This window comes from Triturus cristatus, chromosome 9 (assembly GCF_964204655.1).
Source record: "Triturus cristatus chromosome 9, aTriCri1.1, whole genome shotgun sequence".
NCBI classification, from domain to species: Eukaryota; Metazoa; Chordata; class Amphibia; order Caudata; family Salamandridae; genus Triturus; species Triturus cristatus.
In genome coordinates, this window is record NC_140592.1 from 317,054,046 (window position 1) to 318,207,478 (window position 1,153,433).

The 1,153,433-nt window shown below is 45.0% G+C and overlaps 1 protein-coding gene across 1 annotated transcript; it reads left to right on the forward strand.

The window, feature by feature from the left end:
• The first annotated feature begins 116,131 nt into the window (after positions 1 to 116,131).
• BSN (bassoon presynaptic cytomatrix protein) lies at positions 116,132 to 957,694 on the forward strand. Its single transcript, XM_085625028.1, has 11 exons — positions 116,132 to 116,411; positions 227,504 to 227,900; positions 486,027 to 487,175; positions 699,898 to 700,467; positions 799,270 to 806,121; positions 836,677 to 838,906; positions 839,304 to 840,238; positions 891,312 to 891,408; positions 926,440 to 926,598; positions 932,775 to 932,827; positions 945,546 to 957,694. Exons 1-10 carry the CDS (start codon positions 116,263 to 116,265, stop codon positions 932,813 to 932,815), a joined length of 12,579 nt encoding a protein of 4,192 aa, XP_085481154.1. The 5' UTR covers positions 116,132 to 116,262; the 3' UTR covers positions 932,816 to 932,827; positions 945,546 to 957,694.
• Positions 957,695 to 1,153,433: the final 195,739 nt, after the last annotated feature.

Genomic DNA, 1,153,433 nt, shown 5'->3' on the forward strand with positions numbered 1-1,153,433 from the left:
GATACGTCATTAATCAGGCGTGTTTCTGTTCAAATTTTTGTCTTGTGATTATGAAAAAAAAATGTGTGCTCTTCACTCCACGTTTAAACAGGCTACAAAAATATGCAACATGGTGAAGGTCGAAGAGACGGAAACAGGAGGGCGTGATTTATTAACAAAGCCCTTTCATTGAAAAGTTGGTAGGGAAGAGGAGCACATTCCATTCTAATGTTCAAGGGCAAAAACTGCGGTAAGCTGAGTCCACTAAAGCAAACTGAAATCACATGGTTTTCTACACTATGAAACACAATTCAGCACAGTTCTACTCTTGCAAAAATACATGATGCCATTTTGAAAGTACAAATACATTTTCTAAATTAATGTGCATTCTGCAGTGAGATTACATATTTATTAATCACATATAAACATGGCTGTTCAACTAATTGAGCATGTTTTCACATGAAAGCACCTCCAAACTGAAGCATTCTGATCAGGCCTTATGTTTTCATCTTGCTTGCGCCACAATCTGCGGGCCATTTTAGAACTCATGTCTGCAGCTTTTTGTCATATAATAATGCATACATTTTATAGGTAAAATCTAAGCTCCATCAATTCACCCTTTTGATAAATATCAAATCATTGTATCTCAAATGATTTCTAAATTTATCACACTTATTTAATTTCACATGTTACATTTGTTTAAATAAAACACATCATTAGTTGAGTCAAATATATGTTTTTCTCTACCTAAAATATTACTACTCATTTTTAGTGTTCATTAGCACACTTAATTCACACAGGTGTCTAAAAGAAAACCCTACTAAATTAGTATATTCTTTATCATTGGTTATTACAAAAGCTGAGCATATAACAATATTACCTCTATTTATAAGGCCACACAAATTTGGTCTGTTGGCAGATCATATATAGCCAAGCTCAAAAGTTGTAGTGCTACTTTCTGTAAGTAGCTTCTTGGAACAGTTTGACAGTTCTCATTTATTGTTTCAGCAACTTTTGGCTCCTTGTCACCAGGCTTGTCATCAAGGTGGCTCATACAGTGTGGCATCCTGTACTTTTTCCATTCATTTTGACCACTCAGGTGCTGAAAAACTCTGACAGAGCACCATTAATTCCTTGCACTTTTCCAATCCAAGCTTTTCACTTTTATTTCCACTTTGATCAGATTCAGATGTTTCAGCTATGGGTGCAAATGATTTTTCAAGGGACCACTGCAAACTTTTTGGATTCCCTTTCAGCCAGCTTTTTCCTACCTCCACTCGTAGGCCCACAACACTAATTTCTTCTTCAGAGGCTGCATCTGACTCTTTCACCCTTTGGACACCACTTTCATCTGAGTCAGTTTCCACTTTTTGCTTTTCCAGTGCCACCTCAGTTTTCTCTAGTGCTGCTTCAAACTCTTTGTGTTCCCTTACAGCTTGACTGACCCTCTTCTGTGGACTTTTGACCACTGCTGGCATCTTTTCTTAAAGAGGAGCTGTTTTATCAGGGGGACACAGGACCATACATGTGTGAGAGGCATGCACCCAATTTGGAAGGCCAACACATTTCACAACAGTCTTTGCCAGGATCATTTGGAACAGGCCTTTCCATTTCACAGCATCTCTCAGATCAAAGTTTTGGCACCATTCATTATGTAGATCTTGTGTAGCAGCTGCAATCTGGTGAGAAACTGCACGCTCCACATCAGTCAGACCTTCACAGCAATGGCTAGTCTTTTCATTAGTCGTTTTCACAAGTGCATTTGAATGTAAATACTCAAACCACTTTGGTGATGCTGAAACACAGTCTTTTGCAAAGTGCCTTTGTGTTGCTTTATTATGCTTGAAACTTCAGGTAGATAGCTATAATCCACTCCTTGTCCAGTCTGTGGTTCTGCACTCATCATCTTTGAGACCTCATTATGATCTGATTTCAGAGAAACTGTCAATCTATACCTGGGCATCAGCTTTTGCAATAACACATTTGAGACTAACAGGATACAATATTGTGCAACTGAATTAGCATTTCTCTTTCCCAGGACAACAGTGACTCCCAATTGAGAAAATATATTGCATGTTATGGTAAGGGCAATCAATCTCGAATTTTGGGCTGAGGTAACTGCTGACAGCCATGAAACTTTGACAACATAATATATAGGAAGCAGAGCATGTGCTGCTCTTAATGTGTCACTGTAACCTTTCAAATATGGGCCATCTACAAAATGGTTGGGCTGAATCAGACGTTCATCATTAAAGCCTAACTTTGGTTTCAGGCAGAAATTCATGACATTTAAACATTTAGGTTCAATTTGATCACAAACAATTTCATTTGCTGGCAGTAAGCTAAATACATTTGAATTTAGACATTTCTTGGTCACAGTATTTTCCCAAAACAACTCCACAAAGGAAGCAACCATTTCAATAATTGGGAATTCCATTATTATAACTCACTCTTTTTATGACTGACATCTACCACAGCTACTAAATTAAGGCAGCTGGGAATTTCTGTGACGTTGGGGCCAAGGGTCATTGGGAAATACTTCACAGGCCATTGAACAAATTCATGTTTTGGAACAGGCACTGAGAGAGCGCAGCCCTCCCTCTCACTGCACATCGGTGTATTTTCTTTCAAATAAACTTGCGTTCCTTGTGCCGGGAGGCGACACCTTTTCACTTTCAACTCTAGGAATGTTTTTGTGCAATTGTTGTCCAATGGAAGCAGATCAGACACATCCTTGTGTGTTGGCCTCAGTAAAGGCTTAGCCACTAGGGAAAGGTTTAGTAACCACTCTCTACAGCAGCTAACCATTCCTAAAAACTTCCTGACTTCTTTCTGAATTTGAGGTGGATTCATCTGGTAAATTATTTCCACTCTCTCTGGTGACACCTTTCTAGCTCCCTTTCCAATTATGTGTCCCAGACATTCATTTTCTTTCTGACAGTACTCCTCACTAGCTTCATGCAATGGCACTGTGACATGAACTTGGCAAAAATCAATAACAGTAAGCCATTCTTCAGCACATGGAATGTGAAAAAATATATTGGCTGGATTCGGTACCATAGGACAACATGGAAAAATGATGCTATTAATCTCCTGTTTTAATCTGTTCTTTTCATTTAGTTTCTGCGAACCTGTGATCAGAAAGTTACATAAACTTCCAATCAATTCCATCAAAAATCCTTTTATTGGTAAAATTCCTGCAACTGATGTTGTTCTTGAATACATGTAATCTAATTCTAATTTCAATAAGACATGCTCTGCACATTTTATTAATCTGACATCCTTCTCTGTGAACTCTCTTATTTCAGTTTTTATTATTTCTTTCAAATCAGAAGGTAATTTTTCAACTGTCTTTTCAGAAAACAATGCTACATCTGTCTCTTGTTGGGCCATTTTAAAATGTTCATCCTCATCAGGAATCTGAAAATTAACATTATCTGGTGTACAGTAATCTGTGCTGTTTGATTTGCAAAACAATTGTTTTCCTGTCAGGCCTGAGTCACAAACAATAAATTGGTAACTTTCCTCAAATGGGCCTATTTGTGGTGCAAATTCTTCTAAAATTGGATTTGTAATTTCTTTGTTTAAAACTACAACTAAGTCTCGGCCTTCCACTGCTTTCACAATGGACTTGGTAAATTCAAAATTGTTAGGGTTAACACTCTCATTTTCAAATACAGTAACCTGTTGAACTGGGTATTGATTTTGTTTCTGGAAATAATTCACATTTGCTCTGGACAACTTATTTAAATTAATTTTAGCATTTTCCATATTTTGTGGGACCATTTGGGCTTGAAATATTCCTGCCATTGGTACCTGTTTCTGAACTGACATTTGCATGTGCTTATCTGGCACCTCTTGCCCCTGCATTTCTCTCTGTTTTTGCACATTTCCTACTGCTGCATTATGTTTAAATTTAAATTTCTTCTTCCAATGCTCAAATCTGTCACAAAGATGGCAAAAGGACACTTTTTCCAGTAGTACAACATCCATATCTGAATTTGCACAAACCAAAACACCTTTATTTCCATCCTGTGGAACACCAAATCTTCCTTGAGCACTTTTTACCTCTGCTTGTGAAACATCACCCTTTATCGCACTTTTATTCTCTGCAAACAGCTTATTCTGAAGACGTTTCTGTGCAAACCTTCTCTTTACCATTATAGGTTTTTCTTCAAACTCTTTTGGCTTCATTCCCTGTCCAGCACAATAGTAACCTTCATCCTTCAGATGCCATTCTATCAACTTTTGCTGTATGTGCACACTGATCTGATCAGAAAATATTAAACCAATAACCAACTGAGTGGCAAAGAATCTTATGCTAATGGCATCAGGACATACTCTACCACTGTGTTGCTGAAACATTAAACACACACTTTCACAAAACTCATGAACCAATTTTAGCTCCTGTTTTGTTCTTTTAATCTGTACCCAATTAACATATTTTGCTGGCACTCTGCCCTTCAGAAAAGTAATCACTGCTTCATTTTTCTCAACAACAAGAGAAAATGATGGTGCATTCATGCAAACATGTTTCACTGTCTCCTCACCCGGCCTTTGCACCGCAACTTTAGATTCAAACCATAATTCAGTTTGCATGGCAGTGTCAAAAATAATTTCCAAATTAATACACAACTCCTTTAAAATTTCGATAAATCCATCAACTTGTGGGTACCACAGAATAAGTTTGTCTCTCAATTTCGGGACTGTGTTCAGAAATTCTGCAAGTTCACTTTTGTTCCGTGGCACATGAACATGCACTTCTCCCACCATTTCTCTCAATGAGCAAACAAAAGCTTCTCCCTCATTTTGCTTATTATTTTCCTCAACTAAATCTGGTGGTTTCTTTTTCTTATCCAGTTTCCTTGCTAGGTCCGATGGTTTCTTTTTCTTCTCATGTTTTCTTGTGCACTTGTCTCCTAATTTCTCAAACCCATTGCATTTAAAAATATATTTTGTTTCTGCAATGTGCAATTGCATTCCTAAAGAACATATTGTCTCATTTGCCTCTTCATTCATGTGTACCCTGAAGCTTTTCTGAAATGGAAAACTTCCTGAAACACTAATTTCATATTTTTGAGCCAAATCGGTCAGTCTACCATGTGTAGTTACTGCACATGTATTTGTTTCCTTACTCAGTGAAATTAGTTCTTTTTCCTGACACTGGTTCATATTTTCATGATTTAAATAGCAAGGACTGTTAATTTCTTCATGCTCAAATATTGAATTTAAAACACTAAGCTGTTTCTCTTTTTCGGGGTCTGGGTTAATTTGTTCCCCCATGCTTTCTATCTTTTTAATTACTGCTGCTTCCTCAAAGCAGGTTTGAAAAATCCCAACTCCAAATATATTTATTTTATCCTGGGCTGTGGGTGCTGTAAACACAACCCCCCCCCCCGCCCCATCTTTCAATGCTTGGACTGTCTGGGGTGGTTTCTGTTCAATAATCTGTGAATTCTGAGATTCTAAAATAAACCCTGACATATTTACTCCTTCTACAGCTGTTTGAACCTTTTGAGTAAGGACCATATTAATTGGGACAGTCATAATTTGTCTAGGCACTGTCTGTGCATCTGCAGCTTGTAGTTTTTTCACTGAATCAGTCACATTTAAAGCAGTAACACCTGGAGGTATCACTGTCAGTGCTGAATCAACAGGTAGTGGGTCAATCTGAAATGTCTGCACATTTCTCTCAATCTGTGTTTCTCTCTGTTCAACAGAAGCAGTAGCCACTGTAGTACTTACTGGTACACTATTTTCAGTATTTTTAATGGTAACCACATAAACTGGCGGACACTCAGTTACCAATGCATCCATTATTTCATCCCCTGAATCATTATTTATTTGAAGCTTTTTATCATCATTAATTCCCTTCTCCTGCATCTGGTGCTTTACCTTTTTATCCTCACTTGCTTTGTCTCTTGATGTCTTTTCCCACATGCTTAAGGCCTCAAATTGTGCAGCTCTAGATGGTGTCTTTATTTCACATAACACTTCCCTTAATTTGTCAATAACTTGCAATTCAAAAGTACCATCTTTTGGAAACCTCAAAGAACCCTCTTTTTCAGTAATCTTGCACCATTGGTGAATCCACATACATGAATTTTGTCCCAAATTGGTAGACATAAAATGCACAGGTGTTCCTTCAGGAGCATCACCAATAAAAAATGAATTTTTGACTTTACCTCCTAACAGCTTCTTTAAACCTTTAAACAATTCAATTTCTGCAATATTTTAATGCAATTTTTTTTCTCATATTCCTGCCACAATTGACAGTTTCAGTCCGTTTAACTCCTGCTACTGACCCCTGCTTTACAAACAGGGCTCACTACACACCCACTGTCTCGTCCACTGCCAGCACGGCCCTTTGGGACATCAGTTTTCCTCCTGCTACTAGCCCTCCCTTTACAAAATCTTACGGCAATCTTTTTCTGAGTTTTCTCTAATCAAAATTCCATTAGAATCAACATAAAACATCACCATTGTCTGTTTCGCTAAACCAAAGAAATAGTTTTGACCTTTTACACAAGAATTCTGTATTTCCAGTAGGCAGCGCTTACCTCTACCCTACCACGGAATTGTTCAGTTTCGCCGATAAAGTAGCACTTCCCTCTACTTTACCCTTCTAACAAGCAAAGGCTAACCGTTTCTCTGGGGATAAAACACATGTGGAGACTACAATGTTCCTGAGAATTAAGGCCAGAGTTTCACGAGAAAACCGAGTGCTATTTCACTTACACACATTCAAACGGAAAATGTAGTCCATTTGCACAAGAATTCTGTACTTCCAGTAGGCAGCGCTTACCTCTACCCTACCACAGAATTATTCAGTTTCGTCGATGAAGTAGCACTTCCCTCTACCTTACCCTTCTTACAAGCTTTGGGAGACCTGTTACTTTCCCAGGGATAAGCGTAATCAGAGCTCACAATTGACTCCTGTTCTTAAGGCTGAAATTTCACAGGTGGCCTTCACTATCCATACACCACATTCACACGGAAAATATCCCTACCGATAACACACGACGATGTTACCAACTTGAAACCAGACAATGGGCTGTGCGACTTCACTTGCCACACATTTTTTCCCGTCTACATACAGGGCAACCAGACAATGCACTGTGCGACTTCACTTGCCACATATTTCCCCTTCTACATACAGGGCAACCAACTTCCTACGTCCCGGAAGTCTTTAAACATCTGACAACATAAAACGCAATACAAACTCAACATAAAGGTCCCGATTCCGATCCTGTGAAACCCGGGTACGAATGGTCGTACGGAGCGTATTCTCCATACGACTCGTACCCGGGAAATCATCCTTACAAAGCAGCAAGTACGATTCGTACAGAAATACCATTTCCATACGAATCGTAAAAAACTACGTGCGGCGAAAAAATTCCCACAATTCCAATCTGGGACATCGCGTACGTGACGTCCGGATGGAGTCAGGCAGCGTTTTACGGACCAGCAAGTACGATTCATGCCTACGTCACTCCGCACAGCTAATATTTTACGGCAGCAAAAAACTCCCGGGAAATTGAGAACGACGCGAAGAAGGAGCACCGGTACGCGACGGACAGCCATGGACCCCATCCTACGTGTCATCCCGGCCCTCCTAGCCTACGACCTGGTGCACCGAAACCGCTGTACACGCCGCAGAAGGTCAGAACAACACCCAGGGGCAAAGGGGGGGGGCGAGGGGCAGGAAACTTAACCCCTACCCAATTTACAAAAAATATATCCTGTACATACATTACCTCCAGGGTCTGGTCACTTCGGGGGGCGTGTCCACCAATCCCTGCGTACCGCCACAACAGAAGTGGACGTCTACGTGTACCCGTCACCACTACAATGGTGGGACGGACCGTACCCACGCCCTCAGAGCGTGGGTACGGTCTGTACCACCAATGTAGTGGTGATGTAGGGGTACGCGTGGTATGGACCGTACCCACGCCCTCAGAGCGTGGGTACGGTCCATACCACGCGTACCCCCTACATCACCACTACAATGGTGGTACGGACCGTACACACGCCCTCAGAGCGTGGGCACGGTCCGTACCACGCGTACCCCTACATCACCACTACAATGGTGGGACAGACCGTACCCATGCGCTGAGGGCGTGGGTACGGTCCGTACCATGCGTACCCCTACATCACCACCACAATGGTGGTATGGACCGTACACACGCTCTGAGGGCGTGGGTACGGTCCGTACCACCATTGTAGTGGTGATGTAGGGGTACGCGTGGTACGGACCATACCCACGCCCTCAGAGCGTGAGTACAGTCCATACCACCATTGTAGTGGTGATGTAGGGTTACGCGTGGTACGGACCGTACTCAACCTATGAATGCGGGGGTACGGACCGCATCACCCGTACCCCTAGGGCACCAGTACATTTGTGATACAAGGCGTACACACGCCACAAATGTTGGCTTAGGGCCTGGTGCAGCATATAACCAGTACATTGGGGGGGGTGTATGCCCAGGACAGCAGTGTACTGCACCAAGGGTGCGGGTGGGTGGGTGGGTGGGTGGGTGGCTGCCTAGGATTCCCAGCAGTGGACAAAGACATGTGAGGTGTGGGTGCAGAGGAATACCAGCAGTGGACAGAGACATGTGAGGGGTGGGTGCAGAGGAATACCAGCAGTGGACAGAGACATGTGAGGGGTGGGTGCAGAGGAATACCAGCAGTGGACAGAGACATGGGGGTGGGTGCCTATCACTCCCAGCAGTGGACAGAGACATGTGAGGGGTGGGTGCAGAGGAATACCAGCAGTGGACAGAGACATGTGAGGGGTGGGTGCAGAGGAATACCAGCAGTGGACAGAGACATGGGGGTGGATGCAGAGGACCCCCAGCAGTGGACAGAGACATGGGGGTGGGTGCAGAGGACTCCCAGCAGTGGACAGAGACATATGAGGGGTGGGTGCCTATCACTCCCAGCAGTGGACAGAGACATGTGAGGGGTGGGTGCCTATCACTCCCATCAGTGGACAGAGACATGTGAGGGGTGGGTGCCTATCACTGCCAGCAGTGGACAGAGACATGTGAGAGGTGGGTGCAGAGTACTCCCAGCAGTGGACAGAGAGATGGGGGTGGGTGCAGAGGACTCCCAGCAGTGGACAGAGACATGGGGGTGGGTGCAGAGGAATACCAGCAGTGGACAGAGACATGGGGGTGGGTGCCTATCACTCCCAGGAGTGGACAGAGACATGTGAGGGGTGTGTGCAGAGGAATACCAGCAGTGGACAGAGACATGTGAGGGGTGGGTGCAGAGGACTCCCAGCAGTGGACAGAGACATGGGGGTGGGTGAAGAGGACTCCCAGCAGTGGACAGAGACATGTGAGGGGGGGTGCCTATCACTCCCAGCAGTGGACAGAGACATGTGAGGGGTGGGTGCCTATCACTGCCAGCAGTGGACAGAGACATGGGGGTGGGTGCCTATCACTCCCAGCAGTGGACAGAGACATGTGAGGGGTGGGTGCCTATCACTCCCAGCAGTGGACAGAGACATGGGGATGTGTACATCATTATCAGATGACCACAACTCCATGGGTGTATGTACGCATCCCTAATTTTCGACTATGTTGATAGTGCCATAACAACACATCACTGACAGCAGTGTCCCACTCCCATGAGGATGGATGTCTTTCCCCCACTGCATGACACACCACATGTGGGTGTGAGGACAAATGACACATGCATACCCACCCCTGGCGGATGCAGCACAATAAACACACAGAGATCATGCCACAAGACTGTATAGTCATGTCAATGCCTACTAAACTAAGAGAGCCAAAGGGAACACACACTGTCACGCACATCCAAGGACTGATAGGAATGTACAGGTGCTGGGACAGCCACCAAGATGTTGTCTCTCACAGAAGGAATAGGGTGGAGTTCCCACACATACAATGCCCACAATTGTCAGTCAGGTGCCCAAATACCCTGCAGAACAAGTACCATATGTGTGCTAGGCTGGGATTACACACATGCATAGTGCGGAAAAGGGAGAATTACTTCCTGAAGGCATGGCAACATACTCAATACACAAGTACAGTGACTAGCAAGGTTGGCACAGACGATGCAGCCGGAGACATTGCTGAGCAGGCATGGCCATAGTTGAAGGGATCCGTCACCAACAAAGGGAATGTATACACAGGTCAGCACAACAATTGTGCAACTCTCTGCAGGGAAGATGTCAGGTGCCACGGAGGAAGGGACACACCTTGGTACAATGTCTCAAAAAACAAATAGCACACACGACCAAAGATCCTTTGCAGAGACCTTGTGATGGCACGCAGATCCCATGGGCCACCTCCTGACCATCAGACTCGAACCTTTGCCCGAAACATAACACATTACCACAACCCCAACTCCTGGAGCATCAGCACCAACATCAATACCTGAAATGCAATAGTGTTCAAAGTCAAAAGAAAATGCTTTAATCAGCATAAGAAAATATTTTTTTCAACAACACTATATACAAAGGCCAATGGCCAGTCCAGAATAGAAGTCCTTGGGGGGACACATGGGCACGTGTCTCCCCTAGCTTGCCTGCACATTAGAACCCTCAGGTTCGTCGACTGGGGGGGGGCATCATGTGGGGAAGGACCAGGCACCGCAGGGACAGGAGGTGTAAGGGTAGGTGTGGTGGGTGCAGAGCTGGACGCCTCCACCACAGGGGGTGGGGCAGCGCCAAAGGTGGAGGTGAGCTCGGCGCTGCACACTTCTGCCAGGGCGTCCAGAGTTTCCCCTGCACCGGAAGAAACCACAGGCACAAAGGAGGGGGTGGGGGTGCAGCGCTACTGGGGAGGGGGAGGACAGGGGGGGATCAACTCCCCTACCCGGGGAGTGCCTTGCCCGTTTGCGGGTTGGTGACCCAGTGGGGCTGAGGCCAGCACAGCCAAGTAGCTCTCCTTGTCTGACTGTGTGGCAGGGGAGCCAAGGGGAGTGCCTTTGGAGGGACTGGGTATTGAGGCATGCAGACTCAGACTGTGGCTGCGGGTAGGCCTGTGTGCCGCAGACCCAGTGGGTGTGCCTTTATCCCCCTGAGTGTGCGTGCCAGGAGGTGTGTGCTTGCCCTTACGTGTTTGTGTGCTGCCTGTGTCTGGTGGGGTGCGTGCTTGGGAATGTCTGGGTGTGCATGGGACAGGCATGGGAGTGGGAAGTGTGGATGGTGCAGGGGTAGGGGGGACGAAGTGCTGCAGGAGACTCACTGCTGCCATCAGTGAAGAGTCCATGGACCTCAGCAACATCCGTTGGTCAGACATCGCTGCTGACATGCCCTCCATGAACGACACCATCTGTGTCAGCAGTGTGGTGTGGCCATGGAGGACATTCAGTATCGATGTCTAACCAACCTGCAACTGCCGCTGAATGTCCACAGACTCTGCAGTGAGGGCAGCAGGGGTGACAGGGGAAGGGGGTGCGGTGCCTGGCACGAAGGAGACATGGTGGTGCCCTGCATGGACAGAAGGGACCGGAGCAACTGGGAGGGCGGTGATGGGAATGGAGGAGGCGGTGACAGATGTTGTGCTGCTGCCAGGTGTTGTAGCAGCCTCCGCCCCCTCGAGGAGTTCAGGCTCGGACCCGTCAGCATCGTAGTCGGTGTCGCCACCAGACAGGTCCTCCGCCTGACTCCCCTCGCCCTCCGTGCCACTTGCTCCCGCAGACTCACCAGCAGTGGTGGCACCGGTGCTGGATCCCTCCTCAAGGTCCATGCAGGTGTCTCCCTCGGTGTCCTCCGATGATGCTGTGGGCAAGGTGAAGATACAGAAAATAATCAGTCACCTGTATACATCTGACACATGAGTCCAAACAAAATAGGTCACAGTGCATATCAGGAAATGCATCATGAGTAACATCTAGATTACTCCGCACATATGTAAGCCCTGCACTCCACAGTTGGTTGACCCACCATGCCACTTGGAAACAAGGAAAATTAGGACACAACAGCAAATAACTTGATATCGAATTATACTGAGAAGCTAATGTCTGGGAACAGTTGAGCACAGCAATACTATGAAGGCATGCCACCTCTTGTTTACTGTGAACGAAACAGTATTGGTGCACCCAAGGCTAAATAACAGACCGCAATGCTGAAGGTGTCCCCACAATCAGAGACCTGTGAGTACTTTGGAAACCCAAACGAAATACATTGTGATCCCTTGGGAATCACAACACTTTACACAATCTACATGTTTAGAATGTGTGAATGTGCCACTTTGTGAACAGAACACACATGTGCCTGTATAAAAGAAGTCACACAAGGAGGTGCACACAAAACTACATGTACATAGTCATTGTATGAGCTGCCAGCCTTATTCAAATAAGCCACTGTTAGAAAGAAATGGTGTTTCAGTAAGTACATATACATGGCCCCACGGCGGTCTGGATGACTTGACACTCGTAAGTTTGTATCAGCAACAACCAAGAACTTACCCAAATGCCACCACACTGTGGGAACATGGATATGTTTAATCTTTAAAAAAGTGTTATTCGAACAGTGCCTTTCATTAATATGTGCCAGCGTGTCCCCTGAAAGTATAAAGGTGGTTTCTTGTGCACTTCCGTGGGAGACATCTGTCATGCAGGCACATTATTGTCCTTCACAACAAAACATCAAAGTCAAGCATTGAAAACATGGAGACATGTTGACAAGTGTAGTGAGTGCCAAGGTACAAGACTTCTTGACTAACAACTTTAATCATGCCACCTGTCACATGGCCATCCGTACCATGATTACACAGTTGGCAACACATCTGACCCACTGCCTGTCATGTGGAGTGGCACACATGTCCAAACACAGGACAATGCATAAGATAATGGGCCTGCAATTGTGTCGGAATAAGGAGCACCTGCACTGATGAGACACACTCATGGCAACCAAGAATGTCCACACAGATGTAAGCACACAAAGACCAAACTACGTAGCATCTGGACCACACACTGGTGCCAAAAATGGATGAGCAGGAATCATGTATTTAAACTTTTGACACATGCTGCAAAGCACAAACATTAAACCCTGCACAACATGACTGGGTCACTGCATGTTGAGTGTCTGTCCAGACAATTATCACACACAGGTCAGACCTGGCAAGGAGACATAAGGTTTGGACATGTAGGCCTTGCCCGCACAAACCCCCATACCTGAGACAATGTGATTGAGACAGATCAAGAAGTTACACCTCTTAATCTGGGTTTACTAAAATCTGCATCAAGAATTCCTAAATGTACTCCACATCACCTCGTGAGGCTGCCAACACATATTTGTGACAAACAACCATCAACAGATAGTTGTATATAGACACACAGGCACTGCCCAGTGTGAGGATGCACAAGCCAAATGGGGTCACCCTGTCCAGTGGACACATGTAGCACACTTTACATAAATACAAATGAGGCCAGGGAACAATGCCACAGAGGCCAACCTATGCTGAACACACAGAGAATGGGCACAGTGTTGGATGACACACATGATTCCGAGGCAAGGGTGTCTCAGGGAACTGTAGTGGGCACACTGCTCCATGGTCCTGGAATGATCTGACTGTAACATGAGCAACCGTCCCAGCACTATGCATATCTCCCACTCATGCACATCATGTCTGAGGCCACAACATCGGTCATGCATGCTGCAAGTCTGTTAATTTGAAACCTCACACTCCTATGTTGAGAGTCAGCATCAGTGCCAACAAATATGGACCCCCAAATGACTGGACAGGACAGGGCACAGGCAAGGTACCAACACATGTCACAGACCACCCCCACACATGATGCAGAAAGCAATGTGCACTTGGATTAACTGGCAGCCTAGATGACCATGTGCAATAGTGTTTACACACAGACCAGGGAACACATGTCAAGGAGGGGAAGAGAGGAAGAACAGCACCGGTTGACTTGGGGGAAAAGGATATGCACTGCACATATAAACCCTGGCAGTGTATCCAGGCAACAGAGCACTTCCAAAAGCTGGTGACACACAACAAACACACATGTACCTACCCCCTTCCTGCTGCTGCATCTCCTGTAACCGCCTATCCATGTCAGGGAAGACCACCGCCAGGACACGTTTCATCTGGTGGGTCAGGCGTCGGCGCCCGCCGTGGGGGCGTGGAGGTGAGTCTTTCAGCAGGACCCGGGCGATCCTCCGGGTCCAGCACCGGATGTCCTGCCACCGTTTTCTTATTTGGGCTAGGCGCCGACTGCGACCCTCCACCGATCTCACGGCCCTGACAGCCTGCTTCCAGATCTCCCCCTTGGCGTAGGCAGTTACCTGTGAGGATGACAAAGTGAGACAACATCACTACACCTGCTCCATGTCAGAGAGACACACATTTGAACATCTTTGATATGTTGAACAGGGCATAGGATGCTGCCAAGGAATTGCATCTCAGTCATATGGACATTGGCCTCTGTGGAAGCCCTAATGCACTACATGGCATATAAAGTACACAGGTGGCATGAGGGGTGCGACACACTCCATGAACATGGCACACACTGTGCATCACAAGCAACACCAGGCTGATGGATAGCACCTCCAAGCAGTTACATGCCCCAGGCCACTGACGCAACCTCAGCAGAGTAAACAGACACACACAGATCAATCAGATGCCATTGGCAACAGCGGATACAAACCTCACTCTGCACATTTGCCACTTGCCTGTGGGGTGTCACAGGTGTGGGGCTAGCTCAGCAAGTCAGACACACAGCACGGCTTACTTCTCACATCAGATGGGTAGAGCTGTTGCCTCCTCCATGCAGCTGTGGTGCAACAATTCACATAGACACTCACCCACATAACAAGGAACATTCACACACATCAATGTCCAGGGGGCGTACACATCACTTGGACACTCTCACCACAGCTCCACTCAACTCAGACGCATCTGTGGGTACAGTCACCTGTCACACCGGGGGGACCACTGAATCACCTTAGGACTATAGACAAAAAATGCCACAAAGGATTAGCCAGGCTGAATGTGTCATGCACTATGCAGTGAATGTCACAGTAAGCACAATGCAAGTGAGGAGTCCACACATGAACTACATCATGCTCTGCATGGGAGACATAAGCCATTCCCCCCCCCCCGGGACCCACTCTAAACAACATTGCATGTCTGTCACACCTGGACACAATGCCAGAAGTGACAGTCACGAAAAAGGTGCACAGTCAAAGCTAGTGGAGTCAGCACTCACCTGCTCCCCTGGTCTCCCATACAGGCTGGGGTACTGTGGGAGGATGACATCCAGCAATGCCTCATTCTCCTCCTGGGTGAATGGCTGGGCCCTCTCCACAGACCTTGACATGGTGCCAGAGGAAGCACAAACAGCAGCAGTGTTGTCGACAGGAAAGTTGTGCAGGCAAGTGCCCTCTCATGGGTTCTGGCTGACTTATATCTGTCTTGCTGAGGGGCATTCATTTGGAGGAGTACATAGTGATTGGTCTGATTCATTCGCATCTTACGTTTACTCCAATCCCTTTCCACATACACCAGTGACAGCATTTGCATCGTTCAAAATTTGAGCATCATGTCAAGTCAACAACCACTTTGAAACATTGTATTTTGTGGCCAACTGACTTTTCCAGGCCACCTGATGGAAAATTTGAACTGAAAACTCTGTATCCATGACAACCAGCATGCATTTAGTGCCTACTACTTGTCCCTTATGTGTCCCCTATGTAATTTTCAAATCCACACACAGGTACAGTGCGTTTCACACTTACCCCTATGGCACCAGTTGCACAGTGCCTTTGACACGTACGTGTACGCACTGGTAGTACACGTACGTGTCCGCAATGGTAGAACACGTACAGGTATGTGTACTACCAGTGCCTACACGTACGTGTACTACCAGTGCCTACACGTGCGTGTAGGTGCTGGAGCGAGGTTTTCCATAGGAAACGTATACCTCCTCCATTTCATCATTTTGTATTAACATGAATAACTGATTAACATTAATAGTATTAATTGTTTGCTGTGTTTAATTAATCAGCATTACTAATTAGAAAATACACGTGGGAATCGCATTTGCATGGTTTGATTGATACGTAAACTAATTTCGTACGCACACTAATATCAGATATTTAGAATTTGCATGTTTAATGTTGCTTTTGTGATGTGATTTGTGAATCGTGCTTTAAATTGTGAGTATAAACTGCAATGCGTGTTGCTTTTGGCTAGATAAATACATACACATAGTGGGTTTAGTGAGGGAATAACAATTTGATAGTCATTTCCATGTATTAATTACGTTTTATGTTTCTTTGCTTGAGTTGACCTTTCTGGAGTGGCCACAAAATGGCTGCCACCCTATTCTGACGCCCCGACATGACACAGAAGTCACTGAGTGAAGTGCGCCTGCGCTAAAAGATGAGCAACAATAACCTAGTCCAGACCCCAGGCAGACTGTATCCGTGAAGCTCATCCTCGAGGAGCGCCAAGCACCGAGCAAAGGATTTACTTAAACTATGAACTATTTTACTTAATGACACAAAGGACACGACCCTGCATGGGAATCAACATGCCCTGAATGGACTAGAAACTGTTGCTAATTTATTTACAAATTGAGAAGCTGCATCTAATGCAACATTTAATGTATGAGAAGCAGGAAGAATGATCCTGGTCAACCAATTAGAATTGATCTAAAACATGTATTGAAACATTTGTTGATAACATTTTATTATAAAAGTAGACTAGAGAGGGTAGGACATTATTCCTTCTTTGCACCCCATCACTTTACCAGATAGCCTGACGTTATGCTGACGGAGAGGATGGTGACACTGCTGGACATTTATGGGCATAGAGACGAAAGATCTGAATTTGACATAGAGGACGACATTTAACCAGATTAGGTAAATATGCGAACCAAAAATATTGAATGCTATATGATTTCCTTATGCTTTAATTAGATAAACATATTATTGCATTTAAAGAACTGTGTTGGGTTATTATTTGAAGTATTTCGATGTATATTGTTTAGAAGAATTAAGGGTTGCTATTCCCAGCAACTGGCTGATCCATGGCCAATAGTACGGGAGGAACTGTTAGGTTATCATGTATTGAGATCCTGGTGAGGTAGGGAGGTATAGGTAAACTTGTCGATACTCATCAGGTGATTGGTGCACTCTTCCTCCCATTTCTAGCGCATGGAATAAAGAAAGAAACTCCTCTCTCTCTCTCTCTCTCTCTCTCTCTCTCGAGGACCATTGATACTGAAAGTAGAATGAATGATTGGTGTTATGGGACCCACCAGTGAATGAGTGAATGAAATGTGGTCCGGTCTGTAGCGAGGGGATTTGTGGTGTTCAGCGCTGGAGCATAGGCACTGGTAGTACACGTACGGGTACGTGTACTACCAGTGCCTACACGTACGTGTAGGTGTACTATCAGTGCCTACATGTACGTGTACTACCAGTGCCTACACGTATGTGTAGGCACTGGTAGTACACGTACGAGTGGGCACTGGTAGTACACGTACGTGTGTACGGTCCGTACCACGACTGCTCCTACGGCCACACAGCTCTAGTGATACGGACCGTACACACGCCCTCAGAGCGTATGTACGGTGCGTTTCACATGCTTACACTGTTGATAGGATGCGCACACGAAAGGAATGGCGGTCTCAGACCCGCAGAAGGATGTACATCAAGTCATTGTCAGTGCTGTCCTACATGTGCAGGGCCTAGGTGTGTCAGGCAGTGATATTGCACATGTCTCCTCATGTATTTGCACAATTGATGTGTGATGACCTGTGTACACATGTCATGTGTGATGGGGCACTATGTCGCCCACTTCCCCTTCACACTTTGCACATGTGTGCATGTAGTACAAACGTGTCAAGTACAGCATCACTGGTATGGCACAGTCACCACCACCCGCAACTGTCCCCTGATGCCAGGGACAGGGACACTAACAACTGACATTTAACGACCAGCGTGCAACGATGTGACTATGTCATGTGTGTGTCATGTGTTCCCATGAGCTTGCTGTTGGTGTCCCGTCAACTGCATCTGCTGTTGCTGCATCCAACATGTGTCTGTGTCTAGATGGGCTTGGCACACATCTACGCACACCATGCCACATGTGGATTTCCACGTAACGTGTGTCTGTATGCATCAAACTTGATATTTTGACATGAGGACATATCTGCGTTGTCTCAATGTCTGTGTTTTCTGTTTTCACGTATACCCCTTCATCGCAATGTGTGTGATCTGTACATTCAACATTCCATGTGATCTGTGCATCTAGCTTGCCGTCAGCTGTCTGTATGGGATGACATGCTTAAAATGCTGGAATGTGGATGTATGTCACTCTTGTGATTTCTCTGGCTATTCACTGACACTGGCCCACAGCTCGTTTCAGGGCATGTCATGTACACTTGCCAATCAACGGGTGTAGCTGGCTTTTCGTAGGAGTATCACCTGGCTGGCATACGTGTCCTGGATGTATTGCACAGACCAGACTCTGTATTTAGCAGATGTGTATTAGCAGTTGAGCATGTGCTCAGTTCATTGACATTGATGTTGTTATGTTCTCACTCTTTGTTATTTATTCCCAATTTCTGCAGGGCATCGCCTGTCCCCAGACCAATGCCAGACTTGGGTGCCATGAGGGAACGTGACTGCATACGCCGTTACAGATTCACCCAACAGTTGATTGAGGACCTGACAAACAGGCTGGCACCACACCTCCAACCGCGACACAGTTATCCTACTGCGCTGACCCCCAAGATGAAGGTGATGGCAGCCCTACATTTTTTGCCACTGGTACGTTTCAATTCACCATAGCTGATGTTGGTGGCATGTCCCAGACGATGTTCAGCCGTGTCCTGCATGATGTTTTGGCAGCCATGTTGGAGCACCTGGATGAATTCATCCATTTTCCGACTCCTGAGGAGTTGACAGGTGTCAAGGGTGATTTCTATGCCCTGGGAGGGATGCCCCATGTCATTGGGTCCATTGATGGGACACATGTGGCTTTTGTACCACCACAGGCACAGGAGGTCGCCAATCGCAACCGTAAACATTACCACTCTATAAATGCCCTTGTGGTGTGTCTTGCTAACATGCTGATTTCCCATGTATGTGCATGTTTTCCAGGGTCAGCACACGATGCCTACATCATGAGGCGTAGCAGGGTGCCAGAAATGATGCTGCGGCTGCACAACGAACGAGCATGTCTTGTTGGTGGGTATACTCTGTTTGTCCTGTGTGTTGCGGTATCTTTGTATCTTACGGCATCTCCTGACCCACTTTTTTACATGATGTTTCCATGTAGGGGACTCTGGCTATCCCAACATGCCATGGCTGATGAAGCCTCTCCGCAACCCAAGATCAGCTGCAGATCACCGTTACAATGATGCACACAGGCAGACCAGGCGTGTGATTGAGAGGACGTTTGACCTCCTGAAGAGCCGATTCCGGTGCCTTCACAAGACAGGCGGGTCCCTCCCATATGCACCGGTGAAGGTCTGCAAAATCTTCCTCGTGTGCTGCATGCTGCACAATATGGCAGTGGAGAAGGCAGTGCCACTCATCCTGGAGCAGCATGAGCAGGAACATCCACCCGTAGAGGATGAAGGGCTTGGTAACGAGGCAAGTGAGGAGGAGGAGGAGGAGGAGGATATCCGGAGTCAGCTCATACACAACTTCTTCTCATAATGGTGAGTCACTGGGTCTGAGTGTGCACGCTTGGAGCCTTGTGTGGCATGTGTTGCAATGTGTGTGTCCAGCTGACTGTATGCTAAGTGACTTAGATGTGTGTTCTGATGTGTCACTTGAGTGATGATGTCATTCAAATCATTTTAGCTGTGACCCTAATTTTTCTAATCGCATGGTGACAACATTATTCCTGTAGAGTAAGTGACCATGTATGCGGATAACAATCTTTTAGCTGACTGCTTGTGTGTCTGTCATCCACAGGTTCTTGCGCATGTTGTCTGGTCGTGTCATCGTTGGCCTCCTGCTATTCCTCATGAGTATTGCAATGTGTGCTGAATCAGCGTTCCATGCACGGACATGTGGAAAAGTCATTTTGGGTGAGGATTGCAGCAAGGCATTTTGGGGTTGTTAGGTGTTTGGAATGTGTGGGGACTGCTCCTGTGCATGTTGGGTTACCATGCATACATGTCGACTCACCATGGGGCACATGACATGTAGCATGACTCCCATGAATTGACAGTCAACCTTTGTGACAGTCATCTCTAATGGTTTGTGGATTCTGATGAAGGCATCAATGTGTATATAACTTCCCTCAGAAACATACAGGATGCTACGGGTGGACATGGTGTGGGACATCGCCATAACAGGCTCAATGGGGAATTGCAGCCTCTCCGTGTGCAGAAGGGGGTGTTTGGCTCATCCCCTTAACTTGTGTGCCAGGCCATTTGGATTTGCTACATCTGTGTTGTGAAGGGGGTGTCCAGTGTAGGTCCCACATGTTCAGCCAAATGACCTGTGTGTCTGTTCATATTGATGCTTTTCCCTTAGTGTGAGCCTGAGTAATAAAGGGGTTCCTCACCCTCCAAGGTGCCTCATCTCTGTCAATGCAGGTCTCTTGCCACTTTGCATGCGGCATCTTTGGCATAGTTGTCAAAGATTGTGCATATGAGTCTACGTGTAGTTTGGCTACATGCATGCAGGTCTTCATGGGTTAGAATCTCGATTGTGCCTGAATTCCATGGTTGTGTATGTATTTGGGTATGTTGGTCTCCACGACGGGCCATCAACGCCTGCTGAGGGTGTGTCTCCTGTGCGCGGCTCGGCCTTCTGTTTCCTGATCCTGTGTCAGTCATCTTTGGTGATTGTGCATCCATTTTCTCTGGGTGTTCCATGGGTAACCAGACACTCCTTCCTTTACTTACGCCTGTTGCAGTTGTCCTTTCTGACATCCTTGTCTTTGTGTGCTACTTTTGGCATAGTTTCAAGGACATGCCGCCTGCTGCTGCGGCCCCTGCAGCAAGGGCCCACAAAGTGGCGGGATTCGGCAAAACACTCGCCTCAAAGATGCTCCTCCCTGCCTACCTCCACCCATTCATTTGGCTGTCATCATCTTGTCTGTGCCACTGTTGGGTACACGCGGTGCCAAAGGCAGGACCGTCAGCACATGCAACGTGCACATTGCACGACCCTCATGTCCTTGCATGACCCACATCACACTACAGTCTGATGTTGTAGCCACACTCCAAGCAATGTCTATCTGAAACTCAACCGCCTGCTCTCAGCCATACCCTAAGCGCACACATGACACCTTTGCATGCTGAGTGTGCAACTCCAACTGCCTACACAGCGCTGCCTCGCCTTCCAGGCCCTGTCACACCAACCAGATCATGTCCCTCCTGCTCCACACCGGCTCTGTACACCAGCAAGGCCATGGGAGTGGGACTCAGGCCTTCAGCATGTGATATAGTGGCGTCATCTGGCACATGGCCCAGGGATCATCTCTTAGCGTGTCAATCTTCAATGTGTCCAGGACCCCCCTCTCCATCACATGCACACACAACCTCATCATCATGTCGTATGCCATTGACAGCCAGGTGCTCCTGACCCTCACCAAAAACCCAGCCATTGCCAGTTCCAACATTCAAAAAGGCATGAGGTCCGTGGATGAATGGCTGAACATCAGCCACCTGAGGCTGGACTTGTACAGGACTGAGGTAAGCATCGGAGGATTGTCCCCTTACAGCTGGCTCAACTCCTTGTGTCCCACCCGCAGGGGCCCTACACAAGCACCCAGTGACCACGCACACAAGATGGTGTGCATCATGGATTTGTCACTCACATTTGCCATGCAAATCACCAGCATCTGTACCTCATGCTGCAACACCCTCTGCATGATTCACATGATCCTCTGATAGATTAACTCCAAGGAAAGACAGACCATCCCCCAGGTCCACGACACCAGCCGTGTCAACTACTGCCCCGCCCTCTACGGAGCAAGTACATCCTAACTCACGGGAAACTTGTCCACATCCAGGGTGCATCTGCACAACTCAGCTTCAACATCCCGCACCCCATCAACATCACCGTCCACCTGAGATAGCTGCAAGGGATCACTGTGTGCTGCAGGATGACCTTCACACTCCTCACACACACTCATGAGGCAGTCAACAACCCCAGACCCCAAAACCAACCTTATACGTCTGTCATCCAAGACCCCATTGGCCCAACTCAATGCATCCGAACTTGGCCTGGCCACCATTCTTCACATCCACAACACTCCAGCATGAAGGAGATGGTTCTCCCACCTGGCCAAACATACCTGGGACTCACTCCCCGGGAACCTCCACATGAGCCTTGACCTCTAGGCCTTTATCATCCTCTTCCTGATTGGTGTGTGCGCACAGTATTTCAAGCCCCCCTCAGCAGCTTGAGGCCATAACGGGTGAGTATTGGGCTTCCAGGCTGTATTGGATGATACATTGTGACACATGTGTGTCCTGTACCGGACTCAGTTCCCAGGGTATGGATGGCTGGAGTTAGTTCAACACTCAGGCATAGTTTGACATTAACACACACGTATGTTGTGGACTAATGCAAAATGACGGCAACATCTCATGAAAAAAAAAAAGTTTTATTCTCGGTGGGGTGCGTGTTTTGGTAGATAAAATAAGGTGCTCTACCGGGTGCATAGAATCCAACGTTCACATGGGGAGATGCTATCCTTGGTATTTGAAGTCATCAGAGTCCAGACCACAGTGTTGGACATCATTGGTCAGACTGTGACCAGCAAGTCCATGTGACAGAGAATGTCAGTGAATGATGTGCTGCTGTTGCACATGAAGGCCAGGTACCAGGCCAGGTGACCTGGGAGATGTGGGTGGTCCGCTGCCTCTCACGGTCTTTTCCGTGGACGACCCACCTTCCTCCGGGGACCCTCGAGATGCAGGCCTTGACGATGTTTGGGACGCGCCGTCGGACAAATCCTCCTCCTCCTCCTCCCTCCCTGTGGCTGGTGCTGGTCTGCGCCTGGTGTCACAGGGAGGGTTGCCCATGTTGTCGGCGATCCGACGTAGTGAATGGCTTATGTCCCTTTGTACCGCCACAAGCTCAGCCAGTCTTGCCCTTGGTGTTGTTGTTGACTGGCGTGTTGCTCGGCCTGCTGATTCTTAATGTCTGTGAGGGTCGCCACTACCTGACTGATGGCCCTGGTGTCACGCCGGTATGCCTCCATGATGTTGCGGACGTGTGACATACTGGTCCCTTCAGCTGGCTGGTCAGGTTCTCGCCTCCGCCTGCCTCCACTCCCTACGGGACCCCTGAGGGATGGCAGTGTCGGTGTTGGCGGCCTCCTCCTGGGTGCCCGGCGAGCCTTGTCCCTCCAGGTCAGACTGGCTCAGTTGTTCAGTGTGGGCAGGGCTCCTGGGTGTCTCCTGGGATGTGGCAGGAATGGGGGTGGTGGTTGGCACAGATGTACATGAAGCAGGTGCTGCAGGGGCTTGGACACCAGAGGGGCCAGGTGGGTTGGGGTCATCCGCGGAGTGTTGTGAGGTGTCGCTGCCGGTGGGATCAGGTTCCTCCCGAGCCTGTGACTGTGGTTCTTCTCCCCCATTGTTGGGGGGAGATCCATGACGTTGCCCTGTGTGTGAGAGAGAGACAATTTTAATGCTGTTTAATGCGACATCCATGTTTCACACATATTCTATTTGCCACAGTTCCTCCAGGTAGTTGTATGTGCCTATCATTCACATCAATGTTCACTTGTGTATGGGTATGTTGTAGGAGACTGATTGAAATGTTCTCCAGGGTGTTTGACATGTCGAATTTGGGCTTGGATGCTTCTTTGGCTGTGGCTTGATCTTGTTGTGTCACATGTCCATTGTGAGAGTGGGAAACTCCATTGGCTTCCCCGGGGGGGTGTGCTTGTGTAAGGGGTGAGTGATCATCCCTCAGCCCGACGCTGTTCAACATCCACATGGCCCCCCTAACACAAGTGGCCCGCCCCCACCACCTCAAAACCATCTCCTACGCCAACGACACCCAGCTCATCCACTCCTTCACCAAGGACCCTCACACCGCCAAAACAAACATCCACAAGGGCTGAGGTCCATCGCCCACTGGATGCGGAGCGGCCATCTGAAACAGAACTCGGACAAGACGGAGGTCCTCATCCTGGGACACACACCCTCAGCCTGGGACGACTCCTGGTGGCCGATCGCTCTGGGGACAGCACCGACACACACCCACCACGCACGCAACCTAGGATTGATCCTCGCATCCTCCATCTCCATGTCCAAGCAGGTCAACGCCGTCTCCTCCTCCTGCTACGACACCCTACGCACGCTCCGCCGGATCTACTGGTGGATTCCGACCAAAACAAGTAGAACAGTGACACAGGCCCTCGTCAGCAGCTGACTGGACTACGGCAATGCACTCTACGCAGGACTCCCATCCAAACACCAACGGCGGATACAACGCTTCCGAAAAGCCTCCGCATGACTGATCGTCAACGCCCCCCGCCACAGCCACATCACCCCCCTCCTGAGTGACCTGCACTGGCTCCACATCGACAAGAGGATCACCTTCAAGCTCCTCACCCACTCACACAAGGCACTCCACAACGAAGGACAAGCCTACCTGAACATCAGACTCAGCTTCTACACCCCCACCCGCCAGCTCCGCTCCGGCAGACTCGCCCTCGCAGCTATCCCCCGCATCCAACGTACAACCGCCTGCGGGAGATCCTTCCCCTACCTCGCCGCCAAGACCTGGAACACCCTCCCAACCCACCTACGACTGACCCAAGACCTACTTGCCTTCAGATGACTCCTCAAGACCTGGCTCTTCGAGCAGTAGTGGAACCCCCCCCTCAGCACCTTGAGACCCTCACAGGTAAGTAGCGCGCCTTACAAGTACCCTGATCGATTGTTGATTGATTGACGGTGCCTTCTGGTAGGTGTAGTGTGATTTGGCAGTGGGTCTCCCAGGTGATGTATCTCTCCCCCCATGGAGCATGCTGCCATGTCAGTGAGTGTGAGTTCCTGTCCTAGATATCTGAGCTGGTTGTGTTTGTGTCAGATTTTGCAGTTGTCACAGGAGGGCCTTGTGCTGCCTACAGCAGGACCAAGTGTCAGCTACCTTGTCAGTACTTTGCCAGTCTCTGTGCATTGCGCATGGTGCATGGGTATGTACCTGGGCCATATCGGCTGAGGGCAATGGTGTCTGTTTCTGAGTTGTACAATATGTTTAGTGATCCCCACCCTCCCAGCATCCCGGACATCCAGTCTTGGGTTTGTGGTTTGTGTAGCCTGGGACATGGCATGGCCTTGCTTTGTGAATGGGGCATACACATGTTAGCGGCATGAGCGTTGTTTTTGAGTGTGGTTGTGTCCGGTGAGGGCTTGTGGGTAGGTGAGTGCATTTGTTATAGTTGGGGTGTGAATGCCATTACCCCCATGTTACGTAAGTTGTTTGTGTACTCACCAGGCTCGGCAACTCCTTCGACTCCGTGTACTCCCACCGGCGGAAGCAGGGCCATCACCTTCTCCTCCCAGGGATGGTAATGTACCGGTCTGCGGGGCTGCCCACCTCCTGTGATGTTACTCTCGGCGTAGTCCTCATTCATTTTGCGCTTGATTGCCCTCCGCAGATCGTGCCACCTGGCTTGGCATTCATTCCTGGTCCTTCTGATGGGCGCAACAGCATTCACCCGATCGACGATCCTCTGCCACATGCTGGTCTGTCTGACCAATGTTCCAAAGAGCTGTGGCTCGACTCTGATGACTTTGTTGACAAGGATGTCCAGCTCCCCCCTTGTGAACTTTGGATTCTTGTCTGTGGGCATGGTGTGGGGTGTGGGTGTGGATGGTTGTAGGTGTGTGAATGTGTAGGTGTGTGTGTGAATGTGTAGAGGGGGTATGTGTGAAGGAGGTTGTGTGATGGTGTGTAAGTTAAGGTGTATGGGTGCTGTTGTTTGTGTGTGGTGTCTGTCAGCAGTGGGTCTGTTGCAAAGGCTCATGGTTTGTGAGTGTGGGCCCTTTTTATTGGTCCATTTGTGAGTGTGGCTGGGTTTGAAATTTTGGTGGGTGTGTTATAAGAGGTGGTTGTGAGTTTGGGCCTCTGTTTGCCTGTTTGAATGTGCCAGGTCGTTTTAGCATATGTAAGGTGCGTACATACGCGGTGTTGTTGTACAGTGCTCACATATGCAATGTTGTTGTACGGTTCGTACATACGCGATGCTGGGGTACGGTGGTGGGGTATGGTGCGTCCAAGTGCGCGGCTGGGGTACGGTGCGTACAAGTAAGGGGCTGGGGGACGGTGTTGGGTTACGATGCAGACATGTGGGGGGGTGAGGGGGGGACTGTACGACTCGTATCGCGGGCACAAGTTTACCCGGATACGAGTGGTACTGCGTTCGATCCATACGGAGCCTTTTCCATGCGCTTGTGTTTTCGGACGGCCGGTACGGATCGTACTTGCGCGCACGGACTTCAGTTTTACAATTTGTATGTAAAAATGTCCGGGGACGTCTCGTAGTCTTTTCCCGAAGTCATTCGTATGGATTTTTCACGTACGAATGGTATTTCGCCGTTTGTACGCAACTTGTACGATTCGTACGTAAAAAAATACAGATGCGAGTCGGACGGTAATTTTTTTTAACGGATCGGAATCGGCACCAAAGTGTTAAACATAAAATCAATAATCAATAAATCTGTCCTATGAAATTACCAATTTAATCAACAAAAAAAAAATCAAGTCAAAATGAGCAAAATTTCATCCACAGTCAAAACCCTTACTATTTTTTAACACCACAAAAACATACCTGCAAGCATATCAACATTTCACAACCCTATTAATACTCACACCACTCCAGCAATCTCCTTCTTGCATCATCTTTCCAGTACTGCTTTGCTAGTCTTCCGGTTCTGAGCAAAGGAATCAGGAATCAGGACTTTATCTAGCTTGGGCAATTATTTTCTAGCGCTAGGCATTAAACTAACTATGCTCCTTTTGGTGATGGCACTAACCTTAATTCTGCTACCAAAAAACGGATCCAGCGGTAATTACCTGGTAATTTCCCTATTCAAAACCTCATTACCTATTGTTTACAGCTGTAAAGGGTGAAATGATGGACCTTTTGATGACCGTGTTTCACCAAACAGGAGACTTTACATAAATATGAAAATTAAATGCAAACAATATTAGAGGCAATAATGAGAGTGGTGAGTTATTTTAAAGGGTTTTATTTTAAGTCAAAAGTTAAGGTTCTCTGACTCTTTATTCATTAGTCAAATATCAATCAGGTTACAGAATTGAAAAAGAGGAAAAATAGCATTAATAGAGAACATATTACAGTCTGCATATAAGCATCACATATAGGAAGGGAAATGTGGCGCAAATTGTCAAAACTCTTAAAGAGTTTCTAAGAAAAAGAGTAAGTCTTGCAAGGTTAATCAATAATTAATAATGGCAAAAATCTCCCATAAAGAGAAATAAATGCATAGTACATGTACATATTTTCAAAAGCAGTTAGTTAAAGCATGACATTTAAAGTTTAGCACCTAAAATCTAAATCTGTTCTGATCCTTTCAACTCTTTCTCTCTGCCTCGCTGTGCTAGTCTGTGTCTCTGTCTCGGGCTGCAAAATAGCCCCCACAGATGCAGCCCCTCCTTCTTTCTGTTCCCCGTCTCTGTGTCCAGCACAGAAACTGGGCCTGGCCCTCAGACAAAATGAGCAAAAAGAGGCACTCCTCCCACTTGTAAGCCATATTTCAAGCAAAAGTTCACGTGCTCGGTCCTCATAGCTGATCCAATCAGAACTTCAAGACACATCATCTCCCCATGGGCTGACTGGATACGTCATTAATCAGGCGTGTTCTTGTTCAAATTTTAGTCTTATGATTATGAAAAAAATGTGTGTTCTTCACTCCACGTTTAAACAGGCTATAAAAATATGCAACATAGTGAAGGTCAAAGAGACGGAAACAGGAGGGCGTGATTTATTAACAAAGCCCTTTCATTGAAAAGTTGGTAGGGAAGAGGAGCACATTCCATTCTAATGTTCAAGGGCAAAAACTGCGGTAAGCTGAGTCCACTAAAGCAAACTGAAATCACGTGGTTTTCTACACTGTGAAACACAATTCAGCACATTTCTACTCTTGCAAAAATACATGATGCCATTTTGAAAGTACAAATACATTTTCTAAATTAATGTGCATTCTGCAGTGAGATTAGATATTTATTAATCACATATAAACATGGCTGTTCAACTAATTGAGCATGTTTTCACATGAAAGCACCTCCAAACTGAAGCATTCTGATCAGGCCTTATGTTTTCATCTTGCTTGCGCCACAATCTGCGTGCCATTTTAGAACTCATGTCTGCAGCTTTTTGTCATATAATAATGCATACATTTTATAGGTAAAATCTAATCTCCATTATCTGCATTCAAACTTACATGGAAACCGAAATATCAAAGTAATTGAACAGATAACTCATCAGCCAGTGGAATTACCACCATATCATATCAAGTATAGCCATATTCATAATTGCATGTTATATTTCTATAAATCCTACATGAATCCAGCAGCCTCAGACCATCTTCACAAACAGGGAATTAAATTTGAATGACCTGCTGGAAATATTCTAAACACGATGGCAGAACAACACTGCCCTATCTGACGGTAACTTCAAATATAAGTGAAACCACAATAAAGCTAGCAACCATCATATAATGGGTAAAATGAGCTAAGCAATAAATGCTGATCGATCTGCTCATTTTGAGATCAGTATATGTAGGAGACTCATACGTAACACAGGGTGTCTCTTAAACGGGTTTGTTATTGTCAAAAGATTACCCAACTAACTCCTACCCAATTAGTCAAGCAAATATATCATTCAATAGTAAAGTATGTATAAGAGGGCAGAATCAAAAAGAAAGAAACTACATCAACACTGAAACTCAGTAAATATGTCGAACCACCTATAGGAAACATTAAAGTGTGGCCAATGTCTGCCATTCCACATGTTGATTAAGACTTTTCTCCACAGTTTAGCTAGCCAAATCCACCTGTTTTCTCTCATTGTAAGCAGGCGATCTATATCATGTCTGCGTTTCGAACATTTAACCAATTCCAAAACAAACTATTTCATTTCATGAGGGGCATGTGCCTTCTTTACATAATGCTCAACTAAAGGTGCATTAGCCGCTTTGCACCGTATACGTGACTGATGTTGTACTATGTGTTTTTTTACTTCTAGTGTGGGTTTCCCTATATAATATAAGGAACAAGGACATTCAATACAATAGATCACATTTTTGGAACAACAATTTGAATGATGTTTCAGTGTCCACATTTTTTCATTTAATGTACACGTTTTGACTGCGGAAGAGTTGGCACATGCTGAACAACTACCACAAGGGTAGTGTCCAGTAACAGGTTTCAGGCCCCAAAGATATTGTATGGATTTTGGTTCAGAATCATTATATGCTCTGACAAGATAATCTTTCTGGTTTCTGCCTCTATAGTGTGACGGCAGCATAGTTTACCAGTCCAATATTATGGGTTTCATGATTGTGACTAAAGACCTCATATCTATTTTTTAAAGGATTGGGCTAAGTCCCGAACACTGAGGGACTCCATGTTTGACGGTCTTGAAGTCAGAGCGGCAAGGGCAACCGCCCGACATCGCTCAGACAAATAAGAGCACATCCCTTTCAACTAAAGTACCATAAACTCCGACCGGGGCAAACCTATCCAGGAGCGTTTTGAGGTTGACCGTATCAAATATTGCCAAAACATCAAGTAAAATCAGGACCGTTGACTGGCCACTATCTACCACTATCCCGAGTTCATCCAGACTCAGTCCCTTGTCCTGGTCTAAAACCAAACTGCGCATTTTCTAACTGGACATGGACTTCCAGATATTGGGACAGATGTTTACTATCAAAACATTCTAAAATGTATACTGGGAAGGGAAGCAATGATATTGGCCTATAGTTATTAAGGACTAGGGGGCCCAAAGAAGGCTAGTGACTTTGGCATTTTTCCAGGTCTGTGGTATAGTGCTGGAGGCCAAGGACTGATTACGGATCTGCAGAATGGGGGGAGGGGGGGAAGTTTGTTAGCCATGTTTTTTCAGACTCTATGTGGTAGAGGATCAAAAGGTGAGCCTCAGCAGGTTGCTAGCATTTGGAAGCAGTCCTCAGTTATGGGTTCAATGTTTTCAAATTTTCTCCCAGGAATGTCAAGGGGAATCACAGGTGCAGCAGCTTTGAGTTTGAAATGGAATGGCATCTCTGCTAGTGTACTTCTTTCAGAATGTAAAACAGCTTGACTGGGGACCCTCTGCTGATGGGTATGCCTAATGTCCTGCAGAATCTTGCTGATTTTTTCCTAAAAAAAACTCAGCAAGATTATCACAGAGTGCTTGAGACAGTGTGATTTCCTATTTCATACACTCAGGATTTGATACTTCTCTCATACTATCAAACACCTTTTAGACATTATTCTGAGCAGCAAGAATGGCATTGGCATAATAGTCTGCTTTGACCGTAAGTATCTCTCTTATATTTAGGGAAATTTTTTAGTGCTTATTGTCCTCCCATACTATGTCATTTTCTCTCCAGTTTCTTGCAAGTTTGTTTTAACAGTGTAAATGATTCTCTATACCATGGGGCAGAGGAGAGACATGGGTTTTTTAATGGGAATTTCTACAACTAGGGTTTCTAGGATTTTGTACCCCAGTGCTATATAGTTATCTTCTACTGTTTTCCCTGTGTTAAATAGGGTGGACAGGTTAAATAATCTGCCTAGGGTTGGCTTGTTGAGTTTATGCCAGGCCCTGCCTAAAAATAGTCTGGCTGCAGTCAACTTAGCGATAGCGTATTCCCTTGTATGGAGAGAATAAGCTATTAATGCGTGATCCGTCCGGCACACGGGTAGGATTTCTTCCATAGTGACTAGCCCCTCGGGAGCAAAGATAAGATCCAGAGTGTGCCCACCTTGATGGGTAGGACCATGTACTAGCTGTTGCAGACCTAAACTTTTGAAGGGCGCATTGCAGTTCCTGGAGTGGGGGAGAGAGGTCACCCTCCACCCACAAGTTAAAGTCTCCTTGAATAAACAAGTTTGAGTGGGCAAGGGCCATATTGGAGAAGGCGGCAAATATAGATTGCAGATATGGACTCGGAGGGCCTGGAGGTCGATAGCATGGAATACCAGAAAGTGAGAAAGGATACTGCCTTTTTCAGCTTTTTGTGACTAACATCCCCTCTTTGTTGGAGTTTCATAAGAACCAAAGAGCTGACTTATTTTTTCTTTTGTTTTAGTCTCAGTGGGCACCTTTGTTAAAGATCGATGCTGTGATGTTGTAGTAATGTTGCGTTCATTAGCTTTCCTCGTTAGTCTCAATCTGGGTGTGTAGTTGGGCTGTGATGCTTTCCCCATGGCTCACGTGTCTATGGAGTTGGTGTTTATACAGCAGGTCAGAGATGTATTGAGCAGGCCTTTGGATTATTATTATTAGAGGACATTTCTATGGGATTCTGTAATAATATCTTTATTGAATCTTTGTGTTATTTGTTTGTCTCTGAGAATTATAAGAGTCAAGTTGTAGTCATTTTACTAATGAGGTTTTTGGCTTCTAGAAATGGCATAAGATTCCTTGCTGGTAGTTTCAAGCCTCAATGGAATTTGAAAACTCTAGAAAGATGTAATTAAGTGTTCAGGATATTTTGGACATTTAGTCATCTTGTATTCCTGAAGGTCACATTTATACCCTGGTGGAGAAGAGATGGTGCTCATGTGCATGGGTGTGTTGTTTGGTTGAATTATTTCCATTGCTAGACATGACAATATTGAATCTTGGTCTCTCCAATTATTTTGCATTGAAATGAGTATTTCAGAATTTGCACAATACCCCCCACTGTTCTTTGTCCAATTTCCATGTGTGGAATGACATAACTCTGTGGGAGCAATAAATAAAGCATTGGTTGTGATTGGGTATTTAGACATTCCTTTATCAGTACTAGACGGACCAGGTCTTATTTGAGTAATGTATCTCTTAGTTGAGTTCTGTTCGCTGTTGCTGACCGGCAATTAGGAAGCAGACAGCTGATTCTAGTCTTGCTCATTAGTAGGTTTCCTGGTTTAGTACATGGAGTTTGAGTCTGCAGGGCTCATATTTGTGAGGTTTGTAGTGTATTATAAACCACATAACGTATGAGAGTATAGTGGGGGATATTATGTTTTCCTTGTAGTTGGGTCCATATTTAGCGTTTCATGTGGCTTTTGTATCATTGTTCAGGTGGGGATTCTGAGGATATTGTCACATATGTACCTCTGGGGGTTCACAATATTTTCAGTGTATCTGACTTTGATTTTGTTCATGCTTTGCCTCAGAGCTCACTTTGTCAGAATGCTTCCTTCTTCTTTAGAGTTGGAGTAGGGTGGTTGTGGGCCGTTTGTTTTCTTGTTATTACTATATACCAGAGTATGTGTAGTTACTTTCCTCTTATTACGGTTGAGGATGCAGATTTGATGATCTAATTACTATTAGTCTTAAGATCAGTGATTTGTGGGATTGTTCTTTGGTAGCAATGTATGAAATGGAGAGTTGGACCTAGAGTGGGATTAGCTCCTCTCAAAGGACTCTTTATAGTTGTGTGTGATCTCATCAGTGATGTCATCAATGATACAATTTGACATATCATTAGCAGTGTCAATAATGATGTAATTGGATATGTTATCAGTGATGCCATGAGAAGTGCTTGACAGGGGTATGGCTTATGGTTTGCATAGCTGATCATAACTGTCCACATTTAGCTGGTCTGTAGCTTTATTTCATAACCATGACTGCACCTTAGAGAGCTACACTCACCTCAGAAAAGAACACTGGCTAACCATCCAGAAACGCTGCCAATTCATAATGCTCATGTATGCCTACAAAGCTCCCCACAACAACAGACCTGCCTACCTCAACCATCGCTTTCATTTTTATCATCCAACAAAGCAACTGCGCTCAGCCACACTCTGCTGCACACTGATACCACGCATCCGCAGAAGCAAAACAGGAAGATGCTCTTTTTCCTACATCGCCACCAAAACTAGAAACAACCTTCCCAATCACATCAGGACCTCCCCATCTTCACTCTAGTTCAGCAAGAAACTGAAGACCAGGCTGTTCAACTAGGCGCTCCAATCGGCCTACACATCTGCTGTAATGCCTGGATACCCCTTCCGTGATAAGTGTGCTATACAAATTCTCATAACATAACAAAACACTTTAACCAACCTTTTTCATATGCATAAATATGGATCAGAATTTTGCCCGACTCACAGCTGAGCACTCATCCTGCTCTAGCATGACTGGTGCAAAAACCTAGCAAAAGCAAGTCACCCACTCTATAAGCAGATCCTATCCTTCAGTATTTTAACGCTAATACTCTGACTGAATTTCTGATTTGTCGATGCCATCTTCTTTGGTTATTGCCCTTTATGTGGCTAAAAGAAAGAAGAAAAAGGCCCTCATGCTCTGTGTAATGAATGTTTATCACACTCTCAAGCCATGTGTTCCATAGCAGCTCCTTTATTACTCCTCAGACTTATACTCTTAGGACATTCACTACAAGAGCACAGTCTTCTTTGGGCATGATCAAATTCACTGTGACACCGACTGACTCTTCTTCCGGGCACTGAAATCAATACCTGCCATGAAATACTGGATTGGCAAAGATGCTAAATTAAACATTATTATGGTGGTTTCTCAATCTAAAACAGCTGTACTATTTGAATATCTCCATCACTATTAATCCTTAAAATTAATAGTTCAGTTGGTCACTGGTATCTTAGAATCATATTTGCTACTTTTCAAGCCCCAACTTTGGCTATCTCAGTTATGCCTTATCTCATGAAGAAATACAGACCTTCATCTCAAGATTATCTCCCCTTTTGAAAGCTGATCCTCAACCACACTTCTTATTGTCCCAGGGACGATAAATAGTCATGCTAAAACTCATTTTTCTATAGTCCCCCCCAGACATGTTAAATTCACCAACTACGTTTGGCTGCACCACATAGATAGATGCACAGCTAGGGATAATGAATCTTCTTTTCTGGGACACCTATTTGGAGCCATGTCAACAAAGATATGTATGCATCAAGGAGGACGCAGAAGATTCAAGGTTGTTGATTTGGAGAAGAGAATACAATACAGGGGAGACCTTTACAAACCTCCTGATGGGAGGTATTACCAGCCGAAGGTTGAGACCACTGAGTGACATCTGTCAAGCCATTAAACCTTTGCTCTGACTTTGGCTCACACAAACAAGACAGTGGTTCAGTCCAAACTCACAAAACATCTAAGACAGGACTGACTTTTCTGAGTCTCTCCAGTGAGGTTCCCAGGATCTTAGCTGTCATGGCCCCAGCCAAAACCCAACACTCCTCAAGGTTTCAAAGAACAATCAACCCCTCCTGAATGGTGCCCACTGAATGGTGCCCCAGAATCCAGATCTCCTTATGGTTTCCCCCACAGTCAGAAACCCAAACAATGCTCTTCAGTCTCCCTCAGGTGGTGCCAGAAGTTTCTGCTTATTGAGGAACTCCATTATGTGGCTCCCAAAGGTAATATAATAGTTTAATTCTAAAATCAGATATTGATACATGAGCATGGTGCTGGCAAAACCCATTAAAGGATTTGAGGTAGGGTGGCAAAGAGGAGGATACAAGACAATTTTTGTAAATACACTGTCTGGCTGCTGGAGAACCCTGTTTTTTTTGTCTCTGGGTTAATTGGTGGGTACAGTGGCTGCTTCAAACTAGATTTTGGTGTTAGATGTGGGAGAACACTACGATTACCATAGTACATTTCCGAAGCACACCCCCAGCCCTCGAAGCCAAGGATGAGTGTGGCAGAAGACTTTCAGGGTCTTGAAAATGCCCAAAGTAGGTAGGGCTAGCCCGAGGAACTTTTACTTTATTAGTTAGAGAATGTCCAGGAGAAGCTCCCACCCAATAGCTCGTGCCAGGCATAAATGTATTTATTTTAAACCAACAGTGGTTTTCATAGATATAAGTTGAACAAATTATCTGATAATTAGTGAAATCACAAGACACAATCAATTTCTAGAACAAAGCACATGACCATCACTCGTATCATTACTATGTAAGTAGTTTTTGTCAAAAATTACTTGAGCAATTGTTATTTTCACAATTCAGAAAAAAGGGCAGCATATTCAACTGCCCCCTGAGTCTGCAAAGGTGCCCGCAGCCTAATGCTACATAGGAAAATAAGCCCCATGCCTCTTTCCTAAATTGAGACGGTCATAACTGTGATGCAGTGGGCCCCTCAGACCTCCCGGGCCCCAGTGCCACTGCACCTGCTTCACTAATGATAGCTACTGCCTTGCATAGCAGGCTATCTCCTCTGCCCAAGTGAAAACAAGGCTCCTATCTTGCAACATTCCCCTCACTACCGTCTCTCTGAGGCTAAACCAAGGTATTTCATCTGTTTCAATGTCCCCCTCCCTTTCCCATTGTTCTGAGGCCCAAACCAACATTGTCACAGCACGTGCCCACTGGGCACTGATGAAAGCAATGAAAGATAGTAAACCAGCCATCATTAGAGTTTATCTGGCTCCGTATTCCGTTGGATACTGGTGCCACTGTATCTGCAGCATCAATAATACTTTTTGCCAGTTTGTTTAAAAAACATAAACAGCAAGGGTGACTTGGGCTCTAATCTAGTAATGACAATAGGCAAAGGGTAAGTAAGTCAGCCATAATTGGGGTGCAGTGGCCACTTGCGCCATTGACCCCAGTACCGTTACAACAAACAAATGATGGACGGAATGCTGACAATGCAGACATTCTCCCCCAGTCATGAGATCTGGGTTAAATCCATCGTTCTTTTGCCCACTACGCCACCCCAGTTCAGACATGGCCATATGCAAATCAGTCTTGACCCTGTGCCTCATGGGAACAGTCCAGCCCGAACTGCCAAGCCATTTCTTCCCTGGACCGGAATCAAGCATCCTAGGACCGGTTTCTGGCTATCAGCCGTCATCAGCCAGGATAGCTTGACTCCAGTGGCGTAGTGAGCACGGGTCCCACGTCTGGGAATACCCATCCCACTTAGGGCGAAAAGCGTTACAACAAACAAATGATGGACGGAATGCTGACAATGCAGACATTCTCCCCCAGTCATGAGATCTGGGTTAAATCCATCGTTCTTTTGCCCACTACGCCACCCCAGTTCAGACATGGCCATATGCAAATCAGTCTTGACCCTGTGCCTCATGGGAACAGTCCAGCCCGAACTGCCAAGCCATTTCTTCCCTGGACCGGAATCAAGCATCCTAGGACCGGTTTCTGGCTATCAGCCGTCATCAGCCAGGATAGCTTGACACCAGTGGCGTAGTGAGCACGGGTCCCACGTCTGGGAATACCCATCCCACTTAGGGCGAAAAGCGTTACAACAAACAAATGATGGACGGAATGCTGACAATGCAGACATTCTCCCCCAGTCATGAGATCTGGGTTAAATCCATCGTTCTTTTGCCCACTACGCCACCCCAGTTCAGACATGGCCATATGCAAATCAGTCTTGACCCTGTGCCTCATGGGAACAGTCCAGCCCGAACTGCCAAGCCATTTCTTCCCTGGACCGGAATCAAGCATCCTAGGACCGGTTTCTGGCTATCAGCCGTCATCAGCCAGGATAGCTTGACTCCAGTGGCGTAGTGAGCACGGGTCCCACGTCTGGGAATACCCATCCCACTTAGGGCGAAAAGCGTTACAACAAACAAATGATGGACGGAATGCTGACAATGCAGACATTCTCCCCCAGTCATGAGATCTGGGTTAAATCCATCGTTCTTTTGCCCACTACGCCACCCCAGTTCAGACATGGCCATATGCAAATCAGTCTTGACCCTGTGCCTCATGGGAACAGTCCAGCCCGAACTGCCAAGCCATTTCTTCCCTGGACCGGAATCAAGCATCCTAGGACCGGTTTCTGGCTATCAGCCGTCATCAGCCAGGATAGCTTGACTCCAGTGGCGTAGTGAGCACGGGTCCCACGTCTGGGAATACCCATCCCACTTAGGGCGAAAAGCGTTACAACAAACAAATGATGGACGGAATGCTGACAATGCAGACATTCTCCCCCAGTCATGAGATCTGGGTTAAATCCATCGTTCTTTTGCCCACTACGCCACCCCAGTTCAGACATGGCCATATGCAAATCAGTCTTGACCCTGTGCCTCATGGGAACAGTCCAGCCCGAACTGCCAAGCCATTTCTTCCCTGGACCGGAATCAAGCATCCTAGGACCGGTTTCTGGCTATCAGCCGTCATCAGCCAGGATAGCTTGACTCCAGTGGCGTAGTGAGCACGGGTCCCACGTCTGGGAATACCCATCCCACTTAGGGCGAAAAGCGTTACAACAAACAAATGATGGACGGAATGCTGACAATGCAGACATTCTCCCCCAGTCATGAGATCTGGGTTAAATCCATCGTTCTTTTGCCCACTACGCCACCCCAGTTCAGACATGGCCATATGCAAATCAGTCTTGACCCTGTGCCTCATGGGAACAGTCCAGCCCGAACTGCCAAGCCATTTCTTCCCTGGACCGGAATCAAGCATCCTAGGACCGGTTTCTGGCTATCAGCCGTCATCAGCCAGGATAGCTTGACTCCAGTGGCGTAGTGAGCACGGGTCCCACGTCTGGGAATACCCATCCCACTTAGGGCGAAAAGCGTTACAACAAACAAATGATGGACGGAATGCTGACAATGCAGACATTCTCCCCCAGTCATGAGATCTGGGTTAAATCCATCGTTCTTTTGCCCACTACGCCACCCCAGTTCAGACATGGCCATATGCAAATCAGTCTTGACCCTGTGCCTCATGGGAACAGTCCAGCCCGAACTGCCAAGCCATTTCTTCCCTGGACCGGAATCAAGCATCCTAGGACCGGTTTCTGGCTATCAGCCGTCATCAGCCAGGATAGCTTGACTCCAGTGGCGTAGTGAGCACGGGTCCCACGTCTGGGAATACCCATCCCACTTAGGGCGAAAAGCGTTACAACAAACAAATGATGGACGGAATGCTGACAATGCAGACATTCTCCCCCAGTCATGAGATCTGGGTTAAATCCATCGTTCTTTTGCCCACTACGCCACCCCAGTTCAGACATGGCCATATGCAAATCAGTCTTGACCCTGTGCCTCATGGGAACAGTCCAGCCCGAACTGCCAAGCCATTTCTTCCCTGGACCGGAATCAAGCATCCTAGGACTGGTTTCTGGCTATCAGCCGTCATCAGCCAGGATAGCTTGACTCCAGTGGCGTAGTGAGCACGGGTCCCACGTCTGGGAATACCCATCCCACTTAGGGCGAAAAGCGTTACAACAAACAAATGATGGACGGAATGCTGACAATGCAGACATTCTCCCCCAGTCATGAGATCTGGGTTAAATCCATCGTTCTTTTGCCCACTACGCCACCCCAGTTCAGACATGGCCATATGCAAATCAGTCTTGACCCTGTGCCTCATGGGAACAGTCCAGCCCGAACTGCCAAGCCATTTCTTCCCTGGACCGGAATCAAGCATCCTAGGACCGGTTTCTGGCTATCAGCCGTCATCAGCCAGGATAGCTTGACTCCAGTGGCGTAGAGCACGGGTCCCACGTCTGGGAATACCCATCCCACTTAGGGCGAAAAGCGTTACAACAAACAAATGATGGACGGAATGCTGACAATGCAGACATTCTCCCCCAGTCATGAGATCTGGGTTAAATCCATCGTTCTTTTGCCCACTACGCCACCCCAGTTCAGACATGGCCATATGCAAATCAGTCTTGACCCTGTGCCTCATGGGAACAGTCCAGCCCGAACTGCCAAGCCATTTCTTCCCTGGACCGGAATCAAGCATCCTAGGACCGGTTTCTGGCTATCAGCCGTCATCAGCCAGGATAGCTGGCCATGTCTGAACTGGGGTGGCGTAGTGGGCAAAAGAACGATGGATTTAACCCAGATCTCTTGACTGGGGGAGAATGTCTGCATTGTCAGCATTCCGTCCATCATTTGTTTGTTGTAACGCTTTTCGCCCTAAGTGGGATGGGTATTCCCAGACGTGGGACCCGTGCTCACTACGCCACTGGAGTCAAGCTATCCTGGCTGATGACGGCTGATAGCCAGAAACCGGTCCTAGGATGCTTGATTCCGGTCCAGGGAAGACATGGCTTGGCAGTTCGGGCTGGACTGTTCCCATGAGGCACAGGGTCAAGACTGATTTGCATATGGCCATGTCTGAACTGGGGTGGCGTAGTGGGCAAAAGAACGATGGATTTAACCCAGATCTCTTGACTGGGGGAGAATGTCTGCATTGTCAGCATTCCGTCCATCATTTGTTTGTTGTAATGCATTGACCCCAGTACCAGCTGCACTAATGGTATCCATGGCCCTAAAAAAAAAGACCCCATATATCACCCCCTTCCATGTGGGCATCTCTCTGAGGAAGCTGACTCTGTCTATTTGTAAACAAAAGATTGAGCCCCGCATAGTGCCCCCTCTTGTGAGCCATACCTTGACATTACCCATGGATGGTCTCCTTTCGTCTTTCTCCTGGGCCATTACTCGGAGACCACAGGGTTCCTGAGAATTAGGGCTCGGCATCTGAAGGCTTCCTTTGGCCTCCTCCCTGCCCCTCTAGTTTGACTTTTTACAGAAACAGCTGTCCATGAATGGTTAATGCTGACATTGAGGTGCCTTTTCCTGATAGCGAAGGGTGAGTGGGGTACAGACAGCTAAAGAAGAAACAGGACTTCTCAAAGGCCTTTAATTGATGGAGAAACTTAAAGTTTGGAGGTGACAAAGATTCATTTTTTAAAAAGGTAATGCAATGGCGTTATCAGCTGAGTTCTGGAGAAATGGAGACACAAAAATGTTTGCACTAGGTACAATGTGATTCCCCACTACTTCAACTAGGATTCAATTCTGTGCTTGTCTGTTTTCACACACAAAGACAACTGTAATAATCGCATTGACCAACTCAGGTTTCATAATGTAAAACACTACATTTCCCACCAATCCTTATCATATGAGCTGCTCGCGCTATTTTATATGCAGTTCCATGAAGGCAAAAAAGAACAAAATACCTACAAAATAGTTTCTTCTTTTTAGCCCTATCGTTGATTCTGCCACACACTCGCTGACCTCCGCCGGCATGGCCCTCAGGATCACAGTTCCAGTGCTTTTAAAGCACTTTAAGAGCTGCTTGTAAATGAAGAAAGCCTGGAAAAGCACCAAATAAACAAGGTCATGCTTCTAGGCCATCTTCATTTACAAGTAATTGCAAAGGTATTTCCACCCCCCTGGGAATGCAGCCACGGACTCCCAGGGCAGGGCAGGACTAGCCGTAGCGGGCAGCTGGCGTTTCCCCGGGAGGCTGGAAGGGTGGAGGGCTTTTTAGCAATGGTGGCGGACGGTTTTGTTACTGGGGTGTAGTTTTGCAGTGGTGCTGCAATATTGACCCCCGGTCACAAAAGCAGCAGTGCTTCACACTTGCACATCTCCCTCCCACCACTGGAAGGCTAGTTTGACAAAATTGCTAGGGCTGCTTTGGGTTCCCAGTCTTCCCAACAGTGGGGCGCGCCCCTCAAATTTAAGACTTCTGCTCTATGGTGAAAGTTTTTTTCTGTTCTGCGAAAATAATAACTGTTTGGGTAATTTTTTACAAAAACTACTTACATAGTAACAAGATTAGTGATGGCCATGTGTTTTGTTATAAGCATTGATACGGTATAGTAATTTCACTAGTTACCAGAGAATTTGTGAGAATGATAACAATGTGAACCATTGTTTCTTTAAAATATTTCTTTACCCAGAGACCAATGGGTTCAAGGGTTGACCTTGTTGCCTAAATACAATTTAAAGGCATAAATGTGACATTTCGAGGCACCCACTTCAGAATTATCTTGGACCTGACGAAGCTCAGAAGACGACTGAACCTGCTGTCTGCGACCTGATAAGTGACCTGAAAGGGCTGAACCAGCTTTCTCTTGCACCCAGGACGAAGAAGAGGACTTCAAGTCATAAGACTGACCTCCTGTTAAAACTTAATGGACATAACAGGCTACAAAAGGCCTTTCCTAGCAACTGACCAGCTGATCAGTGGCAACTAGTTGGGAAGTAGACCCTCCTGTGGTTTGCTCTCTGCCTGACATCCTGTGATTCTCTAAGTGCCTAACCTGGGAGCTTTAGCAGTGCGCTCTTGTGGTGGTTTGGGATTTGGGACCACAAGGAACCTGGTTGGTGTGTCCGCCCGTGCTCCATCGCGCTCAGTGCCATACTGTGCCTATGTCTCGGGCAACTGTGACCACTGCCTATCATTTGCAATTTGTGCTTCTTGGTTCTATTTTTACTTACAACTTAAGAAATGTACATCTCCAGTTCCCGTTATTGGACGTTTCACCATTTTTATGTCATTTCGTTTATAAATTTTACTTTATTTTTCTAATTCATGTTGAGATTTTTGTTCTGCAGCATTTCAACTTTATTGCTCTCTTGATACTGTGTAAATTCTTTACACATTGCCTCTAAGTTAAGCCAGTCTGCTCTGTGCCATAGGTACCAGAGAGTTGAGCTCAGGTTAATTCGGTGACTTTTGATTGTCACCCTGGCAAGAGCTGTGGTTACTCCTTCAGGTGGATAGTCAACAGCCCCTTAATTAATAATCCAATTTCTTACAGGAACAAAACTTTTAGTAAGCACATTAAGTTTATTTTATGTGATAAATAAAAGGTTAAAATCATTGTGATGTTGTCACACGAAAGACCCAGAAGAAGAGGACTTACTGTTTACACCACCCAGGGTGGCCAGCGTTACAAGCAATATCCCAAAATGACCCAAGATCATTTTGTCTCTAAAGGAAGTTCCCCAGGGCACCGACACAGAACATGGGCATGGTGAGGCAGCAGTCACTTAAGACAAGAACAGAAAGAAAGAGCATGTCAGAGATGGTTGGCGAAGCCATCCTGGATAACTGAAATGGCGCCGGGACGGGAGCAGCGGGTGCAGAAACAGTGGTGGCCAGCATGGCTCATGGGTGGGGGGTGGGGGGTCGCGGGCTGGTGTTGCGGGGGTGGGATTTAAAAAAAAGTTCCTTCAGGCCGGGTACTGCGTCTCTGCTCCTGCTCTCCTGTCTCTGACTCCAGGAACAGGAAGCAGGCAACCAGGCTCCCTCCCCTAAGCCAATCACAACGCTGCAATGCAACATTGTTATTCAGCGCCGTGAGGGATTGGAGGGGTGGGAAACTCTAAGGCCCACATGCATCAAAGCAAAAACCAGTCGCAAACGGGCAGATTCTCAGAATCTTCCCCTTTTGCGACTGGGATTTTTGCATTTAGGATGCATCATCCCAAATGCAAAAATCGCAATTTAAGGAATCTCTAAATTGCGATTCCTTAAATTGCTATTGCATTTAAGGAATCCCAAATTGAGATTCCTTAAATGCAATGCATGAAAGTTAAAAAATTAGCGATTTCGCCAATAGGGGGAGCAAATTACCATGAAGTTGAACTTCATGGTAATTTGCAAAAACTTTGAAAAATGCACTAAAGTGCATTTTTCAAAGTTCCATTTTACACACACACATGCCCTTGGGGCATGTGTGTATGCGCAAGATGTATTCATATGCAGATTTCAGGGGTGCAACAGGGTGTCTTTTTGACACCCTGGCACCCTTGAAATAGCATGAGCAATTTGCGATTCTCTAATTGAGATAAGCAAATTGAGAAAGTCTTCCCATTCATTCCTAAGGGCCTCTAGGCCCATAGGAATCAATGGGGAGGTATTCCTTAATTGCGACTCGCAATTTGCGAGTAGCAATTAAGGAATGTTTAGAAATCGCTATTTTGTAAGCGATTTCTACATGCATAGCCTTTTGCTATTCCTTATTAGCGAATCCTTATTTTTCGCTATTAAGGAATCGCAAATGGCATTGTTGATGCATGTGCCAGTAAATTATTTTCATGTTATGTTTCTACTTGGCACTGCTTAAACGTAGTGGGGCGACGCTCCTCCGCCTAAGCGGAGGAGCTGCCACTGTGTAGCGAGAAAGAAGCCCTGCTTAGGACCGGGAGGAACCTCCAGGGGTCCCCGAAGGGCCGAGGCAACAAAGGCCAGGAGAAGGAGGGTGCCTGGAGATGGAATGCAGCTGCACTCCCAACAGGAGCTGCCTGCAGGACGCTTTGCCCAGTCACGCTCCTGGAGGAGTGTGGCTTGCTCAAGTGCGTAAACGTCTCTGGCTCCTCAAAGGGAAGGGAGGGGAAGCCCCAGGACAATGGGGGAAGGTTGGGGACTCTGTTAACATCTCAGGTCCAGTCGGTCTAATTGGTAGGTCTCACGGTGTGTCATAAGAGAAGGGGACTCCTTCACTTCGGAGTACTCTCCTGACCATCCACTTTCCTCTTCACACTTTCAGTCCAGATATTCTGTTATAAAAAAACCCACACCTGTTCTAAGGGCCTTCCTGGACTATCACCCTTGCAGAGTCCTTTTCGTTTTGCTTCTCTGGTAGGCAGGCCTCTCAGAAAGATGGGGCCTGTCAGAAAGCACTAACAAGGGAGCAAGCTCACAACTTAACTGCACTTGGGTGATGTAAAAGGCATAAAGAATAGGATCACGAAATACTAACCGAAAGATAGCTTAGCAAGGAAGAGCAAAACCTTGCATGTATCTCTCTCCTTTCATCGGGGGTGCCGTTGAGCCGCTTCTGCCGCAAACTAGTCTAAAGGAGGAAGAAAAGAAGAATAAATTAGTGTTGTTACTAATTCACTGGAACTTTATGACACAAAATAAAGTTACATATCCCTAAGAGAACGATATCCTTGTGTTTCCTTCGCATGCCAAGTGACCGGATGTATTATTTGACCCAGAGGGCCAGCACTTACTTGTCCTGTTCAGATATTGACCTAAAAGAGAAGGAGATGGAAAAACGAACACAGTGAAAATCGAGGAAGAGAAAGACATAAAAACCATCACAAAGGGAAAAAGCAGGGACCGGCAATAGAGAGATAAAAGGGCAATGTGAGCTAGTGGTGGATGAAAGTGGCATGAGGTGGATTCAAGACTACACATTTGGCAAGCCAACATTTTTTTAGCAGCGGCTTGAGGCTTCTGAGCAGGGCTTTGGACACCAGCACTCATTCTTTACAGATTAAGCGCTGGCATTAGTTGCAAATGCACCTCAAGTCAACAGTACTCTGAGGTGTGCATTATTCATCAATTGATTCCCTTGGCTACTTTCTTGCCTGGTCCAGGATGAAACACTCACAGGCAGTGTTGTCCTACAGGTTAAAATATGTGTTCAGGACATATAGACTTCAGTTCCTCTATGAAATCATCATCTGCAAAAGTATTAATATTTTATCTATTTCTCAGGTTGTGTAATATGCTGTTATGCTGTTCCTGTGGTTGCTCTGCTGTAATGTGGTGAAAGAGCTCTGTTGGGCTGAAGGATGTGGACTTTGGAGGTGAGGCGAGGTACAAGCAGGAGACATCCAGCATGTCATCCTAAGGCATGGTGTTGAACAGGAAGAGAAAAGGAGAGAACAAATATTTTGCTTTTTCCTTTACTTCCATTTTGGTTAAAAAGAAGAAATCCGTGATCAATTGGCTGCGAGTTGTTGGATCTGCAGCCTGCAGTTGATCATAGTTGCTCTCCCTCCAGCACAATGCAATACTTAGGACAAGGCGTACAATGCCCATTGGGCTGAAAGAGCTTCGACAAAAACATTATATGTGGACTGTTTTTCAAGAAACTGATGGTGGCTGTCAACACTTGCTTAGCGGGGGTTGATCTCTAACACCCTATTATCCCTATCAGCCACATGTATATATTTCTGTACATAGCATGTATGCACTTTCTGCACCTATAGTCACTTTCACTGAGCCGTCACCCCCTTTTTTTGGAGCACCTTGTGTTCGATAGAGCCTATATAAGTTTTACTTCTCATTGTAAACGATCAAAGAAAAAGTTGCTAAAATTAAATAAAAAGATAAATATGTAATGCTAAGTTATTTTTGTTAGAGTTGTTTGTATCCCCTTCTTGACACTTTGCTGTGGAAGTCAAGGGCTACACTTCCCCCATAGAGAACACCTTTTTATTAAAAATTATCCGGCCCAGGTCCCTGGGTTACTAGGTTGCCCCTTTTGTTTCTCTCCCCCTCTCATGCAAGGCAGCAGCTTTCAGTGCTGTGCTGCATTGTGCAAACGTTTTGATAATCTGGGCCTAGTCTCTTTTCCCTTAGTCGCTCTAACTCTCGCTCTCTTTCTTGCTCATTCTTACTCATACTCCCTCCCACTCACTGTTACTCACACACAAACATACTCATACTCACTGATTCCCATCCTCACTTACTAACACACTTATGCTCACTAACTATGGGCAATGGTGCAACTTCACCTGCTACACAATTAGTAGCTACAGCCACAATTTACTTCCAATTTTTCTCACAAGCTCCAATCAATAGCATGTTCTAACACACTCATACTCCTTCACTCATTTTCACTTATTTGTGCACACTCCCAAACTCTGATTCTGACTTTCACTCTCATTGACACTCTCAAACACACACACTTTCCCTCACTACTATTTACTCTCAGTCACTTACAAACACATACACAAACATATGGGGAAATAAAACATGTTGTACTTACCTGGCTTACTAAACTTGCAACTTGGAGGCTCCATGGCAGCAGCAGAGCAGAAATATGGTACTGTACATTGGAACCAGCAAGTCATGATTTGAGGAGCCAGGTGGAGCAGCAACGGCAGGATTGAAAAGGGAAAGATCACCTCAATACCCCTCTCAGCTTCTTGATAGGCAGGGCCACTGGAATTATGCATCAGAATTGACTAAATTATGCAGTAAGAAGAAGCAAATTATGCATATAATGCAGCACTGGATGAAGGATAACTGTCTCAAGCTCAACTCAGATAAAACAGAAGTCCTCATCTTTGGAAACAACCCCTCGCCATAGAACGACACATGGTGGCCGGCGGCCGGTCTGCCCATCTCCACAGACCACGCTCATAATCTCGGCATCATGCTGGACAACAAGCTATCCATGGAGAAACAGGCAAACATGGTCTCCTCAGTCTGTTTCACCACACTACACATGCTCGGCAAAATCTTCAAGGTGGCTTCCTGTCAACATCAGAAAAACCATCACGTAGGCCCTCGTCACAAGCAGGTTGGACTACTTGAACACTCTCTATGTAGGTATCACTTCACGCCTCCTAAAGAGACTCCAGACAATACAAACTCAGTAGCAAGACTCACCCTCAACCTTACCAGATGGACACACATCACACTTCACCTCAAAAAACTGCACTGACTCCCTATCCAGGAGAGGTGCCAGTTCAATATGCTGACCCAGGCATAGAAAGACTTTCACAAGAAAAGAACCAGCATACATAACAAACACATCACTTTCCACCAACCAACCATACTCTTACGCTCCACCTCCCTCTCCTTTGCTGACACCCCCTTGATCTGGCGAAGCAACAGCGGAGGACGTTCCTTCTCCCACCTAGAGGTCAAAGCTTGGAATTACCTTCCCTTGCACCCCAAGACCACCTCATCACTGAAACAGATCAGGAAAGGACTCAAGACCTGGCTGTTCGACTGAGAAGTCTACCACCAAGCTACCAGCAACCTCAGCGCCTTGAGACCCTAATGGGTGATTTGTCACACTATATAAATAAATATATGATAGTATCATTTCATTATTGTGTCATTTTTATACTTGTCAACACTTTCTGGGCATAGCATAGCTTGCACCTCATTGGTACTGATTTAACATCTAAATACAACAATAAGCAGCAGAAAGGTGTCCAGTTAACCTTTGCAAAGGGACTTGAGCTATGCAGCAACACATGTTGCTAGGTGTTTAGCCACTTTTGAACAGTTTGAGATAGAAACTATTTTTGTTTGTTGAAATTTGGAGATTACACAGCAGATGATGGACTATGTGGCAAATGCATCAAAACCATAATTATGCAAAAAACACTGCAGCCGCGTAATCACTTATTCCTAGTGGCTCTGTTGATAGGACTGGAAGCATAGGCCTATAAGAAGTTAGGGATCCTGCCCCTGCTGCACTTTGTGGTTTTTCATTGGCGTCAGGGATGCAATGATGTGTGCCCTGACTGCCTCATTTGAGCAGATATACCATGCTGCCTGAGGCATGCACAGTATGGTGCCGATTACGATCCGGTAAAAAAATTCCCCGTACGACTCGTATCCGGTCTTTTTACCGTATGAATCGTACAAGTGCCGTACAAACTGCCAACTACGATTCGCATGGGAAAAAGTCCATACGAATCGCATTGGGAATGATTCCCCACACGTCCTCGGGTCGGAAAATGTGTCCGACACGTCCTCGGACGATTTATCGTACAAATGTGAAAAGTGAATTCCGACCGCGGAATTACGATCCATCCCGTGCGTCCGATGTTACAACCGTATGGAAAAAACACCGTCCGCACCGAACTCCCAAAGCAACCATGGAGACATGTGCCTGCATACGTGCCGACCAGCCCCCGTACGTACGCGCCGACCCCCCCCCAGCCCCCGTACATACGCGCCGACCCCCCCAGCCCCCGTATGTACGCGCCGCCCCCCCCAGCCCCCGTATGTACGCGCCGACCCCCCCCAGCCCCCGTATGTACGCGCCGACCCCCCCAGCCCCCGTATGTACGCGCCGACCCCCCCAGCCCACGTACGTACATGTTGAACCCCCCGTGTATGTACACCCGTGTACGTTCGAGTCGTACCCCCACCCGTGTATGTACACCCGTGTACGTGTCGTACCCCCCCGTGTATGTACACCCGTGTACGTGTCGTACCCCCGTGTATGTACACCCGTGTACGTGTCGTACCCCCTGTGTATGTACACCCGTGTACGTTCGAGTTGTACCCCCACCCGTGTATGTACACCCGTGTACGTGTCGTACCCCCCCCGTGTATGTACACCCGTGTACGTGTCGTACCCCCACCTCTGTATGTACACCCGTGTACGTGTCGTACCCCCGTGTATGTACACCTGTGTACGTGTCGTACCCCCCGTGTATGTACACCCGTGTACGTTCGAGTCGTACCCCCACCCGTGTATGTACACCCGTGTACGTGTCGTACCCCCACCCGTGTATGTACACCCGTGTACGTGTCGTACCCCCGTGTATGTACACCCGTGTATGTGTCGTACCCCCGTGTATGTACACCCGTGTACGTTCAAGTCGTACCCCCAACCGTGTATGTACGGTGCGTACCCCCAGCGCTAGAGAGTGAGGAGGAGAAGGTGGGAGGGTACGACTCGAACTTACACGGGTGTACATACACGGGGGGTACGACACGTACACGGGTGTACATACACGGGTGGGGGTACGACTCGAACGTACACGGGTGTACATACATGGGGGTACGACACGTACACGGGTGTACATACACGGGGAGTACGACACGTACACAGGTGTACATACACGGGTGGGGGTACGACTCGAACGTACACGGGTGTTCATACACGGGGGGTACGACACGTACACGGGTGTACATACACGGGTGGGGGTACGACTCGAACGTACACGGGTGTACATACACGGGGGTACGACACGTACACAGGTGTACATACACGGGGGTACGACACGTACACGGGTGTACATACACGGGTGGGGGTACGACTTGAATGTACACGGGTGTACATACACGGGGGTACGACACGTACACGGGTGTACATACACGGGTGGGGGTACGACTCGAACGTACACGGGTGTACATACACGGGGGTACGACACGTACACGGGTGTACATACACGGGTGGGGGTACGACTCGAACGTACACGGGTGTACATACACGGGGTTACGACACGTACACGGGTGTACATACACGGGGGGTACGACACGTACACGGGTGTACATACACGGGTGGGGGTACGACTCGAACGTACACGGGTGTACATACACGGGGGTACGACACGTACACGGGTGGGGGTACGACTCGAACGTACACGGGTGTACATACACGGGGGTACGACACGTACACGGGTGGGGGTACGACTCGAACGTACATGGGTGTACATACACGGGTGGGGGTACGACATGTACACGGGTGTACATACACGGGTGGGGGTACGACACGTACACGGGTGTACATACACGGGTGGGGGTACGACTCGAACGTACACGGGTGTACATACACGGGGGGTACGACACGCACACGGGTGTACCTACACGGGGGGGTACGACATGTACACGGGTGTACATACACGGGTGGGGGTACGACACGTACACGGGTGTACATACACGGGTGGGGGTACGACTCGAACGTACACGGGTGTACATACACGGGGGTACGACACGTACACGGGTGTACATACACGGGGGTATGACACGTACACGGGTGTACATACACGGGTGGGGGTACGACTCGAACGTACACGGGTGTACATACACGGGGGGTATGACACGTACACGGTGTACATACACGGGTGGGGGTACGACTCGAACGTACACGGGTGTACATACACGGGGGTACGACACGTACACAGGTGTACATACACGGGGGTACGACACGTACACGGGTGTACATACACGGGTGGGGGTACGACTTGAATGTACACAGGTGTACATACACGGGGGGGTACGACACGTACACGGGTGTACATACACGGGGGTACGACACGTACACGGGTGTACATACACGGGTGGGGGTACGACTCGAACGTACACGGGTGTACATACACGGGGATACGACACATACACGGGTGTACATACACGGGTGGGGGTACGACTCGAACGTACACGGGTGTACATACACGGGGGTACGACACGTACACGGGTGTACATACACGGGGGTACGACACGTACACGGGTGTACATACACGGGTGGGGGTACGACTCGAACGTACACGGGTGTACATACACGGGGGTACGTCACGTACACGGGTGTACATACACGGGTGGGGGTACGACACGTACACGGGTGTACATACACGGGTGGGGGTACGACACGTACAAGGGTGTACATACACGGGTGGGGGTACGACACGTACACGGGTGTACATACACGGGTGGGGGTACGACTCGAACGTACACGGGTGTACATACACGGGGGGTACGACACGCACACGGGTGTACCTACACGGGGGGTACGACACGTACACGGGTGTAAATACACGGGTGGGGGTACGACTCGAACGTACACGGGTGTACATACACGGGGGTTCGACACGTACGTACGGGGGCTGGGGGGGTCGGCGCATACATATGGGGGCTGAGGGGGGTCGGCGCATACGTACGGGGGCTGGGGGGGTCGGCGTGTACGTACGGGGGCTGGGGGGGTCGGCGCGTACATACGGGGGCTGGGGGGGGGTCGGCACGTACATACGGGGGCTGGGGGGGGTCGGCGCGTACATACGGGGGCTGGGGGGGGTCGGCGCGTACGTATGGGGGCTGGGGGGGGTAGGCGCGTACATACGGGGGCTGGGGGGGGTACTTCGCTTTTCCGGCACTTTTTGGGTGCCGTGAAAATATCGCCGTCCGGACTGCTGTCGGTTCGAATCGTACTTCCTGGGTCGTGAAACGCTGCCTGAAAGCGTCCCGACGTCACGTCGCAGCATTCCCGGATCACATTCGTACGTATATTTTCGTCGGTCGGTGTTTTTTACGATTCGTACGGAAATGGTGTTTCCGTGCGAATCGTAATTCCATGTTTGTAAAGTTTTCCGACCGGGTACGAGTCGGACGGAGAAAACTCTCCGACCGACGGTTCGTACCCGGTTTTTACCGGATCGTAATCGGCACCTATGTGTGTTAAATAAAATAAATTGTGCCTGTGTGAGGGGATCATAGTTGAACTAAGCACCTCAGACATCTCACAGTCCACCTTTCAGAAGGTCCTTGTATGCCTCTTGCCCTTTTTTGTTTGAAGGACAGGCACATAATATACTCAAGAGACAGATCAGGATGATATTGTGAACAAGCAGCACCTGGGACTTCTACCACGAAAGCTTTCTGCTACAGCAGCATGGTTTTCCCCAGATTGTTCTGCCCCTGTGTGTTCTACCTCTTGATGGATCATCCTTACCGTCTCTGCAACTGGCAGCTGGTTGAGACAAATTGAAGACACATTCACATTTCAAAGGATCAAAACCGGTAAGGGTAGACCCATAGGTTAACACACCTACTTCAGAGACATGGTAAACCAGGCTCCTCTCCACCTGTTTTAAAGCTCACAATTGGTGCTCACAGATAAGAGTTCAAAGTGTATGTTCTTTCTTTAACTTTGATTTTCTGCTCAGGCCAACTCTTTCCTTACTATGTGTTACAGTGCAGTTTAACTTCTATTGCTTTGAGCATAAGTAGTCACCTGCACCTCAGCACTGTTCATCATTCCTTATGGCCCTCTTGTCACTCTCTCAACATGTTGCTGCCTTCTCTCCTGCTTCCCTGTCATCCTCCCTTTTCATTTTTCTCAACCAGGCCCTCCCACCCTATACATTTCTCCTTTGTCTCGTGTCATATTTATCATTGTCTTCTTTTCTCAGCCTGATCTTCCCTGTTCTTCTTACATTTCATCACTACAAATGTAGACCAAAAGCTTATACCAAAATGACATAAAAGCAATGAACATCAAGAAGATGCTCACAACAAATCGCACTCTGGTAAGGAAAACGATGTCCCCTCCGCAAGTTGTTGTTCCGACTTGCGGAGTAATGGTATGCGTTGTTACAATGCTGTTGTCGTAATTCCCTACGTGGTAAACTATATTTAGCGCTATTGAGAGGGATAAGAAGATCAGCACCATGTGTCCAAACTCTTGCAGCGCAAAGTCAAAAAAAAAATCAACATTCAAAAGGATGAAGTCTGCTCGGTATCAAGAAGCTAATTTCGGTGCCTATCTTATTAGGAAGGAGAAGTTGGTTGTTCAACTGGAGATAGGCTGAACACCAAGAAAACATAAATTCCACAGAGAAAAGTAGGTTTTTGTGCATACAGAGAGAGTGAGAATCTGCACCAAACATACCTTATCATCTTTTTCAGCTGAACTCACTCCCCTGCAGATAGAGCTGAGCTCCAGTACAGAAGCATCCAAGTCCCTGCATACACAGTGCTGAATCCGTGCACAGATAGAGCACAGACTGTACACCCATAGATAGTTTCTTTAATTGAGAAATAGATGAGATTCTGCATACATAGCACTGCAACCCTGGGCAGACACAGCTGAGCTCTTTCGTGTATGTAGGTGGGCTCAAGCGGAGACAGTGGTGAGACCCTGTGCAGGCATAGATTGAGGTGAGCCAGTTCATAGCCAGAGTTGAGCTCTTTCAGCTTTCATTCCTATAATGTAAAACCTGAGGTTCAGTGGGAACTGAGAAACCAGGACCAGCTAATATTCAGTGGGATTATCACACATCTCTCACCCACGGTAATCTTTCTGCTAGAGAGTGAGGAGGAGAAGGTGGGAGGGAGGATGACAGTGAGAGAGAAGGGATTGAGAGAAGTGATTGAAGAGAGATAGAAAAACAAGGTAGATAGTAGTGAGAGAGAATTAAGAATGTGAGCAAATATCGACAGAAAGGTAAGAAAGAAATGAGGTGAGTTAAGTTTTAATAATTATTTATTGGCATTTATGATTAATTAATTATTAAATAATTTGTAATTGGTAATTAATTTTTAATAAATTTTTATTGGTATTGATAATTTATATGTCGAATTGCAAACATATAGGGGCCGATTCCGATCTCGGTCGGAAGGGCACCGAATCGGGTTCGGCCGGAAAAACTATGAGCCGTACGCGTGTTTTCCGCCCGACTCGTACAGCTGTACGGGCGAGCAAGTACGATGCAAGCTACATGAAATTCACCGACCGAGTCGTTTCCGGGTCCGAACCGCTCCGTACGTCCTGGTCGGAAGCTAACCGTGGCGTGCAATGGATGCGATATACAACCGAGCCACGCGTCGGACAGCCTGTGCGAGCCAGAGTGTCCGGCTCGCAAACGCTCCCGAAGTCGGACTTTGGGGTTCCGCGTCGTACCCCCTGACACCCGCAGCCCTACGACTCGGACACAGGGGGAGACCTATGGATCTCCCCAACACAGGCATGTACGCTGCGGGTGGCACCGACGCGTACCCACTGTAGGGCGTACCCATTCAGTCAATGGGAGACCATGTACGCGTTGTACGACCGGCTCCCATTGACTTCTATGGGAGTCCGACCGAACCGAGTCCGACAGCATACGTGCGCATCGTACTCGCTCGGTCGGACTGTAGGGGTCCGGCTCGGTCGGAAAACACTCCGGATCCGACTCGGTCGGAGTGCTTTCCGCCCGGATCGGAATCGGCCCCATAGTGGTGCAGAATATCGAAATTCAGGTAAGAAATATCGATTTTCATAATATCGAAGTTAGTAATATCGACAGTCATAATATAGTTGTTAAAAATATTGCATTTTTTTATAGGTTTTAAGTGTTAGTATATGTGTCAAAAGTATGTATTATTTTTGTAATGTATGTTTGAATTTTTTTAAAGTAATGAATTTTATGTTATTTAATTTTTGCGTAATTTAATTCCGTAGCGGGTTGTGGGTTTATAGGGGAATAGGGTGGGAAGTAATTTAATTATAGTAAATTAAATATACATTTTTAGAAATTATTAAATATTTTTAATTTAATTTTGTGTTTTAGTTCTGTAGCGGGTTGTGGGTTTATAGGGGAATAAGGTGGGAAGTAATTTAATTGTAATTAAGTCATTATTTAATTTTATGTATTAGTATTGATAATTCATTTATTGTTAATTAATTATTAATTGGTAATTAATTTGTATTAATTGGTAATTATTTGGTATTTGATAATTAATTTATTGTTGATTAATTATTAATTGGTAATACATTTTTATTAATTGCTAATCATTTTTTATTAATTGATTAATTGATAATTATATGAATTGTATTAATATATTATTTAGAGTGGGTTGTGGGTTTATAGGGGAATAGGGTGGGAAGTAATTTAATTGCAATTAAGTAATTATTGAAATTATTTTTGTGTATTGATAATTAATTTACTGTTAATTAATTATTAATTGGCAATATTTTTTTATTACCTATTAATGTATAGTATTGAAAATGAATTTATGTTTTTAATTAATTATTAATAGGTAGTTAAGTTTTAATAATTATTTATTGGCATTTATTATTAAATAATTTGTAATTGGTAATTAATTTTTAATACATTTTTATATGTATTGATAATTTATATATTTTTATTATTAAATCATTACTCTCCCTACTGTTGCACTCACTGGAGGGGGAATAGTAATTTTTACTCCTACGCTATCCAACACTTTCCCTACTGTTGCACTCTCTGGAGTGGGAATAGTAATTTTTACCCCTACGCTGTCCAACACTTTCTCTACTGTTGCACTCACTGGAGTGGGAATAGTAATTTCTACCCCTATGCTATCCAACACTTTCCCTACTGTTGCACTCACTGGAGTGGGAACATTAATGTTTACCCCTACGCTATCCAACACTTTCTCTACTGTTGCACTCTCTGGAGTGGGAATAGTAATTTTTACTCCTATGCTATCCAACACTTTCCCTACTGTTGCACTCACTGGAGTGGGAATAGTAATTTTTACCTACCCGCTATCCAACGCTTTCCCTACAGTTGCACTCACTGGAGTGGGAATAGTAATTTTTACCCTCCCGCTATCCAACGCTTTCCTTACTGTTGCACTCACTGGAGTGGGAATAGTAATTTTTACCCTCCCGCTATCCAACGCTTTCCCTACTGTTGCACTCACTGGAGTAGGAAAAGTAATTTTTACCCTCCCGCTATCCAATGCTTTCCCTACTGTTGCACTCACTGGAGTGGGAATAGTACATTTTACCCTCCCGCTATCCAACACTAAAAATATTGAATATTTTTTTATATTATTAAGTTAACATACATGTGTATTAAAAAATAAAAATGCATGTTTATTTATTTTTTATATACATTAATTATTTATTAATTTTAAGGTTATTTAAGTATTTTTAAGTATGTTTTACTAAATTATATTCATTATTTCATTATTTTACATTAATTTAAGACATTTTAAAAATTTGATATTTTAACAAACTATATTATTTACAACAATATTTTGGATTCGATATTTTTGTACTTACCTGTTTGTAGATAGGAAGTCGATATTCGGTCACTCTATATTTTTTCATCAATATTTTGGCAGCTCGATATTTTGCTCCTTGATATTCTGTCAGTGATCCATTGAAGCCCCATCCGAGTGAGGCTAACCAGTAACTTTGTAATTGTCATATAAGAAGCTTGATATTTCTTTTCCGCCTAGTTTGGGAGCATCAGGATTCCCTGATTGTAGTTGTTGCGTCAAATCAGCCAGAAAGAGAGTGAATAAGGTCGGCATCAGAACACATTCTTGTTTCAAGCCACTGTTGATTTTGATTTTTCGGGAGAGATGCGTGCCTGCTCCTATTTTAACTTGAACCCAAGTGTCACTATGCAACATTACCAGCATATTTAAAAGGTTTTGCGGCATACTCCAGCTTGATAGCTTCTGTCATAACTTTTCCCGGTCCACACAGTCAAAGGCTGTTTTAAAATCGATATAACAAAAGTATAGTGTTGTTTTGGCGGCACGGACAGCATCCATAAGTAAAGAGATTGCTAAGATGTTCATGGTCATGCCAGATGATTTTAAAAACCTGGTCTAATTATATGGTATTTTGGCGTTGCAGAAGGCCTATTATGTTAGCTTATCATGCACAATTCCGGCGTCAGGGTTATAAGACGATAGCTGGGAGAGATCTGCCTCCTCCTTTAAAGATGGGGGATATAATTGAACCTTTCTAAGACGCAGGGGCAATTTGTGTGCTTCTGACCTCAGAAAATACTGGGGCTAATATTCCTACCCAGAGATCTGGGTCATATTTAAACACAGCTGGAGGTATGATGTTTGGGCTCGGGCTCCTTCTTTTCGCCCTTTAGCTATTTGTTTTTTAATGCTATCTGCATTCACCTCGAGCAGTCCCTCATGTTGTAAATTTGTTAAAGTATCCCAAATGCCCGTCTGGAGGTTGTCTGTAGATGTGTCATTGAAATGTTTTTTTAGGTAATGGACCCATGAAGCCTCAGTGATATGAGTTAATACCTCTATTGGCTGGTTTGAGAATTTGGTCCACTGTAGTCCAAAAATCTAGTGCTGTTGTTTTTTTTTAAGTAAGTAAAATACTTTATTTGGTAAACAAGTACCATCAAAGTCTGCATAGGCAAAGTAATACAATAAATACATTAGAGTACATTTTTAAAACATCACACAGCTCATGCTTATAGTAGAAAAAACATGTGCTATTGAGAAATCATTCCTTCAATCATTATTTGTGTACAGAACAAGGTGCAAAAGTCAAACAAGGGTTATGTGCAAAGCAAGCAATATAAAAGTATTTAAGTATTTAAAACGTTGTTAAAATTAGATAGTAGTTAAAAGATATCTTAATCACTAGCAGTCACAGTCTGTAATCTACCACGTTTGTACCAGACCATCTTTAAAAATGTGCTGATAGCAATAACAATTACAGGAGTAGTATCACTCTTTAAAATTCTAAACGCCACTGAATGTCTGTTCACCTCCAGGTTACGACATAGGGGAATAATCCATTTCTGGCGCAAGCTTAGATAACCTGGACAGAAGAATAGTATGGGCATCTGATCCTCATCTTCCAAGCCACACGCTGGACAAACACTAGAAACTAAGGGGCCCATTAGGATGGCAGGCAGACACCCTAGCGGTGATGTGACCGGCTGCCAGTGGTGCGGCGGTCCCGCACCTGCAATTAGGATGCTACCGCCACCGTGGCATCCTCCATTCCCAGCATTGTGGCGGGCAGTGCCCACAGGCCCGCCCGCCACAATGCTGGGAATGCACTGTGTGCATTGTAATGCACAAGGTGACAGGCACAGCGAGTTGCCTGCCACCATGTCCATGACAATGCAGGGGGGTACCATCAGTACCCCCCATGTGCACCCCCCACTACCCTGGGTCACTGCAACAGGGCCCGACAGCAAACCCCGGATGCTTTTTCGTGGCGGCATCGCCGCCACGGAAAGGCACGTCTCTGCCTGCATCCAAATATGGATGGCGGTGTCATGCAGACACCGCCACCATATTGAGCACCTTCTCCACCCTGTCGACTGGTCGACCGGCAGAAAACCGGCGGACAGCCTTCCCGTCTGCTGGCGTCCCCCCACCCCCGCCATACTAATATGGCGGGGGTAATGTGTGGCGGGCAGGGAAGGATGTAGGGTGAATCGCCACCGCCATGCGGGCGGTGCCGATCCGCCCTACATCCTAATGGACCCCTAAGTCCTTATTCAATTTATTAGTAAAGGACCTCAGGGGTAAAGTGCCAAATCGAAAGCGAATGGTTTAATATCTAAAAATCTTTTTGTCAATGTGCCAGTTGATTGGTTGTTGATATAGCCATCTTGGATGTGAATCCAGTAACTGGATTTTAAAATACAAATATCGGCTTTACACATTTTTTCGGAATTGGCCCATAGCCTTTGCAGACCCAGTTTACTTAGCCAGTCAAAGGCAAATTTAACCCAGGGTACTGATTTAGCACCTCTAGTGGAAAGCAAGTCAGCAAGGCAGTCTCTGAACTACCTTAGCTCAGGTGTAACCCATAAGCGAACCCAATAAACAATGGTCTAAGAGTGGCCAGATCTGCAATTCTTTTTAATCCTAAATCAAAAAATAAGGGGGTTAACGGTGTGCTATCAGGGACAGAAACCAGCCGTCTGACAAATTTGTTTACTGCGACAGTAAGTGGCGAGACGTCAGTACAACCCCAAGTCTCAGCTCCATAAAGAGTGGCCCCTTGAGCCTTCCCACGATATACTTCCAAGGCTGGTGAGACCGCACAAGAGCTTGTTTGCCTATGCAACCTAATAATAGCATTTGCTCTGTGCTCAACTAGTAGCATGCTTTTCCCTAGTTGATCTTTCCACTTTAGGTTCTCCTTTACTTTGACTCCTGGTGTTAAAGCTCCTCACCCTCTCTAGTGCTTCTCCGTCAACCCGTATGATGGCATTTTTGACCACTCCCTTCCCTAACACCATATAGTCCCTTGACACACAGAAATCTGTAAATTTGTCGACAAGGAGCTGAAGCCCAGTCTGTGTCTTAGAAATGAGAAGGGAGTCATCTGTGAATAAGAGAATCGGTACCTTAGTACAGTTCTGAACTGGGGAGTCATTTCTGAAGTTCATCAGGATATTAACCACATAATTTATGTAAAGGGTGAAGAGCGTGGGTGCAAGAATGCACCCTTGTCGCACACCTCGCTGGATAGGAATATGTTTGGTTAATTCTCCCATATGGCCACACCGTACCTGGGCAAAGTTATCACTGTACAGTTGGGACATAAAATGAATCAAGTTCCCAGGTACCCCCATCTTGTTCAGAACATGCCACAAATTAGTACATGGGATGAGATCGAATGCGGCTCTAAGATCCATAAAGCCAATTAGAGAGTCTGGTGTCGCAGTGAAATATATTTCCAGTATAATGTGGCAAGTCTAAAAACTTGGTCAGAGGTGCTCATCTTTGAGCAAAAACCAGCTTGGAGGACTAACATAATATTGTTTTAGTCTACCCGATGTAACAGTTTATCCAGAATTTGCTTGGCAAAAATCTTTTGAGCATTGTCAATTAGGCTGATTAGCCTATAGTTTGAGGGCACGCATGCATCACCTTTCTTTATGTATTGTAACAATCTCAGCCACTCTCAAAGAATCTGGTATCTCACCCCCTCGTGCTATAGCATTAGAAAGTAAGTTGAGATAAACTGTCAAAATCTGGGGTCTGATTTGTATAAGTCGCCAGGAATTTTGTCCGGTCCTGTTGCCTTAGCAGATTTTAACAAAGAAATAGCTCTGGCTGTATCCTCTTGGCTAAAAGTAATAGCTGGGCCATGGGATTCGATAATGTCGTGACAAAGTGTGCCTATGTTGGTCATTAGGTTGCAACAGGGCCCTAGAGTGCCAATAGCCTCTGCCTCATAGAGATCAGAGAAGTGGGATAGCCATTTATCAGCTGGTATGTGATGTTGGGAGCTCTTTGTATTATCTGTTCTAGTTTGGGTCACTGTGCGCCAGAGGAGGCTATTGTCATTTGTTTTAACTGCGAACAGCATGTCCTTCCAAATTTCATCATCTCAATTACTTTTTGAAAAATTTAACCAGGCTTTGTAAGCGCTCCTAGCTTGGGCTTTAAAACCCTATCACCACCTAGAACAGCAGATTGTAAGGAGCATTTGGCTTGCTTACAGGTGAGATCATGCCATTTGATATCTTTTCCCAGTGCTAGCTTCTTGTGGACCATATATTTATAGAATACCTGTTGTAGTCTTTATTGAGTAGGTAATTTATACTCAGAATAGGAATCTGTGGTTCATTTACCTCTTCATAATTTCACAAGAACTTGGCGCAGAGCCCGTATATCTGGGACAACAACTTTAGATTTGACATAACTCTGGGCCAGGAAACATAGCGATGACAGCTGGCTAATACAGGTTCGGACACTATTGTATAACATGGATTGATCCCCTGGCAAGTGAATCTCCAATCAATGATACGATCAAGGAGTCGTAGTCACTGTCCACTTTCATCTCAGCCAAAAGCGGCCACAATCTCACGTCTAGGATAATAAAATCAATGGCACTCGTATGATTACCTCTTCTGAAAGTGGGAGCTCGATCAGGGTTAGAGGTAGTATGTCCATTACTGCTGTTGTTGTGTTTCATATTGGTGTGTAATATGGTCCATAATTTATTGTCCTGGTCTCTCTTTATTTTCCATCTTGACTTCTTCATTAGTTTTTTGTGTGACCCTAATGCTTCAAAAGCTGTTAAATCCCCTGGCTTTTTCCTAAGAAGTCTGAGGGCTTTGTTTATTTTGGTTTTATACTCCCAGAATCTAGTCATGTATTTATTTGTTTTAGCGTGTTTTTCCTGTAGTGTTCCAATGGGAGTTTCGTACATATAAACCACAGTAGTTGCTTTACCTGAAATATCTTGAAGTATGTCCCTTACGGTTACATGCAGTTGAGTAAGCCCGACTATTGGGGTATTGATATATGGTGAAAATGTGACTTCTTGCGGAAGGTGGTTGCTGCCAAATCTATCTGTGATTTGAAATGAACAAACATGTTAGAATATGGACAAGGATACAAAAGTGTAGTCCAATGAAGTACTGGCTTTATTTAAATAGAATGTGGCATTCGGCTGATTATCTGCTTGAAACATGCCATTCAGGGCCCTAAGGCTTAAATATTCAAGGTTGTCCAGAAGCCGACTCCTGATTTTCGTTTGGTGCCAAGATGTATTGCTGCCCTGGTTGGGTATTTTCCAAAGTGCTGTTTGGGCTTTTGTTATGTTGCCTGCCGAGGCGCCCAGTAAGTATAGATTAAAGTCCCCGGATTTATCCAAATGGGACGAGTTTTCCTCCTCCAGCAATCTTGTTGATTCTTGCACTATCTTTGTACTGTCTTTAAATTTGTTTTTGAGGTGAATGTAGATATTAATAAAAATTACATCAGTTCAGGTGAAGAAACATGAGCTCCACACTGGCGGAAGGTGCAGATACTGTGAACTGACTGGAACTTCAAGAGCACTTTGAGAGTGGTGCAGCAAGTTTATAGGCACACACTTTTCCGGATGCATGGGTCTACTCACAGGTCTCCTTCTGGCTTTATCAATCGAATCCTGCAGAAGTGTCTTATGCTGTCGATGCTCATGATAACAAGAGTAAATGCAATTTTTACATGGCTTCAGCTCCTTCACTAATATGGCTGCCAACACCACTTCCCATGATGCATTTCTGTTGATGCATGCACACAGTTAGATCTGTGCATCATTGTATACCCTTCTTTCATTTGGAGATAAAGAAACAGTGACTGAGTGCAAATTTGTCTTAGTTGTAAGTGTGTATTTTATAGGAAAATTAATTTATAGCTAACAAAATGGAAACTGGCAATATAAAAATATATACTATATAGCCTAATTTCTCTCACAGCAATGTTTAGCTATTTTAAAGAAGTATTGTAGGGCCAAAAAATGAAGAAAGATTCATCAACCATTTGAATACTACCACAGATGACAGAAAATACCACATTAAAAAATATACTCATCCTCCCCACGTTCTCTACTCTACACTGATGGGTACACTGGAGTTTATTGAGAAGTCATTACATCTTCAAGTACAAATGCATGTATTAAATGTTTTAGTGCTTTTATTGCACAAAACTCAGTGGAATTAAACCTACATATTTTTAAGGAACTGTGAAATACAGATTTTGTCGCCACTGTGCAAAGGTTTTACATCGTCCAGGCTACTAGGATTATGCAGCTTGGAGGACCAAGGGTATCACAACTATGCGACAAAAAATGCAAATTTATGTGCCACTTTGTCAGACTGTAATATTTTCATCCAGTTGAGCTGGAAACAACACTTTTGGTCAAATATGCATATTTCCAAAATTACATGGCAAATTCAGTAAATCCATAATTATGCTTAAACTCTGCAGCCAAAGAGTCACTTAAATCCACTGTTCTCACCATTGTCTTTTGTTTTATCAAGGATTTATTTGTGACAGGTAACCAACACCTCAACATTTTAATTCCAGTCAATGCCCATTGTTAGCTGAACTTTGAACAAAACAGCGTGTAATATAAACAATACATAATGGGTACACTCTCATCGCCATTTACAAACCACATGGCCACAGATATCACCAGAACCTCTCAATGGTAATATTGGAACAGATTACACAGTTTCCTATTATGCATGCTCTGTATGTACTTAACTTTAAACCATTGTGTATATGCAAATAGATAAACCTCAACCTTAAACAAGGGACCGCTCATTCAGGTGCTACCCATGTATAAAACGTAAATACCAAAATTATTTTTATTCGGTCCACTCACTAGACAGCATGAGTAATGCAGCCTAATGGCTGTCAAAACATCAACAGACCATGAGTCTTCACAAGGAGTGGTGAAATTGAGTATTTGAAGCTTTTTTTTCTAGTACATCAACTAAGAAAGGAGATGTCTAGTGGCTAAGCTATCGATCTGATGACCCTGATTTCAATCCAGCTTAGAATTGACTGAAAATTGTGCAGTTCTCAGAAATGACTTAATCACAATGTGCCCAAAATTTTAAATATGTGAGATACTAGTGTAAGTATGTGTAACAAAAAGATATAAGCCATCATTTGATAAATACACTCTTGCATCATTTTCCATCACCTCTCATAATTGGAAACCCTCTGTTGCTCTCAGGTTAGATCCATGCTATAAAAATTCCAACACCTGCATGCTTATACATTGTGAACAGGTACCCAGCTTATCATTATCTGTGGATACCCCTCCGTTTTGAGCTGTTGGTGAACCTACCTCCTTTTGTGACAACCAGATAGAAGCTCAGACGATTTTTTTTTTATTCCTGGTTTATTCTTCACACCTCAAGTCTATTTCTCAATCTCTGTGGGAGCACTTTATTTGGCACATTGGTAGATTCCTCTACACACATCTTCCTCGTCCCTGGAAGCATGTAATCATTATGCAGGCCATGCTAATTTTAATCATAAAATACACTTTTCCAGTAAGCCTTCCGTGCTTTTATTTCTGACATGCACAGGATTCGTTTGGTACCAACCATCTTGCAGACATCTGATGCTCGCAGATCTAGTGAACACTATCCGAGCTCCAGGAGTGCTCGGTTTCTCAGGTAAATCCATTGGCAAATACAAAAGATCTGGCTTTAATGTGCAGGAAAGAACAGGAAAGGACATATGCCTTTTCCATACCAAACCCAAACCTATTGGCTTTCCAAACGTGTAGTCTAATACTGTTTTGGCCTCCAATGAGTGAAATGGTAGCCCCACCACCAACAAACCATGTTTAGTACTCCCCCCCCCCAAAGTTCGGGTCTAGTTGCGCCCCTGCCTAGTACTCCATTACACGTTGTCCAAATCTGTATCTCAGATTCCTGTAACACCAGGCTTAGTTTTGCAGGGTGCAGATACACACCCACAAAACCTGAGACTGGGCTGTGGACGTGGGCACAGCCAAGGTCCCACCCACCTCCTTCAGCACTATGGTGAAGCAGACAATGCTCCTCCCATTGAGGGCACATCTTCTCCCCTCTCCAGAAGCCCTCCCAGATCCACAGTCACCCAACATTTCATGAACCCACTTTGCCACTTCTTAGAACTGGGGGTCGTGCAGGTTATAACTATCTCTGTTAAGGGCCGGTTATACCTGGTTTTAGAGAGTTAGTCCCCATTCCGGAAACTCTAACTTGAAATCACTGTTAAGTCAGTGGGCAATATTGTCCTGCATCTTTAATTGAAGTTCCAGTATCTCCTGGCAGAGTTAACAGGGAACTTGTAATGCGCCCTGTAGTGTTGTGCATGCATGCTTAAAACACAACTGTAGCACTGTTCCTTCTTAGGAGGCATGCTCTCCTAACGCTTTGGAATTAACAATGAAGCTTGTTTTCAGAAATATTCTGGGATGTTGCTATTATAATAAAGAAGGTGCAGACTACAGATATAAGGACCTTACTGCATGCAAATTATGAGTGTGTTTTAATACTCAGTGGTGGTGTAGGCCAGGAGTTCCATTTTCCTTGCTTGCATTAGGATTGATGGAACCTTTGCTAAGCTATTGGCAAAATATTACTTTTTTACAAGTGTTCTGTCATGAATTCTGTATCTGCCATATTGGTAGCCTTAAGAAGATAGAAAAAAACAGATTTATACCATTATTCAATAAAGTTCCACTTTTGGGAGTGACATTTCACTGCAGGTAGGTCTGTAAAATTATCGATTTCTGATCAGAAGGCTTTGTCCATAGCATCACCCTGCTTAATGCTTCATTTATGCATTGATTTGCGTAGACTCAAGAAGATGATTTAAGTGGAGAACCATCCATTACCTAGAAATGAATTATCAATAGGAGCTCTAATAGGGACGAGATGATTCACTAAATTGGTTTTGAGAGCTGTGTACCGTCAAGTGGTATTGAATGAAGATTCTTGACATCTAACTGCATTCATAATCCCCAAAGACACGTTCCAGTTTTCCAAATGGCATTTTGGTCGGCTTCTGCAGTATGAGTTTCCCACAGGATTATGACTTCAAAGGAAGAACAAATATTGTGGCTTCTGAAGAAAATATCCTGTTGCATGAAAAGACAGAGGAAGAACATTATACACCAACCAGAGAGGTTCAGCACATTGGACGCGGTGATGACTTTGAGATAGGGCCATACATAGGACAGATAGTATATAATTTATGTTTACCTTTAATCTGTGCAATTGTGCACCTGCCAAGTGGGTTAGATAAAGCTTTAAGAGCTTTAAATGTAAAGGGTCAAGAGCTGAATATAGTCACACCACGTAATGATGAAGTACAGACAATTATATTATAGTCCAACCGCAGATAGTGTCCGGTCTTTAAACAATAATTGGGTCTCAGTAAGCCATGGCATCTGTGGCTTATACACTAGAACTTCTTCCCTAACCAGAGTACTGTTTAAGGGGGTGATTTAGGCCTGAGAAATTCCAACTCATATTTTAAGCCAATGCAGTGTGTGTTTCTAAACATTCTCTGTCCACAGCTAAACCTATGGATGCTTCATATCTTACCCCTGTGCGTATGAGTCTATTTACACAACAGACACTATTTTTCACACTGATTAAGCTGAAGCCTAGTGACTAATCCAATTGATGTTGCCCGTTCTCTAAAAAAAAAAACACATAGAAGAAAGGCAAAAAATCACCAGCTAGCCCACCCCACCCCTCCCATAGATCAATACCCTCCCTCCTACCACTTGCTTGGGCAAGATTTATCCCAACCAATCAACTGTAGCACTGACCGACAGCATCAGGTGCATCCTAAACCCCCTCCCCCCCGGTCACTAAATTACTAATATCCATGTATATATTCAACTATCAAAGACCAAATAAAAACTAATTCTAAAGTGTGTAATGATCGTTTAAGTCCATCCTGTCTGAGATAAGAGTAATCAAAAGAGAAAAAAAAGACATCAAGCATTATCTTCACATGCCATTTTATTACCATTACCCATTTCAACTCTGCAAGTCAGCCTACTCAGCCCTTCCTGCTTTTGCCACTGCTGTAGAATACCTGCAGAGTCACCATCCATAATGCAAATCTGAGTTTTGGTGCTATGCTGTATTTTTAAGTGAGCGGGCTGCGGTGGGAATTTGTGGGTCCTGGCCGCTTTTGGAGGGTTGATCATTTGATATAGCCTCCACCTATAGTCCATAGTCAGCTTACAGAAGTCAGAATGCACGTAGAAGGAAACAGAACCCACAGCTAGCGACATAGATGGTTTTGCTTTTAGATAGATAGCCTGGCACAAAAGAAAGTTCCCTATGTAGATCAGTGTTGGACAGGCTTAGTTCTGGTGGTAACTGGCTTAGCCCCTGTGGAGATCAGGGGCCCTTGTGCACAGTGAATATGACAGTCCAGTTCCTAGTACCATAGATAAGGAAATAGCCAGACAATGTACTGGCAGGAGTCATCCCCTTCTTTGCCCTCTGGGATTCCCAGCACTCTTAGGTTATTCCACCGTTGGTGGATCCCAAGGTCCTCCAGCTTAGATTGAACGAGCGACAGCTGACCCATGCCCTTTGATGGCCCTTGAGGTGAGTGCAGTAGTCTCTTCAGTATCAGCTACTCTCTGTTGGAGATCCCGCACCTAGTTAGTCTACAAAAAGATTCTTCCTGTCAGCTCCAAAAGCATTTGCTGTAGCCTGAGGTTATCTGCCCTGACGTCGGCATACTACTTTGGTTTCTGCCCCGATGGATTTGAATATTCTGGACAACAGTAGTGAGCGAAGGCTCAGAGTTATCAGTAATGAAAGGACAGGCCCAGTTCTCCCCTGGAGTTTGAGTCCAAAGTTCGGAATTGGAATTCTGGGGTATTATAATACAGGGTTGCACTTGAGCACTCCCCCAGCCGTGCTTTGTGCTACTATTGCAGATGTCAGGGTTGCTGTTACCATTGTCCTTACTGTTGGACTGCTGAGAGGTACCTATCGCCCGGCAGCGAATGAAATTTTCTTCTCCCATGTCATATCGGATGCGCCCGATTTAACCTGTTCTTGCAGCTTATAAACAACTTTCAAGACTTCTGATCTCCTGGTTGCGCACCGTTTCTTTTTGGCATGTTAATTGGCCACTGTCTGATTGCACTCTCCCTAGGACGAGCACTCTGTGCAGTAATGCAGCCAGTAATACAGCCAACATCGGGTGATTCAGCAGATTAGTTTTGGGGACCAGGTAAGGCAACTACTGCTGTACCCATTCTGCCTGCTTTGCCCTAATTTAAAGTATCCACTGTGCTGTATTTGTTGCAGACTTGTCAGGGGGTTTGTCAACAATGCTTGTTTTGTTAGTTTTCAATGGAGATGCAAGTTTAAAGTTTGAAGTGGCAGCCTCCTTAGCAGAGGCCACTATAATGTTACTATGAGCTCCTATTTTCGCTTGCAGTTCAAGTCAGTCTACTAATAGGACCTAGGCTACAGCATAATCAGTGAGAATAATTGCTCCAGACTCATCACAGCGCAAAGGAGATTTAGTAGCTACAGTAGGAAAAGTATCACATTTGAGTGCAACATTGAACGCAAAATGTTTACCTTGACTTACAGCTTTGGCGTGGGAGGTGTTCTTGCCACGTAGTGAAGCGGCTCCCTTGGCTGATGAGTCTACCTGATCCAAGAAGGGAAGTCTCAATCTTACTACGCCTGATGACGTCCAGCAGCAACTCAGCCACTTTCGTGATGGCAGCAGAGGTAAGAGCGGTCTCAGGTCCAGATACCTTATCAGCTCCTAGTGAGAGACCCAGGAGGGTTGGAAAGGGATTTCAAGACCAGTCGGTTGATCTGTGAAGGGCCTTGTGGACCAGCAGAGTTGCCGCGAGTCATGAAATTTGATCGGTCTGCATTGGGTGTCCACCTCGGCCGTCACATCTTAGGCCCGCCTTCAAAAGAACAATTCAAATTATTTTAATTATCTGTGTTACAATTATTTTTACCGGCACAGGCTTAGCAGGTGGTGTTGCTTGGAAGTAAAGGAGCTTCATCCGTCCCAAACTCACACATGCTGTAGTAGCTATTTCGAAATCAGAGCAGGGGGAGTAGGTATGCACTCATGGAAGCCTCAACCTTCCTCCATCTTTTTTTTGTTTTATCACTAACACACCTCAGCTAAAACCAATGCAGTCTCTGTAGAGAGTATGGGAAAATGTGTAGATTTTCTTGGGGCCTTTCAATGTACTGCCAGAATGTATTACGTATGTGATACCTATGATCAACTACTTTACCAGGTAGCGGAAAGGAAAGTTTGTGTCTGAACCAAACACTAGTTTAGTCGCAAAGTTATGAAAGGAATGTTTGCCAAGAAATATTTTAAAGAAAAGATTTTAACAGACAAAGGAGTTCAATCTGTATCTCGGGAGAATGGAGAATTTGGAGACTGGAGAATTTTTAAAACATAGTGACATTTTTCATCTCAAAAAATAATTTTAGCATCCACAAACCAATAAGCTTAGGGAGAGATTTAACTGTGTTATGGTGGAGTGTTGTATTCTATTGACCGTGACAAAAGTGGTGTGAATTTTGTGAAAGCAATGCGTAGTATGCTATGTCGTGCAGAACCACACCTGAGACATCAGGTACATTTGTTGAGGGTATGAGAGGAAGGAAAGCTTGTACCAAACTTTGCTATGTTTGGATGGATACGTGTGAAAAGGAAAGGTGAAGATGATGTGCTGGAGTTATGAACGTGTGTAAAAGGATCTGTAGAGAACAGCACAGGCGAAAAATTCCTTATGTTACACAGGCCTAGATCTACAAGGGTGGCCAGGTGGGCCAAGCCTTCAAAAGGAAGTCCTCTGGCCCACCAAAGGCCCTCCAACAAATAGAAGGCTGTCCATTTGTGTTATTTTTAATGTTTCACGTGTCTGCAGTTTAAGCTGTCTTCCTTATCGACTCACATGAATAACTAGCAGTGATTCAAAAACTTTGCGTGAAAGGGCAGTCACAATGGGGTATGCAGCTGGGTCTGTTTTTGGAGGGCCTGTGCTCCCACTGAGGAGGGGGCTCAATTCTAAGGAAAGATAAGCCTTCTCAGTTTACTATGGGGACAGTGAACAGCAGCTGCTGTGACCATTGGAGGCTATAGTCATGGCTTTAAATGAGGTGGGTTCTAACGTTGCTCAGACCCAGAAATAATTAAAAACGTACTTTAGAACTGGTCCCTACAGGCCCCTTGTATTCGTTTCCTTAACGCTGCAAGCAAAAAGTGATCTATTTTTCAACAATGAGTGTAAAACCTTTTCTGTGTCAGCTATATTGTCCTTGTTTACATTTCACATTTTATTTCATCTTACCTGGCCTAGGCATATTTGTTCTCTCCAGATGTGCTTCGGGATAGTTTTTAAGCTACATGTGAGTCTTGTGTAGTCTACACTGTGAAACGAGTCACCTCTAGGTGTCTGGGTGAGCTCAGGGCATGTAGGGCTGTTCATGAGAGGGCCCAATTGAGGTCGCTAGAGTTGAGGCTGAAGGCACTGCAAGTTTCTCACAGTGCATGTCACTGGGTCATAAATGTAACAGATTTCATTCATATGAAGTCATTAGTGTCTTTGCAGAGTGTCCAGAGCAAAAGTCACGTATGTGTCAGCAGTAATTACCATTTTGTGTGAAAGTGTTGAAGGGGGTATACACAGCTGTGAAATATTGATAGCGCCAAAAGAGAAGAAAACACTGTGTTTACAGGGGTGTCCACCAGAGTGAGAGATTGCATAGAAGAAAATTGGAGAAAGGGAGTGACTATGACACTCCAACGACCACTACCGTTTCCACAGACTTCAATAATGGTATATTCACAGTCTCTTATTTTCAGAATGGAAACACTTTTTATTCTATTTATTTGCAGCATTATCATTGTTACTCATCATTTGATGCAGCTAATAAGTATTGGGAATATAAACAGATTTGGCTTGGTTTGTCATGTGTACATTGTTGTGATATGTCTGGTTATAATAGTTGAGTTCACACAACGAAGCTGGATTTCACCATGGTATGCAGTAATTACCCTGGCCTACATGTGCATCCATGGTCTTGAGCCTTCTTGTTCTCCTAGGTTGACTCCATAAAGTGGTCTGCTGGTGGTGTAAAAGGGCCTCCAGTGGTTAGGTTCCTTTGGTGTTTGGTGGACTGAATAAAATGATTTACTGATGGTTTAACAGTGTTTCCTGAGGTTATCCTGTTTTTGTGCCATGACGGACCAACCATATCTCCTTAGGGGGCACCTTCTCTTGTCCTGACATCAAACTGTGGTTCTCACCTCCATAAATAATAAATGTCTAAGCAACTGGTATTCAGAACACTAACAAAGACAAGGGCTCTCCTAAAAACAACATAAATGAACTTGAATGACATTCACCTTTGTATACCACTTCATGTGTGGGCTTGTTTACCTGCAGCGACGACAAGTTTGAAGCACACACAGGATAGGTGACACAGTAGCCAAAATCCTTCCACGTGTGTACTGTAAGTTAGGGTTCTATATAGTAGCCCACTTCCGGAGTGCTTAAGGCTCCAACAAAAGGTGCAGGAAGCAATATAGAAATGCTGCAATAACAATTGATGATTAATGGTACAACTTCATTGCAGACGGTGTCTCAGAACCATTACCACACATTGCTTTTTAAACGCAATCTTTTACCGCGAATATGCATTTACCACGCATGTCTTTACAGCACATGAAGGGATATTTAAGGGAAGAGTGTGTGTGTGTGTGTGTGTGTGTGTATATATATATATATATTCACTGAAAAAACCATAGGTTTCAGGCACGTTATAGTTAGGAATTAGCATTTAAAAAACCTTAGAAATTCACTGAAAAAACCATAGGTTTCAGGGGCGTTATAGTTAGCTGGACTTTTCACTCGTGCAAAACCATTGAAATTCCCCTGTTATAGTTAGTTCAGCTAACTATAACTCGCGCGCCCGCAATGCACTGCTGATGACGTCACATATTACATCACTCATGACATGGTTAGTGACATCACTCATGACATCACTGATTTCTAACTATGCCTACAGAGATAGGACATGTGAAGAAAGAAGAAAAAACGCACAGAAAGAAAAAATAGAAATGCAGAAAGAAGCAACAGAAGTCCACAAAGACGAAGAAAAGTGCAGGAAGAAGGATAACGTGCAGAAAGAACAAACAGAAGAGCAGAAAGAAGCCTTGTTGCAAAATCATCCTGTACCCTCAACTTTTTCAGACGGATACTGGTGTTAACTGAGTCTGACTAACCAGTCCTAGAGCCAGTGCTATGTCAAAAGACACTCAGAATACAGTTAAAACACCTACATACACTAGGGAACACTATGCGTTGGGGTCCCCCTGTGATCAGCATGACCTCCTCTGTAAGCCCCTAGTATATAATAGGTCAGGGGATTAAAACTACCTCTTAAAACGCGCCACAGGGCGTGTTTGCACACGTCACCTCAGGCCCCATCCCCTCACTTCCCCACGGTGTAAACACGCCCTGTGGCCGTTTTAAGTTGGGAGATTAAGTCCCCTTGAATCCTGAGGGTCCCTAAGGTCCAACTAGACCACTAGGTACCTCCAGTAAGCGCCACAGAGCTGCGTTGCAGACAGATGTAAAAAGGGGCACGGCCTAGACCACCTCTCTGCAATGCAGCGCAGTGGCGCTTACTGGAAGTACCTGGTGAGCTAGTTGGCCCCCAGGGTCCCTCAGGATTGAAGGGGAATTATTTCCCCAACTTAAAACGCGCCACAGGGCTTGTTTGCACACGTTAACTCAGGCCCTGTCCCCTCCCTTCACCACTGTGTAAACACTCCCTGTGGCCGTTTTTAGTTCTGAGATTAAGTTTATTTGAATCCTGAGGGTCCCTAGGGTCCAACTAGCCCACTAGGTACCTACAGTAAGCGCCACAGAGCTGCATTGCAGAGAGGTGTAAAAAGTGGCACGGCCTGGACCACCTCTCTGCAACGCAGCTCAGTGGCGCTTACTGGAAGCACCTGGTGGGCTGGTTAGCCCCCAGGGGCCCTCAGGATTGAAGGGGAATTATTTCCCCAACTTAAAACGTGCCATAGGGCGTGTTTGCACATGTCACCTCAGGCCCCGTCCCCTCCCTTCCCCACTGTGTAAATACGCCCTGTGTAACGGTATGACGGGCAACTCGGTTGTCTCATTGGCACTGTGCCTACGGAGTCGTGGGCTTTGTTTTATTGTTTGTACAAATCAATAAACAGATTTAAACCATAAATACGCCCTGTGGCTGTTTTTTAAGTTGGGAGATTAAGTCCCCTTGAATCCTGAGGATCCCTACGGGCAAAATAGCCCACTAGGTACGTCCAGTAAGCGCCATTGCAGAGAGGTATCAAAAGGGGCACGGCCTGCACCACCTCTCTGCAACGCAGAGCAGTGGCGCTTACTGGAAGCACCTGGTGGGCTAGTTGGCCCCCAGGCTCCCTCAGGATTGAAAGGGAATTATTTCCCCAACTTAAAACGCGCCACAGGGTGTGTTTGCATACGTCACCTCAGGCCCCGTCCCCTCCCTTCACCACTGTGTAAACGCGCCCTGTAGCCGTTCTAAGTTGAGAGATTAAGTACCCTTGAATCCTAAGGGTCCCTAGGGTCAAACTAGCCCACTAGGTACCTCCAGTAAGCGCCACAGAGCTGCGTTGCATAGAGGTGTAAAAAGGGGCGTGGCCTCAGAACACCTGGCGCATACTGGAGATACCTGTTGGGCTAGTTGGCCCTCAGGGACCCTCAGTATTGAAGGGGAATGAATTCCCCAACTTACAACTGGCCAGGGGGCGCGTTTGCAGAGTGCTGCAAGGAGGGGGCGTGGCCTCCGGCGAGATGCCGGTCTTTTATTTATTTTATATTTTTAAGAAGGAGGGCTGTGTGGCCCCCCTTCTTTTTCTAATTTACTGGCCCTGGGGACCCCAGCCCCCAGGGCCTGCACCCTAATTTTTTTTGTTGAAAAAAATACATTTGGCCCTCCCAAGGCCTTAATCGGCCCCGGGGACCCCAACCCCCGGGTCATGGCCTTTTTTTTTTTTATTCTTTAAGAGGGGGCTGCATTGCCCCCCTCCTCAGGCCACTTATGGCCCGGGGACCCCAACCACCGGGGCCAGCGTTTGTTTTTTATTATTATTTTCTTTAATATATTTATAGAAACACCTAGGACATGCTGGACAAACCATATGTACCTAGCACCATGACGATCTGCATGATATTCATTAAAAGGCGACTATGCATAGAATGAATCCACATGGAATGTATTTACACCGCTAGTGAAGCTCTGACGTGTCTGACGCCCTATCGTGCCTAATACCGGCGCCCCCGCCGGTGGGTACTCTCCAAGTAGACACCCTTGTCGTTTATTTATACAAACATGGGTAGCTATTGACGGGCACATTTAATATACACGCACACCAAGCCATTCAAAGGGGATTCGACAAAAATTCGACCAAACTATGCAAGAAACCCCCCTCACGGGTAATAAAACACACATCCACCGCCGGATGTGTAATACTTTTTATTTTACTCTCTGGAAAGGAGACGAACCTCACTTGAGAGTCACAGCGTGCTCCTGGCTGAGCCCAATGCTGTGTTACACCCACCAGTGCCCGCCGAGTGCCTCACACCTCTGTGTTGCATTCCATCAGCTAGTGCATATGCTATGACACTCTCTAGCCCATGTGCACTGTAACACCACCCCGTGAATATGTCATGCCACACTTGCCTTCGCACGGGTTATATTGCCCAATCTAACGTGCCTTCCTCGATGCCTATGTTATAACGCACAGTGCTATGCCATACATATTACAATCTGGGATCCATATCTTTGTCACAGTGCATATGCAACGTTACACTCCCCAGCACATATTTTGTATTACAACTTTAGAGACTAGTTAGGTTACACAACACTGCCCTGTGCATATTACACTCCAAGGCGCATATTGCATAGCACGCGCTAGTGCCTGTGCTATCTCGCGCTCTCCAATGAATCTGTCATTGCGCACAATGTATTGCATATTATATTTCTCGCCCCGGTTCATCTTATATCACACTTTTTGGTGCATAGTTTATACCATATACTATATCTAGTTTTCATTTTCAATCGTGCTCTCAGGACTATGTTCTATATAACACTGCGTCCACCTACCCTTTTCACGGGCATTACATTTTGCGATGGGGGGTGGAGGGACAGGGGGTGTTTCTGCCAAGTGAGCCCGGAGTCACAGTCACAAACGTCCTCTTCTTCCTGAATAAAAGTGAGATTATGCTGCATACTTGTCAATATTTTAAGTAGTTCGCACAGACACACATTTTAAAAACAATAAAGTTCCTAATACCCACCTTCTCTGAACAGTTAGCTTGCTGCCCCATCCACCTCCTCCATATCCTCTGTTGTCTGAATCCATGGACTAGCCTCCTCCCTCCTGCCATGCATGGTCTGATGTGCTGCCACTGCCCTCCATTTAGCATTATGTACCAGTCCACTCCTCCTGCCCTCCATTGCCCAATTCTATGGCCCATCATTGACCTCCTGCTTAGCCTCTGTGCTTAGCTTGCTGCCCCTATTCTCCTTCCCCCTGCCCTCCGATGTCTTTGTGCATGCCCCTGCTCCATCCTTTTTGCCCACCATGTTCCATGGACCTGCCACTCCTATCTACTCTGAGTGTTCTGTTGAGCTGCCACTCCCCTCCCACCTGCCTAGCATTGTCAGATGACTGTAACCTGTCCCTGCCACCTCCACCCTGCCTGTCCACATGTCATGCCCCTATCCCCTTCCTCCTGTCCTCCATGGTCCATTTTACTGCCACACCCTTCTGCCCTCCCTGGATTTTCCCCTTTGAGTTACATTGAAAAAGAGGAGATTGTAGACAGGAGACAGATCAAATAAAGCTCATTTGAGCTTAAAAACATTTGACGTTTCCTGGCTGAAACGGGTCTGTTGGCATGTATGGTTGTACTACCACTGCCTCTTCCTTCTGCCCACAATGGTCTATTATATTGCCACAGCCTCTCTTGCCAGTCCTGTATTGTTGGTTTGTTGCCCCTGCCCCGCTTTCCACTGCCCTCCATAGTCTGTTGTGCTGCCACTGCCCTTCCTGCCTGCCCAGTGTGGTCAAATTGTTGCCTCTGCACTCTCCTACCTGCCTTCAATTTTCAGAATCCGTGCCCCTGGCCTCTGCCTCTCAATAGTATCCCAATGAACAACTAGATTGCTAACATTCTATATTTATTACAAAAGTGTGGCACGCCTGACGTCATCTTGATGTAATCAAAACTGTAATACCTAGTGTATTTCCTTTAGAAATTACATATATGAGAGGGTCTTATTTGCATCAAAATTATGGTTAGTGCTCTAAGTTCTCTGAGTTTTCAAATAGCGACAAAGAACTTTTAAATTATTTGTAATCTTTATGTTTTTTTATCCAGTTGACCACTTGATTAAATGTTGCACCTAGGGGAGAGGATGTGGTGTTACTTCCAGAGCTGCAGACTTTGCAACTGGGGAACCAGGTTGGAGTTTCTGCTTCAGCTCAACATTCTGTGATTCTGTGTTACCACTTTATTCCAATCAAGATGGCTTCAGGTGTGCCATACTTTTGTCATAAGTAAGACTGTTAGCGCTCTAGTTGTTCGTTAGAACACTCTGGGACATTCTGTCATTGGGCTATACTTGGGCTACATCTGGGTGATATTTGGGCTACATTTGGGCTCTTTTGTCTCTGGTGGCCATTTTGGGAGACTTATTTGCTATGATGTTTCCTAATTTCCTCATTTACTACAGTCTCCTCAGTAGGAAATACTTTCAGTTATTTACTTTGGTTCCATCAAGAAGGCATTCAGATGTGTCACACATTTGCCATAAATTCAGAATGTTAGCACTCTAGTTGCTTATTAGATCACTGTAGTAAAGCTACTGCTCACCAGGGAAGTCTGCTGCTGGTATTGAAAGTGCATGTTTCAGTCTGCATGTCAGAATTTTTTAATGAAATAGAAGAGGATTTGAGAAGTCACTCAAAATGTGCCCTAATTTTTCTTTCTGCAGCACTAATCATACTTTCTATGGCAAAATGAACCCCCTCATTGTGTTCCTTTTTACATTAAATGTTTTAAGAGTTACCACTTTATTCCAACCAAGATGGCTTCAGGTGTGCCATACGTTTGTCATAAGTAGGACTGTTAGCGCTCTAGTTGTTCTTTAGAACACTCTGGGAAGCTGCAGTAGAACACAAAGGAATCAACTGACAGTCTCTGCCCTTGTTGGATGTAACATGTTTTACTGCGAATGTCAGACTTCATTCTCACATGACTGAGAAAGATAATGTGAATTTACAGAAAATATGCTCTCAGTTTAGCTTATAGATCACCTTCCAAACCTCTGTGGGAAAAGCATGAGAAAATAGTTTTCTCTCAAACATGATTCATGATATCACAGCAGAAGACTTTTTCACATGGTAAAATCACCTTAGAACACACCACAATTCCTAAAATGAGTATGGTACCATCAACACATGATTTATAATGTAACTAAAGTCTTAAAACCTTCTATTAAGTGCAATGCTTTTTAATGAGGTGCTATCATGTATATTGGTCCCAAGATGGCTGCCAACACTTCTTGGAGGAAGTTCTGACAGCCAATCAGATCTCACGATGAGATGTGTGGTTAGGCTCCGCCCAGATATATATGTGATTTTACTTTTGATTTTCTCAGGAACTACTGAACGGATTTACACCATTTAAGCAAAAGGCACGAGTCTGAACTGAGGACTACCTCTTTGCCAAATTTGGTGTAATTCCGTTCAGCACTTCGGGCTGTAGCTGCGTCAACAGGTCCTATGGGAAAATGCATGGGGAAAATGCGTTTTGGGACCCCCCTTTTTTCTCGGCCCCCGCTTGACGAATCACCGTGAAATGTTCAGGATAGGAGCGGACCGGAGCTGGCCAAAAGTTTGGAAAATTTCGCGAAGATTCATCAATCGACGCCAACGTTATTCCAAATAGAATGTTGCGGATTTCCTATGGAAAATAGGTCCTAACTATAACTACCTATTGGCGACTATATATATATATATATAAATCCACTCGCTGAAAATCTCCTAAGGCATCCGAAGGAAAACAGCAGCCACGGACTCTCAAATGCTTTAAAAGCAGTATTTTTTATTTAGCAAATTATCGGCAACTCAACGCGTTTCGGGACCTAATCCCTTGGTCACGAGTACCGTTAATGTATTTTCATTCGTTTAAATAAACATGTGATCTTTCATTTCATAATAAGTGAAGACAGACTATAGAGTATATAAAATATGCAAAAAACATATTTCATAGATTGCGACAATATTCAATAGAGATATTCCAAAAGGGACTTCCAAAATTGAATTCATTTTGGCAGTACAGGGCATTTATAAAACATCATTAATAAAAAAAAACGATGTTAACCTGAGCCGGACGCTACAAAATTAACATAGCGGATGGACTCACTTGGTCTAATTCATATCGTAAAGTCTTAATTCACATTGCTACCCACAATCTAATTACGTAGATCTCATAAGTAATTGGCATAAATTACTAGTATAAACATACCATGCCACAATGGGCGGTCAAGAGAAATTCGGCATAATTTCTTTTAAGTCCATGGAAAACATTCCATTTCTTAGTAGGCAGCAGATTCGAAGGTTACATTCATCATTGCCTCTATCGGCTATTTGAATCATGAAACTTTATTCGCCTCTTAATACACCTGGTCCTCGCCAAATTTCTCCATTGGACCTTAACGTACAGAAGGGACCAGGTGAAAGCGAAATAATGGAGAGGAAGACAGTCATCAATCTGTCACAAAGAGAACTCACCAATTTCGAGGTAGAACTTTTGTCTATGGGTCTTACTTTTTGCCCCTCTAGTGATTTTAACTACACCCAGGGTCGTCTAGATCTTTTTTTCTTTACGAGAAAATTACGTATAAAGAAGTGGTATGCAACAAAAATATGTGATAAGGTAGATGTCCGAAAAGAAAATCAAAGTGAAATCAAAATTGCTGATGTTGAATTGTTGTACGCTTTGAATGTCTTAGCTGAGGTTGAGAATGTAGAAAGTGACCCATATGTTAATTTGTTGAAAGAAAATATTTCTTTAGACCTTAGTGTCAAAAGAAATTTTAAACCCAAGTCAATTTTCCTGCCAGAGATAAAAAATGATGCGATTGAGATTTTTGAAAAAGGTGTAAAGAAGGAACTACTTAAGATCTCAAAAGATAAATGGTCTAAGGGGTGGAGTAATATTACATTAATACAGAGAAAAGCAATAGATAATCTAAATAATGACAACACAATTGTGATTAAAAAATCCGATAAAGGCGGAAATGTTGTGGTCCTGTCTAGGAAAAAATATGTGGAAGAAGGGTTGAGGCAGCTTTCAGATACCAATAAGTACAGCAGGAGAAACAGAATGGAGTATGAGCATGCAGTGAGAATGTTTAACATACAGTTAGCAGAATGGAGGGAAAATGGGTTATTAGAGAAGGAGGAACTTAAATTCTTGGAATGTAAATTCCCCAGACTCCCAGCCTTATATCTGCTACCGAAAATTCACAAAGATTGTAGTAAGGACTCCCTTAATACGTACATACATTGTTAAGTTAGCATAACCACGTTAGAGGTTAGAAAGCCATCTTGCTGCTTTTGCGCACGACACTGCGTTCACATGTTATTGCTTAAACAAACTGCTGACTCGAGTTTTGCCTCACACGAGAGCAATCTGTTGTTACCATCCCGAGCTCTGCGCAGCGACCTTAGTCTGCACATGATGTGACAAACAGTCTGAGTTGTTAGACAATGCATGTTTTCCACTCTAGGTTGATCGACCCACTATTTAGTCATAACACACGAGCAGCTGCAAATACCTGAAAGTTGGTGCTTTTAATATCACAGACATCATGTTTATTATTCAGACCGAAGACGAGCCTTCCTGCGAGAAGACTCCTGATGCTCCTGTGATGTGATTTCACTAAGCTGATCTTTGAGGTATGGGGTCCCCTATTCAAGCCTAAGAGACCTTCTACTAGTCTAATAATAATATTAGCTTCTTAGTAAAGGGAAGGTGGTAGTATCCACTGTCATTATAACATGATCACCCCTTTTATATTCTATGGTATTGTAACGATGTTGATGGTTTTGATTTTAATGATTTGTCTGCTTGTATTAGCCAAAGTACTGCATCTTAGGACACGTGGTCTATAAAAATAAACTCTTTTTATTTACACCGTGCCTCGGTTGATTATTGTTGTGGACTGATGTGAGAATAATATACGAACAGGTATTTCCGATTCCCACCATTACTGAGAGTATACTGAGTCGCTTGTTCTGGGTTGTCTTTTCATGGGGACCGCCGAGCTAAATCTCGGATAACGAATGGGACACTTATGCTAGCCGGATACTGGGTTCTGGGTTCTGAGGTGAGTTTCTGGTACACCACAATTCACTGAGGTCCTGGGGTTCTACGCATAGTTCTGTGTATAAGCAGAATCCCTGCAACAAGATCAGGAGAATCCTCCAGGAAGACCGATAGTCTCGTCGAAAGGAAGCTGTCTTGAAAACACTTCAAGATATGTAGACTATTTTCTCCAGACTTTAGTTCAGAAATTACCATCTTATGTTAAAGATTCAGGAGACTTCCTAAGATGCCTAGACAAACTCCATTGGAAAGACAGTTATTCGCATTTATCCTTAGATGTCATGAGCCTTTATACATGTATTCCCCACGATTTAGGCTTAAAAGCTTGTAGGTATTTTCTATCTGAAAGATCCATCTCACATCTCTTTCATAAAGAGATGCTATTGGAAATGATGACCATCTGTTTAACACAGAACTACTTTCTCTTTGATAACAAAATCTATGGACAAACCCTTGGTACATCAATGGGGACTTGATTTGCTCCGTGCTTTGCAGGTCTCTTCATGGGTTATTAGGAAGAGAAAGTAGTACGAGAATCATCTATGTTTAAAGAGAAAGCGGCCATGTGGGTCCGCTACATAGATGATATTTTCTGTGCGTGGGATGGTACAGAAGTCGAAGCCACAGAATTTGTAGAATCATTGAACGTGAATGATTACAATCTTCAGTTCACAAGTCAATGGTCCAAAGATGGGTTAGAGTTTCTTGATTTGAGACTTAATGTTGAAGACAACAAATTGGAAAGTTCACTATTTAGAAAATCTACCGCAGGAAATAGTCTGTTACACGCACGTAGTTGCCATCCAAGCTCATTGATCAATAGCATTCCAGTAGGAGAACTCCTAAGAGCGAAGCGAAAGTGTAGCACAGTGAAAAGTTTCAAGATTGAAGAAAAAACCATGACTGAAAGATTTTTAGCGAGAGGATACTTATTATCAGTTATAAATAAAGTGAAAACAGAAGTGGCTAAAAGATCTAGAGCATCACTTTTAACAGAAAAAGTGCAAATTGATCCTAAAGAAAGTGAAGATGAGAAAATAAGATTCATAACAAATTATAATAGACAAGCTTTTAAGATAAGGAAAAGTCTAAGTGAGTTCTGGCCAGTTTTACAAACAGACCCTGGTGTGGCAAAAAGTGTTGATATCGCTCCACAAGTCACCTTTAGGAGAGCTAGATCCCTGAAAGATTCACTATGTAGAGCAGTTGAACCATCAATTAATAATCAATAGGAATTCAGGGATTTTACACATGCAGGAGTTGTAAGGCATGAAAGAATAGTAAAAATATGAAAGAGGACATACTTTTACCAGAATGCGCACCATATCAGATAAAAAAACATACTTCTTGCAATACTGAATTTGCGATCTATGCGCTTTTCTGCCCCTGCAGAAAAGCTTGCATAGGCAGCACGATTCATAAAGCCAAGAAAAGAATTATTGAACATCTGAGGACTATAAAGAATGGGGACAAGCAGTACCCGATAGAGCGTCACTTCCAAAATTTTCATGGACAGAATACAACTCTTTTGAATTTTTATGTATTGGATATGGTGAAACTGAATGAAAGAGGAGGTAACAGAGTACAGAGTTTACAATGCCTAGAATCAAAGTTGATCATACAATACAGGACACTGGCCCTGATAGGGCATAACCGTGATGAGGAGCTCTCAGTACATTTAGGGTAGCATTCATGATTCAATGTAATGTTTTGAACATGTGACTCTCAGCTACATGGGTCTTTACATGGTTAAGTAGTTTGCTTTATATCAGTGTTTTTGACTTCTCACTCTGCTGTGAATTTGTGGGAAGGTTTTGACAGAACCTAGTTATAAGGAATTAGTAATTTAAAAACGTTTTAAAAAGTGTAAAAAAGTGTGATAGGGCTTTCTTTATGCTGTCCCTTTTGTAATTATGTAAATAACAACACTTAGCTTCAGAAGATCGTTTGTTGAATTTTAGTCACTGTTAGTGTAGGTTTTTTGAATTTATTGTTTGTCGCACTTTGATGTCATATAGAATTTTGTGATTTTAATTCTTGGATTATGTTTTACAGATTGTGCTATATTTGAAAGATAGAAGAAATGACAAAGAGCTAAGATATCTGGCTTCAATGGGAGCCGTGTTAATACCATTAATTGAAAGAGCCGAATCAAAATGACAGTAAGATATTCATCAAGGGAAGAATGCCCACTTGGGCAAGAGATCCGCAATTTAAGAAGTCATGAATGGATTTTGCTGGCCCTCTGTACGTTAAGGTCCAATGGAGAAATTTGGCGAGGACCAGGTGCATTAAGAGGCGCATAAAGTTTCATGATTCAAATGGCCGATAGAGGCAATGATGAATGTAACCTTCGAATCTGCCACCTACTAAGAAATTGAATGTTTTCCATGGACTTAAAAGAAATTATGCCGAATTTCTCTTGAACGCCCATTGTGGCATGGTATGTTTACACTAGTAATTTATGCCAATTACTTATGAGATCTACGTAATTAGATTTTGGGCAGCAATGTGAATTAAGACTTTACGATATGAATTAGACCAAGAGAGTCCATCTGCTATGTTAATTTTGTAGCGTCCGGCTCAGGTTAACATCGGGTTTGTTATTAATGATGTTTTATAAACGCCCCGTACTGCCAAAATGAATTCAATTTTGGAAGTCCCTTTTGGAATATCTCTATTGAATATTGTCGCAATCTGTGAAATATGTTTTTTGCATATTTGATATACTTTATAGTCTGTCTTCACTTATTATGAAATGAAAGATCACGTGTTTATTTAAACAAATGAAAATACATTAACGGCACTCGTGACCAAGGGATTAGGTCATGAAACGCGTCGAGTTGCCGATAATTTGCTAAATAAAAAATACTGCTTTTAAAGCATATGAGAGTCAGTGGTTGCTGTTTTCCTTCGGATGCCTTAGGAGATTTTCAGCGAGTAGATTTGTGTTTGGAGGCTCGCCTCCTCACCACGGACCGCCGTCGTAAGCGGCAAGGACATGGCGTTCTCGGTGTTCACTGAGATTGTTTGTTGGGATATATATATATATATATATACACATATATATAAATTATCTACTGGCGGTCGCCAGTAGATAGTTATAGTTAGGACCCTGTTTCCATAGGAAATCCGCAACATTCTATTTGGAATAACTTTGGCGCCGGTCGACGAATCCTCACGAAATTTTCAAAATAGGTGGGGCGCTACGCTCTGCTCCTACCCTGAAAGTCTCGGGGGGATTCGTCAAGCGGGGGCTGAGAAAAAAGGGGGTCCCAAAACGCGTTTTTCCCATGCATTTTTCCATAGGACCTTTAGACACAGCTACAGCCCGAACGGCTGAACAGAGTTACTTGAAATTTGGCTGAGAGGTAGTCCTCAGGTCAAGGAAGTGCCTTTTGTAGGTTTGGTGTAAATCTGTTCAGTAGATCCTGAGAAAATAGCATTTAAATCAATATATATATCTGAGCCAGCTTACGGTGCGCTTACCGGGCGCTTACGGTACGCGTACGGTGGCGTGCGCGAGCACGATTCCGATTGGCTGTTAGATCTAAGTAAACATTCGAATCGGTCGAAATCAGGAAGCGGCGGCCGCCATTTTCTCTCTCCCACTCTGAGTGGGGCAACAAAAACAAAGGCAAAAAACATCTAAAGGGGCAGTGTATTCAGTTCCTAACCACCTAGCATTGATGTAGGTGTCCCCAAAGAACCACCAAGGCCAAAAATTCAATTTTATTTTTTTTCGAAAAATCGCCGATTACGCTTACCGTACGCGTACGGTAAAAATTAATATAAAAAAAAAAACTATCCACACTATCCACACTCCATGTGCCAATGTTGCCCGTAGGGCCGCATTTGTGCATGGCTTATTAGATACAAAAAATATGAAAGATTACCTTTCACAACGAAGCGCATAATATGTCCTCCATGTGCGGTCGGTGCGCGAAGCGCATCGTGCGTACATAGCCCATCCCGCGTAACGTGGGCACGCGGTGCGCGCAGCGCACCGCGTGACCACCGTGCGTGCACGGCACTAACTGCGTAAAGTGGGCGCGCGGTGCGCAAAGCGCACCGCGTGCTTACTGTGCGCGCACGGTGTGCGAAGCGCACCGTGCGTGCACGCAACGAACTGCGTTAACTGGGCGCGCACGCCACGAATGGCGTATAGTAACTTAGCATTTAAAAAAACGTACAAATTCACTGAAAAAACCATAGGTTTCACACACGTTATAGTTAGGAATTAGCATTTAAAAAACCTTACAAATTCACTGAAAAAACCATAGGTTTCACACATGTTATAGTTAGCTGGACATTTTACTGATAAAAAACCAATGAAATTCCCCCGTTATAGTTAGTGCAGGCAACTATAACTCACGCAACCGCAATCCTCTGCTGATGACATATGTGTCTTTATGAAAAAAAAATATTTGTAATATATGTATAGCTAAAATTTAATGGAAGAAGACATGGGCAAATAAGTGTCTAAATACAGTATTAGCATCAGCAGAGGATTGCGGTTGCGTGAGTTATAGTTGCCTGCACTAACTATAACGGGGGAATTTCATTGGTTTTTTATCAGTAAAATGTCCAGCTAACTATAACATGTGTGAAACCTATGGTTTTTTCAGTGAATTTGTAAGGTTTTTTAAATGCTAATTCCTAACTATAACGTGTGTGAAACCTATGGTTTTTTCAGTGAATATATATATATATATACACACACATATATATACATATATCTATATATAAAACATTTAGGGGTTGGGGTGAGTAGGCGTATTGGGTGGTGAGGGTGTTTTTAGGGTTTGGACGAGTAAGGGTATTAGGCGGTAGGGGTGTTCTAGGGTTTAGGGGTGGGTAGGAGTATTGGGTCGCAAGGGTGTTTTTAGGGTTTAGGGGTGGCTAAGGGTGATTTTAGGGTTTAGGGCTGGGTAAGGGGATTGGGTGATAAGGATGTTTTGGGGCGTGGGTAGTGGTAAAGGGAGGTAAGCGTATTTTAGGCTTATGGGGTGGAGAAGGGTATTGGTGGTAAAGGTATTTTTAGGGTTTAGGGGTGGGTTAGGGTATTTGGATGTAACAGTGGTCGAAGTGGGGGGAAAAAAGTAGGGGAACTTTGGGCGGAGAATCAGAGGGCAGAATAACCCGTGGATTGGGTCAGTGGGCAGAGGTGTGGCAGAAAGAGCAAAATATCCCAATTATTAGTATTTGTTTCCCGTTTCACTAACCGGTTACAGCTTATTACGTTATTTAATTTAACCAATGGATACACATGTTTATTTAAGGTTTAATATGAGTTAATGACATTAAAATACAATCACAAAGTGGGATACGTTTCCAATCACAGAATGTCCCAAATATCCTTAAAAGTGGAATCGCAAGCCATTTGTCTCCGAGCCATGGAGTTTATGTCATCAGCTTGTCTCCTCCCTTTTCGCACAAGAGAAGTTCAAACATGAATGGCAAAATATCCTAGTTTGCAAGTGTTTTCCACATAATTATGGCTCTGCCATATTTGCCACATAATACATCATCTGCTGCATAATCTGACGATTTTAACTAATAAATTGTTTATAGCTCAAACGGATCAAAAGTAACTAAAAAATGTGACTTGTGCTGCTGTGAAGTGGAGGGCCCTTTGCAAAAGTTGACTGGTCATCTTTCTCACTGCTGCAGTTGTATGTTCCACTAGTACTAATAAGGAAAAATATTTTCAGAGACTGTTGTTAGCATGTGTAAAAATGTCAAAATAATAAAGTATCAGAAAATTTACAGTACCACTAATACCAGTGTAGGGTGTCAGAGCACTTTACATCACACATATTACACAGAGACAATCAAAAATATGTGTGTAAATCACTGTATAGGAAATGTTACATAAGACAAAAGACTACAAGGTGTAGGAGTCACATGACAACCATACTAGTAGGGAGCATAGTTTAATAGTGATTGGTCTGAAGAAACACAAACTCAGAATTTAAAACGTAATACCATGGTTGGTGGTTCTCTTTAATAATCAGAATTGATTTCTACCCAATGAACCCTTTTTTGCAACATTAGGATAATCAAACACTGGGGAAAAAAAATAACGCTCTAATTTATACCTTGCAGTTTGCCTGCAGCTCTTACATGACAGTTAATAGCTCACTGTTCTATTTTCGGAATTTAACTTATTAACTGCAAGTAACAATAGGGTCTCTCTGACAAAAGCAGTAACCCATTGAACTATTTACATCATGTGCACTTTGTGATCTGCATGGTACATGTTCTTAGCAGCAGGCACATTAACCCTCTGCTCTTCCTTTCCATGAGTCAAAACGCCCACTAGACAAAACACCATCTCTCTCTACTAAGAACATTAATTACTGGAGTAATCGTGACATTTTTATTGTTGCCGAAAATTGTTGGAGGCCAGGAAGGAGGTAGCAAGTGCTTTTTAAACCATATTATACTTGCAAACACGGCGCCCCCGCCAGAAGTTAGCGCCAGCCGCGGTCCGTGCAGGTAACAGGGCTGGGGCGGTGGGGCCGGGTAAGAGGGAATTTCGAGGGACAATGCCGAGGGAAAATAAATAATTTATTTTATTTTCCCTCTGCATCGTCCCTTGAAATCCCCCTTTACCCGGCCCCTCTGCCCCACCGCTGTTACCTTCACAGACTGCTGCTGGTCAGCGCCAGGTGCGGTCGCACTGCTCTAGAGCCACCCTGCTCAAGGGTCCTGTGACCTCAGTGACATTGTCACTCTATGGTGTGCTGCCTCATAGGCCTGCCTGCAAGACTGGAGGTGACCTTCAGAATGAATTGGGGCGGACAGGCCTTCAAGGTTAACCCACACTTGCCACTGCTAGGGTCGACCTACTGGTGCTAAGATACCAGGGCTTTTAAGATCTTGTGTGGCCTTCTAAGGTCTAACATGGGAATGTGCTCCCTCAGGGGGTGTGGACTTGTGGACTGGTCATGAAGGCTGAACCTGGTTTCCCAGTTCCAAATTTAGCAGCTCTTATCATAGTGCCACATCCTCTCCCCCACTGAACACCTTACTGCCCCAATGAGAGAAACTTGCGCTTCACTGACCCGCTATAAACACCTGGATGTGACTCAATTCAAATTATGCAATAGACAAGAGCAATATGCTGCCTAAAAAAAAATTCACAACATCCTAGAAAAAGTAAACACTCATAGGGAATGCAAGATTAAGTAAGGCATGTGAAATGTAAGCAAGAACAACATGGTTACCTTTTTCTTTTTACACTCATTATTCAGAAATTAGTGAGTGCTTTTGCTTTAAAAGTTGAGGCAATGACGACAGGGCCCAGAAGGGACCCGTTTTAATGCCCATTGCTTATATCCTTACAAAACATAAGCAGTATGGTTTTAAAAGACCACATCACTGAAAACAGTGCTGCGGTACCCATTTTGTTTTCCAATTCACCCATCAAGCAGGTATTTCAGTACGTCCAGGAATCGTGCACTTTCCCAGGGAAAGCAATGTTGTTCAAACAGAGACGAGAAAACAAAAGTAGCGCTTCACTGGCAAACACTGTAAAGTGGTGCTAATGTGTTTAGGTGTGAATAAATCAATCTGGCCGCCTTGTAAACACTCTGTCTTGCTTTAGTTAGTTATTTTTCATATTTTGAACGTTTTATTTCTCTCCACCCCGAATCTTAGAAATAGAAAAATGTCGGAAAAAGACGACGTTTCCAGCAAAAGTGTTTTCCTTTTCTGGATCCATTTCACAAGGGAGCAAATAAACGAAAGGAGGAAAGAGAAGGTAATACCTGTTTCTTGAACTCTCTGTTTTCACTAAATGAGGAGGAGCAAGACAGAAAGAGAGGGAAGAGGGGGAACAAAGAAAGGAGGGGGCAACTGCCAGCAGCATGAGAACTGGACACTGTCATTGTCTTCTCTGGGCACAAAGGAAAAGGCAGAGTCCTTTTCCTTCTCTGCCTCTTTCGCCCGTACCCAAAAGCCGAGCCTTAACTATCGGCCTTGGCGATTTATGCCGTCTGGGTGGCATGTTTAAAATAAGAAAGTAGGAGAAAGGACTCTATGAAATTTAAAAAGTAGGGGCCGCCGTGCCTTGTTGATCCCTCCCACTGCGACCACTGGGTGGTAAGGCTGTTTTAGGGTTTAGGGATGAGTAACTCCATTGAGTGGTAAGGGTATTTTTAGGGTTTAAGGGTGGGTTTGGGTATTGGGTGGTAAGGGTATTTATAGGGTTTAGGGGTTAGTAGGGGTATAGGGTGGTAAATTTCACTTACCTTATATCTACTTACCTAACATTCTAAAGGCATGCGTTGCAAAGGTATATGCGTGGTAAAAGACTGTATTGTAAAGGCAGTGAGTGGTAAAGGCATTACGTGGTAGTGGATGTGAGGTAAAGGCATACGTTGTAAACACATGCGTGGTTCCATCATATATAACCCAGTGTTAGAGTGAATTACATGTCAGGGAATACTTCAATGATATTGTCGCTCAGAATGTAGCTGAATCAGTCCTAACTTATCCCCACTTTCATTAAAGCCAATGTCCCATATAATCACCCTATTTCTAAGGTTTATTCTTTTCACGGCAAATGTTATTTTTTTTTGTAATATTCAGGCCAACATGGCCTTCAGATAAGGATAAGACATTCTCAAAGAATGTATTACGCTATGAGAAGATTAACCCCATCCCCTCCCCACATCCCACAATTCAACAATGACAACATCATGTAGCACAGCCCAGAAACACCCCAAGAAAATCTCAAAACTGGGCACCATATTGTCATACTTCCGCATCAATTAAGGACTCCTTAGTGGAGACCGGGGCCAGGACAAGGCCACTATGGTCACGTCTATGGTGTATTTTAAAATAATTCTCGCTTGTGCTTTTTCCTCAAACCCTACCAAGTGCTTATCACTGCTACTGTCTAAACTGTTTTGAAATGCACCTTGCCTTTTCTTTAAATAAATACTAGAGAGAAACAAAAAGTCCTAATTAAAATCATATTTCAACTATTTTGTATTTTAAGTAAAGTGGTCCCTGTATGCATTAAAATGCACAATGCACCAATATTCCCCAAAATGTCTTAGGGGGAACCATCTTCCCTTTAGTACAAAACATATTTCGTTTTGATTAATGTCACGTGCCTATACTGTTTAAAAGGCTCCATTAGTCATTCAGGGTTCAAAAAGTTCTCTTAAGAACTCCTAAACCTGGGTAGAATTATATTTAAATACTCTCATTTTTTTGACCAGTGACACTGCAATATCTATTAAAGTGAAATATATATATAATTGATGTTGGGAACCTTTTGCAGAGAATCACAAATGCGATCCTTCAAGTAGTATTATCACATCCATTACCCACTCGCAAATTAATGGCAGGGTATGTCACAACATTCCAATATAGCTAAAGACGGAGAATGCAACTCCCAGTAGAAGTAGTTTAAAGTCAAAGACAGAACATGCATTGTCAAAGCCAATAGGTCGTGCCACAAAAGCAATAGGCTTTGTCAAGAGTTTTTTTTACCATGTTGTTCAGCAGTGTGGTTGCCATGTAGCATGGCTAAAAGTTTAAAAAATGCTGACATGGCTTGCCCTGACTGTGTTTTTTTCTACTGGCAGGTGGGAGGGTGGGGTAAGGGAACATGGAGAGTGGTCGGGGCACTGATGATGGAGGGTATGGCGATGGTTGCGTCATAGCGCTTTTTTCCATTATGGCAGTGGGGGAGAAAACAAAAACACACACAATAGAGGGAGGGAGGGAGGTGGGGGCAAAAACATGGACAATGTAATTAGGGAGGAAGGTAAGGGGCAAGAAAAATGAACCACGGTAGCAGGTAGGGAGTAACCCAGATGAGGGAAGGAGGATATTTGAGGGCAGGCAACAGGACGAGGGAAGGAGAGATGGTGGGAAGAACCTTGATTGGGCAGAAGTACATGAGGGATTCCGCAGATAAACACGCACTCTGTTGAAGTGCTTTAACAGAAAGAAAACGTAGTGCGTATAAAATGAGCATTGGAAGGACACAAGTAATGAGTCCATGCTCCTGGGGTGGGACAAACCACAAAGAGGAAGAAAGCCTATGCAACTGACCTATAGGAAACAAGCAAACGAGAGTGATAATGACCCTAACCAATGGTAAGCAACAGGCTGCCTCTAAGCCCACTGGATCCAACACTACTAAAGATGTGTTTTTCACTTCTTAGACATTTCCATATCGGACAGGTTTCAGCAGAGTCTAAACCGCACATCTCAAAATATATTTTGGCGATGTTTGCCCTCTTCTCCCATTTTTCTTCAGGCTTCTTCATAACCCTCCCCTATTTAGAATCGTGGTGCTACTTAAGATGTTGATGCCCCACTGCGTCTCTGGAATGCCCCCAGTGCCTGGCACCTACGGCGGACGTTAGGTATGTTTTGGGGCTGCACATCGGCAAGGGCTTTGTGGGCGGAGGTTTGTGCTAAACTCGCCGAGGTTAGAGGCCGGGGGGGATTTGGAGTGCATGCCAGGTGCCTGCTGGGCTTTTTACGGCTCAGCAGACGAAGGGAGGCCAATAATCGCTTCATAGACCTGGCCTTGCTTCTTGTAAAATGAATGGTCGCAATGCATTGGAAGGCCTCCGTGCAGCCGGGAGTGCCGTATAGGCGGAGTGCGACAATCCAGTGGGGCGTGGCGAAGGCGGCTGCGTGGCGCCGTGAAGAAATAAGGAGATTGCGTAGGCGTGAGGCGTCCCTTAGCAGCGGAATGTGATGGCTGCTGACCGCCCTTCTAGCTCTCCCTGGTGCTGAAGAGGGGTCGGCATGAAAGATCCTGTAGTGTTCCTGCAGACGGGTTGGACGTTGACGATGCCCCGCCCCCTCCCTAATATCTGACGTGTCCCCCCCATTCATTCATTCCCCTCACACTTACAACCATTTTTATTGTGGTTATGTTTTGACCCATAATGTGTCACTTAAACTCCATTCCGATTTCTTGAGTGTTGTAAGGCTCGTGGGTGGTTGAATGTGTTGTTCAATATATGATTTCAGGCCGTCCAGTGAACTGACTGCGACTTATAATGCTAACATTTGACAACATGTATGTGATTATTTGAAATGTCGATGCTGCCTCAAATACTGTTTGGAATGGAAACTATTAGAACTCAATATAGAGGGGCTTAAAAAAAAGTCCTAGGGTCGGGCCTGATGTTACATAAAGAATACGTGTGTTTGAGATTGCACATGCTGAAGGTGGGAACTAGGGTGCAGTTTAAACATCCAACTTTTGCATGTTGGCGGTTATCCAACGACCATGGCCCAGTGAAAGTATTTAAAAGGGGGAAGGCAGCAAGAATTCTTGGTGATCACAGTTGGAATATAGGGCGACTGGCAAAGGTGAGAGGTAAAATTGGGGTGCAATTGAAGAAAAGGGGCATGTTAGTGATGGGACTAGCAAAAGGCCGAACACGCTAAAGGACTGCTAATTCATTAGTTCAACTTGTTTCATTGTGCATGAGTTATTTCCTGGTTATGTGTTTCTAGTTCCCTGTCTGTTATTAGTGTACTCAAGTTACACAGCGCTAATTGGAGTAATAGAGCTAGGGGAAGCATAGTTTACAACGCATGCCATTACAACGCAGTCATTACAAAGACCGCGTTCTTACATTGCATACCATTACAACGCAAGTCGTTACAACGACTTGCTGTAGGGGGCAAAAGGTGTTGGGTTTAAAATCCAACACCTTCCCTACTGTTGCACATAATGGAGTTGGAATAGTAAAATTATACTATTCCAAAATCTAGCACCCCCCTATAGCAAGTCGTTGTAACGAATTGCGTTGTAATGGTATGCGATGTAACAATGCGGTTTTTGTGATGACGGTGTTGTAAGGGCATGCGCAGTAAACGCATGCGTTGTAACGTGGCCTACTCTAGAGCCAGGCCCGGCGAAAGGATTTAGGATCTGGGAGGGCCATGAAGAAGGATGGGTGAGCCATAAAGATGAGTGGCGCTGATCAGAGTCTCCCGGGTTTCTGGGAGCTAAGTCCTGCTGGGCATGCTTGACTGTTTTGTACAGATGTGAGCTGCATACCGTACCTACTGCTAGCTTTTGTCTACTCATTTTAACTGTGTATTTCTAGAGGCTCAGACCTATAGGCTTGATCTCTTCTGCTCTCTCTACCTCACCCTCCTTTCTCTCTGTCTCTCCTTCCTCTCTCTTGACTTCACTCTCCTTTGTCTCTTCATCCTCTTGTCCCGATCACCTTAACCTCTAATTCTTCCCACCTCACTCTCTCCCCGCATCCTACTCTCTCTCCACCTTATTCACATTTCCCGGCTGTATCCTTCTATTTCTTCTTTCCACCCATATATTTTTCTATCACCTCACCCTTCTCTATTTCTGCCTTATCCTACTTTTACTCTCTCATCACTTTGCCATCCTTTCACTGTAGTTCAACATAGTGTCACTACACTTCACCCTTGTTTCTCCACCTCACCCTTCTGTCTCTTCTTTACCCATCTCTCTCTACCTCACCTGTTATATTCCATGTAGGTACCCCAATATAGACTCAGGTAACATCGTAACCTTTTACCTATCCTCTCCCCTACATTACACACATAACGGTTCTTGGGGACTGACCTTTTGCCTAGATACGACACTGCACACAGAATGCGGGAGTTTCCCTGGTAAAAATCTCATACATTATGCAAGAGGATTCTTGGAAACTCAGCAGGAATACCATCTTCTGTATAATAACTATGTATAAAGTTCATTCCCAATGTCACCCTAAGTCTGACAAGTAGCACAGCAAGGTAGAACCCCCCGGGGAGACCTTTGGGTATATAAACATCACATCTTGCTGAGACTAACAGAGGAGATCAGGATTTCCCTGCCAACACACTGACGCGAGACGCTGAGATTCCTGCATTCAGATACTCCAGCTCGCAGTTGTCTAACATCCCTTGCGGGGTGTCCAGCTTGAGACCATGACGGGGTCCCACAGTCTTTCACTACAGGTAATGGGGTTGACTTTATCCTAGAGGGATTCTTGGCATAACGCCTACATACATGCTAGGTACACTTCGATACATCTAGTTAGGGTAGCACCGTAGTACGCATTTTATTGTCATGTATTTTATATACTTGCCTGTATTCATGGTTATAGCAAAATGGTAGAAATCTACCGTCCTTTCACTTTCTTAGTGCTTCTAATCATTTACATATGTTACAGTCTAATGATTGTTTCAGCACATCTATTTTACACTAGAATAACAATAAATACTTATTGAAAAACGTCCATACCGTTTATTCTGTGTATCTCTCTGAGACTAAGTGAGCACGATTGACTGAGCGAAAAGTAGTATATTGTTTCCACGGTCCTGAGGGATCAGGGTTGTAATGTTCGATAGTTGCCAAGAACTATTCTCTCCCTGTTAAGAGGAGTTTCTAGTGGCACTGTGAGCTAGCTGGTACACATGCCAACATTTTTTTTTTGTTTAAACTTGTTTTTATTGGCATTTGTTAGTACAGTTGTTACATAGCAATATTGGATCGCAGTGTCATTAAGTAGATATTTCCAGTCAGGTGATATCCATCTTGACAGTTATAATTACTTTGACTTCAGTTATATGCAATGTAACAGGTGTTTGCCTTATCATGGAACAAACCAGGGAGGGGGGAGATCAAACTAGGGTTTGTCATGGACTATCAAAGGCGGGGCCAGCCGGACCATATCACATGCAGTTCGTCAGGTAACTGGTGAAGCAACACAGTGGGAACCCCTGGCCGAGGGTATGATTATGCAGGCGGACATGCAGCATAGGTGTGGGCATCGAAGCAGCGGGGATAGGAACCCAACCGCTCCCGGGCAGGTGTGAAGCGTTAGGGGGGAGCGTCATCCGAGTGGGTTGGTATCGCACGTGACTGCGTAGCGGTAGGGGTGGTCGCATTCGCGCCCTGATCAACTAGGGACTGGGACTGTTTAAGTTGATGTAGCAAAAGCGCCCACTCCAAGGAAATCGGGGTTTTACGTATGCCCTTCGCTTCCTCCTCTCGCAGGGCATCCTCCTCAGCCGCGGCCCACTTGAGCACCGCCCCCCTCCATGCCGCTAGCGGGGGGCCCGTAGGGGAACGCCAATGCATAGCTATGCGACCTTTAGCCAGGAGGTGCGCCAAGGAGACAAATCGTATGGGCACTTTGTGCCATTTCTTCCGGCCCATTATTCCCAGCGCGCAGCTCTCCCATGTGTCTAGATGAGGCAGCTCCGTAAGATCTCGGAGGGTCCCGTGGATAGTTGACCAGTAGGTCTGGATATCCGGGCACGTCCAAAACATATGGAGGAAATCTGCGTCTTGTGCCTGACAGCGGGGACAGAGGAAAATTGTATCGGGATAAAAACGCTGCAGGCTTGCTGGAGTCAAGTAGGCCCTGTGTATAATGTAAAATTGTATGTTTTTGAAACGGGCATTCCTAGACACTTTTTTGGGGAATTCGAGTGCCCTTTCCCACTCATTGTCGTGAAACGCCCGTCCCACCTCCTCCTCCCAAAGGGTCCGAAGGGGTTCAAGTGATGGAGGTGTCAACTCCCGGATGGATTTGTACAGCCAGGTGGTGAGGTGACGGCCCCGTCCCATTCGCAGGATCATGTGGAGGACTGGATGCATGGGGGGCTCCCCTAATGTGAGATCATAGTATGGTCGAAAGTGGCTGAGGAGCTGACGATGCCGCAAGAACTGCCCTGGGGGGAGATCATAATTATCAATGAGTTGCTAGAATGGCCGAAGAAGTCCCTCTTCGAATAGTATTTCTGCTTCGGTGACATCCCTAGATGTCCACTCCCGAAGCATGGCAGGGGTAAAGAATTGGGTGTTTTTGGGCCAGCCCGCCAGTGGAAGTAACGGTGAATACGGAGGTCTGTCTGGTGTGAGGCGGTGTATGCGCTGGATGCACATCCGGGCGACCTCCACTTGGAGGGGGTAAGTCCCCGCTGGACGGGATCCCGGCACGAGCAATCGGTATAGTTCCGGCGTCGTTATCCGGCCTACAGTCGTGTATGTTTCGGACGTGTGCCTGTCAGCTGTCCAGTAGGAGAGCCATTGAAGCTGCGCCGCTAGGAAATAGGCCTCGAATGAAGGGGCTCCAGGACCTCCCTGTGTCGTGGGCAATTTCAATTTTGCCAGTGCGATTCTGTGTCGTCCCTTGCCCCATATCAGGGATCCAAGGAGGGTGTCCAAGTCTTTGAAGAAAGAACGAGGCGGTATCACTGGAAGATTAGTGAAATAATAGAGTAGGCGCGGGACCAGAACCGTTTTCGCAAGGGCCACTCGGCCAATCGGGCCAGCGGAAGATTCCGCCAAAACCCGATGATGGAACGTGTAGAGGCGAGTGCCCTACGGTGGTTACCCTCGTAGACGTCAGTGGGTGAGTGATATAGGCGAATCCCCAGATATCGGAGGGCCTCCGCAGTCCAGCTGAGTCTCTGATCACCAATCCATACCTCCCGAGGGACAGAATCGGGGTGTAGGGGATACACCACAGTGAGCTAGCTGGTACACATGCCAACATACCCGGTGGGGGTATCTAGAATCAGTCTGACACCAATCCTACAGTGTATGTTATCTAAATGCACAGACCCTTTACAGGTTTTATAGGAACTACATGACACACCTAACTCTCTCTTCCTCACCCTCCCCTCCCCTCACTCTTGCTCACCCTCCTGTTTTTCACCTTGCCATCCTTCTCGCCCACTCACTGTCCTTGTTTTTTCACACTATCTTCCCTCCTGCCTCAGCCTCTTCCCTATTACCATCCCGTCTCTCTGCTTCACCTTCCCCTCTCTTCACCTCACCCATCTCTCTCTTCATCGCACCCAGGACTCTCACCCTCTTCTGTCAGCCTCACCTTCACTGCTGCAGTGTATGGGGTACAGATTATGTGTTTGTAAAGGAATGAGGGGTGTGCATGTGCTTATGTGGGTGCCTGCATGTACATATCGGGGCCTGGCACTTCTCCACATTCTAAACAGTGGTAGCAATGAAGCCTGGACTAAATAGAACATATTTATGAGTACACATGAGATCTATAAAAACATAGGGTTATGCGTATTTTAACTAAATAAGTGAGGTAACAATTGGAAGAGCAATTGAAGGTGGCAACTTGAGCAACAAAACAAATCCAGACATCAAATGTGGGGCTGCTTCTAACCCTATCTGCCCACTGTGCCAATAGTACATCTTCAGAGGTTGTGACTGGACTTGTAATTTGGTGGTTGTTTTCTCAACCACTATTTTGTTGTCAGTCGTTTGAGCAGAATGTAATTTAAGGGGAACAAAGAGGAAACATGCAGCTTATGTAAGTGCCTCAAAATTAAACTTTCTCTTCTACCAGTTACTGGCATGCTTTGTCCTCTTTCCCATTCTCCTGTCTTCACCAGTCTCTCCCACTCCCATTGCACCTTATTTACCTATCACCCTCCTGGTCAATCAATCTCTCCTCCTTCTTTCTCTACCACTATCCTCCAGTCTCTTCCTCTAACCTTCTCTGGCCCCTCCCCCACCACTTATCATTCGCTCATGACCCTCCTATGTGACCACTTTCCTTTCTCATCACCCTCTGCCTTCACCTTTCTGTATTCCTCTCCCTGTGCTCACCTCGTCGCCCTGCCTCAGTACGTGCCTACCCATCCCCCTACTCGCATCACTCATTTTGCTCATCAGCATCATGCTACATGCATGCTACCTTCTCAGACTCCCTTTTCATCTTCCTTAATCAACCTCTCACACCATCTTCATCTTCTCTACTTTATGATGCTCATCATTTCCTACTCCTCACGAATCAACCTACTGTGAAATATTTCTTCTCTTCTCTTTTTATCACTTCTTCACTCTTGTTTCAACCATCTGTTTCCTTACCATTTTTTTGCCTTAAACTTCCTTTCCTTTTTTTCTTACTCATATTTTCTATCTTCACGCACTCCTCTAAACAACCTCCATATGTAGCTCATCACCTTTTCCTCTTGTCAAGATTCTAGAATCTTTGATCATGTTTGTTACCCATTGGAGCCACAGTTCTGAAGGTGGGCATGGGTTTTTCAGGACTTACGTGGAAAGAACACCACCACTTCTACAGCTGTCAGTTAGTCTTTAGCTAACATCCACTAAAAGGGGTATGAGCATGTAGTAATAGGCATGGCTTAAGACATTAACTACATTTCTATGATTTCCATAGTGTGCCACCCAACCGGTATTTAGGTATCTCTCCAAGTTGTTATTACATCCAGATATATCACACAACAACTGGCATGCACCTAAAACCAGCGAGGACTATTGGCTTTATCAATGGTTGTCTCTGTGCCCTCTGCAGAGAGCCTTGAAAAACAAGGAGAGGGGCTTGTATGTTCCAAAGGGACGGGGCACCAATAAACCGAAAAGTTAAAAATAAACGTTTCCTTTGAAAATGCTCTACATAGTATCCACACACTTATTCACTACAAGCATTCACCATTTATCGCACTATGTCCAGTTAATATTCCACTCAGGATGCTTAAGCACTTATAAAGATATTTAATTAATTGACAATCCCACAATGATACATTAAAAATATACAAATGAACAATTTTAAAAATGCATACAAAATATGTTTAAACCAATATATGTCACAATTGTACAAATTCATTACACTACCAACTTCCTAGAAAGGAATATAATGAGACAGTTATATTTGTCTTGTCACTGTTAATTTGAAATAATAGACAGCATCCTGCAGGGGAAATAATTTCCTGTCTTTGTATTGTTACTGCCTTTTGTCAAATTTAACCAAGCTTCAAGCGTCAACACGTTTCGGTGGAGTAGCCTCAGTCAAGCCACCTTCATCAGGACAAAAAGTTTGATTAACTCCTTTCCGTGATTGCAGATATCACATACAATTGATTCTTTGTGCCCCGGTGTAGGAGCACTCAGTTGTAGATTGCTTTATTAAAAAAAATGTTGATGATTCATCAAAGATTCTGTGTTCTCTATAAATATCCATTGTGTCCCTGCATGGGGTTTTCCACTATTCGGTCGGGAGTCCAATTCTAGTCAAATCACACCCTTTTATATTGAGACGATTCACTTAGTCTCAAGAGTTATTATATTACCAGAATGCGTATCTGTAGCTTTGTGGCTCACGGCTTCTGCATATTCCGGTGCCTGCTCTGCTCTGAGGTTCGATAGAGACCATGGATTGGATCACAAGATATTCTTAAATCCTTTTTCGACCCAGTGACAGGCACTGTGAGAAATTTGCAGTGCCTTTCAGCCTTAACTTCAGAGCTCTCAACCGTGGCCTGTTATAAACTCCTCGAGGTGTCTCAGTTCAAAGTATGCACTATACAAAAGAAGTATGCTGCACAAAAGAAATACAAAAACACAACATCCTGGACACAGATTACACTTTAATGGCGTGTAAGATTAAGTAAAACATGTGAAATATAAACAGGAACTAAGTTACTGACCTGGATTACTTTTACATTGTTACATTACTTGTTCAGAAATTATCAATATTTTGATCAGTAAAGTTAAGAACAAGAATATAGGGCTCAATAGGGACTCAGTTCAATGTCCGTTTCAAATTACTATCGGGTCTGAGACCCGGAGAGACCTGGCCCACCTGTAATGCTATAAGCAGGGCCACTGGAATTATGTGATTCTGTGGCTGCAGTGTATTTCCACATAATTATCAATTTGCCATATTTGTATCATAATCCTTCATCTGCTGCAGAATTTGCATATTACAACACAACAAAATGCTGTTTCTAGCTCAAGCTAGACGTCACTACCATGGACTGCACTCAGGGACTTTCCTTTGGTGACAATATGGTATCCGAAATACTGAGAGCACCACCATTATTGGGGGCAGAAGTATCTACATCAGGCAACACCCAGACTGAGGATTGGAGCACACTGACCTCCATGTAAAGACTTTATGTCAAAATCACACTTCATGGCTTACTTATGACTGAATACCTGCTTGCCAATATTGCCCCATGCAGGCTCATGGTGAGGAACATGGCACGCATCTTTCTTGAGGATATGGTCTTCAGACGGTAAAGGTCCCTGGTGGCTTGGAAATGCACCAGTGACTGGCTTATCCCAATTATTAACACGGTCAAACGTTTGGCAGATTACCTCCTCATCAAGATCACTATGGCAGAGAATGCCCTAAAAACCACGATTCAAATCATCGCATACAAAAACAAACTGGCGGAAATCAACATTGAAATCAATGAGAAGCAAGACTACTTGCTTAAACAGAAAATCAATAAATTACAAAAGGATACCCCTACTTGAAAGAGGATTATATTGGTACTAGCGACGCATCATCTGACGAGAACAGAACATCGAGGACACAATATTCCTCGTCCAGTAGTAATTCCAGCTCAGGAAGCAGGGGTTATGATGAAACACGCAGGAACCCACGACCACCATCACCACCGTTGATGGGCTACGGCGGACCACCTTATCAAGGACCCCCTCATGAATGGCACACCTACCAGATGTACCCCCCAGGGCCACTGCACGCCTTTCCCCAACCCTACTTCACCCTTACTTTTTTAGGCAAAGGTTGGGGCAGAGGGAGAGGAAGGAGAAGAGGTGCACAACAGAAGCAGGTACAGTGGCAGACACAAGACGCAGAGACATCCAGACAGACCAGGAGCCAGACGGTCGGCTAGAAAAATTTAGTGTCAACTTATCCTCCAGGACACTCACCGACAGCGAAACTTCAGTCCTCAGCAAGGGTCTGGGATACGTCCCCACCCGTAAGGAAGATAACTTCAGGATGACACAGGAACTGGGGAGAGGATGTGGTCTGACGGCTAGATTGCCGACTTTGGTGCTGGAAACCAAGGTTCGAGCCTCGGGGTCGCGTCCACATCCTGTGATTCTGGGCAAATCACTTAATCTCCGCATGCCTGAATGTTTCCTTGTGTAACGTAACCAGTGCTCATGTAAAGTGCTCCAATACCTTTGGGTCGAGTTCGCGCTATATAAATCGGCATTAAAAAAACACAAAAAAAGCCCTACACCCGTTTTTTTTAGAAAAATCTGGCTCCATGCCTTCTTCCAGGACAAACCCCCACCGGACCAGACCGACTCAGGCCTGCATGCCCCTTTTACCTTCACTCCTACTACAGGGATGGTACCGCCTGAAGTCCTCACCTTCGAAAAGGCAGTTCTCAAGGACTTGGCACGCTGCCCGTGCAGGCGCACCTTCTCCAACATGTCAAAGGCTGAAACAGAAGCTATGCGCTCCCTAGGTAAAGATGAATCGATAACCATAAAACCAGCTGACAAGGGGGGACGCCATTGTCATCCTCAATACCACGGATTACAACCAGGAATGTGAGCGACAGCTATCTAACTGTGAATACTATACCCCGATCAGACGTGAATACTATACACCGATCAGAGAAGACCCCACCGGCCCTCTAAAAAATAAAATCACCTCCATTGCTTTCGTGGCTGAGACCCAGGGGTGGATAAGCAAAAAAGAAGCAGTGTTTTTGGTCAACAATAATCCAAGGACACCTTACTTCTACACACTCCCTAAGATCCATAAAGCCATCAGACCATCACCAGGGAGACCGATAGTGTCGGGTATTGGGTCCATTCTAGAACCCTTGTCACAGTTCTGTGACATTTTTCTCCAACTTCTGGTTACCAAGAGTCCATCCTTTCTCAAGGACACAACCACAGTGCTGAACCTCCTTGAGAATCTTGGTGAAGACACCTAGATGGACATTCTTGACTCTCTTGATATGGCAGCTTTTTACACTAATATACCCCAAGATGCTTCTTTGGAGGTGATCGAGAACAGCCTCAGGGCCGATACCTGGTCCTCAGCCAACCCCATCAGCTTCATTAAGGAGTGTGCAACTTTGGCCCTCAAGGAGAACTTTTTTCAGTTTAAGGGCACACTCTACCACCAGACCCAGGGAACATCGATGGGCAGCTTTTTTGCTCCTAGATGGCTTGTCTCTACATGGCTGACTTTGTGCGGAGGTGCATCTTCCACGATGACAACCCCTAGCAACCCAATATGATTGTCTGGCGCAGTTATATCAACAATATCCTCATCCTGTGGCAGGGCCCGCACACAAGATCTGTGGAGTTCTGCAATTGGATGAATACCCTCAATCATTTCCTCAAGTTCAGTAGCAATCTTTCCACATCTGAACTCCCCTTCCTCTACCTCCTGATCACCCTCAATGATGGCTAGACTTCCACCAAATCCTACAAGAAGCCCAGTGATTGTAATAGTCTTCTTAAGTACGAAGCCACCATCCCAAAAACCTGCGGGATAACCTTCCATTTGGGCAGTTTTTGAGACTCCGTCGCAACTGTAGTGCCATCAGTGACTACAAGGAGCAGGCAAGTATACTAACCACAGACCTAGTAGCCGGACACTATCCCCAGACTGTGGTGTAGAAAGCTCACAAATGAGCACGCAACAACAAAAGGGAAAGTCTCCTCGAACAACACGAACAATCAACTTGTGATGTGATTACCTGCGTGACCTCATTCACCCCACAATCTAACATGATACAAAAGATTATCAAGAAACACTGGCCAATCCTACATACTGGAGAGTTGGCACCTGCTACCCCGTGTTTTTCCTTTAAGCGCACTGCCAACATCAAAGACAAAATTGTGCACATGAGACCACTACCCACACGCCCTCCACGTCAACAACAGTTGTGGGGTCTTCCCCCCATTAAGGGCCACTACCCGTGTGGGTCCTGTAGCGTGTGCACCTTTACCCATCCCTCCAAGGAAGTCACACTGAGCCCAAATTTCACTTGGACCGAAATGGCCCACACCAACTGCAATACAGGCAATTGAGTATACCTTATCACTTGCCCTTGTCAGAAGAGATATATCGGCATGCCGACCAGAACAGCTAAGATCCGAATCACCGAACACCGCAGCAACATCAGGTGTGGCTGGCCTATGTCCAAGATGCTCTGTCACTACATCGAGATGTATCACACACATGACAAGATAGAATGGATGATTTAGGAATCTTTTACCAACATCAACCAACAAGCTCTATTTAATAAAGAACAATGTTGGATTTTTCGCTTATCCACTAACACTACAGGGCTCAATGACGACACACCAACGGCTGAGGTGGGACACTGAACACCAACGATTTGGGCTCCTCTGGAGTCTGACATTCTCCACATACCCCCTTATGATACTACGAAGGCCAGCGGTGCATGACACCCTGGAGTTCTGTCCCTTCACTTGCCACACCTAGCCTCACTCGTATGGGCAATGTTATAAGCAGCAGGGCTTGACTTAGGCAACTATGTGTTCCCTCTGGCTGCACAGGCCCTTGGTCCACACCCGGTCAACACCCCGTTGTGAAGCCTGCCCCCCGCCTTGCCATCTTCCGCCCCTTTTGCGTCCTTCTTCCCCTGCACCGGCCCCCATGGGCTTTTCCGTGGGACATCTGTATCTTTACCAATTGGACCCTTATTGTCTCCAGCTATTCGCAACCACCCGAGATGGCGACTATTTTGCCGCCTGCACCAGCCGATCAGGACCCACTTCATAATGGCGCTTGCGCAGGACTCACTTGGAGACATGCACCCCCTTTTTCCATTTCCATGAACGTCATACCTAACTGAAGCGCTATTTTACACCGCACCAGCAGTGTCTGGACACCCTCCCAGGCGTCCAGACTTGGGTAGGTCCAACGAGTAGGAGCCCCGACTTAGGGGTAAGTGAGCGCGAGCCCGCATGAGCCATGCCCCGCTTGGCAGGCTCCACCACTTACCCATAGCTCCATTTGAATTTGGCAACCGCTCCACTTGGCTGCTCCTGAGCGTGGCGCCCTTGCAGTGCCCAGACTCAGCGTCTCCTTGGTTTGCCCCCAGACTGCTAGTATGGTGGCGACTATAGTCTACCCTGTCACTGCCCGTGCCATGTTGGCGGACCACGTAGCTGTGCCAACATTACTCCCCGCCTCACCTCCATCATCCACGACACAGTGCAGCCCTTTACACAGACAGCAGATGATTTTACCACATCTCTATCCACCCTACCGGGCCAGAAAATTCAATAGAGTACCTTTGATCCCACTAGCTTCCAGGGTAGCCAGGACACACATTCACTATCGGTTCCATCAATCTGCAGGTGGCTTACTCCCGCCAGTGCTGTGGTGTATCCGGATGTCCAGGCTGAGGCTCTACCCAATCCCCTTCTAGGTGAGTCTCCATACTCCTTTCCCTACCATCCGGTCTAGATTTTTAGACAGTTTGGCCAAGGGACACTGTTGTGGCGGTAGGGTCTCCATCCGCCACAGGTTGTACCTATTTGATCTCCTGTAACTGAATCTCTGCTAGTGCATACTGATGGAGCCAGGACTCGTAGAAAACAGACTTGCTCGGAAGCAATCTTCTTGTTTAACTCTCTAACATGGTATTAATTACGTATTGTGTAAAACGAATACGCACCACATAAAAATTGAGGGCGAGAGAAGTTTGCATATATGTTTACTAATGTAAGTAACTCGATCAAATTTCTGAAATGGCTGCAAATGGGAAATCTTTATTGCGCATGCGTCAGCTGCATCTACGCAGTATGACGAGCTGTCGCTTGGAGGGAAATTCTTGCGCATGAGCAGAAGCTACTAATATGGCGGCTTGAAAGCTCACATGCTGAAACTAAACCAAGCTATTTTACTAATGCTAATGCGGGGAAAGTATTAATAAATAAAGGGGGTTAGAGTAGAGATGGGTGGTATACAGTGAAACCATTTATTCTTGAAAATAACATTTGTCTTTCTGACCTTATTATTTAGTGCGCATTTGGGCCTCTCATGTGTGTCCAGAGTTTGTTAAACATGTGACCTCCGCGCATGTCTGTTAGAAGTGAGTCGGAAGAGTGACAATGCTCTTGAATGCAGTCCAAGGACACGAACGTTGTATACACTGGGAAAAAGCACTGAAGACCACTGGATGAATGGACTTTCACGAAACATATAAAAACAATTGTTTCTAATAAGATGTGAATATGGGTGGGAATAAACTTTTTGAATAAAAATTAAGGGGTTGGATTTATGAACAATGGGTTGATAGACTAACATTGCATATAAGCATGGTGTGATGATCTCCCCCCCCCCTTGCTTGTCCAATCAGAATTAGTATTTTTACGATATTGAAACATTAATGGGTGGTACATGAATATCGAAGGGTATAATTGAGGTAGTCTTAGTTAGTCAGACGGAGAGTTCCTGAATGCTGTAGAGCTCGGGATGCTGTTGGAGTAACGAGAGATGATGATGAAGAATCGAATGCAGAACCATCTATCTTAAATTAATTGATTTAGAAGAAGATCACAGAAGAATCTCGAGGAGGAAGAGAGTGTCAGAGAGGGGTGCTACGCAAGCGTCGGTGCTAGAGAGGTCATCTATCCTGTCCTTTATCCTGTCCTGAAGCCTTTGTCGCCTGATCTACCCGGGAGACCTTTTCCAGCCCTTTGGCCAGGGGGTTGATTTTCACACCATCCTAGGTAATTATTATTTTCGTAAATGTGCAGATGTTCTTTTCTCTCTGTCCTCTCCTTTTTGAGCATAAGTCATTGCAAAGTATAAGTATGTGTTTGATGACTGATTAACTGAATCTTCTCTCCAATGAGTGACGACGACTGTACCGTACTTTGAAAGTGGTTCACATGAAATTAATTGAGATAAAGTTTTAAAATTTTACCCGAGTCTGTGGTTATTTTATTTTAATATAAGAGAATTAATTTATGTAATTTCACCATAAACTAGTTCAATTAATGGTCCATCGACCAGAGGAAATAACTTTTTGATTCGTGAAAGGTTAGTTAGGAATGAGAGGTAACTAATCTTGAAATTTCAGTAAACATAAACTTTGACTCCAGTGGTTTTACCCAACTGTGTGTGCGTGTGTTTATCGGCCCAGGTGAGTATATGGTATTGGAGTATCTGTTGTTGGTACGCCGCTGGATCAGTTTCTGGTAACAGAGCTATGTTTTTTATTGACTAGTTTGGTGATAAGTATTGATTATTGATTTATGTTTAACAAAAAGAGTTAGTGTCTTGTTTTATGTTGTCTGGAAAATCCCCGAAGAATGAATAGCGGATGGTGATAGAAGCCATACTGCAGTGAGGTTACTCGTCTCTTGGAATAGCACTGAGAAGCTATGCAGGGCTGACAGTGTTAAATTAGGGAATATTCCGTATATAAGTTGAGTGTGAATGGTAGCAAAAAGGGTTCGCTGGTGAAACTTTGGTCTTATATCAACTAGTAAGGGTAACACTGAAGGAGTATCAGGTTCTCTTGAGCTTGAATGAAGGGTAAACAGAGGTTTTTACTGGCAGCGGAAGAGGAGCAATTTTGAGACTCCAGAAAAAGTCGGAAATATATCCCTTGCTTAGTGGAACAGGCAGAGTAGCGAATGTTTTTATGTTGTTATTAACAAAGAATTTAATAAAAGTATTAAGAAGTTCGTTTTTTGTATTACCTTTTGAAGGGAGGGTTAGTTGCCGGAGTTGTACTGACGTCACAGAGAGCCGCGCTGGGATAGGTTGAAACAGCGGGCGTGTGACTGACGCAAATGGTAAAGGAAGGGTCAGTAGTAAGGAGCAGAACTGACAACATCGAAAAGGCCGCTCTGGCATTGGTCAGATCACAAGCGTGAGCCGGAATCTGATTGGGTAATTGAAATAAAAGCTGTTTTAGGATTGGTCGACGAAAATTTGTATGTTTGATTCTCATTTGCCTTTTGGTGTGAGTCGCCCCGACAGAAAAGCTCGAGGGTTTGTGGATTATCGTTTTGTGCATCAAGTGTCTAGAATGTATGAAGAAAAGAGAAAAATCTCATTAATAAAGAAAATTAAGAATTCTTTAAGAAAGATAAGCCTGTATTGACTAGAGAGGGAATTCCTATTCCGCCACCAAAAACGCCTGCTTCATTTATGATGATGGAGAGAGGATATCATACTTGTGTATGGATGGAGAATTGGATAGAATACACGAAGAGTGATGGTGTTTTAGCTTTTCCTGAACATGGTACGGTTAATGGGAGAATTCTTCAGAATGCAGATGAATGATTTAGATCCAAGACCTAGGCTAACGCAGTATGAGGCATTAGAAGAATGGGAGACTGAATCATATGAACGAGAGAAAAACAGGAGTGGAAGATATATGGGTCATTTTTCTAGATATTTGCGTGAGTCACGTGAGGGTCAGATGAAGCAATGGAGAAGAGCAATGGTATCTGAAGATTTATATCCAGTGTTAATGGCTAAGGAACAGTCAGGGAGCAAGAGTAAGGAGAAAACAAAACACCTGAAAGTGACAGGATATGGTGAGTCAGATGATGAATTGTTAGAGGACATATTAACTAAAAAAAACTCCACAGTATCAAGAAGGACCTAGTAAATACATCAGTTAATAGGGTACTTCAAAATAAGGAAAAAGAAGCATGAAATAAAAATAGAGAGGAATTACTGCAGAAAATAGGCCAATTAAATGTGAACCCTGAAGCATTGACAATACCAGTATCTATAGGTCCTGTTGTTCCATTATATGGAGACAAAATAAATTGCCCAAAACCACAGGCTGTAACGACTCCCTTGAGTAATCCTAGAAAAGAGGTTGTAATAACTAAAGACTAAGCCAGTGAGTGCGATTCAGTGGTTTCTTTAATGGATCTACCGATAAGAGAATCAGTAAATGAAACCCCAAAAAGAGTTACACCCAGTAGTTCAAAAGAAGGAAGGTCTGTGGTATCCTCAGGAACCAGAAGTTCAACAGCGGTAACTCCAGAAGATCTGGAGAGATGGGCACAGAGAATAGAAAAGCAAAGCTCAACCCCAAAGATAATAGATATTTACAAACTGAAAGTAGAATTGGAATAGATGATAGCTGGAAATGTGGGAATAGAAAGATTGAACAATTACAATGAGGAAGAGTTGTGGTTTATATGTAGGAGTATAACCAGAAATGCGAAATTGTTCATGAGAAATTGACAGAGCTTGCTTCAGAGATGGGAATAGATATAGGGAGATCAAAAGTGCTACAGAAACCATATTGAGTGGAGTTTACTGACAAAGATTTAGAAAATATGAATGTGTCTGGTAAGAAGCTACAGGTAAAGGAGTTGATTAATATTTTTCAAAAGTGGGGAGACATTGACAAGTGGAGGGCAAGGTGGACAAGGAAGAAGGAGGAATCACAGGTGAAAGAAGCGTCCAATGGATATTTGTTAAAATTTTCGGGAAAGGTAGAAAGATTGTGTCCCATGTGAGAGGTACCTGGTGGTGGATATGTTCATGTCCCATGGAGCCGACAAGATATTTTGTCACTTACAAATGATTTCCCTAGATTAAGAGAGAAACAAGTTGAATGGTACAAACAGTTTGATAGGTTTGTGAAAGTTTCGAAGGTTCTATTGAAATATCTGGATGGTCTGTTTGATATAGTAGTACCTGCTGATTTATGGACAGAATGTAAGGTTACAGTTGAATGGCCAAGTGAAGAGTATCCAAGAGATTCGAAAACAGGAGCACCATCAGATGATGTGATGAAGAAATATCACCAAGTAATTACTTTCCTGAAAGGGAAAATCCCCCTAAAGAAACAGATTGGGTAAAGATAGATAGAACAACCCAAGAACCGAATTAATCTGTTCATGCATATTATGAGCAACTGCTACAGGTGTTCAAACAGTATAGTGGCTTTGAGAACATCGGAGATAAGGATATGGGACATTTTGTGTATCGGTTTGTATACGGTCTGAAACCAGAGATTAGTGAGATGATTCAACAACACATGTTGTGTTGGCAAGGAAAATCCATAGATGACATTCTGAAATATGCAAAGTATTGTGGGGATGATATTGAGGTGAGGCATAGAAAGATAAAAGAGAAAATGATTTGGCCACAAGTGAAATTGGCAGAACAACAGGAACTTAAATTAAATAGTCAGACTGATGGTCAAATGAAAGAACAGAATCAGAGGGATCATGCGGCGAATGGTGGTAAATCAAGAGGACGAATTAATATAGAGAGGACGCAAAGAAGAAGTTTCCTTGTCATGGGTGCGGAAAGCTTGGACATTGGAAGAACGAGTGTAAAAGTATTCAGAATACTAATGAGGGAAACCAAAATTTAAATCCACAGACGCAGAATGAGGTGCTTAAGAATCAGTTGCAGCAGGTAGTTAATCAGTAGTGTCAGGTGCTACCTGCCCCTATGCCAAATTTTGTGAACCAGCAAAAGTACAGTGAGGACGCCAGATTTCAAGGAGGAAGTGGTAAGAGAAATTTTGTGATTTCACAATACCCTTTACAGAGTAATGATGATGAAGTTAGTCACATGCAATGACGGTGCCTGAGGGGGGGAGGAAGAGGAGTGCGTACTTGGCGCATCCTTGCCGGTAGATCAGTCAGGTCCATTTATTTGTGGGAAAGCAGAAGGCAATGGTATCACTTTTCAGTTGGATACTGGTGCTACCCGTTCTACTGTGAGAACAGCAGACATCCCAAACCTACCCCTCTCGGTAGAAGCGATCCAAGTTGTCAGAGTCTCAAATCAACAGATTAGAACCCCAATCACAGAACCAATGGAAGTGCACATCGGAAATTTTAAAGACATGCATAGATTCATAGTTTGTGATTCTAGTCCAGTAAATCTATTAGGAAGATATCTGTTGTGCAAAATGAATTGCACAATTTATTGCACACCGGATTGTGTTGCTTTTTAAACCCCTGATGAAGATATTGTATATAAGATAATGCTAGCTAAACAAGGCACAGAGGTAGATGAAATGTATTCTTTAATGACAATAGATGACTTACCAGAAGAACTGAAAACAACCGTGAATCCAGAAGTATGGGATTTCACTGGAAAAGAAATAGGGCTAATGGCGAATGCAGACCCAGTGAAAGTGACAGTGAACGAAGGTGCAGTTTATCCCAACACCAGACAATACAAAATGAGTCCAGAAGTGAAAGCAGGAGTGGCTTCAGGAATTGACCGGGTGATTAAACAGGGCATTTTGAAGGAAATAATGAGTAGCCCTTATATTTCGCCTATAATAGGACTTAAAAAGCCTAGCGGAAAATACAGGATAGTGCAGGATTTGAGAAAAATTAATAAAATTGTAGTGCCTTGTTGCCCTGTAGTGCCAAATCTAGCAGTGATTCTTTATCAGATACCTTGGAATGCAGGCTGGTTTACAGTAATTTATTTGTGCAAATACTTTTTCTCTATTCCTTTACATCCAGACAGCCAGTATATTTTTTCTTTTAAATTTGAAGATCGTATCTTGGCATGGTTCCGAGTTCCTCAAGGGTATACAGAAAGTACCGCAATTTGTAATCAAATACTGAAAAAGTGTCTAGAGAAGTTAGTTAAGCCCAGAAATTCAGTCCTGGTCCAATATATCGATGATTTGCTTGTGCCATCAAAATCATGAGATTGCTAAACCATTTGGCTGATGGAGGACACAAAGTGTCTCCAAAGAAGTTGCAATTTTGTCGAACAGGAGTTAAATACTTGGGACTCAAAATAGAAAGGGGAGTGAGGAAAGTGACCCCTGAGAGAATTAAAATATTCAAGCAAATGCAGTTATCGCAGACGCAAAGAGAAATAAGAAAGTTTCTCCAAAGAATTTGCTATGTTCTGTGGCGAGAGAGAGTGTTGTGCGCTTTCAGTTTTGCCCCAGAGGCATGGATTAAGCTGATGTCCAGTAGCATATTTTTCTGCTACTTTGGATCCTGTGGCTTCAGCTTTACCTGGCTGCTTAAAAGCAGTAGCTGCTACCTGTATGAGTCTGGAGCAAAGTGAGTCAATTGTGATGGGACATCCAGTTATGGTTTATGTTCCGTGTTCAGTCAAGATTCTTTTAACAAGAACTCGAACACAACATCTTACCCCGAGTCGGATGACTAAGTATGAAAGAGTAATTCTTGGAGCAGAAAATGTGACAGTGATTAGGTGTACAATGGTAAACCCTGCTACATTATTGCCAGATCCACGTTGTAAAGAAGTGAAAGATGAAGTAGATCATGATTGCTTGGATGTGACTGAGATGTGTACTAAGCCCTGCTCTGATATGAAGGAGGAGCCCCTGACAGAGCAAAGATCATGAACTATTTGTCGATGGCTCTTGTCTAAGGATTGAAGGGGGAGGTCCTAGTGCAGCTTATGCTGTCTGTAAAATATCTGTGGTCATTGAAGCATCCTGTTTACCAGGAGTCACGTCTGCACAAGTAACCAAATTGGTGGCCTTAATAAAGGCATGCAAAATTGAGAAAAATTGGAAAATAACCATATTTATAGACAGTCAATATGGTTGAGGGGTTGTGCATGACTTTGGCCAGCTCTGGATGAGGAGGGGATTTCTGACTTCTTCAGGATCCCCCATACGAAATGGGAACTTTGTGAAAGAATTGTTGGAAGCAATACAATTGCCAAAAGAAGTAGCAGTGGTCAAGTATGCTGCTCACCAGTCAGGAAAGGACTATGTGGCGGCCGGTAATCAATATGCTGACTAAATTGCTCAATATTGTGCGAGAAATAATGTGGCATTGCATAAGAAAATTGAAACAAGTGGAATCAGCTGCCAACTTATGTTGTTCTCAGCTTTAGAAACATGGGATGAGGTGAGAAAATTGCAGGATGAAGTGGGGGTAAGCAAAAAGACAAATTGGATAAAATCAGGGTGTAAAAGAAGGGCAGAAGATGATGTATGGGTGTACCCTGATGGCAGACCAGTCATGCCAGACTGCTTGCTCTCTCAAATGGCAAGAATGTATCACAGAGACACTCATGCAGGCAGGGATGCTATGATCAGACTATTTAGACTAAATTGGTATCATCCAAAGTTCAGGGTAGTCACAGAGAGTCTTTGACAGAGATGCTTAATTTGTCAACAAATAAATCCAGGCAGGAAGACAGTAGTCAGTTGGGGAAAAATTGGTAAGGCAGAAGGACCGTTCACATGACTACAGCTTGATTTTATAGTGTTACCACCAAGCATCGGAATTAAGTACATCCTTGTCATAGTATGTTTGTTTTCACGATGGCTGGAGGCATACCCCACTAGGAGAAATGACAGTCTGACAGTTGCTAAATTGTTGTTGAGGGAGCTGATTCCTCGTTTTGGTTTTCCAGTTACTTTGGAATCAGATAGAGGACCTCATTTTAGTAATAAAAAATGTGATTAATCTGTGAAGCATTTAAAATAGAACAACAGCTGCACTGTGCATACCGCCCAGAGGCTTCTGGAGTGGTAGAGCAATTGAATGGCAAAATCAAGACAAGATTGGCAAAGGTGTGTGCATCCACATCACTGAGTTGGCCAGACGAATTGCCACTTGTATTGATGGGACTCCGAAGTATTCCTGACAAAAAAACAGGATTGAGTCCCCATGAGATACTCATGGGATGGGCAATGAGACAAGCATTTATTCCTGGACATAAATTGCTGAATATAACTGATGATCTGGTATTGGACTATTGCAAAGGATTGGCTGACCTAGTGCGCTCTGTCTCTCACCAGGTTGGAGAAGACGCAGTTGCCAGGCAGCCAGCACAGGCGCATGATTTGAATCCTGAAGACTGGGTGGTAGTGAAGAAGCACACCAGAAAGTCGTGCTTAGCACCCAGGTGGGATGATCCACGTCAAGTCATACTGGTCACTACTACAGCAGTGAAGTGTGCAGGTTTACCCAATTGGATCCATGCAAGTCACACAAAAAGGGTTCCAGCCCCTACTGTGAAAAGACCGCAACTGACTGAAACAGTTGAGACTGCTGAAGGTTGTGAAGTCAAAGAATCTAGAGTGAAAGATTCTGAAGTGACTGACAAGGAACAACCGAGCACAAGTCAGGAGGGCTGGATACCAGTGGTTGGCATACCTGAGGTGGTTATTCAAACAAGAAGCAGAACCAGATTAGAAAGACAAGAAACTAGTGAGGCCCAGATAGGTGTAGAAGAACATGCTCAGGAAGAAGTGAACAGAGTTACTCAAGACTCTGAGTAGGACCAGACAGGGAAAGAGGAACATAATCAGGCAAACAGATCAACCAAAAGACCTGAGCAGGGACAGACAGGTATTGAATAAAACGTTCCGGCAGCAGAATAACCAATTGTAGTAAGACCTGAACAGGACCAGTTAGGAGAAGAAGAACAAGTTCGGGCAGAAGAAGATCAATTTGAAATGATACCCAAACAGGAACAGATGGAAGAAGAAGAACAAGTTCAGGCAGATGAAGCCACAATAACAAGACGTGAACAAGAACAGATAGAGAGTGACTCTGAAGAAGAGGAAAATCGGATTGTGTCAAAACATAACGAAAATAAAAGAACTCTTGAGAAGGACAAAGAAGGTGAAAGTGCAGTGCAAGTTAAAAGGGTCAGAAAATGTGATAACTGGCCAGGTGGAGTCAAAAGATTAAAATACCATTTGAGAAGAACAAGTGAAAGACCTGCACAAGTGAATGAGGTTACTAGTCAAACTCAGTCAACGCAGTCAATTGTGAAAATCACTCGAAGAAGTCCAAGACTGAGAATCTTGAACAATAAGTTCAAGGGTCCTGAGTGGACCTACATGATATTAGAAGAATTTGAAAATTTGGATTTGAATGAAGAGACAGATGGAGAAGAAGTAAATGCTGAACAGATTGATGAAGGGGAAGTGAGGCCTCCTTAAAGAACCAAAGATTGGAATTTACAAGTAAAGAAAAGAAGAGGAATCTTCTTAGGTCAAAATAGCTAAAGACAGGGTTACTGAAAGACCAAAACGAAGTTGCACTCAAAAATGCTGTAGGGCTTGCATATGTAGCATGTTATTAGTGGTCACAGTATGGCTATTCCTAACAGTAGCAGTTCCTTATCTCATGATAACAGACAAGAAGAATGATACAGATACTAATGAAAAGACAGGTACTATGAAAGGAGATAGAGTAGAATTAGAAGCAGCAGATGAGATAGATTTACATCACACAGTATCAGATAATGACACGTCTTTAAATGTGTTCACAGAGTTGTTGTTTCAGTATGTAGACACAACGGAGATTAGTGATTGTTATGTTTGTATGAAATTACCAGCTTCAGTGGCAGAAGGAGTCACATACCGTCATTTACATTTAACATATGGTATTTCATGTAGTATACTGACAAGTCTATTCCATAGAACAGGAAAACTTCAATATTATTATTCAAACTTAGATGTAGTATTTTCAGAAATTCCTATTTGAAAGAATATGAGTCCAGTGCTTAGTAGTCCAGATGCACAGTTTATGGGTGAATTTTTCTTAACAATGAAGTCTATAGATATAGTAAAGGCGCCTAAGAATAACCTAATATGCACATTACGTGAAGAAGAGAAAGTGTTTCTGAATTTAGTTGAAGAAAGGAGACATGATTTCCAAAGAAAAGCTGCTGAACAGAAAACCCATATACCACCAGACAGGGAAGACCTGCCTCCATAGATTAAAGACAGATAATATTAACATATTTATTGGTTCCAGTGAATGTGAACATAACTTCCTGATTCTGGGAGGTTGGGGACTAAAAGGGGGAACTGATCCAGTATTTCCTGGGGTTTACTCCGTGTGTGGGAATAATGCTTATTATAAATCACCTGCACGGTGGTACGGGAGTTGCTATTTTGGGATTGTATTTCCGAAAATGTATCATGTAAAAAGAATCACTGGAAGCAATGAAAACACTAATGAACTAACAAGAAGAAAGAGAGCTTGTTTTTCTGAAATAATAGATGACATATTTGGTGCATCGATACCTCAGTGGGAGTCATTCTAAATTCACATAGAAGCCGTCAATTGTCAACAGTAGTTGATCGTCTATCGACTGATACTGCTGGGGGTTTCTTTATGATTAATACAGAAATGGTTGCAATTAGGTCTATGGTTTTACAAAATCTATTTGCGCTTGATATATTATTGGCAAAGGAAGGCTGAGTTTGTAAAATGTGGAAAGTGCAACATTGTTGCACTTACATACTGGATAAAAGCAGAGTAATCAGAGGATATATTAAGAATATTACAAAACTTCAAGAAGAATTTAAACCACTGGAGGTTGACAGTGTATGGGAAAGACTAACAAAGAGTATTTCTTCAATAGGGACTTGGTTTACTAATCTTTGGAAAGGTATTATAGGTCAAGTAGTCTTTCCATTAGTTGGTTTAACAATAATAGTTTTAACAATAATTATATGGTGTAAATGTTGCAGAAACAAAGGGAAGGGAAGAAAGTATGAAGTAAATGTAAAGGAAAAGAAAAGAAAATACGAAGAGATTCAGCTGGAGGAAATGAAAGGAAAGTTATACAAAAGAATGAAAGATTTGAAAAACCAAGATGAGAACAAGAACGAAGAGGGAGGAAAAGAAATTGAGATATACTAAAGTTGGCATCTGATTGGGATGAGTAACTTTATGATGGCTCAAAATGCCATTAGAGAGGGGATTGAGGGAGCAAGGACCCGTAGAAAAGAGACTTTCTCGGAAGCAATCTTCTTGTTTAACTCTAACATGGTATTAATTACGTATTGTGTAAAACGAATACGCACCACATAAAAATTGAGGGCTAGAGAAGCTTGCATATGTGTTTACTAATGTAAGTAACTTGATCGAATTTTTAAAATGGCTGCAAACAGGAAATCTTCATTGCGCATGCGTCAGCTGCATCTACGCAGTATGACGAGCTGTCGTTTGGAGGGAAATTCTTGAGCATGAGCAGAAGCTACTTATGTGGCGGCTTGAAAGCTCACATGCATGGCATCTGCTTCGCTGAAACTAAACCAAGCTATTTTACTAATGCTATTGCGGGAAAAGTATTAATAAATAAAGGGGGTTAGAGTAGAGATGGGTGGTCTACAGTGAAACCATTTATTCTTGAAAATAACATTTGTCTTTCTGACCTTCTTATTTAGTGCACATTTCGGCCTCTTGTGTGTGTCGAGAGTTTGTTAAACATGTGACCTCCACGCATGTCTGTTAGAAGTGAGCTGGAAGAGTGACGATGCTCTTGAAAGCAGTCCAAGGACACAAAAGTTACATTCCCTGGGAACAAGCACTGAAGACCTCTGGATGAATGGACTTTCACAACAAATAAAAACAATTGTTTCTAATAAGATTTGAATAAGGGTGGGAATAAACTTTTTGAATAAAAATTAAATGGCTGGATTTATGGACAATGGGTTGATAGACTAAGATGACATATAAGCATGGTGTGATGATCTTCTCCCCTTGCCTGTCCAATCAGAATTAGTATTTTTACGATATTGAAACATTAATGAGTGGTACATGAATATCGAAGGGTATAATTGAGGTAGTCTTAGTTAGTTAGTCAGACGGAGATTTGCTGAATACAACAGAGCTCAGGATGCTGTCGGAATACCAAGAGGTGCTGATGAAGAATCGAATGCAGAACCATCTATCTTAAATTAATTGATTTAGAAGAAGATTAAGGAAGAATCTCGAGGAGGAAGAGAGTGTCAGAGAGGGGTGCTACGCAAGCGTCGGTGCTAGAGAGGTCATCTAGCTTGTCCTGTATTCTGTTCTGAACCCTTTGTCGCCTGATCTATCCCAGGGGACCTTTTCCAGCCCTTTGGCCAGGGGGTTGATTTTCACACCATCCTAGGTAATTATTATTTTCGTGAATGTGCAGATGTTCCTCTCTCTCTGTCCTCTCCTTTCTGAGCATAAGTCATTGCAAAGTATAAGTAAGTGTTTGATGACTGATTAACTGAATCTTCTCTCCTATGAGTGACGACGACTGTACTGTACTTTGAAAGTGGTTCACATGAAATTAATTGAGATAAAGTTGTAAAATTTTACCCGAGTCTGTGGTTATTTTATTTGAATATAAGAGAATTAATTTATGTAATTTCCCCATCAACTAGTTCAACTAATGGTCCATCAAAAAGAGGGAAGAACGTTTTGATCCGTGAAAGATTAGTTAGGAATGAGAGGTAACTAATCTTGAAATTTCAGTAAACATAAACTTTGACTCCAGCGGTTTTACCCAACTGTGTGTGCGTGTGTTTATGGGCCCAGGTGAGTATATGGTATTGGAGTATCTGTTGTTGGTACGCCGCTGGATCAGCATACCTCTACATGTATACGAGTAACCGGTATGCAACTCGCATGTTTTCTCTCACACTTAGTTCCACTAGATGGGTTAACCTACACGCTGTGACACTATTGACGGTGTTGTTAATTTTCTTGCCACATGTGTGTCCCCACCTGATCCTCTCAACCAGCTCCTTATGAACTGCATACCTTAGGGTTTCATTCTACATATACGGGCATGTATACTGGACCTACAACCTAAAAGCCCTCGTCCCTAACGAGGTATAACCGTCTCAGAAACAGTGTTAACGTATAAAAATGTGAAAATAATTAAGCAATATCATCTTAAAATGTGCAATATTACACTAGCAATTTGCCTTTTTTGTCACATAATTTAGTCAACCCTGCCGCATAATTTGGTTTTCCCCAGCCGCATAATGCCAGTGGCCCCGACCATAATTACGAATAACATAAAAGTAGAAAGAAAATATAACAAACCACTTCGAAGATATACATATATATATATTTGTATATTCATTTTCACTTACTTTCCTTACAGTGAGGAAATCCATACACTGTTTCTGCCATAAACCTGTTTTCATCTCCTAATAACTGTTGTGAGGGGAGCTTGTGGCCTCCGTATAGTGGGGGTGTCTCAGGTACCCCTCCTGTTGACACGTGCACAGTAATAGCAGCGATCCCCTAGGACCTGAACCCTGTCACCAGTCACTTAAAGTAGCCCATGGCATTGGTATTACAGATGAAAGTTACACAATTAGAGTATGATGGCGAGGCTGCAGGCCCTTTACGATAAGAACATAAGATGGTTTTCTGCTTGATGGATGGGCATTGGGGGGAGCACGGGGCTATCTTGGGAGGCCACCTGGCCCACCCTCTAGAACCGGGGCACATATAGAGCTATTCTCAAGCTACAGTTTTATTTACAAACCTACCTAACGGCACATGTCTACATTTATGTCAGTCAAATAGCTGTGCAACTCGAAGGGTCGCTCCTAACATGTACCAACAAATATAGCATAGTCTTCTCGGAGAGTGAGAGAACACGGGTAACCCGTCCCATAGCAACGGCCATATTTCAGTCAGGCAAAAGGTCAGGAGTTGATGAACGTCCTATACCGCCTCTGCCACAGAAGGCTTGTACACCTACTGACGTTTTGCCTGACTTTAACAAGGTCGCCTCTGTGACTGTGCATTGCCCATGCGCGGCTGGAGATGGTTATGTTTGAGCGATTTCCAATGGTACCAAGGGCGCCTGCTCCAGGTCGCGCGCCCAGCACCTGAGTCCGGAGCCGGGCGCGAGCGTACGCTGACAGCAGTCGAGTACAACCATTCAATGAGCTCGCGCCCGGCGCAGGTGGAGGAAGGAGGAGGGGAGCGCGCATGCGCAATGTCGCCAGCGGAGGACTAGCCAACAGAGCTAGCGATGGAGGCTCGCTGATGGCGGAGGAGGCGCGTCGCTGAGGCTCGCTTCGGTGTCGGTCTCTGCTGTCGCTGCGTCCCGGCCCCCCAAGCTCTTCCAGGGCCGCAGCTGCCGCCATGGGCAACGAAGCCAGCCTGGAAGGGGGAGAGGGCGGGCAGCCGACACCCGGTGCTCCAGTAACACCAGCAGCAGCAGGGAAGGCTCCTTCAGCACCCGGCCATGGACAGCTCCCCGGGCCCAGCGCGGTTAGCCAACAGCAGGGCAGGTGAGGAAGCGGCCGTGACCGGCATGGTTCATTATGGTAGAGTAAGGCAGAAGTCGGTTTTCGGAGGCTCCGAGCCCCAGGAATAAAATGAGGACATGTGTCAACGCAGGCTGCATCAGTGTAGGTGTTCATGCACACCCATGTGCCCATTTTCCTTTGCCTTTCACTCTAAGGAGTTACCTTAAAGTTCACGTACACAATATACTCCATTAGGGCCTCGCCATACACATCAGACAAACAGTATAGTCCGAGATTCATGGGCAATTTCACAGCTGCGCCTCAGGGAAGCTGCTACCTACACCTACCATATATAGTACAGTCTGTTGGGGCTCTGTTCACTGTGCCCAACGCACACAGTACATTTCGCAGGGCACAGTTTTCTAACACCATAGTCCATCACTGGAGGCTCCCCCCACACTCCTTAAACACAGTACAGCCCCACTGGAGGACTGGCACATGCACCTCACAAACAGAGTGCATAGTTGGCCATTGAACACTACATGGCAGATGCATAGCCCTGTCACTGGGTGCGGCATTACTCCTTACACCCAGTGCAGACGTGGGGGCACTGCTCACTACTCACCACATGCTCACTACTTACCACATGCGCAATACTGATCTAGAGGCAATGGGGGCACTACTCGTAGCCCTAAGATTCACAGTACAGCCCGAGGTGATGATGATCTATGCACTCACATGCACAGTGCAGTGCTTGGAGTCACTTTTCCTTACGCTTTGCGTGCTCAATACAACCCTAGGGGGCGTGTTCCCTACTCCTCCTATCCGTAGCTCTGCTCGGGACAGGGTTCGCCTGACATAAACGGCTATCCGAGGTAGGAAGCTGCTCCCTACGTTTCAGGTACGTATTACAGCTCTGTCTGCATGGTTTCCTGCAGCTCACATGTACAGTACAGCCCGGAAGAGTGCTGCTCTCTAATCCCTAAATACCTACAGTACAGATGGCAGTGCTCCGTTTCATGTTCTTTACACACACATTGTATAGCCCTGAGAGTACGGTTTCCTATAGCTTACACCCCAGGAGGGCCATGCTATTTGCACCTCACACACACAGTACAAGCATGTAGGAGCTACTGCTTCAATTGTACACACTGAAGCCCATGAGCCCTTGTCCCTACAAATCATACCAGTATTACAGGCCTAAACTTCTGTACATAATGGAATCCTGGGTGACAGGATATCTGCTCTCAACACCATTCTACACACACCATTCCACTGGGCACTCTTCCTGCAAACCATATACACATGCCATCCCTTTTGCCTGGCTCCCTGTATATAATAAAAAGTGGGAAGGTGGCTACTCCCACATCTCACGTGCACACACACTACATTCCAACAAGGCCCTCCTTTCTACATCTTCCTTGCATGATGCATCACAGGAGCACTGCTTCCTAGATCTCACATGCATTGCAATAGTGCATTCGCAGGAAGCACTGCTTCCTACTACTTAAATACAGTGTCAGAGGGTCACTGCTTTCTTCAGCCCACGTTAACAGCTAAGCCAGGGACTTTGGGAACAATGTGCCCTAACCCTCATGTACAGTACTAACCTTCCAGAATGGCAGCACTCTGTTCAGCAGATATGTATACAGCCATCATGGGTGGGTGTGTGGTGGAGGAGCATTCTTCACCTAATGTACATAACACATATGAGTGGCACCCTATACCACAACTACACATTACAGCTCTGGGTCCTTGTAGTCCACAAATGATGCCCACATGCACAAAGATTGAACAGGGCATGCATTTACAGTGCATTCCAGTGTGGCATGAGTATTGTACCTCACGTGTCTTGTCAGTGCACCTCTGTGCACGTGTGAAGGTAAGATTCATTGTATCTTATGACAGCAAGAGCAGGTCTGGGGAAAGAGGGGGGGGGGCTGCTAGTAACCTCCATTGCTCCCCTTGCCCATTAGGATCATGCAGAGCCTCAACTGAGGCTGAAGTCAGTTGCTTGCTTGCCTCATTCCATCGGCTGCCATGGGCTGACTCGCAGGGGCTTCACATTCTACAGTACCACATCCTTCTCAACTCTTCTCCACAGCCACTGCGCCTGGGTAGCATTTCCGTGAGGCACGCCATCATTTCACACCGCTGCTGGCTACTGCGCTAACTACTGGTTCATGCACGTCTCAACTACTCCTGACCCTTTACAAGCTTAGGACATCTTTCTCCAAGTTGATTTAGCTGCCAGATAATCTGAATGAAGAGAAAGGTGTAGCCAAGCACATCAGTGAAATGCATCGTCCTAGTCGTTATCTTCAGCCTCGTGCCTTCGAGCCCGCCCTGTGGGTACCCATTCATTCTACACACACTCGTGCTGATAAAAGATCATTTCCACTCTAAAAAATCCATAGAAACGAATGAACATTTCTACCGAAGCAGCAGCATGTGGGCATGGTTGAGCAAGGGGCTGTTTGCAGCCTCTTTGGTGGCGTAGTATGAGTAGATCGTCGACATGCCCTGCCTCCCGTGCTCCTCTCGTACACTAAGCATCAGTAGCTTTTTATGAATGGTAGCCCTTACGGATCCTCTGCTGAGAAAAGCCTCCAGTCCATGATTTCATTTGTGAATGGTCATTTTTCCTCATAGGAAAATGGTCACTCGATTTCCTTTCGAGCTTATGAAATCAACGCATTCTCCGTCCAGCAGCGTTGCTGTCGTCGCCACAGCAGAAAGCGATTTATTTTTAGGAGCCGAGGTCGGTAGTGCTTTCATTTGAAAGGATGTGGAGCAGCTACCCCGGAGGGAGGGAGGTTGGTTTTCTGCAGAAGCATGATTTTCAGTCGAAAGCAGCTGCTGATAGTAATAATCAGCGTGCTTTTATTTCACTTTAGTTCCCTGTGTCTTGTAATACGTGCACGTTTTCTGTACGCAGATATCAGAACAGGAATTCATTTGACCCTCTTCTGAATGCTCCAGGGGCGGCCAAAATCAAAAGAAATCCGGCTTGCCCACCTTAGATTGATGGGTTCTTCTACTGTTGGTGCTTTGGCTCGCAGGAATGTTGAACTGAAAAAGAAAATGTAGAAGAAGAAGGTCAGGAATAAGAATCCTCTTCGCCTCAGCACACAGTAGACCTTAATCCTCATATTAAGAGCTGCTTTCTTTTTTTGCTGAGGACACATTTTTCCTTGTGAATTTTCCTAGTCTTCACCGGGGGCATCACTGCGCACACACCACAGAAACACGTATACTAGAAACACAATGGACATGATTGGCCCCAGTGATTGAAACACCTCAAGTAAGGCGTATCATTTTTGTGCCATTGAAAGTGCGCAGTAAGAATAACTACCTGTCACAGCCGTTTCAGGTGCCTGGTTCATGTTTATGAATGTTCCATTTCCTTTCAGCCTTCTCTCGAAGCCACATATTGGTTCATTATACATCAATGCCTGAAATCCACAACTGTCCCCTGAGCACAGTTCCCAGCCCTTTCCCCCAAACCTCGTTCTGCTTCAGAAATTTTGATGGTGGGTGTACGGTATTTACTGGCGGGCCGTCATTTTCCTTAAAGGGGGCCTTTTGGTGATTGACAGTTGAACACAGTCGTGAATTACAATTAAATTTTAATATGCACGACATTTCTTCGAATTAAGAAGGAAGTGCTGTTGTTTGATATCGATATTTCAACGGAATTGTGTTCATTGTTTCTTTGACATGAGTGTTACAGTTCTGTTTCTGCGTTACACTGTCAGTGTTGTATGTCTTCCTCTTACCAAGTTTGTTGTTTTCCATTTATTTTTCAAGCTTTGGCCTTTTTTATTAGGTAATTTCCAGTTCCCTTGTTACATCTCTGCTACGTCACATTCATTTTCTCTATTTCCATGTAGGGAAGTATGGCGCTGACGCCGCCGCCGAACCCCCAGTGGCTTCTTCATGCTACCCTTTGCACCTATGTGTCCTCCCTTTCCTCGTCAACCCTGTTTTGCTCTTTTGGGCCTCCTTTCCGAATTCCGCCCTTCCAGCCCCGTGGTGCCTCACACTCACACGTCTATCTATGTCCTGTGATATTTTATGCCCCAGACTTTTCTGTCGTCGCTGTGAAATAGAGGGGGTGCTCTGGGGGATTATAGCAGAGGCTCTGGATGGACACCGGTGTCTTGTACGGCTTATCCATTTCTCTCCCACACCTGATACTCCTGCCCCACCCCTGGCTGCCGGAGTGACTCGGCCTGAAAGGAAAGTGCCCTCTAAGCAGAGACAGTGGTTCCACTTCCCTGTTTCTCCTCCTCCTTCAGTGCGCACGCGACCCCTGGCGTGGGTGCACGTGCTCCCAGATTGTCAGGGCGCTCGCGCCCCTGCCCTCCTAGGCAGTGAGTCTGTCCGTGGTGCTCCAGCACTGCAGTCTCATCAAGCACACGAGGAGCTGAAGGCCCGAGGGGAGCAAGGCATGTGAACACTGCAGGCTCGCTCCGGCTTTCTATTCTGGTCAGATTCGCTCTCAAATTACACGAATCACATGATATTGACACCCATTGCAGGCACCGCTGGAGTGGTACAAGGTGAGGCCTTGTTGTGTCAGCGCGTGTAAAGGTCCCTTCCCTACAAAGGGGCACGAGCCAATCGTGTACAGCCGGCTCCACGTTGTGCAGCTATCGAGTGAACCTATTTTTTAGATTCATTTGAAAGGGAGCCCGGCTTTGTTGTTGATCTGCTACCAACAGACGTAGCATTTTGTTCACAACGCCAGCAGTGACAGTCAGGAAGCCACTGGAATGGGAAATGCCTCTAAGATTGCAGGGCACACGGTTGCTTTTATTTCTTCTCATTCTATCAAGCTGCTGAGTTTTATTCTCACATTTTGAGCTTAAAACATGCCATTCAACCCCTCATCAGGGGAGTAAGCGCTATATAAAAGCAATTACAATACATTTTAACACAATAAGTATTTGGGTTGTGATCTGTTCTGCTGCTAATAGATTCAGCTTGTTTGTTGAATACGTGAATGCTTCCATTGTTGAATACACAATGACCATTACTGGGGTGCTGGGAGCCTTGGGGCGGATGGCACCAATATAACATGTAATGAGAGCAGTGGATGGATAGCAACCTGATGGTCGTCAGTAAAATTCCCTTTTCTCCTGTGAGAAGAGGAGATGTGATGTTGCTGTGAATGATGATGGAACAATGCATACAAATGAACCAACGCCTGTGAAATAAATCACATGGAAATGCCAGGTAGTTGGAAACCCAGTGGAATGAAAACATCATCGAAATAAGATGTCAAAAAGAACACGTTTCTCTTCTGAATATTTATTTACATACATTTGATATGTCTATTACTGGGACTGCATAGGATTTGTAAGCCATCTAATCTTCAGTTTCCCCCACGGAGCCATGCATTTTATACCTCACCTTACACACATCCAACGCGCAAGCTTGAAAATGCTCATGAAAATATAACATTATGAGTTCAGACACTGGCAGTGAAACTCAGCAAGGGTGTGTAATGGAATGTAAACAAGCTAGCCTGTGATCTGTTGTGGTTTAAAATATATCTTGTCCGTGTCCTTGATCAAGTAATTATTGATTGTCCCTGCTAAGAGATGTGCCCGATAAATGTTTAATTAGAATCTGTCTATCTGAAGAATGGCATTATTTGTGGTAGATACGCTGTCAGTGCTCATTTAGATGTAGTCTGTAGTATTTCGGTATAAACTGCCGTCTCGGAGAACACAACCCTTTCTACAAGGCTACATTGCTTTGAGTGTTTTGTAGTGCCATATGCTCAATATGCCTGCTTTTTGGAGCTTTACGGCGATAATGAAATAGAACTGCTGCTGAAGGAGTGGACTCGATGAAGGCAGTTCGTTATCCTTGCTAAGCTTGGCTGAGTAGGTGGATTTTGAGGTCCGTCCGGAATTTATTATGCTCTGTACTTTGTTTCTCTATTGCAATCTCTGCGTAATGGACTTGTACTACTGGTCGCATGATGTTTCGATGCTTGTTCTTTCGTAATCTCATAGTTTTGTTCCATCCTGAACATGATTGCCATTTACAGTACTTACTATTCCTAGTCCATCCCTGCATGTTCTCCACCACCGTCTATCTTCAACTGCTTGAAAGTACCACCACCCACTCGCCTTCCCTAGATCGACTCCCACCCATCCGTACGCATCCCCTCCACTGGTTCTTTTGCTTTTGCATAGAAAGCCTCAGAGTATTCAGCAAAGGATAATACATTAATAATTCTGTTGTCAAAATGTGCTGAAGAGGAAGGGATTATTTAACAAATGAGGTGTAATGTGCCCACTTTAACTGGAGAGTGACAAGCAAAAAAGGGGCTAAGTGATGAGGCAATGCTACAATGGGGGTTGTACTGAAAGTGCAGCAGGATTAGTTGCTGCCAGGTCACAGTGGTGCCCGAGCGTGAAGTGGCAAGCAGGTTTATTAGGACATCTTTAGAGACAATGAAACCTACATGTTGTACTAGTACAAGTCAAGTCAACTCAAGTTTATTAGTTAATTGATTTAGACCTCGACTGTGGTCAAATATATAAAAGAGTAGTACAACATATATCATATATAGATAAAATCTATTGAACTCTGTAGGATTTTTTGCTATGAATGTACAATTTTACATTGTGAAAGTATTCTTCTGCTGCTACAAAGGTTATGACTATAATGTAAATCCTCAGGCAACCAGTCTCTTTACTTTACAAATACAGTATTACATGATTACCAGAACTCAACGACACATGAACATTAGAAAAACGACAAACACATTTTATTATCAATATTGAAAAAATATACACAAACATGACAAATACATAAATATATAAAATACAGCCTAATATCATCGATGATATTAGCCTATTGGAATTTCTGCCATGTGCCATATCTTGATCCATACAAGACAATATATGTTTGAAGAGGTATCTTCCAGATCATGATGTGTATATTGACACGATAATGATTTATAAACAATTTGGCAGTTAATTATTTGTCTATTTAGTGAAATCTATGACTGTGTATTGGTTATGACTGATGTGGTGATTGTATTGGTTTGTTTTAGATCTGTATTTTATATAATTATGTATTTGTCATGTGTATTGAATATTGCTAATAAAATATTTTTGTAGTTTTTATAATAATAATATGTTGTTGAGCTCTCTGTTAATCATGTAACACTGTATTTGTAAAGTAAAGAGATTGGTTGCCCGAGGATTTACATTATAGTTGTTCTTTTACCTGCCTCAGGAACTTTTCACTAGTGCAGAGGGTACACTTTATATGCATTGGCCACTAATTTATGTTCACATGTGGCTTTTAAACTCTGACATACTTAACCCTGATTGACCAGAATAAGTATATGATAGGGCATGAGAGGGGTACCCTTGAGGACAGTAGATCTTTAGGTCTTACCTGAAGATTTCTAAGCACTTACGTATACCGTTCCAATACTAAGGTTTTTGTTACTGGACTGTGCTTTTGATACAAACCTCCTGATAAGTTCATTTTTCCTTGGTCGACCCCATTGTGTTATGCTGTATTTTGTCATACAGTGAATATGAAACTGTGTTACATCAGATGTTTTAAAACCTTGTATATAGTTTTCAGGTTTTCAACCAAAATAAAGCATTTTTGATGACGATGTTAGAAATAAAAATTAAAACTTTTTATTAATTCATTATATCAAATATGGCTATCTTTCAAATGTTGAAAAAAAACTCTTAAAAAAATGTAAACAAACTGTTACATACTTGCTCATTCAGTGTATTCAATATAAAATGAATACGTTCTTTATAAATATTCATCTTATATTTAAAAATTATTGATCTAAGTACTGTGTTTGAATATTGCAAAACATGGAACAGATCTAGATTTCCTCCATGAGAAAAATCGCAATTGAGGTCACGGGTTTGTCCTGCCCATCTGCCCATCAAGGATTTACGAGGCAGGTTTCCTATTATGGTTATATATTGTTAATTGCCCTACTCTGTGTTCAATAAAAAAAGTAGATAGGGTTGGGCCTACATGGATAATATAATAGCAGAGAAAGGATTATCATTTTTTAGCTGTGTATAATAGTGTACATCAAGCTTATGACTCAGCTGTGTAATTTGGGTTTTCAAAAATAGCTGCAGGTGACCAGGGGTCTATGTTTGAATTAACTTTGTTTTGCACCCAAACTTGTCCAGTGAAAATTATACATTTGAAGTAAAAGTCTTTTGCTTACAGGGGTTCCTTAACAAATCCACGTATAAAAGTGCTTTCAGAGAACTCCTTAGGCATTTAATAACTAATATCCCCATCAAGTAATTTTAGTAAGTGCTTGGATACATGAACTAGATAATCCAAGTTCTAATTGCAATACAAGAATAGGGATTGGTATACTTAAAGTGTAAAAATGTTGTGGAATCTTCACTTCATAGCTGTTTAAAAATTACCATTTAGAATTTGGGGTATATTCTAATGCATAACTCAGGGTAGTGGGTATATTTATTCTGTAGACATTTAATGGACGATTGAAGATTCTTCCCCACAGTGAATTATGAAAAGGTGCCAGCATTTGCTAGAACCTTACTCACTAATTGAGTAAAATGATGTTTATTACTTAAGGCACTTGGAAAAGTTTGGCCCAAATATGTACAAGTTTTTACTGCCTAAAGTTTTCCTGACCCAAGGTCTAATTATACAATATACTCTGTTTCTTTTCCCTGATGGCAAAAACCTTGGTTTTAGAAATATTAATCTTCAAAAAGTGTTATTGAACATAGTAAATCAGCTCCGTCAAATTACATTGAATGCCTACTAGTGTTTAATCAAGCAGAACCACATAATAGCATACATTAAAATATAGAACGAGTTGGACCCTATATTTGGCGGAAATTTTTTCAAGTTCATATATTATGTCGGTAAATCATAGAGATACAAGGATAACAAAAGAGGAGCTCATAGGTACCCTTGTTTCAAGCCGGTTTGTTAGTATATCTAATGTCAAGAATGTTCGCCATAGTGTTGGTCTGTCCACACAGTGGAAAGCTGTAGAGAAGTCAATAAAAGCTGCGTGTACGGTTTCACCCCTTACAACTACATATTTATGTGGTAATTGAAATGTTAAAGTTCTGGCCCCACTCGAGGCAGTGTTCAACCTTGCCACCCAAAAGGTTGTGGGTAAAAGCAAATATGAAAATGTTACAGTCACATTGATGAAGCTTCAGCAGCTTCACTTCTTAACCAACAACAAATTCATAGAATTCAACATTATCTTCAATGCAACCAATGCCAGAGACTAGACTAACTCCCCAAGGAACTAACTATTCCTTGCTGCCGCCTCACCATTTGGAGAAATGGTCTGGTACGAAGGGAAATCTTGATGCTTCTGTAAGACTTTATTAGGAAGCAGCCTTCCCAATGACACATCCAGACTTGGGAATGAACACTCAATCACTTTTAGGACAATCGGTTAAAATGTGCTAATACATAAAAACCTACCTGTCCAGTTTGTTCCTGCATTAACTGTTAATCTCTAGATTTTGTCCACCTACCATAGTGCAAGCCCAATGCAAATCCTCTCTCTCTGTCCAATTATTCCCAGTATGTTACGCTTGACCTATGTCATAGTTATGGGTGAAAATTACTACATGTGCTTTATCTGTAAATGCTTTACCACTAAACGGTACAGGCTGCATGAGTAGGTCTTAAAACTGTTCAGCTATTATTGTGTATATACACCTTTATTACTGAACAGTTTGCACAGGAATACGTACATCACATAAATTGTGACAACAACATTTCCAATTTACATTGATTTAACTTCTCCCCTCACTCATCAGATTGACTACATTCGGAGAATAAATTGCACAACACATCTTTAGTGACATCTTGTTGCGTTATAGGTAGGACTCCCAGTTTTATGGTATTTTTTTTTTTTTACATTTCTGTCCGCATTTAGCCATATTAATTTTTTTAGACATCTTATTGGTATTTATCCATATTTATTTGGTGTTTTGTGAACAGATGGGGTGAAAACTTGTATATTTCTGCATTTATTTAACGGATAAACGTACTCATACTTTGATGCCTGTCAGATTTTAGCACATTACACAGCCAAAATAATGGAACAATAAACCCACATTCAAAATGTAGCATAATAGCACAAATACATATTGAGATACGCAATAATTTAAAGAACTCTCACTGAGCTTTGTATCTTCCCAGTAGATACATGGCACTCAGGTTCCCATATTTCATGCATTAGTGGATCACCCAGTCCAGTCTATTTTTTCATTTCTACCAATATGTACAACTATTGTCCATGCTGCCAATATGTACAGCTATTGGCCTGAAAGTAATTAATCTCAGCAAGGAGAGTCACTCAAAATAAGCCAAATTATCTGTATTTTTCTGCTTTTAAAAATAAAAAAGACATGCAACACAATTTTTTATGTATGTATTTATCTGTAAACATCAGTGAAAACGGAAAACAAGGAGCCCTATAAGCACAATCTCAAGAAGTTCTTGATTATTGATGTCAAAATAACTATAATTTGGGTAACCTTGGAGGGTAATAGATGTTCCTGTTTGAGCCTCCGAGATATGAATATACTAATAATAAATCCAGCTACGTTTCATCATGTTACGCCCGAAACATTCCACGGAATCAGCGCTACTGGAGATATCGGACACCCTAAAATTTATCACAGACAATGGCAAGAAGGCAGTGCTGATCCTCTTGGATTAATCGGCCACTTTTGATACAATCTCTCATAACATCTTGCTAGCCAGGCTAAAATCTTGCGGCATTTCTAACATTGCACTGGCCTGGATTACATCCTTCCTGTCGAATCAGAGGCAAGCAGTCTCCCTGGGTGCCTTTCTCTCCTCAGAACGCACCATCACCACGGGAGTCCCACAGGGCGCCTCACTTAGTCCACTTCTCTTTAATATATACATGGCCCGCTCATCTCCCTCATCTCGGCTTACGGGATCAAAACAACATCTTGTGCTGATGACACTCAGCTTATCCTGTCCCTCAAAAAGAACTCTACAGAAGCTGAAGAAAATTTCAAAGCCTGTCTTACAGGAGTCATCAAATGGATGAAAAACAACCACCTCTGTTGCAATACGGATAAGACAGAAATCCTGCTGATAGGAAAAAATAACCCCTTTCAACCTAAGGACTGGTGGCCGGAAGAGGCAGCAGCCCCTCCATTCACTGTGGAGGTGGCTAAAAACCTGGGGGTGTGGTTTGACTCTTCCCTTTCCTTCAAACCCCACGCACTTAAGGTGGTGGGTACATGTTTTGGCATAATTAAAACCTTTAAAAAAATCTTTGATTTGATTCCACTGGCTGCAAGGAAAACAGTGGCAGTGACTTTAATACTCTCACGCCTCGACTACTATAATAGCCTCCTGGCTGGGGTTAACAAATTAACCCTGAGGAGACTACAGGTAGTGCAACATGCAGCAGCTAGATTGGTCTTAAAACTTCCCCGTAGGGCGTCATCCTCTGCAGCTCTGAAAACCCTTCATTGGCTCCCGTTGCATAAAAGAATCTTATTTAAATTTCGCCTCACGACATTCAGAGCAACTCGCCGATCAGGGCCAGTATATCTCTCCACAAGATTTACATCAAACACGACTACGATGACACTCAGATCAACTTCTGCAAACCTTCTCAAATTGCCTGGCTTTAAACTCAAAACCAGGGGAGGGATGTCGGCTACTGTGTTAGGGGCAAGAGCCTGGAACTTCATGCCAAACAAATTAAGATCAATAGAATCCGAAGAGCAGTTTAGGAAGGTACTAACGACATGGATCTATGGAACATCTGATGAAGCCTGCTTTGCACTCATCTAGATCATAACTCTTCACTGCTGAAGCCCGTTATCTTATAGCACCAGGAGGCTCCTGTGGGAGCGACAGTTTGCGCTTTATAAATGCCACATTTCATTTCATGTTGTTATTAACTGGAAGTTATTTCCTCCATCACTGGGTCTTCCATACTTTCAAAAGCTGTAGGTTTATGGTAGGTAGAGTGACCAGACCACAAAGTCAGTTGATCACTAACTTAGCTGAAGTCAACAGTTGTGGATATAGAATGGTCCTCTCTTCTCATTGGGAATCACTTTTCACGTGTCCCCACAAGCATACGCTATGGATGCTCATTGATGTCAGTACCCAACAGAAGGCATTCAAAGCCTAATCAGGGGGAGTAAGCTCTGTGTAGTGCAATTACAGTACAATTAGCCTCCAAAGTTGTGGTAACTTGGACACTGTGCACCAATTATGCACCACAGAGCCTATTTTACTGCACCCTAGTCATTATCTGTCTAAGATAGTCAATGTTACTGCTCTGTACTACCAGTAATAGAGGCTTTGTGATTGATCATTCCCCTGTTGAACATATAGATGATATGTAGACTCTGACAACTCCATAGTTATTGAATTCCCTTCCTGAGTTCAGCTTCCCAGGAGGTTTTAACAGCCTACTTGTTATTACCTGATCATGTCAGTAGTGTGTGTCTTAAATTATCAATATGGATTCTGTAATCAATTACAGTGCCTGCTACTATGTGTTTTATAAGAATCTATAAAATTAGACTCTATTGCATCACACCGCTCCCATTAGTTCAAGTCTCATTTGTATTTCCTCAGTATTACTCCTTGGTGTAACATCGGTTTCTCTCCTTTCTCACCCACAAATCACAGCAGTGATACCTTCATATCTAAGATTGTAAGTCTATCCCAATCCTCCTGCTTCTCAGGAACATTTGTATTTTCCTTGTTGCTTTCCAGCCCCATAAACTGAAGGATTAATGTAGTAACATCCGCATCTCTCCTAGGGATATGGACTAGAAAATAGATTTGAAAAAATATAGAGGACAGGGTAAAATGGTCAACCTCACCGACATTTATCCCTCCAGCCACTTGAGGAATATACGTCTACAGCTGTCCACATCCTTTCCTATCTCCTTAACTTTCTATGAGACATCAACTCTATCTAATGCATTATATATAGTTGCTTGTTATCAATGTCCAAAAGCATTTTCTACTGCCTGTGCCTTAGTTTACTGTGGTAGGTGTTTGCACTTCCTTCAGCACTGCCTGTGGGATTTGGAGATTTAAGATTTCTGACTTCTTGTGGTTTCTCCTGAATCCTTAATCTTTTGAATTTATATAATGCAGAGTACTTGACTGTTTCGGAATGTACGGAAAGAACCCTTGTAACATCATAAGATCGTCATTTGTGAATAGAGGTTTCACTCATCTCTTTCAATTCAAATGACATAAATCTATCTATGTTCGTAATATTTATTCATCATGGTCTACTTCAACTTTACTAAAGCAAAGAATAGAGAGAATAATCGATTTTTGAATAACACTATTAATTGTTTCATTAGAGCTTGCCTGTTTTCTTATGAAGCAGGCCGGGATAGCCAGCTAGTCCTGGGGATGAACTTAATTTCAAGAATTGGATTGCTTTTTAAACCTCATGTTGTGAAACATGGAGCTCATCTCCTCTTTTACTATATGCAACCTTTGCATTAACTTTGCTTATTGTAAATACTGCTCATGCACACCACGATCTGGTTCGCTAATCCAAAATAAATCTTGTAAAGTGATCTAATGGAGCTAAATGGTTTCTCGTCAGTCAGTGTAATTCCTTCCTCACTTTTAAACTCCTTGATCAGCGTCTGCACTGGCCAGGCTAAAAAGCATTTGACTAGGATCCAGATTTGTTTGACATGTAATGAAATGTTTGTTTTAATGAAAGTAATTAGTATTTGCTTTGTTAGTAAGAAGAATGTTTAATTGCAAATCTAGCACATAGCTGCTATCCATATTCACACTCGACACTGAATCCTTATTTGTACATTGAAAATCTTTAACACTCTCTTCCAATTTTTCACCACATATAACTGCATTAATCCATTACAAGGTGCCAGCTCTCAGTTCAAATCATTCTTAAACCTGTGCATGGTTTCATTTTCAGCCAGCGGAGATTCCTCGTAGCATGCATGAGAGGGCACTAGGATTTCAAGTGAGGGTTAACGGTTTGCTTCTTTTGCATCTACTGTAATTTGCTTACACAGTTTTCTTCTATCAAACACATATAGATTCCACTGCTTTAATGATGGGGCACTGAGATGCTTTCACTTTTCTAGTTAATGCCTGTGTCTGTTTTATTTCTGAAGGGTAGTTTTTTTTGTTAACTATATTTACCTGATAGCTAGTGTTAAAATAATGTTAATGATTTACTTTTTGCTCATATGTTCCAAACTTTATTGATGGGAGTATATGTAAATCCCATGCTGTTTTCCCAGCTTTCCAATTGCCTTACTGAGTATTTTAGAATAGAGAAAAACAGAGTTGATGCTGGATTTCTGATCCAGCAATGTGGGTTGTACTGCTGAAAATCAATATGAAGGATGCCAACATCCAAGAATACCGAGGACAGAATATTGAGGGACAGAATATTGAAAGGTAGGTGAATATAGGGCAGTATAGATTTACTATGCCTAACTCCACATCTACATACCTTTAAGATATATGTGTTCATGTAGGCACATATATGTGGAGTTAGTTATAGTAAGTAAGTAATAGTTTATTGTCCGGTCAATTAAAACCTTTACAATTTCTCTTTAAAAGAAAGTGACAAAAATTACAGCAGCAAGGTTCATAATGTAAAACTTCTCAATAATGTCATGGCATAAAACATCCATGCATTGTATTTATATCTTTAGTACAAATGTCCGCAGTTGTATCAATTACAGTACTTTGATAAGAGATTTGATTGTTCTCTTTCATAGAGGATTTTCAGATCCTAAGCATTTTTATGAGAGAAATAAGACTAAAAGATTAAAAGTTATAATAAAACACATCCACAGTTCAATTAGAGGAGTGGTTATGCAATATACCAATAGCTTGCTGCCTGTGATAGAAGTAATTTGCAATTAACAGTCATGCTAGAACATCTGTTGTCCGGAAGAGGGGCAATCTGAGTGCATCTTGTTTGTTGAGAAAGAAAAACTGAAGAATGATGCAGTGGTAGGTGATACTAGTGGTTTATCGGCCGAGTTTCACCCCAGCTGCTTCCATGAATTGTACGAAGCGACACGCCAGCTGGACGTTCCCTCCTCCGAGGCATACCATTACTGCTTGCCTACATGTTCTTATCCCCTCGCTTATGAAGTTTGGCTTCAGAAAATATCGTCGTTCTGCTTGTAATTCTCTGCAGATGCACAAAAGGTGTATTATGCTTTCGTTAGCTTCCTTGCATAAACTGCATGTTGTCTGACCCGATGGTCTTTTCCAAGCGGGAAGGTGCTGCAATGTTGGTAAAATGCCCATTCGCAGACGAAGATATCTTTCTTTCTTCCTCTGGTTAAAGCCTTCACCTAGATAGGATTGCGGGGAGGGCTTATAGAAAATCTAGACTTACTTACCTCTCGATATTTTCTCAATAGTTTGTCCTCGATATTTTGTACCATCGATATTCTGACTTTGAGATTTAGAATGCACACCAGCAATGCGTGATGTCAAAGACTGGTTGTAAATCTTCCTTTGCTGTATGTAGAATGTTTCTAGAGCTTTAGTGGGTCAATGTGGCAGGTGTCATTCCAGTTCGACCAATTCTCTAGCCTCTGCCCTTCCCAGCCAAAGACCGCAATCACATTTAGACACAAATATGAATTAGAATGTCTACTCCAAACCACACACCCCGATGTAGTGTTTCTCACTGAAACATGGGCTACTGTCTCATCCGAAACAGACTGGGTGATAGCACTTTCATGCTAGGCAGTCTACCCAGATTAGGGCAATTAGGCAGTGGGATCACCATTATCTATAGGTCTGAGTTCAAAATATTTTTTGAACCTGCTCTGTTGCCAGGTGTAGAAGCCATGACGTTTAACATCAAAATCAGAAATGTGCTAGCCTTCTCTGGGCTGCTCCTTTACAGACAGCCCGGATCTAAATCTCTATTTGCTCAAGCCTTCGAGTCCCTGCTGAAATTATGCTTAGATTCCCCGATGTTCACCATATTAGGGAATTTCAACTATCATCTAGAACTTATGGATGATGCCTGTACCGCTGTACTGATAGACATCCTTGAAGCCTTTGGTCTTACTCAGATTGTTTTAGAACCTACCCACAAGGCTCTTCAAACGCTGGATGGGATTTTTATAAATAACCCCTCCATTAGCCTTCTCTGGGCTGCTCCTTTACAGACAGCCCGGATCTAAATCTCTATTTGCTCAAGCCTTCGAGTCCCTGCTGGAATTATGCTTAGATTCCCCGATGTTCACCATATTAGGGAATTTCAACTATCATCTAGAACTTATGGATGATGCCTGTACCGCTGTACTGATAGACATCCTTGAAGCCTTTGGTCTTACTCAGATTGTTTTAGAACCTACCCACAAGGCTCTTCAAACGCTGGATGGGATTTTTATAAATAACCCCTCCATTAGTATCAACAGAAATCGGCCACTTACCTGGACCGACCATATGGCAAATTTCTTATGGTGATGGACACAACAATGATCGGCCGTCCCCACCCCTGCCTCCAATTAATGCTCGGTCCTGGCGTAACATCAGTTTGGAGGTGCTTACCGAACGGTTGGACAACAATATGCCCACCTTAGTTGAAGATGCTAACCTGGCAGCCAAAAACTACAAAGATTGGATTAGGTCAATCAATTGGGCCCAGAAAGTCTTGTCAAACAACGTAGGAAGAAGCCTACCGCCCCATGGTATAGCCTTGAGCTGAAAACACTAAAATCCTCATGTCGACGCTTAGAACACGAATGGAGGAAGGGCTATAGTACGACGGCCAAAAAGAACTATAACCTAACACCAATTGACTATAAAGCAGCCATTTTTAGATCCAAAAAGAATTTCTACACCAGCAAAATTGAGGGGTCCAAAAACTCAGCTAGAAACCTCCAACAGGGCAATAATTTCTCTCCTGATCAAGTTCTCGTTGATAAAATGGCCACCTTCTTTCAGTCCAAGGTCCAAATAATATGTCAGGAATTAGAAAGTCTGAGCACTGGCTGTTCCTCTCCTCAGGCCTCTCTCTCGCAATATGCGTCACCTATCACCTGTCACTTGAATAGCTTCTCCCCGACTATCAAGAGGGCAAATGACTTATTACTGGCGATTAAGTCAGGCTCTCCAACTGACCCATGCCCTCCGGACATCATCACGGGGTTTCAAACAGTCAGCACCCTACTCGCCCCCCTTCTGAACAATGTTATCAATACGGGTGTCTGACCGACTTCTTGGAAGAAAGCCTGTGTTAGACCTATTCTAAAGAACCCCTCCTTGGACTCTCTTGAAGTAACAAACTACCGCCCAATCGCGTGTCTGCCCTTAGCAGCCAAAGTCCTGGAAAAAGCCTTTAACTCAGAGCTCACGGAATACCTAGATACCAACAACCTTCTGGATCCAACACAACATGGCTTTCGATCCAGCTACTCCACGGAGTCTGTTTTAATTATGGCTACTGAGGAAATTCGCTGGCAAATTGACAACGGTGGCAGGGCCATCCTTATCCTACTTGGCCTATCAGTCGCGTTCGATACGGTTAACTATACTGTACTTACGCGACGGCTGGAAGCTGTGGGAATTGGAAACACTGCACTCACCCTTCTCACCTACTTCCTCTCAGCTAGAGAACAGAGGGTGTGTTGGAATACCCTAGAATCAGGCAATTTCTACCTTTGAGTGGGAGAGCCACAAGGGTCCGCTCTCTCTCCAACATTGTTTAACGTTTATGTTACCCCTTTGGCCAAACTTATTAGAGACCACTAGTATCGTATGTGGACGGTACCCAAATTATTATCCCCATTTCATCAATGACAGACTAGGTGGCAGAAAGCTTCAATAGTTGTCTGAGCCAGATCATGAAATGGATGCATAAGAAGTACCTTAAATTTAACATAAACAAGACCGAGGTCATGGAATTTTGAAATTGTCCGCCAATCTGGTCCCAATCTTGGTAGCCAGCAGCAGCTGGACTTTGTCCTACCCCTGCTACCAAACTGAGAAACCTTGGCTTCTTATGGGACGCCCAGCTCAATTTCTCAGGTCAGATTAATCAGCTGACATCTGCCTGTTACTATCTCTTAAAAGTACTACGTAAAATCCTACCTTTTCTACTGATGGACTTGAGGAAAACAGTTGTGATGGCCCTTGTTCTCTCCCGCCTAGACTACTGTAATGCCCTGTACCTCGGTGTTGATAAACGCCAGCTCTCTAAACTCCAATCCCTACAGAATGCAGCGGCACATACTCTGTTAAAACATTCCAAAATATAGTCACCGTTAGAACTCTACATTGGCTCCCAGTCAAACAGAGAACTGAGTTCAAGGCACTTTGCCTGGTTCACAAAGCCCTATACGGGGGTGGGCCTAATGACTACCATAAACTATTCCAGTGGCATGCCCCCCGTTGGATGTTAAGATCAGCCAACAAAGCCCTGCCCCACATTCCTAGAGTAAACAAAACCAGATGGGGAGGCATATGTCTCTCATTTATGGCATCTAGGCTCTAGAACGAACTTCCACTCAACACTAGGCTAACTCCATCCAGGTCTCAGTTCAGGAGACAGGTCAAAACTTGGCTTTTTCCCCCCTTATAGCTATCGAGCGCCTCCTGACTCTCGACCTCTGCTCTTTCTTGCTTCTTCTAGCGCCAAAACACCCGGCATTCGTGCACTTTATAAGCCTTTTACTTACTTACTTACTTACTTAGAGATTCCTGCCTGTATGACGAGGATCTCTGTGATAAATGTGCGTCTGTCGCAATGACAATCAGTGTCAAGGTGACCACCTCAGCATTTTCTTTTTCTTTTCAGAAACAAACTCTCAAAGTGCACTCTAACAATGTCCATAACATACAGGGAGATTTCTCCCTGTGCATAATGGCAATTATTTGTTTATATTGTTACTTAATGATGACTTAATTTTGCAAGGCATAACCTACAGCCAGTCCCTGAATTCAACCCGAAGTGAGCAGTCACTCCTTGCTGCGTATAGCCACAGAGATGGACTCCGGGTCTACAGCCGGGTCCTGCACCCCACTAATTATCGGCATCCAACCCCGACTGCCATTAAGGGTTGGCCCATAGGTCCTCATTAGGCTATCAAAGCAATTGAAAATGGTGGGCTCCACTATTTGGACAACTACTCATATATTTAATAATTACTTGCAGATCAACAAATTGCATAATTCTTATAGAAAGACATGAAGACCCTCTTCTGTATTTAAACTTCCAGGAATAATTGTACTTAAGATTGTACATAAGAGGAAAATGATACACAATTCCATCTTTCAGGGCTTTAGCTCCCTATGACCTTTTCATACATTTATTGATTCTCTATACGATCTGACTACTCTCAGATTATTAGCTTCCCTTCTCAGCAAAATGAATTTCAACTATATAGTTTACATCAATGTTCCTAAAAGCCTGTAAATGTTCCAGCACCTATATTTGTATTAGATGAATAGTATTCCATAAATACATGAGTCCTTAAGAACATGTAAGGAGCATAAGCCAGAGAATAAGAGAGTTAATAAGGCTTTTAATATTAAAGTTTCTTTAGTTGATGACATTTGTAATCTTAAAACATGTATTCATCCATAGTTGACAAGATTTACATTTACTGCAAGTGGAAAAGGGGTTAGTCATATCTACAAGCCATTCAGTGTATTTTTTACTCCATGCATAAACACATCCCCAAACAATTGTATCTAATGCGGGGATGGGTGTAAATACAGCTGCTTAGTTCAGGGTCAAGGCTTGGTGTCCTTCAAAGCTTTTGGAGTATCTGAGAGATCTTGCTGCTGCTATCTGAAATGATGGCAATAAACCAGAAACTTGGTAAATTCACTCCTATTTCTCACCCTACAGACAAGCAGATTCTCTATGTTGCAACTACGTGCCATGGACCTTCCTATTCTCACTACATCATAAGGAGAATTCATTTGCAAGAAGTGTTGCTGCATTTTATCCAATTCATTGTAAAAAGGCACAGTATTAAAACAATTACGATGGACACCAAGCATTTCACTATATCGTATAAAGGAAATTAGTGTCCTCTGTGAGAGTTCTGGGAAAAATAATATTAGTAGCAGTGGGTTTGAAATTATCTGTTGTGAAGCCGTTCCTTATCTACATCTAGTTCAAGATGTAACAAACATTGGCCAAGGCAATAGGTCTGGCCGTTACTGATGCAATGGTTATTTTTTCTTATGCAAGCATATGCCACAGAATAAAAGGAAAAAAGTAGCCACCTAGTTGTAGATGCTGTGGAAGTGTGCCTTCTGCCAGACTCACTGGTGCAGGGTCACCCTTGGTCCACGGGTTCAAACAAATAAGGAGAATCGACACTGGAGTGAAGTAAAGATCAGATCATTTATTAACACTCATGAGCGGGGGCCTCATCCAACAAGCACCAAGGGATACTCAAGGAGGAAGCACACTGAACAATGATTACATGGGCTTTTATAGGAAAAGATCACAAGCAGAGGACGCCCAATGGTGTAAAAAGAGCTTGAGAAAGACACACACAATGAGGTAATATAAACACCAACAGCCTTGGTGTTCAAGCAACTTCAAGTCTTGGGGCTGCATAACAAGATACGCTATCTATGTACACTTTATTTATGGATTAACCATTGTCAGGAAACTCAGAGCAGACGCCAGCTGTTCTTTTGTGCTGCCTCTGCATGTATACATATTTTGCAATACCCCAATCTAGTTTCTTTATACACAATTGTGCAAGGGGAGTGCCAAGGACAGAGCAGAGGCTGGCAAAGAGGACAGGGATAAAATGGATGACACATAGGTCAACACAGCAACGAGAAGAGGTCAGGTTTGACATTTTAACAGTCCCTCCTTTTTAGCCTATGCTAATACATTTTCAAGGTACATATATTAGTCCTGGATATCAACCATCATAAGTTCATCAATATTCTGTTGTACCATCATTTGTTTATTCAATGCAAGGACGTTAACTGGGAGAGGCTTGATATTGTTACAGGCGGACATGCAAACATATCATAGGGGCACACTGAACGCAACAACAGCAAGTAAGAAAGATGGCTCCTATTATCACTATTACTGTTGGACTTGGCCCTTTTGGCGGGTTCACCCCTAAACTTTTTGCCTGTCTCCTAGCCTTTCCCTGTAGTGTCTGCTGTCCAGTGTAAAGTGCGTGCGCTCTGGGTTACATGTAGTAAGATTGGCCTGCCCTCCCATAGGAATGCATGGGGGATTTCCTGATGAATGTGGGTCAGTGGTAAATCCTGGTATGGATGGCGCAGCATGGTCAAGTCTGGTATGTATGAAATGGTATTAATAAATGCTGCGCATTGGTGTGCGCAGATCTATTGTGGTTATGTTAGAAATGCCACTTTTAAAGGTTGGCATTTCTGTGTGCTATGGGTCTGCCTGCCTGATGTGAATTGCATGTCTGGCTTTTGAGGGACAGGGGCTGGTGAGGTGTGGGTGGCTCCAGGAGGGGCAGGGTGAGTCAGCGCTAGACTGAATAGGGACATCTGCATTCTGAGTAGTGGGAGGGGAGGTGCCTGGTCCCTGAATAGGATTTTGCTTGCCCTAGTGAATGCAGGCTTAGCCCCCCTGTGGTGTGTCTGATGACGAGCCCTCACCTAACAATAGGAAAGAGGAGCCTGGTAAACAGAGTGCTCCCAAACCAGTTGCATCTGGTTTCTCCAGCCCTGTGCTTTCAGACAAAAAAAATGTACTATAAATGAAGTTGTTGTGCTGTTACTGACTAGAGGGTGGCCTGCTGCTGCTGGGCTCCGGGAGGAACTGCCTCCCTGCTGGAGGGCCCTGTGTGCTGGCCTTTCTGGGCCCAGCCTTTGCTCACCTGGACTTTGGACTTTTACCCCCTGGGAGCGCTTTCCCTGTATTAGGGAGAGTGCTGGAGACTTTGCCCCAGCGCTTAGAGAGCGCTTCTATTTTTAATTTGCAGCGCTGGGCTTCTGCCTGGGGATTCCCCGCATCTCTGAAAAGGCGGGTGCCCACCCCACACTCTGAATTTAATTATTGGTGGCATTCTCGCTTATTTACCTAGCGGGTGCTCACCCCGCGTATTTGTACCTTTTAAAAATCTAAGCGGAAGCCCACCCCGCCGGTTCTGGCCCCCCGCGTGAGGCTGCCGCCGAGAACACAGAGGATCCACAAGAGGGGCTGCCGTGCTGCCCGCGGTGACCCGGAAGCCAGGCAGAGTGGCCCGGTTGTGGGCGGGGTGCTCCGCGAGAAGCAGGAAGAAGACGGGAGCCTACCCCGCTCTCCTGTGCCCAAAGGGAGAAGCAGGAAGTGGACGGGAGACTACCCCGCACTCCTGTGACCAAAAGAAGAAAGGAAGCGGATGGGAGCCTACCCCGCGCTCCTGTGACCAAAAGAAAAAAGGGAGCGGACGGGAGCCTACCCCGCGCTCCTGTGACCCAAAGAAGAAAGGAAGCGGACAGGAGCCTACCCCGCGCTCCTGTGACCAAAAGAAGAGAGAGACCGCCCGACCAGGTGAGGAGGGGCCTGGGAGTGGGAGAGAGCCGAGGCACGTTGTCGGTGCCTTCCCCCACCTACAGGGACCCAGAGAAATCTGCCAGTGCGCCCCCAGTGAGTGAGGGGGGCTGAATGCACCGCAGTGTTGGTGCCGCTCGAGGCACATTGTCGGTGCTTGTGGCTTTTTACAGCTGCCCCGTCTGACAGCGGGCAGCTGCAACGGTGGGGCATTTCCTGTAATTTATTATTACAGCCCCAGAGTGGGGCGTCCCAAGGCACAGTTAGTGCCAGTTTTCCTTTGTTCCTGGACACAGCTGCCTCGCAAGTGCGGGCAGCTACAACGTTTAGGGGCATGTTGTATTAATAAGGAGAGCCAGGAGAGAGATATACTCCTGCCTACACCCCAGCGCTTTGCGCACTTTTCCTTTTGCTGCTTTTGCAGCCAGCCATGACTTTGCGGTACATAGGGTATTTGAGCCCCTGAGAGAGGCCAGGTGGCCTGGGACCAGTTCCAGTGTGTTGTGCCTCCGATTGGGGCACACTGTGTTTAGGCTGATTATTGCCCAAGGTGTTTATGCTTGCAAGGCCTAGTGCCCCATATGATTATTGCATAATGTGGTTGTGTGCTAAGTATGCCTAACCTAAGGTGGTTTATGCTAATAAGATTCATGCCTGATATGATTTAGGTGTCCCATGTTTTATGTTACAGGATCTAGTTCTCAGTACAGTATTAGACCAGTAATTACTGGTTGTGCATTATGTATAATTTACTTGTGCATTTCTGAGGGTTCTGACCGTGGCCCAATTGGCCCGACCAGGTGCAAATAATCCCCTGTAAATACTGCCTAAGTGCCAGTTGGCACAGTGTACATTGTGTGATTATGATCTAATGTGGTTATGACAATACAAAGGCTATTTTTGATATAACCTTGTGTGGAGTTGCTTTTGTGGTGTGCCTACTGTGTTGCTGCTGTGTGGGTGTTGTGCAAACGCTTTACACATTGCCTCCGGGATAAGCCTGACTGCTCGTGCCAAGCTACCAAGGGGGTGAGCAGGGGTTATCTTTGGCGTGTAACTCCCTTGCCCTGACTAGAGTGGTGATCTCTGCCTGGCTTTGGCGCAAGCCTTAGCCAACCAGAGATCTTATTTCTAACAATTAGCATCAAAATGTTCAGCCTCAAGTAGAAAATATACCCCAAAAACTATTCTGACCAAGTCCATGTTCCTTTTTCCTGGTGTATTTCTGCAGCTATTTGGTGAAGCTTTTGTGTGGCTCAATTAACATTAAGGGCGTTTTATGTAAATATTGAACAAATGTGTTGTGCTTATATATTTGGCAGTGTGAATCCTTAAGAGAGGACAAGGTGAAGTGATAATGTTCAGATGCGGTAGGAGTAGGGGCACTAGGCTATGAACAGGGTAATATGTTTCAAGCCTCCAAAATAGACCCAAAAATCCCAATACTAACAATAGAAAACATACAAGCATCCCTATTTTTCTCCTTTGAATCCAAAACTGTCAGCTTTTAGCGGGGGCATTCAGGCCAACTATTCCTCCTATTAGGTCAAGAAAACACCTTCCCAAAGGGCCTTAATGGCAGATCGACAGCTCTACCCATTTCAACCTAATCAATATACAAATACCGATTTCAGAAGAACACCTAACACTATTCCCTACCTTACTTCCTCTTACTGTAGTATTTGTTGTTTGATTGCCAAGGTAACAAAGAGTAGCGTAATGATCAGCCAGAAAAAGAGCAATGTAATCTCAGTTCTCCCAAAATTCCCTCACTACACTATCAGAGAGCATTAAGTCCCAAGTTTCTTTTGCTTCAAAGCCTCACTGGCAAGCTTATTAACCGGTCCGGACATTGGCGGTCTTGACGGTCTTGACCACCGGCATAGGTTGCTACCTCTCCAGAGATAGTTTCTTCAATCAAAGTCTATAGTTCTCTTTGGGCCCTTGGCCGCATTTTGTATCAGGGCTGAACAATGTCAGGATGTTCAAACAGAATCTGTTCATCTGGGTCAGGCATGATGGCAGCAAGTTATTGTTCCAATGACACCACTTCACCATGTTTCAAAAAGATCACCAACCCCACAAGGCTGAGAGATCTGATCATATTCAAAATCAGGTATTCCTCTTGTTATCCACTGATCAAATGGCAAAGGGAGTGGCGCTTGCTTTTGCCACATCACTGGCATGGATCCAGTGTCTGTGCCCCCTGTGCACTTAACATCAGTCTGAGTGGTGAAGAGAACTTGCACTGGACCCTTCTAGCATGGCTCAAGGCTGGACTTCCTCTGAAACTGTTGGGTAAAGACACAGTCTCTAGGCCTCAGCTTGTGACCTGGACCTTTAAGACTGGGAGAGAGACTTGCCTTCTCCTATGAATGGATCAAATGCAAATCTTACTCAACACAGTTATCAACAAGAAAGGTAAATTCAATGTCAGATTGTCCTTGATCTTGGTACACCCTATACATTTGCTGGCCTCCTCATAACCACCTCAACTGGTTGCAATACCTCGAAGGGCAGATCTGGGGGTGCAAAATATCCTGTTGAAACGGGGTACCTTTTCATGTGTAATAAGTATGCCACATCATGCACCTCTTGACATAGAACTCTGCCACCCTGGGAATCAGATTTTTGAACCATACATGATCTGACGTGGCCACTATTCCTTTAGCACTAATGTGGGCTGAACTGTGGGCCATGGTAACAATAGCATTCACCTAACAATTTGGAAGCATTCATCTTGGCTTTCCTGACAAATCTATCCAACATCCTGTCGCATCCTGACACCCATATCTTTTACACTGGTCCTTCTCTTCCTCCGTAGCTTCTTCCTGTACTTCCTTAATGCAATCTAGAGTCTGATTAAACATAGGCACTTCTGGTATCCATCTAGCTGTCCCTACAATATACATTAAACTATACTATAAATAGGCGGTTTGTTTAGATGTTTCATTGGCAAAAGTATTTCCCTGTATTACCTCATCTATAATTTTCTTGTGGACAAAACATTTAACAATACCAACTCTTTTTGGTAACATCAAGCTATCCAGTAACTTTACTATTCATTCCCCATACTGTATCTTATCACCATGCAAAGTCAAAAAGCCCCTTTTTTTTCCAGAGTTGTCCGAATGAGTGGGCAACTCCAAAGGCATATATATGGATATTTACAGTCAAATCTTTACTTAATTCACAGGCTGTAGTCAAAGGTGTCAGCTCCACAGATTGCGCTGACATTTGTTGTATTTTACATAACTCAACCACAGATTTCAAGGGAGTAACTGTATAGGCTGCTGTACTAGAGCATCAGGTAGTTAGTAACATGAACCATCCACGAACAGTTCCCCTCGTGTGTCAGATATAGGGGTATCTGTCAGATCTACCTGTCCCTTATTCTCCTTCTCAGTAATAAATATGCAATCATGCTTCTCATCTTGTTGGGACTCAGAAAGGGGCTGGATTCAAAATGTTACAGCATTTCAGAGTGATGTTTGGAGCAAAAAGTGTCAACTCATACCATGTTAATATCGCATTGGTCAGGTGCTGGGTCTGAATTTCTTTTTTTTATATATATGTCCACTAAATGTGGTACCATAACTGTCAAATTGTGACCTTAACCCGTTCCCCGCTCATGACGGAACCACTCCGTCATGAGCCACGGGTGCGCTGTGCTCATGACGGAGTGGTTCCGTCATGCTGCGGCCGTTGGCGGCCGCTCCTCCCACGCGGCGCTAATTCCCCGCCTGTGCGGGCGATTAGCGCAGTGGGTGGAGTCATGACGGGACCACACCATCATGAGCATAGCTCACCCGTGACTCATGACGACGTGGTTCCTTCTTGAGCACAGCGGCGCCGTCAACACCCCCAAACCCCCCCAGCGCTGCGGCGGAATTCACACCGCAGCGAAGGGGTTAAATATACATTTCAGATTGTTTTATCACAGTGGGGTCCAATGTGGAGGAGAAATATGCACATGACCTATTCCTTCAGACATGGGACCGTGCCAAGCTACAACCATCTTTTGCATGCACAAATTTGTAATAATCTGGTTTTACCTAAAGCAAGAGCATTACATAAAGCATTTTTCAACTGTAAAAAGACAGCTTCACACTGATTAGTCCAAGGAAGCGGCATGCATACATGCTTTAATGTTAAAGCAAGCAGGGTTTTTGCAATTAGTGAAAAATCTGGTAATAAACGCACAGATATTAGATTGAGTCAGTGGTTTCTGCTAGTTCTGCACCAATTATATCCTATGTTGGTGTAGTGTCTTACCCCCTCTTTGACAAGAGGAGAACTAAATAGGTAACCTTCTGCTGACAATACTGAAATTGGAAAAGAGATACTTTGTCCCAAGGAGAGTGATGCAATAATTTCACTGTAGTCTGTTTGCAACCTTCTACTGCATTGCTATGTCTCCAATGAGTGGCTCGTGAGCTACCAGTAGATCAGGTACCTGTGAGTAGCTCTCCTGTGTGCAGTCTAACCTGTAAAAATAAAACTCATGCATTCAAGACAACATTTCTTTTGTATTTTCACAACTCATAAACTGATGTCTATAGAAAAATAGTCGACATTTTGAAAATGTACTTACAGCTATTATTTCAGTTGGAGATATTTATTACTCATAATTATATCTTGGCGCAAGGGAGTATTGCAGCTATTGTTTGTATCTAGTACCCATGTAATATTTCAGTTCAAATTGTCAAAGCCTTTTTTTTTCATTACCGCTGAAAACCCTGGCTAATGCATCAATGTGATCACTACTGACACTCTTGGATGGGGTGGTCACTTTTTCTAACTTGTACTAACATTCAGTTGTTGTGAAATAGGGCTTTGAACGGGGATGCCAGAAAATCCCACAGGTGTCTTAACTTTAGCTGAGAAACAACGGGATATTGAGGGACTACTGTCTTGTTACTTTCTCTCAAATCCATCACAAATCGATAAACTTTTGCCCTGTATTCCATCCCCTCTTTTAAGGACAAAAAGAATTGGGCTATTACATACATTAGAGGAAACTTCCTCGAAGCAAGTAAAGAAATCAGGGACGGACTCGCACTGTCTTTGCTTACAAGCAGTAAGGAGCGTCCAATCTATTTTCCGTGCCAGAATTATCGTCTTTATATAAGTTAGTATGTTGCCAGGGAGGTCCAGTATGAGCTGATTAGTTTTTTTTACCAGGCTTCCTATCAGCTTCAGCTGCTATTATTACTGTCCAATCTCCCCCTAACTCAACAACATGATCCTGTTTCCGGGTGAGTCGCCACATATCCGGCGGTAAGATCATGCCAAAAAACATATCAATGTCAGCTAGCGCAATAACAAAAGAGTCAATAGCTGCCTGTACGTCATCATAAAAACCTCTGGGGTTCTTTCGAATATCAGGTAAAGAGGCTTTAAGAGTGAGAACATCTGTCCTTTTCCAGGGGGTATATATCCAATTATACATGTGAGGAAATATGAATTTTTATGATCAATTGTGTCCCCTATCTAGACCCCAACGGCTCCATGTACATGCTACAAGTACATGTATGTTCCCTCCACTTCAAGCTATGAAGACGCAAATACAATTGTGTCCAACGTTAATATGTCCTCTTTCAGATCTGCCATGAATGGGTCAGATATTCCGTTCCTAAGTATGCCTTGCCACCGTCTTTATATGGTATACTTTTCACGTTTCCCAGCTCTGGCAAGGTAGGCCCTGAATTCTGCCATCGAGCTTTTCCTGCTTCTGCCTCTGAATGCTCCAGCCTGGACCTGCATCTGTATCTATGCACTTTGTCTTACTTCCTGCGCGGCTAACGGTGCCTAGCCCGGCCTGTTGCCTGCCAAAACTGTATTCAGCCTTCAAGTTATCTGCTCCGCTCCTCATCCAATACATTCCTGTCTAGTAGCTTTAGGTAAACATCCCTCCAGCTGCAGAGCAAAGGGCCCGGCCTTACTGTCTCCGTGCAAGTAATTCATGACTTTCGTTACCATGGTAGGCCCATTCCCCCTCGCATCTCATGTAGACACTTAGACGCTTGTACACGCACTAGCAGTCAGTATAGAATAGGCTCTGTCCGAAAGACCTTTCCTTCCAGATAATATAGTTCCTTAAACACAAGATATTAGCTATGATTTGGGACTAGGTTGTCCTGACATCCCAGACTTTTGTCTCCTCATGTAGGGCTAAATGTCAAGTTCCCTTCACCCTCTAGTTGCACGTCAATCACACGTCATGCGGCTGCGCGCGCATCTCTGCCATGTATTTCTGCTGACTTTGCAGGATTCTCTTATGGATCCACCCACTTGTGTCATCATCATAAATGACGTTTCTAGTATACGCCTTTATGCACGCCTATTGTAACGCCTTTTTATTACGTATGTGTATTCTTATCTTTCCTATCAGCTGTTACGCCTCCTGCATCTGTCTTTACTGTAATGCATTTTCATATAAATATGACAACCTGTCAATAATGTATTGCTGATCCCTTCCTGAACCTTCGTGGTGACGGAACTCGATTGCCTGGTTCGAACCATCATCATTCCTTTGTAAGGAATAAATTCCCTTTTATAACCTCAAATACCACGGATTCTGCCTCTTATTTTTACTGAGTTATTCTTCTTGAATTTTACCGCATAAATTAAGTCTAGGTAATTTAAATTTACCACACATGAAATGGGCTCTAGCATCGGGGCTGTTAGGATCATCATTATTTGCGTTCCCTCTCCCGGGGATAAACTGGGGTGCGGCTTCCCTCATTGGCCTTAACCGGGGAGAGGCAAAAAGTTTATCACGGTGCCGCATTATTGTTGCTGTGGCGGTATTAACCTTCCCTACATGGAAGGCCCCTACCTGGCACTGCCGGTTAATGGCTCTAACATCATCTGGACCATTTTCTCCTGTAATCATCTCCCATTGGGCTAAAAACTGGTATGAAAGTTTGTTTATTAGACAAAGGAGCTCGCCTTCAGAGAAATCTTGTATCTGGTCTATCATTTCTCCTGTCTCCATTTCCAGATCATTTAGCCAACTCAATACTATCTGTTTTATTAAATCTTGGCATGGTCGAGGTATGGCAGGGTGGAGAATTCAGCGAGCTGGGATAGGTATGGGACCAGCTGCTGGTCCAGGTGCATCAACTTGGGATTGGGGGATAAGGAACAAATCTGCACAGGTGATAAAGTAGGGGGTTGTACAATCATTGGAGGAGGAGATGGGGGCTGCGGCACAGGAAGTACAGGATTTGGTGGTCCAGGGGGAGAGGGTGCCCAAGGTGCGTATGGGTGTCGTTCAATCAATAATCCATCAGTTTCTGAGTCAACATCATCATGGTGGGTCTGGGCTGTCGCTGCTGGCCTAACGATATATTCTTTAGATGTTGTCAATGTATGCTCTCGATCTAAACATTCTAAATTTTCCTGAACTTCTTTATCCTTTAATTCCTTAAACTTTTGATAAACTGTCTTCCTTTTCTGTTTCCTTCTCACTTTCTCTGCCTTGAGCTGCCGCTCCTTCACTTCCTTCCTCCACATACGCAAACTGTCAAACATAGCTGGTTTAACTTTCCTAGCAAACAATTCTTTTTCTAAGTACTCGAGTTTATGAGGGTCCATCGTCCCCTCTAATGGTCACTGAAATTGGGGAACCCCTTTTGTATATTTGTTCCACAATGCACTATACATGATGGGACAAATAAATACCATGTTTAACATACGTTTTAAAATTTGGCATACCTTTTAAGGGCGCTGGCTGACTTTCTTCTAAAATGCTTATTGCAGCAGCAACAACAAAACTTCCATAGTTTACTAAACACAGGTATGGTTATAATATATAAATAATGACTCTTCAGACAGAAATTACGAGAGAATTCTCTTACATTACCTGTGGCATTAACATTTGCAAATGTTAATTAAACAAATACCAAACAAACAAAAACCGGTTCAATACAATCCTACCTATTCATAGTCTTCAACTCCCACCTGTCGATCCTCGGTGATCAAATGATCAATTCCAAATAGTCGTCCGGAAGCCCCAGTCGAGGTCAGCAGCCGCCGGGAAGATCAGAGTCGGGAAGCCGAAAGAATCACCTTGGCCACGAGAACTAGTCTCCTCAGGTGGTGCGCTCCTTAATGAAGTTCTTCTCACCGACACAATCTCCTTCCCCGGTCCAACTGCAGGCCTTTGATGGGGCCCCACGTTCGGGCACAAATTTGTGGAAGTGTGCCTTCTGTAAGACACACTGGTGCAGGGTCACCCTTGGTCCACGGGTTCAAACAAATAAGGAGAATCGACACTGGAGTGAAGTAAAGATCAGATCATTTATTAACACTCATGAGCGGGGGCCTCGTCCAACAAGCACCAAGGGATACTCAAGGAGGAAGGACACTGAGCAATGATTACATGGGCTTTTATAGGAAAAGATCACAAACAGGAAACACCCAATGGTGTAATTAGAGCTTGAGAAATACACACACAATGAGGTAATATAAACACCAACAGCCTTGGTGTTTAAGCAACTTTGAGTCTGGGGCTGCATAACAAGATACGCTATCCATGTACACTTTATTTATGGATTAACCATTGTCAGGAAACTCCGAGCAGACGCCAGCTGTTCTTTTGTGCTGCCTCTGCGTGTATACATATTTTGCAAAACCTCAATCTAGTTTCTTTACACACAAATGTGCAAGGGGAGTGCCAAGGACATAGCAGGGGCTGGCAAAGAGGGCAGAGATAAAATGGATAATGCATAGGTCAACACAGCAATGAGAAGAGGTCAGGTTTTACATTTTTAACAAAGCCATATGCTTGTTCTAGACATTTCAACATTAAAAAGTATTCTCCGAGGTTGACACTTTACTAGTGATATTTTTAAGTAACAAGCCTTATTATTAATATTTTTGAATGAGAAAATTGTAAATCACAACCAAACAAGTACTCAAATTGCAGGAGTCTACAACATTACAGCATCAGGTAAACACTTTATTACATCAACTTTAAAAAGAACAAAAATAAATCACTTTGTAACTGGGCCTTGTGCAAGAAAAATAAATAGCTAGTATTTAAAGTTAATACAAAAATACATAAGTAAAGCCCATTTTGAACCAGCACTGTCATTAAAGATAAGGGAACTATTTTTAGGTGGATGTGAACAATATGCAGAGGCTTTGTTCAGTCATTCAAAGTCTCAATGGCCAGACCTAAACATTGTATACAGTCATAACTATATATGTGAAATGTACATCATAAATATTGTCATTTAGGTAGAGAATAGATAATTCCAGGCCCATAATCATCATCCCAATTAATAAGGAGGTCATCATTCTGCTTTAGCTGCACAACCACATGATTGTTCAATTGTTAATTTTTTTGTTGACCAAATTGCATTCCCAGAACCCCATCAAGTTAGCACAAGACCTATCACAATTCCACAAGTTTGTAGAATAAAAAATAATTATTATTTTAGAAGTATACCATGAATTGTGATAGCATTTATCCAACTATGGTCAAAATCTTGCAACTCAACAGGCCATACATGAAGAAAGATAATCTCCAATTAGCAGGTGCAACAGCTTACATATGGAGAACATTTCTCTGACAGCAGGAACTCTCAACCGACACAGGTGGTTAGAACTACAATGGCAAGCTTCATCACCTGCAGCAAATTACCTTCAAACCAGTCTGTCCAACGGGGTTAACTCAGCTCTGGGAAACACTGACCAACAACTGCACATTCAAAATGCTAGTATGGAAATCAGTCAAACTCCTAAAATGGATCGAGGATAAAGCTACCCTATCAAAAAGGACTCATGGCTGGATGACTCTGAATACATATTCGACACCTGCTGCTCACAAATATCTTACCTTGGGGTATGCTAAAACTATCAAAACTCAATTTTTGAAATATCTACTAGGCCTGCTACACTGCACAAAGCACTTTCCCCATTAGCTGAAGGTCAAAGCGGACCCCACATGTCGCCTATGTGGCACAGTAACGGAGGACATGTTACACCTACTTTGCACATGTAAGGAGCTCTTGAACTAATGAAAGTAACTTTTAAAAGCTCATTTTAATCAATATGGTATCCGTACCCGGAGCCAAGCTGTGTTGGCCTGCTTCGCACCTGATGGTCCACAGCTGAATTGCTGCTTGGTGAATTTCCTGAGATTGACTGGGAAAAAATGCCAGATTAAAGCTAGAGCTCTATCCAACGGGAACTCTTAGATACACCACAGAAGCTCTGGTCAGGAATCCGTATTATCCTCCATACAGTGACTAATGTTAACGTTAAACAGACTTATAAAGCGCACTATCACCCCAGCGGCATCCTGGCGCTGACCTACACTGACTCAAACATTTACATATGTTGCAGTGAAAATCACACTCATTAAAGATAAAGGGGACCTAGACAGCACCCTTAGGATAGAGCCAGGTCTTTAATTTCTTCCTAAACTGCAAGAGATCTTCCATCTGTCTGAGGCTGATCGGGAGTTAATTCCCGAGCCGGGCGGCTGCAGAGCTAAAAGTTCTTCCTCCCATTTTTGTTCTTATAAACATAGGTGCGTTCACCAGTTTAGTTGACGATGATCTCAAGCTTCTGATAGGAGCATACCATTTGAACTTGCTCTGCAGCGGTTTAGGCCCCAGACCATGTAGAGCCTTAAATACAATACAGAGTGATTTGAACTGATCCTCTGTGACACTGGGAGCCAGTGAAGCTCATTAAGAGACAGGGAGGCTGATGATCGACGTGGTCTCATAAGGGCATGCTTAGCCACAATAATCTGAATTCTATGGACTACATAGTTATAAAACCAGACTAACCAGATACACTTTTAATAGAAGTTCAGGGAACACATTTTAATTACAAGCTGAAATGAAAACGAACAATAACTTATTTTAATTAAATTCCTTTATTCATTTTACTATTATATAACTTTTACAAAAATGTATCAATGTGCTTGGATGCAATGGTTTTAAGTAACTATGCAAAATAAATAAAACCATCGTGGTAGAGGACTTACTGGACTGAGGAAATCAGAACATTTATTTTCATTTACACCAGTAAAACTTTTTCCAAGTGAAAAACCTTCATGTTTGTTCTGGATCCCACAGCAGTCAATTTGGAAGTACTGCTGGTTTTATATATTTGACCAGTGCAGAAGAGACTTGAACATTCGTACTTGCCATAAGAAATAGCAACTCTCTTTCTCCCTTCTTGATAAAGACCCCAAAAAGACTCAATATATATTTTTCTAACCATACAAAGTGAAAAGAGAATCAACTAATTGATAGAGGAATCTTCACAGAGCCTTTGAAATCCTCCAATATTACCATGGTTCGCACTTCTTTTTTTGAGACCAAAGGCAAAAAGTATGCAAATGCATTTCCCTAACCAACAGTCTTCCTAGTCTGTTAGAGTAAACACTGTGGGCGCCATTGATAAATACTGGCATACGAGAAGTTGTGACATACTCCTATAGTTCTCCTGGCATACTTATGAATTCCAGAAATAAGCTAGAAGTACTCCTTGCTTACTGCTGACTCACTTCTGGAATTCATTACCACTACCAGAGCAAGACATTGCAAAATCTTTGTGAATCGGGACCCATAAAAATGGAAAGAAAAACTTGTTCCTGTATAGAGGCAAGTGAAAGAGGGCAATTGAACATATCATGGTAATTGCACTTTTTAAACTAAAATTAGATCAAAATCAAATTGAATGGTGATTACTTAACAATAAGCAGTTTACACTGGTATTAGGGACGAACATAAAAACAAGTGTCTAGAAGAGGATAATACACAGGTAAACTTAGTAGTCAGTAAGAATATCCAAAAGCTTCTGTATTCAAAGCTCATTGCCTGCTATTGATTTGCTATATTCAACGCATAAGCAATCGCTGTTATAGCAGAGGCATAGTCAAAAACTGTTTATATTATTCAGTCCATAGTGAGAGATGGAGGATCTGTTATATGATTTAAAGACTTATAATGGGCTTTGGTCTTCTAACAAAATAGCACCCTTTACAAATAAAGTGGCAAATTTATTTAAAATTGTGCATCCTCCTCCTATTGAAACATAAGATACAAATAGTAGTGAGCACTGTCATAGTTTTGCATATGCTGATGCCCTGTAGTAATCGCTTGGATTATTCTTGTGTTACATATAATCTAATTGACATTTTTTGGGGGCATGGCTACCACCTGGGAAGATGCCTGCCCCGCCTCCGAGTTGGCTACGCCGCTACATTATACAGCTTTCCTCACCAGTTGCCGGCTTCCTCTCTGGGTTCCAGATCCATAAATTGGGGTTGGAACCTGCAGTGCACCATCTCCAATACTTCATGCCCTGATTTTTCGGTTACTCACAAAGAATGCAGGCAACACATGGCCTCCCTGAGACACCAGTGCCCGTCTGACTTCAAAATAGCAGAGACAAGGACATTGACACTCTCTACACGGTGAGCAACACAATGAGACCCAGCGACTGAAACTGCAAGAACATCATGCACTACTCATCTTCTCACCCTGATTCTTAAGGTGGACGCCCTACTTTGCATCTCTTATTCTTTCGGAGGGTGCTTTGGTGAGTATATTTTTGGGGTATGATAAAGAAACTCATTGTAGACAACTAATGCGAGAGGCCTGACGCTCCAATGGCAGCTCTCATGGCTGACTACTAAGTTTGGGTTGACAAGTCATCACACACTCCAGCATTTTCCTTGGTAAGCTGACTTTGGCTTAGAAAAGGTAGTCCGGCATTACACCAAACTAAATGCGCCTAGACTCCACAACCTACAGTGTTTAATCTAAACTACACTTGTTGCCTTCTCATTAAGTGCCATACTTTCATACCCCTCTCAATTCCAGTTTTGAGTGGCAACCCCAAATTATGAATACCGCTTCCGCAAATGGCGGAAACCTTGTTCAGGTGGTGAATGGTGAAAACCACAATCACTACCTTCCTATATACACTGCCCCATCCCAAGTACTATATATCACAATCGCTTATATTAAACTTCATGACCCTAAAGACACTGACGTTGGACACAAAAGCTCGAAACCAGAACAAAAAAGATCCAAACAGGAGGCCCCGTTCTGGTCTCCCAATCTAAACCAAATTTGGACATTGGTTCCTACCTGGAACTCATAAAGCAAAAACTTGAAGCACTCCACGTCCTGGCACAATCCAGAAAATATAGCACAGATTTGAGGAAAAACAACCTTGCATGCATTAAACTAGACCTTCATTCATGGTGAGGAAGAATGTCGAAAGCTGAATCGCATATAAGCATCCTTGAGGATCACAAACAGGAATCATCGAAAGACTAATATGTCACCATGCATAAAATTGCACAACTGGGAAGGAATATCATGGATCTGGAAGATCGACACATAAGGGCAATCCTTTGCATATTTGGCCTTCTTGAAGGTTCTAAAGAGCAATGCTTATCCTTTGTGGACAAATGGATCCCCCTAGTTCTGGGAATTAATTTCAACTGAGACTTTGGGATAACACTTGCTCATATAGTCCCAAAGTAAGAACCTCTCCTGCCCCAGAGAACATAATTTAAGTCCTCTCTGTTACTCACACAGGGAACAGATTATCTCTCATATGAAAAAAGTTTAAAAAATCACTTGGCAAAGTGTCTCAGTAGGAATCTCTCAGGACTACTTCAAAGACATTGTAAAAGGAAGGAAAGCATCCCTTGCCAAAGGAATACTTTTTTATAATACCTCACCATACAGTTCTTCTTCATTGGTCTAAAAACCATTTACAATGGTAAACAAGTAATCTTTGATAAATATAAAGACCTGGACACTTTCATTTCTGAATACGGGACTCACAAATGCCTATCTGACACTTGATATTTGATATCTGCTATCAACCGTCAGCCTCACTTTAGCATGATATTACTAACTTGGTAAGATGCTAATCGAAATGCACTTACTAACTACCAATGGATTAGGTTCATTATGATCTCTCTTCATCTAGACCGGTATGGCCTAGTTGCTATATTTTCCACATAAAAACCTACAATTTTTCATGTAGTGAGCATAATTTAATTCAGCCTCGCACAAATCAACTAACATTATTTCTCCTAATATACCCTAAGCCCGGAAGGATTGCCTGCTTCTCTTTGATGTTTGTGCCCTAACTACTTTTCATGGACTTAATTGAACCCCCAGCTGCCCGTAAGCTGTATATTCAGCTGCGCTATGGCACTCTTCCCATAAGATCTTTTACCTCTAAGTGGACTAAATCAAACACTCTAGTCTGTCCTGCATGCACCTATCATACTGAGAATATTTCTCATGTTTTGTTTTTTTGTCCTGCCTATTCTGTATCCAGAAAACGCTGGTTGATTCCTATTTGTAGGAATCTGGGATTTTTGCACTACACACAGGCTTGCAGGATATTGACTTATGATACCCATCCTCCCATTGTGTTTGCTGTTTCTCGCTATTTGTTGTATATGTGGCGTATTAGGCAGAAGTTTTTAACCTAATTATTCTAAATGTTTTTTGTTGTTTCTTTTTATGCTTCTGTACTTTTTATGGTCTGTTGACCGAAATAAAGTTACTACAACAACAACTTATCCATCTAAGAGCATGACTCCTAACATACTAGCCTACTGATAACATACTAATAGTTACTGTCACTACAAGTTACATGATGCAGGTTTATAAAATTATATACATACCTCACTGGTCTCTTACAACACTTGTCCTTCTGTTATGTCTGGGACTATTGTTGTAATCACTAATTTTATAATTGTTGAACCTCATTACCCACCAATGTAATTTCTAATCTCTTAAAGTACTCTAGATGTTATGGATTTTACTGTTGTTACCTTTAATCTGGGGACTCCGTCAAAGAGCTACAGGGTTCATTCTTTGCTGAATTTCACTGAGTATTTACTGTTTATCCATTTGCTTTTGTGTTTACACTTGCTTTATTAATGTTGTTAATAATACATGGGAGAGGGTTACCACCTTCTCACAAAATTCTCACATTACATCACGTTTGGAAATGTCCTTTGTACATGGTCTCTCAATCACTGTTTGTTTGGAGTAAAGCTTCTAATAACAATTGTTGTTATTATCCACTATAGTGTAACCCTCTAGCTTTGCAGTTTCTAGGCCTGCCCTTCATATCCTCCACTGCCTAACCATATGTTCTTGCATGGGCGGGGTGGGTTATGTTTCGTTTGGGGTGGGGTTTTGTTCTCCTTTCTCTACTCTCTCCCTTCTACTGTTTCCCTCTCTAACCTCATCGCACTCTCTCTCCCCTTCTTCTCTTTTCCCTCCCCTTCTACACTTGTGGACACCGCTCAAAACCCTTCCTACCTGTTTCACTTAGGGTGGACATCTCTTCCCCTACATCTGACAACTCTACTTACAAGACCAACTACACACACTACTACCAACCACCCTACACTCACATTCTAAAGATTGTATCCCTCAATGTGAACGGGTTAAATCACCCAACCAAACACCAGAAAACCCTGGATTACTGCCACAAGCTGAAGGGCAACATAATTCTTCTATAAGAGACAAAAGTTGCCCTTAAAGAAGGCATTCTGCTACGTAAAGGCTGGGTGAGTGACCCGGCGTGAGCTCCTGCCAACAAGAAGAAAAATGGCATCATCACTCTCAATTTGAAATCCTCTGGTTTGTGCATCATTTCATCTGAAATGGATGCGGAGGGTAGATAGCTCATAACTAGACTACAAAAACCTGATACCGAAATTTATGTCAATAACATATATGACCCCAATAACGATAATCACAACTTCTGGCTGCAGCTCAACAAACAAATCTCTCTCATCTCTGCCACATCTAGAAAAATCTTTGGTGGGGATTTTAACCTCCCATGTCGGGTTGTAATCCATGACAGAAACTCCCAACAAATCGCGCAAACAAATGCTAAATTCATACAATACACAGACTGAAGGATATATGGAGACTAGCTGACCCCACCGGCAAGGACTTTACGTTCTTCTCCCACCCTCTCAACGAATGTTCACATATTGATTACATTCAGGTGGATAAATACCATGTCCCCAATGCCTCTAACACATCTGTTAAACCAGTCTTTATCTCAGAGCACGCTTGCATCTCTATTCATATGACATTGCACATTCCGTCACCATAATTAAATCTTGGAGAATTATTAATTTCCTTACCGAAGACCCCACGCCCCCAGAAGCAATCAAACATGAAATTATATGCTACTTAAAACATAATATGAACTCTGGACTAAACTCCCAAATAATCTGGAATTCCCTTAAAGCCACTATTCGAGGCTACATTATCAAGCCTTTGAAAAAAAAATAAAAAGTAGGTCATTTCAATTTAGAGAAACTAGAACAGGACATAAAAGAACTCGAGAGATAATTAAAATGCAAACCAGATATAACACAACTCCCTCGCTTGATAAAGCTAAAATACGAATGCAACCATACTTTAAGCAACCGAAAGCCACCTCATTGTTATTAGAAATAAAGGTATCACATTTTGCGGTTGCAAATTGAACTGAAAAAGTGGGAGCAACTTTCCTCAAATAGATTACCTTTGCCTGAAAATAACTTCTATTATCAACAATCCAGGGATACTCCACTAAAGAAGAATACATTCTTGCCTTTTTCGAGCACTTTTATGTGAACCTCTTTTCTAAAAGCAACCACACCCCCTACGAGGTATGCCTGCAATATCTCAATAACTTTCCCCTACTTGAAAATATGATATAGCCAAAGCCTTGCTTGATGAACCAATCTCTCAACTTGAAATTAAAAAGGCAATAAAATCCCTCAAAGCAGGGAAAGCACCAGGCCTGACAGCTTCCCAGCCAGCCCAAATCTGGTTCACTGCCTCAAAGACCTCTTTATGTACTTTGCAGATTCTGGTGCAGTTAAAGCCATGGCATCTGAGGTAATGAGAACTCATCCCAAAAGACGGGAAAACTGCACTGACCCCAAAAACTACTGTTCTATCTCACTAAAAAATACAGATTACAAAATGTATGCCAAAATTCCATCCCTCAGACTGAACCATATTCTTAAATCAATTCTACATCCTTTTCAAACTGGCCTCATCAAAAGCATATTCAGCACTGACAATATTAGGGCATTCAGAGATGCTATTGAGAAAGCACTCACTTTAAGACACTTGACATGTACTATATCTTTACCTACAGAAAAGGCCTTTGATAATATATCTTGGTCTTTCCTACATGCAGCCCTAACTGATTTGCACCTCGACTCAGGCTTCCTCAAATTGGCTATATACAACAAACCTAAATCCAGAATTAACGTTCACAAGCACTTTTCCAACAGCTTCAGTTTATACCAAGGTACAAGATAGGGTTTTCCCCTCTCCCAGCTAATATTCCTATATCTATGGAACCCCTACTCCTTTGCCTGAGAGTAAATACTAAAATACCAAGAATCCCCTTCACCACTGATCCACAAAATGTTGTGGCATATGTAGATGATGTCTTAATATTCATAGACCAGGCAGAAATGTCCATCCCTATCATTTTGGCAACAATTAAATATTAAGCTATTGCATCTGGACACACCCTCAATAAGGAGAAAACAGAAATTCTCCATCTCAATATCCATTGCAACAGCTCACTTGTTGGAAACACTGACTTTAAATGGGTACAAGAATAATAAAATATCTGGGGATATGGTTTAGCAGTGATCTAAAAAAATCGATCGCTTACAGTGAAAGAGAAAATCTATCTAGGATAGAGACTTCTTTTTTTAACACACTTTATTGGTGACCGCTGTATACCATGTACTTCCAAAATATAAACATTCAAATACAGTCTTTTGGTTTTCTCCCATCATATACCCCCCCATGCATTTGTACATAGCAATCTGGTTTCTCCTACCTTGCATTAGAGGGGAGTCCTATAGAGGGCATTGTTAGTCTGTTCTCTTTTCCCAACCACTAATGTACAGGCAGTGTTGCATGCATAACTTGAAATAGTGCATTGTTTAAGTTCAACCCCCAACTATTCCCCCACCTGCTCTCCTATCTCAATCTAACCCTCTCCTGGTCAGTCGAACTGCCACTTTGTCAACGATAGCAGGGAGTCACTATAGGAGCGTCTTCTCAGGGGTACTTTGTACTGGTCAGAATCACAGACTCTCTGTTCCTCGAGCCGTACAGGCACGAATGGACTCACACTCTTCGCTTTACAGTGAAGTATTATCTTGTGTGGGGGCCAGGTCCAGTGCTTCTAGTGCAATCAGCGTGGCCTCCCAATCTAGGGAGATGTGTTGCTTCCTCAGCCCTCTCTCCTCTACTCTCCGAAGAGCCGCACCCTCCGCCCTTCCCCACTGGAGCACGTCAGCCTGCCACACCGTGACCGCCGGGTATCTGGGGGACTTCCACCTCATAGTAATCACCCTAATTGCTAAGATGAGGGCAAGATCCACAAACCTTAGCCGTGCCTTCTGCACTTTGGACCGTCTGCGAAGGCCCACCAGGCAAGTCAGGACGTCGTCTGGGACCGGTAGGTGTGTCACTGTAGCTAGGGAGTGTTGCACCCCCTCCCAGTAGTCCTGCAGTTGAGGACAGGACCATAGCATGTGGATAAAGCCCGCCTCATCTTCTCTAAATCTGGGGCAGCTATGGGGGGAGTCCAGGAACATACGGTGGAGTCGCTTCGACGTAAGGTACGATCTATGCAACACCATCGCCTGTATGAATTTAAGCCGTGCATTGCGCAACACTTTTTTGGGATTCTCCAGAATACATTGCCATGCGTGGTCCGTGATCCCCGCCCCGGAGTCCGTCGCCCATTGCTCCCTAAGGGAGGTAAGAGCTATTGCTGCATGTGCCCGTACTCCAGTGTATAACCAACGCACTAAATGTCCCCCAGGTCCCATGTAGTATAGGAGGTGTACTAGGGTGTGCTGTGGGGGTTCTGTCCTCTGTGGGGCCCAAGTGGCTCTAATGTAGTGTGTGACAGTGGCATGTAGTAGATAGAGGCGTGGCTCCCACCTCTTCTATCCCGCTGTCCGTCCAAGCTTGGAGTCTAGTCTGTGTGAGTCTCCCTTGTGGCGTGGGCACGCCTAATAAAGGTATATTCCCAGCATACGGGGTTGCCACAGATGTGTAAGCCAAGGCCTTCTTCCAACATATCAGGGCAGTCCGCAATAGGGGGGGGCAATCGGGAGGAACACGGGCCCTCGGCAATAATAGGGTGTGTAGCTCCCCTCTATTCAGCCTCTGCGGTGTGAACCCAATCTCGCCTAGATTCCTCCCTGCGGTCCAATATAACAGCCACTGGAGTTGGCTGGCGTAGTAGTATCCTCGGAAGTCGGGGACCCCCAGGCTGCCACTCTGCGTCCCCAGCTGAAGCTTCCGGAGACTTATCCGTCTCCGACCCGCGCCCCAAATAAGGGTTGTCAACAATCTGTCCAGCATATTAAAAATGGATTGTGGGAGAACCACCGGCAAATTCACAAAATAGTATAGCAGACGAGGCAGCATCACCATCTTAGCGATGGTGATCCGTCCCATTACTGAAAGGGGCAAAGAGGACCAGAAGCCTACACTGGCCCGGAGCCCCGTTATTGCCCGTTGGATATTGCCATCTATCTGGTCCTACTGCGTTCGATAAATATGAATACCGAGGTATTTAAAGGTAGTGGGAGGCACCGAGAAGGAGTAAGTGCCGAATTGTAAATGAGTAATGTGTGCTGTTTCTTGGAAAAAGTAACTGGTCGATTTGTCGGGGTTTATGGCCAGACCCGATAGACGCTCAAAAACAGCAAATATATCCGGGAGGGGGGCCGCATCAGCCATGAGGTCTCGCAAGTATAACAGCATGTCGTCTGCATAGATAGATAGTAAATGGTACACGCCGTCAATGCAAATACCAAGTTGTGCCGCCGATCTTCGAAGAGCCAGGGCTAGCGGTTCTAATGCCAGCATGAACAGCAAGGGGGACAGAAGACATCCCTGTCTTGCGCCACAATGGATACTATATGCATCAGAGATATAGCAGCCCGTGCGGGCCCTGGACGTCGGGGACATATACAGTAAGCGGACCCATTTTAAGTATGTGTCCGGAAACCTAAAGCGTCGTATCGTCGCAAACATAAAATCCTATGATAGGAAATCAAACACCTGCCGAAGGTACAGTGCAATACATCCGGCATGGCGGTGGGTCCTTGGGGTAGCCGCCATTATTGCGTGCAACCGTCTAGTATTAAGTGAAGTGCTGCGGTTTGGGAGAAAACCGCACTGATCACTATGGATAAGTGCGGGGAGGTGCGGTTATGTGCGGTTGGCGAGGGCCTTACTCAGTATTTTGTATTCAGTGGCCAACATACAGAGAGGTCTATAATTTGACATGTCTAAACCGTCTCGTCCCGGTTTGGGTATAGACATGACCAGCGCCTGCATCGTAGAATCCGGTAATTGGCCCGTCTCCATGGCCGTCCTATAGACGGTCTCCAGAGTAGACACCAAGGACTCCACGTATGTAAGGTAGAACTCAACTGGGAGTCCGTCCAAGCCCGGTGTTTTATTACGATTTAAACCTTTAATCGCGGCCCGGATCTCCTGTTGGGTAATTGGTCCGTCTATGTTTTTCTGTACTTCCTCCGAGAGGGTCGGGAAGGGGAGGTCTTGGAAGAAGTCGGCAATAGAAGAGCCGTCCACCGGGGGGGGGGGGGGATGGGGGTGCATAGAGTTTTTCCAAGTGATCTCGAAAGGCGGTCTTTATTTAGACCTGTGTGTAGACTACCTGGCCCGCCATAGTGCGAATACTAGATATGATCGGCGGGTTGGGTCTGTCTCTAACCATGCGGACAAGCAGGGTACCAGCCCTGTCTGCCTCCACATGTTTACGCTGCAGGAATGCTCTGTAGTCTATTGTCCTCAACGTCTCCAGGGTTTCCGCGTGGTCTATGTGAGTGGATTGTAACCGCTCGTGCTTTGCAGGGTCTAATATCACCTCCCTCTCCAGGGCGTGTAACCTACTCTCAATATCTCGCAGCCTCTGGTGTGTTTCTTGTCGAGCCCCCACCATCTGTTCTATCGTCGCCCCTCTGATCACTACCTTCAGTGCGTCCCATTCAACCAGGCGCGATGTCGCAGTATTCCAATTGTCAGCTAGGTAATTGGCAACATTGTCAGAGAGTGTCGCGCGGAACGGGGCGTCTTCGAGCAGGTGTGGGTGTAGCTTCCAGGTAGGCACCGGAGTAGGTACCATGCCCCATTGAAGTGTGAGCTCTAGGGTACTATGGTCGGAGAAGGTCTTAGCTAAATATGTGGAGCTGTGTATGTTCGCGAGAAGTGAACTGGAGCAGAGGAACCTGTCAAGTCTGGTATGAAGGCCATGCACCGGGGAGTAGAAGGAGTATTCCTTATGTGTTGGGTAGAGAAAGCGCCACGCGTCCGAGAGTGTCCACCCACTTGCCCATGCAGTGAATTGGTCCGCGATTTTACCAGCGGTTGTACCGTGTAGAGGGGGATGTGATCTATCAAGGCCAGTATCCAGCACCGCATTCCAATCCCCTCCCAGTACCCATGGGATACCGACCCAGTCAGCCAATACTCCACTTAGCCTACCTAGAAAACGGTCTTGATCAAAATTAGGGGCATAGATACTCCCAAGGACCCCCAGAGATCCATCCAGTGTGCCTTTCACCAGTATGTACCGTCCCTGATCGTCTATCCGGCGTTCCAGTGCAACAAAGGGAACCCCATGTCGTACCCAGATAGTCGCCCCTCTAGCGAAAGCGGAATAATCAGTGGAATAAAGGGTACCCCTCAATTTTTTCCTCATTTTCTGCGTTTCGGAGTCAGTGACACTAGCGAGGCAGTACCGACCAGGAGACCCTTTTCCCCAACAACTTGAACAAAACTCGGCACAACGCCTAAACCGCGTTGGGCCCAACAATGGTGCACAAATGGTACATAACAATTAACAGTGTATACGCCATGAGGGAGGTAGCCAACCCTATATCCAAACATAGTCCTCAAATGGCCTAAGACCCAATGGCTCGACGGTACAGCAGTCTTTCAGTTGCTGGGTGCGTGCTCGCCGTATATTAAAGTCACTAGTAGAAGTCTTAAGTGTTGGTGCCCCAGCTTCTCGCCTTATTCATCAATCAGGTCGTCTGCTGCTCTCGGTGTGATGGTGGGGAAGAGTACGATACTATGGTCAGAGTCTGAATGAACCGTACTATCCTCCGAGTCCGTGGCAGTCTTGTTCAAATCGTTGCGGAAGGAGCCGGCCACAGTCAGCGCCCCCTCCTGGTCCTTCCGCTGCTGCTCTCGTGAGGGTCCCGCTCCGCCTCTTCCTCAGTTAGCGCCCTGTGTTCTCCTAGGGGACCGCTTCAGGAGCGTGTCCGAATCCTGCGAGGAGCTCTCCGGGCGATCAGCTTGGCTAGAGCCGATGCACATGACCTCCATCCACTCTTCCACGTCTGCCGGGCTTTCGAAGAAATGGGTCTTCTTGTCATGCATCACCTTCAGGTGGGCGGGATATAGGAGCCCATACTTGAGTTGTGCAGCCTGTAGCTTTTTCTTTACTGACTGATAGGAAGACCTCTGTATTTGTAGCATCTCAGTATAGTCCGGGTATAGTGAGACACGGTGGTTTTCGTACTGGATTAGCGCCTGTTCCTAGCCTTCTGCAAGAGCATGTCGCGGTCTCTGTAATTGAGTATTTTGACAATCAGAGGTCGGGGCTGCACTCCAGGTCTTAGTTGTCCTGTCGGTATTCTGTGCGCCCTCTCAATGCAGAAGTAGGGAGAAAGTCCCTCCTGGGCCACATGTTCCCGGAACCATGTTTCCATGAAGTCAGCCGCCCTACTCCCCTCACAGCGTTCCGGCAGACCTATAACGCGGATGTTGTTGTGTCGGTTTCTGCCCTCCGCATCCTCCACTCGATCCAGGAGCGAGGTGACCTGCTGCTGGAGCCGCTGCAGGGATGAGAAGTGGTCCGCCACCATAGGGGCGAGGTCCGCAAGGGATTGGCCGTGGTCTTTGACTGTATCAGCCAGTTTGGCATGGTCCACCTTCAGCAATGTCAGCCCCGTGTTCAGCGTACCCATTTGCAGCTCCATTGCGGCCCTTGAGTCCCGTATCTCCTGCAGGATGAGGTCCAGTTTATCCGGCATGCCCTTCGTGGGGGCAGCCAGAGTTATCCCCTGCGAGGGGGGTCTACCAGCCCGGTCCGGCATTATGGAGGCGGGGTCGGTACTCCGCTGGCCCTCCACTGCCTTAGTCCAGTTCCTCCCCATATCCCCACGTCACCACCTGGCCTCCCGGCAGGGCGTCCCCGTAGTTGGTCCTATAGAGGTTACACTCCCGCTCCTAGGATTAGTTCTGCACAACTATACTCTTCAATTGTGTACCAGTGGGGGGGGGGTAGTTCTGCTTCCAGAGCGTTCAGGGCCCCAGACAGGCAGCGGGGCGCAGCGCCAGCGGACGTCGACTCCCTCAGCAGAGTAATAAAGCACAGTGGCTTCTAGGGCCAACCGAATCCCCATCCACTCGCCTCTTCCCCCTCACAGGTCGCCCCATGTCAGCCTCGTAGCTCCAACAGTGGGCTCCAGGCGGGTCTCCGGGCCTTAATGATTGTCCCTCAAGCTACTGTACCACATAAGAGAGGCCTCCGGTAGTTAGGGTCACGAAGGGGGGGAGCCGATGGCAGGACAAAACTCAGATCGTCCCAGTCGCAGCTCCAGCAGGCTTCGCACACGCAGACCCGGGGGGGGGGGAGGGAGGGGGGGGGTCACACATATAATGGATCAGGGCCGAGCGGCCTACCAGCCCACCGCGTCCGGCCCCTACGCGCTCCTCAGTTTCTCGCCTTCTCTCCTGCTCCGCCCCCCGGCTGCTCACCAGTAGATCCTCGCTCCTTCGTGGGGGGGGAGCCGAGTAGCCAGCCCCCAAGTCGCAGACAGGCTCGGGCCACCCCCATAGCGCTAGCCTGCGAGGCAGCCTTGTCCGTCACGCTGCACCTTTCACCACCGGCCCAGCTCTGTCATCGGGGGCCAATGGCAGGAAAAGACTCCGATCGCCCCAGTCGCAGCTCCGGCAGGCTTCGCACACGCAGGCCCGGGGGGGTGGGTCACATCTAGAAAGGAGCAGGGCTGAGCGGCCTTCCAGCTCGCCGCGTCCGGCCCCTACGCGCTCCTCAGTGTCTCGCCTCCTCTCCTGCTCCGCCGCCCGGCCGCTCACCAGTAGCTCCTCGCTCCTTTGTGGAGCTCGCCGCCGCCCAGCAGGGTACCCGGGTCCTCAGCTGCCACTCCGTGCCTCACCAAGGGGGTCGGCGCTCGGAGCAGGGGTCCAGGTAGAGGAGCCGCCGCCCTCGGGTTCCAGCGAGGCCCGATCCAGCAGCCCCGCCAGCCGGCTCACTCTAGCTCCCGGCTCCCTCCGTTGCCACAGTACAGGTAGGCCCAAGGTCGCACCAACCACTTGGCCACTCTCCAGCAGCCTACGAGCCGCCAACACCGCCACCGAGGACTAAGGGCATCCACATCAGTAAACCCCCATCAAATGTAGCCGTGAAAACAGCTTATAAATGCAGATTTCCCCCTGGGAGGGTCCGGAGCTCTACTGAGCCGCGACCGCTATCACCGGCGGTTAGCCACGCCCCCCTAGGATAGAGACTTTATCTAAGGTAGACTCTGTTAGAAAAAGTGACAGTTTAATTAATTACATGGTTTGGCCAAGTTGAGACCATCAAGATGATGATCTCTCCACTCATGAACTTCCTCATATGTATGTCCTCTATCCCTTTATCCTGTGTGTTCTTTAAAAAGTTTGACTTCTTCCTACATTACTCTCTTTGTATTTCCAAAAAAAACAAGACAATTGTCCCTAAAAAATTAAGATTACATAAAAATGCGGATGACCTAAAACTATTTGATTATCATAGCTATCAAACAGCATATTTGGCAAGACACAGACTATTCTGCTTTATCTAACCATCACCACTTTCACCAAACTGGCTACTAAAAGTGCAAAATTGTGCCCATCCCCTTACCCTCACAGCCATAATCAAAATCAAGAAAATTGTTGCAGAAAACATCTCTGTAATCCTTTCTGACACATCCCAAGCCCTTCGGAAAATAGATAATAAAATAGTGAAGATTATGTAATACTCGAAACTATCCTCAATGTGGTCTAACAATAATATCAAAGAGCATGGGAAGACTATTATGAAGAAAGCATAAATAAAGTAATTCTCTACAGTAAAAGGCGATACCTCAAACCCTCTCTCCTTCTCTCATATTAAATTCATTTTCAACCTTGAAAATATCGACTTTTATGAATTTCTGAAAATCAAAGCCATTCTCTCCAATTACAAACTCCTAACATCATCTGTCCTCCAACCGCCACTCTCCAACCTGGCTAAAGGCGGTCATATAGCAGCTAAACTATATTCCATACTCTCACCAAAACATCCACGTTAATGACATAACTCTAGGAGAAATGGAACTCCATTGCAAACAATACCTATAACCCCGCACTACCTTAGACTGGCACGCTATATGGATCAACCTGACAACTGACAAGATTGCCCCTTCCCTTACACAAGGTAGACTGTGAACTAACTACATTTCACACTGGACCCTCTCTAAGATCTTTAAACTAGGTCTTACAGAATCAATCCAATGCTGGAGTTGTGAGAAAGACGGGGAAGTACAACACATGACACTGTAGCGTCTCTAGTAAATCTGGACTGAAATCAGCCAAAACTGTCTCACTGGACCTACATCCTAAATGGACTCCTGACCTTGCATCTGTTGCTATAGGAGCGTTCCTCTCTAAAATCACCCATGCTCTAAGGAAAGAGGAAAATTCTCTTGATTAATATCTGAATATCACCTTTATGTATGCCAGCCTTGCCCAACCAATAGGTATGCTAAATAAGGTCTTCCCATACTTGACTGAACACCCTCGGCTGACCATATCTGTCATGCTTTCTTAAGACTTGTATTGCTTCCTTATCAAGAGTTAATTATTTTACCCACAAGCTCAGAGGCTTAATAAGGGCTTGGTCACCTATTGCAATCAATGTAATCATTATTGTTGAGGTACTATTGCTTATGCCTAAGAGACTTCTGAAAAACGTTAATTTGTACAGCAAGCCCTTTGCCTATCCCGCTCCCCAACGTCATCCTCCTTGTACTTCCTATACCTCTAGGTAAAGTTAAGTACCTCTCAGCTGTCTGCTCCAACACTACTATACATTTATAAACCCCTGTTTTTTCCAGTGATTATTCACTAAAGACAGATCCCCAAATGCAATCTTCTCTCGCTTTTGTTCGTCCAGTATCTGTGTGTACATGTGTCATAAAAAAAACAGCCTTGAACTTTTTTTTTTTGACAAATTGGTTTCGTTTATAGAAGCTCTCCCAATCGTTCAAAAGTATTTGCATTTCACACCTCTTCAAGATTACTCTTGGCTGCTGTTTTAGGGCAGCCGATGGGCCTGGTACCAATGAGAACCCTGTGCCGCAACCTAGCCTGCCCTTTGGATCACCTCACCCTAGGAGTCATGGAGGGCCCGGTGCCATCAGGGCATGGACTGCCCAAATGGCCCTGTCAGGACGGTGATATGCTGGGCCACTTGGCCTCGTGGCCCTGCTCCGTATCACTCTCTCAGCTGGAGGGGGGCTCACTCCTCCCCGACGCCCTTATCCTCGTTACCGGCCTTGCAGCTCTCTCTCGCAGCTACTGCACGAACCAAGGGCGTCCCAGGGCACCTACAGAGATCCCTTCAGGGAACCCCAGACCAGTCCAAGCCCTCTAGTCAAGATGTGCAGGCCCACCAACAGACCAGGCAAGCACCAAACCGGCAGTCCCCTTCACCGCACACTGGATTCCTGCATAGTTAGGGCTTCCTCGATCAGTTTTGCTTCCCTCCCGGATCCTACGTAGTGCTGACTGTGTCTTTGGGGGTGGGACCCCTTCCCAGGTCAGGCCGCCGCAACCTCTCAGGACTCTGTCCTGTTACGTATCCTCTGCTGCTTATGCGATTCACGATTCACCACTACAGACCACAGGCCCAGGCCTCACCTCTGCAGCGAGGCCTCAGACTGCTCCAGGCACCCACGAGGCGCCGAACCCCACAGCCTCTGAAAGCGGGGCCTGCCTTGTCCTCTCAGGGCAGCTATTGAACGTTCTGCGGGGCTCTTATTGTTACATCCACAGTCTCAATGGCCAGCACTTTGGTGCACATTGGTCCCTGAACCTTGTGGCAGGTGCCTTGCGGTGCCTGCCACGAGGTGCACGGTGGAACTCCACCTCCCTTTCCTCAATAGGAGATTGTGTTACGGCCAGTTTGCAACTGTAACACGAGCTCCCATTGAGGAAAGGGACCATGCGACCGAACAGTGAATGCGAATTTTCGGTCGCATTGAAATAAGACGGTCATGACTGCCGACCGGATGGCGGTTGGTCCCACGACCAAGTCGGTGTCCCACCCGACATTATAATGAGCCCCTAAGTAGTTATTAGATTTAATTTTAGTTGTTTTTGTTATTTTTATTGCTGCTGCGGGTTATGGGTGTTTAGGGGCATAGGGTGAGAAGTAACTTAATTATAATAAATGAATGATTCATTTTTAACTAATGTTATTTTTGAATTAATAATTAATTATGTTAATAGTGTAATTCATTTTTTTTAATTTACATTTTATGTGCAGGTTGTCGAGTTTATAGGGTTACAGGGTGGGAAGTATTTTAATTTTAGGTAATTATTAATTCATTGTTCATTAACATAAATTATTTAATTGTTAAGTATGTTAATTGTGTAATTTTTTTTTAGTTTAAGTGTTGGGTTTATAGGGGTACACGGTGGGAAGAAAATTGATTCAAAGTAATTATTATTAATACTTTTATGATCAATTAATAATTAATCATGTTAATTATTTAATTGCATTTTTTTAACAAAAATGTGAGATGCTGGTTTGGGTTTTGTTGGGGTATATGGTACGAAGTAACAAAAATCTTAATCAGGTTAGAATGAATTTTTAACTTGATGATAATTATTAAAATTCAAATTTATGTTCATTGTGTAATTATTTTTGTATTACATTTTACAAGTCTGTTGTATATTTTGTGGGGCTATATTGTGAAAAGTAAAAAAAAAACATTTAATAATAATTCTTTTTTATTTATTGATAATTAGTTTGATAAATATTTATGTTAATAATGTAAATTATTTCCTTTTTAAAGATACATTTTAGGTGTTGCTTGTAAGTTTTGTTGAGGTATATGGTGGGTGGTAACTAAAATACAAATAATTTAATGAATTATTTTTGGTTAATAAATAATTTTTAAATACAAATATTTTTTTATATGAAAATTATTTTGGGATTACATTTTAATAATGTTTGCAATTATTTATGGACATATATTTAACAATATAATATTTATTTATTTGAAATATTATGGCGTTTCCGTTGTCGGGATTATGAGGTCGGCTTCTGAAAGGTTTTCCATGTTGAGCTTTCCGAAATGGAAAGCCTGTCAGAAAGCGACTTTGGGGGCCCCTAGCATGGCCCCCTTCTCTCTGCGTCCTACGGTTGTGGGTCAGGGGAAGGCACCTATGGTGCCCCCCTGTAAATCCGTGCACCGTGTGCCTGCCACATGGTGCAGGGATTTACAGTACTCCCATTTCTCTTTAGGAGCTTGTCCTGCATCCAGTTTCCGACCGCTGCACAAGCTCCCATAGGGAAATGGGATTTTGCAGTAATTGCAGTTTCGGACCGACATCCTAATCGGCCCATTATGTTATTGTTATTTATATATATATATATATATATATATATATATATATATATATATATATATATTACCTACTGGCGGTCGCCAGTAGGTAGTTATAGTTAGGACCACGTTTCCATAGGAAAACCTCAACATTCTATTTTGAATAACTTTGGCGCCGGTCGACGAATCCTCGCGAATTTCTCAAAATAGGTGGGGCGCTCCGCTCCGCTCCTACCCTGAAAGTCTCGGGGGGATTCGTCAAGCGGGGGCTGAGATAAAAGGGGGGTCCCAAAACGCGTTTTTCCCATGCATTTTTCCATAGGACCTTTAGAACGAGCTACAGCCCGAACGGCTGAACAGAATTACTAGAAATTTGGCAGAGAGGTAGTCCCTAGGTCAAGGAAGTGCCTTTTGTAGGTTTGGTGTAAATCTGTTCAGTAGATTCTGAGAAAATAGCCTTTAAATCAATATATATATCTGAGCCCGCTTACCGTACGCTTACCGTACGCTTACCGTAAGCTTACGGTGGCGTGCGCGAGCGCGATTCTGATTGGCTCTTAGATCTTAGTAAACATTCGAATCGGCCGAAACCAGGAAGCGGCGTCCGCCATTTTGTCTCTCGCACTGAGTGTTGTTTATCAAACATGATGGCCAAAAACATGTTACGGGGCTGTTTTGACAACTCCCTCCCACATAGTCATGTTGAGGGAGTCCCCAAACATCCCCCAAGAGCAAAAACGGTTTTATTTTTTTTTCGGCAATTTCGCGGGGTACGCTTACCGTACGCTTACCGTACGCTTACCGTACGCTTACGGTAAAAAAATAAAAATAAAAAAAACACTATCCACACTTACCCCACCCCCTGTGCTTTTGGTGGCCGCAGGCCACCAAATGTGCAGGGCTTATTAATAGAGAAAAAAAACGTAATTTTGGCAACATGAAATTATAAAATCGAAATAAAAAAAACACTATCCACATTGACCTCACCCCCTGTGCTTTTGGTGGCCGAAGGCCACCAAATGTACAGGGCTTATTAAAGTTGATAAAAACCGTGCACAGAACGAACTGCGTTAAGTGGGCGCGCACGCCACAAATGGCGTAAAGTAACTTAGCATTTAAAAAACCGTACAAATTCACTGAAAAAACCATAGGTTTCACACACGTTATAGTTAGGAAATAGCATTTAAAAAACCTTGCTAATTCACTGAAAAAACCATAGGTTTCACACATGTTATAGTTAGCTGGACATTTTACTGATAAAAAACCAATGAAATTCCCCCGTTATAGTTACTGTAGGCAACTATAACTCACGCGACCGTAATCCTCTGCTGATGACATATGTGTCTTTATGAAAAAAAAATATTTGTAATATATGTATAGCTAAAATTTAATGGAAGAAGATATGGGCAAATAAGTGTCTAAATACAGTATTAGCATCAGCAGAGGATTGCGGTCGCGTGAGTTATAGTTGCCTACAGTAACTATAACGGGGGAATTTCATTGGTTTTTTATCAGTAAAATGTCCAGCTAACTATAACATGTGTGAAACCTATGGTTTTTTCAGTGAATATATATATATATATATATATATATATTTGTTATATTATATCTTATATATATATATGTTTAAAGTAAGTTTATTTGTTATATTTGTTACAACATACATTAAATATATTTATTAAATTAATGTTAGTATTTAATATATTTTATTTTTAATATTTTAATTTATATATATTTAAAAATCAATATGTAATACAAGTATATTATTGAAAACTATATATTTGTTTCAATATTTTTGTTCTTACCTTTTCAAGTATAGGTATTTGAGGGCGTGGCCAAGTCGGCGACTAAGATGGCCGCCTGGCATTGAAGCTCTGCCGGGCACTCCAGCTCATGGGCGTTTTCCCTTGATTTACACACGAACGATGCCCCGAGACACGCAGCACCGAAGCACGGAAGACATCCTGCCCCGGTTGGTCTGAGAACGGGACGGCAGGGAGCCCTCGACCTCGAGATACAGCTCCGGGAGGAGTTAAGGGGTGCGGCCTACACAAAGCGAATCTACACCATCAACACACTGGCGGGCCGGAGGACTCCAGGTGGCGGGCGGATGTGTGCGGGCCCGGGCCCGAGATAGCAGCGAGCAGCCGCGGGACGGCGAAGCATATCCCCTTCCTAGCCCCATCCGGGCACGTTTAGGTGCGAGACCGGGGGGAGGATAGACTGGGGAGGGCCCGCTGCCCGCTGTACCTGGCAGTACTGCTGGGAGAGGCCACGTCCACCCAACTCCTCACGCACAATTTCAACGGGACGGCTGACTTTTTCCTATCTCCTCCAGCCCAGGTGCTATCTGTGGAGCAGATGCGGGGATCGGTGCCTGCACCCCCAGGGCGTACCATCTGCCTAATTGCTGGCCTCCTGCAGTGCATATCTGTGCTGGGCTGCCAAAGAACGCTGCGCGGCGGGGCTCCCACCTCCCGGCGCACGAGGCCTGGACTGCGACAGCGCTCGCCGGAAACTTACCAAGCAGATGCACTGGCTGAGAGTCTTCTAAGCACACATACCCTGGGCTCCTGCTCCACCAAGCTCTTTTAGGCTCTGCAGAGAGGCCGCAACAGACAGGCTAGGGCAGGCCCGCATGGATTTCTCCACTGGAACAATGCACTGGCTTCTGGTTTTGGCCACTAGTTCATATTAGCCATTGCATCTCAACTGGATAGCCTGCGATCGCAGTTCCTTCCATTGGAGTCTTCCACCCTGCATTGCGTCCTTCGCAGTTTGGTGGTGACGTGGTGGCCGTGTGCAGAAATCTCGTAGCACTGTCTGGAGGGCGGCTGTCACACTTCATCATCTGCCCTACTTATCCGCGGCATGGACCGCAAAGACCCCAAACAAAAGACACTCCCCTTTGAAAAGCTGGTAGATAGGGCTCCATTGGACAGCACCAACATGGCGGAAAATGCGCAAGGCACGGACCACACAGCTGACTCCTCCTCAGTGTCCACCTCTATGCTCCAGGAGATGAGGGCTGGCTTCAAAGCAAAAGACAGTAGATTTGATTTGCTTGACAAAAATATTGCCAGCTTGGGGGCCAAGATACAGGTGCACGACAGGAGGCTCGATGTGGCAGAGGCTCGTATCTCCGACATTGAGGATGGGACTGCTCAATCCATCAAAAGATTGGAGCACGCAGAGCGCATCCTTAAAGAAGTGGCTATCAAAAATGAGGACCTCAAAGTTCGCAGTCGCCGCAACAACATCCGCATCCTAGGGGTTCCGGAGACTGCCACCACTGGCCGCATGGACCTTTTTGTTGAGACTCTGTTAATTGATCTGTTTGGCAAAGAATCATTCTCCTCTGGCTTTGTGGTAGAGAAAGCACACAGATCGTTGAGGCCTCGGCCAAATCCTGGTCTCCCACCCAGACCCATCATTGCACGTATTATGAACTTTCATGACCGAGACTCGGCCCTGAGGCTTGCTGGTGAACATGGGTGGGGACATTGAATGGCAGGGCTCTAAATTGTCATTTTATTCAGACTTCACTGCAATGGTACAGGATGCCTGTCGCAAGTACAATGGGGTTAAGGCCACCCTCAGGAACTTGGGTTTAAAATATGGTATGCTGTACCCCGCCAAACTGAAAGTTGATGTGGGCGGCAGGGCTTGCATTTTTGACACCCCTACTGAGGTCCAGGAATTTTGTCAGGTTTATAAACAGAACAACAGTCAGGCCTCGGTGGGCAGAGAGGGGCCTGCTCCCCCGCATAGTGGTTCGGATGCCAGTGCAGATCTCTTTTCTGGCTAACATTGCTACAATGCTTGTGTTTCGATGATTTAATACAGTACTGGGATAATGTTATACATCTTGTTATGTTGTTTTAAATAGCTGGTTGATTGCCTTTGCGTTGCCACCCCCCCATGGTGTATCCCTTGGGTTTGTTTTTGCCCGCACTGGGGTACCGTTTTTGGGGATCATCATCTAAGTACAAAGACAATTGGTACTTCATGTTCTGCCTTTCGTTTGGAATTAGCCCAACTTCGTTTGGGGTGAGGGTGGGTGGGGGGTGGGGGGGTGGTTTGATCATGATTGCATATGCTTTTATTGTTGTTTGCAGAAATGTTCACCATCGCAAATCCTTTCTTCTTGTTGCTATCTTTCTATGATGATTTGGATGCGTTCTTCTGATGGCTCGGCTGGGTAATATAGAGGGCCCCTCTGGCCTGTCCCTGGTGTCCTGGAACGTAAGAGGTCTCAACGATAATTACAAGAGAAGGCAGGTGATCCATTATCTATTGAGACATAATGTGGACATCGTCTACTTGCAGGAGACTCACCTGCCCAGAACAGACGTGGCACGCTTTGGTTCCAGCTGGGGCACGCATAGATACATTATGATCCATAAAAGGGTCCCCTTTAGCTGTGGTTCCATTGTCCTGGATGGCGAGGGTAGATTCCTAATTGTCTCAGGGTCTTTGATGGGTTACAGTGCTGCCCTGGTGTGCCTGTACGCTCCGAACACTGACTCCCCTGACTTTTTTCACACTTTTACACGCCCAGTTGCCGAAGTTGGAGCCGCAGATCCTATTAGTGGGCGGGGATTTCAACTTGCTGCTGAACGGTAGGTTATATAGCACTTCCACATCTTCCGACACTAAACCACGTGTGCGCCGCGCCCTTTTAGAACTCTGCGAACAGTATGTGCTTCTGGATATTTGGCACGAGCGCAACCCTACCCTTACAGACTACACACATTACTCGGGCCAGCACAACACCTGGACGAGAATAGATTTTTGGCTGCTTTCCACAGATGTTTCCAGCTGGTTCAACTCACAGGAGACACTCCCTCGGAAATACTCAGATCACCCCCCAGTCCTGCTACACCTGAAAGTCCCCCGCCTCGAGGGATTTGATGACAGTGGCGCTTCCCGAGCCGTGCCCTTAACGATGACCTGTTTAAGGCGGAAATACGCGAGGCTATTGAGGACTACTTTGCCATTAACACCGGCTCGGTAGACTCATGGACAGTCCTATGGGAGGGTTTTAAACAGTTATGAGAGGAGCTTGTATTGCCAAACATGTTGGAGTAGTCAAAGATCCCCGAAACGCATTGAACGCGAACTCGCAGCAATATATGGGGCTACTACTCACTCGATCAACTCTGCTGCGGAGGGACAACGCCTGGCCCTTCTGGCTGAATACAGGGAAACAGCAGATTGGGAAATATTGTACCTGGGCAAATACCAGACAGCTCAGCGATACGGGGAGGGTGAAAGGCCAGGCAGGGTATGGCGCAGATGCTGAGGCCACCGTACAACAAGGCCTACATAACCGAGGTGCGATCAGCTGATAATCATACTCTCACCTCCACATTGGAAATTCGAAAGGAATTCCTGGACTATTTCTCGGCGCTATACACCGCTAAATTAGGAAGCGACCACGCGGCACAGGAAGACTACCTGGTTGAGATCGCACTAGTATAACTCGAAAAACGCATGCAAGAATTTTTAGCAGAACCTATTTCAATTGCAGACGTGCTTGGAGCCATCGACACTCTACGTGGTTCCTCGGCCCCTGGGTTAGATGGCTTCACAGGAGACTTTTATAAGGAATACAAGGACCTGCTTGCACCGCAGCTGATCGAGGTATATGCGGAGGCCCTAAAGAAACAACTGCTTCCCCCTACACTTAGAGAGGCTGTTATAATCCTAATCCCCAAACCTGGTAAGGATCCCACATTGAGTGGATCGTACAGACCTCTGTCCCTCCTAAATCTGGACTACAGAGAGCCTGTTATACAGAGAGCCCACGGCAAGACTTTGCTTGAATGGCACACTAACCCGGCCCTTTTGGTTTTCCCGTGGCACCCACCAGGGCTGCGCCCTGGCCCCTCTATTGTTCATCCATGCCAAAGATCCATTAATACGTAATTTTCAAGGAGCAACATTTGCAGCGGGCGCTACAATTCAATACCGGCCCTCTCCTGGTCTCGCTTTACGCGGACGACATGATCCTCTATGTTAGAGAACCCCAGGTAAATTTAGAACCACTAATCAGAGAAATTCTCAGATTCAGGAGTTTCTCTGACCTCGGCATTAATTGGCACAAATCAGTAATATTTCCTTTAACTGCGAGCACAAAGCCATGGGAGTGGGAATTTCCACTGAAATGGTGCGCTGACTCGGTCAAGTATCCAGGGATCCATGTTTACCTACACGCTGCACAGATCATCCGCTTAAATTATGGGCAGGCTAGTGGCACACTAGAAGCGCAGGTGCAAAAGTGGCTGCGATTGCCTTTATCGCTTGCGGGCCGAGCGACGATCCTAAAGATTGTGGTACTTTCCAAATTCTTATATGTTTTTAACAATATCCCCATATCCCTCACTAACAGTTTCTTTCGGACATTACGCATGTTCTTAACACGTCTGGTCTGGTCTGGGGTGGGAAGCAGGAGCATGTCTGGTGGTTCGTGCACACACAACCATATCGCAGAGGGGTGTATGGTGTCCCAGATCTACAATTATACTATTTAGTGGCCCAATGCTGTTACGCGCACGCCTGGTTTCCTCCAGACGCCAGGATACCGTATCTTCGACCTGAAGCAGACTTTGTTCTTCAGGAGATGCTCTCCACTGTCCTACCCAAGGACGTCCCTAGGGATCCCCATGACATCCAAACCGTTTCCACTACAAGTTGGGCTTGGGATAAACTGAGACGATTGACCGGCACCACAACGTTATATTCATCTGCCTTACCCATTCCAAACGCTCGCTGGTTCCCTATCTCAGGTGAACGTTTGGTACAGCGCGCCCTGACAACATTCGAAATCTCCACACTGGGCGATTTATATCCCAGGGGTCACATCTTCTCGCTCGCAGATGATGCCCGCTTCCAAGACTGTGGCTTTATGGATAGATTCTAGGCTGCATCCGATCCGCATTACGTGCCACTCTGCTTAACTTCCCGATTGAACCTGAATCGTATATATAGTGGGCCAAATGTTGCGCAGTTACAAAAGATGTCTCACTCAACAGCAAACACAAGCTCCTGCATTTTAAATATTTACGCCTCTTTTTTTTCACCCCTGCTTAAGTGCACAGAATAGATCCATCCAGACTACAAAACTGTCGGAAATGCGCGGCACCTCATGCTGACTTTGCACATCTTACCTGGACATGTCCTAAGCTACAGCCCTACTGGGAACGCATACACAATACTCTAGGGAAAATGATAAATCTGCCCCTTATTCCAACTCCGTAAGTGGCCCTACTGGGATACACGGTTAACTTCCCCAAAAAGGTCAGACGGTTCGCATCACTGGGTCTGTTATTAGCGAAGCGGGAGAAAGCAGTACATTGGGGCCACAAATCAGTACCTACAGTATGGGGCTGGTTGAGCAGCTCGGCCTACTGTAACATTAATAGCGAGAATTATGCGAGCGTAATACCCAGTTCTTCCCGTCCTAAAGACATATGGGGCCCATATCGCACATATATGGAGAGGCTGAGGCAAGCTTCCAGCTCTCAGCTAGAGCATGGTATTGTCCCGGAGGGAGTGGGGTAGCAAGCATCACTACGTATGACCCCCCTAGAATCAGATACCCATCGACGGACAAGGCAAGCATGGAATATATGGCCTATAAGTCTGAAAAAGCTGTGAGACTGAGAGACTAAGAGGCAGTGGTGGCAGGGGTAGAGGTAAGCCTTTTAGACGACAATGATATGGTATTACGGATTCATTTGTTCCAGCCATGATAGACTCATAAATATTGCGATTCTTCCACATTGTGTTTGCTGATTGCGACAATAGTATTGTAATTAACAGTGAACGGATTTGCATGTATGTATCCTTTGAACTACAGCAAACTGAAAAATAAAGTATAAAATAAAAAAGTATAGGTATTCGATATTTTTGTAGTGGATAGTTTTGTCTCGATAATTTTGTAGGTTGATATTTTGGACCTCGATATTTTGTCAGTGAACCTTGTACTTACCTCTGTTGCTGCTGCAGTGCTAACACCCTGTTCACTTTTTCTCCCCATTCCTAATGTCGCCACCTCAGTTTACTGAGTGCATTTTCTGATCTAACAGTAAAGTACGAGCTGACAGAAAAATTGAGCTCTTTATAAATTATTTCTCTGTTCAACTAATGGGCAGTCTGGTCTAGGTCTATATGTCTTAGCAAGGAATGTTCCATCCTCAATTGTTCTTGTCACACTTCTCATTTGGTGTCATGAGACCTCTCCAGCTCACTTTCTGATTGTCCACAATAATTGGGTCAAAGTTCAGGTCTTTTTTAGGTTCACAATAAAGACTCCTGTGTAACCTAACAATCTCTTTGCTTGTCGGGAGTTTATATTTACTACTTTTCATGCACCCTAATGCTGCTGGAGTGTAACATAACTGAGTTCCAGATTCAGTTGTACAATGGAATGATTTGACATGTGTTCCTCTAACATTGTGATGGTTTTAGGCATCAGCCAATAAAGGGCCGACTGCTGATCAGAGGCTTTCCGACCGACACAGAAGGTTTACATTCCAAACTCCGAATTATATTGTCGGTGGTCCGAGGGTATACTGGCCAGGGTAACCGACTGACTTCCGACAGGCTCAAGGAGCCCATCGGCCAGTCAGAAACTACTCATAATCCCTTAAGGACGGCGTTTTGCTGTCGGGATTATGATGTCCGTCTCCCACACCATTTCCATGTCGGCCTTTCTGACATGGAAAGGCTGTCAGAGAGCGACTTTGAGGGTTCCGAGCAGCGCCCCCATCCCCCCTGGCCCTCCACATACTACCCTGGGCATCATAATCAGGCCCTTTGATAGCAAATATGCTCAAATTGCATGTTTACAAAATAATATTTCAAGGTAAAATATGAGATGGGTAGATTAGTAGTGGTGGAGTACTAATTTGAGTAGTTCCATGAATTGAACCTTGAACTGTGAGCTGAGCTAAGGCCGGTGCATCACTGGCCCTAATTTATATAGTACATGACAAGGGCAGTAACCCTCTTAAATGAATGCCATTTCATCCCAGCTGAACTATTGCAACAGCCTATAGCTTGGTCTTCCGTGTTATTTGATTATTAAACTGTAGTGAATTCAGAACCTCACCAGATGGACCATCTGTATGTTGTGTAAATGTGTCCATATTTTGGAAGCATGACAAGCTCTTCATTGGTTACCAGTTGAACAAAGTGTAGTTTAAAGATTCCTTGCTATGCACACAAAGGGGTTTATCACAATGGCGGTCGGAGGCTTTCCGACCGCCATCGTCGGTTTCAATTCCGACCGGCTGATTATGAATCACCCGGTTGGAATTGAAACCGGCCAGTCATCCCGGCTGGCTTCCGACTTGGGCTTAAGGAGCCTGTCTGCCAGCTGGAGGCCGACCCATAACCCAAAGGGCAGCCTCTCCGCCCTTGGGATTACGATGCACGGTTTACGGCAGGGTCTCAATGCAAGCCTTTCCGACGTGGAAACCCTGTCAGAAAGTGTGTTTGAGGGGGCCCCTCTTGTGTGCCCGGCCTACGGTTGGTGGCCCCTTTTAATCCCTGCACCCTGTGCACCTTAAGGTGCCTGCCATGGGGTGCAGGGATTACCATCACCTCCCATTTACCTATGGGAGCATGTACTATGGCCGGTTTACGGCCGTAACACATGCTGCCATAGGGTAATGTCGGAATGCGACCGAACAGTGTTTGGTCTCATTCTAATCAGGCGGTCGGGACTGCCGCCCCGAGGTTGGTTGGTCCCTATTACTACACTGTGCATCATAATCGACCCCAAGGTCTTCGAAGGCCTGGAGGGATCTGATCTGAAAACTTACACCAGCACCATTTTTTAGTCATTAACTCTCTTCATGCTTAATGTGTCTTGTCCAAAGAAAGCACAGCTTGATGTTTGCTTTTTCCACTACCTGACATCAAAGTTATTGAATATTCTTCCATTGAGAATGTTTTTTGGACTGCCCACTAGCTCAGACTATTTGGACCGAAGTTTGCACATTACTGTCATCAACCACCGGTCAACACAATTCAGATTACTTGGAGTGCTGCATACTGGGCCTACACCAAAGCTCAAAATCAGGAAAGGTGGCAAGCAGATTCCTCGACCTGACCCTTTTCATAGCCAGGCACTCAATCACATTGTGGAATAACACAGTAGCGTGATTCTATAGTTCACTGTGCGGAAGCAGAATTCATGTCCTTGCAACAAGAGGGGGCATGAGGACTTCGCCAACACCCCATAGCTCTCATGTGGGATGAACTGTCTATTTCTTTCAAGGACTAACTTAAAATGACACTAGACCCTCTTAGACAGTATCCCATGCCTCATTACATTGCTGCTATATGTGATGATATTTTGAAAAGCGTGCTGTGCAGCCCGGTCTATGGTTCACCCCCCCTGACAGACAATGTCTGACCTACCAACTTATACACCTTGGCTGTGACATTGACTACCTCCTTGTTGCTGTGATAAATATCATAAGATTGGACTGGCTTCTCTTTTTGAAAGCTTGATGGGTTCATCCTTTCGTCCTTTACATTATTTCCCCTTTTACCACTTTCCCTTTCTGTCTTTCTTTTTCTTTCTCTTTTTCCCTTTTTTCTTCTCTCTCCCATATGTGGAATAAAATTTGTTCACAAAAAATAATAACATGAATATAAGATCCTTTTGTATTATTTTGTGGGGGATTAGTATATGTGTGAATATATGCTCATCTCCTTTCCATTCATCTCCCCTGCCTTTTAGTTTGGTAAGCTTAGTCGTAATGTAAGGTATCAATAAAGAGGTTAAAAATAATAAAAAACTACAGACTCTTAATATTTGTGAGTGATGATGTGAGGTCCTTCTTGACATTTCCAGTTATGGTACTAGACGATTAGTTGACAGGTTAGCAAATCTCATTTGTTTATGGTAGCATTATGAGGCGGCATCACATAGGCTTCCTTGGCTATCTTCTGTAGGAACCTGTTCTCTCAGTGGCAGTCTAGATTTATCTCTATCACTGTTTAGAGATTTCACATTGCGGTGCTAATCCTTGTTGTCAGAACGTTTGCTTTCCATTCTGAAGGTGACTCCAGGGTTTGTCTTTGGGGTATCCATTTCACGACATGGTCCAGGTGACGGAAGCTTGGGTAGTTGCTATGTATTTAAAGGTACCTCCATGGCATTAGTATTGAGTGAGTCTTAGAAGTCTTCCAAGGTGTTCGGTTCAGAGTATTCTATAGTTCCACCATCTACAGTGATGATCACAGTTACATGTTCAAGAAAACCATACTTGGCATCCTAATGTCAGAAAAATTGGTCTTGTACATGGAATGGCTTCTGTTTCACGCTGGTATCATAGGGGAAATGTACAGATTTAGAGACCGACATTCCATCCATTTAGAATGGATCAATCATTCTTTTCCTGGCTGCTTCTATCTCATTCCTGACATGCTGAGGGCATTAAAAACAGGTTAACTGGTCAGGGTTGATTCAATACACTGGTGTTCCTAAGATGGATCTATTGTGCTGTGTGAAGTTACTGAATATTTGCCTTTGAAAAAATCTTGTCTCGTCTCCAGTAGCCAATTAATCTATTGTTCCTTCCCTTGACTTGTGTAACTCTATTTCTTCCTATATTGATTAGAACATTTAAAAAGTCATTAATCACTTTCATCTCATGATCTTCCAAGTTCAGGCATGATTGTTAATTTGGATTGTCCTATACCCTTCCCGTCATATTTTCAGGTTCTATGCATTGAGAACATTAAAAACATATTTGTATTATTAAGTCATGTTTGCTTAATGAACCTTGTCTTGCATTTAACTTCAATATAGCAAATGACTAAACAGCTACACAGCTTAATTCCATTTGCAATTCTTATCTTGAATCTGCATTCACTCCCTGATCATGGAAGGAAACATTGGTTGTCCCCTTGTTAAAGAAATCTTTGGCTGATTCCTCCAAGTTGAGTAATTATCTACTCATTCCCTTCAAGACCCTGACAAGAGAAATCAACATTCTGTTCTACTCTTTCATTAAGTGTAATAATGTCCTGGATGCCTCACATCTGGGCCTTCATTCCCTGCATGGAACTGAGACTGCCTTACTGGCTGTCACAGATAACATTAAAATATTTCTAGATTGGGGTTAGGGGGCAGCGCTACACTCTTTCTCTTAGACCTCAGAGCTGCTTTTGATACTGTCCCCATGACCGACTTTGTTATAATCTCAATTCAGCAGGAGTCTGTGACCAGGCTTTAATGTTACTTTCCTTTTTTCTGACCACTTGTTTTCAATCAGTTGTTCTCAGACCATATTGTTCAGAAGTGAAACCATTAAGGTGTATGTTAGACTTGGCATCTTTTGGTGTGGTATTCCCTGCCTCTTTGCCTTCTGGCCTCCTGTTTTGACTGTGTGAGATATGTTAGCATGGTAGGGTGTCCGGTGTCTTATGACGTTTCACAGAAATGTCTTCGAAGAAAACACTGTGGCTCTTGGTGAGATTAATGAGGTAAGGTCTTAGTGTCAAAGTGTCTGAGTGCTGCTATGGGCAGGCTTCGATTAGTTAGGCATTAGCTATCCATTCGTGAGAGATCGATTAAGGAGGAGGTCTTTCAGCTGCCTTTTGAAAACTGGGAAAGAGGGATTGGTCCTGATATGGATTGGTATGGAGTTCCAGATTTTGGGCGCATTTCCTGCGAAGGAGCGAGATGCGGTTTTCTGTTTGCGAGTTTTCGGAGGGGTCAGGAGTAGGGTGTTGGTACTCCTTAGGCTTCTTGTCTGACCGGCCTTCTGGAGTTTGAGGCCAGGTAGGCAGGATTCCCTGTTTGCAGCTCTTTGTGTGTGAGGCAGGCAGTTTTGAAGTTGGCACGCAATTCGATTGGGAGCCATTTTAGCTCTCTAAGTGCAGGCGAGATGTGTTCATATTTCTTGACTCCGGTGACCATTCTAGCTGCTGCGTTCAGAGTTGATCTGAGGGAAGCTAGGTGAGATTTTGCTGATCCTGTGAGGGTTGCATTTCCGTAGTCCAGTCTTGACAGCACCAGGGATTGAGTGGCTTGTTTGAGGTCATTTGGAGGTATGAAGGGTTTTATTTTGTTGAGTAGTTTGTGGTTGAGGAAGGCACTCTTTGCCGTGTTCTTGATGTGTTTACTCATGTCTAACTTAGGGTACAGAGTGATTCCTAGTGATTTTACAGAATCGGCTGGGGTGGGGTTGTGATTGAGAGCATCAATCGCTTTTAACCATACGGTGATTTGGGGGTTCTTCTCCTTGTTGGAGATGAGGAGAATTTCTGTCTTATCTTGGTTTAGTTTCAGGTGGTGGTGTGATAACCAGTACTGGACTTCTCTCCGAGTGTCGTTCAGTCTCTGAATGTTTTCGATGGAGGAGGTTTCCAGATAGATCTGGGTATCGTCAGCATAGAGGTAGAAGCGAATGTTGTTGTTTTTTAATATGGTGGTAAGTGGTTCCATATAGTTGTTGAAAAGCTGCGGCGAGAGAACTGATCCTTGTGGGACATCCCTGCTAACAGGGAGTAGGTCCGACAAGAAGGTTTTGATTTTTATTCTTTGGGTGCGGTTTTGTAGAAAAGAGGTGAACCATTGTAAGCCCACCTCTTCCACTCCAACCCTTTCTTTAAGTGTCTTAATGAGAAGTTTGTGGTCAACCGTGTTGAAAGCTGCAGATAGGTCCAGGAGTATGAGTAGGCAACATTGACCAGTGTCAAGAGATTTGTGCATATCGTCGATTATATTTAGGATCGCTGTCTCTGTGCTGCATCCTTTTCTGAAACCCGATTGGTGGGGGTCAAGAAGGTTGGTGATATCCAGGTGTTGAGTAAGTTGGAGGAGAACACATCTTTCCAGGATTTTCGCTAGGAGAGGGAGGTTGGAGATGGGTCTGAAGTTGTTCAGATCGTTTGTGTTGGAGCCCGTTTTTTTCAGTAGAGGTGTGACTTGGCCAATTTTGAGACAATCCGGCATGACTCCAGTGCTTAGGGAGCTGTTTATAATCTCGGTCCAGAGCAGGGCTAGGGAGAGTGTGAGCTTTTTGGCCAGTTATGGGATCCAGGAAGTTTGCTGAGGGTTTGGAGTTGGAAATCATTTTGATTATCTCTGCTTTGGAGATGGGATTGAATACACAGCTGTGGTTAGTAATAAAGCCTGGGTACAGCATTTGCATCCCAAACAATTATAAACAAGGTTGGCTAGAAAGCTGTTGGCCTAGCTAAGTGGAAAGGAAGAGTGGTTGAGGTGGCTATAGTCGGTGAGATTGAGGAGGGAATTGAAATAAAATATGATGAAGAAATCACCCAAACCCTTTGCAGAATATTATTAACCAATGTCTGGTGACAGAGAAGAGGAGCCCGAGTCCATGTTGCCAGTCTTTCTTACTCAAATCTCAATCCTTAGATTGACAAAAAACCTAGCTGAAGAACTACACAATCCCATCAGTCTAGAACATCTAGAAGGGGTTGCCACGCTATTAAAAGTTGGAAAGATGCTGGCTTCAAATGAACTGTTTAAGAGATTTTCATCCATACTGGGGAGACACCTATAGGATATGTTTATGCAAACAAAGGAAATAGGAAAAATACCACAACACCTCAGGAGAGCAACTATTGTTGTGATCCATAAAGAGTGGAAACCGGGGAATGAATGCTCATCGTACCGACCAATATCTCTGCTTGAAGGTTAAAATCATAGCCAAAATATTGATGAACAGATTTATCCAGGAGATACCATTCCTGATACATCTTTTTCAGTGGGGCAGTTTATCAACTCTTCTGACTGGTGCCCATACTCTCTTCTGCTAAGTGTGCCCAACTTAAGCATCAATTTAATGCATAAACACAAATGAGGGCTTCAAAGACTGTACTTTAGTTTTTAAGTATTATTTCTTCCTTTACTTGTATGTAACACCAAATCACCAGGAAGGGCAAACAGATGTTACACGACAATCCCATTGCTTTCTCAGTACCAGATATACATTTCAAACGTAATTAAAATCTACATAAATATAAAAATAAATATATTAACAATGATGTGTATATAGTACTATTAAACACATGTATGCATTATCATATTTTTTCTAAATGCTGCTATATAGTATATTATTGTATGACATTATTTTAGCGTAAATGTTTGCGTGGATTTTATACCCCTAATGCGCACAAAGGACAATATTCATTAATCCTAGCCTCCAGAGGCTACTTTTAATTACATTAGTGCTTTTCGAATTAACCATTTTATGAATAACTTATAATCATTATCATATAATTTCATTCTTTACATATGTAAGTATCCTTCATGTACGTTTCATAATTTGTCGATCCACATTTCCCAAAAAATGTACATCTCATTGGTGCTTTGAATCCCTGCAGAATACATACCCTCCCATTTGTTCAAAATGCATATGTTCCACCAGTACTCAAGATCATTAGAACTATTAAACACCAGGAAGAGTCTGGGCCCTTACAACATGGCCCCTGTCAAATTACTTATGAAAGAACGAGCCAGGCAATATTATTAAGTCCTTTGAAAAATTGGTATAATTATTGACTGATTTTCTTTACTCTCAGTTTCTATAACTATTAATGTATGCCCTGTTACCATTGCACAAAGAGTATATTTTGCCTTTTAAAGATGGCTGGCAAGATCTATGTGCTAGAGGCCAGAAATAAAAAATGTAATTAGAATTAAGATGACTACAATGATATTAATACTTCATTAGGGGACGTGTAAACCACTTTTAAATGCATTTTAAGAGCTTAACCACTCAACTGGGATCAAAATGCCTCCCTAAGTGTATGTCGAATAATGGATTAGGTATTATTCTTATACAACTAAGCATTTAGAATTACATATATATGTTATCAATCCTCAAGGCAGAGTTAACATTACTACAACATATGTTGACTGTTGAGCTCATTATCAAAAATGGCCACAATGGTAAATCAAAACATTAGGCAATGTTGGGCTATCATGTGAAGAATTCCTTATAAACATTGTTACTACAGTGAATTATGTTTTATGTTTTCATCACGTCACCACATAACAATTCTTTTAATTTACATTAGAAAAAGCTATAGAAATATGTACCTTAAATCGGTATTTGGCGTAGTGGCGAGTCCCACTGGGTTAGCGTAACTGGTCCACACACTCTCTCTCCCAAACACACTTATATAAGCCAAGGATGTCACGTCTTCTTCGATACCTTAATTAAGTTGTATAAACAGCAATGTTAATTGAATATTAAATAGTTATTCCTCAATAAAGGTATATTATACTGTTTATACCATTAAATACTTAGGGCCAGATGTACGACAATTTTTGCATGCGCAAATGGGTACCCCTTCCCCTTTGCAGACGCAGGGAAAAATATTTTTTAAGGGCAGGCAGTGGTCTCAGGGACCACTGCCTGCCCTTAAAAAATGAAACAAAAACGTTTCATTATTTTCTTTTTTGAATGCATCCCGAAAACGGGCTGCATTAAAAAAAACTGCTTTATTTAAAAGCAGTCCCAGACATGGTGGTCCCATACCTGGGAGGGGCTGCCATTCCCAATGGGGTCGCAAATTGCGAGAGGCTCATTAATATTCATGATCCTCTCTATTTGCAACCCCATTGGGAATCGCTAACAGTGTGTTACACACTGTTGTATATCCAAAATAGCACCTCGCAAATTGCGAGTCGCAAAAGACTCGCAATTTGCGAGGCGCTATTTTGACTGTTGTACATTTGGCCCTTAGATTGTAAAAAAGGAAACAATTGCGTTCTTTATATATTGGCCGAGTATCAGCACATTATTATAAGATGGCCTGGATGCAAGGGACATTATGGCTGCTATCGTCTTGCGTGCCACCATAATTCAATGTAAATAGTTATATACGTGGCAATGATGAGGTATTATTTGAAGAAAATTGTTGTTGTTGATACGATTAGACCCAGGGCCACTGGAATTATGAGACAGGGAGGACCAAATTATACAGCAGAGTTAAACTAAATTATGCTGGACGAAAATTACAATTATGTTGCATAACGCAGCACACTTCGCGATAGTAACAGTTCATCACTTTTTCTCCGTGTTACACAGATTAACAATGTCTGGACAAGGATTTCACCTTATTAGTACTTGTTAACACCCAAATACAGCAATAACACTGAATGGTGAACTGCCAACCTCTGCGAAGTATGTTCCGCTGCACATCAACAATTGTGCGGCATTTTTAGTCACTTTTGATCCGTTTGAGCATTTTGTTAAATCAGCAAATTATGCAGCAGATGATGGATTATGTGGCAAACGCGGCAAACACATAATTCCAGTAGCCCTGATTATGTCATATAGTATTTTGATTGTAAAAAGACTATCACATTGTTCATATAATATCGCAGAATAAACACACATTTTTGAGGTTAACAAATGTAGGAACAATACACATATGAAGGGATACAATTTCACGCTGTTTTCATTTTCTTTTTTTTTTTTTTGTAAATATCTTTATTGTTTTGTAGGCTTTGCAGTTTGACATCTAGCAATTAAGACATGCTGCTACAACATGTAGCAACAGTCTTTATCTTTTCTCTTACATTTATGGTGTATCACACATATATTTCCGCAGCGGATAGGAAGGCGTGTCAGCTCATACACGGTGCAATTATCTGGTCACATCACATATATCGTAGCACATTATGCACTGTATAGATGTGTTACGTAGCAAACATCACACAAAAATCCTGCTCAGCTTATGTGTATCTGACATATCGTACATTCGATGAAGGAAGGGCAAAATAAAGCATGGGGAGGCAGGTTACAGAACTTGGAAAAGAGCTGGAGTAGCTCCATGCAGCTGCTAGATTTTTGTGCGTGTGTGTGTCACATAATATGCCCCTATTTATTGCAGTGGTGGTTGGTGGCCGGAGCGCGTATGCTCCGGAGTGTCAATACACAGCTGGAAGACTACGAGTTTGGTGCCTATAAGTGGTTGGAAGGGTGTTGGATGCATGTTGGAATCACTCCACCAGGTCAGATACATGTATGAGTTGATTTGGCTGATCTGTATATTGTTGCAGTGCAGTCAGAATCGCCGCTCAACTGATGGATATAGGTATTTTCCTAAAGCCCATGATTTCCTCACGCCGAATCGCTAAACCCTGGGCCCTGGCACTTGCAAGGATGGAATGCCTCCATGCCTGTATGTGTGGGGGGTCAGGTGCTTTCCACCTTTTGGTGATTAATCTCTTCGCTGCCACCATGCCCAGGTCCAGGAATCTGGAAGTGATTTGGGTGTTTCGTGTCCTTCTGAATATGTGCAGTAAATAAGTTGGCCAGTTGAAAGGTATTTCTCTCTCCGTGCAGGCGCTGAGCGTGTTTACCAGCCCCATCCAGTACTCAGTCAGTCTGGTGCAGCTCCAAAGCATCTCGCTGTTTTCACTAATGAAAGCGTGGTCCATATATGCAATGAAGTAATTGTCAGTAATGATCCATGATCGCATGTAAAAATGTGAGAAGATATGGCACCCGTTTTCTATCCACATGGGGGCCGTTCTAGAGTGTAACTTGGTCAAGTCAATTGCTTTTATGATCTAAATCATAAAAGCAATTGACTTGACCAAGTTACACTCTAGAATGGCCCCCATGTGGATAGAAAACGGGTGCCATATCTTCTCACATTTTTACATGCGATCATGGATCATTACTGACAATTACTCCATTGCATATATGGACCACGCTTTTTCCCACCACATATTAATCATAGGTACATTTGGGAGTTTCCACATCTGAGCTATGCTTAGGTGAACAGCCAATAGTAATTGGGAGTTTTCCCATTGGAGTGTTCACGGGGTACAGTCTGTGGTCTCCTGGGTTACCCAGTAGGATCGATAGAGGCTCACAAGGGAGGGTGGAATTTGTTATGGTCCGAACTTGTGTGAGAACCTCATGCCAAAAGGCTTGTACGTGGGGTCCTGACCACTATGTGTGAATCAAAAGTGCCCAGCTCCCCGCAGCCTTTCCAACATATGTCTGGGCCTCAAACATCATGTGCAGCCATGTGGGGGTAAGGTACCATCTTGTCAATAATTTATATGCATTCTCTCTGTGTTCTATGCATAGAGAGGATAAACACACCATTCTAAGATAGCAAATGCAAGGAACTTAATCGCTGAAATCATGTTTTGCGTGTTACCATAATTCGGTGTCAATATTTGTATAGTTGACAGTAATAAGGTATTGTTTAAGAAACCCATTCTTACATGCCACAGTATTAGGTGTTTGAGTAATCACCTCCCACCTTTACAGGGTGCAGTGTATCTGATACTGAGATATTGAATGACTCGAAATGCTATCAAAAATGATAGTTTCTCAAACTGTTATGCTTATTATTTAATGCACTGTATCTGATACTGAGATATTGAATGACTCGAAATGCTATCAAAAATTATAGTTTCTCAAATTGTTATGCTTATTATTTAATGCACTGTTGAACAGTAGCATATAAATAAAGTGATAAAATCTCAAGTTAGTGTTCATTCTGGACAGCATCATATGTGATGATCATTTTTTGCGATTTGATGTTATGAAAAAATAAAGGAAGCACTACTACTTGAAAACTCAATTAGTCTTTAAATCCCTCATTTGTGTTTATCCATTCCTGATACACCCTGTTCAAAATTGATTGCCCCAGACTGTTCAACCAGTTTAAACTTGAGAAGAGTAAATTTCTGGATGGAGAGGCGGGAAGACGGAGAGGAAACTAGTGTAATTCTGTCATTGGGTACAAATATGCTTTTAACTCCATGGGGTGGAGGTACCTCTTCCTGGCATTAGAAACACTTGTGATAGGTCTGGGTCAAACATGAGTCAAATTTCGTTTATACTGAACCAGTGGTAGAAGTCAAAGTGAATGACTGTAGGTGACACAGCTTTAAACTCCAAGGGTCCACGAGTCAGGGGTGCCATCTGACGCCCCTCCTATTGCCTTGGTAGTGCAGTCCTTGCCCTTATAGATGAGGGAGAACCCAACAGTTAAAGGCTTAAGAAATCAGGCAGAGAAGACACACTATCCCTATACGCTTACTATGTTCTCCTTTATATGGCATGTTCAAACTGTACAATACCACTGCTGAACGAGAGGTTAGAGATGATGGTTTTGAGAATTTGGTTATTTATCTTGCTAGAGGCAAAGAAACATTCCTGCTGAGAACCCTGAGGCTGGCCCTAGTCAAATTCAAAGACACTGCAAAATATTGGTGAACATATCATTGTCAATGCTGGGAAGAGCAAGGCTCTTTAAAATAATTGCCCTTCCACATTTCTTGTGTTTTATTCAAAACACTCCATGCTATCTAAGGGACCTGTTTTGACTATTAAATGTAGGGATGGGTAAAGAAAGAGGGAACAACCCCCATCTTAAACCACTCAGTAAAAAACTGGGTCCAACCCATGCACAATCACCTTTAGTATATTACTGCCTTGTCACAAGAGCACAAAATAATATATGTACTTGTTTCAAGTGGACCCTTGCTAAAGTATCTCATAAACTCCTGCTTGTCAGGTAAACAGTCCTGCCCTCTAGTATTATTCTCTCAACTTGATTTCAAGGATCCTCGACTTTGTTTCAGGTCAGTCGCTGAAGTGAGAGAATACATGAAAGAGAAGAGTTAAATAATGTATTCTGTATTGCAACAATAGATTCCTGCCACCCAGAAGAATCCTAATCAATGCCTTTTTTGACAAAACTCTGAGGAGAAGAAGGGTGCTGGAGTCAGAAGCAGAGTTGGCAAGATAGGCCATTTTGTAACTTTTGAATCGCTCACAGACTAGTCAAGAATGCAATTGCAGCTATGATGAGAACTCCTAAGGGACTGGTTACACTGGTATCTAAGAAGAGCTCCCTGGCTAGTATTGTTGCACTAACGAGTTGGCGTTCTCCTTCAATGGGGATTAAAGGGTTTGAGCATTGCTGTACCTTGGCCATTCTTCTCAAGAAGTGAGCATCATTTGAAAAGGAACAACTACATATAGGGGACCTGGATCTTGGGTTACCTATTACCTTTGAAACAAAACCACAGATTTTTGTTTGAACTGGGGGAAGGTCTAGGAGTACCAGAGTGACAGCCTTCAGGCTATTGCCTGGATCATTTGTATTCTTTGGAGATCTTCCTAACAAACCATAGTAGTTACTTAAAGCTACTATCATTTCGAGTTTCTTGTGGACACATTCTACCTAGTTTTAACCAACCCATCTTTTATTTTTTGTATCCTTGCTCAGATGTAGCCCTTTGGGAATGGTCACTAGACTGAGCAGTGAGGATTTTATCACATTCCAGATACACACTAAGTCCACATTTAGCATCACTATCACATGTCTGTGCTTGGTCCCCAATAGCTTTTCAATGTTTGGACAATGGCATCAAAAGGGCCACATGTATCGGACCTACTTGATTGCTGGTTGTGTTACCTTCTGGGCTTTTACCTATGCCCCACCTAAAAGAGCAGCACACAGGTACCTCTGGCCAGCAGCAAGAAAGAGAGTAAAAGGAGTAGGCAATGGAGGCACTAGACTTTGACCAGACATGTCCCTGTGCTTTGGTGAAATGTGGTTGTTTTCTTGCCCTGTTTTGAGACAGACCACTGTGTGGTGAAAACCTTTAAACGGTTAAATATGGATTTACTTAACAATGGTGTTGGAATTGATTTGGCTCTGTCCAGGTGCAAAAGAAGCAATCTTTGAACAATTGGTTTAAGGTCTTGTGGTATAAACAGAGTTTTTTTTCTCCTCACTAGATATGGGTTGTAGAGGAAACTTGAGTGATGTGGTCTATCAGGTTTAGCCATGAATCGAGGTTGAAACCAAGAGGATATGCTGAATGTACAAGTGCTGAAGAGATTCCTATGTGTTATAGTTGCTCTGTAATTTGCCTAGGATAACAAAATACTAGTCAGCTGTAGAAATGATTTGAATTTAAACCTCATACAATTTTAAATTCTCTGTCCCTAGAGCAAGTGAGTGTTATATTTATAAAGTTAAACATACTCTAGATGGCATTTTGGTGCTAGAAACTGTAAAGTATCGAAGTACCTTGTAATTTCAGCAAAACAGGTGGGTCTTTAGTGCTTTCCTGAAGTTAATATGATTGCAAATATGCCTCAGATGCAGTGGAATATTGGTCCATAGAGGAGGTGTAATCAGATAAAAAGAGCAATAAGTGTTTTGGGCATGCTGCAAGTGAAACAGTCAGCATGAGAGAAAATTGGATAAGGCAGTTAGACACACATCTGTTAAGATCACTGTAAAGCGTATTAGGACCTGGTGAATTAAATGCTTTAGGGATAAAATATGAAGGGGACAATTTAGAGTTTGGTGGGCGGCTTACCCATCTGCTAGGTTGGCCGAGGTCATTACCTCTGCCACCCTGATGGACTGCTGCCTACTCTATTTAGAAAATACCATTGGTGCAGCAGTGATCACTGCCTTCAGCGGATCCACTGTCACCGCGGTTCCTTTGACGGCACTGCAAGTTGATGTGCAGCTGCTTTCGTACAAACTGGTGTTTGTTTTTGAAAAGCAAACCACTATTGGCCCCCTCATCCTTGGATAAAACTATTTTTTTCTTTTTTTCTTACCAGTACCATCGGGTTATTCACTGTGGTGACAGACATAAAAAAATAAGCTCACCAGACTGACCACTCGAATTAGTGTGGGCAGTCCGATGTCATCACTCTGACGTCTCATATTCCAGTAGGTCATCAGAGTAAGCTTTCCAATGGCACAGCCACTTGGGGCTCGGCCATCGGAAAGATGACTGTCTAATAAATGTATAAACTGAGGGCTGACCGAAAGTTTGATGGACAGGGTACTCCGTCAAGGTTCTGAAATTAGAGGGCATAAACTGGAGTTTTTTTCTCAGTAGCCTCATCTGAAACAAATAGGGAAAACAATCTGAGTTTATCTATGTATTAAGGCACAACTCCTTGTCAGTGTGAAATCCTAGACTCTCTACTGCCTCTGAAGGGATTGGTGCCACTCCCATACTTGTTGAGCAGGATTTTGAAGGCCAAACCAACTCTTGCTGAAGAAAGAGAAATTTTTTAAAGCATTAAGACATTTCATGTACATCCACTTGAATATGGGGGAGAGAGATATCTAGGAGGATTTACTGAATTGACTGACAGAATTATCCATCCTCAGAAGCTGTTGTGTGGCCTCAGCAGAACAAATTAGTTTTGCTCCATGACTCACGATTATATTGGCAAGTGGTCTCATTCAAATGTTAGAGTACAGGGCATAGATGATCCTTCTGGAACAGTGCAAGTGTAATGTAATGTAATGTAATGTAATGTAAAAGAAACTTGTAAAGCGCAACGTTCACCATGCGGTTTCTTGGCGCTAGGGTAAGCAGCTACCTGGGGAGGAAGGGGTGGGAGGAAAAGAAGGGGGAGAAGTTAGTTATAAGCGAAACGGAAGAAATGAGTCTTGAGAAGAGATCTAAAATGGGTATAAGATGGGGCCAATCTTATATCCAAGGGGAGAATGTTCCAAAAAGACGGGGCGAGAAACGAGAATCTAAGACCGCCCCATTTCTTGCGCTTAATTCTGGGAACTTTGAGGAGGGCCAGATGGGCCGAGCGCAGATTGCGAGTAGGAACATAGGGGTGGATGAGAGAAGAAATAAACACAGGGCTGAGACCAGCCAAGGATTTGAAGATGAGGCACCCCAGCTTGAATTTGCAACGTTCTGAGACAGGGAGCCAATGCAAGGATTTTAACAAAGGGCGAGTGTGACAATGCCTAGGTTGATGGAAAATGAGGCGGGCTGCCTGATTCTGGACGAGTTGCAAGCGCTTTTGCTGATAGTCAGGGATGCCTACATATAAGGAATTGGCGTAGTCGATTCTGAAAATCACTAGAGCTAAGAGGGCTTCCGTAGTAAGAAAGCGAGCAATTTTGCGGATTTTACGCAGCTGAAATAAACAGGCAGAGACAGTGGCGTTAATCTGAGGTTTCATTGAGAGGTCGTTACTGATGATGACTCCCAGACTTTTTGCCGAGGTGGAAGGACGGGGAGGCGAACCCAGACTGATGGGCCAGAAGTTAGAGTTCCAAGGATTGGAAGGGCCTCCAACAAGAACCAGTTCGGTCTTGTCGGGATTCAGTTTCAAATGGTTAGCCCCCATCCAGTTGCTGATGTGACAGAGGGTGGTTTGAAAATCGGTAACTGACTGGTCCGAGGAGTCGATATTGAAGACTAATTGAATGTCGTCTGCATAATTGAATGCAGATACATTTTTGTCTCGAAGAGAGCTGATCAGGGGAGTGAGGTAAAGATTGAAAAGTAGAGGGGACAAGGAGGATCCCTGAGGCACACCACAGGTCAAATCGACCTTGTCTGCGGAGAACTGTGACAGACGAACCGCTTGTTGGTGGCGGGAGAGAAACGAGCGAACCCAATCAAGGGCAGTACCCTCGATCCCGGCCTGTCTGACACGGTCGACCAAGATCGCATGGTCGACCGTGTCAAAGGCGGCCGACAAGTCCAGGAGAACCAGGGCCTGGCAGATGTTAGAGTCGGCTCCTCTTCGTAGTTCTTCCATAACGGAGAGTATGACCATCTCGGTGGAGTGACTGCCTGGCACTTTGAAATGAAGGTGGCAATGCTAAGGATTGAGTCTATTAGAAGTGAATGAACCAAATCACGCCCTTGCTGATTCCTGTAGTCCGTCCACCTCCAGATACTGATTAGGGATGGTGCGATCCACGATTTTGAAGACAGCGGATGAGAAAGTCAAGTAAGATGAGGCAGATAGAAATAACCTGTTCTAGTTACTACTTAAGATCATAGAGTTCAGAGGTCAAAGCTGTTTCAGTGCCTATTCCAGAGTGAAACCCTATCTAGCTGGAATCTAGAAGGTGATATTTTTTCATGAACTTAAAAAGCCAGTGTGCAACTCATTTCTTGACGATTTTAGCAAGTGTGGACAGCTAAGGAATGGGTCTGTAGTTGGCTTCCACATCTAATAAAAATAAGAAGAGCTTTTATTATCCCTTTTTTCGATCATTAAGGAATAGTACCTGCTGAGAAGGACAAGTTCTTGGCAATTGTCAATGCAGATGCAAAGGCTGAGTTAAGGGATTCTTAACACTGAGATGAACCATTGCCATATGTTGATCCTAATTTTATCATATTGAGTAAGGATAGTTCTTATAGTTCTGTGATGTTAGGAATGGTTACAAAGTTTTGTACGGATCCATGAACGTCCATATTTGCATCCTAAGGGTTCACAGGCATCATAGGCGTGTGGGTACTGCTAGTTTGCATTGCCTGAATTCTTTTGGGGAAAGAGGCTTCTGGGTTGCCTATGAATGCATGTGAAGATGGAATCGACCTCTTGTAGGAATCACGGTAGGTCCGTTTGAATACAACTTTGCAAACAGCTCTATAAATCAGATGATTAATGTCTACATAGGCATCACCATCCCTGTATTGACTGCTGAGCTTTATGTTGCTCATGTTTTAAGTCTATAGTAAACCAGGATTTTTTTTAAATTGCAAACCTGTTCTTTCACCCAAAAAACACTGCTCAAACATTTGAAGTAAAGGATTATTGAAATTAATGAGCCTTTTCTAATAAACACCTCTGACAGTTAGCAACATATCATTTGGCTGAAATGATAACAGAAGGTTAAGAGTGAAAGAAACACACAAAACATTTGACTCTTCTATCTCTGACAGCAAAATCCTTTTCAAACCCTCAGAACAATCATACTCGCAAGCCGACACGGATTATCCATATCTGTCAGTGTTACAAGTATCTTACTCTTTGTAGTTACCCAAGAATGCCTTTACATGCATGAAAAGTAAAATCTCACTCACTTTATAAATTCTCTCTTTGTAACATGCCACACCAACCATTTCACTCTGCTGTATGGACAAAATGCACTCAGCATTATTCCTCTGCTACAGACAGAAGAGCTCAGTATTTGTATACCCTTTAAGCACTGCAGTTGTAAGCACTTCGTCCCTGTATCTTCATTCCTTTAGCAAACCCATCAACCGTAGATTTATCAATTACAATGATAATACCATTATGTATTACTCTTCTTCTGTATAAAACATAATTAGCAACAATAAATACCAGAAATACATGGAATTAATAACATAAAATCCATTACAATTATACATACTGACAGTTAACATCGCAAATCATCTACAAATTGCATGAAAAACAGTGCCACAACAATGGCATGTTTCTTTGATTCAATTTCTTAACAAATATTCAACTGCCCTCTGCACAGACCATATTCCAGCTTAGTGGAGGACTATTTTAAGATAAACCTTCCATGCGATTTCTGTAGAGGGACAGAGCAGCAATAAATGGGCTAGGTCTCGCTGGGGAGGGGGAGGGTTCTTTGGCACCAACATTGGAAATTGCTGATTACACCAAGACAAGATTTGAACAGATTCAAGAGCAGACTTAGATTTTAGCCATTTAGTAGATTATCAGCTGTTCCATATAAAACGTTTATAGAATTATAAAACATCAGTGTCTTTTTTGGAAGGTATTAAAGATATTATTTTGTTCCTGTCAAAGTCTGCATCCTATTTTAATTACAGTAATTTAATCATACTTATTATCCTCTTCCAACAATAGGGGTTACTGTGTGCTATTCCCTTAAGCATTCAGATGTTAGACCATTGTTTTTAAAGATTGTTAGAGAGGCTAAGAAAACTCTTAGCCTCTCCAACAGACCTATCAGTTATACGGTGATTTATCCATCCCTGTGTTCTACCATCATCAACTGGCTGATTTTCCTAGTCATCAACTCACCTCAGCACGTACGTAGTCCTATGATCGTTTTTATCATCTGCCATTGCATCGTCAGATGTGTATTTTGCAAACCACCAAGAATGTGACAAATGTATTGAGCTTCCTAAGGATCCAGGATTGCATTCAATGTTCTCAAGGGAGGAGTTAAGTTACTAAGATTTATGTTGCTAATTAGTCTTTTTAAGCACCTGCTCTGTTTGCCCAGTGTCTAGTTTAGACTTCAGCCCAAATAGCCTTGCTTTTCCCTGCATGACCTCTGCATGCAACATATTTGTACAGCGCTCAACACCAGGTGTCATATCGACTACACAAGTGAATGTCAGTGTTCTCACTTCCACACTTTTATGTATATTTTTCTAAGACACCTTCTGAAAGATTATATGGATTGTAGCAACATGTATTTCTACTTGTTCAAAACACACAGCTCATTTCCCCTGACCTGCCTACAGAAAGAATGACATACAAAAAAACCTTTGAATGTCTTGTGCAACTACTTATCGGAGTTACATCACTAGTCTTGTCAATATTCTTTCCTAAATGTAGCTTCTGGATCTCAGTTAACTAGATTAATCTGAAACATCTACTAGCACCTAACACCGCACAGAAATAGGAGAAAGAAAACACTTTAACTAGTATAGGAGAAGGAGCTCACCTCCTTGTGGCAGCTTAACATTGTGTAGTAACTTTAGAGGAGAAAGAGAAGGTCCTAAAGTAGCTGTGAGGAAATGATCCTTTAGGAATTTTTTTTGACTCAAAATGGGACTGAGTACTAGTCTTTCTAGGATCTAAATTGTGCATGCTTTCTTTTCCCAAATACTTGAAAATGATAAGATTAATTCCAAGAAAGCAAAGCTAGGTAATATGAGACAAGCCCAACAGGCATTAGGAAGACCACCAGTGGCCATTAGACCTCTGTCATCATTCTTGTGCTGTTTCAAGAATTCCTTAGTGTCAAGGGAGGGACTGGTGGACCATTCTACAGCAAATAAGAGGCTCAGCGAAAGTTTGACTTGGTTGAGGGGAAAAGAGGAAAACGGAGGCGAGGGACTGCTAATATTTTAATCATTTTCCCCGTTGGTTCAGGGTTTTTTGTATTTTTTTGCTCCTACAATTTTATTAAAGAAATGTACACCCTAAATGTAATCTATCTGTTTATGACCAGAATACACAGGAACCTCTTGCAGGGAAACCCTTTTTTTGCACGCGCTGTCAGCTGGATTTGGAACAGTTAATATTTCCATCTAATTTGTTAACTTTATAGTCCTTTTCACTTGTAGGTAGAGTATGATACAAATATTTGCTCTCCCCCTCTATGTTTTCTTTCCTTATGCATTTGTGTACAGTGACTATATATGTAAACTCTACAACAGACAGCAACTGGGTTGTTCAGGTATTTATCCCATGCAGGCAAAACGAGCTAGCCAGTTATCCTGATTACAGCCAGTAACAGGAGTTCCCATCACAATTGGTATCAAAATGCTAGCAAAAATACCTGAGTATTTCGCATGTTGAAATCAGGCAAAAGTCTAGGGCAAAACAACAATATCTTCATTTTGTGATGTGACTAATATTATAGAGATTGGGTGTCCTCTGTACCCCCGTAAATAAGAAGGAAAAAGAGGGTAAGAGTACAGAGCAGAGGAAGTAGGAAAGAATTGGAAGTAGATCACAAGTTCAATAAGCCATCTCTAGCTGTTCAATGTCACCCTGGCCCTCCAGGCGTAGTTGCAAGCAACACCTTCAGCACATGAAAATGAGGCATTCCTAACTCTGCAAGTTTCAGCGTTTTCTGTTTGCAACTTGTTTAAAGAGGTTTTTCTCCTGGAAACACCTATCACCTCCTCCGTATCTGTCAGGTTATTTTAGCACCATCTCCAAGCTGAATGTCCTCACACCCCCATAGACAAAAAAGCCTCCTTAGTTTCAGCTTTTCGTGTTCTCCAGTGTTTTAGAGTAGAGACTACAGAAGTAGTTTCCCAACTTATGATTTCAGTTTTGGATTTCACAATTGAGTTTGACTTTTCAGCTCTTTAGCAGATTGTTCCCTTCATATTCCTCCATCAATATAATGTGCATGTTTAATAATTACATTAAAAAAAGTACAGCATTATTTTTCTGCTCATGGATCCGGGCTTTCAAAGAAAGCAGGAGATTTAGCTGTTCTAATAGCTGGGTCAAAGATAATCTAATAAGATAAAAGCATTTCCAGCTGGAGAGCTGATACTCTACTTTGGTGTAATTCCCCTCACTTGTTTTATCCTCCATGCTGCATCTCTTTTCATGAACATGCTCAGTAATTAAGTGGCGCACAGGAAGGCAGACAAGCCGGTCTCTTTATTTTTCACTGTTTGTGTCAGCATGACTCCTCCCCTGAATTGCTTTTGATATTAATCTATATGTCGTACCAGAAACAGTTCTGTGTTGTCTGACCTAAAAGAGATGTAATGTTCCCGAGATGTCATCTCCGGCTACGCAAAAGTTACTGAAAGTGGACATGTAGGGCTTTAAAAACTCCATAATTAAATACTTAACTCACAACCAGGATTCCCCCTCAGCACTTGGTATCAGTACATTGTTCCTGCTGAGAGAGCTTACCTTGACTCTTCCTTTTGCCAGGTTATTCTGCATCCACCCTCATGTAATGATCTGGTTGAGACATTACAATGATCTCCGTTGATTAATTGATGACATTCTGCATGGGAGATTATAGATGTGATCTGTATAGGCGAAGGGATCAAGGGTTGATTAGTTGAAAGTGAAACCTTGTTTATCTAAGATTAGGGAACCTCGTTTATCAAACACATATGCCTGGACTTCAATACATGGTCCCAAGAACTCACCTAATCAATTCATCTTGAGAATTTTGACCACAGTGGTTACCTCCAATATTGATCCCTCCTATAGCAAATTTAAACCATCTTTATGTCCTTTTAGAAACTTATATGTCAGTTGTTCAAGGACAGGCACTACATCAAGACCATATAAGTATTGCTTGAAAGACTCATCCTTCACAAAAATAAATCGTCACTCTTATTCCTTTCTATGCAAATTTCTTAACGAGCTGCTGCTACAGTGCTCGCTCCTTTCTTCTTATGGTCTTTAGGTACCAAGAAAACCTGTTTTATTTTGCTTCTTTTCATATTAATTCCTTAGATTGGTCAAAATAAGTCTCTTTTACAAATGTCCCTGAAATCCTCATTAAATGGAAGGAGGATGCACCTTTTACCAGTAATAAGCCCTTCACATTGACAGAATATATATGACTTATTAGCCCATCACCAGCAAAACATTCCATTCACTGCTTATTTCATTAAAGGGAAGTGTGATGCCTACTATCATCTTGCATTACTATCAAGACTATATTACATTTCAGAAGCTGATTTATTTCTTGACCTCCTACTCATCTAAATTCTGGACTCTTACAAGATGGGACTAACATGAGAAAAACAAAGCAATTTAAGTACTCTTCAGTTAAAAAATAAACACAAAACATATAAAACCAAATCTGTAGACAGAATCTTTCCTCAAATAATGTCTCTTGTAGTGTGAGACATTTCTTCCGTTCTAGACTTTCATAAGTAATTTCAGTAGAATAATTTCCAATGGAAATTCATTTGACAATCGGCGTTGAGAAGACCGACCCATAAGTTCAAAGAACCCCATTCAAATTAAAGTTGGTCTCATGCCTAGGTCACTATGAATGCACAATAGTATGTAAAACCAACGAAATCTCTTATCTATCAGTGAATACTTAAACTTCAGATGTTTTGAAATGTGCACTACGTTAACATTATATTCCTTCACTCACCCACTTGGTTAATTATGCACATATTCTTTTCGCAATTCTTTTTTCTCAGTCAATTTTCCCTTTTGTAACCAAAACCCTAATCTAACCTGATCTGGACTACATAAACAGTCTCAGCTCATACCCATTTAGTTTCCACCTTTTCCATTTGTTGAAGTGTTAACACTCTTAAACATCCTTGCCTATGTTGCCTTCTTTCATCTCAGTCGGAGTCTTTTAACTGAACTTTGTAATGATTTAGGGGGACTGTCCTCTACTCCTGCCAACTCACTTGTTACAGTCTGATTATATACAATGTGGGTAATACAGTAACTCCCAGGCTCCTTAAATGTAACTGAAGAAGGAAATACAGATTTTTCTGACTTTTTTAACAAGGTCCTGAATAAAAGTCTTGAATACTTTCGTTTGCATGAGTAAGCTTTTTCACTGTTTTATTTTTTATTTATTAGCACCCTCTACAGACTTAGGGCCTCATGTAGGTAGCATACCAGTTACCACTTCTAAAATACCGAACGATACCGAATCGGTATTTTAGAAGTGGTAACTGGTATGTAGGTAATGAGTCGGTATTTTTTACCGAATCGTTACTAGTCGGTAATTACCGAATCGGTATTTACCGATTCGGTAATGAGGCATACCTTCCCATTGATGGGAAGGTATGCCTCATTACCGAATCGGTAAATACCGATTCGGTAATGGGGGGAACACATACAAGGGTGGCAGGGTGTCACATTGACACCCTGTTGCACCCCTGATTCGGCCATGTGTGCACATGTGGCACACATACATGCCCTAAGGGCATGTATGTATGCCACATTGCACACTGCTACGCGCGTAAAAATGCATTTACACATACATTCATTATTTACCACCAACTATAAGTTGGTGGTAAATACCGACTCTTAAACACACACACACACTCCCCCTACATCTCGATTTTGCTTTCGGAATTTACCGAATCGGTAAAATTACCGATTCGGAAAAGTTACCGATTCGGTAACATTACCGATTCGGTATTATTACCGAATCGGTAATTTTACCGATTCGGTAAATTCCGAAAGCAAAGTTTGTCCCCCTACATACCAATGGCCAAAATACCGGTCGGTAACGGTATAATTACCGAAAATCGGCCGTTACCGACCGGTATTTGGCTACCTACATGAGGCCCTTAGTGATTGCTATCTCTCATCTTGGCTGTAATTCTTATTTCCTTGAAAATCACAGTGAAAGTTTCCAGATCTGTCTCTTTAACACTTCCAAATAAGTATCCTTTAATTTATTTTAACCTTGATTTAAATTTTCAAAAAATATGTAGAGACAAACAGTACAGTGCAGTTTAGTCAATTACAAATATGGTGAAAAAAAACCTGGATTATGCATCATGTGCTTGTAATATGATATCACAGAACAAGCGGTAGTAATATAAAAGCAAAAGAATGGCAGCAGCGACATCCGAAAGTGATCCTGATAGTTATAATCATCTCTGAGGCTGCAAAATAATTGTTTATATGAAACTATACCAGTCTACTAAGATACTAAGAACAGCACCTTGTGCCTCCCAGACATCATGTCTCTGCATACAGATCAAATGCATAATCTACAGCCTAACAGCAACAAATTATACACAATCTGTAATAAAATCACCAGACATCGATGTGTCTGGGTACTCCAGTCTTTCCGATGTATCTGGGTACTCCAGTCTTTCCAAGGAAATTCACAGTAGACCTCCCTGAAATCTACACTGATATGGTTGTTGCATGGCAAATCAATTGGCTGAGTCATTAATGTAGACTGCATCCCTAAAGGCATGCCCTCATTTAAGGTAGGAGCCCTTGGAACCAGGCCATTGAAACTCCTCATTTCTCCAATAGAAGCAGCATGGCCGTACGTAGGCCACCAGCACCACAAGAGGATGAAGGGCCAGCGTATGGCCTGCAATCTCTTTGATAGTTTCACCCACCTTATGTCAAAAGAAGAGCTTGGAGGGGAAGGCCAGCCAAGTGAAGAAAAGTTACACTATCACAAGGGCATTGTTGACAGTGGGTACTTATCATATTGTCAAATTTATTCCTAGACACAGGAGTGTAATACATTCTGTTTATACATTTAAGATGGAGATGTTTGTGTCTATTGTTTATGGAAACTTGCTTGACTTGAGAGAAACAGTATTTCGACACGTTATCCTCAATTATCAACTCCAATGTTGTTTCCCTCGGAAAAGAGACGGTTCCATGGCTGCAAAGCACATTTTCTATTCTTTGGAAACCCATCCCCCGTTGCTGTCGGATTACAACATTTGTGTCAAAAGAGACTGTTCATGTGGCTGTCTGGGGAATGTTGGAAAAACGTCATTAATGGCTAATGTATGCCTGAAACAACTGAAAATATCCGAAGGGTTAGTAGTATGTTTCAATCTGTAGAGTGCTAATGTTAGAAATTCAACCCACATGGGAAGAAATGCCCAATTCCAGTCATTTCTTTTTTATGCAGTGACATAGCCACTGATTGTTAGATGGTGGAAGAAAGCAAAACATTCCTCTCCGGGTTATAACTTTGGAGTATAATAAGGAATAGCCGTCCCTCTGCACCAGATTCTACCAGGCCCAGCACACACAGTATACAGTATGATCAATACGAAAGGGTCTAAGCACACGCATAGCAACAAACTTATAGCCACTGTGTCCTTTTCAGTTGCCAAATGTGATGTATGAGATTTACAGTTCTGCCAGTAAATTGAGTAATGTGCCTGGGCAGACAACTGATGTGCATAGAGATCGGGTGCCCCAAACTCCTACTCTTCAAAAGCAGACTAAGAGACTCCCACTTCACCCTTGGTTGTTCCTGTGCCCATAGCATCCTGGTCAATATGGTCTTGAGGGTTCTAAAGGATGAAACGTTTGACGGGACTGGTGTATTCAAAACCAAGTAATAGAATTTAGATAGTATCACCATTTTGATTACAGCAATTTTCCAGCCATTGACAGTGGTAACCTAATTTATCAATCTAAGTGGGAGTTCTAATTTTCTTCTGTAAATGGTCATTTGGTTCACTGAAACTGTTTCCACCACATTGACATTTTTTCTTTCCATGGAATTCCAATGAGTGTGTTCTCTTTACGCTGATCTCAATGTTTTCGACTTTTGCCAAAACGATGGGCCCCCGGTCATTATTTCAGAGACTCAGATTTCAAGCTGGACCTCAGTGGTGTTGGCCATATTATGCTTAGATGTCATTTAAGTACAGTTCCCCTGAAGGCTGTCAACTCTGACATTCAGTTCTGCAACTAACTAGTTTATTCCAAATCTCTTAGGATTGTGTTTCATAAACATCCCCTAAATATGTCTTTGTGTGGTACGGGCAGTTGCCTCCACACTGAGAATGTTTTCTCATTGTTTGCAATAGTTCTAACCTTTTCTAGTGTATGGTATGAGATCTTTCTTAGGCTACAAGATAGGTCGTATTCTGCATACATCATGCTTCTTTCTCTCAGAACTCCTTCCTTTGGCCTAGTTTCCTGATGTTGTGTTTGTAGAGTTTCCTTCTATTAAATGTATTTTTATTTGCATTATAGCAAAACAGACTGATTTCTACTTCAGCTTTCTGTTCCCTCTCTTGTTATATAAAGTCATTGGCATGCTATCTATTATTCAGCATCTATGCCTGGTCTACACCCCTCCTTTCTGATCATCTGGTTAATAAATAATGAATTTATGCTCCTCATGAAGGGACGCCATCAAGTCGGGAAATGTGTTGAGCTAAAAGATTATACAAACATTTAAAACTACATAAACAAATTGAGGACTGTGGAACTGAAAAACTTTCATTTTGAATAAAACACTTCAGTTAAATGCTATTGAAGACAGTGCTTCCTTTTCGTATTCTCTGTGACTGGTGGCTCTGATTTTGCGGTATAGTTTGTTCATCCAATGTGATAAAAGGATAACAAGAACTACCAAGAAACCTTGAAACATGGTTAAAATAAGTGACAAAGTAAACCTTTTATGATTCCTCATCCATAGAGGCCACCCTAAAAATGCACCTCATTTGGACAAACAAACATGTAAGTTTACATGTAGCATACTAATGTGCACCTTAATGGTGCTTCCCTGGATCTTCGCTTATCTGTGTTCTCCATGCTTCAGTACTTCATCTCTATATAGGGGATAGCTTTCAAATGTGGCCCATCAAAGCCCAATTACCCCTCATGGCCAGCCTGACATCTGTTGAACCTTTTCTTTCCCATCATCATGCTCCCTAAATCACAACAGAGTGAGGCTTTCTAGTTGCTTACATTTGAGATGATCCTTATCTGTAGGCTACATGCATCTTCAAGGGCCATGATCCCAGCAATGGGTTTTTCTTCAAACTGTAACCACAGCATCTTTATTTTTAAGGCCATTAGGATTAAGAGATCTTGTTAGGAATAGTCTGTACTCGCCCTGGGTAGAGGCGCTGAGTACGAGCATCTGTTGAATACAGAGTTAGAATAGAAATATATAGCGGTACAAAACATTTCATGCCGGTCTGAGGGCAGGTTATTATTGTCCATTAGTGAACTCTAGCATACTGCATAAGCACAATAAAATTAATGTACTAAACTAAACCAAAACTGCAAACAGTTAACATTTCAGATGAGGGAACAAGTGGATATAGTTTGTGATAACGTTATCCATGTGGCACATTTCTAGGGATGATATAGGCAGGTTGGGTGTAAGCGTGAGGGTTTTATTGTGATAATCAGCCATGGCCTCAAGTAGGCAGTGTCGGATGTCTCCCCAGAAACATGATGTTAATAAGGCAACTAGGCTACCATATAAGGAGCCCCTGCAACATAGCTCCTGGTGTGTCCATAGGCTACTACAGTGGTAGGCTATCTTCTTTTATGTTATTTTATAAACTGAGTTACTGAGTTACATGTCATCCCAGCCACTGGTTATGGGACGTTTCCTGCGGCCTTTGACCTCTTCACTGCTGAGCTTGAGCATCCCAGCTTCTCAGGGTGGGGCTGCCAGTGATGGTGGTAATTGTATTGGTAGGTTTGGACTAGAGGTTTGTCAGGGAAGAACATCTCCACAGCATATGCTGGAGGCCCCTGTGGGGGCGTTGCAGCAGGGGTAAAGGGTGTTAGGAATATCCTATTGATTCTGTCTGGGGTGAGATAGCTTTAAACAGGATATTGAACTGAATGTATTTGAGTTTGTGTTGCGGGTGACACTGTGTGGACATGATGTTGTCCACATATAGAGATATGGCATGGATTCTATGACCTAAAGTAGTTGTTCTTTAACTATGGTCTGGGGACCCCTGGTGGTCCACGAAGCCTACTCAAGGGGTCCCGACTTGTTTGAAAATTGAATAATCTTAACAGATTAATAAAGTGTATGTAAATAAGGCGCAAAATGTAAAGGTGAACATGTTTAAACGTCCGTAATCAAGGAATTTGAAATTAGAGGTTAAAAACTAAGTGTCAGATCTGTCATCTTTTGGCATGTTTTTTTCTGACCTTTGGCTTTCTGACCTCTTGATTGTGATTTCGTTGTTGCTCTGAGTACCTTACCACTTCTGGCCAGTGCTAAAGTGCATGTGCTCTTATCTAGAATGTGATGACAATTGGTTTATCCATGATTGGTATATATGGTTCTCTTATAAGTCCCTAGTAAAGTGGTATACCATATACCCAGGGCCTCTAAATCAAATGCTACTGGTGGACCTGCAGCACTGATTGTGCCTCTGTAGGAAGCTGGTTCTCTATAGTGCGCACTAAAATGAAGTACACTGGGTAGAGAGTCCAGGGATTTCCCAATTGGTTTATAGAGGCAAAAGTAGATAATACTAACTCTCTATTTGTGGTAGTGTGGGCAAGTAGTTAGACTTATCAGAGGATAGTGCTAAGTATTTGTTGTACTCACAGAGGCAATACATGAGACACACACTCAAAGAATAAACTAGACCAATTTGCAAAAATAACACATATTTGTATAGATATCTTCAGACCAAGAACATTGTTCACACGTAAGTACTTAATTTCTTTTAAATTATTAAAGTTCGGAAAATAGTTCACAGTTGTGCACAATTATGCGCAATGGGTTCCTATGGGAGGAAAAATAGAAAAGCAGAAGAATCTGACATGGTTCTAGGGGTTCACCATCGGCATACAAAGTTATAACCCACCAAAGTTCAAGAGGCCACAAGCGGTCGGCAGAAGAGTCCCGGATATGGCCGGGAGAAAGGTGCTGCTGTGAAGAAGGGGGGCTACCTAGAAACAGGCTACAAAGGGGGACTTGTAGGCAAGTCCAAGATCTCCCAAATGGGGCTCAGGTTGCAAGGGCCTCTGGAGCATGGAAGCACAGCTGGTTGGTCAGTACTCAGGCCGATCTGGCTGGGTGCAGAGCTGGTTCGTCAGTCGCGCTCTGTGCGCAAAGGTGGTCTTCGTAGTCAGGGGCAAGCAGCTTGCTGGGATGATTTTAGGACTGCTGGGCCACTCACGGAGTAGGTCTCAGGAGTCTTGATGTCCCTCGACAGGTGCTTGCTTCCTGGGCAGTTGGAGTCCGGATTGGACTCTGTCGGTCGTTGATGGTTGCAGGGTGTCTAGTACCTCGGGGATTGGTACAGCATGGCTCCAGTCGGTCCTGGTGACTTCACTCTCAATGGGGAGACAGAGCTGACCTTCCAGAGCAGGACTACCTCTTCCTAGGTGGTTGCGGCATTGGTCTGGTCGGGGAGCTGCAAGTCAGTAAACCGGACTCTGCGTGTTTGGTGCCTGCCGTGTGCAGGGGAATAGTTCCTCTACTCCAAGGGAGTTCTTGGGCGAAGGTCTGGAGGTCCTCTGGGGTTCTTATAGAGCTCACAGTGACAGGACGAGACAGTTCACCACGAGTCTTGAAGCGGCAGGCAGGATTCCGCGGCAAAAGTCCACAGTAGGCACTCAGTTCTCAGGTTCAGCAGCTCTTCTTTGATCGTTTCTTCTATAGGTCAGTCAAATCTGAAGTTCTTGGTCAACAGGTGCCACATAAATACTCAATTCATGGACATTAAGAGGATTACCAGGTAGTAGCTGATGAGCTACCTAGCTTAGGGTGACTACACCCTTTATATGACCACTTCCTGTAGGAATTGGGCATAACCCTGACCCTAATAGGCTAAGTCTCTCCAACACAAGATGGAGAATTAGGAAAAGTGGGGTCCACATCAGCTGTCCCACCTTAGGGGTGGTGTTGGCTAGGTGTGGTCCCACCTTCTAATCTAACTAATTTTCCTGCCTGTCCTCTCGCCGAAAAGTGTGGTCAGGACAGAGGGGGTTGTCATCTTCCACTATCTGAAGAGGCCTGGGTTGCATAACAAAGGCAGCATGGCCTTTGATGCTTCCTGCCCTGGAGGGCAATTCCTGCTTGGACGAGGTGTGAACACCTCTGCCAAAGCAGGCTTTGTTCCTGGCCTCTGAGAGCAAAGAATCTCACCCCAGGAGGCCAAAAACATCTAGTGATGGCAGGCTGGCTGAGACCAGTTGGCAACCACACTAGTAGTTGGTAGGTTATCAGGAGGAACCTCTAAGGTGCCCTCTGTGTGCACTCATTAATAAAAGTCCGACACTGGCATCATTGCAGGTTTATTGAGGTGTGCTGTTTGGTACCAACCATCATGGGGTACAGTGAAGCCATCATGGAGCTAGGGACTTTGTTATGAGTGTCCAGCCCATGTACTCGGGATGGGTTCCCTGTTCACTTACAATGTCTAAGAATAGACTTAGGTATTGCGGGGTTTAGCCTTAGCTTGCGAAGAGCATAGTTGGACCAATTGGCACCACACTTTTTGACATGAAGTGCTGAATATTGAGGACATTTGGAGAAGTTGTTGGCACTGTTGATACACGCACATGCTGAGTGACACATGTTTGTGGATGTGGTGATGACATTGGAACCACTTGGCTATTGTGAATTTCACACAGAGGATTTCCGACAGGGACTCACTCCCTTCCCCTGTTTTGAAAATCGTCCATATACAGCTGTTACGATAAGTTGATATTTAGTCAGATGACTTTTGTCCTGAGGAGACCCCGAAAATCACCAGGGGTAAAAACACGGACTTTGTTTCACTTGGTTACCGATCAATAATGATTCCACATGTTGCAATGCTATATGCACATGGGCTCGGTTTGTAAATATTTGTAACCAGTGATTATTTGTTCTGTGTCCTTTGTATATATTCTGCATTTATTCACACATTGTAGCACTGCGTCACCTGCACTTATGTTTAGTGCTGTCTCAGTATCTGCATATAAATTGAAGAATATTACTAAAAAATAATTTTTGAAACTCTTTTGTGCAATTTGTGATCATTAATGTATTTCTTTGTTTATTATCATTATGATATTTTTGGGGGGTAAAGTGCTACCAAAGTAGGTACTTACCACTTGGTATTTTCAAATATCACATTGAGTGTTGGATCCCCAAGCAGGTGTAGGAGGGTGTCACTGTTACAGAAAAGAGTCCCACGGTGGACTTTGTGGTAGCTCCATTGAGCACATAGTAGTGCTCATAAAAAGTGATGTGAATTTCATATTGGGTATGTGGTCCTTTCCGAACAACGGAGTTTGGGCGTGTACAAGTTCATGCTTAATAAGACATGCCAGCAGCTTGCTCACCCTGTTCCCTCCATGTGGACTCTAGCAATGTATGTATGCAGTGTAGTACCACAGCTCATCCGTTCAAGTAGAGCAGAGTGATCTGTGCTTGCAGCCTTTAGCATGTCCCTGAGAACTGGCCGGGATACCTTTTGTTTTCGATTTGGAGCAGGGAATCTTCTATCTCTCACAATCCTTTCTTGAGTGATTTACCTCCTCCCATCATGTCATGAATGCAGTGCCCTCTGGTCACCACCTTGAATACTTCCCATTCAACTGGTAAGGAAGAAGCCGTGCTGCAGTTGTTTTTGAAACTAGTTTTCAGTTAAGTGTTTTGTAATGCTGAGTTCTCTAGCACAGAGTACTGCATCCACTAAGTCAGAATGGGAAAATGGAATCTTCCCAAATTCAGTCCTACTAGCAGTATATCATAGTCAGAGATGATTATTCCAAGATAGTCAGCTTAGTTGAAAATGGGCATATTATCCAATCTAGGTGGACATAGAGGTAGTGTAAAGGCGAGTAGAATGAGATATTAACACACAGGTTACGTAGCCTCCATATGTCAGCCAAGGACCAATGTTCTAGTTCTTTAGTTTTGTGCGTCATGGGAGATTTAAGGGAGCAGAGGATAGGAGGTATTGAGCCTGACATCTAAAACACAATTATAGTCCCTGACCAGGATCCAAGGTATACCGACCCATATAGGTGTTGCCCTGTTAGAAAGGTGGCCTACTTCAAATTTGGGCCATAGATGCTCCCCAACAGAACTGGGTTTCCGACCCAGCTATCTCCCTGCCAAAACATCTTTCCTCCTTGTCCAGTGGTGTGTGTGAGGTTGAAAGGGGGCCCCCACTCTTACCAAGATCACGGCCCCCCTGGCATAAGCAGAATAATTTGTGGAAAACTGCACTCAACGTCACTTTCGAAGTCTTGTCCTTTCTGTCAAAGTAATCTGGGCTCTTGAAAGAGAGCAAAATGTGCCCCTCAGCGTTTAGTAAAAGAGCGTTGAATACCTTTTACTCACAGTGTACAGGCCTCTATCGTTCCATGTGAGGATGGCAAGGTTAGCTGGTCGTGTCATGATGGTATCTGGTTAAAAGTTCTTCCCTATAGGACAACTCAGCCAGTTGCTCATGATGTAGGAGCTGCTGCTTTGGTATTGCATTATTAAGTGACCTAAAAGACTGTCATGCCCAGTCTGTGAAAGCAACAGTAGTGACTTCAATGCATAGGGCAGAGGGCAGACTGTCCCCATCCAAAATAGTTTAGTGAACCTAGTCAACATCGTGTGAGGGTATGGAGTGCAGACAACATTGGAAAGAGCCCCGCCCGGGCCCAAGGATGATTGCAGGTCGAAGCCGTGTTCCCCAGATTTTATCCCTCCCATTCCCACAGTATCCTCTGGCTTGAAGTGATACTGGAGCGATGTACACAGGCACACCATACAGGTGGATTGTAGTGGCGCCAGGTCGCGAGCTCCCTCACATGATGCCTAACATGTAGGCTGTCATATGCCACGCCGTTAGCAGATTGCTCTTTAGTACGTTTTAAAAAAAAATGTTACATTTCGTGAGTTTTAGGACTAGGGTACTGCTAATTTTTTTTAACGTGATCCACAGATTGCTCACAACAAAAGTAGACAAAATACAGGTAGAAATATGTCAACTTTCCACAGACACCGGCAAAATTACCAGCCCACACATTTCGGAGCATAACATTTGGGCTGTTTTGATAGGCTACAAGCAGCCAGTCGGAATAGTCATAACTAATCTCCCTATTCTGATTAATTGAAAGAGTCCATGTGTTAGCTCCTAGTAGCCAATCAGAATCACCCTGGGCAAATCACTCCTCGCTGGCCTGCTTTTTGTGGTACAAGTACAGGTAGTCTAAACATAGGTTTTTGTATGCCTTCAGACAATAAATCCCCCTGTTTTTTCTGTTCTGCTCATGGGCACATATGGGTAGAATTTTCTCCCAATTGGTCTCTGTGCAGTGTAAACAAAAGTCAGATTCACATGATTCACATTTCAGCAAATCGCCCTCCCCATCTCAATGAGGATGGGAAAAGCCTGTAAATTCCAGGTTGCCCCATTTTGTGATGAGCCAAGCGCCAACAAGATTTGCTGATGATTATTTACCTTTAGGCTTTTTGAACTTTATTTGATAAATGTCTAAAATGTGACAGTCTATTAAAATAGATGATGATGCCTCTTGGTTTAGAGCTGTGAACAGTGGGTGATATTAGAAAAAAGTTGCGCGCCTTGCCCAAGGCTAAGTTGATTTTGTGTCCTCCTTCCTTGTCTAAAGAGGGGAGGTGTATTTTGTATCCCTCAACACCATTCCGCCACTGGGTGGTATATTATGTGACCTCCACCTTTTCCAGTCGGAAGGGGGGATTTAAAAGTCCCCCTGCTATGGCCAAGGACAGGTTTGTATTATTATCTCCGCCCAGTCTTGCCCAAAGTATTTTTTGTGCCTCATTATATTAGTCAGAGGCAGGGGATGCAGCCCTTTTGATCACCTGCCTGGTTTGAGGGAATGGGGTAGACTTTGTGCTTTCTTGACCAAGGGCATGGTGTAAAATTTGGGACCCATTACTCAAGGGAGGGGGCCTTTAAGGTTCTCCAGTGCCTCACCCAAGGAACTTGGGTATTTAGTCCCTCATCTCTTTGCCCAAAGTTATTGCTCTTTTGCGAACAGTGCAGAAGGATAGCTGTTGCAACCCTCATTCACCAACTCTAAAATGAGGATGATGGAGGACAGAGACAGCTGGCAAATGTGTTGTTGGTCAGTTTGCAGTTGCATATAGGTCACAGGACAGATGTTAGTTACCACCACCCACATTCCCTTTGGACAAGGCGTGGCTAAAAAATGTCTAACCACTGCCCTTAGGCAAGAATGGGCCACAAAATACTGTTCCACCCATAAATATGTGTCAGACCACAAACCTGGTTTTCTGGATCCAATGGGAGCGATGAAAGTTTCCAAACATATTCACAGCCAACTATATATACAGCAATAGTTTGGTTAACTATAGGTCTAAAGAAAGGGGGCTGGGATAAGCAAGAACCCTGAGACAATATATATGCCGGTCTGACTCTGCACTCTGCTGGTCATTTACATGTACTTAGTGAATATCTAAACACAAGATGAATACCCTCAGTACTTCCTCCCTACATAGAACCATCAATCTCTTAAGATAGCAATATTATAACTTCAGAGAATTTCTGTGTCTCAGACCTTTTGTGTTAGTAGGACGCTGATGTTCCTGAATCTAAAGCAGAAATATTTATCTGTAAAACTAATATTATTCAAAACAGTGAAATAACCCTAACTCTCCTTGCGGATGAAGTAACTCCCTTCTGTTCAGTATATATAGGCTGTGGTTTTATTTTCATATACTGTAACATAACAAACATAATTAGAATGATATAGCTTACACTGATATCTTTTAAAAACATCCCTTATAATTCTTACTACCTTAAGTAAAAGATAACAATAGTCATTTGAAGGGAAAAAGGAACCTGTCCACTGGCAAACATGTAACAGAAAGTATAGTTCTATATTTCTCCATTGTGTCTCAGAATCAGAACTTTATGCTATTAAATTCATAGCATAGCAAAACATGATTTCAATCCGTAGAACGTTGTTTGCAATTTTAATTTGCGCAAATTTGGCCTGAAGGCATGAGAGGGCTTTAAAAGAAAACCAGATTACATTACACATTTTTTCAGGCATAGGGAAAATAAGTGATTTGCGCAGAATCACTGGCTATTGAGCTTAAGGGCCTAGATTCGAATGTGGGTCCCCTGTTACAAGGTCAGCAGCTCTAGGCACCAAGTGGCCATACCTCTTCCTTCTCTGTGTTCCCTTTAAGTTTTCAAACTCGCTCTAATGGAAAGAGAAACAAACTCCAAGAATTATGTTGGTTCTGGCATCAATTTCCTGGCTCCAACAACTAAGCTCTTGACTGTATAGCAAGGACACTCTGAATCACAAGGAAAACTGATAAGTTCAAGATGGCTGCTGCCATTCCCAAAAGTGTGAGTTCACTATTAAGAAAAGTAGTTTGCATTGTTACTGGTGAGTAGTTGTCCTCCAGAGATGCGAAGCCTTTCTCCAGGTTGCACCAATACTCCCAGACCACTGTCAGTCTTTCTTTCTCTGAAACAAACTCATTGAGGACGAGTTTGACGCATTTGCTGTTGTGCACCCCACTAAATACTAATGGAAGGTGAGTCATGCATGGATCATGACTACATGAGGTGGAAGTGGGAGCACAACAATTGGGCCGGGTGTAGGTGTACACAAAAGACCCTCACCCTTGAGCAAGGTAGAGGACACTAAATACCCCAATCCTTGGGCAAGGAAGTGGGCTTCAATATATATTTCTACAAGGTGGTGGGGCATGTAATAATCCCCCTCCCTTGGGCAAAGCAGGGGTTTCAGAATACCCCTTGAATAACGGGGATTGGATACCAATTGCCATCAGTAATTCATGTTCATGGCCGTAGACACACAAACCTTGCAGCCCTTAGTCAAGTTTGCAAGGATTTGCGTAGGTGTTAGTCATCCCAGCCTTTCCCTTTTCCCTGTCCTGTAACAAGTCAGTGGAGGGGTTGGAGCCAACAGATTCTTTACTGATAAATTGGCAAAGTTAAGCAACACTTTTGTAACACCCTAGACATTTGAAGGGACAGGTTTTTCACAAATGGACTATTTTCAAAATAAAATATGCTATACCATGTTTCCAATGTTTGACAGATGTAGCTTTTATCAAGTCTTCCCTCCTTTGATCTGGGAACATCCTAAAACTTGTGATCAAATGCAGCAGAAAAAGATAGTGCTTGCCTGAGCGATTGCAGCCAATCATATTGTGAATTTCCTGTAACAATTACAAGCATTGGGAAAATTCATCCAGGCATGAATACTCAACTAATATATAAAAGGAAGATGGCATTTTGCAGAAAGTTTATGGTATTTGTATTTAACAGTTTGAACTTTTCTGTGGGAATTCCCGTGTTAACTCTAAAATCCACCCTTGCCAATATGTACAAAATATTTTTGCACTTACAAAGCCTGTGTTATCCTAAATGGCAGACGTAGTGCGTGCAGAAACCCGAACTGCAATTGATAAATCTGACACTGCGAATCTCAAATGAATTGAAATTACAAGGAAAGATGGACAGGCAAAGGGAGTCCTCCCAGAAATAATGCATGCTGCATTTCTATTGTACAAACATAGCTAAGAGGCAATGGAGCACTGTACAGGCTAAAAGGTACAGGCTAAAAGACAAGCATAAAGTTAACAAGTGATAGGAGAGGTAGCTAGTTTATGAACTTTATGTTTAAAGTATTTTATTCAGCGTGACACATCCAGACACATATACAGCAGTATAAGATCGGCAAATGAAAAGGAGCGAAAGTCCGGCATGACACAACATTTTAGTACCAACGTCCCCCGCCACCCCAACGTCCCAATGCCCCACCCAAATCCCCCCCCCACCCACCCCACCCACAGTCCAGTGCGCTACTAGCAGACAGCCCATCTCCCAAAGCTATAGATAATTGGGGAGGAGGGTCTCTTCCCTCTCACTGATCTTGCGCTAGCGGGCTCGTAAGCCGCAGGAGGCGAAGGTACCTCGGGCAGGTGAGCTCCCGGAACTCTGTGAGCAGCAAAGAGTGGAATGGTTGCCACAGCTCATTAAATTGCGTTACATCCCCAGCCACCACCAAAGACAATTTCTCCATACCCAGCACGTGCCAAAGTCTGTGGAGCCAGCCCGTTATCATGGGTACTGTGTCAGTACGCCAGTATATCAGGATATTCTGAACGGCTGAGCCGAGTGCAATGGCGATCTGCCTGCCTCTTCTGGACTTAAGGGGATACATTAGATCGTTTGGGAGTCCTAGCAGGGTATATGCCGGGAAGCGCGGGAGCTCTATGCTGAAATGAGAATCAATTTTATCCAGCATTTCCTTCCAGTAGCCAGTTAAGAGAGGACAATCCCAGAGAATGTGCGTGAGTGTACCCCGTTGTCCGCACCCCCGCCAGCATGTGTCTGTCTTACTATGGTCGAACTCATGGATCCGCTCAGGCGTATAATACCAGTAAGTGGACACTTTAGTAAAAGTATCAGTGAGGCCCATATGATATGCTGAGTGGTGCGCCCTATAAGATATGTGGTCCCAGTCCTTGGGGCTCAGTGTCCTCCCAAGCTCCCGTTCCCATCGAACCCTCCCTGGATTGTGGAAGTGTGTGGAGGGTAGTTGCAAAAACTTATACAGGTCCGAGATTAACTTCGAGTCCGATGTACGGGTCAACAGCCATCTCTCACACGGTGAGAGCCTCCTTTCCGCCACATCCCTCACCTGTGGCTGGAGGGCCCAATGCCGAAGCTGCATATAACGGTGTCTCTCCGTTTCGGGGAGGGAGAATTCCAGCCGAAATTGTGTGAACGGGATGACACCCTCGGGGCCATACAGGTGACATAATGCTCTGCATCCTGCCTGCCGCCAATGTGTGAAGGCTCCCTTCTCCATCCCAGGGGTGAAGGCAGGATTATCCACTAGCGGCGAAAGCGGCGAAGGAAATGTGGTGAGGTCATATCTAAGGGAGTTCGCATCCCAAACCCGCAAAGGTACCCTAGTAATGAAAGAGGCGTAGAGATTCTTAGGCCGGTGGGACCGGTGCAGGAACGGTATCTCCTGCAGAGGCCGCCCCGCCACCGCTTGGTCCTGGAAGAGCCAATGCTTATCCGACTCCCACCTGCACCATTCGACCAAGTACCGCAATTGCGTCGCCTGAAAGTATTTACGGAAGTCGGGGATACCTAGGCCTCCAGCGTCAGGAGACAAATGGGAGAGGGTCCTGCGTAACCTAGGCTTTTTCCCCTGCCAAATGAAACGTGCTACGTCCGACTGCAACTGCTGTATCCACCCCTTCGGCGGCAGCAGCGGGAGGGCCCTGAATAAGTAGAGCACTTGTGGCAAAATCGTCATCTTGACGGCAGCAATCCTACCCAACCAGGCAAGAATGCCGCGATTCCAGCGACCTAGCTCGGCCCTGATCTTGGCACCCACCATGGCTGGCAACGTAGGGGCAATCTGAATCCCTAAATATGGTATCGCCTCTGAGGACCAAAGTAACGGGAACCTGTTCTGCAAATATGCCTTAGTATCAGGCACCAGGGAGATATCCAAAGCCACCGACTTATTTACTTTAAAGCCCGAGACCGTGCCGAACGCTGCCAGTTCTTCCATACAGGCCGGAAGTGATGTCCGGGGTGTAGCCAATGTGAAGATGACATCATCAGCGTAGAGACTGACCGCATGGGTAAATCCCCCCATCCGTATCCCTTCCACTGCCGGCCGCGTTCGCACCCTTTGAGCGAGCGGCTCCATGTAGAGAGCAAAGAGCAAGGGCGAAAGTGGACAGCCCTGCCTGGTGCCTCTCTCGATGGGGAAGGCCGCGGAGGTGTGGCCGTTAACCCGGACCACCGCGGAGGGCTCCTTATAGCAATTGAGTATCATCGTGCGAAACCGTTCTCCAATACCCGCCTTCACCAGCACTTGTTCCAAGAAGGGCCAATGCACGCGATCAAACGCCTTTTCTGCGTCAACCGCGAGCATCATTCTCTCACCCGGAATCCGGGAGGCCTTTTCCAGCAGGTGGACCACCCGTTTTGTATTATCCACCGTCTGCCGCCCCGGAACGAAACCCGCCTGATCCGGGTCGACAAGGCCGGGTAGATGGAGCGCCAGGCGGCGTGCCAAAATCCCAGTATAGAGTTTCAGGTCGACATTCAGGAGAGATATCGGCCTATAAGATCCACAGTGTTTAGGATCTTTCCCCGGTTTGGGGATGACCGTGACAGAAGCCCGCAGTAGGTCAGGCGAGATGGCTCCAGGTTCCGCGAAAGAGTTGAAGAGGCGAGTGAGGATTGGGGCTAACGACCCGCAGAACGTCTTATAGAAGAGGGCCGAGTAGCCATCGGGGCCTGGAGCCTTGCCGTGCTTAAGTCTGGCAATGGCTGTCACCACTTCCTCTATGTTAATGGCCCTGTCCAGATGGTCCGCCTGTAGGGGGTCCAAGGAGGGCAGAGTGACCGAGTCCAGGTAGGAGGTCATAGCCGGTACATCCGGCGGGTCACCCGCGTAGAGGTTCCGTAGAACCCTCGGAACGCGGCCGAGATGCAGGCATCGTCTGTTACTGCACCGCCCGTGGGGTCAGAGAGTTCTTTCACCAACTGGCTGTGCCTAGTGGCCCGGAGTCTATTGGCCAAAAGTTTGCCACAGCGATCCCCCCCAGTATAAAAAGCGTGGCGCATATTCCGCCCGATCCACATCTAAGGCGGCAAGAAGTTTCCTTGCTTCTTTAAGCTGCCGCCAAATCCTCTGAGCCCCAGTTCTGCGGTGGATCAGCTCCAGTTCCCGGACTCTGTCAGTAAGCTCATCCCTCTTTATCTTGCGCTCCCTATTTTCGGCCGCGGAGATTGACAAGAACTCTCCCCGGAGGACCGCCTTCAAAGCCGCCCACCGGGTGGCTCGGGTGGTGTCTGCGTTATCATTGTGTGCCAAATAATCACTAAGTACCTGCTCAATACGGTCCGTTACCGTTTTCCTGTGAAGCAGAGTATCCCGGAGGCGCCAGACCCTCGCCGGGGCGGCAGACGGTGGCACGCAAAAGGAGGCCGCAACAGGGGCATGATCCGACAAGGAAATAACCCCTATGTCCACGGCAGACGCCAGGGCCTGCACCGGTGAGGTGACCAGGAGGTGATCAAGCCTCGCGTACGTCTTGTGCGCGTGGGAGTAGTAGGAGTAATCCCTGTCTACGGGGTGCGTATGACGCCAGAGGTCCTGGAGGTCCACCTCCGCAAGTCTGGCCTTACAACCGGCCGAGAATTTCCCGACCTGCGGGGAGCGCTGCGCCGACCTGTCAACAACTGAATCAAAGACCATGTTAAGGTCGCTCCCGAGGACAACATGCCTATCCGGCGAGGCCAAGATCTCTTCCACCGCAGACTGCAAGAACCGCTCCTGCTTATCATTGGGACTATAAAGGGAGCCTATCGTGAATGTAATGCCCCCCACCCGAAACCTATGTGCCAACATCCTCCCATTAATTTCTGCAAATTTGTGGATGTGCTCCCCCCTGAAATGTCGAGCCACTAGGATCACCACCCCGGCCGTCTTGGTAGTACCGGAAGAGAAGAACTGCGTCGGAAATTTACAAGAGCGTAGCCTATGTGTGTCCTGTGGTAACAGGTGGGTTTCCTGAAGGAGGCAAATGTCCGCTTGGGCGTTTTCTAACAGGGAAAGCACCGCTCGCCGCTTAACGGGATTGTTCAGACCCCTGACATTCAAGATCACGATCTTAAAGGTATGAGGAGGCATAGTAGGAAATGTGTGGAAAGGCGCAAGTGTCCTGCGTGGCGATCATAGTAGTCGGGCACCCTCCCCCCAACTCAAGCCGCAAGTCAGTCTCCCAAAAACAGTATACAAAGCCTCTCCTCCCTGCGCGGCGCAGCCTAGGACCAACCGCCAGCCCCAATGTGACCAGGTCTTCCATCTCACACCCGCCCACCCCACACTCCACCTCCCCATGCCCCCCCCCATCGTCACCGAGCGAGACAAGGTGGAAAGACTCAGGCAAAGCAACCAACTCTAGCACAGCGCACTGGACAACTCCTTCCCCCCCACCCAACTCCCACGACCCCTCCCGGTACCCCAACACCCCAAAACAACCCCTTCCAACCCCAAAACACTGTCCCCGTCCCCCCAAGAAAGGAGTCAAGTCTATGGAAAAGTCTCGAAAGTGGACGTCCCGCCACTACACCACCCCTGCTCCCCCCCCACCCCCCCAGGCCCCCAAACCTGTAGCTCAGAAAAAGAAGAAGCGATGTCGATCTCCCCCCGGAGAAGTCCTAGGCGGTCAAAGCAACCTCTCTTGTTGCCGTTTCTCTAGCGACCTCACGCACGGCATTATCCATGTCAGCCCGGATAGTAGGCGAGTCCGGTCGCACTGATGAAGTCGAAGACCTGCGGCCAGGGACCGCTTGCCAGCCATCCCTGGTAATCCGGCGACGGCGTGGAGTGGGGGCATCTTCTTCAGTCGCCGTGATGCCCAATACAGTACAGGTGTCCTGAAGGGAGCGCAGCTGATGCAGTGTTCCGTTCCAGCGGAAGATAATACGAAAAGGGTGGCCCCAAGAATATTGAATGTCATGCGCCCGCAAGAAGTCAGTCACAATTTTAAAGGACTTGCGTTTCTGTAGGGTGACCACTGAGAGATCCTGAAAGAGGGCTACCCTATGGCCTCTGCACTCCAAGGAGGGCTTAGTGCGAGCCACCCTTAGAATCCGTTCCTTCAGGGGATAGTCCGGCAGGTAGGCCAGAAGATCGGGGGGAGGCGCCGGGGCTCTGCGTCATGGGCCCACTCTGTGTGCCCTATCGATCCTGAGAGAAAAGTCTGTCGGCTCACCCAGGACCTCCCGGAACAGATCCTGCAGGTAGGAGGCCGCATCTTCCCCCTCTTCTCCGAGCGGGACGCCTCGGACCCTGATGTTGTTCCTCCGGGAACGGTTTTCAAGGTCCTCCACATGAGATTGTAGATCAATCTGCTGGTCCCGGAGCCTGACCACCTCCTGCTGGAGCTGTGTGAGCTCCTCGTCCCGGGCATGACCCGCTTCTTCCACAGATGAGACCCTCTCTCCTAGGCCATCAACCTCTCTCCGGACCTCCCGCACCTCCCCTGCCACTTCCTGCTTGAGAGTCTGGAAGTCCTCTCGTAGGGAGCTAAAAAGCGACTCAAGGAATGACCTGGTAACTGGCGGCTCCCCTCCGTTCGCCCCCTATGAACTGCTAGCCCGACTCGGGGAGGGTTGTCCGCGGTCTTGCCGTGCAGTGTTCCTGTTCAGCATTTCCGGTAGGGTGCGATCACCCTTCCTGTTCCCCTTGTGGCCGGCCATCTTGGGCGCCAAATGGAAGTGCGCAATCCCCACCGGCGACAGTAGCATACACCACACCGCCTAGCTACCCGCTAGGTGACCGCCCCAGCTGGGTAGGCCGTCCGTCCGCTCCTGTGGTGCACTCCAGCACCCGTTCTCCACCTCCTCGTGCTCCTCGAGCGTCAGCTCCTGCCTGCTCCACCGCAGTGCTAGGCCGGTGGGGCGTAGCATCCAGACCAAATGGCGTCCACAGTCTGTAACACGCCGCCTCGCAAGTAGCTCCCCGAGCGGACCTCAACTCGCTCACAACCAGGGAGCCAACAAGTCACCGCGGCCACCGCGGTCAGCCGCTTCAATGGCTTCTGAGACCCCACTGGGCCCGAGTTGCACCACCTGGCACACACCACCTCCCGTTTGGCGTCAACGGGTGGGACGGCAGGGCCCCCCGAGGTCCTCGGCACCTCACCAGTCCCCCCCACGGCCATAAGGCGGCCGGTCTTCTTGGCGGGGCCCCAACATCTCGCCACCTCGTTCGCTTTCGCTCAGCGGCTCCTCTCCAGGCCGCGCCGGCGGCCTGCGCGCAGCGCCTCAGGCTCGAGTATACGCGCAGGGTGGACCCAACGGCACTTCCGGTCGGGCCGCAGCCTTCGAAGGCCGCGGCTCGGCTTCCACAGTCCGCCAACGATGCCTTCTGGCGCACCGAGGTTCCTCCCAGCAAGGTCCGCTAGTTCTCCACTGCACCCGCCGTCGCCGGCCAGCGACGATGGGGGAGATCAGCAGTGAATAAGGTGCTCAGGGGCCTGGGCCGGAGGAGCTCGCAGAGGTCGCGTCCACCTAGACCGCCATCTTGGCCACGCCCCAGTTTATGAACTTTAAACCCATTGCTATATAGTGTTCGTTAAAGAGGTGTGTCTTCAGCTTTTTCCTAAATTGGCCTAATGTAGAGGTGGCCCTGATGGATGCAGGGGTGTTGTTCCAGATCCTCGATGCACAGATGGAAAAGGCCTGCTGTCTTGTTTTTATTGTTTTTAACCTTCTTGGTCTGTAGTCTCTGATAGTGTCCTGGATTTGGGTGTGCTGAGAACCACCAGGGATGGTGGGTTTCTCTGCAAGGTACGGTGGTCGTGATGGATGTGTTAATGATGCAGCTCGTTTTTTAAATGGTACTGGCTGTCCAGAGCTGCCAATGGAGTTCCATCTGCGTTGTAACGAAACTTGGTGGGGTCTCCCTGCAAACTATATTGAGGGACCCCCTTTGGACTCAGCCAGGAGCTCTCAAACCAGGGTACTGTGCTGAGGGGTCCCCCTGTAGCTCAGCCCCCCCCCCACGCGCCGCTGGAGCTGCGGGGGCTTATGTTATGCCACTGAGTTCCTTCGGACAGTGATAATGGGGGTAATACTAAGAGTGTATTTGCAAGAGAAAGAGAAACTCAGTTAATTAAACTAATTGCGAAGCAAGCACTTGTAGGGTAGCAGTGGGTTTTTCAGTATTTTCAAAATGATAAAAAATTAGAGCCTGATCTAGGCTTTGCTGGGTGGTCATCGTCCACCAGAGTAGCAGAGGTAATACCCTCCACTGCCCAGGCCGACTACTGATTACCATATTTATAGCTCTCCGCCTGCCTGGCAGAGGTCCCTAAGCCTTCAAGGGAACCAAAGCCATGGCATCTCGCCCTCATTGCATTCAAAGTTTGCTCACTGGCCACCATGTCTCATTCTGTCCCTCAGCAAACCTTTGTTTTATGAAAATAAACTCCTGGAGCGCGAGTTTGGTTTTGTAAAACAATAAAAACATGACTCCGACTACCTGGGAGTTAGTTTTCTTCCAATCTCCCAAGGTGTGGGGGTCATTTTTCTTTTTTTTTTCTTTTTTGCTTTAGGACCATCAGACTTTTGTTAACTATATAATTATAGTTGCAACTGTATAAAATATTAAAATGTGAAAATTTGACATTACGCCTGCACAAAGGCTCCTAAGAAAAAGCTGGAGAAGTACTAGTGTCAAGAGCAGATCCATGCGTTTTTTAGAAAAGAATGGGAACGGAGCACTCCGCAATGTTGGTGGTGTAGGGAAAAATGTATTTAAACAGGAAAAATCTTTTCCTCTGGAAAATCCTTCAAAAAACATACATGTGTAAATTCAGTTTGCCGTTATGTTTCCGTATGCCCAAATCTTGCTGCATGCAAGTTTACGTGACGAATTTTCTAGTGTTTTCTGGGTGATAAACTTTCTGCAAATGTTTGGTAAATATCCGCGGACTTACGAGTTTGCAGATGTGACACTTGTGGAACCAAAATTTGTTCATACAGAAATTCCACAAAACTGGCAAAATTAATATATGAGCAAATGCCATTTGACTTGCCAAATCCCAGCAGTCTTGGATCGGTCAATCGAGTATGGTATTTTGCTGTCGTAAAAGCATTCGTTTGCAGAGTTGTACTGGCTTATATAGGGCAGTCTGGCAGTGCCAGAATGGCTGGTCTGATAGGTCAGTGTGAGGGACAGTTTCTGGCTGTTTGTGGGCATGTTTTATGGTCTCGTTGCCCAGTTTTTACTGTTGATTTGATTTACCTGGATTCTCTGATATTATCACACACATGGATCGCATGCACCCAGCACACATGCACGTGGTCTCCCATACAAGGAAAACCACATGTATAGCGTGTCTTTGCCAGGTCAAAACTGCCCCAATTTTCAAATGTGGCCGTTATTTAAGTTTGATTAGCTTATTCCACTTTTATTTTGGTGTTCTGGCATATTTTCAGTCACAGTCCGACTTGCGCTTCAAGTTTAAGTTTGGACACAAATGGCTTTGTGTATTGAGTCAACAGATTAAAGTTTGATCTGCTACGAAAACACAACACTCGTCCTTGCACTGTACTACCCCTGGTGGCCGACAGAATTAATTTTTTTCTACAATTTATTTCAATAAACTACCTAGATCTGGCCTTTCATTGTAATCTAAAAATACCCAGCCCTGCTGTAGTTGCCTAGAGGCTTTACTACTGATTCAAACAGTGGCGGCTTCTCCACTAAGGCAGAGGAGCATCGGCTCACTGCTTTTCAGCATGTCAAAAAAGGAAAAATAAAATGATAACACCATGTTATCATTTTATTTTTCCGCGCTGAAGCCAGTTGCAGGGCGGGCTTGGCTATCCTCACAGCCAGCAGGGGGTGGAGTAGATGGTGCAGAAAGTGCGTATGGCGGTATAACCGGCCGCCTTGGGCCCGCCAAACAGTCATGCGCACTTTGCATGTTCTCCACCCGGCTGTATTGCACAGCCTTGGTGGAGAACATGCACAGGCTCCACTCCCTGTCTGAGCGCCAAACCATGCCGCTCAGACCAATCACGACGCTGCTGTCATGCTGGTGACAAAGCAAAAGGCAAACAATTGATGGACGGAATGCAGAACAAATCAAAACATTCACCCCCAGTCAAAAAATCTGGGTTAAATCCATCATTCCTTTGCTCACCATGCTACCCCAGTTTAGACCTGGCCATATGCAAATCAGTCTTGACCATGTGCCTCATGGGAACAGTCCAGCCCGAACTGACAAGCCAGGTCCTCCCTGGACCGGAAACAAGCCTCCTAGGACCGGTTTCGGGGTTTCGCCCCTCTTCAGCCAGGATAGCTTGATTCCAGTGGCACAGTGAGCCCAGGACCCACGTCTGGGCATACGTGGTGCACTTAGGGCGAGAAAGCAAAAGACACACAATTGATGGACGGAATGCAGAACAAATCAAAACATTCACCCCCAGTCAAGAAATCTGGATTAAATCCAGCATTCTTTTGCTCACCATGCCACCCCAGTTTAGACCTGGCCATATGCAAATCAGTCTTCACAGCAGCGTCATGATTGGCTAGGTGAATCTGAGAGCCTGTGTGCTTCCACTTGAGGGCGGAGGAGAGGTGGCAGCCGGCTGACAGGTAAGTGATATTTTCTTTTCTTTTTTTTTTTTTTACCCCCCCTTTCCCCGCCTCACTACTAATGCCCCGGAGCAGTGGCCACTGAATTCAAACCATGCATTTTACTAAATGGGCAGCTCTTTTCCTAATGGGATGGGGGTCGTTGCCTATAAGGTTTACATGGCATAGTGTTCAGGTAGTCTACATTTCTGTTGTCTTGTCTACTGAAGTCAAATAACCAATCGGGTAGACATTGGTAGTGCTGCCTTTGCAATAGTTTTAGGCAAAATGTATTTATATTTGCAGTTCATTTCAGTTGAAAGTCCGAAATACAGCAGTATGAGTAACAGTAACAATCATTATGAATCGTTATGAAGTGGTGACATCTAACCTACCATTTAAGTGCAGTTATGCCATGATCTTATTTCAAGAAGAAAAAAATATCTTAACAAAACTGATCATTTTTTGTCATAATTATGTGACCAACTGACAGATCTCTCTTTAAAGAAACTGTGATAAATTAAGTCAGAGGCATGGACATAGATAACTTAAATTTGTCATGTTATGTGCATTTGTAAAATACACTATCACCCGTGAGAGTATCCTGGCACTGAGCAGGTCTGAATCTAGCCCTAACTTTGGATTCGTTGGTTAATTGAAAAGCCAGGTCTTCAGCTTCTTGTGGAATTCAAGAGGAGAGAAGGAGGCTCTGATGTGTGGTGGGATGTTGTTCCACGCTTTAGGAGCGATGTAAAAGAATACCTGTCCTCCTGATCTGGTTCTGTGTATGTGTGGGATGTGTGTGAGTTTAAGCCCTGAGAAGTGGAGAAGTGTGGGTGGTTGGTGGAAAGAGATGTGATTGTTCCGGTAGGTGGGGCCTAAGTTGTGTAGTGACTTGAATGTGTGGGTGACAAGTTTGAAATGAGTGCCCTTGTGTATCAGGAACCAGTAGAGCTCCCTGAGGAGTGGTGTGATGTGAGTGCAGTGTGGTAGGTTAAGTCTGGCTGCCAAAGTCTGGATGGTTTATAGCCTTCTAGTGAGTTGCTTGGTGAGCTCAGCGTAGAGGGTGTTCCCATAGTCCACTTGCTGCTTACTACGGCATGACTGACAGTTGCTCTAGTGTTGCTTGGAAGACATTTGAAGATCTTCCTGGCAAGGGTGCATGGTATGCGTCTGAGTTCTGCCAGGCACCAGTTGGAGTCTAATTGTGAGATGTACTTGACAAAGATCACTGCTTCTCTTTTGTTGATTTACAGCTTGAGACAGTTGGCTTTCATCCTATTAGTGACTTCGGTCTTGCAGGTGGCACTTGTTTCATGTGTTGGGGGTCTTTTCCGAGAGGGAGAATATGAGTTGCATATTGTTGTGATATTCTTACAGACATAGTTTTTTTGTTGAACATATTGAAAAGATGTCTATGTTTGAAATGCAGCCTATATTAAGGATTAATACTAAGATGCATACTTTTAAAATAGAAAACTTACATGTCATAAATAATAATATACTTCAATGTCATGGTGAGTATTTTCGGTTTTCAACATGTGGGTGTCTATACCAACTAGGGGAGGTGCTACATGCTGCATCTTTAGCTTTTAAATAGAGCTTTGCACTTCTGGAAGCACATAGTTTTATGCCAGAATATTATGTACAGACATATCTTCTGATCAAACTATTTTGTCTTGAATATTGTTTTTAAAATATCATCCTTTTGGGGATAGATTTTCTGTCATTATTATTATTATTATTATTATTATTATATTTGGGTTTGTAAAGCGCACAGATACCCAGGGGTTTCCCGGCGCTTAGCTCCATTATATTGATGTGTGTGTAAAAGATTTTAGCACATGATATTTATTTCAGAACGATAATCTGAAAAAAATATTCTGGTAAGAAAGCCCCTGGTTGTACGTCATGAATGAGTTTGTCCCATTCCTATGGTCTTGTCTCTTCCCTTGTCTTTTGCCCATTTTTCTTCCGTCATTCTAGATCATAAACTGCTTCCCATGCACTCAGTAGGTCTGATGTCTTTCCAGAACAATTTGTCATGAATCATGCAGACTGTGTGCATCTCTCTCTCAAAGGATGTTAGAGTTTCTCATTTTCTTAGGATGAGAAGTGAAGAGTTGAGTTTTAGAGCTTGAAAACTGGTTGTGGAATTATGTTATATTTGTGACAATGAGGCACTACATCTAAGTCCCCAAAACAGAGGTAACATAACGCTTACTGGAAAATGAAAGACTCTGGTTGCCCAACCATTCTCTTCCTATTTATTAATGGACATACCTGTTTCAGACACAGTACAGGTAAGCAATCCAAAAAAGGTGCAATGCACTCTCCACTTGAAATCCTCTCCCATCTCATTGCCAAGGGCCTACCATCTCGTATTCAAGGCCCCAAACTGCAGCTGAGGATTAAGTTAGTCTCTTCTGGATGCAGTAGCCACTTACACATCAAGCTCACCCCCCTCCTTGAGGTATATCATGGGTTTTACTGCTCCAGTGACTCTGGGTGGGTCCACTGGGAAGTAGAGCCTAGCTTCTCTTTTCAGCACCCTCTGTCACCGTTCCAGCCTGATGAGCCATCCCACTCCTGATTCCTCCTCTGCTGCAGGACACTGAAGCAGATAAGGGTGTCAGAAGAAGGTGTGTTGGAAGAGGATGCAAAAGAGCCCTATCTTCCAATTGTTCATACTCATAACCAATATAGACTGTCAGTTTCCTCATGACTCAATCACTACCGAATTCCCATCTGGTTATGCCCAATTTAGGAAGAAATTTAGGAGGAAGGCCTCTGGCATAACAGATGGAAGACCTCCAACCTTTCACACCAGTAGCAGCTTAATCTTGAGCTATCCATTTCGATCAGACCGAGTCTCAGAAGTCACCAATATGCTGATGTTCCTCTTCAGTTCATAGTTGTTCCTGCATGCCTTGCTCGCCAATCTGAAAGAAATGGACACTGTACCATCTCTCTCAGACTTGGCTCTTTTCCAGCCCTATTAACCCAGAGTGCACAGTGTCCCAAAACTGCTCCCGTCAACCCTTTGTGGCTAAACTCCCCTGTCTTTTTGGTACAGTCGAAGTCATTCTAACTGCCCTCTAGGTGCTATTCTATACAGCTTAGAAGTACCATCTGGTACGGGTATGCCTCTGGTTAATCGATCCGCAAGCCTCCTTTTGGCAAGAGATCAAATTTTGAGCTCTGAACCGAGCATTACGTCTGGTGCATTTGAGCACAAGGTTTTCAACTTAACCTAGTGGTATTATTCAGTGGTAGCAAAAGCCTAAGAAGTACTTCATTGGTACTGCCAATATGACAAAAATACTAGTCTCTTCTTGGACAAGTAGGAGTGACTTATGTCTGGCTTTGCTTTACTGCTCCTCAGTCCCAAACTTAAGAATATCTCTATAAGGGGAACAAAAGGCAATTTCTAAAGGTTGAGCCGGTCCTGCTATCAATAAGCGGACAAATATATTACCCCCCACAGCTTGATTGTAAGGATAAGCGTGTATTTTGAATCTTAATGACTGCAACCAGTTCCTCCCTAGGCAAGAGTTCACAATGCTGACTTTGACTTATGTTCTTGCAGTTCTCCTGGCGTCCAGTAGACCTATTTGGTGCTTACTTTCAGTTATCTATTATGCAGGAACACAAGAAGTACCTATACTTTATGATGGGGAACCAGCAGTACCAATACACAACACTCTACATTGCCCTAAACATGACTTCTCTTCACCATGAGAAGTGCTTTTCTGAACTTAGATGATTGCCTAATCAGAGCTCCATGTAGCTGAGTGTAGCCTGGCCTGACCCTTAAAATCATTCAGACTATTGGGGTTCAGAGAGCTACTGAAGATCCTCCCTCTTACTTTCTTTTACCCAGAATTTTCCTCTTCTAGTGTTGACATGCTATCCTTCCTATTACTCACAAATAATGCACTGTTGGCTTGATGTTTCCACTGGCAACTCAGACCACAGGGTTCCTGCATGTGAAGGAATCCTCAACCAAGCTCTGTTTGCTGCTAGTTACTGAGCCCAGTGCACTGGGAAGAGCACTGCAATCGGTAGATAACAGGGATGGTAAAGGTCAGAATGGGGGCCTCGGGGGGAGCAGAGCGGAGCGGTCTCCCCCCGGGGTCATTTGCCCAAATGGTACGGCCACAGGGAGAGGTAGGCGGCGTAGGCGTAGCGTGCAGCGCGAGGCGTAGGTTATTTAGGGAGGTCAGGGGCGCGAGCGTGGAGTGGCGCAGCGCTTTTAGAAGCAGTTAGGTGGGGGGAAGTTTGTTTTCTCCCACCCTCCCACCCCAAAAAAAAAAAAAAAAATGTATATATAGCTACATGAGGGGACCATGCGGGTTGGATTTGGGGAGGTGTGTCTCGCCACAGTTAGACAGGTACTCGCTCAGGCACGTATAGTTGTGTAGGCAAGATGGGGGAGGGTAAATTTGGAGCGGATTTTACCCAACCCTCGTTATTGGTAAGTCGTTAAAGAAAAGGGAAAGAAAAGGATTGAAAACAAAATATGGAAATGCAAAAGTAAACATTGGTTTTGCTTGGAAAATGTACAGTTTGTTAGGCATAGTGATAATAAAATGGTTTTGGCCAAAATTGTGAAATTGTTCTAGGAAATTAAGTTGCCTGAAGTAATATGAGTTACCTCGTCCAATAAAGTGGCCTTTTCTGCTATTGAGTTACACGTGTGGTGTCCGTTATTTTGGGCGAAACAGGAGTCATTGTAATCATGACAGCTAAATAGAGATTGATTTTTCTGCTCACTGTAGTATATGATACTGTTCTAAGTTAAGGTTAAAAGAGTATAACGACTCAAGTGTTCTGAGAGTTTTGTGTATGTTTATGATTATGTAATATCCATGTTGTATTTTCTGCTTGTTATTCACATTAGTTCTTGATATTGAGACTTCAACATTAGATCACAGATTATAAAATGAATGATTCCCTTTTTTAGATGTATAATTGCGTAGAAGTATTAGTAACTATTTTCTACTGCACATGGCATTTAAGTCTTGAAAATGTTCATACTTTGGGTGGACAACTCATATATTGGATGGATATTGCAAAACTGCAAACTGCAAGCATACAACTGTGCCCATTGCAGAGTGACCCAGACTGCTGAACTGGATGTACAATTGGTGCTTCTATAAAACATGTGAATGAACAATGATGTTTTACTCTTGTCTTTTTCATATACAAGACTACAATCCATCTGTACTCAAGTTTAGAATTTGTGTATTTTCGAAAATGTATGGTTTTAGTACAACATAGTAGTCCACTTACTGTGTGCACAAGTGATTAAATGTTCTTTTCTGAAAAGGGAGAAAGCCAAGTTATTGAAGTATGATATTGTTACCTTTATAAGGGGCTTGGTTAATGGTAACCCACAGACTCCTATTATCAACATCCTACGTCTGATATTGTTGCCCTTAGACAAAACAAAAACTTTGACTGGCTGGAACCAAATGGGCTAAATAGCGGCTCTGCTTGGGGGAAAGGACATACCTATCTATTACTGACACTGGTGTGTCTGTAGAAGCAGTTCAGGTCACCACTAGGTGGGCCTGTTACACATAGGCTTATAATGTGAGAATTCATATCAATTTACAGCAATGGAGTCGCTTTGAAGGTATATTTATCCTCTTTCAAAACACATATTGAATTCATGCAATTTTTGTTTCAGTGCCCCTGGACGATTGGATCATACTGAACGCCTGGCTGGACAAAGATCAGCGCCCCATTCTTTCAAACAATCTACGTCTAACAACGAAAGCACAAAGGAGTTGAAGAGCCATGTACCATCTAGTCAACCGGCAGATGGGCCTCGAAGAACTCTTCATGTCGATAAGATTCAGAGATCAGGACGTTCCCCCTCTGCATCCCCTGACAGAGGCACTACTCCCACCTCTCCGTACTCTGTTCCACAAATTGCACCTATGCCCAGCAGTACAGTCTGCCCAATATGCAACACAACCGATCTCACCTCCTCACCGAATCAGCCAAACTTCAACAAATGTACCCAGTGTCACAAAGAGGTGTGCAATCAGTGTGGATTCAACCCCAATCCTCACCTCACCGAGGTAATTACTGCTCACATCCATTCTTAGTGTTTCTAATGTATGTACCCAAGCAGATGTGATATGGAATGGTAAGGGATGGGATGGAAAAAACAAACTTGATAGATAATACATTTGTGTGTGGGTTTATATAAATATATATATATATATATTTTTTTTTTTACTTGGCAGTATCACATACTTATACTATATAGTACGTTATAAGATGGCCGCCAATTGTTTAGCCATTCGCAATGTAATGTTAGTACATCATTTGTGTCAATGAATGACCATGTGACATGCTGCGATTTGAAATACTGCCAACTTAGCACAGGGCAACTGACATCAAAAAGCCGTAAGGCGAAACGCGTCTGTCAGTAAGCGGCGGGTCTGCACTAATAAAGTATTCGTACTTGGAGAAATTGCTCCCGTGTGTGCTTTCCGTCCGGTGTCGAAGATTTACCGATATTTTGTTGCAATATATATATATATCATTCAAAGTGACCACTGATATTTGTCATTTATGGACAAATATGTTTGAAAAACTATAACTACACATATAAAAATCCAGTTCCTCATTTTTAGACAGCCAGTGAAGAAGAATTGAATAAAATTAGTTCCTAGAAATAAGAATTAGATCCCAAGTACGGATTGCCAGACTATCCAATCTGGTCATTTTTCTACTGTTTACTTGCTTACAAATTTTACTCCTGTGTTCTTTCTCAGCACTTTAGTTTCATTGGTTCCTTTTGTACATCTTGCATTTTGTTCACTTATATTTCATTGTATTAATTGTTCTTGTAAAGCACCAGGATAATTGGAGGATGTTGCAGGACATTTGTTACACACTGGAGTAGGGTGCAACTGAGTGCAAGCAGCCTACCCATGAAATCAGGATAGTCATTTCATGCAAAAAGTTTGATGGAAGTGATGGGACTTCAGGAATGTCTGGAATTTTCTGAGCTCCACCTTCACCTATGAGGGAGGAGCCTTGCACTGTAAAGGCTTTCGCCCAGACTATTTGTACCTCAACAACAACATTGGGATGCCAGCTTTAGGTGTCTGACCAAGAGGTGGGGAGGTTCTCTTCTTTTTTTTTTTTTTTTAAAGTTTTATTGTTATTTGCATAAAACATTGCTGATTACAAACACATGTATTTATCGGTTAATACATTGTACAAGGTAGTGCTTTAGAGTGAACTGAATATATGTACTGTCCTTTCTCCAACTTTCCCAATGTACCCGTCTTCACAGTTGGTGGGGAGGTTCTTGAGAAGGTACCACGCAAAGCCCGGGGAACTAAGCTGACAGATTTGATTTTGAAACCTTTTTTAATTGGCAGACTTCAAAGATGATTAGGTGTGATCAGATTGTCTGAGTCCGAGAATGAATTGCACTCTTTTGAGTCCGATTATTGTTTTTGAAGAGAGTCCACCATAGAAGCCGTTGCCGTGAGAAGGCCACAGCAAGAACTAGAGAGATTTGAGTGTGGCTCTGTAATAGACAAAGCATTCATTCGACTGAGGAGGTGGTGCAAGAAGCACTCATTAAGTGTCACAATATTCACTTGTGTAGTAAATGATCATTAATGTTGCATGTTTTGTGTTATTTTCTAACATGGCTTCCATATTTGCCAATGTTTATATTGTTCTAATTTTATTCTTGCTAGTTGAATTTGTAATCTGTATTTTTCTGCATTCACTGCCTCATAATTCAATGTAGTGTGGTTTTAGTGCAGCCTGTGAGCACATACAATAAAGAAGTATACTCACCTGTATACTCAGCTGAAGATGTTAGCATTGTATTATTAGCACATGCGCTCATATAGCTATATACATCTTAGTAAATCCTATTCCTTTTCTAAACTAGCTACGATGTGAGTGTTCACAAACATTGAGCTGCTAGTCATTAATGAGAGAAGAGACTTCAAAACAAGATTACGTTTCTGTATTTTAGCCGCGGCCCATGCAGGTACGAGTGGTGGGCGGTGGTGCCTGGTGGGGGGGGGGGGGGGTATTTCGACAGACGACGCAGAGGGAAAATTAATTATTTATTTAATTTTCCCTCGTCATTGTCCGTTGAAATCCCCCCAACCCGGCCCTACCGATCCATTGCTCTCACCTGCCTAAGCTGGGCTGCTGTAGCTTTCAGCTTCTAAATAGAATTATAGATTGGATTGTAAATTATTTTCTGTCTGTATTCATGTTTAAATATGTGGGAAACTGGAAACCAAAATGCCTTTGTGGACTCTGACCAAAATTTTACGTGTACAAGGAGTGTCCTGAGCATGGGAGCACGAAAATCACGCAGTATCACTGGGGTTGAGAGGTGGGGTCTCTGTTTAATCTGTTTAATCTCCATTTGTGCAGAGGTGGTTGTAAACCATTCATTGTTGCTTGTTGGACAGATAGCCCTTGATGGGTATCCATTCTCAAGAAGTTTCTAATGTAGTCAGCATACATGTACTAGACAATATTGTACATGTTATGGGATAATTGTAAGAGGTGCCATATAACCTTGATCCAGGCCGCAGATTATATGATAGATTTTAGAGAGAAAATAACCCGCTTTTACCTAGTCAGAAGGCGATTTCTTCCAGTAAGATTTTATTCTGACATATTTAACGTTTTGGAGGGAGCTGACACCTGACATAAGTGAAGTAAGGGGTGTGGACCTTTAACTACTGGTGAAAGATGGGCCAATAATGAATTAATTAATGCACAGATTGTCTCTCTCAACGATCAGCATACAGAGGCTTCTTCAAAAGTAGGTTAACGTTTGGACTTTATTGTAGTGGTAACCAGTATTTTGTTCTGTATATTTACAAAGAAGGTGAAATTCAAGTTGCCTGCCATGTTTAATTCTTCCTTGATTACGTTATTTTCAGTGCCATTTGCTTGTGGGTCTTTTGTGCAATGCAGGTGATGTGGCTTGTATTGTGTATGTTGCATAATATACTTATTTGGTGAATTTCAGTGGTTCTTGCATGTTTGAGCAAGAACCATCATTCAGTTTTTAAATGTTTTTGTTTCAATTACTTTCTTTCTTTTTTAAAGTACACTTTATTCCCAACCACTAGAGTGCATGACCTTTGAAGCCCATCCCTCTACTGGCAGCCTCAACTGCACTCAACACAAAGCAAGCATACAATCCCGGCTGCCAAGTCTTTGGCTCACCGCTCTGTCAATTTTTTATATATATCTATCTCTCTCTCTCTCTCTCTCTCTCTCTCTCTCTCTCTCACTCTGTCTGTCCTTTAAAACCTTTTGTAAAAGTCAAAAATTGAATCTGATTTGTGAATTTTACACAAGATGGCAGCTGTTGAGATTGCAATTGTGTTCTGAGTCACGTTCATGTGCAGTTTTCTGTGTTTTTCACCAATGTATTATTTGAGAATTCACTGCCTTTGGGTCCCTTTTCTACTACCCTGGACCAGACACTTGTAATAATGGCTCTCCTTTCCTGTGGAATTATTTGTCCACAGCACGAAAGTCGCAATTCAAAATCAATTTGTAGTTTTCAAAATGGAAAACAAAAATACACAGAGACCTTCTCTGGCAAATCATGCTTGTCTAATGTGGGAATGTGGATTATTAGTTGGGGTGTTTGAGAGACCTCACAAAGTAACAATGTCGATATTCTGGATAATGTCCTGATAAATTACTTGAATTTTTAACCTTTAGCCCAGTCCTGAGTCGCTGTGGCAATTAGCCTTTACTCCAAGGAAAACAAGTGTAAAGCATTTGTTAGTATCAAAGCAATAAGTGAAAAACATAGTACAATAAAATTCAACTCCAGTTTATAAAAATAGTATATATTTGTATCTTTTAATAGACAATAGACACCAAAACGACAAAAGTCTGATGAAGGGAACTGGAGTTATGATTTTTTCAATAATTTCATAAATCAATGTAGTTCACTCCAAAACATGTTGTAAATCACTGCTTTTCACTCTTAGCTTTAGTCAAGGAAACTTTTTTGTTGTTGTTTTTTTTTGGAAAAACTTTATTGTGCAAAATAGCATCGTTACAAATATGGGCCTACAACCACCAGGGCCGGCCGCTAGTATATGCATATCAGTTGCTGGATGTCACAAAGCCGCGACTGATCCCCAGAGGCGAAGCAGGGTTACAGGAGATATTCTAAGCAGCTCAGAAGCTAGGCAGGATACAGATATTTTAATTTTTAAAAGAAAAAAAACAAACTAAGAAACAATGAAACAAAACTCAAGGCGAGAAACAGTCTAGACGATGTCGAGCTCCGACGGGGGGATCCCACCACACCAGGTAGAGAATCTAGTCAAGGAAACTTGAATGCTAGGGGTCTGGGTCAAAGTTTCAGGCCAGCCGTGATGGAGCGCAGGTTGGATGCAGGCTCCTGATTGGTCACAGGCAAACATTTCCTTCACACTTAGAAACTTTGTTTGTTCTTTTTCTCAACAACGGGCAGGTTGTGGGGATCTTTGGCATCCTGAGCCTGGTGTTGGCTTTGATGTCTGTAAAGTCCAATATTCTGGTGAAAGCCTTGTTTCTCAACAGTATTCGAGGCTATTTTTTCATTATTTATTTATACCACTTATAAAGCGCACTATGACCTTACAGGTATCCTGGCGCTGAGGGCCTATATGTAGGCTAAGGTGCATACTGCTATCGAGGGTAGGTACCTGTGATCCTGGAGGTACATGGGGAAGAGCCATGTTTTAGGACTGTTCTGAAGTGTAGTAGATCCATTGCAGATCTTATGGTGATCCGTATCGGTAGTATATGAGCCTCGGAGCACCTGCCCAAAAATCTTTATCTTTTGCTTTAGCCTCACAAGTTGGAGTTCTGTTCGGAGAAAGAGTACACTCTAGTACTAGCCAAGGGTTCAGGACCTGGGGGGCAACTCTTAGGAGCTAGGACTCAATCTCACTGGCTACACCGGCAGAGCCCAGGGCAACTGGTCAGCTGGGCACCTTGCAGGTGCAGAGATTCTTTAGGTTCTGTGTCCCAGAAGCTTAACAGGAGGCTAGCTAACTAGCCCATGGAGTCCACTCAGTGGTCCTTGACACTAGTAGGAATAAGTCTCTGACCAGAGGTTCAACAGCAGGAGCAGTCCTCTCATCCTGAAGTTGTGTCTTGGTTCAATAGGTGCATTCTTTCTGAATCCAGCAGTGTTCTGAGTCTGGTAGCCAGGGGTGTCACTTTTATGCCAAATTTGAGTTTGTGTGTGAGGAGGATTCTCTAACCAATAGGAGCAAAATTTCCATGGAGCAACCTTACCTATTCTTATATCGCTTACTTGGGAATTGGCACTAAACAATCCCACAGTGCCTCTCTTTGCTCAAAACCCATGATGTCAGAACCACTCCGCACAGAGCTACGTGCCACTCCTGAGGTGTTTTCAATATAATGAGCCACCCCTTCTGGAAAATTGGTTCTGCATGAGGTTTTCCTCTGGAAGAGATGCCAGCCTGTCTACCTACGTGGAGCAGGCAACCTAGAAGTGACTTATAAATATTTAAAGGCAAGGTTTGGACGTCACAAAAGGATTTATGTATTTTGCATGTCAGATTGGCAGTTTAAAAGCTGCTAACCAGGCTACAGTGAAAGACCTAGAGCCATGTTTTCAATATTTCACTGCAGTGGTGGCATAATTAAGTGCTGCTGTCCATTAGTGACATTTATCTTGCTAGCCCTGGATACACTTTCAGGTACATGCATCAACCATTTTTGCGAGCGCACACGGTGCAATTCGCAAAAATCGGCCTTTTGCGCCCGCAAAAAGGGCTTCTGCGATTCATCAATCTGTCAGCCTCTCGCAATTTAAGAAATCACAAATCATTGAGATTTCTTAAATTGCGATTGCATTTAAGGATTCCTTAAATGCAATGTATGATGGAATCGCAAATTGCGATTTTGCTAATAGGGGGCGCAAATTACCATCAACTTATTCTTGATGGTAATTTGCAAAAACTTTGAAAAATGCACTAAAGTGCATTTTTCAAAGTTGTAGGTTACACACACACATGCCCTTGGGGCATGTGTGTGCGCAACATGTGTGCACAGATCAATTTCAGGGGTGCAACAGGGTGTCCTTTTGACACCCTTGCACCCTTGAAATTGCATGCGCAATTTGCGAGTACCTATTGGTACTCGCAAATTGCGCATGAAATCTCCCAATCATTCCTATGGGCCTGCAGACCCATAGGAATGAATGGGAAGGCATTCCTTAATTGCGACCCTCAATTTGCGAGTCGAAATTAAGGAATGTTTGGGGAACGCTAATTTTATAGCGAGTCCTACATGCATAGACTTTTGCAATTCCATAATTGCGATTCCTTTAATAGTCGCAATTAAGGAATCGCAAAAGCCTACACTGATGCATGTACCTGTTTGTACGATATTCTAGGGACTTATAGGTTAGGTAAATATGCCGATTCGGGATTAGCAAATTGCACATACGCTTTGAGGGGTCAGAGCACATACACCAAGGCCTGGTCAGCAGGGCACTGTGCACTAAAGAGACGACCAACAGCCTTAGTCTAAACATCTGGTTGGTTGCTCATACAAAAAGAGGTACTTTATTACATGTAATAATTGAAATGTGATTGGCAGAAGTCTCGAATCACTAAATTGCAACTTTAAAAGGCAGAGATAAACTAAAGTGCTAACCTTTTAATCCCACCGAGCACCTGTTTGATTGTTTCTTAAAATCTATTGAATGGATTTTCATTAGACCAACCAAAGGCCGTTTTCAGACTTGCCTGACAAATTAAGTGTAAATCCATTCAGTATTTTTTGCTGTAGTTATGAGCAAAAATTACTGTAGCAGCTAAAACGCTATGGTGTAAAAGCCTATATTTCACAAGAGACTGTGAAACAAATAAAAATATTTAATTGTTTACTGCAAAGTACGAGTTTATTCATCATAATGACGCCTCCAAACCCCTCTGCAGAGCTTTACCTTTGTCAGGGCCACTAGGACGAAGCAGCATGGTGGTTCAACATTATGCAGCCATTTATACCCCAAGAAATGCAAACTATTCTGCACACTCTGGCGGTATTATTTCATCCATGTGAGCTACAAACTACATATTTGGTGACATCTGCAAATTATGTGGCCGATGCCGTGAATCCATAAATTATGTTGGAAACACTACAGCGACACAATCGTATGAATACACTGGCCATCCCCAATGGCTGATATTTTATTAACAATTTATTGATGAAAGGTGAACAAAACCTAAACATTATAATTACATTCATTGCCTGTTGTTAGCTGCACCAAGTTAAATTTCCCAAAATAAAAATGAAATATAAAAATACATAAACGTTTGCATGTGCAATATGATTCTATTGTTGTCACCTTGTATCATTTTAGGGGCCACCAGGGGTCACAGCAGCGTATGTTTGGCACGATCCTTGCAACCCCTGTATTTATGACAAAAAACTAAACGTTTTGGTTGATTGTCCTGCTGTCCTGAAATGATGCAGGCATATGTTTCTGCCAGTGACCGAGTCACGTTTAGGATTTGGTCTGCCCCCTAACACGTGGGCTGCTTCTCGGACGTCTACAGAGCGTGAATAGCGTCTGATTCCTTCCACGCGTGCCCTGCGTGCTCAAGGAACGCGGAATGCGGAAGCAGACACTGGAACTGTGCTATTCATAATCATAACTGCGCCTTTCTCCCCGAGTCCTCAAAAGCACAGCACTGTCATGCTGAATGAAGTCTACTGTTGTGCCTCCTGTGAGATGACTTTAGCTGCTGAGCATAAAGCTACATAGTTGAAAGCTAAACTGTGCATATGTAATTAAAATGACTACCACGTACTAGAGGTGGACGAACAAGCAAATTTACAGGGACAGCAGGACTAAGGGTCTGGCTCGGCTCTAAGGGCATGTGCCTCAGTCAAGCCGGGGCAACTTTGGCACGTAAATGCAAGTAACGTACATATCTAAAAAAAAAGCATATATATTTAATATGCAGAATCATTTTATCGTAGCATATCAGATTATATTTTTCCGGGCTTGCTCCTGATTTTGGGCCATTCTGTGGGGGGTGCTTGTGGTGGCCTGCCCCCCTCCAGCTCTGGGGCTTTCGCCATGTGGCCAGTAGGAGCACTTTGTTGGGGTGGTGTATCATTTGCGGGTGTGTCAAATTCCCTCCAATGGTCATTTGCTTGGGCCCGTATTGGGCTGTAGGTAGGGGGCTTCGAGCGCGGGGAACGCACTGCATAGTGCCAAGCAACCTTGCCTGCGCTACTTCCTCATTCTGGGAAGTGCCATAGTGACAACAGAGAAACAATTACAGGAGTAAACCCGTTAACCCAGGTGAGACCGGGGAACGTTTTTTAACATACAAAAGGCTGCTTTATTGGAAACAAGTGCACCTTACAAACAACATCCCTTGGCCTGTGCCGTACAAAACTAATCTTCACTAAATATAGCCTTCCTATCTTACCCCCACCCCCTCCCCTAAACATGTTTCCCCCCCCCTGCAACAATCATAACACAACTTACAGTTCCTAACTTTCATACCGTACCTAAGTAGGTAACTTCTTATGTTCTATCCCACTGTAACCATACATCATTATATCTCTAATGACCTACGCCCCTCAAAGCATAGCGCACCACACCAGCACCTGTTCCAGCGACAACACCGAACACATCGTACCCCCCCGATGCACCTGTCCCCTAGAAAACCACACACTGGCTGATAAGCTAAAAGCAGGAGCCCACCCACAAAGGGGGCGCCCAACATCTCTTAGGGAGGGTGGGCGGGACAACGCACAAGACCAATGCCCCAAGCCGGCTGTTGTGTCACGATCACCAAAATGGTGGATCGCCACACATCGGGCCCGATTCACAGAACTAACTTAAGACAAAATCCTAAACTTACTACTTTTGGTATTCACTGAAGGCATTTAGTAGTAGTAAAGTAAGAAGTTTGTCTTAAGTCTGTCTTAAGTTTGTCTTAAGTCTGTCTTAAGTCTGTCTTAAGTCTGTCCTAAGTATGTATTAATTCTGTCTTAAGTCTGTCTTAAGTCTGTCCTACTACTTTTGGTATTCACAGAAGGCATTTAGTAGTAGTAAAGTTAGGATTTTGTCTTAAGTTTGACTTAAGACAGACTTAAGACAGACTTAAGACAAACTTAGGAGAGACTTAAGACAGACTTAAGAAAGACTGAAGACAGACTTAAGACAAAATCCTAACTTTACTACTACTAAATGCCTTCTGTGAATACCAAAAGTAGTAAGTTTAGGATTTTGTCTTAAGTTAGTTCTGTGAATCGGGCCCAAAATGTCTGGCTAAAGAGCCCACTAGCCCAAAAGCAGCCCAACCAGCCCAATGAAGCCCAACTAGCCCAACCAGCCCCCCGTGCTCCGGCTGCCCCCGGCCCAAAACCCCCCGGGGCGAGCCTCCCGTTTGTCGGCCGCCCCCCCAAAGCCCTATTGGGGCAAACAGGGGGCAGCACAGACTAGCTTGTTGGTGTGAAAAAGGCGGTTTTATTGGAAACAGGTGCACCTTACAAACAACATCCCTTGGCCTGTGCCGTACAAAACTAATCCTCACTAAATATAGCCTTCCTATCTTACCCTCCACCCCCTCCCCTAAAGATGTTTCCCCCCCTGCAACAATCGTAACACAACAATTCCTAACTTTCCTACCTTACCTAACTAGGTAACTTCTTATGTTCTATCCCACTCTAACCATACCTCATTATATCCCCAATGACCTAGGGAAAAACGCCACTCGAAAGTCGATTCTGCCAGCTTTCGACCCCCCCCCTCCCCCTTAGGCCTCCTGACGCTTCGGGTATCTGCACACACCCATGGCCCTGTCCAAAGCCTCCTTCAGCAGAGTTATGTATAATTCCATGCCATTCCGAGACAAATGGACCCCGTCTTCTCTAAAGAAATACACCGCTGCATAGCGCAATTCCGGGTGTTCCATCCTACCTATCCCTTCCCTGTCACAAAAAACCCTCATGTCTCTATTGATCTTCCTGCGCGCCCTATCTATGGCCGCCGGCCGCTCAGCCCCTCTCCAAATTCTCCTTGGAATGAACTCCAACCATATGACGTAGCAACCGGACCACTGTGTCCGAATCTCCAGAAAATCCCGCTTCATTTGCTTCAACAACGCCAGGCCCTTGCATTGCACCAAATCATTTTCCCCTATTTGTATGACCAAAACATCGGGACACACTCCCCCCTGACTACCCTGTTCAGCGCCAGAAAGAGCTCATGCCACCTCATACCCCCCTGTCCCTGCCACTGACATCGAAAAAGCCTAGGATCCAATTCTAAGTTAAGATTCCTGCTCTTGTCCCATTCATAACGCTCTGCTCACTTCACGAAAGAGTGGCCTGTGATGAGGATGGACAAACCGGTCACGTCCGGGCCCGCCACCGCACCTGGAAACAGACACATGTCAGAACAACGGAAATACACTGCCTACTTCCTCCTCCCCCCGGAACCCTCCAACCGGACATACGTCTTGTAACAATCCGACTTCCACCTCCCCAAGCGCATATGGTCCTCCCTCCCCCTGCCCTGTCTGGCTGCATCCGTCGCCATGCCTATGCGAAAAGAATGCGTTTTGGGTCCTCACCCATGACGTGCAGGGCGTGCCGAAGAACCCACCGCAGCTGGGCCGCTGTCACCCGTTCCCCCTCGACCCGGCGAAAAACCTCCCCCTCCACCACTGTTAACCTGGACGCCAAAAGCCCTCCCCACTCCGCTGGCCATACCGCCCGCTCCGACGCGGGCCCTAGAAACACCCATGTCCCCTCGCCCCGCTGATCAGTCTTCGAGCGCTGCAACCGAACCGCCACCTCTCTAGTCCGCAACTCCACATCCCCCTATCGTACCCCTGGCTTTCCCCTCTGTCCCACCAGCTCAGACACCCTGAAGGCCCCAAAATACATCCACGACATAAGAGTGGAAAACAAAATGGTCTCTTCCCGGTTGCGGCAAAAAACTGGGCAAGCGCTATATCAAACCGCGCAGGATATGCGCTGTGATGGGATGACACTGATGGGCCGTGGCACCTCTTTCTCGCACCCAACCCTCCAGTAAACGTGCGCCCAATTCCCCTGCCTACGACGCATAGCCCCACCACAACTTCCCCATGAACGCTATGGCCGACAACTTGCCCGCGATCGTCGCCTTCGACATCCCCTTGTCCATCATCGCCAAAATTAACTGCACTACCTGCTCACTCCTCACCCCCGATCGTCTTGTCGCCCCGCCCCACTGTCCAAAAACTCCCACCAAGCCTGCTCGTATGCTTTCCACGTGGACCCTGCCACCGACCCTCTTACCAGCTGTACGACCCTATCTCTCCTACCGACCACAGCCCCGCTGGCACTGGCGTCTTGTGTTCGTCCGCCGCTGTGGCTAGCCTATGGAACCTCTGTCACTGTGAACTAGACAAAGCATCCGCAATGTCATTGTCCACCCCCGGCACATGCTGTGCTTGAAACAAGATGTCATGCTCCAGACAGCGCAGCACAAACACTCTCAACAACTTGAGCACCTGTGGGTCCCTAGCGGACTGCCGATTGATGACATGGACCACTGACATGTTGTCCACATTGAAAATCACCCGTTTGTGCGCCAGTGCCCGCGCCCACACCGTCACTGCCACCACCAACAGGAACAGGTCCAAAAAAGCGATGCTCCTCCCCCCGCCCTGCCAGTGTGGCGGCAAGTCTTTCGCGCACCACCTCCCCTGCCAGTACAAACCAAAACCGCCCACCCCGGCCGCATCTGAGGAGATGGTCACATCCCACTCCCAGTCTTCCGGGGGAGCCATCGGGATACCATTAAAGCGTGCTAAAAAAAAAACGCCACGACAAACGCATATGATGGTGCGGTAGTGTCCCCCCCGCCAGGGCCCGACCCAGCCGTCTGCAAAACGTACGCCCCGCCCGCACCACCCGGCAGGCAAAATTCAAATGTCCAAAAGAACCTGCACCTCCCGCACCGGCACTTTCCGTTTTCCCAGCATGTCGTCCACCAAGTTCAGCATGTGCACCTTTTTATCCCCCGGCAAACGAGCCTCCATGGCCACTGAGTCTAGCTCAATGCCCATAAATGACAGCACCGTGCTGGGACCTTGTGTCTTCTCTGGCACAAGGGGCACACCCAGGTAGCCCATGAGCTCTATAAAACTGTCCAGCTGTTGCTGGCAGTCTGCCGAACCGGGCAGTCCCACCAGGAAAAAGTCATCCAGGTAGTGTGTCACCGTCTCTTTGCCCGTGCGCCAGGAAAATGCCCACTGCATGAAGGTACTGAAGCGCTCAAACAAAGCGCATGAGATTGAACACCCCATGGGCAACGCTTTGTCCACATAAATGGCCCCGTCAAACTGTATACCCAACAGTTGGTAATCTTCCGGGTGAACTGGTAACAACCGGAACGCCGACTTGATGTCACACTTCGCCATGAGCGCGCCCGTCCCCACCGCCGTCACCAACCGCTGCGCCACGTCCACCGAGGAGTAAGATACCAACGACAACTCCGCCGCTATGTAATCATTGACTGATGCCCCCTCCGGCCAGAACAGATGCTGAATCAGGTGAAACTGTCCCGGCTCCTTCTTCGGCACTACTCCGATGGGCGAGATTATCAGATCCCGAATCGGTGCTGCCCCAAAAGGACCCGCCATTTGCCCCTCCCTTACCTCCCTGTCCAATTTCTCCCAGACCACCGTCTTATGCGCAGCGACCTATTTCAGGTTTTTGGCCCACCTGGCGATTGGCGTACCCTCGTATCCCAGCCGGAAACCCTCCCGAAAACCCCGCCGTAGCAGCCCCACGTCTTCGGTCCGTGGATAAGACGCCAAGAGGGGTTCCAGCCGATCCTGCTTAACTGGCGTATGAGCCCTTGCCCAAAGTCCCTTATCCCCCCCTACCTCCCCGGCTTGCCGACTGCTGCCCCCCAGGCGCAGACTTTTGACCTTGGTTGCCTCCCGTCCCCCAGCATTGCACCACCGGGTGACGTTTCCCACATTTGAAGCATTCATGCTGGAATTTGCAGTATTGTCGAGCACAAAGGCCTTTGTTGAAATCCCAACACGCTCCCACCGGGGACCCGCCGGTATTGTTTCCCTGCCCCACCCCCCCACGGGTGGGGTGACTAGGAAAGGGGCAGGGCGCGAGTGGCAGCCCGCTGGCCATATAGATTGTTTTGCCAAACTTCGCCCCTCCCATGGTCTGCTGGTACAAGTCCGAATCGATCTCCCCCCATTTCGCCTCCGGATCCCAGGCCAATCACGCTCGAAACTCCTCATCGTAGTGCGACCACGCGTAACCCCCATAGGTGACCTGCGCCCTCCGGACCACGTCCATGTATTTAAAAAGGGCGACGGACCTCTCCGGGTACTTTTCGCAGTAGACACTGGCGAAAATCAAAAACCCTGCCGACCAATTCTCTATATTCAGGGGCACTCTCGGTCGCTTGGCTAACTCCTGCTCCTCCTCCTTCGACCCTTCCTTCGCCGTCAGCTCCCGGTGCAGGAGCTTCAGAATATCCACATAATCCCCTTTCCAAATCTTTTCCTTAGTGGCCAACGACAAGTGCGCCCCCAAAGGTTTTGTAATGCCCATATATGGCAATTTGCGCACCGGTAGATCATGACTCTCCTTCCCCTCCTTGCCGCACTTTTCCTTCCCCCCAGCCCCATCTGTGTCCGCGGATCTGACCCCCCCTGCTCCCCGCATCGCGCACATACGTGCCCTTATTCAAACGCACCCCCCATCCACTCCCCCCCTGAATCCGAGCCGGCCCATCCCCTCGGCGGATTGGAGCCGCATGCTGCTCTCCCGAGCACCTCGCCAGACTGTACTGCCGAAACAAATAGGTGGAGTCCAACATGCCGGGATTAAAGTTACCCGCCGCCTCGCCCCAGCCTCCAGCGTCCCCCCGAGGTCCCCCCCTCCCGATCCAGGATGAATGACCCCCGTGCCGCGAAGGAGTCGACCGCCAAGCCCCGGCGTCCCACCCCCCGCCCCGGGCGCCCCATCCCCCTGCCCCCCACCCCCCTGCTCCCTCCTCCCCGTCACTCCACACTAGGGTGTCCAATTCCCGGCGTACTGCCCCCCCCCGGGCCTGCCCCAGCCCCCCCACACTGCCTCCAACACCCGACGTCCCCGCTGGCACCCCCCAGGCCTCCCCACCAGGCCCTCGCCCTTGTGCGCCGCGCTCCTGCCCCCGTGCCCCTCCCCTTCCACCAACGCCATACTTGATCCCAGCGCGGTAACTCCAATTCAGCTGCCCCCAACCCCTCACCCCTCTGCCACCGCCATGCGCCCCTCGTCACCCACCCGCCCTGCCCCTCCCCCACCTCCAAGCTCCGCGACCGGACCACAACCCCCGCTCTCCCCACCCTTCTGCATGGTCCCCCCACACCCCCACCCGCCCCCCTCCCCCTCCTCAGAACTTTCAATCAGCAGGGGCGAAGACCCACCCTCACTGACCACTGCCTGCGCGTCCCCCTCCTTGCCCTGCCGCATGACCGTGCCCTGCTCACCCCCCCCTGTACCTACAGTGCCTCTCCTCCCCCTACTTTCATTGCCTGCCTTCCTCTCGCTTGGGTGGCCCCCCCGTGCCTTCCACAAACTGCAACCCGGACCTCGGGGCCCGTCCTGCCTCCCCCCTCACCGCTGCCGTGCCTTCGCTGCCGCTGTCACAATGCGGCTGCGCGCTGCCCGTTTCCCAGCGCGCGGCGGCTCGCAAGCGAGGAACGCCGCAGCGCCGCCGCGTGCTGCTGGGGTCTTACCTTAGCGTTGGGCCGCAACAAGTCAGTGCGGCCCGCTTCTTCAAGGAGGCGGAGGGCCTCCAGCACCCGCGGATTGTCGGAACGCACCATCTGCCACCACCGCGTCCGTCAAAACTCCCGCTGTCCACTGATGCGCCGCAAAAACACTACGCACCCGCCACGAGACTCCCGCAGTGATCCCACCAGCCCTCTAAGGATATCCCGCAGACAACGCACGAGACCAGTGCCCCAAGCCGGCTGTTGTGTCATGATCACCAAAATGGTGGATCGCCACACAAAATGTCCAGCTAAATAGCCCACTAGCCCAAAAGCAGCCCAACCACAGCCCAATGAAGCCCAACTAGCCCAGCCAGCCCCCCGTGCTCCGGCTGCCCCCCGGCCCAAAACACCCCGGGGGCGAGCCTCCCGTTGGTCGGCCGCCCCCCCAAAGCCCTATTGTGCTTCCTGTGAGATGACTTTAGCTGCTGAGAATAAAGCTACATAGTTGAATGGTAAACTGTGCATATGTAATTAAAATGACTACTACGTACTAGAGGTGGACGAACAAGCAAATTTACAGGGACAGCAGGACTAAGGGTCTGGCTCGGCTCTAAGGGCATGTGCCTCAGACAAACCGGGGCAACTTTGGCACGTAAATGCAAGTAACGTACATATCTAAAGACTTTTTAAAAAAAAGCATATATATTTAATATGCAGAATCATTTTATCGTAGCATATCAGATTATATCAGTGTATTCAGAGACATTTATTGACAGTGATACTTTTTAAACTTGAACTTAGATAAGTTCATGCATCCCCTGCCCTCACTGATGACAATGCCATTTGTGAACTAAGAAGTAAATCGGTTGTGAGCACTATATGTGGTTTAGATACTTATTTTACATGAGGCAACATTATAGTCTAGTAAATCAAACAGGAGAAATCCTTTTGAACAGTGTAAGTCCTGAACTCATGAGTTTCAAGGTGCTCTTGTGATAATCAAGAATATGAAAACTATGAAGATGTGGTGACATAAAATACGTGCTTAGGCTCACATGTTTCGTCAAGCGAAGAAGCTGGGATGTTGTGTTGCACTGTACGGTTCGCCCTTCAGGTGGGTATCTCTTTTGTTTGACATCAAAGTTTAAGGTTTTGTCTTTAATGCTTGGACATGAGGTTGGAGCGTGGGTGACAGGAAGAAGCCACATGAAAGCTCGGCTCGCTTTGAACTAGAGTGATCCAAAATGCCTTGATAAGGTTGTACTGTATGAATGTATTAGAGACGTGGCGATTGCAAAACTTGAGGTGTTTTTGTGAGTGAGTTATACAATGATGGTTCGGAAAATATATACAGTAGGCGCCAGCTCTCATTCATATTAGCAGCAGATACTTTGACATATTGTGAATGACTGCTGTACGCTGAACCGGACACAAATGCAAACAGCTACTTTTACCTTGTTACTTAGAGCAGCAATTTCACTTTGTCAAAATTGATTCAACTCTAACCATTAAAAAAATTAACCATAGATCTGTAATAAGGTAGTTGTTGATTTAAACTCACCTACATCCACAATCAAAGCAATTATAGACAATATGTATTTATTGAGAGTTTTATAAGGCGCAAACATGACCCAAGGGTATCCGAGTACTGTACAGGATAAAAACATGCAAACAAAATGAAACAGTTACCAAGAGGATCATTGAACCTGGATCAATCTTCATCTCACAACAGGTTACAGGAGTGTGGTCACAGCTATTGTAGCAGAGTCAGAATTGCTATAGTTGTTCATAGCTGTTCTCTTTATAAAATCAGTCATTGCATTAAGTATATTTCGAAGAATAGAGATTTCACACTCTTCTCGAAAATGTTTGTGCATATCTCGGTAATAGAGATTTCTATTTACCAGGTACACTACCTGTGAAGGAGTGAGAATTGGATCTCTTTTTCTAAAATCTGGTTAACTCTACAAGTACAAAATGTGACCTTTTCAGTGAGCAGCAGCTTCCAGAGATGGTGAGTTTCTGGGCCATATATTTCAGGGTACCATGGTGTAGCACTTTGTGTGTGATCCATGCTATCTTTAAGATGTAGAGTCCTTTAATAAGTAGACACTTGACTGTGATCAACAAGTGAGTGATGTGTTTAAAATGACTCTCTCCCGAAACTAGCCTTGCAGCAGCATTGAGTGTGGTCTTTAGTGGAAATTTTAGCACTGCATTACCTTAGTTTAGCCTAGAGATTACAAGTTATGTTACCACATTTTGGAAGTCGGGTAAAGGAATGAAATACTTAATTTTTTTAATAACCTGAGTTGATTTATAGTCTCCGGAGGTTTCTTTACTTGGCACAGTGTAAAGAGTCTGTTGTCAAAAATGTCTGTAAAAGAGAGTCCGTGGTCCTTGATTGAATACTCGGGCCTCCCCAAGGTTTGGGAAGTCTGTTGGCGAGCCACAGTAAAGGTGGTGCACTTATGGCTCTATTGCAGACCGGTTGGATAAGAGCTGTGGGTTGTAGGTTAGCTTAGAAAAAACATATATCATCATTCCGTGTCAGGACATTCCTGGGCCTTTCTTTTCAGGAGGATATTCTGAACATTCATTTTGTGAAACTTTTTAGTGGGGTACCAGAAGGTGACCCCAGTTGGGGCAGCTATTTAGGAAACGGGAGGGTTTAGTTATGGATCACCTGAGTTTTATATCGTGGGTCATTTGGTCTGGTGTCATCTACACGCTTGCTGCCAATGCCACCCGCTTGAGGGTAGTTTAAACAAAGTTTGTGGGTACCCAGCAAAGTGGAGTTTTTCCGGGCTTGCTCCTGATTTTGGGCCATTGCGTGGTGGGTGTTTGTGGTGGCCTGCCCCCTCCAGCTCTGGGGCTTTCGCCATGAGGCCAGTAGGAGCACTTTGTTGGGGTGGTGTATCATATGCGGGTGTGTCAAATTCCCTCCATTGGTCATTTGCTTGGGCCCCGTATTCGGCTGTAGGTAGGAGCTTCGAGCGCGGGGAACGCACACCATAGTGCCAAGCAACTTTGTCTGCGCTACTTCCTCACTCTGGGAAGTGCAATAGTTACAACAGAGAAACAATTACAAACCCGTTAACCCAGGTGAGAGCGGGGAACGTTTTTTAACATACAACAATGTCTCACACTGGTCGTGCTAGTGATGGTGGGCGGCGCAGTGACACAAGGGTGAGAAGTAACAGCGTGAACGGTGCAAGGCATAAGGAAAGTTACAAAAGTGGTCACAAATACAAGATAAATATATGATATTTAGTTATTTGAGTACAATGGAGTTACAGTGCAACACTGCCACTGTGTTTCCCTTCCCACATTGAGGGGGGCCAAGATGTATATCAGTGGGGAGAAGAGATTGTTCAACCATGTTCCAGTAAAGAATATGATGTCAGTCCCATGATGTAGGATTGAGTCAGCTGTCTCGATGTGTTTTACTGCGGAGCTGCAGTTGCATAGCACATATTTTAAATTGTGTTTTGAAGATGTTGTATTTCGATCTGTGATGATAATTTCATTAAGGGCCTCATTAGGATGTCAGTCAGAAATCCTCTGACCACAGGTCGAAGACTTTCTGACCGATGTCCTTGGTTTGACTTCCGACTGCCGTATTAGGATCACGGCGGTCAGAAGTCAAACCAGCCAGTCATTCTGGCTGGCTTCCGACCGACTCAAGGAGGTCGTCGGCCAGCTGAAAAAACGCAACATAATCCCTTACAGACAATGTTTACGCTGTCGGGATTACGATGTTGGTTTCTTACAGGCTTTTCCTGTTGAGCTTTCCTACTTGGAATGCGTGTCAGAAAGTGACTTTTGGGGCCCCCATGCCTCCGCAGCCTACAGTTGGGTGCCCCCTGTAAATTCCTGCACCGTGCAGGGATTTACAGAAACTCCCAGTCTCTATGGGAGTTTGTATTGTGGGCGGAAACTGCCAGCAGCACAAGCTCACATAAAGAAATGGGAGTTTCATCATAATACTGTGTTTGGAACTGCCGACCTACGGTCGGACAGTTCTCACACCAAAACAGTGTCCACTCGACATCGTAATTAGGGCCTATGTTGTAATTTAGAGGTTTGCTCTCAAGCCGTCATTGATTGCAATTATTGGGTCTCATGATCACCGGAATGTTGTGTGAGAGAGCTTAGGGCAGTAAGGCTAACAAGAGTTGAGGAGGGAGTCTACGTCTCCCTGTCTTCAACTTCTAACAGTTCTGTGGGGTCTGGTGCTATGGTTACATGAAGACATTGTGTGCCCGATTTAGGGGTGTTAACCATTCTGCTTCTGTCTCATAGGCTATCCAGTAGATTACTAATGTTTTGTATAATCAGTTTTTTTTTTTATCCAAGTTGTTGGATATGAATTTCATTTCCTTTTCTAAGTTGTGTAGCTAATTTATAATTTTGAGAAGGAAGAGAAGTTGTGATGAGCAGAAGGTGCTGAAGTGAGTTTTGTCCCCTGTAATCCTTTTTGTTAGTGACAGATGAGTACTGGTCAGAGGAAAGGATGTGATGAATATGTTCTAGTGTGCCCATTATAAGTACCTATGTGTTGTGACGTTGTGTGGCACCTGGGCATGTTAGGGAGGATGAGGCAGGAGGGCTATAGTGGTAGGCAGGGCACAAGCTATATTTATCATAGGACACAAGTTTTCGTTTCTTGACATAAATATAACTATAACTGCTAAATTTCTATGGTGTCATGTGTGTAAAATCTGAACCTAGCTATAACGTGACAGTAACCTTTGTTGTTTTTTAGTGAACATAGATATATATATATATATATTCAAACAGAAGAGTTCCTAACACACAGCAAGATTTAATCTACATATTGTACAACATACATTTTTTATTTATTGTTAAAAAAATGAAAACAAATTTGAACAATTCAAAATCATTTCCAGATAAAATGCTTACACATCATATTCTTCATTATCAAATAGCTTCACCACTGTAACTCATTGTACCTAGGGGAAATTCACTTATATATTCGATATTGATTTTATTCCTATTCCATCAATCTGTATTTGTCAAAGCAGCAGTGAATCTATTTGTATTGCTGTCTATTGGAAATTATATAAGAACATGGTTTACCTTAATATTTACGTATAGTAGCTTAATCAACTGTGATGTATAGAGAATCCGTAATTCCTGTCCTGATTTAGTTATTGCTTTTTATATTTAAATGTACTATATTCTAATGTTCACCTTAGTCCATAGTGTCTTTGTTCCAGATTAAAAATATAAAGTTTAAGTTCTTTTTCTCCTTCTTCTTTTAACCTTCCCCTTGATACAGGTCACCGAAAAAGTAATGCAACATAATCACTTGTAGTCTTGGTTTAATTTATCTGGTTATCCCTAATAAGTTATCAGTAGATTATGACTATCCTCTATATATCTTTTTGTTTATGGTCAGATTACAAACATTAGTTCTATTTCTAGTAAATCTACTCTTATCACATGCAAAAAATTATTAAGAATTTAATGAAATTACTACATCTGGTCTCATGACTTAACCACCAACCTACAAAATACTGCAATTATTTAGTTTACCAAATTTGTTTTAACATTTTTGAATACTGTCATTTTGTTCTTGGGGCTTGCTCTTGTAGTGCATCATGCATTCCAAGTCGAAGAAGAGTGTTAGCTATCGCCCATAACTGCCAGTTATCATCCCCTACTTGTCAAATACCTTAGCTGAACGTGCCTCTTCCACAGGAGCCGATGCTTGATCTCCACTCCGCCACCGCGAACTAAAGCTCGCACGCAGCAAAGCGGGGGAAAGGGGAATTGGACAGAAAAAGAGAGACTGCACTGCGTCTTCTTCGGGACGGTACTCAGAGCTTCTTCCTCTTGATTCCTGCAATGAGAGTTACTCAACAGCAATTCTAACGTTACTTCACTAATGAGTTTCTTTCTATACTCAACTATACCTGTCCTGACACAGTGGGTTGCTGCTCTCTGGATTAGTTCTGTGGCAAGCTTCTAAGTGGGAGAGTAGGTGTATTGTAGGCGTGTTTGGACTCCTGCAAAATAGAAAATACATGTAACCCCTTGCTCTTTCTTTAGCCAAAATACCCCTCCTGCAACTCTGAATGACTTATGTCTACCAACCTGACTACCTCTTAGAAGATTGTAGTCTTTTCTGTGTGATTACCTTTTCGTTATTGCAGACTATTCTTCTTGCCAGTTCCAGAACTTTGCAGACGAAGGTTAGAAGGAAAGTTCCTATGTATAAATATATATATATATATGTATACTTCTGCATGTACTCCAATTGCGCATTAGAAAGTCTTTTTGTGAAGAACTTCTGCATGTACTCCAATTGCGCATTAGAAAGTCTTTTTGTGAAGAACTCTATCACAAACTCAACAACAGGGGGTTCCTCTTGTCGTCTTTTCAAATAGCCTTGTGTCTGCGAGTTTCAGTCAAAATGCAGACTATCAACAAAGAATGCTTCACTTACTTCACTGTAGAGGTTTAGCTGACCTGCCTCTCAGCTTTCACTGCTCCAGCTTCATGTCGAACTTGTAGGCTTGTCTCCCTCCAGAAGACTTGAAATTTCAAACCTGCCAAAGTTGTGAAGCAATTTGCTGGGAATCCTCAATATTTGGACGGAATTCAACTCCAATAGGTAAGCGGCTAAACCGCTTGGAAAACGGAAGGTTCCCTGACTGGAAACCTGCTCTAAAAACACGGAGCTCGACAAACTCCGACTCTCCTCAGGAAAATTGACGGTTGAAGTGCGCCGCGCTCTGCACGCGCGCACGCACATCAACCAAGGTAAACTGTACTGCTAACCAATCGAAACACTGAAGGGGAGAGTGGACCTAACCAGCGGCCATCTTGAGGGGAGGAGGGGGAAAGAGAATACTAAGGAGCCTAGAACTGGAAAGATCGTAGAAGAGCGGAGAGCGATTTCACAGAAACGCTTCTTTGCCTTCCACCCAGACACTTAGACCGACTCCTTGGTTGGATACTTACCCTGGGGAATTTAACCATTACAGCCTCAGTCCTGACAGTACCTCCCACCAAACCCCCCCTCCTCACCTCCTTGGGTTTAGTGGGATGTGTGCGATGAAACTCTCGGAGCAATCGTGGAGCATGAATGTGGGACTGTGGCTCCCAGGATCTCTCTTCTGGCCCACAACCCTTCCAATCCACTAGATAGTATATTTTCCCTCTTTGAAACCTAGAATCAAGAATTCTCTTAACCTCAAACTCTTCCCTCCCTTGCACCAAAACTGAGGAGGGCGAATTTCTGGCCCTAAGTCCCTGTGGACTACGCTGGAGCAGAGAAACATGAAAAACTGGATGTATCTTCAACCTGGGGGGAAGACAAACCTTTACACTGACTGGATTCAACATTCGTTCTACCTGAAAGGGGCCTACAAATCTAGGCTGAAACTTCCGATTTCCCTTCAGACGTAAATTTCTAGTGGAAACCCAAACCCAAACCAAATCCCCCCTTTCATAAACGGGATTTGCACGTCTCTTCTTGTCTGCCTGCTTCTTGTAGGAATCCTTAGCCTTAGACAGATTTCTAGAAGCTAATTGAAAAGCCTCATGTAAGTCTTGCACTACTGTCTCCACTGCAGGTACATCACTGATCTCCTTATCTAACAAAGTGTTAGGATGTCGACCTGAATTTAAATAGAACGGAGAGTAACCAGTGGAGGCATGCTCGGCATTATTATAAGCGAACTCTGCTGCCCAAATCAGATCTGGCCACTCTCCCTCCTGATCCATCAGGAACAGGCGCAAATATTGCTCCAATTCCTGATTTACTCTTTCCGTCTGTCCATCCGTCTCAGGATGGAAGCTGGAAGACAGACGGGAGTCCACACCCAACCTCTTTAAAAAGGAGCGCCAAAAACGAGAAACAAACTGAGGGCCTCTGTCTGAAATGACTATCTTTGGAATACCATGGGCCCTTACTATGTGCTGCGTGAACAATTTGGACAACTGTGTAGCATTTGGAAGCCCCTTTAAAGGGACAAAATGGCTCATCTTGGAGAAATGGTCCACCACCACCCAAATGACTGAAAGGCCCCCACTGGACGGAAAATCCACAATAAAATCCATGGAAATGGTATGCCAGGGGTACGGAGCTAGGGGCATTGGTTGTAAAAAACCTTGAGGAGCCCTTCGAGGAGTCTTTCCCTTGATACACAACTCACAAGTGGCTACATACTGCCGCACCTGAGTTTCCATTGCTGGCCACCAAAACTCTCTCCGAATCAGCTCCATTGTCTTCTTCACACCCTTGTGTCCAGCCAGTGGCTCGTCATGGAAGTGCTCTATAATTTGTCTTTGCAGTTCCAAATTTGACACAAACAACTTGTCTTGGTAGAAAGGCTTTCCATTCTTGACTTGATATTCTTTTCCTTTAGCGATCCAATTCCTCTCTTCTCCTGGAGACAACGAGTTCGGTAGCTTCTGTTCAATGTCTGTGTAGGAGAGTGTTCCGATGATTCGATCTACTGGAATAATTACTCCTCTTTCAGTGGATTTGACTTCGGTGCTCACATTCAGGCGAGATAAGGCATCCGCCTTTCCATTGGCCGATCCAGGTTTATAAGTTAAGACAAAATCATAATCTGCAAAAAATAAGGACCATCTCAATTGGCGTGGGGTAAGGGTACGGGCAGATTTCAAAAACTGAAGATTCCGATGATCAGTAAACACTGTCACCACATGCTTGGCCCCCAACAAATAATGTCTCCACTCAGTGAACGCATCTTTTACTGCCAACAGTTCTTTATCTGCGATGGGGTAATTAATCTCTGCCACAGTCAATTTCCTTGAACGAAAGGCTACTGGATGTAACTGGCCTGTCTGCTTATGGCGCTGAGACAAAATTCCTCCGATGGCTAAATTGGAAGCGTCAGCTTCCACAAAAAATGGTTCTCCCGGATCCGGATGGAGCAGGACTGGAGATGATACAAAGATTTTCTTGAGATCATTAAACGCAGCTTCTGTTTCTGCATTCCACTCAAACTTAGTCTTCTTCTTCAACAATCGAGTGAGCAGACATACTCGTTCAGAAAAGTTGATTATGAATCGCCTATAAAAATTGGCGAAGCCAAGAAAACTCTGTACTTCCTTCACAGAACGCGGAGAGGGCCACTCCTTGATTGCCCGTAACTTTGATTCATCCATGGTTACCCCATTTGGGGACAAAACAAACCCCAGAAACTCAACTTGAGTGGTATGAAACACACACTTTTCCAATTTTACAAAAAGTTGGTTCTCAAGCAATTTTTTCAAAATGGATCTAACGTGTTGGATATGTTCCTCTAAATTTGCCGAGAAAATGAGGATGTCGTCGATGTAAACCACTGCGACACGATCCAAAAATTCTCGCAATACATCATTTACAAAGTGCTGGAAGGCTGCTGGTGCGTTGCATAAACCAAAGGGCATGACTTGATATTCATACAACCCAAAGCGTGTACGAAAAGCCGTCTTCCACTCTTCTCCTTCGGCCATGCGCACTAGGTGATAAGCCCCCCTCAAATCCAGCTTTTTTATACTCTTGCTCCCTTGACCTGATCCAAAAGCTCCGAAATCAAGGGTAGAGGATATCGATTCTCCTTGGTCACCAGATTGAGAGCGCGGTAGTCTATGCAAGTTCTCAATTGGCCATCTTTCTTTGGAATGAAAAAGAGTGGCGATGATACTGGAGACTGGGAAGGGCGTATAAACCCATTGGCCAAATATCTGCTTAGATATTCTTTGAGATGGACATTTTCAGCTTCCGACAGCGCATAAATTCGGCTACAAGGCAGAGAGGCTCCAGACTCTAACTCAATTCGACAGTCATACTCTCGATGAGGAGGAAGACGTTCAGCTTCTCTTTCATCAAATACCGATGCGAGATCTTCATATTCTTGTGGAATTTCTTGTGTGTCTAAAGTACAAATTGTCTTTGAACAACTTGCCAAAAGTTGGGATTGTGAAACTTCAGATGGATCAGCAGCTGAGTGAAAACAATGATGCAGACAATAATCAGAGTTCATGCGAATTGATCGTTTGGCCCAATCAATTTGAGGATTATGCTCGGTGAGCCAAGGCAGACCCAAGATTAGTTGGAATTGTGGAGCATCGATCAAACTAAATTGCAAGGAACTAAAATGTTGACTGGGTCCACACAACAAGATTTCCTCGGAATCATAGACAATCGGCCCAGAGGTTAAACTCGTTCCGTCCACAGCACGCACTGGCTCTGGCCATTCCTTCCTCAAAAAACTAATTCCGAGAGCCTTGGCAAAACCAATATCGCAAAAATTTCCCATAGCCCCCGAATCAATCATGACTGAAATCCCTTCCTTGATTCGACCTCCAAATCTAATTTGAACAGACAAAATTAAATGTGGGGCCGCAGATTGCAAGGTATTAGCCACTAGTTTAGAATCTGGAGTTGACTGTTCCTTCGCTTCCACCAGGGCAACCCCTTCTACTGGTGGAGCCGATCTTTTAACCCAAAGTTGCTCTTGGGCTTCTTAGGACATTCCTTCACAAAATGACCCGGGCTCCCACAGTACATACATAACTTGCCCAGACGTCTCTTCTCCCTTTCTTCCTTCGACAAAGGTCCTCTCACAGAGCCTATCTGCATAGGCTCATCTTCAGACGCAGATTCCTTGGGCCTAGATCCCTCTGGTTTCATTCTGTCAAAACGAGGCGGAAAGTACCTAGTTTCCTTTCGCCTCTCGTTCTTTCTTTCGCTTTGTCGCTGATCAATCTGTAATACTAAGTCAATTAATTCAGAAACCTCTGTGGGACGCCTTGGAATTTGAGCTAAACCATCCTTGAGCTCATCCTTCAGGCCGCGATAAAAAATTGCAGCTCGCTTAGCCTCAGGCCAACTTGTCTCCACAATCAGTTTGTTGAATTGAGCCAGGTATGCCACTAAATCTCGATTCCCCTGCTTAAGGTCTAATAGCTCATTGTCTGTAGATTGAGAAATGGACCTTCTATCAAAAATCCGTAGAAATTCTCTTTTGAATCCTTCGAATTCATACAAAATGGGATCGTTGTTGTTCACTAACGGCATGGACCAAGCAGCAGCATCTCCACTCAGGTACGACAGCATGAACGCCACCTTAGACTGATCTTCCTTAAAAATGATGGGCCGACAGAGATAGTGTAAGGAGCATTGTGTGAGGAAAATTTGGGCCTTGTTTGGATCCCCATTAAATCTTTCAGGAGCTGCTAACGGAATGGTAGGGGAGATAGCATGAATCACCTGTGTAGTGAGTTCCGCAGCAGATGGGGCTGGGGCAAAAGAGGGAGGTTTATCTTCCTTTTCTGTAGGACGAGAACCCCCGGCAAATTCTTCAAACTGTTGACGCAAACAATGAGCATCTTGGGCTGACTTCCTGACCTCCTCTCTAAGGGACTTGTTATCTTCCAGGGCATCACTTAACTGCTTTTGGATGCTATCTAAAACAGTGGCTAGAGCCTTGACATCAGTTCCCTCAGCCATCGAGCTCGGGTGGAAATTAATCTTTTGGGCACTTCAATCTGTCAAATACCTTAGCTGAACATGCCTCTTCCACAGGAGCCGATGCTTGATCTCCACTCCGCCACTCCGCTACCGCGAACTAAAGCTCGCACGCAGCAAAGCGGGGGAAAGGGGAATTGGACAGAAAAAGAGAGACTGCACTGCGTCTTCTTCGGGACGGGACTCAGAGCTTCTTCCTCTTGATTCCTGCAATGAGAGTTACTCAACAGCAATTCTAACGTTACTTCACTAATGAGTTTCTTTCTATACTCAACTATACCTGTCCTGACACAGTGGGTTGCTGCTCTCTGGATTAGTTCTGTGGCAAGCTTCTAAGTGGGAGAGTAGGTGTATTGTAGGCGTGTTTGGACTCCTGCAAAATAGAAAATACATGTAACCCCTTGCTCTTTCTTTAGCCAAAATACCCCTCCTGCAACTCTGAATGACTTATGTCTACCAACCTGACTACCTCTTAGAAGATTATAGTCTTTTCTGTGTGATTAATTTTTCGTTATTGCAGACTATTCTTCTTGCCAGTTCCAGAACTTTGCAGACGAAGGTTAGAAGGAAAGTTCCTATGTATAAATATATATATATATATGTATACTTCTGCATGTACTCCAATTGCGCATTAGAAAGTCTTTTTGTGAAGAACTCTGTTCTTGCTGCTTTGAAATACTCCTGCCGCTGTACTCTACTAAAATTGAAGATTAGCTCATATGCTACTCTCTATCACAAACTCAACAACAGGGGGTTCCTCTTGTCGTCTTTTCAAATAGCCTTGTGTCTGCGAGTTTCAGTCAAAATGCAGACTATCAACAAAGAATGCTTCACTTACTTCACTGTAGAGGTTTAGCTGACCTGCCTCTCAGCTTTCACTGCTCCAGCTTCATGTCGAACTTGTAGGCTTGTCTCCCTCCAGAAGACTTGAAATTTCAAACCTGCCAAAGTTGTGAAGCAATTTGCTGGGAATCCTCAATATTTGGACGGAATTCAACTCCAACAGGTAAGCGGCTAAACCGCTTGGAAAACGGAAGGTTCCCTGACTGGAAACCTGCTCTAAAAACACGGAGCTCGACAAACTCCGACTCTCCTCAGGAAAATTGACGGTTGAAGTGCGCCACGCTCTGCACGCGCGCACGCACATCAACCAAGGTAAACTGTACTGCTAACCAATCGAAACACTGAAGGGGAGAGTGGACCTAACCAGCGGCCATCTTGAGGGGAGGAGGGGGAAAGAGAATACTAAGGAGCCTAGAACTGGAAAGATCGTAGAAGAGCGGAGAGCGATTTCACAGAAACGCTTCTTCGCCTTCCACCCAGACACTTAGACCGACTCCTTGGTTGGATACTTAACCTGGGGAATTTAACCATTACAGCCTCAGTCCTGACACTACTACTAAGAGTATAATTCTATAAAATACAGTTCGGGTTCGCTTACTGCAGTGATTCTTAGCAGGTCCACCTGCCAGTCCGGTTAGAAGATTGTGTGGAGACAGCAGATATCGGCCTCCTATTTATACTCTTCCTCCGAATAGATTGCTCTCACCTGTTTAAGCGCAAGTTTTTCGTTAGCAATTACGAAAGATTCGTTATTGCTTTGTATGTTTTCTATTAGAGCCTGAACATTATATTCACAGCAGTTCTCAATGTAAAAAAATAAATATAATATCAAGAAAGGTATTCATCGAGCTAATTGACAAAATGTAGTAAAAAATTATTTATGTAACGTACAAAATAAATTAAATGAACCTGAAAAAATAATTGGCCGCATCTTTTATTTATCTAAATATATTGTAGTACCCTTGTGGGTAACTTCCATATAATCAGATTTATATACTGTGGACATATATGGGTTTTCATAGAAGGAAGAATAAAGCCAATATACTCACATTTATTGTGTGACAGAGCATTGTGACTCAATACACAATACCACAATACCACAATACACCCTGGAAATACACTCACAATATGGGCTTAAACATAACACAACCTTACATGCACATCAAATCATAAGACACTGATTTGCCATGTAATGTTTGTATAAAAAGCACTGAACTCTGGCCTACAAAAGGAGAACTAATCCCTTCAATGGAGAGCAAAAAGGTTTCTCAGAATGCCCACCTATACTAATAAAACATAACAAAGATCATTCTAGAACAAACTCACTTTACTTTCATGTTAATTCTCATAAGGAATTTGAAGTGAATAGGAGTCGTTACAACGCGTTCAAATACAACGCGTACCATTACAACGCGTGTATTAGTACGCATTGACAATTACAACGAGATACCATTACTACGCAAAACTTTTACCATGACTATGCCTTTACCACGCATGCCATTACAACGCAAAAACATGCGTGGTAAAGGTATAGTCGTGGTAAACGTTTCTAAGGTAAGTGACAGTCCTCTCATTACCTTTACACTACCCAGCACGACACCCCTACACTACCCTAAACCCTAAAACAGTACCCTACACTATACATACACCACAACACTACCCTAAACCCTAAACCCTAAAACACTACCCCCAGCACGACCCCCTACACTACACAAACACCACTACACTACCCTAAACCCTGAAACACTACCCCAGCACGACCCCCCCGACCCCCGGTCCTATCCCTACACTCAAACACTACCCAGCACGACCCCCCTACACTACCCTAAACCCTAAAACACTACCCTACACTAAACATACACCACAACACTACCCTAAACCCTAAAACACTACCCCCAGTACGACCCCCTACACTTTAAAAACACCACAACACTACCCTAAACCCTAAAACACTACCCCCAGCACGACCCCTACACTACACATATACCACAACACTACCCTAAACCCTAAAAAAATAAAGCCCCACCCCACGCCCAATCCCCCTCCCTACGACCCCCCAACACTACCTTAGACCCTTAAAAAATAACCCCCCACCCCACGCCCAATCCCCCTTACCTCTCCTCATGGTTCCTCTTTCTTCCTGGGACCTTCTTCACGTCGTCTCCGAGGGGCGGTGCACGCACGTCATTGTGAGGAAACAGCCTCGGTTTCCTCACAACGACATGGATCTTTTTTTGTTTTTAGTTCGCATGTGGATACCTTTACAACGAAATTCGTTGTAAAGACATGCGTGGTATTTGCACATGTGAAGTAAAAAAAGCGTAGTCATTACTTTGCGTTGTCCAACGCATGCGTGGTAATGCATGCGTTGTAATGGTATGCAAAGTAATGACTACGAACTAATGGCTGTTTACCATTTGAAGTCTCTGTGCAAATTCTGTACTAACAGACAACCAAAAACCAGCAAGATAACCGAGAGCAGCTAGCAGTGGTTCCTTCATTTCAATTGATATCCTTTCCTGATCTGCAGGAAAGGGTGCCCAATTACAGAATTTGTACTATACATAACATTTGATTACTACTTTAAAAAGTGTTTTTGGCCAAAAGTATATTGACAGTTCATCACTTAGTAGGTGAAAATTGACAGCACAAAGTAATAGATTCTGTTAAAATAATTGTTAATTTTAACATTTTTTGGGTTCACTTGTACAGGCATGTTGGTTGGAAATAACTGAGTTGTTAGAACTAAAACTGAAGTGATGGCCCAAAGTGTTTTAATGCAGCTGGGAAGCACATAATATTCCATAGCTTTCATCCCTTTTGCTAATGTTGCCAAAACAGGCTATTGCAGATTAGTGGCATAAGTCACCTTTATCAATTAAAGTGGTATCTTTGAAGGGATGGATAAAATATAGCATTTAAACTAGTAGTGTGCAGTAGTATAAAATGCAACGCCAAGTTTGGGAGTTGTGGGATTCATGGTTTGCACATTTTAATAAACACGTTTGGAAGTTTGAAAAGTTTATGGAAAGAATAATATATTTGGAAATAATTCTGTGTCTAGTGTATAAGTAGAGATAAGGGAACAATGACATTCCATAAGAACAAATCATTAACAAATTGACTGAAGTGAGTATTTTAAAGTGACAGCGCAGAAAGTGTTGATTATGTCACATTTGAGAGAAACAACTATGAATACTGACTGTTAAAACTTACATTGCAAATTGTTTGTGCCTTTTGTGTGCTTTATGTCTGTGTTTAGTTATATGCAAAGGTCTGATAACAAGCAAATATGCACAAAATATTCACCACTGCTTTTTTTGTAAAAATCCCTGGAAACAACCTTCAAACTTGCCCAGTCCATGATATCTAACATCTAATTATAAGGTTAATACACCAAGCAATATGAATTTTAATATTTTTTGTTCATATTTTCTTGAGTCACTGAAAATAAAACTTTTTTCCCATATTTAAAAACGTCTTTGGAGAGAACATTGAACCTTTTCATATGAATGCTATGCCTGAAGTTGTATACATTTTAATTTATGAAATAGGATATGTGCGTAACTATACACATTTTTCAGTGTACTTTCATAGCCCTTCTCAGTTTATCGCTGCATCATCTTTGTACTACCCTCCAGTGGCTTTTGTGTACATAGCAAAGCATACCACGGTATAAAGTCATTTTTGAGGTCAGCTAAACATACTGGTTTGCTACTGATAAATGACAATCAAGCCTAATTATATGGGTCTAACTCCCATTTCTTTGTGCATGTCTGAATGTTTGGAGCTATTACAACCGTGGAGCTCTCTCTGCTCTGCTTTATGATGCCAAGGGCAAGATTCAGGCAAGCCGTCTATTGTGTTCTATGGTGAATCATAATGTGCATCGTTTATGATAATCCACCACTGCAATTAGTGTTTTTAGTAGTTTTTTTTTGTTTCAACTATTTTAAAATGTATTTATTTAGTTTAATTTTGAAAAAGACTAGCCAAGTATGGTTACAAAATGTTCAAATACACATCATATGACAATTTCATTTAAAAAGTAGAAAAATACGAAGAAGCACTCAGTTAATATTATATCTATATGTATGGCATCATTAATTACATTATACATTACAAAAATCATAAATACAATTCTGAACATTTTTAACATATTTTAACACCCTATAACCATTCATTATTGTGAGAGCAGGCAGTATAAACGGAAGTGCATCCTGTACATTTTTTACGCTGTAATGTAAAAGTGTATCCTTCAGATATCAGTGAGAACTGTTTTAAATTTGGATAAACAAATAATACATGTTTGAGATCTTAAACATGAGCAGTAAGGTGCAGGCAATTGCGATCTTAGTTTATTCCGTACAACTTCCCCATTTTAAATGAGTAAAGGTAAACCATCACTAGCACGTTTAAAAAAAAATCTTTCCATTGAATGATCTAATGCATTTATAAATAAGACTGCACTTGACTTCGTACAATTGAAAACCAATATTGCTGGAGGGAACACAAACACATCTGATTACATTTATGAGGATTAAGATAGGTGACATCATGCAAACTCAGATTAGACCCATTTAAAAATCAGTCTTCACCCTGTTCCATTAGGAACAGTCCAGCCTAAACTGCCAGACCCTCTAAGCACACAAGTACGCCAAGACCGGTTCGCCCTGATTGGGTCTCGGGTGTAGTTTGGTACCAGTGGCACAGTGAGCAAGGAACCCAGGTCTGGAAATTCCTTTGCCACTTAGTGGTATATCAAACACACACGTGATGGGAAGAATGCTTGCAATTTGTTTACCACTGGCAATCACTTGGGTCAGCACCCCAACCCATTGTTCTTTTCCCTACCATGCCAACTTATTTTGGACCTTGCCTTATGCAAATCAGTCTTGACCCTGCTCCAATAGGAAAAGTCCAGCCCAAAACTTGGGTCAGCACCCCAACCCATTGTTCTTTTCCCTACCATGCCAACTTATTTTGGACCTTGCCATATGCAAATCAGTCTTGACCCTGCTCCAATAGGAAAAGTTCAGCCCAAACTGCCAGGCAAAGTCCTCCCTGAACTGGAACACAAGCAACCAAAGACCAGTTTTGCCCCGATTGGGGGTGTTAGAATGCACATTACTGGGAAATCAGGGAATAGTATGGAGCAACTCCCATTCTTGTAAAAACCAGGTGGGAGTGACTGTAAACGCACATTTGTCTATTTTATTGTTAGATGGCACATGCAGCTAAGCCTTTTAACTAAACCCTGAGGATTCATCAAACACTCAACACCATGTGAAATTCTTAATAATTAAGAACATGGACCACCCCAAAGACTAACTACAGCTTTCTAACAGAAATGTCAAGCACTCAGATCAAGATGAACCCAAATAAAGTAGATTCTGCCCAAATACAGAACTTGTACTTCAGTACAAAGTTGAATGGATTACCTATGAATTCAAGTTTTTTTGATTCTGATCTGATTTCAACCACTCCTTCAAAACACGTTACCAGAAAATCCAGAATGGTCCTTGCCATCATTCCCATGTAGACGTAAACCATATGTCACTAAAGTAGTCTCCAGAACTGCCCTCCAGGCTCCAGTGATTGCACCACGTTGCTTAGCATCATTCCTGATGCCACCTCGACTTCACTGAAGAGCATTCCTGAGGCCTTTGGCCATCTCTTCAAATTGTAAAGATATAGTGCCACTCTTCTTTCTTGTGGATCTTCACACTCACCCATACAAATCTGTTTTGTCTTAATCTTTTGTTTCCTCACCTAAAAAATAGCAATAGTCAGTGCTCCCCCAGTGCCTGGTGAAAACATTGCAGGGCGACATAGCATAAGGAGCCCGGACGGCACCACATTGAAATTTTAAAATTGCAAAAATAAAATGGAGGAGATCTCACTACAGCTGTGAGTCCAGCCTGCAGCTTCCAACCCGGGGCATGTCCATCTTTATGTCAGGTTTGCACTATACCTACTTCAGTTCAGAAAACCCCTAAAACACACATCTGTTCACAGAACAACTATTCCGTTATTAATAAGAAGCCTTGGAGTTCCCACTAACCACTATGGCTTATGAAAGAAGAGATACCCTTCTCCCTCTTGTCCTCATTTGATGTACACACTCTTGGATCATCTTTCCCTCACCCACACCCTGCATTACTGCAGACCTAGTTTCATATGTTTTGAATACTAGAACATACATGGCTAGAATATGGATGGTTGAGCACCCCACTGCTCTTGATAGTTAGCTCTCTTCTTGTGCATGTTATCATTATTTCACTTGCTCAAATTCTCCTATAATCACTCCATTTACTTCCCTTAAAGACCAAAACTTTTTCTTTTAAGTAGTTTTCTTTGGATGTTGCAGCATTCACTGGCAACAGCCTTATTAGTTTGCTGAGAAACTGATACTTTCTGGTGTATAGAAGGTGTCAAGAAGTTGTGCCATTTTTGGCCTCGATAGTCCCAAATTGCAAAAATAAATAACATTTATAGGTAATACACTTTCACTTCATGGGTCTCCTCCTGGGACTTTAAACTGGTTGGAAGATACTATTGCCCGTTCTACGTCATAAAGCTTGTTATACAAATGATTGTTTAACATGCATTTCTTGTTAATTTGTAAATTGCTATGCAGCTGTGCTTTTACTTTTTGTTGGGATATTTAGATTTGTTCGGCGCTCAGTTGCCACTGCCTTGTTTGTACCAATTGTTTGCAAATGATGTAAATAAAATAATGGAAGTGCAAATCAGTGTGGATTGATTTAAAATGAAAGTGTGAATACACAATAGGAAACATAAACTTGTTTTGTAAAAGCAGTTTTTGTGCGGAATTTTAGCGAGTGGGTTTTTTGATGTGTTTAGGTAAGAACGAGGTCCCTCAATTGTGGTTCAAAACAAGAGTTCTTTATTTAGCCCCTCAGCCACAACACTGTTTCTTCCATCTCCCGCTTCAACTTCAACCCAAACATTCCATCAGACCTCTAACATTCTAGAGTGGACACAGAATCCACTAGTTAAGAAGACATTTCACACTTCTCCCCCATTTCATTTGAAAAACAAAAATATAAACTTTCTGTTTCATTCGATCATGAATAAATGCAGTTTAAAGTGATTTCCCATATCAACACAGAAAACATAAATATATCATAAAGAATTTATAAAAATAGGAAATGAACATTGGGTGCCTTCATAAGTGTAAAACTCCACATAGAAATCATGTACACATCATTCACATGCTTAACATTCCTTCCACTTTAAGCATACCTTCTCCCTTTCTTCTATTTGATCACATGTTCACGATTAAACCTAGGAGCAGGAACCTTAACCATCTGTCCTTTATTTCAGATTCTTCTATCAATTGTCTTCACAGCATTCTTAAATATTATTAACACTTTCATAGAACTAGTGAACCTAGACTAATTCTGGCAGCCTACAGGAGCCTTCACCTTAACCAAGTCACCAACTTACACCTGCTCATCCTTCACCTTGTTTCTATTATCAAAATAGTTCTACCTTTTCAACTGCTTCTCTTGTTAATTCTTCATCCACTCTTCCACATCAGACTATTCCTATACCGTTATTCCACAACATCCACACTGGATATAACTTGGTGTCCGGTGACCTTCCTTTAAACAGAACAAATGGAGACTTGCCCGTGGTAGAATGTGGTGCTAAACGATAAACAGTAATGTGGTCTTTCATCATCTTTCTCTAGTACAAATTATTATGTAGATATTTGTATGTGTTATTTCATTGTCTTGTTCTTCCCATCGCGCCATTCATTTCTGGACGATATATAACATTTTTTTTTTTTTTTTTTTTTCAAACATAAAGTTTATTTAGACCATTAAGTCTTTAAACTACAGATCATACAATGGTATTTAAAAAGTACACACATTAAAAATTCTTATTCCCACAGTAAAAACATCATATAAACCTTAAAACTTCATACATACATTTCTTTTAAACACAGTAACTTTTAATTTTATATAGCGATACGCTTTTCTGTGCTTAAGCCTCTAATGAATTAGGAAACTTATATACACCCTGCATATATTTCCCAATGGCTATCGCAGTATCTAAATATTCCATATCCGCAAGAAGCGCCCATGCTTGCAAGCAGACCTTCACATTATACTTTAAAAAGAACGGGCGAAGAAATAATTTACGTAAATGTAAACATTTTCGACAATCCAATAAAATGTGTAAAATGTTACATTTCATCCCCATCTTACACATACATTTACCATCAGGTTGCATTAGGCCTGATCTTATTGCACTATTTATAACTGCCGGGTTTTTTTCCAATTCTTATCTTTAAGACTTCCCTTCTTAACCATTGATTTGGTAATATATCTAAATAGGGATAGCTTATATCTTTCTCCCAACTTTTGCTCATAAATTTTACAGAATATTTCTTACTCAAATACTCCCGGTCTATTTCTCTTGACAGTTCTTTTCCCTGCAATTTAAGTACATTCTTTGTTACATTAATTTGTAATGTCTTCGGATCTATTTTCACCTTCAGGTGGTCACAGATAGTTTGAAGTTTGCTTCTAGTGGATTTAGCCCATTTTAACTCACTAACTTGGATCTCTTTCAAACACCATTGAGATACCTTTGTGACCTCCTCATTACCCAAACGATTCCAAAATCTGAGTAAACCTTGTTGCACCTGAATATTCCATGCTATCAGCCCTGCTTCCAGTCTAATAGCTTGAATCATTGCTGCACTTGGCAGGGACAATAAAGATTTTAGGCATTTCCCTTCCTCTTTGTCCCAGGAGCTTTTACCATCAATACAAAGGATTTCCGAACCATATTCGAGTTGTAGGGGAATCATTGCTTTATAGGCCGTCAATAAAGGTTTATGGGACATATCACCATAACTTTGATTGAATCTTTTCAACCCACATACCGCCAGCTGTTCTTTTACTTTCTGTGCCTCAAGGTGCATACCCCACTTCATAGAATTTGTAAACCATATTCCAAGATATTTATATTAATTTACAATATCTAGTTTGGTTTGACCCAGATACCAATTACACTTCGTATTCCTCTTCCCGTAGCACAGAATCTTTGTTTTGTCCATGTTTACTGTTAGTCGTTTTGCCGTACAATATGCGCTGAAATTATTCAGCTTTCTTTGTAGACCCACCTCAGTTTGGTCCAATATTACTAGATCGTCGGCATACAGTAAACAGGACAGGTGCCTTCCGTTTACTTTCGGACTTGCACCTCTAGCAGAACCCAGAATAGCGGGCAGGTCTGCTAGGAATATGGCAAACAGAAGCGGGGCCAAAACACAACCTTGCCTAAGTCCATTATTTATTGCTATTTCTGGTGTTAGGCCGCCAGATGTATCTTTAATTACTTGTGCCCAATTATGGCTGTGTAGCTCCTGAATCACCAACAAGAGATCTGGTGGAACCTCATAGTTATTCATGGTCTCCCATAACATAACATTTTACTTATGTGCAATACCACACCATTTAAAATATTCTTCCATCTCTTATGAACAAAATTGATGGACTCCTCCAAAAATGTGATCACACTTTTGGACGAAATATCACATGCCATGAGTTGAATGCTGTCCTCTTAATGGTTCCACCTAATCTACTGCCAACTTTTGCTATGAATATTCTGGCAGTTTTCGACACTTCATAGGCAAAGTTCTTGTCATACTATCCCTTATCAAACTTTCTATTTCTACATCCATTCCAGGCCACCAAAAATCTCCCAGACTCTTTCTTTTGTCTTAACAATTCCCACTTGACCTTAATGAGCCAAGTCTTCCATGTAACTCTTGCGGAGGAACCAATCTTGTTTCCCTATAAAGCAAACAACCTCGGCTAACTAGTCCTTTACCGTTTTTCAAGCTTTCCCCAAATTATATTTTTTAGCACCTGTAACTGCTTTTTCTACCATTTTCATTACTTCATCCTACTTCAACTCCTCTTTCCTTTCCTCTTCTCCAGTCATCCCAAGCTTCAATACACAAACATCAGTGAAAAGAGTGTGGAAATCAAGGGCCTAGGGCGGATGCTGGAGAGTGTCCTGCATTACTAGTTTTTCACATGTTCTTACGTATCAAGAGTTAATTTCTCCCAATGCATATCTAAATACTTTTTCAAAGTCAGTTACCATGTTTTGCCCTGTGCCAGCCTCCTCTCACTCCATCATGCATTCACACCATTTTTTCCCCACCAGTTCCTAATTCTTTCTGCATCACTAGTAAGCCTTTCTCGTATCGAGCAATAATGTGTTTAGGTGCTTATTTTCTCCGGTCGTAGCCAAATTTTGATATCTTTGGGTAAGGATTAGGTTCCATAATTGTGGTTGCAAATTAGGACTCTTTATGTACGACCTCACCCACCGTGCTGTTTCTTCAATTCTCACTTCAGCTTCAACCTAAACATTTCATTAGACCGCTAACATTTGAGAGTGGACTCAGCATCCACTAGTTAAGAAGACATGTCACAGGGGGCAAATGTGAAGGTCAAGCTTGTCTTTGTGAGGGTGATGTTGGTAAGGAACCTGAAATTAAATACCAGGCAGTGTTTATTTCAAAACCAGAGGTCTGTGGGGTTATTGTCAGCATGTTGAAAGTAGGAAGGTGCAGTAATTAGGTTGGTGTGCTTCAAGGTAGGGGCTGTTGGAAACCAGCCGCTATGCAAGTTTATGAGTGAAGAGTAACCAGAAACTGTTTATTGCTGTCATTTGTGGGTTAAGCTGAGTCCACAAATTTTTTTTTTGTTGCCATTACTGCTCAATATCCTTTCATATGTATGTTGAAATAAACATGTATGTATCAACTTAATATGTACAACTATTGTGACATATCTGACCTCACTCCATGTGTCAGAGTGAGTCGTTAGCGTTTCAGGGAACTGAAGCCATTCTAGTAAACAAAAGCAAAGATATAGAAAATCCGAATCAAAGCTGCAAACTTGTCTTGAGTTCTTTAGGGCCAAGGAACTCTCTGGGCAAAGACGCACCCCCATTATGCTAACCAAACTATACGTTTTTGGTCGAAGTAAATGACACTTCTAGACTAAGTGAAGAAATTTTCAGAAATGTAAGAAATGCAATTTCTTCTTTCTATGCTGTGAATTCTGTAGTTCGAACAAATTCGGTGAAGGGGGGTTTTGCATACAGAACAATAAGTGTGTGAGGTTCAGTCTTGTATCAATTAAAGGTGGTGGGGGTGAAGAGCCTTTTGGCAAAATGCATGAAATCACTTCCTCTGCAAATTACTATTATACATATTTACATAAGACTAGTCGGTGGTGGATTTATGTCAATGTCAATGTCAAAAGTTTTTGTAAAGCGCACAAATCACCAAAGGTCTCGGGGCGCTAGCAACCAAGACAAAGAAACCGGGGAATGACTGAGAATGCTCATATATCAACATTTATTGGGAAAAAAGCCAGGTCTTCAACTTTCTACGAAAGAGTAGATGGTCCGTTATAGAGAGCAGATCCAATGGGAGTTTATTCCATAGCAAAGGAGCTAAGTATGAAAAGGATCGACCTCCATTAGGGACTGTCCGAATGCGAGGTTGGACAAGAAAAATCTGGAGCTGGACCGCAAAAAGCGTCCTGGAACATACCATTGAAGTTTTTTCGCCAGATATAATGGACCGGTGCCATGCATTATTTTATGCGTGAGACTTAAGATTTTAAAACGCCCTCTTTGGCGAACCGAGAGCCAGTGCAAGGTTTTTAGGGTGGGGGCAGAGGGAGTGCGGGAGGGGAGATTCAGGACAAGTCTGGCGGCCGTGTTCTGGAGGATTTGAAGTTTGGAGAGTAAATCCTGGTTGAGTGCAGTGAACAGGGCATTACCATAGTCCAGGCGACTAATAATAAGACCCTGGACCAAAGGTTTCCTTGCTTCAATGGGTAGCCATTTAAAGATCTTACGTAGCATGCGCATAATCCCAAAACAAGTCCCAAGCACTTGGTTTATATGGTTCTTCAAGGACAGAGAGTTATCAATTGTGATGCCCAGATTGCGGACTGCTAGCTTGGGCGAGGGACAGGTGCCCAGCTCTGATGGCCACCAGGCACAGGTCCAGAGCTGTTCGGCTTTCCCAAATAGAATAACCTCCGTCTTCCCACCGTTCAATTGGAGCATATTTAAGTTCATCCAGTCATTGATCCGGATCAGGCAGCTCTTAAAGCGGGTTTGAACGTCAGATTGGTCAGGGTCGCAAGTCACTAGCAGCTGGGTATCATCGGCATACGATAGTGTGTCAAAACCATAAGACCTGATGATATCGGCTAGAGGTGTTAAATAAACATTAAACAGCATGGGGCTGAGAGTAGAGCCCTGCGGGACCCCCACTGTTACTGAGCATGAGCAGGAGACGATCCCGTCCACGGAAACCGTAGTAAAACGGTCTGCCAGATAACTCTCGAACCAGTCCAAGGCCCTCCCTCTGACACCGATCTCCCACAGACGATGTTTGAGAATACTGTGGGAGATGGTGTCGAATGCTGCAGACAGATCCAAAAGGACCAGGATTGCAGATTCTCGACGGTCCAAGGCTAGACTGATGTTGTCCACTACTTCGATGACTGCGGTCTCCGTGCTATGGGCCGCACGGAAGCCGGATTGGGAGGGATCGAGGAGCTTATGGGTTTCAAGATGGGCCGTGAGACGTTTGTTGACTAAAAACTCCAATACCTTCCCAAAGTAGGGAAGCAAAGAGATAGGGCGGTAATTTGCAAGCACGCTAGGGTCGGCTAGGGGTTTTTTAAGGATAGGCTTAACCTGTGCTAGTTTCCACCTTCGCGGGAACGTGGCTTGGTTAAATGACAGATTAAAAACAGTGGTTAGGATATCCACAAAGTGTGGTAACATTTTTGCACAGGAACGGGGGGGAAAAGGGTCGGCTGGAGAGCCAGACTTGATCCTTCCTAAACTTTTGCTGACTTCAGTTTTTGTTATGGGTTCAAACTCTGTTAATAAGGGGGCATTATTTAATTCTAACGGAGGACTGAATTCACTCACGTTAGTATTATGACAGCCATGATCATCTGCCTGAGAAGGGAATGAGGCATATATTGTTTTGATTTTGTTATCAAAGAACAGAGCGATGGAGTCAACCCACTCTTGAGTAGGCACAAAAAAAGATTGCTCGACCTGGGGAGCAGTGAATTCCTTCAGTATTTTATACAGCTCTTTACTCGAATGAGCTGCATTATTAATGCGCTGGGTAAGGTAGGCCTTTTTAGCAGATTTGATATTGTTCATATAGATTAAGTGAAGGTTTGTATAGTTCCTGCGGTGTTCGTCGGTTTTGGATTTCCTCCACTGGCGTTCAGCGGCCCGACATTGTTGTTTATCGGTTTTTAATGCAGCAGTAAACCATGGTGAAGCATTGCTTTTTACTTGGACCCTTGTGAGACGAAGGACTTTATCGAGGGTCTTCAAAATGGAGGATTCTAGATTACTGACAACGGAGTCTACCGCATCGACCTTCTCACCTAGTAATAAAGACTCAAAATGCGATAAAAAAGTATCCGTTGAGAGTTTACGCCATGACCGTATGTATCCTAGTGCTTTTCTTTAAGCTGTCATTACTGTGTATGGTTATGGGCATACCAAATTTGAGAATGGAATGGTCCGTCCATAATGCCGAGCAAGGGGATTTAATGTTTAGTTTGGAAGAGTTTGTAAATATTAAATCTAAGGTATGACCCGCAGAGTGGGTTGGTCCAATCACCTTCTGTGTTAATCCTAATGTGAGCATTGCCCCGATAAGGTGGGCCGAGTCGGGGTCTAGCGGCAGTTCGGCATGGTAATTAAAATCTCCAAGTAGGATAAAATTATCTGCTGCTAGTACATGAGGTGCATTAAATTCTAGCAACTGATTAACAAAGTGCGTCTTAGGGCCCGGAGGTCTATATATCAATGCCCCATTCCATGATTCTGCGCCTGAGATGTCTATAGTGAAAATTAGAATCTCTAATTGAATGGAGGAAAGTGATTCTAGTGCTCGGATCCCAGTAGGGGCCGCCGTTGCTACTGCGATACCACCGCCTCTTCCCGATTCTCTGTCAAGCCGTGTCAGATGATATTGCGGAGGAAACGCTGTGGCTACACTCGCTGATGAAAAACCGTGGAGCCAGGTCTCAGTAATAAAACAAATCCCAGGTTTCTCTTCATCTAAAAGACTCCAGAGCTCAATCGCGTGCTTGGGTATGGACCTAGCGTTTAAGTATAAGGCCGACAGAGAATTCAAGGCAGTTTTAGTGGCATTAGAGCGAGGAATATCCAGTACCTGAGAGCAGATACTGGGCGCCTCTCTACTATAGATTGCGGGATGGGGCTTTTCATGAACCACTGAGAGAAGTTGATGCGCTCTGGGCGTAGAGAATCTAAAAGGTTTTAAAAGATGAAGCTCCACACTAGAGTAGCGCAGCAAATTCACAATCTGGTACTTACAACTTTCTCCAGAGAGTCTGGGCGTCTGGCAGCTGTCAGGCGCGGACGGGCGCAGACGGGCTTGACTTTGGGGTGGGCAGTAGGGTTGACGTACTTTATGGAGGTATTTTATTTCTGTTCTCCATTTATACATTCATACTCTATGGATACTCAGTTGATATCTGTGAGGTGTGGTATGAGAAGGACTGAACTCCTAAGGCCTTTCTCTGCTTTGTGTTTTAGATTTTATACTGGCTGTGTTTCTTGTAGATCATAGCTGTGAAGATAGTTTGTAAGGGTAATTTTAGGGCAAGAGTACCTTCACCACTTAAGATTTTTGAATGATTTTCACTATAGAATTCAGAACTTACAATATATTACCAGTTTAAGCAATGCCACCAAAACACGCCTCCTTTTCTCTTGCTGCGCACCATCATATTTGCAGTTCCTAGTGTTTTTTTAGACTGTTCATTAAAATTATGAAAATCTATATTATTTTGATCTTGAGGCAGAGAGTGACAATTGTAATGCATAACCTGGTGGTATAGTGCAATGCATCAGGTTCACTTCAATTTTGTTTTTATTATTCCTCTTAATTGGGATGTTTATGTTTGATTCCAAGAGGTTGTGGTACTTTGCACGTTTTTGTACAGGGTTCAGTTGCTTTGCAAGTTTTTTTGTTTGGGATACAGTTGCTGCAAACATTAAGGCTGAGTTTGGTTTACTGCAGGTAGACTGTTAATTTGTGACACAAAAAGGTTTTCTTGATGATTCTTCTAGGAAGGTGGGTGATTGCAAAGGTTGGTGAATGCTTGGCAGTATCCATGTGTGCACTTCTCAGTAAAACATATCTCCCCGTAGGTGTCCCATTCGGTCCTCAGCCTTCTCCTCTTCCCCCCGTTTACCCTCATCTTTCATTAAAATCATCACTTTCGTCTGCTGTTGATACAGTTGATGCCCAAAATGTTCTCTCATTTCCCACTTTAATTTCTCACCTACAGATACAGATCTCAGACTACCACCTTATTCTGGATGGCTATCCTATGTCTTATGCTTGTTTATTTATTTATTAATAAAGTTTTGTATAGAACGAACAAGACCCCGATGGGTATCAGAGTGCTTCACAAATTGGCAGTAGGAAATAAGAAAGGAAAAACCCAACATCATTTAAGAATGCAGGCAAGAAGAGTGACATAGGGCTATCAAAGCACATCACATTTAGCTAATACAAAAGCGTACTGGGAGAAGAACAAACATAACTTATAAGAGTATAGCTGAACGACTCTGGGCTTCACAGGTGTTCGTCAAAAATAGTAAGTAAGTAATCCAGGGGAGGTGAGTGAGACAGACGAGCCGTGGCCATTTAAGGCAATAACTTGTTCATAAGGACATAGTTCCTCCTAAGCAGAAATATTCTGCCTCCCTACTGCTTCTGCTCCAATCTCCCTAGTCTGCTGTATCATTCCCTCCGTCTTCCCAAACATATTCTAACTCCATTACCATCACCAAGCGAAATACATTATAACCAGCTTATAAGTATGGAAACATTACACCTGATACTGCTACTGCACCCCTTGTTAAACTACTGAAATTTCCTAATATTCGTCCACACATTTCCATACACTGTTTAGATACTAATTTCCTCTTTTGTTTGTAGCACACTTACTACTGTAACATTCTTCTGGTGGGAATCTCCATAACTAACACCTCTTTCACAAAGCAATCTGCCTGTCTATTAGAAATGGTGTTATTTTCAAGTTATTGATCTTGTTTTCAAGTCATAAATGGCTCTACCGCAACCATGTCTCTTCAGTCCTTAACTGCTATGACCTAACATGTAATTTACGCTTAACCAACTTTAATTAACTCATCAGACCTAAACCTCCATGTGGCACATGGTTTCAGTCCCTCTGTTCTCTGAGTTACCTGCACTGAAACTTCCTTCCTGCTGAAATGGGCTTTAGCTGTCTTCTTACTTCTTTCAAGAGTGCTCTCAAACAACACCTCATCTCACAAGAATCATGATAATTAACCACAACCTAGTTCTACTCCAGCCGAAATCTGCAGTGTAAATACATATATGTAAAAAATAACTGTTATGTACTATTGTATATGTTGAACATCCACCATTACTCAGACTCAGGCAGTTCTTTTCACATTGCCACCTTAACTGATGTGTTTAAGTACCATATGACTATAGACACATTTCTTGTAGCATACTTAAATTATTTCATCATATAAAAAAAAGAATGAAAAATAAAGATCAATGACCAAATGCAGCATGATAAAAACAATATTATTTTGGTGGTGCTTTATGTGATCACTTATTGCTACATGTATTCCACTTGACAGCCTTTCCCCTGTTAGATATTTGCTTAAACCTACCTAAACCTTTGTTCCCTTCGTGCATATTATACACCATGCATGCTTCTACAATAGGGGCATCCAACATAGAACCAGGAGGCGGAAGCACTGAGCATGTAAATTAACGTTGTTTAGATTCATGAATTGTAGTTTTCTGTTTTGAAAATGTCCTCCAAATCTAGCATGGATCTGGCTCTTATGGACCTGCGGTTCCCTTTATATAGCAGTGGTTAATATTAATACACTTTCATTTACCTTCTTACTCAAAGATTCAGCTTCCATATTTAATGTTATTTTCACCTTAGGCCTGACTTCTCAATATCCCTCAATTGAAATGGTAATATAATAGAGGGGGGCAATGTATCACCAAATAAAAAACTAAATACATCAGACCTTAGACCGCCCCCCCCCCCACCTCCCAAATAAACACTTTTTTGCTTTGAAAGAGTAGTTCTTTGCTTGCTCCATAACGAACTGTGTGCATTTAAAATAAGGTCATTTTTTAGAATATTGTGTACCTGCTAGTACCCCCTCCTCAATGGGGACAACTATGGCCCGGCGATTTCTCGTCTGCACACACAGATAGACAAGTGGATTAATTCCCTCTGTGTATGACCGGACACAGATAGACCAGTGGATTAAACAGCCTCTGTCTATGACCGTACACTTACCAAGATGGTTGTAACATCGCGTGCCTTCGCAACGCAGTCGTTACAACGACCGCGTTGTTACCACGCAATGCCATTACTACTTAAGTCATTACATCGACTTGCAGTAGATGGCGCGCTAACATTAGGAATGTATAATTTACTATTCCAACTCCAGCCTACGCAACAGTAGGGAAGGTGTTGGAATAGTAAACTATACTATTCCTTATGTTAGCGCGCCATCTACTGCAAGTCGATGTAATGACTTGCGTAGTAATGGCATTGCTTGGTAACAACGCGGTTGTTGTAACAACCGCATTGTAATGGTATCATGTCTAATGACCGCCATGTAAAGGTTGTTTCCCTCACAAAGCTCACTTCAATTATTGGACAAGAAATATTGGTAGAAGATATTAATTTGATTCAGACTAATGACTTAACTTCTTCCAGCTGTTTGCTAGTGTCAGAAAGTGCTAACTCTGTACTCTGTATTCACCTAGAGCAATACACTTTTGTTGTCTCACACCATCCCCATGTTAGGATTTCATTGAGAATTGATAAAAAAAAACAAAGAGACATTTGGGCAAGAGGATTCCAAATGGATGCAAACATGCTTGTTTGATCATGAAAGACTGGAGACTGTGGAAACATGAAGGGGGTCTGAAACATTCACTTCTGGGCTGAGGCCAGCGAATCAGTGAAGCATGGCCATTGATTTCAGGTTCCCAAATAAGGAGTTAGATCTAGCAGGTTGGTGACTTGCGACTTTTCGTGTTGTATGGCTCCTACTGTCGCTAAATTAGTCCCCAGCTTTGTGTTTCAAATCTTTGTTGTTTTTGTTTCCTTCATTGATTCTTATACCTTTCGTTACCTTTTGAGCTGCTGTTTCTTCTACCTTTTTGACTGCCATCACTGCTACAAGATGGCTCAACAAGTTCATGTAGACTGTGAGAATACATGCGAATCACAACCATCTCTAGTACTATATATGTATGATTAAATCATGAATTATTTTCATATTCAGGGAGTTTCCCTAGGGGTTTGCAATTAGTAAGCAACAACATAAACCATTAAAAAAGGCGTTGCTCTATCCCCATGAGAGCGTCTTCACTTAGTCTGTATTTGCTTTACGCATCTATCACGAGTGATAGGGTCACCCTAGGCATATAATCAGCAGTTTCCTGTTCTCCCTCCTTTCCTCACCCCAAACGTCTTTTCCTCACACAGGACTTCCTTTTGGATGTAGTTAATATTGTTGAACTCTAGAGACTTCTGTACATGATGACTGCGGGATTAACTTCCGAATCTATTGCTTTGTGGGACAGTGGCACTCTTAACGAACTAGACAACAAAACAACATAGGCGGTGTCTTCGTAATTTTGCATGTACATTTTGTATCTAATCTTGACAGTTGATATTCCTGAAACCGCAGCATAACAGTAGTTTAATAACTTAGATGTGCTCACCAACTGTCCCTCATCATTGGTAAGGTACCTATCTCAGCCTTCATAACTAAGCTCTCGCTGATGAAGATAAGCAGGCATTACAGTTCTGTGGTTCCTATCGTTCGCTATACTTGTATCACTTGCTAAACACCGCTATTACTTCACGCATAGTTGATTTTGTCTATGAACTATTTTGTGCAAGCAGTTCTCTGCGGTAGTTTTAATGAGCAGTGCAATACATTACATGGCCCATCTCGACTGCTGTAACAATCTGCATGAAAACCTGTCTGTGCAAACTTAAGTGACCAAAACGTATTTTTCCTTAATGTTTATGTAATTTTGTCAAAATGGGAGCCAAGGTAAATTAGTACCATGCGCGGGCTCTGTAATTAATAATGTAGGGAGGGGTACTGAGTGTAAAATATTAGTACATCAAAAGTATAATTTTTAATATTAGTGCAAATGTGTTATCACATTTAGTTAGCATAATTTTTAATTTGTTTTCAAATTCATCTTTATTCGATCTTTTAAGAATAATCATGAAAGAGTTAATCAAATAATGTAAATTACAATACTTACAAACACAGCCTACAATAGATAAAAATAGTCATTAAAATCATTACATAGCTACATTCTCGAGCTAAAATTTTCAAAAACATCATTCCTCAGTTATATCATTAAAAAAAAGAGAACCACTTCTCGAGCCTTAAAAAATTAGTGTAATACAATAACTGACATCATATTTTTTTTAAAGCCCCACTCTCAAGTACACCTTTGAGCAACTCACTACTGCAAAAATATTGATTCCGGCCTCCACCTCCTAAGTGTGACCTTCCTAAGAAATAGATTTCAAAATTTTTGAAAACATAGGCTGATAAAATTTTCAAAAAAAGAAGTGCATTAAAGTCTGTTCAGATATTTCATAGCACGGGAGACTACAAGTTCCTGCTGTATCGTTTTGCCCCACCGGAAAAATTTGGGTGCCAAGTCTAAGTAGGGCTCTGGGCCTTCCGAGGTTTGAATAAGGATGTACAGGTACATGCATCAAAGGTTTTTGCGATCGCAAACGGTGTGATTTGCAAAAATCGTCCGTTTGCGATTGCAAAATGGCCTTTTGCGATGCATGAAAGTGTTTGGGAAGCGCAATTTAAGCATTTGCAATTTTTTCCGAGTTCCTAAATTGCACTTAGGGAATCGCAATTTGAGATTCCTTAAATGCAAAGCTGGAAGTACTTTGAAATAGTGATTGCGCTATTTGGGACCACAAATTACAGAGAAGTCAAACAAATCAGGTTACAGACACACATGCCCTTGGGGCATGTGTGGCGCAACATGTGTGCACATCACAATTTCAGGGGTGCAACAGGGTGTCCTTTTGACACCTTAGCACCCTTTGAAATTGCATGCACAATTTGCGAGTACATATTGGTACTCGCAAATTGTGCATGCAATTTCCAATTCATTCCTATGGGCTGGCCCATAGGAATGAATGGGAAGCCATTCATTCGCAAGTAAGGAATTGCGAGTCGCAATTAAGGAATGTTTAGAAATCGCTATTTTAATAGCGATTTCTACATGCATAGGCTTTTGAGAGTCCCCAATTGCGATTCCTTAATAATCGCAAGTAAGGACTTGCAAAAGCATTTCTTGATTCATGTGCCCCTTAGTCTTCTAGGGAGTCTTCTAGAGTTCCACCGCTTCTGTTTCATTGACTCTTGTGGCCCAAAAATTCTTAATGATCCAGCCTTTGTCCTTTTTTTTTTTAACAGTTGGTTTTGAAAGTAAGTCAGCATCAGTCACATATATAGTCACCATCAATACATTGACAAGTACAGATGTTTTACAAACGTTATCTATTAAAATATTGGCGTCACTCAGCCGTCGGTATCCCTTCTGCCTCGTCGGTGTTCTGACATTTCCATTCCTGTAGTCGGCGATACACACAGGTCTCCCCTATAAACATTACACTTTCCCCATTTCTTGTCCCACTTCCGAGGGCAACCCCTAGACTTCAATACCTCTTTTTCTGCAATCATGCACAGCCTTTGTCCTCTTTGATGAAAATTAGAGGGTCTACCTAAATAAACAGAGATTGGCTTAATATATTGAAGCCAGGGAACCTTGTTTCTTAAGACACACAACAGTCAGTTTTCAATGATTTCTTTGTTGAGGGAGGCATGCTTATTATCCCAGATCAAGGTCCAAATCAACAATGGTACCACTTTTATTTAGTCTTCGACGTAATCCAGACCCAGCTCATGATGAACAGCATAATACGGGCTGCACACAAGGATACCAAGATTCATCTTAATACCCTCTTTTCCTCTTCCATTTCCAGTAGTGGCCTAATAGGTTTCCTTTCTATGTTCGAGTCCACGCAAAAAATTGACCCACAGCTTGACTAAAACACAGTCTCTCTGTGGATAAACATGCGGCCCAGGTGTTTGAATTATCAACTGTGTTACCCCAAATAATGTAACTGATTTACGTTTTCAAGTTGTTTCCCTTTGATCGATAGACTACTAGTTTTCAATTTCATTTGGTCCACAAGCCATAATAAAAGTTTGTGAGCAGTTTCTTTTCAGCTTCAGCTGCTACATAAAATCTAAAAAGGGGTCTAAAAGTATCTTAAGTCCCTTTGGGGTTCTTGCTAAAAAGACAACATTGTCCACATAGAGGACAGACATAAGCTTGTTTTTAACTACAGGCATATCCCTCCCTTTCTTAATGAGACCATTATTTAGGCCAAAAATAAGATAAAAACACAGCCCTGGCACACAGTGTGCCATAAAGGCAATGAGCCAGTGCAACCCCCTTTTTCCCCAAATGTGGCTAACGCGTAAAGATCAAAATACAAGACTCTGAAAAAATCCACCAGAACTTATTCAAGTCTCAGTGATGAGCAAAGCCTCACAGCTTCAAACCTTTAACACTGTTGAAGGTGAAAAAGGTCCATACATAAAAATATGTAAGGAACTGTGTTTTACAGTTTTATATTTAATTATTACATCTGATACAAATGCAGATTTAGGCCCTCTTCAAGTGTTCTCAGGCACGTCCTGAACCCATACTGAACCTCAGAAAGGAGGTTATGTTCCACAGTCCAGAGCAATAACCTGGCTAGTATTAGCCACCCTACTATTTTGTCTGAAGAATCGAGCAGGATTTCTGGTGGTAGCTCCAGGGCTCCTGGCAGTTTCATTTTTAAAAACTGAGATTATTGTAGCTGAACGTCAGGACTTAGGCAAGCCTGTTTTGCAGGCTGAGTGTATACTGTTCATCACCAAAAACCCACTTTATCTTTATACGGGTCCATATTGACACCGTCAGAGCTTGGACTCTTGTTAATTGAGGTCATCACATTGGTGTCTTGTAGCTCATATGCACCAACCAATTTCTACCAAGTTTAAACCTGAAGGGCGGATTTCCTTTTTTAATGACAATTTATATTCCTTTCTGCAGAAAGGTATTTCTTCTCTATTCTTTTGGGAAGAATTCAGGGCATCGGTAAGTATTTTATTGGCAGAACCCATCATACCGGGGGACATAACTTTCTCTAAGTTCCCATCTGTTTCAGGAACAGGGACCTTGTATTACCACTATGTTTTTCAACGGATTCTGTAAAGGACTAATCACAGAGAAAAGGCAACCTTCTACAAGGCTACCTTTGATCAACATGAGCAATCACTGACTCTTATTAGTAGTTTTCCCGACCAGCCTTCACCCTTTGTCTTTAATACAATTTTCAGTGCGGGCCTCCCATTACTACCTTATTTACAGGGTCTGCCAGAGACATTGATAGTTGATTATGCTCACTATATCTTTTTGCTTGTGTGGACCCATTAGATATTAATTTTATCAGGCCCCTTGTAGCAAAAATATAGTCAATAGTCATACAATATCCTTTTGCCGCATATGTCGCTAAGGGGAAATTTTGGACTCCAGCAAATTCTAAAACATTGCAAATATAATAATTCAATAAAAAAGTTGTATAACAAAGAACTTCTTTGACTCCTATGCCCTATAAACTCCATTATATCCATTACGTTGAAAGGATTAGATACTAATGAAGTAGATGTGTCTCCCAACTTTGCATTAGAGTCCCCTTAGAACAAATTGTTCAGACTCTTTCCCTTGTCCTTTTTTCCAGGGTTTTCACAAGATCAAATGAAACCAATGATTGTCATTGTTCCTAAAACAAAAATCGTCATTATAAAAGTTAATTTAGGGCCAAGCTGAAATTATTGGGCCACTCAAGAGAAAATGCCTGGATAAGCCTACTGTCTAAACTGATTAGTGTAATTGTACAATCAAGCGAAACCTTGAACCAAGATATTAGACCTGTACTGGACCGTACCAACGCCGATGGGAGGGCATAAGCTGTCTAACTAATATAACCATCACAAAAAACATCATCGACCGCCCACGTTTCTTACATTAGCACTATGTCAAACATAATAATGAATTCCACCCAATCTTTGAGGACCAATTTTCCCATTACACCAGTTGTGTTCCAGCCTAATAACTTAATACTATTTTCTTTACGGGGTAGGGTAGTAACACCCTGACACGCACTTTTCCCAATGGGGCAAGTTACTTCCTTGTAGGAATATTTCAGGCTCTAAAGGTTTAAAGGTATTGATAACTTGGCCAAATGTGGACTCCAGAGGTTGGTATCTGGCAATGTTGCAAATTAGTACAGACCACTCCTGTCAATTGTTCACTAATAAATCTGAGATGATTGAGAAATGATTAACAGAAAAATTCCATCTACCGTAATAATGGTAATAGTGTTGAGCGGGTATCGGTTCCCTTATAAGTGGAATAAAATGTCTATAAAAAACCCCAAAGACAGTCCATTTAATATGCTTGGCCTCAATAGCCCTTGATTGGATTGATGAACAACACCATCTGCTGTATAAGATTGCCTAAAGTTGACAATAATACAGTCTCTAGTAAACATTTTGTTCAAATAACTCACCCATTTAACCCTACGAACCATCAAAACATAAGAACAAGTATTTGGTTTAGCATTTCCATGCAAGCAATAAATAATCTTATGTGTAAGTTGTTCTGTCGTTTCTGACAACAAAGGATCTAGACAAGGGACATTAGACAAAACCAGGATATATGGGCATGAGGCAGGTGGCAAGTCAATGATGTACCCCTGATCCGATTTTAATTCATCAACATAGCATATATTCATGTTTTTACCCTCTTTTTTCACCCTCTTCTTCCTTTCCTGCCTGGACCAGGGTGAGAGCATGTAAGTGCTTGCCACCACTGTGCCCCTTTTCAGGTTCTGTAACCGTGTTAAGGGGTGGCAACACCATTGTTACAGTGGAAACAGACAGGGTTTAATGCCAGCAGATTATTGGGTCCAATCATAGCAGGTGCCCCCATTTTTAGCTAATTGGCTCTCTTTAGTCCTCAGATGTTCGCACAGTGGGCGAAGGCTGATATCCAACAGATTCCATAACTTTGAACAGAGAGTTTCTATGAGGGCATTGTGAGAATTCTCTATATCAATTACAGGGCCTGCAAGGAAGTTTGTGGTGTGAGTTTGTTCATGTATCTTCCTTCTTTTGGGTAGGTATCTCCTCCGTTTCACCACTAGCCCAGCACATAAACATGGAGGTGTGCCATAGTGATGGAAATATCAGGAAAATAAGATACAGATGGCGCTGCATTAGAGACATCACCAGTGTGATGCATTTGCGCCTCTGTGACGATAGTCCATCAGTGAGGTGTGACCAGTGGTGGGCAGGCTAATACGGAGCAACGCCTCACCGCCAGCTCAATTTCCTTAGATGAAACCCTGACTGCTTGCCCTAAATAGCTGTCTACTGTGTAGTTTTTGGATTGTGTAGATTGAGTTGTGCCAGTCATTCGTTCTCCCATTACAGGTTAAATATTTGAATACAGTGCAAAAAAAGCAGCCACTCTGCACCCCTGGTGGGTATTACAAGTACGGATTCAGAAATATCTGAACAAACTAGGAAAAACTCAAAACACCAAAGTCAATTACTTGGACCAGCACCAGGAACTGTATCTAAAAGGAGTGGGCCAGCCCAGCCTTATCTGGCCGATGATGGGCAAAGACGGGCCTGCCCTTGGCCAGGGGGCACGTCCCACACACATCCATGCAGTACGAATCCTTGTACTTTGTAGTGCAGGTGGGCGTGGCTCACCTCCTCCTCTCCATTTTAAAGTGCAAAACAGGCTTCTGGTACTTGGGAGTCTTTAGTAGAAGCACGTCCCTTGTTTTATAATGGTGTCATTAATATGTGTGTGTATTCAATATTGTTATTAGTAATTTTTACAGATGTTTTATGTGTTATTATTTCTATTGCCTTTCAAATTTAATATTTTAATAAACATTGAGATTAACATTTAGCAACATCATTATTTTAACGGCTCAGATATATTTGATTTGATCTCAGTTATAAATGATAGATATCACCTATATAAACTTAGGGTCTGATTGTTGGTCGACACCGTAGCGGAATGGAACCACCCGTCTATTAGTCGGCGGTTCCATCTGCAGTATTAGGATGCAACCTCTCTATAGGCGGTCGGAAACATTCAATTTTCAATTGCAGCTTGTGCGGCGACCAAAAAAGGGCCGCAGCACAAGCTGCGATTGAAAAAGTGATGTTTACAAACATCCCTGCACCGTGTGGCAGGCTCCATGCGACGCCTGCCACATGGTGCAGGGATGTTTGGGAGCACCATAGGATGGAAACCTATGATGGGCGGAAAGCCTCCAACTAGCTGTCGCATGGCATTCTAGAGTTTAACCTGCTAAATTGCAAATCAGTTGCAACCATTTTTTTTTTTAAAACATGTTTTTTATTGCAACATTTTCAACAAAATAACCATCGGGGCAACCGGCACCCCCAACAATCTCCGATCACACCCCTCAGTTTAGCAATGCACACAGCCATTTAGCCCACATCCCGGGGGCCGGGCGGCATATATAGACAGTTAAGCATAGTAACACAACTATCGCCTCATCGCGGTGCCTGGATCATGCCCCATGGGAGCCTCTGCTTTTCTGTCCAAACAGATTCATTCCCCCTCCAACTCAATATAACACTACCCTCCTACCTCAGGAACTCCCCCCCCTCCCATCCCACCCCCCAACTGCTGCTGATGTGGACCCCTCCAGTGATCCCTAACTCTAAGTTGTGCCATCCGTCAGAGGTGACATCTATTTTCCTCAGCCTCAAGGAACTCCGTTCTCCTCGCGCTCCCGTTCCGCCCGCTCGAGCCGGCAATCCTGCAGGGCCTGCCCGATCAGCTCCCAAGCCCTTACCCATTCTAACCCCTGTTCATTGTCCGCCTTAATCGCTTGCCGCCGTCTAACTTCACTCTCGCAGCTAGACCATTTTAATAACTCGGATATCCACCGCCCGATTGATGGGCCCTCCCGGGACTTCCAGTGCCACGTAATTTCTCTCTGAGCCAACATGAGCCCCAAGTCAATAAATTTACTCGTCACTTTCGTCTTCGCTGTGTGAGGGAACCAGAGCAGCAGGCACGCCCCCATATCAAACTCCACCTCCCGGTCCGTGATAGTATTCAAGATCTCTCCCACCTCAGTCCAGTACGACCCAAGCTTCGGGCACCCCCACAACATATGCTCTAGCTCAGCTCCCAGTGTGAAGCAGCGCGGGCAAGCGGCCTCCTGCACCTTAAAGTACCGGCTAATCTTTCCCGGGGTCAGATATGCCCTGTGGAGGATGAAGAAATGCACCTGCTGAAAGCGGGCATTCCCGCTACCCTTCCATGTCCTCCGATCAGTTGCAACCATGTAGGTGGCAAGGTGTTTAAATACATTTTATAATTCTTTGCCATATGAATTATGAACCTTTACACTAGTAAAAAACATTGTAGAAAATAGCTGCGCTCTTGTAATTTATTCACGGTTAATATATAAACTGTTCTTTACCATTCCTTAATGTAATGGCGTGAGCAGGGCCTAACCAAAAATATTACATGATAAAAAGTGTCTAGCCCTCCCACCCCTAAACACTGTACTATGAGGTACAACCCATATTCCAATACCATACTTACAGTTATATCTATTTAGTATATCAATTACAGAAACATAAAAATGAATTGGTAAATTGCAGTCAGCAAACCTTGATATTAACCTGAATAAAATTAGACTGCGGTAATCAAAAATTACATATTCATTAAGCCCTGCAAATAAACATGATTGGAAATGCATTAGAAATGTTGTTCCTTTTTTTTTACACCATTATGGAATTAGGGACATAGATGACACTTCTTTGTAAGCCTATGTATACTCTTCAATCGTAAGCAGAAGTCCAATCTGTAGTAAGCTTCTATATTTTAATTTTCAGTATATTTCTTACATTAAAAAGCTCTTTTTCTCAAGACATATTCCCTTTTTACAAGTTACTTGTTAATATTTGAAACGTTCAACATCCACTGTTAATATTAAGGTTCCATGTTGGCACTCGCAGGGTTTGGTTAAAAAAAAACATATTTATTTTGATGCTCACCTGACGACAGTCACTTTTTCAGACAACTTCCCAGTGAAACATTCCCGAGCTTACAGCACACTTTAACTGAATGGAAAATCATTTGAACATCGAGCTGAAAAATAATGGACCATATATTGCTTTATCTTTGCTCCCATGAGCTGCAAGTGTGTAGGAGTAAACATCTAAATATGACTTACTGAGAAGGGTGCAAGCAGTCCAGATCAATGAAAAACGCACAGTATGTGGCGATAATAAAATATCTTTGTTAAATTGTGCTGCTAACATGAAACATTTATTGTCAGCTTTCTGCAATAAGTGGTGGTTGTTACGAAAACTTGCAAGTAAAGGATATATAAGGCAGTACAATTATCAATGACCTGCTTGCTTCATACATATTGTGAAGGTGCAGTCGTATCTTCATAACTTGTAAGTGTGCTAGCTTTGGTGCAAGGTGGTCAATGGAGTAAATTTTTATGAGGAGGTGTGCCCAAAGCAGGTCACCTTTTTTCAAACAACATGATATCTTCTGTGGGTGACTTTGGTTGCGAGTATTTCCAAAATCACCAACTAAAAGTCCACCAAATTATTTGGCATGGTGCTACTGCAATCGTTTGGTGCCGTTTCCTGGGTTGGGGACTTCTCTGCAGCTACTTTTAGTTCATTAAACAAAAAGTAAGAGTCCATTGCACAAGCGTCATTGCCCTGCGTGTCCGTAAATGTTTGTGAACAGTGGCTAAATGAGCTCAAAGTCCAGAAAGTGATGGTAGTTAACACATATGCTGGCTGGCTTAATGCACGCACGTTTTAGGTTTCAGTCAGTTTTCATTGACGTTCTACAACATTGAAGGAGAATATTCCCACCTTAAATATTTGGCACATAGGTGCTTACATGTCAGCCTGATTCAAAGCCTCAAAAATGCACCTGTAAATAACAGTCTCTAAAACACCGTCCCTCCCTTACTCCTTAACTCCACCTGACTTTTGCAAAACTGCCAACGGATGGTTCTGCAATAGTCAGATTCATGTCTCCATCCCGTCTTGGAGAATTGTGCTTCCATATATGCAGGTGCTAGATATTCAGTTTCAGGCCATTTGAAAAGTCAATTTGTGTAAAACTTGTGGAGTGTCAAGAATGCTTATAGAAATGGGATACGGCATGCATAGTGTTGGGTGGATCTTGAAGGCCTTTCAAGTGGTCTTAGGCCCTTGCTTGCCCCCGTTTTACCTGTTCAAGCATTACCCACTGTGTAAATTGGAGATGATGAAAATTATTTTAGAAGTCCTTTATTTTCTTTAATCCAAAGGATGGAGTTAATTACCTCCTTGTGAACCTATGATAGGTGGAAAGGTTCCGACTAGCTGTCGGATCACTTCCTGCCCGACTTCAAAATAAGGGCCTTAGAGTTTAACCTGCTCAATTGCTAATCAGTTGCAATCATGTAGTTGGCAAGATGTTTAAATACACTTTATAACCCTTTGCCATCATTATGAATTATAACTTTACACTAGGAAAAGCAACATTGTAGAAAATAGCTACGCTCTTGTAATTTATTCACGGTTAATATATAAACTGTTTTTTACCATTCCTTAATGTAAAGGTGTGAGCAGGGCCTAACCAAAAATATTGCATGATAGAAAAGTATCTAACCCTCCCACCCCTAAACACTGTACTATGCCCAATCTGAGGCATACATCTTCTTTCCATGTGAGAAATTCTTCCCTCCTTAATCTCAGCTTAGTTTGATTACCCACTGTGTAGGCAATTGGGATGGGTAACATAACAGTCCTAGGGCCAGACTGACTAAGAATGGTAACTTGTTACCGAATCACAATTTACGTGTGTTCTCCGTTCTAAGACTCAGCAGCAGAGTTTGGAAGATGTAGAGGATTTTAGCCACTATCACCATTTTAATAACTTCAAGATTTCCAGTCCAAGGGATTCTATGGTGGTGCCAATCGGAAATATATTGTGATTGTCAATGTAACGTATTGAAGCTCCTCCCCATGTACCTCTGAATGCCACTGCTATGTCTGCCTTCATGAACAGTTTTGATAAACTTTATTGAGAGTTGACAAAAGACCTTTGGACCACTGCCCACTCCTTCTGAAGCTATCACCCCAGTTCGCCAGGGAAAGGGGTGCCAGGGACCGCATCCCCTTTGGGAATGAACTACCACTAAAACTTAGAAGTCAGTATCTTATCACTAGTTTGCAACCAGAATTACAGTTTCAAACCATTAATACATAGGGTACCAATTCGGTAAATTGACAGGGTGCTCAAAACGCACGCCTTCCGAGAGTGAAATCTGTAATGATTTCTAAACATATTTTATGATTCTGTAAACGTTTTCTAAACAGTAAAATTTGTTTTCGACATTAAAAAAAAAAACTTTTTACCAGCCTCAATCACTCTGATTTACCAATTTGAAGGATTTGCTCCAGAAAAAAATCTTATTGCATCTGACCCGATGTTCTCACTTTTGTACCTTCCTATTCGAAAAAATAAACATTCAAACAAGTTGTGAGACTCTTACAGATCACCAACTGATTCTACTGGGCTAAGTTTATGATAACTACATGAAGGCAGACATAGCAGTGGCATTCAGAGGTACATGGGGAGGAGCTTCAATGCGTTACATTGACAATCACAATATATTTCCGATTGGCACGACCATAGAATCCCTTGGACTGGAAATCTTGAAGTTATTAAAATGGTGATAACTTTTGGTGAAACTGAAAATAACTTTTCAGTTTTGAAATGAGAGTGACATGGTAGCCTGCTGTCCCTTTACCATTTTTGTCTTTGGAGCCAATCTTAGGGAGACACAATTTGCGATCTGCCTAAGGAATATTGTACGAGCCAGGTCATTGTGCAACCCCCTGCAAACCATCATTTTACAAACTGACCTATTAGTACATAGGTTGGTTTGCAAAATAATTTAGTGCTCGCAAATAGGCGGTATGTACATTCGGGCCACTTTTTGCTACCACACTTTTCGTACCTATGGCCTGTTGTGTGTATCCTTTAAAAAAATCCCTGCTTAGGGGAGGAGCCAAGATGGCGACCGGGACGGCAGCGTAGACTCCCGGCTCCGTGAACCTCCGCATCCCGCACGGATATCCTGTACGAGATCCTCAGCCTGTGCTACGCGGCTGTGTTTCTGAAGGAGAGTGGCACCCGATCGTGTGACTCCGAGGTCTCTGGCTGCGGTATCGCCGGAGAAATGTGCATTTGAACTTAGCGGCCCTTGCGGCCCTGGAGCCGGGACCTCGAGTGGACGCCGTGGCCGGGTGGAAGTTCGACAACAGCGGCCTGTGGTGACTGGGGGGAGTCGGTCCACCGGAGCGGTGCCAAATTTGACCTACATTTCGTCGTGGTCGTTTCTACTGTCAAGCGTAGCGGACCGAGTGCACGCCCGGGGGTGCAATTCTCAGATCCTCCGGTGACTGCCCCTGCCTTTGATGGTGAGCTGCCCAGACGCCGCCCGTATCTTGCCCTGATCCTTGCGGGCCGCTCCCGGTTTTTCGCGGGAGCTGGTCCGTGGTGGGGACGACTGTCGCCCGTGACCACGCAACGGATAACTTTTCGCCTGCCCCCGGAACCCGGTCCCCAGCGACGTGGACCTCGAGGCGCTTGTCCCTGGGTCCCGGCCCCGGTGCGGGTCGGGCATACTTGGCGGCCATCTTGTTGCGATGAAGCCTACCATCCTGTCCGCTGTGTCGCAGCGGGTTTGTGAGTGTGTGACTTTTGGGAGTGTGGCGGAGCGATCGCAGAGAGCTGTGCTGGGGTACGGCGACCTCCTCGAGGCCCTTGGTGCTCTTCACTCCTCCTTGGTTCATGGTGTCGGGGTCTTGGGGAGTAAGCTCGACGGTGTGGCGTCAGCGTTGGGACAGTGGCGGCCCGCCTGTCCTCACGTACACAGGGACTACACACACGGCGCACAGGAGGACACGGTGGCGGCCACCCCCGAGGATAGTGCACAGCTGGACACTCCGGACAGTATGCTACCGTGTGCTCGGCCAGCTGAGGGCCTGATCTGTCCCGGAGGCATTGGACCTGAATGGGAGGTGGTGGCCTCGTCCCGTACATGGCCTCCGGCGACCCAGGGACAATTCCAGCAACAATTGTCAGCTTTGGCTGCTTCTGCCTTCCTGGACCTTGAGTGCTGTGCAGATCCTGGGACAGCACTGGGAAGCCTGTCCCTCCATGCTGCGGACTGTGTTTGTGCTCAGAGACTTCCACCCCACCTGTGTGCGTCGCTTCTCGGTCGTTTTTGGACACTCCTCTACCTTGAAACATCGGTTATGGTGCTGGGTCGAGGGGTAGGCATGGGCAGAATTACAAAGAGTGGTCAGGGATAAGGCTGATCCTTCAGGGGTGGTTATCTAGTGGATGGGCGGGCTCAGGGGTTGCGTGCTCCCCTGGAATAGCTAATAGCATAATAGGTGCATAATGCTCCCCCTCTTTCTTTGATGCGATCGATTTTGTGCTGCTTATTGTTCACTTTGGGGGATACTTACCGTGCGGGAGGGAGAAGCCGGGGGTATGTTTTGAAGGCCCTCCTCCAGTTTATTAATACTTTCTCTACCCCCCCGTCTGGTGGCGTTCTTTTCCTGCTTCTTTTTCCCTATTCTCCTATATTTCGGGTCTGGTTCCAGGGCGACAGGCACACTGCTGGGGGGGGGGGGCCGTACTCATCTGCAGAGGTGCAGGGTGGGGGGTTGGGGGAGGGGATTCTCTAGTCTTTCACCTCTTTTTCCATGGCCTCCTTTTTCTTCTCTGATTCTTCTTGTTTTTCCTTTTCTGGGATCAGTGTGATATGCCTCCTTTGTTATGACTCGTTGCCATTCCATGTGTGCCACAATTTCCGGGGTGTTCTCTGGGAGTTTGGGCGGGGGACTGCAGGCGCAACTGTTTATGATATTCTTCCCCATCCTGATGTTTTTGTGTCTGCGCCATTGATCCAATAGATTGCTGTATATTGCTTACATTTATTACTCTGCATACCTTTTATCGTTGTTGGGAAATTGTCTGGCACCTGATCCTTCTGTCTTGTTCTATTATAAAATGAAAACCTTTTTCTCCTGTTGCCCTACCTGCCTTGTTCACAGTATTAGCATGAGGATTCTGCTCCCCGAAATGCTGCCTGTGTTTACATTTGATCGTTATTGCTCTGATTGCTTAGCGGCCGGCCCCGGGGGGTTGTAGGCCCATATTTGTTCTTGATTGAAATGTCAATAAAGGTTTTCAACAAAAAAAAAAAAAAAAAAAAAAAATCCCTGCTTTATATGTATGAAAGCACAAATTGTTCTGTATCTTTAAATCGATCGAAATTAAGTGCCCTCATATTAGAAACATTGTACAGCTGCATGCTGCACAGTTTCAGGAAATACCAATAGATGAGATTGCTTGAATTTGGAAAGCCTATCTGCCTTGAATCAAAATCCTCTTGCCAAATAGATCAGAGAACTTATTGAAATCTTTCCATTTTTACATCAGTATCTGTTGTTGTACATATTAAGTATCCGTCACCTTAGTCACCGGATGTAATATGGACCTGAAATAGCAAGTGCCTCAGCAGTGAACAGGCTGTTCAGTCAATACAATACATTCCCATCAAAATATCCTCTTTCAGGCAAAATATGTATCAATCAAGCCCTCTGTGGCCAGGAGCATGAAACGCGGTTCCTTATAAAGGGCACATTACTGGAGACATTTTTAGCTAGAAGCCCTGCTTCTAGCCTTGCGGTATCCTCGCTCCAAATAATGGGGTCAACTCATCATGAGGGCCTAAATGGCACAATGAAAGTTGGTTAAGTTCTCATGAAATGCAGTGTTCCTTATCAACTAGTGATCAGCCATTATTTGTTAGCTCATGTGCTTATAAAATGAGGGGTTGAGTCTTCTGAATGAAGATGACCCTCTTATACTTTAGTCAAGTACATCTTTCATACTTCTAGGGCAAAGGGGGTGATTGGTTATTCATCATGAAACATACATTTTCATTTGGCTTTAGATGTGATTGCCATCCTATTGTGAAAAGTGATTATTGTCTATTTTCATTCCTTTTAGCTCAACCAGTTCAGTTGTAATAATAGCTGGTATGTCTGTGACCATCAGCCAGCCACAAATGAGCTCTAATCTTAGATAATTGAAGTGGACATACAGATCTACCCCTAATCAAGCGGCCATTTCTTCATCACATACAGGGTCATTCACACAGTGGTGGGCGATGATCCAGCCACCGCAAACCCCCAGTTCTGCAGAGGAACTACTTGTTCAGCAGAGGACAACCTGCACTATTTAAATGTTCCCTTCCCCAAAGCAGCGGAGGAATTCACTGTGATGATTTTGGTAGCTACATGGCAGGAGCACTTTCTTCAAAATAATAATATCAGTGGACACCACACCATGTCAGCCGGTCATCATTTATTTTTTGTTCTGTAAAAACAAATTACCAATGCGAAGATTTATTTCTGCAGAACAAAATATCATTTGCCCTTACACATGGAGAGTTTTCTCCATGCGCTTGGGGCCAACTAATATTTTTACTGCTTGGGACCACTGTGCTTCACATAGTGTTCCCGGGAACGTAAATAAACATGAAAAGTCATGCAATATATAGGAAGTGCCTTCTGATGGGTTTGTGGCAGATGGGTTACCGGGTCACACGTTTCTGACTACTGAGGCTCTGCCTCCAGAAAACCAGTGATTCCTGATCTCTAAGTGAGTCAGGGTAAACTCAGGTTTTGTGTGGCAGGAGCCTGTCAATTTCAGAGTCTCTTGGTCTCTCTATTCTCACATTCATAGCTCATTTTATTTATATGTAGAGTTTTATATAGCGCCAACTTTACCCGAAGGCATCAGAGCACTTCACAATATTTGCATACCCATAGTTAAAGGTTACAGATTGAGGTAGATATAGAGGCCACAAATTGGTGGTAAATGAGCGAAACATAAGAAAGCATGATTATCAGTAGCTGTCACAGTTTTTGAGGCAAGAAACAGTACATGTAACAAGATATATCAGGATTTTGGGATCAGTAGCAGATACACTTTTGAGGGAGATACAGCACAAATATATAAATACTGTTTAGCAGTGCATAGTTATTTTGGTATAGCTGATGCTGATACTTGTCTGGTAGCCTTTGAGAGTATGTGAAAGGTTATATGAATGTGTTTTAATCAGCCTGTTGGTCCAACAGTGGATCTGTTATGAGACTGGTCTTTAGGGTAATCTGGCAGTGCCACAAGGGCTGGTCTGACAAGTCAGCATGTGGCCAGTTTTTTTTGCTGATTGTGGTCTGTTTTATGGTCTGAAGAGCAAATGTTTACTGTTGTTTTCAATGATATAACCACAAGCATTGCCTTCAGCAAGTACAAATGCATAGTTATCCATACCATGCAACACACTTACATTGCGTATCTTTGCAAGTTGAAAACTGCTCTGATTTGCAAAGGTTGGCTACTATTTAACTATCTGATTCGCTAATTGGGGGCACTTTTACATTAGTGCCTGTGCCTAGATTTGTCCTAGTCCGACCCTACTGGCCTGGCAATTCAACCAGGACTGCTTCTGATGGAATGGGGAAAAGACTGTTTTACAAATGGCTGGTGGTTGTCGAGAATGGCATTGTGGGCAACAAAAATGATGGATTGAAATGCTGTTCTACTAATTACTAGTTGCTGAGATTAATTTTATAAGTTTTATATAGCGCGAACTTGACCCAAGTGGGTATCAGAGCTCTTTACATACGGTTTGAATAAGATATAGTAACACAGCTCAAGGAGACAAATCAATGTACAAGTAGGTCAATGTGCAACAGTAACAAACAAGACATGATGGAGAAACATAGGGAGAAGGCTAGGGTAGAAAGAAAATTAGGGCAAAATACATCAAGAACAAAAGGGACATTATGGCAGGCGACAGTATGCAGCAAAAAAATGACATGTAATAGTTAAGATAGCAAGAACGTCTCAAGGTAAGAGGAGCAAAGCTTCAAGATCAGCGCATTGTTCATTAGTAGGGCTTTCACTTCCCTTTTATTTATTTATTTATTTATAACATTTATAGAGTGCTGCTGTTACCCAAGGGTGTCCTGGCGCTGTGTGAGAATTACCAAAAAGCTCAGCATCAAAGAGGGGAATTGTTCCGAAAACAACCATGTTTTTAAGGCTTTACGAAAAGCCAAAAGATTAGTCAGCTCTCTTAGATGTAGTGGGAGCTTATTCCATGTTTTAGCTGCGTTCACTACAAAACTTCTGCCACCCCAAGAGGCTTTTTTTACCCGAGGTACACAAACTTGTTTCGCTGCCGCGGACCGGAGTGGTCTGGCGGGAGTATACCATCCTAGCCGCTCTTTTAAATACGCTGAACCTGTTCCGTGGATCGCCTTGTACACCAGACACAAGGCCTTAGAAGGCAAATGTGGATGGAATCAGCTTTGTTTCCACTGGAAGGGCGTTCCAGATTCTCGGAGCAATGCCCGAAAATGTATGATTGTAGGTTTTAAGCTTATTGAATTTCTTTGGCTTGAGCAGCAAGGTGCCAGTGCTCCTTGTTGACCGGGAACCCCCAGAAACTTCCAGCTTATTTGTCAGGTAGTGTGGGGTATTAAAGTGAAGAGCTCTATGGGTCATACAAGCAATCTTTAATTGGATCCTTGCCTCAATAGGAAGCCAGTTGAGTGAGTTCAGGTCCGGTGAGATGTGGTTGTTCTTCTTAATGAGTCTCGTAGCCGCATTTAGAGAAGCTCTGATGGGGGCTAAGCTGAGTTTAGGCAGACCGCATAAAGTAGCACTGCCATATTCTAGTCTGGAGATGACCAGTGCTTGCACTGCCGATTTGAAATCATCTTGGTGAAGGTAGGGTTTGAGTTTTCTCAGGATGCACAGCTGGAAGTTCGCAACTTTGGTAGATGCTCTGATGTGCTCTTGCATGTTTAGGTTCTTATCAAGCAGAATTCCAAGTGATTTCATGGAGTCAATGAGGTGTGGTGTGCAGTTGAGCGCGGTGAGATTAGAGAGATATTTCACAACAATGGGGGTTTGTCTAGCCGGTGCAATGAGGAGGAATTCTGTCTTGAGGGCGTTTAGTTTGAGATGGTTGGAGGTAAGCCAGTTTAAGGTTTTGAGCAGGGTACCATGGAGAGCATTGATGTCTGGGGTGGATATTTTCATGTACAGTTGGGTGTCATCAGCGTACATGTGATATTGGAGATTGGAGGCTTTAAGAATTACCGTCAGTGGTTCAAGGAAAAGGTTAAAGAGCGTGGGGTAGAGTGAGGACCCATGTGGAACACCAAGCATGCAGATACTGGAGTTGGATAGAGTCTGATTGGATTTGATTCCCTGTGTTCTATTGTTGAGGAAAGAGGCAAACCATTTAAGGACCGTGCCAGAGAGTCCCATTATGCATTCAAGGAGGTGGATAAGATTGTCATGCTTGACAGTGTCGAATGCAGATCAAAGATCGCGAAGAATTAATAGGAAGGCTTTGTTCTTGTCCAGTAAAGTGAGAGCGGCATCCACTATGTGAGTGATGACCGTTTCGGTACTGTGGCCAGTGAGGAAACCCAATTGGAATTGGTCGAGGTGCTGGAATTGCTCAATGTGACTGCGCAGTTGTTCATGAACACTTTTCTCCAGTAGTTTAGCCAGGGTAGGAATGTTTGTGATTGGTCTGTAATTATTCACGTCTTCAGGGTCAGCCAAGGGTTTTTTAAGGATAGGGAGCACTAGGCCCGCCTTCAGGCAGTCTGGGATCTCGCCTTGACGAAGAAAGGCGTTTGTGATCATGGAGCAGAGCAGTGCTAATGAGTCTATCATTTCTTTGTAGAAGTTGGGGGAAGGGGGTCATTGAAGTGATTTGAGGGTTTAATGGTCGAGAGAGTGTTGAGGATGGTAATGTCATTGAGGGGTGTGAATTGACTCCAAGAGGCATTGTGTTTGGGAGAGAAACCAAGCGGGCTGGGAGGGGGCGTGGAGAGGGAGGAGGCAGGAGGGGGTAAGAGTGCAGCAGACCTTAGATCAGATTCAATCTTGTTCGACTTTTCGAGGAAGAAGTCAGCAACCGCTTCGCAGTTTGGCTGCGGGCACACGATGTGATGAAATTGGGTGGGTGCGTTGTTGGATTATGTTTTAATCAGCTCAAATAGTCGTTTCGGGCGATTTCTTGCTTTGTCAAGTTGGGCTTTGAAGAAGGAAAGTTTTGTGGTTCTAATGAGTTTGTTGTATCTACTTCTTTTGGGTCTTAGTATTTTTAGAAGATCCGTGGAGGGAGTGGATCTCCAAGTGCGTTCAGCTAGCCTAGGGCTGCGTTTGTCCGCATTTAGGTTGTCATTGAACCAAGGTTTGGAATCATTGGTGGGTATTCTTTTTAGTTTTAGGGGGGCCGTAGCATTCAGGGCTGAGAGAATGGCGTTGTTATAGTGCTCAGTGAGGTCATGAACGTCGTTCATGTTTGCAGGTGGCGGAAGGGAGTCATTGCATATTGCTATGAGCTTATAAGCATTTGTGTTGTGAGCAATCTTTTCCAATGTTTTAGCTTTAGTGGTTGTGATCTATTGGGGATCCAGCTTTCGAGGATAAGGAAGTTTATATAGTGATCGCCAAAGCTGACCTCTTTGACGGAAATGTTGTCCGAGCTGCCACGGCGATTCGGTCTCAGATGGGTTTCTGGAAAACTCTCCCATTGGCGATGTCTGGTAGAATCGCCCTGGTTAGGATGGTGGTTCTTCCCCGCCTCCTACATTACTTTGCCACTCTACCCCTCATCATCTCCCCCCTTCTTCAAGCAGTGGGAAAGAGTAGTGCGGGATTTCATATGGGGGACTTCACGCCATAGGGTATCCATGGGAAAGCTTTATCTGCCTACTGAGCTGGGCGGCCTCGCGGTACCCAATTTTGAGCACTACTACCTGGCCTCCCAGCTGCAATAGATCGCCAGGTGGATGTCCTCCCGTTACCTGCTAGACACGGCCTCTCTGCAACCCCCGCTGAAAACCCTTCTCCAGATTTTCCACCCTTGCTCCACACTTCGACCCCCAGATAGTCTTCTCCTCACTGTAGCGCACAAATGCTTCCGTAGGTGCCTTTTCCTCACTGGAACCACCCTCCCATATGTGCCCGCCATCCCACTGTTGGGAACTCCACGGGGGGACACCTACACGACTGCGGCAGAGTTACATCACTGGATCTCGGAGGAGATACAAGATGTGGGGGACCTCTTTCAAGAAGGCGCTCTTATTCCATTTCAGGAACTCATAGCAGGGGAGAATATACATCCTGGACAGTTCATACTTCACAGAACACTCATAGCATCCAAATGGGGTGCGCTTGCCCAGGAACCTTCCATACACCACACTCTGCTGTACCTTCATGAGATGGGGAGAGGGAGACATCTCACGCGCTGGTTCGCATCTTCACTTCGCCAACACACGGAAGCAGATCTCACCTGACTTTGACTTCACTGGGAGGAGGCCCTGGGTAGGGTGTTTACAGATAGGGAATGGATGGCTGCCTGTAGCGGCCCGACCCGCATCCCCCGGAATCAACGATTCCGACAGATAAAATGTTTCATACTACATCAGGCCTACCTTACCCCAGCCCAAATCAACAGGTACTTCCTCCGCATAGATGTGGCTTGTCCCAGCTGCCGGCTATTAGATGTCGACTTAATACATATGCTTTGGAGTTGCGCAGTCCTGACTGACTACTGGAACACAGTGACAACTACTCTCATAAGCTGCACCTCCTGCACCATTCCCCCGACTTGGGAAGCCCATGTATTGCACCTCTTCAGCAGAAACAAGAAATACAGAGCTGCCACACGAATTTCTAGACCTAGGTCTAATATCGGCCAAGCACTTGATCACCAAGCAGTGGAAATCCCCCCTGTCACCCCACCCTCTTGCTTGGCACAGATCCCTACTCAACTGGGCGAGGGTGGAGGGTGCAGTACTACGCAGAGAGGACCTGCTTGGCATTCGTATGTTCCCTCTGGCACCTCAATGGGATGTGATGGTTTCCAAACTTTTGGAGGCAGACACAGACACGGGATCCCCAACTGCATCACAAAGGATTATCACTCAGGGTACCTCCCCTACTGACGTGAATGCGGACTAACACCGACACCTGGACAGCCACTGCCCCTCTGCCACAGAACCCCGCTGCCACTGAGTCTTGGAGGTGTTTGAGGTCTGCCAGCAAATTTAGATATGGCGGCAGGTCATGCGCGACTCTTCCCTACCCTTCCTTCGCTTTCGTTGTCCTCATTTTGTTGTGCCCTATGTCCCCGGTTATGTTTGGACTGCACTGTTTCTACACTACTCGCATACTACCTGATGCCAAGATTTGGCAGCACCACTCTGTACTTCTTGGGATATTGCCACAAGCTTTGATGTAATTAATGCACCCTGAATTTTCATTGTCATGTTGTTATTCGTCAAAGTGTACCTTGCCACTGGCAATTAATTCTCTACCTTTTTCCATCTGTTACATGAGTGCTGCTCTGACCGTATGTTTTATTGATAAATGTGCAAAAACAAACAAAAGAGGTTAATAAAAACGATTTAAACAAAAAAAAGAAAAGCAAGTTTATATAGTGATGGTCTGACCAGTCCCAGGGAAGAATAGATTTGTGATGAATGGTGTTGAGGTTGGAAATGATTAGATCAAGTGTGAAGCCTAAGTTGTGTGTGGGGCTGTTGCAGAATTGAGACAGAGAGAGGTCTGTTAGGAAGTTCTTGAGAGTGTTAACCGCCTGATCATGCGAGTCATTCCAGTGGTGATTGAAGTCCCCAATGAAGATCTGTGGGCAGTGTCGGCCCAGATTGGAGGAGATGGTTTCCATAGTTTAATCAATTAGAGGGAGGTTATCACCTGGGGGTGGTAGAAGACGTGAAGGGTGCATAAGGGTCTGTGTGCACTAGTGATGTTGATTCCTAAGTATTCACAGGAAGAGAGATTGGCTGAGGAGGATTGTTTTGCTGTGAGAGAGTTGCGGAAGATGCAGGCTATGCCCCCTCCCATTTTCTTGACGTAATCTAGTCTGATAAATTTATGCATTGTACTCTTCACATCTGGGTGTTTTTTAACAAGGCACAATGAGTCAATTTGTAATGTTTTGTGAATGATGGGTTCTTGCAAGCCTATCATTGTTTGGGGAAAAAACAAATATCTGATAAGACAATGACCGTGGAGTTCCGGACCCAATCTCAATCAATTTACTGGGAGAGTTTGGTCATTTGTTTTGCCTGCATATTGACCAACTCTCGTTGAATGAGCGTATGTGCCCTAATATTAGTTCAGCTGCATCTTTCACCCTTATGACGTCATTTTACTTTAGGAGCATCTACATCTAATCTTTTGCACCAGTAACCGAGTATTGATTCCCTATGCACTGTCACACTCCTAGGACTCATACGTAATTAAATAACATGTATACATCGGGAGCAATAGGTTACACACACATTTGGTACTCTTTCCTATTGTTTATGACCAGCTCCTGTACTGATAATGATAATTTTTGTGATAATTTATCGTTATTCACCTCTACGCTGTTTGCTCCTGAGGCTTGAGCCGGGAGAAACGCTTGGGTGCACGCTCCTCGCGGTACCCGCTTTTATCAATTTTAAAAACACTGTTGCTGCTAATTTTAAGGGACAATATTGATTTTACTGTGTTCTTACCTGTTTTACTTGCCACGCTGATCTGCATAGACTCCTCGTGTTACGAGGATCGGTGGGGGCCGCCATCTTGGGTGGAAAGGAGGGTTAGTGGTGCAGTCTTGCAGGGCTTGTACTTATTTAAACACGCATGGCGCGTGCGCGTGCTGCTGTTTGCTCCTGAGGCTTGAGCCGGGAGAAACGCTTGGGTGCACACTCCTCGCGGTACCCGCTTTTATCAATTTTAAAAACACTGTTGCTGCTAATTTTAAGGGACAATATTGATTTTACTGTGTTCTTACCTGTTTTACTTGCCACGCTGATCTGCATAGACTCCTCGTGTTACGAGGATCGGTGGGGGCCGCCATCTTGGGTGGAAAGGAGGGTTAGTGGTGCAGTCTTTCAGGGCTTGTACTTATTTAAACACGCATGGCGCGTGCGCGTGCTGCTGTTTGCTCCTGAGGCTTGAGCCGGGAGAAACGCTTGGGTGCACGCTCCTCGCGGTACCCGCTTTTATCAATTTTAAAAACACTGTTGCTGCTAATTTTAAGGGACAATATTGATTTTACTGTGTTCTTACCTGTTTTACTTGCCACGCTGATCTGCATAGACTCCTCGTGTTACGAGGATCGGTGGGGGCCGCCATCTTGGGTGGAAAGGAGGGTTAGTGGTGCAGTCTTGCAGGGCTTGTACTCATTTAAACACGCATGGCGCGTGCGCGTGCTGCTGTTTGCTCCTGAGGCTTGAGCCGGGAGAAACGCTTGGGTGCACGCTCCTCGCGGTACCCGCTTTTATCAATTTTAAAAACACTGTTGCTGCTAATTTTAAGGGACAATATTGATTTTACTGTGTTCTTACCTGTTTTACTTGCCACGCTGATCTGCATAGACTCCTCGTGTTACGAGGATCGGTGGGGGCCGCCATCTTGGGTGGAAAGGAGGGTTAGTGGTGCAGTCTTGCAGGACTTGTGCTCATTTAAACACGCATGGCGCGTGCGCGCCGCTGGCGCGCCAAAGGCGCGCCTAAGGCAAGCCCGTCTGCGCCCGTCCGCGCCCGGACAGCGCCTTGCGCCAAAAACCCTGGCCAATTTTTTTCTGATGATTCTACTGTCTATAGTTACTCCAGCAGGCAATTACGAGTCCTTAATAAATCTCCCAGGCAGCCTACTTGTGCCTGTATTTCACCTGCTTCAATTTCAGGGTCTACATTACAGCTATGCCCAGCTTGTCTCACACCTTTGCCAGTACTTGGCTTTGGCAAAACACTTAGAGAAGTCCGCGATTTTAATTTTAAATCATCTAAGGGCAGGTCCACGGAGGTGTTTCAATGCCTTTTAATTAATGCGCGCTCACTCGTTAAACATAGTGTTGAGTGTGCAACATTATTAGAGGATAAAAACATCAAACTGGCTTTCATTACCGAGACCTGGTTGGATGAAGCTTCTGGGCCAGATCTCGTGAAAGCCATACCCCCTGGCTTTTCCAGTTACACTGCTAATAGACCCTCTAAGAAAGGTGGAGGGTTGGCTGTGATTTATGACAGCTCTATAAAAGCCATCTTTGTTACAAAAACTTATTTTAGTTTTGAAGCTCTTTCCTTCGCTCTTACCCTCTCTCATGGATACATTTTTAGGGGTTTCTTAATTTATAGGCCGCCAGGTCCTAGAAGTTCTTTTTTAGCAGAAGTGAGATCCGTCCTCGAGGAGGGTCTGCCATGGGACTCATTTACCATCCTGGGCGATCTCAATTTCCATCTAGAGATAGAAGGGGACAGAGATACTGGAAAACTGATTGATCTGATGGGTGGTCTTGAACTTAAACAACTGGTTCAGGTCCCCACCCATCAGGCTGGGCACACCCTGGATGGAATTTTCTCTAATTCTTCACAGCTATTGGTTTCGGACATTCTGCCCCTCGCTTGGTCAGATCATTATGCGATCAGGTTCAATGTTGCTGGACTGGAAGATCAGGGTAAATCCCCGGGGGTGTTGAAGCCCAAGGAAATCAGATCCTGGAACAGGGTGGAAGGTAACGACCTTAGAGATCTTCTTTCCTCCTCACAAAGACCCCTCCCTGCAGAGGTTAATGTAGCTGCCTCTGCATATACAGCCTGGATTGAGGAGGCTTGCCTCACTCTTGCTCCAAAAAAAATGTTAATCCCCAAGAGGCTACATCCCTCAGCACCATGGTATTCAATAGAATTGAAAACTCAGAAGCTTAAATGTAAACAATTGGAACGGGCATGGAGGAAGAGCTACGCCCCTTCAGCCAAGGATACTTATAAACAAAGTATTCTGTGCTATAAACACTTGCTGACGGAAACCAAGAGAGAGTTTTTTGCAAGCCAGATCAAACTTGCGATTAATTCAACAAAGGAACTCTATAAAACGATAACCAGGCTAGCGCACCCTTTACCGACTCTCCTTACACCTACCAAGGATTTTTGTGAAGAAATTGCCACTTTTTTTCAATCTAAAGTGGCAGCAATCTTCAACACTTTCAAAAATCCGGTTAGTGTCAATCTAGGCCTCACCGACTGTCCTGATTTAAAACCCTCCCTAGATATCTTTCCGCCCATAACATATCAAGAGACGCTCAACTTTTTGCTAACGGCAAAATCTGGATCACCCATTGATCCATGCCCAGTGGCAGTTGCAAAGTTGGCACCCGAACCCATAGCTTCAACTTTGACGGCGCTTTACAACGCTATGTTTTCTCGGGGACAGTTCCCAAAATGTTGGAAGGTAGCTTCAGTACTTCCTCTACTGAAAAAACCTAATCTGGACACGACCCTAATAATTTTCGTCCTATTTCGCGCCTTCCCCTACCGGCTAAATTGGTAGAAAGATATTTGAACACTAAGTTAAGTATCTTCTTGCGTGATACCAATGCCCTGGACCCCACCCAGTTTGGCTTTAGAGAAGGACACAGTACCGAGGCCGCTCTTCTGAAATCTACAGATGAGATCAGGAGAGGGTTGGACCAAGGTGGTAAGGCAGTGTTGATCCTGCTGGACCTTTCCGCGGCCTTCGATACGGTCCATCATGGTGTTCTAATGGACCGGCTATTGGCCAGTGGTATACGGAATAAAGCTTGGTCTCTTCTAAAGTCCTTCCTCTCTGACAGACGACAGTCAGTGGCGTTGGGTGACTTCGTCTCGAACCCTTTCTCTCTTCCTTGTGGAGTCCCACAAGGCTCTTCCCTCAGCCCTACGCTTTTTAACGTGTATGTTGCCCCTCTGGCCCCATTGATTGAATCGTTTGGCTTCTGTCTTACATCTTATGCCGACGATACTCAGATTGTAATATCTATGTTACCAGGTCAGGAGAGGGTGTCAGGGGAGAGACTACATGATTGCATGGGGGCAGTAGGAGACTGGATGTCTCAAAACTGCCTCAAACTAAACGCAAGTAAAACCGAGGTGATGTTAATCGGCAACAATGCCAATATGTGGACTCCTAGTTGGTGGCCTGAGGCCATGGGTTCCCTCCCAGTCCCCTCCCAGAAAGTAAAATATCTGGGGGTAGTGTTGGATGATTGCCTCTCCATGAAGGCTCAGGTGAACGCGGTTGTCTCTACCACCTCGTTCGTTCTCAAGAACTTGAGGAAAGTGCTCCCGCTCCTGCCTGCTGAATATAAACTTACAGTGGTTACAGCATTGATCATGTCTCGCCTGGACTACTGCAATGGTCTTTATTTGAACATGCAGGAGGGCAACCTTTGTAAACTCCAGATGCTTCAAAATTCTGCAGCCAGGCTGCTTACGGGCACATCGAGATCTACCCCAATCTCGGGCGCAATAAGAAAATTTCACTGGCTGCCGGTAAAAAAAAGAATCCTTTTCAAGGCCTTATGTTTTGTTTTTCGCGCCTTGCAGAACACAGGCTCTCTTTACATGAGACAACAATTTTGCTGGTATGTGCCGGCCAGAACTCTGCGCTCCCTCGGAGCTAAACTTATCATTCTACCAAGTATACGGAAAGCTAAATGGGGTGGGAGAAGCTTTGTGGCGGGTGCAGCCAGGGCCTGGAATGAATTGCCTTTTGCCTTGAGGAACTCTAACGATCTGCTTTCCTTTAGGAAAGCGCTCAAAACGTGGTTGTTCTGATTCTTCCGTGTGCTAAGTGTTGGGAGCTTTACAGCAAGCGCCGGGACACCCTAGGGTAGCTGTGCGCTATATAAGTTTGCCTAACATAACATAACATATTTATAATCTCATGAGCAGCCCCATTGCCATTACGACAACATTCTGATTTTTTGTGTTTTCGTTATATTGATTATAAAAGGGTAATGTAGTAACCTTTATCTCAGACTATATGTTGACCTAAGTCCACCAAAAATCTATTTCCCTAAATCAAACTCTGCCACCCAGCCTGAAAGGCGGCTTGAGAGGCTCACAAAGCCAGGACTCAACTCAACAAGCTTCTCAATGTAGGCTGCCAACAGTCCTTCTCTGGGGCCACCATTACGCACTGGATTATTGATCAGACCGCCCCAACTTCTCAGATTAAGGGCATTCGTATGTTCCCCCTGGCACCTCAATGGGATGCGATGGTTTCCAAACTTTTGGAGGCGGACACAGACACGGGATCCCCAACTGCATCACAAAGGATTATCACTCAGAGTACCTCCCCCACTGACGTGAATGCGGACTAACACCGACACCTGGACAGCCACTGCCCCTCTGCCACAGAACCCCGCTGCCACTGAGTCCTGGAGGTGTTTGAGGTCTGCCAGCAAATTTAGATATGGCGGCAGGTCTTGCGCGACTCTTCACTACCCTTCCTTCGCTTTCGTTGTGCTCATTTTGTTGTGCCCTATGTCCCCGGTTATGTTTGAACTGCACTGTTTCTACACTACTCGCATACTACCTGATGCCAAGATTTGGCAGCACCACTCTGTCCTTCTTGGGATATTGCCACAAGCTTTGATGTAATTAATGCACCCTGAATTTTCATTGTCATGTTGTTATTCGTCAAAGTGTACCTTGCCACTGGCAATTAATTCTCTACCTTTTTCCATCTGTTACATGAGTGCTGCTCTGACTGTATGTTTTATTGATAAATGTGCAAAAACAAACAAAAAAGGTTAATAAAAACGATTTAAACAAAAAAAAGAAAAGGAAGTTTATATAGTGATGGTCCGACCAGTCACAGGGAAGAATAGATTCGAGATGAATGGTGTTGGGGTTAGAAATGATTAGATCAAGTGTCAAGCCTAAGTTGTGTGTGGGGCTGTTGCAGAATTGAGACAGAGAGAGGTCTGTTAGGAAGTTCTTGAGAGTGTTAACCGCCTGATCATGCGAGTCATTCCAGTGGAGATTGAAGTCCCCAATGAAGATCTGTGGGCAGTGTCGGCCCAGGTTGGAGGAGATGGTTTCCATAGCTTAATCAATTAGAGGGAGGTTATCTCCTGGGGGTGGTAAAAGACGTGAAGGGTGCATAAGGGTCTGTGTGCACTAGTGATGTTGATTCCTAAGTATTCTCAGGAAGAGAGATTGGCTGAGGAGGATTGTTTTGCTGTGAGAGAGTTGCGGAAGATGCGGGCTATGCCCCCTCCCGTTTTCTTGACATGATCTAGTCTGATAAATTTATGCATTGTACTCTTCACATCTGGGTGTTTTTTAACAAGGCACAATGAGTCTATTTGTAATGTTTTGTGAATGATGGGTTCTTGCAAGCCTATCATTGTTTGGGGAAAAAACAAATATCTGATAAGCCATTGACCGTGGAGTTCCGGACCCAATCTCAATCAATTTACTGGGAGAGTTTGGTCATTTGTTTTGCCTGCATATTGACCAACTCTCGTTGAATGAGCGTATGTGCCCTAATATTAGTTCAGCTGCATCTTTCACCCTTATGACGTCATTTTACTTTAGGAGCATCTACATCTAATCTTTTGCACCAGTAACCGAGTATTGATTCCCTATGCACTGTCACACTCCTAGGACTCATACGTAATTAAATAACATGTATACATCGGGAGAAATAGGTTACATACATATTTGGTACTCTTTCGTATTGTTTATGACCAGCTCCTGTACTGATAATGATAATTTTTGTGATAATTTATCGTTATTCACCTCTATTTATAATCTCATGAGCAGCCCCATTGCCATTACGACAACATTCTGATTTTTGGTGTTTTCGTTATATTGATTATAAAAGGGTAATGTAGTAACCTTTATCTCCGACTATATGTTGACCTAAGTCCACCAAACATCTATTTCCCCAAATCAAACTCTGCCACCCAGCCTGAAAGGCGGCTTGAGAGGCTCACGAAGCCAGGACTCAACTCAACAAGCTTCTCAATGTAGGCTGCCAACAGACCTTCTCTGGGGCCACCATTACGCACTGGATTATTGATCAGACTGCCCCAACTTCTCAGCTTAAGGGCACAAGACTCGCCCATCGCCTTCAGTAAGCATTTTAAAGTCCAACTTTTTGGAAATTCCTAAGCTAACTCGTACCAAGATCCGCTGAGATACATTTCTGCTCATGTGTTGGCGTTAATCCTTGTCCTACTGCTGCTAATTGCTAATTCTCTTTTTATTTATTATACTGTTTCTTGTTACATGTGCTGCACCATAATACCTCTCGGTACAGGTGTGCTATTAAAGTGTATAAATTACATACATAAATACACCTAAATGGTTCAGTTAATAAACTCAAAATTTGGCTACAGCCTGTCCAAAGTTCAGCAGCTGATAAATTGGCATTTGAAAAGAAATTCAGTGTCCCCACTTCCAAGAATACTGCATTCGTTACAAGTCTACAAGTAAGAATAATTTACATTTTTGGACATAGCAATAGGCTTTCGTTGTGTAGGACTACTTTAAGAAATTGATTATTGCCCATCACAATTTGAATAAAATTTAGGGAACCCTCTGCTTTAAGGGTGAGCATAATCTAATGCAGGGCTAGTGATCAGTGGATCGCGGCCGCTCTACGCTCTCAGGTGAACAGACAGCCAGTTGATTAACTGTCATGCTTCATTATTCATGAGGCAGTAAAAGGACGTTTTCTTGTCCCTGGTGTAAAGGTGTGCACAGATGGTTAATCTGAATGTACCCATCCATCCCTGCAGTGGATAGATTTTAGCAATTGTAAGTGCAGTTTTAACAGTCTGAAAAAATCTGATTTCAGTTTCAGATCATCATTGAGCGTTGGTGTAAGAGTTACCGAACCCACCAAGAAACCCACAGGCGGTAGGTAGTGAAAAGACCCAACATTTAACCTGCCAAAACACAAATTAAAATGAGAAGAAATGACAATACCGAATTGAATCATTCAACTTGCTCACACACTGTTTTAATTGCAGTATGTGTGTACATTGTATGTGCAATTTAAAAAAAAACGAGATTATCTTTCTATTTATGTCTTTTTAACTATAATTTTATATTATGGATTTAAGATTCATGGTATTTGCTTTGCTGTCACCTAAGTGAGCAGCCATTATATTTCTTAAAACGTTGCTTTTCATGATTAACTGTGTATCCTTTTTCATTTTTGATTTTGGGGGTCTTTGCCCGAAATACAGTTTAAACTGACATAACTGACAATCCTGAATAAAGTTTACCTTAAATGCCAGGGACGTCGTCTGAAAGAACTAATATGCAAACAGAAATATTAGTTTCTGTAAAGGATATCCCTAAATGCATTTTATTGAATCTAAGTATCAGATCTCATAACAATAAAGGACTGCATAACAAATCAACATTCTTCTGCCCATCATAGCCCTGCCTCAAGAAGTTCTTGATTCGACAGAAATATTAAGATAGTGCTATAAAATATTGAAACAGAATAATATGGAGTTTTCTTCTAGTAATTGTCTCACTAGAGACATGAACGTATGAAAGTGAGGTAGAGAGACAACTCAACATCCAAGAACATTACCGTAGCTGACAAAAGACCCCACTGCTAAAAGACCCTAAATACAGTTTGAAGTCAACCACCTATAAAAAGAAAAAACACTGGTGTCGGTGATTTGTTGTATGTGACCAAGTCATTAATACTAATGAATTCACATACAAGAGCAAAACGAAAAAAACGGTGCAGATGACTTTTCAAGTTGTAATACTAAAAATGTAATTTATGTAGTTATAAGCATTTATATATGAGACTGCTGACTCAAGAAATTGGGGTGTGGCCAACACCATACCAGCATTACTCCCTAGTGCAGAGATCTGACACTGGGGCCCATTTTTTTTGGCAAAAAATACCCAAGTTTGGAGAGGATGTGGGCCTGGAGATTGAGAGGGTTGTGAAAATGAGAAGACTGAGACATCTGCAGGTGCTGCAATGCCATGTGGCCTCGACTGGGGCGGTTGGTGAGCCTGCAGTTACACACAAGCGGGCCAGCGCTGAGTCAATTCGCAATGTGGCCATGCAGCCCCCCATGCCGCCCACTGTTGAGTCTACAATACCTGAAGGTACCTCCACAAATCCTGTTCACATAACAAGGCTGAGTGCTGTCCCTGCACTGCCGAGTTGAGAGCAGCCATGTTGATAAGACTGTACACACTCAGGCTATTGTGAGGACTGTCCAGCACAAAAGATTGAGCCTCCTCCCCCTTCAACTCCTACTGGAATAACGTATGTGTGCTGCCCGCTAGCACTAGTTGCGAACCGAAAGGCAAGATTGTGGGCCCATAACATGCAGCAAACACACTAGAAGCCTCAAGATGGGCCCCATGCATATAGAAGCTGAGTCCCCTGCCACACTCCCATTGCCTCCACTTACAATATAGACAACACTGGCAGCCTGTTGATGACTGAATCCCCTTTATTTTGTATGTTGCTGAATAATGCGGTGTATTCCCAATGAGTACCATGCTGCGTGGGCCACAGCTTCTGATCAGTGCAGTCCTCAAGCTAAGATCATGGATTCATGGGTTAGGTAGACACATGGCAACACAAATTGACACTTGATACCCACACTGTACCTTTTAAAGCCAGTGCTGACATATTGGAAGATGACACCAATGGTATGCAGGAACAGAGTACCTCTGTGGCCAATGCTTCCATGAATACGCTCTTGTTGGAACTGAGAAGCAGTCTAAGAGGAACAGGCTGTGGTAGGTTAACTGTTACTTTCATTGGTTTGTTATATTTCTGGTCCCACCACCTCCTCCTCCCGAAGCATAAAAGCTCTTCTCTGCCTTGACTCACTGTGTGGCTATTCTCAACTATGTAACTCAACATGTCTAGTCATTGATGCCTGCGGTCCAGACACATGTGACATTAATGCTTTCCTACAAATCTCCATCATATACAGAAGCCAGGACACACACAATACATTGTGGGGAGGACGGACTTCAATATGGTAGTAAATACTGACATAGACTGTTCTAACAGCTGGAACACAATGGTAAGCAAGGCATCTACATCTCAAGTGCTATTATATGAATTTGAGTTACTAGGCTTGCATGACATCTGGTGTGAAAAGGTAGGCAACAAGAGAGATCCTTCCCCAGTGCACGACTCCAAGACTTGCATTGATTTCTGGTTATGCGAGGGCGCTGCATAGGTCTCTGATATCACCTACTTTCCTTGTATGTTATCTGATCATTTCCCTGTGACACTGCAGCACGCTTTACCCCCTCTGGAACAGCATTATAACTGTTGATGATTTCCCTCTGAAGCACTTAGGGACCTGTTGGTGCCAGATGTATTGAAGGGTTTTACCCATTCTGTGTCTATGGGAAAATGTTTTAGTACATATGGCACTTGGTGTTTAGAGGTGAGTTTGCTGATACCAACGTGCCCTGGCCACCGTTCCACGGATCCACAAGACCAGAACTGGAGGAAGATCTTTCTCCTACCTCACAGCCAAGACCCGGAATACACTGCCGCTTCATCTCTGGCAATCCCCGTCGCTGACCCAGTTCAGGAAGAATCTCAAGACCTGCATCTTCGACTGAACCTCCACGCCCAGACGGATCAGCAGCTCCCCCCGCCCCAACCTCATTGCCTTGAGACCCTCATGGGTGAGTAGTCGCACTATACAATCTGATTGATTGATTAATTAAAGAATACTTCACGCTTAACCTTCACAGAGTATTACATTTCACAATTTTGGAAGCATTCAGTGCATTCATTAGAGGGTCTCAATTTCTAACCAATCAGGGTTATTAAAAGCTACGAGAGAGCGATTTGAGGCCTTGGAGGCCGAGCTTAGAGACCTAGACTAGGGCTCGACCTGCAGGCTGGGCAAGAAGACAGTGCTGGAAGAGGTGACCAAGTCTGTTCATGGAGCTCCATGAACTGGTGGAACAGGAGGGGTTGGTAATGATTAATGAAACGCAACCCCGATTTATGGTGATGGGGAAAGAAAGGCTTGGGAGAATCATTCCGTGCCTGATCAGGAATACTAGAAAAAATACCATAATTCCCTTTATCACAGATGTTTAAAACAGTGCTGCTCTGCATTGATGGATGTTCTTGAGACGTTTACGTTTAATTAAACTAATTTATTTACGACAAAAACACAATGTCCAAGAAAATATCTGGAAGATGTGGCAGCGGTGCGGAACTATGAGGCAGAAGTAAACTTGGTGAGGGGGTCCCCCACGAACTGTCGGTCCAGGACAGCAGGAGGCAGTACCTAGGAAAAAGAGACAAAGAGATATCATTTGAGACAAAGGTCATAGAAAGGGGAGAGACATACCTGAAAGAAAGAGTGAACATACTCTAAGGGAATGAAAGAAAGGAGCTAGAAAGAGGACTAGAGGGAGAAAGGGGCAATACGAATAGAAAAGAACCTATGCAGTTGATTCCCCAGAACGCTACAGACGATTACGCTGGACCTGGAGGAGGGAGGAAACATTTTGAATGGACTTGGAAACTGCTTGATGCCCAACATCTTACAAGCCTTGACTACTTGAGGGGACCTGTTCTGCATTTCAGGGCGTAAATGTGGGAGAAGGAAGGAGCAGTGGTGGCGTCAAGAAGGGATTAACGCCAGATGGAAAGCGGCACTGAGGCAGGAAGACGGACGACATCCGCCGTCTTCATCCGCAAAATAACATCCCGCCCTGACTCCCGCCAACCCAGGTGGGTGATGGGGACTCAAAGACGGTAACACTACTAAAGCAAACTACCACAGGTGAAAAGTGAGGATACGCTGGGGAATTTTGTCTGAAGCACCTGTTGTGAATGGGAGGCTTTCCTCTCTGTCGCTCTAGGAGAGAAATAGAAGGGAACAAGCAAGGCTTTAAGTGGGCCGGGTCTCACCGGTGCTGAGCACCGGCAGTTTTTAGGTCTCGCCTGACCCAGCGCATGCGCTGGTCTGGCGAGACTTTTTGTGAGGGCTCAAAAAATGCTACCATGGCCAGCTTAGAGCTACAGTGCATGTGCGCGGGCGCGCGCTTAGGAGCAGAGGCTGGCAAACCTCGTCATGCTCATTAAGCGCCCGCGATCACTCACTTTTACCCGCGATCCCTTTTGCGGCGCCCCTTTGATGTTCTCGTTCAAAGAACATCAACCATCAAAGAACATGTTGTGTTATTGCTTTGCTGCGCCCGTTTGACTTACAATGTGCTTTCTCTTTCCACAAACTCGATGTTTGTGTTCCTTTATTTTGAGATGCTTTTAGTGTTACTGTTTTGTGACTTAAAGGACATTAAGGAAATGTTACTGTGAAACTGGACAACGTTCACAGTGTTTATTTCTGATCGCAGCGGCTGCTTCATGTCCGTTGCACCATTCAGGGAGTCTTTTCGTTGGCGCTTTCATGAGGACATGATGAGTAAGCTTTTGGCACATTCTCTTTAAAAACACAGCATGTTGGAGACTGGTTAATCGATTAGACCTATGTAGCTCTTTAGATCTCAAAGCGCTATGGTGGGTGCAGCAGTTACAACTCATGAAATATGGGTGCAACTCATAAGGAGGGGGCAGGTTTGAGTGCACATTGGGTGCAATCGAACTCTTAAGATGATGGGCTGTGTGTATCCATTATCAGCACTTAGTCTTCGCTAAGTGATCTTGTTTGTTTTGTTGTTGTGTTAATGCTTTGCAGCGCCCGTTTGACTTACAACGTGCTTTCTCTTTCCACAAACTTGATGTTTGTATTCCTTTATTTTGAGATGCTTTTAGTATTACTGTCACACACACAACCACACACAACCACAGCCACACACAGGCAACCACATACACACAACCACACATACAACCACACACACAACCACACACACACAACTACACCTACAACCACACACACACAACAACCACACACGCAACCACACACAACCACACCCACAACTACACACACACAACCACACACAACCCCACACACAACCACACACGACCACACACACACACAGCCACCACCACAACCACACACACAACCACACACACACAACCACACACACAACCACACGCAACCACACACACAACCAGACCCACACACACACGACCACACACACACCCACACACACACCCACAAACACAACCACACAGACAACTACAACCACACACACACACGTACAACCACACAACCACACACACACACAACCACACACACACAACCACACACACAACCACACACACAACCACACACAACCACGCACACAAACATACACAACCACACACACACAAACACACACAACCACACACACATACACAACCACACACACACAACCACACACACATACAACCCCACACACAACCACACACACACAACCACACACACACACAACCACACACAACCACACCCACAACCACACACACAACCACATACACATAACCACACACAACCACACACACCCACAGCCACACACACAACCACACACCACCACACACACAACCACACACACACACAACCACACAACACAACCACACACACACAACCACACACACACAACCACACACACAACCACCCACAAAACCACACACAACCACACACACAACCACACACACACACAACCACACACACAACCACACAACCACACCCACAACCACACACACAACCACACACACACGACCACACAACCACACACAACCACACACACAACCACACACAAACACACACAACCACACACACAAGTACACACAACCACACACACAACCACACACACACAACCACACAAACAACCACACACACAACCACCCACAACCACACACACAACCACGCACACAACCACACACACACAAAACCACACAAACAACCACACACACAACCACACCCACAACCACACACACACAACCACAACCACACACAACCACACCCACAACCACACACACACACAACCACACACACACACAAACCACACACACAACCACAAACACACAGAACCACACCACACACACAACCACACACAACCACACACACACAACCACACACACAACCACACACACAACCACACACACACAACCACACACACAACCACACACAACCACACACACAACCACACACACCCAACCACACACACACAACCACACAAACACACATACACAACCACACACACAACCACACACACACACAACCACCCACACAACCACACCAAGCATTGGCATAGCCAATAGGTCTCGCCTTTGGGACCTTATAAGTGTTTAGCCACACAACAGTTGATGTGGTTGCACCAAGGATATTGTGCTGCATTACTAAATACTTAGAAGGTCCCAAAAGCGAGACCTATTGGCTATGCCAATGCTTGTTTAAAGGAGGCCTCGAAACGGGTCTCTATCGGGCTCTGTTTTGTGCCCTGGCACAGGCGGTCAGTGACAGCAGGCACATCGATGTGCGCCTGCTCACACTTCTCACTAGTGGAGAAGTTACCGCATGACATCATGCCAGGTAAGCGTTGTAGGGGAAGGGAAATCCTTTGAAGAGAGGCATTTTCTCTCTGGATTTCCCTTCTCTTTTTGAAACTCAGGAGCAGCAACATTGCCGTGGTGTCACCAGGGCTTTAAGTGGAACCTTCTTCAATATTATATACAAGCCATAGCTGCTGCTTATTTCTTATGCAACTAACAACCATTGACAAAGCCAATAGTCCTGACTTGTTGTAGGTATGATGTTACGTGTTGTATCATATATCTGGATGCAATGAAAGGAACAGCAAAATACAAGTCGGGCGGCACACTATGCTAAGCACAGATTTTTAGCTTACAGTGTTTTTAAGCCACACCCTTTTGAGAGACCCCTCAGTTTTTCATCTCACTTAATGCCCTAGCGCTATATTATACTTTATAAATAAATAAGAATATTGTTACAATATCGTCTGAAACTACAGCTAAATAATGGCTTTGTTACATTTGCTTTTATAGTGCTTATTTTGTAGCTATAGTGGTGCAGGGGCTATTATAAAAAGTCAGTCTTTTACAGTGTATTTTGGGCGGTTAATTTATTGAACAGTGTGCATACAAACTGTGCACATGTGTTGGTAAAGTTGTTTTGGAGCTCAAACTGCCAATGCTTATGTTGCAGTGCCCATGGGCCAGCGCTTTTTGTATTGTGATTGCTTTGTTTTATTTTCCGGCATTTTACTGTTTCCCGGCTCTGGACTCTTTGCCAAATTTATGAACTCTTTAAAGTTCACGGAAACAGTGTAATTGGCTGCGCGCACCCTGTACGGATTAGGGAAGGGTACACCGGTGCACATTTTAAAAGCAGTCAACCTAAACCTTGCTTCCATCTACAGCCACGAGTGTTTCTGTAACGCTGGTTAAAGTACAGTGCTTGTTTGTTTCTATTTCTTATGACGTGGTGAAAGGCTTTAAAATGTGTCCTAGAATGTTAGCAAATATCTTATTGAGAGCATGGGCATGGTTTAGAGTTCACATCTATGCATATGGATTAGTGGTGCAGCAGGTGCAATGACACCAAGACACAAAGGACAGAGGGGCCTGCCAAACAGTGGTTATATGTATTTTAAGCACCAGCACAACAGCTAGAGACAAATTAAATGACTACACTCCTTGAAACGTCTTATTAACAGATCCTTTCCTGGGGCTTAATTTGTGCCACATCTAATGCTAATGCGCTTATTAATTTTCCGGTTTAAATAGCATACTTTATTTAGGGGTAGCTTGCTTAACATTTAGTGCAGAAACTGTAGGAGTGGGCAAAAGCCATGCTTTGAAGGCTAAAACAGAGCAATTTATTCAATTATCTATAATTTATTACTATCTCTCTTACAGCTGCGTTTACTGGACTGAAATTTTATTTTTAGTGTTGACGGGGCTTTTATTAAATTGTTCTTTGTAATGTTAGCAGAGATCCTATTAACAGCATGGGCATGGTTCACACTCCAGATTTAGGCGCATACATCAGTGGTGCAGCAGGTGCAGTGACACCAAGACACACAGGACAGTAAAATTCTTAATCACTGGTTATCTGCATTTTAAGATTCTGAACTACAGATAAAGAGTAATTAAATGGATACTGGTTGCTACTCGTTTTTGCATAGCTGTGTTTTATGCACGTTTGTTGTGGCCCGACTGTTATCACCGTTGTCATGCCTAGTTACACACCCTCAGTGTCCGCAACTGTTCACTGTTTTTCCTTTTTTTTTTTAAAAAAAAACAATAATTAATGCTTCAAAGTTGCCGAGACTCCTATTTAAATGTGCACCGGAATGTTAGCAGAGATCCTATTAAGAACATGGGTATGATTCACTGTTCACATTTATGCGTTTGCTTTATTGGTGCAGCAGGTGCAGTGACACCAAGACACATAAGAAAAAGGTGCAGGACAAACAGTGGTCATATGCATTTTAAGCTCCAGCACAACGGATACAGATGAGCTTAATTGCTGCACTCCCTGAAACGTCTCATTAACAGATCCTTTCCTAGCGCTTAATTTGTAACACGCAGTGAACAGAAATAATGCTTACATTTATAGCCACGATTTTTTCTTTAATGCTGTTTTAGCACAGTGCTTTTTTTCTATATGTTATAATTGGTTAGAAGGCTTGGGAATGTGCACTGGAATGTTAGTAGAGATCCTTTTAAGAACATGGGCATGCTTCAGTGTTCAGATTTATGCATATGCATTATTGGTGCAGCAGGTGCAGTGACATCAAGGCACATAAGACAGAGGGGCCGTACAAACAGTGGTCATATGCATTTTAAGCACCTGTACAACGGATACAAATGAGCTAAATTGCTGCATTCCCTGAAACGTCTCATTAACAGATCCTTTCCTAGGGCTTAATTTGTGACACATTTAATGCTAGGTCGCTTATTAATTTGCCGGGATTAAAAAACATCCTTTATTTAGGGGTAGCTTGTTTAATATGTAGGCCAGAAACTGTATGAATGTGTAGGAGTAGTGCTTTAAAAGCTAAAACATATAATATTAATATAGTATTCACCTTTAATATTAACACTACAATATAATGTATATATAAATATATATATATATTATATAATAGTGTTAAAATGTAATTTGAACGCTAAATAAATGCCATAAAAAATGACATATATGTGTGTGTATATATATATATACACACACATATATATATAATATTTTAAAAAATATATATACATGTATTTTTAATATGCTATATATATATATATAACTATGTTTTCTAAATAAACATTAAAAACATTAAAAGTTGAGTATTATTATGTTTATAACTTTACAGTTTATATATTAAAGTTAAAAAAATATCGAAATAAATCTATATTAAAAATATATATAAATACATTTTTTTATATATACACATATATATATAAATACATATATAAATATTTATATATATTTATATAGATATATATATATAGATATATATGTGTAAAAATTACAGTGCCAATAACTCTAAATTTTGCAAATGCGAGACCTATTGCATTGGAAATGCTTGTTATAAGCAGTGTTGGCTACTCCACCATAAGGTTCATTGTGCCTTATACTTGAATAATTAACTAGTCACTGGATTTGTGGAGAAGGCAGCAAGCAGCAGGCAGCATTGCACTATGGAACCCACAGTCCCTAGTGTGGTGTAGCTCCTCAGCTACTTACAGTGGGGCAACTCTTTTGAACAGTGAGATCAGAATCAGCTGGGATCAGAAAGTCTGATGGCAGCTGAGACAGAGGATGGCCACATTGCAGGCTGGAACTTGCAGTTCCCTGCTGTGGTTCTGATGCTTCAGGCCTTAGGAAGAAACAACTGATTGCACAATTTCTGGTGTCTTTTGTGTTTTGATTGTCACTCTTTTGACTTTTTTCCTTATTATCTTCCTGTTTCTATGGCCCACATGAAGGCTGTTGTGACATTAACTTATCAACAGCAGGCCTCTATGCTTCTGTTTTGTGGGGAAAATGCAGTTTTACCCTCAGAGAAAATGGCCTGTTCGAGGCATATGAGCTGCAGATTGTACACTTAGCATAGATCGCCATCTGGTGTTGGGCCCGGATGTTTGCAGTTTGTTTTTGTTGTTTGGACAGTCTTTGGAAGTCACGAGTTCGGTGACTCCTCCTTCGGTCCGTACTGCGCATGGGCTTCGGCTCCATCCTCAGATTGTTTTTTTCCGCCATCGGGCTCGGATGTGATACTTCGTGCTCCGGCTTCGAACTTCTACGGTTCCAGCCTCGACGGAAAATCCTCGTTTCTTCGAGTTTCTTCATCATCATCTTCATCTCTCGAAGCGGCACTTTTCTCCATCCCGTACATCGGCACCGGCCTTCGGGCCCTCCTCGACTCCGGTCCCGGCCGATGGAAAGGACTCCGTTCAAAAAGTGCCCAAAATGTGGGTCTAAATTTCCCCACACCGACCTCCATCAGGTGTGTAACCTTTGCCTCTCTCCAGAACACGAGGCCAGAGACTGCCCCGCCTGTAAGTCTTTTCGATCAAAGAAGACCATCCGGGATCGAAGAGCTCGACGCACCATGGCGCACTCATCGTCCGCAGCTCCACCGGACATCTTCGGAGACGGCGCCGAAGCTTCGGGGCAACTACACACCGAGCAGGAGGACGACGTCGTCAGCGCTTCCGAGGCCGACGACTCCGACGTGGAGGACATCACACCGGCGCAGCGGGTCGTGAGTACCGTACCCCCTCCCACCCCCGCGCCCACAACCAAAGAGACTCAGGTTACACCCTCGCCTGCAGGCCTGGGTAAAACCAAGCACAAAGCTTCTATCACCCCACCTTCGGGCCCGGTGTCGAAGCCTCAGAAGTCTCACGACAGCTCGGGCTCGAGCCAGCCGACGCCTGGAGCCGAAAAACACCATTCGGCACCGAAGAAAGGGATACCCAGCTCGACTCCGAAGCCACCGGTGCCGAAGCCTGGACTCTCGGTGCCGACCAAACACAAACACAAATCCGTCGGCACCGACGCTCCGGCGCCGAAAACTCCTTCGACGCCGAAAAAACCGGAGACCCCAAAAAAGCATGGCGCACAGAAACCATCGAAGCCCTCGGTTCCGAAATCATCGGCGCCAGCGGACGATTCAACGCCACTGGCTCTGTTTACACCAGACCCTTTGCAAAAGACTCTCTCTAAAGATCCAAAGACTGGGCTATTGACTTTAGTTGTCAAGAGAAGACGCCTTGACACTCCGGCTCCTCCTCCACCACCCAAACGGAAGGACTCTGCCACTTCTCCCCTCAGAGTGCCCTCCCCACTACCTCCTCCTCTGCCTCCTCCACCTCCTCCACCCCCTCCCCCTCCCAGGTCTCCGCCACCCTTACCTTATCACTCCCCGACCCCGTCCCCAGATCCGGACTTCGGGAACCCACATTATGACCCAGCGGACGCCCCAATGGACCCCACTCCACCGGGGACCCCAGACCCATGGGAAGACTACCACAACCCTGACATACCTGATATGCCTCAGGACGACCTATACCCATCCAGGCCGTCTCCTCCGGAGGACTCCTTAGGGTTTCACCACTTAGTGCAGAGAGCAGCACACTACCATGGGGTGGACATGCACAGTGAACCAGTGGAAGACGACTTCCTACTGGACACATTTGACATTCAGGACAAATCCACGTCTATTTTGCCCATGCTTAAGGGTGTCACCAAGCATGCTGCAGAGGTATTCAAAGACCCTGTCAGGGCCAGGGTACTAAACCCTAGAATAGAGAAAAAGTACAAGGCGGCACCCACAGACCCTGCATACATTAAGGGCCCTGCTCCCTTAGATTCCCTAGTTGTCTCCACAGCTAGAAAGCGGGCTAACTCCCAGTCCTCAGGAGAAGCCCCACCGCCAGACAAGGAATCGAAACTTCTAGACGCGTCTGGCAAACGTACCGCCTCCCAAGCTGCAAACATGTGGCGCATTGCAAACACACAAGCGCTACTTGCGCGCTATGACAGAGCACACTATGACGAACTTGAGGCTCTGATGCAGCACCTTCCCGAAAAACACAAGCGCAAGGCTCATGACCTGATACAGGAGGGTAAACTAATTACAAACACCTCCATTAAGTGTGCCCTCGATGCAGCCGACACTGCTTCTGGAGCCATAAATACCAGTGTCCTGCTTCGTCGCCATGCCTGGCTCAGGATCTCAGGGTTCAAGCCTGAAGTCCAGGCGTCTATACTCAATCACCCTTTTGACCAACAAACTCTCTTTGGGCCAAAGGTAGACGAAGCGTTGGAAAAGATGAAAAAGGACACAGACACAGCAAAGTCTATGGGGGCACTCCAAACACAAGCCTCTAAACGTTCCTTTCGACGCTCATCCTTTCGTGGCACAGGCAGAGGCTTCTCCACCGACAGCGCCTCTACCTCCTAAAAGTCCCCTCCTCAAAATACCTTTTCAAAGGGCAACCAAAGGGGTGGTTACAGAGGCAACAACAATAAGGGCAGGGGCAAAACTAACACCACCCGTTCTGCTACCCCACCCGCACAATGACTTCCCTCCGCTCCCCCCAGACCATCCCACTCCGGTCAGGGGCAGGCTACAAAACTTTATCCACGCATGGGAGTCCATAACTTCGGACAAATGGGTAACCCAAATCATTCGGTCAGGGTACTGTCTCGAGCTAACATCTACCCCACCCAATATCCCACCAAGGCACCGTCCAATGTCTCAAGAACATTCCACACTGCTCAAACAAGAGGTACTCTCCCTCCTCCAAAAACACGCTATAGAGCAGGTCCCCGTCAATCAGCAAAATCTAGGGGTCTACTCCCTATATTTCTTAATACCAAAGAAAGACGGGACCCTCAGGCCCATTCTGGACCTCAGGCCCCTAAACGCCTTCATACATTCAGACCATTTCCACATGGTCACCCTACAACAAGTCCTCCCGCTCCTCTGTCAGGGAGACTTTCTCACTACCTTGGATCTGAAAGACGCATACTTTCACATTCCAATACACCCCTCTCACAGGAAGTACCTCAGGTTCGTGGTGGACGGGCAGCATTACCAATTCACGGTTCTCCCCTTCGGGGTTACCACCGCACCACGGGTGTTTACCAAATGCCTAGCGGTAGTGGCAGCACACCTCAGACGTCAACACATTCACGTCTTCCCTTACTTAGACGACTGGCTGATAAAAGCCGCGTCCTACCACCAATGTGTGCAACATACAAACAGCACCATCCAACTGCTCCACCAGCTAGGCTTCACGGTGAACTGACAAAAGTCCCACCTCATACCATCGCACACAAAGCAATATCTCGGGGCCACTATAGACACCTCCAAGGGTATTGCCTATCAAAACTCGGCCAGAATCACAAGCATTCAAGCCTTACGCAAAACATTCCTCCCTCAACACTCTCTTCCAGCAAGAGTGTTTATGAAGCTCATAGGAATGATGGCGTCTTGCATTTTCATAGTGCCCCATGCAAGACTCCACATGCGTCCACTTCAAGAGTGCCTAGCACAACAGTGGAACCAGGCCCAGGGTCAGCTGACGGATCTGGTGTTGGTGGATGGCCGCACACATCACTCTCTGCAGTGGTGGAACACCACAAACCTTTCCAAAGGGCGGCCGTTCCTGGACCCGGTTCCTCAGGTGATTCTAACAGCGGACGCATCGCTCTACGGCTGGGGAGCGCACCTCCTACACCTCACAATGCAAGGTCTATGGACGCCACAGCAAAAATCGCTCCACATCAACCATCTGGAGCTCTTGGCGATCTTTCTAGCCCTAAAATCCTTCCAAAAACAGATTTCGGGCAAAGCAGTCCTCATTCGCACAGACAACATGACTGCAATGTATTATATCCAAAAACAGGGGGGGACACACTCTCCCCAGCTCTCCCGCTTAGCCCAGAGCATATGGAAATGGGCAATTCCCCAAAACATCTTTCTCCTGGCACAGCACGTTCCAGGCGTACAAAACACCATAGCAGATCTGCTCAGCAGACAAACGCAACAAATACACGAATGGGAACTGCATCCACAAGTTCTTCACCCATTCTTCCAACAGTGGGGGCATCCTCAGATAGACCTCTTCGCCACCCACGAAAACAAAAAATGCCCAAGCTTCGCCGCCAGATAGACACACCCGTTGTCCAAGGGCAATGCGATACGGATGAACTGGTCAGGCAGATTTGCATACGCCTTTCCACCTCTCCCACTAATTCCATTAGTGGTAAGGAAGCTACAACAACACTCCCTCACACTCATTCTAGTAGCTCCAACATGGGCCAGGCAGCCGTGGTACACCACACTACTACAACTATCAGTGGTACCACATCAAAAACTGCACCTATCCCCATGCCTACTAACCCAGAACCATGGAGAAATCAGGCACCCGGGCCCAGCTCAGCTCAACCTTGCGATCTGGCTCCTGAAATCTTAGAATTTGGATACCTTAACCTTCCCCCTGATTGCATGAACATCATCATGGAAGCCAGACGTCCTACCACTAGAGCATGCTATGCCGCAAAGTGGAAAAGATTTGTAATTTACTGCCGTAACAATACAATCAACCCTTTAGATGCATCCATACAGCACATCATATGCTATCTGCTCCATCTTCACAGGTGTAACCTGGCATATTCATCCATACGCCTACACCTAGCAGCGATTGCTGCTTATCTACAAAACAGACAGCATTTATCACTGTTCAGAGTGCCCGCTATTAAAGCCTTTATGGAAGGCCTTAAACGAGTAATTCCTCCCAGAGCACCACCTTCCCCTGTATGGAATCTAAATTTAGTTCTTACACGGCTAATGGGTCCGCCCTTCGAACCAATGCATAAATGTGAGCTACAGTTTCTCACCTGGAAAACAGCTTTTCTCGTAGCTATCACTTCCCTTAGAAGGGTTGGTGAAATACAAGCGTTCACTATACAGGAACCCTTCCTACAAATACATCACAGCAAGGTCATACTTCGCACAAATCCGAAGTTTCTGCCCAAGGTCATTTCCCCCTTCCATCTCAATCAATCGGTGGAATTACCTGTCTTCTTCTCGCAACCTCAATCTGTTGCAGAGAGGGCCTTACACACACTCGATGTTAAAAGGGCTTTGCTGTACTACATACAAAGAACGCAACCCTTCAGGAAGACTAAACAATTGTTCGTTTCCTTCTCTCCACCACACAAAGGCAACCCCATCTCTAAATCAGGGATAGCTAGGTGGATTGTAAAGTGCATACAAATTTGCTATCAAAAGGCAAAAAGAACATTATCTGTTCCGCCTAAAGCCCACTCTACAAGAAAGTTAGGGGCTTCTATGGCTTTTCTAGGAATATACCCTTAGATGACATCTGCAAAGCAGCCACATGGTCAACACCGCACACCTTCACAAAACATTACTGTGTAGATGTGCATTCCAAGCAGCAAGCTACGGTGGGCCAGGCTGTACTAAAGACACTTTTTCAAACCACTGCAACGGATACCGGTGGTCGCCGCTAAGGTTGGGTACTGCTATATAATCTATGCTAAGTGTACAATCTGCAGCTCATATGCCTCGAACGGAATATGCTACTTACCAGTATGCATCTGTTCTTGGCATGTAGAGCTGCAGAGTTGTACACGCCCACCCGCCTCCCCGGCTACCTGTATCCGTTCCAGTACATCTTATTTAGATACAACACACATGGGTTTCTCACTGTTATTACTACGCTCCATCATTTCCCTGTTGGCGAAAAACAATCTGAGGATGGAGCCGAAGCCCATGCGCAGTACGGACAGAAGGAGGAGTCACCGAACTCGTGACTTCCAAAGACTGTCCAAACAACAAAAACAAACTGCAAACATCCGGGCCCAGCACCAGATGGCGATCTATGCTAAGTGTACAACTCTGCAGCTCTACATGCCAAGAACAGATGCATACTGGTAAGTAGCATATTCCTTACAAACTGCAAGGTTGTTTTCCGATTATTGCAAACAAAAGAAATGAATTATGAACACTGGAAAAATATGGTAGTGATAGTTGGCTCAGCACATCATCCCCACAGAAAGTTTGTTTCATGTTTTACTGTGGTATGTTATTGCCATTTGTATAGTGCATAATCACATTTCTCTCTGAATTGTTCCCAGGTTTGATTATTAAGGAATACAATTTAGCTCTAGTGGCTGTTGTGGACTCAAAGTAGACAGGCACAAAGTTTTTGTATCTCACCAATGACGAGGTTTTTGCATAGTCTTGGGGGCTTTTTGATTGCTATCTTATTTGGTGTTTACAATGAAAAATAGGTTGTAGGCTCTCTTTGAGGTGCTGTGATTTGGGGCATGTTAACTGCTTACCCTTTGCGTGGCCAAAAGCCATTTTACGAGGAGATGCTTCGCCTTCGACCTAGGACACCTACCAGGCTGTTAAAAAAATGGAGCTTGCACATAAATCTGCCAGTACTAGAGTGGCCATAATACCTTTGCATTTTCTGTACTGTTTATCTTTCTGGCTGATGTACATAGAGCCACACTCTAAATCATCATCATCATCAAAATCTCTCAAAATTATTGAAATTGGACTATATCCGAGACTTACCCTGGTGATCTTCCATCATATAACCATACTGTAGTAGACATGTCATAAAGTGGGGTTTACCATTTTCTGGAGCTATTAGCTTCAATAATTAGTCCAATAGCTGTTGAGGTCTTGTGTTGATGAGGTCCTTTCCGTCTGGATGAGAAACGTATATGTTGCTTGAAATTGGGATGGGAACTCTGTGCCAGGATGTTAAAAAGGCTGAGTTGGACAAGTTGGGGTAGTAGTTTGCATGAAACAATCAGGTTACAAGGGCACTATGTTGGTGCCCTTCTGTTTCTACTGCTTTGCACTTTTCAGCAGTTTCAAGATTTTCTTAGAGTTTCTCGTTGCTCAAATGAGTGTAATTTCTGATATTTATCTGTTTCCCTGGACTTCCTTGCTTGATCTTGTTCGCGAGAAAGTGTCACTCTAAGTGTCACACATTTGGTGGTTGAATGTCACTCATAACTACACCGTATCTGTGAAAAAGTTACTCATTAGCAATCTGACACCTTGGCAGCTATGGGATACACTGCATTTTCCTTTCTTTGTCTGTTTTCTAGTTCTGTGCCATACTATTCTTCCTTCATGGAAGACTAGGGGCCAGATGTATTAAGCAATACATTTGTGAATCTAAAATAGTGAATTTTACTGGTTTGCTATTTTGGCATCGCAAAATGCAATGTATGTAGGAATCGCAAAATATTTTGCAATTCTTTATTATTCCCTAATAGCGAATCGCAAAGTGCAATTCGCTATTAGGGAATGAATTTGCAATTTGCAATTACCAAATTGGTAATCACAATTTGCGAATGCAGATCCAAGGGTGCTAGGGGGGCAAAAAAGGTAAGTGTGCACATATGGCGCACACACATGCCCTAAGGGCATGTGTGTGCGCCACATGGCACTTTGAAAAAGGCACTTTTGTGCATTTTTCAAAAGATTCGCAAATTACCATCAACTCGAAGTTGATGGTAATTTGTGATTCCTAAATGCAAAGTAGCATTTAGCGAATGCTACATATATTGCATTTAGGGAGTCACAAATTGGAATTCACTAAATGCATTAGCAATTTAGGTAATCACAAAAAATAGCTATTACCTATATTGCGAATGCAAAAAGTTACATATATTGCAAAAGGCCATTTTGCGTTCGCAAATGGTCCGATTCTGCGATTCGGCCCGTTTGCGAACGCAAAAAGCCTTGATACATCTGGCCCTTAGTTCTGTGAAAGTCAAGGACCCCAGCTAACCAGTTTGCGATTTCAATTGGGTCTTGATCTGGGTACTGAGTTCTCTTTCCTGTCAACCGTGAAGAGTTCAAACTATTTTTAACACTTTCGGTGTGAATAATTGATTGACAGTTCTTTGACATGTAACGTAGTATGATGTTTCTGACGAATCCTCATAATTGGCACTGCACCTGAGCAGTAATTGAGACACTCTCCAAGGTCTGTTTTGCAGTGGGCCATGCCAAAAGCAACCAAGATTACAGTACAGGGCATTACAGCCACAAGCAAAATAATACGCCAGGCTGGAGTCTCAGACTAATAACTCACAGTAAAGATTGTAAGCAAAAAATGTAATGTGGAGTGGTGCATGCAAGTGCTAGTGAAGTGCCAAAGAGACTGGAGAGAGAGTCTCAAGGAGCTGGAGAAGTTCTGGAAACCTAAGAAGCAAGTTGAATGCTTGAGAAAGATGCGTAGCTTGAGGGTAAAACTCTTAACAGTTGGATTACTTTGACCTAAAGAAACAAAGTGCAGTGTTAAAGCATCCCTCTAGCGCTCAAGCAAGATAGAGCTATGGCAGAGACTGTGTTTCTAGGGAACTAATTGTACAAGCATGTAGACCTGAATGGCATCTTGGCAGCTCTGAAGAAAGCAGCAATGTGTTTGCGTTGTGTCGGTGTTCTCGAAAACGGAATTTGTTTAACCGAAAAGAGATTGCACTTCTGGCTAAACAGAGCCGCTACATTTAAACATATGTCTTTTTTTTCCTGCGAACAGGTTTCCCCCAGGCTGTGAACCAACTTTTTTTTATGCAGGTTTGTGTCCTGTCCGTTTGTCGTTTTTTTATTCTTTGCAGCTTATTATCTGGTCCAGGTCTTGTGGAAGAGATGACCTGGCAAGCAGCCATTTCTCCTGAGATAACAGGGTCATTATCTGGTCCTGCGTCGCCTAGTGTGCACTTGTATGCAGTTTAGTCACATTGCTTTCAAGCTATAGTTAGCGGCATTGTTTGTGTCACTGCTTATCTTATGTTTTCAGCTGGCTGTGGCCTCTGAGGTTTTTTAAGAGGTGCATAAGATACGAATCTCTATCAATGTTAATCATTATAGGAATACATTGCCAGTTTAGTTCGCTGAAAAATAGTTTGTTAAAAAAAAAAGCTAACACCATGCAGTCTTGAAATCATGATGTCTTTAAGAGGCTAAGGTACAGGGCTAGCTTTCAGATGTAGGTGTCTAAGTCAGGCATTGACACCTGAAATGAAACTATGAAAGGTCCTTACTAGCTGATTAAGTTATGTGGTCAGTTGTAATAAACAGGGTGTTATGAGCCGAAATTAATCATTAGGTGCTTCGAGTGAAAGTGTGCCAGCACAAGAGAAGTGGGCAGGTTTATACCTAGCAGGGGCACTGTGTAAAAATATTACAGATGCAGATAAGGTGAGATAAATGAAAACTACAAAAAACGTATCCATCGTAATGAAATTACAAATGTAATTCAATTTGAAATAGACTAATACCGAAAGTTGGTTCACTAATGCTTTTAAAGTATAAACTTTTTTTTTAATGGAGTGAACTCGCCACCATCTTTTTGGTCCCTGTACAGCCCTTATCTCCACCAACATATGGGTGTCTAAAAAATTGTTTCTGCGCTGCTGAAAATCAACATTTAGTCTGCTAATATTCGTGTTTTCCCTTTTTATGGCAGGCAGGCATTGCTTTAGCCCTCTGTCACCTCTGTTTAATTCAATACACAATAGCACACAGAGAAAGGGGCAAGGAGTTATTCCTACTCAGCCAATGCTTGTTGCAAATGTCATTCACATTTCGCATCAGCCCACATGACAGCCTTTAGGAGTTGGAGCTGTCAGTCATGCCGTGTATATATTTGCTTGCTTACAGTAGGAATGCTTAAGGCAAAGTATTTGTTCACTGGGATTGCAGCTTATGAGTCGTATCGATGATGCCAAACCAGGCTGGGCTGCCGCCTCCATACTGGTGTGATGTGTGGCGCAGTGCCCTGGTGTATGAATGCATATAGAAAGAGCAGGGCGGATCTAGGCCCGTGCATGTCAATGGCAGCCTCCTTGTAAGTGGAAACCGTGGAGACACTACAGCAGCCTACTTTTTGTTGACAGCGTTAGTACTGTTGATTGGCTAGAACATGAATCGACACTGGGCACCCACATCCTGACAGTTCAAGCCCGCTCTGAGGGACAGGATGTCTAACTCATCAGTGAGGTGTGTCTTGGACTCCAGGTACCATAGGGACCTGTGTTCAACCTCATGGTTACAGGTTCAAATCCTGGTGGGTTCACTCAGCCTTTCATCATTCTGAGGTCGATTAAATGAGTACCATTGAGTTGGGTAACAATAAACATCTGTTATTCAGCGCCACAATACCCTTCTGGGTGAACTTGCACTTTACAAATTCACATGTGATGTTATGTTAAAGGATACGTACAGCACACCTAAATGGACCAGTGGCAGACAGTGACAGACATGGAAGTCCGCATCACCACTTTTGAACACCAATCCCTCCAAGACCATGCAGCGCCAGTTAACGCATGCTAGGTCCACTCTCTGACAAACAGACCTGGAGGAGTCCCGGCAGTGCTGGAGGGCCACTGCACAATGGGTGTATGAAAACTGGGACAAATCCAGTATGCTCCTCTACTGGCTGGCCACTAGTGACATCCCCACTAGGATAATCCCCGAGAATCTTAACCAAACAGGTGCCCTCCAATCTGCCTCAATGGACATAGTGACAACATTTGCTGCGTATTAACGAATTCTGTACACGACTCTCTTGCACCCGTCACATAAACAGGGCAATCCCCTACTGGAGGAAATACCTCTCCCGAGACTTCGATGAACCCATCTCTGTGGAGGAAATCAAGGAAACCATATCTGAGTTGCAGATGAGGAAGACCCCTGTACCAGATGGTTACCCCCTGGAATGCTACTGTACCCTCTCCATTGAACCCCTTATCCTCTGGGGAGCTGCGATGCCCAACTGCAAGGGTGGGGATGGGAGAACTCCACGGGTGATAGAATTGCTCTCTATACGGACTATATAGTTCTCTATTTGGCTAGCCCACGGCTGATGGGCCTAGCTGCCTTCACCTCCCAGCGCTCTACAAAGCGGCTCAGGACTGAAGGTGAATGCCAACAAGTCCCTGCTGGGGCTGATTCATGATGACAATATGACAACACCCAGGCAATCCTCCATACCGGTGACATGAACGAGTTTTACATACTTGGAAATCCATATCTCACTGCTCCTTGAGTGGACCTGGAACCTTAATATGATACCCTTCTCTCCTGAACGAGATCTGACGTTCAGAGCTGGGCTTCTCTACCTCCCGAGATGAATGCGTTGTCTCCCGTGGGAGTAACGTCCTTTACTCAGCACTCCGGTATTGTCAAAATTCAAATAATGGTGATCCAGGGGGTGATAGATTTTTTCACAATAATTTCTTTAATTCACAAATATGTTTACTTCCAATTCATACTATTTCTCACATAGTATTGCGTGTTTCTTTTCAACAATTTCACAATATTTCAGCCCTATGCATTTCGGGCGAACCCTTCTTCAGGAAACTTTCATTCTGAAAGCAGAAAACGTTTTATTCGGATAACAAGATACATCACCCAATATCATACAATGTTCAAAAAATTGCATGCTCGTCAGTGTATTGATAATTTGTGGAAGTCAGAGTTGGCCGTGAGCGGAAGAGAACCGGATTATCGGGGTGTCAGACTCATGCACTAGAAGATAGATTTACGCACTTAATTGGTATGTGTGCTGTCTGTGCAAAAGACCATTACAATGTGTCTAGAAGTTTAAGGGCGGGGGCGTAACAGAAAGATAAAGAACGATAGTTCAAGATGTGCTCATGCAAAAAATCGTGAAGAAGAAAACAACCGTGTAAAAGGTAAACCAAATTGTGATTGATTTTTTCTAACCTTTCGAGATGTGAACATCAAAATTCTAACAAACCGTCGTGGGAACCCACGACATGATGATTCGTACACAAAGCTTGTCTGAAACAAAATATCATGTAGATGTAGGGGATGGCAGGGTTGATTTTGATCAAATATTCTTTCTCTTTGGTGCCAATGATTCCTTGGGTAATGGCTGTATCTATTATTTGATTCAGAATGATCTTAAAATCATTGGTAGGATCCCTGTCATATCTTGTATAGATATTGGTGTCATTAACATGTTCATTGACGTTAGTGTTGTAGAAATCTGTATCCATGATGACAAGAGCCCCTCCCTTATCAGCTTGTCGGATGGTTATTTCTTTGTTTTTGGACAATTGGTCTAAGGCTTGTCTTTCTTTTTGATTGAGGTTAGAATTTTTTGAACGAGGTTGTTTGAATATGTTTTGAACTTCCTTCAGAACAACTTTTTCAAAGACGTCTAGTACTTTATGGCTGATGGGTGGAATGAATTTACTAGGATTTCTTAGACCCAATAGTTTATTCTGAGGTTGATCTGTTGTGGGTTCTAACACGTTGGTGAAAAAATGTCTTAACCTTAGTGTGCGTAGGAATTTGTATACACAAACTTGTGCCTCTAATAAATTTGAATGATAGGTAGGGACATATGAGGTTCCCTTCTGTAGTGTTTGTAATTGAAAATCAGAGATTGGTTGTTTGGATATATTCAAACCGCCCAACAAGAAGAACCAGGAGGAGCAAGTCTAAAAAGAAAACTTATGACGGACACTATAGCCAAGAACACAAGGAGCCAGAAACCTTAGTTATGAATATATCCAAACATCAATCTCTGATTTTCAATTACAAACACTACAGAAGGGAACCTCATATGTCCCTACCTATCATTCAAATTTATTAGAGGCACAAGTTTGTGTATACAAATTCCTACGCACACTAAGGTTAAGACATTTTTTCACCAACGTGTTAGAACCCACAACAGATCAACCTCAGAATAAACTATTGGGTCTAAGAAATCCTAGTAAATTCATTCCACCCATCAGCCATAAAGTACTAGACGTCTTTGAAAAAGTTGTTCTGAAGGAAGTTCAAAACATATTCAAACAACCTCGTTCAAAAAATTCTAACCTCAATCAAAAAGAAAGACAAGCCTTAGACCAATTGTCCAAAAACAAAGAAATAACCATCCGCCAAGCTGATAAGGGAGGGGCTCTTGTCATCATGGATACAGATTTCTACAACACTAACGTCAATGAACATGTTAATGACACCAATATCTATACAAGATATGACAGGGATCCTACCAATGATTTTAAGATCATTCTGAATCAAATAATAGATACAGCCATTACCCAAGGAATCATTGGCACCAAAGAGAAAGAATATTTGATCAAAATCAACCCTGCCATCCCCTACATCTACATGATTCCTAAAGTCCATAAAAATGCCAATTTACCACCGTTTCGTCCCATCGTTTCCACCATCAATTCCATTCACGAACCAGTAGGAAAGTTCCTAGACAAACATCTTCAACCACTTGTCCAAAATATGAGTACCTACATCAGAGACACCACCCATTTCCTTAATCTACTGGAATCTCATAGACAATCATTCACCGCAGATATGATACTATGTACCATCGACGTCAAATCTCTGTACACGTCTATACCCCACGACTTGGGCTTACAAGCAGTAGAACACTATTTAATCACAAGTGACCAAGAGGAAATGTTCAAAGTATTTCTAATGGAATTGTTACACTTTACGCTGTACCACAGCTATTTCAAATGGGGAGATCAATATTTCATCCAAACATCAGGAGCATCCATGGGAAATTGTGCCGCACCGGCATATGCCAACCTTTTCATGTACAAATTCGAACAAGAACATATTCTGAGCAATCCAAACTGGAACAGTCACATCATCATGTATGGAAGATACATTGACGATATCTTTTTACTATGGAATGGCACAGAAACTTCATTGTCAACAGCCATTGATGAACTGAATCTAATAGATGACAGAATTGGTTTCACGCACAACATCAACAAAAGTGAAATACCTTTCCTAGATGTTTTGGTCCTTAACAACGAAGGCAATCTTGATACCAAAGTGTTTACCAAACCAACTGACAGAAATAACTTTTTACATTTTTCAAGTTTTCATCAGCCCTCATTGAAACAACATTTACCATTTTCACAACTATTGCGCCTAAAGAGAATCTCGTCCAACTCGGACTATTACAATCAATCTAAAACTGTTACCATCCAAAAATTTAGACAGAGAGGATATCCAGAAACCACCTTGAATGAAGCACAGGAAAGAGTCCGGAAATTCGAAAGAACTCAGCTACTGACAGTACAACAGAAAAATGATACACAAAGACCAGTATTTATTTCTAAATACTCCACCAGAAGTTTCAATATCAAGAGAACTATTTTGAAACACTGGCCACTACTTGCGCAGAAGGAAGAGTTCAAAGGAATTTTTCATAACATCCCAAGATTCGCGTACAAACGCACTCGTAACATAAAGGAACTGCTCAAACCCAAAGAAGATGCCACTAATGTTAAGCACAGAGGAACCATACCTTGTCACAACTGTAGCAATTGTAACGCCATAATCAAGGGCAGTGAGATATTGCATCCATCAAAAGGCACGAGAATAAAACTACGAGTATCAGGTACATGCGACAGCAGTAACGTGGTATACATGTTGAAATGCCCGTGTGGTCTACCCTATGTGGGAAAAACTCAGAGAAAATTAAAAACTCGGATCATCGAACATAAAAGTAACATCAGACTCAAGAACATTAAATCTACGGTTGCCTTACATTTCAACGATCACCACCATAACCCCAGCCAATTACGCTTCTGTATATTGGAATAAGTACCGATTCTACCCGGAAGAGACAATTCTCAACACTTATTAAGAAGAGAAATCTTTTGGATTACCCACTTGAATACACTTCAGCCGAAAGGATTAAATGAACGATTCGAACTACATTGTTTTTTGTAAAATCGCTAAATAGCAAGCTATCAAGTTTATAAACCTGTGACGTTTGTCATCATATCGACTCAAATGGTTTGAAATGTAATCACAGCTTTTTCATGTAACTGTCATATTACCCTTTGTTATTTTCCCTCTCTTGACACTTTCTTAAACATCACTGCACCGGGTTTCAGCCCATTATATCACACCGTCATATCATTACACATCATCTTTTTACATTACGTACTTTAACGCGTAGTAATTTTTCCGTATGTTGCACTCGGACAGCACATTGATATACAGTTTTACGATCCTCCTTTTTACACTTATTTGAACAAATTGCTTTCTTTCTTTTTTCCCTTTAGATTTATAATCGGTTCCGTGCTGCAGATGTAATCCACATCTCCCAGCACAAGATTCTTTTTGATTCTCACTCCGAAACTTTATTGAACAAACACACGCGCCACGATTACACTCCGCCAACATATGTGACCGTCTGTCTTTAAAACCATCGGTTCTATTTTTGATCTGGCGAAGCACTTTTACAGTCACAATATATTAAGTACAACTTTTACTTTATGTTATTAAACTCGCATTATTGTAATTACGACAACGATACAACGAAGTCTATCTTCACTTTTCATCACCACGTGATGCACGAGTCTCTAGATTTGTAATCAGAGGAAGTAACTTTTTCAAACACTAACGAACGGTTCCACACCGCAACCCATCAGAATTCTCGATGCGGTAAGATTGCTTTCAGATTGCCGTCTTTTTACGGTAAACTTAGTACTCCATATCCTTCCCGCATCCATTGTTTACTGAAAAGCACCCTGTATATTTTGTTTCAGACAAGCTTTGTGTACGAATCATCATGTCGTGGGTTCCCACGACGGTTTGTTAGAATTTTGATGTTCACATCTCGAAAGGTTAGAAAAAATCAATCACAATTTGGTTTACCTTTTACACGGTTGTTTTCTTCTTCACGATTTTTTGCATGAGCACATCTTGAACTATCGTTCTTTATCTTTCTGTTGCGCCCCCGCCGTTAAACTTCTAGACACATTGTAATGGTCTTTTGCACAGACAGCAGACATACCAATTAAGTGCGTAAATCTATCTTCTAGTGCATGAGTCTGACACCCCGATAATCCGGTTCTCTTCCGCTCACGGCCAACTCTGACTTCCACAAATTATCAATACACTGACGAGCATGCAATTTTTTGAACATTGTATGATATTGGGTGATGTATCTTGTTATCCGAATAAAACGTTTTCTGCTTTCAGAATGAAAGTCCCCTGAAGAAGGGTTCGCCCGAAATGCATAGGGCTGAAATATTGTGAAATTGTTGAAAAGAAACACGCAATACTATGTGAGAAATAGTATGAATTGGAAGTAAACATATTTGTGAATTAAAGAAATTATTGTGAAAAAATCTATCACCCCCTGGATCACCATTATTTGAATTTTGACAATACCGGAGTGCTGAGTAAAGGACGTTACTCCCACGGGAGACAACGCATTCATCTCGTTACTTTTACCTCCTGGCTCAGGAGGGTATTTACCAGGCACCCAAAATAAACGCAACACCATCCACACACAGTGTGTGCGACGTTCCACCATCCAATTGGAGTTTCACGTTTCTCTACTGAGCCAACTGTGGACACGCACCCAAATATACAACATGCAATTTGATGACATCGCGCATACTTCAGATCAACGTGCAGACACGTTTGTCTTCACTGAAGAGGACACTCAACGAATTTACTCACTAATTGATGACCCTGAAAGCATTACAACATCAACAGGATCTACACAATCGAATATTAAACAATTGATGTACATGTCCAAACGAATCCTGAACCAACGCTTGCACGCCAGTACATTGATAAAATATCACAAAGCTCAAAGAATACCACGTGGCCTACGGATATCCCTCAAGTCAACACTATGCAAAAACAACGCACGTTTTACAGAAAAATGGTTTGCTATTTTAAATAAGTGTTCCTTAGACCTAATACTACTGATAATTGAGGAATTGGCAAAACTTATCGAAGAATTGAACAAGGAAGCTAATGTCCTAAAAGAAGAACTAAGTAAGTCCTTAAATGCGGATGAATGGGATAACGTTCTTAAAGACATCAACAATCAACTAGAAACTTATTCCAAAGAAGTCAATGATCGCAAGATCAGGAAATTCAAACGCGACACCACAGACTATCGACTCGGAGAGGTTTACACATGGGCGGACATATACGCAATACGCAGACAACAAAGATCCAATACCGGAAGATCCTCGGAAGAAACTTCGTCCTCGGAAGATTCTCATCACAGAAAGCAGCCTCCACCTCCGAGTACTCAAAGACCAGATAGAACGCCTGCCTCTGCACCACGAGAACAGGACCTTCCAACAACCAGTGAAACTCCTTTTTTAGAAAGAGGAACCGCCCAACAAGAAGAACCAGGAGGAGTAAGTCTAAAAAGAAAACTTATGACGGACACTATAGCCAAGAACACAAGGAGCCAGAAACCTTAGTTATGAATATATCCAAACAACCAATCTCTGATTTTCAATTACAAACACTACAGAAGGGAACCTCATATGTCCCTACCTATCATTCAAATTCATTAGAGGCACAAGTTTGTGTATACAAATTCCTACGCACACTAAGGTTAAGACATTTTTTCACCAACGTGTTAGAACCCACAACAGATCAACCTCAGAATAAACTATTGGGTCTAAGAAATCCTAGTAAATTCATTCCACCCATCAGCCATAAAGTACTAGACGTCTTTGAAAAAGTTGTTCTGAAGGAAGTTCAAAACATATTCAAACAACCTCGTTCAAAAAATTCTAACCTCAATCAAAAAGAAAGACAAGCCTTAGACCAATTGTCCAAAAACAAAGAAATAACCATCCGACAAGCTGATAAGGGAGGGGCTCTTGTCATCATGGATACAGATTTCTACAACACTAACGTCAATGAACATGTTAATGACACCAATATCTATACAAGATATGACAGGGATCCTACCAATGATTTTAAGATCATTCTGAATCAAATAATAGATACAGCCATTACCCAAGGAATCATTGGCACCAAAGAGAAAGAATATTTGATCAAAATCAACCCTGCCATCCCCTACATCTACATGATTCCTTAAGTCCATAAAAATGCCAATTTACCACCGTTTCGTCCCATCGTTTCCACCATCAATTCCATTCACGAACCAGTAGGAAAGTTCCTAGACAAACATCTTCAACCACTTGTCCAAAATATGAGTACCTACATCAGAGACACCACCCATTTCCTTAATCTACTGGAATCTCATAGACAATCATTCACCACAGATATGATACTATATACCATCGACGTCAAATCTCTGTACACGACTATACCCCACGACTTGGGCTTACAAGCAGTAGAACACTATTTAATCACAAGTGACCAAGAGGAAATGTTTAAAGTATTTCTAATGGAATTGTTACACTTTACGCTGTACCACAGCTATTTCAAATGGGGAGATCAATATTTCATCCAAACATCAGGAACATCCATGGGAAATTGTGCCGCACCGGCATATGCCAACCTTTTCATGTACAAATTCGAACAAGAACATATTCTGAGCAATCCAAACTGGAACAGTCACATCATCATGTATGGAAGATACATTGACGATATCTTTTTACTATGGAATGGCACAGAAACTTCATTGTCAACAGCCATTGAAGAACTGAATCTAATAGATGACAGAATTGGTTTCACGCACAACATCAACAAAAGTGAAATACCTTTCCTAGATGTTTTGGTCCTTAACAACGAAGGCAATCTTGATACCAAAGTGTTTACCAAACCAACTGACAGAAATAACTTTTTACATTTTTCAAGTTTTCATCAGCCCTCATTGAAACAACATTTACCATTTTCACAACTATTGCGCCTAAAGAGAATCTCGTCCAACTCGGACTATTACAATCAATCTAAAACTGTTACCATCCAACAATTTAGACAGAGAGGATATCCAGAAACCACCTTGAATGAAGCACAGGAAAGAGTCCGGAAATTCGAAAGAACTCAGCTACTGACAGTACAACAGAAAAATGATACACAAAGACCAGTATTTATTTCTAAATACTCCACCAGAAGTTTCAATATCAAGAGAACTATTTTGAAACACTGGCCACTACTTGCGCAGGAAGAAGAGTTCAAAGGAATTTTTCATAACATCCCAAGATTCGCGTACAAACGCACTCGTAACATAAAGGAACTGCTCAAACCCAAAGAAGATGCCACTAATGTTAAGCACAGAGGAACCATACCTTGTCACAACTGTAGCAATTGTAACGCCATAATCAAGGGCAGTGAGATATTGCATCCATCAAAAGGCACGAGAATAAAACTACGAGTATCAGGTACATGCGACAGCAGTAACGTGGTATACATGTTGAAATGCCCGTGTGGTCTACCCTATGTGGGAAAAACTCAGAGAAAATTAAAAACTCGGATCATCGAACATAAAAGTAACATCAGACTCAAGAACATTAAATCTACGGTTGCCTTACATTTCAACGATCACCACCCTAACCCCAGCCAATTACGCTTCTGTATATTGGAACAAGTACCGATTCTACCTGGAAGAGACAATTCTCAACACTTATTAAGAAGAGAAATCTTTTGGATTACCCACTTGAATACACTTCAGCCGAAAGGATTAAATGAACGATTCGAACTACATTGTTTTTTGTAAAATCGCTAAATAGCAAGCTATCAAGTTTATAAACCTGTGACGTTTATCATCATATCGACTCAAAAGGTTTGAAATGTAATCACAGCTTTTCCATGTTACTGTCATATTACCCTTTGTTATTTTCCCTCTCTTGACACTTTCTTAAACATCACTGCACCGGGTTTCAGCCCATTATATCACATCGTCATATAATTACACATCATCTTTTTACATTACGTACTTTAACGCGTAGTAATTTTTCCGTATGTTGCCCTCGGACAGCACATTGATATACAGTTTTACGATCCTCCTTTTTACACTTATTTGAACAAATTGCTTTCTTTCTTTTTTCCCTTTAGATTTATAATCGGTTCCATGCTGCAGATGTAATCCACATCTCCCAGCACAAGATTCTTTTTGATTCTCACTCCGAAACTTTATTGAACAAACACACGCGCCACGATTACACTCCGCCGACATATGTGACCGTCTGTCTTTAAAACCATCGGTTCTATTTTTGATCTGGCGAAGCACTTTTACAGTCACAATATATTAAGTACAACTTTTACTTTATGTTATTAAACTCGCATTATTGTAATTACGACAACGATACAACGAAGTCTATCTTCACTTTTCATCACCACGTGATGCACGAGTCTCTAGATTTGTAATCAGAGGAAGTAACTTTTTCAAACACTAACGAACGGTTCCACACCGCAACCCATCAGAATTCTCGATGCGGTAAGATTGCTTTCAGATTGCCGTCTTTTTACGGTAAACTTAGTACTCCGTATCCTTCCCGCATCCATTGTTTACTGAAAAGCACCCTGTATATTTTGTTTCAGACAAGCTTTGTGTACGAATCATCATGTCGTGGGTTCCCACGACGGTTTGTTAGAATTTTGATGTTCACATCTCGAAAGGTTAGAAAAAATCAATCACAATTTGGTTTACCTTTTACACGGTTGTTTTCTTCTTCACGATTTTTTGCATGAGCACATCTTGAACTATCGTTCTTTATCTTTCTGTTGCGCCCCCGCCGTTAAACTTCTAGACACATTGTAATGGTCTTTTGCACAGACAGCAGACATACCAATTAAGTGCGTAAATCTATCTTCTAGTGCATGAGTCTGACACCCCGATAATCCGGTTCTCTTCCGCTCACGGCCAACTCTGACTTCCACAAATTATCAATACACTGACGAGAATGCAATTTTTTGAACATTGTATGATATTGGGTGATGTATCTTGTTATCCGAATAAAACGTTTTCTGCTTTCAGAATGAAAGTCCCCTGAAGAAGGGTTCGCCCGAAATGCATAGGGCTGAAATATTGTGAAATTGTTGAAAAGAAACACGCAATACTATGTGAGAAATAGTATGAATTGGAAGTAAACATATTTGTGAATTAAAGAAATTATTGTGAAAAAATCTATCACCCCCTGGATCACCATTATTTGAATTTTGACAATACCGGAGTGCTGAGTAAAGGACGTTACTCCCACGGGAGACAACGCATTCATCTCGTTACTTTTACCTCCTGGCTCAGGAGGGTATTTACCAGGCACCCAAAATAAACGCAACACCATCCACACACAGTGTGTGCGACGTTCCACCATCCAATTGGAGTTTCACGTTTCTCTACTGAGCCAACTGTGGACACGCACCCAAATATACAACATGCAATTTGATGACATCGCGCATACTTCAGACCAACGTGCAGACACGTTTGTCTTCACTGAAGAGGACACTCAACGAATGTACTCACTAATTGATGACCCTGAAAGCATTACAACATCAACAGGATCTACACAATCGAATATTAAACAATTGATGTACATGTCCAAACGAATCCTGAACCAACGCTTGCACGCCAGTACATTGATAAAATATCACAAAGCTCAAAGAATACCACGTGGCCTACGGATATCCCTCAAGTCAACACTATGCAAAAACAACGCACGTTTTACAGAAAAATGGTTTGCTATTTTAAATAAGTGTTCCTTAGACCTAATACTACTGATAATTGAGGAATTGGCAAAACTTATCGAAGAATTGAACAAGGAAGCTGATGTCCTAAAAGAAGAACTAAGTAAGTCCTTAAATGCGGATGAATGGGATAACGTTCTTAAAGACATCAACAATCAACTAGAAACTTATTCCAAAGAAGTCAATGATCGCAAGATCAGGAAATTCAAACGCGACACCACAGACTATCGACTCGGAGAGGTTTACACATGGGCGGACATATACGCAAGACGCAGACAACAAAGATCCAATACCGGAAGATCCTCGGAAGAAACTTCGTCCTCGGAAGATTCTCATCACAGAAAGCAGCCTCCACCTCCGAGTACTCAAAGACCAGATAGAACGCCTGCCTCTGCACCACGAGAACTGGACCTTCCAACAACCAGTGAAACTCCTTTTTTAGAAAGAGGAACCGCCCAACAAGAAGAACCAGGAGGAGCAAGTCTAAAAAGAAAACTTATGAGGGACACTATAGCCAAGAACACAAGGAGCCAGAAACCTTAGTTATGAATATATCCAAACAACCAATCTCTGATTTTCAATTACAAACACTACAGAAGGGAACCTCATATGTCCCTACCTATCATTCAAATTTATTAGAGGCACAAGTTTTTGTATACAAATTCCTACGCACACTAAGGTTAAGACATTTTTTCACCAACGTGTTAGAACCCACAACAGATCAACCTCAGAATAAACTATTGGGTCTAAGAAATCCTAGTAAATTCATTCCACCCATCAGCCATAAAGTACTAGACGTCTTTGAAAAAGTTGTTCTGAAGGAAGTTCAAAACATATTCAAACAACCTCGTTCAAAAAATTCTAACCTCAATCAAAAAGAAAGACAAGCCTTAGACCAATTGTCCAAAAACAAAGAAATAACCATCCGACAAGCTGATAAGGGAGGGGCTCTTGTCATCATGGATACAGATTTCTACAACACTAACGTCAATGAACATGTTAATGACACCAATATCTATACAAGATATGACAGGGATCCTACCAATGATTTTAAGATCCTTCTGAATCAAATAATAGATACAGCCATTACCCAAGGAATCATTGGCACCAAAGAGAAAGAATATTTGATCAAAATCAACCCTGCCATCCCCTACATCTACATGATTCCTTAAGTCCATAAAAATGCCAATTTACCACCGTTTCGTCCCATCGTTTCCACCATCAATTCCATTCACGAACCAGTAGGAAAGTTCCTAGACAAACATCTTCAACCACTTGTCCAAAATATGAGTACCTACATCAGAGACACCACCCATTTCCTTAGTCTACTGGAATCTCATAGACAATCATTCACCGCAGATATGATACTATGTACCATCGACGTCAAATCTCTGTACACGTCTATACCCCACGACTTGGGCTTACAAGCAGTAGAACACTATTTAATCACAAGTGACCAAGAGGAAATGTTCAAAGTATTTCTAATGGAATTGTTACACTTTACGCTGTACCACAGCTATTTCAAATGGGGAGATCAATATTTCATCCAAACATCAGGAACATCCATGGGAAATTGTGCCGCACCGGCATATGCCAACCTTTTCATGTACAAATTCGAACAAGAACATATTCTGAGCAATCCAAACTGGAACAGTCACATCATGATGTATGGAAGATACATTGACGATATCTTTTTACTATGGAATGGCACAGAAACGTCATTGTCAACAGCCATTGAAGAACTGAATCTAATAGATGACAGAATTGGTTTCACGCACAACATCAACAAAAGTGAAATACCTTTCCTAGATGTTTTGGTCCTTAACAACGAAGGCAATCTTGATACCAAAGTGTTTACCAAACCAACTGACAGAAATAACTTTTTACATTTTTCAAGTTTTCATCAGCCCTCATTGAAACAACATTTACCATTTTCACAACTATTGCGCCTAAAGAGAATCTCGTCCAACTCGGACTATTACAATCAATCTAAAACTGTTACCATCCAAAAATTTAGACAGAGAGGATATCCAGAAACCACCTTGAATGAAGCACAGGAAAGAGTCCGGAAATTCGAAAGAACTCAGCTACTGACAGTACAACAGAAAAATGATACACAAAGACCAGTATTTATTTCTAAATACTCCACCAGAAGTTTCAATATCAAGAGAACTATTTTGAAACACTGGCCACTACTTGCGCAGGAAGAAGAGTTCAAAGGAATTTTTCATAACATCCCAAGATTCGCGTACAAACGCACTCGTAACATAAAGGAACTGCTCAAACCCAAAGAAGATGCCACTAATGTTAAGCACAGAGGAACCATACCTTGTCACAAATGTAGCAATTGTAACGCCATAATCAAGGGCAGTGAGATATTGCATCCATCAAAAGGCACGAGAATAAAACTACGAGTATCAGGTACATGCGACAGCAGTAACGTGGTATACATGTTGAAATGCCCGTGTGGTCTACCCTATGTGGGAAAAACTCAGAGAAAATTAAAAACTCGGATCATCGAACATAAAAGTAACATCAGACTCAAGAACATTAAATCTACGGTTGCCTTACATTTCAACGATCACCACCATAACCCCAGCCAATTACGCTTCTGTATATTGGAACAAGTACCGATTCTACCCGGAAGAGACAATTCTCAACACTTATTAAGAAGAGAAATCTTTTGGATTACCCACTTGAATACACTTCAGCCGAAAGGATTAAATGAACGATTCGAACTACATTGTTTTTTGCAAAATCGCTAAATAGCCAGCTATCAAGTTTATAAACCTGTGACGTTTATCATCATATCGACTCAAAAGGTTTGAAATGTAATCACAGCTTTTTCATGTTACTGTCATATTACCCTTTGTTATTTTCCCTCTCTTGACACTTTCTTAAACATCACTGCACCGGGTTTCAGCCCATTATATCACACCGTCATATAATTACACATCATCTTTTTACATTACGTACTTTTTTTTTTTTTTTTTTAACATTACGTACTTTAACGCGTAGTAATTTTTCCGTATGTTGCACTCGGACAGCACATTGATATACAGTTTTACGATCCTCCTTTTTACACTTATTTGAACAAATTGCTTTCTTTCTTTTTTCCCTTTAGATTTATAATCGGTTCCGTGCTGCAGATGTAATCCACATCTCCCAGCACAAGATTCTTTTTGATTCTCACTCCGAAACTTTATTGAACAAACACACGCGCCACGATTACACTCCGCCAACATATGTGACCGTCTGTCTTTAAAACCATCGGTTCTATTTTTGATCTGGCGAAGCACTTTTACAGTCACAATATATTAAGTACAACTTTTACTTTATGTTATTAAACTCGCATTATTGTAATTACGACAACGATACAACGAAGTCTATCTTCACTTTTCATCACCACGTGATGCACGAGTCTCTAGATTTGTAATCAGAGGAAGTAACTTTTTCAAACACTAACGAACGGTTCCACACCGCAACCCATCAGAATTCTCGATGCGGTAAGATTGCTTTCAGATTGCCGTCTTTTTACGGTAAACTTAGTACTCCATATCCTTCCCGCATCCATTGTTTACTGAAAAGCACCCTGTATATTTTGTTTCAGACAAGCTTTGTGTACGAATCATCATGTCGTGGGTTCCCACGACGGTTTGTTAGAATTTTGATGTTCACATCTCGAAAGGTTAGAAAAAATCAATCACAATTTGGTTTACCTTTTACATGGTTGTTTTCTTCTTCACGATTTTTTGCATGAGCACATCTTGAACTATCGTTCTTTATCTTTCTGTTACGCCCCCACCGTTAAACTTCTAGACACATTGTAATGGTCTTTTGCACAGACAGCAGACATACCAATTAAGTGCGTAAATCTATCTTCTAGTGCATGAGTCTGACACCCCGATAATCCGGTTCTCTTCCGCTCACGGCCAACTCTGACTTCCACAAATTATCAATACACTGACGAGCATGCAATTTTTTGAACATTGTATGATATTGGGTGATGTATCTTGTTATCCGAATAAAACGTTTTCTGCTTTCAGAATGAAAGTCCCCTGAAGAAGGGTTCGCCCGAAATGCATAGGGCTGAAATATTGTGAAATTGTTGAAAAGAAACACGCAATACTATGTGAGAAATAGTATGAATTGGAAGTAAACATATTTGTGAATTAAAGAAATTATTGTGAAAAAATCTATCACCCCCTGGATCACCATTATTTGAATTTTGACAATACCGGAGTGCTGAGTAAAGGACGTTACTCCCACGGGAGACAACGCATTCATCTCGTTACTTTTACGTCCTGGCTCAGGAGGGTATTTACCAGGCACCCAAAATAAACGCAACACCATCCACACACAGTGTGTGCGACGTTCCACCATTCAATTGGAGTTTCACGCTTCTCTACCTCCCAACAAACTGGGACGTGTGACCCTGTTCAAAATGATGGTCCTCCCACGTTACTGGTACATCCTTCAAAACTTCCCATTAGTGATCCCTGACAGGTGGTTCAAGGGCCTCGCCTCTACGGTTCGTACCTTCCTGTGGGTTAGGCTCCCACCTTACATTGCCTAGTTCAAATGTAGACCATCGATGAACGACAGAGACATGGCAGTGGCGGACCTCCAGTTGTATTACAGGGCGGCGCAGCTGATGGTGGTCAACAACTGACTGACCAGTGGCTGGGCTGACCCTGCTTTACGCAACTGAGCTAGCCGTACTAGACCTGGACAAAGTCATGAAACTGATGTACAGAGACCCCCTCCCTAAATATCTACCAGAACGAACCAGAGTTATTTTCCTGACCTGGCGCATCGCTCTCCGATTCATTGGGTGGCATCCAGCAATCTCTACTGTGGAGAAGTCGGCTCCTCCGGCACACCACCCAACTTTAGGGCTTCCAGGCATGGGGACAAAATTGTCATCACAACCTTGGGAGACATTTGGCAAGGAAACCACATTAAATCATTCAGAATCTCTAGGCACACCTTGGCCTGACCAAAACCCAGTTCCATGAATACTTGCAGCTTAGGCATGCTTTATCCATATGCCATGACTGTTTGGACCTCCTCCCCGAATATAAACCGCTGGAGGTCCACTTGCTGATTCCTAAATTGGGAAGGGGTGGAGTATCCCACATCTACCGTACTTTAATCAATAATGCACCCCACGTCCTCACCTCCCCTGAGGCAGTAGTACAAAGCCTGGGTTGGACCCCTTGAAGACGTAGACTGGCAACTCTCTCACATGGTTTCCCACGAAATTGCCATGTCCTCTCGACTACGACTGTTCCAAATAAACTACCTTCACTGCACTTACCTTATCCACTTGAAACTATGGCGAGCGGGAAAGATACCCACTCCGACCTGCATTTGCTGCCCTGACACGGAGGTATCCATTTTTCACATGACATGGTCATGCCCGCTGATTGCTGGATACTGGAAATGGATGATGTCCTCCTGGTCCCGAGTTCTTGGCTACGTGCTCACATAGACACCAAAGAAGCCCATTTGAGAACACTAGATGACCTTGGACACATAAGAGAGAGGTTCTTCATTAGGGTGGCCACGATGATTGCCAAAAGGGCATTGCCCGTAAATGGAAAGCGGCAGCCGCAACTATGCTGGCTGAATGGTGGACCGGAATGTACTGGTGTATGTCCTTAGAAGCACCTATCTACTATGCCCCCACAAGAATGAACAAATATGGGGGAATGGTTCGACCACTATGGTCTGAGGTCTCTCATTGTCAATTATTAAATATGAACCACTGTATAGGAATATGAAGGTACTTACAGTTATCTTGCGAATGACGCTGTTAATGCATTGAAACTAATAAAAGTTTGTATAAAAAAACAGGTGTCCCTGTAATTCCATCACTTTTTGACTCAGACTAGTTCCTCGGCAAGTTCTTTTGGTATATGAAAGCCTTTTGCTACAGGGTCCTGTCTCATGTGGGCTAAGGAACATGTCTCTTTCCTTCTGCATGGTGTCAGAACTGTCAATCGTGTAGCAAACCCCCAGACACCCATGCAGAAAGCCTGTGAAGGTGAGCAGTCCACTGGGGAGGGCCACGAAGTGCAGGCAATCCAGGACCCCAAAGAGCAGCTCTAAGTGTCTGACTCCAGCCAGTGGGACTTGATTTAATGAATGTGAACCAGTGACGTAACTAGGGGGGACGGTGGGGGCGGACCGCCCCAAGCGGCACGAGTTTTGGGGGCGACGTCCTGCTCTCCCACTCCCGCTCTTACCTGCATCCGTCATGGCCGCATGACTCACGTGCATTCCCCCCTCTCTTCGATCAGGCCACGGGCGGCAAACGCAGGGGCCTAAGGCCTAGCTACGCCACTGATGTGAACTGTCACCCAACATCTGTCATGAAGCATATGAAATAGTAGGAAGGCGAAATTCATCTCCTGTATATCCTTCTCAACTCCATGGCACTAGTAGGAAGTGATCGATCCATGCTCATAACAGCAACCGTGAAGCTTCAGTTCCATGGACAAGCCACCTTCCAAATGCTCAGCACTAGAGACACTCTCTGCCAATGACGAACATACTTCATATTACAGGGGCTTAAATAAAGTTCTCCCATGTGGTGCGGCACAAAGTTCCATGAGTGATAAGCAACTCTCCAACCATAATTTTCTTATCTCAACAAATCACTCTATTTGTTAGGTTCCTCCTTTAGCTGTCTGCTGTCAAGAGACCTATTCTGGACAATATTAATACCTACAGTGAGATTTTGGTCTGCTCATTGCTTGCAATTGATTGTGTCACTTGTTATTCTCATTTCTTTCCTTCTTATTTGATGACTTTCCTACCTCATCTCGTATTTGTTTCTCCCCTGGAGCATAGTTTCTTTACCATCCTTTTCATTGGATGACTTACATCCTTTCACTGCTTACATTCAGGGAACTACTTTGTTCTTTTTCTTACAGCACTGCATGGGAATTTAAGTGTTTTCTTGCTTTCTTCCTCTTATGGGGCTTCACCCCTCTATGTGTTTTAATGTTATTTTTCAACCCCCAGTACCCTTTTTTGTCTTTGATGATGCTGTTCTGCATCGACAAGTAAGCATTTCTTTTTTCTTTTCACTGATGCAAAACAGCACCTGCAAAAAAAGCATTGGCAAAACCAAACATTAAGTTACTGCCATTGAAAGGCAATTTCAACAGAAAGATGAGAGGCAATACAATCTTTACGGGATGTTTCAATGTTCAAAAAAACTCCATTCACTGTGTTCTCGTGCACGCAGAAAGGTTCTTTATTTTGTTAACCTTAGTGACAAGTAGGCACGGCATATTAGGCTTGGCCAGTGCTAGTTCGTTAAGTTACCTTTATTGTTACATCACTAGTTATTACCATGCCTCCCTAGCTTTGGTAGAGCCATATTTCAGTTTTGTTTTGTTGTCTGAAAAGCCCATATTGAAGCTAAAGATTAATAGGTGAGGGTGCAAATCTGACCAGGCACAAGGGATTACTGACTGATGAAACAAAGTTAAAGATGTATTAAGGATTACTGATCTAAACTTGCTTTTAAAATTAATATATGATAAAGGAAATCTGAACATGCACTGAAGATTACAGAGTGATGGTACACTTATGACCGTGCTCGAAAGGATTACTGAGTGATTGGGCAAATCTAAACATGCATAATGGCAGTAATTCTTAAACAACTCAGGGCATTCTTGGCACGTTATTACCTAAATTTTGCACTGGCATAATAGTGGCAGTTTTTGACATAATATTGACTGCTTTCTTGGCACAATGTAGCCCATGATATACTGATAAGATTGACTGCAATATATTTCCACCCAATTTGAAATGAGGACCTTGGATGTAGGTGCTTCACATAAGATGAGCCCACTGTAATGCCACATGTGCATAATGGAGCAATTTGTGAAATGTCTTATGCATCTAACAGTTTCTGAGTACCTGCAGTCTTAATATCTCTGATGACACTCTCATTTCCCAGAAGGACCAGGATATCCAGGACATTCCTCCTCCAGGGTTTAAGGTATTTTTGCTGAAGGTCTGTGGGCAGACTCTCACTGCGACATTGTGCTGCAATGCCCCTGATGCTGTATTTGAGGCTATTTTATCTTGTTCTGTGTCGTCCATCTCATGAGGTAGGTGGACCCTGCATTGACCTCTGTGAATACCTTCCAGAGGTGTGTGCAGACCTTGGGCAGGGAGTTTAGGATGAGGAACCCAAACAGGCAGACTTCCTCCTTCACCAGCTCTTTGAACAGCACCTCCAGGCCACGGTCTGACACTGTCATCTTCCTCTGCCTGTCGGATGCCATGGCTAATAGGTTGGGAGGTTGATTTCCTTGGATATCTGATGTGGAAGGAGGATGGTACTGGATTGTTTTCAGTGCACTTGTAACCACACAAAATGGCTGCCTTCTTGCCTGTGGTGGCTTGTGGATTCAGAATGTGCCTGCATGGATGCCCTTTAGTGATACATAGTGATCACCATGCTCATGGATGTCTCCACATCATTCCCCTACACCCTGTCTCCGCCATGGAGCTCGAAAACAAATGTAATTTCATACTGCACACATTTGAGGTAATAAAGCATGCGAAATTAACACGTGTGAAATTTGCACGCTTCGGAAATTCAGTTGCATACAAAATTAGCATTTGCGCAAATTCTGTTTTCTGTAATATTTATACCATGAAATGTGATGTTTGCTCGATATGTTATAACCTATCTGTTATCGGTAGTTAACCAATGCTGGACTTTCTGAAGGTTTATTTGGCAAAGTCATATTGAGGCCGTTGGTCTTATTTTTTTAAATTTTTATTTACCTTTGCTTAAAAGACATGGTGGCCATTTCTTCTGTTTAAAAAAAAAAAATTGCAGACCAAGGTATTGTGCAGTCCCACCCTGCCTACCTTCCCGCAATGTATGCCAGTGGAGGAGGCCCGATCCAACCGCCACGGTTTAACAGTCGTCTGACTGGGGAAATAAGGCTCGCTCGTCCATGAGGGCCTCATCAAGTGGAACCAGTGGCAGCTGCCAACTCCGGCGAGTGGAGGGGCAGGCAAATGGGTGGTGGGTGTGGGGTTTCATAAAATCAAAACCATTAAGTAAATTTAAAAAAACTAACCATGGTCGTTGCTGCATTGTCCTCGCTCTGGTCTTCTTCCTTCGTAACTCCATGGCCCTAGCTAACACTCTTAACCAATCATGATGCTGCTCTCACAGCGTCAGAGCAGCCCCAGGATTGATGGGAGCAGTCTCTATCAGCACTCACAAGAGCACTGGAGGCTTTTGCTTTCTCTAACCCAGTTGTCTTCAAGAGGTTTAAAGTGCGCATGTGTGGCTGGCTGTCGCAAGATGTCCGGCCAAAGAGAGATGCGCACTTTAAACAAGTGCAAAGGACAGCCCACTCTCCTCCCTGCTCCTGCTGCCATTCAGCAGCACCCCACCCCCATCCTGACACTCCCTTCGGGACAGGGTGACAATAAATAAAATGGTAATGAATTAACTTCATTAACATTTTATTTTTTCATCTCTCGGGGCATTTCAGTGTAACGGCCCTCCTCCGCTATAACCGAGGAGCCGCCCCTAAGTGGAACTAAACGTGTGAGAGTTACACTTCTTAATGTTAACTTTTGGAAAATAGCCCATTCACGAACTATGACTAGAATTTAAATATAATGTTTGACTGTTGTAACTTTGAGCGATATGAGAATTCTTTTGGGATAAAGCAAGATGAATAAATTACAGATATACTTGTAATCACAAGTCCCAACATTGTTGTCAAATGTGATTAAAATAAACTGAGAAACTCACAAACTCCCACCTCTCGTTTTATGGTACACCCATCAAGTTAAATTAATCACGATTTTCTCACTAATGTGGCACATTAATTACCATGTTGCATACACCCCTTGCAGACTTGAAGATTAACACTTAGTCAGCTTCAAGAAGTTGTTTTCTTGTTTCTTAATATAGACATGTCTATTCAGCCTTCACTTGGCTGGAGCCAGAAATATTTTTAGCAAATGTCATACTTTAACCGTATTCCTCTAATAATAAATGTTAATTATTGTGTGTGTCTGCATTTGTGTATTGCACTTTAATGTAATGAATGTACACCATAACATATCTTTGCTCTTCCCATGCGTCCACAGAAAGTATGACTCTTCTGCTTTATTATTTTTTGATCTTAAAATTTCTTATGCAATCTGCAATTGAATTTACACCAAGTATCCGGCATTCTGAGCAGCCATCTGCCCGGAAATGGGGGATTGGCGAGGATGGGGTTAGGGCTGGGAGGCGCATGTTACAGCACTCTTAAGACACAACCTCTGACCCCTGTGATAGGCAAGAGCCCGGAAATCAGGCAGGAGCGAGCGCGGTCGGCTGTGAGAGCCACGAACCACAAATTGAGGGACAGCCATGTCGGAGCCTGGTCCCGGTCCTGGGGGCTGTCGGCTGGTGGCTGGCGGCTGACTGCTGCTGTGAGGCGGTCCTCACCCCCGGGGGCTGTCAGCTGTGAGGCAGGAGCAACGAGTGAGAGGAGCCCTCTCAGGGGACTGTCAACTGTGGCAAGCCCGGTCCCTGTCCTGGGGGCTGCCAGCTACAGTGAAGCAGTCTCGGTCCCAGGGGGTATCAGCCACAGGAGTCGCAAGTGAAAGGAGCCGCAAGCTTGTGCCTGGTCCCAGTCCTGGGGGCTGCTTCAGGGAAAACGAGCCGGAAGGAGAGCCGGAGAATCGACCCCGGGGTCTTACAAATTGTTGGGCTGTCAGCTGTGGTGATGTGGAAGTAAAGTTATCTGATTGCCTCTACAATATTGAGAGCTGGATGACGAACAACCATTTGAAGTTTAACACTGCGCTGCCTTCAAACCCTGTCCTGACTGGGTCTCCGTGTGGGTGTGGCTGTGCTCTACACTCTTCTACTACAGAGAACTGTTTTTGCCTGCCTTCTATTTATCTGCCGCCCGCCCAAGATAGCACTCGTTCAAGGAACCCCTGGTGGGACGAGTATCCAAGGTGCAGCACCGCGCACCACGCATCGACCTGCACACTCTTGGGGGGGACTTCAAACCCCAGAGTGCACCGCTATCTTCACCAGCTGCCGCGTATAGCGCAGCCTCTCCCACTGCAGCGCGGGACGCAACCCTGATAAAGCCCGGACCCGTCTGAGCCCGCCAGGGGCCCGTCAGAGGCCGGGCTGGGCCATCCCGCTGACATTTGACATTTGACTTCCAATTACATCTTACCGGTGAGACTCTGTTGCGCTTATTTACGTTTTGATTTTCCCAAGCGTATTATTAAGTGTTTGGGCCTTTAAGCTGTGAGCTTCAGTAGCCTGGTACTATCATACTTGTATATAATTGGGAGCTGTATACCATGGCCAGAAGAAAGTCACTCACAGGGAAGGGGGTGGTGGGCACTTTAGATGCTTTTCTGACCCGGCCAGAGTCAGCCCTAATGCATGAGATAGCGCTAACAGAACGTAGGCTGTCTCTGGAACCCACGGGAGTAGGGCCGCTTTTGCATGTACATGCCCAGGAAGTTAATACCTCCGTCACAAACTTCCTTACGATATCTTCCGCACCTGCATCTCCGCCACCGGTGGCAATCCCCCAGCATGATTTACAGGCAATAAACAAGGAGAGTGCGAGACCTAAAGTCGGCACAAGGGCCCAGAAAGCTAAAAACATCCAACCTTCTTGAATGAAACCTCCCGGAAAGAACAGGAAAACAATGGCTAATACTAGACAATCCAACAATAGCCAATCAAGCACCACAGAACCCTTGACTAATCCTGTGCCACAAATGCCGCTTCTGGAGTTCACTCCCCTGCTGAGACGGTCAGTGCCGTTCCTGCAGGTGTAGGAATGAGAGAGTTCTGGCAAAAATTAGAGGAAACACTAGTGGCGGTTGTATCCCCCTTAAAAGCCGCACTCACTAAAATTGAGAACAGATTAGCGACTCTGGAAAGCCTTGTTAACTTTAACACTACATCAACCCAAGGCCCTAAGGTCCCATTCAGTGTCTCAGAGGCCTATGCACGTAAATCTTCCCAGACCAGAGTACCTATTCAGTCTCTTCCTCCCCCAGGGGGTCCTACTAGCGTTAGCCCGCAACTCAATACAGTTTGCACTGTTTCTGAAGGTGTTCCCCCTAAGCCCCAGGCAGGTCACCTGGTTTCTATCCGTTCTAACTGGCAAGAGGGCCAGTTGAGTCTTGTAAACTCAACATCAAATTTCTATCAGCAGCCGGTACACAAGGTGACCATGGAACAGGGGTCTCGCATGGACCCAGGACCCCAGAGGGTAGAAAAGGGGGGATCCATGGGTTTAAAGGTACTTCACCTCCCGCCCGAAGCTATTCCACTTACAGTGGTCCTGGTGAACATCCCCACGCTCCCTCATGGGGAGTTTGAACACTGGTCTACTCTGCGTAATAGATCCCTACATTATTTAACTGGGAAAACAGGCTTGACAAGTGAGCTTTTTCGAGATTTTAAAATGACCCGGCAACCCTGCGGCCTCTCCTGAGGTTCAGCGAAGTAGAACAGCGAGCCCCAGTCTTGGTACTAATCTACTTTCTACTACCATTGTGTGCAATCCCACGGGGCCTATTTGCGGTAATTCCCATATACATGATTTGCGCAATGACGTTAGCGCTGTACTTACTACACAAGGGCTGTCCTTCAGTGCAAGTCAACACCTATCTATTTACCCAGCGAATTACACCTCCAAGAAAGTATTGTCTGAAACTAGTATTATCTCTTGGAATATTGCTGGGTTACGTGCAAAGATTTCAGATCCTGTATGGGTTGATTTTATAGATATTGACATATTATGCCTACAAGAAACATGGGAGCTGGAGCCAGTCCATATTTCTGGTTATATGACCTTCAATACCCCGGCGGTGAAGGGCCTGGGAGGAAGGCCCACTGTAGGCTTATGTATGTATATATCTAATATGTTAATTGTGGATAAAATAGTTTTTTCCGTGGGGATTGCTACTACCAGATCATTCAACTGTATGTAAAACCTTCTAAGAGAATGCTAGTGGTAAATCTTTACAACAATGTACCTGCAGGAGAGTTGGGGATGGAGCTTTTTAGGATTGGCGAGGCCTTGGATGTTATTTGAAATTCGAGCTCCATGGACACTGTGATTATCCTGCTGGGGGATTTTAACTGTGCACTGTGTAAATCAGCTAACCTGAAAATTTGTGGCACTGATACGCAAGAGGGGGTACTCAACTGTCATTATTCACACACTAAGGCTGGGGATCATCTCAATTACCTAATGTCTCATTATGATTTGGGATTTGCAAATGAACTTGTCCCCATCCCTGTGTTTATGTCCCCGACTTTTATTGTTTGAGGTTTCGTCTCCATTATTGATTTTATGCTGGTTTCACACACCCTTGCCCCGAGTTTGTTGTCCTTTATGATAGGGACTACTGTGTTGAGTGACCACTATCCACTTTGTCTTAAGTTACAACTACAAGCTCAAAACATTGGGAGGAAGAACTCTGTGAACCAGATGATGGGTTCCTTAGAGCTGAATAAAACGAATGGGTATGCTCTTCGCTGGTCCAAAGTCGACCCTAAGGTATTGACTAAGCAGCTTATTGTATCATGTAAAACTGCGTTTGACATCTGCTTAAATGAGCTTTCTACTGCAGATGACCTAACCCGTTCTTTTCTTGAGATAACTAAAGAGGTTAGGAAGTTACTGACTGCTCAATGCCGTACTGGGCCGAAAACCACTGGCTGGTTCGATAGCGCGTGCACCAAGGCATATTCCAGCCTGAAGGTAGAGCTCGATAGGCAACCTAGATCCCAGGAGGGGATAAGGAGGGCTAGAGCTTCTTATAGGAGGACAATTGCTGCTAGAAAGAGGTCACTGAGGGAGGAAGCCTGGGAGTCGCTACATGCCCCAGCTCAAAAAAAGGACTCTGCGGCCTTCTGAAAGATCTTAAGGACCCCGCCTTTGTGTGGGCGTGGCGGACCTTCAATTGAGATTGCAATCCCAGAAAAGGATTGGAAAACTCACTTTTCTGCATTATATAATGGCCCGGACACCGATGAGCTCCCATCTCAGGGTCCTCACTGCGTACATAATGGCAACCTCCTTGTAACGTTGGATGAAATGTTACTGGCTCTTGCCCGTAGCAAGGGGGGTAAGGCTCCGGGCCTCGATGGCGTGCCACTTGACTTGTTTAAGTCATGTGTCGCGCTCTGGGCCCCATTATTAACTTAGATGGTCAATGCCAGTGACTGCACCACCTTCCCGAAGACTTGGACGGAGTCCATCATTGTCCCAATATTCAATAAGGGAAATCGCCAAGATCCTAGTTGTTATAGACCAATTTCCCTTCTTGACTCCATGGTGAAGGTGGCAGGCCGAGTCATCCTGCACCGACTACAGGACTGGGCAATAGAAAATAATGTTCTGTCTGATCTCCAGTATGAGTTTCGAGAGGGCCTGGGAACCCTGGAACAGAGTCTAAACCTGGCTATGATCGTCGCAAAATACACAAGAGCCAAAAAAGGGAGACTATACTTAGTCTTCGTAGATTTGACTGCAGCCTTTGACTCTGTAATCCATGCGAGGCTATGGGGGATTCTTGCCGATCTTGGTGTGGATCCTAATATTATTGCCTTCCTGCACCGTTGTTATGAGGGAGCTTCAGCCAGCGTAAGATACGGGGTGTATGGTCAGTGCACAGCAGAATTTCCTGTTAGAAGAGGGGTCAGGCAGGGCTGCGTTAATGATCTGGCTGAGGCACTCCTTAAGAGTGGGCATGATTTTCCTCAGGTAGGTGGGAGACCTTTACCGGCTCTCATTTACGCTGACGATGCCGTTTTAATGGCGCGTACAGGCAATAGGTTACAAAGGGTCTTGACCAGTTTTAATACTTTTATGCTTGATTTGGGCTTACAGATTAATCTTTCCAAAACTTTTATAATGAACTGTGCTACTGGCACCCGGAGAATTATGGGTCGGGACATCTATCTGGATTGTAGGAAGCTAGCAACTACTACTACTTTCTCGTATCTCGGCATCTTCTTCAGTCATAACGACACATGGACTCAAGCAATTGAGCAGAACAAACTGGGTTTTAGTAGATCAACCAGTGCCCTGGCTACTTTTGCAAAGAGACTGGGAAGGAAGCCGCCCGGTGAACTCTTGCAAATTTACATGGCCCAGTGTACTTCAGCAGCGATATACGGGGCAGGGGTATGGGGCTTTGCGAATTCCCTTCCCTTACTAAATGTGGAAAACGCTTTCCTTCAGTATATCCTCTCTGTCCCTCCTGGCACGTCTTCTTTTGTGTGCCATGAGGAGTTGGGCATGCCGTATTTAGCACATCTTATCAAACTTGAGCCACTTCTCCTATGGCATAGGATCTGGATCAGTGAGCAGACCCATTTAAATAGAGACATCCTGCTTGACTGTATTAAGCTGGATGGGGCGCTGAAGATACCCTGGCTTAGGTTTATCTATAGGTTTATGAATGATCTTGGACACCCAGAGTTTTATTTAAATCCCAGCTCTATGGCCTGAGTATCGAGGAAAACCCAGAAGAATGAGTGCCTCGAAATGTTGGGCTCTGTTAGAATAGCAGATGAGGCTTCCAAACCTACAGTCATTCAACACTTACTAAGGCTTAGCTCTCTGGGTATGGAACCTTACTTAAATGTTGTCCCAAGTGGACATGACAGAATGCTGCTGATAAGATTCAGACTGGGTGTGGTACACAGACTAGTGACCACACCCAGAATGAATGATTGGTCCAGAGTGTTACCTCTGTGCTTGTGTGACACCCACTCAGAGCAGTCCACCATTCACCTAGTCTTTTTTTGCAAGTTTTTTAGAGAATTAAGGAAAGTCTGGTTACTTTCCCTTTTAAGACAGCAGGGCCTTAGGCAATGCCGTCCAGCACTTGTTCGCTTACAACTTCTAGAGAATGAACACGTCGCCTGGAGGGTAGCCACTTTTTGGAAAAAGGCCGTGCGGTTAAGGAAAAGCATGTCACTCGAATCTTGGGAGGTTCCATCTTAGGTGAACTATTGGGACTCGAATTATGTGTGGATATCATGTAAACTCAATTTTTAATGTAAGGTGTCTTTGTTATTTAATCCTTTCTTTTAACTTGGATATTTTAACTGTGAACCTTTATCTTAAAATATTTAATGATTGTGATACGTGCTTTTATGACTGTAATTTTCATGGTCGAATAAAGCTTAATTGACTTGACTTGACCCCGGTGACATAACCAAATTTCACATCATAGGAAGTGACCCCATAGGAGGTTATATTATATCTAGAAGTGAGGCAGCCACTTGACTCACAGTAGCTGTATGGGCAATTGAAGGCTTGCGGTTCTATATCAAGGTTTTCATAACATCAAGACTCAGCAAGTCACAGTGAAAAGCAACCAAATGTCTGAATACGGTTGTATGACAGAACCACACTTGCCATTACAACGCATCCTTAACAACGCATATGCCTTTACATCTCGTTTCTTTACCACGCAAAAATGTTACCACGCATATGCCTTTACTACGCATGCCTTTACAAATTTTTCTTATTTCACAAGTATATATATATATACACACATGCACACACACATATGTATGTGTGTTTACATTACCCACTGGCGATAGCCAGTAGGTAGTTGTAGTTAGGACCAACTTTTCCCATAGACTAAGCGTTTTTTGTTTTGCTAATAACTTTGACGCTGTTTGACGAACCTTCACAAACGTTTCTAAGCAAGTGTCCCAGCTATTTTAGCTGCTGTTTAGAAAGTGTCGGGTGATTGGTCAAGCGGGGGCTGAAAAAAAGGGGGGTCACAAAATGCTTATTCCCCATGCAATGTGTATGGGTATTTTGTATTTGTTAACAAGTCTACAGCCCAAACCGCTTAACGGAATGACACCAAATTTGGCAGAAGCCTAGATCTTGGTCCAGAAAGCAACCCATTTGTAATTTGTTGAACATTTGTGCAGTAGTTTGGGAGTTATGAAATAAATACATTTCTAGATGTCTAGGGACCCGTGGATCTGGGGGAAAAGCAAAGCCCTGATTAGCTGGCCTCAACCTGAAAGGAAAGCTGCGGCCACCATTTTGTTTGTCGCTTGCACCGGGGGAGGGAAACATAAAGTGTTAAAACACATAAGCGGTGAGGATACAGGTATCCTGACCCCATAGGACACGTGGAGGGGTCCCTGAGGGACCCCTCAGGGGAAGAAATTGGCCCAAACATTATTTTAGGCCACAAATCGAGGAACTGCGGGCCAACCCCGTCCGCATGGCCGAAGGTACACTAATTTTATTTACTTTATGTTAAAAAATGCTTAGCTATTTACTGAATAAAACAAAGGTTACAGGGACGTTATAGTTAGGTTGACATTTTATCCACACAAAACCATAGAAATTCAGCAATTATCCTTGCAGTTATTCTTATCTCAAGAAACCATAACTCATGTTGTTAAGTCACCTTTGGCCATGTGTTATAGTTTCTCAACATAAGTATAACTATAACTGCTAAATTTCTATGGTATTGTGTCGGTGAAATATGAACTTAACTATATTGTCCCTGTAACCTTTGTTTTTTTCAGTGAATATCTATACACAAACACACACACACACCACTTTACTGAGCCCAAATCTTAAACCCTATCCACCCTAAACCCTAAAAAAATGCCCTTGCCACTCAAAGACCCCTACCCACCCTAAACCGTAAGAGTACCCTTGCCACCCAAATACCCCTTCTGACCCTAAACCCTAAAAATCCCCTTGCCACCCAAGTACCCATACTCACCTAAACCCTAAAAATACCCATGCTGCTTAAATACCCATACCCACACAAAACCCTACAAATACAGTTTGCTATTTGGGTCTGGTTTACCATTGGCGACCAGCTATTTGCCAATATTTCACATGAGCACTGGGCAGCGCTCACACCATTGTTGCACACTTAACATTTGTTGATGTTAAAACAATTGTTGATTGTATGATTACTATATGTTTACATTTTGAGTGCATTCTAACACATCTGCCAATAAGATAATTTACATGCACACCACAAAGCATCTTCAAATACGTTCAAAGTAAACAAATGCGTGCTGTAGTTTGGGAACTGGTTTGAAATCACCCTTGATCCCAAAATCAGTCTATTAAAGAAGGCACTTCATATAAATAAGTAAAAATTAATAAACAGTTAGACTAGTATAAATTAACTGCGTATTCACTACAGTCCAAGCTTCGGAATTTTTAATAACAGCACTATTACCACTTCTAAGGATACTTCTCAGGGCTTTAGAATCAGTGAAATGAAGGTTTGGTGGGCTTCTTGAGGGTCTCAGGTTGGGTGATGAAGGGAAAGATGATTGCTGCAACGTTGTACGCAAAGACAAAGCACCAAATGTGGCACAAATTGATGGACATTTGAATTCCAGAATGTAATAATTATTTACCAACATGTAGTGGCTGTGAAAGACTATTACTGGTTAAAATAAAACAGCTGCAGAATATGAACGTTGTGAGGTTGTTATTTAACTTTTAGAAGTAGAAGCGACGGAACAGGCCTAATGAACTATAGCATAGCTGCTCCAACAGCTAGAATGTACCAGTTTTCAGTCAACAATTTACATATTTTATTTATATATATCGCAGAAGGCACCAGAGCTTTGTATATGTTATATTTATAAGGTGACCATTGCAACCATGCTTTTTTGTTAAGTTTGTATGAGCTCATAATAGGAGATATACAAACAAAGTAGGTATAAATAAGTCAGAAATAAAACATGCGTTCGCAAAGAGGATTGGTCTTGATTTTCCAAGGCGGCCACTATTAGCTTTACCAATGCCGGATGGTTTAGCAGTGACTGGATATCTTGCAAATCTTTTGCATTTTCAAGATGGCCACCACACTGGGTGGGGCACAACGTGGTGTGACACAACATGATGGCCTTCTTGAAATGATAGAAAATTATATTTTAATACTTTCAAGTTGGCTGGCAAATTGCATGAAACAATGGGGTGTAACACAATGTGGTGGCCATCTTGAAAGTATAGAACATTTTGTTTTCAGACATTCATGATTGCCACCTTATGCACGACACAATGTGGCTGCCCTCTTGAAAGCATGACAGCATTATTTCCTGTACTTTGCCGAAAGTCCCAATGTTGCATCTCGCCATATAGCAATAAATAACGTGGTGACCATCTTGAAAGTACAAGAACAGATTTTCAAGATTGACTTTGCCAATTTTAAAAGCGCCTGAATTTCAAGGGCCGGGAGTTGCATCTCCTTCAGTCTTATGATCTTCTACCATAGGTAAGGGCGACCCCTTCCAGTATCTCTGTCCAAGCTGGTGCAAACCTGGGACAAAAACAGACCAGGGGGTAATGAACATGAACAAAATAACACTTATGAATATATGAAGTGTTCCATTGAGGATCCTTTTGAAGGAGAGGAACCGGTAGTATCCCATAATGCACACTTTCCATCCAATTGGAACGTTGTATAAACAATTGGAAAAAGGTCAGACATGTTGGATTGTGGAAGACTTTTGAGAAACTTAGCCAATGGTATAAAGGGCAACAGAAAATTGTGATGTCATTGTTTGCTCCCCAGAAAGCATGGAGGGGTGCCAGCACAGCAGGTGGGACAGACAACATCAAATAAGAGGCTGGGGAAAACTTCAAGTGCTCTGCATCTCTCACTAATCTACCCTCTCTAGCAGCAGCCCATACACAGCAAGTTTAAAGACTGTGTACAGGACTTCCGTTTGGGGAGAGAGGAGCACCTCAGCTGCAGTGCAACAGTATTACCGCCTTCTGAAGCTTCTGGTTTATCTGGGAATTGCTTAAAAATTGGTAAATCATTGTTGGAGCATGAACAGCATCTTCCTGGGATTGCTCACTAGATAGGCTTCCAGTCAATAAGAAGCTGTAGCTGCCCTCTACTCATTTGAGCATCATAGATTGCTTGAACTTTCGACTCCAGCACTTCATCAATCAAAATGGGTGGTGGGAGAGGATAAGTGCCAGAAAACTGTTCTGCCAGAATAGATGTTAATTGGGAGGTATGTAAGACCAAATGAACTTTCAGTGTTCAAGGAAGGAAAATCTTGAAAGTTACAGGATTGGTGCGTTGGATTACCTTGAAGCACCCATAAGAGTGTTGTTTAAATTTGTTAGCTGAAAAGAGTGAAGGTCGAAACTGCTAACAGCCATACCTTATCTCCAATTTTGTAGGGAGAATTGGGTTTACAATGGGCATCAGCAAACTTCTTCATCTCGACCTTAGAGTCTTGAAGGTTCTTCAAAATCTTTTATCTTATTGTCTGAAAATGTTTGACCCGATCCGCAACTGAGGGTACTTTCTGATTCCATGGAGAATAGGTTGGAAATGTCCTGGGATCGAACCCAAGTTAACAGAAAAGGCGTGAAACACATGTTAAGCTATGGACTGAATAATTAAATTCAGCTACAGCCAAGTAGGAGAACCAACTGCTCTGCATGGAGCCACAAATACACTATAAATAGTATTTGCAGCCTTGATTGACATGCTCTATCAGCCTGTTAGTTGGGGGATGGAAGCCAGATGACAAGGTGAATATTCTTACAGAAAGATCTCCAAGCAAATTAGTTACATTCTCTGGTCAGGAGTGATCGTTTGTGGGAGCCAATTGAGCCAGACAATTTTGTGTAAGAAGATCTGCGCCATTGTTTTGGCTGAAGGCAACGCATTTAGTGCTGTCAAAGTGCCACTTTTGAGAATGAGTTAACAGTTATCACGGTCACTCAATTCCTATCTGAAAGAGACAAAGCTACCACAAATCACTGGAAATCCTGTGCCACGTTCCCAGGCATCAGTAGACCAGAAGGTTTTGAATGGGAAGTCTTCTCCTGAATACAAACTGGACAGGACATCACGTAAGACCCAGCATTTTTTCAGACCAGCGGCCACCAGAAGGACAATAGAAGCTATTCTAGTGTTACCTAATTTCCTCAATAGCCAGCAATAGGGGATTCATGTCATATCTGCAAGACCTCCTATCTCAGTTCTTTTTTTTTGATAAACAAATTTTTATTGTGTTTTGCGGCATAAAGAACAGTATCAAGAATGAGATACAGCAGTGCATTGAACAAGGCATCAGTAACTGCATTCGGATAAGCATCAATAAACCATTGCAAAGACCCTCCCACCCTCCCCCATCCTCCGTCCCCACCCCCTGCGTCCCCACCTTTCAAATCATGCCCCCCAGCCACTTCCCCCATATCCTGCGGAATTTTTTGGGGCAGCCCCGCGCAGCATACAACGACCGCTCCTGGGCCGCACACCAATCCACCCCTCTACTCCAGGTAGCCACTCTGGGCGGGTCCGGTTGTGACCATACTGCCGCTATGTCTCTCTTAGCCACCATAAGGGCAGTAGTGAGGAAGTACTTTTCGTTACGGGACCCGTCGATCCCGTCCATGATGCCCAGCAGGGCCATTCTAGGCTCATGGGGAACCTCCCAACCCAAGACCTCCGCTAGCTCAGTTTCAATCGCTGCCCAGTAATCGTCTAGACGGGAACAAGACCACACCATGTGGAAAAAATCTGCCGGAGCCACCCCACAACGGGTGCAGGAGGCGTCCACACGGAGGCCCGCCCGGTACAGGCGGTCCGGAGTCAGATAGGCGGTGTGGAGGTAGTAGATTTGGATGAGCCGCAGCCTAGCGGAGGTGGTAAGCGACCGAGGGCCCATAAGGGCGTCCCTCCAGTCCGCCTCGTCCAGGGGTCCCACCCAGGCCTCCCATCGCTGTTTGAGCCCGCTCCAGTCCACCGGGGAATTGTTAATCAGGGATTTGTAAATGCGGGATATACCCCCCTTTCCCAGATACCCCAGCATCACCTGAGCTTCAGGTGGGCTATGGGGAGGCAGTCTGGAGTCTAGAGGGACGTGAGCCCGGACCGCGTGGCGCAGTTGAAGGTAGCGGTAGAATTGGGAGGGCCGCAGCGAGAAGCGGGTCTGAAGCTCTTGGAAGGAACACATGCGGCTCCCACGCCATAAATCGCCCAGACAGGAGATACCAAGAAGATCCCACTGCCGAAAGCCCGCCAATCCCACCACCTCCCGCAGCCAGGTCCCGTGCCAAAGCGGAGTGAGTTGTGTGGACGTCCCCGACCATCTAGTGTGCCGCAGTGCCACGCGAGGAAGGGAGCCCGCACGACGTCGGGGAGTGACAGGGGGACCGTTGTGCCATAGAGCATGTTTTGGATGGAGGAGAACCCAAGGCCTTGCACCTCGAGACGATAAGCCGGGTCGCCCCAGCCTCCCGAGAACCAGTCATGGATCACCAGTAACTGGGTGGCCAGATAATAAAGATATAGATTGGTCATGCTCAGGCCGCCATCATAGGAGGGGACCCTGCATCGATCCAAGGCCAGCCGAGGCCTACCGCCGCCCCAAAGGAATTTGGTCACCATTTTATCCAGGTCTCGGAACCACGGGCGCGGAAAAGGGCATGGAGTATTTTGTAGTATGTAAAGAAATTTGGGGAGGATCATCATCTTGTATAGAGCGACTCTCCCTAGCGGATTCAATGGGAGGGACTGCCACCGGAGCATGTCTGACCTGGTTTTGTTGACTACCGGAGCCACATTAAGGGCCCAGCATAGTTCCGGAAGGAGGGTGACCCAAATCCCCAGGTATTTAAAGGAGAGTCTCCGGAGGGGGATGTCCGACTGCCAGTCGAAACATTCCCGCGACGGGTGTAGCGGGACTAGGACGGATTTTTTGGGGTTCAGGTGAAGACCCGACGCTTGGCCAAATCGATGGAGGATCCGACGGACCCGGGGTCCTATCTCAGTTCTTAAGTAGGAATGAATAACACTTGGTCCATCAAGTAAAATTTGTCATGTTGAGTTAAAGCTTTCTTCAGTCCATGGATCTCACTGTCTGGTACCTGGGCGTAGCTTGTCTTAACTCTTTTTTTTAAATATCTGCACAGCTCCTAAGATTAATTGTGGTTGGATCAGTCTTTGGTCAAAGTAAGAGATGAGTCTGGGTATCTCCGAGATAAGGCATCAAACAAGATATTCTTGAACCATTTTAGAGATCAGTGCAGATTTGTAAAGGCTCCCATGCCCCATCAGGAAATGTCCACATTCAGAGCAAGCCAACGTCATAGCTCGGAGCTCTTTGTCTCCTATTGAATATTTCATTTCATACCTTTTGAGTATTTGAAACTGGTAAAAGATTAGATATTCTAACCTGTCATCATCTTGTTACTAACCAGTGCTAAAGTGCTTGTGCTCTCTGCTGAAAACATTGTAAGCATTACTTCTACCCCATTGGCATATTCAATTTGCTTATAAGTCCCTAGTATAGTACACTACATGTAAATTGAATGCTACTAGTGGGCAAACAACACTGATTGTGCCACCCACTTAAGTAGCACTTTAAACCTGTCTCAGGCCTGCTGTTGCAGCCTTTGTGTGTGCACTTTTACTGCCATTTCGAGCTGGCAAAGTAAACCTATTGCCAGGCCCTAACTTTCCTTTTAAATACATACAAGTCATCCCCTAGGGTAGGTCCTGGACAGCCCAGAGGGTAGGGTGCAATGTTTTGAAACACTTGGGGATTATATTCTTCTCAATTTATTTAGGCCACAAACAAAAAACACCCGACAGACGCGTTTCGACTACACGCTTTTGTCAATGTCGGGAGGGTCAACATTACCATTCATTTTTAAAATCAAATCATAAACATAGAAAGGGGAAGCAGTTCATTCAAGTTGTGTATAGAAAGCAAAGAAGGGTTAGCAGTATTTCATAGCAGGTCATAGGTTTTAGCGGCGGCCATCTTACGATGTTTTGTAAACCATACAATTCATTGACGCATACATATTATCTGCTTTGCATTATTTACCTTTACATTGTGGACATTTCTTCTGTACAGCCTATATACAACTATTTACATTCTGTACAACTGATTATTCTTTATATATATATAATATATATATATATATATATATATATAATATATATTCACTTAAAAAACCATAGGTTTCACACATGTTATAGTTAGGTGGATATTTCACTCGTAAAAAAACAATGAAATTCCACCGTTATAGTTAGTTCAGATAACTATAACTCGCGCGCCCGCAATCCAGTGCTCATGACGTCACATATTTCATCACTCATGACATGGTCAGTGGCATCACTCATGACATCACTGATGACATCATCCTTGTGATAGAGTGGCGGTCGTGAACTAACTATAACGGTGGAATTTCGTTGGTTTTTTACGAGTGAAATATCCACCTAACTATAACATGTGTGAAACCTATGGTTTTTTAAGTGAATTTGTACGGTTTTTTAAATGCAAATTTTTTGGGTGAATTTTTTTTTTTTTTTTTAATGGTTTTTCACTGTGCGCGCACGCTGCGCGCACCCCGCGATTTAAAAAAAAAAAGTTTTATCACCCTTCGGGGTCCTTTAGGGACCCCCTGACAAAGGCTAGGGGGTCAGGAACTCTCTACCCTGCCCCCTTTTCACATTCGCCACCTCTCTTTTTCACTCTCGCACCCACAACAAACATAATGGCGGCCGACACTTCCTGATTCCGACCGATTCGAACGTTGACTGACATGTAACCACCAATCAGAATTAAGCTCGCGCACGTTAGGGTGCGCGCACCGTGCGCGGCTATAGATATGTATGTGCTTTTAAATGCGATTTTCTCTTTAACTACTGAACAGATTGACTCCATATATGCAAAAGGCACTTCCCTGACCTGAGGACTACCTCTCTGCCAAATTTCAAGTAATTCTTTTCAGCCGTTCGGACTGTACCTTCGACTAAAGGTCCTATGGGAAAATGCATGGGGAAAACGCGTTTTGGGACCCCCCTTTTTTCTCGGCCCCCGCTTGACGAATCACCCCGAGACTTTCAGGGTAGGAGCTGAGCGGAGCGCCCCATTAGTTTTGAAAATTTCACGAGGATTCGTCAAATTAGCGCCAAAGTTATTCAAAATAGATTTTTCAGATTTCCTATGGAAACACGGTCCTAACTATAACTATCTACTGGCGACCGCCAGTAGATTATATATATATATATATATATATATATATATATATTCACTGAAAAAACCATAGGTTTCACACACGTTATAGTTAGGAATTAGCATTTAAAAAACCTTGCAAATTCACTGAAAAAACCATAGGTTTCACACATGTTATAGTTAGCGGAAATTTTACTGATAAAAAAACCAATGAAATTGCCCCGTTATAGTTAGTGCTGGCAACTATAACTCACGCGATCGCAATCCTCTGCTGATGCTAATACTGTATTTAGACACTTATTTGCCCATGTCTTCTTCCATACATTTTTAGCTATACATATATTACAAATATTTTTTTTTATAAAGACACATATGTCATCAGCAGAAGATTGCGGTCGCGTGAGTTATAGTTGCCAGCACTAACTATAACGGGGCAATTTCATTGGTTTTTTATCAGTAAAATTTCCGCTAACTATAACATGTGTGAAACCTATGGTTTTTTCAGTGAATTTGCAAGGTTTTTTAAATGCTAATTCCTAACTATAACGTGTGTGAAACCTATGGTTTTTTCAGTGAATTTGTACGGTTTTTTAAATGCTAAGTTACTTTACGCCATTCGAGGCGTGCGCGCCCACTTAACGCAGTTCGTTCCATGCACGGTTTTTATCAACTTTAATAAGCCCTGTACATTTGGTGGCCTTCGGCCACCAAAAGCACAGGGGGTGGGGTCAATGTGGATAGTGTTTTTTTTATTTCGATTTTATAATTTCATGTTGCCAAAATTTAGTTTTTTTTCACAAGTCATAAGCCCTGTACGTTTGGTGGCCTGCGGACACCAAAAGCACAGGGGGTGGGGTAAGTGTGGATAGTGTTTTTTTTTTAAATATTTTTTTACCGTACGCTTACGGTAAGCGTATGGTAAGCGTACTCGGCGAAATTGCCGAAAAAAAAATAAAACCGTTTTTGCTCTTGGGGGATGTTTGGGGACTCCCTCAACATGACTATGTGGGAGGGAGTTGTCAAAACAGCCCCGTAACATGTTTTTGGGCATCATGTTTGATAAATAACACTCAGTGCGAGAGACAAAATGGCGGACGCCGCTTCCTGGTTTCGGCCGATTCGAATGTTTACTAAGATCTAAGAGCCAATCAGAATCGCGCTCGCGCACGCCACCGTACGCGTACGGTAAGCGTACGGTAAGCGTACCGTAAGCGGGCTCAGATATATATATTGATTTAAAGGCTATTTTCTCAGAATCTACTGAACAGATTTACACCAAACCTACAAAAGGCACTTCCTTGACCTAGGGACTACCTCTCTGCCAAATTTCTAGTAATTCTGTTCAGCCGTTCGGGCTGTAGCTCTGTCTAAAGGTCCTATGGAAAAATGCATGGGAAAAACGCGTTTTGGGACCCCTCTTTTATCTCAGCCCCCGCTTGACGAATCCCCCCGAGACTTTCAGGGTAGGAGCGGAGCGTAGCGCCCCACCTATTTTGAGAAATTCGCGAGGATTCATCGACCGGCGCCAAAGTTATTCAAAATAGAATGTTGCGGATTTCCTATGGAAAAGGGGTCCTAACTATAACTACCTACTGGCGACCGCCAGTAGGTAATATATATATATACATACATACATACATACATACACCCCTGTACGGGCATATTTTGCTGATCCTATATTCTTTGTCGGTAGTTGCATAGATTGAAGTGTTACTGTTTCAGTATGGGCTATCTCCACTAGTTCTCCAATCAAAATTACATTTCACCACCACCCATCAATATTACAGTGTACTGTAAATTATACGAAGGTTTTAGATATAAATCATGTCCACAAGTATTTATCAATCAATAATGTGAATAATTGCCCTCCCTTCCCTATATACAAGTGTGATTAAGTGGAAATTATTTTCCTTTCTTCAATAACCTTTTAGATATTTACAAAGAACTCCATTTATTACTTTCATGGAATATGTATCCGTAGTTCTTACTCATTGTTCAAGCCTGACGGACTTTTAGTTTGCATCTCAATTATGTATTTTGATTCTAACTTCCTCAGTTTCCTTACTCTGTCCCCACCCCTTTCATCTTCTGGTTAGATTTGTGATGCTCTTGAAAGTGGCGTGCCCCAGGGTACGTAGTATTTCGGTTCTTTATGGTACGCATGTGCTCGAGAACCCGCTTTTTAGTTGGGTGGATGGTGCTCCCCACATAGTTAAGCTCGCATGGGCAGTTCAGGCAATATACAGCAAATTCTGTATTGCAATTCATAAGTTTGTTGATTTTTTTCTTTATTATTCTGCCTGGAATAGTAAATTCCTTGACCTTTTTACAGTTGTTGCATGTCTTGCAGTTCATGCACGGATAAAATCCTATTACGGTGTCCTTCCTTATTGTATTATTGTATTGTATTTTTAGAAAAGTGGCTCCTCACTAGTTGATCTTTCAGAGCCGAACCTCTCCTGTAGGTTATTAGGGGGTTCTTCGATATGTGTGGCCCTACAATAATGTCTGATTTAAGAACCTTCCAAAAAAAAATATATATATATACATATATGTGTGTGTGTGTGTGTCATTTTGATTGAATGCACATAGCTATCAGATTAAGCTTTTTCTTCATACTTTTTTGAAGAAACAATATCCAATTTCTTGGTCAGTGGGGGCTCTGTTGAGTCTCAGGTCTTTTAAAGAGAGGCCTTCAAGTGGGAGGTTAATGCCCTTTTTATTCTTTCTCAAGAAGAGCAAGAGAGATAATCATGGAGCCAGGGATGCATCTCCATGCACTAGACCATAGGTACAGACTAACTACAGAGCCCCAATTACACTTGAATAGACTTTATCCTGCTTTCACTCAGAGGGCTGCTTACCCCCTGTAGATAGTCTGGCGCCAGGGCCAGAAAGGCAGGGCATCTGTGCACTTCAAAGGCATGCCACTTCAAAGACACAATTGTGTATTAATTCTGGACCTCCGACACCATCACTATAGTACACTTCTGGACCTGTGAATAATCTACCAGGAAGAAGGTCTGCTGTGCTGCTACAAGGTCTGCCACTCTTCTAGACTGCTGCTCTAAAGGAACTGCTGCCCTCTAGCTTGGGGAAGATGAACTGAACCTGCAACTTCATCTTGAACACAGGACCCCGGAGTGACTCCAAGATGTTGTCTGCTGGCCTCCTGATCTGAGCCTCAGGGACATGAAAGGCTTCCCAATCAGCTCCTGGACCCATCGCCAGGCTGTGCCTCTCAGGTTCTGGGCCCTTGGTGTTGCTCACAAATCAAGTTTTTGGCTCCTTATGACCATGAAGGGGCCCCTTTGCAATGAGACCACTCCGCTTCCATCAAAAATCAGCGTGAGCTGCCACCAGCCCTGCTCTTCATGGAGCAGCATCAACCGCTTGCGGGTGGATGCCAACGAGAAGCACCAGCCTGCCAATCTTGGCCTGTTCTTCACACAATGGCAACAACCTCCTGCGATATTCTCCCTGCTCCTTGAGACCCTCTCCAACGCAAATGGGACACAACTTTAGAAGGTAAACCTTTAGTGGGACTAATCTGGGACTGTATCCAATCCGTGTTCCGTTGCGGTCAGCCTGAATTTTTGACTTTGACCCAGTCCAGTGCGACCAGATAGCCGTGGTTGGTGCTTTGTGCTTTTAAGTGCTATTTTATAGTTTAGTCTATGAAAATTAATAACTCCGGTTCTACTTTTTGTCATTTTGGTCTTGGTTTATTTGTTAAATTTTGCTCCATTTTTCTAACCCGTTGTGGTATCTTTTTGTGTGGTGTTTTCACTGTTTTACTGTTTGAAGTGTTGCACAAACACTTTACACATTGCCTCTACATTAAGCCTGACTGCTCTGTGAAAGCTACCAGGGGTGAGCACAGGTTTTTTAAACAAACTTTATTATTATTATTAAATTAAATTTCTAAGGCTCACAGCTACCCGGAGGGTTCCCTGCATCATCGGACACACGCAAGAAGACAGAGCTGCACTATTGGTTCAATAACCATGTTTTAAGATCTTTGCGGAATTTGAAGTAAATAGTTTCATGCCGGAGTTGTAAGGGGAGAGAATTCCACAGTGAAGGAGCTAGGCAGGCAAAGGACCGACCACCCATACGTACTTTTTTGATCCGGGGGACTTGAAACTTAGCCTGAGAAGAGGATCAAAGATGGCGCGTGGGAAGGTACAGATGTACCAAAGCACTGAGATACTGTGGCGCTGCACCAGATTTAATCCTATGTATATAGCATAGGGCTTTAAATTTAGTGCGGTTTTCCACCCTCAGCCAATGAAGGTCGCGGAGGGATCCTGAAATGGAGGCCTTTCTAGGTAATTGGCAAAGTAGTCTGGCAGCGGAATTCTGGACGACCTGCAGCTTACGAACCACCTCCTTGTTGGCTCCCAAATATAGGACGTTGCCATAGTCCAGTCTACACACAATCATGGCCTGTATAACTGTTCTTTGCGTAGACCTAGGCAGCATCCAAAGTATTTTTTGGAGCCATCTTAGGATGGTAAACCAGGTCGAGGCGACCTTAACCGTTTGCTGCCTCATAGATAGTTGGTCATCTATGATTATACCAAGATTACGGACTGATTGTGACGGTTGGGGGAGATCACCCATTTGAGGTGGCCAGTGTTGGGTGCCCCCAGAGATCTTTGTTTCTGCTGAGAATAAGAACCTCAGTTTTCCCACCGTTTAGTTTCAGCCTGTTGGTATACATCCAGCCAGCTATCTTTTGCAGCCCTCCCTGGAGAGATGACACATTGGATGTCTCCTTGGTGGACAAGGAGAAGATAAGCTGGCTGTTAAGCACCACAAAGCGATTTCAAGTTGTTATAGCAAGTGCAATACGGCTTTTTCTTTTGTTAATCGTAACACAATTCCTGTCATAGAAATTACATCTTTGCTTGCCTATGTCAGATGAAATAAAATAGTCTAGTGACTATAGCCAAAGAACAGGAAGAATGAATACATACATAAAATACAAGCACCATTCGGTACAATATGTAGTAAATGCCTAAACAACCCCACTAACATACAATCCCCCACCCCCCACCCTCCCTCCAGGCCTGTCGGTTCCTAGGGGCCCTCTGACCTTGCAGGGGTGAGCACAGTTAATTTGAGGTTTGCTTGTGCTTTACCCTGACACAGATTGTGGTTGCTGTTTAACCGTGGTTCACACCCCAGTCAACTAACAGCCCAATTTCTCACATTCGAGGCAGGGGTGTAGGACTTGTCTTTGTGCAATGCCATACCGTTATTTGGTGTAGCCTACTATCTCATATCTAAGACCTATCCACGTTTTTAAATTCCACCTGATTGTTTTTTTTGTTTGAAAATTCCAGTCCTACTCTACCAGACTGATTGTGTCTAGAACCCTACTAATCGTAACTGGGTCCTCTTCACATTCCGTAATTGAAAGTAGTGTTACGGTATCATGAATATCCTCAATAGTTGGCATATTAGATACAACATTACTAGGTAAGCTTGAAATCCTTTTATTAGGTTTAGGGTTCAGAGCAAAATGTTTCTTCAGCTTTAAACTTCGTATGAATCTAAACAGATCAATTTTAGTGTCACATAAATCCCCTTTAATTTGTGGACAGAATCCCAAACCTTTTTTCAAAAGCATAATCATCTCCTCTGTAAGCTCTTGGTCAGATAGATTAATGACCTCAACATCAGTCCCTTCATGTATATCTATTGCTTTTTTTTTGCCAAAAAGCTTACCTAGTAATGTTGTATCTAATATGCCAACTATTGAGGATATTCATGATACCGTAACACTACTTTCAATTACGGAATGTGAAGAGGACCCAGTTACGATTAGTAGGGTTCTAGAAGACTTAGATATTAGACCAGATTTTACAATAACTAGTGGTTTGAAATCCAAATCTCGGTGGTCCCCTAATTTAGCAAGCGGCAATAACATTGAGATTTTTCACACTTTGGTCGCAAGGGTCTTGGATAAAGCCATGAAGAATGTTAGACAACCTCCTAATGATAACTTAACCGCTGGTGAGCGCAGAGCATTGAAAACATTAAAGGATAATTCTGACCTAATCATAAGAAGAGCAGACAAAGGGGGAAACTTGGTTGTTATGAATAAAACAGATTATGACCAAGAAATGTATTCCCAGTTGAATAATGCAGAATGTTATGAAAGAATAGCGTATAACCCTATGTTCTCTTTAATTACTAAGATTAATAATCTCTTGAAAAAATGGCTTTTGGATGATGACGAATTTCTGTACTTAACTGTAAATCGCCCGCGGTACCCCTGTCTATACACTTTGCCTAAAATATATAAAGCTCTCCCATTTCCACCGGGGAGACCCATAGTTTCAGGAATAGGGGGGCCGACGGAGCGGCTATCACAATTTGTAGATCTCTTCTTACAACCGATAGTCAGCAATCTATCATCCTATATGAAGGATACTAGACACATTTTGAATATCCTAAGCGATATTACCTGGGATACAGATATGATGTTAGTAACGCTGGATGTGGTATCACTTTATACCAGTATAAGAAATGACCTGGCGTTACGAGTGATACATCAATTCTTGTCTAAAAAAACCTGCGAATCAATGGGAACACACTCAAATGATTCTGGCAATGATAGAGTTGATTTTATGTAACAACTTTTTCCTGTTTAACGGTGAATGGTTCAAACAAACCCAAGGAGTAGCTATGGGCTCAAGATTTTCGCCATCATATGCGAATATCTTTATGGGCTGGCTGGAAGAAATGTTAATATGGGGCCCTAATGGCAGTCGATGGAATGAACACATTTTATATTGGGGGCGTTACATAGACGATTGCCTGATGATTTGGACGGGTACAGAGGGTTGCCTTGAGGAATTTTTTGCATACTTGAATACTAATGATATGAACATTAGATTTACCACATGTTTCAGCAGAACTAAAGTGATGTTTTTAGATGTCGAGTTGTATGTTCAGGATAACCAGATTCAGAGTAACATGTATAGAAAGCCAACATCTTGTAATGCAATACTGCATGCTAGCAGTGCTCACCCTCGTCATCAAATCAAAGCTATTCCTTATGGAGAGATGATAAGGGCGAGAAGGAACTGTAGCAATGATACTCATTTCAAGCGTTGTATTGAGGATATTGAAAGAAGGTTTATACAGAGGGGTTATTCGCGACATGAGATTGCAATATCAAAGGCAAAGGCCCTAAAGACTGAACGTTTGACTACCTTGCAATCAAAGATAAACACTGTAATAACTACACAACCTATACGGATGGTAACTGATTATACACCACTAAATATGTCCCTACGGAAGAGTTTAAACAAGCACTGGCATATTTTGCAAGCGGATAACACACTAAGAGACTGTCTGACCGAGAAGCCTCAAATCACATATCGAAGGGGCAAAACATTAGGCACATTGTTAAGCCCTAGCTACCCCCGTGCAAAGCAACAAGAAACTTGGCTGACTACACAAATGCAGGTTTTTTTTAAATGTGGCCATTGTGGCATGTGCAGATATGCAAAGGATAAAACAAAGTGTTTTACTGATAGCAACGGGATAATCTGCAATATAATGACAAATATTAATTGCTGCACAAAATATGTCATATACATTATCATTTGCAAATGCAGTAAAATATATGTAGGTAGCACGATTAGGGCTCTGAAGGATCGAATAATTGAACATATGAGGGCAGTAAAAAATAACGATATCAGATACCCAATTGCAAAGCATGTACACAATTGCAGAGCGCAATGTCACACTAAGTGCTTTGAATTTTTTGGCATTGAGCACATCCGTTTAGATCAACGTGGAGGGAACAGGGAATTACAGTTGCGAAGGCATGAGGCAAGGTGGATCATGCGCTTGCGGGCCGTGGAAGATGGTCTAAATTACGATCATGAGCTTCAATACTTCTTAGAAGACTAAGATTTAGAGATCTGTCAAACCCTCAGGCTGCTATCTCTAGAAAATGTAAACCGTTACTTGTAAACTAACATGTGTTAATACAATTATGAAAGGAGATGAACACTTCCGGGGTAGGAATGTGAAACAAACTAAGTAGATCCATCCCTTGGAGTGAGTTACATTATGAGATATTCTTTGACTGTAATCTTGTTGTAAACAATGGTGACTATTAGATCTCGACAATAATTATAATGTATTCTATAATTGTCTTTACAATAATAATGAAGGAATTGGGTCATAGAGTATACAAATGGAATAAGACACCTTTAAAATTGGTTATTGTATATATAAGATATGATATTACACGTTATGATAGATTCGGCTCCATTATCTTTGGAAGCGTTCCTACTTGAGGACTGAGCAGATCGAGAATATATGATGTCAAGCGACATGTGAATTGAAATTTCTTTTAATTCCGATGACTCTAGGATATCTCTTAGAGTAAGAATATTTAACAAACTCAATAATTGTACAAGAATAATGAAGGAATTGGGTTATAGACTATAAAAATGGAATACAATACCGATAAATTAGTTAGTGTATATAGTAGACTGGACATTACACGTTGATATATATGATCACCCTGGGAAGCATCCCCAGCTTTAGAATGCACCGATCCAGAACTCTAGATGCTAGACAATTTTTCGTTTACTCAGGAAATGTCCCCATTCTAAGATGGCGTCTATGTAGAACATGATTAAAGAGAAGGGCGTCATTTGTCTCTCGACATGGGACGTATACTATTAAATGAAGCAGGGAAGACATTGTTGATTTCGAAAGTATCTATTTAATGATAGCATGAACAATGCCATACCGCCGCTGTATCGTTGATAGACTATTGCTGCGACTTGATAGGTATGTACCGAACGCGAATTAGAACATAATAATATTCAGTCTTGAATATTTAAACTCCGTGGGATGGTACTTTATTGCTACTATTATTTATTTACCTATAGAACCCCGTACTGCAGGGACAGGAACTTTATTATCACTACTACCGATGCACAGAAATTTATTGCGGCCACAAGTACACTGATTTAACGTTGAGAAACGAGGTAAGAGCTTTGGGGAATGCTTGTGCCTCGAGTATCTAATAGCTAATGAAGCCTTTGAAAATGAATAGGTGTTAGATAAATGGCATAGCAGAGCACAGTTTACATTTAGTGTATGCTTTACCTCTGCAGGAAAATATAAAACGCGACGTATCTATAGAACTGGCTCACATGAATATTAATGATACAATTACCACAGAATTGGAGATTTCCGTTGCACAATCAAATTGATCCTGGGAGGTCAATAGCAGGTACGGCAATTAATATATTTGCCCTTGAAGGAAAAGCAAAGCAGCTTATTGTGATACTTTGCCTCATGTGTTTCACAACTTACCCTGGTACTATTCGTTGATTAATTTCAGATCCATTATCGCCAATTGAAATATAAGGTACTTTATAATTATTATTGTTTGAAGGTTTACACTGGCACACTATGGTGGTAGGATGGTGTATATAGTTGGTTGGACCTATTATCACCACATACTGGAGGTGTTAAATTAATTTCATAACACTAAAGATACTCTGTTTACCTGATAGTCTGTCCACCTGTAAGTTGGATATTTTGAGAAACCAAGGTTTATCTGAATGAAATTGACACAGATATATATCTTTTGAAATATTTATGTTTATTCTACCTCATTGGAGTAGTTATACACAAACGAGATACTATGTCCGTAAGCATGAGGTTTTATAGGGGCTCATTTCTAAATGAATGTAATTTACGTTGATTTGTTATGTTGTACGTTATCTGTATTACAATGGAGGTTGTTTATTGCTTCCAGCCCTGAGGAAGTCGCACGGTTGACTACCTAAGCGACGAAACGCGTTGGGATTGGAAGATTAAAGAATAAAGAAGGAAACTAAAAAAGAGAAGGAGCCCCATACTTTTTGTGTTGAATCTTAAAAAACTGTTACTGTGCCTTACTATTGAGTGTGTGCATCAACATAATCTGTACATTGCTTTTCTGTGGGGAATTGGGTGTTTCCCATTGTTTGATGCACCACAACATGAGATAATAGCTTTCTGAAAAAGTGTGTAATAGTGCAGATGCGCCTGAATTTACTATACACCCCTTCTTCTTATTTCCTTGAGGGTAGCTGTGCGTTTGTCCATGACTGTGTGCATTGTCTACTTGGCAATGACCTAAGGCACACCATTTGGAAGGGGGTGGAGCTCACGTCCCATTTCAAGATCTTAGGCTTGCTTGAGTGGGTGTGCCTAATCACACAGTCCATGGCCGCCCTAGAGAGTAGTCAGGAGAACTTGGAGCCTGGATGAATCGCACAGTTGCCTGCCAAAAAGAAAGGAGCAAGGGGTGCAGGAAACCCGCTCCTGAGACTCCCATGGTCCGGGAGGAAACAGAACATGAGGGGGATTCCCTGGGGCCTACAGGGGGTGATGTTGCCACCCTGGGAAACCTACCTCTGCTGGCCAATTGCCAACAGGATGGGGGTCCAACCAGGGAGGAGTTCTGCAAGGTGCAAATGTAGTTCCCAACTCTTGAGGGCCTGCGTCGGCAGGACGAGCCCCATGCTGCTGGCAACACCTCTGGTGATCACCTGATTTACTGGAAGAATGGCCTCCTGTATAGTAAGGGTCCTGAGCTTGGTGCACCCCGTGTGTTGTTGGTCGCCCAATGCTACAGCGCAGTCCTACAGGAGCTGGCTCATGATTTACCCCTGGCAGGTCATTTCGGGCAGGATAAGACCTGTAATAGGGTTGTCACCCTCTTTTATGGGCCTGAAATGAGGAGTGCCTCAGATGCGTTCTGCAGGCCCTGTCCTACCTGTCAGGCCAACTTGCAAGTCCGGAGCGGAGCGAAAAGCTCCTGTGTTACCTTTTCCTGTCATTTGCACCCCCTTTGAATGGGTGGGCATCAACATTGTTGGGCCTTTGGACCCTAAGACAGCCATGGGCAACAGGTTCATTCTAGGCTTAGTGGACCATGCCACCCGGTACCCAGAGGCTATCCCTCTGAGAACAATGACTGTACCCGCCGTGGTCAGGGCACTGATGTGGATCTTTACCCGTGTGGAACTCCCCAAAGAGGTGGTGTCAGACCCTGGTACCAACTTCATGTCGGGGTACATGAAGGCCATGTGGAAGGAGTGTGGGGTTACCTACATGTTCTCCACTCCTTACCACCCTCAAACCAATGGGCTTGTTTCTAGAGTTTCAACAAGACCCTTAAAGGCATGATCATAAGCCTGTCAGAGCCCATGTAGTGGACGTGGGGCGTCCTCTTGCCGTGCCTCTTGTTTGCATAATGAGAGGTGCCCCAGAAGGGAGTTGGCTTTTGCCCTTACGACCCTCTGTATGGGTACGCAGTGCAAGGACCTCTCAGTCCTGTTAAAGAGGGGTGGGAGCAAGCTCTCAGGAACGCACCCCAGGATGTTGTCAGATACATGCTGGAACTCCAGACCCAGATAAAGCACTTCTTGAAGCACACTAAGGCAAATCTAGAAGCCAGCCAGGATGACATGAAACCGTGTAATGACCAGAAGGCCAATCTAGTCGAGTTTCAGCCTGGTCAGAAAGTGTGGGTGGTGGAGCCTGTTGGAGCCCAAGGCCCTGCAAGACCGCTGGTCTTGCAGGGCCCTATGAGGAACAACACAATTTCTCACAGAGCGCCCCAATGAAAAGGAAGCAGAATGGAACAGATACATCAGTGTTGATACAAAAGACACGTTGTTCAACAATCCTCGTAATCCTGTGCAAATCTGTGCCCTCAAATAGAGCTTACTAGGAGACGCATGCAGTCAACCAAGAACCTCGAATAAAGCTTAAATGAGCATCATGTTTTGGCAAACTCATATTTACTCCTGAATACCGGTCACGAGGCCCGCTGACATCTTTAATAGAGGTAACAGCCTAAAACTCTTAAAGGCAGTTCCAGCATTATCATAATTCATTCAAATGACACGTCTTCAGTAATGTTCAAAGACCAACAGAGTGGCAATACTACAGATATTACAGAGGTGACATTTGCTTCCCCAGCCACAGGAAAACTGGGAAAATATGGGGCACTTCTTGATATGGGGAATTAAAATTAAACCTGTCAAATCCAAATGGTGTCCTCATGTACTAAAAGAAGCCCATGTTCCAATATAAAAACTCACAATCATAATATAACCTAATCATTTCATATTGGAGCAAGAGGCTTGGAGTCTACTTGGTGGTTATTGGCCTAAACTTCAACAATAATAATCAACAAGAGAACAAACGGAAGGTCAGTGAGTTTCCCCGACCCAAATATAGAATCAAATTAGTCCTGGTTGTCATTGGCACTGAAGTCTAGTTCCTGAGCAGAATAAATTCACTCTGATCCGTCTCCCTTATTAATTACTTCGAGGAACATCAGTGGTGTGTGGAAAATTAACTCAAAATCGGCCCTTTGAAATCACATCAAAGACTATGATGTAGTCTGTTTGCAAGAAACATGGAGTCTCGAACCATGACCTCTAGCAGGCTTCAGCGAAGTCACGCTGACAACAATAAAAGCAAACAAATGGAAGCACTGCAATAGGCCTTGCGATATATATCAAAAACAATCTTCAGTGTAGTATCAGATGTGTGGGTCCACCAACTAAGTGCACGTTAGCAGAAAAAAATTCATCTTTACAACAATCTCTACTGCGCTTCACAAGCAAAAACAAAAGTTGTATGTAACATCTTACAGCAGATACGTAGCGTGAATTGCCAGCGCCCGGGGCAGGCAAGTATCCTTCTACTTTTCTTTTTAAATGTTGCTCCCCTAAGAATGCCCCTAAGATTTTTGCACGCAGGGCAACTACCTGTCTGACCCCTAATTAAATAACATCAATTAATTTTGTCTATTTTAAACCTGCAGGATTTTTCTTATTTTATTGGGAAACCTTATTTATTGATCACCATATATTATTTATTTTCTCGATCAGTTTGCATGTGCAACTTCCATAGACTGAAAAACAGTTGGGGGCCAGGTCAACAGCTATCTTACGACGCTAGGACCTGGAAGCGTTTTCGTTCATCTCAAAGTTTACACAAGGGCAATATGGGATCCATCAGATTATATTTAAAAGTACTACATTATTGTATTGGATGTATTTCTAAAGCACAGGATTGCCCCAGTGGATACAGAGTTCTATACATAGCATCAAGGTGCATAAACTACATATAAAGAGATATGTAAGCATCTTGCAATGATAACTCTTAATAATACTTTGAAATAGGAGAAAAAATAAAAAATGAACTCAAGGCTGTGAGCTACTCTGAAGATGACTGGGAGCTACTGGTAGCTTGCGATCCACTTGTTGGAGACTCCATTCCTTAAATGGTCATTTAGCAAGGAACAAACCTCCTCATTTACACATTTTTCTCCCTTCAGAATAGCAGTTTTGGATTATAGCCTGGTGTCTGTGGACATGTTTTGTAGAATAAAAGTATTCAAAATCTTGTCGTCCAAGGCAGCTATTATCTGTTGCAGCCCCTGCAAAATCAACTTGAAATCCAAACGTCTTTCATAGCACATTTTAAGAGGCGTCCCAGCTGGCACAAGCGCCCTGAAGAGAATCAGTTGATCCTAAGAGAGCCAAAGTAAATTTACAGAACACTTGGAGATAATAGCTGTGCCATGGGAATGTGAAGCCAGTATGCTGAACTGGTGGCAACAGAGTATGGTGTCTGCAAACCTTGGAACCTCATCAGGCACCAAACAGGATGTACAGCGTGTATACAGAAATCGTCCAATAAAGTTTAGATGTCTTCATTCAAATTTGAATCCATTTTATTAAAAAGTAATCCCAAGGTCATCCTGGATTTTATGTTTACATAATTCCATGTTTCATTACAGTTCAACAAGTGCCCTCCAGGCTTTGCTCATGTGACACACAGAGGTTCAAGATTGTGTATAATCCAACGGGAAGAGTACAAATATTGCCCTTCCTCAATGGTAACTATAATAAAATCAAAAAACAACCATGTGTTATAGATGTCCTTGATTTATGCATATTACAAGATTTATACAGCTGTACCTTTTGACTGTGCCCCATATTACAGTGCTCGACCTTAACAATATATTCAATATAAATAAACTGAATCCAAAAACATAACCAGTGCTCACTAAGTGCACTAGTTCTGTGCTCTCTGTGAAAAAAAGTTCTGATTGTGCACTCACCATGCTCCTTTACTCATGCTCAATTCCTGTGCACAATAGTGCCTATCCCCAGTCTTCCCATCCCACTACAACTCAAACATGCACATGAAATAAAAAGAAAAAAAGAAAAACCACCTCTTGCACGGAGAACCCAACAGTCCCAAGGTCTGTCCGCAACTGGGTCAATCAGTCTGGCAATGTCTGCTTCCATTGATACAGAAATGCTGCAGATACAGCGCCTGCACAACCAAATTCAAATACAGAGAAATCTGAAAATGTCCCAGGGCTTCCACATGGTGACAACAAAACTGGCAAAAAACCAGTCCAGAATAAAGGCAAAACTGTATGCCCTCACGAGCACTGTGGCAGACTTGGCCAAGGAGTTTGCAGAGGAAAGAGACAACCAGAGGAGCATTGAGCGCAGCAGGGGACAGAAAATGGACAGTCTCACCAGGGCAATCAGCAGGCTGGCACATGCCACTAATAGACAAAGCCAGCACACACTTGGCCTACAAGTCGAGTTGGGCCACTACAGTGGCGATGTAGCGCGTGATTTGGAAAAGATCACAGCTGCAGCTGAAACACTGCAGACGAACCAGTTACTTGGGGATGTTGGACTTGGTGGCACTGATAGTGAATTATCTAGCAGGAGCAGCATTTCTGCCACAGATACACCTATGTTGCGCAGAAGCAGCAGCCGCAACCTTGGGATGGCTAGTGACACCTCTGGCCAGGCCACGCGCAGGGGCAGGAAATGATATTTTTCTGTTACCCAAACATCTCTCATGTACATTTGATTTATTTACTATTGGTGACGAAACCCATTTATTTTCCATTAGGTGTCATTATACTAAGGTTACTGATGGACATGTTGTCCTACTGTAAAAACTGTAAAACACCTATTGGCATTCACAATTAGTCATTTCTTTTGTACAGCTGAGTGTCTAGCTGGTGTGTACGTACCTTTCCGAAAAAGTTGTTTGCAATCTGGTCCCTGCGCCTTCTCCCCTCTGCTGCAGAGCTTCAATCCCTTAGTTGTTGGGCAGGTGGTCCAGGACCATCATCCTCAGAATATGTGTCAGACACATCCATGGGCAGTCCACCCCTGCAGGCCATGTTGTGCAGCATGGCACATGTTGCCACAATTTTACAGACTATCTCTGGTGCATACTGCAGATCTCTCCCACTCTTATGTAGGCATCTAAAGCGCAGTTTTAGTATTCCAAAAGTACACACAATCACTGTCCTTGTGCACCTGTGTGCAGTGTTGTACCGCCTTTCATGTTGTTGGGAGACAGGTACGGTGTGAGAAGCCACGGACGCAGATCATACGCACTGTCACCTGTTGTGAGACATATGATGTTGATGTTAAATGCTTACAGACATGCTATGACATTAACAAAAGTCTGGGAGCAGGTGATAGCATTACCTAGGAGGTATCCATCATCAAAGTCACCTCTTTCTAACCTTTGATGTAGACCACTGTGCCGAAAAATGAATGCATCATGGGTGCTTCCTGGGTATTTGGCTACAATATCTGTTATGATGTTGCTTACATTACACACTACTTATATATTGAGGGAATATGTGCTTTTTCTGTTACGAAGAATATATTCAATTAGGGATGGTGGACATATGGGCATATGTGTCCCATCTATGCACCCTATTACCTGTGTGAATCTTGCTAACCTATAGAAATCCATTTTTGTCTGGTCTAATTCCTGATTGTCAAGGGGCATGTATATGTGTTGATGTATGTGGTGTAGCATTGCGTCTAGGAAGTCATGGAATAAACATGAAAGCGCACTTTGAGATACACCACCAGCCACTGCTATGACACCCTGCTAACTGCCAATGGCCAAGAGGTGGAGGGAGCACAAAACCTGCACATGTGTGGGAATAGCATTGCTGCGCATGGTTCTACTCTCAAGTTGTGGCGTCAAGATGTCAATGAGCTATAGTATGACCTTGCTACTTAGCCTGTACTGATCATAAATCTCCTCTTCAGTCTTATCCAACAATGTCAGCCTGACTCTGAATATCCTCTTCTGTCTTGTTCTCCTCTGCCATGCTGCCATTATCCACCTCCTCCTTGCTAACAAATGCAGGGCAGCCATTGTGGAAAGGTTTGTGATGCATTCTGGGTGTCTTTTTATTGGTTGGACCTGATTACCACCTGTTGCTGCTTAGTGGTTTAATTGCAAGTGCAAAATGGTCTTTTTGCGAGTTTTCGCAATTTGCGACTATTATGTACATGCAATTTTGTGACTCATAAATTGCATGAGCTAGTATTGCCTGTCGGTATTTACTCGCAAATTGTTTGAGGCAATTGCGAGTGGGTTTTGTACATTGTAAACACCCATTTTAGCATGGCAAATCATTTTTCCACCGATTTAGCGCATGCAAAATGGTCGTACATCTGGCCCTAAGGCTCCACTGGCCACCTTTAAGACTGAAATGAGCCAAGCTCGACAGGACTTTGTAAAATTACTGGCTGACCTCAACCATGTCATCCAACAGCTCAATGTGCATATGGTTCACCTGGAGGTTTCTGCCACGGAGAGGACTCACAAACGAGATGAGTTGATCATATGCGTGGACGAACTGGGGAAGAAATGCCAGTGGCTGACAGATAAGCTAGAAGATGGAGAAAATAGATAGGGCGGCAACAGTATCCACCTTAGTAAATAAATTGTTTAGTTGCAATCGCCCCACCATTCTAGACACCCTTTCTAAGATCCCTACCGCTGAAACAGGTTGGAAATATCATGGGTGGGCAGAATTGCCTGTGTTAAAGTGAACTTCATGCCCCGCCTTCTCTATCTTTTTCAAACACTGGCAATATGGGTCCCAACAAGAAATCTAAAATCCACCCGAATTAAGGTTTTGGCCTTTGTTTGGAACAACAAAGCTTCTCGTAAAAGAAGATCATTGATGTTCAGAAGCCCTTCCGAAGGGGGCATAGGGACCTTAGATATTGAACGGTATATACTAACTGCCCAATTTACCCCGACCTTTACTTGGTGATACACAGATGCTGATAAGCCCCAGTGTTTCATGGAACAGTAACAAACCACACTCCCCCACCACCAACTCTTATGGCTATTTCCCCGTGGCCGACACTCCCTGTGGGCCCGGATGTGGGATACAGAGGTGACATTAAATTACTGGAACACAGCAGTCCGAACACGACAGGCCACAACCTTTCCCTCTCCTTTAACACCTGTAGTGGTAAATACCAAGTTCATTCCTGGCACGATTGACAAAGGATATTTGACATGGAAAGATGGTGATGCCCTATGATAGGGCCAGCTCTGCTAGAACAGGATCCCTAAAACTAGGGACCTGTGTGCAAACAACTATTTGCTACAAATACATAATCTCTATAGAATTGCACAAAGTACATTGGATGAAAGAGCCCAGAGTACAGATCGCGAGCAGCAGGAAGACTACAGGGATGGAAGACATGTTCTCTGATAGAGACTCCAATAGGGCATTATCTCAACTCAATAAAGCACCTGTAAAACCAACAACCCTAACACAATTGACTTACACCACCACCTGGTCGGAGTCCCTTGGTCTTTATTTGACAGAATCAGACTGGACCATGATATGGCGGAGGGAGGCAAAATCGTCAGCCTGTCTTCAACATAGGGCGAATGCCTTTAAAATTATGCTGAGATAGTATATGACCCCTGTTCGCCTACAAGCTATAGTAGGGTCTTCAGATGCATGTTGAGGGAATGCCGAGAGCGAGAGACATACCTTCATATGTGGTGGGGCTGCCCACAAGTGCAACCACACTGGAAACAGGTCTTCAAGACCATACCAGATATAACAAATGTGGCCTTATCAGTGGTCCCCTATAAGTCTCCATTGGGTCATGTGGATAACAAAGAGACTTGTCTTTTTTCCATGATCATGAACAAACTGGTCAGCCCTCTGCTGTTGGAAGGCCGACTAGTGATAGCCCAGAGATGGTGGAGCTTGACCCCGCCATCAATAGATCAATGGTGTATAAAACGTGGACGATACACACTATGGAGCGCCATAGTGAAATACTGAGAGACACTATACTGTTTCGACAAAATATAAGGCCCGTTCCACACATACATAAAACGAGATATGAGTGTGCCACGACCCCTGGAACTGTTGAGATAAGGGGGTCACTGTGATATGTATTGAGTGGGACTGTTCGACATACAGAGAGATCTACGGGTATCATAGTTGACCCGAGAGCGACTTGAGTGGGCATTCCTTGACCCTGTTTTTGTCATGCCCCATCAGATCACTCTTGCAAGTCGGTATGTTGTTTTATGGTAATGCCAGTTATACTGTCTGACAACTTATGTACCATAATATGTTGTAATGTTCTGGTCTTTAAAAAATGTTTTTAATAAAGTTGTTGCAAAAAAAATGTGATAAATGAATTACCTGTAATTGTTCATCTCTGTGATTTGTTGTTGCATTCAGTTTCCACAGTGCTCACGTCCTCTTCGCCAGCAGCTTCATAGCATGGGCTATAACCATATCATTCATTTAGACTTCTATGATAAATTAGTTTTTTCTACTTTTGTTTAGTCTTTGCAACATTGCAATTTAAAAAACATGGTCAAAATGTGTGCAGCCCGAATGATAGGGATGAAGAGTAATAGTCAAATAACATGTACTCGAGAGTTGTACAACCAGATACATTCTCGCCAAGAAAGTCTCACCAACCCACTTCACATTTCTGATGTTTTACAAGATTTGCCACCTGACTCGCTGTACCCGCCAGAGCTTGTGGGCACAAACGCCCAAGAAGAGAAGTTAGTTACCAAGTGAGAAGATCGCAGCATACCTTGATGGCTGCAGGTGCGCCCGACTTTAGAAACTTTTAGCAGCGCAAACTTTACCCAACCGTATTATGGGGACGTGTCGTTGAAGACATACTTTCCTCAGCAAAAGAAGAAGACATGAATTGACACATGTATCTAAGGAGGAGGTAATTCAAGTGTAAATAGCATTCCAAATTTTGCCTGAAAAGGATAGTGTGTGTTTGTGTATGAACTCAGAACATAAAACATGATCTAGTTATTTGCCCCTTCCCTGTGGGGTGCATGCTTCTTACCTTTTAAAACTCACTTCTGAATTCACTTCTTGGTCTTGAGGTAGTGTCAGGAGCAAGTCCTGGCTTCGTGTTGATCACCCACGTGCAGCTTTATCTGTTTGTGTTTAGACTTGCAATGGAAAAGGTATTCTCTTACTAACCCGAGGTATACCATTGGCTTTCTTTAAACTCCCTTTAAGTCTTAGGCTTCTATCTGAGGGCTAGATGGCAGATGCAAACACTGCTATTCTCCAACCACTTATTGACCTAATTTTTGCTGAAACTTTTGGCTTCCGAAAACATGGACCCTTAAACTGTTTTTTGTTTCCATAGTTGTCAGACATGTTTTACTGGTATTAGGGATGGTATGAAAAGCACAGTGAAGTGTGAGATATCATACCTAGCTGCCATGAACCTTTCTGAAGCAGCAATGGGCGACATACAAAGTTCATACCTGGCTTAGAAACTTCCATACTGTGAAGAATAGAAACTTCAGTCTCTCAACACCCCATCATGCATATTCTGTTAAGCTCAGAGTATTAATTTCTGTCCATTCAGGGCAGCCTGTTGTTCGCTGCTGGGAGGCATTTCATACCTATTTCACACCTGTTCAAAGTTGAGCACAGGTTCAGAGCCGTCAGAGACTTATGCTTGTTAGTCTACTGACAATCCAGGTAGGTAAAGGGTAACTTTCTAATAACTACCTTTCTTTAATATTTATTACAAATCTGAATTCTCCATTGAAATGAATTTGTAATAACATTTAAAATACTTGTTTAATTATTTTTCTACCTGGTGCCATTCCCGAGAGCCTACCACAGTGAAAATAACATTTTGGGCATTGTCACTGTAGGGACATGGTAACAACAATTTTCTACATGTCCCACTTTTAAATACCATACACCATACCTTGAGTTGGGTTGACTTACTGATATTAAAAAGGAAGGTTTTCTCTTGACAAAAAAACAGGTATTTTAACAGGTTGTACTGCAGTTGATCCACTGCAGCAGTCAGGCAACACAAAGTAGGCCCAAATACATTTTTACCCTATCACTGTAGTGGATGGCCCAATAGGTGCTGCAGTTTACTTGTGGCATTCAACTTCAAGAGGCTGCATGCACTTTCTTCGCCATATACTAGGGATTTTTGGGCAACTTAAAAGTGCCAATTACAAACAATCCAATTCAACAACATTTAGCACAGATACTTTGTCTGGAGGGGTAAAGTGCACAGATTTCTAAAACCAGCAAACTCATAGGTTCCAGCAAAAGTTGAAGCATCTGGAATGACCATGCAGAAATGGCAGATTTCCTACAGTCATGGTGTCTTAGTCAGGAGACACTGTTTGCGAAAAGTGATTGACCTCAGGCTTGAGATTAACGCAAAACTCTTGGACACAAAGTTTGCTGAGAAACAACTTTTCACTAGGAATTTTATTTCCTTCAATTCAAAACTTACTAAATAGATGTGTAGCAGTGGCGGGTTTGCCTGTGTAGACTTAACAATTTTAGTATAAGAGTGTCTTTTACTGAAGTAACAGCATCAGCAATTAAGTAAGCCATTTTTATGAGGGTTAACTACAGTGATAAACTAGTCTGGTTCTAGACACTGTCCAAAGGTGATGGCATTTATGCCTGCAGCAAAGAACTGAGTAATAGGAGAAATGCTCACATTAATATCAGCCACTGATGACTCCTTTAGTCCATATTCCAGTCTATCCTTTTTCACCCATTATTCCACTCCAAACGTAGGACAAACACATAGAAATGTATGTTGGTCCTGCTCCAATTATAACAGTCCAGTTAGAACTGCTGGGCCAGGTCCCCTCTCGATGGCACCACAAACAACCCCTGACTGGTTTGGTCCCACTTCAGCTGTGTTAGTTAGGTATAGCTTCAGTCTTGTACCACAATGAGCATAGCACTTTACACTTAGGTCGTCTACAGCAACGAAACACAAAGAGATATAAGGAATGCTTGAATTAACCTCAGCCATTGGCAATTGCGTGGGCTGCATTCAAAAGCACTCTACTCTGCCACCTAAGAAAAAGCAACAAAACACCAAGTTCACTTTTTTAACTGTGTCAGACGGTCTCTTTCAGGATTGTTAAAATCTACCTCTTTTACATGCTTCTTTTTCTGTTATGAACAGGATCAAATGACAAGAACGTAGTGATATTATTCGACCGTGCTTTGGGGCACACATTTGATTCACATCTCTTGACAGAATGCTCAGTCTTCAGCCGGGCATTATGAGCTCTTGGGCTGGATACCCGTAAGGCTAAAATCTGAAAACATAGTCCCTTTAGGTGACTGTGTAGTTGTCATAACTGAGCTCAGAGAAGAACATCCTGCCCGTCAGACAGATGACTTTAAATGGAAGAGGTGTTTTGGTTGATGCTCCAGGAAGTCTAAAGTACTTATTGGTCTTAGTCAAGTGTAGGCTGTATTTGAACATTGTGCAAGTAAATCTGTTTGCCATCTCATTGTAAACAAAGAGCTTTGGAGAGGCTTCTTTTAATATATTGTTGACAAGTAATAGTCAAAGGCACTTTCAAACACCTTTTCCCAGCAATTATGGTTCTTATCTCTCTTCTGTGAATGTAAATCAATGTAATGTAAATGAAATGTAATGTAGTTAGTTCTTATAGAGCGCAGACTGCCAACCTACAGGTATCCTGGCGCTTAGACTTAGATATGACCAACATGAGAGCAAACCAGAGTGATACAAGGAAGATCAGTTCTTAGGAAATAGCCAGGTTTTCAGGCTCTTTCTGAACTCAGTCAGAGAGTTAGCTTGTTTAATACTCTGGGGCAACTCATTCCATCGACGTGCAACGACCACACTGTGGGCTCCACCCCCCATCCTTGAGCGCTTGAAGCTGGTGGTTGTCTTCAAATTTGCGCTGGAGGAGCGGAGCTGCCTCTTGGGGTTGTACCAGGTAAACTTTTCCTGCAATGGGATTGGTCCAAAATCGTGTACTGCTTTATGTACGATACAAAGTGATTTGAAGCAGACCCTTTCTCTAATAGGCAACCAGTGGAGATCTCTCAAGGCCAGAGTTGTAGAAGACCTACGTTGCCTATTTAGCGCCAGCTTTGCTGCCATGGATTGGCCTCTCTGTAATCCCTGGAAAATGCATTGGGGGGCTCCCAGATATAGAGAATTACAGTAGTCCAGTCTACTCAGCACCGTGTTCCTTACAACGAGGGGGCGCAGATCCTTTGGGAGTAATGGAAGAATCTGCCGTAGCATACGCATCAAGGAGAAACACACGCCAATAGTTTTATAGGCCTGTGACTCCATCTGGAGGTTGTTATCTATCAGGACCCCCAAGTTGCGTACTGAGTTGTCTGGAATCAGAGTCTCTTCCTCAGGAGTTAGTTTAAATTCCAGTGGTAAATGCCGAGGAGTTCTAGCAGCAGAGCAATATAGCACCTCCGTTTTTCCCCCATTAAATTGTAGGGAGTTTTTCTTAAGCCATCCAGCAGTCTGACGCATACACTCCTGGAACGAATCCATGGATACCGCCTGTTTCCCTTCCAAGGAAAACACCAGTTGAGTGTCGTCAGCATAGTTGACCAAGTCAATACCAAAGGATTTAATAATGGGGAACAGAGGCCGCAGATATTAAAGAGAATTGGGCTGATCGCCGAGCTCAGCGGTACCCCGTAATGTACTGGAGAGTTACTGGAGGAGAACGGTATCATGGTCACCACCTGTTGTCTCTCTGATAAATAGGACTGCAGCCATGAGTGCCAGGAGTCTTAGGCTCTTGTTTAGAATGTGGCGGACGGGAAACTCCATCACAAATGTGGTAAATTTCCTGTACGCCTTATTACAATTGCATTATTCTTAATGGCATCTGTAATATGTCGAACGGTATACTCCATCACAAATGTGGTAGATTTCCCGTCCGCCTTATTTCAATTGCATTATGCTCTATAGCATTTATAATGTGGCGGATGTGAAATCTGCCATGTTTTAAGAGTATCCTGTTCAGCAAACTCTTAATAAGGCCATTTGTAATCCCTCCATCAGAGTTATTTGCTAAATACTCTCTGTGAATATTAACTTTCAACTTAGACTTTCCAGTGACTATTACTACTGTGAGAGAACCACTGAGTTATAAACCTTCTGCTCAGCTCTGCCTATTTTGTTTTTTTTATAAGACAAAGCCTATGTTTTACCAGAGGTTGTCTATATGCTCACGTTAATGAGTCAGTGTTACCACCTAATTGTCTAGACCTTGGTGTTTCCTTGGGGAAAGAATACTTAACTAGTTTGATGTCAAAAGAGAATTATAGTTCCGTTCACTTAATGCTTGAAGCTCACGGAAAATCTAGCCGGCTGTTGTATCTTCTGGAAAATTGCATTGAATTGTCATATATAAAAGCATCCATTCCCTTTTGGATTGTTAACTGTGCTCTATTTTAAGCAGTGGGGAGGGTGACTCATGAGGAATCAAAGCTCATTATCCTTGTTCTGAAGGCAACCATGACTACTTATACCAGGAGCATACTGGTAGTTAAGATCTCTTCCTGTGGATTGCTGCGTAAAGTATGACAAACTAGAGTTTAGCTTTGAAAGCTTCCAGTTTGAATCTGGATGTTTCATCATTTTCATCAAACCAGCTGTTTCTATCCGTGGTAGTTCAATTAATTAAATGAATTATGTAGGGTGTTAGTGTTTGTTCACTTTCTTGTTCTGTTTGCACTTTCCACAAGGTTACTTAGAAAGATAAAGGTATATCTTTTGGAAATTGATAAAGGAGTTAACAGAATAGTGGCATAAAGAATTTGGAGTAAGAATTGTATTGGCCACAGGCAAGAAAGTCTTTTAGCAGGTTAAAACGCTTCCCAGTGTCTGAAAGTTAGGGTTTAATTGTGTTTTCATTACATGACTACAAAAGAGGGGCTGCCTTTTCAGTTATGGAATCCGAAGGCTTGTGTTATAATCCCAGCTCTACCACTTTATGTAATTCACAGCGTTTATTGAACATTTACATTTTCTAATTCATATATATTTTCACTCAATGAATTCAGTGTTTATACTCAACCAAGTTTAGTGATTCTAGTCACTTCAGACTTTGCACATCAATTCCTTTACTTGCTATGGTTGAGAGCGCTTGGACTTGGCCTAAATCTTGTTACTAAAAGACAGATACACTGCATATTTACATTTACTCAAGATTTTAAGGGCTTGAGGAAATATTTTATTCAACTTTCCCTACTATTGGTGTTTGTTTCAGGAACATTTCTTATAGAAAATATTTACCTATGCCTCCTGGAATTTTGCACACAGGGAGTGCCCCAGCCCAAGCTAAAACTGATGGTATGATAATGGTTCAGAACTTAAAAAGATTGTTGTCACAGCCATGGAGCTAAATTCCAGATTGCAATTGTGATGAGATCAATGGGGAAGTAAAACCAAACCATACAGCTTATTCTGCCATTGTCTCGAGTAATGTTATTAATCCTTCAAAGTTGGGCGTCGCAACGGCTAGATATTCATGTTTCCCCAAGATGTACAGCCTCAATCTCTTGGGCCAAGGGGATCAGGTGTAATATCACCAGCATTTAAAATTACCCCAATGATGGTTTAAAGTTGTTCAGTGACTCACTACCCTATTATTTTTTGTTATCTGGCAGACAGTTTTATGGGGAGGGGATGTGGTGGGCGGTGAAGCTTCATTCACCTGGTACAAACCACTTTTAAATTAACTTGGTGCCCTGATGTATGCACAGAAGGAATATTGGAGCTCCAGAGGCACTAGCGTTATCCCCATGTCAACTGTTGCCGTTGCTCTGTTGCTGCTGCTGGAATTAAGTCGATTGCCTCCAGAATACAGTCGATTTTACTTCAGTGCTACGTCCTAAATGCTAAATCTGTGCCCAAACATGGGTTCCATGGTCATTTTGTCAGTGGAATCAAGCTGCACCTGACTGAAGAACCGCAATTAGGGCGAAACCTGTCTTGGATTGCTTGTGTTTTTGTTGAAAGAAGACCTGGCTTGGAGGTTGAGGCTTGACTGTGCCTACTGGAGCAGGGTGAAGGCTGATTTGCATATGACTTGGTCTAATCTGAGGAGCATTGTGGGCAAAACAATGATGGACTGGGATGCAGCCGCGAGTAATTACAACAAGGGGCTAAAATTAAGTCCAGCATCTCACCCATCACTTTTTGTTTACTTCAGTGTGATACCCTAAGTGTGACGGGCATGCCCAGGCGTGCATCCTGTACTCCCTTTGCCACTGGAACCCAGCTGAACCCGACTGAAGAGCTGCGAATAGGGTGGAACTGGTGTGAGTTGCCTGTGTTCCAGTTCAGAGAGGACTTTACTTGGCATTTAAGTCTGGACTGTTCCTATGGGAGCCAGATCAAGGCATTGTGGGCAAAGAATGATGGACTGGTATGCGGCTCAGACTTATTATCAGTGGCTGAGAATAATTCAGGCATACCACCATCACTTTTCTGTTCACTTCAATACCTTCAGAGTGAGGCCTAATGTATCTGTATCGATCAAGAACATTTGTGTTTTGAATGAGCTCTTCACTCCTCATATGACGTTTATTGACACAGGTAAATCCAATCTTTTGTGACTAGTGCCACAGACACTTTTGCCTCATTATGTAATTGTAAATTATGTTAATTGTAGTTAGCAAACAAAACATTCACAAATCGCATTCAAAAGTATATCATAATTGAATGACATAATTTCTTTAAAAATAGGCTTGTGTTTGAGCAATTCTAGATTTCTTGAGGAAAGAAGCATCTCCTTGGCTAGAATCGGCTCTGTGCATTAGGAAACATATCAACTCAATGTAGCTTGAACTAATTCCTTCCCCACTTGTTGAATGAAGTCAAGGTCGGTTTGCTGCAGAGGTTAATTCAAAGCAGAAGGTAAATGTTAAAGAGGAAATGTGTAGGAAGGACATAGTTGTTGGGCCTAGGGAAATCGTTATGCAATCAAAATGAACAGTCCATTGCAGTCAACCTGGATTTAACTGTCTCAGTTGTAAGAACATTTATAATTTATTTGGGTAAACGTTTACGTTGAGCATTTGGATAAAGGTGTACATTGTTTGATAATGAGGCGTGTGCCCTCCATAGGCTTTTAATACTTTTATGCCATATTTCACCATATATATGTATATTTGTGGATAGATATGTAAGGTTGTTGTCTCGAAATGTGATGTGGTTCCAGCTATAAGGAATACTTCCATCAAAGGTCAAAATCGTTAGGACCAACGTTGCATAAGTCTTTCCAGTGTCTATAGGGCAAAATTGCAATTGAGAGTGGACCAAACTAGCACATCTTTTTTACTGAAGTGTCTTTTTTTGTTTTCGTTCATATACTTCTCTAAATATACATACAAAATATTTGCCTATTTTGTTGGTATTTCAGTTTTTATTCTGCATTTATCATCCCCTCAAGCTTCCTGATAAGAGGTTAGAGTTCATTTTCAGCAGATACCGTTAATGAACAGCAGATACTAATGTTTCACATTCTTGAAGTTAACATAAATTGGCCGGACATTTTCAACACGTTGTTTACATTTGTCTATCCAACATTGTTCACATATACATCTTATTGTGTTTTTTACAGATGTAAAAGATTGTGGTTGTCAATGAGTTGATGCATTGACAAATGCCACGGTTAAGCCTTTCGTGCCATTGTAACGTTCTCTTGTGGATCTTCATGCTTTTTGTGAGCCAGATTGAGTGTGTGAAAAGTTTCCATATCTATTCTTCTGAAAATAACTGGGTTAAGCTGCCTATTTTCCACTCTTACCCACTTTATTAATTTAAATCTAAGATCAGATGCACTGTTGATGAAATTGTGGAGTTGACACAATGTTTAATTTGTGTGTTTTGTTGTTTAATGGTAGATATTCTCGTTTGCTTGCCAGTGCATACATATTTTGTTAATAATTTGTTGAGATTGTTCATTTTTCATAGAACAGATCAACAAATTTGGTTAGGCACCAAAGAATCAGGGAGGTGAGCATCATTTCAGTGGAGCTCACCCTTTCCCTTCTACATCCCTCAGCTCCTCTCCCTCCCTCCCATGAGAAACATGGGGCCCTCTTATCTGCCTTATTTAAAACAGCATGCGAGAACATGAACTCATAGCGTTGATGAGGAGAGAGGGACCTGACCTTCGCAATACAGTTGCTGTACAATCTGCTGAGCATTTTCCCTTATGTGTAAGCAGGTTCCATATTGGGGCCCTGTCTGCTTCATCCCATTGCTGCTATGGTAATCCCCCCTCAGTGCAACCCCAATATCTGTGCAAGGAAAATATGCTTACATTCTGCATTTCCATTGTGGATCCATGTTCCTCAGTAACTCTGATGTCAGCATGATGCCGCTGTGCCTGGATTCTACATTGCCAACGGGGTTCCCTGTTCTTCAATGATGCCGATATAAAAGTGATACCCATATGCCTCCTTTCCACATTGATGTTCAGTTCCATATTCTTCATGCTGTTTAAAACCATGTGCATACATTCCACAACATTGTTACAGTTCTCTTTTCCTCAGTGATAACACTGTCAGCTTGAGGCACAAACTGTGTTGTCAACGTGAACCCTATCTTGCTGAGGGGCCTTTAGCATATCCGGTCCTGACTCTGGTGGTCAAGCAACTGTGTGACTGCTACTCAGGCCGAAGAGTGAAAAGTAGTGCTGCCCTTGAAGAATCAAATTACTGCCACAAAGAAGAAAGCAGATATTAAACTGTGCAATGTACAACCAAACAGAGAAGGTCCTGCCTATCACAGGTGCAGACAAGTTACAGAGTAAATGAGATATGGATTTAGACCAGTGTTTATGCCACAACACCTCTTAAAGTTACTTAGAGTTTATCCATCCTATGACTAAAGCCTTGTATTGACTTTAAAAAAAAAACACTGCTTGGACATGATATTTATTGCAGGTGCCCAAAGAGCTACGTGAATCTTCAGCGCATGAATCTATAGGGGTAAGATTTGACTGTTTTACCTCTTTACATCCTCAAAATTAAAGCTTAAAGAGGAGGTACTTTGCAAATCAGTAAACCCACAGTTGTATCTGGTTTCTGTGTTTCAAGTAGCAGGGACAGTACTTGTCTACTTTCACAAGGAATGTCCAATCCCCCTTGCATTACACAGGTCCTGGAACACTTTCCTGATACCCTCTATATAAAGAGATATTTGGAACGTATATGTAGCATAGCAGGAATTGGCCTGGGGGAGGAGGTCCCCAGGGTCATTAATGGCTCCTGGAGGGGGGACCTCGTGGCCCCCCCTTCCCCTTTGCTTTTCCGGCTGGGCCTCGGCGGATGGGGCCCCAGAGCCAAACTCGGCCCGAAGTGCCCCCTACCCTTCTGTTAATATCATCCGGGCCTTGGGAAATGAGGTCCCTGGGGCCGAAATTGGCCTTGGAAGATGGGTCTCGTAACCCCCCTACCCCATATTAATAAAAATAATTCCCCTTAGTACTTGGCCCTCCCGGAGACAGAGAGAAACCAAGCTTGGGAAACCGCACTTGTGTTTTTTTTAGGTTTTACCGTGGATCCTCCTCAACTTTGCGCAAAATTTTTAACACAAAAACATTTTTGCCCCCGGCAGGGACCCTGTGGGTTCCCATCACCAGGTCTAGGTGGTCAAGGTATTCCTACCCTGCACCGTTTGTTTACGTTTTTCTTGGGACTCGGGTCAAGTCCCTAATCCCAAGAAGGTTGCCAACACTTCCTGGTTGAAGTGATAGCTTCCAATCAGACCTCAGCATGAGATCTGGCAGATCTGTGTCCCTAGATATGCATACTTTTTTTAATAACGCCAAAACTACTGAATAGATTTACACCAAATTACATAAAGAGATCTTTCTTGACCAAGATCTAGCTTTTTCCAAATTTTGTGTAATTCAGTTCCGCGGTTAGGGCTGTAGTCGTGTCTAAAATCCCTATAGGAAATTGAATAGGGAAAAAGCGTTTTGGGACACCCCTCCTTTTTCAGAGCCCCCACTTGTCAAATCACCCTAAAACTTTCCAGACAGCAACTGAAGTGAGTGACAAACTAGTTTTGAAACTATCGTGAAGATTCGTCAAACGGCGCAAAAGTTATTAGAGAAACAAAGAATGCTTTTCTGATGAAAACTTGTTCCTAACTATAACTACCTACTGGCACCCGGGAATGTGTTCTGTTTTTTACACCTAGGATTAGGATATAGGATAGGTGATTCAAATGTACAAAAATATTTACACTTTATAGCAAACCTTATGAATAGGGTGTTGTAAGCCTAAAAATGGTCCAGGAAATGTGTGTACCAGGTGTATACCACATGTTCAGACATTTCTTTTAAGCTTTTTGATACTAAAAGATGCAATCCCCACATCCTCGCATTCACAGCTATGGGAATCACTGGGTGAGCACCAGGGGACATGCAGCAGCTTCTTAGCAACAGCAAACTGGTACTACAGATGCACACCCGTTCTCCAATTAAAATAGCTAAGGTAACAGTTTGGACTCGTTCATCTTTATGAGGAGACAGACAGGAAAGGGGAGTGTTTGAACTCATGGCACTGCTTCACATGGTCAATGAGTATCTTTTAGGCACCCTAAGAATGACAAGACTGTCCATTCCTATGTTGCCGCTTTTTACAGTATTCTTGCTTAGGGATCGTGGCAGGACCATAATCTCCATCTGGAAATCCCCACACATGCCTCAACCTTCTGAAACCAGAAGGTGGAGCCAAAGTTGCAGGCTTAAAGTTACTATATGTAACTTTTCACACTTAGGCGGAAATGTCCACCACCTTGGTGGAGATATCAGCCAGTGTCATGGAAATCTCTACCACCATTGTGGAGATCTCTCTGTGGGAAAGAATAGGGAAAATTATTAAAGTGTATTAATTTTACAAAAAATATAGTTTATTTTATTGGAAAATATAAATGTAAAATAACTTAAAATAATTGTGTTTACCCTAGAGCTAATCAAATAAAACATTAGAGCACATTACCTCTTCAAAATCAATGTTTACTTAATAGCTAAACAATTTGGATATATTTTTGTATAAATATTAAATTTAAAAAAATAGAATCATCCTACATAGCAATTATATTTTTATTGAATATTTATGTGTAATTAAAAGCTGTGTTTAATTATTGTAAATTACATTTTCATTTTCAATAACATTTTAAAATGTATTTTTAAAATAAATTAGTTATTAATTTTTAAACTAATAAATTAGTTAAATATTAATTTTGTCTCACTCTGCAGTCACCACTTGTTGTCAAATTTACTACTTTTGGTTCTTCACCATTTCCAAGTGTAAATTCGCTTCAAAGTGTAGAATTACGTCTAAACACCCTGAAACCTGAGGGAGACAGAGATCTCTGCCACCTTGGTGGAGATCTCTGCGACTGTGATATAGATACCTGCGACTGCAGTGGAGATCTCCCTGTAGGAAAGAATAGGGAAAACGAATGATGTTTATAACTTATTTTTAAAAAGTATGTAAAATATGTTACAATAATTATGTGTCTCCTAGAACTAATCAAATAAAATATTTGACCACATTACCTCCTCAAAACAGATATTTTCCTACAGGAGGATATTCCTGGAGGCGCCGGTGGTTGGGCGGGACGAACAGCGGGTGTGAGTGGTCCGTGGTGGAAGGTCCCCCGTGTGGAGTGATGCAGACGGTGGGTCAGCTGGGCGAATGGAGGGAGAGCATTATCTTTCATTGCCAGCCATGGGCAGGTTAGCGGCCGGGGGGTGGGACCCGGGGGTTGGGGGGGGAGTTCAGATTTCGCGGGGCTATAGTTGGTTTGAAATGCCCTGCATTATTTTCAATATACAAAAATGTCAAGACATTGTGATGTGATAATGATTGGGCAGTGCTCTCTGGGTTACAGGGACCTGCATAATATGTGTTCTTGATAAATAAAATATGTTTTAAAAAAAAAATAAAGATATTTTCAAAAAAATTAAGTAATTCAAATATACTCTTTTTAAAAAAATATTATTTCTTCACAAAATAAAACAAAAGCATCCTACCTAGTAATTTTATCTCCAATGACTATTTAGTAAATTTAATTAAAAGTTGTGTTTAGTTAATGTAAATACAAGATGATGATGGACGGAGTTCGGAAACTTTTCAGACATCCCCGGTCACAGATCTGGGTTGAATCCATCATCATTCTTTAGCTCACTTCGCCACCCCAGTTTGGACACAGCCATATGGTGAAAGTGATGTTAAAGTTAGCTGAAAATGTCAGTTAAGACCTAGCATTTTAAGCAAAAAAACTCAAATAACTATAACTTGCTTGCTCACCATACACTTCTTATGACCTCACATATTTTAAGACTCATGATATGTTCTATGACATCATTAAGAACATCACTGATGAAAACTGAAATTACATCATTAGTGACATCACTGTATTTGGCTGGGGCACAATTTGTACTTAATTGAGTTAACTTTAACTGGTGAATTTAAACAGCTTTAAGTTTTGCCTAACTATGACGTCACTTCCCCTTTTTTTTTCAGTGAATGTGTATATATATATATATATAAACACACGAGTTGCCCCAAAAGGAATCGCCACACACGGAGAGATATCCGCACTAACACCACAGGTTGCAGAGCTTCAGAGCAGATAGCAGATAGCAGCCTTCCCTTCTGCCATACGCGTTTCGAGTATTACACTCTTGATCACTGGCTGGCTGAACACAGGAGGCGGAATCAAAGAACAAATTTATTTAAATGATTGTATTTAACAGTGTGCTCCACTGACAGTCTGTTGTTTCCCTTCTGCCAAACAGCCTGTGAACAAGGACTCAATGGAGTTTGAAACGCGTCTGGTGATAACTTTGGCAATTTTACTCGAAGTTTGATGGTATGCTGTACCTGCTGCCTTCTGCAATAAAAGGGCTTCAACTCCTCATGTGCGGCTTCTTCATGTGGGCAAATCTTGGTTTTCTATGTTTGCGGCTCGTCCGGCCGCGAAGGAGCCCCGCTGCCTGATACTGGGCGGATCTTAAGCGCTTGCAATCTCGAGCGTTTGTGAGAATGAGGAGGTCATTGTTGCAGAGTACATAAGCAGCAGTAGCTGGCATGCTGTGCCCACTGGGGATTAATTGTGGACTATTCAACAACAGCACCCACAGGGGTTTACATTAAGGTGGACTACATGTACCATGAGGCTATTGGTGCCGCCGCCCATTCAAGGCGGGACTTGGTTGTATTTAACAGTGTGCTCCACTGACAGTCTGTTGTTTCCCTTCTGCCAAACAGCCTGTGAACAAGGACTCAATGGAGTTTGAAACGCGTCTGGTGATAACTTTGGCAATTTTACTCGAAGTTTGATGGTATGCTGTACCTGCTGCCTTCTGCAATAAAAGGGCTTCAACTCCTCATGTGCGGCTTCTTCATGTGGGCAAATCTTGGTTTTCTATGTTTGCGGCTCGTCCGGCCGCGAAGGAGCCCCGCTGCCTGATACTGGGCGGATCTTAAGCGCTTGCAATCTCGAGCGTTTGTGAGAATGAGGAGGTCATTGTTGCAGAGTACATAAGCAGCAGTAGCTGGCATGCTGTGCCCACTGGGGATTAATTGTGGACTATTCAACAACAGCACCCACAGGGGTTTACATTAAGGTGGACTACATGTACCATGAGGCTATTGGTGCCGCCGCCCATTCAAGGCGGGACTTGGTTGTATTTAACAGTGTGCTCCACTGACAGTCTGTTGTTTCCCTTCTGCCAAACAGCCTGTGAACAAGGACTCAATGGAGTTTGAAACGCGTCTGGTGATAACTTTGGCAATTTTACTCGAAGTTTGATGGTATGCTGTACCTGCTGCCTTCTGCAATAAAAGGGCTTCAACTCCTCATGTGCGGCTTCTTCATGTGGGCAAATCTTGGTTTTCTATGTTTGCGGCTCGTCCGGCCGCGAAGGAGCCCCGCTGCCTGATACTGGGCGGATCTTAAGCGCTTGCAATCTCGAGCGTTTGTGAGAATGAGGAGGTCATTGTTGCAGAGTACATAAGCAGCAGTAGCTGGCATGCTGTGCCCACTGGGGATTAATTGTGGACTATTCAACAACAGCACCCACAGGGGTTTACATTAAGGTGGACTACATGTACCATGAGGCTATTGGTGCCGCCGCCCATTCAAGGCGGGACTTGGTTGTATTTAACAGTGTGCTCCACTGACAGTCTGTTGTTTCCCTTCTGCCAAACAGCCTGTGAACAAGGACTCAATGGAGTTTGAAACGCGTCTGGTGATAACTTTGGCAATTTTACTCGAAGTTTGATGGTATGCTGTACCTGCTGCCTTCTGCAATAAAAGGGCTTCAACTCCTCATGTGCGGCTTCTTCATGTGGGCAAATCTTGGTTTTCTATATATATATATATGTCCATATTACTCGTCTCATACACACTCCCATAGGTCAGGATAAAGATGAAGCGGACCCAAAATTGCTGGTGCTGTTATTTTATTCTGTTATGTGCCCTGCACCAACCGCCATTACGCGTTTCGGCCTTCCGGAGGCCTTGATCACATGACATATATATGTGTGTGTGTGTGTGTGTGTGTGTGTACATATATATATATACACACACATAACTTAAAAGATGAAATAATTGAGTTATTTTAATTGTATTTCCTCTTAGGGTGTTATATTAAGTTCCTGCCTACATCATTTTCTATGGGAGTGTATTGAAGTACTTGTGAGTAGTCTTGTGTAGTGCTAGACTTACTCCAAGTCTGGACAGAAGTTTGAACTGCTGGAAGCAAAAGTTGGGGGCATAAATAGTAGCAAAAGGAGCTATGATCTCTATGGAAAATCAGGGAATAAATGTTTTGTGACCATCTTCATCTTGTATATTCCCTCTATTGAACATGATTCAAACGGGAACTGACATCACAAGAAAATACTCCATTATTTCTTGGATTGGGAACCTCGGACAACTGCCTCTCGACAAGCTACCATTTTGGAAAAGGTGGTTTATAAGGCTTTTCCATGCCCCTTTCCTTAAATTCATGGTGTATGTTTTTGGCAAACATAGAAGAAACCCAAGTATGAAATCTTTCTACCTGAATTTTGGAGTTCCACCACTGCTATTTATGTCTAGATCTCCAAGCAGGTTGCAGAACATGTCAACAGGTGACCATGAACGTGAATATGCCAGAAGAGGGCAGCCAGTGAAGACAACCAACATTGCACTGAATACTACTCCCCCCCCTGTTGGGTAATACATAGAGTGGTCCTTCCTTTTGAAAGTGTGTATGCTCTGGTAAGCAATTGGTACTGCGCTCGGCACAGATATAGTACCATCCTCCACCTGGTATCCCTGAAAACCTTTGGGTATAGTACATCTCAATGCTTTCTGGGCTAAGTCACCACACACAGCTATCTGTTTCTTGATTGAACTGCCATACTACTCATTTTCCATTACTTTTGCCTCTGTCTCTTATTGTGGGATGGCAGCCTATCTAGCGATGCTCCCAGAACTTAGAAATGTACCTTAGCCCCTTTTCAGCATCATCTGATCATCGGCTCTAAGGAAATACATTTCCTACAAATATGAATGCAATAGCCTCTATTCTTGCCATTCATGTGCATAATCACCTGAAAAGAAGTGCACTTCCGTGCCATGGCTTTTCTGCCTAGTCTTCAGGCCACTCCGTTATTTGATATTTTTTTTAAATACTTGTCTAATTTTTTTGCATATTATGTATGTTTGATAAAAAAAGAAATTATACGCTTCCCAAGGCCAGATTTGTTGGTGTTATAACTTGCTTGTTGCCATTCCTCTTCCCTAGCTACGTCTTCCCTACTGCTCAGCCAGGATGAGTGCTGGAATGTGTGAGGATGTCATGGAATGCTTGGGTGCTTGGTGATGAGTGGAAGTGTCAGTTGGTGGATGCAGGCTGAGCAGCAGGGAGGCTGCTCCTGATGGGGCAATTCTATTATCTACTTATCTTCTTCTACCAAACTTACCCAGGAACTAAGCATGAATAATGCTATCCTGTTTTGTATACCTGGCTCATGGACTTTCTATTTACAACATTTTTGGCTACGATTTTAAAGAACCCATGCGTTGAGGAAGGAGGGCTGTGCTGTCTACTCTGGAACTAAGGAACCTACTAAAGAGATTGGAATTACTGTAACCTTAAGGAAAAGGAAACGTTATGGAAACGCCCTGCTCAGCCCCACCAGTGTCCCTCATCAACAGGACAGCCTGCAGCCTAGGGCGTTTGACCTTCTACTACTGTGGAGTTTGCTTTCATTATGCTGCCTTGGAACAGTTGCTTCTGTACTGTAGCCTGGCTTCTCTAATAACAAGATTTTACCAGAGCATCAACAGGTTAAAGAGCAGTCCCCGTTAACGCTGCATGCTGTACATTTGTTGTTAGACAAGGTATGTCCTTACTACAGACGTGAGAGAGGTTACTGAATTGGATGCAGAGCATACTGAGTTTACAACTTTACGGCACCCCTGAGCAATTGGCAGCAGCGAGGTGTGTTGGGAAATTGGCAGCAACGACGTGTGCTGGGAAAACCGGCACCCCTGGTGTGATTAAAGATGCGGAGGCTGGTGATTCCTCTGAACCTGTGGTCTAATGCTCAAGTGCCGTCTGTCAAGGACTTTTGGGTGAGCTGTTATTGTCACTCCAGCCCCTTAACGTTTGCCCCTTCAACTGCTGTGCTACTTTTGAATTGTGGCAAGAGCTCTTCACCGCGCGCATTCACTCAACGCGTGCAGCCTAACCGATCCTGTGATACCTCAATGCTATCTTCTATGACGTGTGCACCCTCTTCAGGCCCCACACTGTTGTGGACGTTTAGCTGCACGCTGATGCCGCTACCCATCCGGCGCGGCATCATTGATGCTTGTCGCCATCTTGTGCTTGGAAGTAGCACATGAAGGGTGTAGTGTTACTTGGTATCCTGCGGTGGAGTTCGTGACTGCCAACCACGTTTTTAAGTCAATCAGAACGTCAACGTCATGACTGGGATTGTGGCATTCCTCGATTTAAAGGTGTCGTAGGACGTGAATACCCCATTCAAGTGAGTGCAACATTCCTGAGGGTTGGATTGAATCTCTTGTGAGTCTCGGATGTTTGGGTCGTTACTTCAAGCCTCTCAGTTATGAAGCACACGGAGGACACTGGACCTGGCCTGCAGTTTGTGTGGTGTTTTGAAAGACAGAGCACATCTTTAATTATTCTTCACTCTATAAGTAAGACGTCAACTGGGATGAGGAAGTCACTGTATTGTATTACAGCTACATGGAGCTCACGGACAAGGACTTCACTTTGGGTGAGGACTTTGGGTGAGAGATCGCTCACCGGAGTAAGAGACTTCCTATTTGTTTATTTTCATTGCTACAATACTGTTTTGTGGGGGTGTAAGTGAGTGCCTCTATCCTGTGGGATTGGTGTGTGCCCCAGTTTAGTTTCATAGGGAGGTGTGTCCCTTAATACGTTGAGGTTGTGCGGTGGTGAGTACCCCAATTCTGTCTCATAGGAATGTGTGTCCCCTATTACGTTGAGGTTGTGGGGTGGTGAGTACCCCAGTTCTGTTTCGTAGGCATGTGTGTACCCTATTATGTTACGGTTGTGGGGTGGTGAGTACCCCAATTCTGTTTCATAGGGATGTGCGGTGTGGTTATGGGGTGGTGAGTACCCCAATTTTGTTTCATAGGGATGTTTGTACCCTGTGAGGTTGTGGGGTGGTTAGTACTCCAGCTCTCATAGGGATGTGTGTACCCTGTTACAGTGAGGTTGTGGGGTGGTTAGTACCCCAGCTCTGTTTCATAGGGATCAGTGTACCCTAAGATTGTGGGGTGGTGTGTGCCCCAGTTCAGTTTTCTAGGATGGTGAGTACCCTACTACGTTGTGGTTGTGGGGCGGTTATTGCCCCAGTTCAGTTTATAGGGAGTTGTGTACCCTATTATGTTGAGGTTGTGGGTGGTGAGTACCCAATACTTAGAGGCATAGGCTTGTTGGTGATTTAAACCATGCTCTCGCAATTCTCGTTTTCTTTATTTTCCCTAAGGGAGGGGGATGGGGCGTGTTTATGCATGTCTATTTTGGAATGTTCCTTCCATATTCCCTGACGTAATAATATATGTACATTTCATGCATGTATAGTTTGGAGTGTTCCTTTTCATGCATGTATATTGGCGTGTTTATGCATGTATTTTTTGGAATGTTCCTTCCATATTTCCTGACGTAATGATATATGTACATTTCATGCATGTATAGTTTGGAGTGTTCCTTTTCATGCATGTATATTTTGGAATATTCCTACCATCTTTTCTGATGTAATGTATTTAATGATGTTTCCGTTTATGTGCATCATTTCTGCATTTAGTTTCCCTAAAAGTTATAACTTACTTGTTGCCATTCCTCTTCCCTAGCTACGTCTTCCCTACTGCTCAGCCAGGATGAGTGCTGGAATGTGTGATGATGTCATGGAATGCTTGGGTGCTTGGTGATGTGTGGAAGTGTCAGTTGGTGGATGCAGGCTGAGCAGCAGGGAGGCTGCTCCTGGTGGGGTAATTCTACTATATACTTATCTTCTTCTACCAAACCTACCCTGGAACTAAGCCTGAATAAAGCTATCCTGTTTTGTATACCTGGCTCATGAACTTTCTATTTACAACAGTTGGCTTTTACAATGTTTGTACTGAAGAATATGTGGACACTTGTGCATCCCTTTGATGAACCATGTCAGGCTGCTGTGACAAGTTCCCACTTTATTTTATTTTTTTTGGCACAGCGCCGTTACACCCAGTTCAGTCCTTAATTTGAGCCGGTGGTTCTTAATTTCCAGCACCGGGGCTTGTGACAGTCTGCAACAAGGTGGTGCTGTCTGGCTAATTTAGGGATAAGCGCAGCAACAGTTAATTATTAATTCAATATACATGAAAAATGAATATTACCTGCCGCCCGAGCCGTTCTTATAGCCTTGGGGTCTGAAATAGTCCGAATTGTCACACTTGTAGGAGTTTGATGGTTAGTAGTTGTGTTGTGGCAGCATTGCAGGGTCAATGTATGGTGCAAGCTGCAGTGGCCTCCTGACGAGAGCCCTGGTACTTATTTTGTTACAAATTAAGCAATGACCCAGTTGCTATGACTTGGTGCTGGGTGGGTGACTACAGCAATCTCGTGGTAAAAATTCTTTCCTCCTTTTTCCTTTCAGTTGTGTCTCTGCACTCTAGGTGCATGCTTACTATTGGCGGTGCTTTTGAAAACTAACTGACACGGTTGCAGTGGAGTCTTCTAGGTGTTTTGCCGCCCTTGGTGAGAATTGAAAAATGCCGCCCCCTCCCTTTTACTACCGTCACTCTCTCCCCCGGTCATCCAGGCTAGAAGAATTAATGCATTAGATATAATCCGCGCTAACCAAGCAATCAAAAAAACAGTGCCGCAACACCACCACAATAGATGATCTTGTGGCTAAAGTCAACAGGTAGAGATGGTTTTTAAAGATTTACTTAAATTCTGGATCTCACTAACTTCTCCTAGATCTAGATTCTTGGTACATGAAAATATTCTCAACTCAAGTTACCATTAGGTGACACAAATGCCAATGTTTCTGCATTGTATAAAATTGAGAAGGACCCCTTATATCAAAGTTATAGTTATACTCTTCCCTCCATGAACGATGTTAGCTTGAATGAGTGTGAGTGTGGTGTTGAGTTTGACATACAGTGAGCAGTACTAGCCTTATTGTTTTTTCCAAAGGAAATACTTTTGTTATAATGAATGTTTCTGCATCTCCAGTGTTGCTGAAGTCTTCTAGAACTAGATCCAGGAAGTGCTGCCAGGGATAGCAGGTGCCACCGGAGCACATCCCGACCATCAGGTGGGCAAGGACCAGTGCCAATTTCTGCAGCCTCCTTGAATGAATCGATAACTAGACTAATTAAACGCTATCCAGTCTCAGCCAATTAAATGATCCCCAAGCCAGAAACAAATTATGGCCACCTACAAACTGTTTCATGCACTGAACGGACAATTGGCCAACTGATCTTTCGTAAGACCTGAAATTTCTCAGGATACAACACCAATGCCTCTTATCCAGGTACCCACAGCTAATGAATGAAGCAGAGCACATAATGCCCACTATCAACTAGGTGATCTGTGTAGTTGGGACAGAGGGTGGAAATCTGGAGTGACCATACAAATAGTTTTACTTGGAGACATACACATAACACACACAATCACTAGATGCACTTCAATCTTTTTGAGTATGGGGTGACTTGTGACTGGTTTCAGACATCACCACCAATGATAAACGCTCATCCTGGCCAAGTAATAGAACATCACAGGTGAAAAAAAAAAGACAGAACCAATCTGAAATTTCACCCTCGCTGGTCAGGCATACAAGACTGGATCATTATCCACCATCTGGGTACCAAACGCCCGTTAAGGTGATGCCTTGGGTCGCCACATCATAAACTAGAACCTTGGACACAACCCAATGAGGTGGGAAAGTGATAATGTAATCTCTCATAAAAGAGCATTCTTAAAATGGATTCCTACCGTTATTCACTCATCATCCTAAATGCACAGTTGGTTTTTACAGCATCAATGATAGTTTGATGGAAGAAAGACTGTATGGTGGCATACTGCCAGAAAACCATTGACATCAGATCTTGAAGTCACCTTCCTTCTTCGTCCTCAAGATGTGTCTCGAGAATCCATACAAGTTTGCCCAGTCTCTAAATTCTCCACCCCAATACAGTCTGCAGCCACAACCCATTCAATCCCAAAGTCTCTAGGAATTTACACCATAACCATAATTTTCTAGCAAAGAGACTTCCTACACTTCACATCTAGTTGGCAACTGCACTGCCACCTATGGGCACAACCCAGTTGCACCCACTTTCTTTTTTGCTTGCTCGCTCGCTGCCCCCGTCCCAACAAATTAACCCATTCTCCTTCCAAAGAGAGACTTGTATTTGTTTACCAACCAGCAGAACAAATTAGTCATCCTTGCATCCTAGGATTCTAAATACCTTTTGTCAGGCTCTAACTGGTAGAATGCAAGGGCATATGTAGTGATGCAACCAACCAAGACATTGTATTTAATTTGGCAAGCTGATTGAGCAATTTTCCAACAGTCCCTTCTGGTATGCACCTACATAGGAAGAGCGAACAGGACAGAAACTTAATTGAACATCAGAAAAAAAGGGATGTGTTTGAGAGCCCCACAGCAGGTTTTTGACTGGTATCACTCACATACAGGTTCAGTGGAGCATCAGGAAGACCAGGTGTCTTTGAAAAAGTGAGTTTATGAGTAGAGACAGGTCAGTCCTGCCACCTTGAAGCAAAGAAACTGGATGTTGATCTGCTGCTTTTTTATAAGACCGCTGCTTGTCATGAGATCACGGGACATCCTGTCTTCAAAGATGGCAGTTGCCACCATAAACTAAATGGGCCATCAGCTGTGTTCCTCTATGGCAGTCTTTATTTTTACTGATCATGGTGGACATGTTGCCACCGGTGTAGAGCACATGAGGGTAAATGCTTTTGTTTATTAGACTTCTCTCACTGCTTCTGCTTCAATATGACCAACAATAGCTCAATTGCAACATTCATCCCCATCCTAGGCGGGAATCTGTACAATGCGTAAGAAGGGCCAATTAATCCAGGCAGGCCTGTCTGAGTGAGCACAGTGATCCACTTAGATCCAATGCTGGGAGCAGCAGGGCCACCTCAAGGTCAGGGGGTGGTTGGGATCGCCAGACTTGAACAGGCCAGATCTCGCAATGAAACAGCTGGAAATAATAATCCTGGATTAAGCACTGATGGGCATTCCCTATTGAAATTAACCTCCAATGTGCTACTTTTCAAAGTTTTAATCATATATTGTTCCAAATTCACACTCTGGTTCTCTTTTAAAATTAACTGTTAATCTTAGAAATTGACTTTAGTAGAACAGGAGAATGTGCTCTGTCTATGTACACACAACAAGAAAATGATGTCTGCTCCCTATGCTGGGAATAGTCTCATGGTGTCCGACAATACAGACTTGAGGAATTTGTGAACCATACGGTCATTAGTTCATGAAACCTTAAGCAAATGTATTATTACCCGATTCAGTCAAAATATAAATTCACTATATTCAAATATTTTAATGAAATCTTCAACTTTTGTCGACATGAAATTCAAATCAGAATCAACATATATACGGTGCTGGTCAATGGCGAACATTTTCCATGGTCATTGTGAGGTAAGCTCCATGATTTTGCCACAATGCATTTTGGTCCATGTGGTCCTTCAAGAGGTGGTTGTTAAAAATAGAACAAACGATGTCTGTTTTGGTCGCTACAAATGCACCCCTAATGATAAGTTACATTATTTACACCCATATTCCCCATTACCTCTCAGAAGAATGGATGCTCCTAGAAGCGGGCAGACACCTTGGGGTCAGCACAGGGTGCAACCGTGCGAGCACAGACAGAGGTCCGACTCTGATCTGGTCGAGAGCGAATCAGAAGTTGGAAATCGGCGCGCACGGCCCCCGCTCGTGGTGCCGAACGTGACGTCCCGTCGAATTGTAGAAGGCGCTACCCAATGCGTTTGAGGTCGCAGGTCAACTCATGTTTTTTGCCGCCCTCCCCCTTTTGCCGCCCTCCCCCTTTTGCCGCCCTCCCCCTTTTGCCGCCCAAGGCGGCCGCCTAGTCTTGCCTAATGGTAGAAACGGCCCTGCTCCACCGGTCTTCTGATCCCTCTTTTTCTAGTTTTTACCTTCTATATCCTTCCGGGATTTGTGATATTTTTTAATTCATACCACACAGTGTTATTCACAAGAAATGTAAATTTCGCAAGTCCGAAAGTCTTGAAAAAACATACATTTGTATATTTGAGCTGTTCAATAAAAAAAACTCAAACTAAAAAGCCGACATTGCTGCAGGTGGTTGCTAAGTGTCTCGGATCAGATGATGTCCGTCTGTGAGCCACACGTATGCTCGCGCTGCTCCAAAAATCAGGTCACTGTGCGTCATCTGTCTCGCGGCCATCCATGTTCGGAGCGTTAATGTGAAGCCCCAAGGTTATGTCTATACTGTGTCACAACACCCACAGTGCCCATTGTCCTGTGCACTTTACAAGCTTTGCTTTGTCCAGATAACATCCCCAGAGGGAATAAAGTGCAGCAAAAGCCTTTTAAGCTGTCTTCATAGTCAACCTTTTTTCAGCTTGTTTTTTGTAAGCTTAATGTATTTAACCATTTCTGACCAGGTTATGCGATGCTGGTCTTATCGTATTTATCATTGCAGAGCTGGAATCTAATTTGAGTGCATAAGCTCAGGGACATTTTAAGGATTTTGGGAGCCCTGGGCCGAAAGTATTTTGGGGTCCCCTGTCCCAAATAGTTTTTTAATTTATGATCCAGTTTCAGCTCTTTCTTGCCCTCTTTGGCCAGGTACACGCTCCTAAATTCTAAATGTGTTTGCATTTAATATTCAGGGATGGTGACGTGTGTTTTCAATATTGTAACACAGCAGCAGCTCACTAATATTGCTTCAAATATTCTGAATGTCACCCTCCCATTTCTCATATGTGAGGTCCTGTTTTGATCTGTGGATGTTGCCCGAAATAAACACATTTTCTGCAAAATGTCTGTGATGGATTCTGACGCATCACCCACATTAAAAATACATTAAAGGATACTAGCCTATTTAAGAAGTATTCAAGGTCGCCAGGGCAAGAATCTCTGCAGATAAGAGTTGGCTCTGTCAGGGTCCCTCTTGAAAGGCTGGGGCCCTGGGCTTACAATGTCTCTGCATAAGCTGATGGTCAACCAACCCTTCCATTCATTGCTCATATTTTAGGTTGAACCTACTACACAGCGCAAGCACTGTCTGTTACGAGGCATATTGCGGCTTGCCAAGAACATAGAGGGGCTTTGAGTCTGCCCATTGCTTACCATTGGTTGGCTTTACTTGTCACAATCATGTGCCTGCTTGTTATTTGTAGCCCAGCGTTTCAGTTGTGTTTGTCCCTCCCATGAATCATTGCCTCTTTACTGCCTCTTTGATTGGCTGCAATCGCTAATTCCACTGCTTGTTTTTAAAGCACAATTTAATTTTTTTTGAGTGAAGCACTCCTTCAGATTTTTTTTTTTAGTAGTCTCCCTCTAATACTTCTTTCCCACTGCACTTCGTCCTGCTCTCTGTTGTCCGACTGCTTGTCTGGGCCCCCTCCCTTTTTAGCTCACCCATGTGCTTATTATCCCCATTGCTTCCCCAAGTCTGCACCCTGAGGTCCATGGCTGCCATTTGGCAGTTTAGCATTCCGCAGTTTACCTCCCGTGCTTTTCTGTCATGAGCAACTAAGCAACATTGGTGAGTTGTACTTTACGTGGTGCTGACGCGCAGCTATAGAAACGAGCATTGATAAAGCTAGTAAATCTGGCGTTTGCTAGCCTGTGATGTTTTATTGATTTTTGGCAAATATATACTATAGTCCTTAAAAAGTGTAAATGAAATAAAAAGTACTAATGCTGCTGTGTAAAGGAGAGGGGTGCCAATAAAAGACCGCAGATTTGTTGTCTGTAATGCTTCATCTCGGTCTGTGGAGGGAGCTGTCATTGTAGTCCTTTTTCTATGTCTATAACAGCTGTCAAATAGTCCTACTTTTATGTAGATGGTTACTGCAAACTGTAGTCCTACTTCTATGTCTATGGCGTGTCCCCGTTTTTTGTTTTGAGAATGTGGTCACCCTAGCACCCTCCCTGTTGCTTTCCTCCAATCCCCATGATGCTTTTGGTGTCCCCCTCTCCCTTTTGCTTTTGTGTCCCCTCTAGTCCTCTTCACAATTGCTTTTCCATCCCCTCCTGTGTTGCCTTGACTTTTGACACCCACCCTCCTTGTGTTGTTTTGCCATACGCCACCCACTCACCACCGTGCTGCTTTGACATTTTCCCCCACCCTCCTCTGTGTGACTTCCGCTCCGCCCACCTGTTATAAGGAAAAAAACGCTTTTGTGCGTTTTGTTTTCTTTTTGGTTACCGATCAAACTCAGATCAGTAACTAAAGAGAATAAAAGCACCTGTGTCATTTTGTAGGGGCATACTTGCATGTTGCGCGCGCCCTCAAAACGATGCGGGCGGATGCATGAAATAAATTTTTTAATACCTTTAGCCACGTCACATAGAATTATGGATGCTGTGTAGCGTGGCTGAAGACAATAGGTCACAAGGGTGAGATCTATTGGGTTTTCCAATGCTTGTTAAAACTGAGATCCTATTCTTTAACCAATCAACGTGGAAAGTCTTTTTTGAACCAGTATGTGTAGAAAGTAACTGTTGTGGAACATTTTTGTAAATGCTCATCTTCTAAAACATTACAAAGAATTCACTATGTATTTTAAGGATGTATACCATAGCAATATATACCCAGAGAGTGTTGGTGGTGTTATAGATGCACTCTACTTAAAGGAGGAGCGCTCCACCTAAAGATTAGGAGCTACCTAGAGTTCCCAATTTTTGTTTTCAAATAAGTTATGCAGCACCTTATATTTGTGAGTGTTTAGTTCATACATGTACTACAGGCCAACTTGTGGCTGGACAAAGTTATGCTGTGCTTCACTCCTAAACTCGAACAATAGCAAAACACAGCTGCTTTCACGTATTGTAGGTTGGCATGGATGGTAGTTTACCAATCCAAAGCTGAAATACTGTGTCTGGAACGGTACAATGCCCTTGTCATGGTTGTTAGGTCGACATGGATAGCACTTCAAAATCCTGTGCTTAAAGAGGTTCCTGAAAAATAGAAACGTTTTGTCACTATTATAACTCACCCTTGATAGCATTGAACTAAGCATTAAAAAGTCCTTCAGAAAGTCTTGGGCGAATATACCGGTGTGCCAAGACACGTGTTGGTTGTTGGTGCATTAGTATGTTTTTTAACTTACACTTAACAGCATAAAAATGAAATGAAAAACACTTGTGCTACAATGAAAGAACAGCATCTAAAGTACGTTTATTCATAAATGCAATTGTATTAAATGTTTTGCTCCAAAAACTTCCTTCGCTTTTCAGTTAATAAAGTACTCAAACTGATGTATGGTGAAAGCTGCTTCCTCCATTGTTAATGGGTAATTCTGTAGACATATAGATATAACCAAAGGTTAAAGTAACATTATGGTTAAGTGTTATAGAAATATCAGTTTTCCTTTTTTTTTAACCCCTTCGCTGCGGCGCGAACTCCGCCGCAGCGCTGGGGGGGTGAGGGGTGAGCGCGGCGCCGCCATGCTCATGACGGAACCACGCCGTCATGGGTCACAGGCGAGCTGTGCTCATGACGGCGTGGTTCCGTCACGACTCCGCCCACTCTCTATTTCTCCCGCACAGGCGGGGAATTAGAGCCGCGTGGGAGGAGCGGCCGCCAACAGCCGCAGCATGACGGAACCACGCCGTCATGAGCACACGCCGCCCGTGGCTCATGACGGCGTGGTTCCGTCATGAGCGCACAAGGGGTTAAACAGCCTTAGAAATTCACTGAGAAAAACAAAAGTTAAAGTAATGTTATAGTTAGGTGCATTTATCAGCGTGAACATTAACATTTTGAACTAAAAAAACACAGAAATTGACTAGTTGTAGTTAGCAGGTCTAACTATAACGTGCACTCCCACCGTGCACTGCTTATGACCTCACAGATTACATCACTCATGACATGTTCTATGACATCATTTATGACATGACTGATGACATCTCAAAACATTAATGTCCACACTGACAAATTCAGTGAAATATATTACGTTAACCTTTGTTTTGTTTCAGTGAATTATTTCTAGTTAATGAATTATTTTTGTGAGTGTATGTATGGTAGAACTTTAAAATATATGTTGTGTTCTGACATTATTTTAGGGAAGGAATATTTTTTTTATTGTAACGAACCAGGATATGCTTCACTGTTTGCAAAATCTTTGTAAAATGTGTGTGAGTATTAAACAGATAAATATTCAATAGAAATTGTTTATTTGTCAGTTATTGTAACTCTGACATCAAGACATGCCACCAGCAATCTTTTTTGTTGTATCATTACCTTCACAATGACGGGTGTACATAGTAGGGTGTGTAGAGGGACTGGCCTCTCTGCTGAGACCTCTCTCTGTAATGATGAGTGTGTGTAGTCAGGTGTGGGGAGGGACTGGGCTCTCCTTTCAAACCTCTCTCAGATGACGGGTGTGCATAGTAGGGTGTGTGAAGGGACTGGCCTCTCTGCTGACACCTCTCTCTGTAATGATAGGTGTGTGAAGTATGGTGTGGGAAGGAACTGGGCTCTCCTTTTAGACCTCTCTCTCAGATGACGTGTGTGCTTATTAGAGTGTGTGGAGAGACTGGCCTCTGCTGAGACCTCTCTCTGTAATGGTAGGTGTGCGTAGTAGGGTGTATGGAGGGACTGGCCTCTCCTTTTAGACCTCTCTCTCAGATGACGGGTGTGCGTAGTAGGCTGTGGGGAAGGTCTTCCCTCTCCTTATAGACCTCTCTCTCAGATGATGGGTGGGCTTAGAAGGGTGTATGGAGGGACTGGCATAACCTCCCTCTGTAATGACAGGTGTGCAAAGAAGGGTGTGGGGAGGGAATGCCCTCTCCTTTTAGACCTCTCTCTCAGATAAACAGTGTGCATAGTAGCGTGTGGGGAGGGACTGGCCTCTCTGCTTAAACCTCTCTCTGTAATGATAGGTCTGCGTAGTAGGGTGAGTGGAGGAACTGGCCTCTTTGCTGAGACATCTTTCTGTAATGAAAGGTGTGTGTAGTAGGGTGTGGGAAGGGGCTGGGCTCTCTAATGAGACCACTTTCTATAATGATGACTGTGCATAGTAGGGTGTGGAGAGGGACTGGGCTCTCCTTTCAAACCTCTCTCTCAGATGACAGGTGTGCGTAGTAGGATATGGGGATTGACCGGCCTCTCTGCTGAAACCACTCTCTGTCGTGCTAGGTGTGCATAGTAGGGTGTGAGAAGGGACGGGGCTCTCCTTTTAGACCTCTCTCTCAGATAATGAGCGTGCGTAGAAGGTGTGTGGAGGAACTGGCATCTCTGCTGAGACCTCTCTCTGTATTGATAGGTGTACGTAGTAGGGTGTGTGGAGAGACTGGCCTTTACTTTTAGACCTCTCTCTCTGATGACGGGTGTGCATAGTAGGGTGTGTGGAGGGACTGGTATCTCTGTTGAGACCTCCCTCTGTAATGATAAGAGTGTGTAGTAAGGTGTGCGGAGAGACTGGGCTCTCCTTTCAGATCTCTCTCTCAAATGATGGTTGTGCGTATATGGTTGGGGAGGGACCAGGGTCGCCTTTCAGACCTCTCTCTCAGATGACGGGTGTGCGTAGTAGGGTGTGTGGAGGGACTGGCCTCTCTGCTGAGACCTCTCTCTGTAATTATGGGTGTGCGTAGTAGGGCGTGTAGAGGGACTAGTCTCTCCTTTCAGACCTTTCTCTCGGATGACAGGTGTGCATAGCAGGCTGTGGGCTCTTAAATGTTTGATTCCTCTCTGGGCATGTGCAGATAAATGTCCCACAGCGTGGATGCTTGCTGCGAGCGCCAAAGGCACACCTAGGTCAAGCATATCTGGACCCTTCTGTGCTAAGACAGTGGCATCCCTAAGGAAGATCAACACCGATTCCACCCATCAGGCTGGACATATGCTTGATCTCATTCTAACCAATTCCCTGAACATCCTCTATAATACCACGACCCCCCTCGAATGGTCTGATCACTATTTAGTGGATTTCTCGGTTCAGGGTAAACAAGAATTGGTTGGTTTCAAAACCAGACCCACCAGAGAATTTAGGCAGTGGCATAGAATCACACCTCAATCCTTTCAGGATTCCTTCATCCCTCCCCGTTATGGAGAATCAGATGGTATGGAGGAACAATTAGCATCCTTGAATACCAATCTTATGGCCGCTATCAATCATTTAGCCCCTTCCAAATCACAACTAAACCCCCTCAAACGCGCGCAGGCCCCTTGGTACTCGTCCAATCTGAAAACAGAAAAATGCCATTGTAGAAAGCTAGAACGAACCTGGCGCCTTTCACATGATCCAGCTGATAAAGATCAATTCAGAAGAACCCTGGCAGCTTATCATAAAAATCTGAAGCTTGCTCGAAAACTATATATAGCCACTCAGATTGATAATGCCGAAAATTCCTCCTGCACGCTCTACCAAATATTAAACACTTTCACTAACCCTAAAGCATGCAATACCGATGGACCTCCCTCACAAATCCTCTGTGATAATATTGCAAATCATCTAGCTCAGAAAATTGAAAAAATATATCAAAAAATCACTGCGACTTCCGTGCCTTGCCCTAGTCCACATATAAAACTAGCCCCCGTTAAGGCGGCCTTACAATCCCTGGATACCTTTTCTGCCTGCACCTGCATCGAAGTAGACGCTCTTTTAAGGAGCACTAAATCAGGCTCGCCTTTAGACCCTATGCCGGCAAAAATCGCCGCCACTCTGTCTACTACTCTGGCCAGTCCTATTTGTTCTATCCTTAATAGATCTTTGGATGAAGGTGTTCTCACAGCTGTGGAAGGCAGCTCAGGTTGTTCCCATAAGGAAAAACTTGATGCTGCCACCAGAAGACATTACCAACTACCGACCCATTTCTCTGCTTCCCCTGTATAGTACGCTTCTCGAAAAAAAAACATATTAATAAACACCTTTCCGAGTTCATTGAAACCACTCACTGCCTAGATCAGTCACAGTCTGGATTTCGCCCGAAACATAGCACAGAAACAACATTAGTGGAGGTCACAGACAACATCCGAATGGCAGCGGACAACGGTCGGGCAGTGATGCTGGTCCTGCTCGACCTGTCGGCTGCCTTCGACACCATATCCCATCAGGTTCTTATCACCCGCCTTAAGGATATAGGTGTTAGGGGCAAAGCCCTGAGTTGGCTAATCGACTTTCTAACTAATAGGACGCAAACTATTAATCTTGGTCCCTACCATCCTCAAACCACCAGTATCAACAAGGGGGTCCCGCAGGGCTCTTGTTTGAGCCCCACATTATTCAACATCTATGTCACCCCCTTGGCAGGACTTCTTAGAAGGTTCGGATTCACCCCTATATCCTACGCGGACGACACGCAACTTCTGCTGTCATTTGATAAATCAAATCCACTCATCCAAGATATCTTTTCAGAGGGAATTAAAAGTATCGCGCAATGGATGAGGGAGAACTTCCTACAGTTGAATACAGATAAATCGGAAATAATGTTGTTTGGAGAGGCAAAACTAAGATGGTCCCCCAGTTGGTGGCCAGAGGAATTAGGTGCGGCCCCGTCCCCAAAGGATATAGTAAAGAACTTAGGAGTGCGTATTGACCAGGGTTTAACTTTAGAGGAACATGTAAACACCACCACCAGATCCTGCTTCCATACTCTCCGCATTCTGCGAAGGGTCTGTCCTTTCCTCCCTCTAACAACCCGCAAAACCCTTGTTCAAACTCTTATTATCAGTAGATTGGACTACTGTAATGCTCTATTGATTGCAGCTAAAGAAAAATCCTTAAATAAATGACAGGTTGTCCAGAACACCGCGGCCCGTTTAGTCAATAATGCTCCTCCCAGGACTCCTTCAGCTCCTCTTCTTCGTGACCTCCACTGGCTCGCAATAAAAAAGAGTCAAGTTTAAAATTTGTTGTATGGTTTTTAAATCCTTACACAACTTGGGTCCTGGCTATCTGGCTCATAAATTAGTCAGATATACTCCTACCAGATTGTTGAGATCCAGCCATCTAGCATATCTCTGTACCCCTCGCATCAAATTGGCGCGGATGGGAGGTAAAGCGTTTTCTCACCTTGCGCCTCGATACTGGAATCTCCTCCCCATACAACTACGTCAATGCACCAACTTTTTAGTCTTCAGGAAACTGGTGAAAACAGAGCTATTTTAAGTTTAATCCTCTTTGTAGGTCCTCAGGCTGTCCTAGCGCAGAGATACCCCGTATGGGGTGATTCAGGAGCTTTATAAGACCCATAAATAAATAAATTGGCATGCGGCCAGAAAGAGATGTTGTCACTAGTGCTGGGCCCTCTAAGATTCCCACTCCACTCACGGACTAACTGCCTGAATTACTTTGCTTGCACTCGCCCAGCGCCAAACCTTCTACACCACTATAGAGATCACTGACTTGCTTAACATCAGGAACAAAGTTACAAGCACTCTCTTCGTTCCCTGACTTGACTCTTCTACTTTACTGCATTGCAGTAGTACCGTCTCAAGTAAAACTATTACTCTTAAAACCAGCCTGCATACTTCTCTATGTGCGCTCGCTCCCCACTCATAGAAGAACAAGCATTTGCACTGCAATAGGTCTCACATTAGTGAAAGTTTGAGCTATTGGCGTTACAAATGATAATATATGTTAAATTGTATTTTTTGTCAAAAAATATCCCAGCAGTAGCATAAGTAATAAGAAAAATTCCACGAAGCATGGAAAGGGTACATTACCACAGGCTGTTACTAGGTGTCCCTGTGGAGTTGAAAACAGACCTCTATTAGCCATATGAGGTACTTCACCCTTAATGTAATTCTAAAGAGAAATATTGAAGTTGAGCATACATTTCCATTTGTTTTTATTGGAATTTGAATTTTTGGTAAATTTTTAATATGCAAACCAACAAAAAACTGCCATGTGCCCCTCTCCCTTTTGTTTTAAGTTACAGCCCTGGGGGATGGGGCCCCCAGAGCCTTTTTATGACTTGGGGAGAGGGGCTGATCGTCTCCCTCCCCTTGTCACTTCTTGGCCCTGGGGATGGGGTCTCCGAGGCCTATGTAGGCTCAGGGAGAGGAGCTGCGTGCCCCCCCTCCCTTTACGTATTTATGCGGCCCTGGGGCCTTTCCAGGTTTGGGGGGGCATACACCCCCTCCCCTTTTGTAAGCATTTTGGTACCGGGAAATATGGTCTCTGGGGTCTTATTAGACTAGGGAGAGGGGCCACATGCCTCTCCTCTCAAGTAAGATAAGTGCCTCCTGAATCCTGAGTCCTACGTGCTGACTGTGTCCTGAGTCCTAAGATGGTTCCCACCACTTCCTGGTTGAGGTGGTTTGCAGCCAACCAGATCTCAGATTCATGTGCAAAGAAGTGAGAAAGCAACACTTGTGCGGAAAGCTTTGTGGAGATTCATCAAACTGTGCTGCCAAAGTGATTAGCAACACAAAAAAGGCACATCCTATGGAACACAATAAGGGGCCGCGATTTTGGCTATTGTTCCAGTGTTTTTGGCGCTATAAGTACACAAGCTTAGGTGACCGCGCAGCGGGCGTGCAAAGGCATGTTCGCCTGCACCAGTCCGCAGCCGGAATGCGCAATGCGCCAGAACCCCTGCTCAATTTTCTGATCGGGCCTACACAAGAGAGGTATTAAAGAATATCGGACCCACAAGAAAGCAAAGTAAATGTATACCGATGGATTTTCAGATGAACACTACTAAATGGTGTTGTTCCACGTTTAAATGCGTCATTAACACAAAATATACAGACCTTTAAAACATCCTGCTATGTCCACAAACCTTCAATCTGTACACAATTGTGAACCATTGGATTCAGCACTTACTTGTGTGTTACTAAACTCTAGGCCACTCCCTAAACATAAATATGAATTTGCCGATTTTATGAGCCAGTACAATTCTGACCTGATTTATCTGACAGAAACCTGGACTGATAGTTCCTCAGATCCAGATTTAAAAATTGCCATACTAGAAGGGTATGAGCTCTTCCGAGCTGATAGAGATGGGCAACGGGGAGGCGGGACTGCAATTGTCCATCGTAATAATATTAAAGCCACGTTTACAGCCATTTCTCAGTTAGAGGGAGAAGCCATTGTTTCTTTTTAAATTTAACAACAAGGTAGCTTTTGATGGTGTCCTAATCTACCGACCAGCGGGTCCTAGGAACAGTTTCATTTTCTCTGTGCAGACCTTCTTGGAATCCTGCATGGAGTTTCCCAATTTCACAGTGTTGGGCGACCTTAACTTTAATCTGGAATCCAAGGAAAGCAGGGACACCATCAATCTGATTGACTGTCTAGAGAGTTTTGACCTAAGCCAGATAGTCCTTGAGCCAACCCACACAGGTAATCACACCCTTGATGGCATTTTTACTAATAATCCTTGGATCACTTTCAACAGTTTTACCCCTAGCATGGACGGATCACAGTGTAGTGTTTCTCGAATTAGCCATCCCAGAGGAGATCCCTTATGCACTTAAGAGGGAGAATGTTGTCATAACGAGTCCTTGGAGAAAGATAAATACATTTGATCTAGATATGGCTTTACACTCCCACACCCCTTGGTTAGATACTGATATCGACTCAGCAGCCCTTAATTTTGCAAGCTGGATCAACTCTGCGTTCACCAAGCTTGCCCCAGAAAAACACAGACTAAGTCATCGGAAACATCCATCAGCTCTGAGGTATACGGCTAAGCTGAAGGAATTTAAGAGAAGGTGTAGTGCCCAGAAACGAAGATGGAGAAAAGATTAATCCTTGGAAGAAAAGAACATTAACAAAAATAATCATTGAAGACTATAAAAGAGCAGTTGTTTTAGCAAAATCAAAATATTTTACTGGGAAAATCAGTTCTCCAAGGAATTTGACTAGAGAGCTTTTCAAAACGGTCACCGCACTTTCTAACTTCAAACAGAGAAAACAGTTTACTCCCGACCAAGAGTCCTGCAATAAACTTGCAGATTTCTTTAACAATAATGTAAAAGTCATACACAAAGAGTTTTCTGTTTATCAAAAAGTGCATAGTCCAGACGAACCAGCTTGCTATGACCATAACACTAAAATTACACAGGGCTTGCCTAGAAAAGTTCTCTCAGTTGACGCCTGAAAGAGTTGAGAGGCTCATAGTATCAACCAAATCTGGATCCCACTGGACCCTTGTCCGGGGTTGGTACTTCACATGGTTCCTAACACTATTGCAAGTCATCTTGCATCGCTTCTAAATAACGTTCTTGATTTATGTTCCTTTCCAATGAACTGAAAAAAATCACTGGTTCATCCAATCTTGAAAAAACCCTTGCAAGACCCTACAGAGATTAAAAACTACTGGCCTCTCTCCTGCCTTCTGTTTCCATCAAAATCCTAGAAAAAGCTCTCGCACTACCTAGTGGGGTACCTCAGGGATCATCATTATCCCCCACCCTTCTTAATGTCTATGTTACCACTCTGGCAAAACTTATTCGCTCACATAGTTTTACGGCTATCTGTTATGCAGATGACACACAAATAGTTGTGTCATTATCATCCAAGCCAAATGATGTGGTGAAGAAATGTAACAACTGTGTGGCCCACATCATTAGATTGATGCAGTAAACTGTTTAAAGTTAAACACCCAAAAAAACGAGGTCTTACTATCTGGAAATTACATCTCATTTTGGAACAACTCCTGGTGGTCGGGTGATGCTGGACCATGTCCATCCCCGTGAATAAACTAAAAAGTCTAAGAGTCACACTAGATGAGCAGTTGTCCTTTTCCGACCAGGCTAATCTAACCACATCTTCTTGTTTTTACTCCTTGAGGATTCTAAAAAAAGAGCTTTCCTTTCATTCCTTTGGACCTACAGAAAATAGTGATTGTAGCACTGGTTCTATCAAAGATAGAGTATTGTAATGTTCTCTAGTTGGGAGCAAAATAGTGGACGTAACGGAAGCTACAATCGCTTCAAAATGCAGCAGCACGTTTACTGCTCAAAATTCCCACATTCAGCCCTGTATCAAAAAGTATTAAGAATCTGCACTGGCTGCCTGTTCAGGCGAGGATTAAATGTTAGTCTTTGTGGATTGTTCACAAGGCCCTCCATGGCTTCGGCCCTATTCACTTAAATATATTCCGTAAGTAGTATGTTCCACAACATAACCTTAGATGATCCACCGCCTGTTTGTTGGTCATCCCTAGGGCCAAGACAGTAAAGTGGGGGGCAGAAGTTTTTCCACTTTGCCTGTAGACCATGGAACACCTTGCCACTTACTTTGAGGGCTCAAACTAACAGGCAGGTGTTCAGAAAATCTTTTAAAACATGGCTATTTGTATCCGAGGTTTAAGCCTGTTCTCTCCCCTCCCTGTGTGATTAGTAAAGGCAACTCTAGCAATAAGATGCCTAAGCATTCATGCACTTATAGAGAGAGAGAAAGAGAGAGAGAGAGAGAGAGAGAGAGAAAGAGAGAGAGAGAAAGAGATAGATAGATATTTAATTGGGAGTTTGAGCACTCTTCCCTCCTTGTATCAGATGGTTATTCTTGTGTTTAATCAAGCAGTGGTTAAATCCCTCAATGGGCATCTTCTCCCTTCTTGTGGTTCCATAAATAGAACTTGACAGGAGAGTTAGAGACAAAGGTAACAAAGGTTAAGTGTTACTAGGGTCAGTACCCAAGTTCCTTTTAATCCTGCCACATCCTAAAACATCTTACAAATAAAAACAGACTTCTAAGTAAAAACAGTGTGGCACACTTCCTTCTCACTCTCTATTTTCTCATTACTATCATCAGCTTTTAATCCTACTTTATCTTTTACTATTGCTTTCTCACAGTCCGGTTTGGCAGTGGAAGAGCTGCGCCTAAAATGTTTGATACCGAACTATCTGGATCCATTTAAATAATGGATTTAGGCATGGTTTTAGGCTGTTACTCTGATGTGCGTAAAGTTTTTCATAAGATGCAACACTATATTTGCTATCACAGATACAGGATTACTACTAGGTTAAAACAAGCACATTTTGAGAGAACCTGTGTTGTAATTGCCTCTTAAACTGCAGCAGATTCGTGAAAAATCATAAACCCATGGACAGAAGAATTCCAATTCTCCCACCACCCTTGACTTATCAAGTAACTCAACCACAACCAGATGATTCTGAATGAGCCAAAGGAGGCCTTTTTATTTTGATACATACATAATGTTTTCTATGATTGGATTGCGGACTCTTTGTGAGACTGTACATCTAATTCTTGAGGGCACTTGCAACTGCATGAGCACTCAAGCAGTATGATCTGTTCTGAGCTCTCTACCTGGTGAGTTGTATTTGATTTCAGTAGTAAGTGAGATGTTCAGAATATGTCCATTGATAACCTTAAAAGAATGATTGCAAATTCAACTCCATGGCACTTAAGGGAACTGTGCTGTGGGTGATTGTGCGCCTGGTGAAATGGCAGAATGCTATCACTTACAAGGAATTTAGCAAATTGCAGAAAGGGCTGACTCATTGCCCTATGGTGTGGTGAGAGGATGAGAAATTTGATTGACACAATAACAGACCAGTGGATAAAGATGGCGGGTTGAAAGACCCTATAAATATATTACACATATAATTTTTGTAAAATCAAAAGGTCTAGGCTAATGCAGAGCATAAAAAGTACCCATTCATCTCAAATAGCCCAGACCTATTGGATTTACCAATGCTTGTTTTTTAAAATAGCAATTGGCTCTCTAAGTGTCAGTGAGTATGAGTGAGTCAGTGAGTGCGAAGAGGTGAGTGAGATAAGGAGTGACTGCAAAAAAGTGAAAGTTTGTGGGTGACAATGAGTGTGAGGAGTCTAGAGAGTGTCAATGAGTGAGTGTAACTGTAAATGATACTGAATGAGTTAGTGCAAGTCAGTGAGAATAAATTAGTAAGACTGTTAGTGTTAATGAGTGAATAAGAGAGCATGAGTAAGACTGCATTGGTATGCTTATGGGTGTACCCTTGACCCTGGTATACTGAAGATTGTTCTTAATTTTAGCTTGTGGTTTCCGGTGCTTGGCACCTTCACTTACTTGTCAACACTGGCACTTATGACAGTCTGCCACTTGGTGGCGCTGTTTGTCTAATTCGGAGATGAGCACAACAGTAGTTGTTTACTAATTCAATATATATTACTATGACTAATTCCGGCCACTCAAGCTATTTTTTTGGCTTTCGGTTCCTGGAACAATCCGAATTGTCACACTTGTAGGAGGGCGATGGTTAGTAGTTGTGTTGATACTGTCACTAGCAGCACTGACAGGTGCAGTGGCCTCCTGATGAGGATCTTGACACTTTATTTTATACAAATTAGCACTGACTGAAGGTAATTGTTGCCTTAAAGAGGCATCCATGGCAAGATTCTAGCACTGGCATATTGGAGGCAGTTCTTCACATGCCCGGCACCTGTGACAAAATGTTAGCAAATAAAGACACACTAGAGGTTATATTTTTCATAATGAGATGCACATGATAAAAAATTGGCACTGGCATACTGGGCACCTGTAGAAAACTGCTGGCACTGGCATATTTGCGGAAAATCACAGCATGGGGAGGCACCTATGCCAAAATGCTGGAGCTGACACATTGAAGGTCATTTTTGGCGTGAGGGAGGACAACCATGGGATACAGGAGGGGGGCAATCATGATATAATGCTGTTCCTGACATACTAGAGATAATTGTTGCTATTTAAGGGCCACCCATGGTTTATGGACAGTACTAATGGCAAAATCCTGGCTGTTGCAAACTGTATGTCATTTGTGGACTTCAGGTGCACCCATGGCATATGTGGAGCACCACTGTCAATATGCTGGACCTGGCAAACTGGAGGTAATTTTTGATATATGGGGTCATCCCTAGCACATTTTTCTTTTAAATGGGGTCAACTCTTTGGGAGCATCAGGTTAGATTGGCATACCATGAAATACTTGACTGATTAAAGTGCCTTTTCAGACGGTGTGACTTTTCAGCAAATTAAAATGAACTAACTTGTTTAATTTTTTCAAACTTTTCTTGGTGGGAGGCACCCCCAGAACCCTCCCTAGAAGATGTCAGGCTCACTCGCTTCATCCACTACAATTAAGGGTATGCTTTATGGACCATCCTTTCAAAAAATCACATGCAGCCACCCCAAGAATAGAAGGTAAACAGTGTCTTGATGAGCACTGTTTACTTTCTGCAGCTTCCACTGGAACATTACACATTAGGTTGTGTAAAACTAAAATATTCAGCCGTGCAATGTGCACTCTTCCATTTAGGTATAAAAGAAAATAACTAGAAAACAAACATTTGTAAACAAGTCGTTACCAGGTTTCATTATTGTGAATATATGAAAATTAAGTGTCTGAATAAAACCTTCTCCTGTGTGCGTCAGGCGAGTAATATGACTTTGCAAAAAATCTTAATTCAGAATGTATTACCTGTACGGCTTAATGTAGGCCAATAATACAGTTCATAATTAATATATGGTCTACATCAATTAATATTTGTAGACACAACTGCTATTGATTTATTTAAATCGTTTTTTCTCTCTGAATACTCAACACATTTATCATTGCAGTATACAGTAGAGGAACTAATAAATCATGACAGTTAGTTTGTATAACATTTTTGTTTCCCAATGCTGTTGTGTGTTTTATGGAACTATATCCTCTTCAGATGAGCACATAAGTTTTCATTTGATACTAAGAGAAACGAGTAATATCTCCTTGCATATCAAATCAAAATAAGCTTTATTCTTAATCACATAGTGAATCATAAAAGCTACACAATATAACAATATCAAAATTTAAAAATCGGTTAAAAAAATAAGAATGAAATGCAAGCTAAGAACAAACATGAATAAAAACCTATGTCCTCATAATTAATAACGTTTCTACAGCTGCTTCCTACAGTTAATAATGGCCAACAAAAACCGAGACTATACAGCGCAAATATACAAGTCCGGGAGAGATTGCAAATACATAAAAGCTGGCCGACATTGTACAAAACCTAATTATAATAACAAGGGTTTAATAAGACATTTTCTCAGACCAGAATAGTATTTACAGTAGACAATGTGCATAGTACTCTGTGCAGAGATGTCATCACAAGAACATTTCATAAGAACGGACAACCAGTTATTGATAGTGGGAAAGCTGGTTAAATTATGGAAAATATCCAGCCGAAACCGGGTCAGCATGAACCTGTGATGCTGATTATACACATTGACTAATCAGGATCATCTGATTCCTCAACACGGAAGATTTTGTAATCTCTGTGGATAACTTCACTTCCTCTAGTAGTGTTAGACATTTCAATTTAAGGGCTTTTCTTTGAATAGTAATCAAGAGCTCCGGATGATCAAAAAACTCAGGGGGGGCAATATCCACCAAAACGTTATGTACAAATTTGAGCCAAGGGGATTTTAAGTGCAGACGTTGATCTAAGGCAGTCTTCATTGATAGACCGATTAAACGTAGTATGATCAGAAGACCAGATTTTATGCCAGCGTAAAATTGGCTAAACCCTGATCACGTCTACTAAATAAGGAACTCCTAGTTCAGAGTGGCACACAAAAGTTGAGCTGCTTTTCGGAAGGGCAAGAAGGTTCCTTAGGAATGTATTTTCTACTAGTTGGAGTGCATCAACATTCACATAACCCAAAGCTCAGACCCGTACATGGGAATAGGTCTACATTTAGCTTTGTAAATAGCCATCAACTCCCTTATTTGTTTAGTGCCCAATTTTCTAGCAAAATTCAGCAGGGCCGTAATCGTTTTAACAAATTGGAGCCTCCTTGAATTAATTGCAGGCATCCAGTTCCCCGCTTGATTAAATGAGATGCTTAAATATGTAGGTGTAAACAGACTTTTTGAGCACTCAATAGCAATGTCACGACAGTGTTTTCTCCCAATTCTCATAGGAAAAGTTTTTGTAATATTGATTTTTAGACCATGGTTCTGCATGAACTGTGCAAGTTCATGAACTAAAGGCTGAAGGCCAAGTGGTGTGCGAGCCATAAGCACAGCATCATCGGCATGAAAAAGTGCCAGAATTTAGCAATGACCAACCTGGGGTAAGCCTGTACACCTACGCGCTAAAATACTACCTACGCTGCTAAGGTAGAGATTAAACATAAAAGGGCGAGTACGCAGCCTTGGCGTATGCCTCTTATCTATTTTAAATGGCTGTGTACAATTGCCGTTAAGGCCATAACGTACTCTACCGTGGCCTAGAGCATACAGGTCTCTGAGAAAATTCACAATAGTACAATCTACAACCATATTAGCCATGATTGACCATAATGTTTCATGTTCCACAAAATCAAAGGTAAAGGTTAAGTCTCCCTTGATGTGCACATATTTTCCAATAAGTACATTTAAATTAATAGCTTGTTCTGTAGTCCCCAGACCTGGCCTTAATCCATACTGCAGATCCGAGATAATATTGTTGGACTCCGCCCAGTCCTGCTGTCTAACCAGGACTACCATACGTCCAGCCACCTTAACTAAAGAATCCAGCAAAGAAATGGGTCTGTACTGTACTGGGCTATTACGATCTCCCTTAAATATAGGGACAATGAGAGACTCAGGGCAAGTGGACAGTAATCCTTCTTTCCGACATGCTCTAAAGAGCCAGGTGAAAATGGGGGCCCAGAGATTAATGTTCGATATAAAGAGATCAATGGGGATCCCGTCAGGGCCTGGGCCTTTAACTCCTTTGCTTGCCTTCAAAGCCTGAACTACTTCCTCTAGGGAAAAATCAGGATATTTCTGGTCAATCGGGGAAGAGGTAATAACGGGTGCGCACAAAGAAGCTGTGACAGGAAGAGAGGTAGCAGGGACTTCCTGAGATTCGCCAGCCAGTCTCAGTGATAGCAATCTCTAATCGGGGACTATCAGAAGTATTAAAAAAAGGGGTATTTATTATGCGCCAAAAAGTGATATTATCATTTGGCAAGCTGGCCTCGAGTAATTGGCTCCGAGACTCTTCCTTTATACTTTTTTCCGTTGTTTAATAGTAAGGTTATATGAGCTTCTACACTCCCAGACCTCCTGACTATTCCTCTGTTCTTTAGCTAAAGCTGATTTCAAGCTTCAAGCTTGTGCAAGCGGATTCAAACCAACCACAGTGCCCCGGCCCCAATCTATTCCGAGTGACAGTAAGCCCTTCTCTAATGCCTTTTTTTATCGATTCAAAGGCCACTATGTAGTCTTGGGCCTCTGTAGACTCATTTAAACATATATCAAAGGCCTCCCTCTGTTTAACAATTAGTTTTTCTAAGAAGGCGACTGGATTTAACAAAGACCATCTCAAGGCATACCCATTCTGACCAGAGATATCAATGTTCTATATGGTTGAAACTATATTTTTATCCCCCCTTTGTGTGAGGAGATTAATATTTAGAGCAACGCTATGTGGAAAATGATTGCTGATTGCATTATCGTGAATGAAAAAATTCTAAAACCTGCTCAGCATGACATTGGGAAAACAACAAAAACTCAATAACACTGTTCTCACCCCTGCCATTAAAAGTACTCCTAACTTCAACCGGAGTACTAGTGAGTTCATTGCAGAACCACAGGTTATACTTAAAAAGAAGATCATTTAGCAGGTCCCCATATGCTGAGTGGGAAAAATGTGTAGTATCACTATTATCAGGGGCAGCCTTCCCACATATTTTATTGGAAAACTGCGTACAAAGACGTATCTTAAATTCACCGCCCCACAAAATAATTGAATCCCTACTTCCGATGGGGAAAGCGGAATCTAAATCAGAATCTAGTTCATGAAGAACAGTAACAACATCCCGTGTACAAACATTATTGTAAAAATTAACAATGGTCAAAGTAGTATGCTCAGTAACCCAAAGAGTAATAATATGGTAAAAACACTTCAATTACTGTCACTGAGATATTCAAGAGGGCCAACATATTAGACACATAAATACACAGGCCCACTTTACGTCTCCCGCAAACAGATGGAACTGTTGGGCAATGGTATGTTTTACAACCTTTCGAAGGTTTCCTGTAAGCAGAGGATGTGAAACTTGGACACAAAGTCAATCCACTCACTCTTTGAGCATTTATGATGCAGCCCAGCAACATTCCAAAACAGAACTGTATTAGCTGTCGCAGCATTAATAACCTGAGCAAGGGGTGGATGCATAACTGTAAGGGCCCTATCCATACTAGGCTCAAGGGTCTCACATCTTTCCATTGTAGCCAAACCCACATCCAACTCAGGATCCAAGGGACTGGGACATTCATACTGTATACCCTCACTTGGATTGGTAAAAGTTTTCAGTCAATCCACATCACTTAATGTGGAGAGGCAATCAAATCTATTATAAGTTTTGATTGGAAATGGTGGTACCAGCGATTGCGCCTGAAAAGGCAATACTGATTGATGGAAAGTTAAGGAAGGGGCAGGAGGCTGGGAGAAAAAAACAAGAGGTAAGACTGCAATCTGCTTAGTGGTAAAGGATGGGGTGCTGGCTTGCTCTAGTATAAGTTTTACTGAATTGGGAGATGTGAAAGAAAGCACCACGCAATCTCCCTTGAATGTTTTGCTTCCCAGACCCATCCATTTAGATCTCCTTATAGTTTTTACATCTGTAAAAATTGCCCCCTAACCCTACCCTCACATCCAACCAATTTAAGGACTTGTTCCTCAGTGATTCCCATGATTCGTGAACAGAGGTAGGGGTGGGGGGGACGTTAGCTAGAATTACCACATAAGGTGTGGCAGCTGGTGGGAGCTCCAGACGATCCAATTTTGACATAGGAAAAAAACTTGGTGTGTCAGTAATAGCATGATTAAGTAAGGTTAAGTTAGAGACAATGTTATGCATTGAAGAAGGTGGATTCATGAGGTCAGGTCGAGATTGTTGTAACGAAGGAAAGGAAATAGGACCACGACCTGATTGAATAATACTCGAGGGAAGGGTAGTAATAGCACCGTCCCCATTTGTAGTTAGAGATGGTCGGAGGTAATTATGTTGGTGTTTGTGTTGGACGGTTTGGGTAGTACTGGGCAGTGACGAAATTTGAGTGGAAGATTCCCTTTCCTCTTCAGATGAGCACAAAGGTTTTCATTTAATACTAAGAGAAACGAGTGATGATATCCTTGCATATCACATCAGCATCCTAACACAGGTGATATCTAAAACAGGCATTTGTGTATGCTGTGTTATCATATTAATTATGCATTTGTTATGGAGCTTCAGAGATTTCCATTATTGTGATGAGATTGAGGTTAAGGTCATGTGACATCGTTTCCTAGGAAGATTGAGGGTCAAAGGCAATTTGCTATCACTTTCTGTGATGCCTTGAAGGTCAAGGGTGTGCGAGGCAACTTCCGCTACCACTGGCCTTTTGGTATATCAACGTCCATGAGTAAAAGCATAATGAAGTTAAACAAAAGGGTGCCCAAAGGTAAAGGCTGAAGCCTTGAAAGGTAAGGAAGAAGGCAACAAAGAGCAAATTGGAAACAAAGTAGGATAGTAAAGGGGGCCAAAAACTTGAAGGTTGAATTTGGCAGGGACCTAGGCTGGGAGGAACAAAGGGGCAGGATTGGACACAGTGTGAAGGCAAGTGCATTGGAAGTGCATTAGTAGCCCTAGAGGTTTGAGATTAATGGGGGAAACAAGCATATGGTCCGGAGGGGAGCAAACTGCAACTAAACAAGAGTGAGGCACGGTTTTGATGGGGCCAGTTGAGGAAGTTTGTGTCCCCAACAAGATGGTATTTCTTAGTCTATGATGGATACAGCTGGTGCTTAAAAAACGAGGCAAGAATTGTTGGGGAAGGGAAAAGGTTTCAGTTTTTTTACAGAGTCCTGGACAGATGCTAATCCAGCCATATCTCCGGAGATTTCATGTTCTTAGACAAAAAGGTAATGAAGCAAGCACTAAGTAACACTGCTAGGCGGCGACAGAGTATCCATACCGCCAAGACTGTGGTCCGCCCACCCGATTTAAATGCCGGCAGACAGTTGGTTTAATCACCGCAAAGACTGCTCCTTCTGCGTCACGATTAAACCTATCCGACTGTCTGGCAGAGTAAGGGCCATTGTAGGTTGACCTCTAATTCCGCCCCCCTAAATGAGGTAGGTCAGTTTTCACTGCCCATCACCACCAAGAAAACCCTGGCAGTAAGGGACAGTGGAAACTACAAAATGCTCCCTTTGCCTTGGGAGGTGGCTCTCATGGTGAGGGGAGCATTGCCTTTTTTATTTTCTAAAGGAAAATAAATGTGAAAACAGTTTACCTTACACCTCCATCATGCATGATGGAGCAGTGCATCAGACTGCAAAAAGCATTGACAGGAACTGCAGAGTTTTAAGAGATGACCACCGGGTTGGAAGTCATTTCGTAGTTTGGTGGGCGGAGGTGCAGTCAAGGCCTCTGTCTGCCAAATTATAATACAGGTGTAATTTAGTAGCACAAAGAAAAAGTAGATCAATGGGAGTCTTTTTATTTCAGTGACTTTTATTGAAGATTTTAAGGACAAAACAAAAGATCATCGATCAATATAAAGGTATAGGTGGTACATCAAAAAGAGGCTAAACATGAGGAGAATATAGTCACATCATTGAAAAATAATAAAAGAACGGCGGAAAACTGTCAGTATAAGGTTGTGCAGCATTAGTTTTGCCAAATATGATCTGCAGTAAATAAAACATTATCCAGCTATATGAGCAGGAGAAACCCAAATGCCCTTGAAAATCTAGGTAGGGAAACGTGATGTCAAGGAACCTGAGTGATGCACCAAGGATGTATAAAGAGATCAAAAATAGAAGGAGCAGTGTAAGAGTAAAAGAGACAGATAAGAGAGATAGGGGACAGAAAAGGACAGAGAAGTGAGGAGGAGAAACAGAGAGAAGAGGAGGAAAATCAAGAGGAGCTTGGTGCGTCTCCAGGTTAGGGGGAGGAGGGGAATGGGACGAACTACATACAGAACCTGGAGGGGCAGAAGTAGATTGAGTCTCCTATAAAACCAGATCTAAAGTGTTCCAATATTCTTACAGAGGATGGAGTAACCTGTGGATTTATACCGAGAGATGTGGGTCCTACAGAAATATGTCATCCAAGACCACCAGATGTAGAATGAGACAGGACTGGATGTTTTCCAGTCTAGCAGAATTACATTTATATTGATTGTTAGTAGTAAGTGAAAAATAACTTCTGAAAGGTCCAAACTGGGCAAGGTCCCAAGAGTATAGTAGGGAAATGGAGGTTTACACTTATTTTAAGTATGCTGTTAAGTTAGTTCTCAATTTGTTTCCAGAATGGGCTGCCAAATTTGCTTTTTTTTTTAAATATGTTCGAGGTTGCCGCAAATTTCATTGCAGGACCAATATAGGTTAGAATTTATTAGGTGACCAGTGTAGGAGGTGGATTGCAAAATATTTGGTCTGAGAAAGAGGTCTTTCTCACTGTTCAGATGAAAAGGGATCCTGTCCAATGTAGTCCATTTCGAATATTAAGGAGGCGGGGCTTTGCTAGGGTGTTATTGTAAAAAGATTTAGATTTTAGAGCCTGTGTGTCCCATTACCTGCCTTTTTGAGAGTAGAGATGGGAACGCGCTAAGCAGATCTAATTTGGTAAGATTGATTTTGATTTGTAAAATGTTATAGAAGTATATATTTGGAAGGGCGTAATTAAGCTATATTAGAACATTGGAATGTTTGAAGCTCCATTGAAAACAATGGAGTGCTCCAGGCTTATAGGGCTTATAATGGCTGGTATAAGCCCGGAGCTCCAACATTCCAATGTTTCTTTGTTCACAGCTCTGGCTGTGAACAAAGGCTTCAGGGAGCCTGAGGGGATTTCAATCCCCTCACACTCCCTGAAGGCTTTGTTTAATTTGTTAGAACATTCTGCCCACTAGTGGCAGAATGTTCTAATAGCCTTATAGCCCTTCGTAGCAGGGCTATACCTTCGGCTCGGGCCTTTAACGATGCAGCGGGCCTTTAATAGCCTTATAGCCCGCTACGGCGGGCTATAAGGCTATAGTACGGCAATGACTGTGGCCTTTTAAGTGAAGGAGGCAAAAAATTCTGCACAGGTTGAAGCCAGAACCCTTATGGACAACTATCTCAATGCTTAATACACCCAGAGGTTGCCGCATCCTGTACTTAATTGTTATGCTGTTTCTTCTACAACGGGGAAAGGTCATGTTTTGTGTTAAAACAAAGTAACTGTCTCATTCAGCAGGATGTCCAGGTCAACACACAATAGAAACGTGGCCAGTTATCCACTGATGGCTGCCTTTGGGTGCGGATAACCAGGCAGTGCAAGTGGTTGGCGTGTTTTTCAATGGCTCCAAGGTTGATTTCCAAAGGAACCGAGACCTACGACCCCAAAAAGCCCTGAAAAGTAAATAACATACAATATTACAGTGACCAATGATCATGCACAGTTGCTGGCCAGAACTCTGTGTTCTTCTAGTCTTCATATAAGGCATCCTTACACTGAGTCCCCCTATAGCATATGAGGGTTTAATTATTCTACTGATAAGCATCTGCTCAATGTATTTTAAAGAGATCTGTCATGTTTTAGGGAACAGATGTTCAATTTCTAAATAACAGTCCTCTAATTCGGTACAAAAATCTTATGGCCACATGTTTGCCAACTTATCCAAAATGACCATGAAAGTTATTTACTTGGAATTGTCAGCATTGTTTAAAAAGCTTGTATCTGTTTCTTATAACAGCACACCGGGCAATATTACTGAAAGAATGGTGCCATTTATTTGGTGTGATCATAGCTACCTCCAAGCTGTCATTACCATCCATTACATAAAAACAGAAGTATCTGGCAGAGTACTGGCAGTTGAAGTCAGACTGGGTCTCTGCCCTCCTGGGTGGATTTCAATTGGATGGGAGTGTACATCAAATAAGACCCACCCTATTCTGCCACTGGTGACATGATACTAATTTGTATTATTGGTGGGTGACTAAACACCATCCAGTGCTCCCTCAGGGGTGCAGCCAGGGGCTCCGAATCGATCCTGCCTTCCCTGCTCCTTCCAGAGAAGCTCCCTGTCTGGAAGTAGAACTTATCGCAGCCCATCCACCGAGCAGTATGACTGTTTGCCCGGCAGTGCACTAGGTTTCTGGGTTGTAATAATACTGCCAGAAACATATTTATGGACCACCTAAATGGAGAGTAAAATGTCTGCAACTCCTCTCTGCCCATGTGTTGCCGCTGGGGAACAACCTTTACAACGCAACTTTTACAACGCACTACCTTTACAACGCATTTTTTACAACGCATAATCCATTACAACGCATGACATTACAACGTATGACACTACAACGCATTTTTAAAAACTACCTTTACAACGCATTCCATTACAACGCATACTACCATTACAACGCATACCATTACAACGCATAATATTACACTACACTATCCAACACTTACCCTACTGTTGCACCCCCTGGAGTTAGAATAGTAATTTTTACCCCTATGCTATCCAACACTTACCCTACTGTTGCACCCCCTGGAGTTAGAATAGTAATTTTTACCCCTATACTATCCAACACTTACCCTACTGTTGCACCCCCTGGAGTTAGAATAGTAATTTTTACCCCTATACTATCCAACACTTACCCTACTGTTGCACCCCCTGGAGTTAGAATAGTAATTTTTACCCCTATACTATCCAACACTTACCCTACTGTTGCACCCCCTGGAGTTAGAATAGTAATTTTTACCCCTATACTATCCAACACTTACCCTACTGTTGCACCCCCTGGAGTTAGAATAGTAATTTTTACCCCTATACTATCCAACACTTACCCTACTGATGCACCCCCTGGAGTTAGAATAGTAATTTTTACCCCTATACTATCCAACACTTACCCCACTGTTGCACCCCCTGGAGTTAGAATAGTAATTTTTACCCCTATACTATCCAACACTTACCCTACTGTTGCACCCCCTGGAGTTAGAATAGTAATTTTTACCCCTATACTATCCAACACTTACCCTACTGTTGCACCCCCTGGAGTTAGAATAGTAATTTTTACCCCTATACTATCCAACACTTACCCTACTGTTGCACCCCCTGGAGTTAGAATAGTAATTTTTACCCCTATACTATCCAACACTTACCCTACTGTTGCACCCCCTGGAGTTAGAATAGTAATTTTTACCCCTATACTATCCAACACTTACCCTACTGTTGCACCCCCTGGAGTTAGAAAAGTAACTTTTACCCCTATACTATCTAATACTTACCTTAAATGCAATTTAATATTATGCGTTGTAATGGTATGCGTTGTAAAGGTAGTATGCGTTGTAATGGAAATGCGTTGTAAAGGTAGTTTTAAAAAATGCGTTGTAGTGTCATGCGTTGTAATGTCATGCGTTGTAATGGATTATGCGTTGTAAAAAATGCGTTGTAAGTGCATGCGTTGTAAAAGTGTGTGTTGTAACGTCATACATCCGTTGCCGCTGGCTTGCACCACAATAATGTCCCTTATTTCAACTTGAATGTTAAAAGCAGCGTATATTCAAGGCTCTGTGTGTAGTCCACAAGGCTTGCCGTGGGCTAAACTCTGAATTTCTGATACACAAATGGCAAGCTTATGTCCTGGTTTACCACATTTTTATGAGTCAGAAATTGACTTCTCCAAGTCTGTACATTACTCACCCTGGGGCACCGCTGTCATACATTTGCAGAGAAGGCTGTCATTGTGAAGTCATGGTCGGAATCAAAAAGGTCCAGGGAAAAGCCACTCCAATCATTATGTTAGTTTATTCTCAAAAGCAAACCAGAGGAAAACATTTCCTTGAGTTTCACATTCAAACTACTAAATGCATCAGCTAAGAAGATTTAATAAGTGCCTTCACTTGAGTGAGGGTGCATTTCAATTTCCGTCGTGATGAAGACCCCACTTAATTAATTACCAGGGGTTGAAATAGTTAGAACTAACTAGAACGTTTGTGCTGCCTACTGAAGGGTTTTGCTGCACTATGAATGAATAATGGGCCGTACAAGTATTCTTTAATATGAATTATGCAATTGGCGGCCATGTGTGTGTTATCCTAGCTCAAATTTTCTGGTTCGCATATTTTCACTTTGATCGCAACTCACGTGCACTTTGTCGTCACACTTTACGCCTGTTCTTTGGACCCCCTCCTTTAATGTGTTTTGTATTTCAAACTGCATGTGATAACGTCAGGTATCCCATTTAGTTTGGACGTTGTGCTTATCCTTTTCAATGTACTGAATACCTGGTTAGGATTTATTTCAGACTTTCCTAAGCCATGATGTGTTTTAACCAAGTCCTTCAGAGCCGTTGTGGTGGATACTGATGTGTAGACCCCTGTCCCGAGGAATAGAGGGTTGCCCCATTTTCATTAACTGCTGCTTCTGACTTAGGCACAATTTGCTAAGAACCTCAAATTAAAGAATCAACTCTACTTGAGTTTAGATGTTCTATGAATTGTCATATTTGCACATCAAATATAAATAGTATTACATAGATCTCTGATAGTCATGCAGGAGGGGGTGGATCCATGTTCTTTTGTCTGTCACTTTGATCCAGTTTTGTATCTTCATAACCTTGGCCTTATACTAGTCTCAAACTCAAACCATTATTTAAGATGATCAAATATAACTCCTTTGCATCTTAGGGAAAGGCAGATACAATCAGATTTGTTTCCCAATATATTTTATTGAAACAAACATTGGGGGTGCAGCACTCCAGCAACATAGCTCGTGTATGGCATCACACAGCTTCTTAAGAGACTATCAGACCTTGTCTCTCCTCCCACCCTCTAGGACCCAGGTGCAGGGGAAAGAACAAACAGATCAGAAAACAAAAGCACCAGCACATAATATAGCATGGCCGGGTTACATACTGATCGGCATTTTCTAATTGGCTTGGGCCACCCCTTTACGGCAGCAGTACCTGGCAACAATCAGAGGTTCCAGAGACGTTTCAGTGCTTCAAAGTGCCTCTGATGCTGCAGTGATGGGGTTACAACCCTGAGGTGGCCAATCAGTGGCTTCCAAATGGTGTCAGATCTTGAAGGTCAGAAATGAGCACCTCCATGGCTACTGACGATCAACGTTTCCGCTACCAATACATCAGTGTAGGTGAGGCTGTTTTTTTCCAGTGAGGTGCAATGGTTTGTTTGGATGCCAGTAGCTGACCTCCCTTTGTGCCTTGCTCGTCGGCCTCGCAAATGTGTCCCATTGCGTGTGTGAGATGGTCAGCCCAGTAACTGGGCGATATGGGCTGCGTGCACTTTTGATGCAGCCTAGCTTAGACTTGTGAAATTAGGACTTTCATGGAATCATATCTATGAGAGAGTTTTTTGAGCAGCATCAACTTTCTGGTAGTAGTGTACTACCCGCCAGAGACAAGACCCAGACTTGGGCATAGTGTAGCTTTTCGGTTTCATCTAAGAAGAAATCTCTTTGCACGTGGTGAAAGACTTACTCGAGTGAAACATATCACTAAACAGCAATCGCTCTCCCTTCATTTGAAGAATGGGTTGTCCTCATTGGTAGGTGTGAAATCAGGGTTGTAAGGGATGAAGGGAAGATTGTGATATTAGAGTTGAGATACTATGTCCCTCTCCCATCTCTCTTTGAGTGGGTGCATTATTTCTGACGGGTAAGCTATCGCCATCCTGTGACTCTAGGGCATCCACATCTGATTCCAGAGTGACCAACCAATAGGGCATGGTCTATATGTGGCCAGTGTTTTCTTGTCTCCCGAAGGACCATGTACAGGTTATCAGCGGATAGGCGCAGCTAGAAATTAGTGATCTATTTCCTGGATAACATAGGCCTGCCCCCTCCAACCACAATATAAACCTGTCACTAGCCTTTTCCAAGTTTTCCAACTCCTGCTCGAGGAATATTGTGGGAAGTACCTGAATTAAATACAGTAGGCGAAACATTAATTTCCAGATTTGAGACTCTCCCTAGCCAAAATATGAATAGCATGCGCCATCTTTGGAGATCCCTCCACAATCATGTTTTTGTTATATAAGTGTATGTTTTAAAAATAGACCTTAATGTGTATTACTCATTAACCCACAGGCAGGATTACATATCAGTATCTGTACAGATGCTTGGTACCACGGGGAATAGTGCAATCAGAATGTGTGCAGTTCCTATAAACCTCTTTAATTAATATAAATGCAACATAATGTGTCAGAAGGAAAGGCCTCAGGGGGTAAATATATAATTTAGCACCACTTACCAGGACACTCCATTCTTTTAATTTACATGTCGAAGCAAATTGAAAATTTGTTTTACAGTCAACAGTTCAGCTGAATAGAAAACTGCATGCTTGTTTGGCATGCTTTTCTTTCAAATGATATACTGTGCTGACCCCTATGTGGGTTTTCTCCTCATACGCATTGCGATACTGAGGTTGGCATTTTATTTCTATCATGAACCTACAATTAGACAAATTGAATCCAGCATTAGCACGACAATTCTAAAGCCTGTAAATATCTTTCTTCAGCAGACGCCAGTAGAGTGGCCTCATGTAGCACTATAGGAAGCCGAACATCAGCTTCAGTAGGATAGTCTTCTTTTTGTATTAGTTTATTTTATTATAAGCATGGGGATGTGTTGTGTTCTCACTTTAATGTATTGCTTGGCATCTGGGGATTCTCTGTTGGAATATTGGGTTTAGAACTTGCAGCATGTATGTGTCACTAGGAGAGGACTGAGCAGAGGAGCTGGACGTGTTGCCGAAAGCTCCAGACAATAAAGCAGTACTTACACTACCCTGTTCATATGTATTTATACTCAACACACCGTTTGTTATTTTGTAAATTGGCAGAGAGTGATGTGTTCGGTTAGGATGGGACACCTTTGCGTCTTAGGGTAAGGCAAATGCAATAAAGGTTTTTGCCCAAGATATTCCCAAAATGGTGTTACTGTTTAAGGTTGAAGAGTAATCACGAAATAACAATGAATGGGAAGCCTATTCGTATCCAGCTCGGTGTGCTTTCTTGATCTTACCATTGTAATAATTCTTGTAAAACCACATAAGCAGATGAAATGCTTCACTCCTCCTTGAATTTATATTGTGTTTTAAGCTCCCCTAGAAGTGAAGGCATAACCCTACCGCCTTTCAAAATATAACCTACCTATTCCATACTTAAAAAATAGCGTAAATAAATACTCAAAACACGGGTCCAAAATTACACAATATAAAAATGTTTTTTTTTATAAGATAAAAAAAAAATAGTAACTGAAAACACATTATATACGCGAACAGAGTGGGTAGCCTTCAAATGTATCCAAAAAATCATATTTGTCATCAAGAACCCCACAAAAAAAATGAATATTGTTTTATACCATTATTTAAAAAATTGAATGAATGTCATGTATTACAAATATACAAAATAAGAACTGTAAACAAGCATTGCAAAGCCAGTGTGTCTGCTTTTTAATAAACGTTCATCGGTTTTGTATGTGTGGTTGCTAAGATTAGTGGATGAATGAATGTGAGAATGGGCCAAGGGGCTAATGAATGCCCCAAACATGGCCTCAAACACTCACATGCCATCACTCACTGAAACACATCCAAAAACCCGCATTTGATCAGATGCCAATGCACAGATTCAGACATGCGTACGCACCATTTTACACAGACATCCACACACAGCGTTATGCACCCATACAAACAAGACACACATTATCATAAATCTACACACATCACACAACCCACAGATACTTTCAGGTGGACTCACCATCAGACACGTACACAAATGATCAGATACCCAGACATAGGATTAAACACCCATGCATTAACTAAGACCCAGGCACACATACAGACTTCTTTGTACATCATCAGAGAGTGACTCACACTCAGATACTCACACACACAACCAGATACCAATGTTCGCAAACCGATGCAAGACATCAGAAATGTGTACTCTCTGATGCGTACAATTCAAGACATCAGACTGACACATACCCAGGCATCTAAACACATGTTCAGAAAGCCATGCACAATGCAAACATCAAAACATACGCTCATCTACCCAGTCAACCGGAAAGACACTCCTATACCCAAAGCCTACCTACACATTCCGTTAGACCCCCTAATTACACTTTCAGATACTAAGGTACATCATCAAACTCTTTGAACTTGATCAGAATGCAGATACTTAACTCTAGACAGTCTGTTACACCCCTCAGACATTCACAAAGAGACACCCAAAGCGAAACACACATAACCTCACATATTCACCCACAATGCCTTACTCCCAGAAACCTACACAAATTCAGAGACACATCAAAGGACTTAGTTCAAATTATCTACCAGCTGCTTTGGACTATTATTAAACGGAGTTCAGCATACAGAGGGTACAGTTTGCTGGATGGATGGAGCTGGGATGGAGGAGAACATTGTATATTTTGTGTAAGCTAAAGGAAAGGGGTACCAACCAGTCTCCCGCACAAAAATACACCGAAAGGCTCTGTTGACCCAGATAGTTTTTAAAAGATGTTTTTCAATGTGTTTAGCAAAGGTAACACAGCAAGTAGTGCGTCATAGCAAACCCCAAAGACCCTGTTTGCTGTGTTACCTTCGCTGATTATAACTTTTCATGTGTATCACCTTGTCATTCATATTTAAAACTTATATATTCACTATTATTTGAGAAATTGTGAAGTACTCTTATTTTTTACTTTTAAACTAACGAACTGTAATTATGATTATCCCTAGCTATTTTTTTTAATTAATATTTTATGCAATGTTTTACTTTTATCTTGCAAATTTATGATAGTTTTTGGCAGAAGAAGCAACTTTTGTCAAATTCTTTATTGTATTGTAATTGCATTTATATAGCGCTTATTACCCCTGACAAGGCGGTCCTTATGCTATAGAACTCTCGTTGACAGAAAGACAGAAAACATAGATAGGTGTTATAGGGAATAGCTCTTTATCTAACTAAATTCAATTAAATACATTTACCAACTGCAATGTGAAAGTGCTTTGTGCATCTGTTTGTGCTCTCTTATTGGTTGGCAACTGTTTATAGTTGTTCTTTGATACAAATCATGACTCTGACCATGGAAAGTACCATTGAAGTGGAAGCGTGCCTAATCATGTTGAATCGGAGGAATGTGTGGGGGAGTGTGATACCGTTAGACACTACTCTTTAAATATCAGGCTTTACCACATGTGACCTTGTTAAAGACGTTTTAAAAGTAGGAATTACTAAAGGAAGAAAGAGAAACGAAGTAGAAAAAAGAAGTGTCTATTAAGCAAAGAAAGAAAGCTCCGAAAAGAAGGAAGAAAGAGGAAAGAGAATGGAATAAACAGAAAGAAGAGAAGAAGCAATGAAAGAAGGACATAAAAATGTAAGGAAGGAAAAAGAGTGTGAGAAGGGAAGAAAGAAAGGAAAATGAAGCAAGGACAGCAAGAAGGGAGGAAGCAAGCTCAAAGAAAAAGGTAGAAAAGAAAGAAAGAAGGGAAGAAAGATGGAACGAAATAATGTAGGAAAGAGGACGGAAATAAGGGAGGAAGGAAAGAAACATGAAAAAATGACAGAAAGTAGGAAGGACAGAAAGACGGGTTAAAGGTATAAAAGGAGTGAATGAAAGTATAAAGGGTGGAAGGAATCAGAGTTGACTTAAAAATGGGGAGTATGGCTGATCCCCAATAAGGGGGCCACCTGAGCCTTACCTCTCGTCCCACACTCCCGTAAAAACTTTCATTAGAACTGCAGAAATCATGAAGGTGATTGAAAGCTTCTCATGAGGTAAAGGTCTGGGGTCGGATGGGCTTACAGTAGTATTTTATAAACAATTGAAAGAGTTGCTAGCTCCTCATCTTTTGAAGTTCTACAATGAGGTGATCGAGATGGGTCAATGGTCCCCATCTTGCAGAGAGGCAATAATGACAGTTCTCCCTAAACCTGGTGAAAATAGCTTAAAGTATCAAACATATCAACCACTGTTGTTGCTCAACTTAGAAAACTGAATATTATTTAAAATTATTTCCACAAGACCTGCCCAAAACGTGGATAAATTAGTACTCTCTGAACTGATAGCCTTTATTTCGGGTAGAACTACTTCTCATAACTAACATCCTGTTTTTGAGCTGATGCAACAGATTCATCCGGCGGTTAAAGCTATATCGCCTTTTTTAGACACTGAGAAAGCCTTCGACTCTCTAGAGTGGTCATTGCTACAGCGATATTAGAACCCAGGGGCCTGGATAGATATATTATTGGTCAATTCAAACTGCTCTATTCAAACTCCCATGGCAGAGTGCAAGTTAAACATACTATGCCCTCGGTTTTCGCAGTTAGTAAGATGCACTCACCAGGGGTGCCCACTCTCTTCCTATTTATTTGCCTTGGTGCCAGAACGTCTAGCGCGCGTAACTCCACAATACCACTCAAGAGGGATATATTTTCCTAATTAGTGTATATTGCTTTCGTTTTACACAGATGATGTTCTGCTTTTTGGCAAATGTTCTAATGTTAATCTAACTCCACTAATGAGCAATATTATTACATTTGTAGGGAATTCTGGGCTCACAAATATCTTCAATAAAATAGAATTCTTTCCCTTTGCCCTTTGTACTAATAGGCCACCACTGGAATTTCTTTTAAGGTGATGTGGCGCCTTGGTTAAATATTTGGGTATTCAAGTCATTTTCAACAAAGAAAGACTTATCAGTGATAATTATGGCCTAGTAATACACCGGTTGAAATCTGCAAATGAGACATGGACTAAACTGCCATTATCGATGGCAGGACGGATTGCAATCATATAAGCTGTAGTTTACCCAGATTCCTTTACCTCTTTAGAAACATTCAATTTCCCTCAATGCTACTTTTTTTTAATGATCTTAGATCCCTTCTTACAAGACTTATTTGGGCTGGAAAGCAGCTAAGAATCAAGTGGGATATCCTACCTAGAGCGCTTGTAAAAGACATGCTGGGAGTACCGGACTTTCAAAGATACCACTTAGGTGCACAAGCCCATTTTGCAGTACATAGGGTAAAGGCAGGCTCACGCTTACCAGAGTTAATAATAGAGAGAGATCTAGTATAATTGGGTACTTTGAAGACCAGACTCTCTCCTATAGTATATACAGTTAGATGTATGCACTAGACAGGATAGACCTTGGTAAGTTACATTTGTCTTAACACTGAACGTGAATGCCTGTTACTAGGGATTGGTTTTAGTGATTCCTACCCTTCACAGTTGGTGCCCTTAGTGGAGAATTTGTTTCTGTTTGTTCATTTTGTGATCACTTATTTGGAGGTTTATACAATCACACTATGTCAAAATGTCATTGCTGTAATGGCGTAAGGGGTAAAAACATGTAATCCTCTGTGCATCACATAACAATATGAACAGGCATAAAATAACTGAAGTGATCTGTCACTCACTCCTTGACAATTGAGAGGACTTTTAATCTAGTCCATCGTTGCAGTTCCCAAATATCCATGCTTTTTACGTCTCACGATAACCCTCAGATTGGATAACAGTTAAAAATGCCTGCCCGAGCAGATATCTCCACTTCTCTTCGCCTCCAACCATACTTCAAATCAATAGGTACGTTCATTTTGAGATCTTTGAATTTCTCAGTTTCACATCACTTATGCAGTGTTGGATTATTTAAGTCAGGACAGAGTTGCAATGTAGGGGCCATATTTAGTGGACTCACCAAAGTACTGAACCTTTAGAGCACTCCGTATATCTCATTACTTGGGATACACAACTGCATGCCGAGGGCCAGCAGAGAGGTGTATCGGTAGAACTCTTTGAAATACTTTAGACGTCTGAGTATACCAGTGCATGATGTAAGTTGTGTTTCAGCTGCAATGTGTGGAAGGATGTCTCCTTACTAGCATGTGACAGTTTGTTGGCTGTAAAAAGCTTTAGGGTTTTACTAAGGTAACCTTTTCAACAGTTTGAAAGAATAACAACAAGATTTCCTATCCGCTGTGTGGTATGAATTATTTATTCTTTGTGCTTCTGGGTGATTTATTGGAACTGCATCTGAGTGCCTAGTGAAAGACCAAAACAGAGGGGCATTGTTAGAGCTCCGTGAGTATCTCAGTAGAGAGGGACAATAGTGAGAATGTCTCAATATTGTGATATCAGGGAGGCCTGAACCGAGGAGCATTGTGAAAGTCCAGTGAATGCCCTTATGCTAGGAAATCAGTGCATGGAAAGGGTCAGAGTAAGAGTACATTGTGTGAGCTCCTGTAATGTCGCTAAAGTGTAACAATTTTTTTATTTAGTAAGAGGTTATAGTAAAGTGCCGCCCATTGGAGCACCAGATGACTATTGTGTTGACAAGAGAGAGGAGTTAGAGTCCTCAATGGTGAAGTGTGGGCCCCAACTGATATTCTTCAGTCGCTGACTAATTTTCGTGCAGTCCACCTAAAGGCTCAGTTTACATCTCTTTTTTTTTCCAAGCACATGTTGTTAGGTTATATGCTATTAGACATAGGTTTGGTGCATTCCACAGTCTGAAGTCTTTATTTCAAACAGTTTTGATTCAACTTTTAAGCTGCTGGATGATGAAATATGCCATAACCAAGTGTACAGGTGCATGAACATGTGACGGGTGCTGTTTTTTTCAGACATTCTTTATCCTTCACTCCTGTAAGTTATTGGCATGGTGCAGATGACTGAATTTGATCCCCATATCTACCAGGAACCAATGGAGGAATTTCAGGGTTGGTTTATTGACGTCTCGCATCCTAACATAAACCACAATTCAGCCATCTGTTTTTGAAGACTTTGCATCCTGTTGATTAGTTTCTTTGAGAATCCAGTAAAGGAAATTGCTAAAATAGTTTAAGAAATCATCAGACCTCTTGTAAACTCGTTTTTGAGGAGTGGCAGGATTTTCTGTAGGTAGTAGTAGTAGTAGTAAATCTTTATTCGGTTATAAAAACAATGATAACCATTAAAGTACATAAAAAATATATATCATACACAATATACACTTTATAAAAAGACTGATTGGATTGATTAAAATTGATTCAATCTAGATTTACTCTATGTTTAAAAATACATTTTAAAAACGTGCTGACACTTTTAGTAATCAATGGGTTGTTCAGAAATTGCAAATACAACATGGCAATGCGACACCTTCTAAAACCCAGTGTTCTCAGCAAAGGGATTAGCCATAATTTACGGTGTATAGAGTAAAATGTACAGAACAATATCGTGTGCATTGTTGATTGTTCCGATAAATCATCACACGGACAAGCCATTAGGCCCTCTTTCCAGTTATAGTTTTTTGGAAAGGCAACAAGTCTATGGAAAACATTCAATCTGAATCGTGTCAATAGAAAGCGTTCAAATTGTGAATCAACATAAGTCAAATACGGTTCCATTTCAAGTGTGGTCATGACTGTCAAGGAGTGCTGAGTGGATATTTTATTTATCTCCTTGCCCATCCTTAGTTCTTCCAAGTGGCTGAGGGCCCTTATTTTTAAATCTTTCTTTGAAATCTCAGCAATTTTTTGGGGATTAAAATAATATTTATTAAGGCCCAAATCAGTAAGGAAGTTTTTTACATAAAGCAGCCATTCTATTTTTCCCACATGTTCCAGGGACATGCAATCCGCCACAATCTCTTTTGTAAATAGATTCTTTGTTGAGGTCCAAATACGGCGCCATAACAAAAGAGGTTGAATTTTGGCCAGATCTTCAATATGGGAAAGGCCAAGTTCTGCATGACAGGCAAAGGTGGATGCCCGCTTGGGGGCCATCAGGAGAAATCTCGTAAATGTATTTTCTGCTATCTGCAGGGCATTGGTGTTTTTATGTCCCCACAGACCCGCCCCGTAAAGTGCGATGGAAAGACACTTTGCTTTATAAATGCGGAGAAGCTCTACCGGTGGCCGCTTTCCTAGCTTCTGGGAAAATTTTATCAAGGCAATAATAGCTCGCAAAAGTTGATGTTTGCGGGCTTCAATGGCCGCTTTCCAGTTAAGTTTGTCGTCTGTCATCACCCCTAAGTATGGGTATTGGGAGGCCGAATCTACTTTCTCTTCGTCAAGGTAGATGGGCTTTTCCTTTTTTTTCCCCTTTCCTGCCACCATCATATACGTTTTTCTTATATTTATTTTAAGGTCCAAGGTACCCATGAATTTTGAGTATCTATCTAAAGCTTTCTGCAACTCTCGCGGAGTACGTGCCAGTATTACTGCGTCATCCGCGTAGAGGAGGGCCGGGACGGGGCGATTTTTTACTCGTGGAAGGTCCTGGGCCCCTCTCAACATCTCGACCTCAAGATCGTTAGTATAGAGGGAGAAAAGAAAGGGGGCCAGTACACAGCCCTGCCTCACGCCCCTCTCCACATTAAAGAGTTCAGATAGCTCACCCTGCGTTCCAAAACAGACCCTTGATGAGGCGTTGGAATATAGAGCCCTAAGAAGATGTACGAGGGGAATATCTATGCCCATATTAGAGAGCACTGACCACAGTTTCGAGTGGGAAACGCAATCGAAGGCTGCGGAAAGATCGACATAGACCATATATAACTTTCCTTGCTTTGCTGATGCGTATTTACCCATCAATAAAGCTAGGTTCAGGGCCTGTTCTGTTGTTCCAAAACCCTCTCGAAAACCGAACTGAATGTCAGATAGTACATTGTGGTCATCTGCCCACTCCTGTAGGCGCTGAAGGACCACTCTGCCTAGAGCTTTGCCAAGTGAGTCCAATAATGAGATAGGCCTATAACAGGTCACATCTTCCCTGTTTCCTTTTTTAAAAATAGGGACCATGATTGATTGGGACCAAGTTTTAATGAGACCACACTTCATTGTTGCATCGAACACTTTTTTTAGGATTGGAGCCCACAGATCTAAGTTGGGACTTAAAAAAGTCCACTGGCACACCGTCTGGGCCGGGGGCTTTTCCGCTTTTACTCTTTTTTACCGCGTTTATGACTTTGTTTAACTCAAAATTTAAAAGGATCGGGAATACACTTTCGTGTGAGATCTGTTTATTTTCTTCGGGTGGATCTACCCCTACTACTTTACCAAATACTTTAGAAAAGTGATTTGCCCATATTGGGCCCTCGATCACTACATCAACTTTCGGCAGATCGCTGGTGTCTGTCAAAATGGGAGTCCTTACTACCTTCCAGAATTGTTCACTATTCCAGTTCCGGGAACTCTCATATAGTTGGTCCCAGAGCGCTTTTTTCAAATGTTTTTTCCTAGTTTTACATGCTAGACGATAGCACCTCCTTAAACCACGTACTTCCTCTTGATCTCGTAGAGGTTTTGTCAGCGCTTTTTTTAAAGATTTATGCGCCAAGGTGCATTCATGATCGAACCATCTTTTTTTTCCTGGGCTTATTCACTTTTATATTACGGGTTAGAAAATCCTTTACTTTCTCCATGATTAAACTAAAATTTAGTAGAATCTCTTCTTCGCTGGTATCGTTCTCAAGACACTTCACTATTGCTGGATATGTCTCACGAACCACTTTGTTTGTCATGGCCACTGGATCAATCATTCCCCATCCTATGGCATAGCCATTTGTTCTTGCAAGATAGATATTATTCTGAGCAAGTGTTGTCCTCATTGGATGTGAATTATATTGCCCCTGGTCAATGACCAGATCAAATGCCAGTGCAGTATGATCACTTAAGGTATTTACTAACAGCCTAAAATTCTTAGCCTTACTTTCAAGTATTGCTGAGACCAGTATATAGTCTATTGTTGTGTCCCATCCCCTACCCAGATTGGTGGGCTGTACTTTGCCAGATACAATGTCAGTTTCATTTAAAATTACAAGTCCTAGTTCTGATCGCATTTCATTTAGGAAATCCCCCACTTTAGAGTGAGAGAAGTGGGACGTGTGTTTGTCTATTTCTTCTGCCATGCCACAGATGTTACTGTTTTTTGCCTCGCAGGGACGGTGATTAAAATCGCCACCCCAAACAATGCATGGTACGTCGGCTCCTTGCATTTTTTTTGTCTGGCTAGAGAGTTTGTTTCGAAAAGGCCCAAGTAAATTTAATCTCTCGCTTTCCGGGACATTGTCGTATGTATTCACTAAAATTATTGTCCCATTCTTCGGAAGTGAGAGTTTCAGTATTTGGTAGTTGGAATGTAGGCTGAGCGATATTATTTTTAGCCCAAATATAGTATTTTTTATATATATCGTTAAACCCCCCTTTGCCCTACCATGAATGCCTGCCACTGCCGCTATAAAATGGGTTTTATAACCCAATAAATGCTCTTCATTTATGGACCATGTCTCCTGCAAACAGACAATGTGGTAATCTTGTATAAAATCCAGTAAACTCCCATTCCTTATTTTAGTTCGCAGTCCTGCGATGTTCCAGGACATAATTTTTATTATGTTATCGTCCTTTCTAGGAACTAAACATTTATTTGTGCAGGCTGCCTCTACTTTTGAGACATTCTCTGGTTTTTTTTTTGATTCATCAGCCAGGTACTTAGATCGATTACTACAAATTCTCCCACAAGTGGTAATATCGTGTCCTATATGCACTGTTTGGATGGGTGGTGGGGAGGAATTACTGTTTACCATTTCTTGTATTTCTACAATTTCTCTTTGGAGAATAGTGTCATTTTCAGTAGATTGACTTGGCATGTTCGGTCTTTGGACTCGTGCCTGCTCGGCATTAAGTCAATCTACATTCTCCAAACCACCCAGAACTGAGAAGCGACTAAAAGTGGGTATATTAAACCTCTGATGTTGGTTTACATAATCGCTCTGATAGAGTGGTTTTAATCGCTGGAGTGGGTATTGATTATTATTCGAGCTTCTCCAGAACTGGGGGTTGGACAAATGATTATAAGCGTTTTGATGAGCAAATTGATGGTCTGCCTCCATCCAGTCTTGGAGAGAGTTAGTTGCAGGATGAGGTCTAGGATGGGAGATCAGTTCTCGTGGATAAAAATAATTGATATAATGTGTGGAAATAACATCTCCTCCTCTAGGTTCATACCAGTCGCCGATACATCTGACGGCTCTGTGGTCCCTAAAGTTTACAATTATCACGTCCCCCTTCCTTTCTTTTGGTCTTGTACCCACCCAGCTCGTTCTTCTCACCATTAAAATGTCCCCATTTATATGGGCAGGGAGAAGTCGATTTTGATTAAGCCAATAGATGGTTTTATTTTTTAACGCGTAATAGTCCTCCCTAGAACCATCTGATAATTCGGGGACCCCAGTCATAATAATCGTGTATGGGGCTGATTCTGGGGGTAGATCCACTCTTCTAGATAGTGCAATGGGTTGTTGAAGGGGGGGCTGTTCTTCATTTCCATTATCCAATGTGTGTGTTAATGAGGTACTACTTTTTCCCTTAAGGACATTTGTATTTTTGTTTTTATTATCTTCAACATTTCCTGTCGTTTCTAGTATGGAACTACTATCCATCCTTATCTCCCTATCATTTTCTGTGTTGTTCTTTGGGCACTTGGTTTTGCTTGTAGACACAGTTTTTTCTAGTGTTTTTCCAACAGATTTTTTGCCCATCGGGGTAAATGTTTTCCTTAAAGTGCCACTAGTTGATGGTTGTTCTAATAGAATGGGGGGAGAGGTGGAAGTGGTGGTTTTAGTCTGGGTTTTTAGATAATCAGTTAGGGTCAGGTTATTCCCTTTTATTTGTTTACCCAGATCGTCCAAATGTAGGCTAATCAATCTAGTCCTTTCAAAGAGGGGGAGTAAGAGGGACTTAACCATTGTCTCTATTTTCGTGAGTAATTCGGCCAAAGGGTCCTCGTCAGTGGCTAGCCCTATTGTATTAATACTTGTGAGGGGATTTTTTATCGTCATTGAGTCAGTAAGGATCGAGGGTTGTACTTTGGATTTGGTCTTCTGTTTTTTCGCCACAAATGGTGTCGCAGAGGCACCTTGCCTCTTTCTTAAGATGTGTTTAGTCTCGAGAGGCCCTATTGACGGTGCGGGGGAAATTGCTAGGTTCGGGGAATCTGACAGTCCTGATATAGATGAGCCAATTGTGTGGTCAGCAATACTAGCCGTAACTGAGGTATTTGTCTGTAAAATTATTTCGTCATTCTCAGGGATAGAGCCTACACCCTCATTCATTGTCTCCGGGGTGAGTACTTTTCCAATTTGGCCAAGTGAAGAGCGTTTGCCCGTTAACAAATCAAGGGATAGGCGTTTCTCCGTGTCCGCAATTTCCTTCTCCAGAACTGTAGTAACACGTTTAAAAAACTGATCTATTGTGCCAGAGACAGGACCATTAAATGTATTAACGGTTAGAGTGCGTGATTTGCCAGCGTCCAGTGGCATATTTGCGGACTATGGACAAATACCAAAGGGACTCAAGAAACAAATAAATAAGTTCGAATTATCAGCAATACAAGGTCCAGAGAATCAGAGTAATTGTGGCAATATTGTCACATAAGTCTTACCAGGCCGTAGGAGTTAGGGGAGTGGCCCGTCCCGTCCTCGCTCGTCCTCGAACGGCCTCAAACGGCCCGCCCTTTGCCCGGGCTTAGCCCCGGGCGCTCCCGCGCGCTTCCGCGCAGCGGGAAACTGTGTTCGTAGAAATAGGGTGGTGCTTGAGCAAGGGGGCGTGGCGGCCAGGGAGAGCAGCCCAGGTGTTGATGATTGGGGTTGCAGGGACTCCTGGGCAATGGAGTCCCCGCTGCTCGCAGCCCCGGTCCAGGTAGGTTTTTCCCCCAGATGGTAGGCAGCCCCGTCCAGCAAGCTCCCGCGCTGTGTTGGCGCGCTGCGGGACCCGCGCAGCGGGTCCGGCGAGTTGCTGACGGCAAGAACAGGGACAGCGAGATTGTGCAAGGCAGTCCAGCGTCGATCCTGAGGTCTGTAAGTTATCCCGCTGTTAGGAGAAAACTGATCCTCTTTTACCCTCGTGAGCAAGGGGGCGTGGCGGCCAGGGAGAGCAGCCCAGGTGTTGATGATTGGGGTTGCAGGGACTCCTGGGCAATGGAGTCCCCGCTGCTCGCAGCCCCGGTCCAGGTAGGTTTTTCCCCCAGATGGTAGGCAGCCCCGTCCAGCAAGCTCCCGCGCTGTGTTGGCGCGCTGCGGGACCCGCGCAGCGGGTCCGGCGAGTTGCTGACGGCAAGAACAGGGACAGCAAGATTGTGCAAGGCAGTCCAGCGTCGATCCTGAGGTCTGTAAGTTATCCCGCTGTTAGGAGAAAACTGATCCTCTTTTACTCTCGTGAGCAAGGGGGCGTGGCGGCCAGGGAGAGCAGCCCAGGTGTTGATGATTGGGGTTGCAGGGACTCCTGGGCAATGGAGTCCCCGCTGCTCGCAGCCCCGGTCCAGGTAGGTTTTTCCCCCAGATGGTAGGCAGCCCCGTCCAGCAAGCTCCCGCGCTGTGTTGGCGCGATGCGGGACCCGCACAGCGGGTCCGGCGAGTTGCTGACGGCAAGAACAGGGACAGCAAGATTGTGCAAGGCAGTCCAGCGTCGATCCTGAGGTCTGTAAGTTATCCCGCTGTTAGGAGAAAACTGATCCTCTTTTACTCTCGTGAGCAAGGGGGCGTGGCGGCCAGGGAGAGCAGCCCAGGTGTTGATGATTGGGGTTGCAGGGACTCCTGGGCAATGGAGTCCCCGCTGCTCGCAGCCCCGGTCCAGGTAGGTTTTTCCCCCAGATGGTAGGCAGCCCCGTCCAGCAAGCTCCCGCGCTGTGTTGGCGCGCTGCGGGACCCGCACAGCGGGTCCGGCGAGTTGCTGACGGCAAGAACAGGGACAGCAAGATTGTGCAAGGCAGTCCAGCGTCGATCCTGAGGTCTGTAAGTTATCCCGCTGTTAGGAGAAAACTGATCCTCTTTTACTCTCGTGAGCAAGGGGGCGTGGCAGCCAGGGAGAGCAGCCCAGGTGTTGATGATTGGGGTTGCAGGGACTCCTGGGCAATGGAGTCCCAGCTGCTCGCAGCCCCGGTCCAGGTAGGTTTTTCCCCCAGATGGTAGGCAGCCCCGTCCAGCAAGCTCCCGCGCTGTGTTGGCGCGCTGCGGGACCCGCGCAGCGGGTCCGGCGAGTTGCTGACGGCAAGAACAGGGACAGCAAGATTGTGCAAGGCAGTCCAGCGTCGATCCTGAGGTCTGTAAGTTATGTAAGTAAGATTTTCTGTAGGTGAGAAAGCTGGAGGTTGCCACGCTTGCCCACCGCATTTGAAAAAGTGTGAGGTCCCATAAGAACTTATCTGGAAGACTTGTGGCTATAGCCAGTGTGAGCGGACCCTCCTTCCTCCACAATGAGTATAAGACCCTTGAGGCTAGATGGATCATACTTCCGGCTTACGTCTCCAAAGGCATCTGTTTTCGTAATAGTTTTTGGTAAGACATCACACAGACACAACATCAGCTGCACATGAGTGAAAAAAACATTGGGCTCCCACCTAACACTTCAACTAAATGAACCTTTTATGTCTGACCATGAAGTATTAATATATCATCTTAAATAGGGTAACGGGAAGAGCTGATATCTATTTTCTCATTAGGAGGGGACTAAGCAGAAAGCCAATTATAGCATAAGCTGGGAGGACATTATATATTCCTCTTTACCTTCCTTATTATGTCAGAGCTGTTGTCGTGTGTTTTTCTTTGACCAAAGTTACTAAAAAGAAAAGTTAAAGAAAACTAAAAATTATCTGGTTCCTTCATGAATATTTTTTCTTAGAAACATGTATTTAAATTGTTATATCATCTTAAAGGTTAGTCAAATCCCTGTATTTGAATATCCAGAATGTGCCAAATATGTTTGTGACTTGCAGGTTGCTATTCCAAGGCCTCTCTAGCATAATAGAAACATTCAATGCAAATAATGTATCCATCCTTGTCTCAAAATGTTGAGAGACCATGATATTGCTTTCTGTGTTAAGCACTGTCCCTCGCCTATAAGCAACAATTATTAAATATAGACCATTTACTAATCTTTACTTACAGGTGTGGGGAAGTATACGTAGATGTTAAAAAGCAGGTAACATCAAGAGCAAACTCTTGAGGCGCACTCCAAGCCACCTTGAAGGAAGATGATTCTCCTGACCCAGCCAAATTTGTTTGCTGCATTTGGGGAGTAGAACACATCCATTCCAAGGTGGACCCAGCCACTCACCCCATTCCTCAAGTTTCCTTACCTGTAGGCAATGATCCACTCACCCTTTTTAATTGCAAAGAATAAACATTTCTTGGCTTCTCTACAGCTGGTATATTATCATCAGTTAGATTTATGAACTAAATGACATGGCTTAAGCTCCCTGGAAGCTTAAAAGATGTTCTAAGCGTTCAAAAAATATCTCACGGACAGCCATAAGTGAAGGACTGGAACCATTAGTAGAAGCAAAAAAACTCCAAGGCTGAGACTAAATTATCATTGATGTCAGTGATAAAATTGGGCGAAGAAACCAATTTCACCCATTTAATGTTCCTATGGTTTTTGGAGACAGCAAGACATTCAGCACCGGAGTTTATGGGAAGCACTTGATCTTTAAACAGATCACCTTTTAACGTTAATAACAATGTTTTGATGATCACTCCATATACACCATTTTTTGCCAAATTCAAAGGTCCATCATGATGTAGTCGATATTGCTCTTAGAGTTACCCTCCCGGAAGTGACATATGCAGAAGTATCAGATAGAGAATGCCCATTACACGTACAAATGCCATTTTGCTTAGACAAAGCGGCAAGCTGGAGAGTAATTATTTACATTTGGGAGGACTAAGGGGGAGAATTCCCCAATTGCTTGTCTTCTGCCTTTGTGAGATCATGGACCAGATCAAGTGGTTCAAAGCGTGTGTTCAAATCTCCTGCTACTGCACTGTATTTCTTATTGTGATGTTCTAAAACATTTCTTTAAAATGTTCGGGGGATAGATTCCTTATTACTGAGGAATCCTCTGTTATAAATATTTATTATAATATACTGTAGCCCATTAGAAAGAGTAATGATCAATCCTAAAATATTATCCCGATTTCTGTTGATCCTATTGAACTTGCTGTCCAGCAAAGATTGAATCCTCACTATTGTGCCAGCAGAAGGTCTACCTACCTTAGAGACATATGCCTCTATGCTGAAGGATTCAAAGCCTGATCTGTGCACCGGTACGACAGACCACATTTTAAAAACAAAAAGTGGAATTTATCAATAAACAAACCCCAATCGCTAACTGTCCATTTTGATTTTCTTCCTGCTATGTTCCAACTCATCAACAAAATGGCCACGGTCTCAACGTATGATACCGTATAGGTAGCATGATTAGGCTCTGGGAGAATAGAACAACACATGAGGTTTAATCAAGGGATGAGAAGATTCACGTTTTCATTAGTTTTTGTAATCCTGACACCTGTAGGAACTTCACAGCGTCTCGAGTCTTCGTTTATGCTGGTTAAGAACCTCAGACAGGGGGCTAGATTAGGAAGTCGATTTGAATTCTCCCTGCAATTCATTAGGTTCCTTGGGAGCCAATCGCCCACCTCCAGGGAGTCTACAGGAGTGTGAAGGTGCAAGTATGTATTGCAAGAAAACATAGTTGCTTCATTTAACAAATGGGGCTTGGGCTCTGGCTCTACATGTCAAGTGAAATTAGTCCTTCAACTAGTTTTGGATCTGCAAGTTAATCTCATTTTTTCTCTGGCCCCAAATATATATTTCTACATCTAATTATTACCGAGCGAACAATAGAACAGGACTGATGGATTTAACAGCTCCATCGAATTACATTGTTTTGGTCTTCATGTGTGCCTTGCCTTAATTTTGCAAAACTGATCATAAATATCATTTTAGGGCTATGCGGCCTATTCCTTCACTCATCGTGCAAAATGGCATATGGTGTAGATAAAGTCCCGACGCTGCAGGGGGTGGATGTAACCCTTGCCCCCCCTCTCTATGTTTAAGATCCAGTCTACTATCATACGTGTTTCCACAATCTCGTGCCATCGGTTTCGCGCATTCATTAAAGGCTTGTGACAACAATTTACATCTGTTCCACGGAATTATAGATGAGCTCCCCTCTCCTAGTGACTTCTCTTTGGTGATGTGATAGATACCCCTTTTTCCGGCCACACAGTTGGCAAGGTGCAACCTCAAGGCCCTGCATGTGAGTTCCTTCCGTTGGGAAATTCAGCGCCATTCATTTTTTAAAACACCTTAAAAAATGGAGCAGAGTAAGACCAACTCTTAAGTTCAAATATCTCTGTTTCCCAAATTTTCATCAATTTACAAACAACTCCCACTGACTTGCACGAGAGGTCGACTGGGGCACCCTTAGTGAAAGATTTGCTAACACATTTGTCGAGGTCATTTACTACTCCTACCACGTCAATCTGTGTTTGAGGGGCTCGAACCTACTAGAATAAATCACAGATGGCTCTATACAAGCATAAACACTTGCCTTTTGTCTGCAATTTTTGGTATGAGCCCAGCCTTGGCTTATCCCTGCCATCAAGCTTAGGAACAAAGTCAGTGACCTTTGGAGGTTTAAGTTTCATCTTGAACATTTATGCCACCTTTTTCCCACCTCTGGTAACAACCTTTCCCTGATTTTTTTTTTAATAATGATTCAACCTCCTCTGTTAGGTTGTCAATGTCCTCAGTTGTGCTGTTTTGAGGTACCTTTGTGAATTGGGTGCTTAGACTTCAGGTGTACACGTAGACTTCAGGTCTAAACTTAAACGTGAGGTCTAGGTTTACCTTTGTGAATTGGGCACTTTGACTTCAGGTCTAAATTTACCTTTGTGAACTGGACCCTGAGTTCTTAACTCACTCGACTATTTTACCTGCGTTGCTTAAAAAACCTGGAAGCTAAGAGGGAGTAACTGGGGTGTTTTAATGTGTACCAAAGGAAGTTCTAATGTGCGTATTCTTTAGGAGGTCAAAATGTGTGCACAGATGTTCTCATGCGTTTTTACAATCCAGAAAAGTGCAAGAGCACTGCGTCATGGAGTACAGTAAAACTGCACATTTGTTTACTCCTGGGTAGCGATTATTCTTTTGCAAACTTAAAATGCTAGCATGAATATCAAGTAATACAATCTGCAAAAGATGCTGTACTTTGATGCACAACAGTGAATAGTGCTTGAAAGAGTACCTGCTTGTTTCAGAGAAGTGCCGGTACTCTCCAATTAAAAGTATTACTTCTGGGAGGAGGAGCCAAGATGGCGATCGGGACGGCAGCGTAGGCTCCCGGCTCCGTGAACCTCCGCATCCCGCACAGATATCCTGCATGAGATCCTTAGCCTGCGCTATATGCCCGTGTTGGTGGTTGAGAGCGGCACCCGATCGCGTGATTCTGAAGTTTCTGGCGGCGGTACCGCCGGAGAAATGTTCATCTGAAGTTTGCGGCCTGTGCAACCCTGGAACCGGGACCTCGGGTGGACAACATGGCCGGGCGGCAGTTCAACAACAGCGGCCATTGGTGACTGGGTGGAGTCGGAATACCGGAGCGGTGCGGATATTGGCCTGAATTTCGCCGTGGTCATTCCTACCACTGGGCGTAGCGGAACGAGTGCATGCCCGGGGTGGCAATTCCAAGATTCTTCGGTAATTGCCTGAGCCCTCGCCAGTGAGCTGCTCGGACGCTGCCTGTAACTCGTCCCGATTTTTGCGGGCTGCTCCCGGATTTTCGCGGGCGCTGGTCCAGGGTGAGGATGACTGTTACCTGTGACCACACACTGGATACATACTTTGCCTGCCCCCGGAACCCTGTTTGCAGTGACATGGAACTTGATGCGCTTGTGCCTGAGTCCCGGTCCCAATCTGGGGTGGAACTACCCTGCGGCCATCTTGATAGGACGGATTCTATCATCCTGTACACTGGGTCTCAGCAAGATTGGGAGTGTGTGGCTAAGAGGAGCGTAGCGGAGCGGGCGCGGGGAGCTGTGCTGGGGTACGGTGACCTTCTCGAAGCTCTCGGTGCCCTTCATTCCACCCTGGTTCACGGCGCCTGGGTATTGGGGAGAAAGCTTGATGGTATTGCGTCAGCGTCGGAACAGTTGCGATCTGCCTGTCCCCAGGTACACAAGGACTTGTTTCACTTCACACAGGAGGACAGTGTCGTGGCCGCCCCTGTGAATAGGGGAAAGCTGGAAACTCCGGACAATGTGCCAACGTGTGGTCGGCTGGCTGTAGGTCTGGTCTGTTCCGGAGGTTTTAGATTTGAGCAGAAGGTGGTGGCTTTGTCCCACGCGCAGCCTCCGGCGACCCAGGCAATATTCAAGCAACGGTCGCCTGCTCTGGCTGATTCCTTTATCCTGGACCTTGTGTGCAGTGCATGTCCTGGGGCGGTACTGGGAAAGATGATCCTCCATAATGATGACTGTGTTGGTATTCAGAGACGTCCACCCTACATGTGTGTGTCGCTTCCTGGTCTTCTTTGGACGCTCCTCTTCCTCGTAACATTGGACATGGCACTGGGTCGATGGGTATACATTGGTGGATTCACAAAGAGAGGCCAAGGATAAGACTGATCCTTCAGAGGTTGTCATCTAATAGGCGGGCGGGCACAGGGGTTGCGTGCTCTCACGGCATAACTAATAGTGTAATAGGTGCATAACGCTCCCCATTTTTCTTTGACATGGTCGATTTTTTGTTGATTACTGTTTGCTTTGGGGAGGAACACATTGTGCGGGAGGGAGAAGCCGGGGGCATGTTTGAAGGCCCTCCTCCAGTTTATTAATACTCTCTCCACTCCCCCGTTAGGTGGGGTTTCCTTTCTTTCTCCTTTTTCTCTGTTTCTTCTATATTTCGGGTCTGGTTCTGGGGCGACAGGCACACTGCTGGGGGGGGGGGCCGTAGTCATCTGCAGAGGTGCAGGGTGGGGGGCTGGGGGAGGGGATTTTTTAGTTTTTTACTTTGTTTCTATGGCCTCCTTTTTCTTCTCTTATCTTTCTTTGTCTTTCTTTTCTGGGGTCAGTACGGTAGGTTTCCTTCGCTGTCAATCACTGCTTTTTCATTTGTGCCTCAATTTCCGTGGTGTTTTCTGGGTCTTAGGGCAGGGGACTGCAGGCGCAAATGGCTCGTGATATTCCTCCACATCCTGAACCTCCTGTTTCAGCGCCATTGACTTGATAGATTGCTGTTTATTGTTGACGTTTACTATTCTGCCTGCCATTTTTCGCTGCTGGGAAATTGTTTGGCGCCTGATCCTTCCATCCTCTATTATAAAATGAAAACCTTTTATATCCTGGTTTCCTACTTGGGCTGTTCAGTGGCCAAGAGTATACTAGCATGGAGACTCTGCTCCCCGAGGTGCTGCCTGTGATTAAAACTTGCTTTCTGTTACTCTAACTGCTTAGCGGCCGGCCCTGGGGGTTGTAGGCCCATACTTGTCTTTGGTTGAAATGTCAATAAAGGTTTTAAAAAAAAAAAAAAAAAAAAAAGTATTACTTCTCTCTTGAAAAGTGGCAGTACTCCATCTCAGAATAAAAAAAGTGCTGGTTCTCCGTACCGGACAGTATGGGTCGATTTAAAGAATGTAAAGATACTGTTAAGCAGACTCTTTTAGCTGATGCTTCTCTCCTGCATATACAGAAACTGCAATTATCACAGGATAAACTTCTCCAGCACTGTTAATCCTTCAATTCACAAATAGCAGATGTGTGGATACAATCATAATTGAATCGACAAATAGTTTTACGGCAGTAAGTGCAGATCATCCCAGTACTCTGTTACTCCCTGGGAAAATCTTACAGCTGTGAATGCTATTTTCAACAAAGATGTAAAGACAAGTTTGGTTGTCAGAGGCCTACCTGTGGATACCAGAACGGCTTAGCAGAGTATGCGGCAGCTCACCAGAGCAGATCTGTACTGTATAGGCAGAGCACGGCAGGAAGGGTCCTAATAGGAAACCAAATTTATAGATGGAGTTAATGTGAGGCTGGTAGGGGTTCATCTTGCAGGCCAAGGAGCCCTGTCACCCTGCAGTAGGTTCTCCTTCATATTGGCAAATAAACGGTGTGCAGGTATGCAGTGGCACCTGGCTGAGTTATCAACAGTGGTATAACGCTGATTGAGGCCCCTCTGCAGAACGAGATGAGGGACCCGAGTACCCCGTATCTCACAGATATTCACTTGCCTTGGTTGAATTTAGGCCCATTAAAGCAGTGGTTTCCAAACTTTTTCGACCTGCGGTTCCCTTGATCCATTGGCCATTGCCCAAGGGTCCCCGCTGTTACTTTTTCTGGAGGGTGGGGTGACTGTAAGCCCGGCTTCGGGCATACTTGCATTTTTCTCCCTGAAAATAATTGGGATGAAGGTATTATAATCATATACGCAGGGTCTTTCATATTATTAAGGCGGCGTCTCTAATAAAATATTCCTAGTTACACTTCTTTGCCCAAGCCTTTTTTCGAGCAAAAAAAAAACTGTTGATGGACAGAATGCAGAACAATGTCATACATTCACACCAGTACAGAGATCTGGCCCTAAATCCATCATTTTTTGCTCACCATGCCATTCCAGTTTGGACCCAGCCATATGCAAATCAGTCTTGACCCTGTGCCCTATGGGAACAGTCCAGCCTGAACTGCCAGGCCACGTCCTCCCTGGACTGGAAACAAGCATCCTAGGACCGGGTTCGGGGTTTCACCCCTCTTCAGCCAGGATAGCTTGATTCCAGTGGCATGGAGAGCACGGGACTCATGCCTGAGCATACCCGTCCCACTCGGGGTGACAAATGCAAAAAATACTGTTGATGGACAGAATGCAGAACAATGTCATACATTCACCCCAGTAGAGAGATCTGGGCCTAAATCCATCATTTTTTTTTTTATAGAGTCCCTTTCAAACTTTTCATCCCACTTACAGTTCTAGATAGCACCCCTATGCATGTAGGCCCCATTGCCAAAGTGTTTCTGCGTTTGAAGAATATTTGCATGCACTTCCATTTCTGCCCATGTCATATGTGCCAACACATCTGTCTCAGCAGGGTGACTCATGAGTTTTTTAAACCATGTACAGCTTTATTTCTGCTGTATCTTCCCTAAAATTACCTCCAAATCAATGCAAGGAAAATAAATTCCTCAGATCTTTTTTGGGATTTTTTTTTAAATGTCTCTCTTTCTTGCTTCCAAATGAGGGTGTTGTACTTCCCTGTGCTCAAGGTGAGAGCAGGCCTGTCTGTAAATGTGTGTCTACTGAAAGAAATGTGTACTGGAAATACCTATGATTCAAGTACAAATGTCAATACTTAATAATACTTAGTGTGTTTAACAGACAGGACAACTGTACTTTCCTGGTAACTTGCATTGGTGTAAAATGCATTTGGGAAAAAAACTAAACTATTAGCAAGTCTAAAAAAAAAAATCAGGCACCTTCTGCTTACTTTGGGAGTGTTGGGACGTGGTCATCCAATGAAATATGGAGGTTATGTCCCTCAAAAAGGCCATCAATTAAGCACTACATTGACAGCTTTAGGCATGTCACTTACAAATCATCAACATCATGATTTTAAGTCTAATTAGTTTAACTGAAGACAACAGACCCTTCAACATTAAATACATTGAAGGGCTTGGTGCGTGACTCCCCTGGCTTGGTTTGACGGCTCCCCAGGGAGCCACGGCGCACAGTTTGGGAACCACTAGATTAAAGTATTGGGTCGCCCCTGAGGGTGGATAGCGCTCCTGCATGGATGTGGCTAAAGGGCCCTGTATTAAACCCCTGGTTATCAAGTCATATTTATTAGCGGTAACAGGAGTAGCATGGAGGCTGGAAACTGGCTGCTGACCGCAAACTCCGCCTCCTTGAGCTGACACAACATTTGCAGCAGTAAGAGGCCCCAGTAGTTCAGGTGTTGCTCAAGTGATGCTCATTTTTGTCCCCTGTTTCTGCCTTTATAAACTTTAGTCTGAAAATTAACTTTCACAAGAGTAACTGGTCCACTTAATCTGAGACATTTAGAAAACCTAGGTAACCTATTGACTATATAGATGATACTTATTTTAGCTTGGTGTCTTTTCTAGACGATCATAGGTTTACCTATTTATGAGCCTGAGTCACTGGTTTGAAAGGTGGGCAATAGATCTTCCATTCTCATGGCTTACTCCTTGATATAGACTTATTTAAAATAATTAGTGCAGAAGGTCTATGCAGATGCATTTTGATAACTCTCCCAGGGTTTGTCAGCAGGAGTAGGGAATTCTGCAAGATGGGCATTGTAGATGAGGTAGAGATTAGAAGCATATTGAGAAGATTGCCGTTGGAACACTAGATTCCTTAGCCAGTTGTATGCAAAATGCTGTATCAAACAATTAGGCTTATGATCCTTATTGATTGAGTACCTCTTGTGTGCCTGCCCCAGTTTTATGGAATAATTTGCCACCCTGGTGTTCAATAGCCTGGGGTTCTGGATAGGCAGCCTATATCTACTTGTAGAATTTTAAAAAAGCTTGCATGTTCACTTTTCTCTATAAAGTGTGTTCCATTTTTTGTTGTTAAATAAGAGGGATACCTACTTGTTGTTGTGTTATAATATAGTTGTGTTGTCATCTACAGGTCTAGCTCTGCTTTCCTAACCATGAAAGCATTTGCATCTCACCTCGCTTCTGTTGACTTAGCACAGACTGCATTGAATTTAAATTGTATTCTCACCACATAGGACTATGTTCTCTATTGCCAAATTGGTAATTCACCAGAAAAGTCTCCCTGAAAGCCTCATGGAATGATTACAATTTTAAGAACATTGTAGAAAGAGAATTCGAATCCTCATTAATCATTTCCCAGATGCCACATTCTTCACTTGCATGCTTTACATAACATAACTCATCCAAGACACTGTCAGTTTCTTTTAAATCTACATAATTTCTTCTTTAACCAGGTACTTGCTGGCTTTTATTATATGGCATTAACATTATCAGCATCATGAAGTTATTTGTATGAGTACAATTTTGCTGTGCTCTATATGGGTTAGATGTGCACTGCTGTACTGGCTATGCTGTTTGTGCTTGGCTATTCTAGATGCTGTTTTGGGACCTGGTGGATTGAAGAGGCCTGTTTATTATGTTCTAAGAGTGCCTTTTGAGTTATTTGTATTGCACACTTTATAAGGCTGGGTGCCTTGGAGTGCTTTACTTAGGAATCAACACTCTTTTCCTCTGAATGTCTGAATGAGTTGAGACGCATGGGTGTCACTGATGCTAACGGAGGCAATTATAGAACTGTTGTTTTCAAAGGTCATCCTAATATGGTTTATAATCTTGGATAAAGCTTTTCTGTTTTGCTGTCTATAATAGAGGAATGTCTGATTTGTTGTAACAGAGTAGTGATGATTATGCACTACTTAATTCATAAGGGACTCTGCTAGGAATAGCCCTTCATTTCTAATTGAATATGCTCAGTTCTCAGCCTCCCAGCAAGCACTGAGACAGGTTAGTGTGTTGCTTTTCTCTTAAAAAACACGCTACCACATAACTTCCACTTGATCTGCCAAGAGAAAATTTTCTAAAGTACATACTTTCAATTTTTGTAATTTATATCGTCAATTATTTTGTTTTTTTTAACAAAGCCATTTGTGTTATTCTGGTTATTTATTCCCAGATTTTAAATGAAGGGCTAATTTGTTGATAATACTTCAATCTTAATATTGATTTTTCAGGACTTTTAAGGAGCACAGCAACATTTTGTGTTATTTTGGTGAATCATTTGTAGCAATATAAAGGTGTTTAATAATGGGCTAATCTATTATTAATGCTGATGTCAATTATTAATTACTTTTGAAGAGCACAGTGGTTACATTAGAGCATACATTTTGTGAGATGTGTGAAGTAAGCGTCCAATCAGGCATGGGAGTGCTCTAAATTTAATAGTATTCAATCATAAGCCCCTGTCACTTGCTTGACGTTCAGTCACAGAAAATAAATAGTCCAGATTCAGTGATTTTCCTGAATGTGTTTACTTAAGTTTTTTTCTGATAGGCTTAGGCTGAGTGCACTTCATAGCCTAAGACATAGACTCCCATGGTTTTGCCTGTTTATTTCTCTTAGTTGAAGGTTGTCAAATGATCATGTTTGAAGTCATTGCTCTCAGGTTCCTGTAAGGTTTCAGGTGAGAGGTAGTGTCTTTAAGTATCATGTCTTTAGACACAATGGGGCCTAGTCACAAACATGTAGGAAATCTAATTTTCAGTATCTACATTTAGTAAGTGTAGGAGTGTAGATCTCCAACTTTTTGGGAATTAATAAACTCCTGTAGGAATCCACACGAAAAGCTGCTTCTGGTGCATGTTTGCATTCAGATTTCTTTAGATATCACGTCATATTTTTTTGTTTGGAAGCCATCGCCCTGTATGGAGTTCCCCCTGGTGGAAAATTCCATACGAGGTAGTGGATACCCTTGTGTCCATGCACAATTTTAGAAAATAGTTTCCCAGTGTAGGAAGACATTTCCCCCCAAAATGTTGTGGTTATTCAGTACCCTTCCCACCCTGGAGAGGGTATTTACTGGCACTGGGTTGAAGCAAATATTTAACGCTTTTATGCCTGGAAAGGAGAATGATAATCGTATGTGAATGCAGTGGCTTAGCAAGGGGGGCAGTATGAGTTTTGGGGGCAGCAGCCTCCCCCTGCACTTACCTCTCGTCTCGAGGCGCCAAGCGCCAGCCCCCTCCCCCCCCGCTCATCAATGCAGCCGTCGAGGGGTGGCAATGGCAATCAGAGGGATCCTCATTCTCCCTTAATGCAGCCGTGAGGCAGCAAGCGAAGGGACCGCCAGTGGTCTAGCTACGCCATAGTATGAATGCCCATAAAAGTACTTGTTTGCAGGCATTCACAAACTTCCATCGCTAACCACACCTTGTATTTGCTGAGGAAGCTTTTAATCCTGCCCCTTGAGTGTGATTTATGGGTATGGAGACCTCCTTAAAAGGCCTCCCACCTGCCAGGACTGCCTTTGTGAGCTGTTGGTGGATGTCACAGAGGCAAATTCTGACTTAAACTTATGTTTACAAACAAATGTAACTTTGTGCATAGGCCCCAGTGTGCCTTATATACCATGAACAGAAAGTTGAACTTCTTCCTTGCCTTTTGCCGGGGGCATTAAAACGCTTTCAAATGTGATTTTACAGGATCTTGCTTCTGCAGTTTCAGAAAGAGTCTGGCATCCTAGTTTTAAAACTTTTTAAAAACTTTGTAATCTATTTATGACTTTCTATGAGTGCCATGTGTAAAGGATGTTGCAATAAAATAGTTGTGCCTTCACTAGTGCTGCCATCTTTTTTTAACCAGTCATTGGTTTGGAGGAGCAGGAGGAATTTACCAAGTGATGACAGTAGCAGATTAATGCCATTGACCTGGGTAACTAAGCAGAGCTTAAAGCTGAATAGGAATTCCTGGTTGCTAACTTTCAGCACAGGAGAAGAAAGAATTCCAAGGTTAGGAGGCGAGTTAAAGACAAGCGAGTCAAAAGCTGATCCTTCTAGAAGTAAGAACTCATCTTGTCTTAACTCACGCAAAAGGAAACTCACTTTCATCTTGAAGAACATGTTTGTGAAGATGTTTGAACTTGCCTCCTGAAATTGTAATTACTAGTATATTTAGGAGTTGTCAGCAAAGATTTGAAGGTTTACCTAGTAATACTTTAGGAGGTATACCAGTGGGCACATTGATGTTGAAAAGCAGGACACATAGGGATATATTGTTAAACAGTATGAATGTCACCTATTGTAAATGAGCTCAGTAGTGGCTAATGGATGTCATTGAATCGATGGACATCTCATAGTCATTGGCAAATCAGACAGAAGGTAACAGGTTTCATTATTGAGGACTTGCTGAAAGACCCCGCCGTTCCTGAATACAGGTACTGATGAACAAGATGGAATGTATCGCCAGACACAGAAATTGGGAGAGAAACAGGGAAAGGAGTTAGAGAGAGCTAGTCCAATCTGAAGCCCACTCTCACCAAGCTGGATGTTACCTTAATAGAAGGAGCTGACCAGCTAGAAGATAGAGAGCATACAGAAAGTATAATATACCAGCTGAGCAGCAAGGAAGAAATAACAACTGAAACAAAGCTTACCGGTCTCAGCAGCAGATGGTGCCATGACACGCTGGTAGCCAATCTGGAATCCGACCCAGACGCCCTATGCTGCTGAACACTCACAGGTAAGACAAAAGAGGGGACAAGAGGCAGCCCAACCAACAATAAGATGAGAGGCAGGGACTTAAGGGAACCAGGGGAAGTATAAAGGGAATAGCAACAAATAGCAAAGGGACAGATAATGGATGCAAACTAAAGCAACAATTGGAGAGCGAATACAACCTCTCAACATATTATGAGGCATACTTTTAAGGGCTAGAACTAGAGTTTGATGGACAGTACTCCATCTATCAGGATGGTGGAGGTCATTATGTCTGCCATTACTACTGGCTCTTCCGTGATCTCTGTACCTTGACATGACCCTCTGTCAAGGCAGTTCTGCCAAGGAACAAAAAGTTTGATGGACATCCTAAGTCTGTTTTGATATCTGTCCACCAGAGTTTTCCAAATGTTATTTTTTTTTTTAAAACAACCTTTTTTTCATTTGGTATTGAAAAATAAAAATATAATGACTCCTTCATCCAGGGAGGTGAGGGACAGAAAAAAAGGAACATTACATTGACTACCAGGGAAAAATGGTGTATTGCCCTTCCTCCAACTGCAGATACTCCACTTGTAACTTTCCATCAATGGGGCCCAGCCAAGGAAAAACTGGTGGTCTTCCCGCACTTAGATTGGGCTGAGTGGTCACCATTAGCTTGGTGAACTCTGTCAAACTAGGAATCACCCCCTATGTTCCAATAGGTTTAAGTAGGGACCTGCCCCTCGTGACTCAGAAATGACCCCAAACCAGGAAATGAGTACATATGAGTCACTAAAGGTTAAAGGTCTAGTATTTCTATCTAAGCTTGGCCAACAACTCATTCTCATCATTTCCTGAATTCTAACAGCACCTCCACCAGTAACACTGTGGGGGGTCCATAATTTATTTGGTGGTTGCTGTCAGTGGACCTCATTACTTATCTGGATGCATGGACGAAATCTGCTGGTTCCCATGATCTTTCCAATGCATCATATCCTTTCCTGGCTACAAGGCCTCAGGAGACACAGATGTCTATAATTTTCACGCCTTTATAGTTAGGTAACCCTTCAATGAAAACTGTGGGAGGTTTGCTGGCTACATTTGCTACTGCAGGTTTGTCTCTTAAACATTAACACTGGGTGAACATGCCAATGAAACAGGAGTGCTAGTTCTACAGTGCATTTCCATACTTTTTTCTATTAATGGTGAATGGGCCCACAAATCACGAGGTATACATCGGTTAAGACCCTGGGGTGGTCGGGAACTTGGTGGACAACCAGACCCTGCTCCCAAAATCATAATCTGGGGCTTTTCTTTAGTGCCTGTTTGTATTTGTAATCACTTTTTTGCTTTAAGCAAATGTGCATCTTTCTGTATGGCATGAAGATTTTGTAGAAGAGTGATTGCGGAAGCGATGACAGGGACACTCTCTGAGTAATCATCTGCTGATGGAACCCATATGAACACAAAACTGAGATCTCCCTAGAGAGTAATACAAGTATTTTTTGTAGGCATATTTAGCTAATGCAATCCATTGGTACTAAGCACAAGGACAGTTCGTAATAAAACAACGACGGTATTGTTCAAGTGATTGGTTTAATTGTTCTGTCTGCGGATGGTAACTCATTGATTTGAAGTTGTTGGTACCAGTTCTTGTCATCATTTTAGTTCAAAAGGTGATGTTAACAGTATTCCTTTGTCTGTGATCATACTTTCAGGAAGCCAATGGAGATAAACAATGTGAACAATGAAGATCCGTGCCAGTTTCACTGCTGATTATAGTTTTGGCAATGGAATAAAATAAGTCTTTGTGATATAATCTTCTACCAACAAGATTGTTGTATAGCTCTGTGACAGAGATGACTCACAATAAAGTCTTTAAAGATCATGTTCTATGGATGGTAATATGTAGACAGAGGCTGAAGGACTCCTGTTGCAGCAGGCCTGTGTGATGATTTGGCTTTTGCGCAGACATAACACTTATTTACATAGTCCTTGATAGGGATCCTAATACCAGGCCACCAGAAATCTCGTGAAACGAGTTCCTTCATTCTTTTCTGACTGGGTGGATTGCTGCCAGAGAATCATGATATCACTTTAGGCATTTATAGTGCACTGCTCAGCTAGGAAAATACACATAATTGTTATGATATAATAGGCCGCTCTGGAATCTGCACTTTCCTTAAGAACTTGTTGATGTATTTCGCAGGTGTGATGAAAGGACTTGAATATATCACATTTACTCTTTGGTTTCCAGTTGATCAAGATAGTGCATCACTTTTTCTATGATGATTACTTGGTCTATAAGTTATGACTTAGTCGAAATGAGAGAAGAATAGCATTAATTTGGCATGGGGAGAATTAGCACATTTCAAAGTTGTAATATACAATCCATATTTGTAATCTGTCCTTGGAGTAATTTTATTTGAGGCTCCCTCAAGATGATCCCTGCAATAAGAGAATGCCTCTTTGATCACCAGGAATACCTGCCCATGAAAAGTGGAGTTCTTCTCCGTGTCAGTCAATGTTTGGGAATAAAATGTCACAGGATGAAGTTCATTAATCGCAGGGTCTCCTTGTACTACTGTTCCTATGAATGAGACTGAGCGGGAATGAGTACGAGAGTAAGACTGGGTAAGGGAGCAAGAGAGGGGGAGGGAACCCCCTTAATCTTCCTACTAGAAGTCAGGCTTACTTACTGGAATCCAATCCAGGATTTCGCTCTACTATTTTTAATGGCCACCAGCCGCCACTAGTGACTGGCACTATTGAAGTTATGCAATTGCCACCTAAATGCATATCTGAATAGTATTGGTTATATGTAATATGCTCTGTATCGTATGTTCTGTTGGGTCTTGACATGACTGGGTATAGGTGGGGCAACAGGATAGCCAGCCATCATGCATATCTGTGCTCTGCATGAGTGTTGTTCTGTCTGTTAGGTTCCTTTGTATTTATATTTTTTTACCCTGATGGCTAGTGTGATGTTCTATCAATTGTGTTTACCGTTTATGTTGCTATCTCCTTATTGTATTTGCCATTTAGAGCAGATTTATAGTCAATTATATGCAGACCTGCCAACTCAAGCGGACTGCCACATGTCACATGGTTAGGGCACCTTCTCATGACCACCAAGTGAAGAGACATTGTAACACAATTGACACAGTTTCAACCAGTTGAGGGTTTTGCAACTTCTCCAGGACATGGGAGGCAGTCCCAAATACATTTGTTTATTTTGTAGGTCTGAGTAGGTATTGCAGCTCAGGTAGTGCTGCAGATCCAAAGCCTTACACCTTCTCCAAAGCCCCACCCTCTCCTACCCAGTAAAATTAAATCGTAGGAAAAACAAATCATTTAGCTTCAAGACTAAGGGCTGGATGTATGAAGCAATTTTGCACTCACAAATGTTCCTTTCTCAGAAATGCATTTTGGTATGTATTAATCCCAAATTGCGATTCAGTAACATGTTATCGAATCACGATTTGGAATGGCAAATCCATACCAATTCGGCATTTGAAAGGGGTGTGCTTAGGGCATCCCTTCCATATACCGAATAAGAATGGGATGTATGAATGTTTTGTGACCGAAATACATTCACAAAACATTTGCACTTTACCACCAACTCAAAGTTGGTGTTAACCTATTCACAAATAGGAAAAGGTCCACTTGGAACCCTTTCCCCTTTAAGAATGTTTACAAAAATATTTTTTAAGAGCAGGCAGTGGCCCCATGTGCCACTGCCTACTCTTAAAAAATAAAAATAAAACTTTTTTTTAATTATTTTTAAGCACATCCTATTTTGCTTTAAGAAAAACTGACTGCATTAAAAAAATGCTTTATTTAAAAGCAATCACAGACATGGTGATGTTCTAACCCCAGCAGGGCATCAAACCTGTGATGGCAGCGAATCCTAGTGGGTCCCAGATTGAGACCTACCTCAATATTCATGAGGTAGATCCTTTTGGGACCCACTACAGGGTTTAGGGAAAGGGGGCTAGATAGCCCCTTTGTACACTAGTAATAGGGGTTACTAAATAGCAATTGGCAAATAAATTGCTATTCTGTAAGTGGTATTACTACTGTTCGTGCATCTAGCCGTTAGTCACTTAGGGAGTCACAATAGGACTAGAGACTTACAGTTTGTAGCTAATCTATGTTAACTTGGCCCAAAGCTAAGGTCAAGCAAATAATGTCAGTAATCCTCTCCGTGATGGACAACATGCATGAAGAATGTGATAATGGCTTCACTCAGGCGCTGGTCCTCCTCAACCTGTCAGCGGCTTTCGACACAGTGGACCATAATCTCCTTATGAACTGTGCTGAGGCCATTGGGCTAGTGGCCTAGCGTTTGACTGGATTATCTCCTTTCTCAAAAGGACCATTCCCAATCTGTTTCTTTGACCGGTACAACATATCCAAAGTCCATCTAGACTGGAGTCCCACAGGGATCGTCCCTTTCCCCACATCTCTTCAATTTATATATTCGCCCTGTTGTGTACACACTCAATAATAGAAATTGGACAATTTACAACTATGTGGATGACATGCTATTACTCTTCAGGACTGACAACTCTCCTGAATCTAAGGAAAGTTTTTAGACCACAATGCTGTTTCATCAGCAACTGGAAGAACTGCAACCATCTAAAACTAAACTCGGGCAAAACCGAAATTGTCATCAATAGGAATAAGTTTGAATATTGGACTGCATCCTTCTGGCCTCCTGAGATGGGAGCCCACCTCAAACCCCCAAAATCAGCAAAGAGTCTCGGGCTGCTTACTGATGCAGAACTCTCTATGAAGCCACAAATTGTGACAATGATATCCTCATCCTTCTTAATGCTATGCAGAATCAGAACAATTGCAAAATTCCTTACCCCAGAGGCCCTTACTCAAGCTGTTATTGCCCTAGTTCTCTCTAGGATAGATTACGCCAACTCCCTATATGTGGGCCTACCAAAAAACCTCATTCAGAGTCTTCAAATTTTCCAGAATCAGGCAGCCCGATTAATATATCTACCACGTAAATGGTGCCACATCACCCTCTTGATGAAATATCTCCACTGGTTGCCTGTAGAACAAAGAACAATCTTCAAAACTGGTTGCCTTGTATTCAAAACACTTAATAACAAAAGTCTTGCTTTCATTACTTCCCAAATCCAGAGGTATACCCCAAAATGCACACTGTGGTCCGCCCTTACGCCCTAACGATACCTAAATCCAAAAAGAAGAGAATGGGTGACACCAGATTTTCAGTTACTCCTTCCCCTCTGTGATCAGATTGGCTTCATTCTACATGAAATTCAGGAAACTCTGCGAAACCTCTTTATTCAGACAGGTATACAATTAAGTCCATGATCAACAGCTACTAAACCGATTGTCTCCCACCCTAGCGCCATGAAACCGATTGTCGTAAATGCACTTAACAAATGCAAGCAACATAACATAATAACCCATGTATTTTTATAGGCGGAAAATAATGAGCTGACGGTATATCTCTTTGAAACAGCAGAAAGAGCAAGAAGGGTCTGCAGGACACGATATGGGGAAGAAGAAGGGCCAGACTGATAGAGCAACCAGCTCGGGCAGATTGCTGCTCGGACCGGCCCCGGGAGTGGGGGGACAGGGGAGGGGGGCGCGGGGGCTGCTAGTGAGAAGCACCGCTCCCACTTTTGTTACAGGGGGCCGATATTGCAGCACTGCTACAAAACAGTCCGCCACGGGTACAAACACCGGCCCCCCTCCACCGGCCCACTAGGGAAATGTCCGGTGCCCGCTATGGCCAGTCCGGCACTTCTTGGCCTAAAGGGGTCATTGAGAACTAGAATGGTGGCCCAAAGTTATTTATGTAAGTGCAGAGGCTCTCATGTGCCTGAGTAGCAGCACACTTTGTGGATGATAACTCAGGATGTCAGGAATGTTATGTTTTATGTGGTGTTCAATCGCCTTGACAATCAAGGTAATCCTACTTTTATTGCTTCAAGTTCAGTGACAACAAACTGGATGCACATGCTAAAATAAGGCGACTGGGGAAAAGGAATGGGACTTAATCACAAGGACTTAAAGACTACTGATGATGGAAGCGAGTTACTGAGGAACATACATGTCCACTTTTCTTTAACGTGATTTGTTGCGCTCTCGTACCCTGCCCTGGAGACCGCAATGTTATGCCTTTGAGTAGATCATCTCTATAAACTTTCCCGGAACAGAAGAAACAGACAATACTTGTGTTGCCACACTTCGATAATGGTACTGTCTTGTAACAAAGATGTCTGTGAAACCATATGCAACAGTCTCCAGATCATGTAATTTCATGGCACGTTGGATGTGCAAATATTGGGCCCGATTCACAAATGTAACCTGAGACAAAATCCTAACTTTACGAGTTTCGGTATTCACAGAAGGCATTTAGAAGTACTAAAGTTCGGATTTTGTCTCAGTCAATCTTAAGTTTTGATCTTAAGCTAAACTTAAGACAAACTTAAATTTAACTGAGACAAAATCCGAACTTTACGACTAGGATTTTGTCTCAGTTAAACTTAAATTTGTCTTAAGTTTAATTTAAGACCAAAACTTAAGTTTAACTAAGGCAAAATCCTAACTTTAGTACTCCTAAATGCCTTCTGTGAATACCAAAAGTCGTAAAGTTAGGATTTTGTCCCAGATTACTTTTGTGAATTGAGCCTATAGTATTTAAGTAGTGTTTGGATATAATTGTGGTTTTATTTAAACATAAAAGGCACTTGATGGAGACACTGCTGGAGTGCAAAAGGCCATGCGGTATATTTCAAAACATTTCCCTTGCGACTGAACCGTAAAGCACCTTCTTAAATGTTGCCTGAAGCACAACTGCATATTTTTGTTAACCACAGTTGTGAGTTTGTCCATGCATATGTTGTTGGTAGGGCTTGAGCCGTGTTGCAATTAAACTGGAATTTGCTTTTTGGAGATGGTGTAAATACGTGGCACGAAAACTCCCTTGTGTAGTGAGAATACTGCTGTGAAAAAAATGGGGCAGTTTTACACTCTGCATTATCTCTTTGTTGGGTTTTATGCTTGATATAGATAACAGATTGTGATGGGTGTTACAACCATGGCCAAAACTAGAGAGAGTTTAACTGATGTTCAATTCATGATCGGTACACGGTTAAAAATAGCTTTAAAAAATGTATGTGCTTTTTAGGTCTTGCTCGACATATGTTCTTTACGACATATTTTCTTTCAGATATAAGTGAATTTTGCTTGCAATCGCACAGGTACCATTTTATCACCTCATTATATTAGCTCCTTAGTGTATTTTTGCACCATCTAGGAAGTGCTTTTATTGGAATACATTAGGGGATATTTATTATAATATCTGAAAAGTACAGTTAATCATCGCAGTGTTTGTCGCGTTCAGTTCTTTACCTCACATGGGCATCCAAGTCAGAAAGCAATACTTTTTTGCTACTTTTTCCCAGCATTGGGAAAGCCATTAGGGTAGGCTTTAATGTCATAAACAGCATTGTGCCTGCAATGCATGTAAACATTGTGAATGTGTGTTGTCGCAATGAAGCCAAACCAATTAGCTTTGTCATTAGTTGTTTTAGCGGTGTGCCCACCTTTAACGTGTCCTCGACGCATTACACCTTCCCTTAACTCTATTTAGGGCTGCTCTTAATGAGGGAAAATAAATTCACCTTTTCATGTGATTTTGCATATTTAATATTGCAAAATGATTAATTTATCCCATATTTAGCAATATTGTTCTTGATTAAATATATCCACGATGTGTAAAGCCACACAAATAAATGATTTTGTCCCTACACATTCCACCAAAACCACAATTTCGGTGGCATGTTTATAGTTAGGTTTACTTTAGCGTAGGCTGACATAGCTGTCGCAATCTGATAGATAAAATACATTTATTCAAACATATGTATGAAGTTAAAACATATTTTACAAATCATGAGTCTGACTCATATCACAGACTCTAGATACTTAACAAAATGGATTTCAGAGTGAAACCTTACCCTACGTCACCAAATACAGCAGTCCTCGTTAATGTAAACCATTTATTATAGCCTCAAGTGGTTTGCACATCAGCTGGAATTTCCTCCAACAGTGCAATCTCATTAAAACAAACATGTATAGCAGAATGGGCACACTCAACCTTGTAAGCATATTAAGTGAGCTTACAATAGATAACAATGGAAAATTCTCTTAGTATACCCATAGCATAGCCAGACTGGGAAGTTAGAGTGGAACAACAGTGGAGTGCATCAAAATCCTCCAAGCGAAGCCTTGAAGAGTCCATTTTAGGCTCCTCTCTTGCAAGGAAAATACTTTTTAGATGATTGCTGCTTTCTTTTCAAAAAGTCCCCAAGACATCAAATCATGCTGGCCATTACATTACATTACGTCTCTGGAATACGAGAACAATCAGAGTGTCATTTACTTTCTTTAGCTTTGACTAGAGCTGTTAACTACTCCATAGCTAGCCGTTCTCAAACTCCCTTTTGCAAATTTTTCTTGCAGGCAATCTTGAAGGGCTTGTAGGCCAGTTCACATTACACCTAACTGAGTTTCTTTGAGAAGTGCAAGTGACTGACTCTTACTTGTGATATTTTAATTTTTCATTCTGTGTATTTGTTTTAACTGATCTATTTGGTACTATTTACAGGGACTTATTTTGTGTGTATTCTGATCTAGGCTGATGCAACTACTGATGAACCTACTCACACCAAAAGTTTTGGATGGGTGTGAATCTCACACCTTGGAATAAGCATGTGTCTGTGAAAACACTATCTTTCAGCACAATATCCTCAGATTTCACGCCTGGGGAGTCTTTAAGATAAATTAAACTGAAGTGATAAAAAGATACCTCTTCCATTTCTTCTTCCCACGCCGAACCTGGTGCTGTGGGATACATTTTCAATGTGGAGGTGCAGAAATAATGCTTTAAAATAAATAAATAAAGTAAGCATGAATCAACAGTACTTTCACTAAATTATGTGAGGCTGTGGGAGTCGTACCACAAATTTATCCTTATTATAATTGCTTTCTTTGGAAGCTGATCTGCCGCTGCAGATTTGCAAAGGATGAATAAAATATTTTAGTCTAAGACTGGGAGAGACGCCGGACAAATAAATAAATTTTAAAAGGCCTTCGATTTTCTTGTTTGCAAGCAACCTTTTGTTGATTTATTAAGAAACATGGATAGTGCACATTGCACCCCACATTCTGTCACCCTCTCTAACTCTCAGTCCTCTTTTGCGAAAATCTCCTTGCTGCTCTCCTACCAAGTCTTTCTATCCAGAACCCTCTCAGATACGTACCAGATCATCAGCGGTGTAACACAGTCCCCCGCATCCCCCACAGTGCGGGGGGCCCCGAGCTGCAGGGGGCCCCCTCAGCACTGTACTCACGCCGGAGAGCTCCGTATTAAATCCGGAGCGGGGGCCCCTCTGTGTACCTTGCAGGGGGGCCCCTTCAACTTTCGTTACGCCACTACAGATCATCATAGAAGAGTAGGTAAGTAAATCAGTTAAAACATCAACGTTCTCAGCACTCAGAAATCCACTCCTTCTACATCCAAACCAAAAATGTGTTTTATGTCTTATCAGCTATGTAAGAACACCGTTGTGCTTGACCATATAGTCCAACAGCAGTTTGTTCACAAAGGATCTTTGGTCAAAGTTAACAAAGTATGTACTTGATTCCTGAATACTTTAACCTTACACCTTCTCAAGAATTTTCTTGATGAGTTGGGAGGTAAGTGGTTTGGTCTGCGAGGAAAACAGTAATATTTGTATGTGATTGTTTATGGTATTTTCTTGTTTTGGACACATGTTGTACTCCTGGGTATACTGGCCCTAAGTTTGTCCCTACTTCTCCCTCATCTGCCTTCCTTCCTACATCGGTCTCAGTACCACATGGTTGTTAAAATCAAGTGTTTAGTTTCATTAACTATTCAAATCATGTGAGGTTTCAAGTAGAAGCATTTCTATTCATAGGGCTTAGTGGTCCATGTTGTTGTGATTGGACTGTCCCCAGCATGGTTTTACAGACGTGATGAGCCCAGACCCTGCAATTACATCTCTGAGTGAGTTTCGTGTGCATCTGAAATATCTATGTTGCCAGGTAGTGCAAACCCCGTGTTGAATGCAAGCGTGTTACATTGAGGCCATTGAGATCCATTTTGGATTGCCCTTGCTGAAGCATAACATGAGATGGAGAATGATGGATAGCCTACACAGATTAACATAGTGTGTTACTGGCATTCCTGAGCTTTGAGTTTAGTATCAAATAGTAAGGATTGTGAGGACTGAGATAGGGTTGCTTCAGTTATGAAGCAGTGACTTTTTTGTAGAGACTTGCTGATTTTCTCTTCATGATCACCACCATTTGGCTTGATGGAGGATGTGGGGATGTGAAGACGTCGAACTCTTTTGTTGTGCAGAGGGAATCAACCTGGCAGATCCTGTCACTTTGTCTCTCCCAGAGATGCTACTTCCAAAGGCTGGTAGCTGCCAAGTGCAAGGTCACTGTATGTGATTGTGCTCATGTTTTGTGTGCTCCAGTTTGAGGCACACAGCCAGCCTTCCAGAGGTGAGGGGCCATCTCATGGAAAGTCAATAAAGTGCTGTTAGGGAAGATGTGTGTGGGAGTGTCTCAATACAGTGGTGTAACATTAGCCGCTGCAGTGCGGGGCCTCGAGCTCCAGGAGGCCCCTCTTAGACAGGTCATGGGTGGCAGGCCTCTGGCCTGGGAACTCCTGACTGGGTCCAGAGCATGGGGGCCCCCTCCATGTACTTTGAAGGGAGGCCTCCTAAAGTTTAGTTACCCCACTGTTTCAGTATCATGGCCTTCCTAGCCTGCAGAAAGAGGAGAGAGGAAGATACCTTCAGGAGGAGACTGCCTAGAGGACCCCACCCACTGCACCTGGGTGGAAAGCACCACAGCAAAACATGCACATCAAAATTGCAGCTATAGTCACTGTTGCTTTGAATGTGTCTCAGGTGGGAAAGTGACAGCCGTGCGATGGCTGAGAGGATTTCTAGACCCTTAAATGTGTCTGCTGGGAGCACCTGGCTGGTGCATTTACTGTGGGTAACTTGATCACATGAAAATCTGAGTATTGGTTGATAGTTACATTTCTTTATCAAAATCACCATAAAACTCCCATTTTGTCTTTTAGTGCATAGACCCTACTAAAAGCCCTGTCTCGGACATGTTCCATATTGGGAAAGTACCAGATGGCTTAACTATAGGAATGGGTTTGACCAAAGTCGTACAGATGGTATTTTCTAGTAGGTGTTTGGCGGAAGAACACTTGTATCTGCCTAACTTAAATCTTGTAGGTCAGGTTTTCAGTTAAGGAAAAAACAATACATCCGAAGAGACCTGCGTAGAATATGCAGAATTTTGCGTCATGCATAGTAGTATTCTGCTGCAAGCCTTTTTAATTGTATCGTAGCAGAGGAGAGTTAAAGAGGCACTTATGTAGAAACTGACCTCACTGTGTGTAGGAATTAGGTGAGCCGATCAATAACAACAAACCGCAGCTAGAATTGATGTACTCTAAAATACTAGGGTGCAAATGTAGGTCAGCTGAAAAATATCTTTGAAAACACATGCTATAAAACAATCCAATATTATTATAAGAACCCAGGACTCTTGAGTATCTTTTCACGAGCTCCGGTTACAAAACGTCATAGGCCTCCATGGCATGTTTACTTTCCAGGATATTAATTTTTGACAATTTGAATGTCTTAAATGTACGAAATTGTATACATAAAGCAAAATCAGGTGGTTGTGAGATTTAAACACATCTTTACTTGTGCATGAGGTACATTTTACTCAATAATCATGACCTCAAATTTGTTTTAGTAATGACTGAACACAAACGTTTTTTAAACTTTCACATTTGGTGTGATAAAAGAAAGGACAATCCACATTCAACTCGATGGATATACAGAGAAAAATATTTGAAAAACGTGTGAAATATGAAAAGATAAATCAAAAATACATTGTGATAACGCAAAGTTTATACTTGAACTAGGCTAAAATTGCATCTTCACCGATCCAAGATTTTACAAGACCGGAGCATTGCATTCACATGTGGTGCTCTTAGTACTGGAACGTTTAAAGGGTCCAGAGGTATGTAATATGGGCTTCCAATATTTTCTTTAGACAAATGAATTTATACGTCCATATTGATACTGGTTGAACTATGATCCCCTATTGATCCCGGTCTACGCGTTTCAAACCCACACTTTCTTTGGGGGTTCTCTTCAGGACAAAGGTTTGGTGAATTCTACAAGGATGAAGGAAAAAGACTTTTGAGTTGAGTGATCAGCAAACTCCAATAAACTATCACATGGCGCAATGGTTATGAATTTACCTTAGGGGGCACAACAAAAGGTTTTGATTCCGACTAATCAGTTATCGAGGTTATTAGGGCTTTTTACTCGTGCACCAAATCAAAGGAGCAAAACAGGCTTTTCTGGAGTACTCATGTTGTTCTGAAAGGAAGAGATGAACTTCAATAAATGAGGTCTTTTAAAAATGGTAGTGAAGCACAGAGTTTGTGGTAATTTACAAAGCTTCTATTACCTGTGAGTCTCTGTAATTTTTATTTGTTTAGAAGTGGATACTAGAGCCCAGTGTGATTCCTTTCTGTAAAAAACGAAATGGACCTGTTTCCGTCTTTGCTTGTGCCTGCGCGCTGTAAAAACACAATAAACAATCGACAAGCCTTGTGGTAATTGCTTGCAGTCGGGATTAGTTGTTCTGGCTTCTGGTTCTGGTACGAAAAGCAGGCAGTTATGCATATTTTGAAATTTATAGGTATTACAACATTTAGAAGTTGCTCTCAAACACTAATTGCCTGGTATTGTGACTAAAGACAAGAGGGCTGCCTCGTAAAGGTCACTTTGTGCACTTTTTCGAGGGGTGGGGCATTTTTTTAACGGCATGCATCCTCTGTGCGGGGCTGTCGTGGTGGTGCCCGGTGACGTCATCTCAATACATAGGTGCCAAGTTTTGAGATTGCCTATGTGTGACATTTCATCATCATCATCATAAAACTTTATTTCGGTTAAAAACCATAAAAACGCATATATGCAATACTTATTGCACATTAGTATGAGTTCATAGATCGTACTACTCCACAATACATTTTCTAAAATAGGAATGCAGTACAATAAAAGTTAAATACAAGATGGAATCAGTTAAAATGCTTAGAAGTGATAATAAAGAAATAAGACATTAAAACAAATCAAGGGCCAATTTGAGGACAATAAAGATCAGGGGGTAGCGTCGTGAGGCTAGGCGCCTTTTAACTTGATTATTGCACTTCTTGCGTACCACATAGAAAGAAGGAATCTCGAAGTTACGAACACAAATACGGGGGTCGTATCATATTTTAATAATCTGAAGACCTCCCTATAGTCCCCTCGATTTGCAAAGGGGGACAATCCATTTGGTTTGTGCCCCGATGTAAGAGGGACAAAAAAGCAAGACATGCAGATCAGTCTCTTCTGCAGAGTCACAACCAGGGCAAGGGCGCCATGTGGAGGGAATACCCGACCATTTATTTGACAGAGCCCGCAACGGGAGAGATCCGTGTCTGAACTGAAGATATATTTTTTTGGCTAGCGAGGGCTGGATGTCATCCAGAAATTTTTCAAAAAAATAATGATCTTTCACCTCCAAAAATCGGAGGGACAACCTGCCCAAGCTAGAATTCAGATCACGGAGATTCAGGTGGTGCTGTTTAAGAATAACCCCCAGCGCCCTCTTACTAATCAAAGGACAAGATGTTTCGGGCGAAATCCACAGATCCTCCCTATGCAAATCGTAGCAGAGTTGTTTTACATGTTTAAGCCATAAAATGTTCCCCGATCCCCTTATAGACAGTAAATCGATTAACTCCTCCTTATAGCTTAACAGCTCTAAAGTGGACCAAAGTCTCCTCCAATATAGCAGAGGTCGATATAGGATGGTCTCCTGAATAGGAGCCAGTCCCAGATCCAATCTTAGAGGGGTCAAGGGAGTGCTCTTGGGGAGATTTAAAAGACGCCTGATAAAGTTATTCTCAGTAGTGGACATAGAGCTGGTGTTCACATGGCCCCAAAGCTCTACGCCATATAGAGCCGCTCCCCTAGCTTGTGCCCTGTATATTTCAACTGGGGGACCTAGAGGTTTGTGGGAACATTCATTAAAAACCTTCAGGATGCCACTTGTTGATTGGATCAGCCTAAGGTTAGCCTTAACCATATGAGAATCCCACTCCATCCTATCATTCAGGGTGACTCCCAGGTAATCAAAAGTGGAGACTCTCTCCAAAATGCATCCCTCTAGGTGTGGGTGGGGGTAAGTTGATGGTTTAGAATTGAAAACCATAAATTTGGTTTTTGAAAGGTTTATCTCCAGATTTCTAGAGCGGCAGAAAAAGCAAAAGGCCTCCAAAGTTCGCTGGACACCCATTGGAGATTTTGAGAGTAAAAGGGTGTCATCAGCGAACATTAGGGCAGGAGGTATTCTGCGTGCTGCTAGAATCAAAGAGTCTAAATCTTTCGCCCCCAATAGGTGTAAAATCAGACCATTGATAAACAGGGAAAAAAGAGTGGGAGCCAACACACACCCCTGCCTTACACCCCTGTCTACCGGGAAAGGAGCAGAAAGCTCACCATTCCTACCATACTGGACCCTCGCATACGTTCCAGAATGGAGACGCTTGAAGAGGTCACAGAGGTATGGGGGAACACCCATCTCAAACAAGATTGACCAAAGCTTATCCCTCTGAACCAGATCAAATGCGGATTTAAGATCCACAAAGATCAGGTAGAGGGAACCCATCCCCAAAAGCACCGTCTTCCAGTATACCAACTGTAACCTGAACAGTTGGTCAGTTGTTGAGACCCTAGAGCGAAAGCCCGCTTGAAGGGAGGATAGGATATGATGTTCATCCATCCAACTTTCAAGCCTTGTTAATAAAAGACGGGCAAACACTTTCTGTAAGACGTCAATAAGGCTAATGGGCCGATAGTTTGCCGGATCTAATGGAGAGGCCTTCTTGTGGATGGGAATAATTTCTGCGCCCTTCCAAGTATAGGGGATGTCCATACCCAAGAGGATTGCATTAAAATATAACAATAGGTATGGTACCCAAACCAACGGTTCACTTATGAATAAGTCCCCAGGGATCCTATCTAAACCGGGAGCTTTTCCAGGGGAGAGGCTCTTTAAGGCAGCCTGAATTTCACAAGAGGTGCAGAGTGGAAGGTCAGACGGCCATACTTCATTAGACACTTGGGGAGATAGACCAGTCAAAAATGGTGCTGATTCAACTAAAATGTCCCTCGTCGGGGGACAAAAAAGGGGCTTGAAGTGCGCCAGCCAAACCTCTTCACTCAAGCCGGGAGTTATAGCAGAAGATCCCTCTTGTCTACCACGCCTAACTAAGTTCCAGAAGGTCCTGGAATCATGGTTATCCAAGGCGTCCTTTATATTAGCCCACCTGGCAGCCTCCCACTCCCTTTTAGATTCCGATATTATGGACTTATACACGTGTCTGGCTCCTCTAATACTATGCGGGGTACCACTTTGAACCTCCCACAAAAGTGCCCGTTTTGCATCCCTGCAACTAGAGTTGAACCAGTTAACTTGTTTCCTCACCCCATTCAACTTAGAGTTGGCCGTAACATAAAAAAAACTAGCAGCCATGGTAATGAGTTTAGAGTGAGTGATCTCTAGTTCTTGAAAATATGATGGATCCTGTCTACCCTCCATAAGAACAAACGCTTCAGCTAGAAGGATGGCCACATGGGAATAGAGTACAGCAATTTTATCTGGAGTAGTCCAAAACTTTGACCACCTGATACGACGACCACCTGCCACCACTGTTAAATTAGATACTATAGACTGGTCCGGGGTCCCTGTAGCTCGTTTGGGACCCAAGTAATGCAATAATTCCAATCTGAGAAGATTGTGATCACTATCAGCCCTATCCACTATGGTAAAAGATTTAAGATGGGACCAAAACTCCACATTTACCAAAATGTAATCAATAGTTGAGCTTTTGCCCAATCTATTATAGGTATACTTCCCCGGGGCATCAGGTACAAATCTGCCATTACAAGCTCGAAGAGAATGGATAACTAAGAGCTTGTTGATCTCAATAGCCAATGGAGTTAAACGTTTAGCAGGATACATAAGGCAGTCCTGAATAGCCCAGGTTGAATCCTCCTCAGAGGTAATGGAGGGGATACCAGCCAGGGGTTCGAAGTGGCAGTTGAAATCACCCCCAATGACTTTGTGGACCGATGCAGGAAACAAGGTCAACAGGTCATCGAGGGCGTTAAGAATGGTAAGTCCCAACCGTAGTGGAGTGGGCCGTAGATAGATGTTGATTACCAGTACCGAAGTACCGTCCCCAAATTTCAGGATGATACAAAGAATATCTAATGATCATATAATCATTTGCAATGATTTTATGTGTGACACGTCAATGACTTTGAGTGACACTTTACGGTATGTGGAATCATGTCATGGGGTATAACGAGATTATTTGTAATAATAACGCCCTTTTCTAAATTGTAATGGTCCAGAAGGCTTTAAAAGCTCCAGCAACATTAGACACACATGATGCTGACATTGGCATGTCAGAACTTCAGGAACCAATGGCTTGAATTCTATAGGCCATTGACAGGCAGAGCACAGCTGCAGCAGGGAGCCTGTCACCAGTACTACAGCCACCTCTGTGTTCTTTACTCCTGCATCTGAGTCTGCTTAAAGTCAGACAGAGGTGGGGAGTACAGTGACAATTTGGAGCAGCAATGCTAAACATCTGGGTTACTAGCACTACAGAAAGAGAAAAAACAGACAGCATAAAATGGAGATTCCACTTGTGGAAATGTGGATTTTTCTGGTCAGTTATGTCCCCTATCTTGGACCCCAACGGTTCTATGTGCATGTCACAAGTACATGTATGTTCCCTCCAGTTCCAGTTATGAAGACGCAAATACATGTATGCCCACCGTCAACATGTCCTCTGCCAGATCCGCCATGAATAGGCCGGATATTCCATTCTTAAATATGAAAGGCCACCGGCTTTATATGGTTCACTTATACCACTTTACAGTCCAGGCAAGTAGGCCCTGATTCTGTCATCAAAACTCCTCTTGCCTTCTGCCTCTGAAAGCTCCAGTCCGAGCCTGCATCTGTGACCATGAACTTTGTCTCATTCTCTGCGCGGCTCACGAAGCCTGACATCAGCCTATTCTCTGCCAAGAACTGTATTTCACCTTCGAATTATCTGCTTCCCCCTCAGCCGATGCATTCCTGCCTAGTAGTTTAAGTAAACATTCCTCCAGTTACCAAGCAAAAAGGCCCATCTTCTCTGTCCTCATGCAAGTAATTCATAGCCCTGTTACCATGGAATATTCCTACCCCCTCGCATTCAGTGTAGACACTTAGACGCTTGTACACGCACGCACAGTCAGTATAGAATAGATTCTGTCCGAGAGTCCTTCTTTTATGGATAACATAGTTCTTTAAACATAGGATGTTAGATATGATTTGGGATTAGGTTGACTTGACCCCCCAGACTTCTCGTCTCCACATATAGAGCTAAATGTCAAATCCCCGTCACCCCCTAGTTACACGTCAATTACACGTCATACTGCTGCGCGCGCATCCATGCCAAGTATTATCTTATAGATCCACCTATACATGACATCACAACCAATTATGTTCCTTTTTACTCATTATTACACCCATTTTCGGTTACGTAGCCCAAACGTCAATTTCCTTATCAATTGTTACGCCTACTGTATTCACTTCATTATAATGTATGGACTATAAAAGTTACTTCTTGTCAATAAAGTATGTACTTCACTTCCTGAACCCCCGTGGTGACGGAACCTGAAGGCCGCGACTCGAGTCGGCCATTTTGGAATAAAGCCCATTCCGAAACTCTAATATCACGGATTCTGCCTCTCATTTTACTGAGCTATTTTTACTATGTTCCTGTATCAAATTCAGTCCCGGTAAAGGAATTTTTATTTACCACATGATGGCGCCCGAACAGGGACACTTTCTCATCTCACGCGCCGGCGGTGCGTTGCAGGCCCGGTCTCCTGCCACAGCTGGACGGACAATAACGCGTACCAGCAGGATTTCCTGTATCTCCCTCCGGTCAAGCGGGGGCGACTGAGACTGCGATCAACACCCAGACGAGGCGGTGAGAAGTGCGAAGTATCCCGACCAGAGCCTAGCTGAGAGAGCAAGATCCGAGGTATACAGAGACCCACCAGTCCGAAGTCGAGCCCAGTGTCCGACGAGTCGAGTCGAGTCGAGTCCGGTCCGGTTCAAGTTCAAGTTACTGAGGCCTTCCGTTTCCGAAGCTACCCGGTGAGTACCATTGCTGGGGAGGCATTTCTGACGTGCACATAGGTTGTGCCGGTCAAGACGGGTTTGGGTACACAAATCCGGTCTGCACTGTTTTAGCAGTGTATCTGTACTGTTTAGCAGTATATCAAGTATTCCGAAGTATTCCGAAGTATCTAGTTATTGTCTAGTTAGTGTCAAGAATTAAGCATGGTGATTTAGTTATGCAGACGATCATCATTGTTGTTTCAGTTAAAGGTTTAAGGTTTAATGTTTAAAGTGTTTAAGTATGTTCTGTATATCGTGGTATGAATGACTGTTCATTATCGTGTTTATTGTATTAAGTCTGTTCAAATTCAAGTATCAGGTCAAAATCAAGTATAAGGTCAGTTCTCAATATGCCGCTCTTTTCGAAATTAAGACAGATCACTACCAGAAAAGGGGTTCTCGAAGAAGCCGTCCCTATTCCTCCTAGGGACACTCCAGGGCACTTTATGTATCACAAACATGGCTTAGACGCTATATTATTTCTTGATTTATGGGTAGACTATACCAAGGGATTACCAGAAAGTCAGAGGTGGCCCACAGCGGGAACCTGGGATGCAGAGTGCATCATGAAAGTCGAGGAAGAGTTATGGAAAAGAAAAGTCAGACAGTCACAGAAAGACGCCGTTGAATTATGGCGTAAAGAATCACATAGACGAACGGAAAAAGCACGTAGACAGGAAGAGAAGAGTAAAGAGAATTCCAATAAAGTTCGAGAGAATCTATTAATTGAGGAAGGTATCCGAGTGAAATCAGAACAAGTAGACAGACAAAGAAATGCCCTTATGAATGGTATGTATCCCCTTCTGGCCGAAGGATTACCTAAGGCTACTCCAGAGATACCGAAAGACTTGCCACCCCCATTATTCCCAATCAAGGTACATCCTAAGGGGCATCCTAGAACCGCAGAAGATGTTTTTCTTTCCTCATATTTAGATGACGCAGCACCCGAGTATGCTAATTCCGCCCCACGTAGACCGCATACCAGGGAGGTCCAACACCAAGATCCAGCACCCGTATCCCTGCAGCAACAAATCGAGTCACAAGTATTTACCACACACTTGTGATATTTCCTCCACCATGCTATCTCTATGGTGAAAGTAATTCCATCTATGAATTCTTTTCTAGATTGCCCACATTTCTTATGAGTCAGAAATGTCTCAATTTCCATCTATTCATAAAACGAGCCCTAAACTAGTCAATCGCAAGACAAAGCACCAGAGGCCCGGACCATCCTTTTGTTGTTATACAGACTAGAACATTCCTAGCACACGTCTCTCTCTTTCTGACTTGCTTCCCCGTCCTTCTCATCCATTAATTTGTATTCTTTTCCTGTCTCAGTTGCTAGGCCTTTTCCGTTTCTCTTTCTCTTTATGTATGTATTTTCTCTTGCCTTCATCTTCTCCCTCTCATCTTTTACCCTTTACATCCTTATCTTCATCCCCCTCTTGCTTTAATATCTCAATTTCTCTATCTCGTCCTTTCAAACTCCTCAAGCTTGCCTATGTTCTCTTGTTCATGTTGCTTCTCACTCCTCCTTTAGTCCCTGTATCCTTCTATAGCACCCTTTCCTCCATCTTCACTATGCACTATTCATTCCCGCATATATTTGGTGCTGTTGTTTCACATACTGTGAAAAGCTCTCTGTTATACACTGTTTAGATGCCAAGCGTCCCCTTACATTGTGTGATATTATCAGCTAGCTATAGCTTTCTAACCAATATCACATTGCATTCGAGGATTTGTAGTTTTACTTTTTTTCATTAATAATTTGAGTTTAAATCCTAGTGTGCAAAGTAATTCTGGGTAAAACTTCATGATTTATTACTAGCAGAACTTGGAGTAAAACATGACAGAAGCACATGGCAGCAGCTTGATGTTGTGAGTGTTCTACTAAGCTCCTTACCCTGTTTTGTCGTCACTGTGTCTCTGCAGTCACTGTGATTGTCTCCGATACTGACAGTTACAGCTCAACTGTCATCTCTGATGACATAACCATAGATACTTGGCAGCAGGGTGATCTGGGCATTGGGTTTGTTGTTAACCTTACCCGGCCTTCCATTTAGTTTCCCCAATAGTCGGCATCACAGCCAATGATGTCTCGGCTCTATTGTCTGGACTGACTTAGTGTCCTCCAAAGCGCTGCTCCTCACATCACTCAGTGATGGTCATGAGGTGCTGCTGTCCTCACAAAGAGCCGCTGAACTTTTCAGCTCACCGAGCACCACAGGCTGACGGTTGTGCTGCCCAATCCCAGGCGTGATTGGGCCTTTTCCTGCCAAGAAGAAGGGTAATCTCTCCACAACCAAGGCAAGCAGCACATTCATGTGGTCTGACATCACTGCAGTGTCCCCAAAGCAGCGTAAGGGAAGGAAGAGATATTAGCTTATGTTACCAATCATGAGAGTCAGTGCTGCAGTTAGGCCGCTGCGCCATATAATCCTTCTTCTGATTGGCCTGCCGCTCACTGGGGCAAGCTCTGTGGCACAAAGCCCAAATACTGAATATCTTAAAGGAGAGGTTTAGCTGAATTGTGTGATTAATGCCTGACGCAAGAGAAAAATCCAGGAGGGGCAAGTGCCCCCTCCCCATTGCCCCTCCCCTCTTGAGAATGCCTAATGCAAGACATTCTCCATTTTGGAAAGCAGGGCGTGGTGGGTGGGGATTCAAAAGAAATTAATATTGCTTTTTAATAGTGTCAGCATTCATTGTATGACTTATACCTATTTTAGGGATTAACTAAAGTTGCTAATTATCCAGTCCATTCAGGGGTTTGGTCCTATGCAAATGGAATATTAAAATATATAAGTAGTAACCCAAGGATGCAAAACTCACTCTGACCACTTTTTCATAATATTTTCTCTTTCTCTTTCTCTGTCTCTGCTGCACAGAAAGGACTCTGATGCGCTATAGGAACGTTTCCCTACAATAGAAACTATTACCCACAATGGAACCATTGCCCAAGCCTCACTGCCTTGCGCTGTGGAGGTTACGCACCGTTGTCTATGTTTCTGTTTTTATCCTAAACCCCTCTTTAGATAGACCTTTGCTGGGTGCTTTCTATTCTTGAACTGGAACATTATTTCCTGGGACTGCATCGAGCAGTTGATGAGTCTTGTTACTATCTCAGGGTGCCCAGTGAAGGTCCACAATCCTTATCTACTGAAAGAATAGTGTCTTCATTGACTATAAGGCAGACCCCCTGATGCAAGTATCTTATCGTGAGGTAACCAAACTAGTTTCTCTCATTCTCAGTCTTATCAACCTTTTGAATTTTATTCCTGACTGCTAAATTAGATTACCCCACTCCTTTTTACGTGAGAGGCCTCCATCTAACTGGGAGTCATTTGGGGAGCCACAATTTGAGAATTATTGTCTAAAATTCAAAATAGTGCCAGCAACCATTGTGCCAGGATATTGTCTTCCAATTGTATACGTTTCAGCATTACACTTCCACACCAAAGATTACTTTTACAACAGTTCTGCCCAAGCACCAAGAACATCTAGAATCAGAGGCACACATGAATATACATGAGGAATAAGCAGGGCACTTATAAGATTATAATGCCAGGTTTCATTGTGAAGTCAAGATGTTCCTTATCCCAGGTGGACCTCTGGTTGGCATGTGCAGGAAGGTTTCTCTTTTGACACTAAGCGGAATATCACCATAAAATTCTGAATTTACAAGAGGATATGATCCATGCTTTAATGACTGCTATACATATATTGCAGTTCCTTTTTCTGTTGGATTTTCTAGGATAGTTTCTTCTGTAAATACCTATAAATAATTGTATAATAGGTGGTTTGTAACTCTATTTCAGGCAGGTGGTGATAGATACACTTTGCTTCTTCCAATGGTATGGACAGTACACAGTTTTTAAAAAAAATCACTGGGTGAACTGAAGTGAATTTTTGCAGGAGTTAAGAACTTTGGACCAACATGGCTAATGCTGATTTTATTTTAATTAACTATATGTCACTAAAACTTGTTCATATATTTACATTGATATGATGTTAATCGGTGTGCATATCAGAGGGTGGTTACTTAATGGTTTCAATTTTGTATTTGGACTTGTATGTTTCTTTCTCCTTGGTTTATATGTTGCTGTATATTTTTCTTTTTTTTGTTTAACATTAGGTTTGGAGATCGTAAAACAACAGATTACAGGGCGTGCATTTTCAAAACAGAAAGATTTCATGTAATGATATGATAATTTGCCTATATCGGTCCTGTTAAGATGCAGTCTTTGGATAATACTTGCTTTTCCTCAGGGATTATTATTGTTTTTATGTAATTCAGGCATGTCTTCTTTTGGTAGCTATTTTATTTCTATCAATTTCTTTCAGGTGTAGTTTTTTTTCTGTGGAGACGAAAACCACAACCACTTGTGATGCATGTTCAGTGGGTGCTCAGTGAGCATGTGTTTACCCTTTTCTTGACATACACACTATTCAAGTTGAAAAACGTTAACATGGCCAGCATTGTGGAGCAAAAGACATTGGAATAAAAAATACCTGAATGGCACTTGAGTACCCTTTGGGAAGCTGTCTTACGAATTGATAAGCGGTTGACCTGTCCTCGATTGACAACACAGCCTCTCCTCTACATTTCACGGGTACGCAATAAGGATAGTCGATTCAGACAGCGAAATATTTGTGTGAACATATGTATTTAATATTTTATTAAATACATCCAATAATGTGGGGTCTGTACAATGTAGTAATGACATAGTGGTAGTCATGCACTCAGCATAGTGGAGGTGCACGATAAGACACAGCACACCTAAAGTGATTTAGAGATCATTTATTTTTTGTTACCATTACTTTAGAATGACTTTAAAGAAAAGATTATATACTCACCATTAAGCTTAAAAAATACAATTACCCGTTTCTTGGACTCTTCATCCTTGGTACTTAATTTAGACCAGTCACGTTTTTGTGACATGGTCTGCCTGTTGATAAATCATTTGTAGTTTTTTGGAAAGACTCATCACCTAGTTACTTGCTGGAACCCCTTGTTTTGAAGTTTCCTTTTGTTGATGGTTAGGCTGTGTTGTATAGCAGTACAATAGGAGATTGAAAAAAATGATATACTTTTAATTGACCAACTCTGTGGATCAAGTTGTTATGCAGAGGCATTCACATAGTACTGCTTTTTAACGTATGTGGACAACGGTCCACAATATGCCACCTGAGAACCTTGGCTGAAATAGAATATTATATACATGGTGCTTCACTGTGGACACACTTAGCGAATTAATATCTGTTTTTACTGGATGAATCAATAATCCAGTATGTATTGAATACAGGTAAATGCAGAACAAACCTGTCAGTTCCAACCAAGCTGACTCTGAACACAAAAACTGGTTCAATGAGAATGTGGTCCATAAGAATAACTGCACATGTTGATGGTATTTCGACTTCATCATGAATAGGGAGGTCATCATCAGGTCTAGTAGAGATGAGAGCATTAGGAGATTGGAGTAAAGGGTCACAGCCACTATATTTAGTGCTGTTCTTGATGGTTTGCAGAAACAAAGAGTTGGAAGTCAGAAAGTCCTGAATAGATGAAGCTTGGGGATTGCCATTTGGAATTCTAAGCGTAAAACGAGAAACACATTCAGCTTGGACAAATGAGAACATTTTTATTCCAAAATACAAGACCAGATTTTGGGCTAGTTCAAGCATGTACAATAACTCTTAGATACTAATGCTGTTCAATAGTCAACATATCCTCGTAAAGGGCTTTTAGAGATTTTAGCACATCATTTGATTTAATTGATGGGCCTCTGCTGAGGCAAATGTTTTTGTCTTGGAATATTCCCTAACCACTAATGTCCGTTATTCAAAACACGTATTCTAATTCCTAGGTCACAAATCAAGGCGGTTGGAGGTTGGTCTCCTCACTAGTTGGATGATTACATATTGTGTGCAAAGTGGAGATGTATTCTTGCTCCTCTTCTTTTTAATGTGTACAAAGCTGCAAGCTTCTTTCTGGCATGTGTTCACTTTCCCTCAAGCAGAGAAAGCATTCAGGCTCAGATATACACTGGTGACAGCAATATACGTTTGCTGGCCAACAGACAGCCTTCTACCCTCCTGGGGGGAGGTGTGAATGAATCTCAGGTAGGAACACAAAGGTCCTGCTTTGGAAAGAGGTGTCACCTCTCCCTGGCAGGCAGGTAAAAAAGAGTGGAAGCCCAAAACGCGAGCTTCAAAGGGGAAGTCACCTTTATAGGGCTAATGGTAGACACACATGATAGGGACTGCTCTTTTGCTTGTGCAGACAAGTTGGCATCGGTGACAGAGAGGAGAAATCTGTGGTCAAACCATTTTTTCTGTGCCTGTGTAACTTCCAGGTAGCCACACCTCTGGGGTGGGCTAGTAAGCTCCACACACCAGGAAAAGGTTTCTGCCATCTTGAGAGTAGGCTGTATAGTGCATTCTGGGCTAGCTAGGTGTCACATTTCACAGAAAGTTGTCATTAGGCGGAAGGGAACGTGGTAGCCCATTGGCTAGTAGTCGCCTCATCCCCTGAGGGCATTAACTGGGCATAAAAGTGGCATTCCTAGCACCTAGACCTCAGATAATGCCTGCATTGAAGAGTGTACTGAAGGTCTACCCTGCTGTTCCCTGAACCAAGCAAAGACAGGCTGCACCAAAGACTGGACTGCAGCTGCTAGCAAAGAGAGAACTGTGTTCATGGTGCCCTACTTAAGGAAAAATCATCCCAAACTTCAGGCAGGAGAAATGATTCCAAGAGGGAATTGACTGGCTTCCTGTTACAGCTACAGAGCCACAAAAGTTGAAGAAGCCTTCCTTGGTGAGCTGGTCGTCAAAATTGCCTGACCACCGAAATACGAATTGGCGCCCAGCGAAATTTTCCGATACCTACAAATCCGACACGCACGCCACACAGCCCTTACAGACATGTCAAGTGTCCACGACTCGTCCCCCCTGGAAGACCGACTTCTATCTGAACCACGCCTTGCCAAGGCCATCTCCCGTACATATCGCAAATTAAGCAATAACCTGTCGGACCCCTTCCTTATTCTTAGAGACAGATGGCAATCAGACATAGGGCAACTTGACGATGAGGACTGGCAGACAGCTCTGATGTCCCCCAGGGACGCGGCTATCAACCAACGCTTTAAACTGATCCAGTTGAAGATCCTACATAGGACGTACCTCACAGGGGTGACATTGGCCAAGATAGGGACTTGACAGGATGCGCTTTGCCTTCGTGGCTGTAAATGTGTAGCCACCTTCTATCACATTCTGTGGGACTGCCCCTACGTACGATACATCTGAGAGCGGGCCACTGGCAAGATGCAAGACGCTCTGGGAAAATCAATTGTGCTGAAACCCCCATTAGGACTCCTGAACATTTGGGAACCGACTGACCTTATGGACATTGAACAACAATTCACCACCCTGGGATACACCCTAGTCAAAAGAGCCATAGCCATGAAATGGGAGGCCCCAGACAAGCCCTTGCTGATTGGTTGGGTGGCGGAAATGGACAAATGTATGGTAGCTGAAAAAGAGGTCTACAAAACCAGAGGGTGCCCTAAGAAGTGGGATAAGAAGTGGGGGGGCCTGGAATGCCTACCGGGGAGAACTATGTACTTCACCAACTGTTGAACTCGAAATGACACGACAGAGATTCCTGTAGTTGTGATACCTGATTGTAATGTTGTATCTTCAGAGATATTTTCCTTTACATGGCGAACGGTATATCTCAATATATATGTACATGACAAATGTTTTAATAATAAACTTTTATTTAAAAAGAAAAAGAAAAAAAATTGCCTGACCACTAGCTTTCAGCCTCTTAGACTGAGTCCTGACCCTCATAAGTTGCCCCCGTTGCGGTGGACCTAGAAGAGTCATCGGACTGCAATTTGCTTGGCCAGCAAGGAAGTTATCGCCACCTAAAGTGAACTGCTGGTTTTGCTATAATTAGAGATCAGTAGACCAGTGACAACTGGTTTTTGGCTGGACTTCAACTGTATTTCGAGGGACATCAACCCATGTGACTGAGGTAGCCCCACCATTATTGTGGAGGAGTAGCCCCAGGAATATCCCTGTCACCGGATCAGCATCCTTCAGCATCTTTAGCATCCTGTATCCTTTGCATCAGGACCACTCCATTAAAGTCTAAGGCGTTTCTCCCATAGAGCCTGGACTGGAGGCTGGATTGATTGAGAGGTAACTGTTCATCCAAGCCTCTTTGGCCTCTGTAACTCACTCCTTGCTGGAGTTAGTTGTCCATAGGGGGCCAGAGTGGTAGTTTTCAACTTTATAAAAGTTTTCCGAAGTTTGGAAGTTGACCATGTTCCATTTGCGATGTTTTATTGCACTGAGTGAAAAAGCATGATTTATTTCTCCTTTTAAAAGTCATATCTCTGGAACCCGCCTGTTGATTTTTGCTGTTGTAGTGTCTATTTGAAGATAAAAATACAAACTATTTTTTTTACAAATGAGTGTCAGATTTTTAATGAGTCTTGTTTCTTCATTATTCAATGGATTTAGTATGTAATGCTTTACACTTTTTCTTTGACAAAGCCTGCCTGCTCAAAACCACACCAAGGGTTGAGCTACGGTTTGTCAAATAAATATCACTATACTTAGTACAGCTAGTAAGTTTATTAAACAGTTGAGTATCATAACCACACTTTATAAGAAATGACTTTCCTCGTAAGATTAAATTGCTACCACTTATGGTTGGCATAGTATTGATGGGATATTAACCTAAACAGTGGGCATAAAAACTGCCAGAGTATGACATGATCTAGAGAAGTGGCTCTGATCTCGGAAAAATGTGTTTATTGTGGACTGGTTGTTCAGTATGCTGTTGCATCGTGTATCTTTCATGTTAAAGAACGGTTTATTCAAACGTTATTTGAATTATACAACAATCCTGAAAACACTACATTAAGGGCCTGATTTTGATGTTGATCGGAAAGCCTTCGACCGCTGGTCGGAGGCTTTCCAACTGACATCATAGGTTTAAACTCCGACCGCCGTATTACAACGACAGCGATTGGAGTTTAAACCAGCCCGGGAATCTGACTCATTCCAACGGGCTCAAGGAGCCCGCTGGCCAGTCGAAAGGGCCTCATAATCGCTAACAGACGACATTTCCGCCTTCGGGATTATGATGGCACTTTCCCACAGCACTTCCATGTTGGCCTTTCTGACATGAAACTGCTGTCGGAAAGTGTCTTTGGGGGCCCCCTTTCCCCCCCGACCCTCTTGTTGTGGCTATGCCCCCTTCACATCCCTGCACCGTGCACCCCACACAGGAATGTGCATAATGGAAGTGGAATGGAAGTTTGCGACCGCACCATGTGCGGTCTCATCCTAATTGCAGTGTTGGAACCGCCGACCTGAGGTCAGTCTGTTCCATATCCGCAGCGATGTCGGTCGGAGGAGACATTGAAATCAGGCCCTAAATTCTGTATTAAGAAATGGGCTCAGCTTGCAGAGCCAAGGAATCCAAAAATCGAGTAGAATTTTCAGAATAGTAAACGATATAAATAATCTCTTCTGAAATTCATATCTTCTTCCTTCAAATCAATTGGGGAAATCTTGGAAATCAGACTGTGTGTTGACTACTCTAGCTCTTACTAACAAATTATTTATTCGCACATCTAAACATTTTCATGTAGTAACTATCACAATTACCTTCTCACAGTCATTTTACATAGGCCGTGTGTTTAATCTAAACTGTGGGAAAAGGCACCCCCTTCCAAATTATGGCTCCTACCCCTTTTCTTTCTTTCAAAGCACCAGAGTAGAACTGGGGTCTCCAACCTTTTCTGTAATAAGAGCTACTTATGTCCCATGAAAATCCCCCAGATTATTTGAGATGTGGTAGTAACCACATCAGACAAGATTACATTAATGGCCTCCATTTGCAGCAGTGATTACTTTTGTGCATCAAGCACAGTTGCCAACAATAATGTAAAAAATGTTTTATCAATGTGGAATGCCTTTACATAGGTAATACATTATAGCCATAGCTGCAATGCCCCTAGCACCAATTTAATCATATTAGTAATAGTCTCCCCAACACCGTTTGATTTTTATCATTTAAATATCAGCTTTAAATATATTTTGAAAATTCAACCGTTTTTCTCCAACAATCAACTTTAAATATATTTTGAAAATTCAACCGTTTTTCTCCAACATTGCCTTATTAATTCAGAAAATATTCATATTTTCGTTTCAAATAAGCACTTTTCTATTTTGGTATACATATATTAATTCAACCAAACAAAACCTTCTAATTTAGTTCACTGGGTTGCACATTGAAGATCTATTGGAGGCTGCTGGGGAGCTACCAAATAGCTCACGAGCTACTCATTTGAGAAGCGTGGAGCAGTGGCCAAACGAAAGTTGAAGGGGCCCCGCTGCAATGTACAGAGAGGGGCCCCCTCTCCAGATTTAATCCGGAGCTATCAGGCATGAGTAATGTACTGAGGGGGCCCCTTGCAGCTCTGGGGCCCCCCTGCACCGCGGGGTGTGCAGAGGCCTGTGTTACGCCCCTGGCGTGGAGCAGAATATATGCTACTGACACATTTAGATTAATTTGTTAAAATACATTTAAAAGCAGGGAAATTAAGGTGCTTAAAATTTATGCTAAATATTTCTGCCATAATTTCAACCAAATTGTGATATAAACTTGTTATGGAATTATGATGACCTGAAACATGCTTTCTCGAGACTGGTTATTCAATGTGTTTGTTGTTTGTTCTGTCTTTCAGGTTAAAGAATGGTTATGTTTGAATTGCCAGATGCAGAGAGCTTTGGGAATGGATATGACAACTGCACCTCGCTCAAAAAGCCAGCAGCAGCTATACTCCCCTGCACTTTCTCCATCTCACTCTCCTGCCAAACAAATCAAACCCCACCATCAATCCCAGCCGCACCTGAATTATCAGCCCGACCTACAATCGCACACTCAATCGCCGGCAAAAATTGGTCAAGAAAAAACACCAGGATCTCCTCACACGGGGATTGCGCATGGCACAAGCGTTCTGCCCTCTCTGCAGGTTAAGCCACAATCAACTATTCAGAAGGAGCAACCAAGCCAAGGCCAGCCAAAACCGAACGCCCCTCAGGAAGCAATGAGGTCGTCCCCCCATCATCAGCAAGTAAAGCCTTCAGCTCAACATCAGAGTAAACCATCTCCACAGCATCAGCAAGCAAAGCCATCTCCCCAGCACCAACAAGCAATGCCATCTTCTCAGCATCCTCAGCATCAACAAACTATGCCATCACCCCTGCATCAACAAGCAATGCCATCTCCTCAGCATCCTCAGCATCAACAAACTATTCCGTCACCCCTGCACCAACAAGCAATGCCATCACCCCTGCACCAACAAGCAAAGCCATCGCCACAGCACCAACACATTAAGCCTTCACCTGCTGAACAGAGAAAAAACATGGGGGAGTCCCCATCAAAACACTCAACACCACTCTCCACTGGGACACAGGAACAACCTCAAGAGGGCCTCACTGGGAAGCTGTTTGGGTTTGGGGCTTCACTTCTTAATCAGGCTAGCACACTAATTTCTGTCCAACCAGAGGGCACCCTACAAAGCCAGCAATCCCCAGGGAAAGTGCCTCCAAAAATAGTATTCAGTGATGCAAGCAAGGAAGCTGACATGAAAGCCCAAGGAACTGTTTCAGGAACGCAGGGCAAACCTGGGAGTGCCCCGGTTCCAACACATGCAAGTCCAGTACACACTGTCAAGCCAAAGGATGTGCCGAAAGAAAGAGTCATGTGCCCACTGTGTAAAGCAGAGTTGAACGTAGGCTCGGGGGAGCCTTCCAATTACAATACTTGCACAGCGTGTAGTAAACAGGTTTGCAACCTATGTGGCTTCAACCCAACCCCGCACCTGGTAGAGGTAAGGTGATCTACTCGACTTGTGGGCCTCTTCTTTAAAAGGGCTGATGTCATTTCAGTTTTCATTCCCTCCTATTGAAGGATTTTTTAAATGTAGCATTATATGTTAATAAAATAACAGAATATTAACGTTTCTTCCTTCAACAGCGTTATGGCCGTGGCACCAAAACAGAGGCGAGAGGCTTCCTATAACAGGGACTCGCACATATTTAGACCGCGTCATTAAACCGGTTGAAAAACCAAATCGCCTTTCTTAGAAAGTTTTTGTACAATATTTAGATTTCGCCATAAACAATGATGTATCATGGTTGCAATCGATGTTTGCGCATGTTTTAAAATCTGCTTTCAGTTTCACGGCCAGTTCATAGTTGGTGATAAATACGAACGCAAAATCCGAACATGGGGCCAGATGTACGGCCTTCCAAATAGCGCCTCGCAAATTGCGTCGCATTTGCGAGTCGCAATTTATTTGCAACTCGCAAAATACTGTTTGTACATGGGTCAATGCTTTTTAGCATGCTCAAAGGGGTCAAAAGACCCGTTTGCGCACGCTAAAAAGCGTCGTACATCTGGCCCATGCTAACCCTGTTTGTGTTTATATGTAAGTGAGAGCGTCTTTCTTCAAACATACCAACATTTTAAAACTAGAAAGAGGGACAGTCTAAAAAATAATCGGGGATCTTAATTCTTCCCACAGAAATACATTACAGCAAAGGCAATTTTAGGCGGGAGACAGCTAAAATTAAGTCATTTTTTGCTTAAAACATCGGGTCTCTCGCCATCGGGTCTGTTGGATGTATGCGTCTTAAAAAAAAAAAAAGGCGCGAAGCTCGCCTGCACCTGTTGTGGTGCTGTGGTTGGGTCCAAGTGAGGCCCCTACTACTCGTTTGAGGTAGCCTGCCTTATCTTTACAAACGTTTTCAAGCTCTACCGCCATGCACTATTATAACGTCATTTTTCCTCCCCTAAGAGAGACACTCTGAACAGGCTGGAAAAATATCTCGCTTTTCGAAGCCAGCATGATATATTGAAGGGAGAAAATAGCGCATGAAAGGTTGCATTAATGAGGTGACAATTGAAGGGAGCCCCCCGCAATGTTGACCTTTGAGGGTTTAAGCACGAACTGCGCATTCCCCACCTGCTGAGTATTTTAATCACCGATCCTTACCGGCGCTTTCATTTAGCGGCGTGACCATCGGAGCACGTTTCTCCTAGGTGGCTTCTCTCTGGCAGACATATTGGGAGCAGGAAGGGACAGCGCGCGAGGAACCCCATTCGTTAAATATGCGCCGAAAGGAGGGTGACCTAATGTAATGGTATGTTAAACGCTTCTTATCTCTTCGTGTGTTGCTTCCTGTAGTTGTTTTTCAGTGCAAAATGTACGCGACAGTGGAATACTATTTTCTTCAACCTAATGTTACCTGCTCGAGTAGTCACTCTGTCAATCAGCGTGCAGTAAATGAGCCATAGTATTCCTCGTTGCATGGCGATATGGAATTGTAGCTGCCGCCTTTCTTCACAGGACGCTTATTTTCCACCTTCTCCATAAAACAGTTGAATATAAAAGCAGCGCCTTTGGTAGTTTGGTCTGTCTGATGAGTAATGTACCGCTAGCATACTGACAAAGGATACTGAGTGCACATGTCCTTAAGTGAATGCCCTGTGGTCGTCCTTTGACAATGTTCATTCTTTTATTGCAACTGCACATATATTTTCTAATTCCACTGTCATTTTTGTAAAATTATACTTTTGATTTTACTAAAATTATATGTATAATATACTTGCTAAAAGGTGACTTTTAGCCAGCCCTCATCATCCATTGGTCTGTTGTTGTGTCATTCACATATTACTCCACCCAATAAAGCATACAACATGAGTCAGCGGGTCAGCGCACTTCAGTCATTGGCTAACTTTACAGTGAAATCCAGCATTCTGCCCTTTCACGAAAGCACAGCCAAGCGCAAAGTAGTTTTTTATTTGTATTTGGTGAGGGCCCGGCAGATCCCCAAACAATGAAGTATTACAAAAATTATGATAAAGGCATTGGCAGCCAATGCAAGAGCTATTGTTTTTGCCAATGCTTGTTTTCACTAGATTACTGCACTATCTCACACTTCTCTGAAGTAGGCAAAGGTGTCATTTTGGTGCCATATCAAAAGGCCAAACCACAGATATCCAGCTACAACATCATTTACTAGAAAAATACTGTACAGTATCTGCCAAGGGGTTCAATCTCATATTCTTTATATCTGAAGGTAGCACCTTGAAAACAATTGGGGTGAGAAACTCTGTAGGGACGATAGAAGACTTTGGAAATAGGCGAAACAGGAAACTGTGAAGGCTTTCAGTCCTTTGTGTATAAGCCTGCCAATGCTCAGATTTTTGCTTGTTTGGAAGAATGAGAGAGAAATTTGGAACATCAACTTCCTTTCAACCGCATGCTGTGCATGGACATATTCAGGAGTAAATAGAGGCAGAGGTAAGTTGTCCCTTATCTTCAACTGAAGCCAACAAGTACATGTCTGGATGGGAGAAGAGAAGGCCAGATGAACGGTCATGCAGACGGTAAACTTGACAGAGATGCCATCTAATTTCTGTCACTAAGCTACAAGTGCTTTAATGAGACTTACCAAGGAAGCTAGTTTAGCCTTGCCTAAGTTTGATGGGGCATATTCTTTTCACAAGGACAGAGTCTCGTAATGTCATTTTTGCACTGCTGGGTTTCAGACCAGCCGAGGAACGTGGTACAAACGCAGTAAGGCCTTATCAAGGATGTGCTTGCTCTCATTGGTTAGGATTAGCAGAATGTGGAGAACTCATGGTTCAAACTCCTGTTTAGACATGACCTTTCCTTTGCAGGGTATATACTGGCATCAATTGTGAACAAGCTGAAGCCTCAAACAGCAGGGACGCTAATAACCCCAGCTCCAGTCGGCGGACACGTCCCCAGCTGTAGACACTGAAAGGGACACTTTTGTTTTTATTTTCAGATGTTCTTATCAAAATGCAAACTGAGTTGCCATTTTGTAATGTAACAGTTTCTCTTTCACTGTTCACATATTTATTTGCGATATACTACTTGTACAATATTTGTTTTGATTTTTGAAAAGTGTGTTAATTTGGTATATTTTAGATCAAGTTGTGGGAGTCGCGCAGAAGAAAGGCGTGGCCACCATTGTTAAAGCTGAAGCGCGGCGTTGTGCACTGCTAAACATTAAACATATGATGAGCGGTTGAAAAAAAACATAAGATAAAACGGGGCGTGCCACTCTGCTTTTAATAAAATATAATAGGTTGTGTGCAGTCTCAAGCTCAAGTTGGGCGAGCCACGAATAAGAAAAGAAAGGCGTGACCGCTGTTATTGAAGCGGAAGCAAAAATATAAGATAAAGTGCGGCATGCCACGCTACTTAAAAAAACAAGCGGTTGCAGGAGAACGTGTCCTGCCTGCAACAGTAGGTAGGAGAAAGTAATTTAAGAAAATAGTGCTCACAGACTAAATAAAACATATCGAGTAGCAACACGTAACAGGGGCAGTGCTCATGAGAGATTACAACAGGAGAAAAGGCAGTACTAAGGAGGGACTACTAAGCCTATTTACGAATCAAAACCCACCATTTACAAAGGGCAGTGACAGGAGCCAATTGAAACAAGCATTTACAATGCAACGGTCTCGGCATTGTTAAAGTTAGAGCTATTGGCATTGCTCATGACATTATTTTTGTTTGTTTTTGTTTTTAAAACATTTAAAGAAACGGCATTGTTAATTACAATGTCAATAGTTTAATCACTCTCAAATTAGTATGGACACTCCCTTGAACTAAAAATGTGCAGAAAGAGCCCATTTTGGAACTGCCCAAGACCCGAATGTGTATTTGTCCGAAGACATATGGTTTGGATTTGGTAGCAAACATCTGATGCCAATATGGAGTCTGAGTTCAAAATGTACAACTGGCAGGCAGTGGCGGGCATTTGTGAAATCATTCGGCCTTTATGTGTCAGATTGAGCAGTCATGAATCCGATGACTACATCCGAATGCTTGGTAATATGCCCCCTCTTTTTTTGGTAAAACGCGCGATAATTCTCTCTTTGCAGATTTTTCGTGTATACACAAAGATGTTGAGAAAGATGCGCAGGAGGGAAGATGATTAAGCCTAGCTGCAGAGTTCTGTACGACCTGCAGGCGACGTAGGAGGAAACCTGGGAGGCCTCAGTAGATGGAATCGCTATAGCTGAGGCAAGTTGGAATCAGGACAAGGGCTATGGTTTTGCACACATGTAGTAGGAATAAAGGAAAAACATTCCTGAGAATGCGTAGCAAGTTGGAACATGCACCTGAAACTTGGGTTTCCGCACCAAAAACCAGCTTGCCTCGTATTTTCCAGGCATTTACAGCGACAAGTAAATTTCGATATGCTTTCCCAGGGATGTGGACATTATTGCACTCAGTAATTTCTGGGCGTTGTAAACTCCGACCAAGTTGTCATTTTGACCCGTGTAAATCGTATTTGCGCAGGGGATTGATAATTACCAATGCACTCGTCATCAAGCGTCATTCATGTGAATGAAACGTTGCATGCTTTCAACACACTACAGATCAAGCAGGAACAACAGTAGATCTACTTGTAAAATAATTCTAATGACACCAACTGGCAAAGGAAGGGCTGATTAAGAGTTACCTCGCAAGAATTTGTAACTTTATTTAAAAAAAAAAAAAATGTAGTAGTATTAGCTCACCTTCTAAAATGTAAATAGCTAATAAGGCACTAATTTAACTGACAAAAACACTCTCTTAACACTCATAAATATGGAGTGTCACTTGAACTCCTCCACACAGAAATATGTAGCGTAACCAAATGTACTTAATTAGCAGTTAGGGGTTTTGTTTAGACGGGGGAGAGGGGGTAATCACGATTTTATAACTCCAATAGGTAGGCTAGTCATCACTTTTAAAGTACCGTGGCCATGCTAGTGGTGAAGCATCGATATGAGTCTCAAGCCCTCTCATTCACACATACGACAATTGTACATTTACATGGACATCTGACAGCATTAATCGGCCACACAATGCAGTGCAGCCCCAAACAATGTTTCGTGGGTGTCCTAGCACACTATTATTATGGGACTTGCAGTTTCAATAATAACATTATCAATGGCGAAAAAAGCAGGCAAAGTAATGTAGGCTAAAAAGCAAGAAATAAATGGAGTTACACATGACATGCTTTGATTACTACTGGCCGCCTCCTGCAGGGCAGGAACGCCCCTCCTCATGTTCATTATATTTTCGCGGGTGTCCTAGCACAATATTATGAGACTTGCAGTTTAGCTATTAATATCATGTTTCAAAAAGGAATGAAAAGTGATTTAGACTAAAAAGCAATAATTTAAACAGTGGGGTTACAAATGACAACGGCTCACAAAGCAGCAGCCTTACTGATCGTCTCCTGCAGGACAGAGAATACACCTCACCGTGTTCATTCCATTACAAGAAGTACAAAAGCTCAACATTGCGCTGCTCTTTCTCTGATTGAGCACAGATAACATGCTAGGTAATCCATTAATCCTGTTCATACTCCTTAACCTTTACAATCACATTTCTCAAACTATACATACTTGACTTCGTTACCACCTCATACCACTATTCCCCAATTTAATGACACACTCATCTCTAGAAGAGAAACCCTCCCTCACCCATTAACGCCTTTACAATGTTGTGCATCCACCTACAAAACCCACTCTTCCTCTGAAAAGAACTTTCAAGCATTGCAATACCCCCACTATTTTGTTCTTTCCTTACCAAACTACCATACGTCATAACCAGCACCACGTTTACTCCCGACAACCAGATGCTGCTGCCCGCCGCCATGACGCTGTGCTAGGACCCCCAAACCTTCCGAACCCCACCGCTTCCGGGCTCCCCAACTCACACCACCACCCGGAAGAAGTCTGCACAACCCTCATCACGTGACTAAATATGCATCCATCGAGAGAAGGAAGCGCGAGGCGAGGGTCAGTACGTCGGCAACCCGCATGGCAAATTAGAGGAACCATAGTATGAATGACATGGAAAGAGTACTAAAGAAAACCTCCGTCTACACGAACGAGGAGTGTGAAAAGTTCAAACCTCATCCGTCATAGAATACCATTTTTTTAAGCCAAGGTTCACAATCGACATGTTCTTGATAAACATACGTTATATGACATAGTTGATTTGCTTGTGGGTTTTACACTTTTAGGATGAATACCAATTGTATGTGTAGCAATGCTCAATAAACCAATAGGCAATGATACTGCTTACTTTTCTTATTTACAATTTTAGAATCGTTCTGTAATTCCTCGTGCTCTTGCTTGCCTTTCACCAAAGTTCAATATTAACAGGTGGCTCCGTGGCGAAATGGATAGAGCATTGGACTTCTAGAGGTTTGGAGGCATTCAAAGGTTCCGGGTTCGGGTTCCGGGTTCGAGTCCCGGCGGAGTCGCAGGAATTTTTATCTAATTTTGATAAAAACAAGGGGTGAAATAACAGTTGCAGGAATCCCCTTGGGCAAATCGGTTGCGAGTACGTTTTCAATTATATCTTCGGCAGGAATTTCAAATGCAAATAATAAGAAAGAAAGGCAGAAGTCTCATGTCATAAATGGGTAAACCATCTACTGTTTTGACTTAGATAAATGTAATTGATTTAGGTGCTTGATAGAGGAAAAACTTAACAATAGCGACTCTGCTGTTATAATAGAAACCGCCCTTAGCAACGACGTTTTCTTACGTCCGTCACGTGAGCTCAAACGAGCTCGGTTGGCGAAAAGGAAAGTGATGGCAATAATTGAATAGGAAACAGTAATTTATAAGAGATTGGGTACACAAAAGGAAGACAGGGACTTCATTAGATTTTTTTGGGTGTGGAAATAAATCTTAAAGTGGGAAGCGTTGCTGGAGGGACACAGGTAATTGTTCATTTGTGGGGCGGCATAGGAGAGTGGGTGATTTGCTGCGCTTCAAGTGTGAGAGGATGATAACAAAGGCGGAACTAATGTTATTTGGGCAGGCTGCCCTGCGTTGTTTTTTTACCCGATGGTATTTTCATTCCTTCGTTCTCTTTTTCAAATGCAATCCAGTTAGTGGTGTAGCAAGAACATACGGAGACACCACCGCCTTTCTCCGAGGTGAAGCAGAAATGCCTCGGAGAAACGCAGTGGCGTTTTTGGATTCGGGGGTGTGTTTCTTTTTCTCTCCTCTTGCCATTGGCTGGAGGAGAGAAAAACACGCCCTGAGAAAACCTCGCAAAAAACACGCCCCCGAATCCGAAAAGGACGGGGCCTGTTCGGAGTGACGAAGCTCTTCTCCAATGGCTGGCCAGCATTCAAGAGGCCAGCCAATGGAGAAGAGGGGAGAAGAGGGGAGGGTGCAAGCCCCTCTTCTCCAAAACATTAATTCTCCGACTTCCGGTTCTGCCTTCGGCAGACCGGATGGTCCTCGACCTAAAAATGGGCGGAAAATAGGTGGAGCTTAAAGTCCATACCTGAAAACATCATGTCTCGAAGAGACCTAAAAATGGGGGGAGAATTGTAAGAAAATGTCAGAGACATTGTGTGTTTGGTTCAAAAGTAGTCTGACTTCTGCTTTTGTCATTTTTATGTTGTTAGTCCGGTAAGGAACCCAACGCAGCCTTTACTGTGTTTGTAAAAGTAGCAGGCTGTTGCCTAGACTAAAATTCTTTGTGTAGTTTAACAAGCATTAGTTTGATGATTTAATAAAGACAAACTTTTAAAAACTGGACAGGACCCCAAACATAAACCCAGCTTGTTCTTTTCACTTTTATGGAAGTACTTGAAAGGGGCTGCTTCAATGAATAATGTCAGAAAAGGCTATGAGGAGTTAAGTCGCCAGACTATTTTGGACTAGAAAGAGTAGGAGGTCTGGTGGCAAATATAGCCCAACAAGGACAGAGAGATTTCTTTAAAGGGCAGTCCAAGCTTTGTGGTCAAAAGAGAAGTGTTTCTTCGCCACCTAGTTGATAAACTGTTTCCCAAAGTATAATGAGAAAAAACAGCACATTAAAATGAATGTCTGGTGTGTTACAATCTGAAGAAAAAGTGGAAGATCTCTTTCCTGTACGACATCACAGTACCTAACCATTATTCTGCATTCAGATTTATGTAGCATAAGTAAGGCGTAGCATGTACCCCAACTGGGTACACGGAATAGAATGATGTATTTTTCTGAAAACCCCTCTTGATAGGGATGCCCATCTAACCATGACAACATTTGGAAACATAGAATATCATATTACAGTGCAACATAAACTGTTCACACTACTCCGTACCCGTGTGGACAAATAAAATGCTTGATGAATTGCATGATTTAGCTCATGGAATAAATTAAGGCATCATTTAGACTAGCTTGGTGGTACAGGAGCCCTACCATTAACCCTCTCTACCAGACTTGTGGTTCCGCCACCTAATTTAGAGGTGGTGGAAGCCTCATGTTTATGCTGGCAGATCCTCAGCTGGCACTTCTAGCATCAACTACTGACCGGGCGGTGTGTACGTCACTGAGGTGCCAGGCCATAGTGATGGTCAGGCTGCACTATTTAGTGAGAGTGACTGGCACTTGATTACTTTGACAAATGCGAGCATGGAAGGCACAGTGATCAGAGCCGGACTAGGAACCCAAAACAGCTGTCGCATGTTTGTTGCACCAGCCCAATGCCCACTATGGCGAGTCCGTCCCTGACAGCGGTACTGGGCAGGGAAATCAAGCAGTGACTCCGATGCGCATGAGGTGAACTCTCCATGTGCATCAGGACCATTGTTTTTTTTTGTTTGTTTTCAAGAACCTATTCCTGCTTTTTCTCAGAAAATTGGCTCTCAGGCATCCTGCAGCTATTACCAAACATGCCATGCACTGGTCATTGTCAACTGTGCAGCTTTTTCTAAGAGTAACAAATAGGCAAAGAGGCAAATATACTCCCAATAATACACATAGTGTGTTGACAGTGTGAAACACACATACCACTACAGGGATCATCCCTTATTATCACATACATTCCACCAAAACATCAACTGTTGAAAAATATTTCATACACATATTTTAGCTCTCTTGTACAGGTCATTAGTGACTGTTGTTTTCACTTATTTATTTCTCTTTCTGAAATGTAAGATAACCAGTTATGCTGATACTACAAATTCATTGGTAACACAAGAGCAGTGCAGTAGCTTCATCTTTTCCTACTTTAAAGAATGATTAAATATTAAAGCACCAAGGAGCCTAATATATTTAAAAGGTGCAATTTCTTTTCTAATGATTTAAGGGGTTTCCCTCACCTGATGTGACAAAAAGATAACAAAAGTGCAGTCTAAGATCTATGAAGCCATGTGCGTAGCACATAAATACATGAATCATCACATCATAGGACTGGCTGGGTAATTTTAGACCCTGAGCCTGGTAGCCACTCACCTTGCTGAGGACCTTACCTAAATTTAAGCATGATTTCCTGGAAAGCGGGGTTTTGTGCTGCACTGAACCGGCCGAGTTTGGCGACTCAGCAAAGGTTTTTCTTGTTCAAGAAATAAACTCCCAGTGAAGGAAACCAAAAACAAGTGATGGTTGCGCTCCCTAAATAGGGCAGGGCGACCATCACCATGACCTGATGACTTAATGTCAGACAGGCTTCCTGGCCAGGGGCTCAGTCAGCAGAGGTTCCACCAGTATAAACTTGGCTCTTTCACCACCCCCAAATAATGTGGAGGAGCAAGTTTGGTGGAACTGGAGCCCCGCCAATAAACGTCAGGGCTCCCGCACTGTCAGATTCTAAATGATGCCCTTAGTCATCACATGGGGTAAGTAATTACATTTATTAAGCATTTTGATGTACTGTTTCATTGAAAATCAATAAAGAAAGTTAAAAAAAAAACATATCAAGCATTTTATTTCACCACATGGACACTGCTCCACGGCGAGTTACATTGTAATACTATTTCCGTATCATAGGATCCTAGTTGAAGTCATACTCCTGAAGCATATTCCCACTTACATGCAGGGACCCCGGAACACTTTCTCCTAAATATCAGACTCAACTGTAATTAAGCAGTAGACACTTCGGTGTCCATGGTTTGGTGATACCCCGATAATCAGAAAAAGAGGACAGCTTTTACTACATTTTTCTGGTGTAGAAAACAGGTTATCCTTTAATGTAGTAAGACCACATAGCAGCACCTATCTGAAGGCAATGCTATAAAATATTCCAAATTACTTGTTGCCCACATTCAGGGAGAGACAAAAATTAAGGAAAGGTGCCTGTCAAGTCAAAAGTGCAGAAGCTGCAGAGAAAACTACACTGGTACTTTAAGAAGCCAGCTACCTCTCCTTCCCAGCACATACTGTGATGGAAGTTAAACTCTCCGTGACAGTTCCTTTTTCCAGCCCATGCTGAGTGGATCTCAGAACCCTGTTTGGGTTTCTTTACCTAATTTCCTTCAGTTTGTTTCTACAAAATTGAAGATTTGTGTATCTCATTTGTCGTCATTAAAGACCAACATCAGGTTTTCTACTCTTTCGAACTAAAAAAAGGATTTTTTAAAATAAATGCCATCGCTTTTTGTGAAATGTCCCTCATTCTGTTTGTGTGGTATCTCAGCCTGTCACACACAGCTAAAAAGGGTGGATTTTGTCAGAAAATGACTAAAAGAGCCATCAAAGACAGAGAGAACATTCACCTTAGAAGGGAGCAGAAGAACATGGAAGCAGAAGAAAAGAAGCAGGACAGAGAGGAGTATTCATCTACTGAGACAAGACCTTTCCTGAAGAAAGACTGCTACAGAGGGTGATAGAAAGAGAGAAGGTGAAGAAAACAGTGCCAACAGTAGTCTATAGACTCAAGACAAACCCGAGAGCAGCAGCTGTTGACTTTGAGACAGGTGTCATCCATTACCTGTTCATCATACATAAGCTCGATGACAGTGCCACCCATGTCAACACCAACGCTACAGGTACTGTTACTTCCTCGTCTGGGTCCATCCCAATTGACCTCTGCTCTACTGACATCAAAATCAGTGCCAACACCACAACCATCAATGGCAAGACACTCAACTGCAGAATATTTGACATCAGGGAGATCTCTTTCCATGTTGTGAATGTCATGTCAAGATGGCCGTAAAGACAGTTGACGTGAAGAAAATCAACATAGAGACACTCAATAGCTTATATGTTCTCCATTTGTTCAGAGACATAGCCCTAGTCCTATCAGGCTGATACACCAAATCCTTTATCCAAATTTACGGCTAATTATTCCAGCAGAATACCCTGTACAGGAACCTCTTATGCCTCTGGATCTTCTGCCTAAACCTGCAACACCTCCTTGGCCAGCTATATCACCAAGAACAATTTAGCATCAAGATCTACTGGTAGTGGCAAGAGCCATGTTTGTCATCTATTCCACCTTTGCCGCCTCAAAACACGTAACTAAGAGGATCTTTGACAAGGAGGCATACAAGAAGACGATCTCCCTCTTTTTCACCTTCTCCATCCAGGAGTCTTTCCTCCAATGCTTATTCCACATACAAACTAACCTCTCGGGCAGCATCACCCTTAAAGTCATCATCTGCAGGTGATGTTATACATTTTCAAGATGTATTAATAAGAGGAGCAACTAAATTGACTATCCAGCTACAGATTCATCAGGCAACAGACTCAGTCATAATGGAGACATTGCAACCAGGGGATTCTCCCAGACCCATGTTACCGTAGGTTCCTGGCATCTCAGAACCAGTTGAGGAGACATTTTGTGCACCAGCTCCAATTAAAACAGCAACCCCTTAAAGGATAAAAAAAACCATAAAGCCGTTGAAAAAAAATACCTGATTTATTTGAAGCAGGACCCCCCACCAGATTCTGTCATAGTCTCGGCTGTGGGAAAGAGACGAACATCGGCACCAGAGACATCAGTCCCCCCAGAGAAATAAAGCAAAAGCCTTGATGCAGTGGGGGGAAACGTTTGTGGTTCTGCAGCTATGTCTTTTAAGAATGCAAGAGCATTGGCAGTCTTGGGTAGGTACGATAGAACTTAATGGGAATCTCTATCTTCGTCTGCTGATGACCTCCAAAAAGCCAAAAGAGAGGAGACAAGATTTCCTGGAAATAGTACAATAGTGTCAAACCGTTTCCAAACAATCCATCAGTGCAGTGTTTGATTCTGCGGATCTTGCTGTTATAGTATATTGTCATGGTGTTGCACTCCTTAGATCTTTCTGGCTTAGCCTGACATCTCTGAAGCTAGATGCTCGGTTGAAGATTATGAATCTTTCTTTTACTGAAGCATCTCTGTTTGGGCCTCACACTGATGAAGAGATGGAGCGTATGAAGAAGGAGAGGGAAACCCTTAAGGCTGGGGAAAGAACTTATATTGTTACTAGTATAGAGAAATGGATTTTATGTACCACCCAAGATAGAGGCTTCTACGCCCTCAGTGGTCCTTCTATCATCATTCTCGGAGAGAGCGGCAAATACAATAACAGCAGCAGTCTGAGTGCCATCTTAGAGACAGTCGAAGAAGAGGCCAGCAACAGTCGCGGTGTCTTTACACGTCGAAGTCAATTTCACAATCTGAGCAGTGAAGAGCCCACTTGTGGTAGCAGATCAAGTCATCTGGCATAGTGGAGTTTGATAACCACTGACAAATGGATCTTACAAATTATTCAGGACAGCTTTACAATCCACTTTAAAGCTCCTCCTCCATCTATACCACCAAAACCAGCACCAAAATATCAATTGCTCCAATTAAGAAAGGAAGTAAACCCTCTATTCCAAAAATAAAGAAATAGTACCGATCCCCCATCTCAAAGAGGAAAATGTATCTATTCAGGATATTTTTTGTTCACCAAGAATCAATCAATCAATCAGGGGGTTTGTAGAGCGCACTACTCACCCGTGAGGGTCTCAAGGCGCTGGGAAAGCTCCAAAGCAGAATTCAGGACAATCTTTGACGTTGGAGAGGCAAATAAGAAGATCAAAATACTGATGTTTAGGATGCTAGCCCTGCATCAGATATAGCCACAACTTATGAAGGGAGAATGGAGGTGCTCTTCATGATGCTTATTATCACATAACACTAGCAGTAAAGCACAGACAATTTCCAGTATTTTCAATAGGCAAGGCTCATTATCTGCACAAAGTTCTACCTTTTGCCTTAAATTGCCCGCGAACATTCTCGAAATGCAAGGCTGTGGTGGCGCCTCACCTGCGACAGAACAAGATCTACATTTATCCTTACCTGGATGACGGGTTGATAAAGGCACAGTCTTCTCCTCAAACACAGTTGGACTTCAACAGTTCAATCAGCTTATTACGAAACCTGGGCTTACGTATCGATCACAAGAAATCAATGTTTTTCCCTTTAAGGAAAATGGGTTGCTTTAAAAAAATCTTGTTTGGGAATGCAACACTCCCGTTTGGAGCCGATCACGTGGGGTCACAAATAACCATCTGCCTAATTAATATTCATAGGACAGGTTGTTCTGCAACAACGTTCATTAGTACATACGTTGCATCACAAAATCAGATACAGGTCAGAAAAAGAGTGCAATATGAAACCAGCTTTTGTGACCTTTGTACATTGGGCTCCTGGTTCTGTCTCCAGTAGAGAACTACAAGAAATCCTGCCATCAAAAGCAGGTGAGCCTTTCCTGGAGTACTGACTATGTCTGGTAAGAATGCTCCGATTTCATTGACATTGTTTTGTGTCTCTTTATGGGGACTCCTACTATTTCACAGTCATTGGAATACACCAGTAGGCTGACCGCTACTCTCCACATCATTATAGTTGGTGTTAACAGTAATGGAATTTTCATCTAAAGATTTTTGCCGTTAGACTAATTAGATTACACAGACTAAGACAAAAATACCCAGAATGCATTATATTGTCATTCAAAAGCCCAAGAGTGGAAACAATGTCTATAATGATATGGAGATTCACTCTGCCTACTAGCCAAGGAACAGCATGGCCATTCCCCCATCGCCAAATAGGTGCCAGAAGTTGTGTCCTCAAGCAACACTTTGGGCTTCCCTGTCTTCCTGTGCAGTAGTCCACAGTCTACCCGAGTACTAGTCAGAAAATTAGTCCTTTGCCGACCTTTAGCCCAAACATAGCCATCTTAAGGTTCTGAGGCAGCCGGCCATTGTCTCGAAGTTGTTGACCTCATTAAGGGCTTTGATATTGTTCTCACAATTTAGGACCCCTCACTTTAAACCTGGGGGCAGTGCAAGTCTTTATTAGTAATCAGCCAATGGAATTTCCTGACAAGGTTTGGTAGCCTAACACCTATTGGTCCTACGGAGTTGGGCTTTCTCTTTTTTATATATTCTTTTATTAAGCATTTTTTAGTTAAAAAACATTTTGACCAAACAATCTATTACTAAACAAAATCATCTTGCAGTTCATGGAAAGTCATACAAGCATCAATACAACTTTGGTAAAAATTAATTTCAGTCAATCAGATGGGAGTCAGTTAGTTAATGGGAGGGAAGAGATAACATACACAAGTTATGTCAGGTTCTCTTGCCGTAGTAGCTTCACCAGTGGCCCCTATTCTTCCGATGCTTTCTAACACAGCCTCAAGCTTTATGGTTTGTTTCCTCAGCTTTTGAGCAACAGGTCATCACTCTTGAGTTATTCATCCAAAGCCTCTTTATCCTTCCACTTTCGTGTTGTTTTCCTCTTGGCTACTAGTAGCCCCACCCTAAGAAAGTGTGGGCACAGATCCCTCGCAACCTTCCACTATAGCTAGCAGGGCAGACTTAGGATCAGGAACAGCAGTTTGTCCAATTGCAGCTCCAAGTGTTTGATGAATTATCTTCCAACTCTGAGCAATGACAGGGCATTTTCACACGGCATGCATGTAGGCATCATTTGCAAATTTGCAGTGGAAACAGAATGAGTTTGGTAACCTACCCATCCACCACAGCAAGTTTGAATGAAATAGACTGTCTGGGAATATTTAAATTCTATTAACCATAGGCAGGTGGGTATCGCCAAGTGGGCTAAGCCATCCTCGCTTCAATGCATCCATCATAGACTAGCTCCCTCTACGTCGCTCTACCACTTCCCCCATAGTTTAACAAAACTGTTGGGTGTGTTAATTATCAGCGTTTTGTATATTCTGGAAATAATTTTTTCCCCCACTTGTTCATTGTTACCTTAGCTTCCACTGGACTAAACTCAAATACCTTTGTTAGCTTACTTTTGTGTGTTTCTAAGACATTGCAGATTTGTATGTAACAAAAAACTCTGCGATTTGCAGAGCATAAACTTGTTTGATAACTGTCTAAACAATTTGCTGTGACTGGAAGTCCACATATCACATAGTTTCAAGATCTCTGAGATCCCAGTTTCGGACACCGTTAAGTTGTGTGACCTGTGATAGCCAGGAGCCATGACTCACAAGGACAAGAGCATAGCTTAATCCAAAATGTTAGGGGATTGCGAGTCTGAAATGTCTCAACAAGCAATGAGGTGTATCCAACTAAAAAGAATAGGAAGGGATGTATGCCCTAGACTGTGGTATTTGCAGGGTTAGTGGTGTTAGTTTTCAGTTATTTGGAAAAGTAAGCCCATCCAGTGTAGGGCCTGTGTGGGATAGTCTGACTCTGGACTATGTTTTCTACTCTAGTCCTCAGAGCAATGTTGGGCAGAGAGGCCCAGGAGAGCAGGTTAGCATGAGCCCATACCTAGTAGTAGACCAGGCTTAGGATGGGCAGCAAGAGCGGCCTTTTAGTAGCCAAGGCCCAGCAGCAGCTGGCTATATTAAACTGCAAACTAGTAGAATACACTATAGAGTACCTAGCAATGTGTAAATGACCCAAGGCACCTAAAACTAAAACTTCAGCAAAGAAAAGTTTGTAACTACCTGGACCATAAATTACTTGTACAACATGGTGAGCTACACAGGAATGAGCCAGCGAATTCTCATTCTTTCTCTCTTTTAATAGAAAATAGACAAATTGGCATGATAAAATTAAGGAGATGAAGATTTTGTGTTTGGATTCGAGTGCTGATGGGCATTTTGTTTTGTTCTACTGGGGTGTACAATCGTCCATTGCTCAGCTTCAAGTGATTGTTAGGTTTTGAGCTACCATTCCTAAATATGTGGCTTTGATGCCATCCTAAGTGTTTATGGATATAGCAGGTTTAAGCTAACTTTTCCACAATTTAAATTTAAATTAGTGATAGGATATTATTTGGCAGTATAGCTTGAAAAGATGTACCGCTGAGGGATCACACACCTAAACTACTGTATGGCTTTGAGCTGTATTGTGCATATGTGACAAGAGGATGGAGGATGATGTCTTAATGTGGGTTGAGCTCGATGCACTACTGATCTAGCAAGTACTGTACTTTGAGAATCTCTTGTAGCTGATTAATTACCAAAGCACTTGTCTCCTCACCCACTGGCATTTGGCAGGACTCTACAATGCAGTGACCTGAAAGGAGACAATGATAGATGGGATAGATGGAACCAGGCTAAGGCAATAATAGGATAGGAGACTTCAGGCCACCACCCTCACCACCAGTCACTGTGCAGCAGATGGTTAGGGGCCTTTAGGTAGACACAGAAGGAAGGGAGGCAAAGGTTACACAAGGATATCTGTAACAAAAGCATATACCCACTAAGCAGTGGCGGCTCGCCGAGGGAGTGCTGCGGGGGAGGGGAGGGGCAGGGTGGGGGGTAGTCAAGTCCGACATATGACGGCCAGGAGTAAAGTAAATAAATAAATAAAACTATTTACCTTGCGCTCGCTGCATCGCCAACAGGGAGATGGGCCGGAAGATCTTGGGGTCCGCCTTGGGTTTCTTGAGTAGGGCGTTGATCTCGGCGTGCATCCAGCTCTCCGGGAAGGTTGCTGTATCGAAGGAGATGTTGATGGCTTTCCGGAGATGGGGTGCGATGGCGGTGCTGGCTTTGTTGAAGATGTGGTATGGGCAAGGGACTGACGGAGATCCAGAGTGGATGGTGTTCATGATCTTGATGGTGTCGTCGTCGTTGATGTTGGTCCAGGAGAGCAGCGGTTGGTGCGGATGGTGATCGTGGTTGACGGGGCGGTCGTGTTGTTGAAGCTGTCGTGGATGTCTGCGATCTTGCAATGGAAGAAGGTGGCCAGCGAGTCGCACAGGTCTTGCGAAGGTGGGATGTCGGTGTTGGAGCTGGGAGCAGCTGGGAGGAGGGAGTGGACGAAAGGGCGTGCGGGGGGGTGGGGACGCAGCAGCAGGAAAGACGGGGGCAGGAGCAGCAAAGGACCAGAAGGCAAAAAGGGCACAGAGTACAGGGAGAATGAGGAAACAAATGAGAAGTTAAACAAATGGGCAATACAGGTACAAAAACAAAGGGCACAGAATGCAAAAGGGAAGGAGGAAAGAAAACGGGCAGATAAACAAATGGGCAATACAGGTACAAAAACAAAATAAAAAAGCAGAAGCAATAAAATTACCAGAAACAAACAGTTAACAGAATAAGACAAACCTACGGCCTACCACTGGCCACCAGGGATGAGGCGCAGGTGGTAGCCTGCGTTTGGAGGCGGGCCTCGAGCTCGGCACAGCAGCGGCGGCTGGGCTCAGGGCACGGTCGCACAGGTGGTGCTGTGCGGCGTGGAGAGCGACCTGCCTAAGGAAGGGTCAAGGGATCACTGAAGCATCTTCTCTAAAATACCGGATACAGCAAAGTCTGCAGCAGCAATTCAATCGCCCTTGCCTATTGGATGTGGTTTAAGTTTAAGTATGGTTGTGTCGGTTGGTAAGTGCAGTGGTTAAGCTTGCAAAAGGGTTTAATATGGATCATTGAGAAAAAATGTCTGTTACAGCACTAAGTCGCACCAAGGGGTGAACGTGTGCGTACAAATGCATGTCATGTTATGTTATGTGTGGAGGTGTGAATGCCTGTATTGATACATAAGTAAATGTGTTGAGAAGAAAATTATGATGTCAGTCAGTGGACTGTTGTGTGAGTAGGAGGCTGGATGGCGTGTGAATTCATGTTTTGATGTATACTTAATTTGTGTGGGCAGATGGATGAGTAGATGAATGGAGAATGTGGATAAAGAATGCATGTGAAAGGAAACTACCTGTGAATTGATAGATATTTGTGCAAGGATGTTTTATGGTCAACCTGTGTTTAAGGGTGGGTTAAAGATCACTTTGTATGTGGGTTATATGCGTGTACGTGTGGTGTATGTCTGTATTTATGAATGCGTCTTGTTTGTCGGTATGCATGTGTGCGCAGGTGGATGTACATGTAGGTGGTGTAAATGACCTTGATGCTGCTGCATTTGAAGCTAGTCACCTTGTGCATATGCTGAGCTGCAAAAAAGGGGCTACTGACTTTGAAGGGCAAAAAAGTATGAGAAATCTCTCTGCTGGGGAAGAGATTTTTCATACTTTGTTGTCCTTCAAAGTCAGTAGCCCCTACTGGATCTCATCAACAGACAGTTACTGGGTGTTGTCTTATGTGCTCTTGGTTGTCATACCCCAGTAATAGAAAAATTTATACCGACAAACATGATGTTCTTGACATGACACTGTGACCTGGGCCACTTCTGGCTGCAAGAGAAGCTCAGAACAAAAAGAATAGCGGTGAGCTATCTCAGCAGGTTGACATGTATGTTCGAGTTCTATAATCAGATATGCAACCGTGACTCCAGCTTTAACCACATGCCCTGATTTATCAGAATATTTTTATAGCGCTTAAAAATGGCATCATGAAGCGCTGTCAGTAAAGTCTACCGATTTGCGTGGCTATTCTCAGGACTTGGAACTACCACAAATACTGGCCCCATGAACCACTGTCACACTAAACAGACAGATGGATGACAGTCCAGGCCGAGCCTAAGGGAAGTGGATGGTGCAATGCTGGAGGCCTTGTAAGCCCAACTTAAACCTGGTGACAGTGAACAAAGCTGGATATTTTTAGGACCTGGCAGGGCATTCAGATCCCATATCTGATACCTCTCACACTAACTAGGGGATGCAGACCGATGCTGCAGTATGGAACAGAACACAATTTAAGAGCCGACTTCAGTTGAAGAAGCACTATGTTCCAAGTGTATGAGCATCGCACATTAGGCCTGAGTGGGGTGTGAAACTCAAACGCTGTGTGTTGATTGGATCAGTATGGTAATCATCCCAGTCAGCCAGTGCTTCAGTGGGATGAAAAAGGTGGGAAGTTGGTAATGGAGGCATTGGCAAAAAACGTGTTACTAGGAAACCATTCCAAGAGGCTTGGCCTACGCAATTAAGGATGTTTCTTAAAAAATCCTGTGCTTTACAAAGCATGCCACCTGGTCGGGATTTGGGTGCCTCTCTGTGAGTTGTGTGCTATTACAACACAACAATAGATATCCACCTCAAAAACAAGGCAGACCAATTTGCTTTGCCAACGCTTGCTAGTAGTATCGAATTAATGAGTAATAATGATTTTGTTGTGAATAATATGAATTGAAAATGTTTCAATTCTGAAAATTTGAGAAGAAAATTGAACATTGATAAGATCTGTGGAAAGAGAGGTGGTCTTCAGAGTGTCCCTCAGACTGTCTTCTGTTCCCATTTGTGCTGCTTTCTTCTGCTGTCTCGTACTCTGTTAGACAGATACTCCCTTTTTCTCCTAACAACTTTCTGAAATCCTTCATACGCATATCTCACACATCATAATTTTCCTCTTCACACCGTTTGGCGCTCTCTTCTTCAAAGGTACTTTTGTTCGTCTCCTCACTTCAATTTCCCACACACAACCCACCGAATCAGCTTTAAACTCTGCATTTTATTTTCCTTTGGCACTGTCAATATTTTCAATGGTGTATACCTGGTGCTCCATTTACAATAAGAATCTATGCCACATATGGGGCACGTGACAACTGACTAGCCTCTGATTTCATATTGTCATTTTCGTCAGGGCGGGGCCCCAAAGAATATGTCTAAGTATATGTTTAACAAGCATTGGCATAGCCAATAGGTCTTGCCCTTGGGACCTTATAAGTGTTTAGCCAGAGATATTGACTTTCCCTATGTCTTTAAGCTGTGCTGTACATAAGTCTGCAGCATGCTGAAAAGTTATAATAGAGAAGTGTCTGAAGCATTTTTGTTACCTTATATATGACCAAAAAACATTACGTACAACTGAACGACCATATTAAAAAAGTATTAACAATAAATAATGTCTTGAGGATTTTTTTTGTCCTTTCAATGCTGGCAACTTCTATCTGCCTGTCCCAATGGTTGCTTGTTATGTTTTTTTTCTGCTATGGGAGGGGGGCATAAATAACAGAAGGGTGAAGGTTGGGAAATAGTACCTGTATAACAGTCAGTGAGAGAGAGATTCAGTCAGTTAGTTAGTCAGTCAGTCAGTGAGAGAGAGTGAGAGAGTCAGTCAGAGAGTTAGTCAGTCAGTGAGAGGGTGAGTAAGTCTGTGAATGGATGCACTGAAAATCATAACACTGTGGCATGATTAAGAATAATCATGTTTAAAGTCAATTCACAGGACTCATTTTGACAGTTAGATAAGTTGAATCACGTTCCTCAGTCCGGAATAATACTACTGAGGGGAGGGGGTGCACGGCTGCTGCAGCCTACAGAGTGGTTTCAAATTAGCCACAATGCTCCAGCTCTTCCGCTAATCCAGAGAATGGGGTGTTACTGACTCACTCGAGGTATACACTAGCAGCTGTACTGGAATACAAAAACAGTATATTTTCACAGAAAACCAAAGGCTACAAACACTATTTCGACTGAAGTCCACCTCTGAAGTGAATAAAGCAAAGAGTACTCCCCCCTCAGTTGTTTTGGACAAACCCAAGTGATTCCACACAATGCCAAAATGGTCAGAAATGTGCAATGGAATATTTTTCACAAAGAGCATCTTGCATTAAAGGACACAAAGCTGTTGGTCAGAATAACTTATCTGCCGCACACCAATACTACAATACGGGATAATAATGTTCTAAAAAAAATTAGGCATTGTAAAAATTACAAAAATACACAGCACATACTTGTTAGAATCCGGGTTCTCTGGTTGGCACAGGTAGGTTCTTGTGTCAAGCAGGGAACCTTTCCTCCAGTCAGGGTAAGGGGGCACACTCCCAAAATAACCCCTGCTCACCCCCTTGGTAGCTTGGCACGAGCAGACAGGCTTATCGCAGAGGCAGTGTGTAAAGCACTTGTGAACACATACAGTAACCAAGTGACAACACTACAAATGGACATCACACAGGTTTTATATTAAAAATAAGGATTCTTTATATAGAGTTACCACAAGACCATTAAACGACAAAAATACACAATACTGTTACTTTGGATGGTAGAACTTTGCTTAGTTCTCTTAAGTTCTTAAATGCGACACTTTAAGTCAATGTACCTTTTAGATGCGACACGCAGGTTAACGAAAGTGTTGCAACGATGTTGATGCGATGAAGTTTTTGGTGCACAGAAATAAAGACGTGAAGATCTTCCAGATGCGTTACGTTTCTCCGATTTTGCGAGAAGACTCGACTCGATGCGTCAGCTGCAGCGGCGTCACCCTTTACGTGATGCGACAACAGCGGCCTTGGCAGCGGCACTCTTCTCCGACGTTTGCGAGACGCTTCCACTCAATGCGATGTTGCAGCGGCGACACCCCTTTACGCGATGCGACGACAGCAGCTCCGACGGCGGCACGCTTCTCCGTGGATGCGAGGCGCTTTTCTTGATGCGGTGCAATGCGACAGCTACGATGGCTGCGATGGCGACACGCTTCTTCCTCGATGCGAGACTCTTCTCTTGATGCGGTGTGATGCGTCAGCTACGATGGCTGCGATGGCGACACGCTTCTTCGGCATTGCGAGACACTTCCTGGATGATGCGAGACGCTTCCGCTCGATGCGATGCTGCAGCGGCGACACACTTTACGAGATGCGACGACAACAGCTCCGACGGCGGCACGCTTCTCCTCCTTGAGTCGTGCTTCCAGCTCCTTGCGACACGCAATCCCTCAGAAGGCCCAACAACAGCAGCAGGCACTTCCAAAGAACTCTGGAGAGCTGGGGGGGGGGGGGGGGGGGTATATCTGTTGTTCCTGAGACTTCAGCAGGAGGCAAGCTCTATTCCAAGCCCTTGGAGATCTTTTTAAGCACAAGTTGAAATAAAGTCTTTTGTAGTCTTTCTCCTCTCCTTCAGCAGCAAGGCAACCACTGCAGGCCAATCCCCCAGGTCAGGGACAGTACTCCTCCTTACAGCTTTCCCAGTTCCTTCTCCTCAGGCAGAGGTTCTTCTTGTCAAGCAGGATCTAATTTCTTGGGGGCAGGGTCCCAATACTTATACCCCTAATTCCTTTGTTCCTCTGGGGTAGAGGGGCCTTTGCCCAGTCCAAACCAGTTCCTGAGCAATTTGTTGACATGACTCTGACTTTCTATTCAGGGTGCAGGGCAGAGACATCAGCCGCTCCACAGGAGGTGGAGCCAGCATTGTAGTGGCAGAGCACAGCCCTATTCAGAGTCCAGGTGCACTCCTCCCAGCCATCTGGATGTCAATCTCTCTATTCACCACCAGGCTACCTAGCCCTGCCCCTCTGGGTTTCCCCAGCCCTGTCACTCACACAAACCAGACAGGCAGATACACATCATAGTAGAGGCGGGCTGAAATGGTTAGGCAAGCAAATATCAACTTTCTAAAAGTGGTATTTGCAAACCCAGAATATTAAAATAAACTTTACTAAAAGATGTATTTTATTATTCTGAGTTCAGGCATACTAAACTCGAATTTCTACCATGTTCCCTGGGTCTGTTAGGATCATAGGATGTAACAATTCTGACAGCCCATTCTGGCCTATGGAGAACAGGTAGCCTTACAATAGTGAAAAACGAAAATGGCTGTAATTCACTATTAGGACATGCCACACACATCGGGGCTTGTCCTACCTTATGCTTACAATGCACCCTGCCCTTGGGCCTACCATAGGGGTGACTAATATGAAGTTAAGGGAAGGTTTAGGGACTGGCAAGTGGGTGCACTTGCCCCGTCAGCATGACAGTACCAGCCTGCATGCAGGTTCTGCAATGGCAGACCCTAGATACATTTTACCAGGCCGCTTCTGTGGGTGGCACAACCAGTGCTGCAAGCCCACCAGCAGCATTTGTATTTACAAGCCCTGGGCACTCCTGGTGCACTTTACTGGGGTCTGACAGTAAACCAAATAAGCCAATCATGGAATTCAACCAACATATACATTTTAAATAGGGAGCACTTGCACTGTGGCACTGGTTGGCAGTGGCACAGTGCTCTGAGCAGCCAACACCAGCAAAACACATGAGGCACAGCGACAAAAAGTGGAAGCGAGACTCACGCCAAGGTGCCAGGTCTAACAATACTTCTTTAAAAAAAAAAACACATAGGTACGATGTTTGATATTAGCTGGGAGATAAAGAATAAAATGATATGAAATGTTGGTTTTTCTATTGAGTTCAAGTCACCAAACGGTGCACGCAGGAGGGCTGAATGGTCTGATTTCCTAATCAGTCCCGTATCGAACATGGTGGACGCTTTCCCTGCCCACCAGAGGATAGTTTTAAAATAGATAAAGACGTGGAGACTCTGAAGGTGGAACTAGTTCACCGCCCTCTCTCCTCGGAGGCAGAGGTATGACACGCGAACAGAATATGTATAGCCGCGTGCCACTGACAATTTTTGGGCTAAACTGCCAGAATGGTGGGGCGGAGCTACAGATGAAAAATATATAATGGATGGTGATGCTGCTCCTAACTACATAATTGAATATAATGGGAAACCCAATCTACCCTTGAGGGCTTGGGCAAATCAAATGAACGGGTAAAAGGCACCTTCAAGGGATTTATTTGGAATACTTTGTTCTATTGCTTTTGATATATATTTTTAACTGCAAGAATTATTGATAAACTCGCCAGAGAGATAATATTCAAATGTATTTTAACTAAGAAATATTTTTGTTCCTTGTGAGGACATAAGAACCAATCACAAAGCAATAAATATTCAAAACACAGGTATATATAGAAAAAGATTTTATCTTTTGAAATTTATCAAGGGTACTACAGAGTTATACAAACAATGTAACAAGAGGAAAATAAATACAATTGTATAATCCTTCAATGTAACTATTGTAAACACTTCTTCTCATTGTACACTATTTTCAAGAAGAGAGTGTGAATGTCGACGTTTCAGTCTCTATGCAATTGTCCATGAGACCATCTTCAGGATGATCATAAATTTAACAGTTGACCCCTGAATGATGTTTCCAAAGATTAAAAAATTATAGAGTACAATTGATACATATATGTCAAATCGGTCGTCGTTCTGTAGCTTTTTTTTAAGGTGAATAATCGTCAAAAGATACAGGTAAGTGAACTCTGGTGCTTTTTGGACGGTGTAATTAAATTTCCAGTCCCCAGCAACTTCTCAATTGAAGAAGTTTATTCTGTTAAGTTTTGTAGCGCAGCGAAAATTCGTCAGTCTGCAGTCGGATTAGGAGCATGCGCGCAGCTAACGCCAGGGGAGACATAAAAACTGGCACTTTTAATGGATGCCCTTCAAAGCAGTGATATAATCTAGAGTACTAAGGTAAAACGCGTCCACATGTTAGTAAAATAGACCTTTTTTTAAAGTACCTGTATCGTATTTTTACATGATGTTTGTTGCATGATTCACATGCCAAATATTTTCATATCTGGGCTTACGCACAGGCTTCTAGAGTCAAGCCCAGCCCTCAACTCGGTTCTGGCTCGACTCTCCCAGTGAGTAAGTTGTCTCGCCCTCCTCTACTCAGTCTACAGAGACAGTGAGTGACTTCACTTCATGTCTCTGTTGCTGCAGGCAGCCAATAAGAATAACAGGCGGGTCAAGACCAGCAAATAAATCATTTGGGGGTATCCCACCCCATACACCCATCCCCCTGAAGCTACGACCCATCAGAGAGTTTTTGTTTGTCAGGGTTTTTATCCACTTTATGCCTCACAGGGCATTGTGCCATCACAGAAGTGGCCATTTTATAATGTATAGTTGTGTAGTAATGAATCCACGCCATACGGCTATAGCAGCTAAAGTTCCAGTCTGATCACAGTTTCATCTCTGCTGCTGAAAAGTCAATAATTGAATGAGATTAAATGGGAGGCCTAATAATACAACTTAATGTCAGATGTCCCCAGACCACCATCATACTGTAACTGTGTGCATTTCAAGAAAGAAACTCATGGAATAACACTGTTCCATGAGACGTTACTTAATAGAGACTGTAGGTCCTGAAAAAAATCTGGACAGCAGAGGAAATGAAAAGTTTTGGGGACTGTACAAACGTGGGAGTTGTGAAATAATTTTATAAATTGCACTATACTCCATGACCATCAATAGCAAGGAAGCCCATGCCTCTAGCTCTGTTTTAGTGTGTCAAAGCGACGGGGTGATATTCAGGTCCCGCCGCTTGTTCGCATCACTTGTCACCTACATACCTAAATATTTAAAATGGCTGTCTGCCACCTTTGTGTGGGTATGTCTCAGGCACTGAACTGGGTCACTTTGTGTAGGCGCAAATATGATTTTGTCCCAGCTTACCATTTGCCCTGATGCATTGCTGTAGATTTAAAGGCAATCTGGAGAGGCAAATATTGGGTTTCTGACTATACAGGAAAGGTTTATCTGGGTGGAGAGATGCACTGTCCTCAAGGTCATCCCTCTGAGAAAAACCCACCAGATGTTCATCACATCATATCTTCACCGCCAAAAGTTTAGTTACCAATGTGAACAAGAGTGGGGAAAGTAGGCACTTCTGTTGAGTGGTGTGTTCTATTGTGAAAGGTGAAGATAGTACCCCATTCACTGGGTCCAGGGAGTGGTAAGTATTGCCTTAATGTATCAGTGGAAGAGTAAGCCAAATGCCAGCTTCTGAAGCACCTGCTGGGGGAAAGGCCAGTGTGCTGTGTCAAAGGCTTTCTCGAAATAAACCAGCAACAGAGCAGCATCCCTTCATAGTTAATGGGCCCGACCCAATACGATGTGGAGGCATTAAAGACAATGTTGGGTACTGTGTCCCAACCCAAAGTCATTTTGATCTTGGTGAATGAGAGTGTGCACAACCTTGGTTAGTCTGATTGCTAAACGTTTGGCTAGCTCCTTCACTTCAGTGTTTATAAGCAATATTGGCTGTAATGAGCTGCACTCATTGTAAGGGTTTTCTGCTTTTAAGATTACAGAGATGGTGTCTCCCCACAAATCATAGTGAAAAGAGCCTGTACTTTGAACTTTCTCAAACACTGCTAGCAGGCACGGTCTCAGTAGCAATATATGCCTTTTGAGGAACTCCAGCAGGATTCCATTTGGGCCAAGGGTGTTGCCTGAGGACATGACCTTTATTGCTTGTTGTATCTTCTCAGCTGAAATGGGGAGGTCCAACTCAGCCCGAGCTAGATCTTAAAGACTGCCAGGGGAAATAATTATTGGACATACTACCTTTCTGTAAACTGGGTGACATTAACGTATGGTTTACTAACACTATCCGCTGTGTTGGTTTACATGGTACATGGTTGTATTGTAATTTGTCCTTCTGTCCCAATTCCATTTGTAGGGGTACACTCTTTGCATACAATTTGTTGTAGTACTGTGCAAAGGTTTTCCGCAATGCCTACACTGCCTGTAATCAATTGCGTATTCCTATTCAGTATCACTGAAACATTCCTTAGTTCTACTTCCTTGTTGGCTAGCCAGTATAGCATCTTCCTCACCTTACCTCACCTCACCATTCATACACTCTGTGTTCAGAAAAGACCCGCACATTTCAGGCTGAGACCCTCAAAGTCTGTTTTAATGTGGATCTAGCCATTAATGGCTGTCAGAGTGTATTGTTTAAGTATGTGCTTATGATTTATTTTCTATATTCTCTATTTCCTGTTCCAAGGCCTTGATTTCCTGGTCTCTAGTCTTGGCTTTGCTCTTTAGGTAGCACAAAGTATTTCCTCGGAAAACAGGTTTTACGTCTCCCAAATTGTTGATGTCAAGGGAACCGACTTAGTGTTGAGGAAAAAGTATTCTGTTATTACCTCCCTGAGTGGTTTGGCTAGTCGCTCGCCTTTAAGCCAGCAAGTCATACGCCAAAGACCCATTTTTCCTCGATCTACGCCACGGAATACTATTTTGTCTGGGAGATTCATCAGAGAGCTCCCTAGGAAGAATTCAGTCTTGCATTACCCAGTGGAGTCTGTAGTTGCGCCAAAATGTAATCAATATGCAAGGTAGATTGGTGCTGAGCTGAGTAGTCAGTATGCTATCTCGCTGTCCTTTCCATCTACGTCAAGTATTAGGCCAGGTGAGGCAACCCACTTTGAAACTGTCACTGGGCTTCTAGGGTAGACTGAAGTATGCGTGTCAAGGGATGGGTTCATCACCAAGTTGATGCCAGGAACCACGATTGTTGGTCATGTGTAAAGTCTATCAGCACACCAGAAATATATAAGCAAGGGTATCCTCTGTCAAACGAGACATATACAATATCAACGGTCCAAAAATGCCCTCCCAGCGTGCCATTCACTCTCAGTAACATGCCCAGTGCATCTGTTTATACTGCTGATACCATGAACAGGAACATTTTACTAAGCAAGATTGTAATTCCCCCCCTTGAGCAGCAAGTAAACAGCAAATAATACACACATGTGTACCTGTGTTAACCCTAAATTCGCATTTAGTGCCAAATGTTGGATCTCTTGAAGAAGAAGGGTGTCAGGAACATATTGCATTACTGCCCCAGCTTAAGTTTGTTATTTAACCTATTCACATTCCAGGAGATAATACAGTCCTGCTCATGAGTTATACAGTGCATCATGGTGTTTGAGGAGCACATATTGAATGTGACAGACATTTCAGCAAGACGCGCATCATAGAGAACACCATCACACTCCAGCACATCTGTATTTTGAGGTGGCCCTATTGTGGGATCCTCTTGTTGCCATCTATCTTGCCCACCCTGTTTCAACTGAAGTGTTGCACTCCAACTTGTACGTCTACAGCAGTCCAATATAAGCCTGCAGTAATGTCATGAAACCAAATGAACCACCAAACTAAAACATACCATTTCAAAAGACACTGAAACCCCCAGCTCCCTACACCCTGTACTTTCTCCTATGAAGTATCTGTCGCCTGAAAAAACACTGAACCTTTAAGTTTAAATGGTGGTGTACCAAGGAGACCATGCCCACTGATTCACAAAATCTGAGTTGCTCGATCTTCTGGCTTGCTATGGCCATGATCCAACTCAAATCGTCGTGATGGCGGCGGGTACCGTGAAGGCCATCACCTGCCTCTATGGGCGGCTGTCCACGGAGAGGCTCGCGCCCCTGACGACCCTGCGGGAGCGGTGGGAGGGAGACCTTGCCAGGCCTATCTCGGAGACGACGTGGTCGCAGTTGCTGCAACGACCTTGGAAGGGCACGCGCAACGCTAGATTTCAATTGGTTCAATTCTATACTCTTCACAGGGCCTACTTAACCCCGGTGAAGATTCTGCAATATTTTGGGGGCTCCTCGTCGGGCTGCCCCCGGTGCCACGCGGAGGGGGCTGATTTCGGCCATATGTTCTGGTCCTGCCCGGGGTTGGGCTCTTACTGGACGGATGTGGTGGCGTGCCTGAATCGCGTGACTGACCGAGTGTTGACAGTGGACATGGGAACTTGCCTTCTGCTTTGGTTCCCACATACCCCCCGTACAAAAATCACGAGCAAATTTATCGGTCTGGGGCTGATAATGGCGAAGAGGGAGCTTACCATGCACTGGAAGGCAAGAACGGGGCCGAGTGTTCGGAGGTGGAGGGTGAGCTTCCTGGCCTGGGCGGGGACTGAAGGGACGCTTCGCCTACAGCTGGCTAGACGTACTTCCAATGACAAAGCGCAAGAGGCTGCCGGGGCGTGGGGGTCGCTGGTGGAGGAGCTTCGCCGCCTGGGGGACCGAGAGGAGGGGGGTGAGGGCCAGGCGGACGCGGCCCGGCCTGGGAGGAGTGTGGAGGGACCTGCTGGGACTCCCGGGGAGACTGCCCAGGAGGGGACTGCCTGAATATTCCACGGGGGCTATCGCTATTTGTGCAAATTTATCATGTTGTGCACGGTGGTCCGGCTTCGGGGTGGTATGCATGTGAGGGGTAGAGTACAGCCTTTGGTACTTTTGGAAACGTGGGTGGGGTTCGCCCTCTGATTCCGCGTTTAGCTCCCTAGTTGCGTGGGGCACCTTACACCCCACTGGATGGAGAACCCGTGGCGGGCACACTGGCAAGGGGGGTGGGGGTAGAGAGGGAGTGGGGTGGGGGGTTTAGACTGGTTTTGTTGCGAGCTTATTGTCTTTGATATTGTTCCCACTGGCCTGGTTATCCTTCACAGGAATACTGAATGTAATGTGGACTTCATGTTGTTCTACGTTGGGAAAAACTAATAAAAATTGTTTAAAAAAAAAAAAAAATGATCCAACTCAAATATTTCCTGTCTAATCTAGTGAACATCAAAAGTTTGTTGCAAGGATCAGTGGATGTTATGTATTGTCAAAAAAGGGGACAGTATGTAGGAGTTAAAGGCCTTATGAGAGAATCAATTTGACACCAAGTATAGAGCTTTATTTCACTGGGCAGAGAATTCTTTGGGTGCCGGTACCGCATCATCTCCAGGCTTGTGCTGCAGAATCTCTCACCCCCTTGCTATTACTATCAGAATTAGCCCTTACATCTCCACCTTGTCGTTGATGTGTACTGTTCCTCCTGGGTCGTGAGCTCCTTGCTACCGCAGTGGATGTGAGTCCAGGTTGTTCCATAGGGCCTTTCAGAGTTTTTCTCTCCTTGACATAGTCCCACGCAGCCCCGAGTGTTAGTCCTGCCTCAAAGCTAATCCAAAGCTTGGCTGGAAACATCAAAACATTATCCAGTTGTAGAGCTCTGAGTTTTTTCTTAAATTCCCCCAAAAAGATTATTGCTGTTGATGAACCAAACACGTGTAGTCTATTAATATCAATATTTTACAATTGTCAAACAATGCTGTGTCTCTATTGTATGCCTCTCTCAAAATGGTGTATCTTTCTATGTAATTAATGAGCGAGCAATGACAGTTCATTTCGTCGCACCTGGAGATATCCTGGACGATAGGGCTCTGTGCACCTGCTCAGTAATACAATATTGAGAGAACTTAAATCTGCTCAACTCATTCATTAAGATTGAAGAGCGAAAGGGAAGTTTGGATGGTGTGCTTACTGTCTTCTACTGTCGATATACAGCTTGCATCTTCTGTGATTCTTGCAGTTGTCTTGTGGAGAGTGTGCTGCAGAAGTGATAAGTCAGCTTTGACTGCTTCCATTTTCCCCTCCAATGATTTCATGGTGTCTTGGCTTGCAGGATTGTTTCCGCAGAGATGGACAATTTGTTTGTATCCTTGACTGGAGGCACCATTATAATTACAGCATCCTCCCTCCGTAGAGTTTTTACGTACCTTTTCATCTTTGTCTGAGACTGATGAGTGGCCTTGTCTTTGACTGTACAAGGCCTCAGCTGGATACAGGTGCCACAAACAATAGGTGGGACCCAAAAAGTAAGGGGGACAGGGCACAGCAAAAAGAAGGAAGGGGCCAGGGCACAGCCGCCATGCTGTACTGCTAGGGGTCCCATCAGTGAGGATTGTTTATTCAGGATAATATTAAATGTCTTCCATTGTTTTTTATACAAGTAGGAGGCTGTTACTGCCAGGACATTTAGTGAGACCTACACAAATAAATAGGAGGCCACTTTTTTTGTCTCTCCCAACACTTAGTGAGAGACTCTGGGTATGTGCAGGGGAAAGGATCACCAATCTTGATGAGGTATTTCACTTGCAGTTACCAAGTGCTGCACTCCAGTCTTTGTAGACAGAATCAGGGTTACCCCCCCCCCACACACACACACACCACCCCTAGTCCAACTCATTTAATCTTTCTCTTATCTGGTTTCTCTGTTTTATCTCAATAAAGTCAGACAGGTTTTCCGTGTGGTTCTTCTAAAGAGGATCAGGCACCAGAAATCTAAGAGCAGGACAAACCTGATTTTCTTGCCCATCCAGGCCACTCCTTTGGTGGATTGACCTGGGTGGTTGGTCCCAGTCCTCTGAAGGCCTGGAAGTACAAATTGTTTCTGAGATTTGACAATAAGTCCTTCTGGACACCACTAAAGCTCCCGGGTCTGCAGGGACAGCATTTTGGGGTCAGGTGTCACTCCAGCAGAGGCTACCAACAGGATCTAGTCCTCTTCCAGTTGGAGATGGTCACTCCAGGAAAAAGGCTTCTTGCAGCTTTTGATGTCCCTGTATCAACACAGGAGATCAACCAACTGACCTGTTGAGTCTGTTTCTTTGTCCTGGTACAAGTGGGAGCAGGTCCAACCCTTAAGCTCTCCTCACAGGTTTCAGACAGCAGGTTCAGTCCCTTTCTGTCCAGCAAGTATTCTGAGGAGCTGGCATTGAGGTCCATTTTTGTACAGTTCAGGAGCCACTGTGTGGGTGCAACTCCTGGACACTCCCTAACTAATGGGAAACGAGATCTCTGTGACAATCGTTACCACATTTACAGCACATTCTGTTTGCCTTACTGCAGACTATTCTAGTGTGCACCATTCTAAGGGATATTCATGTTGGCACAGGCCTGCTCCTGAAGGGAGCTGTAGGCCTGTCAGAGGTGTGTTTAGGGAAATTAGCAGTCCCCTCCTACTCAACTGGTTCTGTTGACAACTCCTCCTCCCACTGGACTGGTGCCCAACTGGCTACAGAGGACATAAAGAAAAAAGGCCTTGCCTTCCTCCGGCCTCCCATTACACTTAACAGTGAATGGGCAGGCCTCACCTCTGCACCTTTGAAGTAAATTAAAGTCCTGAACCCTCACAGCTGCTATTCCTGGGCTGACAGTTGTCACATACCTCACCACACCAATACTTTCACCAGGCCTAAGCCATTGTCTCTCCTCAGGGCGCAGTTTTCCCAACTTATTTAGATGAACCACTGACAGTGTCAGCTGATGGCACGCTAATGCAAAGTAGCCTCTAGGAGCTTCAGGCAGGGCAGAGGTAACTTTCTAAAAGTTACTAAAGTTACTTTAGCTAAACATTTATTAAAATCTATCTTCACTATTGAATTGCAGTTTTAATAAATATTAAAATTAGTGGTTGAACCAAGCTTGTACCTAAATCTGATATAGCAAAATGAATGGATTAAGCTGCATCTGGTTTTCCTCATATGAAATCCAAAGTCTTCCACAGGGAAAATAGCTTTTGGAGGCTTGTCACTGTAGGGACGTGCCAACATTACATTTCTATGTCTCAGTTTTAAAAACTAGGCACCCTACTTTGTGGCCTACTTGCCACACTTAGAGATGACTTACTACACCTTTAAAAGGAAGGCTTTGCCCTTGTCAAAATGGTTATTGTGACAGGTCAGACTTCAGATTTAAACTGTAGCCCTAAGGCTACATTGGTAGGCCTGAAACCGTGTTTTCCTTGTCAGACTAGTGGTTGGCACAATAGGTGCTGTAGTCCACTGGCGACATTTAACTTTCCACGCTATAGGTATGTAGGTATATTTTGTGCACCAGATGCTCTGGCCTTACAGGGAAGTTAAATATGGAAAACAGGGAGTAGCCAATTTTCATATGTTTTAGGGTTCAATCTACATACTTTGAGCACTGGACAGCAATCTTGAAACCAGCGATACAATTCAGCAACTTTTGGAGGTGACCACACCAAACGAGGCATTTTCTCACAATGCCTTATTAAGTTTCAACACTTCAGACAGTTTCAAAGCTAGCCATGGTGTAGAAGGTCCCTAGGAAATATTATCCTTTTGTTTTCCATGACAGATCCTTATTAATACTGGGACGGTGATGATGAACAAACTGATCTTCACAAACCTCATCTTGTTTAATAAACAGTGATTAGAACCTGGACACACCAATTTTGATGAGACAATTATTATCATATTTTCACTAATCATTTGAAATGTTATTTCTTGACAACTATAAGGTGTTAATAATGTGTTACTTCTTTTTCAAATTAATATCCTGATTGCGCATTAGATCTTCATTGTAAAGATTCCGCTATACTGTATCTTGTATCAACCAGCACACCTCCTTCCCTGAGCTAGGCCTATATTTCTAAGGCAAACTACCTTGAACAGCGAAGGAGACACTGAAGTCCGTCTTCCATCAAAGGTCCAGTAACCACCGTCCTGATTAAAGTGCATGTAGACTCACTGTTCAAACTGCTAGGCGGTATTGACAACTTAACAGATCTGAGTAAAGTCATTGCAAGGGTCAAATCAGAATGGAGTGCCTTATTGGATTTCAGGAGGGATCTTTCATTATCTGGGAGAATCCCTTGTTCTATCAAATCTTTCAAGTGCTCATACGCAAGTGTTTTCCATTATGCAGGGGAGTAGGAATTAACTAGCTGTGCCCTGTCGTGTTTTGTTTCTCTCTACCAAATGCCCTTCTGGTTTTTTTACCAGGAAGGCTAGGTCTAACGTACATCTTTCAGTCACAGGTTTGGTATGTGATTGAATTTAAACTATCCTTGCCAGCAATTCAATGGCAAATCTATCATGTACTGTCCCATACCCAACTGTTCTTTTATTAGTGACCTTGGCATGAGACTGACTGTTACTCATTTCAAGCAACCTTTAAGGAAACATTTGGTTAAGTGTGACACATTGAGCCCATCTAATCTTTTTTTTACCAGGGTCACGTTGGCTTTTCGGTCCTCAATGTTTGTTATTTTTCATTATAAGTGTGGCATCACATTTTCAGCATTTGACATGCTGTAGAAAAAAAAACAGGACTGGCTTTGGGTATGCAGTATACATGGAGTCACTTTTCATACAATAGACTGCCTGTTCTCAAATCCTATTGTCTTTACCAACACAGGTTGGGGAGAGATTCATACATGCGAAGAAATAAAAACTTATGTTATTGATTAGAAGCTCAGGCCAGTACTACCTAACTAAAAGCTGTCAATCAATCAATCAACCAGGGAATTGTAAGCGCATTACTCACCCGTGAGAGTCTCAAGGCGCGGGGGTCCCGCAGATCTGTTTAGCCGAAGAGCCAGGTCTTGAGGGTCTTCCTGAAAGTGTTCAGGATGGGGGCGTGTCTGATGTCTGCCGGTAGCTTGTTCCAGGTCTTGCTGCAACGTGAGAGAAGGATCTTCTGCCTGCTCTGGCCCTGTGAGCATGGACCACTATTAGCGTAATGAAATTAAGCATTACATTTCCAGTCTGGTTGTGGTCCTTCTCTGAGCATGGACAACAAAAATTAACAGAAATGATCACAAACAAGTCACAGGTTGACCTCAATGGCCATGTCTGCAGAATTGCAGTCCTACCTCGGAGCTCTGAAATTTGCAAAGTAATGTACTATCCATCTGCCTCAATGAGAAGGACAGAATAGGCCACATACACTTTGACTCGCATTGTCAAGAGGGCGAGAAGACTTTTCTAGGGACATGCAGGTCTGCTGATAATTGGAGTCACTTCTCCCAAATGAAAAGACGGACCAGATCTGCCAGCTAGAGAACCATGCTCTCACTGTCTCCCAGCATCTTCCTCCTACCATTGATGCGCGCCTAAGTGCCAGGAACCTTTAACCTGTATCTCCGGCAGAACTCTGGGTCTCTGGTTCATCCATCTTGCTCCTTTCCCTCACCTAATGAATCAAAGGCTAATGTCATCAGTCGTGCCTCACCCCTTGGAATGGGGGATGGGCATGCCAGGGCTCACCACCATTGGCCTTCTCTGCAGTGATCTTCTCCTATGTGGTTGTGGAGGGAGTTCCAAACTTCTCTATGTGGCCTGTATCGAGTGTAGGTTATTTCACTTACATGAGGATTTCATTCAGTAGAACTCTCTTCTTCCAACATCGACTCTTGTGCAGTGGCTCGCTATCCAACACTCATCTAAAATATTTTGTCATAGTATTTAAGTTAAAAAAGCCACGTGAATGAACAGAGAAATATCTTCTCCCGTATTTACTCCTACATTGTTTCATATCAGTCCTTGAAAATTGCCCATGCTTTTCTGATTAAAATATATATTGTTTAAAGCGGCAAAGTTTTAAATGCTACACTCTGATTAAGGCTAAAACTTATATGAGCATACTGAGAGCCATTTTAACTCTCAGCTTTAGCATATTTTGTAAGTTTTCTAGGCAAAAATAAGCCTCTGTAAATAGTTTAGCAACCAGAACAGCATATCTGGGCATGAAGCGCTGTACTGAAACACAAAGGTTGATCTGAAATGGATCCAAACACTGAATAGAAAGGTAAAAGTATGCCTCTTAGGTGTGTACATTGACCCACATAATTGTACCTAATTCTTTCATTGTAAGGGATTCAGGCATTCTCCCTCTGTCTCTTTCATCCCATATCCAGTTAATGTTCCAAGGGATGAACTACAAGTTGACATGATTAGGGGGCAAATTAACCAAATCCATCTTTCTTTATGTTACGTGTCAAATGTGTGTCTTTTTCTTATTTGTGATGTGCTCTCCTTTTTTCTTGACACTTCTTGCTGCTTCCACGAATGACTGACAAATACCTAGTGCGGAAACACAAAAAGGCCAAAAATGATGTTTTAACACCCTATAAATAGTCTGTGTGCTTAGTTGGAAAATCATCAAAGGACTGAAGGAAAGAACACTATTAATGGTTGCCTATTTTAAATTTTAAATCGTTTTATTGTCGTTATGTAATGTCATTTATAAATGCCCCCTAACTTGCACTTTCAATTTCCCCCTCAGTTCTATCCGCTGGAGCAGAAATGTTTCATTTATGTACTTTTACCCGCACCATTGAACGTATAGACTAGATGCACGAAAGTTATCAAAGAAATGATTGCAAAATGTGAAAAATGTATCCTTTTAGATTCATTTTTGAAGATGTTAGCAAATATAACCAGTTTATTCCTTTTGTAAACATTGTTATGGTTTCATTTAACTAAAACAATAGAATTTGACTTGACTTGACTAGTGCCTTCATAGCTATGCAGTTGCATACCCTACCTTTGGTTTATGTATGGCTCGGATTAACTGAGCCAGTTTATTCTCCAGGTAGGCTCCTCTCCCTTCATACACTACTCTTTCATTTAATACCAATCACCACTTTGCGGTGTAAAAATGGTTTGCCCATTTCTGCTAACTTGTTAGCTAATGCCAGGTGTTAACCTTCCTCATAGATTTTCCATTGCTTTCCCCACCCTACCTTTCAATTTCATGCTACGACTTCTCATTTATGAGTTTTACTTTCCAAGCCTGCTAGACTGTCTTTACTCAGTCCATTTGGACTACTTTGTCTTTGAAATGAGTCGGTGGATTATGCTTGCTTGACTGTTTGATGCTGCACATGGCAGTAATGCTACTATTTCACTACCCTTGACAGAAATGACAACAAAGATGGCCGCTAGACACTTTAGCTGCTATGTGCATTTTCCGTATTGTTAAACACCTTCCTAGTGCACTTTCGGTTAATTATTACCAATCTTGATCTTAGGATTCCACTGTCCTGTCTTATCCTTGTGTTTTGTTTTAGCGCTTACCGGACAGTGCCCTGATACCCTGATGCTTCTGACTGACAAAAGGGACGAAATGGTGACTATTGATGCTGTTGTCTCACTTTTAAATTGTAGGATACAAAAGATACCACTGTCATTCTATACCTTGTACTGTACTCTGAAAGCCGCTCATGGTGGTGTTCGCAGTATATAGAAAAATCCACACATAATTAAAAAAATACCAACATATTTGTTCACAGCCAACTGTTAATAAGTTCCAGTGCCAAAAAGGTAGCTGAAGAGGGTTGATCTTCAGCTACAGAGAGCTGTGAGTTGCCTGCACGTCACACATCTTAGTCCCAGAGATTTACCCTTGTGGTTAGTATTCTTCCTACAGGAATTTGTGGCTTCAATCAGGGTGCAGGTTGCAATTCCAGTTAGATTGCTCATGAGTAAAGGGTTATACTTAGTGGTGTGTGTGTGTGATCTGCAAATTATTTATCTGAATCTCAGCTGAATTTACTCTACTTGTAAGGCCTGTAAGGTTGATAAATATAAGTATTTCTGACATGGTTAACATGCACAGATGTAACTAAATTGTTTGAAAAACAGTGTTTTTGATCAGACTAATAATTAATTTACGATTCATCAGGATAACTGAAAAGGCGTTCTGTTCAACCTACACGTAAACAAGGAAGTAGTAGACACTTTCCCTGACTCCTCTACAGAAAAAAACTAAATGCAAGAGTGACTACTTGTAGTGGTGGCTGTGATGTTCCAGTGCTCTTGATCGTTACCCTGCCTTTCCACCTGCCGGGAGGACTGACGTTACAGAAGCCATAGGGAACCTTGTCTAGAATGTGTTGGAAGTGCTGGGGTATAGGACAGTTAGCATGAGGTTCAATGACGATGGCTTCCCTGGGCTGAGAAATGGTGGTTTCTCTGCTTTCCTTCCAGGATCCCAAAGTAGGTAGTACAAGGAGCCAGCGGTGGCAAACTCTGCGAACTCATGGTGGCCCTGGAGTGTAGCAGCACTGTGGGACAAAGCAGGGCTTGAGGGGACCTGTGCCAAACTGGACTTACAGATCTGTATTGGTGGTCCGCTTTCTAATTCGGACAGAGGACAAAGGAGGGTGTCATGATCTACTGTCCCACTGACATCGGAGCGCCTCATTGTATACAACAGATGTCATCTATTAACGCGACCAACACCCTGATAGCATCTGGGAACGCTTGGAGGTGTGTGGGTTTAATATTACAGTTGGAAATTCCTAGATGTATAGCACCACTTGAGATATGAAACTGTAGCGCATTAGAAATGTCAGAAAAGAGGAGGAAGACCATGATTTTTTAAAATCAAAAACCCAGTGTCTAACGGAGCCCTCAGAGATGCGAAATATGGCTCAGACAATGAAATGGAATTGAGCAAAGACAAAAGAATGCTCCTGGGATCAATCATTCCCTACGAGGTGAGAAGGCTGAAACCTTAGCCAGCTTTGAAACAGCAGTGAAGGCGATGGAGGAGAAAATGGAAGGCCTTTTTTCATAGGGTTGTTCATATGGAAGGTAAATTTGCTTCTGCTAACACTAGAATCCAAACCCTGGTAGGCAAGGAGGGTGCTACAAAGGAGATGTTGAATGGCTTTGCCTCTTTTGAAAACTGTGCCATTGGTAGTATTTTGAAGGTGGGCTCTAGACTAGAGGAAATTTCTGAGTTTAGGCATTTCGGCTTCAGTATCAGGTGAGTGACATCCTGACAAGGTGTAAACTATGTAGCAGGTTTTGTGCAAATTCAGGGAACAAGTGAAACACTTAAAGATAAGCAAACTTAATTGTGTGCCCTCGAAGGACAGGAAAGATGGAGAAGCATCTAGTGTAGTGGTTGCCAAATTTCTTAGGACCACGATCCACTTTATAGAACCCAAACTTTTGCGACCCACCTAGCTGGAGTGGATATGAGGCAGGTGAATTTTTATTGTAACTAAAGCATCGTGTCCTTTACAAACAGCACATTTTCCATTGAAATGGCCCCTAAATATGCACAGACATACAATTTTACTGATACAGGTGGATAAAAACATGAACATGGTGCGAAGGGTCAACTGGGTAGGTAGCTCCAATAAGTCGTGCAAGGCAGACTGTGTCATTATCAATTTCAATAGACTTCACATTGCAGAAAGGATTCTAGCTACAGCCTTGATTAACGCCCCATTTGGTCCCCAATTTGGTCCCCAGACGTCTATCATGGCCCTTCCTCTCGGATTCTTCTATAAACCGGAGTCACTTGGTTGGAATATTATGTCACATAACAATAGGACACTGTTTGATAGGCATATGTTCTCCTACCCTCCCCCTAGGCCCACAAATCCAAATCTGAAGCAAATCCGTTGGACAGCAAGAGGCGGGCAGCAGCGTGTTCCACCTCTCATGGAGTTATCAAATCATTTTGCACCCTTGGGCACTCTGGACACTTGTGATTGACTTAGGGGGGCGGTTTCTGTCGAACTGGGGCCACCAAATATTCAGCAGGACAAATTTCGGCAATGTAATGAGACCTTGGGTGGAATAAACTGCAACTTTATATCATGGAACATTGATGGCTTAGCTAATAAGTTTCTTGACCCATCATGGATTCTATTTATAAAACAGTTCAGTTTGATCTGCTTGCCAGAACCGTGGGTGACCAGGAATAGTTTTACCCTGGAGGGCTATAAGTCGTTCTCTGTTCCTGCCACACCTTCATCCTCAGGAAGATCGAGAGATGGTCTTGTAACTTATCTTTCCCTGGCAACAGAGTGTAAGATATCCGTTTTGCCAACTGAGAGCCCGAGTATACAGTCTTTGCTGTTGTGTAGGGGGTCCTACAAAGTGGGTCTTTTGAATTTTTACAGCGCAATGTCCTGTGCTAAGGGTGTGTGTAATATTTCTATGTTGTACTCCTTTTTAAGGAAACATCTTAATGTAGTTTTTAAAAATGTTGTGATTGCCGAGGATTTTAAAACTCACTTATGTGGAGATCCAAGGACCACAAGTCTGGTTGATTTGGGCTGCCCACGTGTGAGGGGGCTCCATTTTGAACGCCTCTAGGCCCATAGGAATGAATGGATAGGCATTCCTTAATAGCGAATCGCAATTTGCGATTCGCTATTAAGGAATATGTAGGAATCACACTTTTTTTTAACAAATCCTACATACATTGAATTTTGCGATTCTTAAATAGCAAATTGGGAAAATTCACTATTTAAGAATCCCAAAAGCAATTCTTGATACATCTGGCCCTTGGAGTCCTGTGGCTGCGACAGTGAGTCTCCACAGGATATGTTTCATTTCTTAATATTTTGTAAGTATTTTGTAACTCCTCAGAAAACTTTTATCATCCCTATTTTAAAGAAGTTGGAGTTTAAGCAGGTGTGGCCAGCTTTTATAAATTTACAATTGCTGTCTGGTGACACTATTTTATTTGTTCTTAACTTTCTGAAATCAGCAGTGAAGCTCAGAGCCTGTTGTGATTAATTGATAGTGGCTTTTAAATGAAGGCATAGTCCAGTTAGGGACCTTGGGTTCATTTTTCTTCTGTTCTTTATTTTTAATGATTAATTGTATATGTTTTTAATATTTCTTTTAAGTATGGTATGAGATTTTAGGTGAGGTTTGTTATTTATGCGATTCCGGCGTAATCACTTTGTATCAGCTCACTTTTTACACTATGTATGGTTTTTAGAATACTTTTATGGTTTTATGCAGAAACCGAATAAAGTGTGCTTGATTGATTGATTGATTGATACTGATAAAACTATATAGCACACAAATGATAATGTGTGGAAATCATGTTTCAGTTAATATTTATCATTTGTGCACCACCAAGTAAAGTGTCTTGATTTGTTTTGAGCCTATTAAAATCTTTTTTCCATCACACTCCAGAATTACGAAAAAATGGACTTCAGTTTTGCTTTCCTAACTGCAGAATGTATACAGTTTATTAGCAGATATTTACATTTTGTTGTGTGTTACAAAATAATGACATCCTAGAGCCTTTCCTTTCAAACACATGTACCCCAGCTAGATTGTCACATAATTCACTTCACCTTTCTTTCCCTGACAGACAGAAAAGTAAGAGTGGCTTGTAAACACCAATCACCAGATTAAAAAAGCAGCAAGTTGTCTTAAGACATAGCTTGACATTTGACCTCTGTCTTTGAAGCGCAGCAAATGTACAATATAAATACAGAATGTAAAGGCATCTTAATTCATTGCTTGAACTTTTGCGGCCCACCAAAAATCAGCTCGCGACCCACAGCTTGGGAAACGCTGATCTAGTGGAATGGCAATTGTGGCCCTTGCCTCCTTTGACTTTCGGGGTATCACCTCTCATCAGCCAGGCTAGCTTGAATCCACTTGTGCAGCGAGCAAGGGACCCACATCTGGGCATACCCTTGACCACTTAGGATAAACATAGCCAACACAACAAGATGATAGGCGGAGTGCTGAAACTTTTCAACCACTTACCCCCACCCTCAGCCCCAGTCAAGAGATCTGGGTTTAATCTACCGTTCCTTTGCTTACTATGCCACCCCAGTTTGGACCCAGCCATATGCAAATTAGTCTTGACCCTGCTCCTCATGGGGACAGTCCAGCTCAAACTGCCGCCAGGTCCTTCCTGAACGGAAACAAGCATCCAGGGACTGGTTTTGGGGTATCACCCCTTGTCAACCAAGCTAGCTTGATTCCAGTGGCACAGCGAGCAAGGGACCCACGTCTGAGCATACGCTTGACCACTTAGGATGAACATAGCAAACGCCACAAGATGATAGACGGATTGCTGAAACTTTTCAACCACTCACCCCCAGTCAAGAGATCTGGATTTAATCCATCGTTCTTTAGCTTACTGTGTCACCCCAGTTTGGACCCAGCCATATGCAAATCAGTGTTGACCCTGCTATTCATGGGAACAGTCTGACCTGAACTGCTAGGCCAGGTCCTCCCTGGACCGGAAATAAGCATCCTGGGACCGGCTTCAGAGTATCACCCCTCATCAGCCGGGCTAACTTGAATCCAGTGGCAAAGTGAGCAAGGGACCCACATCTGGGCATATCCTTGGCCACTTAGGGAGAACATAGCAAACACAACAAGATGATGGACGGAGTGCTGAAACTTTTCAACCACTGAACCCCACCCCCAGTCAAGAGATCGGGGTTTAATCCATCATTCTTTTGCTCACTATGCCACCACAGTTTGGACCCAGCCATATGGAAATCAGTCTTGACCCTGCTCCTCATGGGAACAGTCTAGCCCGAACTGCCTGGCCAGGTCCTCCCTGAACTGGAAACAAGCATCCTGGGACTGGTTTTGAGGTATAACCCTCATCCAGTGGCACAGCGAGCAAGGGACCCACATCTGGGCATACCCTTGTCAACAGTTTTTTAAAAAAAACATGATAATAGGTATTTTTTTATGCTCTCTCCTTGCATACAAATCACAATTGATATGCCAAACAAGCATTGACAAAGAAAATATCCCTGTCTTTAATGCATGGAAACAGCATATGTGCATGCATGTATTTGCATGTTTCAGCTCATTATTATCAGAGCTATTGGTTTGTCAAAACTTTTTTATATGTAAACATAGATGAAGATGAATGGATAAAAGGCAGATCATGAAAAGAATGGCAAAAATTAATAAACGAGAATAACAGAAAGTAAACATACTTGAACAATGAATAGGAAAGACACAGAGGGTAACAAACAAACATGGAAAAACATGAAGGCACGTTCTGGCAAAATCGGTTTTAAAAAGAGGCCTACTGCAATGAAAAAATACAACATAAAAGCATTGCCTTTTGTGCACAATGTACCTGTGAGACAAATAATGTAATATGTGATCATTCAGTGTCCTATTTAAATGTAAAATAGTAATTTCTGACAGTTTACACACTCCTTATGAGGCTGAATGATCATCTGACAGCCAGTAGCATGAGGTGAGAGAATAAATCTTCTCTGAATGGAGCCAAAGCACACTCTGTTTCTTTTAAACAGTTGGTCACCACAAGTCGCCAGACAGGTGCTCTATAAAGTCGTACCGAAAAATAGTTCTTCATTCATGGCAATGCAAGCATTTATAAGGACCCACCCTCCTCCACATTGCCCTGTCTCCATTTGCTTCCCTCTCTGGGCCCTCTGTGTTGCCTCCCTCAACCATGACCTCTGTGTTTTCCATGTTGCCATTGTGAATCATCCCTCCATGTTGCTTCCATCACCCGCATTCTTCCTCCCCCATCCACACTCTTTCCGCAACCCACTTGCTTTTTTAACCAATCCAGTAAAGAAAAACATTAAAAAAACAATTGCGTCATTTTGTAGATGTGCTTTTGTTTGGTGCATGCACCTACTGTGCTAGGCAGCCGGCCTCATAGGTGTTTTATTCCCCTTTTAAGGTCGAGCCTATACAGTGCTTGCGCTGTTAGGAGATCTGTTGTTTGTACTTTGTGGGGTCTGACTCCTCCCATGCTGTATATTAGCTTTTGTGTGTGTCACTTTAAAATCGTAGCCTTCAAATGGCTAATGGTGGGTGACTGTCCCACCTTTTTTTCGAAGTTCACTCCCATGGAGTATTGCCACGGGAGCGAGCAGCACGCGCACGCAGTCCCTACGTGTAGCCTGGTTTCACTTTCTCCCGCTGCTCACTGATAGCTGTAGGTCCGAAACAGCAGCCAGATTGCTGCAGTTGTTTGCAAACAGTGCGCACAGTTCCAGAGAGAGTAGATTTTGACATGGTTTTCGTTATTAAAAGTGGTGTGTAAATCACATAATTTTTTTGCTGTGTCACAAGATGAATGTCTGTTTTGGTTGTTGCTCCTTTGGATAACATAGATGTGTGTTTGGACTGTATGTGTACTTGTTAGCCTTCTGCAGTAAATCGGTATGTTGGCGGCATGCTCAGCTGCCCTCACAGTGGTAAACAGCGTTTTGTTTGCATGCTAAACTACGCATGCCATAACAACGCGGTTGTTACAACGACTGCGTTGTTATTTTGCATACCGTTATAACACAAGTCAGAAGAACGACTTGCGTTAGGGGGAAGAAGGTGTTGGAATTAAAATGCAACACCTTCCTTAGTGTCCGCACAGACTGGAGTTGGAATAGTAAATTATACTATTCCAGCATGCAGCGCTCCCTAAAAGCAAGTTGTTGTTCCGACTTGCTTTGTAACAGTATGCGAAATAACAACGCAGTTTTTGTAAGGACTGCGTTGTTATGGCATGCGTTGTAAACGCATGCGAAAAAAAGACCTATATTCCTCACAGTTGTATCACATACATATAATCACAGTTTGAAAATGTGCATTTTCATTTTAACAGAGGGTGGACTTTACATTGTTATGTTCATGTTATTGCCAGCATTTGTCACAGCTTCTCGTCGTCCCTGCGCATTCACTCATGATCTGCGCCTCTACACATGCAAACACGACAAAGCTAAGCAGAGTGACAAGCTTGCGGTTCACATTTTTATGATGCATTTGCGAACCCAGGAGGATAAGGTGGATTCTGAGGGGATCTATGGGGCAGATCACGGAAGGGCACCCAAGCACATGCAGAACTAGGCAAAGTGATGGAGTAGGGGTCCATGGTATGTAAGGGGGACAACCCCCACATAAATGGTAGCACCGATTGGGTTGGCCACGGTGCAGTTTGGCTCATCAGGCAGGGCAGCTTAGGTTAGTCACCGCTGCCTGCCCTTGGATTGCCCGTAAGTTAACCCACCAATTTGGCATACTCCTTGTATGTAATAAACCTGCAGCAAACTGTTTCTCCAACAAAACGTGTGTGGACTGTTTATTTTGCGCAGCACAACTATTATTGCTAAGCGGGGCATGCCGATATCGGCACTATGTGCCTCTACACATGCGAACATGACAAAGCTAAGCAAAGTGACAAGTTTGCAGTTCACATTTTTATTTTGATGATGCATTTGCAAACCCAGGAGGATAAGGTAGATTCTGAGGGGCTCTATGGGGCAGATCATGAGAGGGCACCCAAGCACATGCAGAACTAGGCAATGGCGAACACAACGTGGCCCCCTGAAGAATATGTTGGCGGCCCCCACATTTCACAAATATTGAGTCCTGAGGCTGAAGGGGGCGGGAGAGGGTCTGAAGGCTGGGGCCCTCTACACCGCAGGGGCTACAGGGGCTTGAGGTACTCCCTGGTAGAAGGAGGATGCTCTAATGAGTCCAGGGATCTTCTAGTGCCTTCTTTGGAGGATAGCTCGAAGAAGCTGTCTGGTGCAGTGTGTACGCTGCAGTCATGAAAAGTAAAACAAATGGGCGTGTTGTGGGTTGAACAGCCCAACTGAAATACTGAGCGTTAATAGAAAATCGTCCCAGTACAATGCCTGGTGTGCTCTTCAATAACCTCCCTAAGGGATACTTTAAGTGAAATGTTTCAAGTTTATCAGTCTCCTCTGGGTAAATTGCCTTTCGGTGTATGAAAAATACAACTGGTCCAAAAAGAGCTTGAAAAGTATGAAAAACAGCACTGATAATCACATATAAAACAGATACACGTAGAACTTAGGGATTATTACCTTTTTTTGAGGAATGAGCTTTATATAGAAGCATATTGGAAGTGGAAGTGCTAAAACGTATGTAATTAATACGATGAACTAAATGTTCAGCATTACTTTCATAGCCCAAATATTTAAAAAACATACTCGGTGTTCCACTACCCTCCCTCTGTATTTAACTTCCCGGTAAATACAAGCCCTGGTGGTACCAAAGAGAAAAAAATAAAAACTACCCCTACAGCCTTGGAGACAACACCCTGGTTGGTAGGGTGTGGGGCTTTAAATGGGCCATGCCCTGCCGATGCTCAGCACCGCCAGTTCTAAAAAGCAGGTGCTGAGACGAGTCCCTATCAAGCTCTCCATTTTTGCCCTCACCTTCAGGTTGAAAAAAAAAATCTTAACTCATTAACAGTACCATCCTTCACTGCCTCTTAAGTAACTTCAAAGAGACTTGTTATTGTTCTTTCACAGTCTCATAATTTCAGAACTGAATCATTTTCAGTGTTATATATGACGAGGGCCTTGTTTTTGCTTATTTATCTAATGCAACTAACAACCATCGGCAAAACCAATAGCCCTGACTTGTTGTATGTGTAATGTTATCTGTTGTACATCAGGATGCAATGATAGAAACAGCAAAATACCAGTCGGGCGGCACATTATGCTAAGCACAGATTTTTAGCTTTGATTTTTTTCAAGCCACGCCCTTAACTACATCTGCCACACCCCTTTGAGAGTCCCTCCCATTTATTTCGTTCCACCTAGGGTATATTTCTTTTTATTTAACAAAAAAGCTCCCTTTTTGGGAATTTGCTTTTGTAAATCTAAATGTTTGCTAAGCTGCTAAATGAAACATGGCGGCTACTTAGCAGACTATAGCTGCCTTCAGAGGATCCACCATTGTGGCGACTCGTATAAATGCATAGAGATCTTGACCAGGCAGGCAGAATACAGTGGGTGCATGTAGCCTGGGCGGAGGAGAGCATTACCTCTGCTCCCATGGGGGACGACGGGCTGCCCACTCAACTCTAAATCGGCTCCTTAATACTGTAAAACAATATTGTGAATCCCTTGTGTTAGTAATATATTTTTAACCACTGTGATAAATGTGTTAGTGGGCAGTTTTTCTTCTCAAGTTGGGATCGATAAAGTAGACCCAGGTGGAAAGTTCAGTTATTTAGGCATAACATTTGAGTCAACGCAAACATGTCAATCGCTCAAACTCTCGCAAATGGGAGACCTATTGCATTGCAAATGCTTTTTATTAACCCTACTGCACAGCAGGCCCGGTTCTAGAGGGAGGACCAGGCCCTCCCAAGGTAGCCCCAGGGCCCACCCAAGGCCGATTTACAAGAAAAACCGCTTTTATTCTTTTTCCTAGTGATTCACCTGGGCCTGCGGCTCTCTTTCTTATCTTAATTGTTTGGCTTTCATGATGAGCACCAATGCCCTGAAGTGCCTGGGATGGGTGTGAATTCAGTCATGATGGTGGTTGTTATCATGCATGTGTGAACAGCAGGGGTAACTATGACACTCCCAATACATCAGAAGAGACCGCTTCAAGCTCTCATCATAATCAATCAATACAGTATTTGAGACACCATGTTGCAGAAACAATTGGATAGGATTTTGCCATCCTAATAAACGTAATTGAACAATGTGTGTATATATGCATGTATGTAGTAGTTTGTGTTATTTTCTTTCTGCTGTGAATCTATGCTTAACTCGTGACAATATTTGTAAAAGAATGTCTGCCTAAGTTACACGGTTAACTTTTGTTGGGTTCTGTCTACTAGTTTTTACTGTGTAATTCTAGAGGTTTATACCCATGGGCTTGATCGCTTCTGCTCTCTCTACTTCACCGTCCTTTGTCACCCTCCTATGTCACAACGTCCCCCTCTTGTCCCACTCACCTCATCATCTCACTCACCTCTCTTCACCTTATCCACCTGTTCCCTTGCTGCGCCTTTCTCTTTTTCCACTTCACCTTATATTTATCTCACCTCACCCTTCTCTCACTTCCTCGCCCTTTGTTCTGTTTCTCGCCCTCCTCTCGCTCTCTTGCTCACCCTCTTCTAAGTTTCCAGCTCGCAGACCTTCACTCCCTCTCACCGCCCTCCTTTTTCTCACTATCCACCCTCCTGCCTGAGCCTCCTTCCTATTCCCCTCCTGTCTCTCTGCTTCACCTTTCCCTCTCTCCATTTCACCCTCTTCTGTCAGCCTCACCTTCACTGCTACTGCCTATGCGGTAATAATGTTGTGTATTTAAAGGAATGAGGGATGTGCATGGGGGTGCGTCATTAGGCCTGGCACTTTTCTGTCTCTTTATCTGTTCTTCACTGGTAGCTACATTCCACATTCCAAACAGTGGAAGCACTAAGGATTGGATTGCATAGCACAAAGTCCTGAGTACATATGAGATCCTCAAATACAAGGGTTTATGCCTATTTTAACTAAATAAGTGAAGTAAGAATTGGAAGAGCAATCAAAGGGGGCAACCTAAGCAAGTAAACCAAACCAGGAATCAAATGTGGGCCTGTTTCTACTCTATCTGCCCACTGTGCCAAGAGTATGGAGAGGTTGACGACTGGACTTATAATTTGATGACTACTTTCTCAACCATACTTTCATACCAATAAGTATCCTACACACTAACAAAGCCAAAACCCTTAGTGGGTGGAAATGTTGCCCATTTGGGAGAAGACATAGTAGAATTAGGTACGACAGGTAACATGGCACCCTTGATGAATGTGTGACTTGAGGGGCATGTCCCTCACTCCTCCTATGTGACATACTTGTCCGTAAAAATTCATGAACCCAAGACAATAAAGTAGTTGGAGAAGGGCTAGGAAGCCCTATGTATGTTGCATGTTTAATGTGTATGTGTGCTGTCAATGTCCTGACCGATTCTAGTTAGGCTGAACTGATTGACTTGCACAAGACATTAATTCTGGTGCATTATATTGCAGAAGCTCGGGACCCCATGAGCCGCATACTGTGGGGCTGAAACATGTTGACTCCACGTAGGGCATATGATCATTATTTCCAAAACACCCCATTCATACAAGGAACGGCTGTATGACGGAAAAACGCAGGGAAATACTCTGCATGCCTTTGCCACCCATTTTTTACCCAGCATTTTTTGGGAACGCATATGCTTTTACAACATATGCCTTTATTGTGTATATATATATATATATATATATATATATATATATATATATATATATATATATATATATATATATATATATATATATATATATATATATATATATATATATATATATAATATATACATATACATATATACATATACATATATATATAAACAGATCCTGATTCTCTGCACCTCCAAGCAATGGCGAACAGAGACGCGAACCCAGCAAAGTGAGGTCAAAAGGTATTTATTACAGAACCTCGAACCTGACGCGTTTCGGGCCACAAGAGCCCTTGCTCACAAGTCAAATTGGAACACGTACGTCACCATTTTTAAATGCAATTCAATGATTGAAGTGTCCACACCACGTGATATGAAAACATAGAAAAGATACTTCTATTGACTTCTACTCGGGTAGTCATGAGTCTGTTTTCCACAACTAAACAACTGACGGTACTTGTGAATCATTGCCAGTTCATCAGAAGTCAAAATTATTACTGCTTAAATGCAAAAAAATGCAATATTGACTTGTTGCAGTGTCTATTCAGAACCAATAATTAAATACATATTGAATACGTTCTAAAGGCATATAAATATTCATATAAATAGAATAAAATATGTGCAAATTAATCATGCAAAATTCACATTAAATACTTGCAATGTTCTTTTAAACATATGCATTTTCGACATTGTACAAGCATGCATCATGTGCTGCATATTTAACTTGAATAATTTCCTGGCGTTCCTACTTAGGCTTACGTAATAAGACCAAATGTAAATATTGCAATTATTATGAGAACTTAAGAAATATTGTTCTCTTCTAAGTCATCATGTAGGACCCTTTGTCATCCAATAACAGCTATAAATATAGATAGATATATAGATAGATATATAGATATATAGATAGATAGATAGATAGATAGATAGATAGATAGATAGATAGATAGATAGATAGATAGATAGATAGATAGATAGATAGATAGATAGATAGACACAATGTATTTGTGGGGGAAGCCCCGCCCACACCCCGAACGTACCTTAAATGCGAGGTAAAGGCATACGTTGTAAAAGCATATGTGTTCTAAAAATATACATGGTAAAAAATGCATGGTAAAGATACAACGTGGTAAAAACCACGTTGTAAAGGGTGTTTCCTTCAAGGAACACAACCAATAAAGGGATACCTAGATGTTCCAAGGTATTTTTATCTAAGGAGCACAGTAGGAAACTATCCAATGTTCACCCTGAAATATATGAAGCATGTCACTAATAGTCTATTGTGTCTACCATATAGGGTCAAGATTTCCACCCTTTAAGGATTTTTTGGAGCTTTTTTAATGTGTAGGATTCTTGTTGGTATGTAAGTCGTTCATACGGGAGGATGTATCCTACCCATTTCCTCTCTTCCCCTCCCTCATAGTAGTTACCCTCCAGACATCCACTGTGAGATCAGTATATGGGAGTTTCTCTACCACTGTTTTGTTGTCAGTCTTTAGAGCAGAAAGTGTCTTAAAGAGAACAAAGTGGAAACATACAGCTCATGTCACTGCCTTATATTTGAACTGTTTCTCCTTAATAGGGACTGGTATGCTTCCTCTTTCCCATTCTCCTGTCTCCCACCAGTCTCTTCCATTCCCATGACCTTCTCTTTAAACATCACCCTCCCAGGGACCATCAATCTCTCTCTCCCCTCTTGTTCTACCACTATTCTCCAGTTCCTTCACACTCCTTCTCTGGCCGCTCTCCCATCACTTATTTATTGTTCATGACACTCCTAGGTAACCACCTTACTTTCTTATCATCCCCATCCTTCACAAGTGTCATCCAATGCCTTCACCATTCTGTATTCCCCTCCCTCTTCTCACCTCTGACTCAGTACATGCTTACCCCTCCCCCAACTTTCATGACTCATTTTGCTCAATACTTTGCTCCAGCCATACTTTCTCATACTCCTTTTCCATCTTTCTTCTGTCGCCTCTCACACCAACTTTTTTACGCCTTCCACTGTGCAGGCGCATGTCACTGCGTTTTTTCGGTAGCTTTTGATCTGCTTAAAATGGCTTTGTGTTAAAATATGCAAATTATGCAGTAAATTATGGATTATGTGGCAAATGTGACAAATACATAATTACTCATAAAACGTTGCATCTGCTGAATCGCATAATTCCAGTGACCCTGACTATAATCCTTTCTATTCATGTGGCAAAATGAGAGAATTTGTTAGGAGAGAATAAATGCACCGTCACTGGTGTTCCAAAGTGGGGTGTCTGTTCTTTAAGTTCCTTCTAATTATATTAGCAGCCTCGGCCTTCTGCCAGCACCTCAGAAGACTGGGAGTAGGCAGGACAGTACCAATGCTGCCAGTCCTATTCTTTGTATGATGGCCACTTGCACTGCTCCTGCACATTCTGTATCTGTGTTGTTTTAGTGAAACTTGACAAGTCTTTTCACTTAAGAAGAGTCAAAACTGCAATGATCAGTGTTTTTTGCTTAATGTGGTACCATGAGCAAGGGCACTGTAATTATGCGATTCTGCAGAGTATTCCATATAATTGTGGATTTGCCACATTTGTCACATAATCCACTATCTGCTGCATAATTTGCAGATTTTAATAAAAATAAAGTATTGTTACCAGCTCAAAAGGATTGAAAGTTACTAGTTACGCAGCAACATGTGTCGCTGCGTTGTGGAAGGCCCTTTGCCAAGGTTGACTGGGCACCTTTCAGTTTCCTATTGCTGCGTTTCGGTATTAAAGTTGTGCTAAAGAGGTGTAAAATTTTCCAAGACAGTGTTAACATGTAAAAATGTAAAAAGTAATAAAGTAATACCATCAGGGTGAGGTGTGGTGCAGCGGCCAGAGCAGCTGACTCCAGAGCGCAGGGCTCACGGTTCGATCGCCGGCAGCAACTCAGCTCAGCATCATGTGACTCTGGGCAATACCTCACTTCATCTCCCCGTTGGCCCCCAGCGCCTTGAGATCCTTATGGGTTATTAGTTCGCACTTTACAAATACCGGATTAATTGATTGATTGATTTATTGATCACAAAATGTGCCATATTACGCCAAGTAATTTGCCTTTTCTTACCTCATAATTTAGTAAACCCTGTCACATAATTTGTTTTTTCCCCGCCACATAATTACAGTTGCGCTGGCCATAAGTTAGGAAAAACATCACGGCAGAAAGAAAATACAGTTAACCACTACTAAGATATGTATCCTGCTTGCTTGATAATTTTCTCTTACTTTTCTTGCAATGGCAAAATCCTTCACACGGTTTCTGCCATAAAACAGCTTTGATCTCCTAATTACTGTGAGGAGAGCTTGCTGTCTCGCTATATAGTGGGGGTGTCTCAGATACTTCTGTGTATACGCGTACAGTAATAGCAGCCTTCCCCGTGACCTTACCAGCCCCCAGGCATTTAAAGTGGCCCAAGGCATTGGCGTTATAGATGAAAGTTGCACAATTAGGGTATGATTGCGAGCCTGCTGGCCTGTGTGATTTTATTCATTAAGAAATGGAACAGACAATGTTTTTCTGATTTTGAATGGGCCTTGGTTGGGCTTTGGGGCTGTCTTGGGAGGGCCTAATGAACCTGGCTCACCCTCTAGAACCGGCCTGGTGAGAGGTAGGAGAGTTAGGGAGAGAGGGAGGAGGGGGTGGTAAAAAGAGGGAGGATAGTAAGGAAGAAATGAAAGATGGTTAAGTGAAGAGGGGAAGAAGGGTGGATCTGAAAGACAAAGAGGAGTACAGAAAGGTCAAGCAAGAAAGGTGAGATGGAGAGAGATGGGTGAGGTGGGAGGTGGAGAGAGAAGATACTGATGCACAGTGAGAGGGTGGCAAGGTAGAGAGAGAGAGAGAGAGGGGGGGGTGAGGGGGAAAAGTAGGATGAGGGGGAGAAAGTAGGTTTAAGCAGAGAAAGAATGAAGGTCACAGCAAGGAGAACGGAGGATGAGGTGAAGAAAAAGAGGGTGAGGGAGAGAAAGAGGAGGGTGAGGTGGAGAGAGAAGAGGATGAAGCAGATTGGGAGGTAGGCAAAGTTGCGGGCCAGGGGCAGGGGAAACCAAGGACAGACAGCAACATTTTTAAAAATATCCTACGTGCATCCACGCTCCCATCTGACTCTATGCACTGCAGGCACAGGCTCCCAGAGTCCCCTGTGGCCAATCCTGACGCTGCATGAAAGCAGCATCAGGATTGGCCTGAACGCCGTGGATTTGTACCCCCCAGGTAGACTGGGAACCTGTGTCTGTTCTCTCCAACCCAGCAACGCAGCTGGGGTTGGAGAGAGCTTCAGTGCGCATGATGGTTTGGCTGTCCTGAGACGGCTGGCCACACCGTCATGGGCACTGATTTCAGTTCAAAACACTCCTCTGCCAGCCTGTCATCTCTGGCCCCGCCCCAAGCCTTGGCTCCGACAGCCAAAAAAAAATGATTGTAAATAATCGCTTATTATCGTTTTATTTTTCATTATTTTGGCTGCTGGCATGGGAGGCAACCCACTGGTGGGTAGGAGAGCAGGGTGAAAGTGAGAATGCAGAGTATGAGACAGAGAGAAATGAGGGTGAGGGTGGCAGAGAGAGCCGCTCCGGAAATACGGAGTAAAACTAGTAGGATGACCCCAACAGTAGGTAGAGCTACTCATACCCCTACAAGACCATCCTGCATGTCCAGAGGCATCTCTCGGACTCCTGGGAGACGGTAGGCAACCCCATTCACCTTCATGACCCACCCATGCTGTTTCATTGCCCTCCCAGATCTAGAATCCTGGAGTCGGGCTGTGCAACATGGCTAAAACAATTGGCAATACCAGTACATCTGGAGGGCGAAACCTATTGGCTTTTGCATCTTTGTTTCAGTTTGTATATCTGGTCACCCTACTTTGAGTGGAGCCAAATCTCACTCCATGTTAACTGTAACTAACTGGTAACAATAGGTCAGCAGACAGATGTGCTGTCAAACCAGACCTAAAATGTACACCGAAGACTATTAGCCCCAGTACAAGCAAAGGTTGCGACAAGCGCACGTAATAATTGATTGAACGTGGCGCGGCCATTCTTGCCTCCTCTCTCCTTATCCCATTAATTGGTAATAAAAAATACAGATGTCGTTTCCACATAACGGGTGAGTTTAAACCACAACGGACCACTCGGTGTGGAGTGAGTTAACACTTATAAACCGTAAACATCCCCACTGTGCTTTACTGGGCTACTGAAGCTGGGGAGCTAGGGGTCAATAGGCTGGAGAGGGAGTAGGTGGTCAAACGTTGAGGGGAAACACCATACTCCCAACAACCCCCTGTCCTTGGTTGCGCCTATGCGCGTATTCCTTTTGCTCTCTGAGCTCGTGCGGTTTTCTTTGGCTGAAATAATTAAGCACGTCACAGTGCGGTGCGCACGTGGACCGTTGGTCCCGGGCAGAATGTTCGCCGGGCCTGTGATGTCAGCGGCCCTTCACTGAGGGAGCAGAGCCAACAGATAGGCTGGGCGTGGCATGCATCTCAGTGGGCTACACTTTCATTGGGAAAGATGGTGTGCACTGCAGACATGCCCAGACTGTCAGTAGGATAGGATTTGTTTGCCTTGCACCCGGTTTATCAGCAAATGATGGTCGCAGCCGTACAGCACGGTTCTCCAGCGCAGTCAGAGGACCCACCGGGACATGCACGGAGCACACGCAGCAGAGCACTTTGGTTCCAGACCGGCCCAGCCCTCTCTGTCCTGTTAGCGCGCGACAAGCTGTGACTGCAGCCAGCAGACTGCAGCTGCCTCTTCCAGTGTGAATTTTTATGCTGACTTGGTGCCTTTATAAATCACCCGTGAAACATTGTTGGCAGCAGTGAGATAGTTGAGTTGAACAATAAAGATAAAAATTATTCCTTTTTTTTTAGATTGCTTAACGTCTCCTTTAATATTCTACCACACGAGGTACCGCCAATTGAAGAGACTCGCGGTGGTGTTTTAATGGCAAACCGCTGTTTTGCTAATTAAGCCCATGCCTCCGTTTGTTAGTCCTGTGAGTATATTTTGATGTGATATTTTATTGTTTTTTTTCGTTCGATGTGTAGTGTACATATCTTAATTGTCGCAATCGTTCATTGAAACATAAGACTGGCTAATGCTTTCAAATCGCTGCTGATAACGAATGAATTTTACATCTGCTCGAGTTCTGTGGTAAATCCTTTTTGCTTATAATCGGCGCGCGCTTTATTTTTTTTATTTAAGGGAGCGAATCTGTGGTAATCTCGTTGTGGGCGACCCGCGTGCGAATGAGAACTCCCATTCTGCCCGTCCAGTCTTGTGTGCTCTTCCCAACCAGTCCTGTGTGATTTAAAAGTGGCCTGTATGCATCAGTCGGCGGGTCTTTAGCATGCCAGTCACAATTCTTTCGTTCTCTGCATGTTAGGTTAACGGGCCCCCATGCGTATGTTCTTGGCTTTCATTTTTATTCAATACATCTTTTAGGTGACTCTTGCTGGGTCAGAGAGTCCATTGTTCCTCAAGACTATTCTGAACAGTTATTGTGCTGTTTAAGTGTCAAAGGCCAATGAAGGGGTCATGAGGGAAAGATTCAAAATAGTGTATGTGGGAAGGAAGGGACCTTCATTGCTGTTTTCTTCATTTGGATGTCAGCTGTTTTTTTATGCACAGCAATTGACAACAGGTGTTCTATTTTACAGTACCGAAAAAAGTGCAATATTTTAGAAGTATGAACCAAAAGATCAGAATAATGTAACGACTGGATGACATTTTGGCCGAGTCTTTGTAAATAGCTGCATAACAAACAACGATGATGCAATTGGTGACTATTTTCTGTGCCCCATCCCACCACCAAGTTCATCCTGATTTGTATGATCACTTCAGTTTGTTGTTCAGTGAGAAGTTCAAGGAAAGTGTGGCATGGAAAGAGAGAAATATTAACATTAGCCATATTTGACCAACCCCCAGATTTCTTCTTGTGTATCCGTTCTATGAATCGAACCTTCAAATATCCATTTACCTATATAGATTCCTACAACGTGTGTTCTTAAGTGTGATTAATGGAGGAATAGGAAGTATGTAAGAATAACTCATTTTAGTTCACATTCAGAATATTGCTACAGACTTAGAAGACAGAAGTGCTCCAGCACTTACCTGAAGTTCAAGTTATTTCAGGTGCTCAGTTTAGTGAAAGTTTAGCATGTTTTAAACATCTTAACGTCAAGATGAAGTAGCAAGTGAGCACATTCATTTTGATCAAAGAAGAAATAGAAACAGATGTGAAGTCCGTTGGTTGATGGAAAAAAAATGACTAAAAATGCTGTATGGCTTTCAGGTTGGTTTTGCATTGTTAGCAGTGTAAGGGGGAAAAGTCTTAAAATGACATGCTTTTATTTATTTGTATGCCACTGGTAGTGGAGCAGATTGCATTACATGATGCATTGCTGTCACGCAATGTATAGGCAACCTATTAGTATAGTTTACCTAGCTGAACCCAAAATGTTTCAGGAAATTCTTAAAACTTCTGAGTAGAGGGAAACAGAATACTGGCCAATGCTATCAGCCATATTGTCTGAAAAGATGCTCACCAATTTAAGGTGGCCATAGACTTTGCACCCTGGATGCCCATATCTTTTTAACATACAGATATTTTATATTTATTATATTTGTACATTCTTTTTAATAAAGCTGAATGCATCAGGAACACTATCCTTATGAATAAATCACTTCCTTCACCAGCCACTTGAAAATAGTGGTAAGAGAGGGACACAACCATTTGATTGTAAAAAAAAATGCAAAGGGTTAAATACAGGAATCCATTTTACACATATTGGCTCACTGCTATTAAACGTAGATAGAAGAAATTAGCCAATACATTAATTTTACTCTTTTTCTTGTTTTCTGTGCAATTTAATGTGATCACTACCTCTTGTCACCTCAAATATTCAGATAATGCGCAGTAGTCACAAAGATTGGGAATAACTAATTTAGACTGATAATTAGTAAAATTTCTTGCATTTGTAGAATTTTGGCACGCAGTAAAACCTATGTAACATATTAAGTTATGGTTGATACACTAATTTATGTACACTGACCTTTGGAAAATGCTAGGCTTGATATTTTTCTCTACTCTACATCTTCATTTACAGTAATTATACGTGGTACATTTTCAAAAGCACAACCATTTCAGCATTATCCACGTGGCGATGCTCTGTACTTGACTTAAAGTGTATTTTATACAGAATCTGTGTAAAACGTTGTGTACCTAGCGAAAGTTCCAAGTGGAGTGGCATCTAAATGTTCCGAAGGATTCTTCACAAAATAGTGTAAGCCAGTGTTTGCAAATATTGTTTAATGTGGGTTCCTTGTCTCAAATGGTTTGGAATATGTCAGCAAATGTCCAGGTTTAAAGTTGGAATTTTCATCTTATCTGATTTATATAAAAAACTCCTATCTTACTTCAGATTTAGAGGAGTGCTGCTTTGTTTGTAGATCACCATTACAGATATTAACAGTATATTTGAAAATAGAGGACTGTATTTGTATTTGCTACTTAGATGGTGACCTTAAACAAATTCCTAAGACTTATGAGTTCATTTGGAATTGACTTTTTAACCATTGCAAACGATGCATTTTACACAGTCCAAATAAGTTAAAAAGAGAAATTATCAACAAGAAATTTAAATGACCAAATACATTTGGTGTTAAGTTAAATTGCCTGAAAGCATCCCAACGACTTACCATGATAGTCTTTCTTTCTGCTGGCCACATTATCAATGACTTTCATGTTCACATATGTATCTTAGAGCAGATGGGATCATTTGGTATTTAGTTTCTTTCTTGTTGTTTTTTTATTGCAGAGATGTCACCCCATGACCACTTTTTTTGCCAGATTAGCCTTGATTGTGAACTTGTGGTGAGTCAATTATTCAAGGAGATAGTCTAGGAGGTCTTTTGATAATGTTACTCAAGCTCAATATCACATTCCCCGCTGGTCACTATGTGTTGTAGGTGCATGTTATCGACTTATCCTCTGGCATGAGCCAATTGGTTTAGTCTACTTTTCCCGTATTGGGGCAGTTTCTCAAAATTAGGGGGAGACTCAGGACAAAATACCTATTTCAGTTGTCCATTCCTCTTGCTCTGGCAGTTGAAACCTCAGAAACTTGGGTTTGTAATGGAAAATTGTTAAGCAAAATTGAAATGACTGAATGTTTTTCTTTGATGTGCAGAAATCTTATGAGTTAACGTGGTGGACCTGTAGAAAGGTTGAACATGATGAAATGCAGTGGCACAGTTAGATAAGCAGAAAGTCTGCGCTTCTGCTTCATGAACTAATGAAAGTCTAGCATAGATGTACATTTATTTGCAATGACAAATGTATGTTCTTTTAGAAGCAAGGTTGAAGAAGACTTTATCAGTCAAACCAGTTACTTTTGTATGAAGATACATACATTTGGACAATTTCTGTAGTAACTTACTTTTACTGAAGAACAAAGGGTCTCGTGTTCAAAGGCTTTATGCAGTTGCAAAGCCTGCGATTCACTAAAACACAGTTTTTGCTACTACAAAACACTTTTTAAAAATGTATGAAAGCCCTTTTATGAGTCATAAAAATCTTTCTAACTAGTAAAAGGGCCTTTGTACGCTTCTTGCCATAGCCATAAAATGGTTTATACAGACCTTACAGCGTCAGTGCGGGTTGCAGGGTCCACCTCCTTTACGTTTCCCATTGGTAGGGGTACCCATCATGGGTGCTCGTCCTCCATACCTCTTCGCCTTGGCCATGGAACTCCTGACGTCATGGGTGAGAATGGATGCGCAAGTGGCGGGCTTTGAATGGGACCACGGGCTTTCCGACCGCATCGCTTTGTATGTGGATGATGTCCTTTTCTTCCTAACGAACATCAATAGGGCGGGACCGAGGTTGTTGCGCATCATGCACATATTTGGGGAAACGTCTGGGTTATTTATGACCTTGCGTACATCTACACTGTGGACACTAGGAGGGACTACAGACCTGGGGCCTTGGGCTTTGGCAGTCCAGGTCACGTTGGAGGGCGTGAAATACCTGGGAATTTTCTTAGTGTCACCGAAAGTGGTGTGGGACAGCAACGTAGCACCTGTGTGGGCACGCGTGCGGGTGGAAATAAAACAATGGTCACACATGCCCCTTTCCATCTTTGGCAGATCGACTAACTTTAAGATGGTATCGCTGCCGCGTCTGCTTTATCAGCTACAGAACCATCCCTACCTCGTATCTCCTATGTGGTTCCACTAAGTCAACGCAGCATTAGGGCAATTTCTGTGGGCGGGGGGCGTACAGGGTGGCGCTGCTGACCTGTTTCCACTCTACGTATTATGGGGGGCTGGCTACATCAGATGTCCAATCGTTCTACCTGGCCTCGCATCTTCTGGTGCTGAATGAGTGGTGGATGGGGATTGGCAGGACCCCGCCTACACAGTGGAGCGACGGTGTATGGGGGACTCCACTTTACATACTATTTTATACTCCGCGACGTTACGCAATTTTCTCCCGCCGGCTACAAGGGTGGCCTTCCAGGTCTGGAAACAATCTCTCTGCAGAATGGGGTGGTGGAATACGCTGACCAGGGAAACCCCACTGTGGTACAACGGTCATCTTCCCCAGTTAGCTGCGTTATCCGGGTTCCAGGGGTGGGATAATATCGGCATTTCGACTCTGTGAGACGTAATGCGGGGCTTGACGCTGAAGTCGTTCCAAGATTTGCAACCCGAGTACCAGATGCCGAAAACCCAGTTTTAAAAATACCTCCAATTTCGGCATGCCATACATCCCAGTGTCTCGGGACTAGAAGCGCTCCCTGAATTTAGCCCGATAGAAGCCAAGGTGTTCATGGGTGATCTGCAGGACCACATAATATCGAAGATTTATCAGTCCTTGGTGACACATAGCGCCACTTCATCAGATAAACTCAGAGATGCAAGGGCTGAGGATGTTGGCCTGCTCGATGGAGATGACTGGATGGAGGCACTGGCGTCCCCTAGAGAGGCAGCAATAGCGATGCGACTGCGTCTCATTCAATTCAAATTCCTTCACCGGGTATACTATACCAGGCTCAGGTTATGGAGGGCGGGTCTTGTTCAATCCCTGATATGTCTGCGCTGTGGCCGAGAGGAGGGGTCCCTGATGCACACCAGCTGGCACCACTGTACAGCACTCACAACATTTTAGAGGGGGGTAATAGCCTGTCTGGCGGAGGTGTTGGGGTGGGTACTCCCTTTCTCCTTCAGACTGGTAATCCTACACATTATGTAGGGTAGAGGAGGTAACATCTACAAGCAACATTTGTTGTTGCTGGGACTGACTTTAGCGAAACAAGACATAGCAAGGGGGTGGAAGGCAAAAACTCCGCCCTCTCTCTTGACCTGGAAGAATGCATGGGATTTCTGCATGGGGTTGGAGATCCCAATATTTAAGGCCTGGGGCTGCCCACAAAAACATCCCAAAATCTGGAAGAGGTGGGCGGATTATCGAGGCCTGGACCTGGAGCCAGTGCCTCCGATCGACTTATCGGCACCTATGGTGTTGCGTGGGCCCATTGGGTAGGTGATTTGGGGGGCATCGGGGATCTGTATATGTGGTTCCGGGGAATGCAGTGGTGAATAAGACGCAGTAGCGAGTTCAGGCAATGGTGGGGGAGTTTAATGTGTTTCTGTTCTCTTGTTTTACAATTGAGCTTATAAAGAAAATGTGTATATCAAATGTCCCTGGTAATGATTCGGAATGTTTACTGTGGCAGATGTGTCCTTGGTTAAGGAGCTCTGCAATGTATGTGACATTTGACACAATAAAAAATGTGTTTACATTTTTTTTCAAAAAAGGGCCTTTGTAAACCACTACAAATTGGAAATAGGAAGGGGCATGAAAGAGGCGCTCTGTGATATTTGGGATTCACAATGCAATATGTTAATGACGAAAGGTCGCAATTGCTGCCACAAACCCCTGATCCATTACCAACCACGAGTTATGGTGATAACTGTTGTTCCAGTAGGTCAGTCTTAACATCACAAGAGTACTAACAAATCTATTAAAATGCAGCAGATTCTGGACAAATTCAACAAGTTTGCTAAACATTTCACTGCGAAAATAAGCTCCACATTTAGAGACGCAGCAAATTCTTTTGTACATTGAGGAGTGTATAGATCCAGTCTGTATCAAGTAGGTTTGACCAGTTCAGAAGATTTTGGATTCAGTTTAAAACTGCCTTATCTCTGTATGTTTGTATTTGAAAGGTGTTTGTCTTAAGGTATATTTCTTGTATATTAAATGTATATTTTTGTACAATTTTCTAAAAAATTAGTATTTTTAAAATGTCTTCTTATTATCTATACACATGAGAATGACATAAAGAAACCAATTTGAAACAAACATGGGTTGCACCAGTAATTCACTGCACTGAATGAAGGTGCGATAAACTGCCTTCACATGGACAAAATGCTTGATTTCTGCGGAAACAAAGGTTTCCATTCCCCTTGTAGTTGGTTCCTGTTCTTGACTGTGTGACGCCTAAAGGATAGCATGAGACTGGAGTTGAGGAAAAGTTTGTTGACGCTTAAAGAGCCGGCCTTTCACAGTACCCAACGCAGATGCTTAGAGTGATGTTGATTGGGACGATGAGAGCTCACAGAAGCGTGCTTTAGACGGATGGAGAGTGTATCTTTTGAGTGTGAACGAAGAACTGTCCCTCTCTTCATATTAAAACTCGGCCTGTTTCTCTTCCTTTTAATCTTCCTCTTCTCAAGCGAGGGGGAAGAGGCAAAATATGTTTTCAACTTCTGTCGCGTGTAAGTGGAAGAGGTTCATTCCAACGTCCAGTGCCTGAAGATTGCAATGGTGCAATAACCGTACTCCCTACTATTCCAGCTGCATTCATGCGCGTCCATAATGCATCTTCATTTGTTATGACAAGAGCTCTTTAAATATGGCGCTTTTTATAGCCAGAGCTAAAATGACAATGTGATTAAAATATTGGTTTTCTTGCTAAGTAGTATGTGTACACGATATGTCTTGCCTTACAGCAAACACATGCTCATCTCCATTGCCCTATGTTTTGAACAGAATAACACTGATAGTAGATGCCTTGTACAGAAGTAACATGAGTCATTTGCTCTGATTAAAGTATCCAGGAACCCATATAAAATCAGGAATCCGCCTCCTGTTTAGAATTCAGTGCCAACATTAGATTCCTAATATAATTGGACTTTTTGGGAACTGGTGCTAAAATCAAGTCTCACATGTGTAAAACTGACACTTCTGCAGTTGGGAAAAAAGCAACGAAAATCAACAAAGTAGAAATATTCCAATCTGCCCGATGCTGGTAGAACATGGCATTAACAGAAACATAACAAGGCTGTCAATTAACACATTATTTTTGTTTAAGCATCCTCGAATCAGGGTACAACATGTACACGTTTCTAGATGTTAACACGATTCAGAAGGTCAGTGATCAATAACAATTTTTAGTATATTAATTGAAATATTGGCTATGAGCCTGTGCATCACAATACTTGAAATGCTGTCAGTTATTACCATGTTTGGATCACATTCCAAGCTAATGGAGTGAGCAGGAAAGACAACTGTCAGAGCATCATTCCTACGAGCCTGTGCCTCACACTATTTGAAATGCTGACAGTAATTACAATGTTTGGATCACATTCCAAGCTAACGGAGTGAGCGGGAAAGTCAACTGTCAGAGCATCATTCCTACGAGACTGTGCATCACAGTACTTGAAAGACTGGCAGTAATTAAATATTTTGATCACATTCCAAGCTAATGGAGTGAGTGGCAAAGACTAAAGTCAGAGCATAATTCCTACTAATCTGTGCATCACAATACTTGAAATGCTGACAGTAATTACAATGTTTGGATCACATTCCAAGCTAATGGAATGAGTGGGAAAGACAACTGTCAGTGCATCGTTCCATGTGTCCTTCTACTTCCTTCTCTTTTCAAACTCCCCCCACACACTCTTTCACCTGGCTCTTTCCATTTTACTCTCACTGTCTCCCTGCAGCCCCCTTCCACCTTATCTCAGGTAGTCATTGCCTTTCGCCCTATTCAGTCCGACTTTGACTTCCTACTACTGTCAATCACCCTTTGCTTCCCAAGTTTTTCATTCTCCCTTCCACTGTAACACTCCATCTCATCCAATCCTCCTACTCTCATCCACTGACTCAGGGGTGATATTTTATTTTTTGAGAATCCCAAAGTACAGTTGGTCAAAATATCTACTTCTGCAGCCCGCATGGACTCTTAAAAATCTAGATGAGGTTTTATTTTCTAAAACTGGACTGGCAAAGGTAAATCGGAAAATTATAATAACAGTGTATTGATGTGTCCAGTGTCTTTGTCTCAGAATTAATAGGATGTCCATCCAATAGTCTGTTAATCAGAGCACTTTGCACAGCATAGGTCGGTTTATTTAGAAAATTACAATATTATCAGTGATGTCATTTGAGATGTCATCAGTGGTGTCATCAGTGATGTCACTGACCATGTCATGAGTGATGTAATATGTGAAGTCATAAACAGTGCTTTGCGGGGGCATAAGTTATAGTTAGCTCAGCTAACTATAGCTGCTGAATTTCACTGGTTTTGTGCGAGTGAAATCTGAGCCTAACTATAATGTCCCTGTAACCTTTGTTTTTTTCAGTGAATTTCGAAGTTTAAAAAAAAAATCTATTTCCTAACTATAATGTCCCTGTAACCTTTGGTCTTTTGAGTGAATGTGAGTCTATATATATATATATATTCACTTAAAAAAACATAGGTTTCACACACGTTATAGTTAGGAATTAGCATTTAAAAAACCTTGCAAATTCACTTAAAAAACCATAGGTTTCACACATGTTATAGTTAGCTGGACATTTCCCTCGTAAAAAACCAATGAAATTCCCCCGTTATAGTTAGTGCAGGCAACTATAACTCACGCGACTGCAATCCTCTGCTGATGATGTCAGATATTACATCACTGTATTTAGACACCTATTTACCCATGTCTTCTTCCATTAATCTTTAGCTATACATATATTACAAATATTATTTTTCAGAAAGACACATATGTCATCAGTACCCAGTTCTTTTGCATGTTTGGAGAACTGGGTACTTATATATATATATATATATATTTTTATAACACTTCTACTATCCTAAACACTCAACTTCAATAAAAAACTGACAAAAATAATACTAATAAAAGTTAATAGTTCACAATAATTAATACATGAATATGAAAGAACTATAAAATTAATTATATAGTAACACTGTATTTAGACACCTATTTACCCATGTCTTCTTCCATTAATCTTTAGCTATACATATATTACAAATATTATTTTTCAGAAAGACACATATGTCATCAGTACCCAGTTCTTTTGCATGTTTGGAGAACTGGGTACTTATATATATATATAAATATTTTTTTTTTTATAACACTTCTACTATCCTAAACACTCAACTTCAATAAAAAACTGACAAAAATAATACTAATAAAAGTTAATAGTTCACAATAATTAATACATGAATATGAAAGAACTATAAAATTAATTATATAGTAACACTAAAACATAGTACATTTAATGAATACACGAAATTTGTAAAACAATGACCTAATTGACATATTCAATAATCTAACTAATTAATTACTATGTTTTTAATTATCCATTAAATAATGTGTAAGTAAAATAATTTTCAAAATTAATCAAAATAACAAATTATAAGTTATACATTGATAATCTATGTATACAAAATGGTAGCTATACATTAAAAAAACTTCCTGCCCTACGCCCCTACAGACCCAACAACGTGCCAGTCAGTAAATACATTAAAATAAAGCCAGTAAAAAATCTTAAGATATATTACCAAAGCAAAAAAATAATCAAAACTAAAAAATAATTGCACATAGCTAACCTTAAAATTATATCTTCTAACACAAAAGGTAATAAAACAACAAATTAAAACACAATTTTAAATGCAAATATATATATAAAAAAATTATATTGAACACTTAAAAAACGATAGTCATACCTGCGATATTTTGTTCCATATTATTCTTGACATCACACTATTTGAGAACTGGATACTGAAACAGTTAGGAAGCTCCAAGGGTCCGCTATTCTTCATAATAACTGGATATCTCAGTGTGCGATGTCACTCCGTTGTGTGGTTAGACACTATATCCTTTATTAAGAACATGATACGTTCTTCTCCATGTTCCACATCATATATTTCAGATATTCCAGGAGTACATATATCCATAGGACATAAAGATGTCACAGATGTTAACAGTGATTCAATGTTAAGGGCATGCATATTCAATATAAGATACAGAACTATATACTTCGCTCCTGCAGCTTTTTGAGTAATTCTTTATCTGCCATTTCTAATTATTAGCTAATGGGAATCCTAGTGATCTGTTATGTGTGTCTATGAGTGTGAATAAATGTGCATTTGTGAAAGTGATAGTGGTCAGAGGAACACCAATAATCCTCCGGGTGCAATATTGGAAGCATAAATTAATGTATGCCCAGAGGCCCAGCAATCAATCAATCACATTGTACTTGTAGAGAGTAGCTTGTCACCCACGAGGGTATCCAGGCGCTTGCTGCAGGTTTCAGTCACAGAGCCAGGTCTGGAGTCCATTCCTGAAGTGGGTCAGCGGGCTGCGGTGCGTAGATGGAGAGGGAGGACGTTCCAGGCTTTAGTGGCAAGAAGGGGGAAGGATCGACTTCCAGCACGGCAGCGGTGTATGCAAGTTGTCTGTGTGGGGGCGAGGTGTGCGGAGAGAAGGTTCTTGGGAGTTGGTGGAAAAGAAGTCATAAAAAAATAAAATTACCAGGGGAAGCAATTGCTGCCCTGATAAAATTACAGCAAATAGGGAATGAAGCACATGTTGTCTGTCAGTTGCTCAAGAAGGAAAATGCTCACAAATGGTTCTGTTTATGGTCTCACTGAAACAACAGACCACATGTTCGAGTCAATTGTAACATTTATGAATAGTAAACTAAGCAGGCCAAGTCTGCTCTTTTTCTCTTGCTTATCTTAATATTGGAACACTAATTTCAAACAACTGTTTATGTTTTAAACCTTTAATTGACGTGCTTGCTGCTGATCTCTGTTCGTTTCTGTATCTTAATATTGGAACCCTAATTGCATAAAACAGTTTCTCTCTAATTGGAATACATATGTCTGATCTCTGTAAATGCGGTTTCTGTAATTGGTCTTGCTTATCATGTGAGAAGTAAGATCTTACCTGCTTTGTTTCCATCTTTAGGTGACAGTGAAATTCTTAGTGGTGTAGCAACCCCTGACTAAGTTATTTATCACAAAATTGTAAATTATAGTAGTTGGGTCTGTCTTTTTGGATGTGCCACATTCAGAACACAATGCACAATTGCAATAATTCACTACCAGAACTTAGTAGAACTAAACAGATATCAGACTAAGAATTCCAAAACAAAGAGGAGCATCCTAAAAAGGGAAAATCGAGTACAAAAACATTAATGGACAAAAATGTAATGTGTGAGAAAAGAACAAGTCAACAAAAAGTACCAAGGGGAAACATTTTCAATGTATCCAAGTGAGTGACACAGACCCTTAAATACTTACAGGAAGCAGAAGGCGACTACCAGGAAACTTTGTAAGCCATCTTAATTAGGAACAGGTATGTGAACAGTAATCAAAGAGCTGCCATTTTGATATGGCCTTCTGCTCAGTTATTGCTGCCATTCCGTGTAAGATCCCTGATGACACTGTGTATGCTCAGCGCAGTGAGAACCTCGATCCTACTGATCCCAAAGAGCCCTCCACCTCAGCAACCTGCCCTGACACCCAGTAAAGAAACAGAACCACCCTGGCCTTGTGGACGCAAACACCAGGCATCTCATTATAATGAGGTGAGAGGGGCACACCCGCAGTCGGATGGTAATCAGGACCAAGTATCTTGCCATCAAGCGTCTTACCACAGTTCTCCAAGCCTTGATCACTGGATCTACTGAACAAGTTCTTAGCATGAATGCTGATGGCCAAAGCCAACTGCAATGTCCAGGGGGTGTGGCCTAAAGTCTAAGGGCGGAGGATATCTCCTGGATTTCTGGGCTTCTCCTACAGCAGACCTGGCCATGATTGATTCTCCCTTGAATTCAAAGAGACACTCTGAAGAAGCTTTAAGGGTAAACGTCACAAAGCAGAAGATAAAAGAATTGCCTTCCTCTCTCCTCTTATTAAGCATCATAGCTCTGCAGTCAGATGGAAAGTGGGGCACTCTTTCAGGCTGGAAACACATTACTCAAAAGCTGTTTGCTCTTTAAGTGGTTGCCCTGGGATTTCAACTTTCCCTTCTGAAGATTTCTTATACCTCTATTCACTTCAGAATGAGCTTCTGCTGGACAGCAAGGCTATTTTGTTGGCCATGGGTTCTTATATTTATTTGCATGTATATCACTTTGGACCATTACCAATTCAGATTGCTATCCCCAAGGAGATGGTCAAGATCATTGCTTGTGTACGACTGGTACTTACAATATAAGGTACTGCAATTCAGCCTGAGCTCAGCACTTAATGTTTACGTTAAGTTGATGACCACAATCACTGAGTTCCTAAGACATCAAAGTGCACATGTTTACATTACCTGGATACGGTCTGGTATGGACTCTTTCCTTCAGTCCTCATTTCTGTCCCATGTCTAGGCAACTCTATGGCCTTTCACAGGGGCAGCTCCTCCATTAGGCCGGAGGAGCGTCGCCCCACTGCTTTCTCGTAGTACGAGAAGCAGAAACATAAAATGGTATTTTAAATACCATTTTAAGTTTCTGCTTCTCGCACTGCGAGAAAGCAGAATGGTATGCCTGGTTGGGGGCGGGCAGGAGGGTATGCCTTGTTGGGGACGGGCGTGTGGGCGGGTAGCAGAGGAGTGGCTTGCCCACTGTTGTGGGCCCTGACTGTGCCGACCAAACCAGTCATGCGCACTCTACATTTTCTCTGTGTAGGCTGTGAAAATGGCCTCTCTATAGGCGGGGCTGGGTGCTGTCCGCACCAATCACAATGCTGCCATTGCAGTGTTGTGATTGGCTTAGGGGAGGGGAGGGAGGCTGCCTGCTTCCTGTTCTCCTGAAGCAGCAGGAAAACGTGGGACCCGACCAGCAGCGGAGCGGCGTGGGACCATAACCCCCCCCAACCTATGCACATGGGTGGCATGGCATCTGAAGGTGACCGGTATACCACCGTCTGGCTGTAGTCATGGCTGCCAAGTTGGACCAACTTCTAGCAGCAATAGGAGATACGAGGATAGCTTTGAAACCCAAAATCAACACAGTCATTGACGATCTAAATATACTCAGAGACGATCAATGGAAACTGAATATAGGACGTTACATCGCGGTTTTTACACCGCAATACCTTTACAAAGCAGGCATTACAACGCAAGTCATTACAATGACTTGCGCTGGAGGGCGCTGGACTTAGGAATAGTATGATTTACTATTCCAACTCCAGTCTAAGTACAGTAGGGAAGGTGTTGGAACAGTATATCATACTATTCCTTAGGTTAGAGCACCATCCAGCGCAAGTCATTGTAATGACTTGCGTTGTAATACCCGCGTTGTAAAGGTATTGCGGTGTAAACACCGCAGTGTAAACAATGTTTCCCATGGAAACTAAGTGACCAAGTGCACCAAAACGAGACTGTACTACTAAGCTGCTCCCACAAGCCACTGACTTTACCAAGCAAAGCTTGTGAAGTCTCCAGAGGAGAGGGTGGACGATGTGTAAGGGCGTGCACATCGGAATAACCTGTGCATAATTGGCATGCCAGAAAATATAGAAGGCGCAAGCGCCACACAAGACAACAAATCCTGGCTGAAGACTGCAGTGGCACCACCGGGCCTGTCGCCATGGTTTAGAGCAGAATTGGCGCTCCACGTCCCAACAGGAGGACATCCACTACCCGATTTAACCCCCCCCCCCCCCCCCCCCCCCCGGCCAATTGTAGCGAGAATCCTGAACTTTTGGGATAGAGCTGTTATTTTTCAAAAAGCCAGCTCGAGTAACTAGCTAATGGTGGACAATGCTAAGATAATGATATTTTGGGGTTTTACTCTCTGTTTGCAACATCACAGAGCATTCTTCCAGTCAGTAAAACAGCTCTTCTGTGAGCTCAATCTAAGATACGCCTTGTTGTTCCCAGCACAACTAAAAATAATGACTGAACAACACACTGACGTTTTTACGGAACTAGAGGACACTTGGTTATGGATTGAGCAGTATTCCTCTGTCAGTCAAATAATCAACCAAAAGTAGAAACTGCTTGGGTGCGATCCAAGCAGTGCCGTAAAATATACTGGAGAAATTGAGTGCTCTCCCCACATCAATCTTAGCCATCCCGAGCACAGGTGCAAGAAGATCCCTCACCGCCATTGAAATGGCTGCATCTCTACGCACACCGGATGTATGTCTGACTACAGAAGAATGTCGATGATACAAATAGCTCAGCCATAAGCAGAGACTCCAGCCCTATCCCACAAGTAACCACACAAACTGTAGACGATCTCCTGGGAACCTGTTGACACTGTACATGAGTGTGGCATATTGTCAAAGTGTGCAAAAAGGACACTATTGTGACAAGCTCTCGTCCGACCAGTCTGGCTTGACCTGGAAAACACCCCTAGATGTACCGCAGGACTGCACTTAAGGTTTCATCTCCTATACTGTCACTGGTGGTTGAGAGGCATGATTATAATTATGTGTCCAGGGAAAAAGGTGAACTTTTGTAGCAAAGCTGAGGCATTGTCGAAGGACATGTTGTGGGAACACACCCGACAGGTACCCCGTTAGACAGAGAAGTGTTAAAATGCTGTAATAGATGAGGGGGATGAGGTGGAAAAAAATATAAAGATGCCAGATTTAGACACAAATTGAGTCTGTCAGTGTGCCTTTCATGGTGTAGTAAGAGACCTCACGCAGTGATGATCTGGACCGCTCTGGAGGGTACCATGTTGGCAAAGATCACCTGATCTGACCAGTAAACACAATCTCCACAGGCTTTCACCTTGAGGGGCGAGAATCTATACAAATGCCTACATGCATGTGCCAAGAGAGTTGTGCCACAGTGGCCAGAGCGGCTGACTCCGGAATGCAGAGCTTACGGTTCGATCCCCGGCAGCAGCTCAGCTCAGCATCATGTGACTCGGGGCAACAGCTCACTTAAACTCCCCGTCGGCCCCCAGTGCCGTGAAACCTTAAGGGGTAATATGTTTGTGCTTTATGGATATGGATTATTATTTACAACAATGGATTATTATTATTGTTATTACTATGGATTATGTTTTTAGACAAATCTCAGTTAAGTTTCATGACTAAGGGTTCTTAGATGGTTTGGCCGGAGATGGATTTGGTCTCTGACCTCTTGTTCATATTGTGTTTTTTACTGGTAAAACTTGTTTCACACAAAAACCCAAGCCTTCACAGAACGAGTATTCCTCAAGCATCTTACTCCGAAGATATCTTATTTTGGGAGTCTCGAATAGCACTTACTGTCAATCACGTCATCGGTGGTCCTCCTTTAGGACTACACAAGGAAAATGCAAGATCCGAACTTGGAACATTAGGGCTTTGAAGACCAGAGTTGAGGAGGCAGAGGGCTTGCTTCCTGTTTCAGGGATATCAAAGACTTCACCTTTCATTTTCAACCTAGCACCTGTAGTTTACTAACTGTAAGTCTTGCTGTGTCAAGTGGTGCCAATCCAGTACAGGGCCCTTGGAAGTGAATTTAAGGTGCTGCACCTGCCAAGAACCTGCACATCGATGCCGCTGCACCTGTGTATCTCACTCAGAACTGTTACATCGCCTCCAGAATCACTGCACTGGAACCAAAGCATCGCGGACGTTCCTCCAGCATAAATTAACCCAGTGCATCGACTGCGGAACCGCCACACTCCATAATCGATGCTTTGTACGCGGAACCAAAGAATTGCCACTATTATATTCCATGCTGCAACAGGACTAAGGTACTTTGCTCAGTGGGCCCTACGTGGGTCCTGAAGCCAGGCTGCGCTCCATTGCATGCATCATGAGCATTTGACTTTGTCACGGTCCAGCTTGACCCTGTTTAACCCCTCAAACACTATTTGCTTCTAAGCGCTATCTTAGGGCCTGATTATGAGTTCAGCAGTCCATCGAACCGCCAAACCCGTGGTGGCAGTCCCTGGATCGCCAGACTGGTGGTCTACCACCGTATTACGAATATGTATATGGCTGTGTGACTGCCAGAGCACCGCTGCAACTGCTGAGGATCATGGATAATGTGGCGGTGGCACGGTAGTCCTAATATGCTGGCGGTGGCCCTGCTGCACTGCCGAGCATATTAGGAGTTTCCTCAACACCACAGTTTTCATGGCGGTGAGGCTGCCATGAAAAACTGTGGTGGTGAGGAAGCAAAGATGGCCCTACAGGGGTGCCTGCAGGTGGGCACATGTTGTGCTCCCTGTGTGCAGTCACACCCTTCCCTGCATGGCATGGACTGCACAGTCCATGCCTTGTGGGAATGGCCTTTGGTGCTCCCATTGTGGTGCCTTTTTAATAGGCACTGCTGTGGGAACGCCAAAGGACCTTCCGCTAGACCACGTGATTAATCGTAATCTGGTGGACAGTTGGCGGTTGAGTTTGGCAGTCTTGAAGTGAGGCGCTGGCACGGCGGCTGGATTCAAAACCGCCAAACTCGTAATCAGGCCCTATTTATTTGTTCATAATATAATAAACACTTTTTCTAAACCTATGTGGAGTCTTTTGTGGTGTTTTCACTGTGTTACTGTGTGTCGTGGGCACTAATACTTTACAAGTTGCCTCTAAATCTTATGCGTGCCTGCTCTGTGCCAAGCTACCAAAGAGTGAGCACAAGTTAATTTTTGCTGTGCATCTGACTTACCCTGACTAAGATTGTGGTTCCTGCTTGGACAGAGTGTATACTCTGCCAACCAGAAACCCAATTTCTAACAGTAACCTGGGGACACCATGAGATCATTATGTGCAGACAGCATTTTGGAACACTTTAGCGTTATCCCTGTTGCGTCGAGTCCCAGTGGCCAAGATGTTAATGCTGTGTGGCGTCTCTACCGTTTCTTCAATATGCCTCTTTTTTGCCGCTAAGCTATTTAGAGATCTAGACGCCCTCTTAAATTCCTAGCTTTGGGGCACCAGGTGCAGACGAGTTGTGTTTATGTTGGTTCATCTCTGAACGTCAAAGGGTGGGCTTGCTACCCCAGATTTCCAGCCTTACTGTCAGGCAGCACAGCTGCTCTTGATGGCTGACTGGCTTGTGGGGCACCATCTCTACGAGACTGGGATCCCTCAGCAACAGATTAGGGATGGGGTGCTACTTTGACTTCTATTTTTGGGCTCTAGTCACCCAGGGAGGACACCTTTACTGCTGCAAACTGCCATAAGTTGCCTTAAGAGTGTTATCTTCTATTCTGAACACCTGCAGCCCTTTGCTCAGGCAAGACCTCTTTTGGGGCTACAGACTCAGCGGGGAAGTCTCATGACCAGACACATTACACCCTTGTGGGAAGTAAGTATAGAAACAGTAGGTAACCTGTTCTCGGGCGGCACTCTCCAGACCTTTCAGGGATTGATGGCTCTGTTTGGACTGGGGTGGGGGGGTGGCCTTTCTTAGTTATGAAAGCATAAAAGGTGCGCTCAAAAAGCTGCGAGGCATATGGCAGGTCGAATCCAAGACAAATGCAATCCTCCAGACTTTGCACACTGTTTGACACTGTCGGAGGTTAGTCATCTGGCTCTATCAAATTATTTTCCAATATGTTGAAGTATATCTTCTCCGGCTCAGAGAGTAGTGGGAAGAAGACTCTGGCCAACCTTTTCTCTATACTGAATGGCAGAAGATCCGTGAATATCATCACAAAGACTCCTGTAACACAAAATTCAAATGTATACAATTCATCTTAATTCACAGAGCTTATCTCACCTCCTACAGATTCTATTGAATATTCCCAGTTACCCCTGATGCCTGTCCTAAACACTGTCACTTCCTGGCTGACCTTCTCCATATGGTTTGCACTTGCCCATCGCAATGTTTGTTTTGGTCCAGAGTGCAAACGGTCATAACAGGTCATGGAGAGTAACGGCATGGATGTCTCTTGTAGCTGCCTCCTTGGCATTTTTCCCAGGCCTAAGACAAAAAAAGTTGCTACAAAATCTATTTACCTCGCTCTGATTTTGGCAAGGAGAACCATAGCGATGCATTGGAAGTCCACCCTCCCACCCACACTTGTGTCCTGGAGGGCCAAGCCACTGCGTTGGGCTCATGCTGAAAGAATAGCTCTCCATTCCATTCTGGAGAGAGCAAGGGACTCCACAAGCAGCTAATCGCGGAGTACTGGGATACCCTTATGCAAGCATTCCTTGAATATATCAGGGATGATACCAGACACCCCTGAAGTCTTCCCTATGCGTACCTTTGTACTTTTGTTGTCACTTGTGATTCTGTCACGCTAAACTCTGTAATTCACCCCCGCCACCTTACGGATAATGAGTCTGATCCAGGGCTACGGGGCTCACAAAGGGGGGAGGCGGATTGAGGGGGGTTTGTACTTAGAATGTAAAGTTCCTTTTATTGGCTTTTCAGTGGTCATTTACCTGTTACCGTTATTCTTCACTGCACAGTTAAATACCTGATAGACTGCAAGTAATATGTTTCTAACCTCTAGGACAAACTTGGAGGGTGGGATGTCCTGCTGGTTAATTGTGTAGCATTCTTGTTGTCCCTTTATGTTAAAGGGTGTGGGTCTCTGATGAAATTACAGATACTAACTTGATGAGAATGTGAGCTATTAAACATTTTTCTCTGGTTTGATATTGACCCCTGTTCAAATACTCAATAAACATTATTTAAATAAAACATTAAATTAAAAAAAGACATTGCGCATCACTGCAGTGTGTTTCCCATTAGTTTCTATGTGAGCATGCTCCGTGACCCTTACATTGGTGACCCTACTCATGTTTTTTCAGTGTTTCTGTCTTGAACTTGAATTGTACTGTGGCCACTGAGGTGTCCTGCCAAATCCCCCAAAATACTTTCATCTTCATGCTCGCACACCCCTTCATGTTTTGCAGCACAGTTTCCAGGTTCGTCACCACTCTTTCAACGATCGTCACCTTCTTATCCCTTTACTTAAGGTGTGCCTCTACAGCCACGCCACCATGGCCTTCTCCATTTTAGCCAACTGTCCGCCTTTTAGCATACACTATCTTACTCTTCTTTTTGGGGCAAGGGTTATCTCTTTCCACCTACTATTTGGCAGTCGCTGTTGATCCGTTGACACCGGCCAACGTATCCACCAAACAAACAGTTAATTTGCCTGACTCTCATCTCCAGTGGGGCACTGAGAACAGAAGCACAGAGTCAGCCAAGGGACCTCGAAAAGGGGTTGCTATTCTGATCTGCCCCTTTCTAGTGCCTGCTGAATTGTGTTTATAGGTTTTCTTCAGAACATTTAGGGAGGGGCCAATTTAATTGATTTATATGTGGCAGTGATTACTCTGTCACCACTGTAGTCAAGCTTCTCCGACTGCCTGACGGCGTAAGGGCTGTTGGAGAATTGGCTATATGTCCATCCACCCAATTAAGCTATGAGATTTTCTACCTAAAAATAAAAAAAGAAACCAGTTTGGTGCAAGGCTCCATTGTGTTGACAGAGCTCTGAACAAAAGTGGGAAAAAAACATTGACAAGAACTACTATGTCGCCCTGGGGGAGAACCAGGCCTCCCACCGAAATTTAAATCGGCCCCTTGGTCTTTGGGAAGTACACCTTTTGGTATTAAGATTCTAATTATGTGGATATTGCTAATGCATAGTTGATGTGTCTTGACCACACTGCTAATGGAGAGTGCAGATAGCATTAAATGCATGGAAACAGATTGCCATTTCTGAAATTCAACAGGCTTCCTTTCTGGTATACATAATAAGCTAAGAAAAGTAACTGCATTGCACTTGTCTAAGTTTCTAAGCCTTAGCTACAGTTCCAGACCTCTCAGATAGCTTCTCCTGTAGCTGAACTTTGTAGAGAGATAGAACTTCTGAAATTCAGCGATATGTTCTCTTTGATATATAAAGGAGGATGCTGTTGTAGGTGACTGTAGTGGTCAGAATTTTGCCCTTAACCCTTCTGCAAAGATGGACGTTTGTTAATTTGTCGGTCAGTTCTTGGAAACAATTTCTCTAAACTCTTGAGCCCACAAGCTCTCTCCTTACTGACAACTCTTTAATCTAGTGCTTGTTCCTTCATGCATGTCTGACCTTTGATGTCTCCTAAGTGCAGTAGTGAGAATATAATAGCATAAGGAATCTCAGTACAGTTTCCTCACACTTTGGGCATTCTAAGGTATCATCCCTCACCATTGGTAATATCTGGGTCCCTTCTTGGAAGAGCTAACAAAATAGAAAAACATGTGTGGCTTGAAATATTCATAATACTGTGCCTCAGAACATATAACACTGGGCAGGCACAGCCACATCAAATTTGTTGGAAGGAGTCCTTTTTGGTCTTGGGTCAAGGTTACAGTTTATTTGTATGAGATTCTTAACATGTGGTCTGTGGACCCCTTAAGGTCTGCAATGCTAGCCCATAAGCCCCAAATCCAGGCGCAGACAATCTTTAGGAGACTATTTCTTCAAGAAAAATAAAGATCAACTGATTGGGGAGCTAATGTATTCTGTTGTCTTGCTGAGTGTGGCAAAAAGCAATTCACCTATATTTTATGATTGGATAAACATAAGTTTTAAAAGCATTGACAACTTTTTTAGTGGCTCGCCAAATAGACTACTAATAGACTACTCTTGATACCAGATAAAATCAAAGGGAAGTTTGATTTGAAATTTGTTAGAAAAGAATTTTCAATGTGAGGTGAATATTCATACTCACATCCAGGTAATTGTCCTGGGACACTACCTCAATGTTCTTATTAGATTTAGATGCAGTGTACATTCGAGCGATTTGAACTTTGAGTGATTATCAAACGGCATATTTTAGATTTCTCAGCTTATTTTCATCAGTGTAAATAGGTAAGGTGGTTGAAAGACTTTTTCAGTTCAACTGGCTTGTTAGAAAGTTTAAAGAGGATATCTGCAAAGGTTAAGCTACTATTGTTTCTATTATCAAGTGACAGCGGATAACAAATAGGGTCATCTAGGGAGTGGAGTACATCAACCATATAAATACAAAATAACAAAGATGATACACCCTTGTTTTAAACACTTTTCTGTGCAGAATTCTGGTCATGAGATTGCCCCATTATTTAACCCTGACCCAGGGTATATCATGGAGCTGATTCATCAAATTTAATAGTCCCTCATCAATCCCCCCTCATGAATTTTTGAGAGTGCCACAGTGTATCAATACAATCAAATGTGGCATTGCAATCAACAAAACATCCATAAAGTTTTCTTAAGTAACATTTGCTAGGTGGTGCCATTGTATTCAACCCCTTGATGTCCCTTTTTAGATATCAGTTTGGGTAAATGTGATAAGACCTCTAGTGCGAATATCAATCTGCTTCAGTTCTGCATAGGCTGCTGCAATCTGATTTAGAGCTTTCTTAGATATAGGTTGAAGATTCAAACCTTTTGATTCTTAAAGAATGTTACCCAAGTTAAATACAGTATTATGAAGAGTGCTGGGAACCCTAGACTAATTTTCATTTTTTTGAATATATCTTTATTAAAGATTATGCAATAATAATAACAGTAATCAAACTGTGTTTCCTTTATGCAGCTCTTTTCCTTTTTAACCCTTCTGAGGCCAGTTGGGGAGGGGGTTAGTTCACAACCAAATTATCTTCTGTGTGGGTACTTTAATGCTAAATTAGCGGCCAATCCTGAGGAACAAGGGACTGAGGATCAAGTTGGTTATTATTGTGAGCCGGACTCTAGAGGGAAGGAGTTAGGCTCTTACCTTGCTGTACATGATCTTTTGATATAGTTTGTATGTGTAACATAGATGGGCTCCCTCTAGCCTCCTTCAGAGGGTGGGGTCGGGGTTTAGTGATTGACTATATTTGTGTAACCAGGGCCTTCTCATTGTGATTCTCACAGGGCTAAATAAAGGAGACAGAGTGGGGAACCACAATGCTCTAACTGTTATAGGGTATTTCCCGGTGCTTATGGCTAAAACTCCAGCTCCGACTATAGAGTTCACCCAACATTCTAACGATGGCCTCAGATTAGTTTGGTTAGTAAAGGATCCCACAACCACTCTTGGTTTGCTTTTAAGAAATCATCAGGCAATTTTTCAGGGATGCCTGGCAAAAGAGAGTGATAACATTTTGTTTAACTCATTGTGAACATCTGTGTTGCAATGTTAGGAAGCATTTACTGGAGCTAAGTCGGCACACTCAAGAATGTCCCTGCTAGTTTGACAGGCATTGTTCCGCTGCTAACTGCTGGTTGAAGAAGGCACTGCGCTAAAAGATCCTCAGGAGCTATGGGCTGCTAGTAAGCATTACAAGAGTACCTTGAAACATAGGAAGGAGGTGCTGTATAAAAGGGATTGATACCTTCTGTAATCCGCAGCTGCGAGGTACAGCAGCAAAGTGTTCTGGGATCAGGCAGAGGGACGCCGTGGTGAACCTTCTTCTTTAATGTAATGTGTCCGGTTTGGATGGGGATAAGCCTTTCAGTACCGTATATTATATCGCAGAAGATAAACGTTTGTGGGATCTCCTTTGGAATAAATTGCGTCATTCCCCCTGTGTCTATTACTTTACAGGAAGTGGTAGTTGCTATTAGGCAAAGTCCTGGTGGCAAAGCCCCAGGGCCGGACAGGGTGTCCATGGACCTTATTAAATGTAACATTGATTTATGGTGCCCCATGATAACTAATGTTTTCAATAACTCCATGTGTAATAAGATCCGGCACTCCTGGGCGGTCTCCTCTGTAGTTCCTATTTTTTTTTAAAGGGACCGTAACTCACCCAAATGTTATTGCCCAATCTCTTTTTTAGATAGTACTGTTAAGATTGTTAGAAGGGTGATTTTTAACCGTGTAAGTATCTGGGCAAGTCAAAGTTATATTCTGTGCCCCCACCAATATGGTTTCCGTTCGGGGCTGGACAGGGTGGAGCAGTGCCTGAATTTGCACTTGATTGTCCGCAAGTATATCATTGCGAGGCACTGCCCACTGAACTTGGCTTTTATGGACCTATACACAGCATTCTGACTGTATCAACAGAACCAAGTTATGGCTGCTGCTTTTGGAGCTGGGGTTCGATCTTGCATTGGTCAATCAATCAGTACATTTATATAGCGCACTACACACCCGCGAGGGTCTCAAAGTGCTGGGGGGGGGGGTAGGAGCTGCTACTGCTTGAAGAGCCAGGTCTTGAGAAGTCTCCTGAAGGCTAGTAGGTCCTGAGTCTGTCGCAGGTGGAAAGGGAGGGTGTTCCAGGCCTTGGCGGTGAGGTGGGAGAACGATCTGCCCCCGATGGTTGTTCTTCGGATGCGGGGGATGGCGGCGAGGGTGAGGTTGGCAGAGCGGAGCTGGCGGTTCGGGGTGTAGAAGGTGAGACGTCTGTTGAGGTATGTTAGTCCGGTGTTGTGGAGTGCCTTGTGAGCGTGGGTGAGGAGCTTGAAGGTGATCCTCCTGTTGACAGGGAGCCAGTGCAGGTCTCTCAGGTGGGATGTGATGTGGCTGTTGCGGGTTATGTCGAGGATGAGTCTAGCAGAGGCGTTCTGTATCCGTTGTAGGCGTTTCAGGAGTTTGGTCGATGCTCCTGCGTAGAGGGCCGTAGTCCAGTCTGCTGCTACCGAGGGCCTGGGAGACCGTCCTTCTGGTCTCGGTTGGGATCCTTCTGTAGATCTTGCGGAGGGTGTTGAAGCAGGAGGATGAGACGGCGTTGACCTGCTTGGTCATTGAGAGCGATGTGTCGAGGATGAACCCCAGGTTGCGTGCGTGGTCGGTGGGTGTTGGTGCAGTTCCTAGCATTGTCGGCCACCAGGAGTTGTCCCGGGCGGAGGGGGTGGAGCCGAGGATGAGGACTTCCCTCTTGTCCGAGTTCAGTTTCAGATGGCTGTTCTTCATCCATTCTGCAACGGCTTTCATTCCTTCGCGGAGGTTGGTTCTGACGGTGGAGGGGTCCTTGGTGAGGGAGAGGATCAGCTGGGTGTCGTCGGCGTAGGAGATGATGTTGAGGTCGTGTGATCGGACGATGTTGGCGAGCGGTGCCATGTAGACGTTGAAGAGGGTTGGGCTGAGGGATGATCCTTGGGGTGCGCCGCAGATGATCTCGGTGGTTTGGGATCGGAATGGCGATAGGCGGACGCTCTGGGTTCTGCCGGAGAGGAAGGAGGTGGTCCAGTCCAGGGCTTTGTCTCGGATTCCAGAGTCGTGGAGGCGTGTGCATAGGGTGTGGTGGCAGACGGCGTTGAAGGCGGCTGAGAGGTCCAGGAGGATGAGGGCTGTGGTTTCTCCGTTGTCCAGGATGGCTCTGATGTTGTCAGTGGTGGCGAATAGGGTAGTTTCGGTGCTGTGGTTTTTGCGGAATCCGGACTGGGATGGGTCCAGGATGTTGTCGTCCTCGAGGTAGCGGGTTAGTTGTTTGTTGACGATCTTCTCGATGACCTTTGCCGGGAACGGGAGCAGGGAGATGGGCCGGAAGTTCTTGAGGTCTCTCGGGTCCGCCTTGGGTTTTTTGAGCAGGGCGTTGATCTCGGCATGCTTCCAGCTCTCGGGAAGATGGCGGTCTCGAAGGAGGTGTTTATGATCTTGCAGAGATGGGGCGCGATGGAGGGGCTGGCTTTGTTGAAGATGTGGTGTGGGCATGGCTCGGATGGAGAGCCGGAGTGGATGGTGTTCATGGTTTTGATGGTGTCGTCGTCGTTCACGTGGGTCCAGGCGAGCAGGGTGTTGGTGTGGGTGGTGGGCGGTGATTCTGAGGTGTCGTTGGCTACCTGGGAGGTCTGGTTGTTGACGCTGTCGTGGATGTTGGTGATCTTTCGAGGAAGAAGGTGGCTAGGGAGTCGCACAGGTCTTGTCATGGCAGGATGTCGTTGGTGTTTGAGCTGGGGTTGAGAGTTCTTTCACGATGTTGAAGAGCTCTTTGCTGTTGTGTGCGTTGTTTTCGAGGCGGTCCTTGAAGGAGGTCCTTTTGGCGGTTCGGATGAGGTGATGCTGCCTGCGGATGGCGCTCTTGTGGGCTGCATAGTTGTCTGGGGTCTGGTCGTGGTGCCACTTGTCTCGAGCTTTTGGCAGGTTTGTTTGGAGGCTTGGAGTTCGGCGGTGAACCAGATGGCTTTTCTGTCAGAGCGTCTGTTGGAGGGATTCTTGACGCAGTCGTAGATCCATTGTCTGAGGATACGGGCGGCGGTGTCGGTGTCGGTGGGGTCCGTTGGCGGGTTCATGCGAGAGTGGTGATTAGCTGGTGATCAGTGACTTTGCTCCAGCTGCGGCGGTGGGCCTGCTGAGTGTGGTGGTGCCTGGTGGGTTTCTGGAAGGCGAAGTGGATGCAGCGGTGATCGGTCCAGTGGGGTTCGGTCGTGTGGCTAACTGTGATGTGGGTGCTTGTGGAGAAGATGGGGTCCAGCGTGTGTCCAGCGGAGTGGGTGGGCGTTGTGACGAGCTGTCTGAGTCCGAGGTTGTCGATCAGGGTGGTGGAGTTGCTGTCGTTGTTGTTCTCGAGATGGAAGTTGAGGTCTCCGAGGAGGATGCAGTCTGTGGAGGCGAGGGCGTGCGTGCTGACCAGGTCAGCGATGGAGTCGCTGAACTGAGGCCGGGGTCCGGGGTGTCTGTAGATGAGTGTTCCTCTGAGGGTGGTGTTGGCGATGACGTGGATCTGGAAGTGCAGGTATTCGGCGGTGCTGAGGGTACCGTCGGTGCTGGTCGAGATCCTGAGGGTGTTCTTGTGAATGATGTTGATTCCTCCTCCAACTCTGTTGGTACAGTCTCTGAGTGTAATCTTGTAGCCTTCCGGGATGGCTATGGCGACGTCGGGGGCTGAGGAGGCATTCATCCAGGTCTCTGTGAGGAAGGTGACGTCCGGGGAGGATGTGTTGAGCAGGTCCCACCCCTAGATAAACCATTGCCCCTAATGTTAAGCTGTTTGCTACAAATATAATAAACTTCCACTTGGACGACCTTGTGCATTCATCGGCTAAAATGTCATAATTACAGTAGTTCTAAAAGACTAGTGGTTCAACACTCCAGGATCCTGTAGGAAGATCAAGTGAAACTCAGCAAGTGTACAAGAGAAATTTTCAGGATCTCTAAATGGTAAACTGAGTTTCCATTTGAATGTGTTTCCAGAGGTGTGATGTAAGTAAGGTCTCAGATACAACATCATTTTGGAGCCCTTGTTAGAAATGCATGGTGAAGCAGCTGCTGGATACATCTGTCAGTGTTGGTGCAAACTCAGCAGGGCAGACCCCATGTTTTTCCTGAAACACTTTTGTGAAATCTGCATCCGAACCATTGTAGCTCCTCGACTCCATCCATTCCGGACAAGTCAGTCTATGCGGAACAGCTGGAGACCAGGCTGGTCCCCAGATAATCTACTTTGCTGCAATGTCATCTGCACTCACAGACAATGCAATAAAACCATTTGGTTGCGCGTACACAATACAGGTAGTGCAAATGTAACAGAACACGATGAGCCATGAAAGAAGCACTGGACAAGTGGTTAGAAAGACTTATTGTACTTGCACCCTGATTGTTCAGTTATAAATTATATGGTTTGGTTGACATTTAATTATCTCTTCTTCTTGTCTTTATGACCGGTAACTGTTGGGTGTCTCACTGTTTCACTGTCTTTGCAGTTTTATCTGGAAAGTGTTTTTACAATGTGTGTTAATTTAGAGCAGACTTCTTCAATGTGTAGCTCATGGGCTACTGGTAGCTCGCGAGATACCTGTAAGTGGCTCTCCTGTGCGCAGCCTACAAAATAAAAAAAGTTCTTCTTGGTTGAAATAATGTAGGTATGTATGCCAAAATTGTATATTTAAGTAAAAATAAATTGTGTATTTTCAGAGCTCATGAGCAGATGATTCCGCAAAAATATTTTAAGCTGATTTCTGAGTGATAAATCATGTGGGTAGTCTTATTACTATTTTCATTACTTTAGTGCCAGGTTCATTCCAGCTGCGGCTGTTTTGTATCACCCATGTAGGGGCATTCCTAACTGACAATAGCTTTTTTATGCTACTGCTTGCAAACCGTGTTTGATGCACTGAGGTGATCACTGCTAATGATTGTACATATGGTGGCCACTAATGTAATCTTATTTGGTGTGGTCACTATTACAACACTAATAATATCAGTAGATTATAATGGTTTTCATTGAACACAAGTAGCTCTTATTTCACAAAAGGTTGGAGACCCCAGATTTAGGGTGATGCCTGGTTAGGGTTTTTGACTTTAGGCCTGGCCTTCAAAAATATGTAGCATACAAATTGACTGTCTACTCTTTGTTGGTAAGGCTGAGCAAGTGTTCTTTAAAACAGGGAATCCAGTGATAATATGAGAATATCATTCCGTTCATAGTGGCATTTTTAACACAGGCAGCAACAATTGCATTTAGCCGTGAAGAGTCAATAAAGTTAGCTCACAGCTAAGGAGCAGCCAACTCAAGCAGTACAGAGAGTACTTCCTTCCTTTTTCGTCAGCTGTAAGAAAGTTCTTTATCTTACAACGCGTGGGCTTCCCTTCAGACTTTTAGGTGTTTGAGATAATAGAAAACACTATAAAAAGTTACATATGCAGAACATGTCAATGCTATATGCAGGTTTTAAGTTTCCAAATTACTTTTATCTCCTCTTTAGAGAGAATCTCAAGGAGTTGGTGCCCTTGTCTCCATCAGTCGATCTAGTAACAATACTCAGTGTGGTTTTGCACATGTGCAGTAGGCATCATAATAGTTGACACAGATAAGAACTCATTCATAGCCACTTACACCCTCATTACAAGTTGGGCAGAAAAGGGTGAAGTGCTTCCCACATGTGGTGAATATCATTGCCTCAGAAGGAGGTACATACCATGTGTTGTACATATCTCCTAATCTGAATTTTTAACTGGAAATAAGGCATAACAGGTAGAACCATTTTTTATGGCTCCAAATTCCATATGTGTTGCCTTTTTTCGAGGCCTTTTCCCATGATTCATTTCGGCAGGCTTGACCTGCTGAAATCTCTGGAAAACTGAATGGGTTTGATAATTATCACACAACCTATGAATTCCAACCTATGTATGATCAGAATGTCGCCCTTACCTTGTAATGAGGACACACATGAAACTGTTCAACTAAATAAAATATCTTCAATTAGGTTTGTTTTCTTCTCTGGAATTCTCCAAATATGTTCATTATACCTGTTTGATGACTGAAAGGCAAAGCTCTGTAGATAGTCTTTCTTCTTGCCGGATTTGTGTGATAAGATTTCTCCAAGGCATCAGATTTGTTGGGTAATGGCTTACAAATGGCTGCCTAAAACTAGAGCTCTTCATTGCCATCAGGTATGATATCAGATCTCATGTACATATAATGAAGATTCTTCCTACATTAAGTGTATTCAGATAAAGGTAGGATACCTGTACCTATACTTTTTCTTTTGTAACTGGATTAGAACCTCCGCTAGGATGATGAGCTATATTTGAAAACTATTCACCAATTATTATTTAACTTTGAATCTATCATGTGGTCAACTCTCCCCCTCCCATACCCTTAACTGGTCTTGCTGAGGCAGCCTCATATGTGTCTAGCCTTTGTTGATGCTGTCCTTGATTGTCTCCTAGTGAATAAGTTGAGGTGGTTTTCTAAGCAAGAGTTATTGGTTTCTGAAGGCATATTGGCAGTAGGCAGCAGTTTCTTGTTGCGCCTGAATATATGGGTCACTAAAGAATCTGCCCTAGAATGAAAGTGGAAGATTCCAAGCCATGCATGTGATACAAGCATTCATGACAGGTGCTTTCTATAATTCCATAGAGAAGCACAGGGCCACTCCAAGGCAGTTGTTTTAGGTACAGGCAGGCATGAAGGTGTACTGTAATAACCATGTAATCGCTGTAGTGAAAGAAGAGTATCTGTATCCAGACAGTTCAAGACAGTGCACATTTGAGGGGAGTCTCAGGCAAGTACAGGAGAAATGCACCTGTAGAAAGTGCTTTCTGTAAGTGCTTTCTGTGGACTGTGCTGCAACAGAGGAGCAACCCACAGAAGTGTTTTGGGTCAAAGACAGCCAGGAGAAGTGGTCTATTTGGACTACACAGGAGTGACACAAAAGCATAACTTGTCATGTCCTGATTTCAGGGAGCCTGTTTTTTTTTTCTGTCATATCCATCCATGAGTGGCAGATGAGCACTGGTTAGGTATGGGCTAAATGGCTTCTAGGGTCCACATGAGAGCAACCGCGGAACAGCAGTTAAGATGAACTAGAAATAGGCAGCCATCTTAAAGATGCACAGCGTCTTTTAAGGAGTGTAACAACCCAGCATACACAAGGGAGAATGTAGCTATGATTAATGATATTTAGAGACCACCCAAGATCAATGTAGGGCAGTTCGCAGGCATGCGGTGGGTACAGACAGCCAGGGATCCAAGCTCACAATCAAATGTGCAGGCCCACAATCCAAGACACTTGACTAAAGGAGACAAGCAAACAATGAATTACAAATTGAAGAGGCAATGACCGCCCAGCCTGTGCAGTAGCGCTCCCCTCTTCATAATGGCGAATAGCAGTAAAAGTCAGTTTTCAGATTTTCCTTGCTAGGGTTCTTCAAAACCATCCACACTTTGGTTGCTTGGGTTATCCCTCTAGAGACTGAGCATCAGCCCCTGTGTTCATTGGTTACAGGCAGCCAATAAAAGAATGCTGAGTGTCCCCCAGACCTGGAACTCCTTGCATATGATGGTTACAGCCAGCCAGGGTAAAGGTTCAGTACGTTTCACACAACTGGAAGAGAGGAGCAGCCTACACCATGTACTGGTTACAGGCAGCCATCTTAAGGAACTAAAGGCCTGTTAAGAAAAGTGACCTATCGGCATCAGGGGAGAACGTAGCCATTGCGAATGTCATTTAGACTGTACCCAGCAGCAATATGGGGCAGTCTGCAGGGATTCTGTATTCACAGTTCAAATCAGGACTGAAAAATAGATAGAGTGGAGGTTTTGGTATTTAATTATGGAGGTGTTTTGCAACATGTCCTAAAAACGCTTAACCAACCATGTCGAATAAACAGTTACTAATGTACGTTTGCCATCAAAATGGCACTATTTTCACTACTGTTGCTTCTCCCTGTGGATCTTAATTGGCTGAGCATAATACTGCAGCAGAACACAAATGCACCTTGCCCTACGAATAGTCAGGCAATTACAGCTTGGCCACAATGGTTGATCTAATTTCATTGTTCTACATTATTTTTTAAATGAGTCTTGTAACATGGTTATCTGCAGACTTCCTTAGCAGAAGAGAGCAGGAAGTTGCCTGTTACACTATATGTCACACACACCGGTGCCTTTTAGTATCTCTACTGGTTCGTGTGCTCTTTTTAGACACAGGTCTATTTTAAAACGAGGATCAATATAGTTCTAGCTAGAATGCTAGTAACAATGTTTTACCTAAATGATGTTACCTTTAAAGCAGCAAATGACACCGTCAAGCATGACATTAAGCATGCAAAAATATCACATATATTAGACATAAGCGGATTTTTCGGAACATGGCTGAGGATTTGATTTAAAACCCTCATTATTTGTATCTGATGTAAAGCTATGCTCCCTGCTTTGAAACCCTACTGTTTATACCAAAACATTATTTTTGCCCTAAACATGGTTAACGTGTATCTGCTGTTTTTACAATATTTCAAATTCGAAAATGTGTGTGTGGTCTCTGTTACAAAAAGATGCTAAATGAATGTGGACTGTTAAATGTGCAGGAGCAATGTGTTAGCTTAATGGAAAACAACAGCACAGATTGCAGGTCAATATTTCTGTAAACCTGAAAGGTGTGCCGACTCAGCAAAAGTATCTTGGTGTTATATGGCTTGGGCAATAAACAGTTTGGCATGGTGGAGTAGCAATAGATCACCAGAGTGCTGCTTTATGAACTTCTGCTCCAAAATCTTGCTTTGGATTCTGGGATCTGCCTCACAAGGTCGAAACAGACAGTCGACCTCAATTTATTTATTTTAGAATTTGCGAACACTTTTTCAAGAATAAGTTAGAGCATGTTCGGTATGATTCGATTAGCTATACCATATTTCATTTGGATTTATTTCACAATTTTGTTTGATCATCTGCTAGAATATCCAGAATAGAAGATAGTTGTACTGAGCTTTAGTGAACTTCCTTTGACCTGTAGTAATAATTTGATATGTAGTTATCACAATTTAATATGAATAAGCACATTTGGGGATATCGATATCTATGTCAAAAAAATATTTGTAATTCTGTCTTAATTATCCAGTATCCCTCAGTTGACTACATTAAAGCAAGTAGACAGTGATGTATTAATATGCAGTCGTATAAATGCTCTAGTACCCAATTTTGTGATTGAAGTATTGTCATTTGTTTGTGATGGATACTTCTAACTTCACATTGCTAACTTTTAAAATAATTCCAGGCGTCAAACTGAATCTGGATTTTCAAAGCAATTGCTCCTGCGTGCCAGTAGGTGGCGGAGTCAGACTCAGTGATAGCCTTTCACCATCCAGGAAGTGACTGTGCAGAGCCGCATATAGGCTCCACCCCTGCATGCTGACGTCAGTTCCTCTTTTTCCGCTCTGTCAGATCCCTTTCTCAATCCAAGCCCTTGGGTAAGTCCAAGTCCAATTTGCACCACAAGCCCGACAAGACCAAGTGAGACTCTCCCCCTCTTGCTACTCCAGATTAGAGAAGCCTGCAGTCATCACTAGGATGGTTATATTGGCACGGCCTGGCACTGGGTCCTGCACTCCCCAACTTCTTGTTGATCCCCCAGCAGGTAAAGGCCCTTAAGGCGATGCCCGCTTTTTTGGGAGTACTTTTTCTCCCTGAAGAGTGTTGCAGGACCACCAGTTGCATTTCCACTGAGGGGTCCCTCACTGGTGCCAATTGATTCGACTAGCCCCACTTCTGAATCTCTTCTGGCGCCGGCCTAAATCTCCTCTCAGGCCATGGGAGCCATGGCTGTCCCTGCTCACATTGGTACCTACCGCCACTCCAGCGGTGTCTGTGCCAGAACAGCTCCTGATGCCCATCGCTGGCCCAGGGCTGATGTCAGCCCACACCAGCTAAGACTTCAGACTTCATGACATAACGATGAGGAGGCCCAGAACTTGCTCCTCCCTCATTATGCTGTTGCTGAATTGTACCTGCACCTGTAAAATGCTAGTTGATTGGACAGTATCTTGAGGCTGAGTTAAAATCTCTGCAAGGCCAGTCCACAGAAGAAAAAGCCTCCTTTGTAGTGGTTGTACATAGTGCAGCAGAAGTTCTTAATTTGCATTTACCACTGTAGAAACAAAGGCTAATTTGCTGACAGAAATCTTGCAAACTGGCCATGCCATGTCCGAGCCTCGATGTCTGTTTCTGAGGCTTTAACAGACACTTTGATGGCTGCTTTACCAAAACCATTCTCAGCACACCAAGTCGCTCACCTAGTGGCTAGACCAAACAGATCTGCCCCTGGTGACCTGGCTTTTCTCACCCACAATCTGCTCTGGCATCCAGGAGCAAAGTCAACGTGAAGACTTCCTCTTGTGCTCTGCCGGATAGAGATTTGAAGTGAATAGATGCTTTGTTCAAGAGGGCCCTTTCATCTCGCAGTTTAGCCATGTGGTATCTGAAAGCTATCTCCCTGTTGGACCATTACACACAGGGGCTTGGGCATGGCCGGTGAGATCTTGCCGTCTGTCCCAGAGGAAATTAAGCCGAAATGATTCAGGATGGTTTGGATCTTGCTAAATTTATATTACGGGCTACTGTTGACACAAAAGACTGTGTTGGCTGTGCCATGGATTAATAGTAGTCAGTATGGACACAGTTTGTGGTCTTAAGGGGCTAGAGGTATTCTTTTCAGGAACTGACTTATAACAACTATCTTTGCAATAAGGTTAGAGGCTAAATTCTGACAACCAGTTTCCTGGATCCTGCATTATACATCAAAGGTAACTGGAATGGCATGGGCAGTAAGGAAACACTGGATTTAGGCCCAGATCTCTGTACTGGGGTAAATGTATGACATTGTTCTGCATTCTGTCCATCAATTCTTCTTTTTGCATTTGTCACCCTGAGTGGGACGGGTATGCCTAGATGTTGGAAGGCGGACCCCGAGGAGTCGGCGAGACCACCAAGGGGGGGCCCTCACACTGTACGAAGTAGCCGAGCGCTGCCGAGAAGTCTCCTGAGAGATCCTTCTCCTATCACGTACTAGCACAGTAACACCACCACACAGGACTCAAGGAGGTTGTCTCAAGACAAGCAATTCTTTATCAGCAATAAAAAGGTTACGAGGTCAATATTTACACGAAGGGATCGAGGGATCCACCAAAAGTCTCAGTGTCTCTTTGGAAGGGTAGGGGTAGCGGGACAGTCCTCGGCAGGAGTGCGGTACGAGGGTACCTGGGGCCCAGTTCTTATCCTCCAGCTGGAGGACCTCCGGATCTCGGAGGGGTCGAGCCGCGACGGCGTCAGCAGGGCTCTGGCGGACAGTTCGTGGAGAGCCGCGATCCAATCAGCAGGACTCTCAAGATGGTTTCTGCTCAGCTCGAGCCGCGACGTCGTCAGCAGGGCTCCGAGGGAGGTTTCAGCGAGGTTGGGCCGCGACAGCGTCAGCAGGGCTCCGATGTTCCAGGTGGCTTCAAAGTGTTCACAAGAAGGAGCCGCGACGCAGTCAGCAGGGCTCGTGATGGTTCCGACAAGAGTTCTTCTCCGTAGGGTCAGCCGCGATTCAATCAGCATGGCTCTCGACTCCGGGATACAACTGCCGATCTGTGGCGGGGTCGCCCCAGATATAGGTCTGGAGCCCTTTGATGTCCGGACCCAGGCGCCCGGTGGGGGCGGAGAGGCCGGGTGGAGGTGGCCAGACGCCCAGCAGGAGAGGCGCCAGGCCCAAGGGAGTTGCAGGGCGATCACACCTCGAGAGGGGAGGACAGTTGGGGGTCCCATCGATACTGTCCTCCGCCGGGGGCGATGAATGGTTCCTGCGGCACCCCCTGGCCAGTTCGTGGTGCCTCGATGTCGGGGCTTCGCTGGGGTCGAGGCCGGGTTGAGCGAGGTCGCGCTGGCTGGTGCACAGAGTCACGTGGGTGCCAACAAGATGGCGGAGCCACGAGGGTTATGCGACCTCGTGCCGCTCAGGAGGAAGGGCCTCGGTGCAGTTCAGAAGGGTGGCCCGTGAAGGCCGGGGCGGGGAACGGGCACAATCCACGGGGGTAAGGACCATGCCACGAGGCCGGGTCCAACAGGCGTCCCCCCCAGCCGAAGGCAGGGAGAGTCACCCATCTCCTTGGGGATTCTCCTCGTCAAGGCGGAAGAAGCGGGACAGGCCGTCGGCGTTGGCGTGGTCATTGCCGGGCCGGTGTTCAACGTCAAAGTCCATCCCTTGTAGCGAGATGGACCACCGCAGCAGCTTGGGGTTCTCGCCCCGCATTTGCATTAACCACCGCAGGGGCCGGTGGTCGGTCTGGACCCGGAAGTGGGTACCGAAGAGGTAGGGCCGGAGTTTCTTAAGGGCCCACACCACAGCGAAGGCCTCGCGCTCGATGGTGCTCCATCGTTGCTCCCGGGGCAGTAGCCGTCGGCTGATGAAGGCCACTGGTCGGTCGAGCCCCTTTTCATCGGCCTGGGACAGGACGGCCCCGATCCCATACTCGGAGGCGTCCGTCTGCACCACGAACTCCTTATTGTAGTCAGGGGCCTGTAGCACCGGGGCAGTACACATTGCGGTCTTTAGGGTGTCGAAGGCTGCTTGGCAGCGGGGTGTCCAGTGCACCTTCTTGGGCTGCTTTTTGACGTTAGCTCTGTGAGGGGGCCAACAATGCTCCCATAGTCCCGGATAAACCGCCGGTAGTATCCGGTGAGACCCAGGAAGGCCCGGACAGCGGTCTGGGTAGTGGGGGGTTCCCAGGCCTGGATGGCATCTATTTTCGGTTGGAGAGGGGCCACCTGCCCGCTCCCCACTTGATGGCCCAGATAGGTCACGGATCCGTGGCCGATCTGGCATTTGCTGGCCTTGATTGTGAGCCCGGCCCGCTGGAGGGCAGCCAGGACGGCTTTAATGTGAAGGAGGTGCTCTGCCCAGTGGTTGCTGTACACGGCAATGTCATCTAGGTAGGCCGCGCTGAAGGCCTCAAGCCCGGCCAAAACCTTGTTCACCAGTCTTTGAAAAGTGGCCGGGGCGTTCTTCATTCCGAAGGGCATCACCCGAAAGTGGTAATGCCCATCCGGGGTCGAAAAGGCGGATCTTTCTTGGGCGCCGGGGGTGAGCTGGATCTGCCAGTACCCGGCGGTGAGGTCCAGCGTGCTCAAGTAGCGAGCGGCCCCTAAGCGGTCAATGAGTTCGTCGGCCCTGGGTATAGGGTGGGCGTCCGTCTTGGTCACTGCATTCAGGGCTCGGTAGTCCACACAGAATCGCAACTCCGGGGGGTGGCCGGGAGCTGCGGCCTTTGGCACCAGGACGACAGGACTGGCCCACGGGCTGTCGGAGGGTTCGATGACCCCCAGGGCCAGCATCTTCGTTACTTCGGCCTGGATGCATGCCCGCACTCGGTCGGGTACCCGGTAGGCTCTGTGTCGCACGGGGGGGCTCTCCCCGGTGTCGACGTCGTGGACGCACCAGTGGGTCACCCCCGGGGTGAGGGAGAAGAGGGCCGCGTAGTCCTGCAGCAGTTGCTGGCAGTCGTTGCGCTGTTCCGGAGTCAGGGAAGAGGCGAGTTGGACACCCTCGATTGTTCCATCATGGACGTTGGACTGCAAGAGGTCGGGCAGGGGCTCGGAGTCATCCTCGCCCCCCTCGTCGGTCGCCAGTAGCAGGCTCAGTTCGGTCCGGGCAAAGTGGGGTTTTAGCCTGTTAGCATGTAGGACCCGGAGGGGGTTCCGGGGGGACTCCAGGTCGACCAGGTAGGTGACGGGACTTTTCTTCTCCACTACCTTGAAGGGCCCGGTCCACTTGTCCTGGAGGGCGCCGGGTTCAACCGGGGCCATGACCCATACCTTCTGACCTGGCTCGAATTCTATGGTAGAGGAGTTCCGATCGTACCACCGCTTCATGTCCTCCTGGCTGGCCTCGAGGTTGGCTTCGGCCAGGGCTCGGAACTTGCGGGTCTGGTTTCGGAGGGTCAGGAGGTATCGGTAGACGTCAGGAGGGGTGCCTTGGGGCTTCGTCTCCCAGCTCTCTTTGACCAGGCTGAGCGGTCCGCGGACCGGGTGTCCGTACAATAGTTCAAACGGGCTGAACCCCAGGGACTTCTGCGGGACCTCCCGATAGGCAAACAGGAGGCACGGCAGCAGGACATCCCATCTCCGCCTGAGGGGCTCTTCTAGGCCCTGGATCATTCCCTTTAATGTTCTGTTGAACCGCTCAACCAGTCCGTTCCCCTGAGGGTGATAGGGGGTCGTGAACTTGTATGTGACCCCGCACTGCTGCCACAGGGACCGCATGTATCTGGAAATAAAGTTCGTGCCTCTGTCGCTCACCACTTTGCGGGGAAATCCCACTCGGGAGAAGATCCCCATTAGGGCCCGGCCTACCACGGGGGCCGTTACAGTCCTTAGCGGGACCGCCTCCGGGTACCTGGTGGCGTGGTCCACGAGGACCAGGATGAAGCGGTGGCCCAGGGCGGTCTGGGGGTCCAGAGGCCCCACGATATCGATTCCGACCCGTTCGAACGGGGTGCTGACGGCTGGAAAGGGTTGGAGGGGGGCCTTGACCCGACCCCCCGTCTTCCCGCTGGCTTGGCAGGTCTGGCAGGACCGGCAGTGTTTGTCCACGTCTCTCCGCATCCGAGGCCAGTAGAAGTGGGTCACCAAACGGCTGTACGTTTTGTCTTGCCCCAAGTGTCTGGCGAGGGGCACATCATGTGCCAGGTTGAGCAGGAACTCCCGGAAGCGGAGGGGGACCACCAACACTCGGCTGGCCCCGAGTTCTGCCACTTTCTGCTCACTGTATAGCAGGCCCTCGGCCCAGTAGACCCAGTGGGTGCCGGTCTGGTCCCCGTTGGTTTGGGCGGACGCTTGTTGGCGGACCCCTTCGAGAGTGGGGCAGGACTGCTGCTCTTGTTGGAACTGTTCCCGGGTGGGGCCCCCTTCGTGTCGCCATTGTGTCAGTTCTGGTAGGGCGCACGGGGAAGCCATCTCTTCGGGGGAGGATTCACTAGGTCCAGGGTCGGTGTCCGCCTCCCCCTCGCTGCTGGCGGGAGGTGGTGCGAGCCCCTCGGGCTGGGCGGCCCCGGAGGCCGAGGATGAGCGGGGGGCCCGAGTGGTCATGGACCGGGTGATGGCACAGGCCCAGTCAGATAGTCCCAGCATTCGGAAGTGCTCTCGTCGCTCTACTTGAGCCCAGGGGGAACTCTCCAAGTCGTTCCCCAGGAGGCAGTCGACGGGGGCGTCGTCGCGTACCGTCACCTTCAGCAGGCCCGTCACCCCTCCCCACTCGAAGGGGACCAGGGCCATCTGGCACAGGCTTTCGCTGTTGTCGGCCGTCCGGACGGGACACAGCACATTCGGTAGGATCTGTTCGGGGGTCACCAGGTGGCAGCGGACAGCGGTGACACTGGCGCCGGTGTCCCGAAGGGCTTCGGCCCGTTGTCCATTGACCGTGACCTGCTGCCGGTACTTCTGGGTGTTACTTGGGATGGGGGTGCAGGGTACCATTTCTCGGCTACCCAGGCAGACCAGGGACATGGCTGCTGGCTCCCATTCAGTGGTCCCTCGGTCGAGGGTCTCCTCTTCCTCTTCTCCTTCTCCCAGGGCGGCAGCCGCCAGCTGTCGGGGCGGGGGCCCGCCGGCCCCGTTTCTTCGGTTCAGGGGGCAGACCGGATCGCTGGCATAGTGTCCGGTTTGTTGGCAGCCGTAGCACGTTACTGGTGGCCGTGGTACGGATCTGACCCGGGGCGCCCCCCTTCGGGCTAGGCTCGGGGAGAGTTGTTGCTGCGGTGGCCCTCGAGGGGGACTCCTGGGGGCCCCGGCGGGAGGGTCTCGGTTCCTGTTCGGCCCTCCCCCTCCACCGCGTTGGCGGGGGGGTCCGGTGGGGTTCCTCTGGTACTCCCCCATTGAGTTCCGGGGGACCCTGGAGTTGACCCATCGATCGGCATCGACGGCGAGTTTTCGCGGGTCGGTCATTTTGCTGTCGAGGAGGTGCTGTCTCAGTTCCACGAAGCAATTGTTGGAGAGATGTTCCCACACGATGAGGTCGACCAGCTGCCCGTAGGTGGTTACTTTGCTACCTCTGATCCACCCTTCTAGGGCCCGACTGAAAAAGTCCACATATTCCACCCAGGTGGTGCCCGGGATTTTCTTGCAGTCTCTGAACCGCTGGTGGTACATTTCTGCGGTTAGCCCGTGGCGGGTGAGCAGAGCCTCCTTCATGTGATCGTAGGAGGTCATCACCTCCTCCGGCAGCTGGAGCAGTGTGTCTCGACCCTCACTCAGGAACCGCCCCCACAGGCCCGCGCCCCAGTCTTTTCGGGGCACCCGATGAGAGGTCATGGCCACCTCGTAGGCCTTGAACCATTGTTGGATGTCGTCATTCTTGTAGTACTCCTTGACGACCTCTTTCGGGATATGTACCTTGGTCTCGGCAGGCGGTAGAGTGTCTCTAGTACTGGGGGCGTTGGTCCCTCCGTTCTTGGCCTTGATTTCGAGCTCCTTGAGACTGCGCTCGTGCTCAAGGGTCAGTTTCTTTTCCTCCAACTCCCGGTGTCGCCTCTTCTCCTCTATCTCCTCTTGAAGCCGTAGCTGTTCTAGGGCCAGTTTCTTTTCCGCCAGCTGGAGTTCGCCGTCCAGCCGCAGTCGTGCGAGCTCTAGCTCGTGGTTCCGGACCTTCTCCCGCTCTCGTATTTCTTCTGCGGAGAGGCCGGTTTCTAGGCTCTTTCTTCCTCCTGTTGCCGGAGTCCGTGCGGTTGACGAGGTCTCAGTCAGGGGTAAGGGACCTTCTTCCTGGGGGGGGCCTGCCCCGGCCTCCAGCCATGTCCTCAGAGCTTTCTGCATGTCCTCTTTGGTACTTAGGCCGGTGGTTGCAATGCCTTTGTCTTTGCAGAACTGTTTTAACTCTTTGTGCGTATATTCTTCCAGCCGTTCGGGCTGGAACTCCATTGTCGCGTTGTTTTCCTGGCTGCTCATGATTACTGTACGTTTGGATGGGTAGCTAGTGGGTACTGGCTGGTACGTACTGCGTTCGGCTCGGATCCCACCGCTGCCACCAAATGTTGGAAGGCGGACCCCGAGGAGTCGGCGAGACCACCAAGGGGGGGCCCTCACACTGTACGAAGTAGCCGAGCGCTGCCGAGAAGTCTCCTGAGAGATCCTTCTCCTATCACGTACTAGCACAGTAACACCACCACACAGGACTCAAGGAGGTTGTCTCAAGACAAGCAATTCTTTATCAGCAATAAAAAGGTTACAAGGTCAATATTTACACGAAGGGATCGAGGGATCCACCAAAAGTCTCAGTGTCTCTTTGGAAGGGTAGGGGTAGCGGGACAGTCCTCGGCAGGAGTGCGGTACGAGGGTACCTGGGGCCCAGTTCTTATCCTCCAGCTGGAGGACCTCCGGATCTCGGAGGGGTCGAGCCGCGACGGCGTCAGCAGGGCTCTGGCGGACAGTTCGTGGAGAGCCGCGATCCAATCAGCAGGACTCTCAAGATGGTTTCTGCTCAGCTCGAGCCGTGACGTCGTCAGCAGGGCTCCGAGGGAGGTTTCAGCGAGGTTGGGCCGCGACAGCGTCAGCAGGGCTCCGATGTTCCAGGTGGCTTCAAAGTGTTCACAAGAAGGAGCCGCGACGCAGTCAGCAGGGCTCGTGATGGTTCCGACAAGAGTTCTTCTCCGTAGGGTCAGCCGCGATTCAATCAGCAGGGCTCTCGACTCCGGGATACAACTGCCGATCTGTGGCGGGATCGCCCCAGATATAGGTCTGGAGCCCTTTGATGTCCGGACCCAGGCGCCCGGTGGGGGCGGAGAGGCTGGGTGGAGGTGGCCAGACGCCCAGCAGGAGAGGAGCCAGGCCCAAGGGAGTTGCAGGGCGATCACACCTCGAGAGGGGAGGACAGTTGGGGGTCCCATCGATACTGTCCTCCGCCGGGGGCGATGAATGGTTCCTGCGGCACCCCCTGGCCAGTTCGTGGTGCCTCGATGTCGGGGCTTCGCTGGGGTCGAGGCCGGGTTGAGCGGGGTCGCGCTGGCTGGTGCACAGAGTCACGTGGGTGCCAACAAGATGGCGGAGCCACGAGGGGTATGCGACCTCGTGCCGCTCAGGAGGAAGGGCCTCGGTGCAGTTCAGAAGGGTGGCCCGTGAAGGCCGGGGCGGGGAACGGGCACAATCCACGGGGGTAAGGACCATGCCACGAGGCCGGGTCCAACAGGCGTCCCCCCCAGCCGAAGGCAGGGAGAGTCACCCATCTCCTTAGACACTAGACATGAGTCCTGTGCTATCCATGCCACTGGAGTCAAGCTATCCTGACTGATGATGGGTGAAACCTCGACACCTGTCCTAGGATGCTTGTTTACAGTCCAGGGAGGACCTGGCCTGGCAGTTCAGGCTGGACTGTTCCCAGTGGGTGCAGGGTCAAAGCTGATTTGCATATGGCTGGGTTCAAACTGGATTGGCATGGGAACCTAAAAAACGATGGTTTAGGCCCAGATCTCTGTACTAGGGTGAATGTATGATATTGTTCTGCATTCTGTCCATCAATTGTTCTTTTTGCATGGATTAAGAGTAGTCAGTATGGACACAGTTTGTAGTAGGGGGCTAGAGGTATTGTTTTTAGGAACTGACTTACAACAGCTATCTGTGGAGTAAGGTTAGAGGCTAAATTCTGACAAGCAGTTTCCTGCATCCTGCATTATACATCAAAGGTAACATGCTACATGGCATAATGGAGGTAATTTTTGGCATAGGGAAGGGCACCCATGACATATTTCAGGTGGGAGGTCAGGTTGGTGGAAGCAAACCATGATACACTGCTAGCTTTGATTTACCTAACGTACTGGTGGTCATGTTTGTCATATGGATCACCCATGGTATAGAGGCACTATGAATGGCATACGTGTGGCTCTGACATATGGTTTGCAGTTCTTGGTTTAAGGAGTACCCATGACAAAATGCTGTTACTGGCATACTGGAAGTAATTCTTAACATATTTCTAACATAAAAGGGGCAAATTTTGAAAAAAGTGAGATGAACTCATGCAGTGCTTAATTTGAGCCAGTTCTCGGCACCGGCACTTAATTGTGAACACTAGCACTATGAGTCTGCCACATGGTGGTGCTCTCTGTGTAATTTAGAGATCAGCAGAAGAACAGCTGTTTATTTATTCAATATACATTAAAAACGATTAATTCCCGACACCCAAGCTATTCATATTGCTTTGGGGGCCCGGAATAGTCTGAATAATCAATCACACTTGTAGGAGTGTGATGATTGGTAGTTGCATAGGCCTTGTCGTTGGCACCACTAGCGAGGCAATGAGTGGTTAAAGCTGCAGTGGCCTAATGGCGAGGGCCCTGGCACATATTTTATTACAGATTAAGCACTGAACTAATTTCAAGAATTCGGCCTCACCACTTTCAGAGATCACTTACCGCCACTGGGTTAGATCCACCAGAAAGAGCATTACTTAAGTTAAGTACCTTGTTCTTCTAGCAGTCATCTGTGCTAAGAGGTATATGGAGACTAGATTACAACTTGATTAAATTGTATCTACCACAATCATGTCATGTTATGCTATTTAGGTGATTCCAGTGTATCAGTTCCAACCAGCTTGTGGCTTGTAAGTAGTAGAGCCCTACAGCTGAAGGAAATATTCATATTGAGAGGACCCACTCTTTTCAACCAACTCTCAAGAGAAGATAACAGCTATAGAATGTAGCAATCAAGGGTTGACCAAAATCATAAATGAAATATGAAGTGAAGCACATAATAAAAACACTTTGCGAGAAGTAACTCTTGGAGTCTGTACTCATCAGCAACAGGTACTCCAGAGACATTACAGGCAACACAATATCACAATTGGCATGCAAGGTAGCACAACTACTACATAAATAATTAAAGGATTGTTCAGTGTTCTTTAACCCACATTTAGGATCTGTATGTTCCTTTAAGTTGCTGTTACAGAGAATGCCTTCAACACTTCCAGTGCGAAGTCATGCATGTATATATAGACTGTGTGGATCAGTCAGATCAACTAAGGCATTTGCCACTCACAGTGAGAAACAGCATCATGTTTTGGTGTTTCGATGTGTCCATGCCTCTTGGCTATCACACAGTCACTCCGTAGGCTGTAACAGCTGAAAGTGGATTACTTTATCCGTGGCCACAACAGATAAGCTGCCAGGTAGGAAAACATAGGTAAAGCCTTAGTTGCAGACCAGCAAATGAAGCACTGCACAGCAAGGAAATGCAATGTGGCATGAGGTGCAGAGAAATCTCAAGGAACACACACCTCAATGATTCCACCTGATGACGATATTAAATAGAAGAAGGAGTCGGAACAGGACCGAGAGCACTATTTACTGCACGTTGTCCAAGCTAAATAAATTCTAGCTCATGAAATGAGGAGCACTTTTACATAGTGGTAGCTTAAGGAACGTACTCTCTCCTTAACAGTGCTATCTAAAAACACAATGGCGTTTTGTTACCTACGCTCCTTCAGAAAACAGGCTGTGCTAAACAGATCTATCTCATGAAACATACATGCACTGGTAAATAGTGCCAGATTAGAAATTAGGGAATGGCTGGAGGAAGTAGCAAATTGTAGAAATGGGAATTCAATACAACATCTGGCATGCAAGATTGCCCCCTCTGCATTGGCGGCTCGCCGAGGGAGTGCTGCAGGGGGTGGGGCGGGGCGGTGGAGGTTTCCAACTCAGCGATGCAGCGAGCGCAAGGTAAATTGTTTTACTTATTTAATTACTTACCTTACTCCTGTCCGTCGTATGTTGGACTCTTCTACCCCCCCACCCTAACCCTCCACCGCCCTGCAGCACTCCCTAGGGCGGGCGGCGGACTTCCTGCACATGCTCTGAAGTTGACCCCAGATTGATGATCATTGGCGTTCAGTTCTGGAAAAACTGGGCACAGCCACAGGATGGGAGATCCCCGGAGAGATCGGTCAGTGCCTGTTGGGGCTGGTCCCCTTCCGGAAAAAAAAACAGAGCAGAAGGTTCCTAGTCCTGGGGCTGACATTAGCAAAATGTAGGATTGTAATAGGATGGCTGTCTCCAAAACCACAGTAAGTTGAAGACTGGCTGAAAGATATGGCTGAACGGATAAATGCTGAAGGGTGTCACATGAGAAAGACTCGTAAAGATGACAAAACAGAAGATGACATGAGGGCCTGGGGCGGTAATGCTTTCAGAGCTCCTCCTGGTGAGCTACCCCCGTAGATCCTTTTTAAGAGAAGGTAATAAGCTGGAAGGGGGTAATCGAAGGAAAAACACCTGGGACGTAGTGTACGTATTTAAAAAAAATATCAATTAGGTTTTTCTGCTCCACTGTAATTAATTACTAGAAAACGTTAGTAATGGTTTTGACCATGTATACACTGTGACTGAGCCTTTGCGGGGTGAGGGATAGGGAACGAGGTTGTTATCAGGGGTTTTGTATTCAATTGAAGTATGGTATGAAACGCTTAATTGATGTCGGTATTGTATCTTGAAAATGGGAATAAATTACTATACTTAAAAAAAACATCTAGCACACAGCCATTCTCTTTTCCATGGTCATGTGGTCTGCCACACAATCCAGATTGAAAAACAATAAGAGAATATATCCTAAGATTTTCTAGGTTGTTCTACTGACTATGAAGAAAGGTCAGGTGGCATAGTTTAACAATGGACTGCCTCCCACTGGTGAATATTAGACCTTCTCCTGGAGCTGGGGGGCAGTCATTCCACTTGTGACTTACCATTAATGACTTATGATAATATTTTTGTTTTAAAAAGTTGTGTTTTTTTGTTAAATAAAGAAAAGAAAACAAGCAAACGTATATATGGTGTGTGATATGACACTTGGAGCATAGACTGCCTAAATTAATTCCCTATCAGAATTTTGCCTCATGCGGTATCTAAAGGGCAATGCAGTGACTTATGTTTCCATTCGCCAATTCATTGCCCTCTTACTTGCTTTGGGGCACATGCATCAACAATGCCATTTGCGATTCCTTATTAGCGAAAAATAAGGAATCGCTAATAAGGAATAGCAAACGGCTATGCATGTAGGAATCGCTATTCAAATAGCGATTCCTTAACTTTCCTTAATTGCGACTAGCAAATTGCGAGTAGCAATTAAGGAATGCCGTCCCAATCATTCCTATGGGCCTCCAGGCCCATAGGAATGAATTGGAGATTGCATGAGCAAATTGCGAGTACCAGTAGGTTCTCGCAAATTGCTCATGCAATTTCAAGGGTGTCAAAATGACACCCTATTGCACCCCTGAAATTGATATGTGCACATATGTTGCACACACACATGCTCTAAGGGCATGTGTGTGCGCAACATGAAACTTTGAAAAATGCACAAAAGTGCATTTTTCAAACTTTTATCAAATTACCATGCAGTTCATCTTCATGGTAATTTGCTCCCCCTATTAGCGAATTCGCAAATTTTTTAACTTTCATGCATTGCATTTAAGGAATCTCAATTTGGGATTCCTTAAATGCAATCGCAATTTAAGGAATCGCTATTTAAGGATTCCTTAAATAGCGATTTTTGTATTTGGGTTGAAGCATTGGGATTAGGTTTTATTTACTCGCTAACGGGTGTTATTAGCGATTCGGTATTTTACCGACTGGATTTTGGCTTGATGCATGAGGCTGTTTGTTCCTAAATTGTTGCTAACTTGTCCCATGCGAAAGCTAAACTGTAGAATTTTATTTCACAGTCCCCCTTTGACACCCCTGCTTTCACACACTGCCATCTGTGACAACATGCACCTGTCCATACCTCTGCACTGTGTCCTGTTGCCCAGCGCCCTAAGTCTCACCGACTCTTATGCATGCTTCCATTATGACAGAGTAGATACTGTCTGACGGTATCGTAGTATGTGCAAATTGCTCTTAATGTCATTTTGGAGAAGCGTGCAGCAGCATGTGCGTGCTTATACATTTATACAAATGCTTTTTTTTTCTTTATGTTTACCTATCTAAAATTGATCGGTAAACAAAAAGCAAAAAAAGTAGTTTGTGCGGGGAGGGCAGTGACGTGGATAGGGTAAGCAACACAAAGGGTCGGGGCAAGCAACATGGGGAGTCGGTAGACTCAACATTGGGGTACAGGTGGGAGGAAGCTTCATGGAGGACGCAGATGTGAGGAACGAACATGGAGGGTGTTTGTAGGAGGATGCAAACGTAGTGAGAACGTCGTGGACTGGGAGGGGAAAGCAAACAGATGAGAGAGCAATGTGGGTGAATTCATCACAAAGGGGGGTGAGAAGAAGCACGTGTACAGAGACAGCACAACACAAGCGTGACTGAGAATTACATAAAGGAAACAGCAGGAAAACAAACACTCTTGTGGAGTGCTCAAACAAAAAGAAAAAAGTAGCACCTGAAAAATAACCAGTGGAATGACACATGTAATGTGTCCATACTCCACAGGAGGGAAAGATACAAAGAAAAAAGAAAAGAAGTAAACCCTATACTTGTTAACGAATAGGAAGCAATCAAAAGAGAGTAACACTTAAGCTAACCAATGATATGTAAAGGGCTGGCTGACATTACGTCTTGCAACTGTTTAGTAGGCCTGACTTAAAAAATCGAAATTGGTGTAAGTTACATAGCGGTTATCTTGAAAGTCTGGAATGGATCTGCTGTTTATGGTATGATGTTGGACTCATCTGCCCTAGGATAAGCTTTTTGCGATCTACTAGTAACATGTTCGCTTTCCCACAACGTTAGCCCTAAGGTGCTTGAGAAGTTCAGCAGTAATGAGGGTATTTGCCTGTCACAGAAGCAGCGTGAACCACTGTTTTAGTGTTTGCATCCTTTCAACGTCCTCTCGATATAGTGATCATTAGCCCATCAATATTATTCCCACCAGCCAAGGCCAATAATGTGACTCACATCAGTATGAGCCTGGCCCATACACAAAATTCGCAGAAATTGACATTCACAAACCTCTACCTACCACAAGGCAAACAACTGATGCACCACAGCTCATTAATATGTTTGCTAAATGTATAAGATAAATGGTGGTAATACAATGAGTGTTGGCAAAAGCCAAGAGCTCTCCACACATAGAAAACATTCCATTGACAGAGGGCCGATTATAAATACCACCGGCCTACAGCGGTCTCCTTCAAGCCAAGGCAGCTCAGAAGATGATTGAGAAAGAGAAGCACAGCTTCTTTGACTACAAGAGGAACTGCACACTGGCACACCAGGCACCTTGCTACACGGGGGGACTACAGCACCCAGACTGCCCTGCTCTGTTTCCGTGCCAGGAGGCGCCACCGTCACCACATTGAACTTGGACTATCATAATACGGGGAAAGCTTTTCCATCAACAGTACGAGCGGACAGTGGGTAGCGTAAAGAATAAAAAAACAGACATATAGACTGTTCCTACGCTAAATAGATTTGCAGTCGCATTTATCTTTTGTTTGGGCAGGTTATTCGATAGATAGGTATATTATCATATTATATTCATTTATCAGATAGAATGGGAAAGAGAAAGGCTACTATTGCCCAGCCACTGCCTGCAAAAAAAAAGTCCCGGGAAACTCACATCAAACGCTTTTGAGCTACCTTACAGGGGCTATTGAAAAGCAGCTATCAACAGTGGGAGAGTCCCTGATCACAGGAACATTAGGCTCAGCAGGGGGATAAACGAGGTAACTATGGAAGTGGCCTGCTCCACCTTGGGGACCCCCAAAAATACCTTACCCCAGAATGGTTGCATTCAAAACGAGTCAGATCATGTTATACTTAGCGGTCATGAACCTTTCGTACAGCCACCACTGACGCGCCAAAGAAATCCGGTACATATACACAATTTAAATGAGGGGATAGATGCGGGGGGAAATAACAATATGATGATTAAGCCCATACCATCTAAATCTAGCAAAAAAACAAGCAGGAGGAACTGGAAATAGGGCAAAAACCAAATCTCAGGGTAATGACCTAGGGAATTTAGTATTGTTAGTAGAAAAATTAGATGCCTTTTTGAGAAACTCCCTGACCATAATAGAGAAAAGAGTTGATCAGATCGCGGTAAGATTGGCCAACCTACTAGTTAAGGAAGGAATAGTCGATCATAAATCTCATGATACTAGGCTGGAGGGCATCGGTGAATTAGAAACGTCAATGAGAACTAAACCACACAAAGATCAGTACTCTACCAGCCAGAATGGTATACCTATGGGCTCTAATACAATCAGAGCCCACCAAGCAGATTTAACTGCTCCCCTATATTCATCTATGATTAACCCAACTGGCCAATACGCTAAAACCATCATAAACAGGGGCACCAAGGTAGCTGATATACGTGAATATAGTACTAGTCGGATCTCAAACAATCGCGACAACGTGCCCCTACCTGTTAGGACAATTCCATCTGATTTACCTTCCGTGGTTTTACAACCAGCTGTTACTCCGTATACAGTAATTCTTGCGAATGTACCCAGGTTAAGGGCTCAAGACAGTCATCAGTGGGAAACCCTAAGAAACAAGTCCCTGCACTGGCTAGGTACAAAGGTTGGGCTAACGGAACAACTTTTCATGGAATTTAAGATGGCACGTAGAGTCAAATGGGTAGGTAAAGGTGGGAAAATCTTACCTGGAGACTGTTTGGTGCTAACATTTAAAACGCCACAGTTAGTGGAGAATATTTTATGGAAGGCAGGGAATAATACCATAATCATGGAGGACATTAACATATTACCCCTTGGCTTTTTTTACCAACCACCCCAGTGACGGAGAGGGACAGCATTAGAAGAGATCTTAATGCAAGAGACTACTACAGATTTAATGTACCGATAGGAAACTGATTTGAACTACTTCCCTCCTTAGATGAGATAGATTGACTGGATTGGCCCCCTACAACTACCTCAAGTAAACCACTGTCTCATACCACGACGGGTCTAGAAATATTTGGTCTTATACCTAAAACCAACTCTTTAGGACCTGGGGACTTGTGTAAGAAACAGAACGGTATTTTCGAAGAAAATACCCCCATTCTAAGTGATATTCCTAACTGTAGGCAAGAGATAGGATTGGGAACAAATAAGGACCAGACCCTAGAGGCTCCCCATCTTCCCTGGAATTATTAGGCTCGTTAAATGAGAATATTGGGAATAGTATCTCGATCTTATTCTGGAATATAACGGGTCTGCGTTCCAAATTGACTGATCTTCACTGGTTTGAAATTGTTGGTAAATTTAATATATTCTGTCTACAAGAGACGTGGACTGTGAACGAAATACACATAGAGGGGTATAATACTTTATCATACAGCTACCATTCCATCATTACATGGGAGGCCTAAGGGTGGTCTTAGCATAAATATCTCAAATATGGTAAATATGCAGAAAATATATTTTGCTATCTCAGAACCTAATGACCAAATTGTGATTTTGAACACAGAGAAATGTAAACGTGTTGTCTTGATTAATTTTTATAATAATGCTTCGAAAGATCATGTGGTGGATATTTTGAAACAACTTATGAATACTTTACAGGAATTACAGAATGGTATTGCAGAGGATGGTTTATTTTGTTTGGGGAGGGGTTTTTAATACAAGAGATTGGTTGAGAATACATATCAATCACTCATGAACTGCTTGAATGAATCCACGTCACACGAGGGTACAATGAAGTCTTATGCACATATTATGGAGACAATTAGAAACACCTTAAAGGTAGAATCTAAAAAAGTGCATGGGAAGAACAAGGGGTGGTTTGACCACAACTGCACGAAAGCTTACTCAAAATTAAAACATGCATTACACAAAACAGAAAGAAATAGAACTGAAACTAAGCAGTGTAGGAAGGCCTATAATCAGGCTGTGAAATCACCCAAAAGCGAAATAAAACATAAATCATAGGCCGATCTACGTGAGGAAAGTACCAATAAAGATAGTACTGCTTTTTGGCGTGTGTTAAAATCTCTGTTTTAACAACAGAAAACACCCTCACTGTAGAGATCGCCATTGACAAAGGACAATGTGTGGAATATTTTTCTAATATGTATAGACAAGCAGGGGAGGCGGACAGCATGGATGTAAATGTAATAAGTATAACAACGCCGCGGCCACATTTTCCAATAGCTTTAGCCTTTACTATAGTAGAGGTGCTTTGCGCAATAGAAGCCAGCAAGAGAGGAAAGGCTCCCGGGTCTGATGGTGTACCTATCGATATTTGTAGGTACAACCTAGATTTATGGGCCCCACTCATAACACGAATGTTAGCAGCTTGCTGTGCGACCGGATTCATAGAATCCTGGTCAGAATCTATTATGGTACCTATTTTTAAAAAAGGAGATAGACAGAATCCAGCATGTTATCGCCCTATATCGTTGCTGGATTCATTGGGCAAGGTGGCAGGTCGCATAGTGCTTTACCGACTCCAATATTGTGCCGAGAATAATAACATCCTATCAGATCTTCAGTTTGGTTTCAGGAGGGTCTGGGTACAACCGAACATTTTTGATGGGAAAATACACAATGGCGAGAAAGGGCAGATTGTATATTGCCTTTGTTGATCTTCCGGCCGCATTTGATTGTGTCCTTCATGAGAAACTATGGAATGTTTTAGCCTCTATGGGGGTGGAGCCACCATTAATTCATTTTTTAAGGAAGCTTTATAGGAACGCAAAAGCTCGGGTCCGGTTCAGGACTAATGGAGAGTGTACAGCGTCGTTCAAAGTGGAAAAGGGGGTTAGGCGGGGCTGCGTCTTGACACCTTTTCTATTTACATTATATACCAACGGTTTGGAGCAATCCATGATAGAAAAGTGCCAGGACCTACCTCAGTTATCTAGACTTCCCATACCTGCCCTGCTCTACTCGGACAACGCTGTAATAATGGCCCGAATTCCATTGGGTTTACAAAGGGCACTGGATAATTATAATGAGTTTATGAAAAATCTAGGCCTAAGAGTAAACACCACCAAACCTTTACAATGAGTTGTGGGACAGGCATTGGGAAACATAGAGCTATCCATATAGAAGGTCAAAAGGTGGAAACTACCTCAACATACCCCTAGCTAGGTATTTCAATAGATCAAAAGGGATCATGGCCATGGTGCCAGGCCATTAAGGCTAGAAAACTGCTCTTTATGAGAACAACGATAGCCTTGGTCAATTTCTCAAAGAAACTAGGAAAAAGACCCCCAGTTGAGCTGATTTACATCTAGCAAGCCAAGTGCGTTAGCACGGCCATATATGTCGCTTGGATTTGGGGATATTGTGAAGTAAAAGAAATCCAGAAGGTGGAGAACGCCTTCTTAAGATACTTGTTGGCGGTCCCACATTATCAACTTATATCTGCCATGCAGAGCTGGGGCTCCCATATATAACAGACACAATAAAAGCGCAACCAGCTCTGTTATGGCATCGGATTTGGTCTTCACCTAAAACCACATTTAATCAGGATGTAATAAGAGATAGCCTGAAATTAGACCACCCACTAGAGATCAGGTGGCTAAAATATATTAAGATTTTATGCTCGACCTGGGCCATCCAGAATATTATAATGATCCTCTTTCTGTGGGCTCTATTTCTAGAAAGACTTTTGAAAAATAATGCATGATCCACCTGGAGGCAAATAGATTTGCCGATGAGGCATCATGGCCCACGGTTCAAACTAATCAAATGATGCAAACTACCATTGGCATACAGCCATATTTAGTTAATACAGCAAGTGGGTACAATAGATTTGTCCTCACACGTCTTAGACAGGATACGTTCCATCGTCTGGTTGGCTTTCCGACTGTAAATGATTGGGCTAAAGTCCTACCAAATTGTCCCTGCGATGAAGTCTCCATGCAAACATCAATGCATGTTGTCTTATTTTGTAAATTTGATATGGAACAGAGGAGGAGGTGGATTAAACCTATATTGAAATTATGGGGCTTGAGGCAATGCCGCCCAGCCTTTCTTGCATTGCAATTTTTAGAAAATGAATGTTTTACGAGATATATTGCCTTATTTTTAAAGAGCACAATTAAGTGCAGGAAAAACTTATGAAATTAGTTGCACTTAAACTATATCGCTAGGAATTAGCTTTGACAGTTTTTTAGGTTTTTTAATACTGTTTGTTTTTAAGATAATTTTTTTTTAAAAAGTATAGTAATGCGATATATAATTTGTAATACCGTGCTTTTATGGGTTTTTTTCTGTTGATTCAAAAACCGAATAAAGCTAAATCTGAAATTTGACTACAAGAGGAAGAACCCTTTAGTTTAAATGTTGTGGGAAGGCCCTCGGCCTTGTGGCCATGCAGATCTTGTGCTCATGAGAAATTCCCCCAAACCTGCCTTGATGCTCAGGGCAGAAGCGCCAGTGGCTACCATAAAGTGTCTACCATAAAGTAGGCTTTGACTATGATAACAACAGGTGTGAAGTGGCATAATATGGGTACTGAACCCGCCAAACACACACACTGCTGAGTGAGTGAGCTGTATACCGGGCTCAGCAATTACCCCCTATTCCAAGTTGAAACTCGGAATAGGGATTAATATACGGAAGTTGGTGCCTACCGCACCGAATTTCACATGTCCTGGTAATTAGCCAGCATTTTTCTTACAGTACGATTCGACAGGCTTTACCTGTCGAATTTGACCTAGGGAAAATTGCTAGTGTGTGGATGTGAGAAGTTGGCTTGGTATATGGTGCACACTTATGTAAGTGGGCATCCTGAACCAATCCAGACAACCCTTATGGTGATTTTAGTGGTCTTAGACAACCTTAGAAAGCTGTGGAGAGCAGCCTTCGGGTTTACTAGGTGTAGGAAACTCACTTGTGATCACGAGTGTTGCCTTGTCTTTCTAACTTCAGCAGCACTCGATTGATTGACTGGCTACAGCTGTCCTTCATGCAGTTAATATGGGTAAATAAAATAGCCTCAGAAATCCTTTACAAACACAATCTCAGTCTTACCCCTCCCCTTCTGCATTACACTGCCAATGCAAAGTAAGGTCGCTGCATTTCAAACGCCATATCTGGCCTGGGTGCCGTGTGGTCTAGTGCATGCAAGGAAAATTGGCCTCTCCATCCAAGTTAGGAGCTTTAGTTGCGGGCAACGGAACCCTCGCACCTATGGGTCGTGGTGCCACTGCTGCACAATTGATAGCCACCTGAGCAAACAATCCCTACTTATTTAGATGCTGCACCAACAGACACACCTACATAACTGATAACTCTCTCATACACGAAGAAGTTGATGCAAATAAAATATATTCTAGGTGTTGTACTGTTTGCTTTCAATAAAATGAAAATTGGGACTCGAGTTGACAAATCATAGAAACTTTACGCTGGTGAAAAATGGAACTAAAGCGCTTTAGAGTTTTGTTGCTTTCTCAATATTTTTAATCAACATGTTTAATCAAGCTTGGCTCAATCATTCACGTGTTAAAAGTGGGTCATATTTTGTTTGCTCCATTCCTTGTGATATAAACACCACAAAATAGATCCAATTTACTTTGTTTAGCTTGTGTCCTGGTGTAGAAATCTTAAAGTTGTGTGCAAGGCAAGCATTGCATATTTAATTCCCTATTACACAAACAGCAAAAGGTGCATAGAGCACTAGCTTCATTTTTTGCACCAATGCAAAGGTTATGTAACCAGACCATCTGGTATGGGTGAGGGAAAAAAGAAATATGCTTCCTTCTAATACACACTGGATGCCTAAAAGCACACTGTGCAAGCACTAAGCGAATGAGGCACCCAGGACACACAAGACTTCCCTGAGAACAATTTAAAGCAGATATACCTGATGCGCACGAAGACAAAAGGTAAGTAGGCACGTGCCACGATTAGAACTGACGCCTGCAGGGGCGGCTCCTCCGTTATAGCAGAGGAGCGTCACCCGACTAAAATGCCCCCAGAGACAAGTGTCGCCCAACTGAAATGCCCCCAGGGACGAAAAACAAAATGGTAAGCTATTCATTACCATTTTATTTTTCATCACCCCGTCCCTAACGGAGTGTCAGAATGGGGCGGGGCCTGCTAAATGGCAGCAGGGAGGGGGAGGGCTGCCTTTTGCACTTGTTTAAAGCATCCATGCCTCTTTGGCCAGTCGTCTTGTGACGACCAACCAGACATGCACACTTTAAACCTCTCAACCCAGCTGTCTTAAGACATCTGGGTTGAGAGTAAGTGCAGGCTTCCAGTGCCCTCGGGAGTGCCGACAGAGGGGGCTCACTCCAATCAGGGTACTGCTCTCATGAGAGCTGCACCAGGATTGGCTTGGGAGCCTTCCTCGAGGAGAGAACACGACGGAGGACTTCGCCTCGTTGCAGGAAGGTAAGTTTATTTAATGTATTATTTTTTTTGCCTTCCCCGCCACACCACCCTAGGGACATGCCAGCCGCCACTGGACGCCCGTTGTTCTATAATTCATATAATGCAGGTCAGATGTTGGGACAGGCAATATTATTGTCTAACTTTTTTGAATGGTACTACGATATCATGCTGGCAGTGTAGGAAATGGCAACTCTAGAACTCTAGCTTATGTTGTAGATGGCTAGGGCAGCAGCTGTTGGATGTGTGGTGACATTGCAAGAACTAGTGCGAATGATAACACCCTTAAGTATTAATACATAGATTAAGCACCCTCCTAAACTTAAACCCAACAGCTGTGAAAAATGAGGCTCTGCCCATTAGGCAGTATCACTCATATCCAGAATATTGACTGCCTGAGTAGAAGCTGCCTTACCTATCTGGACAGAGCCAGCATTGGATACCCAGCTCAGTTACCAGTTCCATATATTGCACAAGCCATTTCTTTTCATTCAGACATGCCACATAAAATGCTGCATGCGCACCGATAATCATATATGAACTGGAGACATGTTTGAAACTTGAAGAACTAGATCAGAGGCACTACATAGACATTACTAATACCAAGATAGGCCTACACTGAATAAGGTAAGTTAATGGTACAAATGTAACATAAGATTAATTAAATAATTCAAGTGAAAATTATTTCATTTAAGGTTAGGATTAGGGTTATTTTTGGTGTATTTATTTAATTTTGCTTCCTTTCATTTAAAATTGGGTTACTTTTCCAACGTAAATAAATTAAATACATTTAGGGTTAAACCATTATTTATTTTATTTCATGTAATTTAAATTAATGTTACGGTTAAAATTAAGGGTAACTGAAGGTGATTTATTAACTTAAATTTGATTGGATTTTATTTCAGGTTAAGGTGAGCATTAGAGTATGTGTTGATTCCTTGTTTTATTTAATGAGTTTGATTACTAATTAAACATAATCTTTGTATTTCATTTATTACCAATTAATTCAAATTAATTTAGGGAATTTGTTAACATTAGGGTTAGTTAAAGGTCACTCATTTAATTTAATAAAATTTACTTTTTTAATTAAATAATATTTGATTTAATATTTAATTTAGGTTTATAATTATTATTGTAAATAGCTTTAGGTTACTATTCTAATTGTAATAATTTAAATTTAGTTCATGGGGTGGTGTATGTTAACTTTAGTTTTAGGGTCGCTATAAATGTATACTTGATGTAGTGAGGTTGATGTGGTGCCTTCATTGTAGAGTTATTTCGAGTTAGAGGACCCTGAAGGACTAACATAAGACTACATAAAGTACCATGGCTAAGGCAATGAAATGAAGGAAGAATATGGGGGAGAGAAGTGCATTTTGGAAAGGAGGGAATGTGGAAGGAGAACTTTTCAAATTTAAAAGCCTACTTATCTTTGTGAGTATTTCACCAGGGTCACTACATGATTTTGGACCACTCGCAGGGCAGGTGGGTTTCCACAAAAGTTTTGTTTGCTGATTGTTGTACTTAATGGGGTCAGGGTAGTTTAGTAGGTGTGGCCAATGCAAAGTGGAGGAGCAAATGCCAGAGACATCTGTCTCAGATGTGTTTAGACAGATACTTGTTAGTTGTTCTGGTTGCCTATATGAAAGTCCTCTAGCATTTAGTTTTTCGATGGATGCAATCCAAATCTGGATTTCCTGCCAACCCACTTCACCCTATATGGAGTTAACCTCTAAAGCACAGTCATTACACAGTGCTCACCACAATCAAGGTGGCTTATGGCACCACCTCTTCACTGCTGACATTGGTCTCTGATGACTGTTGCCCACATCTTTAAAAAAAAAATCAATAGTACTTCCTCATTGGTTACAACTCCTTCAATGTTGGTATGTCGGATACCTGTCTGCCATATTTAGAGCTCTCCATCCTCACAGTGGGATGAAGGACCAGCATGACAGAGTATATAGATGTTAGGTGTTTTTTCAGATGGCAGGCAGGTCTATCAAAATGATGGACGCGTCTGTCAATACACAAGCAGTTGCTCTATATCAGCTTATGCTCATCTGTATCTACAAAAGCCACTCCTCTGACCAGACAAGCCATTTACCTCTCTCAACTGACACAACAGGCAGCAGCAGACTCGCTTCAATTTTTGTTCCTGTTTATCATCAAAATGTCAGGTAAAAGAGCCAATAGACTTTCTGTAAATGAGTTAGCAGTGTTGGTGCATGTGATACTGAGGCTAGGACCACAGTTATTTAAAGCCTTGATCTAGACAACCATCATTTAGAGAAAATAAATGTGTGACAGAAAGCGCATAAGGTGAATGCTGTCACCAGCAACAGGCCCTCACAGGAGGGCATCTACAAGCACTGGAACAAAATGCGGGGAGAATATGTTCCGTCACTCCAGGGCACACTGAGATGCTTTGGCAACTGGTAATAGTTCTCCTAAGCCTTCTACCTTTCGAGGAGAAAGCGTTGTCTATACCTCGCACTAAAGGCCTTGCGAGATTTACAGGAGTGGAGACTCGTATGTTCAATTAATACCTCTCTAGCACTAATTCACCCTCTCTACACTCTGACACCCCAATTTTCTTACACAAAGGTAAATGTAAACCTATTTGTACTACTTTAAAACGTGGTCTGTCACAACTAAATATACATCTAATTTTCTCACAGTATGAAACAGCAATTTTAATGGGGCTGGATGGTAGTCCATAGCAACTGATGAAATCAGTAACCTTTTATGTGCACTGATAGTTTGTATTAATTGGAATGTTACGCCAATATCTGATAGTTAGGACACAGAGCAAACACATTTAACTTTAAGAAATGTGAATAGAAAATATAGAGAGTTTAAACTTCAAGAAATGTAAAACATGAATCTTTAAAAAATCCTTACAGATTTTTTAAATATACAGAAATGTTTTATTAAAAAAAACACCCAAAACAAAAAAAACAGTCAGGGGAGCCAGAGATATAACTGATTGAATGTTTAAATAATAATAGTGCTAAAAAGTCCATAGTGCCAGTTTTACTCTAAGAATCGTACCTGGGTGCAATTTAAGGTCAACCACAGTGTAGCCCGGATCGTATACTCCAGATGGGGTTGTCCCAGTGAAAGTATGAAAGTCAAAAGGCTTTTGTAAGATTCGAAGTCCCAGTGCAGAAAGGGACTTAGAACAATTTTTTGACTACATCCAAAACTCCTAGGTTCAGTGGGACCAACCTGCTTCAAGCACCAGACCGTCTGTTCCTCAAAAATTGATAGGAAATCAGATTTGTTGTGATTTGAGAAGATTCTTTACATCAAAAACATTTATTAAGTGTCCTTATGGATTTGGACTTAGACAGGCATTTTTTTAATAACTGTTTAACTTCCAAGCTTCAGTGGACCAATCTACTTTCTTTATCTGATTAAGCTCCATTGCCCTTGGATACAAATCAAACATCATCCTGGAATACTTTCCAGGAATCGGTCTTGTGTTCCCATGAATTCCTTTTATAACTCCTTGGCTGGCTCTATACCTGATTCAAACCATAACATATATATTTATAGAAAGCAGCTAGCTAAATGGCTAACAACAACTAGTAATGTCCATGCTCCTCCATATAAATCCAAATTGGCCAGACTGCACGACGCATTTAAATGGTCCATTGACAATCTGAAACTAGCTAAGCTTGAACTGCGTCGTTACGAACATAAGTGGCGGAACAACTATTCTTGCGATAAGAAGGAGATCTAAAGTAAACATCTCAGAGATTATAAGGTCCGTATTCTACAAGCTAAATCCTCTTTCTTCACAAATAAAATTCTCCTCCCCATGAACAAACCTAAGGCGATCTTCCAAATTGTGTCTGAACTCTCTAATCCTGATAGTGTCACATTACCTATCTCCCCTTCTCAAGAACGTCTGTGATGAATTCAACACTCTTTGTTGACAAGATCAAGATCATTAAAGACAGCATTCCAACAAGCTCATTTTCAACGGTAGTACATAGGAAGACTGGAATTCTTCCACTCTAGACACTTTTCCCACTATCAGCAAAGATTGCCTCGTGGACCTGCTGACAAAAGTTATATTGGGCTCACCTAATGACACCCTTATAAAGTCCTAAAATAAGTATTTTCTACCTTTCCCGGTCCAGCCTTGCTCCTTCTCAATCTTTCCCTTTGTTAAGGTAAAGTACCTGGCTTGTTTAAGGAGAGTTTAGTGGTTCCCCTCAAGAAGAAAGTAGGGGAGGATCCTCTCATATTGAAAAATTACATCCCGATTTCACTGTTACTCTTTTTTTTTAGCAAAGATACTGTAGGCACACGTGACATAGATGCTTTTGTTATTTTTTGGAGGAGTCACATATTTTAGACCCCTGTCAGGCAGGCTTCCGCCCGGCTCATTCTACAGAATCAGTCATTCTCAATCTCTCTTTGGTTGATGATATGTGTGGAGAATGTCACAGGGTTTCCCCACAAGCAATGGTTCTTTTGGATCTATCAGGGGCCCTTGACACTGTCGACCACAATCTTTTGTTGGATCGTGTTGAGGCCGCTGGGCTGCAAGGCCTGGCGCTTGACTGGATCACCTATTTTTTAAAGGACAGATCTCAGTCAGTTTGCCCGTCCCCTAAAAAATCTGTAAAAAGTGCTTTTCTTGTTGACGAGTTATCAATGACGCCCAAACTTTGGGCTGTAATCTCTTCCTGCTTTTCAATGCTCTGCAGTATCGGGAAAATCTCGAAGTTCCTTACCTAGACTTGTAATTGCCTTGGTCATATTCAAGATACTCCAACTCCCTTTATGTGGGTATCCCTAAGTCTCTTCTGCACAGGCTTTAAATTGTCCAAAACCAGGCAGCCCACATTATATTTCGACAGCCTAGACATTGCCCCATTACCCCTCTGCTGAGGGATTTCCACTGGCTGCCCGTGTAACAAAGGACTGTTTTAAAAACAGGGTGCATTATTTTTAAAACCCTCAAAGGCAAAAGTCCTGCCTTCACTACGTCCCTATTTTGGAAATTCATTCCTAATAGAATATTGCTTTCCTCTTTCAAGAACCTTCTGTTGGTACCTGAGTTTAAAAATAAAAGAATGGGTGGCTCCAGATCTTCAGTAATTGACCCCTGCATCTGGAATTCCTTTCTTCTTGAGATTCGAACAGCCCCAAGTTACTTTTAATTTAGCAATCTCTCTAAACATGGCTCTTCCGACAAGTATATAATTAGTGTCTCTTCAGCAGCATGTGGTTAGTCCTCCCTTGTCTTAGCACCATTAAACCCTTTGTTGTGTGTGCGCTCAATTAATGCCGGCAACAACATAACCGAGGTCCCATTTAAATTGGCGCTTTGGACTTTTTGGTGCTATATTTTTAAAATTCCCTTTAAACAACATATGTACAGTTCCACTGAATTATTTTTTTTAAATGTTTGTGTTATATTTAGCCAAATCTTTTCTTACATTTAAAAAAAGTATTTAGAATATTTCTTTAATGTTTTTATATCGTTAGTGCTTTTAATTAATGCTGCATTGCTTTACACACTGACTTAAGTTCAGCAAGTCTTCTTTTTGCAAGCAGCGACAAGGTGGTTGAGCTCATGATAATTTAGGGACATTGAGGCTTCACTCTTACAAGAGTTGGTCATCTTTCTTGAGCTGGACAGTCAACACAACAAAAAAATAATATGCCTACAATTGCCGTTATTTATATTTGGTAAAACAAATAGAAAAGAAAATCAGCTTTAGATGTTTATGGTGTGAAATGCCCTATATAAATTCTCTATCCAGCGTAAGATGTTTTACAATTACAAATGTTTCTGCAAATTTTTTTACATGGATTATACGTGACAGACTTTTGCATAGGCATAACTCATTAGACGCAGGGACAGGCCAATAAACAAACCACACATCTGTAGCCTCAAATTTAAAACCATATTTCTATACGCAACACTTACTTTGTATCATATTTTGTGCCATGTTTTTAGCCAGTTGTTTTACCTTGTGTATGCAAACATGAGGGATATCCCTTCAATAATGTTACTAGTCCCTTTTTCAAAAGGTTGCTTGTAAGAATGTTGATGTAGTATCCCTTACATTTGTGAAGGCGCAACACTCCGCCTAACTCACAATCAGTCCATATGTTTTGAATTTCAAAATTAGCAAAATTATTCCAAAATCCTAAAACTAATTCAATAAGGTAAAACAATGTTTTTGGTTGTAGATGTATGTTTTGCTGTAGAAAGGGTAATATGCATGCCACCTTTAAATCACACCTCCAATTTAAGGTGGTTTAGCCAATTTTGTTTACAATAATGATTATTAATATTGTTTTTGTTCTTCATTTTGTTTTATGTCAGCCACCCAGTACACAAAGTGAAGTTCAAATCTGGTGTCCACTACTCTGCCTTAAGATACACCGTCTGAAGTCTTCAGTGGGAGCAGTTCCCAAGTAAATGAAGAAAATCTGGAAGAGCACCCGGGCCCTTCCAGATTAGTGTGGGCAGTAGCCTATGTCTACACTCCTCCATCAAAACTCAAGAATAATACAGGCAGCTGAGTCCTGTCTGTATTGGAAACATCCTTGCCCCCACAACACATTTGTGGCCGCACACCCCCATCAATAGTGGCCACCTCTGTCCTGGCTGCTGTGACATCCACAGCTCTTACAACTGTTGTGCAGCCAGAAAAGAGAGCACCTGTGGCCACCTATTTAAGGTCACAGGGCCGTTTGAACAGGGCTGGAGCAGGACCTGCTGCAGCGAGGAAGGCTCTGTATGCAGGTACAGCTGTTCACTCTATGGGTCAACACCTTTTGGGTGCTGCTACACAGCAAGAGGAACAGCTGGGTCAGAACATAGAACTTCTAAGGGCCCAGAATGATCTTCTGAGGGCTCAGAATGAGATTCAGAGGGCCCAAAAATATCTGTTGTAATGGCACTTGAGTGTCTATACTTTACATACTGGGCAGTGCAGGTAGGCTATAAATCATTAGCTGCAGCACTGTCCAATTAAGCTGGATTTTTCTGTGGGGAAATAACCTATGCTGCCAGCTTAGTTTCATAAACATCTCCAGCGGGCAGCTCCATACAATGAGGACACTGTTGCCCATGGAGCCACCTGCCACCATCACCCTTGTTGGCACTTTTTTTCTGTCTCTGTTGTAGGCCTGGGCGATAAATTCCGTTCCACTCGCAGACTTTGCGGAATTTGGGTAATTTCGCGTTCCGCGGAGAACGTGGAATTACCAAAAATTCCGTGATCCGCAGTTTCGCGGAATTGTTTGCTTGTTCGCGCTTTTAAAATGCGTGTTTGCGAGATATTTCTCCCCAAGCACGCAAACAGTGTTCGTGAACAGGATAAAAGCATCGCGAACTGGCGGAACAAGCTTGTTCCGCGTGTTCGCTGAACTTTTCCATGCTCGTGGATTTTACCGTATCACAGAACTTTTGCGTAGCGCGACTTCGCAAATTCCGCCCACCCCTATTCTGTTGAGGACATCACCCAACAAACCACCAAGGGACACCAAAAATTATTTTATTCTCTAAGTGTCTGGACTACTGTTCATATCCACATTCTATACCTGCATCTGCAATCCACTTATGGACTGTTGTCAGGAAAAGGACTTTCATATCCATACCTTTTACCTAATTTTCAGAAAATGTTAAATGTGTTTTTGTTTACCTTTTTCTTGTATTAAAAAATTATGAACATAAATATTGTACATTATGACATTATGTTAACCCCTTCGCTGAGGCGGGAATTCCGCCGCAGCGCTGGGGGGGGTTTGGGGGCAGCGCGGTGGCGCTGTGCTCATGACGGAGCCACTCCGTCATGAGCCACGGTTGAGCTGTGCTCATGACGGAGTGGTTCCGTCATGACTCCGCCCACTGCGCTAATCGCCCGCACAGGCGGGGAATCAGCGCAGCGTGGGAGGAGCGGCCGCCAACGGCCGCGGCATGACGGAACCACTCCGTCATGAGCACACGGCGACCGTGGCTCATGATGGAGTGGTTCCGTCATGAGCAGGGGAGGGGTTAATACAGCCAAATTATGTTTATATTTCATAAAATATTTGGCATACCAAATGGTTAATGAATGTGTTTAAACACAATTATACTGGCTACACACAAGACACGTTTAACGAAATATAGACACAACAGACTACCCACTCATTAGTTATCAGATGAGTAACTGTTTTTAAAAATTATTTTTTGACATAGAATACATTTCAGCCATCACCACCAAAGGAGAAGTATCCATCATATAAGTGTAGAAACACTGAACAAAATAGAAACCATGCAGAGACTAACCTATATTAGGAAGTGCTGAACTCACAAAATTAAATGATGGCATCAGCAAAAAAAAATAGACATTAGAAAGAATAAAAAAAACAATTGTGAAGAAAATAGTCATTGTTGCATTGTTATGTCAATTGGACCCCCAACACAACACAAATGGGAGTCTTTAACCACAGTTTTGGTCTGTCTTCATGATTTTACCTAATATTATGCACAGATGTACTCATAAACTACATATATTTAAACATCTATCCTATACACAAATAAATCAAGAACCAGATTTATAGTTTCAGACAGAACCAAAATGTGTCAGTGACCTTAAATAAACTTGCAACATTGTCATCACTCCAAGAGGAAGTAATCAGATATTATTCGCACACACCTCATACCAATGATCAAGCAACTTGCAATGCAGATCTTTCCATAACCAATTTGTGTGCAAAACTACAATATACCCATCATTGACCTGATTGTGCTGTAGCAGATGACATGATGACATCACCTTGGAAGGATTAAGCAGATTTAATACTGTTACGATCCAAATCAAGCGTCTTACAAGTATATTTTTCATTAGAAACCCACAAATTCAAGACCTTTATCATTTAATATCTCACATAACATATCCATCTACTCTTTGTATATTTTAAGTATATAATAATTAAATTGCATGGCAATTGAAAGGGCTTTTTTAACATTTAGGTACACAAATTTACCAACACAAAACCTGTATTTTTTTATATTCGTATGCAGACTCAAAGATAATATTAATATAATGTATGTAATGCACTTACCATTAGGCAAAGATCTTTTCAGTGAGTTCATGCTAAGGACACTGCCTTCATCTTCATCACTGTCATCATGCTGCCCCATCTCAATAATATCACACTAAGGTCGATAATGGTAGTCTTCATCTGGGATGAAGGGAATGTCTCTCTGTAGTGCAATTTTGTGCAGCATGCAACACAACACAACTATTTTGCAGACTTTCTCAGGGGAGTAGAGGAGGGCCCCTCAAGACATGTCCAAGCACATAAAGCAGGATTTCAAGAGCCCAAAGGTCTGATCCACATGTCCCCTTGTTCGCACATGGGCCTCATTGAATAGATGTTCCCGGCATTGTTGGGTTTCACAGTGTTGTTAAAATTCATGTTTGGCTAGGAAAAGCAGAATCCCCTGGAACATAGACAAAAATAGCAAACATTATGTTAAATAGGGCTGAATGGCAACATACGAGCAACAGATATCCCCACAACACCAATTTTAATACCATCAAGCCAGGTCTTCTTTGCTGATATGTCAGCCATTTGTGTAGTATGAACCTGTTGTGTAGCACTAGCAAGTCATGGGTTGAGCCATGAATTCCTGCTGACACACCGGTGATGTAGAAATCTGGTATCTAAAACGACATGCACATTATTGGAGTGGAAATGTTTCTGATTGCAGTACACTTGCTGCCGATCAAGAGGTGGCACAAATTTCTTGTGAGTTTAATCTATGGCACCAGCAATATGTGGTATTCCTCCCAAACCATAAAACTTGGCTTTATATTGTTCAGTATAGCATTATCAGTAGCATATTATATGTAGTCATTCATACATTGAGCATTAAATCAGTTATTTGGTTAAGGACAGCAGATTAAGTTGGCTTTGACATCCCATCCCATTCGCTAACTCTGTACTGGAAGGATCTGACAAGTTGCAAAAAAATGTTACAATGACACTATTTTCATTACATGCAGCATGGCAGTCGGATTTTGAATGTCTGGCAACAGTTCTGTATTAAATTAGTGAGCTAATCCCTAAACAGTGGCACAGTTGAGTCAGTACTTCCATATATTGTGGCATTCTTGCATGATCTTCAGATCAGGAAGTGCTTTATACACTCTTTCTCGATGTTATCTTTTTCTTTACCCCTGTAGTGGTCGATGGACATATCTTTAAAAAAAATTGCAATGTATATTCATTGTATGTTTACACAACGGGTGTTGTACATCCTCAAATTAACCTAAAAGCATTTGTAATAAACATTAATACACAATATACATAACAACACAATTAACATAATTTATCTTACATTAAGTTGTGTTTTCAAATATTTGAAATGACATAAATCTTAATCATAACATTCCCAGTACTGTTTTGTGTGTTTTTCGTTAAACCAATTAAACATATTTTTAAATACTTTTTTGAATATTTGACATACTAACAGTATTCATTTTCTAAAGCAGAAAAATAAGGATATGTTTTTATAATTCAGAGAAACTATTTTATTTAGTTCATCATCAAAACGTTTCACTGCAGATGTTTTTTCTTGATATTTACTGTGGGAGACATTTTGGTTGATTTAGCAGGAATGAAATTCACAGATGATGGAAGTTTCAGTGGAAATTTGAATAGGAGACGTCCATATTGTCAGTCAGGACCAAGCCTGACAATATGGATTTGTTGTGGCAGACCAAATATGACGGATGACTGACGTGTCCATGTCCGCTGAAACAAATTGGGTAAAATGGGCTATAAATGGCAAATTACGTCAAAAGTGTTTACATGTTTGTTGACGTATGTGTCTGTCACGTTGTTGTATGAGTTTTTCAGGAGCCATTTTGTCACATGCCTCCAAACCCTCAAGTGCAGTAAATCTCTTCACCAGTTGCTGCTCTTTAGCTTCTGCTGGAACTCACCATGGCTGATGGTATAGGCGAGAGGGCCCCCAACCTCACAGAGGAAGAGATAGACATCCTTGCAGAGGCGAGCCTGACTAAATACAGCCAGCTCTATGGTCAGGCATAGAGTCAGGTAAGCAGAGAAAGGCCTAACATAAATATATTATTACAAAAAATATATATATATATATATATATGCGTGTGCATGATTGCATAAAATAAATGTGATGTGTTTATATTGATATCATAAACATTATGCTCGCTCAATAAATTCCTACATTTCCAAAAGGACATTAAAAAGCACGCCATATAATATAAATGGAATTCTGCCCTGGGCAATCAGACATGTTAATATCGTATGAGCCAATGTATGGTCACAAAATTAATTTGAATTTTGCTGAAAAATATATATGTGAGTGATGTATGTTTTTGATTTTCAAAACCATTTTTTTTAAATGTTAGATCCGCTGATTTACAATAGTGCTGTAAGTAAATTAGGATTGTAACATGGGATCTATTCAATTTGTACAAAACATGTGAACAGCCAACCTATGTTAAATTACTGTCAATAACCCTACAACATTGAATAGGGCTTGGAGAGCAATGTGGTTTCCATCGACAAATGCTGTAAATGTAATATCAATGAGAACATACATGGTGTCACTTATTTTTGGAGAAATAGCTGAGAATGTTGTTAAAATGACAGAAACATATTTTGAAATGGCACTAGTTAAACCAATTGATGCTTTGGTTCTGAAAAATGATTATTAAATCTACTTATAATCTTTTTCAATTGTGGAAAGCTATCAGTTTTTACTTTCTGCTTCAAACAAGACTAGAGATTTTGAGACTGACTGCGATGGAGCACTCATCGGATACACCAAGTGGATTGGTCCTGTTTAAAGCGTTAAGTCCAAAAGTGTCTATAAATCTTTAGGTATCGGTGAAGAAAGGGACTTCGAACACATTTTAAAAAAAAATAATAATAAAAAAAGGCTAAGTCCCCTTTTTCATTGAGATTTAGAAACGTTTTGTCCAAAAACTATGTAAAGTTTCATAGCTTCAGCAGGACCAATCTACTTCAAGTTCTGACCTTGAGTTCCATGACAGCAGGTAGAAAACTAACCTTTTCCCAATCTTAGAGGGTTTTTTTTATCTAAGAAACATTTTAAAATTGTCATTTTGGATTGGGACCTTTTTGTTAATTTTCATGTTCCAGGGTTCAGCAGGACCACTCGAAAATATCTGACCAGGGCTCCATTACGGTCTATATCCTGGAAAAATTGGGCCTTGGACTTTTTCGGCACCACATTAAAAAATCATATCTCTGGGTCAGATGTTTGGGTTTCCATAATTTCGGTCGCATTTGAAAGTTAACGTACTTTATTTTTAGAAAAAAGTAAAACAAAAAATTCTTAAAGTTGTGGTACTGCATAAATATAGTAAAATTCACCATATGTTAATCCAGAATACATACCAGGGGTTTGAGGTCAATAACATTTTTCAACACTGCACATTCTACATGAATAGATAAGATACTATGTTTTGTTGTGACTGGCCTCACTACTTAATTAGATTACCTATTGATTCAAATTATAGATTTGTTGGCATAGGACACTTATGCCTTTTAATTTCCATGCCCTGGCTGCATTTTGGCAAACACATACTGGTGTTTTACCAGCAAGTTAAGTGTGTCATTCATGAATAAACCAATATAACCAGTTTTAATTCTGGAACACAGCTACTTTAGTCCAGGTTAGCGTGGACAAAGTGTATAGATTGCAAAAGCATTATTACAAAATGGGGAGAGTATATGTATGGCATGATTTTAGTTTTGCCAGACTAGTACTCACAAATATGATTGATATCCCTTCTGCCAAGTGCACCTGGAAGTAGGCAGACAGAATGTCTGTCAAATTTGTGACAAACTACCCATCTACTTAACACAAACCTGATACATTGTTTAACTCTCCCAAATGTCACATATATTGTTGCTACATTAATAGAAGCCCCATCTTGTTTTAGGGACTTATAATAAGGGCAGCTGAATATACTCATAATGTGCAATTCAGCAAGTGCTATTTAATCTAGAATACTGGCCCTGTATATTGCTTTGCTGTGTGTCAATGAGTTAGAAAATGATGCTAAAATCTTTTAGGAATGTATATTTTTGATATGTGTATCTTTTTAACTTCATCATTATACACTGTTTTTGATGTGTGCATATCTGTGTTTCCAGCATCTTCTGCAACCATTGAAGGGCCTGGCCGATATGCTTCTCAGGAGCAACAGGAGAGCTACTGGGAGTTCAAGAGTACAGCTACTGACACAGAAGGACCCAGCGGCACTGAGGGGTGACAGGAGGCCACACAACTACCAACACGGAGACTTCAAAAGCGGTCCAACCCATCATGGTGGTGGACCAAACATACCAGGAAGCTCATCTTGTCCTGTGTCCACCACCACCACACCTACTATCAGGACCCTCAGTCCTGTACTCACAGAAAGTAGGCTATACCTAGTCCGTAAACTGACTGGGATCTCCTTTGCCCCAGGCACTTCTCCTCCTGCCCTTATCTTCCTGCCCTAATCTCACCAACACTGGACTCAGAGGAGGCTCTTGAAGTGTTAATGAGCCTCTCCGTAGAGCAGACACCATTGTTGAATTCCATCCAAGGTGTCTGTCAAAAACAAACGCAAGTAGTCACTATCCTGGATTCCATCCTCTCCGCTATAGCCTGTCTGCCTTGCAGGGAGGTTCACTTACTCCAAGAGCTTCTTCTGACTGCCAGTGCTTCGGTCGCATCTACACTCATTCCTTCTCCTACATCCTCTGCTACCACTCCCACACCAGTCCACATCCAAACCACTGACCCCATTAAATATCGAATCCCAATGTCACATTCAAACACTATCCCTACACCTCCCACCAACATGGCATCTCCACCAACCACTTCCAAATGCCATAAACCGTTATCTACACCAAACATGCACATACCACAAATTCCTCATGCTCACATACATCTACCAAGTCACACAAATCCTCCCATTCCCTCAAAACTCCCCTGTTGCTAAATCCCCTAAACACCCTTCTGCTCTTACATCCTCCTACACCACTAAACATTCCCCTGCTTCGAAATCCTCCAATACCCCTAAACCCTCCCCTGCTCCTACATTCTCCCATACCCCTAAGCTCTCCCCTTCTCTTACATTCTCCTAATCACGTCCCGGCCACACAGATATCTAAACCCTCCCATCCATCTACATATACACCCAAACACTCTCATCCGCACACATCCACATATACAGCTAAACCCTCCCATTCATCTAAACATTCACATACCCACAAACACTCCAAGAGCAGTATATTCTTTGCAGAACTACCTGCCCCTTCCCCACCAAGAAAATCCCTAAACACCCCACCCCTCAAACTGAATAGGTACCCAGATAGCATCTGCTTGAAAAGGATGGAGAGCCCTCTGAAGAGGTTAACTCTACACTTGTTTCATATTTGGGAGGCAAGAACCATAGCTGAAGCCAGATAATGCACAGTATTGTGGACTGTGTAGGACACTGTTTGACTCCACCCCCATGAACGTTGGAATTTTAAAATTAAACTTTCATACTCCAAGGCAGAAATTTGGGCTGCCCCAATTGATTATTAAAGAATTTTGATGTATTTAAAAAATGGCCTTGTTTATATGATTATTTGGGGGGTTAAATATTGTTTCAAAATTTGACATATGCTCAACAAAACAAACATTTCAACATGGTCACCCCAGATGTTTTTTTCTTATGGCTTTTTTACAAATGGTTTTATGATGTGTGTGCCCTTAACCCATGATAAACATAAGTAAAGTGTTTAGGCTCCATATGAAAAAATATATCTTTTTTCATGGTCACAAATATTTTTAAAAATGTATCTAGTTGGTTTTTAAACTCAGACCACTGGGTCACTGCTGTCCAGTGTCAAGGTTATGTTGTCTGCTCCCCTAAAGCATGCACAAAATTAGTAATACATAATCGTCATATTAGTTTTACTTTTATGGCCATTATATGTGTTCTACATTTTTTTATCATGCTGTGCAAATTTATATGTCACCTTTGCACTTCCACACTTGCTGCACTAGGATGCCCAAGAAAACCTGGCATGTAGACTACCAGTGTAGCCTGACCTTTGCGGTGTTAACAAGCAGCCCCCCGTGTCACAATGAACCATTTGATAGTGAAAATGAGTCAAAACAATTATCAAGTCACACTTACAGGTCTTTTAGACCCCAAGGCATGGGGAATGTAAAAGTGTTATTTATTTTTTTGAAAAGTTTTATAAAGCGCGAACATGACCCTTACGGGTATCAGAGCGCTGTACAGAGTGGCGAAAGCAAGAATAAAAACAACACAGTGGAACAAATACAGTTGTAAAATAATCACACGGACAGAGGGGGGAACAATCCGGTCAAGGGGGAGGAGAGTAAGCCCTGCACTGCACTACGTGGCAGGCATCATGCAGTGCCTGCCACATGGTTCAGGGATATGTAGAGGGGCACCATAGGTGCCCCCCAGTGCCCATATCAGTGGGCCAGGGGGCCCCAAACTCTCTTTTCGCATGCTTTTTCATGGCCGGTTACCCACCATAAAAAGGCAGGCGGAAGGGACATCATAATTCCTTTGGCGGTGCCTGGTAGACACCGCCACCATTGTGGGGCTATGATTCCCTTCTGACAGGAGCCCGTCGGAACAATGGCAGTCGGTCTTTCCGCCCCGCCAACAAAACATGGCAGGCATGAAATCTGCTTACGATGGCGGTGAGACTGCCACCGACAGGCAGTCGGTGGCAGTCTCACCACCATCGTAATTAAGCCCTAAGTTCTGTGTAGGTGAAACCTTTCTTCAGTGTGGCATCGCCATGTCACATGCCATTTTGTGTCTCTTTGCAGTAAAACAAACAGGACCAACAGAACAATTGGGTTGTCTTATCCACGGTAACTTGTAAAAGATTGGTTAGTGAAGAAGCACAACTCAACCCCAACTACTAGCTGGAGACTGACACAAATAAGCATTACAAAGCACCTCCTCACAACACTTTCTGTACCTGCAGAAGAATATGAGAGGTCTGGCACTGCTGTCTGTGATCTGAGTGGAGCCCTGAAGAACTGGACCGGCTCCCTCTTGTACTCAGGACGCAGAAGTTAAGTCCAAGGGTCAGTTGAATGGCCTTCTGGGTGGGTACAGCTGTATAAAAATATGTCTCAAACAGCTTTCCTGAAGTTACCAGTTGACCAGTTCCTAGTGGATCTGGAATGGACATTAAGGGTGATCTCTGCACTAGTAAATCCTGGCCTCTAAGTGTTATCCCTGTGAAGTACTTTAAAAACCTTTGATGATGTGCTTACGAATATTTTGGAACAAAAGCTTCTAAGCTGCATAGGTTCATTGGGATCAATCTTCTTTGTGTATCTACCAGGGCTCCATTGCAGTTGGCCTGAAAAGGCACGTATGTCCCGCTCAAACACTTCCATAGACTAACATTGGTGCTTTAGGCTTTCTGCCAATAATTTAACTTTTGTTACAAATACAAATCTAATACTAGCTACCGTAGAGGTTTGTTTTTATTAATTGTATGTCATTTAACAGTAAATAATATAGTAAATAAATTTGACTAACAAAATTGAATGCATTTTAGAATAGTAATTTGTAAATATCTGAAATATAGGGTACAAATATAAATATTCTCAAATGCTAATATTGTCTGGTATGTGTTCTACCTACAAGGTTAGAATGAAAAAATGCAATACCTATGGCATTTTTTATAAGGCAATATCAGAAATAATAATTTGAGAAAATATTTAGCATTTATAGGTCAGTGTGAACATTGGCATTTCTAAACAACAGAAATGCACAATATTACATGAGGTGAGTTAATTCTTTAGATATGTGAGAGTACTTAGAAAAACATAGGCAGGCATGATGAAAATATACTTTGTATTTTGTGATTAAGATATTTTAAACAAATGGCCTTAGGTTTATTCACAACATTGGACATACAATTAAAAAAATATATGTTCTATTTTTTGGGGGGATTGCATTGTTCATCGTCTAGCAGTGCCAGGTAGAGAGCCACGCCTTGCAGTATCAGGGACATGTTTTTCAATTCTTTGGATTGGTTGTTTTGTCATGGGCTGGGCTATATATACGTTTTGAATGCCAACTCATGTGATGAGGTTGAACCACCATGGTTACAGTAATGGAAAACGAACTCTAAATATGGTGGGCTGAGTTATGGCTGTGCTTTATCTGTCTGCCGTGTATGAAATATACATAGTTTCATCCATCAAACTGCAAAACTCGTAATTGGATGGACGGAACTCAATGGTGGCAGATGGTTTGTGGAAAGCCTAACACGTCAACCAAACTCTAAATGTTCAGAGGCATCTCCTTAGAGAATCCCTCTCCTCCATCATATCCATAGTTGGTAATCAGTAATACCATCCAAAATTGATAATTTTCAATAAATCAAGTAAAAACCATTAGCTGTTGAGAAACCGAACCAAGGAACAATCAGCACCTAAATATGTTTAGTGCAAAATTCTTTCCACTATGTCCATTGAGGAATTTTGGGCAAGGAGGAAGTTGATCAGGCATAGACAAATGGTTTGACGAATCTTAAAGAACACAGTTCTAGCTACATTCATTAACAGTAAGTAGCGGACAAGAAGACATGAGAGAGCACAAAGAAGTGGAAGCAGGAGGTGGCACACTGAAGCATAGGCACCAAGATGGCAAAGTAAGAGCAAGCAAAGGGAAGGAATGAGGTAAAGCGATCAGAAGAAAGTATTGGTCTTGCAGGGGTTTGTTGGAAAAGAGCGAGGCAGCAGTGGCAGATTCCCTTTTACAACTGGACACACAAATGCTGTGATTTAGAGAGTGGGTATGGGGGCGTAGAGCATAATTTTGATTGAAAGATAGGGCATCTGTAAGAAATTACCCATTTTCTGCAATGGACCCCAAATGTTTGTATGTGTAGATTTGCTGGCTTTTGAACTCTGTTCACTTTATCACTATTGAACAGTATTAAAGTGCCTGTGCTTCCGCCATTGGAACTCCTGGTTTTGCCTGTTTAACTTACCTATAAGTCTATTGTAATTGGTGCTTAAGTGCACCTATAGCATGGAAAGTTAAATGGCATATGTGGGCTGCAGTTACACTAACAGCACCCACATATATGACAAAAATATATTTCTAAGCAAAACCAAAGGGTATGATGGACGGAGTGTTGAACATTCCAAGCACTCACCCCCAGTCAACTGATCTGGGTTTAATCCATCATCATTCTTTAGCTCACTCTGCCACCCCAGTTCAGACATGGCCATATGCAAATCAGTCTGACCCTGTACCTCATAGGAACAGTCCACCCCGAACTGCCAAGCCATGTCTCCCTGGACCGGAAACAAGCATCCTGGGACCGGTTTCTAGCTAATTAGCCGTCATCAGCCAGGCTGGCTTGAATCCAGTGGCAAAGTGAGCAAGGGACCCACGTCTGGGCATACCCTGCCAACTTAGGGAGAACAAAGCAAAACCAAAGGGGATGATGGACGGAGTGTTGAACATTGCAAGCACTCACTCCAAGTCAACTGATCTGGGTTTAATCCATCATCATTCTTTAGCTCACTCCGCCACCCCAGTTCAGACATGGCCATATGCAAATCAGTCTGACACTGTGCCTAATGGGAACAGTCCAGCCCGAACTGCCAAGCCATGTCTTCCCTTGACCGGAAACAAGCATTCTGGGACCGGTTTCTGGCTAATCAGCCGTCATCAGCCAGGCTAGCTTGAATTCAGTGACAAAGTGAGCAAGGGACCCACGTCTGGGCATACCCTGCCAACTTAGGGCGCACAAAGCAAAACCAAATATATTTCTACCAGAAGCACCACTGTGCTCTGGCTAGGCTGCCTTTTAAAGGCTCCATAGTGACACATGGCATGGAAAAATACTTTGCTGTGTAGGAAAAGTCTATATTATTTATTCATAAATCACCCCTAAAGAGGGCACACCACATATTGGGATTAGTCTGCACTCAAAGTGAAATAAACCCCAAAGCTATTTCAGTATGGAATCCAGGCTACGCTTTTCCTTAACAGGCCTATGTTGGATTAAAATCTTTGTTTTCCACCTCTGCGTTGAAAGAATGCTTCAAAGTTGTTTCCTGCATAGTTTTTAAAAACTGACTGGTGAAATCAGATATTTGATAACTTCAGCAGAAAAGTAACTTTGCAAAAATGTACTCTATGCTGCCTGATCCAGAACTGTCAGTTCCACCATTCATCCCATCTTCAGAGCTAGAATATACATCCTTGGCTGGGAGAGTTAACAACCCTAGCTCAGAGAACAATGACCTTCCTTTGACTCCAGGAAAGACTGATAAGTGTGAACTGCTGACTACTTAACAGGGATCAGCTACCTGGGAGTAGGTAGCGTTCGAACTACTTCTTTTGAGTTGGAAATCCCAGGGAGGACTTTGCCTATTAATTCCCACCACTCTCACAGACAGGCAGAGTCAGAGGGAAAAACAGTTCTGCCACCTATTAAATCTCCAGACCTGGAATACATGTTGATGTCTGGGGGAGTTACCAACTCTGGCTCTGAGGACAGTGGCTTACCTGTATGCTCAGGAAAGACCAATGGGTATTAACCACTAATCAGAGATTAGCTATCTGGGAGTGAACAGGAATAGCTGGAGGAACAGAGGGCAGTTGAGCCCTACTGCTTTTGACTTGGAGGTGCCAATGAGGATGTCTCCTATTCATCCGCAGAACACTCCTAGACAGGCGTCAGCCAAAGTAGGAGAGAATACAAGTTTTGACTTTGTCAGGTAAAGGATAGGCCAAGAAGCTGAAGACAGGCTGCCTGGTGACAGTGTGTCCGTCATCTTGAAATAGGGGCTCCTGGGTCATTTTACAGTATGGCAAATAGGTAATACTGCAAAAGGAAATGAGGGGACTTCAAGAACATTTTTAGATTTGAGCAGTATAATTTCTGCACTTCCACCAACACATCTTCAGAATATTTCTGCCCCCAAGAGGATTCCCTCTGAAAAAGAAAGCTCTGATGGAAGAAGAGATTCTGATTTCTGACTCCTGACGGAAGAAGATTTCTCAAGGCAAAGGACTCAAGGACTCCTGAATCCTGCAGGCACCCAGGAACTGGAACTGCTGTCCAAGGGCCAGGTGCTTGGCCTCCCGTTTACCTGCTACAGGGACACAAAAAGCAGACAGACTCTGGACTCTATGAGGGCCCAGCTGAGTAAAGAGGACTAGACCCTGCAGGAGACATGGCTGGAGAGAGACCTGGTGGCCATTAACCTGCCCTCAGGAGATAGGTGATGAAGGATTAACCAAAATAGGTCTTCAGGTAAAGCCATTGCCTGGGGCAACCCATTTTGTGTATTTGAATTGTGCTCCATCTCGGTCCACCTGAATGTCTGTCTAGGTCCTGGTATACCTTTGCTTATCTGTTGCTTTTTCACAGTGCTTTGCGTGTTCTAGGTGTTGTTTGCTGTAAAACTTCAAGAATACACATCTCTGGTTCCATATGGGCTAGGTTGAAGGTCTTTGTGTCTATATTGCTCATTAAAAAAAATCTAAATTGGTTTGGGAATATTATTGTGTTGTGTTCAATACTTTAAAATTGCTTTAACGTAGCACGTCCTTCTGTGGGGATTACCAGCTGCTTATGCCACAGCTACCTGGAACTGAGCAGCAATTCTTTCAGAACTGTATTTTGACCTGATCAGAGTGGGTTTATTAAATTGGCAGGTGTGCTTCCCTCTCAAATTAATAACCTCATTTCTGATAGCGTCCTTCAGCAAAATGCGAACTATCAAATACATTGTATCTGGGCTATGACCAATGTTAAAGAAAACAAGATAGTCTTTTGTATAAATGTATCTTAATTTTTAGGGAAAATGAAGGTTGTGATGTATTAGCTACTATCAATAATAGTCTTGGTCACTTAGATTTCTAGAAAAACATGATTTCTCTTAACATCTGTAATACTAGGCACAAGTGTGGCCAAACAGCGCTGCACATGCAGGATAACCACATTGCCCTCCTTTAACTTCCAAACAAAAGAACATAAGGGCATTGGGTCAGATTGGATATGCCATTGATTTATGTGTAGCAGTTCCATGCCCCACCTCGACCCTCTTCCACTCTTTTGTTATGGTCGCCTAAATTTATCCTCACCTCAGCTCCCACCTGTGGCACTCTTGAAGGCTACCAAACATTGTGTTTTAGGGGCACAGTGCTATAAGAAGCAGTACCAGCAGGAGTGGACAACATCTGGCCCCATGTACACATTTACTTTGTTGACCAAACATCACCCACACAACACGCCACACTCTCATGCATGCATCTCAAGACTGGCTCACTGACCGAACATTCCACCGAGATATGGGACCTATTGATTGACCATGCACCAAACCTGCTCTTCCTCACAGAAACATGGCTGAACTCAGCATCTGCACCAGACATCACTACAGCCTTCGCTGCCAGCTACAAGATTGTCAAGCAAGACCATCAGCATAAGCCAGGAGGTATGGAGTCACTATCATATTTAAAAATACCATCAGCAGCACAACCTACCTGAACAACCCCTCAACCAGCTACATGGAACACCTCGTGTTCAAGATACACATCACAGCCACCTTCTTTCTGATCAGAACCCTGATATACAGACCATCAGGACTCTACACCAATTTTTGCCAGCGATATCACAGACTTCGTTGCACCTCTCATCATCAACACCAGTACCTTCATCCTGCATGGATACCTCAACTTTCCCCTAGGAGACCACACAGACCTAAACTTCATGGCCATTCTAGAAATCCTTGTAAACCTTTGGCTCACCCAGCATGTTCCTCAACCCACCCAGAATGCCGTAAACCTACTGGACCTGATTTGTGATCCACCAATGGGCAACTGCATAGTCAACAAGCCAGCAACTATGACCTGAACTCCTCACACCCTCGTCAGTTTCAGCATACCCATCTGATTCCACCACAGACCTACCACCACCTGAACCGCCCGCTGCAGCTGGAAAAGCATTGCAGAAGAGGAATGGGCTCCCACCATCTCATGCCTGGGCCCATGCACAACAGCAACTGGCCAAAAGCCATCAAGAACCTCAACAGTTGGACCTCCGCATGCGTAAACATCCTGCCTCTGCTCAAGCACAATCCAATGCCAAGAGCCTGACCACACACCAGTTTGTACACACAGGAACTCAGGCTGACGAAACGCCACTGTAAGCAACTGGAGCACAAATTGAGAATAAGTCAAGACACCACATATAAAGACATCTTTAAATCAGCCCTAAGACACTACCACCAGCAGATACGGAACACCAAATGCACATCTCTTGCAGATCGCATCAACGCCAGCACTGACAACAGCAAGGAAATCTTTGCCATCATCAACTAGTTCACCGCACCTCCTGCCGCATCCAGCAACAAAAGCTCCTCACAGGCCCTTTGCAACAAGCTCTCGGAATTCTTCTGTAACAAAATTACCTCCATATACAGCATTTCGATCATCAAATTGACCCCATCACCGTTGCAACTCAACATCCTATAACAGCAGAAGAACGAACTCTGACATTGTGGCCCACTGTTGCTACTGTCAAAATTGCTGCTACCATGAAATCCATCCACTCAGCCTACATCTGACCCTTACACCACCACACCTTCACCAAGGACTCCTACTGATCAGTGAAACACTAACACCCATCCTCAACACTTCTTTCGACTCAGCCACATTCCCGGACACCTGGAAACATGCCACCATCATGCTCCTGCTCAAGAAACCATCCTCTGACCCATCCATGCTTTCCAACTACAGACCCATCTCCCTCCTACCATGGCAAAGGTCTTAGAGAAACTAATTAACAGATATCTCAACGACCACCTCATCAACCACCAGCTCCTCAACGCCTCAGAGTCCGAATTCAGGTCCACCCACAGTACAGAAACAGCACTAATCGCTGTCACACACGGCATCTGCATGGTCCCTGGCAGAGGATACATGGCAGCCCTCATTCTACTGGTACTCTCTGCAGCATTTGACACGGTCTCACAACCCAACCAAATCAGATGCCTGCATGAGATTGGGGTTCAAGGAACAGCTGAATCTACTCTTTCTTAACAAATAGAACACAAGCTGTGAGACTGGCATGGAAGCCCGCAAACTCATCTGTGGAGTGTCTTAAGGTTCATCACTCAGACCCACCCTCTTCCACGCATACATTAGCCCTCTGGCCAGCATAATCCTCGCACAAGTCAACAACATCCTCTCGTATGCAGATGACTTGCAACTCATACTCCCCCTCACAGATAAGATCCCCAGAACAAGAAACAAGTTCACCCTATGCATTACTGAAATCTCTAACTGGATGAAAGCCAACTGTCTAAGCTAAGCACTGACAAAATAAAGTAGTGATCTTTGGGATGAACTTTCTCACCCTGGGACTCCAACTGTTGGTCAGCCAAATTCAAGCCCACCCGTGCCAGGAACTTCGGAATATTCATCAACAACAAACTGGACATGACCGCACAAGTCAGCGCTGTCACTGCACCCTGCTTCCACTCTCTGAAGATGCGGAAGTTCTTCAAACGGCTCCCAAGCAACACTAGAAAAACTGTCACTCATGTCCTAGTCACCAGCAAGTTGGACTACAAGAAGACTTTCTATGCCGGAATCACTAAGCTAAACACAACAAGACTACAAACTATTTAGAACTCGGTAGCCGACTCATTGTCAATCTCCCACACAGAACTCATATCACACCACACAACAGGGAGCTCCACTGGCTCTTGATGTACAAACACGCTCAGTTGACACTCTTCACACACATTCAAGACATTAGAAAACGTAGGCTCTACCTACCTTAACAATTGCATCTCTTTCCATCAACCGTCCAGACACCTCCGCTTCATACACATCCCATGTATACACAGAACCAGATCAAGAGGATGGGCATTCTCTTATATTGCTCCTAAAACTTGAAACAGCCTTCCTCATCATTCTCTTCTGCAAGCGTCTACACATTACAGTGTATGATGATACAGTTATTACTCAAACCTTGCTCACAGGATTTCTCTTTGATCATACACCTTGCTTTTGTTTTTGACTGGTTCTGCCTCTGATTGAGCTGAGATTGGAGCAAATCATATGCTCAATTTATTTTGAGCTGGCATGGACCTTTGAGTGGGTATTCTCATCATTTGGGTTCTTGCTCCGAAGGTCTCTCGGTCAGACATTGGAAAATGTAGAGTAGCCACAGGCAACCTCTTACAGGTGCCTATAATCTGTTAATACCTGTCCAGCTAAAACAGTACTATCAAGAAAGAACAGTCATGCATTGTACTTGGGAAGACAATACGGGAAAATACGGAACATACACGACCATAAAAGCCTATTCCAAGACTGTCCTGACAGGTTCTCTTCTCAGCGTGAAGGTCTCTAAGTGCAGTAGAAACTTGAACATGAAAGATGGTGAGGTTATGACACTACTGTGGGAAGTACACTGGAGAGAAGGGGTGGGGAAGTGATGGGAACGTACAAGGCTCATATAACTTAGAGCTACGAATGTTCTTACTTGATATCCTTTGGCCAATAAGCCTAATGTTTCGACTTTTGTGACCTCACAATAAATCAAATTTAATTGGAAATAAGAGAAACCTGGCTCATTGGTCCATCTGATACAGCAATCTGTGTCACCGTGTTAGGTGCCATAGGCATAGCCCAACCTGAAGCAAGAATTCCGTCAGTTGACCAGAAGAATTACAGTGCAATTTCAACTGTATCTGGTCTCTGGTGTATTCCTGTAAACTTTGACAGACCTTCCAAATAAAATACTATATATAAAGTGCACACCTCAACCTGAATTTTTCCTGGCACTCACTTTATTAAATGAGGATATCATAAAACTCAGTGAACCAAAAGTTCCATGAGGATCATCAAAGATAGATAACAGTGATTGCACGCGACACACAGAATAATTTCAACTGCTTTAAGTGACCCATTAGTAGGAGCGTTCTAGGAAGTGTGGGACCTCCTTAAAATTCAGCACTGCAAATATTAAATTACACATGACCTGACATCCAGAATCTGAGTGATTGGTGTCTTTTTTCCATTGTGGTAAAAGTGAAGAAAAAGATGATAGTGTACTGATCCTAGTCCCTCATTTTCCTTGCACTTGCAATTACAACTCTTTTGTAGCCTGTTTTTAGAAGAGGTGAAGTCGCCGTGGGTTGACAGTCGTATTTCACCTTTTTTATAGGCAATGTCCCACTCTATGTGGCAAACCCAGAGGTGACTGTCTCAAATTCTGTTTATACTATAGCACTTTGGCCGAATAACTAAACATCAACAAAAAGGCATGGATGCATGTAGGCACCCGCAAAGTAATACCCAATGTGATCCTCACCCTAGGTAACACATTCAAGGTCTACTCAGTATTCAAGTCCAAGTTTGGGTATCTGAGTATAATGGTGACCTAATACAACACATCCATATATGAGGCCAATTACACTCTTCTACTCCACTAACTTTACACTGACCTAAAGGGGTGGACTATTCTTTCTCGTCAATAAAGGGAAAGATAAATACTATTGAGATGAACATCCTGTCTAAGCTACGGCACATTTTACATTCCCTCCCAATGCCAACCTTAATTACTCCACAATATGTGAAATCTCTAGCCAGCTCTGGATATTATTTCATATGGACCCAATCCTACCTGAGAATTCACAAGATAGCTCCACAGGACAGGAAATTGGATGGAGGCTTGGGGCGTCCAAATTTACTGAGATACTTGTAGGAGTCACTTTCTCTTAGGCGTGGAATTGGCTACAGGTATTTTTGAGAGTCTAGTAGAATATGGACCAGAAGACGATGCTCTTTGCTTACAGTAATATTGACACAAAACCAGAAATGTCACAAGTGAATAAGTACAACTTCGCATACTCAACCCCTAATGAACATGAAGACTGCAAGCATTTGGAAACTCATTTGAAGGTTCGAAATAGAGAAGGATCAGAGATGTCATGTAGTTCCTATAAATCTATATAGGATCTGCATATTTAGACAACATACACTAAGGGATTGGTGTCCAGACTGATTCCATTATAAGCCCCACAACCTTACTTAGAAGCGAATCGTTTCTGGGAACTATCGAACATGACAACCCTGACCCCTCAGCGATTGTAAAAACAGTACAGTACTTTTCGCTCAGTCACTCATGCTCACTTTGTCTCAGAAAGATATACAGAATAAACAATGGGGACGTTTTCAATAAGCATTTGTTTAACCAGTGTCATTCTAGTATAAAATACGTGTGCTGTAGCAACCATAAGACAGAAAGATATATACGGTTATAAGTACCAACAGAGTAAATTAAAGGTAGAATTCTACCATTGTGCTAAAACAATGAATATATGCAGGCATATAGATACATGACAGTAATAATGCGTACTCCTACGACGCAAACCCTAACTAGATGTACCTAAGTGTGCCTAGCATGTATATAGGTGTGATAGCCAAGAATCCCCCTAGAAAAGAGCCAACCCAATTACCTGATGTGAGAGAATGAAGAACTCCGTCTTGGTGTCGAGTTGGACACCCCGCGAGGGATGCCAGACCACTGCGTGCTGAAGTATCTGCGTGCAGAGACCTCAGCCTCTCGTGTCAGCATTTAAGTCTTTCTCCTCTGATTTACCCAGCGAAGATGTGGTGCTTTTATGCCCAAACGATACCCTCAGGGATTCTACCTAGATGTGTCATGGTACAGTGGGCATGTCAGACAAGGAGGACGATAGTGGTGACTCTTATACAGAGGATGGTAATCCCGCTGTGATATTGAGAATCCTCATGCATAATAAATTAGGCTAGTTTTCTGAGAAAACCACACAACATTTATGCAGCACCTAACTAGGTAAAAGGTCAGCACCAAACCCGTTAAGTAGAACAGTGGTATGACGGATGTAGGTAAAAGGTCATGTAACTATTTTGGCCAATATTGGGGTATATTGGGGTTCAAAACACTATGTGTCCCACTCCTTCCAACATGGCTTATTGCAGGGCTGGTGGCTTAGTGGACTAATGCATTCATTGCAGTGACCTGTGTTCGACCTCATAGTCATAGGTTCAATTCCTGGTGGGTCCATTCAGCCTTTCATCCTTTCTGAGGTCGATAAAATGAGTACCATTGAGTTGGATAACAATAAACATCTGTTATTCAATGCCAAGATGCCCCTTTGGGGGTGAACATACGCTTTACAAATGCTTATGTTATAGCTTAATGCAGCCTCCAAGACTAACACCAGCTATCTCAATCACACTTTTACAAATACTTTCAGGTGAGGAACTACCTGCAATCACCAACGCATCTAAGGGAAACAGATAGCCACCTTAAGTGAACTGCAGGCTTCTGCTGTAGAACGTCTCACTTATCAGTACAACAGACCTTGAAAATATTTACTGATGACGACTGGGAAAGACTTTTGCAATCAATTTCAATGGCAAGTTATTCCCAAGTTCTTTTGCTCACCAAGCCAAGTGAAACACATGAGAATATTTTGATGTCAGGTGTTGAAGGAAGCGAATACATCGTTCTGATCATGGCCTAGACTACACCTCTTCCGATCTCGGCTCCAGGGGAAAGTGCATGCCATGCTAGATGCTCCTGAAAAGCCAGTTCTGTATCCGAAGTGAGAGATATCTGGCTTTTGTATTGTTGTTAGCAGCCAATAAAAGCAATACAGCCCCTCTCTCAAAGATAGGCAGCTGCACAAAGAAAGTAGCACAGTTGAGGGAGATGAAGAAGCTAGCACATAGGATCAGACTCATTGCACCTCCTTTTATTGACAGATGTGCCTTGTTTGATAGCTGCTTTCACACTGAGGGCATCAGATACAGGCGTCAAATTATCAATACACCCTATTTCACATGTATGTTTGTGGCTCATCATGCCCCGGCACTTTCTCTTGGACACTACTTTCCGTCCTGAGATTAGGATTAGAGCTCACAGACCATATAGACCCCTTTCAATAACAAAGGACTGGACGAGATGAGCCACATCTCACAATATGCCCCAATATAACCTACCAGCATGGTACAACAAGAAATGTTGTTCTGTTTCCATATTTTCCATGCATGCCTGTCATCACACATGGAACATTGCCTGCTTATATCTCCTCATCCAGTGCACTCCTACTGTGGTGATGTGACCCATAGATCAAAAATAAAATGGGGCATCCATTGGAACAGAGACCCATACCATGTGGCCTTCCCTTTCCTTTCCTATTTGACCACATTTTGGGTTTTGTGTTTACCATTTCAGGGATCAAGGACCACAGGTATTTAAGTTGAACTTCCTCCTTAACCATTTGAGGTACCTGGGGTACATGGGAAGGCAAACTTATTCGAAAGCCATCCTGAAAGAAAACAGCACCTCCCCCCATGCCACTCGAGTGGACTCTCAAGTCCTTGAGTATGCTGATACCTACCAAGCTTATTACACTCTGGAAAGATATCAGCGACAGCGTTTGAGTCCCTTAAACGCTGCACTCACCTATGACATGGACCTGTGGTAGAAAACACCCTTTTTTGTTTTTATTAAAAGAATCTGTTTTATTTGCATATATAAGTCATATCAATGGTATAACATTGGAAATAATGAAACCAAAACAACCCCCTCCCCGTCGGACAACTACACGTTCCTTAGCAATCAAATACAATAATAATGTGACTTTTTGGCATAGTAAGTTTCTTCCCATCTATTCTCCACGCAATCGATCACTCCCTTTGTCATCCTGTTTCTCCCATGTCGCCTCACCAGTTGGCCCAAATATAAAATTCAGGATAAATGATCTACTAGTCTTCCAAGGGCCCCAGATTTTGGTGAATTTGCTTGGACAGGAGCAGGCTTTGTACACCTCTTCTTCTGCCTGCTTGCACCAGGAAATGTTGGTTTCTACTATTGGGGGTGATTGGGTGGGCCCACGTCTGTACAATATCTCTTCTGTCCACCATTAGAGCTGCATTGTTGAAGAGAAGCTCGTACCTGCTGAGCATTTGCTTCCCCTAGATTCCAAGCACAACCACTTGTGCATTGAGCTTCGGTTGGCCCTCCAGCATCTGTGAAAGCCTGCATTGGATTCCCTCCCAGAATGGGCGTATCCTTGGACATTTACACATCGTGTTTATCAGTGTTCCCCTCTGTATGCAGCCTCAGGGGCATTGGTCTGTTTCCGTCCTACCCATTGTGAAGAGTCTTGATCTGGTGTAAAATGCCCTGCAAAAGAGTTTCACCTGTATAACTCTAAAACCTGCCCTAATTGCCTCCTCTCCAGGATAGTTAAACACCTCCCCCGTCATTGTCTTCCAACCTTCCCAGATCCCTTTCCGACTTATCTCGTAGCCCCCTCGTGGGAGGAAAGGGGGTGCTGTTCACCAGCAGCAAGCTCTATATTGCTGGATTTGTGTGCCAATGTAGGGGAGCCCCCAACACTCTATGATCCAGCGGGCTTTCCTCTGGGACTCCCCCTTCCAGATCTATATAGGTGCATAAGAGGTGTCTGACCTGCAAGTAGCGCAGGTACTGGCTACCTGATAGCTCGTATTGTGCCTGGAGTCCAATGAATGTCATCATGCCCTTGTCTGCCCGGAGACCTTCACATTTTGATACACCCAGTATGTTCCACTCCCTGTGCCCTTCCAGCTCTTGTGCAGTGCCAGAGCCGCCGCCTCCCAGAACGGCACCTCCAGCATTCCCACATTCTGCCATCCTGGTTCATTGCCCCTCTCCATGCCCTGATTATCCTTGCTGTGGGTGCCAGTATTTCGGGCAATTTTCCTCTCCTGTAGATCTGCTATATGTATCCTCAAGGCTCCAGAGTGCATCTGTCAGCTAGTAACAAAGGTTTCACCTGTTCCACGAAGGACCAATCATTGTGTCACCTATTGAGCCGCCAAATAGTAGTGTCATATATGTGGTAGGGCTATGCGCCCCTCAAAGGACTTTCTGGTTGTTATTGCTAGTGCTATCCGTGGTGCACAGACATCCAATAGCAGTAGCCTGGTTACGGTCTCAACCGTCACGAAGAAGATGTCGGTACCTCAAGGCGGAAGTTCTGGAGGACATATAGAAACTTGGGTAGATAGATCATTTTATAGAGGGCTGCTTGACCCATTAGGGACAGTGGCAGCCATCTCCAGTGACTAACATCTCTTTTAAACTCCTCGAGCAATCTGACCAGATTCTTATTGTGGAAGAGCTTTTGTTCCCTAGTGATGTAGATTCCCAGGTATTTGAATCACAGCTCCTCCTTCAGTATGGGACAAAGCAGGTCTGGTCGAGGCAGCCATCCGGCTAACGGATACACGCACAACTTAATCCAGTTAATGTGGACTCCTGAGTTACTTCCAATTCTCTCAGCTTACCTTTTCAGCTCTGCCAGATACCGCATCTGTGTACATCGAGATGGCATCTTCCCATCCATCATCCCAGCACAGACCAAGGAGCAGGGTATCATGGCAAACCCAAGTGGCCACCGGTACCATTACTGTTGCCTTTCCAGCAGTGTTAGCATGTATGCGCATTCCACAGAGTCAAATGCCTTTGTAGATCTGTAGCGCATTATAAGCATACATTCCATGTATTTCTTTATTCTTTCTTCAAGTGAGTGTGACGTGTTTCACGCCTTTTCTCCTTTGTCTATTGTTCCTTTTTATAAAAAGCTCAATAACAATTAATGTTTTGAAAACGAAAACGATTAATCTTTTCCCAATATCTGGGCACGTGAGTGTGTGCTCTCAGTCAAAAGGATGCACATTTTAGATTTGTAAAAGACAGAATCACAAAAGTCTCTTAAGCTTTGGAGTGTGGAAAAACATTAGCAATTACAGATGATCAGTTTTCGCTTCAGCACAGGTTTGAAGGTATTCTCCAATGCATAACAGCACTGGCTGTGTGTACATGATGCAAAGCTAGTTAAATGGATACCATTCACCCAGGAGGACATTTTAATGAAATCTCCATGCCAGGAATGGCCCTGCTTGGATGTCCAGACAACAGTGAATCTGATTCCTTCTTTGCTCCTCTTTTGTGTGAACTTGTCTGAATTTAAATGTAAAATATTCTACAGGATTTTGTTTATTTAAACCACTCTAGTCACCCTAGAAATGTGGACTCTCAGAAAAATAAGACTCTATATCCCAAATTTCGAGCTCGGACTGTGCACATGGCATTTCAAGCTTTCCTACATGAGGTTACCCTTGTGCTCTTGTACCATTGAAATGTGCTGTATAAACAAAGAGAGGAGTTTTGGCTGTTGGGAGTCGGGCTGTTCTCCACTGGGGCATGTGAACATTTGTTGTCACCCTGACGGAGCTCCCGACTGCCAAATTTAGAAACGTCAGACCGTACTAACGGACATTTCTGTCATTCACAAGAACTGTAGACGTGCTGCAAAGTTTTTATTGTTATTTTCAAAAACAAAACCCCAAAGTGGGATTTTGTTTATGAAAATAAGTGCTCCCCTTGCCATTGGAGTCAAGCCCCATGGCAAGGGGGGGCATATTTATGTTTTTACTGCTTTTTACCACCAGGGTTTTCCTAAACGCAGTAAAAAACGTCTATATGTCTGCCCTTCTAAATTTGGATGGTGGACATATAGCCAATTCTCCGACGGCCCCTACTCTGTCAGGTCACCAGGGAAGTTTGAGTACCGAAGAGACGGAGTAGTCTCCGCCGTCGTCAAACTATGGTTTGACCATAGTTTTGACCATAGAATGGTCACCGGAGTCCAGAAATATGATCACATCTCACCCGCACTCAGAGATCTAATATGGCTCCCAGTCGAAATGCGTGCCAGCTTGAGAACTGCCTGCCTCACACACAAAGTCTTACACACATGGACACCCGACTACCTGGCTTCCAAACTCAAGAAGGCTGGGCAGACAAGGAACCTCAGGAGCACCAATACTCTACTGCTCATCCCTCTGAAAACACGCAAACAAAAAAACTCTGCCGGGTCCATCGCTGGAAACGCACCCAATATCTGTAACTTCATTCCTCCTCATATCAGGACTACCCCCTCCTTTGTGAAATTCAAAAGACTGCTCAAAGACCTCTTCCTCAATTGCTCCCTCTCAAACCGACAGCAGGCACCGAAGTGCATTAGCCTGCACATTGCAGCACACCATCACTGTGACATTAGGACCTCTACCTGCTCCACCTCCCTGACCCCTGCCTCGCTCCCCCCCCCCCTGAAAATAGTTCAGCTCAAGACAATTCGCACACTCAACGAGGTAATTTCAGGACCTCCTTGCCTTATTGTTGCACAGCGTGCTGGGACTTCCGAACCAATATCTATAATATTTCTTTTTTGTATGATTCTCGTACTACGACTAATGTAAAGTGCTCCGATACCCTCGGGTCTGGCCAGCGCTGTATAAAACTCCATAATAAATAAATAAAACTATGGTCCACCTACTTTTAAATTTGGCGGGTGGACCAATATGTTAGCAGGAAGGGTACTCCATCACTGTTGCAACGGATTACTCTTTCCTCAAACATTAATCGGGCCCTAAATCTTGATTACGCTGCAAATATAGAAAGGTAGCACCTTTCTCTCACCATCTTCTGTTGTTTCTTTTTCTCTCTCATATATTACGTGATCCCGACTCACAATCACTTGCATTGATTGCCTTGAAACAGCTGTATGGCATAATTTCCTGGGCGGGCAACACATGTTGACTGTGGTTACAACAAAGAAAAATCCGACAATTATAGAGGAAAACATGTATCTATCTAGGATTCCACTTTGTAAATAAAATCTGTATCCAACTGAACAAATGAAAAATGAGTTTGATGCCGACTTGAAATACTGCAAAACAGAGTGTTACATACCCTATAAATCTTTATTGTTCATCAGAGATTACTGGGTGGGTCGGTCACTCCCAGAAGGACAGCAAGCACCTCTTGTATTTACTAGTACTAAGCATCAGTTGAGTGAACATTTCCAGCCTGAGTATCGACTATAGAACTAACATACTGTGGATTTCGAATTATATTTAATTTCGATCTTATCTATGGGATGCAGGTAGATCGTCATCATAAAGTGAAACTCTTTTTCAAAATATTACTGGCGACCGCTTATACATAGTTTTATTTAACACTGCAGCCAGACTCATACACTTATTTCTTCTTTTGAAATAGTACACATGAGAAAAAAGGCATACGTAGTTCTGGGGGGATATTCCCCACCGACATGAGTAATTGTTTTCTGATTTTTTGTATGTTTAAATCATTACTGTTTTTGCTACCATTCCCCTTAAGCTATTGGCACTGCATAATTTAAATGCAGGAACAGAGCGAGATGTGTTTCGATCTCAGATATTTTTGTCACCTGTGGAAGCAGCCAAACTTCAAAAACAAAACCTTTTTGTTGGATTATAAGTAGCACCAGGGCTTTAAGTGGGCCTGGCCTCACTGGTGCTGAGCACCGGCAGTTTTTAGGTCTCGCCTAGCTATTGCGTTTACACAATTGCTATGCGAGACTCCGGTAAGGGGCATTTAAAAGTGCTCCCAAAAGTGGATTGCATGGCGAGCACGCGCACAATCACGTGCATCGTGCCGTCATGCAATCCGTTTGGCATCGTACTTCAAAGGGTCCGCTCCCCCGCCTGGAATGCGCTCCGCTGCCCCCGCCAAGCGCGCCCCACGCTCCGCCGGGCTTCTTTTGTTCATTGTTTTCACGATAGCGTGCACACCGCGCTAAATATTTAAAGTGGTGGCCGAGCTTTTGTTTTGAACTTTACAAAGATTGATTTAATGCTGTTTAATAAGGCGGCATACAGCGCTTTTACTTTCATTGTATCGGACAAGCTCTGTGCGGCATACAGCGCTTTTACTTTAATTGTATCAGGCGCGCTCTGTGCCCTTTGATACTGCTGTGTCCCCAGACTCACATGACACCCCATGACCCCACCCCCACTACTCAGAAGCAGCGGTGCCACCGGTCTGATATTCTTCACCTTTAATACAGGAAGACGACTGCAACCCACATGCGGGTGTTTACCTATAAACAGCGGTAGAACGCAATTATCGGCCAGCTTTCAAAATAGGCACTTTTGTAAGGTCCACTCAATCAGTGTTTTGTGACCATGAGTGCCCTCAGTATATCACGCCTCTGAAAGCACGATGACGTGTTCAAGCACTTCTATACAGGAAAACTAGATATCCGCACCGGATGACGTCTGAGATGAGTTGTTGCCTAGGAGGCAGGGAGTGCATGCGCTCTGTACAGAATCTCCTCTGTGCTGTTTACAAATCTTTGAAACACTTGGCATAAACCTTTACAGTGCTTAGTATGATTTGTTCAAAATGAAGTCCCGTTTGTTGTTGCAGTACTACCAGGATATGAGTAAAGGATTCTAAGACTTGTTCCCTTCACTTCTTTTTGGCTCTTCGTCCACCATCTTTAAAGTGTCCGTTATTGGCCTCCTGTGTTGACAGTGAGCACAGCGTGAAAGAAAATGCAGCAGAATTACAGCATAATTAACTTACCTTTGTAGAGCTGTCTGACCAGATGTGAAATCTAATTAACTTATTTAAGTGGCGAGAAAATTAAACTTCACCTCCACGTTTCTACAGTTGTAGTGGTATTTTTTAATTTTAAAATTTCATTTTTCTGATTGCGCTGCATTGTTTACTTGCCGTGCAGATGCAGATATAACTGTCCATTTGTTCTTCTGACTTTATGGTAATGGACCTTTTACATCCGCCGACTAGCCGTGCAGCGCAGGATAATGGAGTTATATTTGTTAACAGGCAACAGGTCTCGCATTTGCGAGAGTTTTAGCTATTGGCATTGTAAATGACAATGCCTTTTATTTGTGTGTTGTTTTTTGAAACAGCTAATTACAAGGCATTGTCATTTACAATGCCAATAGCTTAAACTCTCTCAAATGCGAGACCTATTGCATTGCAAATGCTTGTTTAAAGGAGGCCTTGAAACGGGCCTCTATCTGGCTCTGGTTTGTGCCCTAGCACAGGCGGTCAGTGACAGCAGGCACATCGATGTGCGCGTGCTCACACTGCTCACTTCTCACTAGTGGAGAAGTTACGGCATGACGTCATGCCAGGTGAGCGTTGTAAGGGAAGGGAAATCCTTTAAAGAGAGTCATTTTCTCTCTGGATTTCCCTTCTCTGTTTGAAACTAAGGAGCGGCAACACTGTTGTGGTGTAACCAGGGCTTTAACCCCTTCCATGCTCATGACGGAACGATTCCGTCATGAGCATCGGTTGAGCTGTGCTCATGACGGAACCGTTCCGTCATGGCCCCGCCCGCGCTCGAACCCTTCAGCACCGCGGGGGAATCCGCGCAGCGCTGAAGGGGTTAAGTGGAAGCTGTTTCAATTTTATATACAAACCATAGTTGCTGCTTATTTATCTTATGCAACTGACAACCACTGACAATGCCAATAGTACTGACTTTTTGTTGGTATGATGTTGTTGTATCATATATCTGGATGCATTGACAGTAACAGCAAAATACCAGTCGGGCAGCACACTATACTAAGCACAGATTTTTAGCTTATGTGTTTTTAAGCCACGCCCTTAATTACATTGGCCACGCCCCTTTGAGAGACCCCCCCTCCGTTTTTTCATCCCACTTAAAGCCCTAAGTAGCACCTCACTTTAAAATGAAATTCACCCTGTCCAACTCAGGGGGAGCAGAGATAACATCTATGACTTTCCAAAAAGCATACCAAGCCATGAAATTCTAAGGGAAATTAGGTAACTAATTTGCAAACTTTCTACAACCACTGCTGAAGGGATGTCAGTTTCAATGACAGTACTCAGTTTAGCCAAGCAATCAATGTGTCTACCACCTCCCAGTGCATCTGTCTTTGTAAGCTGTTCCCAGGGGTAGTTGTAGGTCAGAATACAGAAAAGTTAACTCACTCATAGTAGCCAAACAACTCTTTATCTGAATGTCCCTTGTTATCACCAGTGCCTACCATTTTTTCTGGCGTTGTAAGTATTCCGTTTCTTACCAGCCTTTACAGCATTGTATTTCTGTCACTCTCTCCACATTGACACTTTCTTTCTTATTCTACAAATAAAATACAGTTTTAGGGGATGATTACGAGTCTGGCTGTCCAAGGACCGGCAGACTTACGGGGCGCGGCAGTCTCCCCCGCATATTATGAGTTGGGCGGTGGGACTGCCACAGCCCCGTCGCAGTCACCAGGGAACCACCGTTCCCTGGCTGTGTTGTGACGGCGTAGGGCATCAATATGCTTGACGGACCGCTGCAGTCCCTCCAAGCATATTAGGAGTTTCGTCTCCGCAAGAGTTTTTATGGCAATTCCTTCTCCATGAAAACCCTGACAGAGACAAAATAAAGGGGGCTGTGGGGTGCGCACAGGGTGGCACAATATGTGCCACCCCCGTGTGCATGCACACCAGTTCCTGAATGGCATGGACTTTTCAGTCCATGCCGTGCAGGAACTGTTTTTGGCGTTCCCATTGCGGTGCCCTTAGTTAGAGGTACCGCCATGGGAATGCCAAAAAAAGCCCGCCAGACAGGAGAAAACTCCTAATATGGCGGGCGACCTCGCCACAGGTTTGGCGGTGCAGTGGCAGGACGGACCCGGCGCTACACCGCCAAACTTGTAATCAGGCCCTTCGTGTCAAGCTGTTGGTCCACACACCGCTTTCTCTTGAATCTAGCCCGTAATAATGTATGGCAGTTTTCAAGTGGCAATATTGAAGCAGAAATATGTATGTGACCATGTTGTTGTGCAGATATTGGTGGTTACCTGCAGAGGAGAAAGTCACGCTTTCCAGTGTGTATTGGACACCAAATATTTCCCAATTTGGTGACCAAATGCTGTACAAAGAGAAGTTTTGTTATTAAGTAGGTACATTGCTCTTTTGACAAATTGAAGAAATGTGTCTGCTTTTCTGTGTGAAAAGAACATGATGTAGAATGTTTCAGTATTTGACAAACAATTATATGAGTTTTTCAAAGAACAAAATAATTACATGCTAGGTCCTTACAAGAGGAAATGAAGGACAAACGTGGTCATTGTCATATAAAAGGCAGCGTTCGCTTTTTAATTAGCCTTTCCTTTGGACAAAATGAATGTAAATATATTTATACTGGAGGATTTCATATTCTTAACTAACACAGCGTTAGCCTTCTTTTTATGCGGTCGCCTATAAATAACTATAGAAACTAGATTAATTTAAGACCTTGGTAAGTTGATTGCCCCTTTTGTTCACTGCTATGACAGAATATGATGTGCATTCTTAACATAATCAAAGGTGTATGATTCAGAATTCAATGTGCTTACTAAGAGCTGCTGGTCGCCCACTAAAGTGCTCTGTGTCATTTTTTATCTGTTCTTAATCAAATGCTCTGAGATTCATCATTGTCTCTGGTGCAAAATGTGTTGCGATAGCATCATCAACTGCTATCAAATGTATTTTAAATAATATTCCCATGTAGGTGCATTTGTGGACTGTTGCCCTGTTTTTTCCCTGCACTCAAATGGATATACGTTTAGACACGGCGGGTAGCTTTTGGTTCAGTGGAGCCTAGATTATGTGAACAGCAGGGGATATATCTTTGATGCATGTGTGGGAACGCTCGTGTTTGCGTGTTTGATATCCTGAGATACCCCCCTGTACACCCTCTGGATGGACTTTGTAAAATAGGAAACCTTGAAGTTTGAGGTGCAGCAAGATGTGAAGTTTCAAGGTTATGTGTTTTTTGCAGTTTTATGTAGTGCAGGCTCGACCTAAAGCTAGTGGAGCCCTTTACATGAGCATCAGATACATTACACAAGGTGACATACATTTTTTTTAGGCACGGGGGATCAAGTGATTTGTCCAGAAACACAGGATGTTGAGCCTACGCCGAGACTCGAAACTGGTTCCACAGATGACAACACTGGCATTATGCCATATCCTGAAGATATAGAATCATTTATTCAGAAATAACCAGATTGATAGGTGAAAAGGTGCCATAAATCGATTATTTGCTGCTGAACTCATTCATGCATTTAAAAATATGTACACAAAGAACCTCCGTAGTCTCGATCAGACTTCATCCCTCGTGCAAGCTCAAGGGATGTAGTCCAGCAGATAAGAACGCTGCAAAATGAATTCTGTGAAACACATTTAAAGAATTCATAAAATAAGTGTTGGGCTCTGGCCACACTCCAGCATTTCGCCGATGCCCCTTCTCTGTGCCATTATCACATATATTTTCACATTGAATGCATAAACATTCCCTTGATCTCATTATAGTAGGGGCTGTGTCGAATAACTTTTACAATACGTATCGTTAAGACTTTCACTCTGATATATTTAGCTAGATGTGACCTATTGAGGTGTAGCGGTGGAAACGTTGTGAGAGAAATGAAAACGTGAACTATGAATGTGATTCGGTTCTTCGCTAGAAAACGTTAGTATCATTTGAATTGTTAAATGGGCAATGTATAGATATATATGTGTATATATATATATATATATGTGTGTGTGTGTGTGTGTGTGTATACATATATGTGTACATAGGTATGGGTATATATATATATATATGTGTGTGTGTGATGTTTAAAGACCCTGGATAGAATGAATTAAGGAATTGTTTGCTTGTAATATTATGTTATTGGACTATATTGGCGACCATATTCCAAGTAAAATCTACTGATTTGAAGGTACTACACACTGCACACTTAGGGCCCGATTACGATGTCGGGCGGACCGCAACCGTCTGCCCGACATCTGCCATTGCGGTCCGCCCGCCTCATTATGATGTGGCGGGTGGAGGGGCCATCCATTGTGCTTCCAACGGGAGCATCAGAAACACACATATCCCAAAATGACGACGGAGCCAGCCTTTGCTCCGCCGTCGAGATTATGATCACTTTGGGATACACACGCTGCCATTGTAAAATGAATGTTTTCGACTGCCCATAGGACAGTTGCATCCAAATTGTGCGGTCGGAACGGCCGACCTATGGGCGGGCAGTTCCAGTCCGCTACAGTGTCGGGCAGACACAAGTCTGCCTCACATCCTAATCAGCCCCTTAGTTGTAAATTCCATACCGACAAGCCTCAAATCCCCTCATTCAATAATCACAAAGGGTCCTCATGAACTTTCTTTTCTTAAATCATTTCTATCTCTTCTATCTGAAAATCGAAACTTACTTGATGTCAGCGGCGGCTGGTGACATTTGAAAGTGGTGAGGCGAAAAAGTTGTTGCGAGCGAAGCGAGTGAGCGCATCTATCATAAGTGAGCTTCGGGGGGAGGGAAGGTTCCCCCCAAGAGTTTTTTAAAAGAAAATCTGTGAAAATCATGCATTTTACAGTAAATTTGATGAAGCAAGACGGTTTATGAATCAATAGTGATTGTGTAGACTTGAAATATTTAAACACAGGAAAAATATTCGATATTTTACAGAATAATAATTGTTTAGTTACTGTAGTGTACAAATTTTACAATGCAACAAGCAAGGTTTGTAATTATGTTACCTGCCCACACGGTTGTCTTGTCTGTCTACTGTCTGCAGTTCACCTGTCTGGCATTTTGTTCTTACCGTCTTGTTATGATGTTAATAAGGGCATTTCATGATAACGACATAGCTGCTCCATTCTGTAATTAGAGAACTTTATAATGGACTTGAGATAACAGTGCTCTGCTGCAAACACACTGGAAGTCCTGACTAATGCTGACAAGTAGTACCCTGTGTCACAGGGTAACAGCGAGTTTATCCTTAAAATGAAGCCTCCAAGATGTTTCACGCCTTGTTCAGGAGAATTAGAAATATTATCATCTAGACATATGTTTCGTTCCAATGCCTGAACTCAGAGACCGGGTGAACTATCTGAACTCGGAGAAAGGGGCTAGCAGCCTTGTCTTGTACACGGGAGTACAAGAACAAGAGGTGAAAGAAGGGGTGGAGCTGGTAGGAAGTGGATAAGAGAGAAAGGAGGGGTAAAAAAAGGAAACTGAGAAAGCAAGAGATGAGGGACGAAAGAAGAGTATTGAAGCGACGGGAAGAGGCATGTAGGGGAAGAAAGAAATGGAGAGAGAGAGGAATGGAGGGAGAAAAGGAAAGTGTTAGGTAGAGGCATTAGAGTGAAGGAAGGAAGAGAATGGTAGAGGCATGGAGGAAGGAAAGAAAGTAAAGGAGAGACATGCGAGGAAGGAGGGAGGAAGGGAAGCCAGAGAGGGATAGAGACTGAGTCATAGAGAGAGGAAAGACATGGTTGAGGACGAACTCGCCGTTCCAGGGGCACAGACAACAATAAATAAGAATGTAGCTGTGCAGGCGCTGGCGGAGGCCCGTGGAGGCAACAAACGAGACATCAAACATTCAAAATGAGAGGTATACCCTGCCCACAGACTGGAGCTTTGCGCATACGCAAAAGAAAGTTACTTGAGCAAACAATCACCTATTTGATAGCGTGACGTCACACAACGGCCCTCCAACGTGCAGCGCTGAGCACAATACTTTTGAAAAGGGGGCCTCTTAGAAAGTGGTGCCCTGGCTAACCACACACTTTTCCCAAGCCTTACAACAACGTCTCTGTTAATCAGTAATTGCGAACACACGTGTCACACGGCCATGCCTTAGCTTACAGGAATTGAAGCAAAATTTCTAACCAGAAAGTCAGCGGCAGTTGGCATTCTCCTATTGTTTGGAATGATAAGTCGTTTGTAAACTGGTCTCAAAATAACTTATTTTCTTAGCTATGGATAAATCAGAGACAGTCTGTCCACTGTGAGTGACTATCCTTAGAGAGCAGACAAAGGCCTACTGCTGGAATTTGTATGACTCTCCACTGATTTTTTTATTCCCAGTGATCAGATTTCCTTTGGAAGCGGAGAACAAGCACTGCACCATGTTTTCATTTTCACCATTTAGGATGTTTAAGTGGAATTTACTTTGAATGCCAATACTACTGCTGCCTTCCAGTAAGGTCAGAACGGACGACGGAGCAGGAAGGAAAGGTATGACTCATCGTCTCTCCCACTCTCTCTCGCAGCCTGCTTCCCCCCTCCTAAGCCCGCCCCCTCTTGTGATGAGTTTTTATTGTCTCCACCCACTCCCTCGTTCTTCCTATCTGCCTGACACTCCCCCTGCCATTGAAAAGAATGGAGTTCTGTGAACTCCTCCCAGGGCCATTGTACACGTGCCCAAAAAGAACCCTTATTCACGGCAATGAAAGCCGGCACGCCCTCTGCAGTGATGTCACTGCTGTAGATTGTGCCTGCTGGTCGAATAATAAATACCTCGCCCAGCAGGCATGCGCAGCAGGACCGTACCTCTGCAAAGTTCCTCACTCACAGCTGCCCTATTTTACATATGACAGCAGCAACCAAGTAATACATTCGTTTAAGCTGCTTGGCGTTTTCTAATTCTTTTCATGCCTCTCCCCTAAAGGTGGCAGGGCAACGCCCATTTTGCCCATTAACACAAGCCGCTGCTTCTTGATGTCCTCTTTCTATCATCTAGCAAACTGTAGTACTAATGTCAAGGTGAAATTGTATCACATTTGCATGACTTAAATAGGAGGAACAGGCCTCATTGTAATAAAGAATACAGGTAACTAACGCGGCCATTGCCACGTCAACCCTCTTTCCCTCCCCAGTCCTTACCAAATCAGTATTAGACCATTGATCCAAACAAAGAAACTGAAAATACTGCAAAAAATAATAGTAATTGTTATTGAATTGGGAAAGAAGTGTCATGAAAAACTAATAACTAGGTGTCTCGATTGGTATTGTTCAAAGAACACAGTCTTGGTGAATTTCAATAAGTAAAGGGGTATCAGACCACTTTCTGCTAATTGTTTATTCTAAAAGATTCAACTGTGTCTAATTAATGTTATAAAAGCTAGACAGTGTTTAAAGGGGCAGAAAGGGACGTCGTGCCAGGTGACAGGACAGGCCGTGCAGAATGGCATCACTTACTTTAACTGAAAGCTAATGAGAAGGCATACAGCCTTCACTGACTTAGTTTATCTACCCAGCTGCAAGCACAAGATGAGATTAGCATTCTCTGCTGTTACATGGAACATAAAGACTTATTGGGGATGTGAACCCTCTGAAGCACAAATTAGGCCTTCTTTCCTTCTTTTGGTGCTAAGATTAACTTACTATGTAAGTAAGGGAATGAAGGTGGGATTGCTATAAAAAACACTGCAATATTATAGCCTATTTTTTGCTGGTCATGTTCTTAGTAAACTTTGCAGTCAGCATTCTATTTGCCTTTACTATAGCACCCATTTATATTGTGTGCACTAAAATAGGATTTTTATTTTATAAATAAATCTTTAAATGTAGCAATAGTTTCCTATTGTTCTTTAGTGTGCTCTTTCCAAATGAACGAGAGTTTGTGGTTCCACCAACTATCCCTGTGATTTTTCACAGGATTGACAGTTATCTGAAGCACATTTCACTTAAATATTGCTATGTGGGTTGTAGGTATTGTGGCTGCAGCGTCTCAGCCATCTAGGTGTCCGAGCTCTGAAGTAACATTTGTGGTTCTGAGGTTCTCCAGCATCATAAAATGCTTCAAGAAGCCCACAGCTGAGGACTGTGCGTCTCATTCACCTGGGACTGCCTTCTCTTGTTCTTCTGGTCTCCTGTTTTGTTCTCCCCAACCCTCCAGCTACAAAACTATGGATACCAAAAACCGTTAGCGTTGAGGGAAAGCAAAGTTTATCTCGTCTCACTCGCGAGACCAATTCTCTGTATTTTGGTACCTGTAGTCCCACGTGTGGTTCCTTCTTGTTTCCACTCACTGATTGAGTGACATTCTCTTTTTTATGACTGGTCTGCAGGGGATATATATTCCAGCAATGCAGTATACCGACACTTAGTTGCACCCCATTCTCAGTTCACCTTTCAGGGAGGTCTTTGTTTATTTTGCCACGCTTGGTGGACCGAATCTAAGGTTTTGGGTACCAGTAGTCCAGTGTGGGATTCCTTTCGATTCCCACCCGCTGATTTACATCCCACTTACTGGCCACATTTACTCCTCTTGGGAGTCATTGACGTTAGACCTGCCCGATGCCCTGCTAATTTAGAGGCAACATCTAAGAGGTTTTTACAATCTGAAAGATCAATGATTGATTTTATTATTTTTGTAGCAAGGCCATAATTTGTGGTTAGACCCTACCTTATCACAACCAATCAATGGCACACAATTGATCCTTCACCTTGATGTGTCCCAAATTCCAAACTGTCCTGATGATGACCTCACTTAATCATTGAGAGGTTGAAACACCTCAAATTGCAGTACCTCAAATTGACTTTTGTACTACAAAAAGCTACTTGAGGCTTTGCGATCTTCACAGAAAGTGATGCATAACCTCTTTCCTTTATATATTTGTTAGCCGTTTGATTCTATCTACACGTTTTGTCATTATTTGTACTGTTTATTGATTATGAGCAGAGGGGGCACTAAGCACTGTGCATCTTTTGAGATTGTTTTACAACATAGGCATTTGTTATTACATCTATATGTGTGATTTAGGAGGCTACCTCTCTCGTTTGTTTCTGAGTTATCATGCCCATGTTTTGTATTTGCTTAAAATACCCAAATAAATACACTGAATGAATCCCATGTAAGCATTGTTTATTTATTATTATGTGTTTTCCTTTGGGTTTATTAGGTTGCTCCTGATTTCTTCACACCCCTACGCCTATTAGGTCACACATTTCCTGATTTGCTCCTTCCCGCTCTCTAAGTCCAGATTTTTGTTAGCTGTTCCTCCTTTTTAAGTGAGACTTAGATTTTTAGTTAATTTGTTTCTCATTTCATATGTGCATCCTTAGCGCGTAGGTGCCCATCGTTTACACATGCACTAAAGAATACTCACTGCATTCATTCATTCATTAAATAGTTTCAGAGCTATAACAATTTGGCCCTTACTGCTTTACAGTGGGTGCCAAAACTGAAAAAAATTAAGAAGGGTTTCAGGAAAATTTCAATCTTAAGCAGTCTATCACATCCAGATTGTGTTCCAGGCTGCCACTGTTTTGGGAACTCATATGTCAGGCACGCCATGATGTGCCATTGTTTTCAATTATGAGAATAGCAAAATGTGATATATGAAATGCTTGAATTATTCTCAGTTATTGGTAGTTTTTCTGGCCTGCATTCAAGGCTATTGTTTTTTGCTTACTGTGCCACTAAAGGTAAGGGCAACCATAAGAAAATCAATTGTGGCTCTGTACTAAAAGTTAAAGTTCAGCCACAACTGTCAAGCCACATCCACTGACTAAGGTAACATTAGGACTCCGGACCTGTTTGAACCTAGTTAGTCTGGAATGAGGCACTGAGTAATTATGAGCAGATTGGATACTTTCAAGCATTCTAGTAATCATGTTTACTTCTCCAAGTTAATTGGAGTATTGTGGTGGGCAGCTCGCTCTGACAACGAGCTTGAGCATCACCTCACTAATAAGGCCCAACAAGGCCAAAACATGTATAAGGTTGTTGGGCTTGACCCTTTCTGCAGGATCACTCCAAAAGATTTACCTTTCCCCTCCACTTTTTGCTGAAATGAGCTTTTGTTGGCTGGAGGACTCTGTGCACCTTACCTCCGCTAACCAGTGCTAAAGTGCTTGTGCTCTCATAACTTAACCCAGTAACATTGGCTTACATCTGTTTGGCATATTTAATTTACTTATAAGTCCCTTGTAGAGTGGTATACCATATACCCAGGGCCTGTAAATTAAATGTTACTAGTGGGCTGTAGAACTTATTGTACCACCTTCTTAAGTAGCCTCTTAAAACATGTCCCAGGTCTGCCTTTGCAGCCTGAATGCAGTTTTAGACTGCAAATTCAACTTGGCAATATAACTGCCTTGCCAGGACTTAAACTCACCTTTTTTTGCGTATACGTCACCCCTAAAGTAGGCCCTAGGTCGCCCATAGGGCAGGGTGCATTGTAATTAAAAGGTTGGACATGTACTTTTAAGTTTTACCGGTCCTGATAGTGAAAAACTCTTACATTCATTTTTCACTACTGTGAGGCCTACCTTTCCCATAGGATAACATTAGGTTGCCTTATTACATTAAATAAGGGCTAACCTTTGATTGGGAACAGGTTAACCTTTCATACTTGGTGTCTGAGAAATTGTCATTTAAATCCTTATTTAATGGTAAAGTCAGATTTTAAGTTACAATTTTGAAAATACCACTTTTAGAAAGTTGAAATTTGTTTCTTTGGTAACATGACCAGGTGTAGTTGGCAATTGGACTTTGTTTATTCCTCCTAGACAGCCACACAATAGAGGGATTTGGTGTTCCTAGATGGGCAACCAAATGGCAGGATGGGTGGCAAAGCTGGGCACAACCCCACTTGCATCTGAATAGGCTGTGCCCTTCCTTCACACAAAGGACTTGTCACCACTGCATTGTTCATTCAGCTAGCTTGGAGTCAGAGCAGGGGAGGCAGGAAACCTCAAGAACTTCAAAGGGAATTCTCTAGAAATGTCTCCTACTTCTAAGAAGGCACCAGGTATAAAAATAGGACCTTCAGACCCACTCTTCAGTTAATTTTCTGAATCTGTGAAGGACTCACAGAGGACTGCCTGCTGCCGTGGCCTGCTGTGTACTCCACAAGACTGCTTTGCTCCACCAAGAAGGACTGCTTTGCTGCCTGGAACCTAGCTTGAACCCTCAGTGGCCTGCCCTGGTGTTTGAGCCATTTTCTGCTGTTGAGCCCAGGACTACCAGAGTGACTCCAAGGGCTAGTTGGCTAGTCTCCTCATCAGAGCCTCAGGGTCAGAAAAGGCTCCAACCATTTTGAACCCACACCTGGACGCAGCCTGAGTCCTGCCCTCACCCGCCACTACCCCCCCCCCCCCCCTCCAAAGTTGCCACCCTCCAGGCCTGGACCTTTGGTGTTGTAGGTACCCAGATAGCCGAAAGCGAATATTTGTGACTTAGAACATTTTTGACAAACAACTGCTCTGAGAACCAAGAGAATACTGGAGCCACCCTGCTCCTCTATCTTCCCAAGGTGCATCACCGGTCTGCCTGAATTAGCTCCCGCTACGTTCTTCTCCTCAGCAGCAAATCTTGTTAGGCAGTCCTTTAGCAAAGGGTTATCCGGCCTCCTGGATCTCTCGTCGGCTACAGCCTCCAGCTTCATCCCACTGGAGTTTTTCGGTTTCCCAAAAAGCGACTACGTCTGCACAATCTTCACTTCAACTTTGTCTAGCAGCTCTCCAACGATGACGCTCCCTCCTAGGACACCACCTGCAGCCTTGCCCTTCTGAACTTCACATTCTGAGAACATTTATCTTCAAAATTTGTTTTAAGTCCGAAGGTAAGCTCTGACCGATCCCATTCCATTCTTTGTATCCGACCCACGCTCCATCACGGTCCGTCATATTCTTTAACTTTAACCTGGTCTTGCGCGACTAAATTTTCGCAGTTGATGCATGGAACTTTTAGGTGCTAGTTTTTACCATAAACTGTAAAAATTCATTACTCCAGTTATACTGATAAGATTTTTGTCACTTTGGTGTCAAATAATTTATTAAAACATACTCTATTTTACTAGATTAGTGTGGGAGCTTTCTTGTTTTCTGTTTTCACTTCCTTACTGTTTGTGTTCTGCAAACATACTAAACACACACTGCCTTTAAGTTAAGCCTGACTGCTTATATGCCAATGTGCCAGAGCATTAAGCAGAGGTTAATTTAGTGAGTTTATGTGGTTCACCTCGACAGGAATTGTGGTTGTTTTTTGAACACGAGTCTCCCCTGTTCAACCAACAACCCAATTTCTCACAGGGGTGGCTTGTGTTCTCACACAGAGAGGACCGACCATAGCAGTACAGGCAGAACTGTCCCTTTTGGGTAGTATGAAGACTAATTTGTATTAGGCTGGTCCCTGTTTGTAGCGGCAAAGCATGCAAAATCACAATGGCCTGGAAAGCCGGCCTTAATTATCAGTAGATTAGAATAAATCAAGTACTTTAATCATCACTTTTTGTCTGTCTCCTTCATATGTCAACGATGCCCTGATGTACTTTTGCTCCGGTATATGCCAGTCAAGCCAAGGTGTGTACATTACCACCATCGGCCTGCCTTTCCTTGAGGTTCCTCCATATTCAAACACTGATGTGAATATTTTTATTCTATTAGTTATTTAATAGAAAAAGCAAATTTTTTTATTGAATGTAATTGATTTGAAGCCATGCATTAATATTCTAAGTGCCTTTTTTCCAGTCCATTGGATTCCAAACTTATTTTTGTAACGTAAAATTTTTCTAGATTTTAGAAGGCGGAATCTGTGTATGTATATATATATATATATGTATATATATATATTTTTATATATATATATATATATATCAGCAACAACACCTCCAGGCACAGGAGCCCCAGACCCTTCAGGGCGACCTCACAACAATGGTCCCGGAGAGACCCATCTTAATGACTTCAATCACGGAGGAACGTGAGGCCCAATACCGGAGTTTAAGCTTTTATTTTGCAAGTACAGCAGCGCAGGAAATTTCATCTCCTCTCCCCTTACGCGTTTCGGCGACCTTTCGCCTTGATCACAGGTAGGAGTCCGTGTTTGCAAAGTGCATTAGTGCGCGCTTTTTAAATTGAAAGTCATGTGACAGTTGGCTGTACACTTCATGTCCCATAATGCCTTACATTGCGTCTTCACTGCAGGGAACCGTGTAAATTCCATCTGCCTTCATATTAAAAGTTTATTTATCATGCTGGCATCTCCAATAGTAGGTATAATATTCAAAACTGTCCATGCTCATTTAATCGTGCTCAGTGCTCTGTTTTTTAAAGTACCTGCAGCAAAGCTTGTCCTTCGGCACGATCGAGGCGGGAGTTACCCAGCTTCGAATCCCTTCCACCAACACCACAGATTCGCTGATTAGCATAGCCTTGGTTAGGTTCCTGGCGATGAGTGGATCGAGCTCCAGAATAAACATCAGCAACAACACCTCCAGGCACAGGAGCCCCAGACCCTTCAGGGCGACCTCACAACAATGGTCCCGGAGAGACCCATCTTAATGACTTCAATCACGGAGGAACGTGAGGCCCAATACCGGAGTTTAAGCTTTTATTTTGCAAGTACAGCAGCGCAGGAAATTTCATCTCCTCTCCCCTTACGCGTTTCGGCGACCTTTCGCCTTGATCACAGGTAGGAGTCCGTGTTTGCAAAGTGCATTAGTGCGCGCTTTTTAAATTGAAAGTCATGTGACAGTTTGCTGTACACTTCATGTCCCATAATGCCTTTCATTGCGTCTTCACTGCAGGGAACCGTGTAAATTCCATCTGCCTTCATATTAAAAGTTTATTTATCATGCATATATATATACATATAAATATATACTGAAGAACAAAGGTTAAAGGGACGTTATAGTTAGTTCAACATATACTTACTGTTTTAAACTAACAAAAGCACTGAAATTCAACAGTTACAGTTATCACACATAACTATAACTCATGCTCTATAGTAACTATGGGCCATATGTATCAAAACAGAGTTTTGCGATTCTCAAATTGCGATTTTTAGCGAATCGCAATTAGAGAATCGCAAAATGCAATGTATGTAGGTTTTACTAAAAAATTTGCGAATCCTACATATTCCTTATTTGCAAATCACAAATTGAGATTCGCAAATAAGGAATACCTTCCCATTCATTCTTATGGGCTATGAGGCCCATCGGAATGAATGGGAAGACATTCTCAATTTGCGATTACCAATTAGAGTGTAGCAAATTGAGAATGCAATTTCAAGGTTGCAAGGGTGTAAAAAGGACACCCTGTTGCACCCCTGAAATATGCATGTGTGCACATTTTGCGCACATACATGCCCTAAGGGCATGTATGTGCGACATATGGCACTTTAAAAAAATCAAAAAAGTGCTTTTTTAAAGAAAATTGCAAATTATCACCAACTTGAAGTTGGTGGTAATTTGCAATTCCTTAAGGCCAAATAGCAAATTTCTGGTCCTTCCAAAATTGCATTTAAGGAATCGCATTTTGCAATTCCTTAATTGCATTCACAAAATAGAGAATCACAAATTTTGCGATTCTCTATTTTGCCATGGCCTTTTGGGATGATACATCCCAAAAGGCTTTTTCCCTTTCACAAACGGGCAGATTCTGAGAATCTGCCCATTCGCAAATGGGAAAAAGGCTTGATACAAATGGTCCTAGAACTAATGCACAGTTTTCTCATCAATAATTTTACTGCAAATGTTGCAGTGATATTATCAATGATATCATACAAGATGTCATGAGTGATGTAATATGTGGTGTGATTAGCAGTGCATGGCAATGGCAAGAGGTATACTTACCTTAGGGCACGAGATATAGTTACTTGAGATAACTATAACTGATGAATTTCTATTATTTTTTGTGTGTAAAATGTGAATCTAACTGTAACGTCCCTGTAACTTTTGTTTGTTTCAGTGAATTTCTAATGTTTTTATAAATTATATTTCCTAACTTTAATGTCCCTGTAACCTTCATTTTTTCAGTGAATTTCGATGTTTTTTTTAATGCTATTTCCTAATTATAACGTCCCAGTAACCTTTGTTTTTTTGGGTGAATTTCACTGTGTTTGTTAACATAAATTGTACTACGATTTGATCTACAAGTTCAATTTACTAATATACATTTTCACACGTTTATACATACATTTCATTCATACATTCATTCTTATCATGTATTTTAAAACAAAAACTAAAAAATTAAGTTAAAGTAACTTATGTAGTCTTTCTATAAATGCCATTCACCAAGTCTTTTATATTTTAAATTCATTTTATGGATCCCTGGATCTGTTGAGAATCCTTGGACAAATAAGGGGTCTGCCGGTTATATTGCACACATTCAATATTAAAACAACAACACATTTAATACAAGCATATGTTATTGCAGTTTCTATAAGTGTATCACTGCCTGTGTGTGGGTGTGTGAGTGGCTGTCTGAGTGACTGTGTGGGTGTGTGAGTAGCTATATGGGTGTGTGAGTATGTGCAGCTGTATGGTTGTGTAAGTGGCTGTGGGAGTGGGTGTGTTAGTGGTTTTGTGGGTCTGTGAATAGGTGTGTTCTGTGAATAGGTGTGTAAGTGTCTGTGTGAGTATGTGAGTGGTTTTGTGGGTCTGTGAGTAAGTGTGTGAATGACTGTATGGGTGTGTGAGAAGGTGTGGGTCTGTAAGTGACTGTCTGAGTGGATGTGTGAGTGGCTGTGTGGTCTGTGAGTGAGTGTTTTTGTGGGTCTGTGAGTGGTTGTATGAGTGGCTGAATGGGTGTGTGAGTGGTTGTGTGGGTGAGTAGGTGTGTGGGTCTGTGAGTGTGTGTATGTTTTTATAAAATTGGAGTCAGGATCCTTGGATCACCTCGAATCCATGAGTGTCCGGGTGGATCCACAGATCCTCATGCGCAAAAAAAAGAATTTGGAAAATGTATTGCCCATAAGGGGTTTCTCACAGACCTCTCCATCAGTCCCTTAGGGTCAGGGTACCTCTACCCTAACCACGTTATCACTTTTACATTTTATTTTACCCCCTGGTAAACATGTCCTGATGCCCAAAATGGCAGCTACAACTTTCATCTCAGATTGTGGCCAGCCAATCACGGTATTGTTATCGGTACATGGATTTGGGAATCCTCCTGGGCCACGTAGGATCTGCAGCGGATCCGCATCTCTAGATATACATACATAGCACTCTTTCTGGACGAATATTCAAAAAATGCAAAATCCCCATTGGCATAAAATGGACAAATAGCGATTTCGGACCACCCCCCCCCCCTCCTTTTTCTCAGCACCTGCTTGACAGATCACCCCAAAATATTCAACACAGCAACTGAACCGACTTAAGTATACGTTTTAAAAATTTCGTAAATATTCGTCAAGTGGTGCCAAAGATATTGGCATAACAAAAAATGCTCTTCCTTTGGAAACTTTAGTCCTAACTATATCTACCTATTGGCCAACTACTGGCTGCCGATATATATATATATAAGTTCCAATCCTGCTTTCTTCTCTGCAAACAGGCTCTGACACCATGGGTATGTAACACCAAATTTTATTTTACAAAGAAACCATGATGCTTTTCGGCGGTCCTGCCGCCTTGATCACCTATATTCACATACAGTTCAGCAAATGTAAACCTGTTACACCCCTGAAATTCTTCAGTTATGGTCTGCAACGCAAACTACTATATTTTAAATGCACAGGTAAATTTGTTTTTTAAAATGTTCTTACAATCATTGTTTTACGTTTTAGAACATTTCTGCCTCTTTTTGCACTTGTGCCCATATTGATTTAGAACATTTGAATTACAAACAGCAAAAGCCCTCTCTTTGCAGGCAGCATTTGATTCCTAAAATTGTAGCTCTGCAATCTCGGCAGCTGAACTGAATGCATCACTGAAAGTACCTAATTGAAATGCTCTGCTGCTAGGTAATATTTTACAGCAGTTTAAGATGCAGTAGCGTAGGAGACTGAGAAGAAAAATGAAGTAAATAGAGATGTTGTTCCCACCACCATCTGGGAAAGGAATATTAGACCTCCATTAATCAGATGTGAAAGTCTGAATCATGAATGCAGCGAAATACAGAAATTGGATTGTAGTGAATTTGAAGACTATATGTCATTGAAATTTTGTAATTAGCCTGTGATTCCAGACCTCATAAGCAATTTAATCTGGCCATGCAAAACTCCATTTCAAAATGTGATGGTTAATATGTGTTACTGACATAAAATTGCAAACCCACCCCAGGAAACAGTAGGAAGAAAGCTCAGCATTATGTGTATTATTGTGCTGATTACTTACTGGTAATCTTCGTTACACCAGGTCATTCCCTTTTTTGTTACAGTTCTTACTGTTAATAGAATTCCACCCAAAATTTGCATAGATTGCTCCATTTTTCGGGCTGCTTACAAACATTCCTTCAAGTACACTTGGAAATCTATGCAAGTTGTAGATTTCTAAGCGCACATCTAGTCCCCTATCCATTATGGTCATCCTTCAATGTTGCTGATTGTATATACTATTGAAGTCGTTTTTCTGTCTCACTGGTTGTATCTGCCATTGCATTGCTTCAGCATCACTGGTTATATTTGTTTTTGCCCTCATAATTTCTCAATTGCACATCGTGTGTCTTTATGTTAATTTTATCAGCTTGGGCTGATGCTTGAAGTACAACCTTTCTCAGCCACATGTTTAAATTACAAGCCCTTTTCGAAATTTAGTGCTGCTTGGGCAATCTTATTACATATATGTCCTTTCTTGGGTGAAATCACTGGACATTGATATCAGTTTTCCTTTATTCATAACCAGCCGCGGTTCGTGCAGGAAAAAGTGGTGGGGCCGGGTGGGGGGGATTTCGAGGGACGATGCCGAGGGAAAATTAAATAAATTATTAATTTTCCCTCGACAACGTCCGTCGGAATCCCTCCACCCGGGCCCACCACTATTACTGGACCGTGGCTGTTAATAACCCATCTACCTCAATATCCAACAGTTACCACATTAATGTTTTCTCTTCATTAGCACATTGGCTGTTAAGTGTACCCACATATTTAACACAATCTAGCCATTCTCCATGCAAGGGTATATCTGCCTTAACTCATTTATTAGAAATGTCTCTCCTGGCCAGCAGCATCATATAAAACAGGACTTTCAATCAATGATAACTTCACTCTATCTTTTGCCACTTTATTTAGAATCCCAGAGATAATAAGGATCGGGCTTACCTCTATTTTCTGCCTCAGAATTTCTGAAGCGATCTTACATTTTGCTAGAATGCATGAATCTTCGGGCAATTGACAAACATAAGTAAATCTCCCTGTATCTTGATTTTGGCCAGCCATGCCTGAGTCCAAAAAAGCCTGTAGAAAGTGAAAAGGTGTGTTTTTTCCTAGGGAAGTGCATTTCACTGTGTTGTTTAAAGTGCAAAGGATACTTGCCATATGTTACCTGGCCCCCTTGTAGGCAAGCATTCATTCCACGTTTGCAATGGTGATCGCTGGTCCTCCTCCATAGCCTCTATAAATTTCCAGTAGCCCCATGCAACTTCCTGTTTTCTAAGTGTTACATTGTGAAGATTCATCTCCATTTGCGTTGTTTCTCGTTTGAGGTCTTGATTAACTGGTAAAATTTAAATTCCAACATCGCACCATTCGATTTTTTTAGCCAAGCAATTCCAAGACATCACTACATCCCCCTCCATCAGGTACCCCATTTACATATATAATCTGCTTGCATTAAAAGAAAAGTACGTCGACCTTTGATACATTCTGGTGTCCCTGTTAAAATCACAAATTGGAGCTAATTTACTATAATAAGAGATATTTATTAGGGACCTAGGGGCATATGTATCAAAATCCGTTATTGCGATTCTCAAATAGCGATTTTTTGAGAATCGCTATTTGAGAATCGCAAAACGGGATGTATTTAAAAATCCGCAGATTTCTTGTTATTGCTTAATTGCAAATACCGTCCCATTCATTCCTATGGGCTAGGTGGCCCATAGGAATGAATGGGAAGTCATTCTCAATTTGCGATTCGCAATTAGAGAATCGCAAATTAAGAATAATTTCAAGGGTGCAAGGGTGTCATAAGGACACCCTGATGCACCCCTGAAATGAGCATGTGTGCGCATATGGCGCACATACATGCCCTAAGGGCATGTATGTTCACCACTTGGCACTTTGAAAAATGCCAAAAAGTGCATTTTCAAAGAAATCGCAAATTACCACCAACTTGAAGTTGGTGGTAATTTGCGATTTCTTAAGGAGAAATCACACAACTTGGGTGCTTGTTACATAGCATTTAAGGAATCGCAATTTGCGATTCCTAACATGCTTACGCAAAATTAAGGAATCGCAAAATTAGCGATTCGTTAATAATGCGATGCGAAAATGGCTCATACATCGCTTTTTGCGATTTTGTATTCGCAAACGCTGTTTTTTTGCGAATCGCAGCGTTTGCGAATACAAAATCGTTTGATACATATGCCCCCAAATGGCTGTCCAGAGTTTGACTGCAGCTAGTAATATCTTAAGGGGCACTTTCTTAAAATATTTTGGAGCCCCATACTTGTACAAGAAAGTGCTTTCACACTGAGAATCCTTTATCATTGCTTGTAGAATCTCTCCTAAAATTGTTTGATCTGGTTTTGTTAGCATCATTCTGCAATTTTTGAACTGGAAAGCCCAAGTAATACTTAAAATCTGGAACTGTTAACCCTCCACCTTTTTTCCTTCTGAGTTTTTTTTAAGACATTCTACACCTTATAATTTTCCCCTGTATTTAAAAAAAAAAATACAGAAATAGACATTCCAGTCGTTTATACAGGTTAAATACAGTGCGGTCATTCCATCATGAACCCTTTACAGTGCATAGCCTTTGAGTTTCAACATGCCAACTAACATAATAATTCTGCATTACTGTAGGTACCCTTTCCCAAGAACTGTCAGTTCAGTTTCAGTTCAGTTCATAATGCTTTATTCGGTTTGTTTACACAACCATATAGCAGACATAAAATATAAAACAAACAGCAATCATATAAAGAAACAATAAAAGGACGGGGAATATGGGCCAAATACATGAAATGTACACAAATCATACTAGCTAAAGTGCAATCTCCTCTATCATACCAATGCATACTGAAATTGTCGACATAAATACAAGAAGAGGAGGCTCTGATAAACTCAATAAATTAGCATGTGCTAGTTGCTAAAGTGCTAGGTAATGTGCAAAATACGCTATATAAAGTGCAGTGCTCATGTCAAAACATGTACAAATATCACTGTACTTAACAAAAATAGCAAATGCAACTGTCTAAAATACCAAGTAATTAAATAACAATAGAGTTTCTAGCGACCATATATTTTAAAATATAAGTAGCTACAAAAAACATATATCTGCACTTCCCAGAGTAAACATTAACTGCATCGCGTTCCTAGTAGACCTAACAGTATACTTTAAAAAGATAGGTTTTAAAAATTGTCTTCTTAAAAATGTATAAAATTTACAAAACAACATAAAATGACAGCAGCTCTGTTTGGATATGTCGTCACAGGGGCATAGAGTGTTACTGTGCTGCCTAATAATAGGGAAGGACACAAGGTGGTGTACTATACCAAACCGTAACCGGGTAAGGACAAAACGGTGAGAATATCTTGAAACTTCCGTTAAATATGGCTGAAAACCTTCACTCGCATTATTTTCACAGTAAAAAACATAAGTACTTTGTTTTGCGCAATTAGGTTCTCTAGATTTTCTTGAATGGCATAAAAAAGTCGCCTTGAGCTCTGTTTTAGAAATACTGGCAGCTTCATCCGGCATTAGGAATGGGTCCAGATTAAAAAGAAGCTTATACCAGTGATAAATATGTCTGAGCCAAGGAATGTGCAAACGATGGTCCAACCTTAGGCAGTCTCTAATTACTTTTTGGGTAAATATGGTTTCGGTTTTTGACCAAATAGATCGCCATAAGGCTAATGGCCGTAAAGCTACAAGATCTTTAATATAGTCTAGGCCCACTTCTCTGTGAATTAGCTCTGTAGAGGCAGATGCAGGGGCACACAATAGACGTCTCAAAAATGAGTTTTCGTCTAGTTGAATACGATTGCCACAGAGGGCATGGTGGCCCCATACACCAGCCCCATTCAAAGCGGAGGATAGACATCTAGCTTTGTAAATCAAAATCATTTCCTTAATTCTCCTATTCCCAAGCTTAGAGGCAAATCTAAATACGCCATTGTTATTCCTTGCCATTTTCAGGCGCACATTCTCGCACTCATGGTCCCATCTCCCATCACCAGAGAATGAAACACCAAGATAACAAAATTAATTGGTGGTTTGAATTTTTGCCTCATCCAGATAAAAGGTCTTTTTTGCCCCGATCTTCCTCCCTCAAGACATAACAAATGTTTTTTCTTTGTTGATTAGCAGCTTCCTGCTATCAATAAACCGCAGGAAGCTGTCGATCAAGCGTTGGAGGCCGATTTGTGTTCGTGACAAGAGGACGGCGTCGTCCGCGTACAGCAGTATTGGGATTGGATCGCCATCCACTCGGGGGGCATCAGCTGGGACCTGTCTAAGGATTATGTCAATTTGGTTGATGAATAAAGAGAATAGCAGTGGGGCTAGCACACAGCCTTGTCTGATACCTCTAGACACTCTAAAAAAAGGTGTAGATTCCCCATTAGGCCCGAAACGTACTTTACTGGATAGCCTTTCATATAGTCTAGCCAGAAAGTGTATGATGTCTTTTGGTGCACCCATCTCCAATAATATAGGCCATAAAATTGAGTGTTCGACCAAATCAAAAGCGCTGCTGAGGTCAGCAAAACATAAGAATAGGTTCCCTTTATTGACCGTAGTGTATTTATTTATAATGAGGTCCAGGTTAAGGCACTGCTCCATTGTACCTAGTCCCCTCCTGAACCCATACTGAACTGGCGATAAAATGGTATTAGCCTCTGCCCATATTTCTAGTCTGTTTAGGAGGATTCTGCTCAGAATTTTAATTGATGAGTCCAAGAGGGAGATCGGGCGATAGTTGCGTGCCTCTGACCTGGACCCTTTTTTGAATAAGGGGACGATTATAGATTGACCCCAGGTCAAGGGAAGATTGCCCTCAATAGCAGCATTAAAAATACGGGTTAAGATTGGTGCCCATAAGTTCATCTCCTGTTTATACAGGTCCACGGGGACACCGTCGGGACCCGGGGCTTTACCCCCGCTACTCTTTGACAGCCCCAAATAAACCTCATCCAAACTAATGGATAGAGGTGACGATAACCATACAGAGTTGTGATTCATTACAAAATCTAAAACCAGAATATCTGGGTTAAAAATGTTGGTAAAATGGTCTATCCAGGCATTGCAGTTTACGTGCGATGTTAGTTCAGGGATGTTGTCATTCTTTAGGAAGGGACAGTTAATGGTCTCCCAAAATAATCTAATGTTATTTGTATCTGCCGCTGAACTGAGTTTATGCCATAACTCCTCCCGTATTTCGGGCGTGGCTAAGCACGCGATGGAAGCGGACGTGCCCGGGTAGAGCTCCCGATCGAGCCCTCCTGCCCCGGGCCGCTTCTCCGCTGCAACAATCCTAAACGTTGCGGATTTGGCCGGCGGGCCCTCCACGGAGCCTTCTCCGCCACCTGGCCGAGTTTGCGGCGAATCGGCGGTGGAACACCGCGCCGGCCCTGCGGACGAGGCCGCGGCCGCTCTGCAGGACGCGCGGCCGCGGCTAGCGGCTACGCGAGACCGGGGCGCTGCCCTGTCCCTTAGGCCCGAGGCTGCAATCTGAGGAGGAGCTACCGCGACGCCGAGCGGCGGCCTACAACTGCGGCGAGGGCGGCCTGGCGACGGGGGGGCCGCGCTTGGACCCGCCTGGGGGACCCCCCTGTGGCGCCACGGAAAAGGCAGTGACGGACAACGACACCCCCCTGAGACCGCGTGACCGCACCACTGGCGACGGGTGGGCCTGCGCCTCAACCCCAACGACGACTACCTGCACAGCACAGGTAGCTGCAGCGTCCAACGAAGACTGGAGGTGCCATAGGGGAGCAGCAGCGGCAGCCCCCCCGGATCTGGGGAAACACACACGGACCTGCCTCCCCGCGCCACACTCTGCCGGGACAGGGGACGCACTGAGGCGGTTCTCCTCTTGGTGACCCTGGCGCTTCAGCAACACGACGCGCCAACACACGCTGCCACCGCCCGCGGAGCCCTGGAACCGCTGAGGGAGCGCCGACCTGGGCCTCCTTGGCACACACACACAACGCGACCCCTGCGCCACGCGCTACGGTGCGGGCCGACGCGGGAAGAAGGACTCAGGGGTGCCCTGCGGACTGGAAGAGGGACACTGAGAGCTGACCCGGCTGCGACTGAGCCCCCCACTGGCTGAGCCCCTGCACACGCGGCGAAGGCGACACGGCCTGACTGGCCGAGGCGGTGAGACACGGCGAGGTGGACCGCTCCCATTCCGCTGGAGCAGGGCATCAACGGAGCAACACCCCCCTACCCCACGACGACGGGGGGGACGTCTTCCGCACGCCGCTGGCTCCATGCCTAGAGGGGCGCGAACCCGCTCCGGACCGGGGTCGACGGCGGAGAGGAGGCGCCACGAGCCAACGAGGCCCGCGATGGATACGGACCATGTGACGGCGAAACTAGACAGTGTCCTGGCGGCCATGGAGAGGATGGAGGAATCGCTGCAGCAGACGCGCACCTCCCTGGAGACCCGCATAGACAGTGTGGCAATTGACCTGACGCACCTCAGAGCCGACCATAAAAAGCTGCAAACGCGCACCACCGCGCTGGAAGACGCCATGGCAGAGGTCGAGCCGGCGACGAAACGGGCCGAAGCCGGGGTGAGCGACCTTCTACACCGGGTGGAACTACTAGAGGGAAGGGCTGAGGATGCGGAAGGCCGGGCACGAAGGAACAACATCCGCCTGGTGGGCATCCCGGAGCGATGGGAAGGAGCGAATCCTGTCCGCAAGGTCGAGGAGTGGCTACGGGACCTACTACCGGACAACACGCTCTCCCCGCACTTCGTGGTGGAAAGGGCCCATCGTGTCCCCGCGAAACCACCACCTCCGGGCTCTAACCCTCGGCCGTTTCTCCTCCGAGTCCTCAACTACAGGGACCGCGATGCCATCCTGCGAGGGGCCAGAAACCTAGGGGACATTACCATTGACAACGCAACGGTGATGTTTTTCCCGGACTACACGGCGCGAGTACAGCGGCAAAGACACTCTTTCCTGCCCATCAAACGACGGCTGCGTGAAGCGGCCCTCCAGTACTCGCTGCTCTTCCCAGCCAAACTGCGAGTGGTGGCGCACGACAAAACACACTTCTTCACGAGTCCCGAAGACGCGGAGGCCTGGCTTGATGGCGGAATGCCAGCCGCGCCACGACGGACGACGGGAACAGGCGCGATGGAAAGATCGAGGGGACCAAGACGACGACGCCACCGCGGGTCGCCCACGCCGCCGCCAACCGGCGGGACACCGAGTCACTCCCCGCCAGCGGACCTTGTTCATCAGGAGCAGCGGGACGCCCTGCGCAGGGTGGCAGAGATTAGCAACTCTCCGGCGTCGTCGGCCCGGCCGGACGCCAGCCCGACGGCCCACTCAACGGACGACGAGGCAATCTACGGCATCCCGGACACACAGGACTCTGGAGGACCCCCGGAGGTCACACCGCAAACGGCGGACCTCTTTGGCTGAAGTGCCCCGGAACTGGGCTGCCACCTGACGTACATCGCCAACCTCCCGAACCCCTGCGGGATGACCCCTTACGGAACTGAACCTGCTGGAAGAGCCCAGGCACCTATGCTGACGGCGCTGCGGGGGGGCCCGCTCGTGGGGCCGGACACTGTAAGTACAATTTCTACTTAAGGCCGCACGGCCTACACGCACCTGATTTACAACCACGCAGAGACGCCTTTTAGTGCCACATGCTCGGCTTGTTGCTACTGCCCTCCCCCCTTCCCCCCCCCCCCTCTCCGTGGGCATTCCAGCCCCCCGCTGACCTGATGGCCGGGCGCGCAACTGCTACGGCCTTGAACTGTGGCCATCGGACGCCCGCCGGCCGGCAGCAGCATGTACACAACGCCTGGGAGGCATGCGAGGCGCTTCCGAACCTGCATTGCTTCCGTTGTTGTTCAGAAGATACTTTACCCACCCCCCGAGACTGTCTAGTTCGTAAGCTCGCTTGAGTGTTTGGACGGCGACCTGTTGTGCAGCCGACCTTTTGGTATTCTACAAGTTCTCATCTCTCGTTATTTAGTTGCCATGTTTCGACTTTCTATGCACCCTTTCTTCCCTCTCCCCTCACCCTGTTGGAGATCACGACACTGCATGCACATCACTAGTTTTAGCTGCGCGGCGGATGCGGGCTGCTGGCCCCGGGGGGCCCTTGAGATGGGGGGATGCGCTCTTGGGGGCGGAGGGAGACCCCCACACACAGGACAGTAATGGCTGGTACCCAAATATGCACCTGGAATGTCAGGGGGATGCACACACCGGCTAGGCGCTACCATATTTATTCGTACCTAAAGCGGCACAGGATTAACGTAGCGCTGCTCCAGGAGACGCATCTGAACGGCGCTGAGGTGAGGGCACTACACCGTAGATGGCGGGGACAACTCTACGCCACGGAATACTCCTCATTCGCGCGCGGAACACTGATATGGATCCGCCCGGGGACCCCGTGGGAGGCCACAGACACTGCGATAGACAGCGAGGGCAGATACACGGCCGCGCGAGGCAGGCTAGATGGTCATCCTATCACACTGATATCCCTCTACTCCCCAAACATCGAACAAGCAGGCTTCCTGGCGCGGCTATCAACGACTATGGCGCCCTGGCATGACACTTCGTGGATTATAGGGGGCGATTATAATTGCACCTTAGACACCACGCTGGATCGCTCCTTCCCGCCCCCCGCGAACGCCCCTACCAGGGGAGCCACGAGGGCGTTGCTGGAGTGGGCTGCGCAATGGGGCTTACACGATGTCTGGCGACAGCGCAATCCGGGGACGCGGTCGTACTCCTATTACTCTGGCGCTCACGACTTATACGTCCGCCTAGACCGCTTCATGGTATCCACAGGCCTCCTACCTCATGTGACGGACGCGCAATACATGGGCCGCACACACTCAGACCACAATCCACACTTCATGTCCGTAGCCTGGGCCCACCCACACCCCCCTGTCCCCACATGGCGCCTGCAGCCAGCGCTGCTACTAGATGCGGCTTTTCGCGCTGCCCTACTCGAGCGTACCGCGCAGTACTTCGAGGACAACACTGGCACAGCAACTGACTCGAGGGTGGAGTGGGATGCCTTCAAAGCCGTGATACGGGGTCACTGTCTGCGCACCCAGGGGCAGATCAGACACCAGCTAGAGGGAGATCTCACTAGGCTGGAAACGAGTTTACTTGCGCGGGAGGAGGAGGCGGCGGAGGGAGATTAGGGCCCGCTGCAGGACGCCCGCTCGGAACATGCACGTCTCCTGGAGCGACTTCGCCATGTCAACTATGCGGCACACTCGGCGAGGACTCACCGCCTTGGTGACAGACCAGGCAAGCTTCTAGCGTGGCTGATTTCGCGGGATGCCCGCTCCCAGCCGGTGACGGCTATACTGGGCGAGGGTGGGGAACTGGAGTACACACAAGCTGGTATCCATGACACTTTTACTGCCCACTATACCGCATTGTACCGCTCCCGACTCGCGGTTCCCTACGCTGCTATTACAGACTATCTCTCCCCTCTGCCGATGCCGCAATTGACTATCGCTCAGCAAGACGAACTCGGCGCTCCACTGGAGGCGGACGAGCTTAGAGAGGCCATCTTTCAGCTCTCCAACGGGAAAACTCCGGGCCCGGACGGGCTACCGGCTGAATTTTACAAGGCTGGCTCGGATATCTTAATCCCGGAGCTCCTGCGCATGTACGCGGCGGCGACGGAGGGAGCTGCCCTGCCCCCAACATTGAACGAAGCCACGCTGGTCTCTATACTTAAGCCAGACAGGGACGGCACGCGGGTGGGCTCTTACCGTCCATTGGCTCTACTAAACACAGACTATAAGATCCTTGCTTCTGCACTGGCTAGGAGGCTGGCCCCTCACGTACCCACTCTTGTACATCGGGACCAAAATGGGTTCGTCCCAACACGCCATACCTCCCACAACATCCGCAGGCTCTTCCGGGTACAGGAATACGCCACGCGGCAGTGGCCCAGGGCGGGATGCCTGATACTGGACTTGGAGAAAGCCTTCGACTCCGTCGAGTGGCCATACCTAAGGGCAGTCACGGAGAAATACCAACTGGGGGGCGGCTATAACGCCATGATCGCCCTGCTTTACAGTGAGCCGACCGTCCGGGTCCGCACGGGCCGCATCCTCTCGGCCGCCATCCGAGTCCGCAGAGGCACCCGCCAGGGTTGCCCGTTGTCGCCGTTGCTATTTGCACTGGCAATGGAACCCCTGGCTGCGACACTCCGAGCACACGGACTGGAATGGGGAATCCCATTGCCGGACGGCCTACACACGGTGTCCCTATATGCAGATGACCTGCTGCTATACGTCAGAGACATGGCCGTCATCCCTGCTTCCCTCGCTGACGTTTTCCGCACCTTCGAAGCACTGTCGGGCCTGAGGGTTAACTGGGCCAAGTCGGGAGCCTACCCCTTTGGCTCGGAGACACCTGAGTGTGACGTCCGCCTGGGAGGAGACAGGCTGCGGTGGTACCCCACCACCTTCCGCTACCTGGGGTTACGGATTTACAGGTCCCCGGCGGACGTCCTAGATGGGAATCTCCTCAGAGCAATCACGTCCGTGCGCACGCAGGTTAGCTACTGGAACACCCTGCCCCTCAGCGTGCCTAGCAGGGTAGCACTGACCAAAATGATAGTGCTGCCCCGCCTCTTGTACTACTTTGCAAACCTGCCCTTGTATGTGCCCGTCAGAATATTCCGCGACCTGGAGGTATTGCTGCGCACCCTCATCTGGAACAAGGGGAGACCGCGGGTAGCGCTGGCCAAACTGTACATGCCTGCTGACTCGGGGGGACTAGCGGTCCCCAACATGGAGCTATATTATCTAGCAGCGCAGATGCAATGGGTGGCGGGGTGGCTGAGCGGCAAGCAACTAGAGGACACTGCTTCACACGCGAATGCTTGGACGCGGACGCAAGTCCACGCGCTGTTCCATCCGCTGACTCGCGCGCCCTGCCCCACCCAGATTTACCTGGCGGTAGCGCGCAGGTGCTTCCAGAGGTGCCTTCGCCTCACGCGCGCGACCACACCGTACGCTCCGGAGTTACCATTACTGGGCATGCCTAGCCCGACGGGACCCCTCCCGGAGGCCCATTTGGCAGGGTGGGAACAGGCAGGTGTAGATACGCTAGGTGACCTGTATGAGGACGGCGACTTGCTGACGTTTGCCACCCTGACGGACGGCACGGCGCTCCCGGCAGGACAGTTTCTCCTGCATGCCTCCCTCATGCAGACGCTCTCGGCCTTTTGGGGCGACATGACGACGGAGCTACCGACGCATACCTTCATCCAATATCTGCATATTATGGGCAATGGCGCACATGTCATACACTGGCTAGTGCAGGCACTCCTCGCACACTCACGACTGACCACCTCGACATTAAGGGAACGCTGGGCGACGGACAGGGGCAGAGACTGGACAGATAAAGAATGGGCGATGATACTGGCCGGCCCGGTTAACGTTCCACGCAACCCCCGCTTCAAGCTCATACAATATTACATATTGCAGCGAGCGTATCTCACTCCGGAGAAGATCAATAAATATTTCCTGCGGACGGATGCCGCCTGCCCACGGTGCTCGTCACCAGGAGCGGACCTTTTGCATATGCTCTGGCACTGTGCGGACGTGCAGACGTATTGGAGCGACGTGCTGTCACTGATCGAGCGCGGCGCGGATGGACGGCTGCCACGCACGTGGGAAGCGTGTATCTTGGGCCTGTACAAGCGCACAAAAGCGAATAGAGTACAGGCGCGCTTTTGGGACATGGGGCTTGTTACAGCCAAACGCTTGCTCACCAAGCACTGGAAGGCGACGGCCCCTCCGCACATCAGGCACTGGAGGGCATCCTTCGTCAACTGGGCGCAGGCGGAGAGTGCAGTGCTCCTCCGTGAGGAAACTGCGGGACTTAGGCAGTACCCCATCGCTCACCTTTGGGATGGCCTCCTCGCCACCTTTCAGACGGCCTGCCGAACCCGTGGGATAACCTAAACACCAGGCGGACACTGATATACTACTCGATCGCTGGCAACATGTCTGAGACCCTGGTGCGGTTCGCTCCTGGCCCCCTCGACCTGCATATTCCCCAGACACGTCTCACATACCACGCGGCAGGCTACTACTGCCGGATACTTCTTGCGCTGTGCTCTGGCGCACGCGCGGGACTTACCGCCGCTGCTACCCGAGAGGGCGCGCACGCTGACGAACCCCCCCCCCTCTCCTCCTCCCCCCCCCCCCCTCACGACCAGCCACTCGACGCGCTCCCCGGACGGCCGGCTACGCTCTGCTGGACAGCCCCTATCTCCTCACACATTGCTGCACGCGGATCTCCACTTCCCCCCCCCCCCCCCCCCCTCACCCTTCTTCTTCTGGCCCCTACCCGAGTTCTCGACCCTGACCTTGATCCCTAAAGTTTACGTTGCACACCCGGGACACAATTCGGCGACTGACTACGCTCCCTAGCAGAGCATGCGTTCCACCATAGCAACGGTCGCCACGCGCACCCTTGCGAACTACGCTGCAACCTCCTTGACGCGCTCCACCCCACGCTACACGCGGGCCACCGGGACTCCGATGCCCACAAACCAGGGCGCTTGACGGACAACCCAGCACCCAGCACACATCCTTCTGTGAGCCCAGGAGCTAGCTGACAATGCTGCGCAGCGGGCGGACACGAAGCGCCTCCCTCACACGCGGACAATGCGCTTTTAGCTGAGAAATAACGCGACACATAACAGAAAAGCACCACCGATTCGCTTACACGCAATGTACACACCTGAATCCTCTATCTAGGTACAACTGAGCTCCGCCGCCGGACCTCCGGGTTGTCGGCTAAACGGCTGTGTTTAAATATTTGACGGTATGTACTCAAACATTGCTGACCTGATGCTATGTCGCAGAATTGTACATTGCCAATTGATGCAACTATGGTTAATAAAAGTTCTCAAAAAAAATAAAAAAAATAAATAACTCCTCCCGTATTTCTTTTTTCCGGACTTCCAGGGAAATCTTATAATTAAGGCGTTCTGCCTTGATACGTGTAGTATCCCTGGGTTTAGACAGGGCCTGAGTACAATTACTGTCAAACCAGCCGACTAGCCTAATTTTCATTGGCCTACTTCTACCAGTCAATAAACCCTCAATAACAGTGTTAATTTTATAAAATTTAGAGAGCAATGTGGCGGGTAATATCTCGTTACTTAAACAATAATCAATTTCTGATGTACATTTAGTTATAATCTCATTCAATAGTACAACAGAATTGACATTGGCCCACTTAATTCTTGCCCCATTTGGTCTCACTACACCTATATCTCTGACACAACTGCTAGGGTCTAGATGTATGGGCCCCCAGGTCAGTAATGTTACAGAGATACTGTTGTGGTCGCTTACTGCTTGCTCTGTTATCCAAAGATCAGAATACGCAGTATTTGAGGAGACAAGAATATGGTCAATGTTGGAGTGGGCACCCCTACCTTTAAAGGTTGGGCATTTGATATTGCCCTTTTTCATAGAACAGTCAAGTAGTTCTAGGTCCAATTTAGCTATCAGGTTATTAAGTGCAGTTCCATAATCATTATGTGGAAAATGGATATATGGAATACTAGTATTAAGGTCTGGTTCCCCTAAGAAACCGCATGTCGTATATTTTGCATGTGGGCAGGGCTGAATATTAAAATCACCTGCCAATAGGAAGACCGGTTGGCTCCCAGATAGGGCCAACATCTTATCAATCTCTCTCCTAATTTCATAAACTATCGAACCCCTGCGTGCATCGAAGATATTATTATAATAATTAATTATAATTAGATCCTTGCCCATAACATGCTCGAGGCGTAGTAACTGGGCATAGGGGGCCACCTCATGGTAAGTGTTTAGTTTGAACTTGATTAGCTTGGTTGATGTTAGGATTAAAAGGCCGCCTTTCGCCCTTCCTGCTGTTGAATTCGCTGCCAATACCCAATGGGATGTATAACCTTCCACATAAATTGGCTCTTTGTGCCAAGTCTCTTGAAGACATATAATGTCGGACCCTTGCAAAATAAAATCGTTCCAAAAAGGGGTATTCAACTTCGCACTGAGACCGGCTATGTTCCAGGTCGTGATGGTAAGCCCTGCCTCTGGTAATGTGGTATTCTTAAATATAGTTTGACTAGTTGTCGAATTGACAACACCTACCTCAGGAATGTCTTGTTCTACTGGTAATGTCCTCAGGGGTATTTCAATGGCCTCTGCCTCAGGGATGTTTTGTTCTACATGGGGATTTCTAAAAATTACACTTGTTCTAACCCCTGATAGTGCTTCCCTATTAGTGGTAGAACTATTATGGTTGCCAATTTTCCTTGATAAAATAGATAAATTATCAGATATACAACAACCTAGGGAGGGCAGGGAACTACTTAATTCCCCTTCTCTGTCCCCAAGTCAATCAACGGCCTCTAAACTGCTAAACCGGTTTTGCGTAAAAATGGGATCTAGGTGAGGAGGGGGTCTAGACCAGCACCCTTGTCGCAGTCCCCTCCCATTCCTATGGATGATTGTCCATCCATCTTGATTTGTAGCAAAGTGGCCGGGGGGATAAAAATAGGTCAAAGGGAGGGCATAAATAGAAGCACCTGAGTTAGGATGACTCCAATTGCAAATGCAATCAACTATTTTGGGGTCATCAAAGTTGATTAATATACAATCCCCCCTTATATTTTTCGCCAAATGGCCAACCCATGGCACCCTCCTTACCATGAGTATCTTACAGGTTTTGTGCAATGGAAGTGGTCTATTTTTATTGAGCCAGTGCACAACCCTGTTTCTTAGAGTTGTGGGGGATTCAACTTCGTATTTACCCAGTTCAGGGACCCCTGTTAGGATTACAACAAGTGGGGAAACTTCAGGAGGCAAATTTGGGATGTTTTCTCCCCTTGGAGACTGTGAAGTGTGAGGCCTGGCATCCTGCTTGGGCTGAATTGTATTAGACTGAGCAGGTTGTATATGGTCAGGCACTACTGGGGGTTTATTGGTTACGATTAACACCTGGTTGTTAAAAGACGGTGCTGGCTGATCATGAATAGCAGCCAGGGCATTTTCTGCTCTAGTATTGTCCGATAGTTTGGACGCCCCGGGTTGGTCGGTGTTAGTTATGGAAACAATATCACCCGAAGCCCCTGTTCAATCCTAAGTAGGTGTAGTTCGATCATATGTATTCTTTCTTCTATAGGGTGGAGAAGAGACCTGATTGTATCATAAATAATAGATAGATCAGGAGTCCTTCCCTCACCCCCATCTATTACATTAGGCCCCCCACTAGTTTCTTGGCGCGCCGTTCTAGCAGGTGATGTATAAACTAGGGGTGCATCTTTGTTTGCTGGTACGATCAAAGAAAGCTGCTCCGAAGGAGCGGAGGGCATTCTAGGATTTCTCGGATGGCACACCGGTTTTTGCTTTCTTTTCCTTATCTTGCCCTTCCCGCCATTCATGGGAGTACACCCTTGCTTATTTTTAGGGATAGCCCCAGGATGCCTCTCGCGCAATTGCCTAGTGCTTGGCTCTGGCATTGTGCTATGAACAGACGGCAATGGACAGAGAGAAGTCAACAATGAGTCATAGACCGTTGATTGTTCTTCCATAGTAACAGCAACTGTCCCGCTGGGAAGCAAATCCGGGGTCGAAGAATCAATGCCGGAGCGTACAGTATCAGGACCTATAGGGGCTTGTTGTACAGGGGAGCACACATTGGCAATATGGCCCATAGAGGAACTTCTAGCTGCCGCAAGGTCCTGTGAGACACGACGTTCCAACAATGTAATTTCATGGTCGATCACACAGTTAACCTTAGTAATGAATTGATCCATAGTTCCAGAACGGTGGGTGTTTGGCACTCTACCCTTAATGTCTTTGGCTGGCATAATGAATGCAACTATTCACAATAACGAAATTTACGCACAGTAGGCTTCACAAGTCAGACCGGAAGTGAGCAGGACAATTGAGACCAATAATCCAATTTACTCCCACAAAATATCTTTTACAAAGCTCTCAAAAAAGGGCAAAGAAGGCTACGGTACCTTAATATATGTGCAAGAGGTACAGCGTTAGGGGGGTCGCCCAGTCCAGTCCGCTCCTGTCAGTGATGGGCAAGGACGGGCCCGCCCTTGGCCCGGGCTTCGGCCGGGCGCTGCCCGCGCGCGTCCCGCGCTGCGGGAGGTGCCCCGGTCTTATGAGGGCTTCCCCCTCGGCAGACGTCGTACGCGCTGACAGCGCTAAGCCCTCTGGGTAGTGTAGTTTTCCAAGCGATGCCGTTCCCCTCATGGCTTTGGAGTTGTTAATGCTGGACAGGTCAGGGAATGAAGCAGGTCTACCAGCGGCCAACCGTTCCCCTCACGGTATGTAAAACAGCTTTCAGCTCGCGTCCCGCGCTGCGGGAGGTGCCCCGGTCTTATGAGGGCTTCCCCCTCGGCAGACGTCGTGCGCACTGACAGCGCTAAGCCCTCTGGGTAGTGTAGTTTTCCAAGCGATGCCGTTCCCCTCACGGCTTTGGAGTTGTTAATGCTGGACAGGTCAGGGAATGAAGCAGGTCTACCAGCGGCCAACTGTTCCCCTCACGGTATGTAAAACAGCTTTCAGCTCGCGTCCTGCGCTGCGGGAGGTGCCCCGGTCTTTTGAGGGCTTCCCCCTCGGCAGACGTCGTGCGCGCTGACAGCGCTAAGCCCTCTGGGTAGTGTAGTTTTCCAAGCGATGCCGTTCCCCTCATGGCTTTGGAGTTGTTAATGCTGGACAGGTCAGGGAATGAAGCAGGTCTACCAGCGGCCAACCGTTCCCCTCACGGTATGTAAAACAGCTTTCAGCTCGCGGGTGTGTGTCAAAGTGTGGAGATCTTCGTTAATAAACAGTGGGACCTCCCAAGAGGCTGGCGAGCGCGCGTGGGGACTCTGCAGCGGTGTCACTCCCTTCAAGACACGGCGCCTTTACATCTCCCGTGGGTCCCATGAATGCTGCTGCCCAATCACGACCCAAGAACTGTCATTCTGCACGGGATTTCCACATGTGGTTGGTGATAAAACATTCACAGGTTACATGATTATTCATAACGCAATCTATACCACACGACCATATCCACTCAACCCACTCCGGTTCAGGCTTGCTCCGCTTGGGAGTCTTCTGCAGCTGAATTATCTTGCAGGTATTGTCTGAAAGGTCCCCAAATGTCTTTGGGTGCACAATTTACCAGCATCAATGCATTGTAGTTTTCAGATTGTGTAGAGCTATACACTAAGTCAGTGTGCCATTCCGTTACTTTAGGTAAGGGACCCCTCATCCATCTCATGGCCACTCTACACTTGGCTAAAAGTAATCCTATAGCTGCCAGCTTGCGCACTCCCTTTGCTATCTATCTATCAAAACCCAACAGGGCCAACATTGGCGTTTCTGGTAATGTGTGGTCCAGCATTTTAGATAGGTCATTGAATACCTCCCTCCAAAACCTCCGTATACCCAGGCATTCCCAAGCTAAGTGTGTGAAGTGAGCGTCTGTTTCAGCGCATCTCATACATTAACCGTCCTCCCTCAGGCCATATCTGCACAACCTCGCTGGGGTGTAGTAGGTTCTATGTAAATATTTTAAATGAAGTAGTCTATGTCGACTATTCAATGAGATCGATTTAGTCAGGTTAAAGCACCAGGCCCATTGTGCCATTGTAATCTCTATTGTCAATTCCTCCTCCCATTCCAGCTGAAACTTTAATTTAGTCTGCGTGCCCTGAACCCTGAAGAGTGTATATAGTATAGTTATTCCGTGTTGTGGGGATTGATTTTGTAGCAGATATAATAGCGATTGTAAACCTGTCGGTTCAAGCAAATCTGGGCCTTACAATTCGCGCAGAGCACTGCGAAATCTACAATATTGAAAGGCATCGAGCGATGTGACCTCCCTCTCCCGCGCAGCTATCTTCTCCCACGTTTTAACCGTCCCCTACTGGAACATGTCACCCATCAACTTTATGCCGAGTTTGGACAGAGTGTGCAGTATGGCTTTGTCCTCGTTAAGTGGGAGCCAATCACACCATTGCAGAGGAAGTTTGGAAGAGTATATTAATTTTATCTGATGCTTGCTGGCTACTTTGGTTAACTGGTGCAGTTCACAGGGTCTATCGCGCGCAGGCTAATCCTTGACGCCCCGGCGTAAGGAAGTGGGTTTCTGTTGCAGTAACCCCCCACTTTTTGCCTGAGACCTGATGCACGTTTCCTTGGTGTGCCCTGGGTCCCTGCCAATCAGGGACCCAGGGCCTGTGTTCCTTCCCTAAAAACTGTACTAAAGCCTAAACCCAATTGTCATCTCTGGTCACATGTCAGTCCCTGGTAAATGGTACCCTAGGTACCCAGAGCATCGTGACCAGAGAAGACCCTCTAAGAGCTGCAGAACTTATTGTGCCACCCTTAGGGGCCCTGTACCCTGGCACACACACACTGCCTTTGCAGGCTGAGTGTCCTGGTGCAGAACTAAACACAGAGTCGACATGGCACACATCCCTGTACCCAGCGCCCCACGGCCCCCTGTGCCCAACTCCTGGGTGCCTACCTATCCTCCAAAGTCCCAACTTACCCCTCGAAGTGTTGGTCACTCCTGAAGATCCTCCGTCCCGAGCATGCAGCCTTTGTTCACTTCCCAAGATCTCCATTGAATAACATTGAGCGCCCGACGGCTCAAAAGCACCCTGCACCCAGCCGCCTAAGTGCCTCTGGCAGTGCAACCTATGTCCCTACTCTACTTCCCCATTTGCCCTGCGCAAGTGACCAAGAGCCCAGCTTCCACAGCCGCGTGGCCTGCTCGCCAGCAGCCACCAACCGAAGGCCTCTCATTGGATAACATTGGGCCTAACTACCTCTGCACCTGGCTGCCCCTGTGCCGCTAAGGGTGTACCAACTGTACCTACCTGACCCTGGGAGACCCCTGAGTCTATGCCCAGAACGTTAACTCTGCCAGTTGAGTACTTACCTAAAGTCCGATAACTCACTTTTCTTCCATAGGCTAACATTGACTGGTTTCACTTGGAAATTCTTCTAAGTGTGGAGTTTGGGAACTTTGAAATATTCATCTAAAATCAGCCGAACAACGAATTCCGATGTACTCACCTGTTATCAGCAGAGACCTCAGTGCTGCATCGTGTAGCTCAGTACTGACCCTGAAACCAGTAACTTGAATTTTCTTCCATAGGAAACCATTGACTGTTTTTCTGTGAAATTTATTTTGTGTCGATTTTTGCAATCTACAAAAATTCTTTAAAAATCGTACCAACTATGAAAATGTAATTACTTACCTGTTTTAGATAGATGTCCCAGTACTGAGCCTAGGAGCCCAGCACTGGATTACAAAAGTAACGAGAACACACTTTACCCGTAACTTGAATTTTCTTCCATAGGAAACCATTGACTGTTTTTCTGTGAAATTTCTTTTAAGTGTCGATTTTGCAAACTTATAAATATTCCTTAAAAATCGCCTGTAAAACTTAAACACAGTTTCTCAACTGCTTACAGGTGGTACACTAGTGCTGGATCCAGGATCCAACACTGACCTAGATTAAGTAACCATAACCCCACTTACTTGCTAAGTGAATTTCCTTCCATAGGATAACATTGGTAATTTGATTAGAAAAAGTTTCTAAGTGTCAACTTTTAAAATAGCAAAATATTGCTTAAAAATCACAACAGTAACTAAAACGAATTTACTCACTTGTTTCCAAGAACTGTCCCAGGACTGAATCTAGGATCCAGTCCTGGAGTTAGAAAAGTAATCCTGAAAGTAATCAATTGTACATAACTTAAAATTCCCATTGAGCTCAATGTATTATTGTGTTTGAAATTGTGTTGCCTATTGCAACACAACTGTAACTATTATCTGCAAAAGTCAATTGCCTATTGCAAAGTATTTAACTAAAGCATCTCATTCTGAGAAAGTATATTTTGATACCTATTGTTGGTTCTAAAATAAAACAATCATATATTTTTTATATAAACCATTGGCCTAGAGTTCAGTTCTTGAGTGTGTGAGACCATTTGCTGACTGAGTGTGTACAACAAATGCTTTACACTGTCCTCTGATACTGCCGTACTGCTCGACCAAGCTACCACTTTAGAGAGTAAGGTTATATCTAACTTTAGCCTCTGCCAAACCTCTGGGGACTGTGAACTCTATACACACTGTACCTATTTGGGAACAATATATATAGCGCTACTTTCTCACACCCGGTCAACAACATTGGAAGTGGGACAGGGGACACCATATTGTGTTCTATGAGGTGATGTGATAGATTACTAGGGCCATGTATCCAGACGTGGGCGTGTAGAGTCTGTGCAGCTCTGTAATACCTTTCCATGTCGGGTGCGTTCAGACCCCCATCCAAGTATGGCTTCGTTAGGGTATCCCACTTGACCCTTGGCTGTTTGTCGGCCCACACCAGACGTGTCAGTAGAGCACGCAAATTGCAGAAATGATGGGTATATTTGCAAAGAGGAATAAAAAACAAGAAAGAACCACCATTTTCGTCAGGGCGATCCGACCAACCATGGACAGGTGGAGCTTGATCCACTTTTCCACCACCTCTGTTAGTTTGTGGACTGCACATCCATAATTTTCAGAGAGCATCAGTTCAGCATCAGTGTGTATTTTTATGCCCAGGTACCTTACCAGGTCTGTGGTCCATTTCAGTGGATAAGTGGTCTGTACTGGTGCTGTGCAAGATGTTAACGGGAAAATAAGAGACTTGTGCCAGTTGATGTAGAGCCCTGAGTGTTGAATAAAGCGTTTTACTTCTTGCAGCATCAGAACTAAGTTTTGTTCCGGGTTCCTTATATACAGTAGTGTGTCGTCTGCGTTAGCAGAAATAGTGAGATTGTAGTTCAAGGACCGGACACCTCGATATGCGTGATATTCACACATTGCGCATATTAGAGGTTCCGCAACTAGGGCATACAAAAGAGGGGAAAGGGGGCAGCCCTGTCTTGTACCTCTGGTTATTTCAATTGTCTGGGACAACATTCCATTGATCCTTACTTGGGCCACTGGCGGTGCATACAGCACCTCAACTAATTGTATAAAAATATCCCCTACTCCCACCCTTCGAATGACTGCATATAAGAACCTCCATTCTACCGAATCGAAAGCTTTCTCGATATCTATGAACAGTGCTGCTGCCCTGACCTGTGGACTGATGCGTGCTGTGGTGCCAAATAAGGTGCAAAGATTGCTGGACAATGGCCGTCCAGGAACAAACCCAGTCTGTTCTGGACCTACCAACCTAGGCAGCAGGGGAGCTAGCTTGTTTGCCACTACTTTGGCAAAAAGTTTCGTGTCTGTGTACAGTAATGACAGCGACCTGTAGGATGAACAATGTTCCGGGGGCTTTCCAGGCTTATGCATAGTAATTATTGTGGCTTCCCTCATGGAAGATGTCATTTTTCCGGTTTTGGCCATTTCTTCAAATACATTTACCAGGTGTGGAATTAGTTTATCTTGGTACACCTTATAGAAAGCTACTGATAAGCCGTCTGCTCCAGGAGTTTTTTCATTGGGCATGTCCTTCAGTGCCACACTGATTTTTGTGGGTCTCAATGGGCCTATGAGTCTTTCCCTATTATTGTTTGTTAACCACGTCATTGCTATGTTAGCTAAGTACTCATCATTGGAGTCAGGAGCTGTTGTTCCCCTAGAGGTGTAGAGACCTGTGTAATAATCAGCGAACGCTTAATCAGCGAACGCTGCTAGAATAGCCAGGGTGCTATCTACCAGTACCTGATTAGCATCATAGATACTTGTAATATGACTGTCGACCCTGTGTGGTCTGGCTTTTGCTGCCAAGGTGGCATTAGGTCTGTCGCCCTCTGAGTATACCCTGGCGACTGCATATTTCCCTAAATGCTTAACCTCGTCTTCTGCCAATTCGTTATACTCGCTAATTTCTGTATCTGTGGGTCGCCAGTGTCGTTTAACCTGCCCTCCAATGTTTTTAGAGCACTTTCGATATTACGTAATTGGGTGCGAATGGATTTAAAGACACCCGCGTGTTTAGAGATCGTAATTCTCCGTATGTAGAGCTCGAAAGCTTCCCATATGGAGCCCATTGTTGTGATGCTGCCCAGGTTAGTAAGAAAGAACTCATCGATCGCTGTGCCGATTTCTACACGAAACACAGAATCTAATAAGGAGTATTGCGGAAATCTCCAGGTTTAACCTGTCAGATCCGGGGAACTTGCCCCATGCCAACTCCTTAATCAAACCCCTCACCTCTTGAACAGAGACGTCTGAGACAATCCGCTCTGCCACCTCTAGCCCAGAACAGGGCTAGAGGAATTTACAATGTTCTGCAATATGTCCACCGCTGTAACTGCAGCACCAGTAGTGTATAACTTGCAATAATACTGAGTAAATACCTTGTTAATTTTCTCCTATGTGAACACATCCCGACCAGCTGAACCTTGAATCTGAAGTAAGCGTGCCCCCTGGTCTCCTCCTTGGGGAACCAAGCCAATATGCTCCCCAACTTATCTCTATCCACATGGGCCCTCGCGATATAAGCTTTGTAAATGTATTGCCTCAAGCACTCCACAAGGGTAAATCATTCCTCCCTTGTGTCCAACAACCTCGTCATGCCCTCTGCCATCTCTTCCAAAGCTAGGGGCATGCCATTCAGTACTCCTCCTGCCACTTGATGTCAGCATGTGGCTGAGTTCAAACGCCCAACTTATTGAAGATATGGTGTCCCTGCACTATTACCTTGAGGGCCTCCCACTCAACCCTGACTGACAATGCCATTCCTGCATTCTTCAGCCATTAATTATGAATCACCTCTCCAAGCGTGGCTTGAAACGCCGGATTCTCTAGGAAAGTAGTATCCAAACGGCAGATCCGAATACAGGCCCTGCGGGGTGACCATTGATAAGTACAAAGCAAGGGGTTATGGTCCAAGTATGTCCTCGCTAAAAATTTAGCATCCACCACTTGCTTGCGCATTGCGCCACAGCAGACCATCACATCAAAGCAAATGTCCAATCCATGCAGGCCAGAGTAGAATGAGTAGGCCCAAGCCCAGGATTGCGTGCCCTGCAACAATCAATGATACCACACTGCTGAATACAAATGCGGAAATGTATGCGCAGGCGCTGCTTGTAATGGGGGGGGGGGCAGGTGAACCCTGTCTAAGTTAATGTCTGCTACGCAATTAAAATCCCCCCCAATTATCTTTGCGTAAAACAATGTTGCTGTTAATAGAGGTGTCAGACTAGTGAGAAAGTAGCGCTGTTCTGAGTTCGGGCCACAGAAGATTAAGCAGTCCAACACCCTTGCCGTCCAGTCGACCCACCACCTGACAAAGTGACAAAGTGACTCTCAGGGTCTGCCACTGCCTTATGCAATTGAAAAGGCACTACAGGTCTGATCCAAATAAGAGCTCCCCCTTGCAAAGGCAGAATAAGCTGTATAATAAAGCTGCCGCCTCCACCTCTTTCGCAAAGTCCTACCGTCAGGTGCGCCTTTTGTTGAAATGCTATCTGAGCCCCCCTGCATTTTTATATATGCTATGACATTGCAATGCTTGGAAGGTGTGTTCAGTTCCTGCGCATTTCAGATCAGCCGAACTCGGTCTGCCATCGTAGCACTGGTGTTCATATGTCAGCGCACCAGGGCCTCCCACGTCAAACACTCATAAGCAATTCCAAAAGCCAATCACTCCACTCAGCCTCATCCGCCACATGCACTCCAAAAGTAAAACGAACAAGAAGAAAGATCCTAACAGAACAACAAAATACCTGCAACCCCCTCCCCGTACTGTGGCATACAAACATCCTGTCCAAAAAAAGAGTAGGCAATTGCCTACAAACTAAAGCCCTATAAATCTACCATACCCCCTATCCTGAACCTTAATACTCGACCCCCCATCCCCAAAAAACAACTCTGACCACAGCACCCCTCCCTGAGCATTAAAATTACCCACACCCCCTAAAACCTTCCCCCCCTCCCCCTGCCCAACTGCCCCCTGGACCTGAAAACTGCCCCTTTCCTGTCCCCTGCCTTGTGCCCTAAAACTCAGCCCCCTAAAAACGACTCTGACCCAGCCTCCCTCCCTGACCCCTAAAACCAGCTCCCACCCCCTAAAATCTATCCCTCACTGCCCTTAGCCTGTAATCTGCCCCTTTTCAGTCCCCTGTCCTAAGCCCTAAAGCTCCAGACCCTCCAAGCCCTAAAAAACTACCCCCTCAAAAACCCACTTACCTCCCCGCCTCGTCCCGATCTTTCCTCTTTCTGCTTCCTGCTCTTCCGCCGAGCTGCAGCCAGCAACTAGACTGTGCATATGGCGTGGTTAAGGCTTATGCGTGGTAAGGCAAGCGTGGTTGCGCTTGTGGTGTCTGAATACGCTTGGCTGAGTCCGCGGTGTTCCGACTGTTTCACCTTATTGGTATTTCTCCATATATTTTTTGTGTTTTGAGAATAAATGGAGTCGTAAAACTGTATATTTCCATATTTATTTAACTCTTAGAAGTGCACTTATATGTCGATTCCTGTCGCGTTTTAGCATATTAAACAGCCACATATAACAAAACACTACACCCATCGGTGCATATTAGCTTTATACTACCAATATATGTTAACATATATTGTATTTAAGGAAATCTGATCCTGTTTTGTAACTGTCTATCCGCTCAGCTTTTGCCTGCAATTCATGAACGACACTAAAAGCACAATTTTCAGTATTTTTCCGCTTTTAAAAGTAAATAGACAGGAAATACATTGTTTTCTGCCTATGTTAATCTGTAAAAATCAGTAAGAACGGAAAACTGGAAGCCTTAATTATTATTGAACAGCATCTCCTTTTGGCTTTAGTATATCCTACAAATAAAAACTAGGACGATGAGGACGAGACATAGGGGCAACAAACCCATTGTTATTTACCGGTGTGTCACCACCCATGTGTATGTGTGCACACACAAGCTCTATCCTGGAATGCTATTTGTGTTTTTTTATAACAGCAATCATTCCAAGATGGACAAACATGAACCCATTACTTACAGGTAATCTTCATTACCGTTAAGCGAGTCCTCCTTGTCATAGTCTTTAGTCGTGAGGCTGCCCCGCTATACCGATGCTAAGCAAACAAACATTGGCAAAGCCAGTAGCTGTGGGGAAACACCCTTTACAACACAGTCATTACATCGCACTACATTTACAACGCAGTCATTACATCGCAACATCCTTTACAACGCATGTCACTACAGCGCAGCCATTACATTGCATGTCACTACAACGCATGACACTACAACGCATGTCACTACAATGCATGTCACTACAATGCAGGCATTACATCGCATGTCATTACAATGCATACCATTACAATGCATAGTACCCCTACACTATCCAACACTTACCCTACTGTTGCACCCCTTGGAGTTAGAATAGTAATTTTTACCCCTACACTATCCAATACTTACCCTACTGTTGCACTGGAGTTAGAATAGTAATTTTTACCCTTACACTATCCAACACTTACCTTAAATACAATGTAATGTTATGCATTGTAAAGGTATAATGCGATGTATTGGAATGCGTTGTAAATGTAGTTTAAAAAAATTTGTTGTAGTGACATGCGATGTAAATGTATGCTTTGTAAAAAGATGTTTCTGTGTAAAAACTGCGTTGTAAAGGCATGCCTTGTAAATGTATGCGTTGTAACGTCATACATTCGTAGCTGTCTGCCTAGGTATACTTTAGGATGAAAGGCGCTAAAACCAAACCCCAAAAGACTGGACAGGAAATTATGCTACCCAATATATTATTAGGCACAAGCAAACACATTTCTGGCTGCATGCACTCTGATATAGAAAGCATAAGGTCGGAGACCATCGCTTACCCTCTGCCGGGTTCTCAAATGTTTAATTATTATACCAGTACTCTAATGCCAGCTTCATCTGTCCATATGAACATAGACAAAACAAGTTCTCTCCTTTTCAGTTATCCAGATAAATGCACTGTCAAAGAGATTTTACTAAATTTGCTACAAAGCGACCAAAATGTGGTGAGCAAACACATGTGAGTTAATGTTTAAACCTTGTGTGGCAGTTTATTGTACCTGGGGGTGAGGGCGAGTGCGGCACAGTGGGTATGTAAAAGTATGAAATATAAACTCTGTTAAAAATATATCTGTCGGAGCATCTTTATGTTCTTTGGTGAATAATTTAAGCATGTCATACTTTGCTGTGTGGGAGTAGCACACCTTGCCAGGGACTCCGGATGGAAGAATAGTGTTATTATTAGTGAAATTGCTGTAATGTGACAGCTATTTAAGCAGAAGGTGAGTAAGGTTTGATGTCTTTGCGAGAAGTTTGGCAAAGATAACACTCCAGAACCTTTGTGTTCAGAGCACAACGCAATGCATGCTAGTGGCATTTTTATTTAGCCAGTGAATAAAATGAAATCTTATTTAGCGCTATGTCAACCCAATGTAGAATATCAATCAGCACATAAGTGTAAGTGATCAAAGGCCATTGGAGTCTTCAGCCCAATACATCTGCCAGCATGAACTACAGCTACAATTGGGACTGGGCTGGAAGGACTAGAAGGCCCAATGGACTCCCATATTGTGACTACCAGGTTCCTCCCACCCGGAGGCCCTTCAGTGATTGGCCAAATCTCTAGGGTGCCCACAGACACACTGATAAGCTGACTGTTGGTAGGTGATACATGCCGAGGGGTTTAGCAAGGCTGCTGTCATCTAGGCCCTTGAAAACAAAGGCGTGCAAAGGGCAATTCTTAGAGGACCACAAGCATGAACAAATGGTATTGGATTCAAGGACAAAAGGATGTATCTGGATGGACCCCATGTAGTGCATTGAATGAATGTCCTCACCTTTTGAGATGAAGACAGGGTTATAGAGGGACGTAGCCTGAAAAGAGCAAAGATGAGATCATTGGACTCCCTTTGTGAAGGGTCTAGGAATTGGTGAGGTGGGCGAGAGACAGTAATCCCCAGATGCAACGAGGGGCTATAACCCTCAGAGTGCGAGTCACCAAGGGTGACTTACAGAGATGCTAGGATTCCCAATATTATGTATGGCCGCTTTCAGCTAATAGCACATTTGCTTCTAGATTAATTTGACCGATATATCATTAAACCAGAAAATGACAACAGCCTCTGGTGTCAGAAACCTAGGAGTTACCACGCCTGTAATTGAGGTGTGGCGACAGAGGATATGGTTGGGTGTGAGCCCCACTGAGTTGTAGAGGACTTCCGCTCCGCCATCTCCTAAAGGTCCCCCTAACACATTTGCCTGTGCAAATTGTCTACGTCCTATATTCTTTTGGACTGTCATTTTCCACGTTACATATGAAATACCTTGTTACCTACGTGGCTATGTCTGTGCTATAAATAATATGTTTAGTACATAAATAAATTGCCTGCATTGCCTGAGTAATGTGCAGTTCCCTTACTCTGCATATACCACTTTTGAGTTGACGCGTAAACTGAGTGTTACTTCTCAAGAACTATATAATTAAGCAATAAAAGAGATCCCTAGCTTCTTAGTGTGTACAGCCTATTATTCGAATCTCCCATTACCTGGAGGAATTAAACGGGAAACAGCGTTTACAACGCTGTTGTTACCACGCAGGTAGGTAACAACGCAGTCATTACAAAGACCGCGTTGTTACCATGCGTGGCTTTACATTGCAAGTCGTTTCTACGTGTTGGGTTTTATATCCAACACATTCCCTGCTGTTGCGCTAACTGGAGTAGGAATAGTAATTTATACTATTCCTAAATCCAGCGTGCCATCTAACGCAAGTCGTAGAAACAACTTGCGATGTAAAGCCACGCGTGGTAACAACGTGGTCCTTGTACCGACCGCATTGTTACCTACCGTGTGGTAACACCACACGTTGTATCGTCATGCATTCGAATTAAACACATATTTAATCTAATTCATCTAAATAGTGCCTTCCATGTTGTTTACCATTTCTGCATTTGGACTCCTAGAGCCCAGTCGCATCAGTTCCTACAATCAGTTCTAAGACTCTGATCGGATAGTAGACAGCGTTACTTGAAATATTAGTTTCTGCTTCTATCTGATCATGCTTATTGCCAGGTTAAATTGAAAGATGAAATCGAAAGCATATTCTGAATGCATGCCCCATAGCATTCTGGTCTTTCCCTGTCGAGATGCATTTCCTGTGTCAGTTTATGTTCTCTCTGAAGGCACATAGCCCTACATCTAGCAATATGTAGAGGTCCGAAATTCTTTAAATGCCACTGTGTATTCTCCTATTCATGGGACTGTCTTGGTCTGGTTCTTAGGGAATCTGCCTTTACATGTACATGCCACAGCAAATATAATGTATCGCACAAGGTCAAGTGGTCCTGTATCCATTTCCACTGGAGCACTAGTTGCTTGCAAAGGAGTCATTACTTACTGTAGGTTGATGTAATATCTGCCTGTAATGATGATTATCCAACAAAGGACCTGCTTTCCCAGACTGTGGTTGATGTGCCAGCAAAGTTCTGGCAGTTTCTCATGGTGCTTGCCTTCTTCCAGTGACCGAACTCCACTGACCAAGAGTAATATTTTCAGAGACGGGGGAACTGTAGCCAGCATTATCAATTTGACTGACTTGATTTTCTCCACTAAGGGGAATACAAAAGAAAATATGCTTAGTAAACTTTTAACTAGTTAGAAAACGTATTTCTGATAAGCCACTACAAGAAGTGCCCCTTGATTTCAGACAAATTCTACTGTATGATAAATTTGGCTGAATTCATGAACAGAATTTTGCAGTTTTCCATTATTCTAATTTATTTCATTATATTTCATACTAATTCTGAAATCTATTTTAAATTGACTTAATCCAGTTCAGGAATTTGGATATGTATAATGTTTTGTGGGTCATTACTAGGCAATGCACATATACATTCTGCCAGGGAATCATATATCCGCTGCCAGTATCTGGATAGAGGGACACTCCCAGATGACGTCATAGAAGGTTCCTCTGACTCCTCTACATTAAACGCAAAGTGGGCTATTCCCACTGCCCATCTTCCAATTTCCTTCTGAACTTAGATAAGTCCAACTGATCAAAAAAAGACACATCACTGCCTCTGGTGGCAACATAGCCAGGATCTCATTTAGCAAGATGGGTGACTGGCAGGTATAATTTAATGGGAAGGAGTGGTGAGACATTAAGTCCCATAGGCTGTTCCTTCTTTGTAACCTCCAAGCAAATGAGTCTGTTGTCATTACACAGAAAATAAAAGTAGAAGTGTTCTACAATGCCAATGAAGAAAATTGAACAGCAAAATTAGTAGTATATGCCTCGAAAGCTGCAAAAGGATATGCAAATTACTCATCAAGAATACAAAAGACACCATTAGTCTGAAAGGTACTCCAACGCAAAATGCTCTTCAAAGGAATCCCAAAGGACCCTCCTTGAATTGCCACAAAAAAATATCCACAGATGACCCCCGCAACTATCGCTAATGAGATGCAGAGTAGGCGTTCCTGTGCGAAAAGCCGCAACAACACCACACCTCAACATTCTCAACAACCAGCCAGAACGGCGATAAGAACACAAAACAGGCAATAAGGCGCGTTAGCACCCGGAAACCAACACCTGCTCAGACCTGGTGCAAAGGTGGACGACAGCCTGCACCACAAAAGGGAGCCCAGCCCACTACAGGCACAAAAGGACAACCATCGTGTGCATCCAGACCAACATCGCCCAACAGGCCGACGGCACCAACACAGCGGACAACCAACATCCCACCCCACACAAAGCTACTGGCTGTGCTGCACTTGTTGGCCCATGGTACCCCCCAAACAATACCCACCAGAGTCGGATGAGTCTCACAGCCAGCCACATCCAAGTCCCTCAAAACTGTCCTGGACATCACCATCAGCCTGGTAACCCAGTCCCTATACGTTCAACACAATGCGCAGGATCCGCTGGAGTCCAAGCAAGGACCATACTTCATAGCTGGATGCACGCACGTGTTGGGGGCAATCCACAGCACACATGTCCTACCTGTGCCCCCTGGTGACACAGCACACAATCACCGCAACAGAAAGCACATGTCTCACATCAAAGTGCAGGCAACATCCGAACACCGTGGAACCTCCACCAATGTCGCCTCCAAATAACCAGCCAGTGTGCATGATTCCTTCATCCTCCGACAGTCTATCAGCAACCAGCGTTCCCAGGATGGCAACAAGGGAAATGCACAGCCCCTTGGAAAATTCCAAATGAACACCCCACTCACCTTAACTCCTCAACCATGCAACTCTGGCAATGCACACGTCACAAAATCAAAACCAACATGCAAAACAACATGCCCACCCACCAGACACGACAGAACAACTCACAATGGTAACCTGGGCAAGCCGTGAACATGAGCCATCAACGGCATGGCACCTCAGCCACACACTAGCCGAATGTGGGGAGAGGTGGCAACCAGGCATGTGTGAAGGATGCAGAACCATGATTGGGAAAGTACATAATGCCAAGAGTGGCGGAGATGTGCTGGACAGACCGCAGTATGCAGAACACACCCATATCCATGGCGACATACACCTCTGGCGTATGGAATGTAGTGGACAGCAACCATGTCACCCCACCCAGTGGGGGAGTTTGCGGAAATGTTGCCGGGGGACCCCCGTAAGCGTGAGCGGAGTGGGATGGCCCAGCGTATGCCAGGCCAGCTTAGGGGTGTGAATAAAAAGCACGTAGCCCTGGGCGTGGTCCTCTTCCGGAGAGCCCAACGTCTCTGCCAGGGCAGCGCCTCTCACCATCCACGAGGCTGACGCCGTCCTTGTGAGCGGAGTTGCCTGCGATCCTGTGCGCCTGCCGTACCCCAGCCCGCTGGACCCCGAACCCATCAGGCCCGTCCCTGCGCAGCCAGGCCACACTGATCACCTTCCAACACCGCTGTGTGTCAAGGAGGGCCCACAGCGTGCCTGCGCAAGCTCCAAGCCCGAGGCCCGTGACCTTGTCAGCCTCCTCAGACCATCACGGCCTCCACGACACAGGCCCGCTTTAGTCCTTTCTCGTTGACGTACTCTACTGCCGCCTCCGGCCTACACCACGGTCAAGTAGGTCACACATTTGGAACTGAGTCTTGATTACACCATGGCAGTGAACATTATTTAAGGCAGAGTTCATGTCACTATACTCCCTTCGAGGTGGTGCCACCAAGTCTGTGCATAGCATTACAACCACCCGTGTCTGTGGGCCTACGTGGACTACTGCCCTCGGCCTACGCTGCGCACAAGTAGGTCACAGAATTGGAACTGAACATCGATTATTCAAAGGCAGAATACATATCATCGCTCGCAAGGAGAGGTTTAAGAGGATGACGTGTTGCAGTCCGGAGGGAATAGGATCATCGTTACAGAGGTGATCGAACACTACAGACAACTGCCCTGGTGTCACTAACTCTGTACATCGCGAGCCAACGACAGGTGGGTGTGGTCCTCTGCTGACTACTGCCTTCGGCCCACACTACGGACAAGTAGGTCACACATTTGGAACTGAGTCTTGATCATACATTGTCCGTGTACGCACAAAAAGGAAGATTCTACTTCACAGTACTCCCTTTGGTCAGGTGGCAGCAACCATGTGCATAGCATCCCAATGACACGTGGCTGTGGACCCTTGCTGGTCACTGCCCCCGGCCTACACTGCGGTCGAATAGGTCACACACACTTTCGAGTTCAGCCTTGGTTTATTTATGGCTGACTTGATGTCATTGAACAGGCCTCATCGCAGACTGCATCCCCTTTCAGCCCCGGTGCCACTATGTCTATTCCCTGAGACCCATGGACCCTTTCTGGTTGGACTTTGGTAGCGACTGAGTCCATGGACTTGGGGTTGTCGTCGCCATCATGGCGCTGATACTGACTTTGTGGCGAAAACGAGGCCGTGGCATTCCACCCCTCCATTTGCTGCTTCCGGACAACTTTCACCCTCTGCATCATGCACTGGAGGACACCTTCCACTGTCCTCGCAACCCTCTGCAACATACACCTCGAACATTGATGAGGACCCGCTCAGGTCGCATGGCCCATCTGACTGCTCCGCAAGTCATCGTCCTGTGGGTGGCTGCCTGTGCCGGCCGCAGTGCATCCGGGGCCACTAACTCTGTGCTGGTCATGTCCGGGACCCCTTCTTCTCAGATATTGGATGGCCTCTGAGGCGATGGCCTTTGGTTCATCAACGCCATGGTCTGTGGCCCTGCGCTGTCCACTACCTCCGGCCTCAACTGCGGTCAACCAGGGCTCACACATCAAATCGAGTCCTGACCAGCCCAGATGTCGCATCACCACAGGAGGCACATGCCACCACTGCCAGGACCACCTCCAACTGCCATCTGCCAGAGTCGAAACGGTGGTCTTGACAGACTTACGGAGTTGCTCACAACTGTCGTGGATGCCATAATCAGACTGATACCCTGCTCGGCACTCCAGGTGCCACTGACTCAGTGCACCGCAAGCCATTGTCCGTTACTGATTGAGCTTTGTGTTGTGGAGAGGTTGCGCAGCAATGTCAACTCAAGCAGTGTGGGAGAACTGGGACGTTCATGAGGAAGACAATGCGGGTCTAACACACCCAACTGCATCTGCATCAGGAATATCTCGAGGGGACACAATCCAAGACTTTTTCTTCACATGGGCGTACTCAGCTGTAGTGCCCCAACCTCAGTGCACTGCAACTCACGGACACTTCTGTGTGCATGTTGTGTGGCCTCTGGACTTTCTCCGGCTCCCTCCATGTTGCTCAGCAGTTGATTTTCAGTTTCCGTTACACTGGTGTCCACTATTCAAGTGGTTGCCAGCACAAAGCACTCCATGCGGGATGGCTTACACTCACCCCACACACATCTAGCACGGGCGTCACTGTACATGTGGCCCTGCCAATAAAGGGGCCAGGCGCACGTGCCCGTAGCCAGTTCAACATAATATCTGCGTGTGTCCCTGTGGTCTTGTATGCATGAGGGCCCTGGGCCCTACAACATTACATTGTGCTGTGTACAGCGGATGCAGAAATGTCACCTCAGGCAGCGGGTTATAGCTTGGACATGGAGCTTTGTCGTCACCCACCCAATTTGTAAGGGGAGTGGCCTGGGCCGTCGTACGCAGAACCAACGTGAGTGTGTGACTGCTACTTGCAAACCCCTGGGCATGGTTCTGTACTGTGAATGTGCATCTGCATGTGTCTCTATGGCAGTGTGGGTCTCCTTTGTGGGGTGTAGGTGGTCCCTGAAGGGTAATAGACACCAACGTATGTTATCTAGTTCGCCTTCCATGGGTTCGGACCCCACCCACTCCTGTTCGGCCACCTCCTTTTGGCGTGCTGAAACATGGCATTGGGGTGCCATGTGTGGGTGGATGAGGTGTCGTGAGCCAGCTGTGCTTGCGGGTGCTTCCTGCTGTGTGGTCTGTTGCAGGCTCTGTGTTCTCCTCTAAGTAGCTTGGCTGCCCGGGTCCTGGTGGTGGGTTGCGTGGGTTGTCCATGGGCTGTTGTAGAACATCGGTGTCGAAGGTGTGGTGGTCTTCTCCGGCATCACAGATGTGTTGTCGTCTGTGCTCTGCTGGAGGTGTTGTGTGCCCCTCTGCAATGTGAAGGGGAGATGCAAGTTGATATTGTGTTGACATGTATGCTGGCGCATTGTCCTGGTTTACATGCAGACTGTATGACAATGTACATTGTGACTGTTTTGGAGGTGCTGAATACTGCTGCGGGACCGTGTACATTTGGACTACATGACGGATGTGAGGTCGTATGCGTACATTTCCATTTCACTGTTTCCTGCTCTGTCAGATGTAGTAGGCATGTTTCTGTGCATGTGCAGAGCCAGTTGTGTCCTCTGTTCTGCAGTCTTGGCTTTGCTCATTGTACCACGTTGTCGTCAATGTGGGTGTGCTGTTCTTGCTACGAGTGTGTGCTGCAGTGTGCCAAGGGTATCAGGGACATGATCCTGGGTAATTGTGAGTGTGCAGTGTGCTACACCTCGTTGTGCATGTGTGCCATTGTGCCCATCTCCCCCATCCACCCAGTCCCTGTTCGTTACTCTCCCTGTTGATGTTGTGTCAGGTCCTCTTGAGCTGTGTCCGTACTCCCTACTCCTTGCACAGTCTCCACACTGATGACTGTGGCCTCGGTTTCCTCCAGCTCCTCCTGTGGCGCAGGAGTGCCACCTCCTATTGCCGTTGCTGCCTTCCTGTTGGCAGCGGGTTTGTACCTGGTTTAAGTTGTCACGTCATGCCAGCGCCTCTTGGCCTCCTCGATTGACCTCCTCGGCACTCCAGGTGGTCTGCTTGTGGGTCAGTTGCTCGTAGTGTTCTGTCACCTTCGTGACGCTGGTCTTGTTTTCCTGCGGTCTACACCCCGTCTTCCTCTCCATCTTCTCCTTGGCCTTTCCCGACCCCGTTGTTCCTTGCTGGTGGTCTGTGGGGGTTGTGGGATTTGCCTTGGCCTATGCGCTGGGTCAGGGTGCAGTCATGTTACTATGTGCTTTGGCTTGTTTCTGGTGTGTTGTTTCTGTGGTTTTTATGGTGCATTTTCCGCCAGACGCGTGGGACTTGCAGGCCTGTGGCTGGTTTTCGCTACTTTTTGTACTGCAATTGGCCTCATCGCATGATTTTTTGCGTTCGCCTTTTGCATCTTTTTGGCGTGGCGTTGATTTTTGTGCGGCCATTTGAGGCGTTATCTGGTGACTATCGCATGCTACCGCCGCGTCATGAATACTTGGTTGGCAGGGTGTAATTTTCCAGTGATAGGCTGCAATGTTGAGAGTTGCATTAAGCTACTCTTGCTATAGTTATCACACGTTCTTGTGAATATACCCCTTACTGTCTAGATCAAAAAAGGTGAAAAAATAGAGTTTTGTGTGTCAAAAAATACAAAAGGAGACCCTGTGAAATTAAAATTGAGATAAGCCACACGTCCACCAAGTGCCTACTTTATTCACAACTCGTGGGCCTATTCAAAGTTAAAACCAACTGCATGCACATGCAGTTGGTTTTAACTTTGAATAGGCCCACGAGTTGTGAATAAAGTAGGCACTTGGTGGACGTGTGGCTTATCTCAATTTTAATTTCACAGGGTCTCCTTTTGGTTTTAACTTTGAATAGGCCCACAAGTTGTGAATAAAGTTGGCACTTGGTGGACGTGTGGCTTATCTCAATTTTAATTTCACAGGGTCTCCTTTTTTTTTTTGTGACACAAAACTCTATTTTTTTCACCTTTTTTGTTCTGGACACTAAGTATTTTTTCAGGCGATATAGCTACCTATGATGAGAAACGTGGGCACAACTGGTGAGAACCAACCAGCAAGCTCCTATGGTGTAGCGCACGTGAGGTGCTATCTCGTCCTTTCACAATTTTTTGTTGGATTTACACCTGTTTAAGTGGGGGGTATTATTTGGACACAGTGACTGACAACCTCAAATTTTTTTTACCTAAACTACAATGCTCTGGGCTGTAAGGATTTGGGACAATACCTATGAAAGAAAATAAGGCTTGTTGGTGGGGTATATAAATAGAATACCCACTCCCATTCCTATATATGAGAAAAGTTTAAGCCTGCACTGATCAGGTTTTTTGTTGTTGATTCAGACTATCACATATGACAGGTGGGCCCTCCAGATAGTCCGAAGGGGCTACTCCCTCCTCTTTGTGTCTACCCCTCACTCCATGCCTCTATCTTACGACCTGTTGATGGAGGATAATCTCATTTTGCTTCAGGAGGAAGTTGTGACTCTCTTGGCCTAGGGAGCCATAGAGAGGGTTTCAGAGCTAGAAGTAGGCTATGGTTGCTATTCTTGCACTTTCTGGTCCTGAAAAAGGACAAGGGCATTCATCCTATACTAGACCTACAAGCCCTCAACTACTTCCTTAAAAAGGAAAAATTGAAGATGGTCACTCTAGCTCAGGTCCTGTGTATTCTGGACCCAGGAGATTGTATGGTGGGGTTAGACTTGCAGGACGCCTTTTTCCTCTTTCCCGTCCTACCTGCCCTTCGGCACTACTTGCAGTTTATAGTAGGCCACAAGCATTTTCAGTTCACCCTGCTCCCATTTGGCTTTACCAGCACCCCTCAGGTGTTCACCAAGGGGACTGCGGTGGTCGCAGCTCATCTGCACGGATCAGGGGTACCCATCGACGACTGAAGGCGGGCTCGCCCCAGGCTGTCGTCTCCCTCCTCCAGACTACGGAGAACATTCTGCATTCGCTGGGGTCCACTATCAACGTGCCAAGTCACACCTGACTCCCTCTCAGACACTCCCTTCCATTGGAGCTGTTCTGGATACAGTGCATTTTCGGGCTTATCCTCCCGAACGGAGAGACCAGGATATTCAGGCTATGATACCAATGTTTAAGCCCCCATCTTGGATTTCGGTGAGAATAATCCTAAGGCTGCTAGGCCTCATGTCCTCCTGCATCCTGTTAGTAACACATGCCAGATGGTAAATGCAGGCTCTGTAGTGGGGCCTAAAGTTCGAGTGGGCGTAGCATCAGGAGAATCTCTCCAACATAGTCCAGGTCTTGGAAGGACCTGCACAAGACCTGCAGTGGTGGCTGACGAACTGCGATTGGGTCAGAGGTAGAACCCTCTCCCTTCCGTAACCAGATCTCACAGTGTCAGATGTAATCAATTATGTCACTAGAGATGTCATCAGTGATGTCACTGTGAGGTCACCAGCAGTGCATTGCGGGAGCGTAAGTTATAGTTAGCTCAGATAACTATAACTGCTTAAATTCACTGATTTTGTGCCTGTGAAAACTCAGCCTAACTAGAACGGCCCTGTAAACTTTGTATTTTTTTAGTGAACTTTGATGGTTCTTTTCAATATTATTTCCTAACTGTAACCTGTAACCTTTCAGAGTGGGTGTGTAAGTGGCTGTATAGGTTGGTGAGTGGGAGTATTTGACTGTATGGGTCTGTGACTGGGTGTGTGAGTGGTTATGTGGGTGGGTTTGTGAGTAGCTGCGTGGGTGTCTGAGTGGATTTGTGAGTGGCTGTATGGCTTTTTGACTGGGTTTATCAGTGGCTGTAGGGGTCAGTGAGTGGGTGTGTGAGTTGGTTTGTAAGTGCCTGTCTGTGAGTGGGTGTGTGAGTGTCTGTGTGGGTCTGTACAATGGGTGAAGAAGGGGGCGGTCCTCTGACGAGTTCTCAACAATCCCGCTGTGTGAAACTTACTGGTTGTAACAGGAGGGGTTCTTGGCCCCTAACAACCCTCAGCATCCAAAATGACTTCCTCCCCCAAGGAGTAGTGTGCCAGGAGGGGCGTTTGGAGAGTAGTGGAGAAAGGAGGGCTGGCCTGTGACGATCTCTCAGCCATCCCGCTGTGTGGGACTTACTGGCGATAACAGGGGAGGTTCTTGGCCCCCAGCGACCCTCAGCAGCAAAGGAGACTTCATCCCCCAGCCAGTAGTGTACCAGGAGGAGTGTTTGTAGAGTGGTTGAGAAAGGGCGTGGAACCTCTGACGAGCTCTCAGCAATGCCGCTGTGTGGGACTTACGGGTAGTAACAGGAGGGGTTCTTGGCTCCAAGGACCCTTAGCAGCCAAGGGGACTTCATCCCCCAACCAGTAGTGCACCAGGAGGTGCATTTACAGAGTGGTTGAGAAAGTGGGCTGGGCCTCAGACAAGCTCTTAGCAATCCAGCTGTGTGGGACTTACTGGTGGTAACAGGAGGGGTTCTTGGCCCTAAAGGGCCATCAGCAGCCAAGGGGGCTTCATCCATCAACCAGTAGTGCGCAGGAGGCACATTTGCAGAGTGGATGAAAAGGAGGGCGGGGCCTTCGACGAGCTCTCGGCAGTCCTGCTGTGTGGGGCTTACTGGTGGTAAAGGAGGGGTTCTTGGCCCCCAAGGCCCTCAGCAGCCAAGGGGACTTCATCCCCAAACTAGTAGTGCACCATGAGGTGAGTTTGCAGAGTGGTTGAGATAGGGGCAGGGGCCTCCGACGAGCTCTCAGCAATCTCCTGTGTGGGCCTTAGTGGTGGTAACAGGAGGGGGTCTTGGCCCCCAATTAGTAGTGCGCCAGGAGGCTCGTTTGCAGAGTGGTGGGACAGGGGGCGGTATCTCCAAAACAACGCACAAGTTATTGGCAAATGGAAGAGCATTTTTTATTTGCCAATAACTTTTGCGTTGTTTGACGAATCTTTACGAAATAATCAAAACTAGTTTGATGCTCATTTCTATAAGTTACGGTTAGGATATAGTTTCCATAGGAAGAGCGTTTTTTTAATTTGCCAGTAACTTTGGCACATATGACAAATCTTTGCGAAATAATCAAAACTAGTATGACGCTCACTTCAGCTGCTGTATTGAAAAGTTTGGGGTGATCCGTCAAGCGGGGGCTGAGGAAAAGGTGAGGTCCCAAACGCTTCTTCTCGATGTTAATTTCCATAGAAACTTTAGACATGGCTACCGCCTGAACTGCTGAATGGATTACACCAAATTTGGCCGAAACATAACTCTTGATCTAGAAAGCAACCTTTTTTGTTAAATGGTGTAAATCCGTTCAGTAGTTACAGAGATATTTAAAAACAATTCCAGTTGTATATCTAGGGATGCAAAGGATCTGCAAACCTCCCAATCTTGTGCCTGAGATCTGATTGGTTGGCAACACTTCAAACGAGGACATGTTGGCAGCCATCTTGTGACTCAATTGAACCGAGTCACAAGAAAAAAGATTTTAAAAAAAGAAAAGGGGGCAGGATAGAAACACCCTGAACTCCTGGGACTCAAGAAAACTAAAAGAAAATGAAGCGCAGGCTCCCGTGCTTAATTTAATTTAGACCCCCGGTGGTCCAGGTCCCGGGGGCATTATTAAAATATTGGAGGGTGTTGCACGGGGCTGTTCGAAGCCCCGGGGACCGCCACCTCCCCGGGGCAGTCATATGATTATATGCAGGGAGCTTCGCAGTTCCCCCGCTGCCCTGGGGACTGCCACCTACCCAGGGCAGAGATGACATTACAAAATAATGTGGAGGAAGACATAGGGCCTTTCCCGCAGCCCTGGGGACCGCCACCTCCCAGGGGCTTCAATAAGAAATAATGCGAGGGGCTGCGCGCCCCCGCAGCCCCAAGGACCACCACCTCCCTGGGGGACACATATTCTTTTCCCAAAGAAATGCAGGGGAGGCCCTACTGCGCAGGCCCCCACCACCTCCCCGGGGCACTTTACTTTAGGCATGCAGGGGGGGCTCGTCTGGGCCCCCGAAGCCCAGGGACCTTCACCTTCCCAGGGCACAAAAAGACAACGATGAAGGGGGGTCCGTTTTGATCTCGCGTGCTCATAGGGGAGCACACTTTGGTTTTACACATAGGGAGATGCATGTGAGCAGCTCCCGGTGCCGGCTCCTGCAGGAGGCAGGGAGCCGGCCGGGACTGCTGGGGCCATCAAGCTTCCCCCGCAGTCTCCAACCAAGTGGCCAGGCCCCGGGGGATGCCCCTCTCCCTTTAAATATATATTTATTTTTATTAAAGAAAAGGCCTGGCATCAGGAGGGGGGCCCCCTCCCTTTTATGGTTTAAATCTTTTATACATTTTTAAATACATAGGTTAACCAAAAGCAGCCACCTACATCAATTGGAGGGTGAGGAATAATGGAAAATACGTAACATCCTGAATAAGGTAAGGAGAAAGGCAAAGTAAAGAAATAGAAAACATGATAGCCAGAGGTCTAGAAATGGTCTATATCCTGATTGTGTGAGCATCAAACGGTCTGTCCTGCATGGGTGTGATCCTCCCCCCTCCCTTTAAAAAAAATAAACAATTCAATTTTTAAAAAGCGGCAGGCCCCGGGGATGCGGTGCCCAGGGCCGAAAATGGCCCAGGGAAGGGGGCCCACGCACCCCTCTTACTTTAGTCAAAATAACTAAATGAAAGGGTGGGTCCTGGGGGATGGGGTCCCTGGGCCGAAATCGGCCTGGGAGGGCCTTCCTAAAAATAGGAAAAAAAAAAGAGGTAACTGGCTTGAAGCCCCACCCCTTTTGTCCACCACACGGCAAACACTCCTTCTGGTGCACTGCTGTTGCCACACCCCCGTTCTCCACCACTCTGCAAACACGCCGGGTATGGGTGTGTGAATGGGTTTAAGAATGGTAGTGTGGAAGCTGGAGTGGGAGTATGAGAGGTTATATGGGGGTGTGAGTGGATGCGTCTGAGAGTCTGTGGATGATGTCATCAGTGATATCATTTGAGATGTCATCAGGTAATAAGCAGTGCATTGTGGGGCACGAATTATAGTTAGCTCAGCTAACTCTAATGGCTGAATTTGGTTTTGTACGAGTGAAATCTGACCCTAACTATAACGTGTCCCTGTAACCTTTGTTTTTTTTAGTGAGTTGCTAAGGTTTTTTTTAAATCTATTTGCTGACTATGACGTCTCTGTAACCTTTGTTTTTTTCAGTGAATATATATATATATCTATATATATATATATATCAATGACGCTTTCCTTTAATCCTCTGTGTGATCGCAGAAAGCAAGAGCAGACCCAAATTCGTCTTTAGTGATGTTTATTGTCTAATCACCATGTCGCCATGACGCGTTTCGGCCGGAAGCACCGGCCTTGATCACATAACAGCGCATGGGCAGCATACCTCCTTATAAAGTGCAAAGGTCAACAATATGTAAACATAGAAAACAAACTACACATTATACAGTTGCACAATAGTTAAAGCGTAAATGCTAAAATGCTTGAAATAATGTGTACAGATGTTTAACAATTTGTAGTAATAAACAGAAATCAAATCGATGTAAAATACAATTTGAATTGCCGTAAAATACATAAAAGATTGCCATTATTGAATTCTATTTGCATAAAATTATACACAATAGTAATGGCCCAAGGGTATATCACAGTTTAAATACAACTTGATCCCTACTTAATAAATGCATTTCTGTTATTCAAAATTTGTAACCCAACATTACTTATTGCTGAATCTAAAGTGACTTGGTGCATGAAAGAAAGATGCCCCCCTTCCTCATCCTAAAATCCGAGACCCGTATATACAACAATTTTTTACTTTTTCCTATATTTTTTTATGTATATTTGTAAAAGTGCAAATGTGCAAAAAATAGTGCTAAAAAGATATATATGTGCAAAGAAAGTTTGGACAATATATGTAGTCTATATATGACTTATATTGTAGGTATGATAGTTGTTAATTGTCTGAAGAATACTCAAATATCATGTATATCAAGTGATGGGTCAGTATATTTACGAAGAAAAGAATAAAAGACCTGTAATCAATTTAAGGACAGAACAATAGGTTGATTCCCACAAAATGATATATAAAATTCAAATGTTATAAAATCATTCCAACCTAAAATATCAATAAATTAACTAAAAATCTCCCATTGTATATATTAGTCTCAACAAGGTCACTATTAGTATGCATGTGTATCATGCATGTGTATCATCAGATAAAACCATTTCGAAAGTACCAAATATGTAACTAGATTTACTTGTGTAGTGGTACCATGTGCAACAACCCTATACTGACATATATGATGGAAAATAACATCAGCATCCATCCATTAAAAAACTAAAAATAGATCAATGAATAGATGAATAAATACATATGCAACAAAAAATATCCAACTAAAAATATCATGGATCATGTTGTGCACATATAGCAAATGTTCTATCATAAATAAGTGTGTAAATCTTCACAGATATTTAGACCCTTGGGTTGCTTGGTATTGATCTCCAGTATATATCTAGTTTCTAGTCGCCAAAGTCTGCTTTTTCTGTTGCCTCCACTTTTGTTAGAAGTCACTGTGTCTAACACATAATATTTACTCTGATGTTGTTCCTTGAAGTGCCTCGCTACTGGGTAACTAGGATCTTTGTTTGTAATAGCACGCATGTGTTGCAAAATTCTTTTATGTACTGGTAGTTTGGTACTACCTATGTATGTTAGATTACAACTACATGTCAGTGCATAGACAGCGAATTCTGTTTTGCAAGACAGATATTTAGACATGGTATATTGCTTAGGACTAAAAGCCGTTTGATAATATTTGGTATTGACACCATGTTGGCATGCCTTACAATTAGAGCATTTGTAGAAACCTGTTCTAGGGGCCAACCACATATTGGGTTCCACATCTTCCGGGTTATTCTTCGACAATGTATTGCCCATTGACACTGCTTTTCTAAATGATATAGATGGTCTTTTAGGTAGGCTCCACCTATAACAGGATCTCCCATTAATATTGGCTAATTACGCCTTATTATAGCTCTGATCTGTCCTTCCAGTCTGCTATATCCTTGGATAAGTCTAGCGGATTCCCTGGTTGTGTCTTTCATTGTTGTGTTAGACTTGGAGTTATATTGCAATAAGTCATGCCTTGCTCTGGATCTAGATGTAGAGATTGCTGCTTCAATGACACAGTTGTTGTACACACGTTGCAAAAATATATTCCTGCATTGTTCTTGTTTTTCTTGCATATCAATCTGCTCACTACAAATTCTCTTAACTCTCAACATTTCCCCATAGGGATATCAAGTGAGGAGGGTGGGCACTTGTCGCATGCAATACCGAATTACCCTCTGTGGGTTTTCTAAATAGGGTTGTAGCTAGACCCATAGGGGTGATATATACCTTGGTGTCTAAGAATGTGATGGTTTCACAACTTATATCTCATGTAAACTTTAGATTGAGGTTGTTTGTGTTAATCTTGGAAACAAAATCATGTGCACATTGCATTGGCCCCTTCCAGATAACAAAAGATCATCAATAAATCGCAACCATGTTACAATATTGTTTCCAAAGGTGTGTGCATACTGTTTCATGAGGACCAGCTCCTTCCACCATCCCATGAGAAGACAAGCGTAGCTAGGGGAGAAGCTGGCCCCCATTCCCACGCCTTGTATCTGTTGGTAAATTTGGCTGTTGTACAAAGATAGATTGTTTTCCAGACAGAATGTTAAAAGGTCTAATAACATCTGATTGTGCTTGGCAAATTTGATAGGTCGATTAGCCAAAAAATATTCAACAGCTCTAATTCCATCATGATTACGTATACAAGTAGATATTGCTGTGACATCCAAGGCAATAAGGCAATAATCCTCCTGCCACCTGATATTTTCAATTTTACGAATAAAGTCACTTGTATCTTGTACATATGATCTGAGCGATTTCACATGTTGTTGTAGAAAAGAGTCAATGTATATAGACATGTTTTCCATTGGCCCATCGCATGTAGAAATTATAGGCCTACCTGGTGGCTTCTCCAATGATTTATGTATATATATAATCAGTTGGTTCGGTCCCTTAAAGTAGAAGGCTAGAATCTGAGCGCAACCAAATGATTCAGCTGATATTGCATTTATCAAATGCAGTCTCCCAAATGCTCCAAAAGATACAGCACCTGTAAAACTAAGTGTTTACTGTGAGGAGGTTTTCGCTGTTTGGTTTTAAAAAACAGCAAGAATATGTAATAAGATGATCTACAATTACCTGTGGAAAGCGAACACATTTATCTGTTGGACTACCCATATATTGCCAGTAAAATCATATTAGTGTATTATGCCCAAAATTACAATTAATTTGGGAGTTACAGTAAGTCCACTACATTGATGTGATACACAGTTTGTGTTTCACTATATTAGTAATAATTTTCTTTTAAAACATGCTGTATTTTATCTATGTCTATGATTGAGACGTTTTAAATGAACTGAAAAAAAACTGCGCTAACCAGATTGACAAAGGCTTCTGGGGCAGCCGAAATGTGTCTTTCCTGTTTTCTGGGTCGAGGAAGGTCTGAATCAATAAGGAAGCCTTAAACCTGCAGCCCTCGTGTATGTGCTCTCTTTCGTTGGGAGTGGGAGTTGTTCGTATATATATATATATATATACATATATATATATATATATATATATACATATATTCTTTTACCTAGATTTTTTCACTTCTAAAGCAAGTACAACAGGTAACACAGTCTCAAGTCAGAGCCATTTCTCATTTCATCTTTTTAGACCCACAGTAACCCCTTACAGGTTGAATCATATTATCAATTACTTAATGGACTGATTGAACAGAGATTCCCCCCATATTTTCTGATATCTGGCCTCGCAACCCCTCCATTTATATATTATCCATTCAGCAGCTGTGTATTAATCCATTCTTCCACACCAATCTCTTAGGAAGGTTCTCGTTTTGCCAGCACTCTGTGCCCTCGTGTTCACGCAACCTTCCATAGTCCCCAAAGCGCTACCTTGGGTCAATGACTAGGCCCTGTGCATGTACATTCTGCCAGGGAAAATCATACATTCTCTGCCAATATCTCTGGATAAAGAGACATTCTCAGATGACGTGGTACAAGGTTCCTCTAACTCCTTTAGATGAAACACAAAGTGTGCTATTCACACTACACATCTTCCAAATTCCTTCTGAGCTAAGATAAGTACCATGAAAATAAGTACATTTGACCGTTCCCAGGTTTGAGGGCACCACAAACACCGTAAATGCCATTTTGACCGCCTGCCAGTCGTGGTCTCCCAAATCTCCCACATCTCTCTCCCAGGCACTTTGTGTTGCTAGTAGCATGTCAGGGGTATTCGGTATTGAGGATCTATAATGTCACAATATTTCCTTTCGCACTAAGGGTTCCATCACTAGTTTAACCTCCAGTGGGTTATAATCAAAGATCTCACTAAGTTCCTTTCTGTATTCTGATAGGGCAACTCTTAATTGCAGAGATCAGTAGAATTGCAACCTGTGCAGTTCAAACTATATGCTGAGCTGCTCAAAAGACTTGATATGGTCTTGTTCCCAGATGCCCCCCATGGTGGACATCCCTCTAAGATCCCACACTTCAAACCCAGGCAGCTGTGTCACATGCTTTAGCTAAGTACCTGTCCAGAGTGGTGTTTTAGAGCGTCCTACCAACAGAGAGCTGGGATTCTAGTAATAGGTGGTAGCGTAATCAAAGAAGACTCACTATACAAAAGATGCTGGATACAACTTCATCTAAAGCCTCCAACTCCACGCTAATAACAAGATCCAGTCTATATCCAAAAAGCCAGTCTGCAATCGGGACCAACTGGGCCGCCCAAATATAATGCCTGAGGTCTGGCACCCTTAGCCCCCACCGTAAGTTAACATAGTGCATTTCCGAGACTCTGGGCTGTTTCCCCCTACAGGAATTTTGTCACTAGAGCCTTGAATCCTGCGAAGAAAGCATGTGGGAGAACAAAGGTGTAGTTCTGCTATATATATATATATAGATCTCACCCCAATTTATTATCGCTCGTAATCTTGAGCACCAGGTATTGAAATCAATCCACTAACACGTGCACCAGTGTGTAGGCAGGAAACTGCAGCATTGGACCAGTAAGCTGGATATAAGTTTATTTGCTCAAATTTACATCACGTATACCTCAAAAATGTTAACTAGTCGCTGTAACGATGCTGATGGCTAGGTTGAAAAGGGTGGAAAGAGGGACACCCATGTCAGGTTCCTCATTCTATGGGAAACAATGTATACAAGACTCAATTAACTCTTAGTTACATGGTCACAGCCTCATATAGAGCCTGCACCTATCTCAAGAACTTTTGCCCAATATTAATGTCTTGAAGTAATGCAAGTAGAAAAGGCCAGTGGACTGTGTCGAAGGCCTTCAGTAATACTGCAGCCAGATCATCCATAAAAGAAATTCTGGTCAACGCCATTTATAACCGACTCAGGCTGTGTCTAGTGCTTCAGCGAGGCATAAACCTATTTTGTTTCTCGTGCACTCAATTTCAAATCACTTTGGCCAACCTAGTGGCTAGAATTTTGGCTAACGGGTTGATGTGACGCACAATCCACCAGTGGTTTATTAGATGTAGGAATGGTGACAATTGTTGCCCTATGTAGGTCCCTCAGCAGTGATGCTGTATGTCCAGTGTCCTCAAACAGTTCTAACAAGTGTGGGGACAGTAAAGAGGGGAATTGTTTAGTTGGCTCAACTGTCAGGCCATTTGGGCCAGGTGTTTTGCCTGAGGATATCCCACTATTACCCTTTGGACATCTTCCAGCAAGAATGGTTAATCTAACTCTCTACACTCTTCCTCTGTCAGTCTCCAAAACTTAAATCACTCACAATTAGGTGCATTATTTGGAAGGGCAGTGGTAGTTGTTTACAGTATAATTCCCAGAGAGCCTGTAACTGTTTGGCCGTCTTCATTTTGGAGTGCAAGGATGATATTCACTGCTTGGTCTCTTTTGGATAGAGTACAAACCCGTTGCCAGTCATATTCCATATCTCTATCTTGAAACTTTCCAGGCCATTCTACCCATGGCCATGAGTTTCTGTGTGTTTTCCTGAGCTGTTCCAAGAGTTTTTTTATCATCATCCATAGTACTTTGAGCCACTCTTTGTTCGAGTTGCCCTATCTACCATTCGCACTCTGATTGCTTTGCAGAGTTAACTATCCATCAGACAAGAGTATGTAGCTCCTTGATAACTTCACCCAGTTTAGGAGACCAGTAAAAGGAAGGCATCACATAGTCCAGCAATGAAACACCTGCAGGGCCCATTCCAAATTTGATAGATCGATGCAACCTTCCTGGTCGAGGTCAAAATTCTTATTGTGTTGAGGGCATCATGCCCATCCCTGTCCCCAGTGCACCACAAGATGCCTTAGTTCCTCCTCTGGGGGGGAAGGCCAGGCCAGGCTCACAGTCAACCTCAATCCACTTCTACATATGTCGAGTTTCTCTTCCATGAATATGCCTCAAATCAGCAGAGGCTAAGGCTTATCAAAGGAGAGAGTAGAGCAATGGTAGGGGGTCCATAGTCATTGCCTCGTGAGGATTTGTCCCAAAGGGTGCTCTATCACCTCTCACAATGCTGCGCACCTCTCTGGATATTGGAGATCAATAGCTTTTGCCCCTTCAGCCGCTGCACAGAAACAAATAGGGGACCATGAGGGTGACAGGTCTCTATGTCATGCACCCGCTGCTCACCATCTCACTTCAGAGCCCCAGCAGCCTCACCAAATCCTCAGCTTCCCTTAAGGCCCTCCGTTGGCACAGACCCCACATCCTGGGCAACCCGCACCTGCCTGTCTCCCTCTGGACGCAGCCAGCCTTTCAGCAACAGCCTGGCAGCATGAGATCTTCCATGGCCCCGGCTCCTATCTTCTGCCCCTCAGGGTTCACTCTGGAATCACTGGTCGTCACTGCTTGGGGCATCCCTGCTCTTCTTTTTCATGCGGGCACCGGGGTGCTGGTCCTGGGTGGCCGCCATCTTTTCTCGACACCGGCAAGACTTCATAGGTCTGATCTCCTATTGCTGTGCAGAATCATTGTGCCAGGTTCAGGCCCACAACGCTGCTAACATTCTGGACTCTATTTTGTCACCAGCCAGTTTGTTCATCCTCGCTAGTATCAGGTTTTCAAAGGATATCAGACGCCAACGTGGAAGCGTTAGAGAATGTCAGCAGCCATCTTGCATATCAACCACTCCCCCTTCATCAGATTGCTGATGAAAAAAAGACTCTTCATCCATTAGCTACAGCCAACTAATGACCCATCCCCAATGGCCCATTCTTGAGAACAAATGTTTGTATTGAAAGAGAAATGTCCATACTATGGATCTCATCACTCTCTGGCTGTAAGTTGTTTATTAGATCTCCTATTTAAATTGTGTGTCCAAGCTTTCCTGTAAAGTAGCTGTGAAGCAGTTCCAGTTATCTGCTGACTATTCTTAGTTATTGAGTGGGGTTCCAATGCAGCCCCCTCTCAACCTTTTTTTATCTTATTTGTCTAGGTCTCACACCTTCTTTGCTGCTTTTGCACCGCACCCCTCTGGACAGGCATAAGCATCAGGTTTACAAATAATGAAAAATGTCATTATTGTTATATTTAAGTGTGTTAGGCAAGAGCCAGGTTGTTGAGATTTCCTTTTCTTCTTAAGTCCGTTATTTAAAATCTGTGCACAGTAGCTAGCAGCAAGCAGCTCCAGCTTTTTTCTATCTGTTGGATGTTTTCCCTATTAATTTATGCGGTTCCACCTCCCTATGGCATTGTTATTGCGTGCTTTTCTTTATTTGACTTTTTTTCCACACCGTCTCCGAATCAATATGCGATGTGCCAGCTCAATTTCTTCTCTTTTGCTCTTATCTGTATTCCCTTTCTTCTCTTCTCCTAGAAGGGCATCAGGCTCCTGCAATATTCAACAGCAGATAGAAGGCAAAGGGCATCTGCCTGAATTAAGTGTCATAAAGGAGTTTATAAAGATTGTGGTGACCAGTCTGTGGCAAGGCCTCTGCAAGCCTCTCATTTGAGCTTCTCTACTGGATTTCCCTTGCCCATTTCCTCTTGATTGTTTTTCCAATATGTCATTATCTGAAGAGGGCACAATGTGAAAGTCTATTGATGACACCAATGCCCACTCGTTACTGAACTCTACAAACTGCCTGCCTATCGGTCGGCTGGGTAAATGCGTCGAAAATGTTACCTCATTTGGGACTGGTCTTGTGGTCCATATCCATACATCTCTTTCTGTGGACCACCATAAAAACATGTCAATCCCTTGAAGGAAAATACGTTTGGTGGCTCTCAAGTGGAGGGAGAACAGTCCCCGTGTGTCAGGGCCATTGAAATTTTGTTTTGCAGAATTAAATCCCAGCTGTAGGGATTTTCTGTGCATAACAAATGCCAACTGGCCACAATGACATGGTGGCCGACGACCTGCAGCACTTTCAGACGAAAGTGCTTCTGCTGCAGGAGCAAATTTGCCAAAATGAACCTTGCTGTCACGCTGGGAATAATTAAATATGACATGCATTCTTGACTGTCTGGTCCGAGACAAGGATCTGCGAGGCACACGTCAACAAGTAACTGAGGGTGTCCGATGCACACGTCAATAACTACCTGAGACACTGGGATAGAACTGAAAAGGTGGATTCAATATGTCTTTCTATAGATAATCACAATTTTTAGTTTTTGCTGCTTGTTCCTCTAGATTCAGTATTATTTTGTTAAATGTGTTCCTTAAAGAAACCAAAAGAACGATATAAGTGTACAGGAATTAAATCACAGATAAAATTATGTAAATTTCCATACCTGAAAAGGTACCTGTGAAGGTTTTCTTGCAACCTGATATCTTCAGGCAGACAATTCCCTATTGTTGGAGTTTGGCTGTCCTGTTTCTGCTTCTATGTGAAATGAAGCTTGGGTAGTAAGAAAACCTTCATTACAATCCATTGTCTCATTGTATGTTATAGAAACGATAAAAGGACTGTAATGAAGGCTCACTAGCCATCTGACCTTCGTTTCCGATAGAAGCTAAAATAGGACTGGTATGAAGGCAAGGGAGCCTTTAATATAGATGCGCTTTTGTGTTTTACATGTGTCTGGCTTTCATGTGGTGACATTGTATTTCTATGTCTTAAGCCCAGACCTGTTGGCTTTGCTACTGCTTGTTTTTAAGTAGACGCTGTGCTTTAGCTGCGCCTAAGAGTTTACTTTGGAAACGAGCAGGGATGAATGCCCTCAAGCACGTGGAGATCTCCTGTAGAAACGATAGATTGTATAATAAATAATCCTTTTTTTGGCCTCCTTCACTCCTTACTAAATACAAAATATGGTTGTGGTAATAATAAGTGCAGTATGGATACTAATCCATACCGCACTTATTTATCACAACCGTATTTGTATTTACTAAGGAGTGAAGGATGCCAAAAAAGGATTATTTATTATTAGCCGCCACTCAGTCACATTAAAAACAGCATAATTGGAAGGCAACTTTCCTTTACAATTAAAACCCTCTAGCCCCACAATAGTTATGTCAGTCTTCAGAGGGATGCACTTCTTTGGGTAAAGCACTAGGCATACAACATTATTCTGAAAATGTTGAGTAGCAGTTGCCTGGTAATAAGCCCATTTCTATCTCAATCCCAGGATCTCCACACACCTCCTGGACCAAGTCTGATATTTTATTCCATAAAGCTTTAGTGGGGGACACTTTTTTGCTGCCAAGATTGACAAGACACCCCCACCCCCCTCCCAAGTGAAAGATATTATTGGAAAGCAAGACTCTCCTGTTTAATTTCTGAATAATTTGTAATTTGATGGAATTGCTTTTCTTATATTTCACAAGATCAGCATCGTTTCTGCATTACCTATCCTGAAACATAAGAGCCAACAAATCTTCCCCATCTATGTTTAGCAACGGCATGACGATCAGGCGATCAAGTGTATATAATATGTTATTGCTTGTGTGTATATATCTTGATTTACTAGGATCAGTAATTTTACTTATTACATACCTGTTTGAATGAGACTCTGTATTCTTCTATAGTATACTTTTTTGTTTTCAGAGTTTATTAGAATTATAACATAGGTTTTGGTTAGGTATTGCCCAGTACCAGTTCGGGTAATGTTTCAGTTTCAGAGTAAGTAGTATATATAGGGCATGATGTACAAAGCAATTTTGCGGTCACAAAGCCTGCGATATGCAAAATCACAGGATTACAACTGCATATTAGCTATTTGTTAATTATTAAACCCATATTACGGTTTGGTGTCAGGGTAATAAATAGCACAATGAGTTTAGAAACCTATTACGAATCGCTGATTGGAAGGGGCGTCCCTTTCAGATATCGATTTGTTAAAGAATGTATCCATTTTTGCAACTGTAATCCTATCGCAAAACATTGGAAAGCTATCAAATCCCAAGTTTAGGCGATGATATATTCACAAAAGTGAAGGGGATCCCTCGAGAACCCTTACTATTTGTGAATGTGAAAAAACATTGTTGGCTAGGAGGCATTAGTCCAGGTGACCACTGCCAACTCTCGAACAAACTTTAAAAACATAATAGAACTGCATTTAACATTGCTCCAAGCACTATTCACAATTGAGATTGGTCGAAGACTGTTTTTTAGGCCTTTCCCAAATTGGTCAATGGCCCCCTTGGCTGACCTCTGAAGTAAGTGGGAAGCAGATGCCGGCTGCCACCTTACACAGTGGAAATGGATAAAAATCACTTGCACACCCACATAAAACTTCTCGCAAAACCAGATATGTGTACATTCGGCATAACATACTCCATGAAGTTTATTTAACCCCAGCGTGGCACTGGAAAATTTACGCTACTGCTTCTTCTGACTGCCCACCTGCCATAATCCGAATACAGATACGATACACATGTTGTGGGACTGCCAAATCGCCAGGACATTCTGAGAAGCAGTATGCACCCTTCTCATGTCTACCACTACCCGCTGAGAGTTAAACAATTTAGTGTGCTGTATGCTGTGACTAAACAAGCGTCCTAAATCTGGTAGGACGGTAATCCGATTCTTGGACTTCGCCTTCCTTATAGCTAGGCACTCAGTCACAATGAGATGAAAATCCTCAACCCCTATCCAGCATAGCCCACTGGCATGCTAGGGTGGTCAGATTGGCCGATGCGGAATCTGTATCTCTGCAGTGGGAAGAGGCAAGGGGACATCCTATTGCTACCTTGTGGGAGGAGTAGAGTTTCTACTTCTAAGACTGCTTCAAGCACACTACACCACCATAAATAGAACAGGCTGTGCTAGCACATCACTGTTGCAAGTGATATTGTAACACAGAATCTACTTTGTAATTCAAGCTCTAGGTGAGCTCCATGACTGGTGGTGCCAACACTAACGACTACTGCATCTTTCTCTTTGACCAAGACTTGTCCTCCTTAATACTGCATATGATATATGAAAAAGCTTGCTGTTGTTTTAGACTTATCTTTTCATTATAGTAATGCCATGATGTAGAATTTTTCATGCATCCAAAATGTTAAATTAATACTATTATTTGTCATTTGTTAACTAACTAATGCTGTTGACTTGAAGGATCGTTTTGCCCACATATCACATTAAGGGCCTCATTAGGATGTCAGTCGGAAATCCTCCGACCGACATCCCTGGTTTGATTTCCAACTGCCTAATTACAATGTAGGGGAACCAACAGGTCAGTCCAGCTGGCTTCCGACGGGCTCCCGGATTCTGCAACATAATCCCTACGGGCGGTATTTCCGCTGTCGGGATTATGATGTCAAATTCGGACAGGCTTTCCATATTGGGTTTTCTGGCATGGAAAGCCTGTCGAAAAGTGACTTTGGTGGCCCCTAGCAGGGTCCCCTTCTCCCTGCGGCCTATGGTTGGGGACCGAAGGGGTTCCTATGGGTCCCCCCTGTAAATCCCTGCACCAAGAGAAATGGGAGTTTGCGACTGCACCATGTGCGGTCGCATCATAATGTGGTGTTCGGAACCGCCAACCTATGGTCAGTCTGTTCCCCCACCGAAACGGTGTCACCCGACATCGTAATTAGGACCTAATTTGTTTATCGAGACTCTTTCTACATGACAGGCATGATGTATTACATGTATGTTGAGGTAAGAAGCTAGAATAAGAAAAAAGTCAACACAATTTGTTAAATAAAAAAAAATAGGACTGCATTTAAAAAGAAAACTTTTTTTTATTTAAATACGATCACAGACATGGTGGCCTGCTGACTAACTGGGATGGCATCACCATGAATATTAATGAGGAAGGTTGATTTGTTACACACTACTATTTGGTATTTTGTGTATTTACGTATTTGTACATAGGTCCGTTTGCAAAATAGTGTTCCATTCGCAAAACGTCCATTATCAATTTGGGAAATTATATTTTGTGAATGGCACTCTACATTGGGACCATAATCAAGTAAATTAAAAGTATGGAAACCTTACCATCCTATGAGTTGAGCCTACGACCATCAAATATCACTGTGTTAGACAGCGGAGGTTACCCTTCTAGCATGAAATTATTTTATTGAGTTGTGCTTAACATGTATGTTTCACCATAAACTTAGGGAAATGTAAAACGATTAACAGGGACAATGGGAGACTAGATTCTATGATGTTAACAAGACTTGTGTCTCTTCTTTATTTTGCAGAAAAATGAATGGCTGTGTTTGAACTGCCAAACTCAGAGGTTGCTAGAGGGAAGTCTGGGAGATGCCCCTCCATCTGTTTCTGTGCCTAATCTAAAACAGCAGCCGACAGGACCAACAAGGCACCCCGCCAGCGGAACTCCCACAGGATCACCTCGTCATCAACCTGTGACAACATCCACTGGCTCAACCCAGCACCAACCCGGAAAACCTCACACGGGCTCACCACGGCATCAGCCTGGTGGAACTAGCTTGCCGCAGCAGCAGCAGCAGCACAGAGTGCTCCCTCAGACACCGATAACAAGTCATCAGCTGGAGTCATCACAAGCCAGGAACAATTTGCAATCAGACAATCTCAGGGCTTCTGAACAGACTACAACTCAGACACCAGTCAGCACGCATAGTAAACAACCAACAGATGTGGATAATACACTGCAGTCAAAATCACTTGCGGAGTCTCCAAAGTTGTCCAAATCTTTAATGCCAAAAGGAAAAAGCTCTGGAACTAAAAAGGAGACAACAATTAAGGAAAGCAAAACAGCGCCGGAGATTTACAAGGTGAAGGACAAGGAGGTATGTTTTTATCATGTTGTATCATAAAAGTTGTATCCTATCTCAGCATTTCTAGTCCAGTGGTTACAATGACAATGTGTGGTGTGATTCTACCTTTGTGAGATATTTGCCACAGATAAGAAAGCCTAGCAAACCACTCCTTTTAGGTTGGGTTCCCAAAATGCATCGGTAAATGTCACAAATCGCCTGATTCACAGGAACGTCAAGAATCAGACACTTCTCTGTCTCTCCCACCTTGCCCTCGATGCTTTCTATATTGTGAACACCAGAGAGCCCCGGGGGAGAAAGAAGAATGGGAAAGAGAAAGTGAAACACTATCTAAAATAACAGATGTCTGCTTAGACCAGTTAGGAAATTGCTCACGACCTCCGATTGTAGAACATAAATGACAACATTTATATTTATAAATTATATTATACACGAAAATAGCTACCAAGTTCAAATCCCATTCATGTCACGAGAAATGTCATGAGATTCCATTTACCATGTTGTATGAGTGTATCCAACCTTTCCTGTCTCTGTACGGTACACACCCTGAGTGGAAATAGCGTTATATATCAAATAATGTGTCAATAATTGTTTAGTGCCAAATAGATATCTAAAGAGTGTTTCGACTTAAGAAAGTGTAACAGACTAAAACGTAATTACTATGAGCAACTGTTCTTCTTATTCCATCTGAAGTGATTGGCTTCCTTAACCATCCCATTTTTACTTGTAACTATAGTGATGTTCACAGAGCTAACTTTTGATTCTCTAGCAGTATCCCACAATCCCCCCCACCCCCTCTGCAAGTCCCACTCCAGGACTTAGCTTACCTGGTTGGACAATATGCAATCTCTTCACTAGGCAGGGAAAGTTTATATTGGCTACAGTCTCACGTCTCAGGACTATATTCTTTACTGTCGACCAAATAGCATAAAGTTTCCATAGACATGAGGGAATCTAATATTAATTGTACCCCTTAGTAAGGCTCCAAACAAGAGAATACCGGAGGAGGAGGAAGAACCAATCTAGTGTCGCTTAGCAGTGGTTTGTGTAAGGCAACGTGAAACACTGTAGGGATCTTCATGATTTGCTCTTCAGTGTCTAGTCAACTAATTATCGAACAAATTCCGTAGACATGAGGGAATCTAATATGGCTTGTGCCTTGTATTTGCGGTCAGAACAAGAGAATACTAGTGGAGGAAGATGCATCAGTCTAGTGTTGTCTAGCAGCGGATTCTGGAAGGCAACATCAACACTGGACTTCTCTTCATGGTTAATGGTAAGACTAGTTTAATTGTTGACACTAATTATGAGAGAGAACTACTGGCCATTAAATACTCTTTCGCACATTGGCGACACTATCTCAAGAGAGCAATTCATGAATTCACTGCATGGACAGATCACAGGAATATGTTATGCCTCCCATCCATGAAGTTTGCTATTGTACGCCATGGTAACCTTCTCCTGCTTCCATTCAAAGATCACTGACAGACCCGGACATTTTTATGACAAGGCCAGACGTCTTATCTTGTCGCAATGTAGAGAGGACAGTAAGACCTTGGCACCTAACATTCTGAGTATCTCTACTATTACAGAACATAGGGCCACATGTACTAACATTTATATCTGCAATTTCTTATTTGCTAATTTTTGTGATTCGCTATTAGGAAATCGCAAACAGCTATGTACAACAGTGTGTTTTACACTGTTTGTGATTCCCAATGGGTTGCAATTGACCTACCTCATTAAAATTCATGAGGTGGGTCACAATTTGTCACCCTTTGGGAATCGCTAAAAACACAGGGATGATGGCTTATTAAAAATAAAGCAAAGTTTTCTATTGCAAATGCAGCCCGTTTTCCTTAAAGGAAAATGGAGTGTGTTTCAAAAAGAAAAATGAAAAGTTTTCTTTTCTTTTTAAGAGTACTCAGTGGTCCATAACGTTTTCGCATACATTCACAAAGGGGAAGGGGTCTCTTAGGGCCCCCTTCCTGTTTGCAAATGAAAAAGCTAATATTTTGCAATCCAGTTTGGTCGCAAAACTTTTAATAATACCACTGCAAGTCGTTATTAGGAAGGGACTACCTTAACACGCAACTTCCTAATACTGAATCTCTAACCTATTTAGCGATTCGGTAATAGGTTACCGAACTGCAAAATAGGGTTTGGTACATAGAAAAAGGCTTTTTACTGGTCGCAAACAGCCGGTTCTGTGAATCGGGTCATTTGCAACCGAGAAAAACGTATGTACATGGGGCCCATAGACGCAGAGCACTGAGTCAGGTCGACCACATGGGGGCAGACCATGAAACAATGGTAGGAATGTTACGAAAATCAAGGTGAATATGGGAAGAATATATTTCCCATATTCCTTGGAATGTAATAGGAGACCTGGCTAAAAGATGTATTGGAAACTTTGGAAGGCCAGTTGTGGAAACTGAGAGCAAGAATTAGCCCATTAACCCACCAGTATTGTCATTTCCATGTTAGGAAGCACAGGTCTGGTGCAGCATGGACAGCGGGGCTATGTAAGCCTGAGTCATGGGGCTCATTACAGCTCAGCCTGCAAGTATAAGCACATAGAATTATTGTCTATTTGTTTGGATACTTCATTCATATACTTTCCTTACTGTTACATGTTCTTTTACCATCTAGACCCGATTACTTTCTTAGCCTGTCTATTCTTCTGACGATCTGAAGTTACGGTTAAGTGGCATGTGTGTGTCTCTCTCTTCTCCTATTTGTGCCCTCAATAACTCCAATTGTTGCACTTTTGCATCTTGCCATCAGTAGAGAGTGGAGCAAAAACACTATGTTCACAAGGAACTCATTTATCAAAACAATTCAGTATATGCAAGCTAATATAACTTGCTCAGATTAATCTAAAACATAAGCAATCAAAATCTGACCCCACTCATTCGGTCACAGCAAAATTACCAGAAGAATATATATTTTACAATATCTTAGAAGAAATTCTCTAAAAAAGCCCAAAGCAAAAGTTCTCAAAGTAGTGCTCACTTCAGCCGAAGTGAGTAGGATTTATTCTGAAGTCGCAGTCATTACCACAAACGTAGTTCCTTATACGTTAAGAATTCGAAGTATTTACACTACAAGCTCATCAAAGTGATTTCTGAGCCCCAGTAAAGTGACCATAACCTAACGTGGTGAATACTAAGTGAAAAAAGAAGCGGGAGAACAGGTTATTGGTAGAAATCAAAAGGACGAGCTATACACAATGGATAATGTATTGTTCAGGCTCTCCCTTTTGTTAGTGTCGACGACGTTTCGACCCTCTCTTGAGACGGGGTCTCTTCAGGACAGCGTTTCTGGGGCATTATCAGCACATAATTATCTCCTAATTATATCCTGGTGGTAGGGAGGAGTACTGGGTGATATTATATCATGTGGATATAATGGGAAATAGTTGAGCAGGAACAACTTGAATACGAATGTGCGTGGTCCGTTACTGGGGATAATTTGTCAGGCAACCGCAATTTCAGTTATTTCCAATCCGAGGTGATAACACAGATAAAAGGAATTGCATCCAGGGTTAACGGTTGAAACCCGATCGGATACCGATGCTAGTCCCCCGCTATACAGTTCTTGGACGAAATAAGCGTCACCAAGTCAGGCTTCTCAGTGGAGTGTTCGTTCCGGGTACTCCACTGAGAAGCCCGACTTGGTGATGCTTAATTTGTCCTAGAACTGTATAGAATTATTATATAGAATCTTTCTAAACATTTATACCTTTTCATTAAATAGCTTTCAGGCTGATTTAGAGTTTGGCTGGGGGGGGGGGGGGTACTCCATCACAAAGATGATAGAATACCCTTTTCACCAAACTGAAAGTCTACGCCCCTGATTTACAGAAGGGCAGACCTTAAGTATGTCAGCCATGGAGACTACTCCAATTTAGAGTAGATGGTCAAATGTCCATTTCTCACTATCCATCACAGCTGGGTAAAACCTGGTGCTAAGGAGCAGAGAAAATTGCAAAATGATCACCATACAATTGGAGGTAACTCACATTGGTGTGAGTGTTATTCATTTTTGTATATCAAAAAACAAAATTCTGCTTTGGAATTTTGTTTTTGAAAATGCAAAAACATTTTAAAAGTTTGACACATGGTACCATCATGTTGATTGAGCCATCCATCAAAATGTCAATACATTGACAGGAACCACATTACATGTTAATAAATGTCTGTTGGGTGAAATTTCTAAATTTGAAGTACACTTACTCTGTCAGAACAATAGAATATTTACTGCATTGATAAAGTAAATAACGTACTGCGATATCTAAAACTTGCCCTTTGTCGTCAAATAGTGTTGAACTGAATAATAATATGTGAGATCAATATTATTGCTAAATGTGCGCACATAAATCAAATACTCATACATAAAAGGATATACTGAATCTAAGGAGTTAAAAGTTCATAGGAAACAATTGCTTCACAAGGGTCTATTATCCAGTCCAGGTAAATTCATTATGAAAAGGAAACAAACAAACACCTAAGTCCCAATCCTTGTGTTCACAGTTTATAAATACCAACTTTAATGTACTGCTTCAGCAAACCAACATACCTTGGTATGTGAACAGCCAAGCGTTCCAAACAAGTTCAAAACAGGCTTAGGTACAAAACGTTTAAAAAAAATTGAAGGTGAAGGAGAACCAAAACAAACAGAAAAGATTCATTCACCATACTGGCATCCATGTACCCTCGAAAATGACAACCAAGTTCAAATTCCAGGAGATGTTGTCAGGTTAAATCTACCATGTTAGATAAGGATAACTCAACCTTTCCATCTTGAGTGGGCATACAGTCCTATATTGGCCGCATCAATACTAAGGCATGATTAATTGATGAACAGATATATAAATAATGTAGTGAGTTAACTGAATGCAGCATAATAAAACATATTTATTGTGAGCAACTGATCTTCCTATTCCATCTGTAGCAATTAGCACCCATAACCATACCGCTTTTACCTCATTTAACTGTTATTTATATTTTTTTTAAATAGCAATTATTTTTTCAGATTTAGTCATCTTTTGTCATTAATTGAAGTATGTTTTTAATTTATAGTTTCATTACAGTAAATTACCCCATGATTACGTTTTTGAGATGTTGACCCATGACCTGAGGTTTATGATTCCTAAATTAAAAGGCAGTGGTTAAGACTCTGATTTCCCAATCCAGTGACTGAGGCAGTTATTAAAACTTTCCTTTATTCATGATCTTATAGTTATTATAATTTTTAAAGAATAGAAGAAACCACCTTCTATTTTTCCACAGGTAACAGTGCACTTATTAAATTAAAATGGTACGAAAATAGAACTGGACTCACAGAAGCTGAAACAAAAGCATTCCCTGTCATCTAAGATTCTGGGAATTTACAGTATACTTAGTAAAATAAAACGTAAAACAAATGTTCATAGAATGTATGTGCATGAAAACATTACCTACTTCTATGAACACCTTCATGGCATTCCCTGTCATTACTTTTGGTAGCGCATTATCCTTCTCTACTGTGTTTTGCTTTTGGATTGTTGGATTTGATATGTAGCCCTGTCTGAATTTAGAAGTGGTCAGTACCAGCCGCGGCCGCTGCAGGTAAGAGCGGTGGGGGGGGATTTCGAGAGACAACCAAGAGGTAAAATTAAATAAATATAGTCAGTACAGGAAAAAAAGATGCTTTGTTTTTCCTTCAGCCCTTGGCTGGTTGAAACAGGAATGATCTCCACTTGATCGCCTCTCTGTATTTGCATTCAAATATACTCTCCTGAACATTCAAATGTACTCTGTGCACCTTGCGGAAAACATTACGAGTTTAGCAGATGGAGGGCATTCACCAAAAAGGAGCAGATGTCCCATCCACCTTACTTAGAGCACATAGACATCAATGCACTGTAAACAGGCCACATGCGCATAACTACAAATCTGATATGAATGTGTTTTTTTTTAACAAAGCAAAATGTGTTTATCTCAAAATTCTACATTTGTAAGTACATAATTATTTTCTTTACTTCTAACTACTGACAAACAAATGGTATTATACAGTATTACTTATATATATATTTTTTATTTCATTAATTATTTATTGATGAAAAAAATGTTTGCGAGCTAACTGTCCAGAAATATCTATCAGAAAGAACTAACCGTGTACTTTGGGTCCACTAGGAGTGATGCATTCCTCTGTCTTTGCTGCATCTACCATCAATCCACAAAGTAAGATTGAAAGTGAAAACAGGAAAGGGAGAATGGGATAAGAGGGAAAACAGAGACACCGGACCTCGCTGACTTATCACTCTGCAGGTCAAGGCAGTGCTCAATTTGTAAAAAAACAAAAAACTAATTGCCTAGGGCCCTCTTCAGGAGGTCACCGCAGTTTGCACCACACATTGCCACTGTACACACACAACTGCTAACCATCACACTTCTACAGGTGTGCCAATTCAGACTGTTTGAGGCCCCCAAAGCTTCAAGAATGGCTTGGGTGGCAGGTATTAGTCGTTTGTAATGTATATTGAATTAATATAGAACTGTTTTTCTGCTCATCTTTAAATTACACAAACAGCGCCACCATGTGGCAGCTGCCATACGTGCAGGTTCAGGCAATTAAGTGCCAGTGCAGCAATTAAGTGTAAGTGCAGAGCAGCGGAAACCACCGACTCAAATTAAGCATTGGGTCAAGATGAATATCCAAAGCCAAATAATTTAGCTTTAATAATCTGTCATTACAGTGGAGCGTAGAGCACCAACAGTAGATATAGGCATATTTCTATATAATGCACTAACAAGATTTTGTCAGTGGTGAAGAATAGAGACGCTATTGTTAATGCAACTAGCATCTACTTCATGAATTTTCCGTCTATGGAGATGATAGAGTTAGTTTCTAACGGGCACCACTGTGCAGCTCTAAAGCAATTAACATTCCTTAGTATTACGGGATGCTTTCATCCACCTAGGTACATATATATATATATATGTCACTTAATGGACAATTCATGTACCATGCACTTAATCACATGTAAGAAACTTCTGAAGTTATTTTTGCAGTTATGCTTCCCTTTCCTTCACGAGAAGTAACCCAGAGTTGTTGTAAAATATTTGCTGTTAGATCTATACTTATTAAATCTAATGTTAAAAGCTGTTTGAAGTTGTTCTTCCACCACGACTTGATTTCAGAAATACTTCCCTGATTCTAAGTTGTCATCTAGTAATCAGTCATGAGTGCTGAGTTCCCCAGATGAAAACAGGAATCCAAGCTTAAGGAACTGGCTGCAGCAAAATTTAGCATAATTTCCCACCAAGAACGCCATCTCCAAGATGGCTGCTGACATCTCCAAGCAGTGTGTGAGTTCAAGAATTCCTGGGAATTGTGGTTTCGGTGTTAGGTGCCTGCACATAGTGTGTTCTCAACAACGGTCGAAGTGCATTAAAAAAAAGTATGGGAACTGTGATGGTACGCACAGTGGCGGGTAAATGAGAGTGGGAATGGGGTCAAAGGCGTGACTAAAAAAATAAATATTCTGTAGCTTTTTTCGGTCTTTCACCTTTAGGTAACTACATATAAAATAGCGCACAGCTTAACTGAAACATAAATGCAAGCTAAGTTAATCAGTGGGAAATGAATCCTGGTTGGTGCAGTGGAGAAGGTGACTTGTGTATGTTTAGGGGTATGAGGTCCCACTCTGAAATAGAAAGCACTGTGAATATGTAAGTCATTATTTGAAACTTGCATTACACACAGTATAGATAGGCTGTACAAAAAAGTGCTTCAAAAATATAGATTTTAGTAATTTCCAGATCGTAAAATGTTGTGCAATTTTTTTTATAATTGTCTTTCAAAAGCACACAGCTCAGGTGGTACCTCTCTTGCAATACCTCTCAAAAACACTAAATCTGTGTATTACAGGAAGCTTTAAGTGATTCCATCAATTAAAGCCAATACCGGCTTCCAGGCACCTTTCACATTTGCAGATTGACCAGTTGCGTACTGTTATATTTCTTTCAGCAAGCAGGCACCCTCGCAAGAAGGCTTGTTTCTTGTTTAAATGTCTGCCTGCCTTTGTTTTAACAGCACAGGAAACTCTCTGTGTGACACTTCACCTGAAGCATTTAAACTATCGGAATTACCGTCCTGGGACGGTTGTCTTTTCAGAAAAAGTAGGAAAACTGTTTTGCCTATATTTGAAAAGTATTGGCATGTTGTGCCCCTCAGATTCTTCCCAGTACGACCACTGGTTCTCGACCAACGCAAAGCCTTTCTCCAGAAGGCTTCAACACGGGGAGAGGAGTTGGCCTAACGGTTAGGGCGCTCGATCTCGGACCTGGGGGAACTAGGTTCGAGTCTCGGTAACAACACTAAACCTCCTGTGATTCTGGGCAAATCACTTAATCTCCCTGTGCCTAACGAAAAATAAAAAAATGAATGTGTGTCCTCATGTAACGTAACTGGTGCTATGTAAAGCACTCTGATACCTGATTGGATTCGGGTCAAGTTCGGCTATATAAAATTCTGCTAAAAAAAAACTCATTCAGCAACCAACCAACACCAGCCCAGCCAACCTTAAAATAAACTCTGTGGGGACGCCTTGCTGAAGAGGAAGCCCTGCTGCTGTTCTTTGCCCTCTGACTACTGGTGACCTGCCTTTGATTTTAACTGTTCGCCGGACCCGCTTCGCGGGTCCCGCTTCACCAGTATTACCTTTGGGAGAACTGCGCTGTGTCCGTGAGGCTTGTGGTGCTCTGGGGTACTGGGCAGGGCTGCGAGCGTTTCAGCAGGGACTCCGTGTCCCAGGAGTCCCTGCCTGGCTGATTGAAAACACCTGGCCCGCTCTCCTTGTCAGCCCCGCCCACTGCACACGGTTTGTGAAAAGGAGTCTGCCTGCCTTTCCTCACTGGGACGCCTTGCTGAAGAGGAAGCCCTGCTGCTGTTCTTTGCCCTCTGACTACTGGTGACCTGCCTTTGATTTTAACTGTTCGCCGAACCCGCTTCGCGGGTCCCGCTTCACCAGTATTACCTTTGGGAGAACTGCGCTGTGTCCGTGAGGCTTGTGGTGCTCTGGGGTACTGGGCAGGGCTGCGAGCGTTTCAGCAGGGACTCCGTGTCCCAGGAGTCCCTGCCTGGCCGATTGAAAACACCTGGCCCGCTCTCCTTGTCAGCCCCGCCCCCTGCACACGGTTTGTGAAAAAGAGTCTGCCTGCCTTTCCTCACTGGGACGCCTTGCTGAAGAGGAAGCCCTGCTGCTGTTCTTTGCCCTCTGACTACTGGTGACCTGCCTTTGATTTTAACTGTTCGCCGGACCCGCTTCGCGGGTCCCGCTTCACCAGTATTACCTTTGGGAGAACTGCGCTGTGTCCGTGAGGCTTGTGGTGCTCTGGGGTACTGGGCAGGGCTGCGAGCGTTTCAGCAGGGACTCCGTGTCCCAGGAGTCCCTGCCTGGCCGATTGAAAACACCTGGCCCGCTCTCCTTGTCAGCCCCTCCCCCTGCACACGGTTTGTGAAAAGGAGTCTGCCTGCCTTTCCTCACTGGGACGCCTTGCTGAAGAGGAAGCCCTGCTGCTGTTCTTTGCCCTCTGACTACTGGTGACCTGCCTTTGATTTTAACTGTTCGCTGGACCCGCTTCGCGGGTCCCGCTTCACCAGTATTACCTTTGGGAGAACTGCGCTGTGTCCGTGAGGCTTGTGGTGCTCTGGGGTACTGGGCAGGGCTGCGAGCGTTTCAGCAGGGACTCCGTGTCCCAGGAGTCCCTGCCTGGCCGATTGAAAACACCTGGCCCGCTCTCCTTGTCAGCCCTACCCCCTGCACACGGTTTGTGAAAAAGAGTCTGCCTGCCTTTCCTCACTGGGACGCCTTGCTGAAGAGGAAGCCCTGCTGCTGTTCTTTGCCCTCTGACTACTGGTGACCTGCCTTTGATTTTAACTGTTCGCCGGACCCGCTTTGCGGGTCCCGCTTCACCAGTATTACCTTTGGGAGAACTGTGCTGTGTCCGTGAGGCTTGTGGTGCTCTGGGGTACTGGGCAGGGCAGCGAGCGTTTCAGCAGGGACTCCGTGTCCCAGGAGTCCCTGCCTGGCCGATTGAAAACACCTGGCCCGCTCTCCTTGTCAGCCCCGCCCCCTGCACGTCACACTAATTATATCTTTGATATCCCTCCCCGCTGCGCGGGAGCGCGCGGGGGAGCGCCCGGGGCTAAGCCCGGGCAAAGGGCGGGCCGTTTGAGGCCGTTCGAGGACGGTGGAGGCCGGGACCCGGCCACCCCCCCTTCATTTGTCCCGTCTTGCTGGACTTCCCCGGGGTTCGCACACCTGCTCCTTATATATTCATCGGCAAGCCATCTATCCCACTGTTACAATGGTGTTAACAAGAGGCAGGAAAAAAAAGGTCACGGGAGGGGTGGGTAACCTCCTAGGTCCAATGGACGATTTTATCATTAAGGCAAACTCTTTTATCGACCAGAGTATCAGCCTTATGGAGGGTAGGGTGTCTTTAGACCTTGCATGCGCCAAGAGATCTTCTTTGGGTGCTCTAGCGAGTGTAAGATCCCCTGAGCTAGTTACTGCTCCTGATCCCAGGTCATTTAATGAAGGTAGGCGTAGCTTACCAAACATGGTGGATCTATCCGCAACTTTGCTATCAGACTTACAGACCAGCACAGATCTGGAAAAATCCCCTGACCTTCTCCCGCAATCTCCACAGCTATCCTCGCAAGTTACGCCAGAAGAAACAAGAAGAGATAGAGGGAGGAGGGAGGGCGCCGTGAGGAAAAAGAAGTTGGACATAAATCAGCCTTCTCTAGTTCCCAATACACTAGCTTTTAATAAATCAGTTTCTAGGCCTAGTTCAACTGAGTACTTACACCCGAGAAAGGTACAAGTAGTTCACTCCGCGATAGTACATCGCCCAGCACACGATAGTTCCGACCCCATTTTTGTGGCCTCATTGACTGATGTCCCTAGCGGTGGAGAACCACTCCGGTCTGATAACTTACAGATGTCATCAAACAGTATAGCGGATCTACTAAAAACTCTACTCACCCCAATAGAACGTAGGTTAACAAATATAGAAAATAAATTGACCAATCTTTAAATCTGTACAAGACTAAGCAGGTATCAGAGACACAAATTCCACGAGTAAAAAACCAGATTCAGAACCCAGCCAAATCAGCACTCCCACAAAACCGTATATCTATTCCTACTGCCCCATTACAAAAATTAATTCCATCCACTAACTCAAAAATTAATAGTTCAGCAAAACCCGCCCCTAAAAATATCGCCACCTCAACAGTGGCAAGTACTTTGCCTCAAAAAACAATGGTACAAAATGCTCAAGCCTCAAAAAACTTGTCCCGGCCACTGCCAGCTTCAAAAACAGCACCCCCAGTTTCTGACACAGGTGGTATGAGGGTAGGTCAACAGGCTAGACTTCCTGTTGACTTGCCCCCGGAAGCCTACCCCCTTGTGGCGGTAATGACGGGTGTCCCTGAACTCTTGGATTATAATTCAGAATCCACAGGGTCCCTTAAGAACAAAGTGCAATTCTGGCTCAATACTAATCGCCCTGTTCCACCGACAAGGTCCTACAGGATCCTTATGGTACGTAGAACTACCTGGGTGGGCCATGGCAGGAAATCACTGCCAGGCGACTGCATCGTGGTAACCTTTGATGATCCTAGAGCAGCCGACCATATCTGCGCATGGGAAAATTCATGTGAAAGTGGAGGAATAAGCATTAAACGGCTTTCCTTCTTTTATCCTCCAAGGTCCTCAAACATCCAAGAGCCATCTTGGCAATCGATGGGTCCCCACTATTTCGACTATGACAGCCACAGGCAGACAATGGGTCCCTGTCATCCCCAACATGACAATCCCTGGCAAATAGTGGGGCATCGACATCTGGGTAGAGACTGGGACAGCTGGGGTGGGACACAGACGTTGAGGGCGGTTAATCATGAGCGCACTCGCTGGGCTCCCTGGTCCGGTATTCCCACATATAACCGATTCAGTGGCTTAGAAATGGTCGATTGACCACTAACATTGATTGACCCCTTTAACTCAAAGTCTACTATGGGTAATGTTAATACACCTGACTTAAATAACCCAGTTATATTTGGCGAAACAGAGGGGATTGAGGTAATAAGGATACAGGAGTTTGACGGTGCAAACACAACTAACAGGGAATGTAGGCTTTCTTCCTCCACCGTGACTCCTCAGCTATTAACGACACAACATTTACCCAGCGACATCAGCTTCAGTATAAGATCTAGTGTAGCAATCACGGAAGTCAGGCCGAGTTTTTCATCCTACAGCCTGATTACGTGGAATGTGGCAGGTTTGAGCAAAAAGGTCCACCAGCAAGCATGGCTGGATGTTATTAATAAACACACTATAGCCTGTTTGCAGGAAACCTGGACGACCGAGGAAATCCATATTATAGGATTCCAAACCTTTCATTCGCCCGCACTTATTAGTAAGCAGGGTAGGAATAAAGGAGGCCTTTGTACTTATGTGGCTACAACGGCGGAACTTAGGGCCATTAAGTGTCTTAACGCAGAGTTTTATCAGGTCTTGGTCTTTAAAGGGCCTCGCTCTGTCAATGTAATTCTAATTAATTTTTATAATAACGTACCATCTATCCATACAGAGCATGTTCTTTATAATCTTCTCAATAGCATAACATCTCTAATAGATAATCTTGCAGGTGAGAAGGTGCTAATCTGGGTAGGGGACTTTAATTGTATTGTCTGTCCCCTTTCTGCAACTGGCTTGTGCGGCCTAGCAGATTATGGGGAAGACTGCCCTACCCATTTCACCCACTCAAAATTAGGCAACTCCTTAAATAATATGATGTTCTATTTGAATTTGTCCTTTGTAAACGAACTGTGCAGCCCGATCGTTCCGTTTCAACCAACTTTTAACGGACGAGGGTGTAACTCCACCATAGATTTCACCTTAATGTCCCCGGCCCATGCTGGTTGCACAATCCTCTGGGAGACTGGAAAGGCTCTCTTCGGAGATCATTACCCCATATCATTCTCAGTAAAAACAATGGGAGAATGCAGTCAATTCAAGAAGAACCCTAATTATGCTCCCAAGGTTAATCTGGGTGCTATAAATGGGTATGTTATCAAATGGGATAAAGTTGAGCCAGCTGGCTTCTTAAAGAGCTTGGTTTCGATGTCTCTCGAGGATATTCACGTATGTCTAACAGCTGCCATGGAGCCTGATAAAGTCGTGGCTGCCTTTTCTAATATCCAACGGTCAGTAAAAGATCTTTTATTTAGAGAACATAGGCAAACAGCTAAGCGCCCACAGGGTTGGTTTGACAATAAATGCACCAAAGCTTTGACTTCTCTCAAAAAGGCCCTACATACCAAACCAAAAAACCAAGACATGATCCGTCAAGCCAGAGGAGCTTACAAACTGACCATTAAAACGAGAAAAGCCACCCTTAAGCGGGAGGCGTGGGCGACCTTATGTGAGGCCTCGCAACAACGCGATAGTGCACTATTTTGGAAAGTGGTTAATGCCCCATACCTGCAAAGCAGAGCGGAAGACATCTTAGACGTGGCTATCCCAGGGGATACCTGGGTGAACCATTTTAAGCAATTATATAATAATGCGACTGTAGGGCACTGTGCTCCTTCGCTAACTGTCAGTTCGACGGACCTCGGCGGATCAGGCGAGCAAAATGCTTTTCCGCTGAATATTACTTTCAGTCTCCAAGAGGTCATTAAAGCTATTAAGGACAGCCCATCCGGTAAGGCTCCGGGTCCCGACGTTGTCCCAATCGACGTCTATAAGGCAGAGTTGGATCTATGGGCACCCTTACTTACCAATGTTTTAAACAAGTCTAATCAACAGGGATTTGTGGCATCTTGGCCTGACGCTACTGTCGTGCCAATATTCAAGAAGGGTGACAGAAACGACCCAAATTGTTATAGGCCAATCTCTCTTCTGGATGCACTGATGAAGGTGGCCGGTAGGATCATCCTAAATCGGATCCAGAGCTGGGAGGCCGAAAACCAGGCCATCTCTAACTTACAATATGGCTTTAGGACGGGCAAGGAAACGGTCGAGCAGTGCTTGAACCTGGCCTTAATTATTGCAAAGTACACTCAAGCGAAGTGCGAAAAGTTATATATTTCCTTCATTGACCTAAGCTCAGCGTTCGATTGTGTGAATCATGAACTCCTCTGGAACACACTTTCTTTCTTGGGCCTTGACGCCCAAATCATCACGTTTATTCGTGAACTTTACAGGGACGCAGGGGCAAGGGTCAGATTCGGACGTCTGGGGGAATGCTCAGACAAATTCTCTATCTCGCGGGGGGTCAGACAGGGGTGCATATTGGCTCCCCTGTTGTTCACCATCTATATTAACTCTATTGGAGAACATCTAAGTAAATTTCAATATGACTACCCCGCTATAAAGGGTACCTCAGTGCCCCTATTACTCTATGCTGACGACGCAGCAATAATGTCGCGTACTAGGATAGGTCTACAGCGGGCGGTGGTCCAATTTTCCTCCTTTATGAGAGATAGGGAATTAAAGGTGAATACTTCTAAAACTTATAACATGGTCTGCGGCAGGGGCCTTAGAAGTGCACCTTGTCCTATTTACTTGGACGCCCAAAAAATTGAAACCACTGAGAAATTCTGTTATTTAGGTGTGACTTTTGATAGGAGGGGGAGCTGGAAGCCGGCAATAGCAACAAGGAAATTAGCCTTTTTACGTTCCGCGGGAGCCCTGAACAATTTTTCTGCAAAAATTGGGGGGAAGCCTGCTAGGGAACTAATACAAATCTATAAGGCCAAAGTGGTTTCCTCAGCCACCTATGGGGCAGGGCTGTGGGGGATAGAAAATGTGCAGACGTTACAAAGCTGTGAGAATCAGTTTATCTGCCATTTGCTAGGAGTCTCTAAATTTTCATCTACTTACATGACCCATATAGAAGTAGGCCTTCCCTACATTAGTGACATTGTTAACATCTCCCCTCTTTTATTGTGGCACAAGGTCTGGGTGACAGAAGAGACAACCTTAAATAGGGAAGTAATCACCGACTGTCTCACAATGAATGGAATTGCCAATATTAGGTGGCTCTCCTACGTGAAAAATCTTTGTGTAAGGATAGGACATCCAGAATTCTTTGATAACCCGCTCAGTTTGGATGGGCTATCGAGAGCCGCCTTGAAAAAGTTGGCTCTTGATTACCTGGTAATGGAAAGATGGGACAAGGAGAAAATGAAACCTACTGTACTTCGGTTTCAGGAAATTACTCAGTGTGAGGGTCTCCAATATTATCTTAGCTCAGAATTAAGCCCATATGCACGTACACTGCTGACCCGCCTCAGATTAGGCATGTTTTTTCACTTAGTCACTTTCCCCCGTTGTAATGACTGGTCCAATGAAATCCCTTTGTGCCCATGTGATGATATTTCCAGACAATCGGACATACATTGTGTCTTTTTTTGTGTATTTTACAAAGTCCCGCGTAGAGCTCTTTTGTTACCTGTTCTTAGGGCCTGGGGGATTCGTACCTGTAAATTAGCATACATTAAATTATTGCTATTAGAAGATGATTCCCTTATTCACGCAGTTTCAAGTTTCTTAAAATTAGTAATTACATTTAGAAAATCTATGTAATCCTCATGTTCCCAATTTGTTCCGAATTATTATGATCCGAATCTTTTTAATGATATTTTATCTTGATTTTATGATTGAATAAGCTCATGTTGTTGACTCCGTTTTATTCAAAAAAATGTTTGGATTATGTGCTTTTATGATTTTATCTTAAAATCGAATAAAGCTTGAAATGATGAAACTCTGTGTACATGGGTTTGGTGCCAATGCCCACCGAGTCTTTACCAGTAAGCTACCCATGCAATAACAAAACATAGATAATGGTAGCTTGATCGATCAATATGGCCCTAGATTGCCATTTCAAGTCCAGAGACATCCACAAACCACTCAGCCCTCTGCCTTATCATTTATGATGTTAACAGAACCCCTTGTTAGAAATGTAGGACTGCATTACACCTTACCTATTAGTTTTGCACAAAGACATTACTGTGTAAAAATGTACAGCATAACATACAACATCATTTTAAAAAGGGTCTCATGTACTGATTGTCCTGTACTCCGCTGAACATTCAGGAATATACTCCTATCACAAATAGCAGCAGAAATTAAAACAACTGTAATTAGAGCAAGTATAATATGAACATTAGTAGCAATTTCCTTTAGCAGCCGTGCCAAGTACCACGCATTCGGCATTAGACTAGCGCATTTCAGTGTGGTGGTCCGCATCACTGCACTGAAATGCATTGTCATGCATTTATAGCGCCTCAGCTGTCTGCCGGAGCGCTGCTATTTGGCACCTCCACTGACTTAAAGTTCTTAGCTAGCAGCTTGCAGCAGGCTTGCTGGCTGGCTCAGCCTGTGGTAATCCCTGACTTCATGTCAGCAGTCTTCAGACAATGATTTCATTTGCCCAGTCACCTAGCTCAGCCCACAGTAATCACTGACACCACTTCACGAGTCTTCAATATCATAATTTCATTTGCCCAGTCACCACAGTCGGCTCTGGCATAGGTTAAAGTTGTTTGGCAGCCCTCCGGCACCGTCCCAGGCAGCGCCGCTGTCCAGGAGGTCGAGGACTCTGACTGACTTGTGCGGCATTGACTACACTGGACTGCAGTGCAGGGCAGGATAGCTTCTAAGGAGTCACACACCACCACTCTCTGACTGCGGTCTGGTCCGAACCATTATGCCGGCCGTGCTGCAGATGAGCGGTGTATTCCTGGTTTCTCCACTGGAGCTGAGGCGCTTCCAGCAGGACTTTAAAAAATATTTTTTTTTAGAGTTTTATATATCGCCAACTACACCCGAGACTTCGGGTATCAGAGCGCATTACATGAGCACCAGTTTTGTTACAGATGGATGCATTCATTTTTGTTAGGCACAGGGAGATTAAGTGATTTGCCCAGAATCTCAGGATGTTGAGCGTCGTTGCCGAGACTCAAACTCTGTTCCCCAGCTTCGAGGTCGACCGCTTTAGCCGTAAAGCTACATCCTCTCTTGAGCAGCCTCCATAGGCTGGTGCAGTATGCCCATTCTGCAGTGTGCCTGGTGAGTCTGACAGGGTCCAGTTCAGTGCATATGAAAGGTACACGCAACTGTCAGCTAATTCCCACAATTTCCTGCTCCTTTAACTGGAAAATTACAATATTCTCCCTGTAAATTGACATCCACTGACATTCTAGCTCGACTTAATGCGGCTAAGCAGGGTAATGGTCTGTTTTGCTAATGCGCCGAACATACCCATACTGGGAAAGCCACCACCAAGACTCAGATAAGTAATAAGTAAAAAGCGGGCTTCTAAAATACACTTGTTAAAGCAACGCATGCCCCTCTGTTTGCCCCCCGCTTCAGCAAGCACACTCCCCACAGGTGACTCTGCAGCTCCAACCCAAAACCTTGCCCCACTAGCTGCTTTGGAATCCAACAAATGCATCCCCTGAGGTTCATAAAAAGCCACGGAAACAAAGCCTAATAATGACACAGACCCCACAGCGGGGTTGACAAACTCCATGGCCCCATCTCCAACCCCTCCTCCTTTTTCTCGAGCCCTAACAAACCCTGCACAATTAGCTTCATTAGCTAATACCCCAACCTGCCTGCACACACACCCATTAGAGTGCCATCCCGCACCATGGCAATCATGGCACAAAGCCTGTACTGCCTCCTGATACACTACACCCAATTGCACCTTACGTCACTGTTCTATGCAATCCAGAATCCAGACCTAAACACACCCGCATTGTTCTTTTTGGGGGGGTAAGGAGGAGGGGCTGGGGAGCTTCATGCTTAGTACTTCAGCAATAAAAGTACTACATCTACCTAACCTAGAAAACATTGTTACCCCAGGGCGGTAACTCCTCGACAGTCGCTGCTACTACCAAATGCCCTCCACACCTCTACCACACTCCCATCCCACCATTTAAAAAATGTGCACCCTCGCATGACCAGAAAACATATGAAACAGGGCACATACCATCTTTACCATGTTCCATAAACCTCCTTATTGTTCTTTATAATGCCTCTGCTACCTTTCAGAATTTCTGGGGCCCGGCTCCTCCCTCCTCCTCACTGTGCAGACCTGGCTCCTCCCTCCTCACTGTGCAGACCCGGTCCCTCCCTCCTCACTGTGCAGACCGGGCTCCTCCCTCCTCACTGTGCAGACCGGGCTCCTCCCTCCTCACTGTGCAGACCCGGCCCCTCCCTCCTCACTGTGCAGACCGGTCTCCTCCCTCCTCACTGTGCAGACCTGGCTCCTCCCTCCTCACTGTGCGGGCCCGGCTACTCCCTCCTCACTGTGCAGACCGGGCTCCTCCCTCCTCACTGTGCAGGCCCCCGGGGCTCCCTCCTCTCTGAATCTTATTCTCTTTTAATCTCCCTTTCTCTACTTCCATATTTCCTTTCTTCGGATCCCTCTCACCGGTCTGTCTTTTTACCTCCCCACTTATATCTCAACCGTTACTTCTCTTTCCTTTCGTTGTGTTTCCCACTTCCTTCTCTATCTCTTCGCCATTGCTCCGTATCGCATCATTCTCCATCAGCTTTTGCTTACACAACTATTTCCCGGCCTCACCTCTGCATCCCCCCCACTCAATACTCACGGCCCCCGGTCTCTGCTGCGGCCCAGCAATTGTATGCAATGAGCTCAATCCATAACCTTGTATGTAGCCTCACTGGTGCCCCTCCCCCACCTCCAAGCCACCTTATGTGTCAGGACTCCAGAAGCCGTGGTATCAAAGAAGAGAAAAGACAGGTAATTAGCTATGCCAGAGGAGTGATTGGGTTCCCACGTTCTGGCGGGAACATCAGCTTACAAAGAACACCAGCACCATCATTTTTACATTTATTCATACTGCGTTTCTTATCAAAGCTGCCCACTCCTAGAAGCACTCCCTGCCCTGCATCTACCTACGCACATTATGCCAAATGTTTCTCTCCCACTCAATAGCACCCTCGCTGAGGTTTTGCCGTCAACAGTTTGCCTGCAAACCCTCCCAGATGATCTTATCTCCTACTTACTGCATTTCTACACCCCCTCCCCACCCATCGCACTGTTCTACCTTAGAACCATGTCTGCCCAAGCAATCCACTTCTGCCTAGCATCTTATCCATCCTGAGGCCTTGTCGCTTCCTTAGCCCTCCCACCTAAACCTCCTCACCTCGCACAATGCTGCAGCAGCACTTCTCTCCTCTGTAGAATACCCAGGAGAAAGAGGGCTCCGTGCCAGGTGCCTGCAGTTACAGGTGGGGGGAACGGCCCAAGACCTACCCAAATCATCCCTCCCCTCAAATGGGGATTCCTTTAAGGGAGACAGAGACATGAGACACCATCACTGCGTTAGAGAATATACAATTCTCAGGCCGTATTTATTACAATCAACATAAACAGAACATTTTATATCAACGGAATTATTCAATTATCCAAACTTTCACATGACATTTACAATATTTACTTCAAGAATCCTTTGATTAGAGGAACTAATCCATGTCATCTCCTAGCAACAGATCCTCAAAAGGAGTCATGGCAGGCCACCCCCCAGGCACCATGGCATTGACTTTTCCAAATGATTCGGGACCGTGGACCCCATACTGCAAGTTGCATATCACAAGGCGAACTCACCTGCCCCCTTAAAATAGAGGGAGCGTGGACCAGCATGAAAAACTGGACCCCCAACATACCATGCCAGAACCAACCCAAGAAGGGATCCCCCCTGGCGCCCAATGGTATGGGCCTGGGCAACTGGGCCATAGCTTGGTCCCCTAGCGCAGACACCATCCCTTCGACATTCTCCGGGGCCATGTAATGGTGTACTGTGAGAAGCTAGGGACAATCGCTGTAGCGGGAGTCCCAACCCCTTCCCTACACCTCCACGGCAACCCGAGCCCCGGTTCTAAGCCAAAGGCTTCCTAATTCAGAATTTGCCTGCACTTCAATTACTGATGCCAAGGTTGCCCACCTGTTTTGTGACCAAACATGACTCATTCCCCGCCCCACAAAATTAGACTGTCTAAGGGGATGGTAGCTTCACCACTGCATTCCCCAGCAGCAGTGGTAAGGTCCAGGCACGGGCACAGCAGCAAGGTCATCGGGGACAGCCAGATGAGGAAAAAAACAGGTAACTGTGCGGGGAATCACTCCCCCTTTATCCTCACCTGGCTGCCCCCGAGACTACCCAGGCGCCCCCCCTCACTCCCGCCGGCCAATCACCTATCACAGGCATCCCATCCGCTAAAATTCAAAACTGTGGTGCCACAGTTGGCGCCGCCCGGCACCGGTCTGAACCGGCCCTCACCTGTCTTGGGGGCCAAAAACCACCCACCCACGAGGCCAAACTACTCAAGTCAAATCTTCGCCTGGGCTGATCCCAGTGACCTACTCCACTGCCCAGTAACTTCCCTGCCTCCCTTTATCCCTCTCACTACCCATGTCAAATCCGGGTTCTGCTCCCTGTGGGTGGCCTCCACCAAGGCCCATGGTCCAGCCATCTCCCTCACCCTTTGGGAAGGTGGGGAGGTTGGGAACGAACCAAGGGGCATAGAGTTTGTTGTTGCTTCAATGGGTGTCATTTCCGATATTTATGTTTCCCTCATGGTTATTGCTTGATTATGCTTGCGAGAAAATGTCACACATATTTACACTGAAATTATGAAAATGTCACACATAAGCAATCTGAAACCTTGGCAGCTATGCTTTAGGGGACGCTATTCGTTCCTCTAATACACCAATTTTTACATAAAATGTTTGCAGTAGCGAAACATACATTATTTTCTTTCTGTACTGCCTAGAGAAGCTAATGCTTCTGTAAACCTGCAAATATCATATTTTTGAAAAATAGGCCTTAGCCATTGGCACCTCAATCCAGCTTAAAGCTGACAAAAAAGAAAAAAAATGGTATCAATTTAGTAGATTAATTATCACACAGATGTTGAATGGGGATCACACTATTTTTCCAGCATGCAGTTATGTGGAGCTATCCTTAGCCTACACATGAGAAAGAGTGCTCAGAGGTATGCATATTCCATCCAAGTATGGCTCTCCATCCCACCCAACCGTCCCAGCATATAATGGGGGCCCATACTAGTAAAGAGTACCTTCTCATGAAGTAAAGCTTGTTTTTCCTAATACCTAGGTTTTAAAATTAAAAACTTTTCTACTCATGCATTCTAATAAATGCCATGGTAAAATATATATTCTTAAAAGTAAGAGCTTTAAAAACCTAATCCTGAGGAAGCGGTAGCCACGTACCAAGATGACTACCATTCTCAGGAGTTCCAACATGGCTCCCTTTCCAGAGCCATGGTAGGGCCCCAAGAGAATGCAGTGAGTTCCAAGAATTGGAAGTGATGCTCTACTTGGTGATTAGTTCCTAAATATGGAGGTCTGCTCTTGCCCCTATAATCCAGAGGAATAGCCCCTGAACAACCGCTGTAGTGAGGTTCTGTGGAATGGCTCTGATGCCACGTATGATGCACCTAGCTGAGGCCAGGGTGGGCCCAGAGGAGGGGTATAGACAAGGCCTCCAGGATTCTGGCACTGAACTGTTGTGGTGATAGGAAGGCCTATGGAAGAAGCCTGCTACAGAGGTGCGATGGTTTACACCTATTTGTTTTGGTCTTGTCCACTGCTTGAAGGCTGTTGAGAACGTAGCTGAGGAACTGACACCCAAAAAGGGGAAGATCTGAGACCTTATTGCTATTTCCTGCACATCTCTTGGTTCCTGCTGTAAGTAACTCCTCTTTGTAAGTGTTCTGTAGCCAAAGGAGAGTAAACAAAAGGGACTGAAAGGCAAGCAAGACATTTTTGCACCAAAAGCGTCAAACTCTGGAGGAACTCAGGGAGAAATTTGGTTGCCGATAACCCAGTTCTGACATGTCTCTGCAGGTATTTCTGCAACAACGGAGTCAATGACATACTGCTTTGGAGGGGTGATTGAAGAAAACAAGGCCAGCATGGTGACTAATGAGGAGGCAGCAGACAGCCTTGTGCGGTGGATCTCTGCCCTGAAAAGAGAAAGATGGCACATGGTCTTCATCTCAATAACATGAGGATTTTGAAAACTGGGTAGTGGTCACCACAATGCAAATAAAACTGGAGAGCTTCTTGAAAATGAGGCAAGAGCTACCCACCTCCAAATACTGGATGTTCTCCCTCTGGTCGAGGCGGGAGACAGCGTTTACAACGCAGTCATCACATCACAGTTCCTTTACAAAGCGGTCGTTACAACGACAATGCCTTTACAACTCAAGTCATTAGATTGACTTGCTGTAGGGGGCGCTCTAACCTAAGGAATTGTATAATTTACTATTCCAACACCTTCCCTACTGTTGCGGAGACTGGAGTTGAAGTCCAGCATGCCCCCTAGAGCAAGTCGATCTAATGAGGTATCGCGCTCTATCAACGCGGTTGTTGTAACGACCGCATTGTAAAGGAACGCGATGTAATAGCATGCAATGTAACATTCTATATTCGTCAAGGGGGTGTGGGATGAAAATGAAATGTCAGCACTTCAGGTGCAAAAGTCCACATGTTCCTGGGCCTCAGTCAGACAGCCCGATTACGAAGCAGAAGCTTCAAACAAAGAAAAGGTTCTACTAAATAGGACCTTTACGGCTCTCCAGGTCTGAGGATGAAGCATCAATTAAAGAGCTTCAGGGGGGGGGGGGGTTGCCGCCGAGCTCTTTGCCAGGGTTGGTTTTCGGCCGATTTTGTTACAGGGCCGATTTTGCAGAAACGGCCCTGTAACAAAACCGGCCCCCAGGGGCCAAAACCGGCCCCCACCCGTGCAGCGCATTAGGGTATTGCCCGGTGCCCGCTACGGCCAGACCGGCCCTGTTTCCAGTCTGATGCTTCGTTCCGCTCCTGAATCTATATAGGGTCAAACTGTGAAATCTGAAGGTGCTGTTTGGGTGGTGAGATTATTGTCCGCTAATACATGTGGTATGTATTTTGTTTCGCTCCTTCTTCCTCCCCCTCACCATGGTCTCACCCTTTCTCGTTCTGGAACTAAGTGTCATGACCCTACAAGGTCCTCTGACAGAGTTACTATTTATATATATGGAGCTGTAATTCTCTGTGCAGTGCTTGCACGGCCCTACCGATGTCTGAGGTGTTACTGGCGTTGTTTGTTTGCTACTATTCACATGTTTTGGCTGATTCAATACGAACTGAAAAATTCTTATGAGTATTTAATGATACAAAAACATCACCTGCATCCAGTCGCCAGACATTAAAAGAACACACATGTTGAAAAGAGCAGGTAACCATTTTCTGAGTGACAATTTATATTGGTTACCCCCACCCTCTATTCCATCAGCAACAGGAGGTTACCCTGCAAGAGAGCAACAACTTTCTTTACAGGTCATGTTAGTCAGGTGACTGTTGGTTTCCCTACTGGTACACTTCTTCATAAACTGTGGGCCTGATTCACAAAGGTACACGGACACTTTTGTGTAAGTTTACGATTGTTTGCTATTCACAAAGGAATTTACAAGTAGCATCTTTACGAATGCAGAGTGTCCACACACAAAAAGACCCATCTTTTTATGTGCAGAGACTCTGCACTTGTAAAGATATTGCTCGTAAATCCCGTATCTTTTAATGTGCGAAGACGCAGCACTCGTAAATATACTACTCGTAAATCTCTTTGTGAATAGCAAACAATCGTGAATTTACTCAAAAGTGTAAGTATACCATTGTAAATCAAACCCTTAGTGTATTTGAGAACTTTCTAGTTGTGTAATCTTTTTCAATAAATCTGAGAAATCTAGGGCAGGATAGCTCTCTAAACCCCAAGGACAAAGAGTCCAGGAAAGGATTCCAGTGTGTTTCAAATAACTCCTGTTTCTGATCATATGACCTTGTTATTTTCACCATTCCCAGAAGGTCCCATGACCTACGTTGCAATCCTAGTGACAGGGGTCTTTCCCTATAGTGCAGTAATAGCCTGTCTGGCTGTGCAGACTGCCAGAAAAATTAGCTTTCCACTTCAGGAATATAAGTGGTATTTTTGCCCATTTGGTAGTCCCAGTAACATGTATGTTTTGAACATACTACTGTTTATATCAAACGTGTTGTCTGTCGCATCTAGGACTTCTATCCAATATGTGTCTAGTTACAGTTAGTGACAGATAAAATGGGATAACACCCACCAGCACCAACATATATGTGTCTGATGTGGGTCTCACTTATCCAGTTTAACCGGTGTCTGATACCAGTTTAGTGTGAGTTTAACTGTAACTGCCCTCCCTGTGGCTCTCCTGTAAGTACTGTGTGTTCCAGCAAATATATATATATATCTTTTTTTTTCTTGGCCCCCAGCTTGATGAATCACCCCGAAACTTTCAAGATAGGAGCGGACCTGAGCGCCCCACGAGTTTTGAAAATTTTGCGAAGATTCGTCAACCGGCGTTAAAGATATTGTGAATAGAATGTTGCGAATTTCCTATGGAAAATAGGTCCTAACTATAACTACCTACTGGCGACCGCCAGTAGGTAATATATATCTATCTATCTATATATATATATATATATATATATATATATATATATATATATATATATATATATATATATATATATATATATATATATATATATATATATCTTTTCCCATTCCACTTAAGAACATGGGCCACTTCGTTTTGCTAGTGTTTCTGCACCCAGGGAATTCTCAACCGCTCCAACTCCCATAAGATATTTGTAAATACAAGATCTATGTTTTTGTTGCTCCCTCTTAGTATTAACGTTTTCTCAAATGTTGTCAAATGGCAACCAGATGCAGGTCTGACTGACTGATGAAGGGCCTAGAGTCATATTTAATAGTAGTAATAGCTTTCTGTCTCTGGTATCATACAGTATTTCTTGAGAGTCTCAAAAGGTATGATGCTTGTTTCATAGAATAGGTTATCCATCATCCCTCGTCTCATCACTCTCAGGTCATGGAAGGCCTGTTCCTCCGTGGCAAGTGTAAACGTTTGGTTGCCCAAACCACGAATGTTGCTTTTGTCATAGGTGGTGAGTATCATGTCCATGCTTAACGTTTTTTGTCCAACCATGTTATTTCCAAATATGTGACCCAATCACCATGTAATCTATAAAGCACAATTTTTCTCTCATATTCAGACCCATTGGAAGGGCAAAACTGGCCTTCAATCTGGGTATTTGATCTTTCTGTCCGAAAATATTTAGTATTTGTTACCTTTGCAAATTCATTTTAAAACCGAACACCAGGCCATACTCCCAAGTAATTGCAATACCAGGATCACTGATTAAGCAGGTCTGATAATGATAATGAGAATAATATATCACGAGCATACATTGTAAATGTATAGTTTTCTTTTCCTATTCACATTTCTGCTTCTTGTGTATTCTTTTGAACTTTGCTTGCCATCAACTCTATAGTAAGGATGAAAAAGAGTGGGGCGGGGGGCCTCCCTGCCCCGTTCCTCTCTGGACCTGAAAGTGCTAGGGAGAGCCTCCATTGACTCTGATAAAGGACATAGGTTTCTTTATAACTCTCACTCTCGGAATCTATACCAAACTCTGAATGCTTTGAGTGTCTTGCCCAGAAATTGCCAGTTTACCAGATCGTGACCAGCTATGCATCAAGAGAGACCGGGAAGTTATTTTTCCCATTTCTGGAGATATTTTCAGTAATCTAAAAAAAATATATTTTGTCTTCAGGGTTTCTTCCAGGAATAAATCTTAAAGATTCAGATCACTTATTCATGATTATTCCTAATTTCATTACCAGGCGTTTTGTGAAAACCTTGGCATCAGTTATCAGTACTGAGATAAGCCTATGGAGCTGCAATATAAATGTATGATACCTACCCAGTTAGGGGATTACCATGACTTCTCCACTAGATGACTTCATGATACCATCATCTAAGTTAAAAACACTAGTCAAAATTGGAGCAAGGATCTCAAAGGACGATTTGTAAAACTGCAGCTTACAGTCAGGTGGGCCAGAGGATTTATCCTTTTTAAATTTACCTATACATGTAAGCATCTCTTTCACTCTTATACTCTGTTCAAAAATCTTCTGCCTGCTCTGGTGATATTGTCTGCACCTATGACTCCCCCAGATAAACATTGATGTAGGTGGGGTAAGTGTCATCAACTTTGGAAAAAGTAGTAGAAGCATCAGAAGGCCCTGGCTATACCTGAGTCATCAGGTGTCAGCATCCCTCCCTACTATTTAACTTCAGCAACCATGTCCTCAGTAATTTATGCTCAGAGTTTGCAGATTAGTAGTCTGCCTGACGTGATGCCCCCTTCGTGATAGGGTTGTTTCGTTCAAAGTAGTGCATACTCTGCTTTGTCGATGCCAAGTGCCCTGAGCTGTGCCCTGACAACAACCAGTCTGCTTTCCTTGAATTTGTCGTCTTTTGTATCCATCCTGTTCTGTGCAATTGCTCTCTGAGGTTCTCTCATACCTCGGCACTAACCTTATTCAGTCTGAAGGAGACCGAGATAAGACATCCCTCACATCGCTTTTAGCGCTTCCCACAATGTGCCCCTGATTATGTCACCACTGCCCTTCTCTGCCATAAACTTCATAATACAACAACCTACTTCCTCCATGTTGGATTATTTGTGTAATAGCGCGACCATCAATCTCCTCCTGGGTCTATATTAGAATGCCAAGGTACAGTAAGTAGTAAAGAGATTAGAGCATGATCAGATAAAGCTATCTATCACTCTAGTCTCTGACCGACATATGCCAGGGTGAAAGTAATCTGTCATATGTGGTTTGGGCTGCACAGAAAATTATAAAATCAGGGACGATGGGGTATTGTGAACACCCAGGTCAACTGATCCCATGATATTTAACCACTCTTGTCTATCTGCTGACTGTGTGCCTGTCTGACCCGCTCATTGAGATGACCTGTCTATGAGGCTGTCTGTAATAATGTATTAGTGTCTGCCAATGATTTGTGCCCTGATTCTATATTCACCACCTTGGTGATATTTAAAACTTCTCCCGACCTGTGTTAGATGAATATATGCTCACCATAGTGAATGTGTTGAACGGCAGTCACAACACAAACGTCAGTGACCTTATATAGTGTCTGGTTCTGCTTTAATCATCACAGACATCTGTGAGAAAGGAGAATTGCCATCCCTTCTGATTTAGTAGGACTGGGAGGCAATGTATTGTCATAGGAACCATCTGGATTTGAGTCAGAACTGGTTATTTCTAAGTATGTTTTTTTTGTGGTAGGTGGATGTCTCTTACATGTCCCACAGCACATTACCATCACTAGACAGACTGTGTTTGATGCTCTCGAAGGGCAAGACTAAGGCCGGCATACAACTCCTCACTGACTATGAACTTGTTCTGGGTCAGTATTGTTGCCTGTTTGGGGTGGTGTGCCCTGAGCCTCGTGTTTCAAGGACTTCAATTTGAGATAAAGCAGAGAACTAAAGAGACATAGCTAGTTCATTCCTCAGCTTTGCACAGCCCAATTAAAAAGGTTTAAAATTCCAAATCGAATTATTTTTGTCTGAAATTGCGTATGAAGATTAGCAGCAAGTGTTCAACATAATACATGCATGCATTTCTCCCCCAAAAATTCTGCGATTCTCTTTGTCTTTTGTGAGGAATAAAAAAGTCTCCAGCCAGTGTCAGCCCCTACCCTTATCCTCAATAATGCGTTTCTTTGGCCTGAACTTGAATAGCAGGGTGATAAGTACAAACATCTTTTCGCCCAGATAGGTTCCCATCCTTAGTATTGTAGATTATCACTTGTATAGCTCACAGCCATGTTGAGGATTTTTGATTCCTCTTCAAATTTTCTGCAAAGATGCTGCATTGGAAGGAGCATGAACAATTAATATTGTGGCTGTGATTTATAAAAGTATCCTCTATGGTGGTGTTTTTTAACTTAAGTAAATTAATAGCTGCCAAAAATTATTTCAGATCAGCACTGGTACTAGCTTTAGGTCTTATAATTTCTTCATTACCAAGATTCCGATACAGCAAAATAAACCTCAATATGTTGCTTCTACCTCAAATTTATTTGTTTACAATGTTATATGTCATGTACCAGATCAAGCAAGTGTATGGGCACTTTGCAAGATGAAACAGACATTTCAGTCGAATATAAAGCTGGTGGTACAAGAGAGAATTCATCCTTAGACGGAAATAAGTTAGCATAGCATGGTCTACGTCTGGAGCTACATTTTCACATAAGCAGTCCACAGTGAAAGAAGACACAATACCAACACATAAAAAGTCAAGTCAAATTTATTGTCAATTAATTAAAGTCATACACCATTCTCCAAAACAATAAAACCATTACGTAACATTAAAATCTAAAACCAGAAATTCATAAGAAATAATGAAACAGTATGAAAGATTGTGGTTTCCCTAAGTCATTGACCTATGCAATCCCTTCATTTGCGCGTTGAGTATGTGACTACATTCATAAACTTCACGATGTTGACTAACCTTTGTGCGTCTGCACCACTCAAAGTGCAAATCAGGGCTTCTTTCAGTTGGGGCAGGCTTTTTTTTTTAATGAGGCGAGTTTTAAGTCATTGCGCCTTTCTTCTAAAAGTGTAGGGCAGATGCTAATATACATGGTAGCATTTCTTGCTTAAACTCACATAAGCTGCAATATATGGACCGATATTTGTAGGCCGCCCAAGCGTGTCGGAACTCTAGTATTGAAATACACAAAACACAAATTTGAATAAAAGGATATCTGATTAGTTTTAACATAGGGAGTGAAAGGTAGTTGGGCAGCATGTTTTCTTGGATGCTCCCTCCTGAGTAGTCATTGTGTGGTGAGAGTGCTTCTTAGATCTTCAGACCTAAGAGTCTATTAAAAAAAGACACAATTTTGCTTGCTTTTTAGGCCACAGATTTGAAGATTGTCGCAGATGTTGAGAGATTCAAGAGATGGTGTAGTTACAGTGTGCTCATGCCTTCTTTAAGTAATCTGGCCGGTGGGGGAAACTTCATTGAAATGCCAGATAAAGGTTTTTAAGGAATTGACCTTGAGGTTCTGCATTGTGGCAGGAGGCTAAGTAGAGAAGTTTATTTAAGCTTTAATGATGGTTGCTGCCGATTGAATTCTTGTCTAATGTGCGCCTGGTAGTTGAGTTTCGCAGGTTAAAGAATTGCCGAATCGGTTAGATAGAGTGTGTGCTGTCAAGCCATGAGGCCAATATCCCAGGAAGCGCCATGAGGCTAATATCCCAGGAAGCGCCATGAGTCTATAGTCAATGACAGGTAAGAAATTTTGCATGAATAACCAACACCAATCTTTAAATGAGCCTGGGTCGTTGAACCACACACCGAGTTAACTGTTTGTGCTTTGCATTTCTACTATGATTTCCCCCTTTCCAACTCCTCAGCTTGCAGTGCTTACTACTAAAGACCAACACTGCTGATTTAGTTACCTCAATTGTTAGGTTATTGTCAGCATTGGACCTATTTAGGGCGTTCAGTGATTTCTGCATTCCAGAGGCTGAGTGGTCTAAAATGATTGTGTTGTCTGCGTATTGCAGAGACTTATGGGGCAAGAGGCCTATTTTGGCGGCGTGAGTGCTGGGGATCTGATTGGCTTTGGGCTTGTCTGCTGTATACAAGCTGAAAAGCAGGTGGGCAACACACAGCCCTGCTTTTAAACCTCTGTTGATCTCTATCTTCCAAAAAATGAAATCACAAATAAGGAAAAATATAAAGGAGGGGGCGCTAGGTGGCGCACGACCAAGATGGCCGCACACCTGTGAGGCTCTATCTGCTTGGTGGCATAATCCTGCAATTATTCTGTTTATATACGCACTACTGTTGTTCAAGGTGCCCCCCGCGTGTGTCTCCAACTACTGCATGACTCCGGTTCAAATTTAAAGCATTATGGGTGTCGTCTGACGGCTTTCACGCGCGCTTGGTGTGCTGCGCCGCTGGAAGAGATCTCGGCTGGAGTGACTACCCGAGCTCCGAGGACCCCACGGAGCTGTTTTGCCGGTGTCAAGCAGCAGATCGTCCTTCACGCCCTATCCTTGACGTTCCCGTGGTGGTGGTGAGTGGCGGTCTTTCTTGCGGGGAGATTTCAGCGCGGATTCCCTTATTATCGATCTGCGCCTCCGCCGCACCACGCTGAAGTCATTGAGCTACTGCCGGGCTGGCCGAGTTGATGACGACACTCCGCTGACTCTGGGCAGGCCGTCATTTACCTTCCGCTCATTCCTAGCTGGGCAGCGATTGTTGTGTGGAATGTAGGCCAACATTTATTCAGCATAGCGGGGCGAGTGCAACTACACTATTTGAGCTGCTCGCCATATCATAATACTTAGCCCCCCTGCCGTAGTCGGAAGACTCTTGCTGAGCTTTATAGTGGTTGCACGGGTATCAATTCCCTGCTGCCATTTTGTCTGGTGCTACAGCTCCCTGGTTTTTGTGCTGCCGCATGGAGTGGCCCTGCTTGCCCCTACAGCGCATGGTGCCTCATTTATGCAACTGCCTTTTATAGGGAGGACTGTCCCACCACCTTATTTCCTAGATTGCGGGGATGTATTGCCCTCCCTGGGGTGAGATCATTAAATCACTCTGGTGAGAGGCGCTTAAGCAGAGCGGCCCGGTCGGCCTGTATACCTGTGTGCTCTTGGCGGTGGAATTGCCCTTGTGCTGCTCTTTCTTCCCTCAACCAGCGCAACATAGCTCTGCATTATGTCCTCCTCATCTGACTTGCTTCTGGCGTGCCTCCCTCCTACTTTCATGGGGAAGACAGACGGCCGTCAATCTAAGCTCCTTTTTGACACCAAGAAGACTGCCACGCGCTCCAGCACGGACGATCCGGAACAGTCTACTGGAGAGCACGCACAGACGTCAGAGGCCACCCAAGCTGATGAAGTAAAAAGTCTCCTACTAGCCATGCAGCAGAGTCTTACAGATATTTCCGGTAAAATGGACTCCATGAATAGCCGCATGGATTTTATAGTGTTGAAAGTTGACAAACATGATGAGCAAATAAAAGAGGCGGAGAAGCGTATCTCCGACAATGAGGACGCCACGACTCAAATGCAACAGCAGGGAGCGCAAATGGGCAAACTCCTCAAAGTCATTGCGGCCAAAAATGAGGACTTAGAGGCGCACAGTAGGCGCAATAATATTCGTGTCATTGGGATTCCGGAGAGTACCAGTACTCGGCGCATGGAAGATTTAATCGAACGACTGCTACGAGACACCTTTGGCGTTGAGGCCTTCTCCTCTCAATTGATCGTGGAGCGTGCGCACCGCACTTTAGGTCCCAGGCCTCCCCAGGAAGCACTCTGTGCCGAATTGTAGCCCGTTTACTCAATTACCGTGATGTGGGGCTGAGACTGGCAAGAGAAAAAAAGACTCTTTATCATGAGGGCAGCAAATTCACTATCTACCCGGACTTCACGGCTGCAGTCCATGGGGCGAGGCGCAAATTTCTACCGGCCAAACAAAAGCTTCGTAAGGCACAGGTCGAATATGCTCTTCTGTACCCAGCACGTCTGCGGGTTACGCATCAAGGCAAGCAACACTTTTTCATCAACAATCAACAGATGGATGACTTCCTCAAGACCATCAAGAAGCAATCTCCACGATTTGACTCCCAAGAACGTCTCTCCAGATCTCCCTCGCTAACATCAGACTGACTCGGGATGCTGTGACTTTCACCACTTGGCACTTCTTCACTGGAACTGTCTCTGGCTATATCCTACGTGGGTCGCTAATTACCCGCAGAGGGACATTCTGTTGGGAACTGTTACTCTCAAGAGACAAAGCTCTGCACTTCCCGGATGTCTGGTTGATTGGGACATTTCGTAGAGTCAGATAAGTGATACAGGTTCTAATCATTCAGGTGGTTTTGGGTGGCGGGTACTATGTACATTATGTTAATATATTGGACTATGCCAAGCACCTCCCCTTTCCCTCCTTCCCTCTGTCATTGGGAAGCTGGTCACGCGGCCATGGGAGAAGGGAGACTTTCGTTGCCCACTGGCGACCCCCCCACGGGTGTTCCCCCTGTTCAATTCGGGGTATTTGTTAAGCTTTGTACTGTCAAAGGCTGGTTGGGTTGTGGGAGGGCAACACAATCCCAGCACGATTGGGGTGCTGTTGTGGGAGGGCGTGGGGTGGGATTTGTTAAATAATGACCTCAGCATTGTTATTGCACAGCAGGTAGACATGAGACACTCAGAGCTGTACTCACATTCGTCGATCCCGTTCACGCTATGACATCTCCATATCGCACAACTAGGTGTCCCACATACTTATGCGCTAAAAATACACCTCTTCACATGGAACGTCAGGGGATTAGGGACCCCCGTAAATGTAGACAAATACTCTCCTACCTCGATAGGCATCAAATTCACATCAGCATGTTACAGGAGACTCACGTAGATCCACATCGCACTCCTAGCTTTGCAAGCTGGGGCCGCAAACCGAATCTTCTTTTCGTACTCTACCTACTCCAGAGGCACAGTAATTCTTGTTAAGAAGAACACCTCTTTCGTTATGGGTGGAATATATCACGATACATTGGGTAGGAACTGCATACTCTGGGGTACACTAGGAACGCAATCTGTCACACTCATATGCTGTTACGGGCCGAATGTAGATGACCCAGATTACTTCACCACGCTATGGGGTCGCATATTCCAAATAAGCTCCACTCTCTTTATATGGGGGGAGACTTTAACACGGAACTTCACCCTGCTGTAGATCGTTCTAACCCTCTCCCTCACCACTATACAAAAACACAGAGCACATTAGCAGACATGTTCTCTGCTCATGGACTCATGGATGCCTGGCGGCATGTACATCCCGGCGGGAGAGAAGGCACACACTTTACAGCGGTGATGAATACAGGCCCCAGCTAGGCCCGCAGAATACTAGGGTTCGCTCTCCTGTAACAAAAGCTAGAAGGAAGTTGGCACGGAAGCTGCAAATACAAAGACAAAGTTTATTAACCCTTAAGGGTGGTCCTACAACCTACACAACACTTCTGCAGGATTGCATAGAGTAGCACAAAGAACTTGCGTACACAGTCCCCTTTTATACACAACAGAGGGGCTCATAAGTGGGTGGATACAACATGAGGCAAAGTTCATTACCTTTTAAGGGCATTTTTCAATACAGAATCAATATGTGGGCGGAGTTGACGATTTCCTGAGCCCGCGAAAACATGGTCAAGCAAGGACTAACTGATAACAGATGTGGTCAAGTCTGGGCAAGCGCCAGACGGACAAAGGAGCTATTTATAGACTGTTACTGGGCAGATTACAAGAGCAACTAGCGAAAAGATAGGACTCTTTCGTGAAAAGCACGTGGAGACATGACAATACAAAATGGAGTCCGGACATTAGTCAACATAAGACAGGAAACACGTTTTAACTAGAGAGAATTCATGTCTTTAGTGAATGCTTAATCATATCGCCGTTTTAGTTTTCAACAGCGGCACATTCCACGTGGGCTAGACTGGACTATTGGGTTGTTTCCCGAGGTGTTGTCCTGTGGGTAACTCACATTGAACACCTGGCCAAGACCTATTCCGATCATGCCCCGGTTTGCATGACGATTGCACCCCCAAACTCGATTGCGACTCCAAGATGCTGGAAGCTATTGCCAGAAGCCCTGTTGGATACTGCCTTTAGGGCTGAAATGGGGACAGAAATCACTGAATTTTTTCAAAGGAACATTGACTCAGCTGCGCATGTTGGTACGTTATGGGAGGCCTTTAAGGTCACGATTAGGGGGTCCTGTATTGCCAAGAGCTTCGGTGTACTACGTGACATCCAACGCAGTTTGCAGACGCTTGAGACAGAGCTGAAACAATTGGAGGAGGGTCTATGGCGAGGCGCCTCAGGGTCTCAACAAGCAACGTTTCGAGAGAAGCTCTCTGATTACAAGGCTACTGCCGAACAAAAGGCTCGTCTTCGGGCTAAGTATTTTACAGCACGCAAATATGGGGAGGGCGAGCGTCCTGGGTGAACCTTGACGATGGAAGATCACCAGCCTAGGTTTTCCAATTATGTTCTGGAAATTCGGGATCAAGCTGGCACTCGTCATAGACGGAATATTGCTCTAGACTGGTTTGGAGATGCTCAGAGAGAGTTTCTAGCAGCACCCCTGGAAAATGATGAAATCCACGCTGCAGTTATGCAGATGAAGTCCGGGAAAGCCCCTGGCCCTGACGGCCTCCCCATTGATTTTTATAAAACTTATATTGATCAGTTACTCCCGGTACTTAAACGTGTCTATGGTGAGGCCCGGAAATTAGAGACCCTTCCATGTTCAATGAGGGAAGCCCTTATTACATCACTCCTGAAACCTGGAAAACCTGCGGACGTCTGCGACTCTTATCGTCCCCTTCCCCTAATTAACAATGATGTGAATCCTTGCCAATATATTGGCTAATAGACTCAGTCTGCTAATGGAGAAACTTGTTCTCCCTGACCTTTGATTCCGTCGAGTGGGATTATCTCTTTGTTATACTTCAATGCATGGGACTACCTAAAGGCTTCTTGTCCTGGATTCGCCTGCTCCAGTGGAAAGGGTTTTAATCAATGGTAACACCTCTCCCCCTTTTTCCATTACAGCACCCGGCAGGGATGCCCACTCTCTCCACTACTTTTTGCATTGGCTAATGAGCCCCTGGCGGCCAGAGTTTGGCAGCATCACCAAGACAGGGCGCTCCGTTGCTTCCTCCGCCCGATACTCCTTTTGCTTCATGCGGATGATGTCACTCTCTATGTTGAAGAACCCCAACACAATTATAATCCGTTACTCCGGGAGTTTGTGCATTTCAGGTGGCTCTCGGGTATACATATCAACTGGGCGAAATCTCAGATTTTTCCTCTCACCCCATCGGTGGCAGCATTTGCACCTGATTTCCCGATTGAGTGGTGCACTGCTGTGGTGAGATATCTGGGGATACACATCACAACTGATCGGGAGGAGCTGATGCGTCTCAATTATGGCAGGGCTTTGGAGAGCATCACAAACAGTATCACAAGGTGGATCTCTCTTCCTCTCTCTATGGCGAGACACACCTCCATCATAAAAATGGTTGTCCTCCCCAAGCTACTATACCTGTTTTTAAATATTCCCTATGATCCGGGTAGGCATTTCTTCTCCTCACTCTGGTCGGAACTGATACGATTGACTTGGGAATGTAAACAACCTCGGCTGCAGTGGGACACACTCACTAAAACCTATTCCCAGGGAGGGTTTGATATCCTTAATTTTGAGCTCTATTATCTATGTGCACAGGCCCACTATGCTCACTACTGGTTCCATCCCCCCAAATACATGCCATAGATTGTGACATAGCATTGGTTGTCTGATCCCATACCTCTAGAGGGTGCCCTTTTGACTGCAACTACGCCACAAGAGATTGCCCTGTCGCTGGTTGTCTGCACAGTGAAGGCATGGCAGGGTATTGCCAAACGTCTGCAGGCCCCCATGCTTTATTCCCCCTTATTTCTTCTGGTATATCACCCTAAGATGCTGGTCCTGCAGGAAGGCATTTTAAAAAAAAACTATAGCTAGATATGATATCACTTGCTGGGGGATCTCTATTTACATGGCAAATTCCATACACTACAGCAGCTGTTTTCAAAGCAACCTCCCTCTCCCCTGGATATTTTTCTATTTGTCCGAGTCAACAAGGAATCAAAGAGCACACACCTGCATACTCTCTGGAGCCTCCAGAGGTCGCCCCACTACGCACGATCTTACGCACTGACGCTGTCTCACATTTGGTTTCTACACTATATCATAGCTTATACACCAGCCCAGACTTAATCCAATGCGCGGCTAGAGACAAATGGACAGCCGAGTTGGGACACAAACTCACTGACAAGCAATGGACATACTGTTGCATTCAGACAGAGCAAATTTCATCTAGTAGTCGCTTACGCATCACCCATTATACATTTTTACATCGCACTTACTACACCCCGGTCAAACGGCGTAGGTATAGATTGCGTGACAGTGATAGATGTGACCACTGCTGTATGGAGGCGACTGATTTCCTGCATCTGGCCTGGGAATGCTGCGCTGTGTACATATACTGGAGCCAGGTGCTCTCACTATATTTAATTGATATCCAGCTCTTTCTGTAATTTGTCATTGTGTCTCACCTGTGCATTATACAAAAGCTGTATTGACAGTATGCTCTTATAAAACTTCAATAAAGTATAAAGGATGATAAAATAGCCTGACAGATTCAATGAGTACAGAAAAACATCAATTGGCTATAACAAAGCCACCTTTAGAAATATTGCTTGATCAAGGGTTTCAGTTCCTTCTGAATGAAACAAGAGAGGTTATGAGGTGTCTACATTTTTTAGCTCTAACTTTGAGCGATTTAGCTATTGGTTATTTGTATCTTGAACCAAGGTGGTTCTGGGCGTATAGATTTCGGTTTTCAAAGAGAACGGCTTCTCAATGATGTAGTCAACTTTTGTGGTACATTTGTACATGGCTTTGTACCTGAATCAGGCTATTTTGAGGTTTAATAGAAAGCCATTTTAGAATAATGAGGACTGAGGTGAAAGTTCCCAAAGCATTTTATTCCCAAAAGCAAGCATGTATTGCTGCCTTCAGAGAGACCAGATACAACTGTGGAGAATCTGTGAGCAGAGCATTTCTGTAATCGAGGTTTAGCATATGTAAAGATTGTTTCACCATTTTAACGTCTGATTCTTGTATGAAAGAGTTGACCCTATGAATCATTTTCAGTTGGTATTGACTGCTTTTTGGTTTGATGCTTCTGTGGGCATGTAAGTTCAGCTTTTTATGAAACCCAGCATTTTTGTACATTCAGCCATGTGAGGTTTGCAGTCCAGAATATGAAGTGAAAGATATTACTGCTCAATCCTATTTGTTGGTATAGGTTTTATAGGTATAAGGATAGCCATGTACTCCTTGCCTGGCAACTATGTGCTTTGCTCAGATGCTAAGCAATTGCTATATTACATCACTTTTTCTTTGTCCCCTACCTGTTATTCCCTAACTGTCCACAATATTTAGTTGTAATTGGAGTGGCATTCATGAAGGTAAAAGCGACGGAAGGATACAACTTGGATTCAAACATATATTTTGCTTGACAATTTGCATAGCCTACAAAAATGATTCCACACCTGGAACTGCTGCAAGCTATGGCTCAAGTTATAAATAACACAGATTAAGAACGAAATGGAAACAGCATGGCAAGAGTGTGCTTTTTTGCTCAACAAGGTTAATAGATTTGTAGTAACACCACCTGCTGTTACTGCCAGTGCTTCAGGAGTTACTGCTATTCCTGACTCTTTGACAGGAACTTTACATGGGATTTATCAGGTGTTACAAGTGGGTAGGAAGGAGCTCACCTCCCCTTTTAAATATGGAGGAGGTCCCCATATCTTTCATGCTTTTCTCACCCAACTTATTCTTCATGTTATGGCATAATCACAATATAGCCGGTTGATCAAGCCTACCGTGGCTTTATTCTTCCTTGGTTAATTAAAGATGCTGTTAGTATTGACACTATTGATTTTGAGCCCATGGTTAGAGAATTACAGTACCTTTCTCCAAAAAGTTAGAGCTATATTTGGTAAATGCCAGACACTATACTCTGTTCACAGTGGGCTGTGAAGACATGTCAAAATCCCAGAGATCGTTTACCGCTGAAGCACGCCGGACTGATGAGGCAGCAGTTGCTGCCTTTTATCTTGGATTACAGGAGGATCTCAAAGATGCTTTAACATTGGTGGTTAATAGACCTACAACACTGATGATATTGGCGGACCTTACCTTACCTTACAGGTAGACACAGATCAGAAGTATCAAAGAGGTTAATGTGGGCCACCTGTATTTGTAATAGCATGTAAGGCACCAGTATAAGAAAGTAAAGAGGAATATTTGCAAAATTGGAAACATGTGGAAACCTTTCATTAAGACTGAGAAGGAGAGCAGACAATAAGAATAGTTATGCTTATACTGTGGATAGTTATGACATTATGTGTGAATTTGTCATGTAATAGAGGAAAACAAGTTTGCTCAGTCCTGAACAGCAGATGAGGACGGAACACATAGTTTGGAAAGATGTGTCTCAGACAAAGCACATTTGTTCCTTATTTTGTTGGCCAAGAAACAAGGTCCCTTCATCTTACTAGCCTCAGGAGACGGATTCTGGGACATCTGGTATCTTTATAGATGAGACATTCTAACAAAAACATACCCTTCCAAATGCAGAAACGATCATAAGCACTTTTTGGAGTGGATGGAACTGCCTTAACATTGAGGACATGTGGAGAGACTGACATTTGATATCGTTGATGTGCCTGGATTTGCCATGATATTACAAAACTCCTGTCTTCAAGTCATGACCTCATAAAATTGGTCAGGATAATCCTCTATTCATTATATTGTCAAAAGCACTATTCCCTTTGCTGCTCTTCCCCAGTGCAGCAAATCCAGCTATGTTTTTCATTACAAACGTCTGAAAGCAGAGGATTGCCAGAGGTGTATCGTGACTTCTTAGATTTGTTTGTTGTAAAAGGTACACTCCTTCAACAGGAGTATGATTGTACCACCAGTTTAATCCTTGGGGCAAAGATATCACATGGCTGTATTTATCCTCTCACCGTTAAGGAACACGAAGCCCCAAGATAATATCTCAAAGAGAACTTTGAAAAAAGGTTTTATTCAAAGCTCCACTTCTCCTACAGTCCTGTTTTCCTTGTCTCCAAACCAGGAGGATACAATAGCATTGTATAGAATATACAGATTTAAATGGCATTATACTTCACCTCTGTACACCATTAATATCTCTACTTTTTTATAAAGTCAAGATAGCTTAGATAGTCATGAACTAGATCTTAGGGACACTTACAAACTGATAGGTCTCAAAGAAGGAGATGAATTGAAGTCTGCCTTTAACGCCCACTATGGACATTTTTAAATACCTGGCCATGCCCTTTTGATTATGTAATGCTCAGACGGCCTTCTGGTACTTTGCCAAAAACAATTTTAGAAACATTTTTGAATCTTTTATCATAATTTATTTAGATAGTACCTTGGTTTTTGGAGAAAAGAAGGAAAAACGTGATACATCTGGGAGACATTTTACAGCACCTCTGAAAATATGACCTCTCCACCAAATAAGAAAAATGTGTATTTGAGGCTTCTAAAGTAACATTTTTTTAGGGTTTTTAGTGTTGAAAAAAGGTATCAGTAGGGATCCTACCAATGTCAAGGCAGTGGAAGAGTAGCACCAACTGTTGAGTGTGAAAGAAAGTAAAAGATTCTTAGAATTTGCTAAATTCTATCATCATTTCATACCAAACGTTTGGGACATCATTAAACCTATTATGATTGTAAGTCAGGCAGGAATTCCATGTATGTGAGGACTAGAGCAAGAAGCTGCATTAAAAAAAATTGAAAATTACATCCACTACTGGACCTATCTTAAGACGTCCAGTTGCTGAACTACAGTTTATTGGGGAAAGGGATGCGTCCGCACTGGCAAACGGGGCGATCCTTTCCCAAGGCATTGGCAGACAAGAGCTTTACATCAAGTTGCCTTTTACTCCAGGAGCTTAATCAGAACAGAAATTAATTATGCTATTTATGATAGAGAGCTTCTTTCCATCAAGATATTTATTGTATATTGGAAGCAGGAGTTGGAAGTAGCAGTACATCCAGTTTTAGTTCAGACAGTTCATAAAAACCTACCGTTTTTAACGTTTGTGAAATGTACAGTTTTACACCATGCTAGGTTGTCATTAACCTATTCTTGCTTTCAGTACAGCATCTTTTTTTTTCTGGGGAACTGACATGGGAAAGTAGATACACTTTCACAACAAACAGAGGTGTAGCTCTCCAAAAATGAAAAAGACGTCTGGAATAAGTTAAAAGATACATGCAAACTATGGACCCGCAGCAATGGCCTATGAGTAATTCTGGTAAAGTTATTTCATGCTATCGGGTAATATATCCCTATAGAAGAACTTTGAATTAAAGTCATTCAGTGGTATCTTGATTCTCCAGTGGCAGGACATCCAGCACAAAATAAAACTATGGACTTTCTTACACAAGATTTCTGGTGACCATCTATGGTTATAACATTAAAGAAGTGCACCCAGAAGTGTGCAAAATGTTCCCAGGCTAAAGTGTTGTGCCAAATGCATTTAAGACTTTTTCAACCCCTTCATGCACCGTGATTTCCATGGCCATTCATTTATATTGATTTCATTGTAGAACCCCCAAATTCAAGAGGGTATAATACTATTTCGGTGGTTGTGAACTACTTTATATCCTTAAAATATTTTCTACCCATAAAATCATTACCATAATTAGCCCTAGCTCTAGCCAGAATCTTCATAAAACAAATCTTTTATCTTCATGCTCCGCTTAATGCTATAGTGACATACATTTTAGAGAGAATTTCTGAAGTTTGGGTCCCTTTCTCATCTCCCCACAATGTATCAGCATCTGAATGATGGGCAGACCGAGAGGTTGAACCAGTCAATTGAGCAATATTTAAGGTATTGTTATGACCCTTAGAACTCAGGTTGAAAGACAGCGAGGTTAGCCTTCCTTCTCCGCTTCTGGGTGGCCCTACTTCCTGTATCACACTCAATGAAACAAGGGAACACCTGATTCTCAAAAGGAAAGAAGGGGTGTGAGATTAGAGAGTGAGACGCTAGTTTCCAGCAGGATGGTTGGTAGAAGACCTGGGCAGGGCTGTATGAGATACCGGATGGTCGCGTGGCACAGTGTCACAATACAACTTACTGTCAAGAAATTAAAGCAATAGACAGTGAGTACTAGTTAATGGAAGAAAGAGTTCTTATAACAGTCAAGTATAATATAAATACTTGCTGCCACTAAGCCCCTGTAACTATCCCCCAGGCAAACCTGAAATCTTGTTCAAGTACAGAAGACGAACACGATTTGGAGCTGTCGGAAGATGTGTCATTACTGGGGTACAATTGTAGCAGAGTTGGAAGCTGTGGGGGAGACTGCTATTCCCTAAACCCCTAATTGATTATATTGGGTATACCTAATGATGCTGATCACCCCAGAAAGCAATTGCTGTTTTGTATGTTGGGCTTTATAGTAGTAAGAAGGAACATTACTAAGTTATGGGCTGAGGCTGGCACTCCCACAAGAGCTATGTGGCGGGAGGGAATGAACAGATGCATGGAGGCAGAAAGAGTGGTTTACAAAAGTCCCGCTGCCCAAGGAAATTTGAAAACGTTTGGGGGCAATGTAGAGCCTACTATGTACTGGAGAACAGCTCTGACACAGGGGTGTAACACAGGCCCCCGCAGCCCTGGCGGTGAGGGTGGGCCCCCGAGCTGGAGGGGGCCCCCTCAGCACAGTACTAAGGCCTGAGCACTCCTTATTAAATCCGGAACGGGGGCCCCTCCGTTTACATTGCAGGGGGGCCCCTTAAACTTTAGTTACGCCACTTCTTTGACGACCCTATGGGTGGAAATATCTCACTATAACATCATCACCCACGCAAGATGTCAGGATGGGTTGTGAAAGTAGAGGTGCTGGGGGCAGGCAAATCTATTGCCATGTGCTATGCGGCAAGGGAAAGGGATCAAGGAAAGGAAGGGTTTGGAACATATATGTGCTTGAAGGATTTCTACATGTGTATTCACCACTGTTTGAGTAAAATCAATAAGAAGATTTGGAAAAAAAAGAACCGAAGAAAAGTAGCGCTTCACTCTACTGAAAAGCTAAATCATAGTTGCCAAACCAAAAGAGGAAATCCAAAGCCAGGTAAAAATAGGTTCCTAGTTGACGAAGCCAAAGCACAAGATAAACAAAGCAAGGTCAAAAACAGTAGATGAGCCAAAACGCCAAGATCAGTCTCAAAACAAATACTGGTATCAGTATAAAGAAGCGGGAGTTTGGAACCGAGGAGCCGACAAATGGGAAAACAACAAGGGCCTGATTCGCAAAGGGACTCCGCACTAATGGCGGAGGCCCCACAGTCGTGGGGGAGTCTCCACACTCTGGAAGGAATCTCCCCATTGTGAATTCTCCTTTTGGCGATTCCGTCCAAATGCTGAGACTCCACCACAACTCTGGGGCCTCTGCCATGAGTGCGGAGGTCCTATGTGAATCAGGCCCTGAAGGTATGAGAATGGTATCACAGTTTTGAAACTGTAACATCAAGCGAGGGATTCGTAACAAATGTGTTGTCAGGCACTGTCTTCTGCATCCACTAACCATTTATAGGGCTCTGTCCTCTCTTAGCTGGAAGTCACGTACTGGTTCTCTGGTGGCTGGGCAGGATTTCAGACCCCACCATTGTAGCTTTTGTCCTCCTTGATTGCAGTCTCTAGTGTCCTGTACTCCATGTGGTATGTTTCCTAACTCTCTTGGGTGGTTTCTTGCCCTGAAACCTGACAGGGGTTTTTAATGTCTAGACAGCAGGATTGGGTGCAAAGGTTGTCATTAGCAGAATTTGCATCAACATTTCATTACATAATGCACTGGGCTACTCCAGCTTCTTCTGCTTACATGGGGTGCATCATAATATGTTTCTAATGTTTCTCTCTCAGTTTTCTTACTAGCCACAGTCCTCCACTCCATCTGTAGAGAGAGAGAGATCAATCGGTCACACATTTAGAACAGACAACGAATGGCTGTAAAAAAAACAGGCAAACAAATAGTTCCCAGCTCTGCTGTATTGCATGAAAGATCAAGTATAGCTGGTTTACACACACTTGACAATTTCTAGATCCCTTTCTAAGTTTGCCACCCGGATCTTAGGTCCTTGCAAAATTACGCAGTCAATATGTTCCACAGGTCTGATTCTCCAGCTTAACCCACACTGGCATATACATTTGGTACTCCATATCTCTACGGTTCAATCTTCGACTTCACTGGGGCCTTCACCTACTTAACCTGTTACAGTAAATGGAAACAGGAGTTTGAGGTTAGAAATACTCTAGACTCCAGAATTTCTAGAGGGCAGTTACATTAGCTCAAAGGTTGGAAGGGATCTGATTCATGTAGTAGGGTTTATACAAGCACCCAGATTCTAGCCAAAGTTCATTGATCCTTTCCAAACACACCTGGCCCAGTTTAAAAGGGGAGTTGCATCCAGCTGTTAGGAATAGGAGGATCCAAACAAATTGCACAGGCAGCTGAGGACTATGGAAATCTAGTGGGGTGTAAAAGTTCTGGATGAGTGCCCTGTGGTGAGCGAGCATAGCGAGCCACCCCGACTGTCATATGGGGGGTGGAGGGGTTCTCTACCTGGGAACATTTTTTTAAATAGAGTGGGTAAATGCTGAATTTTCAAACAAATTTGAGAAAGCAAGAATGTTAAAACTATTTTGAAAGTGTAGTTATGACATCAATAAAGAGATTTCATATGATAATAACGTAGGTAGCTGCTTATTCAGTATAATTAGAGAACTTCATAACAGACTGTGAGATAACAATGATATGAGTCTGTGAATTAAACATTACTGAGGCCTGTGGAATGGCTAGTGGTCTTCAGAGTGTCTCAATCATGCCCATAATGCTCATTCTACGTTATACATGTGCACCCTTTTCGCTCCACCTCTCGTCCATCCGCATATCTTTATCATCTTCAGCAGCCTCCTTGCACTGACTCCTGAATGCACTTCCTATCATCTCCTTCACTTCACAACTCCCAAACACACAACGTACCGACTCACCTGTATTTTAATTTACTTTTGCCCTATCAATATTTTGGCAACTGTAACCTCCTTCACACAGACACACGCAGTTGCACAGTATCACATTTGCAACTGGAATAAGTGACCATTGCTCTGTTTGTTCAGCAGAGAAGCCAACGATTGAATGACCAAGTACTCTGAACACCTTTTTGGCCCACTGACAAGCACTGTGGCGAAATTTGCACTGTCTTCAGCCTTTGCTCCAGAGCTCTCAATGGTTCCCAGATAGGACGTGCAACAGAAGCAGAGTCTGGAAAGCAAATATTAGCCGGAGAAAATAAAACATGAACAAGTTGGTTTAATTAAACGCTGCGGCCTGGACAGAGTGCATCTGCAAAGGTTTGGCCGTCAATTTATACAGTTCATGAGGTACAATAAAATGATCTCTACATTCCTAATGGGCATCTTAGACATACATCAATTGAATGTGTGCATCTGATAAAGACACAGATGGCTCTCGACCTCGGGGAGAGCTAATGTAGGCCATTAAGTATGTGTCCAGATGTCGGCATGAGGAGCATGTGATTACTGTTTGTGGTGTGCATGTCGTGTCCTGATTGGTTGAGTGTACCTATCTACATGAGATATCTAGCATTGTGGTATGTCTGGGGAACACGAGCCTTTGACCAGACATGTTTTATTGGGGCCAATTACCTCAGACTTGTTTGTGGTGCAACTATCTATCTATGAAATCGATCAGGGTTTTCCCTGGGTGCGTGTTTGCCTTTAGTTTATGGGGGACCCACCTGCGACCTGTTACTCGATAGATGTGGGCATGGGTCGCCGGACCTGCCTGACCACGTATCCCTGACTCAGGGTCTGGTGGCTCAGTGGACTAAAGAAGCCACTGCAGGGGCCTGTGTTCGACCTCATGGTCACAGGTTAAAATCCCGGCGGGTCCACTCAGCCTTTCATCCATCTGAGGTCGATAAAATGAGTACCATTGAGTTGGGTGACAATAAACATCTGTTATTCAGCGCCAAGACACCTACGGGTAATCGTGCGCTTTACAAATACACCTGTTATGTTATGTTATGTGGAGGTCACCTTGGATGAATCTGACAGCAATGATGTGAGTTCATTGGAACTCCTAAGATAAATATGGCAGCCACTGGAATAATTTTTATCGACATTATCAACATTGCGCATACAGTTGTCATTTTGTACATTGACATTGTTCTTACTGGTATTGACAAAGTTATGTTTGCTTTGGTCTGAATGTACATTGACATTGTTCTTATTGGCAACAATAATAGTATAATTTCGAGCATGGATTATGACATACATTGGTACATTATTGCTGATGTCTGCGCAGCTGTGCGGGCGCAAATTACGGTGTACATAGACATTGCATTCACGGGCATTGACGTGGTTATGCGGGCACAGGCTATGGCATACATTGACACTGCATTTACTGTTGTTGCCGTTGTCTGGCCTGCACATATCGTGACATTCATTAACATTGAGTTTACTCATTCCAACAACGCCTTAGTTTCATACAAATAGAAATGAAACTTTAATGTTCCCAGAACGCAAACATCTATTTGGGGAACAAGAAGCTACTTAGAGAGCTGAAATTACTGCCACTGAGAACTGAAGCAAAGCGCGGGGGCACTTGTCATGCAAGCGATGCTTTACATGCCCTGCCCTTAACAAACATCTGAGTTCCTTTCTAAGGAATTAAAACTAATAATTATTAAACTAATAAATGAGCTCAGTGGATGCAGTTGGTTGCAGCAATTGGCTTATAAGTCACAGCACCTTCTAGAAATCATACAAACTGTTTCTCAGAATATAAACATTTGGCCAAGAATTCCGGGTAGGTATTATGCCTGTCATACACGGATTTTTCCTCATTGAAAGGAGATCAGTGGGTTGCGCTCATGCTGCAGTGCTCCGTGTGTAATCTGGAGTGCCTAGTTTTGAAAATCAATAAGACTGATCAGTGGATTAATGCACCTGCTCTTGAGAGCTATAAGCAATGTCAATATTATTGTTGCGCTTTACTTGAGAAGCTTGAAGAAGCATGTGGCACTCCAGGTCCCTCATCGCCGCTGTTTTAGTTCCTGAAAGGCAGCCCCCTTTTTTTGTTTTTTTGTGTTGACAAAACGAAAACACATTTTCTGGGCTGATATTCATATTTTGTACAGAAGATGTATATGTCAATACGGTTTGACGGCCTCTCCTTAAACATGCAGCAGATGTCCAATATTAACTTTTAAAATTGCTTCTCAAAAAGTTTCAGCGACCATTTTCAGATGCATTCCTGAGATTAACGATAAATTGAAGCTCACTCCTAGAAAGAGGCCACCTTGGGAAACTGTTGCAATTCCGTCCTTCTTATTGTGAAACTCACTAGCAAGGCACGCTTTGGGGAAGAGGAGGCAGCACAGACCACTGATACCTGGGTTGTGTGAAAAAGGCTGCTTTATTGAAATAGGTACACATCACAACATTATTTGGGCCTTTGCCTGACAAAACTATAGCCTCACTATACATCTTTACTCACCTATGATAAACTACCCCCATCCCAAATGTAACCCTCCTCAATAACATCTTCAAACTTGAATAACATCCTTGCATCAGAGCTGCTCAACTGGGAGTGAGCCCTCTATAAACCGTTTCCTTTTCTTACCTCAACTTCCCTTTGAACCTCAATGAACTTCCTACCTAATCTTTAACTTCCTATGATGTCCAGGCGTGAACTCCCTATCTATTCCCCTTTAGCCTGAACTGCTGCTGACAAACAATAAACATTGGTAAATCATGGCAACTTCTAAGCCAACCGCTAGCGCACCTGAATCAAGCGAGAACCGGACACATAGCTCCCCTTGTGCACCTGTACCAATGGAAATGACCGAACACAGGGAAAACAGTAAAACTCCTCAAATTTGTTCGTTTTAACCTCTAACAAAAGGGACGGGATGATGGGGGACAAAAGAAAATAGTGGCTGGCAATCAAAATGGAGCCCCTATATATGTTGGGCTATATCATAGCTTAAACGGCTGCCCCACAAAACCCCATTGGGGAAGAGGGGGCAACACAGACTACTGACACCTGGATTGTGTGAGAAAGGCCACTTTATTGAAACAGGTGCACATTACAACATGACCTGTGCCTTTGCCTTACACAATTATAGCCTCACTATGCATCTTTAATCACCTACGATAACCTCAGGGGTGGCTCATCCGCTAAGGCAGAGGAGCGTTGCCCCACTGTCTTTCAGCACGGCAAAAAAGGAAAAATAAAATCATAACGCAATATTATTATCATTTTATTTTTCCATGCTGAGTCAGTTTTGAGGGGCGAGCCAGGCTGGGCAGCCACCCTCCTAAGTCCGCATGAATGTTTGCCGGGTCCACTGGGGCCAGCCAAATATTCATGCGCACGTCCCATATTCTCCACCCAGGCTGTATTACAGCCTGGGTGGAGAACATCCCCAGGATCCCATCCTCTATCTGAGAGCCGAACAATGGTGATCAGACCTCCCGTGTTGTGATTGACTTAGGAGATCCTGGTTGTGGCTTAGGAGAGCCTGGGTGTTTCCTACTTCCTGTTCGAACAGAAGCCAGGAAGAGGACAGAGAGGAAAAGAGAGGCGGCAACCGGCCAGCAGGTATGTGATCTTTTTAAAATTTATTTTTAACCCCCTTCCCCACCCCACTGCTGCTTCGCAGGAGCAGCATCAACTGGATAAACTACTCCTCACCCCTGAATTAACATCTTCAAACTTGAATAACATACTTGCATCAGAGCTGCTCACCTGAGAGTGGGACCTCTAAAAAACCTTCCCTTTTCCTACCTCAGCTCCCCTTTGAACCTCATTGAACTTCCTACCTAATCTTTATCTTCCTATGTTGTCCAGGCGTAAACTTCATACCCTTCCCCTTCAGCCTGGACTGCTGCTGACAAACAATAAACTTCTGTAAATCCTGGCAACTTCTCAGCCTTCCGCCACCCAGAGTCGGGTGGGGAGATACCCTCCTGACTCTGCCCCCTGACTTACCTGGCAGATAACAGAGCTATAATGGAAATGTCCCTGGTCACGCGACCCCCAACACTTTGGCTAATTCCAACTTCAACTGGAGCAGGTAAAGCTTCATTCCCATGAAAGACAGGTGTACCAATGTCCTCTGAAAAATTTGACGTCCTCATATGTCAAATCTGAATGCTCTATCGTGCCAACTCTTTTATCCTTGCCATTAATTTCTTCCTAGCTTTGTCTATGGCCGTCTGTTCTACCGCCCCTCGCCATTCTCTCCTGGGTTAAACTCCGTAGGCATGGTGTAGCAGCCTGTCCAGAGCTTGCAAGTCTGCATGGTGATCCTGTTTTATTGCTTTTATGAGCGCTAACCTCTTTTGTACCACCATATAATTTTGTCCCAAATGAATAATGAGCACATCGGCACATTTCCCGCCTACCAGCAGCTAGTCCGAACACGGTATGAGCTCCTTCCATCGCATGCCGCTTTTTCCTACCCATGAGATGGACTACAAGTCTGAATTGAAACCCAAATTCACCCCACCTAGCATGCCTCTCCGTCCACTTGACAAACGAGTGGCCCAAGATCCATATTTTCATTCCCGTGTCCAGTGGACTGGGAACAGAACCTGGAAATGAAATAAAGATGACAACCTGTCCATTACTGACCCCCAACTCCCGCCCCCCTAATATATGCCCGAAAGCAACCCGATTTCCATCTCCCCAAGTCCATTATACGTTCGGGTCTCCAACCCCGTCTGCTAGTTTCCATCACTGCCCCAATCCTGAAAGAATGCATTCCAAACTGAGTGAAATCTAAGCCCAATGACTTCAATGTCTTACGTAACATCACTAACAGCTGAAAGGCTGTGATGGCTTCCTATCACTGTGTTGGAAAACTCTCCCCTCATCAACCGCCCCACCCTTCACAGTCTCTGCCCGGCGTACCAGGCAAATTGTTGCTATTCGGTAATACTTCAAGAGAACCGCTTTACCTATTCCCCTCTGGTCTATCTTGGACTTGTGTAGCCACACCTGTACCCACCTGTCTAAGAAAGACACTTCATCCCAGAATAGGCCCCTACTGCCCCTACCTCCCAAGAGTTCTGAAACCTGGAATGCCCCAAAGGACAACCAAGACATGATAGCCGAGAATAACCCTATCTCCCTGACACTAGAGCACACTGTTGTAAGTGACTTAATCACTTGTATCAGGATGTCTAACGTCATTGGCCGCTGCTTGTGCCCCACTGGACTTGCCTGGCTCTGGCCCAACCCTCCAGGATTCTTTTCCCCAGATCCCCTGGCAAAGGGGCAGGGCCCCACCAAAGCTTGCCCATGAAGGCGATGCCCGCTAGTTTTCCTGAAATCATCACTCTGGACTGACCCTTCTCTATGAGAGAGAGGATGAATTGCACTGCATCTTCTACTCACTCCTACTCGTGAAACTGCTTTTAAGCCCCTCCCTCCAGAAACTCCCCCATGCCTGGAGGTATGCCCTCCTACTAGAAAGGGCGAAGGATCTTGCTACTAAGTGTAGCATCCTTTCTCTTCTATGGACCACAGCTCCTGTGGCATGGGAGTCCGCCTCGGTGGGCAGTCCATGGAACCTCTCCCACTGCAAATGAGACAAGGCATCAGCAAAGTCATTATCCACACCAGGTACATGTCGGGCTCTGAACGCAAATTCAAATTTCAGACAATGCAATAAGACTCGCAACAGCTGCCACAATTGTGGCTCCCTTACCGACTGTCTGTTGACCACCTACACTACTGACATGTTGTCCACACGAAAAAGCACTCTCTTGTAGGATAGCTGTGCCGCCCATAGTATGACAGCCACTACTAGGGGGAAAAACTCCAAAAAGGCAATACTACTTCTACCCTCCCTCCAGACTGGGGGCTATTTCTGGGCTCACCAATGACCTTGCCTGTACAGGCCGAAACAGCAAGCTCCTGCTGCATCAGAGAAAATGTGTGTGTCCCAGTCCATGTCCACCAAAGATGTCAAGGGAATACCATTAAAAGATTGTAAGAAGGCCACCCACATATGCTGGTCCTCCCTGACCCCCGAAGACAACCTGACATGGTGGTGAGGTTAGGGTAACCCTGATAGAGACAAACCTAGCCGCCTACAAAATGTCCTCCCTGCTCTCACCACTCTGCAGGCGAAGTTCAAGTGTCCCAACAGCGTCTACATTTCTTTCACCATCATTTTCTTTTTAATCAACATTGTATTCAATAGGGCCAGCATCTTGTTCTTCGTATCCTCCGGCTGCCAGACCTCCCCTGCAATCGAATCAATCTCGATACCCAGAAAGGCCAACACTGTCATAGAACCCACTGTCATCTCTGGGGGCAAGGAACCCCTAAGTCTGACATCAAATCTGAAATTTGTCGAGCGATCGCTTGCACTCTCCAGATCTTGCTGACCCCACAAAGAAGAGATCATCCAGGTAGTGTTTTATGTGGTCAGCCAGTGTGCCAGGTAAATTGTCAATGCAGAATTGTGCTAAAACACTCAAACGGAGCGCATGATATGGAACAACCCATCTGGAGTGACTTGTCCACGAACCATTGCCCTCGAACTGAATGACTAGCAATTAAAAGTCGGCAGGGTGTACCGGCAACAAACGGAAGGCTGATTTAATGTCGCTCTTAGCCATCAGCACCCCCTGTCCAACCTTTTCCACTAATGCTAAGGCCACGTCCACCACACAGTTTGTCACTGTTACCTGCTCAGTTGGAATAAAGTCGTTGAGTGACTGATCTTCTGGCCAGGACAAGTGTTGAATCAATCAATACTGCCCTGGTTCTTTCTAAGGCACTACCCCAATAGGGGACACACTCAACTGGTCGATGGGCCATACATCAACCGGACTGGCCATCCTCTCCTTGTGTATTTCTTTGATTAATTTCTCCCTGATCACCTGTGAATGTTCTGATGCCAAATTTAGATTGGGAGCCCAACGGCATACTCTCGGGCCATCATACCGAAGCCTGAAACCCTCCTTGAACGCTTGCAGCAATACCCTAGTGTTGTCAGTCCTGTCATAAAATGAAAGCCATAATGTAAGTTTGTCCAGAATAATGGGCGTATGAGCCTTTCCCGCCAGATCCTTGTGCCCCTCCTACCGAACCTGAAGCCACCTACCTGTCTGTACTGGTTTCCCTGAACTGTGCCTGGCTGGCTACCAGTGTTACCTTGTTGTTGCCCATATCCCGTGGAAGAATTGGTGCCGCCCGCCCTGAAGCAGCCGACCAGCGGGTGTCTGCCCGAACACTTCAAGCATTTGTGCAGGACTTTGCAGAGGTCCCTTGTACACATGCCTTTGTTGTGTAGCACTTTTGTTATAACCCCAGCATGCCCCAATCTTTGTCCTTTGGCTTATACACTATTGGCAAATCACTAGCTGTAAATATGGTTCTGCCAAAGTTCGACGGGTCCATTGTATGCTGCCAAAAGTCCGTGTCCAGCTCCCCCCATTGGGCCTCCGGGTCCTCTGCTAACCAAGCCCAGAATTCCTCATTGTGCATGCCCAAGCATATGCCCCGAAGTTAGGGTGCGCCTTCCTAATAACATCTATGTATTTGAATATTGCTACGGCCCTCTATGGTAACTTTTCACAGCAGACACTAGCGTATGTGAGGAAAGCTGCAGTCCAGTTGTCAATCGTCACTGGAACTTTTGGGCGCTTCGATAGTTCTAGCTCCTCCTCCTTGGAGCCCTCTTTGGACCTAAGCTCCCTATGCAATAGTTTTAAAATCTCAACATACTTCCCTTTCCAGATCCTCTCTTTTGTCGACTGCATGAGGTGTACCCCCTACGGCTTCGATGTCTCCATGTATGGTAACGTCTTGAATTTCACGTCCTTACTGTCTTTTTTGTGTCCCGTGTCCTGCTGGTCACCCTCTTGCCCTACCCCTTGTCCTGCTGGTCACCCTCTTGCCCTACCCCTTGTCCTGCTGGTCGCCCTGCTGCCCTACCCCTTGTCCTACCCCTGCCTTCCCACTTCGTTCATCTGTCTTCTTTTGTGTTGGCTTTTCTTGGTCCTCTTTCCCATCACCAGTGTCCCGCACGTAGCACCCTTTCCTTACGCGGGCCTCCCCACTAGCGTGAGGCTCAAATGGCCTCCACCCCTATTGACACCATTTTTAAGTGGGCCTCTCCACTGGTCGGAAGCTTTCTGGCCTCAACTCCCACTGAGACCGTCTGCATGCACCTCCTGTTTTCTCTTCCGCTCGGGGGCCGCCGTTTCACTACCATCTGTTGACAGTGTCTGTCTGGACCAATCTCCTGCTGCTGGGCCCTTGTGTCCCGAAACACACTTGGTGCACAAACATTAGATGACCTCCCCCACTGCTCCCTCCTCCCACCATTAAGAGTCAGTTTCCTCCAGCAGCTCCCCATTCCTCTAGACTGTCCTCATCATAACTCAGCACTACCTGTGTGAAATCTACCCTGGGCTGTCGAGGGGGTGTGAGGTAATGTGACAATGTCTTTGTTAGCCCTATCTGGGGGGTGAGCCGTAACTTGCACTCCAACTTTCTTACCACTGCAGGACGCATAGTCCTGTGCTCCGAGTTGGTGGAGTGTGCTCTGAATCCTTCCACCCATTGCACCGCCGGGGTCGCGCTATACCCACGTGTGGCAGTGATCTGGGGGCCAACACTGCATGCCAGCTAGCTGTACAAGGCTTCACTGACTCTTCTTCTTGGTGCCGCTGAGCTGCACATGGCTCATCCGAGTCCGGCCCCCCACTTTCGCGCTTCGCCCTGCAAAAAGAAAACATGGTCCAGTGTGCTGGTCATATTAAACCCCCTCACTAAGGGCTCCCCCAACCTCTCACTCGTCCAGTTGCCCTGGGGGGCACTAGCACCCCGTGAACCAGTCTGCCCGGTGTCCCTGCTAGCCCCCTTTCCAGGTCTTCATTCAACAGGCCCTTCGGCGCTCCCTTGTGCCCTGAATTGCCATAGACCCTGCCCGGAGGCTTTACCGCCCACAGACTGACTGAGGTCTTTGATCCGTGCCTGCCCTCCAAGCTCCCCGCTTCCTGCTCCTCCCCTTTGCTCCACTCCAAGCTAGCCAAGCCCTGCTGGCTTACTTAAGCCCCTCCACCTAGCTCGCCCTTTGATCCACCAAGCCCTCCCCAGGTGCCCCCCCTTAAATCTTTTGTGTTGCGTATCCATTGCCCCCACCAGAGTTATGTCTAACCAAGTGTCACTGCTCCATTTAATGTCCTTCCCCTCGCCAGAATCTGAGTCCTATGCCTGCTGAACCCCCTGACTCTCCATTTCCAGCAGCCAACCACTAGCTGTACACTTCCCTAAAGTCTTATTCAGGCCAAGGCGCCTCTTGTTGCCTCCTGCATTGTCCTGCCAGGCCTCACTCGCATTCGGAGGGACCACGCGCTGCCTCGCAAGCCCTGCAAGCCTTCCCCTCCCAGCGGAAGGCCCCGCCAACATCTATTTTCACCCCCGCTGCAGCCTCTGCACCCGGGTGGCCGGGCCTATGTCAGCCCTCGGCCTGCCGTCCGAGCCGGTAGCCTTAACTCCTCTGCAGAGGGCCGCTATCTGTACGAGAGAGTGGTCCCTCCCACTCACCTGTATGGGCCGGCGGCCTGCACTCAGATGCATAGGCCAGCACCGCAGTGGCCTTCCACCCGTGACCCGTCCTTCAGGAGGTTAAGTCGCCTGGCCTCAGCCAGGAGGCACACTGCCTGGGCCACCCTTTTGTCACCTGCCGATGATATAAGATAGGTGTATACTAGAAACTACCTGCCTACTCCTACAACAACCGCTAAGGTAAAAAAAAATGCTAATGGTTGCCAGCCATCGTGCTACCACGATAGAATGGTGCCTCACAACCAAAATGGAGCCCCTATATATTTTGGGCTATATCTTAGCCCAGAGGTAGCCCAAACCCACTGTGCAGTCCTCTGGACTGCACCACTTAACCCAAAGACCCCAGGGGGCAGACTTGCCTCCGTTCGGCTGTCCCCCAAAACCCCATTATACACAAAACGTATTGTTTTATTTATAGAAATATACAATACATTAGAAACTTGAACACGAAAAGAAACTTCAAGTGTTTTGTTAAACTAAACACATTGAATGGCTGAATATTATTTTATATAAACATTTGAATAGGTATTTGTTTTCAGTCTGTATGTATGCAGGAATAGGCGATTAGCCCAGGGCCGTCCAGTTTAGTGAACAAGAGTATACGTGATTTGTGCTAAGGTTTTCTAGTGCTACATGCAGCAATAACTGCTTCGACTACAATTCTGCCAATTGAAAATATGATTTATCAGAATCACCTCCCGACTATGAAATATAACGTGAACACTCTGGGGACATCTGTCTAACTGGGGTGAGAGATTTCAAGGCTTTCACTCATGTGACATAGACACGGCGCAATGCCACGGTGTTTCCTCTCACGCAGTAGTACTGTGCTGCTGGTTTTCCACCACGCTGCACTCAATCGTTCCACCATGAGTGACTCACCGTCTGGCAGCGGCAAAGCACAATAAAATGAATTTTTGGTGAAAACAAGTCACTTACTAAAGGGGCCAACAGCAGCAGGACGTCAGCTTCTGAGTTTTTGCAATGATGACTCCTGACTTTGAGCGAGTTGCCTCGCGGCGTGCATGGCATGTGAGCAGCTCAGCCCTCCAGTCCCAGTTCCTACAGCGGCTGAGTCATACCTTCCCACAACAGCAACAGATCTAAGCCTACTGAGGTAAAGGTTGAGAATCCGTACGTCAATGTCCAGGCCCCTACGGGCAACAAACTACCCAAACCCCAGCCCCAACCACCGCAGCTGTCAGAAAACTGCTTTAATTTTTCCTTGGTGGTGCACAATCGTCCTATGGGAAGTTGTATCACGTTTTACCCCCTGCCCCCAGGTGGAAGAGCATCTCATCCAACCAGTGGGTGCTCCAAATGCTTTCTGACCACGACCCCCTGATATGCCTCCTACACCGCAACCCCACCTGAAGGACCACTTGTACATACTCCAAGGAGAAGTTCAAGCTATATTGGCCAAGGGAGTCATAGAGAGGGTGCCGGTTTTTATTCCTGTTATGTCCTGGTGCCAAAGAAGTATGGAAGCCTCTTCCCTATTCTCCACTTCGTCCTCTCCACTTTTTTCTTATGAAAGACAAGTTCAAAACGCACACCAGCCCCAAGTTCTGCCTGCCCTGTATCCAGGAGATTGGAGGGTGGCACTAGACCTGCAGGACATCTACTTTCACATTTAAGTCCTTCAGTCCCACAGACGCTACATGCTGTTTAAGGAGGCCACAAGGACTTTCAGTTCTTGGTGCTCCCCTTTGATTGTGGTGGTCGCTGGCCATCTACGAAGGTTGGTAATTCCAGTCTTCCTGTACCTCAGTGACAGGCTGCTGAAGGCAGGCTCATCTCAAACAGTTGTAAACCACCTCCAGATGACGGCCAACCTGTTGACATAGTTTGGTGTTTCTTTCAATGTGCCAAAGTCACATTAAATCCTTCACAGGCACTAATAACCGCTGCTCAGCTAAGTCTGCCCTGAGGACAATCCACTGGCTCCCGATACAAGAAAGAATACACTTTAAGGCCCTCTGCATCGCACACAAAAACCTTCATAACAAAGGCCCCCCTATCATCAAAAACCTAATCAAACCCTACAAAGCCACCAGAAGTCTCCGCTCAGACCAACTCCATCTAGCGGAAGTTCCCAGAGTCAGGAGGGCCCGGTCAGGGGGTCGCCTTCTTTCCTACAACGCCTCTAGACTATGGAAGGCCCTCCCTCTCTCCATCCGCAAGGAAGCCAATCATCTGTCATTTCGCAAACAACTGAAGACCTGGCTATTTCCATAACTCCGCCTTCTCCTCGACGCCTCGACGCCTATCCGCAGCGCTGGGATGCCTCCGGGTAGCCATGTGCTATATAGGAATATTTTCATTCATTCATTCATTCACAGACTCCTTTTCATTGGAGTCATTCTGAATACAGTGATTTTTCAAGCCTTTTTCACTCCTCAGCGATTCTAACACATTCGGGGTATGGTCCAGACCCCTCTCCCTGCTTCCCCCAGAGCTAACGGTCATAGCAGATGCATCATTGCTTGCTTCAAAAGTTCATCTGAAAGAGGTAGAGATCAGAGCACTCTGGTCTGCAGTGGAAGCCCATCTTCACTGCAACTTGTGGAGTTGCGGGCAATATGTTTGTCACTGAAAGTGTTCTTACTGTCCAACAAGGAGGAATGGGTGCAGGCTCTTACCAACAACACTACCACCATGTGCTACTACAACAAACAGAGCAGATCATTGTTGAGGATCATGTGCCGGGAGGCTTTTTGCATTTGGAAGTAGCTGAATCATCAGGGCATCTCTCTGATTGTACAATTTGCAGGATCTTTAAATGCCAGGGCGGACACATTCAGCTGATGTTGCCTAGTGGGCAACAAATGGCAGATACACTCCGACATGGCACGGGGCATCTACCAGCAATGGTGAAAACCCCTGCTTGATCTTTTCACCTATGCATAAAACATGCAATGTCAAAGCCTCTGCGTGTTGGACTTCACAAGGCTGTTCTCACTCGGAGAAGTCTTTCGCTTAGACTGGAGCATGGGACTTCCGTACATCTTCCTCACTTTGTATCTCCTCCCCATCGTTCTGAAGAAGATCAGGAAAGACTGGGCTCAAGTCATCCTAGTGGCTCCAAACTTGGCGAGGAGAGTGTGGTACCCAGAACTTCTTGCTATGAGCATCTGTCCTCCAGTTTGGCTGCCTCTTCGAAAATATCTCCTGTTGCAGCAACCGGGCAGGGTCCTGTGCCCAAACCTGTAAAACCTACATCACCATGCTCGGAGATTAAGCAGCAACAATTAATGGCTTTTGATCTTCCTCCCCAAGTAGTTGGTGTCATAGTGCAGCTAGGCGTTCCTCCACCAAAACCGTTTATGCAGGACGTTTGGAGAAGTTTGTTGTATGGTGTTCCGCATGCAACATCCAGCCTCTACAGTCACAGTTAGCCTACGTATTGTTATTTTCTCTTTCTTTAGCCCAGGTAAGGCCTTGCTGTGGCAACTGCCAAAAATTACTTGTTGACCCTTTCAGCTTCTTTCGCTTACCTGATCAGCCATATCTTTTTAAAACACCTGTTGTGATGCGTTCCTTGAAAGTGCTTATCCATATGTTCCCATCAACACCATTTTTGATGCCTCCGTGGGACCTTAATTTGGTTTTCACCTTTCTCATGTGCGCCCCATTTGATCCGGTGCACTGTTGTTCCCTACGTCTTTCAACAATAAAAATAGCATTCCTTGCCCCGTGCCAAATGATATCCGACAGATTTGTATGCAACGCACTTCTGATTACGAAATGCCACTGTTTGTCATTCTGTCTAAAATACCAATAAAAACAAGTTAAAAAAAAAACACAAAAAAACTGCATTCCTCATTGCCACTACCTCAGCTTGTGCTGTGAGTGAATAGCGAGCCTTGTCGGTCCAACAGCCGTATACCAACTATTTTCCAGACAAACAAATTCTTCAGACAACAGCTTCCTTCCTCCTGAAGGTTAATTTGCACTCCATATAGGGCAGACCAACACCCTTCATGCTTTCTTCGCCCCCCTCACCCCTCCAGTGAGGAAGAACTACTCCATTGGCTCTACCACATAAAGACCCTTAGCCTTTATATTGAGTGGAGGATGAACTGATTGTGGGCTTCTCAGGCAAAAAAGGGGAAAACAGTGAAGAAGAGTACTATCCTGAGGTGGATTGCTTCATTACATCAAGATCTGTTATGGGTTGGCAAAGAAACAGCCTCCGGAAGGCTTATGCATCTGTTCCACCAGACCGAAAACTGCTGGCCAGTCTTGGACATCTGACAGGCTGCTACATGGGTGTCAGTTCACACATTCATGCCACACTACTGCCTGGATAGTCAGGTTTGACACAAGGGGCATTTTGCCTGCCCTACCCTGCAGGATTTTCTGGTCACAGCAATTCCACAGAACCATCACCTGGGGAGGTACTGCTTTGGTATCTATCCACAAGGTGAGAAATGTGCAGTATGCATCAGATGAAAAAAGTTATTTATAAAAAACATTATTTGAGGAGTTTTATATAGCGTGAACCTAACCCGTCCATGTATCAGAGTGCTGTACATATAGCAGTCAAGTCATACATACAGGGAAAAGAAAAGAGCAAATAACAGTCAAGAAGGAATACGCAGGTAGCAAAAAACATACAGTATATCATTCAGCATAACAGATCCAAGAGTCAGGGGAGTCCACCAGTAGATAGACATGCTGAGAAACCTCAGTAATACTAATGAAGGAATCTGTGCATCAGAAGCTTATTTTTTACATCTATTTTGAAGGAAGTAGTTGAGGGGTTTGTCCTTGTTTCAGGAGGTAATGTGTTCCATATTCTTGGGGCAAGGCCAGTTGTAGTTTTATTTTTTGTTGAACTTCTGTGGTTTCAACACTAGGGATTTAGGGATTCTTAAAGAAAAACTACCCCCAGGTAGTTCACGTTTTTGGGCCAGATCGACAGGAGTGTTATGGTGAAGGGCCCTGTACGTTATGCAAGCAATCTTTAATTGGATTCTTGCTTCAAACTGGAGCCCTTTTAGATTTTTTAAGTCTGGTTAGGTGGTTGATTCTTCTGGATTCTGTTATGAGCCTAGTAGCGGAGTTTAATGTGTCCTTTAACTGAGCCAGCTTTACTTTGGGTAAGCCACCAAGAGTAGCTCTCCCGTAATCTAATTGAGATGGGACTAGGGATTGTACTGCTAACTGAAAATCATCAGGGGGCAGGAAGGGTTTGATTTACCTTAGAGTGTATTAGGTAATTGGCTCCCCTGGTGGTTGCACTGATACGATATTATACCTAAAGATCGAGTAGAGTAATATTGGGAGTAGCAATTGAGACCTGGGGGCAGAGTGATTGTGAGGGGTGATTTAAAGGCATTCTGTTTTCAGGGTGTTAAGCATGAGGTAATTATGGGTCAGACATTGTTGGGTTTTCAGTAGGGTGCAGTTGATCGCTTTGATATCTTCAGGTGAAGAGATTTTGAAATAAAAGTGTGTATTGGCCAACATGTGGTAAAGCACCTTTGAGAGCTACAAAATTTGGGTAAGAGGTTCCATGAACAAGTTGAATAACTCCAGTTGTGACCGGTGAGATGTCAGACAGGGGGTTTTGATTGACTTTGATTCTCGGAGCTCTATTATGAAGGAATAAAGCAAACCTGTTTAAAACAGGACAGGATAGCCCCATCCTTTTTTCAAGGCGGTCAATCATGCTGTCATGTTTGACCGTATTGAACGCAGAGGAGAGATCAAGAAGTATAAGTAGACAGGGTTCGTTCTGATCAAGCCATTTCAGGGAATCGTTGACAATGTGTGTCAGCGCCAATTCTGTGCTATGCCCAGTTCCTAAGCCACATTGGCAATGGTCTAGGAGTTTGAAATTGTTCAATGTGGTTGCAGAGTTGCAAGTGTATACATTTCACAAGTAGTTTTGCTTGAGTTAGGATTTTAGAAATTGGATGGAAATTGTTGAAGTCTGACTGTTCTGCATTTGTTTTGTTTTTTAAATGGGGTGACCTGTCCTATCTTTAGGCAATCAGAAATCATGCCCTGAGAGAGAAATGCATTGACAATCTTTGTCCATAGGGGGAGTATGGAAGATCTCATCTCTTTGATGAGATTTGCGGCCAGAGGATCATTAAAGTGGTTGGAGGGTTTTATTAATATAATTGTTGTGAATATGTCAATTTCGTCAGTGATTTTGAAGGAAGACCAGGTAGCTATGTTCCCTCTAAGGTGTGCGCATGAGTGGCTATTTGTCTATAAACTCTTGTGTTTTAATTGAGTATTTATATAAAACAGCTTTAAAATTGCATGATTTTATTTTGCACAAAGTAGAAGCACAATGATGGAGGATACCTCTTACATTTCCCCTACCCGATACATAGCCCATTCAGTGAGGGATAGTGCAGTGATATAGTGAAATAAAAAGACACTCAGTTTTGCACATGGCTGATGAAAGTGCTTACACAAATGCTCAATATATGCATATGGAGAAATAAAGTTAGAGGAAACATTGTTTCCGCAAAACTGAGCTTTAAAGGACACTAAAATCCACTAAGCCACTTCCATCCCCATCTCACAGGCTTGAGTCGTCCCTACTGGAAACTACTCCACAGTAAGTGACTTCATTTGAACAAGAAATTTGAATCTATTGATGAAAATTCGACTTATTGAATCATGTTGTGCTGCTGACGAGTGGCTAAATGCCCTTGAAACTGTGGCTCAAACTAGCAGGCCTACAAATGATGAAAGATGTTAGGTCCTAGATCATATGCGTGAGGACCAAGAGAATCTTTAACCTCCAAATAGCAGTTATCACTGAAGGAATAGACTGCGAGAACAGGGTGGGACACTCACCAGTTGGATAGCTTAATTGATTAATGAATGTTGGGTTTACCAGAATTGACCATGTCTAGGACAAATAGGGCTCCTCTATGCTCTATTAAATCAGGGAGCCTGGCGTATATTATTTTTGTTTATCTTGAGGATTTTCTACTAATGGAAAAAAAACTGGTTGAAGCCTGAAAAAATAGCTGAGAGTGTATGTTTTCAATTTTCCATAAGACGAGCGCGTGAGAGAAAGCACCCTTCGGAACCAGCAGAATACAACCCCTTAGTGCGCAGTGGCAGAAGAAGTCCACACACGATCCAGTTCACGCTTTGCAGCACACCGCACGTCGCACGCCAGAGGAGCCGGAGGAGCAAGAGAGAGAGAGAGAGCGCGGCGCTGAACCAGCGCCGACGCCACCACCGCTACTGCCACCGCTAGTTACGGACATCGAAGAAACGGAGCTGAGCAGAGTTGAGGCGGCGCTGGTGCCGTCATCTCCATCGCCGTTACCGCTTTTACCGGTACAGGCATCGCCACCAGACACCGTTACCACCAGCTGCTATCAATCACTGCTGCAGCGCCATTGTTCCGTAGAGCCCCGCAGAGCCAGCGACGGCCAGTAACGGGACTTGCATCAAGCATCCACTAAACCACTAAATCATTGGAGATGGAGAACGCACAGCGGTGAATCTGTACTTTACGGTGAGCGCAAAGGGGGGAGCGCAGTGATACTCCTTCACCTAAGGAGCGGGTCTTGCTTCTACCTTTCTACCCTCACGCTTAGCTATTGGAAGTGCGGTGAGGACCATGTAAAAAAAAAAAAAAAGCAGAGGGGGTAAACTAGAGCAGGAGGTGCAGAGCAGAGAGGCGCAGCGAACTAAGGCGTCAGCAGCCCTGGTTGTAAATAGTGGTCTGATACCACTAAAACCACTGAAGGGCGTTTGTCAAGTTAACTGCTAAGCACTATTTATCCTATTTAACCTGCTCGGACATTCCCCTGACTGCTTGTTATTGGGCTTCTCTTAACACGCTTTTAACACGCTTAGCCCTAGCGATATGAGATCAGGGCGGATCCGCGGTTGCCCCATGAACAAAGGGGGGGCAAATGACCGCATGAAGAAAGGTAAGAAAGGCAAAGCATCACAGAATGAGCTGGATGGCACAAGCGAAAAGCCATTGTCTAAATCTAGGCAATTAAGCCAGAAGGAAGGCTCACTAATTGACTTAACAAACATCAATTCTAATAGCCTGTGCAGTGAGCAATTGACACAGGGAAAAAAAGGCAGCAGAACAAAAACCAGTATTGCACTGCTCCAACCGAAAATCTACACAAAGTTTCATTTCTTAAAAAATGCGGCGGACACACTTCTCTCAAACACCAATGAATCTTTAGGCTTACAGCAACCCATCGAACCATCTCAGCCTACTCAGCCTGTGCAGTGCTCTGGCCTGCAACCAGTCAATAACAGCAACGGAAGCAACGGAAGCCCCTGCCATACGGTTCGGGGGCTATTACAAGTGACATCAACCCCTCAGCGTGACGAAAGCTGCACTACAAGGGGCAGGATAACCAAAGGGCCTCTGTCAGGAACAAAAATCCTCTTAGAAGCAAATCTGATCCAAGTGCATAGGGCAGAGAACAACAACAAAAAAGATTGTCCAACAGATATTCTTTACAAAAGCTTCACAGTCCCTTGCACCCATCTCAATGAAACCTCTTGCGAGGGCAATACAGTTGGCAATACAGTTGGCACAGGAGATGAAGCCAACGGTTCTATGAATAGTATAGCAAAAAACAAAGAACTTATAAAGCATCCCAGCAACTACAACTACCCAAATGAAAATACAAAAAAAGAGTGCTGGGAAATAAATGATCCAATTCTGAGAAACCAAAACCTAACTGAAATTGAACAAGTAATGGACCATGAAAGCATGTTGAGGCCTGGCAAGAACATGGCCCGCACAGATAGGTTATCAACCTCGCCACTGGAGGCAACCGAATTATCCTCATTCCTGGGAAAGGAAGAATGGGAAGATCTTCTAGCTGCATATACGCAAGACAAAGGCAAAAGCAAGTCAATCATCAAAACGCTGAATACGCCTATCACAATAAGCGATATTTCATATGAACATCCAGTGACGGACGAGGAGGCACCAAAGATGGGTCAAAAAAGCCCCACAACTTCTGACACTCATGAAGAAATTCCAAAGCATGAAAATGCCTGGTGCAGTCTGCTTAATACTATACAACTCTTAGTAGAAGCCCTCAATTATCAATCGGATAAAATGGACACTCAACTGACGCTACTTGACACACTGGCTGTATTTGTGGTTGCCATTGACGGGAAATTGGGCACGCTAAACACGCTTCTTCAAAACAATTTGGCTCAGCCGAATCAAGGATCTGGGAATACAATAGAAGGGTGCGGATGCAGCCCAATTATCGACAAATTGGCAACCTTACCGACGATTTTGAGCAATCTGTGCACACAGCTTAGAAAGCCATCCAAGTACAGACAATGCAACCCTCGTAACAGCTCCACTGTGGCCGACACAAACAACTCAAGGATTAATGAAACGCCGGTGAGCAACAGACAAGGCATTTGCAATCCAAGAGCAATAAACACAGGGATCTGTGCACCCGGAACAACAGAAATGCCACTCTCTGCAAACCCCGAGGAAGAAAAAGAAAGCCCAATAACGAACGCCAAACAAAGACGAGCAAAAAAACGTAAAGGCAGGAAACAAAAAATTGCTTCTCAACGTAAAGGCTTTATGCACCTCTTTGGGAAGGTTCCAACCATGGAACAAGGCGCAGCTCAATCTGAGCATGCCTTGTGCCCACCGGAAAGTGATGAAGCCTTTAGCACATCTGAGACTCCCACTAAGGCAAAAACCCCTATTAAGACGGGGAGGCACATTAACCCCAAAACAAAAACCATGGAACCACCCGGGATTCGCATTCAAAAAGAGCTCGAAATAGGTACACAAAATTCACATCTCCAATCCGGTGTAGCTCGCAAAACTCTCTGTGAATCTAGTGTGAATCAAGAACAAAAAAGTGGCGGACAGCACGATCCCAACTTACAGCAAACAAAAAACCAAGAACATCCTGGGAGCAATCAGGGATCAGAAAAGGCAGAGATAGATATAAGGCAATCAGCAAGTAATCCATTGAAAAAAACCCAAGGAGCATCGCCCACGAAGAGAGAAGAAGAAACAACATCTACTATAGGGCCAATGGATTCAGCATGTAACATCTCCAGGCCAGGCGAAACGCGCCACTCAGCCGGGCATCCAGTACTGACCAAGTATATAATCAGTCGTGACTTAAGAGTAACCGCGCCCAACGCAATTCAGGCGAATACAAACGCAAAACGCTTAGTAGAGGACAAGCGTCTCAGCCCCCTCAAAAAGGAGGGTGGACAGTCAAATGAACAAAGAATCGCTCAGGCTCTGGTACGAAGCCAAATACCTGGTCGAGAGCTAAGAATCACTGCATCTAACCCTTGCCAAATGAAAACAACTGCAATAAGACTAGTAGAGGACATGCGATCCAGCCAACCAAAAACAGAGAGCGAGCAGACAAGCGAACAAGGTCACACAACTGGCGTTGTTTGGTTCAATCCGAACTACAACTCGCAAGGAAGACATGACATACTGAATAGGGGCAACATCCTGCGACTGCTATCTCATGTCACCTCTCTGGCAGAAGTAAAAAGCTCAGACCTGGTATCCATTGAATTTGTAGTCGATGAGCACACAGGAAGAGAAAAAACAAAAGCAACTTGGACAACCTTGGCAACCTCACAAAAAATATACGCTGAGGCAGAAACCTTCAAAAACTGGGGAATCACAATAGAACCATACGTAAAGCCTAGATACCCTGAAATTCTTGCCCCGGTGGAAAAAAAGGCAGAATCAACTACTACTAATAGCCTCAGAAACTCGGTCCTGAGAGGCGCGGCAGGGCCAGAAGGTGAAAAGGTTGATCAATACAACGAGAGCGCCCGTCGCATAGTAGACGAACACCCACAATCATCGGGACTGCTTGACCCAAGATGGATAGCCAGAACCTTAAATAACAACGAATGACAAACCGGGCCCAAGTTAAGGGATGCCGCACCCGACTCATTAAGAACATGTTCATGGAATATCAATGGCTTGGCCGCCAAAATATCAGACTCAGAGTTTATGACATATATCAGGAACTTCGACGTCGTGGCATTCCAAGAGACATGGCTTGCTGACCCCCCGCATCTACACGGCTACTTACGCTTTTTCACCGCTGCAAAAAGGACAGCCAAATATGGGCACCTTCAAGGCGGTCTAGTAACTTACATAGCAGCCACAAGCATTTTGACAGCAAAAGAAGTTGGTCCAACCCTCACAGCATTGCTGGCGGTAAACATTCACTTGCCACAACTTACAACAGGCCCCACCGAAAATGATATTACTTTAATCAATGTCTACATTCACCCGAGAAAGAAAAGAAAAGAAGCTAAAAATCTTTGCAGCTTCATGGAGTCTTGCATGAGGGAAAGACCCACAACAAATGTTATTCTCACTGGGGACTTCAATCTCAACCTCATGGGCGCTACGCAAGAAGTTGACCTACAAATTCAAAATGCAAATTGGGACATCCCTCCACAAGCGTTTTCACAGATCTCCAAGCAAACAAAGCTAGGTAATAAGATTCTGGAAGATCTGGTCCATTTCAACATCAGGGCCTTAAATGGAAGGACATCCGGAGACAATCCCCCAGCTGCAACTTTTCATTCAACAAGAGCAAGCAGTATTTTAGACTATACCTTCATTTCACTTCCTTTATTTCAATTTTTAAAATCATATAAGATAGGTCGCAGCGGAGACAGCGATCATTGCCCCCAAGAAACCATCTTTATAATTGCAAAACCCAACTTCGAACTTTCAAAAGAACCAAAAGAGTCAACCCATACTGTCAATTTCAAAAAAATCAAGTATTCAGCAGTAATAGACGGAGCTTTAGGGGAAAGAGCAATACAGCATTTTGGTAGTTATACTGGATACAGCAAAATCACAAACTGGGAACATTTTACTGATACCATGTCAATGTACGCCACAAGACCTAAAATACAACCACAATTAAGCAATGGAAGATCGTGCAAATTTTCCCGAGAACATAAAAGAAAAATCAGAGGCATAAAAACCTCAATCTATCGTACAATGAGAGAACTTCAGCAGTATTCTACGAACCTAGTAAAGCGTGATCAACTACGGAAATTAAAATTAACACTGAAAAAATCAAAATGGGAAGCAAACAAATCCGCTGAAGACAACCTATGGGCGAGACTACACTCTGATATCAAACGGAACGATGGGGCAAGGTTCTGGAAATCAATCAACACATTCATAAGACCTATGCACCATGGGGTCTCATCTAACATCTCAGAGGACAAATGGGCAAACTATCTTGGCAACCACTTTCAACAGGCTGCGGGTCACAACCAGGACCATGAGCTTGTCACGCAAAAACCACTAATGAGGGACAGCACAAATTATACAGAAGGGCAGCCTCAAAATGATAGAGAGAATCTGCCGAACTTACAAAACACCATTCAGCGTTTAATAAAGAAGGGAAGAAGAGAGGGAGCACCAGGGCCGAACGGTATTCCGCCAATCCTCTACAAACAAGATGTGGCAGGCTGGGCAACAGCCCTCGAACCACTTTTTTTGGAGATAAGTCACAATAACATCTTGCCAAGCTCCTGGAAGGGCTCTATTATCTCCCCAATTCACAAGGCAGGAGATAAGGCTTCCCCCCAAAACTATCGACTGGTGGCCCTAATTGACATTGAGGCAAAATATTTTGCAGGCATCCTACTAGAAGAGCTGACGGCTTGGGCAACAGAGAGATCCTTAATCCCAACAAACCAGACTGGTTTTGCCAAAGCAGTAGGGACAACGACGAACATCTTGAGCATGGGCTTGCTAATAGATAAGGCAGAATCCAACAAAATGCCCATACACTTCTGCTTCATTGATTACAAGGCTGCTTTTGACAACATAAACCGGAACCTTCTATGGTCTAAACTAAATGATTGGGGGATACCTAGACCCCTTTTGAACCTGTTGATTAATCTCCACACAGAGACCTGGATACAGATAAAGGTAGGGGATGGCTCCGTCCTGTCCAGGCGCATACCGACCAACAAGGGCCTGAAACAAGGCTGCGTCCTGGCCCCCACCCTTTTCAATCTGTTCCTAAGTGACCTTGTCCCTATTTTAAATGGTTGCAACTCCCACGCCCCCAAACTAGGAGGACTACAACTACCTTGCCTACTTTATGCTGACGACATCGTCCTTATAAGCCACACCAAGGTGGGACTTCAGCACCTCCTGAACGCAACACAATGCTATTCAAGCAAAAACGATCTCACAATAAATCTGGAGAAAACCAAGTCAATGACCATCAGCAAGAAAAGAAATAAATCAACATCATGGTATTGGGATAAAACAAGAATCGGAGACACGCCAACATACAAATATCTAGGAGTGAAGATTGATAACGGAGGGCAGTTTTCAGTCCAAAAAACAAGTATTCCAGGGAAAGGGATTTCTTTGGCAATTTCTCTAAAATCTTTAAACAACAAACTTTCTGGCCCGTCTCTCCTGCCCTTGACGCAAGTAATCCGCGCTAAACTTCTCCCAACAATTACCTACGGGAGTGAGGTGCTTAGAGGAAGAGACGCCAAGACCCTTGATAACACCATAACAGCTGCCTACAGGATCATCTTCAGCTTGCCCAAGCAAACCTCACCAGCTCAAATTAGGCTTGAATTTGGCATTGACCAACAGATCCTAGCAAGGCAGGGAGCCTACATGATAGCCTGGGATAAAGTGAGGAAATCGACACAAGGATCATTAAATGAATACTTGTGGAAGGAGTTAGTCCAACACCCGTCCTCGGCGGCAGCCAAGTTCCTACGGGACAGCCTGAAGAATACTGGTTTAGAGCAGCTTTGGGATACCCCATCAAATCATACAACTTTCAAAAAACTGGTCAAAAAATCGATCAAACAGCTTTTATGGACTCACGACAAGGCCGCCCTTTCTAAAAGAACGCATGGATGGATGATCCTAAATTCGTATTTAAAGAAGGTACCACAGCACTATTTTGGCGAGGGATATCCTAAATCCACCAAAATGAGCTTTTTAAAGTACAGGTTAGGCCTGCTCCCCTGCATTCAAAATCTTCCAACCTGGATCAAAAAAAAAATCGAGCCACTCTGTCGGCTATGTGGATCAGGGCAAGAGGATATGCTGCACCTGATCTGCTCCTGTGAGAAACTACGTGACGAACGAAAACTCCTGTTGAAACATCACTTCAACCAGCAAGGGATTCGTACACGTAGAAAGGCAATTCTGGCTTGCTTTTCCTCCCACGATCCTCGCATGAACTGCAGCTTTGTAAAATTTATGAAGGCAGTGGAAAGAAAGATGCCAAAAATTATCTTATAATGGTCCTTGTATCACTGACTCAACACTGCTTGTCGACTGACATTACTGACCATACGAACTCATGAGGGGAATAAAGAAAGAAGAAATTACCTTACTAACATGAAGCGTGCAAATTATATTCTGTTTTATTTAGAATTGTCATTTTTGTATTTTTATCATACCTGTTCTTAATCAACTTTGTACAGCAATGGTTTTAAGTAACTATGCTAATAAAAATTACTTACTTACTTACTTAAATTTTCCATAAGTGAACCCAAAGTACAAGGTGTTGATGTGACCATTTTGGTTTGTGATGCAATAACAATAAATCAGTTGCCTTAAAAGTGGCTTTCACATGTTGATAAACTGAATCAAAATGAAGCATTTTGCATTAATTTTCACATAAACCTTAATCGGAGTGAACACAACTAATTTCAGAAGCTCACACACCACACTCACTTGCATAGTGAATTTTCTCTAGTCTCCAGAGCACACAGCCTTGGTTACAGTGCACAGAAGCCCTTAATTGCCGCACACAGAGGAAAATAATTAGAGGGAACATTGCCAGGTAGCCTTATTTTTTGTAGTATAGCCAGTATGAGAGGATCTATCCAGGAGCTGCACTGTGAGGAGACTGGGCTGGTCATGAATGAGCAGAAGATGAGAGGCGAGTTCCAGTTCATAAACGATCCTCCTTGTCTTATCAATGAAATGGGGGGAGAAATCATCGCCGCTTGGCAATGTCCCAGTGTTTACCGTGTGGTGGTTAGAATGGCAAGTTGCTTGTTGTTTGAAGATTTTTAATAGTTTTTTGGGTCTGTTTTTGGCATTGTGTAGTTGCGCTCTAAAGTATTCTGCCTTTGACCTTTGTTGTAGGAGCTTCTTACTGTATTCAGTTGCTTGAGGTGGGAGCTGGATGGAGAGATTCTCCATGATCTTTCAGCAAGCCTTAAATTGCGCCTTTCCTCATTTAGTTTGCCGTTGAACCAGGGTGTGGACTGTCTACTGGCTATCCTTGTAAGCTATTTCGGAGCAATTGAATCCAATATGTCTGACATGGATTATATGCAATGTTCAGTAAGATAATTCACATTCGTCATGTATGACTCCGTGGTCCAGGTCACCGCTCCATGCTTCCGCCCGCGTTTTTCTTCTGTTGTTGCTGGTTGCCTTGGCAACCACTCACTTTCCGCTTTCTGTCTGCCTTCATTTTGCTTGTTGATGCCTTAGCAACCGCCATCCTTCCCATCTTTGACACTCCCGCCCTCCCGTTTCCCTATCGTCTGCTCCCACCTCCCATGACTATTTCATGGAGGCTGCTGCGCGACCCCTATGAGCAGTCCTTGACTCCGTGTTCCAGGTGACTTACCTTTGCTCGCATTTTCTTTCTGTTGTTGCTGGTTGCTTTAGCAACCACTCGTTTTCCACTTCCTGCCTGCATTTTGCTTGCTGATGCCTTAGCAAATGCTGTCCTTCACTCCTTTGCTGCATACGCCCTCCCACCTACCTACCGGCCCCTCCCGCCGCCCAGGACTATTTCATGGAGGCTGCTGCGCAGCCTCTATTAGGAGTCCATGACTCCGTAGTATTGGTCATCGCTCCTTGCCTTCCTTCTTTTGTTGCTTGTTGCCTTAGCAACCCCTTGCTTTCTGCTTACTGCCTGCCCGCATTTTTCTTGTTGTTGTCTTAGCAACCGCCGTCCTTCCTCCTTTGCTGCTCCCGCCTCCCTACCAGCCCCTCCACCCTCCCAGGACTATTTCATGGAGGCTGCTGGGTGGCCGAGCCCCGCAGGCCTGCTGTCGGCACACTGAAGGCACACCATAGGCAAGTCCGTCTGCACCCGTTCACGCCTGGATCGCGCCAAATGCCAAGAGCCTCGGCTATCCCCCATCCATCGCTACACCACCTCCGAGCTCCTAGCCCTTACCCTCAGAGGCTGCAACAGCAACTGCTGCATCTTCTCCGCTAGATCCACATAAGTACCTTTCACCTGCCACCACCGCCAGTTTACCTGCAGCACCAAAACCCTCACCGCATCTACACAGCCGTCCCCTTACCCTTTGGAACAGCTCCAGTGTATGCTGCTAAATGCCCAATCCCTCTGCGAGCATGCCGAGGAAATATGGGACACCATCACTACTTCCACCCCCAACATTATGTTCAACATCTTGAGACCTGTCTCACACCGTCCTTAGCACCTGACATCATTACTGCAACACCACACGGCTACAAGATGATACACAGAGACCGCGCCAACAGACACAGGAAAGGCATCGCCATCATCCACAAGGAGACCCTCCAATGCACCACAACCGAATACGACATCTCATCAGCCTTGAAATACCTCAGCTTCCAAATCTGAATCGACACAAACACCACTATCGGAGGAACCCTAGCCTACAGACCCCGGGCCCCGGCTTCTATGATGCAATCTCCGAACTCACCGCCCCCCTTGCAATCGACTTCATGTACTACATCTTCCTGGGCGACCTCAACTTCCACCTCAACGACCCCAATTACATCAACTCCGTCAACCTTCTGAAAAGCATGCGCAACATTGGACTCATGCAACTGGTCACTGGCCCCACATACAATACAGGACACACCGTGGATCCAATCTTTACAGGCAGCAAAGAATCAAATTCAGCTACACCACAGAACTCACCTGGACAGACCACAAAATCATCCACTTCACCATCATAGGCTCACCACGACTCACCCCAACACCTCCTACCCTCCACCTGCCGCAGATGGAACAAAATAATCAAGATCCAATAGACTGCCGCCCTCAACACCACCAGACCCCAAACCACCAACATCCTTAAGCAAGACATCTAAAACGTCTCTGACTGGATCTCTAGCGGCACCAACACAATTGCACCCATTGAAACGGTCAACACCTGCAGACACAGCAAACACGCTATCTGGTTCACCCCTAAACTTCAGGCCTTCAAACGTGAGTATAAGCGGCTGGAGAGACAATGGCGCTCCAACAGGTACCCCTCTGACCTCACCACTTTCAAATCTGCCCTCAGCAAATACAAGCACCACCTCAAGGAAGCCAGAAAGGACGCCCTAACCACCCACATTGAGGCTAGCACCAATCACACAAAAGAATTCTTCAGCAATGTGAGAGAATTCCCCTCCCATCCGCCACAGTGACCACGATTCGCCTTTCCCAAGCCCCCTGCGGCTCCCTGGTAGACGACTTCCACAAAAAGATATTAGACATCTACAGCAACTTCGACCCACAGCCAACCAACCTCGACCACCTCCTGACACACACTGACAACCCCTACAGCCACCTCACAGATTGGACAACCTACCCCATGCAAGTCACCACAGCAATCATGACCTCTAGCTACTCCGTAGCACCGACAGACCCCTGCCCCACCACGCCTTCAACCATCACCACCGCCACCTTCCCTGAAGCCTGGAAACACACAGAGGTGAAACCCTCCACCAACCTCCAGCGAGCTCAAGAACTACTGCCCAGGCAAAAGCCATCAATAACCAGCTCACAGATCACTTAAATGGAAACAAACTGCTCTACGTCACCCAGTCCTGCTTCTGCTCCAACCACAGCACCAAGACCGCCCTGATAGCTGCCACCGACGACATCAGATCCTCCTTGACCTTGGCGAAACAGCAGCCCTGATCCTCCTCGACCTCTCAGTGGCTTTCAACACTGTATCCCATCACACCCTCATCACCAGACTCCACCACATCGGCATCAGAGGAAACACCCTCAAATGATTCTCTTCCTTCCTCACAGGTGCATCTAGAAAATTCTCATACCGCCCTTCACCTCTGAACCCAAAAGCATCATTTGAGTCCACCAATGATCCTCCCTCAGCCCCACCCTCTTCAAAGCCTCTTCAAAGGCTACATGACTCCACTGGCCGACATCGCCCACTCCCATGCTCAGCATCATCTCTTACGCTGAAGACACCAAGTCATCCTCTCTCTCACGGATGACACCGCCACCACCAGGTTCAACTTCCATAACGCCATGACCAACATCACTGATTGGATGAGATCTAACTGCCTGAAGCTGACCATGGACAAGATGGAAGTGCTCATCTTCAGAAAGAACACCTCGCAATGGGATGAGACATGGTGGCCCACTGCACTTGGACCCTCGCCTACCCCCACCCCCACCAACCACGCCCACAACTTTGGAATCATCCTGGACAGCGATCTCTCCATGATGCACCAGGTCAACGCAGTAGCCTCCTCCTGCTTCCCCACCCTCCGCATGCCTTGTAAGATATTCAGGTGGATCCCCATCTGCACCAGGAAACCAGTGACTCAAGCAGTTCTTAATTTATAATAAATAAAATAAGTGCTGGGACCCTTGTCAGGAGGCCAGCACAGTTTGCACCACAATTTGCCACTGTTCTTACTCAACTACTAACCATCACACTGCTACAAGTGTGACAAGTCAGACTGATCAAGGCCACCAAAGCGTTAAGAATGGATTGGGTGGCAGATATTAGTTGTTTTGAATGTATATTGAATTAGTATGCAACTGTTTTTCTGCTCATCTTTAAATACCACAAACAGTGCCACCATTCTACGCTGGAACTAACACCCATCCCCTCAGAGGATCCCAGACCATACAGAATGCCGCAGCCAGACTCATCCTCGACCTCCCCAAACGCACTAGCATCACCCCCCACCTCAGAAGCCTCCACCGGCTCCCCATACAGAAGAGATACCAGTTCAAGCTGCAGACTCATGCCTACAAGGCCCTCCACAACACCGAACCTTCTAACATCAACCCCCGCCTGACCTTCCACCAGCCAACCAGACAACTCCAATCCGCCTCCATCGCCCTCATCTCCTGTATCCGACGCAGCTGCAGTGGATGCTGTTTTTTCGCCGCCAAATCCTGGAAAGACCTCCCACTCCATCTCCGTACCTTCCCCTCACACACGGACTTCAGGAAGGAACTCAAGACTGGCCCTTCGACAATGGCTCTCCGTTTCACAGCGCCTCCATAAGCTAAGCCGCACTATATAAAATACTGATTGATGGATACGTGGGAGTAGGTGTTGTTGTTAATATAAGTTAGCTCGGTAAGATTAATATTTCATAGGTCTCTAGACCATTGTCTGGGTTTAAGATGTTGCCCCTTTATAGACAACACCTTTTCCAGGATAAGGAAGGAGATTAGGTAGTGGTCTGACCAGTCACAGGGGGGTATGGATTCATGTTGAATGGCATTATCCTTAGCGGTGATTAGATCTAGGGTGGATCCTCTACTGCGTGCTGGGCCATTGCATGACTAGGTAAGGTTGAGGTCCATGAAGAAGGCCTTGAAGTTGTTCAGAATGGGGTAATTTGAGTCATTCCAGTGGATGTTGAAATCCCCAAGGAAGGTATGGTTGGGGTGTTGGTCTGAGTTAAAGAGACGGTCTCCATTTTTTGTTCGATGAAAGGTAGGTTTTGACCCATGGGAAAGTAAATCATGTGAAGTTTGCACACAAGCTTGTCATTGCTTCATATTTCGCTACAGAGTTATTAGCAGGAGGGCATTGGAACAGTTTGTGAATGTTTTAGGGTGAGCATGAAGTGGTAAATGCATGCTATGCCACCTCCAGCTCTTCCGGATATTTCCAGTCAAATGATGCCATCGTTGGGTGGTACTAGAATGTCCAGAATGGATGAGGCGGAATCATTGAGCTACGTTTCAGTTAAGATAAGGAGGTCAAGGTCGTCTGCAAGAATGAGATCAGCAAGCTCAGCTGTGTGTCTTACCGCCGACCTGCAATTAAGAATCAAAGGGCTGAGATAGTACTTGGTAACTAATGTTTTTTGGTGTGTAATGGGGACTTGTATTAGATTGTCTACTTGTTCATGGTTCTATAGTTGAGACTGGTTTTTCTGAGCGGGATGGAGGGAATAGTCTGGATAGTGACAGTCATGGGTAACGAGTCCTTATGTGTAGTGGTATATGATAGCAGAAGGTAGTGAATGTCAGCAGCAGAATCTTGCTACTTACCCTCTTACCCACTTAACTGTTCTGTGAAATGGAATCTTCGAGTCTATATTAATAAGATTGTGGTCTAAGCATTTGCACACTAGCATAATCTGATTTCTAAATGCTCTCCGTACAACAGTATGGACAGAGATCAGAAAGAAACTGATGTTAGCAAATGGAGGTGGCCACTATGTGGAAGGTGCCAAATATCACTTTCGAGGGTAGGACGGACCTGGCGCAGAGCCATATGATGATACCTACTGGGGTGCGAGGTAATTGCTGAGAAAATTCTCCAAATCCAGTCTGGCACCTGCGTGTATGCACAGGGTGAGCAATCTGCAGTTAGATGGAGTATCCACCAGAAAGAACATTATCACTGCTGAGTTCACTCCATTGGATTCAAACCAAGCAAAGATAGTTGTTTATAGTTTTAATCATCACATAAATGTCTTCGTAACAAGGCTTCCAAATATGTTTTAGGCCTGATCAAACCCTACTCTCTTTGCTAGAATTATTTACTCAGCCAGCATGAACCTAAACATTCCCCCTTCCTTTAAATCCCTCTTTATAGACAGGGAAAGGTTGTCATCCTGTAGCGTTATAATATGAACTCAGTTTCCGCAAGATACTGACAGCTTACATGCAATGTGTATACTTCTGATGACATGACAGTTTTCAAAAGCTTTAGACTAATCAATACTCACCTTGCTGGCTGCACCCTATATTTCCCCAAATCATTTTGGTCAGATACTTTGAGGCTTGAGTCAAATTTCAAGTCAGTGGAAGTGGGAAGAGGATTTGAAGATGTACTGAAAAAAGTACCAATGGCCTTTCTAAACCACTCATAATCCACCCAGGTTGACAGTTCTCTTCAAAACCAACCTTATTATAACTTACAATAGTTTCCACTGTAACAATAAATGTTACAATTGGCAGGGAGTCATAAAAAACATTCACTAATTTTCTTACTCAACTGTTGTCATTAGGCTTTCATAAGTGAATTCTTTACCAAATCAAAATGTGTAATTCCATCAAAAAATCATTATGACCATCAGATGTTTTACTAATACACAAAAAGTATTTGTTAGAAAGATTTCTTAAAGTCCGGTTGGAGGTACTTTGTCCTCTTCGCAGCAACACAGAAACATTTGTTCCCAGAGAGTTGCCAAAAACAAATTGTTAGATCTTCTTATTGGGCCTTCCAATTTAACTCTTGGATTTTCTGGAGATTAGGTACTCCGTTGTGGTAGGCCCATAGCGCTGTAGGAATGTAGGATGACTGTACGTGCCTAACCTCAGCTCCCTTGTATTTGGGAAATTTTACTTGCTGTTGTACAATTAAGTAGAAAGAGTCATGACTGTTAACAAACTTAAAAGTCGCTCCATTCAAGTGAAAAGGTAATCAGTATTAACAGGAATAAAAGGAGGGCATAGAAAGTCTCTTCATATTGGCTCTTTAAAGGGTCTTTCTTGCATTCCAGAATTCTTTCCAAAGTTCAAACTCACCACATCAGAAGAATTACATTCACAAAGGACAGAAAACTCTGAAGTTGACCTCGCCTCATAGGAACCCCCCCAGAATAACAGACACAGAGGATGCCTCTCGGCGAAAAATCCCATTAAAATTGGTGGACAAAAATGTACCATCTTCTGTAAATATGTCTATAATACTGGGATTAATGAAGAGTACCAGTCAGCTGTATTCCCTGTAGACTATACCTGATCTTGGCTTGAGCACAGTAACTTACGCAGCGAAGCATAAAACTCCAAAAGAGACCCTTAAACTCTTCAACAGCACTTAAAGTGATGATCCTACTACCCATGCAAATTACCTTTCTTGCTCAACTCACTTTCCTATTTGTAGCTCCTTTCATCCATAACGACATTATGTGCACCTCTCTGAGGCTCTCCACACTCTTAGGAGACTTTTAGAGTCAATGAGGCAGCTTTTTGAAGGAAAAAAACACAAAATAAATTCAGATCATATTCTGGAAACTTTAACAGCAGTTATGAACGCCTTTATATTACAAAAAGATATTCTTGTTCCGTTAACGGTAAGTGAGGAAACTGTGCCGGGGGGGGGGGGGACAAATAAAGGATCTAAACATGGAAAGTGAGGCAGTGGAGATGAATTTAAAACAATGAAGGTCACAGGCAACCCAATCAGGAAAAGTTAGGGTAAGTCACAAAAACCAGCACAAAACTAAAGATTTAGGTGCAGTATTCTCTTTGCACAAGTTGTTTTCTGAAGAGGTTGAAGATTCTCAATCATGCCCAAATTCAATTGCTTCTCCTTACTTTCCTATTTTCAAAAAACAACTTACTATAAAGGACGTTGGAGATACTTATAAACTAAATGGGAAAGTAGGAATAGATTATAATATCAAGGTAGTCCCAGAATAGTAAAATACTGTCAAAAGAAGAGGGGAGAAAGAGAAAGCTCAAGCATAGAACCTCTAGAAAAGATCCAAAATGGTTAAGATTAAACTTGAAGGAAGACTGTTTGGCAAATAATGAAATATTTACCACCATTACTATAGACCAGGATCAGGAGATACCTCCGGACTCATCTCCTTCCATTCACAGAGTTTAAGGTGAGTTGTTATATCCTCAAGCCCCAGAATTTAAAGTTGCTCTTTTAGTATCAGAGGAATGAGCACTTAAACCTGAAGACTTTGCATTTGTAATTAATACAGAGCTAATGAATACAGTAGAAGAAAACTGAAATGTATCTTATCTCTCACTGATTATTGAAATTGTTGATCTTTTTCCTAATGACAATAGTTCATTAAATAGACAAAGATTCCTTAAGCTTTTGCACACTCACACACAATCTTCAGTAAAACTAAAAGTGGTCTCCTTCCCAATAAAACATGAATTGGACAGGGTATAAGTCGAATTTCGGTCCATCGTTAATTAGGAAGGAAAGCGATGCTTTACATAAAAATGGCTATGATGTAAACAGTATTGCTCTTTTAAACTCAAAAAGTTCCCACAGTTGCGTACTTGACCCAAAAGAAGCACCTAAAAGGGTTTCTCCAGTTAATGTACCCAGCTGTTCAAGTACCATGTGCCATTTAGATTCTTTTATTATTCATGTTAACTGAAAAGGCAGACAAATTAGAAATCGGGTACTATCTAGGAATTTGGCAGGCTTCACTGAACAGAATATCGCCTTGCTTGTTGATTTGAGATCATCGATTATTTGCCTACAGGAGACTTTGCTTACTAATAAACTAATTTCAGACTTGTACTTTGTAATAGAGGTTCCTGCGCAACCCATCTCCAAAAGCAACCCTAAGGGAGACCATGCCATTTTGTTTTCAATAGATTATTATTGGGACTTCGAGATTCTTACCTTGCTGTTTAAAAATATGTAAGGCATTTGTATTAGTCCCCCAAAGAAGGATAACCAACAAGGTAATTCTCTTTTGATATTCAATGTTTATATTCCCCTGATCAGCTAAATAATTCTATGTTGAACCAAATATTTGAATCTATTGAAATAATACTAGATAGCAGAAATAATCTTAATGCACTTCTGCTGGGGTGAGATTTCAATGCTAAAATTTCCAACGCAGCTTTGAACATATATAGGGATAAAGAGCTAAAAATGACTGGAATATTCTGGAGTTCGCCTATCCAGTCAATCTTTAAGCGGATAGGTAAGGGAGATTTCTTCTGCAGTTACTCCATAGGATAAATGCAGTGTTAATAAATGGAAGGGCAGATCTAGTTATCTCTGCGTCACACACTAGAAGAGGTAACACAGGCTCCTCTTTTATTACCTATATAGTTGCGGACTATGATCTTTATTCTTCATTTCTGGAAGTCGATGTCCAATTCCATCCAGACAGGGACTGAGCCATTCTCTGTATGACTTTGGGTTTATGGCTGCGAGAATCAGCAAACTGGTCTTTCATGACCGGTAACAGCGAAGCAACTGTACATTTGAAGCAGGGTAAAATATTTTGGAATCCTCCATTCGTCTATGAATAAATCACTATAGTCCCATTGGAACTTTCCCAAGGAAAAGGAGGATAACTTAATTTTTCTCTTTGAAAACGTTATGGCACAAGTAACTAATGAGATAAAGTTAGTCAGTAAATCACTAAAAAAGAGGGAAACTGTATCAAGGAACTAACTGTATAGGACATCACAGTAGAAATAAATAATCTTACTCGCCTTTAATTTTCTGAATATTCTGTCTGCAGAAATAAATAAATTTACGTTCTCCGGTAAAAAAGGGAAAAGGGAAAAGGATTTGTCTATCCTTAAAACAGAAAATAGTTAAACAGAAGTGATTAGATTTTCAGCAGGCAGCAAGTAAAAAAACCTTAGGGCAGTTCTGGAGTCTTAATTGTGGCACACAGTGGAACCAAAAGAGCTTTGTCTACATTCCAGGACCAGTCTGGACTGAATTTATTTCAAACCTCTACAGGAACAATTTGCCTTTAGAAACTGACAAAAGGATATCACAACTCATACGGGATACAGTGAACTCTTCGGTGGAAATAACTCCTCCAACAAGCAGTCAGATAGAAGCTTTTTTTTTTTTTTTTTTTTGAAAAACCTTTATTAGTCAAGAACAGAGCATACACAGCTTCTTGCCTACAACCATGTCCCCAGGCCGGCAGCAACAACATGCAGTGCAATAGACGTAGAACACTTGCTAGACAGGAGTAAGTCAGGCTCACAGCATGTCGCCTACAACCCATATGGGCCGGCCGCTGGGTATTACATTTAGGCTGCTGATGGATGTATACAGTGGCATTGATAACAGCAAGAAGCACTCAACCAATGACTATGTGAGGTTTCGTTTTTCATTTTGTTATGACCAACTTTTAACTCCAATGAGAACTGTACACCCCCAGTGTGTGTCCACCATACTTAGTATGTGGCGTAAGGAACTGTCCAGTGCAGGGCCATGATATGAGGTGCCCCCCTAGCTGGGTACAGGCCAACCGTAGTGTTATGTTGCTCTGCACTTAACTGACATAGCCAGCGACCTGGGGGGAGATATCCTTGATGCAATGTAGTGAACGTTAACCGGTGCTACACACGACACAGCCACTCAACCTGCGCTGCGGTGGGGGAAGCTTGATGGTGTCCCAAATCCAGGGAAATGGCATCCCGCCCCCTCCCACCCATGCAGCAGGCGCACAGAATGCAATCATACCAGCAAGCGTGTACTCGGTCCGGGCAAACGGGGAGCGCCCCGTACACCTGTCCTGGGGGGGAACAGGGAGACGAAAGGGGGGGGTCAAGGCAATTAATCCGTCGCAGTAGTCAATGGGGTAGGGACAGCACAAGGCGTGGCGGAGGAGTCGGCTCTCTCAACGTTCCCGGTCTCGCCCTCCTCGGAATCGCCCCCATCACGAGCCCGTAGGAGGTAAGTAACGAGGGGCCCCCAGAGGTCCTTAGGCCGCGATTTGGGGGGCAAAAGGTCAGCGTACTGATGAAGCCTTTCCTGCCATGTGGACATCGTACTCAGCCAGACCTTGAATTTAGGCGCCTGCCCTCGTCCCCATCTGCACGCCACGTGGCGCTTGGCCAGCAGAAGTCCCAGAGCAAAGAATTTCCGATGTGTCTTGAGCGCCGGGTGCGACCGGCCCAGCAGGGCGAGCTCAGGGCAAGGTGCGGTGGTCACCCCGATCATTTCGGACAGGGCCGAGAAGACCTCCCCCCAATAAGCGGCAACAGCTGGGCACGTCCAGGCCAGATGAAGGAAGCCAGCGCCCAACCTCCTGCATCTCACACAACGGTCGTCAGTTCTCAACCCGAATCGGCACAGTTTGGCAGGGGTATAGTAGAGGCGGTGCAAATATTTAAAGTGGACTAATCTAAGTCGCACATTACCCGTAACCGCAGTGGTATGAGAGCAACTCTCCACCCACTGTTCGTCCGACATTGGGCTCCCCAGGTCACTGTCCCAGTCCGCCCGCGCTCTGAGGGAGGGGGGGGACGGAGCCGACTGCACATGGGTATACAGCATGGAGACCACATGTTTCGGAGTGTCCGCTTGCAACAGAGCATGAAGAGGCGCCAAGACCTCAGGCTCGTCCGGGAAATTAGGCGTGACCGCCTTTATGTTTTGCCGCAGTCGGACATAAGGAACGTATCCATCACCGACGGGGACGTCTCGCCAAAGAAATGTGCCGCCGAGCGGAAACTCCCCCTGTGATATAGGTCACCCCACGTGCAGATCGCGAGCCTTGTAAGCATTTTGCGACCGAGTTCCTCACGTGCAACACTCAGTCTCGGATCATGTGCTAGGACCATACGGGGAGAGTATAGGAATGTGACCTCCATATGTGCCGCTATGCGTTTCCAGGCCCTTACTGTGCAGTCAACCGTAGTGGGGTCGCGATCTCCCAAACGGACCTCCGAATATAGATATCCTGAAGGTTGCTCAGGCCTCATATACCCATCTTCCACCGCCAGGTGCGCCATAAAGGGTGGAGGGTGGAGCCAGTAGGCAGCGAAGTGCCCTTGGGCACAGTCGTAGTAGCGCTGAAAGTTAGGCACATCAAACCCTCCCTGGTGGTAAGGCAAGATGAGGGTCCGCATCCCGATTCTGGCCTGCTTCCCGCCCCAAACCAGACGCGACATCTGGGAGTTAAGAGCTCGGAAGAAGTGGGGACCCGGACTATAGGGGATGTTGGTAAAAAGGTATAACAGTTTGGGAAGAACCACCATCTTAATCAGGGAAATACGCCCTGCCATAGACAGCGGAAGATGGATCCATTTGGTGACATTCTCGGTAATTTTATCTAGCGCCGTCCCGTAATTTGCCCGGATTAGGGTCTCCCGGTTTCTAGTCACCCTGATGCCCAGGTATTTAATCTCCTCCGACTCCCACAGCAATGGGTAGTCTAGGGGGAACTGCAGGGTCCTATCCGTCAAGGGGAATAGGGCCGATTTCGCCCAGTTGATCTGAATCCCAGATATGGCTCCGAATTTGGTGATTTCGCGCAGCAAAGGGTTCAGATTTTCTTGCGGCTTATGCACGTAGAGGGTGATGTCGTCCGCATATAATGCGATGAGCAATTGGCGCTCTGGATAGATAAGAGAGCGGTGATTGTGGTGCTGCCTGAGTTTAGCCGCAAGGGGTTCAATCGCGATAGCGAACAGTACTGGAGAGAGGGGGCACCCCTGTCTGGTACCCCTGCGGATGACAAAAGGGGCAGATCGGGCACCATTGAGTAAGACCGCGGCTTGGGGCTGACCATACAACAGCCTGATCCAATTCAGAAAGCTGAAGGGAATGCCCATTCGCTCCAGCAGCGCTAAAAGGTAATCCCATTCCAGGGAATCAAACGCCTTAGTGGCGTCAAGGAAAATCGCGGCAGCCTCACACTGAGGGCTGATATCCTGCAGCACAGCCTGCAACGTGCGCAGATTATGAGCAGTCGCACGGTTAGGGACATACCCGGCCTGATCCGGAAGGACCAGGCGTTCCATCAGGAGATTAAGGCGTGTAGCCAGTACCTTTGCTAATATTTTAATGTCCGCGTTCAGCAACGATAGAGGCCTGTACGAATCACATTTTTCCGGCGGCTTCCCAGGCTTCAACAAGGACGTGATAAGGGCTTCGCGCATCGTAGCCGGCAGGGAACCCTCCTCCAGCGCAGTGTAGTATACGTGTTTCAGCACCGGGGCCAGTATGTGAATGAAAGTTTTGTAAAACTCGATCGGTATACCGTCCGAGCCCGGCGCTTTACCCGATGACATGGACATTATAGCATCTCTTATTTCATCTAGTTCGATTTCGTGGTGGAGAAATTCCTGCTGAGTAGGGCCCAACCAAGCTATGGCCGTGTCGTCGAGATATTCATGTAGGTTGATCGGTGTCGACCTGTGTGTGGTGTAGAGTCTGGTGTAATGGTCGGTGAGGACCCGAAGCTGATCCGGGAGATTGCGCTGCGGGACGTCCTGCTCGTCGAGCAGGGAGGCTACGAAATTGCGGTACCTAGGGGGACGGACAGCCGAGGCTAACGCCCTACCGGGTCTATCTCCCTCCCCGTATATCCGCGCTACGAACGGTTTCCCCAGGAACTTGCTTTCCCTATCCACCGCCTCCGTATATTCATTCACCTTCTCTCGGAGTTGTGCGGCCACTGCAGCCCCCCGGGGGTGCCGCGTCAGTTCGCCCTCGAAGCGACGTATCTCGGACTCAAGTTTGTGCAGATCTCCGCGCAAGGACCGAAGGACCCCCCCTCCCCCTTTAGCTATGCCCTCTCACAGTGACTTTGAAGGCTTCCCAGACCGTGGCAATACTGGACACTGAATCCACATTGCGGTCAAAAAACTCCTGTATGTCTTGCTCCAGTTCTGCCCTGAAGGCCGAATCCGTGAGATGCGCCGGGTTAAGGCGCCAACTAAGATAAGGGGATATCGCAACAGGTATGCGCAATGAAAGGAGGACCGGGGAGTGATCGGAGAATGTGCGGGCGAGATGTAGTGTACGAACCACCCAGGGAGAGAGACCCGCTGAAAGAAATATGTAATCAATGCGCGCCCACGTGGAGTGCACTCCAGAGTAATGAGTACCCTGTCTGAGCGAGGGGTGTGAGTGCCGCCACGCGTCTATCAGGTGGTGTTCGTCGACTATGCCTAATAATGTGCGTTGGGTGTGCGTGTAGTGCGACGCTTGAGGGTGTGATCTGTCCGCTGTAGGCCGAAGCGCAGTGTTGAAATCGCCCCCTATTATGACATGTGCCACTCCCAGTGTTTGAATCTTCCCCCACAGTGTGAGAAATGGGGCCGAGTCGTCCGTGTTGGGGCCATAGTAACAGGCAAAGAGTATTGTGTGTGAGTGCAGTGTCCCCCAGACCAGACAGTAACTACCACCCGAGTCAGCCTCAGTCCCCGCAGGTATGAACCCCAATCCCCGTCGCACCAGAATCGTAACCCCTCTAGCGTAATTCGAGTAGGATGAAAACACCCTACAGGTAGCCCAACGGGATGCAAATAAGGGGGACCCACCCTGTAATAGATGCGTCTCCTGAAGCATGGCAATAGACATCCCCTGCCTGTCCAGATACCCCAGGACCTGTCTCTTCTTCCTCGGGTTGTTCAACCCTCGTACGTTCCAGGACACAAGCTGAAATTGCATAGAAGGCCGCGATTCGGCTATGTCACTCATTCACTCAGACCCAAATATCCGTGGTTTATAGTCATAGCATATGAAGTCGTGTAGCACTCAAGTTCACCAACATAACAAACTCCCACAACAACTGCCGCCCCCTCCCGACTCCATTTAAATGGTATTGCTGAGTCTAAGATCTCTGAAACTAGCCGGAGTCGGTTCCCTCCCACACCGGCAAACCTACTAGCCGGGTACCAAGCTCCCTCCCTGCCCCTCCCTACCCAAACAATACCGTCCCTAATAACATAAGGGAAATAACTAACGCCCTCCTCCTACTAAAGGAGGGGGAGTATAGGGGTTCGGCCATCATGGGACAATGACTAAGGGCACCAAACCTGCCCACCACCTCTCTACTTACACCCACTAGGAACCAGGTATATTCCTGGTATCACAATGCGGGACAGAGGCGGGTGACCGGGCACAGGTAGTGAAATGTTTCAGTTCATCTGACACCTGACCTACACATTGTAAATGCCTCACCAGGATGTACTTCTAATAGTCCGAGTATGTTCAGCAGCGGTGGTCACTCGCGGCCGGCGTGCCGTCCCGGCACGATCAGTCCTGCTGCACCATTGGCGACGATGCACCAGAGCGCCTCCCTCCCGTATCCTCTCCGACTATGTCTTTTTTATGAGATTTGAGGAAGTCTTCCACCTGTTGTGGAGATTGAAAAAAATGCAGTCTGCCTTGGTGAGAAATTTTAAGCTTCGCCGGGTAAAGCATGGCGTAGGGCAGCTCCAGGGTCTGTAGTTTCTTTTTAACCCCGGCGAATTTCCGTCTGGCTTCCTGTACCGAGGCCGTGAAGTCGGGGAAAAAGGATAACGTGGCGTTACCATACACCACCGTGCCGATCTCGCGCGCTCGCCTCAGCACCGCGTCCCTGTCTCTGTAGTTAAGGAAGCGCGCCACGATGGGTCGCGGCGGGGCTCCCGGTGGAGGCCTGGCAGCTAAGGATCTATGGGCCCGTTCCACGACGAGGGATGAGGAGAATGAGTCTTTCCCAAACAGTTCAACGACAAGGTTCTCAATGAAGACTTCCATTTTCCCCGTGTTGGTGGACTCAGCTAGTCCCAGGACGCGGATGTTGTTGCGACGGGACCTCGCCTCTAAATCCTCATTCTTGTCCGCAATGATTTTGAGGAGCCTGTCCATCTGAGCTGCCTGCCTGGCGGCGGAGGAGGCTCCGTCCTCCAGGGTAGAGATCCTTTCCTCCGTCTCCTTAATGCGAGTATCATGGTGCTCCAGCTTAGTGACAACACTGTCCAATCTGGTATTGATGGTATCTATTTTTGAGTCTATGGATGTCAAGCTGTGCTTCATGCTCACTAGTAGGGATTTCCAGTCCTCGTCGGGGGCACACGCGGCAGGCGGTTCGCTCCCCGATTCCGGCGTCGTCGCGGGATTCTTCTTGGTCTCGAACGGCAGTGTGGACTGCCTGGCGTCCTTAAGACCCATGGCCCGGGCCGTCCCCTCCAGAGTCCAGCCCCTCCTGGCAGCCCGGATGACAGGAGGAGCACCCCCAGCCGGGGCAAGAGCCGACCAACCCAAAGATGCAGGCCCCAAACGGCGGCGCGAGGGGTGGCACGGCGCAACTCCCACCAGCCGAACGAATGTAAGCGGGCAGTATCAGGCAGCACACATCGGGTCAGCACTAGGACGAGCGCCGTGATCACGAGCCACAGGTCGAGGCTCTCAACAAGTGGGCCCCTCTCTTCTCCCGGGCCCCGGTCGTTAATCCTCTCTCACTCCGCCCGGCCCCTCCACAGCCCCAGCGCGTCCCCGCGTCCAGCGCCAGCCCGCCAGCATCCACGACGCCCCGCTCGACAGGGGGCCACAGTAGGGAGAGGGCCAGAGGCAGGAGGGGGGGGAGGTCGCGCCAAGAAGTCCAGCCGGGCCCAGCACGCCCGTCTACTCCGCAAGCCAGGGGGGAGGCCGCGCCTCCGATACACCCCGCACCCACGGGGGCGCCGTTCACCAGTGCCCCCAATCCACGTAGGCGCTCGCAGTCGGGTATTGACAGACGGCGATTCCCACGTCTCACTCGGGCAGGCCGCACCGCGCGGGGAGCTCCTCCCCTCCCCCATGCGGCCCGCAGGTCGAACCAATGCGTCCCGCCGGGGACAGATTAGGCCAGTTTTTCTTTTTGGGGGGCCCGCATACAGCCAGGCAACTTGTGCATAGGGTCACAGCGTCAGCGGACAAGTGGGACCGTTTCCAGGCCCCCGTAGTTTCCTACCAGCATCGCTGAGATGGGGCCGCACGGATCCACGGGCCGCGATCGGCCTCGCCTTCTCTTCCTCCCCAACACCAGGAAGTCTCCCCCCGTCAGGGGCACAGCAGGCTCCGGCCTCCCCTCAGCGTCCTCCCGTTTCCTCCGGTGCACAGCTCACCCCTCGGGGAGACGTCTCCGCAGCAGCGCAAGGGCCGCAGAAGCCGCAGAGTTTCCTGACAGGCGACACCTCACCCTCGCCGGTCATGATGCAGCCAGTCGCCCCGCCTGGGGAGAGTCGCCACCGATTTCTCCGCCGTTCGCCGGGGTACCCCAACGCCGCCGGCACCGCTGTGATCAGCAGGTGTTCAGGCGTCCAGCCAAGGTGTCGATGTGAAGGATAGAGTGGCCAGGATGCCCTTAAGGATAGAAAGTGTGCCCGGTCGGGCGAGAGCCTTGCTACAGCGCGGCCATCTTGGTTTGGCGCCATCTAGCGCCCCCGCAGTCAGATAGAAGCTTGTACAAAAAGAGCAAGAGCTTTTTCAGCAATGGGTCCAGATGAAACACCTGTAATAGGTTTAAAAAAGGATTCAGAGGCATGGGGAAAACGTGTATCTTCACTTTTTAAATATTGCTATCAGACAGGTCACATTCCTCATTTTAGGAAAGGCAGTATTATCATACCATTGCATAAGAAAGGTCCATGACCTCTTCCAAATATTTTTTGCCACATTGCTCTCCTAGGTGCCACAGGCAAAATCTTTGCAGCATGTATCTTAGACCAACTTCAAGATTGTGTTTTTGGGGAAAAGAATAATCCCACATGGCCAGGCCATTTTTAGACCCAATCATTCAGTCAATTATAACATCTCTACTGTCTAAACTATTATAAATAAAGTCATTGGAAGGTCAATCATTTTGTATTCAGCTTTTATATACTTTTCACCTGCATGCAATAAAGTAGACAGGCCAACTTTATGGGGGAAATTACTTGTGCTAGATATTCCTATATACCACCTATGATTGATAACAGCTCTTCACTCATCTACATGGTGCAGAGTCCTAATGGGTGGGAATAAAGGCCTAATCTCTAAAATCCAAACAAATAATGGCTTGAAACAGGGTTGCCTGTTGGCTCCTCCCCTTTCCTCTATTTATTTGCATGATTTACCTGTACGATTTACAGATATCCAAAACTTTCCACCAAGTATTGCATCTTTTGATTTGCACTTTTTAAGGTTCGCAATGATGTGGTTTCATTCGACCTAACCCCAATTGGCCTAAAACGAAATATGGGTGCTCTAAATACTTATGCAAAGAAGAATTCCTTAATTATCTACAAATCTAAAACTAAAGTAATGACCTTCAATGGTTTTAAGGTTTCCAAGTGTTTGATCCAAGCATTTTCTCTTTGTAATATGTAATTATTATTGCCCCGACCCTCCACCTTCGTGATTACTTCCAGAATTTAGAATTTCAGTTGTCTGGTATTGTGGTGATGTTGAAGGAAATGGCTTGCCACTACCGATTTCATATTCTTGTTGCGTATATTAGATTTGTGTTAATTAATTCTGGTTTTTATTTTTCGTTCAGTCTTTCCAACATATGCTTGTCCACATGGACATTTTAAAAGGTAAATAACGTTCATAGTGTCACATGTGCCTGTGACCCTTAACTTGATGTTGTTACCTTTTTGTGGATGTGTGATGGTTGGTCCAGGGATAATATTATTACAATTGTTGCAGTTGTGACACGGGACTGTACCTCTATAAATGGTTTGGAACCCATAGAATACACTTTGCTACATAAAGATCTTGATGGGGCCATGCTGATATTCCTGATGGAGTTACTGCATTTCACCCTTTTCCAAAGTTATTTCAAATGAAAAGAACAATGGTTTCCCCAATTATCGGGGACTTCCATGGGCAATTGCGCCGTGCCGGCGTATGCCAATCTTTTTATTCTTAATTCTGAAAGTCATCACAAAGGTGGAGGGTTGCGACAATAATAAAAACATATACAAAGACAAAATGCTTGGATCAAACACTTGGAAACCTTGAAACCATACGGATTGAATGAACGCATGGAATATCTATGTTATCTTTAATCCATGACTGATTGAACTTTTGTTTCACAGCAATAATGTATTTAAGAACTTTCACTACCCACTTGCAGTTCACAACCTATTTTTTCTAGTTTACACTTTGTATTACCTCGCTTGATACCTTGCTTGTTTCATTGATTGTATTTGCACAATGCTCTTTTCAGTAATTGTGTTTGCACCATATTTTTTATCTATTAATAACAGAGTCAGGTTGTTTTCTCATTCATTTGTATTGATGTATCTCACTCGTTTAACACTATACAGTTGGGTTATACCGGTTAACAATATAGCTGCCATACCAGTTCATATGATAGCAGTCCTATCTCGATGTCAGTCACTTAAGCACAACAATGTAGCTACACACACAGCGGGCGTCTTTCACCACTGGACCAATCGATATTGCACAGAGCGACTGCACTCATAAGTGACCGCGCATCTTTTGGCTATTCTTTCGCATCTATTACACCTGTAACAGAACTATTGTATAACGTAACTTTTTCACCCGCGAGGGCGTTTTATAACCGGGTAATGTATCATGACGCGCGAGTTTCATCTACGGCTTAAACAACACACCACTGGCTGATACAGCATGACAGTATCTGCATTCGAGCACTGGTACTAAACTTATGTAACTACCTGCAGTTTGGGTTAATATCTAATAAGGCATCACGTTGCAAGTTTTGTTCACGGCCAACAATGTATCTAGTATTTACACAGTTCCTTTAAGCACATCTTGGTATCATTGATCACTACGCACCGGCGTTATATTTTCGTTTTTTAACATGATTGAACATCACCTTTAACATCACGTGATCATCATTCATCTGAGCATGAGTCCATTAATACCATAGTAAGAACACCACCAAACTTAAGTTAACATGAACTGCACATGAAGCAATGTACAGATCATCCTAGTATTTAGAGAAGTCTCCTCTCAGTATTTTATTTTGATTACATTACAACTTTGTTCCCCGATGAAGGGTATACCACCTGAAATGTTTTGGAACATCAATAGGACAGTTGTACAATAATCTAAATATTAAGATTATGTGTGGATTGCAAAACACGTTTCTGTAGTAGGGGATCTCTGTGTATAGTCATAATCTAGTGAATAGTCCCGCCCATGTGCGGGGACCCCGGAGCAATAAAAAAAATAATCTCTTAAGGTGTCAAATCATGCAGACCTGCATCCACCTTTAAGAGAGAATTTAATTTAAAGACAGATAATGCAGCCTATATCCACAGGCTACACTGTCCAGTACTTCAACTAGAAAATTCCACCAACATTCACAAACAGCACTGCCTGTCCAGCTTTTCTCCACAAGGGAAAAAACCCTGCCTCTACCAGCAAAAGCCTCTGGAATGATAGAGAGGAAGGAATGGACAGACAAGCCCCATAGGCTGCCATTATGTGGCTCAGAACAGGATACTGTGCCTTTAAGAAAACTTTCCAGAACTTTCCCAGTATCCCAGAATGCACAGCAGGTCCCTTTTACTTTCAGTTCTTTTTTCTGGCTCCTGCTAGCAGGACCCTGGAGCATTGAGCTCTCCCTTTTCAAGGGTTTATTTGTCACTTTTCAAGTGATTTAGTGTTAGTAAAGTCCTTTCCTTCTGGTGTTGTCAGCATGCCTGGCTTGTTCGACAAGTGTCCTGATTGTGAAAGGAAAAAGGCTAAGTCAGACCCACACAGGGTGTGCATCGTCTGTCTTCCCCAGTCCCACGTGCCTGAGGAGTGTGAGATCTGCCGCTCTTTTTCAGCCAGGACCCTGAGAGAGAGGATGAAGATCAGGCTCCAGGTCCTGGAGGACAGAAGGCTGAAGGCACGAGGTGGGTCTGGAGGGGCTGATTCTGCCCATGCTGAGGCCTCTGGGGGGCTCCCCAGGGGCAGGAAGACCAGCAAGCGTCCCCACTCCCCATCGACGTCGAGGGCGTCGACGGCAGCGTCGAGGGGGAAGACTACGGTCTGTTCGCCGTCTCCCCAGGGCTCTGGGGAGAAGCGGCATCGACGTTCGACGTCGCAGGAGCTGAACAGGCCGCCGTCGACGACATCGGCATCTTCTGCGACGACGCCGTCGACGTCGCCGTCGAGCCATCGGCGTCGAGATCAGGCCCGGTGTCGGCGCTCGCCGTCGAGGGGAGAGCGCCGCTCGCCGTCGGCGAAGAGAAGAAGGTCGCCGTCGAGGCGATCGACGTCACGAAGATCGACGTCAAGGCGATCGACGTCAAGACGATCGACGTCACGAAGATCGACGTCGAGAATATCGAGGTCGAGAAGATCGACGTCGAGAAGATCGAGGACGAGAAGATCGACGTCACGAAGATCGACGTCGAGACGGTCGCCGTCGAGGCGGTCGCCATCGAGGCGGTCGCCGTCGAGGAGGCAAACGACGTCGCGGAGGCGGTCGACGTCGAGGAGGAGACCGACGTCGCAGAGGGGTTCGTCTTCGAGACGGCGCAGGGGGAGCCCTGACGCCAGGAGTAAGAGGGGAGCAGAGTCACCGGGATCAGTGTACTCCGTGGTGTATACACCTCCTCGGATCCCTACGCCATCGCCGCCTCCGCCACCACCGACTCCTCCTCCTCCACCGCCACCACCACCACCGCCTCCACCACCACCGCCTGCGTCACCGCCTCCACCTCCCCCTCCTCGGCCTATACCGCCTCGCACTCCATTGGGGCCACCTGCAGTTCCGCCGCGGTCGGTCTCCCTGCCCAGGTATCCGACTCCACCGCAGGGGACGCCGAGGCCGCGACATCCACGGTCGCCGGGCCCGGCTAGACCGGCGGACAGGCCGAAGCCGAGGAGGTCGCGCTCCCGCTCCGTCAGGAGGAGAAGGTCGCGGAGCCATAGGCGGTCGTCGTCATCAACATCAGGACGACGCCATAGGAGGCACAGGTCCAGGTCGCGCACAAGGTCCTCGGCCAGGGATTTCTCACCGACGCTGTCGGACTCACCGGGGACTAGGTTGTCTCCTGTGGACGATCTAGTCTCCTTCCAGGAGGTGCTGCTGAGGGGTGCAGCAAAGTTGGGGATCACGGTGACGGTACCGACACCCACGACGTCCGTGATATTCGAGACTCTACACAAAAAACACCTGTCGGTCCAGTGCATACAGTACTTGGGAGCCTCCATCGATACGCGGTCAGCAAGCGTGTCTCCTTCGGAGGAGAGACGGTTATCACTCCTTCGGAAGGCTCAGGACCTCAGGACTGCTCCATCGACGACAGTGAGGAAGGTGTCTTCACTGCTGGGATCGATGGTCTCCTGTATCTTCCTCACGCCTCACGCACGGCTGCACATGAGACCACTGCAGGAGTGCTTGGAGGATCAGTGGGATCAGAAGACAGGTTCTTGGGACGACAAGATACGGCTGTCTCTACATGCTCTTCAGTCTCTGAAGTGGTGGTGTTTGGCGGAGAACCTCCTCAGGGGGGTTCCCTTCCACAAGGACATTCCCACGAAGAGTGTCGTGACGGATGCGTCTCTCCAAGGCTGGGGAGCGCATTCCGGGGAATTGCAGATTCAAGGAAAGTGGTCCCCGTTGGAGTCGATGTACCACATCAATTTCCTGGAACTCAGAGCTGTCTTCCTGGCGTTGAAGGCCTTCCTTCCGTCCTTCCAGACCAACTCGCTGCTGATACAGACGGACAATACAACCACTATGTATTACCTCAACAAGCAGGGGGGGTCGAGATCGCGCACTCTGTCGCAGGAGGCGCAGGCGATCTGGCACTGGCTTCTGGCCCGAGGACTGACGATTACGGCCACGCATCTGCCAGGGGTGCAAAATGTTCAGGCGGACGCACTGAGCAGACTGATTCAGGAAAACCACGAATGGGTCATAAACGACGAAGTACTAGGAGAAGTCTTCGCAAGGTGGGGGACTCCAGACGTAGATCTGTTCGCCACCGCCGAAAACAGCAAATGCCGAGACTTCGCATCCAGGTACTACCAGCAGGGGACGCTGGGGAATGCGCTATGGATCGACTGGTCGAACAGCTTTCTGTACGCTTTTCCACCCATTCCCCTGATTCCGGCGGTGCTCTTCAAACTGTCCCAGTCAGGGGCTCGGATGATCCTGATTGCTCCGGAATGGCCCAGACAGTGGTGGTTCACGGACCTACTTCACCGGTCGCTACTTCTTCACATACGGCTGCCATGCAGGCCGGACCTTCTCACGAAGTTCGGGGGGCAGATGGTGCACCCCAACCTCTCGTCTTTGAGTTTGGCGGCATGGCTCCTGAGATAGTGCAATATGGCCATTTGAATCTACCAGAAGATTGTATGGACATACTGAAGGAGTCTAAACGGCCTTCCACTAGGACGTCCTATGCCTACAAGTGGAAGAGGTTCTGTATCTGGTGTAAGTCCAAGAGCTTTGACCCTACGACATGTAAGGAAGATGTCATCCTTCCATATCTTTTACATTTGGCGCAGTCCGGCCTTAATTTCCATTCCATGAAGGTTCATCTGGCTGCTTTGACTGCTTACAGGAAATGCCCTTCACAGACTTCCTTCTTTCAGATCCCTGTGGTCAAGGATTTTTTGGAAGGCTTGAAGAAAGTGTTTCCTCCTGTCAGACTTCCCTCGCCTTCCTGGGACTTGAATGTGGTGCTGTCCAGACTAATGAAGGAGCCTTTTGAACCCATTCACAAGGCTTCGTTGCAGCACCTATCCTGGAAGGCGGCGTTCCTAGTGGCCATTACATCGGCCCGCAGGGTGAGTGAACTTCAGGCATTATGTTGTCAAGAACCTTATACTGTATTTCACGCTGCTAAGGTTGTTATGCGTACTCACCCTAAATTTCTTCCTAAGGTTATCTCTGATTTTCATGTCAACCAGACCATAACTTTACCTACGTTCTTTCAGAATCCCTCTTCGCCAGCGGAAAGGTCTCTCAATTCCCTGGATGTTCGGAGGGTGTTGAAATTTTATCTTGATAAGACCAAGGATATTCGTAGGTCAGACCAATTGTTTATCAATTATGGATCAGTCAGGACCGGTCTCGCGACCTCTAAGCAGTCCATCTCTCGGTGGATTGTGTCCTGCATACAATTGTGTTATCAAAAGGCTAATAAGACCTTAGGGGGTAAACCTAAGGCTCATTCCACCAGGGGCAAAGCTGCCACAACTGCTTTGCTGCGTAATGTTCCGATTGCAGAAATATGCAAGGTGGCCACTTGGAAGTCGGTCCATACCTTTGCTGCGCATTACTGTCTGGACGTGGATGCCAGGGCAGATCCTCAGGTTGGGCAGGCTTCGCTGCGAAATCTGTTCGCACAGTAGTGGTATTGTTTTGTATCTTCTCCACCGCAGTTTTTGTGTGGGGATGGGCTTGCCATTCTATTCACTAGATTATGACTATACACAGAGATCCCCTACTACAGAAGGAGTGGTTTATTTTCTGTAACTCCAGTTCTGTAGTAGGGGTATCTCTGTGATAGTCATAAGCGCCCGCCCTCCTCCCCGGTGGAGAGATGATTATTCATGTAAGGAATGCTACAGGTCTGGCGTGCTACGCCTTCAAAAAGAACTGAAAGTAAAAGGGACCTGCTGTGCATTCTGGGATACTGGGAAAGTTCTGGAAAGTTTTCTTAAAGGCACAGTATCCTGTTCTGAGCCACATAATGGCAGCCTATGGGGCTTGTCTGTCCATTCCTTCCTCTCTATCATTCCAGAGGCTTTTGCTGGTAGAGGCAGGGTTTTTTCCCTTGTGGAGAAAAGCTGGACAGGCAGTGCTGTTTGTGGATGTTGGTGGAATTTTCTAGTTGAAGTACTGGACAGTGTAGCCTGTGGATATAGGCGGCATTATCTGTCTTTAAATTAAATTCTCTCTTAAAGGTGGATGCAGGTCTGCATGATTTGACACCTTAAGAGATTATTTTTTTTATTGCTCCGGGGTCCCCGCACATGGGCGGGACTATTCACTAGATTATGACTATACACAGAGATCCCCTACTACAGAAACGTGTTTTGCAATCCACACATAATCTTAATATTTAGATTATTGTACGACTGTCCTATTGATGTTCCAAAACATTTCAGGTGGTATACCCTTCATCGGGGAACAAAGTTGTAATGTAATCAAAATAAAATACTGAGAGGAGACTTCTCTAAATATGATGATCTGTACATTGCTTCATGTGCAGTTCATGTTAACTTAAGTTTGGTGGTGTTCTTACTATGGTATTAATGGACTCATGCTCAGATGAATGATGATCACGTGATGTTAAAGGTGATGTTCAATCATGTTAAAAAACGAAAATATAACGCCGGTGCGTAGTGATCAATGATACCAAGATGTGCTTAAAGGAACTGTGTAAATACTAGATAAATTGTTGGCCGTGAACAAAACTTGCAACGTGATACCTTATTAGATATTAGCCCAAACTGCAGGTAGTTACATAAGTTTAGTACCAGTGCTCGAATGCAGATACTGTCATGCTGTATCGGCCAGTGGTGTGTTGTTTAAGCCGTAGATGAAACTCGCGCGTCATGATACATTACCCGGTTATAAAACGCCCTCGCGGGTGAAAAAGTTACGTTATACAATAGTTCTGTTACAGGTGTAATAGATGCGAAAGAATAGCCAAAAGATGCGCGGTCACTTATGAGTGCAGTCGCTCTGTGCAATATCGATTGGTCCAGTGGTGAAAGACGCCCGCTGTGTGTGTCATTAACCTGTGACAGGGCTTATTAATGCCCAGGGGGACGCATCCCATTTCAGGATACGCAGGCAATACATATGATATAACGTACCGGACCGGAGTACGTTATCCCAGGAGCACATCTAAAACATCGAACACTCGCAATTATCATATAATCCTTTGGTTGTGCGCGTACAAAAATCATACTAGTGAAGTAACCATGTGATTAACATTATTCCAATAGAATCTATCACATTAGCTCATATAGATTTTCAGTCTTACATATCCACATCATAATAAACACTTTCCAAACATTTTTAATACAAATTAATTGCAATCATGCTTCCTTGTCAAATATCCAATTACTAAATAATACATGTTTCAGTACACATCTAAGGTCCTTTGCCTCACTGTTCATAGTGATAATAATTGGTACAGTTCTATATATAAACTGCCACAAACTGTATTCCCATTATGGCATTTAATTATGAATAGATTCACAGAAGATTACTAAGTAACACATCAAAACACCAATTATTTCACATGCTTACCTAGATATTGTTTGGAAAAGAAATCACCTGTAATGTGTGGAAACCACTTTTTAATGTTGAAACAGAACTATGGCTCTTTTTTTACTTCTTGTGCTGATTTTAAGAGAAGTGGCTGTGTATAGACAAACATACCAAAACAATATGCTTAGAAAAACATAACCCAAAAACACCAAAACACAACCTTTGTTACATTGAACTGACATCTACTGTCATACATTTATCCTAATATGTACTATACAAACATAACCAAAATCAGGCAGTGTGTCATTTATTAATTATTGTTCACAATTTCTCGCCTTAAGTGTAACCACCCTACGCGGAACAACACATACCAACCTAACATACAATACCAAAACTGCTACCTCAGTCCTCAAAATACCTCCATCTTCCATATGTTTAATAAATACCATAAAATTGTAATACCCAAGTATCAATTCTCTCCCTTAAATCCACTCAGTCTCATCCAATCCTTCAGCTCTCTCTGCCATCACTATGACTCAAGTCAGGTATTACAAAATTGGTGAGTCATAATTTTTTGTTAGTCTAACTTCAGCACCAAACCAGCTTACTCATCACGTTGCTGTCACCTAAAAAAACAACTCCATTTGGTATCAAACTAAGGTAATTTTTGACAAATCTTATTCCAACCTCAAGGACATTAGACAAAGGCATCAGTTTAAACTCATCTCTCGTATACTGTTGTTACTAAGGAAAATCTACACCCTCACATCATACTTTCCAATTCCTACTCATACATGTCTGTCTCGTGGCCCCGCAGAGTCAAACTCTTGTCGGTCCTTATTTCCACAGTTTTTACATTGATACTCCTGCCTCAAAACCGCCAATCCGCACTCACAGGTAATCAGCCCTTTTAAAAAAACCTTCATACCTACTCCAACCAATCCGATAACTATCACTATCCAAACGAAAAGAAAAGCTAATCCTCTTTTAGCTCTCACACTAGATTCTGTTGGAAAAAGAAGAACTAAAATTTTCAATAGAGCAATATGTCGCTCATATAAATGTCCAAAATAAATAAATAACGGATTCTCACAAGTAACAGAGATCATCATAGAGAGAAAATGCAAGGCTGACGTCCACTGCCATCAATTGCATGTTATTATATGTGTAATACGTCTATTGCACAATCGGATGATGGGTCAATAATGAGCATAATAAAAACCGTGCCCTAAATGGACATCAAAGGAATTGCGCATCGCATATTTACCTTTCCCAATCACTTAATATTCAATATTTCATCTATAAGTAGTAGTCAGTATGTTTTAAAGAGTTTTTATTTGGACGTTGCTTGATATTGCTGTACGAAACATTCGTGTTTTTAGCTGTGAGCAGTGGTTTTTAATAACTATGCAATAAACGTATTCTGATTCTGGTCTGTTGAAGGTATGCTCACAAGTAGTAACTGTTCTGGAATAGATAAAGTGCATTTGTAAATCTAAAGTATCACAGATCTAGATGTCCTCTCAAAGGTTTTAAATTGAAAAAGGCTTTATTTCACCTTCAGCAAACAGATTTAAAAATGTTAATTATTTGATGTTTCTTTTATGACAGAGAGTATGCCAGTGTTAATTCAAACTCCTTTCAGAAATGTAGGGAGCCTCAATAAGTGGAAAACATAATCCCTGATAGCAATCAATGCTATACAAGTCTTTGCTTCCGTGTAAAGTGTGCTGGAGTCAACAACCAAGTGTTAAGTGCTTCTGGTGCAGATGCCAGTGTTAAATTGTACAGATTTGTAGCAATAATGAACACTTGTATGCACTTCCTTGCCAAACTTACATACAATGCAGACAATAGTGAGAGGGCAGAAAGCCATAACACAACTCTGTAGGGCGGTTCATACTAACTTGGATGTGGACGTTTCTATTGTACAATCCAAATGGATGCATGCCTTGGGCAAAAAAGCTTGTGGATAAGGCTGGGAAAGTGTGTTAATCTATCTCCCACAGGTCTCAAGTGGAGCCCAATTCAAGCTCTAGATGTTTTACTTTTTGCATAGGGCATGCCTCACCCCAAAAAGTATAAAGATGATGTCACCCACCACCAGATGAATGCCCCAGATGTCGGGGTGAGGGAGCTGAGTTTTATCGTGTGTGCATGCCACTGGGAATCAAATTACTTGGAAAAGGTGATAAGATACTTGGAGCAAATCACAAACAGAACTGGACTATTCAACGCCAAATGCTGCCTTTTGGTGGGGTCATACTCTTGGCCACAAAAGGGCAGGATAGCAAAACAGGACAAGATGGCAAATAAATGTATAGATTTGTCACTTAATTTCGCTAAAAGGGGCATTACCATTACTTGCCGATCCCGGCTGGGATCCTAAATACTGACTTGGTTGAAGCTGACATTGCACTGGGCTGAAATAGAACTGAACTGAACTGAACTGACAACTACAAAAGATTAGGTAAGAGGTAACATGCTTACAAATGGGAGGAATTTTCTGACTTCCTACCGTGACCTATTGATGCAAGGGAACAATGATGATCACCTTGGGTTTGGGGGGGGGGGGGCGGGAGAAACGATGGAGCGTCGTCCATGCACATGAGTGGACTGCTCCAAATTGTCTCCTGTTACATGCCTCAACAGTGAACTGTAGGTTATGCCAGCAATGGGTGTTTGATAATTATATGTTCTCCCTGCTTTTACCATCCATATTGCTCCTTCATGCAATGCATTACCCTGTTCTCTGAATCCACTTGGGGCCATATGTATCAAGCCTTTTTCCCGTTTGCAAACGGGCAGATTCTCAGAATCGGTCCGTTTGCGAATTGGAAAAAGCCTTTTGGGATGTATCATCCCAAAAGGCCATCGTAAAACAGAGAATTGCAAAGGAATTGCAAATTGCGATTCCTTAAATGCAATTCTGGAAGCGCCAGCAATTTGCTATTTGGCCTTAAGGAATTGCAAATTACCACCAACTTCAAGTTGGTGGTAATTTGCGATTTTCTTTAAAAAAGCATGTTTTTTTGATTTTTTTAAAAGTGCAATATGTCGCACATACATGCCTTTAGGGCATGTATGTGCGCAAAATGTGCACACATGCATAATTCAGGGGTGCAACAGGGTGTCCTTTTGGCACCCTTGCAACCTTGAAATTGCATTCTCAATTTGTGATTCTCTAATTGGTAATCGCAAATTGAGAATGTCTTCCCATTCATTCCTATAGGCCTCCTAGCCCATGGGAATGAATGGGAAGGTATTCCTTATCTGCGAATCTCAATTTACGATTCGCAAATAAGGAATAGGTAGGATTCGCAAAATTTTTTGCAAATCCTACATACATTGCATTTTGCAATTCTCTAATTGCGATTCGCTAAAAATCGCAATTTGAGAATCACAAAACTCTTTTTTGATACATATGGCCCTAGATGATTGAGATACACGACGTACTGAAATGTTATAATCTACTCGTTCTTTTCAGCATGGTGACTGACGACGAATAAGAATCATATGGATGACTTTACATGTACCACCTTGCAAAGCTCATTATTTTGTACTGTCTATTGTACCATGAAGAATGTTACAATGAAAACTAATAAAATACATTAAAAAAAAAAATACTTAATTGCCCAAGTTCCTTGGAATACTGTGTTTGCCGCTTGGTTGTTTTGTCAGTGTTAAAGACATCAGATCAACAGGGATGTCAGCGATGTCATTAGTGATATCTTTATATTCATGCGTGAGGTAATAAATAGGTCAATTGCAAATGTTTTTTTCAGTCTTAGCTAATGATTGCAGTGTGTACAATTTCACTATTATCATGTCCTCTTTCAGTATAAAGTTTTTGTCAACACAATTTTCAACAGTTGGAACTGTAAGTTGTCTTCTAATCAAGATGTTTTAGATGTTGATTTGATCATCTCTTTTAGCTTACCCGCACCTTGCTTTCCATGTGCAGCACATAGTCATTGGACATCTTGTTCAACTACACAAATTAAACTGTATGCTACTGTTCTCTCTGTAAGATTTCACCATTAAACTATGTACAGTCAGCAATGGTGCCCACTAAACACAGACAACTTTTTAGCACCTGCTCCTGACGTGGTTGATAAAAAATAAATTTGAAATAAATCTTGAAATTTTACATAATATTAAGTTTAAAAGATGTTTACTTCAAGGAGTTCTGTTTTTTCTCATTGATTAGTAAGTGATTTTAGTAGCATACATCCATAACTTCTTATATCTAAAAAATATATGCCCATGTGATCCTTGGAGAGAAGAAGGATAATTTGTGATAACAGTGAGCGCAACGGGCTAGTAAATAATGCAGGATACTTATCACTAGAACTAAAGCTTTTATGTTGAAATAGCATTTGTTTTGCATAATATCATAAAAGTTGTCATGGCACTATTGGTGAATATTTCTCTTTATGTATATTATTCTACTTCTATTTATGTATTGTTCAACCACCATTGAAACTGTGATGTTTTAACCATCTGTAAATATTGTTTCTCTTTTTTTGCAGGACTCAAGCAAGTCTTATCCTCATGATGTGTCCCGCAGTCCTCAAAGCCTAAGTGATACTGGCTACTCTTCAGATGGAATTTCTAGCTCACAAAGTGAGATTACTGGCCTTGTCCAGCAAGATGAAGAACAGTTGAGTGGAGCAGGGCAGTTGGAACGGAGCCCACTAAGTCCTTCTGAACTTAACAAGCTTGAAAGCTCTGTTCGTCCTCTGTTAGAATCCAAGGGCATTTCCCGAGAACAAGCAGGAAAAATGTTCCATGAGTTACGGGAAGAACAAAGGCAAAAACAACGCCCATTGTCACTTTCCATCTCACCTGAAGCTTTCGACTCAGATGAATCGCTGGAAGACATCATGGAAGAGGATGAAGACTCTATGGAATGGGAGAAACAAAGGGACTTAAAGGAGACCGTTGAATCCTCGGATGATATTGGCAGCAAGATGCGCCATGACTTTGTGGAAGACAGCAGTGAAGGTGGTTTTTCTCCACTACCAACCAAGCAACACAAGGCGGAGTTCACTGCTGAGGAATTTATGAGGCAACAGATTCTGGAAATGAGTGCTGAAGAAGATAATTTTGATGATGATGAAGAAGAATATGAACATGTCAAATATGTCAGTACTAAAAGCAACCACAAATCTGACTCGGAAAAAAGCAAAGATGTGGCTTCATCCAAAAGGCGACTTCCTCACAATTCCAACAATATGTATGCAGAAGATGGAGAAGGAATGGAAGTCATGGAAGATGAGGATGTGACAGCTTCACAAGGGGGACTAAGGCGCTTTAAAACAATTGAATTAAATAGCACTAATAATTATGGTAGAGATATAGAATTGAGCCATCAAACAGACCTTAGTTTAGAACGAGAACCTGAGTTAGAGATGGAAAGTTTGACAGGTTCTCCTGACGAAAGATCACGGGGTGAATATTCTTCAACATTACCCGCAACAACACCAAGTTACACATCAGGCACCTCACCCACTTCCATTTCATCACTAGAGGAAGACAGTGATAGTAGCCCTAGTCGAAGACAGAGACTCGAAGAGGTTAAGCAGCAGCGAAAAGCACGACATCGCTCACATGGCCCTCTGTTACCAACCATTGAGGACTCTTCTGAGGAAGAAGAGCTTCGAGAAGAGGAGGAACTTTTAAGGGAACAGGAAAAAATGAGAGAGGTTGAACAACAGCGCATTCGAAGTACTGCACGTAAAACAAAACGGGACAAGGAAGAACTGAGAGCACAAAGAAGGCGGGAAAGATCTAAAACACCACCTAGTAATCTTTCTCCTATTGAAGATGCATCACCAACAGAAGAACTCCGGCAAGCTGCAGAGATGGAGGAACTTCATAGGTCCTCCTGCTCAGAGTATTCACCCTCCATAGATTCAGAGGCTGAAGGCTTTGATATCATAGCTTCTAAGCTGTATAAATCAGGCAGTGAGTACAACTTACCCACCTTTATGTCGCTGTATTCGCCAACAGAAAAAACAGCTGGTACCTCAAATTACCAATCAAGCAAGCCACTCAAAAGTGCAGAAGAGGTGTATGAAGAGATGATGCGAAAAGCAGAAATGTTTCAGAAACAACATGGTCAACAAACTCAACAACACATGCCTTACAATAACAACTATCAACAGGTTGGATATCGGATGGAGGAAAACCAGAATCAATTTGAATATCAGTATATTGATGAGTACAGCTACGACAGTGGCCAAATGGGCTCTAAGCAAAATGACTACCAGAATGAATTATCTAAATCGGGAACAGTCTATGAGGAAATCCTGCAGACATCACAGAATATTTCCAGGATGCACCAGTCCTCATCGCTTGATTTGTCTATGCAAATGGAGGATAAACCCAGTATAGAAAAAACGTTCCAGGAAAAACAGTTTCTTAATGCAGAGAGCGCGTATACAGATATGCTAAAACAAAATAGTGGTCCGCTTACTCCTGGAACAAGTCCAACTCAGCTATCTGCACCTGTGTCATTTTCCTCTTCTGAAATCAGTTCCGGAAGACATATTCCTGATGTTAGAGTTACACAACATTTTTCAAATTTGGCCCACCAGAAACCTAAACTGCATAGCTCCCCTTCAGCACCCAGCTTAGGATCAAAGGCTGTGCCCACTACATGTCAGTATAGCAAAGGTTCCAGCACTGCAACAAGTGGAACTTCCATAAATCAGACTTTCATAACTGATGTAACAAGTGCTCCTGTAAAGCACAGTAGCCCTCATTCAGCAAGTAGTTCAGATGTGACCTCTGCAACTCCGAGCAGCAGAGGTTATGCTCATTCAAAAGTGTCCCCAGATTATTACAGCTCAAATGAAGAGCTTCATCGAACAAAGAGTACTTCTGCCATCAGTGAGTCAGCAAAAGAAAAGCCCCAGCAAACAAGTGAAAGCAAATCAAATGCATCTTTAACATCCAAGGTCATTTCTTTCTTCAAGAGTCCAAGCCCACCACTATCTCCTACTTCCCCAACACAAAGTCCCACTCATTCTTTTCCAAGAATAGTTAGGCCCTCTAGCCCTGTAACTGGAGATAAAGCAACATCAGAATTTTCCTCTCGGCTGCAAAGTGCAGGTAAAACATGCACTGCTTCTGTTACTTCTGCCACTTTAACATCATCTCCTATGGTAGCTCAAGGAACGCAAACGCCTCACCGGTCTGGTGCTCCTCGTCTATCCCGGCAACAGTCATCTCAAGAAGAGCCATTTATGGTCATCACATTAGCATCAGATACAGCAAGCCAAACTAAACCTATAAGTGTTAGCTCATCAGCATCCCCTACCACCACTCCAACCAGACTGAGCCGTCACCCCTCAATACAAGGTCAACAGGAACATTCATCATCTAGTTACACCAGAACAGTAATAGAAAGAGCACCAACTTCCTCGTCAGCCATCAATGTGAGTGCTGCAAAAGGGCATGCTTCCTCTGCCCCAGAAACAAGTGTAAATACATACACCTGGGGAGCATTGCCTGCTGAGAACATTTCTTTATGTAGAATATCTTCTGTGCCTGGAACATCAAGAGTAGAACCTGGACCAAAATTGCAAGGTGGCAGTGCTGTTGACCTTCGGACGGTTATAAAATCAGCCCCAATCATTATAACGGACCAAGGGATGGATCTTACATCCTTGGCTACAGAGTCAAGAAGGTACTCCCTCACCATGGAACAGTCTCCAACTCGACAATCTACAGCCGTGCAACCCTTGATAGTAAACCTAAATTCCCAGGAACAGCCTCATGCTGTTATAAGCACTGCTACTACAGTGAGCATAACAGTTGCATCATCCATGCTGGTTTCACAGCCAAAGCAACCTACAGTGTATGGTGATCCCTTCCAGAACAGAGTAGACTATGGGCAGGGAACTGGAAGTGCAGTGTGTCTGACCCAAGTGAGACAGATGGAGCATGCCGGTCAGTCTGGGTTCATAAGAGGTACTGTGCACAGTGGTGAAACGTCAATTTTTGAAGAAAAGGCAGATGTTACGGGCAGTCCTCAGCACACAATGTTCACTAGATACAACTTGCCTAACCAAATGACAGCTTTAGTTCAAAAAGAGGTGGTAGCTATTCAGACCACACACGCTCAAAATGTTGTTGCTGTCAACACCATGCCTAGGCAGATTCAACAGGATCAACGTGTAGGTTCAACAGAGATGTATAGAGGGTTTCCAATGGAAATCAAATCTCATACTCCTCCCATGAACATTCCTGACAAACAAACTCATGACATAGTGGTACAGTTGGATGATATGGCAGCAGGTACGGTCACTAAGTTAGTTAAAGAAGAACCCTCTGCTAATGCCTTGGACCTTACAGGAATAAAGCCAGAAAGTCAAGTGGCATGCTGCGATGTAGTCTATAAGTTTCCTTTTGGCAGTAGTTGCACTGGTACTTTTACTCCACCACCCAAGATGCCCGAAGTAAATACCATGGATCCAAATCAAGTTAGACGCCAAGGAGTCCAATATTACGGAAACAAAGGACAAGATATTTCAGAGACATACCCCTATCGTGACCCATCAACTGCTGCAGCTCAGAATGTGTACGAGGAGCAAAAATATTACCCCCAAAATGTCACTGGACGACTGCAGCCATCTATGTCAGACACCAACCTGTCTGAAATTGGTTTGAATTATTTCCCTCTAAAGAATGATCAATCATTCAATGGTGCAGGCGGGGATGCTGCCATAGACTTGACAACAATGAATCATTCCTACAGCACTGGTTTTACTGACTACATTGGTCAGGGACTGCAGTATGGCTCATTTACTGATCTCCGCCAACCCACAGATTTATTAAACCATTCACTTCCAATGAGGCGGTATAACTCACTCTCCAATATCTACTCTGACTACAGGTATTCCTCTAGAGGTGATCTGTCTAATTTCCAAGAGTCAAGCCTTGCTCAGTATAGTGCAACCACAGCTCGTGAAATCAGTAGAATGTGTGCAGCCCTCAACTCTATGGACCAGTATGGAGGAAGACACGCAAACAACCCTGATCTTATGCAGTACGGACCCAATTCAATCAGTGCTGGAGCTGTACGAAGCGGTATTATGTCTGCTGAACAAGGCATGAAATCAAACATGTTGTACAACCCTAACTTTCCAGGAATCCGGCAGAGTTTTGGGAATTTAGCCCAATACAATGTACCTGGTGCTCGCCTCGGAGCGGTAAGGCAGATGTATCCTTCAACAGCAACAGTAAGAGCAGCAGATGGCATGATTTACTCAACTATAAATACTCCTATAGCTTCAACGCTTCCCATAACAACACAGCCAGCATCTGTTTTGCGACCAATGATTCGAGGTATATACAGGCCCTATTGCACAGGAAATCTTGCTGCTGTACCATTGGCAAGTCTAACCAGAGTACCTCTCAGTGCTCCAAGGATTCCACTCCCAACCCAACAAGGCCAATATCGATACCCAAGTCCTAGCAGGTTTCCACCGGCATCTACTGCCTCAGTGATAGAAGCGCCTATGTATTTGGGAAAGCCAGTTAATGCCCATTCTGGGAGTACTTCTGCAACGACTGATAGTCTAGCGACAACTGTACCTCCCACACCTGCTGCAACTGTTTATAAAGCAGAGCAGTTAAGTTCTGGAATGCTGGATGACCCCACGATGGCAGCACAAGGAGGGCAAAGTGTCACTAAAGATGTTGGCCAACCCCAACCACCAGTTCAAAAGCAACAGCTTGAATCACAATCATCTGCTATCACAAGCAGAAGCAATATGGAAAAAGAGGAAAAGGAGAAGGAGGAGGAGCGTCAAAGAAAGCAGCAAGAACATATCCTTCAAATTGAGAGGGAGCGAGTGGAACTGGAAAAGCTGAGGCAGATGAGACTACACGAGGAACTAGAGAGAGAGCGATTAGAATTGCAACGCCACCGGGAGAAGGAGCAAATGTTGGTGCAAAGAGAGATACAAGAGTTGCAGTCAATCAAGCACCAGGTACTGCAACAACAACAGGAAGAGCGGCAGACACAGTTTGCTCTGCAGAGAGAGCAGTTAGCACAGCAGCGTTTGCAGCTAGAACAGATACAGCACTTGCAGCAACAGCTGCAACAACAGCTGGAGGATCAGAAAAGACAGAAAGCAACTGTACCTGCTGCTTGTGATGCGACAGTAAAGGTTCCTCCACAGACTGTGTCCGAAATAGCTATAGAAATGCAAAAAACCCTGGCCCAAAATGCACCATACTGGCCACCTATGAGCCAACCATTTATGGCAATGGCTGCCCAAGGGCAGGAAATGCAAGCACAACAACGCTGCTCTGCCCCTCACCGTCCACTCACTAACTCTGCATCTGACATGTCCCTACAGACTGAAGAACACTGGGAAAGCAACAGAGGCATTAAGAAAAGAAACTCAATGCCTCGCCTGAGGGATGCTTATGAGATGGATGATGGTCATGAGCCCTACATTGTCAAGAAGATAACGGACAGCAGTGTCCAGACTGACGATGAGGATGGAGAAGAAAGGTATTACATGTCGCGGCGACGTCGAACAAGGCGCAGCACCGACTGCAGTGTCCAAACAGACGATGAGGACAATGCTGAGTGGGAGCAGCCTACACGACGGCGGCGGTCTAGGTTCTCCCGCCACTCGGACTCTAGCTCAGATGGTAAACATGACGTATCAAAGGGAACATCAAGTATAGCCATCCAAACTACTAGTGATTGTTCGGTGCAGACAGAGCCTGACCAGCTACAGAGAGTCTCTCCATCCATACACATAACCAATCCAGACCCCAGGGTGGAGATTGTAAAATATATATCTGCTCCTGAGAAGACCCAACGAGGAGAGAGCCTGGCTTGTCAGACTGAGCCAGAATCTCAGTCTCAAGGAATTGTAGTCCCTCAGCTCAATGTCCCTACAACTATCACGCCATACTCTTCCAACATACAAATAGCAACATCTGGACCCTTGGATCCCAATATGTCTAGACAACAAGGGGTTGGAAAGTTTGAGAAGAAGAAACCTGATCCTTTGGAAATTGGATATCAGTCTCATTTACCTACTGATTCTTTACCTCAGCTGGTGGCACGTCAACCACCAAAGTCCCCGCAAGTGCTGTATTCGCCTGTTTCGCCCCTCTCCCCTCATCGACTGCTGGAATCAACATTTACTTCTAGTGAAAGGCTCAATAAGGCCCATGTAACCCCGCAGAAACATTTCACGGCTGACACTACCCAGCGCCAGCAAACCCTACCTCGCCCCATTAAAACCATGCAGAGGTCACTGTCCGACCCCAAGCCACTGAGCCCTACATCTGAGGAATCTGGAAAAGATCGATTTTCGTTATATCAACAGCAGTTGCTGCAAAGCCAGGTAAGAGCGGGTGCCTTTGTTTTGATCGTTACATTTGAGAAAAAGTACATTTGCTAGTTCATTAAGACAACAGCTTTAATAAAAACATACCAAAATTGAGACAATGGAGCATAAGGTCTCTCAGCATTGCTTAAATGTACAAGAACCTGTTCCACCGGCTTGTATGAGGATTCAAAAGTGACATACTATTTTATGAAAATGGTGCCTTCTACTAGAAAGAAAACAAGGCAAGAAGACAGTTCTTGCAGTATATTTGTCGGGTCTGGCCTAGGATTCAAGAACGTTGTTGCCATTCTTAGAGTGGACAAGGTGTAAGCAAGGGTGTGCAGGGGAGACTGGGAACTACTGACAGGTGGTGAGATAGTTATAAATAGAGTGTGCTGAGTGCAGATTGTGTGCATTTTTGCACGATCATGAAATAGGATAAGATATCCCCAGCTTGGTAAGGACTGGACAAAGGCCAGAGACTTAACTAAAGTGTCTGGCAATTACATTGTTGACAATGGTTGGGATTGTGCATGATTACCAACATTCATTTATGCGTAATAGTTTTACAAAAAGTATTTTTGTAAGGTCTTTTTCAGAGCAAGCCCTCTGCCATGTTCACATATAACAGGTTTATTCTTAATAGTTAAAAAGAAAACATCCAGCCAAGGGATGGTAATGCTATTTATTTACTTAAATTGTTGCTCAAACTTAAAGTACCATCTATGGGAAGGCTATGTAAAGAGATAATTATTTCTCATACAGTAAACAGAAGAGACCAGAGTTCAGGATAAGCTATCGAGTCTGGGATGAGTTTAGATAGGTCATCTTAGAACAAGGATATACAACAGCAGAAGAAGCCTTTCAAAATGAGAATTTACATAGTACCCAAAATGGCCTCACAGGGCTCAGAGCCCTGTCCATGAAATTCTCTTCCAAGCAAGTAGTTTGCTGTTTTCCTAGAGTGCTACCCTGGAGGAGCTGAAGTCTGATCAGTGAAGAAGTGGGGAGTGAGTGAGAGAGAGACATAGAGAGTGAGATAGAAAGTGCATCCTTGATGAAAGGAAACAAACCGTGGCTTTGCTAGGAACTGGAAAGAGATGTATGACTGCTTCTGCAGAGAATGACCCATGCGGACACAATCAGATCATTTGAGTTGAGGGCTGTGAGAGTGAAGGCCAAGAGCTCTCCACTAGTACCACCTACTGGGGGAAGTGTGAATAGCAATCACAGCTTGAAAAAACACTAATGCCAATATCCCTAAGAAAGGCCTCGAAAGCTGTGTGGTGGAAACTGATGTTACTGATTGCTTAACAGCTCTTGATCTACTGTGCTGGATGTAGATAGAGAACATTGTGATTTGCCTTTGTAGATAGATGTTTTTAGCAGTGTCCTGATAACATTTCAGCTCTACACAAAAGTAAAGAGCAGGTTACAAGAATCTGAAGGGACCCATCTTGAGCATGTTCAGTATGATCTTGGTGCAGTGAGAAACTGTAGAGACAGCACTAAGCAATCCACCGCACATGGGTTGCTTGGGTGAACACAGTACTGAAAACACTGAGTACCAGGATTAAAGCTAGCAAGGCTGAGAAATATTACGCATTTAGCAGACTAGTTGCAACAAATCAAATCCTGAGCAATTGTTTGGCAGAGTTTGATATATTTAGCAAACTGAACTTACAAGGCTTGCTGGTGCAGTAAGGTGGGTGTCAGCACTATGGTGCCTGGAAAAGGTGCTGGATTATGTTTCTAGCAGCATCCCAGCGTGGGAATACGAATACAGCTTTACACAAAGGTCCCTAAAGTGCTGGTTTGCACAGGGACCCTGGCACTTCAGGTTACATGAAGACAGCACCCAGGCTAGGGAAGAAGCCCACTTAAAAAAGTTTACAGTTTTGCCTTTGAAATGAATAACGTTAACCAAGTTCAAGCTCCAAGGCTATATTGAAATCCCATATTTCCTGCAGCCTAGTGGTAATGTGAGAGGATAATCTCATTCATGTATTTGGAAATTTTAGAGGATGACCCAGAGATCCCGGCTAGGGTGACAGCCATGACCCAAATATACCTCCTGGAATAATTGGTTAATAAGATCTGAATGGCTGCTGTCAGGTGCGCTGGCAACGTGAGGCTATGGTGGAAGATGGTTGATTAGATCTCTCCAGTATCACTTCTCCAGCTCCTAAGCATTTCCGCATTTAATGAAATTCAGAAAAACAAACATGACCGGCACTGGTCCCCGCGTCTGTGGAAGGAAGGGTGGACATTTGTCAAGGAAAAATAGCTGTTTGTTTTCATCAATCACTGTCATGTGCTCTGGAAAGTGACTTTCTGGTGGAATATCCTTGCAGCAAATTACAGAAGCCACACTTGATTTTTTTTTTTGTAATTTCTTTTTAGCAACACCATTTATGGGCGCTAGGTGTGCTTGCTGCACTTCTCCGGTTGTGAATCTGTGATCGGGTACATACATGACTGATATGTTTTTCTGTGCTCTCCAGTTGTAGGATACATAGCCGTGAGAGATTTCTAATTTATATTAATAATTTTGAGCGTTTTTATTTTTTGATTTTTCAGTTTCCTCCCAAGTCACTGGGGTTTAAACTCTGCTCCAAATGTTATTGACAGATATTTGAAAGATATTTGTAACTGAGTGCCTTTCGCACTTGGAAAAAGACACAGCTGCATGTTAGTCATGCTCTCAGCCTCATTATCAAACCATCATGGATAGAGAAGCAAAGAAGTTCAACTGAAGAGGCTGGACTAAAATTCAGATGTGGGTCTCTTTCCAAGAGCATGTTACTGAGAGCAGAAAAAGCTACAAGAGAAGCATAACACAAGCACTCAACTTCTCATCATTAGCACAAAGAGAAGAGGACAAAAACTTCCATTGGTCGGTGTTGGAAAAGTTAGAGCTGAAGCCTTCGTTGACTTTTACATCCTCTTCATGTGATTTTTTTATTGGATGTCATAAACATTAAAACATTAAATAGCTCCATCTGTGTGCAAGATCCCAGAGCGATTGTAGCAAATGTAATTGTCAACCAGGCAGACAATACTGCAAAGCTAATACGGCGTCAAAAGCAGCAAGAAATGCCCTGTTCCTGAAAGTTTTAATTATCTGCAGATGAGTTAATTGCCAATACTCTGCAAATACCCTCCGTGCTTCTTCCTATAGATGCAGATCACATTTTCACCCGTGTCGGGATTCCTGAGCAATAAAAGCAAATTAAAGTCTTATTCAGACAGACATAAGTAAAAAGATGAACAAGCTACATGGTAGGACATTTAGAGTCCTGTTCCTGAAACCTATACGCATAAGCCCCAAAACCGATCCTAGGATGCTTGTTTCCAGTCCAGGGAGGACCTGGCTCGGCAGTTCGGGATGGACTGTTCCCATGAGGCACAGGGTCAAGACTGATTTGCATATGGCTGGGTTCAAACTGGAATGGCATGGTGAGCAAAAAAACTATGGATTTAGGCCCAGATCTCTGTACTGAGGTGATTGTATGACATTGTTCTGCATTCTGTCCATCAACTGTTGTTTTTGCATTTGTCACCCCGCGTGGGACGGGTATGCCCAGAAGTGGGTCCCGAGCTCTCCGTGACACCTGGCTGAAGAGGGGTGAAACCAGGATGCTTGTTTCCAGTCCAGGGAGGACCTGGCTTGGCAGTTTGGGCTGGACTGTTCCCATGAGGCACAGGGTCAAGACGGATTTGCATATGGCTGGGTTCAAACTGGAATGGCATGGTGAGCAAAAAAACGATGGATTTAGGCCCAGATCTCTGTACTGGGGTGAATGTATGAGATTGTTCTGAATTCTGTCCATCAACTGGTGTTTTTGCATTTGTCACCCCGCGTGAGACAGGTATGCCCAGACATGGGCCCTGAGCTCTCCATGCCACTGAAATTAAGCTTTCCTGGCTGAAGAGGGGTGAAACCCCGAAACCGGTCCTAGGATGCTTGTTTCCAGTCCAGGGAGGACCTGGCTTGGCAGTTCGGGCTGGACTGTTCCCATGAGGCACAGGGTCAAGACTGATTTGCATATGGCTGGGTTCAAACTGGAATGGCATGGTGAGCAAAAAAACGATAGATTTAGACCCAGATCTCTGTACTGGGGTGAATGTATGACATTGTTCTGCATTCTGTCCATCAACTGTTGTTTTTACAGAGAATGCCAATCGCCTGAGTTGGGTTGTTGGGCTCGCCCAGCCTACTCTGAAGAGACGCGATGACCACATCTAGCCTTGGCCCCGGCTCGAGGGACTGGGGACTGTGTAAATAGGGCACACCGGCCCCAACAATGAGAAGAAGGGTAATGCCCTGAAAACTGTGAAGCCAGGAGGACAGGTGCCCAATAGCGGTGCGCAACCATAGCAGCAGAGAAACTTTGGAGACTGATGAGAAAGGGCATGGCCTCTACAGAGTAGCCGGGTGTGCTCCGTGCTGCTGGGCACTCCTTTGGGAAGCTGGATGAGTTTGCTGACCCCGTGGACTCCCTGGTGAGACAGTCAGAACCAGGGTCCTGTACACTAGTGCCGCACTTTCGCTGGGCTGCCACTAGTGGGACGATACCCAGACTGCTTGCCTTTTCTGCGGCATGGATAGCCCGTTTTCATCTATGAACCCCGATAAAGAGGGGTGCGGCTGCTCCCACGAACGGGGTACTTACGACTGCCTGCAGGACACACAGCAATGTTACAGGCAAGACGGAAGCTACTCTCCGGTAGGCCCTATAGGAAAAACAACTAAGAGACACGACCAGGACGTGGTCTTGACAGCGGGCTCTCAAGAGGGAACTGGGAACTCTGCCACGCAAGATATTCTACAGGCGAGTACGGCCTCCAGTGAGAGGCTGGAGGCGAAAATTGACTTGATTGGCATGGATCTGGGAATTCTGCAGGATGACTACAGACGCCTTACCAAAAGAGTGTCAGCAAACGAGCACCAATTGTCGGGATCCACTCCAGCTCTAGCTGCCCTGAAAGACCAACTGGCCATGGTCGAGGCGAAAGTGCGCACGTTGGAGTTTCGGGCGAAGGATGCCAAAAATCGCTCCCATAGAACCTACATCAGAGTGGTGGTCCTGCCGGAGAAGGTAGAAGGGACCAACATGGTGGACTACTTGGAGAGTTGATTGCACAGAGAAGTGGCACGTTAGGGTCTCTCTGCCTTCTACGCGCTCGAAAGGGCTCATTGGGTACATGAGGCCGCCCCTGCCTGGGACCCCCCACGCACTGTGGTGGCGAGACTCCTGCGTTATGAGGACAGGGACCACATTCTGGCACAAGCAAGATGCAAACGTTACCTCTGAGTAAATAATGGTGGGCATTTCCCCCGATTTTTTTAGAGAAGTGCAGAGGGTGCAGAGCCAGAATATCGAATCACAAATATCGAGTTGCCAAATATCGAATTGCAAATATCGTGGGTCAGAAATATCGACAGCAAGAATAATCGTGGTCAAGAATATCGACTTAAGGTTAGTAATATCTATTTTAAAGATATCGAAGTGTTATATTTCGTTTGCAAAAATATAGTTGTTTAAAATATCGTTTGCTTATTAATGTTATGTATTTTGGCATATATTGTATATGTATTTGTTGAATGTTTTTTTGTGTAAGAATTGTTTGTATTTATAATATATTTGTTACATTCTTAGTGGTTATTAATTTTATTTTTATTTGAATTTTGCATTTTTAGTTCTGTAGCAGGTTATGGGTTTATAGGGGAACAGGGTGGGAAGTAATATAATTATATTAAATGTATTGATTATTTTTCATTTATTAATATTTGTTTAATTGAGATGTTGTAGTGTTAAAAGTGTAAAGTAATTTATTATTAATTAATTAATAATTAGTTGTTCATTAATTTATTGTTAATTAATGATGGCGATTGTGTAATTAATTGTAGGTGTGTATTGTGGTGTTTATAGGTGTTAAGGGTGGGAAGTAATTTATTTTTAATTGATGAATTAATAATTGTATGTTAATTAATTTTAATTTAATTCATGGGTAATTAATTAAGGTAATTGTGTAATTCATTTTAGGTGTGTGTTGTAGTGTTAAGGGTGGGAAGTGATTTATTTTTATTTGGTGAATTAATAATTTGATGTTAATTAATTGTAATTTAATTAATTGGTAATTAATTATGGTAATTGTGTAATTATTTTAGGTGTGAGTCTTCGTGTTTATAGGAGTATAGGGTGGGAAGTAATTTGTATTTAATTAATTAATATATAGTTGTTAATTAATGTTAATTATTTGATATGTATTTTGTGTAATTGTTTTTTTTTGTCCGTTTTTACTTTTAAAGAGGTAAAGGGTGGGTATTAAATACATTTTAATTACTTTATTGTTATTTGTTAATAGTAATATTTTTAAATTCATGAATAAGTTTTAATTGTGTTTTAATATTTTAGAGTTTAATTTAGGTGTGTGTTGTGGATATCATAGTGTTAAAGTGTGTGTAGTTAATTACTGTTTATTAGTGTTTTTTATTAGTAATATTGTTTAAATTGATTATTATTTATGTTAAATTTGGGGGGAAAGTAATTAAAAATGTTGAAGTGTTTTGTTATTGGTGTGGTGTGCTAGGGTAGGAAATATAATAAATACATTCATGTATTAATTTATTTGTTTGTAAATATATTCTAGTTTGAAAGAATTGTTATTTATAAATGTATTCAATATTTCATATTAGATATAATATGTCGGTTTTTTATATGTACTTAATATTATATATTTTTTTCTTTTTATATATTTAATATATTTGATTTTTCATTTCTAAATATTGTTAATTTATTTTTATGATTCTTTATAATTTCTAATGTTTTCTATTTTTGTTTTAACTGTTTGAGTGTGAATAGTAATTGTTGTCTCTTTGCTATCCAACACTTTCCCTAATGTTGCACTCACTGGAGTGTGAATAGTTATTTTTACCTCTCCGCTGTCCAGCATTTTCCCTACTGTTGCACTCACTTGAGCAGGAGTAGTAATTTCCCCCCCTCCTCTATCCAACACTTTCCCCACTGTTGCACTCACTGGAGTAGGAATAGTAATTTTTATACCTCCGCTATCCAACACTTTCTCTACTGTTGCACTCACTGGAGTGGGAATAGTAATTGTACTTCTCCGCTATCCAACACTTTCCCTACTGTTGCTCTCACTGGAGTGGGAATAATAAATCCCCCCCACCACTCCCCCCCCCCCCCCCCCACGATTCAACACTTTCCCTACTGTTGCACTCTTTGGAGTGGGAATAGTTATTTTTACCCCTCCGCTATCCAACACTTTCGCTATTGTTGCACTCTTTGGAGTGGGAATAGTTATTTTTTCCCTTCTGCTATCCAACACTTGGAATAGTAAATGTAATTATTTTGCTATTCAACACTTTCACTACTGTTGCACTGATTGTATTGGGAAATTTAAGTTTAGATATTTTTTAATAGTTTAATGTTTTAATTCATTATAGAATTTTTTATATATTTTTAAATTATTGATATGTATATATATATATATTATTTTTATATAATTTTAAAGTTTTAAAATAAATTAAAGATAATAGTTTATTAATTATTTTAAAATAAATATATATGTATAAATGATTGTTTGTGTGTTTATCTTTTTTTAATTAAGTTTATTTGTTATATTTTGTTAAAGTGTATATTAAATGTAATTCATTTTGTTAAAAGTAATATTAATATTTAATATATATTATTTTATGTTATATATATATTTAAATCAATATTTTTTACATCTATATTTTTTACATCTATATTTTTGATTCAGTATGTTTGTACTTATCTGTTTAGGTATGGGAGTCGATATTTTTGTAGTCTATATTTTTTCTCTCGATATTTTGAACATCGATATTATGTCATCGATATTCTATCAGTGAACCGTGCAGAGACATAGGGCCTCCTTCCAAGGCGCCAAGCAGAAACTCGGTCAACTTGGCTATAAGTATACCATGTTGTTTCCAGCTAAACTAAGAGTGATCATCCCAGAGGGGAACGGGGTTCGATTGCTCCCTGCAGGAGGCCTGGGACTGGCTGGAGGGACGGCAGGGCGGGGGACCTACCCGAGGACCCAGACAGCTGAGAAAACGGCAGATCCAGTTGCAGGAAAGCAAAACGAGACACCATAGCCCCCACACAGGAACAAGTGCAGCTGGAACAGTGGAGTGCGATAGAGGGAGTTGCACTGATCAGCGGAAAGGAAACATGGCATGCAACCCCGGAGAGCAGTGTGCTGATCTATGATTCGGACTCGGAGCATGGCTCTAGTGACTCTTAAAACTCTAGCATACACTGCCGAAGGTGACACCGGAAGCAACTGATGGCATCATCTGAGTGGCTCGATGAACGGGTAAAGGGGTGGGGCCTGCTGAGGGACTGATTTGACGCTACCCTGGGGATGACATGCTGAGACCATTCTTGGGTGTGGATTTCACTGGACATGCTGTTGTAAAGAGCTGGTTGGCTGACCTGCTGGTTGAGGGGACAGCGGGGTCACTTCCCTCAATTGGGCACTCCGTAAGTGGACTTTCACAGACTCACTTAGTTTTGTGTTGTTTGGATAGGGGATATTAATCTGCTTGTCCCGGGGAGGGGGAGTTGGGGTACCAGTTTGGTTTTCAAAAGTTTGGTTATGGGGGATCTTGTAGTTGTGCATCACTATAATGTGTACCCTTTTACTGAGTATGTGGGGACGGGAGGGTGGAGGGATGAGAAGTCCGCGCAGTCTCAGTCTCAGGAAAGTTCCTTTTATTGGTAAAAATGCCTCCATGCGCTGACAATTTCCACAGCTAGAGTTGAAACTCTACACACACCAGAAGATCCAGAATTCTATGCCCATCTGAGGGCGTGGCATTGACTCTAAAATAGAGGGTGTGTCTAACATGCATCATGTCCGTCGAGCCTCTGAGGAAGAAGCATTGAGGCTTCGAAACGCATCGGGCGAAATCAATTACATAGCTGTGGAAATTGTCAGCGCATGGAGGCATTTTTACCAATAAAAGGAACTTTCCTGAGACTTTGTGGAGTGCATTTCTACCAGAGGGGCAACTAGGAGCTTTATATACATAGAGATGGGGCGGTGTTGGAGTTATTAACTCCACGCTGGGCGGGATGGATATCCAGACTTGCCCCCGCCAATTTGATTCGAGAACTTTGGGGGTTGATGCGGTCTAGGGACCCAAGGGGGCGCCGGAGTTCTAGTACAGTACAGGACAGTGGTTTTTATGTCATCGCAGTGCCCTGTATTGGCCACCCCCGCATTACCCATGTGAAAAAATACAGCATTTTTAGACTTGTAGTTCACACACATTAAGTGAGCAGCAATTGGTGAGCGAAAGCATTGACTTTGGGGCGGAGCGGGCCACAACCAATTAACTTGTGGCAGGACATTTAAATTCACGATGACGTTTACACCTCCTGATAATTCCAGGCGCTGAAGAAGGCTAAACCTTGCCGAAATTCATTTACATTTGGAATAAAGATGCCTCCATGGATTCCCCTATTGCGGCCTCTGCCTTTTGTTGCGAGGAGGTTCTGTGCGATATATATATATATCACTTGTCATGGAAAAGGGCTGGATGGAAGGGCCACGTCGAGAGGCCCCCCTCACCTAGGATGTGAACTTTTGAATCTGCCAGAGTTTGCCAAAGGGATTTCCCTGGAGCACGTCGTACTGATGACACTTTACTTCAAAAAGGCAAGTAAGAACGAATTTAACTTGGGTGGTCGTGGAATCCACTGAAGTTTCTGTGACTATCGGATGTAGCAGTAACATGGTATTTAACCTAGTAAAAGCTTTACAAGCATCTGGTAGAAAGAAACACTTTGGGAAGTCCTGCCAAGAACGACATTGAAGGAACTTAAGGTTGAATGATATGTGAGAGGCATTGCGGGCATTGGAGTCCGAGGATTGATAAATGAAGGAATAACAACATAAATATGTAAAGGATAACTAACAAGCATATGATTTTCAAAACGATTTTCGAATTGAAAAGACAAAAGAGTAAAGAAAGTACTCATTACCTTTACAGGAAAGGAATAATTGAAAACAAAAAAACGGACTGCCTCTTTAAAAGTAAGCAAATGGACATTTGTCCTCCTTCAATGTCTCAGTTACGTTTTAAAATGCTAACGAACCCACCTTTGAACTATGCATATGATTAAGAGGTGCTTCACCTCGAAACGCGTCATGCTGTTTTGCCTGGAATAAAGAATTTAGAAAGCACGTCGGTGTGGCCTGTTTCACGCTGCTGAAGGGTGCGCGTGTGTTCGTGTGGAATATATGTGTGTATATATATATATATATATATATATATATATATATATATATATTCACTGAAAAAACCATAGGTTTCACACACGTTATAGTTAGGAATTAGCATTTAAAAAACCTTGCAAATTCACTGAAAAAACCATAGGTTTCACACATGTTATAGTTAGCTGGACATTTTACTCATAAAAAACCAATGAAATTCCCCCGTTATAGTTAGTGCAGGCAACTATAACATACGCGACCGCAATCCTCTGCTGATGCTAATACTGCATTTAGACACTTATTTGCCCATGTCTTCTTCCATTAAATTTTAGCTATACATATATTACAAATATTTTTTTTCATAAAGACACATATGTCATCAGCAGAGGATTGCGGTCGCATGAGTTATAGTTGCCTGCACTAACTATAACGGGGGAATTTCATTGGTTTTTTATGAGTAAAATGTCCAGCTAACTATAACATGTGTGAAACCTATGGTTTTTTCAGTGAATTTGCAAGGTTTTTTAAATGCTAATTCCTAACTATAACGTGTGTGAAACCTATGGTTTTTTCGGTGAATTTGTACGTTTTTTTAAATGCTAAGTTACTTTACGCCGTTCGTGGCGTGCGCGCCCACTTAACGCAGTTCGTTCCGTGCGCGCACGGTGCGCTTCGCGTTCCGTGCGCGCACAGTGAGCACCGCGCGCCCACTTTACGCAGTTAGTGCCGTGCACGCACGGTGCCCACGTTACGCTGGATGGGCCATGTACGCACGATGCGCTTCGCGCACCGTCCGCACACGGAGGACATATTATGCGCTTCGTTGTGAAAGGTAAACTATTAAACGTTCCATTATTTGATAAACAATGGACAAAAGGTGCCCTGCGGGCACCTTTTGCACACGGGGGGGGGGGAAATGTGGATAATCTTTTTTTTATAATTAATTTTTAGCGTACGGTAAGCGTAATCGCCGTTTTTTAGAAAAAATATAGAATTTAATTTTTTGCCTTGGGGGTTCTTTTGGGACCCCTTAATCAAGGATAGGTGGTTAGGAGCTGTCTAACCTGCCCCTTTACATGTTTTCAACCTTTGTTTTTCCTCCCCCCCCTCAGAGTGCGAGAGAGAAAATGGCGGCCGCCGCTTCCTGGTTTCGACCGATTCAAATGTTTACTAAGATCTAACAGCCAATCAGAATCGCGCTCGCGCACGGCACCGTACGCGTACGGTAAGCTTACCGTAAGCGCACCGTAAGCTGCCACAGATATATATATTGATTTAAATGCTATTTTCTCAGGAACTACTGAACAGATTTACACCAGACCTACAAAAGGCACTTCCTTGACCTGTAGACTACCTCTCTGCCAAATTTCAAGTAACTCTGTTCAGCCGTTCGGGCTGTAGCTGTGTCTAAAGGTCCTATGGAAAAATGCATGGGAAAAACGCGTTTTGGGACCCCCCTTTTTTCTCAGCCCCCGCTTGACGAATCCCCCCGAGACTTTCAGGGTAGGAGCGGAGCGTAGCGCCCCATTAGTTTTGAAAATTTCGCGAGGATTCGTCGACCGGCGCCAAAGTTATTCCAAATAGAATGTTGCGGTTTTCCTATGGAAACAGGGTCCTAACTATAACTACCTACTGGCGACCGCCAGTAGGTAATATATATATATATATATATATATTATATTATATATTTTCAATTCCACACCTCTGCTTCAGAGTCTGAATGAGCATAATTGCCTTTGCAGCAGAGGTCCTAAACAAGAAAGGCCACATAGGAGGATGCCATACAGACTTCTTTCTAAATTTCAGAATCAGATCCTATTTCCCAGTCTTCTATCTCTGGCATTAGCAGCCTGAGTTTGGAATACCTGCAGTATGGACACCTGAATTTTCCACAGTAATGCATGGGCATTCTCAAAGAAGCCAAGAGGCCTGCAACAGTAACTATTACACTTTTGAATGGAAAAGGTTCAGCATTCGGTGTAAGCAAAAGACCTTAAACCCGATTGACTGACAAGAAAAGGCTGTGCTGCAGTCCCTCTTCAAAGTAGCAAGATCAGGTCTGCAATTGTCCTTTAATAAAATAATTTTGCTACTAAGTGGCTTGTGAAAAAAGTCATTAATCAACCTCTTTTCTCTGAATTGCCGTAAATGAAACATTTCTAGAGGTATCAGAAGGTGTTCCCTTTTACCAAGCAAGCTTCTGCCCCGGGTAAAATCAGCATTGTCCTTGCAAAATTCATGGGTTTACCATATGCGCCTATACATAAAGCTTCTGTGTGTCACCTTTCTTAGAAGGCAGCATTCTTGGAAACTGTCACCTACATGGTTAGTAAGTTTTAGGCATTATGCTCTGATAAACCTTTTAAGGTGTTCTATAAGAGCAATGAAGAATGAAAACTCAGTCAACTTATTTGCCTAATATTGTTTCGGACTTACATATGATTCAAGAGTTTCTCTTTGTAAACGTTTTTTCAAAGTCTTTCATCTCCTGTGAAGAGATCTTAACATGCAATGAATGTGAGGAAAGCTTTGCTTCTACATGGATAGAAGTGCCTTGGTCGTTCAGTCCCTTCTACCACTCTCATATCACCCTGTTCAGTTAGCTTGGTGTTCTCTTCTCAGCCACCCACTCAACTCAGTCATGTGGGAGCCTTGAGCCTCATCCTGCTACCCCAGTCTTGTGACACCCCTCCCCCAGTACATGTTTTGTGCCCCGACTCACATACTACTGCCCCTACTGCCCTGTGTGTGCTGCTTTCTGGGGGTCTGATAGGACATAGCAGTAGTATCTGTCTAGCTGTGAAGAATAGACTTGGTAGATGCTGGCTGAGGTGGAAGGTGGACCAAAGTAATGTTGGATGGGCACGTTCTCACCCTAATCCCGCTCGTGCTCAGGCTCTTCACTATAATATAATACTACTGTTTAAGAGCTGAGGAGGAAGATGGATACCAAGCGGGGCAAGGATAGGTTAAGACTTGATTGTAAGAAGAGCTGATGTTGCCAGAGATGTGATGTGTAAAGAGTCTGAAAGGAGTAATAGCATAAATGGGTTGATGTAGAAGAGTGATGATGACAGTGTTTTGTGTTAAAAAAGGGACCTGGAAATGATAGTGGAATGACGGGCTATCGGGTGTTTCGTATGGAAGGACAATTATGAAGTTAGCAATAGTATGTTGGGTGGTGTGATTCAGGGATGACTGGTGGATGTGTGAAATATATTGAAAGTAGGATGGCAAGAAGAGGCTTCTCTGTTTGATGTGCTCATGTGTTAGAATGTCTTGTGTTTTTACTTACAAACTTATCTTTAAAGTGGTATGGTGTTTATAAAAGTAGAACGAAAGTTCATCCTACTCCTGCTGGAATGAGCTCAGCCTCATGTTAAGGGCCGTACGGCTCTACAGATGATCTGGAGATTGGCAAACAATCAAGTTACATAGTAGGCAGGCGACTGGCACTGTACCAACCCATCTGTCACTGCAGGGAAACCAGCTTGGATGGAGTCGCCCTATGCACCAGCACCACTTCTCCCTCTGTTCATGGTCCTGAAGATCACACTAGATCCTGATTTTCCACACATCAGATGTGATATAATGATGATGATATGAGCAAACCAGAATGTATGCCTGGAAAACAGAGAGACATGCTGCTCATTGGAGCTCGACACAGACAGGAACACTCACTGTTTGCTGGTGTGAAAAGTACGTCCACTCACTGCAGGCTAGTATGGTGAGGCAATCCCTTGCTGTGGGCTGCTGTGTGAGGTAGCCACAGACTATAAATTGGTGGAAAGGGGCACCCTAAGCTGCCAAAGAGACATCACTGTTGGTTGATGTGGAAGTCAGCCACTCAGTGCAGACTGGTGGTGGGAGCCAGCTCCTCACTGCAGTGCGTTATGGAGGGGTGGCTACTTATTGCTTCTGTGGAGAGGCAGCCACTCACTGTTCATTGATATAGAGAGTTGGTCAATCCATGCAGGCGAGTGTTGAGAAGAAGCCACTCACAGTTCATCCGAAGCGCTTGGCAGCCATTTAGTGGATGCCGGTGAGAAGAGGCAAGACCAGAGTCAAAGTGATACTGAACCGTACTCACTAACATGAGCAGGCTACAAATTGGCCATTCCCTGTTTTAAAACACATTTTAAGAAGTAAATCTGTGCGTGGGACCTCTATAGCATAACCTCAGAATCTGAATCAGTTATTAACCTTTCCACTCAGCGTAGAAATGGATAGATTTGTTTACATAAAACTCAATAACTGTGTCTTGCTTCTAAGCTCATCTGATTCATCTGCCAGGCCTATTTGTATCCAATGGCATAGTGAAGGTAGCTGGCTGCTGAGGGGTGATACCCCGAGACCGGTCCCATTGTGCTTTTTCCCGGTCCAAGGAGGACTTGGACTGGCAGTTCAGGCTGGACTGTTCCTATGGGGAGCAGGGTCAAGACTGATTTGCATATGGCACGGTCCAAACTGGAATGGCGTGGTAAGAAAAAAAACAGTGGACTTAGGCCCAGACCTCTGTCCTGGGGGAAAGTGATTGAAAATGTTCAGCATTCCCTCCATCATCTTTTTGTGTTGCTAAATTCCCTCTTGTCAGGCCACTGAAACCTACAATTACCTCAAGGAACTCCTTTTTTATTAGTTTCTCAGTAGCATCACTGCCCTGTTGGAAGCTCTAGTTCTAATTAACAAATTCACCAAAGTCTGTTTAGGAAGTTGTGTCTGTCAGGGAAGTAAACTTTTTGACTTCTGAGAAAGGCATGGAGGATGATTTTGGAGTAACTTACAAGTTCTCCATTGTGGAATCTTCATACATACTCATAAATCTACAATATTCCTGCCTGTGTGCAATATATCAATATCATTATAATTTCTATCAAAAGAAAATTCTCCTTTTGATAAAATATCAAAGTAGTGTCTCTCACTCAATTCTTAATATAAGAAGCTTATTGTAATCAAAAAGAAATGTAAAAGGGTTCAATATTTTTTTTAAAGGAAAATAAAAACTAATGAAGGCGATAGGCATCTAACTCTATGCTGAAGAAAGGGAGCGGACACTTTAAGGCTGCCTGGATCACCTGTATCAACACAATGCACTGCAGTAGCAATTACCACCTCAGTTCATTGTTCCACTATTTGGAAGAAATATCTCAGGCCACTAATCTCTAACTTTATTGCTTCTGGAAAAAATGAAATTAGAAGCATTTTCCTCTTCATTTGACGTGTGATTCTTGCTTTTAAAAGAAAATGGTCATTTTGACAGTCTAGCCACATGGGATCATTCTATGTGTGAATACATTTTGTTTAGGAGGCTTAGAGAATGGAGGAAATGCAACTCCTGGTCTTGGGAGAACTAACTGCTTCAGAGGCCTCTCATTGACAGGTCAGTGTTACACCTAAATACACCTGCCCTCTTTCAAGAATCCTCGCTACTTCCCTCCATCTTTGATACCAGCAGGCCGAAACATTTCTAATGTTGACAGACCTGCAGACCTACAGGTATAGTGATTTGAACTATCCTCCCGACCTAAGAGTAATGTACTCAACTCATGGGCTATACACATTCTATTATTTGTTTCTGTTATCAGGCGAGCACTAACTTGTTGCCTTGCTGTTACTTCAAAAGCACTAGACCTATTTTTTGTACTCTTTTTTTAATTTTACCACCCCGAAACATGACACTGTAAGTGCGGATTAAGTAATATCTTATAATTTATTACTTCAATTTGTATAGATGCTGCGATGGAGGCCACAGCTTTTAATGCCTACAAAGTCTCACCTGGTTTACACAATTCATTTCTAAACTCTTGTATCAAAAATCATCACTCAGTATTAGAAGGGTATTATAATAACGCTTAGGCTGGTCGGGTAGCTGCCTGCAATCATTCCTCCCTAAAGATTTGTGTGTTGGAAAAATGTCACATGCTGCCATAAAAACCTAAACCAACCTTCCAAAAAATGGTTCACCTACATTGACTTAAGTGTGATCCACCTCACATTGAGTGACTTCACCATCACTTGAGACTTGACCTGGCAGTGAGGGTGTATTTACTCAACTTGGACCTGCAATTTCCCTTCATCTGCGCATGCCCAGGCCGTTACCAGATTTGGGCTAATTATCATAACTGCGAATCACAGTAATATACACACCCTACTGCAACCCACACTGTATATGTGTGTATAGCCAGCTGTGAGACAGCGAATAAAACAAAATCGAATGAGTGGTCAGGTTACATCCAGACAAACTCAGCGCAATACTCCATGCAGCTCCAAGAGGCGTCAAAACGCAATTGGCTTAAAAAGAACTGCTCACATTTGTGAACGGGTTTTGGCAATTTGAGAACACCAAGTAATATGATAGAGATAGAATGTTCCTTCTGAGCCTCATACTCGTCTGTTTCTTAGTCATTGGATTGGCTGACATAGGGTTTTTCTGTCAATTCACACATTCAATGTACAAGCAATATTCTAAGACTAATGTACATTGTGTAGTTTGTAGCTCTAAGATTGGAGTCATGAGAAAATAATTTGGTAAATTCAGGTCCAGAAATTGGGCATAGATGGTGTGTAACACGATCCACTGGTCATGTTAAGGGAGGAATAGCCTTCAAATCCATCAGGGTAAGGCCTGTAGCCACTATCTGCATCCTGTACTGTCCAGGCAAACAACCCCAACCCATAAAGGACAGCCAGGGGCCGAAAGGAACTGTTCAAGCGACTTAGGAGAACAGTTTTGGTTTTTAAGCCAGTAGAGACTGAAGAAATACAAGACTGATCCTTACTAGAAGGGAGGAGGATAACCTCAGTATTACCTCATGAACTTACAGAGAAATCATGAATCAAAACCTGTGATAGAGTTTCTTGATAAACCAAAGAGATGCAATATTTTTCTGTCCTCCTCTAAACGGGAACCAAAGTGTCCAAACCAAGTACTAGTGTACCAAGAGTCCAGCCAGCAGAGTGATAGGGGGTGTCCCAAGCAGCCGCTGCCGCTGCAGGTAAGAGCGGTGGGGCCAGGTGAGGGGGATTTTGAGAGACGATCATGATGGGAAATTAAATATATAATTATTTTCCGTTGTTATCATCTCTCGAAATCCCCCCTCACCTGGCCCACCGCTCTTACCTGCGGCGGCCGCAGCTGGTCCCAAGTGGGTTCACTGCCTAACAAAGAGGCCATGTTGGCATTATTGCAGAAGCTGGCAGAAGGACAGCAACAATTACAAGAAGTTTTTCAATTGTAAAATTGCAAGAAAAGCAAGCCCATGACAATAGGTATTCAGCAAGTCATACAAGTACTGAAAGTTCAACAGATGGCAGCTCTAGAAAGACACAAAGAGGCACCTGCTCTGTTGACAAACATTATTGTAGCCAGTCGACTGCATCCAAATGTGCTATCCTCTGTACTGCAGAAAGTTATCCCAGGGGTTTATTCTGAAATTAATTTTGCAACAGTTGAAAGAGTTGGTAGTGATGTGAGCTGGCAGCCGGAGATTTAGGGGCATTACGTAGCTCTGTTACTGACAGGAGAAATGCAGCTTCCTTATCAGACTGCCAAATCAGCTGGCCCCCAGCTATAGAGACATTAAGAAAATAATCGTGGAACAAATGGAGTATGATGTGGAACCATACAGAATAGTGTTTCGCAAATTATAATTAAAGCCCTTGAAGATTGACCACAAACTCTTTTTAGAACTAAGGATGCTGCGGACAAATGGCTTGACACTACCAGTGCTATGAAAGAGGTGATATCTCACAAAATTGTTCTAGATCAATTTATACAGATGTTACCTGTGCTCATGAAGAGGTGGATGAGATAGAATCCCATTCAGACCCTTGATGGAATTTCTGTCTTAGCCTGGGCCTATTAAACAGCATCTAACCTCCAAACTGTTGCAGCTCCAGCTGTAATCTGATTGTGGGAAACCTGCTTGGCATTGGGTGACCAATACGAAAGCAGTGGGTGGGGGAGAACGTCAGTGGGTAAGGAAGATCCTAAAACCAAGAGATGAAGAGAGAAAAACTACATCAGTGGAATATCCTGCCACCAGATGGACTCCAATGTTATGATTGTGGGAGTGGGGCCATATTGCCCGGCATAGCCATCATAAAGGGAGACTGGAACCCTAGGTCTAGTGTGGGGACCATCAGGGCGAGAATATTGGTGGATTCTTATGATAATTGACTATGCAACCTGCTACTCAGAAGTCTTTACCCTACAAGGTTCTACAGTGGCTAATCTGATGGATCAGTCAATTCCTATTTTTCTAGAGTGAGACTCTTATGTAAGATTATGACAATCAAGGCACCGGCTTCTCTTCAACGTAGATGACCCAGACATGTAAGAGTGTGGTAGATCAGCACATCCAGACTTCAGTTTTTCACCCATAAACGGATGGTCTGTTCTAAAGATATAACCAACAATGAAACAGATGCTACCGACAAGGACCTTTAAAACTTGGATAAGATCCTACAGGTATTCTTTTTCACCCTACAGTGTACCCCAGAGTCCTAAACTGGATTCCGTCCTTTTGAGCCATTATTCAATCTGTAGGCATGAAGAAAATGGGATATAGCTTGTGAAGAGTAGGAAGAAGAAGAGGAGACTCAGGGTCCTTGTTGGATTGTGTATCCGCATTATAAGACAATATTCATGCTATCTGGGAAGGGGCCTTAAAACTCTCAGAGGGGCTCAATACAAACAGGAACATTGCTAAAACCACAGTACTTGACTGATGTCTTTCCAACCCAGAGATAAAGTTTTGATTATCCTTTGCACTTCTGGCCATAAAATGCTTGTCCAATGGTACAGGTTTTATGCCATTATGGAAGTGTTGGGAAAGGTCATCTGCCATGGGAAACACAACGACCAGAAGCTCAAAATTCAAGTATATCATGTCAACTTGCTGAAGAACTAAGTATATCCTGGGGCAAGCTACTTTCTCAGTATCACTGAAAAGACTTATAACAAAGATGCTATGCTTCCTGTAAGAAAGGAGGGGTCCTGGGAGGAATTTATGGCAGAAACATCTCTGAGTGAGTTAAAGAAGAAAATACTGTCAGATGCTTCAGGCTGTTGGAAAAGTGTTCTCTACCTTACCAGGATGGACTGCAATGACAAAACATCAAAGAAATGCCAGACCATTCATTATGGTGAAGGTGAGATCCTTCTGCCGTCCAAAGACAAGACATAGAGGAAGGGATCGATCGTATGTTGCAGGTGAACATCATAGAAACTTCACAATCCTCACCCATCGGGATGGTACGTAATCAGATTTAACCTGGCAATTTTGCACTGATTTCTGACAAGTCAATCCAACATCAGATATTCACACTAACCTATTGCCAGAGGTGAACAATATGAAAAAATAGGTGGTGCAACTTACATTAGTACCCTAGTCTTGGCAAAAGGGTACTAGCAGGTCTCTTTTTTTTTATTTTATTTTTTATTATAGTTTTTTATTTTTCTCACCAAAAATAAGCACAGTTTCACTTACATTGAATACACTTTAACAGTTGCAATATTTTCCTTAATTTCTATTGTTTAAATTCCATCTTTGGAGTATGCCACACAAACAATAAGGGAATCTAAAATAAACAATGACAAAAAACAAAGAATAAAGGAAAGATAAAGCCGCCGCATTCTTCCCATCCCCCCCCCCTATTCGTCCTTCCTTTGCTTCTCCTTCCATTTACTTAATGGCTCCCAAATCCTTCTCCCCAAGCATCTTCCTCTCCTCCCTTTCCGAGCATAGATATTTTCCTCCATATTGTATGCGTACAACGTATTTGCCAACCAAGTTTGAAACTTTGGGGGATTTTTATCTAGCCAATTCCTAGCTATTGTCAATCTATAAACAGCCATTATTACAAACAGAAATTCTGCGTACTGCTCTTGCTCCCCTTCAGCCACTCCTAACATGATCCAAGATGGTACAAGAGAGATCACTATACCCAAGGACCTTGCTAAAAACCCCTCTATCTCTTTAATCAGTGATTGTAGCTGGGGACATGTTGCGAAAATATGTATGCTATCTGCCTCTAACGCATCACAGCGAGGGCAGTTAATTCCTGAACTCCCACCCCATTTTGCTATCCTTGCAGGCGTAAAGTAAAGAAAATATAATGTTTTATAGTGCTGAGACTGCAAAGGGGCTGCACTTAATATTGTGCGTCCTAAATTCAGAGATTCAAAAAACAGATTGCTTTCAACTCCTATTTTATCTACCCATTTCATGCTAAATTTCTCTAGGTCATCCTGGCTTTCTTTCAACAGAGTTGCATAAAACGACCTTATTGAGCAGTCCCCCATCAGCTTAATTTTCTCCATTATTTCTATTTTATTAAAGCCTGCAGGGCCTCCCGCCTTGTTGTTAAAGAAACTTCTGATCTGCAAATACTTGAAAAAACCCCTGTTGTCTATACCATATGTAGCTCTCAGATCTGAAAATTGCTTAGAACCATCCTGTGAGAACAAATCTCCTATTTGCGTAACCCCCCTTGCTGCCCACTCTGCCATTATCTGATCAGCAAATATTTCCGCTGGAAGTGTTCTGTTATTGATTAAGGACACATATCTATTATACCTCCCCATCTTGACTTTCTTTGAGAAAGCATTCCATACAGTAACTGCCGCCTTAACAGTTTTAAACCTGGTTCTCTTGAAGTAGCTAAAATCTGTACATTTTAAGAAACAGTTATAGGCATTTGCCCCTAGCACAACAGCATAAACCTCAGTAGACATATTATGCATTCTTACATCATCAATATTCCCCCCAAATAATCCTTGTATATATTGCAAAACAGTTGCCATATAATATAAACGGAAATCTGGTGCCCCCCATCCCCCTTTTTCCCTAGGAAGTGTCATAAACCTATAGGCCCTCCGGGTCTTACCATGCGCCCAGATGAACCTATTGCATATGGTCTCTAGGCCATTGAACCAACTGGCTTCAAACAGCAGGGGTATAGACCTAAAAAAGTATAAAAATGTAGGTAAAACCAACATCTTGATGATGTTTGTACAGCCTACCAGTGACAAGTGTAGATTATTCATTTTTTCCAAATCCTTTTTGACTTGAGCTATTAAAGGTGCCATATTGTTTTTAACAATCTTATCTACCTCTGCTGTAATTTGCACCCCTAGGTAGGTTGCCGCACCCACCACCCTGTCATCGTTACATATTACCCACTGGTTTTTGACTATTTGAGTTTTATCATTATTCAGGCTATATCCTGAAAACTGTCCAAATCGCGCAGCTTCTTCTTCAATTGCCCTGATAGCATATGAAGGTTTTGCAGTCAGGATGGCCACATCGTCAGCATATGCTAACGTTTTAAATCTACAACCATTTAAAGCTAGCGGTGGAATCTGATCATTGCTTTCCAACTTACGTATGTAGGGATCAAGGTATAAAGCAAAAAGGAGGGGAGAAGAGGGACATCCCTGCCTTGTTCCTCTCTGGATATTAACTGCGGATGTTTGTCCTCTATTAACCCTTATCTTGGCCGTCGGATTTATATATAAAGTCTGCAGGGCCTTAATAAATCCTGCCCCTATACCATACCATCTCAAGACTTCCCACAAGTACCTCCAGGAGACCCTATCGAATGCTTTCTCAGCATCCAGGAACACAGCTGCCATAGGGTCTTCTAAAGTGCTTGCTGCATCAAATGCCGTGATTACTTGTCTGATGTGTTGAGTTGTTCCTTTACCCGGGATAAACCCATGCTGAGAAGGAATTACCAATGATTTGATTACCCTAGATAACCTTTTCGCCAGAATTTTGGAGAACACCTTGACATCTGCGTTCATTAGAGTAATGGGGCGATAGGACCCCGGGTTGTCTGCAGGTTTACCCTTCTTCGGTATTACAATGATATCTGCGCCGCCCCACGATTCTGGAGCAGACTCGCCCTTTTGTGCTAGCAACATAACGTTAAGCATTTCTTTTACAAGAGAAGGTTAAAAGGTTTTGTAAAATTCTACCGGAATCTGATCCGGACCAGCTGCCTTCCCGGATGGTAAATCCCTCAGAGCCTCAACCAGTTCATCCAACTGCAATAACTCTTCCAACCCCTTCCTGCCCTCCTCTGCTAGCACTGAGGGTTCTATCTCGCTTAGATAAGTCCTTATATCCTCCTCTCTCTCCAGACCATCATTGGTATAGAGCGCCGTATAAAATTGTTCGAAAACCTCTCTGATCTGTCCTGCTTCCTTCACCCTAGTTCCCTGAAAATTTTTAATCTCCTTTATATCAGCCATCCCCTCCCTTTGCCTGGCTCGCACAGCCAGTATATGGCCAACTCTTTCACTGAGTTCATATACCTTTTCTTTATTTACTATATACCTCTCTACTGTTTTTTTCGCCATCCCGTCCATAGCTTCGGCCTTAAGAGCAACTATTTTCAATAAGATCTGATCAATTGGAGAGTGTGTATGTATGGCTGTCATAAGTGCTTCCTCTGCTTCCATGATTAACTTATTAGCTTGTTCAGCTTTTGTCTTCAACATTCTTTGATCCTTAATTACATAACTCAGGGTTTCCCCTCTTATTCTAGCTTTAAAAGCATCCCACACTATCCCTGGCGATGATGTACCCTTGTTTATCTCCCAGTATTCCTTAATCCAATTACTCATTCTTTCCCTATACCGCTGATCCTGGAGCAGTGTTCTATCAAATGTCCATTGCCTTAACTCTTTATTTCTCCTTTGCCCAATTATTACAGTTAAGACTAACGGGCTATGATCTGAGATGATCCTTGGTTCCCTATCTATTCTTGCTCTATCCAATAGTCCTCTTGTTATTAAAAAGTAATCCAGCCTAACCATTATCTGGTGAGGAGCTGAAAAAAAGGTACTCCCATCTAGGTTTGGATGGCATTTTAACCAAGGATCTTCCAACAAATGATGTGTTACCATATCCGCCAAGGCTGTATAAGTCCTCTTTTTCCTCCCTGAATATATTCTGCCAGGGTCTAAAAAACTACTGTCTACATCATGTAGATTCAGATCACCGCAGAATATAATGGGCTCCGGCTATTGCGCCAATTCTGTATCTAAAAATTGGAAAATATCCGGATCATCTCCTGTGGAGCCATAAACCGAAACAACCGTGATAGTTTCCCCCCTAAACCTTAGCTCTACCATAACCCATCTACCCCACTGATCCTCCTTCTTTCTCTTAACCAACGTATCCTGTCTCCTACCTAGAATCGCCACACCTCTCGTCTTTGTGTTTTGGTTGGTTTTTGCTAATACATTAAAGCCAAGCTGGTCCAGTAAATAAGCCTTAGTGCCTTCAATATGTGTTTCTTGAAGGCACACTAAGTCGAGATTTAACGATTTTAGCAGGGCAGCCGTTTTGGGCCTCTTATTTAGCTCATTTAACCCACAGATGTTTATTGAGGCTATCCTACAAGTCATTGTAATTCATAATTTTTCCTACCCTCTGTATATACCTGTGCCAACAATATTTCAATAAGATTTCCTTACCTATAGTTTTATTTACTAAGCTACTGTGTAACCTGCCTCGCAAATCTTTCTTACATATACTGTGCTTGTGACCACCTCCTAAGTGCGTGTCGTCCCCCCCCCACCTCCACCCCTTTTCCCCCCTCTGCCCCCCTCCCTTTTGGATCCCATCCCCCCTTACTACAGGCAAATAGGTCAATCCTGACCTATGTGTAGCCCCTGTAGTCTGCAGTGTCGCTACTCTCTCCTATCCTGTTCTCTCATCCGTTAGTTATATCTATGTGTCCCTTACGGGGTTTTTGGTGGGCTATTTGGTGGCGTTTTCGATGAAATTCTTCCTTTGTCTAATTCCGTAATCTCTGCTAGGTACTCTCCCGCTTTTATCTCAGATGTAAACAACTTGGTGTACCCCTTCCTAATGACTTTCAGTCTTGCCGGGAACAACAAAGAAGCTTCTGCACCTTGCTTTTGAAAGGGTACTATCATCTGCCTTAATTTCCACCTTCTTTCCACGGTAACGTGGCAGAAATCTGGCCTGGCGAAGAATGTGTTTCCGTCAGCTGTCTTTCTGGAATCTGGTCTAGCCTGATCAATTATTTCTTGCCTCGCTAAAAAGTTCCCTAGAAAAACCAGCATTGCTCTTGGTAGTGCGTTCTCTTGACCCCCACGATTTTTTCTTACAAACAGAGGATATCTGTGGGCTCTTTGCACTTCTAGATCCCATTGCCATTTTGATTCTGGAAAGGCTTCTTTTAGTACCTTAACCACGTATCCTCTCGGGTCCTGTCCCTCCCGCCCTTCCTCAAGTCCCAACAGTCTTACGTTGTTCCGCCTTTGGCGGTTTTCAAAATCTTCTAGTTTCCATTGTAGGTCTTCCACTACTTTTCCTTGTTCCATTCTAAAAGTCTGCCAATCTGTTACCTCATCTTCCACTCTGCTAGTCCTTTCTTCCACTTGGGTTACTCTCTCCTCAACCTCTTCGTACTTTCTGTTTACTCTTCTTAGTGAAGCTTGTAATTTTTTGTATCTCTTTTTGCTCTTCGACTTTCTGCTCTGGCCTCTGACTGCATCTGCTTTAGTGTTCCAAATAACATTTCAAGAGTTACATTTTGAGTTTTTGGCCTCCCAACATTATCTCCTTCTCCCTGATCATTTTCCTGGTAAGTTTCTGACGTAGCAGAGTAGTCCCACGACAACTTTTTATTCATATTACTTCTAGACCCTCGACCATCTCTTCTAATTCCAGCTCTTTTTTTCTGGGTCGCTAGATCCCTGGAATCCTTACTTGTGTCTGAGCCCGAGGTGTGATCTGTGCAGCTCCGCTCCTCCTCAATTTCGGGATCACTAATGTCCGTTGTATCAGAGCCCTCATTGACTGAGAAAAATTCAGGGGAACCACCCCTCATGCCTCTGTCTTCTCTGCCACCCTTAACACTGTCCTGATCAAGGTCTTGATGCCCTTCAAGGCTCTGGGTGCTCCCCCAGCTCGGGTCAGAATGTTGCAAAGTTCTTTTGTTCAACCCTGCCTCCACGTTTAGCAGTGCGTCTAGCATTTGCACATTATTATGCCTCTCCAGCTGCTCTAGCGCGTTACCATCTGCATCAGCTTTCTGCATTCCCCCCTCGTTCAACTTCTTGGCTCCAGCGCTCAGCCCTGCTTGTTGCGTGCTATTTCCTTCAGCGTTCAGCGGTTGCCCAGCAACCGGGTCTACAGCGCTTACGTCCTCGCCGTCTGCTGTTTCCTCGGCGCCCGCGTTCGGCGCGGCTGAAAGCTGCGGGGCTCCTGCTCCGATCTGTGATGCCGTTGGATGTCCGCTCACTCCCCCAGGATGCCGAGGGTCGTCCGCTTGCTTCTGAACCAGCGGGGCTGCCTTCGATACGAAAGATTCAGGTAGTGTTGATTGCCGCATCTGTTCCTTTGAGTTCGCCGTTTGCGAACGCTGTATTTTCCCTTCTGGCTCCAGTGTCAGCTCCCTTGCAGCCTTGCTCGCTGCTAAACGGGTCTCTGGTTTTGCCTCAATTTTCTTTTCTTGTCTTTCAGATTTTCTCAGCAGGGCATTCTTTGCGGAGCGATTGAGATGCTCCGTTTGTTTTTTGGCGGTAGTGACTAGTACTTTTGGGATCGCTCCAGAGCGATTTTCTTCTCTTGTTGCTGAGCCTTTAGTCGACCCAGTTGTTACTGTTTTATCTTTATCTCTATCTTTGTCCTTGTCCAGCTTACTTCTCTGCGACATTTTGAAAGGTACTTTAGCTCTGTTAATTATACTTCTCCAGCAGCCAGACAAAGTTTTTCTCGCCTCAGTTGAGATTCTCCTCAGTAAGCCTAGCCTGGATGCTCCTGACGAGGTGCTAGATAAAAGTCCACCAAAGAACCACATCCCCGTATTCACAAGCCGCTTAACATCCTAGGATAGGAGAGAGGAGGAAAGCGACTTTCTTCTACAGAGCTACGGCGGCCATCTTGCCTCGATCTGCGAAACTCTAGGGTACTAGCAGGTCTCATTACAATCCAGTGATGAACATAAACAGCATTCTCAACTTGCCAGGGACCGTTAAAGTTCAGAGTTCCCATCATATGGATTGCATGGTGCACCCACCACTTGTCAGCGCATGATGAATACCCTTATCAGACCAAAAAAAGCTTCTTTGGCTCCATATTTTGACAAAATCATTATCTTTAGCCCTGAGTGGAATCAACATGTACAACATCTAGACTTGATCTTAATCACACTCCAAAAAGATGGATAAACAGCCAATCCTCTCAATTGCACTGTAGCAGCCTAGCAAGTGAAGTGCCAAAGTTATACCCTTGAATATGATGTGATCCGCGCCCCATCCCCCCCAATCCCCCACGAAGAAAAGTTAGGAGCATTGATTTTAATGCCAGTACCATTTACCAAAAATGAAACAAGAGCGTTCTTTGAATTTGTGGGATAATGCAGGGCATTTTTTCCTCGTTTTTATTTTTTTATTGATAGCCAGTCACTTCACATACCTCCTTATGAGAAACAAACCTAACCATATAAAATGGGGTGCCCAGGAAGATGACCCTTCAAGAAAGATGCATTGTCCTCTTTCCCAGTTCTATATTTTCAGATTTTCAATGAGTTGTCCTCTTACAAACCAATACGTCAGGGTAGAGTCAGGAGCTGTCCACTCCCAGGACTTTGAGGGTGGAACTCATCCTACCTTATTCCTAAATTGAAAACGACTTGCCAACAAACTATCATAAGCCACTTTTGAGAGGGAATGTCTCGCCATAAAGTGAGCAGTAGAGATATTGTGATACTACCTGTAAAGGTGCACCTTCATCATTGTGGCAAATCATCTGCTCTTCCAACATCTGTCTGTTAATAATGATACAAATTCTAGAATACTCCGGTTGTATTTGTCCTTACCAACATTCATTTTTAAAGTAATTTATCAACTGTGTTCTTAGTTACTAAATGCCAACAATCTGTCCTAAGTACCTGGCCCCATCAAGACCAAGCATCTTTGCCGAAGGGGCGTATATAAGAGGTTGTTCCAGCCACCTTAAGAGGGAAATAACATTTTCACTGCACCTCAACGTCAAATGCCCTTCAGTAATGCTTGTATTCATATACCTGCGTCATGTGCTGTTCCCAACCCAGAACAATGTAACCCATATGGTCCTTGAGATGAAGATATGCATCTGCCTAGGGACACTGACAAACATAATAGGTACCAAGTGCGGGTGGGAGGAGGACGCATTTGAAAGGACTGGAGACCAACCGCCTGGAATAAAGGAAGGAGGGCCCGAGTGACAATGCTCTTGGCCAAAAAGAGTTGTTCTAGCACACCAACAACCACAGCCATGTCTACTTTGGCATATGCTGGTGGGAGGGCGTGGCTAGAAACAGCTATGAGGTCACAGGGACTAATCACTGATGAGTGTAAGGGTAAGAACATACTTAGGAAGTGGGAAATAACAAATAGAGTGCAGATGGGTGTGCCATGAGAGGTCCCTTTCAGGGATCCCACTATAAAAACCTAAGTGTAAGAGAGGTGAGTGAAGAGGCCATGTAGAGAGGGAGATCTGGGATGAGCACTGGCTTCTGTCTTTCCCCGGTGAGAAAATGACTTTGCCAGTTGGTGATCTAGGATGTAAGAAGGGATGAGGAAAAAGAGAAGGGGAGACATTTTGCTGAGGGTGATCAGAGAATTAGTGCTCCCTTCTCTCTTTTCCAGGTGAACTAACAACAAGAGGCACCATCTCAGCAAACTGAAGGGAAATTCAGGTTTTCATGCCAGTAGAGACAGGAAAATTAAGAGTCGGATCCTTACTAGACGTACGGAGGATATGAAGCAATATTCCCAAACAAACTTACAGAGTAATGATGTATCAAAACCTGTGATTGTGTTTCCTATGAACTAAAGAGATCTATTCCTTTTCTGTCACCCTGTAAATTTGAATCATTATCCAAACCAACTACTTAACTGTGTCAAGAGTCCTGGTTTACTTTGCCAGTAGCATCACATCATCTGAGACGGATGACTAGGGAGGGAGATGTCATCAACCCTTAATCAGTAGTTTGCTGGTAATCGTCCTCATGCATGATTTTACATAAGGGATTGATGTTGGAATTGCTAGCTGTTGGTAGCCCTTCTGGAATTTCTGTTGTAGAGTGAGATTGTCCTATGATGACGGTTTGCATTTGTGATTTGGTGAGAAAGCCCCAACAAATGAGTAAAGTGAGGATTAACTAGTAAAGTAAACCTAATATAAAACATGCAGGACCTTTAGTTTCTAATATTCCTTTAATGTAATGCTAATTTGCGGAGTAAAAAAAGTATAGAAAGTGAACACACGACACGTGTTTCGCCCATCTGGCTATCCCTCCAAGGGCTTTCTCAAGGCATATGTCTTAATGTATATTCTTCTTGGTCCTGTTAATCACATGAAAGATGCGGTTGTCTCTAGGGTCCGAAACGATTCAACATAGTCGTCCGCTTATAAAAGCAGAAGGCAGAAGTACATCCGACACTAGGTAGCAGGAAGTCATGACCGTAGAGACACCCGCTTCTCTGATGTGACTTGAGAAAGCCCTTTGCGGGATAGCCAGATGGTGCAAAACATTTATCGGCAATTCATTTTCTATACTTATTTTTACTCCACATTCCCATAACCAATAAAATGATGAATCACTAATACATTGACGTTGAAATTTGAAGAATTTATTCCAGGAACTACTGTATAAACTGTAGGACCTGTCCCTTTTTTTGACAGTAATACCCAGACTACTGTTTTTTCATGTATGGCTGCAGGGTGGCAGTTTTCGTGGTAAGAATCAGAAGGGAGGAGAATGTAGAAAAATGTATATATTTATGAATTTGATTTTAGCTTTATAAAGTTTTATAGGTAGCTGGTACCCCTCTCAGAGCATTTTGCTTTGGGACAGGAAATATGTATCTATGAGATTTATAATGGCTGAACCTAGCTATACAGCAAACATGTACATAATTTATAATGTATGACCCTATCGATAGAGCAAAGAAGTACTGTACAAACAATAATTAAATGGTATTACTCTCCAGTGGGGTTGAGGGGTAGGGGAGGGTGGTAGTGGGCAATCACGGAATTTATCCTGTAACAAGATGTTGCTTGAAGGCATGGTGCCCTAGTGATTTAGATGACTCAGAAGCAAATCAGGGGTGAAGTCTGATAGTTTTCTGAAGGCCTTTGCAAGCAGGATGTAGTACAACTGGGTCAGTCTGAAAAAGCACCAGTATATTGTTAACTAGATGGTCAGTTGTGTCCAGACACATGTTCCATGAAGCCACCTGGAAGGAGATAGAAAAATCATAATGCCTTGGTCAGACTGATTCTCTTAGTTAATACTTTAATGTCAGGTTAATATCACACCCATAGAGTCCGAACTGAGGTGAAAGCATGCAAAATGGGTTATTCATGGGAACCCACATAGAAGTGGATGACAGTACTCTCACCTACCTTTGCTCCTTTTCACTGGCCTGATGGAATGAGATTTTGGTCCTTTATCTATTTAGGTATTTTATAAAGCACTACTTGTCACCTTGAAGCTTTTTTAGAGGGCTCTGTCATACAGAAAAATCGAGGAAAGAGTGCAGATCACACTGAATTGAACTTTTTGGGTTGTGAGGGCTATTCCCCAACCTGACATTATTTAGTTGCATCCCCTACAGTAAGACCTCAGTTGACTGATTGTCTAAACAGTGCTGTTATGAAAAGTTTCTTTAGATGCAGGAAGTTTAGGGCCACATGCATCAACCTAACAACCGGTCGCAAACGGGCAGATTTGCTGAATCTGTCCCTTTGCGACCTGTATTTTTGCATTTGGGATGTATCATCCCAAATGCAAAAATCGTAATTTGAGTAATTGCAAAAATTGCGATTTTGTAAATTGCGATTGCATTTAAGGAATGTACCTATTGGGTACTCGCAAATTGCACATGCAATTCCCATTCATTCTTATGGGCCTCCTGGCTCCATAGGAATGAATGGGAAGCCATTCCTTAATTGCGACTCGCAATTAAGGAATGTGTAGGCATCGCAAACGTTTTTGCGATTCCTACATGCATGGGCAATTGCAATTCTATCATTGCGATTCCTTAAAAATCGCAATTATAGAATCGCAATTGGCTATTTTGATGCATGTACACCTTAGTTCTGTATTTCAGGATTTTCTAGAGTTAGCGCAGCAATTTCCATACGTTGTAATCTTAATGTGGCTGTGTATTAAAATTTTCTGAAAAACAAATTAGTTTTTCTATTTTAGACTTATGATAATTTACATATCCTGTGTTAATATATATATTATGTTTTGCAGATTTCAGCGTTACAATCAAGTACACTGAATCGTAAAGTGAAACGAACTCTGCCGAGCCCCCCTCCAGAGGAAACACATCTTCCCATTACCAGCCAAGCACAGTCACAGATGTATATGACTAGCTTATTGCAAAGGGGTACTGCAGCAAGTCAAGTTGTGCAGCTTCCAAAAGTAGGCCTTTTGAAAAGTATTGATCGAGACCTGAAGATCGTAGAGCAGGAGTCCACAAAGCTCCGGAAGCAGCAAGCAGAGCTTGATGAGGAAGAGAAAGAGATTGATGCAAAGTTGAAATACTTAGAGCTGGGAATTACACAAAGAAAGGAGTCGTTAGTCAAGGAAGTAGGAGGAAGGCAAGATTTTTCCTACATGAGGTCCCTAGGAGAAAATAGGGATTATATGTCTGACAGTGAGCTGAACAATCTTCGTATTTCCTCTTATGAAACCAGCAATCTTCTTTCAAGACCTGGCACTACCCCACTTAGCCAGTTTTCAGATTTTTCAACCACACAACAGTACCCTACAACAACATCTTACACTCAGAGTTCTTACCAGCACCCAACAGGGCATGCTATCCTACATGGCTCATCTACATTTGAACATTCAAGATTACAACAGCCCAGTTATCCTGTTTCAAGCAATGGTATTTCTCAAAATGGTTTCCAGAATAGGCAGATTTCCAACTATTCTTCACAAGGCACATACCAAACGCACACTATCACCCAAACACCAGGCTACCAGACTGAACTTGGGCTTCAAAACCATGTTGGTTTTCGGCCACCAAACCAGTATCAGGGTCAGACTACTTATTCCAACCAATCTTCCTCACAACCACCGCAAAATTCCCTGTTTCCTGCTCAGGCAGATCCACAGAAGCCACGGCAGACAACCTTAGCAGATCTAGAGCAAAAAATCCCCACTAATTATGAAGTGATTGGAAATCCCATTGTAGTAATCTCTTCAGCGGCTCCTGATGTTGCATACAATAATACTACAGTCACCACTAGTTATGACCAATACAAGCACACTGATGGAAGACCCTCAGAGAGAGTCAATACAATGGACGGTTCATCTTCAGCTGCCTATGGCTCAGATTCTCTGTACACAAACCTAGAACAAAATATTCCTCGTAACTACGTTGTGATTGAAGATATTAGTGAGCTAACCAAAGAAAACTCCAATTCGACGGAGAATCAGAAGTATGACCCTCACATGCACCCACAATCACACATACAGCCACAGAACATAAATGGTCGCCACAATAAAGAGAGGAATGGGACCGTTGAAAATGATGGTTCAGGCAGGACGTGTTACTCAAGGGCTGAAGAAGAATCTGAGGAGGATGTTTATGACCACCACAGTTCTGACCATCGAGGGAAGAACAACTACCATAGGAACTCCGAAAACAGTGGTAGGGTGTCAGGAACTTCTAGCAATTCTTCCTACTATTATGGGGATAATGAATACAGGCCCCCCAGTCGCCCAGAAAAGCATGGGTCCAGCACTGGAGTTCAGAAGCATTCATCTAAAAACCTGGCCCCTGCTGTTATATCATCCAAACGCAGCAAACATCGCAAACAGGGTATGGAGCAGAAGATTTCCAAATTTTCTCCTATCGAAGAAGCCAAGGATGTAGAGTCTGATCTAGCTTCATACCCAGTAACTACTTCTGTTAGCAGTAGCAGCAATGTTGCAAGCAGAGGGAGAAAACTTCAGGATGAGATCACATATGGCCTAAAAAAGAATATCTATGTACAGCAAAAATACTATGGTTTATCTGGAAGGGACATGATGGAGGAAGATGATCGGTCATACAACAGTGGAAGTAGATCCAGGTCTGCATCTGCTTATGGGGCAGATAAATCCACAAGTCGTGAAGCAGTTAATAACAGAAGTAAGTCCTATGAGAGAGATAGTGCTGATAGATATCAGAAGGCAAACTCAAAACCGTCTTCCCTTAGTATGAGTCAAAGTAGAGGCCGTGCCCCTATGCGAACCCAGGCCTCAGAAGAAGAAAGCCCTGTTAGTCCTTTGGGAAAGTCAGTAGGCATGTCTCGATCTTCGGGTGGACCATTGCCTCAAGCCAATGCCGATACCTGCCCACCCTTCTGCTCCAGTCACTCATTACCCGATGTGCAAGAACATGTGAAAGAAGTGCCAAGGAATCACTCGTACAAGCAGGAAGAATGTTATCTAATGGATGATTCAAACTGTGTTGTTTCTGACAGTGAAGGTAAAGACTATCAGTGGTGATATCCCTTACAGCATGCTTACAATTATTATCCCAAAGTTAACATTTCAAACCTTCATGTATGAAGACAACATTGCAACTTGTGTTTGCATGTCTTGTGCCTTTTGCCATTGTATTTTTTTTTATTCCTGTGGAGGTGTTTTGTGTTTTCATGGTACAGTGTTACTTTTCACTTGTGCACACTGTTCATTAATTGTAATCCTTTGTTTATTTTTGTTGGGGTGAAGGCACTTGAGTTGGGTCTGCGGTGCATCTGGAATTCCTTTTTTGCATGTGATAAGTTGCTTGCATTTTTTTCATTTTGTTGCATGGCTTCAGTCTGAGGTGCACTCACTCATCAGGATCAAGAGATTGACTGTTATATTTTTGATTTCTGAAGCATATCATTTGGGTCAGGAGGAAACAGACTGGTTTGATAAACCAAGAGAAGCCCGTTCAGAGCGATCAAGGTACTACAGTGGCCACTCCTCTACATCACAGAAGAAAACTCCAATTAAACATACATATCATGATTACGATGAACCTCCGGATGAAGACTTGTGGCAACATGATGACTATTCTCAATCTCGCCACTCCTCTTCTAAAGAGCAAAGACATCACGGAGAGTCAGGAAGACATTATTCATCATCCTCCTCCTCACGGCACAGTAATGAAGAATCAGCTAGGAGGTCCTCAAAGCAACACCCAAGAGAACAAAGTCGCCATGAACCCCGCCCACATTCGCAGCCATCTGCGCAGAAAAAGTCTCAGCAGCCAACCTATTCAAACTCTGACTACTCCCAGTCATCCCGCCAGTCATCAAGTTACCACCACACGCCAGACCCCCAAAAATCTCAAAGGCAGACCCCACCACCTCAGCAGCAAAAACCTGAGACCCAACAACAGACAAGACAGCAACAGCAAGGTCCACAACAGTCACCAAGACAGCAGCAACCCCACCAACAACCTTCAAGGCAGCAGCAATCTGGGCCTGCACAGCCAAATTCTCATCAACAAGTCCCCCTTCAACAAGGTTCCCATCAACAGACGCCTAATACACAAGTGGCCACTCAACAGGTCCCCCATCAGCAACCTCCACAACAGCAAGCAAATCAACAGCAAGGTCCTCATCAACAACAACAATCCCGGCAGCAGCAGCAGCAGCAGCAGCAGCAGCAGCAGCAGCAACCACCACCAGTGCAGCATCCACAACAAGGAGCTGGAGGGCAAGGGCAACCGTCAACAAGAACACAGCAACAACAGCCTCCACAGCCTCAGCAAGCCGTCAAACAACAACCCATACAGCCACCACTGGCCTCTCACCAACCCATAGCTGTAAGTACATCTTTAATCAAAAATTTCAACGATAATGATAATGTTAATAATCCATTTCCTTTAGACAAACCGTCAATCATGCATTTGTTAAGACTTCTTTGTTAATCTTTTCTGTCAGTTTATATTCTCTTCAGTTAGTTAAACTGTTAATTCATGTGATATTAAAATGGGACAATTTGCACTATTGTCACAGATTTAAAGATTGTCTTTTAAGGATGTAATGACCCTCACCTACCAAGGTGGCATTCTTCTGTATCGGGTCACGATCCACGTTGAGTGGGGTGTACAATACCAAATAGACTTCATAAGGAGCTTGTTTATGGAGATCTTTCTATGTGCAATGATTGAAGGACCACAATTTCTTTGAAGTTACCCCTTAAGTTTGTTTGGAGTTTTTCATTTGTATTCGTTATTTACACTATCCAGGGTGAAGTTAAAAGAAGAATGGGACTATGGGATATAATTATCCCATAGTCCGCATTTATTTGGTGATGTCGACATGTTTCTTGCCTAAAAGTCCCTATGGGTCAGTGGCATTCATCTGGACCTGGGCAATGTACCCTGATCTCACTTTTGCCGTCCCTGTAGTCTATTTAGGATTCTGTAATCAAACCCACATTCATCCGTGTTCATGCATATATCAAATTTATGTAAGTAAGGATCACATTGGACCATACATATTTCAACCCCACACACTCACCTACTCCCTGCTGACGAGAGACAACTACCTCGAAACACGTGTCCAGGGATGGCTAATGCGACACTAACTTTCTTCGAAAACTTTTGGCAGAGGCGTAATCGCTGTCGCCACTACATGGACCACAGTTCCTTTGGGTAACATGCTGGTAGGACGAGCAGAGTGCGGCCAATTGGATTTTTTATACATATTTCAATAGTTTGCTTGGAACCTACTCATAGTAGGTCAGGACCTCAGGGGTGCGAGGTTTTAGTGTACATTCATTAAACATAAACCAACAGAACTTATGGTCACGAGAAAAATCCACAGCACGATATGATTTGCAATCTGTGTTAATTGAGCAGTTTGTGGAAATGAAACAGTATGTAGTTGATCGTCCACAGTTCTGCCAATGGCGCCGACTCTTGCTGTATGCTTGTCTGCATTTAGGCAGGAATCACGTCTCAGATTCTCTCCCTCTCTGTTCATCCCAGCCCAATGTATGCTATCCATGACCCCCACATTTTTCAGAACTAATGGGGACAGTCACTGCTTTCATAAACTACTCTTTCCGCACCCATACATTGGTCCATACCAATGCACCATCTGGGTAGGACATTTTACACATTGCCCCATTCTCTTGCTATGTCAGTCTTGGCTACATTGATCCCAAGAGAACAGAGACTGCTTTCTTTAATCAATGCATTGCTGTTCAGAATACCTAGAACCATGTGCAGCATTGTGAGAAGAACCTCCACTTTATGCACCGTGAACTGCTTATCATCGACCTCGACCCAAAACTCAGGTTAATGCTATGGCTTCATATAGTGTACAGAAAAGTGCACCAACCCCCACATTTCAAACAGCAATTAATAGGTACTTTGCCCATTCTTTTAATTATGCACCTATGGAATAATGGCTCTCACTTGTTTGCAACAGGGCTGCTTCCCACTGTTTGTGTACGAATGGTCCTACATCTCTTTCCTATTGGCCCCTTTGATTACTCAGACAATCAGGCATATTATTCACCAGAGTTTTATATGCTGAAGATATATCTTCTTTTGTCAATAAGTCATCTAGGACCTTTCTTCCTACAGGGGAAACCTCAGGAATGCAATGAAGTTTGCCGCTATAGCATTTTGAAGTTGCACAGATCAATATTACTGTAACTAGGACAGCTCAAATAATCTCCCAGGCATGGAAATGGGTTGATTTCCTCCCCCCTGCTGTTTCCAATTTTGAAATTGCCAATTAAGTCCAAATTTTCTGATCCTTTCAACGTTGTACTGTGTCTCTCAACAGTGTCTCCTTTCATTGAGGGATTTTGTTTGTTATAATACCCTTCCAACTCAGTGACCATCATCTATTACTGCTTCCATGGCAGCGTTACCTCTCAACTTTACCCCTGTCAACATTGTGGGCCTCATTTACGAGGCCCCTAGCAGCACTTTTGCGCCGCCGGAGTAGCACTTTTTTGCACTCCGGTGGCACAGTGGGCTGCAGCATATTTACAAGGCCACGCAAAGCCACTTGGCGCGGCTTTTCATGGCCTTGTAGATATTTGCCCCTTTCACACAGAACACTGCATGAAAGGGGCGTTCCATGGTTGTTGCTGTGGATTTTCCCACGCAACACCCATGGAATATGAAGTATTCGCAGATTTACGAGGAATTGTAAACCTGGTAATACATCAGATTCTTATGCCACTCCAGAGGTGGTGTTAGGGAGGCGCAACAAGAAGAAATATCCTTAGCTCTATTCGTTTTGTCCTCTTTCAATGTGTGTTGCATTCTGCAGCACACATAGAGGAAAACACCTCTCGTTAATCTTTTTGAGCAGGAAGATGTCCCTCCCTGCACAAAAACAATCACCCCTACAACGCACCACCATTGCGCAAGAGTCCATGCGTTAGTGCATGGCAGCCCATTGTGCACCAGTGCAGGGGAAAAGGACAGTAATGCGTTGTTTCTCATAGATACGGAGCATTCCTGCCCTTTTCTTTTAATGCAAGATTCCTTGCAGCGCTGCCCTGTGCCAAAACCTTGTAAATGAGGCCCTGTATAGTTAGAACTTCTCTCTTATAAGCAGTCTGTCTAACTTAATCAGCGGTTCTGTAGTATGTAGTCATTGCATAGCCTATTTGTTCTGTACCTGAAGCTGAGAGACCAAGTTATAGTGTCAATTTTTTGATAGGCCAATACTACTGTCTACCGTTATATACTGTGCGGCTGAACTATATTGGGTTATTTCCATCCCAAATCAGGATCCTCACTTCTCCCTCCAGTTTTCAAAGAAGACGTCCGGCACTACGTAGGGTTGTTTTGTAAGACGTATATGAACTTAGGCAGGGAAAGATGAGTGCTGTACCCAGCAGGGAATAGCAGCATCCTCCCACCCATCTTGAAACTTTGTCATTATATTGTTCAGGTTACAGTTAATAAAAAGCATCTTTTTCTTGGGTGTCTTGTATCCACATGACAAGAGCCCAATTTGACTCATACTGACACATCTCTAGATCAGTTGTGCCGTTTCCCAACTGTTAATTGCTTGCACAGTAGGTATGGAACAGTTCGTCTGAGTATTGCCCATAGTCAATAAAACTTTGCCATTGCCTAAGAATTGCCTGCAGTGGGATGTTCACGTACAAGAGGATGTTGTCCACATACAGTGAGATTCTGCCCTCGTCCCCTCCTGCAAACCCAGCAGTCCAGCGACTCAATAATTGTGGCAAAAAGGAGTGCTGAAAAGAATATCCCTGAATCAATCAATCAGTCAGGGAATTGTGAAGCGCACTATTCACCTGTGAGGGTCTCAAGGCACAGGAGGGAGGTGTAGCTCTGGGTTAGCCGAAGAACCAGGTCTTGAGGCTCTTCCTGAAGGTGTGCAGAGTAGGGGATCGTCTGATGTTGATCAACAGCTCGTTCCAGGAATCGTACCTCTTGCCAGATGGAATATTGGGGAAAGAGTACCATTAACTCTAAATGCTGCTATGGGTTTTGTATAAAGTAGTTTCACTCAGTCACAAAATTCAGGGCTGACCTGTGAGCATTCAAGTGCTTGGAATCGGAACTGCCAATCATCCGAGCTAAAAACCTGTTTGGCTTTTAGAGACAGAAGCACTGGCTATCTTCCTGTACTTTGTGCAGCCAATTGTGGAGCCAATGTATGTTAAGCCTTTCCGGGCAAGAAGCCTGATTGTTCTAGATGTAATAGAGGGGTGGCTATTGTGAATAGTCAAGTAGGGAATTCTCTGTCCAACATCTTAATTTTTATATTAAAAAGTGAAATGGGTAAGTAAGAGGTGCATTTTGACGCCGAATTCCCCTCTATGGTATGAATATGATTATGTCATAGTCTAACCAGGTGCAGTTTTCCAACTCCCTCAGCCTCTTTAAATATGTGACTCTTAAATATTGTGCACCAGAGGACCATTTGATCCTGGTGTTTTCCCAATTTGAAGCTGCAAGATCACATATGTAACTTCCTCTAGAGTAATATATTTCCCCCAAAAAATGTTTAGGGGCATATTTACAAGCCACTTTGCTTTGCTCTCGTGCGACGCAACTTCAAAGTTAGATTTATGAAGCAAGGCAAGGCCACCTGGCATGGCTCTGAGTGGCTTCATAAATCTGGAGTAATACAACGTAGTGCAAATTGCTGCGTTGCATTACTCTGCGCCAGGGAGGCGTTTCCATGCAACATCCATGGATTTGGATTTATTCCCAGATTTGCCAGAAGTGGTAGACTTGGGATTGCGCCAAAAACCTATCCCTCCCTAAGTGAGGATTGTTTCCTCTTTCTACAATTGCTGCATTCTGCAGCACACATAGAAAGAGGAAATGGGATGGTTTTTGTGCAGGAAGGTGCTCCTTCTTGTACAAAACAACCCCCTATGAAAAGCAGACACCCTTGCACTGTGGTGCATGGGTGCCTCCATTGACATTAGGCAGCCAAAATGGCGCCCGCACAGGGTAAAAGGCAGGAATGCACCATATTGACTTAAATATGGCGCATACCTGCCCTTTCACGCAATGCCACGCAGCAAGGTGACTTGCTGCACTGCACTGCATGACTTGGCCATAAATATGGCCCTTAGTTTTTCTGTTTGTCTAAATATTGCAAGACCACCTAGAAATGCTTCTACCTCTAATTGTTACTTAATTTTTCAGGATCTTTATACATTTTTGAAAGGTCAGCATACTCTCCCCATCCTTAAAAGACTCCTTTCAATTACTGTTTTCTGCTTCCCACCCATCTCTTCCTGTCATATCTTCTACTGAGCCAAGTCACAAATCTCCCTGCTTTGTTACCCACTTCATAAAGTTTATTGGGAAAACTAGTGTATGTTGTGATACAAGTTAGGTGCCTACCTCAGTTCGGCCCTTTGCTCCACTTCAAGCAGCTGCTTCTGTATTGCATTTGTTGGTTTTCCCTGGTTTTTAGGTCTCGCCTGGCTATTGCGTAGGCTCTCGCGTAAGCGATCGCCCAGCGAGACTTATGTAGGGGCTTCAGAAAATGCTCCCAAAGGCGGATCGGGTGGCGGTTACACGCACAACCACGCGCATTCCATTTGCCACCAGCTACTTCCTGCGCGTGCGCCGCCTCACGCATTCAGAGAGATTTAGTAAGGGGTACAAGACCTTAGGAATGCGGTTTATGGCCAGTGCACGTGAGGCATTCAAGCGTGAAACTGGCATCTGGCATCGGACTTGAAAGCAGCAGACTGCTTTCGCCAGCGCGAGCTCGGCCTCACTTCCTGCATCCCCTCTTACAACAATTAACTTTCGTTATAACTCACACCCCATATGCTCGTTCCCTCCCACCCTTCCTTTGATGTCCGCTTTTCTTGTTGTTTACAAACCAGGCCACACACTGCTGCATGCCACACACTGCTGCACGCCACACACTGCTGCAAGCCACACACTGCTGCACGCCACACACTACTGCACGCCACACACTTCTGCACGCCGCACACTGCTGCACAAAACACTGCTGCACGCCTCACACTGCTGCACGCCTCACGCTGCTGCATGCCACACACTGCTGCACGCCTCACACTGCTGCACGCCTCACACTGCTGCACGCCTCACACTGCTGCACGCCGCACACTGCTACATGAAACACTGTTACACGCCTCACACTGCTGCACGCCTCCCACTGCTGCACGCCACACAATGCTGCACGCCACACACTGCTGCACGCCACACACTGCTGCATGCCTCACACTGCTCCACGCCGCACACCTCACACTGCTGCATGCCGCACACTGCTACACGCCGCACACTGCTGCACGCCTCACACTGCTACACGAAACACTGCTGCACGCCTCACACTGTTGCACACCACACACTGCTGCACGCCACACACTGCTGCACGCCGCATACTGCTGCACGCCGCACACTGCTGCATGCCTCACACTGCTTCACGCCGCACACTGCTGCACACAGCACACTGCTGCACGCCGCACACTGCTGCATGCCTCACACTGCTACACGAAACACTGCTGCACGCCTCACACTGCTGCACGCCTCACACTGCTGCACGCCACACACTGCTGCACGCCACACACTGCTGCATGCCACACACTGCTGCACGCCACATACTGCTGCACGCCACACACTGCTGCATGCCTCACACTGCTGCACGCCTCACACTGCTGTATGCCTCACACTGCTGCCCGCCGCACACTGCTGCACGCCTCACACTGCTACACAAAACACTGCTGCACGCCTCACACTGCTGCACGCCTCACACTGCAGCACACCACACACTGCTGCACGCCACACACTGCTGCACGCCACACACTGCTGCACGCCACACACTGCTGCATGCCTCACACTGCTGCACGCCTCACACTGCTGCACGCCGCACACTGCTGCATGCCTCACACTGCTGCACGCCTCACACTGCTGCACGCCTCACACTGCTACACGAAACACTTCTGAACGCCTCACACTGCTGCACGCCTCACACTGCTGCACGCCGCACACTGCTACACGCCTCACACTGCTGCACGCCGCAGACTGCTGCACGCTCACACTGCTGCACGAAACACTGCTGCACGCCTCACACTACTACACGCCTCACACTGCTGCATGCCACACACTGCTGCACGCCACACACTGCTGCACGCCACACACTGCTGCATGCCTCACACTGCTGCACGCCGCACACTGCTGTACGCCTCACACTGATGCACGCCTCACACTGCTGCACGCCTCACACTGCTGCATGCCTCACACTGCTGCACGCCTCACACTGCTGCACGCCACACACTGCTGCACGCCACACACTGCTGCACGCCTCACACTGCTGCATGCCACACACTGCTGCACGCTGCACACTGCTACACGAAACACTGCTGCACGCCACACATTGCTGCACGCCTCACACTGCTGCATGCCACACACTGCTGCACGCTGCACACAGCTACACGAAACACTGCTGCACACCACACACTGCTGCACGCCTCACACTGCTGCACGCCTCACACTGCTGCACGCCACACACTGCTGCACGCCTCACACTGCTGCACGCCGCATACTGCTGCACGCCGCACTCTGCTGCACGCCGCACACTGCAGCACTCCGCACACTGCTGCACGCCGCACACTGCTACACGAAACACTGCTACACGCCTCACACTGCTGCACGCCTCACACTGCTGCATGCCACACACTGCTGCACGCCACACACTGCTGCACGCCTCACACTGCTGCATGCCGCACACCTCACACTGCTGCATGCCGCACACTGCTACACTCCGCACACTGCTGCACGCCGCACACTGCTGCACGCAGCACACTGCTGCACACCGCACACTGCTGCACGCCTCACACTGCTACACGAAACACTGCTGCACGCCTCACACTGCTGCACGCCTCACACTGCTGCACGCCACACACTGCTGCACATCACACACTGATGCACGCCTCACACTGCTGCACGCCACACACTGCTGCACGCCACACACTGCTGCACGCCTCACACTGCTGCACGCCTCACACTGCTGTACGCCTCACACTGCTGCATGCCGCACACTGCTGCACGCCGCACACTGCTACACGAAACACTGCTGCACGCCTCACACTGCTGCACGCCTCACACTGCAGCACGCCACACACTGCTGCACGCCACACACTGCTGCATGCCACACACTGCTGCACGCCTCACACTGCTGCACGCCTCACACTGCTGCACGCCGCACACTGCTGCATGCCTCACACTGCTGCACGCCGCACACTGCTGCACGCCTCACACTGCTGCATGCCTCACACTGTGACACGAAACACTGCTGCACGCCTCACACTGCTGCACGCCTCACACTGCTGCACGCCACACACTGCTGCACGCCACACACTGCTGCATGCCACACACCGCTGCACACCACACACTGCTGTATGCCTCACACTGCTGCACACCTCACACTGCTGCACGCCGCACACTGCTGCACGCCTCACACTGCTGCATGCCTCACACTGCTGCACGCCTCACACTGCTGCACGCCGCACACTGCTGCCACCGCACACTGCTACACGAAACACTGCTGCACGCCCCACACTGCTGCACGCCACACACTGCTGCATGCCACACACTGCTGCACGCCGCACACTGCTGCACACCTCACACTGCTGCACGCCGGACACTGCTGCACGCCGCACACTGCTGCATGCCTCACACTGCTACATGAAACACTGCTGCACGCCTCACACTGCTGCACGCCACACACTGCTGCACGCCACACACTGCTGCACGCCACACACTTCTGCACGCCGCACACTGCTGCACGCCACACACTGCTGCACAAAACACTGCTGCACGCCTCACACTGCTGCACGCCTCACGCTGCTGCACGCCACACACTGCTGCACGCCTCACACTGCTGCACGCCTCACACTGCTGCACGCCTCACACTGCTGCACGCCGCACACTGCTACATGAAACACTGTTACACGCCTCACACTGCTGCACGCCTCACACTGCTGCACGCCACACAATGCTGCACGCCACACACTGCTGCACGCCACACACTGCTGCATGCCTCACACTGCTCCACGCCACACACCTCACACTGCTGCATGCCGCACATTGCTACACGCCGCACACTGCTGCACGCCTCACACTGCTACACGAAACACTGCTGCACGCCTCACACTGTTGCACGCCACACACTGCTGCACGCCACACACTGCTGCACGCCGCACACTGCTGCACGCCGCACACTGCTGCATGCCTCACACTGCTGCACACAGCACACTGCTGCACGCCGCACACTGCTGCATGCCTCACACTGCTACACGAAACACTGCTGCACGCCTCACACTGCTGCACGCCTCACACTGCTGCACGCCACACACTGCTGCACGCCACACACTGCTGCACGTCTCACACTGCTGCACGCCACATACTGCTGCACGCCACACACTGCTGCATGCCTCACACTGCTGCACGCCTCACACTGCTGTATGCCTCACACATGCCTCACACTGCTGCACGCCGCACACTGCTGCACGCCGCACACTGCTGCACGCCTCACACTGCTACACAAAACACTGCTGCACGCCTCACACTGCTGCACGCCTCACACTGCAGCACACCACACACTGCTGCACGCCACACACTGCTGCACGCCACACACTGCTGCACGCCACACACTGCTGCACGCCTCACACTGCTGCACGCCTCACACTGCTGCACGCCTCACACTGCTGCATGCCGCACACTGCTGCATGCCTCACACTGCTACACGCCGCACACTGCTGCACGCCTCACATTGCTGCACACCTCACACTGCTACACGAAACACTGCTGCATGCCTCACACTGCTGCACGCCTCACACTGCTGGACGCCGCACACTGCTGCACGCCTCACACTGCTGCACGCCTCACGCTGCTGCACGCCTCACACTGCTGCACGCTGCACACTGCTGCACGCCTCACACTGCTACATGAAACACTGCTGCACGCCTCATACTGCTGCACGCCTCACACTGCTGCACGCCACACACTGCTGCACGCCTCACACTGCTGCACGCCTCACACTGCTGCACGCCTCACACTGCTGCACGAAACACTGCTGCACGCCGTACACTGCTGCACGCCTCACACTGATGCACGCCACACACTGCTGCACGCCGCACACTGCTGTACGCCGCACACTGCTCCACGCCTCACACTGCTACACGAAACACTGCTGCACGCCTCACACTGCTGCACGCCTCACACTGCTGCACGCCACACACTGCTGCACGCCACACACTGCTGCACACCACACACTGCTGCATTCCTCATACTGCTGCACGCCTCACACTGCTGCACGTCTCACACTGCTGCACGCCTCCCACTGCTGCACGCCGCACACTGCTGCACGCCTCACACTGCTACACGAAACTCTGCTGCACGCCTCACACTGCTGCACGCCACACACTGCTGCACCTGCACGCCTCACACTGCTGCACGCCTCACACTGCTGCACGCCACACACTGCTGCATGCCACACACTGCTGCACGCCACACACTGCTGCATGCCTCACACTGCTGCACGCCTCACACTGCTGCATGCCTCACACTGCTGCACGCCTCACACTGCTGCATGCCTCACACTGCTGCACGCCTCACACTGCTGCACGCTGCTGCATGCCTCACACTGATGCACGCCTCACTGCTACACGAAACACTGCTGCACGCCTCACACTGCTGCACGCCTCACACTGCTGCACGCCACACACTGCTGCACGCCTCACACTGCTGCACGCCACACACTGCTGCACGCCTCATACTGCTGCACGCCGCACACAGCTGCACGCCGCACACTGCTGCACGCCTCACACTGCTGCACGCCTCACACTGCTACACGAAACACTGCTGCACGCCTCACACTGCTGCACGCCACACACTGCTGCACGCCACACACTGCTGCACGCCACACACTGCTGCATGCCTCACAATGCTGCACGCCGCACACTGCTGCACGCCGCACACTGCTGCACGCCGCACACTGCTGCATGCCACACACTGCTGCACGCCACACACTGCTGCACGTCTCACACAGCTGCACGCCGCACACTGCTGCATGCCTCACACTGCTGCACGCAACACACTGCTGCATGCCGCTGCACGCCACACACTGCTGCACGCCGCACACTGCTGCATGCAGCACATTGCTGCACGCCGCACACTGCTGCACGCCGCACACTGCTGCACACCGCACACTGCTGCACGCCACACACTGCTGCACGCCACACACTACTGCACGCCGCACACTGCTGCACGCCGCACACTGCTGCACGCCGCACAATGCTACACAAAACACTGCTGCATGGCACACACTGCTGCACGGCACACACAGCTGCATGCCGCACACTGCTGCACGCCACACACTGCCGCACACTGCTGCACGCCTCACACTGCTACATGAAACACTGCTGCACGCCACACACTGCTGCACGCCTCACACTGCTGCACGCCTCACACTGCTGCACGAAACACTGCTGCACGCCATACACTGCTGCACGCCTCACACTGATGCACGCCGCACACTGCTGCACGCCGCACACTGCTGCACGCCGCACACTGCTCCACGCCTCGAACTGCTGCACGCCTCACACTGCTGCACGCCTGACACTGCTGCACGCCACACACTGCTGCACGCCACACACTGCTGCACGCCACACACTGCTGCACGCCACACACTGCTGCATTCCTCATACTGCTGCACGCCTCACACTGCTGCACGTCTCACACTGCTGCATGCCTCCCACTGCTGCACGCCGCACACTGCTGCACGCCTCACACTGCTACACGAAACACTGCTGCACGCCTCACACTGATTCACGCCTCACACTGCTGCACGCCACACACTGCTGCACCTGCACGCCTCACACTGCTGCACGCCTCACACTGCTGCACGCCACACACTGCTGCACCTGCACGCCTCACACTGCTGCACGCCTCACACTGCTGCACGCCACACACTGCTGCACGCCACACACTGCTGCATGCCTCACACTGCTGCACGCCTCACACTGCTGCATGCCTCACACTGCTGCACGCCTCACACTGCTGCACGCCGCACGCTCCTGCACGCCTCACACTGATGCACGCCTCACACTGCTACACGAAACACTGCTGCACGCCTCACACTGCTGCACGCCTCACACTGCTGCACGCCACACACTGCTGCACACCACACACTGCTGCACGCCACACACTGCTGCACGCCTCATACTGCTGCACGCCGCACACTGCTGCACGCCTCACACTGCTGCACGCCTCACACTGCTACACGAAACACTGCTGCACGCCTCACACTGCTGCACGCCACACACTGCTACACGCCACACACTGCTGCACGCCACACACTGCTGCATGCCTCACACTGCTGCATGCCTCACACTGCTGCACGCCGCACACTGCTGCACGCCGCACACTGCTGCACGCCTCACACTGCTGCACGCCTCACACTGCTGCACGCCTCACACTGCTGCATGCCGCACACTGCTGCACGCCGCACACTGCTGCACGCCGCACACTGCTGCACGTCGCACACTGCTGCACGCCACACACTGCTGCACGCCACACACTGCTGCACGCCTCACACAGCTGCACGCCTCACACAGCTGCACGCCACACACTGCTGCACACCACACACTGCTGCACGCCTCACACTGCTGCACGCAACACACTGCTGCATGCCGCTGCACGCCACAGACTGCTGCACGCCGCACACTGCTGCACGCAGCACATTGCTGCACGCCGCACACTGCTTGTGAGAAGTTGGCCTGGTATATGATGCTCACTAGTTAAAGTGATCACCTTGTACCATGCCAAGCAACCCTTATGGTGTGGTTGTAAGTCAACCTTTTCGGACTAGCTGCCCTAGTGGTAGCGTAGGCTAAGCAGTCTTTGAGGCTAAACTCGTGAAGCGTGTTAAGCAAGCTGTTTTACCAATAGTAACCCCCTTTTATACCAATGAAAGGACACCACACAGATATATATTCAAAATATATATGTATTTATTTCTCAAAGTAACCCCTAGTCTCTTTATGAGCACAGGAGCACAAATCGTCAAACAAGATTATCACCTAATACACAGAAGTTGCACTTTATATGGATAGGCCCTGGTGGCCACTCGAACCATATACTAAAATAGTGGTATAAGTACCACGAACAGAAAAGGGAAAAGGCCTAGGGCCTCTAGAATCGCTGGGCCTACAAGGAGCTAACGTCAGTTAGTGACCAGGAGGTCCACGGGTGGCGTGTGCAGAGCAAATAGCCACACGCGTGCTCCCATAGGTTTCAATGGGTGCGTAAAAAGTACAAAGTTACTGCAAAAGGAATCTTCCGGATGACCTAGGAACTTAAGATTTGGAACACAGGCACTAGAGATGTAATACTACACTTGGGCACAGGTGTGCCAGCTTTACCTCACCCACAGGAAGCGGGTGCATAGGCCTCGAAGTGCGTCGGGTTTCTTCTATCTGTTCCGTGGGGCCTGTAGACAAAAGTGCTGCAGGCGGTCGGTCGGGAAGAGATGCAGTGGATCCAAGAGTGGATCGGAGATGTTGAAGACCTGTAAGCAGAGGGGACAGTGTTCACAGTCACTAGCCAGTGACCAGCGTGGCACCAGGTGGGTACCAGGCGATGTCGGGTGCAAACAGGTGATGAGGGGTAGCTTGTCTCCGCAGCCACGTGGTCCCTGAAGGTCGACGACGTCCAGGAGTCGGCTCACGAGCTGTCCCACGCAGGCTCTCGCTGTCGGCGGTGTCGGCGACTTGATCGAAGCAAACAAGCCTTGGCAAAAGCAATTGCAGGAGGATTCGGAAATCAGCTGTTGGTTCTGACCAGCAAGGTCAGAGGGATTGCTCCTTTGGAGGGGAGCAAGGGCCAGTCTGGAGCAACCAGACCAGCGGTGTTTGTCGTAGATTTCGTCGCCAAGATGGCCACTAGCCAGCGGGCCAGCAACCGGTTAGGCGCGTCGAGTGGCAAAATGCAGAAGGGCCCCACGCAGATCGTGGAGATGCTGGAGGGCTCACCTTTGGTGCAGATGCTGCTCGAGGGTTGGGCTTCTCAGGACCCAAAGCACAACTTGGAGGGAGCCTCGGTTGTTGCACTGGTCAGCTTGTCGTAGTCGTTCCAAGATGGCTGGCTCCACGTGTCTCGGTGCCTCCACGGGTCTCCTCTTTTCAGGGACTGTGGATCGGGCGGTGAGAGGTCTGGAGGTCCAGGTCTTGTCAGTCTCTGGGCTCGGGCTCCGGCGGGAGGCGGCGGCAAAGCAGACGGTGATTCGCTGGATGGTGCTTGCGTTAGCAAGGTGGTCACTCCCTGACCACAGGGGAGATTTTCTTCAGTCTTCTGTGCAGCAGAATGTCGAAGTTCCCGTCTTCTTCTTAGTTTCAAGTTGATTCCAGGATGTCTGAAGTCTTAGGACACAGCTCCTACCTTTAAGCGGATTCTAGGGGCCGGACTACCTGCTAGGTCCCTCCCTATGGGTGGGACCAGGAAGGGGGGTGGTTACACCCCCAATCCTTTGTCCAGCTCGCCCCAGGCCCGGGACTGGTGTGCCCCAGGACCGGTTTGAACTGGCATATGCACCGAGGCTCCTTGTGAGCCACAGGCATGTCTGGTTTCTTTCAAGCCCTACCTGACCAATACACAAAATCCTGTCTGGGGTGGTGCATGCACCTCCCCTGGCAGGAAACCCTTTGTCCACACCTCCCAAGCTGGAAGGACTCCCAGCAGCAGGAGGGCAGACTTGTGTCTGTGGTGGCAGCATCCATTTTGTGGAGCTGAGGCTATGTCTGATTTTACCCGGGTTTCAGGTACTGTACATGTCGTGTCCCTCTAGAAGGGTGGAATGCTAACCCCGTCGCCAGAATTGGCGAGGGGTTAGTATTCCAATTCGTATGACACCTTACTCGACATGTTTTGATAAAGCCAAACCAAAGATAGCATTTAACCGCGAGGTTCATAATGCACTTAAGAGTATATGGTATGACGATATCTGGAAACAGTAGAAGGAAGTTGTTCCGACCACTGCAGACAGGCTCAGCTCATGCCAGAGCACCATCTCACATGGAACCAAGCACTCTGCCTTCAGGATTGTTAAGGCCTGCCATAGGAGTGACTTATAGGTTACCAGGTGTCCCATTTAAGGTTAGGTATAGGTATACTACACCTAAGTAAGAGGTGATTGCACCAACTTACCCCAGCTGAGTGATCAGCCAGTTGTGTCAAATCGTTAGGCCAAGCCTGGGGTGGCATAATACATGCTGCAGCCCTTGGCAGGCCTTGGGTACACCAATGCCCTGGGTACCTAGTGTACACTGGTACAGGGGCTGACAGGGTGATCCACTTCCAATTGGTTATGCACCTAGGGTGCATAGTTTTAATTTAGTAGAGAGAACAGCAGGCTGGGGGTCTGATTGGCAGGCCCACAGCCTCAATATGTCAAAAACCAGTGAAGCAAAAAGCAAAAATTTGGGGTGACCATAGGATAGCAGACCCTACTCTCCTACACAACCCCCCCCCAAACGCTGGGACATTAAACTAGCCTTGACCAGTCTCGTCTTCATGTCCTAAGTGGAAGTACCTGGAGAGACCATCTGCATTCCCATGGTCAGTACCTGGCCGGTGCTCCACTGTAAAGTCCATCCCCTGTAGGGAAATGGACCACCTAAGCAGTTTGGGGTTTTCACCCTTCATCTGATTTAGCCACAAGAGGGGCTTATGGTCGGTCTGAATCTTGAAGTGAGTGCCAAACAAGTATGGCCTCAGCTTCTTCAGGGCCCACACCACAGCAAAGGCCTCCCTCTCAATAGCTGACCAATTCTTCTCTCTGGGGGTCAACCTTCTGCTAATAAAAGCAATGGGTTGGTCTTGACCATCTACATTAAGTTGTGACAGCACAGCTCCCACACCCAACTCAGAAGCATCTGTTTGGACAATAAACTCTTTGGAGTAGTCAGGACTTTTCAGGATAGGTGCAGAGCACATGGCCTCCTTCAGGTCATCAAATGCCTTTTGACAGCTTACTGTCCACTGAACCTTTTTGGGCATCTTCTTGGATGTCAGATCATTAAGAGGAGTCACAATGGACCCATAGTTCTTAACAAACTTCCTGTAATACCCAGTCAAGCCCAAGAAAGCTCGAACTTGAGTCTGGGTGGTTGGAGGGGACCAATCCTTGATGGACTGTATCTTACTCTCCAGTGGTTGAACTTGGCCCCCACCTACAAGGTGGCCCAAATACACAACCTTACTCTGCCCTATCTGGCACTTAGTAGCCTTGATAGTGAGGCCTGCCCTTTGCAGAGCCTCAAGAGCCTTCTTCAGGTGGATCAGGTGATCCTCCCAGGTGGAGCTAAAGACAGCAATGTCATCAAGATATGCTGCGCAAAAGTCATCCAACCCAGTAAGGACTTGGTTCACCAGCCTTTGGAAGGTGGCAGGTGCATTCTTCAGACCAAAGGGCATCACCACAAACTGATAATGCCCACCTGGGGTTGAGAATGCTGTTTTGGCCTTAGACTCCTCAGCTAACCTGATTTGCCAATAGCCAGCTGTCAAGTCAAATGTGCTCAAAAACTTTGCAGAAGCTAGTTTGTCTATGAGCTCATCTGCCCTTGGAATAGGGTGTGCATCTGTCCTGGTGACAGCATTGAGTCCTCTGTAGTCCACACAGAACCTCATCTCTCTCTTGCCATCTTTGGTGTGAGGTTTGGGGACCAGAACCACTGGGCTAGCCCAGGGGCTCTCTGAGGGTTCAATGACACCTAATTCCAGCATTTTATGTACCTCAGCCTTTATACAGTCCCTGACGTGGTCAGGTTGTCTGTAAAGTTTGTTCTTTACAGGCAGACTGTCACCAGTGTCCACAACATGGGTACACCAGTCAGTTTGACTAGGTATCAAGGAAAACATATGTGAAAATGATTGTAGAACCTGTCTACATTCAGTCTGCTGATGGGCAGTGAGGTTGCCTCCAAGGGTCACTCCTTCCACTGAGCCATCTTCAGGGTTCTGAGACAACAGGTCTGGGAGAGGGTCACTCTCTTCCTCCTGTCCCTCATCTGTAGCCATGAGCAAGCCCATGTCTGCCCTGTCAACATATGCTTTAAGCCTGTTAACATGGAGTACCCTGTGGGGACTCCTGGGAGTTCCTAGGTCCACCAAGTAGGTGACCTCTCCCTTCTTTTCCAGGATTGTATGGGGTCCAGACCATTTGTCTTGGAGTGCTGCTGGGGCCACTGGCTCCAACACCCATACCTTCTGTCCTGGCTGATACTCAACCAAGACAGCCTTTTGGTCATGCCAAGCTTTCTGTAAGGCCTGGCTTGCCTCAAGGTTTTTAGATGCCTTCTCCATATACTCAGCCATCCTGGAGCGGAGACCAAGTACATAGTCCACTATGTCTAGCTTAGGCTTTTTGAGAGGTAACTCCCATCCTTCCTTCACCAAACACAGTGGGCCTCTCACAGGGTGCCCAAACAACAATTCAAAGGGGCTGTAGCCAACTCCTTTTTGTGGGACCTCTCTGTAAGCAAACAGAAGGCAGGGTAGAAGGATATCCCATCTTCGCCTGAGCTTTTCAGGTAATCCTTTGATCATACCCTTTAGGGTCTTGTTGAATCTCTCAACAAGCCCATTGCATTGTGGGTGATAAGGGGTGGTGAACTTGTAGTTGACACCACATTCCTTCCACATAGCTGTCAAGTATCCTGACATAAAGTTGGTACCTCTGTCAGATACTACCTCCTTAGGAAACCCCACTCTGGAGAATACTCCCAGCAGGGCCCTGGCCACAACAGGAGCTGTAGTGGTCCTAAGGGGAATTGCCTCTGGATACCTGGTGGCATGATCCACTACCACCAGTATAAATCTGTGTCCAGATGCAGTGGGAGGATCCATGGGACCCACTATGTCTATTCCCACTCTTTCAAAGGGGACCCCCACCACAGGTAGTGGTATTAGGGGGGCCTTTGTTGTGCCACCTGATTTGCCACTGGCTTGGCAGGTAACACAGGAGCGACAAAACTCCTTTGTATCTTCATTCATATGAGGCCAGTGAAAGTGAGGGACAAGCCTGTCCCAAGTCTTGTTCTGGCCTAAGTGTCCTGCTAAAGGAATGTCATGGGCCAAGGTAAGAAGGAAGCCCCTAAATTGCAGAGGTATAACCAACCTCCTGGTTGCACCAGGCTTGGGGTCTCTAGCCTCTGAATAAAGGAGCCCTTCATCCCAATACACTTTATGGGTACCTTGAGCATTCCCAGCAGCCTCAGCAGCAGCCAGCTGTCTGAGGGGTTCAAGAGAGGGACAGGATAACTGAGCCTGCCTCAAGTCAGCCCTTGAAGGTCCCCCTGTCCCCAGAAACTCAACCTGATCAGGTTCAAGCTCTTCAGGGACAGTTCCTTCAGGGTCCTCTAGATCAGCTTCCTGGGAAGGCTGATCATCACTCTGAGGCAGGGGGGAAGGCACAGCCTTGACCCTCCTGTTCTTCTTCTTGGTAGGTGCTTGGTCCATTGTTCCAGGATCCAAGACCTGTGGTTCAGTGAGGCACTTTTTGGCCTGTGACCTGGTCACAGCAAGGACATGTGATGATATACCTAACATCTCTGCATGAGTCCTGTACTCCACTTCTGACCATAGAGAACTCTCTAGGTCATTGCCCAACAAACATTCTACTGGGAGGTCTGCACTAACCACAACCCTTTTGAGGCCAGTTACCCCTCCCCATGAGAAGTTAACAACTGCCACACTATGTGAAGTAGTGGCATTGCTGGCATTGGTCACCAGGTAGTTCTCACCTGGTATGTACTGTCCAGGGTCCACAAAGCCTGGTGTCACCATAGTGACACTGGCACATGTGTCCCTGTAGGCTTGAGCCGGTTACTGGGGCTCACAGTCAGGGACAAATCAATGTCCCCATCACAGATCAAGACTGCCTGTGTAAGGGTTCTGTCTAAGTCAGAATCTCCTTCAGTTCCCATAGTGATTCCCACTACACCCTTTGTCTGGGGACCAACACTGCTAACAGTAGTACTGGGAGCAGGTGCCTTAGGGGCAACAGTGTTGGGGGCTCCACCCTTTTTGCAATCACTAGTCCAGTGAGTTGTATTTTTACAATGATTGCACCAGGGTTTCTTCTGACCTTCTTTCTTCTTCTTGGACTGTTGGGACCCACCCTCCTTAGCAGTAGTTTGGGGCCCTGTTGAAGACTTCTGGTCTTTAGGTTTCTGATCTCCACCCTTTTGGTCTGTTTTCTTCTGATCACCCCCTTGGCCCTGGTTCTGGTTCTTTTGCTTAACCCTGGTTCTGACCCATTTGTCTGCCTTCTTTCCCAATTCTTGGGGAGAGGTCAGATCAGAGTCAACCAAGTGTTGATGCAGTTGCTGGTTTTGACAGTTATTTAAAATCTGTTCTCTCATCATCAAATTATACAATCCTGTAAAATCAGATACCTTACTTCCCAGCAACCAACCCTCCAAAGCCTTAGTGGCACATTCAATGTATTCAGACCAGTCCTGAGTCTGTGTCTTTTGGGTGTCTCTGAACATTAACCTGTACTGTTCAGTGGTTAAGCCTAACCCATCTACCAGAACACTCTTCAGGACTCTGTAGTTTCTGACATCCTCTTCTCTAACAGTGAGGAGTCTGTCTCTGCCTCTTCCTTCAAAGGAGAGCCAGAGGATTGCTGCCCACTGGTCTTCAGGAACCTGCTGTACTTTGCAGGCTCTCTCAAGAGCAGTTATCCATTTGTGGATGTCATCCCCACTTTTGTAGGGGGGCACAACCTTAGACAGGTTCCTATTGTCAAAGACCCTATCTTTGTCCTTAGGGACAATGCTGCCACCAGTGGGTATAGACCCACTCTCTCTAGGTTGCCTAGCCTTGTTCAGTTTTTCTTCCATCAGGGCTACTTCTAGCTCCTGCTTCCTGATCCTCAGCTGGGCTTCCTGCATTCTGGCCTCATGTTCCCTCCTCTGAGGGGTGGTCATCCTTTTCCTGGAGTGACCTTGAGAGCCTCTAGAGCCATGGGAAGCATTGGAGTCACCTGAGCGATTCCTTTGCCTTCCAAGCCCTGTGTTAAGTCCACTGGGGAGATCCAGTGGGTTGAACCCACTGTCAGTCCCCAATAGCCTTGGTTTAGCTGGGCCAAGTATAATACTTGGCACTGGGCTAGTTCTCCCTTCATCCTCACTACTGTCAGTATCCTTTTCACTCTCATCCTCTGTGGTAGGCATCCCATCTAAGGGGTGACTATTGGGAAGGGGTACTTCAGTGGCATCTTTAGAAGGGGGGCCTCCTGTTCCTGTCCCTAAGGGGGCTAACTGGGAAGCTTTCTTGAGTGCTCTCTGATTCTCATCATTCTGTAAGAGCTCTCTGAGCTCAGCAGAGTTTGGGTTCTTGGGCTGTTTAAGGCCTCTAAGAGTTGCCAAATGCCTGAGCTCATTCTGATTAAGGGTAGCAAAGCTGGATGGTGCCCTCTGGGGGTCACTCTCAACAGAGATGGGTACAGTGGACCCCTCTGCCCCGGCCATTGCTCTTAAGTGTGGGTGGATGTGTTGCAATCTACCTACACTTGGGTTTACCTACTAAACCTATCTAGTAGTTGTAGTCAGGGTGTGCTACTCCCTTTGCTCTACAACAACTAAGTTCAGTAGAACTTAAGTATATCTAATCTTGTTTTATATGTACCTACAGGTACCTATGTGATCTTTCAATTGGTAACCAAGAGATTACAATGGTAAAACACAGCAAGCTCAAATCCAACCGCTGCTCACCAATGTGAGAAGTTGGCCTGGTATATGATGCTCACTAGTTAAAGTGATCACCTTGTACCATGCCAAGCAACCCTTATGGTGTGGTTGTAAGTCAACCTTTTCGGACTAGCTGCCCTAGTGGTAGCGTAGGCTAAGCAGTCTTTGAGGCTAAACTCGTGAAGCGTGTTAAGCAAGCTGTTTTACCAATAGTAACCCCCTTTTATACCCATGAAAGGACACCACACAGATATATATTCAAAATATATATGTATTTATTTCTCAAAGTAACCCCTAGTCTCTTTATGAGCACAGGAGCACAAATCGTCAAACAAGATTATCACCTAATACACAGAAGTTGCACTTTATATGGATAGGCCCTGGTGGCCACTCGAACCATATACTAAAATAGTGGTATAAGTACCACGAACAGAAAAGGGAAAAGGCCTAGGGCCTCTAGAATCGCTGGGCCTACAAGGAGCTAACGTCAGTTAGTGACCAGGAGGTCCACGGGTGGCGTGTGCAGAGCAAATAGCCACACGCGTGCTCCCATAGGTTTCAATGGGTGCGTAAAAAGTACAAAGTTACTGCAAAAGGAATCTTCCGGATGACCTAGGAACTTAAGATTTGGAACACAGGCACTAGAGATGTAATACTACACTTGGGCACAGGTGTGCCAGCTTTACCTCACCCACAGGAAGCGGGTGCATAGGCCTCGAAGTGCGTCGGGTTTCTTCTATCTGTTCCGTGGGGCCTGTAGACAAAAGTGCTGCAGGCGGTCGGTCGGGAAGAGATGCAGTGGATCCAAGAGTGGATCGGAGATGTTGAAGACCTGTAAGCAGAGGGGACAGTGTTCACAGTCACTAGCCAGTGACCAGCGTGGCACCAGGTGGGTACCAGGCGATGTCGGGTGCAAACAGGTGATGAGGGGTAGCTTGTCTCCGCAGCCACGTGGTCCCTGAAGGTCGACGACGTCCAGGAGTCGGCTCACGAGCTGTCCCACGCAGGCTCTCGCTGTCGGCGGTGTCGGCGACTTGATCGAAGCAAACAAGCCTTGGCAAAAGCAATTGCAGGAGGATTCGGAAATCAGCTGTTGGTTCTGACCAGCAAGGTCAGAGGGATTGCTCCTTTGGAGGGGAGCAAGGGCCAGTCTGGAGCAACCAGACCAGCGGTGTTTGTCGTAGATTTCGTCGCCAAGATGGCCACTAGCCAGCGGGCCAGCAACCGGTTAGGCGCGTCGAGTGGCAAAATGCAGAAGGGCCCCACGCAGATCGTGGAGATGCTGGAGGGCTCACCTTTGGTGCAGATGCTGCTCGAGGGTTGGGCTTCTCAGGACCCAAAGCACAACTTGGAGGGAGCCTCGGTTGTTGCACTGGTCAGCTTGTCGTAGTCGTTCCAAGATGGCTGGCTCCACGTGTCTCGGTGCCTCCACGGGTCTCCTCTTTTCAGGGACTGTGGATCGGGCGGTGAGAGGTCTGGAGGTCCAGGTCTTGTCAGTCTCTGGGCTCGGGCTCCGGCGGGAGGCGGCGGCAAAGCAGACGGTGATTCGCTGGATGGTGCTTGCGTTAGCAAGGTGGTCACTCCCTGACCACAGGGGAGATTTTCTTCAGTCTTCTGTGCAGCAGAATGTCGAAGTTCCCGTCTTCTTCTTAGTTTCAAGTTGATTCCAGGATGTCTGAAGTCTTAGGACACAGCTCCTACCTTTAAGCGGATTCTAGGGGCCGGACTACCTGCTAGGTCCCTCCCTATGGGTGGGACCAGGAAGGGGGGTGGTTACACCCCCAATCCTTTGTCCAGCTCGCCCCAGGCCCGGGACTGGTGTGCCCCAGGACCGGTTTGAACTGGCATATGCACCGAGGCTCCTTGTGAGCCACAGGCATGTCTGGTTTCTTTCAAGCCCTACCTGACCAATACACAAAATCCTGTCTGGGGTGGTGCATGCACCTCCCCTGGCAGGAAACCCTTTGTCCACACCTCCCAAGCTGGAAGGACTCCCAGCAGCAGGAGGGCAGACTTGTGTCTGTGGTGGCAGCATCCATTTTGTGGAGCTGAGGCTATGTCTGATTTTACCCGGGTTTCAGGTACTGTACATGTCGTGTCCCTCTAGAAGGGTGGAATGCTAACCCCGTCGCCAGAATTGGCGAGGGGTTAGTATTCCAATTCGTATGACACCTTACTCGACATGTTTTGATAAAGCCAAACCAAAGATAGCATTTAACCGCGAGGTTCATAATGCACTTAAGAGTATATGGTATGACGATATCTGGAAACAGTAGAAGGAAGTTGTTCCGACCACTGCAGACAGGCTCAGCTCATGCCAGAGCACCATCTCACATGGAACCAAGCACTCTGCCTTCAGGATTGTTAAGGCCTGCCATAGGAGTGACTTATAGGTTACCAGGTGTCCCATTTAAGGTTAGGTATAGGTATACTACACCTAAGTAAGAGGTGATTGCACCAACTTACCCCAGCTGAGTGATCAGCCAGTTGTGTCAAATCGTTAGGCCAAGCCTGGGGTGGCATAATACATGCTGCAGCCCTTGGCAGGCCTTGGGTACACCAATGCCCTGGGTACCTAGTGTACACTGGTACAGGGGCTGACAGGGTGATCCACTTCCAATTGGTTATGCACCTAGGGTGCATAGTTTTAATTTAGTAGAGAGAACAGCAGGCTGGGGGTCTGATTGGCAGGCCCACAGCCTCAATATGTCAAAAACCAGTGAAGCAAAAAGCAAAAATTTGGGGTGACCATAGGATAGCAGACCCTACTCTCCTACACTGCTGCACGCCGCACACTGCTGCACGCCGCACACTGCTGCACACCACACACTGCTGTACGCCACACACTGCTGCACGCCACACACTACTGCATGCCGCGCACTGCTGCACGCCGCACACTGCTGCACGCCGCACAATGCTACACAAAACACTGCTGCACGGCACACACTGCTGCACGCCGCACACTGCTGCACGCCTGTGAGAAGTTGGCCTGGTATATGATGCTCACTAGTTAAAGTGATCACCTTGTACCATGCCAAGCAACCCTTATGGTGTGGTTGTAAGTCAACCTTTTCGGACTAGCTGCCCTAGTGGTAGCGTAGGCTAAGCAGTCTTTGAGGCTAAACTCGTGAAGCGTGTTAAGCCAGCTGTTTTACCAAATGCAACCCCCTTTTATACCAATGAAAGGACACCACACAGATATATATTCAAAATATATATGTATTTATTTCTCAAAGTAACCCCTAGTCTCTTTATGAGCACAGGAGCACAAATCGTCAAACAAGATTACAGTAGAATACACAGAAGTTGCACTTTATATGGATAGGCCCTGGTGGCCGCTCAAACCATATACTAAAATAGTGGTATAAGTACCACGAACAGAAAAGGGAAAAGGCCTAGGGCCTCTAGAATCGCTGGGCCTACAAGGAGCTAACGTCAGTTAGTGACCAGGAGGTCCACGGGTGGCGTGTGCAGAGCAAATAGTCACACACGTGCTCCCATAGGTTTCAATGGGTGCGTAAAAAGTACAAAGTTACTGCAAAGAGGATCTTCCGGATGGACTAGGAACTCAAGATTTGGAACACAGGCACTAGAGATGTAATACTACACTTGGGCACAGGTGTGCCAGCTTTACCTCACCCACAGGAAGCGGGTGCATAGGCCTCGAAGTGCGTCGGGTTTCTTCTATCTGTTCCGTGGAGCTTGAAGGCAAAGATACTGCAGGCGGTCGGTCCGGGAGAGATGCAGTGGATCCAAGAGTGGATCGGAGATGTTGAAGACCTGTAAGCAGAGGGGACAGTGTTCACAGTCACTAGCCAGTGACCAGCGTGGCACCAGGTGGGTACCAGGCAATGTCGGGTGCAAACAGGAAGTAAGGTGTAGCTTGTCTCTGCAGCCACGTGGTCCCTGGAGGTCGACGACGTCCAGGAGTCGGTTCACGAGCTGTCCCACGCAGGCTCTCGCTGTCGGCAGTGTCGGCGACTTGATCGAAGCAAACAAGCCTTGGCAAAAGCAATTGTTGTAGGAGATGAAATAAGCTGATGGTTCTGACCAGCAAGGTCAGAAGGACTGCTCCTTTGGAGGGGAGCAAGGGCCAGTCTGGAGCAACCAGACCAGCGGTGTATTTCGTAAAGTTCGTCGCCAAGATGGCTACTAGCCAGCGGGCCAGCAACCGGTTAGGCGCGTCGAGTGGCAAAATGCAGAAGGGCCCCACGCAGATCGTGGAGATGCTGGAGGGCTCACCTTTGGTGCAGATGCTGCTCGAGGGTTGGGCTTCTCAGATCCCAAAGCACAACTTGGAGGGAGCCTCGGTTGTTGCACTTGTCAGCTTGTCGTGGTCGTTTCAAGATGGCTGGCTCCACGTGTCTCGGTGCCTCCACGGGTCTCCTCTTTTCAGGGACTGTGGATCGGGCGGTGAGAGGTCTGGAGGTCCAGGTCTTGTCAGTCTCTGGGCTCGGGCTCCGGCGGGAGGCGGCGGCAAAGCAGACGTTGATTCGCTGGATGGTGCTTGCGTTAGCAAGGTGGTCACTCCCTGACCACAGGGGAGATTGGCTTCAGTCCTCTGTGCAGCAGAGCGTCGAAGTTCCCGTCTTCTTCTTAGTTTCAAGTTGATTCCAGGATGTCTGAAGTCTTAGGACACAGCTCCTACCTTTAAGCGGATTCTAGGGGCCGGACTACCTGCTAGGTCCCTCCCTATGGGTGGGACCAGGAAGGGGGGTGGTTACACCCCCAATCCTTTGTCCAGCTCGCCCCGGGACTGGTGTGCCCCAGGACCGGTTTGAACTGGCATATGCACCGAGGCTCCTTGTGAGCCACAGGCATGTCTGGTTCCTTTCAAGCCCTACCTGACCAATACACAAAATCCTGTTTGGGGTGGTGCATGCACCTCCCCTGGCAGGAAACCCTTTGTCCACACCTCCCAAGCTGGAAGGACTCCCAGCAGCAGGAGGGCAGACTTGTGTCTGTGGTGGCAGCATCCATTTTGTGGAGCTGAGGCTATGTCTGAGTTTACCCGGGTTTCAGGTACTGTACATGTCGTGTCCCTCTAGAAGGGTGGAATGCTAACCCCGTCGCCAGAATTGGCGAGGGGTTAGTATTCCAATTCGTATGACACCTTACTCGACATGTTTTGATAAAGCCAAACCAAAGATAGCATTTAACCGCGAGGTTCATAATGCACTTAAGAGTATATGGTATGACGATATCTGGAAACAGTAGAAGGAAGTTGTTCCGACCACTGCAGACAGGCTCAGCTCATGCCAGAGCACCATCTCACATGGAACCAAGCACTCTGCCTTCAGGATTGTTAAGGCCTGCCATAGGAGTGACTTATAGGTTACCAGGTGTCCCATTTAAGGTTAGGTATAGGTATACTACACCTAAGTAAGAGGTGATTACACCAACTTACCCCAGCTGAGTGATCAGCCAGTTGTGTCAAATTGTTAGGCCGAGCCTGGGGTGGCATAATACATGCTTCAGCCCCTGGCAGGCCTTGGGTACACCAATGCCCTGGGTACCTAGTGTACACTGGTACAGGGGCTGACAGGGTGATCCACTTCCAATTGGTTATGCACCTAGGGTGCATAGTTTTAATTTAGTAGAGAGAACAGCAGGCTGGGGGTCTGATTGGCAGGCCCACAGCATCAATATGTCAAAAACCAGTGAAGCAAAAAGCAAAAATTTGGGGTGACCATAGGATAGCAGACCCTACTCTCCTACACAACCCCCCCCCCAAACGCTGGGACATTAAACTAGCCTTGACCAGTCTCGTCTTCATGTCCTAAGTGGAAGTACCTGGAGAGACCATCTGCATTCCCATGGTCAGTACCTGGCCGGTGCTCCACTGTAAAGTCCATCCCCTGTAGGGAAATGGACCACCTAAGCAGTTTGGGGTTTTCACCCTTCATCTGATTTAGCCACAAGAGGGGCTTATGGTCGGTCTGAATCTTGAAGTGAGTGCCAAACAAGTATGGCCTCAGCTTCTTCAGGGCCCACACCACAGCAAAGGCCTCCCTCTCAATAGCTGACCAATTCTTCTCTCTGGGGGTCAACCTTCTGCTAATAAAAGCAATGGGTTGGTCTTGACCATCTACATTAAGTTGTGACAGCACAGCTCCCACGCCCAACTCAGAAGCATCTGTTTGGACAATAAACTCTTTGGAGTAGTCAGGACTTTTCAGGATAGGTGCAGAGCACATGGCCTCCTTCAGGTCATCAAATGCCTTTTGACAGCTTACTGTCCACTGAACCTTTTTGGGCATCTTCTTGGATGTCAGATCATTAAGAGGAGTCACAATGGACCCATAGTTCTTAACAAACTTCCTGTAGTACCCAGTCAAGCCCAAGAAAGCTCGAACTTGAGTCTGGGTGGTTGGAGGGGACCAATCCTTGATGGATTGTATCTTACTCTCCAGTGGTTGAACTTGGCCTCCACCTACAAGGTGGCCCAAATATACAACCTTACTCTGCCCTATCTGGCACTTAGTAGCCTTGATAGTGAGGCCTGCCCTTTGCAGAGCCTCAAGAGCCTTCTTCAGGTGGATCAGGTGATCCTCCCAGGTGGAGCTAAAGACAGCAATGTCATCCAGATATGCTGCGCAAAAGTCATCCAACCCAGTAAGGACTTGGTTCACCAGCCTTTGGAAGGTGGCAGGTGCATTCTTCAGACCAAAGGGCATCACCACAAACTGGTAGTGCCCACCTGGGGTTGAGAATGCTGTTTTGGCCTTAGACTCCTCAGCTAATCTGATTTGCCAATAGCCAGCTGTTAAGTCAAATGTGCTCAAAAACTCTGCAGAAGCTAGTTTGTCTATGAGCTCATCTGCCCTTGGAATAGGGTGTGCATCTGTCCTGGTGACAGCATTGAGTCCTCTGTAATCCACACAGAACCTCATCTCTCTCTTGCCATCTTTGTTGTGAGGTTTGGGGACCAGAACCACTGGGCTAGCCCAGGGGCTCTCTGAGGGTTCAATGACACCTAATTCCAGCATTTTATGTACCTCAGCCTTTATACAGTCCCTGACGTGGTCAGGTTGTCTGTAAAGCTTGTTCTTTACAGGCAGACTGTCACCAGTGTCCACCACATGGGTACACCAGTCAGTTTGACTAGGTATTAAGGAAAACATATGTGAAAATGATTGTAGAACCTGTCTACATTCAGTCTGCTGATGGGCAGTGAGGTTGCCTCCAAGGGTCACTCCTTCAACTGAGCCATCTTCAGGGTTCTGAGACAACAGGTCTGGGAGAGGGTCACTCTCTTCCTCCTGTCCCTCATCTGTAGCCATGAGCAAGCCCATGTCTGCCCTGTCAACATATGCTTTAAGCCTGTTAACATGGAGTACCCTGTGGGGACTCCTGGGAGTTCCTAGGTCCACCAAGTAGGTGACCTCTCCCTTCTTTTCCAGGATTGTATGGGGTCCAGACCATTTGTCTTGGAGTGCTGCTGGGGCCACTGGCTCCAACACCCATACCTTCTGTCCTGGCTGAAACTCAACCAAGACAGCCTTTTGGTCATGCCAAGCTTTCTGTAAGGCCTGGCTTGCCTCAAGGTTTTTGGATGCCTTCTCCATATACTCAGCCATCCTGGAGCGGAGACCAAGGTCATAGTCCACTATGTCTTGTTTAGGCTTTTTGAGAGGTAACTCCCATCCTTCCTTCACTAAACACAGTGGGCCTCTTACAGGGTGCCCAAACAACAATTCAAAGGGGCTGTAGCCAACTCCTTTTTGGGGGACCTCTCTGTAAGCAAACAGAAGGCAGGGTAGAAGGATGTCCCATCTTCGCCTGAGCTTTTCAGGTAATCCTTTGATCATACCCTTTAGGGTCTTGTTGAATCTCTCAACAAGCCCATTGCATTGTGGGTGATAAGGGGTGGTGAACTTGTAGTTGACACCACATTCCTTCCACATAGCTGTCAAGTATCCTGACATAAAGTTGGTACCTCTGTCAGATACTACCTCCTTAGGAAACCCCACTCTGGAGAATACTCCCAGCAGGGCCCTGGCCACAACAGGAGCTGTAGTGGTCCTAAGGGGAATTGCCTCTGGATACCTGGTGGCATTATCCACTACCACCAGTATAAATCTGTGCCCAGATGCAGTGGGAGGATCCATGGGACCCACTATGTCTATTCCCACTCTTTCAAAGGGGACCCCCACCACAGGTAGTGGTATTAGGGGGGCCTTTGTTGTGCCACCTGATTTGCCACTGGCTTGGCAGGTCACACAGGAGCGACAAAACTCCTGTGTATCTTCATTCATATGAGGCCAGTGAAAGTGAGGGACAAGCCTGTCCCAAGTCTTGTTCTGGCCTAAGTGTCCTGCTAAAGGAATATCATGGGCCAAGGTAAGAAGGAAGCCCCTAAATTGCAGAGGTATAACCAACCTCCTGGTAGCACCAGGCTTGGGGTCTCTAGCCTCTGAATAAAGGAGCCCTTCATCCCAATACACTTTATGGGTACCTTGAGCATTCCCAGCAGCCTCAGCAGCAGCCAGCTGTCTGAGGGGTTCAAGAGAGGGACAGGATAACTGAGCCTGCCTCAAGTCAGCCCTTGAAGGTCCCCCTGTCCCCAGAAACTCAACCTGATCAGGTTCAAGCTCTTCAGGGACAGTTCCTTCAGGGTCCTCTAGATCAGCTTCCTGGGAAGACTGATCATCACTCTGAGGCAGGGGGGAAGGCACAGCCTTGACCCTCCTGTTCTTCTTCTTGGTAGGTGCTTGGTCCATTGTTCCAGGATCCAAGACCTGAGGTTCAGTGAGGCACTTTTTGGCCTGTGACCTGGTCACAGCAAGGACATGTGATGATATACCTAACATCTCTGCATGAGTCCTGTACTCCACTTCTGACCATAGAGAACTCTCTAGGTCATTGCCCAACAAACATTCTACTGGGAGGTCTGCACTAACCACAACCCTTTTGAGGCCAGTTACCCCTCCCCATGAGAAGTTAACAACTGCCACACTATGTGAAGTAGTGGCATTGCTGGCATTGGTCACCAGGTAGTTCTCACCTGGTATGTACTGTCCAGGGTCCACAAAGCCTGGTGTCACCATAGTGACACTGGCACATGTGTCCCTGTAGGCTTGAGCCACTTTTTCGTTAATTAAAGGAGTCTGTCTGTACTTGCCCAGGTTACTGGGGCTCACAGTCAGGGACAAATCAATGTCCCCATCACAGATCAAGACTGCCTGTGTCAGGGTTCTGTCTAAGTCAGAATCTCCTTCAGTTCCCATAGTGATTCCCACTACACCCTTTGTCTGGGGACAAACACTGCTAACAGTAGTACTGGGAGCAGGTGCCTTAGGGGCAACAGTGTTGGGGGCTCCACCCTTTTTGCAATCACTAGTCCAGTGAGTTGTATTTTTGCAATGATTGCACCAGGGTTTCTTTTGACCTTCTTTCTTCTTTTTGGACTGTTGTTGGAACCCACCCTCCTTAGCAGTAGTTTGGGGCCCTGTTGAAGACTTCTGGTCTTTAGGTTTCTGATCTCCACCCTTTTGGTCTGTTTTCTTCTGATCACCCCCTTGGCCCTGGTTCTGGTTCTTTTGCTTAACCCTGGTTCTGACCCATTTGTCTGCCTTCTTTCCCAATTCTTGGGGAGAGGTCAGATCAGAGTCAACCAAGTGTTGATGCAGTTGCTGGTTTTGACAGTTATTTAAAATCTGTTCTCTCATCATCAAATTATACAATCCTGTAAAATCAGATACCTTACTTCCCAGCAACCAACCCTCCAAAGCCTTAGTGGCACATTCAACATATTCAGACCAGTCCTGAGTCTGTGTCTTTTGGGTGTCTCTGAACATTAACCTGTACTGTTCAGTGGTTAAGCCTAACCCATCTACCAGAACACTCTTCAGGACTCTGTAATTTCTGACATCCTCTTCTCTAACAGTGAGGAGTCTGTCTCTGCCTCTTCCTTCAAAGGAGAGCCAGAGGATTGCTGCCCACTGGTCTTCAGGAACCTGCTGTGTTTTGCAGGCTCTCTCAAGAGCAGTTATCCATTTGTGGATGTCATCCCCACTTTTGTAGGGGGGCACAACCTTAGACAGGTTCCTATTATCAAAGACCCTATCTTTGTCCTTAGGGACAATGCTGCCACCAGTGGGTATAGACCCACTCTCTCTAGGTTGCCTAGCCTTGTTCAGTTTTTCTTCCATCAGGGCTACTTCTAGCTCCTGCTTCCTGATCCTCAGCTGGGCTTCCTGCATTCTGGCCTCATGTTCCCTCCTCTGAGGGGTGGTCATCCTTTTCCTGGAGTGACCTTGAGAGCCTCTAGAGCCATGGGAAGCATTGGAGTCACCTGAGCGATTCCTTTGCCTCCCAAGCCCTGTGTTAAGTCCACTGGGGAGATCCAATGGGGTAAACCCACTGTCAATCCCCAATAGCCTTAGTTTAGCTGGGCCAAGTATAACACTTGGCACTGGGCTAGTTCTCCCTTCATCCTCACTACTTTCTGTATCCTCACCACTTTCCTCCCCTGTAGTATGATTCTCATCTAAGGGATGGCTATTGGAACTGGGTACCTCTGTAGCATCTTCAGAAGGGGGGCCTCCTATTCCTGACCCTAAGGGGGCTAACTGGGAAGCTTTCTTGAGTTCTCTCTGATTCTCATCATTTTGCAAGAGTTCTCTGAGCTCAGCAGAGGTAGGGTTCTTGGGCTGTTTAAGGCCTCTAAGAGTTGCCAAATGCCTGAGCTCATTCTGGTTAAGGGTAGCAAAGCTGGATGGTGCCCTCTGGGGGTCACTCTCAACAGAGATGGGTACAGTGGACCCCTCTGCCCCGGCCATTGCTCTTAAGTGTGGGTGGATGTGTTGCAATCTACCTACACTTGGGTTTACCTACTAAACCTATCTAGTAGTTGTAGTCAGGGTGTGCTACTCCCTTTGCTCTACAACAACTAAGTTCAGTAGAACTTATGTATATCTAATCTTGTTTTATATGTACCTACAGGTACCTATGTGATCTTTCAATTGGTAACCAAGAGATTACAATGGTAAAACACAGCAAGCTCATATCCCACCGCTGCTCACCAATGTGAGAAGTTGGCCTGGTATATGATGCTCACTAGTTAAAGTGATCACCTTTTACCATGCCAAGCAACCCTTATGGTGTGGTTGTAAGTCAACCTTTTCGGACTAGCTGCCCTAGTGGTAGCGTAGGCTAAGCAGTCTTTGAGGCTAAACTCGTGAAGCGTGTTAAGCCAGCTGTTTTACCAAATGCAACCCCCTTTTATACCAATGAAAGGACACCACACAGATATATATTCAAAATATATATGTATTTATTTCTCAAAGTAACCCCTAGTCTCTTTATGAGCACAGGAGCACAAATCGTCAAACAAGATTACAGTAGAATACACAGAAGTTGCACTTTATATGGATAGGCCCTGGTGGCCGCTCAAACCATATACTAAAATAGTGGTATAAGTACCACGAACAGAAAAGGGAAAAGGCCTAGGGCCTCTAGAATCGCTGGGCCTACAAGGAGCTAACGTCAGTTAGTGACCAGGAGGTCCACGGGTGGCGTGTGCAGAGCAAATAGTCACACGCGTGCTCCCATAGGTTTCAATGGGTGCGTAAAAAGTACAAAGTTACTGCAAAGAGGATCTTCCGGATGGACTAGGAACTCAAGATTTGGAACACAGGCACTAGAGATGTAATACTACACTTGGGCACAGGTGTGCCAGCTTTACCTCACCCACAGGAAGCGGGTGCATAGGCCTCGAAGTGCGTCGGGTTTCTTCTATCTGTTCCGTGGAGCTTGAAGGCAAAGATGCTGCAGGCGGTCGGTCCGGGAGAGATGCAGTGGATCCAAGAGTGGATCGGAGATGTTGAAGACCTGTAAGCAGAGGGGACAGTGTTCACAGTCACTAGCCAGTGACCAGCGTGGCACCAGGTGGGTACCAGGCAATGTCGGGTGCAAACAGGAAGTAAGGTGTAGCTTGTCTCTGCAGCCACGTGGTCCCTGGAGGTCGACGACGTCCAGGAGTCGGTTCACGAGCTGTCCCACGCAGGCTCTCGCTGTCGGCGGTGTCGTCGACTTGATCGAAGCAAACAAGCCTTGGCAAAAGCAATTGTTGTAGGAGATGAAATAAGCTGATGGTTCTGACCAGCAAGGTCAGAAGGACTGCTCCTTTGGAGGGGAGCAAGGGCCAGTCTGGAGCAACCAGACCAGTGGTGTATTTCGTAAAGTTCATCGCCAAGATGGCTACTAGCCAGCGGGCCAGCAACCGGTTAGGCGCGTCGAGTGGCAAAATGCAGAAGGGCCCCACGCAGATCGTGGAGATGCTGGAGGGCTCACCTTTGGTGCAGATGCTGCTCGAGGGTTGGGCTTCTCAGATCCCAAAGCACAACTTGGAGGGAGCCTCGGTTGTTGCACTTGTCAGCTTGTCGTGGTCGTTTCAAGATGGCTGGCTCCACGTGTCTCGGTGCCTCCACGGGTCTCCTCTTTTCAGGGACTGTGGATCGGGCGGTGAGAGGTCTGGAGGTCCAGGTCTTGTCAGTCTCTGGGCTCGGGCTCCGGCGGGAGGCGGCGGCAAAGCAGATGTTGATTCGCTGGATGGTGCTTGCGTTAGCAAGGTGGTCACTCCCTGACCACAGGGGAGATTGGCTTCAGTCCTCTGTGCAGCAGAGCGTCGAAGTTCCCGTCTTCTTCTTAGTTTCAAGTTGATTCCAGGATGTCTGAAGTCTTAGGACACAGCTCCTACCTTTAAGCGGATTCTAGGGGCCGGACTACCTGCTAGGTCCCTCCCTATGGGTGGGACCAGGAAGGGGGGTGGTTACACCCCCAATCCTTTGTCCAGCTCGCCCCTGGCCCGGGACTGGTGTGCCCCAGGACCGGTTTGAACTGGCATATGCACCGAGGCTCCTTGTGAGCCACAGGCATGTCTGGTTCCTTTCAAGCCCTACCTGACCAATACACAAAATCCTGTCTGGGGTGGTGCATGCACCTCCCCTGGCAGGAAACCCTTTGTCCACACCTCCCAAGCTGGAAGGACTCCCAGCAGCAGGAGGGCAGACTTGTGTCTGTGGTGGCAGCATCCATTTTGTGGAGCTGAGGCTATGTCTGATTTTACCCGGGTTTCAGGTACTGTACATGTCGTGTCCCTCTAGAAGGGTGGAATGCTAACCCCGTCGCCAGAATTGGCGAGGGGTTAGTATTCCAATTCGTATGACACCTTACTCGACATGTTTTGATAAAGCCAAACCAAAGATAGCATTTAACCGCGAGGTTCATAATGCACTTAAGAGTATATGGTATGACGATATCTGGAAACAGTAGAAGGAAGTTGTTCCGACCACTGCAGACAGGCTCAGCTCATGCCAGAGCACCATCTCACATGGAACCAAGCACTCTGCCTTCAGGATTGTTAAGGCCTGCCATAGGAGTGACTTATAGGTTACCAGGTGTCCCATTTAAGGTTAGGTATAGGTATACTACACCTAAGTAAGAGGTGATTACACCAACTTACCCCAGCTGAGTGATCAGCCAGTTGTGTCAAATTGTTAGGCCGAGCCTGGGGTGGCATAATACATGCTTCAGCCCCTGGCAGGCCTTGGGTACACCAATGCCCTGGGTACCTAGTGTACACTGGTACAGGGGCTGACAGGGTGATCCACTTCCAATTGGTTATGCACCTAGGGTGCATAGTTTTAATTTAGTAGAGAGAACAGCAGGCTGGGGGTCTGATTGGCAGGCCCACAGCCTCAATATGTCAAAGACCAGTGAAGCAAAAAGCAAAAATTTGGGGTGACCATAGGATAGCAGACCCTACTCTCCTACAACGCCGCACACTGCTGCACACTGCTGCATTACTCACTGCTGCATGCTGCACACAGCACACTGCTGCACACAGCACACTGCTGCACGCCGCACACTGCTGCACGCCGCTGCACGCCACACAGTGCTGCATGCCTCACAGTGCTACACGAAACACTGCTGCACACCACACACTGCTGCATGCCGCACACTGCTGCACGCCACACACTGCTGCACGCCACACACTGCTGCACGCCGCACACTGCTGCACGCCTCACACTGCTGCACGCCTCACACTGCTGCACGCCACACACTGCTGCACGCTGCACACTGCTGCATGCCGCACACTGCTGCACGCCGCACTCTGCTGCACTCCACACACTGCTTTTATGCGAGTTTATGCTACTGACATTGTAAATGACAATGCCTTTTATTTGTTTTAAGACCAAAACATAAATAAAAGGCATTGTAATTTTACAATACCAATAGCTCAAACTCTTATAAATGCGAGACCTATTGCATTGCAAATGCTTGTTCTCTTTCCCGCCTCAAGAGAGTAGAGAACTATGAGGTGAGTCTTTTTTCCACCTCACCAGGACCCTGACATTTCCAGGTATGTACGGTGCAGGACTTGAGAGGATTTACTGTGTATAATTGCAAAAGTCCTATACAGGCATATCTGACATCTTGCCAGGCCAGGCAACACCTCCTCGCAAGACAGGTTTTTGGGAGACCGATGTATAGACCATTACAGTATTCAATTCTATACATGATCATGGTCCAGATTAAATTCTTTACGTCGGCTTATCATAGGAAATGTTTAATAATCCAAATGATTCTGAGCTGGTGGGTGGCACATTTATAGTCCAAGGTGAGTTTTGTGTCTTGGATAATGCCAAGGTACTTAATAGAAGAAATAACATAGTGTGATGTAAATTCGTTTCAGTTGTCTATCCAGTCACTTGGCAATTCACAGATTTGGATGGCTAAGAGGGAACAAGGAACTTTGGGGCATAATTACAAGCCCCTATCGCCACCACAACGTCACTTTTTTGGACGTTGTGGTGGTGATAGGGGCTTCACCTTATTTACAAGGCAGAGTTAAGCCATGTGGCTTAACGCAGTTTAACGCTGCGTTGTTAATAAGACCCCCTTTCACGCTATACTTACCGTGAAAGGGGGAGGGCAATGGGTGTTACAGTGGGCATTCCACCGCTGCATCCATTGATTTTGACGCTGCCCCCTATTAACAAGGGTGTCGTAAATAGGAGGCAGCGCCAAAATTGAGACCATGGAAAACCTGGTCTTAACCTGGTGAAATGAGGAGAAATGTTTCATTTCTTCTCCTGTTTGCCATTTCCATGTGTGCTGCGTTGTGCAGCACACATGGAAACACCAAAACGCCATTGTTTGCTTATGTGCAGGAAGGTGTCCCTTTCTGCATATAAACAATCATTTAAAAAAAATGATGTTTTCCAACTTATCTGTGTGCTGCATTACGCAGCACACATAGAAGTTACAACTGCCATTTAAAGATTGTTTATGTGCAGGAAGAACACGTTCCTGCACATAAACAATCCTCCACTTAAATGCAGACACCCCAAGGGTGCCTGCGTTGGCTCTAGGCTGCTAAATTTAGCATCAGCACATGGGAAAACGCAGGGCTGCACAATACTGTTGTAAATATGGTGCAGCCCTGCATTTCATAAGTGCGGAGCGCAGCGTTGAGCCAAGAAGGCTAACGCCACGCTCCGCCACTTCCACGTAAATATGCCCCTTTGTTTTCTGATGGATTGGTGTTACCTTTGCCTTTGCCAGCAAAGCCCGCATTTCAAATATGCATGTGGTGAAGCTATTTAGAAAGTCAATTTTCTGGTAAATCCGGTTGTCATCAGTATATTCATGCAAGGAAATACCATGTTTTTGTTTTTGTTCACCAAAAGTATCAAGCTGAACAGGATGGGAGCAAAAATAAATCCTTTTGACACACTGAAAGGTGAGAGTTTACAGCTAGATGTACTAAGAACTGATTGTAAAACATGTTTGCGACCAGTGTGGTACATTGCGAACCGACCTATGTTCTTATAGGTCAGTTTGCAAAATACTGATTTGTAGTTGGTCGAAATTTGACCTACATCATGAATATGCAGACCACCATGGCTGTGATGGGACTGCGTTCAAAAAGAAAAAAACATTTTTGTGCTTGTTTAAGAAGACCCAGTGGTCCCGTGGACCAGTGCCTCCTCTTAAACAAACTTTTCTCTGCATTCAGAAAATGGAAGGGGTCTCATGAGGACCCCTTGTCATTTTCAAATGGATTACCATAGCATCTTTGTAGTCGTTAAAGTATTAATGTTTTACTGATTGGCTGTTTTTCTTTGTTTATACATTTAAGTTGCTTACCTCTTTGTCTAGTATCATGGAAGTGGAGAGGCTCATTGTGGATAAACTCTGCAGGGTGTAACCCAGCGTGAGGGCAGGCAGCAGTATGTTTTCTAGGAATCTGCCCCCAGAGGAGCTGGCAGACAGGAATGCAGAGAGGGAGTTTAGGCTCCAAATGGCCAAACAGAAAACAGAGGATAAGGAGGTTGAGAGAGCTTTGGCAGAAAAGAAAATGCTGGTGCATTAGAGGAGCCTGAAATAACTAGAGATCAAAGCTCAGAATCCAACAATGGTGGCAGCATACCTGCAGTGTCTGAAGGTGACAAGAAGGTTCGCATACCCAAAGTCCTGATACCCAACTATGTGGTGGGGGATGATATTGTCAAATGGCTTGCTGTATATGAGGTTGCCCTGAGGGTGCACAAGGTGCTAGAGGAGCATTTGTATCCCAACTCACTGCAGCCATATGTGTCAACACTACTCACACTAGCGGTAGACGACCAGACCTCATATACCCCCATGAAATCCATGCTTGTCACAAAATTTGGGCTGACCTCTGAGAAATATGGCCAGAGGTTTAAGGACAGACAGAAACATCCACATCAGTCTTGGGTATACTTCTTAGATTACTCTATTAAGGCACAGAATGGTTGGATGCAAGACAGCAAAGTTAATGATTATGATGCCTGTACAACCTCATTTTGAGGGAGCAAATGCTCAATATTTGTTTTCTAGAGCTGCGCCAGCACCTTGTGGTTAGCAAGCTGACTGACTCCAGGAAGCTTGCTAAGAAGGCAGACATCTGGGTCAGCACCCGGTGTCCAAGAAAGCATCTGGGAGAGGACTCCCTAAAGGGTGGTCTGGATTCCCACCAGAAGACAGGGGAGATAAAAACTAAAAGTTATTCTTACAAGGCCCCCAATCTGGCCACCAAAATAAAGGTTTTGCGAACAAAAATACTGGTAAGTTTCTTTGTAAGTGCTATGAATGCTACCAGTATGGGCCTGTCAAGGGAGGGAGAATCTAAGTGCTCCATGAGGGCTCCACCCCCCAGTGGTGGGGCGTCCTAGGGGTTAGCCTATTTAGCACTTGGGGCGGAAATGGTGGCAACCAGTGGAGGAGGAGACAGGTGAGGTAACCTTAGTGTCCCTGAGTGATTGAGAGATGGTAACTAAGGCCCACATGCATGCCAATACTTCCAAGTATAGGCAGTGGGTTGCCATCAGTGGGCAGAGTGTGGAGACTCTGAGGGACAGTGGAGCCATTATTACTACCATAAGGTGCCATCTGGTGTCCTAGCGCTGGTGATACCCAATACATTTCACCAGGGTTTGGTTGCTGACAACCATGAGAGCCACTACCTAGTGGCTCTGGTTCCCTTCGAGAGGGGTAGGGTCTCAGGTTCTCTTAAGATAGCTGTGACCCTCCCATGCCTGTGGATTGTTTGTTAAGAAATTACTTGGAGCACACTATCAGGAATTAAGCATAGTTCAAGTCTCATCTGGAAATTTTGGATTGCCTGAGTGGGGCTGCATAACCACTCGGTCCATGGCTGCCCAAGACGAGAGTCAAGAGCCTATAGGAAATGGCCAAGGCAGCTGAAAAGAAAGGAAAGGGTCAGGAGACAGGGGGAAGCCTGTCTTTGAAGTTATTGCAGTGTTTATGGATGGGGCACCGGAGGAGTCGGCCACCAGAGCCGACCCGGGAGTACATTGCCTCCCTAGGTGACCTGCCTGAGTTTGCTTGGTGGCAAGTTGAGAGCGGGCCCACCATAAAAGATGGGGATTTCACCCGAGTGGGTTTCACCAAGGAAGTGGTGTCAGACGGGATTTCAACTTCTGGTACAGATACATGAAGGCCATGTGGAAGGAATGTAGGGTAACTTATAGTTCTGTAAACCTTACCACCCCCAGTCAAACAGGCTTGTTGAGAGGTTCAACAAGACCCTTAAGGGCATGATTATGAGTCTATCGAAGCCCATGAGGTGGAATTGGGACATCCTTGTGCCCTGTCTACTTTTTGTCTTCAGGGATGTACCACAGAAAAGAATGGATTACAGCCCCTTTGAGCTCCTCTGTGGTCACCCTGTCAGGGGATCTCTCAGTTTGGTGACGTATGGGTCCCCCCTCAGGATGAGAATAGCTATATGCTAGCCCTCGCAACCAAAAGCATAGGTTCTGGGAGAAGGCTTCGGAGAGCTTAGAAGCTAGCCAGAAGGTAATGAAACAATGGTATTACCAGAAGGCCACACTGGTTGAGCTTCAGCCTGGCCAGAATGTGTGGGTAATTGAGCCAGTTGAATCCAGGGCCCTCCAAGACTATTGGAGAGGGCCCTTTGAGGTGATTGAGCGAAAATGGGGAGGACACCTACCTCTCTTCCGAAATTCTAAAGGGCACTAAAGACTTGGCTGTTCGACTTAGCCTCCGGGCCACACCAGCGCCTGAATACCCTCCTGAGTAACTAGCCACGCTATAGAAATCCACTGATTGATTGATTGGAAGATCGGGGGTACTCTCAGTATCATCCCCCTACATGAGGAATTACCCGTTTCTAGAAAGAGCCCCCCATTTCAATAATCCCCTTGCATGAAAGCGTATCTGGACACTAGGTTTGTGAATAACTGGGAGTAGAGGATGATAGTCCAATGACAGGCGATGTGACTATATATAGTCCAATCCCATCTCTTTACTAAGTTTATCCCATGCTCTAATCGAACATACTGCTTTTGAAACATTGTGTCTCTATCTAAGGACGGGCCACCGAGGAAGGAAGGAGGAAGAGGAGGCATACTAGCAACCTCAATTGGCAAGTGTGGCAGAAAGGGCAAAAGCATTACCCAATACAGAGCAAAGTGCGCCTGAGTGCATAGATAGTAGAACTCTTAGTCCGGCAATTCAAACCCACTTAGCTTTTATTGAATCATCAGATCACTAAAGTAGCCTCCACCTGCTTCGGCATTCTAAGTTGATTAAGAAAAATCCTCTGATTCGTACCCGTCTCTACCTAAAGAGTAGTAATGCAAGAATTGATCATCTCCAGGTTGTACTATGGTAACTTTCTTTATCTGGTGGCCCCTAACACCTCACTCAGGCTTCACATTTCCAGAGGTCCTTACCAGTGGTGCTGTTTCACCTCACAGCCAGTGCGCCGCTGAATGGTCTCGGCCTGCCACTCCAACCGCTACTGAGTGCACCACTGCATGCCAAACATTTCCAAAGGTGCTGCTGGTCTCCCTGTTCACTTGTTAGCTCGCCGACCTCAACTGTCATCCACTCTCCCCCGATGACAAAGCTCCAAACAGCTGCACGCAAAATGTAAAATAAAAAAATATTTACCCATTCCGCTGGGTCATCTCCTCCAGTCCTCCTCGTGCTTTAGTCTCTCTGCGCTGGTGGCCTCTGCTGAAATTTATGTTTCCAGTCCAATCCGGACGTTTCTCTCATTGATTGGCTGGAGCGGGCTGCCTTGACGCTCCTGGAGGCACCGGGGGTCTGTGCCTGCTCTCCACCCAGGATGGCCGTTGCAAGACATCCAGCTAAAATGGCATGCACACTCTAAACTGGTAGAGTGAGCACCACTCCCCTGCTGCCAGTCAACAGCAGTGGCCCTGCCCCCAAACAGTGCTGGCTGGGAAAAGGGAAAAATAAATTGGTGATAAAGTCCTTTTATTACCATTTATTTTTTTTCCTTACGGCGCAGGCATTAGGGGGGAAGCTACCCCGCTCTAATGGAAGGACCGCTGCTGCCTCCATCTATGAAATCTTGCCAATCCCTTAGGGTTTTCTGAAAGCTCCCAAAAACTTGGCTTTTCTGATCCACGCTTTTATGTTAAGACTGTGATGTGATTCCAAGCAGTTGGTCAGCGCTGGGATACCCTGATTGGGTAGTTATGCGATTTAAAAAACGACATTGATATAATAATAGTAATAATATAATAAATCCCTAAGTACTTACCTGCGATGTAATGACTGACAACCATTGGAAAATCCAAAATGTTTGGGCAAGATAACACCAGGCCAGTAGTGTTTGGACAGTGTGGTATCCTCAAGGAGATACCGTTCTGTCTGACCTTTAATCAGGTCCTATGTTAGAAACTCTGAAAAGTGCAATTTCTGATATGGTTCTGGTAGATGTATGGTGGGCACAATATATTGGTAGATTCAAGTATTCTATTAATGTCACTCTTTGTGGGACATTTTTTACATTATTTGTGTTGCAGTGCCTACATACTACTGCCACATTACAAATCCTGGGTAGCATCAGACCATTTTCCACTACAATTCATCTAACACTTTGGCAGGTAATGCCCCTTGCTTCATAATTGGAGGATTCACCTAGATACGCTGTATTACAAAGTGAGGCTGGACGTGGTTTCCCAGGAGCAATAATCAGTCTACATCTCTCAACAAAACAGCATACCTTCAGTGTGAAGGGAAACAAGCCTGAGGTTAATGTTACCCAAGGGAAAAAGAGAGCTAAGGAAGGAGAGAGACAGACGAGTTCCTGATGTCAGTATGGCTCAACATGTCACAGGATGTTTCACAATTCACTAGACCTTCAGGGTTCTATAAGGAAAACTACAAAACATGTTAGAAGCCAATCTGTAATTACCATTAACATCCCAAAGGCCAAAACACAGAATGGTGCTTACCATGATCAGGTAGAGGAAGTGTTGATCTACCAGAGATCAGCCAGAGAACTGAAAGAGGAGGACACATTGGTCAAGCAAGTCTTCAGTCTGTGTATGTTAGATAAGTGGACCAAGAAGAAGGAAGAAGCCAAATGGTGAGTAGCACTGGACTGTAGGGAAGAAGAGGAGAGGAGGCAGGAGGTAGAACCCTACCTCAGAGAAAACTGCTGAGGGGACTGAGATAAGGAAAACAAGCAGAAAGATAATTGATGGCAGTGGTTTGCACTAGCCAGCACCTCTGTATTTGTTTGCCTCAAAGTAATATAGTAACCTGGATATTCTCCAGCGTGCTCAATGTCTAGCACTGTGCCATCCACGGTGCTACTCTATATGCAGGATGCCCTCCATATATACACAATAATACATTAGTTGACAGAGCACAACCCAAACATAGTTACACAATTGATTCAAGTAAGTCAGAGTTTTGTTCAGTAACAATAGCACCACTCCAAAGATGATAAAAAAGATTTATTCGCAGATCTTCATCAATGTTGGCACGTAGAGACAGAAAGAACAGTCGACACGTGTTTCGTCTTGAAAAGACTTTTTCAAGGCTCAAAGAGCTATGTTGTGTTTGGTATGGTGAAGCAGGTTAAGCTTTTCTGGATGGTGTATTGAGCATGGATATAGTAGTCCAAGCCCCTATGTTTCACAATAGGTGAGAAGACTGGACATCAATTTCTAGATATTTGTTCAGCTCACAGTGTGGGCACTGCGTCCCAAGAAAATTGTCTTATTCTCGTGGTACAGATCGAATGAGGAGCAGCTTGCTCAGCGGTCTGGAGCCAGGGTGTTCACAAAATTAAGAAAAATCTGCCAAATATCCAACCCACATATTAATGGTTTCCATGTTACTCACGAACTTGGCAAATAAGCCGACAGAGAAGTCTTCTCTGTCGGCTTATCGCATCGGAGAAATCCCAAATAGGGAAGTCCTATTGAAGTTGATGCTGCAGATGAGACTTGGTGGCCATGGTGAAAGTTAGCTAAAACCAGCACATCCTTTTTAATGGTATGTTTACTGTTTTTCTAATCAGTAAACATACCATTAAAAAGGATGTGCTGGTTTTAGCTAACTTTCACCATGGCCACCAAGTCTCATCTGCAGCATCAACTTCACCAACTGGACAATATCATGACCTCAACTGCGCCATGACACTTCTCAGCACATATTAATGGTTTCCATGTTACTCACGAACTTGGCATATTTAAGAGGTTAAAGCCAGTATGCTCACAGCGTAAAGAGAATCCAGCCTCACTGAGTGATAAAATCATACCGCCATTATTAATGATTTCATAGTAATTGATGCAAGGGGCAGTCATTTAACCCATTGATGTCCCTTGACATTGACTTTGTATCGGGATCATCTGGTCCCTCATCATTTTTAGGAAATAATCAACAGTTCCATCTGGTGCTTAACCCCTTCGCTGCGGCGCGAGTTCCGCCGCAGCGTTGGGGAGGTGAGAGGTGAGCCACGCCATCATGAGTCACGGGCGAGCTGTGCTCATGACGGCGTGGTTCCGTCACGACTCCGCCCACTCTCTATTTCGCCCGCACAGGCGGGGAATTAGAGCCGCGTGGGAGGAGCGGCCGCCAACGGCTGCAGCATGACGGAACCACGCCGTCATGAGCACACGCCGCCCGTGGCTCATGACGGCGTGGTTCCGTTATGAGCGTACAAGGGGTTAAGTCGCTAGCGTATGTCAACAGGCAGCCAAAACAACAAAAACAGACAACAGCGTTGATGAAATGTCTCCTGGCTCCTTGATTGAGCATTACACATATGAGTCTCCCAGTCTCTGATGTGACATGAATCACTATACTTTTAACCCCACCACATTCCGCTCTCGCATGAGGTGGACTTATATATCCAGAACTAAATCAGTCGTTGTAACCAAACTTCTGAAAACAAAAGAGGGTATCATAAACGTACAAAAGTACACAAACTCCCTAGAAAAAAAATATATCAACCACAGTCATGAGGTTGGCTAAACATTGCTTAGTCAACCTCCAAGACTACCCTTCCTACTTATGACTTACCACCACTGTTGATTTTGAACTCCTAGCCTGAACATTATCCTCACTAAATGACTGGTGAAGCCATACACAAGAATAAGGGAAAAAACGATTACTTGATATCAGTACTTTAAGGTATTAATGTTACCCTCCAGCTGGACCCAAGCACCATTTCCAGCACACAAGCCGGCAGGAAACTAGGGGTAAGAGCCAGGACCTTGCGAAGGACTGCACATATGCTGATGGGCGTGCGTAATTTTTTTCTTCAAAAGTTATGTTTATTAAATTTTTACAGCTTACAATCTGAAATAGCACTATCACATGTTCCCGCGCAGGGGATCAAAAAGTCTAGCAAGACCATAACAGTTGGACAAAATGCATTGATCAAATAAACCAGCTCCTCTCCCCATTAAATAGGCCGAATGATGGATACAGTCTCTAAACGTACTGGAGCTTGAAAGAGTCTTTGCAGAAGTACGATGTAGGCAGGCAATTCTATAGAGAGCTCAACTTCCTCCTGTGACGGTAGTTTCCCCAAGGTGCTCAATTGAAGTACTGTACATTAAGTGCCAAAAACATGTACAAACGGATCCCAACGTGGGATAATGTAAGGAAAAAGGAAAAAAAAAAGACAAAAAAAGAAGGTAAAAGAAAAAAGGAACACACAACCCACCCCCCACCCTACCCGTGGTGGCGGCGAACTTATACAACCAAGAAAGTGTTCGACACTGGGACTCTAATAAACACTGAAAGAGATGGAGGGCTCTTATGGAGGAGGGACACACAGCCAATGGGAGGCCTCTGGAGAGGAAGGAGACAAGGGGTCCCCATTGAAATTCAAAGTTCTTATAGTTATCCCTGAAAATGTCAGCCATACGCTCTAAGCTAAGCAGTCTCCATAAACGGGAATGCCAGAGGGAGATAGCCGGGGCCTCTCTCCTCTTCCAAACAGCTGCCACATAATCATTTTATCAGCTCGAGTCTGGTGTTCTAAGGAGGAGTCACGAATCCCCAAAGGGACTCCCCCCATGGTAGTGGGGATGGGATAGCCCAACATATCTTTTATATGAGCCAGGATTTCTTCCCAGAAGGGGCGGATAACCGGGTAGTCCCACCATATGTGCTGGAAATCCCCAAGGAGTCCGCAACCCCTCCAACATCTACCCGAAGTGGTGGGAAAGATCTGCCGAAGCTTGGAGGGATGCAGATACCAATCCATCATGGTCTTCAAGTGTGCTTCCCTGAGTTCAGTGGAATGATTGAAGCGTACCATGTCGGACCATAGGTGGGTCCATTCCTCATCGGAAATAGGACGGTGAATCAGGTCTTCCCACATGGACATATACCTGGGGCGTGGGGATAGTGCCGTTTTAAGTAGGAAGCTATATATAAACAAGATCACCCCTTTCATGTTAGTAGTCTTGGTGAGGAAGGCCTCAAATTTAGTGAGAGGCCGAGTGGCAGCGTCCCGCACCTGAGGGGTAAGGGCCCAATGCATCAATTGCGTATAATGGTAGCTTTCTCTGTTCTCTAGGGCATAGTCCCACTTACAGTGATCGAAAGTGAGAGGGTCAAAATTATGGAACAAATGTGTTAGAGCTAAGCAGCCTCCCTTTCTCCAAGCATCAAAAGGTCCCTCATGCTGGGCCGGGGAGGAACTATGGATTAAAGTGGAGCGGGGTAAAGGGGGACGGGAATGAGGTCCACCTATCTTCACCGAGATCGAATCCTAGACCTTAAGAGTGGTGCGCGTGGGGGTGCTAATGTATGCGTTCTGGGGTCTGTCCCTTCGTGAGCGCCACACTAGATCCCATATGGTCCATCCCGTCACGCTACGATCCATGTGTAACCAATGTTTTTCGGACTCCCGTTGGGACCACTCAACCAGGACCCGCAGCTGCGCCGCTTTGTAATATAGGAGGATATCTGGGAGGCCTACTCCCCCATCAGTACGGGGGCGGCGCAGCAGAGAGTAAGAGAAGCGTGCTCGTCCTCCCTGCCATATAAAGCGCAGGATCATGGCCTTCACTTTCCGAAAGAAATCATTCTCCATTTCAATGGGTAAGGCCTGAAATAGGTAGAGAAGCTTGGGCAAGAGAGTCATTTTCACGGCGTGTATGCGGCCCAACCATGACAGGAAAAGGGGTTTCCATTTCGCAAGGTCCGTCTGGATGCGCTCAAGTATGGGGGGGGAAGTTGGCAGCATAGGGTCCTTCGACTCTTGGCGTCAACTGAACCCCCAGATACTGAATGGACAAGGTAGCCCAAGATAGCGGTGTACCTCCGAAGGTGAGAGAGTAAGATTAAGTATGTACGATTTGCCCAGATTTATTTTAAACCCTGACACTAATTCGAAACACTCGAGTTCCGACTGCAAGTACGAGAGAGACGACGCGGGCTCAGACAGAGACAAAAGAACATCGTCAGCAAACAGAGATATTTTATGGGATTCTCCTGTGAATGGTATTCCCTGGATGCCAGGATTATTCCTGATCGCTAGTGCTAAAGGTTCAATGCTGAGCGCAAAAAGTAGAGGTGAAAGGGGACTCCCCTGATGCGTGCCTCGTGAGTGAAGAAAGGGAGAGGATTGTATCCCAATAATCACCACTCTAGAGTGGGGGAGACAGTAATTAGCTCTTATCATATTGAGAAATTTGGGCGCAAAGCCGAATGACGTAAGTGTGCGAAAGAGGACAATCCAATCCACCCTATCGAAGGCCTTCTCGGCGTCCAAGCCCACTAAAACCGCAGGGATTTGGCATCTGTTGGCCTTTTCTATTAGGTGTATGATCCTACGGGTATTATCGTGCGTTTGACGGCCTTTGATGAACCCCGATTGATCCGGGTGAATGAGGATAGGCATGAGGTCATTTAGCCGTTTGGCAATAAAAGAAGAGTACAGTTTAGCATCCAGATTCAATAGGGCGATAGGTCCATAGGGGGTGCAACGCTGGGGGTCTTTCCCCGATTTGGGAATCACTGAAATCACCGCCTCAGACATGGAGCCTGAAGTTGTACCCTCTTCTGCCATTTTGTTGAAGAGACGTACAAGATAGGGGGAAATATCGGGGGCAAACGTTTTATAAAAAAGAGCTGTATAGCCGTCCGGCCCTGGCGCTTTGTGAGGTTTCAGGTTTGTAATGGCCATGGTGACTTCATCTATGGTTTTAGGAGCGGTGAGCAGATCATTCCATGCCTCAGACACCTGGGGCAGAGGTAATGACTGGAGGTATTCCTGTTGAGCGTCTGAATCTAAAGAATCCCCAGCATATAGGTTCCCATAGAAATTCCCAAAGATCTCAGCTTTGTTCTTGTCCCTACGTGTAATTTCCCCCGCAGGGCCCAAAATACCGTCTATGTATTCTTTCTCCCACTTATCTTTCAATTGTCTAGCAAGATGTTTACCAATTTTATTGCCCTGGGTGTATGATAAGTGTCGCAATTTGTGAAGTGTGAATTCTGCCCTGTTGTTATAAATGGCCCTGAGTTTACCTCGGAGGGCCGTGAGACTGTTTAACGTTTGTCGCGTGGGATTAGTTTTATGGGTATGTTCGAGAGCCATCAGTTCGGTCTCCAAGAGCTCTCTCTCGCGAGCGCGCTGTTTATTTAATGCCGCGTTAAGGGCGATACACTCCCCGCAAATAACCGCCTTCAGGGTATCCCAGGTGACAAACTCCGAGGAATCTTCTGGCCTGTTAGTATTAAAAAAGTCAGTAATGGTGTTTCTTAGCTTGGAGCAGGATTCTTTGTCACGTGTGAGCGACGGCGGGAAGTACCATCTGGGCCTGGTCGGGGCACTCCCCAGCCAATTAAGACACACAGAGAACAGGCTATGATCGGATACTGAGAGGGGGAAGATCTTGGCATCCTGTAACGCACCCTGCAAAGACTGACTGATAAAGATGTAATCTAACCAGGAATAAGTACAATGGACATGTGAGTAGAACGTGTAGTCTCGTGTGTGGGGGAAAAGAGTGCGCCATGTGTCTAGGAAGCCCATATCACGTATGCGTTGTTGAGTTTCCCCGGAAAAGGAGCCCATGTCTGACCGCTGAGAGGATGTACTGTCCAAGTCTTTTTGCCATATCAAATTAAAATCGCCAATGAGGACTAGCGGCCCTACTGCAACATCTGTCAATTTCCCCAAGAAAGCGTGCAGGAAAGTCGTCTCACCAGAACTGGGGAAATATATTGCCGCAAAAGTGCAAACTTTCCCTCTCAGGCGACCTTTGATCATGACCCAGCGCCCATCTCTGTCACTCTGAACTCCCATAGGTTTGGAATTGTGTAGAAGAGCGAAACATAATAGCCACCCCCGATGTTTCGTGTGGGCCGAGGACCGTTAAATTAGTGGAAAGTGTTTGTGTTTGAGACGAGGGTCTTCGGCTCTAGCTAAGTGCGTCTCTTGAAGGGCCACAATTTCAAGGTTGTGATCCGTAATATATTTCCATACTTTGTGGCGTTTTTGGGGAGAGTTGAGACCCTTAACATTCCAGGTTCCAATAAGGATCGGCATCACCTCACATGGAAAAAACTACCACGCTCCCCAAGCCCAGAGGGTCCCTTAGCTCCTCCACACCACTTCTGCCCCCCTGCGGTAGCGTAAGATCAAAGCCCGTCGGTTGAGCCTGTCCAAAATTGCAAAGGTCCCCCTGAAGCATTGTTAAAAAGCCGCCACCACTACCCACCCCAACCCCTTCAAACCCCCCTAGAAAAATAGAAACATGTAAAAACAAATAAACAATTCGCACAGGACTTGAGGTCCCTCTATGGGATAGGAATGACCCCCTTGAGACCATGGGGGACAACAGGTCTGAGGACCCCGTCCACGCCCGTCTCGGCGGGAAGTTGGACCAGAAGCATAAATGTGCGGCTCTTAGCGAAGAAACAGATACAGAAAGGCCAAATTGAATGTTAGCCCGTGCCCAGAGGAACACATGGAGAAAGCATTCACATTGATAAACAAACTATGACCACCAATGAAGATCACAGAAAGTATTCGAGAGCTAGAGAGACCTTGGCGGGTAAGCCTGCTGTGCTATAATCAAAAGGAAACAACATCAGTCTTATTTGAAAGGTCCACAACGTCCAGGATCCCTCCTTTCTGAGTGCGAGTCCCCGCAGCCTCAGAGACGGGGCCGCAGCACGGCCCACGAAGGAAACCTTCCCGACTCTCCCGGTAGGAGCCGGCCCCTGTAGTTTATCAGCGGAGGCCTCTGGAGACTTCAGCCCTCACTGCTGGTAGGCCGAAGTCCGCGACGTACAGACCCCTGAGTTTCCAGCAGACGTTCAGCGCCTCTCCCTGCGCGACCAGGCTGAAGATGATGACGCTTCTCGGGATGATTTTCCAGCTTTGCCGTGAGCGGTGGCATCTTCTCCAGAGGGAATGCCCAGCAGATCCAAGCCTTCCTGGAGGTTGGTGATATGGCGGCGTTTGTTCTGGAATTCGAAACTGAGCCCAAAAGGATAGGTCCATCTGTACCTGATCTTGTCGTCTCGGAGCTTAGCGGTAATGGGTCTGAGCAATTGTCTCCGAGCTAAAGTCGATGGCGCGGCATCCTGGTAGATGGAGCAGGAGTGACCTTGGAATGAGATGGACTCCTTAGTCCTAGCCGCCTGCAGAACCGCCTCTTTGGCCCTATAGGAGTGGAACTTTGCCAAGACATTGCGCGGCCGTTTCTTTTCTCCCTGTTGCAGAGACCCCACTCGATGGACTCTGTCCAGTTTTATTTTGAGAGACTGTGTAGACAAAAGCTCAGAGAAAAGACCCACCACAAAGGCCTCCAGATCTGGCCCTTCAGCTCCCTCCTCTAGGTCTCTGATACGTATATTCTCCCGCCGAGCCCTATTCTCGAGATCCTCCGCCTTTAGTTGTGACTGGAGTAATTGTTCCTTAAGTGAGCGCACGTCATCCCGGAGTTCGGTAGAGAGTTGTTCTTGCTCCTGATGGTGGGCTTCGAGATCAAGAACCCTTGTGCCGACGGAGTCTACGTCCAGCTGCAAGGAAGACAGACAATCTGACAGGTCGGAGCGCAGCTGGTCAATGGAGGATTTGATGTCTTGGCCAATGTCCTTGCGTAACTCAGATTTGAAGTCTTGAAACAGGTGACGTCTAGTGGGTCATCCTCCTCATCACTCCGACCTGCGCCGTGCAGCCTGTGGATGGGCCCTCTCAGTATTCCAGCCAGGTAGCCCCCGAGGACGCGGAGGCGTCACCGCCACAGCGGGGACGCGGGAGGATCAAGGTTGCATCCGGACCCTTCGTGTACCCTCGAGGGCCAGCTCCTGTGGACCAGCGCTGCCGTGTAAGTATGAGGGCGACAGCTAGACCGGTCAATAGGGAGCGCTGGTGGTCCCACAGCTTGGGGGAGGCACAAGAGTCCAGTGATTTCAAACGAGGGTGTGCAGCAAGCCCGACTCCCCAGGTCAAGGCTAAAGCACTCCCACAGGGCCCAGTGAGGAGGAGCCACCAGTTGCAGCGATCAGAGGGGCCCTCGTGTCAAAAGCCAGCAAGGAGATCCGGGCAACAGTCAGTGGGCACGAACAGCAGCCGCCATTAACTACAGCGCGGCCGCCATTTTAAGATCAGGCACTCGGGAGAGAGGCGAGGTGCAGCAGCTTAAGACAGTGGCAAGAGCTATCGGCGGCGCCCCCAGGACAACCAACAGTTGCCTCTCATGCCGCAATCCAAGTGGGGGGTCCGAGGTCTTCACCGGAGACAGGTCCCGCCGCCATTTTAATCCAGCGCATCTCCCACCGATCAGCCAGCAGAGAAAAATCCCGCTATTCCCGGGACTATCCGTGCCCGCCACCACTCTCTGCTAATGCCTCACATGTTCACCCCTCAGCGGCCACCGTTAACGGTGAGTGAAGGTCGCCGCAACCGCTACAAACCACACCGAGACAGCGCGTGGATCGGGAGCCGAGACTGGTTATGTCCGTTTGGCCATCTTGCCCAGCCACACCCCCTCGTAATTCTTTTTTAAACATGGTACAGTCAGAATACCCAGGGCTTTATTACATATAAGGCACACTTTCCCTGTTTGCGCCGTGGTGCACCTTCAAACAGGTTGCCGTGCGCATAGAGGGTAAGTGCGCCCTGTTAGGTTGAATGCCCTGCATCTCAGGGCTGCCGCAGATTTGTGCTGCCCTGTGTGCGGTGCATTCAAATGAAATACGGAGCGGCTGATTTAAAGCCACTCTTTGTTTCAATGTGCAGGTGGCACCCACCTGCACTTTAGAGAGGAGAGAGATCCCCTTGCAGGCGGGTACTGTGAGTGACTGCATCCTCCTGCAAGGGGATGTCTGGGGGCTACCTAGGACCCTCTTGACCTCCTCCAGTGCAACTCCTGACAGCTTTACCTCTGCACCCGTGTCCTTAATATGGTGTGGGGGCAGAGATAAAGAGATTCCCTTATCTGCATGGGGCAACAAATCGGGTGAAGATGCCCGTTGCGCCCCCGGCGCATTTCTTTAAAACTGCGTCTGGTGTTCTTTTGAGACTTTGTTTTATCATATGGTGATAGTGTGAAGAGTCCTGTGGATGACGTACTGAATTTAAAGTGGTTAGTAACTTTTCCTTCTCCATTTGTATTTTGCTTCCAGTTTGGTGCTATTTAGCAGTGCAAGTGGTTGTCCACCACGCCAATTTCAAAACGAGGGAGAGCAACTGTTTAAATGTTGTTCCCCATCAATTTCGCTCAAAGTAGTAGAGAAAAGTATATCATCTCTAAATAACCAACCACATGTAAAGTCTAGTCCCAAATTTTTTCTTCATTTGTGACTTAATATTACAGAAAACTGAGCAGATGGATCCCCCGAAAGCAGCAGTGAAAGCCCCACAGATAGGAAGAGTAACACAGCCACAGCCACAGCCCCAAGTAACAGCAGCAGGTTAGTCCGTCTTTGATTGTTTCTACATCCTTTGCGGAATGTGAAGTGGGCAAAACATTAAACTTGTTTATTTTGATGCGACTAGATGCTTGCATATATGTTGTACTGTCAGAACTTCAAAAACTTTGGGGCACATAAATAGTCTGCATCAGCACACAGAGAGGTGCTTGAGAAGAGTGACTGAGTGTCTGCATAACAAGTATAACTCAGTTGTATTTGTCTTATATAGAGCTACATTGCGTGAATCTCAAACCACTTTTGCCGAATGCTTGCTTTTTACTGTCATGCTGATTATAATATGGAATAATTACCATGTGTATGGGGACAGTTATTCATTAAGGCAAATTAAGTGTTCCACACTACTATACAGGCAAAATTACTGTTATTTTCTGCTGTTGATCAAAACCTATTATCTGAAAGAATCAGGGGTTCAGGTTGAGCTAATAAATGTTCTTTCAGGGGATCTCCATTGATAATCATAAGCACTGAATAGCCCCTCCCATGTGCGGGGATTCCGGAACTTCTTCCTAATATATATTCGTAAGTGTAGATGTTTGCCTTTTTTCAGTAAGGCCCAAATAATTTATTAAATGTTTTGCAGCGTATAAATGAGGCTATATTGGCCAATTTCATTAATTTGCATTTACAAATGGGTTCATGTATAATTAAAAACCAAGAAATGTTAGCTGGAATTGCGTTATTTGGCCTTACAAATCTCACTCACAAACCTTGTTTAAAGGAAAATCATGAAGGAAGAGGACAATGTAGACTTACAAGTAGCAACTCTGCAGATATGAAAAGAGAGTCTGTGCCTTTGAGGGCTCAAAGCCCACCAGTATCCCATCAAGCCCATTAGGTGGCAGTTGCTCAAGTTCTTTTTTTATACTCGTGGTGACAGGATCTTAGAGCTCTGAGCTCATGTAAAATGCAATCTTTATTTGACAAATGCCCTGCATGTGGCAGAAGAAGGCCAAATCAGATCCTCATGATGTATGTATCAGTTGCCTTCCTGGCAGCCACATCCCTGACATATGTCAACACTGCAGGACCTTTTCCAGGCGTACCCTGAGTAAAAGGGGGAAGATTTGCCTTCATGGAACAGAAGAGCGGTGCAGACAGCTGGAGGCCCAGTCTGAAGGTGGGGAGTCGCAACAGTGTCAGTTCTCTACCAGGGCTATTCCACCTTCCTCTGAGGACTCCAGGAGAGCGGGGTGCAAAAAGAGGGAACATCGTTCCAGGTCACAATGTCCAGAAAGAGAAGACATTCAACGTCAAAAAGTCTGTTGACCTCGAGACATAGAGGAAAATCAATGTCAAGAAGTCTGTCGACATCGAGGCATTGCAGACCTGTGGAAAGAGTCATAAAGTCAAGACCAAGAAGATTACCATCCACCTCTGACTCATAATATTCCAGGGCGTACTCGCCATCATCGCCCATCCTTCTTCTGGACTCTCCTCCACCTTTGCAAGCTCCTTTAGTGCCTATTGCATGTGTTTTGCCTCCCCTCTTCCTCAGACAGAGACACTTTGGAGGCTCCTTCTCCGGCAAGGCCTTTTGCTTACCCTCGAAGTTCAAGGTCTCCTCAGTCCAGATTTTGTCATAGATCGAGATCACAAGAGCCTTCAAGACATCTTCATCGTTCTTGGCACTCTTCATCAAGACGCTCTTCTCGGAGAAACTCATCGTGATCATCCTAGGTCCAGATCTAGGTCAAGACACAGATCATTTTATGCCACCTCTTCCTCCAGTATTGGAAAATACATAGTCACTGACTGATTCTTCCCTGCCAATGGTCTCTCTAGTTGATGACATCAACACCTTCAAGAGGTGCTTGTACGAGGGGTTACAAAACTGAACATTCCATTACCTGCTTCATCAAGAACAACATTGGTGATTTTTTAGACTCTTCACCAATGTGCGACATCAAAACCACTCCCTGGTTTTGGGTTTATTAGAACTAACCATGGAACCAGCTGAAGCCAAAGCAGCTCTGTCTAGGCTTCAGGAAAAATATAAGCCTCCGGAGTAGGACCCGTTATCCTGCGATTAGATCCTCCTCCTGATTCCGTTGTTATTTTGGCTGCAAAGACAGTACATTCTACTACTCTTTCATCCACAGTTCCACCAGACAAGGAGAGTAAGAAACTATATTCAGTGGGGCATAATGTATGTAGCACATCTGCTAAAACCATGAAAGCAGCAAGTGCAACTGCCCTGCTAGGCAGGTATGACACAGCCTTATGAGACTCCTTGCAGCAGTTTGTTGAAGACCTCCCAAGAGACTGAAGAGAGGACTTCGTCGAAGATGAAAATGAGGGCATGTTGGTCTTGAACCAGGTTATTAGTGCTTCTGTCAATCCATCTTTACTGGCAGCTCCTGGCTACTGTCAAGGTTTAGCCCTTAGACAACCTTCTTGGCACTGTCTTACAGCCGTCAAGCAAGAATCTCAACAGAGGATACTTAATCTTCCTTTCTCACCCAGCACTCTGTTAGGGAGTCATATGGGTAACGAAAGAATGAAGTCAAAGATGGAGACCTTAAAGACAGTTGGTCTAGAGAAATCCAAGGAGCAACAAAAACACCCTTACAAACCTTATGGAAGGTGATTTCTTTCTACAGAGAGTTCAAACCCTTCAATGGTTGCAAGGACACCACCAACAGCAGCAGCAAATAACTTTTCAGCAGCACCAAAGGTGACAACCTAAGGGAAGAACTAGCCACCAACCTGCCCCAGTAGGAAAGCCTTCTGTAGGCTCCAAACAATGAGTCTCTGGTTCCCCTTCTTCCGTTACCAGTCAGGTGGGGGTAAGTATTTCATGATATCTAACAGAATGGAAATCCATCACAAAAGATGCGTGGGTTCTGAATATTCTACTGAATGTGTATTGTCTCAGATTCACCAGTCCCCCACCAAAATCATCAAATGAACATCTGCAAATGCTGAAATCAGAAGTGAGCACCTTTCTGCAGTAGCATGAGGTGGCGCTCATTCCTCCCAACCAACGGGGAATGGGGATTTATTCCCATTATTTTTTGGTGAAAAAGAAAGGTCCCAAAAAAAACGAATTTAGACCCATACTAGATCTGAAAGTCGCTAACAAATGGATACGTAGAGAAAAGTTCAGAATGCTAGCATTACATCATATTTATCCTCAAATCCATCAAGGAGGCTGGTGCTGTTCCATATATCTTCAGGATGCGTATGTTCACAGTCCAATAGCCAAAAAGCATTGCAAATTCATGAGATTTGTAGTAGGTCACAATCACTATTAATACAAAGTTCTTCCTTTTAGCCTCAAATCAGCCCCCATAGCTTTTTTGAAGTGCATGGCAGTAGTCGCCGCACATCTCAGGAAAATCAGACTATTCATCTATCCATGCATATTATCAAGGCGTCAATGCAACAACAAGCACAGCTTCATAATCGAATAACTGTCTCTACTCTCAATCAATTAGGTCTTCATGCCAATCACCAGTAATCAACTTCTTTACCAGTCCAGTCTCTACATTATCTTGGAGAAACGATCGACACCTAAAAGGCAAAAGTGCATCCTTCAGAGGAGAGACTGTCTGAAATGTCAATTTCTCATGAAAGCCTCTCATTCAATGGTAAAAAAGTGTCATTTCTCCTTGACTCGGTGTCTTGCATATTTCTGATGCCAAATGCCCATCTCCACATGAGAACTCTACAAGAATGCCTGGAGGACCAATGGAGTCTATACTGAGGCAATTAGGAAGACAATATCACACTTTCACTCAAGTGTGGCAATCCCTCGAATGGTGGTGCAAGTTGAAAAATCTCCTTAAGGGATGCCTTTTGATCAGGGCGTTCCCTCTCAGACAATAGTGACAGATGTCTCTCTGTTTGGTTGGGGAGTGCACATCGATCACCTACAAAATCAGGGAACATGGTTCATGAGGGAAATGACTAAGCATATCAACCTCCTGGAACTACGAGCTGTTCATTTGGCATTGAAGTCTTTCCTACCATCCTTCAAGATTAAATCCCTTCTTGTTCAGACAGACAACAGAACAACAATATACTATCTGAACAAGCAAGGGGGAACAAGGACCAGCGCCTTGTCTCGGGAAGCCCAAACAATATGGAACTGGCTGCTAGCCAGAGACCCGATAATCACTACAACCCCTCTTCTGTAAGTACAAAATCTTCAAGCAGACACCCTAAGCACAATTCTTCAAGAAAATCACAAGTGGGTTCTACATGATGATGTTGTTCAAAACATCTTCTGCATGGGAGGTTTTCCTCACATAGATTTATTCACAACCACCGAAAACACAAAAAGGCCAAACTTCACCTCGAGGTATTACCAACCAGGGGCATTGGGAATGCCATATGGATTGACTGGTCCAGCAAATTTCTCTATGCTTTTCCTCCGATTCCCCTAATTTGATTAGTAATCATCAAGCTGTCGCCAATAGTGATTCACAGACCTTTTCCACATGTCGGAGCGTCCACACATGAAGCTGCTTTACAGTCCGGATCTTTTTATGAAGTTTAGCGGTAAGATGGTTTATCCTAATCTCTCTTCTTTGAGTTTGGCTCCTTGACTCCTGAGCTTGTACCATATGGACATTTAAATCTACCATAAGAATGCATGAACATTCTCAAGGAGGCTAAATGCCCATCAACGTATTCAACTTTTTCTGTTAAATGGAAGAGATTCTGTATTTGGTGTTCTGAATAGCCAAGAAGAAGCTATACTTCCATACTTGCTTTATCTGGCCAAACCCAGCTTACAATTCTCTTCTATAAAAATCCTACACAAACCTTTTTTTTCAAAGTCCCTGTTATTAAAGACTTGCTAAAGGGTTTAAAAAAGTTTTCCCTCCAATAAGCCATCACTCATCTCCTTGGGAATTGTACATAGTATTCTCACTTGTCATGCAATCTCCTTTTGAGCCCATCCATAAAGCCTCATTACAACACCTATCTTGGAAGGCTGCTTTCCTAGGGGGTATCACGTCAGCACATAGGGTTAGTGAGATTTAAGCTTTTTGTTCTCATGAACCATATACAGTGTCCCATAGCAGTAAGTTGATTAGGTGAACTCATCTGAAATTCTTAACCAAAGTTGTTTCGGTTTTTCGTATTAATCAGTCCATTTCTTTGCCTACTTTCTTTCAGCACTCTGCCACTCTAGTAGAAAGAACTCTCCACACTTAAGATGTTAGGCAAGTCTTAACATTTTATCTAGACAAAACAATAGACATACCAAGTCTAATCTTTTGTTTGTGAACTATGGCCCTGTTTGAACAGGTTTAGCCACGTCTAAACAATCTATATCCAAGTGGATAGTGTCCTGCATCTTGTTATGCTACCAGAAAGCACATAAAGTTCTGTTCGATAAACCAAAATCTCATTCCAGTAGAGGGAAAAGCAGCTAGAGCTGCTCTAATGAGGATTATTCCCATTGCTGAAATATGCAAAGCAGCTACGTGGAGATCAGTACAAACTTTTTACCAACCATTAATGTTTGGACGCAGATTCGAGAACAAATGCTCAAGTAGGACAGGCTTCCCTGAGGAATCTACTCACTTAGTTTTCTCTATAGGTCTGGGTCATCTTTTTTCTGTTCCACTGCAGCTTGTAGGGGTGGGCTAGAGATCCTCTGTGAGAGAAGGAATGGTTTCGTACCTATTAGCCTTTATTCTGTCTCAGGGAAATCTCCCTTCAGTGCTTATCATTTCAGTGGAGAGTGGGGGAGGAGCCAGCCCATCATGGCCGCTCTGAGCTGTTGCTCTATAGTGAACCCTCTTTCCAACTTCGTGAGCAGCGCTCTGCCACATGGTTTTTCTACCTAAAGCAACTATTCCGCCACCTGAATGCAAGCGGATCTCCTGGAGATAAATTCTACTCTTCTCCGATTGAGTATCGCGGCGATATCAGAGCAGACGACAAAATCGGCACCTCCGGACTCGCCTGTCCCGAGAAAGCAGAGCAATTAAAGCGCAACACCTTCACGCACTGAGACAACAGCGCCCTCCAGGAGTGACACGGCGAAGGCGCAGTGAGAAGCCTGCCGGTACGTAGGGGGCGCGCACAACACGGGGAGAAGATAACACCGATCCCATGAGGATCCCGCCCGCCATTGCAGGCACTCTCCACGAGACGAAAGACGGTGAGCGGGGACATTGTTGACATCGCTGGGAGCCCCGACAGTGAGCACGCGAGGCTGGGGGCTCCCGTCACTGTCCTCCTTAGCCTTTTAGGGCAACGGATTCAGTTCTATTCGAGAGCCTTTATTTAATGCACCTGACCCCAAAATGGCACCTTCAGAAGATCGCCGCCAGGGGTCAAAAAAGCAACACCCCAATGGAGGCCCCCTTTAGCACCTACAGCCTAGTGGCTGCAAAATTGATGGTAATAGTAGCAACAGCTCTGGCGATCAGCGATCGGCTTTATAACCAACCGAGAGAGACACCGGAGGCTCCCCCGCCTGATCCTAAAATGGCAGCTTTCTCTCCCCCTGGCAGCTATAACTCAGAAATACTCTCCTACTCAGGAGGCAAGCGGACACTGGCTCTGCCCTCAAGATGATCCTCTCCACAACAACTCCCCCCCCCTTGTTAAGCGAAAGATAAAGATGGGGAAGGGCTGAATGTAACACCAAGGTCAGAACCCCTTGCCTGACCCCAAGATGGCTGCCACAGTGGTCCCTTCCACGTTGTGCTACTACTATGGGACCAAAACGTGACATCAACCAGACCTCAAACCTTTCCCCCATCCGGCCTACCCATCAGGACATTGAATCTGTGAACTTACCCCCGACCGTGGAGACCTAGCTTTCTAGCTGATGCCCTGTGGAGCTACCTGATAGCTAAAGAGGCTGTGGACTTCCCCCTTCGGCCGTCACCTACCCAGCCGGACGTTGGGTAGACTTTCCTTCATCTCTCCATCGTATTCTCCCTCCTACCACTTTACCCCACCCCATTACCCCTCTACGCTCCGTTTATTTCGTCCTCTATGTTCTTTAAATGTTTTCCCGTCGGGACCTAGCTGTTTGGCCGATGCCCGGTGGAGCTACCTGATAGCTATAGAGGAGTTGGGTTTTGGACTTCCCCCTCGACCGTCACCTACCCAGCCAGACTTTGGGCAGACTTTCCTTCGTCTCTCTAGCGTATCTCCCTCCTACCCCTTTACCCTTGCCCCCTTTCCCTCTACACTTCACTTATCTCATCTTCTATGCTCTTGTAATGTTTTTCTAGCAACTGATGTAACTTGTAACTGATGTAATTTTGTGGAACCGCATGTAAAGCGCTCTGATACCTCCGGGTCTAGCCAAAGCTATATAAAACTCATCAAATAAATAAAATAAAGTGGAGTTTCGTCTGAGAGAGAACTAGGATTACAGGTAAAAAACAATTTCTTGTGTGAGTAGATAATTGTTGTAGGTAGAGGGCAGGGCCTTCACACAAGAGTCAGGAGCCATTCAGGTAGGAGTTAAGTTCTTGATTTCATTTTAGCCCTTGAGGTTACAGCCACAGCAGGTCAGTACTACTCCATTCTCCCTCCAACTGTAATGAACTCCCAGATTTCACCCAGCACACTGACACCAGCATTTCTTGTATCATCACTTTCTCACAGCATCCACTCTCCGCATCGTATAGCATGCCCACTCAGCTCATGCATACATAGGCACATCAGTACAACAACAGCAGAAAAGTTAGTTAGTAAAACATTAGTGCTGGACAGAGGAACCCAATTGATGAAACCTTTCAGATTTGTGCATCTATATTTCCGTCTGTCTATCAGCTTGTTGGTGCATTAATCATAATCTCGTAGAAGTATTCCATGTATAAATAAATGAGTCAGATCTATTAAGGATGTGTCTCGACACAAGATAGAGGCATCACAGAATGAAAAGTAAAAGGGAGTTCTATGTCCCTATAAGGGCTTGAGCACAGGGATGCTGTGGCAGCCTTGCATCAGATTTGATATACTATTTTTTTCACTTTGGTTGGAGCCCTATTACACGTCCCAGAATTCTCTCAAAAGGAAAATAGTCACTGTTGCTGACCTTTGCTAGAACACAACTTTGATACCCATATCAAACATAAATGTCAAAGAGAGTACGTGATTATTTGTTGAAATGTTCCTTAACTTAGGCATCAATGAGTTTCAGGTTCTTGTTACCTGGGAGCTGGCAGCCATATCAGTGCCTAAACTATTTCTAACTCTAAGGGTGGAGGTCAAACTAAAATAATTGAGTTATCTCCTCCTTCCTTGCAACTTCATACCCTCAGGCTAAGAAGGACAGTACCCTCAATTGCACCTACAAGAAGAAGGGGTCAGATCAGCAGAAGTAAAAAAGCATGTTACAGGTGCATTAAGCAATGTTTTCCTTCATAACATGGCGCCATTTCAGTCAACAAGCATTAGCAACGCTGATAGGTCTGGCATGGGTTTATGCATAGCATTGATGAGGGTCCAGCAACTTTGTTAAGTAATATTTTTTTTAAAAAGTGCCTAAGAGCAAAAACATTTTTGGGTCTCTTAAAGAACACATTGCCTTAGTAGTCCATGGCAGTTAAGGGAATTATGTAAATTCTAGGATTAACTGCAAATAAAGGTCAGGACCTTTATGTGCAGGTAACCCTAGAATAATTTACATAATATGTCTCATATAACAAATTAATAAACCCATCTCATTTTTTTATGTTTAATTCATTACTAAATCCTTTCACATTTTATAGATTTGAATGTATTTTATATCCTTTGCTTGGTACTCCAGAAGGACCATCTTTCCATTAAGTAACTGACTGTGACACGGTACAGAAAACATGTGTTTTGCGGATGTAGGACCATTTTGTTACGGGCTATAAATTAGTCATCACATTTATCAAATATGTTTTATCTGGTGTATTTATTTACTAGAGTGAAATTGGATCGTTCACGCATAAGGAATAGTGCAATTGCTGTAACATGAAGACCTGATACAGAAGTTTGACTAAGAGCTTCAAGCTGGATGTGATTAATAAAGTATGTCCTAAATCGTAGACTAAGAAAATCAACAAGACCATTTGGGGGGATTTACCACGAAGGTAATCCTTAATTCCACAACATTCAATTGGTGGGTCTCAATCCCAAGAGAAGTTACACCGAACAATACACCAAATTGCCACCTCTTCGGTGCCCCAGATCTACAACTATATTATTTGTGTGCCCAGGCACACTATGCACACACCTGCATAACTACCTCCCACACGTTGCTATTGAAAATTACATTACGCACGCCCACTTGCAGCCCTCATACCGCAGGTGAACACTGGGTCAACTCGTGCGGAGATAAACCCGGTCCAAAGCACTATAGCAGCCTGGCGAGCATTGGGGAGATGAGCCCACTCTATGCCCTGGCCCTCCCACTAGCACAACACCCAGATATATCCGTAACACAAGAACAGAGGGCACGGACAATATTGGCTGAGATCGGTGTGCGCACCATGGGCGACCTGTTCTATGAAGAACAACTCGTTAATTCTGCAGGCTCCAAACAATGAGTCTCTGGTTCCCCTTCTTCCGTTACCAGTCAGGTGGGGGTAAGTATTTCATGATATCTAACAGAATGGAAATCCATCACAAAAGATGCGTGGGTTCTGAATATTCTACTGAATGTGTATTGTCTCAGATTCACCAGTCCCCCACCAAAATCATCAAATGAACATCTGCAAATGCTGAAATCAGAAGTGAGCACCTTTCTGCAGTAGCATGAGGTGGCGCTCATTCCTCCCAACCAACGGGGAATGGGGATTTATTCCCATTATTTTTTGGTGAAAAAGAAAGGTCCCAAAAAAAACGAATTTAGACCCATACTAGATCTGAAAGTCGCTAACAAATAGATACGTAGAGAAAAGTTCAGAATGCTAGCATTACATCATATTTATCCTCAAATCCATCAAGGAGGCTGGTGCTGTTCCATATATCTTCAGGATGCGTATGTTCACAGTCCAATAGCCAAAAAGCATTGCAAATTCATGAGATTTGTAGTAGGTCACAATCACTATTAATACAAAGTTCTTCCTTTTAGCCTCAAATCAGCCCCCATAGCTTTTTTGAAGTGCATGGCAGTGGTCGCCGCACATCTCAGGAAAATCAGACTATTCATCTATCCATGCATATTATCAAGGCGTCAATGCAACAACAAGCACAGCTTCATAATCGAATAACTGTCTCTACTCTCAATCCATTAGGTCTTCATGCCAATCACCAGTAATCAACTTCTTCACCAGTCCAGTCTCTACATTATCTTGGAGAAACTATCGACACCTAAAAGGCAAAAGTGCATCCTTCGGAGGAGAGACTGTTATCCATACGTCTGAAATGTCAATTTCTCATGAAAGCCTATCATTCAACGGTGTAAAAAGTGTCATTTTCCTTGGCTCGGTGTCTTGCATATTTCTGATGCCAAATGCCCATCTCCACATGAGAACTCTACAAGTTTTGGTTTCCGACTCAGTAAAGATTCACTGGATTTCTCGACAACCCGTTTTGAAACGGTTTCTATTGCCGCTATAGATTCCCTGCTTGCTCTCAGCACCTTTAACATGGGAGAAGTGGTTTCACAGTTCTTACTTTAACAGACTGGCATGTGAATTGTCGGATCCATCTCCATGGCACACACTGTACTTCTTTCTCAATGAGTGCAAATCCTAGTGTAACACTGTTGATACTCGGTTAAATACATTGTATTTTGTTTTGTTGTAGTGACTGTAACGCTGGACAGTTTGGAAATTTCTTGAATTGATATCCCCTGAAGAAGGGTTATAACAACCAGAAATGCATTGGGACTGTTCTTTCGCAAGAAAAATTTAAACTCATTTTGTCTTTTCACAAGTTGTGTATTTAAGTGAAAACACCAAGGAATGATTGTTTTGTAAAAATCTTTTCTCTTGGCCATCTACATTAGTAGTACCGATTGTTCATTTAGATATTGCTGTATGTAATAGGAAAGATAACCTGTTACCACATTGAATGTTGAACTTACCTTGATGAACATTAAATCACTTTCCTTTGTAAACTCCTTGAGTTTGTTCAGCAGTGCGTCATGTAGGTCTGGATCACTCCACTCCTCTTTTGTTGATTTCGTAGAGATAGGGTTGGGGGCTAAAACCCTAACACATGACAGCACGCTACACCACGATTAACTTTGTTTAACTTCTCCAAATGAGCGATTCATAATTGTATAAACTGGTGTGCAAGTTCATCTCATTTTTGTATAACTTCACAAGAATGCCTGGAGGACCAATGGAGTCTATACTGAGGCAATTAGGAAGACAATATCACACTTTCACTCAAGTGTGGCAATCCCTCGAATGGTGGTGCAAGTTGAAAAATCTCCTTAAGGGATGCATTTTGATCAGGGCGTTCCCTCTCCGACAATAGTGACAGATGTCTCTCTGTTTGGTTGGAGAGCGCACATTGATCACCTACAAAATCAGGGAACATGGTTCATGAGGGAAATGACTAAGCATATCAACCTCCTGGAACAACAAGCTGTTCATTTGGCATTGAAGTCTTTCCTACCATCCTTCAAGATTAAATCCCTTCTTGTTCAGACAGACAACGGAACAACAATATACAATCTGAACAAGCAAGGGGGAACAAGGACCAGCGCCTTGTCTCGGGAAGCCCAAACAATATGGAACTGGTTGCTAGCCAGAGACCCGATAATCACTACAACCCCTCTTCTGTAAGTACAAAATCTTCAAGCAGACACCCTAAGCACAATTCTTCAAGAAAATCACAAGTGGGTTCTACATGATGATGTTGTTCAAAACATCTTCTGCATGGGAGGTTTTCCTCACATAGATTTATTCACAACCACCGAAAACACAAAAAGGCCAAACTTCACCTCGAGGTATTACCAACCAGGGGCATTAGGAATGCCATATGGATCGACTGGTCCAGCAAATTTCTCTATGCTTTTCCTCCGATTCCCCTAATTTGATTAGTAATCATCAAGCTGTCCCCAATAGTGATTCACATACCTTTTCCACATGTCGGAGCGTCCACACATGAAGCTGCTTTACAGTCCGGATCTTTTTATGAAGTTTAGCGGTAAGATGGTTTATCCTAATCTCTCCTCTTTGAGTTTGGCTCCTTGACTCCTGAGCTTGTACCATATGGACATTTAAATCTACCATAAGAATGCATGAACATTCTCAAGGAGGCTAAATGCCCATCAACGCATTCAACTTTTTCTGTTAAATGGAAGAGATTCAGTATTTGGTGTTCTGAATAGCCAAGAAGATGCTATACTTCCATACTTGCTTTATCTGGCCAAACCCAGCTTACAATTCTCTTCTATAAAAATCCTTCGCAAACCTTTTTTTTCAAAGTCCCTGTTATTAAAGACTTTCTAAAGGGTTTAAAAAAGTTTTCCCTCCAATAAGCCATCACTCATCTCCTTGCGAATTGTACATAGTATTCTTACTTGTCATGCAATCTCCTTTTGAGCCCATCCATAAAGCCTCATTACAACACCTATCTTGGAAGGCTGCTTTCCTAGGGGGTATCACGTCAGCACATAGGGTTAGTGAGATTTAAGCTTTTTGTTCTCATGAACCATATACAGTGTCCCATAGCAGTAAGTTGGTTAGGTGAACTCATCTGAAATTCTTAACCAAAGTTGTTTCGGTTTTTCGTATTAATCAGTCCATTTCTTTGCCTACTTTCTTTCAGCACTCTGCCACTCTAGCAGAAAGAACTCTCCACACTTAAGATGTTAGGCAAGTCTTAAAATGTTATCTAGACAAAACAATAGACATACCAAGTCTAATCTTTTGTTTGTGAACTATGGCCCTGTTTGAACAGGTTTAGCCATGTCTAAACAATCTATATCCAAGTGGATAGTGTCCTGCATCTTGTTATGCTACCAGAAAACACATAAAGTTCTGTTCGATAAACCAAAAACTCATTCCAGTAGAGGGAAAAGCAGCTAGAGCTGCTCTAATGAGGATTATTCCCATTGCTGAAATATGCAAAGCAGCTACGTGGAGATCAGTACAAACTTTTTACCAACCATTAATGTTTGGACTCAGATTCGAGAACAAATGCTGAAGTAGGACAGGCTTCCCTGAGGAATCTACTCACTTAGTTTTCTCTATGGGTCTGGGTCATCTTCGTCCTGTTCCACTGCAGCTTGTAGGGGTGGGCTAGAGATCCTCTGTGAGAGAAGGAATGGTTTCGTACCTATTAGCCTTTATTCTGTCTCAGAGAAATCTCCCTTCAGTGCTTATCATTTCAGTGGAGAGTGGGGGAGGAGCCAGCCCATCATGGCCGCTCTGAGCTCTTGCTCTATAGTGAACCCTCTTTCCAACTTCGTGAGCAGCGCTCTGCCACATGGTTTTTCTACCTAAAGCAACTATTCCGCCACCTGAATGCAAGCGGATATCCTGGAGATAAATTCTACTCTTCTCCGATTGAGCATCGCGGTGATATCAGAGCAGACGACAAAATCTGCACCTCCGGAGTCGCCTGTTCCGAGAAAGCAGAGCAATTAAAGTGCAACACCTTCACGCACAGAGACAACAGCGCCCTCCAGGAGTGACACGGCGAAGGCGCAGTGAGAAGCCTGCCAGTATGTAGGGGGCGCGCACAACACGGGGAGAAGATAACACCGATCCCATGAGGATCCCGCCCGCCATTGCAGACACTCTCCACGAGACGAAAGACGGTGAGCGGGGACATTGTTGACATCGCTGGGAGCCCCTGAAAGTGAGCACGCGAGGCTGGGGGCTTCCGTCACTCTCCTCCTTAGCCTTTTAGGGCAACTGATTCAGTTCTATTCGAGTGCCTTTATTTAATGCGCCTGACCCCAAAATGGCACCTTCAGAAGATCGTCGCAAGGGGTCAAAAAAGCAACTCCCCAATGGAGGCCCCCTTTAACACCTACAGCATAGTGGCTGCAAAATAGATGGTAATAGTAGCAACAGCTCCGGCGATCAGCGATCGGCTTTATGACCAACCGAGAGAGACAACGGAGGTGCCCCGCCTGATCCTAAAATGGCAGCTTTCTCTCCCCCTGGCAGCTATAACTCAGAAATACTCTCCTCCACAGGAGGCAAGCGGACACTGGCTCTGCCCTCAATCTGATCCTCTGCACAACAAACTTCACCCCCCATGTTAAGCGAAAGATAAAGATGGGGAAGGGCTGAATGTAACACCAAGGTCAGAACCCCTTGCCTGACCCCAAGATGGCTGCCACAGTGGTCCCTTCCACGTTGTGCTACTACTATGGGACCAAAAACGTGACATCGACCAGACCTCGAACCTTTCCATCCGGCCTACCCATCAGGACATTGAATCTGTGAACTTACCCCCAACCGTGGAGACCTAGCTTTCTGGCTGATGCCCTGTGGAGCTACCTGATAGCTAAAGAGGCGATGGGCTGTGGACTTCCCCCTTCGGCCGTCACCTACCCAGCCGGACGTTGGGCAGACTTTCCTTCATCTCTCCATAGTATTCTCCCTCCTACCCCTTTACCCCACCCCATTACCCCTCTACGCTCCGTTTATTTCGTCCTCTATGTTCTTTAAATGTTTTCCCGTCGGGACCTAGCTATTTGGCCGATGCCCGGTGGAGCTACCTGATAGCTATAGAGGAGTTGGGTTTTGGACTTCCCCCTCGACCGTCACCTACCCAGCCAGACTTTGGGCAGACTTTCCTTCGTCTCTCTAGCGTATCTCCCTCCTACCCCTTTACCCTTGCCCCCTTTCCCTCTACACTTCACTTATCTCATCTTCTATGCTCTTGTAATGTTTTTCTAGCAACTGATGTAACCTGTAACTGATGTAATTTTGTGGAACCGCATGTAAAGCGTTCTGATACCTCCGGGTCTAGCCAGAGCTATATAAAACTCATCAAATAAATAAAATAAAGTGGAGTTTCGTCTGAGAGAGAACTAGGATAACAGGTAAAAAACAATTTCTTGTGTGAGTAGACAATTGTTGTAGGTAGAGGGCAGGGCCTTCACACAAGAGTCAGGAGCCATTCAGGTAGGAGTTAAGTTCTTGATTTCATTTTAGGTCTTGAGGTTACAGCCACAGCAGGCCATTACTACTCCATTCTCCCTCCAACTGTAATGAACTCCGAGATTTTACCCAGCACACTGACACCAGCATTTCTTGTATCATCACTTTCTCACAGCATCCACTCTCCGCATCGTATAGCATGCCCACTCAGTTCATGCATACATAGGCACATCAGTACAACAACAGCAGAAAAGTTAGTTAGTAAAACATTAGTGCTGGACAGAGGAACCCAATTGATGAAACCTTTCAGATTTGTGCATCTATATTTCCGTCTGTCTATCAGCTTGTTGGTGCATTAATCATAATCTCGTAGAAGTATTCCATGTATAAATAAATGAGTCAGATCTATTAAGGATGTGTCTCGACACAAGATAGAGGCATCACAGAATAAAAAGTAAAAGGGAGTTCTATGTCCCTATAAGGGCTTGAGCACAGGGATGCTGTGGCAGCCTTGCATCAGATTTGATATACTATTTTTTTCACTATGGTTGGAGCCCTATTACACGTCCCAGAATTCTCTCGAAAGAAAAATAGCCACTGTTGCTGACCTTTGCTAGAACACAACTTTGATACCCATATCAAACATAAATGTCAAAGAGAGTACGTGATTATTTGTTGAAATGTTCCTTAACTTAGACATCAATGAGTTTCAGGTTCTTGTTACCAGGGAGCTGGCAGCCATATCAGTGCCTAAACTATTTCTAACTCTAAGGGTGGAGGTCAAACTAAAATAATTGAGTTATCTCCTCCTTCCTTGCAACTTCATATCCTCAGGCAAAGACGGACAGTACCCTCAATTGCACCTACAAGAAGAAGGGGTCAGATCAGCAGCAGTAAAAAAGCATGTTACAGGTGCATTAAGGAATGTTTTCCTTCATAACATGGCGCCATTTCAGTCAACAAGCATTAGCAACGCTGATAGGTCTGGCATGGGTTTATGCATAGCTTTGATGAGGGTCCAGCAACTTTGTTGAGTAATCTTTAAAAAAAAAAGTGCCTAAAAGCAAAAACATGTTTGGGCCTCTTAAAGAACACATTGCCATAGTAGTCCATGGCAGTTAAGGGAATTATGTAAATTCTAGGATTAACTGCACATAAAGGTCAGGACCTTTATGTGCAGGCATAATTTACATAATATAAGTCTCATATAACAAATTAATAAACCCATCTCATTTTTCTATGTTTAATTCATTACTAAATCCTTTCACATTTCATAGATTTGAATGTACATTATATCCTTTGCTTGGTACTCCAGAAGGACCATCTGTCCATGAAGTAACTGAATGTGACACAGTACAGAAAATGTGTTTTGCGGATGTAGGACCATTTTGTTAAGGGCTATAAATTAGTCACACATTTATCAAATATCTTTTATCTGGTGTATTTATTTACTAGAGTGAAATTGGATCGTTGATGCATAAGGAAAAGTGCAATTGCTGTAACATGAAGACCTGATACAGAAGTTTGAATAAGAGCTTCAAGCTGGATGTGATTAATAAAGTATGTCCTAAATCGTAGACTAAGAAAATCAACAGGACCATTTGGGGGGATTTACCACGAAGGTAATCCTCAATTCCACAACATTCAATTGGTGGGTCTCAATCCCAAGAGAAGTTACACCGAACAATACACCAAATTGCCACCTCTTCGGTGCCCCAGATCTACAACTATATTATTTGTGTGCCCAGGCACACTATGCCCACACCTGCATAACTACCTCCCACACATTGCTATTGAAAATTACATTACGCACCCCCACTTGCAGCCCTCATACCGCAGGTGAACACTGGGTCAACTTGTGCGGAGATAAACCCGGTCCAAAGCACTATAGCAGCCTGGCGAGCATTGGGGAGATGAGCCCACTCTATGCCCTGGCCCTCCCACTAGCACAACACCCAGATATATCCGTAACACAAAAACAGAGGGCACGGACAATATTGGCTGAGATCGGTGTGCGCACCATGGGCGACCTGTTCCATGAAGAACAACTCGTTAATTCCCCAGTTATTGCCCCGGACACCATTAATGCTCCGCTGACTATTTTCACCTGCTTACGGATGCGACTGGCAATTGAAAACCTATACCCAACATTTCTTCGGGAACCTCCAACACTTTATACTCTGCAGACATTGCTGCAAGCACCCACACGTGCCCGCCTCGTCACCAAACCTTATGCTGCAGCACAGCAAGAGCAATATAGGCAAACCGAAAACGCGATGGATAAGTGGAATACCATATTAGATACACCACTATTAGTAGAAGACTGGGTTTCATGTTGCACGCTAACTAAGATGCTCACGCCTAACTGTAACTTGCGCAATCTCCATTTTAAATTTCTGCAGCAAACATACTACACTCTACTGCAATTGCATAGATATGGCCTTCGTGAGAATGATAAATGCACGCTCTGCGCAACTGCCTGAGCAGACTTTTTGTATGTGGCATGGGCATGTCCTACAATAAGAAAATATTGGAATGAGGTGACGAAGGTACTGAGGGATAAGCTTTCAGAATCACTAGCTAACACTCCGCAACTCTGCCTACTGGGATCGTTAAAGGTTAAGTCATTGTCAAGCCGCAGGCTGATATCCATCGCACTTCTACTGGCCAAACGTGTTGCGATTAAATGGGTAGCTGGAAAGCTCCCAATGTTAAGGACTGGATAACAGACTTGGTATACTGCAAAGAGCAGTTAACGACATATGCGGAGGAACTTCCAGTGGTCTCATGAAAAAAAGGACATTTGGGGGCCACTGAGGCAATATTTACAAGCACAATCCATGGTCTAGGAAGTGTGGGTGGGTTGGGGCCGATTGTATGTTGCCTGCTTTTATATGTATAGAGCATGTGAGCAGGTCCAGTACAGGATGCTACTGTCTTAAGTTCTCAAGATGTATTATAATGTACAGTGAATCTAATAATGGGGCAAAGTTATACATATCTGAAATATGTTAATAATTTGTAAAACTACAAATAATCAATAAAAAAGAATTGCCACCTCAAAATCCAGTAATGCACTGCAGTTTACAAAATTATGGACAACAGAGGCATGATTTGCCCACACCTGGGCCGTTTAAAATACTTCTTCTTACGACCTTTAGTCAGCAAGACACCCACTTACCTTAGAGACACCATGGAGGTACTCAGCTTGATACAACTTTTTGACTCCCCTGAGACGATTGACTTGCTCGTGACATTGGACGTTGAGGCACTTTATACGAACATCCCTCAGGACGCCACTCTAGCAGTCCTTGAACGTGCCCTACAGAATGTGGACCCATGGCCATACATCACTCCGATACCGTTCATCTGCAACTGTGCTCACCTTGCACTTAAAGAAAATTTCTTCGCATTCAACAATAAACTTTACCACCAAATCCAAGGTACATGCATGGGCAGCACCTTCGCGCCGAGCCTGGCATGTCTCTATATGGCCGACTTGGAGGAAGCAAAAATCAGGACACCTTCCAACCCATTCCATGAAAACATCCTCCTCTGGCGCCGATACATCGACGACATCCTCATCTTCTGGAGAGGCAGTGTAGAGGAGTGTACCGCCTTTTTCACTTGGATGAACACGATTGACCCCTTCCTCAGATTCACAGGAACTCACTCCCCTGAATCCATACCATTTCTGGACCTCCTCATCACACTAAAAGAGGGTGGGCTTTACACTACCAACTACAAAAAACCCACGGACAGAAATAGCCTTCTACTTTATCAAAGTCACCACCCCAAATCACTGAGGGATAACCTCCCTGTGGGTCAGTTCCTACGCCTAAGAAGAAATTGTAACACCCTCACCGAGTTCGAGACACAAGCAACCATACTGAGTAAAAACCTTACTGCTGGGAACTACCCAACTAAGATCATAAAAACAGCTCACAAGAGGGCAAGAAACAACCATCGCGAGTCCCTGTTGGAAACAAGAACAAGACCAGAGAACACCGCACTCACCTGCGTGACTTCGTTCACCCCCCGCTCCAACACTATCCAAAAAATAGTAAAAAGACACTGGCGAATACTCAGTACTGGGACATTTGATCCGGGACCTCCCCCCCTGTTTGCCTTCAAACGCACTCAAAACCTGAGGGACATCCTTGTACACACACGCCCCAGAACCGTTCCCAAACCGTCTCCAACACTCTGGCACTTACCTCCCATCTCTGGCCATTTTCCCTGTGGGTCGTGTTCCTGCTGTTCTCAAACTAGATCTACTAAAGAGGTTGATCTAGGTATGTCTAGACCATGGCAATTAAAACGACATACTAACTGCAACTCCAAGAACTGCATCTATCTACTGACATGCCCCTGTGGACTCCATTATATCGGGATGACATCAAGACCTGTCAAAACCCGTATTGGGGAACACAAGAGCACAATAAGATGCAAACGTACCCAGACAAGGCTGCAGAACCATTTTCTAGAACTTAACCACCCCCCTGAGAGCTTACGTTGGGTTGTCATAGATCACAACCCTACCTGGTCAGCCGGAACCCTCTTCAAAACCGAACAACGATGGGTCTTTAGACTTAAGTCTAATGTATCTGGCCTTAATGACGAAATTCCGTGGAGCACACTCCACGCTTGATGCTGTAACCTATTCGGTAACATTGCACCTTCCACCTGCTGAGCCACCATAACAGAGCATACACAGATAGTCCTAACATAACGACTGTGGATCACCAAACCAAACGCATTCCACAGCCACCTCATATGGCTATATGTGATATCTACACTCACATTTCCCCTAACCCCACCATTGAGGACACTAGCCCCTACCATACAGCTATATAAAAAGGTTGGGATGATTTACCGTTCCAAGATGGCCGCCACCTCTTTGTGAGACGTAGCTGAGTCCCAACATTAGAACTCTGAATCAACTATCCATACCCATTCCACAGCCACAGCTTATGGCTACATGGGATACCTTCACTCACACTTTCCCCTAACCCCACCACTCACGATTATAGCCTTTATCAGACAGAAATAGGAAAATGTTCGGACGTTTTATCGTTCTAAGATGGCCGCTACCTTTTTTGAGACGTAATTGAGTCCTTTCTCAATACCTACTTTACCTCTCTGACCAATTAGCTTTGAGCATATAAAACGCTAGGTCGCCGTACAGCTTCACCGGCGACTCTGGAGGCACCTTAGGTTATCGACGCGATTTCCCGGGGCAGATGTAAGTACTTTCTACGCTGTGTAGCGATCTTCGTTACAGTGTTTGGGTCCTCTGTTTTAGACGACGTGGCTATACTTGTCAACCCCGTGTGCGAGCCACTGTACCTACCCCACAACAACCCCCCCCACCCCCAACCCATGACTTATGCTGCCTGGTTTTACCTATTACATTCACAGCTGTAGCCCCCGCCCCAGTTTGTCAAGATCCGGCACAGCGTGGACCCTGACTTCTTGCGGGTAGGATTGTTTTTCCAACCTTCGTGTGAAAGCATGTGTCAATCTTCAACTTCTTTTTCACGTGCCTCCCACACCCGTTATTTGCACTTTGACATGCCCAGCACTTGTAATTCTTGGCATGATACCAGCACGCACATGCCGTACTCATAAGTGCTCACCTTACTACGTCTGGGCTACGTTATTTAATCACTGCCAGGGAAACATTCTCAGTACATTCCGCCTCACTTGTAATGAGTAAGCCAATCATCCACTGGTGTGTGCATACTCTTGGCACCTCGCACACCGTTCTAACTGAGTCTGGCAAATGTCACCAGCACATTTAGGCTAGTTCTCCCTGAAGGGACTATTTACTGGCAATCTGAGTAACCTCAATTGCAGTTTGCGTTTGTCTTGTTTTAAAATCCCCAGTGTTCGGCACTTCCACTGACGTTACACAGGGCACGAGCACCTATTCCTAGCACGACTTCGGCTGGAATATTCTCCTTATTGGTGCATGCTTCTTGAGCCCTCTACCGTAGGAAGCCCCACATTATTTTTTATGTTTTATTCTCTCCCTCTCCCCCACAGGTTCGACGTCAAGGACACGAATAACCCGTGATCCTCCAACAACCTTTTTTTGTGTCTCTGGGATTACAGAATACTCTCCCTCTTTTTTCTGAATCCCATCCCTTACTTTTTAATCACCACCTCGGTCCTGACGAAGCGCTAGGATCCATTAGGGACCGGCAACAGCGCGAAACATGTTGACCACCATTGGACCCCCTCTCTCTCACTTTAAACCCTCACTCTTACGGGTCGAGAGTAGTGGGACGTATTTACCGTTTTTTTCCCCCACTCAGAATGTTTATATAACATCAATCCCCGTTATTTTTTAGTAGACCTCCTGGGCCCACCAATAAATAGTTAGGGCACCATTAGGTCTTTTTAGTTTCACCACCACACACCCCCCCTCCCCACACACCCACACGCACAACTACGGCGACTCCACCAAAAGATCTCCGATAGAGAGCCCTTTTAGGGCCCGTGAGGGACTGCAGCGCCACCCCCACGAGGAGCACAGCCCGATGATGATGCTTTGCACCCGCAAGGGTGTGTGAGGGCACTTCTAGTACCATCCAGGAGTCTCTAGTCTCCATCACACTACCACTTTCGAACCTCATCTGAGACACCTTGTCATTCCCCCTTCCCTTTTTCCTTCCTGCATAGTAGACCATACTGGCATATATATTTCTTTAGGAACTGTTACCTTACTTTGCATGTGGATTGATTTCAGGAGCACCGGTACAGGACCTTTTCCCTCTCCTACTTATCCCGCTCCTTGTCCCCCCATTCTCTTTACAGTGTGTATACATACCGTTTAAAATAAGACCTGCTTGGCCTTTTGAGCCTCTTGTGTGGCATATAGTAGATCCTGTTGACATCTTTAACATGCTGTACTTTACTTTACTTGATTAACTTTATTTCAGCCAATGGCCATAAAAGTAGTACAATATAAAAATTATAAAAGGAAACAGTGAAATGGGAGCTGGAAAATATACAGATACCAAGCATAAAATATTCATAGAGGTATACACTCTTGGCCTGAAGCCACAGTACACATGTACAAACGCTTGACCACAGACAAAAACCTATTGTGGTCTATCAAACCTAAAAGTACAATTTATACATATCATGCTGTAGTAAGAATGTTAGTAAAAGCTTCAGGCCAGAATAACAAACTTTAAAAGTAGAAATCCCAGTGAACTGGGTTGCTAGGTGTGTGCATAATACATTTAACACCTAGGGCACTTGGATTCAGGGAAAGCTGAGGTTACATGCTGTTCCTTGTCTTACATGACATCCTAACTGGATAAAGCACAAGTGCTCCAGCATACAAAAGAATTAAAAACACAAGTTCTAAAATCCATAAAACCATGGTGCAAAAGGGAGGGGGATTTGCATTAGTCTGAGGGCAAAGAAAGGGTAAGAGAACCAATTTTATGCCGAATTGGCCATATGCTTTCCAATAATTTAGGAATGGAGAAGACAATCACCGGAGACGAATATATGACGATACATCGCATGCCATTACATCGCATGGCATTACAACGCGGTTGTTACAACGCAAGTGTTGTTACAACTCGTTGCTATTACATCGCAAAGACATGCGTGGTAAAGGCATACACTTGGTAAAAGTGCTTAAGGTAAGTAAATATATATATATATATATATATATATATATATATATATATATATATATACATATATATATATATATATATATATATATACCAAGAAGATTACCCTCTACCTCTGACTCATAATATTCCAGGGTGTACTCGCCATCATTGCCCATCCTTCTGCTGGACTCTCTCCTACCTTTTCAAGCCTATTCCACGTATTTTGCATCCCCCTCTTCCTCAGACAGAGACACCTTTGGAGGCTCCTTCTCCGGCGAGGCCTCTTGCCTCCCCTCGAAGATCAAGGTCTCCTCAATCCAGATTTTGCCATAGATCAAGATCACAAGAGCCTTCGAGACATCTTCATCTTTCTTGGCACGCCTCACGAAGACACTGTTTGGAGCACTCATCATCATTCTCCTATGTCCAGATCTAGGTCATGATCACCACACAAATCATTTTATGCCACCTTTTCCTCCAGTATTGGAAAATACTTAGAGTCATTGATGGATTCTTCCCAGCTAAGGGTCTCTCCAGTTGATGACATCAACACGTCCAAGAGGTGCTTGTACGAGGGGCTACAAAACTGAACATTCCAATACAAGCTCCATCAGCGACAACATTGGTGATTTTTTAAACTCTTCACCAATGCACGACGTCAAGACCACTCCTACCCCTAGTTCTGTGTTTATTAGAACCAGCCATGGAACCAGCTGTAGCCAAAGCAGCACCGTCTAGGCTTCAGGAAAAAATACAAGCCTCCGGAGTAGGACCCGTTATTCCTGCGATTAGAACCTCCTCCTGATTCCGTTGTTATTTATAATAATACAATATATATATTTTTTTACCCCTCTAAAACACTAAAATTACCCTTACTTCCCCAGTACCCATACCCCCCTGAAATACTGAACTTACCCTTACCACCCCAATACCCATACCCCCTAAACCCTAAAATTTCCTTTCCACCCCAAAACCCATACCCACACTGAACCCTAAAACTATTCCTGGCACCCCAAAACCCAAACCCACCCGGACCCCTAAAATTACCCTTGGCATCCCAAACCCACCCAGAACCCTAAAATTGCCCTTGGCACCCCACAACCCAAACCCACCCTGAACCCTAAAATTACCACTGGTACCTAAAAACCCATACCCACCCTGAACCCTAAAATTACTCTTAGCACCCCAAAAGCAATACCCTCCTGAACACCCCCAAAATCCCTGGCAACCCAAACCCACCCTGAACCCTAAAATTACTCCTGGCACCCCAAAACCCATACCCAACCTGAACCCTAAAATTACTCTTAGCACCCCAAAACTTGAACCCACCATGAACCCTTAAACTACTGTTGCGACCCCAAAACCCATACCCACCCTAAAGCTTAAAATTACCCTTGGAACCCCAATACCAAAATCCACCCTGAACCCTAAATTTAACCTTGGCACCCCAAAAGCTATAACCCCACACCCCAAAACCCAACCCACCCTAAACCCTATACTTACCTTATACTTACATGTAAAACACATATGCCTTTACGACTCATGCCTTTACAACGAAATTTGTTGTAAAGGCATGCGTGGTAAAAGCATATGCATTGTAATGCCATGCGTTGTAATGGCATTGCGATATAATGGTAGTTGCATTGAAACAACCGCATTGTAATGTCAACGCGTTGTAACATCTGCGTTGTAATGGATGTTTCCCACCGGGGACATGTCTGCTCTACATAGTCTTATTGCCACCCGGTATTGGGCGACACCTAAAAGCAACACACAGGAACAATCCAGCGCCTACGTTGCTTATGAATCGTTGGGACAAAAAAGAGTGGATGGTCGTCGTATTCTTCGGCTTTTCTGCAAACAGGACTTATTTTACTGCCACCGTGTTGACTATTGTTTTTAGCGGTAAAAGTAGAAAGCGGGAATGTGCCTAGCCTGTGCCTTATATAAAGAGCTTTTGTGAACGGAGGATCAATATCATTCATATAGTTTTCAGATTTAGAAGTAGCCTTGAATCCTATAAAGAAATCGGTCTGTTGGCCCAAGCCTACCTGTTTGAGGAGTTTAACCTCCTCAAGCTCCCAATAGATGGCGTTCAGTCTTTTATTTGCAGCAACGGAATAGTTTCAGGGGAATCCTGCGTATATTCAAAGAGTATAAGGATTGTTTTACGTTCTCCAACCAGGGTAGCAGAAATCCTCTCTGTGATTTGTCTAGGACGTCTCTTAATCCCACCCTATATTCTGCCAGCTCAGGCGTAGACCAAATCCGTGTCCAGAACAGAATAGGTTTCAGGTGCACTAGAGGAACAATAGACCGGAAACCTAGGTCATGTTTAAAAATCAATGGCGTACTTTGAGGCAGTTTAAGGGCTACTCTTAGAAATGTATTCTCTGCCACCTCAAGGGCTTTTAGATTACCGCATCCCCAAAGTTCTTCTCTATATGTTGCTGCACCTACAGCTTTGACCCGCCAAACCTCTAGAAGCGGGATGATTGGATTAAACAACGTCTTATTTGTGAATTTTAAAATAGCGCCGCCCTGTGCTTTAGCATGAGAATGCTTTTGGTACCCTGGGAACCCCAGGAATTTGCACTAGAAAGGGCGAATGCCAAGGTAATAAAAATCTAGCATTTTTTCCAACTCTTCCCCTTTCAACATTATTGAGCCTCTGAAGCCTATGTGGGGCTGAATGGCCATAAATTGTGTCTTACTCGCGTTGATTGCCAGTCCATGATCTAAGCAGAAAATATTAAACTTGCTCAAAAGGGTCTCTAGGCCCTTGGGGGTTTTTGATACTAATAAAGTATTTTTCGCAAATTATAGGACGGGAATTTTGGTTCCCCCTAGAACCGGTAGGTTGTTGTCACAACCCAAGAGGTAATCGATACAGCCATTTATAAACAGCAAGAACAGCGTGGGAGCAAGGACGCATCCTTGCCTGACTCCTTTTGCAACCTTAAGGGGTTCGGTGTTTACCTCGTTTGTGCAGAACTGTCATGGTGAAACCTGGCAAATAAGTTGAGGAGAGGGCATGGAAGCCGTAGGTCTCCTAGCATACGCCATAGCTTATCTCTAGGGACCATGTCTAATGCCGCCTTGATTTCGACAAAAGCGACATAGAGGCTATCCCTTTCTATGTGTACTTATTTACACCTTAGTAATTGAAACCTAAAAACCTGGTTGAGTTTACTAAATTTGGGACGAAATCCAGCCTAGAACTGTGTTAAGATTTTCTTTTCTTTGACCCAGGTAAGGAGCTACTCTAATAAAAGCTTACAAAATACTTTGTGGGAAGAATCGATAAAGCTGATTGGGCAGTAGTTAGCTGGAACAGACTTAGGGCCTTTAAATAAGCTCCGCCCCTTTCCATGAGGTTGCTGAAATTGCAATAAAAATATGTGTAAAGTAGGTCGCCCAAATTACCAGTTCGGACTTGAAGAAGTCCACCTGAATTCGATCTAACCTGGGTGCCTTTCCTGCCTTCTGAGAAATATAAGTAGTATGTTACATTTTAGGTTTGGTTTGACTCCTCAAACAGCGCAGAAAATGGAAAAAAATACTTTCAGAATTACTACTGAGAGAGCAGCTATGGCCCGGACACATCTTGTTGGCCCTTATTACAGACTTTTATTATGCAGAAGTTGTGTGCTTCCACTGGAAAAAGAGTGCTGGTATTGCTCTTCGTGCTTTATAGGAAAGTTTATGCTCAATACAGTACAGATAAGTTGGTTTTTGAGGCAAACCAATGATCAAGACTATGGGCATGATCGTTTTATTATGAAAAGTTGTAATAAAGCAGTAGGCCTGCCATATTAATTGTGGAAAGCATTTGTTAAAGACAATAGGCCTTTAACAGGGGTTTGTTGTCACACAGTGTGTTATTGGGTGGAGACTGGTATGTTATTACAATAAATCAACAGATTACCATAGTAGCCAAGGGTTTTAACATTCATAACCCCCCCCTCTGTCAAACCCTGTGGGTAGAAGAATTTTACTGTGATAAGCCTTTTCAGGCCATTTCGGAAGGAGATTGTTTTGCCAAATGTAGTTCTGTACATATTTGCCATTTTATAACTATGCAAGAGGGTTGCCAGATGATGCACAGTTCAGAATGCTTGTGTTGGTTATGACCTCAAGTCAGTGGAAAAGACAATAGGCCTTACTTGTTCATTGTAAAAAGTTATGTCAGGTTCCATAAGTGTGATCTGTTTATTATGAAAAGTTATGTCAAAGTCAGTAGTCCTGACTTATTTTTCATTTATTTTTTAATTCTTTTTATTGGCATTTATGATAGCACGTACGTAAGAATGACAAAGCTTTATCAATTTCTGCGGAGGCAGGGGGGAAGGAGGGAGTTAGGGGGAGGGGTAAAGCAGGGGGGGAGAGGTAGAAGGGGTAGAGCATATGCAGAGCATATATTGACATATTGGACAAATATTGCACCAAACAATGTAAAGGCAGTTGCACATTGAAATCACACCCATGATCAACATTCCGAATTTCAAATGTGACAGCCGGAATAGAAGTTACAAATCCGTGACTGGTGCCCTGAGTATGGTTTTAGGACTAGGATGAGGTTGATTTGCATTGTTACCCCCCTGTGCGTGTCGTCTTGTTCAGTCTATATAGGGGTTCCCTGGTGTGAGACTGCCTATTTCTAGGGGGAGGAGGTGCCATGTGATCTCAAATATATTAGTAAGGGTTCCCAGATATTTTTGGGTCGAGATGCTGTAGGTATTAGCTCCTAGTAGGTGGCCAGTTGGCCTTGGCACTATGTGGCATCTTGCAGCCACAGGGGGATCTTGGGGGCAGCTCTCTTTCCCCAGTGTTTTGCTACTTGCCGCTTATCCAGCAGTAGGAGTATTGCGATCAAGCGGCGAGATACCCACGGTAGATCTTTAACGTATCCAAGTAGGCAAACTGTCGGTGTTAGGGGAATTTGGTGCCCAGTGATTTGTTGAAGTGTGGAGGGTACCTCTCGACAGTAGTCCATAATTTTAGGGCATTCCCAGGCTAAGTGTAAGAAAGAGGCCTGATGTGCTGAGCATCGTTCGCACCTCGCCTCCTCTTTTAAGCCCATGCCATGTAGTTATAGGGGCATACGGTATCATTGATGCAAAAAGTTAAAATGTATGAGGCGCAATCTGTAATTGAGAGAGAGAGCTGCAGTTTATACACAGCAGTAGGACCATTGGTCCAGAGTTGCAGGTGGGTCTGTGTCCAGCATCCACTTGGTGTGCGCTTTAGGGGCGCACACAGGTGCTTTATCCTGCATCACCATGTAAAGTCTGGTGACAAGTTTGCGATTGGAAGTGTTTGTTAATATGTGCTGTAGAGCATGTAGTGTTGGGAAAGGTTCAGGAAAAGTGTTGTGTTGTGCTCGACAAGCAGCACTAAGTTGCTGATATAGGAGCATGTCCATCACAGTAGGGCTCGGATGGACGGTGGGCGTGGGAGACGGTAGAAAATGACCATCTGAGTATAGATCAGTAAATTTGAATAGTTGTCTGTTGTTCGCCTCAGCGCTCATGCCATCATCCTGCAGAGTGGGCACCATAGGGTTTCCACTATGGGGAGGGCATATATGCAATTTAATGTCGTGCATCTTCGTAACCCGTCCCATGCCCACTTGACACAGTCTACAGTGTCAGCAGCAGTTCATGTGGGTTTGTAAGTTTGGTAGAGTGCGGTGTATAGCGAGATCGGGTAGGTCAAATCCACCTTAACCACAGTTTGTGGCTGAAATGTAACTGGATGCAACCAGAAATGCAAATATTGGGCTTGCGCGCACCAGGCATACAGTGTCATGTCAGGTGCGTTGAGGCCACCCTGTCGTAGGGGAAGAATTAGAATTTCCCATGTGATCCTAGGCTGCTTGCCAGCCCACACTAGTGATATCATATTTGACCTCTGACATTTAAAAAATTGCAGAGTAAGCCTCAAAGGGAGATTCAAAAAAAGGCATAGGAATTTGGGCAGTACCACCATCCTAGTGATCACCAACCGCTCAGTCAGCGAGAGGGGTTTGCGGTTCCAGACCGGGATCCGCTCCTCCAGCCAGGACATTGCCCTGCCGTAGTTGGCTTGCCATAGTTCATTTGTATCATGGCTGAACCAAATGCCCAGATATCTCACCGGTTCTCCTGCCCACTCTAATGAGAATTCAGATATAAATCGTGTGGTATTGTCAGTGAGGCGAAAAATGACAGATTTAGTCAAATTTTTGGTGATACCGGACTGCCGCCCAAACTTGATAACCTCTCGTATGGTAGGGTCTAGGTTCTCCTGCGGATTTCTAATATATAGCGCTACATAGTCAAAAAACATACAGCGAGATTAATATTACTCTCTCTCGGAATCGGAGTCCCCCATGGGCATGATGCTGTCGTAAGTGGGCAGCCAAAGGTTTCATAGCTATGGCAAATAGCAGTGGGGATAGGGGACATCCCTGACAAGTGCCACATGTGATCGGGAACGGATTGGACAGCATTCTGTTTACTTGCAGTCTGGCAGTAGGGGAAGCGTACATTAGTTGAATTAACTGCACCAACCGCTGGCTCAGTCCTAAGTGTTGAAGCAGAGTAAATAGGAAGGGCCATTCTAGGGAGTCAAACGCTTTAGTGGCGTCTAATAAAGTGGCGATCACTGCTAAGTTCGGATCCACGCCATGTATAACTGTAAATAAGGTTTGGATACTGTGCGCGGTAGATCGGCTGAGGACAAAGCCCGACTGATCTGGTCTAACTATGTCTGGAAGGAGCAAGGCTAGCCCATTAGCGATAAGTTTGGCCAGTATTTTATTGTCTACGTTTATCATGGATAGCAGCCAGTATGAATTGCATTGATTCACAGGTTTTCCAGGTTTGAGTATGGTGACAGTAACCACTTCACGGAGTTACGGGGGTAGTATTTTTGCTTCCAGTGAGTCCTGAAACATAAATAGGCTGTTGGGAGGGGGGTCAGTATAGTGGCATACTCCTCATAAAGAGAAGTTGTAAGTCCATCCAGTCCGGGTTCCTTAATATTAGGTAAACTGCGTATTACTTGCAGGACCTCTTCCTCTGTGAACAGGGAATCTAGATATTGGTGGTGTTCATTGTCTAGCCATAGTAATTATAGTAATATATTCCTTGGTTTGGTCGGTGGGTATTTGGGATTTCATTTGGTAAAGTTTTCAATAAAAGGCAGTCATCGCTTGGAGAATTGAAGTGGGAGTGGTTTGGCGTTTTGCACCTTCATCTAGGAGTTCTGTGATATAGTCATGAGCCTAATGGGGTTGAAGCATATTGGCAAGGGTCCTACCTGTGCGTTCTCTCTTCCTGTATCTGCGGGCGGGCGGTCGCTTTGCGGGATAAATAATTCAGTTTGCACTCTGCCTCTTCGTTAAAGTCGGCCAGTTTTTCTCGTATAAGTGCCATGGTTGCTGGGGCTCTGGAGTTAATCCAGTTCAAATGTCCGTAATTCATTTTCAAATTGGGTTAGTCTACTGTGTATCGCCTTAAGGAACCCTGCCTGTTTGGCGATGCATGCACCCCTTATGACTACCTTAAATGCCTCCCATAGTACCAGTGGGGATTTTAGTGAACTCTCAGTTAGTGCGAAATAATCTACTATGGCAGTGGGGATTTCAGGGAGGAATACTTAATCCCTCAGACCTGCGTCTGGTAGTCGCCAAGTAAAGGCACGCTAGCGGCATAGATTATTCTAGTGTCACTGGGGCATGGTCTGAGAGTGTGCATGGGAACAGCTGTGTCCCAGTTGTCCAAGTCAGAACTTCACGGGTGGTGAACCAATAGGCAATATGTGACCAAGTTCCATGGGCTGAGGTAACACAGGTGCCCTCCCTGTCAAGGCCCGCCAAATATCGGTTAGTCCCTGGTCCTGCATGAGAGTGTGTAATTGTGCAGCGGCTTGGGGATGGGGTCTGCGGGAGGTACTCGATCTGTCTAGGTTCGGATCTAGTATGATGTTGAAATACCCCCCCCACCCCCATATTATAGCGCCCGGTCCTAGGTTAACAATATGTCGCTAAACATCTGCAAAGAAATCCGGACAGTCAGTGTTTGGTCCATATATACAGGCAAGTATGACAGAGTGTTGCTGGAGGGTGCCAGCTAGGAGTACGAAGCGCCCTTCTGTATCGATCTTTGCTTGATGAGTTTCCAAGGTGTGACTTTGCAGATTAGTATAGCTGCCCCGCAGGCATAGTTTGAGTAGTAGGATGCATGTATTTCTGCGCACCAGCGTGAACAGAGGCGAATTGCAGTGGAGGGGGTGAGGTGTAGTTCTTGTAGGAAGCAGATATCGATATGGTGTCTGGTAAGGTAGGTATGTATGAGACAAGCTTTCCTCGAATCATTTAGCCCTCTGATATTCCAGGTCAAACATTTAACTTTTGGGGACATGGGTCGCTGCAGGGGTAGTGTCATAATGTGAGCCGGCTTTGAACATGGTTGTGTGCACAATATTATAAAGAAAGGTGATGGTGGTCAATATCTTGTATGGGAGCACGGGATGTGCAGTGTGAGCTTTGCTTCGCAGTCGAATAATAAGAATGGGGGGGAGGCCAAGTTTTGGACCTGCCGTGTATTGTGTGCCCAGTCTAATGCATAAAACAGATACAAACAATAAAACAAAGAACCCACTCACAACCCCAAACTTGGTTTAGAGACCCTAACCTACCCAACAAATACCCAATAGTACAAAAACAATACTGTATGTAAGGGACTCATCCCAGAGGGCAGGAGAGAGCCAGGCAAAAACCACAGCCAAACCTAGGCTGGGTGGCTGAATCAGTGAATATCGCCCATGCCATTGGTCATCGGGTTCAATGCTTCAATGCAATCGCTCTTGTGGTAGCGTGCTGTGTACTCATTTCGACAGTTCACCATGTCCATCCCTCTGCCCCATCTCAGGGGCACTCAGTGCACAGCGTGAATCGCAAACTGATTCAGTGATAATAATTTTCATCTAGTGATGGTCCTCCTCATTGGGCGGGGACTCTCTTGGCGCTCTTGAAGCTCCGGTGAAGTTGTGTGTCTTTCCCTCATGTGTGATTCTCAATTTGCTAGGGTAGATTAGGACATATTTAATCTCCGCCTTCATAGAATTTTTTTGGTAGGTAAAAATTCCTTTCATGCGGCCTGAACAGCGATGGTAAAATCAGGGTAAAATGAAAGCACATTGCCTTGGAATTGTATTTCACCCCGTTCCCTAGAGGCATAGAACTACATCCCTGTCTTTGTAATTAAGAAGGCTTGCAATTATGGATTGTGCTGGAGCGCCCAGGGTTTTTTGCGATGTTCTGGTGGCATTAAATCCTTATTTACTTAACGTGGCTTAACTTTGCCTTGTAAATAATGCCCCTATTCACGCAGGACTTAGTGTGAAAGGGGCACGCAATGGGTGTTGCAGTGGGCGCTTTGCCACAACACCCATTGCTTTTTGAAGCTGCCCTATACCTGGTCTTAAACAGGTGATACGAGGAAAATGTTTTATTTCTCCTCATATATTGCTCTTTCCACGTGTACTGCATTCTGCAGCACACATGGATAGAGCAAATCGCCTGTTAAGATTGTTTATGTGCAGGAAGGTGTCCCTTCCTGCACATAAAAATCCCCCCTGCAGAGCAGGCACTCTAGCAAAATGGCACTAGGCAGCTTCTTAAGTCCCAGCGCTAGAGGAAAACGCAGGAGTGCACTGTATTTATTTTAATTGCCGGAGTGCTGCATTACCTTTTTTTTGCGTAACATCGCACTCTGCCAGTTTCTTGTACATATGCCTTTTGTGTCAAATGTTCTTTCTTCCCTGTGCTGAATTCTTTCGATACTTCGGCATATTCTATGTAGTCTGAAGAATGAAGACATCAACTGCTCCCCGCATAACTTCTTGAATTACTTGATGAGAGGTCCATGCATTTTTAAACATAGGTCTCCTCAAAATGTCGTTAGTAGATAACGATGAGTGGAGAGCCAGGATAATGAAGTTAATGAAAATCTGGGACCCCCTGAGGGGGATCCTGAGCCGTTTTCAGGCTGGTCATGACTACATACCATAGTCATTATTCTAATGCCGGTCTTCGACAGTCTCAAGCTGCACCCTGCACTTTTAGCTGACCTTATATCCTTATTTTTCCTTTTTTGTGTATATAGAATGATTCATATGTTAGTATGCATTGTCTTAAAAGCTCTAAATAAATTGCGAACTTAGCAGGGTAGTTTCCAGTCTAGACCAACCAAAAGAGAGGCACAAAGAGGTATGAGCTTTCTGCACTTGGATGTCATCAGACAAAATAAAGAGTGATTAGGGGAAAGACAAAAGGCTGGCCTCGAGTGGAGGGGTCACTTTCACATTGCACAACAGAGATTGTACTCCCAAATGGCATATCTTAATTTCAGACTAATCAGGAGCTCCTCTCAGCAATAGTCCTGATTTAATTTCTAAAGAAGCCTAGTCTCCTATTTCCCCGCTCTAGTGTTTAGAACTGCTCCCTCCAGCTTCAGGAATAACAACAATACACCATCTGGCAAAACAACTACACCTCCATCTTGAGCACAAAGCCAGGCTTGAGGTATTTAAACAGGTTGCCACAGGCCTTCATTTCTCTGGTTAACAACTGTACATGTACCTAGCAGGCAGTTACACCAAACACGCACAATGTACACTTGGGGGCCAATTCACATCAAGGTAATCTGAAACAAAGTCTAACTTTGCGACTTTTGGTATTTGTTATCTCACATCAAGGTCACCTGGAGGAATTATAACCATAACCGGTACCACTCTATTATATCATGCTCACAAAAAGTACCCTATTGGAATAGTTAGGAATGTGATTCAAACAAGTACACACAAGACACCTAAAAAAGCATTTAGTTTTAAAGACGAGAACCCTCATTCACCATTAAGGTGACATGCTCCATCATTGGGTCCCCTCTAACACACAGTGTCCGCAAGGTACACTGTGTGGGCTACAACTCTCCCTTCGGAGAGGAGCTTGAGGTGTTCTATGCTCCAATGTGAACTGTGAATGAGGGGCAGAGTGCAAAATAATATCAAAGTCTGTTAAAAACCATCGCAAGTGGAAAAAATAATTTTAATAACTATTCCCCATGGATGGAATTAAAATAAGTAGTGTGACGATAGGAGCAAGGATATTTCCTATCTGACTAGGTCAACATGTTTCTGCCAGATGACCAAAAGTTCATGGCATTCTTCAGGACTATTGTCTTGTCGCTCTGCTCGAAAGTGATAAACAAAAACCATACTTATATTATGTAGGTGTTGTCAATGACCAACTTCAGTCTGGTCTTCTTGCTGTAACACATGAAAAACAACCCTAAATATTTCACATTCAACTTATAGTAGGTGACTAATACCAAAGTGTATGTGCAATTTGTGCCAAAAAACCACCATAGTGAAATGAACACAAATAAATCAATATTCTCACCAAAAAGCAGATCAATTATCTGCCTATACCTTTCATTGGTCCTTTATCTATAAGCGGATACCTAAAGGTAAAATATAAATTGTAACACACATTATTCTTAAGAACCAGTCTGAGTCAAAATATTTCCTATCAAAATATTTCCATCCTAATTACGATTAGGGGGTTAAACAGATGATTGAAATGTCTGATTTAATATTCATTTCTGGACATGCCATCTTTCTCTTTGGCATATTTCTCAGTAGTAGACAATCAGAAAGTGCAATGAATCTTGGCCGGTCGCATTTGCCTCTACAAGATGTAGAATGACCCATAGTGTAATTTAATTTAGTATTGTTCCTTTCATTTACATAGATTATCTTTTCACTGTTTTACATGTGTACCTATAGTGTTCTCTGGGTGAACTTGTCTGCCTCTATGAATTTCCTATTATTGCTATTTCAGTGTTTTTAACATTGTCGCAAGACAATTTTATGAGTACCACTAGAAAGGGGCTTTGGCTCCGCCCACATGTTGCAAGCCAGGAGCACATGTTTTGACTGGCCGTCAGTTGTGCGCTTTCATAAAAAAGTGCTTGCCCTACACCAGCTGTGATCATTTTGTTTATTTACCCAGCTGGCTGAGCTTTTACTTTCAGGGGCACCCACATGGCATTGTAATGCTGTAAAAGTGTCTTAGATAACTTGATAGTTTGTAGTGTTTGTATTTCTCTAGCAGCAGCACCGTTGGGAGGAGGGCAGTCATTAACCTACATGAATTTTTAGGTCTTGCTTGACAGTGCAACTGTCACCTTACCTTTTAACGTACACCAATATTATTCTACAGTTATATGCTTCGACACAAATACATATGTTTTTTATTTCTAATGCTTCACATGCAACATTCCTTTAAAACTAGACCTATTGGCATTTCCAATGCTTGTAATATATTATTTTGTGTGTTCCTCTTACAGGAATTAAAATTGGTCAGAAACCAGCAGGCATTGGAACCTCTGCTGGAGGTGCCACACCAGGTGGGGCAACAACAGGACAGTCAGGCACAGAAGGTGAGAGTATGCTCTCTAAAATCCTGCCAGGAGGAGCGGCTGAACAAGCAGGCAAGCTAACTGATGGTAAGGGTTACATATATTCCTATTGCATGTGTTGAACGTCATGTTACAGTTTGCCATGTTACTACCCAGATCAAAAATGTATTTCTCCTCATTTTGCTGTTTCTATGTGTGCTGCATTGTGCATTGTTTTTGAGAGGCAGCACTTCGGTGTTACCACTCGGAGAGGCTCTCTTATTGCTGCTAAGTGTGTATCTTACCTTTTGCACATATTGGGCCACATGCATCAACGAGAAACCTGCTCGCAAACGGGCAGATTAGCAGAATCTGCCCCTTTGCGACCGGTATTTTTGCATTTGGGATGCATCATCCCAAATGCAAAAATCGCTATTTAAGGAATCTCTAAATAGCGATTCCTTAAATTGCGATTGCATTTAAGGAACCCCAAATTGAGATTCCTTAAATGCAATGCATGAAAGTTTAAAAATTAGCGATTTCGCTAATAGGGGGAGCAAATTACCATGAAGTTGAACTTCATGGTAATTTGCAAAAACTTTGATAAATGCACTAAAGTGCATTTTTCAAAGTTCCATTTTACACACACACATGCCCTTGGGGCATGTGTGTGTGCAAGATGTATTCATATGCAGATTTCAGGGGTGCAACAGGGTGTCCTTTTTGACGACCTGGCACCCTTGAAATAGCATGAGCAATTTGCGATTCTCTAATTGAGATTAGCAAATTGAGAAAGTCCTCCCATTCATTCCTATGGGCCTCTAGGCCCATAGGAATCAATGGGGAGGTATTCCTTAATTGCGACTCGCAATTTGCGAGTAGCAATTAAGGAATGTTTAGGAATCGCTATTTTGTAAGCGATTTCTACATGCATAGCCTTTTGCTATTCCTTATTAGCGAATCCTTATTTTTCGCTATTAAGGAATCGTAAATGGCATTGTTGATGCATGTGCCAGATTGTTGTTTAATGTATTTAATCTGTGTTGAATCTGCCTGAATTTGAATTTAAGGAAAGTCGGACCTATTTTCTATTTTTTAATTTCGTTTCGTTTTGTTTCATTTTAAACTGCCCGCTCAAGCGCTAGTTTTAATGCCAAACCTTTTAAACTAAAGTGAAGTGTCTCAGAAGCGCTTGCCTTTTGTTTTTACCCACCTGATTTCTGCACTATTACTCCACCTTGACCATAGAGAGGATCCCTCCTCCTATCAGTCATAGAGTGGAAAGGTTAGCGGTCTAGCTGCACCGGCTTGCCTATATATGGCGGCTGCAGCACGGACGCGAGCTTGAGAGGGGGAACTTCGGTGTTACTCCTCGGATAGGCTATCTAATTGCGGCTAAGTGTGTATCTTACCTTTTGCACATATTGTGGTTTAATGTATTGAATCTGGGTTGAATCTGCCTGAATTAGAATCTAAGGAAAGTCTGACCTATATTCTTTTTAATTTCCTTTTGTTTCGTTTTGTTTTAAACTGCCTGCTCAAGTGCTAGTTTTCATGCCAAACCTTTTAAACTAAAGTGAAGTGCCTCAGAAGCGCTTGCCTTATGTTTTTACCCACCTGATTTCTGCACTATTACTCCACCTTGACCATAGAGAGGATCCCTCCTCCTATCGGTCATAGAGTGGAATGGTTAGTGGTCTAGCTGCACCGGTTCGCCTATATATGGCGGCTGCAGTGCTGATGCGCAGCAGACGCGCGCAGCGGGCGCGTCGCTGGCGTGCCAAAGGCAAGCTCATCTGCGCCCGTCCGTGACCAGAGGCCAGGAACCATGGTTGAAGTCTTCCACATGACCTTAACCTCATAAAGTATAACTCTGAGGAATTCGCCAGCTCAGGCCCACATTACCCCTGCAGTGCACACATCTTATTGAACCTGATAGTCTCCACAGAATGATGGTACACTGCCAGCACTGTGGTTCCACGCCGGGGAAAAAACTACTTCACTCTGAGAACACATTAGGAAAAACAGCACACTGGAAAATGGGGCTCATAAACTGTAGGTCCCTCCCAGGATATAAAACGGAGATTGGGCTGTTTTTGGAAGACGAAGCACTCGCCATTCTGTTCATCACAGAAACCTGGCTGAACCAGAGTTTTAATCCTGATGTTATTATGGACTTTCTACCTGGCTATACCATTAATAGGTAAGACAGAGTTGGAAAACTGTGTGGAGGAGTGGCCATCATTCATAAAACTCAGGTCACTTGCTCCATTATGCCTCTGACCCTAACAAATTGCGACGCCTTGAAATTCAGAATGACACTATCCCCCAACACTTCTTTCTCTGGAACGCTCAATTACAGATCCCCTGGTCCGTGTGCTACTTTCTTAGACTCCCTTCCATAGCTCCTTGCCAGTTCCCTCATAACAAAAGGAGCTCTCACGGCACTGGTGGATTTTAATATTCATTTGGATGACCCCGATAATGCAGCTGCCAGTAGACTGTGGTCAGATCTTGAAGCTCTGGAAGTTTTTCAATTAGTAAAGGGTGCAGCATATGAAAAAGGGCATATCCTTGACCCTATTTTTTCGAATGACCCCAAGATCCAGGTTCTCAGCCCGGTCCCAGTCCTATGGTCTGACCACCATTTTATCCCACTCCTGTACACCAAACCATCCAAGCAGACTAGGACAAATGGTGACTCAAGGGCGGGTAAGAAGTGGCCTAGAGTTGTTCCTGAGAAATGGATAAACTTGCTAAAGTCTGACCCACCATCTCTAAGAGATGATCCCCACAAGGCACACTCATGCTGGTCGGACTTGATCAAGGACTCAGTAGAAAAATGCTTTAGGACACCTAACACGAAAACTCAATGTCAACCCAGAAGAGCTCCTTGGTTCAACTGTCACTTAATATCCCAAAAGAAAATATGTAAAAGACTAGAAAGGAACTGGAGGAAGACCTATGCCCTCGACCTTAAGACACTGAACAAAAAAGTGAATAGACAATATCTCAATGATATTAAGGAAGCCCAGCTACATCACTATGCAGAAAGGATCAATATGGCCGCCAACTCCCCCAAAGAGCTTTTCAAAATCGTAAAATCCCTTACTACCACAGATAAGAGCTCATCCTCCCCACAGTCCTTTGAGGAGAGATGCAATGAGTTTGTCATTGTTTTAAAGAATAAAGTGGAAATCCAAAACAAGTCACTGCACATGAACATCGGGGTCACGCCGGATAGCTCTGACAGCCCTGATCAGCACGATATCTCAGACCTTTCATACCCCGTAAGTGCCACAACCCTGGATTCCTTTCTGGCCTTAAGTACAGAACAGCTGGGTCTTAGCCTAAAAAACATCAAATCAGGCTCACATCTTGATCCTGCACCCCCTTCACATTCTCCTCCAAGGTGGGGAGCCGGTTTTCTCCACAATGGCAGAACTCAATTCGTTATCCCTGAGTTCTGGGATAGTGCCAAACAAATGGAAGCACGCCATTGTCAAGCCCTTGATCAGAAACCCCTTCTTGATCCTACCTCATTGGGGAATTACCGCCCCATTTCATTGCTCCCCATTCTAGGCCAAATTTCTGAGAAACACGTTAATGGCATAATCTCACGATTCCTAGAGGAGAATTACACTTTGCACCAATCCCAGATGGGGTTCAGCCCTATACACAGCACGAAATTCGCTCTCCTTTTAGTCACTGAGAAACTCAAAATTATACTGGACCAAGGGGGTACCACCGCCATCCTTCTTCTTGATCTAAGTGCAGCTTTCGATACTGTTGATCACAGTATCTTGATACATAGACTACGAGAGATCAGGATTCAGGATAAGGCCATCCGATGGCTGTCCTCCTACCTATGTGAAAGAACTTTCCAATGCATGGAATCAGGTTTGTATTCAAACACATTCAATGCCCCATACGGAGTCCCTCAGGAATCCGGACTTAGTCCCATCCTGTTTAACATTTATATGAGGCCTCTAACACAAATAGTAGAGGAGTTTAGACTGTCAATTGTGTCTTATGCAGATGATACACAGCCGATAATCTCAGTTTCTGACGCTATTAACACTAATCACCTGCAGCTAGTCTCTTGCATAGAAAAAATCGCTAAATGGATGTCCAACAGCAGTCTAAAACTCAGTGGGGAGAAAACCAAGCTAATGTTCCTGGGTAACTGCACTGACCCTTGGAAAAGGATCAGCTGGCCAGACAACTGGGATCTCCCCCCGCACCAAAGCCATGCATTAAGAACTTGGGTATGTGGCTTGACCAGAATCTCTCTATGGATACCCAAGCTAAAAAAGTTTCAGCCACCTGCTTTGGTATTCTTCGCCTAATTCGGAAGATCATAGAACTTCTCCAGATCAGGCACGGAGAACGGTGATTCAGTCGCTGGTGGTCTCTAGATTTGACTGCGGTAACTCATTGTACCTAGGGACCCCGAAATACACAGTCAACAGGCTGCAGGTTGTTCAAAACGCGGCAGCCAGAATGATACTAAAAATTCCCAAGCAGGAGTCAGTGAAAGATTCATTGAGCAAATTACACTGGCTCCCTATTCAAGCTAGGATCAAGTTTAACGCACTTTGCTTAGCCCATAAGGCTATGCATGGCAGCGGTCCTACCCTGTTACAGTCTCTCATCTACCCTTATACACCCAACAGGTCCCTCAGGTCCTCACGTGATCTCCTAAAGAGCACAACAAGGATAAAAAGAGCCAGATGGGGAGGTAGATCCTTCACTTATCTGGTCCCAAAACTTTGGAACCAAATGACCATTGAATTGAGACTCTTGAAGGATTTGCATAGCTTGAGAAAGAAACTTAAAAGATAGCTCTTTCCTTGATTGGCCCTCCACACCGTTGCGTCACCCTCTCTGTTGCGCTGGGAAGGCCTTCGGCAGCCATGCGCTCTGCAAATCACATAAACATTGTGTCCCTTCCTGCACGTAAACAGTCATACCAAAAATGACGATTTGCAACTTTTATGTGTGCTGCACAATGCAGTACATATAGAAGTTTCAAATCGCCATTTGTGATTGTTTATGTGCAGGAAGGGACACTTTCCTGCACATAAAAAATCATTCTCTCAATGCAAGCTCCCTTGCACTATGGTGCAAGAGTGCCTGCATTGGCGCTAGGCAGCTTGATTTAGCATCAGCGCTAGCGCTATGGATAACGCAGGGATGTACTGTATCTTTGTAAATACGGCTCATCCCTGAATTTTCAGAATGGTGGCGCTTGTCGTTAGCATTTTGTGCTTAATGCCACGCTCCGCCATTCCCTTGTACATATGCCCCTTTGTTGCTTGTATCTATGAGAATGCTTAGACGTTTCTTCTTTGTAGCAATATGTCAGAAATCTGCTGATTGTGCAGCAGCTGGTGACATTTAGGAATCTTTTCACATTTCTGCACTCAAAATTTGATTATTAAATGGCAAAGAAGATCTAGTTAATGCCAGCATTCCCATGTGAGTATTTGCAAAACATTGAGATGTCATACTTGTGAGATTGGCGAGAGGCAGAGCGAAACAGATTGGATATTCAGTTATATCACAAACTTTTGGAAAGTAGTAGTATTTAAAGTAACCAGTATCAAAGAGAGCAACAGTAACCCCCTATTCCCCCATCTTCACCCCTCCTGGGCGACTGATGTATCAACTACCCAGCCAGTAGCTCAGTGCAGTGGAATAAGTACTTGCCATCCAGTTGCAAGTCACTGATTCAAGACCTTACAGGATGTTATACAGCTTTCCATCATCCTACCTCGGTTGTTGAAATTAGCATAGCTGAGTTTGGTTTCTGGTGAGCACTACATTAATAGCCCTAAAAACCATGATCATTATTTGATACCTCTATTTGTCAATTTATGGACTGTGCTTGCATTGGATTGCAGAGAAATTTAGAAAAAAGCCCTGACCAGCCGGAGAGTACTTGGGTAGGCTGAGGCTAGTTGTAAGCAACGTGTTCCTCAGTTTGTCCTGTGGTTTATCTGAATAGCCAAGTCCATTGTGGAACCAGAGGAGTTAGGTTGAGGAGGGGTGTGATTAGCAGTCAGATATCTTGTATGAATGCTTTCTTAAAGGGCACAGTTACACTGATTATTATTTTACTCTTACAAAACATTTTTGATATCAAAGCATGCCAAGATTTCTTGAGTTTGCCCAAATCATAAGACAGATTGAAAAAATGTTCAGCTTTTTTAATGTAAATTCAATTGTATAATGTAAATACTGGAGTTTTATTTGGCTCATGTTTTTCTTATTCTTTACAGCTGTGTCTGCTTTTGGGAAGAAGTTTTCTTCACTGTGGTAAAAAATGGGAAGGGTAAGTCTACCATCCTGAACATATTTCTAATTTTAATACATGAATTTGGAATTTTACATTATTTTCTATTTTAACATATCACAATGTCTTTGCACTACATATTAACAGTAGTCAGAGTCCAAACATGTTCTTTCATAGAGTGTTGAAAAGCATTTTTAGCTTATGAGATTAAACATTGACCATGTCTGATTAAATGGATGGTGAACTAAATGATCCACAAGGGGACACTTGTTACGTCTTTGGTAATTTTATCTTGTCGAACAGAGCTATTCGAATATATTTTATTCTTACTACCAATTTGAAAACACTATTTAAGACTTAAGGCTTATGTACAAGAGAATCTTGCGGCATCAAAGCCTGTGACTTTAGTTTTGCAACTGTAGAACACCTATTCACAGTTTACAAACACCCTTTTACGAGTCAGAAAAGTCTCTTTGAATTGTAAAAGGTGTTCTCTGACCTTTTCTGAATTATAAACTGGGCGAACTTCCTCTGCAACTCGCAAAGAAGTGTATCATGGTTTGTGACTTCGAATGCAGTCTCAAATCATTGGAAGGTTACCTCTTCTCAAGTTAGAGTTATTGATTCTGGGACAAATTTCCCTTCTGGAGTAGTAAGCAGTGGCTTGCATATCATTGTCTGATTTGAATTATGTGTTTCCCTAAGGGAATCGTTTTTAAATAAAAACGATCTGTCTCCTAAATGGTCATAGGCTACTTTCAATAAAAGATATTTCCAATCTGGAAAAGTAAATGTAGGGATGGTGGTCTGCTGTTCCCAGTGGGTCACCATCCCTGTGTTTCCAGCCATTCATAGGGGGCTACAAAATGCAACTTGCCAAAGTATTGTTCATTATACATTATTTTGCAGCCTTCGGTAAATAGGCAATTTGAAATATGATTTGTTAGTACATAGGTGGCATCACAAATTAAATCCCCGTGAAATTTGCACATACTTGATTTGCAAACAAGTATAGTTGATCAGTCCTTAGCTCAGAGGATCCAACTGTAGATAAGCTTCAGAGCATAAACTAGAACCCACTAGTAGATATTTGTCTAGAGATTTATCTTACTTATTTTCTGAAATTCTGTCCATATAACTAATGGACTCTTGCAAATAAATCAGAACTTACAAATAGAGGACCTCTGTGGCAGAGACAGCAGTATGGCAATGAGGACTGCAGCTTGGTAGGTGCAGTTGCCCTTCTCAAAAGTGGTAGTAGGTTGGAGGAGTTTTGTCCGGATTTCAGCAATGACAGGAGGTAATTACACGTAACCGAAAGTCAGGTTGATAAACTGGATTCAGACCTTTCTGAATACAAACAGCAAATACTACACATAGGATCCTGCTGTACTGCTCAGCTCGTACTCTAAACAGTCTGTCACTTTGTAAACACCCACACAGCATTTAGACTCTAAGAACCTTATTTGGAGTTTGGAAGAGTGGGATATCCTCCAAAAAGTGACCAATGACTATCCACTGTATTTAGTGTGCTATTGATATCTATGCACTCTTAATACGGTGACAGGGACAACCGCATCTTTTTGACAGAGGTCCTCTGTCCACCCAACTCTAAGGTCTTAGGAGGGGAAGAAAAGGAAGAAAGTTGTGCAAGTACTTGGATGTGTGTCAACTTCCTTTTTCCTTAAGAATGGTGTGTATTTTGAATTGGTGGAATACTTCTTTTTCTTCACCAAATGACTCTTTTACTAAATTAATTATGTTCATAGCATTTGTGGCGGTAGATACACATGCTCAACATACTCCTGCCATCTAGTGTTGCAAGTTGTTTTTTGCAAAGACCTGTTGTTATTCCACACTCGGTCCACAGTGCACAAGAACAAAGGCTCCACCTCAGGTTGATTTTGCCTGCAACTGTTCAGATGTTCAAGCGCAAGCTCCGGGACAGACAACTCTGTCACTAAGAACTTCACAGCCTGCCATTGGAACTTAGTTGTAGGGTGGGATCTCTCTCTCCTGCTGGTGCAACGTGGAGGAGGATCTCTACAGTGATCAAGACCCATGTATTTATGGTAATGTATGCATTTGAGAGCTGTTGATTGAGTTTTACCCATAACTAGGTATCTTGGCCCCTGCTCACACCTCTTAACACTGGTCACAGGCAAGTTAGCTTGTTTTCTGATGACTGAAAGTGGAAGTCAAACAGATCATTCATTCATAGTCTATCCTTCAAATTGCTACTAAATGACTGTAATCACTAGAACAATTGACAATTGAATGAGGGGAAGTTTTGGGAGGTTCCATCTGACCGTGCTTATCCCCCCAAATAGTGAACTCAGCTTAAAGCCGCAAAAGCTGCTGTATTTCAGCTGAATCTCCCTGCTGCTGGAAGTGGATGACACAGATGCTGCTGAGGATTCACCTGATTTCCTTTAGATCACACTACAGGATAAGCACACAAATCACATTACGCGTTGTCCCTGCCCGAGGATGACTTAACTTAGCTCACCATTTTAATTGTTTATTTGAAGGCTATAATGGCAAAGTGGGCAGAGATGGGAAGGATTGGATGATCTTCCCCATCTCTAGATAGAGTCTTCTTTCCTGTATTCTAGGAAACCACCTCAGGCTTGCCATCACAGTTCTCTATCAGTTTTATGAAATAACGCAATAGAGATATGAACTTTTGTTTATTGCTTTCAATCGACTTTTGTTATCATTTTACAACATGAATTGCTGTGATTACCACCTTGAAACATAAGTTGGCATGCTTGACCTTGCCTTCCCTCAAACCCTTCCCCCCACACCTGGTTAGATGCCCCATCATACTTTCTCCACCCTCATCCAGTACGAATTGCTATACCTCATTATTTGGATGATTTCCCTCTCTCAGGGAACCAAGTCACAATCCCCAAGAAAGACAGTTAAGGTTCCAACCTCAGTCCAGCGTTTCCTCCAGGATGTTTACAATACCTAAGCTTTTCAGGAAGGTAAGTCTTGAAAAACACTAGTCAAGTACTTTAATACTGGGCTCCATATCTTTTTGAATCATGTGTTCTCATCTTGGATATTGTGTACTAACTTCTCCGTTCCCCGAAGAGTCCAAAGTTTCTGTAGCCATGTTTGGTATGTAAGAGCCTAGGACGTTCCTGATAGCGGAGCTGTAGTTTGTTTTGCTGCCAAGACCATATGTGCAATGGTCTTTCCTATCTTGCCATGTAGAGGGTTAGTCAATAATTTTACTTCTGGGCATGCACCTGCCTTAGCCTCTGTCACGTCTTGTATATCTTCAAGGATGTCCTTTCAGAAAGACTAAAGGTTCAGGCATCTACATAGTATGTGGGACATGGAACTGCTTCCTACTCACATACCCAGCGTGAATTAGGTTGTGTCTCATCCATATCGTAGGGACGATTCAGACTGTAACATCATCAGTACAAACTCTTCTACACTACATTCCAGTTCTGATCATGTGTGGCGAAGACATTCACACATATCAGCATGTCGACTCATTGATCCACATTAAAGTCGATACCTAATTTTTTTACATGTGATTTTTATTTGTCCATGTGCATTTGATGTTATATGAATTAAAGATGTTATATATGGGAAAAAAGGCCATGTGCATTGCTGTTTGTCTCCTGGAGGTGTTCTCTAATGGTGTCAGGGTCTAGGTCACTTCCTGTGGGAATGTTTTCAGAGTTTCAAGGCAGTCAGGAGTTACTTGGCATTGTGACAATGAGAGCCTTTTGTATTTGGTGCCCTGGGACTCACCTATAGTTGGACACAAGCTGATCACTAAGTACACCCCTTTAGCCTTTGACACTCAGTAGCTAGGCAGAGTGTTCCAATGATTACTCAAGGAGGTGCCGTGTTAATAGGAACTCAGAAAACAGTTTCATTGTCCTGCCATTGCTTTGACTTAAAAAGAACAGTTACTTTATTAATCTGAGACATCTAAATAGTACAAATAAAATGCAGAGAGCAAAATGCACATCATTATCCGGGGAAATTTAGGTAGTCATCTAGTACTAACTTTAGGCTGCTCTTGGATCTTTTACAGGTTGTGTGACTTTCACAAAGCGGAGCCCTACCACATTCTAAGGTACAATCTCCATTTAGTCCTCAGGGTGGTAGCCACAACAAGAATAATGGATCCAAGCAATCGCTGTCTCTACACTATGGCAATAGTTGTCTGTGTGTGTGTGTGTGTGTGAACATTATTAGGGGCCATACACTCTTAGTGCACACTGTACATTTTTTAGGTCTTGTTGTGCAGACATCTCCTTCTTTATGACACTGCCAAGGATGGGTATACTGCTTCTGTCTATGTGCATGCATGCACATAATCCCCATGAGATGTGGCATTGACTCCGTTCTGGCTCCGCAGGTTCAAACAATGTCCCTAATAATGTGGATGTGTGGCTCCAGGCTAAAAGAGGTGGATCTCCACTGGCCCAAGTAGGCAAAGTTGAACTCACTTCTGCCTACTGGGGAGGCAGGGAAATCTTCCTCTTGTGATATTCTTTGGGTCCAAAGCTTAGCCACACCACATGAATAAAGAGCTCACCAAAGGTCGCATCAGTGGCCTTGTCACGTGTATGAAGTACTAACACCAAATGCAGGTACAACTTTCTTCAGCCTCATATCATCACAGGGACTTCTGTTTCTTGGGATAAAACTGCACTACATTTGCACTGCTCCTTTTCTGAGGCTACTGACAGTCAGCTCTCTGGGGTGTGGAGGACAGATAGTGGTGGCAGCGACTGATTGCACCTGCAGTACAGGCCTCAGTATCTGTTGCCTGCTCACCTAGTGCTTACTGGTCTCTCCTTTTTAAATTTATCTTACAGTCCCCTACAACTGGGCCCCTTGTGTCAATCATGTGATACATGGAGGGTACATGTACATTCACCATATGTAAGTATAGGAGGGTGACCATGGAGCATATTAGCTATAATTGACTACTGAAGAACAAGAATCCATCTTGGATCTCCTGTATACGAATAGGACATTAGGATGAAGGTTGGAGAGAGTCATTAGAAATGCACCAGGCTCTGCAGTTTGAAGGATAGAAGGCAGAGGTCCCTTTAAAGGGTAAGAACAGTCCTGCCTTTTCCTATTCCCCCATTCTTCCCCCAAGGTAGTACTTCCAACATCAAGCAAAGAGACCTCTCCTTCTTCTGTGCCTTTGTTTTTGGTCTCTCTGCCAAGATGCTCACAGCCCCACCCCAGATCCTGCTGACACTGACAAGACAGGTTTTGACAAGTCTGCGAGGAGTATGCAGAAAGTCAGGAATTCCGTGAAATCATACCCAGAGCTGGACTTGTGGTAGTCACAATTTCTGTTTTCAAACTGAGTATAAGTATGGGGTTTAAGCCTCCAACTGGTTTGCCAGGATGTCTCAGCATCTAGTGCCAGGGGAGAATAACTAAAACATTTGAGCTCAGGGTTGGATAGGAGCAGCTACTTTGAAACATCCTAAAGGATAGTGCCCACTGGCTGCAGGATAGGTATCTCTGCACAATGTAAAGGCTGCCTAGATGAGAAGGGTTCCAAAGTAGCTGCGCAGGAAGAAATGGACATTGGTCGATTGTTGCTCAAGAAAGGATATGCATTGCCAGGGAGTGTAATGAGGCCTTGTGACCCTGGCCCTCCTGCAGCATGCACCGTAGTAAGGAAACACACTACACAACATTGTGTGGGTACTTCAGTCTCCTTTTGATCCGTCTACAGAGTGCCTGCAGATACCTGGAGAAAGAGTGGTTATGAAAGGCATATTCCATGAAGAAGAGGTGCTTGTGAAAGCTTGGTGCTGACACAGGGTTCATACTCCCTGGCTGTAATCCAAAGGCCACAGGCCTCCTGATTGCTTGCAGGGCTCCTGTGTGTAATGCAGGAGTCTGGGGTACAGCTACCCAGGTCATCTCCATCCAGAACAGGACCACAGAAGGCTTTCAGTCTCCCCGGAAAGGCTACCCTCTACTGTCCCCCAGAAGGAGCAGGTAAGAATATGCTACAGGCTCTTGAGTCCAAAAAGTAAAGGTCCAAAGTCTTTCCACTCCAGATAAGGTATTGTCAGTAAGCTGGTTTTTCGTCTTTCCTCTTCTGTGGCTCGACTGTTCTCCAAACCTTTGCCCCATGCAGGAGTTTAAAAGTGCAGGTGAAGAGTTCTGGACATTGGCATCACTACCCATTGCAGAGTGCCACTTTAACCGTACACTTCTAAAATACACTCCCTGGAAGCCGCCCACAGGCTGGGCCATTGCTTTGAGCATTATTCCTGGATTTTCTAAAGTGGCAGAATCAGCAGAGGATCACAAAGACCTCCTCCATCCATTCTCTCAAAACGTGTTACTTTCCTCCAAGATCCCTGGTGAGAGTGATGTTAGAGTTCTGCTTACTCTAACTTTGTCACTGTGAGAAAGTCATGCCCAGGCTTGCCAGAGAGCGGTAGCTAATCACCCTATGTAGATTCCTCCCCACCACCTTCCCTTTCCCAGGAGAAGGTTAATACTCCCAAATAGTTCTATTGTTCAGGGAGAGGATTTGAACTGGCAGCTGGCCACCATAGAAATTAACTTGAGCTATCAGAGTAGTTCAAAACCCAAATCTCATTTAGACTGGTTCGAGGAAATAATGCTAAAGGCAAAGTACATTTAAGTCAAACTAATATTTTACATGTGTTTTGAACAGTCGATGTTTTTCTATGTTGAGCCTAGCCAAAATATACTTTACGCACTTTTCACCCAAAGTGTAAATACATTAAAGCACTGTAAACTTACACTTCAGTCAAAATGATAGTAGCATTTGTTTTTGGATTCCCAATTAAATTATAAGGCCTACTCAGGTGACAGCTAATTTATTCTGGGTCTTTTCCACGCCTGTGGGCTGATACCAGCCCTGTTCGGAGAACAGTCATCCGCACTCAGCCTGCTCATGTGTGTAGATATGTGTGGCCTGCACAGAACCTCTTATTTCAAAAGATGCCAACTAGCGCACTGAGTACAGAACCATTTTAATATCAGCTTACAGCATGTGACACCCCATTAAGGAGATCTCACTCACAGCACTGGTTCACAAATCAGGTGCAAATGCAACAAAAGAATCTGGGGGCAGATTTACAAGAAAGTGACGCATCTGTAGAGATAAGCCACTTTCCCTGCGCCAACATGCAAAACCCTTGCGTCACCATGGATGCGCCGTATTTACAATACGGCGCACCATGGCACAAGGATTGACAGATGCGTCAGAAATTCTGACGCATCTGTTGACAGAAAAGTCACGCATTGCTGGAGTCGTGTCGCAAGCACGACGCAACTCCAGCAATGCTCAGGGGCTCCCTATGCCTAACATGCTGCGTCACTCCTTACACCTGCTTCAAGCAGGCGCTGGGTTTTGACGCAGCATGGACGTAAAAATGACTCAGTGAAATCTTGTAGATTTCACTGCGTCACTTTTACGGGGCTTCCTGCGACGGAACGCCCACCCTGCAAACATTAAACCTGATGCAGGTTTAATGTGGCGCAGGGCTTCACAACGTGACGCAGCTCCCTAGATGCGTCACGTTGTAAATGGGCCACAACTTTTACGCTGCCGCTGTGTCACAAACGATGGTGCAAAAGTGACACTTGTAAATCTGCCTCCTGGAGTGTTTACGGGTCAGGATCCACTAGTCCTTTCAACCACCTCGCCACCTTGGAATTGTATATTCTGAAATTCCGAAAAGGTTACACAGCTTTATGTTACGGGAGGCATACACTCTGATTCCCATATCACTAGCTGTTGATTATCCATTTCTCAGTAAGTTCAGTTGTGTTATAATCTTCTTATTGTTTTTATATTCCTGTAAACTCAAATTTTACTTAGGAGTTAATTGCAAGCTTGTACATGTTTCATCTCCCTCCCCAAAAAACCCCTCCGTCCTCCCTTGGTTTCTCCCTCTTCCGTGAGCTTGCCTTAGAATGTTAAGACGGTTTGGATTCTGTTATAGCTTCTGTGGCGGGGAGTGGAGACTGGAAATAAACTGCTGAACTTTCCTTTGTGTCTTCGAGAATTTTATCAAGTATCTTTCCAGCCTCCCATTGCCCACTGCTTAGGAGCAGCTGCCAGTTAGTGTAAGTGCTGTACAAAAACAACAAATAAAATGAACTGTGAAGAGAAACTGTTCTCTTTCCCCAACCTACCACCATGGTTTTGAATCTTACACACCTATGTCCAGGGATATATTTTGTTACCTAGCTGGGTTTCTGCTATATAAATTCAATATACATATATATATGCTGTATATATAAAATTAACATAAGCATATGTCTAACACCAAATGGAAGACAACGCGGGAGGCATCAATACATCAAAAAATTTGACAGAATACAGTAGCATCAGTTTGAAGCTATAAAGGGGATTAATATCCTGTAGGTAGGCCCAATCATTTAAGTAGTTTGGAGTAACTATACTATGGAGGCACTTCTGTGTTTGCATCATCTTGGGGATCAAGGTCATAATATATAATCCAGGCGCCCCATATCTTATGGAATTTATGGGCCATCCTCTGCTCTTTTATACAACTCGCGCCGCTGCCATGTATAAGTCCATTCCTTTTTTTTGTATTTAGTTATAGTCAGTATCTCAGGGGCCCCCCAGTACTTTGGGTATTTCCATTAATATGCTTTGGTACAAGCTAATTGAGTAGTTGAAGTGTTTACATATGCATTGTTTGTCATTTAATTCAACCATATTTTCAAGATATCCCTTGGCACTGCCACTTTATACCACCAAGGGTGAGGGAGAGCATATTTGATGTAATTGTCTATCTTGTCCCTTTTACAACTGAAACATTGCTTACATCTACAATGTATACTTCGAATTCAATAGGTAGTCTGCTCACAGGCGTGCTAATTGTGTGTTCCTTATCACAGGAAACAGTTTAACCAAGCCACATGTATCTTGTGTCCAGTAACATTATTGCACTTTTAAAAGAATCCTATGAATTTTTTTAAACATTTTCTTCATATTGAAAATCTCAAGTGTGTTCTGTTACTATTTCAGTTCAGTTTGCCAAACTTTTGTTACCTTGTGCGGGTTCATAAAGTGATCTGGTACCTAAGGGCCTACCTTCCATTTATTAAGACAAAGCATTCATTAAAAGGCATTCTCCTGTCAATTAGGCATCAACCATTCTCCTAAGCCAAGTATATAGTCATTGCTTCTCCAGATAAATATTGTTTCAGATCTTTTCCAAGGAAATCTCGTGGCTTCTGGGGCTAAAGTCATTGACACAAAATATAGACCCTCTACTTTTATCAAGCAAACACCTTTTTTCCTTATCTGTTCTTCATAGTTGCTATTCCATAGTTCCAGGTCCTTTAGTTCAGTGTACCTCCTGAAAGGTATTACTGTGATAATAAAAAGAGACTTAAAACATATGCTCTCTTTCTTAATTAGGGGGGTCTGCGAAAAATCCAGTGAAACATCTGCTAGCCACTCAAGTGAAATATTGTTGAGCAGTCAACAAAGGGGATTGTTTAAGTTGTGTGTGTGTGTAGTCCTCTCTTTTTTTTCTGAAGTAACATACCTCGATTTACTTCAACAATATCTCCCAATGTTTAAAATAGTGGTTAACATGTTTTAATGGTTGGAGGCCCCTCGTTATCTAGGGATTCGCCTCTATCCCTCACCCTCTGCCCTTTTCGAGGGTAACCATCGTAGGGCCCTCGCCTCTATCCGCTCCACCATCGGGTTTTGGGGGCAACTCCCGCTGGCCCCGATTGGCCGCGTGGCCCTAGCTAAAATGGTACTGGTCCCGCGTCTCCTCTATTATTTTACTAATATTCCTGTGATGCCGCCTCGATCCTTCTTTAAAGAGCTGGACACCCTACTTGGATCCTTAATATGGGGCAAGGGACGACATAGAATTGCGCTGGCAAAACTGAAATTGCCCACGACACAAGGAGGTCTTGGAGCCCCCTCGTTCGAAGCCTATTTCCTAGCGGCGCAGCTTCAATGGCTCTCCTATTGGACAGCCGACAGGCACACGTCCGAAACATACACGACCACGGGTCGGATAACGACACCGGAACTATGTTGTTTGCTTGTGCCGGGATCCCGCCCGACGGGGACTTACTCCCTCCAAGTGACACCGACCCGCACCTGACAGGCCTTCGTATTCACCGTTGCTTCCTCTGGTGGGCTGGCCTAAAAACACCCAGTTCTTCACCCCTGCCATGCTCCGAGAGTGGACATCTAGGGAGGTCACCGAGGCAGGAATGCTTTTCGCGGAGGGACATCTCCGACCATTTCAGCAACTCATTGACGAATATGATATCCCACCAGGACAATTCTTGCAGCACCGCCAGCTCCTCAGCCATTTTTGACCATACTGTGATCTCACGTTAGGAGAGCCCCCCACCCATCCGGTCCTTCACATGATACTGCGAATGAGACGGGGTCGTCACCTTACGACCTGGCTGTACAAGTCCATCCGGGAGTTGATACCCTCATCATTGACGTCCCTACGGGCCCTTTGGGAGGAAGAGGTGGGGCGGGCGTTTCACGATAATGAGTGGGACAGGGCACTCAAATTCCCCAAAAAAGTGTCTCGGAATGCCCGCTTCAAAAATATACAATATTATATTCTTCATAGGGCCTACTTGACCCCAACGCGCCTCCAGCGTTTTTACCCCGACACAATATTCCTCTGCCCCCGCTGCCAGGCACCAGACGCCGATTTCCTCCATATGATTTGGTCGTGCCCGGGGATCTGGGCATACTGCTCGACTATCCACGAGACCCTTCGGGACCTTACGGGGTTGCCCCACCTAGATACCTGGGAGTACTGCGCACTGGGAATAATGGGCCGGAAGAAGCGGCATAAAGTACCCATACGATTCGTCTCATTAGCACACCTCCTGGCTAAACGATGCATAGCTATGCATTGGCGTTCCCCTGCGGGTCCCCCGTTGGCGGCATGGAGGGGAGCGGTGCTCAAATTGTCTACGGCTGAGGAGGATACCCTGCGGGAGGAGGAGGCGAAGGGTACACGCAAAACCCCGATATCCCTGGAGTGGGCGCTGTTGATGCATCAGTTTAAACAAACCCAGCCCCTAGCTGATCAGGACGCGGCCGCAACCTCCCCTACTGCCACGCGGCTATGCGCGACACATACCCACTCGGCGGACGCCCCCCCCAACACTTTACACTCACCCTGGAATGACTAGGTTACTATCCCCGCTGTCCCGAGGCCTGCGCCGGTGATGCAGGTCCGCCTGCTTCGTCGTGCTGCGGCCAGGAGTTTCCAATGCGCTGCCTCACCTGTTACCTTACGGACCACATGTGCTGTAGTCTAGTCGACCCTTCTCTAATAGTCCATGACTGCCCCTAGTTCCCTCCCCCCCTCCCTGTTTTGGTCTTTTATACGACAAATACCTGTCGCATTGCATATAACTGCAACAAAGATAATTAAAAATGTCAAGATTGATTTCATCTGACTGAAAGCATGTGCTTAATGATACTGCGATCCAATACTGATATGTAACAAAAGTACTAACAAATGCCAATAAAAACAAGTTTCAAAAAAACATGTTTTAATGGTTCTCTTAAAAATACTTGGGTCCAGTAGGGAAGAGTTGATAGACATCTGCACCTTTTTGGACTGGCTGCACTTTGGAGTGGAGGTTAAACTTCATAAATGTTATTCTCTGTAGAGTGAGAGCTGAGAGATTCTTCCTCCAGTTTTGTATGTAGTACAATAAAAGGGGGCTTCTGTAAATTCTGCCTCTATAGATGTAGGGGTATACAGGTGAAATATGATGGGCTTACTTCAGTGCGCCCATACAGAATAGTCTTAATAATTACCTTTCTCTGTTCCTTGTCGCAGAAAAGGAGACTTTTATTATTAATTCCACTGGAGAAAAACCTATGCAGTTACCTTTTGAAAAGTGAAATCATGTAAGCTACAACATTGTATGATAAGTTACATTTTTTATGTTAAAAATGCAGAACTGGTATAGTTGGACGAGAAACACTCAAAACTAATTTTCGGCCAAAGTGCGCTGCAAAATTGTGTCAAAAAAAACTAGGAGGGTAAGTCTGTGTCAAAAGCTCCCTACGAAAAGGTAGATAATAGGATGTACGGCAGGTGTAAATTCAAGGTGGTTGTGTGAGGGCAGCAGGCAAAGTTCTCTGAGAATAAGAAACTAAGTAGGGACGAGTCCAGACAATTTGGGGCAGATTCATCAAACTTTCTTTCACATAGTGCAAGGCAACAAGCCACCTTGCTGCGCTGAGCTGCGCTGAGCTGCGTGCAAAGGCAGGAATGTGCTGTATTTAACATTATATGGCACATTCCTGTCCTTTATGTGCGCTGGCACCCTTTTAGCTGCCTACAGTCAAATCAGGCACCTTTACGCCCTGGTGCAAGGATGCCTGCGTTGTCAGCAGGATTGTTTTTGTGCAGGAAGGGATACCTTTCTGCACAACAAACAATCCTCAGAGGTATTTTCCTCTTTCTAAGTGTGCTGCAGAATGCAGCCCACTTAGAAAGAGGAAACAAGGAGGAGAAATAGAGATATTTCGCCTCATTGCACCTCCCCCGGGTGGCGTAGCATTTTGACACAGTCCCAAGTTTACCACAAATTAAGCACCCGGTTAGCATTATTTTTTATATAATTAGCGAGGAAGTCATGCACTTACATTCCAAAGGAAGACACCTTTTGAATATTAAAATAATGTATTCTTCTCTCTTTCTCTTTTAACTAGTATCAGATAACGTGGAAGCCACTAAAGCTGTTTCTTGAGCTGAAGGAGGAAAACCCGACACTGAAACTTCTTATGGAGACAGCAGTACTTCTTCAAGTGGATTCATAGGTGCGGGTGGGGCAAGACTGAAAAAGATTACCAGAAAACGGTCAAAGATTTGAAGCTACGAGTGGCGGGCTTCCATTTAACCCAATCTGATACCTTTTACGTGAGCCTTTCAACAAAATATACAAAGGATGAGCCATGTGAAACATGTATTAAAAAGACGCACGGAAAATTATGAAAAATATGTCTTATTATGGCACCAGCGCAACGAATGTTCCAGGCCATCACGCAATTTGGGATTTACTTCCGGGAGCTCTGAAGACTTCTTCCGGGCTGTTCCACTCAGTGGATGGAATGTGGTGATTTTGCTGCTGATGGCCGTAACCATTTCTCTTTCTTGTGATTACACAGAGTTTTGACACACACAAACTGAATCTCGCCATGCTTCAAGTGGTTTTCAGTTGAGGGCTGGGAGCAGGCTGCTCCATTTTCACTGAACATTCAGGTTTGGGCCACTGCTCTTTGTGCATGTTGCATTATTCTTTCTGTTGTCCCTTGGTTCCGGAAGATACATCAAAGAGGGATTTAGAAAGCTGGATGGAAACATCAAAGTACAGAGATCTAAACTAAGGACCTAACACTGTTCTTGCTACTAAAATGCGTGGCCATGGAACACAGGCAGTGAGATAGCCGCCAGGCAGTACTGGATCTAAGTGCTGGCCAGGCATGTCAGTTGGCCATTTTAAAGCCATCATTAAGCCATTATTCAACATTCCGGTGGCAGTGATTTCCACTGACATAAACATGTTTTAGTCGAATTGTGTTTGCCTGAGTATACCATTTTTTTTCTCCAAGAACAGACTTAACCATTCCATTTTTTATTTACTTGTATACCTCATATTTATTTTTCTTTTGTTTTCAAAAAACCTTATTTTCCTTTTTGCCTTGTAATGGGTTAGCAAATGTGGTGTCTGCAGAAGCAATAGAGTGGAGTAGGCTATAAAAGCACAATTTAGTGTGACAAGATCAGGAGATATTTTGCCTCTACCATTCCCGCGACTGTGCAATTAAAGTCCTAAGCCATTAACACTGGGCATGCTCACACAGCCGAGTGAGACCAACAAGCACCAGGAAGTGACGTCACTTGCCAGTCTCGAGCGTCAGGCTTATCACTATAATGGCTTGAGAGCGCGAGGGGAAGCAATGTGAACAAACCATTTCACTCGAACTTGAACCAAGTGGAAAACAATGTTATTTTTTGTAACTCGGTGGTTGTGTCAGTTTTCTGCCAGTCTCTCTTCAATGCTGAGCATGCTTGAAAAATGACGTCTCATTGGTCTGTCCGTTTGAGCTTCCATTCACCTTGGGTAACAGCAACCGGTTCTCATGTCTACTTGTCTATGCAATGAAATACAATTGAAAAATACTGTGTTAATATTTACAAATGTTCAATGTTATGTATATGGATTTAAATGAAATGTGCTATTAAGGAATCGGATAGATATGTTGATATCTAACACCTGTGTGTATGGAGTTTTCCAATTAGTGGCATGTTTGACCCATTTGAGGGACACGTTGCCAAAGGGTAGCCATATAGCCTGTTACAATGTCTTCTGTCCTACTGTAGTTAAGCATGACTTGCAACTTCTTTGCATGATTTCATCTACTTTTAATGCTTACAGGTATTTGATGGGAGTTTTTTTTGTTGTTTTCATATCAGTTCCTCATCATGCTGTTTGCAGATGTATGCAGATGAATGCAGGTGTATGCACTTGTTATTGAAGATCAATAAATAAACTGTATAACTAGGCAGGGTATAAATGATAATGATAATGAAAATGCATTTCTCAATAGAAAGGCAGTGTACGTCGCTGGCTTATTCACACTTAATTTTAAATATTTGCCGGAAATGTCTGAAGCTAGAGCTACAGACACCACGCCCCGATAGTGGGTCACCAAAACATACAGCTAACAACTAAACAGTACCCCCCTGGAGTAATGCTCACTTCGCGCGTTGGATTTTCCTTATAAATCTTTTAGCTAGAATTTCTAAGAACCGTGACATTGAAAACCACATCATTCATTTATTCCACTTAAATGTAATTGGATAGACAACTACTATTAACTGGATCATGAAAATAAATGTTGCAAGCATGGGTGGAGCAGAGAATGAGTACAAAAATATTAGCATGTAAAGGTCATTCATGCTTGTTCACTCTAACCAATCACTAAAAAGCCATTTAACAGATTTCAGGAATGGACCGTTGATAGTTTATCATGAAAAACTGAAGGCAGTCTGGGGGTTCTAAATCTTTGCACTAGCAGTAACAATAAAAAAACAACCTATACATGTAAATATATTTATATATTTGAATTATTTATATAAGTTAGAAGTTCCTGAAATTGAAAGTCTGCTAACCAAAAAGAGTGTTCCAGTGTGAGTGAGCGGATATGCTAGATCAAGTGTCCCTGCCTAGCAGGTAGCATAAAGTACTTCTCCTCTCCTCCTCCTTGGATCTCAGTGTGAAGAGATTGCTACATTCGAATTATAATTACTCAGAAAGTCTCTCTGGCCCACATAATAATATCTTTTTTTCGTCCACTCGCCAATCTGGCCTTGTAAGGCAATGCTTCACTGCAGCAGCCACATTGCTGCTGCTGTGCAGCGGCCTGTTCGCTTTGGGCATTTCTTTGCCAATGCACATAAACTCTACTAAATCTACTGTATGAAATGAACTATGTGGTTGTATTTGGTAGCTCATTTTTTATGTCTATTATAGGGTTCTCCAAAGTCGGTCCTGGAGGGCCGGAACAATGCCAGATTTTTAGCATATCCCCCATTTAGATAAATGTAGTTATCTTAAAAATCTGGCATGGATCCAGCCCTCCAGGACCAACTTTGGAGAACCCTGGTCTATTACAATCTATCATCGATGTAGTGTGTGCATCAGCACAGACCAGTTGGCATTCAAATCTACAATTCCACCATCAAAATCAGCATCCAATGAAATCTAAAGTTAAGTTCTACACCTTACATTATTTCTGCATCCTGACTTTTAATTGGTTATTAGTCATCACCAAGCAGCAGTTATCACTTTGTGAGTATGGGTGGGAAAAGGTGTTTGCACCAGACTGTAGTTCCTAATGGCCTGATTTAGGGGTTGGCAGATGAGTATTCTGTCATACACATGACGGATAGTCCCCTCCAACTGGTTAGAAGTGGCATAAGATATAATAGACTTGTAATAAGGGGTACAGGATTTCCGTCATGTTTGTGACAGAGTAAGCCGTTCAGCAAACTCTAAATCAGGTGTTTATTTTTTAATTCCATTTTACAAAAGTGTAAGGTTAATTTATGTTATATGAGAATTAGGCATGGCGATAACAAATTAAAGAAATACATAGTTGCCCATTTTCCAGTGTGCATAATAAATGGGATTTCTCTTCAGTTTACAGTAAAAATTATACTAAAGTGAAGCAATGATTACTTCTGGAGTTTAGCCCAGAAGAACAATAGCAAAAATATCCTATTTGATTGGGTTCATTATTTTTCCTCAGCAGCTTAAACATGCTCAGCAGGATGAAGTTTGGCATTCATGTGTCTCAGTTCTGTGGCCTTTATGACCAGATATACTAAAGTTTAAAGATCCGGGAGCAAAGACAACCCTGCATCAAGGGGCATAAGCTAGGAAGGACCGTAACCTAACTCGGGTTTATGCCTCTTCATGCAGAGTTCCTTTGCCTCAGGATCTTATGCTTTTATTTATGACTGAGGGTGATCCTAGCCCTTTTCCCTCGTTCTTCTTTTTGACCTTTAGAACAGAAGACAGGTCTCGATTATTAAGCGAAAGTGACACTTTAAAATAATGGGTCTTCGAGGTTAAACATAGCAAGCCAATTAACTACATAAAATATTTTGTCGGAGAGAAACACGAACTTTTTTGTGAGTGAAGATAAAATAATAATCAGATATGTGTTGCTCTTGTATTTCAGTTGTCCTCTAGAAAAGATGTACAGGGGTACAGCATGTATTTCCCTTTACAAATTAAAAGCTTAGGTTTCCCATGATCCAACCACAGCTAGGAAATAGGACTCCACCCCTCCCTCATATTATGGATTATGCAGACAGTCCCTCTTTCAAGCTTCAGTCACATGTAGTTGATAGCCACAATAATCAAATCTTTATTGTTTTTACCTTGTTAGATTGTGTTTGCTTATCATCCATCCTGGATTGGCTTCAGTGGTGTAGCGAAAGTTGAAGGGGGCCCCCTGCAAGGCACACAGAGGGGCCCCCGCTCCGGATTTAATCTGGAGCTATCAGGCCTGAGTACTGTGCTGAGGGGGCACCCTGCCGCTCGGGCCCATCCACCCGCCCCACAGGGGCCTGTGTTACGCCCCTTATTGGCTTCCAGTACCAAAGTCTAACTATAGGATTGCAGATTTAATTGTTTTATGCCATTGTCCCTTAGAAAGGCTTCTGTTTTTTTTCTGTCATTTCTAATACCAACTTTTGTTTTCCTTCACATTTTAATTTTTTTACATTACGTTGGGTGCTAATGCTGTAGAAGATGTTTCCTAGCTCTTTACCAATTTGATTTATGAGCTGCCTTTAAGCATTATGTTTTTTAATGTGGCACATATTTTCTAGTTCCACTCCTTTTTTTTTTAGTAGAACTTTGTTTGTGATTGGTGATAACTACAGTTTCGCTTTTCTTAACTGAATCTTAGTCTTTCTGTTTTCTTTTGTTACTGATCTCATTCATCCTAAACATAATAGCTGCAAAGACCATATTAAGCTACAGGTAGTTAGTGTTGCCAAGATATAAGGCTAGGAGAAAGGTGCTTTGCTGTTCAAACACATTTTTGTGAAACTTCCAGCTTCTACTCCTTTGATCTGAACTAGTTCTCCTCAAATTCAGGAAGGCTGTTAACATCTAGCTTTTCCTCAAATTAACATTCTAACAAACATGTGTTCCTCATGTGTGTCACCAGTGCCAAAAGACTCATATGTAGATAAATATTTGTGCTCTACTAAATGCTCTCATCACATGCATAGCTCTTGCCAGCAGACTTTAACCTCAAAGTCCTTATAGTCTGCCAGTTTGCCTACCTACTGCAACACCTGAAACTTTTAGGAATATGTCTGATGAGTAGAACTTCAGGTATTCCTTATCTGGATACAAATCTTATACACCGTTACCTGTGATTGCCTGAGACTTGAGCACACAATCACAACTCATTGGCATGCCTAATGCCTAATGGCTGTAGGTGTGAGTCCACAAGGAAGGACACTAATATTTACTTTCCCACCATAAAGTACATGCAGTAATGATGAGACCATTGTTTCTACTTGCCGTTTCTCCTTATTGGCCTATAATAGCCTATCTTAGTACTTTACATATCCCAACCTTCAGCTCTTCCCTTAACAGTGACAGGACAGTCACCAGCTTAAGTTGAGCAGGAAGTTAAAATTTAGAATATTATATTTGTCAACTTTCCTGGACATATATGTAACTGTTAATATATTGTTCATGCCTTTACCAATAGGGATAAATGGTTCCAAATCTTTGAATACTCTCCTATAGCCACACATCATGTGGTGTGTGGAAACAGATAATCAAGTAATGCCATTTTACAAATCAGAGACCTCTGTTTAGTACGTCACCATCTGTTGACATAATGGATCACAAATATTGTCATTAAAATAGTGGTTGCTATGGTATATCTGATTTTTTTTAATTGTGCAGTACTTTGGAATGTTACCTTTTCCATAATCTGTCTCAAGTGTAGTTTGAGATTTTGACTGAGTTGTGTGGGAATTTGGTGCGTTGGAGAGGCCCTTGGGGAAGATAAAAGAAAGAAAATGTAGTGTTTTTTTTGTTCAAATTTTTTAGATTCTTTTAAATATCTCCATCACAAATATGTTCTTTCTCCTCTGATGAGAAGTTGCCTCAAATCAAATACCACCATTTACTATTATATTTTAAAATCTATAGATGTTCTTATTTATCTGTTTTTACTATAGGAGAAAATTGAAAAGCAACGTTTGTCTGTTGCTTCCCAATGGATATGAAAGATAATCTTAGCTAATTTGGTGTTCAAACCACAACTGACAGGGACCACCATAGCCAAATGTTAAACCATATTTATTCTGTTATTCTGTTATGTCATGTCGAGAACGATAGATTAACAGGATTAATGACTCATCTTCATTCTTTGTACATGGAAGGTGGAGAGGTTGGTAGGAGATTGTGTGTATCAAGTGACAACAGGCAAACACCAGGCGTGTCTTGTATTGCTTCAGGATATGTACAATGTACATTTTATGGGATTCTCCTCTTTGCCTTTTTCTCCTTTGATCCCGTTACTTTCCTAGACAAATCATTCATGAAAATCAGGCCTAAATTTCATTGATATATATCATATGTTGGGAAATTCTTACCATGGTCTCTTAGTTTGTGGCTTTGCTTCTTAAAAGTTGGAATATGAAGTTCAAGACCTTTCATTTGAATGCCTTGAAGTGACCAAAGGCGCTATATACAATCAGAATCATTGAGAAATAGTTCCACTTCCTTGGCAGGTCTTACCTAAGGTTAGTCGACTTTTAATGTTCAGGTGTGTGCCATGGTTATAGATATGGATTTAAAGAGATCTCTTTGCATTATTATTCTGTGGTTAATAGGTTTATGAAAGGTTTCATAATAGTACTTTTGGTGCTTATATTTGATTCTAGGAATATGTACAAAGCCTGTATACAAAGTTTAGTGAGCAGTGTCTCTTTCAAAGAACGTTGGCTCATTTTCACCTAGAAGGATCAATGCCATACTTATTGCTTATTGTAGGTACTTGCACTTTTCTACCAACATAAGTAGTCTTCCTTTACTGCAATCAGTGTGATTCTCCTCTATTGGTTTTGCTTGTCCAGTGGGTAAACAGTGTTGCATATATTACAAATCAGAATTACTTTGCTTTTTTGCCTGGAGATGACCAAGCCCATGTGGAAGTATTTGATGTTTTTCTTGTCTTTGAAGAAAATGTCATTACTCAGGAATGAACCTCCAGCCATGTTCTACCTAAATGTAGCCAAGAAACCTTTCCCTGAAAGCATTAGAAACCAGCCTTGACGGTGCAGTGCAGCTTCCAGCATTCTCACCAAGATCATGCCTGTGCTCTTGATGGGTAAATAAGTGAGTGCCAAAATGTATTACAGCTTGAACTAGAATTACATTTTAGGGTCCTGAATGCCCCATATCTTGAGTGAGCTAAATACTTGGCTGTGACACTTAAGGCACATAAATGTTACCAAGCGTCCTTCCCAAACTACCAGTTTCCAAATTTAGGTGTTTACTCTATATTTGCTGTTGCAGGCAGAAATTAGGGAAAGAACTGTAAGTACACCCAAAACGAAGTACCCATTTACAAGCAAGTGGAGAGATATGAACAATGAATTAGTAGTACTTGTCATGGGTTTTACCTTCATGCTGTGAGAAATTAAAAGTTTGTCATCTTAATTTTTCCACAACACTTTGCAGTCTACAGTTACATGTAAGAAACTTGAGGCCTGATTTAGAATTTGGCAGACAGGTTACTCCGTCACAAATGTGATGGAGTAATTTGTCAGCCAAACTCTCAATCCACCTGCCCTCTTGCAAATCGGGCAGACTGTCAACTTTTTGTCAGCAGTGCTGAACCACCCCAAGCTGTGCTTGTGATGCAGCTCACTCAGGATTCCAATCTGCTTATTGTGGAACACCCATCTTGAAAAGGCTAGTCTTGTCAATGTCTTGAATTTATTACATTTGTAAAATGTAGTTGGTACTCTCTTGAAATTACGTACTTGACACCTAATCCTGACTAGTTCTCACCAGGAATATCAAAACACTGGTGCATATCATTTCCGCATTCTTTTTTAAGTGCCAAATTTGAAATGCTATAAAACTTTATCTTTATTACAGCAGAAATGACATAAGAGACATAAGAGACATAGACATTCATGGAAACGGCCTCTAGAGCTGTACAGGCTCTTCCGGTTTACAGACTAGATGTTTTCACTTACATGGTTGAGATGTTCTCCAAAGCTTGACATGCACACATGTTTCAAGTTCCATCCTTCTCCGCTGATGCAGGTATGACTTGTATGGAAACAAAATTAATTGCTGAGGAGACTATATAAACTAGCCTAAATGTAGCTGTCTTTCAAAGATCGCAATCAAAGAACCTAGACAGCCCATTGCTGTATATATAATCCATATTATTTGGGAACAAAGCAGTAATTAAAATACAAAGAGAACCTTTGCTAATAAGAATCGACTTAATCCCAGCATCTGTCATATATTATCACTGTGGGCTCGTCTGTTGCTTATCAGACAAAATTTAGCATGAGTGGTTTTATATAAATGGTGGTGCATGGTATCCATGAATGTCATAGATCGCAATGAAAAGCTCCCAAGGTAAACAAGAGTGACAGAACCAAAAAGAGAGTACATTGACAGACTTTCCACAATGTGGGAAACATAGAGGGTGAAACAACACATTTGACATAACTGGAGGATCCAGAAAAACGATGGTAATACCATGTCCTGACTGCAATTTAGTTATATAGTACTAGGTGCAACACACATAGGATCGTATAGGGAGGGACCCTCAACTTATGTGGCCAATGTATTGACCAACATGGACTCTTCAGATCACAAGAAGAAGATAAAATCTTCCAGTTGTAACAGGAGAAGACTAAAACTATGAAAGACAACAGTCAGTCAAAAGTCTTTATTCGATTGTCATCATAAAAGACATGCTATACATATTTTTTAAAAATTCATATAAAATACAATATCAATATAGCAATACAGGATAGAAATATTAAGATCATGTAAATTGTTAAAACTATGAAAGACTAACAAGAAATCATGTGCCAGAAGAGGGGACTTCTGTCTGGCCGAAGACCATTTTAACTGTGCAAAGAGAATAGATGTAAAAGAGTCTAAGAGAAATATGATTATATAGTTGTCCTGAAATTGATGATAACTGTGAGTATAGGACATAAGATCAGGAATGTATGACCCAGGAGAAAAAAACCCTGGAGAATTAAAGACTTGGAAATAGTAACAGTTGAACGGATGCAGAAACCTATGATCCCAAAAACCCTTAATTTAGCATGGTGGAGAAAATAAACCAACAAATGTGGTGGCAAGACTTTTGTATGCCATAGATACACCATCTGAGATCTAGCCTATCTGCAAAACGTGGTGTTGAATCCTGTGCATGAAGAACAAAAGACAGGTGAAGAAAAAACAAGTGAAGCAGAAGGAAATGCCAAAGCACTATGGTTATAATCACCCCTGAACCTTTATCAAGCCCTTTAACAATGGGAAGAACAAGGGAAGACAAGCGGACATTTTATTTATTTATTTATTAATTAAGGAGTTTTATATAGCACTAGCCTGACCCGAGGGTATTGGAGCGCTTCACAACAGTTTTTGAGCAAGATTCATACAATAAGCAGTATTCTACATATAGGTTCGGCAGTCCAAGGGTGCTGAGCAGCATTGAGGTAGTACGTGAGTCCTGAGATAACCTCATAGAGTGCACGTTTTCTTGGGGTTGATACAATAAAGCAGGGACATACACCCTTGAATGCTGAAGCCAGACATAAAAACATAACACATAGATTTGTCTTCCACCTGCCGAAGAGGGTTCAGGAAGGGGATGTGGCAGTGAAATTGTCAGCTAGACTTGTTCTGAAAACGTTGTAGACCCAAACAAGACCACCACAACCAGGAAGGATATAACAAATACATAGATTGAGCATTTCCTATCTAGTTTAAAGAAAATGAGCCAGAGTTTAGCTCTCTAACATTTCCTGGGTGAGGTACGTATTGAAAGTAGATACAGAGGCTTATCTACAGCAAAACACCTAGGGTTCCGAGCCATAAATCACACTTCAACAGGTCCTAATTTGGAAAAAAGGTGTAAGATTGATCCAAGAAAGAGACTCGGATCGAGCTACAACCCACCTCTGATCAGCAACGAAATGAAGATAATATATAAACAGCTAGGCAGTATAATACAATGATAGTCTGACGTTTATCAGTATATAGGAATGCTACAGCACAGCCTCCTAAACGAAACTAATGATCACTTAAATTACTTAAAACTCGTACCATTTCAAACAAAAACAAAACAACTTACACAACCAGTATCTGAAAACAGCAGCCCCTCTGCGATGGCAGATTAACAGGCAGTTTGATTTCGAGGCGGGTGGATTTATAATCTGGCCTACAGATGAGGCTAATGTTTTTGTTTTTTAAATAACAAATGAATTTAAAGTAATTAATCTTTCAGCGGAAAGTACTTCTCGTCAGAGCCAGTAAGGATTGAAATGAGACCTCTGCGCCATACAACCACTAGTTCACTCCATTCCTAGCCAACCACTGTATTTACTCATGGAGGCCTTCTGCAGATCTCTCTCGATATATAACATCCACGTTGATATACACTATAAACAAATATACACATCATGTTTTTAAATCTGCACATTTCTGCAGATTTTTAAGCCAAGAATGCAATATTTTTGTATATCCACTGTATAAAAAGGCTAAACACTTCTAAATAAAACTGCTGGGGTCTGTATCTGAAAGCACATGACAAAGATTTAAAACAAAATCCACATATATCAAGAGTTCCGGCAGTGCTGAGCTCTACGATCCTGGTTTATCAAAAGCAATAAAACGATTTCTAGGCAATCTAGGTTGCACTCATGAACAGAGGGAATTCCGGCCTTCAACAGAGAGCCTTGCTCACAGACACCATTGCAATAGCTGTTCTTTGCAGACAGGTACGGCATGATAGTCAGTTATTTTGAGGCCGACAACCTGCTAAAGGGAAGAATGTAGTGACTTTTGGGGGTAGACTTCCACCAGTTGCAATATATGCATTCTGATATTCCATTGCGTTGCACTAGGCACAATGTGCCCTTCCATTATTTTATTTCCCATACTATAGGTTGCAGTGTGATGTTTTTGATGTTTGGGTATGGAGGCCAAAGCTTTCAGAACATATTTTTTTAATACAGGAGGCGAGGAGGAATATGTTTGTGCAGATAAATATCGCCCTTACTCATCTGCCTGATGTCCTGTGTTCTGGTAAATAAACAGCCATAATGCCTTCCACTTGACTGTGGGTCAGCTAGGTGCCAGCCATGAAACTACCAATGTGAGGGAAACGGAGATCGGGTATAATATCAGAATTGTGGCATTTCACCATCACAAGTCCAAGTACCCAACCCTCATCCAGGCATTTAAGACCAAGAACCATTGGAATCCTAAATCCGTTCAGAGAGGGGGGTTCAGAGCAGGCCGAGCCACCTAGGTGAAACGTGCATAGTTAGGAGAATGCATGGTGCAAGCGAATGTTGTCTGTGGTTATATTCTTTTATCTTTGAAAGCGTAGGGACTGATGCGAGGGGGACGCTGCCTTCAGTCTGGGGGCAGTGTCTCTTTCTAACCCTTTCCCTAATAGCGTTGTAAATACATGTACAGATATAAATGTCATATATGATAATAGGAACAAAAAAGGAACAGGCGTTTAAATAAAAAAAACACTGGTGATGGAGTTTTCATCTCATGCACCAGCTCATCTGCCAACTCTTGCTTTTTGTGTATCGATTTAAAAAAGCATAGTGTTTGTGGCTGATTAGTCTAGACTGTTGGCTTTAAAAAAAGACATCTTCTATTTGAAAATTTAGCAGTCTTGTAGAGCTCATTATATGTTGTATATGTAAATGAGAAAATTGTTTTAATATGTTCATCTGGCTTCCATGATTTTTCCGTCGTTAATTTATTTTTTTAGGGTTGTGAAAGAAAGGTATGGGTTCTCAACAAAACATTAAGCAAATTAAAAAAAAAAAATAACATGTTTACAGTTGTAAGTGCAATGACCTAAATCCCATATATGAACATTGTAAATTGCGTGTATGTCCTGCTGTGCTCTGTACATTGGTGTAGTATTTCAGTGTTTCAAACTCATGTAATGTGGTTCAGAAATGAGAATTTGACCCCTACAAGGTATTTCTGTGGCAGAAGAATAAAAACGACTTGATATAAGCATGGGATGCTTGAGGCCTCATCCCTGTCGGTTCGAGGATTGGGATCCTGCTGCTTGAGTTTCAGGTACCTGTGCTTTGAATTGCTAAGACCAAATAACACAGAAGGTAACATGGTCTGGGAACTGGGGAGCTGCTTGTCACTCCGAAACCTTTTCAGAAGAATTGCTAATATATCGACATTTGATTACATTCACAAACGATCACAAACCAACTTCTTTAAAAAAAAAAAAACTACCCTTTTTGTGTTAAAACACACGAAGTCATTGTGGGAAAGTCACTCTTTTCTTTGGAGTTATGCACGTTTCATTCTGTGTGTCATTAAGAAGGGGCCTAGTATCTATAAAGAGAAATTATAGGAGGCTAAGGACTATACCAAAGGCATAGAACCTTTTAAATTGTATGTACCCTTGTGGGGTTGAATAAAGGTTTGGGGACAGATGTACCAACATTAAGTATTTGAGATGACTAAATAGCAAATTTTGTGATTCTCTGTTTGGTGATCGCAAACGCTAATGTACTAAAGTGTGTTTTATACTTTTAGCGATTCCTAGTGGGTTGCAAATAGACCTCCCTCATGAATATTAATGAGGTAGGTCTCAGTTTGCGACCCATTAGGAATCGCAAAAATCTTAGAGATGGTGGCCTGCTGCACCATTTTATATAAAGCAATCTTTTTTGAATGCAGCCTGTTTTCCTTAAAGGAAAAGGGGATGCGTTTTAAAAAAAGAAACATTTTCTTTTCATTTTTAAGAGTAGGTAGTTGTCCATGGGACCAATGCCTGCTTTGAAAAAATATTTGTTTCCCATTCTCAAAGGGGATAAGATCCTTTGGGGACCCCTTCCCATTTGCGAATGGGCTACAACCAACTTTGAGTTGCTGGTCCAGTGCAAATGTTTTCCGACCGTAATTCGATCACAAAACATTCGTACATCCCATTCAGGTTCGGTATTTGGAAGGGATGCCCTAAACACGCCCCAGCCAAATACCGAACCGCAAACACAAATAGCAACTCAGTATGGCGTTACCAAATCACAATTTGTGTTTTGTACTTTTTAAAAGCTTTTTTGCAGTTGGAAACGCCCCAATCGGCCATTTCCAACTGCAAAAATGCTTCGTACATGTGGCCCTTAGTTTTGTGCCGCAACTTGGACACACTTAAAACAGATTTACTAAGGGCAGTTCTCAAACTAGTTGGTGAACTGCCCTTCATTTTTGGGTACCACTGATGTACCGTACCAGTCAGTCAAATTGAAAAATGGATAGTCGCAGGATTCTGTAACATCTCTAACCTCATGAATATTAATAAGGCATGAAGCACCCGTGGATATCTGCGAGCGCAGGGAAAAGCAGACCTCCACTCCTACTTTCGCATTCTCTCAGTGAAAACATTTTTTCATAAGCAGCGCTTGAGGCACATGTGCTTCTTTACAAAAATATTTTCAAGAAGATAGATACTGTGGCATGTGGGGAGTATAGTGGTCTCAGCTTCCCCTTTACGAATCACAGTCTACTCCAAATCAGGTGTTGGTCTCTGATCAATGGTTTGCAACTATATAAAGCCACAAATCATTGATTGATTGCTTTTTGAATTGCAAATGGGAGGAGGCCTTTTCACACACCCATTTATCATACAGAAGGGGTTGCAAAAGTTACTTTAAGAATTGGAAATAATTTTTAGTCTCCCAAAGTAACTTTTGGCCTTTTTAAATCTCTCTTTTGCAGTTGAAAAGCCTGTGGTGTTGCAATTTATGGGCGTGTGATTGCAAAACGTTTTGGAATTTGGGGCCACATGTATCATTATTTCAAATGGCGATTACCTAATTGCGATTCTCTGTGAATCGCAATTAGGTCATCGCTATTTGAATGTGTGGAACTCCTTGAGTTTCATTTAGCGTTTCCTAATGGGTCGCTAATTGACCTACCTCATTAATATTATTGAGGCAGGTCGCAATTTGCGACTCATTAGGAATCGCTAAAATCACAGGGATGGTGACCTGCTAGGGTCAGCAGACCACCCTGTCTCCGATTGCTTTTAAATAAAGCATTCATTTTTTTTAAATGCAGCCCGTTATCCTTAAAAGAAAACGGGTTGCGTTTAAAAAAGAAAAATGAAAATTTTCTTTTCATTTTTCAAGAGCAGTCAGTGGTCTGTGAGACCACTGCCTGCTCTTAAAAACATTTTTACCAACATTCACAAAGGATACGGGGTCCATGGGGGGCCCTTCCCATTTGCGAATGGGTTACCACCTACTTGAAGTAAGTTGTAAAATGCCAATATTTTCTGGCTCAATTTCGGTCACAAAACATTCCTACATACCGCTGTGATTCGGTATTAGGAAGGGACGCCCTAAACACGCCCCTTCCTAATACCGAATCGGTATGTATTCGGCAATTCCAAATTGCGATTCGGTAACACGTTACCGAATCGGGAATTGAAATTTATACATACCAATATGCATTTTACTGGTCACAAAAAGCCTGATTCAGCGATGCATGTGGCCCTTCGTTCTTTGTTTTCCATGACAGTCAGAGGTCCTGTGCTCTATTTGTAACAGTTAGAATCATGTAACACACATTCCAGGGACAAAATAGTATTAAACCCCTAAATGAATTACCATGTATCCTTCTTTAACACATGACTGTCTTGGATTAGCAAGACAGACCAATGCAAGCCTTACTCACAAATGTGATGTAGGTCTAGATACATGGACGACAGACAGAATGACAGTATAATACCCTTTAATAATTGATTGTCCGGTTAATGCATTCATTTATTAAAGAAAAGTACCTTAATGTTTCAGCAAGTTATTGAAAATTGACATCATATTACCTTTCGGCCATCAATCAAAGACAGCCTCATTATGCATTGCATTCTTTAGTTCCCTCTGTTCGCTACATCTCTGCTTGCTGTTCGCAACATTTTTCAATTTAAACAAAAAAGATGAGTCTACCTTCCAAGCCATAATCATAAACCCCCTTTAACTGTCCCTCCACTACACACCACTTAGACACAAAGTATGGATTACTTTTAGTAAGCTGTACATCAGTACTTATCTTGCTTAACATCAGCTTCAGAAGTGTAGGTCTTGTGCTTTAAGCTATGGTGTTCTCATCGTAGTGTCCATTCATGTGAGGTGGATGAACAGGGGCCCACTAAACAGCTCTGAAGATTCTGTGTCATCTGCTCATGTTGTATATACTATTCTCAATTGCCAAGCAAAGCTTACCATGCCATTGACTCATCAAGGGTGGGTCTGGGCACCTCAAATTAGCCACCATCAGTTGATATGCAGCTGTCCACAGGTGTCTAGTAGAATCTTTTAAGTCCTAGGAATTGGGTATCCTAGCATTTGCTCGATATGACTGAGAGTGCCATTCCAAAAACCTTGCACTCTAGGGAAAATACCAAATATGGATGGAAGAACCATCCATAGATGGAAAATGTCCGATATACCCTATTTATATCTGTAAACATAAGTACGAGCTACTGTTGTCTCAGGTACCAATTAAACATCAGTTTGAAACTTTGTTCCTTGTGATGAACATTTTTGGCATGTTTTTGTGATCTTATTCCACAACATATCCCATTCCTGGTCACTTATTTCCCTCCCTGGTGCTTGTTCCCAAAAGGTCCGATACCCTTAATTCCTCCACACCTCTCCTTTCTTTAACAATTTCAAAGATGATTGATATCACCCTTCGAGAAGTTACTCACTTGGTCACATATTGTTCAAAGTTACTTGAATCTCTCTTTGATTATAACCTATTGACTGTGTGCTTTGCCCAACGGTGTATGTGAGCGCATACTAATTTATCCATTTACGTAAGACTGTACTCCCGTTTACACTGAGCAAAGGATGTAATCTCCCCTCTAACAAACTTATCTGTTCTAACGATGGAGGGATTAAGGTGGACCAGTGTAAAGAGAGGCAATATGATGTCAGTCCAAATTGTGTGGCTGTGGAGTCTTAAGTATGCATTAAGGCACCTTAAGTTACCACTTGATAGTGCTAGCCTGTGATCAGCTCTTCCCTTACCTTGGTGAAGCCTGGATGGATGATATGGTGGACCCTCCCCATTCTCTACAGCGCTTAATCTCAGAGAGCAAGCAAGATGATGATAAGAGTGGATATCAATTGCTGACCTTTCAAGATGAAAAGGAAGGACTGGAGCTAAGGAAGTTGACACCCAGAGAAGCAGTGGAATTCCAATCTAGAGAGGGGGGAAAAAACAAGAAAGGTAAATAACCTTTAAAACAACCAGTACCAGCCAATATAAATTTCACAAGAAAATATATGCACGAGCCCAAGTTGATTCACAAGAAACATATGCTCAAACAAACAAAAACAGAGCAGAGCTAAACAGGCTAATGAAGTGCAAGGGAACACTGAAAGGGATGAAGATAGCTTACCACAAGCGTTGGACACACCCTTTGCAGCTTCAGTTTGCCTTAAATATGGTTCCCAAGGATTACATCCTAAAGACCCTAGCATAGAAAAAACAACTCCATAACCTAGAACTAAAAAAAGGCAAGGATTCTAAAAATCCCTATTAGGCATCACTAGAAAGCACACAATAATCAAGAATTTCTTCCTGCTGAATATATTTCTGGTACACAATCTTAAATACCTCTGATGTGCAAGCTGCTACCAAGAGACCACGCTAAAAAGACATAAGAATGCTCAGAAGCATGGCACAACATTCTGTATGTGTCGGAGACACCCACATTCATCAGACTCTCATGGTGGCAGCTAAAGATGCCTCACACAAATCACGTCTCTCCCAACTGCCCTGACAGCCAGGTAACTGCTGTGCTACGTTCCATATCTGAGAGAGACTTCTAGTGACACATTCCTTACCTTAGAATATTCCCCAGGTGTCAGACTGGATGCAGAAAATCTTGAGCAGTACCTCTGCGCACCTGTAGATGGTGCAGATCAGTTCCATGTCAGCTCACAGAGTCCCTGTCCTGGACATCTTTCAGGCTGCTATGTGGGCTTCTCTGTACCCATTCAGAAACTCTACTGCCTTGACAGTCAGGTCAGTTATGATGTGCACTTTGCCAGTTGATCCTTCAAGACTTTTTGGTCTGAGTCTGTTTGCAGGCACATCTCTGGGGAGGGATTGCTTTGCTATCTATTCTAAGGTAAGAAGTCTGCAGCTAGAAGTCTCCATCAGATGAACAAGTTACTCACCTTCGGTAACACCTTATCTGGACTCTATCTAGCCACAAATTGCTTACTGATCCTCCCTGTAAAGCGAACTGAACTTCTCGACCTGCAAGATTCTTGTTGACCATGGGGTGGCATCAATATATTAAACAATGATGGACGAACCCAATCTATGTGTGGTACTATCACTGGTAGGCAGTGTTTGGGACCCACTGGGTTTGTTAAAAGACCCCTCACACACCAACCTGGTTGGTGTCATGCTTCTATAACAATTACACTATGGTTGAGTGTGGGTGGCCGATTCGGGGTTCAGGAGGAGTTCGCTCCTCTAAAAACCTCTGGGAAGAGAAAAGCGGCAAGTGAGAAAATCAACCACCCACACTCAACCATAGTGTAATTATATCTGCTACATAAGTGCCGCTTTATGTATACCGTGCTTTGTTTTTAATTTTGTTTTAATCCATACAGCGCGCCACGCATGACGGCTCAGTGCAGGTTCTTTCACGTGTGCGCCCACTTACTTATATACATTACTTTCACTCATACCATGGCTAAACTTGCACCTAGCTACGTTGCAACACTTTAATTTAACGGTGATCACGGCCAGCATCGTGACAACCCCATGTTGCCACTAGACTACCGCACAGGAGCATGACAGCTTCATAACAACGCTAAGCCTTCTAAGCAATAAAGCTGCTGCACCATTTCTGCATGCATCATGCGCACTATAGGTATACATGTATTTCTACTGCAGGTACCATCACCAGGCAGGTCAATTTGGATGACCATAGCACCTAAGATTGCATTTTATGTTGCTTAACAGCATTATCTGTTCGCCATAACTATGTATTTATATATGTGTATATGTCCTGTGATGTACCTTCTTTCCCCACAGGTAATTTTTTCATACGTGTCCGTAAGTACGGCGACACGCAGTCTACACACCTTAACGCGTGTGTAGGTACTAATTTTACTGTTATCACTTTTCACGTGGCACTACATCTTTTGCCACTCACTTATTTTCACGGTCCTGAAGAAAGCCCCTCCTACATACCCTTGCGGGCTGAAACATGTAGAGCCATCACATAGCCAACTACAAGATAATTCATTCTTTTTTAGTTGCATCACACATACTCTTTAACCATATCCTGAGCCGCCAATAATAAATACGAAGAGGCAAGGATTCTCAGCAATATTTTTAATTCACACCACATCACATGACTGCACCACAGCAGCTCCGCTGTAATCAGGCGTCGTAGCACAACAGGGGGGCATTCGGCCACCCGGTTGGGACCCCAATGATGAAGCATGACACCAACCAGGTTGGTGTGTGAGGGGTCTTTTAACAAACCCAGTGGGTCCCAATCACTGCCTACCAGTGATAGTACTACACATAGATTGGGTTAGTCGATCATTGTTTAATATTCATTACACAGGGGATACGGACGCACCCCTTCCTTCCCTTGCTCTCCCATTGTTTTCGATGTGGCATCCATATGGGCACCATGCATGTCACATCCGATGCGGACGACACCAACGTCGAGCCATTCAGCGCCACTTACCGGCATGTAGAGGTACTGCTCAAGATTTTCCAGTACCAGTCTGACACCTGGGGAAAATTTTAAGTTAAGGAATCTGTGGCGAACGATAGAGTCTCTACCAGATAAGGCGTTATTAAAGGAAAGTAACTTGTTCAACAGCACCTGCAAATACATTTGTCATTCATGTATTATTTAGGAACTCATGATATATCCCAGAGAGACATATGCTAGCCATTTCACGGTAAATGTAGACCATTTTTTGTTCAATTCTCACGCCGTCCTACCTTATAACACCCACATGTAGGCAGCCTGGTACTATTTTCATAAATTTAGACTGGCCAGGCACCCCCACCCGTGTCCCTCTCACCATCATGATCTTTTTAGATCTCCTCACTCTTGCCCTATCACAAAGGTTTTACTTTTCCTTTGGAGTTGTGCTATGTCCTTTTGGGGATCGTCACAGATAGAGCCTGAAATAAGTACTTTATTCTTGACAATTCTGTTATGTCAATTTTTACAGTGGCTAGTCTTACCATCCATGAGAACAGCAGAGATCTCCATGTATTTAGTTCCACCTGAATATTGGCCTTATTCAGAGGCCAGGTAGCCACTTACAACTTAGAGAGATAAGATGTGAGGTTACCCCACGGTATCTAATGGATATGTCTATACAGTGGCAAGACTAGATGAAGAGCAATATTTTTTTATCAGTTGAATGATTTGAAGATACCCTAAGTAAAAAGCTTGGACCAGACTCCGCACCTAGCCTGAATCTCCTGCCAATTTAAAAGTCTCCCCCTTACTATAAAATGGCCAAGTTCCTCAAAACCATACTTTCCAAGAACTTTATCTGGCTATTCTGAATATACAGGCCCAGACTCTTACATTCTGAAAGCTTCAAATATTCATATCCAGAAGTATATGTCTGCATGGAGTAAAATGACCGTCTAAACCCATACTCCTCTAAAGTCTTGTATCTAGTTTTCTTTGGAAACTTGGCCATTTTCATAAAAACTATGGCTTTCCCACTGAGTTTTACAAAGTATTACCTGATAAACTAATACCATTCTTGCTTGAGCTTTTCATCTTCATGAAAGCGGGAGGTGAGGCTCCATTTATTTTTAAAGAATCCATTATAGTTAATTTTGCAAAGAAGGTTAAGAAACCCAAAGATATCAACGTATACAGGCCGATTAGCCTGTTGAACGTCGATTATTAAATATTGGTGAAAATGTGGGCGAACTTGTTCTCTCTAATAGCACAGAAGGTGATCCATAAGGATCAGACAGGATTTGTGGTGGGCATATCAATGTCATCAAACACTGTGTTTTTAGTCCAAGCACTTGATTTTTCTAATATCAACCAAACTCCTGCATTAATTATGACGGTCCATGCTGAACAAAGCATTTGATCATGTAAATTGGGATGCTCATTTTTATATTCTTAGAAGAATGGGGTACCCATTATTAATAATTGACATTTTAAGCAACCTATTGTTGCAGGGATTCTGCTTTTGCACAGAACTATGCGCAGGAGACCAGGACCTCAGAGAATTGTGGTGTACCAGAAAACTCCCCTCAGAACCCAGAACCCCTTATCCGACTAGCTTAGTATCCCATTCGTTAACCTAGATCTAGCTAGGTGGTCCCAATGTATAGACAAACCAGAACAAGCGACTTAGATATTTCTCAGGAGTGGTGGGAATCCGAAATACCTGTTCGTACTTATTTGTTAGTCCACAACATAATATTACAGACACGGTAAATTTTAAAGAGTTTATTTTATAAACCTCGCGTCCTAAGATGCAGTACTTTAGCTAACACTAGCAGACTAACAGTACAGATCAAAACCATAAGCATTATTAAAATACCATATAAAATGAAAGGAGCAATCATACTATTAATGACAGTGGTATACGACCACACTCCTTTCACTATAATCTAATACATTATTATTATTAGACTATTTGAAGGTCTCTTAGGCTAACAGGGGGGACCCCATACCGTATAGATCAGCTTAGTAGAATCACATCAAAGGATCAGCTCTCACAGCATGCATCAGCTCTTCTGTTCGAATGAATGTAAAACCAAACTGTTCTGCAATATTAAAGACGCTTGTCCTTCAGATATTGGCAGCTGTATGCATGATATGTCTAACAAGTGGTACGATTAATCTAAACACAACACTCTGTACCTTCTAGTGACCCAGACACGTTCTTTGCATGATGTACAGACCAAGGGCGCATTTCACGGTTAAGAATGTGAAACAACAGTTTGTTATCCTGTAAGGCAAAGTCGAGTCAGCATATCTAAAATGAATAACACATAACAACAGTGTCGTGTGCAGCGCAGCAGAAACTACAAGCTTGCTTGCTAACCATTTTTTTTTTTTTTTTTTTTTTAACAAACAAGATCTTTATTGGTATCATCAGTCGTACAGCTCAACCCCTGCCTACATCCCTTCGGGCCGGCAGGGCCAAAGTAACAGTGCTAGGTGGCACGTAGGGGGGGCGGGGCAAAATACACAGCAAGCCGCCTACAACCCCATGTGGGGCCGGCCGCGTCAGGGTGGGGCAGCGGTAACGACACAGGGTGACTTAGATCTCGGTTTGTTTAGGTTTTTCTTCTAATATAATCATTTAACAGAGACAGAACTAGGGAGGGGGAAACCACAAACCGTGAAGTGTGTGCCAGGGTATGCGCGCCGAGGTAGGTCGTGTTAGTATACGCCGTGGGGATGTAGACTGGGGGCGGGTCGGGGACGTCGTTGCTCATGCAATCCTGTTGTGTCTAACCTGGTGAGATTACTCTCCGCCTCCGCGCTAGGGGGGCGCACCCGGCCAGTGTGAAAGGAGGGATGCGATCCATTCGGTGTTGTGGGCAGAGTATCAGGACTCGTGGGAGCCGTGATCTTCCAAAGCCCCGGGCTGGAGGGGGTGGATGGGGGGGGGGTGTCCCCGGGCGGCAACAGCGGCGTCCCGTGCGTTCCAGTGGGGGGCCAGGCTTGGGTGAACTGAAAGAGTAGTTGGGTCCATTCCATGCTTGCTTGCTAACCATGATCTCGGTTATGTTAACTTAGTGTTGTAAATAGGGCGTGGCTTAATCCATCTCACACCCCCCCATGATCGGAGCACTAACCAATAGGGATACACTTATCAAGAACGCAGAGTTCAAGTGATTCAGAACGGAACCAAGGGCATGAACTATTAGTCCATATAAGGTGAGTGTAAAATCTGAGAAAAAAATAAAAAAATGTTCGTTTAAAAAATGAAAAAATGATGTGTTAAAAAAATAAGCAACAGTTTCGTAGAAAATTAATAAATCCTGGTTGCACCCTGGAGTCACAACGTCAATCCGTCAATCCATGAAGGTATATGCACCGTAAGTTGCAACTGCTTCCAATAGGAAATCGTTGGAGCGTTCCGCAAAAGTATCTGCCATCCAATTTAGCAAGGGAAAGGAACACACGTGTTCATCAAGTATCGGAGCATCCAGCAACATGATAGGACAACTGTCAGTCTCCTCGATATAACTCCTTTCAAGGAATTCAATAGCTGCCTCTCCGATATCCCAGTTTCCAAGGACTCCGTGTGCAGCACCCAAAGCCATAAACCCGACACCAGAACAATCAAATTCATGAGCCACTAAGGGACACATTAGTTCATCAAAATCCGGGTCAGGTGACGCCAAGTTTGACAGGCACAAGTCCAGAGCCCATTGGAAGGGACAATCTAGGCAATGAAAAACAGGTTGCACACACGTAAAAAAGGGAAACCGGAAAGACAAGCCATACTTGACACTTAATACCGCCAGTGGTAAGGTGCCGTAGAAATCAAGCATCCGGCTACGAAGATGGAGCAAGCGCAGCATTCTGTCTTGCAACTCCCGGTGTGCAGCCATACCGAAGGGCGCAAATCAACAAAAGGATCCCAGCCACCAAAGCGAGGAGCAAGGGGAACCCTCCGAAGACACTCGAAAAAATAGAATGTAAAAATGCGGGGATCAGACCAAAAACAGTCTGGAAAGATGTCACGAGGCCCGAGCCCACAATTTTAAAAAAATGAACAAGGCCAGTCGTAGACGAAGCATTAAAGATAGTTTGAATCAAGGTTCCAAAATGGAGGGGGAGGTCGGTATTTAAAAGAGCTTGTACCTCAGTGTGTGTGTTCGCCACATTAAGAAGAAATGTTTCACGGGACGAAGTCAACGCAACCTCTTTTTTAGACAAAAGAGCCCTTATTCTGCTCATCCTATTGAACTCTGCGTTCAAGGTTGGAATCGCTGGCCAGATGGATATATCGAGTCGGCCTTGCGGGGGTGGGAAAAGGACGTTATTACAGCAAACTACTTTTTGTGAAACAGTCACTATGTAAGGAATACCCACTAGCATCCCACAGCAAGCTTCACTATTTAAAAGCAAATAACTACCGTTGGCAAGCAGCTTAAAAGAAGACGATATAACTGGCATTGGAATCCCCTTTAGGACACAAGCTAAATTAGGGGCGTGTATATTGCAAGCGCCATGTAATTGTATATGTCTACAAACCACAGAGTGATCAGGAGCGGAAGTGCATTCTTCACCCTTTAAGTATACCTCCTTGCCATCCCTCACTCATCTGTAAGTGAACGGAAGCGACCAAACTTCGTGCAGGAACGCATCACCAAGTTGTTCAAATCGGCCGATGGCATAATGTTTCATGCACGAACTAAACTTGAACAAACTGAACGGTAAAGTGACTAATCCGTGAATAAGCCACACAGCTGAATTTAACTCAGCTACAGAAAAAGGTAAAGGTTCTAATTTTTCAATGTGCAGCAATGCATAAGTTGCATCTTTCATGGACATGAACTGCTGTTTTTCTGTCAAATTAAACGAAAGGAACAATGATGAAATATTCATGTAATCCCAAGGGACTTTCCCTGCCTTTAGACTAAAGGTTCTATCACGCTTGAAAATTAAAAAGGTTATAATTTTTGAGCCCAAGTGCTACTGTAAATATCGTTGTTACTCTTTAAGGTGTCCTTATGGCGGTTAATATTCCCGCTCATAGTAGGGTTCCTCTGCGCGCTCATTTGAGGGCGTATGGGGTACCTGATGACGGGATGGCCGTGGTCTTTGTGGTCAGTGCTTATACCACCTACCCATATGAGTTGTTTTACTCATGGGTGACCTTTGCGGAGGTGGATACAGACGATAATTTGTTCCACGAATATACAGCCTCGGCTGTACCTGCGGCTTATGCCCCATATCGGACTCTGGAAATTCCTATTTCTGCCTGGCAGCATACGATTTGGTTTAATGGCGCCCTCCCCCATGAGGTCGTATCGGCGAGAATGGGCCCGTTGTCAATTGCAGGGGCCACTTGGCCGGTACTGGCCGGATATACTCCACACCCACGCTACCTGACGGTGGGAGTGGGTGATTTACGAACGCTACACACAGCCCTGATTACGGTCCATAGGGCTTTAGTGCAGTATGTGTCACGCACAGTTCAAGTGGGAGCACCTGCGGTTGCTGGACACGGGGCGGATCACCATCACGCGGTGGTGATTAGCCCTGTTATGGTTAACGCGGTTGTCGGCAAGCGCCCCCTCAGTAAGGATGAATTTCCTTACTGGCTTGCGGAAAAATTTGATCAATTAGAAGCCGTGTTTCCAAACACTACACCTGTGGATAAACACAGGATACTCACCATTACTTTGCCGAAAGACCTAGTCCCTGAACTTGTTGATTGTGACAATTGGGGCAAGGTCTTTGCTGTGACATATTCGAAGTGCTACGGCACTCCGTCTATGGCTGTACTACCCTCCGTCATCAAGAAAGTTCAAGAAAGTCATGGTGCGGAGGCAGCTATTGAGTTGGGATTACGGCTTGTCGACAGTTTCGATGTGATTTGTTCCATGGTAATGGGCAACCTCAAAGGAGATGCCATGCAGTTCCAAGTTGGTAATATGCTGGAGCTTGTGGCTGATGCCGATAAGCCTAGGGAGTTCACAAAAATTATTGCGAAAGCCTATAGGATGGTTGGACGTAGTGCCTTAGGTGTGAAACCCACCATCAAAATTCCTGATGTAGTGCAGCAAACTAAGGTGAGTTCGTCTACAAAAGACGAAAAGCCCAACTTTCCTAAACAAAGTTGGCGAGCCAAAAAACAAGAGAAGCAGCAACAGAAACAAGTTTCTCGTCCTGCCTCACCCGTTCAGTCGTATAGTGAACGCACTTATGATTTGCGCGATCGTACTCGTATTAAGTCACCTGATAGGTTTCAGGTTTCTGAACAACGCTCTCCTCGTTCTTCACAGGAAACATCGACTTCGCACTCTGGTGGTGGAGACCGTGGGAGAGGACGGGGTACTCAAGTTCGAGACCAGCCCGCCAGACTGACGGTAAAGGCAAGCAGGAAGACGCTGCAAGACCGCGTCCACCGTTTCAGAAAAAGAAAGTTGCTGCTATCTCAGCGAGATATGCCTCAGATGGTCAGGACACAGCTTCGGAACCTGACATGGGCACTAACGCTGCTAGACAGCGTGGCGGAAGTTACAGTAGTGCGGGAAGCATTGCGTCCATTTCTGGAGGCGACAGCAACTGACATTTATGTGACAGTTGAAACTGCTGATACTCGCGTAGCCCCCCCGGAAAGATTATTTGAAATAGTCCTTAATATTGAGGGTGACATACAACGCAAAATTAAAGTGGTTTTTTGGGATAATCTTACCACCACATATGATATTCTTTTGGCGGAGAAAGATTGGCCTCCGGCTTTCATTTTGGACGCCCCTAGGGGAGAGGAAGTTATACTTCCTTCCTTTGGGCACGCAGTGCCCACGGAGGAGTCTACTAGGTTGGCCGGGGAGTGGGCGCAGGTGCTTGCGCCTGCGTTATATCGTAACCAGGTTGGCTGGGATAAATGTCCTCCCAATCACGAGATTCCATTGCGATCCGATCCCCAGCCTCAACCCCAATATCCCATGCATCGCGAGGCTAGAACTCACGTTGCGTCCATCCTTGAACAATTGGAATATCAAGGAGTGATTGAGACATGTGTGTCACCCATGAATAATCCTTTATTCACTGTAACGAAGCCTGACGGGTCGTACCGCCTAGTTTTGGATTACCGGCATTTAAACTCGCATTGCCGGACATGTGCGGTACAAAATACTCATAGTTCGGCTCTCGTAGATAGTCTTGTGAGAAAACGTTTCAAAACTACGCTCGACTTATCCAATGGCTTTTATTGCCATAACCTGGCCCCTCTTAGTTATGAGTGGACAGCATTCACCTCGGGTGGTAAACAAAAATTGTTCAAAAGGCTCCCGATGGGCTATAAAAACAGCCCTGGAGTTTTTGCCGCTCGCGTGGTCCCTCTCTTGGAGATGGTGGACCCGGAAGCATACTCGTATGTTGATGACATCTATCTGACTGACGACGAGTTGCTTCCACACCTTGCTCGTGTGGATAACATAGTGACTATGTTTGCGGACTTCGGTTACAAGTTTAACCTTAAGAAGTCCCACATTGCAGAATTTATAGTGTTGTTCTTGGGGTACGAACTCAATAATGAAGGTCGAGGCTTGGCACCGCAGTTCCTTGAGAAATGTGCAAACCTTCGTATCCCTACGACACTGAAAAAACTACAATCCTTGCTGGGTTTTCTGAATTTCGGTCGATCCTACATTCCTGATTATGCCCAACGTATCAAGACACTTTGGGCCTCATGTAGGTAGCCTAATACCGGTCGGTAACGGCCGATTTTCGGTAATTATACCGTTACCGACCGGTATTTAGGCTTTTGCTATGTAGGGGGATCATTTCTGTATTCGGTAATTTACCGAATCGGTAAAATTACCGAATTGGTAATTTTACCGATTCGGTAAATTCCGAATACAGAAATGAGATGTAGGGGGAGTGTGTGGGTGTTGTCTGGAGTCGGTATTGACCACCAACTAATAGTTGGTGGTAAATTAAGAATGGATGTGTAAAAGCATTTTAAAGCGCTTAGAAGTGTGCAATGTGGCAGACATACATGCCCTCAAGGCATGTATGTGTGCCACATGTGCACACATGCAGGAATCAGGGGTGCAACAGGGTGTCAATGTGACACCCTGCCACCCTTGATTGTGTTCCCCCCATTACCGAATCGGTATTTACCGATTCGGTAATGAGGCATACCTTCCCATTGATTCAATCAATGGGAAGGTATGCCTCATTACCGAATCGATAAATACCGATTCGGTAATTACCGAATTACTACGAATCGGTAATTTTTACTGCAGGAATACCTACATAGCATTTACCACTTCATAAATACCGAATCGGTATGATTCGGTATTTATGAAGTGGTAAATGCCAGCCCACCTACATAAGGCCCTTTATGCCTTGATACAACCAACTTATACCAGATCTTGCTGGTTGCCAGAGCACTCGTTGGCATTGTATACTTTGCAAACTGATCTTCTTACAGCTAAATATCTAAAAACTCGTGACAACCACACCAACCTGGTCATTAGAATTGTTCCAGGCGCGGAAGGTTTCACGTACTTAACGTTCAATGAGGGTGACACAGTCCCCATTGCTTACAAATCTCATCTGTACACATCGGCTGAGCTGCGATTTTCCACTGTTGAAAAAGTCTTAACAGCAGTTCAGATGGCGATCCTGAAAGAACGAGCGCTATCACAGGGAAAACGCATGCTGGTGGTAACACCGTTTCCTGCTCTTGAAGCAGTCACTAAAGCTAGTGTACCAAATTCCAAGGCTTTGCATCCAAGGTGGATACAATGGGCGACCTCCTTAGCTTCGCCTGACGTCGAATACATCTTTGACGCGGCGTTGCAGACTCAAGAGAGTTTGGAGTATGAATTCGTTCATCCTGCTCCACAGTCATTGCGCCCCATCGAGGAATACCATTGTGTCATATACACTGGCGGGTCGGCGCAACCCGCAACTGGATCAAGGCACGCATATCCAGCGGCTTGCGCAATTGTAGTCGGTACTTTCGTGAATGGAGAGTTCAAATCTGATGCAGTGCATACGCAGTCATTGGGTGATTGTACCGCGCAACTGGCGGAGCTTCGTGCTCTGGTGCTTGCACTTGAGTTTGCTGATCACAGAGTCACTACTCTTATAGTGAGTGACTTTTACTATTGTGTTCAATCTTACAACAACAATTTACTTTTTTGGATTATGAATGGTTTTCGTGATTCCAAAGGTAGCGCAGTGAAGCATAAAACGCTTTGGGCTCGAGTGTCGGAACTCAAAGGGAGTCTGCCACTTGTGGATGTAATTCACACTCTTGGTCACCAACGAGTTGGTGTCCATGCTGTCGGTAACAGTTTGGCTGACGAGGCAGCTAAAACAGCAGTGGCGACATATTTAGTAGCAGCAGTTACAAGATCAAAATCTAAGATAGATGCAGACATCTTAGCAGCTATTGCTGCATCTGAGACAGGGACTAACTTCCCTAGAGGTTTCCCTTCTCGATACCATTATCACTTAAGTCCTGATAACGTCCCGTTAGTGAGGATTAACGACGTTGGTGATAGATTGATTCCCAATGCGGACTGCAGACCAAATTTGATAACAGCTGCCCACGAAGGTGTTGCGTCTGCGCATGCTGGAGTGTCAGCAACTGTGTCTCTTTTGCAGCAACGTTACTGGTGGTACGGTTTGTATAAACAAGCGCGGGCTTATGTACTTAATTGTGACATTTGCCAGCAGATCAAACCTTCTTCTGTTGCGCGTCCACCTCCAACGCAGCTGCATATATCTAATCAACCACTAGCGTGTGTTTATTTAGATCACTGCGGTCCTTTTACCTCTGATACTGCGTACAAGTACATCTTGGTTGCAGTGGATTCGTGCACACGTTTTCTGTGGGTGTGGCCACAAAGGAGTGCTGATGCCAGGACTGTCATCAAAGCATTGCGTGTCTTTATAGGGAGTTTTGCGTGTGGTACCCTTCACTCTGATCAGGGCCCGGCGTTCGCCTCTAAGGCTTACAAAGAGGCAATGAGAAGTTTGGGGGTCCAAGTCAAATTTTCGTCTCCATACCGGCCTGAGGGCAATAGTGTTGTGGAGCGGATGAACCGTGACCTAAAGCAATCGTTGACAGCCAAGGTGTTAGGTACAGGCCGGAACTGGCTTGCCCACTTGTATTACGTCCAACGTGCACTCAATAATCTCCCTAGAAGGTCTCTGGGTGGGCAGACCCCGTACATGATGCTCTTTGGAGTGAGAATGTTTGTTCCGGACCTTGATGGTCTAGACATGGCGGCGGCTGCCGCGCCTTTTGACCTCGATGACCACTGTGCTGTATTACAGAATCTACAAGAAGCAAGAGACACTCTAGCGAAGGAACACGTGCCCTCTACATCTGAAGAAGCGCTCCTGATTCCGGTGGTCGGCTGGCTGCCTCGAGTTGGTGATCTGGTCCGTGAGAAGGTGGAGAACAAGAAGGAGTTTGGCCCCTCTTATCGTGCACCAGTCCCGGTGCTTGGAGTATTGGGTACACGTACAGTTGTTTTACCCCCACTTCCTGGTCGCAAGGAAAACAGGTACATTTCAATTGAGAATGTCAAGCTACACAGGGTGGCCGATTCTCCATAGTATGACACCTTCGGTTTCCTGCCCATCAATGCTGAGAAACTCTGTTGTGTTGCCACCCTCTATCATCGTGCCTGAAGTTTCCATTGAGATGAATACAGTTTTAGACCTGCCTGTGCCACCTTCTGGTGGTGGTTTGCCTGGTGATCCGGAATATGCTTACCCTACAGAAGTCGCATTGCCACTATTAAATACAACGACACTTACCCAGTCACATTCTTCCTTTGAAACTGAATCATTGACTTCCACTGTCCCTTCCAAAATTTCTAAATTTTTTGCCTGGTTCAAGAGACATTTTTTGGTTGCACCTTGGACTTACATCTGGTTGGTGCTAATTTGTATTTTTTTATTCATGACAATTGGCTTTGTGGTAGTGTTTTTTAGACTTATCAATGGACACTACCTGAATGAGCGTTCTACAATTCAATTAATTGATGGAACTTTGGCCCCCCATTCCTCATCACACATCATGAAAAGAGACCAGACGTTTGTGAACATCACCGCCTGGCCTGTACGTGATGGGATTGCTTGGGATGCAGTGAACTTTCAAATTCATGGTCCCACCGAAGTTATTAATGTGCCAGCAGTTTTTCGTGTTTCTATGGGTGATGTAGTTAAACAAAACATCCGCTCAGATGATTGGGATGTACAAGCAATAGAAGCACTGTTTTCTGATTTAAAATATTATGCTGCATTTGATGCTGAAGATCTGTATTTAAATACTGCAAACTATGATGAACAATTTTGTTTTCAACATTATGGCACACATTTTTTACACAGAGCAAATACTTTTCGAAATTTTGTTAATTTTACTCAATGGGAACATTGTCCTGTCCCTATGCCTGGCAGCTCTGACACTTTATTGAAAAAATTCACATACTTTTCGGATTTTAGTGTGTCAAACCCTGATTCTTTTTATTTTAAGGTGGCGGTAGAACCCACTTCTAAGGTCAGACTGACAGACACAAAATTATTATATTCCAAATCCTTTATGGATGAATTGGCTATTGGAGGTTATGACGTATGGAAAGCTACTATCGATCTTAAATCGGTTTGGGGAACTAAACCGTGGCAGGTACAAGGAACAGAAGCTTTGCATCGAGCCTGTCTTATCCCTAACCATATCTTATTTTTAAATTCTTCTATTTTTCAGACCACCTGTTTTGGATTGGCTATATCTAAAAAATTAATTTCTCCCTCGATCCCTGATCTGGGTGCTTATCCTGGTTGGGAAAATCACTCAGATCTGTCCCTTACTATGTTGCAGTCGCTTGTTTCCAATGGCACCTTCAATATTTCAACATTGAATCCTGAGGGTTGGTTGGTATGGCAAACAAGCTCAGATTCCTGTCAACGTCGGTTTCTGGATTTGGCTCCAGGGTATACACAACTTAGGGTTGACCCTCGTTTTACATCTTCACACACAGTGATTACCTACTCTGTAGGTAAATTATGTCAGTCATGGCTGCAAATAGGGAGTGGCTTAATCCATCTCACACTATATGAAGGGGCTCGGGACCAGGTTTTTATAAATTCTTGCCGAGCAGGGCTGGATGATATAAATCGAGGTACTTGGCAGGGGTGCCCCCTCTCTTCTGTGCCATATACTTTTTTTATAGAACCACTTGCGGTTAGGATCAGGAATAACCATGAGATAAAAGCACCAATAGAGGGGATGCCTAAATGAAAACTATTTACGGATGATATTATTCTCTATCTTAGACCTGAAGAGCAGAATATTGAAACAATGCTGGCAGAGTTTGGGCAGTTTGAATCAATTGGGGGCTATAAAATCGATCATGTCTCCTACCGCCCGCCGCTGATGCGGAATGAACCGACCTCTGGTCGACGGTCCCGACACCGCAATTAGGATACGACTGCACATGGTGCGGTTGCAAACTTCCATTTTACTTTGGGAGCTTGTGCGGCGGTCCGAAACCGCCTTCAGCACAAGCTCCCATTGTACAATGGAAGTTTTTGCACATCCCTGCACCGTGTGGCAGGCACAGGGGTGCCTGCCACACAGTGCAGGAATGTGAAGGGGGCACCATAGGTGCCCCCCAGGGCCACAACTGGAGGGTCAAGGGAGAAAAGGGCTCTGCTAGGGGCCCCCAAAGTCGCATTCCGAAAACCTTCCCATGTCCGAAAGGCCGACATGTAAAGGTTGTCGGAAACCGACATCATAATCCCTTCAGGGATTATGAGCGGCTTCCGACTGGCAGACGGGCTCCTTGAGCCTGTTGGAACCGAGTCGGTTTCCCCGGGCAGTTTACACTCCAACCGCTGACATTGTAATCCGGCGGTTGGAGTGTAAACTTTCCATGGCGGTAAGAAAGCCTCCGACCAGTGGTCGGAAGCTTTCCGACTGACATCGAAATGAGGCCCTTAATGTAATTCAACTACACACCATATTTCCCTACAAACTCAGCCACCCACAGCTAAGATATAACTTAAATAAATCAGTATTAAAGTATTTGCATGAATAACAATGAATTCAATAATTGTTTAACAATTCAAAGCTAATTATTGATAATTTCTCATTTTTAGAAAATTTAAAAAATTCTCACCATATACCCCTACAAACCTAGCAATACACTATTAATATATAGGTTAAATCAATCGGTAATAAACTATATACATAAAAACAATGAATTGTCTAATTATTTAACATTAAAAAACTAATCAATATATTTTAATGTTTTCTAACCCAATTAACTTTCCACACTGTACCCCTACAAACCCAACAACCCACTACTTGAATATAAGTTATTATTCCTAATCAAAAAAAAGAAATGAAAAATAAAATTTTAAAATTCACATTTAAAATATAACTCCAAAAATGCATAATTAATAGTCAATTAAAAAACTAATGAAAAATAAATTAACAATAAATTAAACATATTTAAAATTCAAATTACTTCCTATCCTGTTCCTCTACAAACCCCAACAACCCACTATGAGTCTATAATTCACTAATATCATTGAAATAAAAAAACACAAAATGGCAATCTACATTTAAAACAATTAATAACAATTAAACCAACAATTCTAACAACTAAAATTAATATTATAACTAACATTAATTACAATGATTAAAAAACAATATTTTTACCATCATATTTTTGAAAATTATATTAACAACAATGATATTCCTAAAAACGATATTACTTACCAAAAATTGATATTCTTGACAACTATATTCTATACCACAATATTTTTTGCAGAAATTTTGGAGTTCCAATATTTCAAACTCAAACGTTTGTCCAAACACCAAGTTTCTATGGTCCATATAACCCAGATGCCATCCACTGGTCTCAAGCCAATCTGGTTGGACCAGTAGCTTAGTGGTTCCCTTAGGTACCCCCTTAAGCAAAATTTACCGCCAGCTTACAAACGACTGTCTATACATAATTTAGACCCCTTTCTTTATTCCTATTGTTTATAATTTGGGAGGAGTGGGTGGAGCGTGGCTGCCGCATGCCAAGACTGTCACAAGTTAGAGGAGCTCTGAGGGCTGCCTTCATGGCCCACTACACCCGGACTGTTGGGGAGAGCCTGCATGATAACAGTGCTGTGGTGGAGTGCTGTTGAAGGGGCCCGATGCTACGCTGGCTGGTGGCCTCTGCCAGTGCAGCAAGGAACATTGGTGACATAAACGTGGGGACCTCCATTGCAGAGCATGGAGGATGAGCTTTCGTTCCTCCCCCTTCCTCCTACTGCCATTGGGAACACTATGTGAGAGGGTGCATCCCTGGTGACTGACAGGTGAACTGCAACCACAGGTACCACACTGGTGATAACAGAACCAACACCATCTGAGACTGGCTCTGTATTGGGGGCTTGCCTACTGATCAGAGACAGTGACTAGGACAGGGAGACGTGCCGCCTCCTTCTCACTGAGCCCTAGCTCAAACCTTTCCAGTTGACTATTGTACTGCTGGCCAAAGTGAGTTGCACCGGCTTGGGACCCAAGGGCATCATGGGCAACACCAAATCAACTAGGGTCATAAGGGCGGGAGATCACCAGGAGGCCCCAGGCGAGTTGCAGTGCACAGAAGCGCACTGCCCCCTGACCGCCCAGATAAGTTGGACCTGATACTAAAAGCAGTGAATGCCTCACGTGAAGTCCTAGAGAGTAAGTTAGACAAGGTGTCTATGGACCTTGAGATCCTCCGAGACGACCATTGCAAGGAGGCAGATTAAGTGAAACGCAACACAGGCACGCACAAGACGTTGTGGCCCTCTGCCCAAGGACTGCAGGACAAGGTAGCCAACCTACTCCACCTAGTATTTATTTTATTTGATGAGTTTTATATAGCGCTGGCTAGACCCGGAGTTATCAGAGCGCTCTACATGAGGTTGAGAACAAAACATTATTCCGTTACATTAGATACTAGAGCAATTTGCAAACAGGAAAAATTGAAACAATGAAGCAGAGGGGGTAGAGGGTGAAAGAGAAAAGGGGCATAATACAAGAGGATGAACAGTGATTAGAAACATTGCATCAAAATACAGTTAACATCGGTTACTGGAGGAATTTTAAAGGTCCATATGGCGGAAGAGGAGCAAACCAAGCGGCGAGGAACAATCTGGAAGTCTAAGGCAACCGCAAGATGGAGGGATCAGGTCAAGAACCACATAACAAAATGGCGGGTCTGCAGGCGAGCACATCCGTTCAGAAATCAAAAAAAGGAACACCCCAGGAGCAGGGCGGAATGAGGAGGGCAAGTCACCTGAAGTAGAAGGGGGAAAGGCTGGAAGTCATTGTTCCCTCTTAAGTTTTTTTAAGTGGGGAAGAAGTCAGCACAGGCACCAGCTCTGGGAGGGGAAAGCAGCTACGGTGTCCGGAGGGAGCGCACAGCACGCAAAAGGGAGAACAAGCTTGAAGAGAGAAAAGCAGGGCACCGGCGTCACGGCACTCTGGAGGAAGCTCCGACAGGGAGGAACGATCCACATGCCCCAGCTGCAGCCCTGGAGAGGCACAGCAGGAGCCAGGAAACCGCAGCATGAGTCCGGAAGGCAAGCGTTGATCGGTAGGGCCACCAAGGCAGGAAAGACAGGCATCGGCATCGGACGTCCATATGGAGGCGAAACCGGAGGGCTGGCAGTAGGGCAAGCAGCAGCAATCGAGCCCAGAGGCAGAGTGAAGTCCAGGAGGGGAGAGCCTCATCCCCGCTCACCGACGGCCATCCGGAGAGCTCAATCAGGCATCGGCATCGCCAATAATGACTCAGGCAACAGCAGGTCATCAAAGACTCGAGGAATGACGGGGGAGAAAGAAGACAAGTTGCGGAGATGCGAGGAGAGTTGTGCCCGATGCCCGGCTGGGTAGGTGACGGCCGCAGCGAGAAACTGGAGCTGGCAGGCAGCTCCACCGGGCATCGCCCATGACTGCTCGGTCTCCACAGAAGAAAAGCATCGATCACATTCCAACTCCAAGAATCTCGAGTCCACAAGCGGGAGCACAGAGCAACGAGGACCGCCGGTAAAAAAGATCACAGGTGAGCAATGGGGCCTAAGGAGGAGGTGGGAATCTGGGGATTTAAGCCAAAAAGGCGATCCCTGGCAGGGAGCTCCCGGCCGTAGCTCCTCACCTGTCGGCCATCTTGGACATGTCTCAGTAGACCTGCTAGATCGGCAGGCAGCAGATGCAGAGGAATGAAGCCATCGGAACAATGTAAGAATCATTGGATTGCCTGAAAGGGTTGCGGGAACAGACATGGTGGCCTACCTTGAAGTTTGACTGACCAAGGAGGTTGCACCCCAGGGTCTCTCACTGTTCTTCACCCTGGAGAGGACCCACAGAGTTTGTGTGAGGCCGTCCCAGCCTTGGCACCGCCATGACCTGTGGTCGCCCGCCTGCTGGATTACAGGGACAGGGACTCCATTTTACGGAAAGCCCGGGATACTTGATAATTCCACATCGGTAATGCATCAGTGGTCATCCTTCCAGATTACACAATGGCCGTCCAGCAGTGGCGGGCCTCCTTCCACACTGTTAAAAGAGAACTGAGTGAAGTGGGAGTGTGCTCTATGCTCTTGTTCCCTGCCCGCCTCAAAGTTATAGTTGATGGACAAGCTACGTGGGACTGGTTGGAGGCCTATAAAGGTGGCCTTGATGGAAGGCGGAGCCCCACACCGCTTAAGCCGAAACGTCACTGCAGAGGACGGAGAGAAGATACCAGCTGCACGCACCCAACGAGGGGACAGACGGAGATGGAGAGCACAGCAGCGCTAGTTGCGGCATCCTCTTTGAGGAAGAAACTGGAGAGCTCCCCTGGGCCACATTAGTCCACCTCTCCCTCCAAAAGTTTGGACTCGAATGCACTCCCTGGGAACCTTGTGTCTGGACCTTCTGTAATTATCAGGTTGGTGGATGAACTTTAAGTTTGGGCTTTCCATACATCTCCCTTTTCTCCGTTTTTTATCTTCCCATCCATCGGATGGGGGATGAGGCTCTTGCTGTGGTGTACCATGCCTGAACTTTGCCGTAATCTGGCTGGCTTTGGGCCTGTCCATGCATCTAACCTTCTTTTACTGGGTAGCCCGGCTGCACCAATCTTGAACCTCTATCATTTTGCTACAGCGGAGTTGAAGGTGGAGAAACCTTTACAGTGGATGTTGCAGCAGCTAGCCCTCACATGAAACCCTCTAACGACACAATGGCATTGAAGATTTGGCTTCTACAGTTGTGTTTGTTTCTTGTTTTGTCTGGAGGGCTGTTGCTACTCTGGCTTGCAGTGGGGGTGTTGGGTTGTTTGGCTACCAAGTTCTGGAGATTTCCTGTTTGGCTATATCCTCTCTGTGATGGGACGAAGTGGAGGTGAAGAGGGTGGACAAGGGGAGGTGCTGTGAGGGGTTGATAGACCTGAAATTCACTCTGCCATGGTGTAGCTGATGCCATTTTTCTTCCTCACTTGGAATGTTCGGGGAATGGGGTTTGTAGACAAGAGATGCAAAATCCTATTGTTCCCAAAGTGCAGGGGGTAGACATAGCTGTCTTCCAGGAAACACACTTGCCTGGCCCTGAGGTAACCCAATTGCAATAATCGCTGGAGGGTACATATCTATGCGACAGGCTACCTAGTTTTTTTCTAGAGGGGTGCTGAACTGGGCCAGGGCAGGAATCCATAAGGAAGTTACACAGAAACATGTTAATGTCGAGGAATGGTATGTTTTCATAGTGGGTAGACCTAATGAACTTCGCATACAAATTGGCTGTATTTATGCTCCCGAACGTGGGCCAGCTGCAATTTTTATCTGAACTGTCCAAGATACTCGCATTTAGATCCCGACATCCCATTGTACAGGAATGAGAGTACAACTGCGTTGGGGATGTTGATCTTGCCTGCTCTGTTCCTCCATTAGTTGACTCATCCTTGACGAAAGTGGCATGTGGCTATAGAGTTTGGGTGGGGCACTGGACCATCCGGGACACATGGCGTGAACTGAACCGGGAACTCTTCTTTCATTCCCCAGGATATGATATGCACGTCCGCTTAGACAAAATACTGGATTAAGCAGCGTTTAGCAGCGCTTGTCGCCTGGATTGTGCGCAGTGAATACTTAGTCCACACGTTATCAGACCATAATCCTCTTTTGACTGAGCTACTTTGGAGAGAACACACATCGCCCATTCCCACCTGGAGGCTCTCCCCCATTTTCTAACCTTAAGGGACCCCCAGTAGACTGGATTGTAGACTACTTCGCCATAAGTGCTTACATTCCTGCCCATTCAAACATTGAATAGGACACCTCCAAAGACGTTATAAGTGGACACTGCAATTGCTTTGTACGTGATTAACTGCTTTGGAGGGCGAAACCTGCGACTTGGAAACTGAAGCTCAGGAATGCTCCGAGATTGTGCCGACCCTATGGGAGGAGAGGGAGAAGCATTTTGTGGCACTGGGGAAACTTTGTCCTTTGCATCAACGGAAACATATAGCACCTACGCATGTAGAGGGTGGGCGTGCAGGCAATTTGTTGGCATGGATGACCTACTCAGAAGACAGGGGAAACACCATTGCCCAAGTTGCTGGGCCAACAGGGGAAATGATCTACTACCAAACAGGCATAAATGAAGTTTTCATGAGGCATTATCAGGGCTTGTATGGAGCTGGAGACCCTGCAGCGGACAAGACTCTGGGTGCCTTCCCAGACAGGGTGCAGCTGCGGCAGGTGCCGAAAGGGGAGCGAGTGGGGCTAGGCACCCCATCGCAGAGCAGGAAATCGGTGAGGCCATCAAAGACCTGGCATGAGGTAAGACTCCTAGGACGGATGGCAACAACGTCGAATTCTACTAGCCCTATGTCTTGCACCTTGTTTCAAGACTGGCTACAATGTATGCCAATGCGCTGGAGTGTTGACGCTTTCCGGATACAACCAGAGAGGCCTTGATTGTTTCCATCCTTAAGCCACTGAGCTACACCACTGACTCAACGGCATATCGCGCACTCTTTATTCTGAACTTAGACTATAAAATTAAGAGTAAAATCCTGATGAACCGGGTAAAACTCCACCTTTCTGAGCTGTTGCATGAGCATCAAAATCGTTTCATTCCCAAGCGTAACACATCCTACAACATATGATGCCTTTATCACGTACTGGATGAGATGGATCGGGATCAATTCCCTAAAGCACTGGTCCGACATCCGGAAGGCCTTTGATACCCTAAAATGGGGTTATCTGTGGGCTGTTATGAACAGGATGTCCCGGTGGGGGGTTTGGAACAACTGGGTTGCTCTACTACAGGTGTCACCAACCAGTCGATTGCGAGTTCCAAGTATCTCACAGACACCTTCAAATCGGCTCAGAGTCTTGAGTTAATTTTTAAGTAAATACAGGGTCACATTTTTCTTTTAATGTTAAGGAAAGGTTGTGTTTACATTATTATCATTAGGCTGCAGAGAGCAAACCCTGCTAATGAGCAGTGCTCAGTCAGATTTATGAGCCAGGCTGGGTCACAGAGGTAAAGAACTGCAGTATTTAACTCTTAAATAAAAGTCCTTGTTATCTTACTATTGGAGCGTGAAAACAAAATGATGTTTCTGAATGCTTTTGAATGGGAGAACATTTAAATGAAAAGTTACCTTATTGATTAACTTTTCATTTTACAATTCTCTCACAGTTCAAAGTGTCGAATTTACAAGCAGTAGGCCTTTTGCTCCCAGAGGCCAGTAGACACTATGCCATTGTTATAGCTGAAAAATAATTTAAGACATTTAAAATGAAGAAAACCTTTTCTATGAAACATTAAGTATTAATGTCTTTCTCCATTTTCAATTAAGATAGATATGTCTTAATGTTAAAAACAATTTGTTCCTATTTGAAAGTTTTCATCCACGTCCATTAAGAGAAAACTTACCTTACAGGCAGTACCTGTGCCTGAAACGCAATTGCAGTAACAATAACGATTTCAATGAACAGGCAAAGCATTCACCAAGAAATTAGTCCAGACATTACCCAAAAAACATCTTAACCAAATGTTACAAATGTGCAAAGAACCAACATAGGGACATACTACTACAAGACAGACCTAAGGTGGAAGAACAGGACCTTTTGACTTGTGTAACAACATAAAGTAGGACCTCCAATCACATGAAAAAATGAATCCCACAACATTGGAATATTATCAATACAAGCACTTCTAATTGGCCTAAACCATTGTTTGCCTACAAAAAATAAAAGAGCATAAAAGATATGCTGGTCTGTACTCGCCCAAAGAGAACTGAGGAAAAACAGAACTCCATAACAACAGCATGGGACCTCCTGGAGTAGTAGGCCATTATCCCTGCAGCAATTGTTCAGTTTGCCACTTAACAACAACAACTAAGACAATAGATTTTGATATCAATTTGAAGTGGACACTAAGAAGACACACCACTTGCAACAGCTTGCGTGTGATATATATGATCACCTGCCTCTGTCACCTGCGCTATATTGGAATGATCTGCAGGAAGATAAAAACTTGCATATGCGAGCCCAGAAGTAATATCAGATGCAAAACATCTACCACAAAAATGAGCAACCATTTCCTTTCCATTGGAAATTGTCCCAACAACATCCAATGGGTAGTATTAGAAACCTTGGAACATATAGATATGAACGCAGAACAGAATCTATTGCAGAAGGAACAACAAGGGGTTTACCGTGTAGGGACACATCATAATGGGCTGAATGACCAAATTCCATGGAGTCAAGTGACCATATGGCTAATCTCTTCTCTCTGTCCTGCTATTTAGTGATATCCGAAAAACCATGGAGGCCCTCGAAAAAACTGAAAAATAATGAACAAGTCTGATTATAAAATGAATCGTTTTACAAGATGACCTACAACCATGTTATTGATTATGAAGTATCAGTAATAGTCACTTTATGATAGAACCATCAAACAAACTATAAATATGAAGTAAAAAATGAAATCTGAAATTCTAGACAAGGAATGTCAACAAATAACGACCTGAGCAAAATTCAACACTAGTCATTTATGTGGGAAGTTAATTACAACAATAGCATTAGGCGCTAACATCCCTAATAATTGTCTCACCTACATAACGAATAAAGAAAGATGACAACTGAACAGGGCAACAAGAGAACGAGTTCATAAGGGTACTATCTGATATCGTTTGAAAAAAACTGGTCTTGTGGCCGACCTCGTTTGGAAATTAATAAATGCCATCATTACGATGACCTTCATGATATTAAGAAAGTAGGTCTGGCTTGACATTTCACATGTGCTGGGTAAAAGCTATTGGTGTATTTTAATGTGGATGTCAATTGGAGCTGTTGGGTGGGTTGGGAAGCTATTCACTGCTATCTCTAGATATCATGTGCTGATACCATGTTGTTTGTTGGAAAATATTATAAAGTTTTTTTTTTAAAGAAAGTAGGTCTGAAAATTATCTCCAAAAGATGCAAATACCGAAATATAAATAAATAATGGGCATTTCGTCTCGTTTGACATTTTTCCCATTGTTTCGTTAAAAGGAGGAAAATGAATGAAGAACATCATTGTAAGTAAAATTCATTAGCATGCATAGTCTGTCTACACTGTCAATAACCAGTTTCAGCCAATCACAACCAGCGATCCATAAACACAGAAGTGAGCGGACAGGAGAGACTGGACAAAGGAGGACATGCCTCACTGAAAGTAAGTCACGGTCCAAAAGGTTACACAAACTATTGGCCGAGTATTACAACACTCACAGCTTCATGACGTGTGAGTAACCGATAACGGCTCCATGTAACTAATAATGACTAAAATATTGTACTTTGCATTGTTCCCCTTTCTCCCTCCCTTCCCACCTTCTCTGCTTATCTTAAGGAAGGCGGCAACCCTATCTCCCCCGGAACGTATAGGGGCCCTAAATCACACCATAAAGGTATTTGTTTGACATACAGTTTATCAATGTGTGGAACCTAAAAATTGACAACAGGTGGCAATAACCTTTCAGAACATTAAGGGTTAAACACAACAAAAACTCCTTTTTTAATCTACGTCTAAAACAAGAATTTAAAAAAATGTTTTACCGTTCGTCACATAGGCCACTAACTAAGGGCAATAGTAGAGAATTACATTGTACCTAATACATCAGATAATACAGATGCTGACAATAGGGATATGAAACTATTTCTACACATTGAAGGTTCAAATGATTGTTAGTATTTTGAAGACGAATGTTGAAGGGTAATACCCTATGTGGATGGAATAGATAGCTATCAAGGGCAACCAAACAAGTGATATTATAGCACTTACTCCGGAAAAAAGTCAAACCTGAACATATCAAAAAACCAGGAGACAGTGTTCTGCCTGACTTGGGAAACCTAAAAAAACAGGGACCCACACACTGTAGGTCCTGACGAAAGCCAACGACCCGGAGAGGGCGCAGGTGGGCTGAAACATGTAGACCATTTTTTATGGTGAACAGTTTTCACTATGTGATGTGAGGGATACACCGTATATCCCAATATCACATCTACCTTTAATTTTTAACCTTACCTTATCTAAATTTTAGTAAAGCACTTTTTCTAGATAAGAGGCAATTTTAAATCGCGATTCCACATTTGGATCTTAAACAATCTCTCGATGAGAGGGATCTCTTCCTGGTGGAGGAAATAAGACCCAATGATGATGCTATCAACTATGAGTATGTCAAGGGCAAAGAATATACCATTGAACAAAAATAGCTGTAGATGGTCCCACAGAATCTTCCCTTTTTTTTTTTTAACTTGTTTTTATTTGCATTTAATATAATCCCACTATGCAGCTCTCTATGTTATTATTGACCATTTTTCCACAGTGTTACACCATATCAGTCCAGCCAGTAAACAGTGACCATTATACAGTGCCCATTATTGTTATCGCCATAGTTCAACAAAGTTAATGTCAGGTGCATTGCATGTGGCACAGGGTAGCAATTGTAAGGAGGGACACTACAGCCAGGTCGGACCTCCCGTGTGCACAGCCTTGGGTTTCAGTGATCGTGAGATGGTTACCAAGCTACCAGTGATCAAGAGCGAACTCCAACCCAGTAATGCTCAGTCCAAGGGGCACACATTTCGGATCTGCTCGTGGGAATCACAGTTGCAACTGAGAACAGTATATCCATCATAAAAACAAAGAAGCAAAGGAAGAGAGAGTGAAGAAGGGGCAGATGGGGAGGGAAAGGGAGCAAGGGGTATGGCGAGGGGTGGAGGGATTCTAACGCTGCCGGAAATGTGGCCTACAAGAGTGCAGGTGCTGTGGCAGCCAGAGCCGCTAGCGGTCTGTGAGTAAGGATCAGGATCGACTATGTCAGAAGGAGAGTTTGAGATCTCGGGCTCTGGAGGGAATGGCCGCCCAGGATACAGTTCAGATAGGTCCATCAGTGGGTCTCCAGAGACTCTCTGCATCCGGTGGGGTATACTGCATCCTGAAAAAGGCGTAGGGCCCGCAACCTCGGTGGTTGAAGTCGAGCATGTTCCAGTCGCCCTAGATAATCCACCAGTGGTTTCCATAATTTGGTTAATTTAGTGTCCTGAAGTTGCAAGCGCGATGTGAGTAACTCCATTGCCACTGTATGCCACAGGCGTGTGAACCATACGTTAATCGAAGGCGTTTCAGTTTTTTTCCAATAAAGAGCAATGATTTGTTTAGCAGCTCCAAGCTTGTGGAGGCTGAGGTGCCGATCGCGGTGGGTCATGGCACGCAGGTTCACTGGCCAGAGGCCAAGGACAATCGTAAGGGGGTTCTCAGGTAACGGGTAGCCTAATACCAGTCGAATATCACTGAGAACTTCCTCCCGCACCGACCGGCTGTAATTTGCGGGCAAAAAGGTGGTTTCTGAAAGAGAGAAGCTCTCAGAACCAGGGACACCGAGGCGGACGCCGGGGATCAGGATGGCGGAGACTCGGAGACACTGAGCGCCGCAGAGAGTGTGATTTGCGCTGCTCCTCTTCTGTGGTGCCCGAGAGACTGGGGACTCTGGAGCTCCGAGAGCCCCTACAGTTGTGGCGACGTAGACCCGCACCTATGAGGAGATCGCTCCTCGCCGCGCTGCTGAGTGGCGGGGCTCCGACTGCCGGATTTGAAGACGATCCTACCGCGCGGCCTGTGCGGTAAGCCCTGGGAGATTCTGTGGCGCTGTGGAGGGGGTGCGCATTGGCAAAAACTAGGGAAGGAGCTCACCAGGTGGTGTGGAGATGCCGCGGTTCGGGCGGAGCCCCCAGGTACGGATAGTAGCACCCTGAGCGTCACACGGATGCTGAAACGAGAACCGTTGTAGGGGGAAAATTGCAGTACTTTGTGGTTCTCGCTTCACCTGCCACCAGCGACTCGAGGGCTGCTGCTGGTCCTGAGAGAGCCCTCAATGCAGCAGATACCTCTATAAGGCAGAACACACTGAGGTAGGGGGCAGACCCAACTTATTCGCGAGGCAAAGTCCACAAGGGACCAGACAAAGGGGCGAGTGGCAGGGGTGATCTGCCCTTCAACTGCATGCCTTGATCTATTGGTGTTACAGCAAACAAATGATGGACGGAATGCTGACAATGCAAACATCCTCCCCCAGTCAAAAGATATGGGTTAAATCCATTGTTCTTTTGCCCACTATGCCACCCCAGTTTGGACCCAGCCATATGCAAATCAGTCTTGACCCTGTGCTCCATGGGAACAGTCCAGACCGAACTGCCAGGCCAGGTCTTCCCTGGACCGGAAACAAGCATCCTGGGACCGGTTTCAGGGTATGTCACCCTTCTTCAGCCAGGCTAGCTTGAATCCAGTGGCACAGTGAGCAAGGGACCCACGTCTGGCCATATCCTAGGATGCTTGTTTCCGGTCCAGAGTGGACCTGGCTTAGCAGTTCAGGCTGGACTGTTCCCATGAAGCACAGGATCAAGACTTATTTGAATATGGCCAGGTCTAAACTGGGCTGGCATGGTGACCAAAAGAATGACAGATTTAACCCAGATCTCTTGACTGGGGAGAATGTTTTGATTTGTTCTGCATTCCGTCCATCAATTGTGTGTCTTTTGCTTTTTTGCCCTAAGTGCGCCAGGTATGCCCAGATGTGGGTCCTGGGCTCACTGTGCCACTGGAATCAAGCTATCCTGCCTGAAGAGGGGTGAAACCCCGAAACCGGTCCTGGAATGCTTGTTTCCGGTTCAGAGTGGACCTGGCTTGGCAGTTCGGGCTGGACTGTTCCCATGAGGCACAGGGTCAAGACTGATTTGCATATGGCCAGGTCTAAACTGGGATGGCATGGTGAGCAAAAGAATGATTGATTTAACCCAGATCTCTTGACTGGGGGAGAATGTTTCGATTTGTTCTGCATTCTGTCCATCAATTGTGTGTCTTTTGCTTTCTCGCCCTAAGTGCGCCGGGTATGCCCAGACGGTGGTCCCGGGCTCACTGTGCCACTGAATTCAAGCTATCCTGGTTGAAGAGGGGTGAAATCCCGAAACCCGTCCTAGGATGCTTGTTTACGCCGGTCCTAGGATGCTTGTTTCCATTTCAGGGAGGACGTGGCTTGGCAGTTCCGGCTCGACTGTTCCCATGAGGCACAGGGTCAAGACTGATTTGCATATGGCCAGGTCTAAACTGGGGTGGCATGGGGAGCAAAAGGATGATGGATTTAACCCAGATCTCTTGACTGTGGGAGAATGTTTTGATTTGTTCTGCATTCCGTCCATCAATTGTGTGTCTTTTACTATCTTGCACTGAGGCAAACCCTGGAAGTGGTTCACCTCCTATCCCCCCACACTGTTATATAGCTATGATCCATATAATCCATTTTATGTGGACTACCTCAAGAATCCATTCTCTCGCCCATCATCTTCAAACTCTACATGGACCTACTTGTTATGTTACTCTTATTTATATTGCGCGTGACTGACCCAAGAGGGTTATCTCGGCGCAGGGGGCCAACAACAACAGTTAGGCAGTAGTCATAAATAATCCACTAAAACATGTCAGTTCTAAGTGGCTTCCTGAGTTTAAAATGATTAGAGCACTGGCGCATATGAACAGGAAGAGCATTTCAGTAACTGGGGGCCAGGTAAGAGAAAGATCTGCCCACAGACCGAGGCTTTTTAATCCGAGGAACTGTCAACAACATTTTATTACATGATCTTAGGGCTTTTCCTGGACAGCAAAGAGTAAGCTTCAAAGATAGATAACGAGGTTACTTACCCAAGAGTGTTTTGTGAGTGATACAACAGATTTTTTAAATTATCCTTTTACGAGCAGGTAACCAATTTAGAGAGCGTAAAAGGGGTGAAGATGACCTCGCAGGGGAGAGGAGTTGGCCTAACGGCTAGGGCGGTCGACCTCCAACCTGGGGAACCGGGTTCGAGTCTCAGCAATGATGCTGAACATCCTGTGATTCTGGGCTAATCACTTAATCTCCCCGTGCCTACCAAAAACATGAATGTGTCCTCATGTAACGCAACTGGTGCTATGTAAAGCGCTCTGATACCCGATACCTTCGGGTCAAGTTCGCGCTATATAAAACTTCGTAGAAAAAAAAAAAAAAAAATGTTACAAATGACGTGGGCTGCCGTGTTTTGCACCACCTGTAATTTAGATAACAGAAACTCATTTATAGAGGCAAGTAAAGCATTACCATGGTCCAGGCGACTTGCAACTAAGGCCGGGACCAAGGCTTTCCATGTAGAAAGCGGAAGAGGAGGAAAAGCCTGCCTTAGCAGGCGTAACAAATGAAAGCACAACCCTGTGGTATGGGAAACCTGTTCTTTCATAGTGAGGGATTGATCCAAGTACATCCCTAAGTTTTTTACACTAATTGTTGAGTAAGGAGCTTGACCAAGTTCAGATGGCCACCAGACAGGAGCCCATATATATGGGCCCTTCCCAATAGCATAATCTCTGTTTTGCTAGGATTAAGCTGGAGACAGTTCTCAGTCATCCAGGCAGCGATGGCTCTCAAACCAGTTCCACAGCATTCTTTCTCTGTACTTGACTCACAGTCAAATTAAAGCAGTAGCTATGTGTCATACACATAGGAGTACAGTTCCAACCCATATGATTTTACTATCTTCGCTGGGGGTGCAGCATAGATGTTAAATAAAGTAGCACTAAGGCAAGACCCCTCAGGCACCCCTTTATCAAGTACTACAGTACGAGATCTGTAAGAGCCTAAGGTAATGGTCTGCATTTTGTTGGTGAGGAAGTCCTCAAACCATTATAGGGCTGAGCCGCAAATACCACATTTCTTCAGTCTTTGGAGCAAGTGAGAGTGCGATACTGTGTCGAATGCTTCCAACAAATCAAGTAATACTAACATAATGAGGCAATTAGCCTAGTCACTGATAGCAACATCAAGATCTCTCAACATGCTGATGACATCCACCTCTACCTTAACAACTCAGCATATGACATTCAGCATTTCAGAATCAACTGTATGGCAGGCACCTACTTAAAGCTCAGCTCAATAAAGACAGAGTTCCGCCTTTTACTCAGTAACTCCAAACATCCACAGAAGCAACTTGTGGCTCATTGACATAAACCTAATTTGAATCACCCTCACTTCACTGCCTGTGCAAAATCACAAAGAACTCTCCTTTAAAGAGCATATCACGAAGAAAAGACAGACAGCCTGGTACCAACCTTTTCTACTGAAAGAAATAACACCCTTCCTGTACAACAGTACAATTTTGGGCCTTACATTTAGGTCAAATCAATTATATTCTCATTCCTGCATCACACCACTCCCTAAAAGGACCCTACACCCTGCCCTACATCTCATCAAGGGTCTTTGGAAGTATGACAGCATCATCCCTACTGCCAAGGTCATTCTCTTCTCCCAGCTGACATCAGAAGTGCTTCGACCCTCCTGAAATTCAGAAAGAAGTCAAAAGACTTACTTCTTCAAGTCATCTTACCCATGCAGCCCTCCACAGTAAGTAACCACACTCTCTTTATCACTGAATACCCTTGAGCAAAACCCATGGAATATTAGCTTTTTTGTTCAGTGGTCCGTTGCTTCCCATTTAAGGTTCCACTGTATAAATAACAATACATAAGAGAGTGTAACATCAAATATAACATAACATTCTGGAATTGAGGAGAGAGGTGCTTCACAAATGGTCAGTAGATTTGCTACTATGGGTATTCAATATAAAGCTTGAAATAAGGGGGCATTGTAAAAGCACTATTTCAGACTCTGGTGAGTAGGTATACACAGTGGTGGTTTGAACAGAGCTACATTGTGAGAGATGTCTAACAAGTATTGTCACTCAGATTTCCAAGTGAGGCACATGTCAAATCAGAGGCTATTACAAGAGCTCTGTGAGCATGTCAGTACTGGGATAACAGTGCATGGTGCAGGTTAGAAAAGAGAAGTGTTGTGGGTGCTTTGTGGCTCTCTGATGAGTGGGGTTGCGGGGCACAGAGTAGTAAACCAGGATAGAGATGCTTTTGAGACCAGTGGGGATGTCTCAGTGCTAGGATGGTAGCAGTGGCGTAGCTAGACATATTAAACACGAAGGAACCACATTCTGGAACCTATACCGGATGCACAGCCCAATCCTGGATTATTATGAATCCAATAAATCAAGTTTTCAATTCCACCTCCTTTAATTTCTTCTTATTATGTCGCGTAATCTTTTATTCTTAACTTTCTTCTTCTTCAATTTATTCTACTCATTCGTCCATAAGTGATGATATTAGTACAAAACAGGAGGAATACATGTTTCTGCATATCACGACTTTATTTGCGTCACCCAATGCATTTCGGGATTAATTTCCCTTCGTCAGGGGTATCTGCAATACAAGTATTCAGTAACATCACCGTCAGTATTCATGTCATATTTCTTAATTGCAGTACAAAAACGTAAACTGAATACATTCTCATCGTAAACATAGCTTACACAAACGCGTTTTTTAAAAAAAAAGAAAGATTGTTTGCTGCTTTCCTTCTCCAACAATTTCACCTTCATAAACCATTCCCATCGCACAGTTAACTCTAGTTAAAAAAACCAACCTTCCCTGCTTCTCTCAACAACCTCTCCCCCTTCTATTCACGCTCCATCTACTGTTTCATCCCCTCAATTCCACACTAAGCTTACCGTGATATGTATTGTTGATTAAAAACCCCGGAGTTCACATTACGTCTGCCCGCCATGAATTCCCCAGCATCGCGCCATTTTCCTACTGAGCTGAAGCTCTTTCCTTCATCGGACCTGAAAGCTGCTATCGCTGCATCCGGTATAGGTTCCAGAAAGTGGTTCCTTCGTGTTTGGTCTTGTTGAAATGCGCAACGGGGACAGGGCGCGAACCACATTTGCACGCCACACATAGTTGCAATGGACAATACTTATTAGTAGCTAGACATATTGCCACGGTTGACAGGTGACTTCTTCAGAGGAAGGTGGGGGGGGGGTGGCAGTGGACAGAAGGCGTGTTCACGGGGGTGGTATTCGACAGACGACTTGTTTACCTCCGCTACCCTCAAAAAGAGTGACACCGCCCCCAGATATGCCACTGGATAGTAGTACATGATGCTTTTAAGGGTAGAGGTGCATTGTGGGAGTATGGTTACTGTCTCAGCACTGGCCTAACAGTGCAGGATGCAGGTCAGCATAGAGGTGAATGGAGAGCTTTGAGGCTGTCTCAGCACTCGTATAGCAGTGCAAGGTGCAGGTCAAAATAAAGATGCATTGTGAGAGCTCTGCTCTAATGCCCATGTTAACCCTTCTATCGCTCCTCAGACACTTTTACCTGTGTTGTGGATTGTCTCAGGTGCTGAGGAAGCGGTCTGTGGCAGATGACTGGTGGTGGTCTCTGCTTAACCGTGGTTTTCAGTAGCACCAGGTGAGAGTACTGGTATGTAGTGCTCAGAATAAAGCATGTGCTTTGTTGTAGTTCCCTGCACTCGTATGGTTGATAGCGCCCGATCAACAGGACAGATTTGCACAGGACCTAACCTTGGTGACTTTAAATTATTCAGAAAGGGAGGGGGCTGGATGGAGGCACTCCTTCTGGAAGAGGAATCACTTTAGCATCACCGACACTTTCTACTTTCAGCCATATCACTTTTCCCCGGCTCATGCGTAATGTGGTGCCCTAGTCCAGGTTTTTTTCCTTTGAATTCTAGGGCTTGTAGTATTGTTTATTTTATTATAAAAGAGGACTACTGGTCCAAGAAATCCAAGAAGAAGACTGGACGGGACCAGCACATCGCGCAGGAGCTGTAAACTTGGCAGCTATGATTCGTTTACGGATGCCAGCCAGGTACCAGGGAAGCCCACACAGAACACTGCTGGAACCTCTTTCACAGACACAGGACATTCATAGCCAGATTGCTAAGTGGCCCTTATTGACATAGAGGGTGGCCCACAACGCATTGCACCACAGGGTCTGCTCATCTTTCCCTCAAGGATGAGCAGTGCTTTGTGAAACTCTCTCTCTGAGGGGGACACAATCCACTTTCCAATGAGCCTCCAAGATGAGCAGTGCTCTGTGAAACTCTCTCTCTGAGGGGGACCAAACCTGCTTTCCAAATGAGTCTCAAGGATGGGCAGTGCTTTGTGAAACTCTCTCTCTGAGGGGGACCAGACCCGCTTTCCAAATGACTTTTGCAAGCTCTGCCTAAAAGAGAAGCAAATTAACTATTTTGTTTCTCTTCAGTCCTGGGTCTGCAAGTGTCAGCTCAGAGCATGGTGCTCACAGCATCTGCTTTAGAAAGACACACAGTAGCGGCTGATGTCTCAATAGAGTGATGGGGCGGGGAGGGGGAAAGGGGTGATGGATGGATGACGAGACAAACAAAGAAAAACAAAAAACACTTACTGCTGCATCGCGCTCCTCTTCACTGTAGGCGCAGACTCCCAGAGTCCACTGCAGCCAATCCTGACTCTGCTTTAATGCTGCTGGCAGCATGAGAGCAGCATCTGGATTGGCCTGGGCGCCCTCGATTTGCGCTCCCAGCTAGACTGGGAGCCCGTGCACGCTCTCTCCAACCTGGCAATGCAGCTCGGGTTGGAGATAGCTTCAGTGCGCATGACGGTTTGGCTGCCCTGAGACAGCCTGCCAAACAGTCATGCGCTGATAACAGTGCAAAACACTCCCCCTAGTGTCTGTCATCCCCCCCCTCCCCCCGGCCCCACCTCCAAGCCTCAGCTCCGAGAGGAAAAAGAAAAAGATAATCAAGAGTTTATTATCAATTTATTTTTCACTTTTTTGGTTGCTGGCAGGAGGGCAACGCTTCTGTGCCAAATCGGAGGAGCAGTCGCTGTAGACACAGGAGTCCTGGACAGACAAGGTTAGCGGACCCCTTCCTGTATGGCAGCCCCGCACTGCGGGGCTGAAGGGGGGTTCTTTACTGCCCTGGATGCTGTGGCAGTACTTGCTGCCCCAGGTGAGAGCCGAGATGTCTAAGTCGCCGTCTCTACCCAGTAAATAAGAAAGAAGTCACTGAATGTCGAGGAATCTACCAAAGATGGCCACAGCATACTGTCTCTTTTCTCTCGGTGGCATGTTTATTAATTCAACTATAAAAAGAAGAAAAAAAAATATTTCTTTTATATGCTTCAATATTTCAGTGAGTAAAAACCTGAAAAGGCTTCATTTCCGTCATACATTGGCTTTCGATTTAAGCTGAGAGTACACCTTTCATACAGCTTGATCGTTTTGTATTTGCATGTGCATAACACTATGCACTATATCCATACCATCGTGGCACGTTTGCTAACTGAGCGCCTGTCATACTGAACTGGGACATCTATCCATTGATTGTGTCTGATGCTTGTTAGTATTTGACTGTAAGAGATGAAAAGAGAGAACGCTCAGTGTTCAGTTTACGAGTGGTTTGTGTCAATGACTGTGAAGGTGAATTGCGTTCTCTCCTGGCAGAGATTTATAGTGTCTTAAGTGTATGGGTAGGTGTACCAAAAGACTTGGGTAGTTATTCTTATTCGCTCAGCTGAAGTCGTTCTCTTCCTATGCATCATCGCGTGGATATTTATTTATGATACAATGTTATGTGCAAGAGAAGGTGTATGAGTTTGCTACAATTCCAGACCTACCAGATGGTGCCACATTGTGACACACAATCCCTTCACCTGAACAGTCGATATCACACAAGGGAACAAAGGATGAGCTGGAAGCCCCTTTACAGAGTGGATTTCCAGCTTGTGTTTGGAGGCCCTGCAGTGCCAAAGTCCCCTACTGGGTGTAAAACCTCCCCAGGTCATAGGTGGAAGCTTTAGAAACAAAGGGGCTTATTCACAAGCCTCTTGCGCCACCGGTGCGTCACTTTTTCCCATATTAAAAGTGATGCACCGGCGGTGCAAGGGGCTTGTAAATAAGCCCCAAAATCTGAGTGGGGGTTTGGGGGCAGGTAGAAGTGCCTCAAACTGTGCACTGCATGAAACCCCAACCCCTCAAAGGCCCGCCCCATCTCACACATTGTGACATGGTGAATTGTTTTTAGAAGTGGTCAGGTTTGGAATTCACCGAGTGCATCTTACTATGGTGAGTGTCAGTGCTGTTGGTTTGGCTGTGGTTTGCTAACTATATGCCTAAGCTGACAGGTTGTGCATATGGAGGAGTAACCTTTTTCCCCCCCTAAGGTGTGGTGTTTGAAAATGTCCATTTGAAGATGTGTCTGGAACAATAATGCAAGCACTGTTGTGATTCTGATTAAATTCCAATTGATGGCTATCAGACATATGTAGAATTGCATGCTATTGACTATTATTTGGAAGTGTGAGTTATGAGCTGCATAGTTGGATGTGTATAGTATGTAGTTCTTATAATAAAGAAGTTGGACCTTTCAGATACAGTCGATTGTGACACACTAATCATAAGACTCGAGGAAGCTGGCATAGAGGGTACTACTCTCACATAAATAAATATTCAGATTTGTAGAGTGCGGCTAATCACCTGTGAGGGTATCCAGGCATGGTCCATAGGCACGGGGAGATTAAGTGATTTGCCCAGAATTACAGTATGTTGTGCTGACATAGAGATACAAACCTGGATCCCCAGCTCCAAAGTCTGAAGCTCTGTCCGTTACGCCACATCCTACACAATAGAACAAATGTCATCCATAATCCTCCTTTCTCACTAAAACTCGACAGCATGAACGCAGGAGTCCCTCAAGGCTCTATCATCTCATTCCTCCTTTTCAACATCGATATGAAATCCTTACCGGAACTGATCAATATTTTTCTGTTCACCTGATATCACTACGGAGACGGCATGCAGATATTTACTGAATTGTAAGGCCCCTAGGACATTGGAAACTCTATAACCTTCAGTCAGCTCCAGGCCTTGACCAGTGGATGACATGGAGCTACTTCAAATTGTATATCCAGAACTTAAATACTTACCTGTGGTGACTGGGAAACCTATGACCCTCTCAGCGTCTGGCCTAATGATCTAGAATCACCACAGAAATATACAAGGAGGTAATCATTGGAATTATCATTAAATCCATGCAGTGCATGAATGCCCAAGTGGATCAGCAATCCATATCAAGTTTTCTTACCACGAAAACGAGGCAATGCATCTTCTAGCACCTAGAATTCCCTTCTTCTTTAATTGTATATCAGCCAGGGAGAATGGGGTCCCCTCCCCTATAAAATATCATCCGTGCCCCTCCCCCTCCCCGGCCCCCAGCCACCGCAGGAGTTTTTTTTAAGCACAGGAGCCTGCATCTTTTTAATTTTAGCACGTATTTTCAGATCCACTGCGAATTTGGAGCAAAATTTTTTTTTAAATGATTTTGCCCCACAATGCAAGGGGGACAGGGTAGGGAGAAATCTCTTTTACACCGATCAATTTTTTTTACACATATTTCCAGTACAGGGACTCAGTCCACAAGTCCTAAAATGGCTGCTGCCACATCTTTGTTGATGTGGTGGCAGTCAATCAATCTTATCTCAACATTTGCTAGCTCCAAGGATCCTTTGCAGTGTGAAATTTACAACTTTTTTGAGCCTTTATTTCTCAGAAACTACGGAATGGATTTACACCAATTCTTAAAACATCAAGCTTCCTTCCAAAGTTGGTGTAATTCCGTTCAGCTATTTTGGCTGTAGCTGTGTTTAATTTTCCTATTGAAAAATAAATGGGGAAAACGCGTTTTGGGACCCCCTTTTTTTCCTTGTCCATGAATGACGGATCACTCTTTCCTTGATATGTTTCATGAAGAGTCGTCAAATGTCACCAAAGTTACAAGCAAACCGAAAATGCTTTTTCTAAGGAAAAACAGTCCTAGCTATAATCACCCAGTGTATATATTTAAATGTGTGGGTATGTCTACATGCATATATTTATAACTTTTTGTTATTAATAATCAAACCCTTCCACACTGCCTGTACTCCCTCCACTCTCTTACTCATCCCAAACATTTCTGACTTCTATGGACTCCCAAACATGCTTCCAAACTCTTCCCTCCTCCTATTCAATTGATCCAACTAACAGGCGCACATGTCCACTACTCCTAAAAACACCTCACATCGACCACTTACCAATCCATCTCAATTAACCAATCCCTATTTAATAAACAGGAGCAACTGCATTGTAGAAGCACAAACTTACCATAACTTATCTTACAAGGGAAATGGAAGCAGATATTAATAACCTACTAACTATTTTCATCTAATCTTGAATTCCAGAGTAGCATGCCGCTCTCTGCAAAGCGCTTTAAACGCCTAGTCAGGGGTAGTAAACACTATATAAATACAATTTACAATTACAATCAATGGTGTATAAACAGAGGAATAGTACTGCAAAGACTATCCAGAATACTTAGTGGAGATAATAGTGTTAGGGTGCATGGAAGCATGACTGTAGAAGGTGGGCGAGCCTTCCAAGACAACTAAAGAATGCTTCCGGGTTGTGGAAGAAGAGAAGTGAGCAAGAGGTGAGACTTTGGGAGACATGGGTCCAACAGAGAACGAAAGGCATGAGCAATGAGTATAGTGTGGTTGTTTGCTTTATTTGGGTGGCAACAGTTAGCACCCATGTTCTCCTCTTTTGCCTTGTTTGTGTTTAACTTACCGGTTGCCTCGGGAATTGTTACCTACGACTGATATTTTATTTAGCTCCATACGTGTTGAGCATATCAACAACAGTCCCTCTTCCATTAGGCTCCTGGACTGTTTGTAGGTAGTCCATGGGCAAGTATAAAATCTTCGGAACGCTAAACACTGTATGCTATTCACCCTGATTGGGGCAGGATTACCTGGTTGGACATTGGCTCTTGGGTTCTGCAGTGTTTCTGTCTCCTCCCTTGCCATTTATTTTCCACCTTTAATATTCAAAATGCCTTTTTTATATGAGTTCGCTCAGGGGTTGTGTGGTCGAGAGACGTGTTATTTTTGTCTGAGTCCAGTGACATCTTTGTAATTTGCTTACCTGACAATCAGTAGCAGCTCCTCCACTAAGGCAGAGGAGCGGCGCCCCACTGAACAAAAGGAAAAATAAAATAATAATAACGCATTGTTATTATCATTTTAGTTTTTCTATTGCAGCCAGTGGCTCTCAGGGCAAGTGGGCTGGCCAGAGCAGGAGGAGGAGTGGTTTGCACTCCCTAAGTGCCCAGGTCTGCTTGTCTGGCCGGCCGGCCAGTCATGCACACTTAGCATCTTTGCACTTTGAATCTTCCTCACCAGGCTGCATTACACACCCTGGTGAGGAACATGCCCAGCCTCCCATTCCCCGTTTGAGCGCTGAAACACCATGCTCAGACCAATTACAGCGCTTGTAAAAATTGCAGCATTTTGACTGCCTCAGGGGAGCCTGGGAGCCCGGGTGCTTCCTGGTGCTGGCCGAGACTGCAGGAAGAAGGAAGATGACGAGGTCGGAGGAGAGGCGGCAGCCGGCCGTTAAAGGTAAGTGTTTTTTTCCCTTTTTTCATCTTCCTCCCCGCCCCACCAGCCGGGTCCAATAGCAGCCGTTACTGCTGACAATAATGTTTCAATTGTGACAATGTTATGTGTCTCTTGGATTGTGGTGATGTTTACAGCCTAAAGTGGTTATTCTCCAAATCTGAGCCTGCATGTTTGTAGAGTGAAGTTTAGCAGAGGCCCCTGGAGGGGACAAAATGTCTGCCATATAAGGCATAACATAGTATGGAAAAAAGGTTGAGAATAAATAATATTGGAATGTTTCTGGCCAGTATGGTGGCAGAATTAAATCTACCCACATTTTTGTAGTGTATGATAACAAGGATGTGATAGGTTGCCATCTTGAGTTTTGACTTTTTTTGGGTAGCTACTGTGACACTACTGTGGTACCTCTAAGTGTATTACGAGCAGGGACGTGGTGTAATGTCTAGCAGGAGGTTATGAAATGTTTCCAAATCTTTTAAAGCGCATGGCTACCCAACACGGGCTTTTCCAGTGTACAGAATTTGTAAGAGAGAGATAGTGCACTAACTAGATGAACAAGTGAGTCTTTAATTGCTTTCTGAAGCGGAACAGATAACCACTGGCTCTTAAGTGGGTGGGGAGGAAGTCCCAGAGCCTGGACAATAAGTAAGCGAATGACCACCCTCCACTTCTGGTTCTTTTGATTCTTGGAACGACCAGGAGGAAGCAGTTGTATGACCTCAAGTCTCATGTGTTATAATGCGAGACTATTAAATGGCTTAAGATGTGTGGACCCTGAGTGTGTTTTATCTTGTGTGCAATGCACAGAGCTTTGTATTCAATTCTCCACAATGACAGCCAGTGAAGGCTGGCCAGAACCGGATGTGCAGACTGTGATTTTGGAAGGCTAAGCAAGACACGAGCTGCAACATTTTGAATAATCTGCAGAGTCTTTATAACATTGGCAAGTAGAGTGAATTGCCATAGTCTAATCGCGAGAGTATCAGGCCTTGTACCACTGTTCGAGTTTCCTCCGGAGCCATTTCAGTGTCTTCCTCAATACTCTTAGCAGAACAAAACATGTCTGTGCGACTTTCTTGGCCTGGGAGGCCATAGTGAGGTATTTTTCCAAAAGATCACCCAGGCTCTTAACTTCCATTGTGGGGAATGGGCGGTCTCCCAGGGATGAAGGCCAAATAAGGTGGTCCCAAAGAGATGGATTGTACCCAATCACCATAACCTACGTCTTATTGCCGTTTAGTTTAAGGCAACTTGTAGCCATCCAATTATTAACTTGTTGCAGACAGGTGGACAAGTTTGCTGCATTTTGACGAATATTTGGTGCCAGAGAGACAACAGTGTACGACACCATGATCAAACCAAACGAGCGGATAATCTCAGCCAGGGACCGTACATATACGTTAAAAAATTAACCATGAGGCACACCGCACTTGAGCTGATGAACCTCTGACAAATAGGAGCCTTCCCTGACCAAGAAGCTCCTGTTGTCAAGGAAAGAGGTCAGCCATTGTAGTACTTTTCCCACTATCCCAAGCACCTCCAGCCTATGTCGGAGGATGAGGTGGAGCACAGTGTCATAAGCTGCGCTCAAATCAAGAAGAATGAGCGCAGCTGACCCTCCTTGATCCAGGGTTTTCTTGAGATCTTGTATTGCTAGTAAAAGAGCTGTCTCTGGACTATAGCCAGATCTGCAACCGGTCTGCGTCTGATGCAAAAGGTTATGGGCCTCCAAAAAATCGGTCAGGTGTCCATTGACCAGGGTCGCTAAGATCTTACTGATGCCTGGAAGATGTATAATTCACAGTCTTGGCGGTATCATGGGATGCTTTTTTCAGCAATGGACTGATAATCGCATGCTTCCAAGAATTGGGGAGTTGTTCTTGGAACGTATTACAGGGGAGAACTTGAGGTCCTATTCGTTGGTGTACCTCATTATGTAAATGGTGGACAATCCGTTCTCAGATGAGTGTAAATAACAGCATGCCCAAGATCCTGCATACACATTTCATGCCTGTTCATAAGCACTGGTATCTTTGCTTTCATCTCAGAACAAATTGTTTTCGCTATACACTTGCATTGAATTGCAATGTACACTACTCAAGAAACTTGTAATAATTATAATTTTTAAAGTTTTGTAACAAAGGAACACAACCATCGGGGGGATACTAAGGGAACAGTACATAGCAGCCCTAAAAAGCGATAGTATTGCAAAACTCATGTTAGCTGGTATACTAAAATGAAAAGTGCATGTGCTATAAATTGGGAACATTATACATGAAATAACAAAGATTTCCCTACACATTTATTAAGACTCTTTGGATGCCTCTAAAACTCTTTGAACAACTTATGAAATGCAATAGCTGGTGGTTATGAGTGTAGGCCTCTTTCTTAATCCCCAAACTATGTTCACTCATATCAGCAGGATTCTGAGAACAACTGTAATGAAATACAGGAATCCATGGCGACCATAGATTCAGCAGTAGCATCAGTTAACTTGAAGCTACAGCAACACAGGGTAATTTTCATGCAGTACTATACTCCCAAGCTAATTTCTAAATGGGTCGCGAATCAATTATTTTTACCAAAAGTATATTGTCCAAAGTGTCAGTTGTATGCTGCTGATTTACGACTTATGTTCATTATGTGTCCAGGGCTGAGTGTATTATGGCATAAAGTTAATCATGCTTTTTCAATTTTGGCTGGACACAGTACTCAGATAACAGAAAAGGAAATTGTGTTGGGGGTAATGCAGGATCAGGGTTGATTTGTATCAATTTTAATTATATGTGCTCGTTTGTGCATTGCCCGTGTTTGGATCCAAAAAATAGGACCGGGTATTAACAAATTTTGGACTCTGCTTCGTGAAATATATGAAATGGAAATGGCTCTTGCCAAAGCCAGAGGTCCACGTTCTTGGCGAAAATTTAAACTGATGTGGACTGGTATTCAATGGGACTAGACTTGTGTTGTATACGCACTCTGTTGGAGTTTATATTTAGCAAGCTATATTTGAGTTTATAATTAACTTTTTTGCCTCTTTTTCTCATTTATGTTCCCTTGTTCTCCCTTTCTTTCTTTTTTGCAATTTTGTTAATGGTATTTCCCGATGTGCTCGATCTCTGTATACTGTTTTGCATTTATGGCTAAGTAAAATAAAAAATAAAAGAAGAGAACAACTGTAAGAGCAAAAATCCGATTTAGGTGCAACATCTCCCTTTGTGTAACGTCTGCGGCAGTGTGGGAAACCTTTTAGGTGCAGAAAACACATTTAAGTTTAAAATCATGTTTACATTCTCAAAAAATGCACATTCAACTGGAGCGTGCTGATACAGATGCAAAATTAGTCAGCACAAAGAAAATGTGTTAGCAAGATATCATTTAAGGAGTAAATGATGTGTACAATATGGCATCACATTTGGAAAACACCTCATCGAGGTGAGAAATGACCATTGGTGCAAAACTGTGGTATCAAATTGAAGTGCAAAATCACATTTAGGTCAAAATTACATGTAGTGCAAAATTAGCCTTGATGCAACATTAACCGGATAGTGCACACGCTATTAGAAATACAAGACACGTGTAAAGACAAAATCATGTTTAATTGGAAAATTTCCCTTGTCGCAACATCAACGTAAGGTTGGAGACTCCTTTAGATTAAAAACACACTTAGGGGCAATCATCATATTTAGGTCCAAAATCACCTGTGGTGCAAAGTCAGCAGAGGTGTGGTATCCTATTAAGTGTAAAATCACTCAGTACAGAGGGAGAATGTGGCAGCAAGATGTCACCTTTGTAAATGGTGTGCATTGGTATAACTTCATATGTGGTTAACAGCACATTAGGTGCAAAACTAACCTTGTTGACACTAAGCAGTGTAGGGTATCACATTTGTTAAGAAGCAAAACCATCTTTAGGTGCATAAGTACACTAATGTGCAAAATCACTATTGGTGCAGCATCAACAGGAGCATAATGTTAGGGGCATAACTATGCCTCCATTGCAGGCATACAAACATACCTAATATCCAATAGCTAATGGTGAGACGAAAATATTCCTGTGATATGATGCAAAATATGAATAACAGAATTGGGTGATCCTAATGAACCAATGGCTGAAACATGTCAACCCAAAGACCCTCCTCTGTGTAAATTTTTTGTTGTACATGACATGAGCTCTGTGTGTGAATGAAACTTTCTTCAAACAATGGCTAAAGTGGGCTGACCCCATCAGAACAAGTAGGCTGACTCAAACCCATTCCCTGGCTCCGATTCAGTATGGATGGTAGTGGAAGATTACAGTGCTTCACATAATTTTGAAGTACTGCACTTGTGCTATTGTAAACCTATTGACATTATTTGCAATACTGGTGCAGCTTCCATGGTCACCTGCAAAACAGAAATGTATTATTGTATCTGTCAAAGTAAAAATTGTAGTGTAATTGGTTTTGCATAAAACACTATGAAAACAGTGGCATAGTGAACATGCACCACAAGTCAACTGTGAACCGGTTGTTGTCACCTCAGTACATTCTTGGGAGTCCACATCCCACATAAGAAGCAGCTTAACTGCTAATGTGCCGTTGTGTTGTTTGATTTGTTTTGTACCTGAATTACTCTGCATCTCCTCGAATAGTCACATACAATCTCGCCACATATTACCACAAACCTATTTTCGCGGTACAGTGGTAACATGTGGTAAAAAGTGGTTGCTTTAAATAGTGAATTATTCATCTCAGAGAACAATGCATTATTTGCCACCAAGAGCATAATTTATTAAGAGATAGTTATTGTAATTGTTCTCACACATTTGTTTTCAAACATGAGAAAAAAGTGATATACAATAATGATATTGCTTCTGGTGGAAAACCATCCTATCCCCCACAACAAAATGGAGACAAAGAGACTGTTTTCTTAACTCCTGAAAAATGACATACAAGCACATGCCCTCTAACGCTCACGTTCTAAATTATGAATGTAACTGTCATACTTTAGCTCTTTTCCAGATATAAACTGTGGTCAACTATACGCATAACATAGTGCATCACTTTGCGCTCATATATCACGGTGTGCAACACAGATTACAATACTAGATCGTTTTTGACTTTTGTTAGTTCCACTCGGGTGCCTATAGTACTTAATAGTTATCTTGTCCCTCCTTTTCCCACGCTATGTGTCCATAGTCCAATCCACTTCTACCATTGTTGTAGGTGGTGCTCATTGGCTGTTCTCTGCGGTAACCCCGTCTCTCAAATAATCTCTCACTCCACACCACACACTAACCTTTTATAACATCACTCGCTTTCAGCATTCCAGACACCCGTTCAGACATATGAGGATTGGGGATGCACAGGATACTACACGCCTCCCTTTTTGACAACAAGAAAACAAAAAAACAGCCATTCACTTCCATACAAATTACAGGGACAATCATTGACAATCGCTCAGTCTTCAAAATGTCTCGCTTACACATTCATGCAACAACAACCTGTGAAACTCAATAATACCCACGCCGACACACAAAGACAATAAATAGCAGTCACAGAAACTCTGCTAACGTCTAGACAGGAGGCTCCCCACACTTCATGTCACATAAAGAAACAAGACAGATAGATTGTGACTATCACTGTTAACAATCCTAGACCTGCAAATCTTGTGACCTTCTCTGACGTCACTCCCACTGACTCCACACAGCATTTATGAACACAGAATATGTAGTCACAGGCACCAAGTTATGCGACAGCCAGGGCACAAAACCCCCTGGTTTCCATCGACGAAGGGTTTTCCTGTCATCCTTAAGTCTACACATTCAAGACATAAAAATAAACACAAACAAAATGTTTAACCGTATATAACCTCAACACAAAAATCCCATGACCACACTCAAACAGAAAACTTGTCATCAGAACTATACTCAAACACAATCTCCACATAAATATATCTCACATTTTTAAACTACGCAGGTGACACATACACAACAAACTCTCATACTTTCTCCATCTTCCACAAGCAACACACATAAACCCAGAAGGACACCACACTCATTGAGAAAAGTGCAGCCCAGCAACTCCAACATGCCTCACACCCAGTCATACTAGCTAGCCAAAAAAACAGAACCAAGTGTCAGTCCAAAGACATCACATGAGCTGCCCCCAGCTCCACGCACTCTGGAAACTGCAAGACTTTGTGACGTCTTACGAACATGACAGCCTCTAGTAGATGCATACTGAAAAACTATTTGCACAAAATAACTATCACCACTACAGCAGTCCAGCAATACAACCATTTACTCCAGACAACAGCCGCTGATAAAGCTGTACTCACCTACAACACACCAGAGCTACACCAAACACTTCCATTCAAAAACTACTGACCAACTCCATTACATGCATCTGAATAAAATACACTACAAGAAAATAACAAACTACTCTCCTTCCTGTACCACACTCATGATAAATCTTGCCATTTATAAAGAAAGACGACTGCAATCATACCACACTTAGGTGACACTTATGGGTATCACACACAACAACACAAGTTACTACACTTCCCCACATTTTCACTTAATGGGGTACTTACCTTTGCAACTTATTGCACCATGGTACTTCTCTTATCTCACATCACACATCATGGAAGTTCTCACAACAGGGTAATGAAACTTCCTCAGTGGAGGACACCATGGGTATTCTCCTATGCAACTTCTCATGACAGGGTACTACACCTCCCCAACTTCACATACCACAGGATAATAACCGCATACAACCTCCAGCGACAGGGTGCTCCTCTTACCCAACTTTGCATGAAATGGTGTACTTCTTCATACAAACACTTGTGACAGGGTACTGCACTTTCCACTGTTTGCAACAACACACACATTGTACTACACTCACATCTCTCACAAGGGTTCTGGCATCCATGACAATTGGACTTGCACACCGTGCATTTATCTATACAAAATGCAGGTGGGTACTACACCCTCTTCTTCAAACTGCTAACTGATGATGACACGTTGCGCAGTGTTGTGTCACACAAGCAAAGTGTCACCAGGAGACATTATGATTCTAGAAAGGTTTGTGAATTGTGATCTAAAATGAAAGTGTCTGAAGAGGACTGTGTTAAGATCAAACCTTATGATTCCAAAATGACGGGCAAAAGTACCGCAGACTATGAAAGTTGTGAAGTCCAATGGCACAACTTTGTTATTTGAAACGATCATTGGTGGAATAGGTCTCAGGCTGTTGTAGTTGTTTTGGGGTGTGGATTTGAATGATGTAGATGGAGACAGTAGTGAGTGTGATTGAACGAATTGCCTGCACTCATTGTAGAGAAGTTGCTGAGGAAAATACCAAGGTGGCACAAGAGAGCCACTCGTTGCATGGTGTGCATTTCCAAGGACAGTCAAAGGAGTCAAGCACTCAGGGCAGTGTGGTGTGGATGGAGGAAGGCAAGAGGCCATCTTTCTCATAATGTGGGGTTTCCCACCAAATGTAAAGACTCGGTAATGCACTAAACCTTTACACCAAAAACGGAAAGATGATGCAACATCCCTTCATGATGAACATTTTCTTGGAATCTGTTCATGTAGGGCATTACGTTTACCTACCTTGTCTTTCCTTTCCTCCCTTTTGGGTGTGTGCATGAGCTAACCTGGCACACACAGTGTTGTGGGATGTTGGGAACAGAGCTAAAAGGTCTACCTTGGCATTCGCGGCCTGGTCCTTGGGTTATTCGGATTTGTACTGTGTCTGCCACTACACCATACCTCTCAACTCACAGTAATGTAGAGGGTGTTACTCTTGTTGGGTTTATCCTCACCCTCAGGCCTCCACACAGGCAAAATGTCACACTCAGGCTTCGATGGGATCAGCCCTCTCACTGGTGGCTTGCAACAGTTTGAAAAGGTGCAATACTGAAGGTAGGACTGGGTGGCACTCAGTGTATTCCTGAACACACACAACCAAACGGGCAGGCAGGGAGGGCGGTGTGAGAGAGTTCAAGAGAGGGAGTGAGTGTGTGTTTCTGTCTGTGTGTATGTAAAATTCCGAGTGACACTATACCAGACTGAAAGCATATGTATCCAACTATTTATCAGAAAACACATTTAATTATGGGGTGTAACACCCCAAACTTCCATACCCCTCCCCCAAGCTACGCCCCTGCATATTAACAAACCCGTGCAAAATCGCCTCTCGCCTGTCGGTCACTCTGCACTGGTTTTACTCTCTCAGCAAGTGAAAGCGGGACTGAAAAACGTGATATTGAGTGTTCTGACAGAGAAGAAAAATTGAAAGAGAACGGCAGCGACCCTCACGCCACTATGTACTTATCCAGCCATATCAGTGGGTAAGGCACTTGCTGCGGAGATCTGGGCATAATTTAGCTGCATCGGAGACCTGAACAGTGCATATTCTGTGAGGATTTGTTTTTCGCACTCGTAAATAGCGCGAACGGTATAGCAGCGCTTTACTTGAGCACCAGTTATATTACAAAAGGACACTTTAATTGTATTTATATTTTTTAGGCACAGGGGGATTAAGTGATTTGCCCAGAGTCACAGGCTTTCAAATCTAGTTCTCTAGTTTTAAAGTCTGCAGCTCTGACCGTAAGGCCACACCCTCCCCCCTTCTGTTCTTCATCCGGGAGGACAGACGCTTGTGCAGTTGGTATCTAGACTCTGTTCTATGAAGCTTGCGCTGCTGCTGTGCAGCTATGCCATTATGTGAGGAGCAGAAGCTAGCACAACTGCTGACTGATTTGTGCATGTTTTGTGAAGGATATAAGCTTTCATTGTTTTTTTTAAGGTTTTATATTTTTTCAAATACAACATACAGTAAATGCAGCAGCATCACATCAGCACCTCGGCAGACCATAATCCAAGCGATACAGTTCTGAAATATTGCACTTTTCCCACCCCTTCCCTCCTGCATAACAGGACGTCTGCTTGACATGATCTAGGTGTAGGAACTCAGCATGTGCTAGACCTAGTGTGTGTCAACCCTCCTCCCCGTGTGCCTCTGTCGGTGTGCAATCTAGCGGTCAGCTTGCTAGTCTTCCATTTCTCCAGTGTCCCAGGTTCCCCATATCTTCTCATACTTTTTCTCGCGACCTCTGCCCTTATAAACCTCCATTTCTATAATTTTGCAGTGTGTCATCCCTCCCTCCCAGAGTCCAAAGGATGGAGACGTGTCGCACCCCAATTTTTCTGAGCGACATCCCTTTTCGCCAACATGTACCCATGTTCACCAGAATCTTCTGGTACCTCATAAGGTTGGAGGGGTCCCATATGCCCAGAAACGCTTTACGCGGTGTAAGGTCAATGTTGATCCCAACCGGCGTCTCCTCCAGTGATTCGGTCACTTGTTCCCAAAATGTGCGGATTGCAGGGCATTGCCACCATGTGTGAATAAAAGGGCCTTCCTTCACCACATTTCCGGAGGCACAGAGGGCTCTCGGCCGTCCCTATTTTGTAAAGTAAGGTTCTGGTATAATATGTTCTGTGCAGCACTTTAATTTGGATTAGCCTTATGCTGACCTTTATGGTCCCCTATGTTGGGAATCCCAGGGCCTCCTGCCAGTCCTCATCATCAATCACCTCAATTTTTTTCACGCACCTATCTTTTAGGTTTTTTAGAGATCCTTGTGTGTTCCGCATTAATGTTCCATACGTCAGCCATATCAGTTTGTGCCTTATCTGCCCATCCAATAACCTCGGCTTCAGCGGGGACTCCTCCTATGTCTCTTCCTCCTTATCTATGCTGTGGGTCAGTGCGTCTCAGGTGCCTATATTTCAGCCACTGTACAGTCGGCATCTGATATTCTCTCCTGTAGGTAGTCAAAGGGGATGATCCCCATTTGCGTCCCACACCTCTGCCAATGTGTTTATACCTATCCTGTTCCAACAGAGGAAGCCCCTCAAATCAGCCACCCATCTCAACCAAGTGCCCTCCAGAGGGGAGTTCCGGGTGTGAGCATTTTGCCCCACTTCATTTTCCTCAGTAAGCTATTCCATACGTCCAGAACCGTGGTCATGGCCAGGCATGCTTGCTCATCCAGCCCCCATACAGCACATGCATATAGCTATGGTCTCCCATTACCCATCTATCCACTCGAACCGCTGGGTCATCCGAGCCTGCGTAGACCCAGTCATTCATTTCTCCCACCTGCGCTGCTCGTAATACTTCCTGACATTAGACAGTGGGTCAAGGTTAGCTTGAATGTAGATGTCAAATAACAAAGTGGGGCGACCCGGTGTCTCTCAGAACCTGGGTATAACGTTTATGAACAAAATTGGTTCAGTCGGGTTCTCAAAAGTAATTTTCACTGCGCATTAAGAGTCACATAACCCAAATATTCATAGGACATGAATGTCACACACGCCTAACCATATAAGAAACGTTATCTGGAATAGTCACAATAACAGTCTATGCATATCCACTTTGCATTTTATCAGAATTGCTTCATTCAGATATATTCATCTTTTCAAGAATACAAAGAGGCTGTTCAGCAATAGGTCAAATATATACCTGTAGTATTGACTAATTACCTGCAAGCGAATATAATTCCCAAGGGTTTGCAAGTCAGACACAAAACTGCTATATTCATCGACGTCCCTAAGTTTAGGGAAGGCTTTAGCTTCGTCGCCAACAACTGCTCTAGGCACTGGATGGTGCTTGGGGTAGAGATGACGATTGAATACGTGAAGGACCTGACACTGGAAATTGCTGATCTTAAAAAGATATACTAGAGGATAGCGCCCTCTCTAACGCCAGGGAGGCCCTAAAGCAGGCAGAAAAAGCACTGGCTGAATTTAACACAGTAACTTTAAACAGAAAACTAGACAAACTTGCCAAAGATATAAAAAACTATGACAAAAGGTTGACCTATCCATATTTGGCTGACGAATACTACCAGCAGGACAGCCAGGGTTTCTTTACCAACCGAAGCAGGCAGGGTCCATGGAGGTTTAACACCTTCTCTGATTCCTCTTTTGGTAGTGCTCTGACTCAGACTCAGATAGACCCTCCACAAGCAATCAGGGTAACCAAGGGCAGCATTTTTTAGGGGAAGGCTACCGTCAGTCGAACAGAGGTGGTGGCTCAGAGCAGGGCTACCGCCAGTCCAACAGAGGTGTGGGCTCAGAGCAAAGTTGGGGCCAAGCAAGGCGATGGAACAAGGCCAGGAGTACGCCACAGGGTAACCCACAAGTGAGATTCTTCCCGCCAGAGGCACATGGGGAAATATCTGCACGCAGGCAGACATACAGGTGGTGAGCACCACTACACCTTGCCAAACCACGTCAGGTATCATCACTATGACCCCCTGTAACCAAGTAGCTATGGCCACGCCTGAAACCACAGCTGGGCTGACTGTACCAGTGAACAATGTAATGATCCATGATAACCAAGTGACTAGTGCCACACCATGTATCCCACTGGTCACTCCCATACCCAACCCACCAGCGTTAGTAGCACATGGACAGGATCAAGCAGGCTCTACGCTTGATCCTATTATCAACCTATCTGACTACGATATGACGCTAGCAGAGAGGAAGGTATTGGGCAAGGGCCTTTCATTTGTCCCGACTCCTTTACTATTAAACTGGAGATGCAATTTTTTTTTCGGAAGATAAGATTGAAATACTATTTCAGCAAAAATGTGTACAACCCCCCTATCACTGCAACGCCTTTCAGACCAACATCCACCTTCACACCGGGGACTTGGTCTATGAGCCAGAGGATTTTGGCTTTTGAACAGATTGTTCTCCAAGAAACAATGGAGCTCTGGGAGGTTAATAAGTTTATAAAACACAACATCACTAAAGAGGAGAAGTGTGCACTGAGCACCTTGCGCCAGAACAATACCATCATTATCAAGGCGGCCGAGAAGGGTGGCGCAGTGGTGGTACAGAACACAGCTGACTACGTCACCGAGATTGAACAGCAACTGGGAGTTAGAGAGAGTTACCTTCCCACCCCCCGAGAAACTACTGATAGAGAAGCTAGCTGACAGAGGATTGAAGGTTTTCTGAGTGAACCTGAAAAAGAGTTCTTGAATAACAAAGAACCGAGAATACCTACAATTTACACGCTCCCGAAGGTACACAAACGTCTGGAGAAACCACCTGGAAGACCTATTGTCTCTGGCTGTGGCTCTGTTCTAGAACCCCTTAACAAATTTATTGATCACTTCCTACAGCCCTGGGTGACTGAGGGGAAATCGTACGTGAGGGACATGACGCACATCATCCAGCTCCTGGAGGGTCAGTCATTTGACTCTAGAACCCAGCTACTAGTGACACTCAACGTCTCATCACTGTATACGTCCATACCACAAGTTAAGGCACTGGATGTAGTTAGATCCACTTTGGAAAAACAACCTAGATCACACTGGATTCCTACAGACTTCTTGATCACCATGCTGGAAATCGCCATGAAGAAGAACTACTTTTTATTTAAAAACCAATACTATTTCCAATGCAAAGGCGTGGCCATGGGGGCCACCTATGCCCCGAGCCTGGCGAACATCTTCATGGATAGTTATGAGGAAGAACACCTATACAGCGTTAGCAACCCATTCATCAACTGCATAGCAGCATGGACACGCTACATAGATGATGTGGTGATGAGCTGGACAGGCACTGTAGAAGAACTTAGGAATTTTGAACTATGGCTCAACTGCAGGTCCCAAGACATCCAGTTCACCATGAACATTAACAACGGAACCATCGATTTCCTAGCCCTGACGTTCCGTGTAGATGATGGTCTACTGTACTGAGACCTCTACCGTAAGCCAGCCTAAAGGAACACGCTGCTTAAATATGAGTCTAACCATCCCCGTAATCTACGAGATAACCTACCATATGGGCAATACTTACGATTGAGGATGAAGAAGAAGAGAGGACTTCTTCAAGGAAGCGGACACCCTCATCAGGAGACTGAGGAATCATGGATATCCTACATGCCTGCTCAAACGAGCGAAGAAGCGAGCATGGTACTGCCCTAGGGAGCAACTATTACAACCCAAGAAGAAGAAGACGGGGATTGACAACATTGTCTGTGTCACCACTTTCAATTCAAAGAGCAATGACATAAAGAGGATCTTCAAGAAGTACTGGAATCTGGTGGCGGATGACCTAAAGACCACTGAACATCCTCTGTTTGCATTTAAAAGGGTAAGAAATATCAGAGACAATGTGGTCAAGGCATACTTTGAACCACCCAAGCCACCCGATTTGAGGAATCAATTGGGCCTTCCTCCCATAATCGGACACCACAAGTGTGACTCATGTAAAGCCTGTCCACTCACTGTTGAAGGGCACAGTTTTACACACAACAACTCAGTACACAAGTTACCGGTATTCACCAACTGCAACAGCATCAATGTAGTGTATATCATTATATGTCCTTGCAATACACCATATGTAGGGCAAACCACACAGAAGGTGAAATCACGTATTCTCCAACATATGAGCAGGATCAGATGCAGAGTGCAGGGAGCCCCTTTGGTGGAACACTTCATCACTCACAACCACCCCCCAGAGAGCATCAGATGGAGGGTCCTTGAGAAAGTCTGCCCACATCCTAGGGGTGGGTCATTAACAGCTGCTCTTAATCTGAAAGAGTGTAGGTGGATCCATTCCCTCAACTCGGTGCTGGCAGGCTTAAATGAACATGAGGAAACTGCAAGACAAATGGGGCATTTGTAACATGATATTCCCTAGGCAGCCACATGCCTTGGCATTCACCATCTGATAAACATGTTTAGGCAGTACACAACACCCACTCCATTTCCCCAATGTTGTTAAAATCACACCCTGTACTTTGACCTATAAGCTTCTAATATGTTTTTATTTGAATACTGTAGTAAGTGCACGGTTTTTAATAGCGAATCTCTGATCCATATTGACTCTGATGCTACTGTATATATGTAAGGCGCATGTAAATATATAATGGCGCCTTGTGTAAATTGTAAATATCAGGTTTCTAAAGACTACAATTACTTGGATGCATTTTGCTGACTGAGCTTCGCGCATGCAAAATATTTTAATTATTATGGGCGTACTTTGTGTATCACCGGATGTGTCCTAGCAGTACATCACAGACATAGGGAACCGTGGCACACCAAACGCTTCCCCAATCGAGTAACCGAACTTAACAGCCACGTACACACTCCCGTGTAAATTGTAAATATCAAATCACTTGGATGCAATTTGTTGACTGAGCATCGCACATGTACATTGTAAAATTGTTATGGGCGTACTTTGAGTATTACCAGACGTGTCCTTACAGTACGTCACCGACACAGGGAATCACGGCACACCGAACGCTACCCCAATCGATCTCCCTGGTTGCTTAGCAACCCAACGTAACGGCAGCGTACACGCTACCTGCCACACCGTTAAAAGGGTGATTTGGTGCACTTAGACGGCAGGATTCATTTCCATTGCGACAGCAGGACGGATGCCTTCTTTCTCTGTACTGACTTATCGGACACGACAAACGCGACTCCAGGTGAGGCACTGCCGCTGCACACTTTAACTTTGAGTGAGCATAGCTTAATTCCTAAACCGCTGGGCTCTTAGCACGTATGGGTCCCAGTTATGCCCGACAGGGTTCACGGGCCCTGGTTGCACTTAACCCCCGTCCTTAATTCTAAATGGCCTTTCCCCGTTTAAATGGGCAATTCCCCACCTGTCTGCACGCCCGACAGAGATCGCGGGCTTTGTAACATGTCAACCCATAATCGCCGGATCGAGCCACACACGACCGGGCACCCGGCCCCTTTGTTAATACTACCTCAATTCACACCGGCACGCAGCCCTTTTGTTAGCATCGAATATGGGACACACCTTATTTTAAACAGGCTATTTTCCGCCGCTTCAAGCTACATACGGCCGAGTCCCACCGGACCGCTCACATACCACCTGGCTTTTAATTTTAATTTGCATGTCACACATGGCACGAGAATCGTCTCACCCCAACCGGTAATTTTTTACCCCTGGTCTCATATGCGATCCGGGACAAGCCGCACGCACTCCATCCTGTTAGGAATAATGTGGCACACAGCCTCATTGGCTAAATTCACATCACCACGGGATGCAAGGCACAGGGATCATCCTCTTGCATAGCAAATAACAACTCGGATAGCGATCCCATCTGACGCTTCGCACATCATTATCCTTACTGCTAACTCAAAGCCAAGAATCCTGCAGAATCACCTACTGGGATTACACAGCCAGAATCTGATTCTGGCCCATACTAGGTGAGTGCTCCACCTTAGCCTTCCGTTCTACACACTACTCAACATGTACTCCACAGGCCTGACATTTACGTGTCCTCTGTCCGTAGGCTGTTACCGATTAATCACTCCCTCCCCTCCCCATGTCCTGATGAAGACCCGTAGTGACTACCGAAGGGAGCACACCGTGGGTTGAAACGTCGACGATACAACAAGGCTCAGACCAACTAAGGCCCTACATACCAAAAGGAGCATTTATAGCCAGTAGGGCACATGGGTATAAGTTTGGTCTCAAAATAACTTTGTCCTTTCCCTTGTATATAAATCTTGAACCACCTTGTATATACTGCACCAAGTTTATCACCAAGAACATTCGCTTGCAGGTAATTAGTCAATACTACAGGTATATATTTGACCTATTGCTGAACAGCCTCTTTGTATTCTTGAAAAGATGCATATATCTGAATGAAGCAATTCTGATAAAATGCAAAGTGGATATGCATAGACTGTGTTATTGTGATTATTCCAGATAACGTTTCTTATATGGTTAGGCGTGTGTGACATTCATGTCCTATGAATATTTATGTGATGTGACTCTTAATGCGCAGTGAAAATTACTTTGAGTACCGATAGAACCAATTTTGTTCATGAATGTAGATGTCAGCATTCCTGGTTATCCATATGCCTAGATATTTGAAACTATGGGGCTCCATCCATAACAGAAGTGGCATCGGGGCACGTTTGTGTCTAGCTGGCCGTTGGGAACAATAGTGACTTTTCCCAATCAATCGCAAACCCTGAAAACTGCTCAAATATCTGGAAAATCTCACGGATGTGAACCAGTGACTGGTCTGTACGGGTCAGATAGAGCAGAATATAATTTGTATATAATGATATTCTTTCTTCCCATCAAGAACCACCCGTCCAGCTCCATATTGTGCGTCCACCCTCATGAGGGTTGCCAGGGACTCTATCAGTGAGAGGGTGTAGGAAGCTGGCTTTGTATATACTATACCAAAATGAGGCATAGTGTGCACAGAGTCCAGTGGAAACCCAAAGGTATGGAGAGGCAAAGTTAGATAGAGCCTTACTCTCTATTTGTGGTAGTGTGGTCGAGCAGTAAGGCAGGATCAGAGGACAGTATTAAGCATTTGTTGTACATACTCAGTCAGCAAATGAATTCACACACTCAAAGACTGATCTTCAGACCAATTGTTTTTGTATAAAAATATTCTTTTAGTTTTTTTATTTTCTAGAACCAAGCAAGCCTGGCACAGGTAAGTTGATAAATACTTTGCAGTAAATATACAGTTTGAAATGCAATTGTTGTTTGTATTGAATTTTTTTATTAGCATTTTAAAGAATACAATATACAGTATAATATTTTAAAAAGCTATTGTCAAAGATAAATATTAATAGATAAGTAAATAAATAGATAGATGGTTAGATTCATAAAACATACATAACATTATGTCTAATATGCATTTGATATTTGAACAATTGAATCCATTTGTAATAAATATTAAATAACTTATTGTAGAGAAAAATATGCCAGGAAATAGATCGAAATATGATAAAAAATGGTTATCTATTACAGGAAAAAGATTCTAAATCTTAAATATGCAATAGTCAAAAAAAGAATATGATCAAAGCATTAAATATCTAGATAATACATTCAAGAAAAGTGAATATTATAATCCATACATTTTTTATATATTAATAAGGTTTAAAAAAAATAATAAATATAACCATATAACAGTAATATCATATAATTTAAATATATAAACCTTTATGTAAAGAGTGCATTGTTGTAATAAAATATCACGTATTGCCAACAAAATCTCCTAACTATATTGTACTATTCTACAATCATATATTTGAGAGTGAAATTCTAGTGTAAAACTAAGGGAAAGATAGAAAAAAACAAAAGGATAAAAGAAATTATATATTGCGAATACATTGATTTTATGGAATATCTGTTATTGGGTTAACAGTGTTGTTTATGATGGATTCATCATTTGTTTGCAAAAAAGGAGCCCAAATTTGCTTAAATAAATATGTCTGGTCTTGTAAATTATAAATAACTCTCTCATATGAGGCAGTCTGTACCATAGCCGCCATCAACGATTCTTGAGATGGTGGTACTAAAGACTTCCATTGTCTTAATATACATATTTTAGATGTGGCCAAAGCAGCATGTATAAGACGACATTGTGGCTTGGAAAGATTTGGGAAGTTTCTTAGATTAAAACGTGAGACTCCTGGACGAACTGGACTGCTTTTTGGGAGATTAAAAAATAATCTAGTCGTGAAAAGGTTCCATGTGTAGGAGGTGTCAGGTGCCGATTACGATCCTGTAAAAAAATTCCCCGTACGACTCGTATCCGGTCTTTTTACCGTATGAATCGTACAAGTGCCGTACAAACTGCCAAGTACGATTCGCATGGGAAAAAGTCCATACGAATCGCATTGGGAATAATTCCCCATACGTCCTCGGGTCGGAAAATGTGTCCTCGGACGATTTACCGTACAAATGTGAAAAGTGAAGTCCGACTGCGCTAGTACGATCCATCCCGTGCGTCCGATGTTACAGCCGGATGGAAAAAACACCGTCCGCACCGAACTCCCATAGCAACCATGGAGACATGTGCCCGCATACGCGCCCAACACTCCCCCCAGCCCTCCTATGTACGAGTCGAATCCCCACCCGTGTATGTACACCCGTGAATGTACGAGACGTACCCCAACCCGTGTATGTACACCCCCGTACGTACGGCCCGTACCCCCACCCGCGTATGTATGGAGCGTACCCCCACCCCAACCGTGTATGTACGGACCGTACCCCCACCCCAACCGTGTATGTACGACCCGTACCCTCACCCGCATATGTATGGAGCGTACCCCCACCCCAACCGTGTATGTACGGCCCGTACCCCCACCCGTGTATGCATGGAGCGTACCCCCACCCCAACCGTGTATGTACGGACCGTACCCCCACCCCAACCGTGTATGTACGACCCGTACCCTCACCCGCGTATGTATGGAGTGTACCCCCACCCCAACTGTGTATGTACGGCCCGTACCCCCACCTGTGTATGCACGGAGCGTACCCCCACCCCAACCGTGTATGCACGGACCGTACCCCCACCCCAACTGTGTATGTACGACCCGTACCCTCACCCGTGTATGTATGGAGCGTACCCCCACCCCAACCGTGTATGTACGGCCCATACCCCCACCCGTGTATGCATGGAGCGTACCCCCACCCCAACCGTGTATGTATGGACCGTACCCCCACCCCAACCGTGTATGTACGACCCGTACCCTCACCCGCGTATGTATGGAGCGTACCCCCACCCCATCCGTGTATGTACAGCCCGTACCCCCACCCGTGTATGCATGGAGCGTACCCCCACCCCAACCGTGTATCTACGGACCGTACCCCCACCCCAACCGTGTATGTACGACCCATACCCTCACCCGCGTATGAATGGAGCGTACCCCCACCCCAACCATGTATGTACGGCCCGTACCCCCACCCGTGTATGCATGGAGCGTACCTACTCCCTACCCGTGTATGTACGGACCGTACCCCCACCCCACCAGTGTATGTACGGACCGTACCCCCACCCCAACCGTGTATGTACGACCCGTACCCTCACCCGCGTACGTATGGAGCGTACCCCCACCCCAACAGTGTATGTACGGACCTCACCCCCACCCCAACCGTGTATGTACGACCCGTACCCTCACCCGCGTATGTATGGAGCGTACCCCCACCCCAACAGTGTATGTACGGACCGTACCCCCACCCCAACCGTGTATGTACGACCCGTACCCTCACCCGCGTATGTATGGACCGTACCCCCACCCCAACCGTGTATGTACGACCCGTACCCACACCCGCGTATGTATGGAGCGTACCCCCACCCCAACATTCTAAGTACGGAGCGCACCCCAGGCCCCAACACCAGCACCTTCACCCAACATCGCGCATGTACGAGTCGTACCAAGCCAGACACAAGGACAGCACTGTACAACAAAATTGCAGAAGTACACACCGTACACACGCTAAAAACGCACGTACACAACCAGGACAAAGCAAAACAACACAAGAATACACTATTCGAATGGCACAAAGCCACAAAACATGTCCAACAAGCACAAATACAACACATTCACTGACCTGCAACTGCCAAAATCCCAAACAGAGGCCCAAAACACAACCACTCCTTATAACACACCCACCCAAAGTTCAAACACAGCCACACCCACCAATGGACCAATAAAAAGGGCCCACAGACACAAACCATGAGCCTTTGCAACAGACTCACTGCTGCCAGACCCCACAGACAACCTACAGCACCATACTTGAACCTTTACTACACCTTACACTTGCACACCTTCACACACCCACCTTCACAAACACCCCCTCATCACATTCACACACACACATGCACAACCACACCCACACACCCACAACCATCCACACCCACACCCCCACAACCATCCACACCCACACCCCTCACCATGCCCACTAACAAGAATCCAAAGCTCACTAGCCAAGAGTTGGAGGTCCTTGTCGACGAAATCCTCAGAGTCGAGCCACACCTCTTTGGAACATTGGTCAGACAGACCAGCATTTCCGCAAAAACAGCCATGTGGCAGACGATTGTCGATGCTGTGAATGCTGTTGCGTCCACCAGAAGGACCAGGCATGAATGCCAAGCCAGGTGGTACGATCTGCGGAGGAGGGTCCGAGCCAAAATGACCGACGACCACAACCAGGCCAACATCACTGGAGGAGGGCCGCCCCGCAGACCCGTGCAATACCATCCCTGGGAGGAGAGGGTGATGGCCATACTGCCGGTGGTGGCAGTGGACGGAGTAGAAGGACTCCGAGAGCCGGGTGAGTACACAAACAACTCACCTCACATGGGGGGAACGTCATCCACAACCAAACTCACAATCAGGCACGCAACCACCCCAAGCTATCGCATGACTCAACCACACTCCATGAACACGCACATGCCACTAGCGCCACCATGCCCCATGCACCCAGCTGGACAATGCCAAGTCACAGGCCACAGAAAACACCAACACAAGACACGGTAAGCCGGATGGCGGGAGTGTGTGCCCCAAAAATCACATAGTGCAACTCAGAAGCAGACAACAATGCCCTCTGCCCATATGGCCTAGGTCACAGCCAGACAAACAGTGAGTCCCCACACAGGAAAGACTTGCCAGCAAATGGCGGACGCCTTGCATTAAGACATGGGGGTGAAGGCACGTTTTTGCACATGACAGCAGCTAATGAACAGCCAACACTGTGAAAGAGTGGCAGCACACACCACCACAGCAGCAGCACAGACACAGACACTACACCCAATGGGTGCCTGGAGATCAGAAACAAACTCACATCAACAAGCCAAGGGCCATTCAAAGATCTGCAAAAAGTGTGTGCCTAGGAAGCTGGCCTGAGGTGACAGAGGGTGACACACAGAAGGAGGGAGAGGGGGAGAGAGAGGGAGGGAGACACAGGGAGACGGACAGAGGGAGGAGGCTGACACAGGGAGGGAGGGAGAGGGGGACAGAGAGGGAGTGAGAAAGGGACACACAGGGAGACCAATTCAGCCTTGTGGGGTGTGGGAATGTCTGCTCATCAGCAGGTGGACTGCGTGCATGTAGACAAGGGTGGCCAGTGCCTGAATCCCCCTCTCTTCTCCATGGCAAAACACTGGGCCATGTCTCAACCTGTGCACGAGCACAACAACAGCTACCTGCATTATATAAGTGTGTGGAACAAAACCATGTGCCCACGTACAGTGCAACACGGAAGGCGCCAATGCATGGCTCGCCACACCTGCTCACTCCACTGCTTACTGCAGTCACAATTGACGCAGCAAGTAAGACTGTGCCACACATAGGTAAAGTCTCAAAAGCTGTGGCCAAGGGACATACCCATGCACAAGTGCACTGTGAGTGGAATGCAAGACATATCCAAATTCCCAGAGGAAATGTGCCAACTTAGAAACGAATGAAACATGGATGTTGCATGGAACAAAATTAACATTGTCTCTCTCACACACAGGTCAACGTCGTGGATCACCCCCCAACACTGGGGGGGAAGACTCACAGGACCCGGCTCTACGGGATGACGGACCCACCGGCAGCGACGACCCTCACCACTCTGTGGACGACCCCGACCAACCTGGCCCCTCTGGTGTCCAACCACCTGCAGCACCTGCGTCAGGTACAACTGGGCCAACCACCACCCCCACTCCTGCCACATCCCAGGAGACACCCAGGATCCCTGCCCCACCACCACAACGCAGCCAGGCTGACCAGGAGGAACACGGTGTACCGGGCACCCAGGAGGAGGCAGGCGACAACGCTAATGCCACCCCTCAGGGGTCCCGGAGACCCGATGTGCCCACAAGGGCAGGCCAGGTGCAAGTGGGCAGGGGTGGTGGGAGTGGAGGATGGCGGAGGCGCGAGCCTGACCAGTTGGCTGCGGAACCGGTATATTCCCATGTCAGAAACATCCTGGACACATACCGGCAGGACACCACGGGTATGGCCCAGGTTGTGTCCATCCTCGAGGAGATCAAGACCCAGCAGGCCCAGCAACATGCGGAGCAACATGCCTGTCTACTGCGACACCAAGGGCGGATGGAGGACAGACAGGCTGAGCTCGTGACGGTGTTCACGGGAATTCACCGTACACTCCGTCGGATAGCCGACAACATGGGCAACCCTCCCTGTGCCACCAGGCGTAGAACATCACCACCCACAGGGAGGGATCAGGAGGAGGAGGAGACATCCGACGGAGCATCCCAAACATCGTCACGGCCTGCTTCTGAGGGTTCCCGCAGGAGGGCGGGTCGTCCACGGAAAAGACCGTGAGGGTCGGCGCAACAGCACCATCTCCCAGGACACCTGGCCTGGCACCTGGCCCACTGGACCAACAGCAGCACATCAGCAAAAAACATTCTCTGCCACATGGACTTGCTGGTCACTGTCTGACCAATGTTGACAAAGACTGTGGCATGGACTCTGAGGATTTCCAATGGCAAGGACACCAACTCCCCTAGTGAACTTTGGATTCCACACACCCGGAAAGCCCCTCATGTCATACCCCCCCCCCCACGTACCCCAACAATAATAAAAAGTTACACGATAAAGAGATGATGCCTACATTTTGCATTATTACCTTACATGTGTCTTGTTAAGTCTAACCATGCCTGAGTTCTCATATGACTTCAACCATCCACACCCTGGGGCCTGAGTCTGGCACAGGACACACATGGGTCACAATGTATTAGGCAACACAGACATGGAGCACCATACACACCCGTGATGGGCCCAACCAGCTGAGGGGGTGGCCGCACAACCGTGCCGACAGACATATTGAGTACAGCGACAGCCATGCGCAGAGGTCAGGGATCATGTGGAGTGTCCTGGGGGGCACCCAGGTATGTGTGGACAGGTGGCAGAACCATGTCCTGCAAGCTTGAGTCAGGTGGATGCAGAGAATGGTGGCCTGGCCAACGTTGGATGCATGGGGATGGCACATGTCACAATACCCACACAGTCATGGACATCATGCACAATACACAGTCTAATCCCACACAAACAGCTTGCATCTTGCTACTCGACACATAGACACATAGCCACTATCACGGAAAACCATGCCAGACATGCCTTATGCACCGTGGCAACACACCAGCATTGACTGAGAATAGGCACCTTGGAGGCATAGGGACACCTTTATTAGTCATGTATTCGGGAATGCAGAGGCAACTCGGAGTACACATACACAGGTCATGTGGAGTAACATGTGGGTCCAACACTGGAACCCCCCTTCGGCAGCACAAATGCGTGATAGCCATGGAACTGGCACACAAGTGTCGGCTAACAGCTAAACACCCCCTGCTGCTCACGGAGAGGCTGCCATACACCATTGATCCTCTGATGTGGAAGTCCCACACCATGTCAAGCCAATGCAAACCGTATGTGTCCGAGGGCAGTGTTACACACATTGATGCCATCATCACAATCCACTATCCCATCACAGATGACTGTCAACAAGTCTGTAAACAACAAGCAATGAACTGGGGGTCTAGTCAAATCCTGCTTGCTGAGCGGAAAAGTTGAGAAAAACGGGCTAAAAAAGTCCCAAAGAACAAAAAGAAGTGAAAAGAGTAAAAGAGCAGAAACAAAAGAGACAACCAGATGCAATCGAGAGTGAACCTTGGAGCGGGATTATTGGATACCCATCAAATATCCGTGTGATCAATCTTATCATCAGGTTGTCCAATCCAAAAAGAGATGCTTCTCTTGATCATAGAGAGCATCTGAATGAAAGTAATTTCACTCGTGGGTTGTCCGAGGTTGTCAAAGGTTTGAAATGGAAAAACAAACCATAGTTGGATGATAGGACAGTTGACAGGAGTGCAGTGCTAACAAGGAACAGTGAGGTGGTGTGTTAAAATAGAATTGCGGGAAAACACTAACAGTTTAATACGTGTCTCGCATCCTAATTAAAACAACAGTGCAGAAAAGCAGTATTAAACAAATGACTGCCGTATAAAGGTCGACATGTTTCAGCCAAATGAGATACAATCACCTCTGAGGCTTTCTTCAGGACCTATGTTGTTATATATCTAGCTACTGCAATAAAGTGAAAAACATGTATAGTGATGAACATATAGATAAAGACAGACAAGTACATTTATCTCACTATCATGTGAAAATGGCACCTTGTACCACTTTAAGTGTATCCTCCGTCTCAAAAGGATGCTGCGTGCATCTGCCAAGAAAACAAATGGAAGTTGTCTCAAACAGGAGAAATAAAAGATAGAAGCACTCTTAATGTTCTAACCAGAAAGCTAACATTATATTGGATGTTAGAGGGCTTACCCGTAATGATCGGGGAACGGACCTCACCTCGCCCGGATCCTGATTCCAGACTAAGAGGCCCCGCTCTGTATAAAGAGAAAATGAACTACCAATATCTGGAAGGCAATCAATGCATAATCCAAAGGAAGGGTATGTACTAGTGTGATGTACTACTAGCCGCAAAAACTGGTAGCCTGAAACTTGGAATAAAAACCACATAATGTGTCATGCCAAACTAAAGAATACTCCCCAACAAAAGGTAAAAGGCTTAAAAAATGGGAAATTGAATGCCAAATCCGCACCAAACATGACTTTTCATGCATACTGAACCACCCGCAACTCTTTAACAGGGGCATTAGTGCATGGGTTCACATAATGATGTTAGAGGCTGGTATGAAGTCTACATGTCGAGAACTTTATCAAGGAAAAAACTTTATCAAGGCAAAGACATGTAAAAGGGTCTCATATCTTCGTTATTCGAAGATATTTAAGTAAAAATGCCCAATATTGGGGGCGTGGCTAGGCGCCGAGGTGAATGGCCGCCTGATCCCGGAGCTCCGCCGGGACCGTTGGTGTCCCACCGAAATCCGGACCTAATCCGCGCTGCGGGGAGTGCCCTTGTAGCTCCCCCGGCTCCTCCTGACCCAGTGCCCAAGAGGGCGGCTCGGTGACCCCAGGCGACGCTCGCACGACCCAGGAGGGTGGCCGCAGTGGTTGGCGGCGGCCGGACGCCCCGGCTCCGGAACTCTGCTGCGGCTCCCGACGCCACTTGAGGCCCCGGCGTGGGCCTGCCCGCTGACACGCACAGAGCGACGCCGTCATAGGAGAAAGCGGTGCATCGCGAATCGGAGCCGGAGATCATCGGCTTCCTCGGAGCAGGTGCGGGATCGCGACTGGGGCCGCGACGGACTGCTTCCCTGGCCGAGAGGAGGACGCCATTTTGAGGCCGCGACGGAGCGGAGGGGGGCCTGCCGCTGAGAGACGCCCTGCCCTACCCTCCGGTGAGACCTCGGGACGCGCCTGGGGCTGTGAGCCGCCTGGCTGCCCGGAGGTGAGATGGACCGCTCTACTCTTTCTCGGACCCGGCTGGTGGCGGCGGAGACCCTCTTCCCCCTCTCGCTCCCTGGCAGAGTGCTCTGGGCTTCAGCCTCCGTCCGTTGACCCAGCCCGGATCAAGGGGCGCCTGGGCGATGCGCAAGGAACCACCAGTCGTCCTAGAGAAGGTGCACGCTCGTGACTGGGGCTGCGGCGGAGTGACTCCCGGGCATAGAAGGGGACGCCATTTTGTGGCCACAGTCGAGCAGAAGGTGGCCTGCTGCGTGGGAGCGCCCGGCCCACTCACCCGGTGAGGCCCACGGCCGCGACTGGCTACTGCGTACCGCCTGGCAGACTGGGAGTGGGACGGTGTACTGTAACGGATTCTGGGCCTCCTTTGTGGCGGCGGGGATCTCCCTCCCTCTGTTGATCCTTGGGCGAGAGCGGTGGGCCAAGGGCTACGTCAGTGAAAGCTGGTCGGACCTCAGGACACCTCGGTTCTGCGGAGGGCGGTGCCGCCTGCGGCCCACAGGGTGCCCGGACCGCCATGCGACCCAAGACTGGAGCCGCAACGCAGGCCAACAAGCTTGACCAATATACAGTAGCCAAGGCGCCACCCCCGGCGGAAAGGGCTCCGAAGGATGATGCAGACCCCGCGGACCCTTCCCTGAAGTCCATCATGGCTGCGATTCAAACCCTGGGCACGAACTTGGAAACCAAGATGGACAAGATCACTATTGAAGTGGCCCTTCTCCGAGCTGACCTAGGGAAAACCACTGACCGATCCAAGACTAATGAAGTCGACATTAAGGCCCTACAGGACTCGGAGAAGCGGCTTGAGGGCAGGGTGAACGAACTAGTACACCAGCACCGCCTAATGGCCCTGCGGCTCGATGATCAAGAAGGGAGGGCTCGGAGAAGTAATATCCGCGTCGTGGGGGTGGCGGAAGGACTTGAAGGAGACAGTGTGGAGCTTTTCCTGGAGGATCTGATCCTACGACACCTCAAACCCAAGCGTCTCTCGAAGCTCTTCACCATTGAGCGGGCGCACAGGGCCCCTATCCCACGACCCAAGCCTGGAGCCATGCCACGGACGATCATAGCCAAAATTCTGAACTTCCGGGACCGGGACGCAATTCTTCAGGCGGCGAGACAGCACGGTGACCTACGATACGAGGGGGCCACAATCCGGTTCTTCCCCGACTTCACGCTCCAGGTCCAACGGGAAAGGCGCTCCTTCCAAGGGGTCAAGGCGGCGCTCCGCGAGCGTGGGATCAAATATATGATGTTCTTTCCCGCCAAATTGAAGATCATCGTTGATGGGCGATCCCTCTTCTTCACCACGCCGGAGGCGGTGCAGGAGTGGCTGGATGGGGGAGAGGCGACGCAGGACTCCCGGAGTGGAGAACTACAGCGGCAAGATGCGGGCCTGCCCGCCACGGAGTCGGCGTCAGGCCGCCCTGCGGGTGGTGCGCCGAGTCAGCGGTCCTGGCGTTCCAGGTCCAACAGCCCCCGCTGGGGCTCGTCCAGAGACGGGACGCCACGCTGAGACCACGAGCAATAGCGCTGGAAGACATCGGACTGTAATGTATACCTCACGTGCCTCTATTTTGAGATTTGTTAACTCTGGGGTACTCTGGTCGCCTCACTGCCTCCATGGGTGGCTTCCCTCCATGGGTGACTCCGTGACAAGGGGGATGAACGAACTGGGACACCACGGGCGGGCGACCACAGGGGACTAGCCCACGAACTTCCCAAATTGAGTTTCTCGGTGGGTTCACCGGGGGGGGTGGGGCGACAGGCGCTCTGCTAATTGGGGTGGTGGGTAGTTCTAGACCCACGGAGCAGGGGGCAGGGTGGGGGGAGTTGTTTTGGGATGGGGGGGCCGGGAGGTCAGGGCCAGCTCCGGGAGGGGGGGAGTTGAACGTCCGGCCGGTTGGGATTGTTGTCATTTGTATGATTTATCATTGTGGGGTGGGACCCAGGGAGGGGTGGGAGTTGGGGATCCTTTACGGTCACGCACATTATTCTCACATAACGGATGCCCGGGTGGTGGGACAAGACACCCTCTTACGACACAGCCATGGCTAGACGGTGGGAAAAAAGCCTTAAGATTCTCAGCTGGAACGTCAACGGTCTAGGGGACAGACTCAAGCGCACTATAGTTTTGCAGTTCCTCAAACGGCACCAGCCAGATGTGGTGCTACTGCAGGAAACGCACTTATTGGGTAATGTCTGTTACGCCCTAAATAGATATGGGTACACTCTAGCAGCGCACTCAGGTTTCACCACTGGATCGAGAGGAGTAGGTATACTCCTGCGCCGCTCGCTGCCCCTTCATGTAGACACCACCAAGACCGACCCGCAGGGCCGCTTCACGGCTGTGTCGGGGCGCTGGGAGGGCCAGGCGCTCAATCTTCTTTCAGTCTATATCCCCCCAGGCCTACAGGCCCGGACCTTTGAAGACCTGGGCTCACTCCTACTATCGCTACCCGAGGGTCGGCTCGTTCTGGGAGGGGACTTGAACGCTGTGGCGTCGGGAGCCCAAGACAGATTACCATCTAGAGACCTGCCCCAAGGGCAACGGTGGCTGCCGGACTTCCTCGAGTCTTTCGGGCTGACGGACGTTTGGCGCCTACTCCACCCCACTGAAAGTAGCTTTAGTTTCTTCTCCGGCGCACACCACTCCTTCTCACGGCTGGACTACATCCTCACCCTGCTCCAGCACGTCATGGCGGTATTGGAGGCCGAATTCCTCCCCAGGGGTATCTCCGACCATTCACCGCTCCTTGCACAGATTACAGTCGGAAGTAGGCGGGAGGGCAGCACTGCGCCAATTAATCCCTGGCACTTGAAACAAGAGGTCACTAGAAAACACATATCCACTTCAATCACGCGCTACTTCACAGAGAACGATGGGTCGGTCGCCTCCCCTGCCACCCTGTGGGAGGCGTTTAAGACTGTGGTGCGAGGCGAGGCTCTATCGGCTATCGCGGCTCGGCGACGGGAACGTAGCCAACAGACCGTAGCGCTAGAGGAGCAACTTGGGGAACTAGAAAGGGAGGCACCGACCAGCGGCGACCGGGAGCTCAGGCACGCGATGCAGCTTAAGGCGGCGGAGTACAGAGCGCTGGTGTCCCAGGAGGCCCAGACGGTGGCTCGGCATAGAATTGGCAGGATATATGATCAGGGGGACAAAGCCGGGAAACTTATCGCCTGGCTGGAACGGAAACAACAGGCCAGCAGGGTGGTGCCGGAGTTGCGCACTGAATCGGGGAGAGTGCTCACGGAACCCCGGGAAATAGTACAACAGTTCGCCGACTATTACCGGCAGGTTTACAGGCGAGAGTCGGACAGGCCGGAGGAGGACTCCATGGACCTCCTCGCGGACATACGACTGCCTACTCTCTCGGACACAGATCGGGAGGCTCTCGACAGCCCGCTCACTGAGACTGAGCTCCAGCAGGCGATAGGGGACCTCCGTCCTGGCAAAGCGCTCGGCCCGAACGGCATACCCATAGAGATCTACAAACTCCAGCCAGACGTCACCAGTAAGCACCTCAAACTCATGTTCGAGTGCAGTAAAACACTAGGGCGGCTGCCCCGGGACCAGCGGTTAGCGACCATAGTGGCGATCCCGAAAGAAGGTAAACCCAAAGACGCTTGCGCATCATACAGACCCATCTCGCTTCTAAACGCGGACCCTAAAATACTTGCCAAGACGCTGGCCAATCGGCTTAAGCCGGTGCTCTCGTCGCTAATCCACCCTGACCAATCGGGATTTATGCCCCACCGCAACACGGCCCTCAATATTAGGAGACTGCATGGGGTGCTGGGGCAGTGCCACAGTCTTCAAGAGGACGCGGTGGTAGTCTCGTTGGATGCCACAATGGCCTTCGACACCCTGGAGTGGCCCTACATGTTCGCAGTCCTGCGCAAGCTGAGCTTTGGACCCCAATTTATCGCTTGGGTGCGATTACTGTACGCGGAACCCCTGGCGCAGGTGCTGGTAAATAATAAGGTGTCTGAAGTATTCCCGCTGGCCAGAGGAACTCAACAGGGCTGTCCCCTGTCCCCCCTCCTATTCGCCCTTTCCCTCGAGCCGCTCGCGGCCTGGATAAGACAGGTGGCCACCGTGCAGGGCATAACATGGGCGGAGGGATGGGAGGATAAGATATCTTTATATGCCGACGACATACTTCTCTACCTCTCGAAGCCGCGTGGGTCACTGATCGCGGCGCTGAATATATTGGACAGTTTCGGTCGCAATTATGGCTTCCGGGTCAACTGGGCCAAATCGCATCTATACGTCCTCCGCGGGGACCCTCCCAGGCTCCCTGATTCTTGCCCTATTCGGGTGGCAGAGGACGGGTTTAAATATCTCGGAGTGTATATCACTGTTGACAAGGCTCTGCTTTACGAACACAATCTCAAGCCGCCGCTCCTTCGGCTTCAACGGGAGGCGAAATCCTGGCAGCATCTGCCTCTGTCATTGTTGGGCAGGGCAGCCCTATTTAAGATGCTCTCGCTCCCGCGGTTTCTATACGCACTTCAAAATTACCCGCACCTGGTCCCAAACAGCTACTTCCTAGCAATCGAAGCTGCGCTGCGCGACCTCCTCTGGGCCGGGCAGCCCCGAATCTCACTGGCCAAACTGACACTGGGGTGGTACGACGGGGGAATCGCTCTCCCCGATATTCGCAAGTACTACTGGGCGGCCCACCTATCCGCAATCAACCAAGGGACATACGGGGACGGGAATGACCCGGCTTATGGCATGGATAGATGGCTGCTGCCCGGAGGGAACTACGAAATAGCACTCTACTCTAGACGGGGGGCGCGCAAACTCACCGGGCCGACACTGCATTCGGTACAGCTGTGGCACATCGCACAGAAAAAGCTCGGATGGTCCGGAGTCCTCACGATGGCCACGCCACTATGGGCCTCGGAAGCGTTGGGAAATCTGCGCCGCACCAAAGGATTCCGCAATTGGGATCTTATCGGCATCTCTCAAATCAAAGACATGTGGGGACCTGCCGGGGTCCGCTCATTCGCCCAAATGCAGGAAGCCTACGAACTGGCAGATGCCGAATACTACAGATACTTGCAGGTGCGCCACTCCTTGCAGGCTAACATCCCACAGGAGGTCAAGTTGCCGCCAGCCTCCCCGCTCGAGGATAGACTGCTTGACGGACTCCTCGCGGAACATGCCATATCCCTCACCTACAAAAAACTTGTTAACAACCCCCCAGACTTGCTCCTTCCCCTCAGAGACAAGTGGGTCGCCGAAGGGCTGGAAATAGATGACGAGGAATGGATGCACGCTTTGGCTTCTCCACGTGAGGTCGCGATATCGGCCAGATTGCGGCTCATCCAATTGAAGATCCTACACAGAGTCTATATATCTTGCACAAGATTACATATGATGGGTAGGGCTGACACGACGCTATGTAGGAGGGGGTGCGGAGGTGATGGAACCTTTTTTCACGTGCTGTGGGACTGCCCAAAGGTTCAGAGGTACTGGAGGAGGGTGGTGCGGGAGATGGAAGAGGTCTGGGAGGTGGAGATTCGCCCCGAAGCCAAGAGGTGCCTCCTCAACATATGGGAACCAACTGACCTGCCGCCAAAAGGGAGGATCTGGGTGACGCTCGGGCAAATGGTAGCAAAAAGAAACATTGCCAGGCTTTGGGGCAGCGCTGTACCACCGAAACTCTCAGACTGGACCAGCGACATGGACTGGTGCATGCTGCAGGAAAAGACAGTATATGTGGCTAGAGGGTGCCCGCGCAAGTGGGTTGAGGTGTGGTCCAAGTGGAATGATTTTAGGGGGGGAATCTGCGAACCTCCTTCCATTGTGCAAGATGACCCCGGAGACGATTAGACCCGTGTTACCGCGACTCGGGGAGCTGGGAGTGGGGGGGGAGGGTGCTGGCTAGCTAAGGGCACACATAAAACGCAGTGCTGACCGATGTTTCGGGAGGGGGAGGGGGGGGGGGGGGAGTTGGAAGTTTCGGCACTTTATGCCTCCTGGGCAACCTGACCAAATTTGTGATTGTTTGCTTAAGTCTGAGACAAGTAACATTCTTCTCTACCTCACGATACGTGTACACTCCTTAACGCCGCCGTACCTCCGGGTTGACGGCATGGGGCTGTGTGATGAGATATGCATCCAAATGTGTTTTTCGCGGCCGGCCCGCTGGGTTGTAGGCTCTTTGCTGTGCACCGTACTGTTTCAAATAAAGGTTTTCAAAACTTAAAAAAAAAAAAAAATGCCCAATATTATCTTAGAGAGAAATCCTAGGCAGTGACACCAGTGCTCACCTCTCCGTCGTTGCCTCGTTGCGGCCTCAGAATCAGGAGGGAGGTAACCGTGACTGCAAAAACGGCGTTCTAATAAAGCCGCCAAAGCTCATCAGAGCAAAGCGCGAGTGAATATTGATTGGTCCGTCATCCCTGTATCCGGAAGTACAAGCCGGACTACAGGGTGACGTCATCATGGCCGTTTATGTAGTTACTGAAAGCTGCTAGGGTATTGATGCGTGCGTACTCAGTGCAATCCATGGCAATTATTATAAAACGAAATATTATTAAAGCGAAATATTATTAAAGCCGCCTAAGAGTGCTTCTATCTTTTATTTCTCCTGTTTGAGACAACTTCCATTTGTTTTCTTGGCAGATGCACGCAGCATCCTTTTGAGACGGAGGATACACTTAAAGTGGTACAAGGTGCCATTTTCACATGATAGTGAGATAAATGTACTTGTCTGTCTTTATCTATATGTTCATCACTATACATGTTTTTCACTTTATTGCAGTAGCTAGATATATAACAACATAGGTCCTGAAGAAAGCCTCAGAGGTGATTGTATCTCATTTGGCTGAAACATGTCGACCTTTATACGGCAGTCATTTGTTTAATACTGCTTTTCTGCACTGTTGTTTTAATTAGGATGCGAGACACGTATTAAACTGTTAGTGTTTTCCCGCAATTCTATTTTAACACACCACCTCACTGTTCCTTGTTAGCACTGCACTCCTGTCAACTGTCCTATCATCCAACTATGGTTTGTTTTTCCATTTCAAACCTTTGACAACCTCGGACAACTCACGAGTGAAATTACTTTCATTCAGATGCTCTCTATGATCAAGAGAAGCATCTCTTTTTGGATTGGACAACCTGATGATAAGATTGATCACACGGATATTTGATGGGTATCCAATAATCCCGCTCCAAGGTTCACTCTCGATTGCATCTGGTTGTCTCTTTTGTTTCTGCTCTTTTACTCTTTTCACTTCTTTTTGTTCTTTGGGACTTTTTTAGCCCGTTTTTCTCAACTTTTCCGCTCAGCAAGCAGGATTTGACTAGACCCCCAGTTCATTGTTTGTTGTTTACACTATAGATTTAGGGGATTGGAACTGTGGCTGGTCGTTAAAATTTCCCTTAGACCCTACCAAAAATTTTTCTAGTGCCTGGTTATTGAGCAGCTTACAAGCTGCGGGTCTGTATATATATTTTTTCTATACCACTAGGATAGGACACATTGAACTTATAACTAGTGAGTTTCTTTTTTCCTGTTTTCTCCACATTTTTGTGTCTGCCATCCAATTGTCCCCTGCTGCTTCCCTGACTTGCGATAAAATGGCCGAATGCGGCGGTTTAGCGTATGATGATGCTATCTTGCAATCCATTCTTGACAACACTCCCAGTATCTTGGATTTACCTACCACCTCCTCTGCTAGTGGGGTTGACGAGTCGGGGAAGATCCTGATTCTGAAGAAATCACACTCCCGTTCTTCGGTTCATGGTGCCATCATGGCAGAATATTTAAGGGCCAACTGTGCACCCCCAGGCTTAATAGTCACCAATGCTCCACGTCTGTTCCTTACAGACAAGGGATTTCTGAAAGACTGGTCCCTGATAGCCTGGCGCTGCACGCGCGACTGGCTCATACTGATTATCAGTACTGCCAAAAAGGTCGCTGATTCAATTCTGATTGAAATACAGCTCTTAGAATCTCAAATAAAAACGACCATTACTGCTAGTCTCTTTCGTAAAAATCAGGAAGAGTCAAATAAAAACAACAAAGAGTTCAAAGATTCCATCTTACTCTCAAAAATTGAGAAATTTAAGAAAGACCTGGCCAAATTTAAACATGAGACAGTCTACCCATACACTAATGAGAATTACTCCCCTCCTGAATTCCGGAATAATGGTAAAAGATTTGGATCTACCTATTCGGGATCCAGCACGGAAGATAGTGACTCAGAGGGTCAAGGCTCATTCAAACAACCACCTAGAGGAAGGGGCAGATTTAATCGTTTCAATAGTTACAGGGCACACTCCATGCCCCAATTCCAGCAGTGGTGGCCACCAACACCGTGGAGTTATCCCCCACATCCATTTCAACCACCAATGGCACCCTTTCAAGGTTTTCCATCTGACCCAAACTCGCATCCTTTTTTAGGATTAGGCCCCCCCAGGTCGAGAGGCAGAAGAAGAAACCAACGATCCCAGGTTCACTGGGACCCCCAAACAGGCCCACATATGGGGACACGGAGTCAGACACAGAGGAACATTCCTCCAACAGACAGCCCCCATCAGACCTGATTGTAAATCTTAGCTCCAAGACACTCACTAAGGACGAAGAATCAGTTCTGAATAGAGGTCTTGGGTTTGTCACCACCTTTGATGGGGACCCTTTTCAGATACAGTGCGAATTAGCACAATTCTTTCGGAAATTGAGACTACATTACTTTTTCAAAGATAAGGAACTGACCGAAGATGAGGAAACTGATACGAACACTGGCCTCAAGAAGCGCTCAGTGTTCAATCCTCCCAGTCATACGGTTCCGCCGGCTGTTCTAACCTTTGAAGAAGCAGTCAAAAAAGACGTCACCTTACTCTCTACTAGTCATAAATCCTCATACACTAATTTACCCTTGGGTGAACAAAGGGCCCTTCGAGACTTGTCCGCAGACACTCTGATTACCATAAAACCAGCGGACAAGGGTGGTGCCATAGTGATTCTAGACACATCGGATTACAGAACTGAATGCTTGAGACAATTGGAAGATCGCCGCTTCTACTTACCACTGGCGGAAGATCCCACTAATAGACTACAGCGAACTATTAGTGACATGGCGGAGGAGGCACTCTGCGAAGGCTGGATTACAGCTAAAGAATCCCAGTTTTTACAAACCAAATTTCCCATCATGCCGTACTTCTATATTTTACCGAAGATACATAAGGCACAAAGACCACCGCCTGGCAGACCCATCATCTCGGGTCAAGGAGCTATACTGGAACCTCTTTCCACCTTTGTGGATCATTTTTTGAGACCTATTGTCAGCAAGATGCCCACGTATCTCAAGGACACGAAAGATGTATTACGTCTGTTACCCACCATCGATTTTGATACCAATACGGATCTCTTAGTCTCTTTTGATGTTGAGGCGCTTTACACCTCCATCCCCCAGGATGAGACTTTGGACACAGTATCTACTATTCTACATGAGACCGAATTGGATTCTATTACCCCTGTACACTTCATTATGGCACTAGCCAAACTTGCCATGAAAGACAACTTCTTTAAATTTGAAGACCAGATCTACCTCCAAGTTTCCGGGACCAGTATGGGCAGTATTTTTGCGCCGAGTCTGGCCAATCTTTATGTCCATTCCTATGAACAGCAACACATCTTTAATTCCACCAATCCGTTTCTTGATTCCATCCGACTGTGGAAACGCTACATTGATGATGTGCTGGTGGTCTGGAGAGGGGATCGCGCGTCTATTCTTCTCTTTCATCAATGGCTTAACACGAGAAACCAGTTCTTAAAGTTCACAGTTGAGATCAATGACAAAAGGCTAGCCTTTTTAGACCTGTCCATTTTTGTCACACCCACAGGTCTAGAAAGTGAGCTCTATCGGAAACCAATGTCTCGTAATTCCTTATTACGGTATGACAGTCAACACCCAAAATCATTGAGGGACAATTTACCATTTGGACAGTTCCTGCGGGTTCGTAGGAACTGTTCGACTGTGAACACTTTCAAAAAACATGCTGAGGTCCTTACTGAACAATTGATCTCGAGACACTATCCTCCTAGGCTAGTGAAACGCTCATTCAAGCGGGCCACTAACAATCATCGCGAAGCACTTTTGGAACCTGCATTTGAGAAACCCACCCTTGAACGCATGACTTTTGTTACCACATTCAGCACAATGGCGAATAAGATACAAAAAAGCGTCAGGAAACATTGGCGGATTCTGTCCTCGTGTGATGGATCTTTGGCACCCCCTCTGTTCTCTTTCAAGAGGTCTAGTAACATACGAGACCGGTTGGTACACACCCGCCCTAAAACCTTGCCCCAGAGATCAGTAGGCACACTTTGGGAGCTCCCGGCAGTGGCTGGCCACTTCCCTTGTGGCAACTGCTCCGTTTGTCCACAAACGAAACACACTACCTCTATCGACATAGGTACGAACAGACCCTGGTTGCTGAAGAGGTTCACCAACTGCAACAGTGACAATCTAATTTACCTAATTACTTGTCCGTGCCAATGCAAGTATGTGGGTATGACATCCCGGAAAGTAAGGACTCGCATGGTAGAACATAAGAGTTCCTTCAGGTGTAAGAGATCAACGACTAAACTCACCAGACATTTCGCTGATCAAAATCACAAAGCAGACGATTTTCTCTGGACAGTGCTTGAGAAACCACTGATACCATCACACATTGTTGACACCACCAAATACCTCTTTATGAAAGAACAGAAATGGGTGTTCAAATTACAGAGCGATGTGAGGGGGTTAAATGATGAAATTCCTTGGACCACCCTATGAAATATTTTTGTGTCCTCTTTTAGCATGCTTTAATATCTGGGTACCTGCTTTTGTCCCCACATGCTACTACACAGCACCTGTCTCTTTGCATTATTGATACACTTTTTTCATTACTAGCACGCTTTTAACATTTGACATGACGACTCCCCCTCTTCTGATATATTCACAATTTATAGTGTGAGTCTTTTTTCTAGCGTGGCTAATGGACTACTCATGCCCACTCCGTGATGTCATCCTGTAGTCCTTTATACCTCCACCACCGGCATGTCCTAATATTCGACATTACGTTTTTTACGTATAGATGAGAGGTCTTGTGGTCGCATAAAGGTGTCCACCTGTCATTTGCAGATACACACGTTCTATACCTCAATAACATGCATGGGCACTCTACTTTTTATTATTTACATTAAGCACGCACGCACTACCAGCTTAGCAGTCCCGTCAACAAAATGAAACAGACTACACAAGCGGCCATTATGACATCACTTTGTAGTCCGTTTTTCAGTTCCGTAAACAGAGTTGTCGTAACAGCCAGCATTATTACGCGCTCTGTATTTGACGGGCTTAGGCGGCTTTAATAATATTTCGCTTTAATAATATTTCGTTTTATAATAATTGCCATGGATTGCACTGAGTACGCACGCATCAATACCCTAGCAGCTTTCAGTAACTACATAAACGGCCATGATGACGTCACCCTGTAGTCCGGCTTGTACTTCCGGATACAGGGATGACGGACCAATCAATATTCACTCGCGCTTTGCTCTGATGAGCTTTGGCGGCTTTATTAGAACGCCGTTTTTGCAGTCACGGTTACCTCCCTCCTGATTCTGAGGCCGCAACGAGGCAACGACGGAGAGGTGAGCACTGGTGTCACTGCCTAGGATTTCTCTCTAAGATAATATTGGGCATTTTTACTTAAATATCTTCGAATAACGAAGATATGAGACCCTTTTACATGTCTTTGCCTTGATAAAGTTTTTTCCTTGATAAAGTTCTCGACATGTAGACTTCATACCAGCCTCTAACATCATTATGTGAACCCATGCACTAATGCCCCTGTTAAAGAGTTGCGGGTGGTTCAGTATGCATGAAAAGTCATGTTTGGTGCGGATTTGGCATTCAATTTCCCATTTTTTAAGCCTTTTACCTTTTGTTGGGGAGTATTCTTTAGTTTGGCATGACACATTATGTGGTTTTTATTCCAAGTTTCAGGCTACCAGTTTTTGCGGCTAGTAGTACATCACACTAGTACATACCCTTCCTTTGGATTATGCATTGATTGCCTTCCAGATATTGGTAGTTCATTTTCTCTTTATACAGAGCGGGGCCTCTTAGTCTGGAATCAGGATCCGGGCGAGGTGAGGTCCGTTCCCCGATCATTACGGGTAAGCCCTCTAACATCCAATATAATGTTAGCTTTCTGGTTAGAACATTAAGAGTGCTTCTATCTTTTATTTCTCCTGTTTGAGACAACTTCCATTTGTTTTCTTGGCAGATGCACGCAGCATCCTTTTGAGACGGAGGATACACTTAAAGTGGTACAAGGTGCCATTTTCACATGATAGTGAGATAAATGTACTTGTCTGTCTTTATCTATATGTTCATCACTATACATGTTTTTCACTTTATTGCAGTAGCTAGATATATAACAACATAGGTCCTGAAGAAAGCCTCAGAGGTGATTGTATCTCATTTGGCTGAAACATGTCGACCTTTATACGGCAGTCATTTGTTTAATACTGCTTTTCTGCACTGTTGTTTTAATTAGGATGCGAGACACGTATTAAACTGTTAGTGTTTTCCCGCAATTCTATTTTAACACACCACCTCACTGTTCCTTGTTAGCACTGCACTCCTGTCAACTGTCCTATCATCCAACTATGGTTTGTTTTTCCATTTCAAACCTTTGACAACCTCGGACAACCCACGAGTGAAATTACTTTCATTCAGATGCTCTCTATGATCAAGAGAAGCATCTCTTTTTGGATTGGACAACCTGATGATAAGATTGATCACACGGATATTTGATGGGTATCCAATAATCCCGCTCCAAGGTTCACTCTCGATTGCATCTGGTTGTCTCTTTTGTTTCTGCTCTTTTACTCTTTTCACTTCTTTTTGTTCTTTGGGACTTTTTTAGCCCGTTTTTCTCAACTTTTCCGCTCAGCAAGCAGGATTTGACTAGACACCCAGTTCATTGTTTGTTGTTTACACTATAGATTTAGGGGATTGGAACTGTGGCTGGTCGTTAAAATTTCCCTTAGACCCTACCAAAAATTTTTCTAGTGCCTGTCAACAAGTCTGACCATCTATTCAGGTGTACCCAGCTACATGTCATGTGTCCCATGGTGATGCGCCATGTCTGCAGAGGAGCCAAACATCGACAGGGGCAGTGTGCACACATCGTAAACAACTGCCACACCCAATACACCCCTGATGCATCCTTTACCCTAAGGAGACTTCCAAACTTGTCCGTGCGTGTAACGCTGAGTCAGCATACGATGACGTGTCCATGAGGAATAGCAGTGCCACAACAATGCAACCAGCAGACGGCATCCGCAAGTACCTGGGGATGAGTGACACACAAGAAGTCAGCCACAAAAAGCACAGCCACTTGCATGTGCATGTACTCGACACATGTAAGGATGACAACATGCTAGGTCACAATTATGACTGGGGAAATACACTCATCACTGGCACCATCACTCCAGTGACACATCCACACACACCTCTGACTCACGTGGCATACATGCAGATGGACACACACATCGCAACACATGCCACACGGGGAACAATGCGTGCACACTCAGACACTGGTACTCACCACTAAGCAAAGAAGTCGCGTATGAGCCGACTCCAGATGTCCTCTTGCGGAACCACATCCTCCACATCACTAGCCCCATTGCCAAGCCCTTCGTCCTCCACGGGTGGATGGTCCTGATCATCTTGATCCAGGATGAGTGGCACAGCTTTCTCAACTGCCATGTTGTGCAGCATGCAGCAGACTATGAAGATTTTGCAGACCTTCGCCGGGGCATATGGGAGGGCGCCGCCGGTCTTGTGGAGGCATCTGAACCGGCTCTTCAGGGGGCCAAATGTCCTCTCTATCACTCGCCTTGTCCGGCCATGGGCGGTGTTGTAGCGGAGCTGGGCCGGCGTGATAGGGTTGCGGAGAGGTGTGATCAGCCATGGCATGTTGGGATAGCCAGAGTCCCCTACATGGAAACCACATGGACATAAGTAGGACAGGAGAAGCAGTCGTGCTGGAAGTCTACGCAAAATACAGGACAGACAGAGTGTACCCACCAACAACACATGCTCATTCGTTGCGCAGCTGCGTCATCATTTCAGGCACCCTGCTACGCCTCATGATGTAGGCATCGTGTGCTGATCCTGGAAAACGAGCACAGACATGTGAAATCACCATGTTGGACAGACACACCACAAGGGCATTGATGGAGTGGTAGTGTTTGCGATTCCTGTACGCTACCTCCTGTGCCTGTGGTGGTACCAAAGCCACATGTGTCCCATCTATGGACCCAATGACATGGGGCATCCCTCCCAGGGCATAGAATCCACGCTGGACCCCAGTCAACTGTTCAGGAGTTGGGAAATGGATGAACTCATCCAGGTGAAGCAACATGGCCTCTAAGAAATCATGCAGCACACGGCTGAACATGCTCTGGGACATGCCACCAACATGAGCTATGGTATATTGAAAGGTACCCGTGGCAAGAAAATGTAGGGCTGCCATTACCTTCAGCTTGGGTGTCAGTGCCGTAGGATACCTGTGCAGCGGTTGCAGGTGTGGTGCCAGCCTTGCCGTCAACTCCTCAATCAACGGTTGGGGGAAGCGGTAGCACCGTATACAGTCATTCTCCCGCATGTCAGCCAAGTCCGGAATTGGTTGGGGAAGAGGCGGCGCTCGGCAGTAATTTGGAAGTGACAAGGAAGAGTGAGTGCACTACAACAACAATTTATTTGTACTGAGCACATGTTAATCTGTCAATACACATATGCTACATACGGAGTCAGGTATGTGCCACATGCCCTGGACACGTATGGCTGCCAGGTGACACTCCTACCAAGACCCAGCTACACACGGAGATTGTGAACCTCCACATGCCATGGCATGGGATTAGCTGTGTCCCAGTGTAAGTGAACAGCCAGACGCAACACAGGAGTGACATACATCAACACATCAGCAGAAGTAGGATGTTGATTTCAGAGACAGGTAGCGGAACACTAGAGCCACAGGTCACATGACATTACACTAGGACAGCCCACACACCTTGCCAATAAGGTGTACATGTAATGACTCACCACACATACATTGAGAGGATGCAGACATGTCCTTGTTACGCTACTCCGTGTCCCATGCATACATACGCACCTCACATCCGATACCACATGTGGCCTGGTGTGCGTAACAGTGTGCCATGTCCATCTACACACAGACACATGTTGGTTGCTGCAACAGCTGATGCTTTTGAGGGAGCACCAACATCAAGCTAATGGGAACACACCACACATACATGACATAGACACATCGTGCACTGTGGGTAGTCACATGTCTGGTGTGGTAACCCCTGTAGCGGGCATCAGGGGACACTTGCGTGTGTTGTTGACTGTGCCATGCCAGTCACGCTCATCCCAAGTGTGCAGTACGACATGCACACATGTCAAAGGAGTGAAGGGCATGCCTGGCACATATTGCACCGTCACACATAACATCTGTACACATCTCATCATACATCTATTGCCTTCTTGACTCAGGAGTAATGTGCCACATAACAGCCTTTCACACCTGTGCCCCACACATATAGTACTGCCCAGACAATGCCTTGATGTCCATCCATGGACAAGAATGTCAGCTCTATTCCTTCCTGTGTGCTGCCTGTCACCACTGTGATGTGTGAAAGGCACCGTACATTCGCTCAGAGGGCCTGTGTACGTTCCCTATCACTATGGAAGTGCTGCTGTATGCGTACCCATAGTGATAGTGAGCGTACACACGCCTGTACGCTCACTATCACTATGGGTGTGCTCGCGTATGCGTACCCATAGTGATACGGACCGTACACACGGCTGTACGCTCATTATCACTATGGGTACGCATACGCGAGCACACCCATAGTGATACAGACCGTACACACGCCTGTACGCTCACTATCACTATGGGTGTGCTCGCGTATGCGTACCCATAGTGATAGTGAGCGTACAGGCGTGTGTACAGTCCGTATCACTATGGGTACGCATACGCGAGCACACCCATAGTGATACGGATCGTACACACGCCTGTACGCTCACTATCACTATGGGTACGCAAACGCGAGCACACCCATAGTGATACGGACCGTACACACGGCTGTACGCTCACTATCACTATGGGTACGCATACACGAGCACACCCATAGTGATACGGACCGTACACACGCCTGTACGCTCACTATCACTATGGGTACGCATACGCGAGCACACCCATAGTGATACGGACCGTACACACGCCTGTACGCTCACTATCACTATGGGTACGCATACGCGAGCACACCCATAGTGATACGGACCGTACACACGCCTGTATGCTCACTATCACTATGGGTGTGCTCGCGTATGCGTACCCATAGTGATAGTGAGCGTACAGGCGTGTGTACGGTCCGTATCACTATGGGTACGCATACGCGAGCACACCCATAGTGATAGTGAGCGTACAGGCGTGTGTACGGTCCGTATCACTATGGGTACGCATAAGCGAGCACACCCATAGTGATAGTGAGCGTACAGGCGTGTGTACGCTCCGTATCACTATGGGTATTGTTGGACCCGGCCCTCGTAACATAGTCAGACCTGACCCCTGCACCTCACACAGCCCCGAGCCCCTGGCCTAGCCGATCCTTCCCACCAGAACACACGCACCCTACCCGGACTTCCCCCGTCCATAGGCCTTCCTCCTTCGGCCACCCCGGGCCCGCGTGCCCACTGCATGCACCAAGATGGCCGCCCAGCCCCAGCGCGACCCTAGCCTACAGGTGCCACTCCGGCTGGAGGACATCGCGCCCCCCTTGGGATGAGAGAGGGAGGAGCAGTTTCCATCACGCCTCTGCGCTTCCCTGGGACGGTGGGTTTCGATTGACCTGCCGGCCTCCCTGAGGGCTGGCTCCACACCTGCTGGGTGTCTGGGTCTCCTCCCGACCAGGCCCTGAAAGGATCAAAGGACAATGGCAGGAAACCCCCAACAAGCGACCCCCAGGGGACAAGACCCCTGCCTGTACAGACTCCGGACATGAAAGAGGAGTCGCCCTATAACAAGGGGTGCTCTGGGACTGTCGGGCAGATTCGCCTTGGAACCACCTGAGCCCTGCTGAGTGACTCGCGGCTCCCTGAAAGATCGTAAGACCTCCGAACTTGTGCTTGAGCCCTGCTGAGTGACTCGCGGCTCCCTGAAGATCGTAACACCTCCGAACTTGTGCTTGAGCCCTGCTGAGTGACTCGCGGCTCCCTGAAGATCGTAAGACCTCCGAACTCGTGCTTGAGCCCTGCTGAGTGACTCGCGGCTCCCTGAAGATCGTAAGACCTCCGAACTTGTGCTTGAGCCCTGCTGAGTGACTCGCGGCTCCCTGAAGATCGTAAGACCTCCGAACTTGTGCTTGAGCCCTGCTGAGTGACTCGCGGCACCCTGAAGATCGTAAGACCTCCGAACTTGTACTCGAGCCTGCTGAGTATCTCGCAGTGCCCACAGACTCCCTTGGTCCCGCCGGACCCCACGACGACAAGCATATCCCCCAGCTTGAGGATTGTGAGCTGTGCGCCGGATACGCTCCTGCATTTGATCCATTCCCCCCAAAGACTGTCCCGCTACCTCCTAACCCCCCTCCAAGACTTTGTGAGCCCGCGCTCCACTTGTATATATATTGCCTTGCGGATCATAAAGATCTTACCACTCCGATCTGATAAAGATTTGCTCTTAAGAACTCTCGGTGTTGTGTCTCTTTGTCGTGTGGTGCCGAGTGTACGATCCTAGATACGAGATTCCTCCCCTGAGGAGTCTCCCGCCAGTGCCCGGCTACGATACCTCGAGGGTTGGTCTCAGGCCAGTCAGGGCCCCCTCCAGGCCCCTCTGAGGTCGCCTTCTAACAGGTATGCTCGCGTATGCGTACCCATAGTGATACGGACCGTACACACGCCTGTACAAGCCGTTGCAATGCATTTGGGGTGCCCTAGGGCCCCGGAACGCACCGTACCTGTGTGTGAAAACTCCAAATTACATAGGGGACACATGAGGGACAAGTATAAAGGCCTACATGCATGCTGGTTGTCATGGAGACCAAATTTAAAGTCTGAATTTTTTTCTGCAGGTGCACAGCAGAAGTCAGTTTGAATGAATCTACTTTGTTGCAATGTGGTTCTGGAGTTGACATCATGCTCAAGTAAAAAAACAACACAACCCACTGACTGTGCTAGGTTTGAAGAGATTGGAGGAAACATAGGATGCAAATGTGAGTGACCAATCACTCTGTACTCCTGTGCATGAAACAGGCCAGCAAGGCAGATATAAGGCAGCCAGGTCCCATGAGAGAGCACTTGCCTGCACATCTTTGGATTCTACAACCCAGCTGCTGCTCTTGCTTCCCTGGAACCATGTCAAGGTCTGTGGAGAGGTCCCAGCCTTTCACCCTGGAGGAGAACCTGGCATTGCTGGATGTGATCCTCCCACAGTACCCCCTGCTGTATGGGCGACCAGGGTATCAGGTGAGTGCAGGGTCCACTAGCACAGACTGTGTCCCTTTCTTGTGACTGTGACTTCTGGCATTGTGTCCAGGTGTGACACACATGCAATGTACTGTAGGGGGGGAATGTAGCCTCTACAGTCCCCATGTGATTATGTGGTCAGCCCAGTGTGACAGGTGACTGTACCCACAGATGTGTGTTAGTACTGTGTACCTGTGCTGAGAGTGTCCACATGATGTGTTCGTACCCTGGACATCGGTGTGTGTGTAAGTCCCCTGTCATGTAGGTGGGTGCATATGTGGAGTGTAGCACCCGGGCTGCATGAGGGATGGATATACCCTGCCCATCTGATGTGAGCAGGGAGCAGTGCTGTGTGTCTGACGTGCAGAGCCAGCCCCACACCTGTGAGCCCCCCCCCGTCTAGTGGCACATGTGCAGAGTGAGGTTTGTCGCTGCATTTGGCAATGGCAGGTGAATGTCCTGTGCCTGTGTGTGTCTGTGTACTCTGCTGAGGTAGCGTCAGTGGCCTGTGGCATGTGACTGCTTAGAGGTGCTGCACATAATCCTGGTGTAGCTTGTGATGCACAGTGTGAGCCTGGATCATTGATTGTGTCGTTGCCCTCATTCCACCTGTGTACTTTCAATGGCACGTACTGCTTTTGCCCTTCCCCAGAGGATCATGTCCCTATGACAAAGGTGCAATGCGTTGGATGCATACTATGCCTTGTTGTAAACAGCACATTTGTTCTAATATGTGTCTCTGTGACATGTGCCAGGTGTATTGATGTAGTGTCACTTGTTCATCCTCACAGGTAGGCGCCTCTGCCAAGAAGCAGATCTGGATGAACGCCGTCAGTGCCATGAGGAGGACGGAGGGTCGCAAGCGGCGCCTGGCCCAGGTGAGAAAACGCTGGCAGGATATCCGGTGCTGGACGCGGAGGATCGCACGGGTCCTGCTGAACTCACCTGAGACCCATAAGAACCGCGGGCGCCGCCGTCTGACCCACATCCACAAGCGTATGCTGGCGGTGGTCTTTCCAGACTTGGAAAGGCGCTTACAGGAGAAGCAGCAGCAGGAAGGGGGTAGGTACATGTGTGTTTGTTGTGTGTCACCAGCATTTGTAAGTGCACAGTTGCATGGATACACTTCCAGGGTTTAAAGGTGCTGTGCAGATCCCGTTAGCCACAGTATAGAGGTGCTCTCTTGCCTCCCTTCCCCTCCTTGCAATGTGTTCCCTGGTCTGTGTGTAGTCACTCCTTCACAAGGTTATCTAGGCTGGCACTTTATCCACGTGAACAATGCCTGTAGCATCATGTGTGGGGGTGGTGTGTAACAGGTTTTGGGACCTTGCCCATGCCCTGTCCAGTTCAGTACTTGTGGGTTCCATGTCAGTTGGCACTGATGCTGAGTCCAGACATGGGAGTTAGTCTCTCAAGTGTCATGCCTTACAGCACGCATGTCCTATGTTGTGGCCTGTGACATGATGTGCATGAGTGTGCGATACGCATGGTGCAGGGATGGTGGCGTGTGTTCCAGTCATTCCCATTCCGGACCATGGAGTTGTGTGGCCACCACTGTCCCCTGGGGCATATTTTCCTAGGTGTTATGTGTGTCATCACAAAATGTGGACACTCTCAGTGTCTACAGCATAGGTTGTGCTCTGTGCCATTGTCCCCTGGCACCATGTATATTGACGTAAAATGTAGTACAAGTGTCCACTGTACAGCCTGACCTGATTTTCCTTGTTCATACTCACGGTGGCCAGTGCCTGTGTGTCTTGTTACAATCATCTGATGATGCCCATTTGTACATGATTATTTGGACAGGCGCACCTTGGGTATTTCGTGTCCAATCTTGCATTTAGGTATAATGAGAAGAGAGAGACCCCTTATAAAGATCCAGGGAATAGGGTACTCTTCCAAGTAAAAACTGGCAATCCCTCGATCATATGGATATAAACAAAGTCTTTAAAATGAGATCAAGGGAATAGGATGCTGTGTTTGGTCTCTCCTAGCAGTCCCTTGATGACCCAGGAATTGACTAAATGATCTAACACACTACAATCATTATATACACAAATCAGTTAAAAAATTCATTTACATTTATTTGATAAACACATATAGTACATTCAGTTAAAAGCCATAATTCGCCATGGTCCCTATTTTGCTCTTATTGACAAATTAAATCACAATTTACAATACAAAACAGAAAACTTTAAAATGTATATCACACAATTACATGAACAGAATTTCTTACTAAAGAAAGGGGAAAGCAAACATTCAAATATATTGCATCATCCTGTTATGAACCTGCATGACAGAGAGAATACAAAAGAAAATAAAAAGACACTACACTTTGTCATTAGGTACACATCCACTATCAACTACTTAAGGGATTATACACTTGTGGGATCTGACTCTAATTATCGCTACAAGTGAATGCCCGGTACTTTGGATTGTGTCAATTCCTGTGCGTCGACGCGTTTCGATGGGCTGTATTTATGCCGCTATCTTTGTCAAGACCAGTGATAAATGTTTCTCTCTCAGTTCACATTTGAATAGAGTTTCCAGCTATGGGAGAAAAGATATTATGATAATCAATTAGATAGTTCGAGTCTGTTTGATGTCGACTCACTTCATTTTAAACAGTTAGTTGGAGCTGTCAGGACTCCCTCCCATTTTTATCCACTTTACTCTGTTTGTAACTTAGTTGTCTTAAAGGGTAAATGGTTATCTGAACTCCACGTATCGCTGCTCTGGGAGCCCGCCCTTAGAATAGTCACTCTTCCCTTTGTGTACCTGTTTCTAAAATTTATAAGATGTTCTCACCTGAATATCTGCTTATTACTCTACTTGTTGTAGGTTTCCACTAAAATAGATGGATAGTTCTTGTGGAAAGTGCACGATAAGTTGTGGTCCTTCATGGGATCTCAATGTTCTGATCTGTGAAGAGATTTATGTCCAAAATTGCCCATTCAGGGTATAATTCTATAAACTGCGTTTTTTTGTATGCCTCACTGCCTAGGTGTAATACAATCTATTTGTTCTCACCTTGTCGTTAAAGCCGGTCGTATTCTCTATCTGCTTTGTTTCCTTAAGGTGTAGATATAGTGTACTGTTTCTGAAGGATTGGCCCAACTGTTGTTGTCCTTCGTTTGTACCTGTAATATATACAAATATCATTCTGTAATATTGCCACCTCAATGCCTGCTCTTAACTCAAATTATGACGGCTTCGTCCGTACCTGGTGATGATTGCTGTCAGATGTCCTGCATGTAAAATTTTTCTCTTTTTGGCCTCTTTATTCTTAGATTAATCTCGAAATCTTAAATGGACCCGCAGTTAGTGAAGCGTCCTCGGGGTTTCTCAAATACCCTGTTCTGTAGAGGGACAAGGAAAAAATGAATAGTCCCTCGTATATGTTAATCCGGAATGTTCCTACGAACACCGGTTCCTCCCTATGTCATCGAGACGCTGTACCCGGTTTGCCCTACGCTCTTATCTCAATTCTTACCTCGCAAGCTGCAGGCTGTTACGTCCATGCAGGAAGACTTCCGTGATGCGGTTTCTGATTACCGCTCTGTGTGTTTGACGCCTTGCATTTGTTTAAACGAGCCACGCCTTCCTATTGGTTGTCTGTGTCAGGTGGTTGCTTCGCGGCCAATCGTACCGTTTTTCCCATAACGCTCACTCTCTTTTGTGATTCCACCAATCATAGCGTACAGGTTTGGCGATATTTTGTTTATATCGTGTTTATCCAGTCCCCTGATTTGTTCTAAACTGACTAAGGCCCGCCTGTCATATTATTGATCTTACTAATGCATCTTGTTATGTTTTATTCGTTTATTTAATTACATTATTTCACCCGCATACGTTTTCAACATGAATCCAATTGTTCTCTATTGCTGATTTCTTATATTACCAGCGCCCTGTGATGGCTGAATAATGCAAAAGGTATCTCGGTATGGGGGGATGTCATGTTCATAAAATAAAACTTTGTTGACATATATTATAATGACAGTGGCATTACGTCTTTCACTCATTTGTTCACTATTATTAGTTTCTTCTGCTACAGACGGCCATGAATGGCTGAATGATGCATAAGGTATCTTTGTAAGGGAGAATTTCCTGGTCATCATATAAAACTTTATAGGCATCTATTCTAGTGTCAGTGGCAATACGTCTCTCGCTCTATTCTACTCTCTATTCTTGTGGTTAACGGATATCGTAGATGTCACAACTATTTCAGGAATCATTTGATGATAGAAATCTTATCATCTAGTGATAATATTCATCCAGTCCTCCTTCGAATTCAGACCCTTATGTACTGTATTGAGGTGGCACATGAACCACTGTTCACGTTGTTTCCTTCTAGTATCAATGTCACCTCCTCTCCTGTTTATAGTGATTTTTTCCAGTATGAACCACTTGAATTCATCACACTTGTGTCCCAGTTTTCCATAGTGATCTGTGAGTGGGGCCTTTTCTTTCATGTTTCTGATTGCGGATTTATGTTCTAATAAACGGATACGGAGTTCCCTCCCTGTCTCCCCCACATAGCCCAGTCCGCACGGACATATGAGGAGGTAAACCACATTTTTACTGCGGCAATTGTTCAACGTTGTCGCCCACATTGTTTTATTGTTGAACGTCATGCTTTTTGTTTCTATGCAGTGTGTGCAGATCGAACAGGTACCACATTTGTGATTTCCTTTGGCTTTCTCTCCTGTTAGTGTGGTTTGGGCGTCTTTTGCCTGTCTGTATGTTCTCACCAGGGAATTGCGTATAGTTTTGTTCCGTCTGAATGAGAAAAGGGGTTTTTCCAATCTATTCTCTACCTCATAGTTTAAAATTCTCCAATTTCTGTTCACTATGTTCTTAATTTTATTGCTCTTATTTGAAAATTGTGTAACGAAGACAATTCTGTCACTTGAGATATCCTTTTTCTTTCTGTTGGTCTCTAATAGGCAGTCTCTATTATAGAATCTGGCCCTTTTTAGTGAGTTTTTAATCAGTTTCTTCGGATACCCTCTAGCCTTTAATTTACTTGATAAAGTCTCCGCGTGCCGGTAGAAGTCATCAATTGATGTACAGTTACGCCTTAGTCTTAAGAATTCCCCGAAGGGGATATTATTTTTTTGGGATCGGGGGTGATTGCTGTCATAAGTTAAGAGAGTATTTTTATCAGTGGGCTTCGTAAAAAGCTCCATCTGTAAGGTGTTATCTACATTTTTGATTTTGATATCCAAGAAATCTACCTGAGAGTTATTATAATGTGCTGTAAACTTAAGGTTTTGGTCCCCCAAATTTATCCATTCTAAAAAAGAATCCAACTCTTGACTAGAGCCATTCCAGATAAATATGATGTCGTCAATGAATCGGTGCCAACCCTGTACGTTTTCAAAGTATGGCGCAATCTCATTGAAGATGTGTGTTTGCTCAAAGTGTCCAACGTAAAGGCATGCCAGACTGGGAGCACAGGTAGCCCCCATGCTGGTCCCTTTCACTTGAATATACGCCTCTTCTTGAAATAGAAAGATGTTATTTTTTAGAACCATTTCTATACAAGATGTTATAAAATCTTTGTTGGCACCCTCTAAATTCTCTGTCTCCAAGATATCTGAAATTACCCTGATGGTGTCATTTTGGGGGATATTCGTATACAGCGCTTCAATATCAAGCGTGACCAGATATTGGGTGTCCCCATTGAAGCTCTGGCCCTCAAATATAGATATTGCATGAGCTGTATCTTTGATATAGGACCTTTGTTTTTGAACAATAGGCTTTAAAAAATGGTCCACATATCTGCTCAATGGTTCCAATATCGAGCCAATGCTGCTAACTATGGGTCTCATTGGGGGATTGTCCAAGCTCTTGTGAATTTTTGGTAGTCCATAAATCGCTGGTGTTATAGGGTGCGTATTTAAAAGGAACTTGTATTCGTTCATACAAATCCAACCTTCATCTAAACCTAGTTTAAGGAGGGTGGCCACTTCCTTCTTAAGTTCATCTATAGCTGCAAAGCGAATGGGGCGATAGTGGTCCTTTACCTCTAGGAGATCTCTCATTCTTCGTTCATAGTCCCTAGTGTTGAAGATCACAACTCCTCTGCCTTTATCGGCCGGTTTAATCACTATTTCATCACACTCCTGAAGTGATTTGAGTGCTTTTTTTTGGTCCACCGATAAGTTATGATTACTATGTTTTGGCATGAAGTCGTTCAAATTTTTGATCTCCATTTCTACAACCCTTTCGAAGATCTCAACATTCTTATCAAGTTGGCCTAGATTTGGGGTAAACGTCGATTTAGGTTTAAAACCAGATACATTTTTTGGTTGTATGTATTCTTTATCTTGGAAAAACCTATTTAATCTAATTTTCCTGAAAAACTGTTTTAAATCGCTTTCCAGTTCGTATGTATTATGGGGGGCAGATGGTGCAAAGCTAAAACCTTTTTTCAAAATATCTTTTTCATCATTAGTAAGTATCTTGTCAGACAGATTTATAATGGGTAATTCCTCTACCTCCAATATTGTCTGCTCCTGGTTGTCAGGTATTCCTGCCCTGCATTCTGAGGTTGATGGTTTCTCTGAGGTTCTGGCCTGTTGTAATTCCTGTATTCTCTCTGTCATGCAGGTTCATAACAGGATGATGCAATATATTTGAATGTTTGCTTTCCCCTTTCTTTAGTAAGAAATTCTGTTCATGTAATTGTGTGATATACATTTTAAAGTTTTCTGTTTTGTATTGTAAATTGTGATTTAATTTGTCAATAAGAGCAAAATAGGGACCATGGCGAATTATGGCTTTTAACTGAATGTACTATATGTGTTTATCAAATAAATGTAAATGAATTTTTTAACTGATTTGTGTATATAATGATTGTAGTGTGTTAGATCATTTAGTCAATTCCTGGGTCATCAAGGGACTGCTAGGAGAGACCAAACACAGCATCCTATTCCCTTGATCTCATTTTAAAGACTTTGTTTATATCCATATGATCGAGGGATTGCCAGTTTTTACAATCTTGCATTTATCCAGCCCATGTGTATTTCACCCAGACTAAGAGATGTAAGTGCTTCCTGTGTCTCAACAAATTGTCTCATGTAGGGGGTGGTTGGTGCGGGCAAAGCCTACATGTCAAAACTTGATATCTTCTTGCTAGGTCTGGCCAGTGTGTGATGTTTGTCTGGACATACACTCAAGGTGCAGTGAGCCAGTCATGGTGGGCATGTTTTCAGTATTACCTATGCAGCATGTGCCTCAAGTTCATGGATATGGTCCCTGCTCATCCCTATTTTCGGCAACGCTGTGTGGTGCAGATGCAGTGCTGGATTGTCCCCAGAGCCTGGCTCCTCTGTCAAAATCCATTTAATGTCATTTGCTATTGTGTCATGCTCTCCATAGTTTTTCAGTGGCATGGTGGGTCAACCAACTGTGTGTTGCATGCCCTACATATGTACCTTGTTTTGTAGATGTTACTCATCTTTCTTTTCAGGCTATGCACTGTAACCTATGTAGATTGGACTCATGTGACATATATATACAGGTGTATGATTAATTGCTGTCTCTTCACCTTGCCCACAGCATCGTCGGGGGACACGGAGGGAGACCACAGCACAGACGGAGCGGAGGGACCGAGCACCAGTGCCAGAGGTGACATCTTGGCTGGCACATCGAGTGGAACTGAGGCGGAGGAGAGTGAGGCCGAGGACCTGTCCAGTGCCACCACAGAATATGAAGCTGACGGGTCCGAGGATGATCTCTCCGAGTGGGCGGAGGCTGCACCAGCAGCTGACAGCGACACAACATCTCACCCCGCCCCCTCCATTGCCATCAGCCGCCTCCCACTTGCTCGTGTCCCTTCCCAGCGTGCCCGGTCACCACATGTCTCCTTCCTGCCAGGCACCGCACCCCCTGCCCCTGTCTCCACTGCTGCCGCCAATGCCGAGTCTGTGGACATCCAGCGGCAGTTGCAGGTTGGTCAGGCTGCGATGCTTAATGTCCTCCATGGCCACAGCCAAGTGCTGAACAACATGGAGGCATACTTGGAGGGCATTTTCTCATCGCAGGCTGACCAACGCAACTTGCTGAGGTCCATTGACTCTACACTGACTGCAGCAGTGGGTCTCCTGCAGCGCTACGTCCAACCCCCTACCCCTGACCCATCCACACTTCCCACTCCCATGCCTGTCCCACGTACACCCAGACATCAGCATGCACCCACCACAACAGACACAGGCACCACACCAGCAGGGAAGGTCAAACGCACACCTCCTGGCACGCACACACAGGGTGAAGTAGGCACACCTACTGGGTCGGGGGGCAAACGTAAGACACGCAGCCAGAGTGGGAGTCCGCATTCCACCAAATCCACTCCCTCCAAATCCCCTCCCCTCAGCTCTCCTGGCCACATATCCAGCAAAGACTCCTTCATGGCCGCTCTGTCCCTGAGCCCCACAGTGACACCACCCCGCAAGCGGTCAAGGGAGTCCCCGGTCAGGGTGGTTGAGTCCCCCTCCTGTCCACACCCTCCCCCAGTGGCGCTGCGACCCATCCCTCTGACCCCCCCCTCCTTGGGGCCTGTGGTTCCTTCGGGTGCAGGGGAGTCGCTGGAGGACCTTGCTAAGGTGTGCAGCGCCATCCTGGCCTCCGCCTTTGGCGCTGACCCACCCCCTGTGGTGGAGTCCTCCATCCCTGCACCCACGACGCCTACCCTTCGCCCTCATGTCCCTGCGGTGCCTGGTCCTTCCCCCCCACATGATGCCCCCCCCCCTCTGGAAGACGAAGGAGTCTGACTGTGCAGGCAAGCTAGGGGACACGCGTCCCACTGTGTCCCCCACCTGGATTTGAACATTGGATTGCCCTATGGGCATTGTACATTTTGAACTTTCAAGGGACATACAGATTTTTGGATGCTGAATAAAGTAATTTATTTTTCCTTAGTACACTACTGTCTGTCTGGAATTGCTGTTGGTGGACCTGCTCCATTATTTGGGGTGGTGATAATGTGTTGGGTGTGTGGGAATTGTAGTCATGTGCTGGTCATAGGGTGGATCCTGGAATCTGTGTGCCATCACAAGCTGTTGGCTACATAACTTTGTTCATGTAAGCAGTTACTGCATGGTGACATCGTCCCAAGGTGTGTTCCTTCCTTTGTGTAACCTGACATCTTCCCTGCAGGGTCATTCCAATATGTGGTGCTGAGCTGTGTCTACATTGGCTGGGTGTGTGACGGACTCGTTAGACTTGGGCCATACATGCTGAGCGATGTCTCCACCTGCATCATTCGTGCCGTCCTTGGTGGTCACTGTACTTGTGTATGTAGACTGTTGTCATGACTTCATGTGGACATGTTTTCTTTTCGGCGCTATGCATGTGTATACTCCCAGCCTCGCACACATGTGGTACATGTACTGCAGGATCTTTGTGCACCTGACTGACATTTGTGGGCATTGGATCTGTGGGTACTTCACCCTTTTCTTTGCAGGGGCACTGCTGTGAGTGTTAGGCACCCACCCCTCCTGTGTCTGGGCACTGCTGTGAGTGTTAGGCACCCACCCCTCTTATGTCTGGGCACTGCTGGGAGTGTTAGGCACCCACCCCTCCTGTGTCTGGGCACTGCTGGGAGGACTCTGCACACACCCCTCTTATGTCTGGGCACTGCTGGGAGTGTTAGGCACCCACCCCTCCTGTGTCTGGGCACTGCTGTGAGTGTTAGGCACCCACCCCTCCTGTGTCTGGGCACTGCTGGGAGTGTTAGGCACCCACCCCTCCTGTGTCTGGGCACTGCTGGGAGGACTCTGCACACACCCCTCTTATGACTGGGCACTGCTGGGAGGACTCTGCACACACCCCTCCTGTGTCTGGGCACTGCTGTGTCTGGGCACTGCTGGGAGGACTCTGCACACACCCCTCCTGTGTCTGGGCACTGCTGGGAGGACTCTGCACACACCCCTCTTATGTCTTGGCACTGCTGGGAGTGTTAGGCACCCACCCCTCCTGTGTCTGGGCACTGCTGGGAGGACTCTGCACACACCCCTCCTGTGTCTGGGCACTGCTGGGAGGACTCTGCACCCAACCCTCCTATTTCAGGATATGTACGCTTAGAACATACACGGGTGTGGGTTCGCTCCATGCATATGCGGGTGAGGGTACGGGTCGTACATACACTGTTGGGGTGGGGGTACGCTCCATGCATATGCGGGTGAGGGTACGTGTCGTACATACACTGTTGGGGTGGGGGTACGCTCCATGCATACGCGGGTGAGGGTACGGGTCGTACATACAGGGTTGGGGTGGGGGTACGCTCCATGCATACGCGGGTGAGGGTACGGGTCGTACATACACTGTTGGCATGGGGGTACGCTCCATGCATACGCGGGTGAGGGTACGGGTCGTACATACAGGGTTGGGGTGGGGGTACGCTCCATGCATACGCGGGTGAGGGTACGGGTCGTACATACACTGTTGGCATGGGGGTACGCTCCATGCATACGCGTGTGAGGGTACAGGTCGTACATACACTGTTGGGGTGGGGGTACGCTCCATGCATACGCGGGTGAGGGTACGGGTCATACATACAGGGTTGGGGTGGGGGTACGCTCCATGCATACGCGGGTGAGGGTATGGGTCGTACATACACTGTTGGGGTGGGGGTACGCTCCATGCACACGTGGGTGAGGGTACGGGTCGTACATACACTGTTGGGGTGGGGGTACGCTCCATGCATACGCTGTGAGGGTACGGGTCGTACATACACTGTTCGGGTGGGGGTACGCTCCATGCATACGCGGGTGAGGGTACGGGTCATACATACACTGTTGGGGTGGGGGTACGCTCCATGCATACGCGGGTGAGGGTACGGGTCGTACATACACTGTTGGGGTGGGGGTACGCTCCATGCATATGCGGGTGAGGGTACATGTTGTACATACACTGTTGGGGTGGGGGTACGCTCCATGCATACGCGGGTGAGGGTACGGGTCGTACATACAGGGTTGGGGTGGGGGTACGCTCCATGCATACGCGGGTGAGGGTACAGGTCGTACATACACTGTTGGCATGGGGGTATGCTCCATGCATACGCGGGTGAGGGTACGGGTCGTACATACAGGGTTGGGGTGGGGGTACGCTCCATGCATACGCGGGTGAGGGTACGTGTCGTACATACACTGTTGGGGTGGGGGTACGCTCCATGCATACGCGGGTGAGGGTACGGGTCGTACATACAGGGTTGGGGTGGGGGTACGCTCCATGCATACGCGGGTGAGGGTACGGGTCGTACATACATTGTTGGCATGGGGGGTACGCTCCATGCATACGCGGGTGAGGGTACGGGTCGTACATACAGGGTTGGGGTGGGGGTACGCTCCATGCATACGCGGGTGAGGGTACGGGTCGTACATACACTGTTGGCATGGGGGGTACGCTCCATGCATACGCGGGTGAGGGTACGGGTCGTACATACACTGTTGGGGTGGGGGTATGCTCCATGCATACGCGGGTGAGGGTATGGGTCATACATACAGGGTTGGGGTGGGGGTACGCTCCATGCATACGCGGGTGAGGGTATGGGTCGTACATACACTGTTGGGGTGGGGGTATGCTCCATGCATACGCGGGTGAGGGTACGGGTCGTACATACACTGTTGGGGTGGGGGTATGCTCCATGCATACGCGGGTGAGGGTACGGGTCGTACATACACTGTTGGGGTGGGGGTACGCTCCATGCATACGCGGGTGAGGGTATGGGTCGTACATACACTGTTGGGGTGGGGGTACGCTCCATGCATATGCGGGTGAGGGTACGTGTCGTACATACACTGTTGGGGTGGGGGTACGCTCCATGCATACGCGGGTGAGGGTACGGGTCGTACATACAGGGTTGGGGTGGGGGTACGCTCCATGCATACGCGGGTGAGGGTACGGGTCGTACATACACTGTTGGCATGGGGGGTACGCTCCATGCATACGCGGGTGAGGGTACGGGTCGTACATACAGGGTTGGGGTGGGGGTACGCTCCATGCATACGCGGGTGAGGGTACGGGTCGTACATACACTGTTGGCATGGGGGGTACGCTCCATGCATACGTGGGTGAGGGTACGGGTCGTACATACACTGTTGGGGTGGGGGTACGCTCCATGCATACGCGGGTGAGGGTACAGTCCATACATATCCGTACCCACGCTGTGGAATGCTTGTGGGGGCCGTACCCAGGCCTGTGCCACGTGGGTACAGCCGTCCAGCCATTGTTGGGGTGACGTAGGTGTGGGCATGGTACGACTCGTACCCACGCTCTTAAGGCGTGGGTACGGGACGTACCTGTATTGTTGTGTTACCGGTTCGCGTCGTCAACCACTTCCGTTGTGGCGGACGCTGGCTTTGCTGGACACGCCCCCACCCCCTCGTAGTGACCAGGGCCTGGGGGTCAGGTATGTCCAGGGCATGTGTGCTGTGTGACTTTGGTGGGGGTTTTGTGGCCTGCCCCTGCTCCTGCTCCCCCCCTTTCCCCCCTCCCTTTGTTGTTCTGACCTTCTGCGGCGTCTGCGTCGGAACCTGTAGAGGAGGTCGACTGCTATGAGGGCCGGGATGACACGTAGGTTCGGGTCCATGTCTGTCCGTCGCGTGCAGGTACTCCTTGTTCGCGTCGTCCTGATTTCCCGGCAGGTTTTGGCTGCCGGAAAATATTCTCCGTGCGGGATGACGTCAGTGCGAATCGTGCTTCCTGGTTCGTGAATGGCAGGCTGCGTGCGTCCCGACGTCACGTCGGCGCTTTCCCGGGTCACATTTGTATGTGTATTTTCGTCGGTCGGTGTTTTATACGATTCGTACGGAAATTAAATTTCCGTGCGAATCGTACTTCCATGTTTGTATCTTCTTACGACTGGGTACACGTCGGACGGGGAATATGCTCCGTCCGACGGTTCGTACCCGGTTTTTACAGGATCGTAATCGGCACCTCAATGTATATTCATTATCTATTGTATGAGAAAGACGCCAATGATCTATTAGGTCATTATCCTCAATTATGTCACCCATAAGAGCTCTATCTGCTGCATTATTCTGGTCAAAGGGGCCAGTTGGATTTGTAAGCTTTGATGAATTATAGATTGGTATATGAGATGAACGCTTTGAGTGAAAGTAGTACAATTAATATTCAATACTGAATTTATTGATTGACTAATGAAACATATGAGAAGGATAAAGAAGAAATAAAACGAAAGAGTACAAGTAAAGTCACGCAAAGGACAATAGAACTCAATAGAAGAACATTTTTGAGAAATTATCAGTGAGAAAAGAAGCACATGTGAAAGAGAACACTAAGTTAAATGTATCTACTATGTTATTTTATTCTACTTCTAACTTTAGAAGCGGGCCTGGCCTCACTAGAGCACCGCCACGGATACGGACCCCACAAGAAGGGTATAACCTAAACCAGGACCAATTTTAGGACAGAATTTAAGATCTGAAGGTTCAAGCAATTACAATATTGGCTAATAATATATGAATATATACTAAACATTAGTAATTTTAAAAAGCATATATAAAAGCAACTGTATGACATGTTAAGAATTTATGCAATTCGAAAGTTCAACAAGTTATCACATTTCATCATATAAGATATGTCTCTATAAATACTTTAGTTATAGTAAGTGCAAATATAGATATAAGTACTATTTAATAAAGAACATTAATGACAAGTGACTAAGTAAGTGAAATGATAAGCATCTGATCTATTGGTATATTTAATTATCATTGGAACATGTAAACCATATAATATGCAGATTCAATAATTTGAATAGATAAATATAATCAAATCAATTCAATTTTGAAGTCTTATGAATTAATATTGTAAATAATATGCAATATATATGCAATAAATATATAGGTGTTATGCAACAAAAGAGTATCACATATCATAAGGTATTTATAGTAATATATGTGTAGATAAGTTTATAAGAATACCTTTCAAGAAATAACAATAATAATACTCAACCATTGTTTATGCAGACATTAATGTTCTTTAAAATTTCAAGATCATGAATTATTTTCCATTGTGAGCGGCTTCCAGGATGACTACATGGAAGACATGAGCTAAAGTTATAACATCAATAATAGAATATATTGCTAGAGTTTATTCTCCATCTGAGGCTGATTCTAAAGGAGAACAAGACTTGTCGCTATGCTGATCTTGAGTAACCGTGGAACTTCTTTGCAAGGCAGAGGTTTTGTCTTCATGTGCACAAATGGTTCTCTCAATGTCTCTACCACGATGGCGAGCCACACTGACATTGCGATGTCTATTATCTGTCAACTGTTGAAAAGGTTTAGGACCTTGAGAAGTCTGACGTGGAAAAGTATGTTGTACTTCCATATCTTGTAGCATAGTGTTGTCCAAAAAATGCTGCAAGTCTTCAGGATTGTAGAAGTCTTTGGACTCACCATTTTTGGTAATGCGAAAACGAGCTGGGTCAAATAAACCATATTTGATGTCCATTTCACGGAGTTGAGGCCTCATAGATAAAAAATCCTTTCTTCTTTCATAGTTTCTCTTGAAAAGTCAGCTGCCAAATGGATTTCATGTCCATCATAGATGTATGAGCCATCTGTACGTGCCGCCATAAGTATTGATCATGTCTCCAGAAACAGGCAATACGAGGTCGTGGACGAGTATCCAAATCTTTGCGTGGGGGACCAATACGATGTGCCCGTTGGATTTCAAGCTCAGGGTCGAAATGGATACCAGTCAATTTTGGAAGAACATCGCACAGGAATGTACTAGCATTCTGACCCTCAATTTTCTGTGGAAAACCAAAAAAACAGATATTATCTCTTCTGCTATTATCTTCCAGGTCCACTACTTTGCTGTGAAAGAGTAATAGTTATTGATCTCTGTTTTGTACTGAGTCAAGTCTGGTTTCTACTATTGTCAGTCGATGATCCAGCCCCTCAGTTTTATAATGAAATTGAACCATATCTGCCCTAATTGACTTCGCCTCTGCAGCAAGAGAGGAGATGTTAGTGTCCATATCTGTCAAACGACAACTGATTGTTGATATTTCTTGTAGAATGCAATCCATGGTTTCACCTGATATTACAGTTGAGGCCGCCTGAGGCGGATTTGACGATGGTAGAGTTGAACATTTTGTAGACATATTGCTTGGCTGTTTAAGCACGTTTGCAAAACGCAATTGCTGAGAAGATTTGTTCGGTTGCTTATTATTAGGCTTTTGTACAGCTACTTGTGAATTTAGAGCTATTGTAAATAAGATTGGTTCAGTCTGCTGACTGAAATAGGATAGCTTTGTATTTGATTATAGTAACTGAATGCTAAGGAAACGCCTTCTTAGTGACTCCGAGTGAGGTAAACTGTAAGAAAAGAGCTACTTATTTATATGGCGGACTATTTTTCACATTTAGGGGGATGTAGGTAAATACAGTTTGCGATTCCTTAATAGCGATTTTTATGGAATCGCAAAATGCCATGTAGGTAGGAATCGCAATAATTTTTGCGATTCCTTAATATCCCTTAATTTTGAATCGCAAATTGCGATTCGCAATTAAGGAATACCTTCCCATTCCTTCCTATGGGCCAAGAGGCCCATATGAATGAATAGGAATTGCTCCCGCAATTTGCGAGTCACCAAGAGGCACTCGCAAATAGCGGGAGCAATTTCAAGGGTGCCAGGGTTCCAAAAGGACACCCTGTTGCACCCAGGAAATGTGCATGTGTGCACATGTGGCGCACATACATGCCCAAAGGGCATGAATGTGTGCCACATGGCACTGGAAGAAAGCGAAAAAGTGCGTTTTTAAAGGAAATCGCTAATTACCACCAACTTGAAGTTGGTGGTAATTAGCGATTCTCTAAGGCTAAAGTGCACTTTCTTCTGATATATAATCACTTTGCTTCTGTAGAAGAGGAAGGGGTTATGCTACACTGTCTTATATAATGAAAGCTCCTTTTATGATTTATGGACTACTCACTATGCTTACCATATTTGTGTTGGGCATCTTTGTACTTATTGTGGCACGTATACTGCATACTAGAGCAGGATAGATAAAATAAACATTTAAAACTTTTCTTGTGTCTCTGTCAGATCTTATTGTGGTCTGGTGCGAGTGTGAGAGCGAAAAGGTGTGTTCATGAGAGAGTCGGAAGTGTTGTGTTCTGGGGTGTCTAATCACTTATTCCTCTGTGAGTAAGTAGGAGGGCAAGTGAGACACTATAGCTAGTCGGTCTCATGCTCATGGGTACTCAGGTGGTAGGATGACTCAGTCCATGCCTACTAAGGTTCTATGATCCCACGTCTAGTTCTGTGACTCTGCAACATGGGAAACTCGCTAATAGCTGCCCCACTATTAAATATTGAGGAGAATCAACGTTTCGCCCTTCCATTCCCTCATTATTGCCGTGTAGCATCCGGCCGTATTTGATAAGGTGCCGAGGATATGGAAGGTCAAAGACTTTTTAATTAAAATAACTACCCCTCTCGAACTTGAGGTATGCTGCGCAAATGAAGCTACCTTATATCTGCCCCATCTGAGGCTATTGTGTTGATTGTCCATCAAGTGAGACTTCTGAAGTAGTATCATATCTGCGTTTTATCTAGTGAAGGTTCTAGTCACCAAGCCTCTCTTCAGTTTATTACCCAGCCTATTTACATTCCACAAGACTAAGGTTAAATTATGTGACTGAGTGATAGCGTTTACAACTGTCTCTTTACACAATGCTTAATCACCTAAGGGGGTACCACTGCTAACATGTATCTTGGTGCAATGCCCATGCGTCGATCCCTGCATGAACTATACCAACCCTAATCAACTCCCCCCACCCTACCTTACTGTGCTGTTATTTAAAACTCGACCACCCCCCTCCAAATCACAGTATGTGTGTTACCTCAAACCCTGAAACATGATAACCAAATAGCTTATGCTCTGCTCATAGTACGCTGACCCCCCCATCCCCACCAGTACGGGGTAGTCCTGAAGTGTAACAAAGTATCCTCAGGCTCTCACTGGGGCCTGCCAACCACTTTAATTACTCCCTGGGCCCTTTATCGCACATCAAGTACTTACATTTCACATGCACAGCTGGGCATCGGTCAAAGAATATGGTCCGACGACATTGGGGTAATCACAGCAGGTGCTCACTTTCAGTCTCAATGCCAGAACCCGCTGAATCCATCCCGCCACACCCCTTTCCCTCTGCAAGGGGCCGCCATTTGTTATTGTCCAGTGTGTCTCTGTAGTTCTTGATAGCGTTCACCGCCTGCGATTGTTTCTCCTTCATCTGCTCCTTTGTAGGATAGGATCTGCTGCCTGCATTCCTCCTTTTCTGGGCTTCCGTTACTGCCATACTGAATCGGTCCTTGATGACACTTCTCGTTCAGATCCAAGCCCTTTGGCCTCCAGCCACTGCCATGCCTCATTCACAGTGAGCAAGAAATGAACTTTCTCCTGGTACACCACTCACAGTTTTGCCGGAAAGATGAGGGCATATATGAGGTCAAGCTAGTGCAGTATCTTCTTGATAGGTGTGATTGCCTCCCTCTACTTTTGGACCAGGGACTTCTAGTCAGGGTAGCTGTTGACTTCCTGTCCCTCCAACATTCACAGGTTGTGCCGCCGGGAGAGTTAAAGGACTTTGTCCTGTGAGGGAGGACAGGGAGACCCCAATGATACCCCCCCCCCCCTTCTTACCTCCTCACTTGGCGGCGCATACTCCAATGCCATCCAGCCGTGGGACCTGGAACAGAAAGGAAAAGTAGACAAATGTCAGAAAACTGAAAGGGACTATTCTTGTCCTATGCAGGCGGAAGGTGGATCCAAAGGGACAGGGAACCAATCCTGAACCCCGGAGGGAGAGAAAAGGAGACCACCAGGTACGGAAGGGGAGGAGAGGAAGACGTAGAACAGGGCTGTAGTGAGGAGAACCCGGAAGATGTAGGAAGAGAGACGCCGGGAACAGAGTGGCTGGAGAACACCAAGAAATCCTGCCCCGGTGGACCCAGGACCGAAGACGCTAAACCCGACAGGACTCCTGAAGAGTGGAGTGGGAAGTGATGGTCACCCGTGGAAGACATGCACAAACCGCCTCAACTCAGGAGAGTTGCGGCAGACACAGTACATGGGCCGGATGGGGAACAGAATCGGGGAGGGTCGGGCTGGTTATTGTGATACAGGGAGGACAGGAAAAGGGACAAACCTATTGTTTGGTAAACTCCAGTATTCTAATTATTTGCACCGTAATGCCACCTGGGCATATGCATATCCTAGCCTACTAAAATTATGTTATTCCTCAGACCTGCTTAGGTTTCTTTGTAAAACTAACGCCTGAGAAAAGTAAAGAGACTCGAAAGAGGATGGCATTATCTAAGTGAACTGAGGCCATATAGGGGTACACTTATATACAAAGCCATATAGGGGTACACTTATATACAAACCATTCGAGGTTATTACGTTATTTTTCTTGCTTTTTCTGCTAACCCCAGGAAGAAAGAGGGGATAACTAGAGGAGCAGTTGGAAGACTCTGGTGCCGATTACGATCCGGTAAAAAAAATTCCCGTACGACTCGTATCCGGTCTTTTTACCGTACGAATCGTACAAGTGCCGTACAAACTGGCAATCACGATTCGCATGGTAAAAAGCCCATACGAGTCGCATTGGGAATAATTCCCCACACGTCCTCGGGTCGGAAAAAGTGTCCGACACGTCCTCGGACGATTTACCGTACAAACGTGAAAAGCGAAGTCCGACCGTGCAAGTACGATCCATCCTGGCCGTCCGATTTTACAACCGTATGGTGAAAAGACCGTCCGCACCGAACTCCTATAGCAAACTATGGAGACGTCCAAACAGGTGCCCGGTACGCGCCGAACCCCCCCCCAGCCCCCGTATGTACGCGCCAAACCCCCCCCAGCCCCCGTACGTTCGAGTCGACCCCCCCAGCCCCCGTACGTTCGAGTCGACCCCCCCCAGCCCCCGTACGTTCGAGTCGACCCCCCCAGCCCCCGTACGTTCGAGTTGACCCCCCCAGCCCCCGTACGTTCGAGTCGACCCCCCGTGTATGTACACCCGAGTACGTGTCGAACTGTACGTGTCGAACCCCCCGTGTATGTACACCCAAGTACGTGTCGAACTGTACGTGTCGAACCCCCCCGTGTATGTACACCCGAGTACGTGTCGAACTGTACGTGTCGAACCCCCCCCGTGTATGTACACCCGAGTACGTGTCGAACTGTACGTGTCGAACCCCCCGTGTATGTACACCCGAGTACGTGTCGAACTGTACGTGTCGAACCCCCGTGTATGTACACCCAAGTACGTGTCGAACTGTACGTGTCGAACCCCCCGTGTATGTACACCCGAGTACGTGTCGAACTGTACGTGTCGAACCCCCCCGTGTATGTACACCCGAGTACGTGTCGAACTGTACGTGTCGAACCCCCCGTGTATGTACACCCGAGTACGTGTCGAACTGTACGTGTCGAACCCCCCCGTGTATGTACACCCGAGTACGTGTCGAACTGTACGTGTCGAACCCCCGTGTATGTACACCCGAGTACGTGTCGAACTGTACGTGTCGAACCCCCCGTGTATGTACACCGAGTACGTTCGAGTCGTACCCCCACCCGTGTATGTACGGTGCGTACCCCCAGTGCGTAGCGCTGGGGGTACGCACCGTACATACACGGGTGGGGGTACGACTCGAACGTACTCGGGTGTACATACACGGGGGGTTCGACACGTACAGTTCAACACGTACTCGGGTGTACATACACGGGGGGTTCGACACGTACAGTTCGACACGTACTCGGGTGTACATACACGGGGGGGTCGACTCGAACGTACGGGGGCTGGGGGGGATACGGCGCTTACCGGGCCACCTACTCTGGTCGTTTCACGCCGTACTTCGCTTTCCGGCACTTTTTGGGGTAAATAGACATAATATCGAAAAAATAATATCGAACAACAAGAATATCGAAGTGAAAATATCGAGATAACATTAATATCGAACTGTAGAATATCGAGGTAAGTAATATCGTTTTGTTTGTGTTTAGTAAAATATCGAAGTATGAAATATCGATGTAGTAATATCGTTTGAAGATAATATCGATTGAATAGTTATGTTAGAAATATCGAAATATAATATATATATTGTTTAAAATGTGTATTTAGTGTATATTGAATAAGTAAATTGTTTAATTATATGTATAAATACTTAATTAATGTTTAAAATATAATTAATAGTGTCAAGTAATTTATTGTATGATATGTTTTAGGAGCGGGATGTTGGGTTATTAGGGGATAAGGGTGGGGAGTGTTTTAAAAATATTAGTGTAAAATCAGATAATAATTTAAAAATATTAAAGAATAAATAATTATGAATAGTAAATTGAAATGAAATTTCTAAATTAAATATTTATAATTTAGAAAATAAAAAAGAAATTATATATATTTTTTAGGAGCGGGATGTTGGGTTATTAGGGGATAAGGGTGGGGAGTGTTTTAAAAATATTAGTGTAAAATTAGATAATAATTAAAAAATATTAAATAATAAATAATTATGAATAGTAAATTGTAATGAAATTTCTAAATTAAATATTTATAATTTAGAAAATAAAAAAGAAATTATATATATTTTTTAGGAGCGGGATGTTGGGTTATTAGGGGAGAAGGGTGGGGAGTGTTTTAAAAATGTTATAGTAAAATCAGATAATAATGTAAAAATATTTAATATTCAAGATTTCGAAATTTCAAAATTTCAAAATAAATTCGAAATTATATAATTAGAAATTATAATGAAATTTTAATTTTGTTTTATGAGTGGGATATAGTGTTATTAGTGTATAAGGGCGGGGAGTGTATTAAAAAGATTACTGTAAAATTGGATAATAAGTTATAAATATTAATACTAAAGAATTATAAATGTTAAAATTTGAATGTAATTTTGACAATGTTTAAAACAAAATTTCAAAATAATTACGAAATTATTTTTTTGTTTCATGTTTGGGAATTTGGGTTATTAGGGTGTAAGGGTGTGGATAGTATTTTAATAATTATTACAAAATTATAGATTAATAAATAAATTTATAATTGGGAATAATTTAAATTTGTGAACATTTTATGTCAAAATCTAATTATATAATTTACATTGGAAATTATAATTTCAATATTTATGTTGTATTTATGGGTGGGATGTGGGTATATTAGGGGAGAAGGGTGGGTATTAATTTTTAAAAATAATAGTGTAAACATAGATCATAAAACAAATCAATTTATTAGTAAATATTGTGAAATCTAAAATTTAAAAAAAATAATAATAATAATAATTGTATATTTGCAATTTATATGGAAAACATATTGTACATATTTTTTTTTGAATTAGGGTTAATATGGGATAGGGGTGGGTATTGTAACTATAGTATTGTTAAATTTAAGAGTTTTTAAATGATATCTCATAGTTAATAAATGTAGATTATTAATATTTTAAGTGATGTTATAACCAGTACCTTGTCTCAGTTTGATCTTTCTGGAGTGGGAATATTAAATTAAATTGGGTTAGTGTCCAGCACCTTCCCTGAGTTTATGTTAACTGGAGTGGGAATAGTAAATTAGATAGGGTTACTGTCCAGCACCTTCTCAGAATTTATGTTAACTGGAGTGGGAATAGTAAATTATTTAGGGTTAGTGTCCAGCACCTTTCCTGACTTTATGTTAACTGGAGTGGGAATAGTAAATTATATAGGGTTACTGTCCAGCACCTTTCTTGAGTTTATGTTAACTGGAGTTGGAATAGTAAATTATATAGGGTTACTGTCCAGCACCTTTCCTGACTTAATGTTAACTGGAGTGGGAATATTAAATTATATAGGGTTACTATATAGCACCTTCCTTGACTTTATGTTAACTGGAGTGGGAATAATAAATTATATAGGGTTACTGTCCAGCACATTCTCTGAATTTATGTTAATTGGAGTGGGAATAGTAAATTATATAGGGTTACTGTCCACCACCTTCCATGACTTTATCTTAACTGGAGTGGGAATAGTAAATTATATAGGGTTACTGTCCAGCACCTTTCCTGACTTAATGTTAACTGGAGTGGGAATATTAAATTATATAGGGTTACTATATAGCACCTTCCTTGATTTTATGTTAACTGGAGTGGGAATAGTAAATTATATAGCTTTACTGTCCAGCACCTTCCTTGACTTTATGTTAACTGGAGTGGGAATAGTAAATTAGATAGGGTTACTGGCCAGCACCTTTCCTGAGTTTATGTTAACTGGAGTGGGACTAGTAAATTATATAGGGTTAGTGTCCAGCATCTTCTCTGACTTTATGTTAATTGGAGTGGGAATAGTAAATTATATAGGGTTACTGTCCACCACCTTCTCAGAATGTATGTTAACTGGAGTGGGAATAGTAAATTATATAGGGTTACTGTCCAGCATTTTCCCTGAATTTATGTTAAGTAGAGTGGGAATAGTAAATTATATAGGGTTACTGTCCAGCACCTTCCTTGACTTTATGTTAACTGGAGTGGGAATAGTAAATTATATAGGGTTACTGTCCAGCACCTTCCTTGACTTTATGTTAACTGGAGTGGGAATAGTAAATTATATAGGGTTACTGTCCAGCACCTTCCTTGACTTTATGTTAACTGGAGTGGGAATAGTAAATTATATAGGGTTACTGTCCAGCACCTTCCTTGACTTTATGTTAACTGGAGTGGGAATAGTAAATTATATAGGGTTACTGTCCAGCACCTTTCTTGACTTTATGTTAACTGGAGTGGGAATAGTAAATTATATAGGGTTACTGTCCAGCACCTTTCTTGACTTTATGTTAACTGGAGTGGGAATAGTAAATGATATAGGGTTACTGTCCAGCACCTTTCATGACTTTATGTTAACTGGAGTGGGAATAGTAAATTATATAGGGTTAGTGTCCAGCAGTTTTCCTAACTTTAATGTAGGTGAAATGGGAATAGTAATTTGTATAGGGTTAGTGTGCTGAATGTATATGTATTGTGTTATTGAAGTATGTTTTTGGATTTAAGGTTGGAAAAAAATGTGATTATTTACATTTTTAAACAATTAAATGAGCTACTTTATATATGTAAGAGTTATAAATTATGAAATCCAATGACACATTTTATATTTTTATATAAGCTTTATTTTTGTTGAACAAAGTAGACAGATTATTTTTTTTTATTTACAGAATGGAGTATACATTAGTAGACATACAGCAAATATGCATTCATTTGTGTCTTTTTGCAATGTTTTAAGGAAAATAAAATGTATTGATATTATCACATTTTATAACAGAAGTATTGATAATTACAAAAATACATACATAACATTTATTACTTTTTAACATTGTTTGCAAATAAACATATTCTTACAGTATTCATATAATAATGTTTTTGTTGCCTATATACATAAAAAAAATCAGTGCATATTTAATTTCTGAAGAATATTGTTTCATTTTTATTTTGTTGTTGTACATAATTAGTACATGACAAAAAGTATATTTTTATGCTATGTATTTTTAATGATGATTAATAATATTATTGTAGGAAATGTTAATATTATTAATTTTTATATTTGATAATTATATGAAAACAATTGTTTTTCAACATGTACATTTTGAAAATAAATTTTAAATAATATAAACATTTTATTATAGTTTGTACAGTTGTGAAAAAAAATTACTGTATTATAATCATAATAATAATGTATTTATAATTATTATGAATATAATTTTTAAAGGTATTGTTTATTATAAAATAATTTTCAAAATTTTTTGATACATTTATGTTATATTTATATATGATTATAATGTTTTAATTTATTTACACTGATTTAAGTAGGGATTTTCATTTGAATGGGATTATTTTGTAACCGCTTCATGTTATTTTGGGTCATTTTGGACTGAGGAAGCTCGCGGTTGGAAGCTGCGTCGCGTTGAGCAAGGTAAGGGGTGTTTTAAGTATTAAGTGTTATTAAATACTTATGTTTAGGGTAGTTAGGATGTTTATAGTGTATTGATAGATAATTTAAAATGTTTTGGGTGTTTTTGACGTGTTAGTAATGATTTAGTTACGTCTGGTTGTTTACTGGTTGTGACGTAGTTTTCGAAGTAAATATTGTGATTAAATATGTGTTGTTTTGAAATGATGTAATTGTATTTATTAAATGTATTTGGGTGTGATTGTGTGGGTGGGTATGTTTTGTTCTGTTTTTCAGGTAAATGTTGATCGATGTTTTTTCGAAGACCAAGACGCGTTTTTTTTTTTTAAAGTGTGTGTTACTTGATTTAAGTAATATTGTTAACACACTTTTTAACTTTTTACGGGATTTCATGGAGCGTTTCTTTTGATTTTTCACTTCTTTTCGGGTTTTTGAGGGTTTGGATATTATGATGGAAAGAGAGACGTTATTTGTTTTTTTTTTTTACAGTGTGTTTTAGTTAATGAAACTAATAAAGTTATCACACTGTTTTTTTCACCTGGATTTCCAGGAGCGTTTGTTACTATTTTGACCTATTTTTCGGGTTTTTGAGGGTTTCACGTTTTGGGATTTGTCGAGGATGGATTTACATTGGATGTGTAGATTTTTTCATTTTTGGTGGCGCAAATTTTTTATTATTACTATGGATCGACATAGAAATGGAAGGAGTTTTACTTGGTGGAATTCATCTTGTATGGCTACATCAATGGTAAGTTATATTTTGTTATAATTTGGGTGGGAAATGTTATTATAGTTTATTGTTATATATATTATATTTACAGAAATAATATTTAATTGTACATATATATTTCCTATATGAAAATGAAATGTATCTGACAATTATATATTATTTTGGAAAATATAGTATTAATATATGATTGCAATTGTTCATTGTATTGACCTATTTCATTTATTAGCTGTGTGTATGTTAATTATAAAATGCTTTTGGGGGAGGAGCCAAGATGGCGACCGAGACGGCAGCGTAGATTCCCGGCTCCGTGAGCCTCCGCACCCCGCACGGATATCCTGCAAGAGATCCTTCTTCTGCACCACGAGAATGTGTCCGTAAGTGAACGTGGCAACCGACCGCGTGACTCCGAGGTCTCTGACTGCCACACACCCGGAGAAATCAGCGATCGAACTTTGCGGCCCGTGCGGTCCCGAAGCCGGGACCTCGAGTGGGCACCTTGGCCGGGTGGCAGTTGAACAACAGCGGCCTGTGGTGCCTGGGTGGAGCCGGTCCACCGGAGTGGAGCCCCCCTCGGCCTGCATTTTGCCGTGGCCGCTCCCCTCTACTGAGCGCTGCGGACTGAGGACATGCCCGGGTGTACGATTTCCGGATTCTGTGGCGTTTGCCCCTGCCTTTGTTGGTGAGCTGCCTGGGCGCCGTCCCTGGCCCGCCTTGATCCTTGCGGGCTGCTCCCGGCTTTTTGCGGGAGATGGTCCGTGGCGGAGGCGACTGTTGCCTGTGACCGCGCAACGGCTGGATCTGTGCCTGTCCCGGGATCTCTGTCTCCAGCGACGTGGCCCTCGAGGCGTTGTTCCCTTGGTCCTGGCCCCTATATGAGTCGGGCCTTCCCAGCGGCCATCTTGTCATTATGCAGCCGGCCATCCTGTCCGCTGGGACGCAGCGGGACTGGGGGTGTGTGACTTTCGGGAGTGTGGCGGAGCGATCGGAGGGAGCCGCTCTGGGATATGGCGACCTCCTGGAGGCCCTGGGTGCCCTTCATTACTCCTTCGCTCATGGCGCCGGGGTCCTGGGGGGGAAGCTAGATGGTGTGGTAACAGCGTTGGGACAGTGGCAGCATGCTGGTCCACGGATACGCAGTGGCTTTCCACACTGCCCACAAGAGAAAGATGTTGTGGCCCCCCCCGCGCTTAGTGTACAGCCGGACACTTCGGACCATATGCTACCGTGTGATCGGCCAACGGTGAACTTGATCTGCTCCGGAGGTATTGGACCTGCGCGGAAGATGGTGGCCTTGTCCCGTGCGCGGTCTCTGGCGGCCCAGGGACACTTTCAGCACCGTGTATCTCATTTGGCTGCTCCGGCCTCTCAGGTCCTTGTGGGCAGTGCCGATCCTCGGGCAACACTGGAAAAGATGCCCCTCCATGAAGCGGTCTGTTCGGATGCCAAGAGACTTCCACCCCACCTGTGTGCGGCGTTTCCCAACTGTGTTTGGACACTTCTATACCTTGGGACATTGGACATGGTGCTGGGTCAAGGGGCAGGTATGGGCAGAATCGCAAAAAGTGGTCAAGGCTGAGGCTGATCCTTCGAGGGGGGTCACTTCATAGATAGGCGGACTCATGGTTGTGCGCTCCCGGGGTCATTCGAACAGTTGGTGTGTAATGTCTCCCATCCCCCCCCCCCTCCCCTATTTTTGTTGATATAATCGGCTTGGTGCCGCTGCTTGTTTGTTGGGGGGAGACCTCACCGTGCGGGAGGGAGAAGCCGGGGATATGTTTTGATGGCCCTCCTCCAACTTATTATGTTCTCTCCGCCCACCCGTCTGGGTGGGCCCTTTCTCACTCTCTTTTTCCCTGTCTCCTCTATATTTCGGGTCTAGTTCCAGGGCGACAGGCACACTGCTGGGGGGTGGGGCCATACTCATTTGCAGAGGTGGGGGGATGGGGGAGGGGACTCTTTCGTCTTTATCTTCTTTTCCATGGCCTCCTTTTTCTCCACTGTCTCTTTTTGCCTTTTTTTCTGGGATCAGTGCGATACACCACCCTGCTTGTGAATCGTTTGCTCCTCATGTGTGCCACAGTTTCTGGGGGGTTCGCTGGGCTTTAGGTACGGGGACCAGTAGGCGCAACTCTCTTTGATGTCTTTCCCCATCCGTACTTTCTCGCGCCTGCACCATCGCCTAACTGTATTGCTGCTAATTGTTTGTCTCTTATCCTGGCCCTTCTCACTGTTGGTAAATTGTCTGGCACCTGATCCTATTCTTTTGTTTCATCATAAAATGAAAAACCTTCTCTTTCCTGGTGCCCTACCTGCGCGGCTTATCGGCCGGACTATATTGAACTTAAGACTTCGCTCTCCGAGGTGCCGCCTGTGTTGACATTCGCTTTTTATTATCCTGATTATTTAGCGGCCGGCCCCGGGGGGTTGTAGGCCCATACATGTAAATGATTGAAACATCAATAAAGGTTTTTCAAAAAAAAAAAAAAAAAAAAAAAAAAAATGCTTTTGGCTATTAGTGATAGGTAGTCTAGGCCACTTGTTGATGGGTATAGGTTTACTTGACTTTGTAGTAGATCAAACATTTGTTTGGTTTGTTTAGTTAATTTAGGACCTATTTGAGTAACAGATTGTTGCATCCGTAATTCTTGGTAGCTTTGTTCTTTTTGTAGAGATTCCAGGAGTTTTTGTAGGGTAGGTTTCCCTCTGCTTGTAGTTGCTTGGAAGGCATTATGCCATCCTTCAACACTATTGTTTGTTTTGGATTGTTTATTTAAGGTACTCAGGTATACATTCCACCAAGGAATGTGGAACTTTGGTTGTCTTCTATGTCCTGATCGATGTAATCTTCCCACCCAGGTGTCCTCAAAGTAGTCTAGGAGTTGGCTTAATTTGTCTTCGTTCTTCTTGTAATAGGGACTTTCAATTAGAATATTATAGTGTTCTGCTACATCTGTTACAGGTACGTATGCTAGTGCTATTAGTTTTTTAACCTGGTAGGCAAAAGTACTATCTGTAGCATATTGTACACTTAGGTGCCGATCACAATCCGTTAAAAACCGGGTACGAACCGTCGGACGGAGCATATTCTCCGTCCGACGCGTACCCGGTCGTCAAAATATACAAACATGGAATTACGATTCGCACGGGTACACCATTACCGTACGAATCGTAAAAAAGACCGACCGAACAAAAAACACTTACCAATGCGATCCGGGAAAGCGCCGACCTGACGTCGGGACGCACGCAGCCAGCCATTCACGACCCAGGAATCACGATTCGCACAGACGTCACCCCGCACGGTGAATATTTTGCGGCAGCCAAAAACTGCCGGGAAATCAGGACGACGCGAACAAGGACCACCAGTACGCGACGGACAGACGACGACGCGAACAAGGAGGACCAGTACGTGACGGACACACAGGACGACGCGATCAAGGAGGACCCGTACGCGACAGGACGACGCGAGCAAGGAGTACCAGTACGCGACGGACAGACATGGACCCGAACCTACGAGTCATCCCTGCCCTCATAGCAGTACACCTCCTCTACAGGTTACGACGCAGACGCCGCAGAAGGTCAGAATAACTAAGGGAGGGGGGAAAGTGGGGTGGGGTGGGGGTGGCACGACCAGGGCAGGCCACAAAACAACCACATGAGTGACACACTACACATGGCCTGGACATACCTGACTCCCATGCCCTGGTCACCACGAGGGGGTGGGGGCGTGTCCTGATAATCCAGCGACCGCCACAACGGAAGTCCGTCACCACGCGAACCGGCAACACAACCAGACAGGTACGTCCCGTACCCACGCCTGAAGAGCGTGGGTACGAGTCGGACCACGCCCACACACATCACCCCAACAATGGCGGGACGGATCGCACCCACGTGGCAAAGGCCTGGGTACGGGCCGCACAAACATCACATAGCGTGGGGACGGATATGTACGGACCCTACCCCCACCCCGTATGCAAGGAGCGTACCCCCCACCCCAACAGTGAAAGTACGACCCGTACCCCCACCCGCGTATGCAAGGAGCGTACCCCCCTGCCCAACAGTGTAAGTACGACCCGTACCCCCACCCACGAATGCATGGAGCGTACCCCCCATGCCAACAGTGTAAGTACGACTCGAACCCCCACCCACGAATGCAAGGAGCGTACCCCCCAGCCCAACAGTGTAAGTACGACCCGTACCCCCACCCACGAATGCAAGGAGCGTACCCCCCTGCCCAACAGTGTAAGTACGACCCGTACCCCCACCCGCGAATGCAAGGAGCGTACCCCCCTGCCCAACAGTGTAAGTACGACCCGTACCCACACCCGCGGACGTACGGAGCGTACCCCCAGCCCAACAGTGTAAGTACGACCCGTACCCCCACCCGCGGACGTACGGAGCGTACCCCCAGCCCAACAGTGTAAGTACGACCCGTACCCCCACCCACGGACGTACGGAGCGTACCCCCAGCCCAACAGTGTAAGTACGACCCGTACCCCCACCCGCGGACGTACGGAGCGTACCCCCAGCCCAACAGTGTAAGTACGACCCGTACCCCCACCCGCGGACGTACGGAGCGTACCCCCAGCCCAACAGTGTAAGTACGACCCGTACCCCCACCCGCGAATGCAAGGAGCGTACCCCCCTGCCCAACAGTGTAAGTACGACCCGTACCCACACCCGCGGACGTACGGAGCGTACCCCCAGCCCAACAGTGTAAGTACGACCCGTACCCCCACCCGCGGACGTACGGAGCGTACCCCCAGCCCAACAGTGTAAGTACGACCCGTACCCCCACCCGCGGACGTACGGAGCGTACCCCCAGCCCAACAGTGTAAGTACGACCCGTACCCCCACCCGCGGACGTACGGAGCGTACCCCCAGCCCAACAGTGTAAGTACGACCCGTACCCCCACCCGCGGACGTACGGAGCGTACCCCCAGCCCAACAGTGTAAGTATGACCCGTACCCCCACCCGCGGACGTACGGAGCGTACCCCCAGCCCAACAGAGTAAGTACGACCCGTACCCCCACCCGCGGACGTACGGAGCGTACCCCCAGCCCAACAGTGTAAGTACGACCCGTACCCCCACCCGCGGACGTACGGAGCGTACCCCCAGCCCAACAGTGTAAGTACGACCCGTACCCCCACCCGCGGACGTACGGAGCGTACCCCCAGCCCAACAGTGTAAGTACGACCCGTACCCCCACCCGCGAATGCAAGGAGCGTACCCCCCTGCCCAACAGTGTAAGTACGACCCGTACCCCCACCCGCGTATGCATGGAGCGTACCCCCCATGCCAACAGTGTAAGTACGACTCGAACCCCCACCCATGAATGCAAGGAGCGTACCCCCCTGCCCAACAGTGTAAGTACGACCCGTACCCACACCCGCGGACGTACGGAGCGTACCCCCACCACACCAGTGTCAGTAGACTCGTACCCTCACCTCTAATGCAGTGTGCGTAACCCCACCGTGTATGTGCCAAGCGCACATATCCAGAAATCGGAGGTGTGTGTGCAGAGTCCACCCAGCAGTGCCCTGAGACAGGAGTGGTGGGTGTGGAGTCCTCCCAGCAGTGCCCTGAGACCGGAGGGGTGGGTGCCCATCACTCCCAGCAGTGCCCAGAGACAGGAGGGGTGTGTGCAGAGTCCTCCCAGCAGTGCCCTGAGACAGGAGGGGTGGGTGCAGAGTCCTCCCAGCAGTGCCCTGAGACAGGAGGGGTGGGTGCCCATCACTCCCAGCAGTGCCCAGAGACAGGAGGGGTGTGTGCAGAGTCCTCCCAGCAGTGCCCTGAGACAGGAGGGGTGGGTGCAGAGTCCTCCCAGCAGTGCCCAGACATAGGAGGGGTGGGTGTGGAGTCCTCCCAGCAGTGCCCTGAGACAGGAGGGGTGGGTGCAGAGTCCTCCCAGCAGTGCCCTGACACAGGAGGGGTGGGTGCAGAGTCCTCCCAGCAGTGCCCAGACACAGGAGGGGTGGGTGTGGAGTCCTCCCAGCAGTGCCCTGAGACAGGAGGGGTGGGTGTGGAGTCCTCCCAGCAGTGCCCTGACACAGGAGGGGTGGGTGCAGAGTCCTCCCAGCAGTGCCCTGACACAGGAGGGGTGGGTGCAGAGTCCTCCCAGCAGTGCCCTGACACAGGAGGGGTGGGTGCAGAGTCCTCCCAGCAGTGCCCAGACACAGGAGGGGTGGGTGTGGAGTCCTCCCAGCAGTGCCCTGAGACAGGAGGGGTGGGTGCAGAGTCCTCCCAGCAGTGCCCTGAGACTGGAGGGGTGTAACACATGTGTGTGAGGCCAGAATTATCCACATGCATACTGGCTACAAGGGAACATGTCCCCATGAACTCATGTCAACAGACTCCACACACAAGTACAGTGATCACCAAGGATGCCACGATTGTCGCAGGTGGAGACATGGCCCTGCATGCATGGCCAAAGTAGAAGGGCTCCGTCACACACACAGCTCATGTAGACACAGCTCTGCGCTAAACATTGGGAACACCCTGCAGGGAAGAAAGCTGGGTACACAGAGGAAGGAATACACCCTTGGACAAGTGCACCATGCAGTAACTGCCTACATGAACAAAGAAAGTTAGCCAACACCTTGTGATGGCACACAGATCACAGGGTCCCACCAATGAGCAGTACACTACTACATATCCCACACACCCAAACCCTTACACACCACCCAAAACCATGTAGCAGCCCCACCAACACCAATACCAGCATAGCAGTAGTGTGATAATGAAAACAAAATTAAGCTTTATTCTGCAGGAGCACAATGTCCGTGGATCGCAGGCAGTTCAATCTTCACAAAGCCCATAGGGCAGTCAATGATTCTCAGCTGGATGGGGGACACAGTGGGATGCGTGTCCCCTACCTTGCCTGCACAGTCAAATGGCATCGTCTTCCACACTGGTGAGGGCATCAGGGGGGGGGGGAGCAACAGGCACCGCAGGGACATCAGGGCAAAGGGGCGGCGTTGTGGGTGCAGGGATGGAGGAGTCCACCACAGGGGGTGGGTCAGTGCCAAAGGCGGAGGCCAGGATGGCACTACACACCTTTGCAAGGTCATCCAGGGAGTCCCCTGCACCCGAAGGGACCTCAGGCCCCAAGGAGGGGGGGGGGGTCAGAGGGATGGGTCGCAGCGCCACCGGGGGAGGGTGGAGACAGGGGGGGAGACTCAACCACCCTGACCGGGGACCTCCGTGACCGCTTGCGTGGTGGTGTAACTGTGGGGCTCAGGGACAGAGCGGCCATGAAGGAGTCCTTGGGGGAGATGTGGCCAGGAGAGCTGAGGGGAGGGGATTTGGAGGGAGTGGACTGGGTGGAATGCGGACTCCCACTATGGCTGCGTGTCACACGTTTGCCCCCCGACCCAGTGGGTGTGCCTACCTCACCCTGTGTGTGCGTGTCAGGAGGAGTGCGGTGGACCTTCCCTGCTGGTGTGGTGCCCGTGTCCGTTGATGTGGGTGCATGCCGACGTCTGGGTGTACGTGTGACAGGCATGGGAGTGGGAAGTGTGGATGGGGCAGGGGTAGGTGGGGGGAGGTCGCGCTGCAGGAGACCCACTGCTGCAGTCAGTGTGGAGTCGATGGACCTCAGCAAGTTGCGTTGGTCAGCCTGCGATGAATGAATGCCCTCCAAGAAAGCCTCGATGTTGGTGAGGGTTTTGCCGTGGGCATGGAGGACATTAAGGATCGCAGCCTGACCAACCTGCAGTTGCCGCTGGATGTCCACAGACTCTGCATTGGCGGCAGCAGTGGAGACAGGGGCAGGGGGCGCGGTGCCTGGCAGGAAGGAGACATGCTGTGACTGGGCACGCTGGGAAGGGACACGAGCAAGTGGGAGGCGGCTGGTGGAAACTGAGGGGGCGGTGCGAGGTGTTGTTCCGCTGTCAGCTGCTGGTGCAGCCTCCGCCCACTCGGAGACATCGTCCCCGGACCTGTCAGCTTCGTAGTCTGATGTGCCAGTCGACAGGTCCTCGGCCACACTCTCCTCCGCCTCTGTCCCACTCGATGTGCCAGCCCCGATGTCACGGCTGGCACTGGTGCTCGGTCCCTCCGCCTGGTCTGTGTCCATGTCTCCCTCTGTGTCCCCCGACGATGCTGTGGGCAGGGTGGAGAGACAGAAATTATTCAGACACCTGTACACATCTGTCACATGAGTCCAATCTACATAGGTAACATTGCATGGCCTGAAAAGGAAGATCCCTAACATCTACTGAACAGGGTACCGATGTAGGGCATGCAACACACAGTTGGTTGAGCCACCATGCCACTGAAATACCATGGAGAGCATGAGACAATAGCTAAACACAGGAAAAGGAGTCTGACATAGCACCCAGGTCCTGGGGACAATCCAGCACTGCATCTGCACCACACAGCGTTTGCGAAAATACCGATGACCAGGGACCATATCCATGAACTTGAGACACATGCTGCATAGGTAATGCTGAAAACATGCACAACATGACTCGGTCACTGCACATTGCGTGTGTGTCCAGGCACATCACACACTGCCCAGACCCAGCAAGTGGTAATCAGGATTTAACACATAGGCATTGCCCGCCCCAACAAGACCCTACACGAGGCAAATTGTGGAGACACAGGTGGCACCAACATCTCATGGTCTGGGTGATACACACAGGGGCAGGCAAAAAGCAAAATTGGACGCCAAACAGCCAAGGTGCGCCTGTACAAATAATGAGGTACCAGTGCCCATCCTCAGATGAGTATAACAAGACACACAGGCACTGGCAACTGTGAGTATGAAGAAGGACAATCAGGTCAGGCTGCACAGTGGACACCTGTACAAATTAGCACGTCTATATACATGGTGACAGGGGACAATGGCACAGAGCACAACTTACGCTGTAGACACTGACAGTGGCCACGTTCATGATGACACATACACCACTGAGGAAAAGGTGCCCCAGGGGACAGTAGTGGGCACGCAACTACATGCTACTGAATGGTAATGACAGCAACACACGTCACCATCCCTGCACTATGTGTATCGCACAGTCATGCACATCATGTCACAGGCCACTACATAGGACATGCGCGCTGTAAGGCATGACACATGAGAGACCAACTCCCATGTCTGGAGTCAGCATCAGTGCCAACTGACATGGAACCCACATGCAGTGAACTTGACAGTGCACAGGCAAGGTCCCACAACCTGTTACACACCACCCCCACACATGATGCTACAGACATTGTTCCCGTGGACAAAGCGCCAGCCTACATTACCCTGGGAAGGAGTGACTACACACAGACCAGGGAACACATTGCAAGGAGGGGAAGGGTGGCAGGGGCACAGCGCTATACTGGGCCAAACAGGATCTGCACAGCACCTTTAAACCCTGCCAGTGGATTCATGCTACTGTGCCCTTACAAATGCCGGTGACACACAACAAACACACATGTACCTACCCCCTTCCGGCTGCTGCATCGCCTGTAAGCGCCTCTCCAGGTCTGGAAAGACCACCGGCAGCACACGCCTGTGGAGGTGGCTCAGACGGCGGCGGCCGCGGTTCTTGTGGCTCTCAGGTGAGTCCCCCAGCAGGAGCCGTGCAATCCTCCGCGTCCAGCACCGGATATCCTGCCAGCGTTTCCTCACCTGGGCCAGGCGCCGCCTCCGACCATCCACACCCCTCACGGCACTGACGGCGGTCAGCCAGATCTGCTCCTTGGCAGTGGCGCCTACCTGTGAGGAGGAACAAGTGACACCACATCAATACACCAGCCACATGTCATAGAGAGACATATGGGTACAAATTAGCTGGTAACAACAAGGCATGTCATGCAGCCAACGCATTGCACCTTTGTCATAGGGACATCATCCCCTGGTGAGGGAAAAAGCAGTACGTGCCACAGTGGGTACACAGGTGGAATGATGGCAATGTCACAATCAATGATCTAGGCTCACACTGTGCATCACACCCACCCCTCCTGGCTCAGGGCACTGCTGTGAGGACTCCACACCCACCCCTCCTGTCTCAGGGCACTGCTGGGAGGACTCTGCACCCACCCCTCCTGTCTCAGGGCACTGCTGGGAGGACTCTGCACACACCCCTCCTGTCTCAGGGCACTGCTGTGAGTGATAGGCCCCCACCCCTCCTGTCTCAGGGCACTGCTGTGAGGACTCCACACCCACCCCTCCTGTCTCAGGGCACTGCTGTGAGTGATAGGCCCCCACCCCTCCTGTCTCAGGGCACTGCTGTGAGGACTCCACACCCACCCCTCCTGTCTCAGGGCACTGCTGTGAGGACTCTGCACACACCCCTCCTGTCTCAGGGCACTGCTGTGAGGACTCCACACCCACCCCTCCTGTCTCAGGGCACTGCTGTGAGTGATAGGCCCCCACCCCTCCTGTCTCAGGGCACTGCTGGGAGACATCAGGCACCCCCCCCCTGGGACCCCCCCGACAGTACATGGCATGTGTGTTACACCTGGACGCAATGGCAGAAGTCACAGTCACCACATAGGGACAGTCTGTGGCAGTGGCCTATGCACTCACCTGATAACCTGGTCGCCCATACAGCATGGAGTACTGTGGGAGGATCACATCCAGCAGAGCCATGTTCTCCTCCAGGGTGAATGGCTGTGTCCTCTCCACAGCCCTTGACATGGTTCCAGGGAATCAGTAGCAGCAGCTGGGTCGACGAATGCAAAGATGTGCAGGCAAGTGCTCCCTCATGGGACCTGGCTGCCTTATATGTGCCCTTCTGCCCAGTCTCATGCACAGGAGTACAGAGAGATTGGTCACTCACATTTGCATCCTATGTTTCCACCAATCCCTTCAAACCTAGCAGTCTGTGGGTTCTCTATCGGTTTCATTCTCCTGCATGATGTCAGCCCCACAAACACATTGCAACAAAGTAGACAAATCCCAACTGACTTCTGCTGTGCACCTTCCAGAACAATTTCCAATTTTGAACTTGGTCTCCATGACAACCAGCATGCATGTAGGCCTTAATACTTGTCCCCCATGTAATTTGGAGCATCACACACAGGTACGGTGCGTGTGGGGGCCCTAGGGCACCCCAAATGCATGGCAACGGCCCGTACATGCATGCCTACGCTCTCCATCACTTTTGGTCTGCACGCGTATGCGTACTCGTAGTGGTACGGACCGAACACTCGCATCTACGCTCACTATCACTACGGGTACGCATACGCGTGCAGACCCATAGTGATAGTGAGCGTAGATGCGAGTGTACGGTCCGTACCACTACGGGTACGCATACGCGTGCAGACCCATAGTGATAGTGAGCGTAGATGCGAGTGTACGGTCCGTACCACTACGGGTACGCATACGCGTGCAGACCCATAGTGATAGTGAGCGTAGATGCGAGTGTACGGTCCGTACCACTACGGGTACGCATACGCGTGCAGACCCATAGTGATAGTGAGCGTAGATGCGAGTGTACGGTCCGTACCACTACGGGTACGCATACGCGTGCAGACCCATAGTGGTACGGACCGTACACTCGCATCTACGCTCACTATCACTATGGGTCTGCACGCGTATGCGTACCCGTAGTGGTACGGACCGTACACTCGCATCTACGCTCACTATCACTATGGGTCTGCACGCGTATGCGTACCCGTAGTGGTACGGACCGTACACTCGCATCTACGCTCGCCATCACGATGGGTACACATACGGCAGCACTCCCACAGTGATTTGGGAACATGCACAGGCCCTCTCAGCAGCAGTACGGCGGATTTTACACATCACTGTGGTGATAGGCGACACACATGTCGGAATAGGGCGGACATACTTGTCCATGGATGGACATACTTGTCCAGGAATGGACACCAAGGCATCGTCTGTGCATTACCACATGTGTTGGGCACAGGTGTCACAGGCTGTGATGTGGAACATGCCTCCTGAGTGGAGAAGGCACCAGATGTATGATGAGATGTGTACATGTGTACTGTGTGAGGGTGCAATGTGTGCCAGGCATGCCCTTGACTCCTTTGACATGTGTGCATGTGGGACTGCGCACTTGGGGTGAGCGTCACTGGCATGGCACGGACACCAACACACGGAAGTGTCCCATGATGCCCGGTACAGGGGTCATGACACATGACTCATCACTACCCACAGTGCACAATGTGACTATGCCATATATGTGTCCGGGATTTACATCGGGTTGATGTTGTTGCACCCTCAAAAGCTGCAGCCGTTGCAGCAACCAACATGTGGCTGTGTGTAGATTGTCATTGCACACTGTTCCCAACACCATGCCACATGTGTTACCGGATGTGAGGTGCACATGTATGCAAGGGACACGGAGTAGCGTGACAAGGCCATGTCAGCAAACTCACAAGGAATGTGTGGGGAGTCATGACATGTGCACCTTCATGGCAAGGTGTGTGGGCTGGACTAGTGTAATGTCATGTGACCTGTGGCTCAAGTGTTCCGCTGCCAGTCTCTGCAATCAGCATCACACTTCTGCTGATGTGTGGGTGTATGTCACTCCTGTCTTGCGTCGGGCAGTGCACTTGCACTGGGACACAGCTATTCCCATGGCGTGGCATAGGGAGGTTCTCAATCACCGTGTGTAGCTGGGTCTTGGAAGGAGTGTCACCTTGCATCCATACGTGTCCTGGGCATGTAGCACATGCCTGACTCCCTATGTGGCATGTGTGTATTGGCAGATTTACATGTGCTCAGTAGACATGAGTTGTTCTCGTAGTGCACTCACTCTTCCTTGTCACTTCCAAATTACTGCAGAGCGCCTCCTGTTGCCCGAAGAATTCCAGACTTGGCCACCATGCAGGAGAATGACAGGATCCGGCTCTACCGCTTCACCCAACCGTTGATTCTGGAGCTGACGGCGAGACTGGCACCACACCTGCAACCGCAGCACAGGTATCCTACGGCACTGACACCCCAGCTGAAGGTAATGGCTGCCCTACATTTCCTTGCCACGGGTACCTTCCAATATACCATAGCTCATGTTGGTGGCATGTCCCAGAGCATGTTCAGCGGTGTGCTGCATGATTTCTTGGAGGCCATGTTGATTCACCTGGATGACTTCATCAAGTTCCCAACCCCTGAACAGATGACTGAGGTCAAACGTGGTTTCTATGCCCTGGGAGGGATGCCCCATGTCATTGGGTCCATAGATGGGACACATGTAGGTTTGGTACCACCACACGCACGGGAGGTGGCGTACCGCAATCGGAAGCACTACCACTCCATCAATGCCCTTGTGGTGTGTCTGTCCAACATGGTGATTTCACATGTCTGTGCTCGTTTTCCAGGATCAGCACACGATGCCTACATCATGAGGCGTAGCGGGATGCCTGATATGATGATGCAGCTGCGCAACGAACGTGCATGTGTTGTTGGTGGGTACAGTCTGTCTGTCCTGTATTCTGTTTGGCCGAGCAGCACTACCGCTTCGCCAGTTCTAACGATATCCATGTGCTTTCCATTTAGGGGACGCTGGCTATCCCAACATGCCTTGGCTGCTGACACCTCTCCGCAACCCCATCACGCCGGCCCAGCTCCGCTACAACACCGCCCATGGCCGGACAAGGCGAGTGATAGAGAGGACGTTTGGCATGCTGAAGAGCCGATTCAGGTGCCTCCACAAGACCGGCGGCGCACTCCCATATGCCCCGGCGAAGGTCTGCAAGATCTTCATGGTCTGCTGCATGCTGCACAACATGGCAGTTGAAAGAGCTGTGCCCCTCATCCTGGATCAAGATGACGAGGACCATCCACCCGTGGAGGACGAAGGGCTTGGCAATGGGGCTAGTGATGTGGAGGATGTGGAGCCGCAAGAGGACATCCGGACTCGGCTCATACGCGACTTCTTTGCTTAGTGGTGAGTACCAGGGTCTGAGTGTGCACGCATTGGTCCCCGTGTGGCATGCGTTGTGATGTGTGTCTCCACCTGCATGTATGGCACGTGGGTCAGAGGTGTGTGTGGGTGTGTCACTGGAGTGATGGTGGCAGTGATGGTAGTATTTCCCCAGGCATAATTGTGACCTAGCATGTTGTCATACATACATGTGTCGAGTAAATGCACATGCAAGTGGCTGTGCTTCTTGTGGCTGACTTCTTGTGTGTCTCTCTTCCCCAGGTACCTGCGCATGCCGTTTGCTGGTTGCATTGTTGTGGCACTGCTATTCCTCATGGACATGGCATCGTGGGCTGACTCAGCGTTACAGGCACGGACACGTTTGGAAGTCTCCATGGGGTAAGGGATGCATCTGGGGTGTATTGGGTGTGGCAGTTGTTCACGATGTGTGCACACTGCCCCGGTCGGGGTTTGGGTCCTCTGCAGACATGTGGCATCCCCATGGGACACGACATGCAGCTGGGTACACCTGAATAGATGGGCTGCCTGGTTGTCAGTCATCAGTGATGGGATGGTGGATTGTGATGAAGGCATCAATGTGTGTGACACTGCCCTCGGACACATACGGTTAACATTGTCTTGACATGGCGTGGGACTTCCACATCAGCGGATGTATGGTGTATGGCAGGCTCTCCGTGAGCAGCTGTGGGTATTTAGCTATTATCCGACACTTGTGTGCCAGTTCCATGGCTATCACGCATTTGTGCTGCAGAAGGGGGGTGCCAGTGTTGGAGCCACATGTTACTCCACATGATGTGTTCATGTGTACTTCAAGTTGCCTCTGCAATCCCAAACACATGACTATTAAAGGTGTCCCTATGCCTCCAAGGTGCCTCTTCTCAGTCAATGCTGGTGTGTTGGCACGGTGCATCCTGCATGTCTGGCATGGTATTCCCTGATTGTGGCTATGTGTCAATGTGTCGAGTGGCAAGATGCAAGCTGTGTGTGTGTGCTGAGACTGTGTAATGGGCATGATGTCCATGACTGTGTGGGTATTGTGACATGTGCCATCCCCATGCATCCAACGTTGTCCATGACCCCATTCTCTGCATCCACCGGACTCAAGCTTGCAGGACATGGTTCTGCCACCTGTCTACACGTACCTGGGTGCCCCCCAGGACACGGGCCAGGATCCCTGACCTCTGCGCATGACTGTTGCTGTACTCAATGTGTCTGTCAGCACGGTTGTTCGGCCACCCCCTCAGCTGGTTCTGACCATCACGGGTGTGTATGGTGCTCCATGTCTGTCTTGCCTAGAAAACTGTGACCCATGTGTCCTGTGCCAGACTCAGGCCCCAGGGTGTGGATGGTTGAAGTGAACAGATGACTCAGGCATGTTTAGACTGTACAAGACACATGTTAGGTAATAATGCTACCAGCAGGCATCTACTCTTAATAGTGTGATTTATTATTGGGGGGGGGGGGGCAAGTGAGGGCCTTTCCGGGATTAGGGAATCCAAAGTTCAGTAGGGGAGTTGGTGTCCTTGCCATTGGAAATCCTCAGAGTCCATGCCACAGTCTTTGTCAACATTGGTCAGCCAGTGACCAGCAGGGCCATGTGGCAGAGAATGTCTCTTGATGCTGTGATGCTGTTGCTCCAGTGGGCCAGGTGCCAGGCCAGGTGTCCTGGGAGATGGTGATGTAGCAGCCACCCTCACGGTCCTTTCCGTGGACGACCCGGCTTCCTGCGGGGAACCTCAGCAGCAGGCCGTGCCGACGTCTGGGATGCTCCGTCGGATGTTTCCTCCTCCTCCTCATGATCCCTCCCTGTGGGTGGTGATGTTCTCCGCCTTCTGGCACAGGGAGGGTCGGCCATGGTGTCGGCCATCCGACGGAGTTCAGCGTGAATCCCCTGGGACGCCGTCACTTGCTGAGCCTGTCTGTCCTCCATCCTCCGTTGGTGTAGCTGTAGACAGGCTATTAGCTCCGCATGTTGCTTGGCCTGCTGGACCTTGATCCCCTCGAGGACGGACACAACCTGGGCCATGCCCGTGGTGTCCTGCCGGTATGAGTCCAGGATGTTACGGACATGGGAAAATACCGGATCCCCAGCCAACTGGTCAGGCTCGCGCCTCCGCCGCTCTCCACTCCCACCACCCCTGCCCACTTGCGTCTGGCCTGCACTTGTGGGCACATGGGGTCTCCGGGACCCCTAAGGGGTGGCATTGGCGTTGTCGCCTGCCTCCTCCTGGGTGCCCGGGACACCGTGTCCCTCCTGGCGAGCCTGGCTGCATTGTGGTGTTGGGGCAGGGATCCTGGGTGTCTCCTGGGATGTGGCAGGAGTGGGGGTGGTGGTTGGCACGGTTGTACCTGACGCAGGTGCTGCAGGTGGTTGGACACCAGAGGGGCCAGGTCGGTCGGGGTCGTCCGCAGAGTGGTGAGAGTGGTCGCTGCCGGTGGGATCGGTCTCCTGCAGATCCGGGTCCTGTGAGTGTTCCCCCCCAGTGTTGGGGGGTGCAGCACGACGTTGACCTGTGTGTGAGAGAGACAATGTTAATTTTGATCCATGCAACATCCATGTTTCATCCGTTACAAAGTTGGCACATTTCCTCTTGGAATTAGGATCTGTCTTGCATTCCACTCACAGTGCACTTGTGCATGTGTGTGTCCCTTGGGCACCAATTTGGCCCCTTTAACTATGTGTGGCACAGTCTTACTTGCTGCGTCAAGTGTGACTGCAGTCAGCAGTGGAGTGTGCATGTGTGCCGAGCTATGCGTTTGCGCCTTCCTTGTAGCACTGTACATGTGCACATGGAGTGGATCCACACACTCATATGATGCAGGTGGCTGTCCTTGTGCTCGTGTACAGGTTGTAACATGGCCCTGCGTTTTGCCATGATGAAGAGGGGGGGTTCTGGCACTGGGCACCCTTGTCTACATGCACGCAGTCCACCTGCTGACGAGCAGACATTCCCACACACCAAAGGACTGATTTGCTCTCCCTGTGTCTCCCTCCTTCTCTGTCCCCCTCTCCCTCCCTCTCTGTCCCCCTCTCCCTCCCTCCGTGTGTCAGCCTCCTCCCTCTGTCCGTCTCCCTCCCTCTCTGTCCCCCTCTCCCTCCCTCTCTGTCCCCCTCTCCCTCCCTCTCTGTCCCCCTCTCCCTCCCTCTGTGTCCCCCTCTCCCTCCCTCCGTGTGTCAGCCTCCTCCCTCTGTCCGTCTCCCTCCCTCTCAGTCCCCCTCTCCCTCCCTCTCTGTCCCCCTCTCCCACCCTCTGTGTCCCCCTCTCCCTCCCTCCGTGTGTCAGCCTCCTCCCTCTGTCCGTCTCCCTCCCTCTCAGTCCCCCTCTCCCTCCCTCCCTGTCCCCCTCTCCCACCCTCTGTGTCCCCCTCTCCCTCCCTCCGTGTGTCAGCCTCCTCCCTCTGTCCGTCTCCCTCCCTCTCAGTCCCCCTCTCCCTCCCTCTCTGTCCCCCTCTCCCTCCCTCTGTGTCCCCCTCTCCCTCCCTCCGTGTGTCAGCCTCCTCCCTCTGTCCGTCTCCCTCCCTCTCAGTCCCCCTCTCCCTCCCTCCCTGTCCCCCTCTCCCACCCTCTGTGTCCCCCTCTCCCTCCCTCCGTGTGTCAGCCTCCTCCCTCTGTCCGTCTCCCTCCCTCTCAGTCCCCCTCTCCCTCCCTCTCTGTCCCCCTCTCCCTCCCTCTGTGTCCCCCTCTCCCTCCCTCCGTGTGTCACCCTCTGTCACCTTGGCCCAGCTTCCTGGGCACACACTGTTAGCAGATCTTTGAGTGGCCCTTGGCCTGTTGATGTGAGTTTGTTTCTGATCTCCAGGCACCCATTTTGTCTGCTGTGTGTCTGTGCGCTGCTGCTGTGGTGGTGTGTGCTGCCACTCTTTCACACTGTTGGCTGTTCATTAGCTGCTGGCATGTGCAAAACAGTGCCTTCACCCCCATGTGTTGATGCAAGGCGTCCGCCATTTGCTGGCAAGTCATTCCTGTGTTGGGACACAGTGTTTGTCTGGCTGTGACCTAGGCCATATGGGCAGAGGGCATTGTTGTCTGCTTTGGAGTCGCACTATGTGATTCTTGGTGCCCAGCCTCCCGCCATCCGGGTTACCGTGTCATGTGTTGTTGTCTTCTGTGGCCTGTGACTTGACATTGTCCAGCTGGGTGCATGGGGCATGGTGGCAGCAGTGGCATGTGCCTGCTCATGGAGTGTGGTTGAGTAATGCGATGGCTTGTGGTGGTTGCGTGCCTGTTATTGATTTTGGTTGTGGTTGCAGTTCCCCCCATGTGAGGTGCGTTGTTTGTGTACTCACCCGGGTCTCGGAGTCCTTCTACTCCTTCAACTGCCTCCACCGGCAGTATGGCCATCACCCTCTCCTCCCAGGGATGGTACTGTACGGCTCTGCGGGAGGGCCCTCCTCCGGTGGCGTTGGCCTGGTCGTGTTCCTCCTGCCTCTTGGCTCTGACCCTCCTCCGCAGATCGTACCACCTGTTCTGGCAATCCTGCTTGGTCCTCCTGGTGTCCGCAACAGCATTCACAGCATCGACGATGGTCTGCCACATGGCTGTTTTGGCTGCCTGGCTGGTGCTTCTGACCAATGTTCCAAAGATCTGTGGCTCGACTCTGAGGATTTGATCAACAAGGACCTCCAACTCTCGGTGACTGAACTTTGGATTCTTGGTAGTGGGCATGGTGAGGGGTGTGGGTGGGGATGGTGTGGGTGTGGGGGGGGGTGTGGATGTTGGGGGGGGGGGTGTGGATGGTTGTGTGTGTGTGTGAATGTGATGAGAGGGTGTTTGTGAGGGTGGTCGTTTGAAGGTGTGCAAGTGTAAGGTGTGGTGTAGCTTGTAGTCTGGTTCTGTGGTGTCTGGCAGCAGTGAGTCTGTTGGAAAGGCTCATGGTTTGTGTGTGTGGGCCCTTTTTATTGGTCCATGGGTGGGTGTGGCAGTTTTTGAATTTTGGGTGGGTGTGTTATAAGGAGTGGTGGTGTATTGGGCCTCTGTTTGTTTTTGGCAGTTGCAGGTCAGTGATTGTGTTATTTAAGTGGTTGTTGGCCATGTTTAGTGGCTGTGTGCCTTTCGACTGGTGTATTCTTGTGTTGTTTTATTTTGTCCTGGTTGTGTACGTGCGTTTTGAGCGTGTGTACGGTGTGTACATGGGCCATTTGGTTGTACGATTTTGTCCTTGTGTGTGGCTTTGTAAGACTCGTACATGCGGTTGTGATGTTGGGGCATGGGGTGCGCTCCGTACTTAGGAGGTTGTGTTGGGGGTGCGCCAGGAACGTACTGGGGTGGGGGTACGACTGGAACGTACTGGGGTGTAGGTACACGGGGGGTACGACACGTACAGGGGTGGGGGGTGTACATTGACGGTGGTACGACACGTACTGGGGTGGGGGTACGACTGGAACGTACTGGGGTGTAGGTACACGGGGGGTACGACACGTGCAGGGGTGGGGGGTGTACATTGACGGTGGTACGACACGTACTGGGGTGGGGGTACGACTGGAACGTACTGGGGTGTAGGTACACGGGGGGTACGACACGTACAGGGGTGGGGGGTGTACATTGACGGTGGTACGACACGTACTGGGGTGGGGGTACGACTGGAACGTACTGGGGTGTCGGTACACGGGGGGTACGACACGTCCAGGGGTGGGGGTACGACTGGAACGTACTGGGGTGTAGGTACACGGGGGGTACGACACGTACAGGGGTGGGGGGTGTACATTGACGGTGGTACGACACGTACTGGGGTGGGGGTACGACTGGAACGTACTGGGGTGTAGGTACACGGGGGGTACGACACGTACAGGGGTGGGGGGTGTACATTGACGGTGGTACGACACGTACTGGGGTGGGGGTACGACTGGAACGTACTGGGGTGTAGGTACACGGGGGGTACGACACGTCCTGGGGTGGGGGTACGACTCGAACGTACTTGGGTGTAGGTACACGGGGGGTACGACACGTCCAGGGGTGGGGGTACGACTGGAACGTACTTGGGTGTAGGTACACGGGGGGGTACGACACGTCCTGGGGTGGGGGTACGACTCGAACGTACTTGGGTGTAGGTACACGGGCGGTACGACACGTACTGGGGTGGGGGGGTGTACATTGACGGTGGTACGACACGTACTGGGGTGGGGGTACGACTGGAACGTACTGGGGTGTAGGTACACGGGGGGTACGACACGTACTGGGGTGGGGGTACGACTGGAACGTACTGGGGTGTAGGTACACGGGGGGTACGACATGTACAGGGGTGGGGGGTGTACATTGACGGTGGTACGACACGTACTGGGGTGGGGGTACGACTGGAACGTACTGGGGTGTAGGTACACGGGGGGTACGACACGTACAGGGGTGGGGGGTGTACATTGACGGTGGTACGACACGTACTGGGGTGGGGGTACGACTGGAACGTACTGGGGTGTAGGTACACGGGGGGTACGACACGTCCTGGGGTGGGGGTACGACTCGAACGTACTTGGGTGTAGGTACACGGGGGGTACGACACGTCCAGGGGTGGGGGTACGACTGGAACGTACTTGGGTGTAGGTACACGGGGGGGTACGACACGTCCTGGGGTGGGGGTACGACTGGAACGTACTGGGGTGTAGGTACACGGGGGGTACGACACGTACTGGGGTGGGGGTACGACTGGAACGTACTGGGGTGTAGGTACACGGGGGGTACGACACGTACAGGGGTGGGGGGTGTACATTGACGGTGGTACGACACGTACTGGGGTGGGGGTACGACTGGAACGTACTGGGGTGTAGGTACACGGGGGGTATGACACGTACTGGGGTGGGGGTACGACTGGAATGTACTGGGGTGTACATAGACGGTGGTACGACACGTACAGGGGTGGGGGGGTGTACATTGACGGTGGTACGACACGTCCTGGGGTGGGGGTACGACTGGAACGTACTTGGGTGTAGGTACACGGGGGGTACGACACGTCCAGGGGTGGGGGTACGACTGGAACGTACTGGGGTGGGGGTACACGGGGGTACGACACGTACAGGGGTGGGGGGGTGTACATTGACGGGGGTATGACACGTACTGGGGTGGGGGTTCGACTGGAACGTACTGGGGTGTACCTAGACGGGTGGGGGTATACATACACGGGGGGTACGTGTCGGACGTACGGGGGCTGGGGGGAGTGTTGGGCGCGTATGCGGGCACATGTCTCCATGGTTGCTATGGGTGTTCGGTGCGGACGGTGTTTTTTCCATACGGTTGTACGGTCGGACGCACGGGATGGATCGTGATTCCTCGGTCGGACTTGGCTTTTCACGTTTGTAAGGTAAATCGTCCGAGGACGTGTCGGACACATTTTCCGACCCGAGGACGTGTGGGGAATGATTCCCAGTGCGGTTCGTATGGACTTTTTACCATGCGAATCGTGATTGCCAGTTCGTACGGCACTTGTACGATTCGTACGGTAAAAAGACCCGATACGAGTCGCACGGGGGAATTTTTTACCGGATTGTGATCGGCACCTTAGGGTGGACTTTTGCAGATGTCTCCATAGACTCTGGTTAAAATGATAATAGCAACCTTGGATTGCTGTGTGTGGATAATTTTTTAGTATTGAATTTATCATGGCTAATTCGAAATCAATAATTATTTTTTGTGGGAAATAATTATTGGTTTCTTCTTTAATTTTGGTTAATATTTCTATGTATGTTGTTTGCTGTTTATTTGGTAAGAGGGCATAGATGAATGGAATGTTAGAATGTTGGTACAATCCATGCACTGTGTACAGCTGGTAAAATGGTTTTGGACAAACTTTAAAAGTTCCATCCATCATCCAAGTGTCACATTGTTGTAATTTCACTAAATTGTTTGCAGTAGCAAACATAATTATTCTTTTCTCAGAAGATTTGTTGTCAAAAAAAATAAATGGTTCATTACTGTGAGTTATGCTTAATTCTGGGGGAATGATTACTGTTTCAAATGTTTTAGGGGTAGGTAAAGTTTTGGTAGTTAGTTTTTTTTGTCTAGCTATAGTTCTTTTTAAACTATCAATTGGGGGTAATTGTGCTGATGCATGGTGTGGTATTTTTATTAATTGTTCTTTGAGTATTTGGGTGGTGGGTTTATCAGTGCTAGTACTTGCTTCTTTAATGTTTTCAAGAGCATTTCTAACTTCTATCTCTGTAATATTGGGGGGGTGATTATGTTCTTTTACAGAAAGAACAGTGGTTTCTTTTGTAATAGCTCTACCATAGCATTTGTTTGAGTAGTATTTGCTACATTTCCAAAACATTTTCAGACCACTTTGTTTTTCTTGTGTATATACATAACCCATATAACATAACAACATTTTATTTTTTTGAGACGTTATAAATTCAGCACCTTCAGTCATGTTGTTCTGTATTATGCTAAGGGAGATGAAAAAATATGTTGTAAATATAAACAATGTTATAGATATTTTAAATATATTTACTTTTTAGTGAATATACTTACATAGTATAATTTGATGTGTTGAAAGATGTTAATTAGCTGACTTCAAGCTTTCAGTTTAATCTTGGAGATAGATTTTCTGTTGATAATAGAAAGAAATGTGTTAATAGTTGGATACATTTTTTTGAATGTGCTACTGTTTTAAGGGGAAAGTAACATTCTGGCTGCGTATTTTAGGCTGTTTAATGATTGAGGTTTATATACTTACTTATTTCTTTGGTGCAGTAGGTGATTGCGTAGAAGGTAGTTTTGGATGGTTCAGTGGTTTTCTGTAGAGGAGACAAATAAGGAATAAATATTTTTTAGAATTATTTTTTTAATTAATAGTTGTAGGTGGGTAGGAAAAAGTAAAACAATACTTACATTGATTAATATTAGAGTTGTGGGGATGTCCAAAATATTTCTGTCTTTTTAGAAGGTATCTAGAGAGGCGAAATGAATGTAATTAAATGAAGTGTGGTACATTCATTTATAGAAATAGTTTCAGCTGTAGCATTCTAGATTAGTTGCTTTATAAATAGAGTTTAACTTACTTTCTGTAGTTGTTAAGTTTTCTTTAGGATTGTAATTCTTCTTTCAGGAAACAGTTGAGTAGAGTTTCGTCTTATTTCTTCTTTTCAGTTTGTAGTGTGAAAGAGATGTTGAAATGTAGTGTTTTTATAGTGTGCAATTAATTAGTAGCTTCATTTCATTGGTTTAATTTGAAATGTGAGCATGTCATTGGTCCACCTTAATTGTTTTTTTCTTTTCCGGCTGTTTGTTTCCTTGTAAGGGAAACGCTAATTTGCAACTTATTAGTAGTAAGTCATTGTTTATTTGTAGTATTAAATGCTTTAAAGATATTTTTAAATGTGGTTTAATGCATGTATAATAATTATAAAATTATTTATGTAGTGAAATGTATTCATATTGTTTATGGAATGTTTATTTTTAAATGTATGTGTTTGAACGAAAATTTTAATGTTATTTACGTGTTTTATTATGTATTACAATGTTAATGTATGTGTTGTGCTTAAAGTATATTTTCTTCATAGTTTTTTACATAGTCGATATTGTGAAATATTCTATATTTTGGTTGTCTATATTTCTGGTTTCGATAATTTTGTCATTTACATAGTCATTTAAGAGTAGACGATAATTTTGTTAACGATATTTTTAAATTCGATATAATGATATACGATATTTTGTTAAGACGATATTGTGTACTCGATATTTTTGTACTTTCTTTAATAAGTATGGTGAGTCGATAATATTGTAGTCGATAATTTCGCAACGATATTTTAAGTAGTCGATATTTTGGTAATCGATATTATGTCAGTGATCCACTTTTTGGGTGCCGTGAAAATATTGCCGTCCGGACTGCTGTCGGTTCGAATCGTACTTCCTGGGTCGTGAAACGCTGCCTGGAAGCGTCCCGACGTCACGTCGCAGCATTCCCGGATCACATTCGTATGCATTTTTTCGTCGGTTGGTGTTTTTTACAATTCGTACGGAAATGGTGTTTCCGTGCGAATCGTAATTCCATGTTTGTAATGTTTTACAACCGGGTACGAGTCGGACGGAGAATACGCTCCGACCGACGGTTCGTACCCGGTTTTTACCGGGTCGTAATCGACGCCACTGTCTTTTCTTTGTGCCCCACTCCTATTTTTTTGTTTTGTTTCACTTTAGTGACAAATAGTCAGGGCTCGTGCCAACACACAGGTGTGGAAAAAGGGTCCTATCATAAAGAAATCTGAAGGAAAACCTATTACTTACCACAACCTTCTTGTTCTTTCTGCTTTGAGCCTCCGGGTGGCACCCTCCTGAACGAAGTAGATGACCTAGACGGAGAGAGAAGAAAGAAGAAGTTGAAAGGAGCTATTTTCTCATCGATCAATACTTTAAATATTTGTCCTGATAATAAATATGCCATCATTAAGAAACACATTCAACCACCTTGCTTCTTTTTCTGCCCATCCCTCCCACATGTCCCAATCCCTGTAGTTCATTAGGCGTGCAATTATTGGTCATGGAGGACTTCCCGGGAAAGGGGCTTTTGCTGGTATGCGGTGTGCTCTCTCCACCGAATATAAGCTCAAGTGCTTACCCTGCATACCCTATCTTCTCCAGCCAGTCTTGCACAAAGAGTTCAATGTTCTGGCTCTCTGTTTTCTCAGGGACCCCCACGAGTCTTATGTTATGTCTCCAGGATCTGCCTTCCGCGTCTTCAGAGTGATCCTTGAGGGCAGCCATATCTTTCTCCAGTGTCACACAGTGTTTTGTGTGGTCCTGAACCACCGGTAAACTTTGATTGTTATTCTACTTGCTGTGTGCATGATCCATGTACTTTCATATGCCTGCTGCTACATTTGTTTTACAGTAGCAGCAACAAACATTTAAACATGTTGGTTTTAATATGTGATGTGAATCAAAGTGTGGACTCCCATAAAATACGCGAACTGTTTTTTTTTTATTTCCCAAGTGGCTCCAGGCTACGTGACACTTTTCAGACAGACCTGGATGTTTAGGACAGCATTTTGCATAATGGGATTTTTAAACCTAGACTTGCCCTGGGAAAAGCAAAACTACAAATCACATAATTTATTTTATTGTATTTTATTTTGAAGGTTTTATATAGCGCGAACAAGACCCTTGCGGGTATCAGAGCGCTTTACAAGTCAGATATCAGATACAAGTATAAACATAAGAACATACAATTAGAGGTGATTTAGATATAAGTTGCTCAAAAGTACAACTAGTAATTACAATACGGTGCTCAATAATACAGACTAATAATTAGAATACAGTAATAAGTAAGTAAATCACGTGAATTTAGCCATGAGAATCGCTTTCACTTCTTTTTTGAAGGAGGCAGTGGAGGGGTTCAGTCTATTTTCTGTGGGCAAAGCATTCCATATCCTGGGAGCCATAACAGAGAAGGATCGGTTATAAGTTTTTTTCTTGGCAAAACGTTATGGTTTCAGTAGAAGATTCTTGGAGCTTCTGGAGGCTCTATTCCCAGCAGAAAGTACCAGTTTCTGAGCTAGATAGCTCGGAGAATTGTAGTGTAAGGCCTTGTGCGTCATACATGCGATTTTCAGCTGAATTCTAGCTTCAAATGGGAGCCAATTGTGGGCTCTAAGGTCAGGAGAGATGTGAGAGGTTATTTTTGAACCTGTGATGAGTCTCGCAGCTGAATTGATAGCAGCTCTTAGCGGGGCTGTCGTCGACCTGGGGAGGCCACCTAGGGTTACAGCCCCATATTCCACTTTTGGGAGTACTAGGGCTTGAACTGCATGTTTGAAGTCGTTTGTTGGCAGGAAGGGTTTCAGTTTTCGCAGTGTGTTCAAGTGGAAATTTGCTCCTTTTGTGGCGGCACTGATATGCTTCTGCAACTTTAAGTTACAGTCCAGTGTTACACCTAACGATTTCGCTGATTCAACAATGAGAGGTTGCCCTTTGAGTGCTGTTAGATGCTTCATCCATTCCAGGATGGTGGATGATTTGTTGGGGGGGCGATTAGGAGGAACTCCGTTTTGAGGGAGTTTAGTTTCAAATGGTTTTCGGCCAATCATGTTTGACTTTTTTGTAGCTTTGTATTGAGAGTTTTGATGTCCTCAAGTGAATGGATCTTGATGTAGAGTTGGGTGTTATCTGCATACATATGGAAATGGATCTCTGAGAGACTGAGAAGTTCAGTGAGTGGTTCCATGAAAAGGTTGAAAAGTGTGGGTGAAAGGGAGAGCCTTGTGGTATTCCTAACGTGACTGGTACGGGGTTGGATAAGGATTGATTGACCTTGAATCTTTGAGATCTATTTTGCAGAAAAGAGGTAAACCAGGTCAGTACATATCCAGATATTCCCATTCTGGGGCCGATTCCGATGTTGGACGGACTCAGGTCCGTTCGACATCGGTTAGGAGCCGTAACCGACTCACCTGCTGTCGTCGGTTACGGCCCTGCTAGTACGATGCGACCAAACAGGGTTCGGTCGCACTCATATACAAGACAATGCAGGTATGCATTCCGAGCGGAATGCATGCCTACATCCTTGAAAGCAGGGGTGCAGTTGATCCCTGCACCCTGTGGGCGGCACCCCAAGGTGCCTGCCACCGGGTGCAGGGATCCACAGAGGGGCACCATAGGTGCCCCCAGGCTGCCATTCGGCAGCCTCACACCCATGGGGGCCCTACTGGGGGCCCCCAAAGACAGTTTCCGAAAAGGCAGTGAAAAGCTGCCATCGTACTCCCTCGGTCGCAAAGAGCCGCAATCCGGAAATCCGTGTTGGATTCCTTTCCGACCGAGCCCATCGGAATGGCTCGGTCGGAAAGGAATCCGGCCGACATGATCCGCATCAGTCGGAAGGGCTCCGACCGTCGGTCGGAGCCCTTCCAACCTGAATCGGAATTGCCCCCTCTGTGTTTCAGCAGTTCTAGCAAGTTGTCGTGTTTGACGGTGTCAAATGCCGATGACAAGTCGAGTAAGATTAGTAAACAGGCTTCGTTTTGGTCAAGGATTTTTAGAGTGTCATCAATTATGTGTGTCATAGCTGATTCAGTACTGTGACCTGTTTGGAAGCCTGATTGGAATTAGTTAAGCAAGTTGAATTGTTCAATTTGGTTGATAAGCTGGGTGTGGACACATTTTTCCAAGAGTTTGGCTGGAGTGGGGATGTTGGATATCAGGCGATAATTATTTAAGTCCGATGGGTCAGCTGTTGGTTTCATTAGGATAGGGGATACCTGCCCTGTTTTCAGGCTTTCAGGGAAGGTTCCTTGAAGGAGGGAGGTATTTATGATCTCGGTCCAGAGAGGTAATAACAATGGAATGAAGTCTTTTAAGTAGTTGGCAGGAAGCGGGTCTGTGAAGTGGTTGGAGGGATTCAGGGCAGTTAGCGTCTTTAGTATAGTGTCTTCACTGTAGGTGTTGAAGTAGGACCAAGTTGCGTTGTTATTAAGGTTGAATTTTGTGGAGCATTTGACTGGGAGACCTATTGGGAGCAATGTGGAGTTCTTTTGCATGTTCATAAGGGATAATAGGTCATTGCGTAGGTCGGTTTTTATGGATTCTGATTCTGTAGTGAAAAAGGAGGCCAATTCCTCACATCTGGGGAGAGTGTCAGGGATAGCCTTGGGGTGGATGGTTGCATTCTTGGTTTGGGCTTTGATTAGATCGAATAGTTTTTTGGGACGGTTCTTGGCTTGGTCTAGTTGATTCCTGAAGAAGTCCGTTTTTGATCTTCTGATCTTTCTGAAGTAGGAGTTTCTGGTGGTTCTTAGTAGCTTGAGGTGGTCAGCTGAAGATACGGTTCTCCATCGTCATTCGATTACTCTAAGTGAGCGTCTGTCTTCATTTAGCCTGCCATCATACCAGGGTTTGAATCTTTTGAGGTGGTTCTTTTCCATTGTAGAAGGGCTATTTTGTCTAATAGGCTGTTCATGAAGTGGAAGTAGTGGTTGGTCAGATATTGTACATCGACTAGGTTTTCCGGGGAACATAGGATGTTTGAATTAGAGGATATGAGTGGGTCGGAGCCGATGTTTTTCAGATTTCTCTTCCAGATCTTTGTTCTTAAGGGTTGTGTCGAAGGACATTTAACTGATACCATGATTTGGAATGTAATGATGTGATGGTCTGACCAATCACAGGGGAGGATCGGGTCGAGCTGAATGGAGTCTACTTTGGAGACTACTAGGTCGAGGGTTGCGCCTTTGTCATGAGTAGGGCTGTTACAGATTTGGTTAAGATTAAGGTCTGAGAGGAAAGCTTTGAGGCTGTTGATCCCAGGGTCATTCTGGTCGTCCCAGTGGAGGTTGAAGTCACCCAGGAAAATTTGCATATTATGTTGACCGTCATTTGTAGCTAGATTGTCCATGAGGTGTTCTATGAATGTGATGTTATCTCCTGGTGGGTGGTAGAATGTGTGTAATCAACATATTTGTTTGTTATTAATAGAGATGTTTAAGCAAAGGTATTCACAGGAGGATGGTGCTGGGACATTGGAATTGATCACTGTTAGATTGCTCTGATGTATGCAGGTGATCCCACCACCTAGCCTATCAATTCTGTCAAGTCTGGTGATGTCATAGTTAGGGGGTACTAGTATATCCAGGATGGGTGTAGATGATTCATTTAGCCATGTTTCCGTAAGGATTAGAATGTCTGGTTCGTTCGTGAGTAGAAGGTCAGCTACATCCGCTGCATGTCTAGATGCGGACCTGCAGTTTAGGAGCATACATTTTAGCCACGTTTTGTTGGATAATATGGAGGGTTCGGATGTGATTGGGATTCGCGTTAGATTGTTTTCAACTATGCCTCTGGAATTGTGTCTTATAGCTCTATCTGTGTTGCTAGGGATAGACTAGATTAAGGAATCTATATGTGCATCATCTGGGTGCACAAAATTGTGTGAGATGTAAGATAGCTCGTAGGAGCGGAGTAAGGCACCTAATTCTTTAGGTGATAAGGAATCTTTCATCCTGATAGGGCGAGATAAGGCATTGGGGTAAGGCATTGTACTCCATCTTGGGGGCTCATGATTTTGGGGGCTTACGTGTAGATGTTGGGTGCGAATAAAATTTTTGAAGTGTGTGTATGTTCTGGGATCATGTTTAGGGCTTGCTAGCTTGGGTTGCTGTCGAATCAGATCGTGCAGAGTTTGGATGTCAGTTTTGAATTGTTGCAAAGATAATAATATCTCGTATAGCCTGGGGTCCATGGTGGAAGTTGCCATATTTGATGGATGGACTGCGGGTGGTGACAGAGGAGTAGTTGTGTATTTGCAGAGCACTGTTAGCTAAATATCCTAAACTGTATGAAGGTGTAAAACAGACATAAACTATTTGGCATATATGTGGTTTACATTTGAGTTTCCTGGTGAACCTCATTTTATTCTACATTTTCACTTTTCTATTTTCAGCTTTTGCTTGGTGACTGTGAAAGGTCAAATGGGAGAGAGTGAAGAGATTGCTTTTCCAATCCGCATAAGCACATTAAGTTACAAACGCATTTATTCAAAGTAATGGGGCGTGGTTAAAAGCAGTAGTGCCTGGCACAAACAGAACACCAACAATTTGAGGGAGCTCATCTCAATAGGGACACAATTAAGACTTCCCTTCCCTGAGTGATTTGGCATCTATGACCATGTTGACCCCTACATCGTCACTCTCCTGTATTAACGTTCACAACAACAGATAAAGAATGAATCACTGACAGAATATCAAAGGTCAGAATATCGACCTACAGAAATATCGCAGCAAGAATATCGAAGTCAAGAATATCGACATCCTATCTACATTATGGTAAGTACAAAAATATTGAGAAAAAAAATATCGATATCAAAAATATCGTTGTTAAAAATATCGTTTTTTTTAAAGTTAAAAAAATAATGTATATAATACATATAATTAAAATAAACATAGTTAAAAATATTTTTAAATGTTTAAAAATTATAAATAATATATATATAATGTATAAATACATTAAATATATACATATCATATATATACTTACTTATTAATATGTTTTAGTAATTATTTTAATAACATAAATTATTTAAATAATCTTCTAAATTATAAATACATCTATACACATAAAACAATAATATAAATACAAATTAAATAAATATATGTAACAAATTAAAAAACTTAAAATTAGTTTTAATCTTTTTAAAATTAATTATATACTACATTAGATAAAATAATACCAAAACTATTAGATAGTGAAGGGTATAAAATTACTATTCCAACTCCAAACAGTGCAACAGTAGGGTAAATGTTGGATAGCGTAGGGGTTAAAATTACTATTCCAACTCCAGGGAGTGCAACAGTAGGGAAAGTGTTGGATAGCATAGGGGTAAAAATTGCTATTCCCACTCCAGTGAGTGCAACAGTAGGGAAAGTGTTGGATAGCGTAGGGGTAGAAATTACTATTCCCACTCCAGTTAGTGCAACAGTAGGGAAGGTATTGGATAGCGTAGGGGTAAAAATTACTATTCCCACTCCAGTGAGTGCAACAGTAGGGAAAATGTTGGATGGCGTAGGGGTAAAAATGACTATTCCCACTCCAGTGAGTGCAACAGTAGGGAAAGTGTTGGATAGCGTAGGGGTAAAAATTACTATTCCCACTCCAGTGAGTGCAACAGTAGGGAAACTGTTGGATAGCGTAGGGGTAAAAATTACTATTCCCACTCCAGTGAGTGCAACAGTAGTGAAAGTGTTGGCTAGCGTAGGGGTAAAAATTACTATTCCCACTCCGGTGAGTGCAACAGTAGGGAACGTTTTGGATAGCGTAGGGGTTAAATTAACATACTTAGCCATTAAATATTCTTTTTGTTATAAATAACATATTAATAATTAACAAATAAATTATTAATAAATACCAAGAAAATTAAATTAACATTTACTTAAATAACATTAAATTACTTCCCACCCTATTCCCCCATAAACACACGGGCGCTACATACACAAAATAACACAATTAATTTAATTATCAATTAATCAATTAATAAAAATTAACAATGTGAAATTAACAATAAATTAAATGACAATAACAATAAATAAAAGTTAATAGTACATTAATTATAAGTAATATAATTATAAATTGACCAATTAATAAAAATGAATTACCAATTATTAAATTACCAATAAATTAATAATCAACAACAATAAATAACAACATGTTAATTAATTAATTACAATTAATTTAATTATCAATTAATAAAAAATAATTACCAAATAATTAATTACTAATAAATTAACAATACCAATAAATAAAATTATTAATAAACTAATTATAATTAATATAAATACAAATTAACCAATTAATAAAAATTAATTACCAATTAATACTTAATTAACAATAAATTGATAATCAACAACAAAATATTAAAACATTAATTAATTATAATTAAATTACTACCCACCCTATTCGCCTATAAGCCCACAACCCGCCCTGATACTAAAACGCAAAATTTACTTTAAAAAAGTTACTAATTTCTAAACATTTAATACATATATTTAAAAATAATGAAAATACATTAAAAATGTTATACATACATATAAAATACATACTAAAATACATAACACTAATAAAAATATTGATATTATAGATAACAATATTTTTGCTAACGATTTTGCTTACTTCGATATTACTTGCATGTTAAGTCCCATGGGAGGGACGTCAGGGGAACACTGACAAAACGCGCGAGATCGCAATAAGTTGGCCGAAACTACAACCCCCATGAGCCCTTGCCGTCCCGACGGCCGTGACGTCATGACGCAAGGGCGCGCTGCGTTCAAAGAGGTTCCGGGGCGCTTTCCTGGTGCCGCTTACTCTTTGCCGGGAGCTGCGCTGGACGCCGAGGAGGCTGGTAAGGGTGCTATTAGCACCACCCTTCTTTCTACCTACGGATAGACTCGCAGCTCTTGTTGTGTGGCAGGGCGAGGTCAGCCATTCCGCTGCTTCGTTGGTGGGACCCGGATCAGTGGTTCCTTGCGAAGCAGCCGATTGAGTCCTCTCGAGGGAGGCTCCTCTCTTGCCCTATTCAGGTCGAGTACTAAAGTATCGGACCCTCTGGATATCTTGGCAAAAAGGTCCAGAAGTATTCCTCGAGTGATTACTCCCAGGGGCGCTTTTCCCACGTTGGCGAACCCACAGGCAGAGGTTCATGCGGGGAAAGCGCGCAATCGCTTCTCTTACCTATTTTGTGACACAGTTTAAGGCAGCAACTTAGTTTTACCTCTTGGAGACTTATTCCTTTTGACACTGCACCTTCGTGAGTTCTTGCTCTTGGTTTAACGACAGTGATATTCATTAGCCCTCGACAAAACGGGGGGCTTGCTGCCAGAAAATACCTATGCACATTTTGTTTAAAGATACTTTCTGTTCTACTTGATGCGATGTTATTGTGCTTTGCCACTGCCTCAAGAAGCATTGCGGATGTGTGCCAAAGTTACGTGTGTAATACCAATGAGTGTGTGGTACCATGAAACCAATGGAGTTATACTTCTTTCCTTTGTGTATTCCTTAGCAGGGGTTCTGTGAGTGAGCAGGAGGACAGCTCTTCTGCACCCCTGTCTCAGCCATAAGTCACTAACTCCAGGGTAGTTTAGAACCCTACGACATTCTGCTCTGAGGTCGCTGATGGGATGGTCGCACCTGTTAATTCTACATGTTTTTACTTTAGATATATTTGAGTGCTACCACAAGCCTTGTTGGTCACTCGCTACCGAAGTGTATTTTTTCTTCCTTTACAGGTATAGTTCCCTGAACTAGTACTGGGTGGAGTAGGGGTAGAGTAGGAAGGAAGACAGGGTGGTAGTTACTGATCTCTGTCTCGTTCTCTCTCCACAGGTCTCCCTCCCTGCTGTCCCCATCCTTCCCTTCCCCTGCTTGATCACCTCATGGAGTCTGTATATATATAGTCAGACCGTGGGGGTGTCGAGAGGTGGACCCCTATAGAGCAACGTACGATCCTGAGGATTCCTGGCCACAACATTGCATCGATATTTAAAAGAACAATGTTACTTACCTTAAGGTCGATATTCTGGTCAGCGATATTATTGACTTCGATATTCTGTCCCTACCATATTACAAACTCGATATTAATGTTAGTCGATATTAAAAAATCGATATTTTGACTGCGCACCATACAGAATATGTCTGCAGAGACAAACTGCTGTGTTGGCTCCATGTCTGATTATTTACCTATTTGTTATTTGATTATACTTGGCTTGCAGAGCTTTAGTTGTAATAGAATGAGTGCCAGTGCCTAAAGCTCTGCTCAGAAACCCGAGGCCAGTGATTTTAAATGTTGATGCATCAAATACCAAGGCTGAGTAGTCTGGAATCCACCCCATCCATCTTTAATTCACTACCAGACACTCCTTGCCCCTTTCTCTCTCTCTTGCAATAATTATATTTGAATAACATTGTAGAATTCACAAACACAAAATACAAATATTTACTTTAAGTTAAATATACAAATAAACATAATATCTACATAAAAAATTAAAAATAAAGAGTTTTAGAATGGAAATATGAATTAGAATTAAGAATACAAAATATATCAAATAATAAAAATATACATAGACAATATAATTATTAAAGTTTAAAAAATATATTTAAAGTAATATCACTCCAAAACTAAAAATACATGATTAAAATATATTAATTAAAGCTCAAAAATAAATCTTTGAAAAATTAAAAACAAAAAATTCACATAAGAAATAACACTTGTCAGGGTCACATTTACTATTCCCACTCAAGTGCAAGCAACATTAAGATACGAATGGAACTTTGAAGGGATCAGATTTAGTATTCACACTCCAATGTAAAATCCAGTAGGGAAATTATTGGACTTTGGAGAAGTCAGATTTTCCCACTTCATCTTTTTTTTGAAAATTCTTTTTATTGGCATTTATAGTAAGCAAATTGCAAATATTTGCACATACGGATTTACAGTAAACATGTGCCCTTGGATCAACATGTACAGCGGATCTCACAAGCTTAGAGTGTCAGGGTCCCCGCCCTATCCTATGTCTAGGCCCATCCCACTGACGTGCGCTGTGGATGCCGCATTACATGAGGGCTGCTATAGGTATCCATATCCCCTGAGTGCTTTGTCCCTCAGGTCGTTGAAGCGCGGCCATTTAAGTACTATGAACGAACTGGGGACATGGAAACTGGGGAGTGCACCATATCTGGAATTATAGACATTGTGAGTCTATCATCGGAGAGCAGTGTCCTTGCCTGTCGCAGCGCTAGGATTTTCCCACTCCATCTTAACCAAAAATATGGAAAGTGTTAAACTTTGGAGGGTTCAACTTTACACTCGAATGCATTGCTTTCCAAACTCTGGGCATCATTAGGATGGCGGGCGGACCCGAAGTAAAAAGGGACCGCCCGCCATAAGTGCGGCGGTCCTGTGGGGGTGATTAGGATGTGCCCGCCACACTGGCGGGCGCATCCTGCATTTTTAACATTGCGGTGGCGGTGCTTTCAGCACCACCCGCCGCAATGCCAAAAATGCATGTTGTGCATTTGCATGCACAATGTGGCAGGCACCGTGCGGAGCCTGCCATGTTGTGCATGCAAATGCAGGGGCGTGCCATAGGTACCCCCCCATGTGCACCCCCCACACCCCAAAATTCCTGGGGGCCAGCTACGGGCCCCCAATGGCAAGAACCACATGCCTTTCGCCACCACGGAAAGGCAAATCCCCACATGTATCGTAATATGGATGGCGGTGTCTAACAGACACCACCACCATATTAAAACCTTTTCCGCTCGGTCAATGAGTCGACCGGGCGGAAAACCGGTGGACGGTCTTTCCATCCGCTGGGGTCCCCCCGCCATAGTAGTCCCCCCGATCCACCCGACATTCTAATTGACCCCTTAGTGTCACAACACGGTACTGTGTCGCCTGCCATGTGTGGGTGTGTTGCGCAACGATGACGTCTGCGGGCAGATTAGGGCGAATGCTCTCTTGGACGTTTGCATTCAGTGACGCAGTACGCGGAGGAAGGAGAGGCATTAGACGAGCGTGAGTGCGCGGCCTCGTTCCCTTTGCAACGGGCGTTGAACGTTGAATGCGCAGTCAGTCCACGGAGCCGTCTCTGCTCCCCATCCTAGGCGCTCGGTAAGGTAAATTTATGGTTTAAATCTTTTTATTGAAGATTCAGTATGTTTAATATTGCATAAGCCAAAACTATGCCTATGGGGCATACGTGACATGTGACTTGGCTAGGTGAGTAAAGAGAACATTCCAGAATAAGGACAAAACAGAACATTCTGGTGCCGATTCGGATCCTGGAAAAACCGGGTACGAACCGTCGGTCGGAGCGTATTCTCCGTCCGACTCGTACCCGGTCAAAAAACATTACAAAAATGCAAGTACGACGCATCCAGGCTGCGTTTCACGAACCAGGAAGTACGATCCGTACCGACGTCACCCCGCACGGATTATATTTTCCGTCTGCCAAAAACTGCCGGGAAATCAGGAAGACGCGCACAAGGAGCACCTGTACGCGACGGACAGCCATGGACCCGAACCTACGTGTCATCCCAGCCCTCATAGCAGTCCACCTGCTCTACAGGAACCGACGCAGACGACGCAGAAGGTCAGAACAACACCCAGGAGCAAAGGGGGGGCAGGGGCAGGACACATAACCCCCACCCAAGTCACAAATCATACATGCCCTGGACATACCTGACCTTCAGGGCCTGGTCACTTCAAGGGGGTGGGGGCGTGTCCAGCAACGCATGCATCCGCCACAACGGAAGTGGATGTTGACGCGAACCGGCAACACAACAATTCCGGTACGTACCGTACCCACGCCTTAAGAGCGTGGGTACGGGTCGTACCACGCCCACCCCTACGTCACCCCAACAATGGCGGTACGGGCTGTACCAATGTTCCAAAGGCCTGGGTATGGGCCGTACCAGCATTGTTGGGGTGGCGTAGGGGTACGCGTGGTACAACCCGTACCCACGCTCTGAAGGCCTGGGTACGGTGCGTACCCCTACTGCACCCCATTGGGGGTCTGCACCGTACCCAGGCCTTCAGAGCGTGGGTACGGGTCGTACCAGCATTGTTGGGGTGATGTAGGGGTACGCGTGGTACGACCCGTACCCACGCTCTGAAGGCCTGGGTACGGTGCGGACCCCTACGGCACCCCATTGGGTGTCCGCACCGTACCCAGGCCTTCAGAGCGTAGGTACGGGTCGTACCACGCCCACCCCTACGTCACCCCAACAATGGCGGTACGGCCCGTACCCACGTTCCAAAGGCCTGGTTACGGGCCGTACCAGCATTGTTGGGGTGATGTAGGGGTACGCGTGGTACGACCCGTACCCACGCTCTGAAGGCCTGGGTACGGTGCATACCCCTACGGCACCCTATTGGGGGTCCGCACCGTACCCAGGCCTTCAGAGCGTGGGTACGGGTCGTACCACGCCCACCCCTACGTCACCCCAACAATGGCGGTACGGCCCGTACCCACGTTCCAAAGGCATGGGTACGGGCCGTACCAGCATTGTTGGGGTGATGTAGGGGTACGCGTGGTACGACCCGTACCCACGCCCTGAAGGCCTGGGTACGATGCGGACCCCTACGGCACCCCAACAATGGTGGTACGCACCGTACCCATGTTCCAAAGGCATAGGTACGGGCCGCACCCAGGCCTGCAGAGCGTGGGTACGGGTATGTACGGAGCGTACCCCCACCCGTGTATGTATGGAGCGCACCCACACCCCACCAGTGTATGTTCGGAGCGTACCCCCACCCGTGTATGTCCCGAGCGTACATGGCCAGACATAGGAGGGGTAGGTGCCTATCACTCCCAGCAGTGCCCAGACATAGGAGGGGTGGGTGCAAAGTCCTCCCAGCAGTGCCCAGACATAGGAGGGGTGGGTGCAGAGTCCTCCCAGCAGTGCCCAGACATAGGAGGGGTGGGTGCAGAGTCCTCCCAGCAGTGCCCAGACATAGGAGGGGTGGGTGCAGAGTCCTCCCAGCAGTGCCCAGACATAGGAGGGGTGGGTGCAGAGTCCTCCCAGCAGTGCCCAGACACAGGAGGGGTGGGTGCAGAGTCCTCCCAGCAGTGCCCAGACATAGGAGGGGTGGGTGCAGAGTCCTCCCAGCAGTGCCCAGACATAGGAGGGGTGGGTGCCTATCACTCCCAGCAGTGCCCAGACATAGGAGGGGTGGGTGCCTATCACTCCCAGCAGTGCCCAGACATAGAAAGGGTGGGTGCAGAGTCCTCCCATCAGTGCCCAGACATAGGAGGGGTGGGTGCAGAGTCCTCCCAACAGTGCCCAGACATAGGAGGGGTGGGTGCAGAGTCCTCCCAGCAGTGCCCAGACACAGGAGGGGTGGGTGCAGAGTCCTCCCAGCAGTGCCCAGACACAGGAGGGGTGGGTGCAGAGTCCTCCCAGCAGTGCCCAGACATAGGAGGGGTGGGTGCCTATCACTCCCAGCAGTGCCCAGACATAGGAGGGGTGGGTGCCTATCACTCCCAGCAGTGCCCAGACATAGGAGGGGTGGGTGCAGAGTCCTCCCAGCAGTGCCCAGGCACAGGAGGGGTGGGTGCAGAGTCCTCCCAGCAGTGCCCAGACATAGGAGGGGTGGGTGCAGAGTCCTCCCAGCAGTGCCCAGACATAGGAGGGGTGGGTGCAGAGTCCTCCCAGCAGTGCCCAGACATAGGAGGGGTGGGTGCAGAGTCCTTCCAGCAGTGCCCAGACACAGGAGGGGTGGGTGCAGAGTCCTCCCAGCAGTGCCCAGACATAAGAGGGGTGGGTGCCTATCACTCCCAGCAGTGCCCAGACATAGGAGGGGTGGGTGCCTATCACTCCCAGCAGTGCCCAGACATAGGAGGGGCGGGTGCAGAGTCCTCCCAGCAGTGCCCAGACACAGGAGGGGTGGGTGCAGAGTCCTCCCAGCAGTGCCCAGACATAGGAAGGGTGGGTGCAGAGTCCTCCCAGCAGTGCCCAGACATAGGAGGGGTGGGTGCAGAGTCCTCCCAGCAGTGCCCAGACATAGGAGGGGTGGGTGCAGAGTCCTCCCAGCAGTGCCCAGACATAGGAGGGGTGGGTGCAGAGTCCTCCCAGCAGTGCCCAGACACAGGAGGGGTGGGTGCAGAGTCCTCCCAGCAGTGCCCAGACACAGGAGGGGTGGGTGCAGAGTCCTCCCAGCAGTGCCCAGACATAGGAGGGGTGGGTGCCTATCACTCCCAGCAGTGCCCAGACATAGGAGGGGTTGGTGCCTATCACTCCCAGCAGTGCCCAGACACAGGAGGGGTGGGTGCAGAGTCCTCCCAGCAGTGCCCAGACATAGGAGGGGTGGGTGCAGAGTCCTCCCAGCAGTGCCCAGACACAGGAGGGGTGGGTGCAGAGTCCTCCCAGCAGTGCCCAGACACAGGAGGGGTGGGTGCAGAGTCCTCCCAGCAGTGCCCAGACATAGGAGGGGTGGGTGCAGAGTCCTCCCAGCAGTGCCCAGACATAGGAGGGGTGGGTGCCTATCACTCCCAGCAGTGCCCAGACATAGGAGGGGTGGGTGCAGAGTCCTCCCAGCAGTGCCCAGACATAGGAGGGGTGGGTGCAGAGTCCTCCCAGCAGTGTCCAGACACAGGCGGGGTGGGTGCAGAGTCCTCCCAGCAGTGCCCAGACACAGGAGGGATGGGTGCAGAGTCCTCCCAGCAGTGCCCAGACATAGGAGGGGTGGGTGCAGAGTCCTCCCAGGAGTGCCCAGACACAGGAGGGGTGGGTGCAGAGTCCTCCCAGCAGTGCCCAGACACAGGAGGGGTGGGTGCAGAGTCCTCCCAGCAATGCCCAGACATAGGAGGGGTGGGTGCAGAGTCCTCCCAGCAGTGCCCAGACATAGGAGGGGTGGGTGCCCATCACTTCCAGCAGTGCCAAGACATAGGAGGGGTGGGTGCCTATCACTCCCAGCAGTGCCCAGACATAGGAGGGGTGGGTGCAGAGTCCTCCCAGCAGTGCCCAGACATAGGAGGGGTGGGTGCAGAGTCCTCCCAGCAGTGCCCAGACACAGGAGGGGTGGGTGCAGAGTCCTCCCAGCAGTGCCCAGACATAAGAGGGGTGGGTGCCTATCACTCCCAGCAGTGCCCAGACATAGGAGGGGTGGGTGCCTATCACTCCCAGCAGTGCCCAGACATAGGAGGGGCGGGTGCAGAGTCCTCCCAGCAGTGCCCACACACAGGAGGGGTGGGTGCAGAGTCCTCCCAGCAGTGCCCAGACATAGGAGGGGTGGGTGCAGAGTCCTCCCAGCAGTGCCCAGACATAGGAGGGGTGGGTGCAGAGTCCTCCCAGCAGTGCCCAGACATAGGAGGGGTGGGTGCAGAGTCCTCCCAGCAGTGCCCAGACACAGGAGGGGTGGGTGCAGAGTCCTCCCAGCAGTGCCCAGACATAGGAGGGGTGGGTGCCTATCACTCCCAGCAGTGCCCAGACACAGGAGGGGTGGGTGCAGGGTCCTCCCAGCAGTGCCCAGACATAGGAGGGGTGGGTGCCTATCACTCCCAGCAGTGCCCAGACATAGGAGGGGTGGGTGCCTATCACTCCCAGCAGTGCCCAGACATAGGAGGGGCGGGTGCAGAGTCCTCCCAGCAGTGCCCAGACACAGGAGGGGCAGGTGCAGAGTCCTCCCAGCAGTGCCCAGACACAGGAGGGGCGGGTGCAGAGTCCTCCCAGCAGTGCCCAGACATAGGAGGGGCGGGTGCAGAGTCCTCCCAGCAGTGCCCAGACATAGGAGGGGCGGGTGCAGAGTCCTCCCAGCAGTGCCGAGACATAGGAGGGGTGGGTGCAGAGTCCTCCCAGCAGTGCCCAGACATAGGAGGGGTGAGTGCCTATCACTCCCAGCAGTGCCCAGACATAGGAGGGGCGGGTGCAGAGTCCTCCCAGCAGTGCCCAGACACAGGAGGGGTGGGTGCAGAGTCCTCCCAGCAGTGCCCAGACATAGGAGGGGTGGGTGCAGAGTCCTCCCAGCAGTGCCCAGACATAGGAGGGGTGGGTGCAGTTTCCTCCCAGCAGTGCCCAGACATAAGAGGGGTGGGTGCAGAGTCCTCCCAGCAGTGCCCAGACACAGGAGGGGTGGGTGCAGAGTCCTCCCAGCAGTGCCCAGACATAGGAGGGGTGGGTGCCTATCACTCCCAGCAGTGCCCAGACATAGGAGGGGTGGATGCCTATCACTCCCAGCAGTGCCCAGACATAGGAGGGGCGGGTGCAGAGTCCTCACAGCAGTGCCCAGACACAGGAGGGGTGGGTGCAGAGTCCTCTCAGCAGTGCCCAGACATAGGAGGGGTGGGTGCAGAGTCCTCCCAGCAGTGCCCAGACATAGGAGGGGTGGGTGCAGAGTCCTCCCAGCAGTGCCCAGACATAAGAGGGGTGGGTGCAGAGTCCTCCCAGCAGTGCCCAGACACAGGAGGGGTGGGTGCAGAGTCCTCCCAGCAGTGCCCAGACACAGGAGGGGTGGGTGCAGAGTCCTCCCAGCAGTGCCCAGACATAGGAGGGGTGGGTGCCTATCACTCCCAGCAGTGCCCAGACATAGGAGGGGTGGGTGCCTATCACTCCCAGCAGTGCCTAGACACAGGAGGGGTGGGTGCAGAGTCCTCCCAGCAGTGTCCAGACATAGGAGGGGTGGGTGCCTATCACTCCCAGCAGTGCCCAGACATAGGAGGGGTGGGTGCCTATCACTCCCAGCAGTGCCCAGACATAGGAGGGGCGGGTGCAGAGTCCTCCCAGCAGTGCCCAGACACAGGAGGGGTGGGTGCAGAGTCCTCCCAGCAGTGCCCAGACATAGGAGGGGTGGGTGCCTATCACTCCCAGCAGTGCCCAGACATAGGAGGGGTGGGTGCCTATTACTCCCAGCAGTGCCCAGACATAGGAGGGGCGGGTGCAGAGTCCTCCCAGCAGTGCCCAGACACAGGAGGGGTGGGTGCAGAGTCCTCCCAGCAGTGCCCAGACATAGGAGGGGTGGGTGCAGAGTCCTCCCAGCAGTGCCCAGACATAGGAGGGGTGGTTGCAGAGTCCTCCCAGCAGTGCCCAGACATAGGAGGGGTGGGTGCAGAGTCCTCCCAGCAGTGCCCAGACACAGGAGGGGTGGGTGCAGAGTCCTCCCAGCAGTGCCCATGGAAAGAAAAGGGTGCAGTACCCACAGATACAATGCCCACAATTGTCAGTCAGGTGCTCAAAGACCCTGCAGAACACGTAACACATGTGTGCGAGGCTGGGAGTACACACATGCATAGTGTGTAAAAGGGAATATGTCCACATGAAGTCATGTCAATATACTCCATACACAAGTACAGTGACCACCAAGGATGCCACTAATGATGCAGGTGGAGACATTGCCCAGCATGCATGGGCAAAGTTGAACGGATCCGTCACACACCAAGGATATGTAGACACAGCTCAGCACAACATTTAGGAAACACCCTGCAGGGAAGATGTCAGGGTCCACAGAGGAAGGAACACACCTTGGGACAATGTCACCATGCAGTAAGAGCTTACATGAACAAAGGTATTTTGCAAATACCTTGTGATGGCACACAGATACCAGGGTCCACCCCATGAGCAGCACACTACTACATTTCCCAGACACCTAACACATTATCCCCACCCCAAATCATGGAGCAGCACCACCAACAGCAATACCAGAAAAGCAGTAGTGTGCAAAGGGAAAAAAACATAGCTTTATTAAGCATTAAAACAAATTGGTTATTAAAAGTTCAATATGTACAAGGCCCATAGGGCAGTCCATAGTCCAATTCCTGGTGGGGGACACATAGGGACGTGTGTCCCCTAGCTTGCCTGCACAGGACATACCTCCTTTGCTTCCACAGGGGGGGGGGCATCATGTGGGGGGGAGGGACCAGGCACCGCAGGGACAAGAGGGGCAAGGGTAGGTGTTGTGGGTGCAGGAATGGAGGACTCCACCACAGGGGGTGGGGCAGCGCCAAAGGTGGAGCTGAGAATGGCACTGCACACGTTTGCAAGGTCCTCCAGCGTCTCCCCTGCACCCGAAGGAACCCCAGGCCCCAAGGAGGGGGGGGTCGGAGGGATGGGTCGCAGCGCTAATGGGGGAGGGTGTGGACAGGGGGGGGACTCAACTACCCTGACCGGGGACTCCTTCGACCGCTTGCGGGGTGGTGTCACACTGGGGCTCAGGGACAGAGCGGCCAGGAAGGATTCTTTGTTGGAATCTTGGCCTGGAGAGCTGAGGGGAGTGGATTTGGAGGGAGTGGGTCGTGATGAATGTGGACTCCCACTGTGGCTGCGTGTCTTCCGTTTGCCCCCGACCCAGTGGGTGTGCCTACTTTACCCTGTGTGTGCGTGACAGGAGGTGTGCGCTTGGCCTTCCCTGGTGGTGTGGTGCCTGTGTCTGGTGGGGTGCGTGCATGGGTACGTCTGGGTGTGCTTGGGACAGGCATAGGAGTGGGAAGTGTGGATGGTGCAGGGGTAGTGAGGGGGACGTAGCGCTGCAGGAGACCCACTGCTGCAGTCAGTGTCGTGTCTATGGACCTCAGCAACTGGCGTTGGTCAGACTGCACAGCTGAGATGCCCTCCATGTATGCCTCCATCTGGGTGAGCACTCGGGTGTGGCCATGGAGGACATTAAGCATCGCAGTCTGACCAACCTGCAACTGGCGCAGGATGTCCACAGACTCGGCATTCGCGGCAGCAGTGGAGACAGGGGCAGGGGGTGCGGTGCCTGGCAAGAAAGAGACACGTGGTGACCTAGCACGGCGGGAAGGGACCAGAGCAAGTGGGAGGCCGGTGATGGGAATGGAGGAGGCGGGTAGAGATCGAGTGCAGCTTTCAGCTGTGGGAGCAGCCTCCGCCCCCTCTGGGAGCTCAGCCTCGGACCCGTCAGCGTCATAGTCGGTGGTGAGACTGGACAGGTCCTCCGCCTCACTCCCCTCGGCCTCCGTGCCACTCGATGCGCCAGACAAGACAGCACTGCTGCCACTGGTGCTTGCTCCCTCCTCACGGTCCGTGCCAGTGTCTCCCTCGGAGTCCCCCGACGATGCTGTGGGCAAGGTGAAGAGACAGGAAATAATCAGACACCTGTATACATATGTCACATGAGTCAAATCTACATAGGTCACAGTGCATAGCCTGAAAAGCAACATGAGTAACATCTACAATACAAGGTAGATATGTATGCCCTGCAACACACAGCTGGTTTACCGACCATGCCACTGAGAAACAATGGAGAGCATGACCCAACAGCTAATTACTTGATATCAAATTGGACAGAGGAGCCAGGCTCTGGGGACAATCGTGCACAGCATCTGTACCACACAGTGTTGCCAAAAAAGGGATGATCAGGAACCATGTCTATTAACTTTTTGCACATGCTGCAAAGCTAACACATTAAAACATGCCCAACATGACTGGCTCACTGCACCTTGAGTGTATGTCCCGACAAACATCACACACAGGCCAGACCTAGCAAGGAGACTTCAGAGTTTTGACATGTAGACCTTGCCCGCACAAACCACCCCCTACCTGAGACAATGTGATTGAGACAGAGGAAGTACTTACACCTCTTACTCTGGGATGAAAACACATGGCCTGCACTAAATCCTGATTGTACACAAACCACCCCTGTTGCGCCTGTCCACATATATCATTGACAATCAACCATCATCAGATTGTCGTAACAAGACACACAGGCACTGCCCACTGTGAGTATGCACAAGCAAAATTGGGTAACACTGTACAGTGGACACATGTAGCACAGTTTACGTCAATACAGATGAGGCCAGGGTACAATGCCACAGAGCCCAACCTATGCCGAAGACACAGAGAATGTCCACATTGTTGGATGACACACATGATACCTAGGAAAAGGTGCCCCAGGGCACGGTAGTGGCCACACTCCTCCATGGTCCTGGATGGATATGACTGCAACTGAAGCAACCGTCCCTGCACTATGCATTACTCCCACTCATGCACATCATGTCAGAGGGCACAACATTGGACATGCATGCTGTAAGGCAGTACACTTTTAAGACACACTCTTATGTCGGAACTAAGCATCAGTGCCAACTGACATGGACCCCACAATGACTGAACTGGCCAGGGCACAGGCAAGGTCCCAAAACCTGTTACACACCACCCCCACACATGATGCTGCAAGCATTGGGCACTTGGATTAACTGCCAGCCTATATTACCTTGTGCAAGAGTGACTACGCACAGACCAGGGAACACATGGCAAGGAGGGGAAGGGAGGAAGAACAGCACCGGTTTACTTTGGGGAACTGGTTATGCACTGCACATTTAAACCCTGGCAGTGTATCCATGCAACTGCGCACTTCCAAAAGCTGGTGACACACAACAAACACACATGTACCTACCCCCTTCCTGCTGCTGCTTCTCCTGTAAGCGCCTATCCAAGTCGGGGAAGACCACCGCCAGCACACGCTTATGGATGTGGGTCAGACGCCGGTGCCCACGGTTCTTGTGGCTCTCAGGTGAGTCCCCAAGAAGGACCCGTGCGATCCTCCTTGTCCAGCACCGGATATCCTGCCAGCGTTTCCTCACCTGGGCTAGGCGCCGCTTCCGACCCTCCGTCTTCCTCACGGCACTGACGGCTTGCTTCCATATCTCCCCCTTGGCATGGACGCCTACCTGTGAGGATGCAAAAGTGAGAATACTTTAATACACCTGAGCAATGACACAGAGACACACATATTAATAATTTGCCTTGTTTGAACAGGCCATGGTATGCAGGCAACTCATTGCACCTTTGTCATAGGGACATTATCCTCTGGGGAAGGCAAAATGCACTACGTGGCATTGAAAGTACACAGGTGGCATGAGGGGTGCCACACAATCAATGATCCTGGATCACGCTGTGCATCACAAGCTACACCAGGATTATGTACAGCACCTCAAAGCAGTCACATGCCCCAGCCCACTGACGCAACCTCAGCAGAGTACACAGACACACACAGGCACAGGACAATCACCTGCCATTGCCAACTGCGGGTGCAAACCTAACTCTGCCCATGTGCCACTAGACTGGGGGGTGTCACGGGTGTGGGGCTGGCTCAGCACGGCAGTCACACAGCACTGCTCCCTGCTCACATCACATGGGCAGGGTATATCCATCCCTCATGCAGCTGGTGTGCAACACTCCCCATATGCACTCACCCACATGACAGGGGACTTACACACACACACCAATGTCCAGGGGACGAACACATCATTTGGACACTCACAGCACAGGTACACTAAACAAACACACATCTATGGGTACTGTCACCTGTCACACTGGGGGGAGCACAGAATCACATCAGGACTATAGCAACAACATTCCCAGGAGGAGTAGCCAGGCTGAATGTGGCATGCACCATGCATTGATTGTCACAGTAAGCACTATGCAAGTGAGGAGTGCACACAGGAACTACAGCATGCACTGCATGGGAGACATGAGGCCTTCCCCATCCTGGGACCCACTCTAAACAACATTGCACGTCTGTCACACAGGGACACAATGCCAGAAGTCACAGTCACAAAAAAGGGGCACAGTCTAAGCTAGTGGAGTCAGCACTCACCTGCTCCCCTGGTCGACCATACAGCATGGTGTACTGTGGGAGGATCACATCCACCAACGCCATATTCTCCTCCATGGTGAATGGCTGGGCCCTCTCCACAGACCTGGACATGGTGCCAGAGGAATCACGAGCAGCAGCAGTGTTGTGGAATGAAAGGATGTGCAGGCAAGTGCTCTCTCATGGGACCTGGCTGCCTTATATCTGCCTTGCTGGCCTGTTTCATTTACAGGAGTACAGAGAGATTGGTCAGTCACATTAGCATCCTACGTTTCCTCCAATCCCTTTAAACCTACCCCAGTGAGTGGCTTTGCATGGTTTAAAAATTGAGCATGATGTCAAGTCAACAACCACTTTGCAACAAAGTATATTGTTTCCAACCGACTTCTGCTGGCCACCTGATGCAAAAATTCAAACTGTAAACTCGGTCTCCTTGACAACCAGCATGCATTTAGGCCCTTATACTTGTCCCTCATGTGTCCCCTATGTTATTTCAATATTCACACACAGGTACGGTGCGTTCCACGGCCCTAGGGCACCCCAAATGCAGTGATACGGACCGTACATGCGTGTGTACGGTCCGTATTAATATGGGAGTGCTGGCGTATGCGTACGCCATAGTGATACGGACCGTACACGCGTGTGTAGGGTCCCTATCACTATGTGAGTGCTGGCGTATGCGTACGCCATAGTAATACAGACCGTACGGTCCGTATCACTATGGCGTATGCATACGCCAGCACTCCCATAGTAATACAGACCATACACACGCGTGTACGGTCCGTATCACTATGGCGTACGCATACGCCAGCACTCCCATAGTAATACGGACCGTACACATGCGTGTACGATCCGTATCACTATGGCGTACGCATACGCCAGCACTCCCATAGTAATTCGGACCATACACATGCGTGTACGGTCCGTATCACTATGGCGTACGCATACGCCAGCACTCCCATGGTGATAGAGACCCCACGCACGCTTGTACGGTCTGTATTACTATGGCGTACGCATACACCAGCACTCCCATGGTGATAGGGACCCTACACACGCCCTCAGAGCGTATGTACGGTGCGTTTCACACCTGACAGTGGTGACAGGCGGCACACAGACAGGAATAGAGCTGGCATACTTGGCCAAGGCTGGACATCAAGGCATTGTCTGTGCAGTACTACATGTGTCGGGCACAGGTGTGTCAGGCTGTGATGTGGCACATTACTCCTGAGGTGTGAAGCAAATAAAAGTATGATGAGCTGTGTACACATGTCATGTGTGATGGTGCACTATGTGCCACACATCCCCTTCACTCCTTTGACATGTGTGCATGTAGTACAGACTTGTTGAGCCATGCGTCACTGGCATGGCACAGTCACCGACACCCGCAACTGTCCCCTGATGCCAGGTACACGGAATATTACCCCTGAGATGTGAATGCCCGCGTTGCACGCTGTAACTATGTCATGTGTGTGTCATGTGTTCCCATAGGTTTGCTGTAGGTGTTTGGTCAAATGCATCTGCAGTTGCTGCAACCAACATGTGTCTGTGTGTAGATGGGCATGGCACACTGTTACGCACACCAGCCCACATGTGTAATCCAACGTAAGGTGTGTATGTATGCATCGACACGGAGTCTCAAAACAAGGACATATCTGCATACTCTCAATGTATGTGTGATCGGTCTTGACATGTACTCCTTCATGGCAAGGTGTGTGGTCTGTCCTTTTTCTATGACATGTGACCTGTGCATCTAGTGTTCCGCAACCTGTCTGTACAATAAACATCCTTCTTCTGCACATATGTGGATGTCTGTAACTCCTGTAATGCGTCTGCCTGTTCACTTACACTGGTCCACAGCTAGTTTCATGGCATGGCATATTGAGGTTGAGAATCGACGTATGTAGCTGGCTCTTGGTAGGAGTGTCACTGTTAGAAAAGGTAGACGGACCGGGAGGGCCGGCCGGGGTCAGGGGGAGAGGTCTCCGGGGAGAGCCGTCTCCAGCGATCGTACAGACAAGTAACTTCCCCCCCCCCACAGACAGAGATCACACACGGATAAGGTTCAGTGTTCTTTATAGGTACTTAGTTATGATACGGTAGAATGGTACAAGGAGGTCTGGACGCAGGGGTCCCCTCGATTAGAGTCTCGTAAGGTAGGGAAGGGGGTAGCGGGTCAGTCTATTTACCAATCAGGTAGTTCAGATGAGACGATGACGAGCTCACAATCCTCGAGCTTGGTGTTTAGGCAGTACGGTCCGCGGCAGCGCCAGCAGGTCCCGGTAAGGATGGTTGATACAACGGGCCGCGGCAGCACCAGCAGGTCCCCGGAAGATGTACGGTCCGCGGCAGTGCCAGCAGGTCCCGGTGAGGATGGTCGTTACAACGGGCCGCGGTAGCGCCAGCAGGTCCCAGGAAGATGGTCGTTACAACGGGCCGCGGCAGCGCCAGCAGGTCCCAGGAAGATGGTCGTTACAACGGGCCGCGGCAGCGCCAGCAGGTCCCAGGAAGATGGTCGTTACAACGGGCCGCGGCAGCGCCAGCAGGTCCCAGGAAGATGAAGGTTGCAGAAGGCCGCGGCAGCGCCAGCAGGCAGGACGATGGTTCACAAGAGCGGGCTACGGCAGCGCCAGTAGACCGTCAGGGTTGAGTTCACTCGGTGTCTCTCGACTCCAGGATACAACTGCCTTCCTGCTCCGGAGCTGCCTTAGTTATAGGGCTGGTGCCCTTTGATGTCCGGACCCTCGCGCTTGGAGGTCGGAGGGTCCGGGATGAAGGTGTCCAGACACCCAGCAGGGGGTGGAGCCAGCGCCTGGGGGCTGCTGGAGGCGATCGGCACCTGGCGGGGGAAGAGCTCTTGATGCTTCGTTCTCCCATTGACCTGCCAAGTGGTCCGCTCACCTCCTGGGTGGATGGTGGTGCCGGGATGTCGGGCCGGCCAGGCCCGGGGTTAGGGTCGAGGTGAGGCCACGCGGCCGCGTGGTGCAGGGCCCAAGATGGCGACTTGACCCGGCCGGGGAAGCCGGTGGGGCTGGGCCCCGTGATGAGTAGGGGTCCGAGGGCAGAGGGTCCGTCGGGAGACGGAGTACAGGGGCTTGTCACGGGGGTATGCCTGGTGGGCCGGAGCTCGGGCCCTGTCGTGCGGGGGGGAAGCAAGCCCTCTGTGTGGCCTGTCCAACATGCGTCCCCCCCAGCTGAAGGCGGGGAGAGTCACCCATCTCCTTGGGGACTCTCTTCGTCGAGGCGGAAAAAGCGGGACAGGCCATCCGCGTTGGCGTGGTCTTGGCCTGGCCGGTGCTCCACAGTGAAGTCCATTCCCTGCAGGGAAATGGACCAGCGCAAGAGTTTTGGGTTCTCCCCCCGCATCTGCATCAGCCATTGCAGGGGTCGATGGTCGGTTTGTACCCGGAAGTGGGTACCGAAGAGATAGGGTCGGAGCTTTTTGAGGGCCCACACTACTGCAAATGCCTCCCTCTCGATTGTGCTCCAACGCTGTTCTCGGGCCAGGAGACGTCGACTGATGAAGGCCACCGGCTGGTCATGACCTTCGGAGTTCAGCTGAGAGAGGACGGCCCCGATGCCGTGGTCGGAGGCGTCGGTCTGCACCACAAATTCCTGACTGTAATCGGGGGCCTGGAGCACCGGGGCGGTGCACAGGGCGGCCTTCAGCTCCTCGAAGGCCGCTTGACAATCAGGAGTCCAGTGGACCCGCTTCGGTTGATTCTTGGATGTGAGTCCCGTGAGGGGCCCCACGATGCTGCCGTAGTCCTTTACGAACCGCCGGTAGTATCCGGTGAGCCCCAAGAAGGCTCGGACCTCGGTCTGGGTGACGGGGGGCTGCCAGGACTGGATGGCAGCAATCTTAAGTTGTAGTGGGGCCACCAGCCCGCTTCCCACTTGGTGCCCAAGGTAGGTCACCGACCCTTGGCCAATTTGGCACTTGCCTGCTTTAATGGTGAGGCCGGCCCGCTGGAGGGCTTGGAGGACCTCTTGGAGGTGACGGAGGTGGTCGGACCAGTGGCGGCTGTATACAGCGATATCGTCCAGGTAGGCAGCGCTGAATTCTTCGAGCCCGGCCAAGACCTGGTTCACAAGACGTTGGAATGTGGCGGGGGCATTCTTCATGCCAAAGGGCATGACCTTAAATTGATAGTGGCCATCGGGGGTGGAGAAGGCTGACCGGTCCTGAGCCCTGGGTGTGAGGCCGATCTGCCAGTAGCCCGCCGTTAGGTCGAAGATACTGAGGTAGCGGGCGGCCCCTAGCCGGTCGATCAGCTCGTCTGCTCGGGGGATGGGATGAGCGTCGGTCCGGGTGACAGCGTTCAAGCCCCGGTAGTCGACGCAGAATCTCAGTTCAGGGGCGGTGCCGGGGGCAGCGGCCTTGGGAACTAATACAACCGGACTGGCCCAGGGACTGTCCGAGGGCTCGATGACCCCGATCGTGAGCATCTTGGCCACTTCCTCCTGTATGCAGGCCCGTACCCGATCTGGTACGCGGTAGGCCCGGTGCCGGACCGGGGGACTGTCCCCGGTGTCTACGTCGTGCAAACACCAAGGAGTGACCCCGGGGGTGAGGGAGAACAGGGCAGCGAACTGCAGCAGGAGGTCCCGGCAGTCCTGGCGTTGCTCCGAAGTGAGGGCGTCGGAGAGCCGGACCCCATCCACGGAGCCGTCCTTCTCCTGAGTCTTCAAGAGATCCGGGAGGGGCTCGGAGTCTTCTTCTGTACCACTGTCGGTCGCCATCAGGAGGCTTAGTTCGGAGCGCACAAAGTGTGGTTTGAGCCGGTTGGTGTGGAGGACCCGCAGGGGGTTCCGGGTGGTCCCCATGTCGATGAGGTAAGTGACGGGGCTTTTACGCTCGACCACTTTGAAGGGCCCCGTCCACTTGTCTTGCAGGGCACATGGTTCGGTGGGGGACATCACCCATACTTGCTGCCCAGGCTCGAATTCAACGGAGGAGGCATTGTGATCATACCACCTCTTCATGTCCTCCTGACTGGCCTCGAGGTTCGCCTTGGCCATCTCCCTGAAGCGCCGGGTCTGGTTTCGTAGGGCCAGGATGTATTTGAAGACGTCGGGAGGGGTCGTTAAGGGGGCCATCTCCCAACCTTCCTTGACTAGGCTGAGGGGCCCTCGCACAGGGTGCCCGTACAGGAGTTCGAAAGGGCTAAAGCCGAGGGACTTCTGGGGGACTTCTCGGTAGGCGAAGAGGAGGCACGGGAGCAGCACATCCCACTGGCGACGGAGAGGCTCTTCCAATCCCCCAATCATCCCCTTGAGAGTGCGGTTAAAACGCTCCACTAGTCCGTTCCCTTGGGGGTGATAGGGGGTCGTGAATCTGTAGGTGACCCCGCATTGTTGCCAGAGGGACTTCATGTATTTAGATATGAAATTCGTACCTCGGTCGCTGACGACTTCTCGGGGGAAGCCTACCCTGGAGAAGATCCCCATCAGGGCCCGGCCAACCACCGGAGCTGTCACTGTCCGTAGGGGCACCGCCTCGGGGTAGCGGGTGGCATGGTCCACTAGTACCAAGATGAACCTGTGTCCTTGTGCCGTGCGGGGGTCCAGAGGCCCCACAATGTCTATCCCCACCCTCTCGAACGGGGTGGTGACCACAGGGAAGGGTTGCAGAGGGGCCTTCAGCTTCCGACCACTCTTCCCGCTGGCTTGGCACGTGGGGCACGATCGGCAGTGGTTCAGGACGTCATTCCTCATTTTCGGCCAGAAAAAGTGGGTCACCAGGCGACTGTATGTTTTGTCCTGGCCCAGGTGTCCAGCCAGGGGGACATCGTGGGCCAGGTTGAGCAGAAAGTCTCGGAAGCGGAGCGGTACCACCAGAACTCGACCGGCCCCCAGCTCGGCGATTCTTTGCTCGCTGTAGAGCAGGTCGTTGTCCCAGTAGACCCAGTGGGTTCCGGGGGTGTCCCCTGCGTTTTGGGTATCGGCTTGTTGGCGGAGTCCCTCGAGGGAGGGACAGGTCTTTTGTTCCTGGCGGAACTGTTCTTGGGTGGGCCCCCCCTCTTGACGCCACTGAGCCAGATCCGGAAGGTCCTGGTGTTGTGCGTCTGCTTCGATAGTCGGGTCCGGGAGATCGGACTCGCCGTTGCCCTCGACGGGGGCAACCGGGGGCGGAGGTGCTGGCCATTCGGTTTCTTCTGATCGGGGGGTGGCCCGGGCGGCCATGGATCGGGTGGTGATGCAGGCCCAGTCCGGGAGGCCCAGCATCCCCAAGTGCTCTCTTCTCTCGACGGTGGCCCACGGGGAACTCTCGAGGTCATTCCCCAGGAGGCAGTCCACGGGGGCATCGTCCCGGACCGTCACCTTCAGTAGGCCGGAGACCCCTCCCCATTCAAACGGGACGCAGGCCATCTTACACATACTCTCAGAGTTATCTGCCGAGCGGACGGGGCAGAGAATGTTCGGCAGGATCTGCTCGGGCTTCACCAGATGACAGCGGACGGCCGTCACGCTGGCGCCGGTGTCACGCAAGGCCTCGGCTCTCTGTCCATTAATGGTTACCCACTGACCGTATTTTCGGGTGTTGGCGGGTAGGGGAGCCCGCGGAACCATGTCTCTTCCCCCTAGGCATGCCAGGACCATGGCGGCCGGTTCCCACCCTTGCTGGGCCGGCTCGTACTCTTCGGGTCCCTCCGATGATTGCTCTTCCCCTAGGGCAGCGGCCGCTACCTGGCGGGGCTTGGGTGTTTGATTTAGCGGGCAGTTCGGGTCATTGGCGTAGTGGCCTAGTCGCTGGCACCGGTGGCACGTGACGTTGGCTCGGTACCCAGGCCGCAACGGGGGGTTGCCCCGGCCGGCCGGAGGCGGGGTGCTGGCCACGGGTGTTGTTGGTAAGGCGTCTCTCCCTCGCCCCTGGCCCCCTCCTCCTCCCCGAGGACGGTGCTGGCCTTGGTTGCCTCTGTTCTGATCGTGGGGCCCTCTCCGGCCCACTCGGGTGCTTTCCCACCGGTCAGCTTCGGCGGCGAGCTGCCGGGGGTCGGTCAGCTTACTGTCGAGTAGGTGCTGCCGGAGCTCGACGAAACAGTTGTTTGACAGGTGCTCCCACACCATAAGGTTGAAGAGTTGTTCGTAAGTGGCGACCTGACTTCCCTTGATCCACCCTTCGAATGCCCGGCTGAAATAGTTCACGTATTCTACCCAAGTTGTACCTGGGATCCTGGTGCAATCTCTGAACCTCTGGCGGTACATCTCGGGCGTGAGGCCGTAGCGGGTGAGGAGGGCAGCCTTCATGTGGTCGTAGGACGACATCTGGTGATCGGGGAGCTGCAGCAGGGCATCGCGACCCTCGTTGATAAACCTCCCCCAAAGTCCGGCTCCCCAATCACTCCGGTCGATTCGGTGGGAGGTCATTGCGATCTCATAGGCTTTAAACCACTGTTGTATGTCGTCTTCTCGGACATATTCGCGGACAACATCCTTGGGGATGTGAACTTTTTTCTCACTTGGCCCCGGGGTGTGTGGTCGCTCAGGCACCCCCGGTTCCTTATTCTGTTTGCGCAGTTCTATTTCCGCTAGTCGGCGCTCGTGCTCGAGCGTTATTTTTTTCTCTTCCAGCTCTCTTTGTCTCTGCTTTCTTCTCGTTCCTCTCGAAGCCGCATCTGCTCGAGGTTAAGTTTCTGTTCAGCCAACTTGAGTTCCCCATCCATCTTGAGTCGTGCCATCTCCAACTCGTGTAATCTGACTCTGTCTCTTTCTCGGATCTCCTCTTGCGGGAGGCCCGTTCCCCGCTCCTCGGGAACCGTGGCGTTCCCCTCTGGTGTGATGCTGGTTTGGTCTGGTGTGACGCTGCTTTGGTCGGAGGGTCCTGTGACCCCCGTTTCTGTCCATGACTCCAGAGCGCGCTTTAGATCATCCTTGGTACTCAGGCCGGTGGTAGCAATGCCAAGTTCCATGCAAAATTGTCTCAGTTCGCGGTGGTTGTATTCTTCTAATTTCTCCATTTGGAATTTCTCGGTGGAGCTGCTCTCTTTGGTCGACATCGTGTTTTTGTCGTGGGGTGAGCTACTCTCTGTACGATTACGCGTTGATTTGGATCGCGCCGCTGGCCACCAATGTTAGAAAAGGTAGACGGACCGGGAGGGCCGGCCGGGGTCAGGGGGAGAGGTCTCCGGGGAGAGCCGTCTCCAGCGATCGTACAGACAAGTAACTTCCCCCCCCCCCCCACAGACAGAGATCACACACGGATAAGGTTCAGTGTTCTTTATAGGTACTTAGTTATGATACGGTAGAATGGTACAAGGAGGTCTGGACGCAGGGGTCCCCTCGATTAGAGTCTCGTAAGGTAGGGAAGGGGGTAGCGGGTCAGTCTATTTACCAATCAGGTAGTTCAGATGAGACGATGACGAGCTCACAATCCTCGAGCTTGGTGTTTAGGCAGTACGGTCCGCGGCAGCGCCAGCAGGTCCCGGTAAGGATGGTTGATACAACGGGCCGCGGCAGCGCCAGCAGGTCCCCGGAAGATGTACGGTCCGCGGCAGCGCCAGCAGGTCCCGGTGAGGATGGTCGTTACAACGGGCCGCGGCAGCGCCAGCAGGTCCCAGGAAGATGGTCGTTACAACGGGCCGCGGCAGCGCCAGCAGGTCCCAGGAAGATGGTCGTTACAACGGGCCGCGGCAGCGCCAGCAGGTCCCAGGAAGATGGTCGTTACAACGGGCCGCGGCAGCGCCAGCAGGTCCCAGGAAGATGAAGGTTGCAGAAGGCCGCGGCAGCGCCAGCAGGCAGGACGATGGTTCACAAGAGCGGGCTACGGCAGCGCCAGTAGACCGTCAGGGTTGAGTTCACTCGGTGTCTCTCGACTCCAGGATACAACTGCCTTCCTGCTCCGGAGCTGCCTTAGTTATAGGGCTGGTGCCCTTTGATGTCCGGACCCTCGCGCTTGGAGGTCGGAGGGTCCGGGATGAAGGTGTCCAGACACCCAGCAGGGGGTGGAGCCAGCGCCTGGGGGCTGCTGGAGGCGATCGGCACCTGGCGGGGGAAGAGCTCTTGACGCTTCGTTCTCCCATTGACCTGCCAAGTGGTCCGCTCACCTCCTGGGTGGATGGTGGTGCCGGGATGTCGGGCCGGCCAGGCCCGGGGTTAGGGTCGAGGTGAGGCCACGCGGCCGCGTGGTGCAGGGCCCAAGATGGCGACTTGACCCGGCCGGGGAAGCCGGTGGGGCTGGGCCCCGTGATGAGTAGGGGTCCGAGGGCAGAGGGTCCGTCGGGAGACGGAGTACAGGGGCTTGTCACGGGGGTATGCCTGGTGGGCCGGAGCTCGGGCCCTGTCGTGCGGGGGGGAAGCAAGCCCTCTGTGTGGCCTGTCCAACAGTCACCTGCCTGGCATACGTGTCCAGGGCATATTGCACAGACCTGACTCTGTATGTAGCATATATGTATTGCCTGTTGAACATGTGCTCAGTACATTGACATTGGTGGTGTACTGTACTCACTCTTCGTTGTCCCTTCAAATTCACTGCAGGGCTCCGCCTCTCCCTCGACCAATTCCGGACTTGGCTGACCTGAGGGAACATGACTGTATACGCCGCTACCGCTTCCCCCAACAGTTGATTGAGGACTTGACGACACAGCTGGCACCACACCTCCAACCGCTACACAGGTATCCTACTGCACTGACACCCAAGATGAAGGTGATGGCAGCCCTACATTTCTTTGCCACGGGTACCTTTCAATATACCATTGCTCACGTTGGTGGCATGTCCCAAACCATGTTCAGCCGTGTTCTGCATGATTTTTTAGAGGCCATGTTGGATCACCTGGATGAGCTCATTAAATTCCCAACTCCTGAGCAGTTGACAGGTGTCAAGCGTGAGTTCTATGCCCTGGGAGGGATGCCCCATGTCATTGGGTCCATAGATGGAACACATGTGGCTTTGGTACCACCACAGGCACAGGAGGTAGCGTATAGGAACCACAAGCATTACCACTCCATTAATGCCCTTGTGGTGTGTCTTGCCAACATGGTGATTTCACATGTCTGTGCTCGTTTTCCAGGATCAGCACACGATGCCTACATCATGAGGCGTAGCAGGGTGCCTGATATGATGCTGCAGCTGCGCAACGAACGAGCATGTATTGTTGGGGGGTATACTCTGTCAGTCCTGTATTTAGCGTCACCTTCCTGTCTTACTGCTTCTCCTGACCCACTTTTGTCCATGATGTTTCCATGTAGGGGACGCTGCATGCCATGGCTGATCACGCCTCTCCGCAACCCCAGCACGGCTGCCGAGCACCGCTACAACAACGCCCATGGGCGGACCAGGCGAGTGATAGAGAATGGACGTTTGGCCTCCTGAAGAGCCGATTCCGTTGCCTCCACAAGACCGGTGGCACACTCCCATATGCACCGGTGAAGGTCTGCAAGATCTTCCTCGTGTGCTGCATGCTGCACAACATGGCAGTGGAGAAAGCTGTGCCACTCATCCTGGATCCGGATGAGCAGGACCATCCACCCGTGGAGGATGAAGGGCTTGGTCACGAGGCAAGTGATGTGGAGGAGGAGGAGACGGTAGAGGACATCCGGAGTCGGCTCATACGCAACTTCTTTGCTTAGTGGTGAGTTCCAGTGTCTGAGTGTGCACGCATTGGGCCGTGTGTGACATGTGTTGCAATGTGTGTGTCCATCTGCATGTCTGCCAAGTGAGTCAGAGGTGTGTTTGGATGTGTCACTCGAGTGATGGTGCAATCGAAGAATGTTTTTCCAGAGTCATCATTGTCACCTAGCATGTTGACAACCTTATACGTGTCGAGTACATGCACATGCATGCGGATGTGCTTCTTTTGGCTGACTTCTGGTGTGTCTCTCATCCACAGGTACTTGCGCATGCTGTCTGCTGGTGGCATTGTTGTGCTCCTGCTATTCCTCATGAACACAGCAACATGTGCTGAATCAGCGTTACATGCACGGACACGTTTGAAAATCTCCTTAGGGTAAGGGATGCAGCACGGCTTTTTGGGTGTGGTATTTGTTTTGAATGTGTGTGCACTGCTCCTGTTCATGTTTGGATACTTTGCATACATGTAGAATCACCATGGGGCACATGACATGGAGCTGAATTCACCTGAATTGATGGTCAGACTTGGTGACAGTCATCTGTAATGGGATTGTGGATTGTGATGAAGCCATCAATGTGTGTAACACTGCCCTCGGAAACATACGGGTTGCACCGGGTTGACATGGTGTGTGAATTCCCCATTAGAGTCTCCATGGTGTATAGCAGCCTCTCCGTGAGCAGCAGGGGGTGTTTAGCTGTAACCCGTCACTTGTGTGCCAGTTCTATGGTTTCCAGCATCTGTGGTGCAAAGGGGGGTGCCAGTGTCGGTCCCACATGTTCATCCACATGACCTGTGTAGGTGTTGACAGAGTTGCATTAGCATTCCGACACACATGACTAATAAAGGTGTCCCTCTGCCTCCAAGGTGCCTCATCTCTGTCAATGGTGGTCTGTTGCCACTGTGCATGCAGCATGACTGGCATAGTTTTTAGAGATAGTGCATATGAGTCTATGTGTAGAGTAGCAAGATGCAAGCTGTTTGTCAGGGATTAGAATCTGTATTGTGCATGATGTCCATGGCTGTGTAGGTATTGTGGCATGTCAGTCTCCACGACGGCCACTGTGCTGCATGTGCATCCATTGTGTGTGTGTGTGCCATGTTGAACCAGACATTCCTTCCTTGACATACACCTTTTGCATAGTTCCTTCCTGAGATCCTTGTCTTTGTGTGCAACTTGTGGCATTGTTTTCTTGACATGGCGCATGCTGCTGCAGGCCCTGCATTATGCACAAGATCCCCAGTTCCATCCACCACAAGGCAAGAGAGACCATCCCCCAGGTCAACTACGACATCCGTGTCTAATCCTACCCTGCACTCTACGGACATGTGCGTTACAACTCCCATGATACTTGTCCACATCCAGGGTGCATCTGCACAGCTCTGCTTCTACATCCGGCTACCAGGCCACATCAACGTCCAACAGAGATGGGGGGAATGGATCACTGCCAGCTGCAGGATGACCTTCTTAATCCACGCACACACTCAGGATGCAGCCCACAACCCCAACACAACCTTGTGGCACTGTGTTCCAAGACCCCATTGTGCCATCTCCATGCATCCAACCTTGGCCGGCCCACCATTCTCCACATCCACCTGACTCAAGCATGCAGGACATGGTTCTGCCACCTGTCTACACATACCTGGGAGTAGCACCCCAGGACACTCCACATGATCCCTGACCTCTGCGCATGACTGTTGCTCTTCTAAATAGGTCTGTAGGCACAGTTGTGCGGGCACCCCCTCAGCTGGTTGGGCCCATCACGGGTGAGTATGGTGCTCCATGTCTGTATTGGATGATACATTGTGACCCATGTGTGTCCTGTGCCAGACTCAGACCCCAGGGTATGGATGGTTGGAGTTAATTCTGAAATCAGGCATGGTTTGACTTTACAACACACACATGTAGTGGAATAATGCAAAATGACGGCATCATCTTGTGATTGTGATGATTTTTATTTGTGGTGGGGTACGTGTTTGGGGGTATGACAAGAGGTGCTTGGCGGGAGTGTAGAATCCAAAGTTCACTGGGGGAGTTGGTATCCTTGCCATTGGAAGTCATCAGAGTCTTTGCCACAGTCTTTGTCAACATTGGTCAGACAGTGACCAGCAAGTCCATGTGGCAGAGAATGTTATGTGATGATGTGCTGCTGTTGGGCCAGAGGGCCAGGTGCCAGGCCAGGCGACCTGGGAGATGGTGATGTTCCGCTGACTCTCACGGTCTTTTGCGTGGACGACCCACCTTCCTGCGGGGACCCTCAGAAGCAGGCCGTGACGATGCTTGTGATGCTCCGTCGGATGAATCCTCCTCCTCCTGATCCCTCCCTGTGGGTGGTGATGTTCTTCGCCTGGTGGCACAGGGAGGGTTGCCCATGTTTTCGGCAATCCGACGGAGTACACGGGTCATTTCCGTTTGCACCGCCACGAGCTCAGCCTGTCTTGCCTCCATCCGTCCTTGGTGTCGCTGTTGACAGGCATGTTGCTCGGCCTGCAGGGTCTTCATCTCCTCGAGGGTCCCCTTGATGTCTGTGAGGGTGGACGCAATCTGCACCATGCCCCTGGTGTCACGCCGGTATGTGTCCAGGATGTTGCTGACATGTGACATTACCGGTTCCTGAGCCAACTGGTCAGGTTCGCGCCTCCGCCGTCCTCCACTCCCACCACCCCTGCCCACTTGCACCTGGCCTGCCGTTGTGGGCACATCGGGTCTCCGGGACCCCTGAGGGATGGCATTTGCGGTGTCGCCTGCCTCCTCCTGGGTGCCCGGAGAACCTTGTCCCTCCTGGACAGACTGGCTGTGTTGTTGTGTGCGGGCAGGGCTCCTGGGTGTCTCCTGGGATGTGGCAGGAATGGGGGTGGTGGTTGGCACAGTTGTACCTGACGCAGGTGCTGCAGGTGGTTGGACACCAGAGGGGCCAGGTTGGTCTGGGTCATCCACGGAGTGGTGAGAGTCGTCGCTGCCGGTGGGGTCCTCTTCACGCAGAGCCTGGTCCTGTGAGTCTTTCCCCCCAGTGTTGGGGGGAGATCGACAACGTTGACCTGTGTGTGAGAGAGACAATGTTAATTGTGTTACATGCGACATACATGTTTCATTCATTTTTGAGTTGGCACAGTTCCTCTGGGTGGTTGGATATGGCTTGCATTCCTCTCGCAGTGCACTTGTGCATGGGCATGTCCCTTGGCCACAGCTTTCGACACTTTACCTATGTGTGACACAATCTTAGTTGATGCATCTTTTTGGAACGCGGTCAGCAGTGTAGTGAGCGGGCGTAGCAAGCCTGGCAGAGCCGCCTTACGTGTTGCACTGTACGTGGCCAAATGGTGTTTTTTCCATGCTATTTGAGTATGCAGGTAGGTAACTTAAGCATCTGTGACAGGGTTCTAACAAACACAGTGGGTGGGTATACTGGGTGTAAGGTTAGGTTTGTGCCTGCAGCACGGATGTACTCGTGCACAGATTGACACATGGCCCAGTGTTTATCAAAGGAAAAAGGGGGGGTTCACGCACTGCCAAACCTTGTCTACATGCACACAGTCCACCTGCTGACGAGCGGACATGGCCACACCACCCAAGGGTGATTTGGTCTCCCTCTGTCTCCCTTTCTCCCTCCCTCTGTCACCCTCCTCCCTCTGTCCGTCTCCCTCTGTCACCCTCCTCCCTCTGTCCGTCTCCCTCTGTCAACATCCTCCCTCTGTCCGTCTCCCTCTGTCTCCCTTTCTCCCTCCCTCTGTCAGCCTCCTCCCTCTGTCCGTCTCCCTCTGTCTCCCTTTCTCCCTCCCTCTGTCAGCCTCCTCCCTCCCTTTGTGTGTCACCCTCTGTCACCTCAGCCCAGCTTCCTGAGCACACACAGTTTGCAGGTCTTTCAAAGGCCATTGGCTTGTTCATGTGGGTTTGTTTCTAATCTCCGGGCACCCATTGGGCGGAGTGTCTGAGTCTGCGCTGCTGCTGTGGCGGTGTGTGCTGACACTCTTTCAGAGTGATACGTCTTCATTGGCTGCTGTTATGTGCAAATTGTGCCTTCATACCCATGTCATCCTGCAACGCGGCCACCATTTGCAGGCAACACAGTACTGTGTGGGGACACACTGTTTGTATGGCTGTGCCCTAGGCCATATGGGCTGAGGGCATTGTTGTGTGCTTCAGAGCTGCTCTATGTTAGTTTTGGGGCCCACCCTCCCGGCATTGGGGACATCCTGTCTTGTGTTGGTGTTTTGTGTGGCTTGTGACTTGGCATGGCCTTGCTTGGTGCATGGGGCATGGAGGCGCTAGTGGCATGTGTGTGTTTTTGGAGTGTGGTTGTGTCCGGTGCTGGCTTTGGGGGGGTTGCGTTCATGATTGGGATTTTGGTTGTGTATGGTGTTCCCCCCATGTGAGGTGAGTTGTTTGTGTACTCACCAGGGTCTGGGACTCCTTCTACTCCGTCTACTCCCACCGGCGGCAGCGTGGCCATCACCTTCTCCTCCCAGGGAGGGTAGTGTACCGGTCTGCGGGGCGGCCCTCCTCCAGTGATGTTCCCCTGGTTGTGATCGTCCGTCATTTTGCGGCGGACCGTCCTCCGCAGATCGTACCACCTGGCTTGGCACTCATGCCTGGTCCTTCTGATGGCCCCAACAGCATTCACAGCATTGACAATCCTCTGCCACATGGCTGATTTTTCAGATATGCTGGTCCGTCTGACCAATGTTCCAAAGAGCTGTGGCTCTGTACTAAGGACTCCCTTAATACGTACATACATTGTTAAGTTAGCATAACCACGTTAGATGTTAGAAAGCCATCTTGCTGCTTTTGCGCACGACACTGCGTTCACATGTTATTGCTTAAACAAACTGCTGACTCGAGCTTTGCCTCACACGAGAGCAATCTGTTGTTACCATCCAGAGCTCTGCGCAGCGACCTTGGTCTGTACATGAAGTGACAAACAGTCTGGGTTGTTAGACAATGCATGTTTTCCACTCTAGGTTGATCGACCCACTATTTAGCCATAACACACAGGCAGCTGCAAAATACCTGAAAGTTGGTGCTTTTAATATGACAGCCCTCATGTTTAGTATTCACACCGAAGACGAGCCTTCCTGCGAGAAGACTCCTGATGCTCCTGTGATGTGATTTCACTAAGTTGATCTTTGAGGTATGGGGTCTCCTATTCAAGCCTAAGAGACCTTCTATTAGCATAATAATAATATTAGCTTCTTAGTAAAGGGAAGGTGGTAGTATCCACTGTCATTATAACATGATCACCCCTTTTATATTCTATGGTATTGTAACAATGCTGATGGTTTTGATTTTAATCATTTGTCTGCTTGTATTAGCCAAAGTACTGCATCTTAGGACACGTGGTCTATAAAAATAAACTCTTTTTATTTTCACCATGTCTCTGTTGATTCTTGTTGTGGACTGATGTGAGAATAATATACGAACAGGTATTTCCGATTCCCACCATTCCTGAGAGTATACTGAGTCGCTTGTTCTGGGTTGTCTTTTCATTGGGATCGCCGAGCTAAACCTCGGATAACGAATGGGACACTTATGCTAGCCGGATACTGGGTTCTGGGTTCTGAGGTGAGTTTCTGGTACACCACAATTCACTGAGGTCCTGGGGTTCTACGCATAGTTCTGTATATAAGCAGAATCCCTGCAACATGGCGCACCTAACGTTTGGTCTATGAGTTGAAACGCCTTAGTAGTGCTTATATTAGTCCACGACACCCTCATTCTTGTTTCCGGATAACAAGTCTGACGGATTTAAACCTACCTATTTCTGTTGATATAGGTTTCTTCAAGCTTGATCATTAAAAAGGTTATTGAACCCTTGTGCTACTGAATACTTCAAGTGTAGCTTGTCCTTATGGCGGTAGATATTGCGGCGCATAGCCGTGCAGCTCTGAAACGTCATTTGACGCAGTATGGGGTGCCGGACACTGGCATGAACGTCATCTTTGTGGTGGGAGCCGATGCGGCTCATCCCTATGAGTTGTTCTACTCTTGGGTGACGATGCCGGCGGTGAGTGAGGATGATAATACCTTTCATTCTTACACTGCCACTGCCGTGCCAGCGAACTATACACCGTATAGGACACAGGAAATACCAATATCTGCTTGGCAGCATCATATTTGGTTTAATGGCGCCCTTCCCCATGTGGTTATACCGCCGAGAATGGGCCCTTTATCAATTGCAGGGGCCACTTGGCCGGTACTAGCCGGATTTACGCCTCATCCCCGTTACCTCACGGTGACGGTGGCTGAGTTGCGTGTACTACACACTGCCCTTATTACGGTATATAGGGCGTTAGTGCAGTACGTGTCGCGCAATATGCAGGCGGGGGCACCTGCTGTTGCGGGGCAGCCTACTGACCACCACGCAGTGGTCATTAGTCCTGTTATGGTTAATTCTGTTATGGGCAATCGCCCCCAAACTAGGGATGATTTCCCCTTTTGGCTTGCTGAAAAATTTGACCAAATAGAAGCGGTATACCCGAATACATCTCCTGTGGAGAAACACAGGATCCTCACAATTAGTTTGCCTAAAGACTTGGTCCCCCACATAGATGATTGTGTTACCTGGGGTAAGGTCTCTGCAGCGACGTACGCGCAGTGCTTTGGCACTCCGTCTATGTTGCAGCTGTCCTCCGTTATTAAACGTGTTCAAGAGAACCACGGTGCGGAGTCTGCAATAGAATTAGGGATGCGGCTCCTCGGAGAGTTTGACCTGGTGGCTACCATGATAATGGGTAACCTTAAGGGTGATGCTTTGCAATTCCAGGTTCGTAATGAACTGAAGAAGGTTGCTGAGGAGGATAAGCCGCGGGAATTTGCGAAAATAATCTCAGGTGCATACAGAGATTTAGGTCGTAGCTCTTTAGGAGTTAAGCCTGTGATCAAAACTCCCGATTTTAAGCAGCACGGTAAGGCAGAAGCCTCTGGTAAGGATGACCGGCCAAGCTTTCCAAAACAAAATTGGCGGTCTAAACAACAGGGAAAGCAGCAGCAGAAACAGGGCTCTCAGCCCGCCTCTCCCGTTCAGTCAAGTAGTGAACGCACTTATGATCTGCGAGATCGTGCTACTATTAAGTCTCCTGATAGATTTCAGGTTTCTGAACAACGTTCTCCTCGTTCTTCACAGGAAACATCGGCTTCACAGTCCGGTGGCGGAGGCGGTGGCAAAGGTCGGGGTGCACCACAAACACGTGACCAGCCCCGACAGACTGAGGGTAAAGGCAAGCAGGACGAATTTGCACGACAAAGACCCCCGTTTCAGAAGAAGAAAGTGGCGGCTCTGACGGCAAGGTATGCCTCAGATAGGGCGGACACAGCTTCGGAACCGGACATGGGCGCTGACGCTACTGGACAGCGCAGCGGAAATTACCATAGTCCGTCAAGCTCTGCGTCCATTTCTGGCGGCGACAGCAACTGATATAATGGTTACTGTTGAGACAGCTGACACCAGAGTGGCTCCCCCTGACAGACTTTATGAAATTGTCTTGTTAATTGAGGGTGACATACAACGAACAATGAAAGGGGATTTTTTGGGATAATCTGACTACCACCTATGATATCCTCCTAGCGGAGGCAGATTGGCCCCCAGCTTTCATTTTAGAGGCTCCTAGAGGGGAGGAAGTGATCCTCCCGTCCTTTGCGCACACAGTGCCAAAGGACCAGGCTGAAGTGTACGCTGAGGAGTGGGCGCTGGCGCTAGCGCCGGCGGTATATCGTACTCAGGTGGGATGGGACCGGTTGTCCCCCTGCCATGAGATTCCATTGCAGTCTATGCCCCAGCCTCAACCCCAATATCCCATGCGTCGTGAAGCTAGGCCACACGTCGCGGCGATCCTTGAACAATTGGAATATCAGGGTGTTATTGAAACTTGTGTGTCCCCTATGAATAACCCTTTATTCACTGTAACGAAGCCTGACGGCTCGTACCGTTTAGTTTTGGATTACCAGCACCTAAATTCCCATTGCCGGACCTGCGCGGTACAAAATACACATAGCTTGGCTCTTGTCGACAGTCTCGTGCGTAAAAGATTTAAAACGACACTTGACATTTCCAATGGCTTTTTTAGCCACAACCTGTCCACACTGAGTAGCCAGTGGACGGCGTTTACATCGGGCGGCAAACAAAAACAATTTACGAGATTGGCCATGGGCTACAAAAACAGCCCTGGCGTCTTTTCCGCTCGCGTGGTCTCTCTCTTAGAGAGAATAGACCCCGATGCATACTCCTATGTTGACGATATCTATCTCACGGATGATGAGCTGATGCCACATCTGTCTCGAGTCGACAATATTATTGTGAGTTTTGCAGACTATGGCTACAAATTTAATTTTGCGAAGTCTCACATCGCGGAATATACAGTGTTGTTTTTGGGCTACGAGCTCAACAATGAGGGTAAGGGATTAGCTCCTCACTTTCTGGAGAAGTGCGGATGCTTGCGCGCGCTCCTACAACGCTGAAAAAATTACAATCTCTCCTGGGCTTTCTGAATTTCGGACGTACGTATATTCCTGATTATGCCCAGCGTATCAAACCGCTTTATGCCTTGGTACAACCTTCCTTTTCGAAGTCTAGCTGGCAGCTAGAACACTCTGCTATTCTACAGTCTTTACAGGCTGATCTTCTTGCTTCACAATACTTGCTGACGCGTGATAACCGCACTAACCTGGTAATAAGAATAGTACCTGGCGCCGTGGGTTTCACGTATTTAACGTTTAATGAGGGCGATACAGTCCCCATTGCGTATAAATCACACTTGTACACCTCTGCTGAATTACGTTTTTCCACGGTCGAGAAAGTTCTGACTGCTGTACAGATGGCGATCCTTAAAGAACGTGCACTGTCGCATGGGAAACAGATTCTGGTTGTAACACCGTATCCTGCCCTAGAGGCGGTGACTAAAGCAAGTGTACCAAATTCTAAAGCTTTGCATCCACGGTGGATACAATGGGCAACAACTCTGACGTCGCCAGATGTCACTTATATCTTTGGCGCCTCATTACAGACTCAAGAGTACTTGCAGTATGAATTCGTTCATCCGGCTCCTCTGTCTTTGCGCCCGCTCGAAGAATACCATTGTGTCATATACACTGACGGCTCGGCGCAGCCCGCGATTGGATCAAAGCACGCTTATTCAGCGGCTTGCGCAATTGTCGTAGGTACATTCGTAAATGGTGAATTCCAATCTGATGCAGTGCATACGCAGTCATTGGGTGATTGTACCGCGCAATTGGCGGAGCTTCGGGCTCTGGTGCTTGCACTGGAGTTTGCTGATCCCCGTGTCACGACCTTAATAGTTAGTGACTCTTTTTATTGTGTCCAGTCATACAATGACAACTTACACTTCTGGTCTCAAAATGATTATCGAGACACCAAAGGTAGCACAATTAAGCATAAACTGCTTTGGGTTCGAGTGGCGGACTTTAAAGACCGTCTCCCACTCGTGAATGTTATTCACACTCTTGGTCACCAACGACTTGGTGTCCATGCCGTCGGTAACAGCTTGGCTGACGAGGCGGCAAAAACCGCAGTGGCTACATACTTAGTGGCAGCAGTTACAAGATCCAAAAGTAAGATTGATGATGACATCTTGGCAGCTATTGCTGCTACAGAGAAGGGAAGTGATTACCCGAAGGGTTTTCCTTCTCGTTATTTTTATCATTTAAGTCCTGATAACGTCCCGTTAGTGAGGATTAACGACGTTGGTGACAGAATTATTCCCAACGCGGACTGCAGACCAGCACTGATTCTAGCTGCACACGAGGGGTTGGCGTCAGCCCACGCCGGTGTGTCCGCTACTATATCTCTGTTACAACAACGTTACTGGTGGTTTGGTTTATATAAACAAGCGCGCGCTTATGTTCTTGATTGTGACATTTGCCAACAGATTAAACCTTCTACTGTTGCGCGTCCACCACAAACACAGTTGTATATATCTAATAAGCCATTTGGTTGTGTTTATTTAGATCACTGCGGTCCTTTTTCTTCTGATACTGCGTACAAGTACATCTTGGTTGCAGTGGATTCGTGCACACGTTTTCTCTGGGTATGGCCACAAAGGAGTGCTGACTCACGGACTGTCATCAGGGATTTGCGTGTCTTTGTGGGAACTTTTGCGTGTGGTACCTTCCATTCTGATCAGGGCCCTGCGTTCGCCTCTAAGGCTTACAAGGAGGCTATGAGAAATTTGGGGGTCCTAGTCAAATTTTTGTCCCCCTACCGACCTGAGGGTAATAGTGTGGTGGAGCGAATGAACCGTGACTTAAAGCAATCATTGACAGCACGTGTTTTAGGCGCAGGCCGGAACTGGCTAGCCCATTTGTATAACGTCCAACGTGCACTTAATAATCTCCCTAGAAGGTCTCTGGGTGGGCGGACCCCATACATGATGCTCTTCGGAATCAGAATGTTTGTTCCAGACCTTGATGGTCTAGACATGGCGGCGTCGACCGCACCCTTTGACGTAGATGATCACTGTGCTGTTTTGCAGACTCTACAAGAAGCCAGAGACTCTCTTTCGAAAGAACACTTGCCCTCCACGTCTGAAGCTGAGGTTCAGATTCCGGTAGTCGGCTGGCTACTCCGAGTTGGAGACCTGGTCCGTGAGAAGGTGGAGAACAAGAAGGAGTTCGGCCCCTCTTATCGTGCACCAGTTCCTGTGCTTGGAGTGCAGGGTACAAGGACAGTCATTTTACCTCCACTTCCTGGTCGAAAGGACAACAGGTACATCTCTATTGACAATGTCAAACTTCAGTGAGTGGCCGATACTTCTTAGTCTGACTCCAGCAGTTTCATGCCAGACGATGCAAAGAAATTCAATGTTGGTTCCTACTTCTACCATCTTGTCTGATGTTGCCATCGAGATGCAGTCAGTTACTGATCCCCTGTTAATACCACCGGCTGGTGGTCTGCCCGACGAGACTGAGTATGCTTATCCTACGAATGGTCTCTCGCCTGTTTTACAATCTACGGCGCTTGACCAGTCCAGTTTCTCCTTTGACACTAATTCATTGCCCTCCACTCCCCCTTCGAACATTGCTGTTTTTGCTAGTTGGTTTAAAAGACATTTTTTGGTTACCCCTTGGACATACATCTGGCTATTACTTTTCAGTATTTTTTTGTTTATGTCCATTGGATTTGTAATAGTGTTTTTCCGTCTGGTGGATGGCCACTATCTCAAAGAGAGATCGACAATTAGACTTATCAATGGAACTTTGGCCCCCCACTCCTCGTCACACATCATGAAAAGGGACCAGACTTTTGTGAATATTACTGCCTGGCCCGTCGTGGATGGAATCGCATGGGATGCTGTTAAATTTCAAATTCATGGGCCTACAGAGGTCATTAATGTACCTAATGTATTTCGTGTTTCTATGGGTGATGTAGTTAAACAGAACATACGTTCTGATGATTGGGATGTACACGCCATTGAAGCACTGTTTTCAGATTTGAAATATTATGCCGCTTTTGATGCTGAGGATTTGTATGAAAATGCGGCTAATTATGCAGAACAGTATTGTTTTCAGCATTATGGCAATCACTTCCTGCATAAAGCGAATACATTTAGAAATTTTGTAAATTTTACCCAATGGGAACACTGTCCCACCCCCTCTTTTGGCAGTTCACCTACATTAGTTGAAAAGTATACTTATTTTACTGATTTCTGTGTTTCAGACCCGGCATCCTTTTATTTTAAAGTTATGCCTGAGTCTGCCTCAAAGGTTAGACTGACACACACCAAATTGCTTTATTCTAAGTCCTTTATGGATGAGTTGTCAATCAAAGGTTATGATCTATGGAAGGCTACTATTGATCTTAAGTCGGTTTGGGGTTCCAAACCGTGGCAGGTTCAGTGAACTGAAGCTTTACACCGTGCCTGTCTAGTACCAAATCATATGTTGTTTTTAAATTCAACCATCTTCCAAACCACCTGTTTCGGATTGGCCACTTCTAAAAAACTAAATTCACCATCTGTGCCGGATCTGGGTGCTTACCCCAATTGGGATAACCACACAGATCTGTCCCTTTCTGCTTTGCAGTCATTGATTTCTAATACATCTTTCAATATTTCGAAATTTAGTGCTGAGGGATGGTTAATTTGGCAAAGCAGTTCTGATGCCTGTCAACGTCGTTTTCTAGGCCTGAAACCAGGGTATACTCAGGAACGCGTAGACCCTCGGTTTGAGTCGTCACATACAGTAACTACATACTCTGTAGGGAAATTATGCCAGTCCTGGCTGCGACATTCCACCTTGGCATCTGTCAAAGTTCATTTATCAAAATTACATGACAAAATAGATTTGAATGATTTTGTTAAAGGTCCTGTGGGTGGCAGATCCAAAAGGTGGGCGTATGCTATTTACAACGAAGTATGGAAATTGTCGCAAATTGAGGCAGCTTCACGATTGAGAGCTATTGATCAGGCTAATATGGAAAAAGTATTAGCAGTTATTGATAACAGCATTAGCACTCTTTCTTCGCGAATTGATACATTAGATAATATTGTTTCTTCAATTGTTGATATTGTGCATGATGATATGTCGGTATTGTATCATGGTCAAAACCAGTTGCGTTCTGTTATGCAGTTTGCATGGACATTACAAACGTTAAAGGCAGGGAAGGTCCCCAGGGACTATCTGAATACAACATCATTATTTCTTCCCTTTAACCTTACTGACAAACAGCAGTTCATGTCCATGAAAGATGCTTCATATTCCTTGTTACATATTGAGAAATTGGAGCCGTTACCTTTCTCTGTGGCGGAATTGGATTCTGCGGTGTGGTTATTACATGGGTTGATAACTCTACCGTTCGCCCTTTTTAAGTTTACATCTTGTATGAAACACTATGCTCTGGGTAGATATGAACAGCTGGGTACCGCTTTCATACATGAGGTCTGGTCCCTCCCTTTTACGTATAGATGTACAAGAGACGGTACTGAGGTTTATCTGAAAGGTGAGGAGTGTACGACGTCACCTGATCATTCTGTAGTATGTAGGCACATTCAGTTGCACGGTGCATGTAATGTGAACGCCCCGAATTTGGCCTGCGTCCTCAAAGGTATCCCAGTACCAGTAATTACACCGTCTTTCACGCTGCTTGCAAACGGTAGTTATTTAGTTTTAAATAATGAAGCTTGCTGCGGGATGTTAGTGGGAATCCCATATATAGTAACTGTATCGCAGAGGGTTGTCTGCTGCAATAATGTTCTGTTTCCTCCCCCGCATGAGCGGCTGGATGTTTCCATCTGGCCTTCGATTCCAACCTTGAAAGCAGAGTTCAACAAGATGAGCAGAATAAGAGCGCTATTGTCTCAAAAGGAGGTGCCATTGACTTCCTCCCGGGAAACATTTGTCCTTCACGTAGCAAATACGCGCACTGAGGTACAGGCGCTTTTAAATACTGACCTCCCTCTGCATTTTGGAGCTTTGATCCAAACCATTTTCAATGCCTCGTCCACGACCGGCCTGGCTCATTTTTTTTAACTTGTGGGCTCGGGCCTCGTGACCTCTTTCCAAACTATTTTTGGTGTGATTCCGGCATTTTTTCATTCTATTTTCTCGAGCGTCTTTGGAGGTGTCCCGTTGATTCTGGCGCTAGTGGCAGGTGTGCTACTTTTACTTTTCGTACTACGGAATGGCTGCTCTTTATGTGCCACACGACAGCCTGTCCCGTCTGCAGCTTCTTCGTGACAGGATGCTTGAATACTATGGCGTCCTGCCATTGGCGACTCTGAGCCTGGCATATGGATTATCTTTCCGGTATTCCTACTTCACCTGCGTGCAACCTGTCTTTCACTGCCTAGATTGTCCCTTTGAATGGCCTCTGGATTTGTGCTTAACCAACATGGTGTCTCTGGACCCGGATTATGATCGACTGATGAGGCCCTTAGTGTCTCACGAGTTCGCCTGTTCTGGTGTTCGGATTATGGCCTGCGGTGCGGCGCACGGTATCCTGGGTAATTGGGACATCGCGAGGGCGGCATATGACTTCTTGGATATGAGTTATTTGGAAGTACACGCTGGTTGCCCTCTGATGGTGCTAGAGGCTCCGCTAATGGAAGAACATGTATGTTCCTTTTCTTTGATTAACTGGATGGCTGAAACCTTCAGTGGCCGTGCCAACGATTTTCTGCTGGAAGCAGTGGCCACGTATGCTGCATATACGTTCATGGATTGAGTGAACTGTCGTCCACTGTGTTTTTCCTCACGTGTCTTGAACAGAATCTGTGCCTCTGCACTTCTGCCCAGTGGGGCATTTTTTCATTTTTTCTCACCCTCCGCTGCACGTTTGAGGTTTTTTGTTTTTTCTTTCCACCTTTGGTTTTTTTTTTCATTCTCGGACTTTGCCTGAACTGAAACCTATTTTTTTGAATTGGATACGCCTTGTTCTGCTCTGTCGCACTTGAACTCTGCGTTCTCTCTTTTCTTGCATACTAAGTAGTGCTTCGATCAAGGGGGCATGTAGTAAGGACTCCCTTAATACGTACATACATTGTTAAGTTAGCATAACCACGTTAGATGTTAGAATGCCATCTTGCTGCTTTTGCGCACGACACTGCGTTCACATGTTATTGCTTAAACAAACTGCTGACTCGAGCTTTGCCTCACACGAGAGCAATCTGTTGTTACCATCCAGAGCTCTGCGCAGCGACCTTGGTCTGTACATGAAGTGACAAACAGTCTGGGTTGTTAGACAATGCATGTTTTCCACTCTAGGTTGATCGACCCACTATTTGGCCATAACACACAGGCAGCTGCAAAATACCTGAAAGTTGGTGCTTTTAATATGACAGCCCTCATGTTTAGTATTCAGACCGAAGACGAGCCTTCCTGCGAGGAGACTCCTGATGCTCCTGTGAAGTGATTTCACTAAGCTGATCTTTGAGGTATGGGGTCCCCTATTCAAGCCTAAGAGACCTTCTATTAGCATAATAATAATATTAGCTTCTTAGTAAAGGGAAGGTGGTAGTATCCACTGTCATTATAACATGATCACCCCTTTTATATTCTATGGTATTGTAACGATGCTGATGGTTTTGATTTTAATCATTTGTCTGCTTGTATTAGCCAAAGTACTGCATCTTAGGACACGTGGTCTATAAAAATAAACTCTTTTTATTTTCACCGTGTCTCTGTTGATTCTTGTTGTGGACTGATGTGAGAATAATATACGAACAGGTATTTCCGATTCACACCATTCCTGAGAGTATACTGAGTCGCTTGTTCTGGGTTGTCTTTTCATTGGGATCGCCGAGCTAAACCTCGGATAACGAATGGGACACTTATGCTAGCCGGATACTGGGTTCTGGGTTCTGAGGTGAGTTTCTGGTACACCACAATTCACTGAGGTCCTGGGGTTCTACGCATAGTTCTGTATATAAGCAGAATCCCTGCAACAGCTCGACTCTGACGATTTCGTCGACAAGGACCTCCAGCTCCTCCTTTGTGAACTTTGGATTCTTGTTAGTGGGCATGGTGTGGGGTGTGGGTGTGGATGGTTGTGGGGGTGTGGGGGTGGATGGTTGTGGGTGTGTGAGTGTGGTTGTGAAGGTGTGTGTGTGTGAATGTGATGAGGGGGTGTTTGTGATGGTGGTTGTGTGAAGAAGTGCAAGTGTAAGGTGTATTGATGGATGTAGTATGGTGCAGTGCGTTGTCTCTGTGGTCCGGCAGTAGTGGATCTGTTGCAAAGGATCATGGTTTGTGTGTGTTGGACCTTTTTATTCGTCCATTTGTGGGTGTGGCTGTGTTTGAACTTTGGGTGGGTGTGTTATAAGGAGTGGTTGTGTTTTGGGCCTATGTTTAGCTGTTTGGCAGTTGCAGGTCAGTGTATGGGGTGTATTTGGGCTTGTTGGACATGTTTTGTGGTGTTGTGTGAATCGAATTGACTCTCCTTGTGTTGTTTTGGTTTGTCCTGGTTCAGTACATGTGTTTTTGGCGTCTGTACGGTGCGTACATGGGCCATGTTGTTGTACAGTGCTGTCCTTTGCTATGGCTTAGTACGACTCGTACATGCGCGATGTTGGGTGAGGGTGCTGGTGTAGGGGCCTGGGGTAGGGTGCGTACAGACACGGGCAGGGTGTTGGTCCGCACCGACCATCGGTGGTGGTGTTTTGCAGCCTCCATACAGGGGGGGCTGGGTGTACGCTCTGTACATACACGGGTGGGGGTACGCTCACATACACTGGTGGGGTGTTGGTACGCTCCGTACATACACGGGTGGGGGTACGCTGCGTACATACATGGGTGGGGGTACGCTCCGTACATACACTGGTGGGGGTACGCTCCGTACATACACTGGTGGGGTGTTGGTATGCTCCGTACATACACGGGTGGGGGTACGCTCCATACATACACGGGTGGGGGTACGCTCCGTACATACACGGGTGGGGGTACACTCCGTACATACACGGGTGGGGGTACGCTCCGTACATACACGGGTGGGGTATGCTCCGTACATACACGGGTGGGGGTACGCTCCGTACATACACGGGTGGGGGTACGCTCCATACATACACTGGTGGGGGTACGCTCCGTACATACACTGGTGGGGTGTTGGTACGCTCCGTACATACACGGGTGGGGGTACACTCCGTACATACACGGGTGGGGGTATGCTCCGTACATACACGGGTGGGGGTACGCTCCGTAGATACACGGGTGGGGTGTTGGTACGCTCCATTCATACATGGGTGGGGGTATGCTCCATACATACACGGGTGGGGGTACGCTCCGTACATACACTGGTGGGGGTTCGGCGCGTACATCCACGGCCGGGGGGCATTTGGCGCGTACATACGGGGTCTGGGGGGGGTGTTTGGCGCGTACATACGAGGGCTGGGGGGGTGTTCTGCGCGTACATACGGGGTCTGGGGTGGGGTGTTCGGCGCGTATGCGGGCACATGTCTCCATGGTTGCTATAGGAGTTCGGTCCGTACGGTGTTTTTTCCATACAGTTGTAAAATCGGATGGACGGGACGGATCGTACTTGCGCGGTCGGACTTCATTTTTCCGATTCGTACGGTAAATCGTCCGGGGATGTGTCGGACACATTTTCCGACCCGAGGACGTGTGGGGAACTTTTCCCAATGCGATTCGTATGGACTTTTTCCCATACGAATCGTACTTGGCAGTTTGTACGCTACTTGTACGATTCGTACGGTAAAAAATCCGGATACGATTCGTACGGGGAAAATTTTTCCAGGATCGGAATCGGCCCCTTCGTCTCATGAAAGAAAACCTATAACAACCCCTCCCCCCCAACCCCCAACCCCCACCCCGTTCCTTGTCCACCAAAGAAACGTTCGTGAGCAGGGCTCAAATCCCATTATGTGACCATTAGTATTACTCTCCTGTCAGAGGTGGGTCGGATAACCATAACAAGCGGAGATACCGGAGACAGGTGATTTCCCTAAATTCGGAAGAAAGAAGGGACAAGAATGGTTGCCAGAGTTCGTTCAACAGAGATCCCTTTCCTGCCAGTGTCAGGGACATCTTCTCCATCCCCAGAACGTGCCATAAGCGGTGAAGCCACCCAGTGATGGTGGGTGTGTGGGGTGTGCGCCATTGCGTTAGCATGTTTTGCACTGCGGAGCCTAGTGCTATTGCCATCAATCGACCCCTGAGGGATCTGAGCGGGTAGGTCAAGGGGTTCGGGAGGCCCAAGAGGACATACGCGGGGAAGCGTGGTATTTCCGTGTCTAAGTGTTTGTCCACCTCATCTAGAACTTGCTTCCAATATGTCTGGAGGTGTGTGCATGCCCACATCAGGTGTACTAGGGTGCCTATGCTCCCACAACCTCACCAGCAAGTAGCCTCCTGAGAGGGGTCCATGGAGTGGAGGCGCTCAGGGGTATAATACCAATAAGTGACTAGTTTGGTGAGGGTTTTGGTGAGTCCCATGTGGTATGCTGAGTAATGAGCTCTATGGTACACCCCATCCCATTCCTTGTGACTGAGTGTTCTGCCTTAGCTCCCTCTCCCATCTCGCACAGCCGGCGTTATACATGTGTTTGTTTTTAACCTACAGCATTTTATATAAGTCTGAAATTTGTTTTTATCTGACGTGCGGGTGACCAGCCACTTCTCGTAGGTGGTGAGAAGTCGACAGGTCGATGGTTTAACCGTGGTATGTAGCACCCAGTGCCTGATCTGAAAATACCGGAGCCGTTCAATTTCGGGTAGCCCGTAGTCTAGCTTGAGCTATTGGAATGGTATGATCCCGTTCGCGTCAAAGAGCTGGCCTAGGGCGTGGCACCCCGCTGATCTCCACTGTGCGAAGGCCGCCACATCCATACCGGGCTGGAAGTCAGGGTTGTCAAATAAAGGGGTGAGTGGCGAGGGGAAGGTAGTGAGTGAGTGCTTGAGGCTAGTGTGATCCCACGTGTCAAGGGTGACCCGGGTGATATGGGACGCATATAGGTTAAGTGGTCTATGCTTCTTCCTATGGAAGGGGACACCCTGGAGGGTCTGGCCGCCACAGCCTGGTCCTGAAATAGCCAGTGTCTCTCCGACTCCCACCGGCTCCACTCGACCAGATGGCGCAGTTTGGCTGCTTGGAAATAGAGCTGGAGATCTGGGATACCCAGGCCCCCCACCTCCGGGGAAAGCATTGCTAGCACCTGCTTCATCCTTGGCTTACGGCCGTTCCATATGAATTGTGCAAGGTCTGATTGAGTCTGTTGTATCCAACCCTTCGGAGGTCGGAGGGGCAGAGTTTGAAACAGATATAAGATCTGGGGTAAAATTATCATTTTGACCGCAGCTATCTTGCCGAGCCAGGAAAGGGGGTAGTGCTTCCATTGACGCAGTTCTTTGCGAATTGTCTGCCGTAGACTTGTGTAGTTAGAGGCCACTACACTGGGTAAAGAAGGAGCTAAATGGATCCCCAGTACGGGAATCGTGTCCGTTGCCCACTGAATGGAATGATAGCTCTGAAGGTGTGTGCGGGTGGTGGGCGTGAGGGAGAGGTGCCACTGACTTATCCATGTTCACCTTAAACCCAGAGGCAAGCGCGAAGGAGTTTAGTTCTATGAGGCACGCGGGCAGTGCGGAGAAAGGGTTCGACAGGGAGATCAGGGCATCATCCGCGTAGAGACTAATCGTGTGGGTGTAGCCTCCAAATTTAATCCCAGTAATCGCCGGTGTGTGTCTGATACGTTGGGCTAGGGGTTTCATGTAAAACGCAAAAAGGAGGGGAGACAATGGACACCCCTGTCTCGTGCCACTTTCTATGGGGAACCGGGAAGACATGTACCCATGTGTACCCGCTTGGCCACACTCAAATCCAGGAACCAGCCACCGCTCGTTACAGGACGTGTTCCCAAACAACTGATCCCCTTTGCACCAGCGTGCTGCCGAGCATCAAACACGGAATCGGAAACGCTCCCTAACAGCTGATCCCCTCAATGTCAGCTCGCGGCCAGCGCACGTCTTGATTGATTAATGAGCGTGCGCTGCTTAATCAGCAAAGCTTGGAGCGTCTTTATGGCCAGGGCCAGTGTGCACGAGCAGTGCACGGCTCTTCCCACATGTTCAGTCGACCTCATTCACAACCCTACGGGGAAAGGAGGGCGGGGCTTAGTGAAGACAAACAGTGTCGGCCCCACACGGCACATTCTTTATCAAGGTGTGCATTCACGCATGTCCAGTGTTAATGCAGAAACACTGTCACAAGGATGTCTGTGCACACAGGTATCACACAGGTGTGCTAAACACCATGGCCCTGGAGTGGAAACTCACAATGGACTTCACACCCCTTGAATCCACAAAGTGTATTGATGGACGTAAAATTACGCGTATATGGGGGTACATCTGCTCTCCTGGGTGGAGTGGCTTTTCCAGGGAGGGGATGCCATGGAGCGATGGAATATGTCACGACTAGTGCGACAACCTATAGCAGCCAGGGACCGGCGGAGGCGCATTAATACCAGGATCTCTGGATTAGGAAGCCTCGCCCACTCAAAAGTCTTACTAGAGAATCAAACTGATGCTCTGGCCATTGTGCCCGTGCCTCGTTAGTCAACGCTCTTCACCTCACGAGCGCTCCACCTCACTTGAAACTCGGTATCACCCCCGATTGAGCTGCTCCTTGCCACCGACTCAACGCTCAGAAACCACCGGCGCTGACTTCGTTTAAAGCGCCAGACTTGCTCCAGCTGCTGCTCCGCTTGCTAAAACCGAGCGAAAAAACGGGTGAAAAAAGCCTCCCAGCGAGGCTGTAACGTTTCCCGGTTCCAAGAAGCACAACGACCTGAAAGATAGAAAAAACAAGAAATTAAAGTACAGCCTCCTAGCGAGGCTGGAGTATAAGGCAGGCTGCGGGAGCGGCGAGCAAAGAAGCAGACTCCGCCGCTCCCCAGTCTTTTATTACCCCCCTAGATACCAGGCCCGGCCAGTTCTAACTGGCCTGGCGTTAGACCGGCGCACGACCCGGAAGTGATGGCGCGCACCGACCAGTTGACCAATAATTGGTGGGGCGCGCCTGTCGCGTCATCGTTGCATGCGACAGGAGTGCCCGCCCCCTTTGTGGTCATCGGGGCCGGCACGACTGACATACCTTTGGCATGGCCGACGCCGACCCCACCTTTCTCTACTCGGACCGTGGCTGTCGGGAACCTATAGCAGTTGAAAATGCAAGTGCGGAATCTCTCTCCCATCCCTACGCGTTCGAGGACCTGTTCCCAATAAGGCCAGTGGACCCTATCGAAGGCCTTCTCGGCATCAATGGTAAGCATCAAAAACTCCCCTCGCGTCCGTGAGGCCTTTTCAATAAGATGAAGGGCCCGTTTCGTGTTATCGCTAGTTTGGCGCTTGGGAATAAAGCCTGCCTGGTCTGGGTCAATCAGACCAGCCATGTAAGGAGCCAGGCGAGCCGCCAGTATCCCAGTATATAGTTTGAGGTTGATGTTGAGAAGAGATATGGGGCGATAAGCTCCGCGCACGGTCCTGTCCTTTCCCGGCTTCGGGATAACCACTATAGCAGCCTCGAGCATCTCTCCCGGTATAGCTCCAGGTTCAGTGAATGAGTTGAAGAGCTTGGTGAGGACGGGGGCTACTAAAGCACAGAACATCTTGTAAAATATGGCGGAGAAGCCATCCGGCCCAGGGGCCTTGGCAATTTTAAGACGTGAGATGGCCGCCACAACCTCCTCTATTCTAATGTCCCTGTCTAAGTGATCGGCTTGGGCTTCAGAAAGGGAGGCTTCCCCAATCTCCACCCCAGTGGTCAAAGCGTGTAGAGGAGTTGTCGCCAGCATGTAGTCAAGCCTAGCATATGATTTGTGCACGCTAGAGTAGTAAGAGTATTCACGACTGTGGGGGTGGAAGCAGCGCCAAACGTCTCTGAGGTCTAAGTCATGCAGCCGGGCTAGACCCTTCACCAACAGTGCGCCCGCCTGTGTGGTGCGTTGACATGATCTGTCTGCGTCATTATCAAAGACAAGATTCAGGTCACCCCCTAGGAGAATCCTGCGTTCCGTTGTGGCCGTCGCCTCAGAGAGCGCGGTGTGGAGCCATTTTTCTTGTCCCTCATTAGGGGCCTAAACTGAGCCTATAGTGAGCGTCAGCACTCCCAGCACGAAACCGTAAGAAAGAAGCCTGCCCTTAATTTTGGCTTCCTTGTGAAGGACCTCCCCTTGAAACCTCTGGGCAACAAGTATGGTGACACCCGCTGATTTGGTGGGGCCTGAGGAAAATAGTTGGGTTGGGAACCTGCGGGATTTGATGCGGTGGCAGTGGTTCGACAATAAGTGTGTTTCCTGTAATAAGCATATATCTGTGTGGGCGTTTTCCAAGTATGACAGCACCGCTTTACGCTTCACCAGGTTGTTTAGGCCCCAGACATTCAGGGTAATTATTTTAAGTATGGTAGGGGCCATTTAACTAGGCAAGGAGAGGCAGGAGCAAAAGCGGAAGCGTAGGTCTGGTGCCATGGAAGTCGTGGGTGGAAGGTGACCCTGAGAGATGCTGCCTGTGTGCGTTAGGTTATGTGTTAAAAAGGGTGGACAAGGAACCCCCAAACCCCTAAAAAACAACCCCAAACAAACCATTGTCATCAGGAGTCCTTCTGCAACAAGCAGAAATAAAAAAGAACTGTATGAGATGTAGTGTAGTCCGGCATCCTCGGACGATCGGGAAGGAGGATCCATGGGGTATGTATTGTGGCCAAGGACGTCCCTCCGCCCCCCCGCCAGCCAGCCCCTGGATGAGAGAATCCTAAAAAAAAAAAACAAAGAGGTCACGAGGGACTCAACATGGCTGTGTCTTTGTCAGTTCCGAAGGCAGAGTCTCGAGTGCTGCTTGCTGTCCTATGGAGATTTCAGCGAGATTGGGACGCAGTGTCCGCCGCCGCCGTCGTCTTTGCTGCCTCCAGCGCGGTCTCCCATCGTCTGCGTCGCTTGCAGGGCCTTCATCACCGCTTTCCTTCGGTGGGGGGTCAATGCCTAGCAGGCGGCAGGCTTCTGAGAGAGAGCGAAGCTGAAAGAGTTTGCCATCCATGCGGCAGACCAGACGGAATGGGTGGCCCCAGCTGTAAGAGATGCCACGTTGGCGGAGATGTGAGGTGATGGGCCTGAAGGTCTTCCTTTTGTGGAGGGTGAGTGCCGCCAGATGTTGATATGGGACAGGGGTCTGTCCGCGAAATTCCAGAGGGTGCATCTGTCGGGCCTTCTGCAGGATGTCTTCTTTGGATCGGAAATCTTGAACGCAAACCAGGATATCGGATGGCGTGGCTGTGTTAGGGCGAGGAGGACCCACCCTGTGTGCCCTGTCTAGTTTCAGTTCAGAGCCCCCTGGGGGTTGCCCAGAATATGCTTAAAGAGATCCCTGATGTATTGGAAGATGTCGCCCGCCTTCTCACCGATCTTCACCCCCCGGATTCTGATGTTGTGGCGGCGGGAACGATTCTCCAAATCCTCAAGGTGGGATTGCAGGTCCACTTGTTGGTCATGGAGACAAATGATTTCTTGTTGAAGTGCCGACAGCTCTGTGTCCCTCCCATCGCTCTTCTCCTCCAGCTCCACAACCCTTTCACCTATGCTGTCCACGTCTCTCCGGACCTTCTTGTTTTCAGCTGTGAGGTCTTGTTTGAGTGTTTGCAGATCCTCTCGCAGAGTTGTGCATAGGGATTCCAGGAACGCTTTTGATTATGGCTCTCCACCTTCGTTGCTCACCAGAGAAGCCGGTTTGGTGCTTGCCAGAGTGTCTCCCATTTTTCGACCGCCTGAAGCCTTTGCAAATAGTTCCTTGAGGTTTTTTTTTCACCGCCCGCGAGCGGAGGACATGCTTCGCCCCGGCATGCGGTGGGATTGGGCACAGGCGGGCTCTGCGTTGCTGTAACCGGGGCGAGGTGCAGGAGCGGAAGATCTCAGCGCCGCCCCTCGGCGGGTGCACTCTGTCCGTGGGCCAGCAGGGCACCTCGGGGCACAGCGTTGAGGAGGCGCAGGGACCTCACTCCCTCTCCACCTGGGCCCACGAGAGCTCGCACCCCTGCATGTGTTCCAGTCGGGGCCCCGGTATCCCGGTCCACGGGCGGCGTCGGGGATTGGGTCGCTCAGGGCGCCTCACTAGGGTCGGCGATCAGAGGAGGTCACAGGCGTCTTCCGCTACTCCCCTCCTCTGCTGCAGTAGCCCAGTCCCAAGCCGGCGCTAAGGATCCGCAAGTGTCGCCCCCAGCGGGCCCAGTCCGTCCCCAAAGTCTTGGCTCGCCCACTACAGGACCTTCAGCACGTCAACTCGGGGTTCAGAGTCTCCCAGTTTCCCCCGCAGTCCCACCTAGCTCACCCCCAGTGCCGAAGGCGCACTGCGACTTTCCCCCTTTGGAGTGGACACTAGCCTGGGGCACGATGATAGGGCGGCGATCCACCTGTCTGTAGTACCGCCAACCAGCCCCGATCACACTGGGCCTCTTCCCAAGATGGCGGACGAGCCGCCTGTTCATCACAGGATCCGCCGCTGCGGGGGCCCACCAGGCTCCCCGCGTTGTTGGATGTGCCGGAATCGTCAGCCGCTCCCGAGCTATCGCCGAGCGGCAGCCCGGTCCGCTACCTCTACCGCACTTCCGATGGTTCTGCAAGGGATCTAGGCCACTCCAGGGCCCTCCCCGTGACCGCCGTTACTTCAGCGTTGGAGCGGTTCAAAGCAGGGCCTCTCCTTCACAAGGCCACATCCGGCACCGCGGCCGCTGGAGACGCCGCGGGCGGGAAACACAGCAGTTTCTCCCCACCGTTGGGACCGCTGTGGCAGTTACGGTCTCTGGGCACCAGTACCCGGGTGTCGGGCTGTTGATGGCGGCGAAAGCCGGTGCTTTATCAGGCGACCGGCGGGAGAGACTGCACGGCACGTCTTAGCAAGTCGCCATCTTGGTAAGGTAAATTTAGAAATTTAAAAACTCTGTTGGCATTAAATTGGCATTGAATTGTATCCCCTGGTGCTAGGTTAGTGAACTAATATGGTGTCAATCTCGAAGGTGTAGTTTGTCCTGTTCTGATCTCTCAGAAGTCGAGTTGTTCTCTCATTTATTATGGCCTCTTAGCAGTTCTCAAATCTGTTGTCACTATACCCTTCTGGATTCAATACCAGATCCGAATTTGGCAACGTAAATTGACTGTCAAGTCCATCCACTCTGCTGGGTCCCTATCTTAACATTTATTTACATAGCAGCACCATTTTCTTTTCGGTTCCTTAACCTTTTGCGACTTCCCCTCTGCTGCTTGCTTGTGACTGCAAAATGCATTCATTATGTCTTTTTATGAAGGGCCACTCTGTTCCCTGCCTCCTGATGCTCAGTAACATCTAATATTGTGTTCTCTTTTCACATTGCCTGCTCGCCGCTGGTACTTACCTCAGCCCGTTTAAGGTTGCATAGGCAAATAGCTTGAACATTTTGCAACAGTCCTCATTTGCATTCCGCTCTCACCCATCTTTGAGCCCCACAGAAATGGAGAATCCGTGGGTGAAATGCGCTGTGTGTTTAAGCCACAATTCTTTGGGAGCGCCTGGAACACGGTATTTTTCCATGGCGAACCGCGTGTGATGGACAGGGCTAGGCATGGGGCAAATGCTGGTGATAGCATCTACCTCAGTAGGGAATATGTATGTTAAATGTTTTTTTATTGTGGTGATTCGAAGGGGCGCCGTTGGCAAGAGGCCACCAATTACGGAATAAATCAGCAGCATGCACGTTATTATTCATATTTCAAAGACAAGTAATCTGTGATGCTGGTGATTGTTAATACCTTTTGTGTATGGCAATGCTAATTCACAACATAATTTCCTCTTCGGGTAGTTTTTGAACAAGGTCTCAGAAGCCTTTAGGAATTGCCCTAGGTATCATGGGTAAGCCGTCTTCTCCCAGATACATTTCTGTGATAATGAGGGTGTCCTTGCCGAAACCAGCTAAAAGACTGATGACTTCTATTCTGCCCTTCCTTAAGGATCTTGCCATGATCAAGATGCATGGACAATGGACGTGGATATGATCACCAGGTCGACAGGTCCTTTTATTCTTGTCAGAGTAGTTTCAAAGGCTGAGATGAAGGCTCTTGGGAAGCCAAAGGATGTGGATTCTCGAATGCCAGGAGTTAGTTGGCTCTTCTGGTGATTGCTCTGATATTTGGTTTAGTTGGCACTACAGCAGACACCTAGTATGTTTTGTGTCCCTGAATCACCAAATTAGTATCAGAACTGAGTGGTAAAAGGTTTGCGTTCCAAAACACTTGCAGGGCTCTTGTTCTGAGATCCCATCTGTCTGCCTAACAAATACTAACAGTCCTGGGGCTGACCAGACTACTCCAAATTTCAGAAGATACTTTTCCATTAATGCGGATCATATAGTCACAGAAGCAAGCTGCCTCAGTTCGGCTTCTGTACTTAGTAAAACAAATATCCCTTCCCTAATTTAGACAAAAAAAAGAACAAGGGTGGTCTTTTCAAGAGTTTATGCAGCCGGGCTAGGGTGGCCTTCTTGGTCCTGGGCTGTCTCAATTCCTTGAGCTGTCCTCATGATGTTCCATCATGTCAGCTGGGTCTTTCTTGGATCATGCCACTCCTCCTGACAGGTACAGTCCAGCTTCTTGTGCATGCAGGTAGGCTTCCTTCGCTCTGCATGTCAAACAGCAGGACAGTTCTGTAGGTAGCTTTCCGACCCTCCGGTCCAGGCTGGAGAGAAAGTAGCAGCCATGCAGAGGTTCACTTCTGGCTTTTGCAAAAGGTGCTGGTGTCTAGGCTTTCTTGGTATTGTGTTGATTCATTGAACAAAACACTGCTGAAGGGACCAGTATTCATCCTCCAGAAGCAAACACTAGTTTAGATCAATGTTCCGCTGCTTCTCTAATTCTAATCTAGACATTAATTTTTAAAGCTGCACACTTGAAACACCATGTTCAAATAACCTGTGTTACATACTTACCATCCTATAACTGCTCAGTTACTTTTGCACTAAAGTGAGCCTTACTGTATGGTGGATTGAGATGTTTGTGAATATAGCTGTAAAACTAGAGTTGTTCAGTTAGCCATCAAGATAGTGTTGCACTCTGGTTGTTTGTACATTTCGAAAGTCACGTTTCAAGCAAGCTGTTTTTTTTTGGTTTTTTTGTTAAGTAAATGCTTTGTTTATATTTCTGACTTTCAAAATTGGTTGAGATTCCAGCTCTGTGTTTACTGCTTACTCTTCCAGTGTAAATTCATTGTCATATTGCTGGGTCTAAACTGAGGTGGCAAAGTGAGCTAAAGAATGATGATGGATTCAACCCAGATCTGTGCCTGGGGGTGAGTGTCTGTAAAGTTTCAGCGCTCCGTCCATCATCTCCTTGTGTTTGCTTCATTGTTTTATAGACCAATCTTAAGTCCTGTGATATTATTGACTAGATTAGAACTAGATTCTTGAAAGATGGCAGCCATTATTTTCAGCACAGCTTAGGCAACAGTTTGATTTCCCAACCATTTTAGAGGTTTCAGAAACGTGGTCCTTCAACTTAATTAGAATTTCCCATGGGCAATGTTGGCGTGGCTCTTCCACCTGATGGAGCAAGGACTCGTATAAAAGAGACTTGCTCAGAAGCAAACCTCTCATATAACTTGTAACACTGTACTAACTGTGTAACGTATAATTAATATGCACTACATTTCACATTTTAGAAAAGATGAAGCTTGCTTACGTGTTTTACTAACAAGTAACCCGAGTGAAACTTAAAATGGCTGCTAACGCGGGAAACTGTACTGAGCATTCGTCAACTGCATCTACGCAGAATGACGTTCTTTCACTTGGAGGGAAATTTCTGCACCTGTGCAAATGCATCTAAAACGGTCGCTTGAAAGCTCACATGCTAAGCATCTGCTTCGCTGAAAATAAAACAAGCTATTTACTAAGTGCTAATGCGGGAAGAGATATTATAAGTAAATGGGATTAGAGTAGAGATAGGTGGTAAACAGTGAAATCATTTTATTTTGTATTTAATATGTTCCTTTTTGACCTCTACTAGTTCGTATTTGGGCCTCTTAGTGAGACAGAAGTCCATACTACATGTGACTTTCACGCAGGCGCAGTAATAACAAGCCGAGAAGCCATGATGTCGTTTCTTGAATCCCGTCCAAGGCCATCTTTGTTGGACATCCTGAATGTTGTTGAATAGAATTGAATGTCATATGCATACATTTGTTTGATAAAGATGTGAATACTTGTGGGAAATAAAGCATGGGAATAAGAATTAAGGGGTGGGAACATTAAACAAAGAACCAAAGAAAATTATTAAAACTTAGCATGGTGTGATGATCATCCCCCCTTGCCTGTCCAAACAGAAGTAGGGATTTCATGAAACTGAAACATTAATGGGTGGTACATGAGCACAGAAAGGTATAATTGAGGTAGTTTAGTTAGTTAGAACACACAAAGTGATGCTGAGATGCTGAGAGACCGGGATGCTGCCTGAGAGCTGAACGAATGCTGAAGAAGAATTGATTTGCAAACTTAGAATTTAAGCCAATTAATTAGAAGAAGATCGCGGAAGAATCGAGGAGGGAAATAAGGTAAAATAATTAGAAGATCGCGGAAGAATCGAGGAGGAAGATAGTGTCAGAGAGGGGTGCGACACAGGCGTCGGATCTAGAAGAGGTCATCTATGCTGTCCTGAATCCTGTCCTAAAACCTGTCCTGAAGTCTTTGTCACCTGATCTTTCCTAGGGGACCCTTCCAGCTCCTTGGCCAAGGGGTTGGTTTCCACACCATTCTAGGTAAATATACTTCTGTGTAGTATGTCATTGTACTGCTCTCTCTATCCTCTCCTTTCTGAGTACTGTCATTGTGAAACTTCGATCTGATATAGATGACTGATTATTACATTTATTGACTTTTCCTTCCTTGGAGAAACGGAGTTCGTACTGTAATTTGTTTTTGGCTCAAAGGAATTTAACCAGATAAAACATTTAAAACTTTTCCCGAGTCTGTGGTGATTTCAAATATAGTAAGGCAAATATAATTCTATGTCATTTCACCATCAACTAGTTCCAACTAATAGGTCCATTGACCAGAGTAAAGAACTTTTTGATCAGTGAAAGATTAGTTAAGAATGTCAGGTAACTAATCTTATAAAGCCTTTACAAAATTTGACCCCCGTGGTATTTACTAGCCTATGTGAATGTGTGTGTTTATGGGTCCAGGTGAGTATTTGGTGTTTGAGTACCTAAGGCTGGTAACCCGCTGGATCAGTTTTCTTGCAGCAGA

Coding starts and splice junctions, on each gene's coding strand:
- BSN (XM_085625028.1), top strand. CDS start 116,263: ATGGGCAACGAAGCCAGCCTGGAAGGGGGAGAGGGCGGGCAGCCGACA. Junction 840,239..891,311: donor CCTCTCACCAACCCATAGCT/GTAAGTACATCT, acceptor TTAATATTACAG/AAAACTGAGCAGATGGATCC. Junction 891,409..926,439: donor GCCCCAAGTAACAGCAGCAG/GTTAGTCCGTCT, acceptor TTCCTCTTACAG/GAATTAAAATTGGTCAGAAA.